At 48.5% G+C, this 1,128,427-nt stretch overlaps 5 protein-coding genes, 4 long non-coding RNA genes and 1 pseudogene across 35 annotated transcripts; 4 read left to right on the top strand and 6 right to left on the bottom strand.

Moving 5' to 3' along the window:
* Positions 1–5,195: 5,195 nt before the first annotated feature.
* Positions 5,196–13,020, bottom strand: LOC144365275 (uncharacterized). Its single transcript, XR_013423577.1, has 3 exons — positions 12,753–13,020; positions 6,674–6,925; positions 5,196–5,506 (listed from the first exon to the last, which is right to left on the bottom strand). It is a non-coding gene; the product is annotated as an uncharacterized LOC144365275 (long non-coding RNA).
* Positions 13,021–13,107: 87 nt separating this feature from the next.
* LOC144365386 (uncharacterized) lies at positions 13,108–30,017 on the top strand. Its single transcript, XR_013423752.1, has 2 exons — positions 13,108–13,296; positions 29,393–30,017. It is a non-coding gene; the product is annotated as an uncharacterized LOC144365386 (long non-coding RNA).
* A 142,995-nt stretch (positions 30,018–173,012) lies between these two features.
* On the bottom strand, positions 173,013–210,298 carry Kcnk9 (potassium two pore domain channel subfamily K member 9). 2 transcript variants are annotated; one of them, XM_021723965.3, is made up of 3 exons: positions 208,673–210,298; positions 182,638–183,513; positions 173,013–177,784 (listed from the first exon to the last, which is right to left on the bottom strand). In XM_021723965.3, exons 1-2 carry the CDS (start codon positions 209,544–209,546, stop codon positions 182,678–182,680), a joined length of 1,710 nt encoding a protein of 569 aa, XP_021579640.2. In that variant the 5' UTR covers positions 209,547–210,298; the 3' UTR covers positions 173,013–177,784; positions 182,638–182,677. The 2 variants fall into 2 exon arrangements, with proteins under 2 accessions (XP_021579640.2, XP_077872780.1); XM_078016654.1 differs by lacking the exon at positions 173,013–177,784 and adding an exon at positions 177,804–182,505.
* A 16,411-nt stretch (positions 210,299–226,709) lies between these two features.
* Positions 226,710–723,618, bottom strand: Trappc9 (trafficking protein particle complex subunit 9). 4 transcript variants are annotated; one of them, XM_078016653.1, is made up of 25 exons: positions 723,467–723,618; positions 720,446–720,540; positions 719,520–719,546; positions 716,325–716,918; positions 709,142–709,287; positions 706,898–707,026; positions 701,055–701,081; positions 689,587–689,708; positions 683,177–683,302; positions 669,046–669,262; positions 663,661–663,804; positions 634,468–634,594; positions 627,239–627,384; positions 621,782–621,867; positions 619,586–619,712; positions 616,250–616,382; positions 611,809–611,972; positions 599,734–599,886; positions 575,976–576,100; positions 440,828–440,970; positions 414,922–415,032; positions 341,918–342,070; positions 326,835–326,926; positions 227,993–228,216; positions 226,710–227,406 (listed from the first exon to the last, which is right to left on the bottom strand). In XM_078016653.1, exons 4-25 carry the CDS (start codon positions 716,906–716,908, stop codon positions 227,245–227,247), a joined length of 3,441 nt encoding a protein of 1,146 aa, XP_077872779.1. In that variant the 5' UTR covers positions 716,909–716,918; positions 719,520–719,546; positions 720,446–720,540; positions 723,467–723,618; the 3' UTR covers positions 226,710–227,244. The 4 variants fall into 4 exon arrangements, with proteins under 4 accessions (XP_077872779.1, XP_077872776.1, XP_077872777.1 ...); XM_078016650.1 differs by lacking the exon at positions 719,520–719,546 and having other exon boundaries at positions 723,467–723,504; XM_078016651.1 differs by lacking the exons at positions 719,520–719,546; positions 720,446–720,540 and having other exon boundaries at positions 723,467–723,588.
* On the top strand, positions 228,223–234,801 carry LOC120892874 (uncharacterized). 2 transcript variants are annotated; one of them, XR_013423751.1, is made up of 5 exons: positions 228,223–228,456; positions 229,011–229,705; positions 230,587–231,099; positions 232,164–234,336; positions 234,645–234,801. It is a non-coding gene; the product is annotated as an uncharacterized LOC120892874 (long non-coding RNA). The 2 variants fall into 2 exon arrangements; XR_005737665.2 differs by having other exon boundaries at positions 228,223–229,705.
* A 29,729-nt stretch (positions 723,619–753,347) lies between the features above and the next one.
* On the bottom strand, positions 753,348–770,390 carry LOC144365385 (uncharacterized). The gene is made up of 2 exons (XR_013423750.1): positions 770,259–770,390; positions 753,348–753,767 (listed from the first exon to the last, which is right to left on the bottom strand). It is a non-coding gene; the product is annotated as an uncharacterized LOC144365385 (long non-coding RNA).
* Positions 756,837–759,728, top strand: LOC101965582 (septin-14 pseudogene; annotated as a pseudogene).
* Positions 770,391–770,481: 91 nt separating the features above from the next.
* On the top strand, positions 770,482–774,319 carry Chrac1 (chromatin accessibility complex subunit 1). The gene is made up of 3 exons (XM_005316127.5): positions 770,482–770,669; positions 772,351–772,477; positions 773,480–774,319. The coding sequence occupies exons 1-3, from the start codon at positions 770,523–770,525 to the stop codon at positions 773,587–773,589; spliced, it is 384 nt and encodes a 127-aa protein (XP_005316184.4). The 5' UTR covers positions 770,482–770,522; the 3' UTR covers positions 773,590–774,319.
* A 2,944-nt stretch (positions 774,320–777,263) lies between these two features.
* Positions 777,264–870,740, bottom strand: Ago2 (argonaute RISC catalytic component 2). Of its 2 annotated transcripts, XM_078016647.1 has the most exons (19): positions 870,597–870,740; positions 826,539–826,734; positions 818,961–819,081; positions 813,551–813,732; positions 810,963–811,099; positions 809,928–810,062; positions 809,113–809,200; positions 807,706–807,853; positions 806,949–807,068; positions 806,691–806,813; positions 804,838–804,971; positions 802,883–803,067; positions 801,461–801,620; positions 797,222–797,312; positions 794,940–795,134; positions 792,850–792,984; positions 790,231–790,332; positions 788,886–789,085; positions 777,264–788,713 (listed from the first exon to the last, which is right to left on the bottom strand). In XM_078016647.1, exons 1-19 carry the CDS (start codon positions 870,616–870,618, stop codon positions 788,605–788,607), a joined length of 2,583 nt encoding a protein of 860 aa, XP_077872773.1. In that variant the 5' UTR covers positions 870,619–870,740; the 3' UTR covers positions 777,264–788,604. The 2 variants fall into 2 exon arrangements, with proteins under 2 accessions (XP_077872773.1, XP_077872774.1); XM_078016648.1 differs by lacking the exons at positions 818,961–819,081; positions 870,597–870,740 and having other exon boundaries at positions 826,539–826,663.
* An 18,465-nt stretch (positions 870,741–889,205) lies between these two features.
* Ptk2 (protein tyrosine kinase 2) lies at positions 889,206–1,127,353 on the bottom strand. 21 transcript variants are annotated; one of them, XM_078016643.1, is made up of 35 exons: positions 1,127,228–1,127,339; positions 1,095,927–1,096,022; positions 1,049,103–1,049,329; positions 1,040,971–1,041,137; positions 1,032,516–1,032,603; positions 1,026,566–1,026,645; positions 1,026,302–1,026,364; positions 998,079–998,133; positions 987,246–987,386; positions 986,466–986,543; positions 984,142–984,249; positions 982,519–982,636; positions 976,988–977,018; positions 971,970–972,022; positions 962,680–962,763; positions 961,623–961,640; positions 954,692–954,748; positions 953,181–953,201; positions 952,021–952,118; positions 948,119–948,203; positions 946,268–946,368; positions 944,582–944,697; positions 943,634–943,734; positions 940,934–941,023; positions 938,398–938,602; positions 924,499–924,610; positions 918,399–918,485; positions 915,912–916,049; positions 914,873–915,004; positions 907,546–907,608; positions 902,671–902,710; positions 901,892–901,998; positions 896,890–897,045; positions 893,346–893,426; positions 889,206–890,576 (listed from the first exon to the last, which is right to left on the bottom strand). In XM_078016643.1, the coding sequence occupies exons 3-35, from the start codon at positions 1,049,295–1,049,297 to the stop codon at positions 890,364–890,366; spliced, it is 3,282 nt and encodes a 1,093-aa protein (XP_077872769.1). In that variant the 5' UTR covers positions 1,049,298–1,049,329; positions 1,095,927–1,096,022; positions 1,127,228–1,127,339; the 3' UTR covers positions 889,206–890,363. The 21 variants fall into 21 exon arrangements, with proteins under 21 accessions (XP_077872769.1, XP_077872755.1, XP_021579567.1 ...); XM_078016629.1 differs by lacking the exon at positions 1,095,927–1,096,022 and having other exon boundaries at positions 1,127,228–1,127,353; XM_021723892.3 differs by lacking the exons at positions 1,095,927–1,096,022; positions 1,127,228–1,127,339 and adding an exon at positions 1,069,883–1,070,270.
* Positions 1,127,354–1,128,427: the final 1,074 nt, after the last annotated feature.

Below are 1,128,427 nucleotides of genomic sequence, written 5' to 3'. Positions count from 1 at the left end.
GCACTGAGGCCAGGGCTGTGAGCTGAGCTGGTCCTGCATCCCTGGTCCTTGCCCTCCCTTGACTGTTGGAAGGATTCAATAAAGTGGACATTATAATAAGGGAGTTCTGTGAGAAGTGGAGGTGCTATGGCTGAGGTGTGGGCTAGGCCATCCTCCTCCTCATTGTTGGCAAAATGCTCTGCAAACCATAGGCTGCAGAGCCTATTTAAAGACTCGCTGTTCTTCCACTCTGTGGGTCCTGGTGTCACATGAGCAGTTCTGGGTGAGCCACTCTGGTGGGCCGCAGGGTGGACGGCAGTGTGATGGGTCAGGAGGCTGGGAGAGAGCAGGGGAGCCAGTGCTGGGGCCAGCCACCACACTAGGCCCTCAGCATGCATTTTTCATGGTGGAGAATTCAAGGGCTCACAGGAGTTCAGTTCTCCTGAGAGCTCCGCCTTGCGGCCCTTCACCAGTGCGGGGCACCACCCATCACCTCTATGGGTTAGGCTGTGAGAGGGAGTGACAGACCCCTCTAGGTGGTGGCATTGAGGTGTATAGAGGGGGATTCCAGCTGTCCTTTCCCTTCCCGGTGAGCTTCAAGGCCACACACTCCAGGAGACTGCTTTCAAAAGTGGAGGAGGGGGCTGGGGTTGTGGCTCAGCGGTGGAGCGCTCGCCTAGCAAGTGTGAGGCCCTGGATTCGATCCTCAGCACCACATAAAAATAAATAAAATAAAGGTATTGTGTCCAACTACAATTTAAAAAAAAAAAGTGGAGGAGGATGGCCTAGCCCACACCTCAGCCATAGCACAAGCCACAAGCACAGCCCTGAGCTGACCACCCACACGATGGGTTACAGCCTCCCACCTGTCCCCACCTCCACTTCCCGCAGAACTCCCTTATTATAATGTCCATCCACAGATCCCGGCTCTCCAGGGGCCTCCTTCCCTCAGCGGAAGGGCCATTGAGACTGAATGTACCATGCAGACGGCAGGGTGCGGGTGCAGCTGTGTAGTTCTAACTCTTCCCAGAGAAGGGCCTGAGACCTAGATTGATGCAAATAGGGAAGACTAACTTTTAATCTCAGACTTTAGCTGTGCCCTCCAAGTACAATAAATGCCCGATTTGGGTGACTTTGCTCTAGCCAAGTCGGCAGTGACACCAATGGTCTATTTTGATCCTTTCTACTTTCTTATTCTGATGTCAACTTGTTAGAAATCTAAATGGGAGAAGACCTGAGTGATTACCATGGAATTTGCGCAAAAAAAAAAGAAAAGAAAAGCAGATCACAGTAGGCATGTTAGAAAACTTTCTTTTAGTCAAGTCAGGCGATCAAAGTCCTTGTCCAAAGTTTAGCTTACAGAAAATGTATAACCAAACCCATGTGGCCATCTATTAGCACATCTATAGGATCGAGGTACCCTAAGGATACTGCACCCTGAAGTGGTAATAGAGGCCTGTGCAGCTCAGCCTCTCCTCCCCTCTTCTCTGGGGCTCTGGTTACAGTCTTGAGAGACAGTGGTGCAATTTAACTATCACAATAGGATGACAGAGTTAGAGCAAGTGTTCCTATTAGGAATTGTAACCAGGGGAGGGAAGCAGCTCGGGACAGAGCAAAGAGAGAGGGCTCAGCTGCAGTAGCCTCAGTCAGAGCCACTGTGGCCTGTCCCTCTCTGTGGCAAGAGTGCCATCATCCCACCGTGGAACTGGCCAGTCCCTGGCTTATGGACACTGGTGCAGGAAGGATCGTGACTTCCTGAATATATCTGGGCCATCAACTCTCATAGACCAAGGGAACAATGTAGCATGAGCTGTGAGCAGACAAACATCTCAGGGGCCTGTGAAATGGGCAGGACGTCAAAGGTGTCCACTGCAGTCCACCTCTTACACCTCTCACTCCCCCTCTTCCCGTATCAGGTCCACTCAGATGTGTGTAGCTTCCCCAGAGTTCCAATTGTTTCGTTTCTAGAAAACTTTACAAAGGAAATCTAATGGGGTGAGCCACAGCCCTGGCCAGTGGTCCCAAGGCTATGAATGATATCCATCATCTCTGTCCTCTACCACCTACGCTAGATTCCTCATCTTCAGTGCTTGGGGACCGGTCAGCATCAATTGCACCAGATTCCCTGCACTGGCTCATCAACTGGCACAAGGAGTCGGAGGTAATCATCCAGAAGATGCTGCACTTAGTGGGGCTCATACTGCATTCCCGGGTAGAAGATTTCTCTGGGATGAGGACTGCTAGACCCATGGAGGCTAAATCTCCAGGAATAGGAGTACACAATCCTCACACACAGGTCCCTGGGAGTGACAGAGAACAGGATGACTCCTGCTTCCACCCCTCGGTTCTCCGACCTGTGACCTGTACAGACTGGAGAGACAGCATCCTATAATGTCTGTTGGGTGAAGGGTGTCATTTCCAAGCTGGTGTCTCCTGTATACGGTTGGGCTATTTAGATAAACCAGACCAGTAAATCACAGGAGCCACACGCCTGCTCCCGTGGAAGTGGTACACGGACCCTGGGTCTGGACCAATGCAACGCAGAACTCTGTACTGTGATTCTAGATGGTGCTGGGCTTGTAGAACAAGGTGCTGGCTGAGGTTCTGAGGGTGAAAGGAACACACACTAAGCTTATGTGTCAGCCCCAGTCATGAGGAATGTTGTCTCTTATACCTAAGGAGATCCACATGCCATCAAGCGGTCGTACCCCCATCTATCCATGTTTTGATTGACAGATGTCTACTGCCTAATGAGTGAGTTTGCAATAGAGCAGATAGAAAATGTCAGTAGAGGTCAAGACAGGGGCCCAGCTGAGGTTGGCCACTAAGCTCCCAGCTCCTAAGGCCAAGCAGCATCCAAGCGACCCACAGAGGAACTTTCTCCAGAACTTTTAGAATACATTTAACGTGAACTTTCCTGCTATAATTGTGCTTTGTCTGATTAATAATTCAACTTCTATCTTAGCAGTCAGGGTAAGTGGGACTTAGTGGGACGGCTAGTTATGTGTTTAGAAACCAAGAGGGAAGAGTCGGCCCACACGTCTCAAGAACATGGCTTGAGAATTTTGAATAGAGAAACATATTCAAATCCCCAGGGACGAGGTGAGAAATGTGAGGCTGTCTGACCTGACCACCCCCTCCGTTCACAAGTGCCCTAGTTTGCCTGCTGGGCAAATGGACACTCTCTGGGCTGGACACCCTCGAGGAGAGGCAGCTCACGATTCCCATGACCAGTGTCTTTGACAATCTGTTACAGCTGGGCCCAAACAGAGAGCAGCATCTTTGTCCCCTATGTCCTCTGGCCCCTTTCTCCTGGAGATCTCCTCTACATAAAAGAGCTTCAGGTACGTAGCTCAGTGATCAAACCAAGGACCTTCTCTCCTCCCAGACTCTCAACTCCAGTTTCTCTGAACTATCTGAATGTGGTCAATGCCAACTGGGTTTCCTCAGCACACCCAGAACACATTGCAGATCCATCTTGGCCAACCTGGGCCACCTGTGCTGCTCCAGCTGACTCTGACTCCTTCCCCCATCTCCATCCTTCCCTCTAAGCCTTGCTTCCTGGAGCCCTGAGCTCCAGACCCTCCAGGGCCTTTGCCTTCCCTGGGCCTCTTCCTGAAGTACTCGCCAAGACCTCTGCACAGAGAGGGCCACCTTGCCCCCGCTGCTCCTTACCACTTTCCTTCTCTTTATAGAACTTCCTTAGTCCTGCCCTCCCCGCAACACACAGCAGTACAGCTCCACGAGAGAAGGGCTTTGGTCACTGAAGGAATGCATCGAACGTCTCCCAGGCCTCACGCAGGCCTGGCTGCCTGCCTTGAATGGAGCTATCCAGAACAGGATGGGGCTATCCAGAACCGGGGCATTCCAAACATGGCCCCACTTCCTTTCTGACACTTGACAAGTCACTGGACCCACACTGGGCTTCAGCCCCACGCTCGGAGAACAGCGACAATATCCATACAGCAGTATTAAATGAGAGTGGCAGTATTAGAACGAGCTCCCAAAGTGCTTTGTAAGTTGCGAAGAGCTGTCTCCATGCAGGCTGGTATCTATGGTGTACTTGAACCTCAGGGCCCAGACAGAACCCACTCAGGACACTCCCACCGCTATTTCAGGACATAGTGAGTTGACTGGTTATGTGCTCTGGAATCCCAGCTACTTCTAAGAGCCGGTTGAGGGCGGCCACTGAGCTCCCAGCTCCTAAAGCCAGGCAGTATCCAAGAGACCTACCATCTCCAAACGACAAATCAGTCTTGAGTGTGGTGTGGTGGCACATGCCTGTAATCCCAGTGGTTTGGGAGGCTGAGGCAGGAGGATTGCGAGTTCAAAGCCAGTCTCAGCAACTTAGCAAGGCCATAAGCAACTCAATAAGACCCTGTCACTAAATAAAGTATAAAACAGTGCTGGGGATGTTGCTCAGTGGTTAAGTGCCCATAGGTTCAATCCCCAATACAAAAAAAAGATGAATCACAGTGTTAAGTGCTCTTGACAGCTGGTTCAGCAAATGGCACTCCTGGGAGTGGGGAGGACAAGATGGGACATGCACAGGAGACCTCTGTCCCAGAGCCTGCCACAGCGCCCACCCTGTTCACACGCGAGCTGTCCTTCCAGAGAAATGACTCACTCTGGGTGGCTCACACCACGTCCCTGGCACCATGCACTGTGACAAATGACAAAGTGCTCAAGGGGCTTTCACTTGCTGATGAAATCGGAGGCAGTGAGGAAGGGGATGGAGAAAGCTCCCTTTTCCTTTCTTAGTTATATATTGATAAACAGAGATGCCACAGCCTATGAACAAAAACTTCCAAGTTGGTAGCTGAGATTTGGGTCCCTTGCTGTGGGTGTCCGCTTTCTTTCTGGCCACATGCAGAGGAAGCGAGGACCAGAAGGGAAGCGCGTCGCCTGGTTTGGAAACTCACTTTTGGAATCATTTGCTTAACGTTCTTCTTCAGAAATCGGCTCTTCCCTTCACGTACCTAAGTTCTCTCCCAGGCTTCCCACTCACCCACTCTGTGATCTTGGAAAATTGATCACCCTTTCTGATGTTTCGTCTTGAAGAGAATGTGGCCGGAGTAGAGAGAACCTAAGGGCCAGAAGCAATTTGGGGAAGCATCTACTCCAATTTCTGATCTCACAGAATAGAAAGGTAAGTTCCAAAGAGTGAAAAGGGCTGGACGTTGCTTCCAGAGCCTCTGGGCTCTGAATTCTAAATAATGGGTCAGCCCGGTGGAGAGCATGGTCATCAGGTGCCCAGGCAGCCCCCGGCAGGCTGCAGCACTTCCTGAGACCAGAGTGAAGGGCTCCTTCAGTACCCCGCTCACCTTCCCGGGCATGCTTGTCGGCTGGGCAGGAGGCAGAGGGGGGCAATGGAGTTGAAGCCAATTCCCTCCACAGCTGAGGCAGGGATGGCAGAAAGCTGCCGACTTCCAAGACTGGCTCTCTGAGGCTGTGACCGTCCAGTGTGAGACGTCTTCTCTTCCAAGATTTTCATGAGAGACCGCTCTGATTCTACCTCATGAAAGAGCTGCAGGTGGGGTGGGAAGAGGGGAGAACCCCTATCAAGACAGAATCCAGGATCAGGAAATGTTGGCTCAGAGAAGATTTTGGTCGTGGTCTTTGGTGCAAAACTAATTTTCCTTTCGGTCTCCTTTGTAAGTCCTCCTGTCTTCAGCGGGTGCCACTATGCTCACATCCCCAAGATGCTACGCTCTCTCTCTCTCTCCTCTCCCATTGTGGGGTCCTGGATTCCCTTTAGATGATCTGATGAAAACTGCTGATCCCTTCCAAGAAGAGGCCATTAGCACCCATGTGAAAATGCAGGTCACAACTGCAGGGGTTGAAACCCATTGCCCCTAGGCTTCCTGCTGGAAAATCTGTGCCTTTGACTCAGAGTCCTGAAACATCACCATCTGTAACCCCAAACGCCCTCTTCATCAACATGATGGGGAGAAGGAAAACACCACTGATACACCCACAGGAACTTGTGAGTAGGAAATGAAATGCCCCGTGAAGAAGGCTACAGTGGACAGCAGGTAGCACGCTCAGGCCTGGGGGGCCGGGCTGCGTGCTGCGTAGAGGAGCCGGCCACACCAAGGGCACTGGCCTTTCTCCTTCACATCCAAAAGGACAGATCAAGGAGTGGAGCCTGCCTGGCAGTATATCTCAGTTGGATGGGATGGAAATTTTTCTCTCTCAAGGAGAATCGGGACACCGTGAGGGTCATATAGCTGCTTCTAGGGTTTTAGAGGAGGCTCTTAGTTGTCAATAGCACATCTCCAAACTCTGCATCTAGCAGGGATGCATTTGGAAAGAGGTGTCCCTCCCCTATTGCAGTCTGTAGCAAAGCCTTTTCTGGGTGACACATGCACCTCTCCGAGTGAGTGACCCTCCACACTCCTTGGGATGGGTGTGAAATGAGATGTCCCTGCAGACACTCCTTAGCACATAATTCTTCAGAAGGCTCCCTTGTCTCTACTCAGGACCACATAGGTAAATTGAAAGCTTTGGAGCCAAAGAGATTCTGAATCTTCACACTTTCCTCTAATCTGAAGTCATCTCCAAACACTGTTTTTCTGCCACTGTGTTCTATAATCCCTTTACCAACTGCACCGAAGTGTCAACAAAGACTTAGAACTGAGATTCCCCATGACTTAGAACTGAGATTAACCCTAAATGTAGACCTGAGGCTTACACATATGAAGGCAACGCATATGCAGACACAGCTTGGAGCGCGGTAGGAGAAGGAAGTGTTTCACATTCACAGTGAAGTTCACCAAGGACCCATCCTGGCTTCTCTTCAGCGGAGGGGTGCCAGTCACTCCTGCCGGTGCCTGTGTTCACTGCCACCCTGTCGGGTCCTCCCAGGGGGTTTGACTGATTGCTTGTTCTCCATCCTTGATGTCTGTGAAACTTCACTTATTTGTGATTAATGAAAATCAAGTCCCTGTTAAAATATGAATTGAAAAGTTGCAGGGTTTACAGGGATACTTGAGTAGGGGTTGGGACCATTGAATTTGGGGAAAGAGAGGACTGGGTTTGAAACTTGAACATTATCTTCTTCGCTTTCCATTTTCTCATCTGTAAAAGGATCTTGATAATAGTACACATTTCTAACGGTGGTTTTGAATTGTAAATGTGATGGATCACGAACCTACAGCACTTAGCATCTTGCCCAGCACATAGTAACACTTCCCCAGTATTTATTATTAATATTTAGTGATTCTAAATTTAAGTCATGGTTAAGATGGGCTGAGTTGTTTCTAAAAATATATGAGAACGCAAAAGACCTGAAATAGCCAAAGGAAAAAAAAATCTTGAAGACAAAGCTAGACTATTCCTATTACCTGACTGACTCCAAGATGTAACATAAAGCTACAGCATGTGAGAGCAGCAGACAGACAGATGAGCAGACCAAGGGATGGATCATTTGTTATTTGACATTGCAGTAGAGTTTTTCAAGTGCAGCAGAAAAAAATAAATCACCCCCTCCTCATGCGATACAGAAAAATCATTTCAAGATGGATCATAGACTTGACTAACATTAGCTAAAATTCTAAAGCTTCCAGAAGAAAATATAAAAGAAGTCTTATAACTCTTAGATAAGGAAAAATATCTTTTGAATAGGAAATGAGGGCTCAAAGCATTTTTAATTGAATTAAAATTAGAAGGTTCATTTCATCCAACAAAGGGCTCGTATAATAGTCAATCACAGATTGGAAAAAGTAATCAAAATTCAAATGTCTGACAAAGGACTTGTGTCCAGAATTTATAAGAACTTCTTGCAATCACTAATAAGACTAACAGTCCTACTGAAAAATGGGTAAAAGACTTGAACAGCACCTCACCAGAGGTCAAGATGGCGAGTGGGCACATGCAAAGGCCCAGAATCCCTCATCACCATGGAAATGCAGATTAAAATCACAACCAATATGTGGTCTCCCTCCCACCACAATAGCTGCCACGGAAAAACCAAGGTCACCAAGTCCTGGCACATAGCCTGTGCCGCATGCGTGGTGATATACCCCTACGATGAGATGAGACTAGGATGTGATCAGCTGCTGATTCACGGAGCCATGTGGACAGGTACACAGACAGGATCCCGGCACAGGAAGCCAGGAGCAGGAGGAGAACGCACAAGGGTTGTTACTCTACTCAGGTCAACTGGAAAATAGGTCTGTGATGAAAGAAGTCAGAAGATCGTTTGCTTACAGGAGATGGGCATGAACTAGATGGTAGAATGGCAGAATTTTCTGAATCCTGACTTCCAGGTTCATGACTAGACGCATTTGTAAAAATTTACAGACTTGTACTCTTAAGACAGATTATTCCAGGGGAGATACTTGGAATAATATAGGCCAAAATATACTGTATGCATAGGCATGAGGATATAACAAGGAATCTGACTGTTAGGTACAATTAGAGTGCACCAATAAGAAATATGAGGGGAAGAGACTGATTATTCCACGCTGTCATTAAAAAGTTTTAAATGCTAAAAAACTTTAGATCTTTGAAACTTGGAGTTCAGTTCCCTCATTTTATAGATAATACTGAAGATCAGAGAGGCAAAGCAACTTGTCCAAAGTCAAAGTAAGTAGAAGAGAATGATGGTTAGAAGCCAGTCCCCTAACTCCTTATCCAGTGCTCCTATACAGGGCACCTCTCAATGGTAGTTCCACAGCAAATCCCCAAGACCAAGGCCAGGAATCGCCCAACTCTCAGGTGATGTGTCATATTACAGGAGGCTGTGAAGAATTCACTAAAGAGGTCAGGACTGACCCCTAAGCCAGCATGTACCCACAAAAGAGTGATGGGAGAAAACAATAACGAAATTCACAATATCAAAAGTTTACTTATAGTGTATTAGATGCTGCCTGGAAAAAAATACAGATCCATAGCCAACATGTCATTGTCCCCGTGAGTCCTGTGGGTCACAAAGGCATCCGGTAACAGGCAAGTATTGGACTAGAGACAGACCATCCTGGTTCAGAAAAGGACAAGCCGTGGGATGCCAAGAGGGACTGACATTCAGGTCCTTGGGCACTACACCAGGCAACAACGACAGGGATGAGGGTGGGGTTGAGGCTGAGAGCCATGAGCCGGGAGGGAACAGCAGGTTCCCCAAGTTCAAAGTCAAAGGGCACACCTGGTCAGGAAGACGGATCCAGGGCACAACCTGGGGCAACGCTCCTGGGGGAATGCTGGGGGCCAGGCCTTCATCCTAAACCTGTTGGGAGGGGGTCCTCAGGCAAGGGTAACAGTTATGAGTCAATTCTGTGAAATCACCCAGCAGCCGGCCTCTCGGGATGGAGCATCACCTGATGCCCGTCGGCTGTGTAAAGACGTATGAATAGTCTGAGCACCAAGAGAGGGGAGAAACGGATGCTGAACTGATGAGAGAGGTTCTCTGTGAGAGGGGATTTCAGGGGGACTTTGCTTTTCCCACTATACAGTTCAATGTCTTACAGATATTTTGCATCAGTACATTTTGTGTGTTCTCAGAGGAAAATAAAGGGTGTTTCGTTCCCAGGTTTTAAAGCAAAATCTCTGCAGACAACGCTGTTTCAGACAATAGGAATAAATCGCAGAAGAAATTGCCCTAATGTGACCCAGACAGGGACCGGGCCCGCTTTAAGCTGAAATAGAAAGGTCTTTGGTGATGTAATTTTAAAAGCGTCCTTGACATTCTCAAAGGTTTTAGCAGGCCCAAACAAAAGAAAAAACATAGTCACGTTGCTGGAAGGGACCTCACAGTTCCGACAATTCCACTGGCCTCTCTCTCCACTAAGGGAGATGAAGCCCTGGGAGAATCACTTCAAAGAGAAATCCACTCAGTGATGAATAGCCTTTCCAGCCGCCTGGCAACACAGGCGGCCACGTCCATTTTAAGAAGCTTCACTCACCAACAGCAGCAAAACATAGGTTAACTCAGAATAAACCCAAACGATGAATGGGTGAGTTCACCACAAAGAATACCAGAAAGTCTCTTTAAAATATAAAGCAAAACTCGCACAGATGAAGAAGGATCAAGGACGGAAGACGGCCCTTACGACCCGGGAAGCGGCCCGCGTGCCCAGGCACTCATCCTACACCCACTGCCACTCCAGGTGCTGTCTGGACGGGGCCTTTAGTCCATTGTTCCTTTTTAAATCTGTTTAACCGAGATGTGATTCACATTAAAGAAAACGCACCCAGCCCCAGGCGCGCCGGCCTAGAGTCTGAGGGACATCTGCAGCCGCGCAGCCAGCTCTGGCCAGGACTCACCAGCACAGCACAGGGATGCCCAGGGCTAACCTGTCCACAGCCACCTCCTCCGCATCCAGGGGTTCAAAACTCTCCAGCTCTTTTTGCTCCCTGCCCCGACCTGCGTCGTTTTCAGGAACCTCGCTCCTACACTCACGTCGGGCCTGGCGCTTCATTCTGGCCCGAGTTTCCATGTTTTCACGTGGGATCGCTGGGGGAGGGATCATGAGGGATGGCTGGAAAACGTCCTTTGGCCTTTAGGGAAGATGTGCTCACGCTACCTTCTCTATTTTTTCTGGGGTATTTTCTGGTCTCTGCGGTTTTGGCTGGTTTCTTTTGTTAGATGTGGAGCTCCTGGGAGGGAGGTCTCCTTAGGCAACCTTGGTGCCTTACCAAGCTCACGCAGACCACTCCTCTCCAAGGACTCGAGTTCTAGTTTCCACCTCCGTGTTTTCCTGCCGTGTTAGACCACAGAGGTCAAGGGGCCACTTTCTGATCACATGGTAAACACTGACAAAACAGAAGCGGACATAACTAACCACTCTGTAGGATAAAGGGGACAATCATTTTCTAATGCAAGAGAGGGAGAGGGAGAGAAGGGGACCTGCAATACATCAATGGTCATTTAGAAAATCAATAGTGGGGAAGCCAATAGAACCCAAGCACAGTAGGGCTTATTTCAACTCTTAATGGAGGAAATGTTCCAATTAAGGCTTTGAGGTCACCTGAGTATACGTAAAAGCAAATCTGACAATATTTTTTGCTTGTGGGAGTTATACCTTAATTAATAGAGCCAAGGAATATTCAAAGCCCACAGATATCATGAAAACATTATCAAAAAACAAAACACAGGCCCAGCTATACTAATGTCAGTCAAGACAGACTTAAAGATAAAACATTACTATGAGAAAAGAATATTTTTCCTTCAGCAAAAAGGGGTTAAACCTTCAGGAAGAAATAACACTTATGAATCTGTATTTAGCTTCAAGATACATACAGCAAAAACTTGCAGAACTAAAAGGAAAGATAAAGGAATTCATGATGATAATGGAAATTTTATCACACATCTCACAATAGCTGATAGCTCCAGCAGAGGAAAAAAATCCATAGAGGTAAAGAAAATCAGAACAAAACAGCAAACTCAAGTCATCTGACACATATTGAACGCTGCGCACAGCTTTCCTCGCATAATGGATTGCAAATAAACCCTGGCAGAATTCAAAGGATCATAATCATTCAGATTAATTCTGTAATTATAGTAAAATTAAGCTAGAAATACATATCAAAAATATCATGTTAAAAATCACCAACTATTTGTGAATTAAACAATATACTTGTAAATAATCTGAGTCAAAGAAAAAGTGTTTTTAAGGGAAGTATTTTGAACTGAACATTAAAGAGACAATGTTTTACCCACCCAAACTTTTGCAGTGCAACTGAAAGCAATCCCTAGAGAGAAATATATAACCTCTCCACCACTTACGTTAGAAAAGGGAAAAGATAAGTTAGTCAACCAATGCTTCTCGAGAATCTGGAGTGAAAAATGAGACCTAGGAGAGGAAATAAAATAGAAAAATGCAAAAGCAGAAAAAGATCAAAGTCAAATATTTGTTCTTTGAAAATAGTAATGGTATTGGGAATTTGCCCAAAACAGAATGAACGTGCGCTACAACGTCAGTGACGGAGGGACGGCGCTACCTGCAGGACTCCGTGCATCCGGATGGGAGTATAAACTGAGGGGACTGAGAGCAATTCCATCAAACGCAGGAATGTGGAAGGTCCCATGATGCTGGGGGTAGGTCTGGCATAGCCCGAGGTTCTGAAACCTCGCCCTGTGGAGTTGCTTGTCCAGCTGGGCGACAAAGGAAACAAACAAACCCAGAACAGATAACGAAATCCTGTGCATGTAAGGCTTTAACATGGGGAGCTCAGAGACACTTAGAAATGTCTAAAGGGAGGCATGTTCATAAGGAGACAAAAATGTTCTTTGTACTGCCTGAAAGAGAAAAAATTAGAAACCACGCAAGTATCTATCTATGGAAAAATCAGTGATAAATTGGGAAACATCTGATTCTGGAATACTATGCTGTATTTAAAAAGGAACAAAATATATTAACACGGGTAAAACTCAAAGTAGAAAGAATAATTTGCATTGAGCGAATACACTATTTCCCAAGTTTTATAAACTTGGGAAATATGCCCAGATCTAGTCTGTATTTTAAGTCAGTAGAGCATGGTAGTTAAGAATTCAGAATAGGGCTGGGGATGTGGCTCAAGCAGTAGCGCGCTCGCCTGGCATGCGTGCAGCCCGGGTTCGATCCTCAGCACCACATACAAACAAAGATGTTGTGTCCGCTGAAAACTAAAAAAAATAAATATTAAAAAAAATTCTCTCTCTCTCTCTCTCTCTCTCTCTCTCTCTCTCTCTCTCTCTCTCTCTCTCTCTCTCTCTCCCCTCTCTCTAAAAAGAAAAAAAAAAAAAGAATTCAGAATACTGTTTACATGTCAGCCTTCCTACCAACAGGACTGACCTTGGCAATTGCAACTTCTGTGTACCTCCCTTTCTCCCTCTATGAAATAGGAATCCTGTGGCTGCTGCTTCCGGGGATTGCTGTGGGGATGGAATGAGCCAATCGATACATGTGAAGTGCCCCTGCCCAACACAATGTCAGTAGCTTTCTGCTGTCACTACTGCTACGGAGCAGGCCTCTGCTAAATCGCTTCATTTCTTAAAACTCTCCAGCAGCAAGGATGGCAAGATGCTAGAACTGGACAGCGAGTCTACAGGTCTGGAAGTGCTCCTCCTGCTCTCTCCTGCAATGGGAGTCTGGAAAGCATGCCCAAGGCCAGCCCTCCCAGTGCCCACACCCCCCAGCAAAGGTCATGGTCAACCCTAAGGGTTCTGAAACCACAGCAAGCAGCGTGCTGAAGTCCAAATGTCATCTTGTCCTAAATATCTTGCTCCTGATTTACCAAATATGATACAAAACTCAACTCAGAACAAGGGTGGGCACCGTCTCTGTTCTAACCACCGGAACATGGGGCCTGCCCACGCCATGGTTTCAAAGGGCCTTGGTGAGTCTTTAAATCATTTTTTTTGTGGTGCTAGGCTGCTTTTACTTTTCTCAGCTCACTGACTTATGGCCAGACAGCTCCATGGCAAAGGTTATTCCAGACGTCCCACGTTACTGGAATTAAAATCTAAAATCTAACTCGGGGCCTGAGTGCACCTCACGCTGTGTCCCCTGCACCCCCTCTCCCCTCCCAGCTCTGGCACACTCCGGTTTGTGTTTTGTTTCTTCCCTCTCAAGCCTGTCAAGCCCCTCATCTCGGCCCGCTGTTGCTCACTGGGTACCTGTGTTGGGCGGGTCACTCGATGGCTGCTTCTCCCCCTCCCCCAGGTGTCTTCTCAGAGACAACTCCTCCCTGGCCTCCAGGCCTGTCCACGGTCACACCCAAAGGCCCTGTTTGCTTTCCTCAGAGCTCTGACCCAGGCCAGCTCCCAACATGCACAAGACTTCAGAGGGGGCCTCTGTCGCTGATCATTTACAAGTCCAGGGGTGTGTCATTAGGGAGACGCTTTTCACTGTCCAACGTGGACCAAGAGGCGGTCATAACTACTTCCTCAGCCAAGTCTGAGAATTTTCAGACTTCTCATAGAGGGTGGTCTTCCAGGCCCCGGGCTCCGTCTCCCGCCATCTCCTCTTCCACCCTAGCTCTGTGCCTCTGCAAGAGTAGCTGCTCCTGTGGGCCACCTGGCTCACACCTCAGGGCTCCATCCATACCCACCTGGGGGCCAGGGTGCATAGGAACCAGGGGAAACAATGGGCCTTACCACTGAAGTCCTATGGCCCCATGTCTTTCCTAGTGCAAATTGACAAGGAAGGAGTTCTGATTTTTTTTAATTTGTTTAATTAGTTAGACGTGACAGTAGAATGCACTTTGACACATCATACTTTACAACTTCTGAGAAGTCATAAATGGAGTCTAACTTCTCATTCTTCTGGTTTGCGCTGGCCATGTACTCGTACATGTGCATAAGGTGATAATGTCCCAGTCGTTCCACTATCCTTCCTGCCCCGAGCCTACCCCCTCCCTTCTCTCCCCTCTGCCTGTGGAGTTCTGATTTCTGCAGAGTAGGTGGCCAGTCAGTCCCCTGCAACACATGGCTCAGTGCTGCCCCCTGCACAGGAGTCTCCACCAGAGCCCATTACCCTAAGAACCTGGGGGCTGCAGGCAGAGTGGCGTGCCTGACCCAAACCTGTGGCTCAAAGGTAGGAAGGAACTAGCCCAAGTCCTAGGGCCCCACGCGCAGTGGCAGCCTGCAGCCCGCGTGTGGAGGTTTAGGATCAGCCTCTGGGGGCTGCCAGGCTCCTGTTTACAGCCTGGCCATCTCCCCTCGCTTTGTGCCTTTGGCCATGTTATGTAAGTGTCCCTGTCTGCGCAGAGGGTGTTCGAGGTGAGAGCCTGCGTTAGCAGATGATTAGAGCAGGGCCCGGCAGTGATTAAATCCCGAGAGGTGCTAGGTAGCTGCAGTGGCAGTTGCCTGGAAAAGACTCACTCTTCCCATCAGCAAATGCTGGCAGCTTAGAATAGAATCAGAGACTAATATCCAGATTCAATATCTCCCTGAAAATGCATTCTGAAGGGTGCACTTTGTATTTCCTAAAATTCCAGAGACAGGAAAGGACAGTGGCACTAGTTTTCCCCAGAAAGGCTTTTAGAGGAGGTGGCCCCAGGGGGAGGCCAAGGATGAAGGTGTGTGGCTGGCCCCGGGCTCCCCATGCCCTTCCTGCAGGGCCCCTTGGTTGGCGTCAGGGCTGGCTGTTCTGGGGGATTTTGAAGGACACCCGGGAACTGAACGCTCAAGTTTTGAGGACAGTCGTGCAGGGTTCTAGCTGCAACTTACAACAAGCCCGCCCCCCCCTCGGGTGAGGGCTGTCTTCTCAGTCATTCCATTTCCTGTCCCTTGACAAGGTTTCCTTCCCTCCCAGGACAGTGCCCTTTTCCGAGTGGTCATTTGTTTGTGCTGCTGGCAGCGAGCTCGTTAGAGCCCCTGCCTGGAATGCTAACCAGGCTCCGGCGCTGCTGTCTTGTCTAATTGGAGTTTTCTAACACGATGCGGCCGCGGTGATCTCGGCACAGACGCCGCATCGATTTCAGTCCAGCCCTAACCGCCCAGCCTACCTCATGCCCACGTTCTCTTCTCCGCTAATTAAACCCTGGTGTCCTTGAAGTCGAGCTGGATCCGGAGGCGCTCTCTGCCCCTCCACTTCCCTTCCCCTGGTGTCCTGAAGACTGACCCAGGACAACCCAGGACAGGCGTCTGCAAAAGGCTGTTGAAGAACAAAGAGAATTCACCGAGTCAAAACTGAACCCATGAACGAGACAGGCTGATTTTCAAGAAGTCTAGTGTGCAATCATAATATACCAAGAATATATATTATTATTCCATAATACATCTTAGCTTATTGATGGAGCATGTGGCTTGGGCTCTAAAATCACTCACAGTAACTCTCTTGGGACTGTCATTCCCCGAGGAAAGCACTCCAGCCCCTTGGGAGAAAGCCTCCTGCCCTGTCCCCACCTGCTCAGGCCCCCGTCCTTGTCTGCCTGACGCTGACCAGGATGCCCATGCCTGTCAGCCCTTCCCTTGCCCTTACACTCTCCCAGGCACAGCCACAGCCACAGAGCCTGCAGCTTCATGTGCTTCCCCAGAGTCCTGGCATCTATCACCCCGGAAGGGACTAATAGTTCCCTTTCCTCTGTCCCCAAAAGTCTGAGCTCTGAAGCCTGGCCCTCAGAGCTGCCCCTCTGCCTGGCCTTGCAGGGCCCTGCACAAGCCCTCAGCTGCATTTCCAAGCTGTTTGCAGCTCCACCTGTGAGCCATACCTAGGTCTCTGGGCCACAGTTCTTCTCCTTCCTCTGCTCGAAATGCCCTGTGGTCCCCACATGTCTGCATCGTTCCTCTTTCCTTCTGTCTCGCTGAGCTCACTAAGACTCAGGAAGGCTGAAGCCATCATGGGTTGAATTTAGTCCCCCCCAAAGATAGATGGAAGTTCCAGCCCCCAGGATGTGCAAATGTGACTTCATCTGGAAATGTGCAGGCTCTCTGGAGACGCCATCAGGCTGAGATGAGATCACTGGATGGGTCCTGATCCAACATAAATCACGTTCCTATAAGAACAGGGAGAGAGACACAGGCACAGAAACAAACATGGAGACTATTACGCGGAGGTGACAGAGATTGGAGAAGCATGTCTACAGTGGGGAAAGCCTAACATTGCCACAGCAGCCTCAAGAAAGGCTCGGGCAGGCTTTCCCCCTCAGGCCCTCTCCAGGGGCCAACCTGGGCAACCCCTGCATTGTGAATTTCTAGCCGCTTTGAGCTGCCAGTGTGACACTGCCATGCAGCCCCGGGAGACAGATAGACATCACATCACACACATCAGTGTGCCCTTCACCTGAATACTACATGGCACAGCAGGAGGTCACAGTGGGCCCCGTGTCCACCCGCTCGCCTGGGCCTCTTTGCATGTCATCTTTGTACGTTTTCTGACTGTTGGACTCAACATCAAAGAACAAGTTTGTGTTCAGGAGGTCAACTTGGCATGGATCTCAATTGGTACAAACTACCCTGAAGAGCCCAGAGCCGTGGAGGGGCAGAGCATCTCACCCAAGTGAGAAAAAAAATCTCCCTGGAGATGTCTCTAAAGTTGCTGCTCATCGATCCAATGCAGTTGTTGTTCTTTCCAAAGAGAGAAACTCTTTGACATCCATAATTCCCAGACCTGTCTCTTACATCAGCATTTATCCATTCATCCATTCAACAAATATTTGCAAAGGGAATATTGCACTGCAAACATTGTTCTACTGCTCCAGCCACTGGGGATATAGCTGGGGACAGCACCGACAAAAGTCCCAGCCCTCCTGGCATGAACATTCTGGAAGGTGACGTCAAATGATAAACAAACCAACAATTGGAAAAGCGTAGAGAATGTTTTATTTAGTCTACTGGGTACTTTATCACATATGCTATAGTATACATTTTTGTGGAGAAAAATCAGCAGGTAGAAAGTTCTGGAGAGAGGTAGCTTTCCTTTGATTAAGAACTTCAGCCAACTTTCTCTGCAATGACAACCAATTTTCATGATACTCATCAGGTACAAGACTCACCAAGGTATCATTGACTTTCCCACGGATGGGTCTCTAGGTTGCATGCGTCTGGGCTCTTTGGGGCTTAGCTGGGTTCCACTTATCTTCTGGTTCGGAACACAGAAGTGGAGGCAGCCTCTGAGATGGCCCTTCCGGCCCCCGCATCCTGATATCACACCCTGGCTAGGCTTCCCCTCTGAGCAGGGGCTGGACGTAGGGACTCACTAGTGAGTGAGCCGGGTTCAGGTGATGGGAGGCGACTTCCAGTGCAGGTCGTGAGGAGCTGTGTGCGGTGTCATGCTTGCTTTCTCACTCTGAGTCCTGGCTCTGGAGGAAGACAGCTGCATGGAGTGGCCAGACCCGGGCTCACCTGCCAGGGAGGGTCTGAACGTCTGCTTCAGTGCAGGCCAGTACTCTGCCTGGTGCTCCACCGCAGGAGGGCTGGAAGGGTGAGGCGCCATCTTCTAGGTGCAAGGACAGCGGCCTGCCAGAGGGCAGCACCCTGTGAGGATGGAAGGAAACACGATTTTTCACAAATCTATTCAAAGAAAATCGGCTGTTGCTTTATCTCTTTTTTAGAAAAAGGGAAGAACAAAAAAGACAGTAGGTAGGGTTTTTTTTGGGGGGGTGGGGGGGTGGGGAGTGTTTTTACTTTGTTTTAGATATCCTAAGAAGCTGCTATTATTTTGAGTGTCTTGGCTATGTTTTACTGATCTGATACCTTAAGTGTCTTTGGTCTTCATGGTTTTATTATTATTTCTCTTTCTTTGGGAAATAGAAGTACCACCCAAAAGTAGATCCCAAAATCTAATTTTTATGATCATCGGATACAAGACTATTTGGGGATTTTTGTTCTATCCCTTTAAAATAAACTCTGTTGCTGCTTTTCTGAGTGTCTGCTAAAGGAGAGAAAGCCAGCCCCTGTGAGGAGCCAAGACACTGCATGGCTCTGGAAGTCTCACCTGGGGGTGGCAGGGCATGTTCGGGGTCTCTCACAGTTGCCTCTACAAGCTAAACTTACGTAGTCTTGGGGTAATCCAAGAGGCAAAGGGATTTGCCTAAGTTTGCTTACCTGAAAATCGAGAACCATAATGGTACTGCTTGTACCCAAAATTTTGATTGACTTCAGTTAAGCTGGTCTAGGAAAAGACCTTCATAAAATAGGAGACTGAATAACAGAGTGATGTCATCATTATAAAATAGAAGGTAGCGTAAGGCGTTCCACAGGTATGGTATCCCGACGCTGTCATCACTCTAAGCAGCTCCTGGGTGCCCCTTCCAGAGGACACAATGGAGCTGGTGGGTGGTGGGAGCCCTGCCTCCTGGAGGGGAGAATTCAAGTCACCTGAGAAGCTCTGGAATCTGCCAGGAGACTTCCCAGAAACCTCTCTGCTCCCAGTCATGTCTGACCCTTATCTTTCTTTACTCTTTTCTTCCTCCTTTCTTTCTCTGGCCCAACCTTGTCCCTGTCATTGACATCTGCTGCTCCGGGCTCACCTCCTCTCTGGGATTCCTGCTCCCGGGGTCAGATCTGCACCAGGGTGGAGCTGAAGCTCCCTTGCCCTTCCATTTATTGGACAACCATGGTGCTCAACACAGATATCAGTCACAGAACAGGTGCACCCTTTCCCGGGAGGATCTTGCCTTCCCTTGGGAGTCAAGACCCACAGAGGCCTTGGGTTTGCAGATTGACAGTCACAAGCTTGACAGTGGGCCCAGGAAATGCTCCTGAAGAATGTGGGCAAGTGCTCCAAATGATGATCAGGCAGTTGAAGCAGTTGAGGTGTGCAGAGCCAGTGGCCAAATCTGGCCCTCTGCCTGCTTGTATAAATTAAGATCTACCAGGACACAGGGACCCTCATTCGTCACATGTTGCTCATAATGGCCTCTATGCTAAAATGGCAGAGCTGAGCAGTTGCCGTGCAGGCCATAGGGCTCACCGAGTCTAACATAGTTACTCTCTGGCCTTTTATGGCCTCTCCATTAGGAGGTAGTTTTCAACCTTGCATTAGAATCACCCAAGGGAACATGGAAGCACCCCCAGGCCTAGAATGGACTCTAGACACTTCAGTCAGAATCTCCGCAGCTGGGGCCCAGGTGTCACCCGCAGGCATAAGCAGGTTTCAGAGCCCATGTTATTCCAGCATGCAGCCAAGTTTGGGAAGGGGAGACTAAATATACTCATGGAGAATGGCCAGGCCACATAAAATGATAGCACTGGAAAGGGCAACCCCCATGGCACCCACCCAGGGACACCAAACCAAAGCTCTTCAGAAGCCACCATCACTACACTGTCAGGACTTGGTCCAGGACTGCCAACTCCCCTAATCTTTGCTCCCACTTCCAACTCAGAAGTGACCAAGAAAGTCAAATATGGCCCTCTGACCAGTCCCATAGGATGCTTTGCTCCTGGTTAGCTAGCCTCCTGCATCCCCAACAACAGCCACCAGCCAGGGCACACCTGGACCTGCTCTTCTGTCCACTAGCGAGTCTTCTCCCTCTTCTGCCTGCCAAACCTACGTGATGGAGACCACTCCCTTGCTGCAGCGAGCTTTGCACAAACAGCTTCCCTTGCTCCTGAAGAGGTGGTCTTTGCTCACTTCTGCAGACAGCTCCAAGGGTGGACCCTGGGCCTGCAGTGCATTACCCTTGCCTCTAAGGAGCAGAGACGACTGCTCCAAATCAAACAGATGGGAACAACAACCTAGGGACGAATCTGGGGCGGGAGTTCAAGAATTGAAGGAGAGGTGTGAGGTCCCTTTCCCAGATGGGCCAGCTCGATTTCAGAAAGCATCAGGAGCCAAGCCCAAGAAAATTCCCCTGCTGGGACAGGGACAGAGGACCTGGGCCTGCACTGCAGAGAAGACGCACCACACTGGTACCCTTATAACAAAGGCAGAGTGAAACAGGCAGGAGGGAGAGGATGGCACTGGGTGCCGGTACCTGCCCAGGAAGATCAGCCCCACCTGTGGGGAGGGGAATGTGGTAGCTGCAACCTCAGGGAAGGGTGGAAATGTAATCTCAGGACTGAAAATGAGAGCCCGGCTCCTGTCCGAGGTGTCGCTGAGCAGTGGGTGGCGGCTGCCAGCATCCTTGGCCAACTCCATTCTCATTTCAAGGTGATGATGATGCTCTAGACACCAGAGTCACACTCTGGGAGTTTAATCTGATAACAGGGCTCTGAGATCCTCAGGTCTGATTTAGGAAATAGAGAAGGTGGTGGAGGGAAAGACTCCTAAGAAGTAGTAGCCGGGTACTTGCAGGACCCAGGACCCACAGATCAAGTGGGAATCTTGGTGACAGGTAGTCACCTCCTCCCCTCTCCCTTCGCTTTCCCCAAGCCCACACCCCTTGAGCATCCTTAGCCTGCTCCACTCCAAGTAGTCCTCACCTTTAAGTCTGGATCCTCCTCAACCCGCCCTGGAGAGAGTCTGGTTAACAACAGCAGCTGCAATGCCCAGACTTTGAAAAGCTTACAGGAGGGTTGAGTGGCAGTTCAGCTTACCCAGAGGGCACAAGTCTGTTAACAAGGGTAGGAGACAATGCCTTCAGCCAGAGAAAAGAATTTCAAGCAGCAGGATCCCAGACCTGGTGGGACAAGAGGGTTTTGTCTGCTGTATTCTGCAAACCTCAGATCACATTGATGATTCTCTCACATCCCTCCAACTGTCAAGGGCCAGAGACTGGCAGTCACCAACTGTGTGCTGTGTGTGGCATGGCGCTAAGCTCTTAGAAACATGATTAGCAAGATTTATCTCACTCGAACTTTCCAACAGTCCTCGGAGGCTGCAGGAAGGAATCTTGCTTTTCAGACGAGGGAGCACTTTGGTGGGTAAGTGACTTGCCAGGAGTCACAAGGCAGCAGAACGAGAGCTGGGACCCAGACCTGCAGGCACCAAGCTCATCTCCCTTTCCTCCAGGATTCTGCAGACACCAGAATCACTTGAGATGATGTACCCAAAAAGCAAGTTCTGGAGGCCCCACCTCCAGGCCTCTGATTCAAGCCTAGTGGTGCTGAGCTCCACCCAAATCTGCCCCCAGGTAGCTGCCCAGGTCCAGCATCCCAGCTCTGAAGTGGATGTAGCTCAGGAGGCGCACTGTAGAGTGCTCCCGGCACCTGCACTGTCATCTAGGGGGAAGGAGAGAATGCCAGTCAGGCCATCAGGAGTCACCACAAGCCCTCAGTGGAAGCTTCTGGGAGCTCTGAAGCCAAGATAACCCTTCAGAATTGGCCTGAGTTGGATAGAGTGAGTCAGGCCTCCAGAGAGCCCTGAGAACAACCGCTGGGTGTGAATCACCCTGGACAGTGGGGAGGAAGACCCAGGGCCTGATGGCTCTCTTCCTGAGGCCACCACAAAGGGCCAAGAGTAGAAAAGTTAGCCAACAACCTTCCCAGCAGCTGAAAGAACAGGACCTTTAGTGATGAAGGGGAATTGGCACCACATGGCACCCATGCCAGGAGTCCTATGCCAAGCTCACAGAATCGACCAGAACAAGAGAGGTTAAACAGAGGTACATCTATAATAGAAGTACTTCCACGGACCTCACCAAGTTCCTGGTGGCCAACAGGGGGCACTGAGGAGCTGCCAGGGGGGAGAACTGAGGCAGAGAGGCAGGGCCTGGTCGTGGCACCTCCTAAGGAGGAGTTACGGGGTGCCCTGAGTGCCAGCAAGCCCAGGCCAGACTCTCAGCAGAATCTGTGGACAGCTGTGGCAGTGCTCACCAAGAATTGGCATCCTGCAAAGAAGTGGGATGTTACCCTACAGCCAGGGGAACCTCTGGGTGGTGGCATTGCTGTTTTAAGAAGTTTGGTGCCTCTGCAAGGCAGATTCCTTAGTAAGAGATGCCTGGCATCCACACAAGAAATCACTGACCCTTGTTATCCTGCTCTGAAAACCTGCTGAAGAGCCTTATGCCCACCTCATGGAGTTCCTGTGCCCACGAAATGGAATAAACTATACAAAACTGCTCAGCACAGCCCTCGGGAAGCAATGCCGACTCACCAAACCTTATGAGATCCATAGTTTTCATTATATTTGCAAAGATATTTGTGATTTAATCAATAGGCTGTGGTGACAGATTAGATGTCAGGTGAAAAGGCCAGTGGGGACATCCTCGGAGATCAGGCCCAGAACAGGAAGTCTACAGAGAAAGGATGAGGGCAGGGAGGAGGTTGCAACCTCCTCAGGACGGAGGCATTGAGGATCCAGGGTCCACGGTGTGCTGGAAGAAACTACCGAGACAGGTGACCAGAGGAAGAATCAACCACGCAATCCAAGGAGTTCCTAAAGAGAACGGGGCTGCAGAAGGAACTAGGAGAGGTGGTGACATTGGAGAACAGCAAGGCAGCAGAGGAGCGGGGTGGAGAGTGGAAAGGAGGCCAGGGAGGTGAGGACAGGTGAAGGCAGCATGCCAGGAGCCGGGAGAGGGGTCTCCCAGGAGGCGCGGCCCAGAGATCAGGCAGGGTGAGGCTGGACAGAGGAAGCAGTGGGTGACATTCCCAAGAACAAACTTAGTGGGCTCAGCAGCCCAACTGCAGTGTGCCCAGGAGCCAGTGGAGGAGAGGCCATGCACGGTCATGGGCGACACCTAAGTGACAGATGGACAACCTAAAGATGAGTTGGTACTAGACAGATAGGTGTGGAGCTGAAGAGAGGTGCTGGATGGATAGACAGATGGACAGACTACTGTAGCTTAGTCTCACTTGTCCAATCTATTCTCCCATTTCATCATGTGACATGTGCATTTTTATCTCCATTTTATAAAGAGGGCTAATACACAGCTATGGAATCGGTGACTTGAAAACCAGGGGCATATCCAACCTAACTCTGTGACACCCAGCTGCTTCCTCATTAGCATTGAGGAGAGCAAGCTTTGCTACAGATCCCTGCCGCACGTCCTTCCATCCTTCAAGCCGTATCGATTTTGGATGATCTGTTTGGTATAAAAGCACATTTCAACTTGGCTTTTATTTGCATTTCTCTGATTACCAGTGAAGTTGTGCATCTTCCTTTGTAAGATTATTGGTCATTTGGGCTTCTGCTTCAATGAATTATACCCTCTGTCATTTTTTCCATTCGGTCTGTCTTGCATGTTGATTTGGAGGCAGTATTTATACATTCCAGGGACCAATACTGCATATATCTTCTCCCAATTACTGGCTTGCCTTTTTTTCTTTTTAATTTTCTTTATGCCGTCACATTACACAGAAATCTTTTAAGTTTAATTTAGCCTAGTGTATTGATCTTTTCCTTCATGGTCTGTATTTATTGGCTTGTTTAAGAAACATTTTCTCATCTATACACACATAAATAGGTTCTCCTAAATGTTATTCTAAAAGCTTAAATTTTTGCCCTCATTTTGGGGTCTTTCATATGCCTAGAATTATTATGGTATAACGAAAGAATTCAATTTTTTGCATATATAAAAATATTTAGCACTATTGTTTCAAAACTCATTTTTAATGGCGGCTCTCTGATATACAAAATATGCCCCTAATAGTGCATTATCCTAATTGTCCATGTTTGCAATATGATTTGATATCTGACACTTTGGATCTTCTCTTCCATATGTATGTTTTTGAATCACTTTTGTCCCAAGAGAAAAAAGAATTTATCTGCTTGGAGTAGAATTTAATTAAATTTTTAGATTTAGTCATGGTTGAGATCTTTACTATAGTGAATCCTCTCTTCCATGAACATAGTGCATATCACTGTTTATTCCATCTTCTATTCTATCCTTTGGTAATGTGCCAGAGTTTCTACATGAAGTCTTGGATGTTCTGCTAGATTTTGCAATTTATCTTATCAAATAACTATGTTGTTTTGCCACTCCAGCTGTTGACGACTTGTTATCAGAGCACAGCTTTGCAGTTGATTTCTGTGAGCTCAAACTGCATCCAGCAGCATTGACCAAGCAGCCGGGAATCCTATACCTCTTGGAGGCCATTCTGTTTTTCTATATATTCTCTTACATTCTCTACATAGTAAATCAGGACAATGTTCTCTCTTCCCGTGTAATTCTTGTTTCTTTTTTTAAAAAATTCTGTTTGTACTGTGCTATTTATGATCTCCAGGAAAGCATTAAATAGACAGGCCCGTGGGAAGTATGTAAGTTCTGTTGTCGGGACTGTTTCTAACAGTTCACCATAAGCACAATGCTTACTATAATTTTTAAAACAAATACTTCTTAACCAAGGGGACTTACTTTTATTACTATTTTTCTAGGAGTCTTTTATTCCACAATGTTTTGATGCCAAATGCCTTTATGACACGATGTTCTCTTCCTCTTCAAATAATTACTAATATGTAGTAATTAAGGTGCTAAATTACCTTAATTAATGTTCTGGTGTTAAATCATCTTTGCACTTCTGGAATAAGATGTTGTCATTTGAAATTTAAAAATTAAATTCAATTATACACTACTCTGTTTTTAAATAGAGTCATATCATTGGTCTTTCAATGTAAGTTTCCAACAGATATCATTTGTCTTCAGGAATAAAATCACGTGTCTAATGATCGCCTTCGCCTGTTCAGAAACCTTCCAGGGTCTCTCTCGCTTACCACAGACAGGCTCCCTTGCCCTACAGGGAGGTTCATTGCAACACGATCCCAGACTGCATCTTTACCTTCTCTGCTTGTCTCTGAATCCTTTTCTTGGCTCATTGCATCTAACCAGCATCAAGACCTGCTGACTTTTTGTTTGACGTGTACTATTTTAGTATATGTGTGTGTGTCCTGATATCTACAATCAGTTTTTTAGTTCAATCTCAAGAATCTCCCATCCAGGTAATTACAACAGGCTCCTAAATGATTATCCAGAGTTAATATTGTAAAGGAAAAAGTGGTTTATGTCACTCACTTATTCAAAATACTCGCTATCCAGGCATGGTAGGGAATACCTGTCATCCCGGCTACTTGGGAGGCTGAGGCAGGAGGTGCATCTGGAGCCCAGCCTGGGCAACATGGCATCTCAAACACTCTCAATAATACTTCAGTGGCCTCTGCGCTAACGTCCACTCACCCACCGCTTCTAAGAGTCAAGAGACAGAGCCCTGGAAAGAGGATGGAAAAGGAACGGCTCGCCCAGAGGTCATCGACTTCGTGTTTCGGGAGGAATCTGAACTTCAGTCACTGAAGGCTTTTTTCTTTTCTCTTTCTTTCTTTCTTTCCTTTAATACTTACAGGTCAGTGGAGGGCAGGCAGAAAAGGTGCCGCACCCAGGAAGGGTGAACAGGGAGATGGCAAACCTCCTGGCCAGGGAGCGGAGGAAAGCCACAGGGAGGTGGGCAGGAGGGGGGACGCTCCATGGGAGGACAGCAGCAAGAGGTGGGGACCGCTCTGGAAGCCAGCAGGAGCTGCTGCCACAGGACCTGGCCACACCCTGCTGGCCTGAAGGCAGAGGACTCCTGCAGCCAGCCTGGTCTCCCTCGGCTCCCTGCTGCTCCTCTGTCTCCACATTGGGATCTGGCCTTCACCACTGGCTACATCCCCAGCTCTTCTTAGTTTACTTTTTGAGTCGAGGTTTTGTTAAGCTTGACCTGGAACTTGTGATCCTCCCACCTCAACCTCTGGAGCCTTTGGGATCCCAGCTGGGCACCACCACGCCGGCCCTCTTCTCCCTCTGACCTGTCCTGGGTCCCTCCCAGCTGCGCTCTGCTCTGAGTGCATCAGCGGGGAGAAGCCAAGAGACGCTATGTGATGGCACATGGGGAGCACATGGGTTACGTGTGGACACGGGCCTGCAGACAGACACGTTCCACAGCCCAGCTGGGCTGAGAACATCACTCAATTTCCATAATATTTAAATATATGTCAGGAACTATGTCTCTTTAGGAGAAGAAACTTGGAACTATTATTATCCTCCCCCTTCTCATAAAGAGACTGTAAAAGTCTGAAATCATTTCTTTTTCTTAAACAATGTGTGTGGAAGATGTATTCACCTGACATGGGAGAACTAATAAGCTTATCGAGCAGAGGAATCACGGTTGACTATTACACTACTGACATAGGAGATAGGTTTTGAATAATGATTTCTGATGAAAAGGAAAAAATATTAAAGTAATTAAAGATAAGCATCTAATAGACTGCATAATTCACTTACATCTGGAATCTGAAAACATTGGACTCCAAGGAGCAGAAGATAGCACGGTGATTCTCAGGGGCTGGATGAGGGGTGGGAGATTGAAGAAATGAGATCAAAGCATATAAGATTTCAGTTAGACAGGAAGAAATTCACAAGATTTATTGAATAATAATGTATTATATACTTAAAAATTGCTGAAACCAGATTTTAAATATTTTAACCACAAAATAAGCACATAAGGTAATGGATATACATTAAAAAACTTGGTTAGACATTCTACAGCGTATACGTATATCAAACATCACACTACACCCTATGAATACATATAATTCTTATTTGCTAATCAAGAATTTTTTAAAAGAAAAACTCACTGATATGTGGATAGAAATGATCCAAATTAAGTATAATTGGTGACTCTAAAGTAGCAAACCCAGCAAAGAGGTGCAGAGAGCCCGCGGGGCGCCGGCTGAGCGGCTCCACCAGGGACAGAGCAGCAGTTTCCTGGCTGTGCCTGAACCTGTGCTGCCCTGGTTATAGAGCAGCAGTTGGCCCTGAGCCCTCCATTCTGAGTTTCAGGCTGAGGGGCAATGACTCCACACCTTCTTTGTACAAGTCAACACCACCATCTGCCAGGCACGACCACCGTAAGGCACAGACGGATAAATCAGTCGTGCTGCTAGGAGCGACCGGGAACTTGTCTGCTCACCAGAAGCACAGGCGCACGCGCCTCGCAAACTCAGGTGGGAAAACTTAGGCCCGTGAGCTCCCCATGCAGGAACCTGCTCACTCGAGGTCCATCAGAAGGGCACCCTGTGACTGGACACAATGGCACCCTGGCCCCATCCCAGGAAAATCACAAAGAACCTCCAAATCCCTGCCCTTGGGCTTTAGCAGAGTGTGGTTTCTCCTGCCGGTGATGAGCATGTCCAGGCTGACACCCCAAGCTGACCATCCAGGATGACGCTCTGACACTGCCGACCCCCAGGACCCTGGCCCAGAATAGGCTCCTGTGCCCTGAACCAGTTCTTCGGCTGGTTCTTGTTGTGTGTGTTTGGTCCATGTTGGTGACATAGCTCACCCATGACAGTGTTCCTAGATACATGTAAAGGTAAAATAGCAGATGTTCTCTCTAAAATATAAATGATTGCATATGAATATTAAAATGAATATGTAACCCCCCAAACTTGTTTTGAATTCCTCAACTCCATGTAACATCCTAGTTGATTTATTGCACTCAACAGTGTAAATTTTTTCAGGAAGAAGAAAATGTGGTATATATACTCAATGGAATATTACTCAGCTTTAAAGAAGAGTAAAATCATGGCATTTGCCAGTAAATGGTTGGAGTTGGAGAATATCATGCTAAGCGAAATAAGCCAATCCCCAAAAACCAAAGGTTGAATGTTTTCTCTAATATGTGGATGCTAATTCACAATAAGGAGGGGTGGGGCTCTAGGGAAGAACAGCATTACCTTAGATGAGGTAGAGGGAAGTGACAGGAGGGGAGGGGAGGGAATGTGGGGATAGGAGAGAGAGAGAGAATGAAACAGACATGATTACTATATGTGTATATGTGACTGCATGACCAATGTGATTCTGCAACATGGACACTCAGAAAAATGAGAAATTATATCCCACCTATGTATGATATGTCAAAGTGCATGAATGCATTCTACTGTCTTATATAACTAATTTTTAAAAAATCACAAAGGGGAAAAAAAGGCAGGACTCACTCATCTTCAGGTTGATACTAAATACTGGAGAATTATAATGTATACAAAGTCCCTAATGTTTTAACAAGAATGTGGCTAAGTTAAAGGTAAGATTGCCGAGCAAAATCGCAGTCACCTTCTTATTCCTGGCAGACGTCAGATTTCCTCTTCTGGCAGTCATTTACCCTGTGTATGAGCCATGGTTGGCCTGAGGCCATCGGTGACGTGGGGTAGCACTGGCCTGGGCCGAACTTTGACTACTTAGACCTGAGGAGAAGGTTCGCTGAGCTTCCAAGAAAGGTCTCCCTCAAGCCAATATATGGTAAATTTTTGGCAAACAAGACTAATATATTTTTAGTTTATAAAAATCAGTTTTCTCTTATTTAACAGTTTAAATTACATTGACAGATTTTTATTTTACTCAGATATGTTCTTTCTAAATGTACATAGGTTTACTGATAAACACTGAGTAGAAGGAATATCAGCTTATTTAAGTCATAAAAAGTGTAAATTTGTATTTACACATGAATAATTGTTTTGAGAAATTTATTTCATCAGCAATTATATTTCATAGTATGCCAGATAGAAGATAATTCCCAAGATCTTTAGGTAACTTAAAACCTTGGACTGATACTAAATTGAGTTATTTATGGGGTATTCAAATATTGATACATGAATTATTTATCATAGTTTTAAGTTTAGATGCCTTCACCTTTTATATGCTATAGAGAGGCAAAGTATATTTGGATCTGTTCATTTTTGCCATTTAAAGTTGTATTTTATAAGGATATGTATGGGCTACAAAAATTATGAAAGATTTGGGAATTTTACTTATCATTGGTCAAAGCTGGCTAAAGGTTGACTTTGTTTTTTATAACGCTTTTTTCTTTCTTGGTGCTAGGAATTGAACCCCGCACATATCAGGCGAGTGCTCTACCGCTGAGCTACCTACAGCAGTGTTATTCATAGCATTTTTTAAAAAGAACTTTATTATCAAATATGATACTGTTAACAAACTTGAATTCATTTTCTGTTAGTGATTTTTCTTTTTAGTGTATTGGCTTTCTCCTAAAAGAAACGATACGGTATTTTTCTTTCCCTTCTTGTCATACAATCTACCAAGATAGCAAAGATTCTGGGTCTTAACAAAGTAACCTTCTATGTTTATGCTGATCTTATTAGATATTGATTATTGACAAAAACCAAGGTTTCTTACCTAGGTGAGCAGGACTTGACCAAGGACACCCCGTTGTAGCTGGAAAGCGTCAAGACACCTCAGCAGTGGTGCTGTATGACCAAAGGATCTCCTCCACCAACCTCTTGGAATCCACAGAGCTCATCACACTCACAGTCCACAACCGGACATCAGAGCGGTGTCCTTGTCATCATCCCTCTTTTAAGATTTCTGGCTCTAGATTTCGAGAACCACTGACCATGTGATTAACCTTTCAACAGATTGTTCCTATGAAACTAGTTAAACTGCGTCCCCAGAACCACTGAAAGACGCTCCTCAAGCCTGCCCCACCCCACTCGGCAGGCCCACGACTGACTTTTCTGGTGATATCTGAGATTCATTTGTTCCATACAAACGGAGGAGACTGACAATGTTGGACTTTACCTGAGACTTCAGGGCCCAGCAAAGAGCACCAGGGGACAAAATACCTTGCTTTTGTATATCTGCAGTGAAAACCACACGCCTCCATCCTTCCTTACGAGGACGATCATATCCTGTAACATCCATAGGATTCCAGGTTGGGTCCCTGTTGATCAGTCTCCGTAAAACCCACAGGGACCCTCATTTTCTTTGTCTTTCCACATTAATAAATGTTTTCTGTTTTGTAATAACCTGAATAAAGTCATTTCTTCAATCCAGAAAGAAAGAAAGAAAGGTTTTCCCCCAAGGACTGGCAAGAGATAAATCCTTCTTACTGTCCTTCTGGATCCCTGCTTTGGGAGCTATGGTGTGAGGACAGAGGGCTCAGAGCTACGGCAGCCATCTTGAAACCAGAGGGAAGATATCACCACTCAGGGAACGGCCTAGCACAAGGACCAAAAAGGGGCCCGAGTTTAATGACATCCTTCAGACATTAAAATCAATATTGGAACTGCTTGTTTCTGGGCTTCTTGTTAACTAACTCCTGAGAGTCTTGACATCTTAGATTAATAGGTATCCAATTACTTGCCAGTGAAATTATTCAAAGAACCTCTTGGAGCCTTTGCATTACAATTAAACCCGAGTTCCTCGGGGGGCAGGAATTCTGCTTGATTTTGTTTACTGATGTCTCTCCATTGCTTGAAAGAACTCAGGGGTAAAATAAGTATCTGTTGAATGAATTATTCTAAAAAGCAAAACAAAACAAACAAGTTATATCCAGAAGTTTAAATATTAGAAAGTTTTAAACGCTGAGCTTTGAGATTGCTTCTTGAAGATCAGGAACGGAAATTTTTTAAAAGGCTATTTATGCTCTTATAAAAATCTCTTGACCAAGAAGTTTTTTTGGAAACCACTAGAATCAACGTTACAGAGAATCATCATTTGAAAAATTCAGGGATTTATTGTGAAATGGGATTTTTATGAATCTCTATCACACTTCCCTTTGTCTTTCTACTTGTGTATCTGTTGCATTAAATTCAAATTTTGTTTGAAAATTAAATATTAGTAATATCTTGAGTAGAATTGGCCTGAAATGTCTTAAGAATTATCACTCTAAAAGCAAACAAATAAAAGCCTGATTTACTAATTTTAGATCCGCTATTTATAGTCCATGGCCCATGTCCAAGATTTGGTAAGAAAACCGAGAGATTGGATAACGCTGTCTCAGCCACACACTAGAGACCACGTGAAGAAAAAAACAAACACGAGAATACATTCAAATGACTCATAGGTAGATTAAATAATCTGATTTTATTTTTATATCACTAAACTCCCTTTTGAATCGATTGACCTAAATTGTAGAAATATCATTTGTCCAGAACAGAACACACAAATTCCAGGAAAATTGCCTTCTAATGCACCTTCTTAGATATTCCCAGTTGTCTGGAAGATTATTTCCCAAATATGGCTGTCAGCCCTCTGGGGTGTCTCAGTGAGCTCAGAGATGTGTCACAGTAATTGAGGTTAATAACCATTAATGAACTGCTGTGCTTTCAGCCACGCACTTTATAAGTGATTTAGAGAAAATCCAAGGTTACCTCCAGAAGGCACCCTCCTGCTCACCTTCCCCTGGGTCTTCTTCCAGGGCCAGGCAGGATGTCACCCACGTCCTGGACCTCCCTCTGTGCCCCAGAGGCTATCTGCACTGAGCACATCCTTGGGACCCAGTGGAGAGTGCCAGCAACAGCCTTGCCTGTCTCCGGAGCCTGGCCCCTTTGCCACGCAGCTGGCTGCTCTTCCCAAGGAGAAAGTCAGCTACTCCCTCTCCTCCCCAGCTGTGGAATCTCACCTCTAGAATGTAGCACCAGTGTGGAATCCTGTCTCTAAACCCAGAGGCCCTGCAGCTTCTGCAGGCTCTCAGAACCCAAGCCCACCACAGGAGGGAGCCTGGGCTAGCTTCCTTAGGAGGAGAGACCAAAAGGAGAGGGGCTCCAGCCAAGAGCCAGCACTGCCTGCCAGACATGTGAATGAGGCCATCTGGACCATCCTGCCCCAGGTGAATTGCCAGATGAGTGTGGCACATGAGCAAACTCGGGAGAAACCCGTGGAACTGCCCACAAGAGCCCATCCAAATTGCTGACTCCCGGAATCTTCAATTCACGAAAAATTGGATGACATGTCTAGCGAGTCCAGTGGCCTGGGGCCTGTTGAAATATTTCTTCCCAGGGGAAGTGCAGGCTGTTGATCAGATCCTCCTCCTCCTCCATAAAAGGCAGAGGCCTGGCAGGTCTCTGGATTTCAGAGCCTACATAGACCTCATTTAGTGGAGCTTCTCTGACCCGACATCCCAAGGAACCGGAAAGCTGCCCATTTTGATTCAGAACCAGAAGAAACGGCACAAATCAGGTTCAAGTTGTCACTCAAACGGGTCTGGCACTTTGGACAAATGACCCAAAAGGTCTGATGGTGTTGAGGCATCTGGGGTGGGCAGAAATGATTCGGGGAGCAGTGGCAGGCCCCACAGAGGCATCGTGACCCAAACCGTGGGAAGTTTAGCAGGAGGTTACACCATCCCTGAAGATGCTATTCTTCTGGGCGTCTCTAGGTTTCTGTAGGCGCCAGTAGATAGCAAATGCTTCCCTGTGACCCATCCAGTGACCAGCCGCCTGAGATGCGTGGTGGCGTGGCTATTGTCTGATTGGAGGAGTCACAGAGTTGGCACCCAGGGCCACTCACCATCGTCAGGTGGATTGGCTCACAGGATCTGAGGCTCCAGTAAGTCACCAGCGAGATCCCAGGGGCTCTGTCTTGCCACGTCCTGTTGTCTCTCTGCCGAGCACCCACTCACTGCCTCCGGGGGAACCCCCATGACCAGTTTACTGAGGAAGGAAAAGACCCAGGTCTTGGTTCGGCTCAAGATTCTAGAATCCTCTGAAAATGGAGCACAGCAGCATCTTGGCCTCCTTCGAGGGTAGACCCCAAAGAATAGTAGAGTCAATGAAGGGAAATCCTGGCCTGGACTCCAGGAGGCGGCTGGGAAGGTGCAGGTTGGTGCCACTGAGTGGAGCATGTCTTTCAGGAGGATGAGAGTGCGCTGGGAGTCAACAGTGGTGATGGGTGCACAGCTCCCCGAGCGCACTGAAAGTACAGAATTATACGCTTGGGAAGGATGACTTTTACCTCATTAATTACATGCAGTAAAACCTGTGATTAAAAAATTCAGCCTGTCACCTGCTTCCTGCTTGGAGCCTGACTGGTACAGGGTGAAATAACCGGTGTCCCAGCCCATTTTCAAATCTGGTCTCAATCACAGGAGTTGGTTGTGAACCTGACACTGTACATCATAAATGTCATGGAAGAATAAACGTGGCCTAAGGGTAACGTCTAAATTTGCCACCGTGAATACGAGATACCTGAGAAATAGCACATTTCAATGCCAGCACCCAGCCACAGGGAAATGTCCAAATGTCAGCCCTGGAGAAGCTCGGTGCTTTCTGCCCTACCCCTTCTTGATTTGGTTGGGAAAATGGAGATTCTGGATGGGAAACCACCTTTTCAGGAGCACGTGAGCTGGATTAAAACACTATTGATGGGAAACTCCATGATTTAACGCAAAGAATTATAAACTAGAAATTAGGTGTTTAGAGCTTCCATCCCTTCTCTCCACAGATTAAGCCACTACGTGCATAGTGTGGTGAGAGAGCAGGAGGGCTGGAGCTGGATCCTCAAGCCAAGAACATGAAGGCTGTGTGGTCCATGGTAGGAAGTCCCCAAAGAGCAATGACCTGGGCGGCAGCGATGCTCTCTCCTATTCATTATTCATAAGTGATGCGTGATCTTGGCACATCCCTGGTCTTCTCGGAATCTCAGTATCCTTGTCTGGCAAATGCAGTTAGGTATAAGTCAACTTTCTGTTACTACAACAAAATACTAAAGCTGTATAACTTAGAAAGCAAAGAGGTTTATCAGTCACAATTGCGGGGTGGGGGGGCTAATATAGCACCAGTTCTGTCAAAAGCCCCCATGGCTGCACCACCCCATGGCAAGTGGCATTTCAATGGCAGGAGTACATGCAAGAAGGGGAGAGCATAACACCAGACAGGAAGCCAATGAGCCTGGGAGGGGCCATTCCTGGAGCCTCCCACCAGGCCCCGCCTATTACCTCTTGAAGGATCCACCACGTCTTCACATGGCCACGCGGGGAACCGAGCATCCAACACAAGACATTTGGAGGACACACTCAAAAATCCCCCAGACACACCAGGGAAGTACAGTTACTAAAGCTGGGCTTCCCACAAAGACTGAGCTACACGTGACCGAGGTGGAACTCGGCACACGTGGCTTTGCGGCTTTGCTGCAGGTGGGTGAGTCACAGCTGGGCATGCTCCCCTCGATTCTGGATCTCTGGATCTCTCCGTTGTCTATGTTAAACCAGGTCAGTGAGTCCTGACCCAAACACACCCCAGAACCACCCAGAAACCTGCCTACAATACAGAACCCTGGAGCCACACCCAGGTCTGCTGGCCTGAAACCTTCAGGGGTGGGAACAGGGCACTTGCATTCCCACAAAAGCACAGGAGAGGATGCTAAACCTCAGACGCTCTATGGACCAAGCTTAGAAGCTGCTGCAAAAGGTGCCCTCCAGGACCCTGGAGCCTGCACCGCCTCTGGCTCCGGGCTGTGACGAGGTGACCCCCTGGAGGTCACCTCTGCAGATGGTCTGTTTCCCAGCCACCTCCCAGGCCCCTGGCAGAGCCTGTGCAGACTGCACTGCATATTTTCTCTCCATCTCTCTGCTTCCTAATCTAATTATCACAACAACCAGATGCGACAGGCTCTCTCTCAAACCCATTTAAATGTCTCCAAAGGCACCTCTCAGTATTCAGCCCTCTGTAATTTCTACCCTCCCTTCCCTGGCTGGACACCTTGGCTCCTGCTGCTTTCCCTGTGCCAATTAGCCATGAAGTATCCTTCTGCCAAAACAATCTGATTATGGGGCACTAAATAGCAGCCACGGTCTGTCACAATCAAATCCATGTCCACGAAGAGAAGAAAATCGACCCTCTCAGCATCCTAAGGGGTCAGTCTACTGGAATCTGATGCCACTTTTCTTTGACAGTCCTACTTCCGAGCACTTTAGGGAGTCTGTGGTGTCCCATTTTAAAAGGGGATAGATGTAGAGGGATCTATCTTAGTCCGTTTTCTGCTGCTATAACAGAATATTATAGGCTGGGTGATTTATACATAGTAGTTAATTTGGCTCTTGGCTCTGGAGGCTGAAAGTCCAAGGACATGGGCCAGTATTTGCTCTCAGTCTCTGTGAGGGCTTCATGCTGTATAATCCCATGGTGGAATGCAGAAGGACAAGAGGGCATGTACATGTCAGAGATAGCAAACCCATAGCCTCAAGCCCTTTATACTAATCATTTCCTGAAGCTGGAGCCCTTGTGACCTAAACACCTCCCATCAGGCCCCGCCTCTCAACACTGCATTAAGAATTAAGTTGCCAGCATGTGCTTTTTGGCATACATATTCAAACCATAGCATTATATTTATCAGAAAAAGATAAATTGTGTGTGCATTGATTTCTATTCAATTTCCAGAGTTCCTGGACCCTTGGAGAAGATCCCTGGTCTCCTGGTCCACGATGTCTCTGTGATGGTCACCCCCATCCAGGCCCTGTGGACTTTCTCTGTCTCCATCCAGATCTTCCCCTAGAAAGGCATTTTCTTTCCAGAACAGCATGTTATTGCTCTTGCCATCCTCCCTCACTGTCCCTGTTTCACTAAATACCTCCTCACCGTCTTCTCATGTCAGTGAGATCCCTTTTTATTGTTTTGAATGCTGTACCAATTGCATAGTATGGATCCTTCCTAACCACTGACAAACATTTCAATTATTCCCCTTCACGCTAAGGCAAGGAATGCATCGCAAGCATACAGAGACTTTAAAAGTCAGCACAAACAATATTGATCCAAAAAAGGTTCAGGAAAGAACAAACAATATTTAAAACATTGCTAAGCACAGAGCGAATCATGTTATCACAAGCAGGACTGCGGTAGGTCCTCGCTGCCTGGCAGAAAGATGTGCAGCCCTTGGAATGACCTGATTAAGGCCACCACCATCTGGCCCTTGCTGCCACTTCAAGCTCTGCCGCTAGGGCCGGGCTGGGCTCCCTCCGTGTTATTTAGGACTTCCTGAACAGGCTGTGCCTTTTCTCCTGCTATTTCCTGTCTGGAAGGCTCAGCTTTCCTCTCCTTTATTGCAAGCTCACATTCCCACTGGGAGATTCACCAGACAAATTTACATATTAAAGGCTTAAAGCTCGCTACAGGAAAGGGGCAGATTTAACTTCCATTCATGTAGTCTTCTATTTCTTCCTGCAGCAATCCTTCGGGTACACCCTCCCAGGTCTGCCTCTCTGGGCCAGCTCTAGGAACATAAGGACCAAGCAGACCTGGCTCTTCCCTCTACAGGACTTGCAAGCCCCCAGTTCCAAGTGTGTGAACAGAGTGCAGATTCCCTGTCCTGGGCAGGGGCTCCTCAGACCTGTGGGGTCCTGTGGGGTGGCACCCCTCGTTTCCAAGCAGGGCCAAGCAGCACTCGTGCCTCCCACTCAGGTGGGAGGGTCTCTCCCCATGAGGGGGCTGTGCTGGGATGCACCTGTAGAGAAGGTGAGAGAAGAGGCCACCACTGTGCAATGGCAGGAGCGAGGGCACACCTGGGTGCTGCAGCCTAGATCAAGTCCCTGAGGTGTGGCTGCTGACCTTCATCCTGGGGGCGCTGTGCCCGTCCCACCTGCTTTCCCCAAAGTGGACCAGACAGTGCTTTTTTTTTTTTTTTTTTTTAATCAATTTCACTTGGGGTTCTGACACTTGAAAATAAATATCATTGAGAAATAGATTAACAGTTTGTCAGCTACACCGTCCTTTTGATGTGATTAAAAGGAACCCTGTTCTCTGGGCTTTGCCTTTTGCCCTGATCCAGGACAGACATTCATTCTGTCTACAGCAGTTCCAAAGGCCTCCCTCTTCAGCTTAAAATGCTCTTTGCCCAGATCTTCTCATGGTGAGCTTCTCTTTGTTATTCAAGTGTAAATTCACAAACCACCTCCAGCAAAGGCTTGTGGGTGAGAGAGATGCCTGTCTCACTGTTCTAGGGGCCAGAAGTGCAAGATTAGGGCACCAGTGTGGTCAAAGAGCAAGACCTCTGGGGCCACTTTTATAAGGGCGAGCATCTCTTCCCAAGTCCTCACCTTTTAACACTATCACACTGCGGACCAGGTTCAAAGTCTAAATCGTGGTGGGCAAGGTTTACAAATATCCTTTCCATTGCATGACCTAAGGTCACCCATAAGCTCACTGGAAATCTCACTTTTCCTTGAAAAAAGTGATTTCTTTTCTGAAATTCAGGATCACTACCTGCAACAGGAAAAATACTATTGCAGAATACGGGTTTTAATAATTTATTTTTTGCTTCCAACAAGACGATGTAAGCTGTGAAGTGCGGTCACATGATGGTGACGCTTCTGGCAGCTGACAATTCTGAGGTACACTTGTATTCCGCCTACTGTGCTGACAGCTTGACCCTGTGCCCCAAGTCAGCGCTCAGCCTGGCTGTTAGGGGCAGGTAGTCAGACCCCACTTCTCAATGACGAAGAAAGGGAAGCTGAAGTCAGAGGTAGAAGTAGTGCTCAGAGATCAGATGGAAAACATGAAGCCACCACCTTGGGTCACAGCCCAACACAAGAACAAGCTGGGCAGAGGGGACCGTAGCTGGGGTGAGGGTGGGACTGAGGGAGCTGGCCTTTGACCTCCAGGCTTGTGCTGCTGGGGGCACTCTCTCCCCAGTGCAGCCTCCTCTCGGCACCACTCAACCGCGCACCCCACAGTGAGGACTCCAGACGTCTCTGATCGTGAAGTTTTGGGCGAGTTTAGGGTGCTGCATTATTGGGGGAAGAGCAGTGTGAGGCTTCAGCTGTGTGCTCTGGGTACGGAATGCTGAACTTGAGCCAGTCTTCCTGCAACAACCTGGATGACCTCGGGCAGGTTGTTAACCTCGCTTTGACTCAGTTTCCTCAGAACAGAAGAGGCAGCAGCAAGGGTCCCTCCCCGGAGGGTGTGCATGAGGATCCAGGAGCCGATGTGACTGAAGCACTTGGACTGGTGCCTGGTCCACAGCGAGCATTCGATAAGCATTCACTATTTTAAACAAGCCTCTGTGGAGCTGGAGAGGCAGTGAGCCGGAATCAGCACTGCGTGCCGAATTAGATACTGCTTTGGGAAAGGACTATCCGAGTGATCTTGGGGCCAACTCACAGGGCACAAAACTCTTTGGAATGTTTGCATTTCTTCTATAACATTCATCTGTCCATGCATTCCTTCAGGGGGGAACCTGACTGAGCCTGGAAACTGCTCCTGCCCCTGCCCCTCCCCTCCCACCTGAGACGCATAGTTTTTAGCCTGGTGAATGAAGGTGGAGAACATTCTGAGCCACAGAGTCCCTCACAGTAGGAGAGTGGTGGGAACATGGGACAGGGTCCTGGGGAGCCTCCTGAGGCAGGGATGAGCCTCCATGGTCCCACTGTACACTGCCTTCTAGGAAGCGTGCCCTGAGGTGGCCATTAACTGGCAGGGAGGGCACAGAGGGACTGCACAGGTTAGTGTGGGGCCAGGTACCCAAACAAAGGGCATCTCTGCACACCTGAGAGGGGGTTGATCACAGACTGGGAACGAAGTCCAAGAAGGAAGAGGAGGAGTGGAGCATGGGGGCTTGATGTCCTCAAGGGAGCAGGTGGGAAAGGCAGAGCAACCACAGGACACAGCTGTCCCACCAGAGGCCCAGGTGCCAGAGGGAAACAAGACCCTGCCGCTCTGAAGGGATCACTGGGGAATTGGGGGTTCTGAGATTACATTCCTTTTCCATACCAGGAAGATTTATTTTTATTCACACAACCGCTCAAGATGGAAGTTTCCACTTGACAAGACGGTAAGCTCTCCAGCCATGGAGGTATTTAAGCAGGAAGGGAATGCTCGCTGGTTAACCTACTGGAAAAGGAAAATGAATTGACACTCGCGACTGTGAACTGTGTGCTCTGAAGGCTACCTTCATCGCCCCGGTGAGACCTCAAGCCAGGCCTTGCTGCAGCTTGGTGATTTCAGTCCAACAGGAAGAGGGACTCAGTTCTGTGTCCAGGGCAGTGATAGAATGGGAACCAGGGCAGGGCAGGTGAGCAAAAAGTAACCTGAGAGTAGAAGGATGAGACCCCCAAAGGAACCTGCAAAGGCACGGACACCAGAACCTCAGCCTGCAGCTGCCTCTGGAAGTGGGTCTTTAGAGAGGCAAGGAGGCCAAAACAAGGCCATTAGGAGAGTCCTGATCCACTGTGGTGGTGTGTTTATGAGAAGAAGAGATTAGGGCACGCGGAGAAGCAAGAGGGATCCTGCACAGAGGGACAACCATCAGAAGGCCCAGGAGAGAGGCCTCAGAAGAAACCAAACCTGCTGACACCTAGACCTTGAACTCTAGCCTCCAAAGATATAAAGACCTATGGTTTAAGCCCCCCAGTTTGTGCATTTGGACACTGCAGCCCTAGAGGCTGCTACAGAGGAGAGGTCACAGGGGCAGCCTCTGCTTTACAGCAGGGGAGCCTACAATTGATGAGGGAGGGGTTTTGCCCCAGAGTAAATAATAGCAAAGGACTTCACCCCAGGTACATCTGACCCTGGGGCCTACAGGAGTTCTGATCTTCTGCAGGGCTGCTTAAATAGAGACCAAGGTACTCAGCATTACAGGAAATTAAAATAGGTGAGTCCTGAGCAAATTCTTCCCTCCAGGAGCATCCCATCCATGCTCAAATACCCACATGGCTGGAGAGATTGCCACCTCTCCAAAAAGCCATTTCCATTTCAATATCCCAGTGGCTTAAGATAAATCTTTCTTATTTTCAAGGATTTACCCTGTTCTTCGTAGTTCTCTTTGCAGCATGGACGTACTTCTATCAGTCATAGGACCACCACATCTGGGTCTGCTTTCCCTTTTCCTGGGGACAAAGGAGCTACGATGTTACAAATGTATCTCAGTCAATAGTAATTAGAGTCCCCACCTTGTCACACTCAGATTAGGTGACCTAGACGTGCAGACAGCATCCCGTCTCCAAGCAGAACAGCCAGTCTGGGACCCACAGGATCCACAGGAAGGAGCGTCCAGTTAGACCCCTGCCCTCCCTGATGCTCCGACACGTGGGGCAGACCGGGGAGTGTCTGGGTGGCGCTGGGACTCCTTGGGAGCTGGCTGGTGGCCTGTTGGAGCAGTGGGAGGGACACGTGGCACCTCTGTATCTGTCTCATTCCTGGCGTCATCCCCTCTACCCAAGGTTTAAGTCACTCCAGATCACTGGCGAGCCACAGGACGTCCCTGTCAAGGAGAGGGCAGGACAGTGTTCCACATGTCAGAGCCCAGAGACATAAGTGACCGCAGGCCTCTTAGGAGAGTCCTGGGAAATCTTGAGTGAACCCAGCAGAAGGACCAGAGGGTGCAGCCAGGACCAGGAGATACCCGAAAACGTCACAAGAGCCAGAAAATGAAATGTGTGACGCCAAAGGTGCAGCATCTCAGGGCATGGTACAGGTAGAGTGAGAAGGCCAAGGGGAAATGTCATTTAAAATGCTTTTAAGAGGTATGTAATTTTCTACTTTCAAATACATGCGAATATGCAAAGAAAGCTAATCAAGGGAGGTATAGGACAGGGTCTCAGAGACTAGTTTTAATTAAGTTGCCCTGCTAAGCGTTCCTTAATGGCGTCTTCCGAGGTACCTGAACATTTGCTATTAAGCCCATTACAGCAGTCTACCCTGAGAGCAACCCAAAGGCTGAAATGCCTTGACAAAGCTTAAAATAAATTAAAACAGCTTATTTGAAAACAAACAAAATAATGAACCCAAAATACCACCTTCCCACAGACTAAAATCTGACAAAGTTTATTGATGGACATAAAGCAGATTTGAATAAATAGAGAACTGTAATATGTTCCTGGGTAGGAATGTTCAATATTATAGAACTGTCAGTTCTTTTCAAATTAAGTTATGTTTATACAACTCCAAACTAAATGTGATGTTGTGAAACTTCACAAAGTATTTCTAAAGTTTATCTGGGAAAATGAAACCCAGGGAAACTAGCCAAGATGTTTTGGAAAAGAATACTGATTGCAACTCATCCTTCCAAGCAGCAAAGGTAATTACCCTAAAGTAATTTAAATAGCGTGGTACTATTCTAAAAATACACAGAAAACTGGAATAAAACAGATAATCCACAAACACACTCATTTTTATTAAATTTCAGAATATTAAAGGTAGCATTTCAAATGAGCAGGTTAAAATATGAAATGGCTCTTTGAAAATTGATTTGTTTTAGAGAAAAGTCAACTTGGCTTCTCACCTAACATAAAACTAATTTCAGATAGATTAAAACAGGAAGTCTACTTTAAAATGTCATCATAGCAATGCTAGAAGACAAAACAAGCCCATATTTTAAAAAAAGAAAGCTAGGAACAGTGGGCTTTACTAATTACAGCTTTGGCCTTTTATATTGCAGCAGCAACAAAAAACTAATAGATAAAGGAAAACCACAGAAACATGAGTGCTTCACATGTGACATGGGGATAAAGCCTCCAAACAGCAACACATATTCACTGCACAAGGGAAAATCACATTCATGAGCCAAGACTGCACCTTTGCCTACTCTCTCATTAGCATATGAGCTGATGTGCTTTTACCTTGACAATGAGTTCTGCTAGACTAGACCTTGCAAAAGTATGACTGCAGAAACACTTCAGGACATGGTAATGGGCAAGGAATTTTTGGACAAGACCTAACAGCTCAGGAGACTGAAGCAAAAATAGACAAATGGAAACCCACCAAACTAAAAAAAAACTCCACTCAGCAAAGATAACGATCATCAGAGTGAGGAGACAACCCACGGAGCAGGAGAAAATATTTGCAAACTGTACTTCTGACAAAATATATAAGGAACTCCAAGGACTCAATAGCAACACACACACAACCTGTTTAAAAATGGGCAATAAACCTAAGTTCACATTCTCAAAAGAAATTGTTAAAATGGACAACAGGTGCATAACACAATGTCCCTGATCATTAAGGAAATGCAAAACAAAACCACAATGTGCTATCACCTCTCTCCATGAAGAAAGACTTATCAAAAAGACAAAAGGAGACAAGAGTCGATGAGGAGGAGGGAAAAGACAACCACGGTGGAGTGGTGGAGTGCGAGTTAGCTCAGCACCATGGAGAGCAGCAGGGAGGTTCCTAAACAAATTAAAAATGCAACTGCCCCAACCCAGCACCCTGCTGATGAAGTATCCCCCAGGGGAACAAAAGCAGCAAGTCCAAGAGACACCTGTGCTCCACCTTCACTGCAGCCAAGAACTCTAAATAACCTAGGATGCCGGGATCGAGAGAAGGTGGTAGATAAACACCATGGGATATTATTCAGCCACAAAAAAAGAGAGTGCAATTCTGATATTTACAGCAACACAGTAGGAAATGAGCCAGGCGCAGACACATAACCTGTGATCTCACTCATGGGGAAGGTCAGAACATTGACGTCACAGGAGTGGAGAGCAGACAGGTGGCTGCCAGGGACAGCAGAGGCTGACCAATTGTTCACTGTGAGACGGAAGGCAGGAGTTCTGGCTTGCGGTTGCCTGGTCAGCAACTGTGGGTGAAAATAATGCTCTGTATGTATGAAACACCCAGGAGAAAGGGTCTAGAGTGTTCTCACTCTAAAGACATCATCACTATTTGAGGGAGACTCTGAGCTGACCATGACAAGGTAATATATGTATCGAAACATCACATAGCAATTCATAAATACATATAAATTTCATGTTTTTATGTATCACTTAAAATATATTTAATTTTAAAAATCCATTAAAAGTTACCCCAATAATATTTAGTACTAAGAGTCTGGTGTTCTTAAATATATTCAAGGAAAGATGTAACTTGCTTTGAGGAAAAAAATGTATAAACAAAAGCAAAGTTAATTTTCTAATTGTTCTCCCCTCTGGAAAGTCTGCATTGTAAAATAAATTTTGTTTTATATGTTCTAGGGGAGAAGGTTTAATCACATACAGACTACCCCAAATTACAGCGGCTTAATGTGACCCCACTTATTGACCTTCTGAGTCCGTGGGCCTGTAATCTGGGCTGGACTGAGATGGGCAGTTCTGCCTTCTTGGTGGGGCTTAAGCTGACCTTGAGGTGGGCCAAGGGTCAGCTTAGCTCCTGATATCAGGCTAGCTCCTGATGCTGAGGGCTAGCAGAGACCGTTCTCCTCCACACAGACCCCAGCCCCCAGCAAAAACCAGACCTGTTGCCATGGCAACTGGATTCCAAGAGTGGAAGAGGCTGTAACTCCGCTGGGTGCCAGGCTTAAAATGACATCATGGACTTCTATGGGTCAAAGCAAGTCAGAAGGAGAGAAATGGATTATACTCCTGCTGTTCAGAAGCTCTGCAAAGAAGCAAGACTCTTCTCTGTTTTGTTTTGCAATCCAACACAGAGGTCCACGTAAGACATCCAAAAAGTTCTGAGTTCCCTAACGAGTTGTACAAGGAGAGAACACAACAGATTGGTATATAATGTTGGGTTTCTGCCTAGGCAAAAGAAAACAAGTTCATAGCTGTGTGTTATGATAGTAAGATTTTTGAATGTTTGGAAACAGACTCAGGAGGAACCTATGTCCATTTGACTAGGAGAGGTAAGGACAGGCACAGGTCAGTGGCCTGTCCTATCACAGTTATGCCCATCCAGGTTGCAGTTAACTATTACATTGAGGCAAAATAACTTCATCTCCCATATTAATGCCATCTTGAGTGCTATTGTTTGTGTGTATACAATGCTTTTCCCTTATATGTGTTCTTTGGATTATTGTGTTAAGGAGTCTGGTTATTCTCTCAAGGTAAGAGAAGAAACTTTAACTTGTTGATCTCACCTTGATACAAATTACTAGGACAAACCTGCACTGGATGTTAAGATGAGAGAAGCATCTTCTCTCATCTGAGTTTCAGTCAATATCTAAAATAAAGTGTTTTAACCTGTCCCGCCCACATCCTACGTGGGCAGTGGAAATGGGGTTCCCCTTGGTGGAAGGGGCTGGCTGCAAAATAAGAGCTAAGCAAAGTAGAATGATGAAAAAAACCACAGGACACAGAAAATATTTTCAAAAATCGAGAGTGGGACCAGCTAGCTGACCATAGGGATCAAACTCCTACATGAAAAAGGCAAAATGGGGCCCATGCTTGCTTTATTTATATCGGAGAACATCAAAGGCCTTCCAGAATGTTCTTCACCAGAAAAGGCAGAAGGTGAACGGGAACTGGACATCTCCCAGCTATTGTGAGGGATCTTTCTAGGAGAGCGGAGATAAAGAAGGTCATATGGCTTGAGATAAAGGTCATATGCCTTAGGCAATCTATTGCATGGGGAGCCACAGACACTTCCTAAGGTTAAACGTAAAATCTCCGTGTTTGACATATTGAGGGGAGATCCTCAAGTAATTCACAGGTGGCTTCCGCAAACCTGAATATTAAAGCAGGTGTTAAAAAACATGGGTATGGGTTTCATCTCCAGAAAACTCACTGAACAGCGGAAGTAAGACAAAATAAAAACAAAATAACAATCATGAAGCAAAAACTAACAGAATTGAAAGTTGAAATAGACCACCTAGCAATCAACTGACTACTTTCAACAAGGTACAGAACAACCAGAGAGAAGATGAGCAAGAAAAACAGGTGACTGCAGCAACTAGGCCAGAGGGACCCAGCAGAGAGCGGAGAACCTGCAGCCAAAGCCCAGGCAGGATCCTCCCAGGAGCACGCTCTTGAGGGCAGAGTGGAGGGAGCCACAAGACCTTCTGAGAAGTTAAAAAGAAGTTAAGCCATGCAAAGTATGTTGGCCAACCACCACGGAATGAACTCTGAGAAGTTTCGGAAAAAAGCCAGAAATTCACAAATGTGGGAATTAAATAATATATTTCCAAGTAATGAGTCGGTCAAAAATCAACTGCCTTTCTAAACGCTCTCAATGAAAATAAAATAAGAGGAAATTGTATCATTTATAACACAATCAAAATAATAAAATATATAAGGATAAAATTGATAAAATATTTTAGCAAGATCTATATATCTATAATATACATGACATTTATATTAACTTAATGGAGTTAACAAGAGTCACTGGTAATGATAAATGTGTCAATTTATGAAGAGGACATAAAAACCTTAAATGTATATCTGCCTGAAAGGAGTACTTCAAAACATAAAGCAAAACCTGATAGAACTAAGAGGAGTAATTGACAAATCTACAGTTATCTTCAGTGAGTTCAACGCCTGTCCTCAATAACTGATACAACCAATTGAATGAACACTGCTTAAGACACAGAAGACCTGGGCCAAAGTGTCAATCAAATTGAACTGGCTGATTTTATGGCATACTCTCCCCAATATCAGTAAAATACATATTCTTTTTAAGTACAAAGGGATTGTTTGCCAAGACAGACCTTATTCAGGTCTAGAAGCAAGTCTAAGTGCATTTACAAGGATTCAAATCATGCAGAGTGTGTTTCCTGACCACCATGGAATTAAATTAGGAATCAATAACAGAAATATATCTGGGAAATCCCCAGATGGTGGGAAAATAAGTCACAGAATTGTGAATTAATCATGGTCAAAAAAAAGAAATTGCAAGGAAAATTAGAAAGTATTTTGTACTGATTGAAAATGAAGGGGGAAAGCCAGCGTTATGGGACACTCCCAAGCAGCACTTAATGGAGAAGTCGTAGCAGTAGGCACCTGTATTAGAAAAGAATCAATTACCTCAGTTTCTACCTCAAGAAAATAGAAAAGGAAAAGCAAATTAAATCCAAAGCACCGAGAGAGGGATTGAGGAGAGAGCCAGAAATTAGTGAGATTGGAAAAAAGAAACACAGGAGAGAGAATCAATAGATCCCAAGTTGGGCAACGATTGATGAACTGATGGGCCCTCTAGGCAGACCCAGCAGCAGGGAAGGGACCATCGTGACGCCAGCTGTCTTACTCCTATTATGTCGGTCTGGGCCCTCTCTCACTTTCCTCTGCATCCTTCTGACTGCTGTTCAATGAGTTTTTTCGATTTTAAAGGAAAGGCGTTGAAATGCCCGATGAAACCTCCTTTGCAGGCTCCCAGGTCCCTGTGGAGGTTGGAGTGCAGGAGTCTCTGGTGCGCCCTCCAGGTATCCCAGCCTGACGCCTGGACTCTGCCCTCGTGGGTCCAGGGCAACAAGACCAAGCCAAACAGAAACGCAGCACCCCTTACACGGCTGAGACGGGGAGCCAGCGGAGCCACTCACCAACGGAGGAGCAGCAAAATGCGGCAGGTAGACGGGAGTATGAAGACTGCACAGAATGAAATCCTAGCATTTGCAGAAAAACGGATGGACTAGAGGGCATTAAAGCCAAACAGAGAGACGAGTATCACACATTCTGCCTCAAATGTGGAAGCCAAACGAGGCTGGCTTTTAAGCAGAGGAGGGATTTCTGAAGATGGGACTGGCACGCTGGGGAGGGGCAGGTGAAAGGAGGTCAGCGTCGTGGTCAGTGCCTGCCGGGTGTATGCGTGGAAACGCACGCTGAACCCACTGGGATGCACAGCTAATAAATGTTCATAGAAATATAAAGACTTCAAAAGGTAGCATATCAGATTCAATAATATGTGAAAAGATAATATACAATAGCCCACTAGGGTTCACCCTAGGATGTAAGGCCAGTTTAACAATCAAAAAACCAATCATGTTCTCCATATTAATAAGCTAAGAGAAATCACCTCACTAGACACAGAAAAAGCATTTAGCAAAATCTAACATGCATTTCTGATAAGAAAAAAATTCTCAGCAACGTAGGAATAAAAGATTTTTCTGCAACATAATAAAAGCCATCTACAAAACCCTGCAGTTAACATCACACTCCACAAAGAAAGACCGAACGTTTGTCCCCATTGTGGGAACGAGGCAAGGATGTCTGCTCTCAACGCTTATCCAACATCTCACTATGTCCAACATTCAGCACATGTAACAAGGGGAAAAAGGAGAAAGAAATAAAGGCATCTATACTGAAAAAAAAAAAAAGAAGCAAAACCATCTTCACTCACAGATGCTGTGGCAATTTACATGGAAAATTCCATTGCATCTACAAAAACGTCCTGAAAATTAATAAGTGTGTTTCTCAGGGCCATGGGATACATGGTCAATATTTAAAAGATCAATTGTGTTTCTGAACACTAGCAAGAAACAATAAAAATTGTATTGTGCACAGCAAGATAACCATAGTTAATAATATAGTGAACACTTCAAAATGCTCAGAGTAGATTTAAAATGTCCTCACCAAAAAAGTAATGATAAGAGGCAAGGTAAAGGATCTGTTGTTAGCTTGATTCAATCACTTTGTACCTCGTAACTACAGAAATTATTTGTCAATTAGAAATTTGAAGTTCTAACTTTAAAACAGTACTATGGGGCCTTCCCCTTCCAGGAAGACAAACAGGGACTCTCCCTGTCCCTCCCACCAAGTGCATGGAGAAACCTGAGCACTACTGTCCTCCTCCGCAGCCACAGGGGTGGGGCCAGGGCCCGTGGTTACCAAACTCCCCACCTGCTCGAGTCCCTTATGTGAAATGGTGCAGTTTGCACACCCTTCTGCGTGTGTGAAGTCATCCCGAGATCACTTATATCTAATAGAATGCAAATGCTATGCAAATAGTTGTTACACTGCATCGTTGAAGAAATTACGATGAGAAAGAAGTCTGTGTTCCAGACAGACAAAACCTTTTACCATTTTAGAGTCATGGTTCCTTGAATCTGCAGATAAAGAACACAGGGATCCAGAGGCTTGACTGTACAGAAAATCGACAGGACGACTCAACAGTGGAAAGAAGGAGGCACCCCACTGGAACCCTCAGGCCCCAGCAATAACAGGAAGTGATCCCCCGGGTCTTCTGTCTGCCATGGCCACAGAGAAGCACCAGCAAGCACGACCCCCAAACGCCCCAACAGAGAGCCTGTACTCTCTCACCAAAGGCCCAAGAAAGAGGCAGACGGGTGAGTCAGAAAACCTCACTCCAGCCAAACAAATAGAAACCACGGCCCCCGCCTTCCAGCGCAGGCTGCAGGGGATCCAGGCCTCCCCCTCCCACTACTACAGTAGCTGAGAAGGCCAACTGGGGACAGGAGTTGACCCCCGACAACCTGCACTGACGCCCAGCACCCCTTGCCCACATCAGAGACAGGGGAGCCAGCCTGACTTCCACCCATCCAGCCGTGACAAGTTTCCCCGCACCTCCTCATGGGCCAGCTGGAGTGTCCCGACCCCCACCCTTACCCACATGGGGGCCTGGAGGCCAGAACTCCCACCCTGTCCAGCAGGAAGAATGGAGCCCTCACGGCTATCACCCCCAAGGCACCGAGAGGCAGCTTGCCACCTGCCCTTCCACCCTCATGCAGCAGTCATGCAGCTGCCAGGCTCGAGAAGTGGTTTGAAGACCATCTGACTGTGCCTTGGAAAGATCAACACCCACCTGCCTTAGGAACCACCATCCTACCCCCAAATATTGCCCCCCAATAAAGGGAAGTGGGTGTCCAGATGAAGAATGGCACAAAACCGTGCGGAGCCGCTTCATTTGTAGCAGGCAGACCCCAGAACAACCTGAAGTCCACGAACACCAGGGAGGTTGGACACATTTTGGCATATTCACCCAACAAATGTCACCCAGGACAGAGACAGGAACATTGTCAGACGCAGAAACATGGACAGATCTCAAAATAATTACACCAAGAGAAAGAGGCCAAACAAAAGGAGTACATACTGCAGGGTTCCTTTTTAAAAATTCAGTACCTATAATGACAGAAAGCAGATCAGCGGTTGCCTAGGAACCTGGGAGGGGGGAGGGGCGCGAGGGAGGGACTCCTGGGGGACGCAGGCTGCTTCCGGGAGTGATGGATTTGTTCATTATCTTCATTCCCTTTGTTCATCCATATTGACTAGAACAAGAGGGTCTGGAACATTGATAAATTAAGTTGATTGCCTTCATTAGTTAAAAAAAAATCCGGAAGGTTAATTTTTCCTCTATCTGAATTTGAAAAATAAAAGTTATAAACGGACACATTTGGAGTAAAATATAAGATTTTATCACTTCACATACTTGAAAACCTTGCACTTATCTAAAAGGAGCCACTTTAAAGAGCGGCACACACAGCCCTCTCTGCCTGGATCTGAGAGCTTCCTGCAGGTCCACAGGGCCGTCCAGAGACGGGGGGCTGCGTGGGAGCTGAAGTTCTCCCAGTCCAGGAAAACCCATTAACACCTTCACATGGAATAATCGGGGATGCATAATGGATCATGACTTCACATTTATTTTGATAAACGGTCCAATAACTTGGAGTTAAAATAAATAATTCATCCCCCTCTCCCCCTCAGCCCGCAGCTTGGAAGATATATCACATGCTGAAACCACGGTGCAATCTTCCGCAGGTCCTTTTACTGAATTTGAGTCTCGACAACACAGCTGGGAGGATTCGTAATGAGTGGCAGTCCCCCTCATGCTCACGTTTGCTGCACACTTGGATAAAAGCAGATTTGTGGCCCAGAGGTGACAGTGGAAGCTCTCTGTCCCTGCCAATTAAATGCCACCACTCTTCACTTCTGTCTACTCCAGGGGGACCTACTTGGATCACCCATTTTGGAAACATTGCCATGCAGCTAGATACAGCACTCGAGATTCTACTTCTGTCTCCCTTTCCCGGAATTCAGCCCAAATACACCAAAAATTGGGACAAAAACATCTCAGACTCTGTTCTTTCAGTCCCGAGAAGCAAATTCAAAGAGCATTTCCATACGAGTCACAGAAGCACCCATCCTCTTAAGACAGTTTCCCTCTTGAGCAGAAAGTATTTGTTCATTAAGCCTTTTCTGCATTAAATTGATGAAACAAAAGGATGTTTCAAAAAGATTTTGTTTTTTTTTAAAAAAAGCTCTCAACTCTCTTAATATGGAGAAGAGCTAAACAAATTATATGTCATCAATAAAACACATTCAGCTCCTAATATATTCATCCTGAAAATATCTATTTGTCTCCTATTTTGTGCTGGTCACTTTGCCAGCACGGGTACACGGCCATGAAGAAGGAAGAGCGTGGCCTCCGTTCACACTGTCATGCCTGTCTTTGGCTGAGGACATCCCAGGGCATGCAGAGGAGAGAGGCAATGAGGAAACCAAGTGCTGTCCAAAGGGCAGAGGCACAGGCACGTGCTGGGGGTTGGTGGGCAGACTTGCACCAAGCAGGGGATCAGGAAGGGCCAGGGAGGTGAGTCCAGCCAGGGTTTGAAGGAGGTGAGGAGAGAGCCGTGCAGATCCTGCAGCACCAGGGATTACTGGCAGAGGAAACGGCAAGGCAGGGTGCTGGTGCCTGCAGAGGCTGTGGCAGGGAGGAGGGGTCCAGAGCAAAGGGGCCCAGATCACCAAAGACCTTGAGTGTGAGGATTTGGGTTTACTCTAACTGAAAGGAAGAGGTTGCTGAGGAGGTTTGAGCTGGGGGACTTGATAGAACTTAATAATTGTGGTCAATTACATGAAAGATAAGATTTACCACCCCCAACACATCCAAGTATCTGGATGGGTGGCATGGATCCCACCCACCCCGGAACTCTTCATCCCACAAAACTGAGCACCGGCTCCCCAGCCCATCCTCCCCAGCTCCTCCACCCTGCCTGCTCTCTGTGTGTGCACTGGAGTCCTCCAGGATCCACACCTGGGTGGAATCAGGTAGCAATTGTCCTTTTGTCCCCAGCTTATTTCCCTTGGCAAAATGTCCTCAAAGTTCATTTTTGATGGAGAAATTGTCAGATGGCCTTCCTTTCTAAGGCGAATCCTTCTCCGCCTATAGCTGGTCAGCGTTTTGCTTATCCATCCACCCAAGGATGGACACCTGGCTGTTTCCACTTTGGGCAGCTGTGGATAGCGCTGTGGTGAACATGGTGTGCATATGGCTTCTCCAGACCTTGCTCTCAGTCCTTCCTGTTGGGGTAGCCAAAAGGGTGCCTGCTGGCCATATGGTAATTCTATTTTTACTTTTTGTGGAAATGCTGTGTTCTTGCTGCACTGTTTAGGGATGGGATAGGCTGTGAGTGGACGAGAAGGACAGTAGGAAGGTCACAGAGGAGTCTGTCCTGCATCTGTTCTGCTTCCAGACCCCAGCATGGAAATCTGCACACAGGATCTTGCCTGGAGATTGCACTAGAGGGGAAGGACATGGTCAGGAGGGAAGAAAGGACATGCAGAGGAGCAGTCTGAATGGAAATGTGGTTACAGTGGGCCTCCTCTGATCCCGCAGATTCTGAGGCTGGCCAGGCACTGGAGCTTGCTGGCTCTAAGGTGCAGGTGTGACTGACACAGGCAGAGGACCATTCCCAGAGAGAGGCTTCTAAGAGTCTTCAGCCCCCAGCTAGCTGTTCTGCAGCTGAGGGATGTGGGCAGCCATTCTGAGGGGTGGGGGTCTGAGCAGTGCACCTAACATCCACGGCAGAGGCTGCTGCAGCTGAGTTATAAGCACTGTTGAGCTTCTCAACTATTTTGAAGGTAGAGCAAAAAAAACGTTGACTGAAAAACTGGATATTTGATGTGAGAGGAAAAGGCTGCCAGGATGACTGAGAGATATGGCCAAGCAGCCAGAAGGTCAAGGAGCCACCAACTGAGATGGAGAAGTCTGGGCAGGAGCAGGTTTAGGGTGGTGCTCAGCAGCTGGATTTAAGACATAGCTCATGGGTGGCACCAAGCTGATATCCAAGGACAGGCTGAGCAGCCGGGTGGGTATCTAGGGGAAGGTTTCAGAGGAAAAGCCCAACTGCAGGGGTGGGGGGAGACAAGAAGATAGAGGTATCCATGAGACTAGACCAAACAACACCATCAGGGAAAAGCCCAGAGAGCAGAGGCCTGGGTCCTGGGGGTCCAGCTCAGAGGTGGGGAACCCAGCACAGGAGAGAACAGGAAGAGATGCAGTGTGCTGGCCACCCTGTCCCTGTCCCTTCCAACTGTACTGTCCCTGCCAGGCTGTGCTGCTGTGTCCACCCCTGGGCCTCCTTGCCCCTGGGGCTCAACCCATCCTTCACACCTGTGCCCAGGTCACCCTTTCTTTGACTCCAACTCTCAATTGGTTTGGGCAGCAACATTCCCCCGCCAGCCCCTCAGGTCTAGGAGAGTAGCAGCTCTGGACCAGTTTTTCTCTGGGCACATCAATATCTCTATCCTATTACCCTCCTCTAAATTGCCCATTTACTGCTATGTTTCTTTAAAAATTCCCTGCCCAGAATTTCATCTGTATCTGCCAAGACCCTGACTAATGTATGTGATGTCCTAGAAGAAAAGTTAAAAAAATTAAATAAAAAGGAACAGTTTGAAATGGAAAAAAATCAGTTATTTCAAGAGCTACTTGCCGTTTAAGAAGTGGAGTGAAAAATGACCATGGGATTTCACAGCATGGAAAACTGGTCGAGTTTATCAAGAGCAATTTCCTTAGAGAGTGGTGGCAAATGGATGCTCAGAATGTGTGTAAGAGAAAAAAGGAAGAAAAGAATTGGGAAAAAAATCAGGAGTAGACCACTATTTTAAGGAGTAAAAAGCAGAGCCCTTTGGGGAGGGGAGAGTGAGCTCCTCCAGGGCTCTCCAGGGAGGAGCATTAGTGTGTTCCCAGGGGTATTAGGAGTGACCTAGAACAGTGGGAACAATGCAGCGAGCAGAGGGGACAGTCACCACGGCCACCTCTTCACCAGGGGACACTGGGAGCCTCATATGCAGGAAAGGGGGTGCTGGCCCGGAGAGTGCTGGGAGCACATGTCTGTGCTGGGAAGAAGCAGAAGGCGCAGGTGCAGGTGGTGCCAGGCACAGAGGGTGGGAGGGAATAGTTTTGTTATCACTTCTATTTTTCAGCCTAGAAGGATTGGTGTCACCTGAAAGAGAAGGTGAGGGCAACTTCCCTGGAGGCTGTGGGGAGAGGGGGAGTGTGCACTTGATCAGGGAGCGAGAGCACCATGGGCCAGTGAGAGACGCAGGGGCCCAGGGACTACACTGAGGTCACCAGAGCCACCCCTTCAAAGTCAGGCCACAGTTGCTGGTCCTTCTGCTTTCTCCTGCCATGTTTAGCTACCTGGGTGGAGGCACAGTGCAGGGAAAATGTTTTCCTGCAGGTCTGGAGTTTTTCCAAGAAGGTGCTACAAAACGAGAAGGGGCAAGGGTGTCAGGAGGGTATGCAGTGAGAGAGCTGTGAGGACTGCCCAGGGATCAGTGTGCCGGGGGAGCGTGGACAATGGTATCCACATGTGATGTTAAGTACCAGAAGAAATGATCTCGAACATCGGTGGTGTATCAAGTATATGGCGCTCCAGCCAAGGCACAATGAAGGACACAAAAGAATTTTTATGCATACTCCTTACTGCCAACAGGGTTACATTCTGATGGGTGGGAGTGCATTTCTCAGGGTGCAGGAAGGGTCACTGGTTTTCTTTGCCAACTTCCCAAATGCAGGGAGCTCTGCCTACCATTTCCGATTCAAGACACTTCAAAGAAGCAAAGTGAGGTGTATCATTGTTCCATTTCACAGAGAGGAACTTCTAGCTTAATAAATTGCTTTACATTGCCAACATAACTCCATCAAGTGCCAACTCAGACTGCTGTAACAGAATACCACAAACTGGACACAGCAACAACAGATAGTTCTGGAGACCTGGAAGATCAAGGTGCTGGCTAATCTGCTTCCTGGTTAGGATTTTCTTCCCTGCTTGGAGATGGCCACTTTCTTGCTGTGTCCTTACCTGGCAGACATTTTGCTAGCTCTGTCTCTCTCTTTCTCCTTCTCTTTTTAAGGACATCAATTCTATCAGTTTAAGACCCTTATGATTTCACTTTCCCTTAATCACCTCCTAAAATCCCTATCACCAAATACAGTCACATTAGGTGTTAGAGCTCCAGCACGTGAATTTGGTATGGGGCACCATACAGTCTTCTTATCCCAAAATCACTTGCTCTTGTCATTTGGTCTCTGATAGACAAATTCAGAAAATATTTCTAGATGAAATTACAGATTCACTGGGCATGCATTGTTATGCTGACCTCAACACAATTACAGTGCTTTAGTAATAGAAGCTATGTATGGTGCATTCCAACTCCATCTCTATAACAAATGACGGCAATAGATTGAAAAGATTGATAAGTTCTACCAGCGAAGTCCCTGTTATGGTAAATGAAAAAAAAACAAGCTTCCAATCATTTCCCTCACAGAAGCAGGAAATGGAAGGGTGCTTTTCAGGGCCAGGGAGAGTGACTGTGGAGCTGATGGGTGGCCATGAAATTATGGTCACGCAAGATGAGTACATTCTGGAGATCTGCTCCAGACCAGTGTCTATGGCTGACAGTGCTGCCTTGTACACTTAATCTGTGACCGACCAATGTGATCCATGTCTAAGTGTTCTTATCACAAAACAAAACAAAACAAAAAAAAACCCACAAAGGGGCCATGGGAGACTTTCGAAGGCAATGGATGTGTCTCCTTCCTTGACGGTGGTGGTGACATTGAGGGTGTCTGTCAGTTTCCAAACTCATGGCATGAAACACATTTTCTGTATCTAAATTACACCTCAAGTAGTTTTTAAAAAGCAAGCTCAAAACGCAAGTATGGAATCATACCATTTGTTTTCAAAGGATGTGGTATTTCAGTTTGCAGAGGTTTATTCTCTCACCACTCTGGAGGCGGGAAGTCGCAGATCAAGGGTCAGCAGGGCTAGTCCCTTCTGAGGCCCCTCTCCTGGACTGCAGGTGACCTGTTCACCCCATGTCCTCACATGGTCCTCACTCTGGCCATGAATTTTTTTCCCAATGTCCTCTTCTTCCGAGTCCAACAGATCCGAGTAGGGCTCACACTATGACTCATTTCACTTAAATGCCTCTAGAAAGAGCTATCTCAAAACACCTCCCCTTCTGAAGACCAGGGTTAGGAGTCACAATCCAGCCCGTGAGAGTGCCGTGAGTGTGTATGTGTGTGTGTGTGTGTGTGTGTGTGTGTGTGTGTGTGTGTGTGTGTGGAAACATGCAGGTGTGTTTGTAGACATGTAAAACAGCACTGGGAAAAGATCACCAAAACAAAGAGCCTCCTGCTTGGGGAACTGGAATTTGGGATCAGGAAAACAGGGCATCCTTCTGTGGATTCCACTAGGTTCTCATTCTTGATTCACTTTACAATAAAAAACTTCACTGCTATTGGAAGAACAAACTGTCTCCAAACAACAGGGGGAGGAATGTGGGGCCAGGGCCATTTGGCACTTTGTTATATAAATAAAGCCATAAGAACTCAGAGCTTCCCCAGGCCCACACCAAGCCCAGATGGCTGCTGTTGGCCGACACTGGATCATGAGCACCCACAAACTCTGGGGGACTTCATGTTTTCACTTGGAGAGTGAAGGGGGCTGTGTTGATGGGCAAGGTCTTCTCCATTGCTACATTCCATGGTCCCCGAGGTTGGGATGAGGAAGTGGGCAGGAAAGAACATTGGGTAGCCAGAGATGGCCGCCGTCATCCTCAGGGTGAGGCCTGCATTGCCCTGGGAATGTGAGGGTTCCCTTTCCCTCTCTGGGTCCTCGTTAGTGTCAGTGGTTCCTGTCTCCACTCTGGCTTTGCTAACCAGGCGTAACTTCAGACATGAATTCAAGGAGGGCTCTCTGAGTCTGCCCTTGCTTTCTCTTTTCTTCGTGAGAAGGCAAGTCTGGGGGTGGGTGAAGAGAAGAGGATAACACTGATATAGAAAGGATAGGGATGGGGGATGCGGAAAAGGGAGGAATCACAGGACACTCGGGTTTGAATAAGAGGGCACGAATCCCCAAGAACAGTATGTGCCGATTTCTCTTCCATGGACCACAAGCTTGGTTTCAGCCAGAAATAGATCTCAATCTGGGCCTCTCTGCTTCCCTGTCCAGGCCTTGGGAAGTCACCCATTTTCTTAGCCTCAAGGTCCACACACACGAAACAGAAAGACCAGTCCATGCCAGCCCCTGCTCTGTGGGCTGGCGGAGGGGAGGAAGGGAGTAGCACAGGCCCTGCCTGGAGCAGGAGCCGGCGCGAGCCTCAAGCCAGGTGGTCCGGGAGAGCTTGTTGGCTCCTCATCAGTTTCTGCTTCCTTCTGAGGATGAGGCTGCCCTGGGATGGACTTGAACAGGCAGAAGGAAGATGGAAGGCATTTCAGTTGCGAGGAGGCTGTAAACTCCAAGAAGAGCTTCATTCATTTTTCAGCAGCTTTTCATCCTAAAATATTTTACATACTTTGGTTAAAAAAAAGCCAAATTTGAAACCAACATAAAGAGTGCGAGGTGAGGGCTACTCTCCTGTTTCTTCTTCTTTTCTTTTTTGATGCAACTCTGGTAATTAAACACAGATCTTGAATAATGCAAACCTATAATTCATGCAAATTGATCCCTAATGAGATGGAAACAAGCCAGGTTTTAATTTGTTGAACTTGTGGGAGATACTATAATGAGTTGGAAAGAACAGATGCAAAAATGTGTCCTTTTTCACCTAAAGCGAGCCAGACGTTTCATTTCTATACTCGGTCTCATCATCTTTTAATGCCTGATATGATTTCAAATGTCTTTGCTAAGGAGATGATCCTGCGTCCCAGGTGCACTGAGCTACCGTCATGGGAATGTTAACGCTTTTCCCAGTTCCCCAGAGTTGTTCACATCATCAGTGACCTCACCTCCTAAGACTTCTGTGCCCTGGAAGAGAACTTGATCCATTAGTGGCACGGAGAACCAACGAATGCTCTAAATGAAACCTTAACCGAAGCCTTGAGTTTTTTTGTTTTTGTTTTTTTTTTTTTTGGTTTTTTTTTTTGGTAAATGGCTGGCAATTTCTTCTAAATATGGGGAAAAGAGCAAGGCACCGACAGACTCCACTCTGGTGTGATGCTAGAATCAAAGCCAACAGAGAGAAGCATTTCAAGCAAAAGAACCATGAAAGCAAAAATATGGACCCAGTAGTATGCACGACTTGTTTAGCCCACCGTGACTAGGAGGGACTGCTCTGCTCTTCATACTGATTCTTCTCCCAGGTACACAGGAGGAGGTCCAACACCTCGAACTTCCCATGAGCCCTCTTCACTTGTACTCCTCAGTGGCCCAAGTCTCTCTCCTTCACAGTAAATAGTTTTGTCTACTCTGAACAAAATAAGAAACCAGTATGGCTGCAACAGGCCAATTTATTTCTGGATGCATCCATCCCATTAGTTTCCTATTGCTCAATATGTGTTGATCTTTTATACACCTGTCAGTCGAAATGTATCTATGTGTGTTAAGACCTTCCTAGGGCTGGCAGGAGTAGAGAGTAGAGGCAGCCCTTAGAGGTACTATAGATTTGGTTCCAGATCATTGCAATTGAGCAAATATCACAATAAAGCCAAGTCACATGTATTTTTTGTTTTCCTGGTACATATAAAAGTTATGTTTACAACATACTGAAGCCTATTAGGTGTACAACAGCATTATGACTATAAAACAATCTATATGCTTTAATTTTTTAAAAATATATTATTGTTAAAAAATTCTCATGATCATCTAAGCCATTGGAAAAATGGTGCCAATAGCCCTGCTCATCACAAGGTTGCCACCAGCCTTCAAGCTGTGAAAAACCCATGTACAAAACACAATAGAGTGAAGTGCAATGAAATGAGGAATGCCTCTTTGGCCGTCTACTTATCAGTGGTTTTGCTTTCTACATTTTCAGTTACCCACAATCAACCTTGGTCTGAAAATATTAAATGGAAAATTCTAGAAATAATTCATGAATTTTAAATTGCCTACCATTCTGAGTATCATGAAAAAATCTTGCACTGAGTTGTGATTTTTCGCTTTATGCAGTATATCCGCTCTTATATGCTACCCACTGATTGGTATCATACACAGTAGCTATCTCAGGTATCAGACCAACCGTTACAGTGCCATTGTGTTTGTGTTCAAGTAGCCCTTATTTTACTTAATAATGGCCCCAAAGTACAAGAGCAGTAATGCTGGAAATTTGAAGACACCAAAGGAAAGCTTTCTAAAGTGCTTTTTCTAAATAAAAAAAAATGAAAGTACAAGAAGATATTTTGAGATAAAGAAAGATCACATTCACAAAACTTGTATTACAGTGTATGGCTATAATGATTTTATTACTTACTGTTTTTTAATATTGTACTGTGCCTAATTTATAAATTAAACTTTATTGTAAGTATATATGTATAGGAAAATACAAGAAATATAGGGTTTGGTACTGTCCAAGGTTTTAGGCATCCATTTGTGTCTTGGAACATGGATAAAGTGACACAGAGCCAAGCATCATATATGGAGAAATCATCAGGAAATTCTCTTGGAGCACTATAATGAGAAGAGGTAAGGAAAGATCTTGAAGACTTAACAAAGGTTTTCATTTCTTATAAGAAAAAAAAACTGTATTTTATGGTAGCCCTAGCCTCAAAAAACAGGCAGATTTTCCGCAATTCAGGTTGTGCATAAAATATTGTACCCCTGAGAAAAAGGATGAATTCCTTGCCCACTGAGGTTAATAGCCAGAGTCAAGCAAAAAGGCTATTTTAAGATGAAATCAAAGAAAAATGACCTGAAATATTCTAATGTCAAATTACAGAACATATTTACTTGGCCAAAGCTTAATCTATTTTGTCCCATTGACTATTAATAATAATCTAAGTTGAGAATAATTAAAATATTGGGCCTAACCACCCCATCTCATCATTGGAAATGTACAGAATTCTAAATATTGGTATCCAGAGTAGGCAGAAGAGATGTGGAGCAGGGAGCAGGGAGACCCCAGTTGCTCCCATGAACCATGCATAACCATTACCCTCCAGGAGGCAAATTTATAAGTAAGGCTGGGGGAGTAGCTCAGTGGTAGAGCACTTGTCTAGTATGTGCAAGGTCCTGGGTTCAAACCCTAGCACCCCTGCAAAATGCAAGTAAAAATGATGCCTTAATTTTAGGGGTATTATTGATAAGGATGAAGGAGGTACTACTAGACCTTCTTGTCTGGTAAGAAGATATAGCTTTGATAGTTCAGTAAAGGATATATTGCTAACTTCAAAACATAGTCTGAATAAATGCTGCAAGTGTTCACAGTGAAAGAGACACAGGAACCAGACTAATCTGTGCTTTATCAAAGGTATAAGCAGATGCTAAATAAAAGTGCATAGAGGGAGATTTGCTTGCTTAGAGCTTTGCAGTGCAGTCACATATATATTTCAACAAAAGCTCAACCCACAAATACAAGCAAAGGCTGCATTACCTACCAGCAGCACGCCAGTTCCATTACTAGACTGACTCTGTTCCTTCAATAAATGTCAGGGCCGAAAGCCGCTGCACTGATTCTCAAGTCCCCCCCCCACCTAACCCTGTGTAGACCAGGATGAAAGTGCTCCCAGTTCACCATGCAGTGACAACAATGAGAAGATTTTTACAGAATGACAAAACATTAATGTTATCCAGCTAAGAGCAATGGCAGATGTCCCAGCTCAGGGGTCAGGAATGCTGAGGGCTCTGGAGCCAGTCTGGGCATAAATTCCAGCTGCACGACACAGTGGCCACATGGCCCGGGTTACATTGTGGAACCCTCTTGGCCTCCCTTTATTCATGTGTGAAATGCAGACGATAATGGTGTTGTTACCATATCATTTTGTTTTAAGGACTAATAGAGGGCATAAAGATAATTGTCTATTCCTACATAATTTTCTTTAAACAGATAATTTATTACAATAACTTGTGAAGCAGTTAGAACAGTATCTGGCACGTCATAAGTATATATTAGTCAGCTTTACATCACTGTGTACAAAATACTTAATGAGAGAACATAGAGGAGAAAAGTCTACCTGGGCTTGTGGTTTCAGAGGTTCAGTCCGTGACTGGCTGACTCCATCGCTCTGGGCCCAAGGGGAGGCAGAGCAACATGGCAGAAGTGTGTGGTAGAGGAAAACTGGCAGCTAGGAGGCAGGGAGAGGAGAAAGAATCAGAGGGACAAAATATAATCCCCAAGGGCAGGCCCCCAGTGACCTACTTCCTCCAGGTACACCTCACCTGCCTACAGTTACCCCCAGTTCAGCAGTCCTTTCAAATTATTAACCCATCAAATGGATTAATCCACTGACTCAGTTATAGCTCTCATAACCTAATCATTCCACTTGTGAATATTCCCATGTTGTCTATCTCATGAGCTTGTTGGGGGACACCTCATATTTGAACCATAACAAAGTGCTACATAAATTGTTAAATAAATAAAAATTCATTTAATCTTAGATTATGTTCCCACTGATTTTCTGGTGTTTGTGATCTCTTCCGAAATGCCAGTTTTAATAAATCATTAGACTTTTTTTTTTGTTGATTTGGATTCGATATTCTCATCTGACAGAATATGCCACGGGTACCCCATCCAACGGTGGTTCTAGACCCTCCCCATCCATTTTTTTTGTTTTCAACTCTCACTGAAATCTCCAAATTCATAAAATACAAATTTGAATCAAGTCCCCATTTATAAGCAGAAAAGCTGATGTCTGTGGACCTCGGGTGAGTCCACCCACTCTCAATCCTGAAGTCTGGGCTCTTACCCCACCGCCTCCTCCTCCCCGCCCAGCACTTTGCTTCCCGCTCACATGTTCCAGCTACCCTAGCCTGGCTTTTCTTCCTCACCTATTCCAAGCTCATTACCGATTCGGAGCTGACTCTGTTACTTTGGAGGAGAGCTAGACATTACCCATTTATCTTCCTGCCAGTAGAGCCAATTTTTTAGGTTAAGTTTTCATAAGAAAATCTGTTTCAGGGTGAATGATTTTAATAGAATGTACATGGAATTAAAATTGCAAAGGCTGTGAAACCACAAGACCTTGTCTTATCCACATGAGGCTCGGTGAGGTCCCTGCAGTCCATGGAGCTTGGGCTTATCCCACCAGAGGAGCAACTGGTGAAAAGGTGGAATTTTGGAGGAGGCCTTCATTTTTATGACCTCTGCAATTTTTAAGAGCCTTTAAAAATAAATAGATGCTTCCTTTGAATATTACACATTTCAACTTACATTAATTACACAGCAAATATGAAGCATACAATTAAAAACGTTAGCAAAGATTTCTCACTTCAAAAGGAAGTCACGGGAGTCATAAGAGAAGCGTTTTACAACCAACAATATAATAAAAACAAGCCTCCTATTTTCTTTTTCCTCCAAAAATAATGGTGTGGCTAAATATAATCTGGATACCAATAGAGATGCATGCTTAAAAAAATGTCCCCAGATATCGCATCCCAACTCAATTGAGCGTGTGTGCAGTCTATTGACTGTGCACCCTGACACTGGATGTATTATAGCCAGCCCGAGGTAGAAGCAAGTCATTAATCTCTACCAGCAAAGTAAAAATAGTTTCAGAGATTTTATTAAGTTTGGAATGGTGATACAATCTAAGCTATATGTGATAACTGACATAGGTCTTAAATAAGAATTCTGGTATTTTAGGTTGGGGGGCATAAGAAGGTAAGGATTATATTTCTCAACAATGTTTCCTAGAGCAATGTCTCTATAAAGTACAAACTCTGGCACGTCCAAGAGTCCCTAAGCAGAAAGAAGGTGCGGATAGTCTTGGTCTCCTTCCACAAGACTGAGCCAGTTGCAGATCTACCATCTGGATCTGCAGTCAAGAATCTGTTTTGCTTGTAAAACAGGAAAGCAATCCCATTTTTCTTATTTTTAGTGACTAACAGTGGGTTATAATAATAGAATGTTCTGCTTCATTTATCAATCTAAAGGGGAGTTTGTTATGCACAACAGTAGCTTGTGTTTCTGAAGGAAAGATATCAGGAATGTCACCAGTAGGAGAGTTGGTGGCAGGAATCCCACTAGAGGTCAACACAGGGGTATAGAGCATGCAGCAGGACTCTGTACCCTTGGTCGTGTTGGCAGGACAGCAGACACAGCTACCCTCCGCACACAGCAGCCTGCAGCCTGCTCTCCCCAAACACTCTGGCGTTGTTCAAAAGACCAAGATTCCAGGGCTAATTATCACTTAGGGACCTGGATGACTTGGGAAATAAAGCAAAATTCTTCTTTATGCCAAAGCCCCACGAATCACTGAGAATATGGGCATTGGGACTGAAGTGGTGAACTAGCTCCAGGCCTAGGCCTTCTTGTGCCCTCCAGATAACAGGCACAGGCAGTCTGCTCTGCTCTTCTTCTGTTCATACCACAGAATTGGCCCTGTAATTTAGCTGCTTTATCATTAACCAGAATGCTTATTCACTGGACAGTTAGGATCTGACCTGCTGCAAGAACACCATGGCCTTGGGGTCTTCGGAGGCTTTACCTATTGTATCCTTGGTGTAAAAACACTGTCCACCAAGCCGTCTGCTCCCTGTGGTGAAGCCTCTGGGCCCTCCCTTAACCCTCCCTGCACCACATGCTGCCATGCCAAAGCCGCCTCTGTGCAGACTGAAGCAGCCACAGTGATGCCCAGGGCTACCTCCCCTGAGAAGACACACCTGCACACAGGTAAAGTGCACCGTAGCCTGGCTCACCCAAACCCAGCCCTTCCTCAGTCCAGAAGCTGGGCAGGCGCAGGTCCAAAAGGCAATGGGTAAATGCAGTTGCATCGTGGTGTAAGGACCCTGTGCTCAGCACAAGCTGCATCTGTGGAGTCATGATGGATTCCTTCTCAATGCAATTCCACCAAAATACTCAGTCTGGAGTCAACATGGCCTTAGAATCAGAGACATTATATTCAGGTTCCAATTTTTTTCTCTTTCTAGCTTTTTGTCCTTGAGCAGTTACTGTACTTTTTTCAGCTTTGGTTTTCTCTTGGTGCCATTGTTAGGGCTGTTTTCCTCAGCTTGTCCTTCCCCTTCTCTTCCTCTGTGGCTGTTGTCCAAATGCAATGTTTTTGCATCACATCTGGCATACGTGACTGCCCACCAATGAACACCAATGCAGGGGACATGCTCAATCAGGTAGACCAGATGACTCATGCTGTGATGCCAATCAGCATCTTTCCTCACCCTTGCTCTTTCCAAGAGTGGCTCTGGTGGCAGAGATAGAGGTCATGCGTGGGTTCAAAACCAGGGACATGTGCTTAGGTTGCTACCCAAGTTATGGATACACTTGCTGATAACCCAAGCCACAGCTGAGTCCAGCATGGGTGATTTCCTGCAGAGATGAGCCCACTACCTAGTAGCAGATGGACACACCAAAGAATAAAAAAAAAAATGTGCTCCTGATCATTGCACTTCCTGGTCTACCTAACACCTATAGCAGCTATATCCAGCTAGACAGGTACAATGTCTTACCGAAGCCTGAAACATGGCACTAACTAGAATAGAACCTTATAAAGTTAGAACCCTGTATGGGATATATTTTTGAGTTAGTGAGCAAAATATAATGTTGTTTCTTCCAAAGCCACATACACAGATCCAGAAAAGGAAGACTGCTCCATCACTATCACACCTAATAATCCACTGGCAAATTTGTACTTCCTGTCTCGAAACTTTGGGTGTTGATGAGTTAGAGGATTTAGATCCCAGGAGAAGAACTCTTTCATTATGGGACACAAAATTGGTCTAATTAAACCGGAAGCTGAAATCACCACCTGGCTATTTTGGGCTCCTCATGTCATAAAAACCCCAGGCAGAGATGGGATTTCCATTATGACTAGGATGATTGATTTAAACACCACAGGGAAATTGCTGGCTGCTGCAGAACGGGGCAGGGAAGATGAGGTGGCATCCGGGAGTCAGTGGGCACTCATTAGACTGTCTATACCCAATAGTAAGCACCAGCGACAGCATACAGCGACCCACCAGAAGTCAGACCTCAAGCCAGGAATGCAGATCTAACCACACTAGGTGGAAAAACTGGTGTGCTTAAATACCAGTATTGATAACATTAACACCATTTCCCCCCATCACAAGACCCTGGTCGAGAGGCTGGCTGAGGATAAAAGTACCAGGAAATGATGGAAGAAGGAAGTAACAATATCTACCCTGGCCTCACCACCAGGCCATATAATAGGAACTGGAGACATGCATGTGAATAAATGGCTTCTTTATAATCCTATGCCTCCATTCTGCATAAAGAGCACTGTTGATGCTTCACCTGAAAATGTAGATCATATATGATTGATGGGAAGATCCTTGACGTCGGCATCATTGACCTGTGATATTTCACGTTGCCGTGGCTGACACTGTATATCCTTGCCTGGCTAGGCAGATGCATATGAGTTCAGAGGGTTGTCAATGGGTAGAAGAAAGAGAATGACAGAAAATAATGGACTGTGGCTCTCTTGGATCTGAGTCCCCTTAAGTGTGTTCCTTGCTCTCCCCTGTCCTGCCTTTATCAAAGAGGCTGCCCCCAAGAGGCTGGCTTTCACCTATGTTCACCCAGAGAGAAGTACTGGTAAGGCCATGGGACTGAAGGTACAGAGGGCCTCAACTTCTATGTGGCCAGGCAGTGTTTCCATGGCAGCTTCATCCTCACTCAGATACCCTACCTGGGGGGGGGGGGTTGTCTTTGGTGGTCCCCACTGTCATCAAAGAACACTGGCCTTGGTCCAGGAACAGCACCTCTTCATTTTGTCTCTCCAGAACAATGAAGGTAGAAGATTTCTACTGTTATTAAATCTGGGCTGGCTGAACATCCCTCATTGATTTATTGGCTTTTGTAATCACCTCTGTAAATGTCCCCTACATTAAATTCTCTTTCTGAAACATCCGGAAAAGGGACAGGGATGTAGCTCAGAGGTAGAATACTTGCCTACCATGCAGAGGCCTGGTTCAACCCCTAGAACCCCCCCCCCCCAAAAAAAGGTTTATTAAAATACTTGGAACAAAATCTGAAAAGCAGTTGTCATTCCATCTGATTCACTGTCTTTTTGAGTTGCTATAAAATGCCATCAGTAATATACGAATGTGCCCAGCCCAGTGCCAGGCATCCAGACAAGCTACTGCGTGGCAGCTAAGATAGATTGCTTAGAGGTGAAGACCAGCCTGCACGGATCTGAAACTGGCTCTAGCACTTACCACACGGCTGGCCATATGGAACAAGCACTTTAAAAGTTCTGGGTCTCATTTTCCAAATCTGCAAAATCAGATAACAGTAAAACCTACTCAAAGAGGTTCTGTCTTAACTGGATTCATTCCAGGTAAAAAATGGGCCCAATAAACATGAGTCACTTTCACTAGGTATAATTTCTAAAAATCAAGTGATAAAATTTCAATGGAGTAGGGAATGAGAAATTAAAGTCTTTGAGGACCCAGTTATTATTAGAATTACTATTAGAATCACAGGATTCCAAAAACTAAATACTTCTTTTTCAAACTGGCTCAAGAGGTAAGATGTATTACCTTACATAAACTGAGAGAATTCAGTTTTGAGCCTCTCCTCCCTTCTAGAAGTACAGAGAGGGTAAAAACAAGTGTGTCCACATGTACCTACATGTTTTCCATCACCCAGGGTCAGCAGGGAGGGCACCTGTTGTCAGGCTGGTCCCCGCTCAGCTATCACCTCTAGTGGACCGCTTAGACCCGAGTCAGGAGCTGGTAGATTGGATGTGTAGTTCTGGCCCTCAGATGCTGAGAGGAGGTTAAGAACACTCTGAATTTAATTGCACTTATCTATAAATAGGCAATAATACCTGCTGACAGTTTGTCATACAGTGAAATGGAATTTTTGCTTATTATAAGGTATCTGCAAATTATGAAAGGGATTTCAGGTTGTTCACCAATAAAAAGCAGAAGCGGAGGAACAGTTCAAAACACTTGGGAAACATGGCTCCAGCTCCTTCAACATTCAAAATAATCCTGTGGCTTGGCTTCATTATTTAGATCCTCTGGAAGAGGAAACAGATTCACAGGGAAATTCACCATCTTGTCCAAGACTGTTAGCAGCTCTGTCTTTGAACCTAGAGCTCCAGTTAGCAGCCATGGTCCTCTCGACGGGGTAGACTGTTTTTGTCAGAGGCCTGCACGAGACAGGAACATCACCACGAGGAGAGAGAACACTGTGAAGGTAGCTCAGGGTCTGGCAGGAAGGCAGGGAGATGAAAAAAATCTCACGGGGTGCCTTAAACTCATTCTCAATAGCTTCTCAGTACACAGGAGAGTTTTCAACAAAGCAACTCCTGAGTGAAATTCAACTTATTGAGAAAAATGGTAAAGGGCTGGAGTCTGTACCAACCCATGCAGAGTAATTAAATCGACCCACAGACATTTGCAGGTGTGCATGAAGAGGACCATGGTAAAACAATGTTAAGATGTGACAACATGGGGGAGGGCACTGAGCCCACCCAAGGTCTGACTTTGGAGAGTCAGGCATTTGGGGAGTCCCTAGGTCCCATAACGTTCAAAGAGAACCTACAGCAGTGTAGGAATTACCGTGCCCCCAGATGCCAGGCGACCCAGGGCGGGTTCACCCATCTCTGTGCAAAGGTTCTTCATCTATAATCTGGGACACTCCTGCTGTGTCTGTGCCAGATGTTGATGAGAACACAACAGGTGGAATCCCAGTGGTGGATCCATTGTATGCATGTGCTTGCAAAAAGTTTCCAAATACATCATTCCAGTTGGATCTTACTTCAATTTAACATTATTAATAAAAATTGATAGTTACTGAAAATTTTACAATGGACCAAGGCACAATGGTAGTAAGCATTTTCATCTTTTTCTCATTTACTTCTCAAAATAACTCCATTTGACAGATGAGGATACTGAGGCAAATTAGGGACTAACTAACTTGTCTAAGGCCTCCCACCTCATACCAGTCAGGCACAGATCCAGAAAATGAGCTTCCAGGAGACCCTGATGGGTGGACAAGGCAGGTACAAAAGCTCCAGCCCTTGATGAAAGGGGTACTAAAGCTTGGGAGACGTGTGAGTGCTTGGCAAAGCCAACCAGACCCCGTTGCCCGTTGCAAACATCAGACATGAGTGGCAAGGTTTTTTCTGCAGCACCCAGACAGATTGCTCCCCTCCTGATACATCTGCACCTGGCTGCCTTGCCTGACAAGTGCCACACTGGAGTGGGCATCAGTGTGTGGGAGGAGCCCCCAGCTCCCTCTGCCCGACCCTATACTGACCAAATGGTCTCTGCCCAGTCATTTGCATTTCATACCGGGCAGGCCTACTTCTGACTATTTTATATTGGTCAGAGCAGGAAAGATGCCCATTGTTTAATTTCTACCCACGTGCTCAGCCTTTAACTCCTGATCACTGTCTGAAGACAGAGCTGGCATTTGAGAAGAGCCTAGGGAAGGGCCCTGGAAGAACTCAGAGACCAACAATGCCTGTTTTATGGCACTGTCATGAGATGAGATCCAAGTGAGTGTGCAGGTGGTGGATGTGCTGCCACGGCCCAGGGGAAGGGTGTGCTGGGCCTAGGACATTCCCTAGGGAGTTTGAATTTGATCCCCAAGGGATACAGATTCCTGCAGGGGTGTGAGTGGACGAGGGGCCCACTTAGAACAGGATTCAAAGAAAATGCCAGCAGCCATGGGGCTGCATTTCATCAAGGGAAGAGGGACAACACAGGCTGCTGAGTGGACGGATGAGAGGCGCCGCGCCAGGGCTGTGCAGAGGCGGACAGGAGCAGGGAAAATCAGCAGAAGTCACTGTTCACCCCTGGGCTGCACAGCACCCGTCATCTGCCCCTCCTGAGGCGGGAGACAACTAGAGCGCGTGAATAGCAGATGGAGTCCTGTGTGGATGATGGAGATGAGGAGGAGCACCTCCACAGCATACTTAAGTGAACATTTCATGGCTGAGCACCACTAGAGGCTGAGCAGGGGGCTCCGGCTGGGTTCCCTGGGTGACTTTTAGTGGCAGTGGTGGCAGAGGCGAGGGAGATGGGTTTTCTAATGATGTTCTGAAAGCGGGGCATGATGTCTGGGGGGTCCACTGGGGAGACCAAGGAAGAGCAGACTCTGCCCCAACAGCAGATCTCATGACAAAATGTGTCTCCACACCCCTGCTGGCAAAAAAAAAAAAAAAAAAAAAATGTAATTGATTTCAGGCTCTTTGGATCCACTCAAAACAGAACCTGCATATTTGCTCTATCATTCCCATTTCTGAGGATCCAACAGCACACTCACCTCAAAAAAGAAGATTCACCTAAGTCAGGAAGGCCCCCCTGCACTCTGAAGCCTCTTCCCTGTGTGCTAACCAGCCTTGGGACCCTCGAAAGCAAACCACCAAGGTGTGACAGCTGCGAGCCAGCTGACTCATTCCTAAGCCTGGGTCCTCAGGGAACTGAGGCTTAGAAATTCACACTGTGAACTTGAAATCCAACCAGTTGTCCTCAATATGGCAACCACGGTGGTTGGCATTGGCTGCGCACTTACTAGTGCCAGGCTCTGGGCTGCTGATTGCTCACACGCCAACTCGTAGGACTACCATTGAGGTAGATTCCTTTCCCCCGTTTTAGCCCCCCAGGACCCTAAGGTGAGAAGCTGTTGACCCACTCAATAGGCCTCCCAAGTAACACACAGCAAGCAGGGGACTGGATTCAGCTCTTTGTCAACTCTCAAGTCCTTGCAGATATATATCATGTCCCAGGCCTGTCACATCACTTTCACAAGCAGCAGTTTGTGGTGGTGTTGTTTCTCTTTGTCAAGACAACACAAGAAGGTTACTATTAGTAGTTTCTTCTTGCAGCCAAAGTAATTGAGGCTCAGGGAGCCTAATCGGACTCACTGGAAAGTCATATGGCTGGAAAGGTCAGGGGTTTGCAAGAAGTTCCCCCGACTCCAAGGCATATGGCCAGTCAGGCCCACAGACCCATGGCCCTCCTGCTTCTCCTCCCTTCCTTACTGCATCACCCGCCCACCCGCCCCGCTCAAAACCAGAACTGTCCTCCACCCCTGCCTCCACCCCTGCCTCTACCACAGCCCAAACCTGTCTTTGTCCCTGCCTTCTCCATCCTCTCTGCTTCTGACTTAAAGAGAGCCCCCTCCTCTGACAGTTCCCAGGCCTTTCCCAGAGGCCCCTCTTCTTCCAGTCACTCTCCAGCTTCAGCACACAAGGGAGCCCAGGGCCTTCCAGATGCAGTCCCTCGCCTGCCCCCCAACACACACACACTCTGGTTCAGAAGATGCAACAGCTTGGATGTGGTCGACCCCTCTGAAACACAGGACGGGAGCCATTATGGGATGTCAGGAGGTGGGGCCTTGGAGAGGCAAGGTGGGCTCCACCCTCACAAAAGGACTGATCCATTCATGCTACAAATGGATTCACGGGTTTTCTTGAGTGAGGGTCTATTACAAAAACCTGTTTGGCTAAATTACTGTATCTTTCCTCTCTCTCCTGTCTCTCGCCATCTGATGCCCTGTGCCACCTTAGAACTTTGTCAGAAAAAAAAAAAACCCACTACCTTTGCCATCATTAGATAGGACTGGAAGTATGGGCCCAAATAATTCCCTTTTCTTTATGACTTACTCTGTCCATGGCATCTTGTATTAGCTACAGAAAACAGACTAAGATGGTCCATCTGGGTGAAACCCACAAATTCTCATCTCCAACAAGTTCCAGAAATGCTACTACTGTCGGCCCACGACCCTCACTTGGAGAATGTCCACCCTACACCACAGCCACCAAAGCCATCACTTCTCTTCTGTATACATAAACGCCCCATGACTCCTCAGGGTCTAGGTCAGACGGATGCCCAGCATTTTATAACCTTTAGTCCATAAGAGCCCAGGTAGAGTAGACTCATAGCAGATCCGAAATCCAGCCGAAACAAGAGCTGGGAGTCACTCATGCTGATGGTGCTGGTGAACATACATGGATTTTTCTTGGCTCAGACAGAAACAAGAACCTGATGAAAAGAGGGTCCAAATGACCAGGTCAGGGAAGGCTGACCTTTGTTAAAGAATCTTTCCCAAATAAGATTGTTCACTTTTGTGCTTGATCATTCATTTACCATTCTAAGCAACAGACCAGCAGGATGCTCCCAGGATATAATCAGTGGCTTAAAACCCCTGCTGATGAGAAGACTGCCTGGGCTGCAACTTACCAGTCGATAGAGTCTATTAATAAAATTTTAAAAAATCATATGATCTTTACAGTAAATGAAGAAAAAAAAATGTGGTACAACACAACATCATTTCATGATTAAAAAAAAAAAAGCAAGCAAACTTCAGCCTAATAAAGTCCATAATGAAACACCCACAACTAACATCACACTTGGCCCTAAAGCACTGAGTTTTGCCCTCAGCAGGAACACAGAAAGGAGATCTGAGAGCACCTCTCTCTTCAATGTTTTAATGCACATTCCAGCCAGTGTTGTTAGGCCAAAAACTACACAAAACTCCTGTAAAGAAAGAAGTAAAACTACTTATATTTGCAGATGAAATGATCTTGGATCCAGAAAATGGAGACATCCACTAAACTGTAAAACTACAAAAACTAATGAACAAGTTTACCAATGTTGCAGACACAAGATCACATACAAAATCAGTCCTATTTCTACACCTGTAATGAGTAACCCATTAAGAAAGCAATTTCATTTACAAGAGCACCCAAATGCACAAAACAATGCCACATTTAACAAAAGAAGGGTGATGCTTGTACACTGAGAATTACAATAGTGTTGACAGAAATTAAAGAGCTAAATAAATGTAACAAAAATCTCATCTTCAAGGATCAGCAAGTTTAATTTTGCTAAATGACAATAATCCCCAACTTGATCTACAGATTCTATGTATTCCTTTTCTAAAGTTCAGCTGGCTTTTTTGCTTATGTTGATGCTTTAAATAGATCAAGGACCCCCAAATAGCCCAGATAAGATTGAACAAGAGCAAGGTTGAAGGTTTACACTTCCTGGTTTTAAGACTACTAGAAAGGTACAGTAGTAGACAGTGTATTACTGCACATAAGGGCAGACATATAAATTGATGGCACAGAGTTGAAAGTAAAGAAATAAACCCTGACATTTATGGTAATTGATTTCAACAGGATGCCAGAATAATTCAGTGGAGAAAATGGTATTGTCAACAAATAACACTAGGAAAACAGGATATTCACATGCAAAATGGTGAAGCTAAACCCTTCCCTCATACCACACTCACAGAAATCTAATAGAAAGTGGACCAGAGATCTAAATATAAAGACCAAACTATACTTGCATAATTTTGTCAAAATGAATTCTACTGTCTTGTATAACTAAGAAGAACCAATAAAACAAATTTTTTTTTTAAAAAAAAATACAACCTGTACAAGAAAAGAAAGACATATATACTCCTGGCTTTAGATTAAGCAATGGTTTCTCAGGTACAACACAAAAGAAAACAAAGAAAAATTAGGTAAACTGGGCTTCAATGAAATTTCTTAAAATGCTAAAATTCAACCACCAAAAAAGCAAAGACCAGCCACAGAATGGGAAAAAACATTTGCAAATCATGTATCTGCTAAGGGACCTTTATCTAGAATAAATATTTTTAAAGATACAAAGAAAAAACTTTTGTGATAATAAAAAGAGAAAAATAATTTAATGGGGAAAGGATGTGAATAGACATTTCTCCAAAAAGGACAGGAAGAGCCAGTGGCACATGAAGTGCTGTTCAACATCATCAGTCATTATAGACATGCAAAACAAAACCGCTGCGTGATACCACTTCACACCCACTCAGAGAGCCTGGCCAATTACAGACAGACAATAGTAAGTGTTGTTGAGAAGATAGGGACACTGTAACCCCCATCCATTGTTGGTGGGAGAATAAAAGAGTGTGCATCTACTCTGGAGAACAGTTTGTCAGAGCCTCAGGAAGTCCAGCAGCATTACCAATGACCCAGCCATCCTGCTCCAAGGTATACACCCGAGAAACATAAGAAGGTGTCCATGCAAAAACTTTGTTCATGAGTGTTCATAACAGAGTAGAACAATACAAATGTCTATCAACAGAAACAGAATTGATATGTCCATCCAGGGGAATGTTATCCCCTCCGTGAGGAGGACATGGTAGTAATTCACAGACAGGAGAGATGAACCCTGAAGATGAGATGCCGACTCAGAAAAGCTCAGCACAAATTGCCACAAAAGTGTATGACTGCATCTGTCTGAAACGTCTGGAACAAGCAAATCTACACAGACGCAAGGTTGATGGGTCAAGCCCAGGACTGAGGAGGTGGGAGGGACTGAGAATGACTAATGGGGCTGGAGTTTCTTTTGGATGTGATGAAAATGTTCCAAATTAAATTATGGTGATGGTGATGCAACTCTGTGAACCTGAAATATAAAATATATCAGTGTGCACATATTAAGTGGGTGAAATTCATGGTACATGAATTATATTTTTATAAAATGATCTTTTAAAACCACATTAGGATACTCTTTTAAATGTTTTGGGTTTTTTTTTTTTTGACACATTGTGATTGTACAAATTTATGGGTTACCACATAATGTTTCCATACATGTGTCCATTAGGTAATGACCAAATCAGGGTCATTAGCATATCTGTCACTTCAAACATTTATCATTTCTTTTGTGATGAAGTTTTCAAAATCCTGTCCCCTGGCTGTACTCAAATATACAGCACCTCACTGCTCAGTGCACTTGCCCTATTCTGCAGGAGAGCACCAGAAATTATTAATTGGCCAACTTTGTACCTATGGCCTAAACTCTCCCTTTCCTCCTGCTCTGGCCCCAGCCTCCAGTAAGCTCTGGGCTACTCTGTTTCTATGAGATGGCCTTTCCAAAGCTTCCACAGGAGTGCGACCACAGGGCCTTCAGTCTCCCTGCGCCTGACTGGCGTCTTTCAAAGCTCGCAGGTGTCACCCAGGGCGGCCCAGAGGACAGGACTTCATCTTGTTCTGCCTGCACGACTTTCCGCTGCGCTTGTGTACATTTTCTTCATCCACCGAGCAACTCTTACGCAGCGTGGACACTGGGCAGGGCCACGATGAACTCAGAGAGCAGGTGTCTCTGCAGCGTGATTTCCTCTCCTGTGGGCGCGTCGCCTGGCTAGATCCGGCAGAAGAGACGGTGCGTAGGAGACAGCGCTGATGAAATCACCTAGGAGGCAATAGACAGCGATAAAGAAATGAAAAAGGAAATGAAAAACCTGGCGAGAGGCGAAGGCGAGATGGGGAACCTCCAACATCTGTGTAATGAAAGTGCCAAGAGAAGGAAATAAATGGGTGTTGACAAAGGAGATAATAGCCAAGAATGTTCCAGAAGTGAAGGACTTTTAAAAAGGCACAGGCACTCACGGTGGAAGAAATTTCCTAAGTTCTAAGCAATAGGCATAGATATCGAAAAACTTTACAACATAAAGAAAAATGAGAAAACCCTAAAAGCCTTCCAGAGAGAATAGATTACCTACAAAGAAATCTGCTTGAGAGCAGATTTCTCATCAGCAAGGAAACAGTTGCAGATGGAAATGAAATAATATCTTCCAAGTGCTAAAGGGAAATTACTGTCAACCCAAAATTTTAATCATAACTAGGCCCTAATTTATATGCAATGTAAAGTATGGGTGAATGCATAGCTCTGAAGCCGGGTCACACGCATATTTAAACCAGCTCTGTCATTGACTGGTCCTGAGCCGAGCTGGCCTCCACGCTCTGACCCATAACAGAGACAGCCATCCTGTGGAGAGTTGTGAAAGCTCAGTGAGTTTATGTGTGTGATGGTCCTCCTCGGCACATAAGAGCAAGGTTTAGGGGTTAGACACTCACTCAGGAAATGTAACTTGACAATGAACACAGAAAACAACCTGGTTATAGTCAGGTAACCAAGACAGTTACTTAGTCATGTTTAGTATCAGAAGAAAAACAACCCAAAGAAAAGCTATTAAAAGAATCAAAGGATCATCCCAACAAAAGGATAAGAGGCAGTGGAAGGGGATGAGAGGGCCAGGAGACCAGGGACCAGGGACCCGGGAAGGTAGGAGGCGCGGGAAATGAGGGGCTCTGGGGAGAGACATGGACCACAGTGAAGCCCACCACTGTGTACAGTTACAGTGCACAGAGAAAAGCATCACACAGGACCCTGCTGTTACTTTATGCACAAAATGACCTCAAAATATATAAAATCGAAGAAAATGTGCACAAATCCTCAAAAAATGGCACATAATGATATATTTAGAACAGAAGTAATACAACTAAGTAAACACACACGCGCGCACACACACACACACACACACACTCTCCCTCTCACAAATCTCACAGGAAGGTTTAGTGAATTTATAAGTAGTTCATGATCTTTTGCCACACCATAATTAAATTAGAAACCAACATTAAAATAATAAAACTAAGAACAAAAAATATGCACACTGAAATTACAGAAGAAACAAGAGTGAGTAAATATGTTTATATGTGTGTGTGTACACACAGTGACACAGTGCACACATACATGTGTGTAAGGGCTGGGTGTTTAACAACCCAGAAAAAGCAAGGTAAATGAAGGCAGCAAATCAGAAGACTTTAAAAATTCAGAATTCAGAGTCCACTAATATTTGATTTGAAGATCCCCTTCCTGGTTTCTTTCATTTGTAAAATATTACCATGTTTATTTTCTGCCCATACATTCATAAGCTTTATTAAATTCTTTTAAATTGTGAATCTAATCCCAAAACAGTGTGCCTATAAGTATGTGTTTATAAAGCTTCCTAGACACTATAAATTCCAGAAGGAGATAGATTATGATTTATTCACTACCATATCCCCATTCCATATACTAGTGCCTAACATCAAGACTAAAAAATATTTATTGAATATTGTAGTTGAATTTGAAGTAAAATGAATTAGAAGCTAATTGTTAGAGAATTTTTCTAAGCCAAGCAAACTGCATTATAATCCTGGATCTGGGACACCGTGGCTAGAATCTGGGAAAGTTCAATGTCTCTCAGCAATAAGTTTCTATGATGCAAAGTGGAAATGGCAGTTTCTTGCAGGACTTGGAAAGATGTTACATGTCAGCTATGAAATCACGTGCCCTAGCTCCCCACCCATCCGGCTATACTCTGCTCTATGGTGCTGGACTGGGACCGCAGACCACATTTCTGTGGCCAGCAGGGTCCATATAAGCTCCGGGAACAGAGGCAGCACAGTGAGCCGAGAGGTGGCGGTGGAAAAAGGGGCTCTGCGCTCCCTGGGGGCTTCCCAATTATCTCCTGTCCCTGTGAACATCACCCTGCAAGACTCCACCTGGCAGTGACTGTCCCTTCCTCAGGGCTGCTGAATACAGTTGACAGCTGATTCAGGGCCTGCTGACACATGAGCACCAGCCGGGCAGCCCCATCCCCAGGAAGTCCCATGACCCATTCCTGCCTTTTCTCTTGGGTCCCTGAGCCCTGTGAGTCCTACCTCTGTGATACCGAGAGTGCCCTTCCTAACCTGACGGTTATTAAGTCAACTTTGCACCTAGGTAACAATTCTTTTTATTAAATTCTTCCTGTCAAATAACTGGTAGGGGTGCTCTCTCCTGACAGGCCCCAAATTAATAATAAATATGAACAAAAATTTAAAGCCCTTAACATGGCTATCTTCCTTCTCAGGGCCCATTTGCATGCACTGTCACATGGGATCCTCAGAGCAGTGCTGGGGACAAATTCTACTGTCAGTTCTCCTTTCTACACATGCAAAAGCTAAGATTTACAGAGCTTGAATTTCTCAAGGTAATGCTCTAATAAGTGACTGAGCCAGAACCAACTCCAAGCTCTTTTAGAATGCCAACCTGTGCCTTGTTAGATATTCTTATTCCAAATGTACTGGCCACCATTTTGTTTTAAAGATAATAATTTGAACTATTCATCTTCATTGATTTACTTCAACGGAATAATAAATTGGATCAGGACTCTTTCCATTCTTTTGAAATATTTTCCTTTAAAGTAATGCTCAAAACAATGTCACCATGTGATAAATTGCAAATATTTGATATATAAGAAAACAGTTAATTAACATTTATTTTTGGGATCTGGAAGTCCTGGGTTTGACTCTAACCTCCACTAGTTATTAGCCATGTGAACTTTTAAAGGATACTTGAACTCTGCACTTAAAATACCACATGTAAAATGGCCAATGCCTTGATGGACTTTTGTGCAAATTATATGGTCTCTGGACGACTCCTGGCACGTAAACATTCTCAAATGAAAATTGTACATCATCGGATACAGAAACTGGTTCTATCCTCAAAGTGAAACAAAATACTGTCTTCAAAATTTTCACAAAATAAACTTGGATAACTTCCACAGTTCCCCAGATCCAAAGAAATAAGTTCCTTTCCAACTTTTGCACCCCTAAAAGAGAAGTGGCATTCAATCCCTGGTTTTGATCTACATTTCTTGCACCTCAATTCTTCAAGGTCCCTTAGGGGCTGTCAGGAAGGTCAACCATGAAAGCAGGAGGCAAGTTACCAAAGGGGAGATTCCAACCATCAGGAGGATTCTGGCTGCTGGTAAAGGAATCAATCTCCAGTCAAAACAGCATGAAAATAAGAACCCATATCAGCATTCATAATAGTAAACCCAGAGGCAAGACAGACTTCAGTCCTAGAGCTTCTACAAGGACCAAGATTGGGCTTTTGTGGGATTGGTTGGCTTTTGGTTTTGTTTTTCCTTTGTTATCCTCAGCCCTGGGTCTGCCATCCCTGCCTCCCACCAGGAGGAAGATTGCTTAACAATCTTACAAGCTCCATCTATGACCAGCAAAGGCTCCTGGACCCGATTCTCCATTCACATCAGACTTCCCCGAATCACTCGTCAACCGTGTTTCTTCATGAGAAAAAATGTGCACCCTCAAGATGGAATGGGGTCAGCATCCCCCGAGGCCCACTACTGCTCAGAAGGACAGATCCTCGGAAGAAAAGCTAGTTTCCATAAGAAAGGAAGAAGCAGGACTCGAAAAAGAGATCCCATTGCAAATAAATACCAGGAGATTACTGACGCTGATGGTATTAGAGTTCTTCTTGGTCATTCCCTCTCGTACCCCTATGGATTTATGCCCTCCGGCTCTGGTAACAAGGAACACCTGGCTAACTACAAACCTCAGAAACTTATTCTTACAGTTCTGGAGGCTAGAGTCAGAAATCAAGGTGTTGGCCAGCCACCTGGTCTCTGAAGGCTCTCAGAATGTCCTCAGGCCCTGCCTTCTCCAGGTCTGAAGCCCCAGGTGTCCCAGCCGACGCTGCATCCCTCCAGTCTGTCTTGTGGGTCCCATTGGCTATACCTTTTCTCCATGAGTCCAATCTCCCTCTGCCTCATTCTCATGAGGGGTTTGTCACTGGCTAGAGGGCCCACCCAGCTTATCTAGGAGGATCTTCTCCCGAGATCCTGCATGTCGTTACATCTGCAAAGGCCCTTTTCCTAGTCACCAGAACACTCAGAGCTTACGGGGAGCAGTATGTGGATGTACCTCTTTTGGGGGGGGGTGCACACTATTCTCTACCCTCTACCACAGGGTCGGGGTAAGGCAGTGTATTTCAAAGCTCCAGCAAAAGCCTGGCACCCAGTAGGTAAGTGATGAATATTGGTTGGATCTAGATCCATTTATATATCTTTGCAGCCTCCGCTGGCATTTCCCTCACTTCCTATGCCGTTACTTCTGGGGTTCTTGGCAAAGCAGCACTCCCTTGGCCTGAACAAGAAGAGTGTGAGCCAGGGGGACAAAGGGTGTGACTGTGGGACGGAGAGTCAGAGGGTGACCCAGATGGCAAGGTGAAGGGAGAAGGTGACCGTCGCAGCAGGAGTGGGAGTGGGGAGGTAGCAGGATGAAACAAAGTGCATGACACATGCAGAATTCCTGGGCACTCTGTCTCCCTGCCTCTCCTCCTCTTGGCGTGGGCTATAAATAACTTATATGCCTCCTGTCAAGCAGCAGCCCCAGGAGTATGTAACTTCTTCCTCTTGAAAAATTCACAATTTCATAAAGGTTCTCTTTACAGATCCTATATCTAAGCTTATTTTTCTTCTGAGCAAACACATCAATCTTCCCAATCCCTCATTTTTCAAATAATGAGCCAAAGCTGTTTTCTCATTACTTTGTTTTCTATTTTTCAAAGAAAGGTGATGTTGAAATTTCATACTCAAATTTCATGCTCAGAGAATTTTCCAGCTGGAATGAAGGGACCTCAGGACTCATCTGTCCTGTTCCTGTGTCTTACAGGGAGGGACTCTGAGGCTGGGAGACGTTCCGTTACTTGCCCAAGGTCAAAGTCAGCAGTTGGAAGGAAAGGATGTACCGCGGGAAGGAATGGTGGGAGCCAAGCCCCAGGTGAGAGAAGGGTCCTGGAAATGCAGGTGTCAGCAGGCCTGGGAGGGGGAACAGTGAGAGTGGGGGGCAAGTCTATCACCTCTGGGCCACCAGCTCCCGTCAAAAGTGTCTGTTTTGTCCCTTAAATTATCCCTGATACTCTTTATGCAATCTCATTTGCCAAGTAAAGGTTAGACCCTTAAACTGTAAAAGGATCATTATTCATGTTCTGGAGCCTCTGAGCAAGTGAAGTGAATCTAAAGTATGAAATAATAAGATCCATAACTGTGTCGTCGATTGTATTAAACGTACCATTCATCACCGTCCATTGACATGCAGTTACCACCCTCAAACTAGTCCCTATTATTCTCACCTTTTTAAGAGTACATTTGCTCGTTGCTTTGGCAAAAAGCCAAAACTCTAAAGAGACGTGATGAATGAAGAGGCCGTGGGACCCAGGAGCACCTTGCACTAAGCAGGCAAGGTCACGGAACTGCCTCTTTCCTCACACCTCTGTCCACTGCTGGGCTCTGGCAGACGTCATGAAGCCCAAGGGAATGACAGCCTCTGGGACCTTCCAGGAGAACAGTTCTCTGACCTACCAATTCTGCCCAGAAGAAAAGACAGATCCAGAGAATGTATGTGTCTCTCCCATGATTGCATGTCAAGTGGGCAAAATAGGAGAGCTGGGAGCTCCACTGTCTGACTTGTGTTGGTTTCCAAAACCAGCCTGCAACTGAAGCTGCATCTTTGCCTAAAATAAAAGTGTCACCCAAAGGCTTTTGGAAAATTGCAAGTAGAATAATTGCCTTGGCAACACGGTGATTACATCAGGCAAGTTTCCATCGGAGAAATGGTGGGATGACGCATGTGTAGGGAGCAGGAGAGAGTCAAGACTCACTGATCACAAGGGATTAGACTCACCATTGTGGTCTGGCCAAGCAAGTTCCAAGAGCATAGAGAAGGCCGCAGAAGGGAAGATCTCGAGCAGCTAGAACCCACTGGGCATGCTGTTCAGCCACAAAAGCATGTCACTCCAGGAAAGGCCTATGCCTTCCTGAAGGAATTTCACCTGAGTCAGCTGGGCTCATTCAGAATAATCCCCCTAATTTAAAGTCAGCTGACTGTGAACTTGACGTCTTCCAAACTCATTCTCAGTGGTATTTAGATCAGTGCTTTCCCGAGTGCCTGGTGACTGTCACTCAACCTAGCCAAGCTAACACATGAAGAAACTCTCCTGACAGAGTGGATTTCCAGAGGGGTGGAGTGGACAGTCAGGAATGGTCTGATGTAATCATTGGTAAGAAAGCACTTGAAGTCCACAACCTTTACATTTTGTTTATGATGAAAGAGCCCCAGGGCTCCGGGTGTATCATCACCTACAAGTGGCTCTAGCCAGCGTTCGGGTCTGTGTCAAGGTCTTTGCCTCTATTCCCAGGAGAGGCAGCAGTCTCTGATTTTCCTGATTTTCTTGCCGTGTCTTTCTGAGGTTTCAATATCAAGATCTTGCTGTTCAGAGTCAGGATGGTGGTCAGAGACTGTACGGGAACACAGGGACTTTCCTGGGACTGGTAGTGTTTTTCTCATCATCTGTGTGCTGCTAACATGGGTGTGTTCAAATGGTGAAAATTCACTGGTCTACACACCAGTGAAATAGGCCTTTTTCCCGAGTATAGGAATGACTGTCCACGTCCTTCAAGAGGCAGAGGCTAAAAGAAATTAAGCATGCAGGGGAGCCATGGAGGGAAAGTCTGAAGGACACAGAGGGAGGGGGCTAAGTAGGTGTGGGGGGCTTTCAGGTCTGACACCTACAAAGGGAGAGAGGGAACCAAGGGAGTTGTGCACAAAGAGGCCTCAGTGCAGCCTGAGGAAGTCTCGTTCAGGCGGACGGGTTGGCCAGAGCAAAGACCACTCCCAGCAGAGCCCACCTGGTGCCGAGACATCTGGCCCTGGGGTCCTGCGCTTCGCCATCCGCTGGAGCAGCTGGGGGCAAGCACAGACCTAAGAAGGACAGCTGATCCCAGAGGTGCAAAAGCGGGAGGCCGATCGGCCCTTGCAGGTAGCTTCTCCTTAAGGAAGACCCGAGCCGCACACCCTGCACCCCAATCCTGGTTTACTCGGGAGAACAGCAGCGTGACACGTTCAGCACTGCAGGGCCCCAGCTCCAGTCCTAAGGAGGCAAACTCTAGCCTGCGTCCCTTCCTCTCCATCACACCTGTGGTGCCCACCCCCCGAGGCTCCGAACCCAGGTCGCACGGAGGAAGCGGACCCCTTCCTTCCGCCTGGTGCAGCGCAGAGCGCTCAAGGGGACCTGGGTCAGTGAGGCAAAGCCTTTCTGGGTGATGGTCAGACAATCCTTCTAAGAAATGGGTGAGAGTCGGTATTCTGGGTGTTTTCTAAAGGACGAACTCTTCAGAGGGAATCAGTTCATCTCTTCAGTCTTCAAAGCAGAAATAACCTGCCCAGTGAAGGAGTAGCCAGACAGACACCAAAGGGTCTTCACAGGAAATCTTAAATCAGCCATTGAGAGGGCACAGCAGATCAGCAACAGGAAGGCAGCCCCCAGCTCCCTGGAAAGCCCGGGGTAGGTTCTGGGCCAGGCAAGGACTGCTAACCACAAGCAGGACAGGCAGGAGCAGGCTTGAAAGCAAGAGCCACAGAGTCAGACCTCAGGGAAGCCCCCAGGCACAGGCAGGGGCCAGAGCTCCTGTCCCAAGTCTGTACCTATCCTTAAGAGCCTGCCCCGCCCCCAATCAGGTCCTAGTCCCCCAGTAGCTAACCGCTGCACACCTAGGCAAGCACAGTGCAAATTCCTTCTCTTAAAGGTCCCTAGGACATGCCCCCTGAGCGTGCACCTGGAGGCGCCTGCCTCCTTCCTCCACCCCTCTTCCCTCCCTCCCCCAGCTCATCTCTTCTTCAACCACTGCCACTTTGGTGCCAGGTATTGGGGGTGGTCACCAGGCATGGGTGTGTGTGAGCACACATGTGTGAGTGCATGGGTTTGAATGTTTGTGGGGGTGGGAAGCATCCTGCGGTGTAAAATGGTGTTTCCTTTTCAACACGGCCCAGATGGCTTTCTTGCCTTCTCGCATAGAAACACGCTGTTTGGCCTACTCCTGTGTGGCTCTTAGCTCCTCCCTGGCCTTTTGATCGGGGAACAGCTCACGACTTCAACATGTGCACTCTCTCCATGATTTCAGCTGGGGTGATCTTTACCTCTAAGATGGTTCTGATTACCATCTGCACACTAAAAGTCCCCAAGTTTATCCAGAGCATCAGAGCGGGGTATCCACTTGATTCCCTAACACATCTCCTTGCATGGCTGAAAGACATTTGCAATTTATCATGCAAAAGCCAAAGTCTGGATCTTTCCCCAAGAAACCTGCTCCTTTTCTAGTTTTATCTACCTCATTAAATGCAAAACCCCTGGCACCATCTTCAACCCCCTTCTCTCTCTCTTGTGCAAACTCACTAGCAAATCAAGCTCGCTGCATCTTCAAACCTACCCTAACCCAGCCCTCCCCTGCAACCACCATATTCAAACCACTAGATTTTGGCAGTGAAATGTCAACTTATCTCCCTTAAGGGCCTATCCTCAAAACAACTAAGTGACCCTCTGCCTTAGGCAAGGTCACCTGGAAGCAGAGACCCTGATGGAAACTTTTAGTGCATGTGATTTATTACAGAAGTCCTCTCAGGGGAGATAATCAGCAAGGATTTGAGGGAAGGAGAAAGAGAGGAGTGAGGAGGGCCTTGGCTTGATCGGTGGGGAGAGGTGGGCAGAGGGACTGCACCATAGAGGCAGACCTCTAGGCAGAGATCCAGCTTTTTGTAATCCCCGTCAGTCACTAGCCACAGACCAGTAGTGGTTCTAGTCATTGGGGGAGTGTCTGCAGAAGGGGCAGCTGAAAGCCATCAAGAGTCAACAGGCACAGACGAGGGGGCGCTTGCAGTAGTGTATCTACCCGACACAGCACGCTGGCCAAGGGAAAGCCCCTGGGTCAGACACTGCCCACTTCTAGGCAGTAGTTCTCAAGCCTCAGTGCGCATCAGAATCACCTGGAGGGCTTAGTGAGTGAAGGCATAGGGCTCCCAGTTCAATTTGAATTTCAGATCAACAATGAGTAATTTTTTCAGAATAAGTGTGGCTCATGCAATGTTGAGCATTCATATTGAAAATTATTCATTGTTGATCTGAAATTCAAATTGAACTGGGCGTCCTGTCATTTGTCTCCTCTCTGGAGGGCTTGTTGAAACAGATTGCCCCTGTTTCTGACTCATTAGGCTCAGGGTGGGTCCAGGAATGTGCCCCTCTTACAAGTTCCCAGGCTTAACTAGTTCAGGGACCACATACATATTGAAAAACACTGTTGTAGCTATTTTTTGTAAACATGTCAGATTGTGGTGTTCAAAATTGTCCGGGGCCTTCCAAGTACCTTATAAGAAAAGCCAAAGTACTACCAAGGACTGTTAAAGGTCCATGGGCAATGGAGATCCCCCCTTATCTCATTCCCTAAACCCCTCCCCTCTGCACTTTCAAGAGATGCAAGCAAAATAGCTGATTCTGGAACCAAGCACAATTCCGCCCAAGGAACTTTGCACAAATGGTTCCTCCTGATTAAATTATTCTCCTTACCCAGATGCGGGGGTCAGGGCTTCACTCCTTCAGCCTTGCCTTGATGCCACCTTTCCACCGTGTTTTAGATTGCACCCCACGCACAGCCCCAAGCCCATCAGTCTGCTCTGTTTTGTTTATCTCCGCAGTGCTGTCTTCATCTGACAAGCAAGAAAACATATCATTTGCTTATTATCTACTTCCTCCTGAAATGTAAGCTCTGTGAACACAGAGATTTGTGTTTATTACACGGGCTGCTATTCACAGCAGCGATATCATTTTCCCATACATAGGAGGTGCTCAACAAATGTGTAAAATAAATGTTTAAAGACAAGGAGATGCCCTGATCTGAGTGCGGCCTGACAGTCATTCTTTGATCACTGGCATTAAACCACCTCTTGAACAAGGCATGAAGAACCAACTGCAGAAAATCTCCTTTGTACAAATGGATGAGCTCAGGTCACCCAAGCCCAGGGGAAAATCATTTGGACTTCAAAAACTGCTATTGCAAAATTATTTAGAGCAGTTTGGAACATTCAGCAACTGGTTTCCTGTGTTGCTCATGTTGCAGTGTTTAAAATCCAAAGTCGGGCCACAGGGGCAGGTAGAAGGTCTATCTGATCCCACAACCCTACCATCATTTGTCAAAGTCTTGGAGCCCATTCCTTTTTCCTCTAGCTCTGTTGAAATGCAAAGTACAGATAAAAATCAGATATTCTTCATGTACAAGGTGATGTTTTGATACATGTCTACACTGTGAAATGATCACCCAGACAATCACAGCCAATTCTGACAACATGCAGAAGCATCTGTAGCAGTTAGGCCCCTGTCACATACCCTACATCTGTAGTTCAGAGACACCTCTGCCGTCAGCCCATGGGCACTTCAAAACTAGGGCCAAACTTTCCCTCAGAAGCAAAGATAGCCCCACAGTAGAACCAGCCCAACCTCCTCAGGACAGGGGAACCCTGGAGAGGCAGGGAGGTGGGGAGCTGAGAAGGAGGAGCCTGCACCCAGCGGGTGGAGCCACACAGTCTCACCTGGCTCATTGTACTAGGAACAGGTGACACTGTTTTAAGCGATTAGTATTCTCTTCTAGTTCAGAAGCTCATTAAGTTATTTTGAATGTGAACTAAAGGTACTCAAATGCGTTACACTGTTTGTATATGTAAATTACACAAAGAAAGGTAAAAATGTGTCCTTCCATGTTAAGTTTAAAGTTTGTTGGCTACAACCATCAATTCATGTGCCAATCACCAAGAAACCTTTCAAATAGAATGTAATTCCAGATGCTTTGACACCAAAGTTGAATTGAAACAAAAACTATTAATTCATCAAACTCGCTGTATTTCACAGTCCTGAGGACAAACAAAATGAAATAAACAAACCCACACATTTTGCATAGTTAATATTCCAAATTCTTAACTCTAGCCATTTGCATTCTGTTTGCAGGATCAACTCTTGTTTATGCCTACAGAATCCTAACACTAAAAATCTGACATTTATCTCCTCAACTAGCAGATGATAAAACTTCTAAAAAATAATCTCTGTGCACACAACTGGTGAATTTTTTCATAATAAATGCTCAAAGGTATACATTTAACAAATCTCATAAAAACTCTAGCCTTCCTACCAAAAAATCAAAATAATTTGAATCGAGGGAATAGGAAATGCTTGCTATCTAAACAGACTGAGTTGGAATCCATCTCGGGTAACTTTTAAGGCTAAGAAGTTTAGAAAAACTGAAGAGTGTTTAATTGCTGCAGAATGTTTCCTTCCGTCTGCTGCCTGTCCCAGCCTACTTGCTGTGGGCCAGTCCAGAGTCACAAGCCCACTCTCGCTGTCCTGTCCTTCTCTGCTGGGGTAAACCAACTCCCAGTTCACCTGGATTTATGCAGAATTTTTGTGCTAACAGCAGGATCTGTGGGCACAGATTGATCATTTACCTGAATCCTCAAGTTCCTCTCCCGGAGTGACCCTCCCAGCTGGCTAACACTAATGGTCTTAATGGCAGTGTCTCTGGTGAGTATCTCCTCTGGAGTTAGCTGCTGAGCCTCTGAGAGTGGTGTGCAATCCTCACCTTAACCCTCTGACCACCAGCACAGCTGCTGCCCCTCATCAACCCAAAACCCCAACAGGAGGCTCACGGATGCACGGGGTAGGCAGAAAGGCACTGTGGGCCAGGTGCGTGTGGTTCCAGCTAACTAGGTGGGTGGGGCGGAAGAAGTATACTTAGGGAGCTATAGGCACGCCCTTCTCTCGGTCTTCCTGGCCAGCATAAGCTGCCCTGGAGGCCCGTCCTGTCCCGTGGGTGACTAGTTGCTGCAGCCCTGAGGTGTGCCAGACTCTGCCGGTTCTATCCGCTTGCTGGGGTGGGAGGGTGGGTCCCATGTTTTCCCTGAAGCTTGTGAGGACTGCTCTTCCTTTGATCCTTTCTTCCTAAAACTGCTCGGCTCTCTCTCTCTCAAAGCCCAAGACTACCGCCAAACAAAAGACCCTTTCTGGTGCAACTCCTGAACAAGCTACGCTGGGTTTCTTGCTTTCCCTGGCACTGCCAGAGGCCCCCCTGTCCCCAAAAGACTCTCCTTGTCCTCAACGACTTCCTTTCTTTCCCACAAAAAGGCTTTACAACACTCTATCCAGGCTCCGAGAGCCATAGGTGAAGCTTACTTTATGCAAAACGGCAGGCTGGGAAGGAGCTGGCTGGAGCCCTGACAACCTGGCTGGGTGGAGGTGGGGGAAAAACGCCTCCTCCCCTGGAGTAACGCGTCTGGGGATGTGGGCAGGGCTGCTGCAAACCACGTGACCCCCAAAGCTGGGAAGTTGAAGAGGAGGGCTTGGGTCCAGGAGTCCTGCAGGAGAGCCACTAAAGAGCATGTGCTCTGCGAATCGGGGTGATTCGATCCCTCAAATCCAGCTCAAAGGGAAAGTGACAAGCATTAGGGAGCTCGACCTGAGACCCTAGACCCCTCCAGGGCAGCGAGGCTCGCAGCCGCCACACTGGGAGCCCTGCGGCATTTTCTCTGTGCTGTTTCGTTTGACACACCTCCGGGACTCCTTGGGAGCATTGGCTTGTGTTAATAAAACGCCCACCCCAGTCGTCTCGGGTCAGCCACTTAACTTCCTGATCCCTGCAACCCCAACAAGATGGGTCCCCTGACGCAACTGAGACGTGCAAGGATCTGGCCATAGCTTTACCTAAAGTTCAAGATTCTGGTTCATTCTCTGGCCAGTGAATGGCTTTCTCAACATAGTGGATTAAATACTCCTGAAATGAAGAGCTAAGGAGTGGCAGGTTGTCTGGGGCTGCACCCGGCCATAGGAACCCTTATGAACACATCTCTCCAATTAGCAAAGAATAGCTAGTGCTGTGTGCCATCACTCGAAGTACTTAACCATCTGGGTTCCAGACTTAGCAGACAGCTGAGGACCTCCTAGTGCTTTAAAACCTTAGTCAAGACTTCCATTAAGGCTCTGCACGGGGCAAAATGCCAGGACTTCTGACCCAGGGGGAATTCCATGTCCCTTGCTGATCCTGGGTACTACTGGGATCGGTACTTGTGCCACTGAGAAGTGACCCCAATGCCTATAGCTATGTTTCCACACTCCTATCTCATTCTTTGCTACACCCATCAGTAGCACATGAGTCTACCTTAAAATGGAAGAAAATCAAGTTGGGACTTCCCCAAGGCAATAACTAGTGACAGGCAGAGGAGAGTTAGTCCCACTCCTGTTCAGTCTGCTCTTTCTTGGTCCCTGAGCTGGGAGCTGAGTGAACATGACTTAGCTTGGCTTTCGTAGCCATATAAACCTGGGCTTATTACCTGCATTAATGCTAAGTTGCCTTCATCTGAGAAACCGGGAGAGTTGATCATTCCCGAGGCTTTCTCGGATCTGCCTTGGCATGCCTAACTTTAGGACGCCAGCTGAACGACTTCTGCAGGTGTGGGAAGGGGCGTCCACCTGGAAGGGAGATGCTAACTAGACTGCTGCAGACTGCCCCTCCCTGGGGCAGGTGCAGCTGGCTTCAGATTCAGATGGTGTCTCTGCTGCTCCTGGAGAATGTGGAAGAGCAGAGGGCCAGGAAAGGCCTCAGTGAGCTTCCTAGAGAGCCTTGCTCTCACCAACACACTATAACTGATGTCCCGAAGTCACCTTCTGGTGCAGAAAATGATGCAGCCCAACTCATGTGCTTAGGGAAAGCTAGAACATCGTCCCTGTTGGTCACAGCCTGGCTTTCTGCTCTGGCTTCAGCATCCTGACATCTATACTGAAGAGGGATTTAGTTTTTGTCTGACTGCAGTCGAAGGACCTAGTCACTGGGAGACGGTTTCTAATCTTCAATGAAGTAACAGTTATAAAGACTACCGCAAAGCTTTAAGCTGCCCCCGTTTTAGCTTAGCACTAACATTAGCATAGGCAGTGCTGGATTGATGGTTGGTATTACTCATGTTAGTGCCCATAACCTTACACTGCTCTCGGCCACCCTATACCCACCACCCTTGCCACAATCAAATGCTGGGAAGTGTAAATGCAGAGGCCACCTGTCAGGTGGTGGTGTGTGCCTGGGAGGTTAACGCCCCTAGTGAGACACTGTCTTGACGCATCAGGGCCCAGTGGGTGCAATCCTGCAAGAAGCTGGTGGGCTCCTCATGCTTGAATTGGGGGTTGCTAAGGTCCTAGAGAACAGACTTACTACCCCTACAGAGAAACGAAGCTTGTAACGGCTAGTTCAGAAGCCTGCGTGTGCTGGCTGATGTCTGGTCTCTGCAAAATGAGTCCTGCGTCTCATCCTATTGAGGACTCCTCAGGCTTTAAGAGTTAAGGGCAAACAATCTAAAACTTGAACATCGGGTCTCGCTAGTTTAAAGTGCTTAGAACATCCCAGCTGAAGGCTCTGAGTGTCTCCCAGTGAAAACCAGAGCTTGCAGGTTCACGTAGTGCAGGGAAAGGATAACAGTCTATTTGCTGCCCTGACTTGTAACCACAGTACTAAGGGTTGGCAGTTGCTCTCAAATTGGGAATCTCATCTGATGTCAGGTATGAGGCCACTCCTCTTGGAATGTTGATGCCTCAGGTCCAGAACCCAAACGAAACCTAAGTGGACTGGACTGAAAGACTTTGCACCAAGGTGGGCCCCTTACAATTGGCTTCAACTGCCATGGCTTTGGGTTTACCTGGACCTCATTCAGCCTCTTACCTTTCCCTCACCTGTGTCTGGACTTGGTGTTAAAATACAGCACCCCTTTATATTCAGAACACTAGAAAAACTAGGGATAACAGTCTGTAGAGATGTTCCTATCTACGCTAAGCCCTAGGCCAATATCATTGTAAGTGGAGAAAGTGAAGGCATTTCCTCTAAACTGGAACTAGACAGGGATGCCCTCTTTCACCACTTCTATTTAACAGTCTTTGAGACACTGGCCAGAGCAATTAGCAGACGAAAAAAGGATATACGCAGGAAAAGAACTCAAATTGGTACTACTTACTGATAGGATTCTATACTTGGAAGACCCTAGAAGTTTCAGAAAACTTCTAGAACTAGTAAATGAATTCAGCAATGTAGCAGGATATAAAATCAACACTCTTAAATCAAAGGTATTTCTCTGTATCAGTGACAAATCCTCAGGGAAATGAGGCAAACTACCCCATTTTCAATAGCCCCAAAAATAAAATACTTGGGAATCAACTTAATGAAAGAGGTGAAAGATCTATATGATGAAAATCGGAACCCTAAAGAAATCAAAGATCTTAAATGGAAAGATCTCCCTTGCTCTTGGATAGGCAGAATTAATATTATCAAAATGACTGTACTCCCAAAGCACTACAGATTTAATGCAGTTTGATCAATTCTAATACCATTCCTCATACAAATAGAAAAAACAATCATGAAAAATAAGACCAAGACTAGCTAAAGCAATCTTTAGCAGGAAGAGTGAAGCAGGTATCTTAAATGATACTACAGAGCAATAATAACAAAAACAGCATGGTATTAAAACCAAAACAGACTGTTAGACCAATGTTCCAGAATAGAAGAGATTAACCCACAAAATTAGTCTTGTATTAGACAAAGGTACCAAGAACATAACATTAGAAAAGACGGCCTCTTCAACAAATGATGCTGGGAAAACTAGAAATCCATATGCAACAAAATGAGAGAAACCCCTCTCTCACCATGCATAAAACTCGACTCAAAATAGACCAATGACTACAACCAGAGATCCTGTGTCTAACAGAAGAAAAAGTAGGTTCTAATATCCATCAGGTGGGATTAGGCCCCAACTTCCTTAAGACTCCTGTGGTACAAGAATTAAAATCAAGAATCAAACGGGATGAACTCAAACTATAAAAAGGTTTCTCAGCAAAAGAAACAATCTGGGATGAATAGAGAGCCTACATCTTGGGAGCAAATCTTTACCCATCACACATCAGAGCACTAATCTTTAGGGTATAGAAAGAATTCGTCTATGAAGACAAGTGTTGGTGAGGATGTAGAGGAAAAGGCACACTCATACACTGCTGGTGGGACTGCAAATTGGTACAGCCAATATGGAAAGCATGGAGATTCCTTCTAAATCTGGGAATAGAACCACCATTTGACCCAACTATCCCTCTCCTCAGACTATACCCAAAGGACTTAAAAATGGCATACTACAGGGACTTGGCCACATCAATGTTTTATAGCAGCACAATTCACAACAGCTAGACTATAGAACCAACCCAGATGCCCTTCAGCAGATGAATGGACTAAAAAAGGTGGCATATATACACAATAGAATAAAAGAATAAAATCGTGGTACTTGAAGGTAAATGGAGTCAGAGAGGGTAATGCTAAGTGAAGTTAGCCAATCCCCCCAAAAAATGCTGAATGTTTCCTTTGGTACAAGGAGGCTGATTCATAGTGGGATTGGGTGGGGGGCAGCATGGGAGGAATAGATGAACTTTAGGGCAGAGGGATGGGAGTGGAGGGGAAGGAGCAAGAGGCCATTAATAATGGTGGAATGTGATGATCGTTATTATCTAAGGTACAGGTATGAAGACAAATTGTGAATATATTGTGTATAAAACCAGAGATATGAAAAATTGTGCTCTATGTGTGATAAGAACTGTAATGCATTCCACTGTCACATTAAAAAAAAAAAAAAAAAAACACTGAAGTGATAGGCTAAGATGTTCATGGGCCCTTTAAAACTGTGGCTTTTAATCCTGGGCTTGGGTCATGCCTAGCAGCTATATAGATTCCATTTGGAAAAAGCTAATACTGACTGCAAGTGATAAATCATTGATGCTAACAGATACGGTTGTACCAAGTCTTGGCCAGGAGCTGTAAGTAGTATCTGCTATAAAGTAGCAGCTGGTCCTCAGACCAGTGTGACTGCCAGCTTGGAGGACAAGTGCTGTAAGAAGAGTGCCCTGATGGGGCCCAGGCCTACGGAGAAGCCCCCACACGGGGCCCTCCTTGTTCTCCTGACCTCTGCACTGGCAGCTAAACTGGGCCGCCAAAGGCAGGACTCGGAACCTGGGGGTACAGGGCTCCTCCTGGCTGACCCTACACTCCCCTTGGTGAGCCTGGGAGTTGGGATAGCCGTCAATGGCATGCCACCAGATTCTGCTTCAGGCTGGTTCCTGGTCAATGAGGTTGGATGGCAACGCTGCCGAGTCGGGCCCATCCCATGTCTGAGGGCCCTGGTGAGGCTGGTATCGTCCCCGTCTCTGACTAGGGAAGGACTTGCTCTCAGATGCGCACCACGCAACATGACGCTGGCGTGAAGCGCAGGTGTGGGCTGTGTAGTCCAGGTGGGGAGTGTCTTCTCCGTCAGGACACCCGAAATCTGGGTGGCACCTTGCTGGGCTAGACTGGATGCTGAGGTCACCAGACCTAAACGGGGACCTGTCCTCCAGCTGAAGCGCACAACCCTGAGGTGTTGGTGAGGTAAGGTCTAGAGAATCGGGCCACGCCAAAAGCTTATGCCAGCTGTGCCTCTGAAGACGGCTACATCGGGCCAAGCTGTGCCACATGGGGACAGGGTGACCTATCATCTGGCAGAGTATTCTGTGGCTGGGTCAACACCTTGTCTTCATGGCAGGACACCCAGGCACTGCCCAAACACAAGGCATCTTATGTGTGGATACAATGGCTGGGTCCACACTGACGGGAGGCCTGGATGCCTTACAGACTCGGGTCTCGAGAACCCCTTTCTAACCTCCGTTCCAGCATCAGTCCGGTAGGCTGAGTCAACTGCTGGTGTTCAAAAGCAAAGGCGACCATGACGGGTTCCTAGTGATGTGGACTAGTCTGTCAAATCGATGCTATCATGCACCCCAGGGCGGGGGTCACTGACGCAGTCCCTGATCCTGGCTTCTAGAGCTAGGCCCCAGGACCTCTGGGATAGTTCACCTCTGTCCTACTCACCATTTACCAATTGCCAAAAAAAACCCTCTTCTCTTGACCTGCCTGAAGACCCGTGTCTTCTGATAATCTCTCACTAAGCAAGAAGCATCCCTGTCACCTGAGCAAAGGGTGGCATCTTGCTCCTGAACCAATTCCATGATGGAAGATCGTTGTTCTGGGAACTTTGTTTCAGTCTTCAACTCACTTTCAAGGTGTCGGCCTTGATCACCTGCCCAGCGGAATTCTGGAGCAATCGCAGGACAGCTGTGAAAAGACCTCTGTGAGCCTGGTGCCGTTTTTGGGGTATCGGTGCACCTCTGGGGTGGGCTGTGAGTGAGGAGAATCTCTGAGCAGCGTGATCCTCGACTCACCAGTTCTCCCAGGTTCCCGACTGTGGGAGCCCAGCTCTGCCGATGACAGCTTCTAACTGGTATTAAAGTACCAACCTAACACAGCCAACAAAGCTGCCTGTGGCTAGACGGGCATGGGGAATAAACATGTTCTTAAAACTTGCTTTTACTCCTGCAAATTGAGTCAATAGATCCCAGTGCCAGATCGGGGACATGATTAGACCGGCAGGTACTGTCCCCAGAGCTCAGTGCCACTAGCAGAAAATCCCAATAATGGGAAGCAAGGGTGAGGTCAAGGTCACGAAGCAACCACTAAAAAGGAAGTGGGGTCCACTGGCTTTGATTGGCCAAACACAAGGCTTTCCGTAAAGGACCAAAGGGGGATTTGGAATTTCTTTTCCTCTTTTAAGGGCAGAGGGAGTAACTACAATGTAAAATGTTGCATAAATTGAAGAAACTAATGTGGTCTACATACCGGCCTCAAATACCTAAAATACCTGCCCTTTCAAATCTCCCTTACGTGTGTCAAACACTGGCTCTGATGAAACTTATTAACTCCCCTAGCCAGGGGAGTGGATGACCATCTAGCTCTGCTGTCTGGAAACGGTCAACATTCCTTTTCATTGATGGCTCTGCTGATGTCTTGGGTTTAAGCTGCCTCGCCATGGGTAATAGAAGCCAGGCTAGGATGGGTTCCCTTCATTGGTCTCAATGGGACAATGATGCGTCTATCGGTTCTCTGAATGTGCACTGACTGCTCCTTTGAGGCAGCTAGTCCTCTGCCCCCTTCACCTCTCTCCGTCAGAAGGCCTGAAGCTCAAGCCAACCGAGGGTCTTTGGGAACAGGATCGGCATCCCGAGGGGTTGGGTGTAGCTTCTCACTGTAGAAACGAAAGAGCAACTGAAAGGAATGAGCTCTAAGGTGTCGGCCTTTGAGCCTCTACCCAAGCCACGAGGGCTGTGCTGCAGAAGACTGCAGTGCTCAGCAGGGCCTGCTGCAAGTCGCATCAGAGGAGTAAGTTTAGCCAAGTGATGGTGAAAGTGTTTTTAGCCACTGAATTGTGGCTCTAATGCATTCTTACATGCTGTGGGTACACATGGGGGCACTACCAGAAATGAGGCTGAAGTGTATACTCTTCTGTGTGTGTGTGCACACTGAAGTAAAATCTTTGTAACTAATAGATTCTGGCCTGGTGTATGACGGTTGCCATGGCTCAACATGCTTGCCAGTATGTAATAATGTCTGATTTCGGGTTACCTTGAGGCTCTGCAGCACTACTAGGACCTAGGATCTGGAATGTTTTGAAGATTGAGTCAATCATATGTATTTTGGATACCCAACAACTACTTAAGGTTGTGCCAATAGATGCACAACGTCTTAGAATCGGCTTTCTTGTTGCCTCTATTTGCCATGTAGCTGCAGTCTGGCTGGGCACAAAATCAGGAGCAACTTGTGAACATTGATACAGCAGGAGTGGGAGCCGTTTATTGTAGGACCACAGAGCTATTTATACATTCCACACAGCTTATCTTAATTAGCATAAACTAGATACATCAGTCAACCAATAAGGAATCTCCACACTTAATGGCTCGCTTTTGTTACTTCTCAAACCACTCCCTCTGGCATTTTGCCAGGCACCATCCAGACTTGTTTACGAACTCTAACATTCCCCTGGCAAAATACCAGGTGTTTTTGACTTGTTTACAGACTTTAACAACATGTAAATATTTTAATTTTCCAAATTCTGGCAAGTGTGTGATGTCCATCTGCCAAATATGGTTAGGTATCAGTCCTCTAGGATTGACTACAAGATTAACTTGTGGTAAAAAGGTCACACAACTTTGACATTGTTTCATCATGTGTCTGGCTTGTTCCTTAGTTATTTTAAAATGCTTTTGTAAAGTATTAGCATTAACATGAAACATTTTATGAAAATTTGTAGCTTCTAATGTAGAGAAAACATGTCATGTGTAGATTTATCTGCTAGTTCATTGCCCAAACTAAGGACTCCAGGCAATCCTTTGTGCCCTGATATGTCCTATAAAGAATGAATCTTTTCTGTCCCAGATTAGACTTTGTATAGTGGAAAACAAAGAAAACAGAGGAAGGGGAAATCCTACCAGCCTCTTCAAGGGATACTATAGCATTAACTATATACTGACTACCAGAAAATAAATTATATACAGAATCTTTAAACATCACAAAAGCTTGTAAAACTGCATTAAGCTCTACCTTTTGAGCTGATTGTTTGGGTACTAAAAATGTAAGTTTGATCAGGGGTAACTACTGCTGCTGTACCATTATTAGACCCATCAGTGAATATATTTGGAGCATTCATGATGGGTGTTTTGTTTTTTCATTTTAGGAAAAACTACAGGATGCTTGGGCCAAAAAGACAACAAAGGATTAGACGGTAAATGATTATCAAATGAAACATTAGATTTACACATGATTATTGCCCAAGTATTTAACTCATTAGCTAACTCATCAATTTGATCCATAGTATATGGAGTAATTTTATTGGGAGAAATTCCAAACACTCCCTTTGCTCTTATTCCTTTGAGTATTAATTGTCCTACAGCCTCAGGATAACTAGTAAGAATAGTGTTAGGAGAATAAGATAAATGTATCCACAATAATGGACCTTCTTGCCAAAATACTCCTGTAAGAATATTTTTTTGTTGGTAGTACAACAAATAATAAAGGCAAACTCATATCGGTTCTATCCAAATGCATATTTTCCATATGTGTTTCAATGATTTTTAATGCCTTTCTAGCTTTAGGAGTTAACATGTGGGGTGAATTTGGATCTGATGGGCCTTTTAGAATATCAAATAAAGGTCCCAACTCTCCTGTTGGTATGCCTAGATAAGGCCTTATCCAATTTATGTCTCCCAATAACTTTTCAAAGTCGTTAAGTGATTTTGAGTTGATCTCGTATTTGAATTTCTGGTGGACGGACCATGGTTGAGGATAATAGAACTCCTAAATAATAGGAATAGATAAAGTACAATTAAATTTTCCAATCTCTAGATTACAATTTTTAACAAGTTTGTAAGTGTGGCATAACATTCCAGCAATGTTTTTATCTTTATGTGCTAATACATCATCCATATAGTGAAATATTTGTAGTTCAGGATTTTGATTTCTAAGTGGCTGGATTGCTTTGTTAACATAGATTTGACACATAGTTGGGCTGTTAGCCATCCCTTGAGGGAGTACTTTCCATTCATATCTCTGATCAGGACCTTCATGATTTAGTGCAGGGATAGTAAATGCAAAACGTGGACTATCCTTGGGATGAATTGGAATCGAAAAAAACCAATCTTTAATATCTATAGCTAAAACATGCCAGGTTTTGGGCAAAGCAGACAATTGAGGAATCCCCGATTGAGCAGGTCCCATAATGACCATTTCATTATTAATGGCTCTTAAGTCTTGCAATAATCTCCATTTACCAGATTTATTTATGACAAAAATGGGAGTATTATGGGGAGATATGGAAGGTTGTATATGTCCCTCCACTAATTGTTTGACCAGAACATGGGCTACTTGTATCTTTAGTCAGACCAGTGTGGGTTCCTCAGTGGCCCTGATTTCCAAGTAATTTTGATTGTCTCAGTGGCCCTTTCTGAAAATCCAACCCATGTCTGTCTGTTCCTTGATCTATTTGAATTGGTGCTGCTATACCTTGTTCTTGTTCTCCTAATCTCTTTTCTTTCCTAAAACCTTGTCTAGCCCTAGTAGTGGGCGCGTTAGGATTGATGTTATTTGTTAACGTCAAACCCAGTTGATCTAGGACATCTCTTCCCATAAATTTATGGGAAGATGATCCAATACATATGGTTCCTTCACATCCTGTAGGATCCTTCCAATCTATGAGGATTAGCACTTCTATGGGGATTAGTCACCACTCCTAGGCCTCGAAGCGTTTGAGTGGCTTGTTTTAATGGCCAATGTTTTGGCCATTCTTGATGAGATATGATGCTAATGTCCAGTAGCCCATTAAACTCATGTCCTTAAATAATATTTAGTTTTAGCATTGGGCGAGAATCTAAATTTAAAGACGACATAGCCCAATCTACACCTATGGAGCCTATTTCCCTGGAACCTCTTTCTACACTAAGACTAGAGAATTTATCATGTAGGCTGGGTATTAACAACTGTGCTATTCTATCTCCAGGTGAAATTACTGATACCTCTTGGAGAACTAGCTATAATTTTTATTTCACCTACATAATCAGGATCAGTTACCCCAGGACTTATCATAAGTCCTTTTAATGTAGATGAACTACATCCCAATAATAAGCCTACTGTTCCTTGGGGAAGAGGTCCTTTTACTCCTGTGGGAATGACTTGAACTCCCATCTCTGGAGTTAGTACTGCTCTGGTGGAGGTGCAAATGTCCAACCCTGTGCTCCCTTGGGTTTGTCTGAGGGATTTAATGGACAATGTGTCCTGGGCACTACCCTGATGGCGTTTCTGGGTTCCTCCACTGCCCCGTATATTTGTAGTTGTGGGCCCCAGAGCACTGGGCCCCCCCAGTCCATTTTTTGGCAATGGAGCCCGATGCCTTTCTCCACAATATCGTGGGTAAATACCTGGTCCTTGTCCCTTTTTTGATAAGGGAGTACTCTCTATGGTGGTTTGAGAACGGCATTCATTAGCCCAATGTCTCCCTCTATGGCATCGTGGGCAATTACCCGGTACTCTATTCCTTTTATCTAGTTTTGTTAAACCCTCCTCCTATGGGGCAACTCCTTTTAAAATGTCCTGTTTGTTCACAACTGTAGCATGTTTTTGGCCTGGCATCTAAAGCCTGTGGTACTGCAGCTGCCAAGACTTGCCCTTGTTCATTAATATCTCTACATAATGTGTTTAAATCTTCATGTCTCCATGGTCTAACCTCTCTGTAGCAATGATTTGCTTGGTCATAAGCCAGTTGTTTTGTTAATGGCATTGCTTGTTCTGTATCCCCAAAAATTCTGGCAGCTATTTGAATAAGACTATCTACAAAGTCAGCGTAAGGTTCATTAGCTCTCTGTATTACCTTAGATAGCTGACCTTATACATCTCCATGTCCTTGTAAAGTCTTCCATGCCCTAACTGTCTGCAGCAATTTGTGCATATATAGCAGGATCATATTCAATTTATTGCCATTGACCCTCATAAGGTCCTTTTCCTAACAAATCTAGATTTCTTTGAGGGTAACCGGCTGCTGCATTTCGCCTAGCTGTCTCCATGCAAAATTCTTCATTGGCAACTTTCCATAACAAATATTGTCCTCCATTTAGCACAGATTTACACATGCTAGCCCAATCTGCTGGCGTCATGTCCAAGTTAGTAATGGATTCGACCATGCTTACCGTGAAGGGAGCTTGGGGACCATAGGTTGTTACAGCCTCCTTTAACTGCTTCACTGTTTTAAAATCTAAAGCACGGTGAATTTGCTGCCCTCCTACCTGTTCAAGTACAGGGCATGCTAATCTTTGAGGTCCTGTCTTAGGATCCCATTTATCAACTACGGGGTTTGAGGGCCACTCGGCTGTCTCCATCGGTGGGGCTTTGGTTGAATTACACCCTCTAGTGATAAAACGGAGTTAGTAACAGTCTCCTGTTGTGGCCTTTTTCCTAATAACCCCTTTTCCTTTAAATTTTCTTCCTGTCTGACTAGCTCGAGACCTTCTCTTTTGCTTGATCTAAAATGTCTTTCTCCATGGTCTGAACCTCTAACAATTAACACCTTTTCGGTTTTTTTACTAATTTCTTTTTTATTGGTTGTTCAAAACATTACAAAGCTCATGACATATCATCTTCCATACATCTGATTCAAGTGGGTTATGAATTCCCATTTTTTACCCCAAATACAAGTTGCAGAATCACATTGGTTACATCCACATTTTTACATAATACCATATTAATGACTGTTGTACTTGCTACCTTTCCTATCCCCTACTATCTCCCCTCCCCTTCCCTCTCATTTTCCCGTTCTACCCCATCTGCTGTTTAATTCTCTCCCTTGTTTTTTTAATTTCTAATCTATTATAAAGATAACGCAACCCAATAAGAACACAACAAAACCGAAACTGGAAAACAAAAATGGAATAAAAAATCACTATCAATTTTCTCTTCCTCGGGGCCAACAAACTTCAAACCTTTAGCCAACCATTTTTCCCAGTTTTCCTGAGGAAATTTCTAGGGATAGGCAGCTTGAAACAAAATAAATCAAAACAAGAACACTTTTTTGAAATGGTCACCCATTCTTTCACTCTTTCAGGGGTGAGTAATTTCACTTAACTCCAAGTTTCAGATGTTCTGCATATGGACCACCAAAAGCCGCAGTCTGGCTGGGCACAAAATCATGAGCCACTCACAGCCTTGTAGATTCAAACAGCAATTCTTTATTCCCGAACTCACACCGGCCCTCCACAAACACGTTCTGGGGAAATTCACGTTCTGCCGCAAAATTCATGTACTCCACCAGGCTTTTAATCTCAAATACTTTCTGAATCCCACAGAGGACTCAATGGGAACTGGAGGATTGGGCGTGCCTGAGGCAGCAGGATATGCCCTATTCCCAGCAGGGTACACCTTAAACCTGGAACCGCCCTAAACCCAAGGAGCGGGATACTCCCTAAACCCTGATCCGCCCTAAACCCAGATCTGCCCTGGTCCTTGAGCAAGGTCACCTCTCATGCAATGTCCTACTTGGCAATGGCCCTCAGCACCATGTTAGAATGGTCACCGTGGCAGCCAACTTGGTATACTTGGCTACAATGAATGGAGGATGGAGGTGCCATCCCCAGAACTGAGTCTCTCCTCCTCTGGGCTCACTGAGGATTTGGATCAAAACGGCTCTTGCTCAGATCTTGGAACTGACTACTTATCATTACTTGAGAAATTGTGGTAAATGGATCATGTGCTGCTTCTCTTCCAGCTTCTGCATGAAGGTCATGTGCCCAGGGTAGCACTGGGCAGCTTGAAGCTAACCACAACCTGGGTTGGAAGAGTTGCTCCTCTCGACTTTTCCCGTGTGGGGCATGCTTGAGAGAACTTTCTTTCCCTAAATTGGTGTCTAACTTATTTGAATGAAAGAAAAGTTGGCTGGGGATGTGGCTCAAGCAGTAATGCACTCACCTGGCATGCACGCGACCCTGGGTTTGATCCTCAGCACCACATAAAAAGATGTTTTGTCCACCCAAAACTGAAATATTAAACTCTCATACTAAAAAAAAATGCTGAGAATCTTAGAGCCACATAAGGAGACACTAACAAGGTTTCAGGAATGGTGTGGTCCTCAGTTCTTACTGTTGCTGCTGGCCTTGGCCATACCACATGTTTTTAGGTGAATCTTGATGCTGTAGGTAATGGCAGGATAACTGCCTGAGTGGGATCACATGACCATAGGGGACAGATGGTTCCTTTGTGCTTTCACTTTAAGCAAAATGTAGTTGTTTGCTCTGAACACCTCCTGGGGAACCTGCTACCTCACCTATCCTATATCTTGCATACAACTAGAGGAACTCTCATGTGGACACTGGTACTGATGACAAGAGAATCCATAAGTCTGCTCAGGACATGAGGCTCGTAACTAAGTCCTCAATCTAAGCAGGAAGAGTTGAGGCAGCCAGTTCTTCCATGGGATCTCATGAGGATAAGTCACTCAGGTTCTCTGTAGGATCCATTTTCTGTCCCAGGTTAAAACTTTATACAAATCCTGTCAATAAATTTTTATTAAACAAAGAAATAACACCTTTTGTAATGTAGAGGAACACTGTCACTCATGGCAAAAATATCCACACTTGGATTATCGGTCAAAATAGCACCTATGACCAGGCACTATGGAACACACACCTGTAATCCCAGCCACCTTGGAGGCCAAGACGGGAGGATCACAAGTTTAGGGTCTTAGTTGCCAAGGCTTGCCTTATCTCAAAATAGACATCTTTAAAGGGTCTGGGGATGTAGCTCAGTGACGGTGTCCATGGGTTCCATCTCCAGCACTGCCCCCACCCCCAAACCTTTAGAAATCTACCAGCAAAAAGCAAGTTGGTCTGCTTGAAATACCCACCCACCCTCAAAACTTGTGTAATGGCCTCCTGAATTCAAAGATCACATTCTAAACCTCATTTTTATCTCAATGTTTCCGCCTCATCTAATATTTTAAGATGTGTTTTATGGCCTAATCTATTTTGGAATCAATTTAGTGGGATAAAAAGAATGCATAATCTGCAGCTGTTAGATGGAATATCCTATAGGTGTCTTAAGATCATCTGATCTGGAAGTATAGTTTGACGACTTTGGTCTGAGTAGCTTAATGGTGAGTAGGTTATTGAAGTCATCCACTACTGTACTCGGTCTACATTTTATGTCTAGAAATGTGTTTAAAACTGGATCAGTTTGCCATTCAGAGCATATATATTTATAATATTTCATGACTTTATGTAGTGACTTTCTGCTTTTCTAAACGACTTTAGCTTAAGTCTACTCTATCACTTATCAGTATAGCTACTCCTGCTTGCTCTCGGGTTCTATTTGCTTAGAATATTTTCCATTCTCACTTAGTCTCTTAGATGAGTCAGGTTCAGGCAGCATGTTGCTGGGTATTGTCTTTTAATCGGTCAGTTTTAATTGAACTCACATTCATTGTTAGTGTAGGTCCTATCATATTTTTTACTTGAGTGGCTTTAAATATTCCATGTTCATTTTTTTCTGTATTCATCTTGGATGCTTGATGGCTTACTACACTGTGAAAGCATTTGACTTATCTCTCATTTGCATGTCTAATCTTCTGGTAGACTTGTTCTTTCCTATGATCTTGAAACTGCTGATCCTCCCTGTCTGGGTGTGGGATTCCATTAAATATCTTCTGTAATGCTTGTCATGAATTTTTTAGTTGATCTCAAAAGGCCTTTCTCCTGACTCTGAGAAATACAACAATCTTAGAAAGTTTCATGACTTAAAACACATGAAATTCCATGCTCACATAACCTTATTCTATGAGCCTGTTCTGATGGATTTGACTTTCAGTGTGACCAACCAGGCACTACTTTCTTGCAACCTCTTTTTTTTTTTTTTTTTGTACTGGGGATTGAAGGCAGGGTGACTAACCATTGAGCCACATCCCCAGCCAGTTTGAGAAGAGACCTCACATTAAGTTGCTGAGGCTGCCTTGAACTCGTGATCCTCCTGCCTCAGCCTCCCAAGCTGCTGGGATTACAGGTGTGCACTACCACACTTGCATTCTTTTGCAACTTTGACTATTCGTTCTTGGCAAGCTCAATATCCTGGAGAGGGTCTTTTCTGGTCATGTCTATTTGGGGTTCTAAATGTACATCTTACCTGGATTTCCACACCTTTCCCAACACCTGGGAAGTTCTCAGCTACTTAAGAGGACTTTATGCCCTCAGCATACAGATCTTCTCCCTCTGTTGCTAACAATTCAGAAGTTTGATCTTTAAATGGTATCTAGAGATCCTGTAGTTCCTCGCTGTTATCTGAATGTACTATTCTGGCAGAGTTGTCCTCAAATTCTGATCTTCCGCTTGATCTAGTCTGAGGCTTTCAACGAAGTTCATCTGACTTAGCTTTGTGCAGCTTTCAAAATTAGCTTTAGTTTATTGAAAAGCTCATATCCTGTCTTGGTCAATTGTCAAGTTTCATTGAGCTTCTCAAAAGGACTTATTACTTGTCCAGCGTTTCAGCCAGTTTCTTTGGGATCTCCTCCTAGAGTTAAAAACTTCTAGGAGGGTCATATTGCCCTGTTTCAGTTCTTGTTTCTATTTCTGTGCATCTGTTGTAAGGGATGTCTCCTCTACCTTCATGAGCACAAGTTGATATCCCAGGACAGTTTCCCTGTGGCTTCTTTGGGACTAGTGGCTTTTGACATGTATTCCAATTCAGATTCCAAGAGACCTGCTTTCTCTGTAGGCCTCGCAAGAACCGCTCCTTCAGGTAGTTCAGGCAGGTGTAATGTAGACAGTGGGGAGGTGGGTACATTCTGTGCTTACCCCTCTGATGGGAACAGAAGCTTTGATTGGGTATTGGGGGCTCCCTAAAGCTCTGTAGGTACTACCTTTGTTACTTGACAGCATGTCTGCTACTGAATGTTCCAGTCACAGTAGCAGGTCTGGAGCACCCATCCTCTGAGTCGGGGGTTCAGTGTGGGGTATTTCATGGGGAAAGGCGGATAGATACCAGAATCGCAGGTCCCTGCTCTGTAGCACTTCCCTCCGGTTTGTCACCAATGTGATCTGAGAGAACGGCGGTCCTGAGTCCCCAGGCTATTATGGCCACGTCTGTTTCTCTGCTACTGCCATGGGAGTCACTGTCCAAGGGCAGGACTTCCATGCCCCCTGGCAGGGCCTACTTGAGGTCATCTAGGGCTTTTCACCTCCCTTCCTCCTGGAGTTGATGTGTCTGCCAAGGTTGGAACAGGGCTGTGCCATGGCTGAAGGAAGGAATGATCTCGGTGGGGCGGGATATGGGTTTCGGTGGCAGAGCCCCTGCCCCACCTTATCAATGTGCTGGGCTTCATGCCCAGTGCCCACCGAGGGGCGGGATTAAAGAGCAAAAACCATGACATCATCAACAAGTAAAAAGGGGGAAATAATCTAGAATAAAACTTAAAATCAAAATGTAGCAGAAAAGTGATAACGGGGGACGGGGGGAATAAAACAGGAACAAAACACAAACGGCAATAAGTTGCCTCAACTAAGGCACTGGAACGAGGGGCAGGGGTGGAAACCTGGCCTCTGTCATGCCTGTCTTGGGCTGTGTCCCTTGAACCCAAGGCTGGGGCTACTTGCTACCCTTATTCCACAGTGATGGCCATCAGATATCCAGTGGGAGTGACTTTGGGTGGCATCTGCAGGAAGATCTCTTGGCAGCAGTGCTTACTGGACTGGACAGCTGCCTGAAGGCCGGGTTCCCTATACAGACCCTCCAGTGCTACTTGGATCGTGGGCTCTGGGAGTAGGGAAAACGCCAATACAATGTCAAGGAGCTAGAGAATGGAGAATTCTCTCAACTCTCCCGTACTACACATTGGAGGCGGAGGCCATGCTAGCTGTGGCATGACCCTTACGCCCGCATGATCACACAAGCCATGTCTGCTGGTAGGTGGCCTATGGCATGCTCACTTCCTCAGACTGGCAGCTGGCCTGGTGAGCCACGGATCCCAGAGGGCAGCACCTTGTCTTCCCCAGGCTCTGCAGTCTACACTCTCAACAGAGAACCCTTCGGCAAGTATGTTGGTGCCCCCACCCTGTTGACACCCACTGAGCAGAAATGCTATGTTGCCATGGGTCCCAGAGATGGGAAAATGCAAGTACTGTTGACTCCCAGAGGAGTGAGCTCAGTAAACCCCTCCTAATGGCTCGTAGTTTCAGTGCCACCAAGATAGCTCGTAGTGACAGTGCCATAAAAACACTACGAAGAGCCCAAACCACTCCAGAGCCAGCACTCTGGAAACCTGTCTGCTTAGACTGTTCCCCCAGGGTGCTGAATCCTGCCCCCAGGGGCACTTCCCACCCTCGGGCTGTCCTCCAGCTCTGTTCCCCGCTGTGGTTCCTGCCCACTGCACTTGGCCTTCTCCCCTAGCAGCCACCTCGGGGAGCGGCTCCATGGCAGCTGCTCTCTCAGAAGCCGGAGCATGCTGGGTGCCTGGGCTCTGCCACCCCGAGACACAGCCCACTCCCCTTGTGTCCAGTCCCCTCATCTGAACAGCAAGAATGTCTGTTGAAACGCGTTTCCTGCAACACGCTCCCACCAGCGAGAATTGGTGTGACCCTGAGAGCAGAGCGACCTGCTCCACGGTGGCCCTCGGGAGCATAGCGGCAGAATAAATGGAACGGTGCCCTCGGGAGGAGGAGCTGTGCCACATCCAGGGGGCTCAAAGTCGCAGGGGCGGAGACCATGAAAGACTGGGTGGCCTTCGTAAGGACTTCTTTAACCTGGAGTCGAACGCAGATATACCAGGGTGAGCGATGTCCCGAGTCCTGAAAGCGCTCGCTGGCTCCATACAGAGAAAGTCGGGGAGAGACCGGCTAGGAGCTCAGGCGGACTCGGACGGGGCGAGTCCCAGAATGTGTAGGGATGGGGACTGTCGGCTACTAGCACACCTTGAGGGAAGACCTGGCAGCCCCACGTTTGTTGGAAGCCTCTGTGGGAGAGTTACAGGAGAAAGCCAGAAGCCAGGCATGGCGGGTTTGATATGCAAAAGAGCAAACAGGTGTTGAAAGCAAGTTGCTATCGATATCATCTTAAGCTCTACTCTGGTCTTCAGTGACTGACTTTCATGTCAGTTAAACCAAGGGAGACGGGCAGCGGTGTTGGCGGAGACTGCATTGAATAATTGGAGCTGGGAGTGTCAAGAGTTCCCACAGAGAACCCTGGTCCCAGTGGCTGTACCTTCAGGAACTGATACCTTCTTTTGAACAGGTGTATCGGGGTAGGTGGCACAGAATGCCAAAATAGCACAACAGGAAGAACAGTCAAAATCGGGAGAGACTCTCTAGAGGTCAAAGTGGTTCCATGGAGCCAGGGGAATCGCCTCCAGGTGGGATGAACAAAGTGCTCGGGAGAGAGGGGGGCGACATTCTTGAGGAATGAGAAGGAGCAGCTCCCAGAATCCTTGAAGCTGGACAGAAATAACTGTTTTAAAGGTTACATAATTTGTGAGGGGGGAGGTACTAGGGGACACTTAAAACCTGCTCCTGCCCCATGCCTATAACAAAGATATGGGAAGAGTAAGGTTCCCTCTGCAATCCTCATGGCGGGTGCAGTTACACTAGAGGCCAGCCAAGATTGCACCCCCGCTCCAATCGATGAGGATCCATGAGAGTATGGGACTCCCGTTCCTCTTGAGCAGAGGTGCCCACCACTGAAACGCTCCAGGGCACTCGAGTGGCTGTCACTAGTGAGAATCCAGGCAATCGGGCATGGGGACCATGCGTTTCAACCTTCTCTTTGTCCTCGAGCACTGTTTCCACTCGAATCCCTTCCCTCACAGAAGCTCTTAATCATAAGATCAATGATCTTCTGTCTACCTGCTTCTCCTTAATCGTCCCACTGACCTGAATGTTGCTTCCCCAACTGACACCCAATAGGTACCAAAGGTGAAAGCCTAGCAAGGACATCTCGTCTGCTCTGCGGAGACTGTCGGGGTGTGAGCGTCCCCGCCCTGCTTGGTCCAGACATCCTCGCCTCACCGCTGCATATCCAAATCCTGTTGGAACACCACCCTCCCCAACTCCAAAACAAGGAAAAGAGTTGGTGCCATGGCACTTGCCTTGAATCCCAGAAGCTCCTCAGGCTGAGGCAGGAGGATCGTGGATTCAAAGCCGGCCTCGGCAATCTAGCAAGGCCCTGTCCCTAAAATATAAAGGGCTGGGGATGTGGCTAAGAGCCCCTGGATTTAATCCCCAAACATACAAGAAACTGGCCAAAATATCTTCCAAGTGGGGTCAGGGACCAAACACCAAGTTGTCCAAGGTTTTAATCTAAACAAAATACAAAAGGAAATAAGCCACTTGGAAGATTGAGCTCAGACATGACTCATTCATGAGTCTGCTGTAGGTCACTGTCTGAGCCAAGACTGGCATTTGGTCTCTGTCCCTCCTCTGGCCTCTTGGTGAGAGGGCTTAATTGCAAGCTCCACCCTAGTCTGCCTACTCGGGAGTACTTCACTGCCTCCAAGAACATTTTGCCTTGATAGAAAGATCGAAGGGATTATTTCTGAAACCTCATGCTGTCTTTAAGGGACAGAAAGCAGGATAAAGACCTCAGGATTCCTCAGATGGAAGATCTTGTTCAACTATTCCTGTAAATGGATATGTACCAAGACTCTGGGGGGAACTACAGGAAGGGGAGCAGTGGTTGGGGTGCAGGTAGCAGTGGGGAAGCTGAGCTGCCTGGGAACGAGTCCTGCCTCCCCTCAACCTCCTTGGAGGTATTTTCAGAATGGCTGGAAGTCCCATGGGCCTCTGTTGCAAATCCCAAGAAAATCCTGAGAAGTTCATTCTGGAAGGTTCAGTGTCAGTAAGCCATAGGGCAATGCCCTCAAACACTATACCATCCCCTCTAGGGCTACGGCCAGGCTGGCCTTGGTCCCGGAGGCTCCGAGCACCCATGCGTGACATCCTGAAATCTTGCTCGGGAGCCCTTTGCCTTTCAGTAGAATAAAAGATCAGTTAAAAGTAAACGGGACCAAGTTCAAGTTCGGCCCTCAGGACAGAATCGGAGGCTGCCTGGACTCCACATCTGTCACTGAGCAGCAAGGCAGCTGGGTCTAGGACAGAATGACACACAGGACCCCCGCTCCAGCTGAGGGACACTGATGGGGCTTGCTCACGCAGCTTATCCCAGAACATGCCTAGAAAACCATCTGGCCAGCAGCAAGATCTCGAAATTCTCCTCGTGGCCCGGGTCGGACACTGCTGAGTAGGCAATGTTTTCACTGACGTCCATCCGCAGGGTTATGAGATGGACGCCATGGGGGCCAAAAAACACGCAGGGATTGCTTTTCTTAATCTACCACAAATGTGGTCAACTTGAATGAATTTGGGGGCCAAGGGACACTACAGACTCCTCCAAAAATACAGGAAGAAAAGTGTTAATACACTGAGTCCCACATCTGGAAACCTCATGGGTGTCCATCGAACTTCACCTTGAGCATAGGCCAGACGCTTCCTGGGAATGACGGGCACCTCTTCCTACCCCTTCATACGCGTCACTTGGACAGGTGTGTCGAGCACCACCTGGAGCCACACACTGGCCTGTCCTTCCCAGCCTAGAAGTCAGACTTGGGTCACGGGAGCAAAGTGCAGAGCTGGGCTCCCAGAGGACAGCGGCCAGGCCTGTCTAGTGTCTGCCTCCCTCCTTAGGCCTGGGTCACTGGAGTGGGGAAGGGGTCTTGCACCTGCTGACCATAAGCCACCAGTTGAGGGGTGGCGATGAGAGGTAGAGTTCTTTCCTCCTCAAAACAAGTCGAGCTGGGCCTGCAGCAGCTAGCCGGCCTGAACTGCAGCCTTCAGAAGGAGCTATGGACACTGGAGTCACTGGTGCCAGCCTTCTGCAGCTTCCAGGAGGGCAGGTCCCTTCAGGGCCCCGCCTGCTGGTGCAGAGATGGGACTCCAGGCACAGGAGGGTGCATCTCACGATGGGCGTAGCTGAGAAGAGGGAGGACTGGACCTGGTGATGCCAAGGGTCATGGCTCCTCTAAAATAACTGGCTGCTGGAAGTTCCCCCAAGATGCATCGCAGCAGACGGGACCTTCTGGGTGTCTCTTGCATCTCCACCTTCCCCCATGCACCTTTGCCCCTGAGTGCCAACTCCAGTTCCCCATGAGCTTTGTTTCTTGGGGATTATGGCCAATGGGAGTTTCCACGTGAGATCACGTGGAGTCTCATTGAGGTCACTTTATTCCAGCAGTCTTCTCCAGCTGGCTGTGTCCCTGATGGTGGTTGCTGTACCTCAAGGCTGGCATCCCAAGGATTCCTCTAGAATCGACTCCCCAACCCTAGCAGGGCTCCTGTTCTCTCTGGCCTTAAATGATTCAACCCTGTGCCTGTGATAATGGGTATCGCCAACCGCATCACATATTAAAGCAGAAAGCCTGGGGCCCTGGCAGCTTGTTCTGCACCAGCTCTCTGGGACATTCTGATGCTTATCAAACTGCTCTGGATGACAAATTCCAGAGTGACATTACTGTGAGTCCCCTCGGGTCCCACTATTCCCTGCAGATCCTGACTAGAGTCCCTCCTGAGCCCCTGAGCTCGGAGCCCCATTTCCTGTGTGGTCCTGTGAGGCCCCAGCAATACCATGGAGCTTCCAGTTCCATCTGGCAGTTGATCACAACTTGGTCAACATTGACAGGATCATCCTAACATCAGAAATGGAGATCCAAACTTGAATTCCCGGTAGAATCACATTTAGATGTTTTCCTCCAAGACTTGCAGCACACATCACTTGGTAAGAAGTCCTATGAGTGATGTAGTCATCGGGCACAACCTGTAGGTAGGAGGTTTTGGGAACTACCAAAGTTGCCCTTGCAGACCTCAAGTTTTATGCTATAAACCCACTCACATGGGCCTTAAGGAGTGGAGCTGAAATACATTAGGCAAAGTGGTAGAAAGCCTTCTCTTGACCTGAGTGACTTCTCATTGGAACACGCAAAGAGCATTGGCTTGGCCTTTCCCCCAAGATTTTGTGATCAGAATCTTGCTTCTGTAGATATGGAGAACCGTGAATTTAAAGAAAGTGGAGAAATGCTTGGAACCATGTGGTTCCCCATGTAACCTGGCAATGAAATGAAGAAAATGAAGCTTGGTATGAGATCAAGCACCAAGACATCTGAATTTCCTGCTAGTGAAGTAGGTCTGAGCCTGACCACTCTATAATTCCTCTGGCATTGGAATCCTGTGCAGTTCAGTACTACACAGAACATCAAATAGCGCTCGGCTCATGTGAGGTTAGCTACCAGGCACCTCTAAACTGTCTTTAGGTGTTTATGGCTAGCAGGACCCAGAAACCAGCTAGGAGCTGATATTCGGTTATCCAATATTTGCTGGCAGAAGTAACCATAGCTCTTCTCTTCCTGAAGTGTGTGCTGTGACTATCCACCTGGAAACTTCATTTGGATCTATATAGCAACTGTCCCTACCAACTTGCTTCCACTGAGACCATATCCTCAGGGCAGGGTAGCTTATCGGTCCAGACAGAAAGCAAAGCCTTCTCTTGACCTGTGTCCCACTCAATCACAGGAGCTCCAAGAATGACCTGTTCACTGCATCTGAGTAGCAGCCCCACATGTCGTGTCCTCCATGACTCCAGGGCCCTACCAAAATGTCCTAGTCGGTTTTTCATTGCTGTGACCAAGACCTGACAAACTTAGAGGAAACATTCACTTGGTCTCAGTTTCAAGGTTTAGTCTGGTCTGCCGATTCCATCACCCTGGGCCTCAGAAGGCAGAACGCCATGATGGAAGGACCAGCCTGACAGTCTTTCACCTCATAGCAGCTGGAAAGCAGAGTGTGAGGTGCCAGGGACAAAATAGACTCCGAAGGCATGCCTCCAGTGACCTGCGTCCTCCAGCCATACTCCACCTGCCCATTGCCACTCGACGATCCATTCAAATGCTACTTCATCAAGGGGATTGACCCACTGATGAGGTCACAGTTCTCATAATCTAATCATTCAGCTCTGAACCTTGTGCCACCGGCCTCATGTAAGACTTTCATGGGGGACACCTCACATCCAACTTGCACAATGAGGAATGTCTCTACTGGGCAGAGCACGGGCAGCCCCTTGCTCTTCCCTTGTCTGACTTGGGTAAGGGTCCCCATCTTTTTATCCACCAGTGACTGAGGTACCCTCTCCCTAGAGAACCCTTATTGCATGTCTCCAGTGAAGCCAAGTTCTTAGACTCTTGCTTTGAGGAGTGAGAAAGGCTTTGTCCGTGTTGACCCAGGAGAGCAAAGCCCTGACCAGGAAAGAGCATGTTCAGGCACAAGGCACCGCCACAGGGTTCCGGTCAAGTCTGGTGTATCCTTCCTCCAGCTGCAATGTGTTTGGCTTTGGAAAGCCACATGCTCTCAATGATGGTGTGTCCAGTCCCACTTGGTCACATATCCTGAGGTCCTAGCTGCCCAAGAACCCAGAACCTCCAGCCCCACAGTCAGGAACTGCTTGGAGAAAGTACCTGCCCTGAGGTATGTGTGTTCAGGATGCTTTGGGGGCAGTGGGGAGGGCCTTCTTCCTACCCACAAGCCTCAAGAGGGTTGCGATGCAGCTTCCCCCTGCTCTGTGTACCTGTAGACTAGAAGGGGATGCTAGGAACAGACTACAGCTTGTCCTCAGGCCTTTGAAGTGGTGACATGGGATGGCACAGCACTGCACATGTCCTGCCCAAGGCGACTGCTCTCCCTCCACTGGCCAGATTCGCCTGGAGACTCCATTCTCCTGGGGGAACACTTCTTGCTGTCCTCGAATATTTTGGGAGACCAGAGTTCTATGTGGCAATATTAGAACAGAGGAGAATAGATCTGGGTTGAGAAAGCCCCTACCTACAACTAGACGGGAAGCACATCGGGAATCTAAACACGGGTATTTTTAAAGTGTTTTTAAATACTCTGGATTTTATCACTTCTATTGATCTACAAATCCGTGGATTCTCACTTCCATTTTGCTATTTTGCTCATCCAGTGAGCTCGAACTTTTTCATACCCTTCAATACTAAAATCTGTTTCCTCCCGAGATCTCCTATTTCTATCAGATTTTTTTTTCATGTGTTTCAAGATGGTCTCTAAGTGTCCAGTGGAGTATTTCACCTTCCTGATAACTTGACATGCCTTTTCAGGAGTCAAGTCTGCATCCTTGTTCCAGGTGCAACATGGGTGGCTTTTGGTGTCGGGTGGCTTTAGACTTCAGGGCCTTGGGGGTTCCAGGACTCGTCCCTTGTGATTCTACATTTTGGTATGTTCCAACATGTTAGCTCTGTGGACACTTGACCCCTGCCCTGTGGCCCTGCTACGTTTCCTGAACGTACTTCCTGTGGTCCTCTTCCAGCCAATCCCATCCATTTCCCAGATGATTTGGCTCTGCCCAATCTCGGCTCCAGCTTGCATGGTCACCCCACTGCTAATGGAGGGCAGTGCCCTTCTGCAGGGAAGAGCAGTCCCTCATTACTGCAGAGGGCTAGAAGGGTCTCCATGAGCTCCACTGCTGTGGTGTCCACAGGCAGAACTTAAAAGGCAAAATAGCTCCACTATAGTCGAATGACTGCAGTGATTGCTGCAAGTGACTTAGTTTGATATGCAGCTATAACTGAACTGCTTCTTCAAGGGGAGGTAAGGGTAATTGGTATTGGTGTGAAATGTTGGGCATTCTGAACACAAGCAGTCTTTCTCCCCAATGGCTTTAGGTTAAAATTCCTATGACGGTGAATGGAAAGATTGAACCATGGGTCATGACAGAAATGTTAGACCTTTCTCCCCAAATACTGACAAGCCCCTCACCCTGAACACATCTTTTTCTCTTTCAGAAGAGGTGACCAGAAACCTAATCTGAAATGAGAAAGATTGAGAGGGTAAAGTGGTCCTTGGCCCTAGATGACCTGACCATAGTGATTTGCGATGAAATCTATAGACGATGGCTGTCGCCTTGTATTTAACCCTCAAACCTTGCCCTTTATATCTGAAACTGAGCCCATGTTAGACCACAAAGTCCTGCTAGATATTTACTAAAGGGGGCTTACAACTGTAAATGGGTGTCTGTTACACCTCGGGAGTATCTCGAGGACCTGAGAACTATTTCCAAGACGTAATCAAAGGGGTCTGGGACTCCATGGGAGGTCTGTCCTAACTTTGGCTGCATTGGCTGGCAATGACCAGCCTTCTCTCGGGCACCCCCACCACCTGTACTTATTCCAATGCTAGTGGATCCCTGCCCACCTTCTAGGACACAAATCAAAATGTGGCTCCACATCCTCCTGATAGGAATTCAATTCCTCACTCATAACTGTGGTGTGGAGATGTTTTACAGAACACATCGGACGGGCACCCTTAAAGCCTAACCTAAGGATGAGCACAACATGTATGCCCTAGAAGGTTCAAGCTAAAAGTTTGGGGACTGGGAGCTACATCCAAGAGCAAGGGTGTGACCTGGAATTTAAAACGGAGCTAAAACATTAAAAGACCTAACTGCATTCAACCAAGACAAACATCGGACCCATCAACTCCAAAGCCCTTAAACCCCACTGGCCAATTGTAGACAGATTTGAACTTGCCTCCTATCGCTATCAGTTAACCTCTAATAACTTCTTGTAAAAGCTGGTGCTGTGGCATTGGCTTCTGTGCACACGGAGGGCAAGCCCTTGGCTGGCTTCACATCTTTCCCTGAGTCCTAACTGAATCTTTCCTTCTTACAAATTTGTGCTCCCTCTTTGTAGGGAATATCTATGACCTTTAAACTCACTGGATGAATAGTCTAAATCGGTGACTTCTAACTCGACTATTAAATGTGGCTGCAAGGATGAGTCTAGAAAAGTCGATTGCTTCTGGAGGAGATGATTCCTACCTCCAGTGTAGATTGTTGTACGTGTAGTTCCTCCATTTGTGCAACCTGCAGTAAAAATCCCCTCTGACCGGAGCAGTCGGGAAGGACAATGGTTCTTAATTAAATTAGCCACGTTGAATCGGCTGACGGGGGGTCAGGGGAGTCGCTCGTGGCTTTGAAGATAGTAAACAAAAGTGGAGACACTCATCATTGTGAGTTTCAAGCTAAAATCTTTGTGGCAGGTGATAGGATGCTTAAAGTTGGAGTTTCCCCCACCCTTCTGAGCCAGGACCAGGGTATCCTCTGAGGATACAACATGAGGGCCTCCTGCTCGGCAAGAGAAGCAGGGTTAGAATACAAACACATCTTCTCAGACCCAATGATGGCAGGTCTCCTCCCAACTGCCCTCCTAGACGAGAGTAAAATGCAAAACCTGTTCCGAGGCTGACTGTCCAGGGACCCTTGCCAGTGCCCTAAAATGCACAGTAAAAATGGACTTGAGGCACTAGCCTTCTGTTACTGCTGAAGAGACCTATCCAGGCCTTCTCTTGCTTGTCTCATGAGCAAGACCCTGATCCCCTTGTGCCCTATGAACAAGGAAAACGTGTGTGTGGCTGAGGACTTGGGAGCCCTGTGCCCCTTAAAGAGAAGGCAGAACACCACACAACTTTGCAGCTGTGTAGAGGGCTGACGGCAACTTGAGCCTCGGGTGTCAGAGGATGTGAAGTCTACAGACCAGGACAGCTAGGACGGGTCGCACTTGGACAGTGAGGCCCACAGGAGAATGGGCCAAGGCGCTGGCTGCAACACCAGCTCAAGCCTGGTAGTGGGCCAGGCCCAGGAAGGTGCCATGTGGAAGAGTCCCATCTCCTTCGCTGCAAGCCAGCCGTGTGCTGAAGAGCAAGTCCTCGCGTGCCCTGGGGGTGGGGGCAGCACCGAGGCTCCTGGAAGCCTCATAAGGGCTGACCCTCCCCAGGGCTTCACTAGGCAGCAGCAGCCACAGGAGGTGTGTGCCTCACCTACCTACTCAAGCTGCCTCCTGTTCTGGGGTCCCAGCTGGGCTCACTGCCCCTAGAGCATCCCCTCATGTGGCTATACAGCATGTTACTCATCAAGACACAAAGTTAAAGCCACCAATGTCTCCCGTGGACCATCTTCCCTCTTGTATTTACTTCCTTCATCTAAGAGATGAAAATTTAGTACTAGGACATACCCCGGAGGAGGAGTGAGGAACCTAGACCACGGAGCCTAATCCCTCTAGAGCTAGCCTGCCTGGGGAGTGCGGAGCCGGGAGAAGGAGCGCAGCCCAGCCAGCGGGGAGCTTGGGCCTGTGTGAAAGGACAGAGCAGCATGCATGTAGCTGAGGGTACAAGTCGGAGCAGGGACGGCGCGAGGCCTCGTGAGGCCTGTGTAAGCACTTCAGCTTTCACTTGGAGTGAGATGTGGACGTACTGGTGAGCTTGGAGTGATGTGGCTTGTCTTTTAAATGATTCCCTGGCTGCACAGTGACATGTGGTAGAAGGATCAGTCAGAAACTTGGTGTAGTCGTCAAGGAGCAAAGTGCTGGCTTAGTCTAGGCAGCATGGCGGAGGGGGCTGACGGACTCTAGCATATCGCGAGGGAAGAACTGACCAATTCAGATGCTTGACGAGGCAGCCTATGTGGGGAAGGGTCGGGGCCAGGAGTTGGACACTGCAAGTCTGAGATGCAGAAAACCAAAGGGCAGGTACGAACAAACTGCCACTAACAAGCGACTTGGAGCCCCAGTGAACGCCATGGAGCATGGTGGGAGAATACTGACGTCAGCTCAACTAAGGGGGGAGACGGAGGAAGACGGTGTGGGAATGGCTCATCTGCACTGAGCTGGACAGAAGGGCAGACGGGTTTTGAGTGACGGGTGGTTATTATATGATATATATTACATAGTGGCTCTACCTATAGTGGCCCTCATTAGGGGGCCCAGAGTAAGTCACTTGGAATGACAAAGTGTCAGTGAGATGACTGTCGGAACCTAGGATTCATCTAAAGGTCAAAGGGTGCTTTCAGGTAACCTTCGCTGGATCTGCCCTCTTCACCTGGGCCTTGCTTGCTGTTGGAGTAGATCTGGGGCTCTGGATCATCCTCGGGACAAGCTGGCTATTTGGGAACCGATGCTGCCTGGACTCCAGAGCCACGGAAAGGGGCTCCACACGTGTCATTGCACAGCAAGGCATCTGGGCCTAGGACGGAGGATGAAGGGAACATTGATAGGGCCTCCGACGGCGGCCTATGCAAGCACAACGTGCGCAGAACACGACCTGTCTGGCAGCAGGTTCTCCCTGTGGGCCCAGCTCCAGCTTCCCGAGTCTCGGTGCCTGCCCACAAATGGGGCAGAAACTTCAACCCCCATATACAGCAGGATTGGTTCAGACACTGCCAAACGGACAGAAGGCTTAAGATTACGGCAGCACTTCCATTGTCGGGTGCAAGAAAAGGATGGAACCGAGGGCCACATGAATGGGGATTGCCTTGCTTTTCCTTTAGCTCATAAAATCTGTAAACAGGTCAACTTGAATGAATTTGGGGGCCAAGGGACTCTCCAGAGACACAGCAGGAAGAAAAAGTGTTAATACACTAAGTCCCACATCTGGAAACCTCATGGTGTCCGTCAAACTTCACCTTGAGCATAGGCCAGACGCTTCCTGGGAATGACGGGCACCTCTTCCTACCCCTTCATACACATCACTTGGACAGGTGTGTCGAGCACCACCCGGAGCCACACACTGGCCTGTCCTTACCAGCCTAGAAAAGTCAGACTTGGGTCATGGGAGTGCAAAGTGCAGAGCTGGGCTCCCAGAGGTCATGGAGGGGCAATGGCCAGGCCCATCTAGTGTCTGACATCCCTCCTTAGGCCTAGGTCACTGGAGGCAAGTGTGGGGGGGTCTTATACCTGCTGACCATAAGGATGGGGAGATTGGCATAGCCAGACCCCAAAGAACTTGAGATTCCACCATGAACCTGTCGGTGGTGGATCTGATGTCGGGATAAGGAGAGCTTCTGTGATGTCGTCCGTGGTCCCGGGGCACTAGGAAGGTGGGCAGAGGCACCAGCTTGAGGAATGGTGACGAGAGATTTGAGGCGGGGGGGGGGGAAGAGACAAGTCGAGCTGGGCCTGCAGCAGCTAGCCAGCCTGAACTGCAGCCTTTAGAAGGAGCTATGGACACTGGAGGTCACTGGTGCCAACCTTCTGCAGCTTCCAGGAGCCAGGTCTCCCCAGGGCCCCGCCTGCTGGTGCAGAGATGGGACTCCAGGCACAGGAGGGTGCATCTCACGATGGGCGTAGCCGAGAAGTGGGAGGACTAGACCTGGTGATGCCGAGGGTCGCGGCTCCTCCAAAATAACTGGCTGCTGGAAGTTCCCCCAAGATGCATCGCGGCAGACGGGACCTTCTGGGTGTCTCGCATCTCCACCTTCCCCCATGCACCTTTGCCCCTGAGTGCCGACTCCAGTTCCCCATGAGCTTTGTTTCTCAGGGGTTGTGGCCAATGGGAGGTTCCACGTGAGGCCATGTGGAGGGACAAAGTGACCTCAATGTGCCAGCAGTCTTCTCCAGCTGGCTGTGTCCCTGATGGTGGTTGTACTTCAAGGAGGGCATCTCTAGGGTTCCTCTAGAATCCATCCCACACCTCCTGACTCCCCAACTCTAGCAGGGCTCCTGTTCTCTCCCTGGCTCGGATGGTTCAACCCTGTGCCTGTGACTCTCCCAGGGAGTCTCCCAGACTTCCTGGGGAGCTTGCTGGTAATGGGTATCGCCAACCCCATCACATCCTCCCAAAGCAGAAGTCCTGGGGGCCTGGCAGCTTGTTCTGCACCAGCTCTCTGGACATTCTGATGCTTGTCAAAGTGCTCTAGGTGACAAATTCCAGAGTGACATTACTGTGAGTCCCCTCGGGTCCCATTATTCCCTGCAGATCCAGACTAGAGTCCCTCCTGAGCCCCTGAGCTCGGGAGCCCTGTGTTCTCTGTGTGGTCCTCTGAGGCCTCGGCAATGCCTCGGAGCTTGTGTCATCTGGCAGACAATGACTCCTGGGTAATGTGGGCAGCAGAGTTGGACACACACTATTTGGGGTATAGCCCTTGGGAAGGGAAAGTCCCAAAATGACTTCAGCCACCTTGATTATAGCAGTCGGGCAGCTCAACTCGAGCTACAGTAGAGAAGAGATGGAGTCGGAAGGAGCCCAGGGTTGGGAGCCCTGTGTCTGAATTATGAATTCCCTCTTCTGTGGTGTTCTTGGACCTGGGTAGCTTCATCAACTACAATAATTCTGTAATACTAAATTGTGGTCTAAACAGGAAAGCTGTAAGTGACTTCCAACTCGGTCGTCACTCAGAACTATAGCCTTTGAGAACTTTTTTCTGTAGCATCTGAATTGTATTTTTAAGCTCGGAACACGAGGGTTACACCACATCTGGAAACAAGACTTTTGTATGCTTCCGATACTGGGTACAACCTGTCAGAAGATCTTTACAATTCAGTAGTTACCCTCCCTGGCTGGCCTCCAGTCCAAAGCCATGTACCTGTCACTCTGGTTTCCTTGGACTCTGCTGCCCAAGTCTTCAGCTGGTGAGGAGTCTGCCTGAGGGATTGCATCAGAAGGGGTAGAGGTCTCACCCAGGACTGTGGGATCAGCTTCGGCTTGTTCAGGTAGAGCTCGTGTGGGGTTTTGTTTTTTTAAATGCTGTCAGGGTTCCCTTGCCTCCCCCCCCCAGAGCCACAGGGGGTAGAAGATGAAGATGGAACTCGAGCAGCAGGCACCCTGACCTCTGAAGTTCTGCGAGATGTCTCCTGGGCCTTCCAGTCCTGAGCCTTACCATCGTCTAAGTGATGATTCTACGCTATATCGGCACTCTGCTGGACAACCTCATGCAGCAAGCACATCCCCTGACATCCAGCTCATAATTGTTCAGCCACGGTTGGCTTTTCTTGTCAGTGGTCAAAAGACCTGCTGAACATGATTGAAGGCGGAAAAGCTTATCTGGCACTCATGGCTTCAGAGGTCTCGTCTGCAGATGGCTATGCCGGGCCCTAGGAGAGGCAGAACCTCATAGTGGAAGGGCATGGCAAAAGACAGTGGCCCAGGTTACAGCCACAAGAACAAAACGGGTCGCTGGACACGTGCCTCCAGGATGTCTAGTTACCACCCAGTTAACCCCAGTCAGTGCATTAATCCTCCTGTGGTTTGAGAGTCTTGACCTAATCACTTCACCTCTGAATTTTCTTGCACTGTCTTGTACATGAGCTTTTGGAGACTATCTTCTATCCAAACCACAACTAGGAATCCCAGGCTTTTTCTGATGTCCTTGGTGGCCATAAGTGCTAAAAGGTTGACGTCGTAATCCTGCAACTCAAATCCTGCAACTCAAACTTTTCTTACATCTTAAAACTCCAGAAACACAGGTCGCTTCCACATCTGTCCATTCCCACAGCATCTATTCCTTTGGAGCAAAATGAAAATGCTGGGTGTGGTCGTACATGCCCAACTACTTGGGAAGCTGAAGTGTGAAGGCTGCTTGAGGCCACCACTTCAAGACCCCTGGGTTCAATCCATGGTACGACAAATACTTAGTTGCACTCCCACCATGCCTGGTCAGCAAATTCCAGCTACTCGGGAAGCTGAGGCAGGAGACTGGCCGAATTGGAGACCAGCCTGGGCAATAGTGAGACTTGCCTCAAAAAAAAAAAAATTGCTAGATTCACTACCATTTATTTAGCCATAAATGGCAGAAAGATGAAGCAATGCTGCATCTTGCGCTTCATCCTGCATAGTCTGCTACCTCACAGATAATAAAAGGCTTTGGATCATTGCCAATACCAACCCAAGGCTTCAATGCTTCAGAAAAATCCATCTATGAAAGAATGGATGTGATTCCTGATGTTCAAATTGTAAAAGGAACTCTCACCCAACTAGGTCCCGATAAATGCCAATCCATCTAGGTTTTTTCTACTAGAGTGACTGGGACAGTGCACTGAGCCAGGTAAACAACATTATGCAGTTGAACCGTCCAGCATCTGCCCAGACCTGACAGTGGCCATGTCTCATGGAGTCTTGACCAACCTCCACAATCCATTCAGGCTTGTCTCCACTTGGACTTCCCAGTGCCAGCCAAAATTGAACCTCTGAACCCAGAACCACTGGATAAGGCATGATTCTTACTAGATTCAGACGAACAAGTTTCTCTGCACGAACAAGTTTCTCTCTGCACAAATGTCACATGTTTCTCATCCTTGGAGACGAGTAGACTAGGATGTGCTGTTTCGGGATCCAGAGACGGAAGTTTAGAGAAGTTACTCCTTTTATTTAGAGCTGAAAACTGTAAAGGAAGACTGCATCCTTTCCTTAACCAGAAGGGAAAGACCTGGGCATCTGAGGCTGTCACACCTGTGGGAGACGTTATTAACATCCATCAGCAATTTCACTTCTGACATCATGCTCTTCTCTGCCACCCCGATTTTATTGGACCTTTGATCTTGGAAATGTGGCCTGAAAATACACTCCTGTGCACAATGAGTTTCTTAATCTCTTCTTTTGCTAACCTTAACAGCACTGCCTGTTGCTCATATTCTACAAACTGGTTCAGATACTCAAATTAAGAGGGTAATCTGTCTCTGGTATTCCATCTTCTCTCTGTTCTAATTGTTCTTGGTCCTGGGTGACTAGTAATTTTTGAACAGTCTACTTGCCCCTTCGAGGGTTCAACGCAACTTTTAAGTTCTCCTGTGGTGAGAGGCAGCCTCCTTGATGATCCTCATGCAGTGGCCCTGGTGGCCAGGGGGCGGAGCACACAGACACACAATGGCTCTTGGTCCTCCTCACAAAGGTCAAGACCTCATCATGCTCCTCATACAAGTTTGTCTTGTTCTCCCTCTTCTCATACTGACGTGGAGTAGCTTGGAAACTCGATCATCCTTCCCAGCTGGGTGCTGCTCCTGAAGTGCCCCCCTTCACACTGACCAAGACCAAGGGAACCTGTTCTGCAGACCTGCCCAGGACTGCTGGATGCAGGAGCAACAGAAGTCGTGCCCACATTTGGTGACTGGAGGTCCCAGGTCATCCAGGCAGATGGGGCACCTGGCTTCTGCCTGGAGATCTGTAAGGGCTGCTGCCACCACCATCGAACTGTGACTGGTCAGATGGATTTTCTTCAGAGACCAGCTTGGGGGGTACTCTGCAGTGAGATGCAGATATACTCTCAATTCTTGCTGTCCTTTCTGCTCGAACATCTCCTTGTCAGTTAAAGGTAGTCTTGATGACCTGGGAGGCTACTGACCTTGGTGACAAAGGCAGGGAGCCAGGAGTTCCACTGCCACTTGTAGCTGGTCAGAGATGCATTCAGAAACTAGCTCCAAAGGGCAGCTCTGGGAGGGCCTTGGAGGCAAGTCTCCTAGACAGATCTGTGAAGCCAGTCTTGTCCCACTCTACCAAGGACAACTCTTAAATGGGGACTATTTGCTAGTAGAAGTGGGCATCACACTTCTTCAGAATCCTGTGGTCTGATCACCCCACTAGGGTTTAGATGACAACTGCATATGCACTGAGACCAAGCCTGCAAGAGCCTTCCCCTGCTCTGTCCAGCTTGGTAACGGCAGCTTGCTCAGTGTCTGAGCAGCACTCCTAACTGCTGTACACCTTCCAGTTCTTAAGTCTACCAAGCAATGCTTCCTACTGCGGGTGGAGCAAGTCTCCCCGGCCCCTGGTATGGGAAATAACCTTGGACTATGCCTTGAGCCTTTGATGGTCTGGAACTCTGCTTCCTGCTGAAATCCTCCATCTTGGCACAGTCAACCTGTTAAACTGAGGAACTCTGGGTCCACCACTGTCAAAGCATTGTACCTCCTGGGTGTGAAGTCCCTGCAGCCCTGACCTGGCCCTTCCCATGTCTCTCCTGGATGGAGAGACCCCACCAGAGTCTCGGTTGCCGTCTGCAGGGGGCAGAAGGGACCTCCTGTGACAGCAGGAGGGCAAGGTGCACAAGGCAGCAAGGCCCAGCTGGGCAGCCTCGCCCTACTGCAGGGGAGTGAGCAATCTCGTCCTCGGGTCTGCTGCCGCTATCCTCATGGAAGGGGGGGGGCTTCCTTGCCCTAGGCAGGTGTGAAGACTGTCCTCCATCAGGTGTTCCTTGGGGCCATTCCTGACCTGTCCTGTCAGCAGCTCCCTGTGTCAGATCGACCTTGATCAACTCGCTGCCTGTTCATGGCTGAGGTCCCCACCAGCGTGTCCTCCTGTAGCCACCTGGCAGTGGCTTCTGGTGGTGACTTCCACCGGGTAGAAGGCACTCGGCCATGTTAGGCGGAGGTGGTAGAGAACAGCCTGCTCCACCCAGGACCATGAACCCTGAGCTGTGACCTCCCCAGCACTGCACTGTCCCCTTCTGTGGCTGCAGTGGCACTTGGTCACTACCTAGTGACCTGCTACACCTCTGCTGCATTCTCCTTTCAACCACCAGGGTCCTCCTTGGGCACTGAAACAAGTGACAAAGACGGTGTGTGTCCTCGGACTGGGGCTGTGCCGTGCATCTGACTGATGCCTCATCCCCTCCTCCCGTGGGCGAGGAGACTCTGCCCTGGGGCTGTGAGGGCACAGGCAGTGAGAGCCACGGCAACGCGTCACACGCCACCAGCCAGATGCCGACTGTACCATCTGTCGGGGCCACGCAGGGCTTTCATTTGGGAGCAGTGACCAACCTCAGGGCCCTTAGGAAGCAGACAGCAGTGACAACAGGGAAAGGTGCCACACCTTGTTCCTACAGGAAGCTGTCCGAGTTCCTGGGCTGACAGGAAGTGAAGGGGAGGGGCAGCTGAACCTGACCCCAGGATCAGGAGAGCTGTGTGGCTGGAAGACCTTCTCCATTTAGTGGGAGCCGTGGGGCCACCTGAGTGAGCCGTTCCAGGCCCTCCCAGTCTAGCCCCATGCCAAGACGGCACTCGGCACTGGACCTTAACTCTGGGCCTGATCCTCCTCGCCCGTGCAACCAACCTCACGGCCCCTCCTCTGATCACTGTGGGAGGGAGACTTTCTTCCACAGATCCCATCTAGCACTGGAATTCTCCATCATTAATCCCAATCTCCAACCTTATAACAACCGAGACCACTGAGTTCCATCAGAGACATATACTAGTGGGTTATGTGGGCTATAATAGTGAGTTTGTTCGACTTAGAAATATTTCTACTTGCTCTGCAGGAATTGCTTAATTCATTCAAAATCTTCCCATCTAAAAACTGACTGAAAGATGCTTATTCACCCCGGACGGCAGTGTCCAACTCCAACTAGCCTACACAGGCACCAGGCTGGTATCTGGCTGCTCCCTCCCCCAGCTCCGACTTACCCGGTGCGTTGGAGTCACTGCTGGACTTCGTGTGAGCCTGACACTCCCCTCCAGTGGACCATACTTCCTGAAGATGCCCAAAATGAGGCACGCTGGGGCTGCCCATGACTTCCAGAGCAGTGACGCACCCACAAGCTCGGCTTCCCATGGGCGGGTGGCAGATGGAAAACCCGGTGACTCTCCTCGCCCGGAGGCCCCTTCTCCCCTCTCGGGGCCCAACGATCCAGTTTAAATGTTGGCCCTCAGTGTGTGAACTCGTACTGCTTGGTTTTCTTAGCTAGGCAACAGAACACTTGGGCTGGCACAATGCTTCTCGCTGGAACTCCATAGGTAACAGTCGGTCGAGGACAACGGCTGACCAGTAAGTGAAAGGCTACTGGATCTCTACCACGGCAGCCTGTGTCCAGCTTCCTCTATTCCCGAGTTGTGTCCTGAGTTTTCAAGTCTGTATCTCAGCTAAGTGAGAGGGCTGCAGCTTGCCTGGTAAAAGGGTGTGAGATGAGCTGACGGCACACCTGGCTATCACTGGAGTAGACGCAACGGTGAGGACGCCGATGGTCTGTCTCCACTTGCCCTGGGCCAAAAGGAGGTGACGGAGGTGGAAGGCATCCAGACACCGCTGGCCCTTGAAAGTCTTACAGATCCCACTGGTTTCCATGTTCAGGTGACCTGAGCCGTGGCGGGGTGGTGCCACGGCAAGACTGCCTCACCATGTCTGAACACAGAAGATGCAAAAAGCCAAGGTGACAAGTGTGGGTTTCGGTTCTTGTCTGTCGTCACCATACGTCGCAGGCTGCAGTCTCTCTGATAAGGAGTCGAGTAGGCTTAGAAACTGGGGAAAGAGGGAGGAAGCACGACTGGGCAGGGGAACTGGGGGTCACAGGCCTCGGGTCCGAATGGCCAGACCCTCTCACAGCCCCGACCATTCTCCCTCAGTGGACGTTGGACTCCTGAGGAAGGCATGACTTGGGAAAGTGGCTCAAATGAGGCCCTGGCAGAGCTGACGTCCAGAAGTGACCTCTTAGCCTCTGTTCCATGGCAGTAAGAGCTTTTAAGGAGATCAAGATGCACAGGAATGTTGGACGGTGGAGCTTGCCCAAGAGCGGGGGGACAGCTTTTCCTGGATACTAATTACTAACCATTCTACATATCGGCTGAGTTTCGGAGAGAAGGATCTACCTCGGAGACCCACACAAACTCGATAGTTTCCATGTCGTGTAGGTCTGTTCATTTTTTTTTTTTTTCCAAAATGAAACCTCACTGTGGAGAATCTGGGCTGGAATAGTAAGCACAGATCAGTATGAAGTGGTACAAATTGGCAAGACCAAAGAAACTCTAGGGAGCTAGCTGCAGTGGTACACACCTCTAATTCCACTGACTCGGGAGGCTAAGGCGGGAGGATTGCAAGGAGGATTGCCATCCTCCTGCAGCCTCAGCAATTTAGCAAGAACCTAAACAACCTAGTGAGACCCTGTCTCAAACTAAAAATGGCTGGGGATGGCTGGGTGGTCGAGCATCCCCTGGATTCAACCCACTACAAAAACATCAGGGTAAGTCTTGTAACAGTTTCTCAGTGGAGAGTCGCCACACTCTGGAATCGTGTGACCTGTTAGGAGGCTGGAGGATTGCTTAGTAAGACGGAATCGATTGGCGGGAGAGCAAGAAGAGTTGACTGATGGGGTGAGGAAAATTTAAATTCTGCTTGGTCCTCAATAGGAGCCCTTTGGGTCCTGGTATGAATGGAGAAAGAAGGCGGCGAGCAAAGCCTTCTGGAAAGATCTCCATCTTGATTGTGACCCACGGGATAAGGAGGCGAGAAGCACCAGGAGTCGGACTAAAGCGAGCGCCCTCGGATTCCAACGGGACACCGAGAAGTCGAGGCTGGACGGCCAGCACCTACCTGGGACATCTGGTGTGGATGATGGAGCCGGTCTGAAGACGCACCTAGAATTCGGCTGATCCCTGGTTCACTACAGGGCCTTGTAGGAGTGCCCGAAGCCTGTGGAAAGGGGCGCGTTCTGGGTCTAGAACCAACCAGACAGACTGGTGGCATGTGAGGTGGGCCTTGGAGAATGGGTGGTGTTCTGACAGAAATGGAAGGAAAAGACCTCGGAGCAGCTGGGACATGTGTGGGGGTATGATGGGGTTTACTTCAGAGCAGCAGGTTCATAAAACTCTGATCTCTGCCAACCTCGGTGACAAGGTGGCTAGAGAAGCCCACTTGTACAGAAGGCTGGATAATAGTCGGTGACCCCTCTGGGAATAAGGGCAACCTTAGCAAGGCTCTGGATATGACTTCTTCCCTCCATCCTGCAGGAGGATCAAGAGTCGTGTCCATGGTGGATGGGAAGATCCAAAACCCGCATTTTTCCTGGCTTAGGTTCCATACACTCGGACAGAAGGGTTCCCAGACCCCCAGACCCCAAACTCTGTTCAAAAAAACCTACTTGCATGGACTAATGAAATCCTAACTCAAGTACCAACAAGACTAAAGGCTTTGAGGTACATGACAAGCTCTGCCTGCTCCAGTGTCCCAAAGCTGACACTTTTTTATGTAGCTTTCCCCCATCGTGAGGCTCCCAAGTTGCAGACTCAAACGCAGTTCTCTTCTCTTCAGAAAACGTGGACAGTAGGCCATGTTAGGTATGTGCTTCTAATGTACTCTGCAGAGCTAGATAAAAGGACTTTTTGCTCTAGGAAAAGTCAAAAGGAGAAATCTCGGATCTACTTGGACATCCACATATTTGAAGTTACCTTTCAGGAATTTTTTTGCTGAGGTCCTACAGGTGTGAAATGTAGGCTTGATCTCAGTGCTGTAGGGTGTTGCTCCTAACCCTCTTGCTCAGTTTCATACAGTGGCCCTTCTATGCCATGATTGACATACCAGGAGATGATTGTCTAGTGCTAAGTAAACTCTTCCACGGCTTGAAAGAATCAAAGCATTGATTGACGGGTGTGGTAAACTGTATGCCAATGGCAGCAGGGCATGTTTAACTAAATCTCTAAAGAACATGAGAAAATTTACAAAATCTGCATTTTTCTGCAGTGGCAACATTGAAATTGATAAAGAAGAGCTATACTTCTTATATTGGGTGAACTGAGATGTTTAGTTCTTTGCCCCTTCAAAGTAGGAATAAGAAATCAAAACAGTCTGTGCTCTTTATTTCCTCCTCCCTGTAAGGCAGTTCCTAAGTAGAACTAGGAAGACAGGGTTTTAGAGATGCAAGAGGGGGGATAAATTGCAGCAGTTACAAGAGGCACTGAGTCAAATTTATGGACATGATCCAAGAAGAGGCGAGCCTTTTCTTGGGGATCTGTACCTTTCTGTGTTGTATCCTTCTCGCCTCATCCCTTGGGCACGTTGAAACAAGTGGATGGCGTTGGAGAAAAGTGAAGTCGGCCAATCCCCCAAAAAACAAATGCCGAATGTTTCCTCTGACATAAGGAGACTGACTCATATTGGGGTAGGGAGGGGGAGCATGGAGGAATAGATGAATTCTAGATAGGGAAGGGAAGAAGGGAAAGGGATGCAGGGGATTAGCAAGGATGGTGGAATCATTATCCAAAGTACCTGTATGAAGACACGAATTGGGTGTCAACCTACTTTATATACAATCAGATGAAAAATTGTGGTATAAGAATTGTACTGCAAAAAAGTACGTGTATAAAGACATGAATTGGCGTAAACATACTTTACACGAAGATATTACACATAAAACACAATCTTTCATAAGAACTAATACATTCCACTGTCATGCATTTAAAATAAAATCAACGACAACAAATTTCCAAGTTAGCTTAAAAAGAATAAAACGGATTTGGCCCATATTGGGTGCTGTCCACCTTTCATCAGGACGTGATCAAGAGTCATTGATCGAAAGTACCACTTTCCTGATCAAATCACTCTTGCATTGATCTCAGATATGTGGCCTGTGTTTTAGAATGACCAACCGTAGAGGCTCAGGAGGACCACTGAAGCTGAAGAGGAGGCTGGCTGTGCTTGGGAAACTCAATAAGGTCCCCAGATGAACCTCGGAAAGGTGTATCTCGCTCAAAGTTAAACCGTCAGCTGATCCCTCTATGGAGGTAGCTTAGCAAGTCTGGGCAACACTCAAATCCTGAAATCTGGAGTCTGGGCAACACTCAAATCCTGAAATGCTATTAGAAGTGATTTCTGAGGACAAAACTTCCAATTTGCTAAGCCTATGATGCAGGTGCCCTGTCCAGACCCCCCACCCTGCCAAAATGCTGCATGTCTGAACTGGCTCAGACCAGAGAAACTGCAGGAGATGTGTCCCACGGGTAATGAGTACCCCTGAAGCTGGGCAGGGGGTCTCGGCCCAGGAAGAGTGCTTGGGCCATGGATGGTGAGTCAAGGCACTTGGCTCTTCTGAAGGGAGAAGTCGCTTCTCGGTTTAAAGCTGCGTGTGCTGTATATGAATTCAGGACCCGTGTTGCTAGGTTATTTGCTTTTTCTTAAAAGCCAAAACCTTGGATTTCTAGATAAAATTCCTAAATTTATTAAGAACTCCTAAAATAACTGCAAAACCAAGTGTGATACAAAGGTCCGTCATACAACCTCACTTACATGAAGTTCTAGAAAATGCAGGAGCAACCTGTAGTGAGGACAAGGCTTCCCAGCAGTGACCCCCTAGAAGGAAGTAGAAAAGTGGGGTTTGCCAAAGGTCCCTAGGCAGACTTCTGGGATAGTGGCGACTGGGGGGTAGGGGGGAGTCCAGATGACTGGGGGTGTGATTAAGAAACACATCAAATGGTGGGTGGTCTGAGGATTTCACAGCATGATTTTTTTTTTAAACCTCAAAGTAAGCATTAACTAAAGTGATCCAAGTACTTAGGGGCAAGAGTTAACATCTCTGACTCACTGTGGAATGTATCAATTGCTTGGCAGAAATAAAACACGTAGAAACGTGATTATAGTAACTGATGTATTACTAAACTGCCAATTTTTCCATGTTAAACAGATTTTTTATAATATTAAATGGAGGGAAAAAGAACTAAAGCACAAAGTGTACCTGGAAATCAAAGTTAATAGCTTTAACACCTGATCCGTTAGCATAAAGTTTATTAACTTTATAGAAAAATGCTAAATTCCATGGTTCTTTTCTACCTGATTGCATAAAGCCATAAATCATCATCATGTTGTTGGAAATAAGGAACTGCAGTTTATGTAGAAATAAATTATCATCATCAATCACCACAGGCAGTGTGGATAATAGCGGAATGAAAACACAAGGCATTTAATTGGTCAGTACTTTACCTTAAGTCTTTCGATAGACTCCATAGGCCATTACTCTCCATCCACTTGATTCATGTGGAAACTTGGGCATAAGTAACTTCAGCCTTAAGTAAATCGGGAAACTGGAGACTTGGACATCAGTTTACAGGATTCACTTACTGGGCAAGTCTGGAGCCAGGTGCAATTGGTCTTGACATGAGACTTTAATTTTAAAAGCATTTTGCCCAGAAAAACTCTTATCACAATTCTATGCAGATTAAACCAATTCCAAATTATTGTGAAATAGAAAAATCGAGTATGAACATAGAGGTTTGTTATGGCCAGGACATGAGAAGCCCCTATAGGTTAACATAGGCCTAGTTTACCACTTCTATAGAAATATTTCAGATGTAATGTTAGTAACTGGGAGCAAAGGGGAAGTTGGTACCAACAAATAGCTTAGTTATGTGCTGATGGCCCCTGGAATGTGCACACTACGTGGCAGTTGAGTTAAAGGAAACTTGGTTAGCAAGAAAAGTGAAGCAGCAAGTTGTCCTTCTACAGGACGCGGTGGGCAAGTGGCCAGGACATGACCTGCAGGTGGTGGGGACAAGGACCCCGGCAGCTCAGCCAGCTGCGAGGTGTCAGCTCTGCTGTGGCTGCTGCTGGCTTGGATGTTCCTACTGACGTTTCTCAGCTTAACGGGGTCCCCCTGGTCTATGGGCTCCTCACTATTGCTCTTGGTGTTAATTGGTCTCTGCAAAAAGGAGCCTCGTGTGAAGAGGTGTCTTGAGCTACCCCTGGGGGCTGTTTCCCCAAAGCTGAGGGATACCTCCACAGAGCCTCGGCTAATGAAGTGGATGTGGACAGTCCTGACCTATCTTACAGGGGGTTTTGAAATGCCCACTGTTTCTCTCTCTCTCTCTCTCTTGCCAGGAAATGCGAGGTAAAAGCACTCCTCTGGTTCTGAGGAGTAAGGCAAGTCTGAATGTCCACACATCACTAATAGGAAACGGGCTTCTGGGCAGTGCCATGGGCCCCCTGACTCGGCCAGGATGAGACAGTGCAACGCTCGGAGATGGAAGGAGGCGGAGCAGCACGAGGGGCCAGTCTGGCTTGCCCTCTGTACCATGGTCATGTCAGATGGCTGCTTATGGCTACAAAAGCCAAGGTGGTCCTCGTGCTAAGAAAGCCAACCTCATGCTCATGAGGCCCTCTAAATCTAGGGTTCTCCCCAGGACACTTCTTCCACAGTCGGAACAGGTCCCAGGGCCTTAACTCTGAGTCATTCGGCTCTGCACAGCAGGGCGCGGGCCAGCATCCCCGGGAGCTCTGCAGGCTTCTGGAGCACAGCCCTGGTGCCCACCTGCCCTTCTCTGCGGGCGGGGATGCTGCAGCCTCGGGGGACAGAAGCCAGGGGTCATTACCAAGCAGCCTCCCTTCTGGAGTGATGCTCAGAGTCCCATGGCATGTGTCCAGGAGACAAACGGGCAATTTGGAAATCGGGAATTGTCGAGGCAAATGGTCTCGGCAGAAACCAGACCACTGACCGCAGCTGAAGGCGGGCGGTGTGCAGTGCACCGTGCACGGGGGCTGGCGTGCGAGGAAGGCTGCTCGGGTCTGGATTGACGGGTCTTTGACACTGCACTTTCTTGGAATGCAGGACCTAATCCTCCAGGAGGGACCCCGTGGGATGGTGCAAATTCACTGCCAGGTGGCACTGATGCCTGGGAAACCCATTTCCTTCATCTGGTTAAGATATTGGGGTTGCCACAGGAGAAAGGATGAAGGGCTGTGGTCGGGTATGCTGCAAGACCGGGCGCTGTGAGGCTGGAGGCTGGACGGAGGTATATCCGTGCCAAGGACGGGACCGTGTGTCCCACAGGCTATAGGGAGGACACAGCATCTCCAACTGCAGTGGCAGCTCCTGGGCAGCCAGGACTGATCAAGAGATGCCCACAGAGCACAGCTTGACAGCCATGTCCACGCCCCTGCCCCAGCCACACAGCCGAGATCAGGCCCAGCACCTGATCACCTGATGGCAGGCAAGATGCCCAGTAAGCAGGAGGTCATGACCTGCAAAAATGGGAGATGAGGGGTAGGAGATGGGCTAAGAACAACACTTGGCCAGTTATTTTGCCCCATGAACAAGGGAGAACAGGAAGCGGAGGCACTGACCACAGTAGTCTCCATCTCTCTTCTAATCCCAGAACCCCAGAGGGTTTTAGACCCGAAGCTCACTGACTAGAAACGTATGAGACACCCAGAGAGAGATTCTGCAATGTCAGTGTAGTCTCAGGATCCGGCCAACATCCCAAAGTCTTATAACCAGTTAAGTCCTTTGAATAGTTGTGTCTTCCCTTTTCTTTTTTTTTTTTTTTTTTGAGATGGATGTGAGTTTATACTGGTCCCTCTCCACTGTCCTTATGCTTACTAGTAAGATGGAAGCATTTAAAGGCCAGTTTGAGTGGTCATGTGGACAAGGTGAGCTCCCAGTGGACCCACTGCACCTACAGACACACCTGGTCAACTTTCTGGTCCCTTGATGACTTGAGTAGCAGTGAGTTCACATTGGGCCCTTGGCCTGTGAGGTAAGAGATGTCATAATAAGCCAGGTGAAGAAGGTACTCGAGCTCTCTCCTTCCACAAGAGAACAAATCCAAAACGTTGCACACTGAGGCCCAGTGAGACGCTGCTCTTCAGGAGACCAAGGATGCAGGGGCGGGTGTCCCTACCACATCTCCCTAAGAAAGAAGAACCAGTGAAATGGCTAAACCACTGAGCTCAACAAGGAAGGCCTGCATCGTGGCTGCAGCTGGCACGTGTGTGCCCTCTACTCATAAAATGTGTCATCTTGTACCCAAGGGTGGGGAAAGGGTGGGAATCATATGAATGCACTGAACGCTCAATATGCCTTCTGTCTTGTTCCACACCCATGTGCACCTCCCCATTGTCACTCTGTCTCTCGAGCAGACCGAGTCCTGAGCAGCCTGCAGGACTTGATGGCTAGCTAGACCACCAGAGCCATGGTGGTCCTACAGAAGGAGAGGGCTAGCCAGCAGGTGGCCTCGGTGGAACACATGTATCTCAGGCTGGGGGAGATTCTTCCAGAAAGAGCTTTGCGATCTGCCCTTAACTACTTGAATGATGAAGAACAAACTGTAGCATCTCACACCTGTGACCACACTGAAGCACAATGCCTGGCAGGTTTCTAAGGATTTAAGTCCCTTCTCCAAGCCCAGCTAGAGTGTTCCTCTAGTATACTGGGTGACACAGAGGCTTCCAGTTTGGGTGTGGCTGAGCAGAAAAGGACTCTGCAGCAGTGGGGCAAAGGGCCCTGATGCCTGGGCCACAATCGTACAGACCCCAAGGACTGGAGTGGTCAGGAGTGGGAAAGGGAATTGTGGCGCTGATGGTAGAGCCCCAGGGAAACCTGGGCAGGGTCCCTGAGGCTCTGCAGTAAGCCACGCCGTGTCTTTGGCTCCACACGTGGCAGTCTGAGGAAGTAGAGTAATGGCTGGTCGCATGCAGCCAAAGTGCCAGTGCAGAGGCGATGCTGAAGACGGATGCCAGCCTCCTGGGTCAGGACTTACACTGTCGGAGTGCCATATGGCCTTTGACCCTAATAGGGAAAACAGTCTAGAAACCAAGGTGTTGAAGCGGGCACGGCCCCTCTTTCCATGAGCCCCTGGGAGTAAGGTGAGCACGCCTACTATCTCAAACTCCAGGCCCTGCAGAACTGCAGCCCTAATCCTGGCAGACAGAGGCCGCCCAGGGTGACCATCTTCCCCTCGGACATGGAGAGGAGCCCTGGAAGGTGTCTGGCAGTTCCTTGGCTGTCAGCGCCTTGTCCTGAAAGAGCCAAGGCACACCCTTCCGTGTCTACCACACAGGCACCTCTCCACGTGTGCAGAGGGGCTTCCCAGCCTCTGGTGGGCTTTTTCTGGGGGACACTTAACAGAGGGAGTTGGAATGAGGAACTGCAGCTTGTCACTGTGGCGGGTGTCGCCCACTGCTGTGAGGTTTTTGTCGGCTTTTTCCTTGCTGGGAACAAAAGACCTAATGAGAACAATTTTAGAAACGTATACCCTAAAGCCACCCCGAGACCTACTTCTTCAATCACACCCTACCTACTTACCTACCAATGGCTGCCGCCCACTTAATCCACTCAAGTGGATTAATGCTCTGACTAGGTTCAGACTTTCACAGCCCAGTCATTTCGCCTCTAAACCTTCTGCCTTCTTGCTCCCATAAGCTCTTGGTGGTCATCTCATCTAAAACATGACACATGATGATGGAATGAATCATCGCCTCTTAAAATTCCCACCTCTCAACATCTACACTGAGGGTCCTGTTTCCGACATGCGAATACTGGGGGGCACGCTCAAACCATACTACCATCGGCAGTGGCTTATTCCCCACACCCTGCTCCAGATGGACAGTAGTCTGCTGTCTGTGTGCCTGTCCTGGACACTACAAGTAGAACCACATGGCATATGTGGCCTCTTTGTTCTCTCGGGTACCATGCCATTGTCAAGACTCATCCTGTGACATTGGCCAAACGTGAAGGCCATGCCCACCCCGTGCCCCCACCCATTCATCTGGATTTGATGGCAGCCTTTTGAGTAAGAAACTTTTTGTACAGAAGCACTGAAGGCTTGTAGAGCCAGCTTCTTTCTCAGTTGGAGGCATCTCCCAAAACAGTGGGGTTGTGACCTCGGCAGACTCCAGGCATCCTCCAGACACAATGGTACCATGACAAACTTGACTTGTTCAAGGCAAGTAGTGGCACTTATTCTTCCATTGCTAGTCCATCTCCAGAGATGGAGAGGCCTCAGGCTTTTGGAGCTTCCAATCAAAGGTCTTTGTACCATGGGCCAGAGGAGTCCATCAAGGTCACGAACAAAAGCAAGCATCCCTGGGAAGGTTCGCCTCCACATCACATATGGTGGAAGAAGTACACTCCGTTCCTGCTCTGCGCCTTGCCCAGCCTCCTGTGCTGTGTCTGATTCAAGCTGGGCAGGAAGGAGGCCTGGTGTCTCCAGCTGTGAAAAGCACTTGTCTTGCAATCAGCCACAGATGGCTTTGTGAGGTTAGGAGCCACTCCCCCGACTCCAATCAAGGCTGGACCAAAGTTTCCTTTCAGGATGAAACAATCATTGACCTGGAAGTTGGTAAGGAGACCCTGGGGAAGATGCTGGCAGGCTGCTCAGGCTGGCTGAGGTGCAATGTGTGCAGGAGAGTTCAAACACGGCAGAGAATGAAGCCCAGGGATGCTGGTTCCCAGGGCAGAAAGCCCACCCAGGGGATGACTCCACCTACTTCCAAACGGCGGACACTGGCACCATTGTGCCTTGCCATAGCCCTTGGCCACTTCAGGACTTCCAGACAATGTCTTCACCCAAGTTAGACACACGAGGTCCTGTTTCCAAGGAAGCTGGATCACCTGAGGGGCGGGGCAGTGGGGCTCCATGAAGAGGGCCAGCTGCTCTGGCTGGAAACGCTCTAGCCAGGGCTGCCACCGAGGGGCCCTGGACGGACTTGCTGTACATGCTTACCAGAGTGCAGAGCTCCGACGGCTGCTCTGGAACACTCCACTCAAACCTCTGACCTGGAGCCTGGTGTCGGGAGGGCTCCCACTTGCCACTTGGCATTGGGCTTTAGGTGGCAGCCTCCTGGAGTTACACCTGCCTGACCTTTTGTGGGGCTCATGTGCACTGCGCATAGGTGCAAGAGGTGGGGAGGACATACCAGATGTCCTTGGTCTTGCTGAGGCTGGTTACATTTTCTATGTGACCTTGAACTTGGTGATGCTAATTATCTTCTGTGATAGAAGTTGAAGGGGGGAAAAATGACATAAAAAGGCTGAATAAAAGACCAGCAAACGTTTTTTCAATTCCATCCCACCTGCTTTCAGTTTCTGATGGATTCCTTTGTGCTAAGCAGGCACAGGAAACGAATATATCCTTTATAATAGAAAACACTAAAGTGATAGCCATTTATGTAAAAATAGTGTTTTCTTGAAATAGATGTGAAGAGTATGATGGGCTACAAGAACTCCTACTTCAAATATATAATTACTGTATAAAACATGATTAAAATGCTCCCAGTATCCTGCCTAACCCTTCACTGAACCCCCAGGAGAACATGGGCCGCAGACCGGAAGCAGTCTTTCCGGCTACGGCAGATACATCCTGCTCCTCGCTCCGTTGTCTATACTCTGCTTCTCTTCCTGTCCTCAAAGTCCAATAGTGCTTTAGGAGCAGGGAAGTAGGATCCTCCTGTAGAGGAGCCATCTTGACTCCAGCCGGCCCCGTCTAGGAAACGGGGACAGATGCCCACAAAGATGCTGATGGGGCCTGGGACTGTCCTGGGAAAGCAGAATGGTGTGTTCGAGGCTCTATAGGAGGGGGGCAGCGGCATCTTCTGTTGGGAATGCCGCTGACTTAACTCCTAAAAGCACTGCCTGAGGCCACTGGTTCAGTGGCAGGGTGCCCGTGGAGGTCCCACCCCAGCACCCCACTAGTATAACCAGGCCGACCACAGCTGACCACCGAGCCCAGTTGTCCACCATGCCTGCCTGGTTGGAACCCAGTCCAGTCATGCTCCAGAAACCTGAAGACCCCAGAGGAGCTCCAGACGGGTCCCCTCTGGCCTCTGGGGAGAGTTGGAGAAAGCAGCTTCTTGGCGACTTGCATTGGAATCTAGTCCCAACCAGGAGAAGACGCCAGGGTTGACTAAGAGATGGAGGTGAAGTCCTCTGCCTTGCTCCATGTCGGGTACTGCAGAGAGCCCTCGCTGAAGCCTTGGGCTGCAGGAGAGGATGAGCTACACCACCGGCTGTGGTCCCCCAGAACAGACTACAGCTAGTGAAGCCCGAGACCCTGGATCCAGAGGGTCGTGGGAGAAGTCCCATGTGAGCTTTGTTGACTGATCTGCGTAAGTAGTGTGAATCAATTAACATCACATTGCATACTCTAGCCCATAAACTAATTTCCAGTGTTCTTTACTGCTTTTAATTAGGTTAACTTTCATTTTCCCTTATTTCCCCTCCATGCATTAGCTGCTTTGATAGTCTTGCTAGGGATTTATAACACTGACATCAAAATCTAAAATAAACCAGGACTTCTTCCTCTTCCCCAGAGAAATGGGAGAACTTCAGATGACCATGGCAGCATCCTACTCCTGGCTTCCAGTGTTGCATCACGTGGGCTATTTTAACCGGTCTCTATGCACTTAAGCCCCTGACGTTGCTGCAGTCGCTATAAATCCACTTGCATTGCCCTTAGTTCCAGGAGCATCATGAGACTGAAGTGTCGGGGCTTCTGGCCACCTCCTTTCCTTGGGGAGCCCGTCTCCCCAGCTCTCTCCCTCTCCAACCACGTCTCCTGTCCTTGGGAGTCTGCAAGCATGGTGGCCCTCTGCTGATGAGACCCAGGAGGATACTTCAGGTAGGTCCCACCACAGGCACCTGCAGACAAAGAGCCCTTCTTCACTGTGCTGTCCTTTCCTATCCTTTTTAGAAAGGATTTGGGGGAACTGAGCAGCCCCAGTTTAAAAGTCGGGCAAGGCTTGGATTACTGATGTAAAACTAAAGCGGGGTAGAGATGGCCCAAGCCAGGCCTGGCCACAACCAGGGGTTCCACATGGCGGAAACCAGGGCCAGGCAGGAGCTTCATGAGTGCACAAGGAAGTGCATGGGACTGCCCAAGCAGGAGAGCAGAGGCAAAGCTTTTTCTGATGCCCTTCACTTAATTCCCCACCCCCACCCCCCCGTAAGTCTCCATCTAACCTGGCAGTTGTTACAGTGGACCTCGTGGGCTACTCTGAACATAGCTGTCGTGTGATCCCTGGGCTAGAAGACAGCTCTCTAACTGGGGCCTCCTGCTTCCCTTGCATCAGGAGGAAAGTAGCTGTGTGGCGTTGCCTGTGTCCTGAATGCGACTTCATTCAATGGCTCTTGGGGTTTGTGGGGGTTAACAGTGAGGGGTATCACTGCCATTGGTTGGTCAACAGCCGGCTACGGAAAGTGTCCATGTGTTACTTGCTTCACCCAAATGAATCGTGGCAGATGTTGGCAATTTTAAGGGTGAGGATGCTTACAGCAGGGTGTGGCCTGCAGTTCTCGGTGCTGGCTATTTGGGTAGTAAATGAGTAGCATCGAAGCCCTTGCCTCTTAGAAATACAACCACACTAACACGCCTGGGCTGAGAATGGAGGGGTCACAATGGGAACACAGGCTGCCCCCAGGGACCTTGTAAGAGGTTCCTGAGCTGAGGGGGGGGCGGGTAGCGACTGGGAACGGTGCTGTTAAATCGAGTAGTAACTACAGAGCATGAGCTTACTCCTGTAACCCGGGTAAATATTGTGGGTCCATTAAAACTTGACTCAATGTCGGCTAAATTCTGGTTAATCTTCCCCTTACCTGGACAGAACTTCTCTTTATAACTCCCCATCTCCGTGGTCTATCAGTGAACATGTGGCAACATGAATCTATAATCCTGGGCCAACGTGGCTGGGAACACGGGAGCCTGTCGGCATCATTCTCTCTACTCTATGAGGCTTACCAAAGCCAGTGTCCCACTTCAGAAGTGGGAGATGAGCTTGCGGCTTGGCTGGCTTTTGAAGCAACACAACTAGTTTCCAGTGGAGAGGCAATGGAGTCCCAGGTCTTGTAATTAGATGGGAATGCAGCTGTTACTTGGTGCTGGGATTCGGGGCATGGAACTGTCCAGGTTTAGCACAACCCCTGGCTTCATGCCAGGATCCTAAATGATGTGGTACTGAGCTTCCCACATCTGCAAACCCAGGGGCTCCCAGGAAGAATACGGTGGAAAGGAAGCTAGCTTCCTCTGGAGCTGGTCATGGGATTGGATAGGGTCCAGTGCTCCTTACTAGGGAAATAGAGGAACTCTAGAAAATGAGAGTCCAGGTCTTGGTTAGGCCAGGGTCATTCCCCTGGGTAGTTCTTACAGAGCAGGTGGTAAAGCTGCCCGAGAAAGCCCTCCCAAAGCAGTACCACAATCTAAGGCCTTTCCTGTGGCTTTTCCAGACCCCTTCCACCATGGTCACAGCCTAGCCCCCATTCTGGCCCCTCTGTTTCCATGGTGAGCACTATTAGAATTGTGAGAGACCAGGAGGGTGATGCTGAAGAGGATCTTGCCTGTTGAAAAGATGATTCTCAAAAGGCATGTGCTCTTCTGCCAGCACAAACAATCTCTGCTCATGTTCCTCAAAATTTTTTTTAAAAAAGGCAAATGCTGTGACTCATACGAGCAGCACAATCTTGAATTCTGCATTTTGGGCATATTTTTGAAATACAACATTAACTAGATCAGTTTTGGTCTTGCCAAAATCTAACCTGATCTCATCTCAAACCTCAAGTTTTAGCTGTGAAACCTAAAGTCTGGGGCCATGTGCTCCCAGGGCATGTGTTTCTGAGTTAGAATTTACTAGGAACACCCATGTTTTCCTATGGAGTCTGAGTCCAGGATGCATAGGATCTTGCAGAGTTGATGGGGTTAAGTGACCCTGGAACTGACCTGGGCTCACTTCCAGCTGTGTGAACTAGCACAGAACTAGTCCTGTCTCGGAGTGATGCTCGATCCCTGGCAGATTATGTCACCAAGGTCCACAGCACTGAAGATGCACACTTGCAAAACGCCCTGGGAAGTGGAGATGTGACAGTGACATTAGCAGGACCACCCAAGATGGAAAGGTGGTCTGATCTTCAGTAGGTCTCCTGTGGCCAAATGGAGTCCCACAGGAAACGGTGAGACTTCCAAGCCATCATACCTAATGGAAAATGAGTCATCTGGCCCCAGACATGAACAGGCTGTGGTGTTCAGGGACATGTCTCCTGTGGAGATAGCTTACACTGGGCTACCTGGTCTGAAGGCTTAGGGGCCACAAGACTTCATGTACTTAACACTGTGTGTGTGACGAGAAGGGCTGGCATTCGTCACTGTCCATGCTGAAGGTTCAGAGTAGACACTGATCAAAATAAGAAGTTTCTAACCTGCTAGAGATGGGATGAGCTAATGATTCCAATAGCTACTTCAGTATCCTGCTAGTAGCTAAGCAAGTGGGTAGATCCATGGTAGATGCCAAGGTGAATAGCCTTGGCCCATAGAGGTGGGCTAGGGATGTGGCACAGTGGTAGAGTGCTTGCCTAGTAGGCATGAGGCCCTGGGTTCAACTTCTAGAAATTCTATTTGTAGAATCTTCACCAATTTCCTTTGGTGAAAAGGCACAAGTCCTTCCTGTACCTGCATGGCATGAGCTGAAGCCCTCAGCACTGTCCTCCTGCCACTGGCAGCCATGTGGCCGTAAGCCACATTGTCACTCACCTGCTTGTCTGAAATCGTGCTTCTCCCCTCTCCCCTAGGAAATAAGGGGTCTCTGCAAGTAGTACTTCACAGGGCTGCAGATGACAGATTCTTGTTGACCTAATGCAAGTGCCTGCTATGCCCTAGGCCCTGTTCCAAGCACAGGGACACATTGAAACAAGACGGATGTTCCCATGGAGCACCTAAGGGGAGAGACTAATAGAAGCTGTGGAAAGACCGGAGCTAGCGGCTAGAGGGTGAAAGAAAACAAGGCTTGTCGTCGGAGCAAATGCCCATTTATTGAGGAACAGCTCTGCATATTTATAGAGCCAGGGGAGGTTTGACGGTTGTCATGGGTGCTTTTGGACTGGAGGGTAAGGATCAGGTGACCCAGTAGGGCTAGTCTGATTGGTGGGTAGGATCAGGTGACCCAGTACGGCTAGTCTGATTGGTGGGTTAGGATCAGGTGAGCCAGCAGGGCTGATTGGTGGGTAAGGATCATGTGAGCCAGCAGGGCTGCTCACCATTGGACGGCTCTTCTTGGAGGATGGGCAAGTTAGTCTTTGGAGCCGGGGGGGATTCCCAACAGAGGGGACCTCCAACTGCACACCTCCTCTCCTGACTTCAAGTCCCTTTCACCTCCCTACATCAAATCGTAAAACCCAATAATCAAATCATAGTTCAGACAAGCCTCTGCCTTATTCCTTCTCCAAATTTACTTCCCATATAGTGTGACCAGCACCGTCCCAAGCACTTGCTGTCTGGCCTCTGACAATACTCCTTGGGAGGGACGATTCTCCTACGATTCTCCTATCTATCCCCTCTTCTTAACTGCCACATGTCATGGGTAAAAATGCCATCTAATTCTTAAGCATCTAATTCTTATATTGGCCAGGACCAAATCTTCGGGCATGGTTTCTGGGGATTGTGGTGCTAGGGATCAAACTCGGGGCCCTTGCACACAGTAGGTAAATGTTCTACCACTAAGCTACACCACAGCCAGGCCTTAATGGAATTGTCTAATTCTCTTATCTGGATTTCCCCAAAAGCAGACCCTGAGACAAGGGTTTACTTGAAATGCAGTAGGACTGTCGGGTAGTGGGGAGGTGCTATGGGAGAAGGAAGGCAGCCAGTAAGAGGGGTCCTAATGAGCCAGCTACCACACGAGTGAGGAGTGATCCTTCAGGGAGCCTCCAGGAATTTGTACAAAACACTTTGGACTGCTCCTGGTCAAGAAGCTGGGTTAAACATACCTCTGACATGTATCTGCTGTCGACTAACATGTGCCTCCTGGGTGGTCATCCCAAAGCACTCCAGCGCATTATGCATGCAGACAAGGTGGCCCGTGGGCAGCCCTCCTAAGATACAGGTGTCATCCAGGAGAATCGGCCTAATGCACAGCCTGATGAATGGGGACCCAAGAGCCATGGGTGGATGGCTAATGACATGTTGTGCTGGGCTTGTATCTTGGGCATTATAGATAGCACCTAAAGGAAAAGATTCATCTCTAATGCACAGTGGGCACCTGTTAATGCACTATCAGCCTGAATATAAAGGTGGATTTTCTTTTGCATTACAATGGTTTTCAAAAATACTAATAGCATCCAAGTGCATTGGGTTGTCATTTTCTATATCAGATTTTTTTTCATGAATCTCATACCTTAAACATAAATCGTCACCCAAGAACTTTTTCTTTCCTATCGGGCAAGGGCCTTGTTCTATCTTGAATCAAGCCGGCCCTTCATGGAATTCTTTGATAACTAAATTCATCCTTGGATCTATGGGATCCATAGGTAACACTGGGTCACAAAACTGCAGATCTGGTCACTGGTGTCTGTTAAACAACCAATCCAAGGAGATGGTCCCCTCTAACAGAACCGCCACATCCCCTCCCTGTCTTCCTCTCTCCCTTACTACTGCTTAGGATTCTCCAGCTCTCGGGAAGATGAGCAACTTAAAGCTAGGCTTTAGATACATGAGTTTGCCAACTGGCCATGTCTGACAGCTTTGGGCTCTTTAGGTGAAGAGACACAGGACTCTTTGGGGTCCTACAGGACAGCTTGCATAGCTTCCCCTTGGTTACTAACCAAACGGTTGCTGAACATGGCCTGTAAGAGAATGGCAGACATCTGACTCTTCCGTGGTAAGACATTAAGATTGGAAGATTTCCAAGCTAAAGAATGTGGTATTAGTAGGAAGCAAGTCTCTCCTGGCAGTGGTTGCCAGGGCTCTGGGGATGGCTAGAATGAGGACTGAGAGCAAGCCACATTCAAGGTGTTATGATCTTCCATAGGAGAAAGAATCAGATCCTTTTGTTGCATTTATTCTCCTTAGCACATCAGTTCTCTGCTTGGCATATATGGCCCTAAATTAACAACTACAAGGACAGCCCCAGTCCGTCTATTTTGTAAAGCTGGTTCCTTTATGCACTAGAGTCTGGTCAGCAGTTAAAATGTGGAGTCACTGCGAGTACTGCAAGTGATGTAGTCGGGAAATCTACAGCTTCATCCTTCCACCAGTGCAACTAAGATGCTGGTAAGAGCGATCAGAAGCAATTTTTGAATTCCAGAAGCTAATGAAACTTACAAAACCAGGAAAACTTAAAATGTTGGACTTGAGTAAGAGAAGAACTATGGCATCTGACCCTTCCTGCTTATTACTTTCTCATTCCCCAACTTGACAGCAACCCACATCCCTGGAAGAGGTACCTGTACCAGAGAGAAGCATGGGCTTCACTCTCAAAGAACGGTGATTGTGTATATCTACCTATCTGGACTTCAGCTCCAGGGCTTGTCCTGGTCTCGCCTTCTTTTACCTGACAAAGTGGCTGACATCTATTGCTCCATCAGCCAACATTTTGACAATAAGAAACAGAACTTCTAGTGTGGAGAGATTTATAATGGAATATAAGAATCTGGAAAGTTCCCATGTATAGTGGAATATAGAATGCCTTACACATGTAGGGACAGGACTCGTGTTCAGAAAAGACCTGAGAAGACCCTACACTTAGCCTCTGGATGATCTTTAGACCCTGTGCAAGCAGGAAATGGAAGCTAAGGCAAAGTTGTAAATGCTGTCGACTAAGTATAAATGGAGTGCCTAACAGAGCCAGTTGGCAAAAACTTGAAGAGTTCTTGTTTTTTGGTCTTGGAGCAGGGGGGGGGGTTCAGCTAGAGGCATTTAAGGATTTCCTTAAGTCACTAGCTGAACACTAAGGTATTTTAGCCAGCTTTTGCATTGCCGTGACCAAAATACTTAAGAACAGCTTAGAGCAGGGAAAGTTTGCTTGGGCCTCTTGGTTTCAGAGGTCTCTACAAACGCCATTGCTGTGGAGCAATGTGAGGCAGATATCATGAGGGAGAGGCGGGCTAAAGCCCCTCCCATCATGGGATCAAGCAAGCAGACCCAGGGCAGGGAGGAGCCCCAAGGAAGATGCGTACTTCCAGGGCACGCCTTCAGTGACCGCATCCTCCAGCCACATCCCACCCCTGTATTACCAGTCCACTCAAACAATAAAGAACTAACTGGGTAGTAGCTTTCGCAATCCAATCGCCTACCTCAGAATTCCTGCATTAACGCAGGAGTTTTGGGAGTACCTCCCAGTCAAACCACAGCACTAAATGGAGATCATAGCAGCCACATGGCAGGAGGAGAATAGTGGGCAGAAAGAATATTGGAAGAATTAAAAGCCATAAATTACCAAAATTGACAAAATACAGGAATCTACATATCCAAGAAGTTCAACAAATACAAGATAGAATCAAGTCGGGTCTATACCAGAGCATCATAATCAAATTGTCAAACATCCTGAAATCAAGAGAAGCAATTCACTTCTTACGAGGAATACAAACTAACCACTTCTTCATTACAGAAGCTAGAAAGCAGCAAGATGACAGTGGTGAAAAGTAAAATGTCTATGCAGTAGTTCAAGCATGTCTCAAATTGTGCACCCTATGAGTGGCATGATGTTTCATACTATCCTGACCCGTCCTGACCCATCTCGCCAAGGGTATGAATCATCCCTTTGTCCAGTACATCCACACTGTAGAGCAGTTCTCAAGGTGTGGGCTCCAGACGAGCAGCATCCACATCTCCTGGAATTCTTCTGAAAATAGGAATTCGGGGCCCCACCCAAGACCTGCTGAATCAGAAAATGGAGTACGCTACCCATCCATCCATCACTTAGAATCCATCTTGGTCTTCAGAGGAAGACTGTCATGACATCACATACCTCGTGTTCAAGTAACCTTGCACAGTGACTGAACACTACCTCGGTGTCTGTCCTTCCTCATTTTCTCATAGGCATTGTATCTCCCACACCACAAGAAGGGTGATTGTGACACTTTCCTGGAGAAAGTAAGGGATCACACTCACACAAATCTTAGTATATTGTAATTGTTCTATTTTGTTGTTGTTGTTTTCTTACCATGCCCAACTCATAAAATGTCATATATACCAAACACACTGAACCCTGTGTCTACTATCTATAGTTTTGGGCATCCATGAGGGGGTCCTGGAATGTCTCCATGTGGATAAGTGGGGACTTCTATATTTGGCAAAACTGTCCAACAAAAAATGAAGGGAAAATGAAGACACATAAAATCCAAGGGGGTTCATCCACAGTAGACCTGCCTTTAAGAAACGCTGAACAGACCTTTAGGCTTAGGTGAAAGGAGACTCCACTGTGATTCAAATCCATAAAACCATAGTTACCTTCTGAGGTAAAGAAAGAATTCTGGAACCAGTTGATGGTCATGGCTGTGTTACAACGTTTCAAGTATACTCATGTTATCTAATTGTAATACGCTAAATTGCTAAATGATGATTTTTTGTGTTCTGTAATTTTTGCCTCAATTGAAAGTCTTTGAGACAGAATAAACCGAGGAACCACTTAAGATTTTCCCAATTGAGGTATCATAGTCCCAAAGAATACCATATAAGCAAATTTGAGGTTTTTGAGTCACACAATCTTTACTTTGGAACAACAAAGATGTGTCTGGACATATACCTACATTGGGTTACCCTTGCAAAACTGGTTGACCCAGGTGGAAGTTCAACCCTCAACCTTGATAATCCAGTAGTAAATTTTGAGTACAAGACCCAGCTCCTCAAATGGATGCCACCAGGATCCAGGCTGAGACCACCACTAAATTTTCTTGTACGTTGAAAGACATATCCAGTGACATCTTATTCACATCCTTTCTTCAAGTGTGATTGACTTCATGATTTAGAAGTGAAGGGTGACTCTCCTTCCAGTATACTAGTTACTCCTATCTATATTGGCTTTTCCTGTCAAAGCATCCTCCCCTCAAGATTACTTAGCAATAATGTCTATGTCCACTGCTGACAAACACTGTGAACCCCAAGGCTCGGTGAGCTTGCTTGGATGGAAATACTCCTCCTGTGCTGGGGGGGAGAGAGCTTGTACATGGCCTGTCCCTGGGTCCTCCCTGATGTACCTTTCTCATTGCTGACCTTAATTTACCACTGTTATAAACTGTAGCCATGAGCATAAGCATTTCTGACTTGAGTCCTTCCTAGGGAATCATTGAACCTGAGGATGGGCTTGGGAATCCCTAGACATACCACAGAGTTGGTCCTGCCATGAATCGAGGGATCCAGGTTCTCATGTGCTGATATCAGTTAATCCACTAGTCACTGGACTTGACCAGTAGGGCTGCGGTCAGCCTTCCCAAGTGGGGAGGTTTGACAGAAGTAAATTCCCCTGAGAATAGGGCAACTGTTAGCAGCTGACACAGGGAGCAATGGGGAGATGGGAACACTCCGCCTGGAGGAGGATCCTGGTGGAGGAGGCTCGGCACCCACCACACTGGGATCTCCCTGGAACTGCACTTCTTTACTACTTCTCCTTCCTACTGCAGCTCTCCCTGCCCCCTTGCTGCTGTCTTCTGGAAGCATTTTCTTAATCATTAGTGCACACCTTCCTTTCATGCTTCTGGGGAAAATCTACTTGGGACACTTGTAGCCAAAAGTTGTCTTAGGAAGCAGAGTTCCAGAATAGATGTTCTAAAGTGGCCCACTGACCAGCCAGGTGACAAGGACCCTTCATTGGTTGTAGGTGGCATAACTGATAGCACTGGTAGAGCTAGAGTACTTTTCCAGACGAGCAGCATCCACATATCCTGGAAATCAACTGAAAATGGGAATTTGGGGGCCCCACCACAGACCTGCTGAATCAGAAACTGTGGGGTATGGCCCAGTAATCATGAGCCTTCTGGGAATTATGAGCACAAGCTAAGCAGCAAAGACTCCACCCTAGTGATCTTGGATGGTGGAAGGGAATCGGCTTGAACAATGGCTCTGGCCTATAGCAACTGTAAGGATGAGTCGGTTGCATGTGGCTGGGTCAGCCTTGGGTGTTCGTGAGGTTCCATGTGAATACAGAAGGGACCCCACAATGATGTTTTAGAAGCCTGAATCTCCCACCGTACCCATATCTGCAGGAGGCCTGACTTGGGATTCTACTCGTGCAGAGTTTAGGGCCCTGAGAGGTCAGGTTGCAGACTGCTGGCCACCTGACCATTTCCAAACCCAGCTCCCAGCAGGCCACCCCATCCTCTGCCTTCTGTATGTGGCCGACACTTCTAAATGCTGTCTTGTTATCGTTTCTATTTTGGAATCATGGGAGGTTTAAAGAACTTACTCACCATACTATATTGACTGCCTGGGATTTATTTTAAAAATTAAAACAGGATGATATTTGGTCTCACATGGGGTCTCGGTCCAATTATTTAAAAACTAGAAATAGCTCAGAAGGGCCTCTCTTCACACCAGGAGTCTACAATTTCTGAATGGATGTACATAATTGGTCACCAATTTATGTACTATATTTGCTTTCTTGGCAGTGTTAAACTTTCTTTCAACCTTGTCCTCACTTCTATTTAGCACCAATTAAGTATATTGCAATTTAATTTGGTTTACGCTAATAGAATCTCCAAACTGAAGAATCCAATTTAGTACATCTCTTTTGAACTCGGCTGCCCAAAATTACATGAGACATACTTACACTAAAAATCACTTATTTATCTCCAATTTAAATTTAACCAGGCCTCCTATGTTTTTATTTGCTAAATCTAAACTTACCTTTAGCTGCTGAGGAAGTAAAAATAATTGAGATCTCTGCAGCCTTCACCTCAAACCATTCCCCAGTTGTTAGTTAGTATTGCCCACCAATCACAAAGCCAGGCTGCTTAGCCACCTACCTGTTGAACAGGACCCTGGGACCGGGCTATCCTGACGGATCTGGTGACTGGATGACCTGCAGGCCCCCGCACAGGGTTAGATGAGGTTCACTCCAGGAACTGCCCGATGCCTGCATTTCAGTTGGCACTGGTCACAGGGAGGGTCAGGACCACCCTGGACTATGAAGCAGGCCACTGGGACTCCAACTTTAAACATGAATGGTACAGCAGAGGGGATTCCTCCAGGGGCTAGAGAAACCCATGGAGCCACCTTCATTCCCAATAACTGGGGACCCTTCATGTATCTTAACTCCTCATTGAATACATACTCCATGACAGCCCTTTCTGCTTTCCTCTGAGATAGTTCACTAAATCTTTGCCCCTACTTGGTTGGGTGAATTTGGGGTCCCTTTTAGCATTTCTGTTTTTCACTAGATTATTTTCAAACAGAATTCCTAAGAATTCTGTTTACTCTAAGGAAATAGTCCAACATATTCCTAAGCGACTCCCTCACCTTTTCTTCATGCTTCTTATTTTATCACGCTGCTAAGGGTCGGTCATGACCAACGCACCATGAGGCAGGACCCATGGGGTCTCATGACCCCTTGCCTTACATATTCAGGGCAGCCACAGAACCTCAGCTCTGAGGCACCATGAGACAGCTAGATATCACTTGCCCCATGGACTGTAAAACACGCTACAGTGACAACTCTTGGTAATAGTGGGACCCCATGAAGTGCCACCAATTAGCAAATCCCACTGGGAAACCTGGCTGGGTAATGTTCTCAATCCCAAGAACAGCTCCAACCCAGAGGACCCCTTTCTCTCATTCCCCAGAACTACAACCAGGCTGCAGAAATCCTAACTACTATACTACCTTAGCAGCTAAAGGTGGATTTTCTAGACTTCGCAAATAAAAACATAGAATGATCAATTAAACTTGATGAATAATCATGCCTGTCCTGGGTGCCCCCCAGGGCCCAGGGGATAGGGAGCCAGCTGCCACCCTCTTCTTTGACCCTGTAAGTAATTAGCTGCTATCACTTCACGTGGGTTGAGTTGCTGCTTCTGTGTCCCACCTGACACCCAAATTTAACTCTCCCAGTTGGGTGCTTGCTCCCAGAAAAGGGTTCTTTGTAGGAATAAACTGGACAGAGATCAGACAAGAGCCGTAGAGGTATCTGCCAGTGTAAAGAAGCTTTCTCCCAAAAGACGAAGACTAAAGACATGGTCGGGAAAGAAAGGGCTGGTTCCAATTTCTCCATCTCCTCGATGCTTGCTATTGTGCATTTTTTCTTTTACTGACTTCTATGGTTGTACATACTAAGTTCACCCCGACCAACTCTCACGTGCTTGAAGTTGACTTCAGTTCCGGCCTCCCTGGTGGACACGATGTGGGACCCCGCCAGACCTGATCCTCGCTTCCCTGACAACGGTGCTAGGATACCTCCTCTGGAGAAACTTCTTCACATCCTTCACTGGATTTTTACACTTAGTCATTTGCTTTTGTTATGTAATATATAATTTTTGCAGTAGGTTTTGGAACTTCCTAACTATCCTCTTCAAGATTGCTTTGGTTATTTTGGGTCCTTACATTTTCCTATGAATTTTAGGATAGTTTTTCAAATTCTGCAAAATCAAGCCAGCTGGGGTTTTAATAGACTGCATTAAATACGTAGGTCAACTTGGACTATTGCTACATGGACAACAGTCTTCTAATTCTAACTCATAGGACCTGAGATGTCTGCCAATTTTTTTTTGTCTAATTTCTCTGAATCTTTCACTTTTGTTACTCATTATTCCTTTTGATGTTATTGTAAATGAAGTCAGTTTCTTAAATCATTTTCAAATTCATTGCTAGCATATAGAAATATAATTCTGTATGGATTTTTATATCCTAAAGCATTGCTACATTATTAGGCTTAGTAGTCATGCATGCCTTGCCCCTGAACTAAGGGGGGAAGTGTTTAAGTAAAAAAATGGATTTACTTCTAATTGTTTACATCTTTTTGTTCCTCTTCCCCTTGCTGCTTTGTCTTAGGTTAGATATTTTCCAGCACATCACATGTATTTGCTTCTACTGTCTATTTTTTAGATTTTCTTTATGGTTGTCTCAAGTGTTATAATTAGCATCTTAATCTAGTTCAGTTCTACCAGCTAGACTTCAATATATATTTTTAAAAACCTTATAACTGTTCATCGCATTTCTTCATGCTATTATCATACAAGTTATAGCTAAATGTTACAAACAGGTCAACAATTTCCTAAGTGTTTACTTTCTGCACGTTGTCCTAGACACTTTTTTCCTGCAGTGCTGGGGAATGAACCAGGGTCTTGTGCATGCTAGGTGAGAGCGCCGACACTGAGTTATATCCTCAGCCTTGACTTTATATTTGACTGGTTTTGTACAGTATAGAAATATGGAGCCCGTACGTAGAGAATTCCCTTATATACATATGCAAATATCCCCCATTAAAGCTTCTCATTAGTATGATCATGCTCATATGATCATGTTCTTTTTGCTCAGCATTAACACGCTGACATCCACAGACGATTCAGATTTCCTTAGATTTTTCCTGGTGTCTTCTCACCACTCCAGGAATGCATCTGGGATACCATATTACACTCAGTTGCCAGGTCTCTTAAGTTTCTGGGTTATGACTTATTTTGTGCCTTATTTCCTTTTTAATGACTTTGACAGGTTGGACACATTGACTAACACGTAGTAAACTAATTCCAATAGATGCTCACGCTTTCACAGAATACCTGAGACAGTTGGTTGAAGAGGAAGGAAAGTCTGTTTCACTGGCATCGCTGCTGCATGTGGTCCATAGTTGCTTGGCCCTGTTGCTTCGGGCCCGTGGCAGCACAATACATCATGGCAAGAACGCAGGGGGAGCCTGTCCATCTCATGGTGCCTGAAGAAGGGGTCGGTGACTTGAGCTCCCTAAAGGGCACACCCCCAGTGAACTAACTTCTTCCACTAGGTTTCACTTCCTGAATGGCACCATGGGCTAAAGACCAAGCCTTTAACCCCTGTCTCTTGGGCACATTCAAGATCCAAGCTATAGCGGGTGGTTTCCTCGTGAGTCGGGAAGTGAGTGGAGAAGATAAAAACACCATGGCAGCACAGCAAGTCGGGGACTGCAACAAATGATGTCACACATCCATTAAAGCATCACACCCCTGGTTTCTCCACCCTGAAGATTCCCAGTGCCTCCCTTACTTATCCCACCCTCACTCCCATAACCCCCAGGAAATGTTGATCTTTTTGCAGTTCTATAGATCTGTCTTGCTGTGAACATTGTATAATTGGAAGCCTAGTTCATAACCTTCTAAGTTGGCTTTTTCAACTTGGCAACATACATTTGGGATTGCTTTGTGCCTTTCAGCAACTCGATAGCTCGTTTTTTGGGTTTGTTTTTGTTTTTTGTTTTTTGTTTTGTTTTTTGTTTTTGGTGGTTCTTAGTTTTACATGATGGTAGAATCCATTCTTGTAAGATTATACAAGCAAGGATACATTTTGCTCTTACTGCTGCATGATTGTCTGTTGTATGGATGGACCAGTTTATCCATTTCTTCCATGGAAGACACCATGGTTGCTTCTGGTTCTTGGCAATTATGATAGCTCCTATAATACTCGACATTTTGGTTTTTATGTAAGCTTTCAAAACAATTGGGTAAAAATGTTCATGGGCAAAGTTACTGGGTAGTAGCATGCCTACATCTGTAGGACTCTGCCAAACTAGCTCGCAAAGGCGTTTTCTTTACATTCCCTGCCAACAATGAGTGTGAGGTCCAGTTGCTCTTCCTTGCCAGTATTTGATAGTCTCTGTGCTGGATTTTAACCCTTCGAATAGTCTGTACAGCAGGAACTCATTGTGTTGACTTGCAATTCCCTAAAAGCAAGTATATGGGGCATCTTTTCATGTGCTTGTTTTTTATGTATCGTCCTTGCTGAAGTATGTCAGCAGCTCCCCCCCCCAAAAAAAACCCACACCAAGCTCTGAACAATTTTTGAATTCTTATTAAAGAGTTCTGTGTATATTTTAAATAATTTCAAAACATGAAGGACTTTCCTCCCAGTCTGACTACATTTTCATTATCTTAAGAGAATCTCCCACAAATTGGTACTTTTTGAACACCCCCCACTGCCCCCCACCCCCAAGGGTGGTACTTCTGATGTTGCCCTAACTCTTGTCGGTGTAGATCCTACAGACCTTCCGCTGATCATTCCCTAGCAGCTTTGCCATCTTGCACTCTACCCTTACGTCCATGGTCAGTTTTGAAGTGACGTCGGGGAAGGTATGACGTCTGCACCTGGATGTTCTCTCCTATCCAGTTGTCCCAGGGCCATTTGTTGAAAGACTATCCTTTCTCCTTTGACTTTGGGCTTTTTCCCAAAGATGAGTAACCTGTGTTGAGTGATCTGCCCCTGGGCGCTCTATTCTGCTCCACTGACTTACAAGTCTATTCTTTCACAAATAGTGTGTCTATTGGTCACAGGAGCTTTCAAAGTCTTGACAAGGTCAGACCTCACTTTCCTTCAGTATTTCATTGGATTTTTTTCTTATAACCTTAGAATCACCAGTCAATATCCACAAATGGCTTATTGGACTTTTGTTTGGAATTGGATGCAACTGTCTTTTTAATCATGCAGAAAAATATTAAAACAGACCCCACACTCACTGTTTTTATGGTCCCCGGGCAGCTGTGTGTCCTGGTGGTCTGTATTTGCTTGTGTGGACTCGTGCTACTGTCTCGTCTGATTTCTTGGTGTTTCCTATAGGGCAGGCATACTGGCACCTGTTTGGCCTGGGAAGCCTTAACTTCTTGTATAAGGATTTTGTTTTCTTGGTGTTGAATCCTGAGCGACAGTCTCTTCCCTTTGACACTCTGGGCCATCCCATTACCTTCTGGTTTTGCCTCCATGGTTTTGAGTAAGAATGTAGCACTAAGTGTGGGGTTGGGTGGGTCTTTGTGGATCTCATCCTTTGAACATACGAGATGAAGGGTGAGAACAAAGGAACAGGATTTATAATAGAAGCAGAGCTCCTGCTGGAGGAGTCCAAAAGGGTTGCCAATGGGTGTCTGTCTAGGGGCTTATAAATCTAGTTAGGCCCCCATCCAGTCCTGATTAAGGCGCTCCGTATCCATGAACGTTTTATGTACCCTTTTGTCTAATTACTGCTTCTTGCGGTTTTTCTGTTTTCTTGGAGGGGGTCTGAGCATTGGGCAACAGATGCCTCGATGTCAGCTTCTGTTCACACAGGAATTAGCCTGATCTTGATGAAGCTTGTGCCTGCTCTCTCGGCTCTGTTAGAAACCTGGCCCAAGGTTGGAGGGGCCCAATTCGGGTCTAATGGTCAACTCTCGGGTGAAGTTTCTGGAGAGTCTCGCCCTGCCCTGCCCTGCCCTGCCCCCCCTGCCCTGGTAGACAGCTGGTTTTCAAAGCACTCCTAGTTGCAGGACTTCTGTGGAGTTGAGACGGAAACGGGAATGGAACAAGTGAAAATGTCCAGGACCTCGGATCTTGCTGAGATTTAGCCATGATCTTCAACAGGTTCCTCATACCACTGTAAGCCCTTGGTTGATTTCCAGAGTCGGGAAAAGTCGGTCTTTGACAAGTCGTGCCCGTGTTGATTGCTTTGCAGAGGACTGAACTGCCAAAGGCGGCCTCTCGGCTACAGGAGAGTGCTTCCCCATCAGTCTACTGACCAAAGGTTTCCCTCGCTTAAAAAAAATGACATTGGTGTTTCTTAGCCAGTTATCTTCATATTACTCCACATGTGAACAAGTCATGACTTTTTAAAATTCAAACGCAGCTTTCCACAAACCATTCTGGCGTTCAACCACTTTCAGTGCTCTCTGGAGAGAAGTAGAGAAGGGAAGAGATTGGAAGTACTAATTTAAATGACTGAAAAAAGGTTTTTTGGAGGGAAACCTACTCCAATGCATATGGATTAACTCTTTAAATAGTATGTACATTTACTTTTTATGATACCTAGGTCTACAAAATCCAACACTTTATTATAACACAGTATATAAGGTACATATTATGTTTAGATGCTCCTGATAACAAACCAAGTAATGCATATATGCTTGGATTTCTACAGAAAAATTCACAAAAATCCTTTACATGAACAGAAGAAACTAACCATTAGTGCAGATATCTAAAATTTCGTCTGAAGCGCACATACTTAAATCTTTGCATGGTCTCACATAGAATAGACTTGCAATTCAGTTGTTTTTAGCAACTTTATAGGTGTTACACAGGTGAAATAAGTAATCACCATTACATTATTGAAACCAATTAACACTTTACTACAAAAAAATGTTTTCCTTAATGCAATTAGTTTCCTAATCAGAGGTTGCTATCAAAGTGAATTTTTAAATTTCCCACTTGTATTATACTACATATTTTAATCGCCTTCTGATCATTCACATTGTAGAATTTAATATTTTCATAACTGCTTTATTACAGGTCATGGAGGAGGTAAGGAGAACTGGACTACCCACTCCCTGCTGTCCTTTCAACTTGAAAAGAGCCTCGACTGAGTTTTAAGACTGACATTTTTACTTGTTTTTCCCTTATCCAAAGCTTTCTCTTGGTCCCTATTCAAATCTGAATGCTCTGTAGAAAAGTTCCTTTTCTTAAAAGAGAAATTAAATTCAGAGAAAAATATAATTATTAGTTTAAATTAAATCATTTACCTTATGTTTAAAATTTCTTAAATTTTTCAGTTTATTTTGGTATAGGATATGGGGAAGCCATTAATCACTTTTTTCTGAGCAAAAATGAAGCTCTATCAAACACTAAACTTGGCCAAGATGCAAACATTATAAATAGAAGATTCTAAAATAAGCACTTGACAAATTTAGCAATGGGAATCTCATGTCTCCAATTATAATTGATAAGACATCTTTCTGAACAATTGCTTTCAAAACTGCAGATGCTAAGCAGTAACTTAAAACCCCATTATCTAACTATATATTTGAACAAAACAAAGTGTAAGATCAGAGTTCTTCAGTAAAAACTGCTTTTCCTGTTCAATTCCCTTTTCACCATTTCAGAACCTCTGCAAACTCGGGAACATACTTGCTGTTTCTCTGTGCTGGCTCTTGTTTGCTTGGGGGAATACAACCAGAATTCATCTTGCTTTCCCGGGGGGCTGCAGAAGTCTAGTGACTCCATCTGCCAGAGTCCCTTACCTCTGAGATCATAGATATAATTTACATTTTGCTAATGAGAAATGCTCATGCAAAGCCTAGAAATGTGAAATTGAGACAGAATCTTTCTTCATCTCTAATGTACTTATTTGCTAAATGTGAACTTCGGTGTCCTCTGAGTTTTGCTGCTATCCTGCCCCAGGCTTGTAGAAGAGCTGTGAAATTTCTGGCAATTTCCTTAAGGACCCAAAGTCTGCATAGCAGCTGCCATCTGGCTCTCTATGGCAGCGAACCTAAAGTCAGAGTTTGTCCCCCTAATTTTTGTGCTCTAGCCATTTGGGTGGTTTCATTAGTATGTGATTCCCCGAATTAAATAATTACTGCTTGAAAATCCTACAGCGATTTACACAGCTCGTACGCGCACAGCCCCCAGCCCAAGGCTTTTGTACCCTGAATTACATGACATTTGATGCCAAAATAAAAAGAAGCTGGCTATTTCTGACTGTGCCTAAGAATTGAAAATGACAAGTTCAGATCTTTGCATGGAAAATCTAAGACATTGTTAGAGAACTGAATCTTCTAAGACTTCCCTAAAAGAAATTCTTCTTCTGTAACTGTAGTCCACATATTATAAAATCAAACCCAGATTTTGATCCTTCTAGTGATGAAATAATCATAACCCTTAGCTTAATATCCATATTGGGGCTCCTCTGTAAAAGTTAGACCCCCTCAAATTCCATCTTGGGTTACTAAGTTGCGAGCTCCCCAATCCTACCAAGCTCCACCATGCATTAGGATCTCCTCTCGCCTGTCTGAAGACTCGACCCCCTGCTTAAAGATCTCTACGGACTTCACTTGAGGAAGTGCCCTGCAAGTCTCCCAAATCTCATCTCCACCAGCTAAGATGCCAGAACTTCCTCATAAAATGTGGAATAGCCCAAAGACTTGGGAATGGGAATGCTGGGATGTGGACGTCTACTCTTTTTCTCCGCATCCCACACATTCTCGTCCTCACTCTGCTCCAGAGTGGCTGCAGCAGTTGCATAAGGGTGGTCTAATGTCCCTCAATGAACCTTACCATATACACCTAGGTTTCTGCCCCTAGAACATCTATGAGGCTGCCTGCAGGAATCTGCATCCCCATTTTGAGCTCAAGTACAAACCTGGATCTGTAAAGCAGTTACCACCGACCATCAGGGGACAGCGTATAGAATTATACTCTTATCCCAACGACTTGACATGTTCCCTCAGGGATCCAGAAAGTTTTAGCTCCAGCTTCCAGCAACAAGAACTCCAGTGATTCATGACAGCAGGTGCTAAATGCTGCCCTTGGGCCTTCCTATTTTAGTGCAGGTGATGACCACCGCATCTTCCCTCTTCACACACAGCTGTCTCCAACCACTCGAGTTTGCTCTGCTTGCATGAACCACATCCCTGAAGCTCCTGAGAATCTGCCCCGCTGGAAGCCACTATAGCCAGGAACTGATAGTCAATGCATGAACACTACAAATCCTTTGCCACCGAGCTGGGGTGACCCTGGGCTGCAGGTTCTATGCTGGCTCCCAGAGTCTTCCAGTGGTATTAAGCTGCAGGGTTAACTTGCTCACTGAGGTACCCTTTACATGGAAGATAATCCCAGGACAAGGAAAGAAAGAATATCCACCTAGCCTGTGGATACTTGCTTAGCAATTTCCTCTAGAACAACTGTACCTATGACAGTTGACAGAAGTTTCTTTCAAAATGGGAATCTAGAGTTGGGTCTATCACTGGTAGACTGCAGCAAGAACATCATTATTGATAGTAAGCGGCCCCTAGCATGCTGGGGAATCGTGTTACTAGGACTCTTGCCTGCAGAGAATTTGGATGGGACACAAGTAAATACGGTGAATTGTCTTAGGCAACATCTTTAGCACAAGGGAGTGGGGGCAGGTATACAGCAACAGCTAAGATAGCATTGGTAGTCACAACTGGGTAGGGGGTGCTACGGGAATCTAGTGGGTAGAGGCCAGGAATGCTGTCCACATTGTACAGGACAGTCCCCACTAGGAAGAATCAGCTGGCTCAATGGCAATTGGAACCCCAGGAACATCTCATAGCTTGTTTATTCTGTTCTGAGGCTTGCACTTTTTAAGCATTAAAATACTTAGTTTCTAGTTAAACATTTGTCATTTGAATTTTAATCTATGTACTGATCATACCTGACTTTAAATAATACTTTAAGTATTTCAAAACACTTTAAAACAGTTAAAATCCTCAAGTGGAAAAGCAAATGACCCCTGCAGGTCAGCCCATGGCCAACGAATATGTGGAAAGATCTTCATTAGTAATCAGTGACAGATAGGAAAACGGAAAACACTCTTGGTATATCAGACAGGGATTTAAAACAGGGAATTGGATATTTACAAAGCACTTGGGAAGTTGGAAGAGGGCTGGGAATGGTCCCTGGCTAAGTTCAGAGAATCCAGAGGTTGAGCACTACCACCCAGGCCAGGAATCGCCAGAAACGGTCATCAGTGGTCCTCATTCACGGCAACAGCGAGGAGGAGGTCGGCTCTGCCCATGAGGGGACCTTTCCCGGAGCACACTGGAGAATCGAGGTTGCTGCCGTCCACTTGAGTAGCGTTTGCTCCCTGTGTACCTTCCAAATCTGAGGGCCTCTGGGACTGTGGCCCAGGTAGCAGTCCCTTGACGTAAGAGGAAAGAGATGAGCAAGAAAGAGGCTGAAGGCAGATCGGACCCCACTTCAGATGAAAATAGCCTATGTGGCCAGTGCGGGCAGCATCTGATACTGGTGGCCACCTGGTGACGGTGACTACCTGCAGAAAGGCGGGGCAACTTGCCTTCCCACCAGTGTGACCTCGTTGAGTAAAATGTGACCACTTGGAGGGCAGCCGATAGGCTTCCTACTCTAACACAGTTCAGGGAATTGCTCATCATGAGCACACACTTACCTTGTATACGTTTTATAACGACTACAGTTTAAGTATCCATAGGATTTTGACTAATGGCCATATAATCGAATGTCTAGCAAACTTAATGGGGCATAATTTGTATTAATTGATACATGACTTTTCTGTGTCTTACATCATCCTTAGGATAAAACACAAAGTCCTCACTGACAGAAGTTTGGTGCAATGGTCCCTGCTTGCTTCACCAATATCTCATGGCCCTCTGCCTCAGGACCCTATTCATGCTCTCTCTGCCTGGAATATTCTAGTTGTATGTCATCTTGTGAGTTCTTACTTACATGCCTAAACATGAGTACATGCAGAAAGAGAACGAGATAAAGCAAGGAAGACGGGGCTGAGAGGCTGCTCGGTGGTAGGACACTTGCCTAGCATGCACCAGGCCCTAGATCAATCCCCAGCACCAGAGAGAAAGAAATTCAAAAATATTTCTTTATCTATAGTTATATTTGTCACTACAGAAGCTTAGTAAATTACTTTGCAACTCTGACAGCCATCTTGAAGGTCTAGAGGAAATTGTACATGCAACTTCGACAATTTTTTAATATCTAGTAGAAGCAGATGCTTTTCTCGCACAAATGTTTTGAAAAGAATGATCAAATTTCTCCCTCTTGAACTAATCTCATTACATAAAAGCCTTGTGTCGCTAAGTTTACAAGTCTCTTATCTCCAGGAGATAATTTTATAAACCAGTTTGAGAATCATAACTGTTGTGGTCAAACGTATCATCTACATAGAAGGGTGTCTATGACCTAAAGGGCATTTTATTTTTTATGTATCTGCATGCAGGTTAGAATCCAGGTGTGAAGCAGGACCTTTTGAAGCCCTCTGTGCCTCCCCGATAGCGCCCCTTCTCCTTCCGGCAGTCCAAGAGAATAACACACAATTAGCCGAGAAATTACAGTCTCATTTTTAATAAATGCAAGTCGTACATGGGAATACCAAAATAATGTGTAGCTTGTACCAAGACAAGGAAGGACAATGGCTCCTGTGACAAGATAAACTAAGAGCCCTCGGGCCCCAGTCTGAGTGGACTCCTGTGGTGTTGGCCATCTGGCAGTCGGCGGGCAGGCTCATGAGTTCTGGGAGATGGGGACACTCGCCACTGTTGGAGCTTCCCTGTTGGCAGAGGAAGGGGCCACTCGGAGCCGAGAAACCCCCCCTTGCCTACCTCGGGAATTCCCTCTGAGGAATAGGTCAAAACGGGACAGTTCTGTTCAGAAATGGGTGTCCTCCAGGGATTCTAGCATCCAGACCTGGAGGGAGATCTAGAACTTCAAGGCCAGCTCGATACAAGCCAGATACCAAGAAGGCAGGCCATACCTAGCTGGGGGTCAGCGATGGGTCTCTTCTGGAAGTAGCCAGCAAGCGCTCTCAAGAGGTGTAATCTCCCTGGAGCCCACAACGGAGCACCCAGCACACCAGCCCCAACCCATGTGGTGACCATAGTAGCCCCTGCCCAGTGAGGCCAGCACCCTGTGTTCAAGTCGGCAGTGCTGCGATGCTCGGCTGTTTGGTGAAACACCAGCGTAGATGTTGCTGTGCAGTTGCCTCGTAAATGTGATCAGCATTTCAAATTGGTAGACTCTGAGTAAAGAGATCACCCTCCCTAATGTGGGTGGGTCTCGTCTGATCAACTGAAGCCTGAGAACAAAAGACAACATATTTTCTATCTTTAAAGCTAGATTTTTCCTCTGAGGACTTGATATGAGACCTATTTTGTTCTCCTGTGTCCCCTAGTAACTCCACTTCCTGGGAGAGCGTTTACTTCCTGGTTCAGAGTAATCCTCTGTTGTGACCTTGTAAATGCCTCAAGCCTCCACAGAGGGTCTCGGTCCTCAAGGAAGAGGGCAAAGATAAAGGCAGAGTCCCTGCCAGCACTGGGCCTGCAAGGAGGCCTGTTGTAACCACCTGAGGTTCCAAATATCCTGGCACTGAAGACCTGGGTCTTTCATTAGGTGAACTATTTCAGGATTTGGGGGAAAAGGCAAAGAGTCACATGACTGCAATCGCTCATTCTTAGATTTGCAAAAAATAAATTCCAAATTCTATATACTGAGCATATTAGTTTCAACTATTTTATCTCCATTGTGAGTTGGAACATTTATCGGCATAAAGTAGCCCTTCATTCCATCTCGGTGTCTGAAATCAATAAATCCATCCCAGTATTGTTTTCATGGTCCTGAAATTTTTAAAAAGATGGTTAAAGATAAACGGCTAAAAGACCAGAGTCTGTTTCTCACAGCAACACAGAGCTGACTTCTTTCAGCCCAAGTTTCGGTGGAATTTTTTTAGCCCAATCTGGGAGTTGGCCTTTTTTTGGGGAGGGGGCTAATAAATGAGTTTAAATCATTGATACTCTCTTCTTTAACCTGGGACTCTTTAACAGTATCAAGCAGTACTCTGGATGTCTCAATTCTGGCTGTTCACATATGAAGACAAGATGAACTCCGTTACATATGGCCTTTGGAGCTACTCCCCATGGATTTTTTTAAAATATCTTTTTGGTTGTCAATGGACCTCTATTTATATGCAGTTCTGAGAATCGAATCCAGTGCCTCATTAATGCCAGGCAAGCGCTCTACCACTGAGCCATAACCCCAGCCCTTTTTCTCGGGGATTTTACTTCAAAAGAAATCGGGTCTAAAAACATGGGAGAACATTTAAGCCAACTGTCACCATAACAGGGTTAACTTATAATTGAAAGCATGGTATTGCATGGGTCAAATTAGGGGTGTGGGTGGGTGGGGTTATATATATATACACAAGTGAAATAGTTTTAACATATTTTTACTATGTCCATTGTTCAGAGAATATGTTAGATTAAATAGCATAGGTACGGTTAATATACTACGTATACTATTTTATATATACATTATTAATATTGTATAGAATAGCGTATGTAGTATATATCTAGTAATTGAAAGTTATTTTTCTAGAGGGCATCTTGGTGTGTCTGGGATCTTACAACACAATACAATGGGCTAAGTGGCTCACAAGCAACAAGTTTCTCAGTTCTTGAGACAAGAAGTCTAAAAGTGGCAGCAGGTTCAGGTTCTGGTGAGGGCCCTATTCTGGGTTGCAGATGGACACCTTTTGACCCCACATGGCAGAAAAAGCTCTGACCTTGTAACCTCCACTTCCTAACACCCTCACTCTGGGGACTAGGTTCAACATGTGAACTTGGTCTACTGCAGAGGGATTTCCAAGGGAGCACCTAATAAATGCCCGCACCCAATTTCCACTAGCCTCAGAACGGGGAGTTTGCGAAGCGCATGGAGTGCTAAAGTGACAGTTTCAACTGACAAAGACAAAATGGGGGTGGGGGGTGGGGAAGTAACTTGTCGGTCATAAAATTAACCAAACCACAAAATTAAGCAAACACCTACTCCATCCTGGGAGGACAGGCTCACCCCTGAAGGAGCACGCGAGAGTCTTCACTGCAGGATTGGTGTCCACAAGGAGGAAAACCTAGATGGTGTCTTCATATTCACAGATACAAACTGTAGCAGATGGTGTGGCCAACACACAGGTCTTCCTGCCCTTTTTGACGGTATTACTCCTAGATGGAGCTTTGGTAGCCCATGTCTCCCAGCCGAGTCCCTCCCTGGACACTGACCTTTCCTGGAGGGCTGCCTCGCCCAGGTTCCAGGGTTTTGTCCCCTTCCTTCCTAGTAGATGCCCAAGTACAAAGGCCTGGCCACTTGCCTTAGCGAGATGTCCAGGGTCCCCTGTGGGGCCTGTAGTTCGGCTTTCACTGTCCAGCCTGCCTGACTTGCTCCCTCAGAGCTGAGCTGCAATCGGTCTCCATCTTGGAACTGATTTCCCTGAACCTAAGCTGCAACATCAGACTGTGGCCAGGTTGGTTTTAGTCCAAGAACACAAGGAAATTGGTATCAGGAACCCTACCATATAATCCCTTGTATCAATAGGCTAAAGAAGGCTTTAAAATATATCAATGGCTACCTAACTGGCATTTCATGTAAGGTAGTAATTCTTGTTTAAAAAAAATTAAACTAGAATTCAGTAGAAAATACTTTTTGTTCTGGATTTTAATGAAAATGCCTTCAATGATTCAATATAGTTATTTTCTAATATACATTATAAAGTCAATCTTCCAAAAACTTTATGCTAATATTTCTGAAAACACTATGTGAAAATTTGAACAAATACTGACAAAAGCAAAATGGGGTTGCTATAATTTCATAACTAAATCCAGAAAGCCTTGAGTCTAAATGTATTGTTTTCTAAAACCTAATCTTCAGGTGAAGAATCGGATGTATACTCGAATAGCTTCTCTATTAACAAAAAGCCTAAAATCCTATCTTTATAAAAATAGTGCATTATAATTACATGACAGTGGAATTCATTATGCCACATTTGTACATTCACATAATTTGATCAATCTTGTTCCCCCCTACCCTCCTTCCCCCCCCTCCCTTCCCTGATCCACTTGTTCTACTCTGCTGATTTCCTATTGTGTTTAATTAGTATGTTATAATCTCATAGCAGCAGGATTCATTGTGGTATGTGTACGTGGACATAGCCTGACTTGGTAGACTTCATTCCCCAGTGCTTCCGGGCCTTCCCTCCTCCCTCTCCATTCCCTTCCTCTGCTCTTTGTCTCCCTTCCATTACAATCCCATGTATAACAGTGACAAATCTATAAGGGTTTCTAGAAACTTTCTAAGAATGGTCCAGGACTTTTATGTAAAATAAGATCTTATTGATGGACATTAGAACAAATGACCAGACACATTGTGACCCTAGAAGGGAGAAGATATATAATTGGCTTCAATGATATAAATATGTGAATGCAATATAATGTGAATATTTCCAATCAGCATTCAGATAAGTTTTGAAATAATTAAATTTAAAACTAACGTATTCCAACAAAAAATCATTGAATCTAATAAATAACTCAGTAAAATTACAGGATATAAAATCAATGTACCAAATTCTACAAAGTTACAATTACATAGATGAATAAGTCTAGACATCTAATGTGCAGCATGATGACTATAGTTAGCAAATTTCCAGTGTACAATATTATTAAGATGTCAGGTGCTCTGATCATAAAAAATCTTACTTTATAAAGACAAATTACTTGACTATAGGAATCATTTCATTATGTATACATGTCAAAATATTCTTAATGCTTTAAATGTAATCAATAAATTAAATTTTCCAAAATTTACTTTACATCCTAAATTGAGTGCACTTAAAATATTAAATTTCAATGAAAAACTATTCCTTGGGCTGGGGCTCAGTAGCAGAGCGCTTGCCTAGCATGTGGAGGCACTGGGTTCAATCCTTAGCACCGCATAAAAAACAAAGGCACGCTGTTCATCTACAACAATTAAAAAAAAAATTTTTTTTTAAACTATTCCTGCAGAACCGACTTAAAGAAAACCCATACACTAGGAGAAAATATCTGCAAGCCATTGATAAGGGTTTTGTAATTAAGTGAATTCTTAGACTCAATAACAAAAAGGCAACCTAATTAAAAATGGGCAAAGGATTTGGACACTTCTTTCTGACATAGGTCCACATGATCAATAAGCACATGAAAAGATGCATGAAGTCCTTAGGGGAAATGAAGTCACGATCACAATGAGAACAACACTTCAAACCCACCCGAATAGCTACAAGGAAGATAAGGACGATGTGGAGATTCTTGGAATGCTCAAACATTGCTGGTGATCATGTGAAATGATCCAGCCACTCTGGAAAACAGTTCTGAAGTTTTCCAAGTCTTATTCAGATACCTGGAAGTAGAATTGCTGTGTCACAGATTTCTACTTGGAAGAAATGGAAGCAGACGACTACACCAATTGTACACAGGGCTCAAGCCAGGCTTATTTAGATGGCCCTCAAAGAGAACAACCCAGATTTCTACCAACTGAGAATAGAGAAGTGAAGCATGGTCTATACATACAATGGAAGGGTTGGTGAAGCCGTGGGAAGGTGGCGTTGCTGATGTAGACTGACCGAGGAAGCAGAGTGCAAGATGAAGTTAGAGGAACACCTGGGGATGGTCTCATTCCCATGAGACACCCAGTATGGGCAGACCAATGGAGAAAGATCAGAGGTGGCTGCAGACTGGATGCGAGTGGCTGTTGGGTGTGGTGTGGGGTTTCTTTGAGGGGTGATAAGTGTTCCCAAGTTAGATCATGGTGACTTTTTTTTTTTGACAGCAGAATTCATTTTGATAAAATCGTACAAGAATGCAATACCTTATTCTAATTAGGACCTCATTCTTGTGACGGGGACATGGTGGGTTTCACTTAGTTAACTTCACATGTGTACATAGGAAAACTAGCTATTTTACTGTCTTTCCTACTCCTATTCCCTTCCCTTCCTTTCATTCCCCTTTATCCTACTAAACTTCTCTTCTTCCCCTCCCCTCACTTATTGTGGTTTTAGCTTCTACATATTTAATACTATGAAAAATAAAGATCTGTTTAAATCAAGCCATTATAAAGTTACATTTCAATATTGACTAGAAGTTTGTCAGCCTGAAGATAATTTCCAAGCCTTTAGGTAGCTTGAAACCTTGAACGGATACTAAATCGAGTTAATGGCACCCCTTGGATGCCTAGATCATTCCTAAGTAAAATGGAATAATGAAACATGGATTAGTAAGCATGATTTGGTTTTGCTTATCTTTATATACTGCAGAAATGCTTTGTCTTAGGTCTATTAAGAACAAGTTCATTTTTCCACGTGGAGGAGTTGAACAAGAGGTGTGTCACATCAGAGCACTAATCTCTGGGTTATTTGAGTTCTTTATACATCCTAATCAATAAATGGAACAAAAACCTGAACATCCACTTCTCAGTAATGCAAATCAAAACTACTCTAATTGCTAGAGATGAACATTTTTTTCATTGTTGATTGTATATCCTCTAAGATATCATCTCATTCCAGACAGAATGGCGGATATTATGAACACCAAAAACAGTAAGTGTTGGCGAGGATGTGGGGGAAAAGGCACACTCCTACATTGCTGTGGGACTGCAAATTGGTGCAGCCAATATGGAAAGCAGGATGGAGATTCCTTGGAAATCTGGGAATGGAACCACCATTTGACCCAGCTATCCCTCTCCTCGGTCTATACCCAACGGACTAAAAACAGCATCCTATAGGGACACAGCCACATCAATGTTTATAGCAGCACAATTCACAACAGCTAAATTGGAGCCAACCTAGATGCTCTTCAGTAGATGAATGGATAAAAATGTGGCATATATACACAATGGAATATTACTCAGCAATAAAATAAAATCATGGCATTTGCAGGTAAACAGATGGCGTTGGAGAAGATAATGCTAAATAAAGTTAGCTAATTCCAAAAAAAAAAACAAATGTCAAATGTTTTCTCTGATATAAGGAGGCTGATTTATAGTGGGGTAGGGAGGGGGAGCATGGGAGGAATAGACGCCCTCTAGATAGGGCAGAGGGGTGGGAGGGAAAGGGGAGGGGGCAGGGGGTTAGCAAAGATGATAGAATGTGATGGACATCATTATCCAAAGTACATGTACGAAGATATGAATTAGTCAACATACTTTATGTAAACAGAAATATGAAAATTGTGCTGTATAAGAACTGTAATGCATTCTGCTGTCATTTTTTTAAAAAAACAAATTAAAAACTGATACAAGCTAGTGTGCTGGTGCATGACGGACTCCTCAATCAGCCAACACACTGAGAAATAGGACTGAATGCTTCTGCTCCCCCAGAGAAGGGGCGGCTGTCCCCCGAAGTATCGGTGTTCAGGGTTCTGACCACCAGAGCTCCAGGCTGCCCTGGTACACTGGCCTTCTGTGCACGGTACAGGGGACAAGTGGGCCTTCTGTGCACGGTACAGGGGTCAAGGCTCAAGCCAATGAAGCCAGCCTTTCTCTGACTGGAGGAAGCTTTGCTCCTCATCAAAAGTGAGGAGACAGTAGGGAACCTGTGGTTCCATTGACAACTGAGAGCAAGTGTGTCTCCAGCCCATCTTGGAGTTTGGGTCCGACTCTATGGGGATGATCTCACGACCCTAGGTTGCAGATGAATGGTAACCAGGCCTGTGTGCAGAAGGCGACCGAGCACCCCGCTTCCCCAGAGCAAACCTGTTCAGTTCCATTTGCACACTTCCTTTATATATTTGGTCTATAAAAATCTTCTTCAAACTGGTTACAACACTTCAGTTTACTCACTAAAGAGGATCTTCACTAGCTCATTCGTGTAAGGTTGGTTTTTTACCTTTTCTAATGTTTCAGTATCGCTCGGAAGGCCGGTCCGCATGCGTTGAGCTTGACGTGAGACAAGGGCTACGTTCAAGGCTCACAGCTGCTCATTTGTAGGAGAGCCCTAGATTTTCCTTTTTTTTTTTTTTAACATAAAAACTCTCACTACTAAGGTACTGATTTGTGCACCCTGAAGAGCTCGCTGTATGGTGAAGCCACATTCTGCATCAGTGGGGAGAGGACTGCCTCGTTTATAAGTCACTGGAACAAGGGGCTCCCATCTGAAAGGAAGCCAAGTTAGGCCCCCAAGTGACAGTATCTACAAAAATGAACCCCAGGTGGATTAAAGATGCAAATGTAAAGATTTATTATTTTAACATCCTACGTTTCTTGTTCTGGTATTCAGCTCGGCGTGACAGGGCCAGCTGCACAGGACGGGGAGGGAGCTGGCCTCCACCATTCCTGTGAGTCGTCTAAGATGGCTACACATAAATCGGGAGTAAAAGGTCAAACGGTTCCTCAAGCTGTTATTTCTTTTGACTTCGCGGTTCTTATCGTTACTCAACACTTAAAACTTCCCGTCACATTGGTCTCATTTACTATGTGACCTTGGGGTTTTATCTTTCCAGAGAAAGTCTCCACCATTCCAGTTATTCCCCGTCCATGCACAAAACTCTTTAGAACCACGTCGGAATGGTTATGTTCCAAAGTACTCAAAGGGCACCTTCTCTGGAGCAGACATACAGGTAATTTTATTCTCTTTGCTAATCTGCTTTAAACAAGGAAATTTTATTCTCTTTGCTAATCTGCTTTAAACAAGGAAACTTATACTCACTTTTTTTGCGAGGGGAAACTAATGTTCTAAGAAAACATAAAATGTTGTACTAGAAGGATCTGTAGAATCCTAACAGACCAAATTGGTTGCCTCTGGAAAAGGACAGATTAGAGACAGGAGTGGAAGACAGATGTCCCACAGAATACTCTTCTGCACCATTTGAATTTTGAGTTGCCAGTTGAAAACCTCAAGTTAAGCTAAAACGCAATCCCCCTGGCCCAGGGGAGTCCTCGCCCCATTCCACAAGTTGCCTTTCTCCATATCCCCACCAGCCGCTTCTTGCCATGAGCCCAACTCGGTCCCCTGCAAACCATGGCACAAGTCTGGTCCCTGAGCCAAAGCCCTGGGCTTTGGTGTCGGACCACCCCTCAGGTATACCCAGGCCCCAGGCCCTCAGCGACAGAGCCACAGGAGGACTTTGCTTTGATTTCCCCCCCCCCCACCGCCCGGTTCCTTTATTTCAAAGTGAAGGTGGCTTATCCCAACAAACCCCTAAGCCTGGAATGGAGAAGCCATAAAGAGCCTCACATGTAGTAGATGCTTAATAAATAGACCTGGAGACGGTGATGGGCCTGCGTGTGTGCCCAGCTCAGTCGCCATAGCTGCTGATCTTGCTGTAAATTGCTCCCTCTCCTCTGCTATGATGGCGCCCAAGCTGCCCCAGGGTTCTCCAGTGCTTGAAGTGGGCTCTCGGGACAATGGCTCCTTACACCTGCCAGGGCCAGGTGCTGTTCCCAGCTGAGGAGGATGGCTTCAGGAAGAGGGGGCAGTTTCGGCCTATGTTGTCTAGGCCAGGCTCCCCTTTCCCTCCTCAAAGCAGGAGGGTGACTGGGAGGCCATCCCAGGAGGCACAGTGAGGGCGGGGAAGAGGGAGGGAAGGTAGCAGACCAGCAGAGCTGAGGGCTGCTTGACGCTCCAGGCAACTGACACTCGGGCCCACCCCAGCCCTGCGGAGAAAGCAGGTGCCATGTGACTTGAGACGCCACGAAGAGGGCTGGAGGACTGGGCCTTGGCCCAGCTGCTCGCCACACTCTGGTAGAAGTTGCTTCTCAGGCCCAGGGGAGCTGATGCCCAAGTGTGTCCCCTCACATGGCCAAGTGGCCCTGCTGGCCTCAGAAAAGGCAGAGGGCCACCTCGGCTGGACAGACCTGGGATGTGTGCGTGGAGCTATATAGCAGCACCGTGCAGAAGTTGAGCACGCAGCAGCATTTGTCTACAGCAGATGCCACCAAGCAACCACAGCACACGCCATGTCCCCGTGACGGGTCCTGCTGGCTCCCCAGACCGCCCCTACTGATCACCCCCTCCCTCCAACGCGGACTGTGACACTCCAGTCTGTCTCCACTTTCATCCCCGCACCCCGCCAGCCACACCCAGCCTGCTCTGTGGGGACTGTCTCGTGCATCCTGTGACTACCAGTTCTGCACATTGACCCTGGGTAATGGGGTCAATGTAAAATGGCAGGAAGTTATTTTTACTACTGTGAAAGTACTGAACACCACAATGTTAATATGTGGAGAGGGGAAAATGTCTGGCACAGAGTACATTTGGAAAATGGAAATCGTCATAAAAACTCTTCCTTGAGGCTCTTGCATCCCAGGCCCTGCCCTGTTTCTTTACCAGAATTACAGGAAGAACTTTCCTCAATACTATCTTCATGATCCCCATGAATGCCATCTTGAACTCGGGCCCAGGTCTTGAGGCCCCCGTGGTAGTGTAAAGCTGGATAATCTTCTGGCCCAGCCAGCGGCCCTGGACTGGGGCTGAATCCCCAGATCCCTTCTAAGGAGCAACTTGCCCTTCGCCTCGGGCGCTCCGTTCACAGCCAGCGTCCCTCAGTTAGCCTTGGGTTCTCGTGGGATGCTGCACTCTCCCTGAAAGCCTGCCACTCCAGGGGTACTGGGCCTGGCTGCTGCTGTCCAGCATGACCCCTCTGGGAGCCCTCTTGGCTCTGAAGCTCCCGCTGGGCTCAGCCCAACTGTCGGATCTGCTCCTGATCTGAAGGCTTTCTCTGTCCAGACCTGCTTCCTCCCTTCTGAATCGGACACTGTCCCTCGGGAGACGGCTGGCACTCCTAACTGCCTCTTGGCCAGCTTCCAGGAGGCCTGCATCCAGTTGCTGCCTGGTGCTCTCCTGTGGGTCTTGGCCCTCCCTCCGGGCGTGGAACGTTGGTCTTGCTGGGCTCCAGGCCTCTTCAGCTTGGTCCTCACAGAACTGGGCCCCATTAGGGTGCCCTAACTACAGAAGGGGAACTGTCCCAAGTCCAAAAGAACAAGAGAACAAGGGTCGGCAACACATCTCAGTGTTTGACTTTGGTAGGGAGACGCTGCTATCCCACCTCTTTCTAATTACTAACGGCAGCTGAGCCACATCTGCTGGGCATGCCGCAGGACCCTGAGACTCCGCTGACGGCACCGGGAACTTCTAGGGTGGGGGTGGGAAGGGAGCGCTAAGGCTGAAATACCCTGTAAACCCAGCCTCATTTCACTTGGCTTCTGCTCCCCACCATGGGAGAAAGGAAGTTGGCTCACCAAGGGAGTGAGCCGGAAGACCAGCCTACAGGCCCAGGGGACTCGCAGCAGAAGTGCTCTGAGAAATCCAAGACGGCCAGGGGCCACACACAGAGCTGAGATGCCCAGCCCCGCGCCTTCAGAGCACAAGGGATTTAAGACTCTGCGGCTCTGCTCAACATTGGGAGCTCCTCCAAAGGCCTTGCTAGGTCGCCTCACACCAAAGCTCAGTCTACAAGCCCCACTCTGTTTAGGCTGAAGGGTGGGGAACAGTAGGGCCAATGGGGTCCCGAGCACAGACAACCAAGGGCTCCCAGAGATGAGGGCATGTCTACCATAGAAACCACAGGAAACAGACAAGCAGGAAAAACAAGTCTGGAAATAATCGAGACAAACAGGAAAAACGAAAAACATCAAAAAGTCTTTAATATGCCACAGATATCGCCAGCGTTTCTGGGGATAACAGTTTTTAGGGGGAAGACATCAGCCAAAAAAAAAGCTTTCAGAATTTGAAAGCAGATGCAAACATGAAAAACTCAACAGGAATAGACTCGATAGAAGTTGTGCCTATATAAAAATTAAGGAAATTCCAAGGAAGTAAGAACAAAAAGATGGATAATGGGATGATATGAAAATATTCAAAGGCTACCTCAGGAGAAGCAACGTCAGAATAAAGAGTTCCAGAAAGGGGAATTAAAGAAGAGGAATCGTTAATAAGCTTTTAAAATGCTTTCCCAGAAACAAAGGACATGACTTTGTAGATGGAAAGGGGCTACCAAGCTCTCTGCATACCAATGCATGCCTCATGGAGTTGTGGGCAATAGAAATGAAGACCAGATACTTCCAAAGGAAGAAAAAACAGACTTGCTCAATTATTATGAGGGAACACTAGTAGACTGATATCCAGAGAGCTGACCTAAAGGAAGATGCCCGAGGTTTGATGGACTTATGACTGCCTCAGACTGGGACAGCCTACTTCTGTGGTTTTTATGGTCACTAAAGGAAATCAGAAGACAGTAGTTTCTTCAATCTGGAGCCTGTCCAAAGCCTTCTTAGTTAAAATTTCTGCTCAATTTCCTCCTATGTCAATCAGGGATAACAATAGTACCACTTCAATTGAATGTTAAATGAGATGATGTTAGGCTTGGTACTTGACATTGTCACCGAGATGTTTGTTATGTTGGAGGGAGCTACGGCAAAAGAGGAAAACTCATTTTTTCTATCGTGTCTATATGCCATATGGTCCAAATGCCTATTTTTCTCTTCTAGGAGAAAGTCAAGATTTTCTTCACTTAATTAATGCAACATTTCTTGAGTGCCTGCTGTATGCTAGGTATTCTGGGGCTAAGCACTATAGACTAGCAATGACAATAGATGATAGACAGTATGCCTCTTATAGCAGAATCTAATTATTTGGTTAAGGTTGTCTTACTAATTTTCACAAGTGCTATAAAAAGTTCAAGGCATACCCTTGTAGTACATCAATGTTTATAGCAGCACAATTCACAACAGCTAAACTGTGGAGCCAGCCTAGATGCCCTTCAGTAGATGAACGGATTTAAAAAAGGGTGGCATATATACAGAATGGAATTTTACCCAGCAATAAAGGAATAAAATCATGGCATTTGCAGGTAAATGGATGGAGTTGGAGGAGATAATGCTAAGTGAAGTTAGCCAATCCCCCCCAAAAAAACAAATGCCAAATGTTTTTTTCTGATATAAGGAGGCCAATTCATAGTGGGGTAGGGAGGGGGAGCATGGGAGGAATAGGTGAACTCTACATAGGGCAGAGGGGTTGGAGGGGAAGGGAGGGGGCATGGGGTAATGATAGTGGAATGTGATGATCATTATCCAAAGTACAGGTATGAAGACACGAATTGGTATGAATATACTGTGTATACAACCAGAGATATGAAAAATTGTGCTATATATGTGAAATAAGAATTGTAATGCATTCTGCTGTCACATAAATTAAAAAAATAAATTAAAAAGTTCAAGGCATAAGAGATAAACAAGATTTACTAATGTACCAAGGGGTGGGAAGGGGATGAGCAAGGAACCCCCTCTGTGCTCTGAAGGATGAGTAAGAACTAACCAGGCCCTAGGAGGGGATATGCTGAGCAGACCAAAGAGCAAGGACTGGTGTGGGAGCACTCAGCCCCGGTATACCCAAGAGAAGACTGGAGTTACAGGGAGGCAGCGGGAGCCCCTCCTGACAGGGTCCTGTGGCCATGGCAGAATTCAGATGTCGGGTTTCATCTTTCCAAAACCCTATTCATGGCTTCTAATTGGCTTAGGACAGAGCATCCTAGAAGTGGGTAGAGTTGTCCCAGATCAGAGTTGTCAGTTTGCAAACAGAAGCAAAGGTGTAAGCCCAAGGAAGACAGATGACCAGCCACAGTCGGCCTCTCCAGGCACCCAGGGAAGAGTGGGCCAAGAAGGGATCTGGGGAGGAGCCAGCACACATCCATAAGGTTACCCTAGAACCAAGCCTTGGGCTTGAGTTCAAGAGCCACAGGGCCCCATGTCTCCTCCAAAGACGATATCCCAGAGAGTATGGTCCCGGGAAAGCCCACAGACCTGGGCCTGACTCCTTTCTGTGTAGCCTAGGCATTCTGTTTTTAGCTGTCGCACAAGAGGGCTTGCCCTGACTCTCCCCCCACTTGCCCAGCCAGGCCCCACAGTCGTCCAAACCAACTCTCCACAAGGACTCTCATCTCCGTCCTGCTGGCTCAGCTTCTACTGGACATCAGCCTGATCCAGCATCTAGCCTTCAAGAGGTAAAGGAAATGCCCTGGGCTTGCCCAGCAAGAGGTGGAGAGCTGGAATTGGATGGGGGCCTACCTGACTCCAGCCCTCAAGTGTAGAAGGCCCCAACCTTCAGGACGGGTAGATGGGGGAGCATGGATTGCTCCCCCATCATGCCCAGGTGCTCCCCCATCATGCCCAGGACCTCAACTGGCACTAAGGCAGGTGGGCAGTATTTACAAGAAACGGAGGATGTAGAAGAGGGAAGCCCTCAGCTGTATCGGATTCCTGGACCTCACCCCAGTCCTGCTTCCTATTCAGTCCTTCAGGAGAACCCTATACTCCAGTGTGTGTGTGTGTGTGTGAGAGTTTTATATACACATAATTATATATAAAATTTTGGTTTTTTTTGTTTTTTTTTTTTTTTACAAGATGCTACCCCCCAACCATCTATCCCTAGTGCCGAACTAGGGCGTTGCCATGGCAGCAGGAAGCCCAACAAGCTAGCTTACTTACCTGAGCACTCTGTGGGGACTTCACCACTCACAGGGCAGCTGTGTGAGCCAGTGCCATGTGCTCTGAGCAGTGAATATCGGCCTCCCCTTCACTCTTACTCAAACCCAGGTACAGCAGCCAAGATCCTAACAGAGGGACCATGGAAGAAATGAACATGATGGAAACCATTTTGGGAGCAGGCCCTGACAGAGCCAAAAGTGAGGGAGATGGGATCCCCAGGATAATCTGCAGTGTTACCCCTTGAAGAACTTCTGCAAGGTATGAAGAAGTGCCACTGTGTCCTGTCACTTCGTTCTAGAGCCATGTTGGAGCCAACCATCCAACACCTACATAGGTTTTCTGTTGTACGCTGCAGAGGGAGTTAGGCCAAGGTAGCGCCAAGGGCTGGAAATGGGGCCAACAGACTCGAGTCTGCAAAGAATGGCACTCCACTCGCTAAGATGTGGATACTTCATTCCTCCCGTGCTTCCCCCCACCCCATCGCCATTATGGGTCAGCATTCTCAAATCAAGAAAAAGAAGGGAGGGGGCAAGGGGGTAGAAATCGTGGTGGAATGAGTTAGACATCATTGCCCTCAGTACATGCATGAAGACATGAATAGTGTGAAAATATTTTGTGTGCAATCAGTGACTTGAAAATGTGTGCTCTACATGTGTAATGTGAACTGAATTGCATTCTGCCATTGTGTAACAAATTATAATAAATAACTTAATAAAAATAGTACCCTCATTAAGTATCTACTTTTTATTTTGAAAATACATGATAGCGGAATGCATTACAATTCTTATAAAAAAATGTGCTCTATATGTGTAATCTCTGGTTGTATACACAGTATATTCACACCAATTCGTGTCTTCATACCTGTACTTTGGATAATGATCATCACATTCCACCATCATTAATTATCCCATGCCCCCTCCCTTCCCCTCCAACCCCTCTGCCCTATGTAGAGTTCACCTATTCCTCCCATGCTCCCCCTCCCTACCCCACTATGAATTGGCCTCCTTATCAGAAAAAAACATTTGGCATTTGTTTTTTTGGGGGGGATTGGCTAACTTCACTTAGCATTATCTCCTCCAACTCCATCCATTTACCTGCAAATGCCATGATTTTATTCCTTTATTGCTGGGTAAAATTCCATTCTGTATATATGCCACCCTTTTTTAATCCATTCATCTACTGAAGGGCATCTAGGCTGGCTCCATAGTTTAGCTATTGTGAATTGTGCTGCTATAAACATTGATGTGGCTGTGTGCTTATAGTATGTTTTTAAGTCCGTTGAGTATAGACCAAGGAGAGGGATAGCTGGGTCAAATGGTGTTTCCAGTCCCAGATTTCCAAGGAATCTCCATACTGCTTTCCATATTGGCTGCACCAATTGACTATTTTTTCTAAAGCTCAAAAGAACACAAGGGAAGAATCAAGGTAGGGAAGAGACCCAGAAGTAAGAAGAGCTGGCTCTGTCTCCTAAGGCTGTTCAACCTGGAAACCAGAGCTTATGGGTCAGGCTACCCACAGGGACTTGGAATCCTGGCTTCAGGAAACCTCCAGACCACAGGCAAATGGAGGGAGTAAATATACCCACTCCCCTTTCCTGTAACCTCCTGCTCCCCATTGGCCAAATCTAGATGGAAGCCAAGCAGGTTCACGTCCACGGACACAGGGCAGAGTGGATAAAGGTAGAGAGGGATTTGGAGAAGAAATGGAAAATCCCACCCCAGAGTCTGACTCGGTCCTGTAGAGTCATCCCATCCAAGTCCACACTGGCTTTTAAAAATTGATTTGTTTATACCTTACCTGGATGTCAGTCTCCAGGGTGACTTGATCTGGGTCTGGAGCACTCTGCCCTTGCAGGGTGTCTAAAGGCCACCATGGTACTCTCTGTGGCTCCTGTGGCACTGTCTGAGCAGCTTCCCTCTCCCTGGCCTCCCCAGACCAGACGTCTCGGTGTGGAGCTCAGCCTCTGGCTCTCACCTGCCCACCAGAAGGGCCCTATGGAGAAGGCCGGGACAGAGCCCGTGGGGTGGGGTCTGCTCCCCAGCAGGTGGTGCCTGGTCACCTCTGAGCAGCAGGGTCTCTTGGGTAAGCTAGGCCTTTTGAGGGGTTATCCTTGTCTTTACTGCCCGCTGAGAGAAGGCAGCTACTGAGATACTGAACCATGTGCCTGAGCTAAATGCCCACCGAGTGCCAGGTACTGTCCTGAGACACACCTCTGCACTCTGTCAGACCAACTGTGTGCCCTCGGGGGCACCCACGCTTGGGCTGAGCCCACTATGGAAAGTACCTTCCGGTATTCATGTGCCCTGTGCCTTCCACCTTACTCCTCCTCCCAAAAGAGTCCAGACTTGAGGCCTTTACAGGCCCAGAATCCTTTGAAGGGGAGACCGTGCCACACAGCCACAACTGACACTTCTCCCAGGCCTCCTCTAAGGGAGTCATGGCCATTTACCCAGGTGACTGTGCATTGGGGAAAGAGACATGATCAGATTTGGGGGATTACCAGATCTTGCCTCTGAGCTGATACTGAGTCCAGAACACTTAGTATCACTGATTCTACAGTCGGCAGGCGACCTCGGAGATCGGCAATCAGTGGAGTCTTAGCTCGGGCCCATCTCGCAGCAGGTCTAGTGGGAGCCCACACTCTCCTGTGGTCATTTCCCCATGACTATACCCACCAGGGAACCAGGAAGTGCAACCCCCTGTGCCTGGGGGGCAGAAAGAAGAGGAAGATGGAGCATGCTGTCGTGTGCATGTGGAGAGGGGGTGGTGAGGAAGGCCAACTGGGCCCGGCAGAGCCCTCCATGGGTGGATGGTGTTGCCACCCACTGAGACTAAAGAGGGAAGAGGGCTTCATGTGTAAAATGCGAACAGTGTGTACTTCTGAACCCTAATCCAGATTTGCATGGAACCCTCTTACAACTCTAAAGCAGGGATCATAAAGGCCCAAATCTGAGCAGGCTCTCCAGAGAGGCCGCAGCAGACAGGCCAACCACCTGCCCATCCCTCTTACCTGCGACTGCTCTCTGGGAGGAGAGCGGGGCCGCAGAGCAGCATATAGGAGACGAGCTGTCACCTGGACCCGTGACCTCCTGAACCCTCCGAGATGTCCCAGAGGGTACAGGAAGCTGACTACTCTCCCCTAGAACCGACTTCAGTTCTCCCTACACCTGGAGGTAGAAGATACAGCCACTGAGGGCTGAGTCCCTGGCACCTGGCCAATAGCTCAGAAAAGGGATGTGCACATTGGTCTCTAGGCCAGATTTGGACCAGCCTGGTTCTGTATGGGCCACTGGGTAAGAAAGGCTTTTCCCTCATGCAGTGGCTGGAGGGGAAGCTCAAATAGCCCTCTTCTGACACAGGAAAATGGGAAGTAAAGTTTGAATTTCACTCAATATGTGAAATGCTGTGAGACCCAGGTGTGCCCATTCATCTTCACAGTCTCCAACTGTTTCCGAGCAACACTGGCAGAGATGTCGGCCCACGAGTCAAAACCATGTACTATATGCTCCCTTAGGGGAAAATTCTGCCTACTCCCAGAAGACCCAGCTCCAGAAACGTGGTTCTGCTAAGGACATACTACAATGTAAACCACGGCTAGCATTCGCCCCAGGGGTCAGGCCCATCTGTCCCCAGGATGAGTCCCAGAGCAGGTAGCCAGGGCATGGGGTGAGCACACCATCGTGAGACTCGCAGGGAGGGGCCGGCCCTGTGTAGGCAGGAATTCAGATGGCCTGGGGCAGGACCTGCCAGGGCCTGCCCATCCATCTCAGCACCAGGGCAGGCTGGAGAAACCAGGTCTCCTGAGGTGCGGTCCCCAGGCCAGCACCTGAGTCCCTGGGGAGCAGGGGATGTTCTTGGCCCCACTTATGGCACCTCCAGGGGAGGCACCAGCCCCTAAGACGGGCAGCTCCTACAGGAGGGAAGAGGCCACCAAGCGCCTTTCATCTGCCTGGGCTTCTTCCTCCTCTTCCCTCATACGGGTTTTTTGTTGTTGTTTTGTCTTTTTAAAGGGCAATGTGATCTGGTTTTGTCTAGAACTAGAATTCTTGTTCGGTTGAAGTCACTCATTTTGACTTGGTTTCGTTTCCTCCTTGAAATGCTGCTCATCTACCTTCTCCAAGTGGAGCTGCACAAATGAGTGGGTGTGGGGTGGCATCCAAGGAGAACTTCACCTCCCAGGTGAGGCCCATTCCCTACTCTACCAGGGCTTTTGGGGGAAAGGGGTCTCAGCAGGCCTGTGCAATGACGAGGACAGGCAGTGAATGTGACAAATCACGCAGACAGCCCAGCTGGCATCTGCTGGCCTGGCAGTGTGCTCATGGGATATAGCAGGAGAGACTGGTCAAAGCGGTTCCTGTCCAACTTTTTTCTGAAGGAAAACCAAGACACAGTTGCAAATGTGCCAGAGATTTTAATGGAAAAAAAATAGAAAAAGTGCAATATTTTATACTATAGCAAATGATTCTGTAAAAGATAAATAGGGCTGCATGAAGCATTCATTAAAATAGAAAGATGCAATCTCTTGCACAAGGCATCTGTCACGCGAGTGTGACATCTAGGACATGTAAACATTGTGGGGTTTCTTATTCGGGTGAGCAACAATAACGAACACATCTGAAATGGACTCTGGTTGCCACGTTCCATTAATGGCATTCTAAGGCCATTTGTGAAGCGCCTCTGCACAGGCTGAAGGCAAGGGGGCGACACAAGGGGCTCTCACGGCGGCAGGAGGCTCTGGCTCCGCTTCTCCGCAGTCCTGCTGGAATCGCTGGGCTTTGCCGTCTGCTGGGTCCCACAGGCCTGGGCCTCCACCTCAAAGGGCTTGTCGTCCACCAGTGGGAGGGCAGGTCCTGCTGGGGGCGTGGGGCAAACCATGCCATCCTCCCAGAATGTGGACCTACTGGTCTCTAGGGCAAGCGGACGCCCCCTTCTTGTGGGACTGTCCTGCCTTCCATCACCCTCCCCCGCAAGAACGGTTGGTCAGGCTTCTGATAGTGTCACCATCAGAACCAAATCCAGGTCCTCTTACCACAGCACACAAATGTCCAGCAAAGCAAAAAAATAAAAGCCCAGAGACCCAGCTATCCAGGGAATGCACCCCCCTCCCTGCCCAGGGATCCCAAGAAACCACCTCCCACTCCTAGAATAAGCCCCATAAATATATGCCAGTTAATTTTGAGGATGAGTTTGACATCAATTGAAACTTAATTTCTATGTCTAGGGTCACAAAAGATGGGGGGTTTGTTTCTCCTTGATGTCGTGAGGCACAGAATACACATTTGGCTGAAGTTAAAGCTAGACATCTAAAAGGGGTTATTGGCCATCTCTTGGCCTGGTCAGAATAGAGTAGAGATTCTTCCCTTTTTTTTTTTTTTATCAAGTCATTGGTTCAAATCTGTTGTCTTTTGATGTCTTTGTTGCTTGTCTCCTATGTGTACTTAGTTGCAAAACTTCTCGTCAATGTTTTTGTACGTAGGAGTCTGGAGGACCTCTTGGCTGGGATTGATCTCTCCCCTGTGTTAGGCTGGGGGTCCCCATAGTGTCACCTAGCTCGGTGCAGTCTATCTGGTGGAGAGTTCTGATAAGGCAAAAGTGGGCTGAGATGACCTCGTAAGGGCCTTTCCAGCCCAGAACCAGCTGTCACAATGCTATTTGTGGACTTAATAAACAGATACATAATTAGCCCTTTTCAGGAGTGTGTTCTTCTGAGGAGCCATCAAATTACAGAGAAATCTTGTTAATTGTGGGTCTGCTTCATGGGGTTCCCACTAATCACATTTTTCCTTTCATTATTATTGTTCCACTCAACTTCTAAACTTCAGCTCGAAAATGAAATAATTTTGGAGGCAAGTCCTGGTTGCAATGCCCGCTTCCCTGGCCTGGCTTGAGACCTCTCCCATCTGGGAAGCCTCAGGCCAGTGGGCCCTCAGCTAGGGGCCAGGGCCTTAGCCATCTCCTTCAGCACAGAGCCTCTCACAAAGGCTGGCCACAGACGGTCCATGTGCCTGTAGTCTCCAGGGGACCAGGGTGACCCAGCTGCCATTGCTGCACTCAGAATGGGGCCAGCGGGGCTGCCACTTCGTGCCTGGCAGCTGTGTCTTCTCGGGTTGAGAGGTAAGACTTGGGCTCCTCAGTGGAAGGCGGGCATTGGAGCTCTGGCCAAGACCCCTGCCCACCATGGTCCAAGACTGTGGCTCATTAAGAACTTAGTGTGGGGACATAAAGGAGAGCTCATTTGTACGGGGACCTGTCAAAAGGAGGGTCTAAGAGCTGGGGAGACATGATTTTTCAGAGAGAGGGAGTCTATAGAACAATTCTACCTGGAAAATGGGACATCCCCAAGAGACGGGAGTTGGCCCACGTTTAGCAACGCAGACCTGTGCTGGAAGGACTTGGTCCTGCCCTCCCCACACCTCCCACCCAAATGCCAAGAAAGTCTGTTCACAGAGATGCTGGTTTCTTCATCTTCACCAGACGTCTCTGGGAGATACTGCTTCTCTCCTGGCTAGCCCACCTTTATAGGGGGTCAAGGAGTGACTAGCCAAGACCATGTGACCCATTACATGTATGGAAGGAGCCCATTGTCCCCATTGTCCCCATTGTCCCTCCGAGGCCAAAGCTATGGCTGAAGATTACAAAAACAAGCATAGCTCTCTAGATGCTGGCGGCTTCCAAGGTGCCATATTGGAGCCTCCAAAGAGGCAGTTAGGACTCCAAGGTAAAGGGGAAGATGTGCAGATTGAGATCTTCCCCAATAAGTCTCCTTGCCCCTCCTGCACCACCTCCCACCTCCCTCCAAACCCCTCCCCCTCCCCCTATCCTCCCACCAGAGTCCTTTACCCTGCTGTGGCTGTTACCACACCTAGGGAGGAGGGTGACGGGAAGGCCACGATTCCTGCTGACCTAGGCCATGCCACCCAACATCAGACAACACCCAGGCAGCCCCAGGAAAACCCCAGGCCCTGCGCTGGAGGGTCGGTCACACCAGCATGTGCAGGGAGGGGTCCAGCCCATCCTTCTGGAGCAGCTCCTGCCACCTGAAAGGCTCAGCGAGAGGGGCCCTTTCACCAGGATGACGAACTGGAGTGTCGCTGTCCTGTCGTCCTCTGATCTGCCTCCAGGAAGAGTGACCTGCCTGGGTCACGCAGTGTCCACTGCAGAGGGGTCATGGGCAGAGGCCATTACAGGCTTTCAGAGGGCCCGCACCCACTCTACTGCAGGTTACCCTGCAGGCGTCCTGCTAACCCCCCAGAGAACATGCTACCACCAGTCTCGGGTGTGCCCTCTGCGTCCACTGGGTCCACTGGTGTGGAGAAAGCAGGCCTGGGACCAAGGTCTCACGGCTAGTAGGACCAAAAGCTTAGTCTGCACGTGTCTCCTATGGGGGGGGTGTGTCCTGGTGCTTGGCACAGAGCTGGGCTTCGAAACGGGCAAAGGATCTGGCGGGTTTAACAGACGCCCTTCTGGCCAGCTTGGAAGCGCCTCCTCTCCAACCGTCCCCACAGTGTCAGGCCCCATTTGGTTTCTCGGAGGTGACACCCCACCCTCCCCCTCTTTTCTTCATGTCCTCTTGTGGGAGGGAGGGCCCCTCCCCACCCTGCACACCGGAGGACACGCTCTGAAGTCCGAGTGGGACGCCGGGCTGGGAGTTCCAGTGGAAAAGGAACTCGGCTGGTGGACCTGCAGGGTGGGGGTGCTCTGGCTGCCCCTCCACCCCCACCCAGCAGGAAGAGCAAGTGCACAGAGGAAACAGAGTCCAGCACCCGCTGGTCCACATGCTCTTTGTAGTTCAGGCCCCAGTAGAGCACAGAGCCTGAGGTGAGGTCCCATGCTGGGTCCAGCACCTATGGGGGAAGGGACCTGCCCTCCCAGGAAGCAGAGAACCCTGGCACAGTGGTGGGCACAGAAGAGGTGCCCATATATGGCTTCTCCCAGATACCCTGTGCAGGAGGGGTTTCTTGTAATCTCCAACTTGAAGGTGGGGAAGGTGGGGCTTGGAGGAGCGAGCTACCGCCTCCTGTGAGTGGCTGAGGTTGGTTCAAGGTGTGAAAGTGCCTGGGCCTGAGTAACTCATCATGCTGTTGTCTGGGGGCAAGAGAGATGGGGTTTGCCTCTCACAGGGCTCCAGAGCTGGAAGTGGCAGGTTCCACTGAGGCATGGGGTCCCCTCCCACTCATTCCATGTCCCCATGTCCCCATGTCGCCCAGCCTCCAGCAGAAGACCTGCCATAAGCAAATGGCGTTGACTAGACCCAATTTCCTGGTAGTGTTCCTGCCACAGGGTTCCCCTCCCACAGGAGAAATGTCCCCAAGAGTGTTCTGCAATCTGAAGGTATTCCAATTGTACCCATGGAGGAAGCTCCCAGCCGTGGGCCACCAGCCATGGGCAGCTGACTAGCCAGGGGGGTGAGGCCGGTCATCTTCTCGGGGATCTGGATTGGTTTCCAGGCATTGTATAGCACTATGGTTTCCACTTGGGCAATTAAAGGCGTGATCATGGGGATGCGTGACCATTGGGACAAGATGTCAGAAGTCTTTTTCCCATGGCTCCCACAATGGCCACCCCTAAGGCTGGGACCACGGGAGGTTCGCTTCTCAGTGTGTTCATCCATGAGAGAGGAGGGACGGGGGAGCTCGGAGGAGGACATCCGAAGTCTGTCGGGGGTAAGATGGTCAGGAGGGACTTTGACAGGAGGAGCTAAAGGCCCTCACACCACCCTACAGAGCAACAGGGAGGCCCAGGTGGCAGAACCCGAAGGGGCACATCTCCCCCGTCAAAAGGGAAGGTGAGGGGGACACAGCAGGTAGGTTCCATGAGATCGGATCTAGGAGGGCTGTGCTCTAGAACTTCTCAGAGAAAACCCCTCATAGATCACAGGTGGTGGCCCTTAGTGGCCAGGTGGGGCATGGAGACAAATTCCACTTCTTGGAGGGGAGGGCCTGGCCAGCACTGAGCCCACGGAGGAGCCCGGGCAGCTGGCGGGGGCCCTGGCAACACGCATCTCTGCTTTCTATTTACAGCTGGGCTACCCCACAGGTGTCTAGGGGAGGTGCCGATGTCAGCCCACACGGAAGAGGTCCCCAGGGAGGTCAGAAATCGGAAGCCTGCTTGGGCTTCGGCAGAGACCCAGCATCCGTGGACGCCTCTTGCAGCTGTAGTTAGTTCCCCTGACAGAGGAAAACAACATTTAATATGACTTATTTATTCACAACGAAAGCAGTAACCACAGAGGTCCCCAGGGAGACAGACATCCAGAGCATAAATCATAGCTACACGACATCAACTGTTTCCTTGCCCACAGTTCCTCAACCTGAGGGAACAAGCAGACAAAAGCAGGTCATAGGGCATTCTACAAGACTGTGGGCCTGGGCTCTTCAAAAATATCAAGAGAGACACAACTGCTGAGGGGGATGCCCTCAATTGGGGGGTTCTGGGACCACAAGACAAGCAACTGTAGGGGTGTCATCTTGGGGTGGCGTCGACGAGTTTCACAAAAAGCTCTGCAGGATATTTTGGGGACAGTTGGGAGATTTTTGCATACAGATTTTACTAGGTAATACTGTAAGGTACTAAATCTCTCGGGTGTGACAATGGCACTACTATATAGGAGAATGAGCTTGGTCATGGGAGATATACAATGTTTTCTTTGGCTGAATCACCTCACTGTTACAGACATCATGACATTCTGTCCTCCAAACGTCTCTGAGTGTAAGAGTTGAGGGGAAGGGGGCAAAGGGCCGAGGAGAGTGGGTCAGGGCGAGAGGTATCGGGAAGCTCATTATGTTCTTTCAACTTTTCTGTAACTCTGGGATTTTCAAAACAACCTTGGCTGGGAAATCGGTCCTACTCTCACCGTCCTGAGGCAGCAGCCTCTATCATGTTGTGGTCAAGACGGAATACCACGGGATGGATTCATGCCCAGCTCTCTGGGAAGCCCAGAATACGCTGGGCCTCAGTGCACGTGACCACCACTGCTGTCTGCCATTGCTGTGTCCCTTCATCTTCCCAGCTGTCTCCTGCCAAAGGAAAGGATCGTTTGGCTTGCTTTCTGGTGGCTCAACCTTCAAGGTGCCCAGAGATCGGATTATCCAGACCAAATGCCTTTGTGGGTCAAGTCCGTTCTGCACAAAGTGCTGTCCGACTGTTGAAGGAGGAAGCTTCAGGGACTCGGAGTGAAATGACTTCCAAGAGCCCACTGAGGCAAGACACGGAAATGGGCCCTGTCCTGCCCCTCTTCCCTCCCCTAGGATGCTCCCAGGGTCTCACAGATACCATGATTCTAGAGGAAACACACTTCAGAAGTGAGTCCCAAGCTGCTTTCAAAACTAAGCCATGACTCTGGGTTCAGCAGCCAGCCCACACCTGGGATCTGGCACAGATACTCTCAATCGGGTCCCTGTGCGTAAAGAACAGGGCGCCAGGTGACTCCAGCTCCACCTTTCTTACAGGCGGTTTAATGGGACCTCCTCAGGGGTCTCTTCCAAGTAGCAGTCTGCATCCATTTGCTTCCTCCCCTGGAAGTATAAGGGACGTGGAGGTAGTGGGGGAGAGGGGGAGGGTCCCAGGCTGCAAATGACCTGCTATGATCATACTATCTGGGCAGAGGCTGCCTTGCTTTCAAGATGGAGCAGAAAGAGCAGATCTGGTCCCAGCTATGGGGTTAAGAGGGAATCTCAGAACTCAGAGAGGTTGGTTCACCTCTATGTAAACAAGAGTCTAACAGACTGTTGGTCGGGACAGCACCATCCACCTGGGAGGGGTGCTGCGAGGACCCAAACGGATGCTCGCTAGAAAGCGGTGAGCCCAGGGCTCCAGGGTAATCAATCCAATGTCCACCTTCCTCCTGCCTTTGATGGAGTAAAGATGGATATCACTTAGTGGAAAAGAGTTCAAGTGAGTCAGAAATCTCAAGTATATACAAGGCATGTAGTCGTGTGGGGACCGGAAGGCAAGTCGGCCTCCTATGCCCCTGGTGAGAGGGGGCTCTCCATTCATGCGCCCTAACAGAAGCTGATGCTATCCAAACCCCCGGGGGGGATTTCATCCCCCTTTCTGAATGGGCATGGTCGAGTGGAAGAAGGGAGTAACAATCACTTGGCTGAAAGAAGTTGCCAAGTACAAGGGAGGAAGAGGGGCCAGGCCAGAGAAGTCCAGCAGCAAGGGGTCTTTGGAGGGCTGTGCAGGACGGCAGCAACAAAAGCAGCCTGGACCACAGCAGAAAGAGTACCAAGACCTCGGCTCTAGCCATGACCTCCGGTGGCTGTGGGCCTGTGTGGCCCAGCTCTCGTCTGAAGGAGATCAGCAGGGAGAGGCACACTGAGCTTCTGCCCACACTGGCCATGGGGGCTCTCGGCCGAGAAGGCCCACTCCCATCCTATCAAGAGAGAAGAGCTCTGGACATCTCGACGTCCCCCACCCTTTCCCCAGGAGCACATACGGAGTGCACCATGACAGGGAAGAAATGGACCATCTGCAGGGGAGCAGGCCATGCTCGCCTGCATCCCCTGGCCACTCTGGATGTCCAACTGTGAAGAGGGGACCCAGTGCTCCTCCCTCAGGGCTAGCCTGGCAGCAGACTGCAGAAGACACGGGAGGGAAACAGAACCAAGACAGTATGGAGCTGCCCCAGACCCTTTGGTCGGTGGTCATGACTTGGAGAAAAAAAGGCTTCGTCCTACAATCCTAATCCTCCAAAAAGGGAGTTGACTGTGAGAATAGTGTGTTCTACATCTCCTGTCGCTCGGGGCATTCAAGCAAGACGGTCCCTGCATGACCACATTATGCAGATAGAAACCGGCTCTGAAGGGGGCGAGCTGACCCCCCTCTGTCTGACTCTAGTGTGGGCCCCGGTGGAGACACAGGGCAGGGTGCCTCACTAGGGGGCTGGGTTAGGATACCTTGGTGTGTGGAATCAATGTTGTGGACCCTTCTGAGACTATGGCCTTGGTTCTGTCAAGGATCAACTGATATTGGGCAAATCTTTCACCCTCCCTGTGCCACATGAAGATAAGATGATCACACACGCCCCCCTTCGAGGGCAAATCTTACAAAGGGTTTCAGAACTCCTACATGTGTCCCAGGCAGCGGCCAAGGCAAAAAGCAGTCTGCAAATATGCATTAGTGAGTTCACGCCTCTGATCTCCTATAGCCAACAATCCCTTCAGAGAACTCAAGAAGAGTAGTCTATTCTCTGGACAGACTTGAGCACCCTAGGCAGGGCGTTCCAGAATCTTAAAGATGAATGAGCCGATAGAGGCCTTGAAGGTTCGTAACTGTCAAGTTCGGCCAAGAGAGTCTGAGGTTCACAGACTCCTTCTGAAGGTCCTGTGTCCTAGGCGAAGGGGACATTTCAACACGGGACGTAGCATTAGGTGCATGCGTAGCCTTTTCAAAGGAGTCCAAGTGCTCCTGGTTCAGCCCAGTGGCCCACATGCTGGGGCCGGGTGGCATTTGGGTTCGGTCTCCTTTAAGAAGTCCTGTAGGCCAGTGAGCGGGTTCCTTCTGAGCAGTGCAGCGAAGCCCATTTCCATCCAAGAGCCAGGAACTTCCAGTGTACAACAGAGGATTTGGGAGGATGAGTGAATGGGTGACTTTCAGAAATGGCAGGGATGATGATGGAAGAAATCAAAGTCCCCTCAGTGAACACAGAGGTCAAACTGTCCTTATTCCTGCCATCGTAAGGGCCTACCATGTGCCATATTCTCTAGCCTAACGTGTGTCCCCTAAGAGATGAGCATGTCTTCCCTTTGGGTTCACCCCTTATGGAGAGTGGGGAGGAATTCTCCACTGCCTAAACCAAAGCATCCCCTGAGATTGACAAGTTCCCAGTAGGCCAAGACACAGCCTCTAAACCCTTCCTGAGACCAACTTGAACTTTCCCCTATTTACAAATCAAATGCAATTCCAGACAATCTTTCTTGAAATATATAATCTCTATATATTTTAAGCGAGGAATGCCCTGTCACTTCTTATTAGGAAAAGAAACCACATCCACATACCAATCCCACTCTCATCCAAGCATTCCAGAACTACACTGCTTATCTATGCAGGGAGGTGCCGCACAGAAATCATCGTCCTAGTCATCATCATCAAGCAGAGGGAAATAATAAAATAGATACTCTGGGGTTCCAACCACTTTCAGTTTCCACCGACAATTCCAGCTGCACGGTAAATGGTTGGAACTGGCGATGATAAAACTAAATATCTTTAAGTGGGGGCTTTTGGTCATTCCATTGCTACTTCTGTTGATACTGCATACCAGTTTCACAAGGTGCATGCTTTTCAGATTCTTAAACTGGCAAGCTAAAATGATCCATGTCTTCTTGCCCGCCCACCCCCTGAAAAAAAGTTAATAGAATAACTTAGAACCTATGGTCGTGGCACACCTGGGGTCAAGGCTGCTCATGGAACATGCTTGATTTGGCAAGATGATTAAAAACCTCTTGGGTTTTGTCTTTCCTTTCTGTTTGGAAGCAGCCCAAAGCAGGTTACCATAAGTGAGGGGAGTGGAAAAATGAACCTGACACTTCCCATCTGGTCACACGGTCCACCTGCACACAGAGGCACACACGCTCACACTGCACACGCAGACACAGCCACCCAGTCCTCGGGGAGGAAAAGAGAGTTAGTGAGACACGCCTCTAGGGGCGGCAGTCAAAGGCTCTGGCTTGGTGAGCCACTTCGGGCTGGGTATCCTCAGCTCTGTCTCCGTGCTCTTGGTCTCACACCTGTCCTAGAAAAGCCACCCCGGAGAAAGGGGGCAGGGCGGGGGAGGGGGAATATAAGGCATACTTTGCTGGGGAGGAAGGAAGAAATCCATGCTTCATGCCCAGATGCGAGTTTCAGAGAAGGATGGGCCTTTATCTTCCCTTTGGACAGCTCTGCCTGGCTGGAAAGGTGGGGAAGAAAATGAAACCGAGAAAGGAGGGAGGAGAGAAAGGAATGGCGATGACTGTAATCATAACGAAAGGTAATAATAAATAAATAAGGAGGAAAGACGAGTTGAGCCAATGGAACTTACATCCACATGACAATGACTTCCGATCCTTCCCTCCCCACACTTAGACGGACTTCCTGCGGCGCATCAGCCTGTGGTTGTCGTTGAAGCTGTGCAACCCAGGCGAGACGGAGCTGAGCGGAGACGGCAGGAGGCTGTTCTTCAGGGTGCTCGGCGAGATCTCCTCCATCTTGTAGGAGATGGCGCGCACGGTGGGGGGCGCGAGCTTGGCGCTGACGCTCGGCGGCGCCTGGGGGTCGTAGCAGGCGCAGGAGCACACCACCGACTGCAGCTCGCCGCCCTCGCTCCTGCGGCGCCGTCGCACGGGCCGCCGCTCCTCCTCGCTGCCGGAGATGTGCGCCACCACCACGCTGTTGCGGTTGTCGGGGGCCGGCTCCCCGCCTTCCAGCTCCGGAGGCTGCTCTTCGTCGCTGTTCATGGTCAGGAAGCGGAGGACCACCAGGTTGAGGAAGGCTCCGATGACGGTCAGCCCCACCAGGATGTACATGAAGCTGAAGGCCACGTAGAAAGGCTTCCTCTGCAGGGCACCCTTGGTCTGCAGCGCCACATAGTCCCCGAAGCCGATGGTCGTCAAGGTGATGAAGCAGTAGTAGTAGGCGTGGAAGAAGCTCCACTCCTCGCACTGGGAGAAGGCGGCCGCCCCGATGCACAGCGTGCCCATGCAGGAGAAGAAGCCGACGGTCACCATGTTCTCCATGGACACCTCGGTGTTGCGCATGCCGCAGCACTTCTTGATGCGTTTCAGCAGGTAGCGCACAAAGGTGTTCATGCGCTCGCCCAGGCTCTGGAACATGACCAGCGTCAGGGGGATGCCCAGCACAGCGTAGAACATGCAGAAGGCCTTGCCAGCGTCGGTGCCAGGTGCCGCGTGTCCGTAACCTGCAGGAGGGGTGGGAAGAGCAGAGCGACAGTCAGGAGAGGCCCTGTGCCGTTCGCGTGTACTGGGGTCTGGGATACTCTATTTGGGAGGAGGTTGGCCCACACCCTAAAGGGACAAGGAACGGAAGGGTTGGGGTGTGGGGGGATTGGAGGAATTTCAGTAGGGAGGGGACTTGGAGCATAGGTCAAGCATCCCTAATCCAAAACTGAAATCCAAATGCTCCATGGTCCAAAATTTGGAGAGCTAACGCAATGCCACAAGTAGAAAACTGCACATGATGAGACTTTGTTTCATTTATAGTTACTTAAAATATTATATAAAATTCAGCCTATTGTATAAAGTATAGAAAATATGAATTTCCTGGTTAGGCTAAGATATCTCATTGCATACATGCAAATATCCCAATATCTGAGAAGATTCCAAACCCCAAACACCTCTGGTCCCAAGCATTTTGGTTAAGGGATGTTCAACCTATACTGTGACCCAGGACTGAGGAGAATCAACCAGGGTATGTCACTAGTGACGTGACACTGGAAGGGTATATGGGGCATTTCGGTATTCTCAAAGCAACAGTTTTTAAAAGAGAAAAAAGCATATCTAACTACTAAGAAAAGTGAACAAATACCAAAACCAAGGGAGACAATGAAGTATTCTCATGACGGGTCGATCCCTAAGAAAAGGGAATATTAAAAGAATCACTGCCATGTGGCAGGAACCATACAGATGCCTGTAACACATGTCACCCCAGCCTAACCTCCTAGTCACCCTAGAAAACAGGCCTAATGATGCCCACACTGCTGACAAGAAATCTGGGTTAGTGACTTCATAAGTAGGGTAGGGTTGGCTTCTTCAGGATTGGGATTTGAGCCCAGAGTTTTCAGCCTCCTAGAGTGAGGCTAAGAGTAAGAATTAGAATGGAGAGAGGTGATGCAGACTGCTGCACAATGCCATGGGGAGGAGGCCTTCATCTGTTTTGGTCACTGCTGTATCCCCCATGCCTAGATAATACTTAAAAAGGTAAAATATTCCTCTGATGGAGGCATGAGTACTTCTGCACCACTGTGTGAATGTGGCCTTGATAGGAATGTGGCCTCGAAGGCCCTCCATGTGCAGGAGCTTTGGAAACTCGTGCTGGAACTGTGCAGCATGCCATTCACCGATGCCCTGCTGTAGCTAGACAAAGTCAGGCCTCTATTTTATTTGCTCCTGTTCAGCATGAGGATGATGGATCTAGAAAGGTAAGGTTGCTGGTTAGGGTCACCTATAGTCAGTGGCAATGTCCAAGCCAGGATATGATCTGCCCAATATGAGAAGAGGAACCTCAGAACCCAGTAGGTTGTAGCTCAAGTTCTGGGATGAATATTGCCCAGAAGAAAACCTGGGTCATGCACAGTATTCAGACTCGGAGTTCGGAGGATAGACCTCGTCTTCCACCATCTCAAGACCTGACCTGTCAAGGAAGGCTTTGCTTATGTTCCCCCAGCCACATGATCATTGTCACTCAACCAGCTTCCTTACCATGGACCCAGAGAACTCACAACCCAGGTGTCTTCATCTGACACAAATAATAGCAATGTTTCTGGGGGGGTTTGGTGAGAATAAAGAGCAGCTAGTCCAATACACAGTAGGCACCTACTGACTTCTAACTGTGAACAATGGAGGCTGGCAAACAGTGGAATCACATCTTCAAAGAGCTAAGAGATTCTTAAACTCAGAATTCTATATGCAAAAAAATTACCTTCAGGAATGAAAGCAAAATGAAGACATTTTCAAATTTTTAAAACTGGGATAATTTATTACCAGCAAATCTGCGTGGCATGACTACAGAAGGAAGTTGTTCTGTGCAAGCAGGGAGGATACCAGATGGAAATTTAGGTCTTCAGGAAAGAATGAGACACATAGTGGTAAACAAGTAGGTAAATATAAAAAATGCAGGTGGGAATCCCACTGTATTCCACATAGCTCTTCAGGTGACTAATACAAAAGCCAGATGGATGTTGGAGAATAACAGGAAATTGTTAGAAACTTAAATGGCAATGCTAAGAGTTCTGGATGTAATGTCTTTACTGGAAGAAGTCGACGCAGCATTTTCGGGGTCAAAATTGCACACATTAAGGGCCAGGCTCCTCCACTCCTATCCCTATCAGTAAATAAGATCAGAACTGTTTGCCTTTACACAGTCTGGAAAGCAGTACACCTGCACATCCCGTCTCAGGGCTGTGTTCATCCTGCTGCTATTGTATTACAGAATGGAAGAACCTGATCATGTTGACACCTCACAGTTCATCTCGCTGGTCCAGGTCCATTATACTGATGCCTTAGTGAGATGCACAAGAAAGCATGGGAGACCAGAACCACCCAAGTTCAGGGCCCTTGAATGCTAATAAATTCCATAGGAGCCCAGTGGTCTGAGAACGGGACCACTTCCTCTAAAGTGAGAGATGAGTTGCAAAACTTGCAAGGCCTTCTAGGAGAATGAGGATGTGCAGGCATCCTCCCCCACCCAGGCGCCCCACCTCCACCCTGCACACTACCCTACTGTCCAAACTGTCCCCCTGCTCTCTAGTTTCCACTTGATCCATCCAATGGGCAGCCCCAGGGGGAGATCAAAGGAAAGGAGGACCCTGTCCATCAGGAGTCATACCACAGAGCTCTCTACAGGTCCTGGTGGCTGGTCCCCAGGTGCCACACCTCACTTTGCTTTCCCCCAACTCTACCCATGGGGGGAAGAGAGGCCAAGGAAGGTAATTGGACTTGTCATTTCTATTGTGTCTGGGGCTTGCCTTAGGACCCACTGTGGCCAGAAGATCCTGCTCCTGCTGGCTTAGGTGAGATTTCCCAGCAGTGGACAAGCCACTGGGTAGGAAAAGCCGCCTGGCCTTGCTCCCCTCTGAGCAGCATTTCCTTTAAAGAGGCTGTGACTGGCCTGTAGGCCCTCCATATGGACAAAGACGGGCTGCAACCAGCCTCGCCCCTGACCTACCAGTGTTCAAGAACTGTCCCTGGCTCCTTTCTGCCCCTGGCAACGAGGCCCACCCGCACCTGGACGTGGGTGGTGGTTCCAGACTTCCACACACTTCGCATTGGCCAAGCGCGGATCGTAGTGTGGGCTCCAGAGCTGTGTGGAGGTAGGCCTTGGTGCTGCGCCTGGCTCCTCGCCCACCCTTTTCCTTCTACTTGGGAATGCCCTGGCCACTACCCACATGCAGGTGGCAAGCTCTACTCGTGTCTGAGCCCGCTGAGAATGCCTTCCCTGACATCCCCGAGGTCTCCCCAAAGCCCTCAAGCCCTGCTCTGAGTCTCTCCTGCAAGGAAGGGTAGTCGAGCAACAAGACCAACGTGCCACGTCAGGCCCGACCGCCACCTTAGTGACTGTGGATCACCTCCCTCCTGTAGCCTCCTCTTTGGTCGTGTTTACTGCAACCTCCCAGGGAACCTTGTGTCAGAGAAGGGGTGGTGGCAGTCTCCTCCAGCCCATTGGTGCCAGGGAACAGAATGCCTAGAACAGTCAAGCCCTGAATTCAGGGTCACTAGTCAAAGCCTGAATCATTGAGGTTTTTGCTGGAATAGTTTTCTTCTTTCCTGTCAGAGCTCAAAGGGTGCCAGAGTGTGAGATCTGGAGCTACTCGGTCATTTCACCATCATGAGGATAACCCCCATCGGAGGAAACTGTCCCTGATATTAAAGATACAGAAGCTATTCCACCTGTGTCTGAGCCCATCCAACAGTCAGCCCTATTCACAGAATGTTCCAGTCTATCTCCCAATAAATCTAGCTTCAGACTATATGGGTTTTGTTTGTTTTGTTGTGGTGGTGGTTTTTGTTTTTGTGTTTTTGTTTTTGTTTTTTGGTTGGTTGGTACGGAGGACAGTGTTTTGATTATAATACTCAACCAGGAGTGCATGTCCTAATACTTTCGCCTTCCTATGAAGAATCACAATGTTGCCAACAAAGCCTTCTGTGTCCCCTGCCCCCTGCATCTCAGGTTCCTCTTACAGCCCACCTCAGATCTGAGGGGGCATGTGGATCCAGGAGGTGACCAGTCTGTGGTAGACAGTGGCCAGCTGGACAGCCAGATCCTGTCAAAGAGCAGCTGCTCCCCATCCAGCAGCTAAGACTGGACTGAGATGGCCCCATTTCCTAAGTTGTAAAGAGAAGCTGGAAATATGGATTTTTAAAATGTGAAATTTAATTAGTGTCTAATTAAACATTCCGAAACATAGGCCAAATACAACAAGACAAAACAGACCATCATTTGTCTTCAACAGAGCTTACACGTGCTCCAGACATGGAAGAAGGGAAGGACATCGGCAAATGCCCAGGCTCCCAAGTCTCCCTACTGACCAGTCCTCTCCCCGCCCCTTCGCCTCGCTCCACCCCTATGAGGCGAGAATCGCCCTTGGCTCCATTTCGCAGATGCACAGACCAAGGCGGCAAGAGAGCACTGCCCCACGTGGCCGAGGTGGCCCTGCCCTGCACAGGGCCCACAGAGGCACCCCTTCCAGGATCAGTGGCCCCATTTCACAAAGAGCACAGACTGTCCCGGTGACTTTCTCCCTGTGGGGACCCCAGGCCCGCTGGGCAGTCTGGCCCCAAGTACCACCTCGCTGTCCCCAGAGCCAGGAAGGCCCTCCGTGGCTGATTGACAGGTCTGGCCTCTGTGGTTGGAAGGAAAAGCTGGCAGGTTTCGTGTTTTATTTAATGAACAAGTAACTTCTTCATATGCTTTTTTATTGTTAATTTCCAAAAAGAACTTGGGTTCCCTTTAGCTTTCTCCCGTTGTGTCTCTTGGGGAGGAAACGGACCTACCAGATTTCTCACGCTCAAGCTGCAGCGCACGCATTTCAGTCAGGAGCTAATAAGAACCTTGTCCTTCCTCCTCCTCTGTCCTGAGGGCGGCCTGGGGCGGGGCAGGGGACGGGGCGTGGGGAAGGGGTCCGGAGAGGCAGAGGGGAGGGCAGGGAGCGCACCCCTGCCCCGCCTGAGGATCTGAGGCTGGGACCGCCCCTGCCCTCCCGGGAGTTTGCAGCTGGGGAAGGCGCACAGAGGTTGTGCCCGGGCGGGCGGGCGGAGGCGCAGAGAGGAGGCGCCTGCAGAATTCGGCCCCTCGGCCACCAGAGGTGCGAGTGCGCCCTCTGGCGGGCATTTGGACAGCTGCAGAAACGCAGCGCTAGGGGCCCCAGCAGCCTGCGCATCCACCTGGGACTGCACCCAGGACCTAGGAGTCCCAGGGAAGTTCTCTAATCTTCTCCGTAGACGAGCACGTGTCCGTGGTCAGCTTTCTCCCCAAAACTACCGTCAGTCCATGGAATCTTGGCATAGACAAAATCTGACGATAAACATCACGACCACCATGGAGGGTACCCCACGGCTCGGGAGCTGAGCTGAAATACTTTGTTGTTAACTCGCTGCTCCAGGGAGAGGGGAAGCCTTTAGCAAGGTGGGCAGAGTTCGCTCTAGCGTGGCTGAGAAGATGCTCCTTGCCTTGGGCTAGGCGTGGTGTCTTCAGGTACTCTGACCTGGGATCTAGACCTGGGTCCCTGCTCTCGCTTGCAGGCCAAGTGCCCACCCTTTCCAGATGGACAAGGACCTCCGCAGAGACTTGTTCCTGCAGCTCCCTCCATTCCCAGGAAAGATCTCCTTGGACTCTTCCATTCTCTTCTTCCCTCTCCATGCCTCACCAGAAAACAAACAACAACAACAAAGAAGAAATCCTACCAAAAATGTGCATGGGGAAGATGTAATACTTGACTGACATTTTGAAAAGTCTCTGGTAGAATAAGTAAATTTTAAATTGAGCTAGGGCCAAATACTCAATAGGTGATAATTGATAGTTTGGGTTTCTTTATTTTCTTAAATATTCATCTTTTAGTTGTAGTTGGACACAATATCTTTGTTTTGTGTTTGGTTTGTTTTGTTTTATGTGGAGCTGAGCCTCAAACCCAGGGCCTTGCACATGCTGGGCGAGCACTCTACCACTGAGCCACAGCCCCAGCCCTGATAGCTTCATCTTCAGCACTTTCTTTTTTCTTTTTTTTTTAAAGTGAACACAAATTTATAGTATGTCTTTATTGTTCTCCCTTAGGTTTAATTTACCTGGAGCATGTGGCAGGGAATTCTTACTGGAAAGATCTGTTGGATCAGAAGAGCCAGGGCTGGAGTGCCAAGTGAACTCAGGATCTGAATCCCAGCCAAGCTAGAAGAACCCGCTGGGTGGATGGACTGTGCCCGCCCCCATCACAGGACAGATTTCTACCCTCTCGGGGCCCAAGTCCACGAGGGTTCTCCCCATCTTCCTCCACGTTCCCAGAGGAGCTCCAGGCCCACAGGATCTGAGCCCCCAGTAGGCCTTTGGGGGCCTCCCACCAGGCCTCATGTGCCTCTGAAGTGAGTGGGCAGGGAAGCCAAGGCATCCGTCTCCATAGCAGAAGAGTTGGACCATCAAAGTCTGCCCCCCTCAGCAGAGCTGGTGGTCAAAACAGAGGGCAGGAGCAGCGTGGAGGCTTCTGAAGCCCCACACTTCACCGTTCCCTGGGCCAGGGCACCGGATCTGGCCATAGTACAGGTTGTGGGGCAGGGGGGCGAACTCTGCCTTCGCAGCAAGTGCCTGGGTGACCACTTGCACTGAGGACCTCCTGTCCCACAGGAAGGGCTGAGAGAGAACCTGCACCCAGCAGGGTAAGTGTCTGGCCTGAAAGGATGCCACCAGGCCCGGGGCGCGCTCAACTGAGCCCATTCCACGTCTGCGAGGACAGCGCATGTTTCAGTTGGATGGCAGCAAACAGACCCAGGACTTCACATACTGAGGGACACTCATTTTGTCAGCTGGCCAGGTGAGGCGCACTCTCTGCAGTCCCCTGCCCTGCCCAGGCCATTGTGCCCTGAGTAAATGGAGGGGAGGGGTCTTTGGGTGAGGTCAGTGGCTGGCAATTCATAACGATGTTAGCTGAGGCCTGCCAGGCCCTCCTGGGCTCCTCACCAGGGCACAGGGACCCTCTGAAAACCCGAGTCCTGTGCATACCAGAGAGTTTCTGGGCCCTGTCTAAGGGGCACTGCGTGGGCACAGGAAATGACTAGCACAGAGCTGGTGAGAGATCACCAGCTGGAACATCCCCTCCATTCAGCACCCTGAGAGGCCAGGGTGAGCAACCAGCTTATGGGCAGCGAGGGCCAGGCAAGCGAGGGCCAGCCCAGCGAGGCCCATTGGATTCACTGCCATGTCCCCCCATGAGTAGAATCTCAATAAAGGTCGTTAATGGTTGGGGTTCATTCTCCATTCGTTTAAGTGCATAACAAATGTCAGCCAGGTGGGCGTGAGCACTGTTCTCAGGTAAGGCCAGCTGTGTGGCCAGCAGAGGGCATATTGGTCATCACGGTGCCACGGGGCTGTGGATGAAGGCAGCCGTCAGTGTCCCCAGCTCAGACAAGAAGCTGAGGCGCAGAGGCTGCTGCTCACAGGCTCCCACGGGCCAGATGCCTGCTGGGGTGGGCACTGGAGGAGAAGAGAGAGGCCCTGTCCAGCCTCCCAGCTCTGGGGAGAAGAGCCGCATGGCACCTTACCCCACCGGAGACCAACTCCACAAACGGGAGCTGGCTGCAGCCCATCTCCTCCGCAGAGCCCTTCAAGGAAAGCAGCAGCCGGGCTGCAAGAGGCCCAGGGAGGCCTGGGGCGCAGGAGCAGCCCTGCACCTGTCTCCTGTGTGGCTGGGTCTCGGGCTCTGCCCGTGCCAAGGAAGAACACGGGGAGAAGCACCCCTAGAGCAGGCTCGTGTTGAAGGGCTCCAGGGCCACCTGTGAGCTGGAAGTGGGGTCAGAGCCCCTTCTGGACCTGCTGGGAGGCGGAAGTCAGATGGACCTCCAGGGGTGGCCACGCATTCCCCCCGAAACAAAAACCTACAGGTTGAAGCTGCTTGGCACCAGGCCCCAGGGAGAAAACTGTGCCCAACCAGAGCATTGCCCTTGTTACCCTTCCCAAAACGTCAAGGGTGACAGCTGCTGGGGTGGACTCTTCTGCATCTGTCACTGCCAATTCCCGTCAACTGCCATCGTCGGGAACCAGCAGCAAGGGGCAGGCTGGCATCGCCAAGGGGAAGTGTGGGGTCACAGTTATAATAACAGATACAGCAGACCTGGGTCCCAGTGGCACCTCCTCTGTGGCTCAGCTGTGTGCAAGGTTAGGTGACTCGCCCAAGGTCAAAGATCAAGAAATGCAAGACAAGAAATGGAAAATCCTTGCCAACCAAATCCCGATGAACTTATCTCCTAGACGTCTATCCACTTCCCTTTATTTCTGACTTTTTAGATTTTTCCACTTAGTAATTTTGCTGATTGTAGGAATAATACTTGCTCACTGAAGAGAACTGCAAAGTTTTTTTTAATAATATGAAGAACCAGGAAAAGTTGCTCACAATCCCACTGCTCAGGAGGCAGCCCCAAGAACATTTTGGTGTATTTAGGAAAAGGACTCAGAAAATATATCTTCCACAGCTGAGAGCAGGCTGTTTGAAAGCAGTTACACACCTGCCTTTTCACTTCTAAGAAAATAGAATGCTTTTGCTGTTCTGCTGCCAATAAAAGTTCTCCATGAATGTCACTTTTAATTCTTCAACTTCGAGTAGGTACAGCATAACTTCATCACCTCAGTAGATCATACAGGGAATCTGTTGGACTCCAATTTGTTTCTGTTGCTAATAACCATTTGAGTTTTTGCCAAAGGCATGCTGTTTATGGTCCTGGAGATTTTATTCTTCTCACATGCAAAGACCAGAAGCCAATTAAGTGCTAGGACTTGGGCAAGATTTAAAATTTGGGAACCTTTTGTACCCCCTTTCCTGAAAATGGGATCCTAGCACCAGTGAGATCTGTCTTCTCTCGTGCACTCAGTTGCTAGAGATGATGGCTTCTATTTTCTACGTGAAGAAATGGGGAGGTTGCTCAACTTGCTCTTGTTGCACAGGAATGGAAAAACTTCAGGAGCAGAATGAGGGTGGAAATCTCTGCTTAGCTGTCTTCAGGCTGTGTGCTGATGTGAGTGGCCAGAACAGGCACCATCACACACCCTAAGGTAGGTCACTTCCTAAGCCTTGTGCCTGGCAGGATCCAGACCTCTCTTCCTGGCAATGGCCCTCTTCTTCAGAAGAGGTGACCCCACCTCCTCCTCCTGACCCAATCCAGAGCCCAGAAGGCAAAGAGATGACATGTTCAGAGTACTGAAAGTGAATCCGGGTCAACAAGAATTCTATATCCAGCTAAACTGTCTTTCCAAAACTCAAGAAAAATTGAGACATTCCCAGATAAACACAAACTAAACATTCATTGCTAGCTGACCTACAAGGCATGAAAGGACTCTCTTCAGTGACTCAAATTCATACAAAGAAAAAGGATGCTGGAAAGGTAACTACACAGATAATTTGATGAAAGTACTGATGTGTTTTATTTGTAGCCCTTTCTCCTAATTTTAAAAGGTTACTACTTATATTTATGCACTGATTTATACTGTTATTGTCTTATAAAGAATAAAAGAAGAAAGGAAGCTATATTGGAGCAAAATTTTATAAGCCATGAAGATGGTATCAACCCAAACTGATTTTTTTCAAAATGCAGTTTCTCATTTGTAATCCCCAGGACAATTACTGAGAAAATAATTCAAAAAATATAATAAAAAAAAAAACAAAGAAATCAGAAAGACATGCTAGAAAATATCTACTTACCGCAAAAGAAACCTGTAATAGAGAAACTGGGGGACAAAAAAAAGACAAAATACCAACATAACAAAGAGTAAACTGGCCAATTCAACTCCTACAGGATCGATAAGTATGCTAAATATAAATTAAATGCATCTTCCAATCGACCTCCAGAAATCGGAATGGAGGGCGGGTCTCCTCTGGAGGTGCTACATGTATCAAGCCCTGTCAAAAGACAGGTGGCCCAAACAGCCCAGAATCCAGCACACAGTTACGTAAAACCTGATATAGCAAATGCACTGTAGTGAGCAGATCCATTCCCAGGTCTCCTGACTCTAAGCCCTGCTCTTCAGTCCAAAACGCCTCAAGGATTTTTGTGTCCTTGTTCTCCGCAGAATATAGAGTCCTCAGTGTGTGATGAGCTTGTCTCCCAATAAATCGGCATCATAAAAAATACTGAAAGTTAAGGATGTGTCTAATGCACCTTTCCTACTGAACGCCAGGGCTCAGCAGTGCGGTTTTCTGCAGGTCCTGCTGGTCACTGGGAGCTGCAGCCACTTCCATTACCGTCGAGCAGGCATCAGCCTGCGTGTCTCCAGCATGAGGGGCCAAAACCCAAACTCCAAAGACGTTTCTGCCGCACACTGCTTTCGCACCACGGTAAGCACAGGGTAAGTGTACGCGGGACAGGCCAAGCACAGCAGGTATAAGTGCATGAACGGGGGGCTGCTGTGCACAGGAGGGGCCCCCGCTCCACCTCACACCAGGGCTATCCCTTAAAACGGGCGGGGAGGGGGAGCTGGCCCCTTGTGCAGGGAGTTGGCTGATTAAACGGTCATCAGCTCTGCCCTCCATGTAGAGAAGACACCCCCTGAAAGGTCCTTCAGGGAAGGGGAGCTGTGAGGTGGTCACCTCCCATACATTGGTCTATAAAATGAAGTGCCAGCAGCTGGTGGCCAGGTCAGTAGGTAGCATCATCTGGGCACTCCTGATGCTGGAGGCTTAACCCGCAGTGACCCTCTGGGACGGCCTGACCCTGACCCTGCCGAGCACCACAGGGCCCCCACACTGGCTCCACCCCCACCTTCTCCTTGGAGACAGAATTCACCATCTCAGAGCTGGGGCTCGGGAGCTGCCCAGGCAGACCCGGGCATGATGGGGACCTGCTGCTGACAGCAGGCATGTAGGCATTCCTCCTGTCCACCCTGTGGCTCCAGTGCTCCCCACAGACCCGCACGATAACCAGGTCATGCCCCATGCCTAGCACTGTGCCTGGCACATGCCAGCCACTAACGTCATGAGAATCAGAAGAACCATCACAAAGCCATCAGCCCTGTCAACCTCTGACTCCAAGGGGGCCAGAGGCCACTCTTTAAGGGGTATTTCCATGTCGGACATCACAGAGAAATGACCAGGAATGGGAAATGTTGATATATTTACCCAGGTTTGGCTTTATCGTAACAAAGAACCTGAAAAGTTTTATGCCATGTTTGCTTTGAATCTAAGTGAAATCCGGGTCCCCCTCCCTAACCCCAGGACCTGACAGGACTCTTCTGGCCCACTATATGCAGACACTTGTTCAAGCCGTACTCGAAACCCAAATGGGAAGATGTCAGAAAGTGCTCAAAACTCAGTCGTAGCACTACAACTACGAGGCAGAATTGCCAGCTCAAGAAGATTCCATCCTCCCCGACTTCCGGGGCCCATCCTCCGCATGCTGGCCAGCTCTGCTCCTACACGACACCCTGAAAATTCCTACTCCCTGCAGAGGCCCACCAACCCAGGTCCTCCAACCCCAGAGCCTCAGCAGAAGGGGACAGAACTAAGTACCAAGTTCCTTTCTTTCACCTGAGGAGAAAGTGAAGGCCCAGAATGGGCAAGATAGTGGCTCAGAGACCACACAGCAGGTGAGTGTGCAGCCTGGCAACCCCAACCCAGCGCCAAGGCCTTGAAGCACAATTCCAAGTAGAGCTTTCCAGTCTAATGCACCAGGGGAGGAGGCAGATGCCGCTGTTACTTGAGGGGAAAAAAAGGAAATGCTAAGCAAGACCAAGAATAACCTAGAATAGCTGAGATTTATCTGGGTTTTCTGCTTATATGGCCAGGGGAAGCTCGGAGCAGGTTTTCAAGATTTGCGTGTGAAAACAGCCACCAGGCCTCAGTGCCCCGACCTGCAGTATTGGCCCCTTCATCTGCAGTGGGGCCAGATGGTCTCCTGCCCTCAGGCCCAGGCTGTCTGACCCACCATCCCATCCCCACCCCCTCCCCATCCCACCCCCACTCTCGCTGAGCCCCAGAACCCTCCAAGGCAGGCCCTCCAAGATGACAGCAGGAAACGGGCTCCTGGTCGGCCCCCGGAGCTGGGGTGCCACCTCCTCCAGGAATCCCATGAGGCTCCCTGACACAACACCCGGGTCCAATCCTTCCCAGCACCAAGAGACACCATGAGACGCTCACAGACGAGCAGGAATGCCCAGTTCACTGTCTAATGGCCTCCAGGGGACACAGACTGGCCACAGTGAGTCTCGTCTGCCACTCCGTGGCGGGGCCCTCAGGATGGCAAACGGGGATGTGGAGGTGCCCCACAGCGTTGGCTGCAGGAACTGATGTGTGGACAATGGAGGGGGGGGGCGAGGAGTGGACTGAGATGCAAGAGGACGGCTGGTGGAGGGGAGATGGACAAATGAAGGGATGGTGAGGTGACCGGTGGATGGAACGGGGAGGGATGGACACAGGAACGGGGAGGAGGGGGGAGGGGTGGAGAGATGGAGAGGGAGGGATGGATGAGAGACGGAGGGAAGGTGGGGGTGGAGGCTGGAGGGTAAGGGTAAGTGGGAGAATGACGGACAAGTGACAGATAGATGCATGGTTGGCTAAAATGTGTCCAGATGGACAAATGGGTGGGCGGGAGAGGAGCAGGCAGATAACTGGGTGGGTGACAGTGGGAGCGTGGTGGGCTAGGGTGGGCGGCAGGGCTGGAGACGATGTCTGGGTGGGAAGCAGAGTCCCCTCCCCTCCTCCACCGCCTTCTCTGATACTGCTGGGGAACAAGCTGACAGTGACAGGGTCAGGCCGCAGACCCACGCGGCCTCTGGCTGTCGGGCAGTCTGACAGTCCATCTCCTTCCCTGCCCGTCCCTCACTTGGTGTCCAGAGGAGGAGAGCAGGCTCTTCCACCTCTGGTGATCACAAGCAGCAAACAAAACAAAGCACTCTTCCCGACTCGCTCCCAAAATAGCCTCTCGCCACCCAGGCGCAGGCCAGCTCTCCCCCACTCCACCTGACCAGGCAGATTCTCCAGGCCCTGGGCTGGGGGAAGAAGGGGTCTGGGGAACTGTGGGAGAAGGGTGAGGCCTGGCCACCCTGGGAGGGAAGCAGCTTGCTGGGGTCCTGTGCGTGTAAGTCCATCCTGTGAGAGTAAACTGAGGCCCAGGTAGGGGCAGTCACTTCTGAAGACTGATCAAGCAGCTGTGTCCCACCTGAATAACTTGCTGTCCCCGCACCCCTGGGCTTCCCTGTCCAAGATTCTGCCTGCCAGAGGTGGAGAAGACAGTGCCACGCCCCTAGGGTAGTCGGGAAGGATTTCCTGGACAGGAGTCAAGGGGATACCTGCCTACAGCCAGGGGGAGACGGGGCCAGGCCTGAAGACTTGGAGTCCTGGAGGACGCCCTCTGAGCCTCAGCTCCTCCTCTGCCTACTAGGAAAAAGAGCCTGGAAGGGAAGATGGTGGTCAGTCACCTGGGGACGCTCAGGTGAGGGGGACCCCTTGGTGCTGCTCCTTCACCAGAAGACCCCTGAGTTTTGCTGCACCCCGGACAGGAGGTCAGGTGTGGTGTCGTCAGTCCTCGGAGTTCTGGATGCTGATGAATAAAACAGTCCCGCTCTCTGGCCAGTCATTTGGGCAAACACCAGACGGTGTCAAAAATCAGCCACAAGATGGTCTCAAAATAGACTCCGACACAATTCCCATGGCAACAGCCCCAAGGGCCGCCTCCAGGGGACGCGGGATAGGGCCGGCCCAGCCTCCCGGGAGGCTCCCACCATGGGGCGTCCCCCGTCCACAGCAGGCCCAGGGAAGAGAGGGGCCCGTGGGTTTTCAGTTCCCTTTCTTCTCCAGAGAACGGGCAACATGGGAAGAAGCTGGGGAGCCCAGCAGCTGGGCGTCACCACCTCCCAGAGGGCCAGCAGGCCTGGAGGGCGGGCAGCCAGGCGGCCCTCCACAGGCAACCCCCTCCTGCCCTCCCCAGCTTCGCAGAACAGAGGCCCTGGGCCCAGCCCACAGGAGGGGTGCAGTCTGGGGAGCAGCCAGTCAGGCCCGGAGGGAGGGAGGGAGGAAGGGACCACAGGAGCCCCCAACCCAAGCAGCGCTGGGGGAGCCCACCCCCCAATGGCTGCTCCCTGTGCTCCAGAAACAATGAGAGAGGCCAGCCTCCGTGAGAATGCTGCAGGGGTGACCCTTCCATTTCAGTACGGGCACCGGGCCACCCACAGTGGAGGCCCAGGCCCTCCAGATGTGCCCACTCCAGAGAGGAGAGGGAAGTGCAGGAGCATAGCCATCGAGCTAACTGGTGGCTCTCACAGCCAAGCCCAGAGCCAGGAAAGGGGGACACTGGAGGGGCCCAGCCCCGAGGGGAAAAAGAAGCTCCCTCCTGGAAGCTCCAGCAGTACCATGGGATCCAGGCTGGGCCCCCAGGACCCTGGAGGGAAAAGAACAAGGTCAGCAGGCCCCTGAGCTGAGCAGGGAGGCTGAGGGGTGCAGGGAGAGCCCTGGTCCCGTGGAAAGCTGGGCCGTCTTCCAACTCGACCACCCACCACTTCTTGCAAACACCTGCTGTTCAGATTCGTGGGCTGCTGTTTTTCAAGGATTTGCTTTTCTAAAAGACCTAAAGAATATTCTAGAACAGTTAAATATAGCTCTCGTGAAAGCTGTCCCATTTACATGCCTATGTTCATTCAACAAACATTCTCCAAGGGCCTGCTGGGTGCCAGACACTAGTGGGTGGACGTCTCAGCCACCGTGAAGTAGAAGGCAGAGGTGCTGGGGACAGGGGACAAAGACCAGTTTGGGAAAAGTTAGGCATGACACAGGATGACAGGTGTCAAACTTGCAGGAGCCCTGGAGCTGTGAGGACACACAGGAGAGGCACCTGACCCCTAGAGAAGGCTGCACAGAGGAGGAATCGTGGCTGTTCAGAGGTGCCTGCCCCAGATTGTGACAGTCTGTAAGGGACAGCAGTGACGTCAGGCAAGGGGCTGAGTGGCAAGCAAGACGTTGGAACTCAAGGGCCATGGTAAGCAAGGCATGAACACTCAGGCCATGGGCAGCCATCGTGGGCTTCTGAGCAGGGGGCCAGCTCACTGCACATCAGCTCAGCTGAAGCCACCTCAGAAACGCAACTGGGAGAAGGCCCCCCGGAACACTGTCCCAGTGCATTGGCCCTGCCAACCCCCTAAGGCACTTGGCTCACCTCCAGAGGAAGCCAAAATTAGAGAGGGAGACACAGGGAGAGAAGGAGGGAGAGATTTTAAAACGCACACACTTAAAATAACTTTTAAAGAAAAATATGTTTGCAAATTATTTACAGATAAATGCCAATAAGAGACCTATAGGATACAGCCAAAGCAGCACACAGAGGAAAACACATAGCCTTTAGTACGGATTTTATTTTTAAAAAGTACATAAAACAAGTATTTGTAAGTATAAAAGCAAAAACCAAGATAATAACTTACTATAACTAAATCCAGAGCTGGTTCTTAAGATCACTAAATGTTGGCAACTAATTTTACATATTTCCAAGCAACGTAAGAACCAAAGAAAGCACATGCGAAGGCTAGAGCCTGTGGAGAACCAAGGGTTTTGTCTTTTCTGCACAGCAACCTGCTGCTGTCTGTCACCACCTGAAGTAAGGCTGAGGGGGAGGCTGGGCAGGACAGGACTCTCCCCTTCTATGCTACATTTTCCTTGATTTGTCCCCAGTGTTTACTATGCAAATTTTCAAAAGAATACATAGTGGAAAAAACTATAATTACACCCAGATATGAACAATCCACCAGTTATTAACAACTCACGGTCAGTCTGATTTCATCTAAGACCCTTCTCACTTCCCTTGAAATTCAGATTATTTTAAAGCAAATCTCAGATATTACATCTACAAAGGCTTCAGTATCCCTTAAATATGAGAACTCATGTATTCTACACAGTCATCATAAAACAACTGCACCAAAAACTTAGCCTCTTATTTTAAAAGGCTGTCCAGGGGTGATTTGTTACACATCCCTAGCTAACTGATACAGAAGGTCAAGAGAAGCAGTATATAAGAAGACGGTTACAAACACAAAACCAAAGTCGGACTCCTTAGGTACCACTCCTTTCTGCTGCTCGTTAACTGTGTGGCCTGGTTTCTGAAGCTCTCTGATCTCCCATGTGCTCATCTATAAGATGGTGATACATAAAAATATTTTTAGGGTTGAGAGGATGAAATTAATTCAGACACTTTATAGAACCTGGAGACCCATGGACATGACAGAAACGGTAGCTCTCTCCAGACAGAATGAGACGACATTGGCTCTGGAGACGCCCCACCAACAGGGACACCAGCCAGGGGAGCCGACTGTCCTCTGTTGTAAAGCCAGTGCCACATCTGCCTCTGCCTCTAAGTGAAGCTCCCCAGCCCTGGGATTCGGCAGTGATCCATCCTGGAGGGCAGGGCTCTTAACTACCAGATGACGCCACCGAGCTGGCCCTCCCCATAGCCAGGAGCATGATCCCAGGCAGGGGAATGGCTGGAATGACACCCAGCCAGGCTGTGCGTGTCGGGGGGAACACCACCACCTTGGGCAAGCTCCACCCACGGGGCCATCTGTAGCCATGGCTCTCCTGACATGCAACACAGAGCTCCTGCCTCTGAGGTCCACCCTGCCATCGGCCCAGACGAGTAGGAGCCATCGTGCCGTCACTGCCCATCTCTACCCACGGCCAACACGGCCAGCCGTGGTCCACGGTACTCCTGCCCCTGAGGCTGCGGCTTGTCCAGCCTCCTCAGCTGCATCCACAGACCCCCTGGACTAGCCCAGCAGAGCAGCACAGGTTCACAGCTGTGGGTGGGCAGCAGCCATTGGCCCTGCGTGGCCTAGTCCAGCTGCCTTTCAAAGGCCAAATATTGTGAAGGAAACTCTGAACATCTAGACATTCCCTGCACTTCCAGAGAAGCCAGCGTCCCATACCACGCCTCAGCCACCATCCACAGCAACAGCACAAGAACACAGCCCCCTGCTTGACCCTCGGATGGGGAAATCTCACCCTCTGTGGGAAACCCTCAGGGGCTGGGCTCAGCCGAATCTAGACTCTCACCAAGATGCTCAAAGAAGCACTGCCTATAATTAGCCAAGAAAGAAAAGCACTAAATTGCTATAAATAGATGACAGAATATTCATTCAGTGGCCCTGGAGCCATTAAAATCAATCTCCCTAAAGACTGGAGGTAGGAGGTGATGTTTGCTATAAACTTCAGTAGAAAGGAGGCCCAGAGTCGAGGCCCACAGCAGGGAGGCCGTGGTGACCCCCCTGACTTTACTCCCTCCTTCCTAGAAGGCCCCAGGTTGCCTGGAAAAGCCGCACATCTCATTCCCAGCCTCCCTTGCAGCTAGGTGGATCATGTGACATGGCCTGGGCCATTGAAATACAAGTAGAAGTACTGCCTGGCAGGGCCTGTGACAGCCAAAGGCCATGTCACAGGGGATCTCTTCCTCCCTGGTGCCTGTGGCCACCTGGGGGACTGAGGTCACACTTCCAAGCCTAGGGAAAGAGATGCCCCATACCCAGAAAGACAGGTCCCTGCCCTGTCACCTCTAAGATACGACAGCTCCCCTTCAAGAGTCTGCAGCCTCAGCCTGCACCTGCCTGCCACCCAGGACACAGGCCACAGTGAGGCACCCAGACTGCCACCCCCTGGGGGCGGACAAACAGTGCTCTGTCCCAAGGGGCCAAGGACACTGTGGGAAGAGGAAGGCAGGGCAGGGGCAGAGCTGGGTGGGCCCAATGTGGGGACATTGGGGCAGATGGCAGCCCAAGGGCTTGTGAAGGTCATCGTGGGGCGGATTGGGGGGCGGGGTCAGGAAGTCATACTTTCCCAAAAGACCAAGCTGGAAAGATGCACCTCCTTGGCTGGACCCTGTGGCCCCCAAACCCTGCAGCCCACCCTGGTGGGGGTGCTCTCTCCTCCTCAAGGGGCAGTTCTCGGCCTCGGTGGCCTCGGGCCACCCACACTGGGACTGGGCCCGGAGGCCTCGCTCTTCCCCAGCGTCACACAGTATAGGGGCTGGGCTCTGTGTCCCCAGTTCACACACGAGGGAGCTGGGCTTCAGGGCGTGAGACGGCCAGTGCGGCCTGGGGACCTTCCTGCCACCTTGGTCCTCTGTTCAGATTCACGGACCAGGCACAGAAATCTCTGAGGCTTTGCTGGGCAACAGGTGGCATGGTGGCCCACCCAGCCAATGGGAAGGCGCCCCTCAGCTGGCCAAGGTACGGGGGACTTGCCTCTGCCCTCCAGACCCTCCAGCACCCCCAGCCACACCCCTCCCCACCCACCTGGCTCATATGCCCCCTCCTCTGCCCCAGGCACCTAGCAGGACTGAAGAGGACGAGGCCCATTCAGGGAGGTCCATTCCACTAGGCCAGCGCCTCCTCCCAGCAGCTGTTCCTGGCCAGGCTCTGCCATTGCTCAGGCAGGGGCACCGGGAGGTTGAGGCCAGCCAACCCTCACCTGGTGGACGCGCAGGCCCAGTGACCGACCGGCTGGGCCTCACCTCCCACAGCTCCTCCCCCCGCCACACTGGGACTCCCTGTCCGGTCCACAGCACCCAACCCTGTTCTGTGCTCAGTGCCAGTGCCCCGCCTTCCTCCAGAGAGCCACAGGCTGCAGGTGGCTGTGCTTGGCTTCAACAGGAGAACTCTCTACCACAGAGTCCCCAGGGTAGGAAGAGGCAGGAAGAGACCCCAGGACAATCCCCCGAGGATAGGCCACCCACCGGAGCCCCCTCCTTTGATGCTTGTGGTGGAGAAGACGTTCCAGCAGGAGAGGAAGAGACCCTGCCCTGCATTTTTACGTCCCAGAGCTTCGTTGCCCAGTGACACTCTAGGAGTGCCCACGCCCTCCTTGGCCAGCCCAGCCCACCTGGGTGTTTGCCTTTTAACTCCCAGGGCTCTTCCTACCTGGTGAGGCCAGGGGTGTATTTCTCTGGTCCTGCAGGAGGGCTGCTGCATACAGCAGGCACGGAGCTGCCCCTGCCCCCTGCCTCAAAGGGGCAGCGCCTCTGGGGACACAGCCTGCCATCTGGGCTCATCTCACGTGAGCAGACCTGCCCAACAGCTGCCAAGACCCCTCTGCTCTCCTGGACCCGGCCCCATGTTCCAGAGTCTCCGTGACGCCAGCTGGCTCTGCCCCAGGACTGGCAGCACCTGAGGAGGGCCCCCACAGGCCTGCCTTCCACGTGGCAGCTCAGAGCTCTGAGCAGCACCTGCAACACGCGGCTCAGGTGAGGTCCTGAGCTCCCCCGCGGCAGGCATTCGAGAAGCAGCTGAGTCTGCAGTGCTGGAGCTGTGGCTTTGTGTGTGCGTGTTGGTGACGTGAGCGTGGCTGTTTACAGGGGTCTGTTGAGGTGTACACTGGTGAAATGCTGCTCTTCTGTGTGAATATTAAATAAAAGTTTTTAAAAATCAAAAATGACTGGATTTGACTGATGATTGGGCAAGAAGGAGACGGGCTGGAGCAACGTGAGGATCCCACATTCAGCCCCAAGGCGCTGAGACCTACTGAGTCCGTGCTTGGCCTCTGCACCCTCACAGGGCACCCGGCCATGCGCAGGGAGGGAGGGAGGCGGGGAATAAGAAATGAGTAGAGGTGAGTGGAGGACGGAGGGAGGGGTGAGCAACAGGAGGGACCACACAGGGGCACGTGGACGGAGGGGCAGGGAACCCAGGGCCGATCGTGCCATGGTGCACGGAGGACCAGGACCAAGGGACCCAAAGGCAGGGAGGGGGACAGGGACAAGTGAGTGGAAAAATGAGCACAGAATGGTGGCTGGGGAGAAGTGAGTGACACGGAGTGGGTGGGAGAAGGAGTGAGGCCATGGTAGATGGAGACCGCCAAGTTCATGGAGAACGGGGTGTCACCGCGGCAGATGCCTATGTGAATGACAGTGTGCAGGGCAGAGGGAGTCGATGGCAGAGAGGAAGGATGCCTGGTTGTGAAGGGTCCACGGGCACCTCGGCAGGAGCAGGGAGCGGGGAACAACGCAAGGGGAGTGCAGGAGGTGCTGGGGTGAGGGGCGCGGAGGCAGACGGTGGAAGGAAGCGTGGGTTCAGGAAGGACTTCGGAAGAAATGGCAGGTGAGGCACAAAGGAGAAGCGCACAAGGACCAAGGGGGCGTGAATGGTGGGTTCCTGGGGAAATGGGTGACGCAATAGCAAAAGGGGGGGAGTGGCAGGTGCGTGAGGAACCGAGTGACACTAGGCCAGGGACGAAAGGCAGGTGTACGGAGGACTGAGTGATCCCACGACAGGTGGGGAGTGAGTGACAGGAAATGGAGATAAGACCGTGGCAGAGGGGAAGGAGCAGTGAGTGACGGCCAAGGGACACGAGGAGGACTGCCTGAGTGAGGCAGGGGACACAGTGGCACCGTGGCAGATGGGGGCACGCGTGTCGTGGGGGGTTTCAGAAAGCGCCCATGGCAAATGGGGCGATGACAGGTAGGATGGGGACAGCCAAGTGATGCAATGGTGACGGACGGCGTGAAGGTCAGGTGCGCGGAGCACAGGGTGGCACAAGGGGCAAGGAGGGAAGACGGCCGTGGCCCAGAAACACAGGTGACACAGGCGAGTGAGAACAGGGCGAGAGTGGACTTGGACGGACAGATACGATGGCCAGGGGGAGCCGTGGAGGGAGTGGAGAACTGCCTGACAAAATGGTGGTCGGGAGTGAGTGACAGGCCCGAGGACCCAGTGACACGATGGAAGGTGGGGTGTAAGGAGAAGAATAGGGAGGAGAGGACCTGACCAGGGAGGGGTAGGAGACGAATGGCAGGTGTGTGGAGGGACAGTGGTGGGTAGAGAACTGTGGCTGCGGGGTCGGATGGGGGACGAGTGGCAGACCCCGAGGAGCAGTGACACAGTGGGAGAGGAGAGTGAAGCAGGACTGAGATCCAGGTGCCTGGAGCCCTGGGCCATCGGCGGCAGGTGGGGGATTGAGTACACCCTGAGCCCGGTGGCACGGGCAGCTCCAGGCAGTCACTGGGCTTAGCCGTCCCCACAGTGCACGCAACCACTTGGGTTCCCAGCTCTGCCTGTCAAGGCCAGACCTTCTGTAATCTAGGCTGTCGCCCAGAGCCGTCGATGCTGGTGGCACTGGTGAGGCAGGGTGGGGCTTGGCAAGTGCTAACACGTTTCAGAAACTACACCCCAAAATGGGAAATGCCACCCATCTCAGGAAGTCTGTGTGTGGCTCTGCTGGTGACTGGAGAAGGAGGTCCCAACGTCCTGTGCTGCAGCAGCTGCAGAAACCCTGTGCTTTTTCTCCGAGTGCCTCACCCTGGGCTGGACCCCGGTCCTGAACCAGTCACCTCAATTCCCATAATGACCATCCCAGTTTCAGACGGACCCAGAGAGACAGGGGAAATAGTGCCCCCTCCTCCAAACTGTAGCTAAAAAAGGAAAACCCCATGTCTCACCCTCCTTCCCTGACGGAGACCAGTGTTTGAATTGTCCTCCCCAGCTCTGCAGAGGAGATCTGGTCTCTTCTTCTGTAATGTTCTAGAGGTGGTAACAACCTAGATCCCCAATATTAGAGTGAAGGAAGAAATGGCAGGGGGTTCCACATCTGTCATATCCTGCGAGAGCCCAAATGTGGGATGCAATTTTGGCTGAAAATGCTGATTATGAGAAGGTGACAAGATGGCGCCCAGAATCCCTTACACAAGCACCAAGACCTCAGCCCCACGCAGTGCAAATCCAGAGAAAGCACCCACACGCGGCCCAGACCCTCCCAGCTCTCCCGACCCCCACCCTCCCATTGACAGGTCTTGGGACGGAGACACTCAAACTGCCCTGCTAATCAGACAGGTCAGGCGAGGTACAGATAGAGGTCTCCCTTGCAGAGGTCTGAAGCCTCACAAGTTTAGAACTAAACAATCAAATCCTTTCAGAAGAGCCACAAGTGGCACCGACACAGACACAGCCATGGGGAGGCATGGAAACCAGAACCGGGTGGTGATGTAATTGCATTTGCCCTTTGCGGAGCTGGCTGGACTGGTGCTGTCCCCTGGTGATCACGACAGCAGGCTGCTATGCCCAGGGCTCCCTGGAGATCTGGGGCAGGATTCAGTGCAATTTCCCTCCAAAGCCTTTCACCCAGGCGCGGCCACAGATTCAACACGAAGTGGCAATTATATGTGTTTTTTAAATCCATTTCCCAGAGTGAGCTAATAACTGTATCTGAGAAGATGCGTTCACTAGAAGACGCCAGCACCCGGCTCCCACCGCAGCCTCCTCGGAGGCTCGGACGCAAAGTTGACGCACACTTGAGAAATCGCTCAAGGTTAGATTAAAAATAAGAACGCCCATGAAGATTAACCCGACTCATTCACATCACCGTCCAGTAGAGGCTACTCCTCGGAGGGCGGCCCGAGGGTGGCTTCTGTTCTAGGCCTAAGAGCACCTTAATTTGCATTTATATTAAAAAAAAGGAGAAGAAAACAAGCAGAATTAACTGAAAAGGTGCTTTATTTCCTGTAAATGTGAGCTCTTCTGCTAAAAGCTTCTTAGGCCAAAGAGCACGAGGCTGGATCAGCCACTGTCCAGGAACGTGGACTGCACACCTACTAAGTGCTGCACTGCGCCTGGCAGCCCTGGGCATGTGGGACCCTGCCGGCCCCCAGAGGCTGCCAGCCGGCGCTGACTGTGTGATGGCCTTTTGACAGGTGGGTAAACTGAGGCTGGGAGTCAGGAAATGATGTCCCAGGACTATGGCAGGATTCAGATTCCCAGTCTGTGGGCTCCACATACAATATCTGTCCACTAATGGGCAGTTGTGTTACGGCACATTGTGAGAAAGAGAGTGTATATGTGTGTGTGAGGAGGTGAGACTACAAGAGTGTGTGTGACTGCATGAGAAATAATGTGTGCGTGTGAGACAGCATATGAGTGTGTCTGTGTAAGAACATGTGTGTGTTTGTATGTGTGAGTGTGCATGAGAAACTGTGAGTGTGTGTGACAGCATATGAGTGTCTGTAAGAAAATGTGTGTATAAAAATGAAAAAAAGAAAGGAAAATGTGTGTGTGTTTGTGTGTGAGTGTGCATGAGAAACTGTGAGTGTGTGTGACAGTATATGAGTGTGTCTGTGTAAGAAAATGTGTGTGTTTGTATGTGTGAGTGTGCATGAGAAACTGTGAGTGTGTGTGACAGTATATGAGTGTGTCTTTATAAAAGAAGAAGTGTGAGAGTGTGCAAGTGTGTGTGTGTGTTCTCCAACCCTGCTTTTCAGAAAACCAGCTGAAACCCCAGTAAGGGAGGGAGAAAGTCACATGTTCCTCAGGAGCCCCTGGCCCTGCACTGAGGTCAGCCCACCACCCCTAGATGAGATGGCCACCTCCATGTCCACGTTTCCCATGTTCTCTTCAGAGGCTCACCATTAGGAGCACACGTCCAGAATCACCCGTCAAAATCAATAATGCAAAACATACCTTGATAAGAACTTCGTTAGTCACAACAATTTTTTTTTTAATTAGAACCTTTCTGGGTTTGTTTTTAACTCCACCTCTTTCCTCAATGCTGTTGCTCACCTCCTGGAAGCAGCCAAACCTTTTATGTGCTGTTTCACGACTGGGAGCCAGCACGGTCGCCATGTCACCTGTCTGGGTCTAGATCACAGAAAGCACCTTTAGAAACCTGGGCTTCCTCCCTCCCTTGCAAGGCCAGCTCCACGGGCATATTTCTTGCTCTCCTGCTCTCCAACAAATAGGCCCCCAGAATCAATGACTTGCACATCTGCATGCCACCTCCACAGTTTAAAGACAGAAATGACGGCAATGACCAGCCCCCCCCCCCAACACTAGAAACACAACAAGGAGGAAGGACTCTTCCCTTTTGGTGCAAGCAGAGGGCTTGGGGCCAGCAGGGGCAAAGCTGATCTGGGAGCCGACAGAAGGCAACTTCCTTTCCGAACATTAAAACCTGCACCAATGAATTAAACATTGAAAACAAGATGACACTCTAAAAACTCTCCTCAACCAAGAAGGAAAGACAGGCCGTCCTGTGCTGGTGCTTCCTGTTGCATATGGCACAGCGAAATCCACCCCCCACCCCCAACTCCCCAGCATGTAGAGCTTTGCAGACCAAGAAAAATATCAAGGGAAATTAGGGGGGGGGGTCAGGGAGGGAAGTAAGGCATGGGGGCTAGAGAGGGCAGGAAGAAAGAGACCTCTGCCCAGCACTCAGGGGCCGAAAGGACTGGAGGGACAGCTTCTGCCCCTGGCAGGTACAAGAGACACCTAATACCCTAAAGACGCAGCATGCCATGCTGGGACAAGTGTGACCCACAGAAACGCAACACAGCCTGCTGCCCACAGGGATGAAGGGATATGCTCAAATGCCCACAGGTCTCCAAGTGAAAGTCTCCCAACACCCAGCCTCAGTGGGGGTGATACCCTAAGGACCCACCAGACACCCTGCTGGGACGCATCCCAGGCATGGGTTTTACAGACAACTCCAAGTGCACCAACTGGACCCTCATGTGGTGGGGTGGGGCTGAATGTCTCATTTTGGGGCAATATCCAGACTTGCCTTACCCACAGTCACAATCAAGGGGGTGGGCCATCCACCTCCATCCAAGAGCAGTTCACCTGCCTGGTCCCCACCCAGAGTGCTAGAGAGCACTCTTCTCCCATGTCCAAGCTCAGAGAAAAAGGGGGTGAAACCTGGTGTCAGGGAAAGCAAAAGGGAGATGAGAGGCTAGCTAGGGTCAGTGCCTCCCACCCTCAGGAACAGTCTCCAGGTGCCCAAGTCCTAGGGTGCCAGCCCTCTCCAACTCGCCAAGAGGCAGAGTGTAAGTCTTGGAATCCCGCACAGCGCAGCCCGAGTTGGGGCGGTGGGTGGGTGGGTGACTGAGATGGGATTATTCTTAGCGCTCCACTCTTCAAAAAAGTGGCGCCTCCGCCCTCGGGGCTCCAACACACTCTCTCCAGGCTCACACGCCTGGCCCAGACACGGGCGCTGCGGAGAGCAACGGGTGGGGTTCCCAAGGAATGCGCTCAGAGGCATAAGAGAGGAGTGGGCTCCCCAGAGACCAGGGGGCGCTGCAGGAGAGCCCCCACACGAGGCTACGTGTACCCCAAACACCCCGCACCCGGCCCTGCGTCGCGCTTTCAGCGATTTCCCCGGACTCTTCCGGGAGCGGGCGCCCAGCGGAGGCGCACCCAGCGCTTACCTATGGTAGTGATGACCGTGATGGCAAAGTAGAAGGAGCCAGCGAATTTCCACTGCACGCCGGCGCGGTGCGGCTCCGACTGCAGGATCACCAGCTCGAGCTGCCGGTAGTCATCGCTGCTGATGTTGTACTTGCCCCTGATCCGGATCTCCTCCGCCTTGAGCTTCTCCTCCTCGCGCATCTCATGGTCGGACTCGAGGGCGTCGAACACGGCGGCGCCCACCAGCAGGTACGTGAAGGTGCAGGCGATGAGGGACAGAGTCCTCACGTTCTGCCTCTTCATGGCTGCCAGCAAGGCGTTGGTGCGGGGGACCTGTCCCGCAGGCTGGCAGCCGCGCGCGTCCCACTGCAGCGCCCCGCGGCCGCCGCCTCCTCCGCCACCGCCGCTGCCACCTCCAAGTTGTAAGCGGTGGCAACAGCAGCAGCAGCAGCCGGGAGGCGGGGGGCCAGCAGCCGGTGGGGGGCCCCCTCCGCTGGGGCCGCCGCCACCGCGAGGTGGACGGCGGGCCAGGGGTCCCGCGGGCTCAGAGGAGAAAGCGGGCAGGCACAGGAGGCTGCTAGAGCGTCGGGGCCAGGCGTCCTGTAACCCCGACACTCTGCGCCAGGCCCGGCGAAAGCAACCCGCCGCCGTGTTGCGCTGGGCCACGAGGGGCTGCCCAGTGACGATCCTCACGGACTGGGTGGCCCTGCGCATCCCGCCCCTAGCTCCGGCTGGAGGAGCCAGAGCAGGAACCAGAGCGGGAGCAGGAGCAGGGGACAGGGTGGAGGGAGGAGCGGGGGTCCTGGGCTCCTCCTCGGGCTCCGGCTTGACGGTGGGCTCCAGGTGGACGGCGGCGGCGCCCAGCGAGGGCGCCCTGCGGGATCTCTTACTCATTTTTACCCCTTTCTCACCCCCTTCCGGGGGCGGAAAAGTTTGCTAAGTGGTGGCTGTCTCTAGAGTCCCCTGCTTGCGGGGAGGGAGCAAAGCAGGTGCAACGGGTGAAGCAGCCCGATGCCCTAAGGTCCGAACGCCCCGAGCCCACCTGGGCGCGCGGGGACACCGCTGGGTGTCCGCCGCGCGTTGGCCGGTCTTCGAAGTTTGCTCTTCTCAGCCTTCAAGACGCAGGAGCGGGGCGCGGTCTCAAGACGGTGGGGTCTGCAGCGGAGCTACCTCGGGGACAGCCAAGGAACTGCGCGGCGGCGGCCGGCCAGTTAGCTTCTCCGGGGGCGGCGGGCGCGGCGGCAGCGGCGGCGGAGGCAGGAGGGATCCCGCGAGCCTGGAGGAGCTGCGGGGTGGAGGCGCGGGCGGGCGCGGACGCACCAGCCGCGCCGAGGTCTGAGCCCTCCGGCGTCTGGGCGTCCGGAGAGGCTGCCGCCTCGCTGGTCTGCCTGGGGCGCTGTGTGCGTGCGCGCTGGAGGGAGGCTGAGTGTCTGTGTTCGTCTGTGAGTGCGCGTGTGTGTTTGCGCTTGACAGCCCCGCTCCGGCGGGAGGGCCGCGGGGGGGGGGGGAGCGGGGGCCAGGCTACGCCGAGGCCGGGCCTCCCTCCCTCCCTCCTGCAGCCTCCGGGGCGCGCCACCTCCCGCCTGGTCCCCAGCCAACTGCGAGGCGGAGTGGCAGCTCCCGCCGCAGACCTAGCGCTGCGCAGGGCGCACAGGGAGGGAGCCCAGAAGAGGCGGCCAGAGCCGCCAGGGAGGGGGTGGGGGAGGGTTTAGGACTGGGTGCCGCCGGAGAGGGGGTGGGGGGCGGAGCCACTAGCGGATTTTGGCGGGGGATGGGAGAACAAACGTGGCTGTTTGGGTCCTTTTTCTGCTCCCCTCCGAGAGCGCACGCAGCGGTGGCAGGCAGAGAGTTTGAGGGACCCGAGGCTGGGGAAGAAGAAAGGGATCCAGCCGAGAAGGCAGACTGATGGCTGAAAGGAGCGGACACAGCAGGTGGAGAGTGAGGAGCAGAAGGAAGGGGGCCCGTGGGCACCTGGGGGCGCGGCACTTGCGGCCAGCCACCTGGCGCCAGAGCAGGTCACCGGCCCGGGCCACCGCCTCCCAGAGTGGTGGGGTTCTGAGAGCCGCCGGAGTCCCTGGAGTTGGTGCCGCCCGGGTGGCCCAGCACCTGCCAACCTGAACCGTTTGCCCAAAGCGCTGAATAGCACAGGCTGCCGCTCTTAGAGTAGGGACAGCAGAAAAGGACTTCGCATTTCCCCACAGTACCCTCCCTGTTGCTCTTCTGAGAAGCACTCCCGGTACCCCGTGGTGGGGCGCAGAAGCTCCGGGAGGGCAGCCCTGCCCCTCCCCCAGCCGCACGGCGCCGCAGCCCGCCTCTGGGGGCCGGTGCCGGGACACAGCTATTCCTAGGGTCCAGAGAAGAAGCTCAGCTGTTTCTCCTTTCCATTTAGGCCTTCTGGGTCCCCTAGCCCCCGTCTCCCTTTAGGTGGTCCTAGGCTTCCCCACATGAATGACTCCTGGACTGGGGGCGCTCCAAACCACGCCCCAAACCAGGGACTAAGCCGCGGGAGACCCCTTCTTGGCCCGGCTACCTCCTCTGATTCTAGCCACGGAAGAGATGGAGAGTGGGGGTAGGGTCCCTCTCCTACCACACCCCGAGGTCCAAGAGGCCGGCAAGGAGACTCGCACAGGCTGGGATCAGACCCAACTCTGTAACAACTCCCGGACTCGGGGGCGCTCCCGCTTCCCTCCAGGTCCACCTCGGGCGGCGCTGGGGCTCCTGGCTCTCGGGGATTGAAGGGTCTGGGATCCCTATGCGTCAAAGAAGAACCCAGGTGGAAGGCTCTGCACAGTACTTTGAGAGTTGGCAGGTGCGCACTGGGGAAAGTGACATCGCGCTGTGCGCTGTGTCTGGGCAGTCTGGTCTGCTAGGTCCACGGGAAACCTCTGGCACGAGGGTGGGGAGCCCCACCCGAGCGGGCATTCTCCCCAGAATTCATTTTGGAAACCGAGGCCCCCGCGCTCCGCAAGTGAGCCTGGCTGCTGGGTGAGTCACCGCAAGCGGGCGACAAGGATTCCCAGCAGCTGGTAATTAATCGCGCCGCGGCTCTGCCCACGACGGAACCCCATTCAGGCCTTGCACCGCCCTGGCAGCGGTGCCACCCTGAGTCACAGCCGTCGGGCCTCTGCAAGGTCCGAGGCGGCCTGCCCGCCTTGGGGCCACCAGGGGGCGCTGGACTCCGACCCACAGGGCAGCCTAGCGTTGAGCCAACCCTGTGGCAGGGACGGTCCAGGCTGTTCCCACTGGCAAATGCTGGAGCGGGGGATGGGCTAGCACTCCAGGGACAGATTCCATGCTTTGGGGAGAACCACTTTTCTTCTGTTTTCGGAACTCCAATTTACACACAGCCTTTGAGGAAAACAGAAAAGGACTTCAGAGATAGATTATTGCAAACCCTTTGTTTTACAGATGGGAAGACATCCAACAAGAAAGGGTCACCTGCTCAGGACCAGCAACAACTCTCATGTAGAAGCCATGCCTGCCGGTCCTCCCTGGGCTTCTGTCCAGCATTCCTTTGAAGACCCCAGCAGCTTTCTGACCCCAACTTCAAAGTTTCCACAAGAGGCCAGCCCCACCGAGTCTCCCTCCTCTGTCCCCTGGGAACTATGGTACTTGGGCTCAAAAGCCACATGCCCAGGGAGCTGGGCCTCAGGGCAGGGTCCAGGGGTGGGAGAGGAGGGTTTCCTTGTGGGGCCACCCACGCCCACAACCACTCTTTCCTGAGTGCCACTTGGAGCAGAGTCTGCATCCCGACCATCTTCTCTGAGATGCTAGTGCCCATCCCCAAGGCAGGTGCTCAGAGAGCACCGTGGGGTGCCACATAGCCGTCCAGAGGAGGTCAGGCTGTTGATAGGACATCTCCCAGGATGTCCTTCCCTGCCTAGCTCAGGTGTGGCCAGAGCCACAGGAATTGCCTGGGCTTGGCTCACATGTCCCCCTCTGAGCCAGTGAAAGCCTGACCCCAGCTGGAGTTGGAGACTGATTCCTGGGCATCTTCTCTTGGTTTTAGAAAAGCGTCTGTGAGATGTCCAGCAGGGCTACAGGGCAGGGAGGAGGAGTGCTTGGGGAGCCCATGCAGGCACCTGCAGGCCAAAGCACCCCGCCAGGGAGTAAGTGCGTTCTCTCTGCCTAAGCCACTGAGCTGGTCCAAAGGTTTTCAGAACCACTAGGCCCATTAGCTGGCTGCACAGCTGGTTGGCAAGCCTCCAGTGGCCAGCCCCTGGGCCTGCCGGAACCTCAGATTTTGTAGTAAAAACAGAATCATCTTATTAAATAATAAAGCACATCATGGTTTTGGACTCGGCTGCCTACTTTTTGCTCATGTTTACACACAGTGGGCCTGTCTGCAGCCCCTCCAGAGTTCTACCAGAGGTCAGTTGATCCTGGTCCTACGTTAAGAGGATGGGACTCCCGGACCAGTACTCCCTCCACATCACCACTGTGAGTCTGGAAGACACTGTGCTGCTACCAACTGAAGGCAGGGGATCCGAGCTCCAGGCTGGGTGCCCCGAGCTGATGCCAGCGGTGACCAGGGTGGGTTCAGCTTGCTGGGAAGAAGCCGGAGCTGCCTGCTGCTCCATTTCCATTTGCATCTTTGAAAATAGGCAGAGGATGCAGAGGCACAGATGGGGAAAGTGAGGCCCGGAGGAGTGCAGCAGCCCTGAGTCACAGGAGGAGCGGCGGTGACCCTCCTCGGTGGACATGTCGTCACGGTAAACCTGCGGCGGTGTCAGGCTCCAGAGCAAGCCCTCTGAAAGCAGGCGGCTCCGCTCACCCTAGACTCTTCTTTGGGGTGTGAGCAGGTCTGTTCTGTGCTTGGGGAACACTGGGTTAATCGGGGAAGAATTCAGGACTTCTCTGAGCCTTCAGATTATGGCTCCCAGGCGGAAGCTCTGTGAGCACTTTTCCTAAACCTACTCACCCATGGAACCTGCCTCTGGGCAGAATCCGCAGGAACACTTGGACCTGGGATCATGGCTTGGGAACACCTAGCCCGCCCCAAGAGCTGGTGCGGGGGCAGGAGGCCTTCTCTCGGGTCCTCCCACCCATGTCTGACCTTCCCCTTGGCGGACCTGGCACTTCTTTGCTGAAAGCCCTCCTTTCCATCATTTGACGTGGCCTCCATTGCCCCCTCACCTCCTCATCTTTGGAGAATCTGCTCTGACTGCAAGTCCTCCAGAAGTTTCCGTGAGGGGTCAGACCTGAGCAGGGCCTGATTTCTGCCGCGGCTCCGGAGTCCTCCTGGGAATTCTCTGACTACCTTTGTCATTCCCACCGGCCAGTGGGAAAGCCAAGCCTTCTGAAGGGCCTGGGGGTCTGTAGGGAGCTGTGTCCTTCTCTACAGAGACGGTACCAGTGGCCCTGACGTGGGGTGAGAGGTGGAGGAGGGAGGCTCCTCCCAGCTCCTGGGACAGTGCAGGTGCTCAAGACGTGTTTCACAGCTCTCTGCCAGAATCCAGAGATGCAGGGGGGAGTCCCCAAGGCTTGGCTCTGATGATGTGCCTGCCGGAAGTGACAGGGAAGGAAAACGGCTTAGAGCTTCTGAAGCACATGAGGCCACGGCAGGGGCAGAGAGGGGATGGCCGCTGGCCTCAGGCACAGGGCCTTGGCGTTTTCAGACCCTCTCTGCCTGAGCTGTGGGTGGTGGCACAGGAGCCCAAGCCCATGCGGGGTCCCTCGCCCGCATACCACGCCCTGGCGAGTCTTGCTGGACGCTTGCGAGCTTCGGTGTGTGGTCACAGAGGTGGCAGCGAGACTCACACAGCTGTGGCGGGAACAGGGTACACAGGGGAGACTGGGTGCAGAGTGGGTCAGAGGACTTGCAGTGGGAGTGTCATTTTATTATTGTGAACCACACACTCTGGGACTCAAGGTCACCCAGCCAATGAGGGAGGCCCCTCTCCATGAGACAAGGAGGCCCCCGCGCTCCACGCAGGACGGCGGGCGGCCTTGCCTCACGGAGGAAATCTCATTAGTGGAATCTGGGCTTCTCAATGCAGCTGGACCACTGCCCGTCACTTGATCCAGAAATAGCCGCATCCATCCCTATGGAGCCCAGGCGCTGCCGGGATCCAGTGGACAGTCGGCAGAGGATGGCGGCTCCCAGGAGGGGAGCCGGGCGGGACCCTGTGTCCATCCTGAGGCTCTCATTAACAGGCTGGAGAGGCAGGAGCGATAAGCCAGGCCAATCAGGTGGGAAGGCAGTATGTGTCCCCAACCACAGGCTACCACAGGGACCCGGAGCTGGGCCTCCTGGGCAGCATGGAGGGTAACCCTGTCCCCATCCTGTGCTTTGGGTTCAGGGCTTGGCTCAGAGCAGAGGCTGCTGAGCATTCACAATGGCAGTGGGGACAGTCAGGATAGTGGTGGCCAGGAAATGGCATTGGTGACAATTTCCCCATCACCCCCCACCACCCTGTGTTGGGAATAATTAGACCGTCATAGTACAGGGACACTCGACGGACCTAGGCCTTCTACCTTCTTAAAGAAAACAGCAATTAAAACAGGGATGTTCTGCTCCTAGGGATGGACAGACAGAGCTGTGAACTGGCAGAAGCTCTCTGTGGAGCTGGGGAGGCAGCCTCCAGCTCTTCCCCTTGACCTTGGGATGGGATAGGACTGCCTCCCGGGGTCACCTCCTGTGACGTGTCCAGCAAGACTCGGGGCAGAGTGGGTTTCCCCAGGCCCGAGGATCCCCAGGGCGGCCCTAGAGAGCACGTCCAGCCTGGCCAGTTCACCAGCGCAGCCCTCGGTTTTGCTACATGGAGCAATGAAGCCCACACAGCTTGCAGCAGAAGCATGGCTTCCAAGGCAGGCCTGGTTCCACACCCTCTGTGACCTTGGGCAAGCGAAGAACCCTCTCTGTGCCTCTTTCCTTGTGGATAAAACAAGGGGAAAGAGCTCGTCCCTACCTGGATGAAGGGAGAACAAGGTTCAGACCTTCCTTGGCAGAGGCCCAAGCACCCAGTGGTGCTCAACCAATGCTGCTTCTCTTCCTGGGCACCGAGGGCATGCTGGCCCCCTCTCTCCACCAACTGCCCGCCATCCAGGGAGCAGCGCCAGTGCCACATGCTCGCGGTAGAGACGCTACTACGCGGCCAGCTCCCTCCTGGCGGGAGCTGGCTTTAGCCCCGTCCTGGGAGCATGTTGTGCCTGTGCCGAGAGCTCTCAGACCCGGGAGGAGTCCAGACGCTCCTCCTTCAGAAGCCTGCTCTCGCCTCTGCCACTGCCCCTCTGTGTGGCCGAAGGCCTCTGAGCCACGCAGCCCCGGGCAGCTTCCGGCCTGACCCTGCGTCCCCGCACACGGCGCTGCTGGGTCAGGGCGCGCAGTGGGTCGCTTGTGCCCTTATGGGTGCTGGAAAGGAAGAGGGGCTGAGCACTTCCAGAAGCCCCCGGAGGCCCCTTCGCCCGGGTTCCCTGGCACCTCCTCCAGGAAGCCTTCCTGGGCTCTGAGGCTGAGTCCAGAGCCTGAAGCCACCCCACCCCCCACCCCCGGCAGATAGCCTGCGTCGGCCTCGAGCTTCCCTTGTGCAGTCTGCGTCCCCAGCACCAGGCCAAGTTCTAGTCTTGTTTGGGAGAATAACTGGTACCTTGTTTTTAACTAATAGCAGAGGGACCTGTGTCGGTGACATAAACAGGGAAAGAAGGGGCCTTAATGCAGTGGGGATGTGGCTGGGACTCCCAAGTTAGCAAAGGGAAGAAATGGAGGGAAAACTGTGAGCCAAGCCACAAGAGCAAGGGAGAGAGAAGGAGGCGGCGACGCGCCAAGTAGCTGGTCAGCGGTAGAGTGTCCCGGATGGCACTGAACCCGCCACTCAGTAAGTGGGGCTCACAGTCCCCTGGGAAGGACTTCCAACAGGGACTCTCCCGTTAAAAGACAGACCCTGTCATACCGAGATTAATAAGTAAGACAAACAGACTGGCCAATGCTAAGCTGTTTGTAGAGAAACACTCAAAACGACACTTGAAGACATTTCAAATGAGTGGCTGGGAAATACCTACAGGAACACATGAAGATGAAGTAGGACTGGCAAGTGCCCATAGAGAAGGACCAGACATATTTAAATGTGATGAATGAGGACATTGTACAGAGAGGTGACAGAGAGCCCGGTGGGGGGAGAGGAGGAGCGCATATGTAGAAAGATCTATCAGGACCAAAGGTGATTGATAGAAAGGAGATTCTCTCCAAAAGACCCCGGCACTCTGCCTCAGAAAGGGGCCAGAGTAGGAGGCAGCTGAGGAACCAGCAGCTCGATGTCTTGCCAGACACTGATTGCACCTGGGTTTAAACAAATCAGATTTTGAAAGTCATTTTAGGGACCATTATGGAAGTTTGAATATGGACGGAGTTTGAGGAGACTGGGGACCCTCACTGGGGTGCTCTGTGTGCAGCAAAGCCTGCCTCACGGCATAGAGGACGTGTCCTTGTGGAAGACGGAAACTGGAGCATCTCAGAGTGAGACGTCATGAAGTCCATGCCCAGTGGACAGCAAGGACGGCCAGGCTGACCGCTGTGGAGCCCTGGTGGTGTGGACGTGGGCTCTTACGCCTGTCTCCCTGCCTTTCTGCACACGTGAAATTCTCAAAGCACACAAAACTCCAAAATAGTGACATCGTCAGAATTGGAAAATGCAAACAGTCCATGTGATCACTTCAGTGACTCCCAGCAGATGACACATCTCCATTTATCCAAAGACCCCGGGAAGAACCCAATGGAACAGGTCACACAGAAAACCTGGAGAACCGAGTTCTTCACAGGCCACCTGCTCCGGCTCTGTTTCACACATGTAGCAATAAATAATGAAAGAGGAGCAGAAAATGTCTTCACTCAAAAATCTAAAACCCCCCAACCTTGGGTCAGAGACAAAATCAAAGGAGAAGTCACTTGCTCTCCATAAAACAAAGAGAAAGAAGGTTTTGCGTTAAAACCTGAGTAACAAAGTAGCCTGTTTGGAAAGCCATGACCTCAAACGCCCTCGTTAGAAGTGGGGAAGGTAAACACATCCTTCCTGGTGCTTGTCTCAAGAAATGAGGAAAAGAAGGAACTAAAAGAAAAGTAAGAAGGAGAGAATTCACAAAGATAACTGAAATGATGGGAGAAAATTGGAAAATATGGGGAGAATAAGGAAATGCAAAAGCTCATTCTTTGAAATGGCTAATAAAATAGGAAAAACCCTCCTGAGCCCAATTATGGAGACTGGAGAAGACAGAGAGTAAAATTAGTCCAGATTACGGAGAAGATGGACATGACCAATATAGCCACAGACACAGGGAGATAAAATAATTGTGAGAGAGCAGTCTGTGTAACTCCGTGATAACAAATTGAAACCCTCAAGGAAATGGACGGTTTCCTAGTAAGAGAAAGTCACCAAAATCAATCCAAAAAACTGGAAGACTTAATAGACCAATTATTACAGAAGATATTAGAAGATCATCAGAGATCTATCAGCCAAAGTCACCCGGATCCGATGGGCTTGCAGCCTGTCTTCTCCAACCTCTGAAGAATCAATCATTTCAGTACCATTCAAACGATTTTAATTCTAGAACAAGAAAGAAGAGAACTTCCCTAACCATTCATGCATTTAGAATAACTTTTTAATACAAATAGTACAGAATATTGGGAACTCTAGACCAGTGGCACTCATGTAGAAAAGCACTTCATGAATAAAATACCAGCGAATAGGACGAAGCCACACATCCAAAGAATACTGCGACGTGTAACCAGGTTCACTCCACCGTGGGCCAAGAACCCTTGGCCCGAGGGTTATGTGTCGGCATATTGTCACCCTCTCTCTCCAGCATCTCCGTGGCAGGACAGAAATAAGGACACGTTAGACAATGGTCACCAGTGCACTGAGGGTCTCAAGTGGCACACAGCCCACGGGACTTAGAGTCTTTAGGAAAAGCAGAGACTTCACGGAGACGTCGTGCCCAACGTGTTCCTGAAGAGGACTCTGAAGGACAGTGTGCCCAGCATGTCCCATCACTCCACCGAGGCAAGCCCGTTTCTGTTTGAGGTCCACTGAGGGAAAGGCCGAGGCAATGCTTCTGTCCATGTGGGATGGACCTCGTGCCATTGGATCCCCGGCACCGACAGGAAGAGGACGTCAGGACCGGGGTTTGGAGCATGAAACCCTGGGGCCTGGCGCACAGCCAAGCTTCCACAGCCGCCAAGTCCCCCGCCACGCCCTGGTTCTCAGAGGACCCCGAGTGCGACTCTCTGAAGCCAGGAGCCACATCTGAAGACCGCAGAGGGGTCAGAAGGCTGCTAGGACTTCTGCCTCCGCAGGCCTGCAGGCCGCTGACCGTGGTGCTGACCGTGGTGCTGGCCGTGGTGCTGGCCGTGGTGCTGGCCATAGCGCTGACCGTGGTGCTGACGGCGCTGCTGCCTGGCCTGGCCGGTTTCTGGGGGAAGCGGCTGGGGAGGCTGCCAGGGCTGTCAGCAGGTGGACAGCAGCTGGTTCTCACGGTGGAGGGAAGGAGGGTCTCTGAGGGTCTGTGCCCAGTGCCCAGACGCCTTCTCTCTTTTTAAACCAAACCACGTCTGTCCCTGCTCATCGCCTGAGCCGACAGACACAGAGGTGTCCCGTCAGGCCAAGGGCACATCCCCTCTTCCCCAAGCCCCTGGGGGTCCCTGCAGACCCCCTTCTTCTCCTGAGGAAATCAGTGCCGGGCTTTGTGTCCCTGGGTCTGGGTGGCGGGGGCTCCGGGGGCTCTTCAGCGGGTGTGGTGGCACTGAGGGGCTCTCCGGGCAGAGGGCCTGTGTCTCAGCGCCTGCTCCTCCCTCCACACGTGGTGGACGGGCTGCTCTCGCTGCGAGTCCCCGCCACGCACGGCCGAGCCACCGTTGTTTATCTGTCCCTTCTCACCCAGGCTGGGGCTTCTGCCCTCCGTGTCCTGTCAGGACTCTGGGAACATTCTGGAACACGCCTCACAGTGCACCTGGCCAGGCGGGGTGGGGACAATGTGGCCTGACGGTGTGACCACGACCCATTCTCGCCTCCTCCGGTGGGAGACATGCCCCCGGGCACCCCTGGAGCTGGGCGGCTTGCGCGGCTCCGTGGAGTGGAACACAGCGATGGAGTGGTCTCGTCACTGTGCCTCAGGGCCTGACGGGGCTCTCAGAGCAGACTTTGGGTCCCAGTGGCCAGTGCTGAGGTGACAGAGCTTAGAAGAGGTGGGCCTGGCAGAGGTGCTTAGGTTGTGGGAACACTGCCCTCCGGAGAGATTAACGCTGGTCTCCAAAGTGGGTTAGTTCTCCTGAGAGAAGCTTATTACAAACAGAGCAAGACCAGCCACTCCCTCGTCTCTGACCTCATGTCTCACAAAATGTGCACCACCTCCTGCATGTGCTCCCACCATGATGCCATCTGCCACATGGGATATAACCAGAAGGCCTTCACTAGTGCCAACAGATACCGGAACCTCCTGAATGATGAGCTAAATAAGCCTTTTTGTCTTTGTAAAATAGCAGCCCCAGGTATTTTGTTATAGCAACAGAAAATATAGTAGAATAGTGTCAGACCAAATTCATGTTTCTCCTAGTTTGCCTCTTCATGGTGTATTTTAATGAACAAAAGTTCTTAACTTTTATACAATTGAATTTATTATTTTTAATGGATTCTGGTTTATATGTCTAATTTATGAAAACCGTTCTTGCACCAGGTTCATAAAGGCATATTAACACCTCCTAAATATTTTATACATTGCCTTTCACATTTAGGTCTTCACTTGGAATAGATTAAGTATGTGGTGTGTAGTAGGAAAAGTACTATCTAAAGAAAAGTCCATAATTCCCTCCGCAGTATCTGACACCAGCATTTCACATTTCAAGTGTCCATTCTGGCTGTCTTGGTTCATCTACGCCACGCCTAGCATTATAGCACATTTTGACTTATTCTCCAAGTGTATACTGGCTGTTTTGGACCTTTGCATCTCTCTATGAGCCAACTTGCTGAGTTCCACCAAAAGCTGGTGAGATTTGTATTGGCATTGCATTGAATCTATAGATCAGTTTAGGTAGAAATTACATCTTTATGAATTTACATCTTCCAACCCATTTTCTTACATCTTATTTAATATATTCCAATAAAACTTTTATAACTTTCTCCTTAAAGGTATTGCACATTAAAGAAAAGATTTATTCTTGAATTCTGTATCAGTTTCCTGCTGCTGGTGTGACAAATCACCACTAACTCTAGGTCTTAAAACAACACAGTTCTGGAAGTGCAGTGTCCAAATGAGTCTCAGGGAGCAAAACTGAAGGGGTTGGCGGGAGTGTGCTCTTTGTGGGAATTTCAGGGAGGACCCGCTCCCTATCTTTCCTGGCTTCTGGGGTCTCAGGGATGGAGGCCCCTTCCTCCATCTGTTAAGCCAAGAGCCCTGGACTAAGCTCTTCTGACGCTGCCCTCTCTGTTTCTCCTTTGCCTACCCCGCCCCCTTTTGAAGACCCTTGTGACCACGGTGGCCTCCGTAGACAATCTGCCTATGTCAAGGGGTTAGCAGTCTCCATTTTATCTGTACCCAAGCTCCTCCTTCCCTCGCACTAGTCACAGGGTCTGAGAACAGACCTCTTTTGATGCCATCGACCTGCCCGCGATGGCCCTGTCCATTTTCTGTGCTTCTGTAGAGAGGGACATCCAGGGTCTTGCATTCTGGAAGTCTGTTGCTGTGGCAAAATGCAGTGGGGTTTTGTGAACCGACTCTTTGCTAAACATTATGGATTCTAATAAGCCTGAAGATTCTTTAGGACTTTCCTGTGATCGATGACAGGAGGCCCACGTGGAGGGACAGCGGAGTTCCGCGGAGGAGGCCAAAGATCCCCGCTTTCCCTCGACACTGAGGAGGGAGCAGGGGCACGTGGCTGTGCGGCCGGCCACCTGCTCCAGGTCCTGGGCTGGAGGTGGGTGTGTGCGAATCTCTCTCTTCACATTCACAGAAAGGACCACCTGGGGTTTAACTGGTAGACAGTGGGTCCATTAGTGATCCTCTCGCGTTCTCTGAACCCCGAGGCTGGGCCTGTGTCACACCCAGGGATGTCCGCTGGCCTTGGGCCAGAAGTTTCACGCCCACGCGGACACACCGCAGCCGAGCCCCTTCTCACCCTCTCCCTGCCAGGTTGGGGTAGTGAGTTCATGCCAGCCTCGTAGAAAATACTCAATAAGAGTCTGCTCTTTTCCCACATTTCAAAATAAGCTGTTGATCATTACAACTTTTCATTCCTTGAATATTTGTTAAAACTCACTGTTAAAACCCATGTGGACTTACATCTTTCTCTTTGGAGAGAATTTAACTGCTGATTTGATTTCTTTAATGATGTTAGAATGATTTCCTCTATTTATTATTATAAATTTTAATTTTTATGATATTTTCGGGGACATCTGCATTTCAGTTTCCAAGTGTATTGCACAACATCGTCCTTCCTGATTTCCTCTTGTCAGGTTTCTAATATCCTCCCAGCACCGCTGCAGTATCTGATGTCCCCTCTCCATTTGTGATGTGGTCATTTGTGCCTTTTCTTTTTTCATTATTAATTTACTCAGAGCTTTCTTTATTCTATCAGCTTTTTCAAGAAATAACCTTTGACTTTGCTATTATGTGTTTCTTTTCTATTTTATTAATTTATGATCTTATCTTTATTATATCCTTCTATTTTCTTTAATCTCTTCAACCTGCATTTTCAACTCCTGGGTATGGTGCTCAGCTCATTAACCTTCACCCTTCCCTCTTGATTATAAGCATTGAAACTTTATGACCCTCCCACTACATGCTGACCTATCTGGTCACACAAGTTTTGATGCTTACCGTTATTGTTGTTTATTCTCTACACCTCCCGTTTTCCCTGGTTACTGTATCTTGCAAATGTGAGTTATCAAAAAGTGTTTTTTAATGCCCCAAACATGAGGTTTATAATTATCTTCTTGTGATTGATTTCTTAAACATATTGGGTTCAGAAAAAGTGATCTGCATGATAACAGTCCTTCAACTGTACACTGGGCCATAAACCAAATCACAACTTATGTCCTTGATAAAAATACCTATAGCTATTAAGTAAAATAGTTTATATATATCTACCAAGTCAAACTCATTTACTAAAATTTCAAATCTTCTACGTCCTTCCTACATCCTTCAGATTTTTTCATACCTTTGTGGTCTTGGTTTTTCAATATAGGGGGTTAGTCTATGTCCACTTATAGTTCTGTCATGTTTTGCTTTATATATTTGAGACTATATTATTGGTTGTATATGTATTTAGAATTATTAAAACTTCTTAGTGAGTTGTCAATTATCATCATGATGTTATTCTTTACTTCTAGATATTGCCTTAAAATTTTTTATTAGGATTTGCTGATACTTCTTTACTTACCATTTTATATCAACTTTCTGTATCCTTACGTTTCAATATTTATTATTATAAACATTATAACCCTGATTTTATCTAGTCTTTCACCTGGAATATTTAGCTGATTTTCATTTATTGTAAATAAGTGTATTTAATTTATTTTTACAACTTATTTTGTAATCTTTCTAGCTTTTATGAAATATTGGCACAATATCTCATTTTTTAAAATCTGTAATATGGGAATAATAATATCATCTACTTTGAAGACTTAGTATGGATTCTTTCACAATTGAGAAAAATAACTGATGCATGTATTTTTGGAGGGGGTTTCTTTTTTATTGGCAGTATTGGGGATTGAACCCAAGACCCTGTGCATGATAGAAAAACACTCTACAACTGAGCTGCATCTGTGTTCTCCTTTTTTATTTTTCATTTTGAGACAAGGTCTCATTAAGTTACCCAGGCTAACCTCAAACTTGTGATCCTCCTGTCTCAGCATCCTGTGTTGTTAGGATTACAGGTGTGCAACACCAGGTCCAGATGATAGATATATATCTGTCATCTATCTCTATATATCTATATCTATCTATCATATAAGGAAGGAGTCCACACCTTTATTAAATGAACTATCAGGGGCTGGGGTTGTGGCTTGGTGGTCGAGTGCTCATCTAGCATATGTGAAGCACTGGGTTCAATCCTCAGTACCATATAAAAATAAGTAAACAAAATAAAGGTATTGTGTCCATCTACAACTAAAAAGATATTAAAAAGAGGACATATATGTGTGTATATATACACATATACATAAATATATGTGTATACATATGTATATGCTTAGATATGGTACATACATACAAACATATATATATATATAAAATCAGAATAACTCCCAACACATAGTGCTATTTAACTGTAAGCATTACTATCAACATTATTAATGTCATTATGTCATGGTTGTATCTTTTCTGTCATTTCTATTTCTTCAGTTAGTTCTCCTTCTTGTGCCTTCTTTTGGACTAATTGATTAGTCTGCATTATTCCTGATTTGGGGTGTGTTAATTTAGAAGCTATTATGTTTTTTTCATTTTCTTAATGGTTATTCTAGAAACGGTAACTTTCATAACTAAAGCACCAAGTCCCAAGTCTGTCAATCATCATCTTGGCCCTCTTCCAGAACCTTTGAGATTGAAACCAAAGCACCCTATACCTGGATTCCAACCATCCTTCACCAACTTCCATGTGATTTTGCTCTATTTGTTCTTTCTTTTTTGTGTCTCTGACATTCCATCTGGGGTGTGTGTGTGTGTGTGTGTGTGTGTGTGTGTGTGTGTGTAGTGCTGGGATTGAACCCAGGGCGAGGCAAGCACTCAACCAACTGAGCGCCACCCCCAGCTCCGGTATCAGTCTCTTTCTCCTGTTTGCATTCCCTTTGAAGCAGCTTTTGTGCTGGAGGACGGCTTGGGTGAAGTTCATCACACCTGTGGCAAAGCGTCATCGTCACTCAGCGCACTCCCAGCTATCACGAAGGGAGCTGTCAATCAAATCACCACTTCCTGGAAGGTCATGGTCTTTCTGCCTCCCTTTAAGGTCGCTGCGTTTCATCTGGTCTTCCCGAGTTACCCCCTGACGTGTGGATCATCCCCTCTTCCTCAGGAGTCCGCCTCGGAGTCGTGTGTGGTGCGTCTTGGGACCCGCTGCCCGGGCCGAGGGTCCTTGCTGTCTGCCCACTGACATGGGGGTCTTGATTGCTGCTGTCCCCTGTTTGTGGAGGTGACTCCTGTCTTTTTTAGTTGTGTTTAGCAGGAAGGCCACCGTACGTCCCTTCTGTGGACAGCCTCTTTTGTTCTGTATTTATTATTTGTCATAATCCGGGAGCCAGGTGACCATGTGAAAGCCCTGCTTACTGGCACTGGGACTGGCTCTGAAGATGTCGTAGTGACCGAGGTTTTCTGAGCTGCCAGGCTGAGGCCCAGGTGAGGCTCGAGTCTTTCCAAGCTGGCCCGTGGCCTCCCGGGAGGCGCCCTTCTCTGTGCAGCCCGTGCCCGTGTGAGAGTGGGTTAGGAAGCTCTGCCCCGAAGTGCTTCATGTTGTGGATGGATTAACCCCCACAGGAGCACAGGGCGCAGCAGGGTCACACGCCAGGGTCCCGGGGATGCAGGATTTCAGGGATGGGGTCGAGGTCATGCGCTGTGTTTGGAAACAATCACCAACTCGCTTCCTGCTTGGACCCGAACTCGGCCGGGACCCCCATCAGCTCTGCTAGATCTCTACAGGAGCCTGCATCTCCACCCTCCCAACCACACCCGCGTCCTGAAGTCCCCAGGACCTGCGTCCTCCGCTGTCACTTGTGACCCCAGGAAGGCCACCGGTCACACCTTCAACGTGTTTTTATAGAAGTCCCTTGAAGCAGAGGGCGACGGGGCCTAGGGCGCCCCACCCCGTCCTTCACTGGGCAGCGCGTCTGGGGATCTGTGCACACTGAGGCAGAGAGTGCTGGGCCCGTTAGGAGCCAGGTCACCCCTCTCGGAGGCCCCCCCGGGTCCCGACACCTGGGCCAAGCCGGCCTTCTGGGCTGCGTCCCCCATAGCCTCAAGCTGAGAGACCAACGGGCAGCTGGCGGGCACTGTGACCCACGTGCCACTGACCCACCACCTTGCAGCACCCCTGGAGGACATCACAAGGCCAGGGGCGGGCGGCCGAGAATCCCATCCTTCGGGTCTGGGGACCAGGACGTCCAGGTACCCCGCTGCTCGCGCAGGTGGCCACCTGGCCGACTGGAGCTGCCTGGGCGGGAAGTGGCCTCAAGTGGCTTGGAGTGGGTGTGTGCTACGGCGCCCACAGCCGGGCTCCCTCCCCAAGCCTCCTGAGGAAGTCTGTGCCACCCGCCCGTCCTGGGAACTCAGGGCCACCCTCTATGGTCACCCCCCTCCCTGTGACTCGCACCCCCTGGGGATGTCCCTCAACCTCCGGCACCAGCTGTCGGTGTCCAAGTCCCTGTCTTGGGGTTCGCTTGTGGGGGACTCAAAGCTAAGAACCCACCGCAGCTGAGCCTGTCCTGCTGAGAAGCCACGCACGGCCAGTGGCTCCAAGCTGGCTGCTGCTCTGGGCTCCCTGGAGGTCAGTGGAGGGCGGCTCCGTGGGCAGCAGGGTCTGTGGGCAGGGCCAACGGGGTGGGCCGAGAGCAGGGCCCTCAGCTCCCCTGGCAGCTCCGTGATTGGAAAGCTGCCCCTGCCCGGCCACGACCCAGTGGGCAGGCAGGACTGGCGGGGGCCTCTGGGTGGCCGCCGGCCTGCAAAGCTGCTTGCAGAGTGGACTGGCTCACGAGGCAGGTGCTGGGCAAGCTGGATGGCAGCCCTGGGTGGACCTTGAGCTCCTGGGGCAGCGCCGCGTCTGGGCTGCAGGAGTGTTCCAGGAGCATTTGTGTGGATGGGCCGGTCAAGTGGCCCTCAGCAGGGAAAGCAAGGGGCCGGGCCAGCCAGGGCCAGCCGGGAGCTCAGGGCGGAGGAGCGTGCTGTGGGGCTCTGGCCGGTTCTGCGCGGGCTCTGGGGCAGGCCCAGCGAGCACAGGGGGGAAGTGACCTGGGAGCCCTACCGTGGGGACACACAACGCTGGCCGACCACGGCCCTGGCCCACCTCCTCACCTGAGGCGGGCTGTGCTGGGTGGGTGGCCCTGCCCGCTGCCCGCCTGCCCCGCCCCAGAGAGCAGACCAGCGCTGTGCAGAGGCAGCGAGGGAGACTCTTTATTGGAGAACGCGTCACAGACAGGGGCCCAGGACGGGCTCCCAGACAGAACCCCGCCCAGGTGGGGAGCCCCAGGCCCAGCCCGGCACAGCCATGATGTCCTCGCCCTGCCTGGGTGCCCTCAGAGCCTCCAAGGAAAGAGCTGGCCCCGAGGACACTCCCAGGGCCCAAGGTGGCCCTCTGGGGTGCCCACCCTCATGCTTGCCCTCCCATGGCCAGGGCGGGAGCAGGACGGGCTCCAGCGGTGAGCGCTGTGGGGCTTGTCCGGAGCAGCGCGGCTCCCAGCACTGGCCTGGGCCTGGTCAGCTCCTGAGGGCCCCGCTCAGTGTGGGCAGAGGGCCAGGGCCCAGCGGGGCTCCTGGGAAGCCCAGCGGACTCCCCAGGAGAAGGGAGAGAGGACAGGGTGTGAGGGGAGGAGGAGCGGGCAGCTGCAGGAAGGCCTTAGGCCTGCGGTGGGTGGAGGCCGGCCTCCCCCTGTCCCCGGGACTGGGGCCAGCAGGGGACTCAGGCCTAGGCCTCCAGGGCGCGCACGTGCACACTGGGCAAGCAGAACCAGGACGGCGGCAGCTCCTTGCTCTTGCTGTCCTCGTGGAACCGGATGTGCAGGAAGAAGTCCCCGGTGTAGAGGAAGAGGAGGGCCCCGAGGCAGGATGCCTGGCCTGAGGGCTGTACCTGTGTGGGAGGAGGAAGGACATCAGCCCATATTACCAACACCAACCCCAAAGCCACTAGGAGTGCCCTGAGCCTGCCCAGGCAGCAGGACACGTGGAAGGGAGGGACAGCCCGGGTCAGCCCACCCAGGCCTGGCTCCCATGCCCTCTCCCAGACTTCTTTGCTGTGCTGCCTTGGGCAAGTTGCTATACCTCTCTGAGCCTGTTTTCATCTCTGAAAGAAGACGACTGCATTTCCCTCTCTGAGCTGTTTGGGGGTTCTGTGAGTCAGGAGTATAGGCTGCAGTGTGGGGGTGGCTGGGGTGCAGCAGGTGGAGCAGGTGCTCGGGCACCTGGTGTGCAGTGGCTGCTGGTCTGGGAGTGAGGGCACCCCGGTGACAGGAGCGCACTCCAGTGCTCCCTGGCCCGGCCCTCGAGGGAGGTGCGGCCATCGTCCTGGCCTCCTGGACCCGGGTCAGGTGGCACAGGGTTACGATGTGTCGAGAGGAGCCCTGTCTGCTGATCTGGGCTGACCCTGCAGCCCGGCACCCGGGGGAGGGAGGACAGGAGGCCTGGGCTGCACGAGGCCCCGCTGAGCCGCCACGCACCGCGTCGAGGTAGAAGGTGCCGGAGCCCACGAAGGACAGCGTGTGCTGCAGCTCGCGGTCGTGCACGCCGTTCTGGTGGTCCTGGAAGGGCAGCACCGTGAGCGCAAAGGGGCCCACGCTGTGCGGGCTCCGGTTGGTCAGCCGCACCTCCAGGCTCACAGGGTCGCCCACCCGGCAGGCCGCCGCCGCCTCGCAGTCACAGGGCTGTCCGTCCACCAGCACGTCTGCAAGGGACACGAGGTTAGAGGCGGCGCTCACCCCTCCTCCCGGCCCCTCCAGGCCAGGCTGGGTGCAGAGCCCGGGGCGGACACCCTCTGAAGCAGGGTCTGGCAGAGACACCGTGGGGGCAGAGTACAGCGCTCTCCGTCCTCCGCCTGAGGCACCGTGGGCGCTCCTAACACCGCCACAGAGAAAGGCTGACCCTGCCCACCGTTCCCGGGCTCTCCAGGGTTCCCCTGGTCCAGGTGAGGGTCAGAAACCACGGGGTGGGAATGGGGAAGGACCAGGCAGGGCAGCCGGCACCTGACTGGACCCTCAGTGACCACGTGCCTGAAGTCAGGCTGGGGAGGTAGGAGACCAGTGCAGGAATGACTGGCAGAGGCCCTGGAGGAGGCTGGGTTCAGGGAGACCCACCTGGCCCATGGGAGGAGCAACACCCGCACTCCCACCTGCTCACGGGACCTGGGCCAGCAGGATGGCCTGGGGGCAGGGCCTGGGACCTGGTAGGAGGCACACGGAGGCCAAGTTCTGAAGGCTCCCCTCCTTACGGTGGCTTGGGTTCCTGCCCCTGTCCCCAAGGTAGCCATTCAGGTCGAGTGCTCCCGTTGTGGGACGGCAGGTGTGGGGCCAGCCAGGGGCCGGGCCACGCCGGGGCTGGTGGGGAAATGGCAGGCCGCCTCGGGTGACAGCACCACCAAGGCAAGAAGTGAGTGGCTGGCAGGGCCCCGAGCTGGCCCCGAGCTGGCCCACAGCCACCTCCCCCTCAGTGGCTGCACTTGTGTCCCTCCCCATCTACAAGGCAAGGCCTCCATGGCGCCAGCTACGCAGGAGCAGGAGGAGCTCCGTCATGCCAACGCCGACTGTCCCTCACACCCTGCCAGCCCCTGTAGCCAGTGTGATAAGGACAGAGGCGGACAAGTCCCAGCGCTGAGAGTTCACAGTGGGAGAGAACAGGCCAGTCATCCAAGACTTGGGCCAGCCTGAGTCTGCAGTGGCCCAGCAGCAAGGGTGTCCACAAGGGGGCCGGAGGGGTCCCTCCCTCGGTGCAGGCACAGGGGACGGTACCAGAAGGAAGAGGACACCTTTCTCTTTTCCTTTATATATTTTTAGGCTATGATTTGCCCTCAAAACTTTGCTTCTGCTGCACCTTACAGCCCTGACTGACAGAACCGCCTGAGCTGAGTCTGGCCAGGCTGGCATCTGCTTGGGGCTGAGCCCTTGCCCACGGCTCTATCTGTAGCACACATAAGCACCTCCGACAGTGTCTGGCACACAGCGGGCAGCCAAGAGGACGGGCTGTTCTTTGCACTAGCTGCCGGGCTCTGCTGAGGCCAGAGCGAGTGTCAGAGGAACCCAACACTCATGGCCTGAGACTCCTGTCAGATGCAGCCAAGCCAACACTGCCATCTGTGAAGAGACACCCACACCCGGTTCTAGAAATGCCCCTCTGGAGAGGTCAGCCGCGACACCAGCAAAGCTCCATCTTGCCGCATGGTAAGTGTCTGAGGGACTTGAGACCTGAGGACAGTGCTGCTGTGTGACAGGTGGCCCAGCACAGGGAGGTGCCCGTCAGTCCTCAGCACCCCTCACCTCTGCTCTGTGAATGTCCCCCGAGTGGTGAACCCAGCCCCGGTGCAGCTGAGGCTCTTGAACAAGCGGGAACGTGCCTGGTGCTGCTGAGGGAGGGAGGGAGGGCCGCGCGGGTCAGGGGGGCACGGCTGCTCCAGGGCGCCTCTGCTCTGTCCTTCCCGCACACTGTGCCACGGCCCCCTGCCGTCCACCCGTCCTAGCCCAGCTCTGCACAGCCCAGGGGAGACAGGATGGCAAAGCTGGAGAGTCGCTGTCCTGCAAGCAATTGTCCCCATGAACACAGCTCCTGGGGGACTCCTCCCTGTCCTTTTCTAAGGGGAGGGGGGCAGAGGGCGTGGGGCCTGACGGCTGGCCGGGAAGCAGACATGTGCCTGGGGCTGGACCCTGGGGGGTCTCAGCCTCACCTCTGACCTGCTGCTCCGCCAGCTGAAGCCTCCTCCACTTCACCTGCAGCACTGGCACGGTGGGCCTGACCTCCCAGGTGGGATGGGGTGAGGGCCTAGGCTGAGAGGACCTGGCGGGGGGGTCTGTGGGTGCTCCTACCAGAGCTGGGACGTGTGGCTGTCATGACCGGCCTCCCTGATGCCCCCTGCAGGGAGGGCAATGACGGAGAAGGGTCAGTGCGCAGGTCTAGCTGTCCCTAGTCTGCCAGTGTGCCTGTCCTGCAGTGCAGGCAGACTGGGACACTTGGTCACTCCACCCTGGGGTTCCTGACCCCTACACCAACCGGCTGCCAAGTGAGTGGGCTTCTGAGCTCCACAGTGGCCACTTCCTTCTGGTTTCAGGGGGCAGCCGCTGCGGCGCCAGCAGGTCAGACCCTGGCCCAGGCACACCACGCCTCCCCGTGACACTGCCCGGAAGCCCGTCTCCCCAGCGGGCAGGGCAGGCTTGCTTTCTCCAGAGAGTGCCACAGTTCCCGAGTTCCAAAGGACACCCTGGTTGGCTCCCTGGGGACCCACAGGGTGCTGCTTAGGGAACACGGTGAAAATACATCTCAGGATAACAGCCCAGTGGCGGCCAGTGACTGAGCTGTCCTGGAGAGGACATCGCTGCCGCATAGCTGTGCCCAGGCCGCGCTCGCAGCCCCCAGAGCCACTGTCCTAACACCGGGGCTGAAGCTGGCTCACCTCTCGGACCTGGGACCAGAACCAGCTGCCTGCCAACCTTGGGGAAGAGGAGTGCCTCCTCTCCGGAGCCCCGATGAGCAAGGCTGCTGCCGGCAGGAACAGCGGAAGCCCCAGAGGAGCTGGCCCCGGGACCTGGGTCTGCGGGCGCAGGAGGGCGCTGCAGCGAGGGAGGTGAGACTTCGCAGACGGCCACCGAGGCAGGGCTGGAGGGCCACCGTGAAGTGTGGGCTCTGATGGCCCTTGTTCCCGCTGTGCTTGCCCCACCATGCTCCCAGAGAGGCCCCAGGGACACAGTGAGGGACCCAGGAGGGCAGAGGGGTCTGGAGGAAGTGGGGGTCTGGCGTGGTCTCAGCTCAGTCATGGCAAGGTGAGCACCTGAGGGGAGGGGCCTCCGGAAGGAAGGGCCTGGATTGCCAGCTCCCCCCCTCCAGGACCACTAGGCAGAAGTGCAGCCCCTTCAGAGCAACGAAATCAGTTCAGGGGGGCCTGGGGACGAGTGGAGCCCTGCAGCCCGCGGAGCCCCTCCAGGCCCCTCGGTGGACAGCCAGCCTGGGCAGGCAGAGCCAGGCTCAGAGCCGACAGGCTGGTGTGGCCCTGTCTTGCTGTGAATGGACACAGCTGACACCCTGAGTCTTGGTCTCCTCACTTAGAATCCCCGATGTCTGTCTGGGCAGCTAGTGGGTGTCTCCTCCTTAACTTAGGCAAAATGGAGGCCTCCACTTCTCAGATGCCTGTTCCCTGGTGCCCCGTCCAGTGGCTCCCACTCATCTGGAGGGTCAGTCTGTCCTCTCCACCTGACACCCAGCCCCAGCCAGTGGGCATGTCCTGTGGTCAGTGGGGCTGTGCCTTCTCCTTGCCTCCCCAGGCCAGCACTCTCTCCCGCAGTTCCCCGGGCCCCTGTGTCCACACGCTCTCAGGCCAGGCTCAGACCCTGCTGTGACAATGCTGGTGGGGGACATCTCCACTTGGTTTGCCCTTTGCTGGCCCTGAGCTTGCCCCTCCTCCACCACTGTCCTGGTTGTCCCTGCAGCACACCATTTCTGACCCCAGGTCCTTTGCACGGCGGCTCCCCACCTGCAGCTCCTTCTTGGCCTGCTCCCCAGAGAGGCTGCCCTGACCACCCAGCAAAGGGCCTCACTGCCCGTCAGCACTGCACTTTTCATAGGCCTCCTCCTCTTGTCTGAAGCTTTCTTGTTGACTCGTTTAGTCATTAACTGTCTCTGCCTCTCCTCCAGGAAGCTCCAGGAAACTGGCCCTGGCTTTCCTGCTCACCATGGTGCCCAGGACCCAGAACAGAAAGGCACGTGGCAGACACTGGTCTTCTTCCTTATCTGGTGAAGGAATGAAAGGGTGGTCCTCGGGGCACCACAGGGCTTGGGGCTGGAGCCCTGTCCACACCCTGCGCCTCCACTCACTCTGCCTGTGTTCCCACCCCGTGCTCCTCTGTAACAGGAGGGGACTGGAGCCACCATCTAAAGTGCACTCCAAACAGAGGACCCGGGGACCAAGGCCGGGCCCACATGAGGGTGCACTCCTGGGGAGGCGGCTCCTGCAGGGGACCGCATGGCGCCAGGCTTCTCCCAGGAGCAGACGAGCTTCTTTTCTCAAAGTATTAAATCAGGTCAAGGACCATCTTTTCCTCTGAGCCTCTGGCCCCAGTCTCTCCTCCGCATTTTGAACTGGCCAGAGTCACGGACTTCATCCTGCCTGGCCCAGAATTCCTCCTGAGGAGGCTGCTCTGTGCCGCACCCGGCAGGCTCTGCAGAACCGCAGGCTAAAAATAGGAGACGCGAGGCCAGGGCTCCCGGGGCTGCGCTGGCAGACAGGAAGGGACATGGCCTGGGCTTGGGCCCAGGGTGGCCAACATGGGCCTGAGAGAATGGGCATGTGGCCCGTGGCAGGGGAGGCTGGGCTGGCTCAAGGCTCTTACTGCAGCTGACAGGATCCCCACCTGCCAGGCCCGGGCCACCTTGTCTTCTAGGAGCACAGAGAGCAGGTGCAGCTCTAGTGGTTCTGTAGAACTCGGGGCTGCAGAGGGGTGATGTGGGTTGCCACACAGGAGCAAGCCCTGAGCTGCTGGGGAGGCACGGGGGCCTAGGAGGAGTCAGCAAGCCACCCCTTTTCAGGAGAGTGATGACGATTCGTCACACAGACATGCAGAAGTACACTCTGTTGGTGGCACCTGGGTTTTCCACCTCTCGCTGTAGGAAATGCTGCTGTGAACTTCATTCAAGTTTTAGTTTCTCTGCGTGGACGCCTGAGAGGACTTGCACGGAGGAGGACGGCGCTGCCAGAGTGCTTCCCCTCAGCCCTGAGGGCTGCAGTCCCCCGGTGGCGCGCTCTTGTCTGCACCTCTGTGACACTGCCTCCGGTCTGCCTTTTGGGTCCTGACGTCTTGAGTGGGCTGAGGGACCCTGTCCTCTGGTGCCCAGCCATGCGACCTAGTGCTCACTGTCCCCCACCACCTGGGGACAGCCCTGTGTGCAGGCTGCAGGCTTGCTCCCTGCAGAAGGACCTGGAACCACTAGCCCAGGCCTCCACTCTTGAGGTGCTCCCTCCCTGGGAGCCTGGGCCCCAGCAGGGCTGGAACCGAGGCCGAGGCTCTTCCCAGGAGCAGCTTCCAGAGCTGAGAGACAGGCCAGTTAGGGGCCACCAGAGAGGGGCAGGACTCCAGCTCTGGGCAAGCCACATTACAAGAGCAAAGCCCTAGGCCACAGCAGGGTGGACACAGGAATTAGAGCCATGGGACAGGGCAAGGAGGGCCGGATCCCAGGACCTGCGGGCCAACTGGTCGGGACTGGGCACTGCAGCATGTCAGCTGTCCCTCCAGTCTGGTCTCTGCTGACTGGTGCTGGAGGGCCAATCCTGGGCCAGGAGTAGCTGGTCTCCGCTGGCACCTCGGAGATATTTGCTGGCTTCTTAGGGAGAACAGGCCTGTCCAGCAGTGGTTGTAGACCACAGTGGACTTCAGAAGACAGCCTAGCTCCCCTCATCCAGGGTGGTGCTGGGCATGCGTTTCCGATGTGGTGTCCACAGGCACCATCTGTCTTCCTCAGAGCGGCTGTGGGGAGGAGCAGGGAGAGGAGGTGTGGAGGACGGCAGGGTGGCCCCTCCCAGGCGGCGCTGCACCCGGCTCCTGCTCCCACACATGGTTCAAGGAACCCTCTAAGACATGAGTGGGCCCAGGGCGAGTGCAAGTCACCACTGTGGCAGGTGCGGGACCCGTGAAGCCTTGCCCTCCCAGCTCAGCCCCCACCTGCTCTGCCGCTTGAGGACAAGGCTCCAGAGGCCGGAACGTGAAGGATGATTTTTGCTCCAGAGCTCCAACTCCGAGCGAGGCTGTCCTGCCTCTCCTCCCTGTAACTCCATTCACCTGCCCAGGAGTCCAGCAGAAGCAAGGAATTCGAGGTAGACTTCAATGCAAATGTCAGATGTAGGATAAAAAAGGTAGACTCAGAACAAAGAGCAAGGTGCCCAGGTGCTCCCGGCCTGACCAGCTGATGCACGTTTAGCGTTAAGGTCTCAGAGATGCACACACACCGGCTTTCAGTTGACATGGGTCTTGGGTGGACCTGAGTTTGAGAGGGAAGTTTTGTTCTTGGAGGGCATGGCCTTGGGAGGCGTGGCCTTTGGAGGCGTGGCTTTGGGAGGCGTGGCTCTGGGAGGCGTGGCTCTGGAAGGCGTGGGATTGGTCAAGGAACTTCCTTTCTCTCTAGGTGAAGCTGAAGGAGTTCACCTGGGAAGAGTGGCGAACCTCAGTGTGATGAGAGCCAGGTCCTGGGCCCAGCTGTTGGTCTCCTTCACTTCCTCCACGCCATCACGAGTCCTCTGGGGAAGCACTGGCAGATCTAGAATAAAGTTCTCTAATTTCTACTTCTGGTAAAGACTAGTGAATTTTCTTCTGGTACATTTTCTCCCATGATAGCATAGCTAGTTGCTAGGTGTGCAACCAACCAACCTGACCGGCCTTTCCTCCTTACCAATGGAAGCCAAGCAACTTGCCTTTCCACACTGGCTGCTAGAAAGCTCAGAATCAAACATGAATCAAGTGAAAGCACCATGTTGGTGCCCAGTAGCTATATTTTCGTCCCTGTGACCGATCCTGTGAGCTGCACACACAGCCCCTCCTGCAAGTCACTCCTCCAAGCCAACCACCTACGTCAATTATGGTTTTCCTCGACCCAAACGTTTCACTCGACTGTGCTGAGACAGAGTTTGGAAAAGGAGTCGGAAGCACTGTCAATACCCAGGAGGTGAGTGAGGAGATACGGGCTAGGGTCTAACGCAGAGGCACTGGGCGCATGGGAAGGTAGAGAGTCAGACCGCAGCCCCGGCTGTGCACCCACCTCTGACCCCGCATTAGGAAGGGTGCACTGGAGCCCAAGGCAGCTCAGACGTGCAGAGGGGACGTCCCCCGAGACCCAGCATGCTGCTCCTCCTACAGGACACGCACTGACCCGACTGTGGACAGAACACGGGGTCCTCCCCTCGGCACACCAGGGCCTGCGTGCTGGAGCCGCGCGGAGCTGAACAGCCGCTCAGGCAACCAGCAGCTCCGGGACCCAGTGCTCCCGCTCCGCACGCGGCCGCTGGGACGCATGTGTAATCACCCTCCAGCCGAGACCGCTCCTGAGGAGCTGCCGCCTCTCTCGGGTAAATAATTTACTTTTACAACTTTTCATTAAAGATTAAAGGGAATTAAATTAAAATTAAAGCAAATTGGAGCTAGAGAAGAGACCTGTGAAGCTTGCGTCCTCCAGTGGGAGGTTCCTGTCCCAAGCCCAAGGAGAGCTGGGCTTCCGGGAGCCCACTGAGGTGGGGAGGGCTCCTCCACCCGGCAGGCCTCCAGGCAGAGCCCTGGGTGCCGGGGCTGTGGACAGGCCGAGCCGCTGCCTTGAACGGCAGAACAGCCACCGCAGGCGGCAAGCCGTGGCCTCCCAACTCAGAGCCCGCGTGGCCAGGGCCTCGAGCCCTGGTGATGTGGGGAAGCTTCAGGCTTGGAATGGGAGCAGCTGTGCAGCCGCTGGCGCTCAGGCACTGCGTCAGGGGCCAGGGAAGCCTCTCCAGGACCCAGAGCCTGGGCTCCCGCATCTGACCAAGGAAGGGCAGGGCCGAGTGAAGGAGGCGTGCTGGGAGAACTGGGCCCAGAGACTGGCTGGAGAAGGAAGGCCCGACAGACCCCGGGTGCCCACACCCAGGAGGTTCTGAGTTAAGCCAGCCAAATGCCAGGAACTCTTGGCACATCCGGCACCACCCAACCTTCAGTACATCAGAGGCACAAGTATTGGTGCCATCGATGGGCAGTGGTGAATGGAGGGAGCTGGGCACAGACAGTGAGCACTCACTGCCAAGCCCTCAGGTTCTAGGGGACCTGGTCTGCTTGGGGCAAGGATACTCACCTGCTGAGGGTGCACCTGCAGCCCCAGAAGTCCCAAGAGGCTCTAGTGTTTGCTGCAGGGGCTGGAGTTTCCCTCTGGGATCAAGTGCAATGAGGCAGTTGAATGGAGAGGAACCAGGAGCCAGGCCAGACTGCCTCATGCCTGCGTGACCTCCAGCCAGCACCTAACCTCTCTGAGCTCAAAGTTGCAAATCCATGGCCCAAGACTCAACAGACAGCAGCCCAGCTACTTGAGCAGTGCCAAGTGCACCAGCACTGTCCACTGTCCACTTAGGGTCCTGCAGCATCCCACAGGGGCTCATCCTGCCCCTGGGATGGTCTCCCTGGCACTGAAGCCTGCATATGCCCCACAGCCTGCCTCCTCCTGAAGGTGGCATCTGCTGCTGCCTGTGCTGGGCTCCTATGGCCTCCACCACAGCCCCTGTGCCCTGCTCACAAGCCCTTCCATGAGGGCCCTCCAGGATCCCTTCTGGAGAAGGCTTCTGCTGCAGAGGGTGGCAGGTGAAAGCATGCCCTCTCCTCCCAGGCACACACAGACTGCAGCCCCTGCCTGCCCGGAAGTCAGGCCAATAGAAGTAGGAAAATCACCCTCCCTCAACCTGGACCGTAGGCTCGACTCTCCTACAACCCTCATCTCCGGGCTCTGAGGACACTGAAGAGCAGAGGAGGGAGGAACCACAAGGTAGGGGGGCACTGGGCAGGTGGGGCCACGTGGGATGAGCCAACTAGAGCCTCAGGATGGGCAGAGTCACAAGAGGGAGGGAGCCGGGTCCCCACCTAACACCCAGAAAGGTGCCTCCAAGGAGCGCCTGAGGTGGGATAAAATAAGGTTGGTGCCCAGGTCCCAGAAACGGGGGGACTGTTTGTGACAGCATTTAGCAGTGAGAGTTACGGTCTCCAGAGCGCAGCTAACCAAGCCTCTGGTCAGGGGGCACTTGGGGGGCACTTGGGGGACACTGAGGCCTTGGGGACGGGGTAGGCTAGAACGGCCTGCACCGTGCACAGGGAATCTCACTTGGCTGGCGGAGACAAGGACCACATTAAGTCCTTCCCCAAAGCCTTTTTGGATCAGCACCTCAGACAACTGAAGATAAACCAGAAGAAAAAAGGAAGGAGAGAAGAAGAGTGTGCCTCTGGCTGGACCGTCACACAGAGACACCTCCTGAGAACAGCAGAGAATTTAAATGATCCCTCTGTCCCCAAGCACCACCTCTCCCTTCCCAACCTCTCACTTGCCACGTTCTCTCCAGCCTGTCTAAATGAAGCAATGATGCTGCCCTCAGGCAGGCCCTCCGCTGACCTGCGACAGCTCTGCCAGGAGCCCTGCCTCCCCACCCTGGGACTCCCTGGGCCTCCCACCTGCCCATCGGATCACTCACACAGGCCCTGGGGCGCAGGGGGCTGGGTGGAATTGCACCCTTCCTGCACCAGAGGGGGCAGCTGAGGAGTGGGGCTAGGTGGCCCCAGGGGGCCTGGGGACCAGCAGCAGTGTAGGCTACTTGTTACCTCTGCCTGGAAGCACGCTGCGGCTGTCCCTCAGTCTCCCCTCCTGGGCCTGGCCATGGTGAACCACAGCAAGGCGCTTGCTTGGTCTGCCTGCTCTAAAGGACTGGCAACTCCCTGAGCCCAGCAGGGCCTGTGTGCACGGGCCTCTGCCAGCACCTACATGCCAGGACTGGCCATAGGACCCTGCTCGGGATGCCAGCTCCCCACACTGTGTCTGTCCAGTGAGAGAATCAGCCACGGGGAAGGAACGGGCACCAAGGAGAGGGCAAAATGTGATCACACTGCAGGGGGGCTCCTGCAGTAGCTGCCCGTGTCTCCTCCCCTGTGACCACTCCTCCCCAGCATGCTGCGACTCCCCTGCCCTGACATTCTCCCTCACGACCTCTAGAAACAGCCATGTCCCTCCTGATGGCTACTGTTGGTCTTTTCAAAACCGCCCCAGTGGTACCTCCTCCAGGAAAATGTCCTGAACTACCGTCCACTGCCTAGCCTGCACCACAGCTATCCCCAGATGGAGTGACTCCCCAGGTGATGGTGAGCTCCCTAAAGACAGGGGCTCGGGGCGTTCACTGAACTGCTGGACAAGCGAATGGACAGCCCCGCCCATGGGGAGAGTTCCTCCAGCCGCCAGAGGACCAGGGTGAGGAGGTTGCACCTTGGGCCTCCTGAACCCAACGTTAATGGGGGCAAATGCTCCCAAAGTGGTGCTGCCCAAGCTCAATGTGGAGCATGAAGCCCCACTGCACCAAGACACCTGCAGAAAGGTCATGGCCAGAAGGCAGCTTCCAGGCCACGTTGGGCAGGCAGGGTGGTGATGCGAGCCGCTCCCGGCCTGAGGCCCCCAGCCACTGGTCACTTTGTGTCTGAGGCCTGCCAGAGCAAGGCTCAAGGGCCTGAAGTCTAGAGGAATTCTCCCCAGGGGCTGGACGCTCTCGGATTCCTGCTCTCAGGCTACAGCAGGCCGCTGAGAACCAGCTGATACCAGGTCCCAGGTGCAGAGCCCGTCCCAGCTCCTTTACCCTGCCACCTCCATCACACACAAGAGGTACTCTCAGGCTGCTTCCACTCTGCTTGGCTGGAGGGGAGCAACATGGGATCAGGCAGCACCCTACACTGCTCCCAGGCAGCAGGACAGGTCCATGGAACTGTGCTGGGCACAGGCTGAGCAGTCGCCCAGGCAGCTCTGAGCCAGAGAAGAGGGACATGCTATGTTAGGGTTTGGGTGTGAGGTGTCCCCCAAAACCTCATGTGTGAGACAATGCAAGAAAGGTCCAGAGGAGAAGACTGGGTGCCAGGAGTCTTAACCCGGTCAGTGAATTAATCTCCTGATAGGGATTCACTGAGCGGTAACTGAAGTGGCAGGGTGTGGCTGGAGGAGATGGCACTGGGACGCGGCTATGGGTGTGTATTTGTACCTGGCAAGTGGAGACCTCTCTGTCTGCCTCCTGATCATCACGTCAACTGCTTCCTTCTGCCACCTCTTCTTCCCTGATGTCCTGCCTCACCTCGAGCCCTCAGGAATGGACCTGGCTGTCTGGATTGAGACCTCTGAAACCCGGGCCCCTAAGTAGACCTTTCCTCTTCCACAGCGGTTCTGGCTGGGTCCTTTCATCACAGTGGCAAAAAAGCTGACTGAAATCCAGTGGCTCCCAGCACTGGCTGTGGCCCTTGCTCCTGGGCTCAGGTCTCTCTCCAGGAACTCTGGGGTTCTCTGACAGAGCCTCTGAGCCCCCGAGGGCAGGACGAGGGGCCCCAGGGTTTTGGAGCAAGGGCTTCCCGTCCTGCATATGATGCATCTGAGGTGGGTGCAGGTTGGGGGAAGCACTTGAGAAAGGACATGCCACAGGGACCACCTCTGGAATTGGCAGGTGGCAGGTCCTGGGCAGAGGGAGGGCCACCATCTCCAGCCAGTGGTAGGGCTGCAGGTCAACCACCCTTTCTCTGTCTCCGGCTGTGTAAGAAGGGATGGTGGCATCTGCCTGGCAGGATGTGGAATACCCCTGGGGCCAAGGGCACAGGGGCACCAGGGGCTCTCCATGCTCAGGGTCACTGCAGCTCTCACAGGTGTTGCCTCTCATCCCGAAACCCTTCTTCAGCCACATGGCCGCTGACCGCTCACCTAGCTGTGTTCATGGCACCTGCCCAGCTGGCCCACACTCCATGCCACATGCACCTGTGAGTCCACTCACTCCCTGCAGCAACAGCAGGGCCACTGGCAGGCAGGCCCTCACCCTGGACAAGGAGTGCACCGAGCTTGCACCCTCCTGCGGGCAGTGCAGCTGAGGCTCCACGGGCTCCCAGGGCTGCAGTCAGCCAGGCACGGTGGGGGAAGGAGGCATCCTCACAGCTGGCACCCGGGCAGGCCAGCAGTCTGTGAGGTCATCCTGGGGGATGGCTGGCCTGTTCCCTGTGCCAGTTGATCAATAACCATTTAAGATGAGCACAGTCCAGCCCAGGAGAAAGGTTATGGGCGGTCAATGCAGTTGGCCCTCCCAGCCGTGCATCAGAAACCTCTGGCCCAGTTCTGTCGGGTGTTAGTCTGGAGATCACAGTAGATTTCTCGGCTATGGAGGGATGGGGTGGTTGGATCACAGAATAAAATCTTTTCAAGAGTCTGGAGGTCAAGTCTCTGGTGCCTCGGATTGACGTTGACATTGGCTCTTGGTAAACCTGACCCACCCAGAAATCAGATACCCATAAGCACCCCTGCTGCAGGCCTGAGGGCCACAGCCTACCCTTGCTCATTTTTGTCTCTGCATCCTCCCAGCTGCTTCTAGTACCGGCTTGGAGATACTAGCAGCCAGGCTGGGCTCTCCTGTTCCATTTCCTGAAGTCGTTGACCTTAGCTTTGTGGTGCTCCCAGTCAGGGTGACCCATATAGCTTCTTCTGTCTACCTATCCATCTGGGCACCTTTGCTTCAACCCTGGGACAAAGATCTGGACATTACTTCCACCTTTGCAAACTCAAACCACACTAAAGTACATGTCACCCATCCATCCCCTAATCCATCCATCCATTGTCCATTCTTTTATCCACCCACCATCCATCATCTACCCATCTGTCTTCCATCTTCTTACCCATCCAATCCACCTAGTTACCTCCCCACCACTCATCCATCCATCCATCCATCCAATCATGCAATCTTCTAACCATCTGCCCAACATCTGCCCTTCTATCTCTCCATCCTCCACCTTTGTACCCATCCATCCATCACCCATTTATCTATCCTTCATTCAGCCATCATGTACAATCATCCATCCTCCATCCTTCCTTCCTTCTATCCATCCACCACTCATCCCTCCATCCCTCCATCCCTTCATTTGCTCCATGAGATCCCCCACTAGACTTCCCCGCATTTCTCCATTTTGCAGGCTGTCCCATCCTCCTCCATTGCCTGCTGAACTTTTCTCTATCTTTGGAGGGCCAGGTCCACTAAGGTCACCAGCAGCAGCCTTCCCTACTTCTAGATTCTCCATGGCTTCCTAGGGACTTGATAGTACCTTTTCCTGGTTGCCTGAAACAAATAGGCCATGAAGCCTTATGTTTTCCACTTACTGGCTACCTGTCCTTTGGCAAGCCCCTCTTTTTACAAGTCCCAGAATCCTCACCTGGACTATCCTCACCTGAAGGTGTCTGCAAGGGTAAAAGGACATCAGTGTCCCCAGACCCAGTGTTGGCAGCACCTCCTCATCTGCAGGACGAAGGCCTCCCACCTGCATCAGTTTGACTTCGTAAGGTAGCAAAAGCTATATGCATTCTGTGGACGCCACAGTTTGAGGTTTGAGTTTCCATCACCCAGGCTGGTGACGTGAGCATGATGTTCTGTGGTGCTGGCAGTGGCAGAAGCTGCAGCCCGACTGGCAGGCGGTCAGCAGGGCAGCTGCACTGCAGTGTGCCGTGAGGCTGGGCAAGGCGCAAGGCAGGTGGGCATGCCCAGTGCATTTCTCGCATACTACAGGTTTTGGGGACACAGCCCCACCACAAGTCAAGGAGCACTGTGTGCAGAGCACTTGGGGGGCTGTGATGGGGAGATGAGGGAGGCACTGAAGCTCTGTGGCACATGGAGTCCTGGGAAGGACCAGCCAGGCCCATCTTCCTTGACTTTCAGGGACCAGTGGGACAAGAGTTGGTAGATGGCCCTCAGCTAGCCTCATGCGCACCCTGAGGTCACTGTGACTTGAGGTGGGACTGAGGGGGAAAGGCACAAAGAACCATGAGCTGGCTCCCTGTCTGTGTCCATCTGGCCTCCTTCCTGTGGTCAGTCCAGAGCCAGCACAGCACCTAGCACATGCTCAGTAAAAGCCATGGAGCTAGCAACACACAGAGCCAACACCTGGAGGAGAAGGCGAGGCCCCCAATCCATCAGACAGTGTGGTGTTGGGATGTGTCTCAGGAGGCCAGGGCTCAGGGACCACCAGACCTGGACACAAGGCACAGTGTGTCCAAGGGCTGCTTTGGCAATGCCCTGCAGACTCATCCAGAGAGAGGTCCCCTTAGCCCAGGCCATCATCCACTTTAGTGCCAAGGCCAAACACATCTTGTTCATGGGTCTTGGGCTCTTAGCGCCTTATGATCCTGAGCACAGAGAACTCAGGCAGCTTCTGACCAGCTACACTGCCCATGTACTTGCACCTCGCAGATGCTCAGCAAATGCTGCTGGCTGCCCCTTCCTATCCAACAGAGGAAGGCTGCTGAGCTTCACCAGCAAGATCTGCGCCAGGAGGCCACGCGCCCTGCTGCCTAAAGCCTTTCCCGTGATGGAGATGCAGCTCTGCAGGAGCAGCCTCCTTGTTTATTTTCAACAAGCCTGGTCCAGGGGATTGTGCCTGGGCCCCGCATACCCCCTTCCGAGGACAGCACAGCTAGAAGATGGATGAAGAACACGTTAACTTGCCCCTTCCCCTTAGGAAGGGGCCTGTGAGAGGGAGAAGGGCAAGCACTTGGACCAGGAGTGCTAGCGTCCCCCCGCAGGGCTGGGAGTGGCTGCAGAGGCTGAAGCCAGAGCAAGTGCCACTGAGGGGACAGGGGTGCGTGCGTGTGGAGGAGACAGAAAGGAGTCACTGTGTGGGGTGACTTTCTGAGCTGATGGCTGGATGAGAAAGAAATCCCCATACTGGGTTGGCTCAGGGACGGTTTCCTCAACCTCCCAGCGCCTGCACTAGTTCTCGAGTTCCAGAGGGAGGAGCAGGGGCAATGGAGAGAGGGCGGGGCGGCCCTCCCAGAGTGATGCTAAGGCCAGGGGTGTGCAGGAGCTGCGAGCGCTGGGAGGGCACCAGGCGCACGGCAGGCGCCACTTGTGAACCCCTCCTTCCTTCCGCCCTCAGAGTGGTCACTGATCACCTACTAAGGCAGGCCTGCTGGAGCAGGGGTGCAGGCACCAGGGCAGGGACCTGGGTGTGGAAAGGCAGGGGCCAGAAGACCCTGTTCAGAAGGGAGAGTGGCAGGGGTCAGACATGCTGGTCCATGACTTTAGGCAGTGACAGGAATGAGCCCCAGAGGTGGAAGAGCCAGATCATGTCACCAGTCAGCCAAGTGAGGTTGGGAAATGGCTCAAAGCCACAGTGGATGAGTCTCGGTCAGTGTTCCCAAGCCAAAGCTGGTGCTACTGCTGCCCCGCGGGAGTGCCTACCCAAGTCTCTCTGGGGCCAGACCGAGGACTTGGGCTCCCTGAGGAACCTGGGGTGCCATTGCCAGGAGCAGGTGTCTGCCCTCCTATTCTGAATCAGAAGGAACAGCAGGACTGCACTACAAGTCCAGAGCACTGTGGGCCAGGCCCCAAACCAGTCCTCGCAGCGACTCTCTGAGCAGGAGTGACCACACTCCCTGTTTTGTGGATGGGGAAACTCGGGCTCAGAGAAGTTAATGACTAGCCCAGGCTGCACACCAAGTGGGAGAACTGGAGTTTGAGGCAAAGATGTGGAGAATGCCATTTACTGGTCGTCTATCATGCTTATGGCACTGCATTGGGCTTTTGAGGTCCATTGTCCCTGGGCCCCTGCCACTGTCTTTAGCCATGGGCCATCTTCTTGAGGAAGGTGATGGGTACAGGAGTGGCCTGGCCTGGAACAGGCCACCACACTGGCAATGCATGGACATGGAGCGTCTGCACGCTGCAGCAGCACACAAGGGAATTCGAAGGCCTAGAACAATGTGGCAAGAGTGGACCTCTCTTCCTGCTCTGGGCTGCCCCTCTCTTCCTGCAGAGGAGCAAGGCATGAGGGAGCTTGGTGATTTTTCAGACAAGCCTGAGCTGGACGAGCAGCTCTTCTACACAGAAAACAAAGAACACTCTGAAAGGCAGTCTCCCTCGGGACATGCCAGCCAGAGCAGACGCTGGGGCGGGCTCTCCAGAGAGGGATGCACGCTCAGCATCCAGCTGCCTCTCCAAGGCTCCCAGGAGGCTGGTCACCAGCTCCCGCCCTCCTGTTAGCCCTTCCAGGTGTGGAAGCAAAAAACAGGTCCCCATGCCTGAAATGGGGAGGGACCAGCACCATGCCTGCCAACAGCCGACTGCATCACCATCCCCAGGACAAACTCCCGAGCCAGGTCGCCCAGTTATCCATCTGGCTGTCTCTGCAGGGCAGGTGGGCACCGATTCCAGCCCTGCCTGTGCCTCTGGCCTTCATCTCAACCCTGAGTTTGTGCTTGCATGTGCATATCCTGTGCGCTCTGGCACAGGGCAAGTGGCTGGTGTGAACTGCACACGTCCATGCATGGACATGTGTGGGCACCTGTGCGCTGTGAGGGTGCAGGAGTGTGCACATGTATAGCATATGTGCAAGATGTTGTTCCCATGGCTACTGTAGTGACTTGTGACCCACAGGGAGACCAGACCCATTAAAGAGGACAGGCCAGGGCAATATGGGGGCAGGGGTGCCTGTGGATTCATTTCCCTCTTTGGAAATCCAGAGAGAGAGCTCACAGATCAGGGAAGGAGAGGGGGTGGTGGCAACAAGCCCAGGACAGGCCCCACCGGGCAAGAGGTGTAGGGGACTCTTTGGGATCTGCAGAAGCAGAGACAGAGGCCTCCCTCCATCCCTGAACTCTGCAGACTGTATGGCAGAGCAAGGAGCACCCACCTGACCAGCTCTTCATTGGTGGCCCTGAGCAGGCCTGTGCGCGAGCGCACAGGGTCAGGCCAGAGTGACTGTAAGCATGGGGCTCAGCTAACCAGAGTGGGGTGGTCCTAATCCCCAGGCCCCTCTTGGCCCTGATGCTGGAACAAACGAGCACAGGCAGACTCCCAGATCTCAGCGTGTCCTCCATGTGGTGGGGAATCAGCCCCTGTGGTGGGGCAGCCTTCCCTCAAGGCCAGGGTGTGGGCGTTGGTGGGGGCTGCAGCACTGGGGCCCGGGCCTCGGCTAGGAATGCCAGGAGAAGCATTCTTGCACAGCGGCGACAGCCAGCCCCCACAGAGACCAGGCTGGACCGCAGGTAAACGCACGCGGGTGGGTCTTATCAGTTCTTTGTCCACTGGCTTCTCATTAACTAAAAATTTTAAATGAAAGAAACCCAACTGCATGTCTCTGGCTTCCCGTCCAGAGACTGCAGTGGAGCAGCCCCCAGCCCCTCCCCTGTGACAGTCACAGGCAAGGGCAGTGCCGGGAGGCAAGGCTCTGCAAGGTGTGCAGAGGGGTTCGGGGGGGCCTGCCACTCTGGTCCTGGGGGTACTGTGGGGGGAAGTTTCGGCTCAGAGAGTGCACTGGAAGGGATAAATGCGGGGACTTGGGGAGGGGCAGGTTGGGTGGCTGGAGCGGGCCTGGGCCTTGGCAAGTACCCTGCTTAGCCCAGCATCCTCCTAGGCTGGCTGGCCCCCTCTCACCATCAAACAGGCACAGCACGTACCTCTGGGCCAACCACACTGCGTCCAGAAGAAAAATGGAACTTTTGAAAGCAACTTGGAAATGACAGCCTGCGGCACTGGCTGTGCATTTTACAGGGAGGCGGCTGGGGATCACTGGGGGCACCCTGCACGGGACCGAGTTTCCAGGTGTGGTAAGGCAGGGGGGTGGACGGGCCAGGCAGGCCCACCAGGCATTCTTGGGGTGCAGAACTGCACTGGAGACCCACCTGCCCCACGAGGTCCGTGAGGCTAAATAGTTAAAAGCTGCCAATGGAGCTAAGGAGCCGTGGCGTGACGTTGCCGTGTCCTTTAACCTGGCAAATCTACCTTTCTTTACTGACCAAGAAGGCTGAGTTCAATTTAAGTCCTGTAGAGTTCTGGGCAGGGAACTCGGGGAAGGTGACCATGTGGGGAACACTATCCCCCAGCCCCAGTCCTGGGCTCCCCTGCCTTGTCCTCCCCCATCCCTCTGCGCCTGGTACTGGAGCCCCCACTCTGACCCCAGGCCTGGGGACACAAGGTGTCAGCACACCCTCTCGGCCCTCCCTTCCCCCGCCCCTCTGGCTTCTGTTGCCAGGCGGCCCCTATTGGCAATGTCCCAGGGGACAGTCACTGCCCACCCTGCTCTGTCGTCCCTGTTCCAGGTCTGAGGCCCACCCCATATCACTCACTCCCAAGGCCTGCTCCCCACATCCCTGGTGCCTGCAGGTGTACCGCGGCTTCCTCTGCTGGCTCCCCCCAACCCCTATATATGCCCCCATACCAAAGTTCTCTCGCTGAGAAATGCAGGATTTTCACAGTGGGTCTGAGCAAAGCCATGCTTGGAACTATAAATGTCCCTCTGCCACACAGCCCTGTCCTGGCAGGACACTCCTTCCTGGACCCTGCTAGCCTTGTGGGCCACTGTGGCCCTGACGCCCTGGTGTTGAGTGAGGGCTGAAGGTTCATGAGAGGGGAGGAAGACCTAGCTTTGAATCGAGTCACACTGACACCTCTGAGGTACCCCCACTGCAGCACAGCAGCCACTAGACAGGGTTGCTTTGGAGAACCAAGAAGAATCACTGATAATCAGCATGTAAAGAACTGGTATGCAGATCCAAGTCATTCAATCATCTGCTCTGTCACCTTCTTCCTTGACAAGCATTTGCTTAGGAAACAATGGCCACAGCAGTCAGGGGACCTGGGCCTTCCAGATGTTGGACCCTGGCCTCTCATTTCACCCCTGGGTTCTGGAGATGGGGCAGCAGCAGCCCCAGTAGCACCCACACACACCAAGAGAGAGCCCAGGTACGGGCCCAGGGATGGACAGGGCCACTCTCCCTACACCTGGGAGGGGCCATCAACTCCCAGTGTCCTGAAAGCGGTGCATGGGCGGCTGAGCTGAGCACGGAGGCCACCGTGGCCAGAACAGCACACGGGCGGGGAGATGCCATCCCAGAGAGCAGCCGGCGGGCCTTCTCGAGCCAGGCTGGCGCTTTGCCTGGGAGATGGGGGTGCAGAAGTTCGAGGGGAGGCGAGATGGGGCGCCCAGGTGCTCTGCAGGCTCCCTCGGGCTGCCAGGTGGCAAGGAACTTGGGGCAAGGAGGAGACGTCCCTGGAGGTGCCAGCCCTCCTGGTGTTCCCCAACTCAGTCAAGGTGACACCAGAACCAACGGAAGCACAGGGTAACTCAGACACGGCTGATGGCTACCTACCAGGGAACCCAGGAGTGGGATGGTGGGCTTTGATCCCTTCTTTCCCACAAGGCCTCAGGGAACCCTGGACACTGGGAGCAGAGATGGGTACTATCCCTGAGGGACGTGCACACCTCCCCCCTCTAGGCCCCGGCCCCCATGTGTACCACAAGGACTTGGAAAAGGTGGCTCCCCTGCTCCACCATACGGGGACTGGCCAGCCACAGCTGGCTCCTTGCTGCTGGGCCCCTTGAGCCCTGTCCTCACAAGGCCCCCTCCCTGGCAGCGGGAGAAAGTGAAGCCTCCAGACCTGGGCTAGGTGGGTCCAGGGAGACACCCCGGACAGGAGTGGGGTGGGTGTGGGGGCTCCAGAGGAGGAAGGAGGTGGAAAGGCGGTGTGTGTGACAGCCCAGATGAAGGGGAAACAGTCAGGAGGACCACTCCAGCCAGGAGGGCTGAGCAGCCGAACACCACAAACACGTGGCAAGCGGCCAAGCCCCGCCGGTGCTCACAGACCGCAGTGCGTCCTCTCCTGACTCAGGAGGCTGGTGTGGACTTTAAGTGACGCTGGCAAGAGGGGAGGGAGATGGGTCTGTTCATACATGCTGATGAGAGTCTGAAAGCTACAATATTTATGGAGGGCCATCTCGTAATAATTTGCAAATATCCTTGAAAAATACACAGACCCTTTGCCTCAGCAGCTTTACTTCCAGAACATTACTGATAGGGAGAGATTTGAGTAACAACGCTAAGAAGCCGGAAACCACATTTCCAGCAAGGCATGGGGGATGGGCCGAGTACAGGCGCACCGTGCCGCGGGATTCCACGACTCGGGTGCGCGTTTGGTTTAGAAAGACCCGAACAGCACAGTTTTAAGGAAAAGTGTGTTCACAGGCACAGTCTTTTAGTTGTGCCTCAGTTCCTAGAGCACGTGTGTGGGAAACACCCTGGCAGCGGCGCATCTGCGTTAGCAGTCTCCTCTGGGGTGTGGGGTTCTGGTAAAGGCCCACTGTTCACTCGAGTTCACCCACGAGTGTAGTTGTGCCTGCAGTGATCAGAATTGCTTTTTTATATTAATTTATCGGTGGGGTGGCTGAACAGAAAGCTGACAGGCCCCCTTTATTCTGCTCTTTGTACCATTTCTATTAAACACGCACAATTACATGCCGCACCCAGTGTTATGGTCTGGACTGGGTGCCCCCAAATTCACAGGCTCTCGTCCTGACCCCTGGTGTCTCAGGAAGGGACTGTACCTGGAGAGGGCTGCGAAGAGCCAATCACAGTAAAATGACACCCTCGGTGAGCCCCCGACCTCCACAACTGGCATCCCTGTGAGCGAAGGAGATGAAGCACAGCGAAGACCACGCGAGCACCCCGGGGATGTCAGCAGACAGAGAGAGGCCCCGGAGGAGCCGTCCTGCCCCACGGACCTTGGCCTTCAGGCCCTCGGGACTGAGAGAACCAGTGTCTGCTCTTGGAGCTGCCCTGTCAGCCTCGTCCAGACCCTTGACACAGACGTGCATGCAAACAGGGAACGTCATACAAACCAGAATCAAGGCCAAAATTAAAATTAAATAACATGACAAACACCCAAAGATTCAAAATTAAACATCAAAATGACCCAGATCTTAAATGGTGGGCAAGTGAGAGAACGGTTTTTGAGTATTCCCTCTATTTAGGGAACAGCATGGATTACTTTATATTGGCATTTAAAAGTTATTGAAATTGTGTTTTTAAAAAAGAAAAAAATGTAGGAAACACCTACAGGTTGAATGTCCCCCAGGAGGTGGCTCTGCCCTGTGCACGGGAACTGTAGCAGGGGGCTACAGTCGTCCCTGCCCCACAGCTGCCTGGGCACTCAGGGAACCCGGCCATTGGTGACATGCTTGAAGCAGAATCCGCACAGAAGCAACCCCAGCCTGCCGCAGCTGGCACAGACCCCAGGCCTGAGCAGACCCGCCCTCCAGCAGGGGGTCTGGCAGACCCACGGGCTAGGCACGGTGTGCACAGGCCTCTCTGTCCCCTGACTCAGATCAGGACAGCTGCCCAGGTTGGCTTAGCAGGAAGACGACAACCAGGATGACAGCTGTTGGGTAGGAACTCAGTCATGCTGCAGCCCAGCTCAGAAGGAGGCAGGGAGGCTGGCTGCCTCTGGGGCTAATGGCCACAGACTGGTCCTGCCAATCTTCATCCCTTATACAGCCTGCATATGAACCCACTTGGATTCCAGATGGTCTGCGTGTGCACCTGCTCACACATCCACTGCACGTGTGTGAGGCAAACGTACCAGGAGCAGGTGTGTGCACACAGTCAGAGAGGCCCTCAGCAAGGGAAGGCAGAGACCCCAACTGAGTGCCCTTCGGTGCTGCTGCTCTGCACAGACCTTGCCTCACTGCAGAGGACGCAGCCAGGAGAGGTCGACCTCTCTGCAGATGAGCAAACAGGCTCAGGGCTCAGTGACCTGCCCACGGGTCCCCACAGAGCTGGGGTGAAGCATGGCCCCTTTCCTCACCTCAGAAGGCAGCTTGGGGATGAAGGTCCAGGGCTGGGTGGGGCGGGGAGAAGAGGACACACTGGTCCCTTCTGAGGACCAGAACCACATGTGGGGACACGGGAACTCTTGCTCTTAGGAGTTGCAGGGTCTCCTTGGAGGGAAGGGTAGCCATGAGGACATATGGGGCAGCAGCAGGGGCAGGTCACGGGGGAGCTGTCCAATGCCCCAGCCCTGTGGCTCCCACCATTTCCTTGGCCTCTGTGTTGGCTCCACACCCCTGGGATCACGCTGTTGCAGAGGAACCCACCTTCTGTCACGAGCAACTAGGTGTCCGCCTGAGGGGCTTCCCTTCTCCTGGCCAGACTCCCCGTGCCCACCCCTGCCTGGCATTCTCTGCTTATCTTGCTGATGATACCCAGAGTCCCCAGGGCCACAGGTGAGTCCAGGTGTATCTCTACAAGCGGCTTTATGGAACAGGTGGGGCTAGGGACTGAGTGACTAGGTTAAGTCCCCTCTCTTCCCAACGTGGCTTCTCTCCAAGGGGCCCAGGCCTGAGCTTTACACCTGGGCCTCCTCCCAGTGGCTTCCCTCTGGGTCAGCGCCTTGCTCCTGATGAAGCCCTCTTCCTCGGCAGGAATGGTGGCACCTGTTGTGAAGGGTAAGTGTCCCACAAGACCCGGCTCATCTAGAAGTCAGTTCCTGTCTTTCCTCATGCTGGTGGCTTAAATAGGCTTTAACATAATCCAGAATAAGAGCTACAGTGCACTTAGTGCTAACCAGGATCACTGAAATTAATCTGAATGAAGAGAAGGTTCCCAAAGACCCTTATTATGTCATGGAGTTTGTCCTGAGTGTTAGAATCACTCCCAGGAGCAGCAAATGCCAGAGAATGAACTTGCAGGAGCCAGAGATCCCAACAAGAAGCTTGCTCCAGGGAGCGGCAGAGCAGTGAAGGATGGGTCTTCCCCTGTGGCCAGAGCTGAGGTCCCCAGTACAGCTAGGTCCCTAGACCGAGCCATGTGACAGCAGCTTCCTCTCCACGTGGTCACCCCCACTCCATGCCCATGGTTGCAGTCACAGCCTGCCCCTGCCCACCACCCTGTTGCCCACCTTGCAGTCCACCCCCTCCTATACCCTTGGCCAGCTGCAAACTGAGCCACTGCCACCCTTGTGGGTCTCCCTGTGTGGCCCTTTAGCTTGGAACCAACCAACTACCCACCAGAGCATCAGTTCAACTGACCACTCCATGTAGCTCTTCCTAGGGGCCCGACACTCCAATGGAAAGAAAACCTGGATTTCTAGAAATGAGTAAGATATAAAGACACAGGAAAGCCTGGTTTAGCAAAGCCCATCTTTCCGTGGGGAAGGCAGAGAAGAGTTGGATAAGATATCCCCTGTTGGGCAGCGGTCAACCCTGTGAGGGAAGAGGGCAATGGGAGGGGCTATGCTGCTAGGGGACCCAGGGAGGCTGGTGGCTTCAGGGAGCTGCAGCAGGCATGAGCATGGGTGGAAAGAGGTCCAGGCTGAAGAGTGAGGGAGGATGAGCAGCGCTGGCAGAAGAGACCCTGAGCCTTCCCTGATGCCATGGACAGTCAGGCGTTCAACACAAGATTGCCGCCTCCTTCACAGGTCTAGAGGTCGCTGCAGCCACCACGGGAGAAGACAGCATGGGCTGGGAGGCCAAGTGAGCGTGCCAGAGAGAAGGCCCTGGGAGGAGCCTGGGAGGAATGTGGGAACCCAGGCCTGGATGGGCATGGCGGGGCTGGCCAGAGCTGGCCAACCCCAGGCTGTGTGCACGCGGCGGCAGCTCTCCGTCCCACACAGCCTCACTGTAATGACTTCCAAGTCCACCGAAGCACACCCCGGCTAGCTGGCCTCTTCCTGCCCATCTGCAGCTGCCCCGAGCTGTTTCCCAGGTCTTCTGGGGTCAGCAGAAGCACTGGGAAGGAGCAGGCACCTTCTAACGTTCATCAAGGGCTGCGGCATCCTCCTTCCACCTCAGGGATGTCTAATGATCACCACCAGCTGATATTTCATTTGTGATAAAACACAAAAGCTCAGGAAGGGACAGAATCTCTCTAATGGACAAGGGAGGGACAGAGCAGGACATTAGCTCTGCCAGCCCAACTCAAGTCCCCCTGCACATCACACTCTCCAGGAGGCAGGGTCAGCAGAGGACACACAGGAGAACAATGGGCCTGCACGCCCCTGCCACTCAGGGCAGTGCTTGGTAAAAAGCTGGTTGAAGCTCTGCCGACAGGGTGTCCGAGGACCACAGCGGCCCAGGAAGCTCCTGAGACTGCTGAGAGGCAAGGGCAGCTGGAGCCATATCCCGGGTCAGACCCCAGGAGGGCATGGATCTTGCTGCACACACCCACCTGCCCAGGTGACCACAGGACCTCCCGTCCTGTGTGTGCGGGAGTCCGTGAGGGGCTGGCTCCCAGGGCCTGGCAGAGCTCTCTGGCTCACGGCTCTAATAAAAGCAAATGAAGCTAGAATTTTGCTCTCTGGGGACGAGGAACTGGGCAGTGATTATTCATTCTCTGTGTGTCTTCTGTTCCTGTAAACAGTTACCCTTTTCATAAGCTGATAAATTTGCTTTTCCCAGAAACTCTTAGGAAAGGGCCTTGGGCCGAGCTGAACACGGTTCATGCCACTTGTGGCTAGAAGTCAGCAGCCACTCTTTCAGGGTGCTTGGTCGTCCAGGGCCAAGGTGGCATCATGCAGGGAGGGTGCAGGCTGGCCAGGAGCAAGCCTAGGGCCTCCCAAGGGACTCTCCGGCCAGCTTGGTCTCTCCAGTGCAGATACAGACTGGTGTGGCCACTGAGACGGGCCTGACTCCTGCAGGCTGGAGTCACTTTGTGCCCTCTTATGTTAAGTCCCTCTTCCCGCTGCCCCACAGTGGGGAAAAGCCAAAACTCTGGGAAGTCCAAGCTCTGGAGCCCCCAGAGCCTAGCTGGCCCCAGGCAAGGTGGTGTGTCCTCCGTGGCCATCTTACTTCCTGCCCAGCGCCGGGGCCTCCACGTGCTGTACTGGAGCACATCCTCTCTTTACCACCCCTGAGGCTCAGCGCTGCCTTCAGGGCCACCCAAGGTAGGTCCACTCCTGACCCCTCCCTGCCAACAGGACCTGGAGACCTGTGGGGAGAGCCAGGTTGCCGAGGTCCATCTGTGGCTTCCTGCTCCCAAGCCACCTGTCTCACTGGCATGGCCTAGGACAAGGACAAGAGGACAAGGATGGGCAGCCCTGGATGGGGCCACATGCTCACCCATGGGGACTGGGACCCAGGACCGGGTCTCTTTCTACCCTGCACAGGAGGGAGGAGGGCTTCCTGGTCTCAGCTACAGGAGGCCAGGCCAACAGGACCAATCAGGGGAGCGTCACCTGCTGTAAAGAGCACAGAGTGGCCAGGCCTGTCCTCTGTGACCAAGGAGAGGACACGCTGAACTGGAAGAATACAGTCATGAAGGGGAAGACCAACGTTCGTCACCTGAGGGCTGGCATGGCTTACATGACAGGGACACGCTGCAACTCTTCCAGGAGATGAGAGCTTTGTTACAAACCAACTGTCCCCCAGGAAGACAGCACCCAGAACCCTCCCTCAAAGCTGCACCTAGAGCCCAGCCTCCACAGGGCCTCTGCCGCGTAGCATGGCCTCTGCAGGTGCTGTCGCCTGCCCGTGTGCGTGTGTCCAGGCTCGCCAAGGAAAAGTACGGAAATGCTGGCTTCGGGAGCTGGGTGTGGAACAGGCTCCCAGGCCAACAAAAGGAATTATCAATGTTTCTGGGGAAACCACTCAGGGAACCAAAAGTGGCTTTGAGGCGATGAGAATTAAAGCCCGTGGTACTCTGAATTCACACTCAGTGACAACGTAATCCTTGTTTCCTAGCCATAGACCGCTGCAGCGGGTGGTGCCTTCCCACCCATCCTGTATGCCACCCCCAGGGTGCTGTGGCCCTCTGTGGGGCTCCCACTGCCTCATCTTTGACCTGGGCCCAGACATGAGGTTCCAGTCATATCAGCTGCTCCCACTCGGTTCACAAACTGCATCACCTTCCGCAGCTTCTGCCCTGATCACGTTTCCAAATCCACTGACTACCACCTTCTCTGGGGAGGGTTACCCTTCTCCTTTATGGTCAGAACTCAGCATGTCTCCTCTGTGGGCCTCCACTCCAGCCCTTAGCAGAAAGTTCTCTGATGGCCGTACATCTACCTCCATAGCCCACGAGCTCCTTGGGGCTGTGCGAGCAGGCTCTGGCGGACACTGTCTTGGTGAATGTCTGTAGGTCAGGGATAGAGCTTCATTGCTCCAGGCCCACCTGAGACGCCTGCTAAAATGCACTGGGTCTTGTTTCCCATAAGCCCGAGGGAACAGGGTGCAGCTGCTCTATCCTGGGTGGCACCACAGCTCCGCAGAGGCCAGGTAGGCATTTCCTGAGTGAGGAAATGAATGAATGAATGATTTTCTCCTTGACAATTCCTAGCTCAATTATCCATCCTGGCCATGAGACCCACACCCCTCTCTCCCTCTCCCTCTGTCTGTCTCTGTCTCTCTATACACACACACACACACACACACACACACACACACACACACACACACACACATATGACCTCTTATGTATTAACACCCATGTCAGTGAGACGAAATCGCATCAGAGCCTCCTGTCTGAGAGAGGCTTCTGCTTCCAGACAAGATGGAGCAAAGGGCCAGGTCCAATCTCCCTAGAACAAACTCACCATCAGACATGCATGGGAACGAGGTTTCCAAGCTCTGGTCAGCAGGCAACCCAGAACAGTGGGAGACCGGACACAGACAAAGGGAGCCGGCACCCCAGCGCAGGCCCCACGGAGGCTCCAGGCACAGGCGGGGAGGCAGCCGAGGAGCTCCTGGGGCAGAATGCCAGAAAGAAGACAGATGCAGGGAGGGAGGCAGGAACCCAGACCTGCGAGGGTTCCATTAGGCTCCTTGCAAGATACTGGTGGCATCCAAGGCTGCGGACAAGGGACAGCGAGGGGATTCCAGGGCGCAGGGCCAGTGTTCACATGGAGCTGGGAGGGGAGCTGGTTCCCATCATGGACAACCAGGCACACGCAGGGCGCCCGGCAGCATGCTCGGGGAGCTCTCACCTCTGTGCGGGGAGATCAGCCCTGGACCAAACCTGCCTAAAACTCCTAGGAGTAAAACCTAACACCATGTGCCTATTTCTTATTGTGATTTTTTTTTTTTTTTGCACTGGGGAGTGTTTAACCACTGACCACATCCCCAGCCGACACGCCTGTCATCCCAGTGACTTGGGAGGCTGAGAAGGAGCTGAGGCAAGTTCAAGGCCAGCCTCAGCGACTTAGCAAGGCCCTAAGCAACTTCACAAGACCCTGTCTCAAAACAAAAAACTAACAGAGCAGCGGAGGTGGCTCAGTGCTTGAGTGCCCCTGGGTTCAATCCCCGTAACCGGAGGGAGGGAGGAAGGAAGGAAGGAAGGAAGGAAGGAACGAAGGAAGGAAGGAAGGAAGGAAGGAAGGAAGGAAGGAAGGAAGGAAGGAAGGAAGGAAGGAAGGGACCACAAGCAAACAAAACACTGAACAACTATTAGAAGAAAAAAATCTCAAATTTACAATTTTTGCTTCCACTTTAAGAAACTAGGAATAGAATAATTCAAATCCAAAGTAAAGGAGTGAAAGGAAATAATGAATAGAAAGCAGAAATCAATGACCCAGAAAACAGAAGATCCATAGAGAAGATCAATAAGACCAAGAGCTGGTTCTTCAAGAAGCTCCGAAGAACGACTAGGCTCCAGTCAAACTGGGAGGAGCGGGGAAGTCACAAGTCACCCAGGTCAGAGGGGAGAGTCTGTAGTACCCACGCTCCCTACTCTCAAAGGGAAGTAAGGGATAAAATGAAAAACTTCATTCCTGAGGTTTGACAACTGTGATAAAATATGTAAATTCCTTGAAAGACACACCACTGAAGCTCCCGAGAGAAGACATGAATGACCACATGTTCTTCAAAATATTTTATTGAAAAACCAAATATGCAGTCAGCATCTTTCTCACATTATTCCACTGGTAAGTTCTACTCAACAGAGATGATGACAATTTTCACAGACTCTAGAAAATCAAAGAAATGCTTTCCAGCTTATCCTGTGAGGCTAGCATCATCCTGATGCCAGAATTAGACAGTTACAAGAACACTATAAATAATCCTTGCAAATATAGGTAAAAACATTTTGAAAAGTATTTTGAAACTGAATCCCATATATATGATGATGTATCATTGCCAACTGAGGCTGATCCCAGGAATTCAAGGTTGGTTTAGCATGTAGAAATCAATTGGGGTTAATTTACCATATTTACAAATTAAAAAAGAGAAACCGTATCATCATCTCAACCCAGGCAGAAAAAGCCTTGGACACAGTGTAATACTCATCCCTGATTAGAAACTGGAAAAGAACAACCAGCCAAACAAAAAAGCCGCAGAACAAAAACCTCAGCGATCCAGGAGCATCACAGAACCATCCTGGTGGGACTGGGGGGCGTCTGCCAGAGACTCACGCCTCCCTGAGGCCGAGGGGGACACAACGCGCGGCCTCTGTCTGGCACAGCAGCACTGGGGTGCCAGGCCTCCTGGGAGGAAGGAGCAGGACGCACAGGGCTGGGAAAGGGCGGGCATATCTTCCTCCACTCTGGAAAGCCACTGTTAGCACGGTCACATGAGCACACCGGCTTGAGAGGTTGCGGGATGTAAGATCAAGATGTGAAAGTCAGTGGGCCCCATGCCAGCAACAAGCTGTGGGAAACTGGAAATTTCAAATACCTCATCATTACAAGAGCCTAAAGAGCGCTCACAGCTTAGGGACAGCTGACAAGACCTGCAAGACCAAGGCCTGGAGGCCACCAAGCCCTGCGAGAGCCGGGAGGAGCTGGGAGGAAGCTGGGCCAGGAAGCAGCTCTGCCAGGCTCAGCTGAGTAGGCAACATCACTCCAATTAAAACCCTGGTGAGCTTTCTTTTTAAAATAGAAAGTGACAAATTGATGAGGAGTTTCACACGGAAATAAAAAGACCTAGGACAGTGAAAATGCCACCTGACTTTGTGAGTTTTCAGACAGACACAATAATTAAGACCATGTGGCCATTAGCTTCCAGACAGACAAACAGATCGATAAAAAGAACAGTCTAGAAACAGATCCACAAATGATTTTTGATAAAAGTACAAAGGCAAGTAGTCAGTCAAGAAAAGAGTCTTTTCAACAGACGGCGCTGGAGCAGTCGAACACACATGCATGCTAACATGAACTTCAACCCACACTTTGTGCCACATACACATATTAACTCAGAATGGATCAGAGACCCAAATGGAAAACTCACACTATTGGCTCCTGGAGGGGCACAGGGGAGAGAAGTGACCTGGGTTAGGTGATGACTCCTTGAACGTGACAGGAAAAGTGCACTCCAAGAGGAGCTGGGTCAGCTAGCTGGACCACCCGACGGAAGGACAGGGCAGCCTGAGAGGCCAGCACTGCAACTCACAAACACGATGAAAGCCTTTGTATACAGCAAAAAAAGTGTTTTCAGAAGAATACTAAGGAAATCCAGCACAACAGTGGGCGATCAGCAAATGGAAGGTACTCACGCCACAGATCAGTGGGAAATGCAAGACCACAGTGAGATGCCCCTCAACCTGCCAGAGACAAAGGGCAGGGGGTCAGAGGAGCCGCAGGCACTGGCACCCGCCCACCCCAGGTGGGGCATGCAGTGGTGGAACCTCCCTGAAGAACACGTCACAACAGACATGTGCCCAGCAGCTCCCCCAGGTAGTCACTGCAAATGAATGAAAGAGTAGGTCACACAAAGGTGCTTACACAAACGGTCATGCCTGCTTCACCTGTAACGCCCCGAACGGGGAGCGAGCTGAATGCCTGTCAAGTGAGCAGACAGGAACCGCTTGGCCTGGGCCTGCGGTGGAACACCACTCAGCAACAAGAAAGAGCGTGCCGCTGCTACCCACAAACATACCGACGAAGAAACTCAAATGATTATGAGGATGGAAGAAACCAGCTGAAACCACGAGTCCATTAGCACATGAATCCGTTCGTATAAAAACTACAGAAAGTGCCCACTCACCTACAGTGAGGCTAACTGACCGGTGAGTGGTAGGGAAAGAGGTCGGAGGGCGGAAGGAGATGCCACGGAGGAGCATATGGAAACCGTGGAGTCGGGTAGCTCCGTACCCGGACAGTGGCAAGGCTTCATGGGCAGGCAATTGTCAAAACCTATGAAGCTGCACATTTAACTGTGTTTGGTTACTGTGTGTCAATCAGCCACAACAAAGCTGTTAGAAAAAATGCAGCTGCCAGTCACCACGGCACCCCAACGTTTACTCTCCCTACTGCCAACACTAAGAAGGCTGCGCCTTCCTACGGCAAAGCAGCAAACTGGCAGGGTGAGGGACTGTGGCCACCTGGCACAGCCAAGGCCCAGGCAAATGTTCCGTCACCTCCTGATCTGAATTAGAGGAGGAAAAGTCTTGTTTGGAGGCAACTGAGCAGCTTTATGCCCACAGCCTGGGAAAGAGGGTGAGGAAGGGCAGTGCGGGCTGGACCCGCAGAGCAGCAGGGCCGGTCTGCACCCTGCGGCAGCTGCTTGAAGCTTGGGGACTGTGGCTGGGTATGAGCAGAGGTCTTCCTGCCGTCTCACTGTGGGAGCAGAGAGGTAGAGCCAGATCCCAGGCTGCCCAGCCCTGCCCTCCTCGCCTGGAAGGGGGACTTTCAAGGACCTCGCTCAAAGCACACATGTACATAGATCAAGCTGGACAGTGAGACTCACGCTTTTCCTAACTGTCAGGACAGCTGATAAAAACTGGTGCTTATTGAACTTGGACTTCAGCGTCCTTCTTGGGTGACCTTGGGTGACCTTGCGTTCCTCAGGGTCCTGGCACTGGGGGTGCTGCCTGCTAACCTTCTCCTGGCAGTCCTGGGCGTCACCTCAGTGTTCCAGACCCCACAGGAGGCCTCGCAGCCCTGGGTTCCAATCTGGGGCCAGGCTCCAGGCTTGCTTGGGTGGCAGGGGTGAAAGCTTTGCCTCAGCCTCCTCCCCAGGTTACTGGCAGGAGCAAATGAGCTGGGCACAGCAGAGCTTCGGAGGGCAGAGGCTGAGGGGAGGAGCGAGGCACACCGGCTCTGGGCGCTGGCCCTCCCTCACTCCCAGGGTGACCACATGGCCTCTGTGGTACCGCCGAGGGCTGAGCACCTGAGAACCAGGGGCAAGAGGCCCAGCCTGGCAGGCCACTTCCCCTCTGAACCTGTTCCTGCTGCTACCAAGGCAACAAGGCCCCTGTCTAACAGGACCAGGGCAAAGGGGTGCACCTGGCCGAGCCCCAGCAGTGTCTGCAAGCATCCCTCGGGTCCCTCTGCCACCAGGTCTCCGTCCAGAGCCGCTGATGTGCTAGTGCGTGCTGGAGGAGGGGAGGATGGTGGGTTAATTCTAAAACCTAACTTGTTTTCCTTTTCCCACAGGGAAAAGGAGTGGGAACAGGTTTCTAAAAATAGGCTGGCCTGTCAAAACTGTTAGCGATCAGGCAGGGCAACCAGGCTGTCGGGGAGGGAGCTGGAGCCCAGCTGTGGAGGTTCCACATGGGACCTTCCCGGGGCCTGTGTCCCTGGCATGGCCAGCACTGTCTTGTCCACAGGCTTGTGGCCCTGTTGGCCACTCAGGCAGACGCTTCATGACAGCCACTGTCACTGTAGAACAGTGATGGCCACCCCATCAGAGCTGCCCGCTCTCCCACCAGGCTCTGCACAGCCACCAGGGGACAGATGCTGTGACTCACTTTCCCCAGGACTGTGGCTCAGAGAAGAGGGCCTCAGGGGTGCCCAGCTGGCTCACAGCTCCTCCAGGGGTGGTACTTGGTCCTGCATGTGGGCACTGGGGGCCCTGCTGCCTGCCCAGGTCCTGGAGCCTGTGCTGGGCTGGGCCCCACTCACCACTCGCCTTCCTCCCTGGGAAAGAGCAGAATCTGCAGCGAGGGGAGTGCCAGGTGCTGGAGGGGTCCCAGCATTTGGCCACACCTCTCCTTGGACACTCAACTCACCAGGATCCATGAGTCACACTAGGCCCCCAAGGCTCTCTGCCTTCCTGGGGAGGGTGGAGCAGGCTTCCAGGTGTCCCAGGGACAAAACCAGATACTGAGGCCAGGCTGGCGGCACTCTGCCCAGTCTCCAGGTCACACCGAGCAGGTGTGAAGGAAGTCCAAATGGAGAGCACTTATTTGAAAAAAGCCAGAAAATTAACTACTGGATTCTTTCTAATCTGAGAAATATTCTATGCACTAAAATATAAACGAGTTATGGGAACTGAGACAACACAGCTAAAATCACTATACACGTTAATCTAAACTTCATGAAATTATATGGAATGTACCAGAAATGCCCATCTGGCGATCTTGTTTGGGTAAGTGCACCATTCCCCTATGAACGCACTCACATATCCCTCCACGTCTGTCCTGAAAGGTGCTCAGAGGAGCAGCCAACAGCCCTAGCTCAGCGCACGGTGAAACCCACGCCTGCCTAGACACTGCTTGCTTAGGCCTGGCCCTGTCACCTCCATGCTACTTAAATTCCATCCTAGCTGAGCCATGCTTTGCAATGGGAAGAGATGCACCTCCTCCTCGGCTTCCTATGGATCTGGCACTCCAGGGCAATTGGCTACGTGACCTGGCCATACACCTGTGTGCTCAGGCTCCTCACACCCATTTAGAGGCCAGAGATAGGGAGTTGTGAATGTGATGCCCTGTCCACCCCTGCTTCCTAGCAGAGGCTCTGCTAAGGTGGCACCCTCTGGAGCCTGGAAACCCAGAACCCCCTTCTGACTGTCCACCTGCTCCTGAGTCTCCTAGGCCTAAACAAAGGACAAGAACACCTGTGCAAGGAGGGCTGGAAGAACCTAGAGAAGCTATTACCGAGGGAGGGCAAAACAAGGCCGTCTAGAACGGAGGCCTCTGCCTGCACCTCCTCCAACAGCCACCTTATTAACAGGCCTGGCTGGAACATTTGCCATCAGTAATAGGATTAAGGAGGCTCCCTGGCCGCCCCGCCTCCTCCCCCTGCCTGCCCCTCCCAACCTGTGGCGAGGACGTTTGGAGTGGATCATCCTTCTCAGTAATGGGGTTATTTGGGGCCTGGCTAGGCTGGGGAACATTACGACGTGTCGCTGCCCAACGGGAACAGCAGGTGTTTGTGGATGCATCTGTGGAAAATGCTCGAGGCACAATCTCTACATCAGGACACACACAGGCAAGGACACCGGGAAATTGAATCTTATCACTAATTAATGGCTCTAATGCCTATGATTAGGCCTCAAAAACAGTCTATTTTCTGAAAGATAAGTTTAGCCTGTTTGAACAGGAACTCAAGTGCTCTGCGCAGCTCCGCTAATCAGATTCAGAAGTTCTGAATTGACCGCCTAGATTTTCAGAACTGATCCGGGGATAAAGGAGACCGGGAGGGTGCTTCGCTCTCCAATAAGCAATGCCTGGTGGGGAGGAAGCATAGCATCCCCTCCCACCGTGCCCTGTGCCTACAGGGAGGAGGCCCCAGACCTGCGAGGTCCTGCCAGCTGTGTGTGCGGCCCTGCACTGGGCGCACGAGGAGCCTGGGCAGCATCCTGGGCATCTCTGCATCCCGTACCCACCCCTGAAGCTCCCCACCTAGGAGGGGCCCAGGCTTTGGGTGTAGCAAGGTTCCCGCAGCTCCTGACTGAGAGGCTGGCTCACGCCCACAGCTGCTCCAGGACCCAGGCAGGCCCTCAGGTCGTCAGCCTCTCAGGGGAGCGGACATGGCTTTGGGTGTGCCTGTCTGCCTTGGCTGGACACTATCAAAAGATGTCAGTGTGTGTTCCACGTGGGTACAGGTGAGCGCCGGTCTGAGCAAGGCTGAGCCCACGTGAGAGAAGCTGAGGGAAGCACCCAGGTGGGCACCGCCACCCTCCCTGGTGCGGTAGGGCTTGTGCCTACTTTGAATCACACAGACTGGCTGAGTTTGAGCCCTACTTCTGCAACTTACTTGCTGTGAAAAGAGGGGCAGTCCCCCAGGGAGGTAGGGACAGGACCCAGCAGGCAGGTGGGAAAGGAAAGACGGGTCCCAGACTGCCCTGCTCAGAGCTTCCTGCAGGTGTCTGGGGTGGCATCCTCTGAGACAGCCTGCCTGTCTCCCTCTCCTCCTCTCCTCCCTGCCCGGCTTTGCTTTGTATCTTGGCTTGGCATGATGGACAGACTCCATGTCCTGGTCACTCCTGTCCTGCCTCCTGCCCACAAGCTCCATAGGAGCAGACTATATGTGGCTTCGGCAGTGTTTCCAGGACCCGGAACCCTACCTGGCACCATAACCTCACTGTCCACTGACCAAGTACCTCCCACCTCCCTCTGCCTCAACTTCTGCCCACTGCAGATAACCTGTGGCACTTGCCCACAGAGGCCTCCAGATTGCTGTTCACACTCCAGAAAAAAGAGGGTTTCATGGCCAAATGGTACTCTTTGTTACACAGGGGGACAGGATTCTTTCATGTGGTGCTTCTTGGAGCCTTGGGCATGCCGTGGAGTGGAACTTCTCTCCACATGTGCTCTGCTGGACAGCATACCAAACACAGGTGGGCCCTGGGCCCACTGGGGCTGACTTTGGGAAACCCAGGTGTGAGCCCTGCCCAGCATCTGTGAGTTCCCCAGAGCAGGGCAACTCCCAGGCCACTTCTGGCCATCCCTGTGCCCATACTCACTGCTCACCTCCTTCCTTCTTCACAAGTGCTGCTGGTGCTCCTGGCTTCTACCCAGGAGCTCTTGGTGGGTAAGCCTGGGCCAGCCCCCATTCCACCCAGAGGCTCTGGTGGGGACAGGTGATAATTAAAGACACCCAGGCTGATGCTCCACCTGCAGGAAAGGTCTTACAGCCCAAGTGAGCAGCAGCGTGTTGCAGAGTGCTTTGTACTTTTAAGGCCTCATGTGGGTGGCAAAGGCTGTCCCCACCATGAGTCACCTACACCGGGCCCATGCTGAACACGTGCGTCCAACTCCTCTCCTAATTCCCAGGTGAGCTCAAGGAACCCAGAGCCCTTGTCAAGCACCTGCCATCGCCAGGCACTTATCATACTCAGCCTGTCTCAGCCTCTCAACTCCCTGGGAAGAGAGAACTCACCAGGGGCTTCAGGGAGACACCAGGTGATAGGCACAAAAACGGCCTTTTGTATCAAGCCCAGCACCTTCCACCAGAAGATCAGGGAGTTAAGCACCTGGCTGGCCGTGGGCAGAGCAAGAGCTCCTGGGTCTCAGAGCAGTGCAGATCAAATCCTCTTTTGTAGATCTTGAATCCTGCCCAGGACCCCATTTCCCCAGGCGTCACAGTTGGATAAAAGTAACTCCAAGAAGCTGGGCAAGCAGGCATCCATGGTGTCTGCAGTCAACTTCATGCTTCTCCTGGACACAGACTTCTACACACTGAGTCAAGGCACACGATGCCCCAGGACCCTGCTATCTCTAGCAGCCCTACTCACATGCTCAAACACAGCTTTTCCTTGGAGCCCAATATGGATTCATAGCTAGGCAATGCAGCCAGCTGGGTCTGTAATCCAAGCCTGGGGGGTTGGGGGGTGGCGGGAGGAGTGATGTTGTCCCAAGGTGGACACTCTGGTGAGTAGTTAGAACAAAATCACAACATAACCCCAAACCCAGAGTATACCCCCAAGGTGTCAGGAAACCTCAGAGCTGGTACGGTGCTCTCCTGGGTCCGGTGAGACCTGAGGGGAGAGGCAGATCCCTTGAGCTGAGACTCAGCCAAGCATGAGCCAATCATCACTCTGAGATCCATCATCAAAGTGGCATAGGGAGGAACTGGGATCCCAGTGTGCAAACACTCAGGGTCCTTAGCCTGGGCCAACAGTGCTGCTGTGAGAATAGCACGTCCTCAGCAAGAGCATGGGAAGGGCAGGGGTGGAAACACTTCTGCACTGTGACAAACAGATTCTTAAAACTTGAATATGTTCAAGCAAAACACCCTGCACTGACCGTGGGGCCCTAGGCAGGGCACTTGTGATGCTGGGCTCAAGGTCTATGCACCAGCAAAATGGACCACAGTCATCTGGCAGTTGCTGAGAGCCACATCCAAGTCGGAATGGCCCCTGGCATTTTGCCAATAGTATTGGTTGAGAGGCGAGCCACTAAGATGATGCTGGATTGATTCAATTGTATATTAGACCTTTACTATCCACCTTGGATTGCCTGGGGGAGTTCTGGGAGGGAGAGAGAGTTCCAGTTGGTGTGTGGTGTGTTCCTGGAGGAGCCACATGGGTGGCGTTGGGGAGTGTGCTAGTGGAGTTCAAAAACAAAGTTTGTTCCTGCTTGAGTGGCTCCTGATTTATGCCCAGCCAGACTGCGGCACCATCTAGGAAGCCGTTGCCAAATGTAAGGTTGTGGAGACCAATCCCTGTGTTTTCTTCTAAGACTTTGATAGTTTTAGCTTTTAGATTTAGGTATTTGATTAACTTTGTTATTCTGCATTTGGAAGCTAGTTGTTCAAGCACCATTTGTTAAAAATACTATTCATTCTTTATTAAATTGTCTTGGCACTGCTGTTGAAAATCAATTGACCATAAATTCAAGTGCTTATTTCTGGACACTCTATTTTATTACATTGATCTGTGTGTCTGTCCTTATGCCAATATCACACTTTCTTTGATTATTGTGGCTCTGTGTAGTTACTTTTGAAATTAGGAAGTGTGAATTATCCAACTTTGTTCTTCTTCAAAATTATTTTGGCTATTCTGGATCCCTTAAACTTCCATACAAATTTTAGGATCAGCAGCTTTCCACTTTTTACCAAGAAGCCAGCTGGGATTTTGACAGGGATTGGATTGAGTCTATAGATCAACTTGGGGAATACCACCATCTTAACAAAATTAAGTCTTCCAATCCATGAGCACAAGATGTCTCTCTATATAGGCCTTTAAATTTTTCATCAATTTCTTTCTACAATATGTTATAGCTTTTGGTTGCATGTCATGAACTTTTGGTGTTAGATTTATTCCTAGCTATTATATTCCTTTTGCTGCTATTGTAGGTGGAATTTTCTTCTTAATATCATTTTTGGATTGTGCATTGCTAGTGTATAGAAATACGACCAACCGATACTGTATACTAATCCCACATGGCAACAGAGACTTTTAAACAGAACTGGGAGATAGAAATGCTACCTTAGTGTCCTAACAGAAGATTCTGGAGATTTGGAGAGTAGAGGGGGGCTGCTGTGCAAACCCAGGACTGAAGACAAGGCCTGAACAGCAATAGCTGCTCCTATTTGTTTGCATTTTCCAGAGACAGCAAGATGGGGAGGTGGGGGCAGTGGCCCAAGGGTGGCATCTCAGGATGCGTGCTGTGGATGAGGCAGGCCCTGCAAGGCCGTGCTAAACCACAACAACTGGTGATGGCATCAGCTGGCGCTCAGTGGTTATGTTCTGAGACAACTCCGAATCCTAGGCACCTGGCCAGTAAATCAATATAGGAGCATGCAGTGGGATCTGAGCAGGACTCCTGAATCAGTGCCCCAGGCACTGGGTGGTTTGAAGCAACAGGAGTTCACACTCATAGTTCTGGAGGCCAGAAGTCTGAGAGTCAAGGTGTTCGTTAGCAGAGAATTTTGACAAATAAACATGCTGCCTACCTTCTGCATTCCAGGCACTGTTTAGACACTGGAGATGAGTTGCCAACAAACAAACTTAAAGTAGATCACATGCTGTGCTCAGATGGCCTACTAGAGGTGACAGAGTAAATACAACCCACTGGGCAGACAGACAGAAGTCTGTCCCATGCTGCTATTTTTGTGGGCATGTATTTGGTCCTGGCCAATATCACTGTGTGCCTCACCAGTGCTGTGACTGTATACCCCACTTGTCACAGAGATGGTGACCAGAAAACCTGTGCTAACCTGAGCCAGGCTATTTGAGACTCAGGGGAGGAGAGGAATGGGCAGGAGGAAGGTGCCCTAAGCTGGGCCATCACTCAGCAGCAGGCTCCTGGTGGGCTCAGTGCTGAGGAACTGGTTCTGCCTGAGCACCCAGGCAGGCAGGGCCTCTGGAGCCCTGTAGGGAGGTCCACAGACACTGGCACAGGCCCTGGGTACTCCTGGGCGGATGCTGCACATACCAGAGCATCAACAGATGTTCATCTCTTTCCCAATTTACCAGGGAGAGATTTTCTAAGGATGCAAACCCATCTTCCTGGGAGGCAGCCTGCTTCTCAAGATGGACGGGGCCCTCCAGCTCCTGTGTTCCAAATCCACTGATCCGCTCTATCACCTCCCCAGGGGACCAGGCTCGGCAGGGGTTTTATTTCAGTAGCTTTGGCAGCCGTGGCAGATAGATTACTTCCCCAAGTGTCGCTGGGGCTTTCAGTGGAGTTTGCATATATAAAGCCAAGAAGCTCCCAGTTTTCCCTCCCCAGGAGCCCCCAAGTCTGCAAACACACCACAGGACCCTGCTGCCACCACCAGCTTGGCCGTGGCTCCCTGTGCTCTCACTGCAGAGCCTCACATGTGCTGCCTCATTCTCAAAGGACCCTCGCAGGAGCCCAGGCCACCCTCCCACTGTCCAGCTGTGCCCATCCTCAGGGAGCCACACCAGTGGGTCTCACACATGAGCCCACTCAGTCTATCTCCGGGGAGGGGTCCTCAGGTTGGGAGCAGGATGGAGCCTGAGTAAGGCACCTCAGTGGGAGTCCTGGGAGGTCAGACTACAGCTCTTCCCTGCTTCTTCTGAGCATCTAACCCACATGGAGCCCTCCAGAGACTCCTTGCAGCCTTGGCCCCATGGCCAGGGCCCCGGACTATTGGCCCAGGTGCAGAGCAGGCATGTCCCAGTGCCTTGGTGGCCTCCAGGGGCTTGTGGACTAAGGCTGAGGGCAGGGGAGAGCAGGAGCAAGGGTGGGATGAGCTGCCCTGAGCCCTGAAGTCTGATCACCTCCCCAAGTGTCCTCCCCAGGGCCACCGCTGTGGGACAGTCTTGCCATCATCAGCTGCGCCCTGGGGGAAGCACTGACTGTGCTGGGACCTGTTTGTTCTAATACTTGGCAAGAAAACACCTACTGAGTATCCAGTGTGCGCCAGGCTCTGGGCTTGGCACGTCCATCCTGTAAATCAGGGCTGGCCTTCTGTGTTTTCAGGGCCAGTGAATTAATTATTTCTAAGTAGCATATACTTTGGCAAAATGCAGAGTCCACAAGAGAAATTATAAAAAGAGTTCTTAGTAGGAGAGAAAAGGCTGTTAACTCCTGACGTGTGTTAAAAAGCTCAACCACGTACCCAGAAAGTCTGCCTCTGAAAACGGGGTTAAGTGTGGATTCTACTCCACTGAGCACCAAAGGACGGCTCAGCACATGCTCTAAAGTGTCAGGAGTCCCCTCCAGACTGGGCCGGCATCCAAGCCCGTAAGCAACTCAATGAACAAAAGGTGTTTGAAGCTGACCTACAATCCTGTCCTGGCCACACAACGACACCTTCAGAGGTGACTGTGTGAGTCCACCGCAGAACCAACTCCTCACTCCTTAGCATGACGTTCAGGGACTCTGAGTGGCTCTCTGTGGAGTGTGAACCAAGAGCTCCCCACATGCAGAACCGTGCTAGGGACCAGCCACCATCGACAGGACTGCCTTACTCCCATGCTGCAACAGGAATTCCAGGCTCGGGGGGCCTGGCTGCTCCCCACAGCCAGAGGGAGCTGGGAATGGTTGCCTGTTCTCTGTGTGGTCTCCCGGGCTCTGCCCCTCCCCAGGCCAGGCTGATTCAGGGGCTGGGGACAGGTTCCTTGCCCCTCTCCTACCCCTGGCAGTCAAGGTGCAGACACATGAACTTGACCACCTGGGTCCAGAGGACATGACCCAGAGACCTGTAAAACTGCCCACAGACCAGCTAAAAGGCCACATGAGGACAGTGTGCCCTGAGATCCAGGGGATCTGACCAAGTCACAGGGATATGATGAGTCCATTGCCTGTGTCAATAGCTTGAAACCGACCGCTTTAAAAGTACTCGTGTCTCTGGAACGAGCAACTGCTACAGACAGGGCCCACCTCCCCACCCCCCGAAGGCTGGGTGTGAAGCTTTTATCAGCACAGCAGTGAATGACAACTCCAATGGCCAGGGATTCACTGGACCTCCAGCTGGTAGCACAGTTTCTTTGATGCTCCACAGACCTTGGCCTGGGAACCTCTAGACTCAAGAGTCCATGAAGAGTTCCAGAGGTATGGCCCCTTCCCAGAGGCAGCTCCCAGGATGCTGGTATGAAGGCCTGTGACAGCATCTCCAGAATCTTCTCTGGTAATTCTAGTCCAGAGAGGGACTGGGAGAAGGGTCGAGGACCAGCAGAGCGGAAGGTCCCATCACACCTGAGGCCCAGGCCCACTGGCTCAGCACCTCCCAGCCCCTGAGCCTCCCTCCGCATCAAAGGCCAAGACAGAGCCACTTGCAGACAGAGACTAAGAGAAACAGTGGAGAAAGAGGAGAAGAGAAACAGAGCAGGGAACAGAGAGCTTCCAAGGGAGCAGTAATTAATACCCTCAGAGATAAGAGCAGATCTCTGTCCATTGAGAAAGAGCAAGACGCTATAAAAGGTGACAATCAGAGAACAAGGATGAATTCTTGGAAATTAAAAATGAAAGAAAGAAATTTAAAACACAGACTGGAAATGAAATTACGGGCATTTCCCAGGAAGCAGAATAAAAATTCTGAGAGATGGAAAAGAAGAGAGAGAAAAGAAAATTGAAAGACTTGCCAAGGAAGTCTAACTGGTGGTAAGCAGGCATTCTGGAAGAGAAAGCAGAGGAGAGAGAAGAGGGACTCAGTAGAGACATCATGAAAGAAATGTCTCTCTCTTGTTCTGAAATAGCCCACCGAGAGCAGAGTGCCAGTGAATTTCAAGAGAGGAACCTCAGGTACTTGACGTGACATTGCAGGACACCAGAGGTAGAAGACAGGATGCCACAGGCCCCCGAGGGAAGAGCGCAGGGTGCCTAGGAAGGGCTGAGAACCAGGGACTCCGAGGGCAGGAGACGTCCTCGTAGAAACACTGGGAGCTCATGCTTTAAGGCTATGCATTTGAAAGCTGGAAGATACAATTTTTAGAAGCTGGGAGACAGAAGCAACACCTTCAAAATTCTAAGGGAAAAGGAATTCTAAATTGTAGACGCAGCCAAGACCAAGAGAGAACAGTCATGGTCTCTCCAGACGCACTATTTCAGGAACGGTTTTTCCTGTGCACTCTTCCCCAGCAGAGAGCTAGAGGGTGTGCTCCAGGACACGGACAGGCCAGCCTGCAGAGAGAGGCCGCACACAGCAAAGCGGGGGAGAGGCCCGCGGTGGGCTAGGGTGACGGGAGGGACATATGGGGACCACAGGCTTGCCACAAGACAAGCAGGACAGCAGGCCAACCAGAAGCAGGCCCTGAAAAGCACCAGGCTCCAAGAATCCCAGGAGAGAGGGCTCCCGGAATCAAAGAGCACTCAGAGCTCAGCCAGTGGGTGTGGTGGCCTTGAAAGGGGTATCCTGGCTCTTACGGAAAGAGCAAGACAGACTCAGTAAATGTTCATAGAAAAACAAACCATAAAAATAGGGCAATTATTAATTCTCCAAAAAGGGAACAACTATGCAAAGGAAGTATCATCATAGTACATACTTGGCTCAAGTTTCAAAAAGTCACACTGACATCTAACAGGGAACCGAAGGACTGTTGATTTAACCAAAGCTCGGGACAGACAGGAGTCAGTAGAGGACATCTAACGTCACAGTATCAGGCGAGGTCTATATGCGATATTTAGCACTGAAATGTCGTATTTCTTAAACAGCTGGGGAACAGGAGAGCATCTGAAGACCTGCCTCATGGCCAGGACTGAGCGCTGGGGTGGGGCATCAAGGACCACCAGTCTCATTGTGTGCCTTGGGGACAGAGTGGCTTTTCAGGTCCTCCTGACTCAGTTACAAAATCTTTACAGAACAACAGCCATCAAAGGACATGGGGGTGAGTGAAATATCAGGCTGCTCTGAGTCAGCGCAAGTGTTTTCTGTACCCAAACGCATTCACCAAGAGCAGGGGCTGCAGCACCTGGACTGTGTCTTCTTGAAAGGGCTGTGCCTCCAGGAGGGCAGAGGCTACAGAGACACAGGCCTTGTCCTCCTCAGCTACAAAACGCCATGCTCCAGGCTCAGCCCTGCAGGGAGGGTCATAGTCACAGGTGCCACGGAGAGAGCAGGGCGGGCCCGAGCCATGATAGGTGCCTCACGCCCCGTTTCCATGCTGTCTGCTCTGCTCTGCTGGGTTCCACCAGGGAGGGAGGCTCGAGGCCCGAGGCCCAGTGCAGGCTCCTTGGAGGTGCTGCCATCCGTCTCCCTGTCTGTCCACCAGAGAAGGCACAGTCCAGAGAGCACCCGAGAGGGTGGAAAGGGCCCGGGACCTGCTCCAACAAGCTCTGCAGCTGTTTGACCTTGACCCCTTGTGTCTCACCTCTCTCCTCAAAGACTCTGTCCCAACACAGTGCCCACCAAGGGGCTGGCGTGAGGACTGCCCAAGAAGCCCCCGAGGGCCGGCCATGGCATCTCCTGCCGCTGCTTTTCTCCTGTTGGGAGCCAGAGCCCTCCTTTGGAAGGGCAGTTGATGCCAGTTCTTGGCAGAGCCTGTGGCAGTGACAGGATGAGACGTGGTGCTCTGCTGGGCCAGGTCTAGAGATGGGGTGGCTTGGGCTCCCACACTGCTGCCCTGCTGGACTCATCATGGCCCCAGGGAAGAGAGGCCAGGGGCTCGGTCAGGTCTAGAGGCTGCCTCTGGGCCCCGCTGCTCAAGGCTGGCAGGGCTGTGGCCAGCCATTTAGGTCAGCATTGAGAATGTCCTTGGGTCTGGTCTCACAGGATGCAGCAGACAAAGGCCACACAGCTGATGGTGTGGGGATAGGGGCTGCAAGTGCACTGTGGGACACAGCGGGGACAGTTTGCCCTACTGGGGAAGAAGTCCCAGACGCTCCTGGGGAGGTGACACCAGAACCAACACAGCCAAGCCGACTCTGAGGGCCTCTCCCATCTCATTCCGTCATGAGTCCCCCCCTGGAGCTCCCACCCGTGGGCTGGGGGCCCTAGAAGAAGAATCTCATTCCCCCAGCGTCTGCAGAAGCCCACCAGTTCCACCCAATGTCCTCAGGCTCCCTGGGGCCACTCATGAACTTTGATGCCAAGCAGGGAGGTTGTGGCCTGTGGGAGAGGCCGCTGGGACAGAGCAAGCCTGGGGCAGTGCCTTTTCCATGCCAGTGGGCTTCCCAGTAGCAGGAAGATAAGAAGCCAAACATGGTTCCACCCAGCAGCCAGCTCAGAACCCCTCCAGCTCTCAGGAAGAGGGAGGGGTGACTGACTTGGGAGAGCAGGATGCAGGCAGCCAGAACCCCGAGCCCTGGAGGCTGGCATTGCAGGAGGTGAAGGAAGCCTGCCCCTTCAGTGGCCGCAGGAGCCGCGCTTCAGTCCAGGGTCAGATCCCACAGATCCCTTGGTCAGATCCCTTGGCAGGGACGTGAAACTGAGGCTCAGAAAGACTCGCTTTCCCAGGGCTTTATAGCTAACAAGTAGCAGATCTAGAATCTGAATCCAGGTCTGATTTCAAAGCTTCCCTTCCCCACCACAGATGCTGCTGGCTGCCCCAGAAAACAGAAAAGGAGGACAGTGACTGAGAACTCTGAGCTCAGTGTGGATTTTCTAGAACTCCTGGAAAGAGCCAAAGACTTCCCCCACCACCAAGAACAAGAAACTGTCACCAGCAGGTGACATGGGCTATTCAGACCCAAACACATGAACCCTGTGTGCACACAGGGTGCTGTGGGCACACTTATGGCCTCATTCCCACTTCTGCTAGTGACTACCCTTTCTCTTCTGTCCCAGTTTAAATATATGCTGCCCTGGGTTATTTCTGAATCCTTACAAACCACTGAAAGTCCTACCTTCAGTAAGGATGTATGCATGAGCGTGCACGCACGCACGCACACACACACACACACACACGTATAGGCAAGTACGTGACAGTCATCACTGTGTATGACAACACAGAGTGCCACACACAAGGCCTGGTGGTTCAGGCACACCAGCTCAACCTCTGCAGTGACCCTTGTTAGTGGGCACTGCAGTGCACTGTTTGGAATTAGACCAAGGACTGCTCAGAGAGGCTAGGTCACTTACTCAGGGTAACTGAGTAACAGGTTCAGGCTTAAAATCTCAGGCTTTCCTGCCAAACCAGATAGCCATGGGGGAGAGTTCTGGGCCTTTTCAAGAACAAGATCAGAAAATACTACTGATGGCAGATACATCTCAGGAGTCTCTTTGAAAACTCAGAAGTTGCCAAACTGCATGAAGATGGACAGGTGGGAACAATGGTGTGTGTGGCACACATCCAGGCTGCTTCAGGCAGCCAGACCTGCGGAAGGCCCTCAGCTCCCTCGCAAGAGCAGCTGCAGTTCAAGGGAGGCCTCTCTGCCTCCTAGGCCCTCCTCTCCCTTCTCTTTCAGTGACCTGTTGTCGGTAGCTGCTCAAGGGCAGCAGGTGCCATGTGACCAGCGAGCGGACCAGGCACAAGCCCCTGGTTAGTGCTCACAGCACGGCCTTCTCTTTACAAGGTTTTTCCTTTGCAAGTATCCAAAATATTTCAGTGCCCTCCACTGCTGGAGGACACTGAGCTTCTCAGCGTTCCAGGGATAGATGGTGGAAGAGCACAGCTCAGGAGAGGGTTTCAGGAATTACCTCAAGGCCTTGGGAAAAGCAGCGAACAGGACACAGGGTGACCTGCATCCCTGGGCCAGAGATGAGCCTCCATGCATGATGACAAGCACCCCTGACCAGAGATATGGTCTTAGAAAGTCATTCCCAGATCTTGGAAGAAAAAGATAGAAAAAGTAAAAAACACAGAAACACTAATGATGTTGTTCCATCTACAATTCTGGCTCCTAGACCTTATGTTTCAGCCACTGATGAACCCCGTGTTGCACAAGGCACACAGATAGCTCACATCCCAGCATCGGGTTCACCACCCTCATCTCATGAAAGAGCACAGAAGGTCTCCAGGCTTGAGGGAAGCCGCCCCTGACCACAAGTGGCTGGCCCCAGGGTTTTCTGACTCCAGGGGCTGTGTTCTGGGTGGCCTGGTTCTTCCTGTCTGGGTGGCTGGCCCAGAGCAGTGACAACATGGCATGACCCCTGCTCCACGGGTGGGGGCTTCAAGAGGAATGAGGATCAGGCAATTCAGCCAGCAGTGTGTGGGAAAATGTGGCTTTTTGTGTTTGCCAAATTCCAGGCTGTAAGTGCTTCCCACCAATGACTTTAGCTACCCATGTGATGTTGCTGGGCTCCCGAAGTTCCTGAGACCGTAAGCTAGCCCAAGAGCGCATGGCTGCAGCGTTGCTCTGCTCACGCATCCTGTTCAGATGTCGACACCTGGAGAAGGCCTTCCTGACCTCTTTAGACGTCATCTGTCCATTTTCTGTGACTTCTTAGCCCCTTGTACACATATCAATCACAAGGGTTATTCTCTAGCACTGAACACTGCTCTTAGGAGCCCCCTGAAGACAGTGATGATATCATCAGCACACAGAGGTGGCATGTGGATACAGTAGCATACAGAGACAACTATAGATAAATTCTACACAACATAGAGCATAAAAGGCAAGAATTCTAAATAAAATACTAGTAAATCCAATTTGACTGTGCAAAAAATAATTTACCATGGCCAAGTACAGGTTAGTCTACAGAAGGGTCACATCAAGAAATCTACCAGCATAAATTATTACAGCATTTAAAAGGGGAAAAACACAATTATGCTTATAAAAACTCAAAGTCACTTGATTAAGAAAATTCAAGACTTCTGAAACAAAACAGGAGCAGCAGCAAACTCTTTAAAAGTTACAGTAACTATTTTAGAAAATAGCAAATATGAACATACATACATTTATTCTCTCTCTGTGTGTGTGTATGTGTTGTTGTTGTTGTTTGGTTTTGGTGGTGGTACCAGGATTTGATCCAAGGGCTTTGCCCATGCTATGCAAGCACTCTGCCCCTGAGCTATATCCCCAGCCCATGTTTTATATTTTTAAATAAAGCGTGAATACTTATAACTGGATCAAATGGACATATAATTAAGAAAATTGTGAAAAGAACAGTGAGACTTATCCCAAAGCCATCATGATAGAAAGGCAGGACACTGGCAAAGAAAGGGACGATCTTTTCAGAGAAGAGATAAGAGAATCTAGAGACAGCCACAGACAGTCCTGCAGTCACCAGCTGCACAGCAGTGTTTGGCCAACCATGACTGCCTTTTGATGGGTTCCCCGGAAAGGTTCCAGGGCCCAGAGATGTCACAACCATCAGAATGCAAAGCCTTACATATGTGCCTGGGTGGTGCAGGTGAAATGAACCCTCCGTGCTACCCGTAATATGTGCACGCAGCACGGCTGATTATGCACAGTGCCTGACGCTGCACAGTGATGGACAGCTACTGGTACAAGTGCTCGCTTCACTGCACTAGTCACAGGCGCCTTCTCCAGGAAGGAAGGGTCACAGGATGCCATGTTATGCTGCAGCAGCCTCCACGCTCCTGACCATCAAGCCTGTGTCTTGTTCTCATGGCCCTAGAAGGAAAGGGCTGCCCCACCCCTCTGCACACAACACAGCACAGGTGTGCAGAGCCCATGCCATCGAGGTCCTGTAGGCACACTCTGTGACCTCCACCCACAGATGAGATCGCCTAATGATGCACTTTGTCATTAAGAACACGTGATAGCCTGGGAGGGACGCATTATCGAGGTGCTATGCTAATTCAGAGAAGAAAAGACAGTGCTTTAAAATAAGTTGGTTCTGGCATAACTGACTAAACACCTACTAGGACAAAATAAGGATTCATCTTATCCATATGTACAAATAAATTCCAGATAGATTAATGTTTTTTAAAAAAGAAATTAAGAGAACATGTGTGGATTGGTGGTGGGAAGATGTTCCTGGGAATACATGTGATTGAAGAAAAATGGCCACGCTTCACGTGACAAAGCTGTGGAAAACAGGCCACAGAAACAACAGACCAGGAAAGGAACCCACAGTGCAGACAAGAGCAGGTGGCCAGGTCCTGCCCCAGGTCACAATTTGCTCCTAATGAATAAGAAAAAGACAGACAATTGGTAGGAGAAGAGCAAAATATGTGAATAGGGCAACTGGGGAGATGAATGCACACAATCAATAAGCAGGAGAGAGATGCCCACCCCCAGGAGGAGCTGGGAAAGCCAAATTAAAGCAATGATGATGTGCTTCACCCTTTGGATTGCAATCTGTGACACTGACGACAGAGCACAGTGCTGGGGCGGGGGCTGATGGCCAGGCAGAGGGCTGATGCAACTGCAGTGCACAGAACATCAGCACACAGATCTCACATGAATTAATAATAGCAGGGCCCCGTTTCTGAAAGGCAAATACATCTTATATGCATAAATATATCTGCATACATCTACATGAGCCAGGGAAATGTGCAGATGGAGGTGGCCGGGGTGCTAGGGCTGCGTTTCTCCTCAAATGATGGAAAGGGAGATGGTGGGAAACTGAACACATTTTACAATGCTTTGTATTATTTCGCTAGTTAAGATACAGGGGCTACGTTTGCACTGAGCAGTGTAATGAGGGGTGGTTTCTAAGTGCTTTCTGGGCTGAGCACCAGTGCCAGTGGCCAGGCTAGTAAGTGGTGTGACCATCAACACTGCTTACAGGACATGAGCTTGTCAGGGCTCCTTTAGAGAGACCAGTAGACCCATGGCACCATGACAGCCTGCAAAGTCGGAATCAAAAAGGTAGCAGCTGCAGCTCTCCCCGCGGAGCTCTGCGGAGAGAAAATGAATCACAGTGCCACGCTTGGCTATTGGCTGGGCCCAAATTGTTCCTCACTCTGAGAATTTGTTAAGTGGCTAAGCAATAAAGAGGAGAGATGTGAGAGTTCTTTCCCGGCACAATGGCCGTGGCTCCTGCCCTCCCCGTGGAAGGGCTTCATTAAAGGGGGAGGGTCTTGCATCATCTGCCTCCCTACAGCTCTGTGGCCTTGAGGCTTTGTGCAGATCAGTCCCCCAGTCAATCCAAGCCCTGGCACCTGTGTGAGCTGGGCCTACCTGAGCCAGGCATTGGGCACACAGAGGTGACTCCTCAGCCTCCTCCCAGGCCATGCACCAGCAGCACCAATGGAGCAGACCTGGAAGACCACTGAAGGGGCTCCTATCCACACAGGGGCAGCACAGCAGCGTTCCGGGTCGTGGCCCTCATCTTTAAAAGGAGAGGGTTGGTGCCCACACTGCCTTGAAACTCAGTGCTCCAAGAGAATGAGGCTGGGTATCAGGGTGCAGGCCTTAGCCCCAACTTGGGAGCCTGGTGAGAGGGTACGCTGTGACTGTGTGTTCACTTCCAGTGGTGCTTGAGGCCAGTGCTATCTGAGTGTGCCCCCAGGGTGAAATGTCAGCTGGGGGCTGCAGATGGCCCCCTGAAGCAGAAGGGAGGGCTTGCCTCAACTTCAAAAAAGAACAGGGTGGGCTACACCCGCTAGAGGAGCCTGCTGAGTGCACACAGGTGAGCACGTGTCCTCTCCCAAACATGGCCCACTGCCAGCAGGACAAAGTCCTCAGATGCCCCGCCCACAAGCTAGAGAGGGTTCTGGGAGCAGAAAGATGAGTGCAGTCTTGTCCTTGTCCATCTTGGTCAGCCACGGGATAGCCACGACAACACCCCCTAGACCACGTGACTGGCACAGCAGACGCTGGCTTCTTGCAGTTCTGGAAGCTGCAAATCCAGAGTCAGGGTGCCAGCTGAATGGTACCTGGCAGGGGCCCTCACCCAGCCTGCAGCTGGCAGTACCTCGCTGAGTGCTCAGCTGGCCTCTCCCCAGCACATGTGCCACTCTCTGTGCCTCGTCTTATAAGGACCTAACCCCATTGGATTGGGGCTGCACCCTCATGATCTCAGATAAGCCCTTGGAAACCCCAGCGCCAAATACAACCATGCTGGGAGCAGGGCATCAACATACAATTTTGGGGGAATGCAAACATTCACTCCACAGCAAACACTCAATAACCCAGGGCCCAGCCACTCCAGAGGCACCCCAAGACAGAGGCACTCCAGTTGCCCCTAAGCTGGATGCTGGTGAACAGTCTGCGTAGAGGAGTGTGCACATGAGTGGGAAGGGGGCGAGAGCAAGGTGGGGACAAGAGCAGGCATCCAGGCTGCCTGGCTAAGGGGCAGAGTGGGTCTGGAGATGGACAGCAAGATGCCCAGAGCAGGGAACTTGAGAGCCCCCAAGGTAGAGAGTTCACAAGGTCTGAGCCACGTGCTTTCAAGCCAGCTGCTAAGGCCCTGGAGTCAGCAGCCGGAACCCCAACTGATTTCACCACCCAGAAGCTGTGATTTGGGGCAGGTGTGTTCATGCCTCCTTGTTTCTCCTTCTCAACCCTAAAAGAGACACCCCCAGGGTAATGGTGAGGATGAGAGGAGACGACACATGCCAGAAGCCGCCAGCTGGGATGCACTGGTGGGATGGAAGGGACAATGGCCATGAACTACGGGTCCAGGTTGCTGCCAAAGGTGACCTATGTCAATGGCATGGATGAGGAGGCAGTGATGTCCCCGAGGGTGGGCTCAGAGGGCACAGCCATAGCACCCCAGAAGCCTCCTTGGGCATTTTCCAACCCAAGACATTTGGAGGGCGACATGCAGCTCAGAAGAGATACTGCTACTCCCTGCTTCATCCACAGGGCTGGGGCCCCTCTGGGAATGGGAGACTTGGGGCCACACCTCACCAGCCGACCCCGACATTCCAGACTTCTCAAGGGCCTCCAAAAGGCACAAAGGGGTGCTCAGAGAAGTGCAGCCATGGGTCCAGGGGCTGGCTGCAGAGGGGGCTTTCTCCTGGAGGTGGGACAGAGGCTGGGCTGGCCCAGGAGTGAGGGGGGAGGATCTGGGCCAAGGCTACCACATGGAGAGTGAGAGAGATGGCAGTTGGGGGTCTTCAGTGTAAGCTGCCTAGGAAGTCACCAAAGAGAGATGGAGACACCATGGAATCAGAAGAATCCAGGACCTCCACAACTCCAGCTGGGACTGATGGACACAGGGACAACCTTCTCGTCTCCTTCCAGGAAAGGGGTCAAGCCCCTGCCTGTCACACCCTAGCCTAAGTGGAGACAGTATTCTAGAGTGTGGTTCGTTCACGTGACCTGCCACCTGGGAGCTACTCAGTGCCCTCATCAAACAGAACGCAGAGAGTTGCAGCTTTAGACATAGACTCATTATTGTTGTTTCTTTTGGTGCCAGGGGTTGGAGCCAGGGCCTGCTGAGGTACTGCAGACACTTCCACCACTAAGCATGTACTAAGCACACATGCTACCTCTGAGCTACACCCCTGTTCAGGAATAGACTCTTGAGGGCAAAGAGGAGGGAAATGGGCCTTCTGGTCACCTTGCCACTCCAGAAGCATGAAAATACTCTGTACTTCTGGGGGCTCATCTGACGGATTCCACAGGATACTGTCTGAAAACCTGGGAAGCAGAAACCCTGCATCCACCTTTGGTTTTCCTCTACCAAGTGATAGCCTTCATTTGGGGTGAACCAACCCAACTTGGTTGGGTCCAAATTTTATAGCATCATTCAAGCAAATTCATCAAATGCAGTTTCTAGGAGTGCCCCCAACAGTGACCTCAGTCCCACAGATTTCTTCTGGACCGTGATGCTTCTCCACTGCCACTGGAGTCGACAACCCATCCCATCCATGCCCCAGCCTCCCGGGGCCTTGCTGCTCTCCCCTCTTCACTCATCTTTGCCCAAAGTGATCGTCACTCAGGAGTAGGAAGGGTGGGAAGTCCACCATGTGCCCATGCAGGCAGTATTGGGGCCACGATGTCACCCAGCCTGATCCTGAAGACCTCAAGTGAAGTCTCCAACTTCTGAGGTGCCCTGTGCAGCCTCTGCAGCCTCTGAGAGCCAGAGCCTCCCCAGTCCTCGCCAGGTCCTTCCATTCACCAGGTGCGGCTCCATGGTGTGCAGTGCGTGGAGGACCACATTTTCCCAGGAATGTGGAAACCAAGATCCTGGCCTTCTGGCCCTTCTGCCTTCCAGACCAGCAGATCACAAGGAGCCCATGAAAAGTGACATAGTCCCTGAAGATGAGGGAAGAGTTCTGTGGCAAGAGCCAACAGGATGGGGATCTCCAGGGCTGCTGGTGGTCCTGAGCATGCTCCTGGCCAGAGTGAGGCCTGGCCCCACGTTGAAAACTAGCGCTTGATACTTGCAACAAAATACATGTTTGTTTGCTTACAGAAAAATAAAGAACTGTCCAGGGAGGTGTGTGACTTGTTTTAGAAGTTTGGGGGCTGCCCCACAGTCCTCTGTCTGAGGTGTAACAGCATTTGATCTCAAACACACCCCTACAAAGAGCAGTGTCCAGAACCAGGCCCAGGTCAGGGCATCTGGGGACAATCAGGCTGAAGGAGCCACGGATGGCACAGGTGCAAAGGTCATCATTATAGACACAGAGTGCAGGTCAAAGGCTGCAGGAAACTGCAGTTCCTATTGGTTTTAACAGCCTTAGGGCGAGTCCCTTGCTCTCACTGCTCAAGTCCTGTGTGCTGTCCCACAGTCTTGTTCCAGCTTCTGAAGATACTGTATATAAGGCTGGGTGCTGGCCAGTGCAAGACGAGGATCCTGGGGCAGGGTGGCATTCTGAGAGGGGTCAAGGGGTGGCCACAGAGATCATGATTGGCTTTCTCAGGGCACAGGTTGCAAACACAAAGAGGGGCACAGGTGGCTCTGCCTTTGAACCCAAGCCTGCCACCTGTCCTCATGCAAGGACTGGTCACCCCCATTTTGACAAATGAGTAAACTGGGATGGAATCTCCTCCATGACACAGGGTCTATTTATGGTCTATTCAGCATCTTTGGTCCCCATAAGCTAATGTAGGAAACCATATCACCCATTTTCCTGAAATAAGCCAAGCGGCATGGCCCAAGGCCCATGGATGACTGTCAGTTGAAGCTGACTGTTCAAATTTTCTACTAAGTAGACCAAAGATCAGGTTCTATTGAGAAAGGTGATTACTGAATCAGAAAATGTTCCTTTGAAGGAGAAGGAAGAGCCCGGGGTTTCTGGGCATGAGGTGGGCCAATGCAATCAGTATTCACTGATCAAAATGCCCCAGGGTGTCTGACTTTGGCCTGTAACTTTGATCAAGGGCCAGATGTAAAGGCCAAGCCACACACCATTTTGTTTCTGTGTAGTCATGGCTAGAGAGCACCTTGAAGGAACTCTGTCCAGATCTGTCTGGTTCCAAAGCTGGTATCCCAGGACCATACCAGCAGTCAGTCCTCTGTCCTACAGCCTACTGTCTGAACATCAGTAGGGAGACAATAAATGACAGATGAGCGATACACTCACAAGGACATACAAACCAGGGAGCACTCTACCAACGAAACAACCAACCAGTGTGGATAAAACAGCTACAGAAGCCCAACTACAGATGCTTCCATCCTGCTGACCCATGAGTTAAAAGTATCACAGGTCAAAAGTGCATTTAAATATCCACCCTTGGAAATGTTACAGCCTGGCCATTCAGTTCTCTCCCGGGTCTCAGCTCTCTCCCTTGCACTCGCTGCTGGATTGGGAACTACAGGTCATGGTGGCTGCCCAGTGCTTATCATCAGCCGGGAAAGAACCAGAACCAAGATGTGGAGTATGGTTTCTATGGAAGGTGGATTGCTTTTGTACTGTGGTAAAACTGAGACGTCCCAATCTGATCATCAAAGGTCGGGGACATCTGTATGCAGAGTTGCAAGATGGCACTTGGAAAAGAAATTCTCCTTCCCTCCCATACCTTCCTCTGCCTAAGCTTCCTGCAGATCAACATGGGAGATCCTCCCCCTTGCGGCTGTTTGATTCTCTGTGTGGAAAGAATGCCTTGTCTGACTGCGATGCTGCGGGTGTCCTAGGCTGCTGTCAGAGTGCATGACCACACGGACACCCTCGAGAGGGCACAAGCCCTTCTTCCTTTGCACAGTGATCTCATCACCATGTTGGCATGTGCCCGCTTTTTAGAGCCATCTGTGCCTGCAGCGGGGGCTGTGGGAGGGTCAGACCCCTGCTCCTGCACTATGGCAGGGATGTCCCCTCCTGCGCCTATGCTGTGTAGGGTTGGGATTCTGAATGCTGGGGTTAGGAATACCATATACAACACGGAGATTACGAATACCACATACAACACGGTGGCTCAGTGGAAGAGCACTTGGCTAGCACGCATGAGGCTAGGGTTCAATCCCCAGCACCACAAAAAATAATAACCATCGAAATAATTCTGAATCCTATAATTCAAGACCAAAACTGGCATGTCCTAAGGGGCAGGTAGGGCCTAATAGCATGTGTGTGCGTTCAAACATCCACCCATGCGGGATCAATCTGCAGGGGCACCAACAAAGTGCCATAGATGGGTGACTTCACAGAATTCTATTCTGTTCTTGAGGCTGAAAGTCCAAGATTAGACAGCAGCAGGGCTAGTTTGTCTTCTCCTGTGACCTCACATGGCCTCCTTCTGCACATGTCCATCTCCAGATTTCTTCTTCTCATAAGAACACCGGTCATATGGGATTGAAGCCCATGCTGGTGACCTCATTCTAACTTAATTACTTCTTTAAAGGCCTTATATCCAAACAAAGGCACATTCTGGGAGTGGGAGCACGTAGAATTTCAATATATGAATTGGGCGGGGACACATCTCAGCCTATAACACACATGTATATAAGAAACACACACACACACACACACACACACACACCCTGGGATATATACGGATTGCTGGAAGGAGACATACTAAGTGAGTGGGCTGGCTAGGGCCACTGTCACCAGAGAGCACAACAGAACCTCTCTGGACCCCAGGACCACTCCATGGAGACCAGGCTGCTGGGGACTGTTAAGAGACAGAACAGCTTGTGACACCTGCTCCCCTTGCTACCTGGACCCTTCAGACTGGCAGCAATGGGCAAAAGGTGGCCAGATGGCCCCAGGGTATGCCAGCATCACCCAGTTCTCCAACAGTCATGACCATGGGTTGGAGAGCCTGAATGTTGGGCTAACTAAGCAATGAAGTGCACAAGAACAATCGTGACACCAAGCGTGCTGACGGCCCCTTTACCCTGCAGCCAGCTGAATGCCAATTCTCACTTAGTGCTTGCAGCAGCTCAGCTCTGAGTGGCAGGGCCCTTGCCCCATCTCAGAAACAAGCCAAAGGCTGAGGGGCAGGACGGAGCCCTGCCAGGGTGCAGCAGGCAGGCCTAGAGGGGATAGAGCTGAGGGCCCTCAGACTCTGCAAATTCATGTTGTAAGCCTAGTGCGGCAGATTCCAAGGACACGTCCAGCCAGGGTGGAAGAGGGCCATCCCTGCTGCACTTAAACTTCTGCTTGTCTATTGAGTCCTGAGTGGTCAGAACTGTGGAGGTCCTGCCTATGCAGGGACCTGGGGACACAGGAGGGGATACAGAAGGGGGTTTCCAAGTTGTCAGTAAGTCTTGTTGATATTTAATCCTGACAGAGGCTGGGGGAGAAGAAGAATCACAGCATACAAAGTCGTGTGCACACACACGCACATGCGAATTGCTTCAGAGCAACTAAGTACAATGTTTTTTCCTTGATGAGGAACTGCGGTAGACATGGCCCCTACCAAGTGCACCCTGGGAGCCCACCGCCTGCAGGCACCACCATGGTGCCTCCCACACAGCAGCTTCCATCAGTCACGGCCTCCAGGACCTCTAGGGGCTAGGCCTTACGGGAAGAGCTTTAAGGCTGCTCTTATCTGTCATACAAAGAAAGCTTATGGCAAAAAAAACAAACCAAAAAAAAAAAAAAGTCGCTTTTGTCAATTTGGAGAAGGGGAAACCAAGGCCCACCAGGTTCAGGTCTGGCTACGAGTTGGAGGTGCTGGGCCTGCTGGGAGAGCCTCCCAACTAGTGCCTGCACTGTCCAGTGGCTCTATGAGCAGTGTGGGCTGAACCGGTTATTGGTCAGAGGCATGAGTGACCTCACTGTCCCCTTTCCTCTGTGTGACGTACCCATTCATGTCCTCTTTCCAGGCTCCTGCCTCCCTCTCCCAAGGTGCCCGAGGTGTGGCCTTCCCTTTATGCTGGGCAGGGTGTCCCTGCCAGGACCAGCTCCTGGGAGAGGGAGGCCCACTCTGGTCTCTGAGCCTCCCCTGGGGTCTTCTGGGCCCTGTGGGACCCCCGGTCTTGTGGCATGGAGTCTGAACCATGTGAGCACATTTTCTAATCAAACTGCAAAGCAGCCACTTTCCTCCACTGCCCTCCTGAAAAGATGGTGTCTGCACGATAGCATCCGCCTGGGGTCCAGCACGGTGCCTGCTTTTAATACCTGAAATCTGATGAGACTCGCGCAGCGCAGAGACAGAGCGCAAGACACCAGGCAGGAGTTGTCGTGAGGTGGGAGTCAGGGTCACGTCTCCGAGCTGAGCACAGAGGTGGCACTCTGGGAGAGGCAGGTAAAGGCACAGCTGCACAACCCAGGAGGTCTCCCCGTGACTTCCCTTCAGCTGTGGAGACTCTGGAGGTAGAGCCCCCTGCAGGAGGCAGCCTCCACCTCCTGGCGGATCAGCGTCGCTCTCTGTGGGAGCCAGGGTCCCCGTGAGGGAGAGGAGCCTGTGAGTATAGGACACCACTCCCAAGACTGTGTTCCATCTCTGGCTGGGGTGGGCTTTCACGGTGGCCTAACCTCCCCAGCAGCAGTGAACTTCATCGGCTGACCTCGGAAGAGGAAGCCACAGGTGTGAAGCATGGGGGGAGGGGTGCCCAGCACACAATGGCAGGTTCAGGGAACGGGGGTGGCCTCCAGTAGCTGACCGCAGCCCCTGGAAAAGGTCAGCAGGGCAACCAGAGCCTCACCCTTCATCCTTGGCATCTGAATCCTACCAGTAAGAACGAGGGTGAGAGCAGATTTCCCGTCTCCAGTGAGAACTTTCCTGGTGCACACCCTGACTCCAGCCGTGGGGGACCTAGCAGCCAGTCTGTGCAAAGCGTGAAGCTCCTTACCTGGATGACTAGGGGTGAGGTGGCTCCCTCAGAAAGAAGGGGAGTGACTGCCCTGGCACATGTGGTGACCAGCTAGGGGACACACAGGGAGGGCGCGACACCCGGTGAATGTCCTACATGACTCTCGGCCCAGGGCCACTGAGCAGTGAGGATTATGGTTGCCTTGTCTCATGGCTGAGGGAGCCGAGGCCCAGAGGGACTGGCTTGTCCACGGTCCACCAAGAAGTCAGGAAGGTGGCTTGAGCTGGGCCCTGGCTCTCCTTGGGGTGTCTCCTTGGGGTGGCCAGGTCTGGAAGCTGGTATCGCAGGTGCTCCCGAGGTGGACTGTAGCCGGGGGGAGCTCGGCTGTGCCACTGTCACTCCTGCTTCAAGCTATAAGCCACCTGCCCAAGTAGCAGAGGTGGTGTGTGAGCCATCCATCAGGTTCCAGGCCCAGGGCACCTCTACTCCCCATGGCATTCGGTAAATCCCATCCCACAGGCTGCAGGTCCCTGTTTCAGTGCTGACTCCTAAGGACACGGCAGCCAGGACTGCGGTGAAGATTCTAAGGACAAAGGTGTCCCCTGAAGTGGGCACCAGACCAGCTGGGCTGCAATGTGGCTCAACAGTATTTGGGTGTTCCTGCCAGCTGGGGTTTTGCTGCTAATGAATGTGACCTTGAGCCAGTCACCTCTCCTCTTTGTGCCTTGGACTAGAGCACTGGTTTATACACTGGGGTGTAAGCGGGGCTGGGCCTACTTCCAAACCTCGCCCACTGAACCAGGGCTTTGGCTCGAGGCTCCCTTTGACCAGGCTAGAGCTGCTCTGAATTTGTCTTGGATATTGGGTTGTGCAAACATTCCAGTTGATTAATCAATTTCTAAAGGCACTGAACAAAAGAACCCTGGAGTTTCGCCGCGGCCCTGGCACTCCAGGGCCCTGCAATGCTCACCCTCACCACCACCTTCTCCTGTGCCACTGTCATCTGCACACGCACGTCTGCACCCGTGTGCCTGCCCATCCACAGACATGCACCTGTGCACCTTCCCAGCTCTGTCGCCTTAGGTTCTATTCTCGTATCCATGAGACAACTCACTGATAGCCCTGGGGACAGCAGTGGAGGCATCAAGGAAGGCGATCGAGTCCCAGATGACGCAGAGAGATGTGGCTGCCAAGTCTGCTTTCTTTAATTAAGGGAGAGATTGATAAGAGCTGTCAGAGCAAAATGAAGAGCCTCTAAGCCTCACTGGTTTATGGAGACATGAGAGGGAAAGCTGAAGATTAAAAAAACAAAAAAAGTTTCCCTGGAAAGCTCGCAGAAGTAGCTGCAGAGGAGCGGGCAGAGGCCAGCACGATGAACCACCCACAGTCTCAGGTCAGCCTTGAGGGGGTCTGACCTTGACAGTTGTTTAGATGGGTCATCCAAATCTACCCATCCATCTGTCTATACCTCGACTATAAATGATGGTTTGTACCAGGGGAAAACTGCCCAGGAGAAGGGAGGCACCTCCCTCTAGCTCTGGTGGACATCTGTCTGCCTGCCCCCATCCCTGGCACTCCATGTAACTGTCCAGCCCAGTCCTCCCCAAGCCCATTTCCCACTGAAGGGGAGGGAAGGACCTGCCCTGGCCAAGCCTAACAGGTTTCCAACAGGGCCCAGCCCAGGCCGGTGTGGACCTTTTGCTGCCCCTGCATTCAGCCCGGTGAGCCTCCACATACTCCAAAAGCACAGGACGTGGCCCAGGCAGATGGACAACTCACAGTTCATTTGGACTCCAAAGAGAATTGAGGAGAAACAGATTTAGTTTCCCAAAAGTCATCTGGAATATTCTATTGAATTCCTGTGAGCAGAGACCAAAGCTCTCAGAAACCTCGGCTTAACGTGTTATTTGCTACAAGAAGAAACCAGTGCTCTTCAGGAGGAGGCTTCTGATTGGAGATATTTTATTTTGTAAACTCAGACATATTATCTTTTATAAACTTTGTTGTTTGCACTCATTTCTGCAAACCACTGAGATGTTGGGCCCACTCTCCAGGGAAGTCAGAAGTGCTCGACATGGGCGGCTGCTCTGTGTTTTGTTTGTTTTTCTTATAACAGCAAGGAGGACTTGGAGCTGAAAGTTCTGGGTCCAAGCCTGCTTGGCCATGAGACCTTGAGCAAGGGACCAGGACCTGAGGCTCCTGTGAGGCTTGAATTCCACGGTCCCTGCGTTAGTTCAGGAACCAGTGAGCAAGGGACAGAGAAGGCCAGGTGACCTCTGAAGCTCAGGAAACAGCTGCTGGGCAGAGGCCATGTGAGGCCAGGGCTAGATTAGGGTCCACACCAGGAGGGAAGTGAGGGGCAGGCAGGAAAGCTGCTTGAGGCAGGCTTGCAGGTGAGCATCCTGAGTGGACATGCCGCTCCTGAGGCTCAGCTGCCCCAGGGGTCCCCTGGCTCCTGACCACCACCTTTCTCTTCAGGAGGTTTCCTGTCTTCCCAGGGATGTCTGCCCAGGGGAAAGCTGGTCACTGCAGGAGACTATCGGCTGGGACAGACAGTCACCTCAACAGCAGGAGCACTGAGGGCTGTGACTGGCCCAGGAGGAGGCTCCTCCTGCCAACCACGTGCGCTTGGCGACCCAGGGAGGAGCCTGCCTGGGTCGTCTCTCTGCTTCACATAATCACTGAGTGGCCTCACAGAGTCCCGGGAGCGGGTCTGGCCCCTGGAAAAGGGTCCAGCTCCAGAGTTGCAGAGTGCTAGCCAAGCACATCTTCAGCCCGTCCCTGTGGTGGATCCCCATTTCCCCACACGTACCTCATTTCCTGTCCTTCCAGTACCCAACCTAGACATCAGGGAGGCCCCTCAACCTTCTTTTTTGTCTCCCCTCTCGTTGCCGCCCAGACTGTTCTTCTAGAAGCCATGTCCGTCTTCTGCAGGGCCATTGCAGCAGTCCAGGCCCCAGCAGCTCTGGGCTTGTCCACCTCCAGCCACACGGTCCTCCCCAGGCCACACTGCGCATTCCTTCCAAGCCCTCTCACTATGGCACCCCGAAGCCTTTGCTGTGCCCCTGCTCCTGGACGTTCCTACAGGCCTCGGGGCAGGCTCCTCTCACCCTGTGGTGGACTCTTCCACACCTTAAACCTGGAGTCTCAGCAGAAACCCTTCTCCCGCAAGGAGCTTCCCCGGCCGCTGCGCCAGGCACACACCGCTGCCTCCCCCTCCTCCACCCGCGGTATGTCCCTGGAGGGTTCCATGTTCAGCTGCCCTCCTCCTTGTTAGACTGCAAGCTGGGAGCACAGGACCCATCAAGCTTTCCGCCACGCCATGAACGCCAGAGGTGGATGCAGAGGAGTGTCATGAACCTTCTGAGCACCCAGGGCAGATCCTGGCACTGAGCAGGGGGGCGAGAGCCACCAGGGAAGGATCCTTGCTGGTGTGTGCCTCCAGGAGCTTCTGGACCATCCAGTAGGACTCAGTCCACTTTCCTCCTATGGGACAGGCCTCCCTGGGGCGAGACTGTTGGAACCTCTGCCTGGACTCTGGGAGGGAGATGAGCCACCTGATCCTCACATCCCAGAACCTTCCCAGCCCTGTCAAAGGCACTTTCACGGTTCTCTCTGACTGATGGTCCCTCCAAATGGGGCTCGATGTCCAGTGCTGCCCTTCCCTGGCTCCTCCCACCCGGCTGCAGGGAGGATGTGCAGGACATGCAGTGGGGCCGGGCTGCCAGCCCGTGGTGACGGGGAAACCCACACACACAAGGAGACACTCACCCCGCCACCGGGTGGGGCATTTCTTCCTTCACAGGGCAGCCCTGTGGAGGGGACATCTGCCCAACCAGGCCAAGTATCACCTCAAGATGAGTCGGCCCTGGCCTGTTCCTCAGATGCTCTGTCCACCCGTGACTGTCGGACACACGACTCAGGCCTGGTCCAGCGAATGCTCAGCCCTGTGCTTGGTGCTGGGGACACTGTTGGGATGTGAGGGTCATGGAGCTGCTGTCAGGGGCTGCTCAAACTGGGCTCCCAGCCAGGCACTGCACACGGGAGGACAGTGCCTGGGCAGAGGGCTCGTGCGGTCAGGGGCAAGAGTGCTTTCAGCAAGTGACGTCATGCTAAGTGGGGAGCTGGACAGGCCCCACACAGCAGGGCTCGGGTGGGGGCTGGCAGACTGTGGCCATGGCATGGTTAGGGGCAGGTTCAGGACAGTTCCTGGGGACCCACAGCAGGTCCGCTGGAAGTGACCTGTGACACTTCAGCATACGCAACACCAGCCACCCTCTGGGGGCTGCTCCTGCCTCTGGCCTTCCCACTTGGCACCACCTAGGGGCTCCCACCCTCCTTCAGGTCACTGCTGAAATGCCACTTCCTCCAGGAAGCCTCGAAGCTTGGGAAGCAACAGGGAAGGAAGGAGTATTCAGTCCTCGGGCAACGGGTCAGTGGAGCAGCACCTTCCAGAGGCAGCAAGCACCAGCCTGCATGGGCCCGAGAGGAGAAGGGCCAGCGTCCTCTCCCTTCCAGGTCTGAGCTCTCAGCAGTTTTTATGTTTTCTCCACTAGACTCCACTTTCTGAGAGGCTACGAGTGTCAAAACACCCTGAGACTATTGACGATGACTTAGTCTCTGTAGTGAGAGCCCCAAGGGTGGACATTTTCCACGAAACGCATGGGCAGTGGGACTTCCATGGTCTGAGCAGCCGCGCTGGGGTCCAGGGAAGTGTGGGAAAGGGCCCCGCCTCCACCCTGAGTCAGAAGGTCCCTGGGCTGGGAACCATGGAAACTTGTGAGACCTGGCACCACCCTCTGCCTAGGGCTCAGGAAGGACAGCACCAGATAAAGATTCGCTAGATAATTCACTGAGCGGATGTTAGTTACCATTCACCAGGTGTTTTAATGCCACACAGTGTTGTAGTTATGGCAACAGAGCAGCTCTGAGCACTCCTAGTGACAAGCCAGCACTGCTCCCCAAGAAACCCAGGGTGATCCAGGGTGCCACCGAGGTGCTGCTTGCTGACTCTGAATCCCCAGGGGTCCTGCTGCTGCTACAGCCTGTTCCTGGAAGGCTGGGCCCTGTGGGGGCCTTAGGACCATCTTGCCTGCCCAGCCTCCTGCTGAAGGACTCCCCTGTCACTTCTGCTCCTTTGGGAGAGGCTGCTTTTAATCCCGCTCCATCTAGAGACAGCAGCGCCGGCACCCACCACCTCCAGCCCCTGGGGACAGTCCTCTGGGGTCACAGTGCTCCCCACAGAGGTTCAGCTGCTTTATGTGACTATCTGGAGCTGGGGAGCAGGTGTGGAAACACGGGGGTCTTTGGCTGGGTGATGGTAGCCTCGGGTGAGCTGTGTGCCTTCTCTAAGCCTAGAGTATGGATGACATGCCTGGGCCCTGAGCCAGCACAGGTGACAGTGATGTCCTGGAGTTCTGGCTCACAGACGTCCCACGGGCTCTGTGCTCTGCAACCTCTCCTGGCTCTCCAAACACTTCCTCTGCAGGGCGAGTGCATGGAGTGTGTGGGTGGCTTACGCTGCGCCTCCCTGCATGGAGCTGGTGAAGCCCCGGCTGCCCAGGGCCCAGGAAGAGCACACGACTTTGTTCACAGCCTGGGGAGCCATGACCCGGGGGTCTTCACACCTGGGCTCCCTCTTCACATTGAATGGCCTATGTCCGCCACAGCCATCCTCACTCTGGCCCCATGAGGTTCAATGTAATGGTCTTCATCTTGCAGATGCAGCAGTAGAGGGCCACCCAAGTCATAGGACTGTCCCTGGTGACGGAGGTGGCACGCAGCTGAGCCCAGCCTAGGGTGTGAGTTATCTGATTCAGAAAGCCCAGGGTCCTGACTACTGTGTAGCCCCCTCATTTGCGCAAGATGGTCACCTAACAGCTACACGGCAACATCAGGCGCATTACAGAATGTGTGAGACACTGCAGACCCCGAGTTCCGCCAAGCGTGGGGCAGGGGACACCAGGGCCATGAACTGGCCCTGTCTTCAATGTCACAGGAAGGGGAACTTGGGCTACCATTGTGAAAAGCCTATCAGGGCCATTGCCCCCCAGTGAACATGTCACCGTGAGAGTTGGCCCCTGACAATTCTTGCCTTGGCAAAAGCTCCTCATCTGGGGACTGGCTTGAGGTGGGGTATTAAGGGAAGGTATCAGGGTCCCTGTCACCTCTGGCTCTTGACCCCCTGCGTATTTCACTCGCACACTCACTCACTCATCTATTTCTTCAACAAATACAGAGCACCTGCAGGGTGCCAGCAGGATACGCTCTCTCCCTTCCTCCCTGGAAACCAAGTGCTAAGGTCTCCACAGGGATTTCTGGGAAAATGGACTTTCAGACTGACAAAACCAGAGCTCTTCTGAGGGATCCTGCCTTCCCAGCCCAGACTTCCCCACGCCGTCCCCTCCCGGGACATGGAGCCCACAGGGGAGCTCAGAGCAGAGGCTTCCTGCTCACGGGCCTGCACAGGCCCCCAGCACATGGCTGCGCCCACCTCACAGGCACACCAGGACCCTGTGTGAGCAGACTGGGGGCAGGGGAGTGTCTGCCCAGAACCTCAGGATGTGACCTTATTTGGAAACATGGTCTTTACAGATACACAAGTAATCAAGGCTCCCTAGATGAACTCACCCTGGGCTGAAGGGGGTCCTACACTCAGTGAGCAATGCTTACAAGAGGAGGATGCAGGCACAGAGAACCAGGCCATTTGGCAACAGGAACTAAGAGCAGTGGATGCAGCCACAAACCAAGGGATGCCAAGGGCTGCAGGGCCACAGGAACGGCTGGCAGAGGGAACAGGACGCACATCCACTGGCATCTGACCACAGACTCCAACCCTCCTGCAGGCGCCAAGCTCCACGCGCCTTCATTCACGGCCCCTCCTGCCTCTTCTTCCCATATCACATCACTCTTCTGCCACCCTCACTCACTTTTAAGGACCCCATGGTAACACTGGGCCAACCCACAGTCCAGGCTCAGCGAAGGAGTGACCTGGATTCCATCTGTAGCTACCTGAGGAGCATACTCAGGCATGCAGGTTCTGCAGGGCAGGATGTGGACAGGTCTGGTAGTATTGCTCTACCTGGCCCTTGGGAGGAGAAGAACCTGCTGCTCTGGGCTGGCATGCCTCCTTGCTATGCCAGGTTTCTGTCCCTGTCTCTCCGAAAACCCCTGCTTGCCTGGCAGAAGTTGCTTGCCCCATGGAGTCACCAGCAGAGGCAAGCTTTGCTGATGGTTAGCACCTGCTGAGTGCAGTCTCCTCCCTTTGCTTAATCCTTCTCAGGGCTCAGAGCAGGGCTGGCCAGGTGGAAAGGGAGGTGCCCTGACAGCTTTGTTGTGAATCTGGGGGCTTCTGGAGCAGGCAGAACCCATGCTATTCTTAGTGGGGAGAGGCCCTTGTTGGGCCTAGGAGACAGAGTGGGCCTGCTGCTTGAGCCCAGAAGAGGAGGCCACCACCCTCAGGGAAGCCAGCCAGGCTTCCCTGGTGCTCAAGGTCATTCTGGACTGGGGGGAGGGAGACTTGGGGGCTGGAGTATGTGAGTGAAGACTCAGGACAAGGGTGAACCTGTCAATCTGGAGAACACAGCAGCCTGAGCATAGCTGATATCAAGGGAGGAGGACTTCGCAGTAGCTAGCCCCTGAGGCTTGCTCTGGACACTGGAAGTCTGCGCTGGACTCTGGCCCCCAGTCAGAGTTGAGCTGTCAGCAGACTGTCCTGACATCAACCTGGCCAGCCACAGCCTCTCTGGGAGAGGAGACAGCTGCTGGGAGTTGATCTCACTGCCTAGTGAAACACTGCTGCTGCTTGGTCTTGGGGCTTCTTCTCCTCCTTCTTCCTTTTAAAGAGCAGCCCAGGCCTGGGGCATCCCACCTGCAGAAATGTGCTCTTTAATCTCCACTGCTATCCAGCTCTGTCCTGAGGAGTGGCCCTCCAGCCAGGCTCCACACTCTGCATTCAGAGTGAACGGCAAGAGTTTCTAAGGAGAAACAAACCCCCCTCCTCACCCCCCGCCAAAGCAGTTCCCAGATTCCCCACTGACACCCGGCTCCACGGCAGCCCTGAAGGTAACCTCAACAGGCAATCGCCTTTTATAAGTGGAGTCAGCATCTCCTCTGCCTTCAAGCTCAGGGCCCTGCTCATTGCTTCCCCTTGTCAAGGGGCCTGGAATTCCACGTGGGTGGGGGCAAACAGGGGCTCAGGCGCAGGCCTGGGTACAGGGGTCTGGCTCAGGAGGAAGGGGCAGTGGAGCCACGTCCTGCACCCCAGGAGGGTCCTCACACAGGATGATACAGAAGCACCTGGCCACCACCCCTGCCCTGCAGCTTGCTGTGCTGCCCATCAGCGGTCTCCCTAGCTCCCAGTCCTGCACTCCCAGTCTCTGAGGAGCATCACTCCCAGCAGCCCATAGTTCAAGTCCTGTCTAACGGACCTTCCTAAGATCCCAGGAGGTAGCCTTGAGGATTTCCATTTCTCAGAGGAGGAAGCTGAGCCAGGGAGGAGAAGCAACAGGCCCAAGGTACGGCTGGTTCCCTGGGCTCCGGCCCGGTGCTCAGCACAGCGCCTGCTTCTGTTGAACAGCGAGGGAAGCAGAGTCGACAGCTGGCTTTCTACACGGATAGGCTGAGGCTTGGAGGTGGACGCAGAGCAGCGCAGCACAGTCAGGTCTTGGGCTAAGTGGAGCCCCTTGCCCAGGTGCAATGGGAGAATGATGGCCCCCCAAACCCTGGTTCCCCAGAACCTGTGATGTGCATACTTCTGTGGCAAAAGGAAACAGGGTGGCCAACTGCTGCCTGGGGACAGCACCCTCTATCTTAAATTATGCAGGCAAGCCTGAAGTCATCACGGTCTTCAAAAGTGAAGGGTAAATGGCGCTCATACAACGTGGCCCGGGCAGTTTCCACCCGCAGAGACCTCACCACCACCAAGGTGGAGTGCAAGGACCAAGTGGGTGCCTGAGAGGCGGCATGGAGAGCCTGCTGGCTTCTAGGTGGAAAGGGCCAGGGCTTGGGAGCCAGGAGGCGAGCCACCCAGGAAATGCTGCTGCCAAGTGTGGCCCTGCTGATGCCTCCACTGTGGTCTGCTAAGGCTCACTTTCGACCCCGACTTCCAGACCTGTATGGGAATAAGCTCATGTGGCTTTTTAGAGCAGCCACAGGTCACAGATGCAGCCCCAAGTCCCAGGGAAAACCCAGAGAGGGCAGGCTTCGCGCTGGGCCCACCCCATCACTAGCGGGCACGGGCCAACTGGCCTCCTGCTTCTCAGCACTTGGGCTTCCCAAAGAGACCCACCCAGGCCACCCTGCCAAAAGCACAGAGGGCCTCACAGAACAAAGAACACAAGGACAGTGCAGATCTCAGACCCCACCTCCGCTGGTTCCCGGTGCCTCTCACAGCCTCACTCTCCATGTTTGTAAAAGGGGGCGGCTGATGTCACATCTGGGTGTCGTGAAGGGTAGGTGAGATGGCACTACAAGCCTCCCAGCAGAGCGCCTGGCACAAGGAGGGGCCAGCCAGGGTGCCCCCGCCACATGGAATAATTGGGCTTTAAACATGTCATCGGATGAGGGAAAAGGATGGGGCACTGCTGTCTCATCAAGAGTCCCCTCATTGCTCTTCCTGTGAAAAATGGAAGGGCCATTAATTTTCCAGAAAGGCAATCGTGAAAAAAATGACCCTCCTCCAAGGCGTGGGGACAGAGCCTACGCAGAGAGCAGGGGAGGGCTGTTTCCCAGCCATGTCACCACTGGCCACTAACCCACATGCCACACCTTAATCACGAAAGGAGAAGGGAGGAGGGAGGAGGCACCGGAGCAGGAGAGCCCCCTCCCCCACTGTCTGAGTGTGAATGGGAATCAGCCTCCGGAGGACCAATACCATCTGGGGAGAAGAAATAATTTTCCACTTTGCCAAAGGCAAGTGCTCCTCATGGCCACACCAGCACGTTCTCTCTCCTGCCTTGTCACAGCCACCAGGCCAGGCTGCGGAGACACGCAGATGCCTTTGCCCGAGACCCTTCGTGGCTACAAGAGCTGCTGGCCCTGGTGGAATGCCCGGCCTCTCCCTGCCCCCAGCCTTGCCCTGCCCAGGCAGACTACCCATGATTTCTTTTGTATACCACCAGTCGACCAGCACTCACTTCACCTGACTGAAGTTTCCCCAATTCCAGGGAGCTAAGAATGATGGCGTCTCTGGAGGAAGAAAACCCCAGCTTTGATTCCTGGCTCAGCACTGACTGGTTATTTCTCTTCCTCTCCGTGCATGGTAGGGCTGTGGGGAGGAGTGACGGAGATCCCAGGGTCAGAGGCTGGCTCAGGTAGGCACTGAACAAATGTTATCCTGTTACACTTTACGCATTCCTGTCCCAGGCCTAGGGTGGCTGACGTGGCACTCCACCAAAGCTTGTAGAAATTACGTGAATCTGAGTGACAGTGTTCATGGCTTCCTGATGTCTACTTTCCCCTTCTACTACTGAAACCCAATACTCAACTGGGCACAATAATGAAGCCCCACTTCCCAGCTACCTTTGCAGTCCAGTGATGCACTCTGACTGCTGCATTCTAGCCAATGGAACACCGCAGGGGTCTCTGCAAATCTCAGGATCCCTTCAGCAGGGGCAGCCGTGCCCTCCCGCCTTGCTTCCTGTGGCAGCTGCGGAGCGCTTCAGGAGAAGAGGAGCCCTGTTCCTGGCTCTGAGCACATCACACCAATCTCAGCGTATCATCCACCGGATGTGGGTGTCACGGAGACATCTGAGGCTCATTGAAGCCACTACTATTTGGGGGTTTCTGCTACTTGATCCAAACCTAACCCTAACAGACAAGCCATACATAGTCTTTCATAGTCACAGACAGGATCCTCCTCCAGGAGGGCTAAAGGTCCAGTGAGTGACCCAGAAAGTCACAGGAGGGGAGGAAAAGTTCTGGTGAGGACACACTAAAGTCTGGAGCATCTGGGAAGGCTTGACAGAGCCTGTGAGAGAACAGAGAGAAAGGGGAAGGGTGTCGCGGGCTGAAACAGAGGCAAGTCATCAACAGAGAGGCCTCCAGGGACCAACTGTGGTGGCCTTGGGCTTCGTGCAGAGAGTGAAGGAACACCTCTGAAGAGCCGGGCTCAGCAGGTGCAGCCAGACCCGCGCTGCAGAGAGGCAACTGTGGCCTGGAGTGGGAAGCAGCAGAGGCTGTGGGCATCGTCCTGGCAGGAAGAGATGACGGCCTGGGCTCGGGGCTCCCCACCAGAAGCCAACCCTGTCAACCCTAAACTGAATGGAGCTCTGAGCTCCATCTCCCAGACAGCAGGAGCCCAGCAGGATGGCGGCCAGGACAACATTGCTGCTCAGCTCTCCTGCCACTGCCTGTCCATGGCCAGCACCAGCCTTGTGGTCTGCACGGCCCATAGAACTCACTCAGACTCTGCATCCTGCAATCGGGCCATCGCTGGCGGGGCCAGGTGAAAGCACCCTAAAGCAGCCGGCTGCAGAGAATGCTGGATTAGGAGCAGAACAATGGATATCTGCCAACGACTTCAGTGAAATTCTCTCTCTCCTCCTGACCCTCCCTCTCTCCCTCTCTCTCTCTCTTACACACACACACACACACACACACACACACACACACACACACACACGCTTTAGTGATCTCTGCAAAAAAAATATAACCACCTCACTGAGCCCAAGTTAAGGTGTGTTAGCAACCACTACTCCAGGCCCCAGGGTCCAGGTGGCCTCATGGTGAGCAGAGCTGCACTGAGGAAGCACCTGCCCGTTCTCACTGCGGGTGCCGAGCCCAGCACCACAGTACTGCCACCCAGAAGCCAGGAGGAACAGCCTGGGCCAGGAGTCTGAACAGTGCCGTCTGTTCACTTGATCCACACCAAACCAACAGCTCCTTTATCATCCAAAACTGATGATTCAAAGCCATTAGCAGGCGATGGAAGCTGCCTGTGCCAGTCAATCAGAGCAATCACTCTCTCAATCATCTACTCAATGATGACTTATTAGGAGACGGCTGTGAGCCAAGATCTTGGCATGTAGCCGCAATGCCCTGCAGAGTCCCCAAGCACTGGGCACTGTGGGAACACAGGCAGAACAAAGCCCTGACTGCAGGAAGAGAAGATGACGCAAGGCCAAGAAGCAGCAGACCAGAGGGCACTTGAGGAACACGTTCACCTGCTTTCTAAAACCAGGGCTAGGTCAAGAAAACAGCAGCCAGGTTCAGCAGCAGCACATCAGATCCTGGGTGTCCCAGGCAGCAGGCCGGGCTCTGGATTCCAAGGAGCCTGGACGTGGGTCTGCGGGTCACCTGCACAGTGCAGATGCCGAGGTGCCACTGCTTCTTCCCTTGGCTATCACAAATGGCTTTGGAGGGGCAAGGAAGCACAAGGGAAGAGAGTGGGGAACAGCAGGTGACAGCTGGGCCTTGACAGCTGGCCTCTGGGGCTGACAATGAACACCTGTCACACGGCCAGCTCCATTCCCACTGCTCGGAGCATGTCCCACACTGAGGGGCACTACTTATCTAGCCTTCTGCAAGCTTCCCAATCACCCTGCAGAGAGGACATTCTCTGCCTCCGTGGCCCCAAGGTCCACTCTGTCCCCTTAATGAGACAAAACACACTCCAGAGGGCTGCACAGGCGGTGGGTTCCCCACAGCAGCTCCCTGGGGAAGGACTTCCAGGGTCTGTAAACCAGGAGAGGGTGTGGGCACACACATCTATATGTGAGTTTATAAATATAGATGTAGATATAAATGCAAAATCGCTGAGCATACATCTCAAGTTGGATCACTATCTATATATAGACCCCAAAACATATAGACACTGCTCTCCACAGATAAATATGCATGTGTCTATACTTCCCAGTCCCAGAAACAGAAACCTATACACTTGGATGAACCACAGTGTCTATGGGGATGAGCTACAGTGTCTACTCAGAGCTGTGCGTCGTGGTCCACGCTAGGCACTCTGAGCCTGCCTCCTTCCCTTCCCAGCTTCCCTGGCCTCCACCTCTGCCTCTCAGTTCTGGAGGGTGCAACTTCGCCAGCCAAAGCCCACTGCAGGCCCACTGTGTAACCAGACAGAGCCATGCATGTCTGGGGACAGCTGCTTGGCACCAGGTGTCCTGTGGGGTGTCCCGTGGGCCCCAGGAAATCTGGTGAGAGCATGACAGAAGGCCCCAGCCTGGTGGAGTCCTCACAGTGCACACAGGCAACTTCTGTGTACACCAACCTGGGCCTTTCCATCTGCCTCACAGTCAGCACAAGGTGCCTCCAGCCCCTGTGGCCCCTGCATGAGATGACAGTGCCAGTGTCCTCTCTCCTCTTGGGTACCGGTCAATGCATCTCCAGCCATTCCTCAGGCAAGACCATTCCTGAACTGCATGTTTCCTGAACCCTCTGTCTGGGGCCTGGGGAAGAGATCTGGGCCTCCACAATAGTCCCAGGGGGTGCAGTAGTAGGCAGAGAGCAAGTGGAAATGGAGTCCCTAGGGCTGGACCATTAGGACACTGACAGAGTGGTCCCTCTCAGGAGTCAGTACCACCACTGCCCCTTGGGGAAGACTGCAGTGTCAGGAACCAGAGCAGAGATGCCACGCAGCAGCCGCTCGCTCTTCCTCCTCCTCCAGTTCTGGACCTGCTTACATTCCTCACCGCAACAGCAAGGGCGCTACAGAACAGTTAGCACCGCCCACCGCAGGCGTATGCTATCGGCACACTGGGCCATGCATGGGGGCTCTGTACTGCAGCCCGCACACACCACTCCTTGGAATAATGTCAAGAGCTCGAACATTTCTGAGAAGGTTCCACACCCGGAGCTGGGCTCAGTGCCCCATGCCTTCTGCCTCATTGATCTCACGTTCCTTGCAAGGCAGGTATTAATGTGCTTCTTTTACAGAGGGTCAAGTGGTTGGGACACGAGGTGGCTTCCTCAAGATCACCCTGCGGGGACTCACACAAGTCATCTGACTCAAGGACAATCTCTGCCAGCACAGTTCTCTTCAGCTGGCTCAACACCAGTGCCCAGGACCTCCTGTCTGCAAGACACCCTGGGGTCTTTTTCTCCGTTGGCCTCCCAGGGGCTCTCTGCTACTTCTCAGTCACCTTGCCAGCACCCCCGTAAAACCCAAGACCCTTCCAGTTCTCCCCGGGGTTAAGCCATTGGGAAAGCGCCCTGGCACCTGCGATTCCTCCTCTGCTGCACCTTACAAATGTAGCAAGGGGCTGAGAAGAGGCTGAGGGATCAGAAAAATTAAGCAACAACTGGAACTTCCATGTGCCCACCATGTGCCCACCACGGTGGCAATTGTTATAGACGCATGACAGCAGAGCTCGGTTCTGCAGAGTGACCAGCCCTTATGCTGAGCAGCCAGCGAAGCCGATGCTGGGGCCCAGGGCTCCCGACCCCAGAGTCCAGGCAGAGTTCAGCGCCTCTCACAGGCAGGAGCTTCTACACGCTCCCGCCACTGCAATCCCAGATGACCTCTGTCCTGGGGAGAAGCTGGGCTACCCGTGTCAACATCTCAACCACAAGTCACCATCACTATCAGTAAGAGTGACACGAAATATACATGCCAATGCATCCAAAATGGATGAGACATAATTTGCCATCCTCAAAGATCTAAGCCACACACTCCGTCAGTGACTTGAGCAATCAGATGACCCGTCCATCCACAGGCGCACACACCGTCTCCCCAGCCCTGGTCCTTGTGTATTTACCCCCGTCACCCACCCAACCGCCCATCTACTCAGCTCCTGTCCATCCACCCAGCTACACAATGACCCATCAACCATCCACCCCTCTAGCTAGGGACGCATCTTCCCACTCATGTCACCAGCAACCACCTACTGATGTCCCCATCTGGGCTGGAAATTAGCCCAGATGCAGGAAAACCAAGAACAATGGGATACTACCCCCACTCAAGAGAACTCAGTCTAAAAGAGACGATGCAAAAGACAAATCTCTCCATCCACAGGTTTTCACCTCAGAAACTTCCATGAGAATAAATAATGGAGAAAACTCACATGGGCCATCCCCCAGCCAGCAGGTGGTGTCATGGGTCCCTGCCCTGGTGCTGCTTCCTAAGCTCTGGGTGAGCAGAGGAACATGCCCACGATGTCCCAGGGAGCTGTGTGCTGAGCCATTGCGCAGGGCTGGGGAACGAGGCACAGCGCATGTATGTGACCTGACTTGACCCTCAGCAGGCGGTGCCCACGGCTCACGCCCCCCCACCACAGCCCCCTGTACACAGTGTTGCCAACAACAACTGAGGACTCAGACTCAAAGCCACTCAGAAAACAGACATGCTGACCCCAAATGCCACCAACTGCTCCTCTGTCCTGACTCCAGCAGTCAGGTGCAGGTGACGAACGAGGGCTGGTTTCCCCAGAAAATGTCAGGGAACGGGGCGCAGAGCAGCTCTGGCCTAGCTGTGCACCCCTGGGGTTCCATGGGGGAAGCCCAGCAGAGGGCCACGCAAGATGCAGGGATAGAGCCTGGGGACCTGGCGAGAGCAGTGGGCTGGAGTCGGGAAGGAAGGGCATCCTGCAGACTGCGGAGCTGCTTGTGCTTGACGATCCAGGGTATTAGGGGCGTTTGTGGCGACCATGCAGAATGGTTTCACTGTCAACTGAGCTGCCATCAGAAAGTGATCTCGAATCACTAGGCTGAAATATGCAGCTGCCCGGAGGAGGGGAGCTGAGCTCTGTGCAGGAAGGAGCAATGGAGGAAGGACGGTGGTTTTGGCTCATGGTGGCGATGCACCCTGCAGTGGTCTGGAGGGCTGCGGTGGGGACAGTACTCTGCGAGGTGCTGCAAACAGACCATCTCTGAGATCTGAGATCTGAACCCCCACGCACACACTCGAGGCAGGCACCCCCCACCCCCAACTAGAGTACCCAGCAAGCAGTGGACACCCTGCTCCCTGCCACTTATGAAATGCTTCCAGTGGGCAGAGTTTCCAAATGCATAAAGTGACAGTGCAGAGTCGGGCTGGTGGCTTTGGCTCAGGGTTCCTGGAGGCACTAATGGTGCTAATGGTAATGATTCTCAGAGTCTCGCATGGTCAGATGGAAATCACACCTTCATCCCCCTCAGGCAGCACAGCTGGAGACACCATATCTGCCCCTCTGGGCTAGAAGGGCCTCAGCATGCCAGCTGCCAGGGGCTGCCCAGAAGCTCTGGTGGGCAGCAGACGTTTTTGATTAGAACCATGAAAACGAGTTCATCCTCCTTCGTTGAACAGGTTGGGACACAATCTTCCCAACTCAGGAGGACCCTGGGGCGAAGGAACTGTGAGCAAGTGTCCTGATGGCGGGCAACGGCCATCACCACTCGGCCTTCCGAGCATCGGTTTGAGCCGCTGACCAGGATGTCAGTCGTTCTTCTTGGTTCAAAATGTTTTTGCATCTTCTTTCCCGAAATGGCTTTGAGACTAGGCTTCCCGAGAAGTATTCTGAGGTGACACCAAAGTCTGGCATTAAACCACCTGTCACTGTCAACTCAGGGAAGTGCCACGCTCACTTCTGGGAAGGCCCCTGGCCCACATGCCGTCCCTGCTCAGACTGTTCTAGTTAGTCCTCCCACATTCAGCACCAGCCCGAAGTCAAATGCTCGGAGCAGGGATCTGCAGGACGCTGCCCCTGGAGGCCAACGCCCCATCTTCTGCAGGGTGCTGATGAGGTGACAAGGGCCCGTGATCCCTCCATCTTACTCACCACAGGCCCGAATCAGTCACTGGGAGGACAGACTGGGAGGAAAGGACAGGGTAGCCAGCAAGGCACCAAGCAGACGCTCATTAAATATTGCTGAGTGAATGGCGGACACACAGGGCTTCAGCCCCGACCTCCCTGAGGGTCTGACCGAGTTCTAAGCTCCAGAAAGCAGGAGGTGGACAAGGCCAAGGCTACTTCCTCCTAGGCCAGCGTCAGTTAGGACTCGAATGGGGCAGGGCCTGCTGAAGGGGGGCATCATGTCACATGCTTGCTCTGGAGACCACAGGAGGATCAGGGTGTGTGCCCTGAAGGGCAGGAGCTGAGGGCCAGGGTGGGGTAACGCGCCAGAGGACGTAGGGATCTTGTGGCTTGGGGCTTTGTAATTCCTGTGTGAGTGAATAAGCATATTTTATATACCTGTATTGCATATATGCAATTATTGTCTACACATGTATCCATACCAGTAATTCCATATACATATGATTACTTAATGTGTAAATATAAATGTTAATTTGTTTTATTCTCAGGGCGAAATGTCTTGCTGCAAGAGTCCTCCAAGTAAAACAAGGAACCAGGGAAATTAATCCTCTCATCATTCTACGGTGGAAAATTCGTCATTTTCCTTCAAACCCTAGGAAGGTTCTGAGGGCTTACCGTGCTCAGAAGCCTCTGCAGGACAGACTGGGAGGAAAGGACAGGATATCCAGCAATACTCTGCTGCCAGTACTCTGGAATCTTCTCCACTTCCCGTGAACAACTGAAGTCATCTCTCTCTCGGAGTTGCATTGGGGTGGCTTAGCTCCAGATGCCACCACCAATGACATCTTGGTGGGGACACAGCACTCCACCCCAGGGCAGGCCTGGTCACAGCCCCACCCTGCCCTGGCCAGTTGTGGAAGCTGGGTGCTGGCACAGCCCCAGTGTCCCCATCTGTGGCCAAGGGCAGAGCAGGTGACACCTGCAGCACACAGGGCATACTTAGTAAAGGGTGGTACTCAAACTACCAGCTGCAGCCCTGGCTTCTCTCCTGTGTGGTTCTGGGGAAGGAGCCTAACCTCTCTGAGCCTTGATGAAATGACCAGGGTTAACAGTGGTCACAGAGGCTACCCTATGAGGAGTGTTAGGGTTGTGCTTGGCACACAGCAGCATCGTCACAAGTGTGGCTCTCATAAACTGTCTTTTGCACTCTTTCTTCTGGAAAAATCTTGTAGACTCCCTGGCAGTGATCCTCCAGGTGGGCCCAAGGAAGTGGCAGTGGCCAGTTCTCCAAAGAGACCAGCAAAGGGGTTGCTGAGCAAATGCCAGGGCCAGCTGTGGACGCCTCAGAGCCTGCACAGGAAGCACACAGCCTGCTGACCCCTGGGGAGTCATGCCAGCCCTGCAAGGCCTGAGCCAGCTGGAGACCAGGGCCGACAGGGTCCGCTGGACAGGCTTCCGGTTCCTTCAGGTGTATGACTGACTGTCTTCATTTGCAACTGGCACCAAACTTCTGAGGCAGGAGCATTAATTATTAAACCATTATTTGTTCACGTCTCAGAGAGGTGAGAGACTGCCTCCTCCACAAACATCCCTGGAAGACAGTCAGGCCCAGCTCGTCACCTGGGCACCAGGAGTTAGGCACAGGCCAAAGGACAATCAAATAAATAAACAGGCCCGAGGATTCTGAACCTGCCAATACCAAATCAGTGGGTGTGCCTGTCTGCCCAGGTGACGAGGCCACAGCTCTGATGGGACATCCAGGTAGCTCCACAACTTGAGACGGCGTGGTGCACGCACCTGGCTCTGGGTCCTGGCTGGCAACCTAACCTCGCCAAGCTGCTCTGCTGCTCTGAACCAGAGTCTTCGCTTTCTGAGTGGTAATGGCATCCCCAGTGTGGCCCTCTGCAGATTCACCCTAAGAACTACACAGGGATTGTTAAACATGCAAATCTGGAACTCCACCCCTGACCTTCCAAGTAAGACCCCACTCAGGCAAGGTCACAGTCTTCATGTTCACGGTCTTTGAGCGAGTCTTGGGTGGCCCACGCACCACCTGTGCCTTCTCTCTGGGAATAGCTGATGGAAAGCCCTTTCGGGTGTGTACTCAGGAGGGGCCCAGCAATGTGCTCCCCACTCCTGGGAAGCCCCACAGGATTCAGACAGCTCCGCACCACCCTGGGACAGAAGCCACTTGGTGCACCGTTTATAAAAGTGCATCAGATGGGCAATTCCTTGGGGTAAAGTCCAAGCCATAGCTCTTATTTCAGCAGTGACAGCATGCGCTCCCACAAACCACGGAGCCAGGAGGCAGTGGGGCCTGGTGCAAAGCACACACACTCCAAGTCAGGCAAACCGTGTCCAAATGCTGGTTCTTCTATGGCTGCCTGTCTTACCTTGGGCAGCGGACCCCAGCTCCTGGGAGCCAGTCTACTCAGTAAGGGGGAACATGGTCTCCACTTCCTGGGAGCCAATGTGCACAAACACCAAGGGCTTGGCACAGACTCAAGGGTGCAGGTAGCTTCTTCCCCTGGGGTCCTCCCCTTCTCTCACTCCACACTCAAGTGCAGACGGCCTTCCTGCCACATCCCGGGCACCTTAGGATTCAGACTGTGGAGAAGAGACCCCAACAGGGAGTGGGGGTGCAGACCAAGGACTGAGCTGTGATCTCTCAAGGGAAGGCATCAAGGTGCCCAATTTCTTTGCTACCTCTGCTTGGAAGCACCTCAGGACTGACTGCCACTCCTTTGCAAGGCCAGTTTCCTGAGGCCACCTCTGATCCCCAGGAAAGAGGCCTCTGAGAAGCCGTGGGACCAGGATGGAGGCAGGTGTGGCCTCACGAAGTAAAGCCCGGCTCTGGCAGGAGAATCCACGAGGCTATGCTCCTGCCCTGGCCCACCTTGGCCTCCCTGAGCTCACCGGGAACAAGGGTGGACGGTGGTGCAGCCGGCCTGCTGAGGGAAGGCCTTCTGCTCTCAAGAGCAACTGCACTGACTCATCTGAGCACTGCCCCTTTCTGCACAGCACACGCTCGCTTTCAGGGTCCTGTCAAAACCCAGCACTTGACAGAAAGCAACTGGTGGGGGCGGGCAGGCGGTGGAAGGGAGGGTGCAGTGACAACGGGCCAAGGGGGAACGTCCGAGGGGGAACGTGCCCGCTCACGCGTGCCACCGGTTCCCCTGTACTGTGCCCTCACCAACACTGGCTTTTCCCTTAGATGTTTCCTAAACACCTGCCATGGGCCCCACACTCTTCAGTGAGAGACACAAGTGACTGGCCCTGCACTTCTGCTCTCAAGGAGGGCTCAGGTTAAGAAACAGGGCAGTGAACTGTGACACCAAACAGCTGGGAGAAGCTGGCTCACAGGGCAGGGGGCAGGCCAGGCAGCAGGGGCCTGTCCTGTGTTTGGAGGGGGCTGGAGGAGCCAGGCTCTGCAGGCACAAGGCAGAGGGTGAGGGGGCACATGAGGCCCACACCAGTGCACCACTTGTACGTGGAGGGACTCCAGGGCAGAACGATGAAGCTCTCTAAACACCCACAGTGGCCGTGACCCAGGACTGCAATGTGGGGCAGCTTACAGCGTCAGCCACCCTCCAAACCAGACCCTGAGTACACCTCTCAACCCCACCTGTGGCCTGGGCCTCTATCCACAGGGTGGGCAGCACCACGCTGGGGGAGCCCTTGCCACACCACTTCCCCATGAATTCTGCCACCTACCACAGATACGGCCTTTTCTCAAGGATAAGAGTGGGACCGGGCAGAGGTCACAGTTCAGGAAGTGACGCTGAGGTGAAGGCAGCTGCCACTGTACCTGTGGACCTGCAGGGCCCTGCGTTGGCTGGCTTCCTTCCTGGCACCGAGTCTCTCTGGGGTCCCACTCTCAGGAGCAAGAACGCTGCTACTCGCTGTTCCAGGGATCCCCGAGGACAGCAGGCACGAGGCCTTCTGACCACTAAGCACAGCTGGGCTTCTGCAGAATGAAGTCCCGGCCTCCAGCAACGGAAGAGGCGCAGGGCACAGCCCTCAGCAGGCGAGCGCCATGGCCCCCTCCTGCGAACCCACCCCGGAGCTGCCGCACCAGGCCTGTCAGAACCACCAGGACGGGGTGCTCTCGGACTGGCACTGGCCTTAGTCCACAGCCTCCCCAGGCACAAGGACCCCCACTGGGGGGCCAGGCTCGCTCCCGTCAGAGACCCACGCAGGCCAGCTTGCTCTCCCTCTTGCATAGGCCCTGCTGGGGTCACTTGGCTCCCACCATCCTGAGCCTATTGAGCTACTCTGCACATCTCCGCCTAAAGGCCACATCCTCTAGGTGCTGTCTGACCACCCTGAGTGACCCAGTCTACCTGTCACTCACTTTTGCCACCCCACATAGCATTTGTGCCATCACTGTTTTGCGCCCTCTGCATGACCACTTGGGGAGTGGATGGCTTTCTCTGACAGCCCCTGGCTGCCCCTCCGTGTGCGGCAGGGTCTTTGGTCCTGAGCTGGGGCCTGGCTCGGGTGTCCGGCAGGTGTCTGAACACCTGGCAGGGCTCCCTCCACCACATCATGCTCGCCGGCCCTGCCTTCAGCGCCTCGGACCAGCTCGTCCCTCTCATGCCCCAGTTCCTGGCCCTGAGCCGAAGATGAGCTGAAGGGGCGAGTTCCTCACTGCGCACAGCCAGATGCCTACTGCTGGCCAGGGTCCCTGGTCCCTCGTGTGAAGGGCAGCCTTTCCTGGGGTCCTCCGGCAGAGCCCAGCTTCCTGCCAAGGTGCCTCCAGGCCTGTGCTGCGTGAGGCCAGCCCCACAGGGGCCACCTGAGATAGCTGTTCCTTCGGAGGCTGGAAAAGACAATGGGACAGCCAGGGGCTCAGGCAGAGCTGGCATGCTGGCTCGCTGACGGCCCACAGCTGCCCCTCTGCACTGGGAAGAGCTGGCTGCCGTCTGCCCTGTGCTGTTCCTTGTGCCCATTCTAGACAGAGAACAGAAGTGCTGGAGGCCTGTGGCACCTATATGTTGAGTGATGCTAAGCAGTCTCCGCCTTGGTCCCCTTGTGTAAAAAAGTGCAGGTGACATTGTCCTCTGCCAACCAGCCCTTGCTGCCACCTTATAACCCTGTATGAAAACAGGGCTGTGCTTGGAGGCTTCTGGGTGGACCAGGGATGAGTGTCAACTCCCTAGGAAGGGGAGCACCACCCTTTGCATTCACAGGTGGTGACCATGAGATGCTGCAAGGAGTCCAGGACACTGCAGGGCTCAGCCCTCCCTCTGTTGGCATGTGCGGCCCCCAGGTGCTGCTGCTAATGGAGACCATGTGTCCACCACCTCTTCTCCATGGCCACATGGGGTGGGACTGTGGTCCATTTGAAAGATCCAGAAAGAGGTTCTGCAGGGCAAAGGTCAGATCAAACATGGATGGATTAGCTGGAAAGGAGCCCAGGACTCTGCTCCCCTTGGGCTGCTGCTGTTCCAGAAGAGAGGGTGACGCCTGCACTGTCCCTACCCCACCAGGACCATCCACTCCCCCTGACAAGGGAGGCCCAGCGATGCGTTTCAAGCTCTGGGCTTGTCCTCTGATGAGTTGAGGCCTTGCAAGGTGAAGGCTGCTCTGCTGTTTTTTCCTGGTAGACACCAGAGCAGCCGTCCAGTGACGAAGCACCAACCTTGGGCCTTGGGAGAAGGATGTTGTCAGCAGTTGCCTGGGAAAGGTCAGGGGCTGAGCCTTTGAAGTGCCTTGCCAGGCTCAAGGTCTGGCTTCAAAGTGGCCCGGAGGTCGGCGCTACTCCAAGGACCACTTTCTTTTCTGGGTTCCCCACAGGAAGGGGCTACTCCCCACACCTCCTAGCAGCGCCTACACTGACCCACATTTTGCTTCCAGATTGTTTCTCCCTGCCAAAGAAAGTGACCCTCCATTAAGCACCTGCTCCAGGCTTCGGCAGCACATCCCAAGCACCCTGGGCCAGATACAGTGGGGAACAGGGGCTCAGTGAGCCGAGAGCTGCGCCCTGTGTAGAGACCCTTGTCCACCCACCAGTGCCAGGCCAGATGCCCTCAGACCTCCATTCTGACTCCTGCATGGCACAGGAGGGACAAAGTGACCTCAGCTGCCCTGAGCTCCTGTCCAGAGTGGGCTTCCTGATCACTGAGCACCCAGCATACGTGGCCTCGTCCCTCTCTCAGCATGTGCAGGGCATGGGAACCTGAGGGAGCCCCAGAGCCCACTTCTCTGCTGGGAAGCCCAAGACAGAGGCAAGGGCCTCTGAGGCAAGTGCTTCTCTCTGCCTCAGAAGATGGTTCCAAGAATCCCCACTTAAAGCCTCTCTGATTCCTCTTCTCCAAAGGAAAAGGCCACAGAACTGGCTACGTTTGATGCAAAGTGGCATAGCCCCCATGCCGCTTTTACGGGTCATTCTGTTCCTGCTGAGTCTGGAGCCTGAGCTCAGAGAACGAGAGACCATCTCCTCCACTCACCTGGCAGGACGGCGGGAGGGCACGACAGGAAGCCCACAGCTCAGGGAAATAGGATACTCCCTCTCCACTACCAGGAGGCTCCCCTGCGCCTGTAGGGATGCTGCTTTCTCTGCTGGGGGATGCTCTCCACACTGGCAGGTGGAATCCAGGGTGCAGCACTATGACCGATCAGCTCTGGGCCCTGTTGCCTGCCATATTGCCAGGCTCTGGGTCCCTCAGATCAGCTGCTGCTCCTGCTGCCCCAAGACCCCAGGAGGGCTGGATGAGGTGGAAAGTGCGGCCCCTGCAGCTTTAAGAACACATAACGGTGGGGGAGTCTACAGAGACCATCCTTAACCACTGCTGCCCTCTTCCCGCCCTGTCTGTCTGAAACTTCCAGCTTGAAGGTTATAGCTAAAAACAGACCTATTCCAAGAAGCCCAGGGCAGAACCTCCACAGCAGGCTGGAAATGGAACCCAGGTGAGGGCTGCGGCAGACATCACCTGGAAAGCTGGCGGCTGCCCGCCAGCACTAGGACCGCGCAGCAGCACGGTGCAGGGTGGCATCACCACGAGGGCGCTGCTCAATCACCCCATCCTTCCAGGCACAGCTCTGCAGGCCACCACAAAGCCCCTGCTCTCCTACAATACGGGGACACAGGGCCTGGGACTTGAGTTCCTCAAGGACATCTCTTATTTCCCTGAAGATGCCTTGTGCGTTGGAAAGGAGTCTGATACCCACTATCAGCTGACTAACCCTCAAGTCATCCCCTGGGCCTTAGTCAGATATCCACTCAGGTCACAAAGCCGGGACCAGAACCCCAGAGGCCTCTGAGTCCACTACAAGGCTGAGAGGTAGGGCCAGAGGTCACGGAGGAGCAGGGTGCTGCTGGCTATCACCCTAGATTCCTGCATCTCCTCCCTCTTCCTGTGGTGCAGGGAGTACATTGGGATGGCTGACCTACACGCCCCTGCGTGTGCACACCCCACCTCGAGTCCAGATCTTGGCCATGTTTTTACTCTCTTCCTGTGGAAGCCAAATTCCTCACAAGGCCTGGTGACCACTTAGCAAGGTCACGGGGGACCATGGGCTGTTGAGAAGAAGCCTGAGCTTGATTTTCTGATAGGAAAGGAAGACTTGGGGCCAGTACCTCTTCTTGGTAGCTGTCGCGAGGTACTCCCACGCGAAACAGCAATGGAAGAGGCCATCCCCTGCAGGGCGGGTCAGAGGCCCTCAGGCAGCACGTGTGTGCTCCGTATTCTGCAGAGCAGGGACGCCTGGCAGCACCCCAAGGAGGGAGAGAGTGGGCATCCGCATCCTGCACCTTCTCAAGTGAAGCCGAGGGACGCGGGAGGCACCCTGTACCTGTGCCTAGAGCACTTCCTCTCCCGACACTGAACAGGAAGGAAGTTAAGAATTCACAGGCAGGACTAGCCAAGGACACAGAGTGGCACGATGGTGGACATACTCCAGGCATGTGGGCCCTTCGCCTACCTGGGCTTGAGCTGCTGACACCCAGCACTGGGGACATATGGGAAGAGCTTTATGGAAGAGCTGGGATCATGGAGGATTTGCAGGGCTGGGAAAGAGGGAAGGAAGAGGGAAACACAGCACCTCTGCTGTGGGAGGCGGACCCTGGGCAGTCCTGCAGGTGCAGGGGCCTCACTTTCCATCTCGTCCAGCCCCCACCAGGTGCTGAGTTCCTCATGGGGCCTGACCTTGGGGCGGAAGAAGCCAGTGGCCCAGGGCTTGGCAGTGTGGCAGGCTGAGAGCTTGATCTATCACAGCACCATGCCCTGGCTTCCCCCTGAGGCACGGGGGCTTCACCTTGAGAGGAAGCGGCATCCTACAGGTGCTGAGGAGCTCTGGGCAGCCCAGAGAAGGCAGAGAGGGTGGGGTCCAGGTGGGGGTGGGGCCAGCACCTGAGAGCAGCCCCATGGGACAGAGTCAGGAGCACAGGCCTGGGCTCTATTTCAGTGCAGGGGCTGGCACCGGGATGGGGCTCGGTAGGGCCCTAACTGTCCAGAGAGATCTTCAGGGAAGAGCAAAAACGGGTGACAGAAGAGAGGAGGCTAGAGACAGGGCCCCCCAGCAGAGACCTCTGGGCAGAGAGAGGCCACTCCTGGGCCTCCCAGAGAAGGGAGAAGGGAGACACTGTCCCTGTCAGCCAGTCAGCTTCGTCTACCCTCAGGCTCCATGATGGCTGCTTCTCAGGTGGACAGCCATCCTCAGAGAAAGGTGCTCCCCAGGCCCTGCTTAGGGACGACTGTTGCTGATGCTCCCAGGCAGCTCCCAGCTCTGCAGAAACCTGGCCAGTGTGCTTGTGCCCCTCGCTGAGTGACCTCCCTGCCAGAAGCCCTAAGGACAGAGGGCCACTGCGAGAAGCATCCCCTCAGCTGGCAGGAGGGCTCTTCATGGTGCTGTCCTCTATGGGCACCCAAGAAAATAGGAGGTGACCACTGCATGTGAGCCAGCCGCGCCACAGCCACGTTCTCCCAGCGACTCTGCCGTCAACAGCGTGTGCTGTTCCCCTCTACATCCTCCACCCCAGGGTTGAAAGGCTGCAGAATCCAGACACATGAAACTGCCTCATCGTGGAAGTAGCAGGGGCTCATCGTTTTTCTTACTGATGAAGAAACAATGGGAAAACTGGAGAAAAACTGAAACCTCTACCACTTATTTTTAGTATGCTGTGTACCTTCAATTCACTTTATTACTTAAGGGACGGAACTTAAGGACAATGTGACCTAGGCTGCAGCCTATGGCTGGCACCAGACAGGTTTTGATTCAAATATTGGCTCTGTGACTCCCTGGCTAGGTGACAGCAGAGCCCTGGTTTCCAACTCTGAAATGAAGAAAACACACCTGCTCCATGGGCCTGCGGGGGGCGGAGGAGGGGAAGTGGTGTCTGTAGAGTGGACGAGAGGTGCCAAACAGCCAGGGTTCCCTACAGGGCTGTGAGCACCGCTGCTCTCCCCAGTGTTATTTCCCTGGTCCTGGAGGGGGAAAAATTCAGCCAGTGGAAGGTCCTTAGACCTGGATTGGGACAAGTCACACCCACACCAGGCCTGCCCCATCCACTGGGGTGGAAGGTACCAGCAGTTATCTGCCTGCACTGAAGTCCCTTGCTCTTGTGGACACCAGCCAGGCACAGGAATGTCAGGTCACGGGGATGCTGAGAATGAATCTCTAAGGGATGAGGCCGGGCAGGAGCTCTGCAGAAGGCATGTCTGCATGCTCTGCCTGCGGCTCGTGGGAAACTTTGGAACTAAGAAGCCCACAGAGACCTGGGCTTGATTTATATCGGCACTAATTAGCACCAATTCAAGCTGGCAGTCTAAATTTTCTTGATTTCACTGTGATTAGGCAGTGGCAGAGGAAAACTGAAGGAGGCCCAGCAAGCAAAGCCATCATCACAGTTGAGGCTGTCCCCACGGGGTCTAGTGGGAGAGCCCGAGACGCCTGCTCTGCACAGAGAAGCAGTCTGGCCCTCGACAGATGTGTTCCAGTCTGCAGGAACAGGCACTGCTCCCCAGCAAGGGGTTGCTTCTCTCACGCACAAACTGAGTGCTGCTCAAGGCTTACGGCTCACGCCTCATTCAACAGCACTTACTTTGTACCCACTTTGCATTGAGTTCATGGAGCATATGAGATAGACACAGGTGACAGGAGAGTCAGGAAGAGCTGGTGTGGGTGGCAGCAGGGTGCAGAGCAGGCTAGCAGGACAGCAGAAGAGGCCGAGTCTCCCAGGATCCATAGGAAAGGAAAGAGGAGGGAGATGCAGCAGGGAAGAGGGGCATCTCAGAAGACGGTTGTCACCCAATGTCAACAGCCTGATAGCCCCTCCATCCCCAAAAGACTCGGTCCTGAGGCCACTGGTTAGAATGAGGTAAGATATGGAGGTCTGAGGAGGGCTGTTGAGCCCAGGCAGGGTGAGTGGGCATCTGCAAAGAGGGGCTTCTGCTCCAGGTGGGATGTACCCATGTGGCATCCCAGAGCCCAAACCAGAGTCAGTGTCCACACATCAGGGCAGCCTGGCCTGAGTGCCAAGAGCACAAGTGGGAGGGGGAGGCGAGGACCTCCTCACTGGTATCCACAGGGTCCCCTGTGACGAGGTTGGGATCCTGAGAGTGTGAGCGAGTGTCAAGTGGAGATGGGAGATGGGCTTCATGCAGGGGACAGACAAAACAGGAACTACTTTAAAGCTGGGAAGTAAGGTTCAAGGAAGGAAAGGAGTAAACCAGGAAGAACCACCAGCACTGCGCTGGATGGGAGACTTGGCTGATGGTGGCCATGAATGTGTGGCCACAGAGGGAGGTGCAGCATGTGTGTGCAGCAGTCCCTGGTGTGCGTGGTCCACTTTCTGGCTCTGGAGCAGCAACACCAACAGGAAAGACCACTGCTGTGTCTGGCTCCTGGTTCCAGGGTTAGGGTTAGGGTTCCAGTCCTGGTTTTCACTGGAGGGAACTGAGACTCCTCAGAGAGATGGTGCTGTCGGGGTGACTTTAAGATGAATCTGGACTATCTTACGCTGGAAAGCCAGGCATCTTCAGAGAAGGCTGGGGAGCCGGGAGGCATAGCAGCCGCTGGAAAGAGGGCCCACGGCTGAACCTGGGGCAATGCAGCATCAAAGTAAATATCGACAGCAACATCTCTTAACCCAATGTATAAAATAGGAAAGGATGAGCCACAGAAATATAACTAAAAGAACAAAGGAAAGTTGATGAGGAATTGGATATTTACAATTCCAAAGTACCTTCCCACAATGTTCCAGTTACAAAGAAGAAAATATAACTGCAGCAGAGAAGCCTGGCAAATGCCACCTTCATCAGATGACCAATGACCACTGTTGGCAACAGGATGAGCAGAGATCATGGGCTACTTGATAGATGTGGCACAAAGGCACATCACTCCTGTGACATTCCTGCCCAACGGCATAAACTGGATCTAACCATAAGGACCTACCACACACCCAAACTGAGGGCAGTCTACAGAACTGCTGGTGGCAAGTCTTGGAGTATCAAGGTGACAAAAGTCACAGGAAGACTGAGGAGCTCTTCTAGCCCACAGGCGACTATTGATACCTAACAACTCAGTGCAACTAGAGACTCTGACTGAGACCCCAATCCCTAGGTGGACAGAGGACTAAGGTAACCAGCAAAATATGAATGGGGCTTGGTATCCGAGAGTTACATTTCAATGGTAACTTCCTGTTTTGGTGGCTATATTGTGGTCTTTTATGAAATAATGTCATTGTTTATAGGAAATGCACATTTAACAATTTGGTCAATCATTTACCCTAAAATAGCTCAGGAAGAATCATTCTCACTATTGTACTTGCAACTATTCTGCAAGTGTGTACAGGAGGATGCTCCTTCTCCCTAGTCATCAAGGAGTGCGCTGCAGAGGGATATTTGGTTGGAAGTCAGCTGATCAGGCTCGGGATCCAGCTGCAGGCTGATGTTTAATTTTGTGATCTGGGACGTGCAGTACATGGGGGGAAACATGGATTTTGAAATCACTGCTGCTGTGTTCCACTTCTTGCCAAGCAGGCTGAACAACTGTCTTACAAACACTCTGAGTTTCTCTTCCCTAAAGCAGGAGGATCACTACCTGCCTCAGAGCTGTATTGTGAAGGCTGTCTTTTATTAATTCCTTCAACAAATAATTAAGCATATATTAAGCCTTCCAGTGACAATTCAAGGTTCTGAGAATATGATGTGGAATAAAGTCGCTCCTGGATGGAACTTTTACTCTGGTGGGGGTGAAGAAGGAAATAAAAACGAAATATTCACATAGTCATGGTGCTGAGTGACAGGGACGTACATAAAGAAACACAATGAAATGGCCCACTACATACCTGGGCTACATGGCGGAGCCTGTTACTCCTAGGCTACAAATCTGTCAGGCATGTCACTTCACTGAATGCTTCAGCAACCTTAACATGTGGTTAAGTATTTGTGTATCTAGACTTAGAAAAGATACAGTAAAAATACTAGGCAACAGAAATTTTTCAGCTCCATCTTTAAAAAAATATTCTTCTTTTTTTTTTTTTGGTAATATTGGGGATTGGCCCCAGGAGTGCTCTTCCACTGAGCTATATCCTCAATCCCGTTTATTTTTGAGACAGGGTCACCCTAAATTGCCCAGGCTGATCTTGAACTTGCAATCCTCCTGCCTCAGGCTCCAGAGACACTGGAGTATAGGCATGTGCCATGGTACCCACCATCATACATAGGATCCACACAACCAATCCACATGTGGGGCTCGTGACTGTATAATGAAATTTCAGAAAACAAGAATTGTGAAGAAAGTAAGGGATTAAGACCTCAGAAGGAGATGGGGGTGGGAGACAAGAGATGCAGAACAGCTTGGAAAGAAAGAAGAGGAAACAAAACCATGCAGAAAAAAAAACAGAAAGCACACATCACAACAGTCAAGACTGAAAGTACAAAAACCAAAGCACTGGGCCCTGGACCCCGCGCTTGGCACAGTGATGTGCATGACAGTCTCGGCCACTCGCCGGGGGAAGACCTAGGAGCCCGTCCGTGAGGAAAGCCCCAGCGCCGCTTCCACCAAACCATGTTTCACAAAGTGACTCTCAAAGGGTTCAAACAAAAGTATGGATGAAGGGAAGCCAGAAGCAAAACGGAGCAGGTGTGGCAAGTGTTAGGCGAGCGGGAATGACGCCAGTTCAGAGGAGACCAAGAGCACACAGAGTCCTCAGGCATGGCACACAGACGCTGGGAGCACCTGCACACGAGGTCTCTGGCACTCAACCACAGAGAGGGGTCACTGGGCAGAGTGGATCCCCATCAGGGAGAGCCACCGTGCACCCCTTAGAGACCAGGGCAGATCAAGTAAGTAAGGATATGAGACTTGCCCAACTCGATCAGCAAGGCACAGCCAACACACGTTCAAGATGAGGAGCAGGCCTTCTTCTTGAATGTCCTTGGAGTAGTCACCAAAAACATGCACAAAGAAACCTTGATTATAACCTAGAATTGCAGCATGTCTACCAAAAATCAGACATGAGACTGTTGAATTCTAGAACATGGGGCAAAGTTAAAGCAGTGATCACAGGAAAATTGATGGCCTTAAAGATTTATATTAATAATAAGAAGTTACCTAAAAATTTCATAATGCATTATAGTTTTACATGCTAGTGGGTTCACTGGCACACTCAGAGATGTATACAACATAGCTTATTTCCCTTCAACCTTCCCTACTTCTGTTGTCCCTCCCTCTGACCCCCTCAGCTACTCTATTTGTTCTTCTACTTAGTTACATGACTAAACTATGCTATGTGTGTGTGTGAAGAGATCACAATGCATTCCAGTTTCATATAAAACTATAATGTACCAATTAAAAATAATAGGAAGCTTTAAATAAACAATTTAAACACTTAAACCTATAGGTGAGTGAAAAATACCCAGGAAGCCCAAATAAAACAGAAATGAGAAACTCATAAAAAAGAGAAGCAACAATTATTGAAGTAGAAAAGAGAAAGGGGAAGAATTGATAAATAAAGTAATCATCTATTGGCCAGCTTGATCAAGGAAGAGGAAGGAAGCAAAATCACATGAAAAAAGAATGGGGAAATGCGCACAGGTGAGAGTCAGTGGTGGATGCTTGTTTCTCAAATGAGTTGGACGAGCACTTTCTGAAATTATGCAAAAATAAGCACCACAGATATTGTTCAATGGGTGGAGACTTTCAGTTTTGCAAGCGAAAATTTCTAGAGATCTGTCACACAACAACATGTCCACAGTTGACACCACTGAACTGCACCCTGAGATGTGGTTAAGATGTAAAGTTCATGCTAGGTGGTTTTAAAAAACCTAAGTAAGAAAGGCAAGAATATAACACCGAGGAAGACTCCCAACAGCAGATGTTAAACTATACTAGAAAGTATAACAGCTGCACCCAGGTAGATCAATGGAAAAGAGTCAAAGCTTTCCTTAAGCATAAGAAAAGTGAGACTTAAGAACAAGAATCATATGATCATCTAAATAGATGCAGAAAAAGCAAAATACAGCACACTTTGACAAAATACAGCATACTTTCATCGTTAAAACACTGGAAAAACTAAGGATAGTAGGAGCATACCTCAACACTGTAAAAGCTAGCTATGCTGAACCCAAAGCCAGCAACACGCTAAATGGAGAAAAATTGCAAACATTCCCTCTAAAAACTGGAAGAATGCAAGGATGTCCTCTTTCGCCACTTCTATTCAACATCAACCTTGAAAGTCTAGCCAGAGCAATTGGACAGAAGAAAGAAATTAAAGGGATACAAATAGGTAAAGAAGAACTCAAACTATCACTATTTGCTGATGACATGATTCCATATCTAGAGGGTTAAAAAAATAGAAATTCCACCAGAAAACTTCTAGAACTAATAAATGAATTCAGCTAAGTAGCAGGATATAAATCAACACCCATAAATCAAATGCATTCCTGTATATCAGCGATGAATCCACTGGAAGAGAAACTAGGAAAACTACCCCATTCACAATAGTCTCAAAAAAATAAAATACTTGGTAATCAATCTAACAAAAGAGTAAGAGACCTCTACAATGAAAACTCTAGAACACTAAAGAAAAAAATTGGAGGAAACCTCAGAAGATGGAAAGGTCTCCTATGCTCTTGGATAGGAAGAATTAATATTGTCAAAATGGCCATTCTACCAAAAACACTATACAGATTTAATGCAAATCCTATTAAAATCCCAATGACATTCTTTGTAGAAATACAAAGAGCAGTCATGAAATTTATGTGGATAAATAAAAGACCCAGAATAGCTAAAGCAATGCTTAGCAAGAAAAGTGAAGCAGGATGTATCACAATACCAGACCTTAAACTATACTACAGAGCTATAATAACAAAAATGACATGGTATTGGCACCAAAACAGACTGGCAGACCAATGGTACAGAACAAAGGACACAGAGACAAACCCACATAAATATGGCTATCTCATACTAGACAAGGGTGCCAAAAACATTCACTAGAGAAAAGATATCCTATTCAACAAGTGGTGCTGGCCAAACAGGTAATCCATATGTAATAAGATTTCACCTTGCACAAAAATCAACTCAAAGTGGATCAAAGACTTAGGCACTACAACAGAGAACCCTGCACCTCATAGAAGAAAAAACAGGTTCAAATCTTCACCACGTCTGCCTAGTATCTGACTTCCTTAACAAGACTCCAAAAATGCAAGAAGTCAAGTCAAGAATCAATAAATGGGATGGATTCAAATTAAAAAGCTTCTTCTCAGCAAAAGAAACATTCAATAATGTAAAAAGACAGACTACAGGTTGGGAGAAAATCTTTACCACATGAATCTCTAATAAAGAATTATTTTCTAGGATCTATAAAGAATTCAAAAAACTTAACACCAAAAACACAAATAACCCAATCAATAAATGGGCTAAGGAACTGAACAGACACTTCACAGAAGAAGAAATAAAATCGATCAACAAATATATGAAAAAGCATCCAACACCTCTAGCAATTAGAGAAATGCAAATCAAAACTACCCTAAAATTTCATCTCACCCCTGTCAGAATGGCAATCATCAAGAATATAGGCAAAAAAAAAAAAAAAGAATATAGGCAACAATAAATGTTGGCGAGGATGTGGTGAAGGTACACTCATTCACTGTTGTTTGGACTGCAAATTGGTGCAGTCACTCTGAAAAGCAGTATGGAGATTCCTCAGAAAACTTGGAATGGAATCACCACTTGACCCAGTTATCCTGATCCTTGGTTTACACCCAAAGGATTTAAAATCGGCATACTATAATGATACAGCCACCTCAATGTTTATAGCAGTTTAATTCACAATAGCTGAACTATGGAACCAACCCTAGGTGTCCCTCGATAGATGAATGGAAAAGAAAATGCCGTACATGTATTCAGTGGAATATTACTTATTAAAGAAGAATGAAATTATAACATTTGCCAATAAATGGATGGAGTTGGAGACTATCATGCTAAGCGAAATAAGCCAATCCCCCCAAAACCAAAGGCCACATGTTTTCTCTAATATGCGGATGCTAATTCACAATAAAGTGGGGGGGCACTAGAGAAGAATAGTGTTATCCTAGATTAGATAGAGGGAAGAAATGGGAGGAAAGGGGAGGGGATGTGGGGATAGGAAGGACAGTAGAACAAAACAGACATTATTACTGTGTGTGTACATGTGACTGCCTGGCCAGTGTGATTCTGCAATATGTACACTCAGAAAAAGGAGGAATTATATCCCATCTATGTATGATATATCAAAGTACATAAATGCATTCTGCTGTCATGTATAACTAATTAAACACCCCGCAAAAAAAAAAAGAAAAGAAAAAGAAAAGGAAAGAAAGAAAGAAAGAAAGAAAGAAAGAAAGAAAGAAAGAAAGAAAGAAGAAAAGTGGAACTTCTTATGCGTGGAGAAAGCCAGATTATAGATTATTAATGGCTTGGGGACAACTAAGACTTCTGGAAAAAGAAAGGGTGGCCCCATCACTCACATTATAATAAATTCCAGATAAATAAAAAGATTTTGATGTTAAATAATTGAGGTCCCAAAACACTCAGAACAAACATGGCAGAATTTAAAAAATAATAATAATTCAACTAGGGAAGGTCTTTCTGAGTATGATTATAACAAACCAGAAGATATTTTTTAAGCGATTGCTCAATTTGAAATAAATGCCCTACAGTGTGACTTACTTGTGTAAGGGATGACATATTTACAAGGAAACTAATTGCAACAATGTTTACCACAGCAGAAGATCAGAAACAACTTGAGAGCCCATCAACCACACAGGGTAAATAAATGGCAATACATCTCCGGCAGCAGCCTGGTGGATTGAGATGGAGTGAGAGCCACTGATGTCCACCATACATCACCCAGTGAAACAGAAACCACGCGGCAAAGCACTCGCACACCCCTCTTGAGGAAAGCCACCCAAGATGGCATCTGGAGACAGCCAGAGCTGGGGAGGCTGGGATGGGAAAGGTGTTTCTCATCATGCACCCTCCTGTGCCCCTTAAACTTTGAAGTATATTTGTGCACATTTTATCTTTTCAAAATAATACTTAGTTCATAGGTTTTCAGAGAGCACCTTGCAGGTAGGATGATTCACTGTATTCCGGTTCTTTTCCTGGGCTGGGCAACTTGGGCATCTCAGGGCTAGACCATGAAAGGTCTTCATTCCACCACTTACTTGCTGGACATGGTGAAATGACCTTTCTAATTTTGGAGCTTCCCCTCTGAAGCAAGGTTAGTACCCCCACCTCCTGGATGTGAGGACATGACAGGTCCCTGTCATGAAGGATGCTCAGTCTAGCTACTTGTGGCATGGCTGGTGACAGTCTGGGTGCTGAGATGTTTCCTGGCTGTGTGGCACTTTGGACAGGCACAGAGCATGCTATTTTTACCTGGTTCTCATCAGCCCTTTTCTTACCAGGACTGATAACGTGGCATCAGCCGCCCTATGGAGAATTCAGACTTTTCCTTAGTGTTTTCTGAACATTTGAAAATGCCATCAGGTCGGCCCTTTTCTCAGCACGTGAGCGGCTCTGTGGGCAAGTGTTCTGCCTTCACCTCTCCTCTCCCAGATGGCCTGCCCTGGTCAGTGAGCAGAAGGTTCTAGCAACACCCCAGCTCCCACATGGGGAGAGCTGTTCCAACCTGAAATGTCCTGGGTCTCAATAAGTCAGTCCCACCCTCCCCCAGGGACAGGCAGCCCTCCATAATGGAGACGTCTCCTACAGAATGTGGCACACAGCTGCAAGAAGGGGAATGAGCAGAGGCTCACAGGTGGCCCCCTAATCTGGTACAGAGGCACTTTGGGGGTGAGTGAATGGGGGGCGGCAGGTGGAAGGCAGATGGGCAGGTGGAGGGGGTGGATGTGTGGTGGTGAAGGTAAGAGAAAGTAGAAGGCTAGTTTTGAAGAAACCGCTAATTACTGGGATCCCTGGGAGGACCCAGAAGTCCCTCCCAGACCCGCTCCTCATTGTCTGAGAGGATGGCAATATTTGCTCATCTGTCTTCTTCATCAGAGGCTGAGCAGCATGTGGACACTGGTACCAAGCTCCCTGGATGCACAGGCCCTCTTCCTGAGCAGCACTGGCCCTCATGTGTCTGCCACCCACCCCACCAGGCTGAGCAGGAGCGCAGCCCAGGCCCCTCCTGAGCCACCTGGGAGGCTTGCAGGGCACCTCCTCCACCTGCCCCACGAGCCCCAGCTCCCAGGGAGACAGACATAGAAAAGGACAGTTGGGGCCCAGGCAGAGGCACCCCTGGGCACTGAGGGGTGAGATGGGGTGCTAAATGCAACGGAGGCTCCTGCGTGGAAGAGGCCTGAGAGGAAGGCCAGGGTTATTTCAGATGGAAAGAGCTGTGGGGCCATGGGCTCTGAACTCCACTGGGCTTATGACCTGGCCACTCTCGCCCTCTGGGCTTCAGTACTCTCCAGGGACCTGGCTCAGAAAGACTCGGCCCTGGCTCGAGGATCAGACCCCGCGTGGTCCCACTCCTCCGTCCTCCAGGCCCTGGCGTAGCCGGCTTCACTGTCGGTGGCTGTCTCTTCTTCCCAGCCTCTCAGCACCTCATGGGTGCTCAATGTCCATCCACTGGTAGCAGTCTCAGCAGCCAAGGCTTCCTCCTCCTGTGTGCTCAAGGCTGGATTCCAGCCCAAGGCAAGGATGCCATCCTTCCAGGTGACGTCCATGGTCCTGTGCTGATGTGCCCACATGCACTCAGATGGTTCCCTCTTGTTGCTGATTGATGGCTTCACCTTCCCCTGGAGACCCTGAGGCAGGGGTGCTCGCCCCTCCTCCTGACAGCCCTGTTGTTCCGAGGATCAGCTGGCGCAGTGCACAAGTTCTGTGAGGTTTTGCAGGCCGGTGGCCAGTGTGGCCTCCAAGGTGGTTGTACTGATCCATGCCTGTGCTGGCAAGGAGAGGCCGGCCGGCCTGAGGCCACTCTGTGTTTGCTTGATGTGAAGCAGCCAGTAGGAGAAGAACCTGCCCCACCCAGGAATGGGCACAGGCTGAGCCAGGCCCAGCCTCACCAGTGGCCCTCTGCTCTGAGGCTAGGGGCCTCTCACGGTCCCCTTGGTGTGTCTGAGTACAGACTGACAAGGAGAACCATTCATTGGTTCTTCCTCAGGAGCACAGTGGCCTGGCTCACAGCCCTCCTCTGCCCCCTAGTCTGCTTCGCTCTCCTCTTCTTCCTCTTTGCCTCACTTGCTGTCTTTCATTTCAAGATGCTGTCTAGGACCCTACTAGGTTGTGAGGCTTCTGTTCCTGTGGAGAGCTTCTGCTGACTGGCCTGGGACTACGTGCCGTTTGCAGCCCTCACTTATTCTAAACGAGAGCCCAGCAGAACAAGCACTGCTGTGTCTTTCCTGAGAGAGACCAGTGGGAGGCGTCCGACATTCTGTACCCCTCCCCCACATGACTGAGCCACACATGGACCTCAGGAAGTGGACTCAGCCCAAGCTGGTCAGCCTCTCAGACTCACCCAAAGCACCCCAGTCAGCCCCTGGGTCCCAGAGTACTGACGAGCACTTGGGCCCAGGAGCAGACGTTTGGAGAAGGAGGTGGCGCTGGATACACCCAGAGAGCGCTGCTGCTGTCATCTGGGAAGGAAGCAAGGGGGCACTGGGAAGGCCAGTGGCAGAGAAACTTGTGTGCCACTGACCATCCTCCCTGCTGGTTGGGAGCAGCCCTTCTGCAGGAACCTCTGGCTAGACACAGACCAAACCCCTCACGACAGATCCCTCTTACACAGTTTGATGAAAGACACTTTTCAGGAGCAGGCGCAGCATGGACATGTTTCCCCGAAGAGCCACAGGAGGCCCACGCTCAGGCAGCACCAGACCCAGGCTCCTGCATAGAGCTGGCCAAATGCAGAAGTGCACGGGGAGGAAAAGTGCCGTTTGTCCTGGGGGCTCCGCAGCCTCCGGGGGTCTGCTCCAGGGAGACCCGCAGGTGCTCTCAGGCACCGTGCCACACCCCAAGCACAGCACAAGCTCCTTCCAGTCAAGGTGACAGGAGAGCTGAGTGCCAGCCCTGCTCCCATCTCTGCTCCAGAACACCTGCACCAGGTCTAGGCACACACACACACCAGGACCTGTGCAGATGGTTCAGACCATCTCAGTCCCCAGCACTCACCATATTGTAAGTGTCTCCTGGGCAGGGATTGTGTTTAATCTGTTCTTGGGTCCCCAGGCCTGAGACAGTGCTTGGTGTCCAGTAGCTGGGCAGTAGATATTTATTCAACAAACAGATGACACCATCAATACAAGAACCAATCCATCAACCCTTGGCACCCCCATCTACGTCTTAATAGACCAAAGGAAAAAGTGATGGTAACGTCCAAGACTCATGCCAGTTCAGGCCCAAAGGGTGCTCCCTGAGAAAAGGCAGAGTGTCAGGAGGCCACCCAGCTTCCTAGACGGCCACTGTCCCCACTCCCACAGTCTGCCTCCACATCGCAGCTCAGATCCTGGGAGCACAGGTGGGCTTACTCAGTGGTTATCTGGAGAATGTGTACTAAAAATGCCCACTCTGTAATGTAGCGAGAACCTGATTTGTATTCATTGAATGTCTATGAATGACAGCTCAAGCAAGCATCGATGTATCTAAGAAGACATAAAGAGCTATAAAGAGAAAAGTGTTATCAGTTCAAGAAGGAAGTAGCGGGTGGCACAGCAATGGGACACTCCAATCAGTGTGGCAAGCAGCTTATCCCCATTAGTCACCATGACCTGGTATCTATGGAAACGTCTGGAAGACGGTCCTCAGCATAGACAGGCAGAGAGGCACACTGGCTTTTGCAAGGGGCACAGACAGGCCCAGAGCTGCTTCCTCCCCACTGGGAGAACAGCCCATGGACACATGTGTGCACCATGTACAAACACATTCCATTTCCAGAACATTCAAAGACTGAGACAGGAGGTATCTTGGAAGCTCCTGCCCAGTGCCTGGACTCAGAGTCCTGTTGTGAGCCTGGCCCTGCCTTTGGCTGGCTAAGCCCCAAGTCCTGCCTTGCTGTCAGTGACGTGGTAGAAGATGCACAATGGGTCCTTAATTTGCCCCCTAGAATTTTAGTTTCCTTACTTCTACAACCAAAAGTAAGAATTATAATCCCAGAGCCCATACTCAGTGTGACTTCTCACTACTAGGGCAAGGAAGTATTTCCTCCTCTTTTGTGTTCAGTATTTAGAAATGAGATGTGGAGAACTGGACCCCTAGCCCAAGCCACAAGTCACCATGGGGTAGTAGAGCCTGGGATGAAACCCAGGTGGCTTGCCCAACAGCACCAGGCCTGTCTGTGCCCTGCAGCTGTCACTACCAGCTCATGGTAAAAGTGGGAATCAACACTGAGGCAGTAACCCCCAGATTCTAAATAAAGCTCTGTGTACAAACCTGGGTCTAGTGGTCTAAAACGTTTACAGTGGTAAATACTTTCAAACAATCTAAAATTTCAACATCAGGACAAGTGTTAAATTATCTTGTATCCATTTGATGAAACACAGTTCAGCCTTTACCTATGTGTGTAAGACGTGTTTATAATACAGATGATGTTTATATTTTGTTAAGCATAAAAAAGGATATGGAAGTATAATCGTGACACGATCATTTCCATGAACCAAGTTACAATTGGAGGATTGCAAGATAACTCAGAACTGCACAAAGATGAAACAGAGGTGGTTTGGGATAGGAAAGGGCTGGCTGTCCTCTGCTGAATTCCTCTGGTTGCTTCTCACTTTTTGCTGTGAGAACATATTACTTCCATAAAGTGACCCCAGGGGAAGGTCACAATTCAGGTATGAGAGGCTCAGAACCTAGACTGTTCTTCTGCAGCTGTGAGCTCCAGGTGAGACGAACTTGGGTCTGCTCAGCCTCAGCTCCTCCTTCATGGGAGGGACACAAGAGCATGCAAGGTCATTAGGGCCCAAAGTCACTGCCCAGCCCTTGCCCCTGGCCCAGCATGTGTGATCATTTTTATAAAATGGCTGTTTAAAAATAGCAACCTTTTTCTTTAATTGACCTCCTGAACCTGCTCTCAGGGAAGGAATAAAGCTGGCTGGGCAAAAGAGGTGTGGACTTCTGAGGCTAAAGACCAGCATGCCAGGGGACAAGGGCCTGGCGGGGGCAGGCGGCCCACGTGGTGGGCCCTTGAGGTGCTTCAGTCTAGTCCATCCTCGCAGGAGCCCCTGGAAGTCTGCTTAGGGTAGCCCAAGTCAGGAGTGTGCGAGGTGCAGGGACCACGGCAGCCCAAGAGCCTGGATACCAGCTACGTCGTGCAGGGGACAGGGAAGGTAGAGGGAGGCTGAACTGAGGCCGGGGTGAAGACCCTGCACCACCGGTACGCCACTGGTGGGCTGGAAGGGAGGAAGGGAGACAGACAAAACTCCCTTCTGCCCCTCTCACCACTACTGGCTCGCTGTGGCCCGAGCCCTCTAGCTGGCTTCCCTGATGGTAAACACTGGGGAGCACAGCCTGCTCCTTCCCCATCCCCAAGATCAGTGGAGCATTGTCCCTCCATGATGTCATCCTGATCCCTTCATCCCAAAGTGATTCCTGCCTCCCCAGAGGGCCTGTGCAGCGGGAGTGGGCCCCCCTCCATGGTGCTGCAGTGACTCCGGTGCTAGACGGGTTCCCTCCCAGGCTGTGAGCTCCCTGAGAGAATAACAGGGGAAAGGGACAGAGAGTCGACCACGCTCAGTCAGTGGGATTAGCCATGTGGCGAGGAAGGGGTCGATGTTTGTGACGCATTCCCTTCCCTGGCAGAGTCAGGAGCTGGCCGTCACCACTCCACAGAGTGCGCCAGAGCTCGGGGCAGAAGGAGCTGCCAGGATGCCTGACCAGCTCAGCAGAATGCGGCAAAGAGGAGCCAGGTCTGCAGGACCCTGAATCCAGTCACCCTCTAGGGCTGTGTGGCTTCTTCCTCCGTACCCAAGGGTCTGCACTGAGTCACAGGTGAGGGTGCTTGTTCCCTCCCTCCTTGATCGGGCACAAATACACAAACACATGATGCAAAAAGAGACTCGAGGAGAAAGTTCTGCTAACAAATGTTGAATTCCCACATGGCTGCCTTTGGGAAGCAGCGGCAGCAGGCCAGCCAAGACCCTGGAAGGCTCACCATGATCTGGCATGTGCAGCTGACCATGGCCCCCAGGATAACAAGACACGTTGGGCCCCTAAGTGGAGAACGCGGGGGAGAGATGCCAAAGCCTGGTGGCCATGGCAAGACCTCTGCCCTCCTGGGGCTCAGGAGGGTAGGTCTCTCAACCCAGTTCCCATCCTCTATGATCAGAAGACGTCCGGAGCATGCGCCATAACACCTCAGGACTGACCCCACGCTGGCCCTCCCTCTCCATCACCTGCACTGCCCTGCAGAGGACACCTGGAGTTCTGTGCTAGAAATGGGATGAGAAAGTGACCTGAGAAACCCAAGTTCCCAGAGTGTCACATCATAGCCAGCAATCACGTATTCGTCTCACAAATAAACATGTTCATGCCTTAGAGACGCTCAGGCCTTTGACCTAGTGACTCTAGAACTAGAAGGCAGGTATAGTCAGAAAATCAAACAAAACTCGTGTTAACAAAAAGATGTTCGCTGGAAATAGCCAAATATGTCAGGAGTTAAATAATCCATGGTACCTGGAATAGGGAAACTCTGTGCTCTGATCATGGAGGCTGATTCACACTGCGGAGGCCAGCCTGGGCCTTTGCAGGACTCCCCTGGAGTCCAAAAGTGCAGGGCCTTCTGGGTGTCTGCAGTATCTTTTAGAAGCTGTGTCTCTCCAGGGAAAAGTACTCACACTCACACATGGGTGAACATGTGGCATGTACACACAACAGCCCCCCCCAACCCATCAGCTTGCCCGTGCTGGGACCGTAGGCATGTGGCAATGCCCAGCTTGTTACTGCATAGTTCTAAAGAGTATCTCAGTACCCTCAAGGGACAGGGCACAGGGAGCACCAAGAGACCTTTATCATTGTCAACTACTGTGCTTCATCTGACAGTCTGCAGCACTGTGTGTGCAGGTGCTGGACGGGGCTTCTCCCTGGGAGGGTTCCTATTTGTAAATATGGAAAGGACCCTCCCTGGCTACCTCAGGAGTAAATGGTGCTTCTCAAGCAAAATGCCTGGGGCAGGAGCGTCCTGCCCTCCCAGCTTCCTCCCTCTTCTCGGCATCCCCTACTGCTTAGCACTCACCTTAGGCCATATAGAGAATAGCCACCTTCACTAGCATCCCCTGCAGCCTGAACAGGTACCCCCCAGCAGCAGCTCTGGTGGCATCTCCTAGGTCTCTGCCATCAGGTACCCTGACGGTCAGCCACACTAGCTGGCAGATACTTATCTGAGAGAGGGTAAAGAGGCCACCTGCTTCCCGCCTCCCTATCCCAAGTCACTCTGCTCTTGGCTCTTGGCCCTGTTCTGCCCATGACCAGCCATTCCCTTACTTCCCCATGAATGTCCTGCTTACTTGCCAGGTGGAACCTCCTCTGGAGAGAGGTTACATAGGGCTGCTCACTGAGACCTTTCCCAGTCCCTGACCAGGAGGGTCCATGTGTCTGACCTCCCTGGCCAACCCAGTAAAAACGGTTCACTGTGCCCAAGGAATTGGGAGATAGGACATTTGGACCTGGACAAGTCTCTGGACAGCGGGGAAGCCTGCAGAGGCCAAACTGTGACACGCTCTGCAGAAAGGCCAAGTCTTGCTCCTACTTTAATGGGTCAGAGAGGAGAAAGGGAATCCATCCCAGTGGCCAGGAGGGCACCGCCTACCCAGCTGCCTGGGTTCTCCCTGTGAGGAGCGGGGCCAGCAGAGGAGTGGGGGGATGCCACAGAAAGGCAGCTCTCTTCTCCAAGCCCTAGGCTGATGTTCAGGCATCTCCAGCATGCAGAGGGGCGGCTCCAGCTCATTAATGAATTGGCCAATATGGACCTTCTTAAAAGAACACACACTGACTCCTGGGTGAGGAGGAGATAGAAGGAAGGTACGTATTTTAGCAGCTGACTGCCACGGATTCAAAATAGATTATCTAATGAAACAACTCCAGAGAACAGAGACTTGTGCTCCAAAGAAATACTCAGTCTGTCTCTGAGCAAGACACCTTTAAACACTATTTAGAATTGTGTGGCCAGGGCACAAGTTTTCAAGAATGAGCTCCATGGCATGAGTTTACGGGTGCAAAAGGAACAAACAGGCTATGTGTTAAGTGACCGTGGTCTCAAAGGACAGCTGAGTGAAAGTGTTTAGGAGACACACACTTCCACACACGGGTGTGGAAATCTGTCAAAGCTCATTCCAGGCAGAGGGAGGCCATCACACCTGCCTCTTGTCCCCTATCCCAACTCACTCCAAGTTCCAGAACTATCTGCAGAGCACACCTATGCAGACACGACAGCACCTCTCCAGTGGTGGGCAGTCCGGGCCAGGCCGAAACCCGCCCACACATCCGTGCTGGGACAGGAAGGAGTTCTTGCACCTCTCTAGTGGTGGGCAGTCCGGGCCAGGCCGAAACCCGCCCACACATGCATGCTGGGACAGGAAGGAGTTCTTGCACATCAGGGCCAGCAGGACTCACGGGGACGCCAAGCTCCTGAACAGGGGTGCCAGCGCTCTTTCCCAGTTTCTTGAGGTGATCATCAGCACACACCAACCTCTGAGGAGCTCCCCAACCCTACACACCCAAGACCTTGCACAGTTGAGAGGAGGGGCCTGTTCACCAGAAGTGACAGGCAGTGGTACTCACCCCACTGCAGGGGAGCCAGCTGCAGGTGCTCCAGGACCAGCTGGCTCAGAACACCCTCCACGCTCGCCTCCCCGCTGCGCGCCAGAGAAGGGTGAGTCCTGGTCAAGGAAAAGCCAACAGCTGCTGAGGGCCTGGGACTGAGAGAAGCTCTACAAGATTACAGTCAGACGAGAAACCTCCCACAGCTAATGTCCCCCTCTGCTCAGCCGGTGGTCGACCCAACCACTCCAACGTCACTCTAAGATGGAAAAACTTATTGGGCGCCCTCTTCCCTCACCCCTAAATCCATTAAATGAAGTGACTATTATGTGAGGAAGAGAAATCCACTGGGGTGATTTTGATCTGACAACTACTCTTGCTGGGGAGAATAAAGAAGAACGGGAGGCCATTTTTCCTGAGTGAAGTCTGCACGCTGTGGTTGGCCTTTCAACGCAGCCGTGTTCTCCTGAATGTACTGGCCTTCAGGATGGCTTCATGGCCCCTGCCTTCCACATCTCGAGGTAATTACATAGACAATCACCAACCAGCTCACTTAAGCAAAATCATAACTGAGCAAGTCAAGGCTCTCATCAAGTACCAGTGGGTGAAGAACCTGGACTGAATAGACCACAGAAGTCGGCCAGGTGCTAACATTACACCACCAGTATGGCTCAGAGGCAGGAATATAAGCCTCTTTCCCTTTCTTAGGAAAATTAAAGCCACCATTTGTAAATTGCAATCAAGCAGGAAAAATTTAGTTCCTGACATTCTCTAGTGATTGGAAAAGGGGAGGAGAAACCCATGTTCTTCTTCCAATGCCAAATTTATTCCTTCAACAATCATGTTTGGTGCTTCTGAGGCGAGGCAGGCCCAGAACCAGGGACAGAGGTATCAGGATGCAAACCCTGAAGTACAGTTCCGTGCACTAGTCTTAACTGCTAAGATAGCAATGAACAAACAGAAAATCAGATTTGCCAGAACTGGGGACAGCTGTGTGGGAACAAAGTACGTGCAGGAACAGGTACAGCAGGGCCAGGAGCCTGAGCAAGAGGGGCAGGACTGGTAAAGAATGTGGTCTCAGGCCTACTGGATGGAGTGTTGCTTTGGAGGCATGGAGTGCAGAGTGAGCACGTCCCTCCCAGCACCCAGCCCAAGGGGCATCCACAGTCAGAGTGAGGGCTGCCTCAGAGAGCTGGGCTAGCACCTCAGCAAAGGCTTCACCCAGGATGGCTGAGGCAGTGATTCAGGGACCTCTGCCTACTCCTGGACTAGACAGGCTACTCTGGCCTTCTCCCCACTCATCTAAATTACCACATGCTCCCTCCAGACCCTCCACATGATATGCTTTCTCCTCTCTCTTCTCCTGCCTAGCTGTGTTCATTAAGTCTCAGCTTAGACTCAGCTACCTACCTCTGGGAAACTTCCTTGGCTGCAAGACTTCTGTGGCCCCTGGCAACTCATGCTACATATGTTGTCTTCACCACCATCCTGGAGCTCAGTAAGGACATAGACTTCATGCTGGGACCTAGAGCAGGGCCTGGCTCTGCAGCTGCTCAGACAGCAGTGCTGGGTAATAAGTGGATGCCAGCAAGCAGCCTGGCGAAGCAGTGTGGGGGCCGTGCCTGGCACAGTGGGCCCAGGCCGGGAGACCAGCATGCTTTGCTAATGTTTGTTGTTGTTGTTTTGAATTCTCAGGGCTGCTTTGCATGGGACCTTGTCTGCCCCAGCTCCAGGCACTGTTTCATTCCACACCCACCTGAACAGCCACCTCTCCCCTCCTCTCTCACCACCTCAATGGAGGATCTGAGAGCCTAGCAGCTGTTTCTGAAATATCTGGATCAGCGAGAGTTATTGCAGCCCCTGCAAAGCTCTGTTGGTTCCCTCCCCTGGAGCTCAGCAGCTGAACGTCTCAGCCCAGCTGTGAATCCTGGTGCCGCTGCTGCTGAGCTCTGGTCAACTGACCTCAGACCATGGGTCTCGGTTTCAGCATCTGCGGCACAGGACGAGAGCACCAGCCTCCCAGGGTGTCACGAGGTGCGGGTGGAAGCACGGCGCCCTGTGGCTAGCGCTGCCTACTCTCCCCTCTGGCCCTGGCTCAGACGTTCAGCTGCCCCGTGCCACCTTGGTCTCCACACTTTCACACACAATTTATCAAAGAGCTCCTTCCAAAGACAGCTCTCTCCTACGAAGAACCCTCCATTCTTCTCCATCTCATCACAGAGGGTGTGTGTTTGCTGTCCTCAGTGATATAAACCCCACAGTGCATTTCTAATTCTCTCATTTGGTCCTGAGGAAATCCTGAGCTGGGACTCCTTATTAGTTCAACAAGAGCGAAGCAGATCCTCAGGGGTACTGAGCCAAGACTGCAACCTGAGCACAAGGCGGACAGGCTGGTGAGGGCCAGCCACCACCCTTGTGGCCTCCAGCATCTCTGCTTCCGGGTACGATGTATCCCTGGGGGAGAGACCCACGCAGACACTCGCAAACCCATCACAGCAGCACTGAGCACAGTAGCCAAAAGGTGGAACAACCTGTGGGGCAGCCACAGATGCAGGGACCAACCAGCGTGGACATTCATGCCACCCTACACTACTCAGCCCTCATGGAAGGGAGGCCTGGAAGGAGATTCAACACACACAGGCCTTGGCGGCAGTCTAAGTGAAACCAGCCAGTCAGGAAAGGACACATGCTGCGTGGTTCTGCTCTTGGGAAGGCCCCAGAGAGTCGAACACAGAGAGAGCAGAATGCTGGCTGCCAGGTCTGGGAAGGGGTGCAGGGGCTGCCGAGCTGCTGAGCAGTGGCTTAGACACAGGTAAAGCGCAGTTTTTCAAAGATGCTGATTGAGGGAAGATGTTGGTACTTAGGGAAAGGGGCCATGGAAGCACGAGGAGCAGGAGCCAGGTGTGGAGGACTGGGAAACCGCCCCAGGAAAGGGCATCTGAGCGGAATGCTGGGCAGGGTTGAGCACCGAGGCAGAGGCCAGACCGATGAGGGTGTGCAAGCACCCAGAACAGCAGAGAGGGGTGCCTGCTTCCCCCTCAGACAGAAGAGCACAGGAGACCTGCAGGCCTCGGGGAAGCAGGCTGTGTGCCCACCCCTGAGCCCAGGCCGCCCACAGGCCTCCCTCCTCCATCCAGCCTCCACCTTGAAGCGGCCTTCCCTGATCAAGCACGTGGCTGCCCCTGTCTCATTAATCTGTTACCAACGGCTCCATTTCTCTCCTCCATCAGGTAAGGGGTGCACCCTGCTCAGTGAGCGACCCCCAGGTCCTTCTCCGGGCGCCTCGGGCTTCCTAAGGGAGCAGGCTGAGTGGGAATGGGGCCAAAGCCCAGGTGAGGACCCCTCAGGCCTCTTCTCTCAACTTGAGGGTGATGGAGGCAGAGGCTGTCTGTCTCGTGGGCTGGGTGCTCCTGTCCCCCTCATAGCCCAGCTCCTAGCCAGGGTGCTGGGGTCCGGCATGGTCGTCTGTGATGGGCTAACTGGCTCCCAAGTGGGGGAGCTGTGTGGGCTAGTGGTTAGAACACAGATGTGGGACCCAATAGATTCGTTTGCCAGTTGCAGCCCACGGGTGACATCACCCCTGTAAACAGCCAGGTTCCCCAGGAAGTGGCCACCCACTCAGCTTCCTGGAAATCTAATCTCCCTGAGAGGAGCTGCCTGGGATTCAGCACTGTTACTGGCTGGGAGGAGCCCGGCGTGTATGAACAGGACACTGCACGATGCTCGTTTTCCAGGAATAGTGAGGGAATTCTTTTTCTTCTTTTGGAGATCTGACTGATGTGTTTTAACACTCAATGTACCTTTATTAAGTCGGTTTCAAGGTGAGGATGTGAATGGATGTGAACCTGACCAGGAAAGAGTAAAGAACCTTTCTGAAGGAGGGAAGGGGCAGGGCAGAGACAGGAGAACCCAGGGAGTGGCAGGTACTTGGGTAAGGGGTTCACCCACCCCAACTGGTCCTTCTGGAGGAGGTATGGGGCCAGGATGGGACGCGAGGACTGTGAGGTCTACAGCCTACGCTTACCTGTGCACTTATTCACGGACTCGGGTCAGGCCCCCTGCTGGACATGGGGATCAGCACTGACTCAGTGGCAGAGGCACACAGTGAGAGCCATATGCACCCAACTCTGTGCTGAGGGTTTCTCAGTCACTTACTGGGGATGCCCAAGGGACAGCGAAAGGGAGTCACTGTTCTCCTTGTTCTAGGAAGAGAGCTGAGGGCAGTCTGGACCAGGGAAGGCCTGTTTCTCATGGACCATCCATGAGGAGACACTTACTCTTTCATAAAACAACAAACAGACATCAACCCCTCCCTTAGCTACCACTCCCGAATCCCTGCTGGCAGGGCTGTGGTTGACCCTAACCTAGGCAGGGGCAGTGGCAGGATGTGCACAGTGCTAGCAGAACAAGTTTCAACCCATTGGTTCTGATTCGGTACACAGCTACTGCCTCCTAGCCCAGACAGCACACAGGTGTAGAATTTATCCTCTGGGCAGTGACCCACTCCCAAGGAAGGAAATCTTCCCAGGGCTTCTAAGTCTCAGACTCAAAGTCACTCCACTGGGTCCCAGAGAGCAGGAACGAGGAGGGGCACCTTGGGGGCATTCCTGAAAGGGGCAGGCTCCACGGCAAGGTTCTATATGCACCCTCAACTGGGCAGGCAGCCATGGTGACAGGGTCCTGCCTGAAGACCTGGAAGCCAGAGTGCTCCTGGCTCCGCCCCCGTCCACCCCCTGCAGCGTCCTGCCCCAAGTGCCTTTGGCTCCTCCATCCAAGCTGCTTCCCACAGCAGAGCACCTCCAGCAAGGGAAATGACCAGCTCAAGAACACACAGCTGCAGACTGGCTAAAACTCCAGACTGAAGAGCATCCTGGCAGAGGTATGGCTATGTGGCACCTGCTTCCTATTTCACCATGGGAGGACAGCAAGATAGCTCTTTATGAAGTCATCCAGGACATGTAGTAAGTTGGAAAGCAAGACTCAAACCAGAACATGTCCTCTGTATAAAAACATTAGGGTGAAAAAATAAGGCTACATTGGCATTTACTTACAATGTCCAAAAACAAATCTGAAAGTTTATATCAGGAGCAAATAAAACTGGGCACTCTGGGAGGAGGGACAGAACAGGGCAGGTGGGCACGTGTACTTGTTGAAAAGAGTCCAGAACTGTATGCACCTGTAACAACCCAAAAATACTTGAGAAAAAGAAAGAATGAAGGGTCCCTAACAGTGCCCAAGACAAGTGCTGAGTGAGCTGCAGACCCAGGCCTGCAGATGCAGCTGAGCTCAGGAGGGGCCTCTCCCCAGCTTGAAAGGAGAGAGGACTCAGGATAACATCATCCACGTTCGAGTTTAAAATGCACACATTTATGTTTATTTCAGCCTTCCTTCCTGATTCTCTCCAGCATTTATTGTCACCTTTGTGAAATTAAGACTCCTGAGAGTGGAGTTTCTTATTAGAAACTCATGCCGGGCTCCCAAGGTGGAGAGAGGCTGTGTCTGCAGCACAGAGCAGAGCCTGCAAGAATTCAGGGACATGGGGCTCAGAGAAGATGAGCCAGAGAGGTAAGGTGGCATGTGGGAAATTACAAAGTTGCCAAATGGTACTGGGCTTTGGAAAGCACTGCAGCAGCACATTTCTGTATTAATTTGCTTTCGGACCGGAGCCATAAAATCATACAGCTGAGCTAATAAAGCTAATTACCTGCATCTGCAACCTCCTCCCTCGCAGCCATATAAGCCACCAAAACAGCCTCACATCTGAACCTGTGCCCACGTACCGTCAAGCCGGCTGGCTGTCAGCCACGGCTACCGCCCATGACGCAGTGTCGCCGTGGGGATGGTGGGCTACTGCTTCTTCAACACACAGACCCTGGCATGGGGGCAGGGGCTGAATAAATAATGACATGACCGGAGCAAAGCCTGTCACTACTGCTACTGTGGAGAACATTTCCAAGTGCTTGCCGGGAGAGGCCCAGTGGTGAGCGTCACCATGAATCCTACCAACCTAATACTAGTTCCATCTTGAAGCTCCAGAACATTCTGGGTATGAATAGGGACTGTCACGTCCACTTCAGAGACGGCTGTGGAACCTCGGGCCCATGGCTTGGATGCTAGCAGGTGGGGCCCCAGCTTGAACCTAGCAGTGTGATAAGGAGCCCTCACCCTGCACATTCTGTCGATTCTTCACTGCAAAATGGCCCCCACATGACAGTGAGGACCCTGCCACCCACAGGCTGGGTCATGCCACAGCCCTGGCGTTGCCAACGGCTTGTTCTCTCCAGAGCCAGGGAAGCGCGGTAGGAACTCTCCGTGGTGCTGAAGAGGCGGACTCCAGCAAGGCTTCCCAGTCCCTGGGACATGACATCACATTTCCTCTCAGGGAGCCGCCTGTGCAGAGAGCAGGACCTGGCAGCAGCAGGACTGTGGCATCAGCTGTGGCATGTCTCCTGACCACACTCCTGCAAAGTGGCTGGGGCCTGAGGCCTGCTGTGAGAGACCTCCAGCCCCGGCTCACTTAGACCAGCTCACGTGCCCAGCTCCGGCAGCACAGTCTAATGCCCCAGCCGCAAGCACAGGTCCTGCTCACGGTAGCCCCGGCTCACCACACTCTGCCTCTGAGACGTGGCTGAGTGAGTTGGCTTCCACTATGGTTAGCCTGCTCTTCCTACTGGTCACGGACCCTCAGAGGTGGTGACTCCAAGGACCCGAGGCTGGGCAGCCTCAACTCGGTTTAACCTCCTGCCACACCCCCACTCCACCAGCGAGTCAGTGAGCAGCCCTGCCACCCCAACTGCCAGCTTTCACTTTCCTGTAGAAATGGCTACTTACAAAGAACAAAAACCACAGAGCAACAAGGAAAAGAGCGCAGAGAACACCTGGTTCTAAGCCACAAAGCCCCCAGAACGGTGTCCCAGGCACCAGCACCATGCCTGGCATGCAGTAGAGGCTCAATAAACACCTGCTGCCTTTCACTGAGCAACCAGAGAGACTATCCCACCTGTGAGGATCTAGATTACTATGCCAGCATTATATCCTATTCATTATTATTAGTCATTCATCATTATTTATCACATTTAATTAACTGGCCAATATTTGTGCAGAACCTTATTTTACACAGACATTCATGCATGCCATCTCAGTTCATCGAGAGACCCATGAATGATCAATTAACAAATCTCTGAAAACCATACCCAGACACAAAGAAAATGCAGAGGGCAAGTAAAATCCCTCTCCTCTCCCACTGTTGGCTCAGGCAGAACTAGTGAAATATTTGATCATTTACCATAAGCCCAGGCACGTTTGAAAACACTGTACAGATCCTGTCTCTATTTATGTGGCTTATAAGTATTCTGAAAAAAAAAATGATTGGTCCACCAACTTGCCAGAGTGAAGAGATTGTGAGGCTGGACCCACAGAGCTGAGGTGTGGTGGCCTCTCCCCTCCAAGGAGAAACAAGCACCATGCTCAGAACAGCTGGGCATCATCGAGGGTCTACTGAACCAAATGGAAACTATGTCTCACACACACACACACACACACACACACACACACACACACACACACACAATGGACACTGAGGTCTTCCAGCTGGCTGCAAGGTGAGCAGGGCTCTCTGGTCAGCCTTCCTGCCCTTGGGCACCCCTCCCCTGGAAGACAGGCTGTGTCCCACATGCCAGCTCTGGAGCGAAGAACGACAGGAGCAGGGACTGAGCCCAGCCCTACTTCAGCTCAAATAAATTAGCAAATTGTCATAAATAGAAATTACACTAATGGAAAGTCTGCTTTAAATGATTAATGAGCCTCTTTCTCAGGACTTTGTTTTCTGATTTGCAGCACAAACATTGGGACTGCTAAAGTCGCTGCTCTGCCTCTGGCCGAGCTCCCTGATGTCCTAGGCCTAACTGGACAGTTCACCACGTAGCAGGACACACGGTCAGGAGAAGCCTGCACTACTCTGAGATGGAGCCAGGGCACAGTTCCACCACCCATTAGCTGGCTGATCTGAGCAAGCAAGGGAACCTCACCAGACCTGTTTTTTCCTCAATGGGATGTGCATTAAAAACTGCTGCATGCCCAGAGGAAGTGATATAGGCCAGATCATATTGTTACATTTGTGCACGCAGGAGCAGGTAACAATACCCATCAGTATGTGTAAATACAATGCAGCAATGAAAAATGTGGGAAAAGCTACATCAGAGAGTTATTGTAAAAATTAAGTGAATAACTCTAAGCAAACTGTTCAGATCAGTACCTGGCATCCACCCATACTGCCATATGGGTGGTAGCTGTTACGCTCTGTAATTTTATGACTATTCTATGAGATGCACATGTTCACAGTAATGATCATACCAAAACTACACAGAATTTGTTCACACTCAGCACACACACACACACCCAATCACACAAACACAATGCATGTCAATTCATGCACACACACATACACACACACACACACACACACACACACACACACACACACCCCTAAACCAGTTTATACACAAAACTGCCTTCCCCAACTTCCTGAGCCAGCCAGATCTGACATCTATACTATGTGTCAACTCTGACTCCTTTCAAATTCTGAGGTGTATGTGGTCACTATTTGGATTTGGGGGAGACAGCAATCAAATTTACATCCATCTAACTTCACTTCTCTGTGCCTTGAAGGGCAAATGGCCAGGGCGATTGGATTCCACTGCCAGTGAGGTGTCTCGTTCCTCTGGCTGCAGAGATTCCCTGCCACAGGAGATTAAAGGCCTCTGAAGCAAGTTATTACAAACAGCTCTAAAAGCCAGACTCCCTGAAGGCAGATACAAAATGCAACCCTGCATTTCACTTAAGATGATCAAGGAATCAGCCATACTGATGACAGGAGCTGTTTGTATTAAAATTCATTTAGATAAAACTATTTCTCCAAGCATGACTATTAGAAAAATGTAGTGTGCTGTGGTTTAAGAGTCTTGTTTAAAGAGACGGAATGTTTTTTCAGGAGATGAGAAGACAGTGCTCCATTAAGAAGCACCTTGGAGAAGAACCGAGAAGCCATTAGAGACCCTGAAGGGGCGGCCCAGGGCAAGCAGTTCCACCGCCTGTCTTACAAGGGAGGAGTGGTCGGGGGACAGCACTTACCCTCACTGGGAAGAAAGCAGTCTTGGAAATTGAGAACAGGGCTCAACTGGAGCTATATCCAGGGGGACGCGCTGGTTGTGATCAATCAAAGGCAGGACATGGTACCTAAAGTCCTTGAAGGGCTGTAAACCTCTGGCCCATGTCTCAGCCACTGGCAAATCCCTGAAGCTTATACAGAGTGGCTGATGTCTCTGAGGCCAAGCAGCAACACCCTCAGCCATGCACAGCCAAGAGGGGACCCCCTGTCTGGAGGGTGGCGGCTCAAGGATGTGAGACCCCCACACTCAGGACAACAGCTGCACTCTTCCTCATCCTTCCACTTTCCAAATCGTGGACGCTCACTTGGCCCCTGCATCCTGCAGACTCCCACTCTCCCAGTCTGGAGTACTGGTTCTCAGGATCCAAAGCCCAGTGTGCCCATGAACCTCCTGAGCCTCTGCTTCACTCTAAAAAGCAACCAAACTGGTCAAAAATGCTTCTCCAGACTCAGCAAGGGAAAAAGACACAATCTGGGCACCTGGCAGAGAATGCCTAGATGGCCCAGGCCACAAGCCTCTGTGCAGGGCAGTCAAACTGCCCTAGCTCCTCTTCCTCTAACCTGCACAGGTAGGTTCCCACAGGCCAGCAAGTCTCTTGCCAATCTCATAAAGGATCTTTGAAGGGACATTTGTAACATGGCAAGGAAAATGAGGAGGCGAAATGACAGCAAGCTTGCGTAACACTGTGACAGCCACGGACAGTCTATGCAGGGCCAGCTCTGGAAGAGGGTCCAGGTTTCAATTCAGACTAATCCTTCTGGTTGCAAACTCCTTTCATAGACTATCACAGCACTCAGCTCAGGGCAACTAAGCTGGTCACCTTCTGTGGGCTGCATCCTGGAAATTACAACGTCTCCTTCACACAGGTTTTAAAACCTATCTGCCAGAGATCACAGTCAGCATGGGGATGCTCTATTGTGACAGGGTCCACAGCTGCTCACGGTGGTGTCCCCCAGTGCCAGCCTAATGTCTGACATACAAATGTCCCTAACAAATAGCTGTGGAGTGAATGGGAGCCCACCTGACCTCCAGGCAGCATAATCTCACAGGAGAGACAGACTTCAGGAGAAAACAAATCTCCATGCTTCTTAGGAGTGTAACAGAAGGGGAGGAAGCTCCGGGAGCCGCGAGCTGCCAAAGACAGGCAGGAGGGAGGCTGGGGGCAGAATGGCTCCCTCCGGGGAGGCTCATCTTGGAGGAGCCTTGCCTGTGCCAAGTCACAGGGTAGAAGGAGGGCTTCCACAGGAAACTGGGGGATTTCCAGCTGTTGACACCTTCAAGGTCAGGAACCATGTCTGCGCCTCTCAGGCTTGACCTCACTAAAGTAGCCAACAGCACAAGGACACGGGGTCCTGGATATCCTGCCAGCTATCCGGGCTCAATAGTTTTGAATTTTCCAAAATCCCATCATTTAAAAGGGATTGACCTGCTTTGCAGATGGAGGGTTAACAAATGCCAGCACACACCTGGCAGGAGATCAAAAGAGCCAGTGGGACTGAGAACTGGTCCTCACAGCAACCCTCTGCAGCAGCTGTCACCATCCTGGCCAAACAGACACGGACACAGCGCCCTTCTAGCCACATGGCCTCCATGTCAGGGTGCTAAAAGCAGCAGGGCCAGCCTCACCAGCTCAGGCTCCAGTCCTCACAGTTGTCTCCTAAAGTCAACTGTGGTGAGTCGGGGCCACACTGAAGGCTACCATCCACTGCTAAGAGTCCACAAACAGTTGGTACAGTAGGATTTTCCAGGTTCAGCAAAAAGAGGTACTGCAGTGGTTAGAGGGCGGAGAGGAGGGGAACAAGGGAACACCCAGAAGCTGAAAGCAAGGACATGCTGAAAGCAAGGACGTATCCAGAAAGCACAGGTGATGTCAAGTAAGCCTGCTTCCCTGGACCAGAGGCTGCCTATACCAGGTGGAGAACGACCTCCAGACAGCTCCCCAGACAGTCCAACCACGTCAGTTCTAACTCAGACTGTTAGGTGCAAGGTTCCCTCCAGACAAGGCCAGGCTACTTGGTGGCCTGGTAGAGGTGCAGGCAAGGTAGAAGGTTTTGAGTATGAGAAGTCCTTTGTGAAAACTTTAACCCTGGGACAGAATGAGGGTCAAAGCAGACAAGACAGCAGAGGCCTCCTCTGTGGTGTGGCCACAGGACACAGTGGGGAGAGGCTGCCACCTCTACAGGAGCCACCAAGAGCAGCCTCAGCTCAGAAGCTCATGCATGTCTCATGCAGCCCGTGGCACAGGAACTGTCAACAGCTCTGCCTCAGAAAACGAGAACAGAGAAGCACAGAGGGACTCGGGGCATGGCAAAGACAGTGCAGGGAGGGCTGGCTCCTGCTTGCTGGGTGTGTCCCCAACCTCTGTGGGACAGAGGACACAGGTGGTGTGGAGCAGCTAACCCCGAGGAGGCACAAGCCGCAGCTCTTCCTGATCATAACGACTCTGAACAGGGTTAGGACAGGGGCTTCCTGAAGGGAGGGAGGCACCATCACAGGGGCTTGTCCAAGCAGGCCCAGCAACTGCTCCACCCAGAGCCAGTGCCGTCCGGCACAGAAACCACAACCCAGGTGCCCACTGTCCACCACCCCTTGGGGAGCTGACTGCCATGAAGTCACTGGGTCCCACAGGTATGGGTCCTTGTCACCTCTCCAGGCAGCCTGAGGAATGTAGCTGTGAGGCCCACCAGACCCCAGCCACAGGCTGGGGAGGAACGGCCGGCTTCAAGGCTGTGATCCCCAGTGTCTTCTCTGCCACCTCTGTCCCAGGCTCCTGTGACAGACTCACCCTGCTCTTCCACAGAGCAGGTGGGCATCTGGGTTTGGGGGTAGGGACGGCCAGGGGCTGGTCAGAACCAACTGAGGAATACTTCCTCCAAGGAAGACTCTCAGGGGGATACTGTGCAGAAAGGAACACAGACATCTAGAGCAAAGACCCCAATTTCCTTCAAAACACATCTGCCCGGCATTACATGCTGCATATGGACAATTTCTACAGCTCTGGACAGGTGTCAAATTAGGCTCAACAATTGTTATAGAGTCTAAATATTTAGAAAATATTATTAAAATTCATAATAAAATTAGTAGCCAATTCAATCCTTGGTCTTTCCATCTGCTTGAATTCAGGTTTATAGTAGCAAAAGTCTGCTACTCAACCATGCCAGATGTCATTTTCAGATGAGAGAAGGAGAAAGAGACAGAGAGAGGATGTCCCTAATGTTGGTTCTCTTTAACCAAATTTGCCTACAGGGACAGTTGCTCATAAACTTACAATTAGGAAACCTGGGAGACCGATGTGTATGGCACATGCTAGGCACTCCATAAATATTTGTTTGAAGAATTATTAAGCAAATACAGAACAGGATGACAACCTCTTAAAGGAGTCAAGGCTTAAAGAGAAATGCAAAGACATTTCCTGTAGCTTTTTGTGTTAGTGTTTGAAAAGCATGAGAGTTCTGCTGGTCAACATGATCCTGAGAGGCAACAGACACTAGGCCAGGGCCACAGGCCAGGGGAAGGCTAAAGGGGTCTGGGAACCAGCTCTTCCACTTTCTATGCACGAACCTGAGTCACCTCCCATCATCTTCCAGGCAGGATGGTGAATCCACGCTGAGTGGGGAGACAAGGGTGACTTGGATCCAGCACAGCATCCAGAAAGTGGTAGCTATGACACTGACCAGATGCAACTGTGTGCCCAGCATGGAGGGGGTTAGTAAGGGGTCACAATTCCACCCATTTGAGGTTTCCCGTCTTTATCCGAGTCTCAGAGTGACAGCCTTCAAGAGTGAATTCCTCCCTACAGTGCCACTTCTCCCTCTGGTCCTGCTGTCCCATCAGGCCCATCCTGCCCTGCCCTGCCCTGCCCTGCACAGATCCATGCCTAAAGCTGAAGCTCCAAGACTGGGGAAGGGGCATCTCTTGCCTAATGGCGGCTTCCACAGCAGGCACACACAGAGCCTCTCCAACCTCTCTTCCCAGAAAGACCAAGTGGCTCCCTGCTCCAGCATCATGGCCAGCCCCTGGAGGTGAGGGCCCAGCCCCAACCCAGCGTGTGAACATCTGCAGTGGCGGGTGAGTGTGCTGTTGGCAAAGACCTGGGCTGGTCTCCGGCCCCACCACTGACTGGCTGGCCTCATGGGAACCACAGTGCCACAGACAATGGAGTGGCAGATGATGCTCCTGTGTGAAGGCTGCCTCACCTGCTAGCTCGCTGCTCTGCCCCTGCAGTCGGCAGGGGAGGAATGCGCCTGGCTTTGTGCGGAGCTCAGTGGGGCACAGGGAGATAAGTCCCACCACCCACCTATCACATCTCTCTGTACCAAACATCTCCAACTGCACATGGACTGCTTTGGTCACCCAGAAGTCATTGGTGTCCAGCTCACAGAGCCGGGTGCTACATCTAAAGTTCATATTTTGTTATGAACTGCTTGGAGACATCCGCCAGGCCAGACTCACATCAGTTCAAAGGTAGGAACTTGCCTCAGGTCCCAGAATTCATGGCACAGATAAATGGAGGCTACTTTTTCAAAATCTAGAGAGGCTCTCTAGAATGATCTGACCATCCCCAGAGCCACAGAATCCACGCACAATGACGATGATTGACGGACACTCGCATCAGAGTTGCCTCTTTCTGAAAGGCCTTCTCTGAGCAAGCCACACCCATGTCTTAGTACCCCTGGGCTTTCCCCATCCTGTCCCTGTGATAAATGTCTAGCCACCACAACAGCCCACTCACATGTCTCCCACTCCATGAACTTTCCTTGACTGCGTCTACCCGGCAGCTGCAGCTTGTGACCCCTAGCACCTGGCACAATGCTCTGCCCTGGCTGCCCTTCTGCCTACCAGACAGGACTACCACACTGAGGCCTTGACTTTGCTGCTCTGCCTGCTTAGTGCCTCATGTAATGCCTGACCTACTTTCAACAAGTGGACCTGCAGTCTCCCCAGAGCATTCCTTCATTCAGCTACATGTCTACTGTGAGCCAGGCACAAGCCAGAAGTCGTAGCAGGCTCCATTACTTTATGAAGTACTCTTTCAGAGCACAGCCCTTCTGAAAACTCACTCAGTCTTTTCAAAACAGCATCTTCATGCCTCACTAGGCTGTACAATCCAATTTCAGTTTCCCAGACAATTGTGTCTATGTTTTCAGTTGTCAGTCTGTGAAAATGCTTGAGCCCAGCATTGATGGGTGGCCAATAGGACTGTCACTAACATGAGTATCAACACTGGCAAGGAACAGGTGATCCAAAGTCAAGAACAATACCAGTTCCAGGAAGACCTTTCCCCACTCAGAATCAATACTTGTTAAGTGGGGCTTCTAAAGCGTGGAGTGGCTAAGACAACGCCTGTCAGGGCCTTGTGGAGCTACCTGGGGGTCAGGTCCAGTAACTAAACCCTCTTGGCTCCTTCTCAGCACACAGAAGCCCTAGGCACAGATGCATCCCAGTTCAAGGTAGACTGCTGTTATGGTTTAGATGTGAAGTGTTCCCCAAAAACTCATGTGTGAGACAATGTAAGGAGGTTTGGAGGTGAAATGATTGGTTTGTAGCCTTAACCTAATCAGTGAATCAATCCCAGATGGGGTTCACTGGGTGGTGACTGGAGGCAGGTGAGGTGTGGCTGGAGGAAGTGGTTCTTTGGGGGTGTAGCTATGGGGTATGTATTTTGTCTCGGGAGTGTGGAATCTCTGCTTCCTGAGTGGGACAGAAGACACAGGCTGTGAGGACTCTTCATCACATGAGCCACTCCCTCTACCACACTCTTCTGTCATGATGCTCTGCCACACCTTGATCCCCAAGGGATGGAGTCAACCTTCTGTGGACTAAGACCTCTGAAACTGTGAGCCTTAAATATATCTTTCCTCCTTTCCAGTTGTTCTGGTCAGATCTTTAATCACTGAAGCAAAAGAGCGGACTAACAGCCACCATCAAAAGGATATGATCCTCCAGCGGATGTCCAGTCTGCTGTTCACCTCCAGGCCTCGAGCTTCCTGCCTCTCCTCTTCCAGCTGCTTCGGATTTGCAAAGTGCCCCTTCTCTCCTGGGCATTCGGGGACACTCTCAAAGTTGAACTTGTCCACTTGTATGGCCATTCTAAGAGAAGAGGGAGAACAGCAGAAAATTAATCAGTGGGGCGAGTTCCTCTGCGGGCTGTTAGACAATCAGCACAGGCCAGCGTGAGACAGCATAATGAATCATTATCGTTAGTAATTCATCACAGATTCGTTCCAAGAAAAGGAAAGCACAGGCTCTCAAGGTGGCCCAGCCTGCAGAGCTGGCTCAACGCAGGAGCTGAAGACGCGTCTGCAGATTCAGAGCCCTAGAAGACCCACATTGCCCCAGATGGAAATTTGAGCTCTGTACAGGGAGGACGCAGAGAGGTCCCAGAATGCTGCCCAGATAGTGGACTTGGTCATATCTTAAATTTCTCCATGGACGGTCACAGAGAATGCTAGCAACTTCTTGACCACAGGGGTCCCAAACACCCAGGGGAAGACCCTCTCCATCCCCACCTACTCCATCTCCAGCCAGGTGGACGGCAGCTCCCACACACACAGTGTGCACAGCCCCGCCTCCCCCTCAGCTTTCTGCACCTCAGACCCCACAGGCTCCGGCTGGGTCCCTGCTCAAGCCCACGCCCTCCACACAGAACCCCTCGCCACTTGTCCAGCCCTTTGACCTTCTGATGGTTTCCAAAACACACCATTCTCCCTGCCTGGACCTTTGCACCTGCTGCCCTGCCCCTGGGATGTTCTCTGAAGCCTTGAAACAGCTGTGCCCTTCCACCTGGGAGGCTGGAGCTTGTGAGCCCTCCCCAGTCACCCCAGCTGTGCAGCACCCTCTCCCCCTGCTGCAGAACTCCATTAACTTCTAGCAGAGTATGTACCACGAGCTTAAAGACCTCTCTGGGACTGTTACCCGCCTTCAGTTCTAGTGGTTAGCTCCCTGAGGGCAGAGATCCTCTTGGTCTGTTTTCAGCTTCCCCAGCCCAGAATAATGCCTGGCATACTGCTGCGGCTCAGTCAATATAGCTGAGTAAGTGAAGGAGTGGATTAAAAGCCTTCCTGATACCAAAAGCCAAGACTGCTCTCTTCCTGCTCACACTCACCCAGGGTCTGGCACCTATGCCCACATCTGGCTGCACCCTGGTTCCAGCCTAACACCTGGCCTGTGGGAAGACGCACCTTCATTCTGGATGCTCTATGATGTCTATAGCCTGTCCCCACCCTGAACCATCATTTCACAGAGGCAGAGGCCGACTCACTGATGTTTGAAACGCCACCTCTTAGTGCATAGGCAGGCAGACAAAAGGCACAAATAAGTGTGCATTACATGGATGGAAGAAGGGGGTTTTCCACCTGTGAGGTGTGAGGATCCTGAAGCTCTGAGTCAGAGTGAAAGATGACAGCGTCAGTCAAGTCCATAGACAGCAGCAACAGGGAGGCGCTAAGCAACCCAATGAGACTCTGCCTCTAAATAAAACACAAAATAGGGCTGGGATGGGGCTCAGTGGCTGAGTGCCCTTGAGTTCAATCCCCGGTACCCTCCCTCCATCAAAAAAAAAAAGAAAGCTCATGAAACATGTGTCTTTCTGTCTTTCTTCCACATCAGGGGAAGCACAAGAGCATGCAGCACAAAAGAGTCTAGTTTTCTACCCAAAGTGCCTCTTATCTTCGCATCCCAAAGGTAAACTGAAGAAAACCAATGCTGTTTCCAAAGAGAAGGTCAGAGTATTTCCCATGTTTCACTAAAAAGGCCAATTTAAGTTCAATGCCGGACAACCCCAAGGGACTAAGAATTTTCCTCTTCTGACTGAGTTTGCAAACAGACCCAGCACCAGGCTGTCTTCCACAGAACAGGGAAGGGAGGGACACCCCAGCAGCAGTAGGCATGGGTTGGAGCACTCTAGGCACTTGTGGCCCTAGGACTAGTGGATGATTATCTAAGAGTATCTTTCCAGCCATTTCTGGTTGTGAGTATCATACTATACCACCCATCTCCAACCTCAACCACACTGTAGCCAGGCATACCCTGAAAGCCAAAGAGGGAAGAAAATAAAACTGAAGAGTGCCTCCTTGGAGCCAAGCCCTGTGCTGGGTGTGCTGCATTTGGATTTATCTCACAACCATATACCAGCAGGGGTGGCTGCGATTTGCAGTAGGTGACAGGGCTGAGTGGAAGCCTGGCGTGAGCACCTGCACAACACCCCCACGTGGGCACCACACAGAGGCTGCCTCCAGAACTGACCCCGCTGCATCAGCTCCCCGTGCTTAGGCTGAGCACCCAAAATGAGAGGCTTTACTGCTGGTGCTGTTTTCAGAGCTGCATGAGACACAGACCCACAACTGCAGAGCCTGCCCTATGAAGCCCGCCACCTGCATGAGTGACTGACCATATCCCAAATTCACTACAGGCCTCCTTCTTCCTGGGAGCCCTGAGATGCAGAAAAGGGAGAATCCTGAAGCAGTAGCCGCTTTCCTGCAAGCAATGAGACTGAGACACCAAGGAACTGAGTAGCCAACACAGGGCCACCCAGTGTCCAATCCTAGAGCTTGGATTCCAGCACCAATGGATCGACTCCAAGGCCAAGAATTATCCCCCAAATCACAGAGGAGCATGCCCAGCTCCTCCATAGCTCTAACCTGCCCCTGCACCTCCCTGCCCACCAGGAATGGAGGACAGCTCTGTGACTGGCAGCCTGGAAGCTGCAGGAGGTGCTCCTGAAGAGAAACTTGCTACCTGCGGCAAGATGGGTCCTGTGCTATCCAATAGCTTCAAGGCCAGCACCTTTGAGGAACAGCCAGCATTGAGGCTGCCCTAGTAAGGGACCCTGCTCTAAAGCCAGCACAGGACTGGCAGAGGCTTCAGTGAGAACTGAAACCGTTGTATTTAGAGGCCTGTCACATTTAAAGACACCGATGTTACCGGGAACGGCAAGCCACTTGAAGGATTTGTATAGGACAGTGTGGCAAAACCCAGGCGTGGAAAGCAGGAGGCCAAGTACAGAGCCACCAAGGGGAGGGGGGGGAGCAACCGCCTGCTGCCATCACTCCAAAAGGGAAGGAGCTGAGGATGAATGGTGGCAATTTGCCCAGGGCTGCACTAGGTGCCAAGGTGCCAAGGCACACTGGGGAAGAGGAGGGAGTATGGTTTCAGGGCTAACCACTGGGGCTAGATTCCTAGCTCTCCACAGCTTGCACCGTATCTTGGTCAAGGCCTTTGTTTCCCTGAGCACCTCTATGAAATGTGATCATACTGCTTGCACCTAGAGGGACAGCTGAAAGGACTGCAATGTTTCTGTTCAGTGCCAGCTGTGGGAGCTACCACAGTAAGTGCAAGTTGATGGCCAGCTTAGTGCCCAGGGCTACTTTTTGACTGCCTTCTCAAGTAGGGAGCACTCTTTCATAACAGTGACGGAATCTTGGTACCTCACTGAAGCCACAGTCCTCCCCTCTTGCCTCAATGGTCTTTGCAGGAAAGCCCACCCGCCTGCTCCTGCCACTGCAACCTTGTGCACACATCCCTGTTCGCATGGGGCACTCAGACTGGCATGGGGCAGCGCACATCAGGGAATAGCTACACAATCTCACGCTAGAGAGAGTCTAAAGTAGTTCCAAAACATGGCTCATGCTTCTGGCTAATTGCAGCAAAGCCCCTGGAAATCATTAGCCTGGGAGACCACATGAAGAGGAAGTGGGCCAGCACGCACATGGCCCACAGCCAGCCACTTGCCTCCTTTGGACCTAGGGTATCAGAGTCATGACCATCCAAGCAGCTCCTACAGGGTGGCAGCGCTGGGTCTTTGCCCAGGACACACTGGTTCTAACAGTTCTTTGGTGTTGTTGTTCCTAACAGCTATTTCTGTTTCAGGTAAAGAAGATGTTCTGCTGAGGGCTGGGGCTGGTCACCTCCTGTGAATGGCTACCCTGGGACAAGAATTTGGCCTCTGGCTCCCTGTCCTCCCAGGAACAGGAGAATATATTCCAGGACATCAGAGTAGAGGCATCTTCCCAGTGAGTGGGCAGAGGGAGGAGGAGGCTGGGCCTCTCACAGCCACCTGCCGGCCGCGGGAGCAGTGCCAGGACAGGCCAGGAACATGGGGAACAAGCAGCTCTCCCTCACCTGGTCCTCTTCCATGTGCTCCTAACTCCTCTACACACAACCTGATTCTGTAAATAGGGACGACTGCTTACAGGGCCAAGGGTCACCGAGGTGGGGACACTGACACATGTAACACCCTTGGCACTTTGTGATGGTCTCTGTAGGTTCACGGAAGGGACTAGACATGAATCCCAGTGGAGGGGAGGACCAGGCCCTGCACATGTCTCCCAGGACAGAGTTCTGTGGATGTTGTAAAATGCATGATCACACTACTCCAGGGCTTCTGGAGGCTCATCCACGTGCATTTTCCTCTAGTCTCCACACCGCCTTGCTACGTTAAAGTACTTCACGGTGCAGACACCATGGGTCAGTTTTCATTTGCTGGGATAAATAAACCCTAATCTGTAAGATCCTGTGTAGTATGAGTGAGAGGGTTCTGGAAGGCCATGAATGCATGCACTGTTCCTGGGTGCACAGGCGGCAGCCTTCCCACCCCCTGGCCTGCTGTGGCCTCTGCAGCTGCAGGACTGGTTTCTAAATCTGCCTGGGTCCATCTGACGCTGCAGGACACTGAGGACAGGGAAGACTCCCCCCCCCCCCGCCCCCTGCCCTGAGCCTGTGCTGAGAGAGCCCATACACACACAGTCTTGTCTATGCTTATGTTGAGCCTATGATCCCACCTCACTTGACAGAGGGGTAAATGGAGCTCAAGAGCATCCGCGGAACCCAGCGTGGTCTCTGGAGTGCAGTGAGAGAGCAGGCAGGAGCTCAGGCCCCACAGAGCACCCGAGCTCGGGGGCCCACCTGGCCCTCCCTCCGGGGCTTCCCTGAGTCCCTGCCACCCCTGCCCTGCAAGCCCACTGGGAGGGCTCTGTAGCCAGCCCTTACTGACCCTCACTACTGGTGTCCAGGCTTATGGGCTTAAGGTTGAGGGCCACATCTCAGTTACTTTAGTCTCTGCAGCCCGGAGCTGGCTCTATACATTTGTTAAGAGAATGAGTGACACGGGACAGGCAGCCCTTGAAATGTTCCCTTCAACACTGATACATACTCACATTGTTTGAACGCATTTATCCTGCATTAGAGGAAAGAGCGAAGCTTCCGCTGGCTCAGAGAAGCTGGCCCAGAAGTGTGAGGACAGCAGGAGCTTCTCTGCAGCCCCAGCCAGCGCGGCTCTGGGGACAGCAAACCCTTACCTTGCACTTCTATAGAGGAACATTTATTTTAGGACCTTCAAGTACTTCCTTTCCTCAGCACAGAAGGCAGTGCCTAATAAAATAAGAGACACCCTCTATGCCACTGGCTGCCAGCCGCCCTCCCTCTGCAAACTGCAGAGGCACGTGGAGGACTGAATTCTGTGGGCTGGGGGGGTGGCCATTTTTCACTGTCTCCCTTCACACAGGCTCCCCAGAAAGCAGCTTCTCCATCAGCAGGGTCACTGGCCCCCCCAAGTGTGGCGCAAGCAGGGCCCACATTCCCCAAGGCCTCTTGTGGCAGGAGTCCAGGCGTGCCTGCTCCTTGGGGGATGCTGTCCAGGGTCTGCCCTGAGTTGGCCTCGGGGGAGAGCCGTGTGGAGGGAGGGGAAAGGCTCTGGGGCCTCACTGGCTGGACTCCAATCTTCTTTGTGTGTCAGATCTGTGACCAGGGGCAGTGGCCCAAGTTCTCCCAGGCCTCAGATATGTCACCTGCAAAATGGACATTCCATAGTGCAGGGTTGGTGAGGCTCTGGGAGAGTCCACTTGTCTTCCTCAGTCTATAACTGGGACTTGAAAAACCATAGCTGATACTTTTGGGGTGACAAAAATGTTTTGAGGTGGACTGTGGGACACTGCACAACCCCAGGAGTTACCTGGGAGCCACCTGGTTGTACACTTCAAGTGGATGAATTGTACAGAATGTAAATCATGTTTCAATAAAGCTACTGTAAAAAAATATGGCCATTACAGGGAGTTCCACTAAAGATCAACAGGAGAGCTTTTATGGAGACATTTCATGAGCTATAAATGCTAGATAAATGCTGGTTGTTTTGTGTATTCTTTTCTTAAAAATTTATTCATTATTCTAATTTGTTATACATGATGGCAAAATGCATTTCAATTCAGAGTACACATAGAGATCACAATTTTTCATGTCTTTGGTTGTACACAAAGTAGAGTCATACCATTTGTGTCTTCACACATGCTCTTGGGGTTCAATGTCCATCTCATTCCACTGTCTTTCCTACCCACCTATCCTTTCCCTACCCCCTCTCTCCCCTTTGCCCAATCTAAAGTTCCTGCATTTCTCCCATGCCTCCACAATCCCCATTAAGAATCAGCATCCTCATATCTGAGAAAACATTCGGCATTTGTTTTGGGGGGGATTGGATAACTTCACTTAGCATTAATATTCTCCAACTCCACCATTTACCTGAACATGCCATGATTTTATTCCCTTTTAATGCTGAGTAGTATTCCATTGTGTATATTTGCCACATTTTCTTTATCCATTCATCTACTGAAGGGCATCTAGGTTGGTTCCACAGTTTAGCTATTGTGAATTGTGCTCTATAAACATTGATGTCGCTGTGTCCCTGTAGTATGCTGTTTTAAAGTCCTTTGGGAATAGTCCGAGGAGTGGGATAGCTGGGCCAAATGGTGGTTCCATTCCAAGTTTTCCAAGGAATCTCCATACTGCTCTCCAGATTGCTCGCATGGATTTGTAGTCCCACCAGCAATGTATGAGTGTGCCTTTTCCCCACATCCTCGCCAACACTTATTGTTGTTTGTATTCTTGATAGCTGCCATTCTGACTGGAGTGAGATGAAATCTTAGAGTAGTTTTGATTTGCATTTCCCTAATTGCTAGAGATATTGACCATTTTTTCATATGTTTGTTGATTGATTGATTGTAGAAGTATCTGTTCAGTTCCTTGGCCCATTTATTGATTGGGCTATTTGGGTTTTTTTGTTGTTGGGTTTTTTTTTTTGGTGTTAAGATTTTTGAGTTCTTTATATATCCTGGAGATTAGTGCTCTATCTGATGTGCGTGTGGTAAAAATTTGCTCCCATTCTGTAGGCTCTCTATTCACTTCACTGATTGTTTCTTTTGCTGAGAAGCTTTTTAGTTTGAATATATCCCATTTATTGATTCTTGATTTTATTTCTTACACTATAGGAGTCTTATTAAGGAAGTTGGGGCCTAATCAAACATGATAAAAATTTGGGCCTATTTTTTTTTTTAGGTACAGGGTCTCTGGTTTAATTCCTAGGTCCTTGATCTACTTTAAGTTAGTTGAGTTTTGTGCAGGGTGAGAGATAGGGGTTTAATTTCATTTTGCAGCACATGGATTTCCAATTTTCCCAGCACCATTTGTTGAAGAGGCTATCTTTTCTCCAATATATGTTTTTGGTGCCTTCATCTAATATGAGATAACTGTATTTATGTAGGTTTGTCTTTGATTCCACTGGTCTACCAGTCTATTTTGGTGCCTATACCAGTCATTTTTTGTTACTATGGCTCTGTAGTATAGTTTAGGTCTGGTATAGTGATGCCTCCTGCTTCACTCTTCTTGCTAAGCATTGCTTTAGCTATTCTGAATCTCTTATTTTTCCAGATGAATTTCATAACTGCTTTTTCTATTTCTATGAGGAATGTCATTGGTATTTTGATTGGAATTGCATTAAATCTGTATAGTGCCTTTGGTAGTATGGTCATTTTGACAGTGTTAATTATGCCTATCCAAGAACAAGGGCGATATTTCCATCTTCTAAGGTCTTCTTTAATTTCATTCTTTAGTGTTGTGTAGTTTTCAGGGTATTCTTTTCATGCACTTCTCCATGTTCACAAACAGCATTTCACTGAGGCTAATGTCAAGGTGTCTGTCTCCCACTGCACCATTACTCCACTGGGGAAAGCTGTTTCCTTCATCCTGCTTTCCCTTCTGCTGAGTTTCCCTCAAGCACAGCCCAGAGAAGGACCTGGACAGCCACTGGAGAGCACCTGCCCTGGTGGTAATGCACACTCAGACCTTGGGCCCCCTGCAAGTCTGGCAGAAGCCTGCCCATTGCGCCTGAGCAATCCTCCCAGCACTTCCAAACATGTGCCTTGTCTCCAAGAGTGGGTTTCTGGGTTTCCCCAGCACTGCTCACTAGCTATTCTGAGGACATTTGCCCTGAGATTAAAAGACCTATTAAGGCCAGGTGCAGTGGTGCACGCCTGTAATCCCACAGGGTGGCCAGAGGCCTGCTGTGTATGGGGGAGGGCATCCAAGGTGAGGTATGGCCTCCTCCCTCCACTCCAGGTGACACCCAGAATGGTGCCCAGAAGCCTCAGGCCAGGAGCCAGGTCTGCTTCCAAAGGAACTACAGGACCGTCCTGTGCCTCATGCTGAAGCAGGGAGGGAGGGAGCGCAGAACCCACCCAGCTCACACCAGGCCGGCGGGGCCAGGGTGTACACCTGTCTTCTAGCTCGAGGCCAAGAGAGTCTGGAAGTTCTAGCAGTTCTTCTCCTGGGTGTCTTGGTAAAGGAAAGAGGCCAGAGCAATCCACAGAAGTGTGACCCCTGCACTTGAGAAAGCCCAGGGCAGCTTCTCTCATCAAACCAACCAGAAGCCCAACATAGTCAAATCCTCAGGTAGCTTCCTAGAACAGCTATGGCTGGATCAGACTAGAAAACCAACTCCACCGCAGCAAGGGCTCTGGCACACAGCCGTTCCCAAGGTAAATGGAAACAGCAAAGGACTGAAGGACCACAGGGCTTCCGTTATCCGCCTCCATGGGAACGAGAATGCCCAAGTATCGAAATCTCCCAGTAAGTGGAGCTGAACCTATAAAGATCATCACGCTGCTTCCGTCTTTCCTGACAAGAAGTTTTCCCTGCCAGCTGCAAGGATCCTCCTCTGGGACGCCAGGCGGCTGCAGCCCAACTAAGGGCCGACTCTCCCGGAGGCTGCTGGCGTGCAGAGCAGCAGAGCCTGGACACCAACGTCAGCCTCAGGCTGCACCTGCATGTAGGCCCAGGGAGAGCTGGCGTCACAACATACTCCCCAAGGCCAGGTGTCCACAAGCCACTCATTTCACCTCCAACTGTCTAAGGGTGGTGACCTATATTTGACAGAAGAGGAAACTGAGGCTTGGCCCTTGCCTACGTTGTGCCTAGCCACAGGAGCTGCACCTAGTGGGTCATGTGAGCTCTGACAAGGCAAATGTGGCCCCGTATCCAGGGGAACGAAGGCTCTTTACAACACACAGTTGTGCCCTGACAGCATCACAAAGAGCCCGCAGAGGCCACTCGGTCCCCAGGGCAGAGCACCAATGTGCAGAAGGCATTGCAGGTTAGCCTGCCATTCAAGCTGTGACTCAGAAAAGTGTCCTGGTCACCATTAAATCAGAATGTCACCTGAAAGGTGCACAAAACTCTTACCTAAACAGAGATGTCGTGGTTTAACTGAGATAGTATATTCTTAATCAGAAAACCTTTTTGGAAATTCTGGTTGCTTTACTGCTCTTGTGATTCCCTCAATCTCAATATATCCAAAATGGACCTTGTCTCCAAGTCTGCTTCTCCCAGAAGTACCCTTCCATGTGCCCCTGGCACAGAGGGCCTACTCAGCCACAGCTCACCATAAATGGCTCCTTCTCCTTCGCCTCCAGTCCTGGTCAGGTGCCAGGTGTGGTCACCTGCCCTTGCAAAGTGTTCCCCTCTGTGGGCCTGCTCCCCAGTCTCCTGTCTCCTCTGCATACCTGGTGCAGGCCTCCAGCCTCCCTTCGGGGGGGATACGACATACCAGCCACTCCCAGCTCCTACCTCCCCTCATCAGCCCCCCCTCATCAGCCCCCCCTCATCAGCCTCCTTGTCTGGCAGCTGCTAACCTCCCTTTGGTAGAAATCAGGCCATATGTGTGCCCAGCTGGCCTGGTGGGGCTGACATGTGAGAAAGAGGGTCCAGAGCCCAAGGGCCTGAGCATGTGGAGGCAGGGAGCCCTGCACAGAGACCAGCCTGCAGGACTGCAGAGGCCCTTCTCCAGACCAAACAGCCGTCAGGAGAACAGAAATACCGAGTTGGGAGTTCTCAGAGGGATTCTCAAACTGGAGACTGCCTGATTATCATCTGTGTATAAAATAACACTCTCATCACCATCAACAAATAGCATGGATACCAAATATATTTATAGGACACATATATGGAATAAAACGATATAAATTTAGAAAATAAAATTTTATTTCCAGAAAGTCAAAATTCACTCACAGAAGCATAGTTCACAGGCAGAATTAGAATGAGAATTACACATGCTGTCTTCTGTGGACCGGGCGCTGTTCTCAGATGGGCTCAGGACCACAAAAGCAGCAGCAGGCAGGACCCAGCATTCACAGCCACCAACCCCACCTGGCCCTGGAGCACCGAGGGGCATGCACTGTTCCTCTCATTTTTACTGATTTGGAAACAGAATTCCCAGCTACTGGGGAGGACAGCAGATGGGCAGGGACACACTTCCCAGGGTGGTAGCACTACTCTGTGACAGGAGGGGGACTAGGCGTGCTGAGGCCTTGAGGAGGTGCTGGGAGAGTGGCCTTACCAGTGTGGCACTAGCCGTGGTCCCAGCAGGGAGCCATGTGACCATCTCTGCCTGAATGAAGGAACCAAGAGGAGGGGTCAGACCAGAGCCAGAAAGAAGGGAGCAGGTGTGGCTGGCCTGGGAAGACTGTGGGCCGGAGTTGGGGAGAATGCAGAGAAGCGGGGTCCTCCACAGACTGAGGTGTGGCCTTCACTCTGGGTGCTGATTAGTCCTGGTAGCTGCAGCAACAAGTTGCTCTGGGACAGCTCCTGACATCACAGCACGAGAGCCAGCACAGACCGCAGATGCCAGCCCCACTGAGGCATGTCCACCAACACAGGAGGGACTCCTCCTTTCCAGCTGCACAGGCCCTACCAGGGCCAGACTCAACACCTGGATCAGCACATTAGACGAAGGGACGCCGCAACACAGATCACACACAAGCCTGGCCTCCACAGTGTACAAATAACTCGCAAACTCAATGATAAGAACTCAGCCCAACTGTTTTTAAAAAATGGGCAAACATCAATGTTTATAGCAGCTCAACTCACAATAGTTAAGCTATGGAACGAATCTAGGTGCCCTCAACAGATGAATGGATTAAAAACGTGGTCTATATACACAACAGAATACTCAGTCTTAAAGAAGAATGAAACTCCCATTTTTACCCCCAAATACAGATTGCAGAATCACATAGGTTACACATTCACATTTTTACATAATGCCATACTCGTGACTGATGTATTCAATGGGAGTTCATAACTCACTTGAAACTATTGTTCGAAGTATGATATGTCAAGAGCTTTGTAATGTTGTGAACAACCAATAAAAAAAAAAAAGTCTGTAAAAGTCAAAAAAAAAAAAAAAAGAAGAATGAAACTATGGCATTTGATGGTAAACGGATGGAACTGGAGACGATGGCGCTAAGTTCTCTCTGGTATGCAGATACTGACGCACAGTAAAGAGGCGGGGAGAATAGAAGTGTTTGGATTAGACAAAGGGGAATGAAGGCAAGGGATAGGGGATAGGAACAGGAAAGACAGTAGAAAGAATCGGACGTAACCTTCCTACGTTCACACATGAGTACATGAGCAGCATAACTCCATATCACATACAGCCACAAGAATGGGGAGTCCTACTCCATGTACTTATGATATGTCAAAATGCTCTCCACTGTTACGTGTAACTAAAAAGAATAACAAATTTTACAAATCTGGAGAATACAGAAAGAAATACAGAAGAAAATAAAAGCACACAAATTTTAGCACTTGCTAAAGAAAAAAAGGGCAGTCGGGGAGAAGACAAACGAGTGGCCCAGAGGCACCCGAGGAGATGCCAGCATCCACAGTCGTCAGGGAAATGACATGTGAGACCACGGAGAGATGCCCACCTCCACTGGCAACACAGGGAAAGGGCTGCTGCAGGAGCTCTCCCTCCCACAGCTGTCCGCAGGCCTAGACAGCATCACCCCCAAGGTGTTCACCAAGGGAGCCAGAAACCTGTCCGTGTAAGCCTAACACTTGCATGGCCATCGCAGTTCTCAGCAGAGCAGCCACCAGGGTAGAAGACCTGAATGTCCACCAACAGGGGAGGGACACGCATAGTGTCACATCCTCAGAATGAAACATTCATCATCTGCGAGCAGAACAAGTCATTGCTGCGTGCTGTCAGTGTGGGTGAACCTCAGAATCACTGTGATGAATGTCAAAGACAAACGAGGATGCAGCAAAGGGCCCTTCACATAAAATTCCAGGACATGCAGCTGATGTGTGGTGCCGAAGGCAGGGCAATGGGTGCCTGGGGATAAATCCCAAAGGGGCACAAAGAACTTTTGGGGGTAAAAAAGCATTTGTATATGCAGTGTGCTGGAGATTTCTTGGGTTCCTATGGACATCAATAGTTATCAAATTGTGCATTTTAAAAATGTGCCATTCACTCTAACTCAATAATTCCACAGAGTTGCATCACAAGATACACACAATGTTAGTGTCTCACCCCAAAAGTATTTAGTTGTAAGCCGAGAATCAGAAAAGCCTGGGTCTGAATCCTAGTCTGGCCAGAGACTGAATCCCCCGACTGCAGCTTCTTTGCATGGAAAGCAGGATAGTGTCTGTGGGGTGCAGTGCCATCAGGGCTAGAAGACCTGTGTCCACTCCCAGTTTAGGGACCCTCCTGCTCCTGCACCTCCGCCTGGAGTTCCTGCCTCTGAGTGCCAGACTGCTCCATATGGGCTGCTGATGGCGCCTCTCCTTTTGTTGTCTGGCTTTCCATCTCCAGGAGGCCAGGGGAGCCTGCAGGAGACCACATCACACTCTTTGGAGGCACCCACAACTCGTGGCTGCTGCCGCACGGACAAGGCTTAACCACCGCTTGTGGGGAGAGCCTGCAGGAGCCCACGGAGTCTCCACGGCATGTACCATGCTCCAACAGCAAGCCCATTTTGTGGAAAATTTGTGACTATCAAGTGCCTAATGATATTGGTAACTGTGGTTAGTTCCAGTTTTAAATCTCACAAAGTGACTCTTCAGAATGTGCTAGTTATTACCATCCTCGGAGGTTTGGTGCCCTAGGATTTCTTGCTGTCTTGTACCCAGGTGACAACCCTGTCACTTGTCAGGACGTAAGTTCTCCAGGTTTTTCACAGCACCTCACAGCAGAGTTGAGAGCAGAGTTGAGCTGTAGGCAACACACTTACTGCTCAGTGCCACCATAATGGAACAGCATCAGTCACATTTAGTAGATAAAGTGCCTTTGCACAGCTTTAAGAATCCTCTCTCCTGAGACGATTCAGACTTGCAGAGGAAAGCTTGGCCTGTCTTGAGGCTGGGCAGGTGCTGGTGCTTGGTTTTGGTGTCCTCTCCCAGCAGTCATCATGCTGCCAGCCTCTCCTTCCTTCCTGATTCACAGGGCTCTACCGTCTTCCAGAATGATAACAACAGGCCTTTCTGAAACTAAGCCTCGGAACACCATGGGGCCGTTCCCACCAGGAGCTGGTGTGTGAAGGGACTTTGAGTTACCCCTGGCTGCAGACTGTTGCCAAGCAATGCTGCAGGGACCTGCAAGGGTGGCCATGAGACAGCAGTCATGCAGGCCCAGGCAGAGTAGGCGGAGCCATAGCCAGGCCCCAGGCCTGCCCTCACTCCACTCCTGGCTTGGCCCTCTGCTTACAACCCTTCACTCTCTTCTGGGGTCCAAAATGTAGCACGTTCATCCACTCCCCTGCTGGTTCCAGATTCTCCAGTCCTAGAAGCAGCACCTCACACACAGAAAGCCATTGAAATAAGTGTTTGCTGCTGTGAGTAGGTCACTGCTCTGAACCTCTCTGCTATGCGTGGGCAAGACAAAGCAGGTACGTGAAGCCACATGTGGCCCAGAGCTGGGATGGGCAGCCATAACTCCACTCCTCTCATTCCTGGGACCTCTAGGATGTCTTAGATGTGACAGATCAGAGGACAATGCTTATAAAGGGCTGTGCTCCTTAATGGTTGTACACGCCCTTACCCCTCCCTCCTGACTCTCAGGAAGGGACAGGCATGCGGAGGGGCCCCAGAGCTGCAGCCAACCTGTTGTCAAGTTGGAATGTGAGAGACAGGAGAAACAGCTAAATGCAGACAAAATGATTTCTCTCGGCAAATCCGACCAGGGCATAGGAAGGAGGGATGGCTGGCCCAGTATCACATGGGAAGACAGGGAGTTGATGACTGGATCAAAGCCCTGGAAATGATCATCTGCTTTACATTCACAGCAGACAAGCAAGGGGAGCCAGCGTTCAAGGAAACAGACTGCTGTCTACAGTCCCTCATCCCAGCCCAGACACTGAAAGGACAAAAGGTGCCAGTGACAGATTAGCAGGCAAAGGTAACCTCAACCCTCCTGGACCCTTCTGACAGAACACACACTCACTGGTTCCTAACCCTAGTGGAGGGACTTTATTACACAGAGTGACTTCATCGGCAGCCAACCCTAGTGACTCGCCTTCTGCAGCGGGGGGGCCCTGGAGACCCAGGCTTGCACCACCACTTTCTGATAGAAAAGACAAGTAAGGCTCAGCAGGAGGGGGGATGTTTGAAGGTAGCCCCACAAAGGTTACCTGACAACAATATCTTAATAAAATGTTACCTGATGACAAAGGTTATCCTGAAATTACATCACTGGGTGCTCACCTGTCCCAGAGACTGCGTGAGTGCGTCAAGCCCTCAAAACACAGCCCACACCCAGGGCTCCGCTGGGACCCCTGCTTGGATGCCAGGGCCAATCCCTTCATCCTGGATACCAAGCAAGCCCAAGGCCCTGACCCTAGTTCTCCCACCTCCTGGCCTCAAATCCAGATGAGGCTACCCCATCTCTGCAGCTCAGAGCTCGGAGGTCATTGAGAGCTCACTTAACCTTGTGGGGCTCTTCTCTGCTCTGGAAAAGGAAAACTACCAATAGACCACTGCTGTTTACTGAAAGCCAGCCCACAGGGCCCCATGCCACCTACAACCCCCTGGGCGCCAGGCATGAACACCCCAGTTCCCAGAGCAGGAAGGGGAGAGTAAGGGCAGAACCCGGACAAGGGCTCACTGGCAGGACCACATACAAGGACAGGCTCATCTCCAGAGTCTGGCACACACACCTGAAGACAGCTAGCTCCCCCCCTCCCGCCCCGCTACTCCATCTGCAGCATGAAAAACTTACAGCTGAAAGGGACCTTATACAGCACCTAGTCCAGTCCTTGTTTGCACAGGTAAAACAAACCCAAGCCACAAGGTTGCACAGAGCGCTGGGTCTGAGCCTCTCAGCCTATGGGCTAGACAGAGCTCTGCTCTCTAGGGAGCGCACGGTCCAATCTGCAAACTGACTGCATAGTCTTGGGAGGGGGATGCAGCAGGCTGTGTGTGGATCCTTGTCATTTGTCCCCCCATCTTGATAAGACCGAGGCCCTGACCATCATGTCTTATCATTGCCATTAGGGACTGTGAGTTTCATGTGCAGAGGGAGAGAGGGAGACATGAATACCACAATGAGAAATTAAAACCACTTCACCCTGAAAATGTGACTCTGATTTATTGCTCTAGAGCAGCTGGCGATGACCTGTCAGAGAAGCCGTGTTGAAAATAAAGAACAAAAATCACCCAGAGTTGTTTTGCCACAAATCCAAATTAGAAAATGCCATTCTCTGGATGATTAATGCTTCAATTTTCCCCCTCATTCACAGAGAATTTCTCAAGCATTACTGCAGCACCTGAGAGCAACGGTACCATTCCAGATGAAAGGACGGGAGGCTGCCAGTCGGCGCTCAGGCGGGCTCCCCAGGCTCAGCCCCTGGGGCCGCTTGAGGCAGGCAGCCCCTGGCCATCATGCACCGCACACAGGCCCACTCAGTGTTGCCACAGGGAGGAGGACATCCTTCCACATGGACATCAGGCTCCACAGGTGGCTTTGGCCACCAGGCCTGAGCAGAGCAACCCATGCCACAGGGGTCAGAGACACCTGGGACTGTCATGTGGTCTGCCATTTCTTTCCTCTAGCAAGGGCAAGGTGAGGCCTGCCAACCTGACTTCTGGGACTGACAGGGCTTATAGGGGAGGGTCCCGAGACTCCCCCAAACTCTTGTGATGTGTAGTGTGACGTTGAAGAAGTCAAGCTTGGCTTTAATTCCCTGACTTTAGGAAGAGTCTGCCGCCATGGCTGACCAGCGGAGCGCCGCCCGGAGCCTACTTGTTCTATCTGCAACAGAAATTCCAGAACCAAGCTTTCTCCTAACATTGAACAAACATGGCCCAGTTAGAACACAAATATGCGTCAAATGAAAGTCCACGTAAAGTGCTGCCTCGGAAGCCCAGCACTGAGAGGAGGGCGTCTCTCTGCAGAGGAGCTCCTCCGTCCTGCATCCTCGCTGCACGGAGCTTGAGGACAGCTGCAGAGTTTGGATGCCGCATCAGAGGGGGACCCTGATGACCCCTGCACACAGCCCCACCCATCTACCTCAGCCACCACAGGACACTTCTTCCCGGCTCTGCCCACACCTGCACACACTATGGCAGGTCTTGCCTCCCAGAGGACCAGAGAGGACACATCTCAAACATGGGCCCTTTACTTCTGCTAACTGGTCAGTTTCCTCATCCTTGCTCTCTGCTGGTCCCTGGCTCGGTTCTGCTCAGCCCAAATTGAGCTTTGGGACCATTTTGTACACCTCTGAGATCTAATCAAAGTCCATGATCAGTAATGGACTGAGACAGATTTCAGGTCCACCTGACACAGCGGTGGGAGCCCAGACACATCACCTGACCTATCTGAACTCTGTTTCTTCATCTACTTGATGATGATGATGATGATTTGATGCCACCAGGTATGAGTATGGAGAAGATGAGCGGAAACACAGAGAAGCACCTGCCGCTGTGTGGCTGCGAACAGGTGGCATCCAGGATAAACCTGCTGATTGTAACAGCCTCCCATCCTCAGCAGACAGGAAACCACAGAAACCTACCTAGAGAACTCACTTTCAAACAAGCAGACTAAGCCCGGCCACCCCTCCACTAGTGCCCCCAACAGGATGCCCGAGTGCTGAGGCCACTGCTTTAGGCGAGTGCACTGCCCACGTGAGCTCTGGCTATGCTGGGGAAATGACAGACTGCACAAGAGTGAGGCCCAAGCAGTCCTCGTGCTGCACCCTGAAGCACACGAGGCACAAGCAGCCACCTGGACGTGGGTCTGGGCAGGCAGGCTATTATCTCTGGGTGGTGGGATTAAGTGTAATTTAGAAATTATGTTCCATACACTTTCCCTTATCTTCTAAAATGAACACATGCTACTTTCCTATTGGGTTAACCGATGTTATCTCCGGGAAAGAAATCCTGTTCCTGGGAGTTGGGTGGAAGCAGCCAGGGCCACAGGGGTGGGAATGAGGACAGGGCTGGGCCAGCAGGGCCTGGAGCAGTCTCAGCAAATGGGGGGCTCGGTGTGAGCAAACAAGCACTGCAGAGAAGGCACAGCAGCAGCAGTGCGGTGGGGGCGGAGCGGCTTGGAACAGCTCCCAGCAGATGGGCAAGGCCGCCACTGAAAGCACCAGGCAACCTGGCGTGAGGGCCATGTTAACACAAATGTCACGTAGATCACCGCTGCCACCACGGTTCCAATCGAGTTAGGCACGGGTGATGAAGCTTTCTCTGACCATCACTTGACAAGGACATTGCCGCTCAGCTGCCACCATGGCCCCACACTTGCTTCAGTGCCTGACATGGCTCAGAAAAGCAGACAAGGCAAAAAACATGTCACTAAGACACGCAGAGAAAGTCACACTTCCTAAGCTGTTTTGTATCTTTGGGGATTTTAAAACAGAGAAGTCAACCTTGCTGGAGATAGATTCAACTAGAAAGATCTTCCAGGAGTGTGACCTAATATGGAAAATGCCATAGTCATTGAGATGCATAGATGAAAAAGTCCTTAACAGTAGGGGATTGGCAATTAGGAACAAGAAAGAAATGTGTGGATTGAAGCAGTGGAGTCAGGGGCTCCTCTCGGGGCAGGGCATGTGACTGGCAGGGCTTTGGGGGGAAACCAAACAAAGCAGCAACTGCCCTCCTCCACCTCCCAGGCCCAAGGCCCCTGCACCAAAACCTGGTGAGAATCCACACAGCAAGCTGGTCATTTGAATGTGAATACCTTATACGCAATCCCTCAAGATCCAAGAGTCATTCCACATCACTTTTTAAAGACCAAAGAGGAAGTCAGAGGACTGAATGAAGCCTCTGTCCTCAGATCCATCTCGCTCCCTTCCCGTCCCCCAGGGACGCCAGCTCCTCAGCTTCCTCAGGAGGAACTGGGAGACAAAGGCAAAGCAAGCATGGTTCTGCACTCAGAGAGCTGCCAGGTACCACGGTTTGGATGTGAGGTGTCCTCCACAAGCTCTTTTGTGAGGACAATGCAAGAAGGTTCAGAGAAGGAAAGATTGGGTTATGAGAGCCACCGGATGGGACTGAGTGGTTCCAAAGGCAGGCAGAGTGCGGCTGGAGAGGGAGGCAGGGCGGGGGAGTGGCTTGGGGCTATATATTTGTATTTGGCAAGTGGAATCTCTCTGCTTCCTGATCCTCATGTGAGCCACTTCCCTCCGCGACACTCTTGTCCTGCCTCACCCTGAGCCCCTAGGAATGGAGCCTGCTCTCTATGGACTGAGACCTCTGAAACCGTAAACTCTCAAATAAACTTCTCCTCTAAAGTTGTTCTGGTTGGGTCTTTTAGTCACAGCAGTGAAAAAGCTGGCTAAAGACCAGACGTCCCAGGAGAGGGACAGGCAGACAGGCAAGCAGGCATGTGACTCTTCTGTACTTTGGTAACAGCTCAATTTGGGGGACATGGCCTAGAGTCAAAGACTGGACAAAAGCCCAGAAAGAAGCCACAGAAGGCCCTAGAAGTCGTAACACCTTGGCTGGCCCCAGAGACAGAAGAGGTAAGACAGCCTACAAGCCAAGGCCTGCACTGTGAGTGGGCAGCGCACAGTAGGGACTGCACACAGCAGGTCAAAACCTACAAAGGAGGCCAGCCATGGGAGCCAGCAGACTCCCTCCAGACCAGGACATCTCTCAAGGCGAAAGGACATAAGCACCTCCAGGCAAAGTGCATCAGGTAGACTCCAACCCAAATCATCCACCCCTGGGGGCCTCTCTGGCTGCAGTGGTCCTGGTGGGTAAGAGCCAGCATGTTCCAACTATCCAGAAGAGGCTGACCAGGTCTGATAACAGCTTTAGCTGGCCCCATATACTCAAATCCTAAATCCTAGAACTGGGAGGAAATGTGCACCTTTGCAGTGACAACAGAAGTGTCCCAGGCCCAGGAAAAAGGGCTGCAAGAAGGCAGAGCCAGGGCTCCGGGGCTGCTCACAGCAGCAGACAGAGCCAAGCGGTGGGGGTGGATGACAAGAGACCCCAGCAGCCACCCGAGATAGCAGATCTGATGTTTACGGAGAACTAGAAAGCAGATTGAATCTGAAATCTCGACATTTTTTAAATGACAGCTCAATTTGTTTTGTTTTGTTTTTTTACATGAGGAAGGCCGAATACATCTGCGAGCCAGACTTGGCCTGCTGGTCGTGCAGTCAGGACTCTCTGACGGCCACTTGGTTGACACACCCTCCCAGTACCCCAAGTGCCTTCTCAGAGGACCTGCCGTGGCAGCGCCGTCAGGAACAAGGAGCTCAGGCACAGATGGGAAGTCGCTCTCGCCTGAGCGCTGGGTTCCTCCAGTTTGTCTTCATCTATCTCCTGTCATCTCTGCAGATACTGACACAAATTATTGGACAGAGAAATAGGGAGGAAATCAAATACTAAAGTTTATTTTAATTGCAAAGTTTTGCTATGTTCTATTCCAACCAATATTATCATCTTCATCATCTTCATTTTAAATTTCATACTGTGAAAGCCTCATAGTGCCAGATGGAAGGAAATGAAACACCATAATGAGATGGAAGAAGGTTTAAAAATTAAAAAGCGAATGAATCAGAGACCCAGCTAGAGCGTACCTGCTCTCATGCAGAGAGACAGCGCTCAGGCTTGGGTCTATCCAGCACAGCTGCACAGGCAGAGGACTGCAGATGCTGGCAGGGACCTGGGGAGGAGCACACCCTACTCAGGCCAGTGGCAGCTCCACTGTCACCCAGAGCACCTGCTCCAAGCAGCCCCAGCTGCATCAGCCAAGGGCAGTAAGCAAGCACCTTGGCAGACACCCCTGCCCCCAACCAGCCTCAAAGTCTAGACAGCCTTGGACACCCTCACAGCATCATGGCCCTGGGGTGACCTGAGAAGCCATGGACTCAACATGTTCCCCTTGGGGGTAGAGACTGTTTGGGCAGCAGTGCTGGGTTGGGGTGAAGGGGAATCAGGGAGTGGTTCAGGGCTGTCCCTGAATCCAAACACCTACAAAACCAGTGTCAAGGCTGGGCACCCACAGCAGCCAGCGGAGGGGGCCAGGGCAGCATCTCCCAGCACTGTCCTCACCAAGAGGTGACCTGCGCAGGCCCTGCCTGGCTGCCTTCTGTAGGCCCAAACCCTTGGCAGGGTTGAGTGGAAAGGCGGGTTGGGCCTCAGCCATGGCGCTGTGCAGTGCAGCAGGGAGTATGGCTGGGATGGAGCCTGGGGAAGACTGTCAGCCTGTCCTTGGAGGGGTGGGGTCCCCCTCACCCCTCAGCCCTTTGCAGAAGGCTGCCAGGTGAGAAGGGAGAGGCATCTCACACCTACCACAGCCAGGAACCAGGGATGGGGAGACCTGGTGCGGTGAAGATGGAGGCTGCCTGTGCAGGGTGGGCCATCCAGGAGGGCCAGGATCTGACAGGCCAAAGGGTGCCAGGATGCAAAGATTGCAGGGTAGGTCTATTTTACTCCAGACGTGACAATGGGGCCCCAAGTGGCCAGCCTAGAGGAGGGTAGGACAGGGGCTGGGCAGGAGGGTGGTCAGCAACCAGATCCCACCCAGCCCAGACAGAAGGAAGGAGGAGCTCACTTGGTAGTACAACTACAGCACCTTTTGCAGCAAAACAAAGGGCCCTTTCCAGCCCAGGCAGAGCTATGACAAACTGGTTTGCCCACAGACAGCACGGTAGGACTGAGGTCAGCCAGTGGCCCCAGTGTGACTGTCTTAGAGAGGGTCTCAGGAGGCAGCTAAGCCAAAGGCAGTTGGGTGGTAGAGGAGCAGGGGCTGCACACCAGCCATCTCTAGCCCACACGTGCCTAGGGCTTGGGCTTCCGTAGAGCTCCACCCAGTCTTCCCAAGGCAAGTGAGGTGGTGGCAGAGCAGATCTGAAGGCCACACAGAAAACAATCTGGAGCAGCATACAGGCAGCAAGAAAGACACGTGAGAAGCTGGCAAACCCAGCTCTGGAGTCAGACATGACTGGGTCTGAGCTAACCCCATGGCCATTGAACTTCTCCAGCCTCAGTCTCCTTACGCAGCTGTAACAGGGACTAGAGAACTGGCTTCACTGATTCCTAAACACTGAGCTGCTGAAGAAGTGAGGACACTCTGCAGACCTGGTGCGGGTGATAATGAGGTGTGGCACTGCAGCAGTCTCCCTGGGCCCCAGCGGGGGTGCTGCCTACCTTTGCCTAGCTCCTGGGTGTTCCCTCATGAAGGTCAAGTAAGGGATGCGCAGACAATAGCTTCCATACACTATATCACTGGACCTTGACCAAAAAGCATCCTGTTTGGATCAGGAATTGGGTCATTTTATTTCAGAAAATAATGAGAATTTTGAAAGGAAGCCTACAGGCTTGAAACAGAATTTTCCAGGATAATGCAGAAGGATAATTGGTCCCATAACTTCCTGTCAATGTTGTAACGGCAGTCCAGAGTCAGGCAAAGTTGGAAAACACAAAAATCTTTAAAAGTAGGAAAGTTCTAAGATGTCTGGGTGAGCGCCCTCTGCTCCTGCAAATGACAACCACAGATTCTGGACAAAGTCCATTTAAATAAACAACAAGAGGGTAAAGAAAAACAAGCATATCATTTTACTAGAAGAATAAAAGAAATGGAATTAGTTATACTTCAAGATTTTGGGCTTGAGGCCAGGCCAGGTTAGCTCCACATGGAAACTAAAACTCTGGTGGAGAACCCTCAACTCTACATGGACACATGGACAGAAGCCACCACAGCAAGGGAGAGGGGAGTGTGGGAAAGGAGAGGGTGGCGGAGGAGGAGCCCAGGATGTACCCAGGCTCTGCCCAAATCTCAGCATCAGTCCTGAATCAGGTGTGCATGGAAGAGTCAGTGAGGTCCAGCCAAGTCTGGAAGGAAGACACTGAGACCTGGGGTACCCAAGAAAAGGTTTTGATTAGAAGCCAACAAAGATGAATCCCTGCTACATAAAATTTATATCAATAAACAATTCTCTTCAAAGGAATATAACAGAATCTAGAGACTCCAAAACAAAACATTACAATGTTCAAGGTGTCATAAAAAATTATCCGAACTGTAAAGAAGCAAGACTGTGACTGCTTCTTAAGAAAAAAGTCAACCCATAAATTTATATCAATCTTGAGATGATACAGGTATTGCAATTAGCAGACAGTTTTTTTAAAGTTACTAAAACTAAACTTAAGAACATTAGGGAAAATATTCTGGCAAAAAAACAAATAGATATAAAAAGGTCAGAAAAGATAAGAATGATTGGCCTTCACTGTGACCGCATTGCTGCTGCCTCTGATTCCTCTGCTGCCAGCCTCAGGTCGCCTGGAGGACTACTTTCTGGGTGCTGCTGCCCCAGAAGAAAGCACTGCCCCGGATGCAGCTGAAGCCAACGCTGCTCCTGACCCCTGGAGATCGCCTGGTGACGCTGCCCCCACAGCTGCAGTTGCAGCCCACACTTCTGCTGACCCGCTGCCTGCCGCCAACAACAACCACTACCTCGGCTACCACGGCCTAGAGGACTGCTCTGGGGGAGACTCCAGGGTTGGTTACATGTGGCTGCACCCATTTTGGGTCACCAGCCAGGGCCTGGGGCTTGGGTTCCAGCAGGTTTACCAGCACAACAGCCTCTGTGTGGGGACTCCGGCTGGGACTTGCAGGTCCAGTGTGGGGGTGCCTGTGGGTCTGGAGGAGCCTGGAGAACTCCTGCTGAGAGTGCGGGTGGCCCTTGTCCTGCTGCTGCATCTCGGGGTTGCTCCTTTGCATGGGTGTACCCCTGGTGGTCTCTGCAAGTAGGAGCAGCACTGAGATCTTGGGACGGCAGTGTGGCCGAGCCTGAGGTATCTGAGGCCCAGATGGGTGGGATAGAGACTGGGTTTGTGAGGGCTGTTCTGTGTTTGGTGATCCTGAGAGACATCAGAGACAGGGCTGAGGAACTATTGAACACTGACAGAGACAGTTCAGTTTTCCATCAAGATTTATTTTACTTTTTATTTTTTTGAATTTTTAAAATATTTATTTCTTAGTTTTCGGAGGACACAACATCTTTTGTTTGTATGTGGTGTTGAGGATTGTCGAACCTGGGCCATATGCATGCCAGGCAAGTGCGCTACCACTTGAGCCACATCCCCAGCCCAGCCCAGCCCAAATCTTTTTTTTTTTTTTTTGTACTACGGATCAAACCCAAGGCTTTGTGCATGCAAGGCAAGTGCTCTACCAACTGAGCTATATCCCCAGCCCTTATTTTATTTTTTGATTCACTAATCTCTCTACCACATTTGGAACAGGATGTTTTTTATGCATCAGTGTGTGGAGGACAATGATATATGAATGGTGTTTTGCATTTCTGTTGTATTCTTATGTCTTTAATTTTTTCTCTTTGTTTGTATTCTTCCTCTCTCGTCTGTTTTCTTATATTTTCTTTCTAACTTTTCTCCAAACAACAGCCAATCTTCCATTCTTCCTGTGAATTTTTACCTCTAGCGTCTCTCCTCCTCTCTCCTGAATACTGCATACCTCACTACCTCTGTTCTCTCATCCACCATTTGAAATTGGAAATCGTTTTAACAAACATTCTGTTTGTACTATAGATAGTTATTGAACTCATCATTTTGGTTTAATGTGACAAAGCAGTGGACACCTTAGTGGGAGCTATTAGGTTTGAGGCTATATATTGTCTGCACTGGGTGCTGTTGATATAGGTCTCACCAGTAAAGGTGAAGCACTGGAAACCTTCAGGGACTCTATAGGTCTACAGGGAAGAATTTATCCTGCCATAGATGCATACTTTTAGATGGAAAAACACACTAACAACAAGAAAAAACAAGGGAATAAAGCACCCCAAACAAACCAACATGCTTCAACAATAGAAGCCACTGATAACACAGTAGAAGAAATGTCCAAAATGGAGTTCAGATTGTACATAGTTAAATTGATATGTGAAGTAAGGGATAGTATAAGGGGTGAAGTCAAAGAAAAAACACAGGAAGTGAAAGACCACTTCAATAAAGAGTTAGAGATCATGAAAAAAAGAAACAAGCAGAAATCCTCGAAATGAAGGAATGAGTAAACCAAATTATAAATTCAACAGAAAGCATCACCAACAGACTAGACCACTTAGATGACAGAACCTCAGACAATGAAGATAAAATATATAATCTTGAAAGTAGAGTTGTACAAGTTGAACAAGAAACCATGAACAGAACATCTAAGAATTATGGGGCAACATGAAAAGAGCAAACTTAAGAGTTATTGGAATAGATGAAGGAGCAGAGATACAAACCAAAGGAATGCGTAATCTTTTCAATGATATAATAGCAGAAAATTTCCCAAACCTAAAGAATGGAATGGAAAATCAAATACAAGAGGCTTACAGGACCCTAAATGTACAAAATGACAGCAGACCCTCACCAAGACACATTATAATGAGAGTGACTAACACAGAGAATAAAGATAAAATCTTAGAGGCTGTGAGAGAAAGAAATTAAATTATGTATAGGGGGAAACCAATTCAGATCTCAACTGATTACTTAACCCAGATCCTCAAAGCTAGGAGGTCCTGAAATAATATAGATATTATTTCTTTCAGACTCTGAAAGAAAATGGGTGCCAACAAAAAATTTTATATCCAGCAAAATTAAGTTTCAGATTTAAAGATGAAATTAAGACATTATTCTATGATAAAATAAAAATTAAAAGAATGCACAAGTAGAAAGCCTACAATATAGAGTATTCTCCACAAAAATATTCCATGAGGATGAACTGGGAAAAAAAAAAAGTGAAAACCAGCAAAGGGAAGATCTACACTAAAGGGACAGTCAACCAAATGAGACACTAAGACAAATCAAAACCAGAAATAAGTCAAAATGGCAGGGAATACAAATCATATCTCCATAATAACCTTGAATGTTAATGGCCTCAACTCATCGATCAAAAGACATAGACTGGCAGATTGGATTAAAAAGCAAGACCCAACAATATGCTGTCTTCAAGAGACTCACCTCATGGGTAAAGACATCCACAGGCTGAAGGTGAAAGGATGGGAGAAAACCTATCACGCATGTGGATTGTGTAAACAAGCAGGGGGCCGCCATCCTCATCTCAGATAAAGTAGACTTCAAGCCAAAGTTAACCAGAAGACACAAAGGAGGACATTTCATACTTCTTAAGGGAAGTATATATGAGCAGGACATAATAATTATGAATATTTATGCCCCAAACAATGGAGCATCTATATGCATCAAACAAACCCTTCTCAATTTCAAGAGCCAAACAGATCTCAATACAATAATACTCTCACTACTAGACAGATCTTCCAAACAAAACTAAATAAGGAAACTAGAACTAAATGATACAACCAATAATTTAGACTTAACAGACATATATAGGATATTTCCTCTATCAACAAGCAAATATACATTCTTCTCAGTAGCACACAGCTCCTTCTCTAAAATAGACCATATCTTATGCAACTCTTAGTAAATACCAAAAAAACAGAGATAATGCCCTGCATTCTATCAGACCACAATGAACTGAAATTAAAAATAAATGATAAAATAAAAAATAGAAGCTACTGTAACAAATGGAGACTAAAAAATACACAATTGAATGATGAATGGATAGTAGAAGAAATCAAGGATGAAATAAAAAAATTCTTAGAGGTAAATGAGAACACTGATACAGCATATCAAAATCTCTGGGACACTATGAAGGCAGTGCTAAGAGGAAAGTTTATTGCATTAAGTTCATTCTTTAAAAGAATAAAAAGTCAACAAATAAATGTCCTAACACTACATCTCAAAGCCCTAGAAAAAGAAGAACAAATCAACACCAAAAAGCAGTGTAAGACAGGAAATAATTAAAATTGGAGCTGAAATCAATGAAATCAAAGCAAAAGAAACAACTGAAAAAAGTGACAAAACAAAAAATTGGTTCTTTGAAAAAAAAAATAGATAAACCCCTGTCCATGCTAACCAAGAGAAAAAAAGAGAAAACTCAAATTACTAAAATACAAGATAAAGGAGCAAATATCAAAACAGACATATCTGAAATGCAGAAGATAATTAGAAACTATTTTGAAAATTTTTACTCTAATAAAATAGAAAATAATGAAGACACTGACAAATTTCTAGAGACATATGACTGACCCAAACTGAATGAGAAGGTCATACATGATTTAAATAGATCAATTTCAAGTAATGAAATAGAAAACGCCATCAAAAGCCTACCAACCAAGAAAAGCCCAGGACCTGATGGATTCTCAGCTGAGTTCTACAAGACTTTCAAAGAAGAATCAACACCAATATTCCTCAAAGTATTTCATAAAATAGAAAAGGAGGAATCCTTCCAAACTCATTCTATGAAGCCAATTAATATCGCACAGAGACCAAAACCAGACAAGACAAAGACACATCAAGTAAAGAAAACTTCAGACCAATATTCCTGATGAATATAGATGCAAAAATTCTCAATAAAATTCTGGCAAACTGCATACAAAAACATATTAAAAAGATAGTGCACCACAATCAAGTATGATTCATCCTAGGATTTCAGGATTAGTTCAACATACAGAAATCAAAAAACATAACTCATCATTTTAATAGACCTTAAAACAATAATCATATGATCATCTCAATAGATGCAGAAAAAGCATTTGACAAAATACAGCACACCTTCATGTTCAAAATACTAGAAAAATTAGAGATAGTAGGAACTAGTAGGAACTAACAAAAACGGCATGGTATTGGCACCAAAATAGACTGGTAGACCAATGGTAAGAGGTCTACTTTACAATCTTCTCAATGATATAATAGCAGAAAATTTCCCAAACCTAAAGGATGGAAGGGAAAATTAAATACAAGAGGCTTACAGGACCCCAAATGTACAAAATTACAGCAGACCCACACCAAGACACATTACAACGAGAATGACTAACACAGAGGATAAAGATAAAATCTTAGAAGCTGTGAGAGAAAAAAGTCAAATTATGTATAGGGGGAAACCTATTTGGATCTCAACTGACTTCTCAGCCTCAAAGCTAGGAGGTCCTGGAATAATATGTTTCAGGCTGTGAAATAATCAATATCAGAGCTGAAATCCATGAAATCAAAGCAAAAGAAACAATTGAAAAAATTGACAAAACAAAAAGTTGGTTCTGTGAAAAAAATAAATAAAATAGATAAACCACTGGCCACAGAATAGCGGACACAGAAACAGACCCACACAAATACAGATATCTCATATTAGACAAGGGTTCCAAAAACATCTTGCAAAAGCTATATATGCTAAACCCAAGGCCAGCATCATTCTAAATGGAGAAAAATTAAAAGCATTCCTGCTAAAAACTGGAAAAGACAAGCATGTCCTCTTTCACCACTTCCATTCAGTATCATCCTTGTAACTCTAGCCAGAGAAATTAGACAGACGGAAGGAAGGAAGGAAGGAAGGAAGGAAGGAAGGGAGGGAGGGAGGGAGGGAGGGAGGGAGGGAGGGAGGGAGGGAGGGAGGGAGGAAGGAAGGAAGGAAGGAAGGAAAGAAATTAAAGGGATACAAATAGGTAAAGAAGAAGAACTCAAACTATCACTATTTGCTGATGATATGATTCTATATCTAGAAGATCCAAAAAATTCCACCAGAAAACTTCTAGAACTAATAAATGAATTCAGCAATTCAATTCAAATGAATGGATAAAGAAAACGTGGTATATATACTCAATGGAATATTATTCAGCAAAGCAGCAGGATATAAAATCAACACCCATAAATCAAACGCATTCCTATACATCAGCGATGAATCCACTGAAAGAGAAACTAGGAAAACTACCCCATTCACAATAGTCTCAAAAAAAAAAAAAAGGTAATCAATCTAACAAAAGAGGTGGAAGACCTCTACAATGAAAACTCTAGAACACTAAAGAAAAAAATTGAAGGAAATTTCAGAAGTTGGAAAGGTCTCCCATGCTTCTAGATAGGAAGAATTAATATTGTCAAAATGGCCATTCTACCAAAAGCACTATACAGATTTAATGCACATCTTATTAAAATCCCAATGACATTCTTCATAGAAATAGAAAGAGCAATCATGAAATTTATTTGGATAAATAAAAGACCCAGAATAGCTAAAGCAATCTTTAGCAAGAAAAGTTAAGCAGGAGGCATCACAATACCAGACCTTAAACTATATTACAGAGCTATAGTAATAAAAACGCCATGGTATTGGCACTAAAATAGCCTGGTAGACCAATGGTACAGAATAGAGGACAAAGAGACAGACCCACATAATTAAGGTTATTGCATAATAGACCAGGATGCCTAAAACATTCACTGGAGAAAAGACAGCCTATTCAACAAATGGTGCTGGCAAAACTGGAAATCCATAGGTAGCAAAATAAAATGAAACCTCTATCTGTCACCCTGCACAAAAATCAACTCAAAGATAATCAAAGACTTAGGCACTAGAACAGAGACCCTGTACTTCATAGAAGAAAAAGTAGACCCAAATCATCACCACATCGGCCTTAACAAGACACTTAAAACGTAAGAAGTAAAATTAAGAATCAATAAATGAAATGAGTTCAGATTAAAAGACTTCTTCTCAGCAAAGTAAACAATTAATAGTGTGAGGACAGAGCCTATAGGTTGGGAGAAAATCTTTACCACGTGCACTTCCAATAAAGCAGTATTCTCTAGGATCTATAAAGAACTCAAAGAACTTAAAATACCAAATAACAATCAATAAATGGGCTAAGGAACTGAGCAGATACTTCACAGAAGAAGAAATACAATCGATCAACAAATACTTGAAAAAGTGTTCAACATCTCTAGCAATTAGAGAAATGCAAATCAGAACTAAGATTTCACCTCACTCCCGTCAGAATGGAGCTTTAATTTAATGGAGTTTTAATTCAAAAATCATCAAGAATACAGGCAACAATAAATTTTGGCGAGGATGTGGTGTAAAAGGCACACTCATACACTGCTGGTCGGACTGCAAAGTGGTACAACCACTATGGAAAGCAGTATGAAGATTCCTCAGAAAACTGGGAATGGAACCACCATTTGACCCAGCTATCCCACCCCTTGGTTTATACCCAAAGGACTTAAAATCAGCATACTATAGTGATGCAGCCACATCAATGTTTAAAGCAGCTCAATTCACAATATCTAGACTATGGAACCAACCTAGGTGTCCCTCAATAGATGAATGGATAAAGAAAACGTGGTATATATACTCAATGGAATATTATTCAGTTTTAAAGAAGAGTGAAATCATGGCATTTGCCAGTAAATGGTTGAAGTTAGAGAATATCATGTTAAGTGAAATAAGCCAATCCCACAAAACCAAAGACCTAATGTTTTTCTAATGTGCAGATGCTAATTCACAATAAGGTGGGGGGCAGTAGGGAAAAATAGCATTACCTTAGATTAGGTAGAGGGAAGTGATGGGAGGGGAGAAGATGTGGGGATAGGAGAGATAGTAGAATGAAACAGACATTATTACTGTATGTATATATGTGACTGCATGACCAATATGATTCTGCAACGTGTACAGAAAAAGGAGATATTATATCCCATCTATACATGATATATCAAAGTGCATGAATGCATCCTGCTGTCATGTATAACTAGTTAAAGCAAATTTAAAAATTTTAAAAAGGTAACAACTATTAAAAATAAGTAGAAGAGTTAAGATTGAGAAATAGAATATTTTTAATTTAAAAAAAAAGCACTGAATGTACTTAACAGAAGAATGAAACAGTCAAAATAAGTAATCTAATCCCGAGAGATAAAGAATGTGGGGAAAAAAAAAAAAAACAGAGCTTCCAAGACCTGTTTGGTAAAGATACCCAAAATCCAACTTATCTGTCCTTAGAGTCCCAAAAAGAAAAGGAAAACTAGGAGATGAAGAAATACATGTATTTAAACAAGTGAAGGCAAAAGTCTCCCAAATTTGGTAAAAGAAATACAGACTCAAACACTTCAGCCAAGCCCAAGCAGGATAAATGCAAAGAAATCTACACCTAAGCACCGCATGGACAAACTGCCAAAAACCAAGGATCAAACAAAAAATCTTGGAACTAGCCAGAGAAAAGTGATATACCGCATACAGACAAGCTCAAGATGCACCAACTCAAACCAGCACTGATTCTCTTCCACATTATGGAAGCCAGAGCACACTGCTGAGCAGACTCCTGAAATACTGAGGGAAAAGAAGTCAACTGGACCTTTATATCCAGCAGAATAGCCTCCAGGAATCAGAGCAGAATAAAAACGTTTTAGATGAAAGGAAAATAAGAGAAACTGTCACTGAAAGACTATCACAAACACTAGAAGTAATTCCTTCAAGCTAAAGAGAGAAATCAGATGAAAACTAGGTATTTAGATAAAAGCAAAGATCATCAGAAACAGTAAATACTTAGACAAATATCAAATATTTTGTCATATTTCTTTTAAATATACAGGACTTCTTATAGCAAAAATTAGAACACTGTCTTGTGTGGTTTAATATGTATTAATATACTGACTACTACAGTTTAAAGAAGAGTGTGGGCAGTGAAACTGTATGGTTGGAAAGTCTTGCTCTTCTGTATGCAATGGAGCAATAGTAATTAAAGTTGATATTAAATTAAATATTAACTTAATACTTAAAAATTAAAGTTGTGTTTTGTAATCTCTATGGCAACCACAAAAACCATCTGAAATGGTATAGGCAAAAATTAGTAAATCTATATGTGAATATATAATTCATGTATAAATGCATTTGTGCATATATAACATTACACTATTACATATAACTAAATAAAATGGTGGGAAAAGGAGGACAAATGAACAAAAGCAGTGAAGATCTATGGGGAATATTAATAAACTCAACACTCTAAGAAGGCAAGTGCAGTTACAACAGATAAAAGGGCAAAGGCCAAGTATGTGTTGTCTACATGTGATGCAATTTAAATATAAAACCTAGGTAGGTTTAAAGTAACTGGGTTGACGAAGGTGTCCCTTACAAATAGCATGGTCACATTACCCTGCTGGAGTAATTACATTAACATCAGACAGGTTTCAAGACAAAGCGTCCCCAAAGATAAGAGAGAAAAGTCCACAAAACAAACAGTCCGGATTTACCAGCAGAGCCTAATAATCATGCACATTCAGGGACGCAGGAAAGGGCTTCAAAATCCACAAAGCAAAAATGACCACAATTAAAGGGATCACAGACAATGCCACATCACAGCTAGTCCCTCTCTTGGCAATTGACAGAACGATTAGATTAAAAAAAAAAAAAAAAAAAAAAAGAAAGAAAAAATACAGTAAAGACACAGTGACCAAGACCACCAGCTGCCGAGCATGTGCCTCACAACACTCATTCTGTCCAAGGGCAGGAGGTGCGCTCACCAGCACAGGCCAGATGTTGGGCCATAAAACAAGTCTTAATGTATTCAAAACACAGAGCAGGCATTGAAATATAGTCAACAATGTGCACACTGAGGTTTTAGGGAGATGTATTCTGAGGCTTACAATTTCCCTTAAAATGCATGAACAAAATATAATGGACATATAACAGACTGTGATGAAGCAAGTGTAGCAAAATATTAATGGCACCATTTAACTTTATTGTATATTTAAAATTTTTAAGAAAGACTGGACATGGTGGCACATGCCTATAATCCCAGAGGCTTGGGAGGCTGAGGCAGGAACATCACAAGTTCAAAGCCAACCTCAGCAACTTAGCAAGACCCTAAGCAACTCAGTGAGACACTGTCTCTAAACAAAAAATCAAAAGGGCTGTGGATACGGTTCAGTGGTTAAGTGCCCCAAGGTTCAATCTCTAGTACCAAAACCCAAAATCTTTTTAATAAAATAATATATATTTTTAGTCATTTTGTTAAGTAAAGAATCTTGAGAGTCCTTAAAACACTATTGAACACTGAAATCTTAATGAACAGAAAATGGCTGCACTGTATTTTCACATCTTATCTTTGAAAAAATACCCCCTTCCTGCCTTCTTCTTTTAAAAAAAAAAAAAAATTCTTTTGGTACTAGGGATTGAATTCAGGGACATTTAACCAGTGAGCCGCATCCGCAGCTCTGTTTATTTATTTAAAAAAAAAATATATATATATATATATATATATATATATATTTTAGTTGTAGTTGGACGCAATATCTTTATTTTATTTATTTATTTTTATGTGATGCTGAGGATCGAACCCAGCCTCTCATACATGCTAGGCGAGTGCTCTACCACTCAGCTACAATTCCACCCGCTTTTTATTTTTTCTTTTTTCTTTTTTTTTTTTATTGATTGTTCAAAACATTACAGAGCTCAAGACATATCATCTTTCATACATTCGACTCAATTGGGTTTTGAACTCCCCAAATACATAATACAGACTCACTTCTGTTACATACTCACATTTTTACATAATGGCATATTAGTGACTGTTGTATTCTGCTACCTTTCCTATCCCCTACTATCCCCCCTCCCCTCCCCTCCCCTCCCATCTTCCTTCTCTACCTCCTCTGCTGTTGTTCAATTCTCTCCCCTTTTTTTCCCCCCACCCCCTTGCCCCTCATAACCTCTTATAATTTTGTGTATCACTGAAGGTCTCCTACCATTTCCATATGTTTTCCCTTCTCTCTTCCTTTCTCTCCCCCCATTCGTCTTAGTTTACTGTTAGTCTTTTCCTCATGCTCTTCCTTCCTGTTCTATTCTTAGTGGCTCTCTTTATATCAAAGAAGACATTTGACATTTGTTTTTTAGGGCTTGGCTAGCTTCACTTAGCATAATCTGCTCTAATGCCATCCATTTCCCTGCAAATTCTATGATTTTGTCGTTTCTTAGTGCTGCATAATACTCCATTGTGTATAGCTGCCACAATTTATTTTTTAGTTGTAGTCAGACACAATACCTTTCTTTTTATTTATGTATATGTGGTGCTGAGGATTGAATCCAGAGCCTCGCACTTGCTAGGCCAGCGCTCTACCACTGAGCCACAACCCCAGCCCTTATTTTTTCAATTTTGAGACAGAACCTTGCTGAGTTGCTTAGGGCCTTGCTAAGTTGCTGAGGCTGGCTTGGGATCCTCCTTCCTCAGCCTCCTGAGCTCCTGAGATTACAGGTATGCACCAATGCACCCATGCACCCAGCCTCCCTGCCCTCTTCTAAGGAAGGCGTTGAGGACAGAGAAACTCAAAGGCCAACAAGCTGAATAGGAGAGGCTGGCCAAGCCTGGGGCTCGGCAGACATGGCCTTCACTGTAATGTCACTGATTCCTCCTTGGGCAACCCCTTCCTGTCTACGGGTCTTAGTCTTATCACCTGTAAAATGGGGTTTCTAACTGCATGCCCTTGAAGGCCTATGTGGCAATCAAATGGGGCCAGGTGTGTCAGCAACTGACCTCAACAGCTGGTATACAGTAGATGCTGGGCAATTACAAATGACCTCTCCTGGCCCTGCAGAGCTGACAGTGATGGCTTGGGCTTCGCCTCCTACTCTGTCTCTGTGGGGCTCTCCAGAATGAGTGGGGATGGGGCAGCAGGAAACCTGCCGTGCAGACAGGCACTGCAGAGGACAGATGCAACGTGTCAACAGGGTGTTAATAACTCTGCATCCAAAAGGAGGGTCCCAGCGGGAGAGGCGGCTGCAGGCCCTGCATGAGGAAATTGAGTTTGTGCTCAGACTTCAGGGCCTGTGAGAATCCTCTGGCAAAACCAGCACTGCAGCAGGGCAGGAGGCACCCTCAGTGAGACCCCAAGACTACAGGAACAAACATAGGCGCCTCACGTGCTTGGCTGCTGGGAACACGCTAAGGCTGCAGGTATCCACGTGCACCAGCAGCCCCTGGCCGAGAGGCACCCCCAGAGCTGGCCCGCTGCTGCTGTGGGAGGGGGAGAGGAGCCAGGCCAACGTTCCTGAGCCTCGGGGCAGGAAGGATGCTGGACCAACAGGCCAACAGGGAGAGGGAGGGGCGACACTAGAGCTCTGCTCTGTATACCAAAGTCTCCCCAGTTTTGACCCGGACAAAGTTTCATGTTGTCCTTCCTGAAAAGTAGAATCTAGGCTCTGCTTCTTCCCTCTAAAGTCCTTCATGATCAAGATGCAGTGTGGGCGCCTCCGGATGGAACAACACAGGCTCTGACCTGAGTCCAAGGGACCTGGATTCCCACCTGTCCCGCCCGCAGGAGCCGAATGACCCTGAGGAAGTTGTTTAGCGCTGAGCCTGGGTCTCATGGTCTGTGGAGTGAGGACAGCAACACCAGCAGAGGGCTTTGAGGACCAGTTCCCTATCATTCAGAAGCCCCCAGAGAGAACAGGATGGGGAGCCCCGCCCAGCTGAGTGTGAGGGTGGGCGGGGCGAGCACATGTGAGCTGGAGGCCAGCAGGACCCAGGCCTGAGGCCCCGCTCCCCACCTCTCTCCTTCAGGAGCCCCACTCCACCCTGTTTGGTTCAGGTTTTCTGGGGCGGCTGTGCAGCTGAGGGCAGGCCTTACTCCGGGGACAGCCTCTGCACCTTCCTGTAGGTGGACACTCCTCAGCCAGGCCCCACTAACCCCCAGACAGTCACGCACTCACTTCGGTGGAAGTCTCTGGTAAGAATGATGGAGAAGGCACTAGTAAGAACATGGAGAACAAAAAACTGACTTGGTAACAGAGACTAAGAGAGCAAAAAGGTCAGAGAAAATCATGAATAACTCCCTGCCAATAAATTTTAAAACTCAGATAAAATTGGCAAATTCCCATGGGAAAAAAATATATGACTCAGCAAAGTTGATTCAAAAAGAAATTTTAAGTTCAACCTAGCATTACCATACAACCCAACATTGACTCCCTGGGGACTTGCCCAAGAGAAGTGCAAACATGGCAGAGAAGTGTGTGCAAAGACATTCCTGACAGCTCTGCTCAGAACAGACAAGAAGGAAGCAGCCGAGGGTCCATCTGCTGACAACTGGTGAATACAGCGTGCAACAACCGTGCAATGGAATATATCTTGGTGATAAAACAGGAAGAAGAAATGATACTACTGTAAAGTGCAGGAGCCACAAAATGTTACACTGAGCGGAAGAAGCCAGTTACAGGGCCACACCTCATATTGCCACTCTGCTAAGGGTTCTGAGCAGTGGAATCTACAGAGGATAAAAGTACATCAATGGTTGTGCAGGGCTGCAGGTATTTTTTTTTTAAGGGGAGGTGATGTTCTAAAGTTGATGTGGCAATGGCTATGCAATTTTTTAAATGCATCAAAAACCATCAACTTGTACACTCTGAACGGACTTAAGGCACGGCATGCTAATTCTATCTCAATGAAGCTGTTATTTAAAAAGAAAGTAAATTGCTATTGATCCTGTCCATCTGACACAGTAACTGCCCCTCTTCAGCAGACATCTGAGGGTATCGACCACACCTTGAAGAATGAGGTCTATAAAATCGCTCAGAAGACAGAGGCATCCCCCAAGACAGCAACCGTTTCAAGATGTGATAATGAGCAACTAATCCAACAGGGGCAGCTACAGAGCAGCTGAAGTTCTTATGGCTAGAGAAACACCAGACGGACCAGGGTCCTAGGCCCAAAGTCAGGTTTTGTCTGTCCACTGCCATGTCATGAAAGTGAGTGCTATCCCCAGCTATCACTTGAGGGATTAAAAATGATAGTGTGGAAACACTTTGCACAATTTAGTCTCCTTAGGATCAGCATGCTTAGTGGGATCTGAGCCTGCCAGCAGTTGAAATCAACAATTTGATCCCCATTGACTGATTCTTCTTCTCCCTCCAAGTTCAGGTGGAGGCAACTGAGGTCAGAGTGGTTGGGGAGTGCATCCAGAGTGCAGTTGCTAAAGCGCCTAAGAAGTGAACTAGGGCTCCACAGCCCTAGACCACGGCTAGAGGGGCCAGTGCCCAAGTGGCCTCAGCATTACCTCCAACAGGAGAGTTCACCTTGCTGCTGTGAGGCGTGAACAGGTCAAACTGATGAGGCTACCCTGGCCTTCCAAGTACTGGTGATGACAGAGCAAACACATAAATCTAAAAATAGTGCAGGTTTAAACCAAGCCTTTCCCTAAGTACCGTGATTTCTTGGCAGGCACAGAAGCCAGCAGTCTTAAACTGATAAACATAAGTGAACAAACTTGGTTTCTGGCAGTGCAATGAGGCCACAGGAAAAGAACACTAATGTTTCCAGGTTAGGTCCAAACCCACAAGTGCACCCGTAGCTCCTGCAGTTTTTCTGTTATGCACCAAAATGTACTGGCATGTGCCACAGGCTCTGCAGCTGGGAGGGAGAGGACAGCTTCCCTGCTGTGTAGTCAAAACAAACGAAGCAAAGAGATTAAATGAGTGCACTAAGGACTCAGCCCTGGCCAGCAGTGTGCCTCCCTCTGTCGCCAGGACCTGGGTGGCCCATTCCTGCCGGGGTCAGTTAAATCCCCTTTCTGAGCTCCACTTCTTCATCTCAGGAACTGGGAGAGAACCCTTCTCAGTCCTAGAAGATGGGCAAGGGCAAGCTCTCCAGCAAGCAGGCAGGGACGTGCTGAGCCCCTGCAGCTCTGCCTGTCCCTCAGAAGCCGGCCACAATGAGTGGAGGGCTAGCCAGATGGGTTGAAGACAGCCATCTTCTTTGGACCTTAGCATTCAATACAGTGAACAAAATCTGTCAAGAGGTCAAAGATTTAAAAGAAAAAAGGAGGTTGCCACTACCACCATGATGGCCTTCCCCACCTTGCCCAGTCCTCTGTCCCCAGTGGTTACCAAGTGCTTAGACCTTGTTGAGCTTCTACACTGGACCAGCATTTCTGGGGGGCCCCAGGTATCAAGCCTGTGCTGCCTGCGCAGGTCATAAATGCCCATTTGGCAGCGGCACTGAGGTTGGGAGCCGACTTCCTCGAGGCTGCAGTCTCTGGCCTGGCTCCAGGTTCACCACCTGAGTCTGCAGCAGAGGTTTTGAAGGGTGGGAGAGGAGCTCACAGAGGTGGTCCACAGCCCAGAGCGTTGGTGGTGACAGTCTGGTCACTCCTGCCGCCCTGTGGCCCAGTGGCAAGTAAGCACCTGTCACTCACCCCTTCACCAGGCACAGCCAGTGAGGGGTGTTCTGCCACCAAACTGCCACGTGTAACCACCTGCTGGCCAGGTTTGCTGATTTCTAGGATTAAGAGGAAGGAGATGAACTGTCTCTCAGGCCTAAGACCTGAGGAAATACTTTGCTTTCTCTCAACTCCACAACTTCTGCTGTTGAAATGGCTGTTTCTCCCCTTTGCCTTCTGTGGCTAAAGAACTAGATTCGTTGACAGTAAGCATGTGCCAGCCACTTCCTAAGGGGCTTTTGTGTCCAACTTGGAGTTTCATCTGTGTAATAATCCCAGGAAGCTGTTCTTTTTCTCATTACTGAGGAAGAATCAGGCTCAGAGGCTCTAAATCAAATGGTTAAGTAAGCGACGCGATCCTGGTGTGAGCGGGCCTGCCAGCCTGCGGGGCCAATGCTAATCCTCCGGACTCCTAGGGAGGAGTAGGGCATCACACAGGCCTGAAGAGGCGGGACCCGCTGCTGGAGCCTCCTGGGCTCCCGACAGGCTCAGGGAGCACAGGTCCTGCAAAGTGGGCACCCACTAACACAACCAGCGGGAACAGCACCCAGGAAAGGGAACAGGAAACAGGAAAAGGCTCTGACGCAAAGATTCTGGGGCACCTATGGGGAGAGCAAGAAATGGCAAGATGAGGCAGGACATGGACGGACAGGGCTGAGGTCCTGGCAGTGAACTGAGAGGGGGGCTGGGGACGTGCCAGCCATCAGGAGGGAGCACTTCCTCACACAGCACACTGGTGCGTGCATCTGGTTCCCCGTCTCAGAGGACGTCACAGCAGCCCTAACAAACACATCCTATTGCTGGCCACTTCACAGATGAGGAAGCCAAGGGCTCAGAGGTCAGCTGACTTTCCAAGGTCCCACACCTAGAAGTGGCAGAGCTGGACTTGAACCCGAGCACAAGCGGAGCCTGACGTGGAGCCAAGCCAAGATGAGCCCAAACTGTCTGCCACCCAGTAGGGGAGGACAAGCAGGAGCACCCCGGACAACAAGAAGGCAGAGGGCCTCTGGGACAGCTGCCACCTCTAGGCAGTGAGGGAACCCTGAACCCACCTGCACCGCCACGGCTAACTCTGAAGGAAACACGATCTACCTGTAAAGCCTGACTCTGTGAACCCACAGCAGCAGACACAACAGAAAACCTCTATGGCCTTAGGGTAGGCAAAGACTTCTTAGAAATGACACCAAAGGCGTGAGTCATAAAAGCACAAACTGACAAACTGAGTTCATCAAAAGTAAGCACCTCTGCTCTGTTGAGTGGCTCTTGAGAAGATACCCCAGAACTTACAAGCGTTTACTGTAAATCACATATTAAATCAATGTCTCATATCTAGAACATGTAAAGACCTCAAAACTCAACAGCAACAAAACAAACAACCCAACTTAAAAATAAAGCACTCAAACCCACACTTCACCAAATAAAATTTACAAATGGAAAATAAGTCCACAAAAAGGTGCTTATTAGCCATCAGGAAAAATCAAAGGAAAGCCATAAGGATACACGACCACACCCATTAGGAAGGACGAAGTGGACGAGACTGGTCACAGTAGGTGTTGGGGACGACGTGGAAAGACCGTCCATGTGTTTGACAACATGGACAGGCACCCAGCAATCATGACGGCAGAAGCCAGACAAAAGGAGTGTGCACTGCATGAGCCACCTGTGTGACACCTTGGGAAACGCCAGCTGACCTGCAGGTAGGAGAGCAGGCTGGGACTTCCCTTGGTTGGCCAGGGAGGGAGGAATGATGGGCTCAAGCAACTCTGGGATGACAGGCACGTTTGCCATCTCAACTGTGCGAGCCTTCCCTGGGTGCACACCTATGCCCAAGCTTACCAAATCACACGCTTCTATACAAGCACGTGTTACTGTGAGCCAGTTACATCTGACCAAGTAGTTACAGACTGAGCCATCTGTGCGCTCCCAGGACTCACACACTGGAGCCTGACGTGACAGTGTGGGAGACGGGGCCACTGTGACGGAGCTGGGGTACAAGAGGTTGTGAGGGGGGCCTCCAGGACGGAGTTAGCATCCTTTAAGAGAGCAGGGATCCCGTGTCCTCTCTATGCATACCACACTGCACAAAGGCATGTGAGGACATGGCCAGCCTGTAAGGGGGCAGAGCCCCGACTGGCACCAACACCAGGGATGCCCTCCGTCGGCCTGTCCGCTCTGGGGCTGTGGGAGGTAAGCCTCTGACGTTTCCTTCCAGCTTCCCAAGCAGATGAAGCCAGTGCTGAGTCAGCAGGGGTACGTCAGGATCGGTTGGTGATCATCTCCTGAGAAGAAACCACTTGTGACCTCAGGACTGCACTCCCACCACTGCCAATGTCACTGGCTAACCATAACAGAATGGTGAGGGGACGCACTTGCACCATGGACACAGGAAGGACATTAGGGCACGCCAGTGAGGACTTTGCCCTGGCTGGGGCACCCGCAAAGGTTGAGGGTGCAGAACTGTCTCCCCGCACACAGCCATGCAACAATTAGAGGACGGGCTTGTAGCTGCCAAAGCGAGGCTCACAATCCTGCCAGCTGTTGAGCTCCACTAACACACCTAGCCAAGTTCATCTGGCCGTTTTACATACACCGCATGTGTCTAACTGGGGAGTGCCGCAAGCACAGGCTCCACACTGGATTTCACACCAACACATACTTAGCTACTTTATTACAGTGTATTTACACACATGGTGGGATCAGGACACTATCTCACGTGGAAAAAGTGAGCCCCCACACCTCTGTGGCGAGGGCGCTGCCATCCTTCGCACAGTGGCCTTCTAGCCCCACGCCCCGCCATTTCCAGCAAACGAAAAAAGAACTATCAGACAGGAAGTGATCTTGCCAAAAGTGACCTGTGGGGCTGATGCGTTTGGTTTCCGAGATCTGAGCCAGAGCAGTCCCTCCTTGTGAGTCCTCGGTGTGCACAACACACAGAACTGGCCCCACATGCTGGAGAGCCTGGGGGGGCTCCCTGGGCCCTCCAGATGTACCCGGAGCAAAGCTGGTTCCCAGTGCCTTCTCACGTGTCCAGTAGAAGCAGATGAAGCAAATGTGGACATTGAGGCCCTCTTCATGTCCAGCTGCCCCTTTGCCAATGCTTAGACCAGAGGAAAGACGGTCAACTCCAGATGGAAAAAGACAGTGCAGTGCAAGGCCATCCGAAAGCTGCGACGATGAGAAGCACCCAACTGGAGAATGACAGCAGCAAGAGAGGGGACGTGGTCGGACAGCTGCACACGGTCTGAGAGTCTGACCCATTAATGAAGCTGGAGGCCAGTGTCCTTCAGGAGAAACCAGAGAGCTCCTGCACCTGCCCTGAGCACACGGTGAACGTGCTGTGCATGACTCCAGCCCTGACTTCTACCAGCTCTTCAGGTGTATTCAGCACCAGGAGCGAAGGCCCAGACTGAAGCCGCTTCCTCCCCACCAGTTCCTCCATCCCTTGGCTGAGGGAAGGTGCTCTGAGCTCACAGAGAGCAGGTGAGAGGGCAGAGTGGCTCCAGAGCTGGATGCGACTCTTCCTTGTCAGACCCAAGGCACATCATGGCCATTTCAACAGCTTTCAGCTGGTCCCATGTTACCTTCCTCCGTCTAGAGTTAATCCTCCTCCCTCTGAACTTACAGCATTTGCCAAGGGGGAGCTGGACCTCTTTGTGCTTCACTCTGGAGGCTCCACTGGGTGTCCCCAACTGCTCCAGTATAGAGTCCCCTTTACCTAAGGGCCCATACCTTACCTCTCTCTCCATCCTCCCTACCAGCCCCAGCCCCAGCCCCAGCAACTGCTTTGTAAGACTGTTTGAGGTCAAGTCAGGCCCCTTTGGGACGAGGAACAAAGATCCGGGTACTGGGACAGCCTAGCCCAGCCCCCTGGAGCCTAATGCCTGAAAGCTATTGAGGCGGGGGGTCATGTGCTTCCCAGCGGCTCTGGCACAGGGCAACTGTCCTGTGGAAGGGAACCAGACACTGACACTGAACGCTGAGGGACCAGAAAGAGGGTGAGGCACGGGGTGCTCTGGGGCAGACGAGGCCAGGTGGAGCCCGCACTGTGTTGACGGCACATGTAGGTGCTAGAGCCAAACGGCAGCACTGATGGCACACACCCTCGTGGGCCCACTCAGGGCCAGCACAGAAAACTCACTGGACACTGCTGGGCCAGGTGCTGCTCAGGGACTTCTTCAGTAGCCCTGGTGGAAAACAGCCAGTCTGCACTAGTGTGGGTGAGGGCTTCTCCCAAGAGCGCCCTTCTCCCCATGGCCACAAGAAGATCAGAGGGGAAACACAGCACTGAGTCATCAGCCAGCAGGCAGGATGGAACTCTGGAAATCGTTCAAGGCTCATCCTTTCATGCCCAGCTAACCTTGACAATAGGCACAGGGTTGAGACCATAGTGACCATGACATCCTCCAGGTGGAACCAGGCTGGCTATGCCTGCACATAACCCTCATTCAGAGGCCAGCACGGGGTGGCCCTGGCATGGGACCAGCCCCTGCAGTGCTGGCTCTCGGACAGCCTGCTGGGACTCTCAGGCCAGTCACACATCTTCTGTCCCCTCCCCCTGCAGACGCCTCCTCATCCTGAATACAACACCTTGCCTCCAGGCCAACTCTGGGCAAATGAGTTTGGGTTGGTGAAAGACGCATCACTTCTGATGAGTGCAGAAACTCTGCCAAAAAGAGAGAGGAGGAGAGCCGCGGAGGCCAAGGGGCGTCTTGGAGTGCACCGCTGTCAGAGAGAACGTGGTGTCAGAAGGCGGCTTGCTCAGAGATGGGAACTCACATTCCACACGGGCATTTGTGCTCTGAGAGCAGTTTCTCCCGTAACATTCCTAAGTTAAAAGATTTTCCTCACAGAAACTAAAAATAGCTGACACGGTCCTGATTAGTCTCATCAGCAACCTGTGTCCACAGAAGCCTGGTCCAGCCCAGGCTGCGAGAGTTGCCATGGAAACAGCATGGAAGATGCCACGAGCAAAAAGGACACATGGCATCCACCTCTGCACTGCTCAGGACTGGGACAGCAGGGAGTGGGCCGCCCGGGGCCAGTGCAGAGGACGGGCCGCAGTGTGCCGCCCTCCAGCACTCCAACAGGAAGCTGGCTTTCTTTCTTTTCTTTCTTCTTTTTTTTAAAATAAATAACAACACACATGTTTGGAGACAGCAAGAACTCTGGAGTCAGAGATGGGGTCATCAGGGGACCCACTGCCTGGTGACTGCTGGGACCAGGTGGATCCCTATGTGTCTCGGCTTCCTCACAATAAAATGGGGTTAACCAAGCCTGTGCTGTAGGAAGGTCATGGGACAGTGCCATGTGCCTCTGGCGTCCAGCACAGGTGATAAGGAAACAGGGCTGTGGTCTCGCTATCTCCAGCTCCGTGCACTTAGGGTGAAGGTGATATTCCCTGGCAAGGAAAGGCATGGCGACAGGCCCACCTCAGGGAAGAGCTGTGGTCATCCCAGGGGCCAGCCCGCTTACTTCTGGTTCAAAAAAGAGCAAAGCATGGAGCATGGTGTGCACACAAGCCACTTGGCTCCCTAGGGCTGAACCAGGCCAGCCAGGCCCTGCCCACCACCCTGGCCTGCAGAGGGCTCCGCCCATCCTTCCCCTAAAGAGACCCTGTGCTCCAATTGCACTCGACTGTTTAGCGTTCCCAAACTTTTCAGTCTGCCAGTGCCTCATGCCATTCACAGCCCTGCAAGCAGAGCTCAAGAGCTGAAAGGCCCGGGGTGGCCAGGGGAGGTTGGTCAGCCAGGGAGGAACACTTAATCTAAACCACCAGGTGCTGACATCCTCTTTGCAAAATGTGCAGGCACAGACCCAAGTCAGTGGATGGTGGGGACCTGAGCCAGGAGGACTCGGCGTTGCGTCAGACTCGTGGCAGCCAACGCTCTCAGGCCATGTGAGGGGAATGAGAGAAGCTGCTGGTGGGCAGGAAGCCCAGCATGCTGACAGAGCAGGGAAGAGGCCCTTGCAGGCCCTCTGCATGCCCATCTCAGACTCATCTCCTGACAGGACACTCTGCTTCTTGAGCTGGCATAGAGCTGGCTCCTGCCACCAAGTGTCATCATTTTTTTAACCTCAGTGTCTTTTCTTCATTTGTCCCTCTTTACCTTAGCACGGTGGGATCCACTGTCTCACAACTCCAAGCTTAAAGACTGCATGAGGCTCACACCCATGGCCCTCCCGTGAGCCTTAGGTCCCCACAGGGCCTGGTTCCAGGTACCTGTCACCTTCCCTGTGCTGTGGACCAGCACACTCATGCACCTGTTCATCTCCTCCTGCAGACAGCAGGCTTGGCAGCACAAGACACATGGCCTGGATCAGCTCCTCCACAGAGAGGCCCCAGGTTTCGAGGCCTGCATGGCTGAAGGGAGGGCCAGGCACTCTGCAGCTGCAGCTGCTGGGGGTCTCAGGATGGAGAGGCTCCTCCTTCATCTACAGACACCTCACAAGTGGGAAGAGGCACTAGTAGTTCCCAGGATGTGTGAGGAAGTGTCCTGTCCCTTCTGGGGGCCAAGGGAGCTGTGCAGATACCATGAGAGGCCACAAACACAACTGTGTCCCAGGAGCCTATGTCTGACCCACCTGAGTCTCCAGCTGTGGGGAGGCCAGAGTCTTGGGTTCTGTGTCACACAGATGGGAGTGCCCCAGCTTGGACACTTTCTGGATAAGTGATAGAGAACAAACTTTTTAAGCACAATTATCCCCATGCAGCCCAAGGACTGTCAGGAGAGACTCATAAGGGTGTGCTTGTGATGCACCTGGTCTGAGGACTCCAACTTGCATGAGGGCTTAAGTATCACTTCTATCTAAGGTTTGCTAAATTCCGGCCATCTGCCAGGTACTCGCTCGAAGCCTCGATACCTGTAAATCCATGGCCTGCCAGATTAGCCCACAGAGTAGGTCATTATCCCCATTTTACAGCGAGTGAAACTGACACTAAGAAAGGAAATGCATCCCACAGCTGGCAAGCCGTGAAGCCAACCCCGATCTACGCCGCCCAGCCCAAGTGCCATGAGTAGCAGCCCCTCCCCTGCTCCCTGTGCCGAAGAGCTTTGCACGAGAGACGCAGCAGCAGAAGGAAGCACCAGAGTCCACTAGCCAGAACCTCAAAAATACTCCCACTAATGAAGTGAGCTACAATGACAGGCACTGCCTCAGCTACGAGAGCTATTTGGTTTAAAAGGCCAGAACCACGCAGAGAGGGAACTTGCTGAACAGGCCCTGTGCGGGACCTTCCAGAGCGGAAGGGACCCACGCAGCCCACCCAAGGGCCCTGGCCGGACTCACACCAGGTGGATAGAGAACTTGAGGCCACCCTGGTGGCTGTTTCAGATGACACAAGACCAAGGAGTCCCATCATAGCCTTGATTTATGTCACAAGACACCAAGAGCAGGGGCATGGAAGGAAGCAGGGAGGTGATGAACGGAAGAGGCTCACGAGGATGGTACACTTGTGGGACACTGGAGTGGACGTCATGCATGAGGTCATGCAGGATCCACAGGTAACCATTTTCCAGACATGCACAGCAAGATGCCAGGCTCCCTATCCTCCTCGAGATCAATGGCAAGCCGTTGCCACTCCTGGCTTTCAGAGGTGACTCCGTATGGCGCCACGCTGTGACTGGCATACTGTGGACTCTCCAGCTCCACAAGCTGCAGCCACAGGACCATGACTGTGTCTGTCCCTTGCCAACACATCTACTGCTACACAGACCCGCCAGGGGAGAAGGTCCTCCAACATAACCAATGCCTGATAACTCCCATCATGGCAAATGTGCCCCTCTAAGGCCACCCACGGACACAGTGTGGCTCCTGAGCTCCTGACCCCATAGAGTGGAGGCTTCCACCACGAGAAGAGATACCTTCCTTGTAAGGGCTCAGTGAGGACAAGGAGGTTCCTCGGGGCTTCACCCCAATCTTTAGACCTGCCTTCAGGGTGCAAGTGCTCCCAGGACAAAGTGCTATAAAACATGCAGACAAGTGCCAGCAAAGCACTGGCTTCCCTAAGCCCTCCGAGAGGAAAGGCGAGCAGAGCAGGTGACAGGACAGTAGGGCCAGCAGGGCCAGCCTCTCTCCTGCATCGGTGGAGGAGCAGAAGCTATGCGTGGCCACGGCAAGGGAAGAGACGGCATGGCAACGTGCACGGATGGCCCTGTGCCCACTTGGGCTGGGAAGGAAGGCGGCAGCTCCAGGTGCGCAGCCTTGTTCTGGGCATGCTTCACAGTCTGTAAGATACCTATGCTAATTGAATTGTAGTTGTCACACCAACAGAATAAAAGCAACAGCCATTCCACAATCAGGAGACGGTAAGCAAAGACACACAGGATAGAAACCCAAGTCAGGTGGCTTTCGTTCACCCATCCACTCAACACTCTCAAGGACCAGAAGTGAGCTGAGTGGCTCCTGCAGCACAAGATCCAAGCAATGCAACCCCTGCCACAAGAAGTCACGGCCCCACCGTGACAAAGGCGGAAGCAGGTGAGAGAAGAGAAAGGGTTAAGGACAAAGCATAAGAAGACATGGGTGCTGGAGGCTGAGGAGACCCACGTGGGGAATAGGCAGGCACGAGCCCAGCAGGCAGCGCCCAAGAGGACGAGACGCCAGAGGATGAGAGGCGGGGAGAAGACCGCAGGACACGCACAGGGTGGACTGTCTACTCCAGGGGACGGGCTGTGCAGAGGAGGCAGGACAACCTGCAGCAGGACACAGGAACGCGGGCTCAGGAAGGTGGGCGGTGCGCGCAGCCGAGGGGCCTTCCTGTGTTCTACCCGTGCCTCCTGGGGAGACAGTCAGTTTTCAGAAGTAGATCAGGTCTTCTGCTCCAGGCCTGGAACAGCACCAGGCATGACCTTGCACACCTGAAGAATGGATGGGAGGTGAAGGGCAGAGGGAGAGAGACGGCCTTGCAATGGAGTTTGCTATAGTCTGCAGTTCACGTGGAGAACAGCAGGATATCTCTGTGATACTCCTGAAAGGGCAGGACAGACTACATAGAGGAGCGCGTCTGCCGAGTGGCGGGTGGCAGGTGGCAGGTGGCAGAGGCCTGAAGTTGAGTGTATATTGGTAGATCTGGAAACAGAGGGCCCTGCAGGTTAGTGAAGAGGGAGTCAGGATGCTATCCCCAGAGGCAGGGTGAGGGAGGACAGCTGAGGAGAGCTACCTGCAGAGAAGGCATTGACCAGAGGGACCCATGGTGACCCTGCCTCGTGTCCAGGGCTGATGAACGTGGAGCTGGCTTATAACAACCTTGGTTCACTCTGGGGTGCCAGAGAAGGCATCAGGCCTGTAGCTGAGAAGTCCTAGTGAGAAAGAACTGCAGAGCTGGTGATAGGAAATGAGCCGGGGAACCCCCAGATGACCAGCAGAAGGTGGTGGCCCCATAGAATTATCTCCCTTTAGGGAAAGTGACCGAGAAGCTACTTCCACTCAAGGCTGATTCACTCTAGGACTCAAAATGCTCAACTTCCAGGCACCGCCACAGCAGAGGTATATGCCCAATGGCTCCACAGGGCAGCCCTGGCCTCATGGGGGCTCCAGAAGGTGCTTGGGGGGGGGCGCTATGGGAGTAGAGATGTAAAGGGAAAGTGTCAAGTTCAACTCTGTCCCAGACACACAAAATGATAAAAATGGGGTGAATGATATGGTGTTGCTCCAAAAACCAGATGGCAATTTCAAACATGGTTGAAGGGCTCGCTGTCACACTCGTATATGAAACAACAGTGCTGCAGGTGCGTTACAAAAATGGTCAACACAGAAGAGAAACTCCCCATGGCCCTCCCCACAGCCACGCTGCTGCCTTTCCTCCGCACAGGTACACGAAGGCTGCTGCCAAGCCAGGCCAGCCTCGGGCACTGTGCATCTTGTTCTAAATACCATGCCACGTCTCCTTCTCCACGTAGCAAGTGGTGAGCATCTATCCTCCCACATGCCGTCCCCAGGTGAGCCTGCCGAGGGTGCAACACTCCACTTCCTGTCCTGGGAACCCAACTGCGGCTCTCCCAGACTCCACGGGAATGGCCCCAGTGCCACCACTGTGGTGGGGCGGGCAGAATGAACATAAAGGGGAACACACCAACCTCCAAGGAAGGATCCAAAAGTTTCTGCAAAACCATGACCAACACACGTCCATCAGGAGGGGTCAGCAGTAGCTCGGGGGGTACTGGGCCTGCTGAGGTCCAGGCTGCTGGGTCTCCAGCTTGCTGTGGCTGCCTCTGTCTGTGAGGATGTTCTCTCTACTTGCATTTGGGGACTTGTCTCTTGCCTGTGCTGGTTAGCAACACTATTCTCTTTGTGACAACTGAGCCCACCAGCATGATTTCCTGGTAGCCATGCAACAGTCAATTACAGAAATACACCTCAATTTACTTCTCAGGCCCGACTGTTGGACATCATGGTTGCTTCCACTGTTTATGTATTATAAGTAACAGAAACAGGCATCCTGTTTCTGTACATGGTCTGTACAGCAGAATGGATTGGACATCATTTTCCTGTGTTCATATATGAATATACAACCAGTGAAACTCCACATCATGTACAACCACAAGAATGGGAAGTTATACTCCATGTATGTAGGATATGTCAAAATAAACTCTACTCTCATGTACAACTAAAAGAACAAAGTTAACAATTGTAAAAAAACACTTGGTTTGTAGTTGAGATTTTCTTTCATGAGGACAGCCTCCCAGGAGGGGGTGCTCACCGGCACCAGTGCTTTCCAGGCCCTGGGTCAAGTATCACTTAGCACCTGTGTAGTAAGGCACAAGGTGTCATTGTCCCGGACACTGAGTACCTCCTGAAAGGGAAAGGGAGAAGGGCCCATGTGACCTGAGGCCCTGAAAGGAGGACAACTGTGTCACCTTCAGTTAAAAGGTAGTGTCACTCATTCCTCCCAAAGTTCCTAAGTACCTGTGGGCACCAAGAGCCATGGCCATCCAGGGAAGGAGGAAGAAGTGAGAAAGCCCCTGATCCACATCCTCAAAGCCCCCACCTCAAGGAACCGCACCCAGCAATGCAAGATGTAGTCCTTGCAGGTGCCCATCCTGGGTCTTAGTGCAAGGCAGAGGGTGGCACTGCTGGCACTTAATGCAGCCGGTCTCAAGATGAGCCCACAACCCACAGGAAGCTCAATGACAGACCCTCTTCCCATGCACTTTACCCAAGAGATACGGGGAACCAAACCATCTGCACTGCATCCCAGGCAGGCTGAGCACAGCAACTGTGTGATTACAGTGATTGCCCAGCTTGGCCCTGGACACCAGCAGACATGTGCTAGAGTGGACAGCAGCTGCCTGATCCTGGGCAAAAAGCCTGACTTCTGTAAGCTTTTGTGTTCCTGTTTGTAAAGGAGGGTGCTAACCCTCTTGCCATCGTGAGTGCCACCGTGAAAGCGAAAGACTTATTGGGAAGAGCCCAGTGAGGGCTAGCATGATGGACAGCATGGGGTGGGCATATTCCTTACCATCACACCCAGGCCAGTGCTGAGAACAGGCCACGCAGGAGCATCCCAAATGTCCATGTCAGGACCCCTCAAGCTCCAGTGAATAGAGCTCTCAGAGACTGAGAACTGGACTGAATACAGAAGCAGAGATAGAAGGAGGGACTTGTTCAGTACCTGGAGTCTGAACCCTAAGGGCTCCGGACTCAGGAAACAGGTTTGAAGGCCCCTCTAGCTCAGACCCAGGAGAGCGTGTCAACCCAGCAGCAGCTCATGCTTCACAACCTGGCATGGTTTGCAAAGCGAGTGTTCCTCCCACTCCTCTTCTCCTTAAAAGGTGGGGGAGGAATGAGGAGACGAGGTGGAGGGAGAGCAAGAGCCCAGGTGATGTGCTGATGGCTGGTGCAGCAGGTAGAGCCTTCACCCAGCATCCCTCTTGGCCATTGGCCACCAGGCTGCATCCACTCTCTCAGTGGCGGTATTAGTTCTCCACTGTTGCTGTAAAAAGTAAAGACAAGCTTAGCAGCTTAAAACAGCACAAATGTGTCCTCTCTGTCCCACTGGCCAGGGTCTACCAGTGAGCAGCAGGGCTGTGCTTCCCCTGGAGGCCCTCTGCAGCTTCCCGGGCCACCTGCACTCCTGGCTCAGGGCCCAGACTCCCTCCCGCTTGCCTCTGTGTGTACATCCCTTCTCTTATCCAATCCTATTCTTCTCTCTTGCCCCATGAGGCCCTGGTGATCATGTGGGGCCCACCTGAAGGAACCAGGCTCCTCCACTTCAGCACATCTGCTGGGTCCCTTTGGCCACCAGAAGCTCTGCTTCCTGCATAGCTGACATGAGGCACTCCCACAGGTTAGAGAACAAATGAGGCCCAACCCCCACCTGTAGGGAGGGACTGTTGAGAGCCACAGCCAAAGGGACCCCAGCAAACTTCCAGCTGCCGGCTGATGATCCAGCTGCCAGCAAACTTCCAGTTGCCAGCTGATGATTGGCTCACAGTGGCCCCAGCAACATCTAGCTGATTGGCTCCTCTGCGGTGATGTTCATTGGGCTGTTTCCCTGCCCTTCAGACTGCCAGCTGATGATTGGCTCACAGCGGCCCCAGCAACATCTAGCTGATTGGCTCCTCCACGGAGCTGCTCATTGGGTGACTTCTTTGGCTCTGCCCACGCAACCCAGCCAATCGGCCTCAAGAGCAGGAGGATTGTGGGAGGTTGAGAGGCTGCTGTGTGGGGGTGAGAGGCTTGTGGAAGCCGGTGGTGGCAGTTGGGCTCTGAGGGTTTTTCCCTGGAGCTGTTTTGTTTGGCGTTTGTAGTTCTAAAAATAAAGTTAGTTTCTTTTTGACAAGTGGCTCCTGATTTGTGCCAAGCCAGACTTCGGCAAGGGACACCTGTAGACATGTGAAAGGCACAGGGACACTGCAACAGGGGCCGGAGAGGAGCTGCCGAACACGGGAGAAAGGCAGCGTCTCAGGCCAGGGGGCCAGGGCCGGGAAGGAGCTTGTCACCATCCAGGAGATCAGGGGCCACTCTCCAGACCCACGGGCAGGAGACCAGGATCAGTCTGCTCCCCCTCAGAGAGCCCTGCCTTGACCCTCGCTGAGAACCCGCTGCCTTGAGGAAGACCAGGTAGCCGTGGCCTTACAGGGCAGAAACCCAAGCTCCAGTCTGGGCTCTTCCAGCAGCGTGTCAACGAGGTCATGAGAAGGCCACTCTGTCCCCTGAGACTCAGGGCCCACATTTGTGGAACCAGGGGGTGTGGGCTCGAGGTGCCTCAGGGACCCCTCCCAACTTCAAGATTCCAACCTTTAAGGTTTTCAGAGGCATTTTTCGGGATACTCATTACCGATGTTCAGAGCTGCACCTCCACAATGATGCACGAGTAGTCATTTGAGACAGCACTAAGGAATGATCAGGGCAAAGCCTCGGCAGGATAACCTAACTTCAGGCACTCAGCAGATGTGGGGAAACAGCTTTGGATGGAGGCTGGATCTTTGATTTCCCTAAAATACTTGATGTTTCCACCGAGGAACTCTGACCTAAGCGCTGTCCACTCAACACTGAGAAGGCGGCTCAGCGACAGCAGGGCAGGAAGGCTGTCCACCAAACACCAGGGCAGCAGCTGTTCATTCCATGGTGGTGCAGACACACTGGACGCAGATTGGGAAGCACGGCTGGCCTCGGCGCTCTGGGCTGGTCAGTTCTGCGCAGGCCAGCAAGACCCTCTGTGGACTTCTCTGTGTTAGTCCCCCCATCCCGGGGTCCCTGTGGGGCAGCACTGGCCACCTTCCTCCACCCCCTGCTAAATACAAAGAAGAAAACACTCACTGAGGTGTGGCCCCTCAGTCCCTAGCACAGGCACAAAGAAACGACTGCTGAGAGAAACTGACTTCCCAGAATATTCCTGTTGATTCTGGAATGCGCCCTCAGTGCTAGCAAAGCTGGGCTTTGCTCTGCTCTCTAAGGTATTGATTCTCTCCACATTCAGCCTCTGAAAACTCGCCTTTCTCCAGCTTAACCCCCAAGTACCACAGCGGGTCCTGGCTCCCTGCTGCCTCACTAGGTCCCCCGACCTGGACTTGGGCTGCATGCTCTTCCCAAGAGGCTCAGCAGGCACCCTGGCGCACAAGTCTCAGAACTTTGGCTCACAAGTGGTCCTCAGATTCCATTTAGCAGGAAACTAAGCATTCATGAATTTTTAAGAGTCAGGGAAGTTCTCAGGAAAAAGAAGGAAGGTTTCCAGGGCAAAGCCACTTTGCCTCCGGGTCTCCTGGAGCCTGTGACCAATGTGGTTGACAGGGCTTTCCCTATCGAGGTGTCCATTAGCCTCGTCAGCCATGAGCTTGGCTCCTGGCCCCAGAGGCCTCCCGATGCAAGGAGCAGGCACAAACAGGGCAACTGCTCTTGAACACCAAAGAGGAATCACAGGGAGGGAAGGTGCCCCACACCATGCACGCTGCATTGGAGCAGGCTCAAGGGTGGCTAATGAGAAATACAGAATGTCCTTCCACCTGATCTCCAGCGAACCGCATGAAGGGAGCACGGTGGACTGACACCCTGGAGCACGGTGCTGCATATGTTAGGATGCCTTCCAGCACAATGCCCGAGTCCCTCTGAAGTAAGAAGTCCCTCTGGGCTTTCAGGAGCACCTTCCTAGTAGCAGGCACAGGGATAGCTCTGCCAGTACTAAGGAGCACCTGCCAAGTGCCACAGCAGAGGTGAGGACCCAGAGGCAGTGGGAGAAGGCCCTGGCTTGACGGACGGTCTCTCTCCTAGAAGGCAGTGGACAGCCCCCAGGTTCTGCTCGCATGCCCCAGAGCGTCAGCTTGACTGGTTCCTGAGGGCACCATGCAGTGGGAACACAGGACACCTCTGGGCCCTGCCTGCTCCTCTGACTGACAGGGATGGGAGCCCCGTGGCACAGCAGGGTCTTCTCCCAGCACACCTGCAGCACTGCAGCCATGGCCCAGGTGGGCTTTGAGAGAATACCCTTCTGGGTACAAGTTAGTGTTGTTTTAACTTGGTTTTTGTTTGCGAAATAGGTATAAATCTACCTGTTTTTCCAGTAGGCAGGGAACACAAGGTCTAGTAATGCTAGGTGCCCAGAAATGTTCTGATCTCCTATAACAAAGATGTCTTTTTTTTAAAAAAGTTGTTCTTTTTAGGTATATGGCAGTAGAGTGCATTCTGACCTAGTATACATACATGGCACAGAACTTCCTGCTCTTATGGTTGAACACGATGTGAGTTCCCCTGGCCGTGATTCATATATGAACACGGGAAACTTGTGTCCAATTCATTCCACTGCCCTCCCCATTCCATCCTCCCTCACTCCCTCCATTCCTCTCGGTCTAACCCAGTGAACCTCTATTCTTCCCTCCCCCTCCTCACTGTGGGTTGACACCCACACATCAGAGAACGGTCAGCCTTGGGTGTCGTGGGATTGGCGAGGCCTTCCTGAGAGCAGGCGCCAGGCTGTTTTCCTGGAGCAGCCACAGCAGGTCGAGTCCAGTAGGCGCTCAGTGAGCCCCCATTAAAGCATCCTGTGCCTCATCCGCCCGCCAGGCAGATGTGTGCATGGTCACAGGTCGCCACAGACGTCAGGTTATCCTGTGCAGCCCTGCCAGCACTTCGCCCGGCATGTTGTTGGCACACAGTAGGTGCACCATGTCAGTCTTCTGAAAAAATACAGGAGCACAGAAGAACAGAGCCCACGTGAGCAGTGTGACACACAAACATGGGACGAGGAAGAAGCATGCATCCTCTACAGAGGGGAAAATGAAACATGACGGGCAGGTTGCAAGAGGCGTGGTGGTCAAGGCAGGCTGTGTTACTGTCCACGGCACACAGTGTCCCTTCCACAGGCCATCTGCCTTTTCCCCTTTGAATCCAGCCTGCCCTGTGACTTGTTCGGACCTGAATGATTGCCTGGAAGAGACCTGAGCCCCTCTGGGCAGTGTGCTTGTGAGCCCACATGGTCCTTCCCTGCCCTTCCTCCTCTGCCTGGGAACCTGCACGTCTCATGGAGGACATGGGTGGAATGCAAGCAGCACTGCAAGGCCAACCATGAGGGACACACAACTTGCATGAGAAACAGATACTCTTGTTACTGTGAGTCACTGAGGTTCTGGGCCACTTGTTCCTGCAGAATGACCTGTCCTCTCTGAATGATGTGAATCAGGGTTCTGTTTCCACTGTACTGGGCACCAGTAGAGACATGAGGAGGACAGGGTTCCTGCTAAAGGTGCTCCCCATGGACAGACCCTGAACAGTGATGACACGACTGTGTGGCAGGCGCAGGGCCCAGGGATGACGAGCCAGGGAGCACATGATGGCAGCGCAGCAGGGACCCTGAGGGAGTCTGAAGGCGTGAGGAGGCGAGAGGCAGCCCAGGCATGGACAGTGCGCTCCAGAGGGCAGCGAGGCCTCGGCCCCATGGCACTGCACGCTGCAGCACACTGGCATCTTTCCTGGTCTTTCCTCCTCTACAACAAGAACGGAAGCAGCACATGCAGTAACAGAGCGCTGCTTTGGGTTTTCAAAACACACCGGGACGCTTGTGCGTGCTCTCAGTGTGAAACTCAGAAAGCCTAGCATTGCCCTGGGCCTGACTGCCCTGCTGTGATGTGACCCCTGGTCTCCAAGCAGCCCTGGAAATGGGCTGCTCCCATCGAGCTCAACGGGTCCTCCCAGGACGGCATGCCCGGTCTGCCTGCCGTCTCTCTGGATCTCAGGGATCGCCAGGGGAGAGGAAGACTCTTCCAGAGGGGACAACAGCACTGGCAGGCTTCTGGGCCAAACTGACCTGGACTCACGTGTTAGTGGACGGGTCTGTGCTCTCAGAGTCCCCCACTGCTCAAGGTGGACGGTAGCTGCCGCCTTGTCTGACAGTCTTCCCTTTGCTCTGCTTTAGAGAGGAGCACACCAGCTTCCCCAAGGAAAGAGAAGCAACTTCTCCTTAGAACCCCTCACTGAATACTAGGTCGGCACTATGCCAGGGATGAAAGACCCCTCACCCAAGGACCCCCAGCAGCCCAGCAAAGCCAGCTAGCCGCATCCTGCTGCACAGACAACACTGGTGCTCAGAGAGGCTGCGGCCCACCAACGACTGTGTAACACAGCCACCGTGAGTGGAGGACTCTGGCCTCCAGAGCCCTAGGCTAGAGGCCCTTCTGCAATGTCAGCTACATCTGCACTTCAGACAGACCCCATGAGCCAGAGCAACCATATTCCAGACAGAGGGGGAAATATTCACCATCTTACGTGTCTGCAGGCAGCCACGTCTCTGAACACGTCTACACACATGCTGTGTGTGTCTGGTAGGGCCACTCCCAAACCTCTGCATGGTCAGCAGAGGAGACAGACAAGAGGGTGACACAAGACAGCTTCTCACTCTACACTGTGCTTCACAAGAGTCACAAGGCGTGGGGCCGCCCACTGCCCACCCCAGAGGGCCCAGGATCAACTGTGTAGACCATCTCCTCCCACTGGACCCCAAGGGCTCGACACCACTGCCCTTTAACACCTGTATTTCTGGTGCCCAGAGCAGGGCTTAGTTCCTACCAAGAACCTAGTTCACAGTGGGGACCAACAGGTAAACAAGTGCGACAGAGCTCTCCATAGCAGGAATCTTAGTAGGCACTCAATGGGCATCCTGACCGACAGACTGGCAGTGCCAGCCAGGCACGTCACTTGATCTCCCCTAGCCTGTTTCCCTAGACGGCCAGTGGGAACGGTGTGAGGAACCCTGGAGGCCCTTTTCGGATGGCTCTGGAAACCTGCTATTGCTGAAGGGCCATGACAGGTGAACGGCACGAGAGGAAGGTGCGAGCAGAAGGCCTGGGCAGAGGCACGGGCACCCTCCTCCAGTGCCAGGGGCACCAACGTCAAGCTCTGGAGGCCAAACGCAGCTCCTCTCTGATGCTGGCTTTTCTGTGTCTACCTTGGGCAGGTTCCAGTAGCTAATGGGTCCTCCGAGTTAATGTGACTTCCCAAACACTTTCCAGACCAACATAAATTAAACGACTCCATTACGTCAGCCTCGTCTCACTTTGGTTTTGCCACCAACAGTTCTAACAGGCAAGCACTTCGCTCTCTGCCACCACCTCGTTATCAGAGTTCCTAGCCAGTTCTCCAAACTGAAGTATTTTTTTTTGAAGTATTTCTTTCATTATGTAAAAAAACGTTGTGCAAGCTGCAGTCCAAGGAGAGACGCAGCAATTTTTCTGGGCCATAAACGATCTGCTGACAAATGACAGCGGGCCTTCCGTGACACGCTTTCCCAAAGAGGCGAGAGCTCAGACTGGCTCCTGCCCACAGATCCCTGCGGACCCCTGCCCAGGACAGCAGGCCAGGCTGTCCCACAGCGAGACTCAGTGACTTGTCTCAGCCTCCCCTTGCCACCTTCTCCAAGCCACAAGGGACTCAAGCTCCATCCCTGGGCCAAGGGGCGAGGTACCAGGTTGGAGTGACGCGCTTCCCACGATGAGGAAATGGAGGCACCCACGATGCCCACGGGCCTGAGCAGGGCCTCAAGAGCCATGGACAGGAGTGCAGGCCAGGCTCTGCTATCGGAAGCCGCCTGTGGCCGCAGCCTCTCTGCACTTTAGGGCCACTTTTGTGACGGTAGACCCTTGACTCCAGAGCCATTCCTAGCACTGCTGCCATGTGAACTCGTTCACTGCTGAGATGTGAGCAAGTCTTGGGAATTAGGGACCCCATTCCCTAAGGAGCAGGTCAAAGCAAGGTCCTGTCTGGTGGGACAGGAGCCCTGCTCCAGGGACCCTGGCCCGGCCTCTCCCTTACAAACCCTACCAGGGTGGGTGCTCTGCCCCATGCCTGGCTATGCACAAAGACCTGCACCATTCTCAGCTGGGCCATCAGCTCACGTCTGCATGGCAAGCAGACATCTATTGAACGGGTGCTGACAGCTGGAAGCAGGAATGGAGGCCCCAGAACATCTTCAAACATTCTGTGTGAAAAACCCACCCTAGTGGTGCCCCACTCCAAGCCACGTACCACCACCAAAAGCCTGCAGGGAAGGTAAGGAGGTGCAGGACAGGGGTCAGACACCACGTCTCCATTTACACCTGGTGGCACAGCTCTGAGGAGGGGTCAGGCCAAGACCCGGCCCCAGAGGTGGTTCAGTGTGGGCTGTTTCCCTTGCTCTTGCCAACGCTCCCAGCAGTGGGCACAGCCAAGACAGTGCAGAGCCCCACCGGGAGGGTGCAGCCAAGACCATGGCACATCAGTTTTCCTCTGCGAGCCAGTCAATGTGCCCATGGTCCAAAGTGCCACCTCTGGGCAGGCCACTCAGAAAAGAACACTCTCAAATCACATGGGCTGTGGAAGGGGCTTCAGGCTGCACGCAACTAACACAAGACACAACCTGCACCGCCATATGCCATGGCCTTGGCACAGCTCAGCCCAAAGTGACTCAAGCCACTAATACCAGGGTCAAGGTGGTTCCTATCTGAACCTCAACCAAACCTCCCCATTTGAGGCTGAACCCCTGGGGCAACAGAGAGAGCAACAAATTCAGAGCCCAAAGAATTTCTGCAAAACAAAATATAGGATGAAGAACAAATTTAATTATTTTCCACTGCCAAAATGCCTCACAGACCTGTAAGATGGGGAGAGGCCGTCAAAGTTCAGCTTCTCCACAGCTGAGATTCAGGCCCGGCCCTAGCCAAGGCCTCCACCACCCAGGGGCTGCACAGTGGCCCCAGCTGACCCCAGGGCTGAGGGAAGGGAAAGACCTGCATTACCCAACAGAGGACAGAATAAAAGAGCTACTTTTTTTAACAGCAAATGTTTCTACTAAAAGAAGTGTGCTTCAGTTGGCTACCACACTCCTGCACGAGCGGATGTCAACGAAACCTCATGGTATAAGCACATGGACCTTGCGTGGCTCAGCCTCCGGGGCTCCCTCTGAGGGGAGTCTGAGCTTATGGCCCCGTCTCAGCAGCTGAGCAGCTAATCTGGCAGGCAGAGGCCACTAGCCAACCTCCAGTCCAGCGTGGCCTACTGTCCTTGCATGCCTACCACAGCCATCACTGTCCCCGAGCCATTCTCAAAAGTACCCAGGGTCAGGCGCAATAGTGAGGAGGGCTGCACGGCTGTGGGCTGTGCATGACCAAGTCAGTGTACCTAGGAGGCTTGACTCAGGTCAAGTGACAAATGTCAAAATCATAGAAATGTTACACTAGCTTTAAGAAAAAAAAACAGAGGGGATATCAACGTGGAGAAGACCACGGAGAAAGTTCCAGGAAGTTGGAGAATAAACAAAGCGGTTTCCCCACGTCTGGAGTGCTAACCCTGGTTAGAGAAGGCCAGATGAGACCCCAGAGCTCTGCGCAGCTCAACCCAGCTCAGGCTCAGGCTCAGGCTCAGGCTCAGGCAGCAATATTTAGGAGAAAACTGGGGTGGGGGGGTTTAAAGAGCCAAGTTATAGGTGATATCTCACCTAAAACAGCAATTGTCTTGGAATCCGCATCTCAAGGATTCGGATGTACAGTTTCCCAGGAAGGACAGGAATTCCCCATGTGTCTCTGGAGTCAGTGCTAACACTGGCTGGGAGTCCACACCTGAAGAACCACAGCTCTAATAGGGGAAAGACCAAGGTAAAGGCATCCTCTCAGCGCCCCCAAAACCCTATTAAGAACACCATGGAGATAATTCCTTTCCCCCTGCACCCAGATCCTCTCAGGTCTGGCCTTCAAGGCCCTCATCTGCCCTACAGTACCAAAGGCCTGCCCACAGGGTCACCCCTCCTGTCTCAGCTTCACTCTGCACCAACTGTCCTGTCCACTCAAGCCCATCCTCCCCTCTCCTTTGAGGTCCACAGCAGCTGCTGCCCTCAACTGAGTCTTCAGAGTAACCCAAGCACTTGTGGTCCACAAAGGCCTCCATGCAGAGGACAGTGCTTTCCCTGCTGGCCTGGAGCAGATGCATGCCCACGTGCATGGGATACTGAAGCATCTCTTCACATCATACCCAAAACAACCAGCTCAAAAAGGACTGAAGAAATAACGGAAGACCTAAAACTGTGAGACCTGCAGAAGAGAACATAGGAGGGAATATCTCTGACCTTGGAATATGCAAAATTCTCCTGCATGTGACACCAAAAGCACAGTTTTTTAAGAGAAAAAAAATACAAGATTGGACTTTGACATTTAAAACTTCTGTTCACCATGAGGAAAATAAAAGGATGACTCATAGGCTGGAAAAAAATATCCTTGTGTCATATATATGAAAAAGGGCTAGTACCATAAAATAGAAACAATCTCAGAGCTCAATAAGAAGATGGCCACGAGCCTGATCAGAAGAACACTGGACTCAGACACCTCTCCAGATGAGACCTCTGAGTGGCTCCCGAACTCCTGAAAAGATGTGATCATGGGTCACTAGGAAAATGCAAATCAGAGACACAGCATGCACCTTCGGGACGACTGAGACCCGGAGCTCACACAGCAGCCTGTCCAGCCACACAGGAAGAATCCACTACCACCTGCTTCCTTCGCCTCCTGCTGTAGCACTAGCCTTGGAGTCATTTATACATGGGCATTGATACAGGAGCAGAGCAGGGGAGAGGGCCAGGAGACACAGGCGCCCAGGACAAATTGTTCCGGGTGCCCCCTGAGCTCGTGGGACTCCAAGAGATGTCCCCTTCTGATGGGATAACCCTTGTCAAGAAACACATACACATGCACAAAGTTACAAGCTCAAGTTGTTATTAGAGGAAGCAGCCTAACATGACAATGGACACAGTTTGTGCCAGAAAGTCCCAGACATCCAACTGGGCTCACCCCTCTCTTGCACCCTGGACACATCTGTGGGCAGCTCACAGTCACTCCCGCCTGGTGCTCCTGCAGCAACCCGTCCCAAGCTCCAGGCTGAGTTGGCCGCCCGGGGTGCTGGGAGGTCTCCAGGTTCTGCCAGGCCTCAGAGAGCCTGAGATGCCAAACGTCAGCACTGTCCACATCCCTCCCCAGCAGCCACAATGCAGCTGATGACACTGGACTGTCAAGGAGTCTGGTGGTCCAGAGCCGACAGGGTCCTGTCCTCTCTGTCATCTCCATACCCCAGACAGGACACACCCTGGTGTTTTGTTTTGAAGAACAGCTGGGGTTTCTTAATGCCCACTGGGCTCTAGGGATGGAAAGTCACTCATGGACTCTCAGCAAGGTATCTGGGTACAGGGCCAAAGCAGGGAACAACAAGGTATGCAAGTATGGGTCCCTCCAACAGGCACAGAGGCACATGCAAAGCAGCCGTGGGGACACACCGCTGGGCATGGCCAAGCCCCTAGATCCCGCTGCTCACTTAACAAGGAATAACGAAGCAGCAGCCAGAGAACCGGCTGAGCGCCAGCCCAGGCAGGCAGGCAGACAGGCAGCAGGCCCAGCTGAGGGGGGCTCCCAACAGAGAAAGAGAGGCACAGGAAACCCACAGACTGAAAATGGATTTGAGACACGGCAATAGCTTGAATTCTGAGTCAAATGAATGTTTAATGATATGATAGGGACAAATGGAAATTTAAACAGTGGGTACTCAATAATGAATTGTTAACTTTAAAGCATGACATGGTACTGTGGCCTTGAAGAAAGAATCCAAGCATTAAACAGGGAACTGTGTGCAGATGAAGCAGTGTTTCCTGGGCTTGCCTCACAGTAACAGGAGCTGGGGACGAGGCGGGAGGGAGGGGCTGCTGCTGTGAGAGCTGTTTGTCCAGCAGGGTGGCAAGTTCATGGGGGTCCAAAATACTATTTGGGCACCTTTTTTACGTACTTGAAAGCTCCACAGTAAAGTTTTCGATGAAAAGAATGTGTCACCATGCTTCACGTGTCCATGGCACACGGCCATCAGCAGCGACCTTCCACTGTGGTCTTTCACGGAAATTGTCTCAGGGGAGGAGGTGAACTGCAGAGAAGGGCAGTGTTTCTGTCACCTTCTTCATCACTGTGACCAATACACCCAACAAGAACGACTCAAAGGAGGGAAGGTTCAGTTGGGGCTCACTGTTTTGGAGGTTCAGTGCCTAGACGGCCGACTCCCTGCTCTGGGCCCAGGTGAGGCAGCACACCCTGGGAAGGGCATGGCAGGGAACGCTGCTCAGGGCATGGCAACAGGAAGTATGGAGTGGGGGCTATGCATCCTTCCAGGGCACAGCCCAGTGACCCACCTGCCCACAGTTCCCACCTCGCATTATGCTGATGAGGTTATAGCTCTCACAATGCCATCATGTCACCTCTGAATGTTCCTGCATTAACAGGAGATTTGGGGGGCACCTCATCTCCACAATAAAACAGGAGGTAAGGTCCCAGCCCAGCACCAGCAGAACTGGGACAGCCACCTCCACCGCGTCTGGGGACTCCCTTTCCCAGGAGATCAGGTGAGTGCCTTTCCTAACAGATGGCAGAGACGGCTGAGGAGCCAGAGTCGGGAGGGCTTCACCTGAGATATCCAGGAACGCGGCCCAGGCCCGGACTCCCATCCCTAGGAGGGGAAGGGCAAGTGAGGTCCTCAGGCACACTGCAGGACCGTGGCCAAGGACACGCTGGCCTTGGGAGTCACTGATAAGCCCTAACCAGAATGGAAACACCCAAGAAAATACAAGCCTGGGGCCATGGCTGCCCACTCTTCGGGGTGAACAGAGTTAAACACCGCCACACTCCCCTGAGAGACCTTCTGCCCAAGTCGGGCCTTGCTTGACGACCAGGCAGGACCAGAGTAAGAGCCCGAAGCGCCGGGCCTGCAGCACAGGACGCCAACTCACTGGCTCAATGACCAAACCTTTCCTGAACACCAACCAGCCAGGGCCAGGAGGACCAAGCGGTGGGACAGTCACAGAGAAGCCAGACACTGACGCTGATCTCACCAATCTCAGTCTGGCACTGGGAGTCCTGCTCTTGGCAGTGTGTCTGTCGCAGGGGAGATTTGAGTCTCCCAGTGCCCAGGATGCACCCAGCTCACAGGGTCTGCAGGCTGTCGAGAGCAGGGAGGCCATCCCTCCTTTTTTGAGTTCACTTCTGTTATACATGATTTGGGGTTCATTTTCACATAAGTATCCAACGTGCTACATAATCTGCTCTGATTCAATTCTAATACTTGCCCTATTCCTGCCCCTCCACCCTATTGATCTTTCTTCTATTTATTTGTAGTTTTTAAACAGTCAGTACCTTATGAATATGCATGAAGGTGAGATTCATATATATACCCAGGAAAATTAGGTGAGATCCATTGCACCATTCTTCCCTTTCCCCATCTGCCCTCCCCCTTCAATCCCCTCCCTCTACTCCACTGAATCTCTCTTCTGTTTTCATAGTAGAAGTCCCTCCCCTATTTTGGTCTAACTTCTGCATCTCAGAACTTTGATTCTAGGTCTGGCTTCATTCACTTGGCATGATGATTCCCAGTTTCATCCATTTCCTAGCAAATGCCATAATTTCATTCTTTATGGCTGAGTAGTGTGCATGTATACATATACCACATTTTCTTTACCCAATTATCTGTTGATGGGCACCCGGACTGGTTCCATAGCTTAGCAACTGTGAATTGTGCTACTATAAACCATGATGTGGCTGCATCCCAATAGTATGTTGATTTTAGATCTTTTAGATATGTAATATTATGGTTTAGATATGAGGTGTCCCCCAGAAGCTCATGTGTGAGACAATGCAAGAAAGTTTAGAGGTGAGAAGATTGGTTTTCAGAGCCTTAACTTAAGCAATGCATTAGTCCCCTGGGTGGTGATTGCAGACAGGTAGGTGTGGCTGGAGGAGATAAGTCCCGGGGGTGTGCCTTTGAGGTAAATATTTTGTCCTCCTAGAGTGGAACAGTCATTACCCCACCCTCTCTCTCCTTTCTGGAGTGAGGGTACCAGTTGCTTCCCTCCACCATACCTTTCCACCTGATGTTTTGCCTCACCTCTGGCCCAGAGGAAAAGAGTTGCTATCTATAGACTGAGACCTCTGAAACATGAGCCCCCACATATACTTTTCCTTCTCTAAAATTGTTCTTGTTGGGACTTTTGGCCACAGAAGTAAAATAGCGAAATCAAACATATACTAAGGAATGGCATAGATGGGTCATATGGTGGCTGCATTCCCAGTTTTTTGAGGAGTCTCCATACAGCTATACAGAGTGGTTGCACTAATTTGCATTCCCATCAACAACGTATACATGTACCTTTTCCCCTTTGACATAGTCAATATTTACTATTATTTGTATTCTTGATCATGGCCCATCTGACTGGAATGAGGTAAAATCTTACTGTAGTTCTGACGGCGTTTCCTTGATTGCTAGAGATGTTGGACACTTTGTTAGATACTGATGGTCCTTTTGTAATTCCACTTTTGAGAAGAGTCCATTTAGTTTTTTTGCTCACTTGTGAATTGGGGATTTTTCCCCTGCTATCAAGGTTTTTGAGTTCTTTATATATTCTAGATATTAATCCACTATCTGAGGAGCAGGTGGTAAAGATTTTCTCCCTTTCCACAGGCTCTCTCTTCACACTCTTATCATTTCCTTTGCTGTGCAGAAGCTTTCTAATTCGATGCCATCCCAATTATTGATTCTTGGTTCTATTTCTTGCAATCTTGTTAAGTAAGTCGGTACCTGTGCCAATACATTGGAGAGTCGAGTCAACATTTTCTTCTGGCAGTTGCAGAATTTCTGGTCTCAATCCTATGTCTGAGGTCCACTCTGGGTTGGACTTTTTGCAGGGTGACAGAGAGAGATCGTTTCATTTTTCCACATAAGGACACACTATTTTCCAAGCACCATTTGTTTAAAAGGCTACATTTTCTCCAACATATGTTTTTGGCATTTCGTCAAGTATAAGATAACTGTATCTACGTGGTTTTGTGTCTGTGTCCTCTATGCTGTTGTGTTGGTCTTCAGACCTGTCTTAGTGTCAATACTATTCCTTTATTACCATACCTCTGTAGTATAATTTGACATCAGCTACTGTGATACCTCCAGCATTGCTCTTTTTTCGCTCAGGACTGCTTTGGCTATTCTGGGTCTCATATTCTTCCAAATGAATTTTAGGACTTGCAAATGAGTTTTCTAGTTCTGTGAAGAATGCCATTGGTGTCTTGATGGGGATTGAATTTTATATATATAATGATTCTGGTAGTAGGGTCATTTTGACAATATTAATTCTGACTTTCCATCTTCTAAGGTCTTCTTTGACTTCTTTCTTCAGGGCTCTATAGTTTTCATAAGGGAAGTCTTACACCTTCTTCATTATATTAATTCCCAAGTTTTATTTGGTTTTATTTTATTTTGAGGTTATTGTAAATGGTATAGTTTTCCTCATTGCTTTCTCAGCAGATTCACTATTGGAATACAGCAAAGTGACTGATTTATGTATTTTGTTAACTCAGTGTATCAGTTCTAGAAGTCATACCTGAGTCTTCTAAATATAAGATCTAAATATAAGATCATGCCATCAGCAAGCAAGATAATTTGACTTTTTGTTTAAAGAACACTGAATTGTATACTTTATTTAGTTATTTTATGTGGTGCTAACAAGTGAACCCAGTGCCTCATACCTGCTAGGCAAGTGCTCTACCACTGAGCTACAACCCCAGCCTCTGACTTTTTTTCTTCCTATTTTTATCTATTTAATTCCCTTCTCTTGTGTTATTGCTCTTAGTGTCTGCTTATCATGGAAGGTTTTTGTTTCATCTTCTATTCTGAAGGCAAATACTGCTGGTACAGTAACCTTGGTTACTATAAACTTTCTCTCAGGGCTTGATATATAGTATTCCAGGCTCTCCTGGCTTTTAGGGCCTAGGCTGAAAAAAAGTTGAAAACCACTTTGGTTTATCTCTAAATGTGACCTGCTGCTTTCCTCTTGTGGCTTTGAAAATTCTATCCTATTCTGTATACTAGGCATTTGTTTTCACTATAACGTTTTGGAGGGGATCTCATTTGATCTTGCCTATTGGAGTTCATTATGTACGTTTTTTCCCCTCTTTTTTTCTTTTCTTTATCCATCTTGGATTTGGATTTCCATTTCATTTCTAAGATTTAGGAAGTTTTCTATTAAAAAGATTGTGCATTCATTTTATTTGTATTTTGGAGCTTTCGTCTACCTCAATGATTAATTTTTGTCTCTTGATGGTATCCCAGGTTTCTTGAATATTATGGTCATGTTCTCTTAACATATTTCCTTTATTGTCAACTTTATTTTCAAGATTATACTTCAAGGCCTGAAAATCTATCTTCAGAGTGGTCTGTTGGTTTCATTGAATTTTTAATTTAATTTACTGAGCCTTTCATTTCCAGGACTTCTGTTTCTTCTTCAGAATTTCTATGTCTTTAAGTTACTGTATTTTCTAATTTTACTCCTTATGTCTTCTTTTAGCTCACTGAACATTTTAACCATGAATTTTCTAAATTCTTTCTCTGATATCTCCTCTACTCTGGTCTCTGTGCAGTCAGTTATTGAAGTGTTATGAGCTGCTTGGGGTGGTCTGTGCCCATGCCTTTTCATACTGCTTGTATGTCTACCCATCTATTGGGATGGTCATCTCCATAGAAAGGAAACCCACACCCTCGATTGCACACCCTTCACCCAGGCCCTGGCCTGCTCTGATCATGCATGGTGCACAGGCATGGTGGTAGGTGTGTGGCAAGGATTAATTTTACTATTTAGAACACTTGTCAGACATGAACTGTTATTCCTATTTTATGCAAAAGCCCTTGGGACCTCAACAGGCTAGGTGACGCACCCCAGACACTGAAGAAGCTCATGTAGAGCCAGGCTGGGAAGGACTCCTGGGCTTCAAGCCTGCTCACGGGCCTCCGCCATGGCAGTGAACAGCTGAGGGTCTACAGACAGGGTGAGCCACACATCAACAGGGGCCCTCCTGTCTGCCCCACACTAAGGGAACACTCAGACATCGTCCCATAAGGGAAGTCACCAATAATAACAGAGAGAAATACCCAGAAGGAAAAGCTCCCAGCTAGGATTTTTAAGGAACCAAAAGCATCAAGGCATATGCAAACCCAATCAAGCCGTCATATTTTTCTGTACTCACAAAAAGCAAAGAACTTCTCCTGTCATCTGAGTTATCAAACCACTGCATCTTCCAAGTTACTGAATCTCAATTTCAGCTGCTTCTCAGGCTGAACTCTGGCATTTCTGCTCTCTGCCTATTGATCATTGGGAGGCTTCCCTTGCCTCAAGAGCCATCTGGGTTTCTATTAGAAACACTTCACAAGCTGCTCTGGACAGGGCACTAGAACCCCCAGCTCTACCAGCCCTTGCAGGGTGGGCTAAGCAAACCTGAGCCTCAACCAATGGTGCAAGAACACATAGGTGCCTTTTCTGAAGCCAAGTCTCTGAAGGAATCTCCTATTTTCCTTTCAGATTGAACAACTAGGTACACAGAAAAAAAATTTTTAATTATCTGTAACTCAGAAAGACTGCAGAAGGGAACACCAGGCTGAGAGGTGGAGAAGTGCTAAAGTATTATAGGTAACATTAAATGACAACTAGTGTCATGGTTTGCATATGAAATGCCTCCTAAACAACTAGCTCATGTGTTAATGCATTTGGAGCAGAAGAATTGGCTAGAAGAATGTAATGTAGTCAGTGGATAATTCATTTAATAGATTAATCCATCTGATGGACTAATAATTTGAATGGACTGAGGAAGTGGTGACCCTAGGCAGGTGTGCAATGGCGGAGGCGGAAGGTCACTGGGGGTCTGCGCTTAGGCCTTGTATTTTGGCCCTAGCTCTGTTGCTTCCTGGTGGCTGTGAGCAGAGCCGTGCTCCTTGACACCTTTCTCCACGACGTTCTGCCTCACCCTGAACCCAGAGCAATAGTCAGCTGGCTACAAACTGAACCTCTGAAGCCATGGGCCAAAATAAATTTCCTCTTCTAAGTTGTTCTTCTCGAGTATTTTGGTCGCAGCCACACAAATATAACTGACACCATTAGTGATAAAACTAGTCTCCCTCCACAGATTAGGTCTCACTTTGATGATCCACAGTGTTCCTTGGAGTGTCTGAAGGAACCACATGAGAAACAGCGTTACAGACAGCTGGGGGAAGAGCCAGGTATGTGCGTTCTGTGCTGTTCTGTGCTTGGACGGGCAGGAATAGGAATGTGCAGCTTGGCACAGTCCCTGGGAGACAGAGCTACACAGAAAGCACAGCCTTGACAACCTCAAGAAATCTCAGGGCCCCCGAGCTGTGGGCTGTCCCCTCCTGGGTCGTCCTGCACCAAAGCTGCTCTGTGGTCCATCTGGGTACAATGACAAAGTAGACACCAGGGTGAGTCCATCCAGATCCTCCAGGCCCCAAACCCTTCCATGTGCCGACACATCAGTGCCAGGTTTCCTGCAAAAGAACGCAGTCTTCCGCAGCACAGGAGGACAAAACACACACAGTCTCTTGAAGCATGCAATGAGACGACATCTATCACCATAAATTAAAAATAGATTTATGGATTAGTGAGGGTTATTGTGAAATTTAATTTTAATGGTTTGATAATTAAGCAAACAACAATTATCATATCTTAATTCTGGTCTGTTTGGGCCCAGTGTCATTCTGACTCAGAAAAGCCTTCCACCGTCTCGGGTGCCTTTCTGAAGCTAGGTGAGAAGGAATGCCCAGCTCTGGGGACACAGCCCAGCCACAGAAGACGACTCTCATGAAGAGCTGTGCAGCTGGTGCCCTGCAGCCACAGTCCAGCTCCAGCCAGCTGTGTGGCCACGGCAGCCTTGACTCCTCTCTCACAGGGAAACAGGCTCACAGTCCATGCCTCAAAGATCAGCGGTGAGGGTGAAGAAGCCGAGCAAGAGACCTCAACAGCACAGGCCTGGGCAGGAGAGGAAGGCTCCCACAGCCGCAGGCCTGGCAGGACGTTTCTATCCACGTCACGACTGACGGTGGGGAGCCCAGAAAACGTACTCACCACAGAACAAGCAGCACTAACCCTCTCATCAAAAGTGAAGCTCACCCACTGTCCTGAGTCACAGACAGACGCTGAGCAGGTCCCCGAGACTCACAGCTGCGAGACGTGCTCCTACTCCCAAGGGCCCACAGAGAAGAGTTGGAATGTGGAGAAGCACCTTCTACACCTCGGCTGAAATGCTGCGCTTCAAATCAGAAAGATTTCTCTAGAAAATGCAGTGGTGAGGGGGTGTTCCTAATATGCCAAACCCAAACCCTCAGTCTCTGGACAGCTCTTCCACCACTCCCTGCACACGCACTCTACCCCACGGTGACGGAATTAGGAGGGGGAGCCACTGGGAGGTGACTGGGTCCTGAGTGTGGCCCCATGAACAAGATTAGTGCTCTCAGGAACCAAGAAAGGCCCCTCCCTCAGCCTCACCTGAGGAGAGTGATAAGCCTCTCTGCACAGCAGGAGGTGGGTGAGGGCCAGGCAGAGTCAGCGGGGCCTCCATGCTGCCTCCAGGGTGTGAGGAACAAGCTTCTCACAAGCAGTGGTTGGATCTCAGGAGCCCCAGGGGCGAGACAAAAACCTGGTACTAAAAGTGGGGGTTGCTGCCACAAAGACGTACACCGTGGAGCAGCCGTGGGCTGGGGACCATGCAGACCCCGGGAGGGCTGCGAGTGCACCTGAGAACAGGCCCACACTGCCACGAACACCTGTCAAAGGCGACTCTGCCAAGGGTCGTGAGGTCGTGGTGTGGACAGACGACTCTTGTGAAGAGCTGTGCAGCTGGTGTCCTGCAGGTGTCCGGAAAGAGCAGGGAGGGCTGGAGAGCCTGCCAGTCGAAGAGGACATCTAGCTGACGCCCCCAGGACCTGGCTGGTGATGGCCACTCTGAGGAGACCTCAGACGGTGGTGCAGATGATGCTGCAGCACAGAAGCAGAAAGGCACCTGGCCATGGCACGGCAAGACCACAGCTGGCGTGTGCTCACCTGCCAGTGCTCCCTGGGAGGCTGAGCCTGTGAGCAGCCAGCTGGAAACTCGGCAGAGGAGAACACCCGCACAGGGTTGGAGGTGCGGCTTGGTCTCTCTGGACCTCTTAGAGCAAGATGAGAGAATGATACAAAGACAGATTGTAACCAAAAGAAAAGCAGAACATAAAAAACTCTGTCACTCAGCCTATCCACAGTGAGAAGAAGGACACAGAGGATGTGACCAGGTGACTCAGGTGGGTCACTCAGTCACCTCAACAGAAGCCCAGGACTCCCTGTCCCAAATGACGAATGACCCAAGGGCACTTCAGAAGTCATCGAGGATGGCCCTCACCTCACAGGCCCAAAGTGCAGGAGCCTGGCGCAGATCAGAAAGCCACACTGGGGCGGGGACCGTGGAGCCACCAGTGTGACAAGAGGGCTCCTGCTCAGAAGAACACAGGCACTTGAGGGGCTGGATCTCTGCCTTGTGGAGCTGCAGGGTGCTGGGTCTGGAAGGAGGCCCCCACCTTCATAGGTCTGAGATGGAGGCCCATTCTGGTGGATCTGGAAGGCGAGCATCAAGCCAAGAAAGGCTATTCTCCAGCCTTGGCTGCTCAGCTGGGATCTGGACTTGCTTGGGATGAGGATCTTTTTCTTACTCTTCCCTGTAGGAATGGGAACATTTATCCCATGCCTATCCCACCACTGTATTTCAGAAGCCCGGAACCAGACCCTTAGCTGGAGAGCATCTGCCTTGTGATCAATGGAACCCTGAGTCTTGCCCACATTGATGCAGACAGGTAGTGAGGCTTGGGACTAAAGACTTTTGAGTTGATGTCAGAAAGATCTGAGCTACGGGAGTGCAATAAATTGATTTGGCAAAAAAAGAAGATATGGCCTTGGGAGAGCCGGGCATGGAATACCATGGCCTGAATGTCTGCGTCCCCAAATTCACATGCTGAACTCCTAATCCATGATGTGATGCTGGGGGGGAGCCGTGAGAGGGGCTTAGGACGAGTGCTTTTGAGAAAGAGGCCCTGAAAACTCCCTCACCCCTTCTACTGTTGACACTGTAGAGAAAACACAGCAGACTCAGAAGCAGCCCTCGCCAGACAAAGAACCTGCCACAGCCTCCATGGCAGACCCTCACCTCCAGAGACATACCCTGTGGCCCACAGCCCTTGTCCGTGGCACGTTGTTTGCTGTGGCAGCCTGAGGGGCCTAGGATGTCCTGCAGGTGAGCAGACTCCTGCCGGGGAGCCACAAGGCCCTGTCCCAAGCGCTGGGTGAGGAACGCACATCTGCTTTTGCACAGCAGATCCAAGCCCTGAAGGGCAGGGAAGCCCCCCCCCCAAGCCTCCCTGCATTGCAGGAGGCCTGGCCCCAGCAAGTGTGCAGCTGATGAGTTGAAAGATGGACGAGTTCCCTGAAAGCCAAAGATTCGATTGCTTCCCCTCTGCTTTGGAAATCATCTGACTATCCCCCAGGGCCCACTGTGTCCCAGACTTCAACCCAGAGCAGAGCTACAAGGAAGTGCTGTGGAACCTCTGGGAGGCGAAGAAGGGGAGGGCTTAGCACAGTGGGGACTCACCCTGGAAGGCAGACTTGGTGGCCTCTTTAGAGTTCCCACAGAGAACCCCACTCATTCTCTCTCTCTGCTCCTTGTTTAAGACATGATCACTTCTTGCTCCCAATGTGCACTCCCACCACTGTCACCTGCCAGGTAGTATGAATATGCTTTTTCTCTTTATAAGTTAGTTACCTCCAGTGTTTTGTTGTAGCAATGAAAAGCTAACACTTCCCCTCACCCTTTCTTCTGCTGGCGGAAGGTGGGATTTTCAATGTTGAGCACAACTCAGCAAAGGCCACACAGAGGTCCCCGATGGAGAAGGGGAGTGCCAGGAGAGACTGGGACCAGGCCTGGGAAGAGAGGGGCCCAACCCTGCGTGAGTGGAGCTGACTGATGCCTAGGTGTGTAAGGTGCATCCCACTGCGGCAGCTGCTACCACTGCCTCACCACCTCCCCGCAAACTGGCCCTGAGAACCAAAGGACACGAACCCTCTGTGCAGACTGAGCATGCATCTGGCCACAGAAGAGAACTGATTTCCTGGGCCTAGGCCTTGGGGTATCTCCAGCAGGGGCTCACAACAGAGTCCTTGGGGGTTAGTGGGCACCCCCAGTAGTGGGGACCCTGAGGACAGTGCCCAAGATGACATTCCAGGCAGACCTAATGTCAACCTCTCATCTGCCCACCACTCCTCACACCACAGGGACAGCAAGGAGCAGGGGGCACCCGCCTGGGCTAGACCCTGCAGTGCCCACACTGTGCTGCCCTGGCTGAGGCGGGTCCTCATCCACTGACCTTGGTGCCCCTGCAGCCTGACGCAGGGCTCACCCCATAGAAATATTTACTGAATGAATATTTTATGAATGACTAAAACAACATGTGAATTGCGAGCTTTTGGAAATGAGAAGTTCAGCAAAACGCTTAATAAAGTAGCAGCCTGAAGCACAAAACCAAATCGTAATTATTTGCGACTGGGGTTGCTAATATTATTCAGCCTTCCTCACTGCCAAGAATGAGTAAGCTACACCACAGCACACGCTTGGCAACGCATACTTCTTAAAGTGTTTTATATTGGTGTCATAAGAAGACCAGATTTATGTTCTCTGGGATCTTGAGCTACAGCAAGACCTCTAGACAAAGAGGACAGGGGCAAAGGGTTCCCCTCACAGCTAAGGAGCAGGGCAGCAGCTGGCACCACTGCCTCAGAAGGCTCTGTCCTCCTCCTGGGAGCCTCCGGCACATTTGCCAGCAGAGCACAGGAGCCCGAGCGGGCACACACTGCACAGAAAGTCCTGCTGGGGGTAGGGAGAGCCAGGGGACACTGGGAGTGTGCTGGGAGGCGCTCTGCTCCTCTCAAAGGAGGCTCATAAATGCCCCCAGCCACTGGTCTGCAGCTTCCAATTATCTCCCACAGGGCTGCAGGCCCCTGCTTTACACTCCTGTGTCATTAACAGTCATATTAAATACCAGTATCCTGGAAGCCTCATCGTGAGGGCATCGGCATAGAGACGAGCCAGGTGCCATATTTACACAGTGAAATATTAACAGCAGTCAAATGAAAGAATCGGATTTGTCACTCCAAAGAGTAGTGCTTATTTTGATTTTCAAAAGGACATATATGATAAGGAACCACTTAGGCCATTTAAAAAAAAAACACTCAAAATTCGACTTGGCTCTGGATATGTATATATACAATGAGAGTGGCAGAGCATGAGGCCGACTCACATCACCTCCTCGGCAGAGCTGCCCCTGGGGAAAGGAAGATGGCACCATGTGGATAGGAAGGGGTTCAGCTGTTTTTCTTTTGCTTATTTTTCCAATATTTTCTTATTTAAATTATGCCCCATATAAAGCTGAAGGATCTCACAGTGAACGCCTTGCACACCCACTGGGCCAGACCTGCTTCCATGTGTATCTGTCCCTCCACTCTCCTCTCCAACCGGCATCAAATAAATGAGTTCTGCACTTCAAATACCATTGCAGAAATGCACCAGCCCAGCCCCTTCAGCGTGTGGATCAGCAAACACTGAGGCACAGTGTCTGTTGACAGTCTTTCTTTGATGTGAACTGCATACAGGGAAACACACAGATGTCAGGGGAGCAAATGCTGAGAGACGCCAACCCTACGGAGCCACGCACCAGACCATCACCCAGGAAACCACCTTCTGCCCTTTAGGTCAGAGCCATCCCAGCCTCTGGAGGCTGCGCACGCCCAGCCTTTCCCGCCGCAGACTGGCCCTGATGGCTCCAGGCTCCTTTACTACTCTGGATGCCCCTGAGGCTCACCCTCAATGAGCAGAGGAATAACTCCTCTGTTTGTGTTGGGGTACTATCCCATTCTTTGGAAAATGTCACCAATTACTTTTCTTTCTGTAAGGGCACCAGCAGTCTTTCTAGTTTTTGGTTTAGAAACACTCTCGTAATGCTCTTTTGGTGACCATATGTTTGATTTTTCTTGAGTAACTAACTAGGGCTAGAGAATCTGGGCAAGGGTCAGGGTTGGTTTTATAAGAGCTACAGCCAGTTCTTCCAGCAGCTGCACTTCTTACAGCCTTCCAGTTGCTTCACGTCCTCGCCAACACCATTCGAACTGTGCTGAGGACTCGCGGTGGATCTGACTGTGCTCTAGATTTGCATTTACCTGCTGACTAATAATGTTAACATGCCAGGTATTTTTGCAAACATTTTCTTTCCTTAAAGTAAGACAGAAGGGGGTGGGGAGGGAGAAATCTAGAGTAAATATAGCAAACGCTTTTACTTATATTTCTTATTTTTCTGTATGTTTGAAATATTTTGCAATTAAAACCTAAAAATATTATCCCTTCTCTAGGAGCACAGCCCTAACCCCCAGCCTGGGCCCAGAGACACAGCTTCTTGGTGTGGAGAGCCCGCTGCTACTGCCACACTGCCACTTCAGGGCCATCCCTGGGCCCAGCCATGCTCCTGGCAGCAGGTAGAACACTCACCGCTGGCACTCGCCGGCATGCAGGGTGAGCTCCTCATTGTTCCTGGCACCGATGGTCAGCTCGTGCTCCGTGGAGTTGAAGACGTCCAAAAGCAAGTGGCACTGCCGGGTACTGTGTTTAAAGACAAGAGAGAGTTCAGAATTTTCCAGAGCCCATGAGGAGTGACCACCTCTCCTCCTCTCTGAGTAGGTACCACGAGGTGCAGACGTGCAGAAGTGTGATTTACCAAAGGCCCCTGGGTAGAGAGGATCATCCAGCCCTGTTCTGCATGGCTGAGCTCAACTCATTCTAAAGTGAGTCTGGGTCTCAGGTCCTCCTTCGTCCTGGGGACATGTATGGCAACTCAGTCATGCCTTGGAAGACGACTGGACGCACAGGAGGACTGGAGCAGCCCACACCAAAGGAAGATCCCCTGAGCTCATGGCACACAGCGCCACTCAACAAAGGTTGTGTAAAGAGAGGAGCCCTTCAGCCCCCAGGCACCACGCCAGGTGCTGCACCCTGGAGCACGTAGAACTGGACACCAGGAGTCTCTCCCCCAGGGGTAAGGGTTCCACCTTACCCTTCGCAGCTGTGGCAGCATCATAGGCTCACATGCCACCTGTCTGAAAGCTCTACTCACTGCACTGGCTCCTCAGAGCAGAAAGCAGTCTACGTGGCAAAGCTCTAGCCAGGAGACATGGCTGCTGGGACCTGCTCTGAAAGAGAGCTTGTGTCCTTCAGCCTCCCTCACCCCTATGCCTCCTCCCCAGAAGTAAGCTAGACACCTCAAAGCTCAGCAGCCCTTCAGGGACAAGGACAAAACCACAGCCTGCAGCAAGCGAGTGGGGTCAAAAGGGCCCGTGCGACTCTTCAGCGACGTGAGCGAGCTATTTTTTAAAAGCCAACAATGCTTTTTGTGTGTGTTGGTCACTATTTGTGAGGTCCCCATCACAGCTGAATACTTGCCTAAAACTAACACAGTTCTCCAAATACCAAGCATCATGGCGAGCACATGACAGGTAATCGATACGTGTTCGCTGGTCCAAGTAGCACAGCTGTACCCAGGACTGGAGCTGACAGAGAAGAGGGCACAGGGCAGAGCTCATCCATCTTAGAGGAGGAGAGTGAACTGTCTTTATGGAGGGAGGGAAAGACATGGAGACAGACCTGTTGTCTGGGTCATTCTAGTTTACTGTGGCCACGGGGCGTCTGAATTCTCATAGGTCTCCCCCAGGTGGGAAGCGAGGCCCTGCTGCTTTCTGGGAAAGCCAAGCCCAAGGAAAGGGGAGGAGGACAGACCCTGCATGTGCCCAGGCATCCCAACTCACCTAGGAGGCAGCTACTGCCCCTGTGCTCCCTCCCCTGAGGAAGGGAGGCCCAGGAGAGGACAGAGCAGGGGGATGGTGCCCAAGGCTCCACCTTCACGACTGCCAAGGACCTGGCTTCCTGGACCGCACCTGTCCTTGCTCCCTGTAGAGAGGGAAACCCAAGTGCACAGGGGCGCACCAGCACGTCCAGGGCCCCACACACCCACACACGCAGGCACGGTCCTGGCTGTGCGTGTGTGACCTCTCAAGAGGAAAGCAGAGGAACAACATCTTGTTTCTGGCACAGACAACAACACCGAACCAAGGTGGCAACACACACCTTCAGGTGACAGGCTCACACTGGGTGATCCAGGGTCAGGTTTGGCACTTAGAAAATACTCATGCACTCCGAGGGGTGCCTACGACGGGCTCTCCCTCTGCTCGCGGGAAAGTGAGCTCCATGAAGCAGGGTCTGTTCTGCCTTCGTCAGAACTTCATGAAACCCTTACACAGCAACATCTTTCCCCAGAGACGGGAACTTGCAAAACGTTTACCAGAGGAGGAAACCAAGGCGATGTCTAAAACTGCCAAGTATCATGGCTAGCACATGACAGGTAATCGATGTGTGTTCGCTGATCTAAATAGCATGGCTGTTTAAAGCCTGGAATAAAAGGCACAGGTACCCGTTGCCTGCCGCCCCCCAGGGCAGCACTGCGGGACGCGCAGGAGCGGGTGGCCTCAGTGCACAGCACAGTTCTCCTGGGCTGTGCCTCTGACTCACTGTCTGCGTGTGGGGGCGTCTGGACCTCCTATTCCCTCTAATTGCTGACATGATGATGCAGGGGTGGGTCTTTGTTTTCTATCTATTACTCATAAGTTAATTCCCTTTCCCAGACTGCAGCAGCATTTGTCCCCACAGTAATATCACCGACTCTGGGGATCTTTCCCTAGCACTTTGGAAGATTTTCTCCCAGGCTTATGCTCCACTTGAGCTCAGAGTACTTTAAGTCTTGTTTGTTTATGTTTTTGTTTTTCTGGACCCATCTTTCTAAAGAATAGGGAAGTCCAAGGAAGCTTCCTGGAAGAACTGAGATCAAAGCAAGCTCCGAAGGACAAAATATGTTGAGTATATAGCAAGAATACAGAGAAGGGAGCAAAGACCCAGCTGCAGGGAACAGCACAGCATTTGGGAGTCTGAGGTGCAGCTGGGCAAGGGGGCTCAGGCTGCCACCCAGAACACACTCTGGCAGGGGAGCAGTCTGTGGAACTGCCTGTGCATTACTGTCCCCACCCAGAACTGGAAATGTCATTAACTCCCCTGACCTGTGTTCTAAGCAGGGACATGCAAGTGAATAGGGACCTGGGACCTCAGCTTCAAATGAAGTCTACAGGGAGGGAGGGTAAAAGAATTCTAGTCTTTGTTTGTTAAATTAGAAAAAAAATGGTTTAAAAAGATCGCAGAATAAAGAGTTAAGGCACAAAATCAATAACATTACTATACATTAACTAAAAATAATCACAAGGTAAATTTTTTTAAGAAAATGAATTTGCAATAGCAATGTAGTCCATAATACACATACAAATAATAAAAGTGAAACAGTGTATGCAAGGCACATATGGAGGGTACCTGATGCTTCACAGAATGACAGTAAAGAAGACAGATAACACAGAGATGGTATTACACTCAGTGCTGGGAAAATACTTCTAAAACAGTCGCTATTTTCCAATTTTACATAGATCCAATGCAACTTAATAAAGATGACCCAACAAAGGCTTGTTCTTGGCAAAACCTGATGTGCTTTTCCAAGTGTTCTACCAAAGGGCTGAGAACATGAAAACTGGGACAAGAAAGGCCTTCAAAGGGATTCGGCCTACAAGGTATTGGTGAGGACCACAGGGCTGCAGGTGAAGGCAGACTTCCTGGGGCAGTGGCAGGTACCCACGTGGCCAAGGAAAAAGAGCCCGGAGGAGCCGTGTGCACATCAGGGGCTGAAGGGGTGATAACCATGAGCATTCAACAGTACCCAGGACAAGAGGTCACAAGGGGCAGAAATGACCCGCCAGCTCCCACCACAGGCAAACGGATCCCAAGCAGACCGAAGTTCTACCTAAATATGAGACTTGGCATTATAATCTTAGATGAACAGAGAAAGATTCCTCAAATGACTTACAAGATATACAAGACATAAAAGACTAAAATGTTTGTTGAGTTAAAATGAAGAACTTTGGTATAAAAGAAAACATTAAAAACCAAAGAAAAACCACGCCACTTTGGCAAAGATGTTTGCACTACCTTAAACTAACAAGGATTAGAATCCTGGATTTATAGAAAATTCCTATAAATCAATAACAAACGGCAGAAGAAAATGAAGCACAGGGCAGAAATTCACCTTGAAACTGGAGGAAATCCACTGGTCAATAAACAGTGATGGCTCAATCCAGCTGGTGGCCAGAGAAGCAGAGATGAGCCTCAGACACTGTCTCCCACTTGCCCCAGCGGAACAGCAAGACCTGCCCCTGCACAAGCCCTGGTGAGATCTGCATCAGCAGAAGATGTGGAATCTTGTTCACAGCCAGGAGGATCATAATCAGTATGCCTCCTTCAGCGAGGACTGTGAGCACCCAGGGCTGTTGCCCATGAGACCCCCCGCCTGACGTTTTACTTCTGGCATGTGCTTCTTGGGGCGACTCAGAAGACAGCAGGGCACTTCCAGAAACATCTGCCACAGTGTCATTTGCAAAAGCAGGGGACTGCTTCTGAGGAAGTGCTCGTCGGCAGGAAGAAGGGTGGCCTGGGACAGCCACAGGGCTGCAACCTGACACAGTGAAAACAAATCCCGAGCAGCTGCCCACCAGGAATGAAGCTGTGTCAGTAAGCCTGGCAGGGCTGTTGAGAACACACTGTGGACGTGCATGCCAAATGCTGACATATTTTAAAATATTCAACATTGTTCATAAAGATCAAATTCGGGATAAAAGCCATTCCCGCTGAGTGAAAAAAAAGTGGCTCAGGACAGGGTACAGGGCATCCGTGGTGCACGTAAAACAGCAGCAAAGACTCAGCAAAGTGTCGACATGGCTTTTAACTGTTGTCCTGTGAGCTTTCTTTGTTTCTTATAACAAAAATGCTTTATAGAAAGTGTCCCATAAGTCACTTAGACTGCTGTCCAGCTTGGGTTTTGCAGAGAGTGGAGCCTGAGAAAAGCCAGGGCTCCGAGGAGAGGGGCCAGGGGAAGGTCGTGCAAGCAGAGAGGGGGAGGTGGGACAACAGCACACTGTGTCGCCCTGTGCGTGATGGAGCTGGCCCTGGAGGTGATCTCACAGGTCCCCGGAGGCAGAGTGGAGACAGCAGAAGATGTGGAATTCTTGGGAACTGTGCACCTGAGTCACAGAAGACGGAACAATTTATCCACTGACTCCTGACTGCACTGGTCAAGGTCTTCCTTGGGGATCAGCTCTCATACTTCATGCATGCTGTGCAGAGAAGATGCCCATGGTCATCCAGTTCTGTAGCATTTAGAACATTCCAGAAAGCAAGAGTCCCTTGGCACTGTGGAGGCAAGGTACTCTCAGGTAGCACTTGCAAAAATCTGGTTGCTGTGGCAACAGGGAGTGCAAAAGGAGGCTGTGGCATGCAGCGGGCAAAGACCCATCTGATTCCAGTAGGTGTGAAACCTAAGTGCACCTCTGAGAGCAGGAATTTAAGGATGATTTCACATCCAATACCCACCAACGGCCTTCCTGAAGAAGTGACATTTGAGATTTAGGTGACAAGAAAGCAATCCTGTGACGGTCTTAGAGGAGAGCTTTCCAGAGAGCATGGCAATGAGTGCAGAAATCTTAAGGTACAGCGTGATCACGGAACAGGACAGTGAAGAGGAGAGTGGCATGAGATCAATGACAGAGGAAAGGCCGTAGGACAATACTGGTTTCGTTCTAGCATGAGGGGAAGCTATTTTGAGAGTTCTAAGCAGATGAGTGGCATGAATTGGTTGATGTGAAAAAAAAGGATGATTTCCAATCCTGAAAAAGAAGAGCAAGCACAGCCACCCTGACTCTCCTTCTGCAGGCAACTGACTCCTGTCTGCAGACCACAGCCAGATGGACAGCGCTGGACTCTCAAACAGAGAACTACAGAGGACGAATAAGAGCAGAGACCAGGAGCAAGTTCTGAACTGGGAGAATTTCACTCCCCCGCCCAGGGGCCCTGGCCTGAGCCAAATGCAGCTGGGGGCTGAGGGGCACGTGTGGGGCGGTAGAGCCACAGAAGCCCCCCTTCCTGTAAACATCATCTACAATAGCCTCAAAAAATAAAATAAAATACTTGGGAATCAACTTAAGGAAAGAGGTGAGGGGCCTACAATGAAGTGAGGGGACACTGCGTGAGGTACAGCGGGAATGGAATTCCTGGCTTTCCCCTCTGCTCCTCCAGCCCAGCCCTTGGCAGCACCATGAGATGGATACAGCACCAGTGGCCAGCAGGCCTCGCCTGAGGTGTGCCACTCCCTGACTCAGAAGCTGAGTTGGTTCCCAAGCCATGCCACCTGGTCCCCTCACTTTGCTCTTCCTCTGAGTCTCTGACCAAGTGTCCTGCATGAGACACACAGAAGGGGAAACCCGGAGCCCGGCTCCAGAGCAGCCCATAGAGAAGGAGGCCCTGGGAGAGCTGGGCAGAAACGGCTCAGAGAACAGCCTGCCAAGGCGAGGCACGGACAGCTCACCAAGGAGCACAGCGCAGGGTGCCAGAACAACGGCTAAGCTCCAGGGAGAACGCAGGTGGCCCACAGGAGGGCTGGTCAGAGGGCACCACGGTACCATGCAGCTGGACCTACGCCACAGCCCACACCAGGCCTCTGCACTGTGCCAAGAAGCAAATCCCTGATGCGCCCCCCCCCAAAAAAGAAAACCTTCTCAGGATTCAAACAAGACCCCAAAGGCTCACAGCATTAGGTTGAAATATTCAGAATATCACCAAAAATACCAGCTTCCAAGGAAGAAGAAAATCAACAGGCAGAATCTCAAGATGACTCTGTCACAGAGAGACGCTACCCACAGTCCAACAAGTAAAAGTGGACACCCCTGGAACAAGCGGAAGGCGAGAGCTCAGCAGAGAAAGAAAGGTGCACAGAGAACAACCAAAGAGAAACTGTGGAAAAGGAAGAACTGGACTGAAAAATTCATCAGATGGTGAACAAGGGGCATGGCCACCTGATCTGACTGCAGCACCCACGTGGCAGATGCTCACGCTCCTCAAGGGCCTGCACCTGTTTACCAGGTCCTAGGCCAAGGCAGGTGCTCTGGCCACTAAAAAGAAGAGAGACCACAGGAAGAAGGCTTTGGAACCAGAAAGGAAATAAATTAGAACATTTGAAGATAGATTAATAAATCATCAAATAGAAATAATAGAGAGAGAAAATTATCGGAAAAAAAAATAGTTCTATGGAACAAAAAAAGCCTCTACAAATCGTGTCATAGGAAATTCAGAAACAACGAAAAAAGCAACTGCAGCTGGGAAGAAACAAAGGCTCAACACCTCCCGGACGGGCAGAAGCCACACACGGTGCAGGAAGCTCGGCAGACCCCAAAGGGAAAACCAGAAAGAGATCCCAGGAACATCCCTCTGCAGAAAGCTAAAGAGACAAGGAGAGCCGCCAGCAAACAGTGCCTCCACACAAGGCCACCACGAGGGCAGAGGGAGGAGCGCTGTCCAGGTGCTGCGAGCAGGGGCCCTGGACTCTCGAGGCTGCGCCCAGGGATGGAGATGCAGCGAGACGCTCTCCCGCGAAGGGGACCAGGCCGGCTCATCAGCACAGGGACCTCTAAGAGAAACACCAAGAAAGCTCTGCAGGTGAAAGGGCAGCCACCTGCACAGAGAAGCCCAGAACGCAGGGAACACCGCCACTCCTGACCAGAAGCATGAGGCATGACAGCTTCTGTGACACTGGACACCAAACCCCCACGGGGGAGGACAAACCAGTGGTTGCCACTGCTCCGGGCAGGTGGAGGGTCTGGTGAGGGCAATGTGATGGTTGGTGTGTTGTTGCTTTTCCCCCCTCAGTACTAGGAGTTTGATTTTGAGATAGGGCCTTGCTAAGTTGCCCAGGCTGACCTCAGATTTGTGATTCTCCCACCTCAGCCTCCCCAGACACTGGGATTACAGGTGTGCACCACCGTACATGGCCATGATGAAGTTCTGAATGGAACTGCTTGTCCTGATTACAGTAAACACACAATATGTGTATATTAGAAGTCATAAAAATGTAAGCCAAATAAGTCTGTTTTACTGTGTTAGTCAATTTTTTTAAACTCTGACGGAGCGAGGGCAGAAGCAAGTGCCACTTGGATGGTTGGTGTGCTAATCAGGCAAGCCTAACTGTGTCATATACTGGAAATCTCTTTTAGGCAATTTAAAAATACACACTAAATCTAGAAATTACTCATAAATTTTGTCTGCATTCATTATTCATTTTTACTATAAGTAATAAATTGAAATTTACTTTTTAATAGCTAAGTAAATTTATATAACACTTCACATTTTACAGTGTTTTTTGGATTTTTATGGTTAAAAAATTTGTTCTCAATCTCACAGTTTATGCAAACATAAATATGAATAAATAAACATAAAAAATGTAAAATTATAAATATATTAGCAGAAAGCCAAGGGGAGCATTAATGTAATATGAGTTGGGAAAAGTTTTTCAAAATGATATATGACACTCAAAAGCCACTAAGAATAAAATGATAATTCTACACATAAAAATGAAAAAAGTATACAATCAAAAGGCCCAAATTATATTACATTAAGACACAAATATAATTTGTATTAAAAATGTAAATGACAAATTAGGATAAGATTAAAATATATAGCACACAAGCGTTCCTAACAATAAAAAAAAGGATCAATAAAAAATTTTAAATAGGATCAGATTCAGACGGGAACACACAAAAGAAAGGCAAGTGTTCAATATGCACATGGAAAGGCATTTACCTATTCAAAATTAAAGATATCATAATCAAACAAAAATGAGACCTTCCATATCCATCAAGCTGCAAACAATAAAAAAGAATTTGATGATATCTATGATGCAGAGAAACTAGCATTCTCACACACTCTTTCAGGAGGGCAAACTGTGGAGCAAAATTCCAAAGCATATAGTAAAAGTAAAAATTCTTTGAATTTCTATTACAAAAACCTATTCACACATGCTCAGATTTACGAAAAAGCTCAATGTAAAACTATGTGAAATAGTAAAAAAATAAAATAAAAAACAGCCAGGCAGAGGTGTATGCCTGCAATTCCAGTGGCTCAAGAGACTGAAGCAGGAAGATTACAAGTTAACTTAGCGAGGCCCTAAAAAACTTGATGAGACCCTATCTCAAAATAAAACATAAAAAGGGCTGGGGATGTGGCTCAATTCTGAGTTCAATCCTGAGTACCAAAATAAATAAATAAATAACAATACAAATATTTCTAAATAGAAAAGGCATTAAAACATCACGGTAGGGCTGGGTACAGAGCTCAGTTGGTAGAGTGCCTGCCTGCCTCTCATGCACAAGGCCCTGGGCTCAAACCCTAGCACCACAAAACAAACAAACCAACCAACAAACAAAAACATCACATCACAAAATATCTACACATACAAGATATAGGAAGAGCAGGCAATTTGAAAATGAATAAGGGTAACTATATGTCCTAATATGAAAAGATGATTCACATAAATTGTTTTTTTAATTCACGAAATATGAAGATTTAATTTTTTATTTCAAAAAAGTAACAAAGAGCATACAAGAAGTAACTTGAAAACGTCTGTATCAAGCCGGCAGCAGTGTGTCTGTGAGCTGCCACTGGAATGAATACTGTTGGCACAGTGTACTTCCTTGCACAGGCATAAACTTGGTGTAACAAGTTTGAATGGCTTTAGCCTTCAGAAAAAAGAAGTGGGGGAGAAACATAATGCTCATATACAATCTTTCCACTATTCTAGATAAGGTCAGGCAAGGCTCAGGGCAACCCAGAGTCCCAACCAGGGCAAGAACTAGGCCCCATCCCAACTCCACACCCTCTGATCACGATGCCCTGTCATAAGTTGTTTGCTATGTCCCTCACATGTGCCAGTGATCCTGGGGATTCACTTCAACAGAGGAAAGGTAAGGTGTGGCCTGCAACCCACCACAGAGGCTGCACACAGGAGGAAGGACACTGGCACAGCAGGATGGAGGAGCACCTGGCTCTGCTGTACACACTGATGTGACATTTCTGAGTTAATCCTCGCGACAATCCCGCCAGGAGCCTCATTTTATAAAGATCCCAGGGCTTGGTCAGCGTGGCAGAGCAGGGATTCGGGCACCAGGCTGTCGGCCCGGCCTCCAACTCCCATCTTTTTCAGCCCACGGCTGTGCTGTCTCCTGCAGACCAGCCAGACGCTCCCCCAGGAACTGGGATGTGCAGCACAGATGGGGCTCACACGCAGGTACAATATTTAACCCAACTCAATGGAGTCCTGGTGCTGGTCTGTTGCCATGCACCCTGCTAGGTGCTTAGGGGACACTGCGCTGGCCTTCAGGGGCTCACAAGAAGGCAGGAAGGAAGGCCAGAAAAACAGCCTGAGCACATGCTAGGCGAGAGACAGGCAGTCCCCAGGGCCAGCTGTGCAAAGCTGGGCTCACAGGACTGGCTCATACCCTGATGCTCAGAGCACGGCACATGGCAGAGTGCACCACATGGCAGAGTGCACACAAGAGAAAAGACTGCTCTTGGCACCGATTACCCACAGTCGCTGCTGCTTTAGACATTGCATGCACCATTTTTAAACATGCAGTTTTGTGACATGCAAGATCCACATTGCCTTCATTTCAAGATGCAAAAAGAATGGTGCAGGGAAATGCCACGGCCCTGCTTGAGACCACAGAGCAAAGGAGTCACTGCATCAAAACCTGAGCTCAGATACAGCGGGGTGCAGTTCTGAATCCTGGCACTCCCTAAAGTTCTAAATTCTTGTTAAACTTACAACCAACTTGATAAATAAATGTAGCAATTTGAAAAATACCTAGCAGGCTTTTAACCCTCCCTTAACATAGCCTTTACTGCTTATCCGTGAGCGCATGCTCCCTAAGGAGCTGAGCTGTCCCTCCCCTAGGGGGGATGAAGTTTCTCTAAATGACCCGGAGCAAGTGCTGTGGTTCCTCGAGAGCTAGGATTCCTATTAATAATGCAGCAGCTCCTATACCCTGCTCCCTCCTCTGAAGAGTGTATTTTCCACAAAGCTCAGCATAGAAATGTCTAAGATTGGATCATTTATTCTAACAGGCCAGAAGAAATTGCTCCTCAGGAGAGAGGGAAGCTCAGCATTCAGACAGGGACAGCGTGGCCTGATCCATTTCAGTCTAGCCTCTAAGAACATTGCCAGGCAGCTCTGTTAAAATGTGAATCTCAGAGGTAATTGATCTTATAAATAAAAGTCAACTGAGACCTATGTACACCCTAGAGGGAGAATGCTAAAAAAAATTAATAATAATAATATAATGAGAATTCCATCTCACATCTATATTGTGCTGTGGCCTCTAGAAGAAACAGGCTCTCCCATTTCATTTGATTCTCTTATCATCCTGATGCGGAGCGTCGAGCTGCTATGATCCCTGTGGCGAGGGCCAGGACAGCTGCAGCTAGGAGAGACAGACTCCACCATGACCACAAAGTCTGTCATGAAGGCCACAGAGCACGGGAACCAGCACCCAGGGCTGGGATGCCCAGCTCAGGCAAGCGTGAATGGCACCTCTAGGCTGCAGTTGAGGCCCATCTCTTCCACTCCGCACCATGCACACCACACCAGCCACTGCACCCGCCTGCAGCAACGCCACCCTGAGGCTCTCTAAAGGGCAAAGGGAGGGCTGAACTCAACATACCTAGGCACTCCCTGGAATAGGCAGGCTTAAACAAAGAGGATTTCTCCTCTTCCTTTCTCTTCTAGAAAACTACCACTTAAAAAAGATCAATATGCAAAACTGCAGAAATTATCAATACTACTGAGAGGGGCAGACACACAGACCATTCCAGGAACAACTAATCCACACCATTTATATTTTGGTTTCATAATAGAATATAAAATTTTGTTTGTGCCAGCCATAGAGTGCTCCTCTGACGTATATGTGGCTCTGGTTTGAATTTCCATGCAGGCTCAACCTGACAGGTACATGCTCCTCTACCTATCCGCGAAGCAGCGGCCTTGGAGCCAGGGCATCTGGATGGCAGCATGGGCCTCCTGGGCCTCACTGTAATGCAAATGTGCTGAAACAGGCCATCTCCAGGGATGCATATGACTCTAAAAAGACATCGTGCTCACAGAACATCTTCACCTGGGAACAAATGGAAGACCATGAGGTCCTAAGGTTCTGTGTGTCACCATGCATCAGGCTGACAAAGCTGAGTGTCACGGTGCACGCCAACCCTGCTTCGTCCATGCATTTCACATGGGTCTCTGAGAAAACAGAACTTCAGCCTGGCTCCAGATTTTGCAGAGTTCAAAACCTAGAGAGGAAATAAAAAATTGCAATGTGCTTCCCCTCCTCTACAACTCTGCATGGAATCCTAGTCATCTTTGGAATTAATACCCTATTCCACTTTCTATGATGTCTTTACACATCTCTCCAGGAAAACTTAGGTGCCGTCTTCAATTGTGTACCTAGTTTTTTTTGCAGAAGTATCACACACTTTCCATTAAGGCATGACTGACCAATAAGGCATCTGAAGTGTACATATCAATGACTTGCCATGTTTGTCCCCACCCTGCAAGCCATCCCCTGCCAAGACCAACAGCATTCCATCATGCCAGAAAGACACTCTTCCTTCTAGGGAGGCTGAATGTCCTGGTCTGCCCCAACTGAGGACTTTCTGGGGGGCAGGGAATGTAGATCCGAAGCCAGGGAAATCCAGGCAAACAGGGTAGCTGGTAACCAAGTCCCCTCCTGTCCCACCCACCCTGACTACATTCAGCTCCAGTTCAGGTAGCATTTATCAAAGAAGAGGGTTCCCTGTCCTAGAAATCTCAATAGTGGAGTCTCACAGAGCATTTTCCTCTGTGGCTGGAGTCTTTGACGAGCACCCTGATTCTGGTTTCTCTCTGCAGGCACCAGAAGTCGCTCACTTCTAAGTGGAATCGCCACTGGGCTGGTCTTACCCCTGTGGAGGGCCTACTATAAACATATACTTGGAGTTATTTATTAAGAATAAAGTTGTTACAAAATTCTTACAGAAATCTTTTTGTGGATATAGATTTTTATTTCTTGTGAGCAAACATCTAAAAATGAAGTGGCTGGATCATCAGAGAGGTTGCCTGAATGCTGAGGAGCTGCTGAGCAGCTCCTGAAAGTTTGCCTTTCTGCACCTGCGGCAGCCCTGCGCATGCGCTCTGCCACCTCCCTTCTCGAGGGCACTCGCCATCAGTTCTCCCATCCAGCCATTCTGGTGAGCCTCGAATTACAACTCGCTGTCGTTTTAACTTGTGTTTCCCTGATGCGGATCACTGTTCGGAGGTCTCTATGCCATATGAGAAATATCTACTCCAGGATCACAGTATGACTTGCCTTATGTGAAGAGAAGTTTTTAATTTCTGTTAAATTCATCTTTAGCAAGTTTCTGACCCCATCTAAGACATTCAAGATGCTCTGCTATGCTTTCTTTGAGGAGAAAGGACTTTGATTTTCCCCATGAAATGGTTTTTGCATCTTGCTAAAAATCAACTGCTGACAATCTAGCCTGCTGAACCCTTTTTCTATCTTTGCATCAAAACACTCTGAACATTACACTATGTTTTAAAATCAGATAGCTGCAGTCATCCAAACTTGTTACTTTGTGTCAGGCAACCTGTCTATTCAAGGTCTGTTCCATTAAAAAAAAAAACAACAATTTAAATAGTTTGTCAAAGTCTACTGGAAAACACACTAAGCTTTTGATGGGGTTATAGTGAATTTATAATCCATGTTGGGAAGACTGACATTGAATAATAATTGACTCTCCAGTTACTCAGGTCATTGACTTCTCTTAGTCATGTTTTATCATTATCTACTAGACATCAAATTTTTAGGAATTCATCCATAGTTTTATGCTTTAGACTCTATTAAACACACTGCTTCCAAAATTTCATTTTCAAAATGTTAGTTGTTAGATTATAGAAAGACAAATAATTTATAAATTTTGAGTGGTTTCTGCTAAATTTTTGGTAAGTATTTTGAGTGGCAGATTTTTAGGACTTTTTTATTACAATCACGAGGACCTTGCATGTGATCAACAACCACCTCACTCCTTTGTTTCCATCTTTTAATGCCATTATTTATTTATTTATAATCTTATTGTCCTGGGTAGGATTGCCAGAAAAAATAACCAATACAGTAGTAACCGCCAACACACTCACCCAGTTCCTACTCCTGGAGAAAGGCAACCAGACCTCCACGGGAGTGTGGCTTTCCCCGGAGGCCTCTCCACATGGCCTTTCTTGGGCCGAGTTCCTGCTGACCCGAGTTTATGTATGTTTTCAGCTAACTGTTGAATTTTGTCAAATGATATTTCTTCAGCAATTGCATAATATGATTTTCCTCTTTATTATGCTAATGTAATAAATTTCAATGATTGATTTTCCAATAACGAAAATCCCTTACATTTCTGTGAAGCTTGAACGGCTCGTGCTGTACTGTGTCTTTTCACACACTACTGAAGTTGGCTTCATTAGCACTCTGTTTTCATATTATACACGTATATTCGTGAGGCCACAGGTCTCAAGTTTCCCTTCTCGGGATGTCTCTATGTATGTTTGAGAGTAAAGTGATGCTGGTGGCATGGAACGGGAGGTAGGAAGGATTCCTCTTCACGTGTTTTAATTCTTTTTTCTGCCCATATTTTTTAATTGGTGCTCTGTAATTATTCATAATTGTGAGATTCATCATTATATATTCATGCATGCACACAATATAACAAAACAAGGAGGCCAATATCATTCCCTAGTATTTCCCGTTTCCTCCCCTCCTCCCTCCCTGTTATGGATTAGATATAAGGTTTCTCCCCAAAGCTCAAGCATGAGACAATGCAAGAGTTTAGAGGTGAAATGACTGGGTCATCAGAGCCTTAACCTGATCAACGCATTAATCCTTTGGAGGATTAACTGGGTAACTGTAGGCAGGTAGGGTGCGGCTGTAAGTCGGGAGTCCAGGGGACATGACTTTGGCGTTTATGTTTTGTGAGCTGAGCCTAGTCTCTGCTTCTTGAAGGCCATATCCTGGCCTGCTGTCCTCCACCACACTCTTCTGCCGCACCTCAGGCACAGGCCAATGGAGTTGGCTCCTATGAACTGAGATCTCTAGCCTCAATTAAACTTTTCTTTCCCTGATTGTTCTGGTCAGATCTTTTGGTCACAGCGGTGAAAAAGCTGACAAACACACCCTCCCCTCGATCCCTCTCCTCTACTCTGCTGACCTCCCTTTGATTTCCATGAGATCCCTGGCCCACCTTTCTCCTCCTTCTTCCTTTCTGGCTTCAACATGAGAAAACACACAACCCTGACCTTCTGAGTTTGGCTTATTTCGTTTAACACAATGGTATTAATTTCTTTCCATTCTCCTGCAGATGACATATTTCACTTTCTTTATGGCTGAATAAAATCTCACTGTATATATACTCTTCACCCATTCATCCACTGATGCACAGAACTGGGCTGCTGTAAACATGGGTATGCAAGTGCCACTACAGATGATGACTTTAGCTCTTTAGAATGCATATGAGGAGGGGCATAACTGGGTCATATGGTTGTTACAGGCCTAGTCTTTTGTGGAACCTCCATACTGATTTCCATAGTGGTTGTACTAATTTACATCCCAACAAGAGTGTTAAAATGATCCTTCTCCCCATCATCTCCAGCACTTATAATTATTTTTAATCTTGATGGCTGCCATTCTGACTGGTGTAAGATGAAATCTCAGTGTGGTTTTGATTTGCACATGATTACTACTAAAGATGTTGATCATTTTTTTCAAATATTTAATGGCACTGTATATTTCTTCCTTCAAAAAGTGCCGGTTTAACTCATTTTACCATTTATCAGTGGGGCCTTTTTCCTGTTTTCTGAGTTATTTATATATTCTGGATATCAATCAACTGTCATAAGTTAGCAAATATTTTCTCCCATTCTGTAGTTCTCCAGGTTCTTAGTTGCTTCTTTTGCTGTGCTGAAGTTTTTTGATTTGATGCTATTTCATTTGTAAACTCTTGGCATTATTTCCTGAGCTTTAGGGGTCCTATTGAGAAAGTCATTCCAGCATATATGTGTTGGAGTGTGGATCTTATGTTTTCTTCTAGGAGTTGCCTATTTTCTGGTCTAATTCCTAGGTGTTCGATACATTTTTAGTTGGCATTTGTGAAGGGTGAGAGATAAGTTCTAATCTCATTCTTCTACATATGGATAACCAGTTTTCCCAGCACCATTTGTGGAAAGGCTGTCTTTTCTCTATGTTTTTGGCACCTGTGTCAAAGATGAGATGACTCTATCTGTGTGGGCCTGACTCGGTGTCTTCCATTTTTTACCATCGGTATATGTGCCTGTTTCCATGCCACTACCATGCAGTTTTTGTTACTATAGCTCTGTAGTATAATCTGAAGCTATGTATTGGTTTTTTTTCACTTACAATAACTTTTGGTTATTTTGCATCATTTATTCTTTCAAATGAATTTTATGACTGTTTTTCCTAGTTCTATAAAGAATGTCATTGGTGTTTTGATGGGGATTGCATTAAATGCATATATTGCTTTTGGTGGTATGGCCATTTTAACAATATCAATTCTGCCTGCCTGTGAACCTGGGTGGCCTTTCCATCTTCTAATGTCTTATTTAATTTCTTTCTTCAATGTTACATAGTTTTCATTGTAGAGGTCTTTCTACTCCTTAGTTAGATTTATTCCTAGGGTTTTTGTTTATTTGTTTGTTGGGCTATTACGAATGGGATTGTCTTCCTGATTTCTGGCACAGTAGATTCATTCTATACTGCTGTATAGGAAAACCACTGAATTTTGTTTGTTGATTTTGTACCCTGCTACTTTGCTGAATTTGTTTATGAGATCTAGCAAGTGTTCTGGTGGAGTTTTTTGGATCTTCTAAGTACAGGAGCATACCATCAACAAATAGTATTAATTTGAATTCTTCTTATTTTCTCTCTTTCATTTCCTTCTCTTGCCTAATAGCTCTAGCTAAAATTTCTAGTACAATATTTAATAGGAGTGGAGAGAGTGGACATTCCTGTCTTGTTCTAGATTGTAAAGGAAATGCTTTTAGTTTTTCCCCATTCACAATGATGTTGAATTTGAATTGTCATATACAACCTTTACAATGTTAAGGTACATTCTATCCCTAGTTTCTTTAGTGTTTTTATTATGAATGGGTCCTAATATAATATATGCTTTCACTACATATATTAAAATAACTGTGATTTTTTACTTAATTTATGTGGTGAATTATATTTATTGACCTCACATGTTGTTTAGTAAAATGTTATTAAATATTATCATTAAATAATATTATTCCATCCCTGAGTCAAAACCACATGGGTCATGATGTGCAATCTGAATATGGTGTTGTATATGATAAACTAAAATTTCATTAAGGATTTTTGCATTTAAGTTCATCAGGTATGTTGGTCTGTAGTTTTCTTTCCTTGATGTGTCCCTCTCTGGTGTAGGTATGAGAGTGATACTGGCTTCCTGGGATGAATGTGGTGCTGTTCCAACACCTTCTAGTTTATGGAATACTTTGAGAAGCATTGGCATTATCTTCTTTAAAGATCTGGTACAACTCAGTTGAGAATCCATCTGATCCCAGGATTTTCTTTGTGGGAAGACTGTTTATTACTGCTGACATCTCCCTGCTAGTTATTGGTTTGTTTAGGTTTTTCCTTTTGATTTGATCTTTGCATGTCACACATGTTTTTTCCAATTTACTGAAGATAAGTTTTCAAAATAGAATTTAATGATCCTCTGGATTTCTGTGATTTCTGTGGTGATTTCTCCTTTTTCATCTCCAATTTTATTACTTTGAGTCTTCTTCTTCTTTTGATTAGTTTGGCTAAGGAATTATCAACCATGTCTTTTCAAAGAAGTAAGTTTGTATTTTTTCATAATTCTCAATTTCATTGATTTCAGCTCTGATCTTGATTATTTCCTTCCTTCCACAGGCTTTGGAACTGGTTTGTTCTTGTTTTTCAAGGGCCTTGAGAGGCATCATGAGGTCCTTCATTGAGGTCTTTCTGATTTTTGGACATAGGCTCTCATAGTTATAGACCCCCCCTAGAACTAGGCTCACAGCATCCCAGAGGCTCTGATGTCATATCACTATTCCACTTAAGTCTAGGACTTTTTAATTTCTAACCTGCTTTCTTCTATCACCTATCCATCATTCAAAGGTGTTTGTGTTGTTCATTCTACATGTATCTATATAATTTCTGAAGGGTTTTTTTTGGTGTTGATTTCTAATTTCATTTCATTATAATAAGATCCAACAAAAGTTATTACTTTTTCGTATTTTTAAAAGTTTTTTGTGACCTAAAATATGCCCTATTTGGGAGAAGATTTCATGAGCAGCTAATAAAAAAAGTGTAATTGGCTGTTGTGGGATCAAATATTCTATATATCTGTAAAGTACATTTGGTTTATCATTTTTTTTTGATCGAAAGCATTTTTACTGAATTTATGTCTGCATGACCTATCTATTGGTGAGACAGACATGTTGGAATCACCCACTATTATTATACTATGGTTTGTCTTTTTTTTTGCAGGGAGGGGGGACATCAAGGATTGAACTCAGGGGTACTTGACCACTAAACCACCCTCCCAGCCCTATTTTGTATTTTATTTAGAGACAGGGTCTCACTGAGTTGCTTAGCACCTTGCCATTGCTGAGGCTGGCTTTGAACTCAATCCTCCTGCCTCAGCCTCCCAGGTCGCTGGGATTACAGACATGCACCATCACGCTTGGCCTGGTCTCTGTCTTTAATAGTGCCTCTTGTGTGCAACTAGGTGCACCAACATTTGGGTACTAAATGTATGATCATCATATCCTCTTGTTTGATTGTTCCCTTCACCAGTATGAAGTGACCTTCTTTGACTCTTCTGATTAATGCTGACTTGACTTCTGCTCTGTTGGATATGAGAGCAACTACTCCTGCTTTATCTTTGGGCTCTATTTGCATGGCATCTCAAGTTCTATCCTTTCACTGTCAGTCTGTAAGTGTCTTTGCATGTAAGGTAAATCTCTTAAAAAAAAACATGTGGTTGGGGCTTGTTTTTTTAATTCATTTTGCCAGCCTATGCCATTTAATTAGACAGTGACACCATTAACATTCAACACTATTTTAAAGAGAAGTTTGTTAATTCCTGTCATTTTGACTTATTTCTAACGTTTAATTTGGTCCTGTTTCTCATATGCTTAGCTACTCTTGGTTGACAGTTATTTTTTTTTTTCAGGATTTGGTACCTATCATTCCAAGTCCTCATGGATTTCAGTGTTTGTGCTGAGAAATCAGAAGTAATTCTGATTGGGTTGCCTCTAAATGTGACCTGACATTTTTCTCTTGAGGCTTTTAAAATTCTATTCTTTTTCTGTATGTTTGGAATTTTAATTGTAATGTGTTGTAAAGAGGTTCTGTTTTGACCATGTTTGCACAGGGTTATGAATGGTTCCTGTGTCTAGATGCCAATCTCATTCTCAAAGTTTGGAAAACTTTTTTATTATTTTCCTGAAGAGGTTATCCATGCCATTAGCCTTCATCTCACAACCTTCTTTAGTTCCAGTTGTTCTTAAATTGGTTAACAATGCTATCCCAGAGTTCTTGGATATTCTGGCCATGATTTCTTATTTTCCTCTTCTGTAGTACTGTCTGAAGGTTCAAAGCTGGCCACTTTTTCTTTCAACTCTGAGATTCTGTCTGTGGCATGGTCTACTCTACTAGATAGAGTTTCAACTGAACATTTTATTTGTTGTGTCTTTTAGTTCCAAGATTTGTTTGGTTCTTTTGCAGTATCTCAATGTCCTTATTGAATTTCTCATTCATGTTCTCTATTGACTTCCTTAATTCACTGAGTTATTTTTCTGTGTTCACTTGTAATTCATTGATCATTTTTATATTCATTCTTTTGAATTCGTTGATATTTTATCCACTTCAATGTCTTTGGAGTCTGTTGCTGATGAATTATAAACTTTACCTTGTTTTTAAAATATATTTCTATTATAAATATACTTTATTTTATTATTTAATTTTTACTTTATGTATCTGTTGGTATGGATTTCTCTTTTCTTTATGTGTGGACCTTTTTTTAGGGCATAGCCATCTCTTGCCAAAATGTCCCAGAGTTAAGTAATATTGAAACCCCTCTAAGGTGTTGTATCCTACAACCTTTCTGTTATTTCTCTATGGTTTTGCTGTAGAAGTGGATGTCCAGGAGTGTTACTGGTAGGCTGACTGCTGGTCGTTCCTACATAGGCCTGGTTATTAGTTTGGGGTTTCTGTTCTTCTATTCTTTGTATCATTGTATAGCTGAAGTCTAAGTGTGATTAATTTGGCTATGGAGCAAAATTCACTGTCTTTTGGATGGTTTTTGTTCAACAGTGGAGTCTACCCTGTGAACCTGTAGTTTCCCTGTAGATTCCCACCACCTTACAAGTAAGGGGGAAACAAATAGTAGCAACAACTGAAGCAAACAATATATGGCATTAAAACAAATACCCAGTGCCTACTATGACATCTCAACACTAGTTATCACAAAAATAGGAATAGTGGGGTCAGCAATTGCCAACAGCAAAAACAATAAATAGTCCTGACCTCGATCTGACATTAAACAGCATGTGTCAAGTATGTGATCCATAGTACCAATAACTGCAAGAAAATGAATGGTAGACAGAGAAGTTACATAAACCAAATAGTCTAAAAGATGGCAAAAATACAGTTTATTAAGAGACAAAAAATGTGTTAGGAAGGTAGAAGAAAGTTTAAAATGTTCACAATGCAAACAAACAGGGGAAAAAATGCAGAAAAGATGTAAGAAGTAATGATGGTTAAAAAGAAGGAGAAAATTAGAAAAAGCAAATCAAAGAGAGAAAGGGGAGAATTTGTCTGTTAATGGGAGAACAAAGGAAGAGAAACAATACAAACAAAAAGCACAAAAAACAAAAATAAATAAACCAAAAATTATAACCCTCAAGAGATAAGGAAAAATAACTATCATAAAACTGCTAAAAATGAGAAAAAAAAGGAACGGATTGTATTTGTGCATGTGTGTATGTGTATCTCCATGGCAAGAACACACACACACACACACACACACACACACAAAATTTAAAAAAAATGGGGGGGGATTCTTAATGGAAAATTAAAGAACTATCTCTGTTGAGGTGTTCAAAACAGTCAACAAGAATGGAGGTCACTGCACATGTCCCGCTGTCCTTTCAGTTTCTTCTTGGGCTGTGAATATATACAGAGACAGAGGACGCACACACAAGTGAGAGAAGGGAGCTTGTCGGTGTGTGTGGAGACTGGTTTGCTAACCCCTTTCTAGTGACAAGTTGCTCTCCAAGCTGCCAGCCAGAGTGGCCTGAAACTGAACCTGGCTGAAACAGCTCTCAGCTTCTTTGTCACCAGTATGAGGAAGTATGATCAATTGGAGGTTTGTCCCAGTAGACTGGATGAATACCTGCCCAAGGTGAGGCTAAGAGTTCTGTAAGAGGATTTCTGACCCTGGACTTAAGTCTAGTCAGGCATTAGGGACCTTGTTGGGTGATATGTGTTCTGGAGAAATTAGATCTACACAACCCTGGAGCCAGGCAGATGCCGATCTCTGCTAGGAGTCCAGGTATCAGGAGCCTCCCAAGAATTCTACTTGTGGAGCAGGAAAAATAACCCTCTGCACACTCTACTGCCCACAACCCAGCCTTTCCAGGCTTAGTCCATGAGTGTATTTGCCCTTGCCTGTTCAGTTTCCCGACCCTCTTCTGCTGGTCACATGAGCCACCAGACACAAGGGAAAGCGAGTTTCACCCCACTCCATTTCTCTGACCTGAATCACCCTGGGTACAGTCTCCTCTGGTCTGTCTCACTCAGCTTCTGCTAGGCACATCCTAAGCCACATGGTAGGTGCTTGCCACAACAGTATGGAAACGTTGGCTATGACCTCCTGGCCTCCCGCAGCAGCAAGCAACTGTGGCTTCCTTCAGATGCATCTTGCCTCAGCTGCCTGCTTGTCAGTTGAGAAACACAGAGCACTTTCACACAGCCATTGGCTGTACAGTTAGATCAGCTAAGTTAAACTGCTTTTCTCAACTATGCCAAATTTGCACTTTGTGGTTTTCGTCTCTGTTGTGTCATTCCTCCCCTCTGCATTATTGCTGCTGCCACAACCAGCTGGGCCCCAATGTGCTGCTTCTTGTTCTCTGTTCCATGCACCTGGATTTCCTAGTCTCTAAGAGACTCGGACTGTCACTGTTGAATTCCAGTGAATGCTCACTTTCACCAACCTCATTGAGAACCAGTTTTCCAGTGCTTGAATCCTGAGCCATGGAACTTGAAATGCAACCTGGACTTTATAGTTCACAGTCCTAACTGATCTTCTGGTCTTTTGACATTCTACCAAAATCACCCATTAGGCTCTGCTTACAACAATATAAAGCTTTTCCAGTTTGCATCTCTAAATGTGTCAAAATTCCTCCCACAAATTCTAAAAAGTTCCAAAAATTTCATAACCACATGATCAGGTTAGGCACAGCAATGACCCCACTCCCTGAACTAATTTCTGTTTTAGTCAGCTTTTTTGCTACTATAACCAAAAGACTTGAAGTGAACACTTTTGAGGCAGAACATTTTATCTGGGGCTCATTGTCTGCTCCATTCCTTGGGGACCACAGTGAGGCAGAGCATCATGACAGAAGTGTGTGACATTTCCAGGAAGAAACTGGAAACGTGGCACCAGGAAGCAAAGAGAGAGCTTCCCTCCCCACAGACAAAATATAAACCTCACTGGCATGCTCCCAGTGACCCATCTCCTCTAGTCACATCCACCTGTCTATCCTTAACCCCCAGATGATCCTTATCAAAGGGTTAACGCACCGATTAGGTTAGAAATTTCATAGCCCCATCATTTCACCTCTAAGCTCTCTTGCCTTGTCTCACTCTGAGCTTTTGGGAGACACTTATATCTAAACCATAATACTGACTTTATACATTCTTTTTTCATAATTTCATTGATACCTACACTTTATTTCTGCTGTTTGCTCTGAGAACATTGAGCTCTTCTTTAATACAGAAGCCAAATCACTGATTTTAAGCCATTCACCTTTTCTACTAAAATAGCTTACTATTCTATGACTATTAGGTGGAATTGGTTAACAGGATTATCTAAGTTTGCTATAGTTTTCTGGGGTTTTGTTCTTTTAATTGTTTCTTTTAATTGTATTTGTCTACTTGTTCTATCAAATATTAAGAGGGGGAAAATCCCAAAATATCCAACTATAATGTGCAGCTATGCATTTATCCCCTCAGTATGTCTGTTTTATTTTGAAATTCTGTTTTTAAATACACTTGCATTTTGGGCTACTTTCATTACAAATTGTCTTATCTGCCTCTTTTTATGCTGAAAGAGTATCTGAATAATGTTAATATACTCACACCAACTTTCCAATATTATTGTTTAGTTTGAGGTTTTTTATTTTTGTTTTTTGGTACTGGGGATTTAGGCCATAGTTGCTTTACTGCTGAGCTACATTCCCATTCTTTTTTATTTTTTCTTTTCAGACAGGTTATTGTTAAGTTGCTGAGGTTAGCCTTGAACTTGCAATCCTTCTGCCTCAGCCTCCTACGTTGCTGGGAACATAGGCATTCACCACCATGCCAAACCAGATGCATGATGTTTTCCCCTACCTCTTAACTTTTACACTACACGTATTTAATGACATTTTCTTGTAAAAAGGCATTTTACTTTCTCTAATTCTAAATACACTTCCTGCAGTTCTTGAGATGCAGGTGCAGGCCTATCACATTGCTATTGGTTTCCTACTTGACTAAATGTTCCTTGTTCCACTCTTGATACCTCTTCCTCTTTGGTTGAATTAGATATTGCTAATATTCCATTTTATCTCTTGTACCCTCTTGTCCACACCTAGATGGCTGCTCTGGAGAGTGCCACATGCCTGGTACCTCTGCACTCTGACCTCATACAGCAGCCTGGCACCTTCCGTGTAACATTAGCACTTCTAGCACCCACCCATTCTTTTAAGGAAATTAAGAATGAGAGGAACAAACCCTTTTGTTCTGTATTCGCTTATTCACTGTTTCTTGAGCTCTTCCCTCCTTTGTGTACATTCACATTTCCTTTTAGTGCTAATTCTGCCTGATGTGCACTGTGCTCCCCCCACCTCCTATCCCAGCAAGTGGCTCATACAGTGCCTGTCACTTCAGAGGTGGTGGCTTAAAGCGTAAGTGAATGTATTCCCAGGACATTTGGCAAATGCTTTCCCAGAAGTACCTGGAAGGTACACAGAACCCATGGAGAGAACAGCCCCCTCTGCTTGATTATGCTCAGGAAAACCCTACAGGAATGATAACATACATTTCCAGGGCAAGCAGATATTTCCCAAAAGGTTAAATCAAAGAACGACAGTTTAAGAAAGAGAGAGGTTTTAGAAAAAGAATGTGGCACAAGCTCCCGGAAGTCAATGCGCTGAGCAGGGGTGGTGAGGAGCAAAGCCGCTCTGCAGGGCGGGTGGCGGCCAGGGTGAGGCCTGAGTTGTGGACATTGCACACATCTTAGGGGGGCTCTGGTCCTGTGCCTCACGAGCACTGGGAACCTGTGCAAGGGCAGCCATGGGGGACATTCATACTTAAGGGACTCTGCACAAAAAAGACTGCAGGCAGGGGATGCCTGGGCCTCTTCCCACAGCAGCAAAGATACAGCAGGACATCTAGGAGGGACACACAGGGTCATCCAGAGATGCTGGAGAGGGCACGTGGTGACAAACTAGATTTAGGGATAACAGAGGAGGATTAGAAGTCAAACCTCAATCCTAGGAGCAGGGGACAGAAACACATGAGCCAGAAGAATGGAGGGAGGGCCGTGGGCCAGAGATCAGGATCCAACCCCATGTCAGCTAAGGACCAACCTGTCCAGATCTGTCCAAAGACCACCACGTGGTGGAGTTTCTCTTCGACTTAAACTGCCATTTGGAACCACAGGGGCCATGACATGGAAGCCAGGTATCAACAGGGGAAAAAAGAGCCCAGGAATAACCTGTGCCATTTCGAGGATTATTTATATGGGTGACGTCAGCAGGAGGTGAGGGACCAGGACAGAAAGGCGCAGCAGGGTTATGCACAGGGAGACTGGCACACCCTAACAGCCCCGGCAGGGTCCTGGCCAAGCCTCCCAGGGACGAGCGCTCTAGGCTCTGTACAAATTCAGAGCAGAAGCCAGCCTTGGCAGCAAAGCCAGCCACTGTACACACTGCAAACATGACAGGGGATGAAAGGTGACACCAAGAGGCCCAGCCACACCATTAATTTTTGCTGATGGTTTTCTCCAATGGCTGAGAAGAAAAAGTCTTTCCCCTACACCGAAATCACACTTATTATTTGGGGCTTTATCAACTTAAATGGACTTTGATGTCAACATTAACACGGACAAGAACATACCTCTATTTCACACAGAAGAATAAGGGAGACAGATGAGGGCGCTGCCTGTGGGATACTCTTCACCAATGGCCTGCAGGGGTTTCAGGTCAGACAGGCAATGTCTGTCACCACTGCTCCTTAGCTATTCAGAACAAATACTCCTGTCCCAGCCCCCCTCCCCAGAAATGAGCAAGACACAGCTGAGCCAGAGAACCTGGTAGAGTTCAGCAGTGAAGGCACCTACTCCCTAGAGCGTGCACAGGCCCCAGTTCCTCGGCTCTCCAGTTGTGGGGGCTCCTCCCAGGCTTCCTGAGCCCACTACTCCACTGTACCACAAGTCAAAGTTTGGAATGAGAAATCATCACTCTCCCACCCGAGAGAAGAATATCCCTAGCACCTCTTGCCACTTCTAGCCTTGAAGCAGACAACCAACTCCTTTCCCCTGAAGGGAGATCAGGATAGGAAAAGGCAGGCCCAGAGAGAGTCACTGAGCAAGAAGGCCTCCCTGGGCAGGAATGACCTGACACTCCCTGTCCATGTTGGGAGCTGCGTACCATGCTGGACAGTGGGGCTATTAAAAAAAAAAAAAAAAAGCATTACGCTCAGTGGGCACCAGAAGTAGCATAGACAGAAACTCTGGGCTCATCCAGGGGCCCCCAGGACATGTAGCTCTCTCTCAAGCCCCTGTTAACAGCAGAGGTGACCCAGGTCAGAGAAAGGCACCTAAACAATCAGGTCCACACAAAGGAAGGCCCACAGAAGCTCAGCAAGCCCACCCCCCTCCCGGCACCTTCAGAATAGAGAGAACCTGACCCGGAGAGGCTCATTAAGCGCCCTGGCCCCACAGTGCCCATCAGAAGGGCAGCCAGACTACAGTGAACCAGAGGCTGGTATTCCAAACGCAGTGCTGTCAGACTCACAGGGACAACAGTTACCTGGTTGCTGGGAGTGTGCTGACTCTGGTGAAAAACACAGACGGCTCGACTTCCACGTGCAGCCCCAGGGAGAGGCTCCGGTAATACCCTTCAGCATGGCCTGGGCCTCCTGAGTACTTGAAATTCAGGATGGCTTCCAGAGTCTGAAAAGACATAACCAGTAACGAGTTAGTGCTCCAAGCTGGCAGGGCTCCTTGCCAGGAGCTCCGCCCACAAAGATTCTAGAGCGCACCCCTGCACCCAGCAGGCTCTCCGCCCAGCTGAGGCCAGGCACCTGGCACCATCTTTCCTGTGTCACCCACTGTCCACACAATCTTCAGCCTCAATATGCCACAGAGGAGATTCCAGAACTTATTCTGTGGCCGGATGTAGCACTTAGGAGAGGAGAGCACAGTGCAGTGAGCATCACCTAAAGACACAAATCAGCCAGGGCGGGGACAGGCCAGCATCCGTCCACCGCAGAGGCAGTGTACCAGTCTGGCTCCCAGTGAGTGAGAGGCAGCCAACAGACCCCTCACCCCATGTCCTGAGCCCACAGAGATGAAGTCAGGGCCATGTCCCTTGGGAGCAACACAGTGTGGCATCCTCCCACTGGCAGCAGAGCGCCTCGCAGAGGTGCTAGTGCTACCCACGTGGGTGGGAAGGGACCCACTGGGAGGTCATGGAGTATCAGAGGTGGGGCCCCACATGATAGGAACCTGGACAGGAAGGCAGTTCCCACTCCTCCCAGGGTGGGTGGGCAGGCAGGAAAGCAGAAGCCGTCTCCCTTGGTGCTCAGTCACCACCACTGGGAAAACAAGACACTGACACTCCCGCCAGGTCCCCACAGGGTCCTTCCTTCCTATGGGGGAAAATCTTAAGGTGTTGAAGGAAGGGTAGCACTGGCCACGGGCACAAACCAGATCAGCACACACCATTCTCTGGGGTAAGGAAGAAAAGGGCCAGATCCAGGATGCCACACCAACACCACTGGAGACAGCAAGCCTCTGGGACAGGGCAGGACACTGCGCAGTCACAGAACCCACCACAATGTGGGCAGGGACAGTCAGCTGTGGTGCAAAGGGCAGGGACCCTGAGACTGGGGACTGGCCAGGGAGCAGGGAACCCTGCCTGTCCCTGCCTGCAGCCTAGAAATCCCTTGGGAGGAGAGAGGGGGGGCAGGTCTATCATGGTGCTGTGTGCAAAGAGAAGGGCAAGCAGGGTTGGGGAGACATCATGGGAAGAGCAGGTGTCCTGCACCTGGACTTTCTTCACCCTTCCCCAAGCCAGCACAAGGCAACATGAGAGAAATCTGCAGCCGGTGAGGCACAGAGTAACCATAGCAACAAGAACTACAAACCCAGCCAACTCCTGACTGAAAGGGTGCAGCTTTCCACCACCACCCAAAGAGGCCCAGCAGACTGCAGCGTGGGGCCAAGTCCAGCCCGGGCTGTTTCTGGACGTCTGGAAGCTAAGAACAGTTTTATATCTTTTAAAGCTGGGAGAACAAAACAAAATAAAGGTAATTCCTGGGCCACTAATAACCCTGGTGGAAAGTTCCAGAAGTGGAGTGAGGCCACAAGTGAGGCACCACACACAGCCTGAGCTGCAGTCCAGGCAGGGTAGCAGGTCCGGATGGGGCCTCCAAGCATGTGCTGCGGCGTGAGGATCTTCTCCCCTGGCCTGCCAAGGCAGTTTGGAGTCCTGTTTCCAAGGGTCTGGAGGGAGGCTGGCACCACCTGCCTTCTTCCCTGAGCTGCGGGGTCACGCTGTGACCCTGGCAAGGTGCAGCATTCAGCCCGCAGTCACGCTCCTGGTGACCTACTGCTCTGCCAAGAGGACACGCCACAGCAGCAGGGTGCTTTAAAGTAAAAGAAGTAGCCCGTGTGTGCGTGGTGGGTCGGGTGGCACGCCAAGGACCGACTCCACCAGGCTGCTCCAGGGGCCCGGGGCAGCAGGGACTCCTGGGAAGCTGGCCACACAGCACTACGAGACCTGGGGCTCCTCGTCTCGCCTCTCTCAGCCTCAGCTTCTCAACTGCTGAGTGGGGAGCCGACATTAATGCCCACCTCCCCAGGCTTCATTGAGGATCCATGAAGAAACAGGAGTCACCACTGGGGACAGTCCTTCGTTCCTCGCTGCCTGACCCATCTGGGGCCCGACGGCAACATGGCTCAAAATAGGGAGAAATGAGTTTTAGTCCTCTCTCTTCAATTCTTTTACATTTTACTGTGGGAAAATAAACCTAACAAAAGTCACCATTTTAGGTTCGCATACACTGTTGACAAACAGTGACCGCCACCGCCCTCCAGCACATCTTCACCTTCCCAACTCTGTCCCCCCTGGCCCCAGCCACTCTCCTCCTGGGTTTGCTGTTGTGCCGCCTCACGCAGTGGAATCATAGAGTCTGTCCTCCTGTGGCTGGCGTGCTTCACTTAGCAAAGTGTCCTCGAGGGTCACGCACGTTAGTCCGTGCTGATTCCCCATGTGAAGGCAGAGTGACACTCTGTGGAATGGCTGAGCCCCCGGATTCCCCACTCATCAGCCAGCAGGCACTTGAGCGGCCTCCGCCTCCTGGCTGGCGTGAGTGACCCGGCTGCGAATAGGGTGTGCAGATGCCAGGACTGCTGCCGGTTCTCCGGGGCAGGCAGAAGTGGCATTCTGGGAACACGCGGCCCTTCCACACTGGACTCTGAGAACTGCCACATGGCTGTCCGTGGCAGCTATGCCACCCCTCACTCCCCCAGCTGTCCTCTCCCTCGCCGATGATGGCTCTGCCTCTGGTGCGAGTCCCCCTGGGGCAGTGAGGGACGTCTCGCTGTGGCTCGAGGCCGTTTCCCTGAGGGCAGGAGACACTGAGCACCTCTTCAGTTCTCTCTGGCCTTCTGTGTCTCAAGGAAGAAACATCTGTTCAGATCCTTTGGTCCTATCTTCAAAGCTCATCATTCCAATTCACCTCCTGCCCCTCAAGGTACCTCCATAACTGTGTTCACAGGAGTCCTTCAGACCTGCGTGTCCAGAGCTGTCTTCCTGACCCTCTTACCACACAGACGTACTCCTCCTGGGAGGCCCAGCCCTTCTCCCTACTCACCATGTGCTCAGTGAAACAGGTTTGGTTTCAACAATCAAGCATCATATTTCGGCCTCGCTAAAACCCCAAATCATGTTGCCATGGCCATGTGCCCAAAGCATGGTCCCAACTGCAGAGGGCTGCTGGTTTCATGGGGACAGTTCCTAGACCCTTTGAAATCACACTTGCCACCTGCAGAAGGTGCAGACTGCACATACCCCCAGAATGCCTTCCTGGGAAGACTCAGGGCGGCCGGCTCCCCTGGTTGGTCTGTTCTTTCCTCTTCCTTTCCAAACACTTCTAGGTGTCTCCTCTGCACCAGGCTCAATGGAGAAGAGGTGGCCCTGATCTCAGCGAGCTCAGGAGAGCCAAGGGTGTAACACTGGAATAAACCAGTTAATACCAGCTCCAGTGCAGGCAGCGGCCAAGGGGATGAGTGGCTATGGAAGCAGAATCTGCCAGGAGACGGCCACGCTGGCTTTTTTGCTTTAGGAGGTGACTTAGGTCACCTCAGAGAGCACTGTGGGAGAAGTCACCTGGGGGGGGGGAGTAAGACAGTGACAAGCAGTTGCCAAGTACCACCTAGGGAAGAAGGGACAGTCTGTGTTCCTGCTGCCGGGGACTTGCTGCCCCCTCCCAGAGAGAACATGGAAGAGCAGCTCCAGGGCATCAGCTTCATGAAAGCCACAGAAAGACAAGTCTCAGAGGCACTGTCACTGCCTTCCTCGCGGTTCAGAGGAAAGGAGCAGAGGTCTCCTCAGCCGGGTGAAGGTGGAGGACGTCAGTAAGACAGCAGAGTGGGCTGCAGTGGCAAGACAGGGTGTCCAGGCTCTTCAGAGCAGCAGGAAGCAAAGCCCTGCTCTGCTGAGAAGCCCCCTGAGAACCTCAGCCCTCACCTCCAGAGAGGACTGCCACAGAAATCAGGAGAACAAAGGTGAAAATGGCACTGCACTTCCGGGGCATCCTCCACTGGTTTTTCGTGCTGAAGTGAAAGGTCATGCAGGACCTCTCAGTACCAGGCTGCATGAGGTGACTGCAATATCCTGACAAGCCCTAGCAGGGGCTCTGCGCCGCCCACCCTCACAGAGGTGGCACGTCTAGGGCTTGAACACAGCACTACCTGAACCACAGCCGTCCCCTGCGTCGCAAGGAGCGGGTGCTCAGGCGCCCCACCGCCTGCTGCCCTCCAGGCGCTCAGGTCTAGTAAAAGAAACAAACCAAGACACCTCTACAGAACAGCCGGCCTGCTGTGTCACAGGTAAGTGTTGGGATGCTGGAGGCACTGAGGACAAAGGACTGCCCGCCTGTGGGCAGGCACTGGACAGGAGGAGCAAACCAGGAAGGAGCGGGACTGGGCAAGGCAGGGGCTGAAAATGGACAAAGACAAGGCTAAAACCTACTTATTGAAAATATTATTAGGGTAACGATCCTGTTAGGCTATTCAAGAAAGAAGAAGGAGCAGGCCAGCGACACGGAGGCAACAGTGAGCGCCAGTGCAGAGGCCGCAACAGGGGCCAGGAGAGGACGGGCACGCAGCTCCAGGCAACAGGCTTAGCACTCAGGCTCAGAGGACTGGCACGCCCACATGGGCCGAGGAGGAGCGGAAGACCCAAAGAGCCTCACTCCACCAAAGACGCTCCTAAGAGAAACCCACGCTCAGATGGTTTCCCGCCTGAATCCCATCAAGCACATGCCACAAAGAACACCAATTTTATATGCACATCTTCAGAAAACAGAACGGAGAAAACTGCCCCCTTATTTTTATCAGTTCCAAATATCAAGATCAAATAGAGATTACAAGAAAAATATTCATGAAGACTATATCCCTCAAGAATTTAAATGTAAAAAAAAATCCTTAAGTAAATACTAGTGAGAAAAGCTCCGTAGTATGTGGGATGGATCACACGTTGTGTCCAATTCTTATCACAGGAAGGCAAGGTTAGCTTAATCTTTAAACATGTAATCAATATCACTCACTATACTAACAGACTATTAACAAAGAAAAGAGGAATATAATATATAGCTTCAGAAAAGGCAGTTAACAAAATTCAAACTCCATTTATGACTTTTTAAAAGCACTAAGCAACTTAGGCATAGAAAGTACACTCCTCATCTCTGCATGCATCCATGAGAAACTCATAGTAAAAACCATACTCAATGGCTGATAACAGAATGCTTTGCAACTAAAACTCCAAAATAAGGCAAATGTATAGCTATTACTTCTATCAACATTGCACTTGAGATCCTAGTGAATTCAACATGTTAAGAAATTAAAGATATGCATGTTTAAAAAGCAGTAATAACACTGTTCAAAGACAGTGTGATCAAAACCAAAAAGTCCTAAGAAACTAGTGGAACTCTTGCAAATTGCTGGAGGTAATGTAGAACAGTACAATAGCTTGGAAAAGCACTAACAATTCCTTGTGAACTTAAACCTACAATTAACACATTACTACTCAGCAATGGGACTCCTACCAAGAAAAATAAGGATAGATACCCCCACACACAGAAATACACATAAGTAAATGTCCACAAAAACTTTATTCATGATAGTCCCAAACCAGAAGCAATCTCAAAGTCAGGAACAGACAGGTGACTGGATGAACAAATTAGCATAACTATAATATAGGTTACTACTCTACAACAAAACGGTCCAAATTACTAACACACACAGCAGTATAGAAAAATCTCCAGGTCATTATTCTGAGTGAGAAGCCAGAACCCAAAGAATCTCCACTGCATGCCCAGATGTCCAAATACTAGAGAGGTCAGTCTTCAATGACAACAGAACCAGAGCTGCTCAGACTACAAAGGAGTCTGGGACACCTAGGGGTGACTGGATATCCCCCACCTCGATGGCAACAGTAGTCACATGGGACATAGATTTGCCAAAATCCAGCTCAGTTTAAGAATTCAAATTACATGCATTAGAGTTGATTTGTGTTAGGCACACAGTCATCTGTAGACGTGAGTCATAGTGACAGGTACCATGTACTTGTGAAGACAAACGTGGAGCATGGAGGGGCTTTGGGCGCAGATTCGGGAGTTTCAGGTTCTGCAGCAGACGTACATGAGCTCAAGGCTCTAGGTAACCTTGCCAAGTCATGCCCACCCCTCCAGCTCTCAATATCCTCACTCAGAGTCCGAGTGTTCTGCCAGATACTACCTAAGATCTTGATCAGCTCTTCTGCGAGCTGTTGGTGCTTACCCTGGGTTATTAATCTAATGTTCTATAATTTCTAATGTATCTAAGGCTATTGCCAGGGAAAACCAATCACATATCCATAGCCAATTTAAAAGTATAAGTAGATCTTTGATTTTTAAAGACCCCAAGTGAACCTGTCACCACAAATTTCCTTCTGCTCTATTTCTGAAATGACATAAAATTAATAGCGGTGATGTGGTCCACATAGTTAAGTCAGGACCAGCAGCTTGGGCAAGTCCCCCCAAGAGACCAGCTCAGCAGTTTACCTAAGGTCAGGAAAACATGCATACGATGAAAGCCACACCACTACTTTCCAGCTAATAAGACTTTTGGCCAAAGTCTTTCTTCAGTGCCAATTGTGCCTTAAAGATGCCAAGTAGCTACAAATTAACTGGCACATCCATGATGATGTAGAAACCGATTTGGGCAATATCCGCCATCAAAACAGCTCCAACTCAGGAGGTCCCAGGGCCCCACGGTGGCTGAGAAAGGCTAGGCCTCAAGGTTCAGAAGAGGTAGTAAGTGGAGGAGGCAGGAAGGCTGGGCTTGGGTGCCAAGGAGAGGAGCAGATCAGAAACCAGAGGCTAGCCTTCACATGGACCACTTCCTGGGCAGTGGACAGGTCAGACCCCCGGACACCACAAACCTCAGCCACACAAAGGGCAGTCATGCCCACCACACACTTATTCTCAGGCCAGTGCTCTCTCTAATAATCCTTTGCAGGGTCTCCAAGGAAAGTCCCTCACTCCTTATATATGCTGCATGGGCATCCTGCCCTGGCTCTCAGAGCACCAGCCACACTTGAGATCATGGACTAGGGTCAAGGGAAATGCATTCACATCATCTAAGCCTAATGTGTGAAAATGGCATTGGCCAGGAGGGCTCACTGCCGTCCCCTCTGAGGTCCACATCGTCCTCCGCCCATCTCACGTAGGTAAGTGCTCTCATTGGTGTTGATAATGTGCCCACAACCAGACAGCCACAGAGACAGGCACAGCGGGGCCCCCACCACACATGCTCGAGGTATTTTGAGATGAGTTCTACCTGGGAGCCGACAGTAGGACCCCGAGCCCCTAGAGCAAAGCCTGGGAGATGGCAGAGGGCTCCCAGAAGACCCCGAGGACACTGAGCACCAGGGAAACCGTGGAATTCCATGAAAAGAATTTTACATCCAGGGGCTCTCTGAAAAGTTAAAACACAAAATGTGTCCTTTCCAGCCAGCTGCTAATGCATAGGCCTATGATCCCAGTGACTCAGAGGTCAAGACAAGAGGGTCACAAACTCGAGGCCAGCCTGGGCAACTTAGCAAAACCCGTCTCAAAATAAAACATAAAAAGGGCTGTGGGTGTCCCTCGGTGTAGAGTGCTCCGGATCCAAGCCCCAGTACTGCAGGGAGACAGATGCACTCCATCCAGGTGTGGGACCACTGAGGCGCCTTCCCCCTTAAGTTTTCCTTTGGGCCCCGGGAGCCACAGTGCGCCCCTTTCGTCTTTGGTGTGGGCAAGCTGTGCTTCTCTTTGCTGTGGGTGTCTAATGGGCTGTCAGCTTTGTCACTGCTCTGAAACTGTCAGCTTTTGGCTTTGCCCATTTTCTCTGACGCCTGGAGCTGGCACAGTTTGTGGCACAGAGTGAGTGCTCTGCAGATGCTGCTGACTAACGGGGCTCAACACCTATGACATCAACAGAGTGCCTCACTCACGCATATTGCATATTCGGCCCCCCATGTCTGAGCCTGGCCTTACAGAGCTCCCATCTGTCCGGCTGTTCCACCTGGCAAACTCCTCCTTGGTCATCATTAGGTTTCTGCAGACAGCTTGTATCAGCGGGCAGCTTCCAGCTCCATGGCTTCCAGATGCCCTAGTGACACCGGGGCAGGGCACCTTCCCATCATGCTTAGCTGGCCATACTGCAGCACAAGGCTTGGACCCAGGAGAATCCGTGCTCTCTGAGGGTAGAACTCAGATCCTCCAGGGCAGGTGCTCAACACATCTGTGTTCAACCTAAGATACAGCACGTCCCCAGAACCTCTGAGAAAGGAGGAGCTAGCCCTGGCACTACGGGCACTGCTCTCAGAGCTTCAGGGACTTTCGGTCTTATCACCGAGTTACACAGGCATTCTTACCTAAAAAGCATCATTTTCCAAGACAGAGAAAAGAAGAATCTGCCACAAAGTTCAAAGCCAGATCTGTGTGACCCCAGAGATCCTGATCTTCCTGCAACACACGTTGTGGCCTGAAAATCCCAGGGAGTGGGTCAGAATGGGACCAGGAGTCGAAGCTGATGGTGGACACCTTCTTTAGAACACGGACACAGATGTACATGGGGCAGAGGAAGAGGCTCTCGAGACAGCAGCCAGTGGGAGGGGACGTCACCGTCCAGCTGAAGAAGGGGCAGTGGATTCTGTAGACTGCTAGAGGGTGAGGCATCAGAACTGATCAAGAGATTGTACTGAGTGGGACAGAAAATGGGGTGGCCTTTGTGGTCAGGAGCTCCCACTGCAGGAACTGGAAGAGCGAGCTGTGAGCACTGAGTAGGGGCAGAATCAGGCCAAGTGGGCATGGCATGAGGGAACCTAGAAGCTGACAGGTAAAGTGTAAAATCCCCAAGGGCTGCCATGCAGACAGCAGGGTATCAGAGATGGAGCCCAGGACAGCATGGCTATTGAGTCCAGGGGACAGACACAGTCTGCAGGTGTGGAGGGCAGGAGCCAGACTGGGCCCTACAGCAGACTCCAGGACCCTTCTGAAGAGGAGATGCTGCACTGTCTTCAACAACACCACATGACACAGCTATTTGTCACACGCCCTTCAGTCCCCTTGCCATGGGCCATTTGGCACTTGAGGCTAGGCACGTGTCCTTGCTACACACTGCAAGAAGCAGAGCAAAACAGCAAGCAGACTCTGCTCAGGCCCACTGCCACTTCCTGCTGAACTCCTGGGCAAGGGGTCAATCTGTGTGCAGCCCCCTTCTCACCTGAGCTAACAGGAAGACACAGCCAGCTGGTACCGGAAAGATCCAGAGAGCCCGGCATTTGGAAGGAGAGCCAGGAGGGCCTGTTAAAACTAAGCCATCCTCGACACTGAGAAAGGAGGGAGTTACTGAGCAAGAGAGAATCACAGAATCAAGAACAAGGAGACAATCTCCAGACCCACCCCTTACTCTAGCCACAGTTAACACCCACAACTGTCAAACTCTGTCCCCACAGTCTTGGGTCTTCACGTGCACACTCACACGCAAACACACCTGGTGCTCTGCTGTGTGTGCCCCAGAGCATTGTCATTGCTGAAGCTGGAAGAACCTCACCACCAGCCCCCACCAGCCTGCCCTCCACTAACTGCCCTCTCTGGTGCCTCCTCCCTACAGCTCCCAGACCTCAGCTAGGAGTCTGTCTCTCCGTCCTTTGTCACCATTATACCCCATACACGTCTCATCCTATCAGAGCAGACTTTCATCGTGAGACAACAAGGCACCTAAGAGCCACGTCACAAGGCTGTGAGGAAAATGGGAACACGGTCACCAGACCAGAGCTGCCCAGTGCCAGTCTGCCACACATTTCCATTCACTCTGTAACAGTGCTCCATGGGCGGGGACCTGAATCCCTACAGAACCTGGAGTGGGGCGTGACACTCCCACAGGACACACCCTGAGCTGGGCTGCAGGCCAGGAGGATGGGCAGGACCAGATGCCCCCAGAGAAGCGGGTGATGGCAATTGTGGGACACCGGCAGGCTACATCTGCACCTCAGGACCACAAAGAGCACACAGAGAGGACAACCTCCAGGGAATGACCCATCAACCCGGGGTGTGTGGAAGATGGACACATGGCCTCGGCAGCCATTCAGAGGGAGGCAGCCCGTCCTCATTCAGCAACACCCATGCAGGTGTGATGGGTGCCAGGTAGGACCAAAGCCAACTCACTACGAAAGCAGAGAGGGAGTGGGGCAGAGCAGTCTTGGAGGGGCCATGGTGCATCAAGAACTGCACTCCTGCAGTCAGACCCATATGCCCAGGCAGCTCCCACCTCATGGCAGGAGAGAGGTGCTTATCCTCGAGCCGAGCCACATAGCATCTGTGCTCCCCTCACAGACCCCAAGAGGCTGCTTCAGAATGGCCCACCTCCCAGCTGGACCATGGCCTACCAACAGGCTACCAGGCACTTCCTCCTCAGACCTGGTGCCTGCACTGTCAGGGAACTCAGGACACATCTGTGGGAGGGACCAGGGACACTGACACAAATCCACATCTCACGACGCCAGCCCAATGTGGAGTGATGGCCAGGATCCCATTCAGGGATACCCCTGTGGAAAGGAGACTGTCTCTGGACTCGTCAGCCACCATCCCTGGGGCTGGCGCACCTGCATTCAGTCCCTAATAGCTCTCTCGCCCTGGCTGGAAGCCCACGAGCACTGCTGGCCCGACAAGACCCTGGCCTCTAAACCAGGGTTGAAAACACGGGGATCCTTTACTTACGTGGTTGAGCTGAGATTATGGCTTCACCTGAGAGTTGTATAAGATCAGCGGGGCTTAATTTGCAGAGGTCACAATGTTTGAGTAAAAAGTCAGTTCTTATTTTGGAGAGCTATGAGTATACCAGATAAACAGTGGAAGGAATTCATAATAAATATATTAATTATTACCCACTTTTTATAGGTAAGGAACCTATGCTCCAACGTGCCCAATAGTGGAGTAGTTAATATGACAGATACATCTACATGTAAGCCCATATTCTACCCCTTAGCCACAGAAAGCCCTTCATGTGAGGACCTGGAGTCAGGGCATCTGTGCAAACGAAGGCTCAGTGTGGGGGTGCTCTGCTCCACTCTGCTCTGTCTGCACCACTCACCACGTGCCAGCCACACCTCCCAGAGGTATAGGTTGCAGTACCTAGATCAGACCTGCTCACCAGAGTGGCTCTTGACCCTGGACAACTGGCTCTGTGGCCAATAAGACTCAATAAGTTATTCTAAGACTCAATAAGTTCTACTCTGACTTTTTTGTTGATTTCTTCATTGAACAACTACAAGGGCTGCAGGTTCCAATGTGACTCCACCCCTGGCAACACTCAAGGGACCATCAAGGAGACAAAGGAATGTTGTGATCAAAAGAAACCATGTCCATCTTCCAGGAGGAAGAACCCAGCAACATGAAGCAAGGTGCTGCAAAGGCTGAATATGCTGTGGAATCCACAGGTGCCTTGAGAATTCTAAGACTCACCCCAAAGGGTGGAGCCACAGGAGTCACCATCCCTTCCTTCTCCTCCGCTGACAGCCCATGAACGTAAAAAGAAGGAAGCACCAAAGCCTGAGAACACCTTCGAGATTGCCAACAACCCCCAGTCCGCATCCACTGCTCAGCACCCAATCCCCACCAGCCAAGAATGTCCACCACAATGGCGGCCTGGTAGAGGTCTGGCGGCCTTAGTGCACACCCACAATGCTTCTCAGGAAATGGAAGGCGGCCCCCTGACAAAGTGAAGGTTGATGGCCCTGCTCAGAACATCACTCTTACAACCACCTACACTACCAATGTCAGTGGTCAAGTGGCAAGGTCATCGTGACCTTAATGAGCACACACTGACAAGCCCTTCTGTGTCGCCACCCCCAATGTATCTATCAGGGACGTGACCTACTGTCTAGAAGGAACCAGCTATGATGGCATCCGGAAGTGGGTGCTGATGGAGCTACAGGACTCTGTGGAAGGTGTGCTGGGCCACAGGGAGGCAGCTATCCTGGAGTCACGATGAAGATACCCACTCAAAAGGTGGGAACTTCTTCTGGGAGTGGCCCTTCCTTCTGCTACTGCAAGACAAGTTTTGGGAAGACTCTGGTATAAGTGCCTGCAGACCTGGTGGTTCACACAGCCTTCAAGGACAATCAGCCTGGAAACAACAGCAGAGGAAATAAGCCCTTAGTCACCGAGTCTCCCTGATCCAGTCCCACCCCAAACACCCTGTGAATTCCTGTCTCTCATGGTGTCCCTCCCTGGACCCTGAAGAAGGGAAGTCGAGGCAGCCATGTATAACCAATCCCATCAGCACAGCCCAGCAGGGAAAGACACAGGCACACAAAGAAGTGTCCAAGTGATGCTGTGAAACAGCAAGCCGTCTAACAGCACTGGTGCTCAACACCCACTGCTGTCAGGGCCACTGCCCAGCGAGGTGGACTGAGGGACCCCTCCAGTCCTCCTTCCCATCAGAGAAAACGAATTTAGCTAGAAAAAGTTAGAAATAAACAGAGGCCTTGTTTTTCAACTGCGGCACCCAAGATCCAGAGAAGAAGAGAGGATGGCCCTGGACCCAGGACCAAGGTGTGCACTCACATGTGGCCCTTCAAGGCCCACCAGACCTCCGGGAGGTGGCAGAAAGAGCCCTCAGGTGGCCACACAACCTGACAGGTCCCTCGACACAGCAACGAGATCAATTCCAGCTTCTTGTCAGGGTAACACACCCAAAACAGACCGAGGAACATCACAGAGCAAGCTGCACAGGAGAAATAAATGACTAGGGAGACCGAGGTGCGGGCCCCTCACAAGAGGAAGAAAAGATGAGCAATAGATGAATAGATGCTGGGGACAATGGGAGAAACACAAACATAAAATAAGTGTCAGATAACCTTGTACCAATCTCAAAGTTCATGGCAGGGTAACAGTGGTTTAGAAAAATGTCATTGGTCTTAGGAGGCATGTGAAGATTCACGCACGCAAAATATCAAGCCTGCAACTTTCAAGTGGGCCTTCCAAAGAGTGTGTGTGTATCAGGGAGAGAAAATGTATATGCATAGAGAGAGGAAAGAAGGGAGAGAACTGGTACATGCACTGCATTATTCTTTCAACTTTGTGCTAGAAGCATTTTGAAATAAAACATTGGGAGAAATTGTTTTTTGTATTTTTTAGTTGTAGATGAATACACAGTATCTTTATTTTTATGTGGTGCTGAGGATACAACCCAGTGCCTTACACATGCGAGACAAGTGCTTCTAGCCACAGCCACAGCCCAGGAAGAAATTATTAACAAATCAAGTGAATTAGGGCCTCTGACTTTAAAAAGATGATCGAAAACCTGCAAACGTGAGTGCAGTGGTGACTCTGTTGAGCACATGTAGGCTTCAAGGACAGTTCCAGCTGCTTCTTCTAAAAAGATTCCTGATCTTCCCAAGAAAGACCTGCTCTTTCAACTGGTGTAACTGGGCTCAGCCAGCATGAGGAACCCACCCCAGGACACAGTCTTTCAAGAATCATAGCTGCCCCTGCCCTTCCTCCTCCTCTGCACCCCTCAGGAGCAGCGACCTTGTGGAGCCAGGATGGATCCGGCCAGGGCCCTTTGCCCAAGCCAGAGGAGGGCCCACAGGGTCACAGCGCGGGGCTGCAAAGCCCCCCTCCTCGTCCCAGCTCTTGATTTAATTTCTTCCTGTTGATCTTTTCAGTAACTCAGTGACGCACCTCGCCTGTGGCCTTTGCTGTGCTCACCCCAGCGCTCTCCCTGGTTTGAGGCTGCGCAGCAGGGGCACCTCTGCTGCTCTGGCTGGGCCCTGGGTAAACAGCTACTCCCCCAGAGCCTCTGCTCCCTTATCTCCATAATAGAATCAATCTAATAACTGCTTCACAAAATTGTCTTTGACTGGCACAATGGGCCAGAGCTGGAGCCCATCCATCCTGTCTCCTCCCCACACATGGGCTGTCCCCACCCCCAGGATGAAAACTGGGCAGATGAGATTAGTAGGTGCTGGTCCAAGTTCTCTCATGGGCTCCTGTCTGCAAAAACAAAGGCTAAATCCAACACAGTGTTCTTTCTTTTCTCCTAGAAGCTGCTCTCCCATTTCTGTGAACTCCCAGGGTACCCGGTGCAGGCCAGGAGGACACGAGCTGGGAAGGACCCCTCGTAATGAGCAGCTGATGCACGGGGCTCAGCTTTGTGTGCTCCTCATGGGGTCAAAACCATCCCACAGAAAAGCCTGCATCAGCTCACACTGCAGGTGAGGGAAATGAGGCTTAACGAGGATAAGTGAACCCAGTTCTCCATTCTTCATGTGCATGCGAAGGACTCCCCCAGAGAAGTGCTCAACCCAAACCCCTCTCCCGCCCTCCTGCCCATCCTGAGGCCTAGGCTTCAATGCTGTGCCCTGCAGCAGCACACACGCAGCACACACACAGCACACCCACTGGCAGCGAAGCTCTGCCCTTGAGCGTACGACAGAACCCTCTGGTGCTGTTGAACAGACTGCCAGACACGGTGCTCCTAGCTTAGAGGTTTTGTGGGGTCTGAGAGTTTGCCTTTCCAGGAGCTCAGGTTGCTGAAGCTGCCAGTCCAAGGCCCACACTTAGTGCACTGAAGATGAAGGGACAGGACCACTTCTCTAACTGGGAGGATGGGGAGAAGATGGGCCACATGGCTCCGCCCCGCCCTCTCTCTGGCAGCCAGTGACTACAGGGATGCGCTCAGCGCTCCAGAAGTGTAAGTGGACTGTGCCACACCTGTCTGCACCTCACAGTTGTTCTAAACTGAGAATGCAAAAGAAAGGTGTTAGCGAGGCACCCCTACTGGAGACGTCCATGTCCACAGACGTCCATGTCCACAGAGAAGCCAAAGCCCACTCCAAGCATCACACCCTTCCCCCTGCCTCACAGCAGGCCAGGAAAGCCACACACCTGACCTGACCGCTCAGCAAACGCTGTGGAGCACCTCCTACCACCACTGCCAGGCAGAGCAAACTCAACTTCAGTGACCCCCAAAACACAGCACTGTACTTAGGCACCGACTCACAATTGTCACCCTTGAGTTCTGCCCTCCAAGCCTCATGGGGCCAACAAGAAACTGGCTTGGATCTGTGGTTGCCAGCTAACTCTGCAGCCTACTGGTGGCAGAATCCCACCCTCCCCACCCCACCTGGCTCTCCAGGCAGATCGTCACAGCCCACTGAAAAGCAGGCATCCCAGCCCAGCCAAGGCCAGGCCTCCCCAGAGATCCTCCCGGTGGGGCTGAGCACAGAGCCTGGCATGTGCCCAACAGACAAGGCGGATGGATGCACACTTACGGAAGGAATAAACAAGTGAAACAAACACCTTCCGCATTCACATTCAGGGCTTTCAGAGGATTACAGCTTCTAGCTTCTGGGAGAATAAGTCCTTATTATAAATGGAAGTCTTAGAGTCCTGCAGATGATATTTTCTTTAATGCACAGCTGCAAAAGAAAATTATCCCCTATGTGCTAAATATGCTTTTCTAATTACACTCACCTAAGACACATCACTCCAAAGACCAAGAACAGCTAAATAATACAAGTTACAAAGGAACACTCTTCTCTGTCAGTTAAAAACACGAAGCCAGAGGTGAGCTAGGATTAGGGAAGAGTCAGTAAACCGCCACAGGAATCATCAGTATTAAAACCAGATGCAGAACAAGGGCTCAGAGCTGCAACCAAGTTGCAATCAAGGCACGTGTCTTCCTGTTTCATTTGAGCCCTTGCCTGTGGTCACCCTATCTCCATCACAGAGACAAAGAGCCCAGAGACCAAGGCAGACACCGCCCTGGACCTCTCCAGCTTTCAGACGGGGTGATGCTTACCCACCTACAGATGTGAACCCTGAATGGGAACAGGGCTGCGGGTCTAACACACCCAGGACGCTCTGCGGATGCCACCTGGGGAACGAACACCTGGCCTTCTAAGCAAGCTATGATGGCCACACAGGTCTTCTGGGGACATGCAACCAACATGCCTACGTCGAGCATGTTCCTCAACTCATCCTTCTGCCAATGGTTGCTCTGAGTCAACACTCTCCTATTTAAGGAAAACAAAAACCATCTGTACCAAGCCCACCTTGGAACTCACACTGAGGTGCTGTCTGCTTTCCACAAATCAGCTGTCCTTCTCAAAAGAAGGGGAGAACTTTAACAAGAAAATGAACCTGGGGGTTCCTTTAAACACAATCTGAGCAGGATCTAACCTGGATAAGGGGGCTCACATGACTTTTACTCCAAAGGACAGGACAGAAGTCATGAAAGCTGTCCTGGACTGCTAATTCCCAATCTTTAGCTGTGGTTAAAATGCACTGCCACCCGCAGACCTCTGTTAAGGAGAAAGTTGAGCACTCATCACGGTTGCCTTATCAAGGCAAGATGTCACGGATCACGAGATGTGGGCAAGAGGGAGGGGTTAGGAACTGTACATCCCCCACCCACACAAGGGACAAGCTGAAGGGACATTTGGGACCTTTAAAAGCCAGAGTCATGAAACAAAGGACAATTCTGCTATCCCCATGGGTTCCAGAAGATGGGCAGAACAGCTGCTTGGGACCCGAATCCTACCACTGGTACCTGGGTCCTGCCTCTGCACCCTCCACTGCTCACATTCCACACGCAAACTTACCTTCCACCCACCATCAGAGGCCTTAATGGCTACCAGGGCCTCTGTTTCTCCCTAGAGCATCTTACTGGTCCATCTCCCTCTCCTGACACAGGTAAGGAGGCACAGGATGCTGCAAACCACAAGCTCCCACCAATACCTCCCGCTCAGACCTGGGAAAACAGGCTGGCTGGCTCCTACCCCCAACCCACATAGTAAAATGTGGTCAATGGTGGTTTTTTTTACTGTTGGCTTCAAAAACATAAAACAAACATCAAACATAAAGCAAATTCTTGGGAAAGGGGGATGTTTTGATCTCCAAAGATTTATATTTAATGGCCCATGAAGGACATTTATAAAGAAGCCTAGTTAGGACGGCCGCTTCCCCACGTAACGGAGATATCATTTGAAAGCATTCCGGTAAGCACAGGCAGCAAGCAGCTAATGAGAGGACCACACGTCTACACTCACGATTGGTGGCGCGAGATCTGAATTTCCACGTGCACTCACAGCAGAAGTGGAAACATGTTTCCAAACCAAATGCATCTGCCATATTTCTTTCCACTCTAAACAGGGTAACAACCAGAAAAAGAGAGCAGAAGAGGGGGAGAACTGGACATTCACCAACTTGCAGTTTCTCTCTAGCACCCCAAGTTATGCTCAGCAATGAAGGAAGGTGGATGGGCCAGTGCTGGCCAAGTGACCAATAGTTACAGGGGACAGCACGCAGGGCACGAGAGCCTGGCACAGAGGGTGCAGACCTCCACACGCCAACTCAAAGGCTCATAGTGTTGATGTAGAATTACCACAACCAGTAAAGAATAGGGGGCACTGTCTCACCACAGCGCTCTCCAGTGAGTAGCCTGGCTACTCACAGGAAGGAAATTACTGAAAGCCTCTTGAAAAATGAGGCATTCCCAAATACTGAAACTCAAGCAAGGTAATGAGGAGCAGGGTGCTTACAAGTCCCAAGGTACCTCCCACATCAACTGCAAAAAGAAACCCAGTTGCTCAGTGCAGCAGGATGACAAATGCCACTTGATGACATGACTAAGGTGACCTTTGCCAGAACAAGGCAGAAGAGGAAAGCACATGTCACTCTCAAGGGAAGAAGCGTCACTCTGGGCTCTTCCTGCCCAAACTCCACCGTAAGGAAATAGCACACAATCCTAAGTTGAAGGGCATTCTAAAAACTACCCAGCTAGCACTTTCCAAATTGTCATGATCATGAAACAAAGGACTACTGAGGAAGCTGTCCCAGTGTAGAGACAGAGGACCCCTGCAGAGCCCCAATCCATCAAGTAGACAAGAGTAGGACAGCTGGTGAGATTTGAGTAAGGTCAATCATTAGTGATGGGAAGTGTATCCGTGTTAACCTCCCAATGTTAATGCTTTCGTAGTGGTTACAGAAGATATTAACATTTGGAGAAAAACTGATGAGGGATGTGCAGAAATTGTGTGAACTAATTTTGCAGGCTTTTAAATTAAATCTCAAATTCTTTCAAAATACAAAGTTTAAAAAATTAATATTGAGCAAGAAACAATTGTTGGAGCAGCTAACATCTCATGAGCATTTAGTAAGAAGGGTCCTTTTATTATAGATTAGGAAACGATGACAGAAGTTAAAGCCACTTGAATGTAAAGATACACTAAAGCTTAAAGTGAAAAGATAGATAAATACATTTTATGTAAAGGGTAACCAAAAAAGAGCAAGGGTAGCTATACTCAGACAAAATAGACATTACATCTGAAATTGCCTACTAAGAAGGAATGAGAAATTCGTTATATAACCATACAAAGGTCAGTTTAACTATAAGATGTGACATCAGAATACCTAAATATATAAAGCAAACACTGACAACACTGGAGGGAGAAATAGACAGCAATATAATAGTGGCCCCACTTTCCGTAGTGCCTAACATCCAAACAGAAGATCAATGAAGAATCAGTGGACTTGACAATAAATACTACAGACCACAGGCCTAACGTTTCCCCAAGAGCCATAGAATGCACATCTTTCTCTAGTGCATACAGAACATTCTCTAGAAGAGAGCACATACCAGGTCACAAAACATGTCACACAAAACAGAAGAGCAAAATCATAAGGGCTTTTCCAATTTGGTGGAATGAAACTAGAAATCAATAGAAGGAAAATAGAAAACTATATGGAAATAACACACTCCTGAATAGCTCCAAGAAGAAATCAAAAAGGAAATTTAAAAAACATCTTGAGACAATAATAAAAACAACAACAAAAACATAACATTCCAAAAACATGGGATGCAGCAAAAGCAGTACTGAGAGGGAAGTTCACAGCAATGGACACCTACCATGGAAAAAGAAAGACCTCAGGTAACCTACCTTTAGGGACTAGCAAAATACAACAACTGCACCCAATGTTAGCAGAAGAGGAAATAATAAAGAATGGAGGAGAAATAAATAGAGAACACAAAAACACACACAAAAATAACCAAAGAATTGGACTTTGGAAAAGATAAAACTGACCTAACTTTAGACAGACTAAATTTAAAAAAAAAAAAGATGGCTCAAATAAATAATATCAGAAACAAAAGGGAAGATCCTAGGACACAGAAATAAAAAGTTTATAGTTTAAACAGGTGGATTGTCTAGAAGAAATAGACAAATTCCTAGAAACTAGACTTTATTAGAAAGAAATGGAAAATCTGAGCAGAACTACAACTAATAAAGTGACTGAATTAGTAATCAAAAATTTCCCAGTTAAGGAAATTTCAGGACTAGAGGGTTATTCTGGTGAATTCCATCAAACATGCAAAGAAGAATTAATGTCACCCTTTGCACTCTTCCAAAAAACTAGAGAGGAGGGGATTCTTCTAAACAAATTTTATGAGGCCGCCATTGATACCAAAACCAGACAAAGACACTACACAAAAGGAAAACTACATACAACTTAATATCCCGATGAACAGAGATGAAAATCCTCAAAAAAATTCTAACAAACCAAACTCCAGACCACATTACAAGAATTACACACCACAATCAAATGGGATTGACTCCTGTGGAAAAAGAATGATTCAACATAGATCATCAATAAATGTGCTGGACCACAGTAAATCTCATAATCATCCAATGATACAGGAAAACACAAAACTTAGTCATTTCATATTATAAACCTCTAAACATCATAATATAGCTCACATATGAAAAGCCCATACCTAACATCATACTACTCCATGGCAAAAAAAAAAAAAAAAAATCTGAAAGCTTTTCCTATTAGGAACAAGGCAAGATAAGGAAAAGACTTCCATTCTAGCCACTTCTATTCAACACAAAACTAGAAATCCTAGCCAAAGCAATTAGACAAGAAAAGAGAAATAAAAGGCATCCAAATTAGAAGAAATTAAGAAAAATTATCCATTTACAGAAGACATGATCTCACACATAGAAAACATTAAAGATTTTGGGTGGGATTAAGGAACACCGCTAGAACAAATAAATTAATTCAGTGAAACTGCAGGATCAGAATCAACGTATTGAAATCAGTTGCATTTCTAAATATTAAGAATTGTCAAAAATAGAAATTTAAAAAGCAATCCCATTTATAATAACATAAAAAACTTACAAATAAACTTAAGCAAAGAAATGAAAAACTTGTACACTGAAAACTACAAAAATTGATGAAATTAATTAAAATACAAACTAATTAATTAAAAACACAAATGGAAATCCTATGCTCACGTTAACCAAAGTGATCTACTGATTCAACAATCCCCATCTAAATAATGATAGTTTACTACAGAAAAATAAAAACAATCCTAAAACTCATATGGAACTACCAGGGACACAGAATAGTTCAAGTAATCCTGAAAAAAAAAAAGAACAAATTTTGAGGCATCACATGTTCTGATTTCAAAATAAAATCGCAAAGCTACAGCATGGTACTAGCATAAAAACAGAGACGTATACCAGTGGAATAAAACCCAGGGTCCAGGGACAGGGGTGCAGCTCTGTGGTAGAGCACTTCCCTAGTACGTGTGAAGTCCTGGGCTTGATCCCCAGCACCACCACCACCACAGCAACAAAAGCCCAGGAGTAGAGCACTTGCCTAAACCTGAGGGCTCATACGTAGATCCATGCACATAAACTCAAGCTGATGTTCAACAGAGGGCTACAAGTACACAACGGAGGAGGGACAGTCTCAGCAACAAATGGTGCCAGAAAACTAGATGCACACATGCAAAGGACTGGAATTAGACACTGTCTCATGCTACACACAAGTATCAACTCCAAGTGCATTCAGGATTTAAGTTTAAGCCTAGAACTATAACATTCTAGAACAAAACACAGGGTAAAGACTTTGTGATATCAAAGACTTTGTGATATTGGACTTGAAATGATTTCTTAACTATGGTCCCCAAAGCAAAGGCAACAAAACCGAAAATAGACCCAGGGGACCAAAAAGCAAAAGAAACAAGCACAGAGTGAATAAGTTACCTACAGAAAGGGATAAAGTAGGTACCCATCATATCTGATAAGGGACTGATATCCAAAATACATAAGGAATTCTGACAACTAACAAAATAAATAAATGATATATACAAAGTAAAATAATAATACATACCAATTAAAAATGGGCAAAAGAGGTAAATAGACATATTTCTCACAAGAAGACAAGCATATGGAGCAACATTCAAGCCCACTCAGCATCACAGGATGCAAATCAACGCCTTAATGACAGATGTTTTCTAATGACAAATGACACCGATTAAGATGATTATTTTCAAAAATACAAAAGATAGCAAGTGGTCCCGAGAACTTAAAGAAATCAAAGCCCTCAAACACTGCTGGTTCGAATGTAAAATGGCACAGTCACAGTAGAAAACAAGATGGAGAGTCCTCAAAAACCCAAAATAGAACTTCTCCATGATCCAGCAGTCCCACCTGTGGGCATTTATCCAAAAGAACAGAAATCAAGATCCTGGAGCGATACCTGCACTTCCATGTTCGTTGCAGAATTATTCACAATGGCTGAGACAGGAGCAACCTAAATGTCCACGGACAAGGAACGCCCAGCAAAATGCACCGCACAAAGGAATACCAATCAGCCTTTTAGAGACAGGAGGTCCTGCCACACGTCACTGCGCAAGGGAACCCAGAGGCCACCATGCTGAGGGGAGTAAGACAAGCACCCCAAAGCATAAGTCCTGGGTGATTCTGCCCAGGTGAGGGACGGAGAACAGTGAGCTTTAGGAGGAGCAAGCTGAATGGTGGTTCCCAGGGCCTGGGGAAGGAAGAGATGGGACCTGCTATTTAACAGGTATACGTTCTGGTTATGAGACGAACAAAACCTAGAAATCCACGTGTAATACTGTCCTGCAGGCATGGTGGACCGTGAAGAGGCAGCTGTCCTACTGAGGGAAGGAAAAGGCCAGTGGAGGTTTCCCTGCAGCAACTGAGCTGCTGCCTGGCCAGGGGGAGGTGGAGCTGGCCAGCCAGCCTCCTCCGCAGCAGCCCTGCCCTGGGTTGCCTCAGGGCCCTGAGGGCAGAGGGGCCACAGCACCTGGGGTATTGTTTCTCTAAGCAGGGTGCAGACAGGAAGTTCTGGTATCAGCGGCAGCTTGCAAGCCAAGTCTACTGATTTCTGGGATACTGTCCCATTTGGTTTTAGAAGATTCCTGGGTCAGACCTTTAATGAGTTGAGATCAAAATCCGTCGGCAACAATGGAAAATTAATTTCCTTTCCCACAGTCATTTCTCAGAATCTTTAATAGATAAGGTGCCAGGGGTACAGGCGGGAGCACAGGCACTGAGTGTCACCTTGACAGTGAGTTCCAAACGCCCTCCTTGTAGATGTCCACAGGGCCTAGAGCCACTGAGCAGCCTATCTGTGAGAACTAACTGGTGGCCAAACTACCCTTGAAATCCCCCTGGCTGGTTCTTCTCCTCCTTTACCAGAACAAGCCCTCACCTCTCCAGCCTGCCCACGGCTGCCTCTGCCCTCACTTGCCTATTCAGCCTCTTTTGCTCTTGAGACCTTCAGCTGGGCTTGCAGGCCCTAGGAACAGAGATATGGAAATCAGGGCCTGGGCCAGGGGCTCTCACCACAGAGAAGAAACCCGAGACAAAGACCAACCAACCCTGATGGAGACAGGCCGGGGACCAGGTGCCAGGCCACACAGGGCCAAGAAGGCTTGCAAGGAGAAGGAGGATGTGGAGGAAAGACTTTTTAGGCAGGTGGTACACACTTGGAAAAGGAAACAAACACAGGATACCTCATTCAGGAAGGTGCATGCAGTACCCCGTGAGCTCTGGCCAAAGCAGAGCAGTGGTGGAGGAAGGAGGAGGGCTTGAGGCCAGAGAGGCAGGTGGCGAGGGGCCTTGAGGCCACAGTGCTCAAACAGCTGCTGGCTCTTTGCTGTTGCTGCCACTGTCTTTTAAAATCCATGGTGGTAAAGTAGAATTTCCACACAATAAAATACACCTCTTCAGCTGTCAAGTTCAATGTGTTTTGACAAATGTAGACTTGCATAATTGACAAAGTAAAGACAAACCTTCCCCATCACCCCCAAGAGTCCCTCCCTGCCCGCCTCACAACCCACCACCACCACCTCCAACAGTAGCAGTCTCTTCCGTCTGACACGAGTGCCGCCTGTTCCGGAATTCCCATGGTGCAATGACACGGGACAAGCTTGGAGTTGGGCACCTCTCACCCACCGTGACCATCTACCCATGTTCCCAAGTGCACTCGTGGGCTCCTGACACTGCAGCACTGTTCCACAGCACCACTGGTGTGTGGGGGGGGGCAGGGGGCGTGTCCAGTGGGGGCATTCAGAATGGCCTCCAGTGGACACTGCTGTTGTGCGTCTTGTACGCCAGGCAGGCCTGCCATTCCTCTTAAGTAAACACCCAGGGACCGGCTTGCTGAGCTGCATGGGAGCCAGACTCTGTTTCTGAGAACCCACCCACGACTCTCCAAGGCGGCCACACGGTCTCCCGCAGTTGGCAGTAGCACCCGCTGCCCCTGCTTTGTGGTGCCTGTGCGAAGTGTTTAGCCGTGGACTGATGTGAATTTCTCTGAAAACGAGTGATATGAGCATCTTTCATCCTATTGGCCACCCTCTTACTTTCTTTTGAAATGTTTGTTTAAACTTTTGCACAGTTTGAACTGGGCTGTCTTCTTGTTAGTGAGGTACAGAATTTCCTGGCATATTCTCAATACAAGTTAGTCTCAGTGTTCTTTTCCTTCCATTCCTCTGAGTACTTGAGCTCAGCCACGCACAGCAGTGACGGCTCAAGGTTCGTGTGTGCCGAAGCCATCGTCCTCACCACTCCGGATCTGCTCAACCGCCTGCCTCTCTCACAGTTAGGATCCCTATTTCCTATTGCTTTTGTGAGTTTCGGGTTGTTGCATCTCAATTTGCTGCCTTCCTGTGAAGAGCGTGAGTCCCCTCTCCCTTGGCAGCTCAGTTACCTGTGGAGCAGCTTGTCTCTTCCGAGGCTTTTTCTCCAGCTTTCCAAAGGTGAGTCTGGAGCGAGGCAGTCAGCAGGGAAGGTTGGCTCCTCCGTGGTGCCTCCCTCGGAAGCCTGGGCGTTCCATGCGGTCTCTCCGCTGGCTGCTCAGGCAGAGTCCCCAGCCGTGGCTATGCCCTGTGTACTGTCTGAAACTGACCTGGTGGCTGTCTGCCTGCAGGGCTTCTGCCTGCCCAGTGCTCCTCTTAGGATGGAGCCCTGGGCTCACGGTGACCCCAGCAAAGACTCTGTGGTTCTCAGCTCCTTCCCTGTTACTCTGCCCCTCCCCACTTCCCCCCACAGCCTTCCCTACAGCTGGGCTCCATCTTCTCAGCTCAGTTGCTTCTCCCAACCCCGACCCGAAAGCAGAGCCCAGAGCACCTTCAGCAGGGGCCCAGCAGCCGCAGGGCTCACTGGCCTCTTAAATCACAGGGCCATCTGGGCAGGAGGTGGGGGCTGTTATCATGGGGTTTTAAGGAGAAGGTCACTTTGTGGGGATATTTTGGTTGGTTATCTGAAAACCCTCAGTTCAAGTCCCACCATGCGTTCCTGGTTTGCAACAGGAGCTCAGCCTGGCAGCAGGGGCTCTACCCAGATGCAAAGGCCATGTTCCAGAAGAGCTGGACCAGACCCGGGCAGACCCCAGGCAGTGGTAGTTTTTAAGCCCTGCAGTGAGTTCAACATTCAGCCAGTTGGAGAAACAGGACCTCAAGGGAGAGATCTCAGGTCACAGCCAGCATGTTTCAGTCACATTCCAGTGCTTAGGAGGTGATAAAGACCCCCCTCCTCAGATCCTCATTCAGTCTGGCATGTGCCCAGGCTTTTTTTTAAATATCCCCAGATCATTCAAATTTTTCATGAAGCTAGAACTGAGGAACAAGGCATTGGGGAACCAGTCAAGGTGGGCACAGGCCCTATGCTGTGGCCAGGGATGCCCTTGCATGTGCAGACACTTGCCCGGCCCAATGACAGGCGGCCACCATGGGAAGGTGGCCATTACCAAGACCGTCTGGCTGCCTACTGCGCCCTTTCCTGGAGCTCCTGAGATCACATCTGCAGTTTAGTATTTTCAATCAAGAAGCATTTACTGAATACCTAATGTGTGTCAGACACTGTGGAGGAGCTATGGATGTGGACGTGATAAGAAGGGGTTTCTGCCCACAAGGACCCATGGGCAGGGGTCAGAGTGCAACGGGCACTCCGCCAGAGGCCAGGCAATTCCCCTGGCACAACAGAGAGGCACCTGAGCCAGATTAGAAGACAGGGCATGTAAGCTGGGCTCTGAAGGGCAGGAGGCAGCAGGCAACAGATAGACAAGCACAGTGGGGACACTGATCCAGGCCCTAAGCACAACAGACACAGATACCAGTGAGTGGAACAGGGCCTAGAGGAAGGGAACCGGGATGAGAACAGGGAGAAGCCAGGACCCCTGTCCCAGCTGGCTTTGGATCTCTCCAATCATGCCCCAAACATAGCACCCAGTTGATGAGCACTGATGGGCCACTTGCCAGCAAGCCTTGCCCATGTGCTGGAGGCAGGCCCACTCCTGCACCTTTGGCTGGGAGTCCACATCCATGCAGCTAAACACCTGCCAGTAGTAAATCAAGTTCAGCTGACTGCCCAGTACTTGGGCACACACAGGCACCCATGCTCAGGTCACTCTGGGGGCCACCCTTCTGACCTGAGCTTAAAGGAAACACTTCCCAGGAGCAGCCTTGTCACCTGAGGCCTGAGTGGTGCACAGACTGTGAGTGGAGTAGGACAGAGCTGGGCTGGGCAACGGCCAACATGCCCAGAGTGAGGAGGGCCTCCCCTGGAGAAACCAAGGTCAATGTCAGGGGTTTGTGCCCACCACCAACTGCCTCAAGGATTTCCAAGTGCTCCACACTACTGCGTGACACCAGTCCTCAGCATGACCTCAGGCCCAGACGAGCCCCACCTGCTGCACAGGGCACCTTGCCCACCTGCCGATGAAGCGGCTCCTGCTTCCCCTGGGCACTTCCCTGCGCTCGCCCCAGGTCTGGAGACCCCGCCTCCCACACACAGCTCTAGCTCCTGACTCTACTGCAGCTTCTGCCTGCCTTGCCCCCTGGCCTTCCGGTGCTTGCCACTGCCCAAAGCTCAGTCTGACCACACTCCCCCCACCTTCCCCACCCTGCCACTCAGCACAAACCTCACCCACTCACTGCTGCACTGCCATACACATGGCACCTGGCACACAGCTCTTTCACCCTACCACACCCCGAACAGAAAGCGCAGGGTGGCCCTGCTTCCAAGAAACGGCCACAGCTTGGCACCTCTATCAATGCCGCGTCCCCCCCTCTCTGCCAACCAAACCCCATCTGAAGGCACAGCTGAGGTGGCAGTCCCTCAATGCCACCTTTGCTGGGCGACTGACTCCTTCATAGCGGACCTCACATGTTCCGGCTACTCGTTTATCTAGTGTGGCTTTTGCGACTCTATGCATCAGAACTGCACACATTTCCACAGTGACATTCAGATAATTAATTTTCCCAACTCAACTGTTACACTTGGCAGGAATAACAAATCCCTGTGCCAATCATACACCAACCCACATGACCCCTTCCTGAAAAATGCCAGAGCAGTGCTGTGTTCACATGACAAGGGGCAACGTGGAGGGGTCCGCGTTCCTCTACTCTCTCTTTATTTCACAAAGTGACATTCATTGATATGCACTAGGAGTCTAGGTCACATGAGTTGGCGATTGCAATTCTAAGGATAAGAAGAAGGAAGAACAAGAGAAGAAACAAGACCCAGAGGGGACAGGAAGGCATTTGAAAGTGAGGAGACACAGAACCAGGAAGAAAGGTCAGGGTGACCATCCATGTCCTGTCTACCTGGCAGCACAGGGCCCAGTGTACAGCCCTGGAGCTCCAGGAACACAGGAAACTCCATGGTACTTCCCTGTGCGCACAGAGGGATGAAAAGTGCAGGAGACAGTGGCACGCACCTAGAGGCCGGAGTGCGGGGGCCCGAGACACAGAAGCAGCCTTTAGGTCCTTTCCCTGGCCCAGGGCCTCTGGGAACAGGCTGAGACCCAGCACTGGGATCCACCAGATGAAGGAAAAGGTGATGGAACCTTCTGGGCTGGAGTGCTGTCTCGTGTGGAAGATGCCCCTTCTGCTACAGGGCCACAAAGACCTGGGCCCACAAGCCCCTGAACAACTTCTGCTTTGGGTATCCTCCCCACACAAGCAGGAGCAGCTGCTATGTCCATGCTGTCAGCTCCCCTGTCTGACGAGAGCAGAGGACCCGAGGACAGGTTGGAGACTGGAGCAGCAGCAAGGTGTCATCCCTCCTGCGGCCGACCGGCTTGCATCAGGGTTCATTGGCTGTGCATCAGTGTTCGTTGGCCGTGCTACCGGCCTACCTCCCCTTCATACGGATCCTCCGAGACGTGTGGCCTGGGAAGCCAGAATCCTGAGGACAGGTATGGAAAGATGGTTCCTCCCAGGTCAGCACAGTGAACGGCCCTTGAAGCAGTGAACTGAACAACTCAGTTGTTAAGTGCTAGGGCAAGACCAACGGGGTCCAGAAAGCAGGCAAAATGGAAGTTCCCCCAAGAAAATTGCTTCCAGAGTATTTTTTATTACATTTGCCCTCATTATACTCTAAATAGGTCAAGGAAAAGAAAACTAATCAGTAAGAAATTATGTGCAGGATGCAATTCTTAATTACCAAACACCTACTATGTGCAGAGCATGTATAAAATGAACACCTTGGGAACACCCAATGTGTGGTCATTTTTTAAGTCTAAAAGAGAAGCAAGGATCAAAGCTACCTGGAGTCAACACAAAAAAGTATAGTTCATAGCTCAGCATATGTGTTCAACCAACTCCGGTTCAAAATCATCTGGGAAAAAGAAGTTACATCTGCACCGAACACAAACAGACTCTCCTCTTGCCGTTACTCCTGCACCCAACAGCACGACAACCATTTGCAGAGTGTTCACACGCATCAGGTGTGACAGGTGATCTAGAGGCAATCTGGAGTGTGGAGCATATGCCTCAGTCAGGTACAGCAAGGTCCCACTGCGGGTCCCGGAACCCGCCCCTGGATACTGAGGGATGGCTGCACATGACCTAAGGGACAGTGACCAGGAGTGTGGTGTGTCTGGTGACTTTAGCACAAAGCCTGCTCCTGGAAGGGACACTGCAGTCTTTCCTGTGAGTGCCTACAGGTAAGCCATCAGGAAAAGAAAGGCACCCGCACATGGACTTAAGCTGCTTAGTGATGGTGCCCCCTACCTGACTTCAGGTGCACGTGGGAGCTCATCTAGCTCAGGAGAGGAACCCTGAATAGGACACTAAGGTTTCCCCCTTGGGAAACCTGTTAGTCACAGGGCGTCAGTCAGTCAGTCAGAGAACAAACAGCAGTTCAGGAAAGACCTTTTCCCTTCAACTTGACAATTCTCCATTTCTCAGTGGTCAAACTTGGCTCTTGGCAGCAGACCCCATTGTGGTTTCCCTTGACCCCATGGGAACTATTGCCCAAGTCCATTCCCTTGACCCCATGGGAACTATTGCCCAAGTCCAGGGCTTGCTCTTAGGCACATCTAAGCAAAAGGAAGGACTGGGTGAAAGCCTGGAGGACCTCTTCCCCTTGCTCTTCCAGTTGTCAGTGAGAATCCAGAAGAGAGAGCAACCTGAACAGGGCCCTGGAGCAAGAAAACGGACCCAAGAACATGACATGGGGAGAGGGCTCCGTTTTCCTTCCGTGTATAGATGTCATTAGCCTAGACCAGTGAGCCCACACAGCGAAAGGGCAAGTGTGGGAAAAGGCAGGCACAAGCGGAGGAAAGAATCCCGAGGAAGCTTGACCAAAGCTCCAGGATCATGCCACGAGAAAGCGAGGTGTGCAGCTCTCCACCGAGTGGTGCAGCAGGGCCTGCCCCGTGATGCCTAGGAAGGCGGACTCTGTGCACATACGGAGCTCTCCCACCAGGCGAGGGAGACAGGTGTTCGTTTACACATGCACTTATTGATTGAGTTGCTGTGCTGCTTCTGAACTTCACACTTACCTGTAGTGCATGTGAGTGTGAGCCTGAGTGTGTGTGTTTGTGTGAGACAGCCATGTTATGGAAACCATCTGTCTGTCCCTTTGTGTCCTGGCTCTGCATCAATAAGGACTGTGCTGGGTAGGTCTGTGCGTCCCCAGTGCCGAACTCGGCACACAGGAAGAGGACAGAGCTGCCTGAGCAAGCAGGAAAGACCTGGTGGGAAACGGCAAGTGAGCCATTTCAGGAAGAACTGGTGGCTTCAGGGGTGGGGAGAGGAAAGGGAGGCAGGAGAGGCCCTGCTCTCTGCAGCTGTGGGCAGCCCTCAAGTTAAGGGTGCCAAATGCAGCCTACAGGAGGCCAGTCTGATTCCTGGTGGGACTATGAGAGGTGCTGCTGTCACCACCTGAGGGCAAAAGACCCAAGCAGACAGCCCACAAAACTTGCATATCTGGCGAGGACTTCTGCTCAGAAATTTGGGATAATTTTGAATTAAATAAGTTTCACTTTCAAACGAATTTGCATCATTAATATTCCTCATTCAAAAGAACAATTCAAACTCTGCCACCTTCCTGATGAAATCTGGCCACTGGGTGAAGCAAGATTGGGTGACCACCTATATTATAAAATTCTTAAATCAAAATAGCTTAATTAGCCCATTTGTATTTTGCAGGCAGCAATCAAAGCCTAATTAGTTTACCACAAACAGCACTACTCTGGCCACTTGTTCAACCCTCATTCACAACGACGCTTCATTTGGCACAACAATATAGCTTTGCCTAATAAATCAAATCAGTGAGTCTTAATGACCTGAATTATGCATGAACCGTTTGGTGTCAATGCAAGTTTGATTATTTAATCTGTGCTACTATATTGAGTAATTCACCCTTGAATTTCCCTTGCATCCACAATATAATGGGGATGAAAAAACAAGAGAAGGAAAGTGAGCTTCTCAAGTGATGTTGGGAAGATCATGTTGTGAGATACACAAGGCGACTCGCTGTGCACAGCCCCACGCTGGACAGAGGCACGGAAGGCCTGGCTCCAAGGGGTCCTGACATCCTCCTGGAGCCACCCTGCTCTGCAGCTGCTAAGGAAGGAGGGTGCAGCAGCAGAATGCGGCACTTGTGGAGCCAGGAGAATGCTGCCCTCTCTGCCCGGCCCCACACCCAGGGGCAGCGGCGTGCTGGCCCGGCTCCCAGTCAGACTGGTCAGCTCCCCAGGGGTGCTCACTGCCCCAGAACCTGAGCAGATTAAGATATAAGGCCTCAGCCTACTCCTCTACCAGGCAATCATCAGGCAATGGGGGACCTGGCATGAATGGGGGACACGGCAGACACAGTGAAGTACCACGCGGGGCACGCGGTCTATGAGCAGGTGTGGCTGGAGTGCACTGAGATGGCTTCCAGGCTGGGCCACCTGCCTTGGTTTCACTTTACTTACTAAAGGCTTGGTTCCCAAGGTGATACAACCTTCGAGGCAGCGCCCAGCAGGAGGTGACTAGGTCGAGGGGCTCCCCCCATGACAGCATTAATGCTGAGCTGGAAGAGTGGGTTAGGCTTCACAGGAGTGAAGGATATAGAGCGAATGAGTTCTCTCAAGAGGGAGTCGTGACAAAGCAAGGCCACCCTGTGTGTCTGCCTTGCCCCTCTGCATATGAGGACTCCTTTGCGGTTTCTCTGTTACGTTGTGCAGAAGCCGGGGTCCTGTGCCAGGATGCGGACCTTCCCAGCACCAACATAACGAGTCAAGTCAGTCTCTACTCTATTAAGTGAAGGTTTTATATTACAGCAACACAAAACAGACTACAGCACCTTCTAATCACCCCATAACATACCGTCACCTAGACCAGCTGACAAGTGCTCTCTGTTGATTGATTGTCATTTAAGTTGCTCTCACATTTGCTCATACAAATAAAATCTGGAAAGCTATATCCATACATACTTTTTTCTTCTACTTTTGAGTTGCTTTAAAGTAGGCAGAAGACATGACACAGCACAGATGCCATGTGCACACTGCAGCTCGCTAAGGGGCAAGACCAACCTGCACTGGCCACAGAAGCACAAGTGGATTGGTCCCAACACACCACAGCAGGGCTAGACATGCTCAGACAGCACATGCCTCCACATGTGACACACAGACATTCCCAATGCACATGCCACACAGTGGTGGCTCAGGCTTTGTGAATTTTTCTTTGCATGAACAACATTTGATTAACAATCACCATGAGGAGAAATGTTTAAATAAGCTAGACTGTTCCTGTTCCATCGTTAGACAAGCTGCGGAACAATAAGAGTGGGTCTTATTTAGAAATTCACAACAATGACAGGGTAGCAGAGCAGGTTCTCCAAATGAGGTTCAGAAGGACTAAGCCACTCACACACCCTGAACACCAGTCAGCTACCCCAGAGCCCCAGACCACTCTCAGGTGGTGGTCACATGTGATCCTAGCCACACAAGCTGAGGAGACACTTCCCCAGGGACTTGAGGCCTGCTCTCTCTCTCTCTGACCAAATGCTCTGGGCCATGTAGTGATACAGAGAGGCCCCAAGGCACAGGCCTGGGGTACACACTCTGGAGAAAGTGGAGTGGTGTGCCAGGTCCACTGCGGGCCACTCAGCAGCAGCATCACACCTAATCTCCCACTGCCCAGGTCATACCACATGCAGGAGCACAGCCCCCGCCCACCCAGCACACAGCACAGCCCTCTCACCACCACCTTCCAGAAAGGTGCCCTCCTCAGAGTGGCCGTGACTGTGCTAGAGGTGTGACTAGGGGGTTCTCAGAGAGCAAGCTGCGCCTGCTGCCCGAGATCTCCCGCTCCCCCACCCCCACCTCTCCAGCTGCCGACACCTCAGGCCCCAGTCCAGGAAGGTCTGCTGACGGCTCCTCCTGTACTGTTTCAGACCACCACAGTCAAAGTGGAAAAGAGAATCAACACAAACGCACACGATTCCTCTGCATGGCACTTCACACAAGATGCTTACAAAGGACAGACCATGGCGGGGTCAGGGGCGATGCTGGGAAAGATCAAGATGAGCAGTTTGGCTCACTATTCTCTCAAGGTATCTGTGTCTCCATGCATGTCTCTGGCCTCAAACAGAGGCCAGGGCCTGGCCCAGAGAAGGAACTCTGGCCAGCACTCTGCCTCCAGCTGAGCCTGGTATACCTCAGCCTCCCCCAGGGACCTCCGCAGTCCAATGTTCTCTGCACACGGCATGTCCTCAAATCAAGCCTGGGAACTAAATCAAATCGAAGAGTTCTTAACAAGGAAAGGATGCTGTCAGTGGAAGAAAAAGTTTTCAAATGTTTTGACCCATTTCTGCCTTATCTGAAATTTGAGTTTTTATCCGGCCTGTCGGAACGCCCGCCATGTGTTTCTGTTATCAGAGCCACATGCTTTTATGACCTGGGCCCAGCAGCGATTTTTTTCCCCTAAGAATTTAAAGGCAGAAAGAATCTGAAACATCACATTAGTAGCAATGTATCTTCTAAGGAGGAGAACGTGCTGAATGAAGCAGTGAATCACTTCTCACTCCCCACAGAGACTCTACCAGAGCTCAGCCCCATGTGGCTGCTCATGAATGACCCCAGAGCATCAGCAGAAAGGGCATCCCCACTTTCCACAGAGTGAGGACAGGTCAAGGAGGACACGTCAGCACATCCACACATTGTCATGCATTTTAACTACCTAATTAACATTACGGTGGTGAGAAGCACACAAAGGAAAGGAGACTAAGAAGTTAAGGATTTACTCCCCTTATATCAAGGGGGTCATTTGGTATTTGTTTTTTAAGGATTGACTAGCTTCACTTAGCATAATCTGCTCTAATGCCATCCATTTCCCTCCAAATTCTATGATTTTGTCGTTCCTTAATGCAAAGTAATACTCCATTGTGTATAAATGCACAGCAATTTGTATACGGGGTAAAGTTGGGAGTTCATAACCCACTTGAATCAAACTGTGAAAGATGATTTATTAAGAACTGTGTAATGTTTTGAACGACCAACAATAAAGTAAAAAAATAAAAAAATTAAAAAAATAAAAAAAAATAAAAAAATAAAAAAAAAAAAAAGTTAAGGATTATAAACTGCTAACCTTGAAAACACTTCTTTGAATAGCCCAGTCCTGGACAAACTGTTATTAATTTCGTATTTTTTCCAGCCTGGTAGTGTTCACATTACTTTTTCTGCTAGAAATAAAACTTTTGCAAAAGACTGCTAAATACATTATTTTCTCTTTTGTTAAACCAAGACCAAAAACAAAAAACCCAAACTGGGCTGATTCAGCTCAAGACCACAAGATTTCCTACAACTTCAGGTGAGTTCACACATCCAGGGGACTCCGAGCCCCCTGCTACAGAAGCACGGGAGGGATCTGCATCCTCACACAACAGAGGCCTGGGAAGGTTTCTCTGGAAAAGCAACTTGACAGCAGGCGCCAGGCCCCTGACCAGGAAGGCTACCTCTGGGACCACTCCTGGAAGACGAGCTGGAATGCAGACAAAGCCTCTCCCTGGAGTCAGCAGTGTTCATCCAACAGTGTTTACAAAATTAGCAATGAAGGGGGCAGGACCCACATGTCTGTCAGAAAAAAAAATTCTTTAGAATGTTCTGGTAGCATTATGTATAGCTTTTAAAATTACAGTGACAGTGACTGCTAGATGAAATAGGGAAGGGAGTGACGAAGCAGGACACAAAGCTGCACTGACAGCTCAGTGACCTGGAGAGGGTGGGACCTGGAGTCAGAGAGGGCAGTGTCTAGCACTGTCACACTCCGTGCGAGCCTGGGCAAAGCCCCTCAGGTCTCCAGCCCCTCTGTGTGCAGGATGGGGAGCTGCTCTGAGAATCACGCCCCTCGTCGGGCAGGCCCTCAGGAAGTGGTGGCTGTTGTGGCGACCACCCATGGAAACGGGAATGAAACACGAGACCGAGAGCCGAGCAGAAGCACCAGGCCGAGGGCCGCTCCAGCAGCTTCCGCTTTCACGTCTTCCAGGTAAATGCTCATCCTGCTGTAGGAAGAGGGAGCCTCAGGGAATCCAGATCATCCACCGAGCATCCTAAACACACAGATGGGATCACAAAACGACATCAGTGCCCTCACTGTCACTGTCCCCAAGACGGACCCCGCTGGTCTGACCCACACACAGTGGCCACCTCAGAGGCAAACATGCTGAGCAGGACCCTCTCCTAGTGACGAGACGTCAGTGGCAGCCTGCAGCATGGTGTCCAAGCTCAGCGCGTGACATACAGGGCCTTCCTGATCTGGCCCAAACACACCTTTCCACGGGGCCAAGGGGAAGACCAGAATGCACCACTTCGTCAGTGCCCGAGAGCTGCCGAGGGCAGGGCTGCTGTCTCGCTCACAGCCGCACTGGGAACACCATGCCTGTGCTCAGTCACATGCTGCCTCTGTCATTGCCCTAGGTCTGGGGCCCAAAGCTTTACAGGAGAAAGTCACCAACAACCTTGTCCCCCTTGGAGGTGCCACTCGAGCACGAGGAGCGCCAGGCTCAGGGTCACACCCTCACTGGTATCTTTTCTTTCTTCCCTCAAACGCATCTTCAGATCAGATGTATCATTACTGTCCACCGACAGAAAGGAGCCTGATGGCTGCTGAGCTGTGGGAACTGCCCGAGATAGCCGGGCTGGGGCAGGGAGAGGGTAGGCTAGAGTGCCTGGCCCTCCACCTGCCTGGAGAGTGGCGCTACGTGGGTACATCCCGATATGGGTTTAGAGAGAGCAGGCGCCATGTTGTCCGCCTCAGGGACCCACGGGGACCCCGTGGCCCAGGCTCCTGCACACCTCTAGCAGTGCAACCCCACCATGAGCACTGCACAGCTGAGGTTCCCTCTGCATGATTTTGTTTGCAGAACGTGGCATCTAAAGGAAAGAAAGAAAAAGGCTTGGAGACCACTAGACTGGAAAACACAAATCTCAACCTCTTCTATATTTACAATCCTGATTAAATATCTCTTTAAATATAAATGAGCTTTCCTTTTCATGCAGAGTCAAATGAGAATTCACCAAAACTCTCTTGAATGGAAACACCTGAAGGCACTTCCGGCCAGCCCACCTGGCACTGCAGGAACTGGGCTCCCCGTCAGACACTGCAGGGAGCATGGGCTTCCCGTCACAGCAGGTGCCCGTCCTGCCACTTCAGAGTGAGCGGCTCTCTCTTGTTCCACCTGCCCACTCAGACAGGAAAGGGCCTACTCACTGATGGTATGGCCTCAGAAGTCCCCCCACCAGAGAGCGGCTGAGAGCCACGCCTGACACAGTGCTCCCGCCATAGCCAGAGGCTGCCTCCATGGATGCACTGCTCTTCATCCCTCCAATTCATTGTTACAAATAAATATTTCTTCTGCAAGGTGCTAGTAGAACTCTCTGCAAAGTCTGCTACATTCTGATGGGTTCTCCCCCGCTTCCACCCCTTGGAATCACTGAGACTCCCTAGGAAAGCAAGATGACAGCAGGAAATAGAAAGCGAAGCCACCGGTCTGCACACCTGCCTTTATCGTGACTTCTGGATTTTCCCACCGACTCTCCCCACCTGAAGCAGGAGACAGCCTGGTAGTTGTCAGACCTCTGCATCCTCCTGAAGACCAGAGAGGTGGAGCCAAGCCAGAAGATCAGCCAGCCACAGCTGGGATGGCAGCCACCCGACTCGGGCTGCCACGAAGACATCACAAGAGCAGCCCAGAGTGTGAAGATGAAGAAGCAGGGAAAGGGGAGAACAGCACAGACAGAGAAAGGAAGAGGTGGAGGGAAAGAGAAGTGGCCAGGGAGACGCCATCGGCTGGGAATGGCTCTGCACCGCCATCCCAGGACAAATCCTCTCTGAGACAAGAAAGCAGCATTCCTGAGGCCTCCAGGGCACCCCACCACGTCTGTGCCCTAGCTCCTCGGCTCAGGGCACATGTACCTAGGTCCCTCCATCAGCCGCTCCACACCTTGGAATTTCTCCGGAGCACACACCATCACCGGCCCTGAGAACATCAGCCTGTCTCATCCTACCTGTCCTCCGGCCACCTCCAGGTCCTCTGCCCCTTTGCAGGGGAATCCCCCCAAGCCCAGCTGCTCCTGCCGGCTCCTCTTCCCACCACCAGGTCCCTCCTACTCTCTGTGCCAGGTTCCATCCCTTCTCCTTGACAACCCCTCCCCAACACAAAGCCCAGGGGTCTGTTTCTGGCCTTGTTTCCCTTGACACTCGGAGGCTGTGGTGGTTTCCTGACCCTGTTTCTCAGACACACTCTGCTCCGTGCTCCTGTGGGTCTCTGTAGGCTCCTCTGACTTCTGTGCCCATTCCAGGCAGCACCCTGCAAGTCAGGTGGGACACTCTCTACTGACCTCTCTCCACCCACAGTGGCCATCCTAGAGCCTCGGGCGCGCTCACAGCGTTCCCTGGCTTCCAGGGCTTCCCACCGTCCCTCGGGGCTGTGGCTCCCCAGCTCCTCAAAGGCCCCACCCCAGTGCCCGCCGGCCTTTGCCATGGTGCCATCTGCTCGACCCACTCGTACTTGCCCTCCTCAGCTGAACCAGCCCTCGTCTTGCCGAACCATCTGCTATGTCTCTTCCTGGGACTGCCGCTCTTCGGTCTTACTGATTTGTTCCCATCCACCACTGACCCTCTTCCCACTAGAATCTAAGTCTTTGAAGGTAGGACGTGTTTGTCCTGGTCACTGCTGTGCACTCAGCACCTCAAAACCTGCCTGACGCACAGTCATTGTCCAGTACTAACTTACCCCAGGAGTTTGCCGGCTGACCATGCTGTAAGATATATGGAAATACAACACCTGACAGGCAGCCATCCTCTAAGGGAGAGTCCTAACAGGAAGATCCCCCAGCCCAGTGAGAAGGGAGAGAAGACGGAGAATGGGGAAGCTCTGGCCAGGGCAGTGACGAGTGCGGCCTCCCCCTGAGTCACGAGGAGGACAGATGGCCCTTGGAAACCACGTGCTCAGCATGGAAGGCGAGGCCTCAGATGGCAGAGTCCGCCGGGGTGAGGGAGACGCAACAAGAAATCAGTCAACAACTCGAAAGACTGAGACACAGTATTTAATAACATAGCATCAATATTTACCTTGCTGCAGTTTTTCATGGTCTTTTCTCTTCATCTTTTTTTCTTACTTTTTTCTTCTTTTTTTTATTGGTTGCTCAAGACATGACAATGCTCTTGACATATCATATTTCATACATTTGATTCAAGTGGGTTATGAACTCCCATTTTTACCACATGTACAGATTGCAGGATCACATTGGTTACACATCCATTATTAGAAATTTATTAATTTATTTATTCTAATTAGGTACATATGACAGAAATGCACTTTGATTCACTGTACACAATTGCAGCATGACTTTTCATTTCTCTGGTTGAGCACAATGTAGTGTCACATCATATGTGCAGTCATGCATGTGCCTAGGGTGATGATGTCCACCTCATTCCACCATCTTTCCTGCCCCCACCCCCCTCTCATCTTAAAGAGACCTTTAAGGGAATAATTTCCCATCACAAGAAATACATCAAATTCAGCAATTTCTTAGATTTTCACTCCCATTCCCTTCTCTCTGTTATGCTAAAGAAACACAGAATTTAATAGTTTTGTTAAAAAGCAGGCACACAGTATGGTGCTGCTGCAGGGAAACGGTGCCCGCCAGGCCTCTGTCTGAGGTTCAGCTAATAGAACCTGTTCTCAGACAAAAATCTGTGACGCTTTCTTCTGTACATCTTTCTCTTGTGTTGGTACTTTTCAAAAAATGTTTGACTGACATAGACAAATTATACATGGATCTGAGGCATGATGTGATATTTTGATTCATGTATATATTGGGCAATGGTCAAGTAAGGGTCTTAGGGCTGAGGTGGTAGTTCAATGGTAAGGCACATCCTAGCATGTGTGTTTTATCCTCAGCACCACATAAATAAATAAATAAAGATACTGTGTCAATCTACAACTAAAATATAATAATAATAATAATTAATTAAAAAGAAAGGGTGCCAGGCACAGTGGCGCCCACCTGTCATCCCAGCAGCTCAGGAGGCTGAGGCAGGGGGTTCACAAGTTCAAGGCCAGCCTCAGCAACTTCGCAAGGCTCTAAGCAACTTAGCAATAACTTGTCTCAAAATTTTAAAAGTGGTAGGGGGTGGGGTTTGCTGGAGACATGGTTCAGGGGTTAAATGCCCCTGGGTTCAACACCTGGTACTACTACTACTAATGATAACAATAACAATGACAATGATAATAATGATAATTAACCTACAGATCACCTAAATGATGGTCACTGGAAATCCTCTCTAGTAGCCATTTTGAGACACAATGTATCACTGTTAGCTTAATACCTTCCAGATTTGTCCAGTTGTCACCAATGACAGGATTTCACACTCTACATAGCCGCATAGTATTCCACTGTGTATACACATCATTTTTCTTCATCCGTTTACCCACTGAGGGACATTACATCAATCCACATCTTGGATGCTGTGAACAGCATGTGTCTTTTAACATGAGGATTTCATTTCCTTTGCACATATATAAAGCACTAGCTCTAGATTTTTGAGGATGCCCTACACTGTTTTCTATGATGGCTGTGCTAGTTCAACACCCCACAACAGCACGTGGGAGCTCCCCTTTCTTGGCACCCTGGCCAACACCTGTTGTGTCCTGTCTGTCCACCCAGGCCAGTCCAACCAGGGAGGTGGCCTCTCACTGCTTTGGACTCACCTCCCTGATGGTGAGTAATGCTCAGTTTTTGAAAGCAGAGAGGGAAGCTGGGCCACGGACCCTCCCCACTACCAGAGCACGTGCTCCCTGTAGCGCTGCAGGTCCTCAGGCCCTTCACCACCCCCCCACACACACATCCTGGCAAAACCCTTCTTCCCCCTTCTCTCCAAGGACACTGTTCCCCAGCTACACCCACTTCACAGGCGCTTGTGCCCCGTGCCAGCCGTCCCTGCAGGTCAGCGCTCCATCTCCTGCTCCCCACCTCCCTGCCCCAGGAGTTCTAGGGCCAGGGGTGCACCTCACAGAGGCAGCTCCCTGGACCTGGACCAGGCAAGTCTCAGTGAACATGCAAACAGGCTGCTGTACAGAACAGAGAGGCTCTACAAGGCCTCCCGGGAATTCTGACGGCCTCCGCCACCCAAGGGGGATCCTGCCTTCCCTCGGAGGCCATGGCTCTGCCAGAGCGCCTGCTGCCCGCCTCCCCTCAGGAAGGCTGAGCTCCTCACAGATCCTCAGCCCAGCAGCAGAGCTGGCACCTGAGAGGCGACCCATGCTGGGCAGAGTCGGCCAGGAGACCTTCAGCATCCATGCTTACAAGGCTGGAGCAGGCATGTCTGTGCCACAGCGACCCAACAGTGACTGCCGGCCTCCTCTCCGCTGTGATGCCAGCAGAGTGACCAGCGTGAAGTCTGGCACTGCCCCCGACTCAGAAGCCCAGCACCACCACATACAGATGCCAGCCCCGTGCCCTCGCTTCTAGGAAGGGCTCCTGCCTCGGCTGCCCCTGCTCAGAACTGCACCGGGGAACTCAAGTCCTGGCACTGGAAGCCGACCCTCCTCTGAGGCAAGTTTCAGTTTTCACCTGACTTTAAACAGCTGTCACTTTTAAAAAAAAAAGTATCCTCATAATCTTATCTCCCCTGGCTGCGTCACCAGGTGAATCATTTCCAGTTTCCCTGGGAGACCAGGGGATTGGAGCTAATCCAAATAATTCCATATTTACCAGACACCTGAGCCATGCCAAGTTCTGTGCCAGGTTGTTTGCAAACCTCAACCCTGACTGCGGGCTGTGCCCTCCCGTCAGTGTGCCCTACCACTCCAGAATAAGAACAAAGGACACAGGACCCCCAGCCCCAGGGGGTGCCTCTCAGGCTCCCACTTTGGCCTCTGGCTTACCCAGCAGTTTGCACCTGCTTCCCACACAGCCGTCTGGGGCAGATGTGGGGGTACACAAAACCCCGTTTGTGCAACACTGAATGCCTGGCTTCTGGGGGACACATCTGGGCTTGTGTGACTGCCCTAGAGACACAGCTGGTCTTGGTTCAGAGAGGCGTGGGGCCTACAAAGCCTAAAGGCCAGCCTGTCCAGGCCGAGAGAAGACACAGCACAGGGCGAGAAAGAGAAGGGACTATGGACACACAGAGCGAGTCATAAAAAGTTCCAATGGGGTTCACCTCCCTTCTTCCTGAGGAGGACGCTGGGTGAGGTGAGGAGCCATGTCCCAGCCCTATACCACTGAGTCCTGGAGGGGACCTGGGCCCAGCAGCCTGCACCTCCCACCTGTACTGCCACGCTCCACCAAGGGTCCCTCACACCTCACCCCATACCCTGCTATGCTGTCTACCTCCTTGTTGACCCTGTCATACCGTGATGGCCTCAGATGACCCTGCACCCCAGGGCCAGCTCCAGGCCTGGCATGCAGAAACACCCAACAAATGTGTGGAGGAAACGGCAGGCATAAGGATGGTGGGCAGGGCCCCTGGAGTGGGAGTCTCAGCTTTCTGCCCTGGACGGGGCAGCCCCTATGCCCCTCTAAAGCTCCAGGTGGGTGCTCAGAGCAAGGGCCCTTTGCCAATCATCTGCTGCTCTACTTTGGGGGCACCAACACTTTGCTACTAAGGATGATTCCTGTAGAAACCAGGAGGTTCTCCTGGGAAGATGATGGAAAATCTCATTATGAAGTCACAGGGAGAGTTAATATTTGAAGAAATAATGAACTGTGGAGATCTAGATAAGAGCAGGGATGAAAGACAGCAGGAGTCCCCGAACACACAGGCACCCAGGGCCTCCACAGGCAGCTTGGAGGGTTCTGATCTGCCCTCCCGCCTGCTGGGGGATCAAGTTACAAAACAGCAGAGAACCCCAAGCTCCTCAACCCAGGTCCGCTCCACCCAGCAGCCGCCTCTCAACTGGCCTGACTCCCCCTCCTGGGGCCAGGGCCAACCGCCAGCTGCCCATCAGGCTCTGTAGACCACCTCCTGCCATCCCCATGTGCTACCCATGATTCCGCCACAGAAGCCTGACCAGCCCACCTAGGCCTCCGCGGTCTCCTTAGTCTAGAGGCCCTCCCTTCTCCTTCGCCACTCCGCCAGGGTCCAGGCTTTCAGCAGACAGCTTCTTGACCAAAACCCCAACAGGAGCCACATGAACTGAGTATGTTCTGTGCTAGTAAACAGCATGTTCCAACCACTCTTCCATATCTGGGGTTCCATATAAGTCCTTGTTTGGTTACAAGTGAGAAAAGGGAGGGCAGAGCTTCTCTTCAGTGTGGCTTCCGTTTCCCCTAAGAGCTAAGGTGCTCTGGGATGGCTACTGAGGTCAGCTCAGCTCTGACCATGAGGCATGCTCACCTAACACTCTCTTTGGGTCATCTGTGTCTAGGGAACCAGCCTTGCCTACACCTCCCACTCTGCTTACACCTCTGCCACCACTGTGCTGGGAGACCAGGGAGTCGCCAAAGAATAGCGAGGGGTGTGGTCCACCAAGTGACTATCTATAAGGAGCCCCACCAGGGAGCCCAAGGGCTATTCCATTCACTCTGCAGAAGAGGGGACTCACACTTGGGTTCCCACCAAAGTGTCAGCCAGCCAGCCAGCACATGTGACCAGGCCACGCTGGCTCCAGTGACCGTGCAGCATCACGTTAGACCTCAAAGCCAACGACCCCTCGTGGTTCCCACCCAGGTCAAACCCAACCAAGGGAAGAGTTACAGGGGAAAGCCTTGCCCTTGAACACCAGCCAGCTGGGCTCTGTGGCAGTCTCTTTGCCACTGAGCATCCCCAAGACTCTTGGGATGGGAAGGCAGGCCAGGGCCCTGCCCATAAGCACTGCCATCTTGTAGCACCAAGCAAGAGCCTGGCAGGCAGGCTTGCTGTGTCAGGCTGGACAAAGCCCAGGCTCTGGGGTTGGAGTGCAGCTCCCCCACTTCCCAGGGGGTGGCCGGACAGCTTCATCCTGGGTCTTAGTTCCCTCACTCACAAAACAGGGTCAACAGTATCTACCCCAGTGGCTCCTTAACAGGATTATAACACACAAGGACTAAGGCACACCTGGGACCCTTCCCTTCTCACAGGAGGTACTGAGAATAAGCCGGCGATGGGCAGGAGCAGCCCACTGTGAGTATTCCTTATAGTCGTGAGCACAGTGCACAGGGCAGGTCCACTGAGATGGATGCTCAAAAGCCCAATGTAGCCATGCCACAACCCAGGGCCCGGAAATCCCACACACCAGGTGCCTGTCACAGCAACACCCCGTGCTACACAGGCAGCACAGATGCCCCGAGGCCTGAGTGTCAGGACCTGAGTTTCCTACAGCCGCCTGGCTGAAGACTAGAGCAGATCTCCAACACCAGGGCCAGTGCAGGTAAGGGAGTGAGCCATCAGAATGAGTCACGTGACACACACTGACGGGCACCGGGTGACAGAAGGACCTTCTCTGGGCTGGGGCAGAGAAGGGCGAACCACTGGTCATTAGAGCAAGGCTCTTCCAATGACACTGCGTGAAGCGGGATGGGAGTCTGGGGACTGCTGTAGTCCTAGTGGTGCCCTCACAGGGAGGCCGGAAAGTGGGAGAGACAGGGAAGGGAAAAGCAGGAGAATGAGGCCCCGCTCCCCAAGCTCAGCATGGGCTCCAGGCCTCCAGGCAGGACCTGGGGAGCCCCCGCCCTGTGTGTGCCATCAGGGGACAACAGCCATCAAAATAAGTTCCTCACACTGGGAGCAGGAATATTTGTAAACTTTTATTTATTGAAGGTACAATGTACCAGGCACTTGAAATATAGCAATCAACAAAACCCAGACCCCATCCACAAGAAGCCTAGCTTCAAACAAGGGGAGGCAGACAGCGGGTGGCAGACCATGCAACAAGGACCCTCTGGGGAATGACACAGAACGGACAGCGCTCCGAAAGAAAAGGAGAGCCAGGAGAGGAGCTAAGGGGGTGCTGGGAGAGAGGAGTTGGCCTTGGCACACACCTCCCTTTATTGTCAAGGCTATCATTCAGCAGGGACCTGAAGGAGGTGAGGAATCAGCCTGTGGGCATCTGAGGGAACAGCATCTTCGGAAAAGGGAAGAGCCTCTGCAAGGACAATAAGACTGAAATGGAACCTCATGTCCCCAAACTGTTCAGCTAAGACAGTCTGGGGCCAGTGTCAGAAGGCAAAACGAGCAGGTAAGAGGTGGGGAGCAGGTCACACACAACTTTTCAGGCCATTATAAAAACTGTGGGTTTTGACTTGAGTAGCTAAGGAGCCTCTGCACTTAAGCATGAATAGTCCTGCTCAGGTTGAGGGCTGAAAACAGAAAAGACTGTGGGAAGAGAAGCCAGAAAATTGCTCCAATAATCCAAGTGGGTGCTAAAGGTGACATGACCAGTGACAGAAGTGAGGAGTAGCTGCACTGGGGGTGTGTAAGAGAAAGAGAAAAAGGGGTTACTAAAGGGTGAGACATGAAGCTTAAAGACAGAAGTTAAGAATGACTCCAAGGCATCTGCCCGGAAAACAGGAAGGACACTGTGGGCCTGGAGGACTCTGTGCAAGGCATGTCTGTCCACAGGCCTCTGGATTCAAAACACACTGAGGTCCCACACGAAGAAGTGCACAGTGAGGGCTCTGCAGCCCCACCTGCCCTCCCACTACTGCTCAGGGGCCCCAGGCTGCTCTGGAGACACAGTGCTCAAGACCACTTGTGTCCTTGGGGCACAACCAGAGTCATGAATAGATCCCGTACGTGCCTGTAGCCATGACAGTTCTCAGCCATGACATAGATCACAGGCTTAGAACCCCAACCAGGTCTTGATTTCGTGGAGATATAGCATCCATCACGGAGTCCGCAGGGTGAGAATACCAGCTGGGCTATCTGAACAGCTCCACTGTGCCACCATCCCCAGGGGATGTCTGCTCAGGCACTTGGTGTGTGGCCACAGCCACACCAGCATGAGGACCTGGCTAGGCCATCATCATCATGTAGTTCTACGGTGTCAATGTCCTCAGATTAGGAACATCCACCCAGGTCTTCAGTGTGAAGCTGAGGCCATCCATAACAACACCCAACTCCATTATGCCAGCCTCCTCAAGGTAAGAATGTCAGTCCAGGTCCTCACCATGCCACAGTCCACAGCGTAAAGCCACTTGCCTGGGCCAGTCCTCAATACAGAGCCAAAGTAACACCACCATCCACAGAGCACAGATGCCCAACTAGATTCTCAGCAGGGTGCAACACTATACCAAAATCCACATGTAAGGCATCCTCAGTGAGTGGCAGCAGCCATGAGCAGGGTAAAGACACTGGCTGTGTAGAGTGAGCCTCCACTACTCCATCATTCCCAGGGTCAGGACCTCCTCGCAGGTCCTCGGTTATGCCTCAGCATTGCAGCTGTCTGCAGAATAAAGACACCTGGCTGGGCTGTTGGTCTGCAGCTCCTATGTGCCACCATCCTCAGAATAAAGATGTCCTCCCAGGTCCTCAGTGGGTAGCCACATCAGTGCAGCTATACTGAGTAAGGACATTCAGCTGTGTCATCAGCGTGCGGCTCCATGTGCTACCATCTGCAGGGTAAAAAATACTCATCCAAATTTTGGGGGTATGCCAATTCAGCTGTGATACAGTCTGTAGGGCTACAGCGACCCTTCAGGCCCCTGCAGCAGGTCTTCAATGCATAGTCACCACACTGCAACCATCTAGAGAGTAAGGAAGCTCCACTGGGTCAGTTCCAGAGGGCTCTACTGTGCCACCACATGCAGGGCAAGAGCATCCACCTATCTCCTAGCCATGCTGCAGTTTCCAGGGTAAAAATGCCCACCCAGGTGCTGGGTATGCAAATGCAACTGAGATGCAGTCTTCTGGGACAGAAAGCCCACCCAGGTCCACAGTGTGCAACCTCCACAGTGCAGCTGGCCACAGGATAAGATGCTCCATTGGATAATCAGTGCTCAGTCTACTGTGCCACCATCCCCAGGGTAAAGACATTTTCCTGAGTCCTCAATATGCAGCCACAATAATGTGGCTACCCACAGGGTAAGAATGCTCTACCATCTGTAAGATTAGAAAGCCCACCCAGGCCTTTAGTGCACAGCCACATCACAGAGCTGTCAGCAAAGAAAACATACTGCAGACAGCCATCATCTCAAGGTAAGGACTCTGCCTGGACATTCAATAAGCAGCCATAAGAATGAGAAATTCTCCAGGGAAAAGACAATTCCATGTGCCACTAGCTCTAGGTAAAGATATCCACACAGCTCCCAGCCACAACATAGTCTATAGGGTCAAAGCTCTGGCCCAGGTCTTGGGTGTGCCACACAGCTGATGCACTCTGCAGGTTCAGAAGGCTATCCATGCCTTTTTTGCACAGCCACAATAATGCATCTATCCACCAGGTAAAGATGATCTGCTATGCCAGTGTCATTAAGGTAAGGAAAAATAAATGGCTCCCAGCCATGCCATGGTCTGCAAAGTAAAAATTTCCACCCAGGTTCTAGTCCACAGGATTATAACACTTGCCCAGGCCCTTAAATTCTCTACCACAACACAGAGATCCGCAGGATAAGGAAGCTCCACTGCACCACCATCTCCAAGGTAAAGACACCGGCACTAGTTCTTACTATGTGAAAACCAGTCGGGTACCCAAGTTCTGCTGGGTTATCACATCCCCTTACTGTTATCCTCAGGTAAGGACATCTGCCCATGTCCTGGATGTGAGACGCAGCTGTGCATCAATAAACAGAGCAAGACTGGTGATGACTCATCACCAAGCAGCCCTCTGTGCCACCCTCGCCAGAGTAAGGACATCCATCCAGGTGCTTGGTGCGTGATTAAATTGGCGAATTGCTCCAGTGCACGACCATCCACAGGATAAGAACGTCTGCCCAGACCTCAGCCTTGACACATTCCGTAGGGTAAAAATGCCTTCCCATGTCCTGGATATGCAGGTGCATCTGTGATGCAGGATGCAGAATTATAAGGCCTGCCCATATCCTCATAGTGCAACTCCACTGATGCAGCTGTGCAGAGGGGAAGGGCGTTCACCCAGTTCCGTGGTGTCCTGCTGCAAAGGGAGGTGATGGCAGAGCAATAAGAAAGCTCTTCTGTAGAACTACCCTCAGGGTAGGAACATCCACCCAGGTCCTCAGTGCACGGTGATAGTGGTTCAAGTATCCAGTATACCACCATCTACAGGATAAGGATATCCGTCCAGCTCCTAGCTTTGCAGTCCGCAGGGTAAAACATCAGCCCAGGTCCTGGGTGTGCCAAGGAAGCTTCCCCACAGTTTGCAGGGTTGGCAGGCCCACCTAGATCCTTGGTGGGTAGCTGCAGCAATGTGGATATTTCCAGGGGAAGGACATCCACCCCAAGCTGCTGCACAGAGCAGAAATCATAGAATAAGGCGAATCCGCACTCTTCCACAGTGCGCAACACAGAAAAATCCGCTCAGGTCCTCGGTACGCGATAGCAGTGGTTTACGAATCTGGTGCACCACTGTCCACAGAATAAGAATACCCACCCAGCTCCTCGCCTTGCCTCAGCCCAGAAAGGAAGTTTGCCAATAGAGCTACGACGTCGTCTGGGGTTGGAAGCCCCGCCCAGATCCTCAGTGCGCAATGCCGCTATCCAGAGAAAAAGGATGCCCGACCAGATTCTCTGTCGCTACCACACAGGGAAGTAATCACGAAATAAGGACAGTGCTCTGGATAATCAGCGTGCAGCCAGGCTGTGCCACTATCCTCAGGCCAGTGATATCCGCCCAGGTCCTCGAAGCAGGGTAGCAGTGGTTCAAGAATCTAGTGCGCCACCTTCCACAGGATAGGACGTCCGCTGAGCTCCTCGCCATGCAGCAGGTCTGCAGGGTAAAAACGTCAGCTCGGCGTGCAGATAACAGCCGTGACGCGGTCTGCGCCATTGCAAGCCCCACCCAGATCCTCAGAGCGCAGCCACGGCAACGCGGCTCTTCAGAGAATAAAGATGCCCACCCAGATTCTCAATTGCTACCACACAGGGCAGTAATCACGGAATAAAGACAGTGCCCGGGATTATCAGCGTGCAGCCAGGCTGTGCCACTATCCTCAGGCCAGTGATATCCGCCCAGGTCCTCGAAGCAGGGTAGCAGTGGTTCAAGAATCTAGTGCGCCACCTTCCACAGGATAGGACGTCCGCTGAGCTCCTCGCCATGCAGCAGGTCTGCAGGGTAAAAACGTCAGCTCGGCGTGCAGATAACAGCCGTGACGCGGTCTGCGCCATTGCAAGCCCCACCCAGATCCTCAGAGCGCAGCCACGGCAACGCGGCTCTTCAGAGAATAAAGATGCCCACCCAGATTCTCAATTGCTACCACACAGGGCAGTAATCACGGAATAAAGACAGTGCCCGGGATTATCAGCGTGCATCCAGGCTATACCACTATCCTCGGGACAGGGATATCCGCCCAGGTGCTCGACGCAGGGTAGCAGTGGCTCACGAATCTAGTGCGCCACCTTACACAGGATAGGACGTCTGCTGAGCTCCTCGCCATGCCGCAGGTCTGCAGGGTAAAAACTTCAGCTCCGGCTCTCAGTGAGCAGATTCAGCCATGACGCGGTCTGCGGTGCTGGAAGCCCCACCCAGATCCTCAGTGCGCAGCCGCGGCAATGCGGCTATCCGGAGAAAAAGGATGCCCACCAGATTCTCAATCGCTACCACGCAGGGCAGTAATCACAGAATAAAGACAGTGCCCAGGATTATCAACATGCAGCTGGGCTGTGCCTCTATCCTCAGGACAGGGATATCCGCCCATTTCCTGGATGCAGGGTAGCAGTGGCTCACGAGTCTAGTGCGCCATCTTTCGCAGAATTAGGAAGAACGCCGAACGCGGAGCTCCTAGCCAGGCCTCAGGTCTGCGGGGTAAAAACGTTAGCTCAGGCCCTCGGTGTGCAGATACAGCTGTGACAAGGTCAGCGGTGTTGGAAGCCCCGCCCAGATCCTCAGTGCACAGCCGCGGCAATGCGGCTATCCAAAGAAAAAGAATGCCCGACCAGATTCTTTATACGCTACCACACAGGGCAGTAATCATGGAATAAAGACAGTGCCCTGGATTATCAGCGTGCAGTCGGCCTGACACTATCCTCAGGACAGGGATATCCGCCCAGGTCCTCGACGCAGGGTAGCAGTGGTTCCCGAATTTAGTGCGCCACCTTCCACAGGATTAGAACGTCCGCTGAGCTCCTCGCCATGCCGCAGGTCAGCTGGGTAAAAACGTCAGCTCAGGCTCTCAGTGTGCAGATATAGCAAAGACGCGGTCTATGGGGTTGGAAGCCCCACCCAGATCCTCAGTGCGCAGCCGCGGCAATGCGGCCATCAGAGAAAAAGGATGCCCGACCAGATTCTCTGTCGCTACCACACAGGGCAGTAATCACAGAATAAAGACAATGCTGTATTCTGCTACCTGGATTACCAGCATTCAGCCGGGCTGTACCACTATCCTCAGGACAGGGATATCCGCACAGATCCTCGATTCACGGTAGCAGGGGTTCAGGAATCTAGTGCGCCACCTTCCGCAGGATTAGGACGTCCGCTGAGCTCCTCGCCACGCCGCAGGTCAGCTGGGTAAAAACACCAGCTCAAGCTCTCAGTGAGCAGATATAGCAAAGATGCGGTCTATGGGGTTGGAAGCCCCACCCAGATCCTCAGTGCGCAGCCGCGGCAATGCGGCCATCCAGAGAAAAAGGATGCCCGAAGAGATTCTCTGTCGCTACCACACAGGGCAGTAATCACGGAATAAAGACAGTGTCCGGGATTATCAGCGCGCAGCCGGGCTGTGCCACTATCCTCAGGACAGGGATATCCGCATAGATCCTCGATTCGCGTAGCAGTGGTTCAGGAATCTAGTGCGCCACCTTCCACAGGATAAGGACGTCCGCTGAGCTCCTCGCCATGCAGCAGGTCTGCAGGGTAAAAACGTCAGCTCCGGCCCTTAGTGTGCAGATATAGCTGTGACGTGGTCTGCAGAGTTGGAAGCCCCGCCCAGATCCTCAGTGCGCAGCCGCGGCAATGCGGGTCTCCGGAGGATTAGTTGTAAGCCCAGATTCTATGTACGCCACAGCACAAGGCAGTAATCACGGAATAAAGACAAAAGCCTTGGATCATCAGCATACAATCCAGCTATGCCACTGTCCTCAGGACAGGGACATCCGCCCAGGTCCTCGATTCGCGGTAGCAGTGGTTCATGAATCTAGTGCGCCACCTTCCGCAGGAATGAGGACGTCCGCGGAGCTCCTAGCTTTGCCACAGTATGCAGGGTGAAAACACCCTCCCAGGTCCTGAGTGTGCAGATGCAGCTGTGATGCAGTCTCCAGGGATGGAAGGCACATCCAGATCCTCAATGCACAGCTCCACCAATGCTATCCGCAGGGTAAGGATATCCACCCAGGTCTTCAGTATGCAGCAGCAGAAGGCAGTAGTCCATGGAATAAGGATGTTCCTCTGGTTATTATGGAAAGACTCCTTAGTGGCACAATTCCCAGGGTAAGGACGCCCGCCCAGTTCTTCAGTGTGCGACCACAAACAGCAATGGTCCACAAGGTAAGAAAGCTCTGCTGGATTGTCAATGTGAAATCCTGGTGTGCCGCTGTCCTCAGGGTAGGGACATTCTCCCAGGTTCTCGCTGTGTGCTTGCAGCAGTACACGGATCCAATGCGCCACCATCCACAGAATAAGTATGTCCTCCCAGCTTCTAGCCTTGCCGCAGTCTGCAGGGTAAAAATGCCCTCCCAGGTCCTGGGTGTGCGGATGCAGCTGTGACGCAGTCTGCAGTATTGGAAGCCCCGCCCAGTGCCTTAATGCGCAGCCGCGGCAATGCGGCTGTCTGGAGATTAAAGATGTCAGTCCAGTTCCTCTGATCAACCGCGCGGTAATCAGAAAATAAAGATGATGGACTGAATTTTCAGCGTGTAGCCCGACTAGGCCACTATCCTCAGGACAGGGACATCCTCTCAGGTCTTCAGGGCGCTGTAGTAGCAGTTCATGAATCTAGTGCGCCATCCTCTGCAGAATTAGGATGTCCGCCCAGGTCCCAGACTTGCCGCTGTCCGCAGGGTAAGAACGTCAACGAAGGGTCCTAGGTGTGCAGGTGCAAGCGTGATGTAGTCTCCAGGGTAGGAAGGCCTGCCCAGATCCTCGGTGAGCAGCCGCGCAAACGCAGCTATTTGGAGGGGAAAGATGTCTGCCCAGATCCTTGGTATGCCACCGCACAGAACAGTAATTACAGAATAAGGACGATGCGCTGGATTATCAGCACACAGCCGAGCAAGGCAGGGACATCTACCCAGATCCTCTGTGCTTGGTAGCAGTGGCTCATAAATTCAGTGCGCCACGGTCCACAGAATAAGACTGTCTTCCTAGCTCCTCGACTTGCCGCAGTCTGCAGGGTAAAAACCTCAGCCCAGATCCTGGGTGTGCCGCGTCACTGCAGGGTTGGAAGCCCCGCCCAGATCCTCAGTGCGCAGCCGCGGCAATGCGGCTATCCAGAGGATAAGAATGGCTGCCCAGATACTCTGTACGCTACTACACAGGGCAGTAATCATGGAATAAAGACAGTGCCCTGGATTGTCAGCGTGCAGTAGGTCTGTGCCACTATCCTCAGAACAGGGATATCCGCCCAGGTCCTCGATATGCAGTAACAACGGTTCATGAATCTAGTGCGCCACCTTCCGAAGGATATCTGCCAGCTCCTCGCCCTGCCGCAGTTTGCAGAGCGAAAATAACCCACCCAGATCCTGAGTGTGCCGATATAGCTGCTATATCTGTGATGCAGTCTGTGGGGCTGGAATTCCCGACCAGAACTTGAGTGCACAGCCGCGGCAATGCTACTGTATGGAGCCACCCCACGGGGCAGTAATCTCAGAATGAGGACGATGCATTGGATTATCAGCGTAGGATCCAGCTGTGCCACTATCCTCAGGACAGGGACATCCGCCCAGGTCCTCGATATGCAGTAGCAGTGGTTCATGAATCTAGTGCGCCACCTTCCGCAGGATAAGGACATCCACAGAGTTCCTCACCTTGCCGCAGTCTGTAGGGTATAAACTCCCTCCTAGAGTGTGCGGGTGCAACTGTGGTGCATTCTCCAGGATTAGAAGGCGCACCCAGATCCTCAATGTGGCAACACAGCTATCAGGAGGGTAAGAAAGTCCATTCAGGCACGCGATGTGTGGCTATCCAGGTTCCCAGGATAAGGATGCTCCACTGTGGCACAATTTCCGGGATCCACACTTCTACAAGGTTCTTGGTGGGTGGCCATACAGGGCGTTGATCCACAGAGAATAATTCGCTGGGTTATCAGCAAGCGACTTTGTTACACCACCCTCCCCAGAATAAAGATGTATGCCCAGGTCCTTGTGGTGCAGTTGCAAGAGTGCAGCAGTCTGCAGGTAAGGGGCCTGACCAGGTCCATTAAGGGATGCGGGAGGGATACCGCACTAGGTCTCGCCCACAAGTTCACCCTTCCTGGGCGCCGATAGGACCTCTGGGTAGCAGGTTCCCCCTGCTTTGGAAGGCACCTTAGATGAAAGCTTACAGTGCATCTGGGGGTAGAAGACATTTGACTGTGGCTTTAATCTTGAGCGTGGGTGAGAAGCCCGGCAGGTGATGGGTGTTCCTAGACAGCCATCTCCAGAATTGGGTCTTTACGCCAGGACATGCATGCCCTTCCCAGAACCACAGGTGGTATCCGCGCGCACTAAAATGCTCCATCTTAGGTCGCTGCACTTTTTAGTTGTATTAACTGCCAGAACTAACAACAGAGTCTCTGAACGCTCCCTGGAGGGCAGTTTGTGTTTTACTAATTTCTAACCAAAAGACAATATTTTAAAAATATAAATAAATAAATAAATTCCCACCTGCTTATTTTTGCACAGGAAGGGCTTTTTGAACCATTTAAAATTTTTTGTTGGTCCTTACTCTTCCAGAAACAGGCCAAAAAGTGGGATAGCTTAACTCTAAAATGAGGATATTTATTTTATTCTCTTTTATTTATTGTGGTGCTGAGGATGGAACACAGGGCTACGTAAGCACGCTACCACCAAGTCCCAAAGTTAGTGTTCTTAAACATTTTTAAGCAATTATCATAAACACATACTTAAAAATTCTAGTTTCTAATGAGTTGGTTGGTTAGGTTTTGTGTTTTGCTTTATTTTTTGGTAAATCTTGTATGAAGAAAGACTTGGGAAAGGGGGGGCAGTGTGACATTCTGCTATATCAGTCCAGTCCAATCCAGTCGGGGCGGGTTGAAGTGAAATATCTGATCCCAGTCAGATCTCAAATTGGCTCTTGCAAATTCATATTTGTTCAAAAGTACTTTGCTTTTGTTTCTGTGGAGTTTGTATGCTAATATGTTGGTTAGTTAGCAGACTCCAAATCAAAACAGAATGCAGTTAACACTAGCGACTGGCATAACTCAGCATGCTTTGTAAATACAACCAATGTGTTTGGCATTATTGAAACTGATTACTAATACAACTCAACATTTTTTATGCTCTAAAAGTTTACAACACTCTGTGTTAACTTTAATTTTTTAAAATCTATCTAATGTGTTTTCCTGACTTCCAGATGGAAATGAGAGAGATGTAATAGATACATGTAAATTTCACTGAAAATTCTAGCCTGGACTTCAGAGAAATGAAAATCTCATATGTGTCTTAGCTCAGTACCTGCACTGACACATGCAAAATAGCCAAATAAATACTTTCACAATAAATAAAATAAAAGTGCACATGCACACACACACCCCCACACACCCCCAGTTATGCATGAGGATATGACAGCTTGCCACCGCGCTCCCTGACACCTTCCAGGTTGGCTGCCAGACACACATGCTCTTGGTTTGGCTTGGTTTGGCTTAGTTTTGTTTTTTTTTTTTCCCACCACCTCACACCTTCATTTCCATTTTTGTTGTCCAGTTGGGGTGGGTTGAAAAGAAAACCAGAGGCCCGGGAGACAGCAGGATCCAGGCTGCTGAGATAGGCCGGAGTGGGGAGGACTCAGAGGACACTGAAGGGCTGCAGCTTGGGTTTGATGCTGCCTTGTCCATGGTTCTGGGTGAGGTCCTCTCAGCTCTGCACTCTGCCTTCTCCCAGAGCCAGGGCAGTGGGCAGGAGAGTGCTCTGACTCCACATCCACAGGACTCCCATTTCAATTACACAGAATGTTTCTTAAGAGCTGGAATGGTGTCTAACTCAAGTGTCAGGACCACGCACAATCCCGACACAATGCAGACAGATAAGGAAAGCTACTAATCCAGAGTCCCACTGAAGAACCATGTGCCCCACCTCCCCTGGGAGGGAGGGAGGGAGGGTGGGCAGCCCAGGGCTCAGCTGCCCCCTGCCTAGCCACATCATCTCTCCTTCTGGGGCTTGACAAAAATAGTCTAAGAAGCTTCATTTTTACAGAAGCATGTTGAATGTAGCGTTCCTGGGTAGTCCACCTCCCTATGCCAGTCTCCCCCTCCATAAACCAGACTAACCAACAGGGAATTGTGAGGATTTAATGGAAGAACACCTGCAAAGCCAGGGCTCTCCCAAGGGATGACTCTGCCCCATCACTGGGGTGTCTGGCAATACCTGAAACACTAGACAGCGATTACTCCCACCCACCCCAACAAAGAATCATCCAGAAAGGAGAATGTCAAGGGGCTTAATGGGAGGCTGCTTGCCTAGCATGCTTCAGGACCATGGTTCCACCCCTAGCCCTGCAAAAGCAGAACATCAGCAGTGCTGCTGTGGAGGACCCTGCTGTGAAATGCTAGAGCAGCACCCAGGACCTGGTAAGTGACAACAAATGTAAGCAGTGTGTATTGTCAACAACAGCATCAGAGCCACAAAGCACTGTCACGGTGGCCGCTCTGGTTAGGCACAGTAGTCTTCAGAGTATCTGCCACTGTTCTTCTTTACAGATGAAGGTTCTGAGGGTCAGGGATATCAGTCACCAACTCTGTGGTAACAGGAGGCAGTACAGCATGGCCACCCCACACCCCAGTGAGGGCTGGGTCAAGTGGAGCACAAGACATGGTCCCTTCTACTTTCCCCTCATGCAGCTGCTGCCCTCCCCAGCCTCCCCTTTCTGACCCCCATCAAGGAGCACCAGGCTCCTGTTTCCTCACTGCCGTTGAGTAGCACCTCATCATAACTATCAGTACCACCCCAGGTTCCTCTCCAGGGACATGGTGGCTGCGCTCCAACAGGGCCTGCCCCAGAACAGACACACCATGCACAGATGGTAAACTGACAAATGAACTAGCGATTTATTCTAACAGCCAGTTCTTCTCCAGACCTCGGCTAACACCACTGAATCCGACTCCCTGGGGTTACTGGGTATGATCCCCAGGGAGAGAACCCTCATCTGAGGTGCAGTGTCTTCCTTCTCTAAAACCATATGGCCTCCCCAGCTTCACAGAGTCATCAGCTCCAGAGACACGGAACCTAACACACCTGTCTCTTCAGGCCTGCCTCCCTCTGCACATCCAGGCCACTCTCCTGCAGTAGGTACCCCTCCCTCTTCCTGCCAGGAGACACCTCCTCTCCTTCCACTCTTCACTTCAGCAGAGCCTCTGCTGGAGGCCAGCTCTCTCCGAGCCTTCCTGCACGCCTCTGTCCCTCAGTCATATCTCAGTGACGTGGCTCACCACGTGGAGACGGGCCCAGGAAGGAGAGAGACTACATGTGGTCTCAGTCGTCCACCCCTGAGGGTCTGTCTTCAGTAACAGTACCAGCACGACAGCTCAGGATTGGCCACTCTGTGCACCCCATGTGGCAGGAGGGGAGCCTCTGGCCTGTCCTTGGGGAAGAGCAGTGGAAGGGCAAAGGGTTCAATCGCCAAGTCGAATGTAGATTTTGTAATGATGACATTTTCCTAAAAAAAAGGTCTGATGCTCACATCAAAAAGAAACACAGATGACAAAGTGCTGGCTGGTGAGTTATGCGGGCTCAGCTCAACCTTCAGAACAAAGCAAGGGTGGCACCGCTGCAGTGGGAGCCCTCTCTCTCCTTCAGCTCCTAACCACAGGTCATCGCGCCATCAGAGCCAAGGCCCCATCCCTGGAGGTAAGTTCCAGGCTAGCGCTTTGGCTCACCTAGTGATGCAAGGGAGAAAGGAAGAACAGACAGAAGAGCTGCGGTAAACAGTGCCTGGAACTGAGTGTTGACTCCGGATTGGCATTCCCCACCTGCTGGAGTCACCTTAAGCTGCACAGGTTTTTGCAGTGGCTGCCCCTGCAGACAGCAAGGCAGGCTGGGCTTCCCCCCACAGCCGAGGGGGTGTCTGCCTCCAAGGCCGCCGAGGCTGTTGGGTGGGCTCCTCCAAGCAGCTGTGAGTGGAGAGAGCCAGAGAGTGGACCTAAGTTGTGCCTTGGAGAAGTGGAAGGGTTGGAGGGGAGACCTGGGCTGAGACTCGGTATCCTCATGAAGAAAGAGTGGCTACCATCATTCCACACACATCGCTGTGGAAGTAAGGTAACCTACATAAGGGGCTTCAACAGTGCCAAGATGCACAAAGATGCTCAAAACAGTAGATCCTGTCCTCTCCTCCTTGAGTGGTACTCAGCTGTGCCTCCCTGGCAACCAGCAAAGTGCCTGGTGCACAGAACACCAAGTTCATCTCATGAATACTTTGTCCAAAACAGGAGTTCTCATTCCCAGTGCCATAGGCTACAGACAAGGTGTTAAAGGACAGCTTCTGTGGGCTTGGCCCATGGCTTTCATTAGCGACTCCTAGGAGTCCTTGGGCCCCAAGACAAGAACTATCACTGTGCTTCCGCGCATATTCCACTGTGGCTCCAAAGCAGCCTTTGGTCTCTCCTCTGAAATCTTAAAGCCATTACTGTCTGTAAGAGCTGATACTTAGTGTGGACTCTCAGAAAAGCAGCAATGGAAGTCCTTTTAAGCCATTCCTCCTTTTCTCACTTACCCAATACTCAGTTCAGCCCATAGGACAGACCAGGAATAGTGCCAGGTGCAGAGACCAGCACAGCAAGAAAATGGAACAGCCCTGCCATCGGGGTGAATGCAACAAAGACCTGGGGGAAAGCTGGGGATGCTGAGGAGGATGACGGCATGTGGCTCAAAGGGAACTGAAGGTCCTAGGAGCACCCCCAGGGACATATGCAACCGGCGGGTCTGCAGTGGGAGGCCTTCTGAGAGGGGAAGGGGACTCCGTTCAGGGTATGCTTCCCAGGAGGAGTGGCACCTGAGAGATGAGGAGGAAGAACCCCTAGGTGGCCCCTAAACACAGTGCTCTCAGGTGAGAGGGAAGGTGCTTCCTCTGGCCTGACCATGGGGAATCCAGAGGAAAGGGGAGGCTGCAGCGCACACAGCCCGGGCTCTGCTTGAGAGTGATGGAGAGACCCGCAACACATGGCTCTCTCAGCCTGCAGCTGCTGCACCCAGTCTGTGGGGGAGAGAAGAGTGAGACCTGAGTCCTGAGGGCATCCTGCCCACAGTCTAGTCAGGAAGGGCACGCGTGAGCCCTCAGCTTTCAAAACGTGAAGGAGAAACAGACACTGGCTCTGGAAGCACACCCCAGACACGGACGTGTGTACAAACGTGTGTGTGTGAGAGAGAGAATGTGTATTCTTACAAATTATAAATAAAAGCAAACATCCTCCAAGTGATATCTGAACTTAAAAACCACTGATTCATGGGCTGAGGCTGGGGCTCAGTGGTAGAGCACCTGCCTTGCATGTGTGACGCCCTGCGTTTGATCCTCAGCACCACATAAAAATGAATAAATAGGGATGTTGTGTCCACCTACAACTAAATAAATGTTTCAAAGAAAACCACTGATTCATAACTCTGTGAAGGATGAATGAAGAAGGAGAGTCAAGAATTTAACCCAGTCCCATCCTGTTTCCAAATGAGGAAACTGAGTCCTAGAAAAGATAAACAGCAACTCCACTATTATCACATAAGCTGCTTGTATTTTGCAAGCCCAGCCCTGAGTCTAGCTGCTCTAGGCCCAGCCCTCTAACAGGGCCCTCCCCTGAGGATCTGCCCTCAGTGACAGAACCAGCACAGCAGCTCAGGATTGGCCACTCTCACTCGCACCCCTTGTGGCAGGAGGGGAGCCTCTGGCCTGTCTCCCCTCCAACCCTTCCACTTCTCCAAGGCACAACTTAGGTCCACTCTCTGGCTCTCTCCACTCACAGCTGCTTGGAGGAGCCCACCCAACAGCCCCGGTGGCCTTGGAGGCAGACACCCCCTCGGCCGTGGGGGGAAGCCCAGCCTGCCCTGCTGTCTGCAGGGGCAGCCACTGCACACACCTGTGCAGCTTAAGATAACTCCTACAGGCGGGGAATGCGATATTGAGGAATTCACCTCTAACAGGGCCCCTGAGGACCCTCTCAGAGAGGACACAATGCTCACTCAGTCTGTGTGAGGCCTTTCATTTTTCTCCACCCTCACCAGTCACACTGCCACTCCTGACAATACCCAGTGCGGGCCTGGCATCCACTTGGCCTTCCAGCATGTTCCATAACGTCTAGCTTGTGTGGCATCCTCTGCTCAGAACACACTTCCTCCTAGCCACCCCACACCTGCTCCACTCCCTGGCACTGGCCGGCCATGGGACCTAAAGGTGAACAGAAGGGATGAAGTCTGCTCCGCCATGGCCCCTGGCCCTGCCGCCCCACCCAACCTCGCCTGTGGCTCCTGTATGCTCTGTTCTCTGCTATCTCCCTGGTGCCTGAGCAGTGCCTGTCACACGGAGACCCACGGCAACCATGCAGGGATTTAGCAGATGACCAATACCCAGTGGTCCGGCTTCAAGTAGAACTGCCTGGCAGCCATGCATCCCGCATTTGGGGGTCTGTGAAGCTCTGTGTGGACAAAACACCAAAGCTGAGGGCACATTTAGTACGACTGTCAAGAGAGCAGCTGTTTTCTTCTCTTCTTACCTCAAGAAGCCCTGTTACTTTGTGAAAACAGTGCCATTTATTTCCAAACACCAAAACTACCCCAAGTACGTATTTTTCCTTTCCAATTCTGAAACAAATATGATTCCTAATGGCCTCCAGGTCCATGTTTGAGCTTTATAAAACACAGTGAGAGTGGCACCGCAGGCCAAGCAAGGCAAAGATGGCAGAAGCTTCTCCACGTGTGGGGCCCAGTCTAGAGACAGACAGGGCAGAGACTCACCTGAGGAGAGCCAGGAGCCAGGTCAGGGCACCTAAGATGAAGGAGGCACTGGATATTACTTCAGAACAAGGAGGGTGGCCCAGAGGAGGTCATTAAGGAGGCCACCACTAGTCAAGATGGGCGATGATTACGTGGGACGGGACTGGGTCAATTCCATGCCCAGCAGGGCCCCCACTCAAAATATGTTAAGGAGAAAACAGGGCCTCAGGGGTAAGAATCAGATAAGAAAAGACAGCATGAGCTCAGTCTGAACCATGCTGCGGGCACAGAGGGCAGTGTGTACAACCAAAGGATCTGAAAGTCCCCACAGAAACTGTGGGTGCCTTGTCTAAGTCACTAAGACTCCCAGAATATCCATGTCATCGTCTGCTAACTCATAACCTCTCCCACCTGATGGCATCAAAACAGGTCACACATACACAGCTCTGTGCTCCATTCATGGACACCGGGTATGCTTCCTTGCCTGAGAAACACCGAGCAGGGTCCTCAGAGGCCAGGCAGCCTGGGCGTGGGGCGTGAAGCCTTGTGACATTGTGTCCAACCCAGCTCCTTCCTGTGGAACCCACTGGATATGATCTTCCTACCCACTGCTGCCACACACTGCGTTCCCAGAAGGGGACCTGGTGACAGCAACTCCCAGCCTTTGGGAAGACCCCCTTTACTCCGCAATCCCAGCCACACCTCAGATCTTGCAGCAGGCCCTCAGTTCTAGCCTTGGACCTCGCATGGGTCACCTTAAGGCTTAGAGGTCACCTCCAGCTCTTCTCTTCCCACTGTCCAGACCAGGCTGTGCTCAGCACCATGGGCCCCGCCCCCATGAACATGCACCTCATCACCTGGGGTGGCCACCTCTGGAGTGCAAGATGGGGAGGGGCAGGAGTGCAGAGAACAGCCCCCCAGAGCCAGAAGATGAAGCACCCCGACCTTGTGTCCTCAGATGCTAAGCTCATCTCCTAGAAAGACAGGAATTTATCCAAGTCCCAGTATGTGGATGAGGGTACTGAGGAACTTTCTTCAAAACTCAGGCAAAGTAGGAAAGGAAAGAAACTGACCCCAGTACTTATGACTCCCTGGTTTAAAAAAAAAAAAAAAAGGCAAGGTACTTTGTCCCGAAAAAGTGATCAATGTGATAGATTAATATACAGAAAACGGCGGGCAGATAAAACTCCTTAAAATATCGATGACTTCCAAGTGATCCTGAGAAGAAGCAAGCCCTCCCAGTGCCTGCCACCACACCCATAAGGGACACTCTAATGAGGACTCCAGCTGGTGGCTCGGCACTGGGGCACAGTAGGACAAGGCAGAGTTTTCATAAAATATTCACAGCTCTCCCTAGGAATGAACATTTTGGGCAGCCCTTCTCTTTATCAACCTGGCCTTTGAACACCCAGAGAAGTAACAAGAAAGCCCTGCGTCACTGGGAAGCGCATGGCGTGGACAACTCCAGGGCAGCTGACGGCTGCGCCGCGTGGGAAGCCTTCTGCCCACCCTGCCCCAGGCCAGACACTGTGGCCCTGGTTCTCAATCCTCTCAACAGCTCCGCACTCCTAGGCTCTGCAGAAGGACCCACAGGGCAGAGCACCAGGATGCTGCCATGATCCCCAGGCCTCAAGAGCCCTGCTAGACAGATGGTCTCCCAGGTGAACAGATCCTGCTCAGAGGCCCCATTTGAGCAGGTGGCCTCACAGATCACGAGCTACAGCTCAAACCAGATCCCTCACCAGAGGGCCCAGGGCTCTTTCTACAAGGCCATGCTGCAGTCTAGACATTTGCCTTGTGACTTAAATTCCTTTTTTCTTGACAGCAAAAAAATAAAAATTAAAAATTAAATTCATACGAGTTTTCCTTTATGTGTTTATGACTTACTAGTCAACTCCTCCAGTCGTCTAAAATGTACCAAGCATCCATATGTCAGAGGCTATTTTAGGGGTTGGGCCCTGTCTGGGATTATTTGGGGAGCCAAGAGGTATATAGAGAAAGGTAAAGAGGCACAGAAGATGAGAGAGACCCCCCACCCAAAAGGGGCTTCATTTAGAAAGAATGAGACAATGTGCCACGCTGGGCCATGTATGCTGTGTGACTGTTCAGAGATATATGTGGGGGGTGGGGGAGGGGTGTTGCTTCCAGTGGGAGGGACGTGGGGGTCTCTGGGGAGAAGTGGGGCTGTGATAGGCATGTTTGGGGGGACCACAGGAAGCAAGCAGGACCAGAGGAGGCTACAGCCCACAGATGTGCCATTCCCCGCTACCTGCATGGAATTTGAAATGACACAGCTGCTTGCCACCGCTCACTGTGGCAGAATGTGGAGTGGTTCTTTCCATGTTGGGGATGAGGAAAGAGACAGCCCTCTCCCGGGCCTCACATTTTCACCAGGGCAGGCACCAGCTTCTGAAAGGGACACCCTGGTCACCTGTTCATAGGGAGGCCCTGTGGGACAGTGGAGGGGAGCAAGAAGCACACGGGCAGGAGGGAGGCCCTTGGAATGGAAAATTCAACTCCACTGAGTCCACACACCCACTAGACTCCTACTGCCATCCTCACCGGTAACACAGGGGACAGGCGCCTTCTGATGGCTTCTGCTGAGAGCCCTGACAATGGAGTAAGGTCACAAATCAGGCAAGTCTGTCTGTGCTGAATACCCATCCACCTAAGAACATGTTTATAAGGAAGAAGAAGGTTAAAAACAAAATCACCTCCGGGCAAAAATATTTTCCTAACGGCAATTGCTGACACCGTGAGAGACAGGAGGCACTCAGGGCCACGCAGCGTGGAGATCAGTGATCAAAATGCCACTGATCTTACTGTGCTCACCCCCCAAAATCTGAGCTAAGCTTGACCCAGGAAATGACATTCATGGAGCCATTTTTGGCACTGCGTGGTGAGATCTTCAACCCCACCCAGGCTGGAATGGGAGGGGACCGTCCGTCCCTCACTGGTGCAGACGTGGTGTGATTGCTCTCAGGCCTGGACTAGTGCCCCCAAGACATGAAGACAAAGCAGGAGGAAATGGCAAAGTGCCAAGATCACAGGGCAATACGGGCTCAGGGAGAGGGGATGGGGGCAGTTCTGCAGGGCCTGGCAGAAACAGAAAAGGCTCTGGAAGAGAAAAGAAGTGGAACAAGAGGAGAGCCATGGGGGGCAGGGGCACCTGGAGATGACTCAGGGATAATGGTGCTTCCAGGCGATGTGTGTCATGCATAGTGTAATTCCATCCGGCTGGTCCACCAAGAGTCCGACCACCTCCAGAGAGCTGGGTTTGTGCTGGACTATGGAGGGAAGAAGAATCAAAAAGGGCAGTTCCTGATGAGAGGAAGCCTATGATCTGCAAATCGTAAATTATCACACAGTGGACTAAATGCAGCAGTAAAAAGGACAGTGAAGGCCAGGGCTCAGAGAAGCGGGGCGGGTCCCCGTGGAGAGGGCACCTACAGTGGGCAGCAGGGGCTTCTGAGTCAGGCCTGGTTATGAACTTGTCCCTCCCTTGCAGGCAGTGCACCCTGTTCTGCCCTTCCCACGCCAGCAGTGGTGGACCCTGAGGGGCCATGAGGAGTGCGCTTGCTCACGGCAGGGGCAGGCTAGGCCTGGGCATTCCTGGGGGAAGGAAAGCGGGCAGAGAAGGCAGTGCTGAGCCAGGGCCTGAAGAGCTCTCAGGGTGTGAAGGGGCGAGGGGAGAAAGGCTACTTCAAGCAGAGGGGTCAGGCACCAAGCCAGGAGGGGTCCAAAGGACAGGCTGGGAAGCAGGGCTCCAGGACTGGGGACAGGTGGAGCAGAGTGGCCTCGCAGAATGGAGGGAATGTCCTTTCCTTCTGAAGGTGGTAAGGGGCAATGAGAGGACTTGTAGCAGGCCTGAGGTCTGAGCCGCCCTCAATTTAAGGAGGGCATGCTGCAGCTGCACACAACCTGTGGGAACAAACCCTGGGCAACTTCCAGAAGCAGGAAGCTCGTACCGGAAAGGCAGGCTCATCCCCAAGGCAGGCTCTACAGGGTCTCGAAACTGTCCAGTAAGCAGCCAACCACACACTCACTGCGGCCCCTGGCGAAGAGGCAAGAAGCTCACTGAACGGGGGGGACATGTGAACCACTGTGTGGTGCTACCACTGCTTTACTGATGCTGATGCCAGTGACTTACAAATTGTAGGGGCCATTATGAGCCTGTTGAGCACTAAAACTGATGCATAACCCCGTGTTTTTAGAAGACAATAAATGCCCGCTTCTCTGTGAGGAGGGGTTCCCCCAGGCAGTGCTCTGTCTAGGCAGCACCCTCTGTCAGGCACAGGACGGGGTAAAGGTCTGTCGTTTCCAGCCAAGCACACAGGCTCCCAGGACACTGCCCAGAGGTGGGGCAGAGCTCCAGGGGGCTGAGCAGGCAGGGCTCGGCTTCCGCCAGAGGGCTCCACAGGAACAGAAGGGAACTGTGTCCTCCAAGCCTGACCCCTCGCGGGCTGCTGTGGGAAGGGAAGGTGGCAAGTCTGAGAAGAACACGCCTTCTTCCAGTCTTTTACACACTGAGACTTGATTTCTTCATAGGCAAAGTAGAAATACTGTATTCTGTATAGAGTAAGGATAAAAATGATCTGATGTGCATAATATGCTGGGTACATAGTAGGCCTAGGTTAGTCCACTTTGTGCTGCTACAAAAAAAAATCCCCCAAACCTAGCTCATTTATAAGGGATACAAAAGCAATGGCTCACAGTTGTATCCCAAGGCCACGCCTTCAAGTTAGGGCCCGCCGGCCTCTGTTCCAGAGGAAGCCCCACAACCCTCTGCCCTCAGGTGGAAGGGGACACGGGAGCCTCTCGTGGCAGGAAGGCCGGCCTGTGTAGAGCCCATGGCCAAGCCCCTCCACAGTCTGACCTCCTACTTACCTTACTGCTGTAGTGCTGTCACTAAGACAATTTCAAAATGAGCTGGAGGGACAGACGTGTAAGCCACAGCAGGGCACTAAGGGCAGCTCTAATACTGCCTGGAAATGACAAACCTGCAGGAAGTGAATGAGCTTCCAACAGGCTGCTGCCACAGCTCCGGGAGCAGCACAGAATCTGCAAAGCAAACTCTGCCTCAGCACTACATTTGCGCTGAGAGGCAGCATCAAGCTGAGACCCACAGAGACTAGCATGCACCGGTACTAACCCTCGTACTGACTCCACAAGCTACCTACAACCAGGGGGAACACCAAGCCATGTCTATGCACCAGCTTGTGGCTCACAAAGTCCACACAAACACGTTTTCCATAAAACTTCAGAACAAGCCTGTGAGATGATCCTGCTCATCCCATTTACAAGGCAGGAACTGAGACCTGCTCGAGGTGAAGCCCTATGCCATGCATGTGGGTGCCTCCCAGCGCCCCAGTGGGCACAGAACAGCCACAGCCAGGAGTGGCAATCGCAGGGTGAATCCAGGTCAGCCTGCACACAGCTGCAGTACAGGTACAGCTGGATGTCCGCCAGGCTCTGCATGGCAGCGACGGAAACATGCACACTGCACCCTCACAATCCAGCCAGCGCCTGCGGCTCTAGGTAACTAGAAGTGCTGAAAGAACACACGCCCTTCACCACAGCTGCATGGCCTGCAAGGTGTCCAGGAGTGCAGGTGAGCAGCTGGTGTCGTGACAGATGCACTCAGCAGTCTGCCCACTCCTCCGTGGTCCCCTTCTTTAGAAACTGTCCTCTATACCAGGAAAGGCCACTGGCGGCCATGTGTGTCACTAATGGGCTCCCTTACATTGGCTCACCGTGACAGGACCAGGAAGGGCATGAAACAGAAGCTGGGCCAAGAAGGGTCCTCCAGGAAACCTGGAGTTGGCGCTGAGAGCATCGATAGTCAGGCTGCCGTTTCCCCTAGAGTGAGGTGAGCTGGGACTGGGCCAGCCATTGCTGGGGGCCAAGGTTTGAAGGAGAGAGGAGCCGGTGGCCAGAAAAAGATAGAGGGATAAGAAATCACAGAGTGACAGAGCGCACTGGAGCTGAGAACCTGGCGGGCAGCTCTGAGGACTCTCCAGTCCACAGTCCCACCTGCAGCCAGGCACTGCCACAAGATCCACATGTGAGGTCTCCCCAGTATATCCCCTCTTTTGCTCAAGACAGCTTGAAAGAAATTTCGTCAACTAGAGTCAAGAGTCTTGATTTAGAACACACAGACACGTTTTCCATAAAATGCAGTCTAATGTCATGCCAAAGCCATGTGACATGTAAGAGTCTGCAGGAGATCCGGTGGGCACATCTGGGGCACAGCGGAACACAAGGGGAGAGAGGGAACCAGGTGTACAGAGGCGGCCAGGAAGGAGACCAGCCAGATGACCCCAGGCAGTGTCACCCTGCAGCCAGCAAACACCTGGGCTACAGGGTCCTCCTCCAGAATGAGTTCAAGAAACTCAACTAATTTTACCACAGCCCAAGAAAGCTGGGCTGATGATGATGGAATGCTGAACAAAAGAAACGCAATGTGTGGTAAAGCCAACAGGCTGCAGAGTGGCTTCTGTCTGTCACCTCTGCACCCACAGCACCAGCACCAGGGAGGGGCAGCAGGGTTGCAGACCTCAGCCCAGCCTCACACTGGCCCCTGCAGCTGTAAAGCCCTTCCTCTCCCTGCACAATCCCATGGTCCCCGTGGGGCCAGCATCCACATAATTCAAAAGAATCCAGTCCCTGGAGGCTCCTTCACATGCAGGACATCATTCCATCGTGGCATGCACACATCTCAGGGGACAGTACTACTCCCAACCTAGGGTGAGAAAACCAAGCCCAAGGGGAAGCCAGGTAGGGTGAGTGAGAGTCAAGGCAGGGAACTCAGGCAGGCCCTGACTACAGAGCCCACAGCAGACTCCACGGGGCCTGCCAAATGTCATCCCCTCCACTAAAGCTTTCCAAGTTCCTACAAACCAGAAAGGACCCATTCCACAGCTGGGCACCCCTGGGACACCCCAGGCCTCTCTGAGTCTCTGCTACAATCCATCTCTACAGTGCCTCTTTCTGTGCCACTTCAGCACCCACAAGCCATTGCGTGCCCGGGTTCCAAGTTTTATTCAGGACCTTGGATGCCAGTTTCACAATACTAGTGGTTAGTAAATGTTCAAGAATTTGTTGTACAGCACTGCTCAGGCTTTATGTCCCTGCTAACCCCCAGGTTTTAGTAAGGATCTTTTAGCACTGACCTAGCACTGTGGCAAATCCTAAAAGAGGAGGTGACACCTAGCCCCAGATTTTGAATTAGATAATATCTAGTACACATCCACAAAACAGAAATTAAGGCTTTGGACTCCAAACTTTGGACTCCAAATGAAATCTCTTCAACTCAAAAGTATGGTGTAATTTCATTTCCTTATTTACCAGAAAAACAAGCTCAGTCAGACCTAAGCTGAAAATGATGAATGAAGAGAATACTCTGCCAGCTCCTTCCCTCAGCAACTGGAAAAAGAGATCGTTAGCATTTCTCTGATTTGCAAGCTTCTGAGTGAATTAATACAATATAGTGTGTCTCTCTCTCAGAAAGGAATTTTAAATAGATCTTGCTTTTAAGATTTTCAGTTCATACAGCCTCACTGCAGTGCCCAACCCACCTACCCACCCACCTACCTACCTACCTACACACCTACCCATCCCTCAAGGTGTATAGAGAACAAAACCAAATTACTATGCAAGATGTTGAGATCTGTGACCAGAGTCCACCAGGCGCCACGTGGTGAAAAGCGCCCCTGAAGGGAGACCCGTCCTGAGGCTGTGAGAGAAGCCTGCACTAAGCAGGAACCATGGATCCCATCTGGAAGGAGAAGTGGGGGTTAAGCAGGCCATACATCTGGCTGGGAAAGTCCGATGAACAGGGGCAAAGGCTCACATCTCCCTGATGCCAACCAGAACCTCAAAGCCAATGCCTCCACAACTGAATTTTTTATTTTCTCCTTAAACCTGACCCTCACCCAGGCTTTGCCATCTCGGGGACTGTCCCACCATCCACCCTGACGCTGTCTACTGTGCCATAGAAAGACTGGCCACATGTCCTTCAGAAATGTATGTCAAAATCATAACAAAAAGAAAAAGGAGAGAACAAGAATAAAGAAAGAAAAAGAAAAGGCCCATTGCCACAGTGACACCCCAGCCCCCCGAACTCACACTGCCCTGGCTGCTTTACCACCCACCTGCCCCCTTCAACCTACTCCCTGTACTCCAGCCAAAACCGCTCTTAAGTGAAATTGCAAATTTCACTCCTGCTTAAAACCTTCCCTGGCATCCACGGTCTGTATCAACTGCAGACCCTGACCCAGGGAGGCCCTGAGAAAGCCAGTCCTAAACTCGGATGGCCACATCCACTTCGCACCCTCTGCCTGCGTATGGCCACACTCAGCACCAGATGCCTTGGGGCTTGGAGCCATCTCCCCTGCTGCCTGCAATACCCGTCCATTTCTGCACAGCCGGGCTCTCTTCACAGCTCAGCTTCAGCTCCCTGCTGTAAAAGGCCCTTCTCACCCTCCCCCTCAGCCACTCCTTCCTCACTCATAACCCTCATCAAAAATGATAATTATAGATCCATTTGCTACTTATTTATTTGTTGTCTTCCAAACAAGACTATAAGCTTCCCAAGCATAAGAATGGCCGATGTCCAGGTGCCGCCCACTGTATGCCCGGGCTAGCGCAGGGCCTGGCTACCAAGCAGCACTGGAAAGTGTCTGCCGAGCGATGGAAGGCCCTGGTCCCTGAGGAGGACCCACAGGCTCCGTCAGGGAGGACAGGCTGCGGTGAGAGCAGCAGCTCCCAGACCTCACTCCCCTCAGACAGGCCCTGGCGGCTCCTCCGTCTCCACTCAGGCCTGGCTGACAGCGGTCCTGCCTGGGATGGTACCGGCCTCAGGACGGAGGCAAGAAAGATGGCCACGCCCACAAGAGCTCCTTCAGCTTCTGCTCAGAAGTCTGCTCAGACCCTGCATTAGCATTAGATTCCTATGGCCACTGTGACAAATGGCCACAAACTTGGTGGCTTCAATGTGTTATCTCACAGTTCTGGAGTCAAAAGTGCTGCGCTCAAGTGTGTTCCTTCCAGGTGTCTTGGAGAATCTGCTCCTGGAGGCCACTTTTCGCTCCTGGCTGGCCCCACTTGGCATCACTGTACCTCCTGCTCCCGCTGTCTCCTGCCCACTGTCTTTCTGAGCTCTCAGCCCCCCTCTTACAGCCACCCTGATGACCACAGCGGTCCTGCCTGCGTACCTCAGGACCATCTCCCGTCTCCTTAACCTACTCATATCGACAGAGCCCTTTTTGTAAAGTCACATTATCATAGGGTCCCAGGGCCTGCCCATCTCTGGGGAGGGCTCAGAGGCGCTGCCCCCTCATCACATGGCCAAAGCAGTCCACCACCTGCTCCCAGCACCAACAGCACATGGAGCCCAGCTTCACAGGGAGGAAGATCTCAGCTCCTTGGCAGAGTGAAACCCCCACAGGAAGGGTGGCGGACACTTGGTGACAATGATATGCTCTGTCATGATAGGCTGGAGAAGAGTGTCCTCACAGGCTCAGGGACAGTGGAGTCGTGTGTTTTCTAGAGCTTGGAAAGAAGGCCTTCAGGGTCCTCAGGCTTCACGCTCACCCTTCTAGAGGGAAAGCCCTGTCCTCCTCAGGCTTACACTGCACCCCGGCGAGGTGGCTTGGAAGAGTCCTGCATGCTGACTTCACATCTTGGGAAGAAAAAGGGCAATGATTTTCTCACCTCCTCACAGGGGCAAGGAGGGAGAGTGCAGCACGCTGAAGTGGCCTCCCAGAGCCAAAGGAGCTGCCCAGGTCCTAGAGGGAACCACAAGGCTGGACTCTAGAAGCTGCAGGGAGGTAGACAGGAGCGCTCAGGTGAGGGCCACGGCAGCCCAGCAGGGGAGGAGCAGCCCGGAGGCCTGGGGCAGGAAAGGTGTGCAGAGTGAGTGCTGCTCATTTTAAAGGAACCACGGGAAAAAGAAGTCTCCTGTAGACATCCAGAAACCTGGCAGTGTTGTCTGGGAGTGGGGTGACGCAGACACCGGTCCAGGTGAGGTGGCAGCCATGGCTTGCTAGGTGTGCTCTTGCCGGCTTCCCCTCTACAGCAGAAGCAGGGGTCATACTGGGAAAGGAAAAAGTGTCCAGGGGGACTCGGGGCAAAGCACAGGGCAGGGAGGCAAGGAGGGAGGCAGGAGCAACGCTCAGCTCTTCTTAGCTCCAGGTGGGGCCCAGCGAAAGAGGAGAATGGCCCAGAGAGGAGGGAGTGGGTCCTCTGAAGCATCTCACTGTGGGACACCAATGGTCACCAGACTTATGGAAACTCACAGGTCCACTTCAGTGCTGGACTCCCAGGCACCAGGCTCTGAACAAGTCGATTACCCAGCCAACCCCATCGCCACCTCGTCAGGGTCCTCTCACAGAACATCAGCAGAAGGGAACTCAAAGGCCCCATCCTGACACTCGTAAGAACGTAATATTTTATAATGTATAAAAGCTCTGAGATAGGGTCCAATTTAGTCTGCGGTTGAATACAAGAAGTACAATGATCCTAAAATTAAATGACATCATCTGTCAAAACAGCAGCTTTCTAATTTGAATTATAGCACTGTACAATTTTAAATGAAAAAGAAACATTTAATTAGGACAGTGTATTTAGCCAAAGCTTAAGCAGTAAGGAGCAGCAGCTCAGCCGGGCCAGCTCCACCAGGGCTCACCCCAAGCTCCAGGTAGCAGGGCCACAGAGGGCAGCCTGGCAAGCCTGCAGCATGTGTGTGGCCTTGAGGGGCCCAGGCACACATGCCCTGTGATCCTCGCATTCAGATGACTCTTAACATGTCACTGGGTGTGTGTCCGTGACTTCACAGCACAACGCCAGAGCAAGACTGTCCTTCTTCTGGCAGAGAACTGGTCCACTGTCCTGTGCACGGGCACTGTGGGGATGCCCGCCTCTAAGTAGATACTTCGTCACTGCCTCTTTAAAACAGGTTCCAAGGAAGAGGAGGACCTAGACAGAAGGTCCGTGAGGCCGATGCCAGGCCAGGGTTGCTCACCACTGACAGGCAGGGGCTCAGTACCGACCCACGTGCTCACTGAATCAGTGGACAAACAAGTGAACAAGAATCAGGGACACCTAAAAACCAGTGTCAGGATGGGGCCTTGGAATTCCCTGTGTGAGAAACCCAAGAAATGAAATCCAGCTGGGTCTGGGCGAGTCCGAGACCAGCAGGAACAGCTGCACCACGGTCACAGGCCACCCCACACGTCTAGCACCACAGCACTCACTCCAGCGGGATGCCCAGTACCTTGAGGGCACTGGCTGTGACTCATGCCTGACCACAGCCCTGGAAGTTGGACTGGCATCTTGCACACAGTAGGTGTTCAATAAACACTCTGAACAAAACAAGCTGAAATGTCTCTGGCCTCCTTAATTGAAAGTGGGGTTTACCGTAAGGCACAGATGTCACTGACACTCGCACACACTCACTCCAGCAGTCACTTCACTCTTTAATGAACACAGAGAGGAAAGATACCCTTGGTTGTGAAGGCCCCGCCATCAAGGAAATATCTGCCAGACCCAGAAGTGCTATTCCCACGCATGAACTCGTAAGCCCCAAATGCTGATGATTCATAAGGTCTGAGTTCATGAATCTCTGCTGCTTCACCAGCTTCTTGCCAAAAAATGAGGCCTCAGTAACATATGAGCTCAGGTGCTTTTACTCAGATTAACCTAAAGTCATAAATTCTGAAGCCTGAATTCACCTTTGTTATGAAAGTGTAAGTAATACTGTGATAAACCAACAAACGAAGATAGCATCTACTTGACTCACCAAAGTGATTCACAGAGAAGAGCTAAACTGGCTTTTCAGAAAAACAGACAGGACAGACAATGAAATATACGATGGCGAGGATTCACGATAGGTTGGATTTGTTTTTGTCAACCCAAAGGCAAGAACTGTCATCTCACTTTGCTATGACTATGGCTCTTTAGTCGCAGCGTGCGCCGTCAGAACAACCCGGCTAGATGCCTGGAGGCCTGGTGCAGCCTCTCGTGCTGGAAAAAAAGAGCCCTTTCTGTGCGTTTTCATGGACATCGACCATTGCTCCTCAGGCAAAGGTTCTCCATGGGAGGGAGCCGGCTGCCACCTGGGGCTGGCAGGCAGGACACAGTGAATTAGGGCTGTGCAGCCTGAAAACCAATGATGGGGACAAAGACCAGGGGATAAATGGTTCCCATTTTTTCCTGAGAGTCTGAGTGAGGCAAATTCACTTTCTTCTGAGAGAAGTAAAAAGAAACTTGTGCTAACTGAATACCGACTGTGCTCCTGAGCTACAGATCCCCAGAACAGTCCTGAAGCTACACTTCGCCCAGGAGAAAATCGAGGCTCAAGAAGCACGTGAATTGCCCAGGGGTCAGTGAGATTCAGCCAGTAAATGGCAGAGCTTAGCTTTGGAACTGGTTGGCTGCAGAGCCTCTGCTCCCTCCACCTCCCGGTTCTGCGTCCACTAAGTCCTTCCGATAATGAGTCAGTGCATCCTAGGAAAAGGTCGGCACCCAGGGGGACGTAAGCTGATTCCTTTGGAAAGGAGGCAGCTCCACAGTCGTTTAAGCTCCCATTAAGAGGAGTCCTTTTCTGAAGATCTTTGTTGCTCTGCCAAGGACGTTGATTTTCATGGGAATTTTTAGTTGGCAGAAGGCAAAGTCCTTCTTTCTAAGCCTCAAGTCACCTCTAAAGCATATGCTAGTTCCATACCAGATCTGCTTCTTTAACAACAGTCTGGGTCCCAGCCCCTCTTGAACCATTCCGTGCTGAAGTTACTGGGCGAGGCAGCGAGGCATCCACTAGGGGCAAGGGTGGAGGGAGCGTGCCCAAGCAAGGCGACAAGGAGAAGGCAGCACCTGCCCGAGGAGGAGCACCTGGCCCTAGAAGCCCAGGAGGACGAGGAAGACATCCACGTCTGGGCTCTCACCTGACGGGACACCAGGGCATCAGCGAGGGGTGATGGTCTGCCACAGCAGCGCGTAGGAAGAGGACTTCTCCTGGGCGAACCATGAGACCAGGGAGAGGGACAAAAGGGTGAGCCTGAGCAGACGGGGGTGCCCACACAGGGCAGGGGCAGCAGTGGCAATGGGGGGCTGGCCTTAGGGGAAGAGGAACAAGTATGCACACACAGGAGACGGAGGACCAGGCTCCTCCCTGAGAGCGAGGGAGAGTGACCGGAGGACTGATGAGGAAAGAGGCACGGAGGTCAGTGAGCACAGGCGAGTGCACACCTGTCCACTGAGAAGCCCAGAGCCACTGGCACCTCCAAGCCCTGCCTTGGCTTCTAAGGAACCAGGCCTCCTGGAGAAGGGCTGGCTGCAGGGTCGGGCAGGGAAGGGCCGGCATTGCATGGAGCACCTTATGCCATGGAGCAGGGAAGCACTCAGAACCGCATGCACTGCAGGTGAAGAGGCAGCTCAAGGGCTCCACCGGTCAGATGGGAGACGAGGACATCAGAATGCACAAGAGACCGGCTAGAGCCTGCTAGCAAAGAGACCCCGTGGCACACACACACTTGTACTAGGAGCCTAGTCGATTCATCGAGCCGCCCCAGCCTGCGCCTCGCCATGCGGCTACCCAGGGGGGGTCTGAGAAGAAAGCACCCTCCTGTAAATACCACGTGAGTCAGGCACTTCCAGTGGCACGGTCTGCAGACTCACCTGACTCACGTGGCCACAGGGACACACCGACGCCGCGCCCCACCCAAGAGCTGCCATGGGACACAGCACCATTTCTGTGATGTTCCCACCCAAATCCAGAACCTGAATCTAACCCTGAGGTAAATGGAACCCAAACTGAAAGACATCCTACAGGCCATGGAAGTCAGAGACCACAGGGCGGCTGGGGAAAGGCCCCTGGCTCGCCCAGCCCAGGATGCTGTGTGTGGTTCTTTTTAGTCATATGTAATAACAGGATTCATTCTGACAAATTAGAAAAGCCTGGAATATAATCTGCTCTAATGCAGTCCCAGGACTTCGCCCGCCCTCCGCCCTCCTCCTGGCCCTCCCTCTCCTCTGCTGGTCTTTCTGCTATTTACTTGCAGATTTCTTAAGGAGTGTCTTGTGGATGTCCGTGACAGTGAGGTTTACCATGGCACACTCACATGAGCACGAGGAGGCTAGCTGGATTCACTCCCTGTCCTGTCCCCCACCCTGCGTGGTTACACAGTGGAGAGTCCACAGCTGCTGGGCATCAGGTCAGCAACGTGCTCTGACTCTCAGCTGATCCAGGAGGTGGGGTAGAGGAGGTCCATTCTATGATATCTGCAACTTCTGGGTATAATCATTCCAATTTTTTTTCTAGGCATAATGTTCATCAGAAAAATTCAGAAAATAGGACACAAAATTAAAATAATCTATTGCTGCATCAGTAAAGTAACCAATACTAACTCCATGTGCAGCCTTCCAGCCCTTTTCCATAGATTTTTAATAAACTGAAATGACACTATAAAATATTTTATAACGTACTTTTTAAACTCTCTCAATGAGTACTTATTGTTCTGCTGAAAATGTGTTCAGTAATTCAACTAACTAGTCCCCTATTATTCCACATTAACACTGTTTCCAGTTTCTTCTTTTTATAAATAACACTGCAATGCTCCTCTCTGCATACAAATCTTTGAGCACATAAGATTTTCCCTTAGGGGACACTACTAGATGTGAAATCCAGGGTAGCAGAATGTAGACTTCTCAAGGCTGTGGACACAAGGGACTGCCGAATTTCCCTGCAGAAACACACTGAACTCAACTACATATGTGGTGTTTAGAATCTTGGCTTAAAAAAAAAAAGACACTTCAGATTTCAGTTCCATTACCATCTACCCTGCATTAGTGGCACTCGGGCTTTCTCAAAGATACAGCTCGTTCAGCTTCTGCATCCACCCAGGGAAGAAGGAGAGAGAGTCCTCTGAACCTCTTAACCTCTCAGGAGAGAGTCAAGCTCAAGGTTTAAGGGGCACAGCCCAGGCCTCATGGCTCCGAGGGCAGAGCACACAGCACAACACAGGCCCTTCCTCCTAGAGGCCTGGCCTCCCAGGAATGGAGCATGGACTTCTTCTCATCCCATGGAGCAGAGCCCAGGCCCTTCCTTCCCAGGAACCTCAGGGAGTGGCATCTCCAGGCTCAGTCACCCTGGCACACCACTAAGGTGGTCTCCCCATGCACGACCTCTGGCCCCCTACACACTCAGTGACATCTCACCGCCTCCACGTTCAGCCTGGAGTCCACCAGAGCCCAAGTCACCCTCCAGCCTCCCAGCCTTCCAGAGGGGACTGCCACACTGGGTGATAAAGCCATGGACCTCCACAGCTAGCCTCTGTCCACGCGGCTCTCACTCCTCCACACAGGAATCTCAGCTGGCCCCTCAAGCCAAGCAGTCCCTGCCCTCCCGGGCCTCTCCACACTGAGAGCCCCCATCACAGCCCTGCTCTCAGCTCTGCACCCAGGGGCCGGCATGGCAGGTACGCCCAGCAACACACGTCCCAAAGTCAGGGAACTGGTGCCTCTCAACCACATAAGACTTGACTTTTAAAAAATGTTGAATAATCCTTGCAGAAACCACATAAGACTCCTTTCTAATCTTGAAATCCAATGATCTTTTTATTTGCCAGAGAAGTTTTTTTAACAGAATAACTTTCTCTCATATTATTTTATTATGACCCAAACTTCAGTCTCAGGAGCTTACATCATCTTCCCTGTTTATGCTGTGAGTCACTGAGAAATGAGATTAGGGCCTCACTGTGGCCACTGCCATGTCACTTCATCAAGCCCACCACCGCAGAGGTTGACACAAGGACAGAACAGCAGTATCTGCAACACAGGGCACTCTGCTGTCCTTCTGATTCCTGCACACCTGGAGCTGCAGGCGCCCAAGAGGGATGGGCGCCACCTTAGCCCCGAGACCCTGGTCTAGTGAGCAAGACAGATGGGGTCACGAGACATCCACAGGATGCTGATGGCCACAGAGGACACCAAAGATGCTGGGGAGGGGCTGGTCAGAATAAACTTCCAAGACGAGGTCCATCTGGGGGATGGGGGCTCAGAGCAAGACCTGGCAGCCTCGGGGGCAGGTGTGGGAGATGGGCACCCAAGGAACCCTGGGCAGAACCAGTCATCAAAACCTCCCAGCTCTGATAAGCCAAGAACCAGACAGCTTCACTAGCAAATTCAACCAAACACTTGAAAAAAAAAACTAAGACCAATTCTTCTCATACTTTCTAAAAAAATTAAGAGGAAGTAGACTTCCTAACTCATTCTATGAGGCCAACATCACCCTGATATCAAAGTCAGACAAAAACATCACAAGAAAAGAAAGCTACATACCAATATTACTGGTGAATATAAATGCAAAAATTCTCAACCAAATACTAGGAAGCCAAACCAAATGGCATAGTAAAAGGATCATATACCATAACCAAGTGGAAATTATTTCTGGGTTGCTCAGATTATTCAACATTTTTTTAAAATCAATGTGATACATCACTTTAATACAATCATGGAAAAAACTCACACAATCATCTTAATGCAAAAAAAGCATTTGAAAAAAAATTCAACACTTTCATAATAAAAAATACTCATTGAAATAGAAATAGAATGCAACTCCCTCAACAAGATAGAAGGTATCTATGAAAAACCCACACTGTACTCAATAAAGACTGAAAGCCTCCCCGCTAAGATCAGAAATTAGACAGCACGCCTTGCTTTCTTCATTGCTATTCAACATTATACTGGATGTTCTATCCAAAGCAATTAGACAAGAAAAAGGCATCCAAATTGGATAGAAGAAGTAAAAATATCTATATTCATGGATGACATGATCCTATATATAGAAAATCCTGAAGAATACATAAGAAAGCTAATTTAAAAATTCAGTCAAGTTGCAGCACACAAGATCTGCACATATTAAAAAAAATCAGTTGTATTTCAATACACTAGCAATGAACAATCTTAAAATAAAACTAAGAAAGCAATTCCATTTAAAATAGCATATGAAAGAATAAAGTAAAAAAAAATGTTTAATTTTTTTAAAAGTAAGTTTAGCCAAAGAGATAAATGACTTGTACACTAAAAACTATAAAACATTGCTAACAAAATTAAAGAAGATCTAAATAAACTGAAAGGCATCCCATGTTCATGGATTCAATTAATTAGTGCTAAGAGCTACCAAAACAAAGATTAAAACACAATCACCATCAAAATTTCAATAGCATTTTTCTTTTAAAAGTAGAAAAGCTAATCCTTAGCTCCTTATGCTATTTGAAAGGGGCCCCAAATAGCAAATAAAATATTGAAAAAATATAAGCAAAGTTGGAGGACTCACGTGCCCAATTTCAAAAAAAAAAAAAACTACAAAGCCACAGTAACCAAAATACAGTAGTTCTGGCATAAAGAGACTCATGACCAGCAGACTGCAATTGAGAGTAAAGAAACAAACACCTACATATATAGTCAACTGATTTTTTATGAGAGAAACATGTTTATGCAATGGGAAAAGAATAATAATCTCTTCAACAAATGGAAGTAGGACAATTAGACTTCCACATGCAAAGGAATGAAGCTGATGCCTACCTCACCTTATATGAACTCAAACTGAATCAATATCCTAAGTGTAAGGGTTAAACACATAGAACTTGTAGAAGAAAACATAGAGATAAATCTTTATAATCTTGAACTTGGCAGTGGACTCTTAGTTATAACACCAAAATGTCAAACAAAAAAAAAAAATTTAACCAGATGTGTTGGACTTCATCAAAAGTAATAAACTTTTGTGCACAAAGGGACATTATCAAGAAAGTAAACAATCTACAGAATGGGATAAAATCTTTATAAATCACTTATCTGATAAGTGCTTAATATTCCGAACACAGAAATGACTCCTATAATTCAAATACAAAAAGATAAAACAACCCAATTTAAAAGCGGGCAAATAACTTAAATAGATATTTCTTCAAAAAAACAAATGGCCACCCAGCATGTGAAGATGCTCAATATCCTTGCTCATGAGGGAAACACAGATCAGAACACAGAAAGATGCTATTTCCCACCTTCAAGGACAACAATAATCAGAAAGACAAAGTAACAAGTGTTGGTGAGGATATGGAAATACCAGTACCTTTGTGCATTCCATGTAGGAACATAATGCGGTGCAACTAATATGGAAAAACTCAGTGATTCCTCAAGGAACTAACTGTAGAATTACTATGCCTAACAAATCTCCTCCCAGATATATGTATGTGTGTGTGTGTGTGTGTGTGTGTGTGTGTGTGTATATATATATATATATATATATATCTCCAAAAAAAGTAAAAAAAAAAAAATAATAGGGACTCAAGCAGATAGTTGTATGCCAGTATCCATGCAGCATCATTCACAGTTGACAAAAGATAGAAAAGACCCAAACATTCATCAATAGATGAATGTAAAAATTATTCTGCTATAGATACACAATGAAATACTATTCAGCCAGAAAAAAAGAAAGTAATTCTGATACATGCTGTAACAGAGACATCTTTAAGATATTAGACCAGGTAAAATAATCCAGACACAAAAGGACTGAGAATGTGTGGATGTGCATATAGAAAATGTCTAAAATAGAGATTCATAAGGAGACTGAAGGTTGCCACAAGCTGAAAGGGTGGAGGGATGTACAGCTATTCCTTAGTGGGTACAGTTTCTATTTGGAGTAATGAAAAACACAGTGGCAGGTAACTGTGTAACATTCTGAAGGTAATTCATGCTATCGAACTGCCCATGTAAACACGGTCAAGATGCTTCTTAAGGAGAGAAGCAAGAACTCGGAGAATTGCTACACTGGAGCAGACTCTGGGCTTGTGTGAGCACACGGGCTGTAGGGCCGGGAGAAGGCTGGCTCTTGGCCCACCGGCAAGTGGGTTAAGAAAAAGAGTGACAGTCAGCTCTGCTTCAGAAGCTATGTCATGACAATAAACCAAAAGTGACAGAGTGCTAAACTGCTTACTGCTTGGGAAAGGTGAAATGGCACAAGAGCTCTTGTGGCACAAGCATGGGGTGGAAGGGAGAATGTGGCTGCACTCACCATGTCCTGCAAAGGCCAAGAAGAGGAGGCCTGGGGCAGGCTGGGTCCAAGGAGTCGGAGAGGGCCCCCGGGGAGGCCTGCTCCAGGCAGACCAGGATCCGCCCAAGGCAAAGCGAGTCTGCACAGGTCCAGGCGACCCGACAGAGGCCACAGGGCTTCACCTCCCCACAGGACCAGCACTCGCTCTGAGCCCACGCTCAGGGCACCATCTTCATAGGTCCTCACTGAGCAAGGACATGCAGCCACTGCTCAGCACCTGCAGGCAAAGACCATGTGACCCTTTGGGACACAGAGGAACAAGTCACAAATGCTAACTCTGTCCTTGAGAGCCTTAGCACCTAGGACCAGGCCTTTTAACAGGGGTGGCTGTGAAGGGTCGGGTGGGCAGCCAGGACGTAGGGAAGAAGTGGCAGACAGGTGGCTCACCAACAACACACCAGGGGACATTCTGAGCACAACATCGTCAGGTGCCGTCGCTGTGTGCTTCCACACACCTGGAGGCCAGGGCCAGCCACGCTGCATGGCCTCTTGGTGCAATCTAGAATGCAGCAGTCACCAAGAGGAGGTCGCCAGCACAGCCTGGCTCACGGTCCCACAGTCCCGTTTTCTACAGTGCAAGGTGCACACTCTAAAACCGCACCAGCAGCAAGGCAGGCACACGAGCCTGAAGTCACGTATCTTCAGGAGCAGGCATCGTGTGGGGTCTGCCAAAGGGTAGGTGCGCGTGCACCAGACCACCACAAGCACACAGCTGCAGCGCACAGCCAAGGTGTGGGACAGCTGCACCACCGCCAGGGGATCTGGGAGCGCACAGGAACACCGCTGTACACTTCAGTCCTCCGCTGTGGACTGAAGTGATGGAATCCAGCAAGTGACTGTGTTTGAGTCAGGTCAGACTCAGGAGGGGACTGAGAGGAGCACTGCACTGAGCACACAGCCAACGAGCAGCTGCCACACGCAGAGGCCCAGGCCTGCCCTGCACTCTGTGGCCAGAGAAGGGGTCTAAGCGCCCCACCATGGCCTGGCAGGTCTAACCTGTATGTAGGGTCACCAGTAGCTACACACAGAGCCATGCTGAGGGACACTGAGAGGCTCCCAAGAGGTCTCTCTCTCTTGGGGTCCTCCGGGTGGTCATCATCCTCACTAGGCTGTGAGTGACCCTAGAGCAGAGACCACGGCTCCAATTACCACCTTGGACCAGGAGCTGACCCTCTGTGCTGCTTCACCTCGTTGATTAATCCCTCTTCAACGAATGACCTCAGGCTGCAGAGGTGGAGGGCCCTCTGGGCTCCTCCAGAATGGAGAGCGGCTGTCCAGCATGAAGGACAGGCCGTGAGCACCTCCTGCGCAGTCACCCAGCTGCCCAGGTGCTGTGGGGGCTGACCACGCCAGGCCACAGACCTGCTGGGCCAGGGCCTGCAGCCGCAGGGGCCTCTCAGGGGCCGATTCCCGCCTCAGTGGGTCACTGGCAATCCTGTGGTGCAGACGCTGGTGTCGCCCTCTCACACAGTGTGTGAAAAAACACACACCGGACTGGTGATCCGGTCCATTTTGAAAATCCAGGTATGTCTGTTTTGTAACCAAAAATACTTATAATTATACTTTTTTAAAAAGTATTTTTAGGAGTAGTTGGACACAATGCCTTTATTTATTTATTTATTTATTTATTTTTATGTGGTGCTGAAGCCTCACACGTGCTGGGTGAGCACTCTATCACTGAGCCACAGCCCCTGCCCCCCTTACAATTATACTTTGTCAATAAAATAAAATAATTAGAAAAATATCTAGTGTGTCTCACTCTGAAATCTGTGCTTGCAAGTATATCATGGCATTCCCCACCGTATACCAGCAAATATATGGCCACATTATGATTGGGTTAATAAAGCAACAATTAAATCAGCGGCCGACGCTCAAGGAGCACTACCTAGCACCGGGCGCTGTGTGTCCAGCACACAGTGTCTCTCTGTTGCCTGGGTTTACTAAGAAGAGATGTGGTATGGAGAAAGGATGCCCACATCCTAGCACTCCTCTCTAGAACCACGTCCTCGCCAGCTCTGCTCTCCTCGGCAGGACTGGCTCCATCCCAGGCCTGTGGGAGCTCATGGCAGTGTCCACTCAGGCCTGACGGACATGGACCCCTCCTGGTGGTGCCACCAGTGGGGGTGGGGGCGGGTAGGTAGCACAGAACGTCTCGGACAGACAGAATGAAGGGCAGGATGTGTGTGGCGCTCCTGCCTTAGAAAGGCACGTGGCACCCAAGTTGATCCAGGCATTTTTCTAAATCAATAAATCAATGACAAGGAGGAGGGGCAGCTGCAGACATTGGGCAGCATGACCAGCTGACCTAGGCTGGGGTGTGGTCTGCGACCTGAGGCAGGACCGAGCCCTACAGCAGACAGCACTTGTCTCTCAGGAGCCAAGACTCAGTGGGCCTCGGCCTCCCAGAACTGAAAGCAAGCACAGCATGGTGTTCAGGAATGTGGGGGATTCGGCACACAAGTCCACATGCACCACCCAGAAAGGATAGCCAAAGAAAGAACTTTAGAAGCAAGGGCAGCACAGCCAAAGGATCCTTACATCCTCAGTCCAAAAGGTGCTAGGCTGAAGTCAAGGAAGAGGAGCCTGGGCCTTCCACTCCCATCTGCCACTCCCAGGCAAGGGCAAGGGACAGTGCAGCTGGGCAAGGCCCTCACAAGATCTGACCCAAGCCTCCCACCACCCTGCTCAGTGGCACCATCTTTGTCTTCCAGAAAGCTCTGAGTCCTCGGTGACACATGGCCTGTCGCTCAGTAACCAAGATTTCAACAGAGGGCTTTCTTAGGGCAAAGCCAGTGTGCCTCTTCCCCTCCCCAGAGGACATCACTAGTCACCTGTTTGCCCAGTGGCAGCACTAACCAGACCATGAGCACCGTGAAAGCAGGTCATGGCTTGATGTGCACCCCCAGGACCCAGCAGCCTAGACAGAGGAAGCAGGAAGGGGTAGTGACCTCTCAACAAGGGCAGCACTGTCCTCTGGACTTCCTCGTGACTGTGTAGCACAATTACTGTCTTAGCTTCATCAAAGAGGAAATGGAGTGTGTGGCCTTTGTGTGTCCGCAAGTGCAAGTGAAAGAACTGAAGAAACCCACGGCCCTCTACCCCCAGGGGTCCTGGGCAGTGAGCCATGGCCCTGCTGCACCCCACGGGCTCCTGCGTGCTCCAGGGTGAAGGCTTTTCCTTTGGCCTTACTTTGAGGAGTAACAAAATCAAGTCCACATCCTTCCTCTAGGACGCTTACAGGCCAGAGCCCCCCTACCAGAGGTTCTCATGCCCACAGCTGACCTTCAGCACCAGATCAACCCGAACCACCCCTCACGCAAGGCCTCCCTGGAAAAGGTAAACGAGCTAACAAGGCAACACCCAAACCCTCAACTGAGACTGACAGTGCCATCCCCAGCAGCCTCATGGCATTTCTAAGTGGCATCTTTATCCAACAGAATGCTGGACCGTGCCTGAAACCTCCCCTTAGTTGCACTTGCTGGCCGACTTGGTTACCTTGACACTGAGCACCTGATACCAAACAATTTAGGCAACGCTTTGCAGAAAGTGGAAATGCATGTCACTCCTCCCCATTTAAAAATAAAACATTTTTGAGAAAACAATGTTGTGTTCTTCAATTTTCTGGAAGGTTCTCTAGAGATTTGTAACCCACAGCCAGTGTCTAATCTGCATCAGAAAGATTAAATAATATTGCAGTTATTGAAAAAGTATGCCAAATTTTTTTCTTGTGGTATAAAAAAATATTGAAATGTCTGATTCATCTAATTTATTTATAAACCAACAGAACAAGTGGTGCTCAGAGCAGCATGTTTCAATATTGACACCCAAAGGAAAGCCCAGGATTGCCTCCGTTTCATGGAAATTCAGGACTTTGGGGTATGTTTCAGTATGGCTGATGAAAATCCCTGCATTGTTATTTTCCAAAGGTTCAATTTCCTAAAAGAATAAGAATAATGACTGCTATGGTCACTTCTCAGGTGCAGAGGGAAACGGAAGTGAATGCACAAGCACTCGGTGAACCTCAGGCCCTGGAAGCTGGTCTCTGCATCCCCTCCAGCTCACACAATCCAATTTGTAAGAAGCTGAAATCTGCAAACCACCATGGATATTGTTGGGTGAGCATTTAGAAGCAGAGAGCCTCCTGAGCTTGATGAGCTTCCAGTTTCAGACTGTGGTTTACCAGGTGGGGGAAGGATAACTTTGATGGGGTGCTGGTCACGGGGATTCAAAGGAATACATCCCTGAACTGGGGCAGTAGACACATAAATGATCAGTGTGCTATTCTTTATATCCTTCTGGCATGTGTTTTTGGTTTTTGTTTTGTTTTGTTTTGTTTTTTGCAGTGCTGGGGTTTGAACCCAGGTCCTCATGCAAGGTAGTAAGACTCTACCACTAAGCTAAATCCACGGCTGCAAATAATTCTTAATAATTTTATTGCTTTAAAAACCCACTCCTTCAAAAGCCATTCATCTATTCTTTTGTTTTCATTCATTCATTCATTCTACTCTCACTACGACCTATCATAAGCAAAGGTCCCCGCTAGGAATGGGAATACCCAATTAAGATCAGGTCCTGCCCTTAAAAAACAGGTCTGGTGCAGCAGGGAGGGACAGGGGGAAGACAAGGCCATCAGTGATCACGACCACTAGCTGGGGCCCTACCACAGGGTTGTTTGTGAGCAGACACCAGGGGCAGCAAGCGGCTAAGCGGGTAGAGGTGGAGAAGGACAGAGGAGGACTTAGAGGGGCCCTACACGCCGGGACGGCCACCCCTGGATCTGGAGCAGTGCTGGTCCTTGCTCTTCACCCTGCCCATGTGGCAACAGCAGCCCCTCTGCTGGGCTCAGAGTTCAGATGCCCTGTTCCCAGCAGCAGCCCTTTGTCTGTGGCCTCCAAACACTCCTCCTGTGCTATACGTGATGTTGCACATTTAACTGGTCAGAGAGACCGCTCCTTCCAGAAACGCATGCCTGCCGATTCAGTGAGAGGGTCCAAAGAGTGAGAGAGTCCCCTTGCCCACCTGGTGTGTCTGAGCCTACACACTGAGTACCTGGCCTCCCAGGTGTGTCTGGCACTGCTCATGGCACAGAACAAGATCACAAAAAAGTCACAGTTCCAGTCAAGAAACCATCCAAGAAGGAAAAATGCTATGCAGTTCAAATTCCGCCAGAAACACCTCCCAGAACCCTCCTTCTGCCTCCCTGCCCCACCACCCCAGTCTCACAGCTGCGTTCACAAAACGGAGGTCAGGTCAAGTCGACTCAGAAACCTTCCAGAGCTCCTCAGCAGATGGCAGTTCCTTGGGCTGGACCTGAGCCTCCCAGGGACAAGCCCAAGGAGTTTTCCCAGCTGTTGCCACCATATCCCTCCAGTGACTTTCAGGCCCCAGCCACTACCCCAGAGGGCTGTGTGGCCACAGCTTCCCCAGCCACTGATTTTTCTACTTTCTTTATTTACCTGATCATCCTTAATCTTAAGGATAAAAAATAAACACTTTTTACATTTTCACAGAACATTTCTGCTACCTTTTTCTAATACTTTGTTCTTCATGCTAAAATATTTGTTTAATTCCTCTTCCAACTCTAAGCTGCTTGTGGATAGGAAAATCAAAGACATTTCTAACACTGCGTCCTTGTGGTAGGGATTTATTAAAAGCATGGAGAATCCAGAAGTCTGTTTATTGGACTACCTCTCAGTCCTGAGTCAACCCATGAGTCCTTCCAGACTGACCCGTGCGTGCATCCAGGGATAGGGCTCCAGAGCCTGGTGTGATGGAGCCGCACTAACATTAACAGGAACTAAGATTTTTTAAATCACAACATAACTAAATTAGAGAACTCGTAGTAGTAAAGCAGGAACAATGTATCTTAAGGGACTTCTTCTTTCTCATGCATTTGTCTATGTTCAAATTCAAAAGATAATTTCAGCACTGTCAGTGCTGGACAGAAGCTACAAAGCTACCTGTAGTTGTTATAGCTTTTAAGGGAAGGGGGGAATCTCTACTAATATTAAACCACTAGTGCTGCCCATTCATTTATAGAGTTTTATTCATTACTTAAGTATAAAATACACTTAATTTTTATTTCCATTTCAGAGTGCACTCATGCCTTCAAAGGCTGCTGAGCACCCTGGGGGGAACAAAGCATCCCATGGATAGACTCTTCCAAAGCAAAAGGGTTAATGGTAACCATGGCAACTGCCTCCAAGAATAGCATCATCTGCAGCAGCATTCATGCTGGGGCCTCGACAGAATGGTTATAAATATACCTATTAGCAGCCTGAGCTGAATCTTTAAACAGCACTGTTGGGAGGAAGGGTGCCTAAAAATAGCTCAGCGCATTCGCATTTGAAGACTGTCCTCAGAAACACCGCATCTTGTGCACACACTCACACAGGCACACATACACGCACACACAGAGGAAGGCTTTTCATTTTCTTTTTTCCTAGTGCCAAGAATCAAACATTGGAGGTACACAATAGACAATGTGACATCTTATGACCTTCCTCTTTCACGGCAATATTCCAGAAAGAAACCCCCAAAACACAACGGTCTACCATCTGAGTCGGCTGGCAGCAGCCGGCGCAGGCAATGGCTGCAGCGTCAGCATGTTAGGGTGGCCCCCATAGACTCCAATGCTGTGAGCACCAGAGAGGCCGCTCCTGCCCTGGCCCTTCAGGAGCAGGACAGGCTGGAGGGAGCAGTAGCCCTACTTACACCACAGCTGGTTTCTCTGCCATCCTTCCCATCTCCCTCCCGTACCCTACCCACACACCCCCTCAAGCTAGGCTCTTGTCTGCATATGCCAGAGGCAGAGAGCCAGACAGCTGTGGGCTTGGACTTTGACTTGGCCACATTGTTACTTTACTTGCACAAATAACACCTCTGCAAACGTTCACTCTAGACACCAGTACTTGTGAAAAGATATGGTGCCCATGGGGTAGCGCTTGCTGGGGACGCTCCCTCATCTCTGTAATGTTCCTTCATCATAGTTAGCACATGTGCAGAAAGATACCAAGCATATAATCCACGTGTGCCTTCGATTTCACATTCTGCTCAGATTGGCCTTTGTAGAATTCTGTGAAAGGTGACCGGCATCAGCCTCTGGGCCCTTTCCTCCGTGCTGGGCTCAACTGCCTTGCCTATGAAGCCCTCCCTGCCCTGCATCACTAAAACTATCTTCTGGCCTCATCGGCCTCCTGACGAGGTGTCCCAGCACCACTCATGAAAAAGTTGTGATTTTCTCCCTGATTCGTAACCTTCCCTGCATCCCTGCTCCTGTGTGCTCTGATCAGTGCTCTACAGTGCTCTTAGCAAGGCTTCTGTTTTCAAGATACCTTAGAGTATTGATGACATATGAATGGGAGTGTTTTAAACTGCATTTTCTAATTGGTTTTTATTGATATGATGGAATGCTATTATTTTTTTTGTCTTGAACCAAGAAAAACTCTCTCACACTAATTCTCACAGTTTGTTCATAGCTTCTCTTTAATTTTCTAGATAGAAAGTGCTCTCATCTGCAAATAAGATCAGTTCTACATATTCTATTCTAATCCACAGATGTCGCATGTCTTTGCCTTTCCTTATTGCCTTAGCAGGAGTCGGGACCACATCAAGTGGAAGCAGTGATGGCAGATATCCTTGGCTTGCTCATGACTTCAAAGGTCAGGTATCAACATGCTACTGCATGTATGATGCTTCCTAGAAATTTCTGACAGATATTCTTTACTAAGTAAGTCATGCTCCCTTGTAGCCTTAGTCTACCAAGAGCTTCTATTATTATGAATAAATTAATTTTGTGAGTTATTCTGTAACTATTTAAATTAATATTTTTTTTTCCTTTTGTTAATCTGCTCATGTTGACACGTGGCACTGAGAGATAGCCCGATGCAGAAGCATCTGCATTTCGGAGGTGAGCCCTACTTATAGTCACAGTATAGTATTCATTTTATTCCTTACAGATTTTGTCTTGCTAACATTATATTTAGATTTTTTGGCATGTGCTAAAATCCTAGCACCAATGAAACTTGTGAGCTAGGAACACATTAACTGCTTCATGTTTGACTTTATTTCTATTTCATGAGACGTTGATCTTACTTTTTAACCACTGAGGTATCTGAGGTATTCTGGCTTTGTCCTGTTAAATTTTTTCTTTGCCTGCCTAAGCCCTTTGGCTAGCAAGAACGAAACAAAGGCTGACCTTACTGGGCTATCCTGGCTGGAATTCCAATGCCCTTCCGTGATTTCATCCTTATTGTCTGTCCCTTTCTCCAACCTTCACCCAAGCTCTGTGCTTATTGCCTTACCTGAGAAGCTGCATACCCCAGTCCTGGAACACCCAGCACTTCATGAAGTTGATCCATCCAACTGACAAACTGCTGAGTGTGTGATACACTAGTTGAATTTCAAAACCAAGATTCTTCAAGGATAAAGAGTTTGGAGATACTATATATTTAAAGAGTTCATGAGAATATATTTAGTAAATTCCCTGCTGGCTACTCACTTCTGCTTGCTGTGGAAATGCCTCGCACTGGTGTGCAGAGGCAGCTGAGTGGCCATGGAGGTGTGAGGGCCAGTGGCCACAGCAGACACCTGTCAGCCCCCTTGGTGCAGACGGGGATCCACGTGGGGTCTAGTGAGGAATGGACTCCCACACTCTGAGCTCAAGGAACATGTGGCAGTGGGTCCCATGTGTGCATGGGAGTCCAGGGTTGAGGGTCGGGGGCGCGGGGGGGGGGGCAGTCAGGGAAAGGGACAAGATGTGGCACATTTTTTATATTCAAGCCAGTGTAAGTACCTCCATTTTTAAATAGTGTGTCCCTGGAAACTAAGTCCATTTTAAAAGATTTTTTTTAACTATGATATATTGTAATTAACTTTTTAAAATTCTCCTGTAAGAATGTTAGTCCCACCCTAACAATGTGGGCCTGCCTGCCTCTCCCCTGTCACTATGCCTCTTTATAATGAGGGAAAACTACATGCTTCCTTCAGCTTCCCACAGACGGAACTTGGGAACGACTTGCGCTGTCAATTCTGAACTCTGTAACCTCGGGCAAGTGACTAGAGAAGAGAGCGGGGCTAAGTGCACTTCTCATGTAGCATGAGTTTGACAGTTAAATTAATTTCAGGTGACCGAGCATCTGAAAGTACCAACCACACAGTGCTCCATAAAGACTCCTCCCTCCATTCCCGCCCAAAACGTCAGTGCTTTCTTCTTTCCACGTCCTCCCTTCCTCCCTTCCTCGCCCTTTGCCTCTCGTTTCTTAGTCCTGCACTTGCTCTCCCCTGCAGAGCTCAGCGCTCAGTACCCACTCGGTGCTCCTCGTCCTCTCAGCTCTGCCCCCTATGACGCACTCTGCGGAACAGCTCCTGCAGGACTCCCAGCAGAGAAAGTGCCTCTGTGGAGGGCACCTTCAGTCCACGTCGTTCTCGGGTGTCCAACACACCACCTTCCTCTTGTTTAATATATATTTAAATGAACCCCTTTATTGAAAACAGTGCATCTGCTCTCAGCACACAGTGGAGCTTCGTATCTCATAAATGTCTAGATTGCTCAGCTGATGCCGTGTTCTAGGTATGATGGACAGTCACAGGAGACACTGAGCAACACTGGCTAATGTCGTGCAGATAAGTTGTCTGTGTCAGATAAGAAGCCCTGTTTCAATTTCTTTGTCACAAAGTAGTCATAACATTTATTTATAAATTGATAACTTCAGGGCAAGAAGATGAGAAATCAAAGATTAAATCAGAACTTACTAACATTATTAGAGTTGCTTTTATCTTAAGTGTGAACATCACTCCAAACTAAAGGAACATAATAACAATGACAGACAGATACGGTTTAATGACCAACACCGCCTCATAGTTGCAAAAGCATTTTCATCTGTATTATTTGACTTGATTCTCAGAAAAAGCCACTGAGAGTTAGTTCACAAAATTAGTTCACTGAAAGCCAGGCAGTGACCGTAGCAAAGTGACACAGCACTGTTTCAGGAGAAGTGCTTGGAGTCAGGCTCAGAGTCGGCACAGCTGTGCCCACAGCACGCAGGCCCTGGGGCTCTAGGAGAGGAGCATACACAAACCCACAGGCACCGTGCAGTCAGGTGGTTGCTCCTGCTGCACGCAGAGTGCTGGCTCAGGTCCTGGGAGCTCTGCCCTCACAGGTGCCCTCAATGGTCACACCCACAGGCAACCCCAGTGGAATCAGTGAGTGTGCAGGGAATGGGGCAAAGCCACCAGCTGCTGCAGAAGCCAGGTGTGTTCTAGATATTCTCTATGTGTACACTGGACCATTCTACCATCCCTGGCTACTGTGCACAGGAGTGAGCCACACTTCACTCAACTTGCACACCCCATCTGGACCCCGCTGACTCTTCTGTGCCAGGCTAAGTTGTCAAAGAGAAAATCCCCCTGCCTTTGGCAGACTCACCTTCTGACCAGAAGCTGGAGCTGCCCACTTGCCCTCCCACTACCGCATCATGCTTCGGTGGCCAGACAGAGCCCAGAGCAAAGCTGGGCAGGACAAATCCATGGGCAGCATATCCGAGCACCCCACCATCCCCGAGGGAAGCCTCATGGAGCCCTGGCCCCAGGCCCAGGAGGTGCCCCAGAGGGCTTTCCCTGCAGCTTACTGCACTCAGGGGACACACCAGGCCTCACGTGGAGGGCCAGGCCGGTAGCCCTCACACTCACCCACAACACGAGGCCAGAGACCACTCCTAGGCCAGAGACCAAGTGGCACAATGAACCACTCACATGCTCAGTTTTTCTGTTCACTGTCACAATCTGTTCCTACTTTATTGGGATTGCAAATGGTTAATCTGCAGACACTATTTATAACCCTGTTTTATTGATCATGTTTCCTGAAGGAGCTGACCCATTTGGGGATGGTTTTCTTGTTAATTTCACTGTATCTCAAACAGAAAAAGAGCACAGGTAAGTGTCACATTTCCAAACTGTGATGTGCCGGGCTGAGTCCATGCATCTCATAGAGTTAGGGAAACACAGAAGATGGCTTCCAACGGGCAGGACCAGTGTCAGGACCACACTGGTAGCACCAGTGTTGTCCCTCTGGCCTCGTCCACTACTCCAGCCAGGCTGCACACGGTGATCAACAGATCCTGCCCCATGGTTGGCCTGACCCTAGGAAGACAGTCAACCCTAAATGGGCACAGAAGTTCAAAAGCCACTGCAGGTTCCCTGGACCCTCATTAGGAATAACATGTCCCTCGTATTAGAGACTGGCTTTCCATTCCTTGATTGTGAAAAGAGGATCAAATCTCTGACATGCAAGGGTGCTGTATCGATGACAATGTACATAAATCACAGTTCCATGGCTTTTGGCAAGTTATGTGTTAAGTGTCCGCTCATCTCCTCCACCTTTCTGTTGCTTACCCCAGCATAGGAAATACAAAAATGGTACAAATAAGGAACACATACGAGATGACTCCATTAACATTCACGCATGCACGTCTATGTGAATGTGTGTGTGTAACACGATTAAAATCCAAAATACAGATAAAAGGAAAAGCAGCTGAGCTACTGGGCTAAAGCTAGACTCTTTGCAGGCTGCCATCCAGTAACAGGGCACAGTGAGCCAGCAGGCAGCCACCTCTCCTGGGAAGTGTGTGCCACATGACAGCAGAGGTGCAGTGGCCATGATGGTGAACGTGCCTGGGGGCTCAGCATGTGCCCAGCACCCTGCCAAGTCCTCTACTCACGTCAACTCATGTAACTGGCATAGCATCTACACCTTTGTGTACACCATTGACTCTCCAGTGTACAGATAAGGAGCCCGAAGCCCGGGAGTTCAAGGGCTGTATATTAGCTGGATGGCAGAATTCACCTGGAGAGGCACTGAAAGCAGCAGGTGGAGCAGGACTCAGGGAAGAGGGTTAAAGGCAGGGGACCACCAAGGACCAGGGGGAGAAGAGGAACCCAGGACAGGGCTACCAAGGTTCTGGGACCCAGAGTTAGGAGAGAGGAAGGGCTCAAGAGACCCCAGGGTCATGTCAGGCTTGGCCCTTTGGAGCTGGCCCTTGGTACCCTGTCTTCCGGAGACTTAAATAAGGAAAATAAGTTTGGTTTAACTCTGTGGACACCACAGATCTGTAGGGAAATCTCAAGTCTCTTCTGAAATAAAGCAAACATGATATGGTACTCAACTTCTACAGGCTAGAAGCAACTCACCTACCTCCCACTCAGGTTCAAAAAAATTGACAGCAAAAGATCAGATATGAGGAGGGTAGAGTGACAGACAGCCAATGCAGGACACAGGGAGGGAGGGTACCTGACCCCCTTCCTGCTCAGGGTAGGAGTATGACTCAGCAGGAGAATGGCCCTGTCCACCTCAGCACCACAGCAGCCCCTCGCAGAGGCTGACGCAGACCTCCCAGGTAGGTCTGGGCTCCATCTCCAGGTGAATCAATCACTGATGAAAAGTCCCTCCTAACGAACACCCCGCCTTCCTTTCTGTTTTGGTTTGCTAGGGCTGCCATAAATAAAGACCACAAACGGGGTGGCTAAAACAAATCCAGATTTGCTGTCTCAGAGCTGCAAGCACGAGGTCTGAGATCAGGGTGTGGATGGGCTGGTTCCCTCGGAGGCCCCTCCCTGGCTTAGAGGTGGCTGCTTCATTCTGGGGAAGGGGCATCCTCCCAGTGTGCATGTCTGCCTCCAATCTCCCCTTCTGAAGAGGTCGCCAGACATACCAGACAACTCAGATGACCTCACAACGTCACACAAACTGGACTGCTTCTCCCAGATGACGTCTAAGGAAGACTCAGCGGAGGTGGTGGGGTTGGGGATTCAACATCATTTTCTCTTAGTTTCTGTGACCTAGAGACCACACAACTTCCTCCGCCCGCCGCGTGCTGAGCACCACTGGGTTGTTTCTCATTTCCTCACCCACCAGTGCAACTTGCAGGCTTGTAACATTAGTTAATTCATATAAAAAGAGCAAGGCAAGGCCTCACACAGCATGTGTCCCTTATATCCCAACTACATATTAAGTTAGCTATGGTTAGATAAAGGCATTCTCCCAGGAAGTCTGCTGGAAAAACGTGAATTTTAGGGTCAGCTTCCTAATCTACACAAAGAAGGCAGATGGGATTCTGACAGGAAGTACGCTGCATCTGCACATCCACTGGGGGCGCTGCCACCCAGCCATTACGAGGTCCTCGGGGCAGTGAACATGGTATGCCTTTCCATCCACCTAGGTCTCCTTTACCTTCTTCTGGTGGTCAGTATAAACATTTTGTACTTATTTTGGTTAATTTATTACTGATTATTGCTTTTTTTTCTCGTACTAGGGAGTGAACTCAGGGGCACTCAACCACTCAGGAGCCATATCCCCAGCCCTATTTTGCGTTTTATTTAGAGACAGGGTCTCACTGAGTTGCTAAGCACCTCATCATTGCTGAGGCTGGCTTTGAGCTCACAATCCTCCTGGTCCAGCCTCCTGAGCCACTGGGGTTACAGGCGTGCTCCTCCACGCCCAGCCTGATTATTACTTTTGATAATATAAAAACTATTTTCTTAACTTTGTTCCCTGGCTATTCTAACCAGTGTTCAGAGATCACTGATTTCTGTATGGACATCTGGAATCTTGTAATTTTGCAGACTTGCTTATTAATTCCAACAGTATTTTAGTGAACTACTTGGATCTTTCTATATACAAGCTCATGACATCTGCAAAGGGAGGTAGTCTTGCTGCTGGTTTTCCAACTGGTGCTTCACAGACTTCACTAGAACTTTCCGTATAAGGCCAAACAGCAACAGACACCCTGGTCCAATCCTGATCTTAGGAGGAAATCGCTGAGTCTTTTAAAGAATGACACTAGCTGTGGGTTTTCTGGGGTTTTCTCAGACGCCCTTTACCCCTCTGGGGAAGCTCACCTTCACCTGATAAGGTTTGGGTTTTGTTGTTCCTTGTCTTCTCAAAAAGGGACTCTCGGTCTCTTGTCTGCAGATCCATGCTCTCCTCCACTATCAGGGTGATAGACTAACATGCAGAGCGGAGCACAGGCCACCTGTTCCTTAACAGGCCCCTCCTCTCATCTCCATCCTCCTTCCCACCACCTTGCTGTACTCTTTCTTCTGGCAATAAACTGACTTGAGCTTCCTAATATTATGCTTGGCTATTTTGCTTTTCCTGTCCCTTTGGTTTGGAAGGCTCTTCCTATGACCACCCATTTGCCCCCACAGTTCTATTAAGACTTTGGATGATCTTGTCTTGGAAGCCCCTCCACACAGTCCAGGGAGCTTCCCTCCTGCTCTGCACCAACACTCACATACCACAACTGCCACACCCCGCTCCACTGCTACCTTCACAGCGTGTCCCCCACAGATGGCCAGGGCAGCAAAGGCACTGCCTCTGCACAATGGGCCTGGTCCCGTGGCAGTCACATGAGGCTCAGCGTGCCCGCATGCCCGCAGCCCCGCTGGGTAAAGGAAGGCTTCCTCGGATCAGCCCTCAGCTGCACTAGCAAGGTGATTTTTCTAAAGTGCAAATTTGTTATAATATTCAATCATTATTAAAAATACTTCAAGTGCTACTGAAACCCTCTGGGACAAAGACCGAATTTCTTAACAAGCACACAGGATGCTCCTCGAGATGCTCAGCTGGCCCCATGTCTCTCCATTCCCCACCCCACAGGGTGCAAACCACAGGACTCCCCTCGCTCAACAGGGTTCTCTCAAGGTCCCCACATCTGCTCCTGTCACACCTTCTGCCTCAGGATCATCTTCCCAGGGGTCCACTCTCACTTCCCCTCTGACCTTGAGCTGTCTTCTTGGTTTGATGTTTCAGAAGCACCCCAAATTCCCAGATCCAAGCCCAAACTCAATTAACCTCCACGTTGCCGCAGCCAACAAGACCACCTATCCTTCCTACCAGCCCCAGCCCAATGATTCTGCTGTCCTCCTAATGGGGAAGCCACAAGCCTATGGGACATTCCTGGCTCATCTCCCTTCCAAGTCCTCCATCACCAAGTGCCGTCCTTCGCCGATCCCACTTCTGGAGTACCACAGCTGCTTCTGGTCGGTTAGGGCAGCCCCTCGCCATGCCTCCGCCTCCACAGAGCCTCCACACGGCAGACACAATCAGACCCTCCAGCTGGCTCCTTCCAGCCCTTCCTGCCCACAGTCCTCCAGACGCTTCCTCTGCTCTGGTCACAGACACCACCCTCACCTTGGCGTCCGAGGCTGAGCGTGCAGACCTCCTGCCCCAATCTCCTGGCTGGTGGTGCTGCCCTGCCTCTGCTCGCACCTCCAGCCAGCACCTACTCATTGCTCCAATCTCAGCTTTCACACCACCTCCTCAGAGGAACCTGGGCTGTCCCGGTCGTCTAGACAGGTCTATGGCCCCACAGAGCCACAGCTTCCCTCTCAGTCTGAAGTAAACCCTCGCGGGCTGGATTCCAACACCCAGGGCCTACGAACCCCCGTGGGGAAGGCGTGGCATCATGCCACGCCCAGCACTGGGCAGGTGCAGAGGAGGTGCACACTGCACTCCTCAGACAGAAACGACACCCGGGCCCTGCCAAGCCTCTCTTGGGGGGGTCTCCCCCATGAGCCCATGTGCACAGAGGCTCGCTCCCCTCAACCTGAACTCGCAGATGCTCAGTGAACATCTCAGGACTGAAGGTCACTTGGTGGATGTGCATATTCTGAGAGCCACCAAATACAAGAGCAAACTCTCCATCAGCAGATGGAAGGGTCACAGATCCTCGAGCCTAGGGTCGTGTGGAGATGAGCCCCCATGCAGACAGGGTCAGGGTGCAGCAGCAGGGCCTCAGAACAATGCTCAGCAGCTGCAGAGGGGCAGCCAGGATGTGAGCGAGACCTTGAAGGCCAAAGCCACTGCTCATATGCTGCAGAAAGAATCCCTTCATCTGGCAGAGAGGTGACTAGTAACAAGAGAAAATGAGAGAAACAAGCGCAGAGAGGGTCTAGATCGCAAGCTGGATGAGTCTGCAGATTACTGTGCAGACTGCCTCCAAACCTTGGCGTCTAAGAAATCACTTTAATAAATTAAAAGGATAGTCTCATTTGTTTTAATACATAACCCTTTCGCCAAAACAGATAAATTTCTTTGGGCCTATTGACATGTGTCCCCATTACACCCCTCAGCTGTCAATCAATGTCCAAAAAAGCAGGAGAGCTAAATCAAGTGAGTATATAATTTGGCCCTTGAAATGGCTGCTCAACTGATTGGTGATGCCTAATGGGAAAGGGGTTAGGTTCTACTGACAAGAAAAGACATCACGCATCTTCAAAGATACTTGCAGACCTCTAAAACAGCCCATCTGAGTGCAGTCCTGATGGTCAAGCATATAACTTGTTTGGGTGGCCACGGCAGTCAACATGCTACCAAGGCCCACGAGGAGAACATGGAGCGGATGGGTTTGGAATCAGGGGCCAGGGCCACAACCACACCAGCTGTGTAATTGAGGACAACTTTCTCTACCTCTCTGAGCCTCAGCTCATTCATTACTAAATGGAAAGGGTAAAATTCAACCCAGACAGGATTGCTGGGAGAATCACAAGGACAGGGCCTGATAGACAGAAAGCCCTGGACAGGTGCTCCACACATCTGTGCCATGCACAGTGTGATCTCTCTAATCACAAAGACAGACCACAGACACCTGGCAGCATGATCTGGGACCCAAGAGACCCAGACATTCAGCCCAACTCAACACCCACTATCCACGTAACCTCAGCGCAATCGTCCACCACCGTAGAGCTCCACACCTGCACTGAAGGCACACGCCAGGCGAGCGCCGGCCCCAGGCGCTGAGGAGGCCTCAGAAGAAGGATGGAAAGGGCTGCCTGGAGCTGTGTTCCCGCGGCTGTGAGCCAAAACACTATCAAGTGACTTCTTAATTACAAACCTGTCTTCGTTCCCTATCAGCAAGAGGACGGCCATGGGATGCCTGGGGAAACTTGGCAACAGCCTCATCGGCAGCCCTTCCAATGGCAGAGGGCGCAGCTCCAGAGCAGGAGAGCGAGCTGTTTTCAAGTTATGAGCACAAAGGAGAGTGCTGCCACTGAAGGCTAGGGGACTGTCCCCGGGCCTCTGGAAGGGAGGCATGACACACACAAGTGTGAAAGCAGAGCAAAGGACAACTCCCACAGTGCAAGAAGGAGGGCTCCAAACCAGGCCCCAGAGACAGCGCAACCATGGTGCGGAGGCCAAGGAGAAGCATCCCGCTCCCGCTTCCTCCTCTCTGGGGACAGGGAGCAGGGCGGGGTGAGGTGATCTGGCCAGAGGCTGGAGAGCAGCCAGCAGACCATGCAGTGCTCTGCGGCACCGCCTGGCCAGGACGGGCTGGAGCTCAAGCCCAGCTCTAGACGCCAGCTCTGCACTGCATCATAAATGTTCTTTTCCACCAAACTCAGTCATCTCTCTTTTTTAAAAAGGAGGGGGTTCTTTTTTTAAGACTCAAGCATTTTTCACTGTCAAAACATTAGGAAACAGTGAGAAGTAAAAAGAAGAAAAATTGCCTATAATCCCACAACACGGAAATAACCCTGGCTAATGCCTCCTGTGTTCCTCTCGACGCCCCAAGGCACTCCAGGCTGCTTTGTAAGAGGGGATCACACCCGGCTCCTTACTACAACCTGCCCTCTACTAAGTCAGAGATCTCTGTCCACGTGGACAGATGTCCTTCTGGACTTCACTTGTAACGGTCACAGGGATACATCATCATTTATTTAATTAAGTCCCTATTACTGGACATTTATGTTGCTTCTAATAATTTTGGTATTATCAATGATGCTGTGACAAAGGACCTAGCACACACATCTTTGTGAACTAGTCCAATTTTTTCTTAAGATCAACTAATTATGGGATTGTTGGATCAAAATTCAGACCCCCTTCTTGGACAAAGAAAGCCCCCCATGACATTCACATCCCAATCTCCAGAACCTGCAAACATGTGACCTTTTGTACAAAAGGGACCTCGCAGCTGTGACTAGGTGAAGGGTTCCCAGGGTCCTGGGGGTGTGGTGCCCCCAGCATCATCACAGGGGTCCTCAGAGGGCAAAGAGAGGCAGGGAAGTCACCGGAGGGGAAGACGCAGGACTGCATTCAGGCTGTGGAGACAGAGAAAGGGGCCAGGGGCCAGGGCACACAGCGGCCTGTGGCAGCCGGAGAGGCGAAGGAGCAGGTCTCCCCTGAGCCTCCGGGACAAAGGGGCCCTTGACTTCTGCCCAGTGACATGTACAACCCCCGTAACCCTGAGAAAATAAATGTGTGCTGTTTACAGTATTTGTTATGGCCTCACGTTTTGAGTACACTTGAGTGTTTAAGAACATGACGTCCCTCCTAAGGTACTGCACTGCTCGGCACAACACTCCCACTCCAGGCCCCACAGCTCTGAAGCCAGGTAGGTGCTGCTCAGGATGGGTGGCATGCTGTCCTGGGGAAGGTTGGAGGTAAGCACCCATGTGCCAAGCGCTGTTTGGGCTCACCCCGTCTTCTCCTCATAAGCCGGGGCTTGTTTGTCACAGTTCTCCAGCTTGACAAACTTCACGTGTTCACTCAACAGCCCTCGTGGGGCACCTGCTCTCATGCAGGCACGCAGCTCTGGGCACTAAAGATGCAGCGTGAACAAAACAGTCCCTGCCCTTCTGCAGCTTCTACCCCAGGGACCCGCTGGGATGGGGAGCAGGCTGGGGGGCCCCAGCGCAGCCACCTACTCCACAACACAGCCACCCGCCCCACTCTCTCTTTTCCTTTTGTTCCCTAATACCTAATGCATAAAATAACACATAGGTAAATTTAGGTCTAATTGCCTAAATCTTCTTGTCACTACATTCACGGTCACCCCTGCTACAATGGAGACTCCACACAGAGGCAGGGACCTCACCTTCCCCACCTAAGGACAGTCCCTTGCACGGCAGGCCCCAACAAATAGCTGCTAAATTACTGTCCAGAACTCATATGGCCTCACCAGACCCACTGCTGTCCAGCAACATGGAACTCCCAGCAGTGCCCCTGAAAAGCTGTGCTGCCCACCTGCCTCCAAGGCATGGCCACAGGACGTCACATCTTTCCTGCCAGGCAAAGAGCACTGCGTCTTAAACAAAGCAGCATCTCACAGGTGCTGCCAGGACCTCTCCAACTCCTCTCCCTCGCCATGTGGCCACGGTAAGGAAGGAAGTCAGGGCTCTCACTCTGCAAATCCAAAGAAAGCCAAGGACAGCAGGTAAAGGAGGAAGGAAACAACAAGCCCAGCAATGGTCCTCCTGAACAGCCTTGGAGGCCCCACAGACACCGTGCAGCCAGCATTCCATGAGGAAGGGCAGCCCTGCGTGGCGAAATGCAGGAACTGCAACAGCAGCCTCACGGGCTGCCGCATCCCTTCATCATCCTCCAGCCAGGGAAGAGAGTGAGTCATTTGCTGGCCCTTCTGCCCTGTTCAGTGATCAACAAGGTGGACAGAGGCAAGAAGGCCAACTGTCCTGAGCAAGAGGAGAGATACCACGCAGACAGGCAGGGAGCACCCACCACCGAGCCCTGAGCACTCAGTGTGCATCCTGTACCATGTCCAGTGCTTACAGGAGCAGCCGGAAAGCCTGCAGTGGCTGCTGCCATCCCTGACCCACAGAAGAGGACGCTCAGGCACAGAGGAGGAGAGAGCTGCATGGGCAGCTTGCAATTAATAACCAACTGCCCCAGAGGGCAAAGGAACCATGTCCTTCATGTAAAGCAAGAATGCACAAGCCCCTCCACTCCTCCCTTTTGGGAGAACAAGGCAAAACATCATTTGTGACACGGGCTGGGCACTCATTGTGTGCCAAGCACCTCGCGTACGTGACCTCTCCTCGCACAGCACCCAAGGTAAATCCTATCCCAGTCTGACAGACATAGAAGCCACAGCTCAAAGAGATCACGTGGCTGGCCCCAGTGCCACAGCAAGCAAGCAGCAGAAAGACTCTCTCCCAACTGCACCACACAAGCGCCAGCTCAGCCTGGGCAGCGTGGAGCCTCAAAGGGCAGAGGAGGGAGGGTGAGCAAGGGGGCCGAGAGGGAGAGGCAGACAGACATCACTGGTGACCACAGCAGTCCACAGCAGCCACAGGGGCAGGAATACCAACAAAGGAAGCCTGGATCCAGGCACACTGCACCCCCAAGGCCAGCCTGCCGCCTGAGCAGGCAGGTGAAGATGCTCCTTGCACCACTCTGGACGGAGGGGCCACCCAGGCCTAAACAGACCTCTGTAGGACACCAACTCGGCGGCATGGTGCCATCCTTCAGCCTTGAGCTTGTGGCCAGTCACTCTGCAGGTGCCCAGGTGACAGAGAGCATGATGGAAAAACCTCAGTCTCCTGTGTTGTGAGAGACTCAAGTGAAGACACAGAAACAGCCATTGCTGCTACCTGCTTCCCTGTCCCCACCCCATCTCTGCACAGGCCTGACTCCATGGCTTGCCAAGGACTCAAGCACGTTAAATTCCTCGCAGCCCCCAAACACCTGCCACAGCAGCCCTGCGTTCTCCTCCACTGTGGTGTGGCGCTGTCCCCGTGCCCACCTGGCGGGCTGCAGTGTGGTGGCTGTGCTCTCAGGAGGGCCTGAGTTCTGACCCAGTGCACACCTCGTGGGGTCTGTAGTCCCAGAGTGAGTCCAGGGCTCACTACTGAGCGCTCCATAAACACCCGATAGTCACACTCCACATGGTCTGTCCCCCTGCCAGTAATTAAACTGGAAGGAAGACAGCAGAGGCCAAACACACATGGCTGTGGGGACAGGGCAAGAGCAGCCCCATGGTGCCACTGGGAAGCACTCTTAGGAACGGCTACCGTGGTCAAGTCTACAGCAGGTATACTTTTAAAAAGTGTTTAAAAGCATGGTGCATTCTCTTTCCATCCTGAGGACTGCGCCTTCCTGCACCTCAGCGACAGCTATGGAAACACAGAAGGCGTGCCCACGGCCAGCCTCGCCCGTCTCTGTGACGCTGCAGCCCTCGGCCTCACCATGAGCCAGGGACGCTCGTCCCCACAGCCACGCTAGCTCGGCCTCCTCACCACAACTCTTGCTTCTAGCTTAAGCTGTGAGCCCCCCAAGGGGAGGGACCATCCTCATCCCTCGCCCCCTGCCTCGCCCAGAGCTGCACCAGGAGTTCTCACCCTCAGAAAGAAGTGGCAGCCGTTGGAGAAGAGGCCACATGCTAGCGTCCGTGAGCACCACTCCCCCGTACCACCAGAGAGACTCAGACCCACAGGTGACGCCACCCCAGTGCTAAGCGGACCCAGAAATGGGTGAGAGGAGTGGACCCTGAGTGAGCGCTGGTGGCAACAGGCCGTGAGCAGCAGGCCCAGCCGGACATGACCGACAAGTCTCCATGGGAAGCTGACCTCTGGGGAAGCAGCCGGGTCCCAAAACCAGGTCCGTCCGACTACCCTTCCAGAAACATCAAAATTTCCCAACAGTTATTAGACCCCTGCTTCAAGAAATTGCCTTTCAAAGGAAAAGCTGGGGGACGGGAGCATGAAGAATATAATTACCAGTTCAGATCTCCAGGAATGAATAAGTTCGACCTAAAAGACTATTAACTCCAGATCCCAGAAGAGAGTGGGAAAGTGAGAGCGAACTTAGAATTTATATTTTTAAAAAATAAGTCTGAGGATTGGGGCTGGGGATGTGGCTCAAGCAGTAGCACGCTCGCCTGGCATGGGTGTGGCCCGGGTTCGATCCTCAGCACCACATACAAAGAAAGATGTTGTCTCCGCCGAGAACTAAAAAATAAATATTAAAAATTCTCTCTCTCTCTCTCTCTCTCCTCTCTCACTCTCTCTTTAAAAAAAAAAAGTCTGAGGATTAATTAACAAATGGAAGAAAAGTTTTGAGAAACTAAAAATACCTCACCTAATAAAAGAGCAGCTAATTTAAATCTACATCTTTATATATCTTCTACCAAAGTCCGCAGCAGCCACGTGGGGGGAGATCGGTGCCATGCACATCTGCTCAGGAAATGCAGCCCTGGGCCCACACAAGCAGGGGGCTTCGAAGCAGCAGGGACATAGGCCTGATATCAAGCGCCACACTCGGCACACGTCACCCCGTGATTCCTCAGCACCACCCAGATCCTGCCGACATACTTCACAGAGACTCCTCATAACCGACAAGGCCAGCGACTCCACACTGCCCAGTCAGCTGCTGCCTGTGCACGTGCCACTGGTCGGCCTGCTGGAGACCCTTGTCTTCTCACATATACCCTTCTTCCCCTTCAGTCTCTTCCAGGGGTATCTCTTTGTTGCCAAGCCTCAGACACTGAGGTTGCAGGAGGCTCTAGGGCCCATCTCCTGAGTGACTGTCCTGAGTGGCTGTCCTTTCCCCTTACCTGTGGCTACCTGCCATGTCACCATCTCTAGCTAACTTCTCTGAATAACCAGCCACTAGCCTCCAGGGCTGGCCTATGGTACCAGAGCCAGATTCGGCATGCCCAGGTGGAGCTCAGCATGTCGCCACCACACCCCACTCTACCCAGAGCCACTGAGGTCAGAAACCAAAATCTACCCCACCTCCACTTACCTGACCCTGAGTTCTGTCAATCTTACTCATTCTCTCCTATTGTTTAGTCAGCTTTGAGTTGTGGTGACCAAAACACCTGGCAAGAACAACTTGGAAGACAGCTTCAGAGATCTCCATCCATAGATGACCAACTCTGTAGCACTGGACCCAAGATGGGGCAGAACATCGTGGCTGAAGGGTATGCTGGAGGGAAACAGCCGAGGACTTGGAAACCAGGAAGCAGACAGAGAGTTCTGCTCACCAAGGACAAAACATGAACACCAAAGGCTCACCACTGCCCCCCTGCCCTGTGAGCTACTGCCTCCAGCCACACCCACCTGCCTCCAGTCGCCCCCAGTTAACCCATATCGTGGATTCACCCACTGATTAGGCTACACCTCTCCTCATCTAATCATTTCACCTCTGCGGACTCTTGCATTGCGTCACATGTGAGCTTTCAGGGGATTCCTCCTGTCCATCCACCCCCAGCACTGGGTTCGAGCCCTGTCATCTCACAGCTCCACCACCAGCAGCCACCTGTGTCCTTCCTCAACTCCACCTTGAGCAGCTGCCAGGACGCTCAGGCCTTAACAGGTCCCCGACATGCAACCCCTGGCCAGGAGGTTAAACGCACCCAGCACCCTGGCCCTGCTGGTAGTGATGAGGTGACACCTGAAGCGCTAGTCCCATGCCCACTGTGCCCAAGGAACTGTGACAGTGTCACATCGCACAGCTGACTCCTCACAACACACACCCCAGGAAATGGGTCCCACCACCTTTCTCATGTGGCAGAGAGGAACCCAGAGTCCACAGAGCTGAAGCAACCGTGTGGGGGTTACACGTGTATTGGGAACGGAGCCAAGCTGAAGCCAAAGCCAGAGCCCATGTGACCAGCTGCTTTCCCTCTTCTACACCATCACACACCACTTGTCCCCAGAACCCACGACCCGGTGAGAACAAATCTTTTCCTCCTTCCTCACCTCTCTTGCTCTAGCTGCTTCTGTGCTCAGATGCCAGGACCGCCTCCCCAGTTCCTGCAGCATCAGCTCATCCTCCCAGGGAGCCCCACAGCCATGCCATCTACCAGCTCCTTCAGGAACCCTGCTGCCATGAGCCACAGTAGCCTCCACCAGCACCCACCTAGGACCAGCTGGTGGAATAGAAATCTCAGGGGGTGACACTAATCACAATGCCAACAGGAAGACAGAGAGCTGGCCCAGATCAACACTGTGGGAGGAGCCAGCCTCAGCAGGCCTAGCAGCTCCCTCTCCAGGGACTTGATGCAGCATCAACAATGACCACCATTACTCAAATTTAGAACAGAGCTTTCTAGTTAAAACACAGTCTTCCTCCAGGCCAACCTGCTGGCGTAGCAACTGTGACACCAATTGAAGTCTGTCCTCCTACTTCCTCTGAACAACGAACTCCTCCAGGGCCAAGCACCCAGTCACGGCACAGGGTCAGGTCTCTTCATCCAGCAAAAGGGCATGGCTGCTGTGCACAAGCCCTGGGCCTAGCTGTGCCTCCCCAAGCCCCTCCTCATTCAGCAGGAGCTCACCTGGCCTCCACGAGACACACAGAAGGAAAGCAATCAGATCCGACCAGACCTGCCACCTGGAATCACTCAACCCAAGACACTCCCGCCACAGCAACTCTGAAGACAAGAACAGGGAGCCGAATCTAGCCCACACCGACCGACATTCACTGACAGCTGCCTTGATTTCCACAGTGATGCCAGCGCACACAAGACAGAAGAGCCAACACAGACAGAGGTACACGGTCCCTAGCACCAAAACACAAACCACCAACCTCACACTGAGATTGAGAAGCTCAGACGGTGTAGAATCAAAGTCAACGGCCATGTCCATAGAAAGGCAAGGATAAAGCAGCAGCTAGGTCTCCTGGGAACTACAATGGCCCTGACAATTAGACGAAGGCTCAGCGGTCACGCCATAGATTTTTATAAGAGGATTTCAAAAACAAGAAGGAAGTAGTTCAGGGACTGGGACGTGAGAGGGAAAGCGACAGTGTGCACACATGCCACACACCAGAAGCACCCCTCAGGGCGACATACACATCTTCCATCCATCCTCAGCGCAGCCCAAGATGGGCGTCCTCACGGCCATCCCAGGCATGGAAACTGAGGCTCAGGAACTGGTGGAGATCACCAGCAGGAAACAGCTGTCCCAGGCCCCACCCCAAGTCTAGATGAGAGCTCCAGCTTGGACACGTTGAGTTCGTAGAGCCACGAAGACATCTATGGGGCACACCTGGAAAGCAAGGGGCCTCAGAGAAAGGCTCAGGTAAGAAGGTGGAGCAGATTCAGCAAAGTAGCAGGATACAAAATCAACACCCATAAATCAAAGGCATTTCTGTACCTCAGTGACAAATCCTCTGAAAGAGAAACTACCCCATTTATAATAGCCTCAAAAAAAAAAAAAAAAAAAGATAACCTAACCTAATTCCTAACCTAACAAAAGAGGTGAAAGACCTCTACAACAAAAACTACAGAATGCTAAGGAAATAAATTTAAAAAGACCTTAGAAAATGGAAAGATCTCCCTTGTTCTTGGATAGGCAGAATTAATATTGACAAAATGACCATACTACCAAAAGCACTATTCAGATTTAATGTAATTCCAATCAAAATCCCAGTGAAATTCCTCACAGAAATAAAAAAAAAAAGCAATCATGAAATTCATTTGGAAAAATAAGAGACCCAGAATAGCTAAAGTGATCCTTAGCAAGAAGAGTGAAGCAGGTGGCATCACTCTACCAGACCTTAAACTATACTACAGAGCCACAGTAACAAAAACAGCATGGTACTGGCACCAAAATAGCCTTGTAGACCAATGGTACAGAATAGAGGACACAGAGACTAACCCACACAATTATAGTTATCTTATATTTGACAAAGGTGCCAAAAACATACATTGAAGAAAAGACAAGCCTCTTCAACAAAGGGTGCTGGGAAAATTGGAAATCCATATGCAACAAAATGAAATTAAACCCCTCTCTCTCACCATGCACAAAATTCAACTCAAAGTGGATCAAGGACATAGGAATTAAACCAGAGACCCTGTATCTAATAGAAAAAAAAAGTAGGCCCAAACCTCCATCATATCAAATTAGGCCCCTATTTCATTAATAAGACTCCTACAGAACAAGAATTAAGATCAAGAATTAACAAATGGGATGGATTCAAACTAAAAAGCTTCTTCTCAGCAAAAGAAACAATCACTGAGGTGAATAGAGAGCCTACAGAATGGAAGCAAATAAAGATCACACAGATAAAGCAGTAATCTCTAGGGTATATAAAGAACTCAAAAAGCTAAACACCAAAAAAGCAAATCAATAAACAATCAATAAATGGACCAAGGAAATGAATAGACACTTTTCAGAAGAAGATATGCAATCAATCAACAAATACATGAAAAAATGTTCAGCATCTCTAGCAATTAGAGAAATGCAAATCAAAACTCCTCTAAGATTTCATCTCACTCTGGTCAGAATGGCAGCTATTAAGAATACAAACAACAATCAGTGTTGGCGAGGATGTGGGGGAAAAGGTACACTCGTACATTTCGGGTGGGACTACAAATTGGTGCAGCCAATCTGGAGAGCAGTATGGAGATTCCTTGAAAAACTGAGAATGGAACCACCTTTTGGCCCAGCTATCCCTCTCCTCAGACTATACCCAAAGGACTTAAAAACAGCATACTACAGGGACACAGCCACATCAATGTTTATAGCAGCACAAACCTAGATGCCCTTCAATAGATGAATGGATAAAGAAAATGTGGTATATATACACAATGGAATATTACTCAGCAGTAAAAGAGAATAAAATCATGGCATTTTCAGGTAAAGGCATGCAGTTGGAGAAGATAATGCAGATGTGAAATTAGTCAATCTCAAAAAAACCAAATGCCAAATGTTTTCTCTGATATAAGGAGGCTGATTCATAGAGGGGTTGGTAGGGGAGTAAGGATGATTAGACGAACTCTAGATAGGGCAAAGGGATGAGAGGGGAAGGGAGGGGCATGGGAGTAGGAAAGATAGTGGAATGAGACGGACATCGATACCTTAAGTACATGTATGAAGACACGAATAGTGTGGCTCTACTTTGTGCACAACCAGAGGTATGAAAAATTGTGCTCTATACGTGCACTATGAACTGTAATGCATTCTGCTGTCATATATAGCACATTAGAATTAAACTAGATAGACAGGCAGATAGATAAGACAGAAGGTAGAGTAAAGGACAAGTGACACTCGGAGAGCACCAGTGCCCACCCTCCTTCCTGACTCCAAACCAGGAGGCCACACAGAAGCTCACCCAGGATTTTCACAAAGAAACAACTGCAATCATCTGACCATCTGCATTTACCTCACGACTCAGTGAAGGGACACTTCCTCACTCACAGGGAGCTCTGCTCAGGGGCACTGGAGACTCTGGTACCCAGGACACCCATGTGGCAAACAGAGGAGAGGCTGGGGTTTGCAGAAACCCACACGGCAGCAACATGAAATGAGACCGGCTGTAAAGAGGCCACGCCGTGGTCTGTGCTCCCCCAACACACTCCCGGCCTCCACCGGGAGCCGGCTCAGTGAAGAGACACGCCTCGATGGGGAGGGGGGGCAGAGAGGCAGCCAGAGACATAATTAGGGGGGCCTCCTAATCACCCATCACCACACAAACCATCCTTTCGGAATCATCAGGGCGATGTTCATTTTTCTATAACTTCTTTGTCGAAGGTGAAGTTGACGTAACATAAAAACCATTTTTACATGAACAATTCAGTGACATTGAGTGCATTCACAGTGATGTACAACCCTGCCTCTACCCAGTTCCAAAATACTTTCATCACACAAAAAGAAAGCCCACGGCACCAGCAGCTGCTCCCCAGCCCCAGCGGGCCCTGCAGACCACCACTCTGTGGAGCCTCGACGCCTTCCTCCTTCTGAGCACCACTCACAGCCAAATGGTCCTCTCACCCTCCCCTCACTCCACACGTGCTCAGGCTCATCTGTGTCGCGGGGTCTCCCCTTTTGTGGCTGAATAACACCACTGTGTGGCTGCTCCACAATCCACTCAACTTCTCATCTGCTGAGAGCTATCTGGGCTGTTCCTACTTGTGGCTAGTAGGCACGCTGCGTGAACACGTGAGCACGTGTATCTGCTCGAGTTCTGGCTTCAGATGTCGTAGCCTGTGCCCAGGGCAGAGCTGCTAGAGCAGATGGCGGCTCCAGCGGAGCTCCTCGAGGCCCGGGTCCCCCATGGCACTGGGCTGTCTGCACTCCCCAGGGCCTCCCGTGGCCACACGGACACTTGCTCCCCTCCAGGGCCTCCGTGGCAGTCATCCTGCTGTACGGGAACTGGCACCTCAGCAGGGTTTTGATTTATATTCAATAACTTTTTTCATTTCAAGTATAATCAATGTGTACTGTTTTTAAAAAAAAAAAAAACTAATGATTTTTATTTACTTAAAAATAAGTGAATTTTCCCCAGGTCCCTTAGGGAAGTACTGTGCTGACCACCTTCACTGTTGGTTCACCCATCCTTCTCCCTAGGAGACTCTGTGCCCCTTGAAGACGACGGCTGGTGTCAGATCTATTAGTCATTCACTCACTCAGCATTTATTAAAAGCCTACTGTATGCTAGGTGTTAGCCCAAGCGCTGTAAGCACAGAAGCAGACAAAGCCTAGTCCTTGCCCCCAAGCACAGGCAACCTGGTACAGGAGGCTTGCAGCAGGCTGCCCACTCCATAACAGAGCTAGGGGCTAAGAGGGACATCCATGCCAGGGAGAAGGAGGCGTCTGAAGAGAGCAAGTGCCCTGGGCCCACCAGCCTCAGGCAGCACCTCCTCTCCTGGCCTTCAATCCATCTGTTCCTGCCTTGCAGAAAGAGCCAGACGTGGGCAGGAAGTGTCACACAAGGAGACAGCAAGACATCGTCCAAGAGCCATCCTACCTCATCCCAGCTCTGCTCCTAACGGCTCCCGTCAACCACTGCCCACAGTTAACAGGCCCCCCAGCTCCTGGGCACCATGTGGTGGGAGAATGGTGAGGCCAGCACCTGGGCCACCTTGTCAGTAGAGCAACAAGAACCATAGCAAAGAACACGAATTCTGGAAATACACTAGAACAGAGCCGCAAAGGAAAGGAACGACAGATTTGAAAACAAGAGTGGGTCCATGGTTTATTTTATGTAACTGCTTTCAAGACTTAAAAATAATCATGCAATAAGCTTATTGCATAGAAACAATAAAATCACTGCATGAACTTCCTCTTATGGGTGCTTTACCCAACAGAAGTGCTATTAGGAAACTCAGCATTGGAGATTTCTGGAAGTGGCAACAGGGCAGGGTGGGCACGCAGGGCTGCTATGTGACAGTGCACTGTTTCACACCTCCTAAGAGTCACTGTCTTCAATGTCTAAAACGGCAAGGCCAGGCACGATGACAAACACTACGGGACTCTACCACAGGAGGTTTAGCTCACTTGTCCTCCAGAGGAAGACTAAGTCCACAGAAGAAATTCCTCTTCTCAAGGCCACTCGGCTAATAAGCAAGCAGCCCTCCCTGGGCTGGGGACAGGGGCGGGGGGAGGTGCAGCTGGTGTGTCTCAGACACCTTGCCCTAGGTTAGCTGTCTCTCAGAAACTTTGGGGGAGCCGAGATATGCCAGGGCTTGCAGGAGAAAGATGGAAAATAGACTTTACCTTTCAGGAACTCAAAATCCGATTAGACAAACATATGGATGTCAAACTCTGATGTACGATAGAGTGAGTTACAGAAACTCAAAGAAGGATGGAAAAGCGCCGGGGAGGAACCAACAAGAACAGCAGGCTCTGAGCACCGCTGGAAGGTAAGCGGGAGGCTCTGGGCCCTCTTTTGACAGCAACATCTCCATTTCCCTGGGAGGACCACAGCCCTAGCCCCTTGCTCTCCTGCTCCAGGTGGGATGTGCCACACAGCATCCAATAACCTCGGGCAAGTGGCTGGGTGGCGGAGGCAGGCCCTCGGATTTCCAGTCAGAGAGGAAGCACACTTTCTCCTCGTCATCCCCCGTCTAGGAGAATCAGGGACTGGCATCACCAGTAAGCCATGCTTCTGCCTCACGGAACCTAAGAACAGAAGAGAGCTAAAACAAACCTGCCCCCAAACTTCCACTGAGTGAGCGGAGCTGTCACCTCCGTATGTAAACCACAGAGAGCTGGGGCTTCTGCCATTAGCCATGGAAAGAAAAGCACTGATGAAAAGCACTGGACCTCAGTAGGCCCCGGGTCCAAGGCCAGGAGCCCCCGGCAGGAACACTGCCCCCCATTCCGAGCCTCCGAGGCCCAGGCTGGGTGGTGTGTGCCAGCAGTAACAGTCACAGTCCCTCCCTGCTGCCCAGGAAGAGAGGGGGTGACAAAGTGAGCAGGGTGAACCTCAGGTTCCCCACACAGCACAGTGACCAGAGAAAAGCCTTAAGGCTCCCGGATGGAGAGAACCAGAGCGAGATCCCCAGACCAATCTACACCAGGGACAGCGTCCCCAGAACGCATGCCTGCAGCCACAGGCCTCACTGCTACCGAGGAGGGGAATCTCTGAGCCCCACCGGAACCTTCTTTCTTTCATGGCTCCCTGGAACCTCGGGTGAGGAAAGGGAGTGAACAGCAGGCCGTCCCGTGGGCATTCCCAGGTCTATGGCCAGATAATGGAAATCCCAACCCCCAACATTCTTACACAAACATTCTAGAGAAATAAAATCAGTTCCCTGATATAGAGAAACTGATGCCCATAAACACAGGTGAGGAAAAGTACCCTCAACAATTGCAAGAAAAACGACTGCATAATGTTGCTGCAGGGTCCGCCCACCCGACCCCAGCTGGGAACATCGGATGTTAGTAAACGTCCAGTGGGGAACGGACAGGGACTGCTGAAGACCAACTTCTCGGGAAGGACACATCTTAGAAGCTTTACTTGTAAGTCACTGAGGGTCTCTGTGATCATCTATGCTTACAGCTGTGTTCTGTTAAATCTTACAAGAGTTATTAATAGCGAGAATTATAAATAGCGAGGTATAAAAGTCACGGCTAGAGTCACACAAGAGCTGAGCCTTCTGCCGCAGAGCTTCTCGGGCGCCCTGGGGCTTTCAACTCAGCACAGCTTGGCAGTTTATCTGAGCAGGACAGAGACCCCCACAGAACCACAGGAGGGGCAAAACAGGAGAACTTAACCCCCACCTTCCTGAGATCCCCTGTACTATATTCCAAGACCAGAGTAATTTGTATACTTTTTAGCACATTAAAAGTGAGATTCTGAGGAGGCGCATGGCCACACCAAACCAGGACACTGTGGAAACTCCCTGAGGTGGGTGGGGTGGGGTGGGTGGGAAAAGGTCCAGGCCTCTGCTTTCCGGAGCACCTGGTGTGGCAGGGAAGACCAGGACAAAAGCAGCCATGTGGGAGACGCCATGTGGACAACTCTGACCCCAGTCCTGGAGAAGGTGACACGGGGCCTGAAGGACAAGCCAACTGACAGAGGGACTCGGTGCCATGACTGCGGCCACTCAGGCACGCGGAAGCTGCAGTGGACAAAGGAGGAACTGGTTCTTGGTGCAGGAATTGCAAGAACAAGTTCAGCCCTGCATGGAGATGGGCTGACAGGCACCGGGGACCTCTGAAACATGGCCAGGCAGAGCAGAGCTCCCTGAACAGGTGCAGAGAAAGAGTCACCCGAGGATGACGGAACTGCATGCGATCACAAAGGACTTTCGAGCCAGTTTGGACTATCTCTGAACAACAGAGGAGGATCAGGAAGGGACAGCCTGAAGGGATCTGAGATTAAGAGATGCAATAACAACAGGAGCAGGTGGCCTCCACTGAGCACTGAGGAACACGTCCATGCACTGTGCTGAACACCTCACGTGGCTTCAGAAAGGGTGCAGCACGCAGCAAGCACACAGAACAGTCAGCTATTTCGACCATCATGAATGATCCTGACAACCCAAGCACTATCGCTCCCAGCTTCAATGATTTCCCATTTTTATAATAGAGAAGATTCAGTGAGATTAAGTTTAGGTTGGCCAAGGTCAACAGTAAGTGGTTGGGTCTGATAGACTGATTGCAGAAACTGTCTCTGAGCCACCAATTGCTGGCAATATGGCAAAGAGTGCACTGGCAGGAAAGAACCTGAGGCTGAGGGGCAGTTAAAAGGATGCATAAGGGTCGAAACCAGACATCCCAGGCCCTCTAGGTTTGTGTCAGTAGCCATGGAGACAGATACTCACATCAAAGCCTACCTTGATAGGCAACAATATTGCTACTGTTCTCTGCAGTCTGTGTTTTGACTCAATTGATATTGACCTAGAAACAATCCATCACCCAATACAACATCTGATAAATAGTTCACAACTGTAAGAAAGGACAGAGGAAAGAAGAACCAGAGCAGCAGGAAAAGTCCCAAGCCAGGCCCTGGGTGAAGGACAGGTTCTGCTTTGGCCCCCAGTGTCACGTAAACATTGGTATTGGATTGCCTCCAGTCAGGGTGCAGATCTGGTATTCCACACGCCTCCACAGGGGACCTGCTGGCAGCCCACTATAAGCATCTGCTACCCTGCTCTAAGATACGTCCACATGGCAGGATATGGGCTTGGCTATCCCCTCACTGGAAACACACACCAGGAAGACTTCTTTGAATGAGGCAGGAGAACATGAGAGAGCAAGAGATGCCGGGGAGTCAGGAAGATGGCATTTCACTACTGGCTCTTCCTGCTCACTGGGTGGGGAAACTGTGAGGGAAACTGGGAGGAAGCCCTGGCCATGTGGGCATCGTGCAGCAAGACTGCTCTATACCTTCAGCACAGGGGCGACCCTGGGGGCCGGGCATAGCAGACACACAACAGGAGTGTGGGCAAGCTGGTTGGGATTTGGGAGATGAGTTGGGAGCCATGGAGGGCAAGAAGAGAAGCAGGGGAAGAGAAAAAGGTCTGCTTTAAGAATTTTTTAACTGAAATGTAACTCATAAATACCATAAAATCTACCATTACAAGGGTGTACAATTCAGTGGCTTTTGGTATAGTCACAGAATCATGCAGCCATCTAATTTCAGAATGTTTCTTTCATTCCAAAGAGAATCAGTACCCACCAGCAGCCACTCCCAACCCTCAAGCCCCAAGCACCCAGAGCACCACCGGCTACCTCTGTCCCTGTGGAATCACCTATTCTGCCTGCTCCTTCCTCTGGGCCTACTGCCCTCGAGGCCTTCGTGCTATAGCTGATCAGCCTCCTCCTTCTTCTCCCAGCTGGACACACGCTGCACGGTTCTCTGTTCATAGTTCACCACTCAAGAGCCATGCAAAGTATTTGCTCTACTCGACTATCAAGAGCAACGCTGCTATGGACATTCATGTACAAGTTTTTGAGTGACCATGTTTTCGACTCTCTGGAGTACAACCCAGAGTGGCACTGCTGGGACAGAGGATAACTCGATGCCTAATTTTTTGAAGAAATACCAAAATGCTTTCCACCCTTTTTGTTTTGTTTTGTTTTGTTATTTACTGTAACCCAAAGTCAAAGGTATTTTTAAAAAATCTTTTTAGGATCTAATAGAAAATAAAATGTAGTGGTTCTGGTGCAGCCTGGTTTAAATCCACTCAATATAATGGACCCTCCAACAGATAGCCACTTAGCACATTTCTATGGAAAACACACACACAGCTCACAGGAAAATGAACCAAGGAAAGGATGCCAAAGAAAATTCATCCATTAGTTCCCAAAATAACTGGCTTTTGAATTATGAACTTTCAATTTACTGACAGTTGTAAGAGATTCATTTTTTCTTTAAGGGAAAAGGAACAAGCAGAAATTGGCATCTGAGTTGCCACAAGAGTTTTTAGGCACTCATCCCATAGTAATTAGTTTATTATGCAATTAGACAGCAACAGTGCTGCTCAATGTAAGTGCTTGGCCAGGTTCTGAAGACAGGTGGCTCCAGGGTAGTTCCCTCTTTTAAATCGTTTTCCCCAAACATAAAGAAGTGCTGTCAAATGGGTTAGAAAACGCAAGGCCCATGTCACCAGAGTAAACTCCACCTGCTAACAAAATCAATTTGAGAAACAGCAGGGTAACTAAGTCTTCAGAACAGACAGACACAACTCCATAAGAAATAGCAGAAGCCAGCGCCTTCCAGGGGTTTCGATCCTGGCACTGCCAAAAGCAGGGGAACGGCCTTGCGCAAATGTTTACATCATTCCAACTCCATGATGGTGTGTGGCCATGCTACTGTGACTCTGGAACTCACTGTGCATCAAACATCTACTATGGAGAGGCATTGAGCACCAAACCAGACACACGGCAGACTATCAATAAACTGGCTATCATGTAGCGAGGGTCCATGCCAAACCCTGGGCTGTGCTCTGGGGACACACACATAAAAGACAGTCCTTGCTCTTGGGAAGCTGTAAGACTGCTGTGGAGGCAGGGAAGGAAGCAATCATCTCCGTATGCACTAAGTGTTATGGTAAGGGAAAGCATGGGGTGCCCCAGAGCACGGCAGCAGGGTGAACATGAGGAAAGACAGTTCAGGAAGGCCGTGCTAAGTGTAAAAAAAGTTTTCATCCACATCACTGAAGAATAAATGAACGAGCACTGAAATGCTGCACACTGTATCTAGAACAACCTTCAGTAATTAGCTCCCTGGTGTACCCATGAGCACAACAAGCACGCACGAGATCTTCACAGCCCCACAGGTTCCCTGTGGCCCCACCTGAAGCCCCAGCAAAATGACCCGCTCCCTGGCCTTGCAGTTTGGTTCTATGTATTCCAAGTTCCTCATGAACTCAACTATGCAGCATGTGTTGTGTCTAGCTTCTGCAGCAGGGCACGTTTTTGAGAGCCATTTGTGTTGCTGAGTGTTATCAGCAGTGCTTCGTTTCTTTCTGGTGCTGAGTGATACTAACTGTAGAAAGACGCAGCTCCTGCATCCATTTGCCTGCTCACGGACATTCGGCTGCTTCCAGGCTGGGGCTACTATGCACAAAGCTGTCACAGGCTTCTCTCGTGTCTGTGAACCTACACTTTCACTTCTCTATGGCAAACAATTAGGAGAGGAACCGAGAGCCCTAAGCTCTCAAGGAATGGCTGCACAATTCTCCAAAGTAGTTGTGCTACCTCACACTCTCCTTCACAGCACAGGAGAGCAGCAGTACCTCCACAGCCTGGCCAACCACTGGAACAACCACTCTTGAACCTCAGTCATACTGGTGGGCTGCACAAGGCACCTCACTCTGGTCTAGTTTGCTACTGACAAAAGATGCTCAGCATCTTCCACGTGCATATTTACCATCCAGGTATCTTCTGTGGTGAACTAACTCGTCCAAGCTTTTACTCATTTTCAAAAGCAGGTTCTTTATCTTAGTATTGTGAGAGTCTTTATTGTTGTTTGTTGTATATTATGGATGCAGATCCTTTTACTAATTATGTTTTGTCAATATTTTCTCCAAGGCTTTCTCATATCCTTAAAAGTGACCTCAAAGGGAAGGGTTTTTTGTTTTTGTTTTTGTTTTGTTTTTTGTTTTTGTTGTTGTTGTTATTGTTTTCAAATTTCTGTTTTTTCATCTGGATGGATACCTCTATTTTATTTATTTGTTTTTATGTGGTGCTGAGGATGGAACCCAGGGCCTCATACATACTAGGAGAGCACTCTACTGCTGAGCTACAGTCCTAGCTCCTGAAGAGAAGCTCCAATGTTGAAGTCTAATTTATTATTTTGTTCTGTTTCCTGTGTTTTTGTGTCTCAGGAAGGCTTTGCCCGCCCCAAGCTGATACCATCTTCTCGAGGGCTATCTTTCAGGAACTTCACCGTTCTGTCTTGTGGATCTAGAGACCTGCTCCATTCCCCCTAACTCTGATGCATGTGCCATGTAAAGGCCAAGGCTGATTTTTTTATATATATATTTTTAGTTGTTGATGTACCTTTATTTTTTATTTTTTTTTTAATTTGCATGTGGTGCTGAGGATCAAACTCAGTGCCTCACACATGCCAGGCAAGTGCTCTGCCACTGAGCCACAACCCCAGCTCCCCAAAGCTGATTTTCTGCATACTGGTGTCCAGTGCTTCTGGCATCACCAGTCGAGAGGTCAGTGCTGCCCCTGTCAATCACCTCGGCATAGCAGACTACTCCTAGGTGGGTCTCCTGCAGGACTCCCCCTGTGTTGTCCCCACTGATGTCTGTGCTCATCCTTATGACGATACCACATGGCCCCTATTTCTGTGGCTCTCTCATCTGGGGTAGCTCAGATCCTGTGTACTTCAATACGAATTTTAGAAAAAAAGAAGTTAACTTGTTTTACAAAAAATAAGTCTGCTGGAATTTTTAACGGAACTGCACTCAATCTACAGATCAATTCAGAAACAACCGCCACCCTTAACATTAGGTATCACCACCCACCACCACATGTACCTTTTCATGTTTCTATTTATTTGGTTCTTTATTTTCTCAAGACAATCTCTTGCAATTTTCAATGAACAATTCTTGCATATTTTTGCTTAAATGTATCATCAAGTATATGATTTTTTTGTTCATCTTTTGTAAACGGTATGGTATTAATTTGTTTTTCCAAGTGTCCACTGATAACATATAGAAATGAGATTTCTGTATATTGACCTTGTAAATAAACTTAATTATTCTAGTAGACATTTAGTAAATTCCTTAATATTTTTCTAAGTAAATGGTAATATTTTGGTGACTAAAGATAATTTGTTTCTTCCTTTCTAATTTGGGCACTTTCTTGGCATTAACTAGACTTCTCAGCACAATGTTAAATAGAAGTAGGATGAAAACCTTGCCTTCTTACCAATTTGGGGAGGTAAGCATTCACCATGAACTATAAAATTAAGTACAGATTTTTCTGTCAAAGCCCATTGGAGTAGAGCAGGTGACCTTCTACTTCTAGTTTACTGAGTGTTTTTGTATCATAAAAGTGTTATATTTTGTCACGGCCATTTTATGTGCCTAGTGATATCATGGTTTTATTGTCTGTTAATATATGGTTTTTATTATTCTGTAAATATGGAGAATGAAACCAGCTGAATTTCAAGAGTGTCGTGGATCTTGTACTCTCAGACTAAAGCCCACTGGACCCACCTTGAGGCAGCGCCATGCTCCATATTGCTGGGTTCTTGGGCTTCTTTTAGCACGGGTGGCCTGCATTCCATTTGCTGCTTCCTAAGGACCCTGACTCCTGTGTTTGTGACAGATTCTGGTTAACAGTCTTCTTGTAATGTCTGTCTGGTTTCACTGTCAGGATAATGCTAGCCTCATAAACTAGCAATGTTCTCTCCTTGAGTTTTGAAGAGAGTTTTATAAAAATTGGTATTTCTTCTCATAATATGATAAAATCTGCTGGAGCTGTTTGGCTGGCATTTTATTTGGGGGAATATTTTTAAAGCATGAACTGTTTTCTCTTTAATAAAGGGCTATTTATTAAAATATTCTATATCACTTGAATACATTTTAGCTGTGTGTGCCTTTCATGAAGTTTTTGCTTTTTATTTAACTTAACAAATCAACTATATGAAGTCCATTAAAAATTCTTTATTATCTTTTTAATGTCTGTAGGAGAGATCAATGTCCCTTCTTCATTTCTGATCTCAGTACTTCACATTTTCTCTTTCTTATCTGGATCAATCTAACTAGATGTTTACTCCTTTTATTGATCTCAAAGAACTAGCTCTTGGTTTCATTGGTTTTTCTCTGTTGTCTGCTATTAATCTCATGGATTTCTGGCTTTTTCTCCTTTCTGGTTACCTTGGCTTTAATTTCCCCTTCCTTTTTGATTTTTGTATGGTGGAACACAGTTCATTAATTTCAAAGTATCTCCCTTTCCTAAGTAAGTATTGGAAGCTACAAATTTCCCTTTGGGGAATGCTTTAGCTGCTTCCAAAGGTTATGGAATGCTGTATTTTTATTTTTATTCAATCTATATTATTTTCAAATTACCCTTTTGATTTCTTTTTATAGCCCATGAGCAGTTTAGAAGCAGGTTACTTCATTTACAAATATCTGGGGCTTAGCAAAACATCTTATTGTTATGGGTTTTTAATTTAATTCTGTTACGGTAACAGAACATACTCTAAATGATTTAAATATTTTAGGTTTATTGAGACTTGACTTATGGCACTGTATATGGTCTATCTTACTAAATGTTCAATATCTATTTGGAAAGAATGAAGATTATTTTGTTGTTAAGTGATCTATGTCAACTAAATCAAGTTGGTTGTATTAAGTCTTCTATATCTTTACTGATATTCTATTTGATCCATCAGTTACCAAGAAAGGAGCAGTAAAATCTCTGATTAAAATTATAAATCTGTCCATTGTTCATTTCTATGATGTCAATTCTTTGCCTCATGTATTTTGAAGCTCTGTTATTAAATGCATATATGTTTGAGAATGCTACATCTTCTTTAAGAATTTGCTCTTTTGCTATTATGAAATGTTGCTCTCTATCAACCTGGTAATGTTCCTGTTGTACATCGTCTTACATTAACATGCCCCTGCTTTCCTATGAAAGGTTTCCAGGGCACATCTTCTCCAGTCCTTTTACATTTCATCTGTGTTTTTATATTTAAATGCATCTGCTATAAACACGGTACAGTTGAGTCTCGATTTTATTTTCAGTCCAATGTGATTGTGTCTGCCATTAAATTGAAGTTTCTAGACCACTTACACTTGACACAGCTGTAGATGTGGTGCTTTAATGCCCACAACCTTGCCATTTATGCCTCCTCTTTTTGCTTTCTTTTTTCCCTCTTCTCCCACCTTACCTTATGATTAAATATTTTTTTAAGATTCTATTTGACCTTCACTACTTAGTAGATATAATGCTTTGAACTCGTTGTTCATAACAGTTCTCTGATTATAACATGCATCTTGAACTTACCACAGTCACTCTTTGAATAATAACATATATAGTATATGACTATAGTACAAGAATTTTCTCCTCCCCACCATATGCCTGTCATATTTTTATTTTATATATATTTTTTCAAATATATTTTCCTTATAGTCATTTTTCTTTTAAGGAAACTTTAATAAAATTTTTTTAAAGTACATTAGTTATTTTTATCCTTACCCACATTTCTACCATTTTCAACATGGCTTAAGATCTGAGGCATGTTTTCTTCTGCCTCGAGGATATACTTAAAGCCTATTATGGAGCAAATCTGCTGGAGATGAATTCTCTTTCTGTATGGTTACCTGTACTTTACCTTTTTTTAAAATATTTTCTTAGTTGTAGATGGACACAATACCTTTATTTAATTTATTTTTATGTGGTGCTGAGATGGAACCCAGTGCTTCACACATGTGAGGCAACCGCTCTACCACTGAGTCACAGCCCCAGGCCTTTAGCTTTTTTTAAAGGATACTTTTGCTGGATATAGAAAAAAAATCCTAGGCTTACATATATTTTCTTTCTTTCTTTTTTTTTTGGGGGGGGGGGTGGGGGGTATTAGGGATTGCCACAGAGATACATCCCCAGCCCTTTTTCTTTTTTCTTTTGAGATAGGATCTTGCTAAGTTGCTAAGGCTGGTCTTGAGCTTGTGATCCTCCTCAGCAAAGTGGTGCGACCACCCAAACGTCAGGGAGCTGTCTCAGCCTCCTGAGCCTCTGGAATCACAGGCGTGCACCACCAAACCTGGCCAGCTGTTTTCTCTTACCAAGTGAAAAGTGAAATCCAATGTTCTCCAGCTCATTTTTATTGACAAGGTGTCCAAAGCCACTGTCTTTGCTTCCATTAATACGTACTTTTTCTCCAACTGTTGTAAAGATTTTCCTTAACACTGCAGGTTTGATCACAGTGAATCTTGATGTGATTTTCTTTGTGTTCATCCTGACTGGGACCTGCTAAGCTTCTTGGATCTGAAGATTTATCATTCTAATTAAATGTGAAATCCCAAAACTTGATGTACTTGTTTAATTTAATGCCTCTGGCATTTCTTAAGCTAATTCTTAGTTATTGTCTCTTTGAATATTTTCCTCTTCAATATTTTTTCTGCTTTGTATTCCTGGAACCCCTCCTAGAAACAAACTGGAGACTCTTATTCTATCCTCTTAACCACTCTTGCAGGGTCTTTCCTTGTCCAGCCGAAACCCATCAACGGAGGTTACTAAGATGTATCTCCCAATTCACTCATTCTCTCGGAATTCAATTCATCAAAGCCACTCTTTAACCCAACCAATATTTTGAATTATTTTTGCCTTAACAGCTAGATGTATGGGTAGGTGTATATATATATATATTTTTTTTTTCTTTTTAATTCTAGGATGTCCATGCAGCTCTTCTTTGAATCAGCCTGCTTTTGTTTCACAATTGTGGTTTACTTCCCATAGTACTATGGTAATCACTTCAAAAAGGATTCCTTAAAATGTCAAGATGCTCCCATCGCTGTACCTGTGGATTCCACATTGTGACAGTTTGTCTCCTGGCAGTTTGTTGCAAATAATTATTCATGTGGAATGCCCAGTGTCTCTGCAGAGCAGCTTCTATACGGCGGCACGGCTACTTGCAAGTTTCAGGGAAGACCAAAGCATGCTCCCCAGGCTCCCGAATCTGGGCGCAGACTTTCCTTCCAGCTTCATGGAGCAGTGCCAGAGGCCTTCAGTCCCACTCTCTCCTCCACACGGACCCCAGAAGCCCACGTGGGTTGGTGAAGTCTACCATAAGGAAGCACTTTGGCTTCAGGTTCCATTCATCATTGCAATTTTGAACTTCCTTGTTGTTTTAGATACCTAGAAATCTTGCTCTCCAGGTCTCTAGTACATATTTTCATCAAAAAATTCTTTAAATTATGGTCTCTGGGTTGAAGTAGACAAGTTTCAGAAGCCTGTCTTTCCCCAAGAATGTGGTGCATTAATTTATTTTCTACATATTTCAAATACATCAAAAGAAACATGGTGTAAGAATGTTGCCTTCCAGAAATAACTGCCCATTACTTTAAATTCAATTTCACAAATATTCTTGAGAATGGCTGCTTCCCTCAGGCTACTGCTCCACAGATAGGAAACAGCTTCCCTATTGATGCACTAATTCTTAACTGCACAGCTCTACCTTTGTGCTCACTTTAGAACGATTTAGTGCACATTGATCCACTGAAAAGTGTCATTTTGTTAAGTGCACTCCCAGCCTCCTGCTCACAGGCTTTCCATTTCATTCTCCAATAAAGAATATTAGAAGCTGGCAGAACAAATCCTTGTACCATTTGACTATTAAATCCTAAGAGCTTACTTAAGAAATTTCAAATTCTAAAAATACAACTTCTTGGCAATCAAGCCCTTTTGACCTGGCCTTGACCTTTTCTCTCAGCTGCACACATGTCATGCACACTAGCCTGCATCATGCCCCCTTCAGACCACAGCACAGCCATGAGTTGCCCAGCAGCCCTCCCAGCACGCAGGAAGCTTTGTGTCACTCAGAGAGCCTCATACTACCTCCCAGCAGACACTAGAAGCTTCCATCAGTATATCACCTCACTCATTTCTCACACAAAACTTATGTAGGAAAAGAAATGATGCCACATTGATCATACTTCTCCCAGTTCTAGCTTTCACTTACTCTGGAATCCAAAAAGCATGTGCTGAGCCTACTATGTGCCAGATACTGTGTCAGACACCAGAAAAAAATAAACTGTCCCTGCTAGAAGTGCTCACAACCTAGCTGTGGAACAGGGAGGGCTGCTGAAGACCTGCCCACAGACACAGCGCTGTCCCCTCACAGCCCCAGCTCCTCAAGGACCTGCAGATGGATGAACAGCAACTGAGGGGCGGGGGGGGGGGGGGACAGAGACCATACTGTCAAGTCCAGTGGCATAATCAAAGGAACCAACTCAGGAGAGAAATGAATAATATTAAAAACTAAGTATAGAATCTCATCTCTATGAGATTATAAATTATCACAAAGCAAAAATCTAAATCCAGCACTCAGCTCCAGAGAGAACATGCCAGCTCCAGGGCCCAATCCTGCCCACACTGCGTCACCAAGCTTGGCCCTCCCCAAATCCTGACCTCAAACTCAGAACTATAGATTTGCACAGCAGCAATGACTGAACACGACAGAACTGCTTATTGTCAGACTTTCCACAAAAGAGACCACTCACCCACACAGTACTTGTCATCCACAACAGGGAAAGAGCTGTCAGTCCACCATATTCTCAAATTTGGCCCCCCAGTTCAGCTACTGGATTTGCAGGTGTCACAGTTAGAGACCTCAACCCATGCTGAGCACCAGGCCTGGTGGAGGGTGTGGAACCTGGCACACTCCAAACTGACTGGAGACTGGGAAGAAAAGTGGCCCCCAAAATGATGATGCTCCCCGCCAGTGTACTGCAGGACAACATGCCCTCCTGCTCCAGGGTGCATACACACACTCCAGTGCAAGTCCAAGTCATGGGTGCACCTCCGGCCCCGTGAAGACATGGAGAGGAGAAGAGCAGGAGGCTGGAGGGGGCTGATCAGGACAGAGGCTCACGTGCTATCCCACACCAAGGCGCCAGGGACGGAAAGACCACCGAGTTCTAGTTCCCTCTCCCCTAACGGCCCAGGCTAAAGCAACTCAGGAGGGGATGCTCCCACCTGCTGCTGTGCCATTCTCACTTGGCCTAATCCTCAGAGAGCAAGACGGGTCACAGCCTTGTGGCATGACCAGCCAGTGGGCAGAGACGACATATTCTACTCACAGTCCTGCACCCTGGGTGTTGCCGGTCCACAGTTGGCCACACAGCCACACTGAGGTGCAAGAGTAGCTTCTTCCCAGGAGGGGTGGCAGGATGGCCACACTGTGGAACCTGTGGGGGCCACACGGAGAAACCTGGCACACTCCAAACTGATTGGAGACTGGGAAGAAAAGTGGCCCCCCAAATCCTATTCTAGGAGATTGTTCAAGCAGCTTTCCAGCAGAGAATCCACAGCGTGGGACTAGCTAGCAACCGCCATGGGACCCGAAAGAGTCAAGGCCTGACCCAGGGGCTGAAGGAGACAGGGCTGCGGACACTCCAAAAGAAGGCACCCGGAGTCACCATCTCTCAGTCTACGGCGCAGGGAAATCAATCCCCAACGGCCACTGTCACAAGGCTGTGGAGATAGTCAACTAACACAAAGGACATTAAAGGCCTGGGAAGAGTATAAATCACTACACCTACTCCAAAGCCAAACGTTTCTTCAAATTTAACTTGACCAATTTACAAAACAAATTTAAAGAACCCATTAAAGATTTTTATAACCACAGGTAACAGTCACCTTATCTTTTTATAAACCTTCTTATTTTATTTCTTTTTAACAGAATTCTGTTTAAAAGTAACTAAATATCAAAAGTCAGTTGACTGCCCATCCATGGGTTCATTGCTGGCTCTCTGCTGTCTACTGGCCCATGTGTCTGCCCGTTGTCACACCAGTGCCATGCTGGTCTCATTATACGGTTTCACACACATGTGGAAGTCAGGTAATGTGATGCCCCCAGCTTCACTTTTTTTCCTGAAGATTGTTTTGGCTATTTGGAATCTTCTGTGGTTTGAGGATAGTTTTATCTGCTTCTGTAAAGAATGCCATTGACATTTCAATGGGTGTCTCACTGAATCTGTAGAGCACTTGGGGTAGTTCAGTCATTTTAACAACACTGATTCTCCCAACCCATGAACATAAGATGTCTTTCCACTAGTTTCTTGGTTTTTTTTCAACCAAGAGATTTTACCGGGGAGCTGCCCAAAGGGGAAGCAAAGGAGAGGCAGAGAAAAAGAGAAAGAGCAGAGAGAAAGAGAAAGGGAGAGGAGAGAAGGAAGAGGAAGAGGGCAGAGAGAGAGGAGGAGGAGGGCAGAGAAAGACTGCACTAGTTTCTTCTTTAATTTCTTTCATTAATGATATGTAGTTTTCAGCATATCAAGAATATACCTCCTTGATTGAATTTATTTCTCAGTATTTTTCTTTTTGTAGCTATTATAAACGAGATTGTTTCTTTTTTTATTTCTTTTTCAGATAGTTTGCTATTGGTATATATGAATGTTCCTGATTTTTGTATGCTGATTCTGAATCCTGCAATATTGTTGAATTGGTTAATTCTAATGGTTTTTTTTTTTTTTGTGGAATCTCAAGGGTTCTCTCTATATGAGATCTGCAGAGACAATTTAACTTTGTCCTTTCCAATTTGGATGCCTTTTCTTTCACTTGCATAATTTCTCTGGACAGTGCTTCCAGTACTGTGTTGAGTAGAAGTAGCAAAAGCAATCATCTTTGTCTTTTTCCAGTTCTTAGAGAAAAAAATTTCCAACTTTAGGTGTGGGTTTGACATATTTGTCCTTTACTGTGTTGAGTTTCATGCCTTAAATGCCTGATTTGTTGAGATGGTTTTTATCATGAAGAGATGTTAAATACACAATAAAGAAAGGTCAGTCTCTTCCAAGAAATGGGGCTGGAAAAACTGGACAGCCACAGGCAGAAGAATAGAATTAGACCCTCGTGTCTCACCATATTCAAACATCAACTCCAAATAGACTAAAACGTAAGTTTAAGTCCCAAAACTCTGAAACACCTAGAAGAAAACACAAACTCCATGAAACCGGGATGGGCGGTGGTTTTTTGGCTATGACACCCAAAGCACAGATAATGACAGCAAAAACAACAAATGGGATGGCATCAGACTACAAAGCTTCTGACAGAGGAAAAAAGCAATCAACTGAGTACAGAGACAACCTACAGGACAGGAGGAAATATCTGCAAATCACACATCAGATAGACAAGAGACTAATATCTAAAATAATAAGGAACTCAACCACTCAACAACAAGGAAACAACACTTTTTTAAATGCTCAGAAGACTTGAATGGACATTTCTTTCTAATATAAAATAGACAAGATATAAGAAAAAAACGCTCAAAAACACTCATCATCACAGAAATACAAATTAAAATCACAATAAGATGTCACCTCACACCTGCATGATTGGCTATTAAGTAAAGATAACAAGTGTTTGGGAACCCTTGCACACTGTTGGTGTATTATGAATTAGTACAACCATTCTGGAAAACAGAATGGAAATTCCTAAAAAAAAAAAAAGAAGAAGAAGAAGAAGAAGAACTGCCATATGATCCAGCAATTCTACTACTGGATATATGTGCAAAGGAACTGAACTAAGTGTGTTGAAGGTACGTACTCCTGAACTCCCAAGTTCACTGCAATACTGCGCATAAGACCTGGGCATAGACAACTTTAGCAGTCCTCACTAAGTGTCAATCCACTTTAGAATAACTTTCTAAAATGCAATATATAGTAGGCTAAAGTATAGGTCAGTGGTAAAGTGCTTGCCTAGCCTGCACAAAGACCTGGGATCAATCCCCAGCACGGAAGGAAGGAAGGAAGGAAGGAAGGAAGGAAGGAAGGAAGGAAGGAAGGAGGGAGGGAGGGAGGGAGGGAGGGAGGGAGGGAGGGAGGGAGGGAGGGAGGGAGGGAGGAGGAGGAAGGAAATGGAATGGCATTCAGTCATTTAAAAAAAAAAGAAATGTGGTCATATGACAACATGGATGAAACTAGAGGACACCACATAAAGACAAATAGCCACTGACCTCACTTACATGTGGACTAAGTCGCATTCGCAGAAACCAGGAGCAGAGTGGTCACCAGAGGCTGAGCGAGGGCGAGGCACAGAGATGCAGACCAACAGGAGGAATGAGGTCCAGTGTTACAGAACAGCATGGTGACAACAGCTGATAACCACATTGTATATTTCAAAATAGCCAGATGAGGGTTCTGAATATTCTTAGCACAAAGAAATTACAAATGTTTAAGGTGATGATTGTATAATGATCAAATTACCCTGATTTGATCATTATACAATCTGTACATGTATTAAAACATCACATTGCATCTCATTAATACATATAATTATGATTGGTAAATTAAAAATAAAATTTTAACAAGTTATTAAGTGGCTGGGATACTTCCATTTACTTATAGTGTTTATAAGTCATGTTGCTTAGAGTATAATTGCTTATACTTGCCTTTTCTTCTTGATCATATACTTCATTAAAAATGTAGTTTCTGTGTCCCTGCATTATTCTTACTGAAGTAGGTACCAAAAAGAAATCCTAAAAATCATCAGATTTTGACAACAGGAGTGAGAATTTATGGATGTAAAACATTTGTCTTAAAGTGCTGTCTCATCAGACTTTAATAATTACTTTTAATACTAAAAATTAAACCCAACATTTAAAAATATTCCTTTGTTTATGGAATCAAGCAAGTCAATGCTATTAAAGCCAATGTGAAAAGAAAACCACACCAGTGACACACTATTGTTAAGCCAGCAGGTGTGGTTGCATTAATACCAAGCTCACTGTGCTTATCTCTGTGGGACAGTCCACGGAGAAGCTGTTGCTGCAGCAGGCCAAGGGTCCCAACTTTCAGACTCAGCTTCTTGACATAATGGTCACTGAAAAGAATCCAATTCTTCACTCAAGTCCCTTGCAGAAATCTGAATAGTAGCTACCACATGACCTTGGATCTCTTGCCTCTGTCCCAATTTTCCTTCAAGGCATGAGGTCCCTGAAGTGACAGGAGACCCTGCCTCCCTCTCCTGCCCACCCACCCTGGAGCAAGGCATCAGGACCTAAGCACTCCACGCCTGAAGACTCTCTGGATTCCTCTGACTCTTCTCGTTGATTATAGTTTGGACATGAGGTGTTCTCCAAACGTTCCTGTATTAACATAGGAAGACTCAAATGTGGGACAATTGGAATGCGAGGGTTGTAACTTAATCAGTCCATCCTAGCTGGAACGGGAGGACCGGGTGGCCACTGTAGTGGGGCAGGGAGTGGCTGCAGGAGGTGGGTGACAGGAGGTGTGCCCTGGAAAGGTGCCTCTTCCCTGCAGCCCCTTCTCCATCTCTCCATTCTACTTCCTGGAGGCCAGGAACTGAGCAGCTTCCCTTGGCCACTCTTCCCCCATGATGCACTGCCTCACCGTGGGCCCAGAGTGGTGGCTCAGCCCCCATACACCGAACCTCTGAAACCATGAGCCCAAATAAACTTTTCCTCCTCTAGGTTGTTCCTGTCAGGTATTTGGTCACAGTGAAGAAAAGCCGACCAAAACACCATTTGATCCCATCTTCTTCCCCCCAAAGATTGAGAAGCAGCCAAGAAAATAGGCTCATCTCAAAGACTGAAGGAGAAGGAGAAGCTAAGTTGCCAGGGAGGGAGGAAGGCTCAGAATGTAACCCCGAGATGGAGCATGAATGAAGGCATCCATCATGCCTCCTGTGGGAGCTGGCTGAGGGGGGCTCCACAGGAGAGCTAGGGAGCAGGGCCCCAGCAGGCGGGCCCACAGGAGGAAGGGGCAGGCAAAGGGGAAAGGGGGAGAGAGGCTTGGGCACACTCAGGACACTATTCAGGGAATAAGTTCAGGAACCAATAATATAATGTTACCTAATGTTACGAGACGTCTCCTCCAGTCTAACCCACACACACATATCCACCACTTTGTTCCGATGCGCTTAAAAAGCCGGTGAGGAAAGCAGTGTGGTTCTGCAAGGAGAGACCGAGGCCCAGAGCCACGCAGTGTCTTTCCAGAAACAGAACAGGGGAGTGGAACCTGGGGCAGCCCAGGGGGCTTTCTGCTATTTGCGCTGCACACAGTCTTGCTATTAGGAGCGCCTGCCTTGCTATCAAGACCTATCCACATGACGCCCAGTGATGTGGGGTTTAATTTCCTCTCTCTCCACCAGATACGTATTGACATTCAGGCCACAATCCAACCCTTAGGGATATTTCATTTAATGAGTTTCTGGTTGCTTTTTAAAATAGCCCTGTCTTCAAGAGCACAGAATATAAAACAAAAGAGCCCAGAACCAAAAAAAAATCAAGATTTGTCAGGGAGCCTACACGGGCTGAAGACTAGGGCAGAGGAGGTGGTCTCCAAAGCCCTTCCTGGAAGTGCACAGGATACCTGTGTGAACTGGCTGTCACCTGCTAACGCCTCTAGGACCAACGTTCAGGAAGCAAAGAGACCTCTGCTTCCTCCGGGATGCCAGGCAGTGGGGTGAGGTACAGGGTCAGTATCTCACTGGCCGTCACCAGGGCTCAGCCCCAGCCCCGCTCCAGGCACTGGGAGCCTGCACCCCTCCTTAGGTGCTCATGGCATCCTGCGTCTGGGGTGCCCAGGTCTCACTGGCCTCCTGGAGTCTGCCTCCCCTCTGGGTTCCAAGCTCCTAAGCAGCTGGGACCACTTCTTTCCTCTTGCGGTCTCAGGAGTTGGCCCAAAGTCAAGAACATTCATTCATCAGCACATATTTATTGAACACATTCAGTGTAGCAGATACTGTGCATGGACGAGGATGGGACAGTGAAGAGGACCGAGAGACTGGTGACAACACAGCAAGCAAAATGTGATGAGAGACCAGGCGAGGGTGATGGAGGGCTTCTGGGAGGAGACGCCCGCACAGGAGAGTACGGAGGCTCCAGCACAGCTGAGCATCAGCATCACGTGCACCCAGGCACCAGGGTCTGTCAGAATGCAGGTGCCCAATCCAGGCGGTCTGAAGCAGGGCCTGCTGGTGCATACGGACAGCACGCCCCCAGAGCAGGCCACCCGTGCTTAGCTGGTGCTGCTGAAGCACCGGCTGTCGAGCGGTCCAACTTTCCAGTCCTGGGGCCAGTTGCTTCCTCTAAGCTGAGGAACACACACTGGAGACTAGAACGCAATGTGTCTGGTGGACTAGTTCACAGCTTTTTTTTATAAAAAGTCAGCGTTTTTCAGGGGGAAGGTTTATTAATATTAGGGCCTTGTATACTCCTAAAGATTAAGTCTCTGAAGAGAAGTGTTCCTATATTCCATTGCCTGGATAAATACCTCTCACTTCTTCATCCAGCTTTGTGTTTAAGAAAAAAGGTCCTGGAATTTTCCAAGGATGCCTTGGTTAGTTTTTTAAAAACACAAATGGGACTTACTCAAACTAAAAAGTTTTTTCTCAGCAAAAGAAACAATAAGAGAGGTAAATAGGGAGCCTACATCCTGGGAACAAATCTTTACTCCTCACACTTCAGATAGAGCCCTAATATCCAGAGTATACAAAGAACTCAAAAAATTAGACAATAAGATAACAAATAACCCAATCAACAAATGGGCCAAGGACCTGAACAGACACTTCTCAGAGGAGGACATACAATCAATCAACAAGTACATGAAAAAATGCTCACCATCGCTAGCAGTCAGAGAAATGCAAATCAAAACCACCCTAAGATACCATCTCACTCCAGTAAGATTGGCAGCTATTATGAAGTCAAACAACAAGAAGTGCTGGCGAGGATGTGGGGAAAAGGGTACACTTGTTCATTGTTGGTGGGACTGCAAATTGGTGCAGCCAATTTGGAAAGCAGTATGGAGATTTCTTGGAAAGCTGGGAATGGAATCACCATTTAACCCAGCTATTCCCCTTCTCGGTCTATTCCCTAAAGACCTAAAAAGAGCATGCTACAGGGACACTGCTACATCGATGTTCATAGCAGCACAATTCACAATAGCAAGACTGTGGAACCAACCTAGATGCCCTTCAATAGACGAATGGATAAAAAAAAAACGTGGCATTTATACACAATGGAGTATTACTCTGCATTAAAAAAATGACAAAATCATAGAATTTGGAGGGAAATGGATGGCATTAGAGCAGATTTTGCTAAGTGAAGCCAGCCAATCCCTAAAAAACAAATGCCAAATGTCTTCTTTGATATAAGGAGAGTAACTAAGAACAGAGCAGGGACAAAGAGCATGAGAAGAAGATTAACATTAAACAGGGATGAGAGGTGGGAGGGAAAGGGAGAGAGAAGGGAAATTGCATGGAAATGGAAGGAGACCCTCAGGGTTATACAAAATTACATATAAGAGGAAGTGAGGGGAAAGGGAAAAATAATACAAGGGGGAGAAATGAATTACAGTAGAGGGGATAGAGAGAGAAGAGGGGAGGGGGGATAGTAGAGAATAGGAAAGGCAGCAGAATACAACAGACACTAGTATGGCAATATGTAAATCAATGGAAGTGTAACTGATGTGATTCTGCAATCTGTATACGGGGTAAAAATGGGAGTTCAAAATCCACTTGAATCAAAGTGTGAAATATGATATATCAAGAACTATGTAATGTCTTGAACGACCAACAATAAAAAAAATTAAAATTAAAATTTTAAAAAGGAAGTATCAGGCCTTTCAATCAACATATCCCCGAGTCTGTAGCTTCATTTCATGTTACTATTATGAAAAAAAAAAAAACACTCAGTTGCAATTTGACAAATTTTACTTTAAACTTTTCCAGAAAACAGACGAGCCCCTTCCCACCCGCTCTGCAGTGACTACTATGTGCTCCACGCAGAATGCATGGGTTCCCCAAAGCAGCTCTAATTTCAAACATCATATCTCACTGTCATTTATACATGTTGTCGGATGACAGCTCTTGATTATTAATTAAAACAGAGTCACACTTGAACTGCGTCATTCTGCTGCTCAGGACATTCTTACGCAATTCCTCCCACCCCCTCACCAGTGGATATCATCTTCCTAGAACTGATCAAAAGGGAAGAATAAGGACAGCAGCCAGGGGTAGGATGGAGCTCAAGGACAGGAGGATAGGCACGCTTGGGGCAGGCATGAATGCAGAGCTCGGTGCCCAGCGGGCAGGGAGGAGAGGGGGCACCAACTGTCTGAAACACGTCAGAGCGACGGCAGACGGAAGGGCACCCAGGAGAAGGCGGAAGTTTCCAGAGCTATGGAGAAGACTGGAGTCTGATGAGCCTGAGTCTGTGCCACAGTGGTGCCACTCACTAGATGCATTAACTGCTGCAAAACGTCTGCCCTAAGCCTCAGTTTCCCCCTTCCACTGGCAAAATCAACACATTATAGGTATAAGATGAAAAGGGCCCGTTCTCTCTTTTAAAAGCAGTGAACCTCTCAGAGAGGAACAAGCACGCCAAAAGGACACAGAGATATCTTAAGAAAGCTCCCTCCGGCCTCAGTGCGACAATCTGAGCTACGAGAATGATGGCTGTAAGTGGATTAAAACAATGGATCAACAAAACCCCATGAGTCCACGATATTACCCGGAAAAAGGTGGGGGGGTGGGGATTAAGTGAAGAAACTTTGAAATTAGAAAGTGAAAGTGAAAAGAGGAAACACTTGTTTCTGTCTTTCGGGTAGGTAACTTACAGGCACCCAGACAGCCCAGCAGCAGAGCTGCCAGTCCTAATTTGTAAGAGAAAGCTACCTTATAGAGACAGGAGAAATAAGAGAGAACATCATCTTATAAAAAACTATGATGATATTTTGGAACCAGGCAAAGACTGGCAATGGATTTCAAGCCATTAGAGACATCGGTAATGCACTGGTTACTGCCAAAGGACCAGCTCCCAGATTGTTCTCTCATGCAAGAAGAATGGGCTGGGTTCAGAGCCTCCTCGTCCTACTAACTGCAGGACAGTCAGACACCAGGCATCTCCAAGGAAATACAACATGAAGTTCCAACCTCACCTGTGCAGCATGCTAGGCAAAAACATCTTATCTGAATCCATAAAGCCTTAACGTAAAACTTCCAGTGTAAGGGACAGAGGAACAAATCAACAAGACGGATCCAGAAGGAAGGAAAACCCACAGGAGAACTGGTCTGGTCTCTTCCACAAGTCAGTGCCCACCCCCATGCCCACCCCAGGAAAAAGAATGGCAACAGCTTAAAACCACCTTGAGCGATAGCAACTGCAGGCAAGGAGAGGCCCAGACTGCATCTGAGCTAGACCATACTTGGTATTGCTTGGGGGCCAAAGAGGCCATTTAATATTATTTGCACATTATAGGCAATAAAAAATTAGTGGAACAGAATATGGACTAGCACTAATTGAATAAAGCAAGTTACAAAACAATAGTTAGTTTTCAATTTTGATTTAGGAGAAAAACAATCTCACACACAGGTATTCACGTGTGCATGCTCATTATGAGGTCCAGCAAGATGCACCCCCATTCAGAGTACTGTTTTACACAATTCAACTGCACTCCAGAATGAGTCTCTGTCAACACCACTCCTGCAGTGGAACATGTCTGCCAACGGTCTGTGGGAAATGCCCTTGCCCTCCCAACTTCACAGGGCTGCTCAGCAAGAAGGCGACCATGGTCCTGCCAGGTGCCCATGCCTGGGGGTCGCATCACTGTGGCATGGGAAGCTGGGTCTGGGACTGGAGCCAAGGGCTGGCAACTACTGGTGAGCTGGGTGGGTGCCAGGGATGGATAAAGGATGTCATGTGAGGCACAACATGAGGAAGCTTCAAGGACTAAAACCACAAAGAAAACTTGGAGACCTCACTGTACACAAGCAGGAGACTACAGGGGCACCCAGAAGAGAACAGTGTCCAGCGCTTCAAGTTTGGAGAAAATATAAAAGGGAATGAGAGCAGTGAGAAAAACACCACTGGATTTCATCAAAAGAAGTTCACAGATGATCCCAGAGAAAGTAATTTCACAAACGCTGAGGATCTGAGTCATAAGCTAGAAGTTTCCATTGAGGGAAAAAAGATTGAACAATAATAACAGATACAAAGAGTTTTTTGAGGAATTCAGAAATCATCTACAGAAATGTCAGTTTAAAAGCAAATCAAAAAGAAGGACGATGTTTGTATAGGAATCCCCAACCTAGATGTAAAGTGATTGTAATAAGTAGTAACTAATGAAGTCTCCATTATTAGAACTCTAATGTCAAAATTACACGATCTTGAAAATTCTTGGTGTTATCAGGGGTAAAAGAAAATATCACTAGTATTCAAAAGGCACCGAGAGTATAAAAAAACATAGATAATTCATTTGACAACCCACAAGGTATCAAAGGGAAGCAGTTCAAACTGCACAATACATAGGACCATGTCCTAAAGGCTACAGTAAATGTGTTCATTTATTTTAGTTTTAGGAACCCAAAACTACAATATCTACAAAGATCAAAAATATACCTCACTAAAAACATCAGTCATAAAGAGACTGTTATGAAATTTCATTAATACGGAATTCATGTTGTTTAAATGTTATGATACAGAGTGAACCATAAGATTAAGAAATTAAGCAGAAATTCTCAGAAGACTGCCACTTCATGGGCTGTTTGCAAATAAGAGACTTTAATTCATGAATGCACTACATGAACTATTTTAAGAATCAAAGAAAATGAAATAGAATAATGAGAGTGGAAAAGAGCCCCGGTCCAGGAGCCCTGTTCAAGTCTGTTTAACTGCCAGCCTGACGCCCAGCTGGGGCAGGGCTGGGCAATGCAGCAAGAACTCAAGACTCCTGTTCACTTTCCCCACATTCTCCTCAGAGGTGCCAGAGTCACCACCTTCCACATCTTGCACTCAGTCTTGGCATTCCACACTCTTAGTGCTGGTCCTCTCCCCAAAATAGTCCTATATTATCCAGAGACACCAGTGAAGTACAGCCACTCTTCTCCCCACAAACAGCCTCCTGTCTTCTTTCAGACCCTGATCATCTTCCCTGCTGACTATCTCAGATCCTTCACACCTTCTGTCAGATTCATTCCTAAGCACTGCATATGCTTTGAGGCTGGATGCTACATCATGACCAGGAAGGGTTATCCCAAGAATGCAAGGTTGGTTTGACATGCTGCAATTAATCCTTGAAAGTCATCATGTTAACAAACTAAGATAGAAAGTCCATATGCTCATCTCAAAACACACAAAGAAACTGAGGAAAATCTAACACTCATTCCTGGTTTAAAAAAAAAAAAACTTAACAAACTAGGAATATAAAATAATTATCTTGTAAAGTTATGGAACTGTTTTCAAAGTTGGCCAAAGCCTTTTCTACAGAATTTAATGCTTTTTATGCATCTAGTCCCATATCTGCTTATTTCTTGTCTTCAATCTTTCTTCAGGGCTGTTATTTATAAAGTAATGATTTTCCATATCCTAGGAAAGCTTTTATCTAATCTGAGATAGACATCAGGTAATTCTGTTTTGTGTCTTCCTTGACAGAGCAAGGAAAAAAACCCAGGATATTCAAGTTTGGGCTGACAAAGCCAATAAACTTGGGCTCAGGGAAGGCCATGGTTACTGCCCCTTGCAGGCTCAAGATGACTCCACAGCCATGTTATCTGGCTTGGATCTTTTGAGTTGCACTCAGGAGTCTTCACTGTGGTCTCCCCTCCTCTCTCTGACCTCTTCTGTCATTGCTGCACTTCGGCTCAATTCCTCTTAACACGTACAAGCAGCTCATCCCCCTGGTGTTGGCTCTAGCTGCTCTCTGCAAGGTGCTTCCCACTAGTCAGCTGAGGGTAGATGGCCCCTCCTTTGCAAGATTAACTTTCAACCTTTTGGTAGTAACAGTCACTTACTGGACATCTTGGATATGCCAGGCATTCTGCTAGGCATGGTTAAAGATGAGAGGATAATATTTTCTGCTTTTGTGAAGCCTGGGCTTTGGTGGGCCAACATCTCCATCATGTGACATTGAGATGCCAGGAAGCATGCACACCAGAGTGGGAACACAGGGCCTATGTCTGCTTAGCTCCAGGAGGCCTGGCGTGCTCCTATGCTGGATTCTGTGTGGCCTGACCCACTGTAGGAAGTCCCCTGGGTATACCAAGGGTCCCCTCCAGCTCACTTATGCGTTGAAGTAACTCATCCACTGTGGCAACACTGGGGAAAAGCAAGGGTCATTCCAGGTCTGCTTAAAGCCAAACATGGGGTTTTTCCATTATGACATTTCTGGAAGCGAGAGATAGAATCATTTTGTTTGATGTAGTCTCTAAACTGCTTTGGATTTTGTAGGAACTAATAATGTCACCTAAATGTCCTTACTCAAAGCAAACATATTTGTTTTCTGTCAGTCATTCTGAATAGCAGATCTAACTCAATTTTCCTATTTGGCAAGAATGCAATAAAAGTACACATTTTCTCCTACCGTCTGGTTCTTCCCCCACTGTCTGCAGATCAATCATGCTGAATGCAAAGGCACAAAATGGTTTGTAATGATAGTTCCCAAGACCTGCCTGGCGCTAAGAAGGTGCCTCAGAATCCCTGGAGATCCCGAAAATGAACCACCAGGTACTTCTCAGCAACAGGGTCACACACTCCAAATACGTGAGAGTTTCTGAGAATCCTGGCACTGTGCTGACTACTCCTAGCCTGGGGAAATTCCTGGATGGGCAGGGCTGACGGGTTTATGGATTCCCCATACAGGTATTTCTAGACTTGCCCCCAAATAAGCATTTTAATGCCTAGATTTTTTCATTGTTCTGTTTTGTTGGTTTTGTTTTGGGTGCTAGGGATTGAACCCAAGGCCTTGCCCATGCTAGGCAAGCTCTGTACCACCGAGCTACGTCGCCAGCCCTCCTAGATTCAATTTTAATTGTATCACAGATGTTTATGAAAACTCCTTCTCAGGAATCGAGGTACTGCAAATCTGCCACTGGGGCACCTAGAGAGAGCTTACCATGTGCCTGTCTCTGTGAGGAACATCAGAAAGGCCCTGAAGTCTTCTTAAGGACACTACAGGCCAGTCTCACAGAAGATCAAAGTCAAGTGCTTGCTCTCTTGAGAAGTGACCTTGGGGAAAGCTCCCCACCCCACAGCATCAGCATCACCTGGGGACCTGCTGGAGATGTAGCTCCAGGCCCCACTGGACCTGCAGGACTACAGGCTGTGGGGATGGCCTGGCAAGTTGGCTTCCGGGCCTGCCAGGAGATTCTAATGCAGGCTACCCTTTACAGCTCTGCCCTTGACACCGTAGGATGGGCTGTAACATGTGACTCACCCCCTGCTACTTTTACTAGGAAAGAAGGGCAAGTCTTCAGAAGGCTTCAATTTTCTTTCTTATTCAGTCATTCAACATTTTCTGAAAGTCCTATGAAAATATGTGTGTGTGTGTATGTGTGTGTGTGTGTGTGTTGTGTGTCCGCACATGTACACACACAATAGGCTGGCAATGCAGAGACTGGTAGGCCTCATCCTTAGCCTTAATAAACTAACAATACAGTGGGGAAAACTGGCAACTTGGCAGTGATGCTGTTATTCAAATAATGCACTGACCTCAGGACAGCAGAGTGTCACACAGACTGGAAAGGGGCTGCCTCCTCTCACAGAGGGTCAGTGCTGAGGCATCTGGAGACCCTTTCCCTGAAACAGAAAGTGGCAGTCACCCCTGTTTCTTCTCTGCTTATCCATCTTGCATTAGCACAGTCTGATATTTATCTTTGCTGTCAGTTTCTTCTGCCAGAATGTGGCTCTGGGACCCTGTTCACTCTTATGGCCCCAGCATCCAGAATAGGCATGAAACAGTTGCTTACTAGACATCCGTGGAAGGAGCAAACTGGATGAAATGCTGCAGAGGCTCGGATGAACATGTTGATCACAGAGGCACAAGTTCTAACATGTCATGGAACCTCAAGGAATATTCCTTTGGCCTAGCGCCTCAAACATCAGTGTGAGATTAGAATTCCACAGGCAGCAGGCTCTCTCCACATCGCTTACTTCTAAATTTCTTATTAAGTTTTGAAATTGTTGAGCAGATTAAAGGATTCCTTTGAAGCTTTTATGCTTAAACTTTGCAGGAAGAAATCCCCTGTCTCTATAACTATCACTGGGACAGATTAGAAATAATTTGGAAGCGAATTGGATTTGCCATTCTGTAAGCTTTTCTTATCTACCAGGGCTAATAGCAGACACTTAACTCCTTACAATAGCCCAGGAGGAGCTGTATTATCTGCTTTTCACAGAATGGAAACTGAGGGCAGATAGGCCAAAAAGCTTATACACAACCGCTCTATAAATATAGTCTGAATCAATAGAGATTTTGTATCCCACAATGTTTAGAAACTTAGGAAATTATATGTAAAGAGACAGCATGGTATTGTGGAAATAGCACAAGCTTTGGATTCAGACACACCTGGGTCTGAGTTTTAACTTCAACTTGGTAACTGCTTGACCTTGGGCATATTAGTTAATCTCTCTGAGCTACTCGGTAATTTCTACTTGAATAATGCACACTTGCCATCATGAGGAAAGCAACCTGAAAATGCTGCTTGAAAGGTGCTAAATCTCCCAGTGGAACATGAGAGCCTCCTATATGGCACTTCTCTCTGGCCTCAGCACTTCAAGGGCGTGCCATCCCTGAGCATGCCAGCATACTGGAGGGTGGCACAGGAATGTTCTGGATAGCCAGGTGCCTGTCATACCTATGCCACTAAATTCCTGGGCTGATTCTTGTCTATCATGCCCAAGCCACCGTGCCTCTCTAAAATAGAGAATGCTGACATGGCCCTTGCCTCGCAGGTTGGTGGTGAGGACTGCGCAGCTGCAGGTAGAGAACTGGGCACAGCACCCCGAGGCCTCCCCCAGCAGCAGACCAGCTTCTTGCTTGTGTGATTCTGCTCCCTGCTGCCCAGGCCCCTGGGTGAGGACCAGAAATGGGCACAGCAATGCAGAGCAGCAAACTGCCTTCACTGCGGGTCCTCACGCAGGAGGTGCCAGTTCTACCTCCACCAACATCATTGGCTGGTTCCCTCCTGCCAAGACCTTGCTTCAGACAACACCTCCCCAACCCATGCTGCCCTGCTGGGGCAGCCCTGCAGTGCAGTTCCTTGTGACTAATCTAAGCATCTCTCAGTCAAGCTCCTCCAACAGCCCCATCAGTCAGCGTGCCCTGACACTTTGGCATGAGGACCGTAAACAGCAGCCCCAAAGGCTGGGCAGGAGTACACACTCACTCGAACTCCAGCAGCAGCAGCTCCAAGTCCTGCATTTCCCCAACTGCTCACTCTCCAGGGCGGGCTCTGGGACAACGGCTCCCATTCACACCTTCCTGACAGCCTGCAGTCTCTGCTCAGGCTGGCCTGCCAGTCCCAAGCATCTCAACTTTGTAGGGACAGTCAAGCTGTTCCCATGTACTTATAAACCAACAACCAGAAGGCACCACCACAGCTGGGATGAACACCCATGCAGAATGATCACGCCATGATGCATTTTCCAACGCTGACCAGTGAGGCAGGAAATGGTCCACTCACCACTATCCTCCTTCATTCCACCAAAATCCCCTCACATAGAAACAAGGCTTTGCAGCACCAAAAAAAAAAAAAAAAAGTGCCAAGCTTCCTCCAGACCACTTTCCAAAGCATTCCACATGATAGAAAACACAGAAACCACTTCCAGCCACACACGGCCTTTCCTCTTGCAACAGCACACCCAGGCTACCTTGGGAAGGCTTTGCAGGCACCAGGCAGGCTGGCAGCCTGTCCTGGGCAGACTCACCTTCAGGTGGCTGAGGTCCCCGGTCTTGCTGCCCTCGGGGGCGTTGGAGGGCCTGCTCTCCATTCGAGGACGGACGACTTGTCGGAAAGGACTGGACAGGGGGAAGCCGCTCACACTGCTTCCATCTAGGAAACAAGGACAAACGTCACAAGTCAGACCTGAGCTCAAGCTTCTGTTTTTGGCTTTTGTTTTTTAATGTAGGGGGTTTTTTGGTTTTTGTTTCTTCAAAAATGCTAACAACAGGAAGAGCACTCTAATTTCTGTCCTTACTATTCTACAAAGTGCCCACTTACTCAGGAGAAAATGCCACAGACTGCACAGGTCTCCAAGGCCATGACAAGGCCCTCTCATTCCAACTACTGAAGACAGGAGCCCAGCTGAATTGGTGAGATTTTAATTATAGTTTTATTATTTTCAAGACTATAAGGAGATGGACTGGGGTTGTAGCTCTGCAGTAGAACGCTTGCCTAGCAAATGTGAAGCACTAGGTTCGATCCTCAGCACCACATAAAAAAAATTAAAAATTAAATAAAAGCATTGTGTCCATCTACCACTAAAAAAATATTTTAAAAAAATAACATAAAGAGATTATTTTCTAATACATTAATTTCAAGTAGCCAAAGCTCCCTACCAATAACCAGCTGGCAAGGACACCTGTGAGTGCACCAAGCATGCTGGACTTGTGGCCCAGCAAGGCTCCAAGGACAGACAGCCCAAGGCAGCCTGTGCAGGAGTTGAACATTAACACTAATTCTGACTTAAGAAGCAGGCAAACAGCAGAGATCAAAGAGCATATGTTAGAAAGAGATGGTAAGATGACAATTTTTAAATGTTACTTGTCTTAAACAAACCCCTAAGTAACGTAACTTCCTATTAAGAAAGTAAACTTTCTTGGGGCTGGGGTTGTGGCTGAGCGGTAGAGCGCTTGCCTAGCACATGAAGATGCTGGGTTCGATCCTCAGCACCACATAAAAATAAATAAAGGTATTGTGTCCAACTACAACTAAAAAACATTTTTTTTAAAAAAGAAAGATGAAGGGCATTTACATTTAATTCATATAAAACAGATATTTCCAAATTCCCAATCACTTAGACCCAAGACCTTATGCCTAAAATGTATTTGAAAAACTTATAATTAACCAAGCATAACAGAAATGGCTTGTGATTTAAAAAAAAAAAAACAACTTCTCTTAAACATCATTTGCTAATATATATTCCCGTAAGTAATTCAATTTTCAGGATGTCAAACAATATTCATCTGAAGTAAGGAAAATTAAATAACTCTCTGTTTAGAGCCTTCAAATCTTCTAATGCTAAATTACATTTAACAAATTAAAAACAGTCTATTTGAAAGGTTTATTCGACCTTATATTCAAAATAGAATACAGAAATCAAACATTGAGCATCCATAAAGAAAATTGCAAATAGATCTGTTCCCTCCAGAAGCGCCCATGGAAGATGACCGGGAAGACTGAGTGAACATGTGAGAAAGTTCAAAGAAAATGTAGCTGCCACGCAGGCCTTTATTCAAGCATCAAATGTGAGCAACTGTGGCCCATTTGATGTCCCACGGCAGCTCACACTTCAGGAGATCCTACTCCTGAAACCAACAGTTCAGGCAGTTCAGACCCACTGGGCACAGAGACCAACTGGAAAACACAGGCAAAGTCATCCTGAACCTGTCCAAGCAGTAAAGTGCTCACGAGGCAGTGGAGAATCTCAGGGGTAAGATCTAGTACAAGAGGAGAAAGACCAAGACAGGACCTTGGCAGGGACTTCCCTCTACAGGTATCTGCAGATTCCAGGAGATTGACTAAGAGCCTGAGAGTCTGAGCACAGGTTCTGACACATTCACCGGGGCAATCGTGAATTCAAACAAACAAACAAAACTGTCATTCATGGAGATGAAGGATGGAAAGTGAAGAATACAGAAGTCCCGCTGGGATCCCAAGAACAGCACACTAAGTGAAGAGCAGACCAGAGACAAGGCAGCTCCCACAGTGCTACAGCCAGCTCTGAAAGCCCTCAGCCCCTGCAACAGGAGTGACAATGTGTTCCTTGTCACTCCCTGTTCTGCCCCATGTTTTGTCACTTTTGTAGCAACCATCCTTGCTCACCCAGATGTCCCTTAATCTCCATCTCAATCCAGATGCAGCTCCTCCTCAGAGCCTCTCTAGCTGCCCTAACTGAAGCAGGTCCTCCTTCCCCTGCATTCCAGCACCTCTCTGTGCTGAGAGCCACGCCCTGCTGCTCTCCGCTCCACACACAGGCAGGCTGAGCCTAGGGAGCCACCTCTAGGGACTCCATCAGCACCACAAAAGCACCTTTGGAAATACAGATTTGCAGTGCCCGGCAGCTGGAAGGGTCTGGAACATGGGCATTTTGCAAAAAAAAAGTTAGGTTTACATCAGAAAATTGCCTCCATTTGGGCACAGACCTTGAAATCTCAAAGAAACTCAAATATCTGTCTTCAAGCTCAGAAAAACACCAAGAAACCATTCTGTCCTTCTCATACACCAGAATTCTGCTCTCTGATCCAAATGGAGATGGAAGGATGAGGAGCATGTGAACTGTGAACTAGGCAGGGTCCTGCTCAGGTGCGGGCAAAAGCCAGCATGAGCCTTCAGCCCACAGGACAGCCATGTGGAGTAGGACAGGGCAGCAGAGGGAGGCTGAGTGATCAGTTAGAAGGATGTGTGACAGGAAACAACTCGCTGGGAATACCAGGGCAGAGCCCCTCCAGCTGGGGCAGGTCTGACACTCAATCATTTGGCCACTTTTTCTGCCAACCTGGGATGTCACAAACAGCATAGAGAAAAGGTTGGGCTGCCAACTAATGGGAAAACAGGACCAAGAAAGGTAAAGCAGATGAAGGCACCTGCAGAAGGACCAAAGCGTTTGTGGGCTTATCAGAACGGTGGGTACGTGTGGACGGTATGAGCCCTGTGGAGCAGCGAGAATGAAGTGAGATTTTAGACAGTTTCAGAGTTACCACTATGGTGCTCCATTTTCCTATTAACAGCACCTCTTGGCAATTCAGAAATACCATTTGGCCATGTCACAGCCATGAGGACAAGGGAGAAAAATGACAGCTGAAAGCAGGAACACGCAGTGAAAAGAAAATACAGGGTCACAATAAAAGCAGCCACACTGGAAGGGGTGACCAGGGGGACAGCTAATGTTGTGTCAACTCAAAGAAACTAAGGAAAACCCAAAACTGGCAAGCCCTCACTTCTGGGGGTGGCTGGGGGTGTCTGGAGATTGGCATGAATGTGACCTGGAGTGGGCGGCAACCATCCAATCAGCCTGGGGCCTGGGTAGAATAAACAAAGCAGGGAAAAGGCGATTTCACGCTCTCTCAAAGCTGGGGCACTCTTCCTCCTGCCCTTGGAGTTCAGAACCGTGGGCTCTCTGGACTTGGGACTCAGGACGTGAGCCAGTGGCCCTCTGTGTTCACAGGCCTTTAGCTCTGGATTGGAGTGACCCCATCAGCTTCCAGGGTCCTGAGGTCTTTGAACGTGGGCTGAGTCACACTCCTGCTTCCCATGTCCAGTGTGCAGATGGCTGCTGGGGCGCTCCTCAGCCTCTGGAAATCCTCTCCAGTTCTTCTACTTACATGGTGACTCGGATGCCCTTAGCTTGGCAGCATGGGGCACTAGGTGGCCGGCCTCTCACTCCTCACTCCCTGTGAGACACACAGCCTCTTAACAACGCCATAGAAGGGAAAGTGGAGGCTCCGAAAAGATGAGGCACCTGACCGTCGGCTCTGCTATGACAGAGCACAGCCACCCCAGCACTGAGCACCTGAAGAGCTCCCAGTCCAGGTTGCTCCTCAGTACATCATGGGGTCAGGACTGTACAGAAAACACCCCACCAAGCCTGCTCAGGACCCTGCTATGGCTTGGCAACCATTTACCTGGGGACCGCGTCCACTTTTGCACACTTCCTCAAGAGTCACTAATGAATAAGCATGAGTATACCTTTTTCTTTTTTATGACAGGTACCTAAATAAATGAGAATAAAATACATTTACAAAGGCAAAAGGAGGCAACAATCTCTCAGTGGGAGTCTGTCAGAGTATGCTGTTCCAGGTAGAATGTACTTCAAAGATGCTTTCTCATTTATTCATGAAATCCATGGGTGCCCAAAAAAGGCCATCTCATCTGGCTATCATAAAATATTCTCTAGAGAACCGAAGCAAAAGAAGCAGTTGGCTAGGAAAATTAGCCTACACTCATCCTGAACTTCCACAGAGAAAGCAGCATGCTCACTCATTCTCTGGAAACTCTGGAATAAGCTTAAGGAAGAAAAAAATAATGTCTATAGAAACAGTGGCCCTTAATGGACAGTTCCCATCCCCCAGGGGCAGCCTCACCCAGAGACTCCCTCCTTGTGTTGGGCACATGCTGTATTGGGATCAAACATGGCGTCCTCTGCCCCACTGCTGGGCGTGGAGGCCAACCACCTGAAGAGATGCAATGTTTTGGGGTTCCCAGCTTGTTCTAAACTCAGATTGCAGTGATGCCTGCACATCTCTTGAATACACACACACAAACCACTCAGCTGATAGGAGTGAATTCCACTCAATGAAGACATTTTGAAAGTTAAAGGACAGTTCGAGTTCCTTAGGATACAAACACATCTCAGGGGTCTGAAGGAGTGGGGAAAGGGGAAATATCCAAATGAACTTCATCAGACCAAGAGCTAATTTCCCAATTGAAGTCATGAGATGGCACAAATTCATCTTCCAGGTATTTAAGAAAATGGAACTGCTAAGCGAGACTCGTGTGCACAGTAGGACTACTGTGTAAGAAGGATAGAGACCTAGAGATGTTTCAGACAGCACTGAGAGAACTCAACACCAAACATCTTCACCAGGAAGCTCTGGTTCTTCAAGATGAAAGACTTCAAGAACATAATAAATAGTTTCAGAAGGAAGGTCAGACATGTAAACAGAAAAGATAAACACAGAAAATGGCATGTACACATGAGCTTGAGCCAATTCAACACGTTCCCAACACCACTAGCATCTGCAAAGTACAAGGCAACATCACATAAGCAGGAAAAGTTTTGTAAAGGTGTAGCCCTAAAACCTGAGAGCAGACCTCTATCTGGTTTCCCCAATAACAGAATGTGAAGGTAAGATTCCATATGGCCACATGCATGGATGTCCACCTCCACATGGTGATCTCACAGGGAGTCCAGCCTGCTCCTTCCAAGGGAAAATAAGAAAACTCACTCTGCAGCCAGACCCTCTCAAAATAGACACAGGGTAAGATGCGCTCCAAGAGCCAGTTTCCAATTAAGATGGCACTTCTGTTGGACAGTGACCATCTGAGTAACCGGCTGTACAGGAAACCAACCAAAAAGCACATTCAAACCACCCAATAGCCTGTCAGCAGAAGGACAGTACTGGGAATCCCTCCCCTTCTCAGATGATCAAGACAAAACTGACTCAGCGAGGACTGCACGAGCACTCGGCCGGACTCAGCCAGAGAGGACAGCTGTGGCACAGGCCCTACAAAAGCACTGCTTTCTCTTCTGCAGAAACCTTCAGGGAAGTGGTGGTCTCGGGGTCCACTGACCAAGAAGGGCAGCTCAGACTGACCCAGGCATATTTTTACTAAACTGTGTGTGTTGGGGGCAGGAATTCTGCACTTAAAGCTGGCACCTGAGCAGTCTCTCAAAGCACCTAGCACACAGCAAATAAGGAAAACAGGATTTTCTTGGTAATTGAATAACCTACTGTCATTTGCTAGTTGCCATGTGATGACAAGTGTCTCCTGACACGAAGGTGACCAGGCACACCTCCTGGGCCATCATTCACAAGGACGGTGATGCCCAGATTCTCCCTGAAGTCATATAATGTGACAACATGGAACTGTACACATTGATAGAAAAGCACCTAATGAAAAAGAGAGGAATGAATGATTTTGTGAATGAATGACCAGGAACCAACTGTGACCATCTTTCTGGTAAAGAGAGAAAGGTGGGTCATTTCTAGGCTTCCAATCCAAGGATTCTTTTTTTAAAAAACCACTAATATAAATCTTGTATTTGTGGAATCTGAATGGATTGCTTTGGCAAGTAATGAGCTCCTTGACACTAGAACTGACTGGTCAGGAGGAAGATGACTTCTTGACCAAGAACTTACAGGCAGGAGAACAGGCCCACACCCAAGGTAGACTGGATTGCCTTCATCCTTTTGTCCCCAGCTGAAAGCCACCAGTCATCCACAGCACCAACATCCCTAGCCAGGACTCTCCCTGCTTACGCAAAGGCATGCAGTCAGTCACTGCTTGAGGTCCTGGAGGGTCAAAAGGCAAGAGGCCCGAGTTCCAATCCCAGATATGCCCAAGCAACCTGCTGGAGGGAGACCTAGGCGTAGGATGAGGGGCCCGGTTTCACCAACCCTGCCCCTCTGGTCTTGGGATGCGACAGATGCCACCAAGTACAGACAGCAAGTGTTACTGTCTAGGAGTGCTGCCTTCACTGTCTCCATTCAGCAAAGAACTGAAGAAGAGGAACAGAAATGGCAAGCAAGAAGTATGCTTACCGCAAAGAGACAGAGACCCAGAAACAGACTTCTCAGAAGAGAAGGGCCCAGGGCTGGGAGTCCGGCGGGGAGAGTTTGGGCCTGTTCTTTTATGGTCTCTGTAATTTCTTCCTTTCCTTATCCCCTCCCTGTCCACAGGCTCCTCACTGTATTGATGAGTGACCCTCTGTCCACAAATCTGTGTTAGTTTATCTATTGGGTCCCCCAGAAAGGAATATGAGTACAAAAGTGTCTGTCTGACTAGGTCCCCTGCTTGTGTCCTTTAGCACTTTTTTAAACTACCTTTATTTTATGTATTAACTTACTTATTTATTATTTTAATGTGGATGGAACCCAGTGCCCCACATGCTAGGTAAGCAAGCGCTCTACCACTGAGCTACAAACCCAGCCCTCCATGAAGCTGACCTCCTCAGAAGATCCTTTCCATGCCCCTTTGTTCTGGCCCTGCCTCGAGCTCCTCACCTGCCATCCTCCCTGACTGCCCACACCCTCCTCCATCTTCCTCACAAGCATCTCAGCAGCACCAACCCTGTTCCTCACAGGTTTCCCCTCTGAGTTTCCTTTCTCTCTATCTTGTTTATATGTGTTACTCCATTCTTACTGGAAGAGAAACACAAACAAATGAGCATCAATTCCACAAAATTAATTCAAGATGGCTCATAGGACTAACTGCATCAACTCTCCAAAGGAAGCCAGCAGAAATAGCTCAATTAGCATATGTTATTTTGGGATAAAAATCAGGGAAACAAAACCAGAGCACTGTCAGTTTGAGATTAAAGTCCAATGCTTCTTTCATATGATAATAAAGGGGCACAGTGGTGTCATGCCTAACAGTGACACTTGCTTGCTCTCCTTTTAGAAACCAGAAATTCAAAGGACAGGCTAAATGTTCTCTGCACAGCAGTACTGAGCACTGCTATCCCTAAGAAAGGAAAGTCATTACTTCTTCATTAAGCAATCAGCCAAGAGGATGTGGGAAAAAAGGTGCACTTATACATTACCAGTGGGACTGAAAATTAGTGCAATCCCTCTTGAAAGCAGTAAGGAGATTCCTCAAAAGACTAGGAATGGAACCACCAGGGGACCCAGCTGTCCCAGTCTTTGGTTTATCTTAAAGATCTAAAATCAGCTTACTATAGGGATGCAACCACTTCAATGTTTATGGCAGCATAATTCACAGTAGCCAACTTACAGCCCAGATGCCCTTCTACAGATGAACAGGTCAAGAAAATGTGGTGTATCTACACAATGGAGTTCTCCTCAGCCAGAAAGAAGAAGAAAACAATGTCATTTGCCAATAAATGTGTGGCACCAGAGAAAGCATATAGTTCAAGAGAACATCATGCTTAGTGAAATAAGAGAGGCCCCCAAAATAAAGCATCAGAAGTTTTCTCTCATATGTAGAAGCTCAAGCAAAAGAAGGCGGGGTGGGGGTGTCTGGATATCACAAAGATAAAAGGAAGATCAGTGGAGTAGGAGACCTATAAGGAAGGAGAAGGAAGGGAAGCAGGAGAAAATAAGTTCTAGGCTGGGGCTGGGGTTCAGTGGCAAAGTGCTTGCCTAGCCTGCAGGAGGCACTGGGTTCGAACCTCACCACAACATTACAAAAAATAAAATAAAATACAGGAATTATATCTATCTACAACTACAAAAAAAAGAAAAGAAATACTAAATTTAACAAGATCGTGTTATATGCATATATAAATGTACTATATATATGCACATAACTTTCATGTATGTGCAGAAAGCACTACTGAGAACTCAATAAATAAAGGAACCCTGTACTGCCCCTCCTGTACTGCGCAGCCCAGCATCACATGCCGCACAGCCAACACTGGGTGCTCACTTGGGCAGCTGTTTCTCTCTCCCATGAGCCTTGTGTGATCTACTTGATACAGGAGCCACCAGAGAAATGCATTAAAACTTAGAGTAATTAAAATCACATAAAATTAATGATCAGTGTATTAGAAGCACCATCCACATGTCAAGTGCCAAGGTCACATGTAGCCAGTCACATTCTGTACAGCACTTAGTGGTCATTCCTGCAGTCAAAGGAGCTCCATGGGAGGGCACTGCATAGGCAGGATACTGGGCTTGGGGACCAGTGACTCACTGTGCTCCTCAGCACAATTCCAAGAGCAGCAGAGCACAGGGAACAAGACTGCTTAATTTGCTGAACTAGCCTGCTTTCTAAAACCCACACAAAAGGGGAGGAGACTATGCTAAATCCTTTTCCAGATTGGAAGAGAACACAAATAATTACTAAACTTAAAACTTCAGGATGTAGGCTAGGGTACAGCTCAGTGGTAGGGCACTTGCCTATCAGATGCATGGACCAGGAGCGCAGCACCTGTGGAGACTGGCAGCACCGGGCAGTGGTGACGAGCTGAGTGAGGACAGCTCACACACATGGTTGGGAGGAGAGAGGAGGAGGAGGAGGAGGAGGAGGAGGAGGAGGAGGAGGAGGAGGAGGAGGGCCACTTTGAACCCCACTTAGCTATAAATATTGTAAAAAAATGTTTATAATATAACTAAAATATCTAGAAATAAACCTGGTAAAGTACTATAAAACCTTTATAGAGACAATAGAAAATACTGAAAGACAAATAAGGGACATACAATATTCATTGATAGGAAGACCATGTATCATGAAAATGTCATTTTTCCCAAAAACTCAACTATTGATTCCATGCAGTCCAAAATAATACTCCAATAGACTACTTTGACAAACTGATTCTAAAACTCTTAAGGAAAATCAAAGAGCAAAGAATATCCAGAAGGTACCACATCAATCAATCACCTAGTCAGGAGACTTGCCCTACCAGACTTTAGAGCTCATCATCAATGGGGCTAAATGACCCCTGGCCCTGCTGGCAGAAGTCCAGGGATGTGAGAATGAGTAAGAGGAAGACAGTCTCCAGCAGGGGTTCCCAAACTGTACTGCACGTTAGAATCCTCTGGGATACTGAAAGCAAATTAAATCACAATGTCTACGCTGGGAGCCAGGCAAGCATTGGGAAGACCCTAGCTGATACCAGTATCCAGAAAGGTAAGCGTGCCTACAGTCTACACCCGCAGTAAAGGAGAGGGTGTGGTGAAGCATTGATTCAGTTCTTCTGGAAGATACACAAAATGAGGGAAGGGCGGGACAACAAGGCCAAATGGTAGGGAGAGAGACCATGTGAGCCACATGAGAGACTCTGTCCTGAGAGCAGTGGAGACCCATGGCAAGGGCTAGAAAGAGGGGCCGAATCAGATTCCACCTCAGGAGAGGCTGGGGGTGCTCAGTGGTAGGCAGAGCACTGTCCTAGCATGTGCCAGGCACTGGGTTCATCCTCAGCACCACCTAAAGATAAAGTAAATAAATAAAATAAAAGGTATTATGTCCATCTACAACTGAAAAAAAAAATCTTTAAAAAAAAGAAATACGACCGTGGCCACAGTACTGAAGACAGTGGCAGGAGTAAAGGCAGCAGCTGGAGGTAGTCAGACAATGGCCACAGGAAGCTGAGCTGCAGCAATGGCTGCAGTCAGAGCAGCGGCAGCAGGTACAGGGAGAAGGGCGGCGGCGCCCGGAAAGCAGAAGGGCCCACCTGGGTGCAATCTGAGCCGAGCTGTCGGGGAGCCGACCTGCACTGGTGGCCAGGCTTCACCCCCTCCTCTCTGGATACAAGGCTCTCAAATCCTTGCTCTCCAACACCTCCCTAATCACCTCATGACGAGCACTACCAGCTTAATTGGAAAAGGCTACAGTAAGAACAGCAAGATCAATGGCCAAAGGACTTCCGCCCTGGCCGCCTGAAGAGCTCTGGCCGCCTGCAAGAGGACCACCCGTTGCCGATGAATGACAAACACCTGGATCTCCATGCCACCCTGATGGGTAGGAGGTTATTCTGCAACTCAAATTTAAATCAAAAGGCTGAGTCAAGGGGAGGGGGTTGTTGTGGCTCAGCAGTAGAGTGTTCACCTAGCACGTGTGAGGCCCTGGGTTTGATCCTCAGCACTACATAAAAATAAATAAAATAAAGGTATTGTGTACAACTACAACTAAAAAAATAAATTTTTTTTTTAAAAAGGCTGAGTCACCCTTCTCAGCTGAAGGGCAAATGGTGCGTAGGGGATAAGTGCACCTCACAGGTCACTAACAGGAGTCTTGGGCAAGAATCCAGCTTGGGGTGCCGTGAGGCTCAGTATCTATGCCAGACCAGTGCTCAGAGATGTGCCCCAAGAGCAGCGTGGCAGGAGCAGGGTGGCTGGAGCAGGCTGACCTTTCCCTCGGCCGAGCTGCGTGCTGTGAAATCACTGTCTGAGTCAGAAGGCTGGGAGGTGGCCCGGGCTAAACACGATGGCAGGCAGGCCAGTGCCCACTGGCTTCTCCTCCAGAGCAAGCAGATACCCCTGATCACAACACGCCCGCACCTGATGTGGCCAGCAGCCCACTCGGTGCGAAAACGATGGCAGGTCTGGACTAAAATGTAGGATGTCAGCTTCAATTTCAGCTGAGGTTGAGATCGTGGACAGAAGCACTGGTCCCACCCTCGTGATAACAACAGACAGGATGAACTAGAGATCCACTTTCCCCGACGGCTCGGGGGAAGAGGGCACGGGGAAAACTAGCCTGAACTTCAAGAGGGACGTCTGCAGGGGGCAGGTCTGGCTCCACCTCTGTGGGGTGGCTCAGTGGCCTACCACTGGAGCCCAGCATGGCTGCCAGAGCGTGAAGACCCGGGGCGGGAGGCAACCTGCGCCCGCACAGGCTCCCGGCAAGGGGCTTGGGGCAGCAGAGGGAGGCCCTCAGAGCGCCGCTCCTGGCACTGGCTGGGGCGGCAGGAGCAAAGCACCAGGAAGTGGGAGGGTAAAATGGAAACCCAGCAGGGAGGGAAGGCCACCAGCGTCTTCCCCAGGTCCCCTGAGGGGCAGGGGTTCAGAACCTAGAGGGCAAGCAAAAATCTTCAGAGACAGAGCCGGAATGAGGTCAAGAGGACCTGGGGTGCGGTCCCTAACGGAAAGAGGAAATGGAAGGTGCTCCACACGATGCTGACGGAAGTACCAAAGGCCCAAGAGAGGCAGGAGCAAGGAAGCCTCCTCGCCCATGCTGGCCTGCCCTCAAGACCACCCAGCAGAGGCAGCGAGACCGTCCACAGACAAGCACCAGGGTGGTGGGCACCGAGCTGGCACAGGGGGTGCAGAGGCCTGGTCGAAGACAGCACAGTGCGACCCCTCTCCTGCTGCAGGGCAGGGCCCCTGTCTGAGCAGCAGCCAGGCATGGTGAGCACCCAGGGACTAGTCATTCTTTCTGTCCCTACACTCTCTGGCCTCAGGATAAAACCCAAGTCTCAAAAACATCCCTAGCCAGCCGCCTTCAAAAAACACGACTGTGAAAGACTCAGGCATCTAGGAACCACAAAGAAAAAGAGAAATCATGGCATTAAAATTCTAGTCACGTTCGTCTTTGGCTTCTGGATAATTCAGGATGAGTCACTGTTCTTTAAACAGTAAGAATGAGAATTCCAGAACTTAATGTTTCTTTTCAAGGGGGGCAGCAGACTAGGACAGAGACACGGAACAAGCGCCCCAATTTCAGAGGACAGTCGGGGCAAGGACGGTTATCAAAGTGAAGACAGCGTATTGGACAGTGACTCAAGTCGGATCCATCCCTGGCCGCAGTAGTAAACAGCAGCTTCTGTGGGCCTTAAGTTGTGAAGAAACAACATACAATGAAACGCCACACGTAACTGATTCTCATAGTGGCCTGCAGTCGCGGAGCAAGAACCAACCTGGCTGGACCTTCAGCAGGTGGTCTGTCCTTTGACAAAACGAGACAGCAGGGAGGCAGTGTGGACAAGCTAGAGTGATAATCCAAGATGCCACGGTGACACACAGGAAAGAGCCACCTTTGCCAGCAGGGAATGCTAGGGACAAGACCTTCAAAAGCTTAAAACAGGAGGTGACAAGCTGCTGTGTGCAATGGATATGCCTGTCATCCCAGCTATGTAGGAGGCTGAAGCAGGAGGACAGCAAGTTGGAGGCCAGACTGGGCAACGCAGAGAGACACTGTCTCTACATGAGAAATAAAAAAGGCCAGGGGTGTAGTTCAGTGGGAGAGTGCTCCTGAGTTCAACTCCCAATACCAGATAAATAAGCAAAAAACCAAGAGGGGCCTGAAGTTGGGCTCAGCAGGTGGAGGCCAGATGGCATTCCAAGGCCAGGAGGGTTTGCAGGTGTGGCACAGCACTAGACAAGCAAAGCAGGGTTTCAGAGCAGCTGCAGCATGGCCTGAAAGAGTCCCAGCAAGAGGCAGAGGGACAGAGGGACAGCAAGAGCAAGGAGAAAGCCTGCAACCAGTCTGCATGGCCTAGTTTTTGAGGAAACGCTAGGATATAACAGAAGGTGGATTTGAGTTCTGTGTGACCCAGAGGAGTTCCTGTGACTGTTCAAGTGAAAGGTGTTCAAAGCGCATCCCACAGCAATGAGGAGAGCACAAGAGACTTCAAGAGAAAAGAAAGGTCAGACGCATCTTCCAAGACAACTGGACGGGAGTGTAATGCAGTCCTCATGGAGAAGAGGCCAAGGAGGACCTCCATCTATCTGTGGAGAGAAACGTCTGCCCAGGGAAGGGGCAGGGTGGGAGAGGCCTGAGAAGGTGGAACACACTGCTCCGTGAGTTCTGTGTGAGCAAACGCGTGTGGAAGAGCAGGAGGTCCAAGAGGCTACTGAATGCCCACATGCCCCGGCAGCATGGCGACTCCAGAGAGTACACTCGTGACTGGCAGAGTTACCACCTTCCCAAGACACAGAGGGCAGACAAGTCACAGCACAGGCTCACCCCTCTCCACCCATGGTGCGAGGTGCCCACAGGTACCAGGTCACAGCCCCCCTGAAAGCGAGGGCCCTGCATACCCAGGGAGCTCTGACAGGCACAGCAGACAGAGGCTGTGGGGGACTGTCACTCCCTGCAGGAAGGAAGCAGTGGGGGACATTAAGACCCCCTGGTGTGTGGGGTGCTGGCACTACACACAGAAACTCAGCATCCCTTTTCCTTCCTAGGACTCGGCCTCCTGCTCTATAAAACAAACTGATTACACGGGATGCCATCTTCAGTCCGCCCGGGTCTGCCAGGCTTGAGGACCACTCCTTCCCATACTGAAATTGAAATGCCACATCTAATTATCGGTCCAACAGAAACTGTCTGCAGGGAAAGCTGACATTTCTCTTATGAAACTGAGAGCCAAAAAGTACAGAGAAAAGGAAAATCAAATTAAATAATGAATTAATTGGAAAGGAAACCAAAGCAGGCAACATTCCCATCCCGCTGTCAGGGACAACAGACCCTGAAGGCCATTCTCATCCAAAGCATCAATCCCAATGAGATCAAAACACAGCGCATCGATCCCCTGAAAGCTCCCTGTGCACAGACGCGACCCTCGGACGCAGACAGCCACGGGCAGCATGGCTGGGTCTTTCAGACGACGCCTTGATGAAAGATTTCTCGGGTAAAAATAACTTTTCAATTTGATCAGATGAGAAAGCGTCTGTGAGGCAAAAGCCAAGATGTTTCTAACTTTTCTTTGAGAAACATTTTATGGTGAAACATAACACAGACAGAACTGCATATAATAAGTGTGTGACTTAATGAATTCGTAAGAAGCCAACAGTCCGGAAACCACCACCCAGGTCAAGAAACAGAATTTCACCAGACACCCAGAGGCTCTGTGCCTTATCCCACCCTACCTTCCTGCCTCCCCGTGGCCAGCCCCTGTCTCCTGGGCAGCCACTCCCAGCACCATTCCTGTCCTCCTAAGCATGGAGCCCAGAACACTACCGTGCAGCTGCACCTGTTCATTCTCCAAGACATTGTTTACATATCTTATAAACTACAGGCAGCCCTTTCATTCCCTTCCATTTCCTTTGGGGGGGAGGTGCGTAAAAACCATGCCTAACATAGGCGTTCTCAGGAGTTAACACGGGAGTGCGGCTCAGCAGCATAAAGCGTGTTCATAATGTTGTCCCACCATCACCACCCCCATCTCCAGCACCTCCTTCCTCCTCCCTACTTATCATTTACTCTTTGTCTGACGTCAGGGTTTCCACAAGTCTGCACTGCAGCTGCACCCCCATAGTGTGACTTATCAAGGGTCCCTGTTCCCTGGGTGCTGTAAGCCACACTCAGAGCTAGAGCACATGCAGCCTCAGCCGGGGCCTGGGGCTCAGGAGGTGCTGTCCCACCAGCAGGAGGGCGTACTGCAAAGCACCTCTTAGCTCCTGAGGGTACTCATTGCCTCAAGCCACCATCCACTAGGGAGGACAAAACATGCCCTTCTGCTCCCTCGCCCCTTCTCCACTAGTTACCTGGAAAACTTCCATTAGGAGAAAACCCCTCACCGACTATTAGATTGTCCAGTGTCAGATTGTACAAAAAGTAGAATAAATGCTCATTACTTATCACTTTCAAAATAATAAATTGGTTCCCCACCACATTCCAAAGGTGAACCACTCTTTTTAGTAGCACTAAGAACTCAAGGGCTGAAACACAGTTATTCTTCTTACTGACACTTAACCGGCCAGTGGCAGCCTCTTCAGACAGGGTCCTTCCAAACCTCCTCGGTTCTCTCCAGTTACCCCCCTGCTGCAGGTTGCACCACCAGGTGTTCCGAGACAATCTCACTGCTCCAATTCCTGCTCCAGAGCTGGAGTCAACCAATCCTGCAAGAAGGACTGGTCCCCCTGAGCAGGAAAGAAGGCTTCACCATGCGCTGTGCTGCACCACCTCCAGCTCTGGTGGGAGACAGGACTTGGAGACTGGCTGGCTGGCTGACAGACGGACAGGCTCTTAAACATCTTGTGACTGCTTGCTGACATTTTTAATTGAAACTCTAGGACACACAATCTTCACTTGACCTCCTATCTTACTTAGATCAGCTACCTCCTGTCTTCCACATAAGAAGCCTAGTTCAGCCAGGCACAGTGTCACACGCCTATAATCCCAGCAGCTGGGGAGGTTGAGGCAGGAGGATCGCGAGTTCAAAGCCAGCCTCAGCAAAAGTGAGGCGCTAAGCAATTCAATGAGACCCTGTCTCTAAATAAAATACAAAACAGAGCTGGAGATGTGGCTCAGTGGCTGAGTGCCCCTCAGTTCAATCCCTAGTACCAAAACACAAAAGAAGGCTAGTTCAATCCATGATAACAAATGAGTCATTCATATGTTAATTCATATTAACACACTCTTTCACCACATTGACACCAAAGCTGACGATATCTCAACCAAAACAGCCACAGATGATGGTCCCTTGCTCCCTTCCAATCTAGTGCAGTGTGAGGCACCACAGGGGCAGATGGCACTGTCCCACTGACGTCACTGGGTGTCAGCACACAATTGTTGTGTGTGTGATGCTCACCACAGTCCTCAGCACAATGTCTCTCCAGCTGTTCTGGAAGCCCTTCCCTAGTGGATCCTTGAGAAGGTACCACAAGAGCATAATCTTTGTGTCCTCACGTTGACAGCCACTCGTCTGGGCCCCTGACACCTGGAAGCGCACACAGCTAAGCCTAAGGACTTCAGGCTTGCATCTTCATCCCATGAGCATCTCACGCACACTGTTCTACAGCCTGAAATAATTTGCTGTTTTGATCTGAACACCCAAAAGAAAGATGGATTTCCAACTCTGACTTTTTTTTTTTCCAGTACCAGGGATTGAACTCAGAGGCACTTGACCACCGAGCCACACCCCCAGCCCTATTTTGTATTTTATTTAGATACAGGGTCTCACTGAGTTGCTTAAGGCCTCACTTTTTCTAAGGCTGCTTTGAACTCATGATCCTCCTGCCTTGGCCCCCTGAGCTGCTGGAATTACAGGCATGCACCACCGCGCCCAGACCCAACTCTAACAATTTTATTAGAAGATGTCTTGGTCTTTCTGGGTCAGTGTTTTCATGTACACAATGTGCCACTCAATAGTTTCAAGGTTGTTTTTCATTTTTTTTTAGAAAGTTTTTTTTTAATTTGTTATATGACAACAGAATGCATTACAATTCATCTTTCACATATAGAGCACAAGTTCTCATATCTCTGTTTATACACAAAGTAGAGCCACATCCTGTGTGTCTTCATACATGTACTTACTGTAATGATGACCATCACGTTTTTCCACCATCTTTCCTACCCCTATGCCTCCTCCATTTGCCTCCCTCCCCTTTTCCCCTTTGCCCTATCTAGAGTTCATCTAATCCTCCCACCACTACCACCACCACCACCTCCTGTCCACACATATTATGAATCAGCATCCTTAAGTCAGAGAAATCATTCGGCATTTGGTTTTTTGGGATTGGCTAATTTCACTTGGAATTATATTCTCCAACTCCATCCATTTACCCACAAATGCCATGATTTTATTCTCTTTTACTGCTGAGTAATATTCCATTGTGTATATATACCACATTTTCTTTATCCATTCATCTACTGAAGGTTGGTTCCATAGCTATTGTGAATTGTGCTGCTATAAACATTGATGTGGCCGTGTCCCTGTAGTATGCTGTTTTTAAGTCCTTTGGGTATAGTCCGAGAAGAGGGATAGCTGGGCCAAAAGGTGGTTCCATTCCCAGTTTTCCAAGGACTCTCCATACTGCTTTCTATATTGGCTGCACCAATTTGCAGTCCCACCAGCAATGTATGAGTGTACCTTTTTCCCCACATCTTCACCAACACTTGTGGTGTTTGTGTTCTTAATAGCTGCCATTCTGACTGGAGTGAGATGAAATCTTAGAGGAGTTTTGATTTGCATTTCTCTAATTGCTAGAGATGCTGAACATTTTTTCATATATTTGTTGATTGTGTATATCTTCTTCTGAGAAGTGTCTACTCAATTCCTTGGACCATTTATTGATTGGGTTATTTGGGGTTTTTTGGTGTTAAGATTTTTGAGTTCTTTATAGATCCTGGAGATTAGTGCTTGATCTGACGGGCATATGGTAAGAATTTGTTCCCAATTAGTAGGCTCTCTATTCACCTCAGTAATTGTTTCTTTTGTTAAAACGAAGCTTTATAGTTTGAATCCATTCCATTTATTGATTCTTAATATTAATTCTTGCACTATAGGAGTCTTTTTAAGGAAGTTGGGGCCTAATCCACCATGATGGAGATTTGGGCCTACTTTTTCTTGTAATAGACGCAGTGCCTCTGGTTTAATTCCTATGTCCTTGATCCACTTTGAGATGAGTTTTGTGCATGGTGAGAGATAGGGGTTTAATTTCATTTTGTTGCATATGGATTTCCAATTTTCCCTTTGTTGAAGAGGCTTGTATTTTCTCCAATGTATATTTTTGGCACCTTTGTCAAATATAAGATAACTATAATTGTGTGGGTTAGTCTCTGTGTCCTCTATTCTGTACCATTGGTCCACTAGTCTATTTTGGTGCCAATACCAGGCTGTTTTTGTTCCTATTGCTCTGTAGTATAGTTTATGTCTGGTATAGTGATGTCACCTGCTTCACTCTTCTTGCTAAGGATTGCTTTAGCTATTCTGGGTCTCTTATTTTTCCAGATGAATTTCATAACTGCTTTTTCTACTTCTGTGAGGAATTTCATTGGGATTTTGATTGGAATTGCGTTAAATTTGTATAGTGCCTTTGGTAGTATGGTCATTTTGACAGTATTAATTCTGTCTATCCAAGAACAAGGGAGATCTTTCCATCTTCTAAGGTCTTCTTTAATTTTTTTCTTTAGTGTTCTATAGTCTTCATTGTAGGGATCTTTTACCTCTTTTGTTAAGTTAATTTCCAAGTTGTTGTGTTTTTTTTTATGCCATTGTAAATGGCGTAGTTTTCCTCATTTGCCTTTCAGAGGATTTGTCACTGATATACAGAAATGCCTTTGATTTATGGGTATTGATTTTGTATCCTGCTACTTTGCTGAATTTACTAGTTCTAGAAGTTTTCTGCTAGAATTCTTTGGTTCTTCTAGGTATAGAATCACATTGTCAGAAAATAGTACTAATTTGAGTTCTTCTTTTCCTATCCATATCCCTTTAATTTCTCTCTCTGTCTAATTGCTCTGGCCAGTGTTTCAAGAACTATGTTAAATAGAAGTGGTGAAAGAGGGCATCCCTGTCTTGTTCCAGTTTTTAGAGGAAATTCTTTCCATTTTTCTCCATTTAGAATGATGCTGGCCTGGGGCTTAGCGTAAGTAGCTTTTACGATGTTGAGGTGTGTCCCTGTTAGCCTGGTTTTTCTAGTGTTCTGAACATGAACAGTGCTCTGTTTTGTTGAATGTTTTTTCTGCATAATGCAGCAGATCTGGGATGAAGGAAGTTTTCTTTAATCCAGATTCTAGAATGTCAGGGTTCTCTTGTTCCTGTTCCCTTCTGTGGTGTCCCAGGGCTATGAGCACACGCCTGTGGCCTGCTCTCCTGGTGTGCTGCTGTGCCACGGTGTTCATTGTGATTTCAACGTAACTTCCTGAGGTTGGACCTGGGCCCTCTCCTACTGAGACCATCTTCACAGGAAACCAGTTTATGTGAACGTCTAGGAGAGAGGATGAGGGTTGGCTGTTCTGACTCTGTGCTTCTACACCAGGGATGGTTCCCCACGCGGCCCAGCACCGTGCTCCTCCTGGTGTGCAGCTGCACCTTCCTTTGCTCTGCACTCCCAAGTCCACTCCTGGTAGCTGCCCACAGTCACAGTGGTCCTCCTTCTAGAACAGTTCTTTATAATCAGCTGAAATATGCAAGATTCCCCCAGCTCCTCAGCTGCTGCTCTCGACCACACTGAACTGCCCAGTGAGGACCCACTGGCTGTCGGGGATCCCTAGTCTGTCACAGTCTCCTCTGCATGCTGCTGAGACCATGTAGCTTATATTCTGAACACCATGGCAATACCCTCGGTCTGGCTTAGCTGTACATTTTGCCTACAGGAGTAGATTTTCCTGAGTTGCCCAGGCTGACTTTCCTGGATATTTCAAAGATAGACAAGGCCTATGAAAATTTCTCACCATCTCCCAAGATTTCTAGTCTTAAATGTAAAATTCCAAGAAATCAAGATTTCTGCATATTGTAATGATAAGAAAACATATACCCTCTTCTAAGTGAAAGGTTGACTTGTCTTACCCTAGAGGAAGACAGATGCTGCCCCCAAAATTGGAAGATCCAGGAAAACATTTGCTTGCTAAGAATCACTTAGAAATCAAACATAATAAATCAAAGCAGTGCTCTACAAAGGCATCTTTTCTCCTTTTTTATTTTCAAAATATCAAACCTACAGAAAAGTTACAAGAATAGAAATGGACGCCCATATGCCCTTCATCTAAAAGTCATCTAAAGTTTTAATAACTTGACACATTTATTCTATTTCTATCTACATTCACATTCTCAGACTCCCCAACCATATCAAAGACAGAGCAGGCATAATTATCTTTCATACTTGAGTACTTCTGAATGAATTTCCTAAGAATAAAAACATTCTGCTATAATTTTAATTTCATTGTTATAATAACATTATCTAATGTATAGCACATATTCAGTTTCCCCAATAGTTCCAAAAATGTCTTTAGCTTTTTAATCCAGGATATAATTAAGGACCATGCAGAGCATCTGATGGTCATATTTCTTCAAACTCCTTTAGTTAGAACAGTCCTCCCACTTGTTTTACAAAGTGGGAATTGTAACATTTACATTTACTTCATAGAGTTGTCGGGAAGATTAAATAAAAATAATACAAATAAGTGACCAGCCCATCTGCATACACACTATCTGACAATGCTCAACAAATACTAATTCCCTCCCATCTGCTGAAAGCACACACTGAAGCCAGTATCCTAGTTTTATGTGACAGCTCTACTTATTGCAATACATCTTTAAAGTGGCATCTAATTTTAATAACCTACTTAGTATGTTCACACCTGAAAACTTGGGTCTTTTTCAATGCTTCTGAGATGGTCAGACTGAGAGCCACAGAAGGGTCATCTCCCAGCTTCAGGAGGCCACAGTGAGCCCCTGCCACTGAGCACTCAGACTGAACTAGGAGTAACAAGGCACCATCCAGGGACCACACTCTCTACGGGTTCTTGTGTCCAACTTCTTCCCCTATAAAATTTGCCCATTAAGGTTATCGGTTTACATAGCAAATTGTACTGTAAGCTACAACTGGCCAAAGCTTCTGCTAAACTCTAGTGATAAAGAGGGCATCCAATGACCATGTTCTGTTTCACATGACTAACTGACCAGGAATTTGACCTGCCTACCATCTCAAGCCATTTAATAACCATAATTCTGGTTCTGATTTGGTTTTATCTTAAAATTTAGAAGAAGGTATTGTCTGACTACAAATCCCAAATTGCAACCTCACTCTCAACTTAGAAGAGCAGAGACTACTCTCCGCCAAAGGCAGAAAGAAGTTCAGAAACACAATAAACAAGGCAGCACTGGGCATGTACATTCAAAAGGCCACCCCAACCCAAACAGCTGAGGTCTCCACCTGAGGCCTTCTGGACCCTTCCTCAAGAATAACACGACACAGGCAGCCTGGAGTGGAGGCCCGGTCCCCAGCCCCTGACTGCTCACATGCCAGAAGTCCCAGTCAGAACTCTACTTCCCAAGAGCACCGGGGATGATGCCCTAGCATCTGTAGGAGAGGTGTCTGGATAGGTTCCCAGGCCTGGACACCATCTATGCTGCCATACTCCCTTCTTGGCAGTCAGAACCCAGGCAACCCTCTGTCCACTGACAGAAGACTGCAGCTCAGTGGCAAAGGGTGGTTTACAAATGGGGGCTGAGGGCATCTGCTTCATCTGATATCTTTAAGTGCTGATATAATGTTCAATCCACATGAGTTTTTCAGTTTCTAACATGTTGCAACACTAAACTTTTTTCCTACCTTTACTATATTGTAAAATTAATGTTTCATTAAGAACTAGCCTTTTATGCAGATTGCACAATGGTTCTTAAATACATAAGGTGACTTCTATGAGGGGTATATGGACTGGATTATGTATTGAAGTCCTGGCCCACAGCGTGATGGCATCAGGAGATGGGCAATCAGGAAGCAGGTAGGACAAAGTCCTGAGTACCTCCTGATGATAGCCTCCTCCTGTAAGAAGAGAGGGGACAGCAGAGCTCCCACTCTGCACTGCATGAGGTCACAGCAAGAAGATGGTCATCTGCAGACCAGGGGAGAGGCCCTGCCGTTAACCAGACCTGCCAGCACTCTGACCATGGACTTCCAAGCTTCCACACACATAAGACATCAGCATGCCGCTCAGTCCAGTAGGCTGTGGTGTCTTGTTGCAGGAGCACAAGCTAAGACAGAGCAGCTTGCTGGATCTTGACATAGCCACACTATAGGAAACCAGCACAGGAGTTTACTGCCATATATCTGCCCAGGAAGCCAAAACTTTCAATAACTCCCTGAAGAGATCTTTTGGGGGGAAATCCTCACCAGAACGAACAGGAATACAATGTGGAACCCCCCACTGAGAGGAGAAGCAGAGAAAGAAGCCTCACTTGTGACCTGCTCTGCAAATGCGGACGCCCTTAGAACCTATCTAGGTGCTGTGACAGAGGACGATCAGGATCCTTTTCCCTACTCTAAAGCAAGGAGACAGGTAGGAAAGAACCAATCACCGAGGCACCTCCAGGAAGAGCACTGAAAGTGGGCAGGTGAAGAACTGAGCAGCAGGGACGCAGCGGGACAGACTTCTGCCCGAGTGGTCAAGGGGAGGTTTAGACTAGGGGCTGCAGAATGAGGAGCAGGCCATGCAGGCTGTGCAGCAGGGCTATCGGGTGAGGAAAGGGCAAGTGCAAAGGCTCCAGCAGAAATGGCAGGGTGCACTTCTGCAACAAGGTCACACCAAAGCCAGAGACTCCAGGGAGGGAAAGAGTATGGAAGGGAATTTCCCGTCACAGGGAAAAAAAAAAAAAAAACCCACAGCTGGTCGTGCAGTGTCTTGCATTCACTGAACAGCACTGTTTCCCAACATGTGAGATGCTGGGACAGACTGGCTGGGAAAGAGAAGCCCAGGCCGCTGGATCTGCTGCCCCTAGGGCTTCGGGGCTAATTCTTTTCATGTCACCTAGGAAGCTTCCTGGCCCAGGCCCCAGACAAACATCATCAACCCACAGGACTCTTCCAGAAGAAGCACACTCGTGAGTCTAAGTGTTCCAAGGACTTGTTCACACAGCTAACACTTGCAAACTCATCGTTTTCCAGGTGGTGTACAAGTCCACATGATCACCCAGAAATGGGGCTATCATCCTTTCTTAAATTGGAGATTAAGGTTTAGAGAAGTTAAGCTACCCGAAGTCACATACTCAGTGAGTTCTAGAGACAGAATCCACTGGCGGTCTCCAAGAACAGCCACATTATAGACTGAAAGTTTGCGTCTCCCTCCAAAACTCAAATGGTGAAGCTCCAGCCCTCAACCTAACTTTATCTTGTGACAGGGCCTCTGAGGTAACAGGAATGGGGCCCTAATGTAATAGGCTTGGGCCCTTTTAAGATGAGAAAGGGGTACCAGAGAAATAATCTCCCTACCCTCCATGAGAGGTAACAACCAGAAGATAATTCCTGCCATTCAGAAGGAAGACCCTCACCAGAAACCCACCATGCCCCATGATCTCAGACCTCTGGCCCCAGACTGTAAGAAATAAACTTCTACTGTTTAAGCCATGCAGTCTGTGGCATATTCGTTAGAGCAGACTGGGCTGGCTAATATACCCACAAAGCCTGTCAATGAACACAGGGACCCAGCTTCATCATTTGGCATAAGCGATCTGCAGAATCTTAGCCCTTGTCTGCCAGTCCTAACATCGCAACAAATACAAATCCCCATTTCCCCAGACTCCATCTCCTTGCAGAAATCAGCAGACCCAGAGGAAGCACTTGATCATCACCGTTAATTGGAAGTCTGCAAGATCACAGCAGTTAACTGGAAAAAACGCAGCAATTCCTACATTCCACTAATTTAGGCTGACCTCCTGGCAAATGAGCACAAAATGGTAAAGAGTGAGAATTAAGAAATCATTTAGCTCAAATGTACTTTTATTACTTTAGGCATATGCAGTAACTCACTCTGCTAACAAAGTGCCAAGAGAAGTCTCAGTCGCTGTAGCAGCGACTGGCCAGCAAGTCACAAAACAGCACAGCGGGCCTCAAGCAGGGGATGGGGCACTGCCCAGGAGCAGAATGTGCCGGCTGAACTTGGTGGGAAGCACTCACCATCGCTGAGGTCCTGGAGGAGATTCTCCTGGCAGGAAAAGTCCAGCTTCGCCTTGATGCTGATGGTGAAAGTAGCCACCTTTCCAGGCTGCAGCGGGAACTGGGCCAGGGTTTCTTCCAGCTTCCAGCTCAAGAAGTCACCGTATAGCTTTTCTAGGATAACAACAATGGTACAGATGAAGCACGGGAAGCAATGTACTTGCTGATCCCCCTAGAAAATGCTGACACATTCTTAAAAGTAATGAGAGATGAAAAGCACTTAAGAGGCAAGAGATAAAAGAAAACTCCAGAATCAAGAGATGCTGTGAGGCAGTCACCCCTGTTTGTGGAAAGGACTGGTAGCAGAGAAAGAGTTGGTCCACTTGGCTCTTCAGGCTGAGTCCTCCACTCCTGATGAGCAGCTCCTTCTCACCCATGAAGGAAACATGGTCTCTGATCCTATAAACTAGAGTTAAACTAAATTTCTACATGAGGTTTTCTGTAACACATCGTAAAGAGGAACAGACCTAAGTTTAGTGGAGGAGGCATCCTCAAGTGAGGAACTTCTGGAAAAAGAGAGGACACGGTTACAGTGGGACCCGAAGGGGGCAGTCTGGGGGGCGTGTGGAGGAGGGTGCTCCCCTGGCTTCGCTGCAAATCCGCCTGCCTTACAAGATCTCGGTACGAGACGAACAGGCCTTGAAGTGGCCACCCTTGACAAGGTCTCTCCGTGTGCCCAGTAGGTTAACCACCCCTGGCCTGAGGTGCAGATTAGACACACCCTCTGCAGACCAAGGGAAGATGGAAGCACTAAAGCAAAACATCCTGAGAGAGGGAAGGAAAAGATGGGGCCACCTGTGCAACTGGGAACAGCGTATCTCCTCTGTTCCCCCAACCCCTGCAGTCTTTCCTTCCCTAACCATTGAGGACACAAGATAAGACCAAAAATCAAGGCCTGGTCCACAGGCTGCATCCCACCAAGCAGAACAGGAAGGGACCTGGGGGCCTTGAATGGCCTCCAACAGCCTCACACAAGTTTCCTACTGGCTCTTCCCATAGGTGAGGTCCCGGCCAAATAGCCCTCCTGTTCAGGGATCTACACACAATCCTGCTGGTTCCTGAGCAGTGGGCTCCAGTTCCCTGCCAGTCTCAGAAATATCAAATGAGCCCATAGGGATGGGGCACCACACCCACTTAACAAGGTGTGCTCCACTGCCCGAGTTGGCCATTCACTCTTTCTTCGGTGTCAGCCCAAACGGCAGGGCAATTCCCCTAGCCCATGAGTACCTGTGATGATAGACTGCCATCAATCGCCTCTGCACCACAGTGCGTGTCTCTGACGGGCCATCCCCATAGCCAGGGGTGAGAATCCATCCTCCCCAAGGCAGAACCAACAGCCAGCAGGCCCTGCCCATCTTCTCAACTCTCTCTAGAGGGCCTGGTTTCCTGACCTTCTACTACCCTCTTCCCCTGGCCCCTCTAGTCATGGAGTAGGGGCAGCTAGCTGCTATTCCTACCTACTCCTTTCTGTGAAAAAATTCTCTATGCTATTTCCTTTGTCTGAATAAGGAAAAGGAGAGGCTGAGACTAAGGAACTTCACAAACTAGGGAAAATGATCCAAAGCCATTACATTCACTTCCTGCACAAAGGTACTTCATGGTAGAGTTCAAATAGAAAGTTCTGGTCTTAGCTGGGCTCAGTGGTGCATGCCTGTAACCCCAGAAACTCAAAAGGCTAAGGCAGGAGGAAAGGGAGTTCAAGGCTAGTCTAGGAAATTTAGAGATCCTGCTTCAAATATACAATTTTTTAAAAAGAGCTAGGAATGTAGTTCAGCAATAGAGCACCTCTGAGTTTAATCCCCAATACCAAAAAAGAAAAAGAAAGAAGTCTCGGTCTTAGGGCCCTGAAGCTAATCCAGTAGAAGGAATTCAGGAGACGACAGAGAGCTCGGAGGTCCACATGAAGGAAGGATCAGTGAGGCCACTGCTAACAGCGAGAACGCAAGGCCAAATGGTGCCACGATGTACAACCTGCTCATGTCTGCCAGGCAGGAGGGGACCTCCATCGTGACGTCCTCCAGAGCTGGCCATGCTGGGGTTCAGCTTAGCTAATAACCATGGGCATTCCTCCTGGCCTCCTGGAAGAGAGGCGTTAGCCAATGGGAGCAGACCCAGGGACGGAGTCCCTGAAAGGTGCTTAGAAACCACACTCTCTTGCTTACTTAGCCATTTGCTGGACACCTTGAACGTGCCAGACACTTTCCACATGTGCCATGCTTATTCACCCCATTAACCACTGAGATCACCACTATCACCCTGCTGAAAGCCAGGTGGTGGACACATGTGACTTGGGTCACCTGCCAAGTAAGCAGAAGACCTGGCACCTGACAGGTGCTCAACAAACATTAGCAGCACCAACTCTGCCCCTTAACTAGGTCTCCAGGTGTTGTGCAAACTGGTGTCAGGACCCGCTCAGCACCATCTGGGAGGGTGGACCCTGGGAGGAAAAGGCAGCACTGTTGAGAGGGCTGTTCCCAGGGAGCAAAACTGCAATGACAGCAACGGCTTGGTAGCCCTAGGTTGGGATGGTTTCCAGAGGCTGTGGGTGTCGAAGGAGATTCTCATAGAATCTAGGCACAGACGCAGAAATAGAGAATTAGAGGAAAGTAACCAAGTCTCAGTGAGGTGAGAGAGGAACGGTCCAACAAAAGGAACCTAAGAGAGAAGAAAGCGCGTCACATCAGAGATCAGCCACTGAAATTACAGGGTAAAAATTCAAATGCTCCAGCAAACTTTGGGGAGAAACAGCAGAGAATGGCCGCCCACAGGAGAGAGGCAGGCACTTTTGATGGTGCCCTATATCAGGGCCAGGCAATAATGGGAGCTGACAACAAGGACGACAATCTACTGGGGCATGTGTGTCACCATCTGAGTCTCCAGACTCAACCCTGCCAGTAAGGAAAGCTCTCGGAAGCCATGGATTCACCCTGGCAGCCATGCTACTAGAGGTGGTCAAATGCCTGAAAGGAGTACGACTAAGGCTAAGGAAAAGTGAGCCCCAACTCCCCAGGTCAGCTTTGCCTCCCTTTCCACCTCCTGCATGGCCTTGGCCCAGCAGGGCCCTCCAAAGGAAGGTGGAGGGAGCACGTCTAGTGAACCAAGGTAAAAACTGAAACAGCACTGGTGAAGCGCCATCTTCCAACACACACGAAAGCGACATCATTCCCAAGTCAGACAGAGACACGAAGCTCAGAGTGCCAGCGCTCACACCAGGCCACCAACCTGCAGCATCAGAGCTGGGACTGCCCAGACCGGGCTCTCTCCAGAATCCTGTCCACCTGTGTCCCCTCCTCTGCCAGAGACATTACCCTGACCAGCACTACAACCAGAGAGAGCTTTTCCAGGAAGACCTCGTGAAGGACATGTGACCAAGCGCCTTCAAAGGAGAAGGCGGGCGGTAACACAGCAGGGGCCAGACCCTGCCCTAGGCATGTGTGCAGCCACGAAGCCACGCATCCTCCCTCACCCCAGGTCCTCCCTCACTCCAGAGGCTCCAGTGGTAGATGGAGACAATAGCAGAGTCACTGTGAAGACAGACGAGGTGCCACACAGACTCAGCACAGCACGGGCACGTGGAAACTGCGGGGAGGGCACATGAACGTCTCTAGAAACCACGGAGCCCAACAATATGTGCTTTTCCAGACCTCTGTCACCATCCACTCACCCAATGAAGAGCCATCACACCGCCACCCACATCCTCATGGCAGGCAGTATGCTGGCTTCTGGGGACAGAGGGACAATGCCAGAGTCTGAAGGGGATTTCTGATGGTAGAAAGACACAGGCATAGGAGAAGCCCCCCAGACTTAGACCAGATGGGAGATGAAGTCCTCCTCAATCTAGAAATTTCTCAGGAAGTTATACTTCCAATTACACTGAGAACAGTTCAATCATCGTTGAATTAATTGCCTAGAACTAAAATAAGACTCGCTGTCCTTCCTGGAAGGGTCCCAGATCTGTAGCAAAAGAACAGTTCAGCTGTCAGTCTAGCCCAGCGTAAATCTACAGCTGGTTAGGGACACCAAATTCAAACACTACAACCACTGCACCACTCTTGCCTCTTTGGATGGCTTTTTGTTTCAACTGAGAGTTGAACTGAGTGTTTCAACTGAGAGTCTGACTCTGTAAAAATTAACTCTGGGAAGTCCCCCAGGTTTCCCCCCAGCCCTGACTGCAGGATGCCCAGGGACAAGGAGGTCAGGAGGTCAGGAGGTCATGGTCTGCCAGACAGGCGTGAACTTGGAGAAATGCCACCAACTGAGACTTCAACTGGGCTGTGGGGGCACCTGCCAACTGCAGCCCAGAGGAAGAAAAGAGGAGAAAGCAAGCACCCCAGGCCCCCACACTGTTCTGGTGGGCACGTCCACTAGCGGCCATGCTGAGCTCTTCGCCTGCGCTGCCTCAGCGACTCACAGGCCACTCTCTCAGCGGCCCCACCAGTGTACCCACCTAGGGAGGCTGCTCAAGACCACCCAGAAGTGGGGATGGCAGTGTCCAACCCTTCCCCATACACACCCCTCCCTCACGCTCACTTGTCCCATGAACCGGCGCTGGACGTCAGTTAGGAAGACATTCTACTCCTGTGAACCGTGTGTTCTGACTCAGATCCGCAATGTCCCTCAGAAGTCCACGCGTGGAAGGCCTGATCCCCAAGGCAGCTCGGTTCAGAGGTGGGGCTCTGGGGACGGGCCTGGATCACGAGGCTCTAACCCATAGGGGACTTGTCCTTCTGATGGACTAATACTGTGAATGGGCCACTGGGAAGTGACGGGAAGTGTAGGCAGGTGGGGCATGACTGAGGAAGTGTGACACTGAGGGTGGCCCTGTACACTGTACATTGTCCCTGGCCCCTGACCCCTCCCCCACTGTTGCTGGGCCACTGTGAGCAGAGCAGCTTTTCTCCGCCACACCCTACCCCCCTCTCCGCCTCAGCCAGCCAACCACGGACTGAAACAATGAGCTAAAATAAATCTTTCTTCCTCTAAGTTGTTCCTGTCAGGAATTTTGGTCACAGCAACAAAATGCTGGCTGACACAACATGATGCACCAGGAGCCCAACACCTAGGAATTTAATATTCAGAACTCCCAACTTCTCTCATGCTCCACGTCTTGCTCATTTCTTTCCATCCATGTTCCAAAGCACAGGACACACCAAGTCTCACAGCATTGAAAGGACTGTCACTTGGTCTAAAAATCAACCTGCTTTGCAAACTTCTCTGGCATGACTTGGCATTGTGTCAATGTTGAGCTGTACAAGACACGCACCGCGATTCTACGCGGCTGCAGGCATCAGGTTGAACGGCTTTCAGTCATTCAAGAGTCCGACATCTTCCTAGGAGCGCACCTGCAAGTCCATTCACTGTGGTCAGTCACACAGAGCAGAAATGACACAGGATATGCAATCAGAGCTCAGCTCAGCTCAGCACATCTGACTCCCACGCCGAACTGTGAAGTCCTTAGGACAGTGCTCATGCATTATTCATGTGCTGGCACAGTGGCTGCATATAAATGTAATATAAACGTCTGACTGTTGAAGAACGCAAAGCCAAGTGAGGTGAGTGCTATTGTAAGAGAGCATGAGCAGCATGCAGCAGGCGCAGCAGTCAATTCTACTGGGAGGCATCGGAGAAGCCTTCAGGAGGCACATGTGGACTGGCTATGAGGAGGACAGAACTGGGGATGAGGCAGGGGAGCAAAGTTCTGAGCACATGGAAGTATGTTCACAGGCTATGGAAGCACCATGTGCACCCCACAAGTGAAGGCCCAGAGCTGACTCAGCTGGGGGTCACCTGTGCCCAGTACAGTAGCAGCACAGAGGAGGTGCTCAGGACAGTTCTGCCAAAGGGCGAGCAAGGGGACAGGCAGCTGGTAGCCAACAACAGACGGATGGACAAGCAAGGGGCTGGTGGTAGCAAACGGGAACTGGGAGTGCAATCCTGCACAGCCCGAGTCCTGTCCTTGGCTTCTGCAGACCACACTCTGAACCCAAGAGGACATAATCACTGTGGCCCTGCTCCCCAGAACAGTATCCGAAACAGAGGTATTAGGGAAGTATCTGTGGGGAGATGGAAAAAGAGCGTGGGGCAGTGCAGTAAACCTGTACTCCAGCTACTCGGGAGGCCAAGTCAGGAGCATCACAAGTTCAAGGCCAGCCTGGGCAACAGAGCAAGACTCTGCCTCAAAATGAAAAATAAAAAGAGCTGGGGATGTAGCTTAGTGGCAGAGCACTCACCTAGCCATTTGGGAGGCCCTGCGTTCCATCCCTCGTACTGAAAATAAGCAACTGAATAAATAAACAACAGTGGCAGCAGCACCAATATTAACTACAGCTCACAGGAAGACTCCGATTAGTGAATCCTTATTAACACCAGGGACTGTACTAAGTGCTTCCCATGATTACAGCAACAAGAAGAGGGACAGAGAACTGTATCCACCACAGCAAGAGATTGGCACAAAGAGAAGCAAATGGCTTGGTCCAAGTCATCCGGTGGTAAGTGCCAGAACCAGGACTCAGACTGGGCTGGGTTGATTCTAACAACGTGATGTAATAACTAGTTTAAACCAGTCCGTCTCCCACCAGTCCAACACCAGCTGCGGTGGCTGGCCCCTGGCTCCTGTCCTACCTCTTCCCATTCCCAAATGCAGGTGGGACTTGGTGTGGAAGCCACAGGAAGAACTGAAGACACTGAGTCCTTTCTCCTGTCTCCCCCAGATGCCCCACTCTTCAGCAATACCAAGTAGAAATATTTTTCTACAACATTTATTCTTAAAACTTTGCCCTGTATTGCTATGATGTTAAAAGCAATAATTCTATAAAAAGAGCATAACTCAGAAATAGTCCAGGCCAAAAAGTTAGGATGCTCCCATGGCACAGCCACCTCTTCACTGGGCCCCTGGCCCCAGGCTCCCCAGGGTTGACAGGGACCAGGAGTCAGCCACTCCCTCCCGCAGAGCTGCCTGGCTAAGATGCTGCCCCCTCCCTCCCTTCCTTCGTAGATTCCTCCAGGTAACAGGCAGGCTCAGCTGACACTGCTATAGGGTCTCCAGCTTGGGTTTTACCAGTTTTAATGCAACGCACCCTCGTCTACCTGGAGAACTGTTCAATTTCATCATTTCTCATGGTTTGAACATGAGGTGTCCCCCAAAACTCCTGTTAAAGTAGGAACCTTCAGAGGTAAAATATTTAGATTATGAGAGTTATAGTCTAATCAGTGAATCAATCCACCTAATAGATTTGATGGATGACTAATTTAAAAGGACTAATTAACTGGGTAGAACTGTAGGCAGGTTGGGTACTGAGGGAAGTAGGTCACTGGAGCGTGCCCTTGGGGATTATGTCTCATCCCCCGGCTCCTCCTCCTCTCCCTCGGCCTCCTGGCTGCTTTCCTCCACAACTTTCTGCCATGACATTCTACCCCACTTTGAGCCCAGATCAACGGGGCAGGCCTTCCACAGTCAGACCTCTGCAACCGTGAGCCTAAATACACTTTTCATCCTCTAAGTTGTTCCTGTCCCATATTTTGGTCACAGCGCTGAATAGCTAACACACCATTCCAGAAACTCTGAAAACGAGGGGGAGAAAGCTAAGATAATTTCTGAAACATCTTATTGAAAACGAGAAAGATCAAGTGAGGAAATTTAGACAAATACACCGTCTTCATTAGTGGGACGTACATTTGCTTATTTAAAGTCAGCCTTAACAACTCTGATGGCCTGGTTTCCCAAGCCCCAGAAGGCCAGGAAAGCAAGATCATGAGCTCATTCCCCATGTGCCAGGAGAGCAGCCAAGTGGCCACTCTCAGCCGCCACGTGTCAGGCACAGTGCTAGGTCCTCTGAAGACGCAGATCCTGGTTCTGAAACCACTGCACAGCAGACGGCTGGGCCCGGCCAGGAGAGCACCCAGGTGAGAGTGCTGTGTCATCAGCAGTCAGCTGACGTGCTCAGGCCCAGTCAGTTGCCGCGGAGCAGCAGGTGAACCACACCTATGGCACCAGCAGCAATCAGGAAGAGGAAGAGGCCACATGCCTAAAGAGCATGGCAGGCCAGGTCAGCAACCCAAGGTAGCCAGGAGGCAGGGAGAGAAGGAGGAGCCAGGGACAGACATGATCCCTGGAAAACCACGCGCACACAACACCAGAGGCCAGCAGCTACCCAAGACCTGGATCCCCACCCCAGGGTCCTGCTCTTTCCAAACACATAGCACACCTTGAAAAATGCCTCGCCGTGTTGTTTACTTCTGTATTAAGTTCTGAGGCTCATGTGTGACACATTCAAGTAACAGGCAAATCCACTGATCGAGAAACGGCTCGTTCCCTTCTGAGGCCAAAGAGTCCAGGTATTTGCGTCTAGAAACAGCACAGAACCCTGCAGACTCTCGGGCAGCTTCGGCAACACAGGAGCTGCAGGTGCAATTGCCAGACCTACCGCAGTCCTACGCCTTGCAAGCAGGCCTCTTTCTCCGTCTCCCCGCACTTTGTGTGAGGCAGGGGACACCTAAAGGAGCTTCCCACAACCCAGCAGCACAACAGGCAGTCAGGAATCGCACAAGAAACATCAATCCAGAGCACAGCATATGCTTATGCCACTGTTTCCTCTGGAAAATTCAGTGTCTGAAATAATGGTCCTTATCTTAATGCTGTAATTCAGGTCAGTGCCATCAAGTGAAACTGGCTATGTCACTCTGAAAATAGTAAAGAGAGTGTCACTGCTACCAATGTCCAACACCCAAGAAGCCATTAATACTTGCCAATTGCAGGAATGCTGGACTATGACATTTGTGAGAGAAGTAATAAGCAATAAAGAGAATCCTGCCCAACCACAGCATTTACAAATTTTTAATTATACTGAAATTGAGTCATCATTTTTTTGTTAAAAAAGTAAGTGAGGAGAATAAAGAGCCAAGGGATGTGTGTGTGTGATTCTGTGTGTGCTGTAGGTAGATCTGACTGTACACACACACACACACACACACACACACACACACATTCTCGGGACATGTGAGGAAAAGCTAATAAATTTTCCTTAATTTGGGCTTCATTACAACAAAATCTATAATTATTTAGGCAAGGAAGCAGTTACATTTTCCACACTCTACAGACCTGCTTCCAAGTGGTATGTCACTAGCATGACAGCACTGCATGATACATAACCCTTACCTTGGAACTGGGCAAATTATGAGTATTCATCTCTGTGGCAGAACCTGTGAACAGGGACACCTTGCCAGGGACATGCTTCTGTATGCAGGAATGTCCAGGAGCTTTCCACGTTCTGAAAGAGTGCCTCGCCCAGATGACAGCCCCAGGCAGAGGATGCCAGTGCGCCTGCTCACGAGCTCCGGCTTCTCACCAGTACTGTCCTCAGCTCCTAGGCAGGGCCACAGCAGTGAGACAAAAGGACATACACCACATGCACACCAGAAGATCTCTGGAAGTGGTTCTGTGCATTTCATGGTGAAGTGCCACTCACATGGCACATAGAGAGCCAGAGAGGAAAGGCTGTTGTCGCCACTGAGATGTAAAGCCAACTTATTGCACACAAAGAAAACAGCATGGGAACCAGGGAAGGGAGCATGTAACTCCATGTGCTGAAGCATCCAAGCAGATATTTAAGAAACCTCTAAAGAAAAGAAACTCAAAGGGCTTCAGATAAAATGATGCTAACATGGAAATGGATGCCACTAACATCCTCTACCAGGTCCCACAACTTCCCCGCTCTTCCCAGCACATGCCACCAGCTCCAGCTCCCCGCTGCAGACATTTTCTCATCCCCTCGGAGGGCAGGTCATGCATTAATGCTGACAGCCTCCGGGGACTGCAGAGCACAAGCAATGGGAAATATTCCCTTTGTATATTTTGGAAGCAGATGGTTTGTTTTCATTAATTTAATTCCACATGTAAATGTACTGCAGCTTGGGACAATAATAAAAAAAAAAAGAATGATAGCTTTAATTTTTCATTGTAACTCCACTGCTCTGAAAACGGCTATACGCTGCTATATTACATGTCTGCCTTCCTCCCTCAGGATGAAGATTGAGGACACCGGAGCTGAGGACTGGGAGCCCGGGCTCTTGCTCTGGTTCCCTGTGAACCTGAGATAGGTCCTTGACCCCTTCTGCTTTTACTCTCCCTGTCCATCAAGTGAAGGCAGTAACATTCTCCCCATCTGTGCCAGAATCAACTAGATGTCAGCACAGGAAAGCAAGACAACCAAAAACAGATCAGGCATGTGCAAGGCATGATGGGAAATCCAACTTGGGGCAGAGAGGTGAATGCATGCACAGTGTCCACGTGGATCACTGCACAAAGCACCTCCCTTGGAACTCTGTCTGGTTGCCATGAGTGTTCCCAACCTCCTGCCTTGTTAAGCTTTCACTAAGGATGACCAGGAACATGAAAAAGAGTGACTGCCTCCCAGGCTGAACAGGGACTACCTGGGAAGGAACATGAGGGACTTTCTCCTGAGATGAAGATCTTCTGCAGGTTTGGGCTAGACAGGTGCATGTGTTAGTTGGGATTTATCAAACAGCACACTAGAGATGTGTGCACTTCACTGCACACACACTTTACAAACATAACTGAATTCCAGTGAGAGGCACGCTGCAGCATTGGAGAATAAAATGTCCTGACACCTGCAACACCTTAAACAGTATTTTAAGAAGTAAGACAGGTTAATGGATGACAAGCAGGCTGGATGGACCTGTGAGGAACAAAACGTTCACTGCAGAGCCTAGACAGCAGGGCCAGGGTCACTACGAATCCCGCAACTCTTCTGTGTTCAAGAACCTGTTAATCAGAGTGGGAAGGAGGGAAGGCGGACCCAAGAAAAAGCTCTGGAAGAGTTCAGAGACCAACGGAGAGCCCATGCCAAGGTGTCCTGGGAGGGGGGTGCTGAGACAGCCCCAGCAGAGGCAGAGCCTGGAGGCGCAGAAGCAGCTGAGGGCAGCCAGAGTGCAAGGAGGACAGCCAGGATGCAAAGACGGCAGCACACGCAGCACACGGAGCACACGGGGCGGGGGTCGGGGTATCAAAATGTCATGATGGCTCCCACATTTACTGTCACTCCGAACCAACACACAAGACGGTCATTCTACAAGCCTCATTCTGGAAATATGAAAATGGCTTTCCATCCACAACCCCTCAGTCGTGGGCACCCATCCTGCCCCAAGCATTAGTCAGTGCCTCTTCGAGACTCAGCCCGCTAGAGAGAGGGACCGGACACAAGCAGTCACCATGTAGCGTGGAGACAGGACTACTGCGGTGGTAATTTAGGGCACTCTGAGCAAGAAAGAAGGACTCAATAACACAGTCTAGGAAAGCTTTCAGGAGAGCAGGTGACACCAAAGGACAAATTAGTCAACACTGAGGAAGAAAAAGGGGTAGTAGCAGGAGTTCGCAAGTTGAGTCCGAGGCAGGCGAAATGGCGTATCCTAAGGTGGAGAGGAGAGAGCAGATGTCAAGAAGTGGAAATTGGCTCCTGAGGACTGACACCAATGGGGTCTGGGGAGGGGGTGAGGACGAAGCTGAAGCACTGTGGGGAGGCCTGGTCACACAGGGCTCTGGGCACCAGGAACAACAGGGAGCCTGTCAAGGACTTCCCAGGGGAGAGACAGGTAGAGCCACACTTCAGAAAGAGGGACAGCTCACGAGGAATAATGATCATACAATCTACAATTTAGGTTTATTTGAGAGAAGGAAGAAAATACTTTCCAGTTGCTAAACTGTAAAAGCAAGACAGATGTGAAAGAATTTTACCATATAGGCTGTAATTTTCTGACATTCAATGTTAGCTTGCTTGGGCAAACATCAACCAAACCCTATAACCAATTAACTTAAATTCCAAGTAGCACATGAAGGTATCCTGCACTAAAGAGAGAATTTCTGTCTACTGCATATATTTGGTGCTCAAAATGGAGGAGGAGGTGAAATTAAATAATATCATTAAATTTCCCAATCTAAGATCCACTTTAAGCCAACAGTGTTGGTCATTCAAAGTGTATCTTCTGCCAGAAGGCAACACAGCCCTTCCTCCCAGTACCTACCCTTGGTGGTGAGAATTTTCGAGGTGACTTCCAGTTTCTCCAGTGGCTCTGTTCCAATATTTTCCAGTGTAATGATGAGTGGCTGAGTTTCTCCATTATACAGCTGGACGGACACGTTAGTAGATATCTCATCACCAGACGAGGGCTGCAGCGAATGTGCGGATCTAAATAAGAGTAATAACCACCGTGAGCACAAGGAGGAAAGGAGAGGGCAGAGTGGAGAGCATTCCTGTTCACTCACTTCAGGTCAGCAGCCTGCCTCACTCATGGGCCTCAGGGCCAGGGCCAGCTGCCGCCTCCAGGGTTTCCCACACGCAGACCTGCCTGGGCTTTGCGTGTTGTGAACTGGTCACCCTCACTCAGGCTTCATGGCTGTGTGTGTGTGTGTGTGTGTGTGTGTGTGTGTGTGTGTGTGTGAAGGGCAAGAATACTTAATTACTGCATTGTGGAGGACACAAATTAAGCAACGAATTAATGCAAGTGAACCACGAGGTGTTGCTCATGCTGAGAAGGGGGACATCATGGACTTAAAGAGAAACTTCTAAGAACAATTCCTACTGGAGCTGGAGCCAGGGAGATAAAGGAGTGCACAGGGCCAACCTGGTCTCCCAAGTGCAAGCCAGGAGCCACGCCCACAAAGACCCAGGCAACAGAGGGAAGCAACAGTGGGGCTCTGTCCTCCTGCCACTCAAGTGAGGCCCTGCACCGCAGGACAAGCCCCGATGGCCAGCCCTACATACAAGCACAGCCCAGCATCTGGGGCCTCCTCGCTAAGGCTCCTGCACCAACACCCTGTCCTAGGCCTGTAGTCTGTGGGCTCTGCCCAAGTTCTACACTACTCACTATCCCAGTCTCTCCCTCCCAGGCCACAGGAGCAAACAGACTTCTGCATAGGAGGTAACCAGGACCCCAAGAAACACAACTGGAACCAAGGCTTGCTGGCAACAATGACATGTAGGTGACCCCGCCTATGTTTCCTCTGCATCTAACCCTGCTCCACAGTGGTCTGCATCTGTGTTGACTGCTGGTCCCTCTTCCTGCACGTTTTCCTTGCTGCAGGACCTGACTGACTTCCGCAAGCCCTGGGAGCCTGTACACCATCGTGCCTTGAAGCGCTCCTGAGCCCCCGGGAGGAGAACTCTCTCACTGGTGTCCACTGCAGAAGCAGCTGGAACTCTTGGCTTCAGTCAATCTGACCCTCCCTCTAGTCTGAGCTCACACAGGGGACAGACACAGGTCAACGGAGTTCTTCCTAAATGCCAGTCCCATCCCACCAGGCCAAAAGCATACCAGAGGTGTCAATGAACATGAGCAGATTTGCTGCATCCGTCTCAGGTATGTTGATTTTAGAATATTATCAACACTCACCTAAAGTGGAAAAATCACCTTAGAAAAATATATACATTCTTAAAAATAAGAAACAGCACTTTAACTCCAAATTGGAGTTTAACCCCCCCTGCCAACATCTAGTCTCTCTCCCCAGGTGAGGACGCACACTCTGGAGTGCACTCCCAGAGCCCCAGGTGCCCCCTGAGCAGGCCAGGCGAGGCAACCAATACCTGAGAGCGCGTGTGCCCATCCATGGGACCATGAAAATGGAGCAGGTGGGCACAAAGTATCTTTGAAAACTATTCTAAGAGCAAGAGAAAAATGAGGGAGACAAAGCCACAGCTAGCACACCCATTTTCGTCACCTCTCGTGCAGCTGGAGGGATGGTCTTTGAGCAGGGAGCTCACAGTTCCTTTTCCTGGAATCCTCTCCCTTCCTGGTAACAGCCTTTGCCTGGGTGCCTTTTCACCTTCCACTGCCCACCCTTCAGCTGGGCTCCAGGTGGGGGCTAGCAAGTGTGAGCAGGCTCCACCGTCGCCTAGAATCTCTGCCCAATCCAGGAGCCACCTGCTAAGGCCGACCAGGTACCTGACCAGGTACCTGCCAGCTGCCACAGTAGCAGGAACAGTAGTGGGTCAGGGCGAGCAAGGCCTGATGGGAGTCTGCAGGTTCTGCTGCTGGAGTAACAGGGCTTAAGGCAGTTCTGCCCAGGACAACAAGGACAAGGCTATCCTCCTGAGGCTGCCAAGGCCTCTACTGAGACCAGGTGTCTGCCCTACACTGAAGACAAAGCAAAATGATCTATCTGAGCATAACTTATGGCCATCGCGTTCACCCTTTTAGGTCTACAATCATGTCTAGTAAGCCTACAAAGTTGTTCAACCATCCCTGATACCCAGTTTGAAAACACTTCCGGCACCTCAGAGGACATGCCCTGGTGCGTGCAGTCTAGCCCTGCTCCCATGGCTGCCTAAGGCAACCACCCAGCTGATTCCTCTTTGTGTCTGCTTCTTTCACATGGCACGTTTCTGAGGTGCGTGTATACTGAAGCATTATCAAGAGCTGACTTGTTGTTATTGCTGAGTGATATTTCATTGTACAGATTGACAAGTTTTGTTTATCAAATGATGGACATTTGGGTATCTTCTGCTCTTTTGACTATTATGAGCAATGCTCCTATGAACGTTCATGCTCAATTTTTTGTGTCAGCGTGTTGAGACTGACTTGCAATTATTGGGTCACAGGTAGCCTTATGCTAACTTTTTAGAAAAGTGTCTTTGAAAGGGACATGCCACTTTCTGCTCCCCTCAGCACTAAGTGTAGGTCCAGCTCCTCCCCACCTCACCACCACGGCTGGTGACTGTGTCCAGTCACCCTGCAACTGCAACCTCGGATGACGCCAGCTCCAGAGACTAATGATCTGAGCCCTCTTCCAGGTTGCTTCTGAGCTGCGTGGACTCTTCTGGTTGAAACAGCTATTTGAATCTTTTGCCAATTTTTTAATTAAGTTGTTTGTCTTCTTATACTGAGTTTTAAAAGCTCTGTTTGTGAATACAAGCTCTTTATCAGATATATGATGTGCAAATACTTTCCCCAGCCTGTGGGTTTTCATTTCCCTGATGGTGTCTTTGGAAGTACAAAGGTCTTTAATATTGATGAAGCCCAATTCATCAACATTTTATTTTATGGACCCTACTTCTGGCATCACATCAAAGAATCTTTGCCCAACCCAACATCATAAACATTCTTTCTCCTGTTTTCTTCTAAAAGTATTGGACTTTTCAACTCTTATTATCAGGTCTGTGCTTCATTGGAGTTAATTTCTTCCGCTTCCTGTTTCTCCTCAGTCACATGTGTGCTTCCTCCACCAGAAGCTGCTCCACCTGCCCACTCACACAGCTCATGCCTCCTCCAGCCCCACCTGGTCACTCAGAGGCCTCCTGGAAGAGCCCTTCCCAGTGCAGGGCTCCATCAGCACTCTACTCACAGCACAGATGCTTGTCAGTCTCCACCTCTGAGGACTCCTGTGGGCAAGGGACAGGACTACATGCTCACTGTCAAAGCCCCAGCACCTAACACAGTGCCTGGCATATGAAAAGGGCCTGTTGAACATATGAGGTGGTTTTTAAAACACTTCATAAAATCCCAGGACACCTTTTATTAAAATGGCCAAAAGGATACTCATTATTCATAATAGCAAAAGTTTAAAATATCACAAATCCCAATAGCAAGGATTCCAAAGGCTAACTCCACATTTAGTTCTTGTAAGAAACATTTCAACTTTGTTCTGATTCATGTTCGGCAAATCATATTAACTATTGGAATCAATTCATTATAGCTAAACTATGGAACCAATCTAGATGCCCTTAAAAGATGAATGGATTAAAAAACTATGGTATATGTACTCACAGTGGAATATTACTCAGCATTAAAAAAGAGTAAAATTACGGCATTTGCAGGTAAATGGATGGAGTTGGAAAATATCATGCTAAGCGGAGTAAGCCAATCCCAAAAAAACAGGGGTCAATGTTTTCTCTGATAAGTGGATGCTAATACATAATGGGGGGGCATGGGATGAGTGGAGGAACTTTGGATGGGTCAAAGGGGTGGGGCACGAGGGCAGGAAATATGGTGGAATGACATGGACATCATTACCCTAGATACATGTATGACTGCATGGATGGTGTGACTCTACTTCATGTACAACCAGAGAGGCAAAAAAATGTGCTTCATTTGTGTACAATGAATCAAAGAGCTTTCTGCTGTCATGTATAACTGATTAGAACTAATTTTTGAAACCACAATAAAATTAAAAAGAACAGAAAATCTCAGCCACATTCTGATCAAAGAATTTCAAATTAACTCAGATTCTTTAGATATTTTAAAACATGTATAACTAAAAACATCTATAAGAGGGCTGAGGTTGTGGCTCAGTGGTGGAATGCTCACCTAGCAAGGGTGAGGCACTGGGTTCAATCCTCAGCACCACATAAAAATAAATAAATAAAAATAAAGGCATTAAGTCCACTTGCAACTAAAAAAATATTTTGAAAAGAATATCCATAAGACCATGTCTTGTCAACAATTAGTAGCCACTCCTTGGAAACACTACCTGGGTAGAGACGTGCTGATCTGTAGTCTTGGCAAGGCGGGAATGACTTCAACGGTAGAACCACTGGTTTTGATTCCCGGGAGGTTATCTAGCAGACAGTCACTGAAGACACCAAAGACAGTGGTACGGTAGCCTGGAATGCAAGGCAGAACTCACACCTCCTGGCAAGGCCCACGTCCCACCCAGAGCATCAGTGAGAAGAGCACAGGCATCCTGGGCCTGAGGCCTGGCCTGCCACCCACCAGCTCCCCGCACTGCCCCTCCCACCAGAACCCACAGTATCCTCATGCTGATGCAGCTGGTAGTGGCACTATGTCCTATTTCACATGCTGACCAGGTCCAAATAAAGGGCAGATGTAAAAGTCCTGCAAACTACAAATCTGCAGAACCTGATAATCAGTATCTCATCCCTTTACTAATTTGCTTTTCAGATTTCTCCATCTCCAAAATGAGAATGGTACTTAATATTCCTTTGCAGGACATAATGTATCTGAAAGAGTATCTGAAAAATGCTTCAAAACCTTCTGTTGAGGATGAAAGTTCAAGAGCCAATTATTGTTATCATAGCTGCTATGTAATACGGCAAATCTGCCATATGTGTACAAGTACTATCATTTAAGATTATCAAATTTCCTAAGCCAAAAAAAATATGTTGGTTAGATAAGCACACAAAATTGTTTAAGCAAAGCTTTAAAATGGCCCTTGAAATTTTAAGAGATAGCTATCATAAACAACATTCACTGTGCATGAGATTAAATAGCACCTAATGCCCAAGGCCCAGGGCACCATCTTCTCTGCGCATCCATGTTGGGATACACAGATCTCCAAAGGGAGAAGCCAACTAACCAGGCCATCCCTGTCGATATCCGCCCTCCCCCAGCAGCCCTCCCCCACAGCCCTCCCCCAGCAGCTTCAGGCTCTCTCCCAGCTCACAGGACTCCCAGCCATGCTCCCTGTGCTCGCTCCTCTCTAGAGTGAGTTCTGGAAGGTTTCCTTCACTGGCAAACCTTTTCCTACCCAAAACCCCCCTTTGCCACTAATGCCCCCCCACTCTTCTCTCTCTAGCTCTTATCATGGTGTGGTTTTGTCTGCTAAGCAACCATTATTTTACAATTCCTAATGAAAATAATTTTCCTTCTCTTACCTATTGTTTAACACAACTACCTTATAAAACCCCAAGTCTGATGACAACCATTTAGCATGAGCACGAGGATGTCTGATAACACAGCCAGCCCTTCTGGCACATCTGAGGGGCAGGAGAAATGCACACAAGTTGGCACCAAGGATGGACATGGAGGAATCAGCTGGAGGCCCCCAGGCTCACTGTCACAGACACCTAGGGGTCAGCAAGGGGGGCCCCCGGTCACCATTACACATCAGCCCCAGCTCTCCTCCTCCACAGAGGTCTCCAGGCCTAATTATCCCCCTGCCCCAGCCCCCACACTCCTGCCAACCGCACCCTGCCCCTGTTCAAGGCAGCAGTCAGTATCCTTAGGGTGATTCCCAAGGTCCCCTAGGACTGCCCTCTACCTGCCTTCCAGCCTCATCACCACCACCCCTCCACTGGACCACCTACTCTGGCCACCCTGGTTCCCTGAGTGTACCACTGGTCTCTCCCACCACCAATCTCCGACCAGGTGCTGCTCTGCTCAAGAGCTCTTTCTACACTCTGCTTCCCACCCCTGCTTCCCCACTCCCACTCCATTCATTTGGACTACTCCCAGGGACCTTCAAAACTCAGGTCACTTGCTATGACAGGCCTTTGTTGGCCTTCCTCCTCCCCGAGTCCCACCTCCACACGCTGGCCTCCACCTTGGTACTTCCACAACACACACCACCTGGGGCCACGCCTGCCCTCACCTCACTGGCCCCAAAGTCTGCACCTTTCCCGGGGAGGAAATGACAAAGACCTCTGGTGTGAGGGGCTCTGCACCAGACACTGAGGTGCTCCACCAAGAAAGGCCAGCAGGGAGCACATCGACAAGTGACAAGGAGGAGAAAGGTGTGCGGAGCCCAGGGGAGCCAGAGGAGGCTTGAGCCACCTGAGAAGGGAAGCCTCACTGAGAGCTGCAGGCAGCGAGCCAGCCCTGGGTGGAGAGGGTGCAGGAGAGCTAAGGAAACAGTGCCCTGCCCAGGAGGCGCCAGGAGACTCAAGTGCCACTCCACAGGAGGGAAGGGAGAAGAGGAGTCCACAGAGGTGCGGGCCACATGGGGAATAAAGCACAGGAAGGCACGGGACACACTACAAAAGGCCCAGCTGCAGCCTGCGAGACAGACTTGGTAGCAAGCAGGCCCGTGGGCAGAAAGACCAGGCCCAACGCGCTTGTGGAAACCCTGCAAGGGAACTGTGGTCTGCAAGACAGGAAGCGGCCAGTCTCACCTACTGGGGAGACAGTGAGGTGTCCTAGGGGCTTACAGAAGTGGAGCAAGCTGGCGAGGGCAACTGACTCATGGTGGCATCATCACTTGGCTGGGGCCACAGGGGGAGGTGCCACTTTGGGGAGGAGAGGCAGTGGTTCTGGTTTGACATGCGGTGTGTAAAGAGACCCAGAAGCAAGAGCCAGAGAGGCAGCAGAAGAGCTAAGGGAGGCTGGGCCGCAGCTCAGCGGTGGAGCACTTGCCTGGCATGCACCATTACAGTAACCAAACCCAGAGGGTGTAGGTCACGAAGGCCGCCGAGGACAGCTCTCCATGCGGGAAGGGTGGGCTCTGAGAGTCAGGTTAGGGGAAAAAAAGGAAAAGCAGGCCCTGGGTTCATCCAGAAAATACTAAAAATCACTAGTGACCTGGGGTTAGGCATTCTGGTGAGGTGAGGCGATCGGGGCTGGATCTGGGATGCAGAACGTGAGGAATGTCTGATAACACAGTCAGCCCTTCTGGCCACATCTGAGGGGCAGGAGAAGTGCACACAAGTTGGCACCAAGGATGGACACTGAGGGATCAGCTGGAGGCTGAGAGGTGACAGTGGCCCCAGCATGTGCGCACACCTCCAGGAGCAGACAGAGCACCACAGCAAGGACAAGTCACGGCAGCCGAAGGGCGGGGAGAAGCTGGGCGCATGTCTGCAGACTTCCAGAGGACCACACAAAGGAAGATGGTGCGGTGGGGAGGGAACGTGACGGACGACCTGCCACAACAGGACACAGCCACTGCCGCCACATCACACACTCAAACCCAGTTTTCCCAGGTCTCATCCCAAAGAAATGCCATCGCAGCCTCGTCCTCATCTTTTCATGGTCGGGACCAGAGGACAGGTGATTAGCTCTAGACCTCAACAAAGCGATACACACGCTCAGCAGCATTTTGCAAGCAGAACTAGAAAGGGATTCTCCTTACCGTTCACAGTGATGGTTCCGGTTGTCTGCGGCACCCCAACAAGTGTCACCGGGTACAGACCAGATTCTGCAGGAAGGGAAAGCGCAGCAGGGAGAGACTCGAACTCCACGCCACTGGTGAGGAGCCCCTGAAGCAAGTGAAGGGGCATCATGAGCAGGCTCAACCCAAACCCATCACGGACGATCAGTTCTATCTGATCCTTGAGGCATGCGCTGCAGGCACACCTGGGACTGTCAGGAAGAAAAGACTGATGGTCTCAAAAGACCCAGAGAGCTTTAGAGACAGTGTGTACAAACAGAAGTGTAAAAGTGTGTGTGTGTATGCACACAGAGGTGCATGTTCAGATACAGATATAAACATAGTGTGTGCAGAGGTGTGTGTGCACCAAGATGTGTAGATACACATGTGAGTGTAGTGTGTGCAGAGGTGAGTGTAGTGTGCGCAAACCTAAGTGTGTGTGTGCACAGGCGTGTGTACACAAGTACAGTGTATGCAGAGGAGGATGTGCAAACAAGTGAGAGTGTGCAGAGGTGTGGATACATGTGTAAGTGTGTGTGCCCAGAGGTGCATGTGCAAACAAGTATGTGAGTGCAGAGGTGAGTGTGCAGATACAGACATTAGTGTGTGTGTGTGTGTTTGTACATGCATGTAGAGTATGTGTGTACAAATGTGAGCGTATGTGTGCATGCACACCTTTCCAACTCAGTTCACAGACAGCACCCAGAAGCAAGGACGCTCTGAAAGACTGAGTGCACCTCGTGCCTGGGGTTTGACCAGCGCTGTCAGATGATCCACGTGTGGTCAGATGTTGTGGGCAGGGGTGGAAGCAGTTAGACTGACCCTAGGCAAAATATCTTATTTTAGCATTTCCTTTGTCTTTTTTTTTTTAACTCAGGGGCTTAACCACTGAGTCACATGCCCAGCCCATTTTATTTTTTAATTTGAGACATGGTCTCACCAAGTTGCTTAGAGCCTCACAAAGTTGCTGAGGCTGGTTTGTGATCCTCCTGCCTCAGGTACCTGAGCCCCTGGGATTAGGTATTCACCACTGTTCCTGGCTTCTTTTATGTCCTTTCCAAACAGCTAAAGCAGTATGGCCAACTATTAGTACCTGTCAATGTGGATGGTGGATATGAGCGTGTTGGGACTCCCTGGAATGTCTCATATGGCCAAAATATTCCATAATTCAGTTTTTGAAATTCTGACCATGATTTGTAGGCCATCTCCAAATGGAGCTTTTTATTTTATTCTTTATTTTCCTAATTGTTTATAATACCATATATTACTTTTAAGCTAGATAAAAATGAAAGATACTTTTTTTAAAAAAACGTGAGGAAGGCTGAGGCCGCGGGGGTCTCTCAGCACTCAGGCAGGAAGCATGACTACCAAACAGCCTCCAGGAAGTCCCGACTCCAAGTCAGGCACAACCCTCCACCTCGGCCCCAGGCCTACTACATGGCACAGATAGATGCTTTTTGGAGAGCCGCGGCCTACTCAGTGCCAGGTGGGAGCGCTCCTCAGCTCCACACACCCTTTCCATGTCACCACCAGACAGCAGCACTGCAGGCAACACAGCAAAGGCTGAGGGTGGGACGCAGGTGGGGAGGACCAGGAAGGGGTTCCCCCATGGACCTCCTCCCAACCACGAAGGTGGCCGAGCAGTTCCTGGGGACGCACGACTGCAAGCGAGTCTCGGAGAGCTACGCTGGGCCCGGGAGCACGTCAGGATGGCAAGCCTGGACCCCGCACAGTCAACAGTCTGCTCTCCTGCCTGCTGCTCATTCTGCCCTGCGCCCTGATCCTCCAGTCACCCTGCAGCCAGGGGACGCTGCTGGTGTGATGAGCAGGAGGAATGCAGACGCTGGAATCTGTGCTGGTCTTGGGTAACCTTCAAAATGAGCACTTCAAATCTCACATACCATCAGCTAAGCTCAGTTTGTGTGCAAATCAGAGCTCTGTTCATGGATTCAAACATTTCCTGAGTATCAGGCATAAGACACAAGAATGACAAAATGCCAAAAAAAAAAAGAATGCAAAATGCAAAAAAAGAATGACTCACAACAAGCTCATATCTCTACCAAAATGGAAAAAAAAATATGTCACAGATTGTATGTGTCAAATATTAAGTAAAAATTTGTATTTTAATGATAAATTGGTATTTTTAACCCAAAAGACCAACTAGTTGGCAGTGCGTACCATGTTCTCAACGCGGAGTTCGAACGGCATTGGGTTGTACACCATCAGCTGAACCTCACACACGTCTCCTTGAACCCACTGGAAATCTACAGAGCATAAAAGAATCCACATTAGTCAGCACCTCTGCACCTTCTCACGGTGTCAGGTGATTTCGTCTGGCAACACACTTGTCCGGCAAAGCAGTGGACCTCACGATCACCTTGAGAGAGCAATTCACAGCTGGCTGTGACACCAGCTCTCTGAAACACAGTCAAGCCTGTCATCACCGCCACTTTAATGCAACATGTAGGACTTTTCCCGCGGCATTCTGCAGGCCGCACTGGTGCATAGCTGAACTCCACAGGGACAGATTTCACAAAACGAGTTCCACCAGAGCGGGGGCTCCACCCTGGCCACTGGGCCACAAGGTACAATGCACACCTCACTGGCCCACAGGCTGGCGAGGCAGGCAGATGTCATCAGAGTCAAGAGGCACAGAGCATGACCGCCCTGTGCCCCTGGCTCTGTGCCCCTGAGACTGAGAGGGAAGAGGGTGGTTTCTCCTCCTCTTAACTCCCAGGCCCACACAGTGCAGAGGCAGAACAGAAGTGACCCTACCCCAAGGCCCAGCACATGTGCCCTGTGCAGCCCCTCCCTGGAGGACAGGTCCACACTAAGTGATGTCCTGTAACAGCACTGAGGGGTTGTGCAGGTGTAACTCAGATCCCCGTCAGTCACCTCTGAGATGACCGAAAGGGAGATTTTCCCAGACAGGCTGATCCAACCAGCTGAGTCCCTAATGGAGATGAGATCCTTCTTGCCAGGGTGTATGTAGGGTGGCCTCTAGAAGTGGACAGCAGTCCCAGTTGACAACCACCTTGAGATAATAAAAGAGGACCAACCTGAGGAATCTGGGAAACAAACCGCTCCCCAGTGGAGCCTTCAGAAGGGGACAAGGTGACACCTGGACTCAGCAAGACAGACTCAAATTCCTGACCCATGCAGTGAGAAAAGTGCTGACATTGTTCTGAGCCATAGGTAAGCTTCAGAAATTTGTCACAAAACTACTGAAAACCAGTAGAGCTCCCAGCCCCATCTCCATTGCTCCTCCACCCCTGAGGCTCAGCACCAGGCGGCCAAGGGAGTTCAGGACCAAGGGGCATGCTGGCAAGTGTCAGGTGGGAAGCCACCTCCTTACTCTGTGACCTGCCTCGTGACGTGGTGTCAAGGCCACCGCAGTACAAGGCGGGCACACACAAGCCAAACGGGTAGCGAGCTCACCTAGGAAGCCCCTGCTGACAAGGGCAGCCACAGTGGTGCGGCCAGGACTGGGAAGTCAAGGCAATATCTAGTCCAGGCACAGGGAGCTCAAGCCAGTGCAGGGCTTTTTCTAGAGCAGAGGTAGGATTCACTGACCAGAATCCACCAACTTTCACGGAGCTTTCACATCTCATTTCCAAGATATAGCTTTTGTCCCACTTTGGACCAGGGACCCTGCACAGAGATTAAGAATAGCTCCCCAAAATCTGTGACGCCTGGCCAGATCGGGCATCTGCAATTGCATGAACCAACGACAAGGCCACCAGGAGGTTGCTCACAAACACTGCCGAAGCTGTGCACACACCTGAGCTCTGGACAGCACAGAGAACGACCACACTCTGCCTGGTCAGAAAAGCACATTATCCTCATTCTACAAAATGGAAAACTCCTGACTGCTGAACTGTCTGCCCACCTATGGCTGCAGTCCAAATTCAAGTCCTTCTGGCTCTAAACCCAAACACTTTTCCTCACGATACACCCTTCAACGGCTACAGACACTCAGGCCATGTCGCTCCTTCACCACACCTGCCCTGACCCACCTGCACAAGCCTACCGCCCCCGGTGAAGCTTCAGTATGGGGTTCACCCTCCCTCCTTGCACACGCGACCAACCAGAGCACAGCCCAGCCCCTACCACCCTTCACAGTACCCCGGCCTGCTGGCGTCTGCAGGGGGCTAGCAACCTGCCTGCTCCTCCCTGCAGATGAGAAAGCCACTGCTTTTTTAAGTAAGTCACTGTGCCTGTGGCTAAGGGGTTGTTTTCTCTGCAGTCAAAAAATAATCAGTTTTTAAAATCATGCTCTGAGGGCTGGGGATGTGGCTCAAGCGGTAGTGCGCTCGCCTGGCATGCGTGCGACCCGGGTTCGATCCTCAGCACCACGTACCAACAAAGATGTTGTGTCCGCCGAGAACTAAAAAAAATAAATATTAAAAAAAATTCTCTCTCTCTCTCTCTCTCTCTCTCTCTCTCTCCTCCCTCACTCTTTCTTTTAAAAAAAAAAATAAAATAAAATCATGCTCTGAGATACTAGAAGGAATGATTTACATTTATGTGATAAGTTGCTTTTGTCTGAAAGAAGGAGGTCCAAACTCCCATGTATCAAAGCACAAGCCCCTTCCTCATACTTTGTCCCAGAAAGATCAGGAGGGCACAGGAAGTAGTAGCTACTAAACACCCTCTGCCAGCCCTCCCTGCTCCATGTTGGCACACCAGGACCAGCAGCACCCGGTAGTTCTACTGTTGACAATCTCATCTCTGTCGGTCACACCGTGTGGACCTGCTTGGCAGGAAGAGTTCCCAATCATCACGGCATCTGGATACCCCACACCACACACATCTGCTCCTGAAGACCCTCTGAGTGGGCGCCAGGACTTCCGGAACTTGTCTCACTGGATCTCAGAACAACTCTCGAGTCAACTCCTAACGTCTCCATTCTGTAGACAGCACAACTGCAGACCAGGAAGTCACACGATGGGAAGCAAGAGTTGGGGGCCAGGCTGCGTCAGGGCCACCTGGCAGCCCCAGCTGACCAGGGACAACATGGCATCTGGGCAGCTGCCAACCTCACCAAAAACCCTGGCACTCCAATCACAAATGACAGGTGACCCTCACCACAGCACTGCAGAGTGGAGTTAGAAGGTGACCACACTGGCCATGTTGCAGATACAAAGACAAATAAATAACCCCTTGGCGGAGTGGGAAATGGCCCCAAGAGTCTCCCTGGAGAAGCTCTCTACTTCTCGTATCTACATGCCCTGCTGTAATGGTAACATCCCCAGGAGCTAACAGACTCGGGTACAGAATTAGGAATTCAGATTAAAGATAGGTGATTCTTCAAGCCTCCAGGCAGGTACTCTCTGGTCAGGCTATTGCCCAAAAGATATTAGAAGCTGTAGAATACCAATTAATTTTTCCTATGGATATTCAACAAATAATGTGCATTTTTTGCTGAACCTTCTGATAACTCAGAAAAACACTCTTATATCAACCATAAATCCATCCTCCAACCAAGTGAGCAGGTGCTTATTGGTCCCATGAGGAGCCACCTCACAGTGGGAAAACTCCCTGAGCATCAAGTCATGGGATGGAGACTGGGCTCTGCCACCTACTGGCTCTCTGGCCCAGGGCAGGTAATTTGCATCTAGTCTAAACCTCCCCACCTGTACACAGGTAGAGAGCAGCACTGGCTGCATCAGCACCAAGCAGCTGTGAGAATCTGAGGGTCCAGTCTGCTCCAGCCTCTTACACAAACACAAGGATTTTCATAAGAAGAAGCCTCAACAATTCCTAGAATGGAAGAGGAAAAATAAAGGGACCAGGCCGGCCTCAGAAACCTGCAATCCAGCAGTCAGTGGCACCAGGCCCATGTTTGCAGGCCCCGTATGTGCTGTATGCTTGGCTCTTGTTGTATACAAATTCTTAATACTTTCTCAATAAAGGGCCTATGTTTTTGTTCTGCACTGAACCCCATGAACGCACTGCTGTCCTGGGGGATGTCTCACCCCACACAACTCTAAGTCACCTCCTGAGTTTTCCTCTGAATGAAAGGAGTGAGGCTCTCCTTAAAAGTTCTTTAGGGAAAAAAGCATACTGAGGACCAAGAAAACAGGCAGAGAGTCCCGGAAGGCCAGAAGAAGAGTCCATCAACTCCCTAACAATTGTATAGGTCCACACAGGAGGGACGAGTCAGAGAGCCAGCAAGACGCCCCACTGTGGCAGGGCTCCAATCCTCTGCCTCCAAGGAGGTGGCGGAAGTAGCTCCCAGAGGCCATGCAGGGACACCCCACCTCTCTGCTCTCCGTGGGATGCACACTGGACGGGGTCTGGGGCATACCACCTGCCCAGGATGCTGCCCATCGGGCTCTTCAGCTTCCGGTTACCTGCACATGTTCTCTGGAGCAGAGAAACAGAGGTAGGGGATGAGAGGCTGGCACAGTCTTTCAAAACCAAAGACTCAAGATGGAATTTCCAGAATGCTTGTGCACACACACACATGGCACATACACATAGCATGCACATGGCACACACACGGTACACACACATGACACACACCAAGGGAAAGCTGCCAACAAGTGGGGTCGTGTCTTCAGAAACCCTCGCACACTGGCGCTGGCTGTGCTCTTCAAGGCGTTGCCCCTCGACTCTCCCTTCACTTTCCTCTGGCTTCAACAAGGAACGCTGGCATGGGCGAAGCCAGGGCACTCCTCTTCACGGTGGCCCAGCGTCTGCATGGATCCTGCTCCCAAGGAATGGCCTCGCTGCTCGCCTGAGTTCAGCAATAGGTAACCAGGTGCTGGCAGAGGGCCGCCAGGGCCACAGCTCTCAAGAAGCTCCATCCACACTGTCTCACCCTTCAGCACCCTGTCCTGTGTCCCACCTGCATGAACTGAATGGGAGGAGCTGTCCAGGGCAGGGACTTTATGACACAGCTTCTCATCTCACATCCCCACAAGCTCTTCCTAAGTCCAAAGTGCTTCTGTGCCCTCACCTACCAACCATCACAGCCTAGCCGCACCAGCACCCACCTTGGCCTCCAGCAGGACAAAATCACCCAACACAAAGCCTGCTCCATAAAAAAGTGGACTAGCTCATATAATTCACAAAGCATTGCCGTGGTTTGGACACGGGTGGCAGGAGTCCAAGGGTCTGTAGGTAAAACTTGACCTCCACTATGAAGTATTAAGGGAATGGAAACTGAATCCAGTGCTAGCATTTCAAGGCTGGGTCTTCAGGAGGTGACTAGGCTCAGATAAGGTCAGGAGGGTGGTACCATGGTTGCATCCTAGTCACTTAGTCAGAGAGACAGAGTCCAGAAGAGATGCACATCATGTGCTCACTGTCTCTCTGTGATGACCTGAGTCTTTCTGGTTTCTAGAACTTCCACAAAATCACCTTTAATAAAATAGATTTTCAAGTATTGAATCTATGGGCACACAGATAAGCCAGCCCTAAAGTGGGCACAGACGTGCACACATGGTGACCAGGCCCACATGCATGGATGCACACATGTGTACACAGAGAAGCCCACCCTAAAATGTACATACACATGCACACATGCACACACAGGTGAGCCAGTCTGAAATTCTGCCCTAAAATTCCATAAATCCACTAAAAACCAAGAGCCGGGCACAGCGAGAAGGTGGGAACAAAAGATCCTACCTATTTTCTTGCTCCGTTCCTCTCCACGGTTGTGTGCAATGATTGGTGAATAGATGAAGGGGCTCTTGGTCGACACGCTCTGGCCCAGCAAGCTCTTCATCTTCTGGGGCCGAAGGCTGGTAGGAAGGCTCAGCAGCTTCACACATCTGTCGTTTCAAACAGAGCACAAATGCATCAATGGCCTCGGTGGCTTGGTTTCAGGACAGACCTTACTAAACACCACAGGAAAGAAAACCAAGGCCCACTAGAGGAAGGGAGGGCACTCATGCCAGCAGGACAGGCAGCTGGACTCTGCTCAGGGCTGCCCCACTGCCTCTGTGCCTGGGCTTAAGCACAGTTCACAATGAGAAGGGCAAGGCTGCAGGCCCCACCCCTGCTCTCCAGCTGCACACCTCTGGACACGGCCTTGCCTTCTCCAAAGTGGGTTCCTGTCTATAGGATGCAGATGGGGCCAGCACCTCACACGTGGAACTAGGGTGAGGAATGGAAAGCTCTCTTCTCTCACCTCTCCCTCTCCTGATAGCCAGCCCAGAACAAGTAGGAGAGAGCCTGGTCTGCAGACTAAGAGCACCCCTGCTTTGTCCACACGAGGGACTGCTCACGCCTGCAGAGGTAAGTGTCCCACCCCAAGAGCCCAGCATCTACTGAGGTCTTACCAGTACTGCGCACATTCACAGGCACTATCATAGGAGCAATCTCAATTAAATATCACAACCACTTTTGTGGCTTCAGTACTGACTCTGTCTCCACATTACCTACTGGGAAACTGACCAAGGGAGGTGACCTCCGCTGCTCAAGACCCCACGCCTGGAATTGATGAGGACAAGAGACACTGCATATAAACCTCCTTTATGACCAGTAAGGCCAGATGGTAGTTAAGATCTGGAACATTCCTAGGCCTGAGAATGAAAGGACAAGGGGTAGACATGGGGGCACTGGGAGGTCTGGTGAGGACACTTACTGACTGAGGTGGCGGCATGCCCTCCCCACCCCGCCTCCCCACCTCTCTGCAGGAAGGTGAAGCCACCTGTGCAGCCCGGGCCGTGGGCTGAGCAGAAGCCACACTCGGATGCAGCATTCTGAAGCCATGCGCCAGCCCCAGTGCTCTCCTGGCACGTGGCAGTCCTGGAGGCCAAGTGTTAGGACGATGGAGACCAAGGAAGCCCGGCCTAGGTCACTGAGCAACCCACGAGGTCAAATGCCTAGACAACAGCCTGACTCACACCAGCCTGTGTGAGTGGACAGTTTTGTGCAGTCAGTCAGTGAGGCGTTGGAGTCAGCTCTCCTGCCTCCACAGAGCCTGACCTCTGGCTAACAGACACCACCTTACAGGGTCCAGAGATGACCCCCTCTCTCAGCTGGAAGGCCTCAGACACCTAAGGCAACTGAGCTACACCCCCAGCTCTTCTTATTTTTTATATTGAAACAGGGACTCATTAAGTTACCCAGGCTGGTCTCATACTCACAATCCTCCTGCCTCAGCCCCCGAGTTGCTGGGATGATAGGCATGTACCACCCTAATCAGCTCTTAGCCTCTTTTGAATAAATGCCTAGACTGCTTCCCCAGATGGTAAAATTAACCTAAAAAGTTTAAGTTTAAATGCACCCAAGCAACTCAAAACTCACTCTGGCTGCTTGGCTGGATCTTTATTAATTTAAATGCCTTCATTAACTCCAGAGCTCTTTTCCAGGTTGTGGGAAATCAATGTTCATCAAAAAAACAATTGATGAGTCCCCAGCCCCCCTCATTTCCATTCCTCAATTAAAGACTCACTGGTTAACTGAAAATGAAACCTAAACTCAATTCCAATTTCTTCTTTAATAATCCACAACATAAGAGAAAAAAAAAACTATGAGAGGGCAAATGAACTTTTCCATAAAAAGAAGCAATAAACATATTAAACAGTCTCCAAAAAATCCACAACAACATACTCTGGAACACAAAAAATGTTCCTCTCGACTCTCGTATACACACTTCCTCTCTTCGGGAGACTCCTGTAAGGAATAAACTAAGACCACTTGGCACCTTAACTGTCTGCCAGCTGCCGTAACTGGCAACAGACCTGGCAGCCTCTTGGTAGCTGAGGTCACACTTGACCACTGCTGAGCCCAGAGCGGTCAGCTGAGGCCAGGCCCACTTTTGAGTTCTCAAGGCACATTTGATGAAGTGAATTTGGGAACAGAATTAAACAGTGCTGTATTTTGGCTTATTTTCCTTATTAATCTGCATCATAATTACACAAAAACACTTTGGGGTGAGCCTAGTTCATGTTTCCAGGCCTTGGAGAGCAGGTGAACTCTTCCTATAACTTGCTAAGATGGTTTTATTGTCAAAAACTAAGGAAGACCTCAACAGAAAAGAAAATGGCTCCAAATATCTATTGTATGAAAAAAACAAAGAAAGAAAAATCACAGTTTGGGACATCTCCGACAGTAAATTAGCTTGTATCTAACAATTTTAGACATTTTTAACCAATTTATTCTGTAATGCAAGCAGGAGCTATAGCCGTCAAACACTCTCCCTGCAACTTAGGAGGAACTTGCGATGCCTGTCTTGAATTTTTCAAATTAAATTGGCAAAGCCCACCTTCCTGGACACTGGACTTGGAGACATGGTTTAATACATTCCAACCGTCCCAGTCCTGTTTCTTAGGGAAGACCTCGCCCCACCCACAGCTCCCGCCTGGCCTCCCTGTGGTGGAGTCAGAACCCCACCTGCAGCCCTAGTCCTTAACAGTCCCCATGGCATACGGGAGCCTGTTGGGCACCAGCACTGACAGGCACCCCATCAGTGACCTGCCCTCTTCTGATGCCTCAGAGGAAGGCTCCGAACTCTGCTGCCCAACTCCTGCCAAAGGCTCACCCGTGGGCAGCACAGTCCTGGAGGAAGGCCTGCTACAGCCCGTGCGCCCACTGCTTTGCATGTTCCACCATGTGGCTGAGCAAGCCAGATGCCCGAGGACCACGTCCCTCATCCTCTGGGAGAACTGCACATCCCCAGTGTGAAGGGTCCACGTCTGCTCACGAGGGACAGAGGACCTCATAACCAACCAGTTTTCCTTCTTGCCGGTAATATCGAATCACACCCTTTTCCCATCTCTGGCCATCGCTTTCTGGTTTTAGATAATATGAACTTCCAAAAATAAGTAAAGCTACCTTTCAGCATTCCTGGGAGACCTCTGAACCTCATCCAGTTAATTTAATCTAAATGTACAAAGATGGAATAACTCAGAGGGAAGAGTGGAGAGACCTCTAAAGCTAGGCAAAGCTCCCCAGGCTCCCACAGGAAACCACGCCCATGGAGAGGAGAGCTCTGCAGCTCAGGAGCACCTGAGAGCATTCAGCACTCGCCTGTGGGAGGAAGGGAAGGAGGGACCCTCAGTCCCAGTTAGGGCAGAGGAAACGGGGCTCCAAGAAGGGAACAGGATTACTGTGCACACAGGACCTGGACGCGGACTGTGAAGTGAACGGTGCGTCTCTCCTGTTACAGAAAGGGACGTGCTGATGTCAGGCACAAAAGGACGCCCCGACACTACGAGGCTGCCGCACTCTCCCTGAACCTTCAGCACGCAGCGCCCCTCCCAAGTCTCCACAGGGAACAGAAAAGGGCACGCAGGGTCCAGCCTGTTCACAGAAGAGCCACGGCACCCCTGTGGAGGAAAAGGACCCTGCTTTGCAAGGAAAAGAGAAGTGTGAGGCTGAGGGACCATGGGACAAGAACATCACACTCATTCCAATTCTTTCTATTTCCAAATGGCAAAGACTCAGGAGGACAGCCCAAAAATAAACCTGGAACACCCAGGAACGTGGGCATTCTCTCCAGTGAAAAATGCATCTGGGATAACAGACCTATCTGCAGGAACATGTGGCCAGCCCTCTGGGTCAGAAAAGCCAGGTCCAGGGAGGACGAGGGCAGCCCGTAGCCAGGCTCACACCCAGCTCCCGGGGACTTCTGTCAGGGTTCCTCAGGGAGGCAGCTGCCACTCAGCACCATGTCTCTGTGGCTCCATGTCACCATGCAGAGGCCAAGCCTGCACTTCCTGTCCAGGGCAGCACGGTGGGGAGGGGACTTGGGCACCGCCCGCTCGGCCCTCACTGCTCTGCTCCCCTCCTCCTGGGCCCCAGTTCTTGAGCTTTACTTTAGGATACCACAGGCACTCTCCCAGCAGTCTGAGCCCCAATGAGAGGCAGTGGGAAACAAGGGGACACAGACTCCTTCATGGATGTCCCCAAAGGCTACCTCTCTCTCTTCTTGGACACTATAGAAAGAGGATGCAAGGTCTGGAACTGCTGCTGCCACTCTGATGCCTCCTGGGGCTGAAAACGAATGCCCCTCACAGGGAAGGGGCGCAGCCAAGGGAGGGAACCCAAGTACTGGCTTCTGCCTGCCTCATTCCCCTGGGCTTTTCGGGTACACATGCCCTAAATCCTCTCTGCCTACATGGTCTAAGCCAGGTTTTTTACTGATTGCTACAAAAGAACTCGAATGGATACCTCTGCCTGCTCAGTGGGCATGCTCCATGGCATGGCCGGAGCCAGAGAAGACAAACAGCTCTTCCCAGTGCGCTTGAAAGAAAGACAGGGCGCCAACAGAGACAGGTGATGAAGTTCCCTGAGTGTTGGCCAGAAGACACAGCAGGTACGGGGCAGAGATGCCTGCTGGCTCAGCAAGTGCCGTCCTGTCCCCCCTCCTCGGCCACCTGTGCTGCACAGTGAGAAGAGCCGCATGCAGACTTCGTCACCTTCTAGAGACATACTCAGTGAGACTGGGGCAGGAAGCCACTAACAAAAGAGAGGCATCCCTGAAACTGCCACCTCCTGCTTCCTCCTGCCCTGGACGCACATGTGCTATCTAGAGCGGCTGAAGTCATCTGGTAATCAGGAGGTAAAGGCAGAATCATGGAGAGGCCACTTGTTCCCAGGTTCCTCATAAATAAGAAAAATAACCTCCTCTTGGACTCCGAGCCATGACTGTGTTTAAAGCTCTTCTCAGCTGAAGCAACACCTAACTTATACAGAAGGCACAGTCATTGCTACCTGAGCACCATCAGAAAAACCTCACAGAAGACATAATGCTTGAGCTTAATCTCGAAAGACAAAGCACCACCAGGCAGATGAGAGAAGAAGCCATGTTCCAGGCCCATCACACACCTAACCTTTTCTACGGATCTCTACAAGGGAGCAGGGAATGGTTGGACCAAGTGAACAAGGGGCTCACGATCAAGGTCAGAGGCAGGGTGATCCCAGAGGCCCCCAAAGGCACTGAAACCAGGAGAAGGCAGTGCGCAGGCTGCGGCTGCGGCTGCGTCTTTCCTGTCTTCCCAGCACTCCCTCCCACAACAGGGCAGCAGTGCTCCCTGGGCAGAAGGTCTGTACCCTGTACTGCTGCACCACGGCTCAAACACTGGCTCTCCCTGGTCCTTCATGGGTCCTGGCACAGATGACACTACATGAACCTGTCACCAGGACAACCAAACTGACTTACCAGCTAAAGGTCTCTGAAAATCGTAAAGAGGGGTAGCACACTGAGAAAGTAGTCTGTGGCCACTTCAGGTGGAAAAATGGCACAAGGAGGCCGGCAGACCCAGCTGCTGGCAGGAGAGCTCTCCACCAGGGCTGGAAGACCCTGGTAGCCAAGGAAGCAGACTAGAGCAGACTCACCCAATGGCATTTGCCTAAATATAACTACTACTCTTCTGCCTGGTTTTTAAACAGCTCAGGGATGAAATGTTAACATGACAGTATTTTTAGGCAAGGTAGTGTTTGAAATGTGGGTATAGCAGTGTCCCCAGAAGAAACAAAGGTCCACTGGGTCTTTGTGTGCACATATACCATGCTCCAGGTTGCATGAACGTCACTCAGATGGAACAAAGCCTAGCGGCCCTGCAAGAGACCTTCAGGCCCACCCTACAGATGAGGGAGATGAGGCTGCTGGGGAACACACTCCAACTGTGCGGCTGCCTTGGTGCCCAGCCCTGTGTCCTCTGGGCCTCGACAGGACAAGCTCTTCTCTTGCCTGGTTCCAAACTCTTCCAGGACCAATCTTCCCCAGTTTCACTGACAAAGAGGCCTGGGTGCTAGGACACTGAGATCAGCATCAGAAGCCCAGAATGTTCTAGGAAGTTCAGAATGTCCTATTATGCAAGGCTTTATGAATTGAAAAAAGATCTAAGTCATGATGCAGATAAAAAATTATTAAGAAAGGCTTTTCTAGCCTTTTATTTTTTAAAATGAATCATGACCTTAGTCCCAAATCAAACACACACCACTTCAAGTCTTGCTCATAGGAAAGCCCAAAAGGGACCCTCTCCTTTCCTGTCCACATCAAGGAGGAGGAAGCAGCATGGCACAGAGTGGGGCTGCCTGCCTGGGGCTGCACACATGGACTATGAGGCCCTCTGACGTGGAGATGGCATCCAGAGGGCAGCGTCACCCCAGCCAGCCTGACTGGTTTTAGTTCTCAGTGGGGGAGGAGGGGGATATTCAAACTGAACCCAGAGAGACCAGGGGCTTTGGGCACTAGGCAGGAGGCCTGTGAGTCAGCTCAGCACCCCCCCCCCCGCCGCCCCACTGCAGGGCAAAGCCAAGGGGACCCAGGGAAGAGCAGCAAGCAGCACTTCCAAGGGGCTCAGTGCCTTCCTCCTGAGGAGCCCTGTGCTACGGCACTTCCAGGCCTCTGTTTCCAAAAATCTCACAGCCCACAGAGAGACAATGGCACAGGAAGGGGACCCCAGAAAGGGTACCCCAGGACAGCACACAGTGACAGTGAGCAGTGGTGGACTTCAAATCACAGCAGCAGCAGAACAGGGTCCCAAAACCTGGAGAATCGAGCCTAAAGTTGGCAAAGGCACCAGAGCAGGAGAAGGCCACCCACTGTTGTCAGCAGGACGCAGGCCAAGAACAGAGATGCCGGGAAGCAGGAGAGGCACACAACAGGCTGGTTTCCATCACAGTCTAGTGGTCACAGTGCAGCCAGGGACACAGGAGACCTGTGTGCAGACAGCTCAGCCATCTGACAGGCAGGGGGCCACAGCAGTCACATGATGCCACTGGATTTTCTCAAGTAAGACACCCACTCTCCCAAGGACTGCCAGCACCAATCACCAGGTGATAAACTAGATCTGCAGCCAGCAAACACGAAGCTCCCCTCACAATCTCCATGTACAACCAGACCAGGGAAGGATCGGGCACAAGGCACACTCTGCTGCCTGGGCCCAGGGCCGGCTCACCTGACAATGGGCAGCTTGGTGAAGGGCACCGGGGGCAAGGTGAGGCCATCGGGGAGAGTGATGGGCTCCATGGTTCCAGGGCACTTGGATGTGTAGCTCTCCAGGCTTTGAGTCACGTCTTTTTTCTCTGAAGATGAAATATAAACAAGATAAAGGTTCATTAGACAAAAGCAAAACTGGGGCTTTCATTTCTTTTATTTGTTGCAATACACACCAGTCTAAGGAGTCCAATCTTCCAGCAGAAATAGGGGATGGTGACCACTAGAGACGAGCACTAAGCAGACCCTTCATCTGACCTACATACATCATCCTGGGCAGCTGCTCCCTGCAGGACTCATGCTGCTGTCCAGGAGAACAAGTCCTTACCAAACTCCAGAAAAGTCAGGCAAGCCCTCAGAGTCAGCACATCTCAGCAATTATCAGGTACCAAGGACAATGCCCCAACCCATCCCCAGAGAGTCCACAGTCTATTTAGAAGACAGACACTTAGGCAAATAATCAGAGATTGGCATTTTTATGCCAACAGACCATTGTAGTTAAGATTGTTCTTCTCCCTCACCCCATACTTTTCTCTAGGAGAAAAGAAGAGCAAGTATCAACAGTGACAACAATATCTGCTCACTGTCCAGGCATACTCTGGACACATGCTCAGTCTCTGCAACATCTCCAGCACTGTGAGGCTGAGTGCCCTCCACGTGATGACTTGGGACAGCAGCCAAGCAAAGGGTATAGCTTGTCTGAGATCAAGAACTTGGCCCTAAGTCTGTGCTCTTCTCACTGCAATATCATAAAGAATTAAGAAAAGGTAAAGTATAGTAGTGCATGCCTATAGACCCAGTGACTCAGGAGGCTGAGGCAGGAGGATTACAAGTTGGAGGCCAGCTGGGCAACTTAGCAAGACCCAGTCTCAAAATAGTAAATAAAAAGGGCTGGGGGTGTGAGTTAGTGGTAGAGCACCTCTGAGTTCAATCCCAGGTACAACAAAAACAATAAAAATTAAGAAAATAAAGACTGGACGATGGGTGTGGATATGGGGGTTCATGCCCGCTGCCATTGTGGGAGAGAAGGACAGGGACTAGAAGAGAATGGAGGCAGACGGCACCATCGGAACAGTGACGTGGGGCCCAGGTTTGAGTGAGTGACAGCCTTCCCTGCCCCGTCCACTGGAGGGGAAGCACTGAGCCTTTCTGAGACTCGGTCCCCTGCAGAAAGAGCAATGCCCTTAGAAGGAAGCACCCAGGGCCGACTGAGAGACTGCACCCAGGAACAGTGACCTGCAGACAAGAGCACTGGGTCAACTGGAATGGTGACCGCTGTTGTTTGCATCACTATCATCCAGCTGCACGTAGGGACAGGCTAGCCAGCAGGCAAAGAGGCAGAAGGCTGCACGGTAAGCCCAAGGGCTCCGCTAGGGCTGGGAGCCACAATGAGGGTTAAGGTGAGAACTCCCAGACCTCGGCACAGACGGACAGGAAAGCCTCTGCCGCAGAGATTTTCTGTCCAGGTGGTTTTCTCCAGGAAGCAGGAGGCAGGAAAGGAAGCAGAATTACTTTTGAATACAATGCAGTAGTGCTCATCCACACATGAAAGAAATTCTTCAAATAATCAAATCATTTTCAATTTATAGATGATAGATCACCCCAAAGACTCCTGCTGATACTCTGCAAATCATCTAATGTGCCTAATGGTGGGCAGAGCACTTGTGGTTCCGGTGTCTTTATCAGGCTGCATTATCCAGCTCCATGCACACGCTGAGGGACGCTGCCAAAATGCAGAAGGAAGTAAATGGACAGAGGAAGCCCAGTGCTACCCAGGAAGTCAGCCTTGCACAGGGCCTGAGAAGGGACAGGGACCTGGCTAGAGGGGAGCAGGCAGCAAGGGTGAGGCGCAGCGTGCGGCCTAGCCAGCAGGGAACCTTGGTGCTTCTGCTCACTTGTGTCTTCCTCCAATGGAGGCCCCTGGGAGGGCTCAAGAGTCTCACCTTCCCCGTGGGTGCAGCAGGGCACACGGCTCCAGCAGCCTGGTGATGCCCTGCCAAGCACATGTTTCACCCACTGCTGTGCTCAGAGTGCCTCGTCCAAATTCACATATCAGGAACCGCATCCCGTGGAACAGTGTGGGGTGGGGCCTCGGGGAAGCATCTAAGTCCTGTGGACTTCACCCTTGGAAACAGACCCGTGCCATTTGAAAGGGTTCGCTGGGGAGGAGTTTGACCCTTCTGTCTTCTACCACCTGAGAACAGAACATTCGGGGAACCAGCAGATGCCAGTGCCTTGATCTTGAACTTCCAGACCCCAGAACTGTGAGAAAAACATGCTTCATAAAATACTCGGTCTGTCCATTACAGCAACATGACCAAACACTAGCCGTCTGCTGGGGTAGAGAAGGGAGAAGCCCTGCCTCGAGAACAGAGAGGTCAGGGTCAGGGCCAACTCTCACAACAATCTTCAGTCAAGTGTCCACTTTTCCTGGCTGTCACTGCTCTTCCATTCAGAGGCCGATCCAATCCCCAGAAGCCAGGACTGCCTTTCGAGGCCTCCTCAGACAGAGGGGTGCTTCTTGGCTTATTTTCCATATGACTCTGGGTCTCTGTGGTCATTTCTGTGAGGTTTCCAGATTGAGGTGCTGGTGTGTGACCACCAGCATGGCCTGTTCACCTTCAAGTCCCACTGGCCTTTCTCCTGCTGGATGCAAGCATCAGCTGAATGCCGTTGCCCACATCAACTTCTTCACTGGGGAAACTCAAAGGTGGCTCTCCATTTTTCTCATTTCTCTGTACTTATTACTCAGGATTTGTCTTGGAAAAAGAAGGTTCCTTCATCAACCATTTGTTTATCCTAAAACACAGACGATACCAGCAGGAGGCCAGCAAGTGGTGGAGGCCTTGCCTGGTTCTGGGTGGAGAACAGTGCCCGTGAGCCAGGGATGGCCAGTGAGTTGTGCCTTGCTCAGGCCCACCACCAATAGTTAGTTGCTGCCACATTTATTTTTTATATAAATATATATTTTTTTTAATTGTCAATTAAAAAATATATACATATTTATTTTTTTAATTAACAATTTTGCTTTTTTAATAGTTGTAATTGTTGTGTAATTATGCTGTATAGTTGTAATTTGTTGTTGTAATTTCTTATTTACTTGTAGTTATAATTGGACACAATACCTTTATTTATTTATTTATTTTTATACGGTCTTGAGGATTGAACCCAGGGCCTCGCACGCACTAGGTGAGCGCTCTACTGCTGAGCCCAGCCCCAGCACCACAGTTTTATCGGTCGTTGTAGTTGCACATGTACAGGGCTTGTGGCTGTATGTGTGTGCAGTACATACTGTAACAATGTAGATTTGGCTATTAGCACCCCCAGCACTTCCCTGGCCTCCTGTCTTCAGTCCCTCGAGCACTTCCCTCCACTGATCTCCCTCTGGTTTTCCTGAGACCCCCCACCTTCCCTTTCCGTTTGCCTCTTTAGCTTCCACTTACTTGTAAGAGAAAACACAGCCTTTGAGCTCCTGAGTTTGCCTCATTTCACTTAACATAACTGTCTGAATAAAACTCCGTTGTGTAATATGTGTACCACATTTTCTCTACCCGTTCATCCATTAATGGACTCGTGGGCTGGTTCCACACGCTGGCTCTTGGGTGATTGTGCTGTTACAAACATGGGCTTGCGTGTACCACTGTAGTAAGATGACTTCAGTTCTTCAGGGTAGATACCGAGGAGCGGGACAGCTGGGTCGTTCCACACCTAGTCTTTTGAGCAGCCTCCATACTGATTTCCACAGTGGTTGTACTAATTTACAGTCCCACCAACAGTGTAAAAGTGTTCCTTTTCCTCCATATCCTCTCCAGCCATTCTGACTGGTGTGTGAGATAAAATCTCAGTGTAATTTTGATTGGCATTTCACTGATTGCTAATGATGTTGAACATTTTTTCATATATTTGTTGGCCAATTGTGTTTATTCTTCTAAGAAACGTCTGTTTAATTCATTTTCCCATTTATTAATTGTGTCACATTCTTTTTGATGTATTAAGTGTCCCTCTTTGGCCAGCGGGAGTCTGTTCAGGTTGGCTCCCGGGTCCTACGGTTAAGGCCCCAGTGCTCTCTGACATCTCTCCTTCATTCCAGCCACAGACATAGGATCCAACCACTTGTCCAAGACGCCCTGATTCCCTCCCATGGAAAGCAGTGTTCAGAGAACAGAACCCAGAAGCCAGGTGCAAGTTACTGGATTCCCACTGTGTCTCTAGGCCTTTAAGTGCTGACAGGAGAAGTGATTTTTACTTTAAATTTTTTTTAATTTTGAGGACTAACCATGAAGTATTTTGTACTGCCAGCTCCTTCAAGGGTATAGTGTCTTGTCAATACTCACATTCTCTGGGCCAAATACTCACTTCTGGGTGCCAAATACTATACAAAGTTATTCTGCAAGGTATCCTGGTATAAAAGAGGACCTCAATATTTTCTGATTCAAAATTGATACATAACACCTTCCCACAAAATTCCTGCCAGGGGAGAGGGAAGGCATTATTATTACCTTGAAAGATAATAAAAATTAACTAAGGGGAACTCTTTGAAATTTGATTATAGAATGGCATTGAACACTACCAAAAAATTAGTAATTTAAAACATAATATTAACATCATGATTCTATAAGAAAATGTTCATTTTTCAGAAATGCATACTAAAGTATGAAGATATGAAATAACATTCTTTAAAACAATCCAGCAAGTTAAAAAAAAAAGAAGTGAAGTAAATATATGCAATGCTCAAGGACCACTGAACCTGGGTAGCTGGTACATAGGAAATTGTTTCATTATTCTTTACATCATTTTATTTCAAACTGCTTCTTGGAAATATTGTTTTATGGGCCTGAGGAAATGAGATGGTCTTCTCAAGGGCACAAAGAGGAAGAGAGTTGAGGGGGTCTTCCTATCCCAACAAATGAGGCCTGACCACGGGTACCACTGTCACCAGTAAAAGAGCACCAAGTTCTGGGGCTGCTAACATCTGTCCACACTCTCAGCTGGAGTGAAACTTGATAAACCTTAATATTCTCAAAGCACAGGATTCAGTCAGTGGGAGGTGATGGTTCCTTAATTTATTTCACTAAAAACCAATAAACCTCAATTCATTTTGATCAGAGTGTCCAACAATGATTTCATTCAAATTAGAGCACCTAATGTCTCTGAGAGCTATTTATTTCCATGCCAGAAATTAAAGAATTCACACAGACAAAAGACCATTTTTAATGAAAAACCGTTGTCACCTAATATATACTGTTCTTTGTGGAAGCAGAAAATGTGGTCAGCTAACTTTTGACCGTAAACAATTTGCAAGCCATTTGGCATTTCAAGAGTTGACACTGTCGTGAAAACCAATGCATCATGATTTCACGGTTTATTCTTGTTTCTTCTAAGTAATAATCTGAGACAACCATGTTTGTATTAAGTCAGTTACAGTGTCCCCAACAGGTAGAGAATAGAAAAAGGAGAAAGAAGTACATCTTTTTTCTGAACCTGAGAGAAAATAAAAACTAAGGACAAAGATAAGTATACAGAGGGGAAAGTCCAGATATGTCTTGATGCAATCTGAAGTTGTATTTTCAAAATCAGTTCTGGCACTTTCACTTACAGAAATGGAAACCATAGTTAAAATCTGAATTGCTTTATAAGAGCACTATTGCCAGGCACAGTGGCACATGTCTGTAATCCCAGCAGATCAGGAAGCTGAGGCAGGAGGATCCTGAGTTCAAAGCCAGCCTCGGCAACTTAGCAAGGCCCTAAGCAACTCAACAAGATCCTTTCTCTAAATAAAATTCCAAAAAGGGCTGGGGATGTGGCTCAGTGGTTACGTGCCCCTGAGTTCAATCCTTGGTGGGGGAAAAAAAAAACTATACTGATCTTCCAATATCATGGTGTTGTGGGTGTGTGAGAAGAGGGAACCCTGATGTTCCACAGAAGGGAATGCTGGGAAAGCATTATGGAAAACAGGATGGGGGTCCCAGAGAAATGAGAAATATACCATCCCTCCGCCAGGCACACACCCCAGGAGGGAAGCTCACCCCCTTATAAGGACACCTGCGTCCATGTTCCCTGCACTGTTTACAGTTCTCTGCATGTCAGCTGGCAGGACACATGGGAAGGAGAGCATGGCAGGTGTGAGGGGTTCATGTAGCGTACAACATGAGGGCACACTGCCAGGACTGCGTTGTGTCAGGGACTTCTCCCAAATAAGCACACTTCAGCTGCTCTTGTCACAAGGAAGTCAACGTGTGAGTGACAGATATGTAAATCTGCTTCACCATCGTGACTATTTCACCATCTATACATGTGTGAGCCTCAAATACACACAATGAATTTTTTTAAAAAATAAACAAATGAAGGAATAGAAAGATTCACAATTTTTCTGAAGTTAGAGGTTTTAATACCTTCATTAAAATACTTAAAAGAATGAGTAGAAAACAATCAATAAAGATGTAGAAGATCTGACAAACATTCGAACCTCTCCCACCAACTGACATTTATGCAACACTATACCATCATCTGTAGGATTCAAATCCTCCTCAAGCACTCATGGGAAACTCACCAGGACAGACAGAGTACATGTTCCACCAGAAAATGAATCTCAATGCCTGTACGAGACTATGCCCCCAACGATGACGACACTAAAACAGAAATCAACCCCAGCAGCAGATCCACAAGCCCTCTCAACACCTAGAAGTTAGGCAACACACGTATCCAAATTAAAACAAAGTGGAACTGCTACAGCATCTCCCAATGGTCATGGAAAGACGCTTGTGGAGATCCACGACCTGCCCCTGAGCAGGGCTTGAGGAAATTCACAGCTTCGGTGTTTCTGTTAGGAAAAGGCCAAAAGCAACTGCTTGTCTCCATTGTAAACACTAGAAAAAAACATGAAATATACCCAAAGTAAATAAAAAGGAAGTAAAAAATAAAACAGAAAACAATAAAGAAAATCAACACCCAAAGTTGGTTCTTTGAAAACGATTCATAAAACTGAGACACGCCAGGAGAGAAACACAAACATGCCAGTCAGGGACAGAGGACAGAGGGAACAAGGGAAACCACACGAAAAAAAAAGGGACTGTGGCCCTGAGTCTGTCAATCCTCCAGGAAAGTCCCTCTGCCAGATGGCATGGTCAGGCTACCCCAAGAGAGGAGAACACTGACGCCTCCACAGACTCTTCCAGAAAAGAGAGGAGGGACGACCTCCCCACTCACGGCCCTCAGCCCACCGCAGACAGGGACCCTGCACACCACAGTCTCACAGAACCGGAGTCAAACATCAGCACTCAGGAGCCACAAGGAGGAGCTCCAGGAGGCAACAAGCCTGTAGCCGCCCCCAGAGCACTGCACAGTCAGCGCAAGCTCAGCCTCACAAAACCATACAGCCCAACGCAGAACCATCAGGAAAGCTGGAGATGGGGGGATTCGTGGGAAAGCAAATGCACAGGCTCAGAGCTAAGAAGACCTTCACACAGCGACTGGCTGAGACCCCGTCTCTGCACAGGTGGCAAGGTCCTAGGGACCCAGAGATGCCAGGCATGAGCCGGGGACCACATCCACATCAAGAAGCACTCCTAAGCTCCCACGCTGCGGAACCGAGAAAGAGACGAAATGAGGTCAGCAGAACAGCAGCGGAGCAGGAAGGGGAGCCCAGGCCAGGCAGAGGTGCAGAGGTCAGGAGAGCTGATCCAAGACTCTGGTTTAGACAGGCCGCCTCGGAAGCAAGCCCAGAGGATGAAGACCCACCAGACGCGGATCACAAGGGAGCCTCCTGAGCACCAGGAAAAGCAGCAGAGGGGTGGTCCCCAAAGGAAACACAGACCCGGAACAGCACCCCGGGAAACACACAGGCAGAGAGAGAAGAGAGCACCAGTGGAAACTTCTGAAAGGAATCCTGGAGGTCTGGGATGGACTCAGGCGGAGGACAAGCTTTTCTGGAAAGGGAGATAGGTGTGAACATGACAGAACCGTCAGGCAAGAGCCCTGGGAGCCCAATAGTCTTTGGTGGTCCTCTGAAGAACTTGAGCAGCAAGTTGAGAACTGGGCAGGGGGCAGGAAAGTGGCAGTCAGTCCCCTAGATGGTGAGGGACATTTTAAGCACACACAGCAGGGGCCATGCCTGCACAGTCTGACTTGGCGGTTTACCCACTAACCCCATTGCAGGCATAAGAAGAGGGGAATTTTAAAAAACCCTCTTCAAGGTCACATTATGATGGGACAAGGCTGGGTTTTTCCACACTTTTCAAATCTAATATTCTTCCCATCACTCAGAGCGTCACTCGCCCACTTTACAGAGGGGCAACTTGAGGCTTATGACTGAAGTAACAAATGGTTAAATTATTTCCAAAATCCAGAGCTCTGAGCTCAAATTTCTTGCTTTTCTCATTCTGTCACACTGCCAACCCAGACTGCCCGATGTATAAGGAAAACACAGATATCCCAAAATAGTCAATCAGGCACACGCAGCACCCTAACATCTCAAACGGGAAAAGCATCCAGGTAGCCCAACAGTCACCTTCAAAGGATGAAAAAGTCACCTGCCACCACTAGTGACATGACAGACAAGGAGACATCTAAAACCTGCCAAAAAAACAAGAAAACAAGCCTCTTCCTTGTCCACCGATGAGCAAACTGCAGTGAGCCACACAAATCACCCCGGCATACCCTCCACATGTGCTCATGCACTTCACAGAGTGATGAGCCATCACTCAAGTGTACCACGAGGTACGGAACTTCCCTGTGTTAGTTCTAAGTTTTTAAACTCTTTCTCCCAAAATGAAAAAAAATTATGTTAAGCCATCAACTTACCCCATAATTACCCATATAAAGTACTACCTAAAAAATTTCAAACATCTCTAAAGGTGTTAGTATAGTATCTAAAAGAGGAAATCACCTTCAGAATAAAGACTTAACCAGACAGCTGGGACATAAGATGGTTCCACCCCTAGTCTCTGGAGGAACCTCCCGCTGGTCTCCAAAGTGGGTGTCTCAGCAGCACAGGAGCACCCCTTCTTCCCACTCTGTGGACTTTATGCAAAAGAACCAAAATCAGCTTACTACAGTGACATACGCATACCAATGCTTAAAGCAGAACAATTCCCAGTACTCAAGTTGTGGAACAGCCCAGGTGCCATCCACAGAGGAATGAGTGATGACAATGTGGTATGTAGCCACAACAGAGCTCCACTCAGCCCTAAGAAAGAGGTAAATCCCATCACCTGCTGTAAAGGAAGGGACTAGAGGACTTCCTCCTGAGTGAGATGAGCCAGACTCAAAGTCAAGAGGTGAGGGTGCTCACAGTGGGAGCTGGAGGAGAGCACAAGAGGTGAATGTGTGCTCACAGTGGGAGCTGGAGGGGAGGACAAGAGGTGAGGATGCTCACAGTGAGAGCTGGAGGAGAGGACAGGAGGTGAGTGTGTGCTCACAGTGGGAGCTGGAGGAGAGGACAGGAGGTGAGTGTGTGCTCACAGTGGGAGCTGGAGGGGAGGACAAGAGGTGAGGGTGCTCACAGTGGGAGCTGGAGGGGAGAACAAGAGGTGAGGGTGCTCACAGTGGGAGCTGGAGGAGAGGACAAGAGGTGAGGGTGCTCACAGTGGGAGCTGGAGGAGAGGACAAGAGGTGAGGGTGCTCACGGTGGGAGCTGGAGGGGAGAACAAGAGGTGAGGGTGCTCACGGTGGGAGCTGGAGGGGAGAACAAGAGGTGAGGGTGCTCACAGTGGGAGCTGGAGGGGAGAACAAGAGGTGAGGGTGCTCACAGTGGGAGCTGGAGGGGAGAACAAGAGGTGAGGGTGCTCACGGTGGGAGCTGGAGGAGAGGACAAGAGGTGAGGGTGCTCACGGTGGGAGCTGGAGGAGAGGACAAGAGGTGAGGGTGCTCACGGTGGGAGCTGGAGGAGAGAACAAGAGGTGAGGGTGCTCACGGTGGGAGCTGGAGGGGAGGACAAGAGGTGAGGGTGCTCACAGTGGGAGCTGGAGGGGAGAATAAGAGGTGAGGTGCTCACGGTGGGAGCTGGAGGGGAGGACAAGAGGTGAGGGTGCTCACGGTGGGAGCTGGAGGGGAGGACAAGAGGTGAGGGTGCTCACGGTGGGAGCTGGAGGGGAGGACAAGAGGTGAGGGTGCTCACGGTGGGAGCTGGAGGGGAGGATGAGGTGAGGGTGCTCACGGTGGGAGCTGGAGGGGAGGACAAGAGGTGAGGGTGCTCACGGTGGGAGCTGGAGGAGAGGACAAGAGGTGAGGGTGCTCACGGTGGGAGCTGGAGGAGAGGACAAGAGGTGAGGGTGCTCACGGTGGGAGCTGGAGGAGAGGACAAGAGGTGAGGGTGCTCACGGTGGGAGCTGGAGGGGAGGACAAGAGGTGAGGGTGCTCACGGTGGGAGCTGGAGGGGAGGACAAGAGGTGAGGGTGCTCACGGTGGGAGCTGGAGGGGAGGACAAGAGGTGAGGGTGCTCACAATGGGAGCTGGAGGGGAGGACAAGAGGTGAGGGTGCTCACAAGTGGGAGCTGGAGGGGAGGACAAGAGGTGAGGGTGCTCACAGTGGGAGCTGGAGGGGAGGACAAGAGGTGAGGTGCTCACGGTGGGAACTGGAGGAGAGGACAAGAGGTGAGGGTGCTCACGGTGGGAGCTGGAGGAGAGGACAAGAGGTGAGGGTGCTCACAGTGGGAGATGGAGGAGAGGACAAGAGGTGAGGGTGCTCACGGTGGGAGCTGGAGGGGAGGACAAGAGGTGAGGGTGCTCACAGTGGGAGCTGGAGGGGAGAATAAGAGGTGAGGTGCTCACGGTGGGAGCTGGAGGAGAGGACAAGAGGTGAGGGTGCTCACAGTGGGAGCTGGAGGGGAGAACAAGAGGTGAGGGTGCTCACAGTGGGAGCTGGAGGGGAGAATAAGAGGTGAGGTGCTCACGGTGGGAGCTGGAGGGGAGGACAAGAGGTGAGGGTGCTCACAGTGGGAGCTGGAGGAGAGGACAAGAGGTGAGTGTGCTCACACTGGAAGCTGGAGGGAGAACAAGATGGTGGTTTAGGGAAACTGTGATCATCAAGAATAGCATTTATAAAAAGTCTTCTGTAAGACAGAAAATGTCTACTATGCCTTGGAAATTCAAGGTGCATAATTACAATAATCAAGTAAGTTCAATTTTTTTAAAAAATTAATTCACTTTGAAAAAATAATACAAAAGAAATACACTAAAATGTTAGTACCTATGTGGGATTATGCCTAATCTTTCTCATCTGCTGATGCTTCCCAAGATTTCTACATGAAACATTTTATTATTTGTATAATAAAATTATTTTAAAAACATAAAACTGAATTTTCAAAAAGTTTTATAAAGAAAAATCAGGGTTTGGATCCCTTGGCAGATGAACAGTTTGCAAACATCTCCGCCACTCCGCAGGGGGCCTCTTCACTGATTTCCCTTAATGTACAGAAGGGTTCTAGTTTGATACCGTCTCATGTGTCATTTCTGTCATTGCCTGTGCTTTTATAATCTTATCCAAACACTCCTCACCCAGACCAATGTCTTCTGTTGTCTTCCAGTGGCTTTAGGTGTGGGTCTTCACATGGAAGTGCATGACCCACTGCATCAACCCTGCGTGGCCAGGGCTGGAGGTCTGGCCTCACCCTGCTACATGTGGACACCTAGTTTTCCTAGTACCATTTATTGAAGAGAGTGTGTGGCCCAGATGTGTGTTATTGGTACCTTTGTGGAAAATCATTGACTGCGTGAGGAGTCTGTGCATAAGCGCTCTGTGTGCAAAGAACATAGTATTACAATGCGCCGATGGAGTGAGGAACCTCCAAGCTCTCCCCATATTCCCAGAGGTGAGGGTTAATGGCAGGCAGTTCACAGCCACCCCTGGTATCACACAGGTGTCCCTGGCAGGCTGAGGAACAGCTGCTACATACGTCCTGTGCGAGTACGCTGTGCACCAGGCACCATACCAAGCACTTGGCACATGTGCTCTAATTAAATCACCCCAAAGCCTACCAGTGTGCCACTGCTGTGCCCATCCTGCAGGCCAAAATGCTGAAGCGTGGAGAAACCTTCTCCTGGTTCGGGGCTTGCCACCTCTCCACTACTCTCCCTCGTAATGGGCTCAGCCAAACGGCCTCCTACTTCATTCAACAGTCACTGAGCAAACTAATGTTGCCCATCCATTCACCTTTTAGGAGGAAGAGACCCTCATCAAGACACTCACCAGCAGGTGAAGAGGGCGAGGACGAGGACTGCAACCCTACAACAGGAACAGCATAATGTTCCTGACTGCGTAATGAGCTGCAAGAAGAAAATGCCGCCCACAGAACACGTCCATTCTGCAGATGGAGACGGTATGAAATCAGGTTGTCAGAGAGGCTGCATCCACTCGTGAACAGCTTTGAGATGGACCTGAGACTACTGGGCAGACAAGGGGGAGTCACTCAGGATCTCGAGGAACAGAATGTGATTAAGTTTCTGTGCTGAAATGGTTATTCTGGCTTCAGACTCCAAGAAGAAAAGCCAGGGAACATCAGCCTTCAGATGCAAAGAGACTACTGCAACGCCCGGAGGCATGGAGGCCAACAGTACGAACCCCAAGCCATCACCAGGACAGGTGGAAGAGAAATCCCATGTGAGAGAAACGTGAGCCTCGCGTGGACATCCCAACCAGCCAACAGGACACAAGGTAAGCATGGCGAATTGAGGGTGACTCTAAAGGTTTTAAGCTTCCAAACCAGGAAAATGGTGTCACCCTTAACTCAAACAGAAAAGATGGGAAGAAAAGATGATGAAGTCAACTGAGGACACAGTGTTGTCCTGCGAGAAGACAAGCCCAGTCTTCATTTGGAAACTGAAGCAATAAAACTCCTACCTATGTAAAATCATAAACAAATTTGTTAAAATATTTTTTTTATAGACCAAGCCTCACTCTTAAATTTCCACCTTAAACCTTCAAAGAATTTTTTTAAATCAAGCCTTCATTTACCTTCTTTGTAATTTCTGGTTTATAGTAACCTTTTTATGACAAATTGCTATCTTTGATGATATATGACTGACTTCATGATTTTTCTGAAATGAAAACTCTTCTTCTAGCTTCTTGGTTTTCTTCCCCGAGGTGCAGTGTGAGAGAAACACTTCGTCTCCCTCTGAAGTCCTGGTGCTCAGCATTCAAGGAGCAAGCCTCCCTGATTCTATGATGTGACCATCACAGTGCAGTGCTATGCAGCTCTGTTCAGCAGATCCCTCCACCATTTCCAGACGCAGCTGCAGGGCAAGCAGCCTCTGGCTCCGGCCTCCTCTGCAGCTAGCGAGAGAGCTGGTGTGGAGCTCGGAGACGGCAAAGGCAAGGCCGAACCGAGAACCTCTGGGAACCCTGAAGAAACACACCACTTCTTTCATGTCCTGCCCTCTCAGGCCCAGAAACACAGAGAAATGAGAGACCAAGGTCCACCTCATCAAGATGGAGGCCCATACAGCACAGCCTCACTCAGCCAAGTCCCCGTCCACTGTGACACTGATGAATGGAAAACTTTTAATGCATTTCTTTGGGCTGAGTAGCAAAGTAACGAGCTGGCGGTGAAAAGAAGGAGTAGCTGAATAAATTAAACCTGACATTTTCTATCTCATCCAATTTCTGTCTTTCAAACAAATAACAACCACATCTAAGTTGAGATAAAACCTCCTCAGTACAGGGACAAACTCGGGGTGTGGCATCTGATGCCCACGGACACAGCCACGGTGACCCTCGTCCCTAGGCAACGAGACCCCGTGTTCGCTGGGCCTGCCAGAGATGATGAGGGCCAGGAAGACCCCAGGCTCCAGGGCAGGGCGGCAGAGTGCCATGCCCTTCCTCAGGGCAGTACCAAGGGGGCCAGGGCACCTAGTTTAGCTCTTCCTGTAACACAGTCCCCGCGGTCGCTGGCTTGGCTGGCAACAGTGAGGCCTGAAGTCATGGCGCACAGAAAGGCATCAGCACTGGGGCAGCACTTGGGAGGTGCTCAACAGCGCCCATCACACATGCCCGCGGACCCAGAGCCCAGGCGAGGTAGAGCCTGGCCTTTCTTCTCTGCCCCTCAGAGTGGGGACATGTGAGGAAAGATGTGACAGGAAGAGCAGCCTGAAGATGACACTGGCTGGGAAGTGGGAGACCAGTCAACTGGAGCATGCTATCACTGTGACCAGCGAGCAACAGGCTCAGAAGATCAAGACTGGCCCTGGACGGCAGGACCACTCAGGACCCCAGGCCCACACCCTCACGCATCTCCCACACACACGGACACGGGTGTGGGCCTGCCTGTCAGAATGGGCCACTTGGGGTCAGGCTCGGCTGTGTGAGAGGGTGCTGGGCGTTCGCCCTGGGGGAGCCTGAGCCTGCTGTGAGGTCCCACTCAGAATCCCAGCATCCAACAGAGGGGCGGGTGAGAGATGGTGAGAGATACAGAAGCAACCATGACTGCGCTCCGTCAGGCAGGCAGAGTGGCCTGGAGGCGGCATCCTGCCCAGTCACACCAGAGATGACAGGGCTGCTCTCTGAGGGGATGAGGCCCTGATCCCTCTGAGGCCACTTCGGTGGCCCCATTGTCCCTAGGCTCACCTGCAACCTCACTGCCTCCGGAAGCTTGGTGCCCCACCACATGAGTAACCAACTCCTGTGACCTGCGGTGGCACTCTAATGAAGCCAACATCCTCTGTATCCCTGACCTCCTATGTCCTTGCAGCCGCAGCAGACAACACCCTTCCCACGAGGCGCGGCCACCTTACCACAGCTGGGCTGTCTGTACAGAGTCTTCCAATTCAACAGAGTCCCTGGATGTGTGCAGCTCCCCACTTCCACTGAGATGCTCCCCCAAAATGCATCAAACGTGGCTAGAATGTTAAAGAGCCCTTGAATAGCTGGGGACACAAGTCAATGGCAGAGTGCCTGCCCAGCACGCACCAGGCCCTGGTCCCATCCCCAGCACCATAGCAGAGGATAGAACGCGCCCTTGGATGCCTCACGAGAACATCATCTTCAGGATGACACTCCTGAAGCGCTGTGGCCTGAGCAGGCTCTTCCCTCGAAGGGGGCATCGTGCTCTCTGTGCAGTCAGAGAGGATAAACTCAGAACGTCCATCCTGAAGACGGGCTCTGCAGTTCACTTACCAGGTCATATGCCATATCTTCCCCTCACATGGATCCCAGCCACTTACAAGCGAATCAATAGACACTGTTGGTTTGACTTAACCCCAATCTCTTTCTTAAAATGATATTCAAATGGAATTGGAGAGCCTCACATCAAACAAAATAAGCCAGACTCAAAAGTCAAGCATCAAAGGTTCTCTCTCACAGGTGGACGCTAGAGAGAAAAAAGTAAACAGAGAGACCTCCTAAGGAGGGGAGCAACAAGCAGAAGAAAGGAACAGGGAGAGAGAAGAGGAGGGAGGTATCGGGGAAGAAAAGTGCCCAAGTTATGTTATATGCAACATGAACACACCACCATAAGGCCCCCTATGATGCTCCTCCATAATGCACCAACAACTAACAAACAAAAGGACACCCAATAACAGCCTGAGCCGATGCCTTCCTTCTCTCCCAGATCACCAGCAAGATCTGATGGCTGCCTGGGCCAACTACTGCCTTCTGTCCACACGCCACACAAACAAGCAAAGACAACAAATAAGGACCAGTGGCCGTAAGAGACATGTGTCACAGACACCAGGACAGGCATCATGGCCTGGAACGTTGGTTCACACACACAACATACTTCCCACTATGGGTCATGGTCAAAACCGCCGGAAGGCCCCACTGTCACGCCCTGGGCGAGAGCCCTCTGTGGTGCTCTGCTGGCTGTGTGGTTTTGAATTCCTTGCAGGGAGGTGACAGAAAATGCTAATAGATTCCAGATTCTACATCAAATCTGAGATCCAGTATATAACTAGAGCTACTCAATAAATGAATGAGCATTTATGAGTGATCACTTAGCCACTTCCTACATTCCCACAAGCAGGACCATGCCTGGCCGTGACAAAGGTCACGGCCCCAGTCCACGTGGCAGCACATCTTCCAGCCACCTCCACTTTCTGCATCAGCACCTCCTGTGAAGACCCTGCCACCCCACTAGGGCTTGACTGTAACCACGCCTGTGCTCACCTCACTCTGACGCATTTCTGATATGTCTACCTTCTGATCATTTAAGTCACACATAGCAATAAATAAGCACCTGCAGATGAGTTAGCCATAGCCAAAAATAAAGACCCCCCATTCCCGCCTGGCAGTGTAAATCCCACCCAGAAGCAGTCTTCTGGCTCTCTTAGCAGTTCCCCCACAGCTCCGAGTCTCAATGACACCTACCAAGAGCCAGCTGCACAGGACTTTGAGCAGGAGAACCATATAACACTGTCAGGGGGCAGCTTCCTGCGAGCAGGGAAAGTGAGTGAGGATGCTGATGTTTCCTAGGCACCCGCCCCTCAGCACCACACTACAACTGAGTCACACTAGTTCTGATGACCCCCCAACTGACCAGACACTCTCCTTAATTTTATATTTGTAAATTTGGCTTAGTATAGTCAATAAATTGTCAAAGCTCACATTTAATAAGTAGATGGCCAGGATGCAAAGCCAGATCTGCCTGAGTCCAAGTACCACAGCCCATACATTACTCTGCCAAAACCACGCCTCCCTGTCCCCTTTCTATACACTCCACATCTTGTCCCACAAAGGACACGAACAAAACAGAAGGCTGGAGGATTCCTGGCTCAGGTGTGATGGCAAAACCAGACCTCGTTGTGAAATGAAATTATAAAAATATTACGGTAAGAAACCAATGCCTGGGGAAGGGTCAGTTCGCCTCCCCTCTCTCAGCCTTTCTCCAGGAAGCCTAAGTAACCACAGGTCCCCACCTTTTGGATTGTAAATAACTGCCCTCAGAAGCGAGACTGGCTACTCCCTCTTGAAACTTAACAGATGCCTAAGAAAAGAGCCCTTTCTTCTTACCTGTTTCTGTGAGCATGCTTTACGTTGGAGACCCTGCCCAAGACCTTCAAGCCTTTAGATTGGGAAGTTTTTTTAAAAGAGGGAAAGGCCCCAATGAGAGGTTGGGTCTAAGATGACACCTAATAACTGTGGATCAGGCTCAGAATTTGGAGTCTGTTTTCCTCTGGACCTGCTGGAGTTCTCCTCTCCGAGTGTTGCTTGCTGCTTCTCAACTAGTCTGCTTCCCGCAACATAAGAACAGCATGTAGAAGATGCTTCTGGAATTCTAGACATGAGGAGCAAACCTCCGTGAACCAGGCACCAGTTCCTGAGCACACAGCATGTGCAGGCTCTTCACACAGACGGACTCCGATCCTCACAACTGCGTGGCAAGAAGGTGTTTTTCTCAGCCCCAGAGAAAAACAAGGCAACTGGATCTAAGCAGCACTTCCTGAGCCTCTGAGCTGGATTCTGTGCTGGGCTTGTGTTTAGAACAACCAAGACCTGCCCAGGTATCACACAGCAGCTCACGGTTATGGAAGCCAGCAATTCACAAGCCCTGCAACCAGTATTGGAGCACACTGTGGGGAAACGCTGCGCCAAGAAGGGAATGATGTGATTCCTGACAGTGTCCAGGGGAGATGGCAAGGGTGGCGGGCGGTGGGGGGCTGCCCACCTGTGCACAGAAATACACAGGAGCCCTACAAGCAGGCACTGGAGTGGACGGCAACAGACTGGGCACACTGCACAACATGCTACAGTGCCTGAACTTTATTTCTGTGGACAAAGGGAAGCTTTGATGCTATTTGTACACTAAAAAGCTACAGGTAAACACCCGCTTTAGAGATCACTGGGCCACCCCAGAGGAGGGCAGGCAAAACAAGGAGGGTTTGAGAGGCAAGGAGGTCACTTTTGTTCCAGACCAGAATGGCAGGGCCTGAGCCATGGGGTGGTGGCACTTGGCACAGAGACATGGGCAGTCAGCACAGCAGCAGGACTGTGCTGGCCCACTGAAAGCATGACACGGGAGCCACCCCATCACCAAGGCCAGACTCTGGCAAGGCTGCAGAAGGCCCTTCTGACACCACCTGGACGCTCACATTTGGCCCACCCACAACTCCACAAATTAGTGTTTTCCCATAACTAGTAAATCCACACGTACACTTGGGACTTTGCCATACTGATGGCTTTTCTTTACCCACTATTACACTTGCATGGTTTCTCCAGCAACAACACGTTTTATTAGAAGGTACCTATTATGTTGCACTACACAGCACTTATCTCCTCGACACACAACTAACAGGAAGTCCAAAACCCCTCTTCTTTTTGCTGCGTTTTATTCAACAAATAAAAAATTCTGCCTATTTCTGAGCAAAGAAAAGAAATCATATAAACTGCAATAGAAACAAGTTACACCCCTTTACTGAACAACTCTCAGAGGGAATCTGTAACAAAACAGTTCACATGCAGATCTTGCCTTCTCCCCCATCCAGGTGAAAAAATGAAATATAGCGAATAAAATTCCCAAAGAAGCCATATACACAATCCAGGGGGGAACTACAAGGGGAAAAAACATTGGAAATAGAAAACAGGAAGGAAAAAAAAGGGTTGTTGCCTTAGTGATTTTTAAAAAGAAAAAAAACTGGCCTGGGATTGTGGCTCAGTGGTAGAGCGCTCGCCTAGCACGGGCGGGACCCGGGTTTGATCCTCAACACCACATAAAAATAACGGCATTGTGTTGTGTCCACCTACACCTAAAAAATAAATATTTAAAAAAAAAAAAAAAACATGCACTCTTCATCTGTGGCGGGAGTCCTGGTACAGCTCTGTGTGCTTCAGAACCAAGTGTGCCAATACCCAAACATGAGGTGTGTGTTGGCCTCGTGGTGGGAATGAAGAGCAGCACAGAGGGCCTTCAACACACCCCACATTTCTCATCTGACAGTCCATAGTACAGAAAACTTCCAGTTACTATGGCATTTTTTTACACTAACCAATACCAAAACCTAGGAAATGAAATTTGCATTCTAATTTCTAATATTATTTTACAATTTCCTTAAATTCTAAAAGATTCCTTAGTGAGACCCTGTCTCAAAAATAAAATAAAATAAAAAGCCAGGCGCGGTGGCGCATGCCTGTAATTCCAGCAGCCCGGGAGGCTAAGGCAGAAAGAACGCGAGTTCAAAGCCAGCCTCAGCAAAAGCGAGGCACTAAGCAACTCAGTGAGACCTGTCTCTAAATAAAATATAAAATAGGGCAAGGGATGGGCCTCAGTGATCTAGTGCCAATAAATAAATAATAAAATAGGGCTGAGGATGTAGCTTGGAGATTAAGCACCCTGGAGTTCAAACCCTGGAAAAAAAGAAAGAGAGAAAGGGAGGAAGAAATGAGGAAAGAAGGGAGAAAGGAGGGAAGGGAGGGAGGGACACTTTGTAACTGCAGATAAAAGGCAGGATGGCAATAACTGTCCATCTGGCATCCTCCTGTGTCCTCCCAGGGCACTAACACACCTACGCCCCCGCAGTTCCTTGCCAGGCAATTCAGGGATGAGGCAGAGGAAGCACAACTGTTCCCCAGTCCAAAGCCACCCAAGCCAGCTCTCCACTCATCCTGGACCTCTCATCCTCTGTCCAGAGTTCCTCCTCCCCTTCCTGAGAAGAGGAAGGTGGTCGGACCTCCATGCCACAAGCCTCCCTTGCCCCTGCCCCTGCCCTTCCTGTGGGACCAGGCCTCCCTCTTCAGCTCCAGCAAGGCTCTGGCACTGCCTGCCTGGACCCTCCTCCCCAGCACAGACGTCCAATGCGGCGTCAGCACACTGTGTTCTACAGACCGTGTACTCGGCCCATGAGCACCAAGGGCACGGGCACTGCTGCACCCCTGCTCCCGCAGGCTCTGGCCTACAGCACCCGTGCCCTCCCACAGCCTGTTGGCACAGTCAGGATTGGCCAAGATTGCCTCCCGACCTGCTGGGAAGCAGCACAGCACTGGACTTAGGAGACACGGAAAGGACACAAGAGAGCTTCCCCTGTCTGTGCACCTGTGTCTGAAAGGCACGCAGAACCCCGCACACCCAGAACCCCGACACGCCCTTCCAAGTCCAGAGGGTCTACCAGAATTCACACACTATACCACTAGTTACTTCAGAAACGAAGGTTTCAAAAGGAACAGTGGACTTCACGTTTTCTTCTCTTCACAGCACAATTCATGGTCACTCAGGAAGCATCATGTGATGTCAGATCAATGCTCTGACGCCACCCGGGGAAGTGGGGGAATCATCTTTCCTACTACTCCAGCCAAACCCTTCCAAAGCTGTTAGTATGGACTTGCCAAGAAAACAAAAAGTCGCACCGATGCTAACAAGTAAAATATCAAATTTGGAGGAGACAAGGGAAAAAAAAAAGAAATGCATTTTTATCAATTGTAATCTACCTCCCACCTCCTGAAAATCTCTGGTTGAGACTCACACAAGAAATTAAAACCGACAGCACTGTGGGCACGTGGCTGGGGACCTCCCTGTGGAGCTGAGCCAGCCAGCCTGTGCTCTGGAGGCAGAGGGGGCTGGGCATCTCTGTGGAGGTCACCAGCACGTCACCCATGGCCCCTCTCCTCCAGCCCCTTCCAGCTCTTCTGCTTCAGTGCCACTCCTGGCCAGCCCGCCCCAGGACCACCATCAGGGAGGTCAGAGGTACTGGGAACATGGCAGGCTTCCAGCCATCCCTGCAGGGTCCTGCTCAGCCTCCTGGGGCCCAGCCTCCTGCCCACCTGCGGACCCAGCAGCAAACACCCAACAAGCACTCCCGAGAGCCACGCAGCCAGCCCCACAGTGGCACGCACCTGTGCAGATGTACTTGCTACGCTCGGACGAAGACTCCCCAACCAAACTCTGGACAGGCTCCTGTGGGCCTCATCCTTGGGCCCTCCCCTCGGTGTGCCTCACCCAGTTTCAGCAAAAATGCTGTGAGCTCGCTGGGCACAGTGGTGCACACCTGTCATCCCAGCTCTGGAGGCTGAGCAGGAGGATACCAAGTTCAAAGCCAACCTCAGCAAAAGTGAAGCACTAAGCAACTCAGTGAGACCCTGTCTCTAAATAAAACACAAACTAGGGCTGGGGATGTGGCCCAGTGAACAAGTGCCCCTGAGTTCAATCCCCAGTACCCCCCCCCCAAAAAAAAAGAATGCTGTGAACTCACCTTAGCCATACCTCCCAGCCTTGCTATTCCTGCCAGGCCAGCTTAGCCAGAGTTCCCTCATCTGCTGACCCCTCACTCTGCCTTCGGCTACCAATCCTCATTTGTCTTGCATCTGGAGCATAGCCTTCCCACACCGAGCGAGGGTCATACACCTCCACCTGAATGGCAGGTATGTGTCTCTGGAACCCTGATACAGCCTGGTCACCATAGTCAAGCTGGTACTGCCTCTTTTTCCCTAAATAGAGTCCCTGTGCATCAGAGACTGATTAGAAATTGTTTCTTCCTTCAAATACGAACTGGTGGACGTTTAAAACCACTGAAGGGACAGGGACATGGGTCTGCAAGTGCACAGAGGCAAGCGTACTTTTGTTTTTGTTTTTGTTTTAATATTTATCTTTTTTAGTTTGCAGTTGGACACAATACCTTTATTTCATTTATTTATTTTTATGTGGTGCTGAGGATCAAACCCAGGGCCTTGCTAGGCAAGCGCTCTACTGCCCAGCCCCAGCCCCAGCCCCAGCCGCAAGTGTGTTTTAATATGGCATTTAAAGGTCTGGGACCAAAAAGGAGCAAGTGACAAAAAGATCAGGAACCAAGCCCCAAGGCCAGTGGTCCACACACAGAAGTCAGTGGAAGAGGACTCAGCAGGTGGCCAGGAAGAAGGAAAGGAGGGAGGCTGCGCTGGGAAGGGAGGAGAGCGGGAGGACAGGAAGTGACCCCTGCTCTGGAGAGTGGTGGCCATGGCATACGGAGAGTAGAGGAAGCCAGGGGAGCCTGAGAGGGGCCTGGGACTGAAGGACATAAGACACGGCTCTGCCAACCAGTGGATTTAAAAGGTGAGGACCCCGGGGTGCTCTGCAGAGGTGGACTTCAGGGGACGCTTGGGTCCAGGGTGGCATGAGGCGGTACAGGCCTCTACAGACCCTCCTCCTAGGAGAGGGTCAGCTCCAGAGGACAAGGACCCTGCCATGGAGCCTGTTGCACAGACGAAGACCAAATTCAACACTCTTGATGGGGTCAGGACTCCCCACCCTCTGCTAGGACCATCCAGAGCACCCTGGTGGTTTGAGAATGGTCCAGTGCAGCTGGGGAGAAGGGGACAGCAGGAGAGTGCTGTGCCCAGCCTGCTTCCTGCTTGGCTGCCACGCTCCAGGCCATGCACTAACCGGCCATTTGAGTCCCAAACTTCCATTCCAGCAGTGTCCCTTAAGGTACAGGCCTGTATAGAACACTCAGGGGGTGATGCAAGGAGGAAAAGAAAGCATGAAGAGGGTGACCAGCTGCATCCACTCCCAGGGACACAGACAACCAAAGCCACCTCTGCAGTGACAAAGCCACAGTCCTGCGCGGTTACTGCAATGGAGACGGGTCACTGACACCTGATGAGAGAAAGTGAGCTCCACCTGAGAAGCTCAGTCTGACCAGTGATCCTCGCAGAACTCCCCTCTCAAGATGGTGGCACGGTCACCACACGTGGGTGTACCCTGAAGTGGCAGCCTACTGAGCCCTGGGCAGCACATGCCACCAAGAGTGGAAACAGAGCCACTGAATTTGGCTCAGAAAATGATTTTTTCTGAAGCAGCAAACTGCCTGCTTTGCAAAGGGCTGCGGGGGGCTCTGCTTCTGCACTCTGGGCACACACGTCTGTGCGTCTGTGGCTGAGACCAGTACCACCAGCCCACATGAGGGGCTGACGTTTAACCTCCTAAATGTTCATCACCAGGCAGCCGTCACAGTCACGGAGTGCTAGGGTCAATATCCAAGGGCAGGTCCCTGTTCCCTGCCACCCTGCAATGGGCATGCCCCAGGCAGGCTGCCCAGGGAAAGCCAACATGACAGGGGAGACTGCTCGCACCCTCAGGGGGAGCCAGGCAGGGAGCAGCAGGGGAAAGGGCAGGCCAGAGTCAGGCACTGGGAGGAAGCTCCCTGCAAGGAGCCAGCCACACTGGCTCTAGGGACATCATTCAGCCTCAAACATGAGAGGAGCCAGGGAACAGGAGCAGCAACTTGCAGCCTGCAGGCCACAGCAAGGAGCCTCAGTTCATCACAGGAGCCAGGGGAAGTGAGGGAAGGTCCTACACAAGGGCGGGATACAATCTCCCAGTGTAAAGGAAACACTGGGGCTGATGGAGAAGCAGCCCCTGCTGGAGAAAGGGCTCCCCCACTAGAACAAAATCATGGCCACAGAACAAGGCTTCCGGGGGGCAGGCGCCCAGGCCTCAGTAACACATCCCAAGTGCAGAGAGACAGCATGGGGAAGACTCATTGCCAGGGCTGGGGCCTCCTCAACTTGTGGATCATGCCCTTGAGAATGAGAAATGAGAGGCAGAGTGGCCTGCAGGGAGAGCCGCTGCCTCTGCTGGCTGCTGACCAAGGGCCACCCCACCCGGCACATGCATGGCAATGGCGGGCGGCGTGCCTGGCTTCTTTCATTCGGCAGGATGTGTCACGGCAAGCATCAGTACTTGGCTTGTGGAGGTGGAGGTAGAGGTGAAGGTGGAGGTACAAACCCAGGAGTCCCCAGTGTATGCTAAGTGGATGGGCTCCCCGTTAGCTCGGGAACTGTTTCTCAGTGAATGTGTTTACTATTCTGAGAAAGCCACTTGAGTAAGCTCTTCGGCCTTCCACAGACTCAGGGCTGCAATTCTGCTCCCGAGGCTGTGGACTCCATCAGCCACCAGCAAAGCTCCATGTTCCCCGGACCTTGAGTTCCCAAAGGAAACCAAGTGAGTGGCTCAGGACCAGAGCAGGCTTCTGAGCCCCCACAGCTGAACAACACCCAGCACCGCGTCTGAGCCGCGGGTTCCATGGCAAGGCAGCAGGCTCGGTCCCCACGCAGCAGCCCTCGGTCCCCACACCGCAGACCTGGGGAGCAGAAATGGCACATGCCCAATCTGCAGCTGCCTGACCACTGCTCACTATCTAGGGACAACTTCCCATGCACTGCCCTGTCCTTCCCTTGACCCTCCTTTCTGTCACCTCCCATTCAGCATGTCATTAAGGCCAGCCCAGCAATTCAAATCGTAAGTCGGCACATGCTGGACAATCAGTATGTATATCTACTCACCCTCAGGGATCACCCTGCTGTTCCCTTTCTCTTGGGGTCCTTTTGTGGTACCTCAGTCAAAAGAACCACCATACTGTGACTGAGGAGCCACGTCCAAGATCCAGGGAGAACCTCATCGTCTCAAGACATCAGTAAGCACCTAAAGGGTGTCACCTCTACCCTTTCACATAACGCTGCAGGCAGACATAAACCTGGGACTGAGAGAGGGTTTCACTTCCCAGAGTCCCCCACAAAACAAGCCAACAGACGTCCTCCGTGTCCCCATAAGGGCAGTCCAAGCAGGCACGTGGAATTCCGACCACACCAAAGAGCAGGAATACAGCTCTCCCCACCACGGAGGCACGAGAAGTCCATCCCCACGGAGAATTCTCTGAACCTTCCACAGATATGGTGGGGCCCCAACAGCAGCACATAGGCAGCCACCAGAGGAGAGTGCTGCTTCCACAAAGGGACGCTCTGGGACAGTGCAAGGGCAGTGAGGGCAGTGTGCCAGCAGGCTGCCCAGGGCGCTGCTGCACCTGCAGCACTGTCAGGAACTCGGCCCAGCCAAGGCAAGGAGAAGCGCAAGGGGCGCAGGCAAGGCTGGAGGGGGTGGCTCTAAGTCACCTTCTCCACAAAGGGAGAAGCCTTTCAAGAGACCCCTACCTCTCGTGCATGCTGGGATTGCATGCACAGCCCACGAGGTCCAAGGGATGACAGCTCCCCAAATCCACTACCACATGCCATGGCAGCTCTGCACCCGCACAAAAATGGCCCATACCAGTGAAATCTAAGACAGCTGCGCTTCCAGGGAAAACCCCACAAGTCCTCAAGTCTAAACTTCTACCTTGCAAAAAAGACCAAAGTCCCGGGAGCTCAGAGCCTTGTCAGGTGAAGAGGTGCCTCCTGCCAGTCTGGAAGCCCACTCTCTGCTCACCTCAGAGGCACACACAGGGAGGGACAGGCAAGGAGTCCCCAGTGGCTGCCCCACTGCCAGCAGCCAATGGGAGCACACCTTTGTCTTTCCTTTCTGCTGCTCTTCCGTTCCAGCTCCATCTCCATGCAGGCATGTTGAGAAATGTTAATTACCCAGCCTGCCAGGGGTGCCTGAGCTCTTCAGGGAAAAGGGCAAAAGACCTGCCATTAAAACAAATCAAAATCCCATCATTAAAAATAACAGCACTGCACAGAAGTCTCCACATCCCGCTTGTCCAAATGAGAAATCGGAGATCCAGGAAGGCTGCAGTTATTGACCTGAGTGTCCACTGATCAAAGGTGAGAGGTGGAGAGGCCCTCCCAGCCCTCCTCCCGTCCTTCCTCAGAAAACTCCAATTAACCAATGACATCACCCTCAGCCTCTCAGCAAACAGCAGTTTGTCAAACAATATCAAATACCTAGATTCTTCTCTTCCTAAACAACGAAGCTTTAAACCTCTAATTAGTAAGACCTCTGGCAACCACTGCAATGCTATCAGCATTATATGGGCAAATAAATCCTTCTGTCACCTAGAAACGCACGCACAGCCAAGACCCCACCCATCACGGCATATCACCTTCCCACACCCAGGGAGAGCAGCCCGCAAAAGCACAGGCCAAGCGCAGCCCACCACTGCATTCTCCACATCCTCCCTGGGAGTCAGCCATCCACCAAAACCAAACCCCAGAAAGAAGGACACTGCTGGCCTGGCGACTGCCCCTTCCCAGAGCTGCCTGATGCGACTCTAACTGAACCTCAAGGCTCCATTCAGGTCCAAAGGCAGATTTAGAGTCTCCCCACACTAACTCTAGGAAACAAGGAAAAGAAAAACTCTACATGATTTGAACTCAGGATTCAATTTTATCCTCCAGCACTTCTAGTAGATCTAAAGCAAGAGAGGGATAGGAAGAAAAAGGGGGGGAAAGGCTATTTTCAGGACGCCACTGAGAGATACAACCAAAAGGGATCACAGCATGCAGTGTGGGGACTCCAGGACTCTGGCCACAAGTGCAACACTGCCCACCTGAGGGAGACAGAGCCTGCCCAGGTCCTGACCTTGAGTCTCCCTGTATTTCAACTGGCCTTCTTGAGACCACAGGCCTCTACAGACATGCTATTTCAACCTTATTTTATGTTTAAATATTTTACATGTATAGTCCAAAAAGCCTTCAACATGACCTGCCACAAGACACCCCATTGCCCACACACATCACCTTTTTGGAAGATCACAGGATAGGTTTAGAGGGAAACAAATCTTAAAATGTAAACGGGATAAGAAAAAAGGAGGAGGAAGTCACCAAATTCTGAGGCCCAGCAGGATTCTCACCTCATTCAGGGTGGAGGTTTTCTCCGAGTCTCTGCTATCACACACTTCTGCTCACGGGCACAGGTGATAGTGGGGGCTGCCTCGATGGAGGGAAGCCAGAGAGTGACCCAGTGTGCGTGCTTCCTCTGCTTTCCTGGGGCCTCCCATGTTCAGGTAAGCCATGGGCATGGAGGCGGGTTGCTGACTAAGCCAGGACACAGTGCCTTGTGTCTGGAGGGGAGAAGCTCAAGTCACACCTGATGCAGCAACGAGGAGTGTCTCACTCCACTGTCGGACCCCACTCCACACTCAGCCACTTAAAATCACCACATGCTACTGAGGTCCTCTGACTGCAGACCCCAACCCTTGAGAAATGCAATTTACACAGAAACAGGTGCTCCTGGAACAGACACAGGCGCCAGGCAGTACGTACAGCCTGAGCCACGTGTGAGCAAGAGAACGGGGACAGGCCCTTCCGCCTGCAGACAGGGTGCAGCGTGAGGGAGCCAGAGGTAAAGGCCCCCACAAGGAAGGAAGGTTCGTGCTGCGGAGGAGAGAAGCCCACGGTGCGGCAAGGGAGGTAAGGGGTGTCACTCAGGAAGAACGAGGGGTACGTGAGACTGCACATGTCTAAATGTGACATGGGGACAGGACCAGGGAGAGCAGAGCCATGGCCGAGGAAGGGAGGCAGGGCCTCAGGTCAGGGAGGACACAGAGGCTGTGCTACCTCTTCGGGGTTGCAGATCTCAGGTCGGGTCATGAAAACAGGGGACAGGGAGGGCAAAGAGGCAACGAAGCAAGGAGGGAGCCACCCCTGCCCCCAGAAGCTGCAGCCTCAGGGGAGACGGGAGGACGCCACAAAGGCTCAAGAGCGAGGTGTTCCCATCGGCAGCTTCCTCGGTGGCCTTGCTACTCAGGGGCTAGACACACCAGGGTAGGGAGGCCAAGTGGTGACTCCAATGTCAAATGCAACGCCAAGGGAAATGGGAACCGGCCAGGCACAGAAACTGGGCTGTTGTCCAGGAGACCACTGTGCCAGCAGTGACTCCCCAGGTCACCAGAAGTCCTAAATAGAAAACAACAGCTAGCTCACACCACGAGGGAGGCACGTGGTCAAGTGGTGTGCACCCTAAGAACAGAACATTAAAGACAGACAGGGACAGGGGTTGGAGGACAAGAAGTCATTCTGGGTAGAAATGGCCATGGAAGTCACTGCACACAGACGGCCATCTTCAAATGAGACCCCGAGTTCCAGCAGAGTTGGGGGCAAGGGCTCTACAAGTGAGGGGGACAGCAGGAGGAGGACACAGTGCTGCCCAGAGATGGCGTTTCAGGACCTGCAGGGACACAGACTGGTGAGCCTGGCCACTTCAGCCTGGAGGCAGGACTCACGACCCTCTTCTGAGTTCAGAGCCTCGACCGAACCTCCCCTCCCACTGCAAGAAGGTGAGGCTGTGGAGGCCAGAGCCTCTCCCTCTGTGCGGGGCACCGGCACATGGTCTTCTGCACACCCGTTCTGAGGGCAACACCATACAGTGCCCAGAGTGGGCCCTGCTCCTGAGCTCTGCGGGCATGGGCACATCCAGGCCTCACAACTTCCCTGGGAGACACACTCCCTGAGGACCCTGGGGCTGGAGAGGGCTGCTTCGATTCCAGGAAGGGACACTCAAGAGAAAGCGATGGGAAAGTGGGAAGACAAAGGCGCACAGAGCTTGGCAGACCCCTGGATGTGGGTTGCAGAAGCGGGCATTCAGGCCTCTCAGGCTCCCGACAGTAGCAGTGACCACACGGCACTACAGCAGACAGCGGTGCTGCTCAGTCATCACTCAGGGCGAGGGAGGAGGTGCCCCAGAGGAAGAGCACTGCCCCTCCAGAAGCCGGCCTCCCCGGTCACAGCCCCGCTGGGAGCCACACGCACCAGTGCCTGGGAAGACCCAGATCCTCTCAGGTCTCGCGGCAGAGGTCCAGGGGTCAGCTGGGCCGCGCCCTGGCTGCTGAAGAGGATGACACCTACCTGCCACCAACAGCTGGCCAGCAAGGGAGCAAGAGGCCTGGGTCAGCAGTGCACGCCACCCAGCAAGACCAGTCTCCCTTCCTCTCCACTTCAGAGGGTGTTGATCCCAGGAGTCCTTCCTAATAAGCTCCCCACACATGGCCTCACCGCAGAAGTCACGTCCCTGAGCACTCAGCCAGCACCCTACACTGACACAGCCAGAGTGGCAAAGGCAGCCTGACAGGGGAGCCGCTGGGTCCCCTTCTGACACTGACCTTCAAGCACGACACCAGGGAGACATGTCCCACGCTGCGGAATAAACAGATCACCCCTGAAACCCAAAGCCCAGGTGACCCCAGGAACAGTGTGGGCAGAGGGAGCAGAGGAGGCCCACTGTGGAGTGCGGGCAGAGATGTCACTGGGCCCATTACAGCAGCACAGGTGACCCTGGCCAGGTGCCCTGGAAGAAGCAGTGCCAGAGTACAAAGGGCTGGGCCTCTGGCTGTCCCACCTCCCTTCAGTGAGGCCAGTGTCCTGGGAGCTGAGCCCTTCCCTCCACAAGCACCACACCTCGGCACCATGCCTGACACAAAGCAGAGTGCAGAGCCGGGAGGGGGCGAGAGCCTGTGCCTGGGGGCCTGAGCGGGAGGGGGACAACCCGCCCATGAGCACCACACCCCAACCCAGACACCTCCTGCTGCCTGGGAAAGACAAAGTCCAACGGCTCACCCTGGTCCGACAGGAAGTCCAGCATGGTCTGCAGGAGGAAGCACAGGTGTCTCACGGACAGCGCAGGGTTCCCCATTCTCCGGGAGGCATAGACCAGCTCGTGAAGCAGACGCATCTGGACAGCAGCCCAGCCTCTGTGTGTACCTGCAGCAAGGACACAAGCGTCATCAAGGAAACATGCAATGTCCCATGACACCTGGCAATCTATGGCAAAGTCTCAGCTGTCAATGTCAAAGGGCCACAGAACATACTCCCCCGTGGCCACTGATCCTGGAGACAGACTCTAAAGTGACCCACTTTCCATACATGAGAACGTCTTCCTTTCTCTCCACACAAAGACACAATTTCAAAACTATCTGAGATGATTCTGATAAGCTTAGAAGAAAAGACTTTTCAATGCCATTGAGTTACAGACATATATTTTCTCAAAAAAAAAAACTGATATTTTGATGGGCCTTCCTTACCAACCAAGAATATTAAATTAAAAACATAGTATTTCTCTGAAGCGTAAGAAAAATACAGGAAAGTGGAGAAACTGGACAAAGAGGCCATATCAAGGGGCTTTTATGGCTGCTCCTGTCCAACTTGGCTCAGCATGCTTCAAATGCCAGGCTGGAGATTTGGGTGCAGGGCCGGCGGTGCACAGCCTCAAGCCCAGAATCTGAGAGTCATTTACTCCACTTCCCTTTGCTAACCTAACTATTCTCCACCTGAAAACACCGTGCGGCCAGGCACAGTGGCACACATCTGTAATCCCAGCGGCTGAGGCAGGGAGGCTGAGGCAGGAGGATTGCGAGTTCAAAGCCAGCCTCAGCAATGGCGAGGTGCTTAATAACTCAGTGAGATCCTATGTCTAAATAAAATACAAAATAGGGCTGGGATGTGGCTCTGTGGTCAAGTCCCCCTGAGTTCAATCCCTGGTACCCTCCCCCACAAAAAAAAAAAAAAAGAATGAATGGATCTAAAAACACTGCATGGAGAAGATAAGGTGACAAGAGTCTGCACTGCATCCAGGGCTCAGGGATCGGAAAATAATTTCAGTCACAGAAAGGTCTGATTCAAAAGCATCCCTGCCTCGAGGCTCCCGTTCCCCACTAGATGCTCGATGGTAGCCTCCGTGGCCTCCACTGCAGCGGTCCCCTTGCAGCAGGTGGGCAGAGCCACTTATAGGGATTGAAATTCAGACTGCAACACACCCTCTACACGAGAAGATGCTGATCTCGACACATCTGGAGGGGGACCAGGAAGTCTGTGTTCTCACCTCTGTGTTCACCCTAACTCTGACAATCAGCTGGACGGGTGGCAATTCACTGCTCCCACTGACCTAAACTCGGGGCATTCGGGCTCAGACAAGCCAACGACATCCCCTGAAAGCCCGCAGCAGCCCGCGACAGCAGGTCAGTTAACAGGTGCTCACCAAAAGCCTAAGACAAGGCAGGCCTGGGAAGATGGTGGGAGGGGACGCAGGACCCGGAAGAGAGCACGCTGGGGGATGCCACGTGGCCACAAGGAAGGACGGCAGCAGGTAAGTGTGTGCCCTTAGCTGGGGCGGGTGGCAAGGAGGGGACATCTGAGATGAGGCTTCCATAGAAGGTGGCAACAGGAAGCCGCACAGTGGGCACCGCTCAGTCGTCGACAAAGGCAGTGAGTCACCTCAAGAGCCCCAGCAGCTCCTCGTGAGTCCCTAATAAACACTTGCTGACAAATGCTAGTGACGTCATGATGCCAGGAACACAGTGTGACCACACACACGGCAACCTGACTCGGCTGTGCCAGGATGGACACCAACACGGCCACGCTGTGCCAAGAACGAACCCCGCACCACCGCGTCTCCCTCAAGGTGCTCACTGGGCAAGACCTGCCCGGGTCACGAGTTCCTGCGTTTGGAGACAGTTTGTCACCACACTGTCCCAGAGCAGAGCTTCCACAGATCGGGCACTCCTTTGGTGCTACCTACGGGCCAACTCGACCATGGGAGGAGGCTCCTTCTCATTCCCTGACCTCCAGAGGTTCACCTGCCATGTTTTAGACCCCTCCCAAAGGGTTCCTGTGCCCACGGCACCTCCTGGCCTGTCTCCTACATGCTGCCCCACAGGCTGACCACCTAACCGCACAGAGCACAAGTTCAGCCCAACGCAGGTGAGCTGTGGGCCACGTGTTGTCTCCCCTGAGGGCCTTCCTCAGGCACAGATCCTGGAGGCCCACAGGAGGCCCAGGCCAGGATGGCACTCAGCAAGCGTGGGGTCAAGATGGAAACCTGAGGCAAGAAGGCCTGCACACTCAAGGGTCTGAAGTGGAACGGGATGATTTCCGGGATTTACTAGAAATGCTCCAAAAGAAAGTGAATAAAGGAGAAGTTAGGACACACAGGCCAAATGCTGAATCTTGATAACAACGTGAAGCTGTGGTGGCCACGGCGCTGCTGTCTGAGCTGGGAATGTCTGCAGTGTCCCATGACGAGGCCCACACTGAACTCCAAGGACCTGACTCAACACTTGCCTAGAGCACAACCCGTGCACAGATGTCTTCCAGAAGCCTCTTCGGTAAGACGGTGGCACAGAGAGCAGAAGGAAGGGAGTGGGCACGTTCTGTAGTGCCCCCTCTGTCAAAGCTGGGACCTTGTCACACCGAAAGTTAAAATTTTAAAAAGAATTAGGCAATCAATGTCGTGACTCACCTAGCCATGCCTGAAAAAGACCCAATTCCACCCAATTTCAACACCAAGAAGATTTTCTCACAAAGAAACTGGGCAAATATCACTTTGCTGATCTTTTTAAAAACAGATAATAATGCAGTTCTCCCACAGGTGATTATAAGTAAGCCGGAGTGTGAACTTTCTCAGCAGCAGACAGTACAGGCTATGATTTCTCTGTGACTTGAAGTGCTCCTCTGACAAAACACAGAATTTTTTTTTCTTAAGACAGATTTGAAGCATATGACTCAGTGATAAAAAAAAAGTTCACCAATTTGGGGGCTTATTAGACACGTCAATGACTGCCACTTAGCAAATCCACTTGCTGTAGCAGCCTCTTTTGGAAAAATGCCTGGCCCAGTCCAATCTCACCCCCAGGAACAGGCTGAGCAAGGGGCACTAACCCAACCTTCAGGATGGGGATGCTAGAGACGGGAGGCAGGACTGGCACCCATGCAGCAGCCCTGGGGCACTCGTCTCGAGAGACAGGCGATGTTACGGGACCTGGGAATGCCAGCAGGCCGCCTGTGCTCACAGGCGCAGGCACTGGTGGATCTCCAGGGCACTCCTGGAGACGGAGTTTAAAGTGGTTTTATTTTTAATTAAAAGTACAGCCAGCTGACATTTACCATTTTGCTTTATTTGATCTCATTCCCTCACCCTCCTCCCTGATCTCTTCCATCATCTTTTCAGTGATGATGGCAAATGTGCCCCTCCTGAAACAAGTCCAAGTAAAATGTTCTGAGTCACCTGGAAGCATGCTTGCTTATCTTATTTTTTAAAAGGACCTCCCAATCAAGAGCAAGAACACTGCCCTCGGTGAGAGCCACAGATGCTGGGGGCTGCTCCGGGGCTGAGCTCCACGAGAGGAGGTGCCGCCCCGCAGCCAGGGCTGAGTGCAGGGTGTGGAGCAACCACCCCACGTGTGTCTTCATACATGTAAAACCACAAGAGTGCTCTGAAGAAGCCCAACAGCGTTCAGCGAGAGAAATGAAAGGAGTCCCTGAGGCAGAAGGGGCCACACGTAGCAAATGCTCCACCTGGTGTGTGATGCTGGCAGTGGGGAGGCTGGGCCTCTGTGGGACGGGGACTGGGGACTCTATACTGTATGCTCAATTTGCTATGAACCTAAACCTATTCTAATTTTTTTTCTTTTTTTGTGGTGCTGGGGATTGAACTCAGAGCATTGTACGTGCGAGGTAAGCACTCTACCAACTGAGCTATATCCCCAGCTCCTAAAAGATTTTTTTTAAATAACATAAAACCATAGGGAGGAAAGTGTAATGATGGGAAGAATATGAAAAAAATGGATTCTTAAGTGATCTATTTTTTAAAAAGAAAGAATGGGGGCAGGAGCTCAGCGGTAGGGCACCCGCCATGCATGTGTGAGGCCCTGGATCCTCAACACCACATAAAAATAAATAAAGATATTGTGTCCATCTACAACTAAAAAAATGTTTAAAAAAATTTGCAAAAAAAAAAAGAAAGAATGGTAGGTGCTGGTTAGTGGACACATGAGCAGTACTATTCTGTTCGTATAGAATCGAGCACTCTGAGATATTAGGTCACATTCCAGGGCCACATGCTATTGTTGGCAGTGCACCTCTCCTGCTGGGGACCCTGTCGGGCCAATGAATGTGCTGACTGGACACAGGACCGCATGGAAGGCAGGCCTAGAAACACTCCAAGTTTCCGGCTGGACAGGCCCACCAGAGGCAAGTCTGTTCACTGAATTATCATCCATTTATTTCTCCCTCTGGAAAGTAGAAAGCTCTTACAACAAGGCTGCCAGAATGGCTATAAAGAGGCAGGAACTCAGGAATGGGGTGCCCTAGCCCTCAGTCCCCAGACAGAATGCTAGGAACTGGGTTGGTGCCAACAGCACAAACCTGACCAATGAGAACACAAATGACATGCTCCCCTGAGGGCCATGTCATTGCTTCAGTTCACGCTGCCTGCAGGTCTGGTCCCAGCTCTGCTTCCTGTGAAGTACACTGGCCACAAGGACAAGGGGAGACCTTATTTCAATCCCAAATTCCTCACCCTGCTCAGTCTAAACTTAGCTCCCAACCTTCACACACACTCCCTCTTTCCTAACTGGCCTCTGTCCCCAACCCCTGTGGGCAGCCAGACCCAGGGCCTCACTCCCAGACTCCTTCCTCTCTCCTTTACCAATGGGGTCAAGCAGAAACAACACTAAGCAAGAGCCCACCCGGCCTGCCAAGAGGGCAAGATGAGTCGGGTCTTCTCAAGAGTCAGGTAGAACTCCCAAAAACCCAGGCCAGGCCCCTCTCCACATGTCCCCAGCCTGCCACTGAAGCAAGGGAAGAGAGCCACAGGGAAAGACAAGCACTCCCCTTCAAGTGTGGGAGGAGCTGGGCTTGCTGGGGGAGGCACCGAGTGGGGCCCAGGGAGAGACCTGCCCTGCAGGGGGAGCCCCATCCGGAGGCGTGTTTCTGCACTGTGAGCACCTACCTGCGAGCCCAGGTTCCAGACCCTGCTCTGCAGGGAACCAGGTGTCTCAGTGGTGCTCTAGGGAGCAAAGGATAGTCCTGTGGCCACAGATGGGGTTAAGCTGTTCTGACAGTGGTAGCAGCCCTGAGGAGCCACCAGCAGGCCATCCAAAGGCCCTGCAGAGCAAGGGTTAACAGAAATAAAGCCATGTTGCCTTTCCAGCCCCAGGATGTTGGTACCTTTGCTAAAGTCCTTTGGGTCCAGTGACAGACTGTAGCCAGGCAGCGTCTCCAGGAGGAGCTTGTAGCAGGCCCTCCAGCCAGGCTCCGCAATGCTTGGGGCCACGCACTGCATGGCCGCCACACGCTTGAAGAAGGCGGACTTGCGGTGGAAGCCGATCAGCTCGTAGAGCTCGGAGAGGATGCTGTAGCGCTGGATTTTCTCTTCTTCAGAAAGCTGAAGCACAAGAAGAACACAAAGAGCTTTTCAAATACACTTGTAAATGGAAAAGGAAATGCACATGAAAAGACTTTTTCAAAACAAGAACCTGGAGAGCCATCAAGGAGAGGGAGGGCTGGGCCCAGCAGTGGGACACAGCAGCACTGGGAGAAGCTCTGAGGACAGTGGACACAGTGGACGCTGCAGAGCCCTCCGCCAGACCATGGCTCCAATTGCCTCCTCACCTTCTACTGAGGAGGCCCAGACTCTGGCACAGAGGTGTTTGCCAACATGATATAAAACATCCTTCATTAAAAGATGACGATGACAACGATAAAGAAGAGGAGCAGCAGGCCGGTAGGACTGGGCAAGGCCTGTCATCAGACGCGTGCTTGTTGGAAGGCCAGAGGTAGGGAGTGGCTCAGCGGTGGGGTGCTCATCAAGCATGCGCAAGGCCCCAGGTGCCCTCTCCATACCACAAGACGAATAGACAGATAAATAAAGACAAGAAAATGGCACGGTATTTTTAAGAAGAATATATAGAGCCATTTACTAGAAAATGAGTTGTTATTTAGACTTAAAACTCCACAGCCTACACCAAGTTTCTTTCACATGAAATGTTAAGAGGATTCTCCCAACAACTTCGACATGGAGTAATATTGACTCCTGCTGCTAAGCACCTACTGTGTACCAGCATATTTAGCATACCTCCTTTAATCAATACAGCAACCCATGAGTGCAGTACTCCAGCCTGTGGACAAGGACACTGGAGTTCAAGGAAGCATCGATAACCTGTGCAAAGTCACACAGCCAAGGAGGACCAGAGGCAAGACCTCCCAGTGGTCAGGTCCTGCTCACTGCAGGCCTTCACTTGGCTGCAACACAGCTGCCCTGGGACAAGAAGGCAGGTGGAGGCCCCCAGCCACACACGGAAGCTCACCTGAGGAGCTGGCTCTTTCTGGCCCCAACCTTGACAATAAATCTGCTTCTGGATATTTCTGTTAGGACACAGCCACACCTGAACACCCAGTCAACTTACACCCTTAATCCTTCCTGTCCACTCTCTCCTGAGCCTGAGTGCTCTTACCTCTCTTCCAGGGCCTGCCTCCCACCTCCTCACTTTCCTTAATCCACCCACACATACCTGCCAGACTAGTATGTCAACACCCTGCTAAAGACTGACTGTGCTGAAACCTAGATGCCGTGATTGGGATGGAAGGCCTTTGGGGGGTGACTAGGTCACAAGAGGAGAGCCAAGGCCTCACAAACAGGACAAGTGCACTTGAAAGAGATTCCTGAGAGACCCCTCCCCATGCCTACCACACCAGGACACAGCACCTACAGGTCAAGCAGGGGCCTCAACAGACTGGGTCTTGGACCTCCAGTCTGCAGAACTAGGAGAAATAAATTTATTGTTTATAAGCTGCTCAGTCTCTGGTATTCTGCTGTAGCAGCCTGAAAGGACCAAGACAACTCCCATTTCAAAAGGAATCTTCAGAACCACAAAGTGCAGCCTGGAGGCCCCATGTGCACACTGTGTGACTCCCAGGCAGACCCAACCTGCCCTGCAGCTCCAGCTCCTGCCCACCCACAGCCAATTGGAACCACTTCTACTCATGTTTCCGTCCTCAGGCAGCATGTCCTTAGTGAATGCCCGCTCTGTGCCAGACATGAGGATGGATAGGGACAGAGTGAGCAAAGACCCCTCCTCTGGGGCCTCCAGAGAGTGACAGGCTGGACCCACTGAGGATCGGTGGGGAAGAAGACCACAGACCAGCAAGTGAAGGAACAGAAACGCCACTGCACCTGTGATGAAGCAGACTGTCAGAAGGATGGTGGGAAGGTTGGGCACCACTCCAGCCAGGGGCCCATAGGACTTCACCAGGCAGAGAGGCTCTGGGCGCACAGCCTCAGGCCCCCTCCACCCACCCCACCATCGTCCGTACCCAGCTCTCCTTCAGAGACTCTCACCCACGTCACCCTCTTCCAGGAACCCATCCTCAAGCGCCCACCCTGCAGGCCGCTGCTGCTTTCCATAAATTCTCACAACCAGGCACACTGCATGACGTCACTGCTCTGCCCCACACCATCCACGTGCAGGTTGAGTCCCCGACCCCCAGCACCAGAAGACCCCAGCATCACTTCATGCTCACGCTGTGGTGCCCACCCACATGCCACGGGTGCTGCAGGTGCTCACCAATAGTTGACGTTACCAGTCTTTTTAATTTTAGCCATTCCACTGGCTTTAATTTGCATTTCCCCGATAACTACAATGCTGAACATCTTTCCATATGATTACTGGCCACTTGTATGTCTTCTTTTGTGAAGTGCTTCTTCAAATTTCCTGACAGCTCTTAAAAATTAGATCATTTGTCCTGTTCCTACGTGGAGCGGTTCTCTATATGCTCTGAATGTAGGTCCTCAGTCATCCGTGTTTCACAAATATTTATTGCCAATTTATTGTCTTCAGGGACTCTCTTGATAAGCAGATATTCACTACGATGTAGCTCCAGTTATCAGTTGTTTCTCAGATGGTTATTGCTTCCTGTGTCCTTGTCTAAGAAACCTTTGTCCAAGGTCACAAAGATACTGTTTCCTTCTAGGAGCTTGATGCTCAGGCCTGCGATTCTGCTTCCTGTGAATGTGGAGCACAGCTGTGGAAGGAGCCTGTGACAGAGCCATGACAGAGGATCAAGGAGGTCCCTAAGGAGAGATGAGCACTAAACGCTCCAGCACAATCCTGGACACTCCTAGAGCTTTATCTGCACCAGAGCATGCTCACTAGGACAAGGATGGTGGGGGCGATCTCAGCTGTGGCCTCACGGAGACCCATGAACGCAAGGCAGCGGCTCAGACAGGGTCCGAGCCCTGGCCCCCACCCACCGGAGCCACACGGGTTCTTCCATGAAACCACTCACGCGAACTCTGACTGGTAATGCACACTTCTGTTCTTCTCCTCTCCATCGGAATGCGATAAGGCAGCCAATAATGAAAGAACACCATATCACAAATGGAACTAAAATCACGTCAAGCCCTTGAAGAGATCCTTAGTGGGAAATCTTGGGCATGATGGTTTTCCAGCACCAGGCGCAGATCAAACATAAAGCTTCTCCTAGTAGAGCCCTGGGAGCCTCGGGACAAGGCTCTGCACGGTGGACATGCAAGAATCAGCACACAGCTCCGGGGGAACCTGAAATGGCCCCAGGCAAACACCAGACCAAGAGCCTCAGGAAATTTTTTTTATTTGTTGATTTTACATATACATGACAGGAAGGTGCATTTTGACATATTATACACACATTACAATTTTGGTCTCATTCTTGTTGTTGAACATAATCTGGAGTTGCACCGGTTGTGTGTTCATACTGGGCATAGGAAAGTTATGTCCGATTCATTCCACTGTCTTTCCTATTCCCATCTTCCCTTCCTTCCTCTTTAATCCAATGAACTTCAACACTTCCCTTCCCTATCCTCCCTTGTTATGGGTTAGCCTCCAGATATCAGAGAGAACATTCAACCTTTGGTTTCTCAGGATTGGCTTATTTCACTTAGCATGATAGTCTCCAGTTCCATCCATTTACTGGCATATACCATAATTTCATTCTTCTTTATAGCTGAGTAATATTCCATTGTGTCTATAGACTACATTTTCTTTATGTATCCATCCATTGAAGGATACCTAGGACGGTTCCATACATTGGCTATTGTGAATTAAGTTGCAATAAACCTTGATATGGCTACATCCCTGTAGTATATATATTGATTTGAAGTCCTATGGGTATATGCCCAGGAGTAGGATAACTGGATCAAATTGTGGTTCCACTCCAAGCTTTCTAAGGAATCTCCATGCTGCTTTCTCAGGAAATTTTTAAATGCAATCAAACCCCCAAATTCATTTCCAACCTGTTGCTCTCCTAGGGAGCATTCATGAGCACATCTTTGTTCTAATTTTTAAATGCCCATGCAGGCAGAACGCCTGAGTTCAGTGCCCCCATGTTGAGACGCAGTTCCAACAGAAGGGCTCGAGGCCTGTCCCCACAAGATGGGCTGCCGGAGTCCCGTCTTCATCCGCCATTCCACTCCAGCTGCAAAGTCTGTGCCAACGTAAGGAGGTGGGAGAACTCAGGCCACAGGACTAGCACACTGGTTCTCTGGCAAGGTGACAGAGAGGACGGATGCAAAAGTCCCTGAGCCCCACCCGTCTCAGCCGCTCGGCGTGCTGGCAAAATGGAGTGATCAAGAATCAAGAATCAAGTGTGATTTTGATTGTTAAAATGACCAAATGAAATAACGTGATATTTAGGAAAGGCCTAAAACCCTCAGCGGGTGTTCAGGAAAGGGAAACGTCACTGTTGGCTAAACCAGGCTGTGACTAAATTAATCACGAGCTGCGACCCTCAAGTAAATGCCTCATTCCCAGCAGCCTCAGAAGCACAGGAATTGCAGAGATCTGAAGAGCAAGGAGGTGGTGGAGGCTCTGGGACAGGCTGGGGACAGCACCAAGTGCTGACTGTGGACAAAAGCATGAGGGATGACGGTGAAGGCCATGTGTTCCCCAGGACGGAAAACACATTCTGTTTCTCTCCCTGATTACTTCCAGTCAGAATCGTACAGAGAGAAATGTGTACACAAAATTTCCACGCGGCTGTGGAGAACAGTTGGTAGGAATGGCACTTCCCTTCCTGCCTCCCAAGCTGGGGAGCAAGGCCTGTACCAAGGAACTATCTTTAAGAAGCATCTGCCTAAGGCAATGGGATCCACTTCAATTTTAATCATTCAAAGGGAAGAACGAAGGGGAAAAAAGTTACATCAGAGCTGGTCCTTTGACAGTCCCGAGGCAGTAGAGGAGATGGACAAGCCCATAAGGGATCACTCTACAAGGGATCACTGGCAAGACAGATGGCCAGGGACACTGTGCTCAGGCTCTTGGGCAGGGACCTACCAGGTACCTATACTCGATGCCTCAGCAAGTGTTGAAGAGGGATGGAATTCCAGTCAGTACTCATGGTAAGTGCACCACCCACCAGCAGCCAGGGCAAGATGGAAGCTCAGCTCTCCGTTGCCTCAGCTCCCTTTGATTCATTTCTGAACAACCTGAGAAACCAACTTCTCTGCCTTCAAGCAAGGCCTCCTTTCACATCCGGGCTTGATAAGCAAGTGTATGTGAACTTAGCTGCACAAAGATGGTCACAGATTTTCTCCACACTCTCTTTCCATATTGGCCTGAGTCTCTTTAAGTCCATCTTCCATAAAATCTATTCCCTCCCATGACAACTCATGGAGCCTGAAACTGGCCAACTGAATGGGAATGTACACAGCTAGAACGTCCTGCCTGCCTCTGGGCAGCCACTGTTCCTACTGGCACGAAGCACGGCAGACCTGCCTCTCCAGACAGGGTGAGTCCTGACTCCTGGCACACCCCCAGTCAGCAGAGGAGTCGTAACCAAGGCTCCCTTCAAGAGCTTCAAGTGAAGCCCTGGGGGAGCAGTGGGAAGGGTGTGGGGCTCCTGCGGCCGCTCAGGCTGACTGCTCATCCAGAGCCCACCTCCCCTTCCATACCCTGCCAGTCTGCACTTGAGCTCATGCCAGGACCACTCTAAACTAATTCCCACTGGGACGTCTCCCCTTCAACAGGATAAAGAGTTTCCTTGTTGTCTTGCTCTGGGGAGTGGATTCTTTCATTAAACATGCATCCTTTGGGGATCAACTTTAAGTATGGGTCTGCCATTCAACTCCAAGTTCAGGCCCCATTCCTCCCACACAAGGTAGAATGGTCACTCTCTGGCTTCTGGGACTCACTTTCAGAATTCTTACTTTTGGGCTGTTTTTGGCCTCTGAGGACTTCCCCTTTCTTTCTTAAGAATTAGCTATGCATTTTGAAAGAGGAAAAAAAATTATTTCTTAATCAGTGTTTTTATGGAACTTGTGCTGAGAGTTTTGGGATCACCATATTGCCCAAAACAGAAACCATTAGATATTTTCCACACTGATGTATTATTTAGATATTTTCTTTTCTTTGACTACTAACAAATAATATTTTTAATTTAAAAAAAAAATTGCTCAGTTTGCAGGTGCCAAGCTAGCATCTGGGTTTTACCAGGCAGGCTGGGTCTGGATTTAAGGTAAAGTCCCAGGCTTGCTTCAGTCTACCTCCCCGTGCAGAGAGTGCCCCGCTCCACGGGGCCTACCCAGGCCCAGAAGAAGGGTGACCCCAGGGTGTGGACCACCCTTCCTTCCCTCGTCAATGCACCTTTTCTTAGTTCTATGTTACACTCAAGTGCAGTTGTTCCCATTGCCTGGTGCCCTGGCTCTTGTGAAGGTGTTTCAGAAAGTGCATGGCTGTTGCGTGAGTGTTTCTGCAAATGGACAAGTGCACAAAGGTCCAATTCTGTTATTTGGCTAACTTCAATCCTTCCCTCAGAAAATTAATATCAGTCACAAGTCACTGTATATTTAATATGAAACAAACACAGAAAAATGCTAAGATAAATCATTTGTCCCCAGATATTGTTTTATAAATGATTCAATATTAGAATTAAATCTGCATAAACATTTTTTAAAAGTAAGGCCACAACTAGAATAGAGCTTTGAATGGGCAAACAAAATTAAGAAGGTCGGAAGCAAGAAGAGAAGAGAATCTACAACGTGAATCAAGTCCATATCCTCTGGGTGAATCTGCAATTTCTAGAACACTAAGTATGACAATAAGACCTCTCTCTTATTAGGAAATGGCCAAAGTAAAATACAATCAATTAAAACAAAAAAACTAACATTTTAAGTTGTAGCAAGTTATAAAAGGCTAAATGTGTCTCCTTACTGGGAAAAAAGCAAGATTCAACGGCTTTTTATTATAGACATCCCATGTTCATGGGACTTGAAGACTATATTGTTAAGATGGAAAAACCCCATATTGATTACAGATTCAATGAAATCCCTGTCAAAACCCTTCTGGCTTCTCGAAAGAACTGCTAAACTGATCCTATTTGAAAGTGCAAAGGGTCCCAAAATAGCCAAAGCAGTCTTGAAAAAGGAGAATAATATTGGAGAAGACTTATTTCCCAACTTAAAAACTTCCTACAAAGCTATAACCAAGGCAATACAGAATTAGCGTTAAGTACAGATATATAGATCAGTGGAAGAGAATTAAGAGTGGGAGGGGAGGAACTTATACTTATGGTCAACTAATTTTCCACAGCATGCCAAGACCATCCAATGGCGAAGAACAGTCTTTTCAACACATGGTGTTGGAACAAATGAACACCCACGTGCAAAATAAGAAGCTAGCTGGGTGTGGTGGTGCACACCTGTAATCCCAGGAGCTCAGGAGACTGAGACAGGAGGACCACAAGTTCAAGACCAGCCTCAGCAACTTAGTGAGGACCTAAGCAACCTGGCAAGACCCTGCCTCAAAATAAAAAAGAAAAAGGGCTGGAGTTGTAGCTCAGTGGTAAAGTGCCCTTGTGTTGAATTCCCAGCACTAAAAAAAGTTTACTTGAGTTATATGGGCCAGCAATCACACTCCCAAGAGTACACCAGCAGGACTGAAAACATGTTTTGTACGTGAATGTTCACAGCAGCATTATTCATAATACCCAAAAGGTATCATGAAGAACCTAGTGACCACTAATTGATGACTGGATGAACTGACCATAGTACCTGACATGCACTGCGACAGAATGCACCTGCCAACACCGTGCAGAGGGTGGAAGGCAGACACAGAAGAGCCAGTGCTGTTCTGGAGGAGTGGCAGGTGGGGACACTCGTGCAGCTCCCTCCAGGAGCTGGGTGAAGCCTTCCCAAATACAAACACATTAACGGATGTGAAATGAAAATGATTCCTCGCAGGAGGGTCCTAAGAGTTAAATGCAGAAATGGTGTGAATCTGCCCTTGCACATCCACCCGCAGCCACTGCTGTCACCGCTGCTCGGAGGAGCAGTACCCACGCTCCCCAGAGCAGCAGGATGAACTGTGCGTCAGTGCCAGGCTGCACTTCATGCATCCAACAGACTTTAATAAACGCCTGGCATCTGACAAGCATTGTGCTTGGCACAGTGATTATTTATAAAGACTAGTAAGACGCAATCCCTGTTCTAGAATCTGCGCACATTATCAAACTTTCCTATTAAGATGTATTGCTCTAATACTCAGATCAACTCCTAAGGTAAATAGCTCAGAATCTCTGAGAACAGTAAGAGTCTATGATATACTCTTCATGATATACTGCCTCATTGTATAAAAAGATCTAAAATCAATTGTCAAACATACACATTTTAATAATAACAACAACAGAGATAAAAATCAGGGTGAGAACAAAAAGAATTAGAGTTGAATGAGACCAGGGTTTGATTTCAAAAAACACTTGTCACAAAGCAGGTGTAATTATTAATCCCTATTATTTTATGGATTAGGACCTAAAGTTCCTAACACCTAAAGAAAAGAGAAAAACTCAATGGGCTACAGGATCCACAATGCCCATGAGCTAGACATCTACCTACTGCTGGCATGTCCCCGGGCGGGAGATTCTGAGGCACCACTGTCATCCCTGAGCTTCATTTCCAACAACCCCTCCAGCCTCTGGCTTTCTTCTGACACCGTCCTCTCCTCTTTCATCACTGTACTGGGCTGCAAACAGAGACCTGCAGCGTGTGAAGGGCTGGGTCCGAGGGTCCCACCCTTCGCAGGCAGCACTCCATCCAAAGGGCAGCCAGGCCTCACGAGGCACTGACTGCTCATTACTCCGCAACTTTGGCATCTCATGAGAGTGAGCTGTTTCTACATCTGTTTCCCACGAGACTCCCCTCTCCTAAAAACAAGGTGACAACCATATCCCTGACACTTGTTCAACTCAGTGCCTTCTCCAGCGAGATACTTGCCTTTCCTCCCTCCCCACCCAAGGGTTTCTTCATAAGAACAGGAATTCCCCATGAGCCACCTCAGGAAGCCAAGCAGGCTGCCGGTTGTGTGGCATGTCACAGCCTCACCTAAGCTGCTTTCTTACACCTCCCTTTTTTCTGAAAGAACCTTTTCCAGACTGCCAGACCTCCAGTTCTGAGCTTAAACTAACACAAAGTTCTGAGGTTATGATCACGATGGACGCCTGTGTCCACCAGGTTCTTGCAGGTTTCCTTAGCAACAGCTTCATTAAGGGACAGCATCAAACACTGAAGAGGCTGCCCTTACATCTGAACAGAGCAGCCTGCGTAGAACTCGAATGACTCTGAAGACAAATCAACCAAGGGCCAAGAGGTGGCAGGTCTTGGTCAATAGTGTCACAAAAAGTTCTCAAATGACTCAGAATCATCCCAGCTCTGCAGGCAGCCAGAGCACCTTCCCACAACTGGTAAGGTTGGAGTTTTCTTAGTTTTTTTTTTTTAATTCTTTTTTAATATTTATTTTTTAGTTTTTGGCGGACACAACATCTTTGTTTGTATGTGGTACTGAGGATCGAACCCGGGCCGCACGCATGCCAGGCGAGCACGCTACCGCTTGAGCCACATCCCCAGCCCATTCTTAGTTTTCCAAACAATTCCTTTTATAAGTTAATTAATTTTAGTCACTTGGGTTATTGGGTTGTTCAGGTAAAGTTACATAATACAGTACAGGAGCTTAATTTTTTTTTCGTTTTCTTTTTTTTTTTTTCTTTTTTTTTTGGGGGGGGGGTGGAGACCAGGGATTGAACCCAAAGGTACTTAACAACTGAGCCATATACTCAGTCCTTTTTATTTTGAGACAGGGTCTTCTTAAGTTGCTCAGAGTCTCTCTAAGTTGCTGAGGCTGGCTTTGAATTTGCAATCCTTCTGTCTCAGCCTCCCAAGTTGCTGAGAGTACAGGTATGCACCAGCACCCAGTGGTACTTGGACTTTACGAGCATGGCAAACTAGATTTAAACAGCAGTGGTGAAATTCGTCAGATAATCCGGGTCCCCGACCTTGATTTCTCTCTCTCTAAAGCTGGGTACAACAAACTACTTAGCAAAGTTGTCCATTATCTGTAAATCACTGGCCAGGTGCCTGCAACGGGCTGGTTACTCAGTGAGTATTGAGTACTGCCAGTGAGCTTATTAACAGTAAGTACTGCCAGGAGTCTCAGTTAACCTGGTCTGAGCAGAGGCTTTGCCTTTTGTCTTATTTTTGTAGTAACAAATTTATTTTCTTAGGGTTAAAACCACTGGAGCAGCCCCAACCAAAAAATGCCGCAGATCTGTGCAGCAGAATTTTCTCCTTCTCTGCTTATCTGCTCAATACCTGTTTCCCCCTCGACTTCAAGCTCCATCGGTGTAGGACCAGTTTGCTCTGCTGAATACTCAAGGGCAGGAGGCAGTGACACAGTGCCTCCAGATGGCCTGCTATGTGCCCAGCAGGCGAAGGAAAGAGCAGGTGTGCTCACCTCTCACACAGTCTGACCTTAGATGACCCTTGGCACCTTTCATGACCTGAGGTGCCTCCTCTCCAACAGAGATGAATAGCCACAGCCTCGTGAAGTGTCTGTGATGGGCCCTCAACCTACATGAGCTGCCTTTCCTCCTTTGGCACCCACCAAGGAGGCAGACATGCCTACTCAGCCTCAGCACATGCCCAACAGGGGGTCGCTCTAGGCACGCGTCACTGTAGCACTTGAAACTGGCATGTCTAGAAGAGATTATTATTATCGTTCCCATTTCACAGGTTTGGAAACAGGCCAAGAGAGGTTACATAACAACTCCAGGTCTCACAGTGACAAAACAGTGGTTTAAACCTAAATCTAGGAGGCTGAAACCTGAGCTCCTTCTCTCTCATCTCTACCTCCCCATCTGACTATAGAATCTTCATGTCTAATGCAATTTGTGCACAGTTGCCGCCATTTGTCAGTGTTAGATAATTATCATAAACCACTTGCCTTAACAACTAAAGAAAAAGCAGACCAATCCAAGACCCTGCACACAAAACAGAGGTGTCCTGCCCTGACTTCTGTAAAGAGACCATTTTCAACCCACTCAATCCAAAAGCAGCATATACCAGTTCTGAGGTTTGTTCAGGGCCTCCGAGGATAGGAGGAACCTGCAATAACCAGGTCTCAGCTCCTTCCAAAATTTCCACATTTCCCAGGAATAGACACAACTCATCCATGCTACAATGAACACACTGGATCAAGAACCAAAGGCTGTTCTGTTTCAGAAAAACCACCAGCACTTCCCTTCACTGGGATCACAAAAGCACCAGAACTCCTCATCTTGCTGCCTGCTCGCCTGGCAAACAAACACAGAGATGAGTCACCCAGAGCACAGAGGCGCACTGGGGAGGATGCAGACGGCGAGCGCCCACACTGGCACCACGCCACAGCAGGGAGCGGTGACGGCCCTTCCAGTGAGGCTCTGCTGACCTCTAGTGCTCTGCAGGAGAACCGAGCAACACTGAAGGCAGCGCCATGAGAATGGCAGCCAATGCCCACACATGTTAAGTGAAAACATGGTATTTTGTAAAATATGTGTATTTATCTGCTCACCTGTAAAAACAGTTTCACAGCAAACCCAAAGTTTCCAGATTAATTTGCAAAGGCACCTGCAGCGGCTATGGGCACAGGCGTGCATGCCTTCAGAGGTGAACCTGTGCTGGAGCGGCTGAGTCCCCGGGGCCCAGAGCCCCCTGCCCTGTGGAATGGCTACCACTCCACAGCTCCAGCCCCTGGGTTCTGTTTCAAGACACTAGGTGGCTCTGAAGCCTGTTAACACTTGAACACCACAGTCCCTCCCCAGGGTGGGCACCAAACAGCACAGAACCCTGAGTCGCTAACCTGTTCCTCCTGCTCCCATGTGAGCTGGCTGCATATCACATCACAGATGGGGAGCTGAGGGTTAGGATGCTGAGTGACTCTGCTTGAGGTCACACAGCCACGAGGAGGCAAAGGCAAGGTCTGAGCCAGCACATTCCCCAGCACCCTCTCTGGCCTTGCTGATGAGACCCAGCAAGCCTCACCCTTACACATGCTCCCCACTAGGAGCTCACCCACCCTCGCAGCCCCTCCCAGCCTCACTACCCCCCACACACTGGAATCCCCATGGCCAGCCCCCTTTCCTCGCCTGAGAGCACATCTGCAGGGGAGCCCGGTCTCATACCCCAGGTCTGTGTCGGCACCCCCCTCACCAGGACTGCGTGTGCCGTGCTTGGGAGATCAAGACCACCAGGTCTCGGGGCAAGGATGACACCCTCATCGTACCTGAATCTATGGCCTGGCACAGCGCTGAACCCTGCACGACCCACCCAAGAATGGAGCTAAATGCTCACAAAATCCACACCGTGACTCTTCACTCCAGCACCACTGAGGGCTGCCAGCCTCACCCTGGGCAGCCTCCCCTTGCTGCCCCTGCCCACCTTTACTGAAAACTTGAAGGCAAGCCAAGACCACAGCCTCTCCAGCCTTTCCTAACAATACCAAGCTGCACAGACCCCGACCTCCTCCCTGGCCCCGGTCCACCTGGTACTCACTTTCTTATGCAAAAGGCTGTCTATCTGTCCTCAGGTCACTGGCTCTCTGTTATGGTCTCTTCCTCTGGTGTGGGGCTGACAGTTGCCCCTCCACACCCCATTCTGTAGCCTCACTCTCAGTGTCTCATCTAGGAAATGAGCTGCAACGAGGGGCCTGAGGGGCAACAGATGTGCTTTACAGAGAGGGATCTAAGACACAGAGAGACCGAATGTCATGCCCCGGGGAGCAAAGCCACAGTCAAGCCCAGCAGTTGGTGTCTGGAGTCCATATGCTTGACCATTATGTTAAAACATCTCCTTGTTCACAGACTGGCTGTATACACACAGAGGACCAAGTCATGGACACTCATCAACTCTAAGATGCTGGTTAACCCTGTTATTTCGTTTCTACTTAAGCTTTTACTTTCCATTGAAACATTTAATGATCTCTGCAGTCAGCATGGCAAAGCACCAGTAGGTTGAATTAGATGAGCGACTTGTTGTGAGTCATACTTTTTTATATGTTCAAGTAGAAAATGACTTTAAAGTCTCTTTCCCCTCCCCTCCTCCTCGCCCCCTCTCACCTAGGCCCCAGACCTACTCACCTCAGTCTTTCTTAGGCCCAAAGCTCCACCTCATGGGCCCTCACACCTCGTGCAGTTTGTCCTTCTCAAAGCCCAGCCTGACCAGCATGTGCAGAAACCAGGGGTTACCCTGACCCTCTCAGGGTCATCACTGACCCTTAACACGTGCTGCACTCTGAAGTCTCAGTTCCCCTTGGCTTTCCTTGTAAGAGCCAACTCAGACCAGCTGACTACCTAAGATCCTCCTCAGACCATCAGTCTGGGGACTGGCATTATCAGTCTACGACCGCATGCTTTAATGACTTGGTTCTGTTAAACCTATACAGATTCAGACTTCACTAACACCTGGGGAGTGCATGCTGGGCAAAAGGAACAATATAAAAAAGTACCTCCATGAACTTCATCTTATAAGCCTGACACCCAGGATGGTTACAAATGGCAAGCACTTCACAAGAGACCAAGTCAAGGCAAGAGCCTTGAAGCATGTGCAAGCACAAGGCTGATGGAGGCCAAGTTGCTTCTCCAATCAGAAAAACTCAGAGGGACAGCAAGTTCCTTTTAATATATATATTTTTATATATATTTTTAGATATAGATGATACAATATCTTCATTTTATTTATTCATTTTTTTATGTGGTGCTGAGGATTGAACCCAGTGCCTCAAGCATTCGAGGCAAGCACTCAATCACTGAGCTCCAACCCCAGTCCAAGTTCTGACTTTTTAAAGTAAAATACCATAAAAGAAAGAAGTAAAATGTATGAATAACTACATTCATTTGGCTACCAAACTACAATTCCATAGTTCTTTCCAAGCCATAGTGCATTCCAGCACAGAGAAACAGGCTGGGTGAGGAGAGACAAACTCCACGAGCACTGTACCAATTCCTAGAGGCGGAACAGACTCACCTGTCGAAGATTAATATACACTGCATTCTGCAGAAATTCTGAAGCTTCCATGCTCCTCTTCTGAATTGCCAGGACACGTACAGCTTTGACACAGGCTTCCAATTCAATCACTCCAGCATTCTTGTACTGTAGGGTATAAAGGAGACACCTCAGTCGAAAAACAAGTTTCTGCCATTTCACAACACAGCACGTCCTGAGCACACGAATCCTGCAATCATCTCGCACCACCACACCAAGGGAGGAGAACACGGTTCTCAGAAAGTATATCCTACACAAGTACAGAGAGGTTCATGGGACTGGGTGAACATACAGTTGCCCGTGTAAATACACTGGCATTCATTAAAATAATACAACAACATTAGCTTAATATTTTACAAAATTTCAAAATACAGGTTGAGGATGCCTTACCCAAAGTACTTGAGAGCAGCAAAGCTTCAGACGTCAGGGTTCTCAGATGGGCCCCTGGCTTGGACTTGACCTGTGTACTTTTTGAGCATCATTGCTAGTTAGCCCAGTTGGAGAATTTTCAATTGATGGAATTGGGGAAATTTTTCTTAAAATTGAAGCAAAGTTTGTAGAGGTGAAGCCCATGTGGATTAGTACTTAGGAGGACCTGAGAAGGGCAGGGATAACACACTAATATTCTTTTAGCAGAGGCGCTAACAGGGCAATCAAAGCATTCGGGCAGCTGTGGACCTGAGTGGGCCTGGCAAGGTGGGACTGCTCCTAAACCACAGCCTGCCTACTTGGCAAGCTCAGAAGGCGAGAGGGAGCCAGCTGTCCTCTCACTAAGACCACATGTGAGGTGGGACCTGACTTTTAACTATGGAGCAAGCAAAGCCACGGCATCACTCTCCCTCCTCCACGCCCGTGACTCACACAGAACCTGTGACACACTACAGGCAGTTACCAAGGATGATCAGGAAAATGGACTACGTAAACTTAGACCTCAGACCACGCCTGAACTTAAAACTCTACCAACTGTGTACACCACTTAACGACAACACAGAGAATTAATGGAGGAATTTGATTCTATTGAAATAAAATGAATACTTTTCCTTCAAAACTCTTAAATAGTTTCTATATAAGTGAGAAAAAAAGTGTCAACTTGATGTTTTTTCCACATATTTTTGGTTAAATTTACATATTTTAAATTATATCACAAAGAAATGTGTAACAACAAATCCTATCATTATTTACAACTATAATGGACCAATAAAAAATGTGGAAATGCTGGGTGTGGTGGCCAGGCCTGTAATCCCAGCAGCTAGGGAGGCTGAGGCAAGAGGAAGTTCAGGGACAGCCTCAGCAAGTTAGTGAGGTCCTAAGCAATTTAAGCAAGACTCTGTCTCAAAATTTAAAAAAAAAAAAAAAAAAATTTGACACAGGGACTTGCTGGGGATGTGGCTCAGTGATAGAGTGATCCTGGTTCAATCCCAAGTATTAAAAGCAATGGGCACAGTTACTGAAAACTTGCTCCACACCTAGATGTAAACGGACGTTCTCTTGGAGCATGAGCTCTGAGAAGCAGGCCTGTGTCCAGGCTCACTGCTGAGTCCCTCGACCTACCTACCAAGCTCCTAGCACAGAACAGTTATATCTCAGAAATAAATGAGGGAGCTGTCTCACTCAATTCCAAAACAAAACCCCTAAAATAAGTATTACCCTATTCATTAATAAATTAATAAAGAAAAGGAGACCAAAAAAAGTAAAGCTTCTTGCCCACAGTCACGAAGCAAGTGACTGGGGAGGCAAGACCTGAACTCAGACCACCTGGGCAGACCCAAGTGGAAGGGCCGGCCAGGGACTGGAGGGGCCCAGCACCACACACTGCCACCTCACTCTGCTCAGATCTGGCCTGAGCTGACCTGGGGGGCAAACTCCAGCAAGAAGCGGCTTCTGTGCACTGCCTCTGTTCTCAAAGCCTCAGCGAGCCAGAAGGACAGCCCTGCGGAGAACCCCTTGCTGACCAGAAATTGTCTACAGGGAGAGAGCAGCCATGGAGAGGCTGCAAGGACAAGTGACGACGGGGAGCACTAATGACTCTGCCAGACACCAGGATCCAGGCAAGCAGCTGTCGGCCCACCCCACCAAACCACCGCCTGGTCATCTGTGTGCATCCGATGACCTAAGCTTCTTGTCCAAATTATGCCCCTGTGTGACTATCTAAGATGGGTGACCTCTCTGAGCCTCGGGGTCCCTCCAACTGTAGAAAGGCAGAAGGCTTCATGTTGTCTGTCCATGGTTCCTCCCACCACAAAAGACAAGGACCAGCATCTCAGCAGAACGACTCCATCTCAGCTCTCCCACTAGAAAACTTCCTGGGTCAAAATCAGACACCCAAGAAGAAAGCACTCATGAAGCCAGGAGAGAGACTGCTCAGGAGACCCGTCAGCACCCCCGTGCGGGAGACCTGCAGGGCAGCGCTGCCTGCTAATCCAGTGGGAGGAAGCACAGTGGACGTGGCCACGTGGCGTGCCTGTGTGCACACGTCCTTTATGCCCCCGCCATTCCCTGATGACAGACCCACCTCACAGGCTGCTCATCTAGGGGTCGAGCAGCAGGGCAGTCACGGGCCCTCTCTGCGGAGGTGAAAGAAGAAAGAGGAGGAGAAAAAGCCAAGTGAAGCCGAGGAGCAGAGGCAGCGGCAGGGAAGGCGGGGTGTGAAGGCTGCCCCTCCACCTGCATCGCACCCCAGGAGGACCGCTTGCCCACACCCTGCAGAACTCTGAAGGGAGGGTGGAGACAATGACCAGCTCCACTGAGCAGTCTGATGAGCCTGTCACTCTGCGGGCACTTCACATACAGAAGCCACTCACCCTCACGAGGTTTCCAGGCAGCAGTCCTTAGCTTCCCCATTAGAAAGGACAGAAAATGGAGCATACAGAGACACGGGACCTCACGGGAATGAGACAGCCAGGAATGGCAGAGGGGAGGGCCACACTCAGTCCTGTCTGACTCGGGGTCTGCGCTGGCACGCTCACGGCAGCCACCCACAGCTAGTACGCCAGGGCAGACAAGTCCTGCCACACAGATGGGCCTCGAGTGCTCCCTGAACTTTTTTCAAATAAAAAGAGCTCAGGATGTGGCTCAGTGGTAAAACACCCCTGGCTTCAATCCCAAACCCTAATACTAAAGGGAGGGACCTAAAACAAGCTGTCCTAACACAGGGCTGTTGACATATCCCATAGAGGAAAACAGCACATAAAGATGAAATGATGTCTCCAGGCTAAAGAGAAGAGCCACATACGCCACCAACATGCCAGGCTGATTCTACCTTAAACAAAGTCCTTTAGATTAAGGAACCCGCCCAGCCCAAAGGAGACTGAAAGGTGAATAACAGCTAAAACCAAGCAAAGTCCTTCAGACTTCTTCAGGAATAATAAATCCATCATATTAGACAAGAGAATTGAGGAAGGGAGGAAAGAACTAGTTAAAAGTTGGGCTGTCAGAGCTGGCTGGGGCTCAGGGGCACAGCACCTGCCTGGCACGTGTGGGGCACTGGGTTCGATACTCAGCACCACATATAAATAAATGAACAAAATAAAGGTCCATCAATGTCTGAAAAAAAATGTTTTTAAAAAGGTGGGCTGGGGTTTGGTCAGACAGAAGAACACCCACCCAGCGAGCACCAGGACCCAGGTGCGGTCCTCTCTCTACTGCCAAGAAAACAGGAGGCAGGGAGGTCAGGAGGAAAAGGACCCACCGACTGGATATGAGACAAGCGACTCTCATGGTGCTACAGAAGGAGTGACACACTTATACAAAGAAATGAAGAGCTCAGAAATAGATAAAGTGCATTTAAAATGAGATTTCAAGTCAAGGAAAAAATATGAATTCAATAAATTACAGTGAGACGGTTAGATAATCGCCTGGAAAAATAAGTTATATTCCTATGCCATAATGCAGACAAAATAAATCATAGATGGTATCAGTATTTTAAAATATCCATAATAGCCAACACAAACATACTGTGCATATTATCAGCTTCTCCTAACTGCAACTCTATGATGAGTTCTATTGTCATGCTCATTTTAGATAAAAACTGAAAGAGTTTTATTCTATTATAAAGAAAGTATTTTAAGCAAATAACCAAACATAAAAATCATAAAGAAAGCAATCACTTGTTACAAATATGTTTTTGACCAAGCCAACAAGAAAAACCTTATGAACAAAATTTAAACACAAATAACAATAAGAAAAAGATTTGCAGGCTGGGGGTATAGCTCAGGGATAGAGCTCTTGCCTAGAATGTGTAAGTCCCTGGGTTCAATCCCCAGCACCACAAAAGGAAAAAAAAAATAAGATTTTCAATGTTTCTGATAAATAAGAAAATAACATTCAAAATACACAAAGAACTTTTATAAAGCAATAAGAAAAGCACTCTAACTTAGATATATATAAAGAACACAGAAGGATAATTCATAAAATCCAATAGTTAACAATGGATAAATGTCCAGTAAAATAACTAAAATGTCCACTAAAATAACTAAAATAATTACCTCTGCCAATATACTGTCAAATATTTTAAAAGGATAACAGCTAGTGTTTTGGGGGGAGTTTAAACTGTTAGTATAACCTTTTTGGAGAACAACATAGGAATATACAGGCCTAAAAATGTGTCAAGTCTACTTCTAAGAACGCTGTCCATTTAAAAAGTCAGGCCAGGGCTAGGGATATAGCTCAGTTGGTAGAGTGCTTGCCTTGCATGCACAAGGCCTGGGTCTGATCCCCAGCACCATTAAAAAAAATCAGAACAAAAAATTTTATCTACTGGGCTATTTATCAGAACACTGTTTATGATCATGGAAGGAAAAATCAAAACCAAATACTATTTAGGAATGAAGCACTGCTTAAGTATATAATTCTCTCGTAATTGTTTATCTTTTCATTCTCTATTAGAGAAGGAATTTAGAAAGCAACTTGAAATGACCTATGACAAATGTTAATGTCACATCCAGTGAGTAAATGTCTAGAAAAATCTAACATAAAGGAATATTCACACAAGAACATAAGAGTTTATGTACAGGAATGTTCAAAAAAGCTGAATAAGGAAAGCCTGGCACATGTACTGATGCTGGTAAGGGGATGGAGCTGGGGGCACCATGCTGAGTGAGTTGCCAGACTCAGAAGCCAAGAGCCAGCGCTTTCTCTCAGGAGGTTGTGGGGGGGGCGGGGGGGGGGGGTCCGGGTAGAAGAGGGATCTCACCAAAACAGAAACAAGACCAAAAGGACAGAAGGGGGCAGAGAGGAGAGGGAGGCAGGAGGGGGCAGAGGGAGGCACTGGGGACGGATACCTGCCAAACTGCCACATCCAGGGACAAACACCCGACAGTGAATGCTGCTCTAGTGTGTGACTATGACGTACTAGTTAACAACAGGAACACAGTGGTCAGGAGAGCGGGCCAGTGGGTGGGGGGAGCGCGAGAGAGGGCGGGTTCAGGGGACAGGCTGAGCACTCACGCCACGTGGGCATACGAATACGCCTGAAGACCCACAGTTAGTGTGACTATAGTGCCCCATAGAAATAAGAACACTCGGGAAAGCGCCCCCCGGCAGCGGGGAGTGAGGACCCCAGAGCACAGGCGGCCAGCGGAGAGCTGCTGAGAGTGGGCGTCTCCCCTCTCTCTAGGCACAGTCTGTGACAGCCCTGCACCAAGCTGCCGGGGGACGGATGACCACACACACTGTCCCCACAGTGCTCCCAAAAGCCCCGAGGTCTGAGGAGGAGCACAGCACGACTGAAGCACTGCGAGTGGGCGAAGCCAGCGGCAGCACGCCTGTAAGTGCAACGTGCAGTCTCACAGCGCCACCCTGGGAACAGGGCAGAGGGCAGGGGCCTGGGGACTTCCCCGCGCCTAAGTGGCCCTTTTCAGTATTTCAGTAATGACACCTGGAATTTAAAACTTTCTTCAGGCGAGGGGTGTAGCCCAGTGATAGAGCACATGCAAGGCCTGGCCTCAATCCCTAGCACACAAAGAAAAGAAAAAAATTATGTCCAAAGTAAAAGAATGTTGCATTGGAAAATGGAATGCCACAGAAGATGAGAAATCACACCATGGAAGACTGGATAGCGCAGAAAAATGCACAACATACCGAATGAAAAACACACTGTAGCACACAGCAAACAGGACAGTAAGTGCAGCCCCTCCACGACATGAATAGTGCACAATGACAAAGAAGACAGAAGACAGGTAACTGAATGTTCATAATGGTCATTGACTACTGAGGTGACAACAGCCTCTTTCCCCTTTTTCCAAACATACTTCATTAAACACATACTGTGTTAAAACAAAACCTACTTTAGACGCACAGTATCACGCACTTGAGAACAACATGTGCACCCTCACCACACCACGAACTCCTGACTGAAACAACGCAACATGCAAAACATTCAGTGGAAAAGTCACCTTGCTATAGTAGGAAATGGCCTCCTTGTACTTGTCGATGATGTCCTCGGGGCTGAGGCAGTTCTTGGCACGCCCGATTTCAGTGCTGGTGTCAGGGTTTATGCCGTTGGTCGTGAGGGCACCTGCAAGTGCAGGAAACACACAATAATCTTTTGCTTTTTAAGTGTCACTTTTTTGTTAGTTTAAAGAAAAGCATGAATAAGGTAAAACCTAAACACGTCCTACTGAACTCTGAACAAGGAAACAGCGTTTAAAGTCTTCACAGACCAACTTCTTCCTCCAAGTCTTACCCCCAAAGCACTAGATTAAAAGTTAACTCCGGATAAGTCTTCCTCCCTGTTGGAACTTTGTATTAAAGAGTATGAAATGCATGGCATAAAAGTGACAAGTTCATAAAAACCATGGGTGAAGTCTCGGCCCTCTCTCAGCTGGAAGCTCTTCTTGCTGGCGAGGGCCCACACTGCATCCTCAAAGGAAACAAACCATAGGAAACAATTTTCTGAACTACACAGCATTAAAAAAAATAACCTTAAACCACTACCCTCCTTTCCATGGCTGTCATTTTCTATTTCTGACCAAAGCCAGTCAATAAACAGAACCACCTAATTCCTAGCCATCAAGCCCCCACAGGGAAGAGTTTTGGAGAAACCGCCATTTTAAACACAACCAACTACACAGAGAAGTCTAGCAGGAGAAAAGGATGAAATGTTCTTTGGTTTCACAGAACACTCCTAAGGTCTAGTAGCAGGAAATGCTGGGCTTCTCTCAACACCCCCCTGGACACTTGCACCCCCTTGCACCCCACCCCGTTCCTTCCTAGGCTGAGGACGAGTTCACTACTGTCTGCAGCTGTGCACAACCAGGGTGTGCTACTCACACTGCTCCCAGCTCCGTGAGCTCGTTGCTCACCCTGGTTTCTAATCTGCATCCAACTTCCTCACCTGTATGTCTTCACTCTCTAATTCTGTAAACTGCCTCAAATACTTGTTGGAACAAGACAGAAAAGAGAATGAATAGATAAGTGGAAAGATGAATGGGTGACAGAACAACAAATAGAGAAAACACAAACCAAGAATAAAGAAAATTCCACATGCAAAATTCTCTCCTAGCCACAAGACAAAGAACTCTAACCAAAACCTCAGAAAGGCAGGTGGCTTGCAGTTTTGTTTCTTATCAATTTTGTAAAAATCACAGCAAGAAATAAGAGGAAAGAATTATAAATAATAACAAAAAAGGCCTTACTTAGAAAAATATCTAAAATATGTTCTTTTCAAATAATACATTCAGATCAGCAAGAGCCTGTGACCCAGTCTGTGTGCCACAGAGCTCAGGGAGCAAAGTTCACACAGGGTGGTCATCGAACTACCACAAAGTAGCACCCTGCACTCCTGCTCCGAGGACTGCCCTCCTGTGGCCAGCCCCAAGAGAGAGGAGCTCAAAAGGAGCCCCACTTGTACAGGGCAGGGGCAGGTCCCCAAGGGACAGTGTTCTTGCTAGGAGCTCCGGGGACCAGCCTGGGGGGTTGTAACCATCACGCTATGTTCACTGCTCTGCGTGTTCCCTAGGCTTATAATACATTCAATTCTGGCACAAATTAGGATTTAATAAACGACAAGGTGTCTTAATTTGTCTTATCAGTGCTAACAAATTACCTTTGTATTATTGTCATTCTTTTTCCCCTAGAGAAAGGAAAGGGGAACTATGGGGGGTAAGAATGAAGTAGGCTATTTGCTTCTCACATGGGACCTCATTTCCTCCATCATGCAGCACAGGATCAAAGCACCGGAGAGGCTCCCAGATGCTGCTCCATCTTTGGAGAAAGGACGTCAACACCGAGGGCTCTCTGAATAACTCCAAACCCAAGGCTGGAGCAGACGTCAACAACAGTGCCATCTGTGGGCAGGCAGGCAGAGCAGAGCACTAGGGAGCACGTACTGCATCAGACTGATTTAATTTCACTCAATAAAAGAATAACAAGGGGCTGGGGATGTGGCTCAAGCGGTAGCATGCTCCCCTGGCATGGGTGCGGCCCGGGTTCGATCCTCAGCACCACATACAAACAAAGATGTTGTGTCTGCCGAAAACTAAAATGTAAATAAAATATTAAAAAAATAAAATTAAAATAAAAAAATAACAAGCTCTAAAAATCCTAGAGTCCAGTAGACTTGCTCTTTCCTCACAGCCACAGTCCTGACGGCCCCATGGGACATTCCCGTGGGCCAGGGAAACAGTGCCTTCCAGACCAATAGCCCTGCACTGCTGCAGGGAACCCGTGCTCGGGCAGGCTGAGACAGCAGCATGCCCACTCTCCACTGCAACCCTGCCATCACTGGCTAAGTAGTCGTAAGCTCATACTTCATGCAAGAGTGTTTATAAGGCACAAAATAGGAACTCAGAAACACAGAAAAAAGCAAGAAAAAGAGGGAGTAGTAAACAGAGACCAGTGACTGGAGAGAGAGGCAAAACCATCGAGATAGAGAGGAGCTGAGACGGGAGCAGTCCTTAGCTGGCAATAATTCCTGTAGCAGCTACCACGCTGGGGTCAATAAGGCTTCAAAGCCATGCCTCCCAACTGCCACCAACACAAGACAGTGATTCCATGAGCCTAGAAGTTGAACTAGCCAAGAGACACTGCCTGCAGCAGCGAGACACAGCCCTGAGGTAACAGGGCTTGAGGGGGGCCTTCTCCCTGGGGTGCTGGGACACCTAGACAGCCACCTCTGACGGGGAAAGAAGACCCTCCCCTCCACCAAACACCAAAACAAACTGCAAATGGGTCCGGGATCTACGGGGAAACAGAAAACCTAAAGAGGCTCAAAATCCATGACAAATTCCTTTAGAACCTGGGTATAGTTGAAAGGCCATTGGGACTCAAATGCAGCAAAAAATAATAATAAATAAATATATATATATATGTATGTGTGTGTGTATACACATATGTGTATATATATATATACGTATGTGTGTATATATATGTATATTTAACCTACTAATCATACAGCAAAATACCACAAACAAAGCAATACATAAATGAGCATCTGAGAAAATATTCACAACATACATCACAAAGTGCATATCCCTGAAACATGAAAAGGTCATAAAAGCTGAGAGAAAAATCAGCATAAATTCAATAGAATATTTTTAAAATGAGCTGAGCTGAGGGTGAGGGATATGGCTCAGTTGGCAGAGTGCTTGCCTACCACGCACAAGGTCCTGGGTTCAATCCCCAGCAACACACACACACACACACACACACACACACACACGCCCGCCTTAAGGGTGAAGTCCAGTGGCAAAGCACTTACCAAGCACACAGGAGGCCTGGGCCCCACCCCCTGCACCCCACCCCCAGCACCACCATCCCAATAAAAGTGTAGCATCCTACACTTTGCAAAAGAAAGAGAAATAAAAATATTTAAATCTTTGGTTTTTTCCAAAAAGAAAGAGGAGGAAAACCAAGGAACACAAGAGAAAAGCCACCTGGGTTAAGTAAAAACCAGGTGCCAAATGAGACGGGAAGTGACACATCTCGAGATATAATTTTTCATATAGTTTTTGACTTTTTTAACCATTATGATGTTTTTTAGACTAAAAATAAATCAATAAAGGTGAGGGAACCTATTGATGGAATACAAACAGAAACAACTACATTTCAAATAAATAGGGTAAGCACTGATAGGGAGCATCACAGAACCAATCGAGAAGGTCCACCCACAATGCTGCACACAGCATCCTCACACAGTGGCAGAAGGAGCCACCAACAGTCCCTAAATTCCAGCTTCATGCAGAGGTACTGCGGAAGGAGACTGACCAAATCATGCTGCATGCATGTACAAACGTGGCCCAGTGAATCCTGCTACTATGTATAATTATAATACACCAACAAAATGTTTTTTTAAATGGACCTGCGCTGCACAGAAAGGTATCACATGAAGGTTAAATTCCCTGTCTGTAACCACCACACCACTTCTGTGATGACACTGTCCCTGGAAACACACCCGATGCATTGGGGAAAGCATCAAACCTATAGCTCACTCAAATAGCTCAAAAAAAAATGCACATGACACACAGAGCTCAGATCATAAAGCCAAGACTAAGCTAACAGCTGGGTCTTCATGAGTACACCAAATACTGGGTACTTTAAACTGTTTTGTAAGACCTGGGCTTTAAATTGTTTCAAAATCAACAATTAATCCAGGCACAGTGGTACACATCTATAATCCTCACAGCTTAGAAGTCTGAAGCAGGAGGATCGAGAGTTCAAAGCCAACCTCAGCAATTTAGTGAGACACTAAGCAACTCAGTGAGCCCTGTGTCTAAATAAAATACAAAATAGGGCTGGGGATCAGCTCAGTGGTTGAGAGCCCTTGAGTTCAATCTCCAGTGCCAAAAGAAAAAGAAATCAACAATTTAAAATGAGAATTCTGATAAATTCAATAAATTATAAAATAATTCTATTAAAATAGAATGTATTTCAATAGCAATTGAAGCACTAAATATGTAAAATTGGGAATATAAATGAAATGAATGTGCAGAAGACCAGTTACAAACTAAGATCACAGCTCAGAATGACTGAGTGCTTCACTCCTAACACCTTCCATGTTCCAGACACTGGGCAGGACAGTGGACCATGCTACCAGAGCAGGGCACATTGGTTTCAAAAAGTCAGCCTACCTGTGTGTTGTCCTAGCCACTCAAGATTCTGAGGCAGGAGGATTCCAAGTTCAAGACAGATCCTGTCTCAAATAAATGAAACGGGCTGGGGGTATAACTCAGTGGCAGAGAACCCCTGGGTTCAATCTCCAGTACCACCCAAAAAAAAAAGTCACCATCAGAGACACAATGGAGCACACCTATAACCCCAGCTATTAGAGAGGCTGAGACAAGAGGATGGCAAGGTCAAAACCAGCTTGGACAACTCAGTGAGACCCTGTCTTAGAATAAAATAAAAAGGGCTGGGAGTGCAGGTTAGGGGTAGAGTGCTTGCCTAGCATAATATGGGTGAGTCCTTGGGTCCATTCCCGTTTCAAAACTGCAAAAAAACAGCTTAAATTTAACTTAAAAGAAAAAGAAAGGAAGATCTTGAGCCAATACTTTAAGAAACTAGAAAAAGAAGACAACTAAATTCAAAGCAAGCAAAAGAGAAGAAGTAGAAAAGATGAGAGAAGAAATAAATGAAATCCAAAAATAACAGAAAAGGGGCTGGGATTGTGGCTCAGCTATGGAGCACTCACCTAGCATGTAGGAGGCCCTGGGTTCGAGCCTCAGCACCACATAAAAATAAATAAATAAAATAAAGAATATTTATTAAAATAAATATTAAAAAAATAACAGAAAAATCAAATCAACAAAATCACAAAGTTTGTTTTTTTAAGGCAATCAACAAAATTGATAAATAGCCAAAGGAAGGAAGGAAGGAAGGAAGGAAGGAAGGAAGGAAGGAAGGAAGGAAGGAAGGAAGGAAGGAAGGAAGGAAGGAAGGAAGGAGAGCGGCAGACTGTAATCACTAAAACCAGGGCTGAGAGAGCAAACACTAGCACAGCCTCACAGAGCTGGATGGGAAGACCCAGGAGCACTAGGAACACTCACCCACAATAATCACCTAGATCACACTGTGTAATCTAGATGAGACTCTGGGAAAGACACAAACTACCAAAACCAACTGAAGAAGAAGAAGAAAATTAGAATACACAATTTCAATAAAGATATTGAATCAATAATCAAAAATTTCACCTGGGTACAAATAATTTCAATGTGGAATTCTACCAAACACTTAAAGACAAATACCAATTCTTCACACAATTCTAAAAAATCGAAGAGGAATTCTAACCAACTCATTCTATGGAGCCAACACTGCTCTGATAACAAAACCAGAAAAAAGCACCAGAGCAACAAAGAACTACTGACAATTCTCTCTCACAAATACAGATGTAAAATTCCTCAAAAAATATTAGTGGACTGAATCCAGCAAGATATAAAAGGATTGTGCAACATAATCAAGAGAGATTGGTTTCAGAAACGTAAGGTTGGCTTAGCATCTGAAAATTAACTAATGCAACACAGATGTGAGTTGAATAAAGGAGAAACAAAAACAGGACCATCTCAAGAGACAGCAAGAGCACGGACAAATCCAATACCCCCATGACAAAAACGCTCCGCACACAGGAACAGAAGGTGTCCTCAGCCCGAGGAAGGCACCTGTGAACACCCACAGCTCATCGCACATGGTGGTGAAAGACCCAATGTTTCCCTGTAAGATCAGGAGTAAGACCAGCCTCCCAGTGGGAAAGAAGAAGCAGACTTCCTCTATCTTCAGGTGACACACATTCTTACATAGAGAAAACCCCAAGGGATCCAGTAGGAAACCCCCAGAGCTCACAAGTCAGTCCAGCAAGGTCCAAAGATATCTGTGCTCACATGTGCTCACAATGAATCAACTGAAAATGCAAGAAAGACGACAATCCCATTCACAATAACACGAAAAAGATGAAACTTCTTATGCATAAACCTGGTGCTTGGGCAGCTGAGATAAGAGGATCTCAAGTTCAAGGCCAGCCTCAGCAACTGAGTTTGACCCTTGGTAACTTAGCAAGACCTCGTCTCCAAACAGAAAGTAAAATGGGCTGAGGATGTGGCTCAATGGTAAAGCGGCCTGGGTCCAATCCTCAGTACCAAAAAATAAATAAATAAATTTAAAAACAAAAAAAATATGATGGGATACTCTGAAAACCCCAGCCACTGCTGAAAAAAATTAAGGATAGGATTGAGGATCCAGCTCAGTGATAAGTACTTACCCTCGAAGGGCTAACTCCCAGGGGTAACCACACAAGAAGGATGCTGACAAAGATAATGGAAAGCCACCCCGTGCCCAAGGTCTGGAGGAAAAAATATTCTTAAGAGGGCAATACTCCCCAAACTGACGCACAGACTCAATAAAATCCCTACCAAAATCGAAGCTAGAATCTTTGTAGAAACTGACTATCTGATCCTAAAATTCAGACGAACATTCAAGGGATGTGGAATAATCAAAAACATCTCAAAAGAAAAGAAGAAATTTGGAGGGCTTCACCTCCAGATTATAAAATTTACATGTCTTATCTGGGGTAAGGGAGGAGTAACCTTACAATTTACCTACTTTACCCTTACTTCCTAAATTTTCTACAATGAACATGATCTATGTAATAAGGGAGAAAATTATCATTTTTTAAAACATGCACACTTATTCCTTAAAAAGAAAAAAATTTTAAGAATAAAGAGTAAACAAATACCCAGTGGGAAAAAACTTACAAACAAGAGCGCATTTAAGCTTTTTATATGTTAAAAACTCAAGAACATAGAGTTCCTTGGGAAGCATATGTAACATATTAAAACAAATTCACTTTCAAAAATTCTAACTGCATAATGAAAACCAAAGAAATACAGGTAATATCCCATTTGACAGCCAACTTCAAATATAGGGACAAAAAAGGCCTAGAAGCCCTATAACTCTTAACACTAACCCAATATAATGAAAGGAGAATCTTTACCTACAAGAAAGTGGAAATCTGTGCATAAGACAGGACAAACTCGGTCAAACAACATTAGAGCTGGGAGCGATGTTTAAATAGAATTCTAAAGTTAGAACCTTGTTGAAAAGCTATAACACGCTCTGAAAAACAGAAAATATAATACAAAGTTTGCCCCTATGTCCCATACAAATGCAAACTTAATTTTTGTTTACTCATGGGTACTAATTACTTTAACGAAAGCAGAATATTTTAATTAAGACAAGCAACCAGTATTACACGTCTCTCTCAAATCTAGTTAACGAGTCTACTCTGCCATTAACCATAACGTGTCTAGGACAGTTCTGCCACAGTGAAAATGCCTTGGGGGGCTGGTGGAGCTCCTCAAGCCTACCAGACTGCAGGTGCTTCTGGGTCAGCTAGACCTAACATTCCCCTTGTGAAACGCACAACCGCCACAACAGGGCTGTGTCAAGACTTGGCTTGCAGATGCAGGCTCACGAACACTGCTGTCTGAGGATGCTGTTGGACCACCAGGTTCTACCAATTCCACAGCTGGTAAGTGACTCCCATCTACAATATGAAAACAACTGTTACAAGTTAACAGTAAAAAAAAAAAAAAAAAAAAAAAAAAAAAAGCCCAATTTTAAAAATAAGGGACAAGGGACCCAAATAGACATTTTTCCAAAGGGAATATACCAATAACTAATCAACGCAGGAAAGGATGCTCACCAGCATTATAGGAAATACAAACCACAACTACAGTGAGGCACCACTTCACACCCGCTAGGACGGCTGAGACTAACAGATGCCAGTGAGGACAGAGAGGAAGAAACTCCTGCACGCCCTGGGGGAAGGCAAAGTGGTGGGGCCACTTAGGAAAAGAGTGTGGCGGCTTTTCAACATTGAACGACACATGACCTGGCAACTCTTCTGCCACATGCACATGAGAGCTTCAAACACAGGTCACCCGGAAACCTGCACCGGAGTATTCCCAGTACTGTCCTTCCCAGCACCCACAGGTGGGAGCAACACCAACATCCAACTGAGAGAAAGAATGAGCAGAAGAGCACGAGGAGGAAGAAGAGACAGCACAGACAGGGCCACGAGGCCCAGCCACCCGGGAGCAGGCCAAGAGTCACAAGTTCAAGGCCAGCAAGCAACTTAAAAGAACCTGCCTCAAAATACAAAAAATAACAAGAGCTGGGGTGTAGTTCAGAGGTAGAGCACCTCTGGGTTCAACCCCTAATACAAAAAAAAAGGCTGTCACAAAAGGCCATGTGTCATATGTTCCCATTCATGTGAAACGTGCAGATCGGGCAAATCATAGAAGAGAAGAAAGTAAATTACTAGTCAAGCTGGAGGAGGGTGGAGGGAACAGGAAGCAACAGTGATTGGTGCAGGGGTGGCTTGTTGGTGTGATGTCCTAAAAGTGGCTATACTTACAGCCACACAACATTGATGAGTACCGGAAACCCACTCAACCGTACACTTTCAACAGGGGAGTTACATTCAAGTTCTTTTAAAAACAAAGCAGCTGAGAGCAGTGCTCTCACTCGACAAACACACAGGAAGAAACAACCCTCGCCACGGAGTGGAATCGCAAGTGCAAGCCAGGGAGCCAGGGAGCGTCAGAAGCGTCCCTGCATCCCTGAGCGAGGGCATGCTGAATGTGCAGCGTTCAGGAGGAACAGAGCAGTGAGAAGAGAAGCACCGCCTGGAGTGCAGGCCAAGAACCCGCAGGGTGCAGGTCGGAGGACACAGGTCACCCTCAAGTAAGCAGCACAGCACGCACCCTCGACTGCCCAGCTTTTCTTGGGGTTTTGTAAACAGTTGTGGGGAAACAAATACTATCTTCATTTAAAACTCAAAAATTAGAGGGGCTGGGATTGTGGCTCAATGGTAGCGTGCTCACCTAGCATGCATGAGGCACTGGGTTCGATTCTCAGCACCACATAAAAATAAAGACAATAAAGTCCATCAACAACTAAAAAAATATTTTAAAAAAAACTCAAAAATGAATAAAATGGAGCTGGGTGGCTTGGGAAGAATAGAGGTACTATGGACTAGACAGAGGGGAATGAAGGAAAGAGAGGGGTCTGGGGTAGGAATGATAGTAGAATGAACCAGACATTATTTACCCTACATGCATATGTGATTTACACAACCTGTCTAACTCTACATCATGTACAACCAGAAGAATGAGAAGTTATACTCCATCTATGTATGAAGTGTCAAAATGCATTCTATTGTCATGTAAAACTAATTAGACCAAATAAAAACTTAAAATAAATAAATAAAAGTGGGATATTTTGCAATGGAATGGCTGCATGTGGATGGGCTTTCTGCAGGGCGAAGCAATCCTATCACCCCTGAGGGAGCATTAGCTCTTAGTGCAGAGCCTCCTGAGAGCTGCAGAGCGACCCCCCACAAGTACCCCTGCTGCTAGCACATCTTCAAGGGTTGGAGCAGCAGAGAAGGGAGGTTGAGAAGACAGCCAGCTCTCATCGGATGCGTCAGTCTCCACCCAAAGACCTCACAAACTGGGCACAGTGGCATACTCCTCTAATCCCAGCAAGTGGGAAGACTGAGACAAAAGGATCACAAGTTCAAGGCCAGCCTGTCTCAGAATAAAAAGTAAAAAGGACAGGGCTATAGCCCAGTGGTAGAGCACCCCTGGGTTCAATTAAAAAAAAAATGCTGTGCCCTGCAGCAGTGGGGGAGGCTGCTTCCTTGCTGCCCCTTGGCAGGCAGGCAGGCCCACACTGCTCTCGTGGGGACAGCTGCAGAAGGCACCCGCAAGCCAGTGCCAGCCAGGGTCCACGTCCTTTCCCAGCAGCCTTCCCCTCAGTAGCATGATCCAGATGTCCCTGAATAACGAGGCTGGTGATTGCCGTCACCCCTCTCCCAGCACCCCAAACCAATCTCACCTCTACACAACTTATTTTGAAACTTTGCAAAAATTTATAAAAATATTCTTTATCTCAACTAATTTTTTTTTAATTGGAAGAAACATCTGACTTTTAGAAGTAGCTCTGAGCCACTTGTACAAGCAATGTGGTAACACAGGGAAATTTAACATCTCCTATGAGGCACAATGAGCTGGTCCAGGCTCAGTAAGTGTCTCCTGGTCAAACATCAGCCCCAGGTCAACTGAGCCCTGGAGTGGCACATACACTCAGCTGGAACAGGAAGGCCCTGCACACAGGCCCCAGCGGCAACTGAGTCTCCTGAAAGCAAAGGCACTTTGTTGTCCTTCCTCTGCACTTTCCACAAACCCTACAAAATCTTGAGCCACCAACCTAGAGAAAGGAGGGGATACAAATATTAAAACAGAGTCTCCAAACCTGCATTTCAGAATGGAGTGATATGGGGGACAAACGTGGAAAACCACCCTGCGCCATGCAAGTGCCCTGCCTGACTGTTCTTCAGAGGAGACCAGAAAACACCAGCGCTCATCACAAAATGATTGAGCACTGAAACAGGATAGATTTTTGCTATGTTAATTACAGAAGGTATGAAGAAGGGAAAGAAAAACCCACCTGTGTAAAAAATGCAAAATTTCTTTTCCCATTATGAACACATGTACGAAATGCAGTAGAGAATTTGAAGTCATTTGAAAGGAGCACAGCCACAGAATCGGAGTGAAGTCATTATTATAAATGAATTCAAAACTGACAGGACAGGCATGCACAGTGCACTCAGAGAACTAAGGCACATATTCACTTAACCATGCTAGGGCAAGAATTTTCTTCTTCAACAGACAACACAAAGCAATAGCGTGCCCCATCAAACAAGGACCAAATAATAATCAGGTTTTTAACAGTTCTGATTTAAAGTTTCTTAAATCAGAATGTTCCCAAGATCACAATCCAGAAATTTTAACAATTCATTCACACCACCATGAAACAAGCACTTAAAAAAATAAATAATCAAAAGAAACTAAGCACATAGATGATGTACCTGGATCAATGAGAACTTCCTGTGCCCCTGGAAGAGAGAACAGATTAGGGTCTTTTATTTGGAAAACAAAACTATTTTTTAACTACTAAAACACATTTCATAATTCACATAGCGTTGAAAAGCTGGACACTTGAAGGTAATCAGAAAGGCAAGTCAGGGTGTTCCCAGTGCAGGGCCTTTGTGTTGCAGGAGGAAAGAAAGAAAAGCCCCTGTTACCACACCCTCCACCAACAGCTAAGTGCCTCCACACCTCTGGGCCCCCACCTTCTTAACTCCTGCTCCAACTCTTTTTAAACAAGTGTGAGAATTTCTTATTTCCACAAATAAGCCAAGTGAGAAAGGAATATTGTTTGTGCAAGTGTAGGTCAGCACCTTGCAACAAGAGAGAGGAGGGGCCAGAGGTACTGTGGAACTTACCACTACTTCCCTAAACCAGACAGCCATCTAGATCTCTCCACTCCCTCCTCACTCCCTGCAGCTCACTAGTGCAGGCTCTCTTTCTCTCTCTCTCTCTCTCTCTCTCTCTCTCTCTCTCTCTCTCTCTCTCTCTCTCTCTTTCACACACACACACACACACACACACACACACACACTGAATTACTGGACACTTCATTGAGCAAAGGATTTCCAGTGTTTAGAGGATAACTTCGTATTTAGTTTAAAATAATTGACTTTATTACTATCAAAAAGCCTGTGAGGGCTGGGGATATAGCTCAGTGCTTGCCTTGCACAAGGTCCTGGATTCAATCCCCAGAACCACAGCGGGGGGGGGGGGGGGGGGCGGATCCTGTGAAAGCCCTGGTCAAGCCTGGAGAACTAGTGGCTCCAGACATGTTTTATCATTAGCTATTAACATCGTTAAGCAGTTTTATAGGATTCAAAAAGGTGTGTACTGAAAACTTCCTCTTACAAATAGCACATTCACCAATCCTCTGTCCATACAGAACAATCCCGTGACTATGGGTGCCATGAGGAGCCATTCTGCCTACGGCCATCTGTTCTGCCACAGCCTGGCAGCCACCACTAAAATAAAGCACAGGCGCTTCCTTCCACTGAGCACCTCGTCTGCTCCCTCAGAAAGCACCCAGGAGCTCTGCTTAAGCCTGAGGAGGTAGTCCCCTCAGTAAGCCCCCTAGCCCCCGTGATGGGGCCTGGCTAGAGGTGGGACATGTATTGACAACCAGTGTCCTGCACCTGTGAGCTCACTTTGATGTGGCTTCATCAGCAGGAGGTAGCATTCCCATCCTCTACCTTCCTACTCTTTAGTCTCCTCTCTCAACTGGCTGGGCAGAAAGCAGGAGAGCTACTGTGGGGCCAGCACATGTTCACCAACAGCCCAGCCTGGCCTGTAACCAGGAATAGGGGTTCAGGAAGGCTACTGACTCTCTAGCCACCTCAGCAGTGCCCTCCTCGATGCCTGCTCACTTCTTAACTGGACCTTTATTCACAAAACCATTTCCTCCTAGTTTAGTCCCTTAGTAATTATTCAAAATTATGAAATGATGGCTCCAACACAGCCAGCAGGGCTGAGCTTTCCACGAGGTCTTTCCCCTCTGCTGAACACTGTGCCCCTTCTCCTGTTCTCACCACTCTGCAGAGACATCAGGAGCCCCTGCCCGGACGAGAGGACTCTCTAGGAGCACCTGGCTTGGTGCAGCGCCTGCGTTCAGACCCACGTGGCTGAATTTGGAAAATGAGTCCCACCAGTGAATGCACAGCAGGGTGCAAGACCAGGGGCTCAAAGTTCTTCTCAGCTTTAAGGGGCTCCAGAGGTGGTCTCTCTCTCTCTCATGAAGGCACAGCCAGCTGGTTTCTAATATTGGAAGGAAAGTTCAGCTTCACCACTCTCTCACAGCATGCCTAAGATGTTCGTGCTGAGATGACAGACAAAAATAAGATATAACTGGAATGCTTTTTCCAGGTATCCAGAAATAATGGACATCGTGCTCTTCTGAAGCACTAGATAAAAAAATAAAATTAAAGCAACCTTGTTTAAATCTTCTTTACAAACAGGAAAATTAGGCCTTTAAAAAAAAAAGGTGCAACAGCTCCACCTATGGCCAAAAAGCCCATCCAAGCTGCTGAAAAAGACACAGCAAAATAAATGGCCTGCATACTGAGAAGAGATGAGAGGAGTTGTTAACTAGGATGCTCAGAAACCATGACTAAAAGCTTAGTTAGCACATACTGGATTCTGCTTCAGGAAGGAATGGTATTCAGTAATTAATCTAAAAAGTTCCACACCCCTGCATGTCAACAAAAGAGAGAGGCTCACAGAAACTAGGCTGACCAGGAAGGGCCCCGGGGCACCCAGGGCAGCCTCCCGGTCCACAGTGGGTAGGCTGCACCACAGGCTCTGCCCATCCAGCAATGAGGCTGGCTTCCTCCCAGGCTCTGCATTTTGCTCTGTTCCAGAACCCAACTGATCCCCAAACCCTGCTACCATGAAGCCATCACTGATTTTGGAGCAGTAGACAGTGTCAGTACCTTGCATGGTGACTCCCAAAGGGTGACACAACTGTTGAGAGACAAAAGTTCTTGAGAAAGCATGCCTATTTAGTGACACTGCTTTCCCCTCCTCCACACAGGAAAGCTGACAGGTGGATGCCACCCAGTCTGTCACTGTGACAGTTACTCTGTACTGGACACTGGGAGCTCTCAGCAGGTTCCACTGTCATCCCTCCCACAAATGAGGAGAAAGATTCAGGCCACAAAAACAAAGCTGGCAAGTTCCACAGAGCTACATTCACCATCAAGAAAGAATACAGAGGTCTACTCTCTCAAAACTCACTAGCTTAAGTAAGTTGATCTTTTCTTCAGACTAAAGACTCCATAGAACCACTCAGTCTTTACAGCTAGTTCTCTTAACAACATCACTAGAAAAATGGACAGAATGTGACTCAGCAACAGCTGGATTTTCAAGCCACATTTTTTTGTTTGGTTGTTTTTTTTGTTTGTTTTTGCACTGGAATCATTTTCAATGTGTTGTTCTTAATGCTTAAAAGGTTAAGAAAATAAAATATATATATATATTGACTTTTGGGTGTTTAGCTGCAAATAAGACATCTGTAAAAAGGCATGACTTTAGCCTAGGCCACTCTGGCTCTTATTTCCAATGACATCTCTTCCCATAAGGCCATAGGAGCCGCTCACTCACAGGTTTCGGGCTGGGCTGCTTGCAGTAGCTGAGAAGGATCACTATGCATTTGAGCACCTGGATCACATCCCAACCCTGCAGCTCCCCAGCTAGCTAGACCACCTGGCCTCAGTCCCTCTCAGAGAAGCACTGGCACCCACCCTCTGACACCCACTCTGTGGACCACAGTAGAGCCCTGGGCAGGCTCCCCGGCCTGGGATGCTGAATGACTCTCTGCTATTCTGACCAGAGCCCTCCCCGGGCGCCTACTGAGCACAGGTTCTACCACTGGCCCCACCCCAACACTGCTGGATAACTCAGAGAATGATGGCTATTATTACTGGGTTCAGATAAAACAAAAAGTAAGGTAAGTCAATGATAAGCATTTTCTTAGGGATTAATTTAGAATGAAATATTAATTTTGGGATACACTGTGTCATCCGATAATCTCAGACTTACAGTTTCATACACGAGTCTCCAGAATAAACTATTAGTGGAACCAAAAGTAAAGTTTTAAAAACTGAATTAAGACAAAATAAGAATTAAAGAAAAAAAGAAAGAATTAAAAGAAGAATTAAAGCAAAACAAGGCAGGGACTACAGTTAGGCTAAGATAACTCAATTTTAAGGGGAGGGAGTGCCCCAATCTTAGAGGAAATACGCCTGAAAACTGCAGTCTAGGGGCTGGGGATGTGGCTCAAGCGATAGCGCGCTCACCTGGCATGCGTGTGGCCTGGGTTCAATCCTCAGTACCACATACAAACAAAGATGTTGTGTCCGCCAAAAACCAAAAATAAATATTAAAACTATCTCTCTCTCAAAAAAAAAACTTATAAAAAAAACTGCAGTCTAGATCTGAGATGTCGAAAATCTTTCAATAATATTCTTGAACTCAGATCTTTATTTGGCAACAGTAGTAATACTTGTAATAGCAGCAGCTTCTAATCTCACCAAGTGCTGGGTCCTAATTTACCTGTGATCTCATTCCACCTTCTCAGTGACCCTGTGAGGTAGAACTCTATCACTTTCCCTGTTTTACAGATAAGGAAGCTGGGGCACAGGAGATTACACAACTTGCATCAGTTCACACTGACAGCAACCAGCATCTATATCTCTGCTTTCCACTGCTGAAGAGGGGGACTGAGATACCCACTCCTCCAGGTATAGGAAGGGTGTCAATCAGCTGGTCTGGCCCTCATCTCAGGCGGCAGAAGCCATAAGCTCCCAGGAGATGGGGCAGCTCACTAATCCTGACACTGACACGGACATGGGGCCACTATCTGCTCACGAGGCCCTGCCTCTGAGGAGGCAAATGGCTTCCAGCTCCTGTGTGGGAGTCCCTGCTCTCCCCGCCATCCCCTGGGCATCACTGGAGAGTCCCCCCACAGGCAGACTTCAACAGCGAAAAATTTCCAAGATCTTTACACTCTGAGGACTAAATAAAGACATTTTCTACCGCAGACAGAGCAGTTTTCCAACTTCTTTAGACTTTCCTTCCTACATTCAGCAAGGCTGCCTGAAAGGCTTCTCGTCTCACTAATCACACCAGCAGAACAGTCCACACACTGTCAACACCTCAAGCCACAGTTCAGAAAAAAGAACACCAGTGGAAAGGCACTTCCCAGAGTGCAGAGGGGCTTCCTGTACTTCCACATGTGTACGATGTCAGCGCCTGGAGACTGACTGGACAGAAACAGGGACAGCAGTCACGACCACAAGGCACAAGGCTAGTGGCACCTGAGCCAGAGCCTCACAAGGGAGACCAAAGCCCAGGAGGCAAAAGCAGAAACTCTCCTCTCTCCAGCCTCTACTCCCCACCCCTCCCAGCCCATTCACTCTGCTTTCACCTAATGAGACACACCAGGGACCTCTCCCACCAGAGAACCATCAGATACCCCTGAAAACTGTCAGGCCTCATCTAAGAGCGGCACAGGCCACCAGGATCCAGACAGCTGTGTGGCAGCACCCAGCACCCAAAGGTATCTGGGGTCTCTGTGAATGGATGAACACCTCAGGGGCAAACCCCCAACATACACTGACAACCATCTTTTCTGTCTGGGGTGGGGGTGGAATGTAGGCTGACCCTGGGGGATACCCAAAAATCTCATGAACCAAAAACTACCTAGCAGTTTTGTTTCTGCATTCTTCACTACACTTGGGGCCTATGCAACATGATGACTATATCCCACACCATGAAGGCCAGTTTACTTGTTATGGGTCAAAGGTTCAAGTTCACGTGGACTTGTGGGTCTGCTCCTTCAAAGATGTGTTTTCACTGGTCATTTATGCCAACAAACATGAGAAATCAAATTTAATTCCTTAAAGAGAACTTCACCTATCAGAAAATCTAAGAATAGCCCAAGCCCTGAATTAGCAATTAAAACTGTCCTCTGGGACCAGACTCGCCCAAAAATAGAAATGGGGAAAAAGGGCCAATGCAGATCCCCAAGGCTGCTCCACCATGGAATTCCATGCCAGAGTTCCAGAAATCAACCCAACACTATGACCAACTGCACTCAGTAAGAAGAATAAGCACTCGAGAAAATCAGAAGAAAACATCTCATTGCGAGATTTCTGACTCAAAAGGCCTCATACTTTATTTAATAAACACTGGTCAGCCCTAACTCAGAGGAAAAAGCAATAAACTCCTCCTGTTTTCTTTTAAGACTGCAAGTTAGTCAGAGACCAGAAGAAATAACAGAGCTTACCTGGTCGATGTCTGTTGGCCGCTTCAGCCGGAAGTGAGCTGCCCTGCAGCCTCCGAGACCCAGCCTTGCCGCCGGTCCCTCCAGGGTAGTGGTAGATGACAGAAGCAGAACACAACCCTTCCAGGGCAGCTGGATGTGAAAAGAAAAAAAGAAGTAGGGAATAAATAGTAAAGTTAGTGGTCCATGAATAGCTCAATTTACGGTAGCTAAAAATGATTTAAATAGCTGGATTATTTGAAAACATCAGTTTTTCCTCAAAACAAAAATCAAACCTAAACATCAATGGTTATGCTACACACAGAAACTGGCCACCCAGCTCTCACAGGCCCTCGTCAGGACTGCAACCCACGAGGCTCCAGGTGCCACAGTGCAGGGGGGTGCACTGGTGAAACATGCACCTGCTCACCGCTTCATCCACGGGAGCAGCACCTTCACACCCGGACAGGGCAGGCTCTGGGCTGATGCTGCACCCTGTCCTCCTGCCAACAGGCACTCCCTCGTAATCTAAAGCCACACCAGCGGCTTGCAGGTCGTGCTCCCAAGTTCACCCTTATCATCTTTACTCATTAATTCAGTGGTGCTTAAACATCTGCTCTCAAAATTTCTCCACACTAAATTAATAAATTACTAAGGACCACAAAAACCTTTTTTTTTAATGTGGTTTATATCTATAGGTATTTGCCATGTTATAAAATAAAACTGAGATAGGATTTAAATATTTAAGTATTAATTCCTTTTAAAATAATAATAAACTAATCACACTATTTTAATGAAAATAACTGTCTTCCAAAACAAAAATAACATACTGGAAAAATAGCCTTACTTCACCATTTTAAAATTTCCTTAACGCCTGATTTGCTACAAGCCAGCAGAGTCTCCGGCTTGCTTCTCCTGGAGTCTGTACCAGTACAGATGCTGCGCAGCCTCTGGAAAACACCACCCTACCCTCGTAGCGACCAAGGGGAAGGATGCATGGTGCCAGCTGGGGCCTCTGGCACACTTCCTCAGGAGCTGCCCCCAGGGTGCCCTGCATTGAGCGGGCACCACTGCGCCAGGGTCTCATGGCATCTTGGAGTCCAGCACATCTGCCAGGAAGGCGGGCACTCCCAAGGCCACTTCCAGGGAAAACCAGGGAGCATTGAGGCTGTCTCTGCCTCCTGCTAGAGCCTTCCCCTGCTCCTGCTTTCCTTCCCATCTATTCCTGGCTCTCATTTCCTCTCTTTCCCCACTTGTATTTCTCTATTCTCTTCAAGAAGCCAAATTATGGACTCCTCAAGCCCATTTTAAGTATGTCACACATACTACTTCAGAACTCACTTTACTCCTTCATTCTGACTTGGTTTATTCTAAGTGGGTGACAGCCCCCTCACTAAGCTGTCAACCTCAAGGAAAAAGCCTATGAACCTGTCACCTAACAGGCATTTATTTACAGGACACCCAGATGGAAAACCCCAGTCCACACTCCAAAGTCCCACTGCCAGCAGATGCCATCTGCAAAGGCAAACTCATTGACAAGCGTTTCCAGGCCCAACTCCAGCCCTACATGATTGCTGTTCTTCAAAGTGGGTTTTAGCTTTTTTTGTCCTTTAAATTTTAAAGTTCAAATATAATTCACCTACAGACTCTTCTTCAAGTGTGCAGTTCAGCCACGTTGAACTATCCAGTTGTACCACTATCACCACCTGATGTCAGGGTATTTTCACCATCCCAGAAGGCAGCTGGCCATTAGCCACCACTTCCTTCCTAGGCCCTCCTAACATGGGCCTGCCTTCCACATCCACTGGTCTGCCTATTCTGAATATATCATATAAATGGGACCATGCCCTATCTGGCTTAGCACAAGGTTTTCAAGGCCCACCCATGCTACAGAGATGTCAGTATATCATTCTTTTTTGAGGGCTTTTTTTGAGGGGGCGAGGCTACTAGGGACTAAACCCAGGGGTGCTTACCATCCCCAGCTCTATTTATTTTTTATTTTGAGGCAGGGTCTTGTTAAGTTACCGAGGCTGGCCTTGAACTTGCAATCCTCCTGCCTCAGCCTCCTGAGTTGCTGGGACTATTTCTTTGGTTTTTATGGACATTATGGAATGTCCACCTGCTCATCCCCTCATCGTCTGATGTATGGAGGAGGTTTTGATGAATGTGCAGGAGGTAAAGGCGTGAGCAATGGCACCCTAAGCAGAGGGCAAGGGCCATAACAATGAAAACAAGGGCCTCTGGCGCATCCCGGCCATGCCGTCTTACCCCCCAGCCACAGGAAATCGTTCACTGATCGAAGCAGCTCCACCGACATGTGGTAGTGCACCAAGGAGTCCTGCAGCATCCCAGCCTGCAGGCACAAGTCTCCCACGTGCTTCCGCATGCGTCCTTGGCACCGCTTCTTGTAATGCCTGCAAAACAAAATGCAGTGAGACTCATCACTGTCACTGCTCATTCCACAGGGCACACTGGCTAAGCACTATCCCACTCTCGCTGCTAGAAACTGCTAGGGAGGCAGCCTCAGGCTCCAGGACTGAAAGCCAGAGACCATCGTTGCCAGTTACAGGAGCTGGAGGGGTCCTGACTTCACAAAGGCACTACCAAGTGACCCTTTAAAGGTAACAGGTGTGCAGAACTGCTACTGTGGACTGCACTTGGACAAGATGAGAGGAGGGTATTTCTTTTCATCTTTTCCAACTGCAACATTAGGACAAGAAAGTTTGTTTCAGCTTTTAAAAAAATCATTTATGTTCCATTTTTACATTAACTCTATTACTATTTTATAAAGAGATAAATGCTGCATATTATTAGCCAACCATTTGGCTTTAGCAAACAGGACCTTTATCTTCACAATTTCAGAGCAGGCTTTAATAAAGCCTGCAGGGCAGAGCCCAGGATGCATGCTTCAGCTCTTTAAATATTGGCAAGGACATGCTGTTAAATAATGCAAAGGCTTCAAACTCCATATCAACTAAGAAGCCAAAGCAACCATACCCAAACCATACAAAAAATTCCTAATCTTCCGAACATCAAGTTTCTTAGATATGATTTTTTTAAGAAGAGCTATTACATGTTTCCAGGAGGAAGCAATTACATCCAGAATGAGCCTGAGGGATTCTAGAAGACAGCCGCTCCTACTGGACGAGGGGGACCCAAGGTGTCAAGATGAAGCTGTCCCTTCAGACCTAACTGTCCTCAGCTCAGCAGCTCTGGCTACCAGGAACTCATCTCTGCTGTGCCAAAGGGCTGCTTGAACCAAGGCCTGACACAAACAGAAAGGGGGAGGTCGCCCAGACTCGGCTCGTTTTCTCTCTGTCAACAGGTGCCCCCTGAGAAACCCCGCATTCCAGCCGCTCCTCCATCCCAACCACACTAGGCCAAGCCTCTGCTGGCCTCTGAACCTCCCCAGTAGTGCCCTCTCCTGAGCCTCTGTGCACACAGCCAGAGTGGCAAAGCACAGCCAGCAGTGCCCTCTCCTGCTTCAAGCCTTCAAAGGACCCCTACAGTGCTAGGAGAAATGGGGCTCGCAGAAGCCGCACCCCCAGGCTCCTCCCATGGCCCTCAAGGTCCACACCCAGGCCCACCTGCCCAGCGCCATCCTGCTCAAGGCTCATGGCATCTCAAAGGAGGCCTACCCTCTGCACGTGGGGAAAGGTGTCCTTACTGTGCCCCTAGAGCATTCGATCTTGAATGGACTGCTGACGCTGCTAAGCTTCAAGGAGGTAAGAAGGTTCTACATGGCCTTCTGCCCTGACACTCCTGATAAATGAATGCAGGGTCACAGGGGACCGAGCAGCTCGTGCCATCCCAACCCCCACTTTCCACAGAAGTATGAGCAAAGCAAGACCCTTCGCTGCCCCCCTCTGCCGTCAGCTCTCCTAAATCGGGGCTCCTCTAAAGGCCTTGTTTTCTGCCCCTCCAGCCCTTCTCACCCTGAGCCCAGGACAGAGCCCAGGACAAGACAGCCCAGCATGCTGTCCCCAGTCCCAGCCCCACAAGCCTCCAGGCCTCCTCCCAGGATGCCCTTTCCCTTGGGCAACTCCTAGTTTGTCTTCATAACCCAACACAGAGCCTTCTCCTCCAAGAAGCCTTCCCTGGTAGCAGCCTCCAGCTCTTGGCTGGGTTTCCTTCAGCAAGTTACACATCTGCACATGAACTTCACAAAAGAACATATCTGCTATACTGAAATATAGCCCAGAAATTTTCAAAAGTAAAAGGTACAATCATTATGATAAAAAACAATGTGTTCTGGGCTGGGGATGTGGCTCAAGTGGTAGCACGCTCGCCTAGCATGCTTGAGGCACTGGGTTCGATTCTCAGCATCACATAAAAATAAAATAAAGATATTGTGTCCACCTAAAAAACTAAAAAATAAATATTTAAAAAAATGTGTTCTGAGGGCTGGGGTATAGCTCAGTGATAGAGCACTTGCCTAGCACATGTGAGGCACTGGGTTAGATTCTCAGCACCACATAAAAATAAATAAATAAATAAAATAAAGGTACTGCAACCATCTACAACTAAATACATACATACATATATGACAAAAATGTGTGTTTAGAAACATAAGACCTACAAAAAGAAGTCATAAAAATACTCTCAGAATTTTTCATATTAAAGTGGTATGATTCAATAAAATTATATAAAGTATTTTTGTTATATAAAAGTAATGTAAGACGGGTGTGGTGGCACACGCCTGTAATCCCAGCAACTCAGGAGGCTGAGACAGGAGGCTCGTGAATTCAAACCCAGCCTCAGCAACAGCAAGGTGCAAAGCAACTCAGTGAGACCCTGTCTCTAAATAAAATACAAAATAGGGCTGGGGATGTGGTCAGTGGTTGTGTGCCCCTGAGTTCAATCCCTGGTACCCCCCAAAAATAAAATAAAATAAAAATAAAAGTAATGTTAATACTCTGAGAGGAGTCTACAATCCAATGCAAATAAATTCTACTCTAGATTTACATATACTAAAAAATTAACTCTCAAGAGTAGTATATGTCCCAAAATTGGATCATTTCAAGACTATAAGCAATTCTGTTATAATTCTTTGAACAGCAGAGTAAAAAAGAGATAATAGGATTAAGACAATTCAATTTCTAGTTAGCTATGATATGATAAACAACTAAAAATTTAAGACAATTGTAGTAAAATTCAGAACACAGGCTTTCTCACTACAAGCTTTTTCAGAATAGTGTGGATCTTTTCTTCTTTGAAAGTGATGTTGGGTTTTCTTAATCCCTCTTACTATAAGTTTTGAATTATCATATACATAATTAATTGAATTGTCAAATTGTGTGACCATTGAATATGCTAATGTATATGGAAAAAAGCCCACACAAAACAGTATGTTGGGGCTGGCGTGTGGCTCTGTGGTGGAGCACTTGCCTCGCATATGTGAGGTGCTGGGTTCCATTCTCAGCACTACATAAAAATAAATAAATAAAATAAAGGTACTGTGTCCATCTATAACTAAAAATATTTTTAAAAAAAAGAAAGAAAGAAAGAAAAAAGAAACAGTATGTAAAAATGAAAACCAGCGAGCTAAATAAACTTTTTTTTATATAAAGTTTAAAAGAAGAGGAAGAAGAATGGGGCTGGGGATATAGCTCAGCGTGGTGAGCATCTGCCTCGCAGTGCACAAGCCCTGGTTTCAATCCTGGCACCACAGAGAACAAAAATGAGAAAGCATAGCATTAAGCCACAGTAGTAATGAGTTTAACGTTAACACAAAATTCAAATATTAAAAGTACAATTTTAGGCTCGGGGTTGTAGCTCAGTGGCGGAGCGCTTACTCAGCATAATTATCCAGCAGTTACCTCTTGTGATTTTGCAGTGGGATGTTGGACCATGGGAGCCTTCCCATTATAGAAATCAGGTAAATGCAATCAGGTGAACACCCTGCCAGTGCCCGGCTGGCACAACTGAAGCTCCAGACAACCACACCTGGAGAGAGCCCTGAATGGAAGTTAAGATGCAATGCTTCACACTCCACTGCAGGGGCTTTACCGGCCATCACTGAAGCTGCATGTTGCCTGATGAAGAACAAGCAGCAGTGGCACAGTCCAGGCCTGACCACAGAGACCATCCACGCCCAGCTTCCTTCTCTAAGTCTGTAACAGGAAGACTGTTCCAGAACTGTCCAACAGCCCCCAGCCCCTGTCACCACTCTCCCCGGACCCCACCTGGTCGGCCACCTGTTAGGCTGGAGCCCCTGCTCAGCCTGGAGCCCTTGACTGTCTCCTCCCCACTACCAGCAGCCCCCTCCACACAGGAGCTCCCAGGCCTGAGACAGATGGCATCTGGCTTCATGGGACCTCCCCTTCTTCAGTAGCAGCCTGCCACTCGTCAGCACCTCTAAGACACATGGCAGCTGTCCCTAACAAACCAAGCTTAGAAAACACAACGCTGCCTCGTCTGGGCTCTTTTCTGACCTCTTGGTCTCGGCCAGACCCACACGCTAGCCCCAGGCCTCCCTCCTGCCTCAGTCTACAGCCTTCTCAGTTCATCCACATCCATGCTTCTAAATACAATCCAGAGAGTGACAGCTCTCCCTTCACTTGAGCCTCTGTGGACTCAGCTCCTCTGTGGATCTGGGCCCCAAACTCAAATCTCCACCTGAGACAGGCACCCGACAGTCTTCCCCTGGCCATCAGTGGCCCACACTCCACATCCAGCTGTTGAAATCAGAACCTGTGTGCTGTGTTTGGTCTCCTCTTTCCTGTCTCTAAAGTACCCCTCAGCTGGTTCTAGCACCTAGCACAGCACCCAGCAAGCGCCCAGTAAATGTGTGCTGAAGCAGCACTGGAGGTCCTTACTAACAAGGACCTGCCTATTCCACTTAGGATGGGCACTTGTCCTTCACACAGGAGGCCCAGGACAGAGATTCACAATTCCAGGCAGCTCTTGGGTGATGGCCTTAATGTCCTTCCTGCCAGAGATGGGCAAGGGAGAAGAGCAGAGCCCAGGCCAAGTACTTCTCACATGGACTCCAGGCTCCAGTGACAGGAAGGCCCCACAGTCATGGAGGAACCCTGTCCCGTACTTCCCAGGTAGACAGCTCCAATTTCCCACAACTGCCATATTCATTTCTCTTTTGTCCCCCCACCTGAATGTAAGAAAATCCTTCAGGAAGTCCCACCTATCTCAGTTGAGATAAAGGAAGTGAAGAATGAACGTGTTCTCATTTGAGCCACAGCACTAAAGAAGATACCAGGCTCCAGGAAAGCTGGTGGGTGGCAGCAGTGTATAGAAGTGACACTTTCCCCACAGTGCACTGGGGACCAGCAAGGAGGCCAAAGACTGTACTTGGAGCTGACCATCCGTTGAATGCTCCAGATCCATAACACAAATGAATGGCATGCCACCAGTGGTGGACATGGCTTTCCTGCCTAGAGGGGAGAGGAAAGCTGGTGCGAGGCCTGTGATGGAAGCAGGGACCCCCGCCCACCCCCACTTTCACTCTGAATGCGGAGGCAGAGAGGAACTGATGGCCAGAGACAGAGGTCCCATGTCCACAGACTCCAGCAAACCAGCTCTGGGAGGGGTCCTCTTGCCCTACACTTAAAAAGGTCACCCTTGAACCCTCCCAAGAGGCCATGGACTGGACTCGGTGTGGGGACTACCTCTGCCCCCTGCTGGGGGAAGTGTAGAGGTGAGAGAAGAGGGAATGCAGGCTCAGGTGAAAGCAAAAGTGGAGGGGGCCCACCCCCGCAGCTCCAGCGCCCAGCATACTCCCTCCCGAGGGCCGCCAGCATGCACCCCACAGCCACAGCCACCAGCACAAGCCTGAGCATCTGTTCCCAAGCCCAGGCTCAAGCAAGGCACGGCAGCCTGAGTCCCCAACTAAAACTCCCCTGAAATCAAGGGGCATCTTGCTTTCTCAAAAGAAACCAAAAAATGAATGAAGCCTCATTTTCACTGAATACTGAAGACCAAACATGTTCTCCCACAGCAAGTATTTCAACAAATATCAAACACTAATGGGTTACATGCTAACAAAGCTATGATTCAAACATTAAAAATTAAAAGGTTATCCAGATAACATAGGAACCCAGGCAGCAGGGAAGTTCTGTTTCTGAAAGCAATGAGGGCCAGGGAAGCCAGCTCACAGGGCGCGGCCAGGGAGCAGCGCGTGCACAGCCTACCTTTTCAGACCCAACAACACACTCACAGGGCGGTATGAGAGAAACAAAGGAAAAGAAAAGAAAGAGGAACAAGCAAAATTAGAAACGTACAAGAACAGAAACTCTGATAACTACCACTCTACACGTACAAGAAATGACCATGGCTCTGGGAGGGGGCAGGCGGGGCCTTTAGGCAACACACCCACACCCAGGGCCCTGGGAAGCGGGGCGGCAGGCAGGCTGCCCATCAGAGAGCCCAGCACACAGCCCCTGGGCCAAACTCAAACTGGACCTACATCCAGCCACAGAATGAAGTGTCTGTGCAGGAGAGATGCATACCCTCTCTGCCAGCAGGAGGTGCAGGCAAGGTGAGATGAGCTCCGCTCCTGCACCAGATCCAGGTCACCAGCCACCAGGGGAATGGATCTGAGCCAGCTCATGGGCCTCACAGGCTCACTGAAGTGCAGAGGGTGACTAGTGCTTATAATTGTGAGAATGGGCATACCGTGAGGGCCACTTCACTGCCCATCCTTAAGCCAAAAGCTCATGTGCAGGTGAGGAAATGAAACTTCCCTGCAGACCCTCAAAGTTCACACAGTGTGACAGGGCCACTCTATGCTTCCAACTCCTAGGCTGGACTGGACAGTTGTTTTTGGTTCTGTGACATCTTCTCCTCAGACTTACCACCAACCAGAAAGCTGCTGTGTGGCCACAGATCAGTTCCAGGAGCACCCAAGGACTTGCTCTGTGCAGGCGCTGTGCCAAGTGATCCTCACAGACCACCATCCCAGTCCCATGGTAAGAGAGAGACTCAAGTGACCAGATGCCTGCTGAGGCCACAAGGCCAGGAGTGACAGCTCCCTGCACTCCCCCTAGCAGGAAGGGCTCCCTCTTGTAGAGGCTGCTGCTAAGCTCACATTTACTTCTCCCACTGGACAGCAGCTTTGCAGGACAGAGAAACGGGCAGTGGGCAGAGTGAAGAGGATGGCGAGGAGACCTGGCCTGACCTCCCCTGCTCTATCTAGCACTCCCTGGGACACAGGGCATGCAGCCAGTCCATGGCTATGCTCAACACAAGTGGCTGTGGCTACTGTACTGGTAGGAAGCTGCAGGAGTCTCACCAGGGCCCCCAAAGGGGACTGAATGCACACACTAACCCCAGGGATTCCCTTACCCAAAGGCCACCTGTTTTTAAGTCATTGGTCTTGAAAAACAGTGGACAACGCTTCTCTGTCCCCACAGCAATAAACTCTACAGAAGGAAGCAACCCAAACCCCCGTCTAGGGATCGTGTCTCAGGGGCAGCAGTTCCCCAAGTATACTTACCTACTATCAGTGTCCAGTCCCACGAAGTCCTTCTTCTCGAAGGGGACGCAGAGGAGGGGAATCTTGTCCCCAGACTTGTCCGTGGCCCTATCCAGGCGTTTGGACTCGAGCACAATGAAGAGTGACTCAATGAAGTCCTCGATGCGCTTCTCTACGGAGCTGCAGTCCTCATAGCTGGGGTAGAAGGCCACGTCGGGGCGTTGCTGCTCTGCCACGTCCCCCTGCAGCCCGAAGACAAAGAGCCGGGAGTCGTAGAGTGTGGAGCCATAGATCTCCTTCTGCACATGGAACTTCTCGAAGGTCTGAGGCCAGTCCCTGGCAGAGAAGCAGTCAGTGATGGTGATGAGGCCCACAACCTTGCGGTGCGTCTGGAAGTCGCCCCACTCGTTGTTCTCGGGCGGGTAGTGGTGCCGGTAACGGATGAAGAGTGCGCGCTGAGAGTCCCGCATGCTCAGCTGGCTCACAGAGCAGATCCTTCGGTAGATGCTGAAGAAGTTCTCCTCAGAGACCACGCCCACAGGCTGCACCACCACCAGCAGGGTCTGGTGGTCCTCAGCACACTGCATGTAGTCAGGGACACTCATCCTGAAGGCCCTGTCCAAAGACAGAAAGCTAGACTCTGAGAAGCAGAGATGACCTCAGCACCGGTTCAGAGACACAAAGCCTGTGCTTCTGTCCCATCAGCAGTGGGGACAGTGACCTCAATACCAGCACCAGGTCTACCTAGTCAGGGCTTGTGATTCTACACTGACCACTGCTGTGTGATGTAAGTGACCCATGCAATGTCACTGAGACTTACTTTTCCCTTTTGTGAGAAGCCACAGTTGAAACTAACCATGTACAAAATCCCATCATTCACATTCCTAACGTCCAGTGAACACAGAAAAGTTGGGGTGCCAGATGTGCTCATGGACAGGAAGTGAATATCCTAAAGAAGTTAATTCTCCCAGATGAACAGAATCAATGCAATTCTGATTAGAATTCCTACCAAGTTGTGTGTGTGTGTGTTTGTTTTGGTGATAATGGCGATTAAACCCAGAGTTGCTGTACCATTGAGCTACAGACCAAGATTTTTTTTTTCTTTTTTGGCAGTACTGGGGATTGCTCACCAATAAGCTACAACCTCTGCCCTTGTTATTTTTCAAGACAAGATCTCACATAACTGCTCAAGCAGTCTTTGAACTTGCAATCCTCTGCCTCAGCCCCCAAGTGGCTGGAATTATAGGTATGCACTACTGCACATGACCCCTAACAGAATTTTGATGAAAGGTAACAAACTAATTTATGGTCAAGAGTAGCTACAAAACTCCTGAAGTACCACCAACAAGGGGCATTTATCCCACAAGATGGCAAGACCAGGTAGGACTGCTAATGGGGTAACAGAGTATCTTTGTAGCATGATAAAAGTGTCGTAAGACTGATTGTGGTGGTGGCTATGCAGCTTGATCTGCATATGTCCCAGGTCACCAGCCTGTACACCTAGGTTGGTGACCTGGATGATATCTCAATAAAGCTATTTTTAAAAAAAAAAAAAAAAAGCCACCATTACCACAGTATTCTCAAAAGACAATTAGACCAGCGAAAAGTAACACAGCTCAGAACCAGATCCACACAGCCAGGAGATGTGAAACACAACAAGCGCCACTGTGCAAGGGCAGGAGGGACAGTCTCCTCAACAAAGGGCACCAGGAGGCAGGCACTCCACAAGCAAGGAAGATGCAGGCCCCGTCGGAACACAAGCCTCCCGAAGATGAAACTCATGGCCAATCCATGCCCAGAAATAGGTCCACTTCAGTGGCAATCAGGAAAAAAACATTGACAAACCACTTTGCATCCACCAGTGTGACCAAAAAAAAAGCAGCCGGATGCAGAGGCATATGCCCAGCATCCCAGCAACCAGGAGGTTGAGCATTGCAAGTCCAAGGCCAGCCTCAGCAACTTAATGAGACCCTATCTTAAAAAAAGGGATAGGGATGTATCTCAGAGAATCCCAGGGTTGCCTAGTACCAAAAAATAAAGTTTCTATTGTTTTAAAATATACATGCACTCTACCATGGCTCAGCATACAGTTCTGCAGCATGAAGTATGCTCACAATACTGGGCTGCCTTCACCACATCCAGCTCCAGAACTTTGCTCTCAAACTCTGGGCCCACTAAACATCAGCTCCCCTTCCCCACAGCTCCTAGCCACCACCACTGTACCCTCTGTCTCTAGGAATCTGACCTCACTAAGTAACTCACATAACTGAAATCATGCACTGTTTGCCCTCTTGTGACCAACTTATTTCACTTAGCAGAAAGTCTCTAAGGTTCACCCATGTTGTAGCATGTAAAGAATTCCCTGCCTTTTTCAAATTGAATAATATCCCATTGTGTGCAAATACCGCATTTCATTCATTCATCCATTGAATGGACACATGGGTTGCTTTTACTTTTTTGGGGGGGAACTACCAAAGATTGAACTCAGGGGCACTCAACCACTAATCCACATCCCCAGCCCTATTTTATATTTTATTTAGAGACAGGGTCTCACTGAGTTGCTTAGCGACTCACTTTTGCTGAGGCTGGCTTTGAACTTGTGACTCTCCTGTCTCAGCCTCCCGAGCTGCTGAAATTACAGGCGTGTGCCACCACACCCAGCTTGCTTATACTTTTGGCTACTGTGAATACTGCTGCTATGAACTCAGGTGTACAGACAAAACTATATAAGTATGAAAAGCAGCCAGTGTTTGCAAAGCTGTGGATCAAAGGTCATTCTCCCATTCAACAGATGGGAGCACAGATAGCATGTCCACTTTAGAAAGTACTGTGGCACATACAAAGGCAGCACATGTGCTCTCTGGACCTGGTGATTCCTCCCACGAAAACTCTGGCACACGGATGGTGAGCAGATATAAACAGAGGTTCACAGAAGCCAGATGCAGAGATAATGTCAATCAATGCTCATTAAGAAACGAAAGGATAAATAAACTAGAATAGTGACAGTGAATGACCCACAGCTACACTGCAGGAACATGGGTGGAGCTCAAAACCAATGGGCAAGAGCAAATGAAACCAAGTAGCCGACTAACACAAACAGTAGGATTCCATTGACATCAAATTCACACACAGGGGGGCTGGGGATGTGGCTCAAGCGGTAGCGCGCTCGCCTAGCATGCGTGCGGCCCGGGTTCGATCCTCAGCAGCACCACATACCAACAAAGATGTTGTGTCCACCGAGAACTAAGAAAAAATTAATAAATGTTAAAATTCTCTCTCTCTCTCTGTTCCCCTCTCTCACTCTCTCTTTAAAAAAAAAAAAAAAAATTCACACACAGGCAAAACCTGCACTAGGGCGCCCTTCAGTGGTCGAGCACCTACCCACCATGCACCCGGCCCTGGGTTCAACTCCAAGCAAGGAAAAAATTTTTTAAAAAACAGGCAACACTGAACACTATTTTGTTGAAGAATATTTACACATACAAAAACAAAAAACAAAAAAAAATAAGCAAACTTGGGTAGTGGTACTTAGGTGGTAGAGGAATATGTTTGTGAGGAAAAGAGCAGACATTGTGCTTCCCAGCGGGTGGCAGGTACGGAAGGTTTGTGTGGTTACCCTCAAAACTATACATAAGGGGGCTGGGGCTGGGGCTCAACGGTAGAGCGCTCGCCTAGCACAGGTGAGGCCCTGGGTTCGATCCTCAGCACCACATAAAAATTAATTAATTAATTAAAGATATTTTTTAAAAAAAACTGTACATAAGCATTACGTGTTTTATGTATATTCCAAAATCTTTTAAGAATTAAAAATATGGGGGCTGGGATTGTGTCTCAGTGGTTAGAGTGCTTGCCTAGCATGTTCAATCCAAAATAAAGGTATTGTATCCATCTACAATATTTTTTTTTAAAATGAATTAAAAATATGTATTTCAAATATTATACATAGGTCATGTGTTCAAACATTATATATTTGATGTTATATTTTTCAAAATTTTTCAAGAGTTAAAAAAAGGAAGAAAGTCTAAATTCAAAGAGCTTATACTCTAGCACGCAACCAGCTGCTGCATGGAGAACCACAGTCCTCCTCTGCCCTGCTGCTCCTCCCACCGTACCCTCTCCAAGGAGCAAAAGTGAGGACTCACAAGTCACGTGTGCTGTAGATGCCGTTCTGCCTGAAGACAGGGGGACACTGGCATTCAACACAGGTCTGGTTAGGGGAGTGTTCAGTTCCTCTCCTCTGTAGAAAAATGAGAAAAATAGGAATGTATGCTCTTTTTTATAAAACTTAAGCAAACCTAATAAGTGCCTTGTGAACAATAACTATGACCATGATTTTTTTATATATATACTGGAGATGGAACTCAGGGGCACTCGACCACTGACCCACATCCCCAGGCCTTTTTTGTATTTTATTTAGAGACAGGGTCTCTCTGAGTTGCTTAGTGCCTTGCCATTGCTGAGGCTGGCTTCGAACTTGTGATCCTCCTGCCTCAGCCTCCCCAGCCACTGGGATTACAGGCGTGCACCACTGTGCCCACCTTATGATCATCATTTCTTTTTAGGGTAACTTCTTTCTTTTTTGGTGTTAAAACATTCTTAGCAGCACACATCAGGGTAGGCCTGTCACCCTAGCACTTGGAAGGCTGTGGTGGGGGATCGCTTGAGCCCGAGAGTTCAAGACCAGCATGGGCAACACAGCAAGACCATCTAAAAAAAAATAAAAATCTCATTTTTATGAAACGATGATGAGAGTACATAGTGGCTGCGTGTCTCTCTGTTATCCTATCTGAGCAAAAACAAAAACAAGCAACCCAATTATCAACCCTCTAACCTCTGGGATTTTACCTACAAACCAGGTCCTCTTCAGGGTCCCTTCCACTTGTAACTGGGCACAGAGAAACACAGGAGGGGACACACCCATGTCCTGGCACACCACCTCAGCAAAAGTTGTCCCTGAAGCTTCTTAGGACCACAGCAAACTTCTCATAAAAATCTGTCTCAGATTCAAACCATGCCTCTGACCCAAGAAGCAGGAGGTCTTAGAGAAGCTGAGAACAGGAAGTACACTAAAATTGTGGACAACTTTCCACACTTCAGACTTCACAACACCCCTGGGGAAGGTGCAAGTCACCTTCAGTCTCACATGGGAAGCCCAGCCTCATAGCCTGCTCTGGTCCTGCTCCACACTGGCAAACTGGAGCTCAGGCTCCAGCCCGGCCTCCCTACTGGCTCCTTCCAGGGGATCTAATGGAACATAGCCCAATACCAGGCGGACAATGTCCGGGACAAAGCTAGCGCAACTATGAAGACATCAAAATGGATTTGTTCAGCATGGTAGCTTCTCAAAGAGTGAAACAGAGCTGCTAGAAAACTATCATTCTATTCCCAGGTATGTACCCAAGAGATCTGAAAATGTGTCCCCGCAGGTCAAAACCTTGTACATAGCAGCAATATTCAAATTAGCCAAAGTGAGGAAACAAATCAGATATGCATTGTGCCAAGCAGACACACAAAAGATGGTCTATCCATGCCATGGGATGTTTTTCAGTCACAGAAAAGCACAAAGTATTGACACATGCTAAAACATGGATGATTTATGCTGAAAGAAGCCAGACACAAAAAACACGTATGGCACTAATATGAAACGGCCAGAACGTGCAAATCCATAGACACAAAACAAATCAGTGGCTGTGGGCAGTGGGGAGCAGGGGGATGAGAAAGGGCTGCAAACAGGTGTGGAGCTTCTTTCTGGGATGATGGAAAAAGTTCTGGAATGGTAGTGGTTGCGCAATGGTAAATATATTGAAAATATCTGGAAAATACACTTAAACAAGCAGGTTTTCTGCTAGGTAAAGGATTTATCAATAAAGTTGTCATTTTTTAAACATTTCCTGAGCCTGGCTGCATGCCTGTAATCCCAGATACTCAGGAGGCCAAGACAGGAGGATCACAACTTCTAGCAATTTAGCCAGACCATGTCTCAAAAATTTTTAAAACCAATTGGGGATGTAGATTATAGTAAAGTGCTTGCCTGGCATGCCTGAGGTCCTGGGACCAATTCTCAACACTGGGGGGGGGGGGGTTTCTTGACTATTATTTTTCCTTCTCCACTACTAGTCTGCTCTGTAATTTTTAAAACATAACAAAATCTTGATAAATCTGTAGTACTGCAACATTCTTAGGTCTCCAACATGGTGAGGCTGGTGTTTCTGTTTCAAATATTAATAAAGCTAGCCCAGGAAGAAGCTACTGTGCTTTTTAGAAATGAGCAGTCACTGGTTTAAATGAGGGGATGGGGTGGGTTTCAGTCATAGCCTCAAACCTCCAGCTCATTATGAAATGAACAGAGCCCTGCTTTCAGCATTTTAATTTCCCTCTCCACAAAAACATGTGAAGACAACACACTGCATCGTAATATCAGAAAACTTCCAGTTGAGAGGCTTTTATGGACGCATAAGGTGGTGCATGCTTGTAATCCCAGCTACTCTGGAGGCCAAGGCAAGAGGATGGCAAGTTCAAGGCCAGCCTCATCAATTTAGCAGAACCTGTCTCAAAGTGAGTGCAGCTGATTGGTAGAACGCCCCTGGGTTAAGTACCCAGTATCACAAAAAAGGGGGGATGGTGGCATTTACGTCGTCGGGAAGGTGAGCTGGCGGAGGGGACACTGACAGAGGCGATCACAGGCCAGCGCGGAGTGACACTTTCCTGCCCCACGGCTGCACCCGCACAAGCACAAGCGAGAGTTGCAGGGAGGGTTCGAGGCGCTCCTCCCGCAGCCGACTTCAGGAGCGCGGCGGGTCCCGTGGCGAGGGGCGTGTCGCCGCCCGCACCGGGAGCGCCAGCCCGAGGGCACCCAACGGAGGCGGCGGGCACCGCGCGGACCCGGCGCGCCCAGGCCCGGCCCAGCGGCAGGTGCGGCCGGAGTCTGCCGCGGGCGTGGACACGGCCCCGGACAGGTGCGCGCAGGGCACGCGGGCACCGGGGCCGTGAGCGGGGCGGATCGCAGCCGGGCGGGCGGCGACCCGGGGCAGGTGGGCAGACCCGGCCGGGCAGGTGTGGGCTGGCCAGCTCCTCCGCGAGGCCACGGCGGCTGCGCGGCCGCCACACGCGTCCTCCCCGGGCCGGCCGACTCCCTGACCCGGAGCCCCCCGCTTCGCACTTACGCAGCCGGTGGCCCGGGCCGGAGCAGGAGCCAACGGCCTGACGGGCTGCGGGCCGAGCTGCCTCGGCGGCCGCTCCCCCGGCTCACGGCTGGCGCTTCCGACTGGGGCCGAGCGGCGCCGCTCTGCGCATGCGCAGATCCCGTCCTGCCGGCGCCCCGGCCCGGGTTTTCACACCGACGCGGGGAAGCTCCTGCGGTGGGAGGAGCTGGACCGGGAGGAGCGGGAGAGAGGGAGGGAAGGAGAGGGAGGAGGTGGAGGGAGGAGGTGGAGGGAGGGAGAGACCTGGAGGAAAAAGGAAGACTGGAGGCAGAGAAGCAGAAATGAAGAGCAGAGTTTTTGCTCCTAGGGCCGGGCACCCTCAGGAAAGGACCTGCCCTGTCACCCTGTCTCCCGGCCACTCACTAATCCCTCAGGAATAGTAGTAGAGGCCCCCGCAAAACCCCTAGTGACTGGCCGGAGGCTGAAGCTGGAGGATCGTGAGTTCTAAGCCAGCCTCAGCAAATGGAGGTGCTGAGCAACTCAGTGAGACCCTGTCTCTAAATAAAATACGAAATAGGGCCGGGGATGGGGGTCAGTAGCCGAGTGCCCCTGAGTTCAATCCCCAGTACCTGCCCCAAAATGAAAAAACCCTAGTGATAGGGGACAAAGAGACGTGATAGGTGGAAACATGAGGCCAAGGGAATCATTCTAAAACTGGGTCCACTGTGCTGACCCCCACATGTTTTCACTTTTAAAAAGCAATTTGCCTGCAGCCCTGCCTGTCTTAAGTCCCCAAGATATGTTGCATTCCTCCCCAAACAATCTGTTATCTGCAGGAGAAAAGCAGGCCCGGGAAATGCAGTTAAGAGCACATGTTACCCTGAGGCAGGGAGGGAGTGGGGAGACACACTGTGACCCTTACACAGACCAGATTCCAGAACTCAAGGAGATGAGGATCACCCCCCTAATCATGAAACCATTAACAACAAGGTCCAATTAGAACTGGTCAGCCTGGGCCAAAGTGACCTAGAGTTGCCATGGTAGTGGGGACTTGAAAATCTGATGTCATCCTGCTGTCAGATGTGGACCTGGAGGTGGACCTGGGCAGAACTCTAAAGACACTCTGGGACACTCCCCCCACCCAATAAAACTGGCGAGTAAGAGAGGTGGGCTGTCCCACCTGATGAGTATCTGTTTTCTCATTGATAAGGGTTTTGAATGATGGTTCCTTCCTCCCCTGCAGATAGGCTGAGAGGACCCACTCTCTCCCTTGAGAGTGTCTTCCTTTCCCTTTCCTATCCTTTCTAATAAACTCATGCCTGCTACTCTTAGCAACATGTCTTGAAAATTTTTTTGGCATGATTACAAGAATCAGGGACTGAAGGGGGATCTTCATGCTGCCTCAGATTCCCAGAAAGCCCCAGCCTTATATGCTTTATGGCACTCAGGGGGTCTCAGTGCACCACTATCCTTCTCTCCTTTTGCAGATAGACTAAGGGGTGTGTGGCGTGGGACTCTCTCGGGCATGTTTAATCTGCAGGGTGGTAGGGCCCAACTGCTAATGCCAGTCAGAGGTCAGAACATGAGCCTGAAGCCTGCTCATCCCCCACTTGGAGGACCCCAGCAATCAAATTCCATGACGGGTGCAGGGGACGTGTCAACTCCAGGGCCATAGCACCCAGCTTGCCAAAAGCAACAGAAGCCACCCAAAGGTGTAAATTGCTCTGGGTTTAAGACAAAGGAAAGAGGATTCACACACATAGCTTAGACTATGCACAGCACAGAAGGAATTTTTTTCCCTTGCAGTGCAAAGGATCAGACCCCGGGCCTCCTGTGTGCTAGACAAGCTTCACTCTCCCTCTGAGCTCCATCCCCAGCCTCAGACAGAATTCTTAATAGGTGACATCTCCAGGAAAGACAGAAAACAGGGAGAGGGAGTCGCTCTCCTTTGTGTATTTTTAATGTTCTGTGTGAATATTTCACCATATGCATGCTTTTTTTCCAATTAAAAAAAATTTTTTTTAAAAAAGACAGTAATGGAAGCCAGGACTAGTTTTCTCAGAAAACACAGTAGCAACCGAAAAAATGGTCTGAACCAACCCTTATGCTTTAAGCTAGCAAGCATTTATTGGCCCTTTCCTGTATGGCCAAGACTGTTTTATGTCTTATGTTATTATTCATATTTTTTATAAAATAATAATATGCTACCCCTCATCCCTGCCCAGGACCAGTAGGAAACCAATTGAGTTTTTATTGAATTTTAAGGAGTAGGAATGATTTATAAACAAGACACATCTTCAAAGAAAAACAGGTAGAGGGGATTTCTAGACGGAGGTGAGGACTGAGGAAGGGTGCCCACTAGACAACACAGAGAGCTGGCAGAGGGCAGGGGAGGGCCTCAGCATGATAAAGGTCTATGTGGTTAATGTTATAGAACACAGAAAAGAGGCATCTTTAAGAACCATCAGTGATGGAGGGCTGTGTGCCAGGAACCAGGCTCCATGCCTCACTCAGGGACTTCACAGATCCACAAAAAGTGGCTTTTTTGAGTGCTGAGGTCCAGAAAGGACACACCACTTGGCTAGGGGCACACAGTGGCTGGTGCTATTTGGGGATTCTAATCCTGGGCAGTCTGACTCCACAACCTGTACTCTTCCTGTAGTTCTTATTCTCTATAAATGGATAAGACAAGCAACTGGGAAAGCTGGCCAACTGAAGCATTGTTTATGTTTGTACAGCATTTCCCTATTTATAATCCCCGCTTTATTTCACCTTCTCAGCCTATCTGCAGGGGAGGAAGGAACCATCATTCAAAACCCTTATCAATGAGAAAACAGATACTCATCAGGTGTAAGAGCTTGCACAGCCCCAAGTGGGGATGTTCGGATCAGGCCCAAGGCTGTCTCTGGGACTTAGTTCTACTTCTATACCAGCTTTAACATCTCCCAAGCATATGAAAAATGGATATTGGGATTCAAAGAGCATACAAAGACTGCCCTGGTTAGACATACAAAGTTGGAAGGAACCTTTAAAATAATCTGAGCCACCTCATACCCATACTAGATCCTCTCTACAAAGGTCCTAAGAAAGGCCGGGCGTACTGGTGCACACCTATAATTCCAATGGCTCAGGAGGCTGAGGCAGGAGGATTGAAAGTTCAAAGCCATCCTCAGCAATTTAGCAAAGCATTAAGCAAATTAGTAAGACTCTGTCTCTGAATAAAATATAAAAAGGGCTGGGGATGTGGCTCAGTGGTTAGGTGTCCTGGGTTCCATCACTGGTACCAAAAAAAAAGAGAGAGAGAGAGAGGATTGGCAGGAGGCTTTTTGGCTTTTTGTTTGTTTTTTGGTACCAGGGATTGTACCCAGGGGCACTTAATCACTGAACCACACCCCCAGCCCTTTTTATTTTTTATTTTGAGATAGGGTCTTGCTAAGTTCCTTAGGCCTCAATAAATTCCTGAGGCTGGCTTTTTTTTTTTTAATTTTTTTAATATTTATTTTTTAGTTCTCGGCGGACACAACATCTTTGTTGGTATGTGGTGCTGAGGATCGAACCCGGGCAGCAGGCATGCCAGGCGAGCACACTACCGCTTGAGCTACAACCCCATCCCCTGAGGCTGGCTTTGACCTCCTGTCTCAGCTTCCTGAGCCACTGGAATTACAGTCGTGAGCCACTGTGCCTGGTTAGATACAGTGGCTTTGATGCCATGTATGTATTTTCGTGGGCCACTGTAACAAATGACCATAGATTGGTGGCTTAAACGAGTGTTGATTGGTTATGGTCCAGAGGCCAGAGTCTGAAATCAGGAAGCCAGCAGGCTGCTTTCCAGGGAGGGCTCTTGCTATGGTTTGAGTGTCTCCTAAGGCTCAAAATGAGGAAATTCAGTCCCACTGTGAGGAAAACAGAGGGTGAAAACCTAATCTGACCTTGGTGTTTAGAGATGGGGCTTTTAGGAGGTAATTACAGTTAGGTAAAGTCACCTGTATGGAACTCCTGTGATTACATGCTGGTGGCTTTATAAGAGGGAGAGACCAGACACATATCCAAGCACCCTCTCTCTGCCCTGTGCTACCTTGATTTCTGCCAACAAGAAGGCACCTCCAGATCCATAAGCCAAAATAAGCCTCTTTTCTTCTGCATTTATCCTGTCTTTGATACTGTATTATTAGCAGCAGAAAACAGACTAATGCAGCCCTCCCCTGGGTTGCAGCCTGCTGACTTCTTATATCCTCGCAGCAGACGGAGAGCCAACGAGCTCTCTTGTCTCTTCTGAGGACACAAGTCCTACTGGTGAGGGCAAAGCCCTGCCGCCTAACTGCCTCCCAAGGGCCCCACCTCCTAATACCACAGCACATAGAATCATATTGCAACATATGAATCTGGGGTGTACAAACATTCAGTTCATAACAAGCTCTATTAAAGTCTCCAACAGAGCCAGAATCTGCTTCCCTGAAACACCCAATCTTGGGGTCTCAAAGAACAACTAGGCTTGGTGGAGTTGATAATTATCAGTCTTGAGTTAACAGGGTAAGTTGGTGGCCCTCCTCCAGCACTCCCTAACTATAAACTTCAATGTCTTCTATTAAATGAGGGTACCACTTATTAGAACTAAATAAAACAACGGAAAGCAATTTTAGACAGTGTGACACAAATTCTGTTACACACACAGCTCTGGGACAAGATGACCATATGTGTCTATTTGCCTGGGACAGTCCAAGGTAATGGCTGTTGTTCTGGTTGTTTCCTTTTAGGATGGTGCTATCATCCCACCTCAGGCAAAAGCCATCATTCCCACAGGCTTTGATCCCCCAGTACTGTGAAGGGTCCCTTACTCTTTCCCGTGTTGCAGAGCTCTCAATGAGTAGACAGGCACTGGGATGCTTGTCAACAGTGCCATGTCTCACCTGGGTTTTCTAGCTCACAGACCAAGGAGGGAAGAAATTATTTCACTTATTTAGCATCACTGAATGCCAATCGCTTCATTAAACCTTCACATGTCCTCCATCAAAAGAACGCAAGAATGACAGATACCACTTAGGGACCTCCTACCTGGCAGGTAATGTGCACTGTGCTACTCATAAATCTCTCACATAATCCTCATTCTGACCCGATAATTCAGGTTGTTTTAAAGGGCAGTAACACTCTTTCCCCCTCTTCTGGAGCGTGTAACAATTGAGAAAACAAAGAAATCAATCCATTGAAATTATAATTGCAATAAAACCCTGATTCAACTCCAACTTAAGTGTCAAGCTCATTTGAAACCTCACCATCTCTCTGCAAGATAGCTACACTATTCTTTCAGAGATGAATGCAAAGCCAAAGAGGGGGCTAGCCAGGTCTTTCCATGGAAGGTCCCCTCCTTTTGCAGAAATCACATCACACTGGACACGAGAGGAGGGGAAACCGCAATGTCAGCGAGAACATAGGCTCCTCGAGGACTGGGACTGCTTGCCACTCATCACCAAACCCCCAGCGCCTAGCAGGAGCTTGTACAGCGTGCTCAACCAACGACCAACCAATGCTTTCCAAGAATGAACGAAAGGGCCAGCTGACCGCTGGAATGCGCCGCCAAGTCGGCGCCGGGCTCCCAGCGGGCCAATCAACACCTCCGCTCGTCGCCCTGCCTTCAGACACGCCCCTACCCGCCCTCGGGGCGCCCTCCAGCTGCATGCAAAACCCGGAGCGGAGGTTCCCGGGCTCCGGCGGCGGCAGTGCGCATGCCCTAGGGCGGGCCGTCGCGAGGCACCGCTTTCCCGCGGCGCCTAGGGGGCACATTTGAAAGCGATTGGTCGGGAGGACGGAAGTCAAGCTCCGCCCCCCTCCCCACCCCCGGCACAGCTCCTATCAGAGCACCCCAGCCTCGTTTGGGCCGGCCCTGCCCCTGCATCGTCTCCACCCACCCCGACGCTCCGGTCCCTCTGGGAACTTAGCCTCAACCGGGTCCAAATCAGAAGGGGGCAACCGGAAGTGACGCGCAGCGCAAGCGAAAAGAGGCGGGTCGGCGCTCGTCGCCCTGGCAATGGAGCTCCCCGCGTGCGTCACGGCCTCTCTGGCGGCGCCTGCCTTTGTGCGTCTAGTCCTCTGGGAAAGGAGTGCCCGCGGGCTGCCGGCGGGCGGGCGGGCGGCGGGCGGCCATCGGGGGCATGCCCTGGGCAGTCCGAGAAGAGGCGCTTCGAACCTACGTGCTCCTCGTTCTCAGGGGCAGCTCTGTCCCCCCCCATTTTTTAAAAAACATGCTGTAAGTGGCAGATGGACCCAGGGCCTTTATTTCATCTATTTATTTTATGTGGTGCAGAGGGCCGAGCCCAGGCCTCACGTGCTCAGCCCAGCCCCTCTCCCCCACCATTTTAAAAAATGGGTCGGGGCCACTCTTGGGGTCAGCGTTTTGGTTTTGGTCCAGGGGACTGAGCCCAGGGGTTCTGCCACTACCCCCAGGCCTTTCTAGTTCGAGACAGGATCTTACCAAGTTGCTGAGGCTGGCCTCAACCTTCCCATCCTCCTGCCTCAGCCTCAGCCTCAGCCTCAGCCTTCGGGATCGCAGACTCTTGATGCCTTTTTGGAATTAGCTTTTTAACTGTGCTTTTAAGCCAGAAGGTCTGCACGAATTGTAAAAGAAACTCCCGTACACCTCTTAAGCATATTCGCCATTTTTAAAAGTTTTTGCCTTGTTAGTTTAATCGTTATGTGTGTGTCTCACACATCGGCAGTACATTTTAATTGATAAAAGATAAAAACATGACTCGCAAGGAACTGTCAAAAGATAGAAAAGTTATAATTTAATGTTATGACCTAGCTAATGCTTAAGTATGCTCCCCAATGTGTGGGGGCTGCGTGTAGAGCCAGAAAGGTTGTAGAAATAAGTTGTGATTTGTCCCACTTAATAACAATAGTATTTTACATTTCAAAATAAAGTTGAAAAAAAAAATCCTGACAAAGATTACATTTGAGGAACTGCGATTCCATGTGCGAACACCAGATGGCATAAGAAGCTGTTCTAAAAAGGCAAGCATCCATGTTTGCACTGAATTAGGGTAAAATTGCCTCTGAATCCTAGAATTTCGTCACCTCGTCAGAGTTCTGTGTAAATTCACAGCAGAGTAGAAATGAGGAGTTGAGGAGAGAGGTTCATCTGTATCGCCAGTGGCTTACTCTTGGGTAATTTAAGAATCCGAGTCATTATATTTGTTCTATTATGTTGTGCTTTGTGTTACCCATACAGTAATATGTAACAGTCTAATTGGAAGTATGTGTGGTGTGTATGTCAGTATCATGTTATAATTCAAGTGATGTTCTCTTCTGTTATCAGGCCTGAAGCAGCATTTTAGAGTCAGACTGAGGCTGCATCTCTGCTGTCTGCTGACCAGTACAGGGCTTATCTGAAATGGTCAAGTTCCAGAGAACGTGGAGGGGGTTTGGTCATTTAAGCACCCTTGCCCTTTCTTTCCTCCTTTCTGGAAAGCAGGTCACGAGGATCCCCAAGAGGCTGAAAGCAATGCTAACAGAATAGACCTAAATGGTGTCCCACCTGATGTGGCCTCATGCTGTGATGCTCCTGCCAGCCACCACAGTGTGGCTCCAGCAGGCAAACAGGGCCTTTGGCAAGTACCTTTCAAAGTATCAAGTCCCAAAATCCCAGGAAGGACAGAGGAACCATTCCAGACTCAGTGAGACAAAAAAGAGAGGGCAATGTCCTGCAAGGCTCCACACTGGCTCATTAAATATACGCACAATACTGACTCCTCTAAAGTATATGCCAATTAGAACAGGCAGTGAGATGGAATGGGGCTGAGGATCCCGTGGCAGTGACACATTAATGCTAATGTCCTAGTTTTGATGGCTGCATGGAGACTATGCAGAAGAATATTCTTGCCAGGTTTGGGAAAATACGCTACTTCTTCAGGGCACAGTGGCACATGCCTGTAATCCCAGCAACGCAGGAGGCTGAAGCAGGAGGACTGCAAATTCAAAGCCAGACTTGGCAACTTAGTGAGGTCCTAAGCAACTCGGTGAGAACCTATCCCTGAATACAATATTTAAAAAAGGCTGGGGCCAGGCATGGTGGCGCATACCTGTAATCCCAGTGGCTTAGGAGGCTGAGGCAGGAAGATTGAGATTTCAAAGTCTAATCAAAAAAGAGGCATTAAGCAACTCAGTGAGACCCTGTCTCTAAATAAAATACAAAATAGGGCTGGGGATATGGCTCAATGTTCCCCAGTACCAAAAAAAAAGAAAAGAAAAGGGCTGGGGATGTAGTTCAGTGGCTAAGTGCTCCTGAGTTCAATTCCCAGGACCAAAAGAAAGAAAGAAAAAATAAGTTGTGTGTACTGTACTTGAAACTTAAGTTAATAACTGCTTCAAAAATTGAGAATTCCAAACCACATGCAGTGGCACACACCTGTGATTCCAGCTACAGGAGGCTGAGGCAGGAGGATCATGTGCTGGAGGCCAGCCTGGACAACACAGCAAGACCTTACCCCCCCCCCCAAAAAAAATAAAATAAGTTAAATAAAAAAGGAGAGAGAGAATTTCAGAGAAAGTTCAAGCAACTAATAAAAAACACACCATGATTTCCTGGCTTGACTCTGACACACTGAATGAGAACACTAGAGGAATGGCAGAGAGGGGTACTTTTAAAAGCCCGTTAGGCTTGGAAAGGAGCTGCTCTTGGGGCCTAAGACAGGGAAGTTCAGCCCACGCAGGCAGACTGATGGCTCTCACCATCCACTCACCAGAGCCTCATGGGGAGCTGAAATCATTTGTTCCATACACGTTGCCTTGTTAATCAGGCCTCCACTGATCTCAGCTTTGACTTCCATTTCTGTCTTGACATGGGAGGCCTTCCCTCTCCTGCTAAAGTACTAGTGTTGTGGGAAACAGACTGGGAGAGGAGAACCCCAAACTGTATTTTACACCAGCGGGCCCAGAGGAAAACAAAGCTCCAAATCCTGAGCTCCCATGAGCAGCTTCTCACACATTTATAGGCTGTCTAGTGGCATACATCTTCTAGTCTGCTTGGGTTTCTAGCAGGAAGGATGTTTACAACAGCAGTTCAAGAAGGGGAAGGACTGGCTGCTCTTACAAAGCCTCTAACCTTGAGCCCCAGCCCCCACAGGTGCATTTACACTTCACAGGGGAGTGGTCAGACCCCAGGGGAAGTTTTCTATAATCCAAAAGGTAGGGACCCAGGTCAATGGGCTTCCTGGAGAAAGGCTGCAGGAGGGCAGGGGAGGGGAACTTGCCCAGGCAATGATTTCTTTCACAACATTTTTATAATTTCACTAAATGACCAGGTTTGGATTTGCCATCACACTACTTTAAACAAGCCAACTAAGAGCCTCTTTGAAAATGCAGGGTGTGCACTTCTCCAGCCAGTACTGGGACACTCCGAGGTCTGTCTCAGAGGAAAGGGGCTTCTGGAGCTTCAGCAGAGCCCAGTGCCCCACTCTGTGATTTTTAGAATCTTTGTGCTATTAAGACAGGTTAGCTCAGGGCTGGGGTTGTGGCTCAGAGGTCGAGCGCTGGCCCAGCATGCGTGAGGCACTGGGTTTTATTCTCAGCACCACATAAAAATGAAATAAAGATATTGTTAAAAAAAAGACAGTTTAGCCAGTGTGGTGGCCACACCTGTATGTACACCGACATCTCCAGAGGCTGAGGTACAAGGATAACAAGCTCAAGGCCAGCCTGGGCAACTTAGCAAGACCCCCTCTCAAAAAATAAAAAGGGGGATTCCACCTCTTGGGTCCCCTTCTTCCTCCAGGGAGAAGTCTTTTCTGCTGTCCTTTAATAAAGCTTTTACTTTCCACTGTAAACTTCTTTGGTGTGCTTCTCTGGTGTTTATGTTATGCTCAAATTCGGGACCACCAAAAGACCACCAGAGGCCAAGATCCATGTAAGCAGAAAAGAGGTGTTTATTGTGAGCTAGCTCAGTCCTCCGAGTGCACACAGCAACTGGTGATGCTGAGGGGCCCCGAGCCCAGGGTTTGCAGCAGTTTTATACACTCTTTGGGGAAGGCAGGGACTTCACATACATCATAGCATCTCTTAGCAAATCATCACACACCGAGGGAAAACAACTCTAAAACATGATTAGCACATTCACTGGCGGGAACAAGTTTGTTAAGGATGATTGATTAGTACAAGAGGGGGACTCGTTTGAACTGATTGGTTTAAGCCACGGGGGAGTACATGCTGAACTACATGTTTTCCCAATATGTTATCAACCACTATAAACTACTGGGGGGTCATCTGGCATCCCAGGTATTTTCCCTGTCTCATGCTGATTGGTGGTTGCTAGGAGGTTGCTATGGGTCCTCACCTAGCCTGACTGAGTCAGGGACACCTGGCACAGCAGATCTTTCCTGTAATTTGTAGACAAACAACTCAGCAGGGTGGGTATTTGCCTAGGAGTGCTCTGTGGGTCTTTCCAAGGACAAGGGTCACGCCCCCTTCCTTGGACAGGCTTTGCTCTGAAGTAGAGGCTGGTTTTTCATTATACTTCAACATTGGGGAAGCAAGGACTCGTCACCAGTAAACAGCAGTAACAGATTGGAGGTTCCCCACCGAGAGATCAAGAGGAAAAGAAGGAGAAAGAGCACAGAGACAGAAAACGGACTGAAGCGCTGGTATTCGCTCTTAGAGGAACCACCCATCACTCAAATTGCCCTCCAGCCTGTTACTTCTCAATTGGACTTCTATCATGGACCACACAATAGACCCGATTTTTAAAAAGGGGGACTCCAAAACTGCTTGCTCAACACTGCCCCCTTTCAGCTAGAAGAAGCCAGAACGGTCATCTCCCCCTTTCCTTACAGCAAATTAGAGGGGAGAATGAAGCCAGATTTAAAGATAGGTAGTTAGTGTTAGTTAGGTAAATCAGTTCTAATATCAAGTAAAATCAAGAATGAAGGCCATATTGAGAATGGAGTCCAGGAAAAGGGGAATTGAAAAAGTCCACAAGGCCCAGAGCCCATCCCAAGGAACTATTAATGAAGCAGCTCCCAGCAAACAAGGAGATGCTAATCCAAAAGCCCTTCCTGCTGAGATTACTCCAGATTACTCCCACCTGTCCCCCACCCTTTGGGCCTTCCCACCTACATTCCATCACTGCAAGATAACAAAATAAAGGACAGAAATGCATGCCACAGGAAATATGAGAAATCTGAAAGTAGACCTTAGCTATAAAAAAGGGAAGTCCTCCCCCTTCCATGGATTCCACCTCTTGGGTCCCCTTCTTCTTCTAGGGAGAAGTCTTTTCTGCTGTCCTTTAATAAAGCTTTTACTTTCCACTCTAAAAATTTTTTAAAAAGGGGGGGCCAGGCACAGTGGCACACAACTGTAATCTCAGCCCCTCAGAAGCCTAAGCAACTCAGTGAGACTCTGTCTCAAAATTTTAAAAAAGAAATTTTTAAAAAAGGACTGGAGATGTAGCTCAGTGGTTAGGCACCCCTGGGTTTAATCCTCAGTATGGAGATGGAAGGACAGGTTATAGGAGTTGTGGCCACAGGAAACCTGCTGTATATAGCTCTATTCAATTCAAGGAGTAACTAACTGGATCTAACCATGTTTCAACTTCTCTTAACTATACTTTACATACCCACCCACACTTAAAAGCCAGTTTAGGGAGCTTCAGAAAGGTCACTTGCAGTAGGACCTTATAAGGGTCTGGGTTTCCCTGTGGTCACATGAACTCTAAACATGTAAGAAGTCGATGAATTGTGTGTTTTCTGGTGTGGTTGTGTGTGCGTGTGTGTGCATGTGTGTGCTGCAGATTGAAACATGAGCCTCACACTTGCTAGGCAAACTCTCTACCACAGAGCTACATTCCCAGTCGCTTTGATTTTTTGACACAGGTTTTTGCTGGCTGGCCTCCAACTTGTAATCCTCTTACCTCAGGCTCCTCCTGTAACTAAGTATTACAGGTGTGTGCCACCACATACCCTGCCGAGTTGTGATTTTCAAGTGAGTGAATTGTGTGTCATGCCACTTATATCTCAGTAAAGTTGTTTTAAAAAAATTGGTCCCCAGCAGGTGTGGTTAAGGCAGGAGGATCACAAGTAGAGGCCATCCTGGGCAATTTAGTGAGACCCTATTTCAAAATAAAATTTTAAAAAATTTAAAAGAACTAAAGACGTAGCTCAGTGGTAAAGTGACCCTGGGTTCAATCCCCAATACAAAAAGAAAAATTTCTCCCTTGCCTAGAAGCCCAGCCTCACTTCAGCTCCATTTTCTAGGGGTCGCCCTCCTACCCCACGGAGCTCTGACCCGGAATTCTCTTCCTGTACAGGCCCATCTGGCATATTTCCCCCGGCTCTCAAATCTTAGTCCTTCCTTGTCTGCAAAGCCTTCTCTGACTTTCCAAGCAGAGGGATCACTAGGTCCTTGGGGTCAACTCCCGGGCACACCTCTGTACAGTGACAGTCCCTTGTCTGCCCTCCACACTGTTCCAGAGCTTCATCTCTGAACAGGGACCAGCAGCCATAGAGACTCACTGGAATGGCATCGAACCAATGGAGAGGAGATGGTAAAAGGCTGTGGAGTAGCCCCGGAAAGCAGGCTCGGGTCAGAAAACTGGGGGGGGGGGGTAAGGCAGTCCCCTGCAAAGGCGACAGCTGACACAGCCCTTCCGTTTTAGCCATGTCATGCCAACAATGCCACCACTCACCGGTCACATCCAGTATGGGATGCTCCTTGGAGAGCCACATGCGGCTTCACTTTTGAGCACTCCCTGTTCCCCACGGAAACCCCCATGTCCACACGGCCTGTCTCCTGCAGTGTATCTGCCGAAGAGAACACAACTGGAATCCTCAGGAACCCACAGAGAACACCAAACGGGGAGATGAAGCGGGGTGTGGGGGCGTGTGCACCAGTAATCCCAGCCACTCGGGAGGCTGAGCAGCAAGCTCACGAGTTGGAGGCCAGCCTGGGCAACTTAGCAAGACCCTGTTTCAAGATAAAATAAAAAGGGCTGGGAATGTAGCTCGATGGTAGAGCACTTTCCTGGCATGTATGAGGACCTAGGTATAATTCCAAGTACTGAAAAAAATGTGGAGATGATCAGGGCACAGTGGCACACACCTGCCATCCCAAGTACTGGGAGGCTGAGGCAGGAGGGTCGCTTGAGCTCAGGAGTTCAAGGCTACCTGTGGCAATACAGAGAGACCCTGAATCAAAAACAAAAGGAAAGAAAAAGTAGTCATGACTTATTTCACCCACACAGTAAATTCATAGCCAAGCCTCATGCATTATCTGTGTATCCATCTTAAAATTATATAAGTGTGTAACTTTGAAAAGTAAAAAGCAAATATAGGGAGAATAGCAGCACCCAAGCTCTGCCTCACTGTGAACCGGGTGAGGAAATGGAGTGTTTTAAAACACTGAGCAGCAGGCAACTTGGGACCTGTCCCTGACACAGGTATAACAGGTGAGGTGAGCTCTGCAGATACTCAGGCTTCTGCCAGGAGTCCATCTGTCCACGGTACATGGAGAGGTCACTCACACACACCGTGTGTCCAGGTTAAGGAGACAGAGCCTGGAGAGTGAGGGAGAGCACCCCAGAGCCGTGTGCACCCTGGGCCATCACCGAGATGAGCCCATACAGGTCTGACCAAGGTGGTGAATAAGAGGCTTGAGATCAGATCCACAGGTAGACCAGGGCCCAGAGCACAGAGCAGGTGACAGGTGAGGCCTCCAGTCGCAAGTACCGAGGCCAGCCAAGCTCACAGTGACCTGAATACAGCTTCTCTAGCTGTACCTTGAGATGCTCACAGCTGTAGCAAAGACACCTCTGGGCCATCCCCAAGCCAGATCCTGAGCCACACAGGCCACCAGTGCCTCCCAGAGTCTACCTAAGGCCCAGTCGCTGGTTATGCAGCAATAGGTAAGTGAAACTGAAAAATGCCATGAAGGAAATAAGAAGGCCAGCCACAGACCAAGTGAGAGATTCACAATAGAAGGAATAATGTGAAAGACGTTCACAACGCATCAGTAGGAGGCCAACAACATACTGGCCAGGTAAAAAAAATAGGCAAAGAAAAACAAAGAAAGAGGCAAAGTATTTGAATAAGTACTTTGCACATGCATACCACATCCCCACATCCCTATGGTTTATTGGGCCTGGTGGCTCAGGAGACTGAGGCAGGAGGATCGCAAGTTCAAAGCCAGCCTCAGCAACTTAGCTTCTAAGCAACTTCGTGAGACCCTGTCTCTAAATAAAATATAAAAGGGGACTAGGGGATGTGGTTCAGTGATTAGACACCTGTGGGTTCAGTCCCCCCACACACTGAAAAAAAATTATTGGGGTTCAGCATCATGAAGCCTGCCTATAATTGAAGCTGTGGCAAGGACACTTCTGGGGCAGCCCCAGGCCAGACCCTGAGCCACACAGGCCAACAGGGTCTGTGTGGCTCAGGTTCAAGGCCAGCCTTAGCAAGTTAGTGAGACCCAGTCTCAAAATATAAAAGGGATGGGAACAGAGGGAGAGGGCCCCTGGGTTTAATCCCCAGTTCCGCAAAGAAAAAAAAATTATTGGGGCCCCAGGGGGCATCACTTAGTGGTAGAACACTTGCCTAGCCAGCACAAGGACACAGAATTTGACCCCTGCACCCCCCAAAACAGAAACTTAAGTTGCTAGTCTCCAAGGAATGTTGGGGACCGCAAATCAAGTCAAGATGGTGCCTGGCAGTTTGCCAGGAGGAGTGGTTTGTGAGGCAACGCCACCGAGCCATTAAGATGGTGGGGACTCCTTATTGGCTGATTGCTGTATTTGGATGATGCTAATTGAATCAAGCTGTGTGTAATCAGTTAGGTATATATACCTCTGCTGTTCTGCAATAAAGCCGTTCCCACTTCAACCTTCAAGTTGCTTGTCACCTCCCGGTTATTTTGCCCAGCTGGACTGCGGCAAAGGAAATGCTTGATGAAAGAATCTGTCCTTGAGTAGGACTACCAAGCTCCACTTCTCAATGAGACCTTGACTGTGGCTTCTTTCCTTGAAGGTTTGATATTGCCCAGTTTTAGCAAGAGTTCTGCTCAATCAACCTGGTGAGGATCCCTGCCCTTGGTATTCAATCACCCTGGCCTGCCTTAAGTGGTAACCTTGCTGCATAGGTTCAGCAAGAATCCCCCACCCCTTGATGTCTCCATTGAGTGACTATCCACCCACAAAGTCCCTCATCCTGCTGTGGCTACAAGTCCCCAGCTGTCTTTGCTGTGTGTGGAATTGAACCTGATCCCTCTCCCCTTGTGCCAAAGTCTCAGCGCCTGTTGCTAGAGTCCTAAATAAAGTCTTCCTAGCTGCTTTAGGAAGTATCAGTCTAAGTCAGGTGCAGGGCATGCCTGTAATCCCAACAACTCAAGAGGATCCAGGCGGGATCACAAGTTCAAGGCTAGTCTCAGTAACTTAGAGACCTTGTCTCAAAATAAAAAACAAAAAGGACTAGGGAGGGTTGGGGTTGTGGCTCAGTGCCAGAGCGCTTGCCTAGCATGTGTGAGGCACTGAGTTTGATTCTCAGCACCACATAAAAATGAATAAAGGTCCAATAACATCTAAAAAACAACAAACAACAAAGGACTAGGGATACAGTACAGTGGTAAAGTACCCTTGGGTTCAATTCCCAGTGCCAACAAAGAGAAGTATCAGAATAATTTTCTTATTAGCAATATGAAGACCACGACTAGAAAGCCCTACACATTTATTTGATTACTAAAATTGAAAAGGCTGACCATGCCAATCCTTAATGAGGAGATGAAGGAACTGGAGCTTTCAGACATTGCCCAACAATGTCAAAGAGTTCAAATACTTTGGCATAAGGTTCGGCAATTTCCATCTCACACACATATTTACCACTTAACCCAGAAAAATCCCCTTTTTTAGGATTTTTGTCTTTAGGTACCACCAAAAGACAAAAACATATGTTCATAAGTGTTCACAGCAGTTTAATTCATAATTACCACAAAGAGGGAAAAAATATCCACCAACAGAGGAACTACAGTCAAGTGTGGTGGCGCACCCCTATAATCCCAGCTCCTCGGGAGGTTGAGGCAGGAGGAGCACAAGTTTGAGGCAGCCTCAGGAAAAGACAAACAGATAGGGTCCAGGTTTGTGGCTCAGTGGTAGAGCACTTGCCTATCATGAGTGAGGCACTGGGCTTGATCCCTGGCAACACCCAAAAATAAACAAAATAAAGGTATGGTATCTGTCTACAACTAAAAAATAAAAAAGAAACTATATAGCAAGAAAGAAACAGATCCCTGATATACTGATGTGTTGTCATGTGCTGAATTTCATAAATGTGCTAGTAAAAGGAATCTGACATAGAAGAGGTCATGACCATCCATATGACCCACTAGAAAGAACAGGAAGATCAAGTGTCATGCTGGGCCCAGTTTGAAGTTGACTAGGAAAAGATAGTTAGGGTGATGGGAATGTCTCTGCCTTGATTATCATACTGGTTACACAGATCTATGTATTTATCAAATTGCAAAATGTGTGTATTTATATAATAAGTCATTCAGAGTCTGGGATTATGTCTCAGCGGTAGAGCTGTCGCCTAGCACAGGCAGGACCTGGGTTCAATCCTCAGCACCACATAAAAATAAAGGCATTGTGTTGTGTCCACCTACACCTAAAAAAAAAAAAAAATTCATTCAAGGGTTGAGGGCACAGCTCAGTTGTAGAGTACTTCCCTAACACATGTAAGGACTGGTGTTGTTTCAGCTTCTAAATTTTCAGTCATGGGGCTGGGGATGTGGCTCAAGTGGTAGCGCACTTGCCTGGCATGCGTGCGGCCCGGGTTCAATCCTCAGCACCACGTACAAACAAAGATGTTGTGTCTGCCGAAAAAGCTAAAAAATAAATAAATGTTAAAATTCTCTCTCTCTCTTAAAAAAAAAGAAGAAGAAGAGAGAGAGGGAGAATTCAGCAAAAAGTGTGGGAGTGATGAATAATATAAAACTGGTACCTGATGAGGCTTGCCGTTAGTGCACAGGTATCCATTTGGCAGTATTCTCTGAGTTCAGGACCTCGATTTCCAGAACTGTTTTGTCTTTTCTTTTTCCTCTAGTACTGGGGATTGAATCCAGGGCCTAAGGCATGCTGGGCAAGAGCTCTCCCGCTGAACTACATCCACAGCCACTTTTATTTTGAGACAGGGTCTTGCCAAGTTGCCCAAGCTGGCCTCCAACTTGTGATCCTCTTGCATCAGCCTCTCAAGTCACTGGGATTACAGCTGTGCACCGCTGCACCTGGCTCTGACTCATAGAACTTGAAGATAATAAATTTGTTCAGTTCAAGCAACTGAGTTTGCAGTAATTTTTTACAGCAGCCATAGAAAATTGATGCAACCTCTACCTTACAGATGGAATAACTGAGGATCAGTGTAGGGTTCACCAGTTTGTGAGGGAAGAATTAGGATTGAAGCAGAAGCTGGCCAACTCTGGAGTCCGTGTCCTTTCCCTAACATGTCTGTAGGTGCCAGGGCAAGTGCAAAGTTCTGAAAGTGTTCCAACAGTCACCTGGACCAAACTCAAACCATGGATGCATGGGAAGTATGGGACTCTTTCTGCCCTGACAGCAGCTCCCACGCCAGGCTGCTGGCGTGCCATTGCTGTGAGCCAGGGCGACACTGCTCAGCTCAGACTACCAGGGTTTGCACAGCATGGCCAGAGCATGGGGGCCAAATTCCATGCAGAAGACTGACTCCAGTGCCACTCTGCACCCCCAGCACCAGGCTGACACCAGGCCCAGCAACCTGTGTGGCTTTTGCTCCATGATCAGAAATTGGGTGCCAGCCCCTGAGATCTCTCTTCAGTGCTGTGATTCCAATCAAAGTGGGTGATGTCAGCCCAGGGACAAAGTGTACTTGGAATACATTTCCTTTTAGAGGATGTGTCTTAGCCAGAGTCAGGGAAAGTGGGTCAACACTTGTCTATTTTTCAGAAACAAGCACACTTGTATCCAGAGCTCGGCTTGGGCATGGAGCCCAGAGCTTGGCCTCCCCGAGGCCCACCTTCCCCCCACGTTCCAGCCAGAAAGTCATCTGGAAGTGACAATTGTGTATGGACTTAGGAGAACTGGGCTGGGAGCCCAGCACTTGGGGAGAGACTCAAGGACAAGAAGAAGATGGAGTTTGCCCCAGTGGAAAGAGGATGGAGCAGTATATCCATCTCCTGTTGCTATTGCCACAAATGACTGAAAATTTATTTATTTTTTTAAGAGAGAGTGAGGAGAGAGAGAAAGAGAGAGAGAGAATTTTTTAACATTTATTTTTTAGTTCTCTGCAGACACAACATCTTTGTTTGTATGTGGTGCTGAGGATTGAACCAGGGCCGCACGCATGCCAGGCAAGTGGGCTACCGCTTGAGCCACATCCCCAGCCCCATGACTGAAAATTTAGAAGCTGAAACAACACCAGTTGATTATCTCAGAGTTCTGTTGTATGAACGTCCAGGAATCCATTTTCCTGCCTATTTTCACTATGGGCAGAATAGTTCCTTGTGGTTGTAGGATTGCAGCTCCCATTTCCTTTCTGGTGTCAGTGGGGCCTCCCAGTTCCGAGAGGCAGGCTTGCTCCAGCCTTCAAAGCCAGCATTCCCTGCTGAGGCCCTTGCACACTTGGAGACTCCTCTGCCTCTGTCATTGCCTCTGTGTGGCAGACGACTCGCCTCCTTCTTCCTCTTTTGAGTATCCACGAGATTCCATCAGGGCTGCCTGGGTAACCCAGAGTGGTGCTCCCCATTCAGGATCTGTAATCACACCTGTAAAGTCCCTTCGGCCAGCCAGAAGCATTTCCACACATCCTACAGATAATGAGCAGCGAGGGCTGGGATTCAGAACTGTGACTCATCCAAAGTCTGAACCAGGCCAGGGTACAGGATGCGGCCATCCCTGTCACTGCCGTCTGGCTGGAACTCCCAGGCAGGCTCTCACTGCCACGTCCATGCTTCCCTCTGTCCCTCTGTCTGGAACCCTCTCTGCCTGGCCCCAGTATCTGGCTCACATACCTGTCATGATTTGGATGTGAGTGCCCCCCAAAAGCTCCTGTGTGAGGCAATGCAGGAAGGTTAGAGGTGACATGATGGGGCTATGAGACCCTTAACCTGATGAGTACATTAGTCCCTGACAAGGCTTACCTGGGTGGTGACTGCAGGCAGATAGGGTGTGGCCACAGGAGATGGGTCCTCAGTGAAGCCTTTGGGTTTTATATTTTGTCCTTGCTCAGCAGGGCTCGCTCTCTCTCCACTTCCTGGGGACCATGTGCTGAGCCTCTTTCCTCTACCCTACCCTTCCGCCATGGTGTTCTGCCATACCGTGGGCCCAGAGCAATGGAGCTGGCTGTCTGTTGCCTGAGATGTCTGAAACTGTGAGTCGCCAAACACACTTTTCCTCCTCTAAGATTGTTCTTATCAGGATTTTTGGTCACAGTGGTGAAAAAGCTGACTAAAACACTACCTGTCCCCTCACCTGTGTCACCACTTGCCCTGCCTCCACCCCAGCCCCCATGGCACCATAGCAGTGGCAGGTCCTGATTTGGTAAGACCTTGTCTCTTCCCTCAGCCTGGACGTCCCCTGGGGACAGGCAAGCACCCTCACCTTCTCTGCAGTTCTGAGGCAAGGCCCGAGATCTGAACACGCCTGGGCTGAAACCACCGTGGAACTGGTGTCCTTCTCCCTGTGACCTGGTCACATGCTGGCAGGTGGTGTCCAGGTGATGGCACAAGCCTTCGTGCCAACTCATGAGCAGAGCCAGGGCCATAGAGCCGTGCTCCCAGTGAGCAAGAGCAGGACTCAAGTCAGCTGCTGCTACCTGAGCAGGACTCTGCCACCTGTTAGCTACAAACTCTTTCTTTGGACCTTAGTTTGCTGAACTATAGGTGGAGCCAACAACAATCAGGAGGGCTAAATGAGTTGCATTGTCACCTGGCACACAATGACGACTCTCTCAGTGCGGCCGTTCCTTGTTATTAGAGTACAGAGTCAGAGAGCACTGAGCTTGTGTCCAGCCAGCCCACCAGCAGCTGGGTGGCTTCGCCTTTCTGAACCACTTTTTCACCTGCAACATGGAGACAGTAAAGCTCACCTTAGGGTGCACTGGTGGAGATTGGATGTGTGTGGGCCTGAGAAGAGCTCTGCATGGGGCCTGGCACTTGCTTTTGGCTACTAGTTGAACTTCTCCCCACAACGACGACATGTAGTGCTGATTCCATCTCATCACACGCACTTGACTGAGGTCAATCTCACCCCTTTTGATCAACTTGATGAGTCATTCCTGGGGACTTACTGAGTGCTGCGGCCAGTATCAAGCTCCATAATGAAGACCTGATGGGCGTGAAGGGTCAAGTGCTGCTAGGAAGCGGGTGGAGGACATCTGGTCAACCCCAATGCCCTGGGCTTAGGATAGCACGGAGCTCCTAACAGAGACTCTTGGAGGGACAGAGGCAGACTTGGCCCCAAGAGGCTAAAGTTGGCAAGTAAGGGTGTGGCTGGAGCAAGAGCAGTGGGGAGGGCACAGCAAGAACAATCCATAGGGAACATGCCACTTCCTTCAAGCCACTGAGGGGGACTCAATCCTAGGGCAGAAGCGTCCCCTAGAGGCTCAGCACACTGAGAGGAATGGTCTTGGTTGTAAGCACCAGAAAACCCCATTCCACTGCATCCCAGGAAGTCAGTAGGGAAGGTGGCTCAATGAGGGAGTATCTGCATTGAATGGAGGCCCTGAGCATCATCCCAGCACACACTCAGTAGCCAGGGGTAGGAGGGTTACCAGAGGGCTCATCAATGCCCTCCAGAGCCCGGGCACCTCCCATTTTTGTGACTGGCTGCTGCATGTCCACTATGACTCATGGCTGCGGCAACCCCAGGCATTACACCCTTTGATAACAAACCCAGAGGCAGGAAAAAAGAGTCTGCCTCTGACTTATGCTTCTTTTCTCTTTTTCTACATGAGATATAATTCATGGAACATAAAACAGCATTTTAAAGTGTACAGTTCAGTGGTTTCAAACATATTCACCATTTTACCATGTTGTGTGACCTCTACCACCATCTAGTTCCCTCTGGGGAGGATCTGATCCCTCTCCCTTGGCAGCTTCCACAGGCTGCCACGTTCCGTGGCTGGTGGCCTCTTCTGCCATCTTCAGAGCCTGCTGAGTCCTTCTCACACTATGGCACCACCTCTCCCTCCGACTCTACTCCTTGGCACCCTCAACCACTTTTAAGGACCTTGGGGCTCTCCGGGGCCTGGATGGTCAGGCCAGCCTCCTGCTTTCACCAGTTGATCAGCACCCCTGATTTCTTCTACTGGGTTAATGCTCCTTTGCCATATGACTTAACGAAGTCTCAGATCCCTGGGTTTAGGATGGGGCATTTGGGGGGCCATGTCTCAGCCAACCACAGGCACTAGAAGAGCCCGCAGCTCCAGGTTCTCCAGGTGATCATGCACAGCTGCAGTGCAGAGAGGCCACTAAGTGTGGTTCAGATGGATTTAGACTGCTGAGGGTTTTTTTGCCCCTGACATAAATCTACTTTAGTGATGTCTTCAAGATAGATTTCAAACAGAACACTCAAAAAAATGTGTTTCCATGGAAATCTTGCAGCTCAGCCAGAGCTCTGTGTTCTGTCTCCATGATGAGAGATTTCTCCTTGAAAGGCACAGAGCTGATGTCATAAGGTGAGAGGAGATGGTTCACAGAGGCAGCCTGAACTGATCAGCCTGATGCACTCAAGAGAAGAAGGTTCCCTGGAATCGTGGCCGTGGAATTTCTCACTTCATTGTTGACTAAAATTTTTTCATTTACTTCAAGGTTTATCTTTCTGAATTCTGCTTGGATTCCTTAAAATAAACAAAGTCTAGAGGAGCTTTAAGGTCATTCTCCTGGGGGGCACTGAGTCTTAATTAAATGAACAGTCTTTCCTTCCTTCCTTCCTTCCTTCCTTCCTTCCTTCCTTCCTTCCTTCCTTCCTTCCTTCTCTCCCTTCCTTCCTTCCTTCCTTCCTTCCCTCCCTCCCTCCCTCCTTCCTTCCTGGCTTTCCCACTGAGTGATGCCCCCAGCCAGGTGAAAACTCTTATTCCCAGAATATTTACTGAGTACCTACTATGTGCCAGGCACTGGAGAAACAAATGAGCAAGAAATGGTCCCTGCCTTCTGAAACTCAAGGTGGCCCTATCTTTGTTAAATGTCCTGGGAAAGATTGAAACAGAGTTCCTGCATCTCCTCAAGCTAAGAATAAGAACTTCCTCAGGCTGAGGACAAACACCAAGAAGGCCAACACCAACATAGCACAGCCTGGTTAATCTGTGTGTGTGTCACAGGCTCTTGTTTCTGTGAATTATAACCTCTTCTAGAGGCTGGCAGAGGATCTAGCTACTTCTTCCCAGTTGATCAAACTGCATAAAATTCATTTTTCCTTTGTACATTAGTTGCCTGTTTCTTTTGTGGGCAGGTGGCTGACACCAGCAGCTGGGACGCAGGCAGGTCCCCTGGCTTGCTGCCAATAATGACCGTGCCCTGGACTAGACTAGGCTGCCTTCTGTGATAACCGCCCCCCTGCAGGAACAGAACTGATAAAGAACCACCCCGCAGATGTAAGACCTGATTTCATTTCAAGACTCTCTTTCCTTCCCCTTGACCAGTGTTGACCATCCTCTGCTGCTTTGGATAAAATGGAAAAGGGAATTTTAAGGAACAGGTCTGCCCAAAGTCTGGTTGCCCTAGTCTCATAAGCAGTCACACAGATCCTCATCCTTTCTTTCCTGTCCTCTGGGACTATTTAATACAATTTGGGATTCTTTCTTGAACTGTTTAACAGGAAAATTTGGCCTTGTCTCTGACAGGGGTCATCTGTTTGATGGTGCCAGTTTGTTTGGAAGAGATGCGCAGAAGAGGGGAGAACTAGGGTGTTGCTTTGGGATATCTCTGCTGAAAAAATGAAAAGCACTAATTCTATCCTGGAGCTCCCCAGAGTCTGGAGTATGGCATGGCCTGTGTATCTATAAGTGCACTCTGATTTAGTGCAACTACTTTATATGCTTAGTAGCTTGACAGTTGGCTTAACAGAGATAAAAATTTGATGGCTACAAGGACAGAAATTTAGCTACATTTTCCCAAACATAAGTCATCAGATAAGCCTCTGTCCAAAAAATGGACGAAACTTACCCACAACCACTTTGTTTTGAGCCCAGCAAATTCACTTTTTGATTGTGAATGCAAAAATTATAAATTTTTATTTTGTCTGATTAAAAGCTTTGGTTTTCTCTGAGACTTTTTTTTCCCTCTCTGATAATAAAAACTGGTTACTCAAGGTTTACAGGTCTGAATCTTTAAGATATAAATTTTCTACCTGGCCTCAACTGAGTGTTTTATATTTGGAAACACAAATTTAGGGTTTAAGGACGAGGATCTGCTCTTAGCAAAGTTATAAAAAAAACAAAGATTTTTATGCCTTCTATTGATTTTATTAGTTTTTTTTATTGCTTAAAAGAGAAATTAAGTCCTACAAGAGTTAGGGTTTATTCAAATCTTAATTTGTTCCAAAGTTTCTCTTTGGTGTATCACTCTGATTAAACAAATTATTCTTACAATAATGAAATAAGTTTTATTGATACTAATACTCTAAAAGTTTTATAAATCTGGTAGTCCTGTTATAATGCTACAAATCATTGTTGTCTTAACATATTTTAAAGGGAACTAAATTGTTTTGCTAAATTGTTAAACTTTCTATATAATAATAACACCTTTGTTTTTGCCCAGTAAATTCACTGGGAGTGGTGGCACACACCTCTAATCCTACCAACTTAGATGGCAAAGGCAGGAAGATTTCAATTTTGAGTCCAATCTCAGCAATTTAGCTGAGGTACTATCTAAAATAATAATAATAAAAATAAGAAGGGCTGAGATGTAGCTCAGTGGTAGAGCACCCCTGGGCTCGATCCCCAGTAACACAAAAGGGGGGAAAAAAGACACCATATAGCATAGAAATACCTTATGTATCATTTGTAGTCACTTTAGATAACATGAGCTGTGTTTCTATAATTAAAAAGGGCAGACTTACTCTATTTATCCTCTAACTAAAGACAATGGTTAAAGATTCTGACATGATATGTGTAAGAGGTTGTTACTCAGTGGTAGAGCATTGCCTTGCATGCATAAGGCACTGGGTTAAATCCTCAGCACTACATATAAATAAATAAATAAATAAATAAATAAATAAAACAGCACCACATAAATAAATAAAATAAAGGTATCATGAACATCTCCAACTAAAAATTAGGAAAAAAATATGTATAAGACTGTCTAGCTTAAAAGTTTTCTCAGTTGTACTGTTTGCATTATGACAGTTTACAATCACATTTAAGTATACATATGTATGTTTTTAATTGGTAAAAATACCCTTAATTCTTGTAGCCTGTATTCAAAATTTTTACAATCTGTAAAATGTACCTTCATTCTAAAGATGTTATAAAATGTGATGTTAAACTTTGTTTTCAGGTGGTAATTAATCTTGATTTATATAAGAAGGACTCTAGCTAGGTGGTACTCTTTATTATTTATTTACTTTTTTACAGATCTGGAGAATCTAATCTGGGGCTCTGACATTCTAGGGAAGCACTGCTGAGCCACATCCATAGTCCCAACAGGCATTCTTCAGTGCAAATCTGACAGGACTGCTTTTACAGACAAGTTGATTTTCTTTGATTAGATAAAATGATAAAACTAGGGCTGGGGCTGGGGCTGGGGCTCAGTGGTAGAGCACTTGTCTCACCCATGTGAGGCACTGGGTTTGATTCTCAGCACCACATAAAAATTAATAAACAAAATAAAGGTATTGTATTCATTTATAACTAAAAAATTTTAAAAAGATATTTTTTTAAAAATGATAGAACTAGGGCTGGGGATGTGGCTTAAGTGGTAGCGCGCTTGCCTGGCATGCATGTGGCCTGGGTTTAATCCTCAGCACCACACACAAACAAAGATGTTGTGTACGCCAAAAACTAAAAAAATAAATATTAAAAAATCTCTCTATCTCTCTCCTCTCTCTCTCAAAAAAAATAATAGAACTAAAGACATGGGGCTGGGGGTGTGGCTCAAGCGGTAGCGCGCTCGCCTGGCATGCGTGCGGCCCGGGTTCGATCCTCAGCACCACACACAAAGATGTTGTGTCCGCCGAGAACTAAAAAATAAATACTAAAAAAAAAAAAATTCTCTCTCTCTCTCTTTTTAAAAAAAGAAAAAAGAAATAAAGACATGATGTTCCTTTGCACAAATCTACTATACCGAATGGATTTTCTTTGCCTTTTTAGGAGCACAGAGCATAGCACATAAGTAACTTTTACTAATATATTTTCATGCATTTGGATTTTCAGGAAATATATTAGATGCAGGGGCTTTTTATGCCCTAAGAAATGAGAGGACCTGGTGGACAGCTTATGGGAGGCCACCTTTGGACTGGAGTTTCTGGAACCAGGTGCTGTATCAAACTTGAAAATGTACCACTTTTCAAAAAACAGGAGCTTCACAGCTCCTGGTCCTATTTTCCAAAGCCAGCGTACAAGGTCCTATGTGTTAGTTCTGTGAGAATAACTTGAAGTCATTCTAGAAAACGTCAGGAGACCTGTAAAGTAAGTTCTTGGTTAATTTTTCTTTTCAACTAACTTTGAGAAGAAAGTATGGAAACATGAAATAATGGAAGAAGAGAACTAGTCATTAAGGGTGTTGAGCTGTGCGGGGCCACACGCTTATCATCCTACAGCTCAGGTGGTTGAGGTGGGAGCATTGTAAGTTCCAGGCCAGACGTGGCAACTTAGTGAGAACCTTCTCAAAATGAAAGCCTTCCAGGCTGCATTTTCCACAGCTGTGCTTTGCTCTCAGAAGATGTTTTGTATTCGTTCTTGCCCATTAAAATTCTTGACAGTAAACTTCTAGATGAATTTGTCTAAGAACTGATCTAATACCTTCTGTTGCTTACTGTAGGCTAAAGGGGGAGGTCTTCTGACAGTTTCCATGCAATGTGGGGCCAATGAGATCAAAGAATGGGACAAGTCTGCTGTGACACAGGACCACAATGCTTGGCAGATAATCAGCGATGTCCCAGGATGTGTCTCCGAGATGGGAGTGGGGTTTCATGGATCCACGAGTCCAAACACCAGAATGAAGGGCAGAAGTTATGGAGAGCTCTCATGCAGAGGAGCCCTAGGTCCTCCTGAGGTGAGGCAGGCAGGTACTGAGACGTTGCCTCCTCCAGAAACAAGCCTCTGGCTTCCTCACGCTTAGAGCTCCTTGGTGGGATGTACACACCACCCAGTGAACCGCCACACAGGTGACAGGAGCCCGGATTTCCTCAAGACAAAGGGATGAATCAGGGCTGGGGCTGGGGCTCAGCGGTAGAGCACTCGCCTAGTGCATGCAAGGCCCTGGGTTCGATCCTCAGCACCACATAAAAATAAATAAATAAAATAAAGGTATTAGGTCCAACTACAACTAAAAAATAAATATTAACAACAACAAAAAAAGGGGGGATGAATCAACAGGAGAGTTTAAGCAGAGAGCTCCTGAACCTCCTCGCGGTGGGAATATAAACTCCCTGGTGTGGAGGGCAGATCTGGGAAGGCGAACGCTGACTTCTCCAGCCACGCACAGCCTCACTAAGTCTACAAGTTGCATCACCTGGCTTTTGTTTCCATAAATGGCAATGGCTCCTACAGGACCAGGGAGATGCAATCTAGCTGCTTCTTCCCACTTTGATCAAGCTGCATTTCCTTTTTCCATCATCTGCCTATTTCTTATGTGGGCAGGCAGCAGGATCCAGGCAAGTTCCTGGCTTGGCTGTCAATAACCAAATGTGATTGAAATTCCATCAATATGCTACTAAACTTTCAGGACATTTTTTCCTCCCTGAGACAAGGGCAGAATTTATACTGTGTTTATCTCCCTTCAGAATGAAAACCCCCAGGTGTCCTCCTTGGGTGACCATGAAGACATCTTTCATAAAACATGGGCCAGGACGCCAAACGCAATCTACACTCACACACAGCATGGGGTTGAGAATTCATTGACTAGCAAGGACTGACAAGGGAGCCATATTTTTATCTTAAAACTAATTATAAGAGGGCTGGGGACGTGGCTCAAGCGGTAGCGCGCTCGCCTGGAATGCGTGCAGCCCGGGTTCGATCCTCATACAAACGAAGATATTGTGTCCGCCGAAAACTAAAGAAAAATAAATGTTGAAATTCTCTCTCTCTTTAAAAAATTATTTTTAAAAAATCTATAAGAAATCTGAAACTGAGGGAAAGAAGAAAAATATTCTAGAATTGGACTACTATACCGCAACCACTGCTAGCAATTAAATGTATTTCCTCCTACTGGTCTAAGAAATGAGGAACAACCTACAAAGAACAAGAAAAAAACTTAAACAATAAGCAAAAAGCAGGATGCCAAGTTGGAAAGTATTTTTCTGCATACAGAAAAAGCTTGGGAGGGATTTACCAATGGGAGAGTCATTAAATTGGGGTGGGATGGAAACATTTTAATTTATTTCCAATTTTTTTTTTTTGTAATGACACAGTGGCTGCAGTTCAGCTATGAGAAGGCACAAAGCCATACCGGGGGCGGGGGAGTTGAGTTAAATAGAGTGAAGTTCGTGAACTGGAAGGATGTGGAAAAAGGCAGGAAGCCTCACCAGGCTTCGGCTGCCATAGACAGCAGACAGGTTTTGGAGGTGGTGAGGCCCAGTTTCAATCCTCTCTCTTCTGCTTCTCCATCCTGTGCCTCTGGGCAAGCTGTGCAGCCTCTGGTGCTTTAACATCACCATCTCCAGCAGGCATGAGGCTGTGGAGAGGCCTGCTATGGCCGAGCAGAGTGAGCAGGGCAGGGGACCCTGCGAGGCCTGCTAAGGATGCAGGATGCTCCTTTACAATGAGTGACTGGGATTCACAAGAACGAAGGAGACGAAGGAGACGGTCAAGGGAACTGCAGGCTGCAGCCAGGGTCACAGCAACACTAGGGGCTCTGCTTCAGAAGGCAGGAGGGGGCTGTCTCACCAAGGGCCAGTCCTGTCTGCAGGGGGCTGTGGGATGGTGTTTGGCAACCTTCTCCGCACAAGGGCAACTAGGCTTGTTTTGTTTTATAATACAGTTGGTTTTCATGACTTGTGGTCATTGTTAAAGTGGCTACAAGCGCTGAATTAGAAAATACTGAAGAGCTGCCCCTGGGAGATACTGGGCTAGGCCACAGCCAGCCTTGAGCCTCTCTCTGGTGACAACATTTCTGTCAACTGCCATTTGATGTATGCTTTTTGTTTAAAGACACCTTATTTAAAATAGATTGTTGACATAATTAACATTAAACTCATATGGCCAACATGAAGCTCATCCAAGCTTTTCTCTATAAGGCACATCACAGCCTTCTGGCACCCAGGAACCCTGGACAGTGCTTTAGTGCTGCTCTTGGGGCCCCTTATAAACACGAAAATCTCCAACAAAAGCACAAAAGTGCAAAAAATGTGGTGCTAAAGAGACTGCAAAAAGGATACTTGTTTCAGGTATGACAGCTGAAACAGTAAGGCCAGAGGGTGGCCTTGCTTCATCTCAGCTGGAATATGCTCATCTGGTGACCCAAAGTTTTCACTATCCTATGCATGTATAGGTCCAGAAATTATCTAAAAACACCATGAGCACTAATGTGGGGATACAAACAAACTTTAGCAAGTGGGTGCTAACATTTGCAAAAATGGAATCTATGACAAAGATTGATTGTATACTGTTTCCACTGTAAAAACACAGTATTCTGATTAAAATACGAGTAAAAGAACCTAAGCCAGTGTGGTGGCACACACCTGCCATCCCAGCAGCTTGGGAGACTGAGGCCGGAGGATGGCGAGTTCAAAGCCAGCCTCAGCAACTTAGCAAGGCATTAAGCAACTCATTGAGACCCTGTCTTAAAATATAGAAAGGGCTGGGGATGTGGCTCAGTGGTTAAGCACCCCTGGGTTCAATCCCTAGTACAAAAAAAAAAAAAAAAAGCCTAAAAAGTAGAAAAAAAAATAGGAAGATAGGCTGGGGTGTTGCTCAGTGGTAGGGCATCTGCTTAGCATGCAGGAGGCCCTGATCTAATCCCTAACATGTGCACCAACACACACACACACACACACACACACGCACACACACTTAAAAATAATGGCATCAGTGATTCAGACTTAACCATTGTTAATGTTGCCTGATTTCTCATGAAATTCTGATATTTTACCTTATCCACAATTTGTCTGCCACAGTTTCACATATGCTGACAGAAGACTCCAAGTCCTGCTCAGAGACATTATTACTCGAAGCAGTGACTCGTGAGCTGCATGGCTATGTGAATTGCCCCCATGTCCATGGGCATGTGGAAGTAGCCCAGCTGCCTCAGTAGGTTTGCATCACAGATGAAGACTCCTGAGCTTAGGAAACCCCAAACTTTTATAATGAGATGTATGCAAAGTTGACTTTGTCCCAGGTATCTCTGTTACCCACCCAGCAAGCAGGCAACCTGCCTTGCTCCAGATGGAGACACTAGCTCTAATTTCAAGGTTGTCCTCTCTGCAAAAATCCTTGCAAGATTATCTGGAGCAGAGGCTGTCTGTACCTTTGCTTGCAAGGTGTGTAGAAACTTGAGACCTGTGCAGAATTATCTCCTAAATGCCTTTCCATATTTTCCCTAGCCTGAGTTTCCAGTTAATACAATTGTATCATAGTGTGTATATAACTATGCCTACTTTTCCATTTAACCAAACCACTTCCCATGCTGCTAAAAGTTATGTGCAAATATCATTTAAAAAGGTTTAAAATTTTATTTCTCTCATTTAAGCACTAACCAGGCCCCTCTCTGCTGCACTTCTGAGATCAGACAAGATCAGGCAACTTCAAGGTGGTATGATCAAGACATAGTTTTATTTCTCACATAATAGTCCCATTGTACCTTCCACCCAATCACTTTGAGTAAAATGTTTTTACAAATTTCAAATTATTGTCTTAGAGAAATTCCCAGAGGCACAGTCTGGATCAAAGGCTGGGTCCCCATTTGTCTGGTTATTTTTTTTTAACTTTTTTAAGGCCTTAGCTACATACTGCTAATAGCTTTCTAGTTAGTACAATATGCACAGCCCAGCAGGGCATGAATGAGGCCCTACCCAGGGAGCCACAATCATTAAGGAATTACTGCTTTGTTTCTAATCTGCAGAAGCTTGTACAAGGGTGACCACACTGAGATGATGTGTTTCCAGCCAAAGTGGATGCCTTTTCAGAGCATTGAATGAGGTTCCCGGCACTGGGACTGAAGCTTCATGCAGGCCCTGTGGGAAGAGAGAGAAAAGCAAATGGCTCCTCCTTGTTTATGAGGGGCGGTGGTGCCTTCTCTGCTTCTGATCAGCTTTTCCTGAATGTGCTTTGCTAGTTGTAGTTATTTGAACTTCTGTTGCTTGAAATTAAGGCAAAGGAGTCCCAAGAGGGTTGCTCACCTGAAAAATTTAATAAGCTTTTGCTCTTAAAACACAAGGATCCTCCTAAGGGGCTCATCATGTAAGAAATCTAAACTTAATTGGGTAAATCCTAAGCAAACCAATCTGCACCTGAGACAACATGGAGGGGCTCCAACCCTGGCTCTGCAACCTACCTGTCTGTCACTAAGGGAGGTGACTCCTTCCCAGCCTGTTTCCCAGTCTATAAAATGACATAGAACAAGCACTTGGATAGTTCCTTTTCCTTCCCTTGTGAAGGGATTGAGGTGATTGGTTAGTGTTGGGGTGACAGTATCAATTGTCATCCAAGCAAGGACACTCTGGAAAATGAAAGGGCCTTTGTTAATTAGCTGGCTCAAAGGGTCCTTTCCGGCAGAAAACCTTTTGCACAGACACTCCAGTTTCTATCCACAGAGTGAGATTGTGAATGATGGGTGGACAGACGTTTACCTACTGTACTCTCTGTGCCAGGTGCTGCTGGAGGTGCCTCTTCACACTGCTGGTTGAATTCTTGTACACCCTGCAAATGGGTTCTGTTCTTTTACGGTTGGAGAAAGGATGGCCCAGAGAGCTAAAGCAACTGGCTTGAACCGGCAAACCTGACAAATAATCTTTGCATGGCTAAGCTTTAGGCAAGCTCTCTGCACCAGCCTGTGAAATGCAGAGCTACAAGATCCCTGCTAACTCAGTTTAGCAAGACTCCCCACCCCCACCTTGCATATCTGATCACCTTTAATACCTGACCCTGTTCCTCCTCCCCCACCACTTAAAGGTCACCCTGGCCTGCCTTGAGCAAGAATCCTGTTAGGACAGTTAGACCAGAATCCTCCTCACCCCCAATGTTTCCCCTTAGCCATCTTCAGACCCCACTTGCTTCTTGACAATAAATTTCCACTTGCCCCTACCGGATTTGGAGTGGAGCCCAATCTCCCTCCTCTGCTACAAACCCCTGTGGCAGTGGACTCTGTACCTACCTCCACGGTCCTTACCTTGCTTTAAAAAGTGTCATTGAACAAATTTTTAACAAACCATGTGTGGGAAATAATGAAACTGGGCACACAAAAAAAGCCTTCAGGAGGTCAGGGCAAGATCAGGAGGCAAGGCTAGACAAGGCCTGAAGAGCTAAGTGGGGAGTCCCCGAGGGCACAGGCCTTCCCCTGGGTTGAGCTGTCCAGGAGGGTCACAGGGAGGCTGATCAGTGGGGAGGACTCTGCCAAAGGTCAGCTTTTATGCAACCATTGGTCCTCCCTGGACCACACTGCAGCGGAGAGAACCTGGGCCTTAGAGGGGCAGCACAGAGTGGGGGCCAGGCCAGGCTCCTGCCCAATCGCTGGGACCTTCTACACCAGGATGTTCTTGGTTGCCAGCTGGCCATTCATTCAGGCCCAGGGGACAAGCCCCAGATGAGAAACTCAATGGTTTCCACTGCTGTAATGGCCACATCACCAGAAAGACAACAGAGTGTTAGTGACACAAGGAGATATTTAGCAGGCCCTGACTGGAGAGGAGTCTGGCCATGTGGGTAGCACATGGACACCCTGGGGGCTAATTCCTGAAAAACATCTCCAAGCCTAATCACTGATGCGGTGTTTAAGAGTTTTGTGGTCTGTGAATCAAGAGATAAATTCTGTAAGCCAGAGGGTAGGGACCCATGGGGACTATGGTTCAATTCCTGCATCAAAGCAGGATTCCTGGGCTGGGGTGTAGATCAGTGGTAGAGTACTTGCCCAGCAGGCCCTGGGTTCATCCTATCACTGGGGAGTGGAAGGAGCTGGATTCCTGAACCCCTTCTCCCCTCACCTCCACATGGGTAACCAGACCCCCATCATTCACTCTGTGTGGTAGGCTCTCTCTAGTGAGGACTAACTCAGACCCTGGGGAAGCAGGAACCATGTGATCGCAGTGGGACCTCACTTCACACCTCACCTTCATGCAAGCTGTTCCTTGTCCTGTTGGAAGCACCCTTCCCTCTGATCCCTGCCTCTCGTTCAAGGCCCCCTCAGTAGGAAGGGTCTGGAGGGATGCACACCAGAGATCTATGCAGGCAGGATATAGTGAAGTCAGAGTTTCTTCTTTTTGCCTGTCTGCTTTTCTCTCTCTCTCTCTCTTTTTCCTATCTGTACTCAAGAGGCATTGCTTTGGTAATAAGAAAACAGTTTGTGACGGTGTAGATGGCAATCAGTCCCAGGTCAGAGTCATCTCTAGGGAGGAACTCTGCTCTCCCTGGGCTGTCTGGCTCCATGGAACTCTTGCATCAGCAAAGGCCATTCCAGTAGCAGCCCTGCCCCTGCCCTTGATAAACCAAGGCCTGCTCAGGCTTCTTTCCTAGTCGGGGAGCTAGCCCAACCTCAGGCTCCTCTGCGAGTCCACAGAGCCCTGCATGACACCTGCCCCAGTGTGGACTCCACATGCATTCTTGTCATTACTTGCATTACATCCCTCACTCGCAGGCTTCATGAAAGCAGGGACTGTGCCTCTTCTTTTACATCAACCTCACTGGGGTATGATTTCATACAGTAGAAGACATCCCTTTTAAATAGGCAATTTAATGAGTTTTGACAAATGCATATGCTCCTGTAACTATCACCACAACTAAGATACAGAGCGTTTCCTGCATGCCCTCAGCAGCCAGTGCCAGTCCCCACTGGCTGGCCACTGCGATCTGTTCTCCATCACTGTGCGTTAGTTTAGCCAATCTAGCATCTCACACAATGGAGTAGTGCAGTGTGACTGCCTCTGGGTCTGGCTTCTTTTCCTCTGCATAATGCTTCCAAGATAATAAGAAGACAGTTTTCTGTGCACCAGATTTCTGTGGACCAATTCTCTGCTGTGGACCAATTCTCTGCTGTGGAGTGTCACTGTCAATGACGCACTGAGTGCGCATAGCACAGGTGTTAATAGCCCATGCGGGTGCTTCTGTTCCTGGCCATCGTAAAGAAAGCTGATGTACCAGTGACAATCTTCTCCCTGGACATGGTATTAGTTTCTCTGGGTGAATATCAGTAGTAGAGTTGCTGGGTAACATGGTAAGAGGATGTTACCATGCTAACTGTTCCCCAAGGGTTCTATACCATATAACTTTGCCAGCAGCAGTGAGAATTACAGTTACATACACTCTATCTAAGATAGACACCACTGGATCTCTTCTTGCAGAGTGCATATACCAGCAACCGGCCCAGGGCTGCTACCATGGGCTCCCACTCCCTCAGTATAGAATGCAGGAGTGAATGCACTTAGCTATTGTTATTTTTGTCATTTTCAAATTCGTGTTTATTCTACTTTCACATCTGCTGTGTTTTTAGCTTTTGTTATTTTATTTCATTATTATTATTTTTTGGTGCCAGGGCTCAAACCCAGGGATGCTTAACCAGTTAGCCATATCCCCAGTCTTTTTAAAATTTTTTTATTGAGACAGGATCTCACTAAATTGCTGAGGCTGGTTTTGAACTCGAAATCCTCCTGCCTCAGTCCCAAGTCACTGGGATTACAGGCATGTAACACTGCATCTGGCAGCTTTTGTTATGTGAAATAATTACACAAATAATGGCCAGGACATAGAAATTAGGACCCTAATGCAAAAATATATTTTTAAACTTACCCCTTAATCTCTCAGTTTCAGATTCCAAACTGGGCTCAGGGAAACGAAGACGAATAAAACATATTCTCTGTCTTTAAGGGCTCTACAGGCTGCTGGAGCTCCAGCTTCACGACAGACCACAGCAGCACAGGCAGGGGTCCACCGGAAGAGAGAGGTGTAAGAGAGGTGGCAGTCCTAGGGCCTGCTAGGGGAGGCAAGTCTTTGGGAGGAGGAGAGGCATGACAGAATATGTAGGACTTTGCCAAGGAGATGGGTGGGCCGGAAGTAAGCTAGATCAGGTAGATGGGGTCTCCAAGCCCAAAGGCTAGTGGAAATGACAGTATTCATAAACTAGTCTCCTGCCTGCTCCAATGCCTTACTGCAGCAGCAGAACCTCAGCCCAGGCCTGCAGAGGCCTGGCTCCTGGCTTCCTTCTGATTTTCATGCATGGGCATCATAGCGACTACAGCAAGCCTGCTCCCCAGAGCTTATGCTGCCTGTGATGACTCCATTCCTCTTGTCCCCTGTGAGCAATACCAGGGTGGACCTGGCTCCCGGCATTGCCTTTCTCCGGCTATTCTCCTTTCCTGGCCACCCTACCAGGCTTGTGGCTCTGAATGCCACCCAATTTCTAACCCAGCCAAGCTGTGGTGTCTGCCGCACACATGAACTTTCCACTTGGCTATTTCATGGTCATCTTGGACTTTGGTGTCCTCTGTGCAACTCTTAATACCCATCAACCTTTTTCATTTTCCTGTCTTCTCCATGCCAGCAATGGACACTGTTGTTTGCTCCAACTCCAGGCTGAGGAGTCATTCCTGGTTCTTTCTTTCCCTCCTCACCCATATCCAGTCCATCACTAAGTCCTACTGATTTCATCATCCAAACACTTGCTAACTCTGTCCAGGCTCTTCTGTGTCTGGTGCTATCTCAGAAGCACCATTCATTCCCTCCCCTGCTACCTCCTAACTGGTCTCCTGCTTCCACACCCACCATATCCCAAGTTAAAATTACACTTTAGTCAATGTTTTCTGCAGAAATAGAAAGATCCATCTTAAAATTTGTAGGAAACCTCAGAGAATTCTGAACAATTAAAAGAATCTTGGAAAAGAAAACAAAGCTGGAGGTCTCAAAGACTCTGACTACAAAACTGACTACAGGGGATTCAAGATGGCAGGTCAGAGGAAGGCTGCATTTCTAGTTGCTTGGTGGCTCAGGATTCAAGCAGCAGGAATGCTGCTCCTCAGGGAGCTACCAACCAGTAGTCAATGACACAGATGCTCAGTTTGAGGCCTTTCTTCAAGAAGAACTGATGATTAAGTGTTCTTTCTTGATACTCATGCCCATGTGAGCCTTTACTTCATTTCACCTACAGGACATTCTCTAAAATCTTTTGATCTATTGTCAATGAAGAACATTGACAATAAGGTGAACATAATATCATTGATTGCTAAGGCAGATACAATTTGTAAAAATGACTTACAGAAGTTTAAGAGTAAGCTGATGAATGAATTGATTAGCAATAACATCCAAATATATCAGTTCCCAACAACAGATGATGAAGCTATAGTTGAAGAAAACTCTTTGACTAATGGACTGCTACCTTTTGCTGTGGTAGAGTATGGATGAGGTAAAAGTTAGAAAAAAGATGGTCAGAGGCCATCATTACCCTTGGGGAATTTTACAGATGGAAAATTAAAATCACTGTGACTTTGTGAAGCTCTGGAATATGCTTCTTTGTACCAATATGGAAGGCTCGAAGGAACAAACCCACTGTCATTACTCTGAATGTTATAGGTGCTGCAACTTCAGGAAATAGGCTTTACAGACATGGGACCAAAACAAGACAGTTACTTTTCAAGAGCTGTATGAAGCCAAAAGATAAAAGAGTTTTATGTTCAATGTCAAAGGGAAGAAGATTGAAACAGGTTTAAGCAGCGAATAAATGAGAAAGAAACAACACTTAAAGATGCTGGAAGAGAGTTAAAGGACAAGTTTGAGAACCTTAAAAGATTTCAACAAGAGGAGATAATAAGGCCTGAAGGAAAGGGAAGACAACTGGAAGAAAAAATCGTAGATCTCCTAAAATGAAAGCTGCCTCTGAAACCTTGCAGACTCAGGTGTGCACCTATATAAGGAAGAACAAAGGGTGTAAGGAGGAGTCCTCTTACCATTTCAGCTGCTGTAGAGTTCTGTCACTTTTTATTCCCTCAACCTGAGAGATTTTTTTCATAGCATTTAACTCTGATTATAGTTCTAACTTTTTTTATATTTATTTTTTAGTTGTAGTTGGACACAATATCTTTATTTTTATGTAGTGCTGAGGATCGAACCCAGGGCCTCACGTTTGCTGGGCGAGCGCTCTACTGCTGAGCCACAACCCCAGCCCTAAGGTTCTAACTTTAAAATGTTGTTTTCTTAATGTATATCTTCCTCAATTAGAATATGAAATCCTTAGGAAAAGAAACCTTTTCCATTTGTTAGATGCTGCAACATAGATATGCAGAAAGTGTCACTCAGGGTTGGGGCTATAGCTCAGTGGCAGAACACCTGCCTCTCATGTCTGGGGCACTGGGTTTGATCCTCAGCACATTAAAATAAACATAAAATAAAGATACTAAAATAATATGTAGCACAGTATAAATAGAGCTAGTTTGGTAGAGGAAATTCTCTTACCATAGTGATGGCTGTGGCTCCAGTAGTGAGTTTTAAAATTTATATCTCAATAGAAACTATGGACTTTGTTGTGAAATGATAGGTATGAAATATTAAAAAGTCATAATGAAACACATTTCCTTATCAAATTCTATTGATAATAATTCCTTGATAATTATCATTATAATACAGTATTGACTTTTTTTTTTCTTTTTGGTGTAGATTGTCACAACACAATACATTTTATTTTTATGTGGTGCTGAGGATCGAACCCAGGTCCCGCCAGTGCCAGACGAGCGCTCTACCACTGAGCCACAATCCCAGCCCCCAGTATTGACTTTTTAAAATTATTTTTATTTTTTTTTTAGTTGTTAGATCTTTCATTTAAATGTGGTGTTCAGAATCAAACCCAGTGCTTCACACATCCTAGGCAAGTGCTCTACCATTGACTTTCGCAATAACTGCGTCTATTAAAATGTGATTTTTGAGGGTCTTGGCCTCTGTTTACTCCAGCTACCTGTGCATCAGCACACACAGCCCTTCTCATATTCCTAAGAGAAAAGGTTGGGTCACAACCCCAGCCCCCAGTATTGACTTTTGATTAGAATTCCTGTGCTTTGATGTCAGACTCTGTAGAACTGATATTAGAAAAAAAGATTCAAAAGCTAGAAGCAGAGTCCAATGGGCAGCCATGAGTACCATTTGGGTGATGTTATCCTTATACAATCTCACTGTAAGTTGAGTTTAATATTATCAAAATTATGGAAAATAAGCCCAGCGTGGTGGCACACACCTGTAATCTCAGTGGCTCAGGAGGCTGAGGTAGGAGATTTGAGAGTTCAAAGCCAGTCTCAGCAACTTAGTGAGGCCCTAAGTAACTCAGTGAGATCCTGTATCTAAATAAAATATTAAAAAAAAAAAAGGGCTAGGGAGGTAGCTCAGTGGTTAAGCACCCCTGGGTTCAATCCCTAGTGCCAAAAAGAAAAAATTATGGAAATTAAGATTTTTTTTCTTTTTTGAAAACTTCCTTCTGGCATTATATACCATGTTTCCTGAATTTAAAATGTTTTTCATCATTTCATATATTTGAGTGTGGTTACTTTTGCAATATCTCTGTCTATTAAAATGCGATTTTTGAAGGTCTTGGCCTCTGTTTACTCCAGCTATATTTGGATCAGCACACAGAGCTCTTCTCATATTCCTAAGAGTAAAGGTTATTTGTTGAAATTTCATTGCTACATTATTTAAAGTACAGCATTTTTAGGATATCATATAATACTGTAGTGTAACCTCAAAATACTTTCAAAAACATAATCTTTGATTATACCTTTATTTCAGAGCAAAGTTTTCTTTTTGTGTGAAGAATAGAGAATGAAGGCAAATCCACAATTAGCTTCATATATGTGTTGCTACATCATGTTACAATTTGGGGGAAGAAAGACATTTGCTATATGATCTTTTGTGAAACTCTGTAAGGACAGGATTTCTGTTTTGTTCACTCACCTATTCATCCCTAGGCTGAGAATGATTCCTGACCCATAGTGGATATTTTTACTTGAATAAATGAATACAGTAATAGTACATTAGAAATATTGTATGTATAAACAATTTAATTTTGGTAAGTGAATTTCAGAAGATAAAGTAGCTTATTAACATGCTTACCCATTGTATTGCTGACTTGTATTCTCATTGTTTCATCTTAATTAAATGGTATTATAATCAGAATCACCAATGTTACACCATATATAAAAACAATAAAATGAACCTTGTTAAAAAAAACTCACTACAAAGCGACAACAATCAAATCAGTGTGGTACTAACATCAACAAAGACCAACAGGTAATGGAATAGAATATACATCCCAGGAATAAGCCCTTGCATATATGGGCCAAATGATTTTTTGGAGGGCACCAGGGATTGAACCCAAGGACACACTACCTCTAAGCTACATTCCCAGCTTTTTCTTTTTTTCTTTAATTTTGAGACAGAGGCTTGCTAAATTGCTAAGGTTGGCCTTGAAATTGTGATCCTCGTGCTTCAGCCTCCCAAGGTACTGGGATTACAAGCATATGCCATTCTGGGTCAAATGATTTTTGATAAGGGTACCAAGATCATTCAATGGGGAAAGGACAGATTTTTCAGCTTGAGAAAATGGGATATCCATATACAAAAGAATGAAGCTGGACTCTTGCCTTAAACCATATGCAAAAATTAACTCAAAATGGACTGAAGAGCTAACTGTGAGTCCTAACACTTTAAAAAACTCTTGGAAGAAAGCACAGGGCAGGGCTGGGGCTATGGCTCAGTGTGGTAGAGCACTTGATTAGCATGTGTGAGGCACTGGGTTTGACCCTCAATACTGCATTAAAAAAGAAAAAAAAGGTCCATTGACAACTAAAAAAGAATATTTAAAAAAAACTTAAAAAGATGTAGGGCAGATGCTTCACAGCACCATCATCAGAAATATTTCTTGGATATGACATCAAAGGCACAGGCAAAGGAAAACCAGACAGCCTGATTTGATGAAGACATCTTAAAACTTGAACATTAAAGACATTATGAACAAAGTAAGACGGCAATCCACAGAATGGGAGAGAATATCCGCAAACCATAGAGAAATACTAACTCAATAACAAAACCATCAACCTCCAATCTGAAAATAGACAAAGGACTAAAATACACATTTCTCCAAAGACATACACATGACCTTGAAGCACATGAAAAGATGTTCAACATCACTAATCATAGGGGAATTAAATCAAAACTACAATGAGATACCACTTCAGGCCCATTAGGATGGCTACTATCAGAGAACAGAGTTCTGGAAAGGATGTGGAGAAACTGGAGCCCTTAGGTTGTGGGTAAGAAAGTTAGATGGTACAGCCATTGTGGAAAGCAGTATGGCAGCCCCTCATAAAAGCAACACTAGGGCTGGGGTGTAGCTCAGTGGCACAGCATTTGCCTACCACATGCAGGGCTCTGGACTCAATGCCCACTACAGAAAAGAAACATTACAGTTAGAATTACAGCTGATCCAGCAATTCCACATCTGGACAGAGACCCAATGGTTTTAAAACAGGTGGTTTAATAGATATTTGTATTTCTATGTTCACAGCAGTACTGTGCACAGTAGCCTAAAGGTGGAAGCAACCCAAGTGCTCACTGATGGGAAAATGGACAAGCAGGACATGGCACATGCCTATAACAGAAGGAGATTCTGACTGCTGCAGTACAAGACCCCGAGGATACACACTAAGCAAAAGAAGGCCAGCACAGGACAAACTCCACGTGGCCCAACTATCACCAGGTGCCAAGAGTTGTGGAATTCACAGGGACAGGAAGTAGAGGTGTGGCACCAGGGACTAGGGAGGAGATAAATGGTGGCAATGTTGGACGACGGCCTGAACTTAGTGTCTCTGAAAAGTTAAAATGGGTACAGCACTCGCCTAGCACTTGTGAGGCCCTGGGTTGATCCTCAGCACCACATAAAAATAAATAAATAAAATAAAGGTATTGGGTCCAACTGCAACTAAAAAATAAATATTAAAAATAATTAAAATGGGGGGGGGTCACATCTCAGAGGCAGAGCACTTGTCCAGCAAGCTCAAGGCCAAGGGTTCCATCCCTGGTATCACCCCGACCCAACATTCAAAAATAGTTAAAATGGTGAATTTTATGTTCTATATAATTTACCACATTTTTTTTGGGGGGGGGATCAAACTCAGGGTCTCATGCATGCAAGACAAGCACCCTACCACTGAGACAGGATCTTGCTATACTGCCCAGGCTGGCCTCGACTTGTGGTCCTCCTGCCTTAACCTAGTAGTTGGGGTCAGAGGATGTGAGCCTCTGCATCGGGACACAATAAATAAAAAATGTTAGGAATCCTGTCAGCACTTGCTGCTCTCCTGCTGCCATTCCGCTCTGCTATCCTGGTCTCTAAGGTTCTTTGGAGACTGCCTCCCACTGACCTCTCTCCTGTACCCACACTGCTGCTGCCTGCCTTGTTCCCAGCTGCCAGGTGCCCCCAGCAAACATGAAGATCTGCAGTGGCACTCAAGTGCCTGCCTGTGGCAGCCATCATGACAGAGGACTCTTCTTACTCTCATTATCCCTGTATTTAGGCTATTATCTCTAATGATAGCCTGGCATAATTTTATTTTCACAATTTATATAATCATATTCTTTGAACTAAATCATCACTGTTAGTATTGAGTGTTTATGAAGCACTTGCAGCCATGCACTGCACCAGAAGGTGAGGCATCAGCTCTGGACTCTTCCTTCCTCAGTCTATCCCATGCATTCCAATTTCAGCAGTCATTCCTTGGAGAAGAAGGAAGCTTAAGTCTGGGTCTGGGGCTTTAACAGGCAAGAGCTCACAGGAGCGCCTCAACAATGCTGGGGAGCAGATGCTACTCCCTTCCTTTCCCATACTTCAATTTGGATTTAAAAGTGAAATCTCTGAAATTTTAAATACTGGCAACTTTAGCAAATAATTAGTTATTGCCTAAATATCCCACCTTAAACCTCATTCACAGTCCTCTCAGTAGGCATCAGATATCCTTTGATCTCAAGAAGCCAGCTCACATGTTTGCTGAAGTTGTGGATCAAATGGAGCATAGTTCTTTGCAGAAGAGGCCAAATCTTTGCTCCAGACTCTGTGGAGTATATGCTGTGACTCTCAAATTGGGACATGCACGGCCACCCTGAACACCACAGGACCTGGGGCCATCTGGTAAACAGGTAAGAGCAGAATGCTCAAATGTGGTCTACACCGTCTCCAAAAGTCAAAGAAAGCCATCAGTGAAGGACACTCAAGTCCAGATCTCTCTCCACATTTGCTGGGCAAACTGCACGATCTCTATCTGCTAGAGCTACTACCAAATCTAGAACCTTAGGTAAGTCTGCTATCTTAACAGATTTGGCTTGATCAAGTATTATGCTCCAGACCAACTCCATTTGAACCCACTTCCCATACACCCCCCAGTTTCCGTCTGGTAACCAAGGATTAATATCCTACAGTTCTTTCAGTGAGTGAACTATCTCCACAACAACCTTTGCAGGTGTCTCCCAGAGGCACACTGAGGTGTGACACAATGACAGGAGCTGCGAGGGGGTCACCTTGAAGAGACAGCATGCCCTAGCCAGGTGGACTCCAGGGAAGTTAGTGAGAAGACCTTCTGTAAGGAAAGGCTCTTGCCTCAGATGGCGGGAGGCTATCAGCCATTTCTCAGGACAAAGCAGCTTAGAGGGACTGGGGTTAAAGGTTCTCAGGCTTCCTTCCAACACTCCCTAGTCCCATGCTCAGGACCCTATTCTTCCAAGTCAGTAGCCTGACTTCACTCAAAACTGAAGTTCCAAATTGAATTTCTGCTGCTAATTATGTACTGGGCAGGCCAGTCTGACAAGCAGCCTTATCTGCTCAGAATAAGAGAATCTCTTTGGGTTATCAGGAAAACTGGTTTTCTGACTGAGTTTGATCTGACATTTTAAAGCCTGAGTTTTGACTTCCTGAAATCTCTCCATTGCAATCAGAAGCTGGCCCATTCCACAAATCTGTGCTCACCACTCCCACTGTGATGGCCACAGTCTTGGTCCTGCCTTCAACAGACATACCATACAATGACTGCCAATCATTTAAATAGCTGTTTGCCAGGGCACTCTGTAGTGAGACCAACTCCAGCTTCCTGTGCATGTGTGTGTGTGTGCACACATACACATACAAGCTTTTAGGCTCACTCCAGGAATCAAGTGCACATATTCAGCACTCAGCCAGAAAGGCAGTGTGAGGATGGCCTGAGGCCTGAAGCCTAAGCAACTTTAAATATTCCATTTTGAAACCTGCAGTCTCACCAGGCACACCTAGGGAGCCCTCCAGGAAGGCCCTCAGACACAAACAAGTCACTCCCCCCACCCTGACAAGCTCAGAGTGAAGCCCCCGGCAGACTGACCTCCCTGTAAGAGGGAAAGAGAAAAGATCAGGACGGGGACCACCAGACCAGATGTTTTAACCCCAGGGTAAAGATGTCACTGAGAGTGGTAGCTGATAAGGATTGAAATGGAGGTCACAGTCCCCAAACTTAGTATAAATAATAGAGTAAATAAACAGACATTCAGCCTGCTGATCCTGATGCACACAAGCCTGAGAGCCTGGTGAGGACTTGGACTGACATCCCTACTCTTCTCATCTGCCTGAATCTCTGTGTAGTTCTCATCGCTCTCAAACTCTACAGCCACATCTTGACCCTGGTGAGTCGCAACTTCTCCCTAGGACATGGTCTCCTAAGCCAGCCATCAGCTCCACCCCAGGAGAAGCCTGCCTTGGTTCCAGACCTGATCACCGCAGTCTTGAGTGTGCACATCTGCTGGACTTCAAGACTAAGGCTGGAGACTTTTGATCTGACACTCGAACTTAGCATTCAGAGAGAATGTTTGTCATTAGCCTGTCATGATTGTGTTTGCAGTGCTTAGAATTAATTAATCTAGAATTATTTGCCGTGAATTGATTATGTTTATTGCAGTGCCTAGCATTAAGGATTGTCGTTTTCTTGATTAAGAACCTATAGAGTGAAATTGTATTGAGTGATTTGAGTGACTAAAGCATTGAAAAGGGCAGAAGGCATGGACATTCTTTATTTCTCCCCCTGGACTGCATAAGTCGCATGAGACTTTTGCCCATCGCAACATGCAGACACTTTTCCATGTATTTCAAACAGGGATCTAAAGCCAAGAAATGTTTCCAAGGGTGCTGGAAACGCTGGAGAGGCTGTAGGAAGGAGAGGAAGGTGTTGGGCACCCAAGGGAGAAGATGCTACCTGGAGGTCAGAAGTGGGCACTGCCCCTTGCCTGGAACCTTGTAGCCTGCATAGCTCAAGCCCTACCCAATCTGGTGGCACTCACTGTTACCCGCCTATAGTCAGCACCTGTGCCAGTGTCCTCACCAGCAGATAAATAATGCTTCCTCCTCCATCCCCAATATGGCCTCTTGGCAGAACTTAATGGAAGCCAGCAGGCAGGGGATTCTCAGTGTGTCCCCCAGAGTGTCATCGGGTGCCTTCTAGCACCGATGAGATGCTGCAGAGGCATCAGAGAACCACCACACACCTCTCTGGGAGGTGCAGACAGGAGCTAGCAGAAAACACCCCCACACACATGAATTTTAGTTGTAGATGGACACAATAGCTTTATCTTATTTATTTTTTTGTGGTGCTGAGGATCAAACCTAGTGCCTTGCATGTCGTGATAGGCAAGTGCTCTACTACTGAGCCACAACTCCAGCCCCGACTTCTTTCTTTTAAATAATGGGCTGGTCCCCACTTTTCCAATATTTTCCGAATATTTCCTTCTTTGCTCTTCTAACTGCTTTCCAAATGATTAATGTTTGCAAATATCATTTGTCACTTCCAAATCAGAACTTCTCATCCCTCTACTTGAATTCTTGTGGATATCTTGTCTCCAGAAAACCTTCCTACTGCTTTCTTTCCTCATCTTAACCAACCCTACTGTCAAACACACTCGAGAAAGACAAGCCATTTATTTATTCAAAAAATAACCAGCCAAAAAACACCACATTCAGAAACTTAAAAATACGCCAACATGAGTGCTTGTTTCTTGTGTGAAGCAAAGGGTCTTACTGTATGTCGTTTGCTGTTGAGCAGTTTTCTGACTTTTGTGAAGGTCAAGGGCTTCCCTGGAAAGAAAGCGCTCTGTTCAAGACCTGAACCCTGAGATAGAAGCAGCACCTTCTACCCCCTGCAAACCCAGAAGGTTGGTTCTGCTTGGGGTGTCATTAAGCCATTGTCACTTAGGCTTCTAAAATGGATCTGATGCCTTTCTTCACACCTCTTAATGGTTTCCACAGCTCTCAGAATGAAAGCCAAACTTCTTACCTAGATGCCTGAGCTGACCCCACCTGCCCTGCTCACATCTCCCATGCTTCCTTCCTTACTGAGCTCCCTTAACACTGGTCTGTTCCTCAAATTGCCAAGGCATGTTCCTCCTGGGGTATCCTTCAGGCTATCTTGTTCAGAAAACTCATCATGTGCCAGCTTTTTGCACCAGATCTGAGCACAAATACCACTTTTCAGAAAAGCCACCCTCAGTTTTGTTTTCCTCATAGCACTCATCACTGGAGATGTTTTTACTTTTTTTAAAAAATATTTTTTAGTTGTACACAATATTCTTTTATTTTTGTTTATTTTTTTAATGAGGACCTTCCATATTTAAATGTATATATTTTTTTTTTTTTAGAGAGAGAGAATTCTTAATATTTATAGTTCTCGGCAGACACAACATCTTTGTTTGTATGTGGTGCTGAGGATCCAACCCCGGCTGCACACATGCCAGGTGAGCCTGCTACCGCTTGAGCCACATCCCCAGCCCTGTTTACTTTTTATGTGGTGCTGAGGATCGAACTAGGTGAGAGCTCTACCGCTGAGCCACAACCCCAGCCCAACTTTTCTTTTTTTTTAAAGACATATTTTAATTATCAATGGACTTTTATTTTATGCATTCATATGCCTTGCTAAGAATCGAACCCAGTGCTGGGCAAATGTTCTACCACTGCATTACAACCCCAGCCCATGCTTTTACTTTTAAACGTGCCTCGGAACAGAAAGTAAGAGCCACGAGAGTAGGGATCATGGCCATCTTACTCGTGGGCTGTATCCTTTTGCCTAGTGTTGGCCGACATGTAGTCATCTCTCAGTATCCATGGATCCCACATCCATTGCTTCACCCAAACTTGGATAGAAAACATTCAGAAAAATAAACAAAAAGACTTTTCTGTCTTTTTCCCCAAACAAGACAGCATAACAAGCACTTGCAGAGCATGTACTTTTTATTGGCATTTTAAGTACTCTGGAGACGACTTAAAATACTGTGCAGGGGAGGATGAGGGACTCCAGCTTCTACAGAGAATGCGGGTGTGTGTGTGTCCTGGAATCAATCCCCTGCAGATACTGAGGGACAACTGTATTGTGTGCTCCCTTATCTAGGCCAGGACTGGAGGTCACGATGGTAAAGAAGGCACTAAAACTACACATGCTCCACACCAAACCACTGCCAAATTTGCTCGGCTCACGGGCTCCCGGTGAAGCCAGATTTAAAGTTAGGTAGTTAGTGTAGTTAGGTAAATCGGGTCTAAAATCGAGTGAAATCTAAAATGGAGGCCATGCTGGGAATGACTCAGGGAAAATACAGGACAACTCATGGAATGTTAATGAAGTCCTGAAAAGGCCCTAGGCCAAAGTCCACCTGGAAGAAGTGTTAATGAACAGCCCCCAACAGATTTGGAGATAGCCCATTCCAGAGAAGTGATAAGCCCATCTCAAAAGTCCTTCCTGCTCAGACTACTTCTTTGGCCCACCTGTGTCCCACCCCTCAGGCCTTCCAACCTACATTCCATCACTGAAAGAACTATAAAAAGGGGAGACAACTGCACTTCCAAGGATTCCACCTTCTGGGTCCCCTTCTTCCTCCGGGAGAAGTCTTTTCTTCTGTCCTTTAATAAATTTCTAATCTCTACTCTGACCTTGCCTCGGCGTGCTTCTTTGGTGTTATTCTTCAACATCGGGGAGCAAGAACTCGTCACCGGTCAACAGCGGTAACACCGGCAGAGTAAGGAACCCATCTTTCTTTCACCCATTCCACCTCACATCAGCAAGTGCTCCTGGCTGTTGTTTCAATCAGATCTCAATTCCCACCACTACCCATGACCCCTGCACGAGGCTCTTCCAAGGACCTCCCCAGCACAAGTCCGTGGGGTCAGCGCGCCCTGCCCTTCCTTCCCGCAGGGTGGGCCGCAGGGAGCTGGCCTCCTCGCGCTTGCCTGGGAGGACCTGGTGTCTCCGTTTCCACCCTTGCGCTCCCGCCCGTTCACAACCAGTAGCCAAAGGGATCTTTTCAACACCTAAGACTCGGCCCACCGATTCTTCTTCCTCGGCGACCCGCTGTTCCTAAACACAGTGCACCCGGCGCGGCTCCGGCTCCCACGGCCTCCCTGGGCGGCAAGTCCCGGAGGGCCTCAGGGCCTCTGCATCTGTTTCCTGGGAAAGCGTTTCTCTTTCCTGTCACCCTAGTGCTTGCTGGCTCACCCATACATGCCTTCGCCTTCCTTCAGGTGCTGCCTACCACAAGCGAGCACACGTGCACATGCGCCGTCGTCACTCGGCCACGTGGCCGGGAGGTGTCGCTTCCCGCCGCACCCCAGGCCGGCGTTCAGGTCGGCGCGGTGGCTCTGCGCAGGCGCGGCGCATCACGAGCCGCCCGCTCCGACTACAACTCCCAGAGACTACAACTCCCAGCGGGCAGCGGGACGCTGGCTCGCGCAGGCCACCGTGTTGGGCGGCAGCGGAAAGATGGCGGACGTGGCCGTGGGCAAGGACAAGTGCGGGGAGCAGCGGCTCGTGTCGCTGCCCCTGTCCCGCATCCGGGTCATCATGAAGAGCTCCCCCGAGGTGTCCAGCATCAACCAGGAAGCACTGGTGCTCACGGCCAAAGCCACGGTGAGGCGGAGTGAGGGGCGGGCGCCCTTAACCGCCCGCCCCGTTGGGCCCCGCGGCACTTCCGGGTCTCCTGCGGCCTCGGTCTCTCGCGCCCCGCTTCCTGCCCTCGCCAGCGCGCGCTCTAGCGCCCGAGCTGTCCCGCCATCCCCTGCGTGCCCTCACCACGCCCCCGGCCCTCCTGCTCGCCGCACCCCCTTCCGCTCCCGTCGTGCCCTGCGCTCCTGTCGCCCCGCCCCCGCCGCGCCCGGCGTTCCCGCGCCCTCCGCGGTTTCCCGGTCCCTGCGTGCCTAGAGTTGAACGTGCGGACCGTCGCGGGTGTCCACCACCCCTTGCCCGGCCTCAAAGACTTGGGTCCCTCGGGTCGGAGGCAGCCCCCCCGCCCCTCCTGGGCCCTGAGCGACTCGTGTCGACGAGCGCGGACCACAGCCTTCCCGTTCCCAGGCTGGGCCGCGTTTAAGTCACCGGCTAACTGCTTCAACTTTCTTAGGCGGCTTCAGCCCCACTAACTCGGTGCGTGGAGTTTGGCGGTGAAGGTGGGCTGGGGGCGAGGAAGCGGAGGTCGGGGTTTTCCCCGTCGTGCCTGAGCTGTGCGTTTTTAGAGCCCAGCAAAATAGACATCCCTGGGTGTTCTTGTGAGGTGGCTCTCAAGATCTCCAGACACCGGAGGCCTGGGTGCTCGGCCCCTGGTGGGAAACGGTGTGGTACTCCCATAAAAACAATCACCTCCTTCTGTATACTTTGAAACCTGTAAACCACAGGGCAACTGCGATTGCATGTTCCCGTGAGATCTTCCTGTTCAGTTTCATGGTTAGTAATAAGGAACTTAGTTATGCAGTCACTCTGTAATTTATTACTAACTGGATTGATGGATTAAAGTCTGACCTTTGAGGAAAAAAGTCTCAGGTTGTTGATTTAAGATGGCTTGAGGATTGTGGGTTAGTTCCCAACATAAAAGAGGTGTTTGGGCAACACAGGATATGTCCATTTTTAGCTCCGAGTGCTTGATTCTATCTTTGCACAAGGGATTCAAATAGAAAGATAAAAAATGTGTTCCTAATGCACAACTGTAAGAATGGAATCCTAACTATAACGTCATGCTACATGTATGTATGTCAAAATACACTATGCTCTCATGTATATCTAAAAAGTACAACAAAACCGTGTTTATAGATGGACATGGTGGCACTTACCTATAATCTCAGGTACTCCCAAAGCTGAAGCAGGAGAATGGCAAGTTCAAGACCAGCCTGGGCAGTTCATTCAGACCCTTTCTCAAAAAGGATTAGGAGTGTCAGTGTAGACCTTTGCTTGTGCAAGGCCCAGGCATTCCTAAGTTGGATTAGTGTTTTTTTTTGGCTGTTTTGGGAATTGAACCCAGAGCCACCTGCATGCTAGACAAGCACTCCACCCTATATAGAGTTTTTGAGTAGTCTGTTGCTACCTATTTTTACTGAAGAGATTGAGGCAGGAGGGTTGAGAGTTCAAAGCCAGCCTCAACAATGACAAGGTGCTAAGCAACTCAGTGAGACCCTGTCTCTAAATAAAATACGAAATAGGGCTGGGATGTGACTCAGTGGTCTAATGTCCCCGAGTTCAATCCCCAGTACACCTCACCCCCCACCAGAATAAAGAAAGTCCTATGATTTTAAAAGCACACTTTGACTGTTTCATTTTATTTTAGGAGCTCTTTGTTCAGTACCTAGCCACCTATTCCTACAGACATGGCAGTGGAAAAGAAAAGAAAGCACTGACTTACAATGACTTAGCGAATACTGCAGAGGAATCGGACACTTTTCAGTTTCTTGCAGGTACTTAATCTCTGAAGCATCTGGTTAAAGGATCCCTAATCATTAATCTTTTGTTGTTTTAACCCTGGTTCTGCTTGCAGTGAATTAGATTAGATCCTTTGCTGCTTTCTTCACGAGCCACAGTTTATCATGATCTGGCACAGGGAGATATTTCTAGTCCTTTATGTTTGAAGACTACACATTTTTTAAAAAAATATTTTTTAGTTATACATGGACACAGTATCTTTGTTTATTCATTTTTATGTGATGCTGAGGATCGAACCCAGTGCCTCACATGTGTGAGGCAAGCATTCTGCCACTGAGCCACAACCCCAGCCCCCTAAAAACTACACATTTTTGTTATGAAATTTGTTTGTCCACCTAGAACAGTAATGAAGTCAATAAATGGGGAAAGTGGTTTGCTGGGTAGACCCTCAACCCTAGCCACTGAAAGGAAACTCAAAAACAGAAACTAATGCTTGCTTCTATGGAAGAGGCCCTAGCTAAAAAAAAAAAAAAAAAGCTTGAGTCTGCCCTTGGTCTAGCCTTGCCCATCTACGGTAGGTTGGGCAGGGTTGCTCACAAAACCAGCACATAGAAACAGCATGGTTTACCTGGGCACCGTGGCACACACCTGTAATTCCAGAGGCTGAGACAGTAGGATCTTGAGTTCAAAGCCAGCCTCTCAGCAAAAGCCAGGCACTAAGGAACTCAGTGAGACCCTGTCTCTAAGTATACAAAATAGGGTTGGGGATGTGGCTCAGGGGTTAAGCGTCCTGATCCAATCCCCAGTTACTGCTCCCCCCTACCAAAAGGAAAAAAAAAAACAAAACAGTATGGTTTGCTGCTGGTGGAGTGGGAGCAGGTCTGTAGCATTGCTAGTTTCCCTGATGATTTATTTCATCTTGTTTTGGAACCTGTTCTAGAGGTCAAAATAGGAACCAGTTTCTTTGATTTCAGTTTGTACTGTTCTATTCATAGTTTATCATAACCAGTTGCTGATGTCAGCTTTATGTTTTTAAGATATATTACCAAAGAAGATTTTAGCTAGTAAGTACCTGAAAATGCTTAAAGAGAAGAAGGAGGAGGATGAGGACGATGAAGGAAGTGACGATGATGAAGCGGAGTCCTAGACCAAGGAAGAAGGCTTCTAGAAATCACCTGGCCAGGACCCTCCTTGGTGACCCTCTTGCTCTGAAGCAATCAAATCACCATATGGCTTTGGTCTCCCTTTCCAGAAATTTCCAGTACATCATATTCCTTCATGACTAAAACTGAGCATCTCCTGCATCTACACCATGAAGAGCTGAAGGGAAAATAGTGCAACTGCGGTCTGATAGGCCACCCTGCAGCTGAAACCACTGTCCTTTCCTTTGAACTTGCAGAGAGATTCTGACAAGCTTCTGGATAAGATGTGGATTTATGATTTATATTCTGAAATTCTTATAAGAACTGGATTTAGTTTCAGCTAAATATGTAGTTTATAGTCATATGCTTCCTTTCAGTTATGTATTTTTATAAAATTTGACTATTTGTTCAAATTTTATTTTTTTATTGTAAAGAAATATACTTTTTCTTTTCTATTAAGGTCTGTACATATTTTTACAGTAATGTGCTTTGTGGAACTAGTTTTAGGACTCATTTGTTCTAATCCTTTGCTTACTATCTGAAAGTTTTGTAAAATTTAAAAGCAGGCATTTCTTTATGGGGCTGTGGCTCAGAACCAAAAAACAAAAACCCACTTTTATTCCCAAAGGTAAACTCCCAGATTATCAAATGAAATGCAGAAATACTGCCTCTGCCTTGGTATACTGTCCTTATAACCTACATCCAGTAAAATCGCCCTTTTTGGTTTCAAGTGTATGAATTTTGACAAATGTATGATTTGGGGGATTTTATTTAAGACAGGGTCTCATGTTGGCCAGGCTGGCCTTGAACTAGCAGCTGGAACTGTGGGCACCTACCACTGTACCAGCTACAAATGCAGATTTGTAGCCAGTCAATACACAGGATAGTTCCATCACCCAAAGGCTTACCCTGTGCTGCCTATAGTTGGTCTACCCCCTACTCTCTGTACCCTCTGGCAACAACTGACATTTCTGTGCCCACCCCCGTTTTTGGTACCAAGGGCACTCAACTGCTGAGCCACATCCCCAGCCCTATCTCTAAATAAAATGAGACAGGTCTCACTGAGTTATCTGCACCTAGTTGTTGAGGCAGGCTTTGAACTTGCAATCCTTCTACCTCAGCCTCCTGAGCCACTGGAATTACAGGCATGTGCCACCACACCTGGCTCCTCATGTTTTAAGTATTTAGAAATCCACTTCTGTCTAGTAACCATCAGAGTTAAGACACAACACTTACTGTCACCCTCTGGACAATGCCCTCCTGGTCAATCCACCACTTTACCCTTGCAGCCTCTGAGCTGTTCCCAGTTGAAAACTTTCTGGAAAGGGCCGATAGCCACTGCTCAGCTCTGTTATTATTGTAGGAAAGCAGCCATAGATAATATGTTAAATGGAAAATAATTAATGACTTTCTGGACCCTGAAATATGAATTTTCTATAATTTTCATGTGTCATGAAATATTTGGATTTTCTTTAACCAGTTAAAAATGTAGGCTGGGTGTGGTGGCTCATGCCTGTAATCTCCATAGCTCCAGAAGCTGAGGCAGGAGGATTGCGAGTTCAAAGCCAGCCTCAGCAACTTAGCGAGGCCCTCAGTAACTCGGTGAGACCCTGTGTCTAAATAAAACACAAAAACAGGCAGGAGATGTGGCTCAGTGGCTAAATACCCCTGGATTCATTCCCCGGTACCAAAAAGTAAATAATTTCTTTACATACTATATAAAAGGTTTCCTCCTCATCTCTACAGCCTCCTTCCTCCTATCAAAGTAATTTCATGAAGATTAACACCTTTTTTGTCATTAGTGTAAATGGAATTGAAATCCCAGACTAGACTTTTCACTGAACCATGCAGCTTAAGAAGTAGCGTTTCCACAATGGGGAAGGTTCTCAGTTTAACATTCAAGGCCCATGAGACTGATCTCACTGTATTGTAGAACTTTTCTCCATTGACTTTCATTTCCTGCTGATACAGGCTGCTTATCCAAATAGAGCAAAAGTGTCCACATGCAAGGAGTTGTTTGGAATCCTTTCCAAATTCATTTAACATTAACCATCATGCACTGCTTTTACATTGAGGTCGCTCCAATCAGATTGTGACTGCCTCTAGCCATTCAATAAATGACAGTGAACAAGAGATTTTAATAGGTCAGGCCATAGTAAGTATATTGTAGATTGTGGGGCACCACCCTGAATGCCCCACACCTTCCAGTCCTGAAGCATAAGGCTCTGACCAATCACTACATTTCTTACAGCTCAGATGATAGTAAGATGGTCTTCAGGTGTGTCACCCTGAGATTGAGTTTTACTCACCTGTCCCTTGTAACCCTGCCCCTTCTGTCCTTTTTTGGATAGAACTTTCTAAATAATAAGAGTCCCCCCAATAAAAGCCCACTTCCAACATGCTCGCTCTCGCCAGCCTCTTTCTCTTGCTCTCCCTTTTGGGGAGCTTGAGGCCGAGAGTAGAGAAGCTGGCCTGAAGCTTGTGTAAAGGTAATCTGTGTTTGTTTTATCCTTCAAACTCACTCAAGCGATCTCAAGTTCAGCTGCCTGTGCAGGTCGGGGCCGCATAGATCTCTTATCAGTTTGAGTATTCTTTGGATTTTGACTAACATGTTCCAGGGCTGGTGGGCACAAAGGTATTTTGTAATGGCTTTCTTCTTTTGGGTGGTACTAGGATTGAACCAAGGGTGTTCTACTACTGGGCTATGCCGCCAGGCCATTTTGAGACAGGATCTGACTAAGTTGTCCATGCTAGACTTGAACTTGTGATCCTCCTGCCACAATCTCCCAAGTTGCTGGGGTTACAGGTGTATACCACCATGCCCAGATGTAGTTTTTCTACATTTAAGTAGTAGTAGTACAGGGTTCTAGATACGTTAAGAAATCACTACATCTTGACTTTGTTAAAAATAAATAAATAAATAAATAAGAAAAAGGAGACCAGAATGTCAAAAGTAATAATTAATTCAATAATGAATTATGGTAACTTAAATGACAAGATATGGCTTGTGGGCTGGGGCTTGGGCTCAGAGGTGGAGCACTTGTCTGGTACATGTAAAGCCTTGGATTTGATCCTCAGCATGACATAAAAATAAATAAAGGTCTAAAATAAAGTCTACCCACAACTAAAAATATTAAAAAAAAAAAAAACAAAAAACCCCCACAAACCCAGTAGCCTGCTTTAGCAAAGCATATATCCTAGGGATTTTCAGCTGCTGGCTTTCTTAATCCAATCCTCTTTTCCTGTCCTCCTAGCACCACCTATTCTTCAGTATAGATAGAAGAAATAAAAAACAGCCCAGAATGAGACCACCAGGAATTTCAGAGCAGCATGGAGGTGTGTGAACAGCCAGGGTGAGGGGTAAAGGGACTTACCAGCAAGAAACAAGGACAGTTTGGGCCCCTTCACTTTGTCCTTCCTCCCCGGCTGCTGGTGTGGGACCACGTAGGTCTCCTGCATGCTGCGTTCACCCTCAGTCCTGTCCCGCTCAGGTCCTCAGGTAATGCTTGGCTCTGCCAAGTCCATTTATCAAGGAAGGGCCCCCACAAACTGTGTAAGAGGGCTCTGGACTTCCTCCTCAAGGCCTGCTTCGACCTTGAAATCGGACTCAGCACCTGTGCGCAAGGCAGCGCCCACAGACATAAATTGTGAATAACTGGAGATTGTTGGAAGAGGCAGCTGTAAATACGAGGAATTTTATTTAATTTTTGCTGACATACTATGAGGCAAAACAAAATCGACACCATACAAAATAACTTTATAAAATATCATTCACATCATATTTTATCAGATTTACAGCATTCTGTGCATGTTAGGGGTTATGTAAGGAGGTGAAAAAACACTATGCCAAACTTTTAATATTAGTTTATATACACACAGTAAGAAACAAAACAAGTAACTGTTAGGTTTTTCCATGAATTTATTGCAAAAATAGTGCAAACTACTTAACCTAGTAAGCTGTAAAAACAAACTTGAAAGGACCCAGCTAAGCTTAAACACAACAGGTGCTCAGTGTCTCAGCATTTAGCTTTCTTCACCAGTTTGTCTTGTCCATCCAGACCACCCCCACCAGTTCAGCCTGGGGTGAGTGCAGGGGAATGAAGAAAGGCGCAGGCTGGCTCCTCGGAGGCCAGGCCGACCAGCTGCTGCCACCAGCAGCACTGTAGGGTCACGCACTTGCCCAATGGCAATGACTCTATGAGGTCTGTGTTGAAAAACTAAAATGCCATGGTTTTCAACTTTGAGCTTAGAAATAAGGTCTCCAGCCTCTGATGACATGGAGAAGGGATTCGAGAGCAGCATGAACAGAAAGGATCCGCCACATTGCTGTCTGCCATGAACGTCGCACCCTTTCCTCAGGAGTGTCTGGGTACGGTACTCTAATGCAGGGCAACCTCTGAATCAGACATTGCAGTACGTTAAAAAAGGATACTATACCTCGACAAGAGAAACTTTGAATTTTCTTTCAACAGTCTATTGGGGTCCAAAAAGCATATATCTAAACAAAATAACCAAAGCAAGACAAAATGCTACATGTAAAAGCTAAAGAAACAAAATGCAGCATATGCAGGTTCTTTTTCTTGAGGTACCTATATAGATTTTAATCACCCCCCACCCCACCCCCAAGTACTCTTGTTAGGGGAAAACAAAATGCTTCCTGGCGAGCCAATTGTAGGGCATTTATTATTACCGAGAAAGTGCAACAACTCTGATCTTTATATGCAGCATACTAAAGGATGATTTACTCTTTATAAAATATAGCTTATGTATCAACCTGATGGAAGTTAAAAAATTAAAAAACATTTAAACTAGAATTATCATCTTTTTTTTTTTTTTTTTGAGGTCCTACAGCAAAAAGCCTCCCAAATCAACTTTCAAAGTTTTGCCACTAAGGAATGTTGGTTCTCTTGTAAAATTCAGAGATCTCCTTAAAATAGTAAAACTATATACTACAGGAAAGATCCCTAACTTTTATTTCTTATTGTTATAAAATCAAATTCTTAAGACTCCAAAATAGTGTGTTACCTCCAAAGAATTAAAAAAGATTGCCATAGTAGGAAAAGTCTAGAATTGTAAACTGCCAAATATAAAAGTGGAAAGTCATCGATCTCCTATCTGATTTTCTTACTCTTCAGGAAGCCTTCCTAACTTTGGAAACCTGCCTCCAGACAGCCATGAGCCCACCCTTCCTCTGCTCCTGGTCATCAGCACCTGCACTGGGTGGGCCAGGAGATGGACCAGCAGCAGTCCGTCTGCTGCTCATGAAGAAGCTCTTAGGGAATTTGCCAGAGGAAGAGGGGCATGAATGGCTACACAGCGATGAAGAAAGTACTTATGATTTTTTTTTTTTGGCCGCCCCTTCATTGGCACAGAAAATGAAGTGATAGCTTTAAATATATGCATAGAAGAATTTGGATTTTTTTAAAAGGTAAATTTGCTTTTAGACATAATTTTTTCCCCTTCCACAAGAGGGTAGTTGGGATTCTGATGTACTGCAGCAGTTGGCTGGGAATCTATCAAATTCCATGGCCAATTGGGCTCTTCTCCCCATCTGCAATGTAATTCTATACTGATTTTTCAAATGCATTAGGGTTCAACATAAAAGGCACAAAATAAATAAAAAATATTATTAAAAAAACGGAAACTGTGATTTCAAGTTTCATGTGGAGTCAACATCTCACTGTTTGGTTACTTTTTCCAATTTAATTTGACAGACTTAGTAATAGCACCCAACTGTTTAACTGAGGTAGATCCACATTGTAAAGAAAGCTGGGTCCCCTCTATTTTATCTCTAAACTGAAGATGCTTTTACAAAACATAAATCCGTCTCAATCATATGCAGAAGCAATGACAGGTGGCACTACCTGAAGAAAGCTTATAGAACATGAGCAGGTTTGCAAGTAAGACCTACACCCAAATCGTACTCTCCAGTAGTATAAATAAATCTCAGACTGGAGGGGAAAAAAAAATCAAACATTTAAAAAACAACCCTGAAAAAGTCTCTAGACTTTCAGAACAGGTCTTTTGGACTGACTGCCACAGAAATGAACAACGGTCCATTTTCATCAAACAAGGGCAATAGCTAAGCCAGACCAGAGAGAATGCAGGGATGGGCTAGGGTGGGGTGGGGAGGGCGGTAATTACTAGATGCTTCCCTTTTTAACTTCAGAGAAAAACATTTGTTTATTTATGATATAGTGTATTGATTGGAACAGTTTAAACTCACTCTGCCTATCATTTTTGCATACTCTGAATCTCACAAATTTAGTATCTAATTAAGGCTTAATTTAAAGTGGCATTACCGCCTAGCATCACGCAAACACTGGACACCCTCATGACACACAGAATGGTATCAAACCAAAGATAATGACATGAAGCCTCAGACTGGATTTAGCAGGTACTATAATTTTATAATTAATTATACAATCCATGTAGCAAATGAAAAATTATACAGAGAGGCCGACGTATATAAATAATGGTGTTTATACAGGAACTGTCAATTTACAAAACAGCACTGCATGGTTTCCATATTGCAAGCACAAGACATGTTCACGCAGATCCACCGTGCAGGGACGACCAAGTCCAGGACAATACATGGAGTACTACCTGAAGTGAGGCCCTTTAGCTGCTCGACTTCTTAGAAAACAGTAAACTTCAAATGGTCATAATACATTTTGATTCAAAATGTCTTCTATAATGTGTTACTATTGGGTAAAATTAAGAAGGGGCAAGATCCATTATGGGACTTTTGAATTCATTTTTGGTTCTTTTTCAATTATTTTATAAAAATAAAATAAAACTAGAAAAATTGATAAAACTAAGGGCTAAAGCCCCTCAATACATATTAGGCAAGTGATCTTGAAGTGTACCGGAGGTAAGGAAAATCTGGATTTAGATACTACATTCTCTGCTTATATTTAATGAGCTCTTAGCCACTTTGCTGCACAGAAACTTACAATTATTCTCTTAAAACTTTTTTAAAAATAAAAAACTCACTTGCCTCTACAGTTATAAAACATGAATTCATACCTTTAACAACTATTAAAATCCACTATCAAACTCAGGACTTGAATTTCAGTTGAATGCTAAACTACATACTTTAGAATCTTAGTCACATGGGTCTATTTGGCTTTGAAGAGGAACCAGAATTGTTAATGAATCACCCTCTCTGCAGCCAGTGACTCTGCCAAGGGAAAGGCCTTTTCCATATATTTAAAAAATAAACACGATGGATTCTGTCTCCAACCAAAACCCACAAGGTCATCCCTTGACAGGGACGGGTGGTTTTCAATCAGACCACTGACCAAGAAGCTGCTCAATACCTGGCTTGGAAAAGCTAGAGATGAAACTGCTCGTGGAAGCGGAGCCCTCTGTGCACAGCTCAGGTGACACCAGGCCCAAGTAAATGGTGTCCCCGAAAGTCACAAAACAGCAACAACAAGAACAGAAGGACTGAAGAGCACCTTACGTCTGAGGACGTCACACACATTCACAAACACATGATTCCAACTCCTGTTTCAACCATCTGCTTCCATTACAAACAGACATTCTTGCTGAGTCACTAAGGGAACAAAACCATCAGGCTTTGCTGATGGTCACGGTCAAGGCCTGACTAAGAGGTGGTCACACCAGTCTCCTAAAACCGCAGCAGAAGTATGCTCCTCAGGGCAGGGGAGACGCTGGGGATGGGATGGCACCAGCAGCACCCGTGGGCCACCTGCAGTGGTAGCCAGCCCACATCAGGTTGTAGCCTGGGGCTGAGGGTGGCAGCGCAGTAGCTGACTTGTCAGATGGCTCAGGCTTGCTCCCACTACAAACACAGCCCCAACACCACTCCAAAAGGACACTGAGAACCAGACTTCAAAGGCACAGAGTCTGGGGCTGAGTTTCCAGACCCGGGTAGAGACGGGAGGAAGACCTGGGGCCACCTGCCTCTTGGGTGGGGTCCTGCCCCACTCCGCCCTTCAGACTCTCACAATCTCCCAGGTGCCAAGGAGCCTTGGTCCTGTGCACACAGCTGGCTCTGCAGGGCAGCCTGCATCACACCCCTGCCTGCTGCCAATGGGTGGCGCAGGTGTTCTTGGGTTCAACTCACTGGTTTTAAGGACCTTGAAATTACGGAAAGAATGAGAAGAGTTAATATTTGGTGTTTCAGCTTTAACTCAGAACTATCTAAATCCAAGGAGGTTTTAAATGGGAGATAATCTAGCCTCCTTTCACTGCCCCCACTAAAAGGGAGAGGGACAATGTGAGGATTTAACCCCCAGTCACACCACCAAGGGCTCTGGAGACCTAACATATCTGAATTTCTCACCGTAACCAATAAGAAAAGTCTCAGCAAAAGCACCAGTGGTCCTCAGTGCCTTCCTTCAGAATAAGCTTTCCCCCACACCTGGAGTGGGAGAAGCCACCTGTCTCCTGGAGTCACGAGCAGAGGCAGGCAGACAGATCCAAGTGCAGCAGGGGCTGGGGCTGTGCATTTCTCTCAAATGCCCTGCACTGGACTCTGGCTAAAAACCCAAGGCCAACACAGAGGAGTCAAGCAGCCAAGGAGGCCAGTCAGGGACGTCACTGGCACCCAACCTAAACACCCATGCTTCCCGGGATAGAGAACAGTGTGAGGGCAGGACCCAAACATTCTTAGACTGTGAAGGACACTTAGCTCTTTCAGAATCGAAGCACCCCAGATGGCCCGAACCCCATCCCACCCCAACCACAGTGTTACAGGCAGCTTCTCCAGGGAATGATGTATCAGGCCACTCAGGGCCAAAGCCACAGGAAGCACAGAGCCATCTCCACACCAGACCCACAGTGGTGAACCTGTCACCTGTCCCTCAAGAATTCCAAATCCAACCAATGGAGGAGGGGCTTTGGAGTGACTGCAAAGCTCCAAGACCAGAGACCATGAGGAACCTAGAGAAAGAAGCGGGGCAGGCCAGGGACGCGACAGACCCACAGTGCAGGGCGTGGGGACGACACTGCTGAGAGCAGAGTGGGTCCTCACTTGGGGGCTACTCAGAGGAACTGGTGCTCTGGAGCCAGACTTCCTGCAAGACAGCATGTTATAATCCCCAGGGTGGGCGGCAGGACCTTCCTCTGGAGCTATGGTCTTCTCAAAGGACCCTGGGTTGGAACAGATCATTTTATTCTTAACCCTTAGTTCCTTTATAAATGGGGAGTGACAGAAATTCAGGATCCTGCCCTCTTTTGAAACTCTGCAACTATCTCAAAAGTGTCTCTTAAAAGAGAGCCGGTGTTAAAGCACCTTGGTGACTTTAGAGAGTGAGACTGGAGAGGAGAGCAGGCGGGGGAAGCCATTGTTTACCCATTTATAAGCAAGCAGAAAAAACAGGGGCTGCTTCCCTTCAACAGGAAAGCACAGGAGGCAGGACAGAGCACCCCCGGCTCCATCGCGCGTGCCCTGCACGGTGCTCCTCACGGCCTGGCAGAAGGCACTCCAACTGCGCATGGAAGCCCTTCATTCCCTTTACACCTGGCCTCCCAGAGCACTAGACCCTCGCAGCTGGACAGCGCTGAGAAGTCCCTGGTCCACTGCCACAACAGAGGATGGGGGGCTGCTGCCCTGGTCACAGTATGGCACACACATTTTCAAGCCAGAACTGAACAGAGAGATGTTCCAAATTCAGTTTACTCAGGCAACATTTTGGCTATTTTCAGTGTGGATAGCTACACTTAAGAGCAAATAAGAATCTACTGAGATTTCAGAGGTAGCTTTTTATCTGTATCTGTTTTAACTAAAAGGTATTTAGAAACCACCTTCTGTTAGTGACTTGGCTAAGCCAATACATTCACTTGAGACAATAAAATGGCAGGACACATCCACAGAAGCAACATGATGGCACTGATGTCACACACACACACACACACACACACACACACACACACACACGCACGCACACGCACGACCTGTTTGGGTTTGAAAGCTCCTTTCTGTATCTGATACTGGGAAGCCTGACCACAGACACAGTTATACATGGCGGCTGGAACATGTCCCTTGCATCCAGCAGAACACAATGTACGAGCAAGCACTGGGCTTCGGGTCTCTCTGGCATTAATGGATACAGCCACAAATGACAGTCTGACATGACAGTGACCTTGTGGCTTTAAACAGACAGCTGGCCAAAGAGATGCAAGAGAGGCCCCCGTGGTCTGCTAATATGGGCCATGCAGATGCTTCTGCCCAAACTGTCAATGGCTGGATGGAACAACAAGGAAGTACTTTGGGGAGCCATGACAAACAACAAAAAACTGAACAGACCAAGAAGTGTCCCAAAGGTTTACAGTCAGTCCTCTTGAGTTTGACTCTGCAGCCATCAGGAAAGCAGACGGAAACTTCCTGTCAGAGACACGAGAAAAGGAGGCTTGTCTGTCCTTTGTGAATGGTCAAGACACGAGGCTAACGAGCAGGAAGCAGGGCAGAGGCCAGTCTGCACCACCCTAACACACAACACTGAGACGTGAAGCCAAGCAGCGTCCATCCTGTCTTCACATCATTTCTGCTACTACGAGTCTATTTACAATCATTTCAAACAAGTACAGCAGATGCAAAGTTGGACACAATAAAAAGAAGTTGTCAAAAAATCAGTGCAATTACTTGAGCTGAAAAATTTTCCTTACAAAAGCGTCAACATGCATGTAACAGGGACACCCCCCGTGACAGAGTCACATGTGCACTATGTCCACATGGAAACACGTCACAGCAATGAGACTGCTGGCATGGCAGCTGGAGAAGGGAGGGCTTGAAGTATAAATAAAACATGTGCATTCTGCAGGGGAGGCCTGTGAACACTGACGAGGATCTGTTTCTACTTATTATACATTCCTTTTCTCATGAGCACAGAGATGAGTCAAAGAGAGGTCACAGGGGAGCTTCTTATGGCTTGTCGGGGCCACTGGGATTGTCCACTGTCTAATTAGGTCAACGTCTAAAGCACCTCCTAATGGAGCTGCCATAGGTGCAGGAGAATGCCCGTGAAGTCCCTTGGACCTGCCTGCCAGACCAGAGCCGCACTGAAAGGCCCACCCAGTTCCCGGGGCCCCTGCAACAAGCTGAGTGCTACCACGACCCTGGGCAGCCAGGAGCGGCCACCAACCCCCAGAGGCCCCTGACCCTCTGGTGTCCCACTGCATGGCACATGGCTGGTGTGCCCTTGACATATTGTATCAAATATATAATTTGACTGAAAAACTGCCTTGTAAAAATAAAATTTAAACCACCCGGCAGATCAATGTGAAAGCACACTGCTGCATATATTAAAAAAACAATTCATCCAGAAAAACTACATTTGTGGCTTTCAAAAATAAAATCATCCAGCAACCTTGAAGGTAAACATTAGGTCATTTATAAAAGTTGGGGAAAATCATTTCTACCATATCAGGTACCATGCACTGGAATACCCACATCAGCCAAATCAAACCAGAGCAGAAAGGAAAAAAATAAAAAATAAATAGCAATATTTGCATTTAACAACAATAAAAACAACATACAACAACAATAAAACTCCCCCAATCCCAAATCCCGCTGCAGGAACTGAACCTCAATGTTTTTTTCTAATGAGCACTCAGCAATGGGGCAAGCAGGGCCCGGAGCACCAGCTTGCTCGCTGCGGGCAGCCACGACTGCCCTGGGGAGCGGGGTGGGGGCAGGCAGCAGGAGGCTTGGACCCTCCGGCCAGGGCCACCTGGTGATATGGAGAAGACCAAGCAGACCCTAGAATGGATGCCAGAAAGTGTGTACACGGACTCCTCCGTAGGAAACCCAGGCCAAGAGCAAGCGACCCCTTTCTAAAAGCACAGACACACCCACCCAGTCATACAAAGTTTTTCTGAGCAAGGAATCTGAGCTCACAACCACCAAGTGACAGGATGGTATCTTTGCTAATGTCACAGGTGCTCTCCTTTAAATGGTCTCCTGGACCTTGCATCACTTACTATCACAGGGAGGAGCTGCTGAGCATGAGAGAGAGTGGTAAACGGGAGTTCACTAATGGTTTTTAAAAAGTGAGTGTTTTAAAGTATACTAGGAAGAGTCCCAGGAGGAATCATTGTTAATTGGCAGGCCTCTTCTAAAGAGATAAGTCCCAGTTTTCCTTTTAGATGAATCCAGATTTCTACATTGTCATCTTCACATTCAGTTTGCTTAAAGCAAGGCACACCTTACTTAACAGTGGGGTGGGGACAAAGCCAGCGACTGAGCGGTCAGCCCTCAAATTTGAACATAAGCATAGGAGCCCCAGGGGCAAGGAGCCACCTGGGAGCCAGCTTCCTTGGGCACGAGTGTGGGCAGAGGTGGAGGGGCACCGCTCCTGGCTTCCACGTGAACGGGGTTGGACTCACGCTACTTACTGCGCTGCCTCAAAACTTATGCCGATAATGGGGTTATTAAACAATTATTTACCTGAGAAATTGTGACTACAGCCATTTAAATTCTGAATCATCTGACACGTACAAGATATGCAGCTGACAAATGGGGACATTTGGTCTGTTAATGCTTTTAGTTTTAAAAGTTTTACAAAACAAGCAGAGGGTTATAAAAAAGTACCCTTCTTCAAAGAAAACTTATCCTTCAAAGTGATCAAAACAAGACTAAACTAAAATACAACAAAACAAAACCAAACCAGGTCTGATTTCCTGCCAGCCTGTACTTGCTCACACCTCCTGGCTTTGCTGAGCAGGCCCTCCTTGCAGGTGCCCTGGGAGGACGTCCTCAGAAGGCCTCCCCCTCCCCAGCTACTCCAGAGCTGGCAAGTGATACCTTAAAAAATGCAGATGCCCAGCCACTCCCCAGAACCTGATTCAGGTTGTTTGTTTGTAGACAGCTCAGAATCTGCATTTAACCAGACCTGCCCTTCTCTGACACCCAGATCCTGTTGCAGAGGGTAGAGAAACACCTTTGGGAAACAAGGTTCCAAATGGCTCTAAGAATGGCTGAAACTAAATATCAGATTCTAAAAATTTACTAGCCCAAACATTCCCTCTTCAGCTTCAGTATGCCTGGTGAGCTCAGCTCAGTGTATCTGTGTCCTTCTGGAAGCAGGAAAAAGTGCCACTTGCCAATAAGACAACAGGCAGCTGTAGTGCTTCTTAGAGCGGAGGCTGCTGTCACTTAAAAAGATTAAAAAAAGATACAGCAAGAAAAGACTAAGTAAGAGACCCACATGCACACAGAGACACCCCCCCACTGAGTACTCATCTTCACCGACCACAGCCACCTGTCTCTGCCGCCAGCCCAGGCCCAGGGTCAGGATGCTCTGCCAGGGGCTCACCAACACTCCTACCACCTCTGGAGTGAAGGACAGGAACAGGTGGGTGCCTACCTCAGCACGAGGCACCACCTTTGGGACCCTCACTCCACCGCAGTGCCAGAGGTAACGTCACATAGGGATGGGGAAGGGACATCGGCAGGGAGAGGGGAAACCTGCAGAGCACAAAGCAGCACAGGGGAGGCTTGTCCCCTTCCTTAAGGTCTACATGGAGCATGGGCATGATTCTCAGATTGCACACGAGGACAACAGGCCCATTCAGCACAAATAGCCACATCTGCTGTTACCTTTAAGCTGTCTGTGGCGTCACTCTTAGTGCAATGGTTTCTAGATTGGCAAACCCACATCTGGGGCCCTGGATGCAAATCCCCACAGAGCGTTCTGTGTCCTCTGCTGGCATCTCCATGGGCGATCCTCTCAGGGCAGGTTCCACTGCCCTGACTGCAGCCAGGAGAGAGCTACCGGCAGCAGCTTTCCGTCTGTCTCAGTGCATAGATCCTATGAAACTCGCCTAACAAGACTGCACGCAGGGAGAAGTGCACTCTGATACATGAACTTGTTTCCCAGCGATGGAAGAATAAATAAACTCCATTTGTGCTTCATCGGCTGAGCAACACATGGGGAGGAGGCAGAGGGAGGGTGGCGAGTGACTGGTGGACACGCCGTCCCTCCCGGAGGTACAGGCCACACAGTCCACACTGGGGGCAGATGGCTGTCACACAAAGTCAGTTGCATATTCCTGTACTTAAGCACTAAGAGCCACAAGAGGTGGCCTGTCTCCAGGCTCCAACCTCCTGATATGCAAAACAGGTCACAAGAAGCACCCCGTAGTCAACAAAAGGAAAACAGCATCTACCTATCACATTAATACTGCAAACCAGATATATATATTCTTCTCTTACATTAAAGACATAACAGTGAAAAAGGATTGTACTGTATTTCTCACCACAGACCCGTATTCTTTAGAAACTTTGGAAAATAAACGTCACAGTCCTATAGGACAAATCTTATGATTAGACTGTCGGTATATTGTCTTTCTTCTCTTTTTAAATAAATTGTTATTAAAATGGCACTTATCTGCCAATCTCTCTGGACATGTCACTGCTGTAAACACACGTGGCCCTCCTTCTGCCACTGTACCTCGGCTCACGCTATGGGAGGTAGGCAATGGCAGAGCAAGACACACCTGTGGATGCCGTGCACGGCCACCTGCCCTTGGGGCTGAGCTTGTGCAGCCAGGCCACAAGCACACCACGCCTCTTGGAAATCAACTTCAGTGACAACATCAGAATGTTCAAGGCTTTAAAACCACAATGTTTTGTGTTGCTTTCACTCTCAGAACATTCACAGCTAGTTTGAGCCCATCAATTTCATAGAGAATTATGTGTTAAAAACAAGTAAATTGAATGACCAAATAAATTAAAAAATGTTTTAAAGCCCTGAGTTCATAGACTGGTTTTAGGATTTTTAGGAAACACGGGATTCTATTTTAATAAGCAGCTCATAGATTTTGGCAAACCATATTTCCTACGACAGTGGGGTCTCATACAGGTCTGCAGTTCAAAATCCAAGTTTGAAATCTGGGACGGAAGGCATTCTGGAAAATGGAGATCTGATAAAATCAATGACTCTCATGTTGGATGCTGGCTGTCACGGAGGGCTGGGCGTCTGTTGGTCTGAGTGAGGCTGGTCTCGTGTGAATCCAACTTGATGCACAATCGCTGGACACTAGACACGTCAAGCAAAGTACATGGTGCGCAGCGTGTCCTGATGGACCTGGACCGCCTTGGCCAGGGCCTGGTGGTCTCGCCCGTTGCTCTGCCCCGAGGTATGGCTCCCCTCAGCACTGCAGGGACACAGGAGGGAGAGAGAACAGCCTTTACTGGACAGACACCTGGGGAGGGGAGCAGTGTGCACGGGCACACAGCTGATGAGTGGCTGCAAGGCTGCCATGTTGAGGGACCTGTGTGTTCAATTCTATCAGAGGCAGGCCCTGCCCCAACGGGCACAAGACTCACCTATCGTGTTCTTTGTCTACCAGGTGGTACCTGGCCCGGAAGGCCACCAGGTGGGCATAGTAGGCTGGCGCTGGGATGGACACAGAACGTGTGCAGCGCACGTAGGTGTGACACAGCTGGTAGGTGAGAATCTGCAGCTCGTCAGAAGAGAAACGATTGTCATCCCAGAGGACATGGTAGTGGGACGGCCTGCTTGTCCCCTGAAAGCAGATTACAGGATGAAATAAGCCAAATGCACTGTGAAATCTTCCCAAAGAACACTGCAATGATGTTAAAGACAAAAACTGATGACTGGCCCAGGTGGGTGTGTCCAGACATGGTGACAGCAAGGTGCCAGCTCCCCAAGCCCCCCACAGGCTCCCCCCTAGAAAGTCTCTGGGCAGAAGAGAAGCCAGAGGCTTGAAAGTGAGGGTTCCCCTGTCAGGAGGGAAGCGGGGTGGGAGTGGGGGCACACTGCAGATAGAGGAGACATCTCGGAAACAGTGTGCCTTCACAGAGAAAGCTGTGGTGGGGGACTGGACCAACGGGACAGGCCATCTGCATCAGGAACCTGCATAGAGACCTTCACATTCTCTACCTTTATTTTGTTCTTCTTTTTCCTTTCCTCATAAACAAGTTTCAAATCTGTAAAAACAGCCTCAGTTCTTAGGTCTAGCAAATGGGCTGCAGGTGGCCACACCCCAGGCTGCAGTCCTCCACTTGAGTGGTAAAGACAGTGTGGACTGAGGCAGGTCAGCTTCTCAATGGAAATGGCACTTTGGTGGCCACATGCATGTGTCCACCCTTGGCCAGATAGGGGTCTTTTCCCCGAAGGCAACTGCATCTCCTGGTGCCAGCACTCACCTGGAGCCTGCCCAATCAGCCAGCCCCCACGGAGGGGCTGCAAGGTTGGCCAGCCAGAGCTGCCTCTTCATGTGCCCTACTGCAGCAGCTTCCTGGTGGCCGCGTGAATATTCAGGTCTCATTTTCTAGCTCGCTAAGCGCCATCCACAATATAGCCTCTACCCCCTCAAGTGCCCTGGCACTCACAGCTCCTTGTGCCTGGACCTCACTTCCTTCAAAGTGGAACTCAACTGGGGAAGCCCTGGTGGCCACTCCACATGGTCTACCCTAGCACCTCTGTGGTTCTTTCCTTCCAAGTGTCCGACATGGCCACAGTCTCCTGGGTCCCAGGTTAACTACCCATCTCTCATAGCCAGAGTGTGAGCCAGGGGCGGAGGGTGGGCAGACCCTTGTCCATGCTACTCCACCATGTCCCAGGGCTGATCAGAGCACAGGAGTTGGCTGACTGTGTGATGACACTGCAAATATCTCAAACTGTGTGAACGGGGCCCTCCGTCCTCACCTGGATGCCGGCATGACTACACAGGTAGAAGTCAAACTCCGTTGGGTGGGTGATCTTCGTGTCCACAGTTGTGCCTGCTGGAATATTCCCACTCTTCCCAACCTGCAGCAACACAAGAGCCTCATCAGACAGGACACAGGTAGTAAGGAAGATAGTCCACACAGCCTTTCTGGCCAAAGCAAATCTTTATTTTTATTATTTATTTTTTGTGGTGCTAGGGATTGAACCTAGGGCCTTATGCATGCAAGGCAAGCACTTTATCAACTGAGCTATATCCCCAGCCCCGTGACAAATTTTCAAACTGCTTAATGCATGTGTTCAGAGGAGAGTGTGAAACTCTAGCCAGTATTAATAACTAGACTTGCTCTGTTTCTTCACCCTCACATCTTATAAGCTGCACAGGCCAAGTGCAGTCTTCACTGAACCATCTACTCTAAGAGGGTTTTGCACTGTTGGTGCCACTCTGATCTGGGGCCCAGGGGTACTGCCAGCAACATACTGAAGCAACATGCTATCTACATCCAAGCTAGGTGAGGACCCTCTGCAGGCTGGTGCCCAGCACGTCCACGTAGCACTCAAGGCAGGGAAGCAAAACCCTAAAAGCTGGCCAGGGCTCCCGAGTGGCTGGCTCTTGGCCACCACTTGTAAGAGAGCAGTGCAGCCTTAGTAACTTAGACTCTGTCTTGAAATACAAAGGGTTAGGTATGTATGTACAAGGGCGAGAACTGAGCCCAGGCCACCTCACTCAAGACCCTGGACCCTTAACCCCAGCACAATGCCTGCACCCCCACACTTGGGATTAGCAAGCCAGCCTCAGAATGTAAAGTAATCCCCCCCCCCCCCGCCATTCCTGATCTCTGACATGGTATAAGAGTTTTCCTTGAAGGTTTGATAAATCTTACCTGCAAAACTCTCACTACACTCATAAATACACCAAGTAACTCTGTGTGTTCTATCATACTTAAGATGATCTGTTACTGAACGTTTGGAGAAACTTGCTTGTGAAGCTCTCTGGGCCAATACTTAGAATGATCATATAGTGATCACATAAAGGGTCACGCTCCTATGCTTGGACAATGTCCTCTTCTGTTTCTTGTGGAGTCTTACTAGGTCTATTTTCAAAGAGGCAGGTTTTGATTTTAATCTCCTGTCTTGCTTCTTTACTTTGTACTTATTTTCCATTCTGGGAAGGGGGAGAGGGTGTAGGTGTTTCCAGGAATAGTTGCCTACAGAGCCTTCTTGCTTCCTGGCAACGGAGACCTGGGGACTGAGGAGAGGAAGGAGCCCAGCCCCCGAGCTCTGCAGCTCTACCTCGACTCCTGGGTCCTGGGGTCTCTTCTTTCCATTCTGTCTTTATTCTCACTTTCTGTCATGGTTCTTATTTTATACCCAATGCATCTAAGTCTACAGGCTGCACTGTTTTAGCTACACTGCACAGGTTTGATATGAAATCTTCAGGTTTTTGTTCATTTCTGAGTGCTCTGCAATTTCTATCTTCATTATATGTTTAATGCATGAGCTACTTAGCAGTAAATTGAAAGTTTCAAGTGTTCTTAAACTTCATTCCTACTGATTTGGAATTTAACTGCATAACGATCAAAACATAAGGTTTATTATACAAAACTTGAGGTATGGAAATGTGAGTGGCTCCTCTGTCCTGGTGGAAAGCCGGCTTCGTAACCCTTCTGTGTGGCCCCAGGTGCTGTGGCAGGTCCTGTCCAGTTACGGTGCCTATCCATCCTTTTCACTCTTGCAGTTTTCAGTTCTCATTTTTTCCCATTTCAACTTCTGATGAAATTCTGTCCGGTTTTGCTTCACTTTTTTTTTTTTTCCATTCTTATATAATTTTAGGGCAGAGCACTGGGTACATTTAAGATCACAGATGCTCAATCTTGATAGTGAATTAGTCCTTTTATGAGACAAAATATCCCCTTTCCTCACTGTAATATTTACCGTTTGGTTCCTCCATTTACATCACAACATTGCTTCTTGCACTGGTGTGGCAGTAGGGCCACCAGGACTGAGCTGCAGTTAGTCCTCTTCAGCACCCAGTGCGTCTAAACCACCATGCTCTTGCCTGCTGCCACCAGTGTGAGGGCTGTGGTTCTCAGCCTGGTCCTGCCCCCTAGGCACTGTCTCTTTCATGGGCAAAGGCAGGACCATGTGTCCTATCAGGGGTGTGGAAGAGGCTCTCAGCTATTCCCAGCCCACGTGAGAGCTCCTCAGGACACCTAGCAGCACTTCCCAACAGTCCCACAGGGGCCCGTGGCCGACTCCATCCTACCACACTCCACGCTCGCCCAGTCCACGGCTGTGTGTCCAACGGGTTCTCAGAATCATCTCTTTTGGTAATTTATGAGATAAATGACCTTTTAACACCGGGCCTATCCCAGATCTGCGAGATTCAAGATAAAACTGCTCCCAAGGCAAAGAGAGCCATCCAGGACATCTGAGGCAGGTTCCCAAGAAGCTCCTCAGAGCACAGTCTCCCCAGGGCCTGGGCAGCAGCTCTGAGTGGCTGGTAGGAGCTCTGTGAGGTGGCTCAGGTCCAGGGCTCAGGACCCTGAAATGACTCACGCATATCCCCAGGGCATTACCGGGACATGCCAGGGGGCTTACCCGCTCGTTCTTGTCAGTGCAGAAGAGCCGTGTGTGGTGCCTCTTCTGCACCACGATGAACGTAATCCCCGGCTGGTAGTCCTTTTCCAGCTTAATACAGGCCTCACGGATGGCCAGCAGCTCGTGGTGAAGGACCTGAAAGGGAGAGTCGGGTAGGTTTCAGGGTCGTTCTAGGCCTCGTGCTACTCGAAGTAAACATCTTAAAAATATGTGCCACTTAAACACCTAGAGTCAAGCCTTCCAGCTCTGCTAGCGTGTGCCTGGGCACGCAACTTCCCTTGTGACTTCCTGTTTTCATTTATACAATAGAGCTAGGGACACCCAGGTTTCATGGCTAACTGGTTTTTAAGTTAGAAAATGCATGAAAATGATGAGCACAACACTTAGAACACTCTCAGTGCTCAGTAGACGGCACTCACACCCCTCAGGGCTGAGGCACTGCAGAGGACTTACAGCACTGAGAAAGTCATTCATTCATTAAGCTGCTGCTTTTTAAATCGTATCTAATAGAAAAGGCAATGGCTTAGGAGTCAGACTGGAGTTTGAATTTGAGCTCTGCCACCAATTAGCCATGTGGAAAGCCACACATTCTGACCCTCAATCCTACCTGTAAAACTTGCATGCCCTATCTGAGTCCCAATGGGAAGACGGAAAATGACGGTCACAGCCTACGAACCAGGGCACTTTGAATTTCTGATATTTTTTTAGGGTCTTGCTGTTCTGTTCAGGCTGATCTTGAACTCCTGGATTCAAGCCATCCACCTGCCTCAGCCTTGTAGCTGGGATGACAGGTATGTGCCTCTGTGCCTGGCTACACTATAGATTTTAAGCAATAATCTCAATCAAAATACTCTATTACAATGTCTCAAGAACATAAGTTCTGGGTGCAGAAAACTCAGTTGTGGGATTCTGTAAGACAGAGTGCTCAGAGCCTCGGAAGGCAGATCCCCTCTCTACATGGGCATGGCACTGTGACATGGGGGAAAAGGGCCAGGAGCTTAAGGGAGGGAGAAGAGTCCCTGCTGGGGGAGCCCAGGAGGTCTGTCAACACAACAGGACCCTGGGCCATGAGGGGACAGAGGGAGCCACCAGCCCAGGCTCTGAAGCAGCTCAGAAAGGCCGCTTGGTCAAGAAGCAGAATCTGTTTTCTTTTTTTTTTTTTTTTTCCCCCTAGGGGATCCTGGACTTAAGGAGCATGAGCCACTATTTCCATAGGTACCAGGAAGGCAAAATGTGTACTTGGAATCAGCCTGTGACCAAGGAGGGGCAGGTTCCTGTGTACCTGGAGCCTCTGAAGTGCACAAGGACAATTCCCTACCACGAGTGGCCCCCACTGCCACCACTGCTTAACAACACACTTGCTTTGGGAGTGGAGAAACAGAAGTGCAACCAGCCCAAGCTGATGGGGAGAATCTCAGGGTCAGGACAGAGTTCTATTGCCACAGGCAGGGCACCTTGACCCAGCACTGTTGGAGGCAGAATCAGGAGAATATGGCCACTCCCATGCCCTCGCTCACCCCTGCATGTGAGGGCTTTCTTCCCCTTCCAGACCCTCTCTTACCCACCGGGCCCACCCATCTCTGTGCATCCACGGTGCCAGGGTCATGATGTTGCCCAGCCCCTTTTGCCCCATGCAGTTCTTATCCTGCTGCTGTGGTACCTGCTCCAGCCTGTCTCTCACACTACGGACAGAAGGGTCGCCAGATATAAGGTCTCTGTCGTGCAAAGACCTTGTTCCCCGACAGCTCTTCATATCCTCCAAGGCAAAGTCCACACTTCTGGAAAGCATGGGCAGTGAGCTATGCTGCTGAGCCCACTGCTGGCCAGGTGAGACCCTCACTCCCATGTCTCCAGGGCCCAAGCTCATACCCACTCCTTCTCCACTTCCTCTGCCCTGACTCTGCACCATGAGCCCGACTAGGGCCAGGGCCTGGACAATCCTGTGCCCTGCAGTCTCCACCACTGCCCGCCTTCCACACTCTGACCGCATCAACCTTGGGTAGAAAGCCACTGAGTCAGTCTGCATTAGTGTACTGGGGAATCTTAGACACCAGACAAAGATAGAGAAGCTCAAAGGGAGGATAGCCAACCTGCTGGAACTGGCCTTCGGAGACACCATCGCGGTAGAAGATGATGCGGGTGGGTTTGAAGCGTGTGGACTTGTAGAACTGGATGAGCAGCTCACGCACCATGGCCGCCAGGTCCTGAATGATCTCTTGCCGGTGCTGCTGCACACGCACAGTGGCGCAGTAGCGGTTGGGGTGCGCATCCATGCTGCCCACGACCTGTGGAAACATGTGGAGCATTTGGCAAGGTTTCCAGGCTCCCTCTTCTAGGTACGTGGTGGCGCTGGCCTGCAGGTGGGCAGAAGGGTCTCCACCTGGATGTCCCAATACAGCAAAGTGGAAGTGGTGTCCTTGCTTTCTCTGAAGGTTTGGTACCTGCTTTTCCAAAGAGCCCTCTGCATTATCAACAGACAGCAACCGAGATTTTGGTTCTCAGGAAAGGGGAACTCCCAAAGGCCAGAGGCTGTATGAGCCCCAGTATGAATGCCAACCAGAGGGAGACAGGGTGAGCAGGCGAGCGAGCAGAATGAGCCCGCGACGACTCAGGTTGTCTGGTCGGGGGTATAGGGAGTGTCAGGGACAACGGGAACTCAGCCCTGTAGGACAATGGACCAGGCACTACCAGGACCTGCTCACCTCTGAGCCGGGAGGCAGGTTCCTTACACTGGAAAGACCGAGGGAAAGCTTGTGCCCGTGGAAAGCAGGCTCCAGGAAGCCAGCTTCTCAGGACACCAGGCAGGGCAGCACTCCCCGGGCCAGCCCCCGACGCCTTGCCTAGGTCCTGCCTTGGCCAAGATTTTCCTCTCAAACAAGTGAAAATAGACAGACCCTGAAATGTTAAGTTGGTATAAACAAATTAACATAAACAGAAATCTGTTTCTATTTATTGAGAATTTGGGGGTTGGGGTGAACATAGATTTCTGTTCCTGAAAACTTGAAAACATAACCCTCTAAACCCAGAGATAATATTCAACACTACACCACATCTGTCCAGAAGAACAAACACAACAGGGACAGGTGAGGCAGGGAGATGGCAAGACCCAGAGCTGGAGCCTGCAGGCCCGCAGTGGGTGCAGAGCTCGGCCGGGGAAGCCCTGGGGGGCCTCCTCTCTGGGCCCAGCTTCCTCCTCTGCAAACCTGAGCACAGCCAGCTGCACCGAGCAGAGCTGCTGAGCTGCTAAGGGAGGAAGGAGCTAAAGGCATCCAGCAAATCGAGAAATGCTGCTCGCACGGGAAGTGCTGGGTCGCAGTTACTGGGCCAGGCAGCAGGAACTGCCTGGCTTACATGACCCTGATTTCATAAGGGGAGTGACAGCCAAGCACGATTTATGTGTGCTGCACACACATGCACCCAAGTACCATGGCAGCTCCCTTCCACCCAGGGCTCACCTGGCTCCCCACATCCCTGAGACAGGGTCCTACACCACAGTCCCTCCAGACTTATCAGATGATGCCGCATTTTCTTAGCTCCATGGGCCAGGCTCCATGCTGGGGCTTAACTACACTGTCTCATAATAATCTTTAAGAGATCCACAGTGGTTTCCTCACTTTACAAAAGAGAAAGTTCAGGAATGTTAAGCTTAATTGCTCAAAAGAAACAGACGCGAGCAGGCAGTCTGCAGCAGTCCAGGGCCGAGCTCAGCCGGTGCTTCTGTGATCCATCCAGGGCACCCTCTGCAGCTGTGCTCTGCCCAAAAGGAACCCACCTTGGGGGGCCTCAGCGCTCACTCCTGCCAGCAGCCCAGCACTTCTCTGAGGCAACTCGGCCAAGAAAGCCAGGGCACATGGCAGGGCTCTCAAGAACCCAAGGTGACACTGGGGGGTGAAACCCAGTGGCTCCAGATAATGACCAAAAAGAGACACCTGAGGCTTTCTGCTTTCCCCCACTGCTACGAGGCCAAGGCCCTCAGAAAAGACGGCTCTCAGGTAGCCCCCTTTGCTCTCTGCACTCCAAAGCCTAAACCCTCACTGCGAGGAAGGCATGGTTTGGTTCTCTTTTAAAATGAAAGGCCACTGTAACAGTAACCCTAGACCCTCCTGAGAACGCCAGGCGGGCAGCCAGTCCACGTGCATCTATGGACAGCGCTGGTGCGTGCGACTCAGCTTCTTGGGGCCTGTTTCATGCCACCGTCAGTGTCCCCTCCAATCCCCTATTCGCCATGAGGCCCTGAGGTTCTGAGCAGCTGGGCAAACCTCCATGCCCTTCAGGCGTATGGCTGCAGAGACCACATGTGTCTTGGTGGTCTCTGCAGAGTCCTAAGCACCACGCCACCAACAGAGGCTCAGAGGAGAGCACTGACACTCACTGCGGCAATCGAAGGCTTCTTCCCGTCCCCCGCAGGTGGGTGAGTGACATCTGCTCCCAGAAAGATCACAGGCTGCTGGAACACTGGAGGCCTGCAGAAGTAAGTGGCATTGGAGGCCTGGATCAGTGACGGGGTCAGTTAACACCCCTGTGACCTGTGCAGTCGGCAGAGTGGTTATGCTTTTGAGCAGAACCTTTACTTTAAAGGTCACAGAGAAACCTCACACATAAGTAACATGAGGGCTGAAATATGCCTCAGAAGGACCCTGAGAAAGTGGAGCAGGGGTGGAATGTACCCCAGACAAGACTGGCCAGGCACTGATGGCTGTTGAGGTCAGAGGTCAGACACATGAGGGTTCACTGTTCCTTATCTTCTTTGTGTTTACTTTAAAATTTCCAAAAAATTTCCCATGGCTTGGGCTAGGGACGTAGCCCAGTGGTAGAGTGCTTGCCTAGCATGTGGGAGGCTGTGGGTTCCATCCCTAGCACCAGAGGGGAGGGGAAGGGAGAAAATCCCACGGGTTGTTACTCAGGCTTGGTGCTGCTGCAGGGAGTCTCTCCACCCACGACTCTATTGTGGGAGAGGCTGCTCTGAGCACGGGAGGAGGCCCAGCAGCACTCCTAGCCTCCACTCACTCCTCCTGGGAAGCAATGTGCACAGGAGGGGTTGCTCTAGGGAGGGTTGTGCTGTCCCCTTTCAGGGATGCTACATGACCACAGAAGCTCATGCGTGTCCAGTACTTTCAGAGGGCTCCTCACACAGTAGCACTAGCAGCTGGCCCCATTACCATTTCCATGCTGATGGAGAAAATATCATGAGAGTGTAGAGACCTGTGTCACATCTTCGGCTGCATCCTGCCCTACAGCTAGAGACTGAGCTGGGTGTAAGAAAGGTTCTGTTCCACCTGCGGTGGGTCTTAATCTGCCCTCTTCCAAACTGCATCAACTGCTTAGTCTCAGGACTACCCTTTGGTGCCAGAAGGATGAGTGAGTACCGCCACAGAGAGAACTGAAGAACAGACACTCCTAGGCAGGGAGTGACAGCCAGGAGAATCTGTCCCAGCCACCAGGGGGTGTGGAAGGTAAGGATGTGCTCCCCACCTAGCGCTGGCTCAGGACCTCCCACTTGCTCCTGGGCAGGTCTGCAGTCTCTGACCATACTCCTCAGCAGGCTGGCAGAAGGGATCCCGCCAGGGATGCTGGCCATTGGGACCTGCTCCCATCTCACTTTGGGTATCCCTTGCTCAGCTCCAGGGAGAGCCCTTAAGCCCAGCATGGCTGTGCATGCCCACCCCTGCACTTCCTCAGGATGCAGAAGGAGCTTCATATACATATGGCCCGTGCCAGCTGCCTCAGCAGGTGGGCAGGGTCCCTCCAATCCCCACTGTAGTTCAAGCTGCACCTGGGGCACTGGCTGGCTGGGTGGGGGTTCCTGGCAGACCTCAGGCCGATGTCTGCTGCCCCATTAAGGCCAGGCAATTCACAGGCACCTGCTTCCCGCAGTGCCACATCACTACTGCTGCCAGGTACGGAGGCAGACGGCATGAAGAAAGCACACCCCACACTGTGAACTCTGGGGAGGCCCCCAAATGGCATCAGTCCCACTGACCAGGCTATAGAACCAGCCAGCACCCCTTGTGGCCTCACTATGCTCTGTCACACCACAGGCCTTGACACTCACTGTCAGGGCGCTCAGAGTGCAGGGCCAGCCTGTGACAGCCTCATTCACACATGCAAATCACACGGAACAAGCAAAACCACACCTGTCCCAGAAACCTCGCCTGCCTTGCAGCCAGCTCCCTGAATCTACTGACCTGTGACTGCCTCCCCGACGCCTGATGACCACCTTCCCACTGCCTGGCAGTCAGGTTCCTCAGCAAGGTCTCCAGGGACTGTCACCTCAGCTGACCCAACAGACCTTCCTGTATCCAGAAATGCACTCAGGCCTCATCAAGCACGGCTCACTGCGGCCTTGCGACCCAGGACACACTTTCCCAGGCATCCAGAGACCTGGCCACCTTTCCTCCCGGGCCTCACTGCTGTCTCCACTGCTGCCCCCAGGGCTGCGACACCGGCCCTCCCAGCACTCAGAAGCTCCCTCAAGGGGTCTCCTCCAGCCTCCTGGCTTTGAACACCATCCAGGATTCCGGGATCTCATGGCCTCTGGGGATCAGACGCCTGCTTCCCACAGGCCACATCACAGGGGCTCTGCAGAGGCCTGAGCAGGAGGCCGGAGCGGCAAGCCTGGGCCCTCAGCTGTGAGCATGCGCTTGCCCTCTCGGGGACAAGGCCGAGGGCTCTGAAGCCGTCCTTGCTCTTCCCTAAACACACCCCTGCCTGCCAGTTCCAGGGTTCTCTCTTCAAAGCCACCCAGAGTCAGGGTGTTCCCTCTCCACACCTGCCTCCAGCCTGGCCCAGGCCAGTGGCCCCTCTATGCGGAGCCACAGGCAACCCTCCAGAACACAGGTCAGGTGTGCCCTCGTAGCTGCAGCTTACCTCACGGGCCCACCACTCTTGTAGCCTTTCAGCGAAACAACTACCATCGCTCCCTCGGCTCCCATGTCAGGGCTCTGGAGGCCACGTCCTCTGCCAGACGCTCATCTGAGCTCATCCCCTGCCACCGTGATGCAGCTCACGGGCACACCAGGTGTGACGTCCTCATAGCCATCACCCCTCCATTAAAGGGGTACAGATGAGGTCCCGGGGCTCTCTGTTTATGGCCTAAACTCCTTGCACACAACAACCTCAGAGCCTGCTGGCTAACGGAACTACCCTTGGGGTTGCCAACTGCCCCTTGATGAGTCCTCACTCGTTCCCAGGAACTCGTGGGAGTGGAATGGCTCTCGCTCAGAGCCGAGAGCAAATTCAGGCAGAGGCCAGGTTCCTGTGCACCAACCTCCTCCCGCAGCTGCGGGCGTAACTCGGCAGTGCTTACAGTGTTGTGTCCCTGGCCACCACAGCAGCAGTGCAGGGCATGCCGTCAGGAGAGCGGATTCTTGGGCCCGAAACCTGACCTGCCGAGCCAGACGCTGACCGACCAGACCCAGAGTGTCTCATGTGGGTGCTCTGGTGTGGCCCCAGAGTCGTGTTTTGGAGATGTGGTCCCCAGTGCAAGGCTGCTGAGAGGTGTGGCCTAGTAGAAGATGGTTAGGTCGCTGGGGCGTCACCTGGGAAGGGACTAATGCCCATCTTGCTGGGATGAGTTAGTTACCATGAGAGACTTGTTACAAACTTCTTCCACCATGTGACCCCTCTCCATGCACGTGAGCATTTCCAACATGAAACCATCCACCAGGAAACCTCGGCAGAAGCCAGGGTTGGCACCTCACTCTTGGACCTCTACTGTACCTTTAAATAAACCTCTTTTCCTTCTAAACTTCGAAGCCTCAGGTATTTCCTTCTAACAACACAAAATGGAAGGAGACACTAACCTAACCCCAGGGCAGGCTGGAGGTTACACCTGGGCAGTGCTGATCAATGTCTGCCTCCACTTTTCACCATCATCTCTTTGACACTAGGACAGTCAGGTTCATTGAACTATTTCCCTGTCTTCACCATTTTTCTGTCATTCCTATACTAAGACAAGGCCCTGGGATTGAATGATAAGATCTCAACATCTGTCATCATAACTACCCCTTTCTTCTGTGCTCGAGGCCCTGGTTTCTGAGGAGGGGCACATGGTAAACTTGGTTCTGCAATTTAATACCCAGGGCAACAAGCCAGCCCCAGGGGGCACTCAAGGAAGGCACAGCTGCATCACACCCGCCCCAGCTCAGGGACATGCAGGCAGCTGATGCTCAGCCACACTTCCTGGGCTGGCCTGGGATCCAGCAACAGTGATTCCTGTGTGGCACTGTTCAGACAGAAGTGCTCCAATCACAGCATCAAGTGCCATCCTTCCCTGGTAGGGAGCCTCTGGTGGAACTCTCGTGCAGACTCCAGAACACCCCGCTGCTCCAGGGTCCTGCAGGTGAACAGGGCACCCCTCTCCCAGCCATTCCAAGTGTGCCCCTGCTGAGCCTCACTCACCTGCACAGATCCTAGCACAGGGAGGGGTGCCCACTCTGGCCCTGCACTTGCCCCCTGCATATTCCCCTGGTCCTGGAGAGATTGTGCATAGTCAGTCCCCATGTCCTCAGCACTGTCCAGGACAGCCCTCACCCAGGCACCTCTGCACACCATGCCCTGTCCACTGAAAACCATCCACGCACCCAGCACACAGGCAGAAGGGCTGGCTCACCTGCCCTGGGGCAGCAGGATGTTGTTGACGCCTCCCAGCTTGACATTGATCTTCAGGCAGAGGTTGGACAGGGTCTGTGGTGTGGTTCTCTGCACGTTTTTCATCTGCACGCACTGTGTGGCCATCCCAAGCACTGTGTCGCCCACGCGCTTGACCTCAGCTGTGAGACACAACGGTGCACACATCACAGATTCCACCAGTGCCCCTTCCTCTGTTGGCCTGAGGGCAGCAGCTGTCTCTAGCTCTCCAGCCCTTCAGCCCCGACCTGAACTGCGCTGGTGCAGTGTCCAACCACAGCACTCCTCTGGACATTTTTGGTCATGAGTAACTGCGGTCACCTATGTGACAGGATCTCTGGCAGGTGGAGGGGCCGAGGTTCTGGCCAAGTGCTCTTCACCACTGCCGTGCACCTGTGCCAGGCTCACCCTCATTGGGAATGTGAAGCTGCATGGGCATATCTCATCCTTCCAGTCTGTGAACCAAGAGCACTTAAATGAGTTACCCAGGGCCAAGGGCAGGAAGACGAGGCACTGCTCAGCAGGACGACATCTTCTTATGGCACAGGCTTGAGTGCTTAGATATAAAAACACTCACACCTGGGAACCCTTGGCAAACGCAGATCTGACATCAGAGCTCTCCAGGCCCACAGGCCTCCACCCTGGACGCTTCCTAGCAGGTGCTCCTGTGGCAGCTCTGAGGAAAGAGGACGCTCAGGGCAGCACCACAGCTTTCTTATTACTGCTTTTCAGGAAGTTGAACTTGGAGGGGAGAAGCGTGGCTTTCACTTGTCTGTAACTGGACTCCGACCAGACAGGGAGCCTTGCTGGGGACACCCACCAAGCCCCAGTGCTTCCCGGGGCCCTTCTGGGTTCCGCCCTGCTGCCAGAGGCTCTCCCCAGGCTGTCCGCCTGCTCTCCTGCTTCTGTCCGCATGCCCTGGCTTCTGGACGCAAGGCTGTATCTGACTTCTTTGTATTCTCCAGCAGCTGGGGCACCACAAGGCTCAGGATACCATGGCTAGAAGAATGTGCAACTGTTTTTTGGCATAAAGGACTCTGAAGTGGTTTAGAGGTGACAAAGCTAGGCTCTGGCAGACACAGGAGCTGTTGGAGGATTCCTGGGAGACACTGCAGAGCTAGGGAACCCCACTTCTCTGCCAGCACTCATGTGGCATGCTGTACACACTACCCTCCGGCCCAGTTATCGACTGCCTGGAGGTGCTGGTTCCCTAGTCCTGTGGCCTCAGATGGAGTAATGAGGCTGGCCCTGGCTGCCGGAGTGCAGTGGCCAGGAGCCACCTTCTTCCTCAGAATCACGAATAAACTAGAGGCCAATGCTCCCCAGTGTGGCCAAACACAAGGTTACAACCTACTCCTACAAAGGCCACCATGGCCCCTGAATCCAACAGTCACCAGATACCCACCATAGACTGGGGTCTTGCCAGGCAGGATGACCACCACCAGCTGCAGGCCAGCGTATGTATTCTTCAGGTGCCGGAACATGGGCTCCACACTGTCCGCCCCCTGGGCATATTTGCAGAAGCACGGCTGGCCCTGGATAGGCATTCCAGCATCTCTTGAGATCTTTCGAAGTTGCTCTGTGAAGGACCTGGGGAAGAAGGTCCATTTCATTAAAACACACAGCTAGTGGCAAAAGAATTTATACCAACCAGAGGTCCTGAATAAAGAGCACAAGGTTCATGAAGCCAAAAGTACATTTACAGAGGTCAGAGTTAAGTTTTTAAATTAAGTCTCAGACAGGGCCAGAATTCAAAGCAGTGTGTGCTGAAACATCAGCCCATGAAAGAGCTGACATGCAACCATCCAGGGGGCTACCAGAAAGGGACGACGGAGGCAGGGCCGGGACCAAGCAGGGACTCCAACTTGTACTCATGTCGCCTCTCAGGCCGACACTCCCAGGGTGCAGAGGTGCCCTTTCACAGGACGGTGCCAAGCTGCTGCTGCTCCGCTGTAGGCCAGGGCAGTCCCTGTGTCAGGTGAGAGCTTGGTTTCCCCACCGGAATGAAGGCACAGAGAGTACAGAAGACGACCTGTGCGCCGTCATCCTAGATTCGCCCACTATTCCTGGGGACACGGGCTGGACTTGACACAACCATAACAGGAAAGAGAACCACCCACAGCCACAGCCAACGGGCCTGGAAGCTCAGCTGGTGGGACAAGGATCTACTGCTTCTCTGTGGAGCTCAGGGATGAACCCTGCGTCGTTTTCTACCATCAGGCAGAGGACAGTGTGCTCCAGCACAGCGTGTCAGTGTCCAGTTCCCCACACGTCCTGCCTCTGCACTATTATCTACATGTGACCATGCCTTAGCACCACGGAGCTCCAGGTGAAAGCCAGAGGAAGGGATGGAGGACCATGGACAGGTGGCACCCAGGCTCTCACCTGTCCCCAGAGTCCTCCGTGATTCCAGCCCATTCTGCCAGCAGTGCAGCCTCCGGGAGATGATGGACTCTGGCCCTGGCTGGTTTGGTCAAGTTGTCAGCTATACTCATGGGCTTTGGGATTTCCCCCTTCTACCCCCCCCCAGATGGGGAGAAGGACAACCGCACGAACCACAAAACTGTGTTTCCTGACAGCCGGTCAGGACTGGTCCCTCCCAGTGCTCCTCTGCTGAGTGGTCCTGCACAGCACACAGCAAACGACCTCACGCTCTTGCTCTCTCTCCCCTCTTGAGCAGGGAGGAAGAAGACACTCCCAGCCTTGCCACCTCCTTATTTTACCATCAGCTCCGTCTTGTTTTCTCAGTTTATAGATGTATCAAATTAAAGTATTTTTTAAAAATTTGGTTCATGGATCCAACTTCCTCTGTTGTTTCTAATTTATTAATTTACTTATTTTGTTTTGTGAGAAAGGCACTTGCTAGGTTGCCCAGGCTGATTTCGAGGCTCAGTCCTGAGCAGCTGGACTACAGGTATTGCCACTACACCAGGCTTGATCTTGAGCCAATCACCAGCCCATTTTAATATTTTTTTGAGACAGGTCTTGCTAAGTTGCCAAGGCTGGCCTCAAACTTGCAGTGCTCCTGCCTTAGTCTCCCAGGTTATAGGGATTATAGGTACGTCACTGTGCCTGCTGTCTACATTTTAAACTCTCTCGGCAGGTATTGTCTGTAATCTGTACTACCTGCTCGTGCCCATGTTCACAGTGGTCCTGTGGGTAAGATGCACACCAAGAGGGCTGCAGCTCCTGATCTGGCTGCCCCACCATGTGTTCTGATAGGGAAAGGCTGACAAGCCCTGACATGGGGACCCTAGTAGACACCCTGCCGCCCGATCAGAGTTGATCTTTCAAGAAGTCACTTGATTACCACCCCCCACCCCAGAACCACTGCCAGGCATGTCTGGTTTTCAAGCTTACTTAAGATGGACTTCCGTGCACTGGCGCTGGGGGGCGAAGCAGGCAATGGCCCACACCTTGATCTCGATGCCTGTGTGGAACTGCTTGTTCCTCATATCCCAGACACCCTGGACAGGGGTGGCAATTGCTTTGTTCTGCAAGCATCAAGAAGTGTAGAGTGAGAAACAATGGCGAACACATTCCCCTGATCAAGAATGACTTGAGGGCAAAAACTTAACCTGTCTATTGTCTCCTGTCTCTCCCGGTGCCACAGGCAACCTGCACCTATCTGCAGAATGGGTGGACCACAGATGGCGGGTGTTTGGGGAGGAGCTGGATAACTGACAGGTGGACGTGTGGCAGGTGGAGGGGAGACGGAGGCAGGGTGGGGTGTGCATGGAGAGTTGTAGGAAGAATGGATGGGTGTGGGGTGTATGGAAGCTAACCCTGGAGATCAGGAAGGGCCCCAATCTCCATCCAGCCTCCTAAACAGCCTGGTGGGACACAGTGTCTTGAGAGGACACAGCAAGGCTTCCTGCTATATGGAATGTGCCCCTGATGTCACCTCCTCTGCTATCAATGAGGATGCCAGAGAGGCAAACAAGTCTAAGGTCTGGGCTTGAAGTCTTCATTCCACCACCTGGCCGGCCCTGGGACCACCCTGGAGCCACCTGGAGGGAGACAGGTGCTGTTTATACAGTGTCCAGGCCCACAGCAGGAGGCCTGCTCAGAAGTCCTTTCAGGACAGGGAGCATCCTGTGGCCCGTGTTCAGCAGTGGAATACCACACAACCGTCACCAAGAATCAGAATCTCGTCTCATAACACAGATGACCTGTGAGCCCTCTGTGAGCTGTGAGAGTAAACAGGACAGTGACAAGAGGCAGGGCACAGAGTGTACTTGATATGAACAAAAAGGCATGAAAAAATATATAATAACCCCTGGGTGGTTTTACAAATGAGAAAGATGACATCATGGTTTTCCTGGAGGGCAACTCTGGATTCACATCCTAGCCTGCACCAGCAGCAAAAATAAAGTCCCATTACAGATCTCAAAGACTACAGCTTGAAGTTTTAGTACGTAAAAAGGGAACAAAGACAGGTAGACTCCTCCCCCAAGATCCGTCGACGTGGACTAGGTACCTCTGGATGCTCAGGCCCAAAGGCCTAGGCATTGCTCCCAGGGTCATCACCCGGTCTCTGTCCAGAGGGCCCTGACCAGAGAGTGCTCCAGGTTGTGCACCCCAGAGGAAATGAGGAGACTCTTCTTATGAGCCCTACCATGCTCAGTGGTCAAGATATCTTGGCACACACACAGTCACTACAGACACACACACAACAACAAAAAATCCAGGTTAAACTTGCAAAAACTAAGTGCATGGCGCCCAGGCCTATAAGTCTAGCAACTTGAGGGGCTGAAAGAAGAGGTCCACAGGTTAGAGGCCGGCTTGGGCAACTTAGTGAGCCTGTCTCAAAATAAAATTAAAAAGAAAAGGGCTGCAGGTGTGGCTCAGTGCTAGTGTAATGCCTGGCATATAAAAGGCCCTGGGTTCACTCCCTAGTAACAGGAAAAAAGAAAAAAAGACACACACTCACACTCACACACACACACCAAACACCTAAGGTGCCATGCTTGCCACCAAATACCCGTGAAGCAAAAGCTAAAGAGGAGGAAACAGGATAAGCCTCTAGAGAAGAGTTCAGAACCAGAGAGCACTGACGACAGGAGGAACGACACGGGATTCTGAGGCATCACGGACTATTCTGCAACCTTCCCCAAGGCCCCAGGGAAGTCAAGTCCTTGTCAGGTCTTTCCTCCTCAGAGACCGCTGCTCCACAGCACCAGCAGACCTGTCCCTGGCCCCTGCGCACCTACCCGGCCTCCGTAGAGGATGGAGGGTGGCTGTAGGACCCGCCCCGTCACATCAGTCATCTCGTCTTTCACCATGATTCCAAACTCACGGACATATGGGTCTGTGTTGAAACTTGCACTTCGCATCTTGAAAAGGGAAAGGAGAGAAAGCCTGGAGTCAGACAGGCCTCTGTTCTTTCCAGTGGCCACATCTGTCTAATGCACAGGAGGTCTCCGAGCCTTGGTGCCCACCCCAGGTCCAGCCTCAGGACACATGCTCACCAATTTGCTGATCTCTTCTTGCCTATCGGGCGCTGACCGGGCAGTCGCTCTGATCATAGTTGAGGTCTGATTGTCGGTTAGTTTTTTTATACATCTCTGTCCTGCTACTATGTTACAGACCTACAGAAGGGATGAGGAAAGGAGTCAGCACCTATGCCGTGTGCAGCCAGGAAGCAAAGGGGGCCTCAGCAGTGGAGGACAAGCACCCACACTGGAAGAGAGGTGCTGCAGGCCTTCTGGCTCACCACAGCACCCACGCTGAGGAAACCCAGCACGGCACCACGGGCACACCATGGGCACATGATGGCACCGACTCCAGCCTCGAGAGTCCCCAGGCCATCTCAAATCCTCAGCAGTACCAACGTGAAGTGTGTGAATGTGAAACCAGCTGCCCAAGGCCCTGTGCCATCTGAAGACTGACGTGCAAGGATGAGTTAACGTGGCTTGTGGCGCAGTGTGGATCTTTCCCCAAGGAAAGCAGTTCCCAAGCAGCCTTACTCTGGATGGAAAGGGAACACCTGGCTCGGGCATAGAGCCCTGACTTACTTCCTGCTGGGCACAGGCCCTAGACCTCATTCACCCACACACCAATCCCACTAGAGCTGCTGGTCCAGTCCCCGTAAAGGGAAACCAAGGTTTGGCAACACCCGATAACTCGCCCAGGGTACCATACACAAGACGGTGACCAAGCTGGGACCGTGTTGTTCCTGAGATGGCCAGGCCTGGCCCAGTGCACTCTCTCCTCCAAGCCACTTGCCTCCAAGGGAAGGTAGGTGTGTTTCTGCTCCTGTCCGACTTGTAAACACGGGAGGTGGGGGTAGCGCAGAACCAGCTTGTGCCTGTCCTTGAAGTACTGGGCCACTGTGCATTCCACCGTCTGCCCACTCTCCTGCTGTAGGGGGAACCTGAAGGCAAAGAGGCGGCTCAGACAAGAATATCCTGGGATCCCTGGAGCAACTGCTGGAGTCCGCAGGTGCCCACCCAGGGCTGTGTCACTGTGCTTGCTTTGCTGGGATGATGTGTGGGAAGAAATGCTCAAGGATTTCTGGGAGTAGAAGCCAAGCCCTATCTCCTAGTTGACCTCAACTATTCCAGAGCCCACAATTCTCATTCTGTCTCCACCGGAGGAAAATAAAGAATACCCCTACACAAAGACACAACAGTCAGAAGTTAACCATATGTATACAGGGAAAAAAATAATTCATGATAAACAAAGACAAATCTAGAAACCAAGGCCTGTGTGCTTCCCAAAAGACCACAGTGACTCTGAGAGTCACTCCTGTGTTCAGGTCCCAGCAAGCCCCACTGTTCACGTGTGCACTGCCCTATGTGTGGCTGAGGCAGGAGGAGATGCAGGGGACCAGGATGGGAGAGCCAGCTGATGTTCTCCACATTGGGGAGGACAGCCCCACCAGGGGACAAGGCCACATGGCACAGCCTTTCTGTGCTGACGCCTCTGCTCCATCTAGCATGCCCAGGCAATCTGCAGCCTCTGCCCAGACATAGACGGCATTAGGCCCAAACCCGGCTGAGCTCCCCCTACTACTCCATGTCAGTACCCCCAGTGCTGTGCCACAGGCTAGGGGTTACCATACAAGACGACAAGACAAGGCCTCACTGGGCTCAGTAGACCCCAGATAGGCACAGGGTCCAAACCCATCATCCCCCTGACACACAAACACATACTCAGGGCTGGGAATGTAGCTCAGTGGTGGAGTGCTTGCTTAGCACATGTGAGGCACTGAGTTTGATCCTCAACACCACATAAAAACAAACAAATAAATAAAGGTACTGTGTCCATCTACAACTAAAAACAAAGGCAAAAACACCACCTATGTGGCAGGCACAGCTGTGGACACTGAAGCACGTGGTCCACGTGAGGAGACAGCAGAAGACACACGCCAGGCAGCCAGATGGGGCAGTCTAGGCCTGGTGGCCCCGAGGGTGAGGACCGTGTCCACAGCCGCCCACTGTTCCCAGCCCCACTTCTTCTCCCTGCCCACCACTACCCTTCACAGGTGGAACTCTACTGTTTGAGTCTATTTTATCAGGTGAACTCTGGGACCTGAACAGCCATATGAAGTAGGGTACTGTCACGCAAAAGCAAAACAAACGACCCCCAGGAGGACCAAGGCCCCGGAATTTGAAGGGGTAGCCATCTTACGTTTGGTGGCTGGCAGGCCGCCTGGTCACGTTGCAGACGCGGTACTTCCTCTTCATCTGCCCACAGTGCGTTATCTCCACCTTTAGACCTGGGGGACCAGCACAGACAGTGTGAGCGTGCAGGCTGAACTCCCCTTCAGAGTCGGTTTTCACAGGGACTGTGTCCGCAGACCCAGACACGGGGGTTCCAAATCTGCTGCAGGATTCCCCGAGGAGGGGAACACAGGCTACCACAGAGGTGGAGTCCACTTCCCTGCAGGGAAACTTGACGCTGAGGACACAGCATCTCCGTCCCTGGGGTGCAGGCTCCTCTGCCCCCCATGGGGCCACCATATGACATCAGCAATGCTGACAGCCCTTTGATGGCAGGTGCAGCCAGCACTGCCACTGATGGGCAGGGGGCCCCAAGAAAATCCTGGAATCCTGGACCCACACCTCCTAGAGCGGATGCCAGGCTGAGAAGGCACCGTCAATGTGAGGGCCAGAAGGCATCCTGCGGTCTGGAGAGGACAGCCCAGGTGCGGCCATGCTGGCACTCTGAGGGAGTTTCCAGTCCTCCATCCGCGACTCAGACAGCACTGACCCATCAGCTGTCCCTCCCCACCCCATCCCACAAAGACAGCTGCATTTATCTAGAAAATGACCATTCTGGCTGTGGAATGGATTCCGGCCATCGCCACCAGGAGAGCTGACGGCTACCTTCTCCTGCCACTTCCACCTCCCTCCACATGCAAAGAAATAAGAACTCAGAGGCCAGCGGGCCAGGAAGGGCTGCCCAGCCCTGTACCCTGGAGGTGGGGGTGGGTTGCTCATTACCTTTAATTTCTTTGGTAAACTTTACCCTTTGGGAATCTGTCAGAGGTTTTTGTTGTTCTTCAATACTTTTAAAATCCAAAACTTCACAAACGAACTCAATTACTGGCTGTGCCTTGTAAAACGCTGTGGCCGACACTGTGGGCAGGAAAGGAGAGCTGAGGCTCGTCTGTGCCCCTGCAGGTGGGTCCTGGCAACCAGAGGCTTCTGCAGGCCAGCCCGCCACCCAGGGTCCCCACCGGAGAGGGGGCGGGACCAAGACCCAGGGATTGGCTGAGCCTCAGTGAAGAAGTCAGTGACAATAAAAACTAGTTCTTAAAAAATAAAGCCTGACAATCATGACAGCTGGGGTTTTCTAGATACCTCTGAAGCAGACACTTCTAGAAGTATTGGTCCCTTTATATAATCATCCTTTAATAAATGTGTATCTGAGCAAGATAGCATCTTGGGGCCTTTCTAGAGCTTTCCATAGTAGCTAACTCTCACACGAGAATTCTTTTTTCTGAACTTCACTCTTGTCTTGTTAGCAGAGAACAGATGGAGGCCCAACACTGAGGAGCAACCATCCTCAGGAAGGCACAGCCACGCCCACGCATGGCTGGTGCGCAGACGGTGCTCTTTTGTGAGTCTACAAAGACAGGGGCAACTTGGGAAAGCTGTGGCTATGACTTGGGAAAGACCTGCTAAGGGTGGCCAGACACGGCTGGCCCCGACTGTACTCGAACCTTGCAGCAACTTGCAAGCCTGAGATACGAGGGTGAGAAGTCAGGCATGCAGTGCCAACCCTACGCCTGGTGACCTCAGTAACACCAAGGGCCATGGCAGAGGCAGCTCCTCGGGCCACCTCAGCCTCCCAGGGCTACGATGTCTCTGAGAACCACTCCTGACCTACACACAGGTGACACAAGCCAGGTGTCAAGATACCATAAGATTGCCATAAGCCATTTTTGGAGCTGGCCACAAGAGTGCTCCCCAAGGTCTTGGCTCCTCCACATGTTCCCCAACCCACCCACAGTTAGGGCCCAGGGCTTTGCTTACCATCTATATTCAGCATCATTTTCCAAAGAGAAGGTCGGACGGATTGATGGAAGCCAAACCACACTTCTCGGCCCCCACCAAGAGGATTGGAGCAGCCCTCAGAGGCAGTGAAAAAAGAGCGACCCACGGGGGTGTACCTGCAACCACAGAGGCCTCGCCTGATGAGAGCACAGCCCAGCAGGGGCAGGCCGACCGCACCCGCCCTCCTTCCACGTCAGCCAGCAGGCAGACACACTCCAATCATTCTGTTTTGTTCTTCTGTAAGGTTGCTTTTACCATACTGTACTCCAGGCTGTGTTCACAGCCGACTGAGGGACACTGTGCGGGCAACAGCCCTGGGGACTTGTGGCCTTGCAGTAGGGACAGCATGAGATGTTTAACCTATTACACAGCATGGAGACCCAGGGGACCACTCTCCTCAGTGCTGGTGCCAGATGGCCTGAGACCCTGGGGGCCACATGGCTGGAACTAGAGGGTGCTCTTTTGTGAGTCTACAAAGACAGAGGCAACTTGGGAAGGTTCTGGCTGTGGCTCAGAGCCTCAAGGTACATTCAGAGTCCCGGCATTGCCTGGTATTTCCCCGCCCACCTCAAGGCCATCACACTTACTGCTCATCTTAAGAATAGCAGCTATGCATGTCAACTCTAGAACAGGGCTGTATCAAATACATGGGGCAGACAGACGGATGTGAGCATTTTCCAAGTGCCAACAACTACCAGGCTGAGGCAGCTGGACTGGCCAGCCCCAGGCCTTGGGGAGACGTTGCTTCGAACGGTGTGGTTGCTGAGGATGCCACAGAGATGCACAACCCAGCATTTATTTCCCATTTTGCTCAGCCGTTTACTGAGTGCTTCCCAGGCACCAGGCACCCAGGGGCAGGGCTGAAGCTTATGCACAGGGGACAGTAAGGTCAGCACAGGGAGATCCACATGCCTGGGGTTACAACTGTCTGGAGTGCTGGCCCAAGCCAGGACCACCTGGATACATTCTCCAGAGCAACCTTGCCTACGGGCTGCCTGGGGTGTGCCACCACGCATGACCCGAAGGAGGATGCGCGGTCCAGCAGAGATGCATGTGGGTCACAGTCTTAAAGATCACGTGGTCCTTTTCATTTTCCACCTAAGATGTGTTAAATCTGCCACTATTCCTATTGTTTTTTCCAAAATGAAAATAACCATTTCTTCCTGCTATAAAATCAATGTAAATCACCCAAAAGACTTCAGAAACAAGATCACTACAGTCATTCCTGCCACTCAATGAAAGATACAGACAACATTTCAACAACTACCCTTCTGGATGTTTCCTTCTACACACACACACTGCCTCTCCCCCATCCACAGCACCAAGAACCGTACTGAGAGAAGCGTTATCAGTCCAGACAGTGGCAGATTATATGCCAAGGCCCCAGCAGTGTCAGCTGGTCCTGGGTATGGTCACCTCCACAGGCCTCTCCATGGATGGAAGGGACCTTCCACTCCCTCCTCAGTTGAGAGTGTGCTCAGCCCCGGGGGCACTTGGAGTGGAGCTGGTTCAGTTTGAGGTTTCTGCTCTTCTTTTTTTTAAATATATATATAGTATATATGTAGTTGGACACACTACATTTATTTATTTATTTTTACGTCCGTGCTGAGGATCAAACCCAGGGCCCCACACGCACAGGCAAGCGCTCTACGGCTGAGCCACAACCCAACCTCCAGTTTTTGCTTTTCACAGAGCCATTCATATAGCTGCTGAGGTCCCACTATGTGCCAAATGTGTGTGTGTGTGTGTGTGTGTGTGTGTGTGTGTGTGTGTGTGTGTGTGGCGGGGCTGGGGGAGGCGGGCACGGCACTGGTGTGCAGACCCAGGTCTGGATGTAGGGAGACGGCCTCACTCCTCTAAGCTGGTCCCACAGAAATTAGCACAACCCTCTGCCCAGCAACTGGGCAAATGAGGACTCATTAAAATGTTCACCTGCCCTTATTCCCAGCAACAATAAGTGCAGCAACTTGTGGTAAAAAGCTAATCCCACAGAATGAAACAAGAAGTCTGGGGGCTGCAGCTGGGTCTGGTGGCTTATGTCTGTAATCCCTCCTCAGGAGGCTATGCCAGGAGGATTACAAGTTCAAGGCCAGCCAAGGGAACTTAGTGAGGTCCTATCTCAATAAATAAAAAGGCCTGGGGATGTGGCTCAATGGTAGAGTACCTAGGTTCAATCCCCAGACACCCCCGCCCCCCAAAAAAGTCTGAGGCCTCTATTCTGCTGTCCACAGTCATGAAAAGCTGTGGAGAAGGTTTCTGTGGGGTAGACCTGCTGCTCAATAACATACTGTGACTCCAGGGGAGACAAGCACAGGAGCACCACAGGATCCTCCAGGGGGGTCTGTGGAAATGTATCCACGCATGTGGCATACAGAGACAGGGAGGTGACCTTGAGGTGACCTTGTTGTGCTTGGCTGAGAATGCAGGTGATTCATTGTAACATGGGATGCTTTCCACGCCAGCACTGTCTACTGCCTTCACACAGAACACCCGCCAACTCTCGGAGCCTCCGAGCACCCTGGGATGAGAAACCGACGCCTCAGCCCTGGTTCCCCTGGCACCCTTACCTCATGGATGGCAGATGCCTCATGACCACATCCAGGGCCTGGATCGTCTCAAAAGGGACACTGGGCAGACGCCCTGAAAGTGCGTCATGCAAGGCCTGCAGGCTCACACAGGACACCCACTTGATGGACACCTTGAAGATTCGATCTTTGCCTTCTCCGGGCAGTGTGACCTCCAGCTCCACCTGCAGAAGGTCAGAAGCACAGTCATTCCCTCCTGAAAAGGAGGATAGCTGGCAGTGGGCAGGCACAGACACTCCCTGAAGCTGTTTACCCATCCTCTGGCCACACATGGCTACTGAGCACGTCAAGTGTGATCAGGAAACTGAATTTCTAGCCGAGTTGCCTTGTAGTGAAAGCCTGTCTACACAGCTGCTTGTGGCAAGTGGCGCACATAAAGAACAACGGTCCAAGACTCGCACTTGGGTTGGTGCTTAGCAAAAAAAGCCACTCTTCCCTCAGGGAGGGCCTCTAGATCACCCTTCACGCACCTGCCTTGCTACACAAGAGGACAGGCCTGACATCACCTGCTCGCTTGGCCCCACCACTTAAAACCTGCGGCTTGAGTGCCACCAGGCCATCAGCATGTCCTGACTGTGGTACACACAAAGCCCCCAGGGAGTCACTTAGGGTAGAGGCGGGCTACAGTAGCTTCACGCTGCTGATGACACTTCCCAACACCTCTGGAGTCATCACTGACATTTATGGACTACCTACATTTTATCCTCAAATGCCAGAAATCCCAGCAAGGGAGACAAGGCTCGCCTTCTTTTAAACACACTCAGACTTTACAAACAGCCCGGGGCCACAGCAACATGCACGGGCAGGGATGGAATTGGAACCAGGCTGGTTTGCACTGAGGCCTTTCCACTCAGCATGTGATGCCTGGGCTACGAGGACCTCAGGCACCCTCAGGCATGTGACTCAGATGCATGGACCCAGCCACAGGCCCACCTCATGCCCTGTACCTGCTGCCTCTGCCCCATGTGCTTGTAGCACCCTTCCCAACTCAGGTACCCTGCATATCCTGTTCAGCCTCGGAGTCCTGGTTGAGTGTGATCCGACTGTCCTGGGCATTCGCTCACTCACAGGCCAAACACACTCTGCTCCCAGCTGCTCATCAGCCTCCTCTACACAGCCTTCCCTCCTGTCCCACCTGCCACTCCTTGCTTGAGCCTCCCAAGGGCAAAGATCAAAACCCACTGCTGCTCTGCACATGCTTTATATTCGAGCCTTGGCCTCCAGCTGTGCCCTCACACCTGGCCACACCTGGGGCTCCACTGCACCTGAGACTCCAAACTGGAAAGTGCCCGAAGTCCATCTGCTGGGGGAGGGGGCTGTGGAAAGTTTTAAGGCTGGTGGTCTTCAAACTCTAACTCTGGGGAAAGGAAGAACCACCAAGGGCACTGCACCTGATTCCCTGCAGACTTCAAAACCAGACTAAGCAAAACAATGAGAGGGGCACGTTCACTAGAAGTCAGGGTGGACCAGCCCGAGTCACCGCGACAGGGAGGGTACGTGAGAGGGCACTGGGGGCTAAGTGTGGATGGTGGGTACGTGGGTTTATTTCCACTTTTGGTAAAAGCTGCAGTCAGTCATCTGATGCAGCACTGATAATGCAGTAGGCGTCTTCTCCCGTTACAGCCACGGCCTTGAGATCCAGAGCGGCTGAGTGAGCTTCTGGGACCACAGGGGCAGGAAGCAGAAGGGTTGTCCCTACCTTGTGGAGCTGTGATGGGACCGGGCTGCCATGCAGGACTGGCAGAGACCTGCATGAGGCTCCACCACAGAGGTGACTGGAGCAGAGTGCCCGTGGGAATGGAAACCAGCATGCAGGTCTCTCAGTGGCACGCCCACCTCCACAGTGGGGACTTTGAACCTGCTCACCTCTACCACACACATCTCCACAGATGTGAAGAATACGCAAAGAAGTGGTACCTATCAGATGCTTATTAATGTCATTCTTAAAAATGCCTCTAGAATCAAAACTGAGGACCCTATACTTTCAAAGTATAGGGTATAGAGCACCCCTAGGTGCTCTACCACTGAGCTACACCCCCAGCCCTTCTTATTTTTATTTGAAAACAGAGTCTTGTTAGGCTGCTGAGGATGACCTTGAATTTGCAATCCCCTTGCCTCAGTCTCGTGTCACTGGTATTACTGGCGTGAGCTACTGCAACTAGCTATACTTACATTCTTAATATGTTCCAGCCCAATCTCCTCTTGGCCACACAAAAAAAGCTGCAATGCCCACCCTGGGCTTGGCAACACCCTCTGGAGAGGCGTGCAGTCATTTAGGGTAGAGGCTGGCCAGTTCATCCCCTCCTAGGCAGAGTGGCCTGGCAGCTTCTGGAGAGCAGCCCTCATTTGTGTCTGGGCTACTGGCTGTGCCCATGGCACAGCAATATCTGGGCCCCATTAACACAGCATTCCAAGAGCCCCAACTGAAGCACGTTCCTGTGACCCTAAGGCCTGATCATGGCAGGTGGCTCCATTAGGCCCTTCTGCACATGAGGAGTAAGCACAGGGCTGCAGGAGGCTGTCTGTGCTGTAGGGACACCATGACTGTCACTTCTGAACATGGACAACCAAAACGTCAGCACGCAGCACCAAGCTGCGGCCCAGGTAAGTGACCCTGCTCAGAGGTCATCAGAGTTGCTTCAGTGCCACTACACAACTAAGAAGCAACAGAAGGAAAATGACACTTTGAAGAACACAAAACAACACGTGTGTGAGCCTGGGGACAGCGAGCTACTCAGTGTAGCAGCTGTGTTCCCAGGCATTCTGGCACAGAGGCCTGGAGGTGCCCTGGAGAGAAGGAGAGGCAGCTCTAGCAGGTGGGCTGGCATGGCCAGGACCCTCCTGGACCCAGGGAGGGTGTCACACCCCTGCACCAGCCAGTCTGGGAAAGAGATGCAGCTGCAGGTAACATCCTACTGAAATGTGACCAAGGAGCTACTGTCTAAAGGGCTTCTATGATTGCACAGCCACCAATCACCTTGAAAAGCAGATCACCGTCCCTTCAGATACGAGGGATGAAAACGAGTCTCAAGTTCATAACCCACTTGAATCAAACTGTGAAATATGATATATCAAGAACTATGTAATGTTTTGAACGACCAACAATAAAAAAAGAAAAAAAAAGAAAAAAAAAATAAGAGTCTCAGCAAGTGCATCTGCAAGGTACACGGGACCCCTGCGTGATGCTTACAACTTTCCGAGTCTGTCTCTTACTTTGAAGGTGAGGGTGCAGGCCTGGGTGGTGAGGAGTCTCTTGGCTTCTTTCCACAGGGAGGAAAAGCAGGCAGGTAAATACACAAGTGGGAGGGATTAAGGAAAGGTCTAGAGGGAAGCCACCTCAAACAGGTGTTGTGCTTGGACATCACGCAGAGCCCAGGCAAGCGCTACCAAAGTCCCCACTGAGCCTCTGGGCAGACAGGGGTTAGAGGGACAGCTGGAGATCCTTCCCTTACTACAGGTGATGAAAAGCAAAAACAAAGAAAAGCCCCAAAGATGACTCTGCTCCATGCCACACAGCAGCACGGGTACAGGAAAGGGGACGGCTCTTAGCTCTGACAAAAAGGCTTCACCTCACTGTCCCACAGGTGTGTGGCAGAACCGTGCCAACAAGTGGGAGGGGTGTGGCAAGAAGGGGAGACCATGCCCACTGGAGCAGGCTGCACCCAGGTCTCTGGGAGGTCATGAGCCCCGGAGGTGTCAGCTGGGTGCATGAAGGCCACTGCAGGCACTCGGCACGCCAAAGGATGCTCTGGACCTGGGCCAGGATGACAGAGCAGTAACAGCAACCAAGTACCTGTCGAGTGCTACCACGTCCTGGCAGGGAATGCAGAATGAGATGCAGGGATCAGTGTAGCATTGGGGACTAGCTGGAAACGCAGAGCCCCAGAGCCACTAGAATCTCAGGCGGACCCATCCTTCCTGGGTGTGCCTTCCAGCACAATTTGACCTCTAGTGCTGTTGAGGGGATACTGAGTCTTGCTGGTGGAGGCTGTGCCAGGGTCCCAGCACCAAGAGGGGCAAATCTACTTTGGGATTGACTTTCACAATGACTCGTTTCGAATTTGAGCAACAGAGACTCCCCGACACCTTCTTAAGGAAAGCTCTCCTCATGTCCTCCTGGTGTCTAATTTTAAATACGTACAAACAAAACTGTGAATCATCTCCTTATGCTTTTCTTTCTTATATAAATTTAAACCAAAATAAATGTAAATTAAACATAAATTTTTTTAAGATCAATAACTCACATCACAGCATGTTGATCTGCAAAGGAGATCACACTCAGCCTGTTTGCATCCATCCTGGATGCCCTCCAACCTGGGACAGGCCTTCCACCACCCTGAGCTGGCAACAACAACCCACACACCACTGGTGACTCCGGGAATCACCATGAAACCAGAGCACACTGAACAGAGCCGGGCGTGGATGGCACCTGGCCTCCAGCCTCCTAACGCACAGCCCGCCTGTCAGCACACAGCGCTGTGCGCAGAGGGCCTGCAGCAGAGGCAGACAAGCTGGAGCAGCTACGGAGCTCACCTGCTTTAAGATCATTATTCAGATGCAAAAGCACAAAACATCTCCACCTCTGTAGAGGAACCGCAGTTTGAGATGGCAAGTCTTTTCTTCCTCAGGGACCCGGGGCTGAAGGGGCTGGTCCTGTATGTCCTTCCCAGAAGGGATCAGCTGGCACCTTCCCACAGCTGGTAAGTGGCTTGTTTTTCTAGTGTTTGTTACAGTATGTGTAAGGGTTATTCCTTAGCTGGTCTCTGCTCCTTCTGAACTTACAAACACCCACTATCATCCTAGAGCAGCAGCACATTTGTTAAAAGCTGATGCCAAGAAATGACAGCTTCCAGGGAGAGATTTTATTACTTTTTAAACAAAGCCACAGTAAGGATAAAGATCATGAGAAAAGGAGGCATTTTAATGTCACTACCTGTGTGACTTGACAGATACCCTCTTCTGAGTCCCCTTGATCACTGGCTACAGCAGAACGTGCACTTTGTTTTACTGCCAGTAACATACACTACCCCGTGTGAGCACACTTCTTTCGTGGAGATGATGGGGATAAGCCCAAGGCCCACGAAGGCCTGGCACACTCATGTCACGCTACACCCCAGCCATAGACACACTCATCCCCGGGCCTCGCCTGGTGCTGTCTGGGGCCTGCATTTGGGGTGCACATGTACTGTGTGGAGTGGTGTGCTCTGTATCTAACCCATGATCACTGTGAACTGTACCACATGGAAGGTGGTTTCCATGGGGCTCAGGATAAAGCACATAGGCAATTAGCCGCCTTTTCTCCTGGTAAAATGATGCAGTATGTGATAAGAAGAATTAACTTCAAACCATCTGCACTGCATTCCAATGCACTTTACCCAATTAATGGCCTTACCTTATCCCTCCCAATTGGAAGGGGCATAGCTGTGTAAAGATTCTTCCTTCCATCAAACACTGGCTTCCGATCCCCAAAGATCTGTGTTTTAAAGTGCTGGACCATATGTTCCACTATTTCCCTGAAACAAAGAATTCAAGTCAATGACCATAAACATCAAGGAACGAGCACAGCCGGACAGCACCCTTCCGACACTGACTTTTAACAAGCCTCCTAAGATCCGAGCTTCGTTTTAGGGACGCGAGTTTTCACTCTCTTCTGTAACCACCACCTAGAACCTGCAGTGGGCTAATCCCTGTTCAATCTGGTCGTGCAAGTACACGTACCCACAGCAGACAACAGGTACCTCTGGAACCTCCAGAACTCTCGGGCACCCTAAAGAGTGGCACTGATGGGGTTCTCATCCCAAAGTTGTAGATTAGACACAGTGTCTCTGCCATGACTGTGCAGGGCCCCCGCAGCATACAGGGGATACCCCTGTGGGGTTCAGTCGTGGGTCTCATGTGACTAGCTTGGCCTTTGGTGCTCTTGGGATCATCAGACCAATGTGTCCCATGTCCTTACCAAGAATGAAGACCTTGAAGTTGACTCAAAGCCCAGAGCGGCATGGCCCAGCTGTCCCTGCCAAGACCCAGCCCACCTGCATAGGCAGCAAGTGAGGTCTCAGCATTCTGTGCTCCTCTGGCGTCACCTCAGCACAAACCCGATGAACACAACCATGCTGTTCTGCTGCTCGGCGTGCAGCGGGCCGGAGGGCTCTCTGTGTGCCCTCTGCACCCAGCACACATGTGCAGAACACCGCAAATGGCCAGGACTTGGCTGCCCGTGGCTTGGAGGCTTAGAACAGCAGCCCCTCACCTTCCCGGCTTCCGCTTCTGGAGGCCTTTGCTTGGCACATATTCCTGGCATCTCAGGGGCTTCTGGGGCATGTTTCACCTCATTAGCTACCTGCTGCTTACCCATGCTGTCTAAGGAAGTCCTGACACCAAGCCTTGGCCCTCACCTCTCCAGGCAGATGAGGCAGTTCAGGACCAAACAATACCAAAGAAACCTGCCATGCTAAGAGCCACCGTGCTTATCTAGAAGCAGCAAAACAGAGAACAGGGCACTTCTCAATAAACTGTACCAGGGCAACTGGCACCCAGTATTCAAGAAAGGACTTGAGCTCACGCTGCACGAACACTCTCTCCTGAGCTGAACTCATCCCATGGGGTGGTCTGGGGCAGGAGTCAGAGCCCAGCACTGGGCAAGGCACCAGGCATGCAAGGGCAGGCATGTCCTAGGTGAGCCAGGAGGCTGCTCAGCCGTGACAGCCAGGCCGCTGCCCCAGACAGCCCTGTGCTATCCAGACCTGTGTGGCCAAGATAACAGCCCCCAGACCCACGAGCTACCCCCAGGCCTCAGCACTCCGTTTCTGTACAGAAAAGCCACTACTGTCCCAGGTAAAGTCCAACAGAAATTGGCCAGCTGAACAGGCCCTGCAAACCTGCCAGGAATCCCGGCTCTTCTTTCTTTATAAAATGATGGCAAGGGGCTGGGGTCTAACTCTGCACTTGCCTGGCATGTGTGAGGCCCTTGCAAACCATCAAGAAAACTGAAATATAAAACTTAAATGAATAAAATTACATTATAATAAAATAAAAGGTGACATCAATTCACCACTTCTGCCACCTCCCCCACGTGCGGGGGCGGGGGGGGGAGGGGGTGGATGAAGTGCCAGACCATTCGTCCACAGACTTTCTCATCTTTCTGGACCAAAGCTCCACACCCATCAAGCATTACCTCCCTGCCCTGTCCCCAGGAAACCTGGGAGGAACAGTTAGGACGCTATTCCCAGAGTCCCCGGATCCAGATCTTCCTGGACATCAAGGTGGACCACGGAAGGCCGGGGGCTGCACTGCACCACGCGGTCCCCAGAGAAACCCTTCCCCAACACAGTCGCAGGATGGGCCGGCCTCCCTCAGAAGGCCACGACCAGGAGCCCCTGTCCACCCGGTACCTGACAGGGAAGTCCTGGGCCACAGCAGCGAGGACAGGGATCCAGCCTGCAGGCGCCACTCTCTCCAAGACCTGGAGCAGAACCACTGGCTCAGCCCACAAGAAGCTAGGCGGCAGACACTGTCACCTGCACTTCACACCCGGGGACAGGAGGAACACAGCAGGGAACGCACAATGACGTGGCCTGGGCAAGGGCTCACCGGGTCCCTGCTCCTGACCCCACAGGAAGCCCACCACTCCGTAAGCAGAATGGGTCACCGCTGTTCTTGCCGCCATCCCTGAGGAAGACTCTGCCTCAAAATAGTCCTCTCCCAGGGCCCCGATTACACAGGCTTGGAGTCCACGCATTCTCAGTGCCAAAGCCAAGACACCTCCTGAGCAAACCCCCTCACAAACACCCTTGCTGTTTCACAAACGCACAGACACATAAAAACAAATGCACTATTGTTTTTTATATACATGGTATCCAACACATGGTTTGAAGCTTGCTGTTTTCCTAATGTATATCTCAGAGCCCTGTCCTTCTCGCCATAGGTGATGAGGCCATGTGGTCTTGAAACACTGGCTTCCTGCACCGTGCCACGACACTCCTGCAGTCCCCAGGTCTTCGCACCCAGAGGCTCCACCTCACTGGGCTGATGGTGGCCCAGAAACCCACCTCACACTCACTCGACACTGCCATTCATCTTACCTCCCTACGGACTGACATTTAACCAGTGGTGTGTTCTCTCTTTTTTTTGGCCATTGACATACTAAGAGTCAACATGGTGTATGTGTGTGTGTGTGAGCTTGAGATGAAGATCCTGAAGGACAGTCAGCAGGCCCTGGGGCACACAGCATTCTTATGTGACTGTGCACACCCGACTGCCTTCTGAAGTCTACGTCAATCCACACTCACAGGTGGTCGGTGGGCAGTCCCGGAGCACAAGTGGAAGGCTTCAGACACCACTGCTATGCGGCCAGCTTCTTTCCCTGGCCTGAACCAGAGCTGGAGAGCAGCAGGGAGGAAGAGACAGGCTACAGTATAAGGTTGGCAGTGATGACCACATGAGGTCTTTCTAGATTTCTGCCCCACTCCTGCATGTCCTGCCCCGGAAGGTTCTGAAGTGATCTGCACTTTGATAGCTGGGCTCACAGTAGCAGCAGAGGTGGGTCTGGGCTGTACATGTGGCCACAGCCGGCCCGACTCTAAGGTTTTAAGAAGCTTGAGTGCTGCCTTCTCTCCAACCTGCAGCCTCCCTGTGGGCTCAGCAAGGCCACATGCCTGAGTGATGCACCCTGAGACAAGGGACTGGCCTCACAAGGTTCCCTACTGCAGTATCACTCAGTCACAAGGGTGTGGCACTGCTAGATACAGAGGTGAACAAGAGGAGTGGTCACAGGCACGCCCCATAGCATCCCCACAGAGGGGAGGGCAGTGTCTTCTCACGGCGCTGCCGAGAGCTGCGACGTTGGACTTCACATTTATCCTACACCTCGTATGTGGTGGTGGAATCATCTTCTTGGTTTTTACACATACTACCAGCATCAAACAGAGCAGACCATGATGATCAAGTCCAAGACACACCATCATGGGCAGTTATCATTTGGAAAACCAGAGGGCTGGGATGTGGCTGTGGGACGGGCCCTGGGTCCCGCCCCAGCCTGCAAAATAAGTAAGAAAAATGAAAAGCAAAAGGAGGGAAAGCTAAAAGTCAACAGAGGAAATAAGTAGAATAAACAAACAAACAAACAAAAACCATTTGGCAGACACCGGGGATGAATGTCCTCTGCCAATGAGGACAGAGAAAGTGTATCCACAAGTCAAGGAGGAGGCCATGTCCCAAGCCCACGATGTATGTGAGTGCCCCGATCCTGGACTTGCAACCTCCCAAACCATGAGGATCCTGTTGAGAAAACAACAATGCACCCCAAAGGAAAATGAGAAACAAGAATAAAACCAGACATGGGGCGGGGTGTGACTGAGCACCTGCTGAGCATGTGCAAGGCCCTGCGTCCATCCCCATTCCCCAAAAAGATACCCAAATAGAAAACAAGTGGCAAGATGGTGACATCAAGTCCAGCCACTGATGATGAGATAAAACTGACACACACAACACTCCGAGGAAGAGACATAGACAGTCTGATGGTGGTTCAATGCTCAGCAATCACACAGACTTTAAGGAATCTGCTAGAAATGCAAAGAGAAACATAAACGTGCCTGACACACAGGGTGGGACTGGACCGTGAAACAAGGAGCAGGCTGCTCCCGCGGATGAAGTGATAGGCAAAGGAACCATTCCTTAGTAAGAAGGGTCAAGGAGGGACACTTCCCAATGACAAAAGGGCCACTTTAACAGTGAGACACAGCAAGGACAGGTGCGCATCACTCACAGCATTTTAAACTACAGAAGGTACAAACAGAAAATGCGAGGCCAGAGTTAAATCCATGTTGGAAAACTCAACAACAACAACAACCAACTCACCCTCGGAGAAGGGCAGGCTCAGTAACTCCAGAACACACACCTGTGGGGCATCTATGAAGATTAACCCATGCTTAACCCCAACACCAGCCCCAGAGTTCCAAAAGACTCAAGTGCTCTGACCACAGAGGAAGTAAATCATAAATCAACGTCAACAACATATTTACAAATCCCCCAGATAGGTCTGGGGCTGTAGCTCAGTGGTTGAGCATGTGCCTCACATGTGTGAGGCCCTGGGTTCAATCGTTAGCACTACGTAAAATAAATAAATAAATAAAACAAAGACATCGTGTCCAACTAAAAAAAAAATAAAAAATCCTCCAAATAGTTAGAAATGTAACAGCACACTTCTACAAACCCAGAGGTTCAAGAAATCACAAGGAAAATGCAAAACTATTTAATGAAAATTAAAATGTAGTATATCAAAATTTACTGGTTACAGCTAAAACCAAGTTCAGAAGGAAACTCATTGCCTTAAATATTTAAAATTGATGATCTGAACCTAGAGTGAGTGGAAGGAATGAAATAATAAAGATCAGAGCAGAAAAACAAGAGAAAAAAAATCAACAAAGTAAAAAGTTGATCCTGGGAAGAGACGAACGGATTGTCAACCCTCCATGAGGCTGACTGATGAAAACAGGAGGAGCTGACTATCAGGACTGAAATGGGCTTTCACTTCAGGCCCAGGACGCTGAGAGAAGACCCCGAGCAGCTCTCTGCCAATGACTCAACAACACAGATGGAATTGAAAGAGTCCTGAAGGCAAACCCAAACTGACCCAAAACAAAAACACAAGCCAAATGTCCACAAATCAAGGAGGAGGTATCCGATAAAGCAATTTAATGGCAAAAAAAATTCCCTACAAAGAAAACTGTCAGTATAACGGGAATGCCTTACAGTATTCTCAATTATGCCTCATACCCCTCATATCAGCACATGACAAGAGGGCCGGGTGGTGGAAGAGTGCTTGCCTTCCAGGCCTGAGGCCCTGGGTTCAATCCCTAGCACCGAAAAACACAGAACAAAACCTGACAAGAAGATCACACACCAATGCCCCTCCAGATACAGAGACATAAAAATTCGCACCAAAACACTAACAAATTCAATCCAGCACTACACAGAAATAATATGTATGAATTTAACAGCAAATACAAAAAAAAAAAGGAAGGAAGGAAGGAAGGAAGGAAGGAAGGCAGGAAGGAAGGAAGGCAGGCAGGCAGGCATGATGATCTCAATAGATGCAGAAAACGCGAGTCCAAGTCACCACGGAGAACAATTTTCAGCAAACCAGGCTGATGAACCCTCAGCTGACAAGGTTCTGAGGGTCTGGAGGAAGACCCGACAGCTAGGAACACATCTTTCAGACCAGAATAGACAGATGGCCACACTTCTACCTCCATGCTCGACACCGCACGGGTGTCCCACTCACATGAAGGCAAGAGAAATAAAACACATTACAAACTGGGAAGAAAGAAAACCATCTTTATTAATAAAAAAATAATGAAAATGTTTTTAACATTTCTATTGGGATACTGTTCAGATAAGTATAAAATTCACCATTAAGTGTAAAATTAGGCAGGTGCTGTGGCACACACTGGTAATCCCAGCAACTTGGGAGGCTGAGGCAGGAGGATCACAAGTTCAAGACCAGGCTTAAAAACTTAGGGAGTCCTTGTGTCAAAATCAAAATTGCTGGGTATGTGGCTCAGTGGTGCAGTGTCCCTGGATTCAATCCCCAGTAAAAGGGAGGGAGGGAGGAAGGAGGGCAGGGAGAAACACGCATAATTCAATGATTTAGCATATCCTGAGTTTTTGACCATCACCACAATCTAGTTTAAAGTATTTTCACCACCCCCACAAACAAACTCCAGACTCATTAGAAGTCACTCTTCCACTCCTAGAAAAAGAGATTTTAAGATACTATTCCCAAAAGCAAAGAACACATCATGTGATTTTTAGAGTTAAAGCAACCAGAGTTTAAAAACTCCAAAGGGCTTTTAGTAGATTCTACCTGGAAAAGCAAAGGACCAGGCACGGCAGAGCAGCTGTGAAGAACAGGAGGTCCTGGTCTCTCTGAGCCAAGCCTGTCAGAAAACCTCAGGGAACAAGAGTGTGGCCTACAGGAGAAGAGAAGCAGCCCACACACAGACCCACACCCGAACCACCAACCCATTCCCCTTCAGAGACTTGCATCTAGAATCTACTTTGGTAATTCTACAAATTAATAAAAAGATAATCCAATAAAAACAGAAAAAAGACTTCAACAGACACCTTACTAGAAACAATATTTGATCAATATTTAATACATGAACATATGAGTGTAAGCACATGAAAAGGTGCTCTGCCCACCAGTATCAGGGAAATGAAAATTAAAACCACCAGGAGAAGCCGCCACACTCCCCCAGAAGACTGGCCCCACTGGGAGCTCACAAGGGCATGGAGCAAATGGGATCCTGTCACACTGCTGGTGGAAGCAAAGTGCTGCAATCACTGGGGACAATCCTGGGGGTGGGGGGTTCGTAGACAGCGAAACCTACACCTGCTTTGCACCTGGCCATTCCTCTCCCCGGTATTTATCTAAGAGAAATGAAAACATATGTGCAACCCCCCCCCCAAAAAAAAAGACTTGAGCAAATGTTCTTAGCCGCTTTCTATATATTGGCCAAAGCTTAGCCTGCCCTAGTGTCTAAAAGGATGGTGTTCTGAGTACACAATGAAGTTTTTCTTTTTTAAGTATTTCTTAGCAATAAGACTAAGTTACAGTACATAAAATGATACAGTTGGTGGATCTCCAAAACTAATCCTGGAAAAAAAGAAGTTAGGACCCGCGGACACTATCCCATTGTTGTCACTCAAGTCTCTATGAAGAGAAAAATAACGTATCGTGACAGAAATCAGAACCTGTGACTGACTCACAGAGCTCTACATTTACAGTGTATTTCACTGCAACTGTCTCAATAATAAAATATTTTTCAAAAACAAACACAACAGAAACTTTAAGAAAAAAAGTCAGAAGGCCACGCTGAGAATGAGAGTTGGTTAGTTTAAAACACAGAGTTTGTCTGCACAGACCCTGCCCCATAAATCAGTGAAAGAAGTGAAGGATGGAGTGGAATACCTGTTAACTCTCCTTGGACACTTCTCTGGCTTGATATCCAATTCGTAGTGATAGATGTCAATTTTGGGGATGTCCATTTCGAAGAAGTTGGCCTGTAGTTTGATTGTTCTTCCCGAGGTCCCAAAGTCAGGTCGAGGTGGAGGCTTGAAGGCATATCCTTGGATGGGTGGCGCGGGGGGCCCAGGAGGCACAAGTACTGGAACACAGAGGGAAGAATCCCTGTCATCAAGGACAGCAGACTTGGCCCAGGGTGGGGACAGGCCCCGCCTTCTCAGCCACTTCTCCTCTTGGGCGCTCACATTCCTGGAGGAAATCTGAGGCTCGCCACCCAGCCCTTGTTCCTGTGCAGACTCTCCTCACCCCAGGGACCCCCACTGCCAGGCTCCAGGGACTGTCTGCAGTGCCTCCCTCTTCTAATGGCATGGTGGCAAGGAACACTGTACCATGCCATTCTATTCCAAATTTTCTGCCCAGATCTTCAAAATGGATCTGCTCTACGAGGCCCTTCCCTGGAGGCTCACTGCATCTATAGTCACCCTTCTCTCCCCAGCACCCTGCTTCCAGGGGCAGCCAGGGGCCTCCCACACAGTGTAGCGAACTGCACAGCGTGCCTCTGCTCACCTGCAGCCTCCTCTACTGCCCAGCCCTCACCCTACCCAGCCTGGGGCTGCAGGTTGTTCTGCAGGGCTCCACACACGGGCCTCACGGCAGATGGTGGTGGTCTTGGTCTCCCCTGCATCCATTTGCCTAGCTATAGCCAGAGTTTCTGATCACTTCCGGTTCAAATGCTTCTATGGCTCCCACACCTAGGACACACATTCAAGTACTTGCCAGTCCTTGCCATCTGGCCTCAGATTTAGTTCTGCACTCTAACCACCTCCAGCCAAGAGAGCCGGCCTTTCCTGCTTCAGACACTGCGCCTTGGCTCTGCCTGGGGTCCTGATGCAGTGTTCCATTTGAAGCCCTGCTCAGGCATCATTAGCCAGGACCGCACCCTCCCCCATCTCCACCTAACCCTACTCCTTTCCCACTCTAGGCCATGCTGTCATCTTGTTTATTGTCTGTTGCCCCCAGGGTCTTGGAAGGCACAACAGGAGCCTAGAACCATTTGATTGACCCTTGAATGACTATTTTAGGAGGTACAGGAAAGTCCCCAAAGTCACCCAGAAAGCATCCTCTGTCATGACTGAAGTCCCAAAGGAAGATGTGCATGCCATTCCAAGTCCAAGGCCAGCTTTCCTAACTCAGAAGTTCATGCACACATCTGCCACAGGGCCTGAGCAGCACTTGCTGTGTGCACCCACTCCCTGGTGCCCGAGAGCTGTGCAAGCTACTCCAGGCATTCTCTGCAGCCCTGGAAAGCACAGCTCCATGCCCTCGTCTGCAACAGACCAAAACTGCATTTCCACAGAGGAGGTGTCTCAGTGTCAACCTGATCACAGACCTCAAGGACATCAATCACCAATGGTTTGTCACACCTGGGGCACTGGAAAGACAGGCAGCATCAAGCACTGGCAAGGCAGATGAGGCCAAAGGGCAAGGCTCAGCTGTGATAAAGGGGTCCAAATGTCAAGGTGGAGCCCCTCTTTCACTGCTATTCAAAACAGTAATTCACTCAGAAACACTGGTACATGGGAAGTGGAAAGAAACGTCATGTCAAATTTTCAGGCACTCCATATTGGTAAAGCTCAACCTGTGGATCTAGGAAAAACACAAGCACTTGTTCAACAAGGACTACTCTTATTTCCAATTAAATGTCTGTCTCAAAAACCAAACCCTTTCCATTTAAAAAGAATTCAGTATATTTCAGTATTTACTGATATTCACCTGAAACAAGTAATTTATTAAGAAGAGCAAGAGTGATCTGTTCTTACTGTGTACTTCTGACCTAGGAAAACTCAGTTCTTGAACTGTTTGTGTTTTGCTTTCTATGGACAAACTTATATGCTCAGGGGTTACTAAGGTCACTGAGCTGTTTCCATAGGTACCGACTTCAGGGGAGGAGTCACTTGTGCAGAGGCAGAACACTCACCGCCCAGCAGCACACCAACTGTGCCCCTTCCCTGTTGGGGGCCCAGGAACAACTGTTCTCAAGCAGCTTCCTGTTGTTTCTGAGTGTAAGTCACCCCAACTGGAGGAAGCTTTTCCCTTTTTTGGGGCAGTACTGGGGACAGAAACCAGGGCCTCACGTGTGGGGAAGTGCTCTGAACTACAACCCCTAGCCCAATCTTTTCTCTTTTGCCAGTGATACCTTCCACTGTAGACTCTGTGGCAAGGAATGGACATCACTGTCCACATGAGCTCTGCAAACCTGGTCCCCTGAGGACCCAGGGGGGCTGAACAGAGAGAATACCCACAGACAAACGCTCTAGTTCTCAGGTCTCCATCCGTCCAACCCAAAATAGAAGCAAAGTGACATTAGTGCCCCAGGAAACATGCAGACACAGAGACACCAACTCTGCCCTGCAGTCCATTTCAGGGCCAGAACACTCTCCTGGTGGGAAAGAACGAACAGTCCTTGCTGGCAGGTATGGTGTACAGGGTGCTCACGGGCGTTCCTGTCCTGAGCCTCTCCAGCAGAGGAGGGGGCCGGGGCCTTGATGGAGGAGCACATCCTCATGGTGGAGCAGAGACAGCGCCGGCCAGGCTCCCCCTGATGGACTGGTACTTAAAACTGACCAGCAGCACAGACTTGGGCCGGGTCCTCTCTGGGTCAACCCTGCTTCTCCTAAGGCGCATCCCCTGAGGCCCCATTCCGCTCATATTTACTGTGGGAAACAAGCCTATGTCACTAACCCAAATGAAAAGCCATGAGAAAATACAAAGGCAACATATTTATAAAATGAACACCTTCCCACGACAGTTCTTCCTTGCTGCTGGGGACAACGAAAATACTGAGGACTTCGCTAGAAGGCACACGGAACAGAAATCCCCAAGTTAGAGTCATGAATGTCTTCCAAGCAGAGCGAGTGGACCCACACCTCCTCCCCGGGGAAGGAAATTCCCTGAATAACAGGAACCCTACACAGGCCTCAAGCCCTGGGAGCGCCTGGGCTATTTTTATCACTCACAGGGAGTCTCTAGTGTAGGCAGAGGGATCAAAACCAAGGCACCGGAGAGGAGAAAGCTGCCCACCCAGGCCCAGTGACTGCGCATCTTCCCCAGGGTCCTAGACACCCCAGCTCCCCCGCAGGCATTTCCTCCAGACCACAGGCAGCACACCAGTGCTTCTCATCTGGGATGGTCACTTGGGCTTGTTTTAAATGATGTCCACCTGTTTCCGGAGCCTGTGTGAAGAGAAGGAAAATCCCTCTTTTTCATCTAGGGTTCCCTGGACCCTAACAGTGGGAAGGGACCTTGCGGCTCCAGGAAGGAGCAGTGCCATTGCTCTGTACATAATGACATACCCCTTGGCCAGGCACTCCTTGCTGAGCACCGCTAGCAGCGAGAGTCCTGAGGGGACAGTGGGTGCAAGTGTCTGCTGACTTGCATGTCACTCAGCACAGTGGTGGTAAGATCCCATTTTAGAGAGAAGCAGCAAGTAACTGACTTCCTGTGTAAGCAGTTGGGTCACCACCAAGTCTCAGTGTGGATGACAGGCACAGAGGCATGCCTGTGAATGAGGCCCTCCAAGAATGCCCAGGGAGCGTGCATCAGCTTCTCAGAGGAGGGTCACAGAATGGACTGTGACACCTGCCCAAGAGCCACCTCCTGGAACAGCTGGCCCTACCTCTAAGTAAGGGCGGAGGACAAGGGGAGGCCTGCAGGCAGAGGGAGCGCGCCTACTGGGTGGCCAAGGGGACAGTCCTGATGATGAAAACTCGCTCACAGAGACACTGCTGAGAGCACTGGTGGCAAGTCCCATGCACCCAAGGGCTGGAATTTTCACCCCTGGAACTTGGAGCTGCAAACTTAGATCAGGAATATTTTAGCTGTTTTCCCTTCCACTAGGAATGTGTACCGTTAGTCACTGCAAGGCCAGGAGTACTTACAACTCAGACAGAAAGCACAGCTGACCCCATGTCACACAACAGTCATTATCAAAGCCACAGAGTGCACTTCAAATCACCCACTTGTGTCCTTGTAATCAAATGTGATGAAGAACTCATCTGAAACTTTGTCACATTTGGCTTGGTGTCTTGATGACCATGCCTTATACAACTGGCTGGCTTCATCTGCCATCCTATTTTGTTTTGTCCTTGAAAACCATTTTTGGAAAGGAATCCTCATTAGCATCACCAGACGGACCCAACCTTTGAGAACTACCTCTCCTGGGGCCCAGTAGCCTCCTCTCTAAAAAGAAGGTGCCTCAGCTTGAGAACATCACCCAAGCCTGCCCTGGTCACCGCTGGGGCAGGATGGGCAGGGCCTGCTGTTCCTCTGCCACAGCCCCCAGGCATGTCACCTGCCAGGGTTCTGAGGAGAAGCAGCTCCCAGGTTAGGCTCACGCACTGCAGGTCCAGTGGGGGCTCTGCCGTCTCCATGGCTGCACTGATGTGCACTGAGCTCACGATGTACCAGCTGCCATGACAACCAGGCTCTCAGAGTCTGTCTCACCACACAGGCTGCCTGGGTGTGGGTGGGGCTCAGAACTGGGAATCAGAAAGCAGCCATCCTGACCAGGTCTTGCACCCATGCACTAACAAGTGCCTGGAGAGCTAGCAAGCAGGTGGCCGGGTGACCTGACACTCAAGCTCTGCTGGCACCCCTGCCCAGAGAAACAAGCAGCCACTGGCAAGTAAGAGGGTCTAGCATTGAAGGCACTCTGGAGCGCGTGCAAGCAGAAGAGTGCGACTGCCAGAGATGGAATTTCTGGTATTTTCTATAGACTTAAACATAAGCACTTCAAAAAAACAGCTGCTCAACCCATCAGGTTGGGCATATGGGTCTCAAACCTACAGGGCAAATAACCTCATCCCATTCCAAGCGGCCAGGCTTTCACTGTACGCCAACTGTGTAACGAGCACCAGCACAGGGCCCAGGACCACGCCCTTGACCACAGCCCACGCTTGACAAACCTCAGGACTGAGCTGGAAGTCACCTTAGAAGCCAAAGCGGGAGAGAATCGCTCACTCCTCTTCCAAGCTGCTGGACACACAAAGCCAAGGAGACAGTCTAGGGCCTTGCTCCATCTAAGGAAGGGGAAATGAAAAGGGAACTGCCAAGAGGCAGCACCCAGACTTCCCAGAAGGGCTGGCCACTGGCTGCAGCTTCCCATCACACCCTGCCTGCAGCCCGCATGCCTTGCATGACATCTTAGTATGAGTTACGGGGCCTTCGCAAAACAGAAAGATCCGCATCATGTTCACTCTCGGGTCACCCAATTAACCACGAGCTCCAGAACCCCAGGGCCCAGGTCTCCCACAGCATGCCATGCTGCTGTCCGAACCAAGGATGGCCTGGAGCTCGCAGCCTCCAGGGGGCGGCGGGAACACTGCCGGGTTCCAGCTGCTCACCTGAGGCCCCAGGGTGAGCACCACTATTCCAAGCCACACCTCCCTGATCTCCCTCCAGAACTCTTGTTGTCACACCGGTGCCCTCTAGGAAGAATGAAGGCCACATAAAGTGGCAAAAACGGCTCAGGATTGAGGAGCACTTCTGTGCTACAACCTGGGCCAATCCGGCGTAGATACCACCTTTTTTATGCCTCTGGTAATACCTGCAGGGGGAGTCACAGGCTGCAGGGTTGACAGCTCATCAGGGTCCGCTGGCCAGGCAGTGGCCAAGAGAACTGCCACCTATCACTGGCTCCAAACAAGGAAGGATCCTGATGGCTCACAGGAACACTGATTGGAGAGGAGAACCACCAAACACGTGCCCTCCCGGAGGCAGAGGACATGTGGCTGGAAGTCATCTGCTGCCTAAATGGCAAGCCTCACTCTTGGTCACCAAATGAACTGGAGTGCATTCAACACAACCACAGCATCCCTGTGGAGAAACCAATAGGGCATTAAAAACAGTTGCTGAGAATGTAATTGGAGCCAGGTGTGGTAGCCAAGCCTGTACTCCCAGTACTTCGGAGGCTGAGGCAGGAGGATGGCAAGTTCAAGGCCAGCCTCAGCAAATTAGAGACCCTGTCTCAAAAAAAAAAAAAAAAAAAAGATGCAGCTGGGAACCTGGCCCAGTGGGCTGGAGAATAAGCCCTACTGCACACCAACCACAAAAGAGCAGGGCACAACCTGGAGCACCGCCCCGCCAGCCGCAGAGAGGAAACAATGAAACTCGGCCTCCATCCCACGGACACGTGTGTCAGAGTGGTCAGTGCTCTCCTGTCCCACTCGAACCTCACAGGCAAGCAGAGCTGGGACAGCAGCTGCATCGGCAGCCAGGCAGCTCTCACCCCAGTTCCAACTCCCAAGTCTCGGCAGACTTCACTCAAAATGAGAGCCTAAGTTTTCCAGGTGTTCAAGGACATAGGAGAAGTAAAATGGGACCAGAGTGGGAAGGAAAGGAGCCCTTGCCCTTTGGAGGCCCCAGCTCCCAGACCTGGAGAACCCTACCACAACAGGATTGAGACAGGCACACAAACACTCCAGGATGGAACGGGGTGATGGCCCCAGCCCTTCTAGCCACCATTCACAGCCACCAAGTGGGAGGCAGCTCCTGACGCCGGTCCATGCAGGCGAAGTGAGCGCCAATCAATACGTGGCAGAAATCATGTTATCAGTTCCCTTTGAAAGGAGGACTACCTGTCCTCAGGTGTGGCTGGCACCAACAGGGTGTGTAAATGCGATGGTAATTGGCCCAGAGTCACAGGTTCAGGGAATGTGTTCCAGGGACTGCTAACAGCCTGCACTGCTCAGGAAAAGGACAGATCCTAATGGCTTCTGGGAGCAGACACCAGAACACAGGAGCCATTTAACTAGTGCTCTCCCGTGAGACCCAGGACGTACGGCTAACCATGACTGTCCGTCAGCCAATGGTCCCTTGTTCCTAGAAACAGACCCCTAATGTGGCCCTCAGGACCTCATGGGTTACAGTTGAATAAAGGCCTCCTTCCCCCTGTCCTGCAGGCATGGGGGCACAAGACACATCCATCTGCCACAAGAAGGAACTTCAGTTCCAATTCTCCTGACCCCTGGGGAGGCTGGGCCAGCGCTGCCGGCTCAGGAATGAGGAGTGAAGGGCCCGCAGGAAGCCCCGAGCAGGCCCAGCCAGGACTGGAGGATGTGCAGGAAGGCCAGAGGACTGCTCTCTGGAAATACTGTATCGGCAGGCAGGCGGTACCCAGTTCCTTTTGTTATCCCTCTGAAAAACCCCCTGAGCATCTCTAATCCATCACAGCCTGAGGGAGCACCAGAGAGGGGCCCTGGTAGACCACCCGAATGGGGAGTCACTGGTCCAAAGGGACATGCAGGAGCCCGCAAGCATGGCAGAGAGCACACCCCGGGGAAGACAGCGCGAGAGCAGATCCTGGTGCAGTGCCGCGGGTGAGGCCGGCACAAGTGGAGAGCTCCCGACACACTGCGAGTCTACTACCATTACTCACTCGGCTCTTTTGGCTTCATGAGTATTCTTCTAAAAATACTCTGACCTTATTTCAGTGAGCACTATGGCATGCAAAAGAGAAGCACATGACACGGAGTTTCAGATGAACTGTAAACACTCCCAGTTACCTGGTGGGCAGGGTTGCTGCACTCTCACTGCAAAGCATGGGCTTTCGTGATTCAACCTCAAACTCCAACCATCGTTCTTTGAGAGAGGGTCCTCAAAGCCAACCCTGTGTCCCATAAAAGGACACCAGCATGTGGCAGCAGATGGCAAGGCAAGGACTATTGTATGCTCTTTTACTGTAACGTACTCACCCTAGACACTAAGAACATTTGTCAATACCTACCATTTCCCCTTTTTTGGAGGTGGGGTACTGGGGATTGAACTTGGGCACTCCACCACTGAGCCACATCCCCAGCCGTATTTTGTATTGTATTTAGAGACAGGGTTTCACTGAGTTGCTTAGCACCTCACTTTTGCTGAGGCTGGCTTCGAACTTGTGATCCTCCTGTTTCAGCCTCTGGAGCTGCTGGGATTACAGGTGAGTGCTACCATGCCTGGCCCTACTTATTTTGCCTTCTAATTTTAATTCTGCCTAAGAATTTAAGTAGCAAGCACCACCATTATGCCAAACACTATGCAAATGCCATCCCACAGATCACTTTGTGAGGTCAGCGCGGCAGTGGAAGTGGGTATGGAGGAGGGAAGGCAGGGGCATCTGTCCCGGAGCCAATCTCTAGGCCAGACTGCCCCCCTCTTAGGAGCAGATGTGTGTGCATCTATCAAAGGTGCACAGGAAAAAGAGTGCATGCGGCTCACTGCACAGCAACAGTCCAGGCAGAGCCAGCTTGGACAGCATCTGCACTGGCCACACCCTGCACCTCCCCCACACCCAGGGCAGGTGTGAGCAGGCAGTGGGTGGAACCAAGGCCCACTGCAGATAGAGTGTGGGAACTACCTGCGGAGCACCTGAGGGAAAGTAAGGCCTCTCTCACACATCCCATGAAACAAATTCCAAATGGGCACAAAACTGACTGGTCAGTATTTTTAAGCAAAACAAAAACATCCACATAAGAATTTTAAAATTCAGTAAATTTTAAAAATATTTTTTAGTTGCAGTTGAACATAATACCTTTATTTTATTTTTATTTTTATGTGGTGCTGAAAATCAAACCCAGGGCCTTGCACATGCTAGGCGAGTGCTCTACTGCTAAGCCACAATCCCTGCCCGAATTCAGTAATTTTTTATAATTTTTGGCAGGAGGCACTTTCTCAGAAGCAAAAAAAAAAAAAAAAAAAAAAGCAGAGGCCACACAGGACAAACTTGACCACCATCTTCTTCGTCGTCGTCTTTTTCCCAGTGCTGGGGACTGAACCCAGGGCTTCACGGATACCAAGCAAGTTCTCTACCACTGGATCACATGTCCAGCCCGACCGCCTAACATTTTGAGCTTTATGTCTTATTTGATCTTCAGTGCGACAGATGAAACCCAGCGTGCTAAGCAAGCCCTCTACCACGGAGCTGCATCCTCAGCCCTACACAAGAATTTTTTAAATGTCTCTAGTTGCAAGACAAAACCAGAAAATTTATGGTATCATAAATTCACAAATCTAAAAGTATAAAAACTCAGTTTATATAAATTAACAAGGAGATTTTAAAATCCAACAGGAAACGGACAAGGAAGGACGAACGCCAGGGGCCAACAAACAAAATATATTTAGCCTTTAATCAAAGAAATACAAATGAAAACTGCAAATTTTTGCCTCCCTATGTGGCGAAAGCAGGGAAGGACCCCGCCTCACTAGCACTGGATGCCGTGCAGGGTCTGACTCACTGCCTCTCATCCAGAAACTTCCTCCAGCCACTGTCCTAAGCAAGGCTCGGGCACCGATACTCAGAGTGCTGTTCCCAACCCACCGCAGCTGACACTGAGTGCAAAGGAACACACCCATCAGTTAAGTCACACTGTGCAGCTGCATTATCACGTGAAAAGGTCCACACACTAGCGAGTGGGCAAGTTCCAAGATGGTGGCGGGCACCCCACTTGTCCTATATTGACACACATAGTCTTATTGAAGGAATGAAGAAATTTACGGGCAGATTAAAAAACAAAATGCTAACAGTGATTATTCCTGGGCAACCAAGTCCTGGTTGGTCTTCTGGCTCTTTGATGTGTTCCTATACTTTATAAATAGGCATATTCTATCTATTATTAGAAAAAATGACAGGGACAAACCAAGTGGCCTCTGGAAGGAAGGTCAAAACACACTTGACATGTCATCCTCCTGACATTTCCTAAAGTTGAAGAAGTTGAAATGTGTGCAGTCACTGCCTCACTTCAGGCCCCGAGGTGGGCCTGTCTCCCCACTGTGCATCTCATGAATGACAAGGTGGGGTTACAGGTGAAGTCCTTACCAGGTCACACAGGTGCTAGGAGGGTATGGCGGCAGGTTCAGGGGTAGGTGCCTAGCACCACAGTGGAGCACCATCATCACGCCACCCTGCGGCCAAACAGCTCTGTCCTAGAGAATTCCCCCGGCACCACCAGTCCCTGGGGAGCTGCCCAGGAGCCCCAGCCAGCCAGGGCAAGATGGAAACAACATCCTTGCATGGAAGTACACCCTGCTCTTCTACAGGACAGCTGGTGATTGTACCATCTGAAAGAAGACAAAAGCCACAATCTGGGTTTATATCACAGTTAAAGAGAACTCACACTTCGACTCGGCCAATCTGTTCCTGTTTCTAGCTCCACCTGACCGACACGGCCTGGGCAGGACCTGCTGCTCACTTGACACAGGCAGGGAGGTCCTTCTCCCACACTCCTGAAGTGTCGGGAAAACACCTCATTGACACACACCCTTTGCAGTGGGCACCAGGAGGAGTCCATCTCCAGAGCCCGACTGCCCACTTGGCACCAGTACACACTCTGGGAAGTGTGGTGCCCACTCGGGCAGCAGGGTCACCTGACCTCCAGGGAGAGGGGAGCTGCTTCTTGTTCACAGCAGTGCACCTTGCCAGCTAAGTCCCCTCTGTGAACTTCCATCTGTGTCTTTCTGATCTGCACACGCACACGTGTGAAAGAGATGTGGAAGGCCAGTTTCTCACCCAGTGAGGGGAGTTTCGCTCTGCGTCAGCCTTGGTAAGCTGCCTGCGACTGCGTTCTCCAGTTGCTTGGCTGGAACAGCCCCATCCAACCAGGACCAGGTCTCAGACACTACAGAACAAAAAGCCCCAAAGCCCGCGTGCTGGTGATGGGCAGTGGTGACTGAGCTCTCAGCTGTCCTTGACGGCTCTGCATGTCTTAGCTCTGACCTGTCTTGAAAAGAATGTCTATTTTTGCCAATGAAGCAACAAAACCTATGAATATCTTCCACTTATCTGCACATCACATACTCTATATACTCTGCACAAGACAATGTGTCACCTACCACCTGGGAAAACTGGAAAATGACCCTGCTGCCCAGGACCTCGTGCCCCATGCAGCACTGAGCTCATCATTCTACACAACAACACAGAGGGTGAGAGAGAGGGAAGGGATGAGAGCCGGCTGCACCAAGGGGCTAGAAGTCCCGCACAGCTGCCCTGCCGCTGGCAGCAGCCATTCAGGAAGGAAATGGACATCCACAAGAAAGCCCACAACCCCTATGGGAAGAGGCTCTGGTCACAGGAGAGTCACATCCTGTGCTGTCACAGAGATCAGGGGCTTGGATCAGATGGTTTAGGGACACTGCACCAAAAGAACCAACTTGGGCAAAAGCAACAGGACTTGACAAGACCCGAGTCTGGTTCCACCACTGGAAGCCTGGCCGTCCAGTGAAGCTTCTGCTCATCCACGTCCAACCCTGCAAGAGATCAAACCTTGCCAAATCTTTGTTATTCACCAATTTGATAGCCAGCCCTTCCTCAATCCTTGCAGGCCAAACATTAGGGCCCTCCAGGAGCAACCGATGTCCCCACACTGAGGAGCCCACGGCACAGACCAATTGCTGGTTCCCCTGTGCTGCCCTGCACTGCTGAGCTCCACCAGGAAAACATGCCCTCGCCACACCCCTCCCGGCTCTGGGACCCTGCCCTTCTCCTGCTTCCTGGGCCTCAGGTCATCCAGAGAAGCTCCACCTTCAATGAGGGAGAGGCTCTGACCCCAGAGCCTCCCCTGGAATTTCTGGTACCTTCCAGCAGGACAGGAGGACCTTCAGGTGCAGCCACCATCCAGCCCCTCACTCCCTGCCTCTGCTCTGCCCAGTGAGGCCACCAACCTGTCCTCTCCCCAAGTCCACCTGTGTGTCGTGGTGTGTAGGGGGCTCCTGAGCCCCCTGCAGACAGGGAGGGCTCTGCATTTGCCACCACCCAGGGGTCCCAGCACCATGCTAGCACCCGGCAGCCTGGCACCTCGGCGAGTGCTCACTGCAATGCAGTTGTCACTCAGCATCTGTGACCATGTTCTGTAAGTCCCCCAGCAAGCCGCATCTGAAGGGGATGTTGCTGAACCCCTACTGTGTGCTAGGAGCACTGTGTTCACTTTCTTAACTAGTATGAAGAATTTTACCTTAGACAAGATGGGGTGAGATAAATCAAGAAATTATCAGTCACAAACCCAGGCTGGTGGCCTCTGAGGGCACCACACACCAGTGACAATGAGGACACAAGGTCTGCCCAAGAGCAGTCAGGAGATAGTGGAGGCAAAGTAGCAGGCTCCCTTAGCTACAGGCTCAAGTCACAGGTTGGGCTTTGAATCTGCACTCTCTGTAGCATCCAGAAAGCCCAGAGAACCTGAACTCACACATGAAGGGCCCCCAGGAAGCTCACAGCTACTTCTTTTTGGGGGGGGGGGGTGGACTCAGGGGCACTCGACCACTGAGCCACATCCTCAGTCTATTTTGTATTTTGTTTAGAGACAGGGTCTCACTGAATTGCTCAGCACCTCACTGTTGCTGAGGCTGGTTTTGAACTAGCAATATTCCTGTCTCAGCCTCCTGAGCCACTGTGATTACAGACGTGCACCACGGCCCCCCGCCCCCTCACAGCTATTTCTTTAAATGAGGTGGCAGCATACACACCCCCCGCCATATAATTTGCATCTGTTCCCCTGTCTGAAAAATCAAGAGCCTCTCATGACTTAAAATAAACAGAGGAGAACCCCCAGCAGCTCAGGGCGGGGGCTGCTTCTCTGCCCTGAGAAGGCCCATGACAACATCACGCGCACTGGGGAAGCGCAAGACTCAAGCTCAGAAACAACGAGGCCGAGACCACTGCTCCCACAGGCCTCAGCAGGCTCAGCAGGAGCAGCGGCAAGCAGACAGTGAGGCTGGCACAGTCACACGGCCACACACCAGCAACGGCGCCGCGGGACCCAGGGAGCGCCAGGGCTCTCGTTCCTGTGTCTGAGCAGTGCTCATCTTAAAAGTCAATTTTACAAAGATGCCATTTGCAAACAACCACTAAAGTACAAAAAGAGAGACGAACGAGGGAAAGACCTACTTGAAAGAGACTCTGACGGTCCCTCCACTCAGGAGGACTTCCTAGGCTATCGGCCTTGGGTGACTGCAAGTTCTCCACTCAGGACCCCGCAGCACGGGGACAGGTCGGCATGGCGCAGGCTCAGGGATCTGAAATGTTCACAAACTCAGAAGCAAATCAAATCAGACTGTAGCAGTGCCACATCTAGCCCATACCAACATGCCTTCCCAGGAAGCTGCTGCCAACCCCAGGACTGAGCACCAGGCGGCGGGGCGACTAGCCCAAGCCTTCTGCCTGCTGTGCAGGGAACTATGGCTGCCCAAAGGAGGACCAGCTTGGCTTCCATACCAAAGATGGAGTCTCTCTCCACCGGCTCATCCCCAAAGGCACACGAACATGCCGCTGTCCAAACAAGACAAAGGCAAAGACCCCCCAAGGATGAGAGTGAAAGACTGGTCAGGCGTACAGCAGCCTCAACAGCAGCTCCGCTCGCCCAGAACAGAGGAGCCACACCGTCAGAGCACAAAGAAAATGACTCTAGACGTGCCTTCCGAAACCTCCCCCTGAAGAGTGAAGACAAAGGAGTTTCAGGTAAATACCAGGTCAGAGCCCACAGCATCAGCACAGGGAACACGGTCTGCCAAGTGCACCTCCCCTCCAACCTGCCAGCCAACCTTCCATTCCCCTGTCCATTCCCACCCCTCTCCCAGTCAGACCTCAGCCCCTGGCCTGTCAGTGTCACAGAGACAGACGGTCAGACCGTTGCTTCTCTGGCTTCCACTACCACCTCGCTGGCTGCCTTCCTTCCACTCTCTCAGTTTGAAACACAGACCTACACCTCCCCTGGGGACCTCACCCAGCACTGCACCTCTACCTGGATGTTCAACAGAGCCCCCAGGGCCACCTGTGCTGCCAGCCCCAGGTCCTCCCCTCCAGTCAAGCAAAGGCCTCGACTCCTCTAGACCCCTGTGACTAGGCCGTGTTAACCCCCCACACTGCATGTTCTCATCTCAGTTAGGAGGCTGCTGCTCAGGCCACAATGTCAGCAGGCTCGATGGCTCTCCTGTCCCTCTCACACCTAGCTCACGACAAGCACCATGCCCCAACTCTGAAATACCGAAGCACGCCTGGGTGAGAGACAGCAGTCTGGGGCCGTCTTCAGAAGAGCCTTAGTTGGATCCAACTGTAGCACTTCCCTTTGCCCAACCCAATCTTAGAATCAGCCAATGATGCAGACTGTGACCCCAAGCTCCTCCAATCAGGACCCAGAGCAGTGCACGTGAGGTCAGGTGCACTTGCTAGCCGCGTCCTGGCAGCAGCCCTTCAGCACTAGGAAAGTCTGCCTTACCCACCCACTTTCCAACACTGGTTTGATTTCTTGTGTCATCTAAGTATCTCTTCCATCTGGAAGTGCCTCAACTTACCCTCTCTACTAAGAAAGTGCTGCTGTAGGCCATCATTTTCTTCTACCTGACACAACCCCCTGCATTTCAGAAGCAGCCAGCGACTGGTGAGGTGACTGGGTCTCCCTCTGCTCAAGGCTCCCGGTGGCATCCGTCTCTATCAGGTAAAGGCCCAAGCCAGGCCTCTTCTGTCACCTACTCTTCTCCTCCTGGCTGCCTGCCCCAGGGCCTTTGCTTGTTCATCCTCTTCAGATCTTTGCTAAACTGTCACCTTCTTAGAGACCTCTGCTGACTGCTCATTGAAATGGCACCTGCCCTCCACCACCCGCCCCTCTTCTCTACATACTTGTGTATCATATCATCTGTCCTTCCTGCACCAGGTAAACCAAGAAGGGCTGCCTCCTCGGCTTTTTTCACTGGTGCACCTCTAGCACTCACCCACTGGCAAACAGCAGGTTGAGGAACGACAGGAACTAGATGGGCAGTCTCCAGGCACAGCACCTCTTTCTGCTCTACGTATCAGAAGCTGCTGGCTGTCCACTGCGGCCTGCTGACTCTTCTACAGCAACTGGGTACGTAGCTGCCCACCTGTACCATGCTCCAGGTGCCCTGGTGTTTCGGTACGTGGTAGGCAGGTCAACTGGGGGTGTCCACAGAAGCACCCCTGCCACATCCTTACCCTTGGGACTGCATGTTCCAGTGACCTAGGTAGCGGCACAGAGCAGCATGAGAGCCACACAATCCTGGAGAAGAGAAACGGGTTCTAAGGGTCTGGATTCCCAGAAAGCCACACTGTTTGGTTCTGTTGTGCTACTTTTGTTTCATTCTCTTCCCTCTGGTGCTAGGGTCTGGACTGGAGTCTCATGCATGCTAGGCAAGTGCTTCATCACTGAGCTACATCCCCAGAATCCACCCCCTTTTAAGACAAGGACTAAGTTCCCAGAGTGGCCTCAAAGGAGCCATTGCCCTGCTGCCCTGCCGCCTACTGCGCAGCTGAGAGGCAGGTGTGAGCCAGTGCACCAGGAGGGTCTACCTGCTTTAGAGTCTTGCCCACCTCGGCAACACACCCCTTCCTGGCCACTACGCTTTCTATGGTGCTTTTTTTTTTTTTTAGAAAGTAAGAAAATCGATGTTAAAAGTAAGCACTATGACAGGGAAATGCAGCCTCTGCTCATGATATCTTGTTTGAGATAAATGTGGCTCCCATGACACAGCAGGCCTCCCCAGCCTGGATTTTCAGGTCCCGTGTGACACATTCAGAAACCTAGCACTTCAACTCAGCAGGTCACCAGCTACCAGAACACTCTCCATTTACCGTAGATTACAATCACAATACATTGCAAATGGAAATACTGTCTTAATGCTGACAAAACAGGGCACACGTTAAATAGAAAACTATATACATATCATTGTGTATTAGAAAACCATTATGTTCCAGATGAAAACCAGAATGTTCATTAAAAAAAAGAAAAGAAAAAAAACAGCCTCAGCTTTGTTTTTATGAAGTAAGATTTCCCTGTAAGCTAGCAATGCTTTGCAGCCAATACCCGTGGCTCAATCCAATCCAGCCAAATGCAAATTCTACTTCAATCCCTGGCCCACAGAATGAACATAATCCCCTGAGGAGACACTTAAAAGTGAATTCAACAAATGACGGAATCAGAAAATTCCCCCAATTTGTCCAACCAGATATTTGAAATGTCACTTCTTAAATACTAGCATCCTGTAGAGGTACGATTTTTTTTTCTAGTCAGAATAATTAATTAGGAGTAAATTGTTGAAAATCAAGCAGATAAAATCCCCACGACTGTTTGGCTTCTCTAATCAATTCATTCCTGGAGACAAGCTCACAACTTAAAATAAATTACAATTGTATTCTGTGTTCTTCAGAAGACTGAAAAAAATTAAAGTTCATTGCACAAGTTTTGGGCTGTGCCCTGTGACTGAAGCAGAGTCCTGACTGCTACCTTTCAAAGGGCACAATCATGGGATCTCCCATCCCAGTCAGGCTCCAGCACTCGCTAAATGTTTACTCCTTGCTCTACCAGGCGAAAGGTGGCCCTCTGCTGCCTTGGGATTCTTGCACATCTGCCCGGTGGCCCAGGCAAGCAGCTGGGCTGGCTTTCTAAGGCTCCCCAACTGCAGCCCAGGGAGATGGGAGACTGGGTCTATGTGCCCCAATGAACTGCTATGCCATCGGGAGCCAGTGGTCCAGAAGCACACGTCTCAAAGCAGAGTCTGGGGGCCTTCAAGCTCCACACAGAGCTGAGTTTGGAAAGTGAGGCTGATAAATATATATGAGATGATGTAGAGCCTGCATTTATCCTTCTCTGTATTAAAGTTCACATAAAACTTGCCACCTTAACCATTTTACAGTGTACAACACCCTGGCTTTCACTATGCTGGCCATCACACTAATTCCAGAGCTCCTTCGTCACCCAGAGGAGTCACATGCCCTCCGATGTCACCCCCATTCCTCTGCCTTTGGATTTGCCTGCTGGGATACTGCATAAGGACAGCGTGGAGCACACGGCCACTGTGCCTGGCTTCTTCTGAGGCTCCTCCACCCTGTGGCTGGCCTTGAATGCCTTGCTGTCTCACCTGAACTGGTTTTCTGGGGCTTCAGGAGGGAGCTGGCACCTGGGACATGAGGCAGGGTGGGGAGAAGAGAGGTGGCACTGCTGGCCACTCTCCCTGCCACTCTGGACCCTTCCACAGACTCAGGCTTATCCAGGTGACTTCCGTGGCCAACAACGGTTCCATAGCCACTGGAGGCTTATCAAAGTGCTTGCCTGTTTCTGCCCACTCTCCTGGGACCCCCATCTCCTGGGGATGAGCCACTAGTTCCACCGAGAGAACCTGGATATCCAGGCAGCGAGAGGACCAGCAGTGGTGGCTGAGCTGCTCAGCTGGCCACCAGGGAAACGGGACCTGGAAAGCACACATTCTTAAGCTCAGCAGAGCGCTCTGCACCATGAAGAGTGGCCCACGACACAGCCTCCACTAGAGCAGACTCCTTCAGCCGCAGTTCGCCTGCACCACTTGAAATCATTGGGCAGCAACTAGGAGTACTGCATGGCCCACACTGCTCAGCACCAAATCAATCTCAAACTGAAAATAAAAATGCATTTGCATCAACTGGGGAAACCAAGTGTAAATCTGGTGACACTGAGAAGTGGCCATTTGTTGTGTCATGATGCTGTGATTCAGATACACACTCAAGCCTTTATGGATCAAATATGGGGATTTGCCTCAAAATCCCCAGGTAAAGAAGTGAGAATTAGATACCTCAAAGAAGTGAGATTAGATACCTCTCACAGTTGGCAAAAAGCACAGTGGACTCTCCTGCTTATGTGACATCTATGGGCATGTCTTAAAGCTTAAAGAAATACAACAGCTTTCTTGGGAAACTGAGGCAGGAGGATCACAAGTTAGAGACCCCATCTCAAAATTAAAGGGTGGAATGTAGCTCAGTGGTAGAACACCCAAGTTGGATCCCCAGCACCAATATATACTCACCATCGCCTAGCAGCACGAGGGAATGACAGATGGGGTGGAATGCAGCTCCCCAGCCAGGAATCCCCTGGGCCAGCAGCCCACGCGAAGGGGGATGGGCAGTGGGGCTGCTGCCCTCCCTGGGGAGGTACACAGGGACACCCCACCAGGTTCTTAACTGGACTGTGTGCACAGCTGGAGTTCACAAGATCCTGTGGATGAGGCCTGTGCTTCCTCCAGGCAGGGCCTGCAGCTTCATCGGGGCTGCCAGGGCTGGGAATGGGGCTGGCAGGGTTTCTCATCCAGAGCCATGATGGGACCCTCTGGCGAGGAGCCTGGCACACAGGTATGGGCCTAGATTTATTTCCCAGCATGTTTCTCCTGACCATTAAATGGAACAAGAAAAACCATGGAAACAAACACCTCAAGGAGAAAAGGGGAAAGCCAGAAACCCGCTCGAAGGGTTCAAAATTAGCCAGGAGCCGACAGAGGTAGGAAGGTCAGCAGGTAGTGTGCAGTAGACATGCAGCCCAGGAGGTCCTTGTGGGAACCCTGGTTCAACTCCTGGGAAATGAGGCAGTGACATTAACTCCATTAATCTCCCCCACTGTGCTGAGCTTAAATTCTAAGCCTCGAGCCTTGAGATGCAGTAAACATGAGCAATGCTATACACAATCTCACAGAATAAGCTGTTTTTTGTGGTTACAGTAACAGAAGTCATGCTCCTAGCAGCACACTTACAACTCAGAAAGGTTTACCAAGAATAAGGCAAGTTTTCCATGATCACATGACGTAGAGATGAAGCTGGAGCCGACCCTCCCAGAACAGTGGCAACATTCCAGCTCACTGAAGACCACTCCAACCCCACGGAGGGGCCAATGCAGATGGGACACGGGGCTCCCACCCATCACTCGGGGCAAGCGAGAACCAACTGTGACACACGCTTCCTGTGCTTTCAGTACAAGAACAGTCAAACTGGCCACTGTGTCCCAATAAGGTTGCACACATTTATAATTCTGGCACAGCAAGCTAATTCTATAATTTAAAACAAACTTGAAAACAACCCAAATGTCTACTGGAAAATGACATAACAAATGTACTACTTATGCCTGCAGTGGAATATCACACGTTCATAAAAAGGAGGGAAGCACTGATACACGCTATCCCTATGAACTTGAAAAGACTTGGGCAGGTGTAGGGTCGTAGTCAGTGCTGGAGTGCTTGCCTAGTGCTCGCTAGGCAAGGCCCTGGGTTCAATCCCCAGCACCACCACCAAAAGAAAAGAAAACACCTGGACAACAGAAGCCAGCCACAGACCACCACGTGCTGCGTGGTTCTACGTGCAGGCAACGTCACAACAGGGAAAGCCACTGAGGCGGGCACAGACCCAGCAGGCACCCTCCTCACGCTCTGGAGCAGCTGGAGAGTGACAATCTGGCAGATAACCCTCCCTTACTGGGACCTAAAGGGGGTTAGGGAGTGACCGCTAAGGGGCATGGACTTCCCTCTGGGACAGCGGACACCCTGAAGTGGGCAGGAGGTGGAGGATGCACAACCCTGGGCACACCCAGTGCCAACAGACACCTGACAGTGGGGGCAGACTGGTTTTGAGCGCCCTGCACACATATTCACAATGGACCCAATGACTGTCCTCAGCACTGAGCTCCTGCCCACCCTCCTGGCACGGAACGGCCCTCCTCTGTGGAGACGACTCCAGGAAGGCATGCCTGGCACCTAGGGTTCAGACCATCTAACCCGCACCCCAGCCCACACCGCAATCCAGGGCCTGGCCCACTCTTTCCTGAGGAGACAAAGCTGTGGTTTTTCCAGGTACCTGTGCTCTTCAGGACAATGATGCCACCCTTCCCATTCACTGCCATTCAATATGTCACAGCCAATAAGTCCCCAGCTTCACAGCACAGGCCACTTCCCCAGAGTTCCTTCCTAAGAAAACTGCCACTAGGCTCTGCACACTCGTCAGTCCACCTTCATCCCCTGCAGTCCCGCTGCTTAATGACACCTCTGTCCCTCTTACTCTGAGCTGCCCACAGGCTGGGCAGGCAGCCAAGCTGGCAGTAATGTGGGCAGACACCTCTTGCTTCTCAAAAGCCCACAGAGAAGTGGAGAGCTGCAGCAAGGTCACGGTCAGCAGCCACCAGCACGTCACCTGTGAAACTCACCCGCAGCAGCCCTAACCAAGAGAACTACCAGGTGCTGGACTCCACTGTGCAGACCAGGCAGTCACATGAGGGCAGTTAAGGGAGGAACACCTGCCAGACTATTACTCTCCATGATGAGAGATAACCTGGTGGGTCACAGAACAATGTCCAGTCAACCCTGGCCCCTGAACAGGCCCTGTGGGACAGGCCATGGTAAAGAGCCCCCCACCTAGCCCTGACTCTGGACCTGGCCAGCCGGACTTGGCAGGTCCCGCTAGGTGCAGTATGCCAGCCTCGTGGGCTCCAGCTCTTCTGTCCCCATAGCTCACTGCAGGCAGCCCTCACCACTCCCCAGCACCTCAGTTCCAGCAGGGCAGGGACCTGTGCCTCCCCAGATCCTAATACCATCCGGATCTTGTCCACACCTTGCCTTGCGAGCTGAGGTGCTAAATGTCTACTGGCAATGGGCAAGGACCAGCAGTGCGGCAGAGCCAGGGCTCCAGCCCCTCCCCCCGGCCACCACATAGCGAGGCACAGACCCTGCTGCAAGACCCAACAGGTAAGGGGAAGGGAAGAGAACTGGGTTGCAAGCCAGCTGCTGCCCCAGCCACCTGGTGAGGCATCCAGCAGGGCCCAAGAAGTGGAGCTTCCACCAGCAGCAGAAGGGCCAAGGTCACACAGGCTAGGAGCCACATGGACACATGGCACACGCTCTGCAATGGTGCTCAGTGGCCATGGGGACTTGGGGTGTCCCCAGGCCCAGCTCCAGGGGTTGGGATGCTTTCTATATAGGACCAGCAACCTCTCAGATCCTCCAGAGAGGTGTGGGGGGTCACAGCAGGCTAGCACAGGGTCCCCTCCCACTGTCACTGCTGCTCTCCCAGCCTGGGCTCCAGCCACACCAGGCCTGGGACTTCCACTGGGGCCCTTCCCTTCTGCACAGTCCCCGGTATGGCTTCCCTCCCGGAAACTCTCCATTCCACCAGGCCTCCCCCGCCACTGTCCCTGCATGCTCTGCACAGAAGGCATGACGCTCTTTATCTGCACTTGTCTGTCACCACCCCATCACATCATAAGCTCCCTGTGGGCAGGAATGGTCTGTTTGGGTAACTGCTCTCTCTGCCACACCTGGAATAGGGCCCAGCACATAGTAGGTGCTTGATACAGTGAAAGGGATGACAGGAAGGAACTGACGTCCAGCAGAGAGAACTGTAAAGACAGAACATAGGAGCAGAGAGGACTCTGCGAAAGGGCAGGGCACCACCCCAACAAAAGGCAACAAGGGTTCTGTTCTGGCCCCTGGGCTGGGACTGTGGTGAGACCACACATGGCAGATCATGACTCCCAGTGACAAGGCTACCACCCAGAGGGCTGCCTGTGATGAGGGACCATGTAGGATGCACACTCACACCTACCTCACTGCAGCAGGTCAGAGCCCACAGGCACAGACAAGCAGAACCATCCTGGAATCAGCCATCAAGTAGAGACCTTCCCAAACCCCACCCAGGCCTCCTGGTGGGCTTCCACATGGTCCTGGGAGGGAGGAGTATACTTTATTTTTGCATAGAGTGGAAGTGAGAACCAGGTAGGGCGGGTGGAGAGGAGGCTCTCTTTCCCCAACAGAGAAAAACACAAAAGACCTAAGGAATCATCTCTGGGTAATCACCCAAGTGGAGGTGTGCAGAAATGATCAGACACACCCAACGCATCACCACAGGAGACTTCTCCACAGAAAGCACATCCAAAATCCAGCACCCACGACCCCACTCCCCAAAGGTGCCCATTTTCAAAAGAAGGTCATCAAGATGAGCAAGGAGCAGCACTTCTTGGCCCCTTATCAAAAGGGGTTGGCGGCTCTTGGTGACAAGGGCAGCCCACTGGGCCACCTACTGCACTGGAGGCATAGGGAGGCCTCCAAGATTCCCCATGCAGCCCCAGAACACACAGCTGACAACAGACCCCAGGCAGGCTGCCTGCTCAGGCATCTAGGAAGCATGCTTATCAATCAGTGTGCAGCTCAACTAAGGGGCACATCTCTAAAATATCCTGGAATGAAGTACTCTCACTCACCATCAGATCGCTCTGTAGAGCAAAACAACAGAATTCAGGATGTTTCTAATTCATTATTACTGGGGGTGATCCACCCAGCCCAGGGGCTCATGGGGTCAAGGGCAGGTACCCACAGAAGAGGGTGGAGCTGAACTCCCAGCACAGCACCTATCACCAGAATACACTTGCATCATAAAATGCCAGTTTAAACCAGGCATGGAGGTGCATGCCTATAATCCCAGAGGCTCAGGAGGCTGAGGCAGGAGGATAGAGAGTTCAAAACCTCAGCAACTTAGCGAGGCCCTAAGTAACTCAGTGAGACCCTATCTCTAAATAAAATACAAAAACAGGGCCTTGGATTCATTCCCCAGTAACCCCCCGCCAAATACGCCAGTTTACTTTAAAATGTCTAGCGTGGAGCTGTACCACCACCAACCTCAAGCCCTCACCACCTTGTGAGGCAGAGAGCGGTGACCAGCCTGGCAGCACTGCCCAGAGAGGAGGAGTGTTGGGCTGGGAGCCGGCTCCTTTCCCTGGGCAAGAGCAGGGTGGGGCTGGGCAGACAGTCGCAGGTGAACAAGTGACCTGCCCTCCAAAGAAAGTGGCAAAGTGCATGTTGCAATCACGAAATTCAAGCTGTGGCATGAAACCAGGATGGAAAACTGAAAACTAGAGACCTGAGCTCGCCACCATGGCTGAAGTCTTCTCGGCCCTCGGCCTCCTGAGGAGATGGGCTGAGCCACGAGGGGGACCGTGGTCCTGTGTGCTGCGGTGTTGGTGCCTGGGAGGGCGCTGTGTGCCATTATGAAATGCCACATGGCTCGCCAGGCAGCAGGGCACAGCTATCTGAATATTTTCTCAAGGCATGAGAAACGTTGGCAGCCTCAGGGACACACAGGAACCGCAACCAGGACACCTACAGAAATGTCAACATGGCCAGGTGTGGAGGACTGGCTGGTCTTTAGGGCCTGTCCTCCGGCCGCTCTCGGGAGGCTTGTCCACAAGGCAACTCGACCCAGGTCAGAAGTCACTTCCTCCTCACAGTGGGTGCAGAGCGGGGCCTTGAAGACAACCCACAGCACAGGAAAAGGCCACTCAGGCCAACATCAACAGCCAACAGATCCTAATCAGCAACCAGATCTCTCCAGAACGCCTGGGGTCAGTGTATAGCAGGCCCGGATGTTTAAAGGTAGCTTATAAATGTCTTTTAAGCCCGTTGTTTTTTCCTAGTATCAACAGCCCAGAATGGAGAGGGAGGTGGGCACACGTTCTACAAATACTGGACTTTCAGAATCCCTAATTTAGTGACCAGGACAGACTTCCTGTATTTTTGTGGAAGTTTGGCAAATCATCATGTTACCTCTGAGTTTATCCAGTTACTTCAGTTTAAACAACTACTTATCAAGTGCTTAACTCAAAAGACAGCAAACATCATTCACTTCAAAATACATAAAACCACACCAGGGAAAAGAGCTGAGCAAACAGGTGCGCCTCTGCCCTCTGCATGAGCAAACAGCCGTGCGCTGCTGCAGAGCTGCAGGATTAGAGACCCGACCAGGTCCTCACCAGCCTGCCCCAGGAAGCCCCTGACCCAGAGTCGGGGCAGAAATGATCTCAAGATCTGGACTGCACTGCTTTAGGGACGCCACCACTTTTCCTTTTCCACTTCTTGTTATTGTTGTGTTTTTTGTTGTTGTTTTTGTTTTTAATTTATCCTTAAGGAAAAAAGTCTGGGCTTGGAGTGAAGCTCAGTGGTAGAGCCTTGCCTAGCTAGCATCACGAAGCCCTGGACTCCATCACCAGCACCGGATGGGTGGGGGCAGGGGTTGCTACTGAATGCAAGTGTCATCCTACTCCAGCTCCTGCTCCTGAGGGCAAAGGAGTCCTGAGTACATAAGCACAAGATGGGGCCAGATTTCAATGTGGTGGCGGGCTATGAAGGGATCACCTGACACACAGCCCAACCTCATCCACAGAAGTGGAAGCGAAGCATCTGCTTGCAGCCACGGTTCCACAGCCACTGTACCAACAACACCCCTTTGCTCTGATGTGAAAAGGAGGAAAGTGGTAGAGAGCCAGGAGCCGGTTGTAAAAAGGCATTTTACCCTAGTACCCAGCTGGTGCCATCAGCCTTCACAGAAGCAGATGACAGTGACTTCAAGCACAGTCCCAGGAGACTGGTGGAGATCCCCAGGGAGCCCAGGGCCCTGCAGCATCAGTGGCATATAGTATACCACAGAGCATCACAAACCCATGGTTAAAACAACAAAAGAGTAAAACTCAAGTCAGGGGCTGGGGCTGGGGCTCAGCAGTGTAGCGTTTGCCTCACATGTGTGAGGCCCTGGGCTTGATTCTTAACACCGCATATAAATAAACAACTAAAATAAAGGTCCATCAACAACTAAAAATAATTTTTTTTAATTTAAGTCAACATTCATTTATTCAAAAACAGCATCCTAACATAATCTGTTCAGCTGACTGTTCTTTAATGAAAATGATAAAAAATCCAAACCCACTAATTCTAAGTCAATTCTATCCTTTTATTCCTTTATTAAGTTTGGTCTATTTCTAGGAATCCCTTATACAGCTCTGTAGGCCTGTTTTGACCCCTGCACAGCCACAGCCACCTCCTAGGTCTAACACATGAACTGTATAATCCAGACCATGTGGACAACAGTCAAGATTCTAGAACCTGCAGGCACTGCTCAGGTCAGAATCCAGACCTACAACTCAATTTGGCCTTACAACTCAATTTGGAGAATAAACCAGTGACATGAAATTCAATCTTGTTCAGAGTTTTTTGTTGTTGTTGTTTGTTTATTTAGTACCAGGGTTTGAAACCAAGGTTGCCTAACCACTGAGCCACATCCCTAGGCTTTTTTAAATATTTTACTTTGAGACAGGGTCTCCCTGAGTTGCTTAGGACCTTGCTAAGTTGCTCAGGCTGGCTTTGAACTTGCAATCCTCCTGCCTCAGCCTCTCAAACCTCTGGGATTACAGGCATGTGCCACCCGTGCCTGGCTCAGAGTTGTCTTTTAAAACAAGACAACTCTGCTGCATGTCCATCTCTGGCCTTGCTAGAGACAGAATTGCCAGCCCAGCCCAGCGTCAGGCTTGAACTACATGCACTGCTGAGTTGCAGCACTAATGTGTCTGCTGTGCCTCTTCTGCAGCTTTGTTTCGAAGGCAACTTTAACAACATCCAAGCAAACACTGGGACCAAATGCTGGTAAAGTCACTTAGAAGAACAAAAGAATACTGTTCCCATACAAAGAAGGACATTTTATGAGACATATGCTGCCATCACTCTTCTGAACCAACATGCACTCCCCACCTACAGTCTTGATCCCTACCTCAGAACACGATGGAGATGGCGCCGAAGCATGGCCCATGCAATGAGTCTTTTGGATGGACAGACAGCTCACGCTGTCACAGCTCCTATGTCCCCTGGTCCAAGCCCAGGTGAGACTCCCCAGGGAACCCCAACTCCACCTCACCAGCACCCCTGCTCTACCCAGGCAGCACCAGCGCCACTTTCAGACCCCAGCAGGAGCAGCCCCCTCAATGAATCTGTGGCATCCCTTCCACCCACCAGGCACTTCCTGGGCACCAAGAGACTACTCACACATTTATTCACTTCCCTTCATTCATGATTAGTTATTATGATACTATAAACTAGTTTATATATAATACACATAAACTACTATATCACTTTACCATATATAATACAATGCATTATATTATTCTGATAGTCATGATACAAAATTTTGTACTAATATTAAACTTTTATATTAACAGTTTTATAGCACAATAATTAACAATAATAACAGGGACTGTTATCCTAGTTTTACAGAACTAGACAATGGCCCACTGTCCAGGGCTCAACAAGCACACTGCAGGCAACAGAGAGCTCTAGGAATACATGCTGAGTGTCCATGATGAGGCACGCAGGAGCACCTGCTGTATACCAGCTACTCCTCTATGACTCACAGTAACTGTGAGGAGAGCACTGTGGTTATGGCACCACACCAAACAGGAGATGGGGAGTTTCTAGGCACTAACGCCACAGCTGGGACACCACTGCCCCATGCACAGCCCCTCCTCATGGGTGCCCACCATCTTATCTGAGTGCAGTCATCAGCTTTCTAAAGTGCAGAAAGCCTGATTCCATCAGGACAAGTAAGCAGCACTGAGAAATGCTCAAGATATTAGGTAGAAAGAAAAGAACAGCAGGTTGTGGTGGTGCACGCCTGTGATCCCAGAAACTTGGGAGGTTGAGGCAAGAGGATCGCAAGTTCAAGGCCAGCTTCAGCAACTTAGCAAGATTCCATCTCAAAATAAAAAGGGCTGGGCATGTGGCTCAGTGTTAGGCACCTTGGGTTAAATCCCAAAAAAGAAACTGAAAAGTAAGCTGATCTATATCTATGCACACACAGGAAAAGATCTGCAAATAAATACATCGGGCCAACAGCTGTTTCTCCAGGTGATTATTAAAGGCTATTGTTTCTTTTTATTTACCAATCATCTAAATTCTCTGGGAAGAGTGTGTATTCCTCTTTATTAAAGAGAACAACTTAAAAAAAGAAAACCAAATTAAAGCAAAACAGTGCTTACCCACGCAACCGCACAGGAAGAGTGTGCTGGGAGCCTGGAGAGCCTGCGCCTCCTGACCCAAGACAAGACTGCCTGGGGCCTCACCCTGCAGAGCCTGACCACATGGGCAGTGCCTCCGCACGCAGCCAGCGCCGCCCCTACTCCAGCAGCAGCTGCTGCTCCTGGTCACCATGCAGGCTCAAGCACACACTTGGCAGTGGCGCCAGAGGCAACTCTAACCTTCAGGGACAACACCAAGAACAAGTCCACAGGGTCAGAAGGCAGGCCTCCTCAGAGTGGTTCAGTCCTAACTGCAACGCGAGAAGACACACGGGAGGACCCAAGCCGCGGCAAAGAGGAATGTCCTCTGGCACCCGTGCAATTCAGAATGCACACCTCAGAGAGAAGGGAGCACAGCCAGCCGAGGAGCATCAGGGACAGGGTGGGCAGGAAGCCCCAGCCACGCCAGCCTCCCAGGTGCACGTCGTCTCTGAAGGCCTGGCCACTGAAGGCCAAGGGCTCCACACACACCAGATTCTCACAGGAACACTGGCTGGCAATCCTGAAGTACTGTGTGTACACTGGGTTTGAACAAGTAGGCAAACTACTGTGGGTGAGGAGAAACCAGGCATTTTCTGATAAAGAAGTTATAACAAGCAGCAGGAAGGCCAGTGTGACTCAAATCAGAAATACTCACATGAACTGTGGATTTTAATATTAACACAGAAGGATAAATATAGAAGTGTGTGCGCACATCTATCATTTATACAGGATTTCCTGGCTGTGTCCACCCAGAGGACCAGGTCACTCCAGCAGCCACAGCATGCCAGTACCCAGATCTCCAATAAAAGGAACAAGAGCTCGCTGAATGACACGGACGGCAAAGGACAAACCCAAGACAGGCCTGGAGCATCTTAACAGTGAAAAGGGAGGTACACGATGTTACAGAATGTGAGGGGCACCGTGCACCTACAGGGACCCACCAGAATCAGTACTTAGTTCAAGGTTGCAAGACACATGGCAGGCTGAGGAGCTGTCAGTCAACCACACAGCAGTGTGTTGGAAAGGGTCCAGAAACAGAAGGTAGTCAGGCAAACTGGCAAGCAGGCACCCATCTGCAGGCCGGGGCTGAGCACTATGAGAGGCGGATGTCCAGGTTTCCAAGGTGGTCCCAAGACTAGGCAGGATGAGGACATTGGGCTAATCAGCAAACTCCAGGTTACATTACTATGGCCACTTTCTGTAAGCCAAAATCATTTCAAGTGGTTCAATGAAGAGTCAAGGAGCTGGGAGCTGGGGTGCAGTGCAGTGGTGGAGCATGTGCAAGGCCCTAGGTTCAGTCCCCAGCACCAAGAAAAGTCAGGAATTAAATGACATGCTTCAGGGAATCACAGAGTGTGGGGATGAACAGGCTGCACTAATCTCATAGCTGTAAGGGTCACATGGTGGGTCTCAGAGTTTCTCACCTACTTTAGTGTATATTATAACTTTTCCACAATAAAAAGACCTTTAAAATATTTTTTTCAAAGTTTACCAAAAACATAAATCTGGTCTCTGATCAGTGAGTCACACCATCTAAGGCAAAATCACAGAACCTGGGGACACACTCTGACCCACCTGTTCAGCCCAAGGCACCTCTCCCTGCCTCGCTCCCACCTGCCACTGGCGGAGGGCCTTGTAAAGGCACTGTGCATCTGACATTCCGGAGGAGCTGGCCAGAGCTGGCCATTCCTGGCCACTCTCTGACCGTCACAGACCCTCACTTAGCAGGAGACGGTGCCCTTCACACCATGTGCTGTGAAAGATACCTGGAATTTCGTATGGATGCCAGTGACCCCTCAATGCACAGCTGTACTCACAAGTCAGTGAGCCCCAAAGGCAGCAGCCAATCTGCATTTCCCAGCCCCAGGCATGATGTCTAGGATATAGCTGGCACTCGGTGCTTGTAAGAATGAGCTGCTTTGACATTAGACCCCAGGATTGAATCAGGATTCTTTTTTGGGGGGCGGGGGCCTGTTATGTTGACTTTTCTGTATTCATCTGATTGTCTGAGTTCCAAATACTACACTCTGGCATAAAGAAATCAATGTGCCTTACATCTCTTAGGTTGGTCTAGGAAAAAAAAAAATGCATGAATTTAACATTTTCCCTAGCTTGGTGACTAATAAAATCTGTCACGAATAGTTTACTACTTAAAAAGTTCACTTTTTTAAAGACGTGAGGTGCCAATAACAAGTGTTGGCAAGGATGTAAAGAAACCAAAATTCTCCTGTTGCATGGAAACACGAAATAGCACAAGCATAGGGAAAACAGCTCAGCTGTTCCTCACAAAGCTGCACACAGCAGTCACCACACAGTCCAGCAATTCCACTCCCTGCTGTACACCTGCACACACAAAAAACCAGGTTCACACAAAAATTTGTACCCAAATGCCAAAGGTAGAAATAACAAAAATGGATGGATAAACTTGGTATAACCATATGATGGAATATTATTTGGCAATAAAAAAAGGAAGTTCAGAGCTGGGCATGGAGGTTTGTGCCTATAGTCCCAGCCACACAGGATCCATGGCCCAAGGATCACTTGACACCAGCCAGGGCCACATGGCAATACCCCATCTCAAATAAAAAGAGAAGCGGCTGGTGTGGTGGTGCACAACTGTGATCCCACAACTCCACAGGCTGGGGCAGGAGGACCACAAGTCTGAGGATCTAAGCAACATAGTGAGATCCTGTCTCAAAACATAAAAAGGGCTGGAGATGTAGCTCAGTGGTAAAGAGAAAAAGGAGGGGAGGAGAAAGAAATTTAGTTCTGATACATGCTCAAATGCACCCCTTGAAAATACACTGCTAAGCAAAAAACAGCCAGACACAAAAGGCCATTCACTGTCTGACTGTCGTCCATGATCTTAGGAAGAGGTGGGTCCACACAGTCAGAGCAGACTCGTGATTTCCAGAGGCTGGGGGTGGGGGGGTCAGAATGGAGTGACTGCTCCGTGGGTACCATTAAACCTTTTCTTTAAATCGTTTTTTGTCTGTTTTAATTAGTTATACATGACAGTAGAATGCATTTATAAATTTTGATATATCACTCATAGGTGGGGTATAATTTCTCACTTTCCTGAGTGTACATGCTGCAGAATTATATTTGTCATGTAGTCACATATACACATACAGTAATAATGGCTGTTTCATTCTTAAATGGTTTTAAAATGGCTATGATGCATGAATTTCACCTCAATTTTTCTTAAATACACATTTTGAAATAACTTTCTCCCTCTGAAACATGGACCATTTTTCTTTTCCCTCTGCTAACAATACAGACCCACTTGGAGGAGCCAACACAAGCACATCGGTAGAAGCCGAGACTTGTATTGGGTCAGACTCGGCCCATGCTGGGAAGGCCCAAGTGGGAAACAGGCCGTGTCTGGGAGGCCAGAGCTGAGCTGGCAACTGTCCACAGCAGGGCTTAGGAGGCCATTCTATAACATGAACCTAAAAATACTTTATTCTGATTTTTTAAAAAGGAAGCTAGGCTTGGTGGCCCACGTCTGTAATCCTAGCAGCTCCGGAGGCTGAGGCAGGAGGATCCTTGAGTTCAAAGCCAGCCTTCAGCAAAAGCAAAGTGCTAATCAACTCAGTGAGATCCTGTCTCTAATAAAATACAAAATAGGGCTGGGGATGTGGCTCAGTGGTCGAGTGCCCCTGAGTTCAATGCCCAGGACCAAAAAAAAGGGTAAAAATAAAATAGAAACCACACTTCAAATAAATTGTCACTGAGTGATACCTGGAACCATGGGAATGCTCAGGAAGGCTGGTCTTACAAACCACAACTTAAACTTCATTCCCGAGTGGGTCTCAGGGAGGGCAGGGCCAGGCACAGGGCACACCCTCCCCACCCTGCCAGTGGCACACACTGATAGTGCGCCTGTCCAGGAAGCCCCTCCTCAGCACAGGGCTCCAGCAGCAGGTTCTTACCAGGTGAGAGGATGCTGTGGATTGGAAGAAACTCAAATCCCTCCAGGGCCAACCCTAAAGAGAGAGAGCGCGAGCCAGACACAGACGCACGCATCTGTTGCCTCTCAAGATTCTGGGCATTTTTTATATTTACTTCACAGCATTTATCTTTCATAAGAAAATTCTTCAAATAAGAATCTCCCTCCAAGACACCCATTTTTTGTCTTCGTTCACCTCCAAGCTTTTGGCAGAGGGCAGGCAGCTCACTGGGCTCAGATAATGGAAAAACAGAACCGCTGTCGCGGGCTGCCATAGCCCCCTGAAACACCCACCCCCATGCAGTCTCCCAGAGTCACGTTCCAAGTCTGGGAGGCCAGAGCTGAGCTGGCTACTGTCCACACAGGGCTTAGGAGGCCATTCTAGAACACACCCAGGCCCAGAGGGCCCGCTGCCTGGCTCAGAGAAGCCCCAGGTCACCACAGCTGATCCATATAAGAAGGCAGGCGCCACCATGGTCCCGGCTTTACAGACACGGAGCACTGAAAGGCCCTCAGCTTCCTGCCTGCGCCCTGAGGGCACAGCTCTGGACAGCAGAGAAAGCAGTCGGGCCACCATGTGTGACAGGGTGCCATGCCCACGCCACTACATCTGGAGCTCTGAGCTCCCGGAAGGGGCCGCCTCACTGCTATTGAGGTCTCAGGACTTGACCTGCCCTGCCGTCCTCTCCACATCCCCTCAACGACGGCCATGTCCAGTGGGATGGACGGGTGCTGCCTCCTGCCCTGCACAGCCGGGTGGAGGGAGCCCACTGCCACCCAGAACACAAGGGAAGGCACCCAGGGACCAGACAGCTGCCTGCGGGATTCTCTAAAACACAGGGACAAGTTCCAATGCACAGATTTAACTTTTAAATAAACTTTCAAACTTTTTAATCAATTTAAAGTCGTCAAAAAGAAGATACCATTGGGGCTGGAGTTGCGGCTCAGCCCAGAGGCTCGCCTGGCATGCGAGAGGCCCTGGGTTCCATCCTCAGCACCACATATAAGTAAATAGATAAAATAAAAAGATCCATTGACAACTAAAAAATATTTTTTAAAAAAGAAGAAGACACATTAGATCCTGGAAAGCAGACAAGGGTGACCATGAGGATCCTCAGGCAGCAAGGGGTTTACAGCAGGAAGAGGACACAGACCACTGTAAGGCAGCACACCCACCAACGTAAACACGCAACGTGCGCTCCATGGGTCTTTTCTCCTGTGTTTCTTAGAATCACCTTAAAACTTGGCCTAAGAAACCTTACCCCGTGCTTCTTCCTCAGCTTCAGGTGGCCATAAAGCTGGCTTCTGTGCCTCCCTACCCCAGCCACTGCTCCTTGCTCAGCCTGTCACCACCTGCTCAGCACTGGGGTCGCCACTGTCCACACAGCCCAGAACGCCCTCCCTCAGCAGCCCCTGCCTGCAGCCCTCCCCACTCAGGTCCCAGCAGTGTCCCCCTTCAGTCACACGCTGGCTTCCCTTTTGCCCTCAAAATCCCAACAGCTGACCAGGGAAACTAATGTGAAGAAGTAGAATTTAAAAATACAAATGCCAGTGCTGGGGATATAGCTCAGCTGATAGGGTGCTGCCCAGCATACACAAGGCCCCAGGTTCCATCCTTAGCACCAAAAAAAAAAAAAAAAAAAATCTGCATGCCACAGCTTTGAAGTAGCAGAGCCCAGTGATGGGGGATCAACAGCAGGAGCCACAAGACAACCAAGAGCCCTGCATGCTGGTGAAGAAGGTGCTAAAACAAATAGGAAAACTGCATCAGTTAGGCTACCGCTCCTACTCACCTGCAGCAATACACATGGGACTGAGGGACATGCCGCAACACACCAGAGGACAAGCCAGCCAGATCCAAACTGTGGGAAACCCAACAGCACAACCCAGCCAGTGTCCTCCACAAATAAACAGTAAGGCTGGGGAGAACAGGAGAAAGCCACAGTACCTGCATCCCACTTCAGCCACTGTGGGATTCCCACCCCATGAGAATCCAGCAGCTGGAACTCTGTGGCCCCAGGGAGGATCAGCTCTCAGGGGCCTGTGCACAGGGAGGGAGGCAGAACCACACACCATCACAGGATACCTTCGGGAACACTCGTAATAGAGTGAAGAGCACCTCGGCACACAACGCACCCCTGTAACCCAGCCACTCGGGGAGCTGAAGCATGGGGATCCCAAGCTGGAGGCCAGCCTGAACAGCAAGACCCTGTCTCAAAAAATAAAAAGGGCAGCACACCTGTAATCCCAGTGGTTCAGGAGGTGAGACAGGGGGATCGCAAGTTCAAAGCCAGCCTCAGCAATGGTGAGGCACTAAGCTACTCAGTGAGATGCTGTCTCTAAATAAAATACAAAACATTGGGCTGGGGATGTGGTTCAGTGGCCGTGTGCCCCTAAGTTCGATCTCTGATACTCAAAAAACGGGGGACTGGGGGCTGAAATTGTAGCGGACCGGTAGAGCACCCTGGGTTCAATCTGTAATACCCAAAATAAAATTCGACAGCAGCAGCAGGACGGGCCACACAGGTGTTGGCTGGTGTGAGGACATGCACACATGCTCTTCCAGGTCCTGAGAGGCTCGGCCGGCCAGTCCCACCACTGAGATGCCTCTGATGCCTCCTCCAGGCAGGTGTGCCCTTTCGCAGCATCCAGTAGTCTGCTCTCACGGGGCATTACATTCAGCTGGGGCCCTCCCCTGGGATCCTCCACCAGTCCTCAAGGCACACCTGGGCCCTTGGCCTCCCGCCCTCCCCTCCTCTAGTCCTTGCTTTTTGCTTCAGGGACCCCCTCCCCAGCACACAGTGGGATTTCTCCTGCAGTAGGCACAGACATATTTGCAACTTGAGTGTGGCATGTTTGGAATGTCCGTCCCTCAGAACATGGTGCGAGGCCTCTTCTCCATTGCTCCTTGTGAGCTGGCACCCACCCTGCCCTTTAAAAGTCCCTTGCAAATGGTATTTTCTTTGAAAAGCATTTCCTGGGTTTTCCAACCAGGATTCCTACCCTCTCTCTGCGAAACTGTCCCAGTTCCTATGTTCCAATGCCAGTGCTAGTGTGGCCAGCTGCATCCACAGGGTCCTCCTCAAATGTTCCAGAGCATCTCAAGAGAACACACTGCACTCCTCAGGGGAGTCAACAGAACAGGGACCTCTCCCACCTGAGTGCGCTCCTGACTGCCCCTCCCCACAAAGCTCTGGATGCCTCTGAAAAGGGTAAGCTGTAATTTTCTGTCTCAGGTGCTAAGAAAATTCCCAAGGCTAACACAGCACACTCAAAACAAGCCACCTGTTTTAATATTCAGTGAGCAACAGCACCCTTGCGGGGAAAACGGTGTTCCCAGTGAGGTCTCCCTGCCAGTCACCCTATGTCCCATCTAGAGCCACTGCAGGGAAACCACACAGTGCACTGCCCTTCAGTCCTACCTAGCTGTGACCAGTGGTGTGATCTGGGGACATAATATGGCACTCTTTCACCAATGTTCCTGACCCCGTGGGTGGGCAAGGCTGGTCCCCAACTCCAGCCAGCAGCCAACTGCAGGGGTTGCATCACATTGAGCAGGGCTTGGGGCCCAGGCATCAAGGCCATACTGTCACATCCCCAAGACACACCTTACCAAGGAGCACAGGCACAAGCACTTGGCAAACGCTACCCAGCTGAGACCTCATTTCTATTCCTCCCTCCTTGCAAAGTAAAGACCCAGAGGTCAACAATGGAGCACACAGGTGGGAAGGAGACCCTCCTGCCCTTGGGCTGCACCTGCAGGGTAAGCAGCCACAGCAGGCAGGGAAAAACAGTTGCACCAGCACCCCATCTGGTCAATGTGATCCACGTGCCCCACCGTGCTCTCCATTCTCCATAAGGAGAGCAGGAGACTGGGGGTCCAAGAGGCACCTGGCCTGTGACCAGGCTCACTGAGAGGCACTGAGGGGAGGCGCTCCAAGGCCGGACTCCCTGGCTTTCTCCAAGTGCACCTCCCCTCCCGGGGCTTCTCCTCAGCTTCGCCCACTCTTTTCTTGCATCACTCTATTAAATGATGCGACCACCTGCTAGAGCTAAAGTCTGGGGAAGCTGCCATCTCTGCGAGCCTGGCTCAGCTTCCTCACTCACGGCTCTGCCAGCTACATGGCTTGCTCAGGTAAGAACTGTGCTAAGGACTCCCAGAGCATCAAGTGCCACGTGAAGGGAGCATCAGTCACTGTTCCTGAGGCGCAGAGGCAGCCACCAACACAGTGCCTAGAGAGCACCACCCTCACCAGCACCAGCCCCCTTCCTGTCTTGAAGGGGCTCAGGCAAAGCAAGACTGAGGGTGTGAGCACCTGAGTTGGGGTTGCAGGGTCCTCCTGCTGTCAAAGTCCAGGAAATAGCCCAAGCAGGCCACCCCAGTGAGTCCTCAGTCATGGCGATAAGCACACAGGGTTCAAGCTCCCCCAGAAGATGGCCATCAGGTCGTGAGACAAAAATCCCAATGGTTGCATTATTTTACTTTAGGATTCAAACTTGAAAAAACATCTCCAATGGCTTTTTGACCTTTTTATGTGTAACTGCCAGAAATTTCTTCTTGTTGCCTTCTTTACACAAAGTATGCCCTAGAGTTCACGGTGGAAGCACCCAAAATAGCTTGAAGAACCCCAGAAACACTGCCATTGGGTCACTGTTGTAGAAGGATGCTCAGGAGATGGGAGTAGCTCACAGTAAGAGAAATGTGCTCAGGAGCCACCGGGACTCTGAGTCTGGCTGTTTCTCACTCTTGCTAGAGTTCTGTTTGATTCAGGCCACAGGTTCTTAACCACGGAGGCAGCATGGTCTCACTGCACTTGCACCCCCGCAGCAGTAACCCTGAGAGGTCTTCTCAGGCTTGCTCATGGCCACCAGGAGCCACAAACTGCAGTGCATACAGTATCCAAGCCCAGCAGTCAGACCTCTGAGCTTTTCTGAAAAGATGCCCAGGTCGCCTGACTGATGACCCAGCTCTCTAGGCTGTGCCCAGGTTTCCTCTGTGGCCTGGCTGAGCAAGGTGTCCCCGGAGTGGGCTCTGGCCCATTTCCTACCTCCTTTCCCCACCCCACTTCCAGCACCAGTGGGTCCCAAGCTCCACCACAGCAGTCATCTGGGACAGGCAAAGCCCACTCCCTGGGCCTTCACGTACCTCTGGAGCCACTGCCCAGGTCACTCTGCCCAGGGCTGGGTGTGCCTGAGGCCAGCGGGGGACCAAGGAAGAGTATCACTGACCCTGGAGCCCCACGCCCATACCACATCTCCCAGCCTTTCTCAGCCCATTTCTAGTACCAGCTTCTAGTACCTGCCCTGACCTCTTTATGCACACCCCTTCTCCCCAAGCCTGTGCTAGTCATGTCACCACCCACAGGACCTGAAGCTAGATACCACAATGCACGTAGTCACTCATTCAAACATCCCCAGAGCTGAAGTTACAAGTTGAAGGGCCCGTCAGGCCTAAGGTCATGCATGGGTTGCTTCCCCAACAAAGGGTCCTGTGCTGGGTTCTGCAGAAAGCCCCTGGTAAGGTAGGGTGACACCCACCCGAGTGATGAGCTCATCTTAGAGCAACTCTCAGGGAGGTGCACTATCACCTGCATGTTCTAGGTCAAGAAAGAGGTCTTGTGTGAGCCTTGTACCTTGTCCAGGCCAAGGAGCTAGCTGAGTGGAGGCCAGAGGCCACACTCAAGCGAGCACCTTACCTAGGTGAGCTGGGTTGGCTTCGTGCAGACAAGACTCTAGCCTGAGTGAGCAGCCTCACCTGTCACCTCCCACACACAGTACCAGAGCATCAGCTCCAAGTGCTCACCTCCCACAGGGCCCAGGTGCTGAGCAGGGTCTACAGGCTCCTGCTCATCATTCCTCCCCCATAACCTCCCCCAGTGAGTCCCACCTCTCAGGTCCCAAGGACCCACCTGCAATTTCTCCTTCCCCACTTCCAACCTTTGTCTGCCTCCCAACACTGCTGCCAACTCCCCGCCCCCACAATGCTATTAGAATGGCCTTTCTAGAACAAGTCTGACCAGCTGACACTCCATGTGCTTGGGAGCACAGAGCCTTTCACAGTCTAAGCAGCCTCTTCCCTGCACACCCACACATAGACAGTTGGGTGTCCTCCAGCTATTCCTAGGGCTCACAGACTCTCCCCACCCCCCACTCTCTAGAGAGGGGCAGGAGGGTCTCATGCCACTCTGTTTCCCAGGAGAGCATGATCAGCCTTCCAGTGTTCATGACAAAAATTCCCAGAGTCCAATCCCTCCCCCCCTTTTCACCTTTTTTTTTTTTTTTTTTTTTGATGTGTATGGTGCTGGGGATTGAACCCAGAGCTTCACACAAGCTAGGCAAGTGCTTTCCCACTGAGCTACATCCCCAGCCCTTTCTATTTTTTGAGACAGGGACTCACTAAGTTGTCCAGGCCAGCCTTGAACTTGTGATCCTCCTACCTCAGCCTCCAGAGTAGTTAGTTGGGAGTTCAGGTATGTGTCACCAAGCCAGGCCCTGATTCTTTAGACAACTAGCACTGCCCAGCTACCAAACCGCAAACAACCTCCCTGCTCCAACCCTGCCTCTCAGCAGCAGGGATCTACTTCCTCCCCACAAAATCCACCTCCAGAGCACCGCAACCTCACCTGCTCTGACCTACTGCTTCCTGGACAGCTAGTGCTCCCATCCTGAGTTGGCTGTGCTTCTCAGGGAAGCATCTGTGCAAGCGAGTTCCCCAGAGTCAGGAAAGTCAGGGACCTGGGGCCAGCGCACATGGAGGCACAGGTACTTCTGTTTGCACATGGCAGGAAGGTGCTGCTCTCAGCACCCCCCATAATTCCACTCAGTGTTAAAACAGCAGATGCTTCTAAGATAGGCCTGACTCTGGAACCCGTGGTCTATTTGGACACACAGAGTAAGAAGCTCTGCAGGCGACACAGCACAGTGAATGGGAGCAGAGTGCTGCCCAGTGGACTCCACTGAGGCTCGGCCATCCCTGCTTGGCCTGGAGCAGCCTTCTCTCCCCTAGCTTAGGTAACTACCCACCCTCCAGAACACTCTCAAGACAGCAGAGGAAATGTGCAGCTCTCCTCAGCCTCTGGCCCTAGCGGTAGGAGGCAGAAGAGCAACTGAGTCACAAGATCCAGAAACGGAAAGAGCATGAGCCATCCAGGTCAGACTCCCGGCCACTGCAGACGAGGAAACTGAGGCCCACACAGGGGACAACTCCCCACACCACACCAGTGAAGGAGGACAGGGCTGGAGCTGAGAAAGACTGCAAGTGGGAATCCAGCTCCCCCTCCTGGCACACGGCAGGGAGCCACCTGCACACCCTTCAGTCTCCCCGGAAGCGCAGGACCACCGAGGAGTGGCACAGTTAAAGGGTGCAAGCCTACCCTTCCTGAGGCTACGCACCAGCCTTCAGTCAGGGAGCAGCCACCCCAATGTGCCCACAGTCCTTGCATGTGCTCACAGTCCCAAGAAACAATTAGGAGGACCCCGTTTTACTTATAAAAGTTCCCAGCCAAGAGGACAAGCTGTGGCCACTGGGTACAGCTCCACTGAAAGATAAACCAGAAGGGCACGCTTATCTGGTCACAAAAACTAAGGGACCAGGGGCTGGGGTTTGGGCTCAGCGGTAGAGCACTCACCTAGCATGCACGAGGCCCTGGGTTTAAAAATAAATAAATAAAATAAAGGTATTGTGTCTAACCAAAAAAAAAAAAAAAAAAAACTTTAAAAAAAAGACTAAGGGACCAGAGAACAAATAGTGGTTTCAGGTTCTTAAACTTTTGGGGAGAAAAGGTGGAGAAGGAAATTAGAGTAGTGTACTCAATGACATTTCACCACACCAAGAGCTCGATTTTAGCTAGCCAGAGGGAAAAGGCCAGGCCACAGCCATGGCACCAGCTGGGGCTCAGCAGCACGGGTGTGGGCTGGTGGTGCTCACCCAGAAGATAGCCAAGCCAGGGGTGAAGCTGCCAAGTGCAGGGAATGGTGGGCAAAGATAAGGGCACAGCGAGTTGGGGGAGGACCTGGAACCCTCCTCATGCCAGAGAGGCCCTCTCAGCCCAAAATGGGGAGGGGAGGTCCATCTTCTTCTGAATAATTTTAAGTCCACAGTGTCATTTCCATTTTCTAAGTATTAGGTCACTCTACTGAAAGATGCTACATGAAGAGGGCTCTGCTTCACCTGTGACTTAAAGTCAAAGTGACCTGTCAGCAAAGACACTTGGTGAGTGTACTGGAGTGAAGTTCACAAGCCCTGTCTTCAGGGAACCAAGGACTGTGAATATGGGTTCTCTATAAAACTGAGCTGGCGCAGAGGTGCGCACCTGAATTCCAGCAATTTAGGAAGCTGAGGCAGGAGGACAGCAAGCTGGCGACAAGCCTCAGCAACTTAGGGAGGACCTAAGTGAGACCGTGGCTCAAACTAAAACACAAAAAGGGCTGGAAATGTGGCTCAATGGCAAGATGCCGCCGGGGTTCAACCAAAAGAAACAAGGAAGAGGAGGGAGGAGATGCCTACTCTGAAAAAAAGATAATTTTAAGTCTGTAACAAGTAAAAAGAAAGGACAAAAGGGGGACTAGCTTTCAGGGACTCAGTAAATTGCCTCAGAAGACAGAAACCCAGATTTATGTATGACTTCTATTAAAATTCAGGAGAGAAAACAGTCAATCGTAAGCGTGTCCCTGGTGAATGAGAACTGACAGCCGACTGGGGTGACAGTAGCCTCGTCTATAACTTCCCTGGCCTCTGGGTGCACACGTACAAAGAGGAAGCCACCTGGCTGGAACCACTTTAAAGGGTATTCACGGAGGGGCCACAGTGACAGCTCAGCGTAGAGCACCTGCCTAGCACGTGTGAAGCGCTGGGCTGGCTCCTCAGCATCACAAATAGGCAGGCAGGCAGGCAGGCAGAACGAAGGTATCATGTCCATCTACAACATCCACAGAGAAACAAGAGTGGGGGAAACAAGCAAAGGTAGAAAATTCTGAAGGCACATTTTGTACTAATCACTCTACTTTTATGTTCTTCAAATTACTTCACAATTGTAACTCTTTCTAAAAGAAGCCAAATGTTACATTTTCAAAGTTCACAGTAACAATTCATAAAATAAAAACACATTTCATCAGACTGGCACACTGCAGCAGAATATTGCCTAACTCAGAGAATGAACCAGACCCTTGTCAACACATTCAATATAGCCCGGAGCAGTAGCACACCCATAATCCCAAGCACTAGGGAGGCTGAGGCAGGAGGATTGAAAGTTTGATGCCAGGGCTGGGGTTGTGGCTCAGTGGTAGAGAACTTGCCGGGCATATAACAATCAATCAATCAAATGAAGTTCCATTGACAACTAAAAAAAAAAAAAAAGTAAGTGGGACTGGGATTGTGGTGCAGTGGTAAAAGTGCTCGCCTAGCATGTGTGAGGCCCTGGGTTCGATCCTCAGCACGACATGTAAATAAATAAAGTTATTGAAAAGAAAGAAGGTATGGGGCTGGGGATTTGGCTCAAGCGGTAGCGCGCTCGCCTCGCATGCGTGCGGCCCAGGTTCGATCCTCAGCACCACATACCAACAAAGATGTTGTGTCTGCCGAGAACTAAAAAATAAATATTAAAAATTCTCTCTCTCTCCCCTCTCTCACTCTCTCTTTAAAAAAAAAAAAAAAAAGAAAGAAGGTAAATAAATAAATTTATTGAAAAGAAAGAAGGTAAGTAAGTTTGATGCCAGCCTCAGCAACTTAGCAAGAGACAGTCTCGAAACAAAAACTAAAAAGGACTGGGGATGTAGCCCAGTGGTAGAGCACCTGGGGATGGGGGTGTAGCCCAGTGATAGAGCACCTAGGGGGGTGGGGGTGTAGCCCAGTGGTAGAGCACCTGGGGATGGGGGTGTAACTCAGTGGTAGAGCACCTGGGGGTGGGGGTGTAGCCCAGTGGTAGAGCACCTGGGGGTGGGGGTGTAGCCCAGTGGTAGAGCACCTGGGGGTGGGGGTGTAGCCCAGTGGTAGAGCACCTAGGGGGGTGGGGATGTAGCCCAGAGATAGAGCACCTAGGGGTGGGGGTGTAACTCAGTGATAGAGCATCTAGGGTGGTGGGGGTGTAGCCCAGTGGTAGAGCACCTAGGGGTGGGGGGTGTAACTCAGTGATAGAGCATCTAGGGTGGTGGGGGTGTAGCCCAGTGGTAGAGCACCTGGGGGTGTATCCCAGTGGTAGAGCACCTGGGGATGGGGGTGTAGCCCAGTGATAGAGCACCTAGGGGTGGGGGTGTAGCCCAGTGGTAGAGCACCTGGGGGTGGGGGTGTAGCCCAGTGATAGAGCACCTAGGGGTGGGGGTGTAACTCAGTGATAGAGCATCTAGGGTGGTGGGGGTGTAGCCCAGTGGTAGAGCACCTGGGGATGGGGGTAGTTCTAAAACAAAACAAAACAACATTTTCAATACAGAAATTGCAAGTTGAAAAAATACTGCTACTTCTTAAACAGTCGTTTTAGGAGTCACAGCTCTTGCAGTTAGGGGAAGGAAGACTGCACAATGCAGAGCCATGCTGCCATGCCTCCTGGCCCAGGTAGAGGCACTGCCATGGTAAACAGGCACCATCACTGGGAGAGCTGCTCGCATCCTTGCTGGGACAACTGGACAACTCGGACTCACGGAGAAATGGGGTTTAGAGAGAATTAAGTGTACCAGAAATTACCAATGAAAGCCAGGTATTTTCAAAGTCAAGATCCTATTTAGACAACTCTCACTAGGAATTAGGTGTCACAGAGATTACTTTGTAGCAAACCCACAAGGGGTATAACATTAGGCAAAATCCTCAGAAAACCACCCCATTGGAGGAAACAATCCTTTAGATACCATTTAAGATCTTTAAATGGGGGGCAAGGTGGGTAGCATTCAGGTGGCACATGGGTGTATTCCCAGCCACCAAAGCAGGAGGATCAAGAGTTCCCAGTCAGTTGGGCAACCTACCAAGTCCCTCTCAAAATAAAAAATAAAGCCGGGCATGGTGGCACATGCTGTAATCCCAGCAGCTCAAGAGGCAGACACAGGAGGATTGTAAGTTCAAAGCCAGCCTCAGCAAAAGTGAGGGTGCTAAGCAACTCAGTGAGACCCTGTCTCTAAATAAAACACAAAATTGGGCTGGGAATGTGACTCAGTGGTCAAGTGTCCCTGAGTTTTTAATCCCCAGTACAAATTAATTAATTAATTGGAAAATATGTGGGACTGGGGATATAGCTCAGTGGTAGAGCACTTGCCTAATAGGCACAGGCCTCCAGCTTCAATCCCCAGTACTGGGGGGGCCAGGGGAACCCACAACTAATTGATTGATCTATGAAGTTTCAGGGTCAAGGCAAAATCCACCTATCCTCACTCTTTTCAATAGTTCAGAAAAATTAAGAAACAGTAACATTCCTAACTTTGGAATCCAAATTTCAGTTTCACATAGGTAACAGTATTTTTTTGTAACAGGCATAATAATATAAACCTATTGTGAACTTTATTTTTAAAATTAATTTACAAATTGCTTAGTAAGTCTATAACAATTGGAAGTAGCAGAACTATCTGTAACTTTTCTACAATTCAGATGCAATTAGGATTCTAAATTAGGAAACAAAATATTAGAAAGAGTCTCACTGAAGAGATTCTGTTCCAAAAATTTCCTTCTAAACAAAATTAAAAGCTTGGGTAGAAAAACAAAACTGAACTGCATAATTACAGCACAATTGTACACCTGGAGCTTGGGCTCAATCCTGTCCAGCCATTAGCTAGGAATTATCCTGCAGACATTTATTTTCCCCATGAAAGCTGGCTAAAGGGTGTCCCCGCTAGGCCACCAAGCAGAAGCCCACAGCACAGAAGCCATCTTCAAGCAGTGTTCCACAGACAAGTCAACAGCCTGGTGCAGGTACACATAGCAAGCAGCCTCAATGCCACTTCCTGAAGTTCTCATTTCAGTTACAAGTACTCAGCATGGCCTGGTCTAGCCTAGACTTAACAGGTATTTTTTACTGTGGGTCAAGGTCAAAAGGGACTGAGAGCCACTTTCTGTAAGGAGGGTTCAGAAAATCAGCTCAGGAGTGGAGCCAGGCAGATTGTTCTAATGCTCCTGGCTCCATGACCTTGGCAGAGTTCTTAACCTCTCTGAGCCTCTGCTGCCTGCCTTCAAAATGAAGGTGCTCCACCAATTTCAACAAGCTGAACCATCAACACATAAAACAAGACAGAAGCCTGACCTTCCTCAAGGTTCCTCACATTTTCTGGGCCTTCAACTTTAAAACTGATCATCTGAAAAAATGCACAGCTTCATGACTCACATCTGCTGGGTTCCTTTGTAACTCTGCTCTAGAAGATTCTCACATTACAGGGCAGGGGCTGCCCAGCCCACTTCACAGTTAGGGGGCTGACTGCCAGGATCTCCAAAGGCCAGCATTGGCCACAGGTCTGTGGCACCTTCTAGGTGCAGGTTAAACCATTCATCAGTCAAACTGTTGAGGGCCCCTGAGGGTTTAAAAGTTGGTCAGAGAGCCTGGGCGCAGCTAAGTGACATCAGGGGGGGAAAAAAAAAGGCTGCTCAGAATTCACAAGGCACAGAGCTAATTGTGTACAGACACAGCCGTGGGGCCACCATTTAGGGACCTGAGTGGATCGGGCAGGCTTCTAGACCTTGCAATCTGGAGCAGGTCTGGAGAGACCCGGGACGTGAACCACCTAGCCGTGGACCAGGTGGACAGGCGGGGACTTGCGGGGCAGGCGGCAGGCTGGAGCGTGGCGGACAAAGGGGAGCAGGCAGTGCCCGGTCCAAGTGCCGGGAAATTTAGGAGCCACGTGCCTGGCGGGAGAAGGCAAAAAAGCAGTGGAGCACTTGACCGTTTTCTCGGCCCAGCAAGTAAACGGCCCCACTACTCTGCATTGGAAACGAAAAAGAAAAAAAATGTTTATGGGTTTAAGTTTTTTGGAACTTTTCCAAGGAGAGAGGCAGAGTCGTCGAGGGGTGCTGAGGACACCGACACGTCCCCCACCTCTCCGCGCACCTCGTACGAGGCAATTAGCACTCGCCCCAGCCGCGTGTCTGGAATGAGAATGAGCCGCGGCCCGGCCAGCGGGCGCCTCCCGGACAGCCCCGGCCCCGGCCCCGCCGGGGGGGCCGCCTCCCACTCCCCTCCGAGCCGGGGCCTGGGAGGGGCGGCCCAGAGAGCCGCCGGCGACGCCCGCCGCCCGCCGCCCGCCCGGGCCGCGACCCTCGGTCTGGCGGGCGGTGGGCGCCGGCCGGGCCTAGGCGCGCGGCCGCCGGGGCGCAGGCCCGAGCGCAGGTCGCAGGCCGCGCGGGCCCGGGGCCGCGCCGAGCAGGCCGGACGGCGACGACCGAGGACCCCGGCCCCGCCCCGCGGGACCCCCGCCCGCCGCCGCCGCCGCCGCCGCCGCGCGAGCACTCACCGGGGCCGGATCCCGAGTACATGGTGGCGCCGCGAGGGCTCCGGGGCCGAGGGCCGGCCGCCGCGCCACGGGCCCCGACGCCGCGAGCCGCGAGGGAGCCGCCGGCCGCACGATCCGCCCCGGCGCGGCCGCGTCGCCAAACAGGTTTACCCGACGCGGCCGGCGGCGGGCGGAGGCGGCGGGCGGGGGAGGGGCGGGGGCGGGGCGGCGGCGGGGGCGGGCGCGGGGCGGGGCCTGCGCGGGGCGGGGCCGGGCGCGCGGGGCGGGCGGGGCGGGCGCGCGGGGCGGGCGGGGCCTCGGCCGGGCGGCGGGGACCCGGGGGCCGGCCCGACGCGGCGAGCCGAGGCCCGGGGGAGCGGGGGGCGGCGCGGCGGGACTCCGCCCGGGCCCCTGCGGGCGCGCCCGGGCCGCCGGGCGGGAGCGTCCCTCGCCGCGCGGGGAGAGCTGTGCAGGCCCGAGCGGCGCTGGGTCCGCTGGCTGCCCGCGCGGCCGGCCCCAGCTCGCGGCCTGGCTCTTTAAGTGATTCACAAATGCGAAGCTTCTGCCGACCCGGAGCTTGAATTTGAGCGCAGCTCGGCCCTAGCACGCGACTACACTGCCACCTCCCGGCGCGTCCGAGCGCCCAGATAATCCGCATAAAGCACTTAAAAAGTAGTCAGTCTTTGGTAAATTTTCACAGTTGTCAAGGATCAGATCAAATACCACTCCCTCTCCACTGCGGTCAGAGCATCCAAACACACTCTCTTTGCCCTGCGGACCTCACGGACCTCCCTCATACTCCTTTTGGGCATTTCTGTACTTTCCCCAATTGCTGGCTTCCGCTTTTCCTCCAACCCAAATACTCTTGGTCCTTCATTTGCCCCTGAGTCCAGCAGAAGCCGGACAGTGGTTTCCTGTTTTCTCCCCTAATTGGTGATTAGAAGACAGAAGGGGAAATAAAACCCAGACTGGCTCATCATCTTTCAACATCCGTGCCAACCCCTTCCCTTGTCCTGTAAACAGGTGTTATCAGCTTATGGGGTGCAATGCCCAGTGTTGAGGATCCAGGTCAAAAGATAAACAGGTGTCCTGCTTGCCAAGAGGTCAAGTAGGTTTGTTAGTTACTTGCAGTCCTCAAGGAAGGCCCAAAGTTAGTGCAGGGAAACTACCATTCTCCTCCAGATAAACGGAAAAGGAGGACCTAAGTCTTCACAGTGGATGATACTAATGGATCATCATAGCTATAGTTGGTGGCCTATGGTCCCAGCTGCACAGGAGGCTGAGGTGGGAGGATCTCTTGAGCCCAAGAGATGAGACCAGCCTGGGCACCACAGGGAGACCCCACCTCAAACAAACAACAGCAACCACAAAAAGCATCATGATAAAATGGGTTTCTGTGCATCAGGAACCTTGGATGGGATGCAGTGCTGCTCACACAGCCAGGACTGAACACTGCTGGGGTTCCTGGGTACCCACTAGCAGTACAATGAGAAATCAAGCCTCTGCTAGAATGGAATCCAGCTATTAAAGAGAACCCACTGCAGCCACATACAGCGACACAGATGAGTCTCAGCACACTGAGGCTGTAGGCGTTCTGCCCGGCTCCATTCATAAAGTTCTAACCCTTAAGTTAAACTACATTGTTTAATGTGTTATTAAATTTAAAAAATCCACAGAAAAACAAGACAGATATCTGTAAGCGTCAGAATGATGGGCAGAGCTGATGTGGTGCACAGCCCTGGGGCCTCTCGGGGTGCGAGCCTGTTCCTACCAGCAGTACTGCTGGCTGTTCATTCTGCAGCCAACCCTTAACACATTTTTATGTACTCAGACATTGACATTTTAATGTACTTTTCTGTACCTTTGCTGTATTTCTCAACAAAGAACATTGCAACTAATCATGAAGGTTATCACTCTCCTGCTTGTGAACCACACCACCTCATTAGTTTCCCAAGGCCCAGACACCCATCACTCTGCCTCTCTCCTTCACCCACCCACAAGACTGGCTTCTGCCCTAAATCGCTGGAAGCCGAACTGCTCCTAGGGCCTCAGAAAAGGAGGAGACCGGAACTTAACAGTATCCTAATGGGATACTTTGTTGCCAAGCTTCCCTCCTGGAGGGCAGCAAGATACTGTCTCCTCGGGCTGCCCTTGTGTTGCTTCACTGCGCAGAGCTGACACTTGGGGGCCCCCTGCTGGCAAAGGGTTGCTAATACAGTCTGCCTGTGCACTTCCAGGGCGAAAAGCAATGGCTGGGTTCAGGTCCCACAGCACTGGGACTCAGGTTACTCCTTGGCAGGGTGGCTCTTGGACGCCTGTCCTCCTCAGACGCCAGCCCCTTCCTGCAGCTCCAGTTCCCAGCCTCCAAAGAACTTCAGGCCTACAGCTCCAGCCAAGTGCATCATCTCCTCTTCCCACCTGCTCTTCCAGCTTGGCTAACAGATTCACCATCCACCAGAGAAGCTGGAAGCTCCCTCTCCTAGGCCTTCTTCTCGTGTAGTTAGTGACCCTACTTCCTCCATGCAGCTGAGTCCTCTCTCTTCACAGCTCGGACCCTTTCCAACCCTCCGGTCCTGCTCCCCAGCCCTCTCCCAGCACTCAGCCTGCCCCCAGGGCCAGCTCCTCCCTGCTGCAACTTGGCTCTTTATTAGAGGTTCCTGATGCTGTGATAAGGCAGTGGGCTCCAATCCCAGGCAGGGAGACTGGACAGTCGAGGCTGTTCTGCAGCTGGCAGGGCACACAGGACCTATCCAGGAAAGAAAAAAGAGCCTGGGGGAAAGCAAGCACAAAGCCAGCTCCCGAGAAGGGGCCTGTAAAGCTCTCAACTCGGGGGCCCTTAGTTCCCTCAAGACTAAAATATGAGCACTGGAATCAATATTCATTCCCAAAGCATGATCTGAACATAATTCAGAGGGTCCAGGAACAAACTGAGAAGCACTGGGTCAAACAACACTACACTATTTTGTTGAGTGCAGGCCTCCTCAGGGCCTTTAGCAAAGCATGAGGAATCTCACTTCTACAAAGAAAGAGGAGGGAAACAGAGATGGTATCTTAGTGTCTTTTCTGTTGCTGTAACTGAATGTCACAAATTGAATAATTTATAAAAGAAGAGAGCTCTGGTCAAGCACAGTAGTGCACACATGTAATCCCAGCGGCTTTGGAGGCTGAGGCAGAAGGATTGCAAGTTCAAAGTCAGCCTCAGCAACTTAGCAAGGCACTAAGCAACTCAGTGAGACCCAGTCTCTAAATAAAATACAAAACAGGGCTGGGATGTGGCTCAGTGGCCGAATGCCCCTGAGTTCAATCCCCAGTACCCACCCCAAATATAAATATATAAATATAGATATAGAAATATAACTCCTGAAATGCACAGCCACCAGGAGGAAGCTCAAGAGAACTCTGTAGGGTAAAGAAGAATTCCAAAAGGTCACATGCTGTGTGATTCCATGTATGTAACATTATCAAAATGACAAAGTTTACAGGAATGCAAAGAACAAATGGTTCCAGGGGTGAGCAAGCTGGTGGATGGGAGGGTGCAGCCATAAAGAGCCCTGTGAGGGGCCCCGAGGCGAGGTAGAGCACTGGACCTCAGGTGGGCCAAAGTCACTGCCCTGGTTGTGCTATTGTCCTGCCCTTTTTCAAATGTCAGCATTGGGGACTTGAGTCAGGCATCCCCAGGATCCATCTTCCCTCCTTCCTGTCCTTCCTTCCTTTTTTCCTTCCCTTCTTTTTGGTAATGGCACCCTACCACTGAACTACCTCCCCAGCTCCTTTTTCAATTCCAAGTCAGGTTCTCAATAGGTTTCCCAGGCTGCCCTTGACTTGGGATCCTCCTGCATCAGCCTCCTGAGTAGAGCGGCTGGGATCACAGGAGTGGCCACCACACCTGGCAGAGTGAGAGTGGTCCTCTTCAGGAAGGACTTATTATTTCTTAGACCTGCATGTGAACCTACAATTATCTTAAAATGAATTTAATCTTGGAAAGGTCTCACACTGAGCATGTAGTGCAGATTTCTGAAATAAGACAAAATAACTACTGTGAAGAAAAATTTGAGTACATTGAATTAAAAATTCTATTCAACAAAAGAAAGTATGCCCCGGATTTGCATTTGAATATTTAAAAAACTAAAAAGAAATCATAAGAGTATAAGGAAAACTTGAATTCTGATCTGAGTCAGTGGGGTGTGTAGTGGGCACTGCTGTTTCAACGTGTGTGTGCCCTCAGATCCCTGTGCTGAGGACCCTATCCCCACAGAGTCGGTATATGGGGAGCCTGGGGTGATGAGGACCTGAGGGCAGAGCCTTTCTCAGTGGAGCTGGTGCCCTGAGAGCAGAGACCCAGGGACCCATCAGGCAGGATAAAGCACCAGGCACCACCTGAACCAGGAGGCAGGCCTGCCAGGCCCTGGATCTGCCCTGCCTTGATCTTGGGCTTTCCCTCTCACTAGGAAAATCAGTTTCTGTTGTTCTGGTTTGGGGGGTGCTGGGGCTCAAACTAAGAACCTCGTGCAGGAGGCAGAGTTCCCGCTCTGAGCTGCCCCACAACCCTGATGTCATTCTTTTCTCCCCTTCCTTCCCTTGTGTACCTGTTTCCTTCCTTCTCTCCTTCCCCATCCCCCTCCTTTTTTTCTGAAATGAGAGTTGCTGTGCTTCCCAGGCTGGCCTCAAAGTCCTGGGCACAAGTGATCCTCCCCACCTTAGCCTCCTGAGTACCCAGGACTAGATGGGCAGGCCCCCCAGGAGCCCTGATTTCTCTTGTTTGTCAGTCACCCAGTCTATGGTGTTGTGTTTTAGCCCAAAGGTACCAAGGCCTATTATTGGGCCCTCCTACTGAGAAGGGAAGAATCTTGCCGCTTCCTGAAAAAGCAGACCAAGAATGGTAACCTCCTAGCTAGGAGACAAGTTCCCATCAGAACCAGTAAACACTGGCACAGTGCACTTCTGCCAGCCCAGTGCCTGCTCCAGGCAGTGCATGAATTCCCATATTCACCCTCATCCTACAGATGGGAAACTGAGGCCTTGAGTTCACAGCAGGCTTTGAACCCAGTAGGTTGGCCTGAAGTGTAGAACCAGCCACCTCCCAAGAGGCACAGTGGTACCGTCACACCAAGGGACCTTGAGATTGGTCTCTGGGTTCCTTCTGACCCTAAGAGCCATTGAAAACACTGGCTACAGTAGTCTTCAAACAGTCTTGTTCATGAACCCCTACAATCTGAAATATTCCATCCCCCAACACATTAAGTTGACACCTAAATCATTACATAAGCTTAAGTAGTTACAAAGAATGCAACTTCTGGCATACTGTAAATATTGACACTTAGAAGCAAAACTGTCATATCACTTTAAAGAATGTAGCCAGATGGAATATAAATACCACATCCATTTGATGTCCCTCACAATCCTTTTAAAATAGCACAGGATGCAGACATAGGACATCCTGTGCTCCTGGAACCCATATTCCATTTTAATTCTTCTACAGATATTTCTCCTCAGGTAACATTTTTATGTTTGAAAGTTTCACTGATCCCTCTACATACTTCTCTACAGCAAAACTGGATGTATAGGGGCTGGGGATATAGCTCAGTTGCAGAGGGCTTACCTAACATGGGCAAGACTCTGGGTTCCATGCCCAGCAGCAACAAAACAAAACCAAACAACAACAAAAAAATCTATAAGCTGAAATCTTCAAATTTGTTTGGTTTCCTGCAAAGCTCCATTTGTTAGGGGGAAAAAAAGAATCCTTTCCAGGCCTGGTGTTGCACACCTGTAATCCCAGCTATTGGGAAGGCTGAGGCAGGAGCACTGCAAGTTTGAGGTCCTCCTGAGCAACATAGAGAGACCCTGTCTCAAAATAAAAAGGGTTGTGAATGTGGTTTAGTGGTAGAGGGCCTCTGGGTTCAATCCCCAAAAAGAAAAGAAAAAAAAAATCTTGTTTGTCATCACAATTACCAGTACACAGCTGTTGCAGATACGTTACAAATTTGGATAATCATGATTAGTCAGGAGAAGTACAATGTTGGAAACGCATCTTTCTCTTTGTGCCCGGGATGGCACCCAGGGCCTGGCTAGCAGATGCTCTGGGGCCCAAGCAGATCCAGGAGGCCCTCATCCACGGTAACCCATTTTGCATTTCACCACGTGAGCTCTGCAGAGTGCCCTGAAGGCCAATGGGAACGGGGGTGCTGTCACGGCGATGCCAGGTCCTGCTGCCCTCTCCCACGTGCTCTCCTCTCAGCACCGTGGGCACGGCCACAGCGGGCAGCTCGCGGGTCCCAGCCCGGGGAAGAAGGCGAGGGCGGCCTGGGGGGCGCCGGGTCTGCGGAACCCGGCCCCGGGCGACCCCCCCCCCCCGGGAACCCACGTGACCGGCTCGGCCCCCGGAGACCCCGACTTGAGCCTCCCGCGGAGTGGACGCCGAGCCCGTCCGGCCCGGGCCGCGCCCCCAGGGCTCCCCAAACCCCGGGGCCGCGGGGCGAGGTGGAAGGCCAAGGAGGAGCCCTCCCTCGGAGCCTTGACGAGTGCAGCCTCTTTACGGGGCGTCGGCGGGACGTGGGCGCCAAGTGTAACGTGGCCGTGCGTTCAGACCCGGTTTCCGTCCGCTTTTGCAGGGAAAGGCCGTCGGCCTCTTCAGCACGCACGACCTTGCTTCCCCCAGCTCCTGCGACCGAGCCCGGCGAACCCGGGCGGGTGTGGGGGTGCCCCCACCCCCAGGCAGGTTCCCCCACCCGAAGGTGCCCTCCACCCTCAGGGGAAAGTGAGACTCCAGGAAGAGGCGCGGTGGAGTCCTGATGCTCAGTTCCCCGCGGAGTTCCTTAAAGACAGACCTCCTCCTGGGGCACGGACAGACCTACGTGATTTTGCCTGTTAAGATCATCACAATAAAGAGACTTCACTTTGCAGAGGAAAAAAAATTGACAAATTGACCCTTTTTTTAAAAGTATGTTGTTATTTTTTGCAGTGGTGGAGAGAGAACCCAGGACCTCCCGCAGGCTAGGTGACCTCTGTACCACAGAGCCCCACCCCCTGCCCCGAAACCAACGAAGCCCCCCAAAATGTACCTATAACTTAAAATGAATTAGAAGAGGCATAAATAAAATATCTGAAAAAGAACAAATGGGATAGCTTGTACTAGGCAATTTCAGGATCAACTCTATTCAATTTCACATCTGATTGAAAATCTACAGTAACCAGGTGGGTATGGTGTAGACACAAGGAAAGACCCAGAGATCAGCAGAACCCAACAGCAAGCTAGAAATACATCCACGGGAATGTCAATTCGCTTTCAACCAAGCTGCCAAGGTAATCCGATCCAGGAAGCTTTTCAATAAAAGGTGCTGTACAAATTGGATGTCCACATGGAAAGTAACCTCCCTCCACACCCACCTGGTGTTCCTCCACAAACTAAGATAAATCACAGAACTAAACCTAAAGTTGACACTGTGAAGCTTTTAGAATAAAATGTGAATATTTTGTAACCTTGGGGTAGGCAAAGATACCTTAGAAAAGATGACAAAAAGCACTAAAGTATTTAAGAAAGTATAAATTGGACTTTCTCAAAATTAAGAACTATTGCTCAACAAAAGATAGTTTTAAGAAAATAAGAAGGTGGCAAGCCACAGAATGGGAGAGTACTTGTGACACTGATGGCTGGCAAAGGTCTTGTATCCATCATATATAAAACATGACTACAAATCAACAACCAAAAATAAATAATTTGACTTTTTTAAAATAGGCAAAAGACTTGACCAGGCATTTTACACACACACACACACACACACACACACACACACACACAGTCAATAAGCATGTGGGAAGGCTCTCAATGTCACTAGTCATGAGGGAAATGCAAATTAAAACCACAATGAGTCACCACTTCACAACCACTTCACAACCACTAGAATGACTAATAAGAAAGAAACCAACAAAACCAAGATGGAAAGGGTGAGTGGTGTGAAATCCTACACTGCTGAAGGGAGCCCACTTGCTGCTTGCCCTCCCCTGAAGTGTGGGCTTTGAACAAAGGCGGGTGTACATCCACACCATGAGCCAGCAGTCCCCTCCAGAGACTTGCCCCACAGGAGGGAAAAGGGGCAAACCCTATAAACGTGGGCTCAGTTTATTAATTAATTAATTTATTTTTGTACTGGGGATTGAACCCGGGGTCGGGTGGGGGTGGAGGTGGGCCTTTTACCACTGAGCCACATCCCAGTCCTTTCTATTTTGAGACAGGGTCTCAATAGGTTGCCCAGGCTGACCCTGTGATCTCCTAGCTCAGCTGGATAGACAGGCTGTGCCCACACCCTGCTTTATTGATTCTTTTTTTTTTTTATTCTTTTTATTTTTTTAGTTATACATGGGCACAATATCTTTATTTTGTTTATTTATTTTTATGTGGTGCTGAGGATTGAACCCAGGGTCTCACACGTGAGAGGCGAGTGCTCAACTGCTGAGCCACAACCCCAGCGCCTTATTGATTCTTTAAATACACTTTTGTCAACCCCTTAGAGTTGTAGACTTAGCTTATTTAGTTTATGGGAAAATTTGGCATGCAATCTGCTTTGCTGAATTTGACCTTCTTTTTACCCAGACTCACTCCTTTCAGGAGGCAACTGTATCTTCCAACCTACATCAGTGCACTCAGACACATTTCCAGGAACAGAACAGAATCTACTGAGAAATAAACTAAGGGACATATAAGGCAGATTACTAACAAGCAGTCAAGATTTAAATGATAAAAACAAAATTCATGTATCTATTTTATCATATATTGAGGAACAAGTAAATCAATCAATACGCTCTTTGACATCCTTTACAAGTATGTAACATAACACATACCGAGTGGAACAAGTTACTTATGAAGCCAGGAGTGTGACAGAAGTTCCATGGTCAGTTGATAAATGTGTGTGCATGTGTGTGTGTGCATGTGTGTGTTCATGTGCGGTTTCGGCTTTGAGGATTTATTAAATCAGCATCAAGTATAAAAACCAGAGAGGGACGAGGGATGTAGCTTAGTTGGTATAGTGCTTGCCTAGCATGCACAAAGCCCTGGGTTTGATCCCCAGATCCATAAAAAAAAAAAAAAAATCAGAGAAACTTTCATTCATTTTATTAAACATCAGGATCATCTTCTTAAGGTTCTAAGGAAACAGCAAGGTAGACACTGCTCTAAAAACACTCCCTCTGACAGCTCCCCTGCCAGTTTTACTTTTTGCTGTTAGAGTAGAAACACTAAGCGCAGGTGGCAGTGGTGCACGCTACAATCATAGCAGCTCGAGAGGCTGAAACAGGAGGATTGCAAGTTCAAAGCCAGCTTCAGCAAAAGCAAGGCACTAAGCAACTTAGTGAGACCTGTCTCTAAATAAAATACGAAATAGAGCTGGGGATGTGGCTCAGGGGTTGATGCCCCTGTGTTCAATCCCTAGTACAAAAAAACAAAAAAACGAAGAAGAAGAAGAAGAAGGAGAAGGAGAAGGAGAAGGAGAAGGAGAAGGAGAAGGAGAAGGAGAAGGAGAAGAAGGAGAAGGAGAAGGAGAAGAAGAAAAGACTAAACTTTTGAAAGTCTGGGATAAAAGGACTGGCCCAAAGCAGAGCCTTTAAAGGTGATTTAGTAACCCAGTTTGACCTACTTCATCACTTCCTGCCACCCACATTAAAGAGAAGAAGCCTGAGCCTCACATGGATGTTAGTGCATGGCTCTTGAAACACTGGGAGGTTCCAGTCCAGACTTGTTGTCCTTAAGCCAAGGTGGTCTCTCCTCACAGATGCAAGACAACCTGCCCGAAGGGAGGGAGGGAGGAGGGAGAGAAGTGTGGGGGAGAGGGGAGGTGGGGAAGAGTGGGAGAGGGTGAGGAGGGAGATGTGCTTGAGTGCTCCGTGGAGGCTCTGGGCCTTCAGAGTTTCCTAGCTGTGTCTTGACTTTGCCCGCAGATGCTCCTCCATCTTGTTGGGTGGGGGGCTGGAGGGATGAAGTCCAGGCCACTCCATCCCTGTTTTTAAGTCATAGCATCCCTACACAGCAGGGAGTCCAGGCCCCCAGAAATGTCTTCCTGAACAGTGTGCAGGTGGGATCTGGGGAGGTGCCAGCAGGTTCTCCTTCCACACAGGGAGGATCCTGTACAGAAATGGACCATTTGGGCCAGGTGTGGTGGTACATGCTTTTAATCCCAGTGACTCAGGAGGCAAAAGAGTCCAAAGTTCTAGATCAGCCTGGGCAACTTAGTGAGTCCTGCCTCAAATAAGAAAAGGACTGAGGATGTGGCTTGGTGGTAAAGTGCTCCTGGGTTAAATCCCCAGTTAAAAAAATAAATAAATAAAATTAAAAAATGTAGATCCTCTGGAAACTGCCCTTCAGAGTCCTCCCAGTTCCTTAGTGAGAGCTGGGGTGCTCCTGAGGCAGGCTGCCCAGGTCAGTCACTGCCCCCACATCCTGGGACACAGACTGCACCCAAGACCTTGAGACTCTGAGTGTGGTCCCTAAGTGAGGGACGCAGGAGCCACATCAGACAGATAGATGCAGGTTTGGGCTGTCCGTAAAACAAGGTGTAGACAAAGAACTTGGGCCTGCCTGACAGTTCAAGGTGCATCCGGAGGGCAGGCCTGCTGTGGATTCAACAGTGAGCTGCCCAGCGTCACCCAGACGCCCCTGGGCAGGGTGTTAGGTGGCTCCCTAGAACTGCCAAGGGAGCCAGGGTGACACGCCTCCGTCCCCACATTTGTTTCCCTTTTTCCTACTTTTTTCTTTCTTCTCTTTTCTTTCTTCTCTTGAGACAAGGTCAGGCTGTGTTGCCCAGGCTGGACTTGAACTCATGGGCTCAAGTGATCCTCCTGCCTCAGCCTCCCAAGAAGCTGGGACCCAATGGGGCACCACCATGCCCAGCTGCTTTTAAAATGGGTGGTAAACACACCAATGTAAAATTAACCCTTACAGCAACATTAGGACAGGGACAACATTGTGCAGATGCTGCCTCCAGCCAGGTCCTGACCATATTCCTCACCCCAGCAGAGCCCAGGAAACTGGAGATGGCCACACTCCATGGCCTCCTCCCAAGCCCTGGCAAGCCCTGATGGACTACCCAGCTCCATGGACTGTGGGCATGTCCTGGGAATGATTACGCCACACGCAGCATGTTGACCCCGGGTCAGTTGGGATTCTTTAAAGAAGTGTAGCCAACCGGAGCTGGTCAGATAACCAGCCAGCTGGGAAGGGATTCATCAGGGACTGAAGCATAGAGGATGGGGCTGAGAAGTCCTATCACATTCAGAATACAAGTCAGAGAACCAGGGAAAGCAGAGGCATAGTTCAGTCCAAGTTGGACTGGAGACCCAGAGGAGCCGCTGGAGAACTCTCAGTCTGAGGTTGAAGGGTGGAGAACTTGGGTGCATGATGTCCAGGGCAGAGGGTGTGTCCTGGTTCCCAAAGAGACAGGAAACAAATTCACCTTTTCTTGGCCTTTTGGACTCCTCTCTAGATTGGCCTGGTCCTGCCTGACTCCAGAGCCAGACAGGAAGTGAGACAGACTCCAGAGCCAGAGAGGAAGTGAGCCATGCACTTTTGAAACAGTAGTCCAGGGGTGGAGGACATGCCGGTTTGGAGAGTGACCTTGGGGCTTCTGTCCTGGCCCCATCCCCTCAGTGCAAGGCTGTGGCCAGCCAGGACCAGGTGGTGGGGAGAGGGCAGGGTCTGCCGCCCAGGAGAAGGGCAGCATTCCTGGACACTGGAGGCTTCATCACTGTCCAGACTTCCTGGTCACTGAGCAGCTTGAAGAAAAGGGCAAGTCACAAACCGAAATCTCACATATGACTTCTGAACATGGTTTTTGGCCTCTATAATGGGCTGTTTTGATGCTAGGAAATGAATCAGGGCTGGGAGCAGGGAGGGACCCACAGAAACCTCACCTCACTGGTAAAATCAGGTCTGCCAACATCAGAAGTCTCACAGATCCTGGTTGAGGTTTTAAAAAGGGCGGGACTCTGCAGCTCAGCAGTAGCAGCGTCCAGGCCAAGAGGAAGGTCAGCTCTGCTCGGCCAAGGAGGAGCCCCAGAGGAGGCTGCCCACCGCCGCCAGCCAAGGTGGAGTCACGCCCAGGAAGGCGGCAGGCAAGGATAAATCTGGGGCAAAAACCTTCAAACAAAAGCGAAAAGGGCAAACAGGCTGAAGCGGCTGACCAAGGAGCTAAAGAAGACACACAGGAGAGAACAGGACCTGAGAAGCGACGACGCGGAAGAGAACAAAGCCAAGCCTCATTGCTCATACACCATGTCTTACAGTGGGCCCATCTCCGCTCTCTTACCATCCAGAGGAATATTTAAAAAATGTTTCTGGATGTTAATGAACCTTCATTATTTTATTCATTTATTCATTTAGAATCGAACCCAGTGTCTCACACATGTGAGGCAAGCGCTCTGCCACTGGGCCACCACCCCAGCCCCAGAGGGGTATTTTCATCAACTATTTTACAAATGCGAGTTTTATAGTAGCTCTAGAAGCATTTTTATAAAATAGGGAATCCTACATTATCCCATTTTTTAAGTGTAAATGATTTTTTTTCACAAGTGAGATAATTTGCTGGTTGTTTATTTTGGGGTACAACCAGAAAATAGTGGGGTATTGAATCATGGGAGGCTTGGACTGTCTTGGGTGTCAGCTTAACACGCCATGGGTGAGGGGTTAGTTTTATATCCTACAGTACAAGTATATTAAATGGCAGTTTAGAGTCACAGTCTTGCATTTAATGTCTTGAATATTTTAAATTACTTCTTGGTTTTTTTTTTTTTTTTTTTTTTTTTTTTTTTTTTAGTAGAACTATTTCCTAAAGAAGGTCACTGCTGGATCATTGCTGTCAGAAACGTGTGTACTCTGTAACATCTTTGGTTGTGGAAGTCTACTTTTCCTAATATTTTTAATGTGCTATGAAAGATGGAAAATTTGAGCATGTTGTGTGTGTGACCAAGTTTTGAATTAGTGGAACCTAGATCACAACAGTATTCAAAGATACTGGTACTTGATATTTCATTAAGAAAAATTTGCCTCCAAATTCAAAGCTGGAAAGTCACCAGGATAACTGAAAGTCGTATATGTTTTAATGCCAATATTGTTCGCGTTGTTTTTTCTTCTCAATTTAAAATATCTCTAAATTTCCTTGTAAACATGAGTCTCTCAAGCGAATACTAAATTGAGGTATTTACTGAGAACTCTGAAGAATTTTTTAAAAATTCAATGACAGAGAAAGTGTTTGTTCACCACATAATCCTAAGTATGTTTCTTTCTATATTTTCTCCACAAACACTCAAGACACTGAAATTAGTTTAGTAAAATGAATGAACTGTAAAAAGTGTTATTCCTTGTAAAGCTGACTTTTTTTTTTTTTTTTTTTTGTACCAGGGATTGAACTGAGAGGTGCTTTACCACTGAGGCACATCCCTAGCCCTATTTTTATTTTACCTAGAGACAGGGTCTCACTAAGTTGCTGAGGCTGGCTTTGAACTCACAATCCTCCTGTCTCAGCCTCCCGAGCCACAGGAACTACAGGTGCGCGCTACCTTGCCCAGCCGGACTGCATTTTAAGCACTGCAGCTTAGACCACACTGCCGAATAGACCCTACTGGGGTGAGTACATGTGTGCCTCTGCAATTATACACAGGAAGACTGTGCGTGTCCTGGAGAAGGCTGCAGCGAGGGCCACCCTGCCAGAGAGCACAAGGCCCCTTGTGCTCCCTATTTATATCCAGAAGTCAGGATTTCCTCTCATCAGAGTGATGTGTGCTCCCCATTCTCCGCCCAGCTACATTTCATGCTAATCTCCCTCGCAGTCCTTTGTGCCAGGTCTTGTGGGGACCCAAGCCCTGGGGCTTTGGAGGAGCCATGCTCTCTGGACCTCCTCAGGGAAGCCCGCACCTGCATGACGGTGTGTATTCAGGTGGATGAGGCCCAGGCAGGGCCCTGTCTTCCCTCCAGGCACCTGACTGCTCTGGGCTGCTATGGAGTCTCCTCCACGTGCCATTCTCCAGGAACAAAGGCAGCACCTGCTTCCATGCTGCATGGACATGGCAGGCAGGGTGTACCTGGCCCTGCTATCTACCCCATCCCACACAAGTCGAGGTGTCACCAGGCTGCCATGGAAATGGACACCCAAGGGGAGATGGGCAGTCAGCACCGAGGCACAGGAATGCCAAGAGAAACTTTCACGGAACCAGTGTCACGACCCTCCTGCTCAGCCTCTAGAGCCCCTGGGATGGCAGGTGTGTGCAGTGCCATCCTGTGGCGTTCTCCTTTCCCTACAAGGATACCCTCACTGGATTGGGGCCTAGCGTTGTCCAGCATGGCCTTATCTCAATGATGACATCCACAGAGACCCTGTTCCCAAGAAGGGCATGTCTACAGGTTCAGAGTGCAAGTGAGGTTTGGGGTTCCCTGTGCCACCCAGTACAGAGGTAAAAGCACCTGATGTGGCAATGTCTTCAAACCCTGGGGGAATCAAATCAGAAATCAGTAACAGGAAAGTCTCCAAGTGCTTGGAAATTAAGTGACAAATATGTTTCCAAATAATCCATAGCTAGAAAAGGAAGTCTCGAGGAAAACAAAACATTGAACAGAATTAAAATACAGGGTAACAGGGTTGGGGCTGTAGCTCAGTGGTGGAGCACTTGCCTTGCATGTGTGAGGTATTGGGTTCGATCCTCAGCACCACATAAAAATAAATAAAGATACTGTGTCCCATCTACAACCAAAAAATATTAAAAAAAATACAAGGTAACAAAGTGAAATTCTAGATGTGGCTAAGGCAATGCTGAGAAGGGAATTTGTAGCACTACATAAATACATTAGAAAAGAAGGAGAGTCTCCAATTATCCAAGTTTCTTTCTTAAGAACACAGGGTTATCTGAGTGTGGTGGTGCAGCCTGTCATCCCAGTGACTTTGGAGGCTGAGGCAGAAGGATCACAAGTTCCAGGATGGCCTCAGCAATTTATCAAGGCCCTAAGCAACTTCATGAGACCCTGTTTCAAAATAAAACAAAAGGGATTGGGGATGTGGCTCAGTGGTATAATGCTTCCCTTGTATGTTTGAAGGTAATGTGGGTTCAGTCCCTAGCACCACCCAAACCGAAAAACAACAAAACCAACCAACCAACCAAAACCAGGGTCTCTCAAAAATAGAAAGGATTAGGGCTCAGTGGTATGTGCCCCTGTGTTCAATCCCCAGAATTAAAAAAAAAATGTATATATACCACCACTACCAAGTGGGGCTTATTCCAGGGATGTAGTGTGTGAAACTCCATCAATGTAATCTGCCATAGTAATGGTATAAAGAAAAATCATCATGTGAATAGATGCAGAAAATGCATCTGACAAAATTTAATACTAATTCATGATAAAACTCTTATTAGAAAAATAGCAAAACATCTAGGGGAAACTAGGCAGAGGGTATGCAGGGTCTCTTCCCCCTTTCCTGTTCATTCCTTCTCCCTCCCTCCTTTTCCAGTGCTGAAGATCAACCCAGGATGCTAAGGAGGGCTCTGTCGCTGAACTATACCCCAGCCCCTTTTACTTTGAGACAAGGTCTCCCTGAGTCACCCAGGCTAGCCTTGAACTTGCACTCTTTCTCTGTCAGCCTGCTTAGTAGCTGGGGTTACAGGTATGCACCATTGCAACCAACCCCCCAATTTTGTTTTGAGGGAGGGATATCAGGGATTGATCTCAGGGGCACTCGACCACTGAGCCACATCCCCAGCTCTATTTTGTATTTTATTTAGAGACAGGGTCTCACTGAGTTGCTTAGCGCCAATCCTCCTGCCTCAGCTTCCCCAGCCACTTGGGATTACAGGTGGGAGCCACTGTGCTCGACCCCGACCCAACTTTTAAAAAGGCAAAATATTTGAGTCAATCTTTCACAACAGGCAAGTGGCTAGGAAGAGATGCCCAGCACCACTGGACGCTGATATCAAATTAGAATTTGGTGCACACACCCGCAGAAAGTCTAGTGATCAGACTCGGGAAACCTGATGCTGTGTGAATGCGGAACAACCCGAGCACTCCCACAGTGGAGGGCAGTCTGGCAGTGTTCAGTGAGTTAGGCTCGTATGTACTGTGTGTTCCAGAAGTTTCACTGTACATATGTCTTTTCCCCTCAAGTACTGGGTATTGAACCCAGGGTCATTTTAGCACCCAAATCCTTGTTGCCGCAGTCTGCCTGGGCACAATTCAGGAGCCACTTGTCAAAAAGAAACTAACTTTATTTTTAGAACTACAAACGCCAAACAAAACAGCTCCTCAGGGAAAAAACCCTCAGAGCCCAACTGCCACCACCGGCTTCCACAAGCCTCTCCTCACACCAACCTCTCAACCTCCCACAATCCTCCTGCTCTTGAGGCCGATTGGCGGGTCGTGTGGGCGGAGCCAAAGAAGTCCCCCAATGAGCAGCTCTGTGGAGGAGCCAATCAGCTAGATGTTGCTGGGGCCGCTGTGAGCCAATCATCAGCTGGCAGTCTGAAGGGCAGGGAAACAGCCCAATGAACATCACCGCAGAGGAGCCAATCAGCTAGATGTTGCTGGGGCCACTGTGAGCCAATCATCAGCTGGCAGTCTGAAGCTTGCTGGCAGCTGGAAGTTTGCTGGGGCCCCTTTGGCTGTGGCTCTCAACACCTTGTAGTTTTTTTTTTTTTTTTTTTGAGACAGGGGTCTTGCTAAGTTGCCCAGGCTGGCCTTGAACTGGCAATCCTCCTGCCTCAGCTTCCTGAGCTGCTGGGATTACAGACAGGCGTGAGCCATCACAGCCAGCTGTACACATATCTATGGCAGCTTTATTGGCAAGCTGAAAACCACCCCAATGTCCCATTCCTTAATAGGCGAGTGGGCACATCAGCGGTGACATATCATATTCAGGTTGTGGAATACCTTCAGAACTAAAACAGCATGACTGACACACACAGGAAATGGGTACTCAAAGAAGCCAGCAATGAAAGAGCACCCAGGAGAGTCCCAGAAGCAACCTGCAAGTGACCAGGACCACATGGAGGATGCTCAGTGGGTGCACAGCTGTGAGTGCCACTGACTGCACACACACACTTGAAGAAAGCACCTGCCCTTCACTGGGTTCTTACTGCCTGCAGATCATAGCTCAGTGATTGGGAAAGAAATACGGGGTGAGGGCTCCCCTCCTGGGGGAGTGGGAGGGGGAGCCAGGTCCTTTGGGGGTGATGGTTCTAGTCCGAGTCTGGCTGTCAGTTATGACAGGGTGCTCCTTTGTGAAGAATTCCATGAGCTCTGTTTACATGTACTTTTCACTATTTAAATTATTCTTCAACTAAAACAAAGTAAAATAAAGAGCACTGAGGAGAGAGGTGGGTGGCTGCCTCCTAAGACCGACATCTGGGTGGCAGGCAGGCAGAACCATAAAGCAGAGCCATCTGAGGACCTTTAGGCTCACATGCACTTTTCTCTGGATCTCCATCTTGAACTCTTCGTTCTGCTTTACAGTGGAAGTCACCTCATGCCCAACAGGTCTCCAGGCCACTGAAGCCTCCCTCCTGGGCCCCTGCCTGGTACTGCCAGCCTGTGCTGGCCTATAGGGGCCACACTCCACCTTTGTCCTCCAGCCCTGGCCCTGAGGCAGCGTGCCTCTCCACCTGTTCTCAAACCCAATGTCTTTCTCTGGAGTTCAGGAAGGTGTGAGACTCACCTGCCATCTTTTGCCCCAGAGGAAAAGCAGGATTTCCCAAATAGTGGCCCACAGAGCAAAGGGGTGTCTTGACTGTGGGCAAGTCTTGCTCTGAAGCCTCTGAAGGGAGAATGGGGCAGTTCTGGCCTCCTCCCTGGGGTCATGTGCCAGGTCTGCCAAGCTCTGGCAGTCATCGCTGCGGGAGCTGGGATGCTGCTGCACTCCCACAAGCATAAGATAGCCCTGCAGCCCCTGACCCTACATTGGGCTTTTCTTATTTCATAATCACTGTCCTCATCACCATTTTTTTTTTTTTTTGGTGGTGTTGGAGCTTTAACCTGGGACGGTGTGTATCACTGAGCAAGTCCTCTACCACAGAGCCACACTCCAGCCCATGTCAACATCTTAAAACCGAGGAAACTGACTCAAGAGATCCAAGAATGCCAGAGAATAAAGACTGTCTCAGAACACGACAGCCCTGATGCTTCCTTCAGATGAAGAAAATGCCACACAGCACAAATGGAGCTGACCGTGCAGCTACACAGATGTGTTTATCTGAGAACACTCCCCCAGATTCCTCCCCTCTGGTCCCTGTTCCTAAGCCTTCTCCTTCCCATAGTCCTGGAGCTGGGGGACTCTTTGCTCTGTGGTTCAGAGACTGCAGCAAGATCAGGGAGGGCCTGGGAGACCAAAGCCAGCAACTCCCTTAAAAAGGGCCCTGTGCCCAAATGGCTTCCTGAGTCTGGACGGGTGATTCCGACGCCAGGCCTGCAGAGGGAGCCTTCCCTGCAGAAGCACTTGAGCCAGCATTCTGATGTGGGCAGCCCGCCTCGGGATAGCCTCCAGATGCTCAGAGACACAGGAACAAGGAAAACAGCATCAGTGAGAGCTTACTACTGCATCTAGCAACCCCTCTGAAAAACTCCAGGTCATCTGAAGGAAGAGAATCAAAAGAAAGCACACTGGAACAAGAGCCTTACGGCAACACCTTTTTAATAGGTCAAAGTAACTGTACAGTTCATTATATTCTTCCTGAGAATAATTCATATCCCCCGACAAACTAAAGGGAGGGTGTGTTCTTCAGAATGATCTAAGAGGACGATGGTGCAATAGCTGGACATCTAGAGAACCAAACCCCTGCGTCCCGCTTAGTTCTCTGTGGGGAAGACAGACACGATGAGGGTCAGCCAGCGCCCGTGGCTGTGAGGGGTCAACATGGCTTTAATCTTTCCTTATAAATCATATAAAAATGGAAAACGGTGGTTCTGGACTCCTCGCTGCAGTTTGGAGGTGCTCTGGTACAAAGTGTTTCTGCTTCCATGAGAAATTACACTGCTACAAACAACGGGCACATTATCCTGGTGAGAAGACACGAGTTTTGAGTCTTGGCTGGGCTCTGCAGCTGGCTCCAGCCCAGCGCTTCCATGTCCACATAAAGTGAAAGGCGGGAGACAGAAGGGTGCTAGTTTTTTTCTGAAATGATTTGAGTCTTCAAAATATAGCTTTTATATTCTTTCTTTGTAAATGGGATTAGCATATTGCAACAGAAGGGTGTTCTAGCCAAACCCCAGTCTGGATAATAATGCTATGGCAAGAAAGGAATCCTTAGCCTCCTGGGTCTCCTGGGATTCTTCACCACATTCTCTTCTTCCTATATTCAGTGAAGGCAGGTCAGGAATGAACACAGCCCCCAGGCCATTCCCACTAAAACACCCCAACAGGAATACCAACTGCGCTTCACATTTCTGCTTTAATTTCATTTTGACACAGGGTCTTGCAAAGTTGCTGAAGCTGGCCTTAAACTGGCAAACTTCCTGCCTCAGTGTCCCCAGTTGTCGGGATTACAGGCATGCACCATTGCATCTGGCCTTCATGTTCTTAAAAGCTTCTTAATGTATAATTTTCATTCTTGAAAAATGCCACATTATGGACCTCAGACTTTTCTGAACCCCATGATTTAAAAAGAATAACAAAAATGAACCCAAGTCAAGATGTGAACTTATGTGAGAGGTTTTCAGCCAGCCATTGCTCGGCTGGAGCTGTGATGCTGGCGCCTGAGGACACGCTGGCTCTGGCTGCTGGTGGAAGGCCGGTGAACACCTTCCCAGGGAAGAAGTACAGCCCCCGGGCGGGCTCAATGCGGCCTTGCCTGCCCAAGCATCTTCAGTCTCGCCTGGTCAATGGCATCCAGCAGGTTCTTGGCATCCACTGCGAGGGCGTGGGCGGCAGTCAGCATTTGCTTCTTGTACTCCTGCTGCAGGCTGGTCATGGCGCACTGCTGGGCCAGCCGCATCTTGCTGATGAGCTCTCCCAGGTCAGAGTTGAGCAGCTTCTGTGCCATCTCGATCTGGAAGGACAAGAGGCAGGTCAGGAGGATGGCTTCTAAAGAACCTTTCAGGGAACTTTCTTGTCTTTTATTGCAGGGCTGGGGTTAAAATCCAGTGCTGGGCACGTACTCTCCCACTGGACCCCACCTCTGCCCCTTCTGTACACAATTTCACAAGCCTTTCTTTTGGTGCCACCATGAGAAAAAAAAATCTTTCCCTCAAATAAATCCTCCTTAGAAGCAACAGGGTGGAAAACCTTTCTCTCCCTGGGAACTCTGGCCAGTGTCGTGTGCCTGTGCACGTGTGCTTGCCCAGCAGTCCTGCTTCCACCCACAGCCCTGCTGTCACCAGGACGTCCTCTCCATTCTGCATTTGCCGTCTGGACTTCCACCTACCTCACTGTCTGGCAGGGCTTTCCTTTGTTTTACAGTAAATCATAGAACCTGACAGAATCTCAGAGAGTACCTGGTCCAGATTCTCCCATATCAGCACGGGCAGCTGAGGTACAAAGTGACCCGTTGAAGGCCAAGACAGGACAAAAGCCTGGGTCTGGACTCCTGATACCTCTCTGGACCTCCCGGAGCTGCATGGGACGATTCTCGGTGTCAGAAGGCCCTGGCCTTGCCTCGGCGTGAGCAGGCACGGGATTCGCCTACTGCCCCCATGGGGGCAAAGGCTTGTGTGTGGAGTCTCATGAGCCCGCCTGTTCATTCAGCCAGGGGTGACAGCCATCTGCTCTTGTGGCCCTTCCTGAGCACTTAACATGCACAAGGTACCTTGTGCTGTGACATGAGAAGCAGTCAGACATGTCTGCACACACAGGCCAGGCACAGGACTGCCTGGGACCCCCAGAGACAGTAGCACAACAGAAATGCACAGTGAGAAGGGGCAACTCACCCTGCCTCAGAGGCTTCTCAGGAGAGCCTGGACTTGGCCTGCACTGTGAGTGGGCTGGCTTCAACTGCAGGACCTCACAGGCCATGCCCAGCTGACCCTCTCCTGCTGAGCTTGGTGGTGGGTAGGCAGATCAGATTTTTAGGAAGGGAACAATGTAATCTAGAGATCTACCTCTTTCTTTCAGAAAGAAAGCTCTGGTGGCAGGGGAGGAAGGCAAGTCTTATGGCAGTCTGAGGAGGTGACAGTAGTTGGTGAGGATGAGGCCCACTTGAGACTCATCAAAGTGTCTGTGTCCCATGTAGAGGGGACTGAAGGGGCAAGTGGCCAGTATGTGGTAGGCCCTAGCTGGGGAAGCAAGCAGGGAAAAGCAGACAGCTCCTGCCAGCAGCTGACAGATGGCTGGAGACTGAGCTCGGCACGGCCCTACCATACATGGGCTTGGGAAGCAACAAGTATTTGGATCTATGGAAGTGGGGTGGGTTGCCAAGATGAGGGGTTTTCTTTAATACAAATGGGTGGCACCTGGGGGACAACCACACTCAGTGTAGCAGCAGGAGGGGAGTTGAGCAGGAAGTGCTGCTCCTTAGGAAGCATGGTGGGCAGTAAGGAGGGGCAGTGGGCGGGGAAGCAGGCCCACAGGAAGGCTCTTCTTAAAGAATGATTCAACAACAAGGAATAAGGGAGAGGGATCTGTATGCCTGAGAATCAGGAGTGCGAGTAGTGACTTCAGCTACTGGCTGCAGTAAGTGCTGATGATGGTCCCGCAGAAAAACCCTTGTTAGACTCCTTTTCTTGCCTATGGTCATTAACTCCTCTGCTTTCTGGCAAACTTGTTGCTGATCAAGAAAACTTGATGGTTGCTGATGGAAAACTGCTCAGAGCCCCAGAGAAGCAGGTAAACTAGTGAGGACCTGCTTGCTATGAAAAAGCTGCACTGTGGAGGCACTCAGAGGAACTATGTGGTTCTGTCACTGATAGAGGAACCACCAATGGTTGCTGTGTCCCGCTGTCCTTTAGGAGGCAAGATATAGCTCCCCAGATTGACATCACCCAGACAATGTGTACCTCAGATGTGACATCCTGAGAAGGACTCCACTCCACTTCAGGAGTCCTGCCTGCTTAAGATGTGACACTGATCTGCCATCCTCCTGCCTCCCCTAACCCTCCAGCCTGAGACAACAGGCATGCCTGGTGATACTGACTTTTTTTTTTTTTTTTAATATTTATTTTTTAGTTGTAGTTGGACACAATACTTTTATTTTATTGATTTATTTTTATGTGGTGATGAGGATCAAACCCAAGGCCTTGCACATGCTGGGCGACTGCTCTTACCGCTGAGCCACAACCCCAGCTCAACACTGACTTTAATGAACAAGTACAGGCTCAGTTATTTGAAGAGTGTCACCATGTTGAGAGCATTCTGACAAGTACACTGCCCTTCATCTGTAAGTCAGAACGAGGCAAAACTACTGAAAGCGATGATTGTTGCTAGGAGACAATATTTGGGGTGAACTTTGGTCCCTTAAAAATTTTAGTAAAATTTATTAATTTAAGAGAATATTTTAAAGGGAAAGCCAGTATCACTTGCAAATACCAAGGTTTGGGAAGGAGCATTCAAAGGAAGTGGCAATGCATCTCCCCCTCTGGAGGAGCTCAGCACCGACAGCAGTTTCCCTGAGTGGTCACGGCCACCCTGTTCCTCAGGGGAAGGCCTCACACAATGGCTCTGAGCCTGAGCAGGTGCTGGCCTTAGCAGGGGACAGAGTGAACAGAAGGGCTATCACCTGTGGAGCACCTAGAGCCAGCCTCTGCTGGTCCTGATGTGGGACCTTCAGCACCACAGCTCTTCCTGTGTGTGGCCCCGCACATGACCCTTCCAGTGCTGTGCCTACCTCTCGGTGTGTGCTGGCTGGGAGGACAGGAATGGTCTCATCCACGGTAGCCAATAGTGTCCGCAGGGCCAAGCCAACTTCCTAACAGACAAAATCACGGCCAGAGTTAGAGCACATAGGAATTTCATGGTGGCACTGACCATTTCACCTTGCAAGTGAAGTGTGCACGAACCTGTGTGTGCGCGCACACACACACACACACACACACACACACAGAGTTTCTAACAGTTTTAAGAAAAAATTCTGCACTTCTTTCTCTTAGTGCTGACCCCATCTAGTACATTACAAGGCTCCTTCCCTCTGTAAAGATGCAGATCTGTCTGTCCTTCACCATAATGTACCAGAGCAGTTGCTCAGGTAAGAAGCGTCACATAAATGCTAGGAAACAGGCATGCCCTGTTCCCACCTGATCCAGGAAGACGATGGTGCCCACACAGGTGAGGCAGACACCACCTTTCTCATGTGTGCGCACGGAATCTATTTTTTTTTTTTTAAAGAGAGAGTGAGAGAGGAGACAGAGTGAGAAAGAGAGAGAATTTTTAATATTTATTTTTTAGTTCTTGGCGGACACAACATCTTTGTTGGTATGTGGTGCTGAGGATCAAACTCGGGCCGCACGCAGGCCAGGCGAGCGCGCTACCACTTGAGCCACATCCCCAGCCCCCGGAATCTATTCTTGAGGCCATTTTGAATCTTCCACTCCACACTCCATCCATTCTTATAATCCATGTGAGTTGTTAAGACAAGGGCTAACTGCTTAGAACATCATCATTTTAAATTTCATTTTTTTTTTCTAGTATTGAACCCAGGGACACTCTACCACTGAGCTATATCCCTAGTCCTTTTTTTTATTGGGGGAGGGAATACCAAGGATTGAACTCAGGGGCAATCAACCACTGAACCACATCTTCAGCCTTATTTTGTATTTTACTTAGAGACAGGGTCTCACTGAGTTGCTTAGCATCTCGCTTTTACTGAGGCTGGCTTTGAACTCGTGATCCTCCTATTTCAGCCTCCCGAGCTGCTGGGATTATAGGCGTGTGCCACTGCTCCAACCTCCTAGTCCTCTAATGAGACAGGGTCTCTCTAAGTTGCCTAGGCTGGCCTTGAACTTGCGATCCTCCTGCCTCAGCCACATGAGTCACTGGGATGACAGGTGTGTGCCAGTGCCAGGCTAAATTTCGAATTATTGGTATTGTTGTTCTTATGAGGATCCAAGATGTATGACCAGTATGTCAATGTGTAATATGAATAAAATCAGTATGAAAATGGCATTTATACTTGGGTCAGCATGCAAAAGGAGTGGAATCTCTGACTAAAGCAGTCAGGCTTTACCTAAGAGGGAGATGCTCTGGGCGGGCATTGCTGGGCAACTGCCTGTACAACTAGAATGGCTGCAGTACCACTTGAGCATATAGTCCTACAGGACCACCACTCTAAGTGGCCAGGTGATGAATGGAGCATCCCACAGACTACAAGACTGACAGTTAAAGCAGTAGTTGCTACTAAATCAACATGCACAATCTTGACATGTCTGAAATCCTGAGTGCTTTTGTTTACTGCTGAGTTGTTTTTTCAAACTTGGCTATGGGTTCATCATGTTCTCCCAGAAGAACTTTGGCTATGATAGTCACAGGAGCACAGTTTAAAACATGAACCAGAATGATCAAGAAATATCACAGCTTTTAAGCAGCTTTTCTACATTGATGGTATTTCTACAAAGATTGCCAATAGGTATACTAAAAAAGTGGTATTGACCCCACAATCAACAACAAAAAACCTAATTAAAGCATAAGCAAAGGAACTAAATAGACATTTCTTCAAAGCAATCACACAACAAAACAGAGAGCCAGCCACCCATGCAGTTTAGAGGCGGAGCAGCTAGAGTTTGCACAGGTTGTGGGGAAGCCAGAGGTGCAGCTGCTGGGAAGCGCGGTGGCAGGATCTGGGAGGATCACAACAGGGCTGCTGTGCCTGCCAGAACTCCTCTTCTGACTGCACACTAGGACTGAAGACAGAGCCTCGAAGGGCTACCTGTACGTCACATGCACCGCAGCACTATTCATGAGAGCCACCAGGTAGAAGCAACCAAGTGTCCACAGATGGACAAATGAATGAACCAAAGCAGGTACGCATGTACAGCAGGATGCTGCTCAGCCTTAGAGATGAAGGAGACTGAGACACATGCTACCACAGGGAGGAGCCTTGAGGACATCTTTCCCAGTTACAGAAGCCTGTCCCAATAGGACAAATGCTGCACGACTCTCACTATGTGACAGACCCTGAGCAGCCAGATTCAAAGAAAGATAGAAAGCAGAACTGAGGCTTGCAGGGGCTGAGCAGGAGGGGGAATGAGGAATCAGAGCTTAACTGATGAAATTTCCGTTTTGCAAAGAGAAAGTGCTTAAGCTGGACTTGTTGACGGTTCTCAGCAGCCTGAAGGTGCTTAATGTCAAAGATGTGGGGGAAGGGAAGATGATATATTTTAAGAAATGTTCCTATTAGTGCTGTCTAGTTACACATATACTATAGTTATATGTAGTAGCAGGATTGATTTTGACATATTCATCAATGCATGTAAAAGTTTGTTCCATTTTAATCCCCAAGGATGGTAAATTCTTTTTTTTTTTGTATTGAGTATTGAACCCAGGAACACTTAACCACTGAGCCACATCCCCAGCACTTTTCATATTTTATTTAGAGACAGGGTTTTGCTAAATTGCTTAGAACCCTGCTAAATTGCTGAGGCTGGCTTTGAACTTGCAATCCTTCTACCTCAGCTGCTGGAATTACAGGTGTGCTCCAGCATTCTTGGCTGCAAGGATGATAAACTTACCACTGTGGGGGAAAGAAAAAAAAAAGCATGTGCCAGTACCTTTTAAAAACACTAAAGCTAAGTTTGATGGCACTCTTTGAACTGTAGGACACTTCTGAACACCTGTGTGCCATCATGAGGGTCTGGTAGGAGCAATGCTGAGCCTCCTGGGCAGTCTTGTTTGGACAGCATCTGTTATTACCTCCCAGGATCCCATTCCACTGAGCACAATTTGAAAAATAGTCCACAGTATTTTTATTTTGGTCTCTTCCTTCTTTTATTTTTTTAAATTAAAAAACACACACATACTCACCCCTTAGTTTAAGAAAAATCAACACAGATAAATTGTCCATATACTCTTTTGCCTCTTCCTCAGAGGGACAGTATCTCAACTGGATAATTACTGATCCCATGTACTTCTTGGACTCATTCAGGATATTCCTGCATGTTCTTCAACTTTACATAAGTGCCTCACGCTGACAGTACCCATCTGCAGCTGCTGTTTTAACTAGAGACTACATTTGTGAAAGATGGTATCCCTTCAGGACCCTACCATCCTAATGTTTACTGACATGAGAGAAGCAGGGATTCACAATGATGGTGGCTGTCTCCAGAGTCCTCACCATGTGGTGCCTTCACACCTTCCTAAGTATCAGGTCTGACTCTGGGAGATGTCAGAGATATCTAGTAGCTCTACTGCAGCCTCTGTGCACCGCAGGCTGCACTCACCTTCACCATAGGGACGTACTCCTCGGGTGGGGCTGGCTGGATTTTACTGGACATCTCGATGACAGCTTTCACCAGGCCCGTCACGTTCTCATACACCTTGTCATTGGACCGGTCCAGGTTGGCAGTGGGAGGGGGACTGATTTCCTGGGGTTGAAGCTGACAATAAAGAAGCAGATCATTCTTCTGCTCTCCAGCAGTGGGCGTAATACCACCACAGCTAAATTAGACTTCAAAGCAGACTGCAGAAGATAATGGATTTTCTTGTTTGTATAGGATATAGTTCAGTTTGAGACAGTAAAGTGATTCACCCAAGTGACAGAGTTGGCAATATATTTTTTTCTAATTTTGAGCTCAGCTAAAGGAAATGAAATGGAATGACATATACTGTACTTAAACTCAGTGTCCCCACACCCCAAGATTATTCACCACAAGAGAAACAACCCACATACTTTACATCTGAGGATTCACCAAATTCCACAGAAAGTCACTTGCTAATAATGGAACACTCTACACCAGTACTGAGCATTTCCTTGGCTTTAAGTTCTGCAGTAAGGAGGCTTATGGCTCAGCTGAGCTGCCTAGGAGAAACCCGCTCTCTTCATGATGGAAGGCTCTCACACGGGAGTTCATCCCCAGTGGTCACTACCTACTTGCAGGACACTCCTAAATCCCAGTGGTGGGGAAGCTGCTTCCCACAGCTCTTGGCTGCCTGCTGGATGAATCTGGGCTCTGAGGCTCAGCTTCTCTAGTGGGCCAGATGAAGGGCAGATGAAGCCCCGAGGTACATATGCCACCCAAGGACACAGGAGAAATTACATGTTACCCAGATAACCTGAGTACTAGAGGTGGAATAATGTATGGCCTCTACCAAATTTTTGGCAGTAATTAAAAATTCAAATTGGGGGCTGGGGTGTAGCTCAGTAGCAGAGCACTTGCCTAGCATTCACAAAGCCATGGGCTCAATCCCCAGCACCACCAAAACATTTAGAGTTATACTAACTACAAGAAAGACACTGTGTGTGTGCGCATACGTGCACGGATGTGCATTTAGACTAAATTGCTGTAAATGACAGTCATTTGATTGTGATCTTCTGCTGGTGTTCAGTCTAAGACTATAAGTGACCGTTTCTGAACTCTTGGGTACCTTGCCCAAGGAGACTGGAACAGAATTAGTCATTTGTTCCCAAGTCTGGGTACAGGTCAAAAAAGGGCAGGAACAGCTCATCTACTGCAAGCGTGTCTACCTCTCAGTTTTCAGCCAACATCATTGCTGTTTCTGGCATGTCAGTCATGAGAGATGAAGAACCAAGCAAAAGTGCCCCCCGACTCCTGCACCAGGCTTCCCACTTACTAGTTCAGGGTCACATGCAGGGAGCTGGGTATGAGAGAGCAAGCTGGACAGACACACAGACACAATGTGCTTATCCTCCATGGCTATTGTCCAACGGAGGTGAGGAAAAGTTAGAGGAATTTATCAGAGGAAGGGAAAAAAAGAAAAACAACATTAATCAAGCAGCAGATACCTCCCTAAACACATGAGCAGGATGCAAGGTACCAGCTGTGGCTGCAACCTGCTCTTGCTCTCTGCCATCAGGAGCCATCTTGTCTTTTGGGGGCTCCATGTACAGTGGGTGACTTAGAGCCTTGCCATGCACCACGCTTGTTCCCATGAGATAAGTGAGCAGGACAGCGTGCAAAGCCTGGGAGTGACAAGTGGCAGCCGTGCAAGGATCAGCAGAATGAGGCTTCTTCATAAGAGATGGGGACGTTTCATCACTGGAAATGCCACCTGACTTCCCAGGGATTTGGTTCCCACACCTGGCCCTTTGCATCCTTGGGAATCTGCACTGGCATCTAGCTACACTGCCCCAAGAAAGATTTCTGGTGTGCTTAAAGACCTCAGGAGCTTATTTTAAAAATCAAAGTATAAAGAATATCCTTCTTTTGAACCAACTATTATTATTATTATTTTTTAATATTGGGGATACTGAACCCAGGGCACTTAACCACTGAACCACATTGCCAGCCCTTTTTATATTTTCTTTGGACACAGGATCTTGCTAAGTTGCTGAGGCTGGCTTTGAACTTGCAATCCTCCTGCCTCAGCCTCCTGAGTTGCTGGGATTATAGGCATGTACCACCGTGCCCAGCTTGAACCAATTCTTAAGAGAAGGTTCCATGACTTTGAGTAAAACCACCTCTGCCTGAACAGGCAGTGAATGGGAGAAACAAGCACCTTCTCCTCTTCTTAAAAGCATCTCAAAAGATACTTTTGAGATCCCCAGCACCTGAGTGTAGAGATGCATTTCTCTCTGGTACTTCCATGTGCACTGGAAAGAAGAACTCTAGAACTCATCACTCAAAAGAAAGGGCTGGCTGCCTTTTACTTTCTGCAGTGAGGACCTCAGTGCAGTCTTGTTTATCTTCCCAGGATGGCCTGTATAGACTCCATCACACAGGAAGACACATGGCTTCTTCGGGAGGGTGCCAAGGGCGTATTCCACCAAGAAACAGGATGGTTTGCAATTCTAGGGGTGGAGGGTGGCCTGCCATGACTGTGACCTGCTTAAGGTTTCCCTTCTTATGGTGCTTCTAACCACGCATGGCGACACTCCAGAAGTTTAGAGAAACATCTGTTCTTGGTTTCCTATTTTCTAGAGCTCAACAACTTGGAAACTCCTTGTCTGGCAATTAATGACAATCAACTGTCCCCCAGCCATGTGGCCAATCCCACCCCTCAGGGTGGTGCCTGAAGCCCCAGAGCTCCAGGGAGGCTCCAGGGGGAGCGTGACAGCATAGGGCTTGGGATCTGACCCCAGCACTGAAACCAAGCCACAAGAGCAAAGCTGCCAAGGAAAACTGGGATGATTTCTGGCTAAATGTTATTTGAATGATTATTTTAGTTATACCTAGTTAAAGGCAAACATTTCTGTATCAAAACAATCATTCTTTCAAGCTACACTTACTACAGATAGATAATAAAGGAACAGGCATGGGCTCCACACTAATCACTTCAAAATCTTTTTTTTTTAATATTTATTTTTTAGTTTTAGGTAGACACAATCTTTGTTTTATTTTTATGTGGTGTTGAGGATTGAACCCAGTGCCTCATGCATGTTAGGCAAGTACTCTACCACTAAGCCATAACCTCAGCCCGCAAAATCTTCATGTATTTTAAGCATATTGTTTCTTTTTTAATTTTTTTAAATATTTATTTTATAGTTGGACATAATACCTTTATTTCACTCATTTATTTTTTACATGGTGCTGAGGATCGAATTCAGGGTCCAGCGTGTGTGAGACAAGCACTCTACGGCTGAGCCACAACCCCAGCCCAAGCATATTGTTTCTACCAAGAGTTTACTCACGAGGTTATTCCAGGTGTGGGACACGAAGGTGTGTCAGGATTCTGGGGTTCCTCATCAGCTTCTAACATTGGTTTTTCACTGGAGCACAAGTCATTGTGCAAGTCTCGTCTTGTGGCTTATGAAAATAAGCTCACTAACCTGATTTTTTACCATTCTGTTTTTCAAATTTTTACTTAAAAAAATCTGTTAGGAAGGGTCATGTCTTTGCTGCTTCTGAGAATACCCACATGTCCCTGACAGCACTGGGAAGCCGCAGGGTCCCAGGAGCTGACGACTGGCCAATAGGTGCTCTGGATATTCATTGGTTTCAGGGCAGCGTGGGCCTAGCTGTCTCACTGGACATCCCCCAGGGAGCAGGCTACACCCGCCAGAACCAGCCCACTCACTCTATGGTCACCTCCTGGATGGACAGGGAAACACTACCCCTGGTGAGGATGCGTGCTCTCTTCCGGGACTTGGGATAAGAATGCATATACCTGACCAGGGGTCAGCTAGAGCAGCTCTACAGGTGGCACCTTGGAGCAGAGTGCAGAGGTGTGCAGTCCATGGATCTGCAGCAGCATGCCAGCCCAGCCACCAGAGCCAATGACCATAAGCATGCTGTTTCCCCTGTGTGAGGCCAACATGAGGATGAACATGGACAAGGTCTGAACCACACCTGACGGGGGGAAGGCACTCCAACATTGCAATGAGTCTGTGGAGCAAAGATCACCTCCGCCCAGCTCATGTGCACTGACCTGGGGTGCTGTCTACTTTGAGGTGTACCGTGTGTTCACGCAACACCAGGTCAGGAAGAGCTCTGCCCCTCAAACCACCACCTGCCCCGATTCCAGACAGTCAGATCATGGGAATGGTGTGCCTCTGGTCAATATATGGGGCATATTTGGAGAAGTGGCTGTTAAGTGGCCAGGCCAGAGGGGCTCCCTGTCCAGGTGAGGCTTATGAAAATAAGCTCACTAACCTGATTTTTTACCATTCCGTTTTTCAAACTTTTACTTAAAAAATCTGTGTTAGGAAGGGTCATGTCTTTGCTGCTTCTGAGAATACCCACATGTCCCAGCTCTCAGGCTTGGCAGGGGGCCTGGGAGAGCCAGATGGTGAGCTCCGGCTCCAAGCCAGGAGCAGAGTTGATGAGCCCAATCAAGGGCAAGATCATGCGTGCCTGGGCCAGTGCTGCTCTTGGCGGGAGGTGGGGGCTCTACTTGTTCTCACAGGGAACCATCCTGACCCTGGATGGACAACAGGCTTTTCTTAACACCACGATTATGAGCCTAGAGGCGAAGTGGGCCCACAGGTCCTCACTTACCCCTGGCATCATGGCTTAATTAATTTACAAAACTTGATTTTTTAAAAATCAACACTTGATTTCCACAGACACGTTGTGCCTCATGGGAGGAAGATGTAGGCACAAAGTCAGAATGTGATAAAGTCCCTAAAGCCAATCATGAGAGAAAACTGGGAGAGTCTGGGTAATACTTCCCTGGCTCTCAGGGGATTCAGAACCAGCTGAGTTCTGGCCCCTTATGGTCCTCTCTGTGCTGTCCCCACCCACTGTATGACACAGACGTCATCTTCCAAGGACAAAGGGATCCAACCAACCCTAAGAAAAGAGCATGCCCACATCTGATGCCTACCTTGACCCCCTCGTTGTAGCTGTCCCCAGGGCTGCTGAGGCTGGCGAGGCTGCCCAGGTGGCCAGGGGCTCCGGGGCGTGGAGGTTTCTTTGGTGGAGCTGCAGGATCTGACAAAGCAGAAGGACTTCCTTAAGGGTAATGAAGAAAGCCAATGCCCTGCACTGGCACCAGGCTCCTGTCCTAAGGGCCTGTGGTGTTACAGTATTAGATTCTGCTTTTCAGGACTCCAGCCATGGCTGAGTGTGGTCAGAACCAAACTTGCTATGATCTGTTGGGGGAAGGCTTAAAATCTTGTGAACATCCCCCAGCTGTGACACTACACTTACTTCCAACCTGCTGCCAACTTACACAAGTATTTAAAAAAAAAAATTTGGTACTGGAGATTAAACCCAGGGATACTTAAATACTGAGACACATCCCCAGCACTTTTTACTTTTTAATTGAGCCAGGGTCTCATTCAGTTGCTGATAGTCTCCCTAAGTTGTTGAGGCCAACCTTGAACTTGGGATCCTCCTGCCTCAGCCTCCTGAGTAGCTGGATTACAAGTGTGTGCCACTGTACCCAGCTACTTACACAAGCTTTTGACACAAAAGTCATTTCTTCTTCTTCTTTAAAAAAAATTTAATATTTATTTATTTTATTTTTTTAGTCTTTGGCGGACACAACATCTTTGTTTGTATGTGGTGCTGAGGATTGAACCCAGGCCGCACGCATGCCAGGCGAGCGTGCTACCGCTTGAGCCACATCCCCAGCCCGACACAACTCATTTCTTCACTGACCTGGTTTGCCCACAGGCTGATAGATGTGTTGGTTTCCAGTCTGTGGGAAAGGAAAATTGAGTCAATGTACTGATGTATACAGGGAAAGAACCATCCCACTCTCTTCCCTATTCATCCACTCCCGGAACTCTGCCAGATGCTGGGCATTGGGATGAACAAGACAGCTGCCTGCAGGGCTCAGTGGTGTGGGGAAATAGGCAGGTGACATCTCATACCAATAGTGTGTGTGGGGAGGGCTGTAACAAAGGCAACCTCGGGGTACTCTGGTATTCATACAGATCTAGAACTTTCCTACATGGATGTCTCTGGTTTGCCATCAAAGGTCTGAAATCCCAGCCCTCCCAGCATGTGTCCACTGCTGATCTCATGCTCAGGGTCCTTCTACCCCCTCTGATCACAGTAAGGGTGCAATCAACAATGAAGAGATAGGGACCTGGTAGCACTGGGGTGTTTGGCAGTCCCCATGGGCTCATGCTGTCAGTGTCCCTAAAGCGCTGTGTACATTAGAACGGGTATAACCCTCCAGCAGTTCTAGGACAAGGCAAGGAAACAGGGACTGGGTAAGGGGAGGCCTCTAATGGAAACAGTCCTTCTCCAGGTCTTTATGCCTGACACTGCATTTAAAGTAATAAGTCCCTTGTTTTTTTGGTAGAGATTGAACCAGGGGTGCTTAACCACTGAACCACGTCCCCAGGCCCTGTCATATTTTTCATGTTTTATTGTGAGGCAGGGACTTGCTAAGTTGCTGAAGCTGGCCTTGAAATTACAATCCTCTTGCCTCAGCCTCTTGAGCTGTTGGGATTAGAGGTGTACAGCCAACCTAAAGTAATGAGTTTTATAACTAAAATGGGAAAAAAAAAGTTTTAGAACCATACCCAACCTTGTAAAAGAAAAACTTTTCTTGCTCATTTTAAAATAATGATACATACACATAATTTAATATGCTTTGTTTTCTACTGAAAAGAGGTACTTCTTTAAAATACCAGGACAATGAAACAGTACATATAATTAAAATGACTATTTTCCCCAGAATCACAGTTGTTTTCAACCTGCCATTTATCACCCTGATTTTATCCTGTTTTAACTAACTAATTTAACTACTTACATTTTCTTCTTCTTTTTTAAAGAGACAGGGTCTTATTATGTTATGTTGAAAGACTGGCCTTGAACTAGTGGGCTCAAGTGATCCTCCTGCTTCAGCCTTCCAGGGGCTGGGACTGCAGGTGCTGTGACTCTGTGCCCAGCACAAGCTCTACTGCTGAGTTGCATCCCTAGCTCCCACCCTGGTTCCCAACCTTGCAGACTCTCAGAGCCTGGTGGTGGGGACGGGTCCTAAGCAACGTGCTTTCTACCTTACATGCCATGTTCACGCTTGCATTTCTTCAACTAGCAGGCACTGAGCCCCTGCTTTGTAGCTGATACTATACTGGGTACAAACCAGAGCTCCTGCCCTTGTGGAGCTGCCATGCTTGGATATGAGGTATCCCCCCAAAGCTCAGGTGTGAGCCAATGCAAGAAGGTTGAGAGGAGAAGATTGGGTTGTAAGAGTCTTAACCAAAACCAGTTATTTAATCTCTTGATAGAGATTAACTGAGTGGCAAATGAAGTGGTAGGGTGTTCCTGGAGGAGGTGGGCACTGGGGCGTGGCTTTGGGGTATATGTTTGTATCTGGCAAGTGGAGACCTCTCTCTCTCTGCCTCCTGATCATCATGTGAGCTGCTTCCTTCTGTCACACTCTTCCACCATGATGTTCAGCCTCATCTTGAGTCCCGAGAAATGGAGCCAGCCTTCTAAAGACTAAGGTCTCTGAAATCGTGAGCCCTCAAATAAACTTTTCCTTTTCTACAATTGCTCTGGTTGAGTCCCTTTAGTCACAGTGGTGAAAAAGCTGAATAAAACAGAAATTGACAGAGAGGTGGAGAGAGACACTTGTGCCCACTCCAGACAGCACAGGGCCAATGGAAGGAGAGTCCTGAGCTCAGGCTTAGAGATGGCTGTGATGGCCAAGCTCATCCTAGGTAGGAGCCAAGCCACGTGCAAGGAGGGAGGACAGAGAGTGCGCCTGGGGAGCAGCGAGGTGCCAGGTAGCCAGAGGAGCCTGCGCTGGGTATGGTGGTTAATATGGCCAGAACATGATGCAGTGCCTGCTGGCTGTGCTGCACCAAGATTTGGCGGTAAAACCTACACAATTCCTAAAAGGCTTTCAACTCGGCGAGCTTTCTAGTTGATATTAGGTGACAACCAAGCTCAATTAACTAGAAAACTCAATTTTTGAAACATTCTGGAACCACCTAACAAACGTGCCTGTGTGCAGCCAAGCAGGTTCCACTCTGGAGGGGCAGGCACTGGAAGGAAATCCCATGTTCCACACATCGATTGGGCCACGTGTCATGGGCCTGCCGGGCCTCAGTATACTTCTTCTCTGAAGCTAACGATGTACCCAGTCCTGGGCTGCAGTCACAAATTGAGTATGCTACTGACTCACAGGCCATCTTAAAGGTGCAGATGTGACTCTGTTTGTCATGCACACAGAAGGGGTTTATTTCCATCAGCTAGTCATTAATGACTATTAACTAGGTGCATGCACTAGTTACACATTAATATGATTATTGGCTACAGCACACTCATTCACAAGCTGTGCTGCTTTTTACCCAAACAGCTCTCTCAGAACATTTCAAAAATGTTAAAGCTAGGGACTGGGGTTATGCCTCAGCGGTAGGGCACTTGCCTAGCATGTGCGAGGCACTGGGTTTGATCCTCAGCACTACATAAAAATAAATAAAATAAAGGTATTGTGTCCAACTACAACTAAAAAATAAATATTAAAAAAAAGGTTAAAGCTAAAGAGTTCCAAGAAATGTGCCAAACTAAACGTTGTCTTTAGAAAAGGACCAATGTGGTCATGGGGAAGACAGACAAGCTTGCTCTGCCGGGTGGCCACAGGAGTTTACTGCCTGGGTCTGGCACTGCAAGGAGGTCTCTGCAGCAGCTAAGTCTGTGGAATACAGGTGACAACAGGGCCTGACAGTAATATGAGTATCACGTGTAGCCCATTCCACACAGCACTTTGCAGTACTAAGCACTAAGCACTCTTACTGTCTACGTCTGGCATGCAGAAAATCATGACGTTGCAGGTAGGCCTGTCATGTGTTGTCTGACAGTTCTTGTGAATAAGGCATTTCTGAGTAATCCTCCTATCCAGGTCTCATTCATTTGTTCTATGTATTTTCTGAGTATCTTCTATGTGCCACATTTTGGAACACAAAGAATTTTTCTTTTCTAACAAATATCCTATTAGCAATTCTCTCACTAGTGAGTCCTTGAAGAGTTTTTCACAAGTCAGGAAAGAATGCTTGCTGTACTTGAGTCTTTTCAGCCTAGGAAAGGAGCTTGGTGGGTGATGTAACATTGCTTACGAGCTGAGGAACGTCAGACTCAGGCTACCAGCAGAGTCTGAGCTGACACATTGATGGGAAAAATGCCAAAGCTTTGCGGGTTGGTAATGGGTGACCTTGGCATCACACCTTAGGGGATGCTGAAGCTACGGCATAGGCCAGGGTGGTTCCGTACCATGCACTTAGGTGCTGGGAACCCAGGACTGTGATTAAGATGGTGCTGTAGCTACTCAGAGAAGCTTATCACGGAAAGGCCCAGACAATCCTCAGCACCTCTTATTTCAAAACTGGATGTAATTTATATACATAGAACGATGTTTAGGCCAGGTACTATGGCACATGCAAGTTCAAGGCCAGCCTGGGCAACTTCGCCAGACTCTGTCTCAAAAAGCCAAACAACCAAACCAAACAAAATGAAGTAAGGGCTGGGGATGTGGCTCAGTGGTGAAATGTCTCTGGGTTCAATCCTTAGTACAAGAGGAGAAAAAAAGTTTTAGAAATTTAAAGTAAGTGCTGACAGTGGCAGGTCTGAAAGTCAACTCAGAGGTTTCTTTCTACCCAGAACCTCAAAAGGGCCAGAAGAATTCACCTGCTGGGGTAGATGTGTTTGAGGAAATGTGTATGCATTTATTAGACACCAGAAGGTGCAAATCCTAATGATTTAAATTATTTCCCTCCTAACACTAGGAAGTATTTCTAGCTGGCTTTAAATATATTTGAACTAAATCTTAAGTTAGTTTTTGCTAGGCAAGTGCTCTACCACTGAGCTACAATCCCAGCCCTTCTAAGTTAGTTCTTCATTTTTTAAACTTTTTTTTAGTTGTAGATGGACACAATATCTGTATTTTATTTATTTATTATTTTTATGTGGTACTGAGGATTGAACCCACTGTCTCATGCATGCAAGGCAAGCACTCTACCATTGAGCTACAGCCCCAGCCTTTAAGTTAGTTCTTTTTTTTTTTTTAAATATTTATTTTTTAGGTGCAGATGGACACAATACAATGCATTTATTTTTATGTGGTGCTGAGGATCGAACCTGGGTCCCGCCTGTGCTAGGTGAGCGCTCTACTGCTGAGCCATAATCTCAGCCCTTAAGTTAGTTCTTTAAAGAGAATTTCAGGCATCTCTTCCCTAACACCCCCAAGGGGGGAAAAAATCTTGTTTGAATAAGTTTTATGTGACTATGACAACTTTTATAACCAGCAATAGTAGTATATAAAACGTTGAGCAAATGGAAATCGTATGTAACAATAGTACATGTGTACATACTTTTTAAGATTACAGGAACTGTGGCTTACTACTAAAAGGCCTGTGACAATAATGGGCAGAAAACTTAAGTATCTGCATAAGAATTCTGTACAGAGAATGTCTTAATAATCCTAGTGAAATGTTCACTTTACTTGTAGAATTGATTATTCTGTCTGACATTAGAGGTATCATTAAGGTGGATGCCCACACACTACGAGCCCCAGCTTACCGGACCCTGAAGACTCCCGTCCTCCCTGTCAATGCTGCCTCGAGATAGCCTCACATCAGGTTTCTATAGAAATAAAAACAGAAATAAGTCTATTTTTAAATTTGAAAACCCAGTGGCAGATTCTGCTCAAAATTCCTTTTTCATTTTTTGGTACCAGGGACTGAACCCAGGGATGCTTTACCACCGAGTCACATCCCTGGCCTGTTTCGTTTTTTTGAGACAAGGTCTTGCTAAGTTGCTGAGGCTGGCCTTGAATTCATGATCCTCTTGTCTCAGCCTCCCAAGCCATTGAGATTACAAGTGTGTGCCACCAGGTCTGGCTAAGATTCCTTCCTTCTGTTTGAAATATGATATGTCAAGAGCCTTGTAATGTTTTGAACAACCAATAAAAAAAAAAAAAAAAAAAAAAAAGATTCCTTCCTTCTACAATATAACTGTCCTCTGATGTAGCCAACCTCTTTATAGAGCCAATTCCCAGACAGTCTTCCTTCCCCACTGCTGGCCTTCTCTAGTTGAAGTGGTTTCCTTCCACGGGGTCTGTGCTTCCAAGTCCGGAGAGAGCCTCGAGTTCTGCACCGATCAGTCAGGCTTGTTTCCACGGTGGGCTGGAAGTGAACTTCTAGGACAGGCTCCCTCTTGTCTTCTGCCCACTTCCCTCCTCCTATGCATGAGGGGGAGTGCAGGAGGCTTGTGACAGACGCTGAGGTCTGGGAACTGGTAGTGTAGGACATGGGTAAAGGAGCAGCTGGGGGCTAATTATAAAGAGAGGACTCTGGGTTGATGAGCATTGTTAAGGATCCCCAGGATTGTCCTGTGGCAGATGTGAAGCTTGTGTGTCACCCCTGAACCCAGGCACACACACTTACACTCACTTATGGAAAAACTTTTTAATAATCAGAGGCCCGAGGAAATAGGACAAAAAGCCCTAAGAGTGAGAAAAGGGCAGAAGGACATGTGACTTGATGTATGTCCATTTAGCAGAATGAGACCACACCCAGTCCCGTACCTCGCAGGTGCACACGCTCACATTGCTGCCAGAGGTAACTTCCAAGCTGTAAAAATTATGATATTTTTATTGGAAAATATGCATCTAAAAATCATAGGTAAATGTAGGTGGGAAATGACCTAAGTCCTCAATGAGTGTCAAGAAAGCAGAATTCTACAAAGCACGATACAACTGTATCCATAAGGAAACCAGAAAAGATCTGAATAAATACTTCTGAACTCTGAAAAGCAAAACTTAATAAAACTCTATAGGTGAAATTACCTTCTATGTTTACATGTCCTACATACAATATCACTAACTGGTACTTTTTTAGAATATTTTTTTCAGGTGTAGGTGGACATAATGCCTTTATTTTTATGCAGTGCTGAGGACTGAACCCAGTGCTTCACCCACACTAGGTGAGTGCTCTACCACTGAGCCACAGTCCAGCCTCACTCACTGGTACTTTTAAAAGAAAGTTCTTACTGCAAATGTCACAGATCTATAAATCCAGTGCCACACAGAGGCAGAGCAGAGTGGACCACCTCCCAAGACAGAGCAACTGTGGCTGGGTGGGAAATGCACCCAGGAGAGAATTCAGAGGTAGGCAGCCCCTGGCCTGGAGGACAGACTTCCTAGCAGGAGTACCCCCCTGAAGAGATACAGAGCAAGGAAATGTAACAAGAGCCACATTAATCCAATCAGCCATCCCAGCTGGTGAGCCATGGGCAGTGTCTGGGCTGCAGGAACAAAGGCAGCTTTATTCAAGCCTTGGGTCCAAACCCCAGGACACAGTGAGAAAGCTTGTTGCTGGTGCTGCTTTGACTCAAGGTGGACAGTGGAAGAAGGCAGCTGGGTACAGGCAGAGGAGAAGGGGCCTACTTCCTGGATACCTGAGCCAATCTCTAGAGAAAGGTGCTCACTCACTGGGGAGGGCTCCGTCCCCACAGCCCGATACCCTGGTATTGGCCTCTCCCAACACTTCGTACTGAGAATTCAGGTCCAACAGGTGAACTTCTAGGGGACACGCTAGAATCCTAGCAGAGGGGGAATCAGGCTTGACTGTCACTGAAGCAACAATGAGAAACAAACACTTTCCATAGAGAAATTAAGAAACTATAAGAAAACCAAAGGGAAAGATAAAATCCATTTACTCTTCCCTGGAAGAAGTTATTGCGAGTTAACGTATGCTCACAAGCCGAAGCCACATCAGTGGTTTGTAGCCTTCGTGTGGAAACCTGCATGAGGCAAACTCAAACAGAACTGAGGGGCTAGGCAGCCCTCCTCCTCAATGAATGGCCTGTAAAACAAAGTGGCAGCCTTGGGCATGGACTCTAGGTCAGGGTGGGGTTCAAATCAGTTCACAACAAGCAATGTGGCCTGGGCCCATGTCCCTTCTACAAAGACAGATCTGTGACTAAGTCCCTGATGATTTCCTGGGATGGATTTCTAAGAAAGGAATTATTGCTGCTGGGCGTAGGTCTGGGAACTTGAGAGTCTCGATGTGAGCTTCCACATAGAAGGCTTCTCTTCTGGTGTCACACCATATGGCAGCATGTCAAAACTCTGCCCATCCATAGGCAGAAAACTGTCGGTTGGTGAACTCTGTCCCTCCTGCCCTGTCTTCTGAGGACACCTGGATGCTGGTGGGGGAAAGTGTCCTGGGCCTTCCTCCTTGAGCCAACTGTCTCTGCCCCTCTGGACATGGGCCAAACCCTCTTCTATGTAGCTGTTGCGGCTGAGGCAGTGCATGGCAGGGCGGGTGAGCATCAAAAGCTTGCAAAGGCACACTTAGTTGCTGGGGGCAACACAGCCTTTAAATAGTGGAGGTGGGAGTCAATCAAGCAAACAAAACATGTATGTCTAACGTATTCTTTCACTTACAGTTATCTAGTGCTCCATGGAACCAATAGAAACCCCTGTTTAAGCTCCTTCCTCATACATGGCCTGTCTGAATGCAAGATGCCACACAGAGGGTTGGAGTGATGTAGGCAAAACCAATCAAAAAGCAGATCCTGGGCTGGGGTTGGGGCTCAGTGGTAGAGTGCTTCCCTAGCACATGTGAGGTACTGGGTCTGATCCTCAGCACCACATAAAAATAAATAAAGATACTGTGTTTATATACAACTAAAAAAAAAATATTAAAAAACAAACAAAAAAGTCAGATGCTGGGTTTGTTCTGTGCCTGAGTGAAGTCCTCTCTCACCCCCTTACAGAAAGTTCTAAGGATGTACAAAGATACAATGCAACAATTTATATTTAAAAATCTTTTTTTAAAAAATATTTATTTATTTATTAATTTTTTCGGCGGACACAACATCTTTGTTTGTATGTGGTGCTGAGGATCGAACCTGGGCCACACACATGCCAGGCGAGCGCACTACTGCTTGAGCCACATCCCCAGCCCCTAAAAATCTTATACAAATAGATCACATAAATACAGAATGTTTGGGATGAACTGACCATGTTCCCTAGCAGATATATGCTCTTTAGAAACATTTAATAATAGGGCTGGTGTTGTGGTTCAGTAGTAGAGCCACTGTCTAGCAAATGCAAGGCCCTGGGTTCGATCCTCAGCACCACATAGAAATAAATAAAAAAATAAATGTCCAACTATAACTAATAAAAATATATTTTAAAAAATCTGATTAGAAAGTGCATAGCTCAACACATGTTTCTGTAGGTGCAAAGCACACCACCTGGATCAAGATATGAAGCAGGGGATCAGCAGGCTCCCACACACCCTGCCCTAGGCCTAGTACAGGGACCACACCTCTCTTCTAGCCCGAGATCACTCCCACCTGTCTCTTTTCTGGTGGACTGAACTTGAAGCCTTGTGGGGGGCAGTCTGCTCTTCCTTATGCTGCACAGAGTTCCATGGTATGAACATCAGCAGGCGAGGAGGTCGTTTCCAATTCCTGGCCGCACAAATAAAAGCTGTGGAAGCATTCTTTTATGTCTAGGCATGTGTGCTTAATCCCCTTGGGCACATGTCAGAAGGGCGAATGCTGGGTCACAGGCAGCAGCCATGTTCCCACCAGGGGTAAGCCAAGCTCCAGCTGTTCTGGGTCTGGACAGCTACAGACTCCAAGCTCATGTTGCTGTTACTCTAGAAAATGACAAACTTTAGACTTTTGGCTCAAAGTCCTTTCTCCTCTGATTACACTCTGCAGCCGTAGACCGGGAAGTTTGCAGCAGGGCGGTAGCCAGTGCAGAGGCTGTCCTCAGACAGTGACCGTCCACTGCTACTCTTTAGCTCCCATCTTGGCACTCCTCCTTCTTAGGGACTGACTGCTCTGCTGTGTGTGGGGAAAATAGCTCTCCACTCCTGATTTCCTTTCTCAGAACACAAAGCAGGCTTTATATGGCAGAACTTTCATTTTAAAGTTAAGATCCTTTTTTAGTATAGTGCCACATTAGAAAATTACCCTGCACACAGTAATAAAAAAGAAGCCAATTTACTATTTTCAAGCAGGGCTTGGTAGGAAAGACAGGCCTCTCTACAGACTGAGGCCCACCTGCTGCCAGCACCTGGCAAAATGGCCAGTTTGCAGAACTCAAATTTTGACAGTAGATTCTCAGACATGGCACCATTCTTTCTGAGTTAGGGACAGGAGGGAGGGTGGTTCAGGACATACCATCTTGAGGCCACAGGATGTCAGGCAGGAGTCATGGGGCTTCTGCTACACAATTAACTAGTGCTGGCCTCACAAGGAAGAACGGGAGGCTGGCTCACAGGGCTGGCAATAGTAGGCCCTCACTCTGGCAGCCACTGGATCTTAACCCAGAAGGATGGGGTGGTTACATGTTAGAAATACTACTGCATGGGGCTGGGGCTGGGGCTCAGGGGTGGAGCACCGGCCTAGCACATGCGAGGCACTGAGTTCGACCCTCAGCACCACATAAAAATAAATAAACAAAATAAAAGTATTGTGTCCATTAACAATTAAAAAAATATATATATATATATATTAAAAAAAATACTACTGCACTACTGTAGGAAATAGCCTGGAGGGGACAATGTTTCAGAGAAGACTTCAACTCAGTTCATTTATTCTTATTTCTTTGCAGTGCCAAGGATTAAACCCAAGGCCGCATGTGTGCTATGGGAACACTCCACCACATGGCCGCCCCAGCCCTTGTCCAGCTGTGGAATGCCCTGGGTCTCAGCTGTCCTGACTTTCCTCACCCAAGACCTGCTCTCCACTCAGAGTCTCCAACGGCTGGCTCCCCAGCTGGCCACTCATTGAGCCTGCTGGCCCCTCAGTGGGACACTCCCCTCCAGATTCTTTTCAGACCACCCACCCAGCACTGCCCACCAGATCACAAGGTCTATGAGTAAGGGGACAGCTGCTCACAGGAATCTGCAAGGAGCCCACTGAGCAGGGCTGGTCCAGGGTGAAGTGGGGTGACGGACTCAGACAGTTGGAAGGTAGACAGCAGAGGAGAGGCTCAGGAGGGACTCAGGAATCCGAGCCAAGCATGTGACACGAACATGAGAGGAGAGACAGAAAGTACAACACTTCAGTTTCTAAGAGCCAGGGGAGTAGAGTTTGTTGGAAATGCTCCAGGTTCAGTTGCAGACCTGGAGTCTGATGCCCACATCTGAGATGGGACAGGAAGCACTCACCCCATTCCATGAAACAAGTAAGGTTTGGATCTTGAAAACAGCAATGACCATGGATAAATCATTCTCATTTATCAATACCACCACGGAATTCCAAATTAAGCAAAGCAAATCCTGGAAGAATCACGTCCTAGACTCAGACAGGTATCCGTCTTCCTAAACACAGGATGAGCGCTACCCAAGGAAAAGGTGTGCATGATTGGACAGGGGAAATCTTCCAGAAAAATGTAGTAGGTTTAAGACACAGAGACGAGACTGTACTTCATGGAGAACTATCACAGAAAACATACAACTTCAGAAAGAAAAGCAGGTATAGACAAAAATGCAGGAAAAACCCCCAAATTCAAAGGCAGGCAACATGTGCTTCAGGAGACAAAAACCAAGATATAAAGGAGGGGCTAGGGTTGTGGCTCAGTGGTAAAGTGCTTCCCTAGCATGCGTGAGGCACTGGGTTTGATCCTCAGTACCACATAAATAACACTAAATAAAGGTATTGTGTCCATCTACAACTAAAAAAAATGTTAAAAAAGAAAGATTTTATATATATGAATGAGGTAATGAGTACTGAACTGGGCATCCAAGGAAATCAATAAAGGCCTTCTTGAGATACATTATTAGAAAATGACAGGATATTCCTAAAAAATCAATGGCCTTTGCACAGAGAATACATAGCTAAAAAAGGTCAATGACAATGAGGAGCTATTATGGTTGAAAAAGCAAGCTGTAAAGCCACCTGGGAGAAGGTAGAAAAGTGGAGCCAGGGCAGACTCAGATGCCTGCTGCTGAAGGACGGTGAGGGGCACACTGAAGAACACAGGTAGCCACATAGGCCATCATGTGACCTGTGTTAGAGTGCTTGGGGATGTATCACCAGTGTTATGGGGGTTGTGCACACACAGAGAAAGCTGCCCGGACATCTGGTCACATTCTAGGTAGAGCAAGGGTCACACAGGTCTAGGCCTCTGTCAGAAGGCCTCACATTAGCTACATGTGGCAGGGCACACCTGAGATCCCAGCGACTTGGTTGAGGTAGGAGGACGGCAAGTTTGAGGCTAATCTCAGTAACTCAGCAAGACCCTGTCTCAAAATAAAACTTAGAAAGTTCCAAAAGGATCTTGGTGTTGGGCTGGGGCTGGGCTCAGTGGTACAGCGCTTGCCTGGCATGTGTGAGGCAATGGGTTCAACTCTCAGCACCGCATATACATAAATAAAAATAAAGACCCATTGACAACTAAAATAAATAAATAAATAAATAAATAAATAAATAAATAAGTGAGTGAGTGAGTGAATGAATGAATCTTGGTGTCTAGGAACACAGAGGTTTCTCTGCTCCAGCACTTCCTTTTGGTCCCCAAGGGACTTCTAAAGGTCACCTGAAGGAAGACATTTCTCATTCCCAAGTCCAGCTGCATCTGGGGCAGGGCTGTGAGGCCATGCTGCAGAGGAGTGCAGGCGCCCTGCAGTACTGCAAGCTGACACTAGGTGGGATTCTCTGATGTGAACAGTGAGGTCATGAAAAGCCACAGAGCATAATGAAACCTAAAGACAGACCTCGATGAGCAACTGAGAAAGCAAATGACTCACTGGTGCACATTTCAGGGACCAGATGTGAAATGAAGTCTGTTTGGATAATGTAAAAATTTTGCAATTACATGCAATATAGTAGACCCTAATGGGATTTCAAAGTGGAAGAAACTGCTCTGAAACATGATTACCAGAAATCTCTCCTCTTTCTCCAGCCAGCGCTGATCTTCTTCCATTTCCTGCTGCTGTCGGATCAGTCGCTCTTCCATCAGGTGGGCGGGCAACACCTGCCCCATTCCTCTCAGGTCCAGTGATGTCGAGTCCTGGCAGGAAAGATGGAAACAACATGCCCACTCTCATGAGGCTGCTTGTGTGCCCCTGCTTTGAACCAAAGCAAAGCAGCAAGGGTGGTGGAAACAGGGCCTCTCATGCTCCAGCCTTGTCCCTGTAGGCTGAAGTTTACTGTGTGTCAAAGATTCCGTTGGAGGGACTGGGATTGTGGATCAGTGGTAGAACGCTTGCCTAGCATGTGTGAGGCACTGGGTTCGATCCCTGGCACCACATAAAAATAAACAAATAAAATAAAGTTATTGTGTCCATTTACAAATAAAAAAATTAGGAAAAAAAAAAAAGATTCTCTTGGAATTCCCAGCTCTGGAGCCATTCCTCTTTGAAGAAGTCTACCTCTGTATCTCTGTCACTTTTTCAACAAAACCTACTTCTTACTTGCTTGTGGGGTTCTGTTCTAAAGAAATAAACTGAGAATGTGTACAAAGAAGGCAGCATTACCTATAGTCAAAAAGCAGAAACAACCAGGACGTGGACAGCAGCACTGAACATGACACACACAGTTATGGAGCATCACAGAGCCGCTCACCTCGAGCACTCCCAGGAAAGGGACACGGACTACAGACAGCTGTGGATCTTCTCTGACTCAAATGAATGATTTTCAACCCTAGGACAGTGGGTCTTATGAGGGAAACTGAATAAAAATGAACACAGCCCAAAGAACTGGTCCTGTCAGCTTGCCTTTCCTCTGGCCTCAGGCACGTGCTAATAAATACCTGAGCACTCCCCTCAGGTATTTCTTTTAACTAAAAAAACCCTCACAAAACCAGAAAACATTTGAGCAGCTGGGGAGTCTTGATCTTAGAATTCAGTCTTCAAAATCAAGCAGTCAGACTTAGAAATATGAGGTGTCTCACTTCCTAAGTCAAGAACACAACTTACCTCCATGTTGGGCTGCCATAGGGGTATCTCCTGGGGCCTATGATTCCACGATTCTGATTGGTCCAAGAGAGATGCTGGGCCGGGGTAGATGCTGCCAGCCATGGCTGTGAGTCCATGTGGACCAGGGTAGCCAGACACCTGTGAGTGGGACAGGAGGAAGGAACATTTCCATAATCCAGCTTCTGTGTGATTCTGTGTGATTCTGCTTTGCAGGGGAAGTGACCTGGAGCACTTTATACTAGGCAGACGGTGACCCCTCCCAGAATGTCCAGGTCCCAATCCCTTGAACATGACAACAGCTCTCTAATGGGGCAATGTGCAGATGCAACCCAGGCTAGGGCCCTAGTGTGGCAACTGCCCTGGACTACCTGAGTGGCTCAATGTGACCCCAAAGGTCCCTGGGTACAGAGGGAGCAGAAGCTGAAGAACAGTCAGAGTCAAGTTCCGGTTTTATACTTGGGTCACAGGGACCAAGAGCCAAAGAACACAGGCAGCTCTTAGAGAACCTGGCAGAGCAAGGAAAGGGACTCTCAACAAGAGCCCCGAGAAAGGCAGTCTGGCTGCATTAGACAACTAAAGAAAATGCACTAGGAAATGAGAAGTCATTCACTTTGGAATTTTACGACTATAGAAATGCTCAGATCAGACTCTCTCTGCATATAAAAGCCAGAGGAAGCCATAAAAACAGCTGTGCCACAGCCACAAGAAACTTGTCCTCCAATGAAGGAGGGCCTGATGGTGGAGGGGTTGTGCCTTCTCACAGTGGGACATGGAGAACTCCAGGCATGAGGAGAGCTGAGGGGTCTTTCCCCACAGGCCCCCTCTGGATGGAGGCTCAGTGAGCAGACATAGGATCTATTTACATAGAGCATCTGCTGGTATGGGATGGCCAGGGTGGCCAGTTAAATTTTTAATGAGATAAAGCAGAGCCAAATCCATATGTTCAAACACCCACACGTACCTCATGCTCATTTACTAGGTCTCCAGACGTGAATCATACCAAATCCCACATGGACAACATTAACCAGCAAGTCTCCATGTAAGATACATAGAGAGCTCTCATTTTTTCTGAATAAAAATATCTTAGAAAATCCTAGTAAGCACAAAATGCTGTGTTGCTACTAGTTTGGGTGAAAAATGATACATACTGCCAGAGAACTTTCAGGAATTCTCAGGACAAGAAGTTTTGAATTATTTAAAACTATTTTCTCCCCCAACCCCATTATTTGGAGAATACTTTATTAGTTTCTATAATCAAACCCATGAAGACCTTACATATTTATACAGTGCATTAACCCTGTACAAATGGAAAAAAGTTAACTTTAATGTTTCTAGATTAATATGTTTGTTAATTTCTCTACAAAGCAACTCAACATGGTAAACTGGGGTACTTTTCCCAAAGCTGACAGCCCAGCTAAAGTTTCCAAAAATCCAACGTGTGTGTGTGTGTGTATATTCAATTTCTTTAGTGTTACATAGTTTTAATTGTTAGCTTGATTCCCAAATATTTTATTTTCTTTGAGGCTATTGTGAATGGGATAGTTTTCCTAATTTCTCTTTCAGTAGATTCATCACGATGACTAAGAATGGAATTGACTTATAGGTGTTAATTTTAAGCTGTTTTCTAAATAATACTGGCCATGTGGAAGAACCAGTGGACACCTGAGGCTAAAAGGGAATACAAAGAGACACCAGCAAAGGCACTATAGCTGGCCTCACTGATGGGACAGGAAAACGGCTTGGTGAGGCTCACCGACCATCTGTTCAGTGATGACAGTCTTATTTTGCTGCTTATGTGCTGCCTACGCACTTAGCAAGTCACAGAAGTCAGAAGAGTGCTGCTCCCAGGGCAGGTGTGACATTCTGTGAAGGGCACGAGGGGCCTCTGGGGCCTGTCCTGGGAGGTGGGCATGGGACAGAAGAGTGTTGGCATTGGTCAGAACCCAGACTTGTGCACTTCACAGCAGATAACGCAAGCCAACAAAAGCTAATCCATTCCCTCAAGAACAAAGACAGATACTACTGACTGCTTTAGGTCCTCTACTAAGGTGCTCCTTTCTCACCTGTGCATGGTACTGGCTGGCACGTCCAGCGTCCCTTCCACACTGTCTAAGACAGTACCTTGTCTGATTTGTTACAGTCATTTTAAATTTTATATTTGTCTTCTGGAAAAAACTGATGTTCAGTATTACCTCTGCATAATGCGTATCTACTGGTTCCAACTTGTGCCTTGCAAGAGCAAGTAGGAGAGAATGGCATAAGAACTGCTGGGGCACCAGCCTGTCTCATTAAGACTGTGAGGACATGTATGCCTTGCATGGTGTCCACAGACAACAGTTACGTAGGCAATGACCAGGTGAGAACTTTCCTAGGCCACTCACCAAAATGAGTAACAAATACAAAATAGAAATATACACACCACGTACCTCCCCATCAGCAAAGTATGGAAAAGCCAAGTAACACACTTCACTTCTGCAATGGCAGTACCTGATAATGATTGCTCTGCACCATGTGCTGCGGACTGGGGTAAAATCCTTCACTGGAGCGAGGACTAGGGTAACCAGGTCTGCTGGGCTGTGAAGAAATCAACAGTGTATCATATGAATGAACATTTACAGGTCTAAGTTTTACAGAAATAATAGGAAAATATATCTCTAACAAATAGCTTGGTTAAAAGCAATGATAAAGGGCTGGGGTTGTGGCTTGGTGGTAGACTGCTCACCTAACATGTGTGAGGCACTGGGTTTGATCCTCAGCACCACATAAAAATAAATAAGTAAAATAAAGTCATTGTGTTCATCTACAACTAAAGAAAAATATTTTTTTAAAAAGCAACAATAAAAATGCTAAGATATTTCAATGATGAAAGAAGACCCCTGCATGTGAAAAAGGCTGATTATTCCTTTATCACACACAAAAATTAACTGAAGGTGGACCACAACCTAAATGAAAGAGTGAAAGCTCTAAGATTCTTAGGAAAAGGACACAGGGGCAAATCTTTGTGACCCTGGGTTAGGCAACAGTTTCTAAACTACAAGACCAAAAACACTTAACAAAGGAGGAGAGAGGATAAGAAGGACATCATCAAAAACACAAAGCGTGTGTTGCAAATAATACCACCCAGAGCAAGCACACAATCCAAAGGACGCAAGAAAATGTTTGCCAATACTTTATCTATCTTCCAGTTGTAGCTGGACACAATACCTTTATTTTATTTATTTATTTTTATGTGGTGCTGAGGATCAAACTCAGTACCTTGCACGTGCTTAATAAGCAAGTGCTCTACTGCTGAGCCCCAGCCCCAGCCCCAGCCCTTGCCAGTACTTTATCTAAGAAACACGTTTGAACATACAGAGACTCTGAGCAGGTTGGTGGTGAGATGGCAAAAGGTGCTACTAAAGAGTGGTGGGGGCACAAGCACCCCCCAGAGAGAACAGGAAAGGTGCTCAGCTCCTGAGGCTCTAGCACACCACCACCTTGAAACCACAGTGAGCTTCTGCTTGTAATCGCTGCAATGGTTTGATGAAAACACAGAAAATGTAAAAAAATCCAGGATGTAGAAAAATGGAAACCTTTTAGCACTGTTGCTGGGAATACAGACCAGGGCAGCTGCTGTGGAGGGCAGTCAAGGGACGGCTCTAGCACCCCAGAGGTGGGGATGCATAGCAGAGAAGTGCAGCCCACATCTGGGCCAACACGGCTCTCAAAGGCATCATCTGCAGCAGCCAGAGAGGGAGCATGACTACCTGCAGGAGAGGAGAACACACGCAGCACACCTACAGGGGAGCACCATGTGGCCCTGCGTGCTGACACAGACCATGACACAGAGAAACCTTGGCATGTGCTGAGAGAAGAACCGCTTACAAGGAACCACAGTGATTCCACCCATAGGGTGTCCAGAGTAGGAGTCGTGCAACAGCAGGCATAGGAACAGGGAGGGTGTGCCTCGAGGAGCCAGACACTTGGGGGGGGGGGTCACTGTGGAAGTGGGTTCACAACTCTGAACACACAGAAAAGCTGTGTGCATGGTCTTGGGGGTAGGTTGGTCATGAATTCTGTCCCCATGAAGCTATTAAACTGCCACCAGTGAAGGAGACTCGCCATACTGGGCATGCCCTCTGTCGCCTGCCTGCTCTGGTGCTCTCTGCCGTGCCCTCCTGGGCAGTGATCCACCTGCCGAGCCTCATCTTCCTCACTATCAGGCAGGTGGAGCTGGAAGAGCTCTCCAGCCCCTTCCAGCACTGAGGATCTCAATTCCAGCTTCTGAGATAAGTGAATTCAAGTTCACAGCAAAGGGAGAGTTTAGTTTGAAATAAGAGGGGAAAACAAGGGAAGTCCACAAGGTCTTACATGACACAGGGATTCAACCAGGTGGGAATACACTGGTCTCAGAGGAGTTAAGACCAGAGTATAAAGGACGTGGACTGGCGTCCAGCAAGTGGGACACTGAAGACTCTGTGGCACCGTGTCCCCTGGCACTGGTGCTGGGTGGACTCAGGCTTTGCTCTTGCACTGTGCCCAAGGCCTGGAACATCCACATCTCCACCTGCGGGACACTTCCCATCCCATGAGTCTTTAACAAAGGTCTCCTGGTCCTGCCGGCCTTGGGGAAACTCAGGTCCTCTGCTCCCCTTGACTCAGGGGCAGGGCCAGCATTTCTATACTCGCTTTGGCCCACCAAGGAGCCACTGACTTCTTGAGGACAGGAAGGTTCCCTTACCCCTCAGGCCCTCAGAGATTCGGCCCACTCCAAACTTAACTGAATGTGAGCATGAACTCCTCAAAGACCCCTGCAGCAGGAAACGGTCTGAGGGGTGTTCTAGGCTCCTCTCTATTCCTGCCAAAGCGGCAGCTTACAAAGTGTGTTCCTTGGGGCTAAGGGGCTGTATGCAGATTTACATCTTTAAAGATTTAATTTGAAAAAGTGGTTGTGGTGATTTAAAAGAGGTTTCAAAGGGAAGAGTGTGACTTCCTCTGTACACTGAGACTGCTGTGGCAAGAGCTGTTTAGAGGAACGTGCCAATAAGTAAGCAGTACCATAACGGCTGCACGGGAAAGACGTCCTGGATCCTGTGAGGAAGGACGCAGAGCCAAGAGCTGGGGCAACAGACGGAGCTTCCCAGACACAGGGCAATATCCACGGCTTAAATTCTGAAAATGGCACATAAGTAAAAGGTACGGAAATACAAACAGCCGCCATTTACTCAGTGTATACTGCACATAACCTCTGAAGGGCTTTTACATACAAGTAAAATCTGTCGATGAGCCATACATTTTACCTAGGCTCAGAGAAGGCTGGTGATTTGAATAAAGTCACACAGCTAGTAATGGCAGAATTCTAAAATCTGCTGCGCCATCATGCTTCTATGAAGTGCACTTGACTCAAACAAAAAGGAACATAGCAAAGAAATAAAAATGGCAAAAGCTCTAAAAAAACCCCCAAACAAACAAAAACCATCTTGCAGTGACTCAAAAAAATAGAGGTGAGTGATAAAACCTATAAGGCTCCATTTCAAAATAACAGGTAAGAAGATGGAAAGGTTCTATGACGATGAAGTGACTGCACCAAGGGTGCCCAGAGTCTAATGCTGTGGAGAGGACCAAGGTCAAGGCCAGGAAAAAGGTGGGTGCCAAGCCAGATTCTAGCTGTCATTAAGACAGTGTCCATGTCACCGAGCACTGTGACCCGGGAGGGTCAATGCACCTCCCCCTCCAAGAAAACTGGGGTTTTCACCTGAAAGAATGTGTGGTGGAGGGGATTTTGCCAACTCTCCTGAGGGGGATGAGAGAAAGATAGGGCAACCCTCGGGGCATGCAGGGCACTTGTGAGGTACTCCTGTCGGCCACGAGGACTGGGTGGGGGACTGGAGGGCAGTTTCTAGCAAACATAGGGATTCCCATGTCACTCAACTTCATCTAGGTGACAAAACACAGAGTCACAAACTCCATTGGAGCCCAGAAGCGGCTCTGCGTTTCCGTTAACACAGATGATACTTTGTGGGGCCTGTCAGTTTACTTTCCAGGACTGCAACCACTGGGAAGAAACGTGGCCTCCTATAGTGTGTAGATGGGATAAGAAGAACTGAGGATGGGCCCAGGCCCTCGGGCAGAACTCTGCCTGGGAGCTGCCGCCCAGCTGTAAGCCTTAGCCATGAAGTACAGTGAAGCTGTTGAGTCTTGGATAGTAGAAAGACATTTCTGCTTAAAAAACTAAGGAAGCCATGGGGCTGGGGCTTCAGCTCAGCAGTAGAGCACTTGCCTAGCATGTGTGAGGCACTGGGTCGATCCTCAGCACCACATAAACTAAAGATATGGTGTCATTTAAGACTAATAAACATATTAAAAAACAAATCAATGACAAAAAAAAAAAACTAATGAAATCATATTAAAATTTTTTTGTTTGTTTTTTTGATGCAGTGTTGGGGACTGAACCAGCACTAGGCAAGCGCTCTGCCACATAGCTGTACCCCCAGCCCCATGTTTTACTAGTACACAAAATTTATCTACAAAGTTAGGAAATCCAAGTGGGATATATCCTGAGGTATCACAGTTGGAGTGAGGAAAACCCACGGGTTCCAGAGTCCCCATCTTGTGGGGCAGAGTAAACCACAGTGCTGGCCCACTACCTCGGAATAACAGACTCACTTTAGAAACGGCAAGGACTGTGACTATAAATGCAGAACCTGACCCTGACAGTGATCTCTGGGAAGGAACACACTGCACATGCGACTTGATTCTGCCTGGTGTAGAGGAGAGCCCGGCTCACTGCCTGGGATCACCCCACACCTGTGATGACATCCCAAGTCTGGCTGACAGGACCAGGCAGATGGCTGCTGCTGCAAACACATGTGGTACAGGGAAGAACCTCCGCCTGTAGACAAGGGCTTCAGACGCACATTCCAAAGACATTTCAAAGAAAGAGAAAGTGAAAGCAACAGACAGAACGATGTTTAAAAAGATCAGTGCAATGGCTCTTGTATGCTAAACCAAGAAAAGCCAAGCCAGCTCTACCTCGTGGCCCTAATTTAAAAGTCAAATATAAATGATAAACCAACAGATTGGGATATAAAAAGATGCTTAGAGGCTGGTATGTGGCTCAGTGATAGAGAGCCTGCCTGACACCGGGGAGGCCCTGGGTTCTATCCACAGCACACCAGAGGAAAAGAAGGGAGGAAGAGAGAGAAAGAGAGAGACAGACAGGAGAGAAAGAAATATTTAGATGAAAAAAGTTCTTCAATTCCATGAGTTCCAGGGCAGGCAGTGTGGCACCGTGTGGTGCTTGTCACAGAACACTGAGGTTTCTATACTTCAGTGTGCCAAGAGGAGAGCCGAAGGGTGAATGATCTCACAGCACGTCCCACTGGCTGGAGGAAAGTGAGGTGTGCAGTATGGAGGTAACTACCCCGATCGGCAGCAGAGCATGATCAAGACACGGTTCTCCTGCCTCCCAGCACAGTGCCATTGTGCAGCTGCTACAGAATTGAAACACAGGCCAAGTGTGGAGACCAGGAAGAGGGGCTCCGTGGGAACCAAGGAGTCATGCTGTTGTTAAACTAGGAACAACAGAAGAATGCTTGGGCCTTCCCTGGAGTGGGGTGCTTTTCTTTCTCTGCAGAGGGGCTGGGCGGAGGCCCCTTCACCCCTCCATTCTGCAGGACTGTGCTCACTACCCATGCTCACCTTCAATGTGATGCCAGGTTTACTGCTACATGGCTCAACAAGAAAATAAGTTTTCAGGCATCATGTTGAATGGTTCAATACTTAAATTATATTGTGTTGGCAGATTTGTGAATAGTTTTTAAAAAGAAGATGAATACTTAATTAAAGTCATATTTTTAGCTAATCAATTATCAAAGAACAAGTAACTATTAACTGCAAAAAAGCCTGTTATTTTTTTGGCTTTCCAGAAAAAGGTCTGATAGGCATGTTCACGACCAGTACACCATGGTGTGAAAAGCCACTCTTTGGAATGGCGCAGAAAGACTCGATCACTCAAAGCATCAGGGGCCAACTCTACTGAAACCCCAGCCATGGCAGAAGGCTATAGCTGCGATCCTGGGTGGGAGAAGACAAAAGAAGGAGGGACCCGGGGACAGTGAGCAGGCAAGGTGCGAGGCAGGCCTCTCTGAGGAAGGAAAGCAAGAACCACGTGCTCCCACACAGATACCCCAGCCGCAGGCAGAAAATGTACATGGTGTACTCAGCAAATGGAGACAAAGCAAAGGGGACATGGTCAGGTGGGACTGGACTCATTTATAATACAGTGAAACGTGAGGCGTCTGTGGCCCAGTTTCATGTTTAGTATGACCGATTATTAGGGAGACCCCTGACAGTCAATGAAAGAAAAGGTTCCTCCACGGTGGAGGAGGGAGGTGCAGAGGAAAGGGAGCATACTCTACGGTCATAAACAGCCTCCACCTGAAATGCAAATTATGGAAAAGAACACAAGAGGGTGACCTGCAGAGGGACGAAGGGAACACTGGTTGCAACCGTACTCTTTTCTCCTCAAAGGAAACAGCTATCTACAGCACAGACTTCAGAAGGCACTTAAAGAGTCACCCCCAGCTGGGGTGGGGATGGTGGCTACCTTGGGTGGTGCTTCGTCGGACCCTCCAGAGTCCCAAGACACGGTGGCCTGTCTTCTGGACTCCATCCTCATCCGTTCTTCCTGTTGAGCCTTCTCTTCCTCCAGGATCGTGCTAGAGAAAACACACTGAATCAGGGGGCTGAGAGCCAGAGCAGCACCCATCATAGCCCACCCTGCCCCTCCAGGAACACACCTGGACCCTAGTGGAGGACACTCATAAAGAAAGGGGAACGCCGCACTGGGTTCCTAACCCTGAGCCAGGACGCTAGAGCAGCCTTGGTTCTCAGGGGCACAGGGAAGAGAGAGGCTGGTGAGAGTGGAGGACTGGCCAAGGGGAAGCATCTATACGCCGAAGTGCACTCTGAGCAGATCAGAAAGACCCGAGCAATCCCACACAGCCCTCGTCAAGCAGCTACACACATGAGGCAAAATCTGGACAGACACACTCCCACAGAATATGACCTCACCAGCACGTTATGTGATCAATTAGCAAGTTGGCCAACAACTTCCTCAACTGCTCAGTACAGTAGTCCTACTAATTCTCAGCTTAAAAAGTACTTTATCTGGCCAGGAAAATAAGGAAGACTACAACAGCACTTACAAGTTCTTCAGAAAATACCATCTGCCCTGAGCTGGAAGCGCTACACTTACCCCGGCTGTGCAGAGGTTGAGGTCCCACAAGACTGCCAAGACTTCGACTTCTCAGGCAGAGGGGGCGGGGCGAGGCTTAGCTAGCTCCCCAGGCCACACGCACCCCCCAGGCTCAGTGGGCCCAGTGGGTCTTTGAAACTCTCGTCCTAAGCCTAAGCGGCAGATAGTGCTTTCCTCCGTGCCTGTAGCTCCAAGTTCTAATAATAGAGCTCATTCAAAGTTTCTGGCCCCTGGCAGGCAGAATGCAGTAAATAACCACCCAGAATTATTCAGGAAAGAGTGACATCAGCGGCAGAGCCTCTTTCTAATCTGGGAATTTGTTCAACTGTTCATAAAGACATTCCTGTAGAGGTGGAGCCTGGCTCTCACTCAGGCACCTTCCCAATCAGGAGGACAGACAAGATTCATTTCCTAGCTGCCCTGAGTCAGAAAACCATCACTGCAGACCTTAAAGACATTTTTCCTCAAAAGGAAAGGAAATATTCTCCTCAAGGCAAGGATCATATTACCACTTTAAAGAAAAGCTTTCAAGGCTGAGGCCCACCCTCTGCTCCCAGCCTCTGGTTTCCTTCCCACTTAAAGACTGTGGTCAAGCAAACAAACACTAAGCCACCTCCATAACATGCAAGAATCCCTCAGCAGCCTCCCAAGAAAGGCACTCTGGGTGCCTGGCTGAGGGTGAGTTCCAGGTGAGCCCAGGCAGCGTTTGGGGAGGGAGCCCTGGGCATGTGTTTAAGGTGCTCTGGTTCAGGGTAAAGGGAGATTCAATAGCCAGAAAGAGAATAGCAGTGCCCTTGCAGAGAAGGAGGGTGGGTTCTGTCTGGAGTGTCCCTGGCTGCACAGGCATCAGCCCAGTGCCATTATAGGCCCTGTAGAAGCCAGGAAGAGGATTTCTAGCAAGCTACCAGGGCAAACCCATCCAAGCACATAAGCATTACATGACTAACGCTTGGCAGTGCACTCTGTCCACTCTGTGTGGAAATAAACATCTTTACATTTAAATTTTCTTTACGTTCATGACCTAGAGCCCCGTGTTACCCTTTGAAACCATGCCTGCCACATAGTTGACACTTAGGCATCTGCTGGATGAACAAAGGATTCACAGTGAGTGGGTGAGACACACACATTCCAAGGACCCAGCAGATAAGTGACTTGGCTGGGACTCAGCTCATCAGTAATGACAGCTGTAATGAGTAGTCAGGTACAGGGAAGGAGCCTGAGGTCTGAGTCAGACTGATGTGGGGTTCAAGTTCTGCCAGACAGGCTGTGACCAGACAACTTGATCCCTCCACACCTCATCCACAAAACGGGGCGCCTCCCTAACCACCCCTAACTACTGACCTTGAGGGTTACTGTAAAGATAAAATAAAATTCAGACAATCTCTGTAAAGTGCACCAAAACCCAAGAAGCTTTTAAAAATGAAAAGAACTATGCCAAAATCCCCATGAAATAGCATTGCCCAATGGCTAACGGCTAGCATTCCCACAGGTGCTGCAAGTATTTTAAATGAGTTAAGCAGCAATTAGAGCTTGAGGCATGAAAAGAGCAACCATCCAATCTCTTACTGAAGTGTTTACAGTGCAACTTTCATGAACCTGCTAGAATAGTTAGATACTGGCGCCTCCGGCTAGCCAAGAACGTTGCCACCATCGGGGACAGGTGAGTCTTGGGCAGGAGCTAAAACAGCTCCACAGCAGAAACCTGGCAGATGCCCCTTAATGTCTCAGGGCACAGAACAAAGGTACACCCCTCTAAGGCTGTTGGGGAGGATGGAGACGGGTATCCGTGGTAGTTCACTCTTCCAAAGTGATGTGGGTGCTCTCTTTGTTCCCCTCTTCCTCCGAGCCAGGAAGAGGGGCCATCATATTCTCCACCACCTCTCCTGGAACACCTTTCTCTCCTCTGCCTGGCCATGCTTGACTTATGTCTCAAATGTCCTCCATAACATCTTCCCCAAGCTTCCAATTCCCTTCAGGCTGTCCGTACATGTTCAGAACTGGCACGGCCCTGAATCACATCATGCATGAAGAATTGCCAGGAGTGGCCAAGTGACGCCCAGGAGCAGAGAGGGTCTGCTGACCAGTGTGGAGGACCACACTGCAAGCCTCCAGCACTGGCCAATGGTGAATCAGGAGCAGGCTGCTTTCTTTGAGATGGTTCCTAGGGATCAGAGTCAGTCTGAGACCACAACACAGTCCCAACTGGCCCTAGGGAGAAGCACATCCCTTTAGCAGTTTCCAGGTGCCCTGCTCTTCATCACCTGACCCTTAAAGCAAATAGCAGAACCTGAATCCTAACATTTTAAGACTTAAAAAAAAAAAAAAAAAAAAAAAACCTTAAAAGCTTTTAAAGTCTTTAAAAAATCAAGGGAAAAAAAATCAACACAAAATAACTTTTAAAAGTCCTTTCTTTTATTTCTCCATATGATTAAAATACAGGCAAGCTGCTATAAGACTAAACAGGACATTTCTTCCAGGCAAGACAACTCTACTTTAAATAGGTCCCACTGTGCCATTTTATGTCACATGGGTTGTCTAATCTTGTAGCTATGTCCCAAAGACTGCATCCAGAATTGTGAAATCCCTTGCATAAGGAGATTTCCTGAGGTCCCACCTGGCCAACCAACCTCCCCACCCACTGAAAGTCACTTCCCCTTTTCTCTAGCCTGCTGAGTTCACCTATGAATCTTCCCTTGAGCCCTTAACCACTGCTGCCTCAGTGCCCGGTTTAGGCTATAAGCTCAGGCTTCCTGCGCCTGTCAGATGGGTTTCCATTCCTCTTCTCAGTTGCAAAGCATGTGCACACCAGATATTCCAAAATTTCTTTTCTTTTTAAATATATTTTTAGTTGTAGATGGACACAATACTTTTATCTTACTTATTTAGATTTATGTGATGCTAAGGATCAGATCCAGTGCCTCCCATGGGCTAGGCAAGCACTCTACCACTGAGCCACAGCCCCAGACCCCAAATTTCTTTAGCTAAGCACACCAGTCTGTGCTTCAGAGACACAAAACAACTAGGAAGGGAATTCCTGAAATTTCCAGAAATAGCATATCAAACACTCCTGAGTAACCATAATCTGTTGTTCAGAGTAGACAGGAATATAAATCACTCACAAAAGGCTAGTCCCTAGATGGAGGAGGAAGGCACCAGAAGACAACTCTGAGCTGCTCTCCTGCATTTGCATCTGCTGAGGAACCAAGGGCAACACTAGAATGTGCACAGGGTCATAGAGATCAAGCTGAAGCATATTTTCCCAAACTCTCAATATTTTTAGTAGCTATTCATTACACTTGGAAGCTTTCAGCTGCTGAATATGAACTGGCAGGGAGCCCTCGTGGTTTTTCCTAGAATGGTGGTTTCAAAGTCTTATGCTTGCAAAGAGAAAGAACAATAAGAGCTGAAACTTGTTGCTTCAAACACGAGTGCACTTGATAACTATGTCCATTTATCCACAGGGCCCATCTAGGAAGAGAGTCCTGAAGAGGGCAAAGGAGAACTTAGAATTTGTTTTCAGCTCCTTCATTTTAAAAGAAAGAATTGCCCAAGTAGCCAATTCACACTTAAAGGACATAAAAACGTGGGAGAATGGCTGATTTTCATCTGGTTGCATTACCCCTTGTGAAACTGGGTCTCAGGCTCCCTGAGTGGGCATGGGAGGGTCTTACTCACACCCTTCCAGAGCATCCAATGTGAATTCACTTGTAAGGTATTTTGATGGTGAACAAGAACGTGGTCTATTGAGTCCCCCATTCCCAGCACTCAGCCAGGATACACAAACAAATCTCCAGCAAGGACAGATTTCAGGAACAGAAAAGGCTCATCAATGCAGAGCGGCTGATGTTTGGGTTGTCCAAGCACTTTCAGAGGAAAGGGACTGCACCCCTGGTGGGCCATGAAGTCACAGAGCTCTCCCTGCCAGGCCCGCAGTGAGAAGAAGGCTGGCAGATGAAGGACCATGCATTGGAGAAGACCTGGAGAAACTCTGAAGGAAATGCTAGATGGTTCAGTGCTTGGAGCCACCTTACAGCCACAAGAAAGGAATGTTTATCTATTTCCTTTCTGTAGTCTGTGTCTCAAGATTGACCGTGATGTGAACTCTCCTCTTTGAAACTACAAAACTATATTTCTTTAAATAAGAAATGTTCTCTGCTTTATTAAATATGGAGGGAAGAACTTTCACTTTTAAAAAAGACTGGACTTTGACCACCTAAACAAAGCAATGATATCACAAAATTTACTTTGGACATAAAAATCAGTCTGAGTTTATAGTGCAATAAATTTGAAGGAAAAAAAGTGGGAGGGAATGGCTTGCTCTGGCAAGTTCATGGGAATGCCAGTTTTGAAACATGATCTCTTGTAATTACTCAACTTTGCCTCATCACAAAGGAACGGAGCTGACCTTTCTGAGAGCTTCCTGGCATCTGTGCGGAAAACAAGCCTGCAGAATTGATCAGGGTGGGGACTGCCATCGTGTGTCCCAGCTGCGCCTCCCCTGGACATCACCCTCATCAACACTGAGATCACACTTCTCTTTTTACCTAAGACGTATTTCAGCATGCAGGACGTGAGCACTGCTGTATGTTTGGTGAGTCGGCCATCTTGAAATTATGTTTTAAAAAGCAGTTTCTTCTAAAATCTTACTACACTATGGTGAACTCTTTCTATTTCTGGCATGTTTGATAGCTCTTTTTGTGGACTGGAACTATAAACGATGAATATAAGAAATAACTCCATGACAGCTCAGGAGAGCTGCCAATAGCTGCAGGATCCTGGAGGGCACTGGTCAGAGGAGGAGTGCCACCAGGCAGAACCTCACAAGTGGGCCAGCACTCTGACCAAGCTGCACCCCAGCCCGGGTTCCTACTTTTTAACAGTCCTTAGCCAGCAGGCAGACCCTAGTACTACTGGCTTGATGAACCAGAGAACGAATCTGGAGCAACCATGGCTGACGGAAACAAAGGGGAAATCCAAAAAAGAAGAGAGCAGAGAGGGAGTTCCTTGGTTCTGAAGCACGAGTTCTGTCCAAACCTCCAGTTGACACACAGGGCAGACTCCAAGCAGCCCAGCCAGACTAAAGAAAAGAGTGGGCAGAGATGTGACTGGCTGCCTAACTCAGGTAGGATCTGCAACCCAAGATCAGCCAAGTTAGCTGCCTGTTAGAACAATCCGAATGCTCTTGAGAGGATGATTAAATCAAGGGTTTTTGCAACTTACAAGTCACAATACCCAGGACATGATTGAAAATTCTCTGATATACAAGTCTATATGAAAATGTCATCTGCTGTCAAGAAGAAAAAAGATTGACTCTAAAGAGGACTCAGACATTGAACTGGTAGGCAGTAGCTTTCAAAGAAGCCACTATATTGAAGGACAAAAGATAAGTTTGTTCATAATAAATGAAATGAAAGGAAATATTGGCAGGGAAAGAAAATACAGAATAAAAATTCTGTAACTAAAAAATATATCTGAGATAAAACTTCCATGGATGGGATGATAAAGAAGAGTTAGAGAACTTGGCGACAAATCAGTAAAAAATTATCTAGTCTGAAAGAGAAAAGGGACAGAGGAGAGAGGGTGGAGGGGAGGAGGAGCACCTGGGCCTGGGTTGCACACCTGTGATCCCAGCACTTCGAGGCTGAGGCAGAGCGCTTGCCTTGCACATGTGAGGCACTGGGTTCGATCCTCATAAAATAATAAGTAAAACAAAGGTATGGTGTCTATGTTCAATTAAAAAAAAATTTAAAAAATTAAAAAAAAAAACATCAGAAGAAGTAATGGTCAAAGTTCCTCCATATTTGGCAAAAGATGCAAGTATACAGCTTTCAGAGGTTCAGAAAATCCCAAGCATGAAAATAGAGAGAAAACAACACCTGCATAAGCTGTGTGAACCATGGAACACCACCGATTGGAGATGACTAAAGCCACACACCACACACAGAACACCAGCACTGGTGCACTAGAGGCTCCTTCTGAGAAGGGAAGAGGTAGAGTAGAAGGCAGGACACCTTCACAGGACTGAAAGGAGAAACAAACACACAACAAACCCCACTCAGGCAACAAAAATCAAGTTCAATTCACTTATGGGTAAAGCAGGACTAATGGAATTCACTACCACCAGATCTGCACGAGAAACGCTGAAGAGGCTCCTCAGGTTGGTGAAAAGCCAAAGCGTGAGCTCTTCATGCAGAAGGGAGCACTGCGTGGGGATAAATGCAGAGGACTCTTTAAAACGTGCTCAAGACAAAAACTGCAGTCTTATTTTGCAGGGTTAATAGCGTGTGTGAATGTGGTACACACCTGGCCTCCAGAGCACAGCAGGCTGAGGTGTGGTAAATGCAGGTTCTATATTTCCATCTAGACAGTGAAAGGTCACAGAAGGATGTCAAAATCCCCAGGGCAGCACAGGAAGCCCAAGGCAAACATACTGCTGCAAACGTGCATGAGGGAGTGGGGCAGAGGATGGGCCAGTATCATTGAAGGCCAAAGCCACTTGGCTAAAAGCAAAGACACTGACTATAGAGGCCCTGGGCTTCTCCCTGTCTTCTGGCTACTGACATGGAGCCAATGGCCCTATATTTGCGCACTCTCCCCCTCCAGTCTCCTCCCATGTCTCCTTTGTAAGCGGGAGCAGAGAAGGTAACCACTTGGGGCCCCAGGCACTTATTTCCAGAGAGGCAGAGAAGGACATTCATGCCTTCTAACTCCTCCTTAATATTTCTAGGGACACTAAGCTTATAGACAAAATTCATGGCAATTCAGAAAAACTATGAGGAGGAAGAAAATAGAAACAGAAACAGAACAGATGGAAGAAATCATGGTGGCTAGGAGCATCTTGAGGACTTCACCATGGGCACTGAGGACAGGGGTCTCTGCCACAGATATGCAGCCACAAATGCTGCACCTGAAAAGCCCTGTCTAAAGCTGGTGAGAAGCATTGACAGTAAAGAACAAATTAGACAGGAAATGGTTAAGACAAAAAGTTTTAGTGGAAACCATTTTAAGTTTACATTAAATTCCTATTAAATTCAGATTCATTCATTACTTTTTATTACTCTGAAGGCTGAGGTGCTGTGAGCATCTTAAGAAATACAGGTGTAACCAGAATGTGGACTGCCCTTTAGGTAACAGTAACATCCAGGCCCTGGAGAGGGAGGAGAAGGAACACACGGTGTGATGATCAGAAGGCAGTCAGATGCCCCCTCTGAAAGGAATTCTGGAAGCAAATACAGAGGTACTTCAAAAGATATGCAGAGAAGCAGCACAAGCAATCCTATGTCATCAGTCCAACCCTGAGCTTCTAATGTGAGAGTCTTGCTGGAGGACGAGTGGAGAGTCACCAAGAGCTGTGACTCTTGTGGAAGAGTTGTGTGCAGACTCATGCTCTGGAAGACCTGCCAAGTGTCAAAGCGCTTGGCATCGTCAAGTCTGCACAGCAGGAATGGTTCCCCGTACTCAAGGGGGCTGTCCACACTCCTTCACTTATACAACCAGACCCTGCAAAGGAGCTGCTGCTGTTGTCCAGGGAGACTCGGTGGTGGGGCCAGGGCTCAAGCTCATGTCTGGTGTCAAAGCTCATGATCTTGCATGGTTCTGCTGTTGCTTATCTTAAGTTCAAATCCAAGAAACCAGACTATTCTAAAGACATTTAACTAATCAATAACTGTGGATCTTCAGAAAAGTTTTGTTATGGTACCTGCCACTAGGCAGGCTAATGGAGTATGCGCCTACCTTGGGCTGTGTGTAATTACAAGCATTTGGATGAACTATTTCACTTAATCATGAAAATCATCACATGGACAATATTTATGATCCTCTTCTTATAGGGAGACTAAGCAACTTGCCCAGGGTTACAGAACCTTTTAAACACTCTTTGAAAAATTCCCCATACACGTTTACTTTAAAGGTGTTGCTAACTTGAACTGGAAGTTTCACAAACCAACTGAAAGTTTTTGTTCCTGAGGTGCCTTGTAATTCACTTGAGTATGCTACTGACACACAATATGAAAAAAAAAATTGTGCCTGTAGGTACTGAACTAAACTTTATTCCTGACCAAACTATCTGTCACAGTACTATATAACAAAATTAAGCACCCAAAATAATACAAAGTTAAAACAATTACCAAAAACCTAAGATCAAAATTATACATGCATGCATACATGTCAAAACCCCAAAACCCAAACCCCCAAAAGAAAGCTCTCAGCAGCCTCAAGCCGGAGCCAAGTCCACACACTGACTGAGTTTACAGCAGACTCAGGATGACCCCCACAGAGAGGCCCGACTCCCCAGCTGCTCCCTGTGGGAGCACACTAAGGATGAGCCAGCAAAACAGGCAGTGAGACAAAAGGCACACTGGGAAACTGTCACCCATAAAGACCTGGGGTAGAGGCCTTGGTGCTGCTGTTGCACCTTATTTATTTATTTATTCACACACACACACACACACAACTTTTAAAAATTTGTTCTACTTAGTTATACATAACAGCAAAATGCATTTCAATTTTTTGTACACAAATAGCACCTTTTGATACTCAAACAATGTAGAAAGCCCAGCTATAGGAATTCTGGATTTCTCTTTCTTGTGTTTCTTTTTTCACTCATTTATTAAGTTGCTGATCAATCTAAATCATATGGCAATGTTTTCTCTTTTAAAAAAAAATTTATTGATACTAGGAATTTAACCCAGGGGCACTTCATCACTGAGCCACATGCCCAGCCCATTTTATGTCTTATTCTGAGACAAGGTCTCACTAGGCTGGCTTTGAACTTGTGATCTCCTAACTCAGCCTCCCAAGTCAGTGGGATTACAGGTATGTGCCACAGCACCAACTAGGGCAATGTTTTCAGGGAATTCTAGACATCTAACTGAGGCTGTGGGCAGGACAGCTTGAGCTGTCCTGTGGGTACATCTGCTGGGTCACAGTTCTAAGCCCCAGGTTCAGTGCCTTGCCACATGGTCTCAACCTCCTCATCTCCAAAGTGAAGGTGAGGGTGCCGCCTATATCCCCAGGGGCTGCGGTAAAAGCTCAAGGTGCAGTGCCTGGCCACACAAAGGGCTCAGTGACCGCTCCTTTCTAATGCAGTGACTAGTAATGCAGAGGAGACTTGCTATCAACTCAGTGAGCGCTTCCTAAAGAGCTCAGTGAGGGAGACTGGCTCAGAATGTGACTGTCTTCCAAGGCTATGCTTGCAAGCCGAGTGTCCTTATAACACAGACCTTCAGGTGAATACCTTGACATGCCACGTGTATCCTTTAACCTTCTCTTTCTATGTGAAAATGGCTTGCTTAGAAATAAGTAATAATTTCCAAAGGTTTAAAAGCATAAAACAAAACTGAAAACAACTACTGTTGGAGCAAGTGGAAGACATGCTCTCTCCTGGGTACACGTCTGTCCACTTAGAAACAGAACGCTCACAGTCTCAGGTGCATGGATACATGCCTGACCTCGATGCCCACCCACATGTATGCTCACAAGATCTTGCTGCTGCACTCTTGGAACAGTATTCTTTTTTTCCAGTACTGAGGACCAACCCAGGGGTGCTCTTTCTAGCTACATCTCCAGTTCTTTTTATTTTATTTTGAGACAGGTTCTTGATAAGTCACCCAGGCTGGCCTCCAACTTGTGATCCTCCTGCCTCCTGAATCCCTCGGACTACAGGTGTGGCTCCTGCTTGGCTGGAGCAATATTCTCAAGCCCCAAACTAGTAAGCATCCAAATATCCACCACTGTGGAATGGAGAAATCAACTCTGGTGTGGGCACAAATGGGGCCACACAGCCATGACAATGAAATACAGCTACCCGAGTGACAGGGACAACCTCACCAGCTAAATGCTGAGCAAATTAAATCACAAAGAAGAAGGGTGACAGCTGAGACCTTCAACCCGAAGGCTACCCTGGGAGGGTGGACAGCGACTAGGGAGGGCAATCTGGGTGCATTTCCAGGCTGCGGCCATCTTGGTTCCCACTGGTTACAGTGTGTGTGACCTGAGAGAGTCCACTGAGCTGTTCACTCAGCAATCCCCTCAGCGTTGGTATTTTTATACTGCAGTAAGAAGGTAAGGAAGAGATTAAAATTATGGCACAATTAATTTGTTAATTAAATTAATAATTTTGTTCATTCATATTAATCTAAAGAGGATTTAAGAAATTTAACATGAACTTAAAACTTTCCCTAAACTGAGATGAAACATGTTGATCCTTTTTACAGAGGCACAGATGCCTTTGTCAGGGAGCGCGCTGCTCAGAAGTCTTGGTTTTGAACAGAAGCTCCCGAAGTTCTTTCTTGTGGTCTCCTGCATGCGGAATCTGACCAAGAATTAACGGAACTCAAGTGGGGACCAAATGATTTTCCATCAGAAAAGCTCTAGTACACCTTTAACAATCTGTCAACCACAAAACACAAAAATGCTAGAATACGTATGATGAGAAATTCTTACTGTGGTACACTTAAAATACTCCTATTGTGGGGCTTTTTTACACTTGATAACGAGCCACCTGCAGGTTGATCTCCTTCTCCTCCATGAATTCACTCCTACGAACATGGAAAGAGGTCATGAGGACAGGTTCCTAGGGACACAGAGACTGACTAACTCAGTAAAGTCTCACTGAGTGGTTTTCCTAAGACACCACCTAATAAGCTTGGTCCTGGAAGTCCCTCTCTTCAACTCACACAGTCAGAACACACACACACACAGTCCAGTCAGGATGAGTGGAGGCCACAGTGCAGTGAGCGCACAGGGCGGGAAACACACTTGACTGGCTGGTGGGTGAGGACCACCAGGCAATTGCTGTTTCTTTGTGAAAACTCTGACTGTAATAAAAACTCTTAAAAACTTCACAATAGCAGCTATTTAATTACGTAAATGCCCAAGTAAGCAATTTTATAAAAAAGTTTAATTTCATCAGCTGTTTGGTAGCCATATTACAAATATTCAAAATGCCAAGTTCAACTCCATCTCTGCTAAAAGCAGAGCGCCCTGGGACACATGAAGGCTCAGTCATCTGTGCTTAGTGTGCACAGGCCAGCCAGTGCTCCTGGCGGGAGGTGCAGGCAAACCGAGGTGAGTGTGACGATCCCTGTCCTCAAGGAGCCTCAGTCTAGTAGGGAGGAGACATACTAGACTGTGAGCTCCTCGAGGGCAGGAAAAGTGCTCCGGTCATCTGGCCCAGTGACCAGTGCCAGGCTCGGCAGCCCTTGTGGAACAGAGCTGAACTGGGATGCAGCCCTCTGTGGTAGCACAACAAGTACAGGGACACAGGGCTCTGGAGACCCAGGGTACAGGCTGCGTGGCTGAGAGGCCCAGAAGAGCCAGCGTGAGACAGTAGCTGAGAGACAGGGAGGGCCAGGCAGGCGGGGCGTCGGTGGGGGGGGTACACCAGGACAGGAGGGGGCATCTGCCAGGCTATTTGGAAGATATGGGGATGCCGTCTGGCCATGCTGGAAGTTGGCTTGAGTGTGGCCTGCAGGCCTCTATCTGGACATGGGAGGTGGGTGCCAGTGACCCACTAGGGGCCATTCTGATCAGGGGAGGTCCCTTTCCATGGTGTTCTTCAGGAAAACCAAGCCAGCTGTGCCAACCAGACAGGAGAGGAGTGCAGAAGAACTGGCTCAGAGGGTAAGGCAACAGATTTCCTTCTTGGGTAACACAATGCCCAGCTGGCAATTTAAAATGTAGGTTGGAACTTATGAGAAAAGGGCAAGGCCAAAGCTAAAAAGTGGAGAGGCCCAGTCCACGAATGGCCAGATCAAGGGCACACGGAATCTGCAGGAGTACTGAGGGCACAAGGGCAGTTGAGAACAGAGACCTGATCAACGCCCCTGGGAAGGATGTGGTCAGCATGTCAGTCAGTAGGGAGACACCAGGCAGGTGGAGTGATGGAACCCATACTAGAAGGGTAAATTTCAAGGACAGTCTCTGTGAAGTTCTGGGGGAAGATCAAGGAGGAACAAAAAAAATCTAAGCAAAACATGAAATAAAGCATATTCAAAACCCAGCTACAGTAGCACGGAGGACATAATGAGTGTGAGAACTGATTAAGACTGAAGAGTGTCTACTTGAAGAGGACTGAAGAGATGAGGGTGCTGGTGGCCCCGTGGGCAAAAAGTGGAGACAGCAAGTGAGGCTGGCCTGACTGCGCTCTTCCCTCAGGATGAGGCTCTATTGAGCAAGGACTGTCTGGTCACCATGAACCCACAGAACCTGCTCAGAACACAAGCATCCAGCAAACACCTGAGGACAGAAAGAAGCTTCACACTCCTTCCAACAGGGCTGACCCTCCCAAAGCACTCTCCTGCAAGGATCCTTCTTCCAGTGGCTCAGCCGTCTGAAGGTTGATGAAGCTTCAGGAGTGCTTGGGCACCACCAAAAAGCAAGGGCCAGATGAAGTTGCAGGGTGCCATGAACCCCGATATTTGGAATTAAAAAAAAATTCTGTCCCTATCAAAATACTTGGCCCCAATGCAGATTCTAATTTGATTCAGTTCAACAAACATTCATTCATAGTGCCTGGTCCTACAGTCTGTATTGGCTGAAGAAATGAGTGAGATATGGTGGTGCTTATCAGTAGCTCTGACTAAAGCTGAGGACACAAACATGAAAACAAGGACCTCCCCAGGGCAGATGGCAGGTAGACCATGCAGATGCTTCTCTGAGGGACTCAGTACACACCTAGTCCCTGTGTGACTGCCAGGGGTCCGGAAGCTACTGGAGGCCTTGGGCCTAACAGTGCCTGGCACAAAGTGGGAACCACAAAAAGGCACCTGAACCAGCAGTGGTGGCAGAAGAGAGGCTACCTCTCTGGGGGATAGGGCTGCATGGGGAAGCATCATGGATTCTGAGTAGGAGTCTGAGTCTGCTGCCGGCAAGGTGGGGGAGCAGGCAGTGAGCTCCCTGCACTAGTACAGGGAGGCAAAGGGGCCGAGTGGAGGAGGCTGCAGTGTCAGCAGGGCTGCAGTGACAGCAGGGTCGCAGCAACCATGGGCCACCTAAGCCAGGCCAAGTCAGGAGCTTGGGGAGAGATCTGACCACAGCTGGAACTTCATTAAGATTTGAAGATATTATTCATTAAAGGCTCTAGCAAGGTACAAAGAAATGCCAATTAAATTTTAAACTAACTGAATTTGCAGAAGAAACAGCCCAGCCTCAGATGTCCTGATAAAATGACCTTAGAATGCTATGACTGCAAAGGAGGAGAAGCAGCAAGGTCTGCCCCCGCCCAAGCCCTCTCCGCCCCACTCCTACCTGAGCTGCGCTTTAAGTTCAGTAAACCTGGGCCGCCTGCTGGGGTCATAGGCCCAGCATTTCGTCATAAGGCTGTAGAGGGTAGGAGGACAATTTGGAGGCATTGGTAATCTTTCCCCATTTTCAATTCGACCGATCACATCATTGTTCTTCACTCCTTGAAAAGGCTTCACACCATGCATCAGAATCTCCCACATACATACACCTGTGAAGTGGGAATGAAAACAGCGCAGTGAGCTCGGCAGGAAGGGCAACCCCATGTCTGGGAGTGGCTTTGCAGTGGGCACCATGGGGCCAGCTGTGAGATCCAGGCAACACATCAAGCAGAGCAGTATTCATTACCTCCAACATATAGTGAGATCAGTGATAACCACTTGACGGGGTGTGAGTAATGGAGTGCTGAATTATTACAAAGAAAAAGCCATAAAATCCCCTTGTTTTCCTCAGAGGTCTATTTCTCTGAAAATGCTGTACTTGAAAGTGACCCACCAGCTCAGGCACACTCCATGGCTCCAGAAGAGAGGCTACCTGCACATCCCCACCCAACTTCAGCCCAGCCTCATTACAACTGCAGCTGCTGCCTTGAGGCCTGAAAAGAAACTCCTCAAGCACAAGTCTGCAGCTTTCAGAGAACTCAGCTTTCCCTCTAAGGCGCACGATGGCTTTGCTGTCTGGGCGACCCTCCAGCCCACCACTCCCTTCCTTTGGCCTGGTTGAGGACTCCCGTGGCTGTAGCCATCTCACCCAGACCAGGCTGCACCTTAGCAATGACTGCACTCTGCCCCAGGAGGCCAGACTTTCTGTTATCGGCTCAGTGATCCTATAGACCCACCTTTCAAATCAACAAACAGGACAGCTCAACACTGAGGATGGCACTGAGACGTGAGCAAAGGCACCTTCTACAGCACCACACGATGGCCACCTGCACTCTGGCCGCCTGGGAGGCCGGTGCCTTGGCAGGCCACAGCACACCTCCCCTGGCATCAGCCCTTTTGCTGTCGGACCACCTCCTTTCAGCTTGTTCCTGAAGTAGTTCTAGGAGACCCTCCTGTCCCTAGGACGAGGCTGCTGTCTCAGGTCTGACTCTACCTTGGAATGCACACGGTAGGAACAATGCCCCATGCAGAGGACTTGGGATGCAAAGAAGGAAACTCCCATGCTGGCGTGAGCTGGATTCTCAAATTGAGCCACACATCAGCAACTACTGATAATTCCAGAATCTCTAACAAAAAAAATAATGTCTTGGTGCCACTCTTTTAGTAGAAATTATAATCCCATTATCAGTAATAAAATTAAGAGTCACTATTTCTCGAGAACTTACATCCTTTCTTTGAAAATCACATGTCATCCTTAATTCTCATAATGCCCTTACCTTTCTCTATATACTATTTTATTAAATCAAATATGAGATGCCATTAATTATGTGACAAAAAGGGAGAAATACTGCCAGAGTGATTATGATGCAACCCTTTTTCCCACTTGGGGTTACCACTTTATTCCTACCAGAAGAGCCCTTTCAAACTCACTTGGACACAAAAACAATAATGTGAACAAACATGACGCCTGTGAGCAGGCCAGCCCAAAACAGCACAAAGATGCCCCCAGGTGACACAATGGGCCCCGCCCTGGAAAGGGCAAGATGTGACCATAGGTGCTGCAGGATCTGGGGCATGACCTTCCTAGAGGGATCCTGCAGTCTGGGTTACACAGCTGCTCTTCCTTTTTCTACCTGTGGGCTCCTAAATACCAATCAGGGCACCAAATGGTTGCTGAAAATCAACAGCATGGAGCCAGGAGAAGCTGCATGAACTCAGCCAGCACTCTGAGCTGCTCCTGATCTCACGGGACACTCACACATAGGACTGCCATCAGGTCAACACGTGAGGGTGAAAGACAAGAGATGCCAGGAAGCGGAATGACGCAGGACAGTCGGGAGGCAGTGCCACCCATGGGAGGAAGGGCAAGTCACGCCACAGTCAGGATGAGCTGTCCAGCCACACAGTGCAGGTGGATAAGCCCACATTTACACCAGCTGGAAGGCACTGCGACAATCCAGAGAGAAGGACGACCACTGAAGAGGATGGGAGGGGTTGGGCCAGACAGGGAAGCAGCAGCTGAGGCCAGCAGGCCCCAGAGGAAGGACACCAAGGACAGTATAGACCTCGGGAAGCAGGGCCACCGAAGGGCCGAGGACAACTGAATGTTGAGTCTGTCACAGAGAATCATGAAATGGCCGAGGGGAGAGAAGGAAGGAAGGAGACAGTCAAAGCTGCTCCCCAGGCAGAAGAGACAGCAGCAGGAGGAGCACAGAATAGCAATGGGACGTGCCACAGAAGGCAGAGCGCCACAAGGTATGCCCAAGAGCTGTGAGCTGCACATGCTCCTCAACCACAGCCCCACGACCTGTGTGGCCAGGGAGATGCTCAGGCTCAGAAGGCCAGGCAACCCACACTCGGGAGAGACAGTGCAAGGCCTGTTTTGCCAAGCACATGAGACACAATTATTAAAAATACACAAAACTCCGAGAAATACTCACCAAACATCCACACGTCACTAGCTGAGGTAAAACGTCGAAAATTGATTGACTCTGGAGCCATCCATTTAATAGGCAATTTTCCTTTGGAAGCTAGAAGATTAATTTTAGAAAATAAATTTTCCCTGCAATCTGCTTGAGAACCTAGCAGAGCTGAGATTTTCACTATCAAATATAAAGCTGCATGGGGCTGGGATTGTGGCTCAGAGGTAGAGTGCTTGCCTAGAATGGGCGGGATCTGGATTCGATCCTCAGCACCACATAAAAATAAAGGCATTGTGTTGTGTCCATCTACACCTAAAAAATAAATATTAAAGAAAAGTAATAAAAAAATAAAGCTTCAAATATTCCACCTGACTCTTTAGAGAGCAATGTTCTGCTTCCTTGATGCCCTGAGGTGAGGCAGGGGCAGGGAGGAGAGTGAGTGGCAGGGCTTCGATGCTCACGAGGACACACCCACCCGTGTAAGACGGGTGGGTCCTGCTAGTGCGTACTGCACACTCGACTCTCGTGGCCATGAATATGGGGCCAATGCTCCACATATATGTGACGTCTCACAAAGATCACAACCTGAAGCCCTAAGACTACTCGTCAGGAGACCTTCTGGAGTCTGCCCCACTAACAGGTGGCTCGGTTCTGCCGAGCGGCCTATGACCCAGACTTCTGGCTAGATAGGAGGGAGAATGCCAATGTGCCTACTGGGGAGACTTGAAATGTTTGCTGCCCCATGCATGTCTTTGACTACAAAAGCTCCTTGCGTACAAGTCTTATGGGTTACAAATTGTAGCAAATAAGTAAATACACAAATATGGACGCTATCCTCCATTTGCATGTGAAGAGTGAGGGGCGTGGAGCTAAAGGTGACTTCTTCGGGACAGCCCAGATCAACCCCGGGAGAGGCCAGGAAGCTTCCCTCCTGCAGCCAAGGTAGACCATCCAGGACCATCCTTCAGCTGCTGGGCTTCCAGAGGAGCCAAAGGAGACAGGCTACAAGGTGGGAACAGGTACCTCAAATATGGCATGGAGTGAGCAGAGACAGACCAGGGTTGGGAGGAGTGGGAGGGTGGATGGTGACCAGGAACAGGTACAGACACCAAGGGCCTATGCAGGGCCCTTTGGACCCTTAGAGCCCTGAGAAAAAGGAGTAGTTTGAAGAAGTCTTAATACTTTGGGGTTCTTTTTCCATTATCCAAAAAAATCTACACTCATTGATCATTCTGAGGTGATATCTGCATGAATTACCAACTGCTCGTTTTTATTTTTTAAATTAGTTTTGAAATTGTAGATTGACACAATACCTTTGTTTAATTAATCAATTTATTTTTCATGTGGTGCTGAGGATTGAACCCAGTGCCTCACATGTGCCAGGCAAGTTCTCTACCACTGAGCCACAACCCCAGCCCCCAACTGCCCATTTTAAATGCTGTTAAAGGATGTGAAATTTTGGTATTTGTATGAATTTAGAACTTAGCTCTTTATTGGAATTCTAGGACTTGGACTAGTTAATATTTGAGCTAAATATGAGATACAGTTCAAAATTTGAAAAACTGACTTTTTAAAAAAAGTTAAATGACTAAATAACAAAAACAAACTTTTTTCCTCACATATCAAAAGATCACAGGATAGTAGTCACAGGCACAGAACACAGAAAGGGTGTGAAAGAGAATAGTCAGGAAGGCTATCTGTCTGCTGCTGAAGAACCCGGGCCTCGCATGCTAGCCAAGCACTCCACCACTGAGCCAACTGGATTGAAATTTTGGGCTAATACAAATAAAAATGCAGTAACAAGAGTGCATATGCTAAGTCTTCACTTCTCTGGGATCAGTGCCCAGGAGTCCAACCACAGTGCTGAATGATGGTCACAGTTTTATTCACTGAAGGCCCTGTACACGCTCCTGCGTGGCTCTAATGTTCTACATTCCCCTGAGGACCTTATTAGTGGCTGAGCTTCTCTGAATCACTACCACCAGGTATGGGCAGTATTTGTTGTAATGATTGTGACGATGTGCAGTGTTCTCTCCCTCTGGTCTTAATCTGCATTTCCCTGATGGTTAAAGATACTGAACAAGGTCAAGGCTCATTTGCCACCCTATGTTCTCTTCAGTGAAGGTCTTCCTTTCTTTTGTTCATCTCCCAAGTACCTTCTTCATCTATCTTCCTGCTAAGGAAGTTCCTCCTGTGTGTTTGGTAAATACTTTCTCCTACCCTGTACTTTGACTTTTCATTTTCTTAATAGTCTTCGACAGAACAAAAATTACAAATTCTAATGTGGTCCAATTTATCAATTTTTCTTCCTTTTGGTATCAAGTTAAAGGATTCTCTAGATTTATATTTTTCTTCTAAAGGTTCTATGGTTTTATGTTTTATAAGCTCATGATCCATTTTGGGTCACTCTGGACATCCTTCTCCTCTAGCACCGTTTGTGGACAGGGCCATCCTTCCTTCCTTCACCAAATCCATCTGACACCCAAGGAAAGCACACTGGAAAATACCTTCTTATTTATTTATTTTAAAAATATTGTTTAGTTGTCAATGGATCTTTATTTTATTTATTTATATGTGGTGCTGAGAACCGAACCTAGTGCCTCACAGGTGCTAGGCAAGTGCTCTATCACTAAGCCACAACCCTAGCCCCTGGAAAATACCTTTTTTAAAGAAATATAAATACATTAAAGATTTTTAGTTATTGCTTTAGTTTCTTACCTTTGTAGTAAGTACTGTCTTCCATGTACCGAGATAATCCGAAGTCTCCTAATTTTACACAATCATTTGAGGATACCAGGACATTTCGAGCAGCAATGTCCCTGACAAGGAAGAATTTAGGACAATAAATTTTAACACAATGAAAACAAACCTATAAACTCATCTATACTATATAACATATTTTCACAGGTACACTGTGAAAGACAGCTTATAGACAATGTAAATAGATTTGTTATAAGCTAAAGAACATGATTTTACTTCACATCTATTCCTTTTAGTAGATATTTACTCATGAATATGCTAATAGCTATCTTAAATAATGAAAAAACATTCTCAAATGATGAAAATGCTTATTAACTTTTCATACAATTCTATCGTTATCTGCAATAACTGACAGACATGCTCAAATGGGGGTCTGTAACTTCACCAGTACTAAAGAGATCTTGTTTAATCAAGTAAAAGTCATCTTCTGAGCACAAGACTTTTGAGTGCTTTTGTGGATACAGCTTGTTTCAAAGCTGGACAATAACACAGTAACTGGTGTGACCCTTGGCAGATAGTTCTTAAAGACTTTCACTGGTCATCAAACTGGAGCCACAGATTATAAACAGAAATTCCAGAGAAGGGCAACAGATGTCACGGGTAACGCTGTGGTGTCCTGGAGTTAATTATTTCGGGGACTCTTTCCACATATCCCCTGCTTCATGTCAAGTACACATTCTTGACTATATGTGTGGAAGGAATAAATGTCCTGAAAGCATCCAAGAAAAGCCTTTCACCATGTGTTCCAAGCCAGGACTTCCCTCTGTAGGACACAACCCGACAGGCTATGCAACAGATCTGAGAGGTATGAAAGGTTCTGGGGCACTTGGAGCATGGCTCCTCCTCGTACTTGGCCTGCAGTTCCACCCACTCAAGGCACTTGGTAGCTTCAGGATTGTGTCTCACCTGTGTACAAATCTTTTGCTCTCCAGATACGCCAGTGCAGTACTGAGCTGATAGGCATATAGGATCAGAGATGCCAGATCCAAGCTGTATTTCCTTACTTGCAAAAATGACCTCAGCTTTGGGAACAACAGCAAGATAAAAAAAGAGAATAAAACTCAACAGCATAAAAGCTACACTCAACAGCATTGCACCAACGTTCCAAACACATATGAATACTATAAAATGGCTTCACTTTTAAAAATAAATAAATATTAAAAATTCTCTCTCTCTCTCTGTCCCCCCCTCTCTCACTCTCTTTAAAAAAAATTGAAAAAAAAACCAAAAAAAGTAATGAATGAAACATTTTAACTCAGAAATTGTACTTAATCATTATTTCAATCCTATTGTAAAATTAGAATCTTTATGCCTATATATGAATTCCAAAAAAATTATAGAAGACAAGCTTCAAAACAATAATAGAATCACAAAATAAAGAACTGCTAATAACAACAGGGACCCCAAAGATCTAGCTACTGTTCAAATGAACCTAACACACAAACGCAGCTTATTCACCACCACTGCAAAACTCAGTGTGGCCCAGGCGGGTGTGCCATGCAGTGAGGAGGACGGGATGGTAAGGGTGCAGTGGTCAGGTGTTGGGTGCTCACCCCAGGGGCTCACTGGTCTCAAGACTAGACTGACACAGTAATTCAGCTACATAAACTAACATGGGAAAGAAAGGCACACGGCTTTATTAATACTCTAGAAAATTGGCAAATAAAAGACAAATATTTAGCAACAGGCTCTTAAGTCAGAAAAATGAACAAACTCTCCAAAAGCCAAAGCAGAAAAAAACCAGGGGGGGAAATCTTCACAAACACTCCATTTGTCTTAGAAGCATAGGCAGAGGAAGAAGGTGGGCTGAGCTGACAGAAACAGTGCCTCAGTCTGGCCAGACTCAGCAGCTGGGGTGGGGCTTGAGAGCTTGTGTTTCCAGCAAGTTTCCAGGTGCTCTGACTAAGGTTTCAGTAACCTGGAGAACGTCAAAGAGGGCTGCTGACACTTTTGTTACTCACATTTTTCAAAGAAACTGTGACTAATGGCAGCTGATCTAAAAGACACTGCAAAGTGAATTCTCAACACTTTGTGAATTCTCAACTCAAAGTGAATTCTCTTGACATTTTGGATTTACCTAAATTCAGCATTAATTTACCCAAACTCTATTAACAATGTTTCTTCCATCCTCAAATCATTGGGCTAGTTCTTCAGACAATGGCAACAGAAAGAAAAAGAACCCTTTGGTTGTGTGTTGTTACCAGTTCTGATAAAATATCTGGAAGCAACAGCTGCCAGGATTATCTGGGAATTTAGTGACAAAGTTTCTTTTTTTCTTGAGACAAATCTCCCTACATTTCCCAGGCTGACCTGGAACTCTTGGACTCAAGAGATTGGCCCACCTCAGCGTCCTGAGCAGCTGAGACTATGGTGTGTGCTATTGTGCCTGGCTCAGTGATGAAGATACCCACACTAACATTCTATGGACGGAAACCACGCCTGATCCTGTATGAGAATTCTCCTGAAAATCTAGGATGTAATCTCTTGACTCCCCTTTTCAGAAGCAAAGGATGTCATGCCCAAATTGCTGGCTGACTGTGAAGCAGCAGACTACTGAGCAGCCAGCCCAGGCAGGCACAGAGCTCACCATACCTCTCCCAGTGTGCACAGCTCCATGATTATCCACACGGGGTTCTCTGTGATGACGCCAATCAACTTCACAATGTGAGGATGGTCAAACTGACGCATTGTTACTAAGGAAAAAAGTTGTTGTCTACAGTTATTCTTTCGAAAACTTTAATTTTTCTTGAAGACTAGTCCAATGAAGGCAAATACTAACGGTGTGGGAACTCAGAGCTCAGTGTCACAGGGTGCTCCTGCTTCTGAGTGGGCGTGCACTGGCATGTGCTTCTGGGCAAATTTGTGCCATGGGAGAACAAAAATGGATAAATGGCCAAGAAAACCCATTCTTTTCCTCTAGGACAAAACTGACATAGGCTTACTTCCCAGGTTTTTCTCTGGACATCTGATAAAGTGGGAACGTATACTTCACTTAGTTGGGCAACATGCTCCTGGTAAAAGCAACCTGACTGGTACACTGGGAGGAGAGCAACGGGGACTGGGAAGCCACTGCAGCGAGTGTCTGTGTGGATACCTTGCTGACTGGGCATGCTCCTTGCAAGGACTGAAGCCATCTCTGTGGGGCTGTCACAGGGATTTCTAGTTGGTACACAGGGGTTGCTGCATCCAGCATTGTGGTCTGACCCTTGCATGTGACTAGCTGCTCTCATGGGTCTAAGGAAGGCATGTCCTGGACAGACACCTATGAGGGCCTTCGGGTCACCTAACCTGCTCTAGTTCTGGTCCTGTGCTGCTCCACTGCAGCCCCTAAGGTCTGTCCACCTGCCTGGGCCAAGATGACCACCAGAGCCTACACACACACAAAGGCAAACCAAATTGTGGGCAAGTGCTCGTTCATAATTTCTAAAAGTCACTTGTCCATAAAAATGCAACTCAGTTCTGTGGGGAAGTAAAATTAAATCTGCATGTATTTACAAAAAAAAGAAATCACCTCAGAGATTCTTACTCTTTATAGACACAGGGTTTGGGAATTCTCTTGAACCAGCTGTGACATCTGGCTGGTTCCCTATCGACTCCATTGCTTTCTGTTCCTTTTTTCCTGTCTCTGGTTAGGGAAATGATACAACCATGTTCAAGGAACAGTCCCTGCAAAACCTGGAGGCTGCACTCCAGACCAGCCGGCAAGCATCTCTCAGGACGTTCTCAAGCCATCATCCGATTGGCATAAATGTGGAGCCACAAGGCCCAGAGCCAGGCATGCCTGGAGGTGGGTCCCAGCTGCCCATGGATACCGCAGGTCCTGCTGACACACCTAGAGTTTCTTGCCAAGTTGCCTCACCTTCACTCAATATGACTCAATCCCTGGTGGATACCCCCACCTTCAACTACCAAATTTTCCACATATTTCAAGAATAAGACCTGGCAGCTTTGATTTTGTTTAACATACAAAAGCCCAGTACAAAATTCCAAGTGTATCATTAAATTTACTCTTGTCAGACTGAGGTCACTGTGTGAGTACTCTGTCATCTTTAAATGAACATTTAAGTACAAAATGTATTTACACTTATTTTCAATTTACTGTTAGTATTTACTATCGCTTTTGGTGCGATCTTCACATATAATTAAAGACTTTTGTGTCTCCTCTGATGTAATTACTAAAATATTAACCAAAAAGGGCTGAGGGCACAGGAGGTCCTATACCAAGGCACAAAGGGAAAGTGTATCTTCTACCCTGACATGTAAAACACCATGTTTACTGGGGAAAATCTGCAGATATACACCTCTTCAAATCCAGATATTAATTTGTAAAGCAAAATAGTAAACATAATTATCTCATAAAAGTTACAACATATTTTTCCTTACGTCTTAGAGTTCACAGATAGAAAGTCAAATAAAGTTACACAGAAATTTCTAGACACTTACAGGCTTCTTGAAGGAATTTCTCTCTCACGCTGTCCGAAGTACAGTTTTTACATGTTTTAATTGCGACAGCCAAAGCTGGATTCTCCTGTGTTAGGGAGATCACAGAATCACATAACATGTAGGAAAGTTCTTTATCAACAGGTAAATTCATGAAAAGTTGTTGTTTTGCAACTATATGTATCTGGACTACACAGAATTGGCATCACAGGATCTTAAAGAATGATAGAAATACTTAAAACAAAAATATTGTGCAGATTCCTCTGAGCTAAATGGACATACATGAGCCGCTGAAGACGATTCACTCTTCAACATGTTTGGAGTGTCTTCCAGCAGCAGGTGCTGCTCTAGGCAAGAGGTGCCTGTGGACAGCAGAGGCAGTGATCCCTGCTCTTGTCCAGCTTACCTCCCAGGGAAGAACTGATAGGAAACAGCGCGTCATTTGCCAGAGGGGAGTGAGGACATGGAGATGTTGTGGTGGCTATGCAGGACGAGGCTCCTGGGGCAGATGGGAGGAGAGTGAGGACCAGAAGGAAGCGAGGTGCCAGCCTCGAAGGGCAGGAAGTTATGTCTGGCAGAGGCTGGATGCACATAGCAAACTCAAAGAGACCCACTTGGGTGTGAGGCTGGAGCTGGGCCTGAGTGGAGGCCCGATTAGAGGGGGCCTCCCAGGACAACAGGGGGCAGTGGTTTTCACTGAGTGAGACGGGGAGCCAGGGCAGGGTGTGGGCAGAGGAAGGAGCACTCTGGCTGAGCTGCTGAGGAATGGCTGCTGGGAAGCAAACTTAGGCACAGGAATCCCATACGTGGAGGTCACAGTAAGCCAAAGGGCTGGGGGACAGATGATAGCGGCTTGGGTAAATGTGGCTGCAATGGAGGAACATAGAGAGCTGAGCCTCTGGAGGGGCTCTGAAGGCAGGACAAAGTTGGCTCTGGGTGGACGCAGTAACAAAGAGGGAAGCTCTTGTTTTTGGCCAGAGAAATAAGCAAGATGGAAGGGGAAGACCAAAAATTCAGCTTTGGCTGTGATGAGCTTGAGATGTCAGTGAGACACCAAGGCACCCAGGTGCAATGGAGTTCAGGTGGAAGCCTGGCTGGAGACAGGCATCTGGAAGTAGCTCAGTTCATGGGACTACAGTCATCAGGGGGACACGGGTCCAAGCTCTACAAACTGAACAAGTGCCAGGCCAGTAGTGTATGCCTGTAATCCCAGAGATTCGGAAGGCTGAGGCAGGAGGAATTCAAGTTTAAGGCCAGCCTCAGTAACTTAGCGAGGTCCTGTCTCTAAATAAAACATAAAATGGGCTGGGAATGTCGTTCATTGTTAAGCACTCTGGGCTCAATTCCTGGTAACAAAAACAAAACAAAAACAAACAAAAAATGAGAAGATAGATAGAAGAGAAAATAGCAAAGGAAACAGGAAAGTGTGACCACAGGGTAGGAAAAAAACAAAAAAATGTGTTTTCCTAGGAGCCAAAAAGTTTGTCTTTTCTTCAAGTTCAAAAGATAGAATTTAAGAAATGCAAGAAACATGATACTAGAAATGACCTGCCACTTGCAACAAATCAAGAGTCTGGACAGCATCTGAGTGTGCTTATCTTGAGGCTCCTTTGCCAGAACACCTGTTTACCTCACTTCACACAGATACTTTAGCAAAGTGCCTCACATTCTGTTAAAGCGGCAGAAAAAGGGAGGAAGGGAATAGGGGAGGGGACCAAAGAGGAGCTGGGGTATTTGTGAAGGTTCGGCAATGCTGAATCATGTCTCCATCCCTTCTGGGAATCCTCCAGAGCCTACTGGGGAAATGCAGCTGCATCAGCCAGAGACACCCAGGGGTGGGGGTGGGTGTGGGTGTGATGCTGTCCAGAGTCCTCCTTACTCGCTGCACCTCTCTTCTCCCTGTCTAGCTTCTCCATGGCTCTTGCATGTCCTGGCTTTATATAAGAAGGTTCTTTGGGGTTGATGGATGTTATCTAACTCTTAAAGCAAGTGACAGATGGCACCCAGGACAGGGATCCTGTAGGTGAGTCAATGGAGGATGGAGGCATGGAGGCTGTCCATGGTCATGCTGCCAGTAGGGGTAGGTTCTTTGAGCACTTCACTGACAGTGAATTAGGGTAAGCAGAGGTTTTGTGGTGCATGCCTGTAATCCCAGTGGCACTGGAGGGTAAGGCCTGAACAATTTAGTGAGACCCTAATTCAAAAATAAAAGATAAAAAGTGCTGGGCAGGATGTAGTTCAGTAGTAAAAACTCCCTAGGGTTCAAATCCAGTACCCAAAACAAACAAAAAACCACAACCAAACACTGCCCCCCGCAAACAGTGAAAGGGGAAAATTAGATAATTTGTAATTGTGATATGCAGGAGGTGGTGGCAACAGCTTGGTAACACAATACCCATTCTGAGTCAGTCCCCAGCCAACATGGCGCTGTCACTCGTTCCAAGGTCTGATTCGTAAATAGAGCCCTTCTAAGTTCTAGTACCTGGAGCTTGCCGATTTCTAGCTTCCTCTCAAGAGCAAGCTACTGGGCTGGAGTTGTAGCTTGGGGTACTGGGATTTGGTCCCAGCTCACCTCTATATAAACAAACTTATCTATGTAAGGAACTCAAGTACAGGTTGGCCTTAGAGTAGCACCCAGTTCCACCTCCCTCTTGGCCCAGATTCAACACTGAGCCCACCTACTCTCTGTTTCCTTTGGAGGTGGAAACGCTGTGCTATACCATGAGGGTGAACCTCATGTGGCCATTTGACTGGGCCATAAGGTGTCCAGATATCTGGTCCAACATTATTCCAGACATTTCTGTGAGTCTAACATGCAAGTCAGCAAGCTACCTAAAGTGAACTGCCCTCAGTGACATGGACCCTCCAGGAGGAAGAGATGCTGCCTGGTAGCTGCCAGGCTGGGACACTGGTCCATTTCCTGTTTTCAGATCTGGACTGCCCTCTACTCTCTCAGCCTTTGGGTCTTGACTGGACCACACCACTGGCCGTCTTATGTCTCTGGCTTGCCGAGTGCAGATCACAGGACTCATGGGCTCCCGTGACCGTGTGAATCAACTGTGTATGATAAGTCTCTTGTGGCTCAGATCCCATTGGTTCTGCCTCTCTGGAGAACACTGTCAGAGCTGTGTCTTCCAGAGTCTCCTCCATCTCACTTAAGGACTCATACAGATGCTTAAGGCAGATAGCCTGAGCTATTGTGACTCTTCTGTTCCATGCCCACGGGATCCTCTAAGCAAGGAGCAGGGCTCATTGCACCTACTTGCACCACCAGCACCTCAGGGGAGCAGATGTTGCTGCCTCACTACCACCTACTCTCCATACAGCAGGGACAGGTTTGAAAACGGCCATGGGATCATCTCTCAGAGTCCTACCCTGTACCATGGGTCCCAGCCCCCCTTCCACCAGCGTCTCCTGCCCAGCGTCATCTGCATGCTTTTTTTTTTTTTTTTTTAATTGGTTGTTCAAAACATTACAGAGCTCAAGACATATCATCTTTCATACATTCGACTCAATTGGGTTTTGAAATCTGCATGCTTTTACACTCTTCTGCTGCAACACAGAAACATCTTTGACATCTTGGGAGTCCTGGTGTTTTTCTGGGGCTAGGATTCATTCTATAAATAGTAAGTAAACACTACACTGAGAATATATAAAAAAAAAAGTCTACAAGTTTTTGGTTATGAAAGTACCATTCCCTGGTATATATATATATATGTGTGTGTGTGTGTGTAGCGAGTTTAACAAACGGGCAGACATGGAAGGAAGGGCAACAGCAGGGCAATGAGCTTAAAGAAAGACAATGTGAACACCCAGAGGAACTGGGGACTTCTGAAGAAAAAAGAGGTGATTTACACTTGACAGTCAAAATTAGCACATATTTTGGGGGGTCGTAAGGGACTTACTGGACTCATGTACACGCCTTGATGCACATCTCCAAACTGGCCTTCTCCAATACAGCGTCCGAGTTCTATTCTTTCTCTTTGAATCTCATAGTCCCTGGCTGTAAAACACGACCTGTGTCAATACGTAATTAGGTGCAATACTTTAAATGTAGACACAACACTTGGCACATAGTTTCATCATGAGCAGAAACTTCATCTGTGGCACATGGATATACAGAGGTGCTTTCAACTGAGTGGAATTCTCTTAAACAATACTTTAAAAAGAACTTCTGTTCAGTTATGGTATTGGATGAATATAAAAATGAGTCTTATTAAACGCAGATTTTTTTTCCACACTAGGAGTCTTTAAGTATCTGATTTATTTGGTATCTGTTTCATAGTTCTCTAAATAATTGCTCTAAGTATTATAGTGTATGCTTCATTAATAAGAGCTATTAGTTTAGGTATTAATGTAGGAAGTCTAGAAAAACACAATTATTTAAAGCAATTATTTTGCAAATAACTAAAGTTTATAAACACAGGGGCACTATAAAATTGTTAAACTTTATGCTTTGAAAGTTTAAGAGCTTTCCACTTTATTATAGTCTTATCTCTAGATTATCATTGAGCTAAGAGAGTTTAAAGAGGTAGTAGTTTCTAAAAAACAATTTCAAAATCAGATGACATGGAATCAAGGCTGAATATATCAGCATAAACTTGAGAGTATGTGCCTTAAATATGAGTTATATAAGATCAGTGTCTTGGCAGGCTGTTGAGGCACACAGAAAGAAAACACCCTCTAGGAATAGAATAGATTGAATTTCAATTCAATTACCCACTTGGTCCTTTGATTTATTTCCCATAAGAAATTCATCCAAATCAGGGCTGTATATATTCCATTAGTGAAATCACTAATAGAACAAATCAAAAGCCAAATGTCTTAAGACCTTCCCCTGGGAGATCAAATTGTATAAATCAATTGTATATAAACATTATACCAACATTTTAGATAGTTGTTTTCCTCTTTAAAATCAATTTAGCTAGTAATTCCATTGATTTAACAGAATGAGTAAACCAATGATAAATAGTTTAAAATAAGTTAACTGAAAACTGAAATGTCCCGTATCATTCCACGGTTGCAATTGCAAGCAAATGCAGTTATTTCAAAGGAATCCTGTTACCTTCATCTATTCCATAGTTTTCTGTATTGCAATTAAGAGAGAAAAAAATTGAAGACCTTGCTTAGAAATAACTAATAGCAATTAGGTTAACAATAAAAACTTGGAGAGTATATTTCAATAATATTCACTTCATTATTTTAAACTCAAATATGAATAAGAAAAGAGATCTAAACAAGTAAAAACTTTATATCTTTGAGTTACCTTGATGTTTTTAATGTAATGTCTTTAAATCTCTATCTCATAAATTCCCATTTTTCAATTCATTTTTTGTGAGGTTTGGGTAAAAGGTAGTCATGTTAGGAATTTACTGTTAAACTATAAATAATAAGTAAATAAATTATATATGTATATATAAATGTGAATTCTCTGTAGGAATGTACAAATGACTAAATGGTCAATCAAAACACTATCCTTAATCTTAAAAAAACATTTTTCCAAATTGCCATTGGCTATTAAAAAATATACACTAATTTTCAGATCTTGCCTTGGTTTTAATTACTCTGATAAAACAACCCCCCACCCTCCATACTGGGGATTGAACCCAGAGGTACTTAACCATTGTGCTAAATCTCACCCCGCCCCGCCCCTGTGAAGGCTGGCCTTGAACTTGTGACCCTCCTACTTTAGCCTCCAGGGTCACTGGGATTTCAGGTGTAGGCCACCATGCCTGTTGTGACTGGTGACTTTTGGCAGGCCAGTGTGGCTTGCCCAGGAAAATACCTGCCTTAGAGGTCTACTTGTTTCTCTTTATTTTTGTAATGTTTCCTCATTACATATACAACTCAAATGAGAATACTTTAAAAAATATTTACAAAATAGGATAAAGAAACTAAAATACTTAGTTCTACTGATATCGGGGCATTTGGATTTCAGGTAAAGCTGCTCAGGCTGCCTTAAGAGGTGGGATTAAATTTAAAATTTTTTTTCCCCTTGTTTTTTTTACAAACATGAAATTTCAAGGACTTATCCAATTCAAGAGCTGGGGACAATATTCTCCAAGGCAAGGGCTGGGGCATCTACAGATTTCCCTCTGAACAGACAAAGAGGAGAGCACCTTGCCACTTCCAGGTGGCAGGAACTCATCCAGAGGTTCTGTGTCCCACACAGACACCACAGAGGGTATGGTCTAAAGGCTGGAAGCTGCTGCTCAGTCAACCACACACAGCAAGGCATGATTTCAAGGGGAAGTGTAATTCTTTGCATATGTATGTGTGTACTAAACCTTTAAAGAATACTAATTATCTACAGAGAGTAAGTTCTCTAATAAATGTTGCTAAGCAGCAAGAAAACAAGACTACAAAAATACTCTATCTAAACAACATTAATTATTTCATTTTAGGCTTCTGGTCTTATAGGAGTGCATATATAGAATTCGTAAGGTTGAAAAGAACACTTCTGTTAAGCACACAATAAAGTTTTCAAAGGACAATAAATACCCTAAAACCTATAGGCACCTATAGGTTATATACCCTATAACCAACCTCAGCAAATACAGAGAGAAGAGCACTTACTTGAGGGCATGGTGTAAGTATCTTCTTCATCGATTATCTCGGCATAGTCGTCCGTCTCTGTACAAAAGGAAAACAGATATGTTGGCAGAAGTTAAAGACTTGACCTCTTGGCCTTTGATACAATTTAAAAAGGCAAAACGATCTGTCTACACCCTCTACCATGCTGAAATATTCTTAAAATACTCAAATTTTGCTCACAAATGAGTCATTTATGGAAATAAAAGTGACATCACTGTCAATGTAAATAATACAGACTTGTTTCTCAGACAGCAAACAGGCTAACACAGAAAGCCCTTGTTAAGAAAAAAAAAAAAAAAAGGAAAGAAAAAAAGACAAAGAGATAACCGCATGATCCAAATCAACCAACCTGTGCTGGCTGCTGAACTTCCCTCTACATACCATGTACATGCTTAGAACCATGCTTCTGGCTACTGGAGTCTCCCAAATAAGACTGGCCCCTCTAGAGACCAGGAAGTTTTGATTTTATTAATGACAAGACTCAACAGCATATTCTGAAACTTTTCTTTGAGGGAATAAATGGTAGCCTGAGTTTTGTGGGGGGAACTGGGCTGACTTATTTCATTTGTTCCAGATTGAAAAACGCAGGGATTTATCTTCTGTATTTGCGCTCACATATTTCAAGAAGTATGCCAGTGTCAAAAAGCTAAAAGACGGCTCGGGTTATGGCTCAGTGGTAGAGCGCTTGCCTCACATATGTAAGGCACTGGATTTGATCCTCAGTACCACATTAGAAAAAAAAAAAAAACCAAAATAAAGATATTGTGTCTCCATGTATAACTAAAAAAATATTTAAAAAATATAAATAAATACAGCTAAAAGAGCCAGATGTGGTGATGCACACCTGTAATCCCAGAGACTCAAGAAGCTGAGGCAGGAGGATAGCAAGTTCAAAGCCAGTTTCAGCAACTTGGTGAAGCTCTAAGTAAATCAGTGAGACCCTGTCTCTAAATAAAATACAGAAAGGGGCTGGGGATGTGGCTCACTGATTAAGCACCCCTGGATTCACTCCCAGTATCAAAAGAGGAAAAAAAAAAGAAAGAAAAAAGGAAGGAAGGAAGGAAGGAAGGAAGGAAGGAAGGAAGGAAGGAAACATGTTAAAGTGAGTTATTTTTTGAGACAAAGTCAAGGAGTTCCAATGTTTCCACTGACTCCTTCCTGTAAAGCAGGATTTTAAAAGCCTACCACTGCACTAATGGGGACATTTCAAAGCACTCATCTAGGGGATAGCTGTCACTCCAACAGTACTGCGCTAAAACACATTACTCTCCTCTTTCTGGAAAAACAGAACCCTTTGCTGTTTTTAGTGACCATCCTGGAGGGACACTAAGCTCTAATTTTTTAAAAATTATAGATAAACACAATACATTTATTTTTATGTGGTGCTAAGGATCGAACCCAGGGCCTCAAACATGCTAGGCAAGTACTCTAACACTGAGCCACAGCCCCGCCCCACTAAGTTCTCTCAAAAGAGACCTGAGGGATGACTGTAGGGCCTGAGCAGCCAGCACCTCCTGCTGCCTGTGCTGCCCTCAATACTTCACTCAGCTGCAGAACCATGAAAGCTGAGCTGGAGCCTGCAACTGGAAGAATTCAATTCTCAATGTGTATCATCATTAAAATGACTATGAAAATTCTGGCTGGCAGAGTGTAATGTTAATAAATCAATTCTCTTTTAGACATTTATCATATGTAAACGATTATGGAGAGGTGAATATTATGTATTATTCTTTCATGTTTATTAAGTAATGCTACTTTGGGGATTCAAGAAAAAAATTCCAAACCTTCTATTCTTTCATTTCCATATTTCTCCCCCATCAACACTCACTTCTCCCCTTTTATGGCAGTGCTGGCTTGAAACCCAGGGCCTCACACATGCTAGACAAGCCTCTACCGTTGGTGCTACATCTGAGCCCTTTGATGATTTTTATTTTGAGACAGGGTCCTGCTAAATTGCCTAAGCTGGCCTTGAACTGCCTCAGCCTCCCGAATTGCTGGGATGACAGGCGTGTACCACCAGGTCTGGCCCATCTTTTCTCTTCCTTCTCCTGTTCTCAAGAGAGTATGAAGAACAGTAAACTGGCAAACTGTAGGCCTGCAGCCTTGCTCCTGTGTAAGATGGTTTATCAAAAGACCTTGTGGGAAAAGATCTGGAGCTGCAGAGGGAACTGCTCAGGTACCCGTAACAATCAGGACTAAGAGGGGAAGAATCTACTGCATGAGCCGAGATGATAGAGGCAACACAAGCCCCAGATGAGTACCTGCTCATCACTGTTTCTTTTCATCCTGTAATTTAGCAGGCTCAACCTCCTGACAATGCCCCCAGAAAATGAACGCCACCAAGACTGCCTTTCCACAGACAGCAGTCTCAGCTCCCTCCCTGCCTTCTTTCATGCAGAATGGTATGTGCCTCTGGCTGGCTCCGGTGGGGCAGGTCTTGGGAGAGCTGCTCAGACTCCCACCTCTGCTGTCCTTCCCCAGGGGCCCTGGTCCCCGATTGTTCAAGGCTCTGACAACTCTGCCCTCACTCTCAGTCTGACTCAGCAGATGCTGCAGACTCCATGGGAGCCTGGGAAGACTAGGCGTGTGCTGCCTGGAGAAGAGTATAAGGCTAGTAAGCACAGCAATAGCCACAGCCCACCCGAGGCTACCACCTCTAAAGCTCATCTTGGCTCAGAGCCAATTCTGGTTTCAGCCAAGTGCCCCATCTATTCAGAGACCTCTCCCCAAACAAATCTGCCCTATCCCCATGTTCTTGATCATGTTCCTTGACTTATTGTCCTCTGACTTTAAAAATTTTTTTCCCTGCTTCCTTGTAACTGGTCTGTATGGCTCTTGGGAACAGAGTGCCCCTGGAGCAGAGCCTTTGTGCATCTTATTTACCTGTGTTCTCAGCATGGAAAACAGTGAATAGCTCAGAGCAGGTGCTCAGGAGATACAGCTTCTCAAGAAAATGAGTGCGCTGATAGACTGAGTGGGTGGCACATCCCCAGAACAAGGGACAAGGCACAGTGCACATGTGACCGCTTGAGAGTTGCTTCCTGACTATGGGTCAGGTATGCTCTCATGTGCACAGTGAGAGCACAGTGCCCGTGCCAGGTTGTCGTGAGGACTGTAGCGGGTGAGTGAGCATGAAGCTGAGGTGTGCCCTGTACCCACAGACTGCCAAGGAGGAACTGCTCCTCTTGTGCTGTCGTGTTCCTGTGAAGATTCTGAGAGGGGCTGGCAGGTCTCTGTGATGACCCTTCCAGTCAGTCTTAGTGTGGCTCAAGTACCTTTGAGGACTGTCTCACAAACCTCAAGCAGAGGTTCCACCCTTGAAATAACTCTGAAATTTTTTAAAGAGTGATGAGACTACTACAGGAAATCTCTGGGGAACTCACTGGCCCCCTGGGAATTAGCCACAATACTTGGGGCAGATGTATGCTTTACGACACCAAGAGCACAGAGAATGATTACTTCATGAACTACATGGGTCGGTTCTTAAGAAGCTGAGTAAGCACCAACAGGCACACGGGACTATGAAGCTTTGCAGTTTCTATATAGGAGTTTCAAGTGGCAGTTCTTGGCATATTTCTCTTAAGAATTATTGATATTGATTTGGTTATATTTTTTCTCCTGGCTTTTAGGTTCATGGGATACTATGACAGACATTGAGGTGAGAACCTTTTCTCTTTTTGCTGTGCTCAGGGCCTTGGGCCTGCTGGGCAAGCACCCTACCACTGAGCCACATCCCCAAGTCAGAGATATTTTTACACACTTATGGGCCCTGATAAATTGGAGGCCAGCCTTAGACTGTTTCCTCCACCCCCAAATAATGGTATCATAGAGGGACAATACAGGACAAAGGAAACAGTCAAAGATCTGTTAGACAGCATTCTCTACTTCTGATAGGGACTGTCAGCTTTGGTAGGTGACAGTGTCCAAGGGCTCTTGCACTGTGGCTTACTCCTCAGCAGAGTGCTCTGGGGGCACAGTTGTCACTTCCTATTTCCCAGGCAGAAGGCTTAGGCACACAGATGTGCAGCTTTTCAGGACCCTGCTCAGGGGTAGCTTGTACTCAGCCTGGTGGTGAGCACAGAGCCTAGTTTGCAGTGCTGCATGGTCCTTAATCACCTTTCAACCAGACTCCCTTTACTTTGAAACTACCACAACTTCCTATAGACATACTTCCTCCCCCCACAGGGCTGAGTGCTACACCAAGGATGCTCACAGGAGGGCTCATCTATGCAGGGGTCCCACACTGCCATCACAACACAGGAGCAGAGGCAAAATCTTGAGCAAGAGCATTCTTTCACTTAGCCCTGAGGAAAACCCCTTTGCTTTAGCTTATAAAATCTCACTTCTTTGGTGGCTTAGTGGTGAACCTGGGAGATGCCTGGCCCAGGAGTTAAAGGCTTAAAGAGAAACATTAAAAGCTGGGCGTGGTGGCACATGCTTAAACTCCCAGCTTTTGGAAGCGGAGGCAGAAGGAGTGCTTGAGTGCAGGGGTTCAAGGTCAGTCTGGGCAAACTAGGGAGACCTTGACTCAGAAAAAAATGAATGATAAAAAATATATAGAAACATTTTAAAAAGGAGAATCCTAAAATTTAGATAACATTAGAATTTTACCAAAATTATAAGTTAGATGAACAATTTGTTAAAAGGACACTAAGAGTTAAGCAAATAGGGAGGAAATTACTAAGTTGTCATTTCAGAGCAAGGTTAAGAAGAGAAAGTCACTACTAACTGATCAGCATGCACAAAGACATTAAAGGTTCATGGTCTGTCACTTAAAGAGCCTAATGCCTCTGGAGGTGCTATCAGGAGATTGGTTTGGTGTCTGGGAGGGATCCATCTGTGGAGAAAGCGTACTATTGCCTGGTTTATAAACAAAAGGAAACACAAAAGTCTTTGAGCTCAGAAAGTTCCCAAGCACTGAAAACCTGTGAAATTTTTCAGTTATGAAGCAGAGAGCGGGACCTGTCTCCACATTTTCTCCTGTTTTCTGGAGGCAGCAATTCTGACAACCTGCTCCCTTGCCTGGCTTCCCCACTGCTCCCAGAGGCATGGGGCTAAGCAAGAGGGGCAGGAAGTCTGAGGCACTCTCAACCACTAACATCTGCACAGGGCCCAGGCTACAGGCGACTTGCGAGGACTAACCAGTATCAGTCTTCTATCCAACCGGCATAACTCAGATGTGCCATGGAGTCTGCAGGCATGTGAAGCAGAAGATAATTCTTTTCTAGTAACCAAGATAACTCCAACTTTGCTTGGCAGTATTATTTAGCCACACTACCTAGGCCAGGGACTGGCATTCTTTTTCTATAAGGCCAGACGGGAAGTGTGTGAGATTGTGCGGGCCACACACTCTGGGGGCAGCACTCGGCTTGGCCATTTGCACCACAGTTAGCAACTGGGGAGGACACCATGGAAGTACAGGTGTGGGGCCGTGTTCCAACAGAACTTGACTTATGGGTGCTGAAACTGGGATTTTTACATAACTGTGATGTCACAAATCTAGCTAGCTTTCTTTTGATATTTTCTGTGAAACCATTAAAAAATGTGACCACATTGCTAGCTCAAGAGGAAGTACCAGAACAGCTGGGTTCTTAGGCCTTAGTTTGTGGACCCCCAACCAATACCAACTGAGTCAACCCTTAGGATGTGGGTGTTTTTGTACGATAGGTTAAGTATACTTGCCCTGGCTAATTCACAGTACGAAAAGTTCTAGTGTTGGGAAATTACATGAAAACATTTGCATTCTGTCAACCTATAGTAACAACCCTTTGTCTGTAGATATTTAAATCTGTATGCTTCACAGTAATCCTATAACCACCCTGGGACCCCTTTTACTGATGGAGATGCAGGGGATGAACAATCTGCTTCAGGTCACTCAAGTCACCTGGTGACAGGATGGAGCAGAAGACAAGGGTGACACTGGAGCCCAGACCTAGCTACTCCTCTCTGATCCACAGGCTCTTTGTCTGCAAACAGGGCCACCCAGTGCTATTCCCGACTGCTGTGAGCAGGAATCACGTAGGTAAGGTGCTTGCACATAGGAAGCTCTCAATGACGTAAACTTCGGACTTTATCACTACCAGGGATTGATTTAGAAAGGAAGCTCAGATCTTCTGGCTTCAAATCCTGTGAAAAACACACACTTTCAGATGAGAGTCATGTCGTGGCCTTTCCCCGAGGCCACGAAGCTCATTCTATGTAGGGGTCCCACACTGCCATCCCAACACAGGAGCAGAGGCAGAATCTTGAGCAAGAGCATTCTTTCACTCAGCCACGAGGAAAATACACTGTCCACTTTGCTTTAGCTTATAAAATCTCACTTCTTTGGTGTGAAGGACCATAAAGTTCCATGCAGACAGCACAGACCGAGAAATGTAAGACTCTAAATGTGATTTTAAGTTTTCGAGCTTATTAAGTGCTATCAACAGTTTGGAGGGACAACCATTATCATTATTGCTGGTATTTTCCCTTACTGTTAGTTTGCAAGACTCTAAAATCATTTTCACTCTTTCCTTTCTACTACCTCACTCTGATCTAGGAATCATTAATACATACTCCATACCTGCTATAGATGGAGAATGTCTGAATCTCTATCACTGTTTTCAAGTGTGACTAATTTTGCTGAAATATGCATTGACAATTTTCTAAAATGCTAAAATTTTAACTTAAAAAAATCTAGAAAACTCACTATGAACATACAACTCAAATTTCCTGCTGTGATGTGATTAGCTAATAACTAGTTACACCTTCCACACACCACCCTGAACAACCCTTATCAGACCATGTTCTTGTGCCATTTGTCCTTGTTTCTGTTGTATCAAAACCACATTTTGCCTTTCATTAAATACTGGACTGTACTTATTTCCATAAATAATTATCATAGCAGTAACACAAATGTGAAAATAGATTTTACCGTCCCCACTAATTTCATCTGCAGATCCAGGTGGCATGCAAAGAAAGGGGGAGCAGGGAACAGAGGGAAGGAGAGATGGGAGAGGAGAGAAGAGAGGGAGACACTATTAAAATGACAAGTTGATCAAATCTCGAGAAAAGTAACAAAATCACCCCACCCAGGTCTAATTCAAAAGGCAAAAGACTGTAGTCATATGTTACTTGAACTGACTGATATTATGTCAAGTTTTAAGATATCAAAATGTTATACCAAGTTACACAGTAATAGACTTTTAAATTAGTTTCTACTATAGTAAGCAAAATGAATTACATGTTAAAAAATGTTTCTACTTCCCTCAGGGAGAATTTGTATCTTTTTAGATAAAAGACAAACCAGTCGTTACATGTATGTTAAAAGATAAAGGGGAACCCGCCTGGAATAAGCCTACTGCAGTGCGCAGCAGGATTCAAACACCACATGAGAGTCTAGGCCAGGCCCACTGCAAACCACAGGGAGTACAGTGCTCCCAGCTCTGCGAACAAGTAAGGATCCCCTTTAAATGTGTATGAAACAACAAATTTTATTACCAACATTCTGGAGAAATTATTGTTTCAACAATTGTAAGAAAATCATTGCTTTCCTAGAAAACCCTCCCAACGGCAGAGCTGGCCCTTCTCTGCAGCATCCTGAGCACAGAAAGCAGACACAGGTGATTCTAAGCGCTCCTCCTCATTCAGGTGCATGCTGCGTTAGGAGACCCATAGTACAAGGAACGTGGTCCTGCCCACCCCTGTGGGAAAACACTCAGAACGCAAAGGGGACAGGAAAGCTACTTTTTGCCCTTTCATGCACTTGGAAACCAGCAAACAGGCAAACAAAAGTCTATTACTCAAGAGAGCAGCTCCAAGATTGTGAGACAGCAAACCTCCCCCAGTTATCACCTCTGGACAGCAGACACCACACACACTGACATTCAGTAAAGCTAGGAGCTGCTGAGGACAGTCTCTAAGCATCAGTTAGAGAGTTAGCTTTGTGGTGCTGTGGTTAGCAAGGGACCCTATGCAACAGAGTGCAGTACCGGCAGGAGAAGGTTCATGGGAACAGAAGACCAAAGGGAGAAAGCGCCTAGCTTTCTTAACTTTATGTTGGCAGTGACTGACTCCTTTACAAAGAGGCAGAGGAGGAAAGAAAAAAAAAAAAAGAAACAAATTATTTCAATACAAAAGATAAACTGTTACATTTTTAAGGCACATCTATAAAAATAGACACAAATTTGCAAATATTTGTATTTCACTACTGCACACCTTACTTTGTACTAGCACTGACTTACAGCTTATAAAATAAACGCTACTATTTTAAGATCTAATTTTCTGTCTTAGCAAAGGTTAGCACTGGATATGGAAGACACAATGAAACTCTCCTGATCTGCACAGTCAGCCACTGACAGTACAAATATACTTACAAACCACAAAACCCAAACAAAAGAAATAATAAAAACCAATAGTAATTCAAGAATCAAGAACATTCAATATTCTTGTGATAATATTCAACAATAAAGAAAAAAATGTAGAAAACTAGCAGATCCTGATTTTGTGAAAGAGTTTTATGTGCAATTTACTCTACATTCTCAGTGGAGACAGAGACTCGCAGATCTGGAGTACCTTGTATACCCTGGTGAGGAGGGTATTTGAATACACAGGCAGCACACCTTCCTCATTTACTCACTTGCCCACTCATGTACTGCGACTCATTTGAGAGGTGTCCCACTCTGATTTTAGCAGTGAGAACACGGAGAAGCAACGATTATGGATGATAATAGCAGCAGTGGACATGCCAATGAAGTTCAAGCAAGGGATGGAGCTTTGAGCAGCTGAACGACCCAGGCAGCAGGAGATGCAGAGGGCATCAGTGGTGAGTTGCCACTTACAGCGTGGGCCTTGGAGGAGGCAGGCCAGGACTGTCTGGCCATCAAGATGGCAATGATCTCACTGGCAGTACCAATATACAAGAAGCAGAAATGAAAAGAACTAAGAATACTTTGGTACTTTTCAAATGATGTATTTTGATTCCAAGGACACAATCTCACTGCTTGGTTTGAAAAGCTACCTTTTTCACAGACCAGAATCCTGGCCCTGCAGGTGATGGCCTAGGAATGCCACTCTCCCTGTGATACTGGTGAAGAAGATGGCCTGAACTGACAAATGGATGCACCAGAGTTGGGGGGGGGGGATCAGGAGGCAAGAGCTATGTAGGATACCCTGGATGGAACAAGAATGTGCACTGTGGACAAGGGCATTCTGTCAATATTACATGTGTCAATTTTGTTAATTCTACTCTGATATGATGATGTCTTTGACCCTAAGAAATATACATTGAGCTACAATTATCAACAGTGCATTCAAATAAACAATATATGATACTTCATTTTTATTATTCCTACAAACATTCTCCAAGAATAAACTCAGGAAAAATAAAAATATAGGGAGCATGGGCTCTGTTTCAGATAATGTCTGGATTCAATCATTGGCTCCACCACTCATTACCTGACTGTGGGAAGGCAACCCTACTTTCATTTCTCAGTTTTCTTACCTGTTCAACAGGGTAGTAACAAGCTGTCCCAGATAAAGAGCTGAAGGAAAACTTTCTGCTAATGGTAAGTGAGTGGAAGGAGCTGGACAGGGCAGAGATGGTGAGCATGCACACCAGCAATGTCAGGGCAGGGCCTGGTCATTAAGCAATGAGGACACACATGTGGGGGACCTGGAGCTGGTCATGGACACTCAAGGAATAAGCGAGAAAAACAGGAAGGCACAGTTCGAGAGGGTTTTCTTAAAGTGAAACTGCAGCTGGGTGCAGTGGCACACACCTATGATCCCAGCTACTAGGGAGGGTGAGGCAGGGCAACCACAAGTTGAAGGCCAGCCTAGCAATTTAGCAAGCCCCTGCTTCAAAATAAAAATAAAAAGCCTAGGGACATGGCTCAGTTTCAGAGCTGGGTCCAATCCCCAGCACCTCCAGCTACCTGACACTGCAGCGGGGTTGCAGGTAAGACCAAGTGCGAGCACTATGAGGGTAAGAGGTTGTGGGGCGGGGGGACAGGCCCCTAGGCAGATTGCTAACAGGGAACACAGAGCCTCCCATGGTGAGCTGAATGCTTAGAAGGCAGGTGGGACTTTGATAGGCAGGATCCAAAGCTAGCGTTTGTGAAGGAGCAACAATGAGAAGCAAGGGACACCCCTCTCACCTCCTGTCCCAGGACTGCAATAGCTCCAGGGAAGAAGCAGTCATTGGCAATAGGGTGCCCAGAATAGTAGTGCACACCTGTCACATGTGAAGGGGGACTAAGAGGCACCATCACCCTCAGGGTGAGAGCTAGTTGCACAAGAGGAAGGTGACAGGATGGTTCAGAGAAAAAGTTGTGGGTTCAGAGGAATGGCAGAGGCACAGTGAGGGGTTAGGAACTAAGAGAAAGCAGAGGAAGACAGTAGGGATGTTCAGGGTGTCTGGGCGACACAGGAATCTGAGGCTTCTGTAGGGATATGGGCAAGAGTCCAGGGGGTCACTGCTGACCTTTCTGGCTTTGCACAGTGAGGTAAAGTTCCCTCTGGACACTCTTCTCAGGAGCATTTGATTCTGGAGGAAAGTTCCTGAGCTCCGTACTCTGACAGTCTTCCCAGAAAGTCATCCCAGCTAGGGTAGCCGTGGGGGAACCCTGCACCACCAGTGGAAAAACCCATTCATTCATAATGATATTTAAAAAGAAGATCCCCAAGGACAAAAGCAACATCTGGCTAGTGAGGCCAAAACTTCTTGTTTTAAAAACTGGGAAATAAAGGAAAAGAACAGGGCTATTTTTTCCTAATTCTCCAGTAGAATGCATTCCCTAGGGTACTGAACAGCTCATGTGGAGAAGCATCTTCAAAAGTGTTCCAGCAGGGGCTGGGGCTCAGCACAGTGGCAGAGCACCTGCCTTGCGCATGGGAGACACTGGATTCGATTCTCAGCACCACATAAAAATAAATAAACAAAATAAAGATATATTTAAAAAAAAAAGTGTTCCAACAGAAGAGAGGAAGGACTGATGGTTTGGCACCCTGTTGTAGTCCCTGAAGAAAGCCAGGCATGAATGTCAATAGCTGCTAAAACCAAAAGGCAAGATGCTCATGGGAACATTATAAGTGATGGATCAGACCAGAGGGACCTAATGCACGGATCAATCTTAATGTCTCCAAGAAAAATAATCAGATGTACACCACCTATGAACTATTCTCTTTGTTCCCTTTTCTTGCTGCTACACTGGGGATTAAACCCAGGGCCTTGTGGCTGAGGTGGTGGCTCAGTGGTAGAGCACTTATCTAGCATGTGTGAGGCACTGGGTTCGATTCTCAGCACTGCATATAAATAAATGAATAAAATAAAGGTCCATCAACATCTAAAAAAATATAAAAAAACAAACAAACAAGAAACCAGGACCTCACACATGCAAGGATAGTGCTCTACCACTGAGCTACATCCCAGCTCCCCCCCCTTTTTTTTTACTTTGAGACAGAGTCTCACTAACTTGCTAAGCTCACCTTAAACTTGCAACCCTCCTGCCTCAGCTGAGATTACAAACCTGCAGCACCACATTTAACACCTGTGAAGCAGTCTTGCAAGAGTATATATCATTGGATCTGAGTTGGATCAACTTCTCTAGATCCTAACAACCAGTTTACAGGGACCAAGGAGTCAGAGATGAACAGTTAAGCAAAACGATGTCAAGAGATGTGATTAGCCGAATGCGGAGTATAGGGAATGCAGGGTAAGTTCCAGTGTTTCTTCAAAGGTAAATGCCATTACAAACAACATGAAGGCCCAGCCACCAGGCACGCGGAGAGGCAGAGAGCATGTTCCACAAGTGTTACTCGCTTGACTCTTGTTTGCACAAGACAAAGCATGAAAACGAAGCAGTAAGAGAAATCTGAATGCTGGCTGGATATTTGTTAATGTTTTCTAAAGAGTCTTACTTATAAGAAACATAGGTGAAATATGTCTTAGATTTGCTTACAAAAACCAGTGGGGATTATGTGTCAGTGTAAGTAGCTAGATGCAGAAATGAAATAGGACTGGTCATGAGTCTCTACCACTAACTGTGGGTGATGTGTATGTGGAAAATCATGGTACAATTACAATTCTATGCTCTCTCTCTTTTGCACATGTTGGAAACTTTCTAGAATGAAAAACTAGAGAAATGATTCAAAGGCATAACACATAGTGGGCACTTAATATTATTTGTTCACTATTTGTTCTGATTCAAGCAGCTTTGATTTTAATCCACAGGCTACACAAACTGGGCCCTGAGGTCTGACTCTAGAATTTTATTTTAAAATCCCCAGTTCTCCTTTAAAGTTTTTCTCTGCAGAGAAAAAAAAATAAGAGGGCCATTTTATATTGGCAATGTTTGTTTTATATTTAGCAAGATGATACTTGGGCTTCTTGGATGTTAGTAATATGATCTTTAAAAAGGTTATTAAAGTTTATCAATGACTGTGTTAAGCAGTTGAGTCTAAAGACTGAGAAGTATACCCAAACATTGCCAACTGTGAAACATATGCTATCAGAAAGACAGGAACACATTTCTGTTCAAAATACACTCATGAGGGCTGGGCTACGGCTCAGTGGCAGAGTGCTTGCCTAGCATGTGTGAGGGAGGCACTGGGTTCGAACCTCAGCACCACATAAAAAAATAAATTAAAAAAATAAAGGTTTTGTGTTTATTGACAACTAAAAATATTTTTAAAAATATACTTATGAAGCATTTCATTCTCCTTCAGATGCAAAGAGTGTTGGGGAGAAGATGAGAAAAACTGTTTACAGGATGGAGACAAGAGATCTGTGGGGGTGGGTCTGTGAAATCAAAAGTCCTCCCTACTCAGCTGTTGCTCCAGCCTCTCCAGGCCTGCCCACAGCCACTGCTCGAGGGCAGGGAAAGGGCAGAGGGCAGAGGACAGGGTACCTGGCACTGGGGCTCTTTCAGGGAACACTTCACAGCCAATGGTGCTATCTCAGTGCGTGTGACATCTGAGATTCTCAACTCCTTGGAAAACCAAAAGAGAGTGAGGTGACTGAGTAGCCCCTTTGAATCTCAGGAGTGGCAGGCAGAGTTCCAGTGATGCCAAGGTGGGAGAAGGATGGCTCCAAGGAAGAAGGCAGCAGGGTGGCCTCCTGGGGGCCTCACACCCGTACCCATGCCCAAGGCTCCAGCCTGTGTCTCTGTGAAGCCAGATGCAAGCTCCTCGATGGCTTGGCCTCTCTTCTAATACCAGGCTGATCACAAAACACTAACAACTGCTACTGAAACTAGAAGAACATCCAGTACATTGCAAGCACTAGAAACACTCGAGTCATGTCTAATACCTACCACTTTGTGCCCAGAAAAGCTACTGGTAGCATTTTGATCATGTCATAAAGCATATGATTTTCAAAATAAACTTCTTATCTACTAGGAAAGAATGCTCTGAAATTAGGGCAAGGTTTGCTTGTTTGTTTTCACATTCAACTTCTGAAAAGCCAGCATTTAAATCAAGCATTCAACAGAAGAGACTACCTTAGAGAAAACAGTATTATAAAAATTGTAGTTAGAGTATAAAGCCAGGTACAAGTAGCTCTTTCAAATTTAAACACAGTGCACACTTCTGAATTTTAGCAGAAGAGTCAGTACTATATTATTACAGCTTAAGGGGGAAAAACTACCATGAATCACCCGCATGAAAGTATTACTCCTTTCCACACACATCAAGCTTTTGGAATGAACCAACAGAGAGTCTAATGAAAGGACAAGGAGCCTCCCAGTCAAGGCTCTATTACTCCTATCAGGAGCAATACTGAGCTGGACCAAGCATCTAAGCTCCCATAGTGGCAATTTCCTCATCTGTAGAGAGGAGATGCTGCAGACAGTCCTGAGGTCCAGCCTGGGCACGGTTGGGCATAGCACATGCTGGGCCCCAAATACACCTCAGCACTACTTGTGTTCATATAGCAGTAAAGGAACAAAGACCTAATGTGTAAGGCCTGCTCTTAAGTGCTTTAATATTTAAGAATAATTTCCAGTCACTGATTTGAAATACCTGAAGAAAAGTATGCTGCATGGTTAACAACCAAGCCAAATGATGTTACAATATTTTAAAAAGTTTGCAGTAATACTGAAAAAGCAGCCCTAGTAGGACAAAATTTGTACTTTAGCACAATACGGCTGGCAGAGACAATCAAACTAAATATTCTTACTGGCAGGTGAGAAAGGTCACTCTGCTCATTTCCATGATGAGACATGAAAGAGAAAAACTGCAGTCTGCAGTCCTCTTGTGTACCATGGAAACACTTAACAAGAGTCATGGCCATGATGAGGTGGTATCACAAAGTCAGCTCTGAGCATCAATTTGGAAATATCTGTATTCCTGGACTTTTTTTGCCCCTTCCCACCGTGTTCCAGCACCACCACCATGCAGGCCACGCCTCCCTCTCTGAGCGCACGTATAAATCCCACATGGCAGACTGACGCTGGCCTCTAAGTTGCACCCTAAATTCCACCAGAATCTTGACCTGGCCGTGGCTTTCAACAGAGCTTTACAGTAAGTATGTGTTTCCTAAAAACTTAATACTTAATTGTCTTGAAAGTCCTTTAGGCCCTCAGAATAGTATGCCTGGGGAAACACGATTCTGTTGGGTATTTCTGAAACCTCTATTAATCTCATTTTTACAGAGAAGCTCCCAAATTTCAAAGGTAGACCCTCTGGGTAGAGGGATGCCTTCAGCAGTGCTCGGCATGCAGCATGCACTGTCTGCCAGGTGGGCTGCTGTGCAGTGGGCAATGAGAAGCTTGCAGAACCCCCACCTTAAAGGAGTACTGGCGGCCAGAGGAGGTGGTGTCTGGCAGAAAAGTAGACCACCTTGCAGCTGGCCTGGCTGGACTGCAGCCTGATCCCATTGGCCTGTACACAGAACAGGCTTGCCCAGGAACAGAGGCACAACATCCCAGGGTCCAGCAGTATGTCAGCACCCCAGCCCATATGGGGGCAGAGGGCTCTGTTAACAGTACTAGTTTTCCAGGTGTCAGTTTAATAAAGATACTTCAAGAAATGTCAAATTTCAGCTTTGGGCAAGTGTGATGCACAGGTGGGTTGGATGCTATTGGACTCTTTGTGGACAACAGAAATGTACCATTTGTTAGTCTGATTCTGCCTACATGAGCAAGCAGCAGGTGGAATGACAAACAACCACATCATGACTGTGGAGGACATTCTTCTCTGCTGGCTCTGCAATTATCCAGGACAGTCTTTTGTCAAAGGATCTTAGCTCTAGAAAAACTGCTGTGGCAATGAGAAGAACAGAACTGGTGGGGCTATAGGGGTAGGGGAACCACAACCCCAACTTAGTGTGGCTGAGAAACAATGTAGAGAAGGGGAAGGTGGCCTGTGGGCAGGTAGATGGCCTTTGAGGGCTGAGTAAAAAAGCTTGAGCTTCATCTGATGAACACTAAATTATCACTGTTTCTGATCGGAGTGATGCATATTTAAATTAACATAGTAGTAAAGAAGTGACAGAGAAGGAGGTATAACCTTATTAAGGTAGCCTAGGAAGAAAGTATTAAGGCAGAATCAAAAGAAATTAAGAAAAGGTTTGAAACTAGAGAGCCAAGTTTGGGTACTAATTCTACCTTTTGCTAGTTATATAATCTTAAGCAAATTATCTAACCTCTCTGGGCCTCAGTTTTCTTCATCTGTATATTAAGAACTATCTCCTTGGGCCATAGTGAGGACTACAAGAGTTAATCCATGAAAAAAGATATAGAACATAAAGCAGAGACTGGAACAAAGTATATCCTGCAAGTATACCTCACAAGTCAGCTGGCTTTCTTTTCCGTGTGTGTCTGAATTAGGATATAAAAACTGGGAGTGTGTCCAAAAAGGGTGGCTGAGAATGCAAAGTGCAGAGGTGTGATGATGACCAGCTGCTAAAAGAAACTGAGGTTCAGCCTGAAGAATGGAGGAAGCTGATGAAGAAATCAGTCAAACTGAAGGATGAGGTATGAAGCTTCTGTGGGACCTAGTTGATCACCCAAGACAGATGCAGGAATCATGCTTCTTAGCCCAATAGGAGCTCAGCTTGCTCTCAAGCAGGAGTGATCATAGGGAATGTGCATGGTCAAGCGCAGAGCCAGGGCATTCAGCAGACCCTAGGCCTCATCCCGGAAGCTGCTTTTCAGGCTCAGAGGTGTTACAGGCCTCAAGGGCTCTACAGACTGCTCGGCAGAACACCCTCAGACATCCCCAGGCCCTTCTTGCCTCTGGAGTCTGCTTAGGGCACCTAGTGGCCACCCTCTCCACCAGACTGTGAACTATGAGGCTGAGTGTTGCTGGACAGCCCAGATCCGCTTCTGGAAACCTTGGTTACTGCTTGAGTCTTGCACTAGGTTTGTGGAAAGACAAATGTGGACAATGAGTGGGCAGCACTGAGAATGCCTCTTCAGAAGCCCGAGGGTCTTTGCCTGGAGTAGGGACACAAGACACATTCTGCAGAGGACACGTGGGGTACTTGTGTGCCACAAAAGACAAGAAGTTACACTTTAATGTTGGATACTAAGAAATAATCCAATATCGACTAGGCAAAAGAGCAAAACCAAATTTTAGGAAAAACTAACTCATAACAAATTGAACAGGAATTGAGTCCCTGTATGCCAGAGACTAATAACTAATGTTATCAGGAAGCTACTATTTTAGAAATAGAACATATACGTTCATATTTTTGTTCAAAGATAGATGAGACACACACATATGCAGCTCCACCTCTATCTTCCATATTTTCAGATTGGAAAAAAAGACACATGTACTTTAAAAACATACAAGAAAGGCACACCACACTCATCACACCAGCAAATAGTTAAGATAATGCTTATTCCCGTATCTTAACTATATGTAAAAGAACCATATCCAAACACCATTGTATGTTCATTGAGAAAGACAAAAACCATCTAAAAAATGTTTCACATTTCTTGACATTCAAAAGACAATAAAATAAATGTACAAAGTATATAGTTTTAAATTCCACTCAAATGCAAAGATAAATTATGATGGCAAAATCAAAAGTAACAATTTTCACTCCAAATATGACTAACACAAAAAACTGAAAAACAACCCAGAATTTATACAGCCCGGAGAGTAATCTGGTACTTCATATGTCTCATCTAAAACAACAAAACCTCTGAGCTGGTAAAACCATGCAAATCCCTAGTCTAAGCTAGTCCGGAAGAAGCCTTCACACTGTAAGTGGAGGGAGGTCTGCGATGCTCTTTGCCTGGCAGCTTGCTGCAGAGACCTCTCCCCTGGTCCTTACCTGACACAGAGACCGCATGTGTCCGTACGCCTTGCTTCTCACTGTTGGCCAACCTGCAACAGACAAGGAAAGAGTGAGCTCCATCTTCCCAGGACAAAGCATACAGGCCCCACCCAACAGAGAATGGACCTGGATTAGAAAGACTTCACAGGGAGATTAGATTTTAGATGGCTGTTTTGTTTTGCTTTTTAAATTGCATACTAGTACTTGAAGTACTTCCTGGGGAGAGTACTTTTATGCTTTAAAGATCAGAAATTAAAATAGACAACAGGGCTGGGGCTCAGTTGCATAGTGCTTGCCTATCATGTGCAAAACTCTTGGTTCATCCCCAGAACCACAAAGTAAGGAAATATCTAAAAAAATATATGCTTAACTTCTTGGGAAAGTTACTCATGATGGTGGCTGAAAACCAGCAATATCATGCAATGTGAGTTACACAGAAGTTTGCATTTAACTACTAGTCTGTAAGGACTGCTACAAAGTTAGGAGAAAAAAGTCACACATTTGGCACTGAATTTTGATCTCTAAGATGTAACTTGAGGACTAGGGTATAAATCAGTGACAGAGGCTTGCCTTCCATGCCTAATCCCCTGGGTTCCATCCCCAGCACTGTGGGAAAACAGGTTTTTTTGAAACACTATAACATGATTGGTCCATATTAATTTATACCATGTAAAAAAGCCAGGAAATTCACTGATACCTACTGTTATTACATACTGAAAAAGAGTAATATATTGTAACTATTTGAAATCTTGTTTCTTTACTATAAATATTGAAGTTCTTTGCTAAGGAGTCACCTATTTCTCTTCTGTTACAGCTACATGATCACAGTTTTTTGCTTTTTTTTTTTTTTTAAACATGCCACAATTTTTATTGCAACGTGGCCTTTTTTTTTTTTTTTTTGACAGTGAGGAATTTGATTGCAAAATAATGTTCCCTTTAGGGCTCTCTTACACAGAAACTGCCACCATGACTGACTGCAGAGGCTTGACATTTAAAATGTCTTTAGTGCTACAAGACTCAATACAGTAAACATAAAAATCCTACACTTACTCAAGTGTATGCTCAATCAAAAGCAAAAAGGCATTAATGACAGCTACATCCTCTAGGAATCATGTAGGAAATGGGCATGAGCACTAGGCACGAGGATAAAGGCACCTAGTACTCACAGGACCTATGAAACTCAACTGGCATTCCTTTGGGGGATTAAACTCATTTTTAAAAAAGTGCTTTAGTGTATAATGTTACAACTGTGCTGCCATGTCACAAAGATAGTTTGCCCAGGCAGGTGAGGCATACTAGTGCTCCAGTACCTCACAGAACTGCAGTTGAGTGCACTGTACATAATACTGAAGGAGATCACCATCAGGCCAGCGGACAATGCTCTCAAGCTGTCCACTCTGCCACCCTTCAAAGTACTCCAGCTGTTCATACCAATAGCCACATCCATGGCAGTGCTTGCTAAAAGCAGACCGGAAGCACTCCTTGAGTTCTATATAAAAGTGACTCTATTAAAATGTCAAATGGCAATCACTGACAGGTGGCTTGAAGGAATAACATCTCCTTCATTCACTGTGTTAGAATGGCCCAGTGGAAAGAGGGCATGGGGGGATACCTCTTGCAATCCCAATGGACAGAATGGGAGAAATGAAAACCCCTTAAGATCTGCATGGCACTTGACAATCATTTTATGCAATGGTCTTTCTTCAAGTGCAATTACTGCATTGCCTCCCAATTTCTTTCCAAGTGTTGAATGGTCCCTAATATCTATCATCCAAGCCATTTACTTGCCACTTGTGTTTAATAACCTGTATAATAGTTTTTTTGTTTTGACACTGGGGATTGAACCCAGGGACAATTTACCACTGAGTCACATCCCCAGCCCATTTCATTTTTTTATGTTGAGACAGGGTCTTGCTAAGTTGCTGAGGCTGGCCTTGAATTTGTAATCCTCCTGCCTCAGCTTCCTGAATGGCTGGGATTAAAGATGTGCACCACTGTGCTCAGCTGTATATCTGCTTTTTTTTTTTTTAAAGAGAGAGAGGGGGGAGGGGGGGAGGGGGAGAGAGAGAGAGAGAGAGAGAGAAAGAGAGAGAGAGAGAGAGAGAGATTTTAATATTTATTTTTTAGTTCTCGGCGGACACAACATCTTTGTTGGTATGTGGTGCTGAGGATCGAACCCGGGCCGCACGCACGCCAGGCAAGCGCGCTACCGCTTGAGCCACATCCCCAGCCCCTGTATATCTGCTTTTAACAGTATCTTTACAGCTAGCATAAATAATATTTTTTTTAAAGAAATAGGCTTCTTTCTTTTTAATTTTATTTTAGTTGTAGATGGACATAATACTTTTATTTTACCTTATTTTTTATGTATTATTTTTTATGTGGCGCTGGGGATTGAACCCAGTGCCGCATGCATGCTACCAGTGAGCCACAACCCAGCCCATAAATCATATTTTTTAAAATATTTATTTTTAGTTGTAGTTTGAACAATACCTTTTTTTAATTTTTATGTGGTGCTGAGGATCAAACCCAGGGCTTCAGATATGCTAGGAGAGCGCTGTACTGTCAAGCCACAACCCCAGCCCAATCATAGTTTTTTAAAGTGTGCACTTTCAGAAACCCAGAATATATACACTAGGTCTTCATTTTTATACTCTTTTGTTTTGTATGTGGTATTCTACAAAGCATGTCAGTAATCATGTGTAGGGGTCCTCTATAGTATTCACCAACATCACCCACCAAATCTGCTTTGCCTACTCTATAATTATTTGTCTTTTGTTACTGCTTTATATCATTAAAAACTTTGATTACTTCATCATTCCCTCTAACTCCAGATGACCTTGTGCCTATGGCAGTCACACTGAACTGCATCCCTGGGCCTGAGGGGATCCTCACCTTACGGACATAGCACCCCAGTCTGTGCCTCGCTAGCATCCTGCTACCTCTCTCAGCAGTGGCGCTAAGTGCCCTACAGCTCTGGGATTTATGCAAACTCCACTTTTCAGATGACTCCTTCATTAATTCTGTTTCTCTAGTGTTTATTTCCATTTCTACTGCCTTCTTTGTCACTATTATGTCTGTGTTTATGATTTCCATGTTTTAAACCTCAAAGTCATTCCTTAACTTTCCGACAAGGAAAAGGAGTGAAGACAGCAAGCAAGCATTCCCTCCCTGCCTGGTGGGCATCCTCCTCATCTGTCAACAGTGAAGACTCTGTGAAGCACTCTTCCTCAAAGCCAGAGGAGAGCCACTTCACCTCACAACACCACCAATGGCTATAGTGAACTCTCCAGGCTAGATTCTTGTCAAGGTCAGAACTGCAATTCCATAGGACCCTGGTGTTAAGAGCTGACTGCCAGTGCACAATGTGGGTAAGAAAGAAGCTTTATAGGGAAATTCACAGGAAAAATGCCACCAGAATGCCCTCTTGCTTGAGGGCCCAGTTTTCTAGAGGAAGTGATGTAGGAACAGTCCTGAAAGATGAGCAGGACTTAGGCAGAGGGTGGAGTCAGAGTGTATAATGTAGGAGAAAAACACTGTCAAAGGCTTGTGTGGAAAAAACGGAGTTTGCTTTAGCAACTGAAAAAGTCCAACAGAGCTGAATGCAGTGAGGTGTGGTGAAAACCAGGGCTGAAGAGTCAGCAGGAAGTGGATCGGGGCAGGCTCTGCAAGACGGGACACAGGAAGTTGTCTGAAGAGTGGTGGCAAGCCAGGTGAGAGCTTGAATTAGGGCTGTGCCTGGTGCTGCAGGGTAGAGCAGGACAGAAGGGTGACAGAACTGGGTAGGAAGGGTTGCAGGAGGTATGCAGACATGAGTAGACACAGAGGGCCTAAGATTGGCCTGCTTGCATAGCTGGCCTTGGTTGGGGTCTGGGAATGTGGGTTCTGGGAGAGTTCCCATTGTCTTGAGAGGTTGGTTCGTTGGGCCCAAACTTTTTACTCAAACAATATAGTTTATGTCAAGCTCCTGCTTTTCTTGTGGGAGTCTGTCTTGTAGTACATGGGACGTCACCAGCCCCCATAAAAACTCAAGGCACCGAGTCTGGGGGACATGCTGGGGGAGTGCGTCCTGCGTGCCCCCTAGAGAGACTCTTGGCTGCCTGCTCCGTGCCTTCCTTGGACTTTGCCCCTTTGGTATTTGACCACAGGCTGAGTTCTATGTGTCCTTCCACAGAGCCGCTGGGCCTGGGTTGTCATGGCATCCCCGACAGGGTCCACTGTAGAGGAAGACATGGAAAACAACCCCAACACTAGGGGCAGTGGGTCTGATACATCTAGAAGGGCAACTGGAGCAAGTGACAACAGAAGGCCTGTGTAGGTAGGAACAGGAAGAATACTAGGCACCTCCTAGTTTCCACCTGCATGAGAGTCGCTGCAATCTAACTCTCCCATCTGGGCCCCCAGTTCCTAGCACAGTGGCTGCAAATATAGAGCTAATTAGATGGGTTCTTTCAGCATTACTATTTGATTTCTTTAATTTTAAAGACCAACACACCTATTATGAAATTTGTGAAATTAAAAAGTAAAAATATTAGCATAAACTATTGACATTTAATTTCCCTACTTGTAGAATAGCAGAAACACACCTCTTTTCAGGTTCTCGTAAGGTTTGTGATAAGAATGTGAAGAAAGTTTAACAACACCCCATCTTGCATTATCATCATGATATTCTTTAGCTCCTTAATTAAACCTCAAATAAGGGAAAAATAACTTCAACATTTTCATTAAACCTGGATTCCTATTAAAATTGGCAATGAGGGCTGGGGGTTGTGGCTCAAGTGGTAGAGCACTTAGCACGTGTGAGACACTGGGTTCGATCCTCAGCACCACATACAAATAAAATAAAGATATTATGTCCACCTAAAACTAAAAAATAAATATTAAAAAAAATAGACAATGGATCTGGTTCATGATGGGATGGAGAGATGTGGGAATTTCATGCTGTGGGGGACACGGTATAGCAAATTCCTTAAGGCTCTCCCGACATTGAACAAGGCACACAGAGCAGCACTTACTTGGGTATTGATGGCAATGCCCGTTCACCTTCTGGGAAAAAAAAAGAAAAGAGAGATATGAGGTTGCTTTCATTCCTTTTGAAGAGTTTATACTTAGAAGCCAGGGAGAACGGTAAGCCTCCTCCTGGGATTTAGCAGTACTCCTTTAAACAAGTCAGTACACTGTGTCTTAGCTGTCCAAATACCTACCATAATCACAGACTGTTATGTGCATCCTGTTCAAGAGGCTTGCTGAATCATAATAAAGAACTAAGGTGAAATATTGATAAAAGATTTCTAAAATCAAAATCAAACTTCTTTGCCAAAGATCCAAACATTCTGCATTTTGATAAAACTATTCAACGGTAACAGCTCCAAAACCCGTGTAGGCAGCCTGGTGAAACACCAGGGAAACAAGGCTCAGGTGAGTGTAAATGCCAGAGGGTTCCTGCACCCGAGAAGCAGAGGCACGGGGAGGACCCCCTTGTCAGAGAGTGTGCCATGCAGCCACCTGCCATGGTGCTCAGAGTGGGCATCTCTGTGCAGAGCAGGACACCTCTTCCTTTGGGGTGCAGTAACTGGCTCACGCAGGGGATCATGTACTCTCCTCCAGCCTCCTTCTGGGAGTCCTTCCTGGTTTTCGCCTCTTCAAATCCAACTTTTATTTTTCTCAGTTCTGCTGATCACCATTTGATACATTGTACTGTGTTACTTACTTTCTCTTAACAGTTTATTCATGCTATTCATGTCTCTATGAATGTCCCAGGCATGCAGGGCCTGCTTTAGTCTGCTGCTACATTCCTGACTGGTGCACAACACCTGGCACTGAGGCGGCTCTCAGGCCACTGCTCAAGAAAGGAAGACATAAGTCAACCTGGGCCCTCCCGACTGACTGTCTCTTTCAGGGGCACTGCAAGACCTGGGTAACAGGGCAAGAACAGGACCCACGGCAGAACCATACAGCTCAGTGCCAGCAGCACCGCCTGCTGAGCTGGACAGCCAGCCAGCATGCCCCCAAAGACCGCAGATCAGAGTGGGGAAGCCCATGGTGAGCTCACTATCCCCGGGCACGACCACTACACCACACTCAACACCATCACTTAGCAAGATAGCCTATCCAATGACACAGGGGTGTGATGTTTAGATTCAGCTTTTAAATTTTTTGAGCTCTATGAAATTTCTACTTCCTCTGAGAGCAAATCAATCATTCCACTTGTGAAATAATAGAGATTCCAAAGTAGCTGGGCATGGGCAGAAGCTCGCTGTGACAAGGTGAACAACAGGAGAGTACTGACAGCAAACTTGAAGAAGTGAGGAGAAGGCAGCAGACACCCCACCAGAGCATCAGGAGACGACCTGCATACCCATTGAGCACTCTGTCTGGGAATTAGGGTTCAGCACTCCTTTAGACCCACTGGACTGGTACATGATCCAACACAGTTCCTTGCATCTATCAGGATGGGTCTTACTACTCTGAATATACTCTTTTAAGAATCTTTGCATCACCTTACATTTTGCTTGAGTTGAAGGACTTTACAGTTCAATTTCTGAATAAAAGATTTTATCTACTGGTCTTCAAGCATTTAATAAAGATTTGCTGTAAGAAATCTAAAAAGGTGAAGCTTACCCAGTGAAGAACGTGGGAAAGCTGAAGTCTGGGTCCCCAGAAGCAGCAGGCTACTTAGGCTCTCATGCCTTCCTTATGCCATAGGCACTTAAAACATACCCTGGTGTGGGCATATTGTTTACTGATTCCCACTCTGCTTCTAGCTTCTACTGTCAGGAACAGTGTAACAGTGATTATCCCTGAGGCAGTGCTACTGTGGAACCAGCAGCAAGCCCTCCTAGTGCCTGCTGGCAATGCTGCACCAATGGCAACAAGTACATGGCAGCATGCTTCCAAATCTTGGCACAGTGGCTGATGCTGCTGGTTATTTTTTTTGAGGGGGTGCCAGGGATTAAACTCAGGGGCACTCAACCCCTGAGCTACATCCCCAGCCTTATTTTATATTTCATTTAGACACAGGGTCTCACTGAGTTGCTTAGTGCCTCACTGTTGCTGAGGCTGGCTTTGAACTCTCGATCCTCCATGTCTCAGTCTCCTGAACAGCTGAGATTAAAGTCATTTGCCACCCCGCCAGGTAATAGCTTCTGTTTTTAAAAACAACCTAATAAATGCAAAATGACACATGTCCCTGTTTGGGTCCATGTTTACCGGACATCTGCACATACATTCTTTTTACGTTGGACTGTTTTTTATTAATAAGCTGGAAGAACATGTGAAAAATAAAGAGTTTTAATTCTTTATTGTATGCCTCACAAACATTTTCCCTTTCCGTGTCATAGCTTTAGAGTGTTCGTCTTTTATGAAAAGGCGTATTTTAATTATGTAGTGACACCTATCACTTCTCTTCCACCTTCTGGGTTTTAATTGCATGCAGTAGTTCACACCCTCTCTGGCAAAGAGCAGCGCTTGCTGCGGTTTTTGCAGGAAACCTCAGAGAGCAAGTTTAAACTTCACAATTCTTTCTTCCAAGGGGAAGAACTGATTCTGAACATTCCTACAGGCCCAGGATAGGTCAGCTGATGCCCTGCAGTCAGGGAAAGGCCACATATTGATGCTTGTGGAGCCTGGCAGGACATCTTTGTCCAGCTTGTGGCTTTTATTATGTTTTCTACCAATAAACATCACCTTTAAGAGCACTATAAATCCAAAATAATGATGGTAGATCAATACACAAAGTACACATGAGCATGCCCAGAGATCACACGCAGAGTTTACTGGCCAGTTCTCACTGCTATGCTCTGTTATGCACCTGCATCTGTACACTCTGCCACTCTTAAGCAGTTTGTAATCTAAAGACAGACCAGAATGTCATTTTTGTTGAATGTGTATTGCCAGAAAAACATTGTAACAGATTTGAAAAACATAATGTTATTTGAACTTTTCTTTTATTTTAAAACTTAGAATGTATTTTAACTGATAAAAACCTGTATGTCATAAGTACTACAGGATGCCTCAGTACATGTATGCACGGGATCACAGTCAGATCAGGGCAGACCCAAGGCACCCCAACACATTCATCATCCGTCACGGGGAGACACTCAAGACCTTCTCTCCTGGCTGTGAAAGACACCACATGCCAGAGCTTCTGCCCCCAAAGTGCACTTCCATGAGACCCTCCCATCTTACCCTCGAACCTGCCCACCCTTTCCATGGTTCTGGGGGAACAAATCTCAATTAAAAAATGCACATGTGGGGCTGGTTTGTAGCTCAGTGGTTGAGCGCTTGCCTCGAATGCTTGAGGCACTGGGAGGGAGAGAGAGAGAGGGGGAGAGGGGAGAGGGGAGGGGGGGGGAGAGGGAGAGAGAGAGAGAGAGAGAGAGAGAGAGAGAGAGAGAGAGAGAGAGATCATGTCTATGTACAACTAGAAAAAAAAATTTTTAAATGCACACGTGGCTTTCCCACATATATTTTTGACTACCATCCTTGACCTCAATATTATATCAAGTAGGCAATAAATATGGCTTTGCCTCCGGGGCTTATGATTAAATTGTTATGTATAAGGTTGGGTTATAGCTCAGTGGTTGCATGTCTGCCTAGCAGGCCAACACCCTGAATTTGGCACCACAAAAATTACAGTCGTGTAATAGATAAATATGCTGGGATTCAGAATAAGATGAGAAACACTCAAGCTGAAAAATCTATCCTAAAAGAAAGTTAATAATCTATCCTAAAGGACCAGCAGCAGCCAACACCCAGCTCTCCATGCAGAGCACTTTCCTTTGTGTTCTTGCCTGTGAATGAAATTCTTAAAGTACCTCATCTCATGATCCCCAGCAGAGCCTTCTCCCTTAAGGACCAAGACATTAGTTAACTGTGCAACAGGCATGAGAAGATGCTGATGCCTTAAATGTGGAGTGGATCAGTGGCTACTGTTTGAATGTTGTTACCATGTATTAAATATACTCACAAAACAGTGATAAGAGACATTTTGGTAAGTTAAGCTGAAATTAGAAAATTATTTACTAAAAAAGGAGATATATGATATACTAACATTTGCTCCAAAGCACTTTCTGAAGTATTCGCCCAAGATATTTAAATATTTTCAAGGTATGTACTCCTATTTAAAGCACAAAGTGAAAAATCAAACACTTGTGGCTGCAAATGTTTTAACTGAAGGGCGCTTCCAATATTTCTGAAAGCAACTTCATTACTACATTTTAGATAAAGAAAACTTCAACAAACATACACGTTTTAGAAGAACTCATAGACAGGTTCCCCTGGTGTGCTCTTCATGGGAAGAGCCTCTGCTAGGTGCACCATATCCAGGCCTTATGCAGATGGAGCTCAGTGTAGTGTACCTGTGGTCTCAGCTCTTGCTCCAGAGCACAACAGTGTCCCCTGTGGTCTAAAGTGACTCCAATTTGAAAGGCCCATTGTGCCTACGGTACTCTGGCCAGAAGTTCTCCTCCAGGGCAGGTGGGGGTCTCTGGGTTCCATCTCAGAAGCCAGTCTTTGTCATTTGCTTTGCTTGTGTGTCCCTCCACTCTGGTCACTATTTAACTCAATCCAGCTTGTTGGACACACCACATAGGCCTTGGGATTCTTTCTAGCCATCCTGGTCACTGAGTGACTGCTGGAAGGGGTGTTGGCCATCAGGGCAAATTCTGCAGAGTGCCCATCTACCCTGCTGCAAGCCACTTTATGTTAACATGTGGGACCCACCTAACAACTCTACAAGGTGTCACCTTCCCTCTTTTACAGGAGTGGTCTCAAAGTCAAGGCTAATCCAGTACATCAAGACCCAACAGGACTGGAGAATGTGACTGAGCTTCTGTGCAAGCCTGCTCTTCTAGCAGGAAGTCACCAACCTCCCGCACCATGCAGGCAGGTTGGCTGTCGGGCTTCCTGGAGCCAGGCACTGACAGACAGCAGTGCTGCGGACTCGCAACAAGACCCACAAGCTGACGCAACGCCAAGGCCCAGGCTCCCCAATTGATGCAACGCTAGTGTCCTACTGGGAATATTTTCATTTGATTATTTCAGAACTCCAGATTCTCTGGAGTATGCTTTGTTTGCAAAATCCCTGCGGCACTTCCGAGAGGACAGACTCCTTTCTAGTTGTTTATTCTATCTAATATTTGATTTCACATCATGATTTGGAATTTATTTTGTTCAACTATTCTAAGCTTTTGAAGTACTTTAGAAAAAGCAAGAAATAAACTTTATTTAATGAGTTAAAAGGGATGCTTTTTAAAAACAGAATAAAAAATCTCGAAATTTTACATAAAAAGTACTCATAGTAACTTAGAAAACACTCTAAGTGGGTTGTGCAAACAGAGGCCTACGAGTGCAAGCCAAGCTGTGTTTACACTGCACTTGGGTCCAGCACCAGATCACCTACCCAGAGAAGCAAGCATCAGATTATGGCACCTTATGCATCCGTCTGGCTTTCCTATTACAGCATCACAGAATTCCTATTACAGCCAAGGGAGCCCCTCCAACTGCTCAGGAGGAAAGAGGGGCCAGGATAGAAGCAGAGCCTCACCTCTCTGAGGTCTGATGATGAAGGACTGCGTGGCTCCGCTCACCAGCCGGCAGTACCCGTCTATTAGGTCCGCCATGTTCTCGGCGATGCTCAGGGATGGGGCTGTCACTGTCAGAGGCTGAATAGGAGAAAAACCAAGAAAGAGACACTATTGTTCTTCCAGCAACCAGAGAGACAGCTGCACTGACATCAGACCTCCACAACATGGGCCCGGCGGGGGGTGGTGGTGGTGAAATAAGGCTGTCCCCAGACTGGACTGCGACAGGTAGGCTGCTAGTTAAGGACACCATTCCTTGGATGTGAGACACAAGACCATGCCAGGGGAAAAGAGGACAATCACTTCAACTGAAGCTCACAAAATGGAGAAAAAAGGTGGGAAAATATTTTCTTCTGTCTGGCTCCCCTAGCACACTCTGATTGGGGAAGAATTTAGATAATCGGTGAGCTGAAGTAAAACTTGTTTTAGAAGTGAAACTAAAGTTTAGAAGTTTTCACTTCTAAACTTGTTTTAGAAGTGAAACAGTAATAAAAATTGACTAGTGTCAATTTTTATTACTGTCCATCACAATTTTTCTAATATTAAACAAAGTTAGTAAAATTCCACTGTTTTTAGCATACATAGAGTGCTTTGCCCAAACATATAAAAATTACTCTTACTCAAATGTTCTATTTGATGAATTTCCTAAGACCCATCTTTAATTGTCCTCTAGGTCAAAATAAAAGCTGCATTTCATTTTCAAATCCAAGAACATCCTAATTTGTTGAGCACTCACGTCTCCTACCATATGATGTGCCCCCATCAAGCCATCACCCTGAACGTTACTAGGGGACAAGAAGGAACGGCTCGAAAATGATGCTGGAGTTCAGGCTTCAGGAAACTGCAGTTTGCAACAAGTTTTCAGAATTCTATGGGAGTATTTGTTAATCCTGATATCAATAAACTACATTGCGTGCAACTCAAAACACCTTAGAGTGGAAGAGCAATGAAGTGAGCAGGGGAGGCCCAGGTCTTCACTCGACCATCCACATGAGAGCGCTTAGCCCATTTTTCAGAGGGTCATGCTACATGCTCAACTGAAGACTATTTCTGGTGACACTGCTTGCTTTTAATACACTGCAACATGGTGATTTAGAGTAAGGGGCATGGGTTTACCTGCTGCAGTATGAATACATCCCTGTCAAAACTAGGACTGTGGCCAGGCTGTGCCTCAGCTTCTTCATCTATGGTGTTCACCAAAATAAAGGTACCTACTTTGCTTGGTTGTGACACCATCACAAGCCTCATCAACATGAGCCACTGCAGCTATTATCCTGTTAGTACCCACAGCATATCACACACAACATATGTTCACAGAGTAGACACAAAGACATAATTCCAAGAACTTGATTTCCTTGATGCTTTGTGATCATCTTTAAATCATCTTCAAAACACTGTTCTTGATTAACTTAAAATTGGTCTCCTGTCCCTTGGGGATAATTATTAATTGAAAAGCAACCCTTATAAAAATGAGAAAGTTGTGACTCTGATGATCCATGAAAATTTCACCCTTATCCTAAAACACATTATTTCTAAACCGGTAGGATGCTTTGCTCTCCCTCCCAGTGAGTGCCAGGGTCCCTTACCTCGGGTGCACCTGCGATTTTGAGCTGTAGCATTCCTTTTCTGTCTTTGTCTTCACTGTTGGAATACTGAATGGTCTGCACTTGGTTGAAGTCAGCCAGATGTGTGGGCTTTGGAAAGGAAAGCACAAAACACTCTCTTCACCAGTTCTGTTGGATATTCTGTCAAATTCTGTGGCCCCAACTGCTAGCTCCTTCCTCTGAAGCCTCTCCCCAGTCTGGAGGCTGGGGAGCGCTGACCCTCCACAGAGCCTGCACAGCAGCGGGCAGTCAAAGAGCTGTCTCCTGCAATTTACATTCGGGACATGTCTGTCCTTTTTACTGTCCTGAGGATATCCACACGAATGAGCTGGTGAGGGGAGAGCACATCTCCCACAGGAGAGAAGGAAGCAGGAGCAGCCCCTGCTTTGATCCACTGGCCAGCCCAGATGGGCATCTGCAAACTGGCTGGAATGAGGCTCTGAGGCACTAGAAGTTCTGCGGTGTGCTGGGGCAGGGAGATTGCAGGCAAGCAAAGGGCTCCAGGAGACAGTGGTATCCCAAAATCCCATCCTGCCCTGACTAGACTCCAGGACAGTCAGAAGTGACTATGGTCCAGGTTTTCTTCTTGGAAAGACAAGACATACACAGTGTCTCCTGAACTCCTAGCACTTAATGACTACAGTCATTGTGCATGGTGATTCCTAAATGACTGGCCTAGCTATGGCCAGTTCCTTAGCATACCCAAGGTATCATGGAGGGTACCAAGGGCTTGAGCAGAAGCTGCTCTTCAGTAAGGAGCTCAAACTGAATGCCCTCCCTCGAAAAGCATCTTCCTGATCTGTTTTCAGGGATGCAACATGTGTGTGTATACATTGCGTCCCTCTAGGCCCCCACTCTCCAGCCCACTATCTCACACTGTGCTATGGTTTCCTTACTGGCTCCCTTCACCCATGCCTGCCCCAACCTGGAAATCAGGGAGATACTTCAAAAATGTAAAAATCAGAGCCTTATACAGTGGTGTGCAACAGTGATCCCAGCTACTCGGGAGGCAGAGGCAGGAGGATCACAAGTTCAAGGCCAGCCTCAGCAATTAAGTCTCTGTCTCAAAGTAAAAAGTAAAAAATAAAAAGGGCCAGGGATGCAGCTCATCCACTGGGCAAGTCCCTAGATTCAGTCACCAGCACCTCAAAAAATAAAAATTAAAAAATGAGTAAAAATGTAAATCAGATCATATTTCCCTAATTTAAAAGCTATAACCCAAGTGCCATAACTCACGTGACATATAGGATGACTTCTGTGATCAGACACTCTACGTGACATGACCCCCTCCCTGCCTCTCTGATCTAATTCCCCACCATAATCTCCTCAGCTGAAATCTGCTCCAGACTCGCTGGGGTAAAACCATTCCAGGGAGTGAGTGGCTTCTAGTGGACCAGAACCTAAGGCATGTAAATGATGACCAGGGCTGCCAAAGGTCACCAAACATGGCTTTCCCAGGTCCTAGAGTGGGAGGCCGTATTCACTGCACTGAGCTGCCCAGGAACATACCTCATGTGTGTCCCAGGAATGGTACACTACACTGTATTTGAAATTTTACTAAGAGGGGTCACTGTTGCAGAAAGGGCATTGCCAGGGTTAGGAGTGTCTACAGTGTGTCTGTGTCAGTCTCCATTCATAACCAATGCACCGTGCACATATAAAAGGAGATCTGAGACTCCTCTGAGGTGGAGATACAAACATTAGTAACCTGGTGTGGCCCATGAGTTTTGAGTGCTGCTATCTCAATTTTTTTTTTCTTTTTAAATTCACAAGCACAGTAAGAAATTCAGGGTATGGAAATGACACACTGGAATACTTTTCCTTACTTTTTTTCAGTCTGCTGTTTCTCCTTCTCACTCTGACATTCTCTCCCTCAGGGCTCTTCCCTACCACTCTCCCGACATACTGCTATGGATTGCTTCTGGTGCACCTGACAATAATGCTGTCCAAAGTATTTCACATATCCAGACAAGTGCACTATTGAACCATTGGGACCCAGGTTAAATCCCCAGCAAAACACACAAACATCAAAACTCAATACCTCTCCAGATAAACTGGAACAGCCCTATCAAATTCTAACATACGTGAAACTTGTATGATTCATTTCCTTCCAAAACTAAAGAATTCTGAAGAATCTCAACAGGGGTCTAGGATTTCTCTTGTCTTCGCCTGCTTGAGCAAGAGGTACCACTCAATGGCAAGGCCTGATGCAGGGTGCTGCCTTTGCAGAGCAGCACTCCATCTCATTACCCTGACTCCTTTCTGCCTACAGTCTTGTTTGAGAGGCGTCACAGGAGCAGACTTACATTGCAGCCCTTGTCTGTTAGGTAACTGATCCCTTCTTCGGGGCCGATTGCCAGTTCCACTGAAATAATCCAGCTTGACTTTTGAAGGTCAAATAGGTGAGGACAGAGGAATGGGAAGAAAAAGAAAGATTTTTAGATCAAGAGTCATGGATATATTAAAGGAGGGGGCTGTTTGGCTTGGTTTGCAATTAACCTATCTTAAAAAAAAAAAAATTAGAGAAAATATTACTTCACTGCTCCTGGGCCTCCTGAACCTAGAGAGGGACACAGTGTGGCCCTTCCAGCAAGCCAGAAACCAGTATTTTCTTTGACGACATGATCTGAATAGGCAAACCAGGCCTTGGAGAACAAATTGCAGGTTGGAATAAAAACACCTAATTATGAACACAGTCAGACAACTTCATTCTCACATTATTTTTTTCATTTTCCCCACTATGAAGTGACAAAATAGTATTCTCATTAAAAAAAAAGTCACAAATTAGTTCTTTGAATCTGAAATTTAAATACACATAGATAAGAAAAAGCAGAAGAAGCTGGGCATGGTTGTGCATGCCTGGCAATCCCAGCGGCTTGGGAGGCTGAGGCGGGAAAATCACAAGTCAAAGCAAGGCACTAAGCAACTCAGTGAGAATCTATCTCTAAATATAAATAGATAGGGCTGGGGATGTAGCTCAGTGGTCAAGTCCCTCAGTTCAATCCGTGGTAACTCCCTCCACCAAAAAAGGAAAGAAACAGCAGAAGAAATCAAACTGGCCTATTTCTCCATGGTCCCATACTTACCCCCAGGGCACACTTGAAGCATTCTTTATCAAATCTGTACACTGGAGAGAGGATCTCAAAGAATTTCAGAATACTTTCTTCTCTATTAAGGTTGGCAAACTGTCTAAATGTTTGTTGGATCAGTTTTCTTAAAGTTTTGGCCTGCAAAATAAAATTACAAGAGAGTGTTTTAGAGTCAGCAATGAGTAAAGACCGCAGCAATAGTAAGATTTCTTCACTGCCCGCTACTTAATACTACTTAAAGCGTGGCTAGGTTGAGTACATTCAGTACCACCTGTTCCACTGTTACCAAGGAAAATCAATATGGCTTTTTGAAGGGTATCACAAATCATCAACTTAAAAATCCCAATCTTTGATCCAAAAGGTAAAATTCGGACGTGAAGGCGATCTGTCTGCGACATCTGTAGTCCCATTGATTGACGGGGTTGATTCAGCTGATCTGGCTAAGCCAGTGTTCCCTCCTCCTTTGCGGTTGCATGTTTGTCAGGAGGGCCTGATACTGTGTGTTTGGCCAAAAAGGACGACCTTCCCCGATAGAGGAGGACAGTCTTGGGTCAAGGGTATACAAGTAGCTGTGCCCCCCTGCTAGAACCTCCAAACGAGCTCTCCAGGACATTTTTTTTTTCCCTATTTTGGTACCAGGGATTGAACTCAGGGGCACTTGACCACTGAGCCACATCCCCAGCCCTATTTTGTATTTCACTTAGAGACAGGGTTTTACTCAGCTGCTTAGTGCCTCGCTGTTGCTGAGGTTGGCTTTGAACTCGCAATCCTCCTGCCTTCGCCTCCCAAGCTGGTGGGATTACAGGCGTGTGCCACTGCACCCGGCCAGGACATTATTCTTTATAAATGACTGAAGACAGATGCAAAGATTCAGCAACAAGGAGACTAGGGCAGGGCCGTTTACAGGGACATGTGGACTGGCTACATACTTCATGACGTATCCACCTACCCTATTGACATTCTAGATGGCCCAGAAACTGCTTTGTGTAATTAACTTAATGATATTAAAATCCACACCATATTGTTATGCAACAGAGATGACAAATCTGTCAGCATGAACAGAACAGAAAAGAAGGCAGGGGAGCCTCATATGGACTGGGGCCTGCCAAGCATGCAGTCATGGGCACATGAAATGGCAAACAATCATGGTTTTTATCTTGGAAGGGATGATCAGTGGCCTCTGGTCCTCTTTTGCTCATTTGTGATTTCTGTTCCTACACATGAACATCTGGCTAGCAGAGCTAGTGCTTCCCAGGGGGAAACCTCAGCCCATGGTGTGAGAGGCAGCTACAGAGGCCATGTGGTAAGGTCTGAGAGGGTGAGAGCTGCAGGCTGAGGTGGCCATGGTATGAAACCAGCTATCACCCTGCTGTGATGCCTATTCAAGAGCTTTGAGCAGAGGATGACCTTATTCACCTAGCTTTAACAGGGAAACTTGGGCTGCTGTGATGTAAACAGCAGGAAAGGAACAGGAGAGACTGAGTAGGAGGCTAACAAAATAATCCAGGTGGGAAGTGACTGCACAAATGTGGAAGCAGAAAAGGGGTGAGCAACGGTCAGATGCTGGTAGATAAGAGCTGGCATGACCTGCCATGGCAAAACTATGGGAGGAGCAGGTTGGCAGGTGAAGGGTGGGGAGAACAGTAGGAGAATATAAGAAATACAGGCAGAGCTGTCTAGCAGGTCACCTTCAGTACAGAAGGAAAAAAAGCTGGGAGACTGGAAGGCAGGAGTAGGGGGAGATGGACTAGGTGACTCGCTAATCTCAGTGGCCTTGGGTAATGGCGAGCTGCAGTTGCTGAGGCTGGTACAAGTGAAGTAGGAGGGTGTGGCTCCTTTTGCAGGTGACAGCCTATCTGAAGGGTCTAGGTGGTCCCATGGGAGTCATGGGATTACTAATCTGGGACAACAACAGATAGTAAATTGGGAAGACAGTAGTTTGTTCAGAGAGGGTTACATACAATGAGGGGCTACAGCTGGTGAGATGAAAAACCAGAGTGGGAGGCTGAGACAGGGGAGGGGTACGACTGGAGGACAAGTGTCCTTAAGCAGAGTGAGGGTGCTAGAGGGTCACCGAAGGCAAGTGACTTGTGTTTAAGTGGTGGATCTGCTCCTGCATACAGAGGGAGAGAGAAGTGCACTATCTGTGGCTGGCTGTGTGGGTGTGACTGTCCCCTAGAAGACTGCACCCTGTGGGTGATTCTTCTCTGGCCTGCAATGGGCCAAAGGCAGTTTTCTCATTACAGAGCAACACATAGTACCCTAGAAGCTGCAGAATGTAAAAAGACTCTAAGAGCAGGTTCCTTCCACTCCAGAAAAAAGGCACTAAGGGAATTCTATTGGGTGCTTGGCATTTGGAATACACTGAAGAACCAGGGAAGACACTTTGTTTCCAGAAATCTAGTGTAGCTGGAGAAAGCCTCCAACCTGTTGTCAAGGCCACATAGGACACTAAGAGTTCTGTGTGCACAGTGCTTGGAAGACAATGACTAACACCATGAGATTGGCACCAGAAAAGCCACACATCAGCCTGCCATGATGTGAGTCCACGTCTTCACAATGACCCCTGCAAGATAGATTAGCAAATGGAGACTCAGAAGATTAGGTCAGGAGGCAAGGTCAGAAGAGATGGCTGCAAGTCCAGGCTGCAGGAGCTCTCCTCACCAGCTTGTCAGCAGCACAGGCAATGTCTACTCTAAGATGCTCTCCAAACTGCATTGTGAAGAAATGACCACCAGGTTCTGCAGCCTCCCCTCACTCTGAATTTGGTTTCAACAGCACTCTGGTAAGATCTTTGTGGGCAAGAAGCCTCTATGATGGCTGCCCACAGCTGAACTCAGCTAGATGCATCAGCCTGGTAAACATGCGACTCTGCACAATGACCTGGATTCTGGGGGCCTGGTTCTCTCACATAGCTCAATGACACTGCCCTTCCTGCATGAGAGCAGGTAGATAGTGCAGTCCTCCTCACTTCAACACTGTCCCAGAGCCTGCTGCCCATGTTCGGATGAGAAGAAAATCTACATTAGCAAGCAGAAAACAAGTCCTGCAAAGGCCCTGGGGGCCAGACATCTTTCCCCGAGGCGGGCATACCACAGATTAGAATGAGCAGCAGCTGTGGAGTGGAGGTCAAACAGGCACAGGGATCACAGTGCGATGGCTCTACTGTTCACATCAGTAGGAAGCTGACAATTGTTCCCAGCTCTACCCAGATATGCACAGAGGGGCAAAAATTAAAAATATGTAAACAACTCAGTTCTCTCCTTTAAACTTTGATATGGTTTGGATGTGAGGTGTCCCCCAAAGCTCACGTGTGAGACAATGAAAGAAAGTTCAGAGGTGAAATGATTGGTTATGAAAGCCTGAAAATAATCAGTGCATTAATCCCCTGATAGGGATTATCTGTGTGGTGGCTGTCGGCAAGTGGGGTATGGCTGGAGGAGGTGGGTACCTGAGACACGCCTTTGGGGTGTATACTTTGTCCCTAATAAGTGGAGCTCTGCTTCCTGGTTGCCTTTCCTGAGCTGCTTTCCTCCACCACACCCTTCTGCCATGAGGTTCTGCCTCACCTCAGGCTCAGAGCAATGGAGTCAGCCATCAGCCCCAAATAAACTTTCCTCCTCCAAAATTGTTCTTGTCAGGTCTTTTGGCCACAGTGATGAAAAAGCTGGCGAAAACAGAAATTAAGGGGTCAATGGAGGTGTTGCTGTGACTAACCTGACCAAGTGTTTCAGGAGCTTTTGAATCATTCTGGAGTTTCTAGGAGGAATTTTGAGATGCTTAAAGATGCAGGCTGGGAAAGCTTTGGAATGTTGTGATCAGAGCTTAACAGGCAATCCTGGTGGCAGTTCAGATGACCAGACTGCTAATAAGACAGTAAAGCCTGGACTTGAGAGGACTCTATTAGAATCTAAAGAAGTTGTCTGCACTTTGCCCATGTCCTGAGACTTCCTGTGAGGCTGAATTTAAAGGTGATGTACTAATTATTCTGGGGGAGGAAATTTCAAAGGAGCACAGCATTTACAAGTAGTGTGAATGTTGCTGGTGGCTTTTAGCCAAGTTTGTTGTAATCATCAGAAGAAGGGAGCTGAGCATGAAGTTTCGAAAAACTTTCAATTTGGTCACAAAAGTGGAAGTAAAACAGTGGCTACAGAAGGTGTGGTTGCTAAGCACATTACAGCCACTGAAGAGATACTAAATACTTTACCCAGGGACAATGGGAACGATGGTTTGACAGATCTCAGGAATTGGCCAGATCATCTGAGGCTCAAGGAAGTAAAAGTAAAAAATCTTAAGAGACCAAGGGGTGCACTGCTTGTACAGGAAGTCTTGGGAAGAGTTTCGCTGTGCTCAGGCACTTATAGACACTAGGAGGCTGCTGCAGCCAGGGTCCCTGGAGGCTGGACTCCTATTCCAGATAGCAGCAGACCTTGGTGTCAACCACATGGTGCTGGTTCTACAGGAAGGCAAATGCTGGAGTTAGGGGGTCATGAGACTTTCACCAAGATTTCAAAGGAAGGCTTGGGGGACTGGGCAATGCATAAAAATATGAGGCAGCCAAAGCTGCAGTGGAGAGACCCCCCCGAGATTCAAAAATGTCAGTATCATGGGACATCTGCTGAAGAAAGCTGCAGGAAATAAATAGAAACAAGACAAGAGAGAGGCCATGTGGGCTGCAACTAGCAAGGCCACATGGGTGGAGCTACACAAGCCCACTGGAGAGAAGAGCACCATGCCCTGTGGCATGCCCCAGATGCTGACTGTTGGAGCTACAAAAGTTGTTTGCCCAGCTGGATTTCATTCTTGCTTTGTTCTCATCCCATCCCTATTTTTTTTTTTTTTTTTTTGGTACTGTAGAGTGAATCCAGGGGTGTTGAAACACTGAGCCACACTCCCCACCCTCATTTTATTTTATCAGAAATTACAACTACTCAGCCATGTTAAAACAGCAAGTAATTTCTTATTCATCAACCAAGTCTCACTGAGCTATTTAGGGCCTAAGTTGCTGAGGTTGGCTGTGAACTTATAAACCTCATGCCTCAGTTTCCCAAGCCACTGGGATTATAGGTGTGCACCTCTATGCCTGGCTTCATCCCTTCTTTCTATGCCCCTATTTCTCCTTTGTGAAAAAAAAAATGTGTATTCTATGCCAGTATACATTGGTATGCATACCTTACTTTTGATTTTTACAGGGGCTCATGCTGAGAGTTTGCCTTGAATCTCAGACCAGACAGACTTTAGACTCTGATTTTTGAGACTATGAGACTCTTGGTATCTTGCATTGTGAGGTAGGCGTGAGTTTCTAGGGATCAGAGGCAGAATGCCATGATTTAGGAATGAGATCTCCCGAAAGGCTCGTGTGTAAGACAATGCAACAAAGTTCAGAACTGAAATGACTGCATTACAAAAGGCATCAGTGCATTAATGTACTGATATGGGTGGTAACTTTAGGTAAGTACTTAAGGAGGAGAAAGGTCACTGGGGGCATGCCTTTGAAGTTAATAATTTGTTCTTGATAAGTGGAGCCAATTATCATGTCCTGAGCTGCTATCCATAATGCTCTGCCTCACCTCCAGCCCAGAGCAACAGAGCTAGCAGTCAATGGACCCAGACCTCTGAAACCATGAACCTCACCTAAACTTTACCTCCTCTGAAATTATTCTTGTCGGGTCTTTTGGTCACAGTGATGAAAAGGCTGACTAAAAGATGTCTAATTTCCAACCAACTGCTTGTTTATCAACTATTGGAAATCATACCATATACTTACATCTGATCACTCACTTAATGCTATAAAGTAGCAGGGGCAGAAGTTGAGGCAGTAGAATCTCCCCTTAAGCTTCAGCCTCACTTAGGGCTTAGGGGCAGAATGCTATGGTATAGATGAGATCTAAACCAGATCTTGGCCATCTGACAGTTCCAGCACTGAACTAGAACTAGAAAGTCTTTGCCAACTGAAAGAAGTTCCAAGATCAGTTTTTATAAGGGGGATACCTTAGAAAACACTAGTACTTTCCTAATTTCTCAGAGAAGAGAGAATTTCATAATGCCCAGCTTCCCAGGATCTCTTGATGCTAACCCGTGTACTTTCAGAACTCGTGGGTGCAAGGCAGTCCTGCAGCGAATTTCAGGGTTCAGTGCTGCTGTGTGTCTGCCCAGAACTAGGAAGCAAGGCACTCGGCTGCACACATGCTTCAGTTTTAAACCAACTCACATGTGGAGAGAGAATGACTTAAGAATGTGATGCTTCTTCAAAACAAAGCAGAAAATTAGTAGGTTGAACCATCAGAAATTACAACTACTCAGCCATGTTAAAACAGCAAATAATTTCTTATTCATCAACCAAATGGTTTTCAGCTATTTCTAGCAATAATGGGTTCCTAGGTCTCTCACATGAAAAGAGTATAATGTGGGGCTAAAAAAGAATAAGTCACCTACAGAGTTCAGGACGGACAATCAGCAGTGCATGCTAAGCACATTCCCTCCTGTTTATAGGGCCTAGATCCACAGCAAGCTTCAAGCTAGGCGGGGCCCCACACACTCTCCATGCCAGGAACTCCCTGCCAGGACTGTACAAATCCATGTGTTCCTGCTCATCATAAGAATGAAGGTAAAGGCACTTTCTTTTAAAAAAAAAAAAAAATTTAGTTGGAGATAAACACAATACCCTTATTTGTTTATTTATTTTTTATGGGGTATGTGGGCTCGAACCCAGTGCCTCACGCATGCTAGGCAAGCGCTCTACCATTGAGCTACAATCCCAGCGCAAGGCTACTTTCTTTAAGCATAAAATGAAATGGTCCTAATAGTACTATAGAAAACCGTTATCTTATAACTTGGGAACCCAACAAACCTGTTATTACTGATCTTTAACATTGCTAATTCTGAAATTAGATTTCTACTGAATTATGACTTGCTACCTACAGCAGCAATTTCAGGCCCACAGCAAAGCCACAGAGGCAGCGGTGTGCTCCCTGGGTGTATGCCCTGACAAATAAAACACCCTCACCCACCTGGTGCAGCGCTCACCAGGGCCATTGCCATCCCTCACATCCAGACTTCACATGCACTCACACATCTTATCCTCAGCCACTCCAGCTGGGGCAGCCTCTTGGTCTCCTCACTGCTCATGACCCTGATGATCAGAGTTTGCAATGTCCCTGGACATGGGTTTGATTTACTCATATTGCTGGTACAGTGATTTTAAAAATGTGTTTCTGGCAATACTAAATTTAAAGAATCTTTCTAATTTCTCTTTTGCACGTCCATCCTAGTTAATTCATGGTCCACCAAGTACAGTAAGGTAATCTTTCAAAGTTCCATGTGAATGTTAACTGCAAACAAGCCTCTAGAAATCCAAATGTAAGGGGAAAGGGCAGATAAAACAAAATGATTTTTTGGAAAAACATATTGACATAGTTTGTTTACGGAAAAACAATGGAAACTGGCCCAACCACTCCACAGAACTATTCTAGAAGAAACAAGGCAGGCGTCAATATCTTGTAAGATGAAGTTTCAACAGCATTTTGAAGAAAGGACTGTCTGAACACACCTGATTTGTACTGTAATTGTTATACATGACATAGGAACAACTTTATCTTCGTACCATAGTCCACGAAAGTTTGATGGCAAATAAACCAACACTGCAACAATTTATGTAGAAGCTGAAGAAATCTTGGTCTGAGGATATGAATTCCAATTAAACTATTTAAGAAGTCCAACCAACACTATCTGACTTACAAAGTTGATTCTTTATATTTAAAAGGGCATATCAGAAGCCAGTGCTAAGAACCTCATTTGTGAGCGGCTCCATGAATCTGATGATTCTGTAGCTGAGAGTAGCTAAAAATCAACTCTGCCTGCATCAAGACCAGCAGCAACCGACTTTCTGAAAAAGCACAACTGCTCTGTGCTTCCCGCAGGTTTCCTCAAGTCCTTGGCCATCCCTCCCTAGGACTTAGTCACAGCAAGCTTCATTCATCTTCATCACTCCTACGCTTTCCCGCCTCTGGTTAACGGACTTTCCACCTATTTCCTAGGCTGCTGTTGGAGTTACATTCTAAAATAAAAAAGTGACCATGTCTCTCCCGTCCTGCAAAATCTGCAGCAAGTGCTCAGTCTTCCAGTGCGCAATGAGTGAAGGTCCACAGCAAGGTAGACTGGCTCTGCTTAGCCTAACCCCGGAGCAGGTTGAGCTCTGCTCTGCACTGCCAGGTGCAGGTCTGTAGTGGGTGGGTCTCTTTCGTGGTGTGGCAACAGAACAGCAGGAAAACCCAGAGAAGCAGACTTTCCTAGCTCACAATTCCACTACCTTTCTTAATCTGCACTTCAGGGCTATTCCACATCTTAACCTTGCTCCAGCATCTTCTCTACTCTTCATTTTTCACACTGCTGTTAAGATTTTCATTCTTCCATTAAGTAGAATTTGCAAACTATTGCTATGTGCCAGGTACTAACCAAGCCCCACCCGGAGCATGGAGGATGCAGAGATGCTCTCTTGGTCTCATGGATCTTATAGCACAGTGCAGGCAGGCAGACAAATGCAAACAAGGAAATAGCAGTGGGTTCACACATTGAGAGTGAAATGAACAATTAAAATACAGAGCAAGGTCCTATAATTACAAAGAGTGATATTCCCCCTCTACTTTGCTGAGGGATATTGGGAGAGAACCCTAGAACTGAGTTGGTTGAGTCAGGGAGGGGACAGAGCCAGGGCTCCCTTGACCCCCATGGCACCTGCCTCCCTCCTGCTGTGCTCACCGACCTGTAGCCATATCTCAGGCCTCTTGCAGACTAAGCAAGTGCCCTAGCACTGAGCTACAGCTCCAGACACAAGGATGGCTTCTAAATCTAGAATAATTCCAAGTGACAGAAGGTGTGCTTCCTGTGACACCAGTTTCTGAACTTACAGGTCTGAGAAGACCTGCGATAATTCTGAGGCCAGCAAGGGCCCCGGCCCCCACTGGCGAGCCCTGGTTGATACTCCAACGTGCTGAACAATGGGCAGCACGCTCTTCCACCAGATGGCAAGGTGAAGTCCCCGACACCCTGGTCTTCCCCTGTCAACGTCTCCAGCATGATCCTCGAACCTCATGCACCCCAGCAGTGGCTGCCCAGGGGCCCCTCTCCCACTTGGGCTCTCCCCAGGCTCCCCAGGCCTCACCCCAGACATTCCAGTCAGCAAAGGCCTCATCCTCCCAGCTCCAGCAGGTGGCCAGCCCCGACGTCAGCCCATCCCAGGAGGCACTACTCCCTCATCCTCTTGTTCCTTGGGTGCCCTGGAAATTGCCACAAACCTCTCCACTTCACTAAAGCTCTTTGTCCCCACTGCCAAATATGCACTCTGGCTCGAGGGTTGGGACAGTCTCTGTGCCTGTACCCTCCATCTTTGCCACACTACCCATGTGGGCTGTGAAAGCTGCGTCCTCAGGCTTGTTCTAGTGTTCTCGGTAGATGAGGAGTGGTAATGAGCATGTGAAAGGTGCGTGAAAGGATTGGAGAAAGGGCCTGGGGATTGGGCTCCACCCCTGCCGCTCCTGCACACATGCATGCTGGACTTGGAGACTGCTGTACACCACAGACCTGAAACCTCTGCACTATCCCCCCACAGGCTCCCCAGAAGCTGTATGAGGGAGAGCTGTGACTCCAGACTCCGGTTCTCAGACCTGGCCCCAATGGCTCTGAGTGCTGGGACGGAGGTTCGGGCAAGCTTTCCTCACAGAGTGCACTCGATTAGTTACGTTGGCACCCTCACCCCCTGACAGCCACCAGGACCAGTGGGTCTTTGAGATGTGCAACAAGGAGCAGGCATTGCGGTGGGCACAAGGTACTGCTGCTCCTCTTGGTTGGACATACCGGCTGCACTCAGCCAAGGCTCCCAATTCCCAGACTTCACACACACAACCCACTGAACCTTCACACGGAGCCCTGTGCACTATGTACTAAAAACTGGCTTCTCTCGAATTACAGATGTGGAAATGAAATACAGAAAGTAATGGACCAAAATCCCAGGCAAGTCCCATAGAAGCAGTGTTCTTACCAGGGCAGCTGGCTTGGGAGCCATTTCCTAAACCCTTATAGTTTTCTGAACTCTTACGCTACATGCTTTCAGGACGCATGCCAGGGAATGCAGAACAAGACCATTTTAGTAAAGAATAAGAGCAGTAACAGCCACTGTTTGTGAATTGCTATGTGACATGTACTAAGGGATTCATATATGGTTACATCAACACTGTATTTCCCTCATTATGGAAATAAGATACTAGGTCCCATAGCATAAGGCTAGCAAATGGCAAGCTCATCTGAGCTGGAATTTGTCTTGATGTCCAAATCTGAGTGCTCCCTTTGCACCAGGATGTGTGGACCTGTACTGTGGATCTAGCAGGAAGCAGCCCTGCACAGTCCCAACTCAGCTCTGCACAGTCCCAACCTAGCCTGTGGCACGTACAGATGCACACTGTTACGCATATATGCCTGTTCATCTCCCCACCATGATTCCTTCACACAGGGCTCCTCTCCTTCTGTATGCTCAAGTACCCGAAATGTTGAAAACCCAGATAACAGGGACACTGCATCTAGCTTTCTAGTTTTATATTCAGCTGAATATCACATATGATGAAGTGGCGAAACCATGGTTTTGTGGGAGAAGGCTGACCTATAAAAATCTCCTTGTCATTGACAGAACTAGAATTAACTGCCAGATTTTTACATGATAGCTTTCACACATAAGGAAGGAAACTACACCATTTCATTTTCCCAAAAGCAATTGATCACTGGGGAAAAGGTATTGGCATGATTTCATTATTTGATTATGATAAAGTAGACTCTAATTACCTTGACAGAATCCAGTAAACTCTTAGGAAAAAATCGCTTTAAACCAACATCTTTTCTGAAATATAAAAAGAAGCATATTAACAAATAACACCACCAAAGCAATTAATATAATGACAAACTTGCAAAACATAAGAGCACTTTACATCATTTATCCTTCCACATCTTATGCAGGAAGGAACCAGGTGAGACAAGTTCCAAGTTACCAGTGCACGCATGGGGGATCATTTTCTAGCTATGTGCAGAAAATGGGAACACAACTGCTTTAAGTAGAAATCTTTGTTTTTTTTCACCCTTACTGTTGAAAAGCTTTATAAAATATTGCTTCCTGTTGAGAGCCACAGCCAAAGGGGCCCCAGCAAACTTCCAGCTGCCAGCAAGCTTCAGACTGCCCCAGCAACATCTAGCTGATTGGCTCCTCTGCGGTGATGTTCATTGGGCTGTTTCCCTGCCCTTCAGACTGCCAGCTGATGATTGGCTCACAGCTGCCCCAGCAACATCTAGCTGATTGGCTCCTCCACGGAGCTGCTCATTGGGTGACTTCTTTGGCTCTGCCCACGCAACCCAGCCAATCGGCCTCAAGAGGAGGAGGATTGTGGGAGGTTGAGAGGCTGGTGTGGGGGAGAGAGGCTTGTGGAAGCCGGTGGTGGCAGTTGGGCTCTGAGGGTTTTTCCCTGGAGCTGTTTTGTTTGGTGTTTGTAGTTCTAAAAATAAAGTTAGTTTCTTTTTGACAAGTGGCTCCTGATTTGTGCCAAGCCAGACTTCGGCATTTGGTGGCTCGCACGGGGAGCAACTGAGGGTAAGTAAACTGCTCGCCCCTGAGGGCAGGGCGAGAGGATGGGGAGCCATTCTAAGTCTCCTCTTTTGTTTTGCTTCGTTTTTGTTTTAACTTTCCTGTCCCTGGAGATGAGTAAGAGGGAAGAAAAACCACTCACATCTGAGGAAAAACTATTTGCGTTTGAGGAACAGATAGGGAGAAAGGACGGATGCATATGTCAGGAGGATAGAAAGGCTGTTATAATGATTTTGTGTGGTTCCCTTTTTATTGGATTCTGTCTCGGTTTTGTTTGGCGTCATCTTGTTGGGTTGTATTATAGTAGAAATACGGGATCAGCAATTAGTAAAAAACAAACCGAAAGAGTGTTAAGTAAATTGTTAGAGGAAGGAAGCTTCCCAGTAAAATCAAGAGCAGTCAGGGCATACGTTGATGTAATACAAGAATATAGCCCATGGCTTTTTAAGGAGGAGCTGTTAGATATATCACAATGGAACCATCATGGTGAAGATTTAAAAAGAATAGAAAAGAACAACCCAGGGACTCTGCCAGTTGGCACATTGTCATTGTGGACGTTGGTATCTAGTTTGCTTAGTCCAAAGCCTTCAGTTCAGACAGAGGTAGAGGAAGAAGAAGACATATTGATTCAAGTAGAAGAGGAAGTCTCTCAAGTTAGTCAGACAGAGGAAAAGATTCAAGTAAAAGCTCGAGCTAGTCAGAAAGAGGAAAAGATTCAAGTAAAAGAGAAGGTCTTTCGAGATAGTGAGACAGAGGAAGGAAGTTTAGAGCAGAAAAATCTATCAGGGGAAAAGTTAAAACAGGTGACTGCTAATAAGACCCTTTTGTTAGAGAGCGTAAGTGTCCAACCAACAGCACCGCCTCTACAGGAGACTGCTACTAATAGCATTCTATCACCAGAGGGCGTAAGTGTTCAACCAACAGCGCCACCTCTACAGGAGACTGCTACTAATAGCACTCTATCACCAGAGGGCATAAGTGTCCAATCAACAGCACCACCTCCATATGCTAAGAGACTCCCAACCCCCGCAGTTGATAGTTTGGATCCTGAGACAGGATCTCAAGTATGCCCTGTATTTGAGGTAGGAGGGCAGCGAACTTACCAGGGTTTAAATTTCAAATCAGTGAAGGAGCTAAAAGAGGCTGTAGCAACCTATGGTACTCAAGCACCCTTCACTGTAAGCTTGGTCGAATCCATTACCAACTTAAGCATGACGCCAGCAGATTGGGCTAGTTTGTGTAAAGCTGTGCTAAATGGAGGACAATACCTGTTATGGAAGGTTGCCAATGAGGAATTTTGCAAGGAGACGGCTAGTCGAAATGCAGCAGCTGGTTATCCTCAGAGAAATCTAGATATGTTGTTAGGAAAGGGACCTTATGAGGATCGGCAGCAACAACTTGCATATGATCCTGGTGTATATTTACAAATTGCTGTAGATGCAGTTAGGGCATGGAAGTCTTTACAAGAACCTGGAGGTTTACAAGGTCAATTATCTAAGATAATACAAGGAGCTAATGAACCTTACGCTGAATTTGTAGATAGGCTTATTCAAACAGCTACCAGAGTTTTTGGGAATACAGAACAAGCAATGCCATTTATAAAACAACTGGCTTATGACCAAGCGAATCGTTGGTGTAGAGATATCATTAGACCATGGAAACAGGAAGATTTAAACACATATATTAAATTATGTAGAGACATTAATGAACAAGGGCAAATTGTGGCAGCTGCAGTAAAACAAGCTTTAGATGCCAGAGACATTAATGAACAAGGGCAAATTGTGGCAGCTGCAGTAAAACAGGCTTTAGATGCCAGAGACATTAATGAACAAGGGCAAATTGTGGCAGCTGCAGTAAAACAGGTTTTGGATGCCAGAGACATTAATGAACAAGGGCAAATTGTGGCAGCTGCAGTAAAACAGGCTTTAGATGCCAGGCCAAGAACATGCTACAATTGTCAACAAACAGGACATTTTAAAAGGAATTGCCCCATAGGAGGAGGGTTTAACAAAACTAGGTATCAAACAAGTAGAATACCGGGTATTTGCCCACGATGCCGTAGAGGGAGACATTGGGCTAATGAATGCCGTTCTCAAACCACCATAGAGGGTACTCCATTATATTGGGCTAATGAATACCGTCCTCAAACCACCATAGAGGGTACTCCATTATCAAAAAACGAACAAGGACAAGGTGTTTATCCACAATATCGTGGACAAAGGCATCAGGCTCCGTTGCCAAAAAATGGACAGGGGGCCCCAATGCTCCGGGGCCCCAAACCACAAATATACGGAGCACTGGAGGAACCCAGCAACCCCAGCAACCCCATCAGGGTAGTGCCCAGCACATCAGATCCCTCATCAGACAAACCAGAGGGAGCGCAGGGTTGGACATCTGCGCCTCCACCAAATCAGTACTAACTCCAGAGATGGGAGTTCAAATCATTCCCACAGGGGTAAAAGGACCTCTTCCCAAAGGAACAGTAGGCTTATTATTGGGACGCAGCTCTTCTACTCTAAAAGGACTTTTGATAAGTCCTGGGGTAATTGATTCCAATTATGAAGGTGAAATAAAAATTATAGCCAGTTCTCCAAAGGGTATATCAGTAATTTCACCAGGAGATAGAATAGCACAGTTACTAATAATACCAAGCCTACATGATAAATTTTCCAGTCATGTTGTAGAAAGAGGTTCCAAGGGATTAGGCTCCACAGGTGTAGATTGGGCTATGCTTTCTTTAAATTTAGATTCTCGCCCCATGCTAAAACTAAATATTCAAGGACATGAATTTAATGGGCTACTGGATACAGGTGCAGATCTTAGCATCATCTCTCGTCAAGAATGGCCAAAACATTGGCCATTACAACAAGCCACTCAATCGCTTCGAGGCCTAGGAGTGGCGACTAATCCCGATAGAAGTGCAATGCTATTAGATTGGAAGGATCCTGAAGGATGTGAAGGAACTATACAGCCATATGTATTGGATCATCTTCCCGTAAATTTATGGGGACGAGATGTCTTAGATCAATTAGGTTTGACATTAACAAATAATATCAATCAAAATGCACCCACTATTATGGCTAGACAAGGTTTTAGGAAAGGAAAAAGATTAGAAAGACAAGAACAATGTATAGCAGCACCAATACAAATAGATCAAGGAACAGACAGACATGGGTTGGATTTTCACAAAGGGCCACTGAGACAATAAAAATTACATGGAAATCAGAAAGACCAGTATGGGTTCCTCAGTGGCCCTTGACTAAAGAAAAGACACAAGTAGCCCATGATCTGGTCAAACAACAATTAGCGGAAGGACATATACAACCTTCTGTATCTCCCCATAATACTCCCATTTTTGTCATCAAAAAGAAATCTGGTAAATGGAGATTACTGCAAGATTTAAGAGCCATTAACAATGAAATGGTCATTATGGGACCTGCTCAATCGGGGATTCCTCAATTGTCTGCTTTGCCAAAAACTTGGTATGTTTTAGTTATAGATATTAAAGATTGTTTTTTTTCAATTCCAATTCATCCTGAGGATAGTCCACGTTTTGCATTTACTATCCCTGCACTAAATCATGAAGGTCCTGATCAGAGATATGAATGGAAAGTACTCCCTCAAGGGATGGCTAACAGCCCAACTATGTGTCAAATTTATGTTAACAAAGTAATCCAGCCACTTAGAAATCAAAATCCTGAACTACAAATATTTCACTATATGGATGATGTGTTATTGGCACACAAAGCTAAAAACACATTGCTAGAATGTTATGCCACACTTACAAACTTATTAAAAAATTATAATCTAGAAATAGCAATAGATAAAGTGCAATTAAATTTTCCAATTAATTATTTAGGAGTTCTATTATCCTCAACCATGGTCCGTCCACCAAAAATTCAAATACGAGTAGATCAACTCAAATCACTTAATGACTTTCAAAAGTTATTAGGAGACATAAATTGGATAAGGCCTTATCTAGGTATTCCAACAGGAGAATTGGGACCTTTATTTGATATCCTAAAAGGTCCATCAGATCCAAATTCACCCCGAATGTTAACGCCTGAAGCAAGAAAGGTATTAAAAATCATTGAAACATATATGGAAAATATGCATTTGGATAGAATTGATATAAGTTTGCCTTTATTATTTATTGTATTACCAACAAAAAATATTCCTACAGGAGTATTTTGGCAAGAAGGTCCATTATTATGGATACATTTATCTTATTCTCCTAACACTATTCTTACTAGATATCCTGAGGCTGTAGGACAATTAATACTCAAAGGAATAAAAACAGCAAAGGCAGTGTTTGGAATTTCTCCCCATAAAATTATTACTCCATATACTATGAATCAAATTGATGAATTAGCTAATGAGTTAAATACTTGGGCAATAATAATGTGCAAATCTAATGTTTCATTTGATAACCACTTACCATCTAATCCTTTATTGTCTTTTTGGTCATTGCATCCTGTAATTTTTCCAAAAATGACAAGAAAAACACCTATCATGAATGCTCCAAATATATTCACTGATGGGTCAAATAATGGTACAGCAGCAATAGTTACACCTGATCAAACTTTTACATTTTTAGTACCCAAACAATCAGCTCAAAAGGTAGAGCTTAATGCAGTATTACAAACTTTTGTGATGTTTAAAGATTCTGTATTTAATTTATTTTCTGATAGCCAGTATATAGTTAATGCTATAGTATCCCTTGAAGATGCTGGTAGAATTTCCCCTTCTTCTACTGTTTTCTCTTTGTTTTCCACTATACAAAGTTTAATCTGGGACAGAAAAGATCCATTCTTTATAGGACATATCAGGGCACATACAGGATTGCCTGGAGCCCTTAGTTTGGGCAATGATTTAGCAGATAAAACTACACGTGACATACATATTTTCTCTATACTAGAAGAAGCTATAAATTTTCATGAAAGATTCCATGTCAATGCTAATACTTTACAAAAGCGTTTTAAAATAACTAAGGAACAAGCTAGACAAATAATAAAACAATGTCAAAATTGTGTGACCTTTTTACCACAAGTTAATCTTGGAGTCAATCCTAGAGGATTGATGCCTAACCATATTTGGCAGATGGACGTCACACACTTGCCAGAATTTGGAAAATTAAAATATTTGCATGTTACAGTTGATACTTCTTCTGGATTTTTGATGGGCTCCCTTCATGCCGGTGAAAAAACTAAAGATGTTATAGCTCATTGCTTACAAAATTTTGCCACTGTGGGCATTCCAAAACAGTTAAAAACAGATAATGCCCCTGGTTATACGTCTACTTCTTTTAAACAATTTTGCTCATCATTTGGCATTACTCATATAACAGGAATCCCATACAATCCACAGGGTCAAGGCATAGTTGAAAGAGCTCATCAAACTATTAAAATGTACTTATTAAAGCAAAAAGATGGAATTGGGAAGGGGTATATATTCCCCAAAGATAAACTTAAAATAACGCTTTTTACTCTAAACTTTTTAAATTTGGATTCATCAGGACTTAGTGCTGCAGAAAGGCATATGTGTCCAAAAAATGTACATAAGCCCAAGGTACTTTGGAAAGATATTCTAACAGGACAATGGAAAGGTCCTGACCCAGTAATTGTCTGGAATCGGGGGTCTGTTTGTGTGTTTCCACAGGAAGAACAGCAGCCGATTTGGATTCCAGAGAGATTAACCAAGGTTCTGACCCAGAACAGCAGCCGATTTGGATTCCAGAGAGATTAACCAAGGTTCTGACCCAGTGATTGTCTGGAGTCGGGGGCCTGTTTGTGTGTTTCCACAGGGAGAACAGCAGCTGATTTGGATTCCGGAGAGATTAACTAAAATCCTGACCCAGTGATTGTCTGGAGTCGGGGGTCTGTTTTTGTGTTTCCACAGAGAGAACAGCAGCCGATTTGGATTCCAGAGAGATTAACTAAAGCGATTTCTACAGACCAAAAAGAAGATGATTTAGCTCAAATCCATAATAGCTGATATCCAAAACTCCAATTTGGCTATCCTTACATCTGCGACAGAACCAGGATGCTTTTTTCAATATCTATTTTATTATTGCCCTTTCCCATATCATGAAGTTCTATTTTATTTTTTTGAGCTCATACAGACCTAGGTTAATGTTTTGCTGATCAGTTCTATTTTTTTTTGACTATAGAGTTTTTAAACATTGCAATAGAGATTTTACCTGTAAAAAGTTATAAGGCCTTTACTATTATGTTATGTGTTGTATGTATTATATTATGTGTGCACACTTGTGTTTTGTGTTATATGTTTGAATTTATGTATGTCCAATGTACGTATTTCCATATATCATATATGATGAGCGCTCATGAAAAGATGGATCCAAATATTTTTTTTTATTCACGTGATTTAAATGGTTTAATTTAAATTGGGTAAATAACTGTTAAGAATTGTTTTAATATGTAAACAAAAAAGGAGGTTAACAGATCTGTTTGTTTACTCTCACCTTTAGTTTTCATTATATTTAGTAATTCTCTTCACTATAATGTAAATTGTTAAGAAAATTGTTTTCTTTTAGTGTCTTCTGGAATGTTACCTAATTTTTTCTTTAGCCATTATTGCCAGAATTTCTATCTTCATCCCAGTGCCGATGAAGATAATATAAATTGTTAAGAAAATTGTTTTCTTTTAAGAAAATTGTTTTCTTTTAGTGCCTTCTGGAATGTTACCTAATTTTTTCTTTAGCCATTATTGCCAGAATTTCTATCTTCATCCCAGTGCCGATGAAGATAATATAAATTGTTAAGAAAATTGTTTTCTTTTAGTGTCTTCTGGAATGTTACCTAATTTTTTCTTTAGTCATTATTGCCAGAATTCCTATCTTCATCCCTGTGCCGGTGAAGACAAAGATAAAACTAATCTACAGTTTCTGCAATAGCCATCACTGAACTGCTTACAGAACTTACACTGAACTGCTTACAGAACCGTCAATTGACTTGGTATATCTTCCTCCCTTCTGCTTGTCATGATCATTCAGCTAAAATTTGGGGGTCAACAGAGGTGAGGCAAAGAACCTCACCCCCCCCCCCCCCCCCCGCTGAGACCTCTCCACAGGTGTGGCTGTACTGGACCGGTAGTCAATGACGGGTAAGATCCAATTACAATGGTACCAACCTAAGACAGGAGGCTGACGCCCTGAGGTCAGCTCATCCGAAGACGGGTAAGGACCATATGTATTGGACAACCTAAGGCAGGCACGGTCCATAAGCCACATGCTTGTTGTTTAAACAGAGAGGGGGAGATGTTGAGAGCCACAGCCAAAGGGGCCCCAGCAAACTTCCAGCTGCCAGCAAGCTTCAGACTGCCCCAGCAACATCTAGCTGATTGGCTCCTCTGCGGTGATGTTCATTGGGCTGTTTCCCTGCCCTTCAGACTGCCAGCTGATGATTGGCTCACAGCTGCCCCAGCAACATCTAGCTGATTGGCTCCTCCACGGAGCTGCTCATTGGGTGACTTCTTTGGCTCTGCCCACGCAACCCAGCCAATCGGCCTCAAGAGGAGGAGGATTGTGGGAGGTTGAGAGGCTGGTGTGGGGGAGAGAGGCTTGTGGAAGCCGGTGGTGGCAGTTGGGCTCTGAGGGTTTTTCCCTGGAGCTGTTTTGTTTGGTGTTTGTAGTTCTAAAAATAAAGTTAGTTTCTTTTTGACAAGTGGCTCCTGATTTGTGCCAAGCCAGACTTCGGCAGCTTCCTTATAAATTGTGAGTACAAAAAAAAAAAAAAAAAAAAAGCCCAAACTGGTCTTTTTCAGACATTGCGAGTTTATCCTTGTAAACAACAATTCCAAGTGGTGGTAATACTGTATTTTTAAAGACAGTAGGACATAACTTGTGAAATTAAAAAAAATCCCCTGGATCTATTTTAAAAGTTTAGCTGTTTCTTAAAATAAACATTTTTGATTAAAGAAATCATTCACCTTATCATTATTTATCATTCAGTTTCACGAAAGGAAAAACAAACAAACAGAAGTGATTTGTCCTAGTCAAAAAGCTGAAAGTGTGGAAATGTCAGAAATCCCAGCAATTTTCTATAAGTCAAGCTCTATCCCTAAATTCGTCATCATCATTGACAGCAAGGAAAACAGTTGGGAAGAATGGCCCAGTCTCACTCTTCTGTTTTCCAGCAGTCACGGCCACTAGATGGCACCTGAGTGCTACTTAGAGAAACCAAGGCCTTCACACTTGAGAGTCCAAGTAGGGAATACAGAAGGACCAGTGGAAGGTGAAGCGTAGGTGCATGGACACAATGCACTGAACATGAAGGATCAAAACCAGGAACCCCCATTGCAGACCCACGTCAATGGATCTGTGAACACACACAGGCATTACAGTCGAGTCAGCACACAGGGTTCACCTGTGGCCAAACACCTCCAGCACAAGGCAAGGCAGCACACAACCGGTAGACTCCGTGCTAAAGCCAGCGCTGGCCTCAGATATGGGTCTGCTTGTGTTTATCATCATGCTTCACACCCTACACATCTCCTTAGCACCGTGACAAGCCATTTCCTGGTTTTACCTACCAGCCAATTCACTTAACTATTCCTGGTTTTGAGTTTCTCTGAAACCCTTCTGTTGTAACTTCTTTCTTACCTTTTTGGAACAGCTACTACCTATCTGGTACTGGATGCAAAGAGAAAACATGCCCACCCAAGTGTTTTAAACCTTCTAAAACCACAGTGTCTTCACAGGGCCTTTGCGTTCCAAGGACCCTGTGCCAATCACTGCTGGCAAGGAAAGATGATCAGACTGTGCAGGAAGAGGGACAGGCACTCCCAGCACCTTCTTCCCTATCTTTCTCACAGGGAGCTATTCTATAATAAAAACATGTATTTCCAAATCGGAGCATCCTGGATGTGGACCTGGCTCTGCTGTGGGAGGGTCTGGGATAACTCTGTAGTCAGAACAGATTGCATGCAGTGGTGCCAAACATTAGATAAGAATGTGCTTCCTTAACTCCTTAAACATCCTATCAGCTCTTCGGGCCAGGAAAGCTTTTGCTGCCCATGCCTGTTTAGTGCAGAGAGAGATGTGACCTGTGAAATTCAGTGGAGGTGCAAGTGGCAGGGCAGAAGGATGGGGGCTCTGATGGTGCCCCAGAAACAGCAATACAATGGGGTGGGCAGAGCATGTGCACAGCTGCAGGGCAATGAGAGAGTGAGTGCTGGTGTCCCTCCCTACAGACAGCAGGGAGGTAGTTCTGGCCACAAGGGGCTGGGCAGGGGATGAGCCTTCCTAGTGGGAATCTACAAGGATACTCGCCATGGCCGCCATCTCTGGTGGAGGGAAGGGCCAGAGCGGAAAGGTGCTCTTGCAGGCAGTGAGGCTGTCAATGCCTGTTAACCCCAATGGTTGCACATCTAATTTTCACAGAGCCAAGTAGGGGGAAAAAATCTTACGCTGGGTTGTGTTACAAATGGGAAAATTAAAGATAGACCAAGAGGGTTGCATATTTCTTGGAAATGGCTTGTTCCAATGTTACTCCTACTCCAAAGGGAGGCGGCCTACATTAAAAAGAAAAGCTCAAGGCCAACAAGTGGCATGTATGCAGTTTTTTCCCTACTACTTTTGAATAATAATGGAGTTATACCAGTACATCAGAACTCTTTCAGATGTCTGGCAGGTGATAAAATGAAACAAGGCCAAAGGACACACAGACATGGAAAGCCTAGGCAATCCACCACAGGGAGCAGCCCGCTGCAGGGCTCTTTGCAGGCAACTGGAGAAGCGCCAGGGCCGCTCGTGCTTCTGGAGGCCTGCTATAGAGACTAAATTTAAACCTCTCTTGGGGGGCCAGGCAAGGACATGCAGGCTGTCTTCTCCAAGCTGGGGGGCCATGGTTCAGCAGGCATAGACCTCTGCACTGGTTTCACCCATGTGACATATAACTTCTTTGAGGCCAAACTCTACAAAACCGTCCTACCTGTGACTGAGATAAAATGCGACTTACACTCATCAACAAAACTACTGGCCTCTGTGAATCTTTATTGAATTATTTAACTACTGAAGAGTATCTCCTAAATGCATTTAAACTAATTTGATAAGAAACTAGTTCAGAGGAAGCTTTCAGAAAGTTGTCAAACACCAATTCCCAAACCTGAGCATCAGTTGTTTTTTTTTTCCACATTTAAAAAACTTTTTTTTTTGTAGTTGGACACAATATCTTTATTTTTACGGAGTGCTGAGGATCAAACCCAGTGTCTCACACATGTGAGGCACGCGCTCTACCAATGAGCTACAACCCCAGTCCCTGAGCATCAGTTACTAGGGTCCCACATCAGTCCAGAGGGACCTGTGAAGCCACACACAAATGACAGGCTATTAACATGAAGTGAGAACTGTGCTGTCCAACACAGTGTAGCAACTAGCTATGTGCACCCATTTATACCTCCATTTATTAAAATCAATTTAAAATTCCGTTCCTGGCCACACTCACTGTTTCTCAAGTGGTCACTACCCCTGTGTGGTAAGTGGATACCAAACTAGATGGGGCACACACAGGGCTTTTCCATCAATGTTCCACAGGACTGGCAGGGCTGGGTTCAGGGGATGACTCTAGGATTTCGGGCAAACTGCCTCCCATGGGCCTGGTGCTGGAGGCCTGAAGGTATAGGCAGGAATGGAGAGATGTATGGACATTGGGAATGGGGCAGAGCTACCATGGGGACAACCACTACCATGGGGACAACCCAGACTCAGAAAGATGATACACAGAACTTGTGGCAGGGCAAGGGAGGGAGAACCTGTAGCAGGCCAGAAGGGACCAGCAAGGGGCCATGTAGCAGGGGGTGGATAAGCTCCTTTCCCTGCCTTCCTGCTGCAGGGGTGAAGGGTTCCTGTGGTCTGCTCTCTGTGACTCCAACAATCTGGACCCAAGCCATAGGAAGGCAGTGTTCACGTGGCTCAATGCACGTGTTCAGCGTGCAGTGCCATCATCAGGCTCTGGAAGGGAGAAGCCCTAGAGTTTTCCCCTCTCCAGGAGAGAGGCAGGTGTGAACCACCACCTGCAGCAAAGCCTCACAGATACCACAAGAGAACAAGCGCTCAGAACCAGCCACATAGCTCCAGCAATTCAGGGCATCTGGGACCTACAATTATTTTCAGGATCAATTTTTAAACCAGAATCTTTCATCTTTTTATTTTCTGCAGTACTGGGGATGGAAACCAAGGCCTCATGCAGGCTAGGCAAGTGCTCTACCACTGAGTTACATCCAGCCCTAGAGCTCTCCTGATTGTTTATTTTAACACTGCCCTGCAAGGGAGACAGACTACCACTGACTGACAGGGTCTGCTTCTCTTTCCCTTTGAGCTCTGCACTTCCCACTACCACTCAGTGGTTCTGGCAACCAGCACACAGTTGTATCCCTGAGGAGGGCCTTATACAAGCCCCATCGCCTTCCCCTGGCTGTTCAAAATGGACCATGCAAGAAGACAGCATAGAGGGCTCTACACCCTGCCCTCAGAGCTCCCAGTCAGCAGACTAAACACTTGCCAGGGCGCAGGAACTGCTGAGTCACCTGCAGCCCACCCTTTGCCTTGCACACGTGTTCATGTCCACAGACACGCAGCATGCCAGAGGACTCACCTGGAATGGGCATTATATCCATATTCACGGGAAGTAAGCATGTGACATGGTGGGATCTGGGGACTGAACCCAGCAGTGCTCTACCACTGAACTTACATCCTTGGCCATTTTTATTTTGAGACAGGGTCTCACTAAGTTGCCTAGGCTGCCTTAAAACTTGCTGATGCCACTCTGGTGGTTGGGATTACAGCTGTGTCACTCTGAAATAGCAAGGGAAAAGGAACCTGGGGCCCAATACCTGGCCGAGAGAGTCAATCTCAATGTCAAGGATAAATCTGTCTTCTCTTTCAGCATCATTTCTGAGAAGACCCTGGCCTTGTTTGGTGACCTTAATATAATGTGGATATAACTCCTCAAATATTTAAAGCCATGGCAAAAAAATGACCAAAACTAACTTCAAAATATAACTTTATTGCATATTCTCATATATCCCTATCTTATCTTTTCTCCATATCTCTCAGAATTGAGACTCTTTAATCTAAAAATAATACAGAAGTCCTTTAACTTCAAAATCATACATTACCCCTCTTATAAGCTGGTGAGGTATTAACATTCTCTACCTGCAGTACGGAGTCCCACCTCTCTCTTCATGACATTCTCCCTTCCATCCTGGCTAATGAAAAGAACTCTGTTGGCCATGCACAATGCTGCACTCCCCAGCTCCTCATGTGGCCAGGTGAGATCAAGGTCTCTCCAAGGGAAAGCACTATGTACACATTTGTATCCTGAAACAGGAGAGAAAGAGAAGGTCCATCTCTGCCCACTCACGGGGTGGAATACCCACGTGATGAGTAGCTTCCAGCAGCCTCGCCAGGCCACGAGGAGGCATTAGACTGTGAAATGGCAAGGGAAAAGCAATCTGGGGCCCGGTGGCTGAGAAACACTGTCTAGGACTTGTTTTAATGAGAGACAAATGAGCAATATCAGGGAAGCCACTTGCAACTCCTGCCAACTGTGTCAGCATCCCCTTCTTTCCATATGATTATAGACATAAAGCAAGTACTGAATTACCATTGACAAGAAAGACAACAGAAAAAAAAAGAAATGAAAACAAATCACAAATATAATCAATCTTGGTTAATATTATTTATTTTTTGCCATGATGGGGATGAAACTTGGGCTACGCAGGCATTCTACTGCTGAGCTACCCCTAGTCCCTTCATGTGCCAGGCAGGCAAGCTACCACTGAGCTACACCCCAGAAATTTCCTCAGCTAATTTCAAATCACATATTTATTCATCCTAAAAATTTCTTATGAAATGCCTGATAAACATTAGATGCTCTGTCGAGTGTGGGAAAATGGGTAGACCCCCGACATTGATGCAGTTCACATTCTACGAGGGAATAGAGACAATTATACAAACAACTATAGCGCAAAACACACTACATGCAAAAATGATGTGAATTCTGAAAAAAGGTGAAGTGCTCATAGGGAGGTGAAATGCAAAGTTAACAGGTTCGCTGCGACCATTTCCCACTGTGAAGTTCTAGTCTGAAGGATGATCATGTTAAGCCTCTTCCTGCTCTAACATCAACTGGGAAGATAGTGTGTAGCACTGTGCTGATCTGCTGGCACTGTAAGCAAGACAGTATGAGAGCTGATAGAGAAATCTGACTTCCTGGGCTACTGCCTGTGTACCCAGCCTCTTGCTCTCAGAAGATGCAGATGAAGCCTCTTTTGTGCTGCTGTTTGTTTCCTAGTAGTGTTTTGTGCCAGGCTGGGTCTGGGACCTCTCTGCCATGTTATTGTTCCTTCACCTACAAAAGAGGCACCTTGGTTCCACAAGGCTTGGAAGGACATAGGAAGAATGATGAACTCTAATTTAATTATAGAAAAAATACAGAAGATTCTAGATGGTGCTTATCCCATCATCTGAGGCCAGCGCCATTACTTTAAGTATAATTCAACTAGCTATTTTGAAATGTAGCAAAGCTGAAGGGGTCATCTGTACTAGGATGACCAAGCTTATCTTTAAAGTTTCCAATCAAATATCAACTATTTTTTTATAATGGGCAAAGAAAAAGAGAACCCAGATTATGATAAGAAACAAACAATATTCTATATCCATGTATAATTCTCATCTATACTGAAAAAAACACAAATTCCTAAATGGCTGCAAGTTACCAACAAAAACCAATCAGAGTAAGTACTGCCAAGCCTGCCCTTGGGCATGAGAGCAGAGAGCCCCAGTCCTCCTGCAGGTCAGTCACACAGCCACACCATGCCCAGAGCACACCAGGCCCTAGCACCCGAGCAGGGAGAGCCCAGCAGTGTCTCTACACACCTCTAAGGCATCAAGAGAATACAACCATTGCACTAGAACTGAGACTATATGGGAAGTACAGAAATTTACAAAACGACAGAAACAGAAAGCCAAGTGTGTTGACACAAGCCTGTTAATTCCAGTGTTTCTGGAGGCTGAGGCAAGAGGATTTCAAGTTTAAGGAAAGCCTGGGCAACTTAGCTAGGTGTACTCAATGGTAGAGCCCTCCCAGGTTCAATCCCCAGGACCAAAAACAAAAACAAAAGTAGAATTTTATCACTAAAAACTAAATGTTAACAAACTTATATATATATAAAAAAATACTTTAAGAAATTAGAGGAAAATTGTATGAGGAAGACTGAAACTCAACCAGGATGCTTGATTGACAGGGTGAGAAGGCACAGGCCAGAGGACCAGTGCTATGGGCAGCTGCAGTGCATTTTGGGCCACCCATGGCTCCACCAGAAGCCACCAGTGGATAGAAATGAAGCCCAGGAGCCTCGATCAGCCAGTCCAGGGCCTCCCAGGAATCAAGTAAGCACAGATTTAGATGCTGATGGTGCCCCATGGTCACTATCAAACAGCACACCGCAGCTGTGCATGGGACACATGACAGATAAATATGAACACACAGAGCTACACACCAGAGACCATGGGGACAGGGCCACTAATGCTTTCGGTGAAGATGAAAGCAGTAAATGAAAAGCCAAATGGCCAGGGCACGAGGGCAAGGGAGTGCTGAAGAGAAATTAAGAAACCAGAAGCAGAGGTAAAAAGCTAAACGCACATGGCCACTGAGGGAAGGGGGAGAAGAAACGCTGAGGTAGACCAAGCAGATAACTGAAAAGATCACAGATGCACTCCCAAAGAACACATGAATTCACAGAGCAAGAAGCCAGCCATGTCCTGATGGGATTCATAAAAGGAAATCTATGCTCAAGACATGAGTAAAATAAAAATAATAATAATAATAAGATCTTAAAAGAATGCAAGAAGGAAGAGATCCCAACAGACCTTTTCCGAAGTTGTAATAGATTGTCATCTGCACAAAACTGAGAAAGTACAACTTGGATGTTACATTTGAAGTCAAAGTACACACAGGATGTTTTAAGAAATAAAATGACAGCCGGGCACAAGGGACCTTGGCTGTAATACCAGCAACAGGGAAGGCTGAGGCAGAGGGATTTCCAAGCTTAAGGTTAGCCTCTGAAACTTAATGAGACCCTGTCTCAAAACTAAAATGTTAAATAGAAATACAGGGTAGGGGGTGTAGCTCAGTGGTAGAACACCCTGGGTTCAATCCCCAGTACCTTCCAAACAATATAAATAAATAAAATGACAAACTATGGGGTTAGCAATAGCAATGTTCTATGTCTGAAATTTAAGAAAGGATAGAATTAACAGAAACACTTGTCATGTAAGCTGGAAGGCGAAGGGAGCCGGTGTGCTCCAAGGTCCTTGCATTATTTCAAAGAAGATGAAGTCATTTAAGAATCTAGATGTGTCTAGCTAATGCAGAAAATGAAGTATAAGGGCAACTAATAAAAGGGTCAGATAGTTTATAAATTCACAACTCATTAGAGAAGAAAATCTGAAAGAAGAAAATCCACCTAAGACACGCACACACGCACACACACAGCAGGACACCAGCAACAAAAAACAAGTACAGAACATTAATCATAATGGACATAAATGCATTATGTCTATCATTTAGAAGAAAGATTTGGCAAACTGCATTTACAGAATCCCATTCCATGGTATTTACAAGGAAAACATCTAAAAAGTCTAAGGACATAGAAAAGTTGAAAGCAAAAAATGGAAAATAAAGCAAGCCACAGCAATCTGAAGAGGGCAAAACAGACTTCAAAACCAAAACAAAAACCATATCACTAGGCACAAAGGGTCACTAAATAGCAGCAGGTTCAGTCACCAAGAAGGTAGAAACACTGAACCAAAAAAAGCAAAGCCTGCTGTCATATTCCCCTCTCACCTGGTATTCCAAGAGACAAACTACCAGGACACTCACAATCCTGATGCAACTCAACACCTGTGAAGACCCATCACACAGAGCAGATACATCAGTTGGCATAAAGTACGGGGCGAGGGCTGCACGCTCACTGCAGAGGCCTCGCCCATCTTGTGAAGGTCTGAGACTTTTGATTCATCCACCAAGACAGCCTCACCAGTCAAAAGGCACTTCTCAGACTAAAGTTAAAATGTGTTGTAATGGGGCTGGGATTGTGGCTCAGTGGTAGAGCGCTGGCCTAGCATGGGCAGGACCTGGGTTCGATCCTCAGCACCACATAAAGATAAAAGGCATTGTGTTGTGTCCATCTACACCTAAAAAATAAATATAAAAAAAATGTGTTGTAAGAATTCTACACATTTGGAGATATTAAACAGAAATGAATTCACAAAGGGTTAGAATGAGCACTTAATAATCTTAAGTTTTTGCATGCCTTTTAAAAAAAATCAGGTCCTGAACCTCAAAAACCAAAATGAAAGTAACTGACAGATTTTACAACATTAAAAAAATTTTCAGGGCTGGGGATGTGGCTCAAGCGGTAGTGCGCTCGCCTGGCATGCGTGCGGGCCCGGGTTCGATCCTCAGCACCACATACAAACAAAGATGTTGTGTCCACAGAGAACTAAAAAAAAATAAATATTTTTTAAAAATTTCATATAATGAAAGCCATATATACAAAGTTGAAAGACAAAGATGAGCTAGAATCAATACAACAATTATTATAAGCACAGGGTTAAAATAACAAAAACTTCTTAAGATTGATGAAGAAAAATATAAAAGTATATTAGAAACACTGTAAATAATGCAATTTGCAAAAAGGATATGCAATGGCCACATATGAAAGTTATGTAACGTCACCAGTCATCAAACAATGTAAATAAAATAAGTTATTACTTTTTATTCTCTAGACAAAATGAACCAAAAAACATGGCCACAACACTTTGTTATGTAGATCGAATGTGCACCATAGGTGGCTGCTCAGATGTGCCCTCACATCATCTGATGGCACATACCTGTAATCCCTACTACTCAGAGGGGTAAGGCAGGAGGATCCCAAGTTTGAGGCCAGCCTCAGCAACTTGGCAAGATCCAGTTTCAAATGTTAAAAAAAAAAAAGGTGGGGGTGATGGGGTAGGGATATAGCTCAGTGGTAGGACACCCTGGGCTTACCCATGATTGCAAAAATGAACAAACAAAAGCAGGATACATGTTCAGCATCATTCCACTACATGAAAACCATGCATGGCATGCACACCTGTGCATTTAAAAGGGAGTTATAAGGTGTTCAGTAGGACTGCAAAGATATTATCAGGATGTGATGGGATTGGAAGATGTTTTTTCTATCTGGCAATGTAGTTTCAATTTTCTCTAAAACGTAGTATTCTTAACTTTGAAAACAAACTAAAACCTACTTAAAACAGCTCAATATGAAATCAATAAATGACTCCTGCAGACACTGAATGATGTGCTCCCACGCTGACTGATGGCCTCTCTTTGGGATAATGAACATGTGTGTCCAGGGCTGGGCTCTTGACTGATCACTAGACTTAACTCGCTACAAACACTCAGAATGTAGGCAGGCACCAGCAGGACCACTTCACCAATCTGGAAATAGCCACCAAGAGCGTGACTTGTCCCAATAGCGTGACTTGTCCCAATAGCAAGTGGACAGCTGGTCACTAGCATAGGGACGGGAACCCAGGTCACTGCTGCACGAGCCCAGGGAACCCACAGCCTCTCACAGAGGCAGGCAATAAGTGCACACGGCTATAAAACAGCAAAGAACCACTGTGGTGGGGGAAGTGTGGACTCAGAAAGAAGACACAGAAATAGGAGCACGAAACAGCTCAGAACGACGGGGACCTCGTAGTTCAAGGATTTGAAGGACTACCGTCCTTGAGGCAACCATGGCAACCACCAGGCTGCCACATAACCACTACAGAGGCAAGCTGACAGCAAACAGCTATAAAACAGACCACTCACTGCTCAACCAACCCCCTGGGGAGGAGCTAATTCACCAACCCAGGGGGTGTCCATTCCTCCTGATCAGGTGACAGCCACAATAACCCTCCTGTTCAGCAATTCCACAAAAACCCCACAGCCCTGAAGCCACCGACTAGCACCCATCTGTGCTCTTCTATTCATCTACGCTCCTGTCCCAGGATTTCTACCAGCTTCAGTGTAACACTGACTCTCAGTAAGATCTGGAACTTAAAATTCCTCCCTGAGACATACTGTGCCCACTTCACACTGTGGACACCTGCTTCTTCATTGCCTTCACCTGGATTTCCCAACTGCCAAACACAGGTCAGCTCCTTGTCCACAGAGACATTTCAGGAATCCACCCTCCTGGGACCCAGCACACCTGGCCTTCGTTCCTCCAGGAATTTGGTTTTCTACCCTCATAGAGGCAAGGTGGAACACAATTCCCACCATTGTTTTCCCAGTCCTGGCTTCCCCAAACATTGTGAAGGACCATGCGTTCCTGGCCACTCTCCCTGGAACGTGCCACCAGGGAAGCAGCACTGTGTCCAGACTCCACCTCATACGCCCTGAAGGACTTCCATAGAGCACCACATTGATTCTTGCTGGCTTTTGGCTTCCACAAATCTCCCACCAGATTTTTTTCCCCCAAGAACAACTTTTTAATTTGTGCACTTTTCATAATTTTTGTTATTAGTTCTCAATTTGAAGTAAGTTAACATAGATAAAAATTTTTAAATTGTTAACCCAATTAGTCTGGCTTGGATTTTTAACAATCTGTGTTTAAAATTTGTTCTTTTTGGTTATATGTGACAGTAGAATGTATTTTGACATACATACATGGAGTATAACTTCCCATTCTTGTGACAGTGCAGGATATGGAGTTTCACTGGTCATGTATTCAGGTAAGAACACAGGAAAGTTATGTCCGACTCATTCTACTGTCTTTCCCATTCCCATTCCCCTCATCCAATCCAGTGAACCACCACTCTTCCCTCCCCTCCACGTATTTTGAGTCAGCAGCTGTATATGAGAGAACATTCAGTCTTTGTTTTTTGGAGATTGGCTTATTTCACTTAGCATGATAGTATCAGATTCCATCTATTTACCAGCGAATGCCATAATTTCATTCTTCTTTATGGCTGAGTAATAGTTCATGTTGTATATATACTATATTTTCTTTATCTATTCATCTGTTGACGTGTTGGTTTCATAGCTTAGCTATTGTGAACTGAATTGTTATAAACATGGATGTGGCTGCATCACTACAGTATGCTAATTTTAAATCCTTTGGGTATATGCCGAGGGATATATACCAAAAGGATTTAAAATCAGCATACTATATATAACAGGGTCAAATGGTGGTTCCATTCCAAGTTTGCTTAGGAATGACCATACTGCTTTCCGTAGTGGTTTCACCAATCTGCAGCCCAACCAGCAATGTATGAGTGTACCTTTTTTCCCCCACATCCTCATTAACATTTATCATTACTTGTATTCTATTTTCCCCCCATAGTTTTATTGAGGTAAAATTGAAGTACAATAAAACACACATATTTGAAGTATGCCTTTTCATCAGTTTTGACATGTATGTAACCAATACAATCAATATAAAAAGTATTTCCATCACTTTCTTTAAAATTTGAAATCATGCAGACTGTGTTTCCTTCATGATTTCTTACATTAGAAATCAATCACCTTAAGATATATACAACCTCATCCCCACGTCATCTAATTCAAAATTAAATGGCATACTTATAAATATGTCAGAGGTCAAAGAAGAAAGGACAAGAAAAGTAAATAAAAAGTGCTTTGAACTAAGTGGTAATTAAAACTTAAAATATCAGGATCTTGGGGATGAAACAGTACTCAGGAACGTTTATAAAGTACTTGAATCAGAAAGAAGGTAGACTAACAATCAAATTATTTTCAAGTTATGTAGTGGGAAGGAAAAACAAGTAGGAGCAGAAATATATGATATAAATAATACAGATAAAATTTGATAAAAAATAAAGAAGTCTAATCAAGAAAGAAAAGTATGAACACAAAAATTAATTTCAATGGAAAACGAACTATCAAAATAACCCTACAGCCAGGCACAGTGGCGCATCCCTGTAATCCCAGCTGCTTGGGAGGCTGAGTCAGGAGGATTTGTATGTTCAAAGCCAGTCTCAGCAAAATCGAGGCACTATACAACTCACTGAGGCACTGTCTCAAAATGTAATACAAAACAGGGCTGGGGATGTGACTCAATGGTCAAGTACCACTGAGTTCAATCCCTAGTACCTCCCCCTCATTCCCCCCCTCCCCCACCAAAAAAACCCTACAGATGCTAAAAATATATTAATATTACATTGTATGTCAACACATGTGATAGCTTATATAACATGGTCTATATAGAGAAAGATCCATGTGCTGCTGAAAAGAAAATGTATTCAGTCATTTATGGATGAAATATTCTATATGTCAAGCCTAAATTATACATTGTATTTTTCACCTCTATAACTTCTTTAGTTTTTGTTTGGAGGATCTATCCAGGGGGGCAGAGGCATGTTAGAGTTAACCAGTATTATTGTATTGTGGTCTACTTGATTCCTGAAATTGAGAAGGGTTTGTTTGATCTACATAGATGTTCCATGTTTGGGACATAAATATTTATGTTGCTATGTCTTGTTAATATATAATTCCCTTAATAAGTATGAAATGGCCTTCTTTGTCCCTTCTGATTAACTTTGGCTTGAAGTCCACTTTATCTGATGTAAGGACAGAAACCCCTGCTTGTTTACATGAATTATGTGAGAGATGTTTTTTCCCACCCTTTCACCTTCAGTCTGTAGGTGTCTTTGCCTATGAGGTGAGTCTCTTGGAGAGCACACATTGTTGGGCCTTGCTTTTTAATCCAATCTGCTAGTCTGTATCTTTTAATTGATGAGTTTAGGCCATTAATTTTCAAGATTATTACTGAGATATGATTTGTATTCCCAGTCATTTGGGTTTATTTCTAGTTTTTAATTTGAGTTAGTTTTTCCTTTGATTGACTATTTCTTCAGTGTAGTTCCTTCCTCCCTTTGTTGGTTTTCACTTTTTTAAAAAAAAATTTATTTCATCTTCATGGAATACTTGCTTGAGAATGTTCTGCAGTGCAGGCTTTTCTAGTTGTGAATTGTTTTTACCTTTTGTTTATCACAGAAGGTTTTTATTCCATTTTCAAATCCGAGGCTTAATTTTTTTGGATATAGTATCCTTGGCATCCATTTTCCTTTAGAGCTTGGTATATGGTTTTACAGGACCTGGCTTTGAGGTTCTAAGTTGAGAAATCAGGTGAGATCCGAATTGGTTCCCCTCATATGTAATCTGATATTTTTCTCTCACATTCTTTAAAATTCTATCTTTATTCTGTATGTTAGGCATTTTCATAATAATGTGCCTTCGTGTGAGTCTGTTGTAATTTTGTACATTTGGGGTCCTATAAGCTTCTCATATGTGATTTTTCATTTCATTCTTTAGGCCTGGGAAACTTTCCAATATTATTTCATTGAAAAGATTCGTGCATTCCTTTGGTTTGTATCTTGTACCTTCATCTATTCTGATAGATCTTTAATTTGGTCTTTTCATGTTATCCCATAGTTCTTGGAAGTTCTGTTCATGGTTTCTTAGCATCTTCACTCCATGGTTAACTCTATTTTCAAGATTATATATTTTGTCTTCATTGACTGAGATTCTATCTTCCAAGTGGTCTAGTCGGTTTGTGATGTTTTCTATTGAATTTTTAAATTTGATTTATTGTTTCCTTCATTTCAATGATTTCTGCCTTTTCTCTTTTCCCAGAATCTCTGCCTCTTTTTTGAAGTGATCTTTCACTTCCTGTATCTTCTGGTTTCATTTCTTATACCATTCTTTACTTTGCTGATTCATTTAACTATATACACTCTAAACTCCTCTGACATTTCCTCCACTGCGGTGTTGATGGATTCTGTTACTGTAGTATCTTGGTTTGTGTGGGGCAATTTGTTCCCTTGCTTTTTCATGTTGTTTGTGTGTCTACCCATCTAACGGAATGGATCTGAGGCAGTAGAGTTTCTACCCAGTGGACTTATAGTGTCCCTGAAGGTTTTCAGTACCTGTTTAGGGGGAGACAAATAATTACAATGACCAATGCAAACAATATACAGTATTAAACCAAATAGTTCCTATTATGTCATCTACAATGTTAATTATCACAATAAACAGACATGATATGATCGGTTATTGCCTACCATAAAAACAGCAAGTTTGCAAAAGGGTTTATAATTTCAAATGGTGGACAGGGAGAGAACAGAAGTGATATAGGATGTGATGATTATGAGAGAGGAGGAGAGAAATAGTAAAAAAGGAAGAGTGAAAGAGAACAATAGAGTGACTGTTAGCAGAAGAGAGAAGGGAAACAATAGGAGAAAAAATACATGTAAGTAAAAATTTTTTAAAAATTAAAAATAAAAATAGAATACAAAATAAAACTAAAATGTACTAATCAAACATATAGTTCACAAAAACTAGTTTATGAAAAATAACTGGTTTCAAAAATGCTAGAAATGAGGGGGGAAACCCACATATGAATATGTATAAATAGCCACGAAACCTTGAGATCACAATTAAACATAGAAAAAGAATTTTAAATAAAGATCTTAAAGAAAAGGTAAAGATTTCTTTCTGTTGGAGTTCAAGAGATTCTCAGTTTTTCCTCTCAGGGTTTTCTGGAGTGTGATGTTCCACCCCCTAGATTGCTGAAATGAGAGAGGTCATCCCACAGGCAGAGATCTGGAGACAGGGTTTAGGATTGCATGGGCTCCAAGCTCTTCACTGAATGCCAACTGGCCTGGAGATTTTAAATTGGCACACCTTCAGTGACCAGCACTTCCTACTCCAAACTGAAAGACTGTACCCCAGGGCTCTCCTCTGGATCCTGCTCATATGGTTGGGAACCCGATTCTTAGTCCCCTAAGCCACCTTCGGATCCCATGTTTCCTGACCTCGGATTCAGTATCCAAAAATCTCTCCTAACCCTGCCCTTACGAGTTCCCAGTCAGATGTGTGTCTCTCCCAGCAGGTCCTCCAAACAACTGGTTTGGAGGGAGAGGGGTAGAGCCAGGTGGGTTTTCAAGACCAGTTGTCCCCTGTGTAAACCTCTTTCCATGTTTGTTTACTGGGCCTATAATTTGGGCCAAACTTGGGTTTGCCAGGAATTGGCCTTCATAGCTGCTGGCCCACGCACCGCACAGCAGCTGCAAAATGGTTCCTTCTTTAGTCTTCATCAGGCCATCAGCTTCTTTTCCCATTTCATCACTACTGTGCAGCGAATCTTTTTGGTTTGTCGGCAATGTCCTTAATCTCTATATGCTCCATACCCAGACACGTCGTGGGCCTCCCAAAAATGAGGGTTTTGTTAATTCCTTTATCCCTCTAATATGCTTATGGAGGGATCGCTCTGGCCGGTGCTTCTAGCCCAGCCATGGCAGTGGCTGTGCCACTGGGGATATTTTTCCTTATTTTATTATATCCAACCTCCTGAGTTCCTGATCTGCTTTGAATGTCCAGCTTTAAATTCCAGAAAAGTACCTCTACTTTTTTTGGTCCACCTCCTTGCTGATAAGCTGCCTATCTGCTTTCTTGGTTTTTCCTTGTTACTTGTATTCTTGATAATTGCCATCCTGACTGGAGTGAGATGGAATCTCAGTGTACCTTTAATTTGTATCTCTCTAATTGCTAGAGATATTGAACATTTTTTCATTTATTTGTTAACTGATCGTATTCTCCTGTGAAGCATCTGTTCAGTTCCTTTGCCCATTTATTGATTGGGTTATTTGTTCTTCTGGTGTTAAGTTTTTTGAGTTCTTCATATAACCTGGAGATTAATGCAGGTGATTAATGCAAACATTTGTCTCCCATCCTCTAAGTCTCTCTCACATTCTTTGAAAAAATATTTTATTTAGAGGCAGGGTCTGAGCTGCTTAGGGTCTTGCTAAATTGCTGAGGCTGGCTTTGAACTTTCAATTCTCCTACATTAGCTTCCTGAGCCAATGGGATTACAGGAGTAAACCACCGCACCCAGCTCTTTTCATGTTCTTGATTGTTTCCTTTGAAGGAAGAAGCTTTTTAGTTTTAATCCATCCCGTTTATTGATTCTTGATTTTACTTCTTGCACCACATTTTTAAAACTTGAGATAAACATTTCACTTTAGAGTAGTTTTAGATTTCCCAGGTTGCAGAGATGATACCTCATCTACCAATATCTGGGTGCCTTGCTATTAACATCTTGCATCACTTCGTACATTGGTCACACCTGACCGGATGTCCCTTCTCTGGGCCAGGCTCCTATGTGGAACAGCATATTTAAAATCATGTTCTCTGTTGTAGGTGCCACCTGGCACTGCCGGTCTCTTGGGCTTGCCTTTTTCCTTGATGACCTGCACTGCCAGTTTGAGGAGTGAGAGTTAGATATTTTATAAAATGATCCTCAACTGGGCTTTGTAGGGAGTTATTCTCATGATAGACTGGCGTAAGGGCTTGGAGAGAAGGACCACAGTGGTGAAATACCACTCTCAACACATCGCATTACGGTGGCACCCTGTCAACAAGACTTGTCCCTACTGGCACTGACCTGGACGCCCTGGCAGAGGCTGCCTGCTGGGTTCCTCCATGCAGCGTTTGTTGTTCCCCATGCTCCCTCTCACCTGGTACTCTCTGAAGCAAGCCTAAGTCTTGGGGTGGTCTTACACTCCACCACCTTTGGGAGGAGATGTCTACAGAAAGTATTGGGAATTCTGCAGAACAGACTGCACATTGTATGTTCAAATTATCATCTTAGTATGAATTCTGGGTATTCACTGTATACTCTGGCTCATTATCTAAGCTACATATTTAATTTCTTCCTTGAACTGTTCCCACTTTTGTCACTGAGAGCACCTCAGTTGGCTCCTGTGTCCCTGAGACACTGCTGATTCTTTCTTTCCAGTGCTATGAGAACCTCTAGGCTCATGCTGGTTCTTCCCCTCCCTAGAGCGAGGCACATGGAGAACTGTGTGAGAAACCACCTCTGGTGCTGGACACATCATGGGCTCTAAGCACTGCTTTGATTAGTGATTTAACAGCAAATGCTATGAGCCAATGTTTCCCTTTCCTCTTCCCTTTAAAAATAGACAAGCACTCCCACAGAACTAAGTGAACGTGCCCAGTAGTTTCTCTTTGACTACAGCCCTGGTGCTCAGGGCAAAACCAGAGACAAGAGCCCCACCCTTTGTTGTGGACTCCACACAGACACTAGCTCCATCACTACTCAGAGACTGCTTATTCCTCCCATGGAAAGATTCAAGAGTCTCTTGAATTCCTGTTCCCCTTTCCAACCTTCTGTAAGTATAGAGTTCTAAACCACAAACCTCTTCAGAGACTGCCCTGCTTTGTGTGGCTCAAGGATTCAGCAAGGCTCCAGGGCAAAATGCCCGCGCTTGCTGAGGAGTGTTAATGACCTGACAGACACACTCCTCTATCCCTCAGATGCCCAGGGATCCTCCACCCTCGGGGCATGCTGGGCTCCCTCCTGGAACTAGAGCCCATAGGCACCACTTCTGCCCAGTGCAAACGCTGCCTGAGCTGCTCCTTTGTTTGTGAGGCCAGCCCATGGCACTCTGCTGTGGGACCACTCAAGGTCCATCCTGCATACCTCAGTGGACACACAGCTTCTAGCATGCTGTTCTGTGATCTTGCTGACATGTCTGAGACCCTCCCACCTAGCAATGAGCTTACCCAGGATGATAATTTTGTATTGCTGAGTTTTCAGTCTCAAGCATTTCACTACCAAGGACTCAAAAGGCACTCAATGATGGCTGTCAAGTGAATTAATAAGCAAAGAAATGGACAATGAAGCAGATAACTAAGCAAACCACTAAGATGATAAAAATCACTCCTATTTTTCCTGAATGTTTTTTTTGAAATGAAGACAAAAAATTGTTTTCATTAAGACATTCAATGATTTCTCTGATTCTGGCAATTTATATTTTCAGCATTAAGGAAAGTCTTTCAAGCTGAAGAATGTGGCAACTTTTAAATAAAAGATCCAAACTACAGTGAATGATAGTTTTAATATTTTAATGACATTAATGGTATCATTATTACCACACCAGCTACTGAAGAACTGAAAAAATTCCATTTAAAAATAACTGTGACTAGTAAGATACCCAATTGATCTCTACAGTTTTTAATTTAAGTCAAACAATTAATTTGCATTTATCTAATCTGTTAAGAGACACAACACAGGTGAGATATCTTTTTTTTTTAAGAGAGAGAGCAAGAGAGAGAATTTTTTTAATATTAATTTTTAGTTTTCAGCAGACACAACATCTTTGTTTGTATGTGGTGCTGAGGATCGAACCGGGGCCGCACGCATGCCAGGCGAGCATGCTAATGCTTGAGCCACATCCCCAGCCCCAGGTGAGATATCTTTATAAACACATACAATTACAAATATTTGGTGAGTATCTACTATGTGTGCCAAAGCACTGTGAAAGTGAGACGCTGAGCTCCAAGGCCCAGTGGTGCATTAGGTCACAGCTCTGCAACAAGACGGACTGCTGGGCCACGTGCACATGCGTGACACAACAGGCCCAAAGGACACGTATGTAAGTACCAAAATAACGGCTATATCTACTATTACCCATCATCATTTCAAATGATTTCACATGCTTTGTAGCGACTTCTAAAACTATTTATTTCTACTTTTATTTTTAAATGATTATCTCCCTTGAAAAATCCTATTCTCAAAACAGGGATGGTAAGCTCACAGCATGAGAACAGGTGGATACACCTAGAAAGTCCAGATGAAATCTAATACCATTAAGTCTTTATTACATGGAGAATTTTCACTATATTTTACCAGCACCTCTCAAATGCCAGAAGAATTTCAGTAATGACAGAGAAGAAAGTGTGTTGGCAAAACATTGCACTACTGTAAATGAAAATAAAATTGGCCCTTACAAGAATAAAACAAATATCAATTATCTTTTGGTGAATTATCAAAAGATGAACTTCAGAACTCCCAAAACTGCCAAGGCGTAAGCTCAGCTCAGCTTACATACACGTGAAATCATCTGAGTCTAATGTAGGAATCAATTTCATTATCAGAGAAACTTTTAGATATTTTAAATTTTCTGATGCATGGGCAACAAGTAATCCCTATTCCTCCATTTTTGAAAAAATTCCTTAATATACAGAGAACATGAGCAATAGTGCACAGGCAATACTAGAACTCCATGTAAATCAGAAGCGATGTACCCTCATCATGATTAAATGTAGATGAAAAGTGCGTTAACGTGTTGATAGGCCATACACATTATTAGCATAACATCTACCAACAAATTCAAATGCTTCCTAACAAAATTAATGACATTAAGAATTTTTTAAAAACGTTTTCTTTTCTAGATACATTTTAGAAACATGGTGTCCGAGTCAATAATTTTACGTTAAGAAATGATTCAGTTCTGAATGCTTATGGGTCTAGACAGGTGTGCAGTACTTACTCTAACACTTCATAGTTAGACTTCTTTTCCAGTGCATTGCCGCGCATCTCCCAGTATGATCGCCTAAAACCAGGGAAGACAAATTAAAATATGTATTCACAGAATAAATATGTTGTTAAAGGGTAACAATAGGGGGCAGCTAAGTAACAAGCAAGTAATTTGGAACCTTCTTGCACTTCATTTAGAAGAAAGTACTTGGAAATTTTTTTCAAAAATAATGAAAAGCATTGACAAATAAACACTCAACGTATGGTCACCACCTACCGTATTTCTAGACAACCCAACTTCAAAGCAATTTCCTGGTCCACTTGGTCTGCTATCTCTAGCATGTAGTCGCTCTTTACCTGCAAGGAGAGGAAGCGGGGCTGTTCAGAGGAAGGTCGACTCCACCTAGTCATTCCACAGCATCTGCCGAGTGCCTGTACAGACCACTCACACTGTCAACTACCACTCCAGATTCTGGATATAAAATGAGGGACACCAAATACAATTGAAGAAACAATAGTCTCCTGCTAAAAGAAGCTCACGTCATTGATGCTGGCTTACATGGGATTTAGAAACAACTCACACACCTGAACCATAGGAATGCTAAGCTCCCTTGCACCCTACCCACAGGGTCAGAAGCAAAAACAAGCAGGACAAGATCTTTTTCCATGAAAACTTGCAGCAGATGCATTTTCTAAGCTATGAGTACAGTTCTGCAGCATTTTGGGGATCCAGTGCAAATTCATGGAAATTTACATACTTACCTAGGGAACTGAGGTGTTTCTACTTAACCACTGATTGTATGTGACCAATCTGCAAAGCAAGGAAATGCTTCAAGTCTAACAGAAAGCAAAGAGTCTACAAGAACACCAGAAATGCCTCCCAGCAATGAATATGCTCCATGAGAAGTGCTGATGAGCTATCGAGCAGCTAGCTGTAAGCACAAAGGCGTCTTTAGAGCTGAGACACAATCACGCTTCTGACAGATGAGTGCTGAGAGCAACTTCCGGCAAAAATCCTGAAGATAGGTGCACGCGTCCTGAACCTCCCTCGAAGGGTATCTGGACCATCAAACATTTATTTACTCCATTACACCATGAACTGCACCAATACAAAAATCTTTCATAAGACCTTTGATTTTGTCTCTTGGTCCTTGAAGCCTAACCTATTTACTCTCTGCCCTTCACAGAAATAGTATGTTGATTATTGCCCTGGAAAAAATTTCAAACACCATGCTCTTCAACTACTAGCTCTGAGCCTGCTGGCGCACTGGCTCTACGACTTCTACCCCATTCATTGGCCCTCACTTCACACCAATCTCAGTCTGTCTTATGGTGGGGAGGTCATCATTATGACCTTCTTCTTTGGATATTTTTGTTTCCCCTTTATCTCCTTTAATTGCTATGTAAAACCGTCCCACAATGAAGCCAACCATTTCTCTATGCTTCCAGCAGGACAGCTGGAGAATGCTCATGAACCTCAACTTAACCTCAGCAGGCCTGCTGGGCGTTCCTTCAGCAGTGCTCCCCATGGGGTTCCCCACACACCAGTGTCACACTTTTCCCAGTTACCAGTCTCTATCAGGTGGGAGTACTCTTCTTTGACCTGCTGAGAATGAGAAACCCAATGCCACCGGTACCCACCCACACATTCCTTTCTCTTAGGGCAGGAGAGCTGGCTGGTCCCTAGCATGGGACAACACATGATTTCAAAGCCTGCACAGGCACTTAGACCTGGGTGGTCAACAAATATTGATCAAATGAATAAGCGGGCAAATGAATGAACAGATAAGTAGCCAACACACTGGGGAGTATTTCTGTGTGTGGATATTTTGTAGATGAGACTTATAAGCAAAAATAGTTTCTATTCCTTGCACAGCAGACACTCGAGACTGACAATTGGAATTAAATTACTCAACCCAGTAGGTTAAGTCGAATCACTTAAGACTTCCATTGGCTCACCCTTCTGTACAATAAAGCAATCCAAATGTCAAATCTCAGTGTCTGCACCAGAGCACTTTGTCACTGAATACAAAAAAGGGAGGCACAGAGGCAGATGTTTGCAGTAGAGGAACCCCACAGCTAATTGTGGTTCTGTCTTCCGGTGCATATTCCAGGAGAGCTACAGATACTTGATGACACGCTGAGGAAAACACAAAACTGCTGGAAGATCAGTCACTGAAATTTCTAAACACTATTCACAGATAAGAAAATATGATCTAGACCTGTATTTCATTCTTCAAAACTGAATTCATATGAGTTGCAAAAAGGGTTAATGATAATTTACCAAGCTCTAGAAAATCCCCTAAAAACGACTTCATGCTCTAGGGTTGTTTTTTCTATGGCTCCAATTGACTACTCTTGAGCATCAAAGCTGCTGACCATGGCCTGGAACACCCTATGGTATGAAGTGATTCACATGTTCTGCAAAGGGCTTTGACCAGTGACAGCACGGATGGGCACAGCAGGCCTCATGGCCCTTGTACCTCTCAGTGGGAGGAAAGAAAACACACCCATTGGCTTGTTCCAGGGCTGCCCAACTTGTACCCTCTAGACTGTGTGTTCTGAAGGTCCTGAGAGGGTCACATCATGAGACGGGCTTTCAAATTCAGGGTTCCTTACCCTTGGTGTCCATTTCTCTTGTGAAATACGTTTGGACTTTGCCTTCTACTTTTGCAGAAGAATTGGTTGTTTCCATTTGCAAGATAAATGAAACATACCAGGTCATTTAAGCTCATGTGCACATGCAGTTGTGTACCACACGATGGCATCTCAGTCAGTAGCTTCACTGCATATGTGATGGTGGAATGCTAGAGCTGTCTTAGATCTTACAGTGCATTCTGTGGTGTCTGCACAACAGTAAGATTACCTAATGACACACTTCTCAGAATGGACCCCTACTGTTCCTTGATGCAGACTATACCCCACTGTGAAGCATGTGCATGTGGACATGAGGACATGCTTAGAAGCACATGGGTGCCTTAAGCCAACTGATATGCAGGGCTCTTATAGCCTCAGAAAAACCCTGAGGGAAAGGAGCAAGATGATGGCAGAGAAACATATACTACTTAAAGAGATCTACCAGGGGCCAGGTCCTGTGCTCAGCATTTTACATCCATCATTTCGGATCTTCACAATTCTTCAGGGTAAATTTCATTAGCACTATTTATTTATATATATATAAAACTAGAAAACTTAATTTACACTGGGTCACATAAGCAAGCTTCAAAGATGAAATTCAAACACCAAGATGACTGGTCCCTAAATTGCAGGCTTCACGGTGCCTGCTTTTTTGGACTGTCACAGAGCAGACACATGTGACCTGAGCAGCTGTGGCCACACCACATCAACACAACAGCCCACTGAGACACCTGCCAGCTCTACTGGGCCGCTCATTGCTCTGTGCTCTCTCTTCAGCCAGGATTTCTGCTGAGAACTAATTCTAGGTTCAGCACTGTACAGATGTTTTCAGAAGACTGCCCAGGAGAAGAGCACTCATACTAAAGCCAGCGCCCAGAAGCTCCAGGTGGCGAAAACACCACCAGGGAGCAGCAGCACATTACCAGAAAATTACCTCTGTTGCCTTTCTATTTCTGAATCTTTTATGTACAAGGATGATGAAGAAATAAGAGTTGATTAATATAAATTTAAAAGTTCACCTAAATCTTCATTAACCACAAGAGCTTCTCTGAATCATGGAAATACACAGGCATGGAAAGAGAAGTGTACACTATTAAATCCTACCAAAGAAATACTGAGAATTCAATTCATAGAAAGATAGACCTGTACTTAATTTTTTACTGTTGCATAATTACATATACTAGTGGAATGTTATACCAACCTTGTAAATGTACACAACAAAGCTTGAAAAACACGGTACGTATACAAAACAGAGCCGGAACAACCCTGTGCATGCACACAACAGAGCTGGAACAACCCTGCGAGTGTAAACAACAGAACCTGAACAACGCTGGTTGTGTAAACAACAGAGCTTGAACAACCCTGGACGTGTACAAAACAAGTTTGAACAACCTTGTTTCTAGTACCTTCTCTCTCCCTCCCCACCTGCTCCCAGGTCTCCTGGGCCTATACACAACTTTATCTTCTCTCTGGAAAAGGGCAGCTGACTACCCCGACTTCAGCTGAAAATGTCAGATTTTAAACTCAAATTTCACACTTAGAATTGCAATTCCCTGTTTCTTTTTCTACTAGGGGTTGGACACCCAATGATGCTTTACCACTGAGCCAGATCCCTAGTCCTTTTTATTTTGAGACAAGGTCTTGCTAAGTTGTGATCCTCCTGTCTCAGTCTCTTGAGTTGTGAATACGGGCTTGTGCCACCATACCTGGTTGCAATTTTCAAAAAATGCTTTAACTGTAGCTTCAAGGCCAAAACAGTATAGGATGAAGTTTATTTCTGACAATAAATAATCTGAGTGAAATATTATAAAAATAATAAATTGGAGAAAACAAAAAGATTGATCAACAGCTGGGACCTCACACATTTCCACACCACAGCCTAGTTGTGGTTCTAGACTTGGTTGTTGTCTTGGAATTCTTATTGTTAAATAAACCATTGATTTGTTTGGTATTTCTTACAAATAACAGGTGAATATACTCATGCTAAATATAAAATGTTTACAGGAGTGAACAAATGAGGACTTTGTATTAGATCCAGGCACCTTACGGGTTGATATGTCAAGAGCATCAAGTGAGTTCTACACAACTTCAACATCATCAATGGAAATTTAACGAATGTGGCAATCTTGAAATTAATGGCCACTGCCATTTGCAAAAGGGTGGCAGTCAAAAACAGCTATAACCAATGAGAGCTAAGCAAGAGGAAGAAAAATGTTATACGATGAAGGAAGTCTAATTTTTAAGGTAAATATACTTTCTTGTTTCTAAAAGTCATAAGCTTTATCATCAAAACATATTTTTCAGACTCCTGCCTTACAGTAAATAGTGTTACAAGATTCTAGTTTTAGAATGTGATGACTAACACCTTTCAGGATATTAAAAATGAATCAACAACATTTAATGACCCATTTGAGGATTTCTCACCTGGCAGTCATGTTCAAGACAACTTTTACTGTAACCACGGGCACACAACATCATCTGACCAGAACGGAAACCTTCAACATGAATACATCCACTGGCACATTGTTTCCCTTGTGACTCCACACAGTGGGCATGGACTCCATGTTCTCCTAATTTCTTAGTGGAATGGCTAAACAGCCTCCAAAGTCATTTATAAATTCAATCTAACCCTGATGCTGCCATCCAATCAAGGTGGTCTCATTTTAAAATTTTAAAATTCTGACCAAGGCATTCACTAATTAAATTCTTTAAAGGCTCCCAATAACCTATAGAAAACATAAACTCCTTTTCACTCACATTGGTTTCTTGTCAAGCCACGTTAGCCCCTACTGAAATGCACAAACTCTTCTTTCTCTCTCTTCACCTCATTCCTGTCAAGAGAGCACCTGGATGCAGGTGGATACTCCTTCGAGCCCGACTCCATGCATTCGCTGACCTAGCAGACTCTTCTAGAAGGTCCATGTTGCCTGCTTGTGCTTACTCATAGAACAGGAGCAAACACAAGGCAACTGTCTGCAAGAACTATCTGCAAGACAGAGGAAGCACAGGTGCAAATCACCACCCTTGCCTTACTAGCTCGGGGTGGATGGTCATTGAAGATGTTTAAGACAAAAACCTGACCGACCGAGTGCTCTCAGTGGCAAAATGGTACATGCAAGTGGCTGGTACCCACCAGCAACCTTCCAGGGTACACTTCCACAACACTCACAGGCAACACTTATATGGTGTCATGTTGGGCCACAGGTGTAAACAGCAGCTCTTCAGCGTGAAAAAGTGAGGTTTTGCTTTACTGTTCGAACTACTATCAAGACCAAATGGGTAAAGTTCACTCTAACAAGGACTTTCACATGAGACAGACTTACTGATACCCCAGCTAGAAAATTTTCCTTGAATGAAAGAGAGCAACATGGTTATAGACTACTGTCTCTGAATAAAACAAGTACCATTTAAGATTTGTCCCAGAACACAGCTGTTCACAAAGAATTAAAATCTCAATTTCTTATGGTTAAAAGATTTTCCATACAGTGATAAATTTACATTCTCTGAAATGCTGGGTTTCATCCAACCCTAAAAATATGCAATAAATGATTCAAAGAAACAAAAAAGCATATTAGAGCACTGTCTCATACCTGTTGGTAGAAGAAATTCAGAGTTGGCTTGTCTTCAGTAAACTGGTTCAGAAATCCTTTTGGCAAGTAACGAATCCTTAATTCATATCTAAAAAAAAAAAATTCATGAAATAAATAATAAGAAATAAGTAATTTTCAATTAATTTCTACGAGTCCAAAATTACTGTACATATGGCATTGCAAACTACTTTGAAATATGATTTTAAAAAGACATAATCAATCTTTACATGGAAATCTTTATTTTTAGCAAAAATAAAGGGGTCACTGGGCAACTAAATGGCAGATAATTTTCTCTCGTTTCAAAAATAATGATCCTGTGGCAGGTAGCATGGATCTCGTTCTGCAGGGAGGGCTCAGGGAGGGCCCTGGTCACAGATCTGCTAATCACAGCACGGGCTACAGCTCAGTGTCCTGCAAGGACACAGAACACACCAAATCGCCACCAAGTCCCAGAGGGAACACAGCCCTCACCCCACCACTCAGAGCTAGCTACCGCAGGGGTACAGGCTTTCTGTGTAAGTCTGATGTCTGTTGCACAGTGGGCTCACCATGATCTGAGCTGGCTGCAAGCACAGTGCACTGAGGACCATGAAATCAGCACCTCAGCAGGGCTGGTTGCCCTGTGACCTGCTCCAACTTTTTGGCTATAATGAATAATGCTAGTCTTTTTTCTTCTCCTAAACATAAAAACTCACTAGCTCAGGAAAACAAGTTTAAGAGTGGTCTGGGCTGGGGATGTGGCTCAAGCGGTAGCGCGCTCGCCTGGCATGTGCGGGGTGCTGGGTTCGATCCTCAGCACCACATAAAAATTAAAAATAAAGATACTGTGTCCACTGAAAACTAAAAAATAAATATTAAAAAATTCTCTCTCTCTCTGTCAAAACAAGCTGGCCTTCCCAGAATGTGCTTCACATGCTTCTCCTTCTGGGTTTGTGCACCCGGAGGAACTCTCACATGTCTTCTGGTGAATGTGCAGCAAGTTCCTGCGGTGCAAATCCCAGAGGACAAGCACCGGGCTATGACGGAGGCGAACACAATGCTAGTGGGTGATCCCTGCAGGGTGCCATGCTGTGCCACACTTGGCCTTCTCCACACCCTGGTCCACCTGGTCTCTACCTTTCTACTTGTTCCCAACAGCACAACAAAATTGGACATGGCAGTTTTAGCTGCCTTCTCCATGGGGACACCTCCACATTCTAACTGAATACTCTGGCACAGGTGCAAATTACCACCTCCTTTCGCACCCAAAGTGCCTGGCCTCCTTGCATGCTCTGCCCCACTGAGTGCTCTGTCTCATTTCCTACCACCCCTCCATACTGCCAGCTCTGTGTGTTTACACACGAGGCCTTGGTAGACATCCACCGCCCTCTCCTGCCCTGTCAACCTGCCTTCCTAATAGTATCTATTTTGGAATGAAAAGGTCACTTCATACATCAGTTCTGTCTCATTAAAATACATAGTTACCAAACAATTAGGTTCTGTTTCACTTTTACTTCCATAAAGAGTTCAATGACTTATGGCAGCCATTCTGTGTTGGGTGATTTTTACAGAAGTGACACAGATCTCATCTATGTTAAATGCAGGGCTAGCCAGCACTTAACTGCCTTCCGTGACTTCTCTTCATCAATGTCAAGATCAGGCCAGGAAATGATACTGAACAAGAGTAAGTGGTCAGTTCTGAGCTTATATGCTCAGGACTCAGGGAAGCCAAAGGAGGCTTCCAGCACTAATATTATGCCCATTTTAAAGATAAGCAAATAGTCCAAAAATGGGTCCACACACAGCACCCTGTTGCTGATGGAGATTAATACCTATTGAATACTTGGTACATGACACAAGTTTCAATGAGAATTTTACACAGATGACTTTGTTTCATAAGAAGCGGAAGGAATGTGGGCTCTTGAGCAAGACTGCCAGCACCTGAGCTCCAGTCATATCACTTAAGTTAGCCTTCACCTCTTGCTGCAGTCGGCTGTGGCTCTCAGCAACCTCTCAGCCTCAACTTCCTCCTAGGAAGTAGGAAAAATAAGCCATCTGCAAACACAGACATCTAGAACATCCCAGCCATAGCAGGGATCTCTAAGGTTTATCCTGATGGTCCTCACTCACAGGGACAACACCAAGCATGTCTGAGACCTAGCAGAACGAGGCAGGTCCCGGCTCTCATAAAGCTTGTAAGGTCTATGTAAAGTGGTAGCAAATGTCACAGAGACCAACAAGCCACTAGAGAACGAAAGTAAGTGCGCCTCGACAGGAAGCGGCTAGAAAAGGGCATTCTGATACAGGCTCCAAGTCAAGGAGGTGAGAAAGTGAGTGACACACATGCAGAGAAAGAAAGGTCCAAACAAACCAAGGCCACGGGGCCAGGAGATCCTTGTGTAACCCAACACAGCCAGGGGACTAAGCAAGGGTGTGAGGAGTGAGGCAGCAGGGCACACAGGCCCTGTAAGTCAGGACCCTGCAGCTCCTTCTCAGTGGGCAAAGAGTGTCATAGCAGGGTGGTGACACCATAGGAGAGATGGTCTCTGAACTAGACTGCACCATACAGAAAGGGCGGCAGGACCCCAGAGGAAGCAGGGCACCACGAGGCAACTGCAAGGCTCTGAGGAACAATGGCCAGGGCAATACTCACTCCACTCCCAGGGAAAGAGCTAAAGGGGCTGTATTCCCAAGGTGCCCCATCTGCTAGCAGATGAGGGACTCCTCTCCAGCAAGACATGTACAATGTCCACGGTGACCCAAGACCAGGAGAAAGCACCCAGAACCCACATCGGAACTTGCATGGAGCTTGTTGCATGTGGGCCAAGGACCATGGTCCCTGCCCCAACACACTCAAGCAGACTTCATAAGAACACCACTGAAACTCTGCTAAAGGTGGCCAAATTTAATCTATCCAATCACCTCTCCTTCATCCTTCCAGCATGCCACCTGATGATGCCTTCCACTGCCCCTCATCCCTCTTGTCTGCCAAGCTCCTCACCCTCCTACACTTTGCAACCATTCCAAATGCCTGGTGTATCCTGATATGTACGCTGCAGTGAACACAACACACCCCAAATAAGATCATCCTTTGGCTGCTAATCTAAGCCACGCACTCCCATCAGTGCCACTGTTGTCTGGCTTCCTCAGGTTGACCACCAACTCAGAGTATGAGGATGCCCACAAGTTAGCCAATGATTGGTAGGAACACAGGGGTTCCAGAGGAGCTAAGCTGGACCAGGCTCCACCTGGACACTGAGGGGGCCAGTGCCAGTCTGCCTGTGAAATGAAGCACCATGGGAAATGGCACAGACAGCCCTTGGCATCAGCATGTGGACAGGGCATTCCTTAGTGGCCTCCAGTCAACAGCAACTGAGAAGGGAAGAACAGAAACATTCACTGCGTGGAAGTCACAGCAGTAATCTCTGTGTGACTGCGCCATGAGGGGTGCTGCGATCAGTGAGTGAGGACACAGAACTGGCACCACTCTCCACAGGGCCTGTGCAGATGGCATGAGGAAAAGTGACCACGTGGGGGAGCAGCCTGCTGCCTCCACCTTACCCTGATATCCAATGCTGACATTACAGACTTCAGGAGTGTTTTGCCAAAAATGCATAACCTTCACAAAATCATGAAAAAAAAAAAAACTGACAAGCCCAATTGAGGAGCACAGAACAAATAACTGGTCAGTATTCTTCTCAAGTGTCAAAAGGCAGGAACAGCACAGGCAAACTAAGGACAGACCAGGCAGGAAAGGATCCCAGGAGGTTTGAGAAGTGGCAGCAACTGTGCAGAGGCCAGAAGGTCAGAGAGCAGTGCGGTGTCCACACTGGGCTTCTGGGTTAATTCTGCTGTTTGCCTGTGACTGTACTATTAAAGCTAGGTGAGGGTACACAGGACTTGATGCATTACCGAGAATGTTAAAACTCCTACACTCCAAAGTTGATCCTTCTGTGGTAAAGTAATAAATACTTTCCAGAACCAGTTTTATGTCAGTGTGGCCTAAAATACCAATTATACAGCCACAGACCCAACAAAACTCATTCTGAAGCACCATTACTCCATCCACTAACAATGTGGCTCAGTGAACAGGCACACTAGGACCACTAAGCGAGGCAGTGCTTTCTCCAGCTCAATGAAGCAGGAATTGACTCTGAAGAGCATGTTTCCAGATCCTCAACAGTCAGGAAGAGCCAAACCTCACCACGGTCCTGAAGCTGGTAACACTGCTTGCATCCCCAGAGCTGGCTGCTCAGATTCATGCTTCTCAAACCTCACTGGCATCAACAGCATGTTCTTCTCAGGGAGGTTGTCACTGACTGGCACAGCTCTTCTAAAAGCCCCATGCATGACTCAGAGAAGGAAGCATATGATCTCAGGTGTGGACAATATATGAGTAGAACATTTCCACTGAATTAAGAAACTGATTATGTCAAAAGTCAGATGCCCAGGATGGGACCACAGGTCAGTGATAGAGGTCTGCCCGGGGCACACAAGGCCCTGGGTTTGATCCCCTGCACCAGAGCAAATTTAAAAAGAGGAAGAGAGCATGGTGGCTACATCTGGAGACAGAAACAAAGAATATCACTAGGAATAGGGCACACCTCTAATTAAATGGGCAACACCAACTAAAGGTGGTAGGGCATTGATAAAAGGCATAAGGAAGGGATGCTTACACCACCAAGTCCAAGAGCAGAGGAAGATGCCGTGATCAGGAGCCTTCATGCTCTTGCCAGGGCAGCCTTAAACTCCTAACACAAGACAGAACCTCTAAGAAAAAATTAGCTGATAAAAAATTATAGCTGAATACATTAATGCCATTTTTCAAGCAGACAAAATGCAAATGTCATCTTCACAGGCTTAACAATAAGCTTAAGGGAAGGCACAGGACACACCTCTTTCCAATCACAGGACATGCAGTCCTTTCAAAACTGATGAAAATGCCAATGAGACAGGAAGGCACAAAGAATCATCCACAGAGTTTGTCATAAAAACACTATTTTTCCTATAAAGCAAGAAAACAAAAGAATATTTTCTTTTGGTAAATTTACTTATAGCTAAAACCTGAATAGTATATACCTAAATAATTCTATGATTGAAGGGGAAAATCTTTGAATTTTTTAAATTATAAAGTATGAATTGACAATAAAAACATTAATCAGAGCTGGGATTGTGGCTCAGCGATAGAGCATTCACCTAGCGTGTGGGAGGCTCTGGGTTCGATCCCCAGCACCACATAAAAATTAAAAAATAAAGATATTGTGTCCAACTACAACTAAAAAATAAATATTTTTAAAAAAACATTTATCAGATTTATGAAACAGACAAATCAAAATTTAAAAGGCAACTTATAGGTCAAACACATTTATTAGAAAACATTAATAAAATGAAACAATTCATTTACAGGAGCAGAGCATGAATAGGTCCAAGTCCTCGAGGGAGGCTGGCTATACCCTGGCCCTGAAGGAGGAGGCCCCAGCCAGGCTGGAAAGGTGCAGGAGCCCTCTCCCTAGATCCACCCAAGGAGCAACAGGCAGGGCAACAAGACCAATGGGACAGGCAGGGCTGGAAACAAGACATGAAAAGCAAGACAAGACAAAGCAGTGGAGGAGAGATGAGGGTGGTGATGGTGAAGATCGAGGGCGAAGCTATTCTCCACTCCACAAAGCTGGTTCAGAACCAGCTCTCCCAACCCCAGCCTGGGTATTCATGAAAATGGTTTCCATAGCACTTGCCTGCCTGCTGAATACAAGGGCCTGTGCCAACACACTTCTTAATGCTGGATGCTTTTATAATTGAGTTATTAGCATATGAGTTTCTTAGTGCATAAATTAATGTTTTGTTAATAAAAATATATACTAAAGAGTCAAGTAGGAATTGGACCTTCAAAGGAGCAGACATCACAAAATAGGGGAAGGAGAACAGCAGCAGGAGACAAGACTGCAGGGAATCAGAACCCGTGGAGTTTGCCCTCGTGTGATAAGAAGCTCCTGGTAGCTGCTGGGGTGCAAAGACCTATGTGTTTAACTGCATGGCTTTCTGAGGATCCCTAGCGCACTCCCTTAGCACCAGGCCTCCACTGGGAGACAGCAGTGACTTGCTCCCATGCCTGTCCAGTTGAATGTGTGAAGCTAATGTCAAAGCCAGGTCTAGGGAGGCTTCAGGGAGAGGAGAAGGGAGTGTGCAGGCTCACCAAGGCACCAGGGATAAGCCCTGAAACAGGAGATCAGAGCAGGCATCTGGGAAGCCAAATGAAGAGCATGCACCTTCTTTTTGAGGAAATGAAATTTTCTTACTATGATGCCTTTACAAATGTTTCTGGAGCATCTTCTGAACATACTAACAGGCTGCAGACACCTTCTTTTACTAGTTACTATCTGTGCTATATTTTATTTACTGTGAGAAGTAATAATGCTCTTCAAACTACACACCAGGCCTTTCTGTTACTTTTGTTTCAAGAGCCAGTGTGTGCTGACAGCCAACCAATTATTTTCCTTCTTGTGCCTGAAATCCTCCTCTGAAGACCATTTTTCTTTCTTGTGTGCATTCTGCTGGTTCCCTATGCTGGTGAACTCTCTGATCACCAGCTTCTTTGCTGAGCCTCCTGAAGCATCTGGATCTTCCCCTGCTGCTCTGAACACCTGGTTGGGCTCACTGGCTGGCACTGCCACCTGGGTCTGCCCACCTGTCCGTCTAGTCCTTGCCTTTGCTAGGGATTTCAAGTCAACCCCTCACTTGAGGGCTCCTTTCTCACTGATTCTAGAACATTCGCAGCCATTGACGCACGAGGCATTCTCTTCTTCCCCATTCTTTCATTAGTCTAGATTATCTACTAGAAGTAGGTTGACTTTTTATGTTACATAAACCTGCTTTCACATTTTCTATGTGTTCACCTCACACAATGTTCTGAGCAGTTTTTCAGCTATATCTAATCTACTGTTTTATCAACAACAATTCTTATTCAACTTTACTTGGAACAAGGTAAAATAAATTGGCTTAAAAGAAGAACAAAAAAAGCTTGCATACTTGCAGAGTTAGGTTCACTGAATATGTTATTACTCATTAGGAATGTCATTAAGTAAAACTGACACGCCTGTATCTATGAAGATGACAGAAGCGTCTTAACAAAAGTGCCCAGGCATTCGAGCAGACTGGCAGCTATCCTCAGCATGTACATACTTCACCACTTAGCTGATCACACAGCTGTCATTCAGACCTTCCCTGGCCACTGATGCAAGCCGGTGACACCACATGCTCCAGGAGAATTTGGTTAGCTAGTTCCTGTTACGTGACACGTTTGAAACCAAGCTGTGCTTCTGACGCACTCTGGAACCGGGACAAGACTGGTTGTCTGCACTTCAGATACAGATTGTTTCCACAAAATGTGCTTTCTTTGCTCTCAAAATTCTAATTTATACCCTTGGACCGAATATGACTGACCACTGCGTACACTGTCTACACATTGCTTGATTTCTGCATCAGTACCTACAAAGAGAACCCCCTGAAAGAGGCCCCTTGTTACCAGTTATGCTTCTCTCAAAATTTATTTATTTTTTTAAAAATATTTTTTAGTTGTCAATGGATCTTTTTATTTTATTTATTCATATGTGGTGCTGAGGATTGAACCCAGGGCCTCACACATGCCAGGCAAGCACTCTACCACTGAGCCACAACTCCAGCCCTCTCTCAAAATTTATTTATTTTTTATTTAATTAATTTAGTTTTGATATTGGGGATTAAACTCATGTGAGCTTGACCACTGAGCCATATCCCCAGCCTTTTTTGAGAAAGAGTCTCACTACATTACTTAGAGCTTTGCTAAGTTGCTGAGGCTGCCCTAAGTTGCGATCCCCGTGCCTGGGCCCCCCAAGCCACTGGGATTACAAGCATGTACCACTATGCCTGGCTCAAATTTATTACTTTAGATGCAGTTTCCAGCTCACATCTGAAATTAGGAGTAAAATAAATAAATAAATAAATCGTTATGGGAGAAACAGAAAAAGGATAATTATAGGGATTTCTTCCAATTCACCTAAAATCATTTCAGTTTAATTTAAAGTTTCAGAAAAAGTCACGAAGAGACCACTTCCTAACCGTGTTCCCTGTGGATGTCACACACATACTCATGCTTCTCAGGTGACCTGCAGCCATGAATAAGGTAACCAGAAGTTTACTGATGGGCAGATCAAGCCCTGCGACATAAACAGAGGCCATAGATCAGAAGGTAAAGAGTTGGGGCTCGCCTTCTATTTAGAACAGAGGTGGACACAAGCAGCCCTGAAAAGAAAGGTGCATGGCAAAAGATGGGTGGTGGTTTAGGTGGACCTAGCCTCTGAAGCAGCACTGGCCAGCAATTACAAACCCACTTCCTTTACACAGGAGCTACGACGACGAGCAGTGTGAATACTAAGCATGCACCAATGCACTGTGCATGTTTTTGACACATGAAACAAACCAAGTGGGGTGTGTGTCTTACTTCCACTCCTCCGGAGGATGGGCAAGCTCATACTTCTCCCTCACGCTGGAGACACCCATGTCCACATGCAGCCAGTGAACCTCCTCCGACCGCAGGTGGCTGAGGCGGAACCCGTAGCAAGCCACGTGCTTCACTCTGTGGCTGTCCACTATCTTCTGGATGATGCCCTGGAATACATCCCACAGAAACAGCTGTTAAGAAACAAAAAGAGCCAGGCACAGTGCATACATCTATAATCCCAGTAGCTTAGAAGGCTGAGGCAAGAGGATCACAAGTTCAAAGCCAGCCTCAGTGAGACCCTGTCTCTAAATAAAATACAAAATAGGGCTGGGGAGATGGCTCAGTGGTTAAATGTCCCTGAGTTCACTCCCTTGTACTGAAAAAGACGACAACGAAACAAAGAAACCAAAAAGACTGCACGAGGTGGTGGCCACACATGTACCTAAGAAGCTCAGGAGGCTAAAGCAGGAGGATTTCAAGTTTGGGTAAATTAGCAAGGACCTAACCAATTAATGAGACCCAACTCAAAATAAAAATAAAAAAGGTTGGGGATGTGGCTCAGCAGTAGAGCCCTCCTCCTGGTTTAGGTCCCCAGTAACCAAAAAAGAAAGAAAGAAAAAAAAAGAAAATGAAAAGTCTGTCTCTTTTAATTACCAGACATCTTTGGTAAAAGAGCATCAAGTTAAATAACTTAACAGTTAATTTTATATAGGAATTTGTTTCCAAGAAAGATTTTTATGAACAAGGGAAGTTTTAGAAAAACAAACAGTAAGATGCTCTTCCAAGTCCTTCCTGATAAACGCAGCACAGTTAACTTCAACACTCTGCAACGCCGCCCTCACATGACCCCAGCTCTGCCAAGGTGCGCCAGCGTTCTTCAGGTTCCACTTCCCAAGGACTGGCCCAAGGGGAGGTCGGAACATTTCTCAAGACCAGGCTAAAACATCACGTTTTCTAAAAACACACGTTTAGGAACATTCAATTAAGCCCATGTTCCAGGTGATGTTCAAAATAAAGAGTTCTTTGAGGGCCTCATCAGTCTACTCTCTGCTCTCACAGAGTATGCAGCAGCCTATAATGCCCCAAAGCTTGCATCACACCTGTCCCTGAGTCTGGAGGAGGGGGGCGTGAGAGCTAGCTCCCACCCCACACTGTCCCTGTGGAGACGCTAAGAAGGTGTCAGCAGGTGTGAGGACTCAAGTGCTACCCTTCATGAGAGAGGCACAGAAAGCCAGGACCCAGGGGCACACTTCCCAGGCTTTCCAATAATTGAGAAAAGCTGCTTTTTTGGGGGGCCAGGGCGGGGGGGAGAGGGTAAGAGTTCTTTGAACCCAGGGTCACTTTGGTACTAAACCAAATCCCCAAACTTTTTTTTAAATTATTATTTTTGAAACAGAGCCTTGCTTAGTGGCTGAAGCTGGCCTTAAATTTGCAATCCTCCTGTCTCAATCTTTTGAGCCAGAGGGTTTGCAGGCTCATGTCACCATACCTGGTATGAGAAAAGCTTGTTAAAGTAATGCTAATTTTATAACAAAACATGTCTATGAAAAAAAATCATCACTAGTTATTAAAAATTAGCAATTAACTAAAGCTACAATAACTTGTAATGTAAGCCACATTTTTTTAAATTCCCACACTTGCTATTTATTCATTATGGCCTCATGCTGTTGATAATACAATACAGGATGTTCCCCGCCTCTCCATTAAAACAAACAAACATGACACAGCACATTCACAAACAATGGAGACTGCACAGTGCCCTGGAGTCTGGCTTGGTGGAGCTCCCTGAGTGCTGAATGGGTGAGGCAGCCATTTGAGCTTCCTTTCAGGTGTCCAACCACACCCAGGAACAGTGATGGAGAGCAGACAAGCTGTCAGAGCACCAACAGAGGATCAGGCTCCGGTGGTCCATGGCAGTCCTAAGACTACACCAACAGCCTCTCGTCCTGGGGGGTGGTCTCTGGCCGGCAGCCCTCCATCTGGATCTGAGGGAGGCATAAAGTGTCCTTTCTGGCTTTTTGAGGCAAAAAGCCTGGAATTCTGACAGGGCTGGTGTAGATGACGTCCAGGCTGTACACTGCACAAGGGTGTCCAGTCGTGGGAATCATCAGCCCAGTTACTGACTTGGGATCTTGTGCACTAGGTGAGGGTTGCCTGGATAAGGGTCGTTGCTTACGGACTCTATCCAAGCAGAGCTCTGTAGCTTCTCCTTGCCAGCACGCATGTCCCTGGCCTACGAGCAAGGGGACTGGCGCCACTCTGGAATCCCCACAAAAGCAGCTTTGTCCCCCTTCCCAGATCTGCCAGCTCAGCAGCCGGGGCAGCAACCTAGTCACCTTATGGTGCACAGTGAGTCACACCAATACCTGTGGCTCAGCAACTGGGCCATGACACTAGTGACCTTGGTGCTGCACTGCCTGTCACACGAATACCTGCGGCTCAGGAACTGGGCAGTGACACCAGCTACCCTTTGCACAGTGTGCCACATGCCTTATATCTCATTGTCACCATGGTTCAAGAGCAAGCCCTCTGCTGTTGGAACTAGAACAAAAGCCTGTCTCTCTAATCTGTTTTAGTAAACTGGTCTGTTTATACCCAGAAGCCAACTGCAAAGCCACGCAGGGTATTAATCATTTCTTAATACTAGTGTCTGCCACCATTCACATCCAAGGGAAATTCCTCTTCTCTGGGTGCTCTCACTGACGATCCCACAAAAAGGTCCCCTTCGTTTCCTCTCAGCGCACAGAGCAGCTCCTGGAACCCACCTGCAGTAAACCAGTGTCCACGGAGAGGCTGAACCTGGAGCAGCCCTGCTTCAGAAAAGGCCCATGGTCTTGTTGCTTGTTGGAGGAGAATGACTTTGAGTCTACTCCCTGGACCACACTGCCTGAAGAGACCCAGGTGACTTCAGTTTCCGTATTGTAGCACTTTCCATATTGTCACACTTTCATACTCCTCCAAGTAACTAAAAGTATAACAATGCAAGGGGTTCCCTGTTTTGTGCTGTGCTTTCTCATTATGTGTCTACACTGTGTTCCATCTTTTCCTTATTCTTTCCCTCAGAGTCTCTGGACAGTGGCAAACATGAAATGTGGGGTTCTTAAGTATATGGAGCTGATGCTGATTTAGTCTGTTTTTTTTCACTGGTACGACTAAAAGACTGACTAGCACAATTGTAGAAAAAAAAAAGTTTATTTGGGGGCTCACAGTTTCAGAGGTCTTAGTCCCTGGAAGGATGGCTCCATTCCACAGGGCTTGAAGTAAAGCTGAATATCATGGTAGAAGAGGGTAGTGGAGGAAGCAGCTCCCATGGTGATCAGGAAACAAGGAGACAGACTCCACTTGCCAGGTACAAAAGTATACCCCATAGCCATGCTCCCAATTGACCACTTCCCCAGTACATTCTATTTGCCTCCAGTCACCACTCAGTTAATCCTATCAGCAATTAATTCACTGATTGGGTCAAGACTCTCATAACCCAATCATTTCTCCTCCGAACATTCTTGCGTTAGTCTCACACATGAGCTTCCGCGGGACACCTCACATCCAAATCACAACAGATGCACATACTCAACAGCTTACAGATGTTATCTTGAGCACCAAGTATTTGCTTGTGAACAGCTCAGCAAGTACCTGAGAAGCAGAGGTTAGTGAGGGAGAAACTCACAGACACTAACGGCTGCCATTTCCATAGCACATACTCGTTCAGATATACAGCACTCACTTCTGGCATGCATACATTTATAAATGTGAATGTCCCCAGGGAGTGAGAGAACATGGTTTATAAATACTACTAAAGTTAGCTGAATAAAAATTTAAATTCTCATCCTACTGTGCATGACAAACTTGTCATAGGAAATACAAAACAATACTCAGCTACTCTGAAGCCTCCACTTTTCTATCTGTTCCAGATTTTTAAAATACCCAATTTTCTTGAAAATATATAATTTTTTTTTTTAGAGAGAGAGAATTTTTTTAATATTTATTTTTTAGTTTTCGGTGGACACAACATCTTTATTTTATTTTTATGTGGTGCTGAGGATCGAACCCAGTGCCCCGCACATGCCAGGCGAGCACACTACCGCTTGAGCCACATCCCCAGCCCTGGATTATATTCTTATATTGATATTTTGGTAAAAGAACTCTTTTTTAAAGTTTAAAGTAAAAGAAGCCCACGTCTGCATTTCTGGCAGCAGGAGTAGACGTAGTCATTTCCCTGCTGATGGGTAGTGTTTGTGCTTGTGTGGTTGAGAGAGGTGCTGCCACACCACAGGCACATGTAGAAATGGAAAAGCTGCCTCAGGAGCAGCTGCCACAAAACATGCTCAGGGAGGCAAGCAGCTGGCACCAGGGCGGCTCTGAGAGGCCGTGACCCCTGCTGCTGGCCTGCCTGCCACAATGCTAACAGCAGAACCACAGAACACACCCCAGGCTTTTTCTTGCTGCTTCCCAATGAGACGAGGCTGCACAGTGTCCGCCTGAGTTTGCCTGGTTCCATCTGGTCCTCCATCTTTTAGGCAGTGCTGTGGAACGAAACCTTTACTGCTCTCAGGAGTGTGTCATAGGACGCTTTCCTCCAGTTCATGAACCCACTGTGTATGTGACACTAGCAACTCGAGCCCAGGTGAGGTGCCATCTTCACCCACGAAGGGCCAGAGTCTAGCAGGAGCACTGACAGTGAACGCTGCAAGTGAGCAACGGCTGACTGGGGATGGGGGGAGGTAAGGCAGGGAACCATGCAAAAAGGAGGTTTGATGTTTCCAGTTACCTCCCCACACTTAATTTTAAAGATGAGCTCATTATCATAAGAAAGAGACATCGAAGCCACATAGTGCCATTATGTCCTCCTAGGACTGACCTGCAGTGTGTGGCATTTCCTTCCTCTATGTACTCCTCCTCTGGACATTCTTCAAGAAGTGAAAGCATCCCCATCTTCTTCTCTGATCACACCCTGTACTGCCAGGACCCATCACTAAGTCATCCAACCAGTCCAGAGCTTTAAGTCCTGTTTCTACAAAGCCCTCCACTAAAAGAACACACTTCCACTGCCTAAGTCAACAGTCACCACACTCTCAGGGCTCACACAGCGCAAAGCATTGTCTTCAGGATCTAGAGAGCACCAGTCTAAAGTGGGTCTCTCTGGAGCTCTGGCTTTGCTGCCTGCAGATTCTTGGTGCACTGGCATGCTTTGGCTCACAGTTCCTTCCTCCATTCAAAAGCCAACAACATGGCATCTGACCCTTTGTCACAGTCACTTCCCTCTGACCACAGACATGTAAAGTCGCTGGTGTTGGACTTCCCTGTTCCCAGGCCACATCTGTGAAGGCCTTTAGACCATGTGAGAGAACACCCACGGGTTCTGGGGCTTAGAGCATACCAGTCTTAGTGGCCAGACTTCTGCCACTACACAATCCCACTCTGCAGATCTGGTGAGGAAGAATCCCTCTTCCTCGGAAGCTGGCACTGACTTCGAGCTCCTCCTATGGAAGTCCCAGGTGCACCTTCTTCTGACAGAAGGCTGCTCCCTTGGTACGGGAAGCACACCACGAAGCGCGGCCACCTCCACTGACTCCCGGACTAGATCTCTTGGGTGATGAGCTGCAGCTGCCACGTCAGCACTTGATGGTTCTTTCTCTTATGCTTCTGTAGAGCCAGCTCCTGCCCTTCCACCTCAAGAACAATCCTCTGCTGCCTTTGGGCTTTTTTTCTGCAGCTTCCTCATCTCTCTCAGCCTTCACAGAACTGGAGAGAGAGGGCCTTGTTTCGGGCTAAGCTTTGGCTTGTGGGATGCCCTGGGTGGCTGGATGGTCTGTCTAGACTGCTAAAACTGCCTCCATTCAGCAATAAGGTGTTTCACTTTCTTGTCATTCATGCACTCACTGAAGCAGCACTTCCTTCCAGAATCTCCCTTTGCACTCCACTTGGCTACATTTGGCACAAAGGCGTTCCTCATAATGCTTCATCAGTTTTAGATTCTAAGTGAGAGACTTGCAGCTCTTCCTTCCACTTGAACAGAGACTACTGTGGGTTGTTAGATGGCACAACGTCAATACACTGTACCTCAGGTAACAGAAAAGCTGGAGGAGAGGGAGAGACAGGAGGTGGCCAGTGGCTGGAGCAGGGACAACCCACACATAATTTATCAATTAAGTCTGATGCCTTTCATGGCTGTGTGTGTAGAGCCTTCAATGATTATGGCAGTAAGATCACAGGTGACCATAACTGCCTTAACAGTAACAAAAAAGTTGGAAATACGTGAGAATTGACAAGATGTGACAGAGACATGAAGTGAGTCCACTCTCCTGGGAAATGGTGCCACAGAATTACTCAACATAGCATGGACACAAACCTCAATTTGTATAAAGGAAAAGAAAACAGTATCTGCAAAGTGCGCTACAGCACAGCATACTCCAGGAGGGATGCCAGTGCAGCGTGACAACTGGGTGGCACCAAGGCTGGGCCTAGACAAACCCGAGCTCCCTCGGCAGGGACAGGCAGGGCGCTGGGTCAGATTGTGCCATAGCCTTGGGAGGTGAGGGGAACTCTAGAGAGGAGCAAGGCAGACCATAGACAGGCAGTGGCCTGCTTATGGGCCTCACCATCCAGTCTCCTGCTGGATGGCTGCCGTGGCTCCTTCTAGCTTTTCTGCTCCGACAATCACACCCTAAGTATTTTAGCTGTGCGTTAACTTTCCACATCACTGCTTTCCTGCAGGAATCTTCTTCATTCTGGATTTTCTTGATTAATAATTATCTGGTATCATCTTCTGAAGAACAAGTCACTCTCTGTCCTGAGCCCTTTGAAGATAACAGTCAACATTTACCTGCACATGTAGTCACTTAAGGGAAGTCTGATGTAAACAGCATTCCTTCTCCTAGGTAGGGAGGGGCGTCTATCTTGAGTAGACTGTAATTTTCTCTATATTGTCATATTCTAAAATATAAGTACAATGTTTGTGGATGACTGACCTGCATATATATGTGTGTGTTTTACTGGGTATTGAACCCAGGATGCTATACCACTGAGCTGCATCCCATAATATAAAATTTACCATTTTTTTAAATTGTTGATGCTTTATTCATTTATACATGGTATTGAGAATCAAACCCAGTCCCTTACACATATGAGGCAAGCACTGTACCACTGAGCCTGAGCCACAGCCACAGCCACAGCCCACAGCCCACAGCCCCTTTTGAGACTGGGTCTTGCTAAGTTGCCCAGACTAGCCTTGAATTTGTGATTCTCTTGCCTCAGTCTCCTGAGCTGCTGGGATCACTGATGTGTGACACCACACCTGGCTGAATGACTCATCTTAACATTGTACAGGCTGGGTTCATCTTGCTGTCTGAAGTGATCCATGCTTGTGACCAGAGCAGTCTAGACCATGGGCTTGATACCTGGCCAAAGACATGACCAAGATAAGTAAGGTCTGTAGTCACAGATTCCCGAGTTGCTTAGGGAAATAACATAGCAGGCTGGCAACACTGCTCAGTAACCATGACTAGATTCATGTCTTGCGTCTGATTTTGGTGGTGCCTGGGTGGCGACATGGGTGCAGGCTGATCCTGCACGTCAAGTGTCGATGTGACCAGCTCACAAGCCACACCACCAGAGGCCTGAGGCTTCCTCATATTGAGGTGCTACACAGAGAGCCGGGATGGTCTTCAATCTGGAAGAAGGCACATGCCAAGCCCAGAGGCACCTGCTCTCTCCAGTTTCTGAAAGGAATCACTGTGAACTGACACTTCACCTACAAACTGTGGAATCCTGTGAATCCTTTTAGCAAACAAATCTTTAAAACAATCACTCAGCACATACATGTAAAAGGCGTAAACTTTATTAATTGAAACACAAGAAATAAAAACCTCTCTTTCAAGAACTCAAAAAACGGGGGGGGGGGAGGAACAAGTCAATACCATTATATGAATATGATTCAGCTAATATTTTCCTAAGAAATTTTATAACTAAAACTATCGTCAGTCACATAGTAAATAAATAAAGCTTAAAAGGAAAAAGGTAACATCCCTGACATTTCTGTAACTTGGAAAGTACCCGATAAGTAAGAACCTCTTCATCTTTTTTTTGTATATATCCTTAAACTTAAAATAATGTCGCCTGGGAGATATACTTACCCTGACATCAGTAGCATCTCCATGCCTGATAATACTGGCCCAGGTGGTTGGCTCACTATTGCTTTCAAAATAATGAAAGACCTTCAATACTCGCTCCATGGCACCAGGGGAACGTTCCATGCCAGGACCCAGGTGGGTCTTAGCACTTGAGTGTGGCGTGTGGTTCAAGTTGGGATCAAGGTAAGCAGCTGCCATTATTTTGCTGGATGCTAGGTATCTATCATATTCTGTTAAGAGAAAAAAGTTTTTTTTCAATGTCCAATATTTGAAATCAAATCACAATCTGATGCATTCGTATTTATATTATCAACACCATTCTTCACTCTCTCCCATGATGTATCATGCAGAAGAAATTTGAGGTGAATAGGGTCTTAACCTGCCAAAGTAATCACTGTGTCCCCATACCCAAGGCAGGGCCTGACTGACCACAGTATAACACAAACTTGTTGGAGAATTCATTTGAAGAGCAGGACTCCTGTTTAAGTAATGTAAAAAACTCATTGTGCTATCTATGTCCCTTCCCTTTTACTTCTACAGTCTTGAATTTTGTGGGAAAATCTCATAGCAAAAGCCAGATTTGTTAATTAAAAATATTGCCCAGTTTTGAGAACTTTCCCCTAAGAAAAAAGTTCATTCTTCCTACAGCAAAAACTCAATGAGTAGACTTTATTCATACTAAGACTGGCAACTAAAATCACTAGAATCAGGAACTGGGGATGTGGCTCAAGCGGTAGTGCGCTCGCCTGGCATGCGTGCGGCCCAGGGTTCGATCCTCAGCACCACATACCAACAAAGATGTTGTGTCCGCCGAGAACTAAAAAATAAAATATTAAAATTCTCTCTCTCTTAAAAAAAAATAAAAATAAAACAAACAAACAAATAAATAAATAAATGCACTAGAATCAAAACAAGTTCCTCCCACTTAGTCAAGTCAGGTTAAGCAAGAGACTCTGATTGAGAACTACTGAAAACAAAATAGCCTAAGTGACTGCATTATTTCATAAACTCACCTTGAGATTAAACTGAAAATATGGATTTTAAGAAAACAAAACAAAACTGATGTTTTTGGGCTTGAGGAAGAGACAATCTGTGGCAGCCCGAACAACAGCGATGGAGATGGACCCAGAACCCAATTCCTGACAGCTGCTTCTTCCTACAGGAAGCTCAGGTCTGAGAGCCAGAAGAGTCCAGGAAAGGTGGCTAGTGGGAAAGAAGCCAGTAGGGCCTTGGGCAGCAAGGGGCTGGCATGCTGGAGGACTCCGCCTCGTCCTGAGCCCCCACTAGAAGCATTTAGTTACAGTAGCCCCAGTTAAGACACATATTTACAACCTGTCAATATGTATGTATAAGGTCATTCACTCCAACCTGGCCCAAGAGAGTAGGCAAATGAACTATGGCAAATTCCCACAACAAAGTACCATGAATCTGCAGGGAAGGATCCAGGAAGGAGATAGAAATACCCCTACAAATAAAAACACTGAAAATAACTGCTAAAGTACACATATCCAACAATACAGTTAAAAATTTTAAAAAATCAAGTTATCTCTTTTCTAAAAATAAAAGATAGTAAGGCATATCAAGGATTGAAAAAGACAAGAAACATTAGCACTATGAAGAATGAAGCAAAAATGAGGATACAAATAAAATGGTTGGGAAATAATTAATGACATTGAGAATAAAAAAATCAATACACAGAATCAATGCAATCTAGCAACTTCAGTGTTTACAGCAGGGCAGTTCACAGTCACCAAGTCATGAAACCACTCCAGATGCCTGTAAACAGATGAAGAATCAGGAAAATGTATGTATATACAATGAAGTTCTAGTCAGCCATGAAGAAGAATGAAATCATGGCATTTGCTGGTAAATGGATGGAAATGGACAGCATCATGCTAAGTGAAGTAAGACTGGCCCAGAAAATAAAGGGTGGTCAAATGTTTTCTCTCCTATGTGGAAGCTGGAGCAAAATAAGGGAAAGAAGGCTGGGGGTGGGGGGGTTAGTATCACCAAGATAAAGGAAATATCAGCAGAGGAGGAGCAGAGACAGAGAGGAAGGAAGAAGGATGGGAAATGGGAGGAAATGCAGAATGAATTTAACAAAATCATGTTATGTGCATATACAAATATACTTCAGGGAATTATCCCTTTATGTATATGTTGAAAATACCAATCAAAAATAAATAAATAAATGAGCAAATAGATGAGTAGAGGAAGGAAAACAAGGTAGGGGAGAGAAGAAGGAAAGGGGCAGGGGAGAAGGGAACGAAAGGGACAAACAGGAAAGAAAATCAAATTCGACACATTCATGATTTTGTCAAAATGAACCCTACTATAGTGTACAACTAAAATGCTCTAATTTTGAAAAAGACAATTAAATAAGAGATGAGACTATTAATATATTTTAATATTCTTTTTTAACTTTTTTTTTAGTTGTAGATGGAAACATTTTTATTTGGTGCTAAGGATCAAACCCAGGGCCTCACACGTGCACGGCGGGCGCCCTACCACTGAGCCACAGTCCCAGCCCTATTTTAATATTCTTAATAAGAGAATATAAATAACTTCATGCCAATGAACTTGAAAATTTTAGATGGAAGACAATCCTTGCAAAACACAATTCAGGAAAACTGAGACAATAAACATAAAATTTAGATTACTATTTTTAAAAATCTATAATTAAAATTATTCCAATAAGAATATTTGCATTCTTCCAATAAATAAATGGAAAAAATATATTGATCTCACAGAAAAATTCAACAAATATGGAATATTTCCAAATCAGCTTATTGAGACAAGCAAAGCAGTGGTATCGAAACCTGTCAAGGACAATACAAAAAAGGATACAAGCTGGTATCTCCTAAAATGAAACATTTTAACAAATTGTTAGCAAATTTAATCCAACAATTAAAGAATACATCACGAAAAAAAATGAGTTTATTCTAGGAACGCAAGGGTGATTATGCATTCAAAAGCAATTTGTAATTCACCTCTTTCAGAAAGGAGAACAGCCACAATTATCTAGCACAGACAGGAAAAGCATGTCATACAATTTACCAACCACTCATGATAAAGGGCTCTTAGTAAACTAGGAATGAGCTTCCTTAATCTCCTGATGAGTATCTCCAAGAAACTCATTAAAAGCCAGGGGGAAACATCCCTTTCCTAGACTAAAAATAAGACAAGGATGCTCACTATAACCACTTCTAAGTAACCTTGCCCCAGAAGTTACTGCCAATTGCTGCAGGTAGAGGAAAAGAACACAGGGTGAAAAGGAAGAAATAAAACTATCATTATTCACAGACCACATAATTACCTATAAAGAAAATCTGAAATAATCTACAAATAAACTTCTGGAATGAATACAAGGCAATGTTGCTAGACCATCAACTAAAAGCCCACTTGTGATAACTCTGGCTTCCTCTTTGGGGCAGGAATTTGACACTGAGCTTCAGGCCGCAGGGGCGTATTCGGACATGTCTTATTTTCAGTCTCACTGCCCCCCTGACTTGCTCAATATTATTTGTACTGCTCTCCTGTTGCTAGTATACCAGATCCTCTGATCACATTTTCTGGAATGGGTTAGGATCTCGCTGTGCTGCCCAGGCTGGTCTGGAGCTCCCAGGCTCAAGCACATTCCTGTCTCAGCATACAGAGTAGCTGGGTGGACAGACATGTGTCTGATTTCTCTGAACATTTTTTTTTCCTTTTTTTGGGTGGCCCTGGGTATTGAATCCAGGGGTGCTCTAACACTGAGCTACATTAGGAGCCCTTTTTGAGACAGGGTCTCACTAAGTTGTCCAGACCAACTTCAAACTTGTGAAATTTCCTACGTCAGTGTCATGGTTTAGTTGTGGTGTCCCCCCAAAAGCTCACGTGTTAGACAATGCAAGAAGGTTTGAAAGAGGAACAATTAGATTATAGCCTTAACCTAATTAGTAAATTAATCCCTGGTGGGATTAACTGAATGGTAACTGAAGGCACATGGGGTATAGCTGGAAGAAGTGGTTCACTGGGGGCATGGCTATGGGATATATATTTTATATCCAGAGATGGATTCTCTCTCTCTGCTTGCTGATCATCATGTAAGCCATTTCTATCTGCCACTCTCTTCCACCATGATGTCCTGCCTCACTTTGAGCCCCAAGGAATGGAGCCTGCTGTATATCAGACCTCTGAAATCATGAGCCCCTAAATAAACTTTTCCTCCCCTAAAATAGTTCTAGTCAGATCTCTTAGTCACAGCAGAGAAAAAGCTGACCAAAACACTCAGCCTCACAAGTAGCTGGAATTTTACAGGTGTGTACACTGCACCCAGGTTTTTGAACACTTTTAAAATGCAATGCTTTTATTTATCTATTTGCTTTAGGAAGCACTTGATAGTATGCTTTACTTTGATGTCCTTACTGTCTCATTTGGGGACCAAGAAGAAGTGCTTACCATTGAGCATCCCCAGCACCTCCCTCCTCTTTCTAAATTCTTACTTTGAGGCAGGGTCTCACTAAATTGCTGAGGCTGGCTTTGAACTTGAGATCCTCCTGCCTCAGCCTCCTGAGCCAGTGAGATTATAGCCATCAAAACCTTTTTAAAAAGATAAGCCTGTTACAGTGTGAGTGAAGCAGTTTTCCATGACAGAATGTGACTGTTTTACAGTCAAATGCTTTTATTTGTTTGTCAAAATGCTATCTGGACCATGCATTCTCAAATGGACATTTCTGCCACCATGCCTTTCTCACCTCCCTCCAGGTAGTTCTGGGCCTGATTCTGTTAACAACTCGACCCCCAATACTCCCAGGTGGCACTTAAGTCTCTTCATGTGTCCTTTTGCTGGTCTAGAGGGCCGAGACCCTGACCTGGAGTGCCTGGTAGGGTGTTCCAGGAATGGCCAGCCACAAAACAAGTCCTGAGCTGCCTTCTCTAGACTGCCTAGTCATCTTATTTGTGTGGTGCTGCCTTTGTTCTGACCCACAGCTGGAACTGCATGACTGGGGCTGCTGATCTGTGACTGTGAAGGTTATAAAGAACAACGGCTCTCACCCCCACAGGGAGAGGTGGTCCCACAGAGCTCTGCTGTCACTACAGCCCTCCAGCATCTGCTGCCATTCTCTTACAGCTTCTCAAGATTTCTCCATCAGAGGTATCTAGTACTTTTGCATACTGCAGAGTATTGTTCTCAAAAACTATCAAAGTAGAAAGATTTTAAAACCCAAAACTGTTTTTACATGGTTTATACTGGTAACACTATTAGCTTGTGATAAAGGACCAGTTTTGTCTTCAGTTCAAACATGCCACACATCAATACGTTTGTAAAATATAATGAAAAGGAATTTCTAGAAAGATGAAGGTTAAAAACAAAACAAAACATAAAAACCAAGTACAAAACTTCTAGCATTAGAGTCAATAAACATAAAACTGCTGTGAAACTGGAAAAAGGTTTCAAGATGCTTATGGTCAGTTCTCAACCTTATCTTGTCCCAGAGGCTGGGGCATCACCACCTCTGACTTCAGTCAGGCTGCCTGGTTACACCAAAGTGCCTGAACCCACCCGATTCCTGGAGTGGCCATGCAGATGGTCATCAGCTATCCACACCTCTAGGACAACCCTTTAGTTAAAAGGAAGCACCACAGGGTGCTTGAAAGAGGGAGGCTGGCTCAGAGTCAAGCCAAGAGGAACAGACTACAAGGCTCAGTCCACGACTGGCTCTGAACATGAGGACAGCAGGACAGAAGGGAAAAGAGCACCAGGACCCCAGCCAGCACCTGCTCCTCAGGCCCCTCCTCCCTGCACTGCTATGCCCAGCCACTAAGCCCTTCAGCAGAACCCAAGCTGCCTGGTGAAAGTGAAGAGAAGGAAGTGTGTGGGAAGAAAAGCAGCCAGGGCCAGAACACAAAAGGAGGAGAAAAGGTATAAAAATAAGTGGACACAGCTGAGCAAAATAAAACATAACTTATCTAATTAAATGTATGACACAAACAAATTGAAGAGTTCTTAAAATTCTGGGTAATAATCCCAAAGTGAATACTTAACCAGACTGATATAAAAATTGTCCTCCCTAATAAACCAAGGCATGGGTTTAATTTTCTCATAAAAAGTTTAATCTGAATGTCCTAAATTCCTGCCAAAAGCTAATGTTAAATTAGTTAAAAGCTTGCTATCATAATATCAATGTGTGGCAGTTCCTATTTTCCAAATGCCCTTCTTCCATTGTGACTCTGATACTCTCCCTACCAAGAGGTGAGGCCCTGCATTCCTTTTACTGAGTCTGGCTTCTGACTACAGATAAGGGACTGCTCCTAAAGGGTGAAACCAAAATAAAAAAACACAAGCAGGTGATCTTGGTTTTCTTGGAACTCGGCCACCATGCTCTAAGGAAGTTCAAACAGCCTAAGAAGAACTGAGGCCCCCAAGCCAAGCCTGGGTTGGGCTTCCAGCTGAAGTCAGCATCAACCTGCCAGCCATGGAAAACAAGCACCATCTTGACCAAGGATCTCTGGCTCCCGGTGGATCCAGAGCTAACATCATGTTGAGAGAGTCCAGCTGTCCCTCTCAAGCCTGAGCCATGGCCAAACTACAGATTTGAAAAATAAATAGTTCCTGTCATTTTAAGCCCTCAATATGGAAAGGACTTGTTACACAGCAACAACAACTGATACTGAAGGTATGTGACTGAAGACAAGTAGTGCTCACTCTGCACAGCAGTGTGGGTCCTCACAAGGACTTAGCACAAGTATGTGAACAGCACCACCCTCGCCCCACCTTGCCTGTGAGCTGAGACATGGACTGCCCATCTTTTCCATGCTTCAGCCAACTACTGGCTTCCTTTCTCAGTGTGGATCAGCCTCTAATACTTCCATCACCGGCTAGTGTCCTTCCATGAAGAGTCTCCAAGAGATCCTCTAACACAACCTGCCCTGTTGTGTTTCCCCGCAGGGATGCTTCCACCCTTTCTATCTCATGGCTTTCTTCAGCTATGTCTAGACACTCACCTTAAAGTTCCTCTGGCTGCTTATCTAGAGGCTCTAAAAGCAAAGTCAATGTTCCACATTGGCTATCATTTTCCATAACTCCATTTACGTTCAACTAAAATCCTGCAGCTACTTGCACAGTACAATAAAAGGTACAGCCCACTGCACACTTATCACTCTTACTGCCAGGATGCAAATTTTATCATTTTCATGCTTTGGCCACATTTCCTCCAAAACTAAAGAAACTGCATCATCATAGTCTCCAGCAACAATAGCTTAATCAAAGTCAATCAACAAGCTGTGAGGGCTGCAACTTCATGGTACACTAGCTGGAACTAAACAATTGTGTTTGCTGGTTTGTGAACACAACCTCATGCAAACCTAAGTCCAGTCCTTTCTCATTAACTTATCATCTTCAAGTCTTCTAACCATACCCAATTTCATTTCCTATATATCTTCCTATATTATAACTTTTTGTTTCCATTCTACATTTCATTTTTGTTGGCCAACTTCCTCTTCTGCTTACCCATTTTTATGCAATGTCATGTGGCTGTCTATATGTAAGGGAAAGAGATGAACTACTAATGTGAAAGAAGTGACACAGTGGCCACCGGTCTATGTGCACAGTTGCTCATACAGCCATCTGTAGACTGAGTTTGTACTTCATATAACTAATAATAATTAGGATACCATGGTAACAGAAATTTGAACCACTCTTGAGGGACTGGGTATAAGTTAACAAACCCATAGTAAATGAAATCTGTGCATACATGAATCATGTTCAAAGTAGGGTAACCTGTGTAAAATGCTCTGTCATCATGAAAAAGATTTTTTGAAATTTTCAGATAATATGACAAACTGTACAGTTCTATACTTACTTTAAAGTATCAATATAAAAATTTTTAATGTCATAAAATATTCAACAATTGTCTTTAATATCAAGTTTAAATTAATTTCTAAAATCTCTAATATTAGAACCTCAAAAGAAAGTGGTAGGGGCTGGGGTTGAAGCTCAGTGGTAGAGTACTCACCGAGCCCGTGCAAGGCCCTGGGTTCGATCCTCAGTACCACATAAAAATACATAAAATAAAGGTACTGTGTCCATCTACATCTAATAAATAAATATTTTTTTAAAAAACGTAATTGGTCCAGGGATGGTTCCATCATGACATCAATGCAAAAAAAAAAAAAAAAAATTGTTGGCTTTGCAAAATGACCCTCGTCCCAGAATGACATTACAGGAAGAGTGTTCAAAATTCAATTACACAAGAAGACCACCAGATAATTCTTTTTATATGAGAACATGTAATAAGAATCCAAAGAAAACAAAATGGTGGTAGCCTGATGACACTTGTTGATGCCACTGTTATTATCCTCCTAGCAGAAGACAGTCCTACTGAGAAAATGAGCACTTTGATCATTCATTCAGTCTTTGAACTTTAACCCTTGACTGGAAGTGACCTATAGGCAATGAAGATTATTTCCTTTTACTGCATTTTTTTTAAAAAACTTGTTTTAGTTGTAAACAGACATGATACCTTTACTTATTTATTTTTAGTTGTAGATAGACACAATACCTTTATTTATTTTTATATGGTGCTGAGGACTGAACCCAGTGCCTCACATGTGCAAGGCAAGCGCTCTACTACTGAGCTACAACCCTAACCCCTTTTGCCTGCACTTTTACTCGTGTGCATTCTGGCGCATGTTGATGGCTGTTTCAGTCCATGCAATGGACATGCTTTTGTTAGTCATACAGGATTAATGCAGGTGTCAGGAAATGTCAAATGTAATTCCTTTTTTTTTTTTTTTTAAGCTTTTGTAAAAGTACCAGGTCCTCAAGTGTTGTTCAATAACAATGACTTCCTTGGTAGTTTGGGGACGGTCATTGCTGGCAATGGACATTGTAACGAAATTTTCATTAACTCCTGCCACTCAATGATTAATGCATAACAGGGCCTAAGAAATGAACTTTATTGGCTATGGTGGGATTATAAATAAAGTGAAGGATCCAACAGTTCTTTGAAAGTCACCCAAACTTTTTATATTTGGATTCTATGCACTGTGATCCTAAGGTTAATAGCATGAATGAATGTACATCTTTAAAGGACTATAATGAAAGACCACTGTGTATTTATTTGTTTATATCTGCTGTCAAATTGTTTTGATATAGAAGGTTTTCAGGTAACACTGGCAGAGAGGTACAATATGTTATCCCTTTAGTGAAAATAAATTAATTTCTTATATACAGTTCCTCAATCTCTGAATTAAAGATACGAGTAATATAGAGTATGAGTGGTTTAATCAAGGTTTTATTTTGGAAGAAAAATGGCAGTAATGAATAAATTGCTGCAGTCCATCCCTTGGGCTTGTTATGTGTATATTAAAGATTTCTTCCAAGTAGATTTCACTCTGTTACTTCCTGCTAGCCATCAGCAAGAGCCCTACTGCCTAAATACTATTTCATTTATTTTGTTTGCAATCTTGTTGTTTTTGTTACATTTTAAATCAAGTTTGAATGCTATAGTACTTTAACTGGAAAACTTTTGTCATGTTTTTTCTTGTAAAATTTCTTTACCTGTATTATCTTGTTCTTTGATCCTGTACCCTAAAATAAGAAATACATCTTTGATAGAAGCTTCATGTTTTAACAAAAGAGTGTGGCCATTTTTACTTCAAAATTTAGGCAAAAATACACTATCAGGACTGGGGCTGTGGCTCAGTGGTAGAACACTAGCCTGGCATGTGTGAGGCCCTGGGTTCGGTCCTCAGCAACACCACATATAAATAAACAAATACAGTGAAAAATCCATTGGCAACTAAAAAAAAAATTTTTTTTAAATACACTATCAAATGTTATGTTTGCTTATTTGTCTCCACAACCATATAGATTTTCCTGGAGGATTTTGTTTTCCTGTTGTTGAAAAGACTTTGCTTATGGTGAGATAAAGTTTTTCTATTTAAAAAAAAAAAAAAAAAAAAACCTGTTGAAAGGTCCCATTCTCAGTACCATGTAAGTTAATAATGCCACAACTATGTTCTTTTTCAAAAAGTGACTAATGTATTTTATAAATTACCTTTATACATGTTGTTAATTAAGGGCATATAATTTTACACTCTAAAAGCATAATTGCTGAACTCAGGTGGGTAGACATCAAAACTATGTCTGTTGTAGAAACAACTTGAAAAAAGGTTTTAAACCTGGCCAGCCACCAAGTTGTGGACACTCTTTATACTGCTTGTTATCAACTACTACTTTAAAAAAAAATCATAAATTTTTATTGTTTTAACTAGATGTATGTAAGTTCTCATAGTGATCACTATCAATTTTATCAGTTGCCCTGTTTAACTTAGATAAATCTTTGAATTATTTATTCTTAGTTTTTAATAGCTTTTAACATAAAAGTTGTAACTATAAATTACATATTTTCATATTTTACATAATTGCTCTAAACTACTGATTAATTTGTTTTTTGTGGGGGTGGGGGCAGTAGCGGGAAATCATTCTCCATATTGCTGGTCCTCTTAGTAAAATTCTTTTATAAAGAAATGACCTGGGGGTGCTGGGGTTGTGGCTCAGAGGTAGAGCGCTCACCAACCATGCGTAAAGCACCAGGTTTGATGCTCAGCACCACATAAAAATAAAATAAAAGATATTGTGTCCACCTATAACTAAAAAATATTAAAAAAAAAAGAAATTATCTGGGACATTTATTCTCCAAAGAAATCAATATACCAGGTCAAAGATTAACAATGTTATGCTATATATTAATAGGTCTTACTTATATAGCCTCACTTGAGATTTTTATAATAGTGTTTTAACATACCTCTCTCTACATGTAGATATCATAAAATAAAGAAAAGTAAAAGTAAAAGAAAACCAAATGACATTTTATGACTTAAAGAGAAGAAAATAAGATGAAATATCCTAAAAATCATAATCTGGTAAATAGTACTCCCTTGAATGTAGCAGTTATTGAAAATTCCTTTACACTTAGATTTAATTACTTTATATGTAAGTTACATTATTAAAAGTCATAAAACTTGGGCTGGGGTTATAGCTCAGTGGTAGAACGCTTGCCTGGCATGTATGAGGCACTGGGTTTAATTCTCAGCAAATAAATAAAAATAAAGTTAATTCTCTTACAAATAAATAAAAATAAAGTTCCATTGATAACTAAAATAAATAAATATATATATGTGTATGTGTGTGTGTGTGTGTGTGTGTGTGTGTGTGTGTGTATGTCATAACACACTTAAAAGTCACTGTTTCTCCAAGGGCAAGTAATGATTTTATAATAAGAAAAAAATTTCTCTGTAATGCGTTGTTTAAAGACAATCCGAATGCCTAGAAATGTATATGCATGCTAATACCTTCTTCCTTCCATAGGGCATTCAGCCTGCAAAATTATACTTTCTTACTTAGAATATATGTACTCTTTACTTCCTTATTTATTTATTTAAGGCCATTCTTGTTTGTCTAATTCTGTTAAGATAGTTATACACTCGGTTCCTTTTTATGTATGCTCAGAACATGAACTTGGTTCCCTTTCAAAAAAATTTGGTTAAGTGGGGATTAATGGCATAGGTTTTACAAAAAAAATATATATATATTATTTTCTGTTTTTTAAGAAAAATTTTAAAAAATAAATTTTGTGACTGTTAAAGAATTAATATTTACTTCTAAAGAAGTTGTATTTATGTATTCTTACTTTTAGCCCACAAGGAAATTAAAAACTTTTATCCTCAGGGGAAAAAAAAATGCAGAAAATAGATTTTACATAGTCAAAAGTTCAAATGGGAAAAGATATTAATCCTTCTTGTTTGGGTTAGTACATAAATATTTGTTTTAAAGTAACCAGATTAAGTTACTTTTTCCCTTCTGAATTTTAAATATATGCAAATACACACACACATATGTATCATTAAATACCCACAGTGGGTAATTTCTTCACATTCTAAAACAGGAATCTATTGACTGCTTATTTGTTCCCAGATTGCATCACAGACAAATTGACAAACAATGGAAATGAATAGTGATATGAAAATGGTATGCAACGACACATTATTTCTGGTAATCAAGTCTTTATTTTTTTAAAAAGCCTATTGTTTTTGAGAAATTAGAAATTTTAAAATTTGTTAAAACTTCTTCTTGTTAAAACTCCTTCCTAAAAGTAGTAGAGAACAGGAGATACTGTATGTTCAAAAAAAATTTTTTTTAAATAAAAAATTCAGTGTCACTAGTTAAAAAAAAAAAAAAAAGTAATTGGTGAAGCAAGGTATAGTAGTGCATGTTTGTAATACCAGCAAGTCCAGAGGTGGAGACAGGAAAATTGCAAATTCAAGACCAGCCTCAGCAATTTAGCAAGACCCTGTATCAAAATAAAAAGGACTTGGGATGTAGCTCAGTGGAAAAGTGCTCAGGGATTAAATCCAGTACCTCCCCCCTCAAAAAGTAACTGGTGAATGATTTTTGGAGACTTAAAAAAAAATCAAAAGTTAAAAGTATCATTATCTACATGTATATACTTGAACCCAGACACACCGGGGTATATTAACATTACTAAGTAAGAAAAGAGTATGAATGATAACAAAAACAATTGTTCATAAGACTTGATACACCTCAACTAGCTTTGGTAGACCAATGATGGAGCACCATAACCCTGTGATCTATTCCCTTATCTCATAAAGGAGGAAACATAGGAATAATTAGAAATAATTGCTTTTATATATCTAATTAATTAACTCAACTTGTAAAACAACTGTTGAAGAGATCTCCTTTGGGAGCCAGATGTAGAAATGACCCTTTCCTTTATTAATAAAGTAATTCAGTAACTCCCCACATTAGACATTTCTAACAGTGCAAATCCTTCTCAATTTTTAGTCTTGAAAAAGACAAAAAAAAATCATACTGTAAAGGTGCAGTCTTAGTTCAGAACACTAGAATAACGATGGCCCTCTGTTTCTTACTCCTAACAGCTGCATGGCAGAGACTCCTGCCCACTCGGGGCCCACGATGCCAGAGAGGAGCCCTCCTAGGGGCTTGGACCTGACATCTAAACCCACAGGCCTTGGAGGCTGTTACTGTCAGCAGGCATGAAAACAGGCACCCTTAATTAAGAATTGGAAAGGAGAGGGCAGGAGAGGTGGCTCATTAGTAGGGCACTTGCCTAGCACACAAGAGGCCCTGAGCTCCATCTCCCACCAAAACAAAAACAAAGAGGACAGAAAGCATAACTGCCTGGAGACAAAGTCACCTGGACCTGCAGGTGAGAGGCACAGCCCAGAGGCACCGTACAGCAGCACATCTCTCAGCTCCAACAGTTTCTGCTACTAGATCATCTAATGGATCCAGAGGACTGAGAACCAGGTCCCTATCCAAGATTTGGGTATCAAGACAAACCAGAGCATGTTCCTTTCACCTTGTTGGCTTAAGCAACTAGACTGTGAAATGGCATCCAGTTCCTCTGCTTCCTTTTGCCTGACAATCTGCCAAACTCAAGGACCCTTGGACTATACCAGGGAACCCAAACTGCTGTACTCCACCCCCAAGTCAAGGCTCGCTTTCCCTTTTACAGTCAATATATGAATATCACTAACCACAACACTCTTAGACTAAGGTTAGGCCCCCAATAATTAGGCAAAAATAGATATTTCCAAGAGCCCCAAAGGCATTCAGGGGATGTAAGATGTTGGATAAACACTATAGCCAATGCTTTCTCTTATGCAGCTCCACAGACACCAGTACATGGTCCATTCAAATTCACTCCAGATACTGGCACTACCCATTCAGATCCATTAAGTGCGCATTGTTACAAGTCAGATCTCATACACAATATATCTGTCTTCTCAACACAGAACCAAAAGAGTGATCAGATGACCTTCCCATACATATTAAATCAAAACAAACCCTTGGCTATTTGCTCTTCATTTTTAAGACCTCACCAAGGTGGAAATGTGCTGGAAAGGTGTGAAGAACTGATATTACAGCAGTGTTCTCCTTAGGCTAGGAGGTCTTGGTCTAGAATCAGGACTCTATATCTTCCCAGGTCATTCAGATAAATGCCAGCTAGTGCAAAGCATGGATGGCAATGTGGCTATTGGGTGCCTGGGCACTGGGGTTGAAGGCTGGCTGAACACCTGTTCAACCATGCTGCAATTATCCATTGCACCTCTTCTTTACAGGTAGGGGAGTAAGTGGGCCTACACATCCCAGGGCTCAGCACCTTCAGACTCAACCAACTGTGGAACAAAACATCCAAGGGAAAAATCCAGTGTCTGTATTAAACATGTACAGACCCTGATTTCTTGTCAGTGTCCCAAACAACCATTCACACAGCACTGGAACAGTCATGGGAATCAGTAAGCAAGCCATAGTCAAAAGTGGCTTAAGCATAAAGAGTATTCCCTGTCCTCAGGAGACCTGAGTACCCCAGGTGGTTTTCGAGGACTTGGAACCAACCCCCATCAGTGCTACCATACCTGGCCTATACAATCTGCAGGGATGGTGTCCCTTGTCGTGTTCCTGAGGCTCAACCCACACAGTCTCACCTTGGCAGCTCCCATTCTTCTAACCCCTGTGCACTCCATCCTACTAGTCTGCAACCACACTTGACTTCCTCAATCCACATGGGCTAGCTGTGTCATACCTCCAAACCCCGTGACATGTGGCCCCCTTAAGCCCACTTCCTACACTGAAGGAGGTCTGAAAACTCACCCTGGGTATATGCTACGTGAAAAGAAAGGTGAGAGGAAGGGGGAATCAAGAAGCCACAGACAGCAGCTTAAGAGATGAATCAAGAGACTGCTGAGGAACCAACCCAGGAGTGCTTCCAGGAAGAGAGCCATGGTCAAGGCACCACTGGTCACAACAGAACCTTTGCTGTGGTGACAAAGAGGTCCTGGTGACGGGAGACTGCGATTTCTATGGAGTCGCACCAAGGAAGAAGATGCTGAGAGAGGGTTCAAAAGGGCACAAATGGTCCAAGCAGGGGAGCTCCCAGGACTTGGCTGAGGCAAGGAGACCCAGGAGCCCACTCACAGAGGTATACAGCTCACCAGTGGACCCTGACTGACACTAGACTGCCACACGTGCACACTGGACGGAAACCAGAGTGGGTATTCTACAAACACTCACCAAAATACCACATTAAAATCCTACTTTGAGCAAAGACAGAACACACCCAAACTCTCTTAAGAAGATAAAAGGAAGCCAGGTTTTGCAGTGTTAAAATACACTCTCTCCTCCCTCCCTTCCCCACCCCCCCCCACACACAGCCCTTTACTGAATATTGGGAATATACGAGGTATCTGAGATTTGTGAAATACATTATCTCATTTAATCCTGTTCTCAGGAGCAAACCTTAACTCCATTTTACCGTAAAGGAAGACAGAGACTCAAAAATGAGGGAGAAACAGAGTCTGGACTGACCACAGTACAAACAAGTGGAAACCTGCATCCAACATGGGTGCTACTTTCACACCCTGGACAACAGGAAGCAAGTGACGAACCCCAGGAACACGGAAGCAGGCCAAGGGAGACCAAACATGCCCAGGCTCCTGGTAAATCTGGGACACAGGGTAGACAGGGCAACCCTGAGAGCTGGGTGATCCAGGACAGAGAGGGCAGGACGACCACAACCTGCTGGGAGTTCTGCAAAAAAAAAAAAAAAAATGTTCCACAACTATCTAGGGAGCTCCCATGGGCATTTGGGAGTTGAGTTCACAGATTCCTTAAATAGTCTTGTTTAGTGATTTACAATGAAAAAAATGAGTAACTTCCAAGTATTTAACAGCCATTGATCACCATATTAACATTTTAGTCTCTTAAAACTACCAGTGGTTTCTTTTCAACATCAAACTTTATAGATGACCTAAAATGGGACTCCTTTTATGCAACGTTCCAGGAAGAGAGACATAATACAAAGCAAAAACACTGATGTATATTAGTTGAACTGTCTATCTTAAAGAAGAAAGTCTGCATCTAAACCAAAATCTAAAATCATGAGCTACATTATGAAAATCTACAAATATAACTTAAATGCAAAATGAATACATCTCATGATAATTGTTTTAAAGTTAAATTTCTCTCTTCTAAACTAAAATTAGATAAGTTAAGAAATACAGAGGGACTGATAGTGTAGTTCAGGTTTGATCCCCAGTACTACAGGGGGTGGAAATTGGGGCTGGCGACATAGCTCAGTGGTAGAGTGCTTGCACACCTGAGGCCCTGGATGTGATACCCAGCACAACAAACAAACAAAATATAAAGGAATATAGAAAATCATTGACCTTATAATAAATTCCTCAGTGTTTAAACATCCATGAATGAACTTGAAATCAAAGATCTGTAAATGCTTTCTTCCCCGCCCCTTCAAAAATCAGCATCACTAACCATTAAAGCAAAAAGAAAAAACGTGGGTGTTTTCTAATTTCCAGAAACATTTCCATCATCCTCTTATATGGTTCTAAGAATTTAAACCTCTGTTGCTCCAAGCAGACAAGTTACCTCATTAATCATGAAAATATAGGAGTCTACTGTGTGGGGGATACAGGGTAGAAAGCACAGTGGGTGGGCTGCATTTGAGGTGGGGGCATGGCTCCCTTTTATTAAACACGGTGCCAGAGAACACACACTAGGCTTCTGTGTGGTTCATTGTCTCCACCAGGGCCCTGAGGACAGTGCTGCCCAATGCAATGTGGGGATGAAAAGCATCAACTGAGGCATGCCGCCTGTCTCCTTAAGAAGACCATATCTGAGCAAAAACAACCAATTCAAATGAAAGAGGAAAAGGCTGGAGAACCAATGGCCTTCTCCCAGAGCCAACAGTCAGGCCAGGGACAGAATGGTGCAGGTGCAAGAAGGCCCTGATGCTGAGGTCCCACACAGAACACAGGAGCAAAGCCCACCTGCAGAAAATCAGAATGCATACAGCTTCCCACACAGTAGAGGAGGGACTGAGCGCCAGTGACTCCTCTCACTGAACTCTTTTTAAGGAAGGTGGATTCAAAGTGACCTGCAAAAGTGCAGCTGGTTCCTAGTGGGCCTTCCATTCCACACCTGTGAGCAGAGTCAGGAAGAGGCCCTCGATCTATTCACGTCCCCACCATGCTGCCCTTCCCCCATCAGGGATCTCTGCCATACATTTAACACTTGGAGCCCTCTTCCTCAGACATCCCAGGCCAATGCCTCACTTCCTTCAGGTCTTCTATGAATGACACCCTCACAACACAGCTGGCCAGACAATCTCCGGAAAACTGCCATCTGGCGGCAACAGCCTCACTGTGACTCTGGGCACCTATCACTCATTCTTGTTAACTTACTATTCTTATCATTTGCTACGCTCCTCACTGGAAGACCAACTTCACCAGGGAGTAGGAGGCTTTACTCACTGACATCTGCCAAGTTCTGATAGCAGAACTTGCAGATGTCAGTGAGTATACTAAGTATACACTAAGTGCTCACTGAACACTTGTGGAATGAGTGGTATCCAAAGAAAAGTATCTGAGATTACAAGTCATGATTCTTCTATCAACATGTATATATTATACAAAGCAGATAATTCTATTGTGAGCTATGGTTTCTCCATTTGGATATGTGTCCACAATGATTAAGTATACTGGAGTCAGACTCCTGATGATCAGAACCTGACACTGCCTTCATGCGCTAAGCAACCACTGCCAAGTCTCTTAACCTCTCAGGGGCTCAACTGTCTTGTCTGCAAAACTGGTACTCTGAGGAATTCCTGCCTCATGGGCTTCGTGGGAATTACATGGGGCAATTTGTATAAGCTTCTGTGCATATACTGCTCAGAGCGGCTACCACATGCAGCACCTGCAAGGTTTCAGTTGATAGGAGAAGGGGTAATACAGACCAGGGAGTGGGCGCAGCCAAAAGGGACACAAGTTTAACAACTTGAGGTGTGTTGGAAGCAGAATTCATGATGGAATGATGTGCTTGTTACAAGTGGAAGAAGGGCCAAGGAGATGATCTGGATGGGCAGTGTGAACTGAGTAAATGGGGTTCCACTGTCTACCAAGCAGAGATTCAGGCAGCAACTGGGAGGCTCCTCTCTGCAAGTTATCAGATGCTTCCGAGTATCAAACGTGGGTACCAAGAGGCAACTGACTGCTAGAGAAGATAAATGGGCAGTAAGCAGGGCTATCTGCATGGATGGACAGATGCACTAACTGGCAGATGGAGTTTAAAATTCTATTAGAGAACAAACATGACTTTAACAACTTCCAACAACAACACTGCTGACCCCTCTCCTAAGCTTCCCGCCTTTCACATTGTGCATATTGATAAATCTGGACCAGCCCAATCTGGCTCCCTGCCTCAACAGCCCTGCCACCTTACACTGTGAACATTGGCCTTTAATCCAGCACTCTGAATTAAAACTGTCTTCATGCCTAGGAAACCACAATATAGTTACACGTGTTACAAAATCTTTTTAAAATACTTTACAATATAATCTTCTTGGGTGAGATCTTTAGATCAAATTCAACAGTACAATGAATTTTGTTTCAAAAAGATCCCAGAGTGCTTTAAGGACACCTTAAAAGTTTTGTTTCAAAGTATATAAATATAGGTCTATTCCACTATTTTTAGCTTGTCCTGGTAAGAATTTTATGTGTTCTTAAATTGGGACACTGCTATGCTTTTTGAGGTTAATGTGACTGATAAAGTCAAGTGTGTGGTTTAGAATATCTACTCAAGATAGAGATTTGTATGTTCTTTGGATGTGAGCTCTTTACCTTATCTTCACACCCTAACTCTCAAACTTGAAATAACTAATTCAGCCAATTCCTGTACACCAACATCTTTGTCCTTATCATGAAGCCAAAAATCACCCAGCATGTACAGGTCTGCTACTTTCCTGTTTGTGCAAGGGAGTAAGCTGTGCAGGCAGGGAAGGAACTCACAGAGGCTGGGCCATTAGGGTTGGGAGGGCAGTACTCAGCTCTGACAGGGATGGAGGCCAGCACCTCCATCAGAACCAGCCCATCTGAGGACTGGCTTGCTCCAGCCCTAAGATGAACCAATTTTGGCCTTTGTCACATCCCCTACTCACATCCTCCCCAGGGGAGAGCTCTGGCCCCTCTCACCCAGGCCCATGTTCTATCATAAATGTTTGCTTCAGTTAGAAGCAACTGTGTTCATTTCCGACCACCTAAAAACACCCTTGGAAACCCAGTTGCTCTGATCATTTGCTCTACAATGAACCAAAACACTACCATCTCCCCCTTGCTAAAGTTCATAACGCCCCACAGCAACTGTGCTTGTCCATCTTGAACCCAGTATAGGCTTGGAAGAACATGGAAGAACCTTACTACTCCCTATCAGAGCTAACATACAAAGGTGAACTATGCCCACCAGCCCCCAGCAAGTCTGTAAAAAGATGGAAATTGTCAGCAAGTTTAGAATTCTTTGCCTCTGACCACTGGTTATGCTCAGCATATGGTTCTAAAGCCAAGAAACTACAATTATAAAAAGTCCCCATGCCAAATGACCTTTAAAATACAAATTTCCATTGGGCATGTTTGTACAAGCCTGTAATCCATCCGCTCCGGAGGTTGAGGCAGGAATAGTGCAAGTTCAAAGCCAGCATCAGTAAATTAGTGAGACCCTAAGCAACTTAGTGAGACTCTGTCTCAAAATAAAAATTAATAAAAAGGACCAAAGATGTGGCTCTGTGGTGAAACTTCTGCATTCAATCCCCAGTGCCCAGAAAATACATAAAATTTGAGTTTCCATTAACTTGGCAAGATCTCTTCTGAGTATCCAGTCATGTAATAAAGTGACAAACGCCTTGTGCAGACACTGGAAGAGTTCTAACATTATGTGCTTTGTGGGAGAGAACCGAAAAAGAATTCACAGATGGCAAAGACGACTCAACCACCACAAACAAATTTAATGCTGTAACTGCAGTCTGGTCTGACACGTCCGCATCCCAATGGACTGGAAATTTCAACCTAGAACCCAAAGCCAGTCAGCTTGCAGCTCTGCTTACACAAATGCAGTTTCCTGCCTTGAGGTACATCCAGTAAAATCCTTCCTCGGAGAGCAACAGGACACTTAAATATACTTCAGTTACAACAGACTTATTAAATTCTTCATTAAGGACTTTGCTTAGATAAATATCCACTAGTACTTTAAGATAGATTTACTTGGATTCAGCATGTACTAACTACATGGCCTTTTTAACTTTTAAATATGCTTTCCAAATACTGTCTTGAATGTTACAATGAAAATGCCAACTTTGATATCTACATTTCTATGCAAATAAAAACCCTAACTACATTAGAGTGGAAAACTGTTTATTCACAGTTCCTGGGCCTTGGATATATGCTCATCTTAAAATAATAAGACCTTCAAATTAAATACATAATCTTTATAGTGCTTTGTATGATAAAGGAAAAACTTTTTAAATAAGAAAAGCCATGTTATTCCTTTTCCCTATGTCTTTTATAAAGTTAAAATTGGTCTTTTTATTCTTTAAAAACTTCCATATCACAGAACAAATAGGGATGTCTTAAATGGAAGAGAAAAAGTGAACCTTTCAAGAGGCACAGGACAGAGCGTGAAAAGATGGCCTGGCTCAGTAAATGCACCTCCCTGTACTTACCAGGGGAAGGTACCTAACTGGGCTTGCAGGATTCTTGTTAAACCCCACTGCGTCAATTTCCATTTTCCCTTCAGTTTAACAGCAAACCTATTTAAAATAAATTCTGAAAAACTCTTATGTACCTTTCTTAGTGCAAAAACATGAATTTAAATAAAACATAAGCCAAACAGATTTTTAAGTCGTTTATACCTTTAGCCCAACACATTGGAAATGGACTACAGCCGCTTTTCTCCATACAGATGGCACCTGCTGGTTTCAGGGCCTCCTGGCCTGCCAGTTGCAACAACATACACCCAATCCTATCAAGATAAGCCCGGAGTCTGCATAGAGTCCCAGTTCACTGCTTCGTTAGCATTTACTTCGATCCAGAGTAAGATTAAGCTCTCTCTGTGGCGTAAACCATTCTTCAGAGTCTGAAGCAAAATTTGGGATGTGCTCCTTCTGTAATATTTTCCAGCAGCCTGAAGGAAGCCTCTCAGTTACCGAATCTTCTCATGCTTTTGCAATCTGAAGCATAGACCATCCTGGCCAGATGAAGCTACTGAACAGAAGGAAACCAGCTAGTAACTGGACCCTGTGGGTCTGTGTTCCTAGATTCATTCAGAGAGAGGCGGGGAAGGCAGGAGGGAGGAGAAAAAGAAGGCCAGTAGCCAGGGCCTTATGAATATGCTAATCTCGCCCTTCTGCTCAATGCATCCGGGAGACTTCTGCATACAAAGCTGACAGCTGACTCTAAAATTGAGTAAGCTGCAAATCTAGTCTGACCCAGATCAAGTTTATAGCAGGGTCCTAAACCATTTTTGTTTTCTAAGTCATGCTTTTGGCACTTCACCAATCTAATTCTAACCTTGCTGTCAAAATAATTATCCTGATGAAATAAGAGTAGTAGTGGTGGGGGCGGTACGGATCAACATTAAAAACAAATTTGCAAGAAAAAAGCCCACAGGAACCCAAAAATCTTTGAGGCAAAATATTTTTCCTGATACTTTCACAGTGAGCCCATAGATTTATAAAACTATCTAAGATGAAAACACAAAGAATGAGATATCTAAGATGTACAGAGTGTTGTTTTAACTTAAAAGATAAGTGACTAATACAATTCATGGTGAAGAAGCAAGACAGAAAAATATCCTAACAGTCTGCATCAGCAATTGTTTTTTAAGATGCAAAGTTACTTACTTTTTCAATTCAAACTGGCAAGAGAGTCAAGGTCAGGACAAACATTGAGCTATGTGAACACATTCTACTTAGTGATCAGTGCAAGGACGCACTGCTGCTCAGCTCAATTCTAGCTTTCCTGATATGTGGGTCATTATGTTGGGTGCACAATCTCATAAACGAACCATGACTCAAGTACTTCACTGTGCAAATGGCCACAGCTTTGTTTATGAGTTCACCCACTGCTGAAAGCAAGAACGAGACAAAGCCTGAGAGAACAAGAGGCCTGTTTGTACCCAGCCACCCTGGACAGTCAGCTTCAGTTCTAGTTACCCGTGATGAAGGCCTTGTCTCCAGGCTCCACTCAGTCTCCTGTGAGCTTTCCCGAGCCCCACAGAAAACACATCACACCCCAGGGTGAACTATGATCCTAGGAAGAAAGTGGCTCCTGAAAAGCACAAGTAAACAGCCTAGCAAAACAAGGAAAAGGCACCCAGAGCACCAAGAAGAGCCCCTAGGAACACCGCAGTGCCAGCAGGCACCAAGGGGAAGGCTATGGGACATCACGGCTGGGAAGACGCAAGCAAGCACACCCTCTGCCTTAGCCCAGAGGGGCCTGGGGTTTGCCTAAGCACCAATCTCCCAAGCCAGAGAGTGAGTGCCTCTGGAATTTAGGCTCTCAAAAGTTAAAAAGACACCAGCCACGACTGTATTCTACACATCAAGCCCTGTGGCACTTGCCATCCCTTCAAGAAGATCAGAACTTCTGCATCCCCTTACCAACAGCAACCATGAGAGGGAGCCAGGGCCTTTACACCACAGACCCATCCCACCAACCACCTGAGTAAAAAGAGAGTGGTGCAAGGAGGTGTGGGGGCCACTGGGCAAAGGCACTGGCAGTGATGTGGGAACAAGGACAAAATTGAGAAGGAATGTGGACAAAAAGGGCCTAAGCCCAGCTGCTGACTCTAACCAGTGAGTGGGGGCTTCCTCTGCCACCCCTTGCACTGCTTTGTGATCTATTCCAGCAACAGCACGTCCTCATTTCCTACTGTGCAAGAGCCAGGGCTGTGGATATTTCCAGAAACAGACTGGTGAAGAAGAAGCAAGCAGCATTCAGAGAAGAGGAGAACTCCAGACTTTATTTTAATATACTGGAGGGCCCAGAGGAAAACAAAACTCTAAATTCTGAGCCTGATCCAGTTTCTCACAACATTTATAGGTTATTTGGTGTCATCTTGGACCCATCCTATCATTGGGGCTTTTTCCTCTTTCAAAAGAAATTGCCAGGCCGGGGATATAGTTTAGTTGGTAGAGTGCTTGCCTCACATGCATAACACCCCCAGCACCACCAAAAAAAAAAAAATCCTAATTTACATAGCTGAAGGTCTTGTGCAGGGTCTTCAACATTACGCATGCTCACAGAAACAGATAAGAAGAAAGGGCTCTTTTCATAGGCATCTGTTAAGTTTCAAGAGGGAGTAGCCAAACTCGATTCTTAGGGCAGTTATTTACAATCCAAAAGGTAGGGACCTGTGGTTACTTAGGCTTCCTGGAAAAAGGCTAAGAGGGGAGGCGAACTGACCCTTCCCCAGGCATTGGTTTCTTACCATTTTTAAGATTTCATTTCACAACAAGATCGGGTTTTGCCATTACATGGAAAGGTAAGAGATGGAAGCCCAGAGAGCAAGGTGGGTGATGGCATGCCCAGGGATCACTCACACCCAGGGACTGGTCACTCAGAAGCAGCAGCTATGGGAACCACTGAGAACTGAGAGTGGACAGCTGGGGAGAGCAGCAGCAAGAGAGCATGGTGTCAGCAACAGAGAGTAACCTGTGCCCTCCATCCCCCGTACTGCAAAATGATCAGTCAATCCTACAACTGTTAGGCTTGGGTACTCCCACTAAACTCTCAGTAGAGCAAGAATGGAAACAGGGTGAAATGAGACAAGGTCCTGAGGCTGGGGGAGGCTGTGAGCGCAAAGCCAAACCTCCCCACACCGTGGACGACTTTGTCCAAACTGCCTAAGAAGATCCTAGGCAAGAACAAATAAGAGCTGCTTATAAAATGCCTCCAAAAGCAGTGCATAAAAACTATCTCCATATGGCTGTGCCAAGCAGTACTTCTTGGAAAGGCCAGGTACAGATGAGTACTTTTAGGTCAGCCAGCAGGGGGCAGGGGAGAGACTGCTCATGAAGCTCCTGGCTCCACTCCTCCGCTCTCCCAGGTCCACAGCCGCCAGGAGTCACAGATTTAAATGACTTCAACACCTCATGACATGGCCTCTCCAATTAGCAACTGATAATTACAACATATACTGACTTCTCAATGCTCAGTATCTAAACCAAGTTTACTTACTTCCATTGAGATCACTAATTATCATTTCTGCCATTATGCCTTTTTCTACCATAAAAAACAAACAATTTTTAGAAAAATTTTAGCCTATCAACAAAAACCATAGCTTGATAAAGTTTAATAAAACATTAGTCATAATAAGGATAATCGCCTTCTCAAAACAGACAAGTCTCAAAATACAACCCAGCTCCCAGAGGCTGGTCACTTGCTGGCAGAGATTCCCGGCAACTGCTGTACCTCCCTTCTGTCACATGAGGACCTCAGGAGAAGGCCCTGGATTTGTGCCTGGAAGAAACAAAGGAACCCTAGTTCTACCTGTGGGTCAAAGAATCACTTGGCTGGCCTGAATCTTGGTTTCTGTATCTGTGAAATAGGACAATGACAATACTGAGGCTTACTAAGCACTGACCATGTGCCAGCCATGACAGCACAAAGGGGGCACTGAGGAAATGAAAGCAGAATGGCCTTGCCCTGGGCAATGCCCAAGCTTCACCAGGCACTTTCAAAACACTGGCACATCCAGTTTTTATTTACAAATCCAGGGAAGCAGAAACCCAAAAAAGGTACCCCAAGGCTACATGGTCACACAGCAGAGTCTGGGCTCTTCTCAACACCTCCAACAATGCAGGCAACTCTGAGGAATCAGGTAGCATACCTAACATCACAACTTGCTCACCCCAAGTCATAACTCAGGAATCATGAGTCATCAGGGCTGGAAGTGTGCTATGAATGTCACATTCACACGTCAGATGAGCTTTCCTACCCTGTGGTCTACAGTTTGCTCACCTCATTGCAACTGTGTTGTTCCACGTTAGGGAATGAAGACACAAAGGCTGGAGGAGCTCAGTGGTCGCAGACACACTACCAAGCACCCCGAGTGCTGAGTGCAGTCCTTCCATGCCTGCTGCTCCTCAGCTGTAAAATGAAAACCTCAACACTACCCTCTTTAAAGGTCCCTGTTACAGCTGAAGAGGTAGAGTCTTGCTACCTTCTGACTCCATGCTCTGTTTTCAAGAAACCTCAGCACCATGCAGCAAGGGTCCATGCCCTACCCCAGGCACAGAAAAGCAGCTTTTCTTCTTCCAGCAGATGTACAATGACTGGCCTTCCCTGTCATTCTCCATTCTGTTTTTGGTTTTGTCATGCTGGCAGAATTATTCCACCTTACCAAGAAATACATGGAGCCACTTGTCTAATTCTATCTAAAATTTTTATCATTAAGCCAGGCATAGTGGCACACACCACTGTGTAACCCCAGGGATTCAGGAGGCTGAAGCAGGAGGATCACAAGTTCAAAGCCAGTTCAAAGCCAGGTTGGGGATATAGCTCAATTGGCATAGTGCTTGCCCTGCATGCACAAGGCCCTGAGTTCATTCCCCAGCATCTCTCTCTCTCACACACATACACACATACACACACACACACACACACACAGCCTCAGCAAAAGTGAAGCGTTTAGCAACTCAGCGAGACCTAGTCTCTAAATAAAATACGAAACAGGGCTGGGGATGTGGCTCAGTGGTCAAGTGTCCCTGAGTTCAATCCCCAGTACCAAAAAAACAAAAACCAGCCTCTGAGATTTAGTGAGGCCCTAAGCAACTTAGCAAGACCTCAGGTCAAAATAACACATAGATGACATGGCTCTGTGGTAAAAGCACCACTGGGTTCAATCCTTAGTACAAAAAACAAAAATTTTTTATTAAAACTAATCCCACATCCGTTATGATGGCTACTGTTTTAAAAAATTTTGGTAGTGCTGAGAAGAATGTGAAGGCATTAGAATCTCTGGGCTCTATTGCTGGGATAAGGAAGATGACGCAAGTGTCACAGAGAACAATGTGGAGGCTCCTTGAAAACTAACCCTCAGCCACCGTCTGACTGAGCAATCCCACTCCTGAAAATACACCCAGATGAACAGAAATTTGGCTCTGAAGAAGTGTTTGTGCACTCATATTCACAAAAGCCAAAAAGGGAAGTGACCAAGTGTCCACTAGCAGATGCACACACAATGCAGCACACACATACAGCAGAATAGCCCTCGGCCTTGGAAAAAAAGGCAACCTGGCACAGGTACATGGCAAACATCGGGGACAGGCTGCCAAGGGAAATAAACCATCACAAAGGACAGATACCTATGGCTTCCCATACAAGAGGTACCTGAGAGTCAAAGTCACTGGGAGAGCAGCAAGAGAGGTTACGAGGGCTGGAGTGAGGGGGAACAAAAGTATCTGTTCAGTGGATGAGAACTTCACACAGTCTAAATGAAAAGACTATGGAAATTTGTTTGCAGAAACGTAAGGCACTTAAATTAGCCAAATACTTAAAACCTGGTATAGTTCAGGTGTGCGTTTTTTTTGGTGCTTATTCTTAATCAGAATTTTAAAAACTTCAAAAAATGTTTAAATCATTTTATAAGAGTAAATTTTATGTATTTTACAAGAAGCCTACAAATATGATGTAATGCCACTTTCCTAGGTGAAGGGTCAGGAACCAGACAAAGAGCAGAGGCAGGGAAAAGATAACAGCCCTCATTGGTACAGCCCTTGGGGCCTGACCAGCACTGCAACAAAGGCCCTGTGTGTGTGACTACAGACATTTAATCCTTCCCTGTGTGGCAGCCACGTCTGTGAGCCTAGCAACTCAGGAGGTTGAGGCAGGAGGCAAGTCTAAGGCCAGCCTTAGCACCTAAGTGAGGACCTGTCTCAAAATAAAAAGTTTAAAACACTGTGTGTTGGGGGAGAGGGCTGGGAATGCAGCTCAGTGGCAGAGCACCCCTGGGTTCAGTCCGGAAGCAGCAGCACCACCACCAGAAGAGGAGGAAGACGAGAAAGGTAGTGGAGGGGGACAAAGTGGTGAGCTGCAAGAAGGAAGGGTCTCTGGTGCCAAGTGGAGTGAATGGACATGGAGGAGATCCTAGCACACATGAGCTGTGCCTGATGCCCAGGGCTGCAGAAATAACACAAAAAAGTAATTATTTAGTCCCCAATAAACTGAGGCAATTACCCATACCACTATTTCCAAGAATGAGGAAACAGGCTTAGAAACATAGGGAGCTTGGGCTGGGGCTCTATCTAGCTCAGTGGTAGAGTGCTTGCCTAGCATGTGTGAAACACTGGGTTTGATCCTCAGCACCACATACATACAAATAAATAAATAAAGGTATTATGTCCATCTACAAATAAATTTTTTTTTTAAAAGGAGCTTGTGATACAATCAGAATTTGTGAAACTAAGAAAGTCATGCAATGCCAAAGAAGAATCATTTCCACCACTCTCTGCATATAAAAAGATGTGTCCATAACTTCCTGGATCTCTGACCCAGCTACACACTGGAGGTGTGGACTTGGCAGCCTTCCTATAAGTCTGTGACTTGGTTTTCTCCTCAGCTAAGTTAAAACCTGTACCTACCTTCCACAGCTGATAAGAGAATGAAAAAGCTGCCCACACAAAGGGCTGTAGGAATGCCTCCTGCAGGGCTGTTTGCATCCACTGTGCTTGAGCCAGAAGCCAGGTAACTAGGGACCCAAAACCATCAGGACAGAGTCCTGACCCACCAGAAAACAAACTCATAAATCAGAGCACCTCTGGTCCTAGCTCCAGGCAAACTGGTCAAGACATCTCCAACAAATCACCTTCAAGCTGAGCACAGTCAGGGGGCATCAATGTTTCATAGGTTTATTTGTAATGTTGTCAAACTGGGAGCAGCATACATGTTCACCAGGAGAGGAATGAATAAACAAAACTAAGAATATCAAAGCATGTAATTCCACAAGCATTAAAAAGGTGTTTTCTAAAATGTTTTCATTGCCTATGGAAAATGCTCATTAATGAAAAAAGCAAAACAAAATATCAAGGCTGCACCTGTCCTAAAATACAAGGCTTCTTAAGTTAAAATTTTAAGTGACTAAAAAAGAGGTATTGAAGAGTGTGTTGCATGTGATGTGTTGATGCAAAGCAAAAGAAAACTATACTTTCATGCACATGCAGGAAACACCTCTGAGAGGGCACATGGGCAGTCAAAGGCTGTGAATCCATCTGGAGAGAATCTAAAGAGAACAGATTAAGGGCACGCCCATTTAACTTTGTGCCATGTGGTTATAGTTTCTGTTCAAAATAATAAATGAACACAAAACACAACTCGTAAAAGGAACACTGAGGGCCCAATCTTTAGGAACAAAACCATACTTCTGTAAATAATACATGGGTCGAAAAAAAAGAAAGAAAAAGAAAGAGAAATCAGGAAATGTTTAAAAAATAACTTTAAAAAAATAAAAATAAACAAAAAATCCCCAAATCTTGCATGCATGTCAAGGAGTAGTTAAAAGGAACCAAAACTTAAATAATAAAAAGGAAAAACTATCAACTGTCTATTTTTACCTTAAAGCCAGACACATAAAAGAAAATTAAGCCCACAGTAACTGCAGTAAAGGGAGAATCAGGAACAGGACTGTGCACCAGAGCATGGGCAGAAGGAAAAATGAGTAATACTGTTTCTACCTTTATTTAAAATGTTGGTATCTTTTTCATTATGAATCATTTTCATTCGTTTTCTATTTTTAAAAATACTACATTAAACTATTATTTTCTGATTAAGTACTTTTGGTGACTCTTCAGATTCTGTGTCCAACACAAGCACCTCTCCCTGCCCAGCCCTGTCCACTCCACATTCCTCTCCCCAGGGCCTCCTGGGCCAGAGGAAACCCACATCGAAGGCATGTCATCCAGGGAGTTTGTGAAACTCAAGACATTTCTGTCCAGTGCACGAAACATAATCATTCAGTGTTAAATATCTTTATTGTTCTCACAATGGAACCTTTAACGTTTCTTTTTTCAAGGACCAGACTTCAGTAACTAAAATTGCTAAAGTCTTATCTACTCGAACTGAAACAATTAAAACATTTTTACAAAGGACCAGTGAACTCCTAAATTCATAAATGTGTGAGCTGACAAGTTGTAAAAATTGTTTAGCAAAATTGATACTCAATTATGCATATCTTAATTTCCTGTGACAAAGCAAAATTTTCACATGTATCCTCTTGTATCCTGCCCAAGGGCCATTACTACGAAGAGCAGTAACTCGGGCTCACCCCCCATGCCGCACCTCGTCAGGGCAGGACCACTGGCGGTGGGGGGTGGGGTGCAAGCCCTCCATCATCCCACTTTTAACCCGGAACTGTGCTAATAACTGCAATACAAAAACAGATTTGAAATTTCCAAATGCAAGACAGATGAACAGCTGCAGCAGAACTGAGTTCCTCCAGAAAAATGAAAAGAGTGACTGATATGCAGAAGTGACAACAGGGCAGCAGAGAGAGCAAGACCTTCTGCAGATGACTCTTCTGCAGCTACTTCTATCTTCATATTTACTTGCCAACTCCAGGAACAAGAAGGAGGGTGAGAATCTGGACTCCACGTCCACAGGAAACTGTTGCCATAGGACAGAAAAACCAGGTGCAGCTTTGGCAGACTACAGCCTACAAGCAACAATAGGACATTAATCGACAAATACTACTCAGCAATAAAAAATGAAGTACCACCCATGCTGTGGTTCATGTGCAGTACATCATGTCAGCTGCAGAAGACCACACACTGTTTGCTTCCTTTTTGGGAAAAATCCAGATACTCAAACTTGTATTGAGACAGAGAGCAGATCATAGGTTCCTTTGTATAGGGGCCAGGAGTGACAAAGGTTGGCTGTCCTTCATCAGTGGGTATAGCGCTTCCTTCTGGGTGATGGGAAGGTTCCATAACTGACAGAGGTGAATGTACACTTTAAACAGATGACATGTGTCATATGTGAATTATATTTCAGTGTTAAAGCACTAAATCCAGACTGGGCTGTGGCTCAGTGGTGGAGCACTTGCCTAGCAAGATCCAGGCCCTGGGTTCCCTCCCCAGCACCCCAGGAAAATTAAAATTTATAAGAAGACACAAAGTCACACTGCTAAATGTGGCCGACACTTAAAACAAGTTACTGTGCAGCTGAAAACCTGTTTCCTAGAGTTAACTACTTCATTCCAGTACAGTTTCTCAGCTTGCAATGTGATCATCAACAAACTGGCCTCTCTCCTGAGCACCATCTGTAGAAGGGCACATCTTACATCCAAGTAATTTTACTTTTCTAAGAATAAAAACTCTCCTGTAAAACTGGACAGTTCTGTGGGAGCCTACATAGGAATTCCTGTCCAACACTTCTGTCCGCCTAACAGAGGACAGGATGTTGTGCTGCTCCTGCATGACTCCACACCCAGCATCCAACCTACCAGAGTGTGTCAGTCCCCAGACCTCAGAAAATGAAGAGGAAGAGGAACCAAAGAGTCCTCTCCAAGACAGGGTGAGGGAGGGAGAGGAGGTAACAGGAGGTACAAGGAGAAAGTGGAAGAGAACACATTAGCATCTGTGACCCAATCCTAGAAGTCCACGCGGCATAAAGTGACATTCTTTTTAGATTCTACCTAGTCCAAGGTAAGTTTCTGGCAACTGCAAACCCAAATTCCTGACTAATAGAATTCATAAACTAAAGTCATAATAATAAGCAACATTCCCAACCATCCAAAAGCTATCCTAAAAGAACTATTTTTCTCCTCATTCAGTTAAGAATTACTTAATGGGCACCTACTGCATGCAATCACTGCTCTAGATATCCTGAATACATCAGTGTGTGTGCAAAGAGAGGGATGCACAGATGTGAGCCGTGCTGGTGGGTATTTAACCACCACTCTGCAGGGCAGAGAGAGTAATTGTCAACAAACTGGTCATGTGGCATTTGCTGGTCTTCATGGCATGTCTCCTGTGCACACATGCACACATTTCTGTTACATGTGGACCTGGGAACAAAATTACTAGGTCACACCTTGTGCTTAATCTTAGTAAGCACTGCAAAGCAGGTGTACAAATGGATACCCCGTATCTGGGTGTGAAGTTCCCATGCTCGCCCACAGTTAAAAGAAACAGTGAGGCCAATGTGCCCAGCAAAAGGGTGACCTCACTCAAATGAGACTCTGCACCAACTCTGAAACACAGGAACTGAAGTGCATGTCCCACAGTGCAGCACCACCCTCCAGGGAAGAAACTGTAATGAAACTTTAAGATGTCTTTCATTATCATATAGAAAAAACCAAGGTGAAGCAAACAAAACTTGTTCGAAGGTATTTATTTAGAGGTCTAGTGGCTAGCGGTAATAATACTGTTATTCTGAAACTACACAGTTTTATATCTATAAAACATAAAGCAACTTCATGAGTGTGTATGTTAAGAACCAAGATTTTAAGAAAAATAAAATATACAAGTAAAAGTAGGAAGTAAAAATATATGATCTTATATTTGAATTGGAAGTATCAGAATAAACTATTTTATTTTTCTCTTAAAAATATATACTTTCTGCCTCTGTATTCTAAAAAGACCCAGAAACAGCAACACCCCAACATGAACCACCCCAGTATCCAGGTGAGTCGCCAAACACCAACTCCCACTGAAAGGAATCAAGGCTGCCAGGAGAAGTGGACCCCACCAAGGTGAAGTGGCACCCCTTTCGCCACTAAAAAGTCTTAACTAGGCTTCCCCAGAAATCTTCATCATGGCTGATTTTAGGACTGTCAGCAAAAGAGTCTCTGCAAAAGAGTCCAGTGTAGACAAACTTCCTATTTTCATGTCGCCCTGTTTTACCTGGCCACTGGCCGGGAAGATACCGCACTCCAAGTGCTGGACACCCCCTTACTAGTTTTTCACAAACATGTATCCTGTATAGGAATTTGTAGAAATGTGCAAACAAGGCCTCTGGCCTTGAGCTGGGCTTCACAGAGATGTCTACATTTTTAAGGTAAGTTACTAACTGGGTTCCATGGTAATAGCTGGCAGGGGGAGGAAAGAAGGGGAGAAGAAACTCTCCCCTTCTCAGGTGTTGTCCTTGAAGAGTTAACTTGCCCAAAACAGTGAAAGAAAAAGCTGCTTTTATGTGGACTTCTGCCGATTGGGGACTTTTGAAATCCTCCCCTTGCGTGCTGGGTATAAAACTCTGAAATTCCCTGAACTCGGGGTTCAGGGGATTGACTGATTACAGCAAAAGCTGTGCCCTCTGATCCTGGTTGCAGCCAAATAAAACTGTTTCCTGCTATCTTTGGTGCCTCGCCTCATTTGTCCCTACAACAAAGGGTCTCGCCCCAAGCAGCTACTGCCAGGTGGCTGTGAACAGTGACTTTCCATTGCTACCCCTCCACACACTCCAGCCCTGTTCTTCTGTGCAAGACAGGTTCCCCTCCTTCATCTGTTATTCTGCTCCTTATCACATTAGGAGTAATGGCATCCTCGTGGATCCTTATGTTATCCAGTGGCTTTTCATCTGTTGCTGCCATTTTTTTTTCTTTCTGATTTGGCATAAGGAAGTCCCCTCAGATCATCTCCTGGGTCCTCTGACATGTCCCTAGTATTTCCCAAGCATCTTCCTCCTCTTTGGCACTGTAGAAGCTCTGGGCATTTCTTGTCATCTCTCTGTCCCATGCTGAGATGTGTAATTCTCCAAGTGGCCCTGTGTCTTTTGGTGGGAAACAGAACTTGGAAGACAAGATCTGGACACTGGGGGTGTCAGTGCTTGTAGGCCACCTTCATGTAAAGGAGAATGTGCTTGTGCACCCACATGTGCCCTGGACTCAGGATGCAGAATCTTGTTCTGCTCTTCTGAGGTGGCTCTGACCAGCTTCACTGGCTTCAACTGGGTGCTTGCTTTACCATGGCTCCCTGGGAGGTTCCAGTACCCCTCCTTTGGACTTTGATGATCAGTAGGTTGGGGTAGATTTATTGATTCTGGGGTTTATCTTGGGCTCCCCTATTTCCACAAGCAGCCTTCTCCCAAATTTCTCTGACATCCCCTACCCCCAAAGCCTGTCATAGAAAGTGCCGAGTCAGAGCAGCAGAAAGCAGACTTCATGGGAGCCACTGATGTGCAGTGGTCACACTTTTCTCTGCGGGTCCCATTCTTGATGTCCTGAGTTTCCTGAGCTATGCACAGATTCAGTCTCCCAGGGACTTGGGCAGTTCGGATTAGGTTTGGAACTTGGCCTTTTGCTGCCCTTTTTGTTTCCACACATTCCCTTAAAACAGCAGTGGCTTTGTTCTGAAAACCATCAGCTAACCTTCTGGTGCCCTGCTACCCAGAGCCAGGGCTGAGTGAGATGCCTGGCTGGGCAGGAGCGTGCAAGAAGCCTCAGGTCCTGCCTGCCTTGTATATTTCAATGTCTTCAAACAGTCTTATAAAGGATTCTGTCCAGCTTCAATACCCATGTCCAAGAGAAACTGCTGCTGCCTTTCCACTAGGAAGGCCTTCCCTCCTGCCATTTTTCTTCCCTTCTTGTCTAGCTTAATCTGTTTGATTTCTGTATTTGTGGTAATTTTTAGACACACAGAAAAGTTACAAGAATTTATTATTCTCCACACATGCACTGCACAGGTCGCACCCACACTTTCCTGCTTTGTCAAAAGTGCACACCCAATTATCCGTCCCTTTGTCCACCACACACCTTTCTTTTAACACTGTGTTAAAGCAAACGGAAGGTGGTAGATCACTTCACCCTGAACTTGGGTGGACACATTGTTACCAGAGTTGGTGCCTATTTGCAATCGTCTTTTCCCTGGAAGCCACACCTTGCAGGCACACTCCCTGCACTGACGAATGCCTGGCCCGAATGCCTGGCCCTAATGCCCGTCAGGTGTAGAGCCTTGCAGCGCCCTCCTCACATCTCCCCAAAGAGGTAACTTTCCTCCCACCTCTAGTTAGCATCACATGGCATGAGTGTTGCTGAAGCCTGTCCATGTCATTTCATGTAATGTCATGCCATTTCATGCTCCTTTCTGCTGGTCTGGGTTTCGCTGAATTGGTCGTATCTCCTTTGTCCTTTTTTTTTCTTAATAAACAGCTTCTTTTTTTGGAAGAAATTCTTGCGGATTACAGAATTTGTTATGGTTTGGATATGAGGTGCCCCTCAAAAGCTCACACATGAGACAATGCAATAAGTTTCAGAGGAGAAATGATTGTCATAAATCAATCAGTTAATCAATCTCTGTTGGGATTAACTAAGTGGTGGCTGGAGGCAGGTGGGGTGTGGCTGGAGTAGGTTGGTTAATTGAGGGTGTGGCTAAGGGGTATATATTTTGTATCTGGAGCTGGAGTCTCTCTCTCTGCTTCTTGATCACTATGATGTGAGCAACTTTCCTCTGCCACCCTCTCTCGCCATGATGTCTCCAGCTTCACTTCAAGCCCCAAGAAATGGAGCAGGCCTTCTGTGGATTGAGACCGCTGAAACTGTGAGCCCTCAAGTAAACTCTTCCTCCCCTACAGTTGTTCTCGTCAGTCCTTTAGTCACAGCAGTGAAAAAGCTAAGACAGAATTCTGGATGGATTTTTTTCTTTCAGTGCACTAAAGGTGTTCATGTGCCTTCTGGCTCCTCCTGCAGATTTCTAAAACTTATTTTATATGTAATTTTTTCAGCTCAGGTGCTGCACCTTACAAATTTCAACTTCTTTGACTTCCCAAAGTTCAAAATTTTCCCGCCTCTACCTACTGACAATGCTGCAGTCAAACTGCTTTCAACTAGATGGCCAGGGAGCTAAAAGGGCTCCCAGGTGGCTCTCTTCCCTCTTGGCATCACAGTCCTGCATGGCCTGTCGCCTCAAGGTTGGACAGAAGTGGTTCCTCTTTCTGTCCACAAGTCTTGTTATTTATGGAGAAGAACATGCATGTCTCGTACCCTTCACTCCTCTGTGGCTTAAGTAGACCTCCCAGAATCAATGCTGTTTAAAGGCAAAAAGCTCATAAGCTGCCTATTTCTAAACTTTCTAGAAAGCAATGTGATAAAACTGTATGTATGTTAATATTAGTTTAGTTTAGCTATCAATTTTACTATCTAGAAGATCTTGGGTAATTTCCATTTTAACAAAAAAATTTATTCTTAATTTTGGCAGAACTTCTGTGTTATTTTGTTACTAAATTCTTACCAAATTTGGTTTACTCTGCCTTGTTTTTAATGCAAAGTAGTATTTCCTTCCTGGCTAAATGGATGCTGCATAAATGTTAACAGCTAATCCTAAAACCTGCAAGCAAAGCCTGTTTCTTCCATCACCTGCTTCTCCATTCAGGGACCTGTGGGGAATTGCTAGGGGGAAATGAGGGTCTCTTCCCTGATTCAGTCCCCATGCTACATGCAGTGGCCCAGGCCTTATGCTCTTCTGAGGGTTTTCTCCTCTGAACTTTCAGATGATTGGTTGGAGATCTGCAGTTGTTCTTGGCTTTTGCTTTATTCCCACCTACTTTTCAATGTAAGTTTTAGTAACTTTCTCCCTTTAAAATATGTTTTTGTTAATTGGGAAACTGAGATGTGTCATTATTAGTTAATGCCAAAACACTACCCATATTATCAAAATGATTTTATGTAAACCTTCAATGAAATGACATACTATAAAATAAATAAGTGTACACATACTACTTAGCTTCTTTTGTTCTTATGTAGTTTCTTTTGTTTTTTTCTGGTACGGGGGATTGAACCTAGATGTACTCTACAGTTGAGCAACATCCCAGCCTTTCTTTGCTGGTACTGGGAACTGAACCCAGGGGTGCTCTACTACTGAACTATATACCTCTAGTCTTTTTTTATATCTTGAGATGGGATATTACTAAATTGCTGAGGCTGGCCTCTTAACTTGTGATACTACTGCCCTGGACACCTGAGTGGCTGGGATTACAGCTGTGTGCCACCACACCCAGTTTGGTATCTCGTTTTAATCCTCTGGTGAGACTTTGAAATGAAAAGCCTAGTGATGCAAATGGCAACCTCTAGGCCTGTGGCCAGAGTGGAACCTAAGATGTAAATGAGCAGAATTCGTGATAATGATGGTGTTGTTCTGTACCTCCAAGGCCACGAAGGTTGGATACGTGTGAAAACTATGTATTACAGTTTTCCTCCTTTTGATGGACTGAGGGCACTGAGACGTGGTCAGCCTTACACATATGAGACACTGGGTTCAATCCTCAGCACCACATAAAAATAAATAAAATAAAGGTATTGTGTCCATCTACAACTAAAAAATATTTTTAAAAAAATTTTTAAAAAGGTTGGAATGCAGCTCAGGTAGAGCACTTGACTAATATGCACAAGGCCCTGGGTTCCATGCCCAGTGACCCCCTCAAAAAACACCACAGCTTCTCACCCTAAGTTTCCTATTCAGCATGTCAGGGGTGGGGCCCAAACACCTTACAAGTCTAACAAATTCTCAGGGAACGATGCTGATCCAAAGACCACCCCTCACCCACTGCCTAAAGTCACCAACATGAACACACAACAGTGAACACACAACCAATCACAGAAGAACCTGTATCATTGCCATCCCCACTCCTGTTTCCTGAAACTGTATAACTTCTGTGACAGTCCTCAACTCGTCATCAGAACATCGTGCAAACTCAAACTTAGGGGTAACCTACAAAACCACTAGTCTGCCTCCTTCAAAACTGTCAGTGCACAAAAAGGGAAAGTCTGAGGACTATATCCAGACTAAAAAGATTGATGAGGCTGACTGAACGCCATGTGATCTGGAGAGGCTCCTGCAATAAGGAGAAGGACTGTCATAAGGGATATTAATAGGGCAACTGCCAAAATAAAAACAAGGAACACATTCCAGATAGTGACATGTGTCACTGTTAGATCCTGTAAATTTGAAAATTATGTTACTATTATGGAATTGTAAAAATACCCTTCTCCCAGTAAACACTGACTGAATATTCTGGGGAAGAGGGCATAGTGCCTGCAACTCAATGGCATAAGGTTCAGTGGAAACAAACATATGTGAATATTCATGTGCATGTATACATGTATACAGAGAGGGGAAGAAGAGCAAGGCCTCACGCACACTCTGAGGTCAGCTGGTGAGTCTAAGTGGAGGGCAAGTAGGCTCATCACTCCAATTCCTGCATCTTTTCCATAAACAAAAAGCTTCTCAAAACAAAGATTTTTCAAAGAGGCAGAGGCAGCAAACTGGAAAGGATGCTGGAATGGCTTTCAGAGAAGGCCAGGGGAAGGCGAGGGGCGTGTGGGTGCACACAGAAGTCTTCATCTGAGAGTCCTCAGTCATTCTGAGACACAAAAGCAGGTTCGGTATCTTTCAATGCATTTTTAGGCCTGTTAAATATCTTTTTAGAAGATATGGGAAAATAAACATGATTAATAAACTCATGCTCCAGGTTGGAATATGACCTCTTAGAAGATGCTTTAAATGCACTTAAACTCTACAGGTAAAGCAATGGGAATGAGCACAGTGTAAACAGCCACCCAGCATTCACAATGGAGCCCAAGACGACTGTGTGCGACTGCCACCTGATGGACCCAAGTGGGAATGGCATCAACTCTGGAGCCTGCAAGGGGACACCAAGAGATTTCCAGAGACAAACACCTTCCAAACAAATCAGATTTCTAAGGTCTGCCAATTTTACTTTTATTTATTCGCTTATTTGTTCATTTATTTTTGTTTTGTTTTGTTTTGTAAATTCAAGCTAAAAAAAAAAAGAAAAAAGAAAACTCAAATAACTAAGCCCTAGCTACTTAAGGGCAAAGTATAACACATTGAACCTAAAAGGTCATTGATCTAATTTCAGGAATGTCTGGAATCATACAAGATGCAAGAAGATTCTCCACCTAATTTTCTTAAACAATATTACTCATGGTGGGATATACAATATAATTAATCATTTTAAGTGGTGCTGAGGATCAGAATCAGTGCCCGCACAGTTGAGGCATGTGCTTTAGCAATGAGTAACACAAGCAGCTCATTCAAGCAAATTACTAAAGTTATCCTCCTGAGACTTTACCAAAGAGAACCTTGACAGTGTAGATTGAGACAGTGAAAAACATAAAGAAGGTCCACCACCATCCCAAACATCATTTTCGAGAAGCAGACACCACACAGGTAACTCACGTGAAGGCTGCAGCCAGCAGATCTGGATGCCAGGGTAACGCACCACCTACTGGAGACAGTAGAGTGCTTAGGACAGAAGCTCAAACACTAAGGAAGCAAACTTGCTGGGGCCGCCTGCCACATACCTCCTGCATTACCCATCACCACGCATTCCAGTGCTTCCCTGACCCAAGTGACCAAGGGTGTAGCAGAAAATGATGGCCTTCTTATCTCCAAAATGAAGATGCTAAATAGCCACTCCATAGGACATTGACAAATGCCACAAAATAGTGAGAAGCAACTCTCCTGCACACTTTCAAGAAACTCAATTTACAACTGTGAAGCCTTGGTTAGTGTCTCAAATTTTCATTATTTACTGTATACATTTTTATTTCTATCAGCTTAAAGTACAATTGCACCCTACAATTATAGCGGTAACTAAAATAAAGAGCTGAAGAATGCATAATTAAATTGTCGTCTGTATCAGAGAAAGCAAGTTTATTAAGTTGTAAAGCTACTGTTCTAGTTCTCCAAAACTAGAACAACAGGGAAGAATCTAAAACAATTTAACTTGTAAAATATCTTTTATGTAAAACATCCTTCACATGTGCTAATTATATAACCTCTATAAAACACAATTTAATTATACAAAACAAAATGCCTTTAGGCTATAAATAAACCAGATCACAAAAATCAACTGAACACTACAAATTAAAAATGAATGCTTTCAGAGTTTGGGTCCATGCTGAAATGTGGGCCACACACATTCCATGACCTCTAATACAAGAAAAACAAACTTTAATCCAACTGTAGAAAAGAACTGAGCAGAAATGATTGTGTTTCCACCTACGTATGTCTCCTTCTTTTTAAAGCTTGGCCTCTTGAGCCTGGTCAGGGTGCTTGGCACAGGGGTGGGGTTCCTCGCCCCAGGAAGAGCTCTGGTGCCACTGACAGACTCCCCACCAAGAACCAGGATGCTACACAGCAGTCATGGTGGTGCAGCTCGAGTTTCTGAGTTTCTGCCTGGAAGCTGCTCTGGAATCCCCCATTTTGCTGCTGAAGTCAGCAGTAGACTCCTTTCTGCTAATGAACGGGACTCGGCTGTACAAGAGGACCAAAGTCTGGTCTGTTCATCCGTTTACCAGCGGAGGTGTCTCAGTTGCTTCTGGTTACCATGAAGACAGCTGCTATGAATATTCAGGGAGGCCTTCTGGATTGTGCAAATGAGTGTCCAACTACATTTTTAACTGACAAGCCTCTTTCCACAGTGAGCAGCTCTGAACTCCTGTCAGCCAAAGTGGGAGCTGCACATGCTTGTGCTCTGGCACTGCTGCCTTCTGCTTGGTCCAAGGCTACCAGCCCCACAGGTCCCGACAGCATCTCACTGTGGTGTGGTCTGCATTTCCTAATGACCATGGATGCTGAGCATCTTTCTGAGGACACACTGTCATCCATACAAAATGCATTAAGTGTCTGTTCAAAGCTTTTGGCCATTTTTAATTGAAATTTTTATTGAGACACATGATTTTTTTAATACAGTTTATCAAAAAAAAACACTGAAAAGTCTGTGTAATAAGCCACTTAGAATTCATGAAAAACAGACAAAAATAAAATGTCTCCTTGCCAACTCCCACTCACCATAGCCTGTCCACCCCTGAAAGAAATGCAAAAACAAGCAGAAAAAAGGCTCACTCACCCTCTCCCCAACTCTAAATATGAGAATTCTAAGAAAGGGTACCTGCCTACTTCTAGGGTCAGGAAGCCAAACTTTCACACTATTATAAATGCCTGATGGGAACCCATCCTTCCCTCAGTATTAGCTGGGACTGGTTGAGCACTGTGTGGTGTTTCATAGAAGCAGGGGTAAACCAGCTCAGGAGGTAGCACTATCCTCTTGCCAGGTAAGCACAGGGCTGCACCTGTGCACTGGTTGAGCACAAGGGCTAAGCTTCAAGTGAAGAACCTGACACCATCATAGGAACCTTGCACAAGTTTCACCATCTCTAAGTTCAGTTTATCTGTAAAATGGGAGCAGTAGTCACTGCCTTACTGAGCTACTATAAGAATCACACCAGAGTCAGAGTCCACACACACCTGAAAACTGTTCTGTGACTATCATTCTTCACCTTAACTCCTGCATCTCAAATGTAAGCAAGTTTGGGAAAATGGCCTTCAAGGGCCATCCTGTTTCTGAACCACACCGCCTTCTGATGGAAGTACTTCCAACAAAAACTGGGAGCAGAACCTCTGACACATGCTCTTTCAGAAGCACACTAGCGTTCCCCCAGAACCAGACTGCACTGCTCCCTTTCCTGCATTTAAGTTTCTCAGAAAATGAAGTGTGGTGATCCCATACTCCTGCCCACCCAGGTGGCACAAGAGCACCCAGCAAAGCGCAGGTCAAAGAAAGCTGGGAGGTGCTGGGGCTGTAGCTCAGTGGTAGAGCCCTCACTAGCCCTGGGTTCAATCCCCAGGACCACACAAAAGGAGAATGGGTGAGCTGGGGTCAAAACACTCCACTGCCCAGTGTCAACTCATGCCAATCGCTTACTCCTCAGAAAGCAGTTTGGACCTCTGAACGTGAGTTTTCTTGCCTGAAGAGTGGCAATACCACCATCAACCCCTAGTGCATCTGGAATGACTAAGCACCCTAGTGGAGGGTACATTTGATGGCGGTGATCACATCCTTAGGCCCAACACAACCCAAATGCAACCTGCCTGTCTTCCCTCTTCAGAGCAGGAGCCACTAAGTTAAACCACCATTTCAGCAGCCTCTCCCCATACACCTAAACTGTTCTGAATACCACCAAATGACCTCCACTATGCTATTTAGTACAAGGTCAACCCAAAACTTCAACTTGACCTTTCTGCTGCATGACAAAGTTGAACATGCCCTTCCTCATGAAGTATTTTCATCCCTTCTTTCCATAACAACCAATACTGGTTTTTCCAGCAGCTGCTCTGTGCTGCTAACACTCCTCCTGACCATTTAACAGCAAAGTAACATACAGCTCAGTCTCTGGCCAGCTTCTCTATGCTCACCAGTGACCACCTAGTTAGTGTCCCTTAGCTTGCACTTCTACTTCCAGCTCAAAATTCTCTTCCAAGCTCATACTCCAACTGCCAGAAACCCCTAGGAGGCCCTAAGGAACAGATCCAAATGAGAAATGCCTGAAGGTGCACTCCTCATACACCACTGAGTCCCAGCCCAGTCCTGCAGGCTCCTCCCACAGCCTCACAGGCAACTGGCCCCTACTTTCCTCACACCCTGCCTAGTCCCACAGGTTCTACTTTCAAAATGCATCCAGGGTCTACCTGCTTCTTACCACCACTACCGTTGCCACCCTAGCCCATGACGCCTCTGCTGCTTGCCTGGTCCCCTCCACAACCAGTGGGGACTCACCCGTGTCTATTCCTACATTTTCTCTGTTACTGAACTGAGGAATATTCCGCTCCACAGCAGCAAAAACAGCACTCCAGCTGCCCTTCACTAAATACCTGCACTCGCCATGGTGCTGCTCCCTCCCAGCAACGCTCTTTCTCCTAGTCATCCGCCTGTAGCCCGCAGCGCCTACTGCGGAGCCTACCTACGCCACAGTATTTAGGTGAGACCTGCTTCCCAGCTTCCAACTTGTGGCTCGTGGCTTGGGCTCTCACTATGCTGCTGCTATGATTGCTCCCCCTCCATCCACCCTCTGGCTTGTGCTGCAGCTGGATCTACCTAATGACATGAGAACCACGTCTGGCAATCAGCAAGAACTCAGCAAACATTCCCTGAACTTAATGGCTAGTCCACAGTACAAACCAATTCTTTACCAGGATCACCAGCTCCCACTGTCTTTCCAATGGAGCAGCCTGGAAAGAACCCATTCCACAGTTCATGCGAACACTGGAACTACTCTCACACTAATTGGCTGCTGAGGGCTGGCACCAGACAAGGATGGCATGATCTCAACTGCCCCTCCTTCCTCACTGCTGCAAACCCTCAGAGGCATCACAGCTCCAACCACAGGTGTGCCAACTCTGCTCACACGGGCACAGCCTCAAGCCCTGCCTCAGAGCAGAACAAAAGCCACTCCAAGAAAACCAGCTCCACTGCCTCGACTTCAGCTACAAACAAAGAAGGGGTACAATAAGTACCTGTTGAAGAAATGAGGAACAGAAAAGCAAATGTCTTGCCCAGAGTACAACAGCAAACATGGCAGTGTCATTAGCCTCAGAAATACCTGACACCAAAACTATTGCTCTTACCCAAGCTGTGTGGCCTACACCTTAAGGTCCTCACAACAGGCCAACATGTCACATCCTACCCCTAAGACCTCATAACAGGCCAACATGTCACATACCACTGCTAAGGTCCTCATAGCAGGATGTCACATCCTACCCATAAGGTCCTCACAACAGGACAATGTCACATCACACCCCTAAGGTCCTCATGATAGGACAACGTCACATCCCACCACTAAGATCCTCAGGACAGGACAATATATCATATCCCTACCCTATGGTCCTCATGACACGCCAAAACACCACACTACACATGCCCATCCCTTACAGTCCTTAGTGGCTTCAGGTTCAAGAAGGAAGACTAACACTTTCTAGTGCTCTAAAGACTTCATGAAACAAAAGCACTAGAGAAAATGACAAATCTCTAATAATAAAAATCAGAAAAGGGAGAGTCACCAAAAGATGAGAATCGAACAAATATCCAAATATTAAAAAGGAGCTGGGAGTAGAATGATGTCAGAGACCCACAGACACTGAGCCCTGGAACAGGCAGGCTTCTGGCCGTGTGGTTGCTGAGTGTGGCCTAGTTCCATGACAAGTTATGCTCAGGCCAACCCAGCATCTCCTCTTGGACCAAAAAAAAAAAAAAAAATCCAAGGGTATCTCTCTAGAAAATGAAGCAAAGGTGTATGGTACAAGTGTTGACCTTCTGAGAGTAAAACCTCCCAGCTGCCTGGTTATCTGGGGCTGACAAAACAGAGCATGCTGAGGCAGAGAGCCCAGGCTAAAGTCCTTCAGAACGTGGCTGCAACTCAGGCAAACATCAAGCCCTGCTTCTTAGGCACTTCAGACAACCACAGCCCACTAGACCCCAAGGAATGCACCTCCACCCAAAAGGAGTCAGTACTGAGAGAGAGAAACAGCCTTGAAAGAAAAAGCCAAGATGGAAAGCTGAAGAACACCTACAAGAGATAGGCAAAACCTCACTAAGCATATCTAGGAAGAACTCTGAATCCTTAAAACAAGAGACTCAAAATAACAAAATGATCCCTATAATTAAAAAACATACCCTGTTTTTAGAGTTCAACCCATGTGCAGCCCCTGAACATTTGGCTGGAACTGCAAAGGTAGCAACATGAAACCCAGCAGTGTAAAGATAGAAACAAAAATGTGACCCAGGACAAGGACACTTGCTAGAAAGGGAGGGAAGAGCCAGTTCTGGGACAATACCATCCTTACCCTGCAAACTGAAGAGCAAAGATTCTAATATAAACTAAGGGCCCAAGGAAAAGATTGTTAAAATCACAAAAGAAGACTTTTACAAGAGAAATACAACATGGAGACTATCCAAAAATGAGACGCAGGAAGAGATGTGGGAATAGCACCAACCCACAACAGATCACTTAAAACTGAGAGGCCACAAATGGCAAGGTTTACATGAAATATCACGTTTTGGAGATAACATCAGCACACCCAAAATGAAAAGTGGTGAAGGAAGAAGCCTGTGGCATGGAATTCAGGGTTGGGAGGGGCCGATGCTGGCTTTTCATCCACTCTCCTAGCTTTCAATCATATAAACAAGTAAAAAAGCACCACCAGTCCTTCCCCACTGCCCTCAGCCAAGCACAGCTCCTTCAGAGGGCAGAAACCCTGCAGCCAAGACACAGTCCAGCCTCCTGCTTCACTCTGAACACCTCCCCCAGTTCTCTCTGGCAAACCTGGTTCTACCTATAGCAAACTGCATCCACAGGGACTCAACACCAAACCTGCTCACCTCTGAGCCTCCATACAAGACCCACTCCCTGCTCACCCCTCAAGAACATGTGCTCCTACTCTCCAGGGCTCCTCCTGGACACCGCACCCCTGGGAGCAGTGTCCAGTAGGCTGTCCATGTTGGGCTGAGGCCCAATGAATACTCCCAGAGCAACTCGATGAGCACTCCCAGAGCAACTCTTTCTCCATGCAGTACTCACCAGCCTGTATGAGCTGCCCAGCCCCTGAAGAAAGGATGTTATAAGAACAAGGCTCACAGAAAATCTCAGCCTAGCATAGCGCCCAGCATTCTAGTCTCTTAGGAAATGCTCTTTGGAGTAGAAGTCCCAGACCTCAGAATCCAAATGTCAACTGTTTTGGGGCTATAAAGGGTGCCTCTATTCACAAATACAGAGGGTTGCAGAGGGTCTCAGGGCAGTCCTCCTCCTGTCTACCACCTTCCCATAACCCATTAGCCCTGAGAATGACCTGCAAACTCACCAGAAAACTGAAACCACATCACATAATTTCCCTTCCCTAATACCTAGAAACCGAAGTAGATGTGGGGAGAAAGGAGAACAAAGGAGGAAAGCAAACTGACTCTCATATGGAAATGGAAAAAACAAACCAGGGTTCCTACTCTAAAAACACTTGCCATGGTGGACACAGTGGCACTCGCCTGTAATCCCAGCAATTTGGGAGATTAAGACCAGCCTGAGTGCTTAGCAAGACCCTAAAGAAACTTGTTGAGATCCTGTCTCAACTTTTTTAAAATAAAAAAGGTCTGGGGGCTAGCTCAATGGTAAGACACCCCTGGGCTAAATCCCCAGTACCAAAACAAAAAATGAAAACACTGGCTAAAGTAAAATTCAATATAAATTATCAGAATACTGACTCCATGAAGTCCAAGTTCATGAGGCACTCACTGTGGTGACATACTGGTTAAACAAAATGCTCCTAGCTAGCACTAACCCAAGGGAGACTAATGACTCTTCCATCAACACATCTGTCCTCAGTTTACTAAGCTCTGTACAAATGAGGATGGACTCTCACGTCTACGATTTCCCTACTATGGACCAGGAACTAAGGTCCACAGGTCACAAATCAGCAAAATATACAAATTATAAGTAATCTAATCTCTTCTTTTTTGGGGGGCGGGGGGCAGGTACCAGGGATTGAACTCAGGGGTACTTGCCCACTGAGCCACATCCTCAACCCTATTTTGTATTATTTGGAGACAGGGTCTCACTGAGTTGCTTAGTACCTCACTTTTGCTGAGGCTGGCTTTGAACTCACGATCCTCCTGCCTCAGCTTCCCAAGCTGCTGGGATTATAGGTGTGCACCACCGTACTCAGCTATAATCTAATCTCTTCAGGGATCAGTTCTACTCTCACGATAATGGGAAGAAAAATACCACCAAATACTATTTGCTATTTTAAGTGTTGAACAAATTACACAAACCTCACAGCATCTTCATAACAATCCATAAGAAAGATCATATAACAGTCTCCTTTGTCAGGGAAGAAACTAGGTTTAGGTAGATTAAACAACTTGATTAAGGTTGAATTATTAGTATACAAGATGCCCAACCCTTATCCATAATTTTATTTTCTGAAGTTTTAGTTACCCACAGTCAACATGGCCCAAAATTATTAAATGGAAATTTCCAGAAATAACTCCTAAATTTCAAATTACATATTATTCTGAGTAGTATGATAAAATGTGCCCTATCCCACCTGGGACATAAATCATCCCTTTGTCCTGTATATGTCTTTGTTTATGCAAACCTTACTCATAAGGCTATTGTAGCACTGCAGTGTTTGCATTCAAGTAACACTTATTTCCTTAATAATGTCCCCAAATCACAAAAGTAGTAATTCTGGCAATCTGGATATGCCAAAGATAAGTTGTAAAGGGTGGTAACACACTTGCTTAGCCTCCTTACGGCCCTGGATTCAATTCTCAGCATCACCACCACCAACACCAACACCAACACCACCCAAAAAAGTGAAAAGTTGAAAATACAACAAGATATTTTAAAAGAGAAAAAGACCACAATCACATAGCCTTTACTACAGCATCTGGCAATGGTTTTATTTTATTATTAGCTGTTATTTGTTAATCTCTTACCATGCCTAATTTATAAATTTGCTTATCAGAGAAATACATGTATATTGGGGCTGGGGTTGTGACTCAGTGGCAGAGCACTTGTCTCACATGAGTGAGGCACTGGGTTCAATTGTCAGCACCACATAAATAAATAAAAGTATTGTGCCCATCTACAACTTTTAAAAAAAAATCTAAAAAAAAAAAATAGAAATACATGTATAGGGGAAAACACACTACATATGTGGTCAGAGTCTATGGCAGCCTCATGCATGCTGCAGATAAGAGAGAATGACTGGAAATAAGCAGCCAACGTCTGAATCCAGGAGGATAAGAGAGCAACCTGTAGGAGGTTACACTGAAGCCAGGAACTGCCAGTTATAACATCAGCAATGTTTGGCCTCTCTGTCTTTGTTTATGAAAGCCTTACTCATAAGTAATTACAACTTAGTGTTTATAATGCCCAGAGTATGCAAGTGTTACTATTAGCATCAGCCAATATCATTATACAGCCTGCCTATCTCAGAAAAGCAACACAGAGCTTCACTCTCAGTGGCACCAAACGACCCATGCTTCTCCCCTCACCTGCCCTACAAAACCAACTGTTTGGTTTGCTGCTACTATATGTCACAGAGATCCTAGGACAGGTGAAGGAAAGCAGACAAAAGGACCAAGACACAAGTGTAGAAGAATCACACTCACAGTTCAAAAGGCAGCAAAGCTCTGTGAAAATATCCGAAGACGATCTGAAAACACTGCTAGTGCCTCCTTTCTCCTTCCATCATAGTCCAGGGGAAGCTGAAGAGACAAGAGACACACACGTGACTACCTTCCTTCACCGTGTTTTCAAGCACTACTGTATCTACCACCTTAGTCGGCCTCTGCGTGCATACCTTGCCAACTGGGCTAGAATCTGAATGAAGGAAAAAAAATATTACCACAGGGCCTGGGGTTGTAGTCCAGTGGCAGAGCACTTGCCCAGCATGCATGAGGCACTGGGTTCAATCATAGCACCACATAAAAATAAATAAATAAAGGTATTGTGTCCATTTGCAATTAAGAATCCAAGTGACACTCAATTACCAGTGTCATCAAAGACACCTGATATACAAGAGGGTTAAGTGATGGATATCATCCACCGGTTAATAATGAACAAATGAAATAAACGCTAAAAAAAACCAACTCTCTCTCTCTCCCTCTCTACAAATATATATATGTATGTATAATATATATGTACATATGTATATATTATACATATATATAATATATATTACCACAACCCATGTGTCCAAGTCCATACTTTAATTATAGTAAACACAAATACACAAATAAAAGAGGTAAAAACCATTAAAACATCAACAAGCGTAAATCAACCTGCCACAAAGTTGGCTAATAAGTTCAAGGTAAGATAAGAAACAGAAGGCACATTTTTATTTCACCCCCTCTAACTACAGTTACACTAAAGAGTTTTTCTGGGGTTTTTTGTTTTTTTAATTAAAAACCAAACATGCAGGCCAAGGAAAGTTGAAAGGAGAAAAAAAAAATCAACATTTGTGAAATTGTAAGAAAAGTCTCTAATGCACACCGAAACAAAAACAAATGAGGAAAAAGAAAAAAACCTGGAAGACAAACAACCAAACTCTCGGGGGCACAGTAAATGACTCCATAGACCAAGATGGCCAGACCTGAGGCCAGCAGTGGCCACCAGCCCCCTCCAGAGCAGGATATGCGGAAGCCCAGAGCCCACTGCAGCAAAGGCTGCAGACCAGGGAAGAAGGCAAAGGCCCAGGAGGAGGCTCAGGGAGCTCCCCCACCCACCCCACCTGCCAGACTAGAGGCTGCTCTAGAAAGGGGCACCACTGGGATGGGGTGGGCCTGGCCAATGGGACTGGCGGTAGATCCCCTCACTGAACACACACTCCAGCCCCTAGCACTTGGCATTCAAATCCTAATCCTGCAAGAAAGAGACTGTCAGAGCATTCTTGGGGAATCTGATCAGCCTAGAGGAAAGACAAAGATAACAACATGGGATTCCCCAACAAATGGCCTGTCCAGATGCCCTCATACAAAACTCAGTTGAAGGAAGCCACCCATGTGTTTAAAGAAGAGTTTCTTGATTCATGGCAAGGAAATACTACTAAGCATGTGAGAAGAGCCTCTGATGCAGAAGACAGAGACCAACAAGGGGAAGGGGTGAGGATGCCAATGTGGAGAAAAAGGAACCACATGAGCTACAAGAACCCAGGCACACTTGTCAGCAAGATTTGGCAGCACACCTCTCTGGCAGAAGCACAGTTTGCCTTGCTGATCCACTTCCAAACATGTGTTTGACACCTTGGTATTTCTAACAATTTCAGCACCCAACACGGGGCCCCATATGTCACCTGGGGTCATGCGGACTCCCCCCTTATAGAAGACAGGTCTGCCTTTTTGCAGTGGTCCTAGAGTGGGAGGGTGATCCCTGAGACTGATCCAAAATCAAAAGAGAGTTGGCAACATGGGAAAAGGGCCCAAGCAAGTACCATGGCAACCAGGTAACCCATGCATGGACCAAGGCAGGAAAATCTATTCTTGAGCTCAAGAGAGAAGTACTTCCTTGGTGACAGGGACATCTTGAAGATTGTGTGTGACTCAGACTCTATTCAAAAACACAAAACCAGGGTGTATAAGTAACCTCCAATAAAGACAGGGTGGAGTACGAAGCAGTGTGGGGCGGAGGGGAAGGGCTTAATTACACAAACCACCCAAAAAAAGGGGGGGGGGGGAATAAAAATTTTAGGCCTAGGGACAGGGAAGGACAATAGAAAGATTCCATATGTAAAGTTTTCTTCTAAAGTAAAAATGGGGCTGAAGCAGTGGCTCAGTGTTAGGAAGAGCCCTTGCCTAGCATGTGTGAAGCACTGGGTTCTATCTTCAGCACCACATAAAAATAAATAAAAAATAAAGGTCCAGGGCTGGGGCTGTAGCTCAGTGGTACAGCCGAGTGATATGAACTTTTTGTATACATATAGATTACACCTGTTAATCTATATGTATATAGATTATATACATATAGATTAACAAATTTGATCCTCAGCACCACATAAAAATATGAAGACATAAAATAAAGTTATTATGTCCATCTACAACTAAAAACAAATTTTTTTAAAAAAATTCATGTATAGATGAGTACTCAAATTTAATGAATAGCCTTTCAGTTCATATGATTCAAATAACTTCAACAAAAAGTTTAAATTGGTAAGAGTAAGATGCCTTTGAAACTTCTAACCCATACTCTGACAATCAGAGTGTTGGTTTCTATAAAATATTTAAAGTACAACATCCATTGCTTCTAAGAATTTTTCTTCGGCAGGAATAACTGACTTAAAGTGTTAACTAGAGTTGTAAGTTAGAAATGGGTAAATTAGTTTTTTAACATGAATGGGATTACTCTTCATAAATGTGTTTCTTAGGAGTCATCTGACTAATTTTGTAAAGTAAAAATAGTAAAATATCAACTAAGCACAAATTCAAGTACTCTCAGTTTCTTGAATTCCATACGGTAACATATTTGGGTCTACTAAAAATGTTTTTTTGTTTAGTAAATTTTAAAAAGAAAGATTTAAGATTGCTCATTTCTGGGTTTTAACCTACAAGCAAAGTTACTAAGATTTAAAATTCTAACAGGTGTAATCTATATGTATACAAAAAGTTTCAGCTGTATTTTGATTAAAGTACTAAAAAAAAGTGTGAATATTTCATCTTATTGAAAAGGAGTAAGGTTTGTTTTTCTCTAACTTCCATTTGGGTTCACCCCACTTCCATTTTCCCACCACTCTGAAATAAGGAGTTGACTGAAACGTTTAAGATCACAAGGTGGCCTTTACATTTGGTGGGAGGACCTTAATCGAGGCCCATTACCCTGAGTGCCTGACTATTAACTATCCTATCTTCTTCAGGGGGCGAAAGCTGCCAGTCACAAAGGAAACAACATGTATGTAACTAGATAAAGGTAACCTGTTATCAATAAGATATATATAGAATTTTGTGTTATTTTTTACACTGGGTTGGGAATTTAAAATCTTTTTTTTTTTTTTTGTACCAGGGATTGAACCCAGGGGCACTTAACCACTGAGCCACACCAGGAGCCCTTGTTGTATTTTGTTTAGAGACAGGGTTTTGTTAAGTTGCTAAGACTTTGCTAAATTGCTGAGGCTAGCTTTGAACTTTCGATCCTCCTGCCTCAGCTTCATGAGCTGAGTGTGCCACCACACCCAGCTAAATATATTTTTGAAAGATAATAATAAAAGGTGATGTTTTTAAAGGTTGACATTGTAAAACATTGATGTATTTGGCACTTTTCCACAAAAATAAAGCCAGAAACTCAATTTTTGTCAGACTCACGTTTCCAGTGTAATGCTGTATTACTATCAAGAGCACTGCCTTACCTAAAATAAGGTCCACATTAGGGTGGTTCCAAAGTAGGGGAGACTTAACTTCATTTAAAGTTATGTTTTTGTTGTAAAGATTACATCTCAAAATAAATGGGATATAATACTCAACTAAGTAAAGGTTTATGATTATAAAAATCATGTTTCTTGGTTCATAGCTATTATACAAACTGAATGTTTTTTGCTTGTTAATTTCATTTTGTATTTTCCTTTTTAAAAAAATAAAGAAAAATAAATTTTTTAAGGCGTATAAACTGGTGGGCCGGGTTTGTGGATCAGTGTTAAGAGCGCTTGCCTCACACACGTGAGGCACTAGGTTCGATCCTCAGCACCACATAAAAATAAAATAAAGGTATTGTGTCCATCTATAACTAAAAAGTAAATATTTTTTAAAACTGTGTAACTGTTGCCTGTTAATGTTTTGCAGAACCACTGCTTCTAACATAACAACCTGAGGTAATTTGAGACAATAAGCCATCATAGATAGGATATAATGCTGACTTCTAGTAATTAAACAAAAGGGGTTACTGTAAAAATTAAACACATTAAAGTATAACCTATTACCCCCACATTAAGACTGGTGAAACTGGCCTGCTAAACGTTTAAAACTAAGACCTGGAGACCAGAGTCAAGGAAATAAAAGGGCTAAGGAAAAACAGTTAATATTTTGGCCCTTACCCTCTTTTGTCAGCCAAAACTCAGGGAACAATAGCACTTCTATAAGGGCCCAGGGTCTAGTGAGTCACCCAACCCCCCAATGAGGGGGATCAAGAGGACCCTAGAGAACAGGAGGACAAACAACACACTTTCTGCAAAGAGGAGGGTCCCTGAAGAGGGAAATGTCCCTGATGCTTCCAAGGGAAGCCACATATGATCAGAAAGACCCTATCTTATCTAGGTAGAGGAAAAGCTGAAGGAGCCAAGAGGCTTCTCACAATTTCTCAAGAGTGATCCCTAACAAATCTCAGCTGACTCCAACTACATGGAAAAAAGTCAGTTTTGAATAACTTTCTCTTAAACCAGGCAAAAGAATATAACCAAAGCAGCCATATATGGACATTTAAAAGATAAGACAATGGTTATTTTATTTATTTTATTTATTGACACAAATCCTCCTGAAAGTAAAACTGGGAGATTATAAAGCAAGGGTTTTTATACAGAAGTGCCTAGTAAATATCACAAAAAGGTTCTGTCAGAGTCTCAACTTTGTTCTAAGTCAATTCAAAGGATACCAGTACAAAAATGAAAATGAAATCGAAAGGTATTAAAGGGGGGGCGGGGGCACATGCCAATAATCCCGGCAGCTCAGAAGGCTGAGACAGGAGGATCGCAAGTTCAAAGTCAGCCTCAGCAACGGTGAGGCACTAAGCAATTCGAGTGTGACCCTGTCTCTAAAAATAAAATACAAAATAGGACTGGAAATGTGGCTCAGTGGTCAAGTGCCCCTGAATTCAATCCCTATTATCCCACCCCCTCAAAGAAAAGAAAAAGAAAAAGGGGGTTTTGTGAGAAATAGAAAGTCTAGTGGTCAATTTTCAAAACACAGTATTTAGCCTTAATGGAATGTGAGATCGAACTGTAGTCGTTTTACCTACAGCCCTTCCCTTTGCCTGCTTCAATTTTAAAATTAGCTAATTGAACAGATTATAACTCCAGTTCTTCCTCTAGGCAGCACTATGTTAGGGATAGATGCAGGTGGACTGCTGCCCAGGTACACTGGCTAGCCAGGTTCAGCAACATGTCCTTCAGGTAGAAGTACAGTTTTCTCTAGAGAAAATGCTGACTGTCACTGCTCTGGGTGTGCTTGCTCACCCAAACACCAGATCTCACAAGACCATCAATAAAAAACCTCACTTTTGCTGTACCTCATGTCTTTTGTCCAATCTTGGGTTTGAGCAGATGAGCTTGTTTCTCATGGTTGGGACAAAATCTTATGGTTTGATATGAGGTGTCTGCCCAAAGTTCCTGTGTTAATGTAGAAGTACTTAGAGGTGAAATTACTGGACTGTGAGAGCTGTAACCTAGTCAGTCCATCCTAGTTCAAACAGACTAACTGGATAGTAACTGTGGGCAGGTGGGAAACGGCTGAAGGATGTGGGTCATGCCCTGGAATGGTTGGTTCATCTCCCTCCCCTCCTTTCTTCCTCCTTGTTTCCTGGCTGCCATGAATGGAGCAGCCTTCCTCTGCCACTAGATTCAGACCCGATGTTCTGCCTCACCTTAGGCCCAGAGCAATGAATGGTCTTGGTCAATCACGGACAAAACCTTCAAAAATAAACCGTTCCTGGGGCTGGGGTTGGGGCTCAGTGGTAGAGTGCTTGCCTGGCATGTGTGAGGCACTGGGTTCAATTTTCAACACTACATATAAATAAAATAAAGGTCCATCGATAACCAAAATACATAACACACATAAAATAAATAAAACTGTCCCTCCTCCAAGTTGTTCTTTTTGCATATTTTAATCACAGCAACAAAAAATTAACACACCTATCTTCTAGAGGAACTAAACTGCTTTCAGTTTACCAGTAACTCGTGCCCTCTCTCACATCTCCCTGCCACTTACTGCTACCTTCACTGGATCACCTTCCGTGGCTAGCTGGATGCACGGATGGGTGCTGCCTTCCCCTGCACTCCACAGCATATCTTCATTCACAGATATGACTCAGTAACTGACATCAGCCATACCTTGCACTAGACAATGGACATACAGCAGTGAACAAGAGACACAGCCCAGCCCCAAAGAAATCAAATGGAGCAGCTTAGTGCTTAACACACTTCTTAGAATGAACATTAGCTCTCCTCTGTGCAAGACTCTGGGGACAATGACAGCCTCTGCCAGCTCAGCAGCCACAGAACCTCCACACCAGGTAAATAACACTATTAAAGAAAACCAATGTGAAGCTACAAAAAAGCTACAGTCGGCTACAGTTAGAAGTACTTGCTCTTCGAAGGTTCTCTGCCTCTTTTGCCTCATTCAGGGGTGTCAAGTTAAAAGCCTCATTCACTGAAATATCTTGAGTGTCCTGGAGCTTGCTTTCTTCTCCCTGCTGAATGCAGAAGCACCCCACCCCAGTTATTCCCCATGCCTGATTTTTGTTTTCCACTCTACTTCCAGTAGTATGCATCACACCTAAAACAGGGCCCACACTACACAATGATCAGTAAATTCTTCCTTGGTGCGTGACTGATTTCATGAATGGATAAGTGGATATACTGGATTTAAAAACTGCTCTTTGCTTTATTTTGTATTTTTAAGGAGAATTTAAGCAAATGAGAACACTGGGTCATAGCAACACTAAGCCCGTTGCCTCCTGCTGCTTCAACTTAAGGCAAGATGTGTAGTTCTAGCTCTCCCTTATTCCATTCTCATGCAGAATACAAACCAATGTATTTTGAGTTTGAAAGTGATAAAATACACATGAACTACTTCAAACATGGCCTAAAGATGATATTCCACAAACTTTATAATTAAAATGTATAAATTCTTTTGCTCCAGATGGATTAAAAAAATTAAACTTGGCTTATTATACAATAAAATATATTCTCAACTATCCAAAAATTTCTGTAAGATGGTTACTCCTTACCCTTTTTGCATGAATGAGTGTATTTTAAGATAGGTATAAATGGATGTCTGGGCTGCTCAGGATGGTTTTTCCTTTCTAACCTGCACAGTAAATCCACCAGTCATAGTAAATCTGGACTTCATTATCACATAGAGTATTTCCTTTCCTCCCTTGCTACAATGTTCTCAGTGAACAGCCTTCTTCTCCTTCCATCTCACACTAAATCCAAAAACAACCCCAATAATCAGAAGGGTAACACTTCACAAATGTGCTACGTGTAGCTCATTAATCTTCACAGTCCTAAGTGGTCACTATTATTATTTCAATTATACACAGAAAGAAGCTAAGTCTTTTAAAAAGCCAAAGCATTCTTGGAGGTCACATGGCAAACAAGGGGGGAGAGATCATAGAAAACACTGGCTTGCAAGCCACTTCTGAAAATTGCACTGCTACTGTGCATCCCAGATTAACCAGATAAGAGGACTCTTAAAACAATAATCATGAGCTGGGTTTTCCAAAGCATGGGGCAGAAAGCTACTCCTAGAGCTGGGTGGCATTTAATAAAATATACTAGACAATCTTGAGATATCTGGCTGGAATTAAGTAGGCTGAGCCCCTGAAAAGAAAATACGTTTGATGTTAACTGTGTAACAAAACCCAAACCCAGTACTCCTTTACCAACAACAGCCTAACAGTCTAGATAAGTCATCACTGAAGCTCTCCAATGTCCAAAGCACACCACCACCAAGGGTTAGCCCCTCTTCTTCTACACCCAGATAGGCTGCGACCTGCATTCTGAAAGACAAAGGACTGAGGTGACTTTCTGAAACACATTCATATCTGGAATGTGAATATGACCATGAAAATGACTGGGACAAACAAAAGCTTCTTTATGCTTCAAATAACTTTTTAGCCAAAAACATCATTCCACTAGACTGCAGAGGGGGTCAATGTGGGGACTGTCTTGTTCATCATGTGCCATTGCCTGGTACAATTTGCCATCCAAATGGTCCTAAGCTGCTGTTATGGCTTGGATGTGAGGTGTCCCCCAAAAGCTCCTGTGTGAGATGTAAAGGAACATTCAGAGATGAAAATGATTGGATTATGACAACCTTAGCATGATCAGTGCATTAATCCTCTGATGGGGATTACCTGGGTGGTAACTGAAGGCAGGTGGAGTGTGGCTGGAGGCAGGTCACTGGAGTGTGTCTTTGGGGTTTATAATCGGAATCTGGCAAAGAGTCTCTGTTTCCTGGTATGATGTCCTGAGCCTCTTCCTCTGCCAAATTCTTTCACCTTGATGGTGTGCCTCACCTTAAGCCCGAGGAATGGAGCCGACAGTCTATACACTGAGACCTCTGAAACCATGAGCCCCAATAAACTCTTTTTCCTAAAATTGTTCTTGTCAGGTCTTTTGGTCACAGCAGTGAAAAAGCTGACTAAAGGAGCCACTGACCAAATGAATACCCTAAGGGAAAAGAAGCTGTAAAGCTACTGAATTCTGAAAAGTAAACTGTTGACAATAACAACAGTAATTTGCCCACTTTGTGTTCAGAGCAAATGTTAAAAATAAATTTCTTTCCAGTTCTTGGATTAATATAAATCAGGAATGATAAAGATTAGGAACTGTACTTGCCAAACTCCAGGATGCTTCTGTCCTAAAAATAAAAGTTTTTAATTATTTATATGACTATCTGTGTACTCAAACTAACTTATACCACATTTGTAAAAAAGTTTGCTATTCTCTATTTGACAGATGAGGGACAAAACAGATTTAGAGAGGTTAAGTAACTTGAAGAACATCACATAGCATGCAAGGATCTGATCTGACACTCAGTAGAATCTCTCCAAAACCTGCACTCTTCACCACTGTTCTACTCTGCTGCAAGAAACATCCCACACTTCCACAACAGTAAAGGCACTGTGATGTCAAAGGAATGTTATTCTACTGAGATTAATTAACAGGCAAGTCAAAACACTTCAAGACAAGGCAAACCTTCACCTACACTCAGAATAAGCTATGGCTATCATACATGGTATATCACAACCGTTTATGTTGTGTCCCTGAGAAAGTCCTATGGGAAGAGACATCGAAAGAAGGAGATCTAACCAGGAACAATGGTGCATGCCTGTAATACCACTGACTTGGGAAGCTGAAGCAAGAGGATGGCAAGTTTGAGGCCAGCCTCAGCAACTCTGCAAGACTCTGTCTCAAAATAAACAATAAAAAAAGCTGGGGATGTAGCTCAGTGGTAGGGAACCCCTGGGTTCAATCGCCAGTACCACCAAAAAAAAAAAAAAATTTTTTTTCAAATTCAGGTATATGGAAAAGCATCTCCTGTAGCAACTAGGGGAGGTAACTCACCAAGCAACACAAGTCATCTAGGTGCTGTGACCCTGCTTAAACTGGAGCCTAGCACCTGAGTACAGAAGCAGTCTGCCCAATAGAGAGCCCTAGGTCAGAGTGAGGAGGCACAAGCACATGTCCTGCCTCTGCCCTGGAAACAATAAGAAAGGCTGGACAGAACAGCTGCACCTCTGCTTACTGCAAAGTGAACAGCTCAGGAGAATCGCGGAGAGGCTGGAGCTCACACCACCACCAGGTGGCAGTCTGACCAGACCCACGTATCTGGCATCTGGGGCAGAACGCCAGTCCGCTGGGGCACCAGAGCATAATTAGGAACAACTCCTCTCCTCCAGAAAGAGATCACCAAGACATGCCAATGCCAAAATGACGCAGCTGTGAGAACTGCCCGCAGATTTTCAGACCACCACACAGAAGATCCTTTGAGCCTGCATACTCACACTGCATCCAGTATCACAAACTCTTCTCTCTACCCAACAGCTCACACTCCCACTCTTCCACCAACACTCTACAGGTTGACCAGGGGCCTGCATGAACCAGAGGCAGAGGCAAGGCTAACCCAGACACCATCACTTGCATGCTCATCTTACATGCTGACAATCCCTTAGTTAAACCATGTTGGACTGCATCCATCAGGGAAACAAGTCAACAAGGAATGAACCTGTTTAAGACCATCACCTTTTCAGTAAGAACAGTTGGTGAGTTGAGGACATTAGGAACAGCATCAGTTGTCAGTTAAAAACAACGCAGGTACTTCCCAATGGCTTTCCCTGTATGAGAAGACTGTGAAGTTGACACACATCATCAACATCACTTGGTATTTGAGGAGTCACTACCGAGCATGAAACAAGGAAGGGATCAGATTCTAGGAATAGGTTGTGAACAACAGCACAGGTGAGGGCAATTTTCAACCCAGGTGGGAAACCACTGATTTAACACACATTGGTGTGAAGCTGCTGGCCTCTAAGTGCTAACAGTGAAAATACACACAGGCAGGAAGAAGATCGGCTGGACAGACTCGCAAGAACAAACACATGGGGTGAGGCCACAGCTAACCAGCAGGCCCTACGTGAACAGTGCTTCAGCACAGCAAGGGTTAGGTATGGGGCGGGGGCCTCAAGCATGAGCTAATTTATTAGCGCCTTAGCCATCGCCAGTTCTTTTGACTTTTTATCAGAAACAGCAGCTTTAGGACTTTTAGCAGAGCCCACTGAAAGTTTTTGAAGACTCCCTCTTTGTATCACTAGTGGCACACACACTGAACAGCTCTGGAACCCCACTTTCACTCCAGACTCAATAATGCTTCTCCAGATTTCGGACTAATCAACATGGCATGAGGAACTGACCTGCAGCAGTCATCTACACGACAGCCGACATCACAGCAAGCTTCTTCACACACTTCTCATACTGTCAAAAGCAAGAGAAGCAAGATTTTCATCATGAAAATCTGCAAATGTATTTTCTCAGTTCCAAGTATAGTTCCAAGGGCTGGGATGCAGGTCAGTGGTAGAGCACTTGCCTCCCATGTGCCTGGTCCTGAGCTCATCCCTACCACTTCAAGAAATAAAAGGAACTTGACCCAGCAAGATTTTCTGAACCCTGATGCAAATACAGAATAGACTGACATATTCAAGATCCAGTTAACTGCAGTTGAGGAGCTTCCACCTAACTGCAACAGGAAGAGACTCATCTGCAACATGACAACATGCTTCAAGATAGGTACCAAGAAAAACACAACAGAAGGCTACAGAGACCTTCCAAGCACTGAACATGCTCAATTAAAGGAGCGTACTGCTGCCTGCTCTCAGTATGAAGATGTTTTCAAAAACGAAACATGTACACTCTCCTTGCAGTCCAACATCATGAGGCAAACACCTGTGACTCTGGTGACAATGAACACTAACTCTGAACTCCAATAAAGAAAATGGTATCCACCTTCTCCAAGATTCCATTCTTCTCACAGTAGACCTGCACTATAAAAAATTATGCTCACAGGGCTGGGGTGGTGGCTCAGTGGTAGAGCACTTGCCTAGCATGTGTGAGGCACTGGATTCAATACTCAGCACTGCATATAAATAAATAAAATAAACGTCCATTGACAACTAAAAAAATATTTTTTAAAAAAATTATGCTCACTTACTATTATAATGTCTGGAATTTTCTCAGTGGAAATTAGCAAAAAAAATTTCTTGTGATATAAATAAATACTTATATAATATCTTTATTTTGCCTATTAATCTACAAAGTATAAAATATTTACCTCCTGCCCCTTTATAGAACTAGTCACCTATCCCAGGTTAAGTCAGTGAAACCCCCTAGTCTTCTGCACAGAGGCAGAGTCAAGACACATTTAGCCTGTCTTTAATTTTCTCAATTGCCATTTTACATTTATCCCTGATAACTTTTTACCTTATTGATTTTAGCACTTCATTACAACCCGTCAAAATATTTTAAAATTCTAATTCTAAAAATGAGCTGTCTCCTAGCATGACTCCTATTCTTATTCAAATCCCTGATAGAAGTGTTAGACAGGACAGGTGTCAAATATGACACACCTCTTATGACATTCTCACTTGTCTATCAGAATTCTAACTTTTTGAGACAGAGTGCTACTGTGCTGCTCAAGCTGGTCTGGAACTCATGGGCTTAGGCTGCTCTCCTGTATACAAATATACAGCTACACTTTCCCATACCCTAAGCAAAGACATTCCAAACTCTGCCTATGCTGGAGCCACAACCATCCCAGCCCACACCCCGAGTTTAACATCTGAAACTATCCAGGTTTTCACTTCTGACTTGAGCTTCCTCACTCAATACTGCCATTCCTTACATCTTTGCCACTCGAGACACTTTGCCTTAGCTGAAGTCACAATTTTTCTCAGCAGAAAGGGGAAACCTCAGAAAGGACCATGGTCTCCATCTCTCCTCCCTAAACCCTGCCTCATGTGGGGCAGCCCTCTCACCAAGTCCACCCCATTTCTACATGGACTGCCACCATCTATAATCTGCAACTTCCCAATTCCATATGATAACGCAAAACCAAATAGGAGCCAACCCAGTGGAGTCTGTAGACATCAGGCTGATCTGCCTGACACCCACATCCCAGCAGGTAACCAGCTGCCCTGTTTCTCTTGTCACCCAAGGGCTCACCACAACACCATGGAGGTGCTGCTCTACAGCTCACCACCAAACTTTCCTGACTGATCAGGAATGTCACTCACTCTTGGTGTTGAAACATCCTACTGAAAAATGACACTCTCTTACACAGCATAGGAACTTTAAGACACACTCACGAGTCTACAAACTTGAGTCAGTCTGTGACCAAGAGCACACTGAAGACACACCACAGCAATCCCAAACACCTGGCTGGCCTTCTATATACTGAGTATTGTTTTATCTTCCAAGGGGAGGCAGGGAGGCTGAGAAAGACACTTTTAACTGCTCTTTAAACAGTCCAACCTTAAGAATAGGTGCATGTCTGCATTTTACTGGCCACCTTCACATTTAAAGTAAGATTCCTGTGATGTGGATGGCTGGCTTTCCCTCACCATCACAAACCTACTGGAGCACCACACCTGCAGGACCTAACAAGGAGTGCCCACCCTCTTCCCCAACCTCCCTTCTGAAGACCTGGCAAGAGTTTAGAAGACTTATCCCAGAGAAAACCAACTCACATTCACACTCAGTTCTGCTTACAACTGCAGGGCTCAAGGACCCAGGAGAGAATGCTCCCTCCTCAAAGCAAATGTTTGATCACTAGTATACTCCAGGGGCAGAGAAAAAGAACTAAGAATCCTGAAACTGGAAATTACCCTGGAGTCCTCTGGGCCCTGCCACTTCATTTACATTGTCAAAACCTGTAGATTAACCTGAAATTTAGCCTTCAAATCAATCCCTTCTTTCCATTTCCTCTACTGTCGCCTTAATTAAGGCTTACCTCATTTATTTACACAACATAATTACATAATTAAAAGAACACAGGGACTGCTGGATCAGACCTCTGGACTCTGCCCTTTCACCCCTTTAGCCAGTGACAGCAGGTGAGCCATTTTCCCCAGAATGAACCCTTTCTTCTCTCCCTTTCTCACAGGCACTGCAGACACCTTCCTCCCTGGGCCTGGATTCTAGTCCAACCACCCTCCTACCAACAGGCCTGTTCCTGTCATTCCAGGACACAAAGTGTGCATCAGAATCAAGAGTACAGGTCAGGTAATCCTGCCTAGATTCTCCTTCATCTCTTGTACTCAGCCCAACCTGTAATCCAGGTGTAACCAGGGGTAATTCTCAACTGAGAGTTGTGCTCCAGGGGCCTCTGGCACCTTGTGCCTTTCCCTGGAGTGGTAGACCCTTCCTCCCTACCCCTCTTCCACCAGAGAGACACCACATCTGCTCCATAGCCAGGTTCTAAACCTGCAAAGGCTACAGGGTTTGCTGGCCATTAATGGAGACAATCTGCACCACCCCGCCCCTTACCTCCCCATCTCCACATCACTGGGGACCTGCACAGCCAGTTCTCAGAGCATGACTTGGGACAGAACCACATGGCAGGCCACTGAGCTGTGACAGCCTTAGTCGCCCTCGTGTCTGCACCTCCAGGTCTTACTGTACCATACACCTAAGAGCTTCCAGTGAATGCTCAACAAAGGAATCAACTGAATGAGCCAGCTCAAGACCAATCTGGTGAAAACCCAGGGGAAAGGACCAGATTTTTCTCAGTAAAACAGACCCAGGTCTTCAAGATGCCAGCACACACTGATGTTCCACTTCACAGGGAACTGCAAAGGCTGAGAAAAGCAGCACCACCCTGCATGGATGCAGCCACTGATAGGAACAGAAGCCAAGCACCTGTGGAAAGCCACAGGACTGAAAGAGAGAACCAATCTTTAAACTGAATCTTGTTCTTAGATAAAATGCTTTTCATTTAAACAGACCTGCATGCTACACAAACTACAACACCGGGCACCTTCCATGAGCAAGGCGGCTTCCTGAGACTGCAGGGAGGGTGAAACTTCATTTCCCACCCCTCACTTAACTTTGATAATCTGAGCTAACACCAACTTCTGGGAGGATGAAACAGACACCCAAAATACTTTGGAATAACCACAAAATAAACATTTCCTTTCTATATCCTCTTTTTTTTAGTCACTCACAACAGCACAAAACTAAACAGCTTAATTAGCAAATGCCACTGAAAGGAGGGCAGCTGCAGTCGCAGCATGACACAGTGTGTCCGCCAGCTGACGAGCCACAGGCAAGGGAGTCACTGTCTGCAAGCTCCAGTGTGGGTGGAACAGGGTCCAAATGCTGGTGACAGACACTAAGCCTCACCCCAGCCAGGAGACAACAACGCAAGTGTTCACAGGGCAGAAGACAAACATAAGACACGCTTTAAAAAAAAAAAAAAAAAAAAGGCAACAACTAAGAACCTATTGGTCTAGTCTTCTTTCCATAAACCAGGTATTAAATTAAATACTTTTAAGTGCTCAAAAGTCTCTGAGTTAGGAACAAGATCTGAATCAAATTCAAATACAATATGGATCTATTTAAGACATCATTAATATCAAGACTGCTACCACACAGGACACTATTTTCTGGTGGGTTGTTTTGTTTTGTTGAGATACTAGAGAATATACCCATTGAGCTACTTCCACGGCCCTTTTTATTTTATTTGAGACAGGGTCTCACTAAGTTGCCAAATCTGATCTTGAACTTGTGGCCCTCCTGCCTCAGCTGGGACTACAGGACTTCACGCACTATACCTGACCAAAACACATTTTCTGACCACAATCCAATTTTAGAAATATGACCAAAATTTATTCAAAGAAATCCCTATGAAATTTTTTCAAACATGTTAAACCAAAAATCATTAAAGGAACCCTAAAAAAAATTAGAAAATACACCTAACTACTGAACATATTTATTGAATGAAATAAACACTTCATGAACTAAGTATCAAAAATATTTTACTTCATAACCTAGCCCTTCCTTACATGAAACAAAAACTGGGCAACCTGCTATCAGGTCCCTCTTGCCCCTACAGGAATCCTATTTCTGTACTTCACACTTGAATAAATCATACTCCTTTCACTCTTGCCAAAACAACAACAACAAAAACCACTAATCATAAAGGAAGAGTGAAGTCAACGACCCTAAAAGAACTTTAGGTCCAAAACACCAAAGATTAAAATTCACACATTTGCAAACCAGAACAAAATGTTACAACACATAATGATAAAGGATTATAATCCATACATAGAAAGGTTACCCCCAAAAAAGAAAAGAAAATTGGGCCAAAGACTTAAGAGGTCTTTCACAGAAGAATAAATAGATACAGCAGTATATTAAAAGAGGCCCAACTTCAACAGTAATAAGGGAAATTCACATTAAAGCCATGTGAGATCTGACACACCCACCAGAAGAGTAAGGCTGAAAGCCTAAGACAAGATAAACCACTGGCACAGATGGGAAGAACCAGGAGCTGCTGCACTGGCAAGCCACTCACTGGTGCAGCTGCACAGAAAGTGACCTGTGGGCTCATCAGGCTGAAGGCAGGCTGGCCCCTAACCAAGCAATCACCACTAAAGAAGCCAGGACCACCACCCCGCGGCAGAGCCACACGTGTACAGCTCTAGCAGCAGGCTGGTAACAACCAGATGCCCATCAACCACAGACAGAGAAGGCAATGGTGAAGCCTGGGGTGAAAGGGAGGAGGGAGGAAGAGCAACCAGAGCAGGCTGGCACACAGCTCAGAGATGACAGGCAAAAGTCACTCACACCACTGCTCTAATTGTGAGAGTACAGCAGTGAGCAGACAGGAGAGAAAGAAGCCAAAACTCAGAAAACATGGATGATATCAGAGGGAGGAGAGCTTGAGGAAAGGAGCGGGGCTGAGGAGGAGCGGGGCTGAGAAACAGCGGGGAGACACAGGGTGCACCTCTGGAGTGAAAATGGGACACCACACTGGAGGGGAAAGGGGGTGACATGGATCACACAGGCCTTGGAAGGTAACAGGGATGCTCCACAGTTTAGAGTGGGCAGGAGGTGCAGGGGTTGCTCTATTATTGCCCGCTAGTCCAGAGCAGCAAGCCATCCAGAGGACAACTTGGCCCCACTCATTTTTGTACATTTCATGAGCTAAGAACAGTTTTTAGATTTTATATGGTTAAAGGAGTAATCAGAATAATCTTACATAACATGTGGAAACTGTACAAAATTCAAATTCCAGTGTCTACAGATGAAGTTTTATTCTATATAACAAGCTCATTCCTTTACGTACTGTTCAAAATTCCTTCTGCACTGCAACAACAGGAACTAAGCACCTGTAGCAGAGGCTACATGCAACCTGCAAGCCTAAAAGAGAACTGGGTACAGTGATGCCCACCTGTAATCCCAACAACTCAGGAAGCTGAGACAGGAATATTACAAAATTCAAAGCCAAACTGGGCAACTCAGCATAACCCTATCTCAAAATAAAATAGAAGAGCTGGGGGTGTAGCTCAATGGTAGAGTGCCTGCCTAGACAGAGTGAGGCCCTGAGTTAAATCCCTAGTACTACCAAAAATAAATAAATAAAATAAAGACAGGGGCTGGGGATGTGGCTCAAGCGGTAGCGCACTCGCCTGGCATGTGTGCGGCCCGGGGTTCGATCCTCAGCACCACATACAAACAAAGATGTTCATACAAACAAAGATGTTGTGTCCGCCGAGAAATAAAAAATAAAATTTAAAAAAAAATAAAATAAAATAAAGACAGATAAATAGACACTAGACAGCCAGTTGTGTTGCCCATTCACTGCAGGACCTTAGAGAAGCAGTGAAGCCACATTCAATTCTTCCCGGGCATATTTTTAAAGAAATATGCCATGAATCATTAGTCTCCTCCAGGGGGAGTCCTGACACTTGCCCAAGGTTAGCACATACATTCTCAAAGCAAGTTCCTTCACAATCTCCACATTAACAACCCATACCTCAGAAAAGCTAGTGATACCCAGTGACAATGGCTGAAGGTGATGAATACGCAGCAGTTCATTACAACTTTGTTTTCATACGTGTCTGAAACACCTAAGTTTTAAAACAAAACTAAGAAATACATATTTTTATCCATTATTAATATCCACTTAGCAGAAAAGTCAGTTCTCGGTTATGCATCTTTCAAAACCCTCAGTACAAAATGTGGTTTTCCTTCATCCCAACTGTTGGCAACTAAAGAAAGCTTAGCCAAGCATCCCTGTCCAGGCATGAACTGACAGTGAACAGCACTGTCTAAAGGGACTAGCTGCATCATCTTGGAGTCCTCCAAGTCCTCTCGGGGGTCACTTCCCACTATATCAGCAACTTGTCTCTGCCAGCCAGGCTTTATGAGGGGACAGTGGTATCCTCCAGCATAGGTCAGTCCCAGAGAGAAAGGGAAGCTGCACTCCTGAATGAAAGTACAGTTTTCCTGAATGAAAGCACCCCTACTCCCTGTGCCCAGCCAAGATGCAGGGGGGATGAGTATTCTGAAAACTTGCCAACTTTTGATGTAAACATTTACTTCTAATCGTTGTCTTCTGTACAACATTTAATAAGGCCAGGCTTTGTACCATCAGAGAGTGTATTACTCAATTCTTTCAACATTTAGGGTTCTGTATTATTTGACCCATTTAAGTGACAGGAAATGCTGATGAGAAATTAACAAATGAGTCCAAGATCACAGAGCTAGAATTCTGACCTAAAGGCCCTGCCCTTAACTACTGCCCTCCATAACAGTAAGGCTCAGTGTCACCTTCCAAACTAAGTAAGGCTCAGTGTCACCTTACCAGCCTTACTTTGAAGACACAAACTCTGCTATTCAAAATGAAGCCCACCTGGGCTGGGGATGTGGCTCAAGTGGTAGCGCGCTCGCCTGGCATGCATGCGGCCCGGGTTCGATCCTCAGCACCACATACAAACAAAGATGTTATGTCCGCCGAAAACTAAAAAATAAATATTAAAAAAAAAAATCTCTGTCTCCCTCGCTCTCTCTTTAAAAAAAAAAAAAAATGAGGCCCACAGACCACCAGCGCTGGTATCCCCTACTTGCAAGAAATGCAAGGCTGAGGCCTCTCAGTCTGAATTAGACCTATAATTTAACAAGATCCCCAGATTATGCATATACACATTAAAGTTTGAGGAGGCTTGATAGAGTGCCTGTGTACGTTGCTTTGTTAATAGACTTCAAATATCCTATACAGTTCAACTAAGCTTGCTATGACCCAAAACCTATAAGCAGACCAGTGAGCAGCCCCTGCCTGTGCAGCCATGAAGAGCCTTTCCCTTGCACCCATCCCCATTTGCTCCTTTGTCATGACCTTCCCCATCCTGCAGGGCATAAGCCACAGCCCAACCTCCTGACAGGCTGAACCTTCCCCCAGGTGAGGAAGGATAGGGTAATGGCCATCAGCAATGTCCCCAAGTTCCTTGAAACGTGCTCAGGAGTTGTCAGGCTGACCCAAAGAATAAGGACAATGAAAAACCACTTCAGGTAGGCCCTCTGCTCCTGACAGGTATGGACATTCTCAGGACTGGTAATCTGTGAGCTACAAAGGGGTTCCAATACATCCCTAACCACCACCCTCCACTACACATAAGGAGTACTTGGTGAATGAATGGGGGTCCTGACTTTCAGGCCTTCCTTATATCTGTGGGTTCTGCTACCTTTCCATACTAGAAACCAAGCTGAACCTGTAGCAGACCAATCTCTGCACACTCCACCAACACCTGGGCTGTGCTCATCCTTTCTTCCCCTCCAGGCAGGTAGCATTGCTGTCCCACAGCCCACAGTACCCCACTGGAAAAGTATTAGGGCAGGAATAACAGGAGAACCCTGAGTCTGGGAAGAAGATCAACACCTAAAAAAGGTTTTCACTAGATCTTTTGCTTAATCTCACAGGCATTTATAAATTAAAATACCAACACTTAATGGTCTGCTACTCGCACACCATAGCTAAACACTCACACCTAAGCTAAGAGCTCACACAGTGCCTTAAGAATGGGGTCACAATAACCCATTAGAGCACAACTGTCTGTCCAGCTGTGTGAGCTATAGATTCCAGGACAAGCAAGTCCATGGCTCTGAAATGCAGATAGGTATCGAGGTGAACCTTGCAGAGGCTTCCTAATCTAGCCACTGGAACATCCCGTGATAACAAATACATTCTACTTCCATGTCGTCCAATGTGGCCGACTGGCCACATGGCCAATAAGCAGGTGAAGTGAGGCTAGAGTGATTATGGAACAGAACTTTAAATTTAATTTTAATTAACTTCAATTTAAATAGCCACATATACTAATAGCTACCACACCAGACATCAAGTCCAGTTCTAGACTCTAGACCATGGAGTGAAGCAAGAAAGAACAAAACTTTTCTTGGCTTCTTAACTTTGGGCTACGTTATCTGGAAAAGACTTAAAAAGATGGATAGAAGCACTGGGTTCAATCCTCAGCACCACTTAATTAATTAATTAATTAATCAATCAATCAAAGATATTGCATCCATCTAGAACTAAAAAAAAAAATTAAAAAGAAGGAAATACCAGTCCAAAGCTAAAGGAAAGCCAGGAACATGCACAGAAATCACCTTTGCCCTGAAGGAATCTTCCAGTATGAAAATTTTCAATTTTCTTTTTTTAATATATATATATATATATATATATATATATATATTTTTTTTTAGGTGTAGATGGACACAACACAATGCCTTTATTTTTTTTTATGTGGTGCTGAGGATCGAACCAGGTCCTGCCCGTGCTAGGCGAACACTCTACTGCTGAGCCACAATCCCAGCCCCTCAATTTTCATTTTTATATGAGTACAGGGATCAGGGACAGGACTCAAAGGCTGGGTCCTCCAAAGTACACAGAGTCATCCCTCAGTATTCATGGGGGATTGGCTTCAGGATCCCCATAGATACCAACATTTACAGGTGCTCAAAAACCTTACAAGACAATGTAGTGTGTCCACAGGACCAAACCACATCTTCCCTAGCACTTTAAATCATCCCTAGATTTCTTATAATACCAAATGCATGGAAATGTCATGTAAATAACTATTAAACTGTAATGTTTAGGGAATAATGACTAGGAAATAAGTCTGTACGTACTGAATACAAGCATTTTTTTTTTTCACAATACTACTGACCCCTGTTGGTCCAACTGACAGATACAGAACAGAACCCACAGATATGCAACTACAAACCCTGCCTTGTGACACAGAGCCCCTAGAGACTAGACAACCCAGCAGGAGAGTAACCTCTGGAGAGCTGCTGCAGGCCTGAGTGTTTAAGGTGACCCTAGATGGGCTGAAGCAAAAAACAAGGTCCTTTGGAGGAAGTGAACTTCACTCCAGGCCTTGGAAGAGCCCTACAAATCATTTGGATCCATAACTTATATCATGAGCAGAAATTAACTCAGAATGAATCACAGACTTAAAGGTGAAATATCTGAACTTGAAGGGAAAAGGAAAAGGTGGAAAAAGGAGGAATCCTTTGTGTGCCAGGATTGGGCAATTCTTAAATATGATGCCAAAAAAATCCATGGGACTGAGGCTCAGCGGTGGAGCACTCACCTAGCACATGCAAGGCACTGGGCTCGATCCTTGGCAACACATAAAAAATAAATAAATAAAATAAAGGTTTTGTGCTGACTACAACTAAAAATTTTTTTAAATAATAATACCCATAAATAGATATCAAGATTTATAACTTCTGCTCTTAAATACACTGTTAGGAGAATGAAAAAAGCCACAGCCTGGAAGAAAAGCATAGTGTATACCTGATGAAGGACTTGTATTCAAATAATGAAGAACTTTCAACCCAGAATAAGGGGAAGGACTAACTTTAAAAGTGGGCAAAATGGGGCTGGGGATGTGGCTCAAGCAGTAGTGCGCTTGCCTGGCATGCGAGCTAGGCATGCGAGAGGGTTCGACCCTCAGCACCACATACAAACAAAGACGTATCCGCCGAAAACTAAAAAATAAATATTAAAAAAATAATAAATATTAAAAAAATTCTCTTAAAAAAAAAGTGGGCAAAAGATTTGAATAATTTATCAAGGAAGATACAAGGATAGCAAGTAAGCAAATGAAAAAGATATTTGACATTATTAGTCATATGGAAAATGCAAATTAAAACCACAATGAAACTCACCTGTTAAAATAGCTAAAACCCAATCAGGGAAGTATAAATCAAAACTACACTGAGGGCTGGGGATGTGGCTCAAGCAGTAGCACGCTCGCCTGGCATGCGTGCGGCCTGGGTTCAATCCTCAGCACCACATACAAATAAAGATGTTGTGTCTGCCAAAAACTTAAAAAATAAATAAATAAATATTTAAAAATTCTCTCTCAAAAAAAAATCACTCCCAAGAAAAACAAAAGCCTGTATCTACATTAATACTGAGATTTCATCTCACCCCAGCTAGAATGGCAGTCAGCAAGAATACAAATATACTGTGGTGGGATTGTAAATTAGCACAATCACTATAGAAACTTCAGTATGAAGTGTCCTCAAAGGACAAGGAATGGAACAGCCAGACGCAGTGGTGCATGCCAATAATCCCAGCGGCTGGGGAGGCTGAGGCAGGAGGATTGGAGGATTTCAAGTTCAAAGCCAGCCTCAGCTATTTAGCGAGGCCATAAGCAACTCAGTGATATCCTGTCTCAAAATACATAGGAAAAAAAAAAAAAGGCTGGGGATGTGGCTCAGTGGTTGAATGCTCCTGAGTTCAATCCTTAGCACAACAACAACAACAAATGAACTAGAAATGGAACCACCACATGACCCAACTCCTCGGTATTAAAAAAGTCAAGTCAGCATACTGCAGCAGTACATACACACCCACATTCACAGCAGTGCAACTCATAGTAGCCAAGTAATGAAACCAGGCCTAGGGTCCATCAACAGACAGTGAATAATAGAAACATGGTTTACAAACAAAATGGAGTTTCATTTAGCCAGAAAAAAATGAAATTATGTCATTTGTAGGAAAACGGATGGAAATGGAAATGGAGAGCATCATGTTGAGTGAAATAAACCAAACTCAGAAAGTCATAGGTCTGTTCTCTCCCACAGGTAAAAGAGGGGCAACCAGTGAGTAGAGGAAGGGGATGTGAAAGGGAAAGGGGAGGTGCTACAGAATAAAACTGGCCAAAATTTGAGTGCTTGCCTTTCATGGACAAAGCCCTGGGTTCAATCCCCAGCACCACACACACACACATACACACACACACACACACACACACATACAAAAAACTGGCCAAATTATGTTATATGCATGTATGACTTGTCTCAATGAATCCTATTACTAGGTATAATTATAATGCAGCAATAAAAACTTTTTTCTTAAAGAAAATGGCTAAAATCTCCAGGTGTTGACCCAGTAATATGGAGCAACCAGAGCTGACACAATGCTAGTGGGAATATAAACTGGTACAACCACTCTAGAAATTCTGGAATAGTCTTAAAAGTTAAACATACACTGGGCCATTCTAGCCCTAGGTCCAATCACTCCCAAGAGAAACAAAAGCCTGTATCTACATTAAGACTTGAACAGAAATATCCAGACTTGCTTAAGTCAAAACTAGAAGCAATCCTCCACAAATAGATTCATACCTCCAGTACAATCACAAACAACATCTGGAAGAATTTTTTTGGAAGTTGACAAGTAATTCTAAAACATGGATCTGAAAAGGGTCCAGAATAGTCAAGGGACCCTTGAATAAGTAAGACTGGTAAAACATTTAGGCAGCTCAGAACCAATAGAATTGAATGAAGAGTCTAAACAGATGCTCAGATATATGGACCCTCTGATTTACACGAGCATGGCACCACGAAGGATTAGGGAAACTGTCATCTTTTCAATAAATAGTGTTGAGTCAACTAGATGTTCACAAGCTAAAAAAAAAAAAAAAGAGAGAGAGATACTGGATCTCTTCTTTATACTGGACACTAAAACCAATTCCAAGCAAATTACAAAGTTAAAGGTGAAAGACAGAAATATAAAACATTTGGAAAAGAGGAACTAGCTATGACCTCAGGACAGGGAATGACACAAAAAGCACCAACTCAAAGGAAAACAAATAAAGAAGACCATGTTAAACCTAACTCTTCATGAACTTCTATGCATCAAAAAACAGCAGAGAGTGGCTAAGGTTGTAGCTCACCTCGAATGTGCGAGGCCCTGGGTTAGATCCTCAGCACCACATAAAAATAAACAAATAAAATAAAGGCATTGTGTCCAACTACACATAAAAAATAAATTTAAAAAAAAAAAAAAACACCAGGGGGGGCTGGGGTTGTAGCTCAAGCAGTAGCGCGCTCGCCTGGCATGCGTGCGGTCCGAGGTTCGATCCTCAGTACCACATACAAACAAAGATGTTGTGTCCGCTGAAAACTAAAAAATGATAATTAAAAAAAAAAAAAAACCCACCAGGGAAAGCCAGAGAAACTGCATGTCCCAAAGCAGGAGGAGAGTGGCAAAAAACATTCCCAACAAGGGACTTATATTGTTGACTGTAAGGAAGCTACAAATCAATGAAAAAGCAGATCTAATTAAAAAACAAACAACAAAACAAAACAAAACAGGTGAACCCAAATGGCCAGCAAATGCATAAGATGTGCAACCTTACTTCAGGAAAAGGCTATTTACCAGGCATAACACTGAGAAACCCCCAGGCAGGGACAGATCCTAGGAGCAGAGAAGAGGCAACTGCTAAAGTGACCACAGAAGAATAGCTGGGGCAGGAGCCAATAGCACCTGCACAGAGTCAGTGAGTCTGCTCCAGAGCTATCTAGGCCAGGCACCCCTAGAAGTGCACTGAACAGGGGCCACCATCCATAACTGTGAAGTACTGTGACTTTAACTCCACTCCACCACTTGAGGAAGAAATGGCTCCAGAGGGCTCTTCCTGCCCCTCATTTCTATCACTGTTGCTCATAGCTGAGCCAGAGTCAACAGGGAAGAGACACAATAAGCATGGAAACATCCTTCTCATTGTTTTGACAGTACATGACATTTAATTTCATCTGTTTTTCTGTTTCTTCTGTGCCCTTTAACAACTTTCACACACTCAAATACCCATACAACAAAGCGCCCCCAAGAGGTATTACTTCTGACCTACCATGTCTTTTCCTTTGGCAGGGCTGGGGTGCTCCAACAGCACCCAGAGGTGCTCCAACACAAAACTCTTTGCCTAACTCTTTGTCGCCCCCCCCCCCCCACTTTAGGTAGGGTTTTGCTAAACTGCCTAGGCTGGCCTCAAACTTATGACCCTCTTTCCTCAACCTCCCAAGCCACTAGGATTACAGGCGTGCTCAGTGGCACCTGGCCAGCACAGGATCTTTTTGAAACTCTTTCCAGAGATCATGTTTCTATATTCTTCAACTATCTACACACTGACAACCCAAAGAACCTGAGCAAGAGTCTCTTTGTTCATTCAACAAATTATTTATCGACCACCTACAACAGCAGTGTGAGGAAGTTGAAGGGGACTCCAAGATACCTGAAGGACAACAGCCCTTCTTGCTGGGCTTACAACATTCCATTTGTCAACAAATGAACTCAATTTTGTACAAAGCATAAGAGATAAGGCATATCACATTTCTTCTTTGTAGGTTCTTTATTTAGATTTTTTCCTATAAAAAAGGTCGAAAGAAGAAGAAAATATATTAAATCTATAAATGAATTCAATGTTAAGCATAAAATCAATGTATACAATACTGCTTCCTTCCTTAGTCACCACAAGATTCAGCAATCACCCTGACTCTAATTTATGCTAGCCAATGTTTCAGCACCAAAACAAAGCCTCCAGGGGATCTAACTTGTGCCTTATGCACCAGCAGGTACACATTCTCCTGATGTTTCCCAAAAGCCACAAATTGACAAACCATACAAACTGCTATTTCAACACTCAACTGTTCATTTAAATCCCAAACCAAGACTCAAAAAGAACGGACCCACTTTGCCCCATCGTCTCAAATGTGGAACACCTGTGAAATCTCAAATTAAGCAAGTCATGGGTAGTGATGCATGTTTGTAATCCCAGCTACTTCAGAGGCTGAGGCAAGAGGATTCCAAGTTCCAGACCAGCCTCGACAACTTGGCAAGACCCTGTTTTAAACAAAAAATAAGAAGGGCTGGGGATATAACTCAAGTGGTAAAAGTGTCCTGGGTTCAGCCTCAGTACCAAAAATAAATAAATTGAGCAATATACAACTTTTGATAACTTTGAAATAAAATTTAAAACTTGGGACTTAATGGGTTAAGTAGTCTCAGCATTAAAACATTCAAAATTCTTAAATAAAACTTAATTTTCCTGCACTGAGGGTAAACTCATAAGCAAAATCTAAGTGGTAAGGAAGAGATTACACACATTTCCAAAACACCCACAGAGCAAGTTCCAACAGCAAGTTGAGTTCCACCCTCAGAGACTGAGCAGGGTCAGAGGCAGGGCCTCATTCTTTCCTAATAAGTCTCCTGGTGAAGGTGATGATCTCCTACTACTTAGAACCACTGAGACCTCATGGTACCTCTGTAATGTGTGTAAGTTCCCTCTGAATAGCACAGTAAGACAGAGGAGAAACTCTCTAAGGAATAGCAAAATGAAAAATCTCAGGAAGCCCTTGTATCCAGATGTTTATTTTCCTGACCTGCATGAGGGTATTTTCACCTCTTACTGTCAAAATGTCCTATCTCAACAGCAGCAAGGCAGAAAAAGACTTTCTGAGGAAGGTCAAGAATGAGCTGATATAGTGTATAACTGGCATTAGGAAGAAAGCTACTCTCTACAGGGCTTCAGGGCTCCTAAAGCTTCCAGAATCCACCTGATTAGCAAAGAACAGACTGGAGGTTCTCAACCACTAACTGCAGATCCTTCTAAATTTTGTGTCATCTTGAGCAATCCTGTCTACAGAATGTGAGATGAGTCCTAATGAATACAAGATAAATTTCTACAAGATCAATTTCTAGAAAAAAAGAAAATTGAAAAGGGACCAGGCAATACTTTCCCCCCCCAACCCAAGTTTGATGATACTAGTTATAAAGCAGTCAAAGGTAAAAATGTAGATAATCCAAGTTCTTCCCTGGTATCAAGTCCTATTGGGCTTTTAAATGAGGTTTTTAGCCAAGGCAAACAAAACAGTAGATAACAGAGTGACAAAATTAACAGTTCTCCAGTAAGTCAAACACTCATTCAACAGGCACTGTCAGACACTGAAGATGTAACAGCTGTCACTTCTGCCTTTATGGAAGACATACAATCCACTAAAAACATTTACACATGTCAAATTCTTTAACTCTTCCATCATGTGCTTTGGTCAAGAGAAAAACAGATGCAACAAACACCTACGTTCAGAGCAGAACCAAAACCAATGACAGCAGGAACTTGAACATTGAACATGGGGGCAGAACAGGAATCTTGGGCGCAGACAACCATAAACAGGACTTCCAAGGTTCTTGAGGCTTGGTTTTGGTCCAGTGGCCCCAAATAATGAAGTAGAATGTGTCAACTCTTAAAAGCAGAATACAATATTCTAGATTAGTGAGAATGTGTACCTTCATTTCAGAAATTCTTAGAGGAGTAATGTGTTTGACTATAGACACTCGGGTTTTCTACAAAGGGCTCACATCTGTGTGAGAAGAAACCTGCAACCATGTCTCCTTGCTTCCCACAAAACCCTGTCGCCTGTAAACACAAACCCAAGAAGAGCCACCCAAATCCACCCTGGAGATAGAGGCTACTAAAGCATGTCTTTTGACAAACAGCATCAATCGCTACTCCACATGTTGTTTATTTGTATTTAACTAATTCTAGTTGGTCTAAAATGTTTACTTATGCTATGCTAGAGGTTCAAGTCCCACAAATGTCAGATTCCAACAGGTACTGTAATTATCTAAACTTCCAGACACAGCGATTTACAGTAGCATCTTACCTACTACTTGGAAAGACTAGGTTAAAATGCTGCTTTCCAGCCCTGCCAGCCCCAGGGCAGCCCAGAGCTCCCCCACTGTGCACCGGGGGCCAGGGTAAGGTGACCTGGACAACCTACTCTAACTTGAATGTAGTGCTTCCTGTGTACAAGGAGGATGGCAACAGCACCTGAAACCCTAGAGTTCCCATGGGGGACAGATAAGGTCAATATCTGGGCTCAGGTGTGGCACAGTCCAGAGCCTCTCCCATGTTTCACTAAGCTACACAAAGGCAATAACTCTACCACTCTACCAAAGCTTGACCTACCCACTCAGGAGCCCCAAATATGATGCTTCTTCCCCTACCACTGGATCATATTCTAATTATAGCTTCAGTCAGTTTACTGTGTCTAAAAATGTAGTTATAGTAAGGCTTAAATACTATTTTAACTGATTACAACCAAGGTTGGTAGCAGAACATCTTCATGTTCTTAAAGAGGTGAACTTTGAGTGATGTTTCTGGTGTTTTTCTCTTAAGCTTCAACTGCTTAAGAAGGGAATAAGGCCATTCATGTGGCAGAAACCTGTATTCCCATTTTTGTCCCTAAACCACTTCATTAGTGTTAATGCAGGTCAGAATATAAGCACATTAGCTAAAAATCCCATTAAAACTGAAAAGCTGATCTATATATGCTTATCTAGGTTTTATTTCCATAGAACCCAGAAAAATGAAAAAAAAAATGCTATAGACTGTACACATCAAAATCAGAAACATATTTAAGGAACTCTCAATAAAATCTGGCACAATTCCTAAGAGTTAGTACCAGAACTGGGAGACAAATCTCACCTCTCTAGCACTAGGCTGCCTTCTGACAGTAATGAAATGAAATAAACTTTTGCCAAAATGATGGCAGAGAGAAAAATTTTAAAAAAACTAACATAATCCACTACTAAATACCACTCAGGGAAAAGACAAAAAAAAACTTCATGGTGTATTTGATAACCTCAGTGGGCAGTAGTTCACCAGAGTCAGAGGCAGCCCTGACAGTCACCACTTCCTATTCCAGCCTCAGCAATGGTAAGCACCTCACTATCCAGATATTTGAATGCATTCAGAAACCACCTAATTCAAATAAGGTCACTTACTTTGCTGAATTTAAAATCCTTTAAATTTTTTACATTTTAAATAATTTACACAAGTATCGGTAAATTTTTTAAATTTTTTTAACCAAAAAAATTCAATTCACAAATATTAAAATGGCATTTTTTTTCCCATGCATAGAAGGAGGACTAACTCCAGGGGCACTTCCCACTAGCCACATTCCCAGCGCCCCTTTTTTTAATTCTGAGGCAGGGTCTTGCTAAGTCTCTGAGGCTGGTTTTGAACTTGTCATCCTCCTGCCACTGGGAATATAGGTGTGTACCACCATGCCTGGCCATAAATTTTAATTTGTTGAAATGTAAAGCAAGAAATGTTCTAGGTGAAAATTTGTCAAAACCGAAAATGCTTAACTTCAAAACAGATGAATATATTTTATTAACACTTTTGATGGCATCTTTTGTAACTCAACACAATTTTTAATTATTTTCTCAAAATTAAGACACTATAAAATATAGGGGGAAAGTTTTCATAAAATATTTAGAAGGCTAGGGTTTGTACCTCAGTGGCAAAATTCTTGCTTAGTATATTTGAGGCACTGGGTTTGATCCTCAGCACCACATAAAAAATAAATTAATTAAATAAAGGCATTGCATCCATCTACAACTAAAAATATTTTTTTAAAAATATTTAGAGATGTGAACAAAGATCCCACCTCTCTAACTCAAATCAACATCCAATTTTCAAAAGTTTTTTATTATAAAATAGTGTAACATCTGCAACATAATTTTAAAAAGCTTTTTTTTTAATGAATAACTTTATGGATTTATTTTTATGTCGTGCTGAGGACTGACCCAGCGCCTCATACACACTGGAGAAGCACTCTATCACTGAGCTACACCCTATCCCAAGCAGCTACCTTTAGTAATATGATTTTCTTCAACTTCTTAGTGAGAAAAGTTACCTGACCAGCTCATGAGCATGGTCATGAGGACTGAGGCTGAGTTACATAACTTCCAGCAACAGGCGTGGAGCTCTGTTGAAGCTACAGGATTCCCCCTGTCTTCTAACCCTACTCCAGCCAGGGGCTGCCCTCAAGAGAGGCTGCTGAAGCCCCATCAACTCTAGGAGCTTAGCCCCAGTATTCTTTGCCCCAAACCGTTAAGAACAGTTGTGAATTATCCTGAGGACTTGATTCTGATGCTTTGCTAATGCCATCTTTGGCTCCTTTCAAATACAACCATCTTTTATTTGAAAGTAACAACAAATTCTTTAGCAGAAAATACTATAATATTGATCCTGATGTTTTGCTTCTCTGGCATTTAGTAAACTAAGTGTTCAAAAGCGATTCAGCTTGTTTTTTCTTACAAGGGCAGCCATTAATACACAACACTTATATTAATGAAGATATGGAATACAAACGTCCTTAAAAAGTTCCCTCTGGGCTCAGGACGCAGCTCAGTGGTATTGTGCTGGCCTAGCGTGTGCAAGGCCCTGGGTTCATCCCTAGAAAAAGTTTCCCGTTTAGTTATCGTAGGGATTTTTTAGTTACCTCAAGACAACCAGATGAATGTATCATCTATACTGTATCACAACAAAAATAAGTTGAATGCTACTTTGTGTCTTGTAATCACTTCATCCACAAACTTTGTTTCAGTCTTCAGAGGTTTTCCCAGACGCGGCCACGGATTCAGAATGTTTGATAGCCTTTCGAAATGAGTAATTTTTACTACCCGTTTTACAAATAAATTCGAGTGAGTGAGGCTCTGCTATTTCATTTCAATGGACTATTTTCACCAACATGAAAACATTCACAGTCTAAGTAAAAACCTCGGTGGCGAGAGAAGTCTCAAATACAAACCCCCCAACTCCTGCACTGCACTGTGCTGGGGCCGACCCCCACCGACCCCCACCCGCCCCCGTAACGACAACATCGCAATTATCGCCGTCTCCCTGCCAGAACCCAGCTGCAGGCCAACCAGGCAAGAAGGAGACACTGTTGGAACGGCTCTCAGGAAAACAAAACACAAAAAAACTTTATCCCCGGTGCATTTCCACACAACCCTGCAAGGAGACGGAGCCGGTGAGCACGCCCCGGCCCCTGGGCGGAAGGGGTGCCACCGCAGCAGCCCGCCGAGGAGGCCGGCCCGGCCCGCTCGGGCGGCGCGCGGAGTTGGGCGGCGGCGGCAGGAAACTTGGGCGGCACAAAGCCGCGGGCTCGGCGCGCGGCGCTCGAAGGACGCCCGGGCGCCGGGACGCGGGGACGGCGCCGGCCCGAGCCGGGCTTCCCTCGTCCTCCTCCCCGTGTCCCCTTTTGTTTTTCAGGTTTTGGGTCCCTCTGGCGGAAGCCGGCCCGACCTCCCCGCGCCCTCCCGCGCCCCGCGCCGGGCCTCCCGGCGCCTGAGGCCCCATCCCGCCGAGCGCCCCGCCGAGGGCCCCGCGCGCCCGGCCGCCTCAAGTCCCCGTCGCTCCGGCCTCCGCGCCCGCAGGCCACCCCCGCCGCCCCGCGTCCCCGGCCTCCTCTCCTCCGAGGGAGTCCGGGGGGAAGCCGCCCGCACCGCGGAGGCAGCCGCGCTCCGCCCTCCGCCCCCACGACCACCGAGGCCCGCCCGTGCTCCGCACTCACCGGCTCGGCGAGCGCGAGGCTGAGCGGAGGCGGCGGCGGGGCGGCGCCGGCGACAGCGGCCGCGCTCCCTCCCACGCGCACGCCCGGCGCACGGCGGTCCGGCCGGCGGCGGGCTCGCGCCCTCGGGCCGTGCTGAGTCGGCGCGGGCCCGCGCGTGCGCCTGGCCTGTAGAGCCCCGCCGCGCCTCTCGTCCACGCATGCGCCCCGTGGCCCGCGCAGGCCCAGACGGCGCCGCGCCCGGGTCTAGGGTGGCCGGGGCAGCGCGGGCGTGGCGCCGCCCAGGAAAGCCCTGGCGGGGGCAGTGGATCAAATCAACTTCTGGAGGCCCTTGCGTCGCGAGCCCCAGAGCAGCCGCTCCCCCGCCGCACCACCCTGACCAGGGGCTCGTGGACCCCTTTTGCAGATACAGAAACTGAGGCTTGGATATTCTTTTAATGGCATCATAGCTAATGCTGGGCGATGCCAAGATTCGATCTTGGAGGGAAGCTCTGACTGGGGTTGGAAGCCCAGCTGGACGGATTTATCCAAATGATGGCCTGCGGGGCGTTGACCCGGGCCACTTGCACCCCTTTTCCCTTCCACTCCCCTGGGTCTTGAGTCAGGAGCATTCTCCCGGCATTGCAAGGACAGAGGGTCCCGACCTGGGAATCCCCAGGCACAGGCCTTCTGGGATGGGGGCAGTTTTGGAGAGGAGCTGACTGGAACGGAATGTGAGGTGTAGGGTTAGGGGAACCACAGAAGGTGAGGTTGGAAAGATTGAAGGTGGTGAGGGGACCAAGACCTGCTTAGGGGCCTGAAACTTACTCTTTAGGTGGCTGGAGCCTCCGGCGGGTTTTAAGCAGGAAATGATAACTGATTTATGTTCTTTAAAAAAAAAAATCACTCTGGCATCCTTGTGGTAGGAAATGAAACCCAGAAGCAGGGCAATTTTCGTTTTTATGGTGACAGTTTGATTCTCACCGCAAGTCAGCAAGTCAGCCGGCAGGACAGGCACATAGTCCTTTAGAAAGGTAAGCCCCCAGAAGCATCATCCCTTTCTCAGGAGAAGTAGTTCCACTCAGTAGAACAGGTATAATAAAATGCTTTTGTTTAGCAAGATTTTGTCATATTTAACTGTTAATTTTTATTGTTCTTTAGTGAAATATATGAAGGTAGGGTTTTGTTCCTTGTGTTTTACTTCATTTAAATTGTAAAGGATTT

The sequence above is a fragment of the Ictidomys tridecemlineatus genome, chromosome 7 (genome assembly GCF_052094955.1).
Source record: "Ictidomys tridecemlineatus isolate mIctTri1 chromosome 7, mIctTri1.hap1, whole genome shotgun sequence".
NCBI lineage: Eukaryota > Metazoa > Chordata > Mammalia > Rodentia > Sciuridae > Ictidomys > Ictidomys tridecemlineatus.
The sequence above is the reverse complement of the archived record's forward strand: the minus strand, read 5'-3'. Positions and strand labels throughout refer to the sequence as shown.

Bases quoted from the DNA above. Each gene is read 5' to 3' on its own strand.
- Chrac1 (XM_005316127.5), top strand. From the start codon at position 770,523: ATGGCGGACGTGGCCGTGGGCAAGGACAAGTGCGGGGAGCAGCGGCTC. The intron at 770,670-772,350 runs GTGAGGCGGAGT...ATTTTATTTTAG, and splicing joins TGCTCACGGCCAAAGCCACG to GAGCTCTTTGTTCAGTACCT. The intron at 772,478-773,479 runs GTACTTAATCTC...TATGTTTTTAAG, and splicing joins CACTTTTCAGTTTCTTGCAG to ATATATTACCAAAGAAGATT.
- Kcnk9 (XM_021723965.3), bottom strand. From the start codon at position 209,546: ATGAGTAAGAGATCCCGCAGGGCGCCCTCGCTGGGCGCCGCCGCCGTC. The intron at 183,514-208,672 runs GTAAGCGCTGGG...CCCCTCCTGCAG, and splicing joins CACGGTCATCACTACCATAG to GTTACGGACACGCGGCACCT.
- Ptk2 (XM_021723892.3), bottom strand. From the start codon at position 1,069,982: ATGTTGTTGCAACTGGCAGGCCAGGAGGCCCTGAAACCAGCAGGTGCC. The intron at 972,023-976,987 runs GTAAGTGCTGCT...TGTCTGTTGCAG, and splicing joins GCATTGCCATCAATACCCAA to GTTGGCCAACAGTGAGAAGC. The intron at 902,711-907,545 runs GTAAGCTGGGGC...CCTTTCCCACAG, and splicing joins ACGGGAGTCTTCAGGGTCCG to ACTGGAAACCAACACATCTA.
- Trappc9 (XM_078016653.1), bottom strand. From the start codon at position 716,908: ATGAGTGTCCCTGACTACATGCAGTGTGCTGAGGACCACCAGACCCTG. The intron at 701,082-706,897 runs GTAAGCTCTGTT...TCTCTCTTCCAG, and splicing joins GGCCAACAGACATCGACCAG to GGGCACAGGAAGTTCTCATT. The intron at 689,709-701,054 runs GTACATCATCTA...CTGCACTTGCAG, and splicing joins GGAAGTTCTCATTGATCCAG to GTGCCCTCACGACCAACGGC.
- Ago2 (XM_078016647.1), bottom strand. From the start codon at position 870,618: ATGTACTCGGGATCCGGCCCCG. The intron at 797,313-801,460 runs GTGAGCCAGCCC...TTACTTCTGCAG, and splicing joins ATCCTGCTGCCCCAGGGCAG to GCCTCCAGTGTTCCAGCAGC. The intron at 792,985-794,939 runs GTTGGCTATCCT...TCTCCCTTTCAG, and splicing joins CCGAAGGCCAGTTCCAGCAG to GTCCTTCACCACGAGCTGCT.